The sequence below is a fragment of the Maniola jurtina genome, chromosome 15 (genome assembly GCF_905333055.1).
Source record: "Maniola jurtina chromosome 15, ilManJurt1.1, whole genome shotgun sequence".
NCBI classification, from domain to species: domain Eukaryota; kingdom Metazoa; phylum Arthropoda; class Insecta; order Lepidoptera; family Nymphalidae; genus Maniola; species Maniola jurtina.
The window spans coordinates 3,157,092-4,122,538 of NC_060043.1; the positions used below are offsets into that span (position 1 = coordinate 3,157,092).

Genomic DNA, 965,447 nt, shown 5'->3' on the forward strand with positions numbered 1-965,447 from the left:
TGGTAGCTATTTTTATCTGTGAGTAGTAATACCATGAATAATATTTTTGCACAAATCTGGGAAGTTTTTTTTGTAAAATATTAATAATGAGACGCACAAGTGGAACGTATTACAAATTGTATTCTTTTCATTTTATCATGAATAGCAGGGAGGCGCAAAACCATGCCTGCAGTGCAGTTAGCATTTAGGTGGCATTTTGTCCACTAACTTGCAAAAGTCAACTCTGACAGGTTACTTGCACAGTCACTTGAAGTTGCACTCATTATACACGTTTTGATACGTACACGCGACGAGCCAATTTCTGCAATAAGTACTTAGCCTTAGCTGTTATAATTGCTTAAACTTTAAAAAATTAAGACCGGCATACAACGACCGCTAACTTTTGCAAGCTTCATTGCTAGTGGATAGTGGACACTTCGCTTTTGCATTTAAGGCTAGGAAGAAATTCATATCGTGATTCGGGGGAAATTCTTCATCAATTTCTTGCAACATTTTTTTTGATAGCTTGATTGATTTTTGTCAGAGATTTGGTCCAGGGGCCAGCTGTTCGTTGCACCGACTGCATTGCGCCTGCTTGAACTGTATGCACTTAAAACCCTTCCCTAGACTTAGCCCGGATTTAATTTCACTTAGTCCGCCCTTCGCTGTCACCATGTCAGCCTCTGTGGATGCGAGGTGCGTTATAACCTGTTTTACTCCTTTGCTCATACATATTTGATGTTTTTCGATTTCACGTATGTTTTGTTGAATAATTTTCAGAGTGTATGACGAGCTGGAGGCTCTAGAAGCTATATTGATAGACGGGGTCGTTGTTACCAATGAAAATGGTGTACCCAGAGTGCTAGAAACTGTTATTCATCCCTCTACTGGCGATCAGATCGACCAGCAGTATGTGTGTGTGACTTTGGAAGTGAAGCTGACTCCAGATTATCCTGAAAGCAGTCCCGAAGTGACTCTGAGAAACCCTCGGGGGCTGGACGAAAAGGTGGTGTCCAAAATTCATACAAAAATAAAGGAAAAACTGGATAGACATGTTGGGAATCCAATTGTTTTTGAATTGATTGAGGTAATTTTATTTTTCTATTTCGGTACCACTGGTTATGAAAGGGCATTCCGAACCAGTGGTAAATATTTTGACAGTTCAAAAGCACTTGTTTAATAAAAATATAATCTACTTATTCTATTCTATAACTTATTTGACTGTGTAGTAGTATGAGTAATTATTATAGTCAATATAATAATTACTCATACTCTGCCAAAATAACTTTGCTAACTTGGAACCGGCATAAAGTAGGATTCCAGTCGATCAAATCAAAAAGTCAGTATAAGTGAAGGTGAAGTGAAACCTCTTTGAATCCGTAATTTTAAGTTATTATGAGGTTTCTAAAACTACAAATTATGAAATAAAGTTGTTGCAAAGTTGTAGAAATTCAAAAATTTAAGTGGGATTCTTGTGATTAAATTAATTTTAAATTTATTTCAAATAACAAACTACTATCTGTCAAATGAAGTTGTGCTTTTGCAGAGTGCTAGCTTATTGAGTGAAGAGTAAAGAGCATGACATTTGCAATGAAGTTTAAGTAAATTAATTATTATTGAAAACATTAATTACAGTTCTTACAGTTCTGTCAAGAACAGTACAAAATCTTCTGACTGTTAAAGTCCTACATACATAAGTTACATACACAAATACATAGATTTAAAATCATAACCCTTCCTTTCGGCTTTGCCGTAGTCGGGTAAAAAGAAGTAGAAGTAGAGAAAGAAAAAGAAGAAAAAAAGAGTATAGTATACACATAGAGTTAAAAGAAAAAGTTATTTTTTACAGATTGTCCGCGAGTTCCTCACTCAATGCAACCTACCCAGCGGGCAATGTGTGATCTGCCTTCACAACTTTGTGAACGGCGATGTGTTCATCAAAACGCCGTGTTACCATCACTTCCATAGCCACTGCCTGTCCAAACACCTGATCAATAGCAACAAATACTACAATGAGGAGATGGAGAAACTCCCCAACTGGCAGCGTGCACAGGCCAAACCATACCAGGTCAGCAAGTATACAGGATGCATTATAACTAGCTTGACCTGTTTACATCTAACATCCCTTCCACATTGCCTGTCAAATCCATTTTCCTACATGAATTCATTAAAACTTTTACAGACCTAAACTATGAAGCAACAAAATATTTATTTTTTATTTATTTAGAATTCTTTATTGCATACACATACAGAACACACAGAAGAAACTATAAGTACATGAGGGTGCAAAGGCGGCTTTATTGTTAAAGCAATCTCTTACAAGCAACCTGATACAAATATGTTCCTGATTTTGTTCATCTGCCTGAAGCAATAAAATTGTATGCTTGCTTTGTGCCTTAATTTCATTTCAGTAAAATCCTTACTAATATTAAAATTCGAAAGTGTGTCTGTCTGCCAGTCTTATCTTTTCATCATGGACCATCCGTTTTACCAATTTTGACAAAATTCAATACAGAGTTGCATCCCAGGAGACAGACACGGGGTATTTTTTATCACAGAAAAACTAAAGAGTTCCCACAGGATTGTTAAAAATCTGAATTGACAGGGTCATCTTATCTGTTTTTGTTATTAATCCCCGACCCAAAAAGAGGGGTGTTATAAGTTTGACGTGTGTATCTGTGTGTCTGTGTATCTGTGTATCTGTCTGTGGCATCGTAGCGCCTAAACGAATGAACCGATTTTAATTTACTTTTTTTTGTTTGAAAGGTGGCTTGATCGAGAGTGTTCTTAGCTATAATCCAAAAAAATTGGTTCAGCCGTTTAAGAGTTATCAGCTCTTTTCTAGTTTTCTTGTAGAAAAGAAGGTTAGATAACCGTTAGGTTTTTAATATTATGTCAATTGACAAATGTCGAGCTGTCAAGATGGATGTTGCCTAAATACATAATTATTTATTTGAAAATGATGTTTTGGAAAACTCAGATACTTTAGATAGTAGGGAGTAGTCCAAGAAAATCAATTCAGCCGTTTGAAAGTTATCAGGTCTTTTCGGTCTTTTCTAGTTACTGTAACCTTCACTTGTCGGGGGTGTTATAAATTTTTAATTTACACTTGTTTTATCTTATTCATCCAACTAAACTTTCCCAATGGACCATCCATCTATCTAACTTCTCACTGCCCCTGCATGAAATTCCTGACTAATCACTAAGTACCAATAAATACTAGTCTGCTTGTTTGTTAGTTTGTCCTTCAATTACGTCGCCATGGATGCCATTTCGCATGGTATAGTTCATACTTTTTCTGCTGGAAAATCAAAGAGTTCCTACGAAATTTTTAAAAACCTAAATCAATAAGTTCTAGGGCATCAGTTAGTGCTTTACAAATCCATGTTACTGTAATGAAAGACTGCATCCTGTTATTTCAGCAAACCTGCCCGGTGTGCCGCTGTGTAATCTCGTTCGATGTGAAGAAGCTAGAGCAGGCACCGCCACCGGTTGATTCTGTTAACGCTCCACCTTTCCGGCTAACTGAAGATCTGAAGGCATGTATAAAAATTCATCTTTGAGAGGGGGGTTTAAGACCCAAAAAGAGAAGTGTTATAAGTTTGACGTGTGTATCTGTGTATCTGTCTGTGGCATCGTAGCTCCTAAACTAATGAACCGATTTTAATTTAGTGTTTTTTGTTTGAAAGGTGGCTTGATCGAGAGTTCTTAGCTATAATCCAAGAAAATCGGTTCAGCCGTTTGGAAGTTCTTCTTCTTCTTCTCTCTGGGCTGGTTTCCGCACTTAAACGTTTCCGTCTGTTGTGCGTGTGTTGCCCCTCCCCGCCGAAGTCTTCACTCCAGCCATCCAAGCTCGCTCCAGAAGCCAAGTAGACCGCCCAGGTTGCCGAGGACTTCATGGAGTGAGGTTGGGGAACCCAAATGGCGTTCTCGTTGTTCTGCCACGACCATGCACTCCAGGAGCACGTGCGTCGGCGTTTCATCGACCTCCATGCAGGCCCTGCACAGAGGACTGTCGGTAACACCTATAACGAAAAGGTGTTTGTTTAGTGGGCTGTGCCCTGTTATGAGTCCCACCACCTTCCTAAGTTTACCTTTGTCCAGGCGGAGTAGTTTGTTAGTTTGTCGTTGATCTATATTAGGGAAAGCCTCTTTGGCTTGCCTGCAGTCAGTTGCGCTTGCCCATAATCGGGAATGCTCTTTAAGTGTTAGTTCATGCAACCAAGTTTTATACTCACTGAAGGGTATGGGTACAATGGGCTGTGGCCCTGTCACCTTCAGCGTCGTAGCCTTGCGTGCTAATGCGTCCGCTGCCTCGTTTCCCTGGTCCCCATCATGTCCTTTGACCCACCGTAGGGTGATGTCATTCGACATGGCGAGTGTTTCCAGAGCCTTATGGCAGTCTTGTATGAGTTCGGAGGTTGTCGAGAATTTAGCCAAAGCTTTGAGAACAGCTTGGCTATCTGAGTTAATGTTAATCTTAAAGTTTTTTACCTGTCGATTTGCCATTGCTATGGCTGCGGTTGTAATGCCTACACACTCTGCTTGGAAGACAGAGTTGTCCTTACCGAGTGCGTGACTTATTTTCATGTTTAGTTCTTGGCAGTAGGCTCCTGCTCCTGTGCCGGTTTTTGTTTTGGATCCATCGGTGTACACTTCTATTGCATCTCGTGTTGCCTTCGGATCTATGTTTATCTCTGGATATATTTTGTATTGTTTGTCCAGTATGTGTTGTTTCCTGGTTCTGTCGCATTTCCACTCCAGGCGTGGTTCTTTGGTTATGCTTTGCACTAGAATTTTAGTGTGCCTTGTGTTCTGTTCTTTCCATAGACCTGAGGTTTTCAGTCTCAAGGCTGCGAGCGTTGCTTCTTCTTTGATTTGTAAGTGTAGGGGCGGGATCCCCAGTATGATTTCAAGTGCTGTTGTTGGTGTGGTACTCATGCAGCCTGTAATGGCGAGGCATGCTTGTCGTTGAAATTTCTGTAGTTCTTGCTGGGCGGTCGTAAGAAGAGTTCTCGGCCACCATATCAAAGCGGCGTATGTTAATGAGCTTCTTACTACCGCTAGGTATAACCACTTTATTATCTTTGGTTTAAGCCCCCATTTTTCCCCAGCATGGAAGTTTCCCCGTTTGGAAGTTATCAGCTCTTAGTTATTACTGTAACCTTCACTTATAGGGGTGTTATAAATTTTTAATTTACACTTGTAAAGTTTCAATTTTTTCCTATTACGGTTAATGAGATATAGCCCGCAGACTGACCCGATGGGATATGAGACTTTGAAAACATCGAACCAATGTACCCCATCCAGTTTTATTGGAAAAGCAATAATGCGAAGATGTTTTTTAATTAATATAATAACTTATATAATGCTTGTTTGCTTATTCTGGGGTTGTTGTAGGCTCTTCAGGCGCGCATGGCGGCGCAGCTGGCGCGGCAAATCGCGCGAGGTGGCGTAGTGGGCACAGGGGACGACGGCCCTCCGCTATTGACCATCAGCACTGCAGCCGACAAAGAGGTATGTAACTTACGAAACGCTGACATGATCAAGTTTACCGTCAAGTTTGCACTTGAAGTGGTGTCCAGTCAACTGACAGCCATACATAGTCAAGTTTACTGGACGCCGTTTCAAGTCCGCTGTAAACTTGATCGTGTATGCCGTATGGTCAGCGTAAAGTCGATTCATACGACATGAATTTCCACAGAGATTCATAGTCATTCAACGGATTCAAACAGCTGACAGGGGCAAAATGCTGAAGGTATAGAAGTCGGTAGAACAAACTTTTTTTATATGTGTGTAAATTATATGCATTCATTGGGGTGCCGACTGAAAAAATGACGTCCATTTTCAAATTAGAGTTGCCAACTTATTTTTTTTCCTAGGGTTGTCATTTTTGTGATTTATGGGGTGCTAATTACGAAAATGACGGCCATTTTCAAGTCGATAATGCAATTTTACTTCTCTAGGAGGCTAAAGGATCCAGTAGCGGCGCTCAAGCCGCGAAGGTCGAAGCCCGGCCCAGTACCTCTACGGACGCCGCGCCCGAAGCTGACAAGCAGGCATATCGTGGCCCATACCGGTAAGCAAGCTTTATTTGATCACATCGGTTTTGAATGCTGTGTTTTAGGATCGATTCACACTAACACAGTTGAAGCTAATCATCCGGAAAACAAAATGATCTGGCGCACGAAAGCTTCCGTCCGTATAAGAAATAATTTTCAAATTTTCATTATTTGTTGTTAAAGCATAGCGGCCATAGAAATATACATTCTGTGAAAATTTCAACTCTCTTCCTAATACGGTTCACGAGATACAGTCCGCTGACTGACAGACGGATAGACGGATGGATGGACAGCGGATAGTTTAAACGCTAGAAACTTATGGTTCGTAAAACAAGTGTTTGTTGTCGCAGCGGCTTCAACCGCCGCGGCAAGCCGGGCCGCCGGGGCCGCGGCGGCGCGCGGTGACCCGGCTGCCGCGCCCGCTCGCCGCCCGCCGCCTAGCGCCCGCGCACACTCCACACGCACACTCCCCCGGGCCCCAACACGCCACTGTCACCGTCTGAGCCGTCCCTCTCGCACCCAGCCCGCGAGAGAGAGACGACACATACCCCACTTGACCTTAACGAAGCCTATTTCCCTCTACAACTACATACAGCCCTGAAAGAGACGCAATATACTCCACTTGACGAACTTAACCATACCCGTTTTCCACTACCGGTAGAACTTTTTTATAAAGCTGTATACGTGACTGAGCTTTCTTTCTCAGACATAGGCCGCGTGAGAGAGACGCAACATACCCCACATGTCGAACTTAACGATACCCGTTTTCCACTACCGTTAGAACTTTTGTATATAGCTATATGCGTGACTGAACCTTCTCTCTCAGACATAGGCCGCGTGAGAGAGACGCAACATACCCCACTTGTCGAACTTAACGATACCGGTTTTCCATTACCGTTAGAAGTTTTCTATAAAACTATATGCGTGACTGTCCTTTCTCTCTCAGACATAGACCACGTGAGAGAAACGCAATATACCCCAATTGACGAATTTAAGGAGGTAATAAGCTTACCTCTGTTACCATTACCGTTTGAACTTCTATATAAAGCAGCAAAGAAGACGAAATCGCAATATACCCGTTTTCCACTACCGTTAGAACTTTTCTATAAGGCTGTATACGTGACTGAGCTTTCTTTCTCAGACATAGACCGCTTGAGGGAGACGCAACATACCCCACATGTCGAACTTAACGATACCTGTTTTCCATTACCGTTAGAACTTTTGTATAAAGCTAAATGCGTGACTGAACCTTCTCTCTTAGACATAGGCCGTGTAAGAGAGACGCAACATACCCCGCTTAACGAACTTAACGATACTCCTCTGCCATTACCGCTAGACCTCTTATATAAAACTGTATGCATGAAAGACTCACAATATAGTCTAGGTGACGATATTAACGATACCTTTTACCCAATACCGTTAGAACTTTTATATAAAGATCTACGCATGAAAGAGATGCAACGTACCCTAGTCGACGAATTAATTGGAATCTCTCTCTTCCTCTCGTTCCGAAATTTCTTGTTGCCAATGGGTATTTATTACAAAGTCACAGATTATAAGAAAGAAACGGAACATAGGATTAATGATATCTCTTTATCTCTGCAACGCTTACCATCCCAATTTGAAAGAACGCATATGCAATTGAAACGGATTGACGAAATTCACGACATTTTGTCCGCCTTTTTAACTTTTTATTCTGTCCAAGACTTCAAGTTTGCAGTCTGTCCAAATCAATATAATAGTATACAAAATAAAAATGTAAGTTCTATTATAGACCATTACGGGGCCTTTGCAGGTCACTCATATTTAAATTCAACTAGAGGTCACAATTTTTCTTCCACCTTCGAAAAAACCTGTTCCAGATCACTACAGACTAAAAATATAACATCTAAGTCCGGCATTTTCGAAAATATTACAGAGAAAAGCTTTAATAAATCTAAACAACATAAGACTTTCGAAAACAAACGCACACACACAATCCAAAGTTCTACACCAATACTATCCCCACTTTTGATAAAGTATATTATATTTGAATTTGTGGGATCGAAGTTCATGTTATATACGTATTTATATTATATTGTGTCATATTATATTATAAAAACAGGGTCCTTTTTTATGTTAACCGACCAATGTCGGGTTATATCGAGACTGACGATTTACCCAAGCTCACTATAGGTACGTACGTAGTTATTTTATTGCCAAATATACTATACCGTAGGTACCATAATATACTGTATACCTCCTATTCAAGCAACGAATTGATTTGCTCTCACTATAATATACCGCCTTCTTTCATTAGGTTTGATTAAAATATTATATAACCCATCGTATAAATAATTAAAAATAAGTGTTACTTATAATATTAATATAGATTATTTATTTATTTATTCAAAGGTACACACACAGTTTTCATTTAAAAGGTAATATCTATGGCTTAGTTTACAAATGCTTTAGTGCAACTGTGAACTAAGCCAGCAATATATAAAATGCACAAACATAACAGCTTATTTGATAAAAATAATTACTTTTACAGTAAGTCTAGTAATTTGAGTAGTACTTTACTCCATTCACCCAATTACAAAATATTATGTTCGAAATCCATATTTTTTACACTATAATTTTCCATATCTTTTTTAGTTCCTAATAATGTAATACTGAAATTCGATACCACAAAGCAAAATATAATTTTATACAAACTAATAACCCTTTAAGCGTCTATCAGTCTTGTAAGAAGCATTCTAAAAAAATAATTAAAAATAATTAAAAAAAAGATGCTAATTACGAGATAAACACACGCTTCGCTCAGTCAGCTCAACGGTGACAGTTGTCAATTTGGACTTGCCATGGAAGACGGTGGGGCGGCACAAAAAATCCTCTTTTTAATTATAGCTTAGGACCTGATGGTAAATTTTTAGATGGTGCTTGTTAAAGAAAAGTTTGTTATATGGTTCTTCCAGATGACTCCTTTACTGAGTGTGAAAACCTAGAAACTTGTCCATCGTGAGTCCACGTTTAATGAATTTTAAGTTGCCCATATAAGATAGGGTGCTTGCATAAAGAAGTATGGTTTCGGTACCGACCGGTGCGGGGAAAATAGCCTTATGTCAACTTATACTTATCACCTGTCTCTTTATGTAAGAGCTCAAGATATGATTTACTAGAGGATGCCCGCGACTTCGTCCGCGTGGATTTAGATTTTTAAAGATCCCGTGGGAACTGTTTGATTTTCCGGGATAAAAAGTTGCCTATGTCAATTACAGGGACGTAAGCTACTTCGGTACCAAATTTCATATAAATCGATTAATAGGATGGGTTTTTGGGAATCCCGTGAGAAATCTTTGATTTTCTGGGATAAAAATAGCCTATGTCCGTCCCCGGGATATAAGCTAACCCTGTACCAAATTTCGTCAGAATCGGTTAAACTGTTGGGCCGTGAAAAGGTAGCACACAGACAGACACACTTTCGCATTTATAATATTAGTATCGATGGTGCTTGCATAAAGAAGCAGGGTTTCGGTACCGACAGGTCGGTGCGGGGACAATAGCCTTATGTCAACTTATACTTAACACCTGTCTCTTTATGTAAGAGCTCAAAATATTATGATTTATGAGGCTATTTTACCCGCTTCGATCGATACGAACCCGTGCTGGCACGTTGACACTGGAAATCCTGCTTCTTTATTCAAGCACCCTAACATTTTAGATCTTAATATCGGCTTTTTCACCATCTACAATAACATGGATGTAAAGAAACAAATGCTGTAAGACTTTTTTTTTTTTTCAATAAAACCTATTATTTTCGGCAAATTTCTTTTTGGCCAAACCTATTATATATGAATCCAACACGAAACGGCGAGATCTAGTTTATCATATTCAGTAAAGTAGAAGAAAATAGAAACTCTGATTTTATCAAGCATCTCCTGAAACTATCCCACCATCTCTAGGTCATTTATTAGTCTCTCAATAATTATACTCTTAGTGTTAAAAAAATACGATTCTGTGACAACCCTAGTCAACCCCCTAGATTCCGCATACTGTATGTTGTATTAAATGGTTACTCTAAAAATGTTTTAGTATTAAAGCTAAGGGCTGATTTATTTATTTGGTACTTGAAACTGCCATTAAACAGAAAAATTGTATGCTGATTAAAATATTATTTTTTTTTCAAAATTTTAAGTTACTAATTTATAAGACGATAATTTTTAACAAAAAAAATAACTATTTAGCACTTATAATACCACCAGTCATAGCAATGAACTTCACTGTACGATTATTGTATCAAAATCAATGAAAAAATCGGCCCTTAATTTTTTCGCACACTTAATAGAATCGTTCTATGAGCCGAAAGTAGGCCACTAGTGTACTGACTAAAGAAAATTTTCTGACGAGATCTGTGGCGTTGCGTACTTAACTATTTATCCGAATATACTGATATTTTCTGTTTTCCCCGTTTGCCCCAGCATTTCTTCCACCATTGCCGGGGTCAAGAATTTTTCTGGGGTCCGACTATATTTTCATTCCCGTTGGCCCACACACACTTATTATTGCAAGATGGTCCCTGAATCAACAAAAATTAACGATCTGGACACCAAGGCATAAAGTAAAAAAAGAATGTTGTGGGTAAATTAATATAAAACATATTTTCTTGTAAGCCTACTTGCGGTCATAGCGCATTTCTATGATATTTTCGGACCTTATGCTACTTACGCTATCAATTTTGGGATTAACGATCTTTTTACATCATATTATTAGTAAATTATTTATTCGAACTTCTAAAGAAAGGCTGCATCTATATGGTTTGATGAAAGCATATGACGGTCTTTGTTTTTTAGCTTATCGTACATTTCTCCGCGCCGTACGCCACTAATTTAAGAATTCTCAGTGTAAAATCCATTCACCGAATTCACTGTGTTCGGCGCGGTGATATGCAATGAGCTTTGTATGATATTAACTTTTAGTCTTAGTATAGTTTCGAATAATCTATTTTTAAAACTACTTTCGCTTCAAATATAATTATTTTTAGATATTGATTTTATTGGTATTATTTATATAAGAAATGTACCTACAATATTTTTAAATGATATTATTTAATTTGATATTTTGTGTGAAAAGATAGCAGGGCTATGAAGTAGCAATTTTTTGCATATTTTTATTGCATAGTTTAATGTAGGTAAGTATTGTTTAGATTTTGTTATAAATCTTAGTACTTATTACCATAGCTAGGTATACTAATATACATAGTCTAAGGAAGATTGTTTTCCATTTCAAAATTTATTAACAATTGAAATACGAAACGTTTTTACGGTATAAAGCACCTTTAACAAATTCTTCACTAGGTCTTGGTCTACAATGGCTTAATTTGCTAGCAAATTTTCCCCCCCTTTTCAATATGCAGCACATTCTTAATTTAAGCAAGTATTATAATATTTTAGTATGTAACATTCCATTTTATGGCATTAATACCAATTCGGTTCTACACAAAACATTTAAATTAACTAACCGAACTAAAATTACTGCCATCCTGTTCCATAGAAAGCAAAGCGAAGAGGATAGCATTACTTTTAGTTCCGACATTTAACGGCTGGATACTGAAACGCTGCTTATTATTTTAGCTACCTCGAATAGTAAGGCCTCATTTACACAAGTTTTTTGTTTTTTTAACGTCCGTTAAAAAAGCGTCCAAATGGAACTAATGTATTCCCATGTATATGTTCACACGTCAACGCTTTTTTACGTTGCATTTGTTCTATCTGTACGCTTTTAAAGAGACGGACATCAAAAAAGCTCTTGTTTAAATAAGGCCTAAGGGATGATTGTTTTAACGTTTTTTGGCGTTTTATAACCTTTACAAGTGGCATAACATACTATTTGAAGTTTTAAGGCAGGATTACATTAAGACAGTGGTGGTATCCACAAGCAGAAACTTAGATACTGCCACAGACTCTTCGACTTTTAAAAGATGACATGATACTTTTATCGCGTCACCTATTAAAACTGATTGTTCTACCGAACACATCACGTTTCCGATCCGCTTAAGTGGAAACCGAGCCTTAAGTTGAAATCTATAGAGCGCACTTTGACTTTGACGAGACAGATTTATGCCAGTGGTATAACGCTGTCTCGTTTTAACAGTGTCTTAAGTCTGAGCAAAGTCAAAGTGCTAGAAAAATAATACAAGAGCGATTGTCGACAGCGATGTCTGACAGTGCTGGATTGGCACGAAAAAGGCATAACACATAATATCCAGTCACCCGCAAATACTGGCATGCCTGCGACGTTTCACCAGTCATTATCTCAATATAAACCTGCCTTTAATTTATCACAAGTTTTGTGTATAACGGAATAACTCATTTACCGTGGCACGATAGTTTTTATACACTTTTTTTTTAATATCTGTCACGACGCGGGTAATGGATGGAAAACTGGTAAAAGTACTTGTAATCTTCATTTTTTAGGAGCAATATTTAAAAAAAACCAATGCCGCATGCGTCTAGTGCAACGCATATTTCGGTACAGAAAGTTAAAATCGGATGTAATATCATAAGCTGGGTTCCTTTTGGCAGCATGGCGGTGCGTTTATTTGACGACATGAAAGAAGAACATTCACATTAAACCTGCGCAGTGGGTGGTACGAAGTAATTGAGGGTTCAGAGTGTCCGTCCCGACACGCGATTGGTTCATCAGTCAGCCATGTCACTCAGCGGGAAAGTACAGTAGGTAATTCAGTTGTATACAATCTCTAAAGTAAACTAATTAGTGATATCCCTTTCACAGTGTTGCCAGCGGAAAGGGATAGCATGATCTGTCAATTTAGTTTTGTTTAGAGATAGGGCCAATGGCATTATTCGGCGCATCTATTGAAGAAATCATTCTCATTTTCAGTACTGAAAAACGCGTTGCGTGGGGTAGGTGTGGTCTGTCCTATAATGTGCCATCAGCATTAGTTTAATATACCTTCACTGGAATCTCTTTCTCCCATGGAGAGTTAAAATGAGACACAGCTATGGCTCGGATATAAATCTGCCTCGTTTTAACTGAAAAGTCAGAATATGTAAATTTTAGCCTAAAGATCGGCTTGCAGAATTACCTAGTTACTTAATTTCTTTTGAGATCCTTAGATTAAAAGGCAAGCTGTTCAAGCAAAATAAGAAGGTAATAAATAGGTTTAGTTTAGTGTCTACTTCTAAATAACTAAATATGTATTTCATAAACATTGTAAGCTTATAAACCACCGTACGTCAAACGTGTATTCGGTATATTGTCAGTTTTGTCATTTTGTCTAGATATATTTAGATGTATTTGATGGATCAATAAACTTACCAAAGACATTCGATTTTTATTTACATAACCCTATGGTCTATGGGTGTCATAACATAACCCGCAATCCCAAATTGGTCTGACTACACTGATGCGCTTTCAACTTGCGTACAGGCATGCGTCATATTATTGTAAGGTGTCGAATGCATCCAATAGCGCACGCGTACTTACGCATAATTGCATTAATTATTATTCTACACCTGCGAGGAAAAACGTTTCAGCTTTCGTAACTTTACAGGAGAGCGTGACAAAAATTAAAAAAAAATTACTAATTTCTGTTAAGCCTTTACGCTATCCAACCTTAAAAATGTTTGTCAGCAAGGTAAAAGGTTGAAGAACTCTCAGGCATGCAGGTTTCCTCACCATATTTTCCTTCACCGTGATACCTAGTGATACCTACTTTTTTTTTTTTAAACGCACATAGTTAACTCCGAAAAGTTAGAGGTGCGTGCCCGGGATCGAACCCCCGACCTCCGACTTAACCACTAGGCCATCACCGCTTAGATTCAGATTTTCAAAAACCCGTGGGAACTCTGATTTTCTGAGATAAAAAAATAGCCTATTATGTTATTCTCCAGGTCTTCAACTACCTATATCTATGCAAAAAATCAGGTCCCTTGCTCCGTTGACGACAAACCAACAAACAAACACTTTCGCATAGTATAATATGGGTAGGTATAGGTACCTACTTACCTACCTAATATTGGAAGAACCTCGGCCATTTTAAATTGAAAGCATTCGGCCGCCATTTTACAAATATGGCGCGGGAACCTTCAGCGACTTCCGATAGAAGCGGTCATTTGCATGTCTGACCTGTACAAATATGGACGTGCCTCGAGATGGTTCCTGAACCGGTGTTTAGCAAATTGGCTTCGTAAAAGGTGCAATGATTCAAACCGCGTTCCTTTGAACTACCTATGTGGTACTTATCAATATTATGATCTGATGATTCATGTATCTCAACACCAAATTAATTTAGTGTTTTAAGATGAATTCAACTGTAAATAATAGGTAAGATACAGGTAATTAAGATAAGAAAGTTCAAAAACTTGGGATAATTTTATTAGAATACTAGATGACTCAAGAATCCGTTTATAGCTCGATTGAGGAATGACAGCAACCAATGGCACGATCGCAATCACCTCTGATTGGTTGACGCTCGTTCTCTATTGGCTAAAATGCATTGTTGCAACAAGAATAGCATAAAAGCCAATAACAACAATTGCGATTGTAATAATGACTGATGCAGATTATACGGAATCTAGCTACAGGATTAACAGTTTAAATGTAATGGCTGTCTTTGCCTATCTTGCCTTGCCTTCCCTGTTTTACCAAGTACCCCTAAAACATACTAAACTGTGTGTTCGGGACTCTCCTGTACCAAACACTAACCCGTCCGGTGTCAGCATGTATTATTAATAATGGGAACACAAGGAACTCAATAAAGTTTTCTTTATTTTTTCATTCTTTGCTTTCTTTTAAAACAATAACCTAAACTTCTTTTGTAGCCAACGGGACATTTTCCCTTTCCGCCCGAAGAAATGGTGAACGCGTTTCTGTTGAACAATCCAGGAACGTCTTCTGGTGCAGATCCACTATCGTCTAATTTACAAACATTTGTGTTTCTCAAACGTTCCAAATCATCACTGAACACAATAGCATCCTTGCTAGGAAACAATTCACTACACTTTGTAACTTCAATTTTCAAAGATGTTACAGCTTGAGAAATATTAACATAAATGATTATTATTATTATTAGAAAACTTGGATTTGGTGCACTCAATAACATTGTTAGCTACTTAAATTAGATGCAAGTTAGTTAAACTGTGGACTTGTTTTCTTTAATTACTTGAGTTACAAAACAAATGAATCGGTACGAGAACCAAAATATAATGAGGTTGATAAAGCGATGAGCGAGCGAGTATATGGACTGGTCAATGACGCATTATGGATAATAAGCCCGCTAGGAATAATAGGTACATTGTCATATTATTGTGATAGCTAGGTACGTACATTAATGTTCGCAAAAATATGAACTGTAGGTATGTAAGAGGATAAACTGGCCGACTGACGTACCTTGCTTAAACATCTGGGTCTATAAACTTGAGATTTTGCACGTAGACAGGTTCTCTATAACGTAGATCCCCACTAAGAAAGGATTTTCAGAAATCCTACTGACACAAAGCCGAGGCGATGTCGGACCTTCTATTCTAGAGGTCCAGTGTTCTATTTTGGGTATGCGTCCTTTTACTTTTTAACCCCCGACCCAAAAAGAGGGGTGTTATAAGTTTGACGTGTGTATCGGTGTATCTGTGTATCTGTCTGTGGCATCGTAGCGCCTAAACGAATGAACCGATTTTAATTTAGTTTTTTTTGTTTGAAAGGTGGCTTGATCCAGAGTGTTCTTAGCTATAATCCAAAAAAATCGGTTCAGCCGCTTAAAAGTTATCAGCTCTTTTCTAGTTACTGTAACCTTCACTTGTCGGGGGTGTTATAAATTTTTAATTTACACTTGTCGTAGTTATGATTGGTTTATGCTATTATAGGTAAATCAGTTGCTTTAACGGTGAAGGAAAATATCGTTAGGAATTAACCTCCATACATGAGACTACTCCATAATGTTCACAAAAGTAGGTAGGTATGTGAAGTCTGCAAATCCACACTTGACCAGCGTGTTGGACTTAAGCCTTTCTAATGGGTATTATTGGGTCTTAATATTATCAGATGCTCATTATTCTATATCACTAGATTTGTTTAGTGAAATAGTCTTATTGAGTTGTCGTTTTAACATCTCCCGGGCGTTAGCCATATCCCTAAGGGAGTTGACTGACTCCCGGCTTATGCCATTTTGCTACGACATATACTTATAGTAGGTACACTTAAAGCTAGGTCAGGTACAACCTGGGTGTGCCGTCTGACCTAATAACTTATTTAGGTACTAGCTGTGCCCGCGACTTCGTTCGCGTGGAATAGTGACTTTTCGGGCAGCGTGATTCTTTAAATTGACATAACTTTTTTATTTATGAACCGATTGACATGAAATAAACACTAAATGCTAAGTGAAGCTTACTACAATATATTAGTGAAAACCGTATCTAAATCGAATAAGCCGTTTCTGAGATTAGCGTGCACAAACACACAGACAAACAGACAAACAGACAAAAAAAAAATTAATTACAATTTCGGGTTCGGCATCGATATAATAACAACCCCTGCTACTTTTTTTTATATATTTCCATTGTACAGACACCACTTTTCTACAATTTTATTATATGTATAGATAGGTACGTCCTGTCCTATAGGTAGGTATTTATACAAAGTTATTCTGTTATGATATTATGTAAAAGGTCACTAGTCGTTCCAGCGGGTAAAATGGCTCGTGTCCAACAACCTTCGTTATGATATTACTCATCAAACTGTTGAGAGTAGGGCTCCCACCTATTTTGGAGTTCCTAGGATAACCTGATCCTGAAGAACGCTCTAAAGGCTGCGTCACCTCCTGTTTGATATAACTAATTGCAGTCAAGCACAAATCTATTTAAAAAAATGCATATCCATATTAGGTACATACTTAATATTGCAAAAGTATGTCTGTCTGTCTGTTCACGGCCCAACAGTTTAACCGATTTTGATGTTAAGTACAGAGTTAGTTTACATCCTGGGGAAGGATACTTTTTGTCCCGGAAAATCAAAGAGTTCCCACGGGATTTTTAAAAAAACCTAGGTAAATCCACGCGGACGAAGTCGCGGGCATCGTCTGGTAAGGAATAATGTCGTAAAGCGTTTCGTGCGTGTTCAAGAAACATTTCTGAATGGATTTTTCTCACAAAAACTTCTTATTTCACAATCATTGAAAGGATGAGCGAGAGAGGGAAACATAGGTAACCACACCACCTTTTTTAAGATGTTCTTAAATTTTAAGGATCTAATACGACAAGATACTGTGCGGGTCTGGCCATGAGTCATGAGTCATGACTGCTTCGAGCTGTTTTATGTGTATGTCAGCTTAAAGAAAATATAAAGGTAATTTCCTGCTTTAGTTTATTATCGGATGGTAACCCTAGCTGCTAGTATTGCGTCCTCGGATGTTTTCTCCTTATACATCGATTGAGTCACGAGAGCCAAGTATTGACTGTCTTTTACAATCCTTTAACTTTGTTTTTAGAGTTCCATACCTCAAAAGGAAAAAAGGAACCCCTAAAGGATCACTTCGTTGCCTGTTTGTCTGTCTGTCGTATCTGTCAAGACAAGGGCAATCAAAACCTATACTTAGGCTACTTTCCGTTAACCTAGAATCATAAGATTTGGTAGGTAGGGAGTAATAATGTCTTGTAGCAAAACAATCCGAAAACTGTACAAAAGCGAAGAAAATTAATTTATGTTCACGACCAAAATGTGAAAATTCAGACTCTCTACCTATTACCTCGGTACAGTTTATGAGATACAACCCGCTGACAGACAGACGGATGGACAGCAGAGGCTTAGTAATAGGGTCTCATATGGCACCCATCGGGACCCTAAAACGTAGGAAGTAGGTGCCTAACAGGTGTGTTTTGTCGATTTTCAGAACCGATTTCTACTTAGCAAACAAGTTTTGTCTAAGAAAAACAAATCTAAGTTAATTAAATGCAATCAAATGATTTATAATTTTTTTAAATAAATTATTGAATTTCGTGTGTTAATTAATGAATTTTAATTCGGGACTTCTATGATAGGCGTCGGCTGTTACTCAATCATTATTATCACAATGATAACAGACAATGACTAAAAAGATCATTGACACGTACGAAAAAAAACATCACAAAACAAAAAGACGTACACACACTGTACACGCCTTTATCTCGCGTTCGGCTGCACAAGTTCACCCACTTCCTTTGATATCAGCCAGTCAGCTAGTTTGAAAATCGAACGCGCGAGTGACTGACGTGTGTTGTGGCCTTAAAAATACACTTTTTTTTTAATATGAACTGAAAATAGTGGCAAAGGCTTTTAAAATGACAGCCTTATTGAAAAATGTGACGAACTGTATTTGGCACGCCTTTGATTCCTTGCAAAATAATCAGGTGGTGCACAAGTCCAAACTTAAGGTTTGTTATAAACTTTTAAGTAAATAATATAAGGTAGGTACTTTCTATATTACTTCATGGTCGCAAATATATGACATAGCCTCGCGAAAATATTGTAGGTTGACATTTACGTTGATGACTAACGGATTACTTTACCAAGTTACCACAATATTCTTTAGTAGGAGAGCTTATGGTAGAGTCAAATTAGTCAAAGAGAATTATTTCCTCTCAAACTTAATGTACTTATCTACCATTTTTTCTTATTATTTATATTTATTAAAATAAAATTGCTTGATTGTAGTTTTGTATATTTATTCGCATTCACAAACAAGATATTTAATCACCATTAGTTCATTTACATAATATGCTCGCAGAATCATTTGTAAATAGTTCATATTTCTCACTCATCTCAACTCAGCCCGTCGCCGGTCCACTACTGAAAACGGATCTTCTCTAAGAATGCGGATTGCCAGACTTGAGACTTCGCATACCTTTGAGAGTAGGTGAAAAAATCAGGCATGCAGGTTTCCTCAGTGATGTTTGATTGCTTATGACACAAAACTCCAAAAAGTTAGAGATTTGTTAGTGTGCCTAAGATTGAACTCCAGACCCCCTGAGCAGTTAAGGCGAAAGTCTTGACCACTAGTGACTAGGCTATCACCGTATCCTTGGAGCTTGAAAGGGTAGGTACATGTAAGTAATTATTTTGTTGCTTATTATTATTTTCATTTGCAAATGAAAAAGTTTGTAATCGCAATTTTTTTTATGTGATAGGTACCTATAACTTATGAGTAACTACAAATTATTATCAATTTTCGGATTTTTCACTTTACTTGTGCTGTGAGACCTTGTTTCATGTTCATGACAAGTTTCATGATTCTAGGTCAACGCTAATTAAAGGTACCTAACCTATAGAATTTGATAATGACATAATAACTAATGTACATAAATACTAGCCATAATATTATGTATTTTATGGTTGTGGTGACTTAGAAGCTTGATTTTTTCTTGATTTGATATTTATTTCAACTTGAAACCTCCACGCGTTACTGAGAAAAAGCGTCTTGACAGACCGACAGATACGAACAACGAAGTGGTTTTTTTTTCCTTTGAGATATGGAACCCTAAAACTGTTGTTATTCTGGGGATTAACCATAAGCTGAGAACAAAATAATATTAACTCATAAGTCATAATACTTGTATTATGTTATTCTTGAGGTAACCGGAAAATATTTGGTATGTAAACATGCAAAGTCAAGCGTCATTCCAGAAAGCGCAATCTAGTACATACACCAGCGTTACCCATTGTTTGATGTTTCAGCCATTGTTCAAACAGTGACTCAGGGCTTTTTCTAGCCATTTGTAAATCTACACGAGCATTTGGGTTATTCAGCAATCAGGACAATATTAAAGTGTATTAGATGATGCCCGCGACATCCTCTGCGTGGATTTAGGTTTTTAAAAAATTCCATGGCAACTCTTTGCTTTTCCGGGATGAAAAGTGGCCTATGACAATTTTTTGGGACGCAAGCTGCTTCTGTAGTGTGTATCTTTCATATAAATTGATTAAACGGATGGGCCTTTAAGAATCCCGTAGGAACTCTTTGATTTTTCGGGATAAAAAGTGGCCTATATCCGTCTCCGGGATTTAAACTAACTCTGTACCATCAAAATCGGTCAAACTGTTAGGCTGCGAAAAGATAGCAGACAGACGGACACACTTTCGTATTTATAATAATTAGTATGGATAGATGTATTAGGATTCATTGAAAGAACATGGAAATGCTTACAAGAAAACTATGTCCAACTGTGGGATAGAGATCAGACAGTTGCAGTGGGTGTTAGGGATCACTTCTCCCGGTATACACTTTACAATAAAAGTATGCCCTAAAGCAGTTTTTTTTCATACAAAAATTTTTACAACTGCAGAGAGAAAAAATTAGACATTTTCAGACGACAGATTTTCATAATATCGGCCATTCTGAAAATTTAAAATCCAAATTTGTATAGTTAAGTTCTAATCGATGGATCCGAGGGAAGGCTGCGGTGCCCGTAACACAGGTTTTCCTAGTACGGGTGCTAAAGCACTCACAAAAAATCTTTATTTTACTTTATTTTACTTTATATTATTCACACTTTTTTTTTTTTTTTTTTTTTTTTTTTTTTTTTTTTTTTTTTTTTTTTTTTCGAGGCCTACAGTTTCACATTATTCATTTAATTACCTATTATCATTTCAAGGACCTAAATAATCTTGCGATTGCCATAGGATTACTAGGTAATTGTATTATTATTATCAGTACCTAACTAAATATTTTTTACATTTATCAAAGTTTTTGTCCATACGTCGAAAATAGTAATCTTTAAAATCAGGTGGTTATGTAATAAGCATTTTGTTGTTATCATTTAATAGTATTATTTTTAAAATGGATTTAAAATAAAAATTTATTATTATTATTATTATTGTATTTGTTTTTATAGCGACAATAGAAAAAAATTGACATTCTGTGAAAATTTCAACTCTCTACCTATACGGTTCACGAGATACAGCCCGCTGACAGACAGACCGACGAACAGCGGAGGCTTTAGTCACAGGCAGTGGCGTAACAATAGGGTGGCAGGGCTGGCAAATTGCCACGGGCCCCCGACCCAAGAGGGCCCCGGCCCAAGAGGCCCCGAAATCCCAGACAAAGAGAAATTGTTTTCAAAATGCATGATAACTAGTTCTCGAATTTACAATCTATCAAAAATTTTGCGCTCGCTTCGCTCGCGCTTTTTTATTGTATTAGATTACCGGACCTTCGTTCAAACCCCGTGGAAATTCTGATTTTTTGGGATAAAATACCTATACCAATTACAATGCAAGCTACCACTGAATAGTACCAAATTTTGCCCAAGAAGATAAGCCCTGAAAAGGTCGCTAATCACACTAATATTATAAAGGCGAAAGTTTGTATGTGTGTGTGTGTGTATGTGTGTGTGTGTGTGTGTGTGTGTGTGTGTGTGTGTGTGTATGTTTGTTACTCCTTCACGCAAAAACTACTGGACGGATTTGGCTGAAATTCGGAATGGAGATAGATAATATCCTGGATTAGCACATAGGCTACTTTTTATCCCGGAAAACCAAAGAGTTCCCACGGGATTTCGAAAAACCTTAATCCACGCGGACGAAGTCGCGGGCGTCAGCTAGTATTAATATAGATTTTTGTAAATACAATTAATAAAAATTTCGCTCTCGCTTCGCTCGCGCTTTTGTTGTATTAGTTGTTATTGTAGTACTTACCCGGAACTTCATCCGCATGGGTTAACATTAATAAATATCCCTAGAAACTCTTTATTTTTCATTAGAAAAGTTGAGTGAGGTGCTTTAAAACATAACATTTTTTATGGCTGAGCTCGTTCATCTCTCGCTTTTTTAACCCCCGACCCAAAAAGAGGGGTGTTATAAGTTTGACGTGTGTATCTGTGTATCTGTGTATCTGTGTGTCTGTGTATCTGTGTATCTGTGTATCTGTGTATCTGTCTGTGGCATCGTAGCGCCTAAACGAATGAACCGATTTTAATTTAATTTTTTTTGTTTGAAAGGTGGCTTGATCGAGAGTGTTCTTAGCTATAATCTAAAAAAATTGGTTTAGCCGTTTAAGAGTTATCAGCTCTTTTCTAGTTTTCTTGTGATAAAGAAGGTTAGATAACCGTTAGGTTCATAATATTATGTCAATAGACAAATGTCAAGCTGTCAAGATGGACGTTGCCTAAATACATAATTATTTATTTGAAAATGATGTTTTGGAAAATTCAAATACTTTGGATCGTCGGGGGTGTTATAAATTTTTAATTTACACTTGTTATCTGTATTAAACAAAATAAATTGCGCTCGCGCTCCTATATCTTGTTGTTTTCTATCTTGCTGTCAAATTGAATCCCACCAAAAACATTTCATGTAAAATATTGCCAAGACTCACAAGTTCATAATGCTTTCACTGTTAAAAAGTTATGAGATCTCTAGTAGAGCCAAGCCCCTAGCTGAGCTTAGAATTTCGCTGCCCATGGGACCTATCCCAAGTCCAAAGTATATAGCTCTTAAATGCTCTTAAGTATATCACATTTATAACAATAAAGAACAAATAACTCTACTTACAAGCTCTGATTCTACAAACCCTAAATCTTGGTTAAAAAAGGACGGCTTGGCCGTTTAATGTTCGTGGTACTTTTATCTGATATGATATTTAAGCCCGTAATAGCTTGTGCGACAATCATGAAGTATAATACAAATTAGTAATTGTCGAACAAACTATTCCTTATGACCTTAATATAATATGTTATGTCATGTAATAGTTTTACGAACATTAAACGGCCAAGCCGTACTTTTTTAACCAAGATTTAGGGTTTGTAGAATCAGAGCTTGTAAGTAGAGTTATTTGTTCTTTATTGTTATAAATGTGATATACTTAAGAGCATTTAAGAGCTATATACTTTGGACTTGGGATAGGTCCCATGGGCAGCGAAATTCTAAGCTCAGCTAGGGGCTTGGCTCTACTAGAGATCTCATAACTTTTTAACAGTGAAAGCATTATGAACTTGTGAGTCTTGGCAATATTTTACATGAAATGTTTTTGGTGGGATTTCATTTCTTTTTGGCAGGTGCCCTAGATTTTTTTTTTTGGATCTATTTTTTGTAGGTACCTACATCATTTTCATGGCCCGCTCTCTATCGTTACCTCTTTTTTTAAAAGCTTTTATTCCACTTGCAATGTATGTAACTATGTTTGTTTGAGTGGAATCTTGCAACTCAATTTTAAAGCAGATATATCAAATTTTAGTCTTTTAGGACTTCAGGAAACACATTTTTTAAATGTACAGACTGGGAAAAGTTTATTTTCCTGTTGTTTGAATGAAATCCCTAGCCTACATAACAAATTTCAGTCTTCTAGGACTTAGGGAAGTACTTTAGAACTTTTGACTAAAGGGGTTTTGAATGGCAATAAATCTGAAACCATAACAGGTAGACAATTGATACTTGGTAAGTTTGATAAGTCTGTCAAGGACATATTATCCTGAAAATATCAGCATTCTTAGCGATAGACTTTATAAATAATTTGCTTCCCCCATACGTGGGAGTGGAGGGGGAAAATTTTGAATTTCTTAATTTTCCTGTAGTTTGTATGCAATTTATAGTGTACACACCAAATTTCAGTCTTCTAGGACTTCGGGAAGTACCCTAGAATTACAGACTAGAAGTTTTGACTGTCAATAAATCTGAAACTATAAAAGCTAGACAATTGATACTCAATGCGTTTAATAAATCTGCCAAGGACATCTTATCCTGAAAATATCAGCATTCTAGCGACAGAATTTACAGATTTGCTTCACCCTTAAGAGGCGTAGAGGGGGGGCATTTCCAATTTCTTAATTTTCCTGTAGTTTGTAGTCAATTTCTAGTCTACATACCAAAATTCAGTCTTCTAGGACTTCGGGAAGTGCCTTAGAGGTTTTGAGTAGAGGTTTTGATGATCATCAGTGAGGGACGAAATCGGCGTATTTTAGGTATCAATAAATCTGTAACCATAAAAGCTAGATATTTGATACTTGGTATATTTGGTAAATTTGGTGAGGACACCTTATACTGAAAATTTCAGCTTTCTAGCGTCATCCAGACCGAAGTTATGACGGGTCGAAAATACGGCGAAACACTTCGAGAAAAAGGTACGTAGCGCCCCGGCCGCCGTTTGGCTCGTCTTGGCGGGGGCACTGCCGTGCCCCCTGAACGGCTGTCCTGGCTACGGCCTTGCCTATGGCCATTAGTGGGATATGTAGGTACAATGTGTAATTGAGTGGGTATGCTGAAACTCTCGAAGTTTATTAAAATTAAACTGAGTACAACGTGTCGATTTTTACTGATAGGGCCCCATTAAAAGAATTTGCCACGGGCCCTAGATGATATAGTTACGCCACTGGTCACAGGGTCCCGTTGGCACCCTTCGCGTACGGAACTCAATAAAAAACCAAAATCCACGCGAAGTCGCGGGCATCATCTAGTTTTAAATACTTTGTAAAAATCGCCGAAAAGTCACGACCTTTACTCTAAAGTCACTGAACAAAAACTTCCTAAAATCTCCAGTAGGTGAGGGGTGTTTCCGCCTTGCTGTGACCTTCTTAGGCGCCCGACTGGCGGACGACACGACGCAGATAATGTGCAGTTTTATGCCGTGCATTGATACTTTTATATTGAACCTCTTTGCCACTAAAATTGGGTTTATTTCGTTGTTAGAGGGTGTTCCGCCCTATAGATATAAATCCCCGGTCATTACCGTCTAATGATGCTCGCTTATATAATATTGTTCGTAGATAGATCGTATTTGAATCCCTACCAAAGGGATGGAAGGAAGGGAAGGGAGGGTTCGAATACCAACTCTTAAACCTTTTCAGACTTACCTACCTACGCAGCAGAAAAGTTGTCATCAATAATATCAACAAGATTAAATTACTATTACAACATGATTAAAAACCCATTATCGAAATGTTTAATCTACGCACATAATATGGATAGCTAATTTGTCAACCAATCATTTCTTATCTTTTCTATTCTAGTTAAGTAGGCTTATGTAGTCATATTATGAGGCAATTCACATTTCAGCCTACCTAATAAAACAATCATGATTCGATAGGTGCTGGGTAGCACACGCCATGGTCTTGGCACCTTGGGACCCCAACACCAATAGGTTTTCAAGCTATGCGCCCTGCCCATTGCTACTTTAACTTCACAACCCGCTATAGAGCTGATTCTCCTACGGCTCTCCTCATTTCTGATTTGATCACGTTAAGGAACTCCAAGCACAGCTCTCTCCATCACCCGCTGAGTGAGTCTAAGCTGTCTCATAAGACCCTTGATAGTAAGTATGTGACCATGTCTCGGATCCATAAATGTTATCATTTATCATTGACAACACGCACTGTTCGAAGACTTTAGGCTTTTAGCATAAAAGAGATACTCTCAGTACTTATTGACCGACCTGTGACAATATTTCATAGGTCAGTAGGTCAAGGAAGACGGCTGATGACGTCACTGTCCAGTTACTAACTTTGGCCCAAACCTCCCAAACGATCGAGTCTGTGGTGTTGACGTTTACTACTAGGTAGCTTTTACACGCGGCTCCGCTCTCTTTGTTTTAACGATCTCTATTACATTACTTCGCATTCAAAATCCGCTAGGTATAGTTATGTGATTTTTCAGGATTTTCGTTTTGATGCCATTTTGTTCAGTTTTAACAGGCGCGTGTGCTGCAAAAATCCGTTCTTTAGCATCTGTGCTAGTTCAAGAGATCTCTAGCTATGTGATTTTGACATAAAAGTAAAGCAAATCCTTTCAAAAATTTAATAGTCTCCTGTTGTGATTTTTCACATAGCGGAATTTGCATGCGCAGCAACGTCGTTGGTAGCTTAGATGTAATTAATATAGACCTGCCTAATAGAGTAATCACAACTTTCATGCTATCAATTATTACTCTGCATCGCCAACCCTAAACAGTCTCTCAAAAAATTATTAAAAAAACTCAATTTCACTTACAATAGCTTTAATAATACATATACATGTAATATGCATTTAAAAGACATAAAACCAAAAGTGATAATGGTTCTGACTCAATGACTTCACGCCATAATACTCACGCCCAGTACGCTAATTGAATTTTTTCGACATCCGGTTTTTTGTACATAATGACTAGACCTACTGGCAACTGGCCCAAATACTCGTAACTCGTTAATTGAGCCGAATAATTATACTCAGGCATCAAGGAGGCATTGTAAGAACTTCAAAAGCTTCTCAAATAGCCTCTTTAGCACCGGAATTATCACATTTCAACGCAATCGGTTTTTCTGAGTTTATTGTACGTAAATTTTAGATTTGTTTTTATTTTATTCATTAAAATATTTACAAAATATTATGTTAACCCAAATTTGAAATCCGCATTTTCCTTATAAAGCACGAAGTGTAACTAGATACAGCAAACTGTTATGTAGTAGGTATTATGTCCATAGAAGGCAGCACCTGGAAAAGACTATCTTACTAAGCACTAGGGGATGCCCGCGGCTTCGCCCGCGTGGATTTCGATTTTTTTTAATCCCGTAGGAACTTTTTGATTTTCCGGGATAAAAAGTAGCCTATATCCTTCCCCGGGATGTATCCCAAGTCTGTACCAAATTTCATTAAAATCGGTTCAGCTGTTGGGCCGTGAAAACGTAGCAGACAGACAGACAGACCGACAGACAGTCAGACACACTTTCACATTTATAATATTAGTATGGATAGGCCGCGTATTGGTAGGTATAGGATAGGCACCTACTACCTAGACACGTTTTCCGCATAATCTTGACGCCTGTATGTAAATTATTTTCAACCGTTTACATTTAAACAGCCATTAAATAAGTTGGCATCCGGTGCTGTACTTGAAAAACAATCAGAATGTTTTAAGTTCACACTTTGCCTTGAATTTTCCGAGAATACTTTTTTCTAGATTTTTCTTTCTGACACCAAAAATGCTGAAACTTAAAAGCCTTTTTAAGAAACATATATAACTGTTTATACTAGCGGTAAGACTAGCGGCAACTTCGTCGACATGTTTTAAGGAAGGAAGGAAGGAAGGAAATAGCTCCGAATACCTAGATAGAAGCCCGTGTCCGGAATCTAAGTTATTATCTTCCGAATTTCCCGACCTATAAAATGTTACCTAAATGCGCTGTGCTAATTTCTAGAAAAGGCAAGGCAAGAAAATTACCCATAAGTCTAATGAACTCGGAGGTTTTAGAGGCAACAGTAAACAAGCCTCCTTTTAGCCGCACCTAGCCCCACCTAGGTTCCTAATATACAAACAATAATACCTACATTTTCATCTACCACACATCGGAAAACTTCCTATTACGTTACTAGAGCGAAATAGCATGAGCACCATCATCATCATAGCATTCACTAGACGTCCACAGCTGGACATAGGATAAAGCAACAAAAAATACTATTTCGCATTTATTATAATACTAGAGGATGCCCGCGACTTCGCCCGCGTGGATTTCGGTTTTTTAAAATCCCGTGGGAACTCTTTGATTTTCCGGGATAAAAAGTAGCCTATGTCCTTCCCCGGGATGTATCCCATCTCTGTACCAAATTTCATTCAAATCGGTTCAGCGGTTGGGCCGTGAAAACGTAGCAGACAGACAGACGGACAGACAGACACACTTTCGCATTTATAATATTAGTATAATTTATATTAGTAGATTACATAGGATTTTGAATTTTGTGGTTTAATCAAACATAATAATATAATAAGTCCACATCATCCTGTGCTAATAAGAACTTAGAAACTTATTAGGATAAAATATTCTGTCTTCATACTCGAACGGTAGACCGTAGAACCGCTTTGACGTAAGAACACGATCGCATGACGTGTGTCACATACCTAATCATCTGCAGAGCTGTGGCTGTATTATGTTAGGCGGTGATAGCCTTTATAGCCTACTAGAGGATGCCCGCGGCTTCGCCCGCGTGGCGTTCGGTTTTTGGAAACCCGTAGGAACTCTTTGATTATCCGGGATAAAAAGTAGCCTATGTCCTTCCCTGGGGTGTATCCCAAGTCTGTACCAAATTTCATGAAAATCGGTTCAGCGGTTGGGCCGTGAAAACGTTGAAAATGAAAGCAGTCAAACAGACAGACAGACAAACACACTTTCGCATTTATGATATTAATACTTAGTATGGATTCACAAGGTCCGGGATTCGATCCCGGGCACCTCTTAACTTTTTGGAGTTATTACGTTTTAACAGGGCTCTCTCCGTCACTCGTTTCCACTCGTTTCATACAATCGTAGTTCCAATTTCATTTGAATATTAAGCAACCAAAGTCCATGAAATTTTGCAGACATATTCTAGAAACTAATATCTGTGTCTGTGGTGTTTTAGATTTTTCTAAAAATATGTAGTTTTAAAATTACAGGGGCTCCAAGATTTGTATGAAAATTTTAAGACCGCGTAACTTTGAAACCGAATATTTTAACAGAAATCTGGAAAACCACAGACATGGATATTAGTTTCTAGAATATATCTGCAAAATTTCATGGACTGTGGTTGCTTAATATTCGAATGAAATTGGAACTACGATTGTATGAAACGAGTGGAAACGAGTGACGGAGAGAGCCCTCTTAAACAATTAAACAGGTTATCACTTGATTTAACAGGGCTCTCTCCGTCACTCGTTTCCACTCGTTTCATACAATCGTAGTTCCGATTTCATTTGAATATTAAGCAACCAAAGTCCATGAAATTTTGCAGACATATTCTAGAAACTAATATCTGTGTCTGTGGTGTTTTAGATTTTTCTAAAAATATGTAGTTTTAAAATTACAGGGGCTCAAAGATTTGTATGAAATTTTTTAAGACCGCGTAATTTTGAAACCGAATATTTTAACAGAAATCTGGAAAATCACAGACATGGATATTAGTTTCTAGAATATGTCTGCAAAATTTCATGGACTTTGGTTGCTTAATATTCAAATGAAATTGGAACTACGATATTGTATGAAACGAGTGACGGAGAGAGCCCTCTTAACGGTGAAGGAAAACGTCGCGCGAAAATCTCCTTATAGAGTTCTCTATTACTTCTCAAAGGAGTGTGAAGTCTGCCAATCCGCACTTGGCCAGCGTTAGGCCATGACATATACCTATCGTTGGGTCACTACTGAGCACGGGTCTCCTCTCAGAATGAGAAGTGCTTGGTCACAGTCCACACGCTGGCCAAGTGCGGCTTGACAGACTTCACACACATTTGAAAATATTATGGGGAACTCTCAGGCATGCAGGTTTCCTCACCAGGTTTCCTTCACCGTTAAGGCAAGTGATCATTGCTTGAAATGAGCATAACTCTTTAATGAGAGAAGTGCGCGTGCGCCGATATTTCGACTCAGTTCCATGAGTCGTGGTCACGTCAGTACTGCAGTGGGTTCGCCGTTCATCTCTCGCAGCACTACAGTCCCGTTTGACCTTGACTCGTGCAACTGAGTCGAAATATCGGCAGTTAAAAAAAATTTCAAAAGAAAAATAAAACCGACTTCAAAAACTTGGAGTTGATTTTTTTTTTTTCACAATTTTTAGTGGCCCCACTGTACTATAATATAGTATGCCCAGGTAAAACCCTACTGTTTACTAAGCTATTACACTGATCGCGAACAATTTTCTCTTATCCATTGAGGAGTTCTGTTCTCCATCACCGAAGATATTCATCAGATCTTCACCAAATTTATATGGGACCACCTGCACAGTATACCCTTTCAAGCAAAAAAATATTTTCCAAATCGGTCCAGGGGTCTTTGAGTAATCGGGGAACATACATTAAAAAAAAAAAGATTCCGACGAATTGAGAACCTCCTCCTTTTTTGAAGTCGGTTAAAAACATAAAATTAATCGTGGTAGGTACCTATGTACTCGTTTTCTACGATATCGAACAGTGCTTTATTATCTAAATGCAAGTGCATCGCAGTTTACTGTACCTACTAAGTTATCATCGAGTGAGTCATGAATCATGGCGAAACAAAACTACTCACAATCCACATTATTCTCTTAGCGCCCTATAAATATCCGTTAGCCTGCGTCATATTGAGAGGTCGAATCATGAATGCCTTGAAAGTTAAGATATTAATATTTATTTTTACCATTTGTGATTTTTTTCTCGTGGGAGGCTAGAAACACATTAGTGTCGTGATTCTTGACTAGAAATCTTTCACTGTTTTATTTTAAAAAAAGTACTTTAAGTAAGTGCATGATAGGTTTATTTCCTTTAATAAACTGTGCATCTGTAAGGCCGATCCACACCAATTGCGTACACGTTACACGTGCGTAGTAACGCGCGTAAACCCCTAACACACCGGGTTACGCAAGCGGTGTGCCATGTTTCATACAGTTCCACACATTACAATTTACAACGCAATGGTACGCGCTACGTCTACACTTACGCAGCCTGTGTAACGAGCTATTAATGGGCAACCATACTGCAGTCAATTTCTATATTTTATAGTCATAATTGTATGGAAGTTGTTGGGGCAAAAAAAAAATAGATCATCAACGCCCAGCCCAAACACTTGGACCTAGAAAGCTTTTCGACCTCTCTGGTGCAGTGGTGATCGCTGGGTCCTATCCCGGGTTCGATTTCAGGAAGGGGAAATTTAGAATTTGGCACTCTTTGATTTTCCGGCATAAAAGTATCCTATGTCTGTCCCCGGGGAGCACGCTATTTTTCCTGTACCCATCAAATTCAGATAAACGGATGGGCCGTGAAAAGTTAGCGCACAAACAGACAGAACATACATTTGCATTTATAATATTAATAGGATAATTATTTTTCTAATACTGTACTTAAAGGTGAGCTGACGAGTCTGTACAACATGATAGGTAGGTTCTTATAGGTACAAGACTTTTATGATGCGCTTGTTTTTATTAAGGAATATAATCGAGAGCAAGGTGTGATAAGAGGTAGTATAGCGCTCTCTCTCTGTACGATAGTATTAAGCTGTCAACTGGCATTGTTAGCTTACGACTCATTAGCTTAAGAGGGGTCTCTCCGTCACTCGCTTCATACAAACGTAGTTCCAATTTCATTTGAATATTAAGCAACCAAAGTCCATGAAATTTTGCAGACATATTTTAGAAACTAATATCTATATCTGTGGTTTTCTAGATTTCTGTTAAAATATTCGGTTTCAAAGTTACGCGGTCTTAAAAATTTACATACAAATCTTTGAGCCCCTGTAATTTTAAAACTACATATTTTTAGAAAAATCTAAAAGACCACAGACACAGATATTAGTTTCTAGAATATGTCTGCAAATTTCATGAACTTTGGTTGCTTAATATTCAAATGAAATTGGAACTATGATTGTATGAAGCGAGTGACGGAGAGAGCCCTGTTAAATGGCTTGTATTGTAGTCCTTTTGTTTGCTGTCATGTACTGTGGCGCTTTGATACGTCACCCGTATCTACATGTAATGTAACAAGATACGTAAATAAATTATATCTTGAGTATAGTTTTCAGTGGACGGTAGTATTTAAGCTGTCAACCGGCGTTGTTAGCTTACGACTCATTAGCTTAAATGGCTTGTAGTCCTTTTGTTTGCTGTCATGTATTGTGGCGCTTTGATACATATCATCGCCCGTATCCTGTTAAGAAAACTAACTGACTCATACTCTCGAACAACGTCTCATTAGGGGTACAGTTATACGGTACTATAATATAATCATTATGGTATGCAAATAATCTCTAGTTTTTTTAGCTAGTCTTTTCATATACTTAGGTAGAGCTTGTCTATTTTGAAATGACGCGCCCCACTACATAATTTTGTTGACTAGATGTGTAAATTGCGCTCTAAGTAGGTACCTATAGTAATAGTACTAACGACCCGTCCCGGCTTCGCACGGGTAGGTACTTGGAAATAAAATATAGCCTAGGTAGGCACACGAGTGGATATCCAAGGTAGGTAACCTATTAATTATTATTATTCAATACCTATTAAGATAATAATTATGCGACTTCGTTCGCGTTAGTTTGGATTTTTTTTTAAATACCGTGGGAATTATTTGATTTTCATCACCTACATATTAAGAAGGCTCTCTCCGTCAGTCGTTTCATGCAATCGTAGTTCCAATTTATTTTGAATATTAAGCAACCAAAGTCCATGAAATTTTGCAGGACTTTCATGGACTTTGGTTGCTTAATATTCAAATGAAATTGGAACTACGATTGTATGAAACGAGTGACGGAGAGAGCCCTGTTAATTCAGTGCTGCTGTCACGTCATCCAAAAATATTATGGCACATGTATTTGTATGCCTACTTAGGTATTATTAGGTAAGTAGTACGAAGTAATTAATGTTTCATTTCCAGGTGTTGACTGCCAATATAGGCACTCTGCTGGACTTGTACGGCGTGGAGAAGGGCCTGGACCACTACCGCTCGTCCCAGGAGCTGACCTTCGACGAGTTCCGCTACTACCTGCAGCACGAGGTGTTCAGCGCGCTCCCCAAGACCCTCAACCTCCCGGTCGCGAGGGAGTACGAGAAGAAGATCAGTGAGGTACCTACCTAATCTACCTATCGTCACTGCGCATGCAAAATCCGCTATGTAATTTTTTGGAATTTCTGTTTTTGATGCCATTTTTTTCTTACTCAATTTTTTTTTAAAGAATTATCATGACTAACATTCCCCTTTCCCCTCCAACTAAGCGGAAAGCTTGTGCTAGGAGTGGGTACGACAACAGTGCAACGGCTGAGGTTTGAACCGCCGACCTTTCGGAATTCAGTCCACTCTTATAACCGTTGAGCTATTGAGGCTTTAGGCAATTTTGACATATTATGTCATAAGTTCGTGATTCTTCTGATGCTTTGGGGCTATGTAGGTCCTTGTATACCCTGTATCACTTCGCCCGTCTCCGATCCATAGTGATCGCCTTCACTTCATATTTCCTCGTCAAAACCTGCTTCTTCTGTAAAAAGTGCTTCTGTCTGGTCACATGTGGCCGCCAGATACAGTAGCACTTTTCTGACTTCAATTGAAGTAGCATCCTCTATTCGTGATAGTGGTGACGCAATTAAATATCACTTGCTTTAATGGTGAAGGGAAACATCGTGAAGAAACCTGCATATCTGCGAGTTCCCCATAATGTTCTCAAAGGTGTGTCATGATTAACATCATCATCCTTCGGACGTCCACTGTTGGACATAGGCCTCCCCTAAAGAAAATGTGTGTGAAGTCTGCCTATCTGCACTTGGCCAACGTGGCGGACTATAGACTTACCCCTTCACATTCTGAGAGCAGATCTGTGCTCAGTAGTGTGCCGGTGATAGGTTGATCATGATGATGATGTCATAAAATGTTCCAGGTCTGCTGGTTTGTGTGTAAAAAGAATCTGCTACTGAGAGACAAGCCGGTCTTCAGCGATGACTCTGTGTTCAAGTTGTTTCGGATATTCTGTCTTCTTGCTGACCTGGTGCAAGATGCAGACGACACTAACCATTACATGGTAAGAAAATCTCCATCATAAATACATTGAGGACATCTCAGACTGCATCATCACTTACCACCAGGTGAGATTGCAGCCAAGGGCTGACTTGTATCTGAATAAAATAAAATACATGCGGTAAGTTGGTCTGGTAGGAGGCTTTGGCCGTGGTACTGCACAATACCATTAAATCTATCTGTTATGAGCCATCGAATTTAAAAAAATTACCTACTAACTTAATGGATAGTCAACCGTTGGCTATCAATATCATTCACATTATATTATATATATTTATAGCAAATACATTTAACAAAACAAAGAAGTTTTTGACGCAATATTTTTTCCATACCCCACATGTTAACCAGATGCGAATACACAAGAACAAGACGTATCAGTCTAAACGGTCAATGTCCTGTTATAATTTATTTCAGAACTATTTAAGTACCTAAAGATATTCTAAATTGAACATTTTATGCCCTACTTCCATTGCCTCAAAATAAGGCCTCTGGGTCTACAAACCTAGATATTGCAAATAAACTATCTGTATAACATACGTAGAGCCTTAAAGGATTTACAGAAATTATAGCCGAGCGAAGTTAGTGCAGGGTAGTGGTTCCGGCATGTGTGTTTGAGGGCACGTAGTGTCCTAGTGGTCTGCTGCGGCGGACATCCGCAGGCGGGGTAACAAGGCGTTATCGATCCTTTGTGCTTCGTCGTCAGCGGTGGAACTAAAAACCTCACAAAGTTCCATCTTTGTGAGGTTTTTAGTCGGTAGGAGTTCGACATAACTATTGTGCTCTCCTGTGGCTGATGGTATCCATGACCGATATCCTCACGAAAAAGAAAGAAAAAAAGGGCAGTTGGTTGGTTTAAACTGGCTTACGAACTTATTCCAGGTCGTGCTCCAGCCATCAGAGGCAGGTTTAGTCGCAGAGCAACTGGTCCTCTGCCTGGGTCTCCGTTGGGACGCCGCTGACTGGGAAGCGTTGGGCTCCTCCATCGGACACTTCAAGTGGGCAGCATTTCTTGCAGTCCTCGAGGCTAAGTACTGCGGTGACCAGCAGTTACACACTGAAGCCTTAATAGAAGCCGTGGATGAGTTATACGATGTTTTCATTGAGGATATTATCAAAAAGGTATGCCAGTTTATTCCCTCAATAGGAAACTCCAATTCTCTCTTTTGATCCACTAAAAAGCATTGTCAAATAGCAATCAATCAAATGAAGGCAAGACCAGGAATACTCTGAAGCATGCCAAAATTTGTCAGAGGAATCAAAAGGTCTCACCACATCCACTGATATTGCTTATTATTGACAGCCAAAACTACCAATGATCTAGCTGTGATAGCTTGATAGATGTGATGTGATAGACTCAGTCAAATTAGATGGTGATGTCTCAAAGAGTTTTGTAGAGTTCTGCCATATTACAAGTATTTACAAGTGACACAAGTTGTCCAAGTTGAAATATAGATTTGTAGATATGTATTTCATTTGATTTTGTCTTCTTTCAGGGATATCTCTTCAAGCGCGGCTATCTTCTGCCAACCATGCGAGAGTATTGGTGTGTTCTCCAACCATGCGCCCTAACTTATTACAAGAGCTCCTCACAAAAGGAGCAGTGTGGAAGAATTACCATAGACGAATACTGTTCTGTCGAAGCAGCACCAGGCGAGGGAAAAATACAGCGGTTTCAAGTTATCACCCCTGAAAGAACTTTCGAGTTTGGGACTCAAGACCACAAGTAAGTACAAAACTGATATTTTTATACTTTGATTGGGACTTTTGCTTTTGATTTTATACCTAAGTACTTATTTATGAATGAATAAAATAGAAATAGTATTGAGAACTGATGGAGTGATTCAGTCTCGTTGACATTCAAGCAAAATATGGTGTGAATAATGGACGATCACAAATAAATTACGGAACCCTAGAAACAGAAATATACCAAGACAGATCAAGTTAGGTAAAAAGTGTGATTTTACTGACCGATAAATACAATCAAGACATGCAAATAAAAAGAAAACTGAAATTGTATCTATAGAAAAGTCAGTGTGTTGAGATCTTGGATGATGTGGTTAATTCATCCAAAGTTGAGACTGATTCGTGTGACAGTAAAATGGGCCATTGGCATCTCACAAAATTATTCAGTCTCTCCGTACAGACTAACGCTTTCAGAATGTCTCCATGGTTACTATCGTCACGGAGCTTAAGCTAGAACTTAGTCTATACTAAAAGTACTGTATTGAAGGATGACTTCTTTCCATCAGGAGTCGCCTCCAATGGCTATCAGCACTACGTCAAGCAGCAGCCGTATCGGGGGGTGCAGAAGGTTACCAAAGGAGAGCGCGAGCCGGCAGACGAGGCGCGGGAGCGAGGCGGGAGCAAGAAGTTAGGGACGCGCGAGCGAGGCTGCAACATGAAGTACGGGCCAGGCTCGCGGCTGAAGCGCAAGCTCAGGTAGGTACATCCCTTTTGAAGAAATTTTCTTCCTCATCTCTAATTCGAACTGCTAGGATCATCATCATCATCATCATCAGCCTGTGTGTCCTTCCCTAAAGAGCACCACCACACCTGGTCCTCAGCTTTCCTCATCCAGCCACTTCCCGCCAGCCGCTTTTTATCGTCGGTCCATCGTGCTGGAGAGCGTCCCACACTACGCTTGCTTAACTGCTAGGATATATATCTAGAATCTCCTTTCAGTCAGTTTTCCCCTCCACTTTTACTATACCTAGACACCTATTAGTCAAGCGCATTTTAACCTAGGTCCTAGCTTCGCCATTGCTTATGACTCTAGTTAAGCAAAAGCATATCTTGAAAATTTTTTTTTCGAGAAGATGCTTTTGAGTTCTTTTGTACCTAGGGTCATGATCACGGTCGAGAATCTTGAATGCTCAAGATTTTTTTTGAATGTTAAAGACAACATCTTTATACCTAATAATTTTTATGTACATTTTTAGGAATTAGCGGAACTAGCACAACAGGACAACAAGAAATTAGAAGAGCTAAAAACAGCGCAAACTGAATTAGAACGATTGCTCCAAGAAGAGACACAAGCGAAACGAGACGAAGAAATTGTCAGAGCACTACAAGCTAGGTAACTAAGTTGAATAAGGTTAATGCAGTAAAATTTTATTATTCACATCTATGAAGTCTAAAATTGTACAACCAGGCACTTACATAGTAATAAATACTTATTGCGTAGAAAATAAATAGGTTATGAAAAAGTTTTTTTTTAAATAATAATCACCCATCCAAAGAATTACTTTCTGATCGTCCCTTTTTAGAAAATATCAGTGAGAAATCGGAACAGTAGAGCAGCGAACCAGCAGTTATTTTCATATCCATAGTCTTGATTCTTGATGACTCAAAAGAACTTTCAGAAGTCTATATAATGGTGCCTACAAATAGTTCGGGAAATAAAGAAAATTTTAAATTAATTTTATTTATTTGTATTTCCAGAGTATTGGCAGAAGAATGGGAAAGGCGGGAAGAGTTAGAAAGACTGCAAGAAGAACAGAACAAGATGTTAGAAGAAGAAAGACTGAAACGGAAACAATTCGAGATGCTCCAAGCTGAAAAAGAAGCGCAGTTTAGAGGTTAATAAAAATTTGATTCTTCCTTATTATAGTTATTTGGTTTTAAAATCAAAATAAAATAATGTGGATTACAGGACTCTTACAAAAATCTTCGTTTCCAACCGATAGATGGCTGCACATAAATTTGTTGATTCTTGGAGGACTTGTACTACTTGCATATACATGCTCCCTGTGATTCGTTTGATTTTAACAGTGCACCTGCTATACAATCATTAATTATTATTATTTGTCTTTACAGAAGCTGAAAGAAGACTGAAGGAGCTAGAAGAAGAGAAGCAGAGACTAGACGCAGAGTTACGTGCAGCGCAGGAGAAGATCTCAAAGACAGAGCACAATGCGCATGCTCTTCACGTACAGCTTAGAGTAAGTCTAAGTGCTTTTGCCTCCTGCTAACTTCAGTTCAACTTAAAAAAGTTGGTAACATAACGAAGTAGGTAAGGAGGTGCAAAACTTCGCTTCTAAAAATTTGAATAAATAATATTCAAAGCTACCTAACATAAATAAATAGTTGTTTAATTAAGAAAGGACATTGCTTTATCAGCTAATTGGTTAATCTATCAATGAAGAACTTGTTTGGGAGTTATCAGAGTGAGAGAGTGAGAGAGTCGTAATTCAAGTAAGAACTCATTCTCACATGGGAGACAAACAACAAATTACAAACAGGTTATTTACCTGTTTGTAAGTTTAAACGTCATTAGTGTAGATTTAGTTACTGATGGGGTTGATTAGGGTTACTTGAGTAATATCTTGCAGGTCAACAAATCGAAGCAAGTGAAGACAAGTAAGCAAATTCAATAAGAATCTTATCTATTGCAGGATATGAATCCAAACCTCCGCAACGGCGAAAGGGCACGCCGTGCCATTTCCTTCGTGCCCACAACCAAGAGTTCTTCCGACACACTGATCGATCTCAGAGCACTAAGACACTTGAAAACCCTTAACGATGAAGAGAAGCTGTAAAGTACATACCACTGACAAATTATCTAGGGTACTTTTTAGGGTTCCGTACCTCAAAGGAAAAAGAAACCCTTATAGTCTGTCTGTCTGTCCGTCTGTCAGTGTGTCGTGTCTGTCAATAAAACCCATAGGGTACTTCCGTACCCGTTATTTATAAATTTGGCATGTAGGTAGGCACAAGGAAAAATTCCGAAAACTGTATATCTTCATAGGCACTGAGGCTATGAAATATAGAAATATGAAATATAAAAATATTAAATTTTAAACTAATGATTTTATATTCCTATCCACTCAGTAAAACAATAGATGTGCGTAGCTTCATCGTATCTAGAAACTGCCAAAAAACTATAGCCCTTTTATCAGTGCAGCAAACCGACGAAATTACTGCTTTTGATTCAGATAGTATTAGAGAAATTGTATTAATAAATAAACTTTGTAACAAATGAAAGCAGCTTTTATAAATTGATAAAATTTATTATATTAAATTAAGTAAATAAATTACACAAATATTTATACACAATTTCATTTTCCCTTCCTTGACTAGAGTGCTCCTGTATGAAGTGTAAGTTCTGCAAACTGCTAGAACGAGAGTAGATACCTAACATAAAAGATAGAGATTCCTATTGGTACGTATGAACGCAGATACCTACGTATGAACGCAACACACCAACGCAGAAGTCAAATATTGTTGAAATACTTTATGCTGCGCACTGCGTAACGTGGTACATTAACGTCAGCTGGTATTCGTTTGTCTTTACGCACCAAAACCCCTATCTTTGTAATTCTAATCTTTGGGAAACAATGCCAGTAGAATCAAGTATACCTGACGCATCCATGACGATTTTTCTACTCCTCAAAGAATAAAAAAAATGTAAAATACATCTGGTGAATAAGGACATCCTTGTGTTGCACCCATCGTACAAGCATAGCAATCACTTCTTCCCTTTGGCTTCCTTCTTGGCTGCCTTTTTCTCGGCGGCGGCCTGCGCGGCTGCCCTTCTCTCGGCAAGCTCTTGAGCAAGTTGCATTTGCTTCTGTTTCTTCTTGAGCTAGAAATGATAAGATTTTTGGAAAGGACAGGTAAAAGAAGGGAAGGAATACCAAAGGAATGAATAGGTCTAAGGAATTTACGCTTTCTTCTTTCCCTTTTTGCCTTTGCTTTTGAGCTGCACAAAAAATAAAAGATGCATCTTGAGATACAAAAAAAAACGTGGGAAATTCTCAAGAGTGTCAACAAAGTGGTTAGTATTATTTCGCAAGAATGATAGAAAATAGAATAGAATAGCAATGAGAAATTTGACAGATGAATAGCTAAAGTAGGTTGGCTAGAAAGTTAAAATTTGCAGAAAAATATTTGTTCTATAAAACCTACAGCAAGGCTTTAGATTTTTTTCAGTTATTTTTACATAAATATTTTGTGTTAGATTAATTATTATTATGAGAACAATTTTCGTTCCAAAAAATTTTTTTACACGACGTTATTAAATATTTTTGTTGTTTTTTTTAAATCCAAAGCAGTCAAATCAAGCGATAATTGCTGTTGACACCTATAGGTTTGTTAGGTATGTCTGATCTTCTCTATTGTTTATCAACTTACTTTTTTCTTCTCGGCCCTGTTGGCCAGCACTTCTCGCCAAGCACTCTGGATGACCCTCGCGGCGTGCTCTACGATGAACTTGTTCATCTTCGCCGTCATCTCTTGGTGGTATTCCTCCTCTCTCTCCGCCATCAATGGAATGTATTCTTTGTCCTGCTCGGCCAATTTGATCTGCAGAACGCCATTTGAGATTTTTTAATAGACTATATATATCTTTTCTATTTCTATTTTAACAGACAGAGAAAAAAGGAGGGACTTCGTCTGTGATGGCGTTTGCTGGCGCGCGTACTGTGCTTGTTTGGAGTGTTTTTTTTTTGTTAAGAGTGGCTGGTTTTTGTGTTAGTCGGTGTTTTTGGTGGTGGAACTGACTGGGAAGCGCTCTAAAGGGGCGCCGCGCGTATGTCGGCGGGCGCCGGCGCAGACGGAGTCCATACTTGTATAAATTCAATAACTTGAAAATATCACAAACTTGACATTGGCTAATCAGAGTAACGCCAGATTTGAAGAAAAAAAAAGGAGGAGGCTTTCATTGATTCGACGCGTATTTTTATTGAATTAGGAGGTAAGAGCTATATTGCTTTAAAAAGGCAAGGACACAAATGAAACTACCTATGTTTTCGAATTGAATTCGGATGTTTTTTGAAAACATTTCCGACTGGGATTTCGAAAGGTTTTTGAAAACATGTTTGTAATTGGTTTTTGACTCTTGTCATTTACTATAGGGTTACGTTTCGATATGTATGTGTTAGGGTATATAGGGTTCGATATGTTAGGGTATAGAGAGCCCTATAGGTACTAACTTCTTTCCATAGATAGAGTAGGTATAGATAGATACTTCAAACCTCTAAATTGTCGCATTTCTCCAGCTCATCGTCATATTTCTCAGTGAACTCGTCCAACTCCACTTGCTTATCTCCCATCTCAAGATCGTACTTCTGCAGCCACGACAGCAATTGCGTCTCCACTTTGAACCTTGAAGGATTTATTATTATTACGGGAAAATTATTCATCTATAGGTACCTAACTATTAAGGTGCTTGTAAATGTCTACTCAGTTCCACTCCACTTAAGTGGAAACGCACTTGAAAGATAGCTATTAGATCATTTTTAGGGTTCCGTACCTCAAAAGGAAAAACGGAACCCTTATAGGATCACTTTGTTGTCTACCTGTCTGTCTGTCTGTCCGTCCGTCCGTCCGTCCGTCGTGTCTGTTAAGAAACCTATAGGGTACTTCCTGTTGACCTAGAATCATGAAATTTGGCAGGTAGGTAGGTCTTATATACCACAAGTAAAGGAATAAATCCGAAAACCGTGAATTTGTGGTTACATCAATAAAAAAATTAAATGTGTTCAAATTTTCAAAGTAAGATAAGTACTGTTACTTTTAATAAAATTAATTTCTTTATTACCTCCGCGCCCGTTGATTCTTTTCTTCAATGAGGTGCGCTCTGAGCAAGTTTTCATACATTTCCTTGGATTCTACCTCCTCCTCTTTTAGCAGCTCATTCTTGACTATGTGAGCGCGAGTCGCTAATACCATTTGGCGATCTGAATCTAAGCTGTAAGGAGTGCAGCATCAGTCGGTTAATATCCCACTGTTATTACAGTTATGACAGTGGGATATTCATATTAGAGGCCAAGGCCAATTCAATTCCGAATTTTTACTTTTTTTGCAAAATAGGAACCTAATGAATTGAATTAAAAACTGGAAGTTAAAAATTTTGCGAGAGAAAATATTAAAACTTTTTCTAGACATAGTAGGTAGGTAGGTACTAGGACTAGGTACATAATTACAAATGTTCAAGGTTAGAAATGATTTCATATGACAAAGTTATAACATGTTTTTCTACATTTGTCATGAAATAGGAGGTCGTCCTAAATTAATAGAGCAAAACCCCAGAACCACCAGACCTTATACTTTGAGAAACAAAATGTGTGGGATAGAGTAGTGTTAATGTGTAAATACTATTATCGTACCCACATCGGCGTTTGGAGGGCTTATTTATACTTTTTTTTCTCAGAAAATCAGTAACGTCTGGCGGCACTGGGTTCTTGGACCATAAGTATGTGTACATGGCTGTAGATCTAGCGATAGGCAAGTCCCTCGTGTTCACTCACATTTTCTTCTTGAGCTTGACATCCGCCTCGAAGTTCAGTACAGCCAGCTCTTTTTCCAACTTCGATATGATGTCAGCTTTCATTGCCATTGTCTCTTCGAATTTTTGGCTCTCTGCTTTTAAATTATCCGTGTACTCTAAAGAAATAAATAGATAACTGATAATAGCTGAATTATCGGGCATCTCTAACTTTTTGGATTTATGTGCGTTATAAAGAAATAAATCACTTGATTTAGCGGCGAAGAAAAACATCGTGAGGAGACCTGCATACCTGAGAGTTGTTCATAATACATATTCCCAAAGATGTGTGAAGTATGCCAATTCGCACTTGGCCAGCGTGGTGGACTATGGCCAACGAGGAAACCCGTGCTCAGTAATGCACTGGGAATGGCTTCAAAACGATGATGATGAGGATAATTTCGGATATATAATAATAATAGCTACCTAACGTTTTCGTAGTTCTGTGATCTGGCTACAGGCAGTTTCGCGTTACATAATAATCTCACTTATTATAAGGCAGTTGTCCAATGGATCATTGAAAAAAATTATAAAATAAAACTAAGTAATATACCTTTACATAAAAGTATAGTTGGCCCATGAGGGGATCGAACCCGCGACCTTCGCGTTATTAGCACGACGCTCTAACCAACTGAGCTAATGGGCCGTTGACAAATCAGAGATTTTTAAGATCCATTTCGAGAACATCTTTTATTCCCTAGGACTGCCATGCCGTAAGAAATTATAGTAAGAAAGTTTGATACTTTTCATTGCATTGCTCCTGCAATATCATTACATTGTAGTAGGTAGGTACTTACCTAAAACGTAAAATCTTTGAAGATGACAAAATTTGTAAAACACAAAACCTGAAAAGTGCTTCCGTTTACAAGTTATCTTATCTATCTTTAAGTAGTACTTATAATATACTGGGTACTATATTATCGTAACTACCTGTTTGTAGAAACCGAAACCGAAAAATATTTATAGAGATTTTATAATGGTACATATATAGGGAAATGGCTTATTCGTACTTTCTACAAACCTGTGACGATATATTTCTATCTGCGCCGATAGGTATCTCTCCCGATCGTTGCTTTGGACTTCAAACTATGAGAGTCAAGGTATAGAAAGTAATTATTAGCCATCAGGTCGCCGAAGTGCCCCAAAACATAGTTCTAAGCTAATAACTAATAAGCTCTAAAAACTGCTAAATCAATACTGCATATCCCCATTGCTAATCCGAAACGTATAGCCATACGCAGACATATCCCCGCGTCTGTCTGTACGCCAAGCCATAAATACAAATAGCTTTAGATATAGTAGGTACCTTAGATGATATAGGTACCTTAGATGATATAGGTACATCAAATTATTATACTCGTATACCGACTTACCTCGTATTTTCGCAATCAGCTTTTCATTAGAGGCCTCCAGTTTCCTCGTGTTTAGCTTCTCAGTGAGCTCCTCCGCTGCACTGGTGTTCATCTGTCGCACCATCAGGTCACGGAAGTGTTCCAGAACCTGCAGGTACTCTAGCCCTGGAGACAGCTGTTTTGCCTGCAAAGGATTAACTATCTTGAAAAGACTCCACACTCCACTCAGGGTGGCTGCGAGCAGGAAGTCCGCCGTCGCATCGGCATGGTTAGCCAGCGCCATGGCTCAGCTTTCTAGAATATGGAAGGACAAGAACATATCCCAATGGACAAAAATGCACTTAGTGAGAACTCTTGTATTCTCCATATTTCTTTACGGAGCTGAGACGTGGACTCTCAAAGCTGCTGACAAAAAAAGGATCGATGCTTTTGAGATGTGGTGTTGGGACGCATGCTCAACATATCATGGACTGAACATCGAACCAACGTCTCAATACTTAACAAACTTAAGATAAAGATGAGGCTAGCTAACATCTGTCTGCGGAGGACTCTTGAGTACTTCGGTCACATCGCAAGGAAGAACGCCAGCAATATTGAAAATCTCATGGTCACTGGTAAGATCGAAGGAAAGAGACCCCGCGGACGTAGCCCGAGACGTTGGTCAGACCAAATAAAAGAAGCGGTCAACACACCCATCTGTGATGCAATCCATGCGGCAAAAAACAGAGTGCAATGGAAAAACATCGTAGCAAGGATTGCGTCAAAGGGGAGCCACGATCCTCAAAACTGAGGAAGCGACGCAGGAAGAAGTACAGGGTATTTATTATTTTAAGGATAACTGAACTTGAGTAGAGAAATTTAATCTAAGAAATCGATTTTGATGAATTTGAAAACTGCGTTCAAATATATTAATAAATCTGTATATATACCAACATGACAGAAGGTAGGAAGAACTACATCGCAATTTTATTTCCAAATAAAAGTTTTGTTTCTTTATGTCAGTAGATTTTTTCTCACTATCTATAAAATATATCGTAATATCTTAGTTTTAATCTTAAATGGTCATTTACCTCACCAGCCTCCGTGAATTCATCCTTCATCTGTAAAAAGACAAGTTCACTAAGAAACCCAACTTAATATTACCTACTCTCAGTAAAAATATGAATCTAAGTTTTATCACCTCCTGAATCATTTCTTCTACTTTGGGTCGAAGTGCAGGATAACTATTCATGATGTACATCAGATGACCCAATTCAGGGTTGAGGCGGTTCTTTAACGATACGTCACCCTGAAAATATAAGAAAACTCTTAAAACTTCTAAACTGTCATGGTAATAGCGACTTAATCTAGATCTCATAGAGCTCAGAGTCACTCGGCGGCCGACAGAGGAGTTAAGCTCCGAATTTTTCAGGTGTTCGGACCAAAAACGAAGCGCTCCGTACGTAGTGAACCACAGTAGTGACTTAGCTAAAGAATTGCCACTCTGACGTCACTAAGACGGAGAGTTGGGTTCTCAAGTGCTGGAAAGGCAATCCCAGAAAGGTTAACAGACGAAATCAAACGATTCACAAAGAGCCGCTGCTGGGTATACCTAATCCAAAAGCTAACCTAACCTAGCCCACAAGCGATTATGTCCAGCAACGAACACCGAACATCTCCTGGTTGACGATGGTGACCTAAACTCTTAAGATAAATAGAGTTACAACGGATTTCCTCGTCGTCATGACCTCGTCTACAATTTTTTCCAATTATCATGGTTTTTCGTCTGCTTTCTCCAATTTGTGCATTTTTTCACTCTTTTCAAGACTCTGTTCACTCACTCTCTATACATTTTATTCAACATTTTCTTGGTCTGGCTTAATGGTCTTTTCAGCGTCCACCAGTTCATATTTTTTTGGGCCCTTGTATCTACTATCTAGCTTTCGTTAGACCTACCATTGGTTCCGGTTATCACTACCATCTGATAATACTCGAAATCGTACCCATAGTCGAGTCGTCTGTGGAAGGATCTGGGAGCTGCATTGACCCAAGAAAAGTCCAACCCGTAAGTGACTAATAAAAAACGGGCCACAAACCTCAACGATGAGAAATGAGGATGCAGATAGAAAACTTTTAAACTTACCCCTTTAATGTCCTCCATAGCTGCCATATTCAACAAACTGGTCGAGAAGAGAGGATTATCATACTGTTCGAATATGAATATAAGGTCGTCCATATGCTGAGGGGTTAATATGGAGCTGAGGGTTCTGTACTCTTGCACGAGGTTCGGAAGGCAAAGGGCCAGCTTGGTCTTGTAGACTGCTTCGTCCAGGATCTTGGTGATACGCTCTGCTTGAATGTGGCACTCCAGGTCGATGGGAGATGCAGCTATATTAAATTAGGAAATATTATGGAAAACGGTACAGCAGTGTATGCTGTGACATAAAAACAAACCGACCAAGTGCAAGTCAGCAGGCTCGTGCACCAAGGTTCCGTACCATTGAAGGATATTTGTACCTACGTAGTTACGTACTATATAGATTAATTGTTCCTTAAGGTAGGGGTATGAGATTTTGCTTTTTAAGTCTGAGAGGAAGGAGGTACCTATCGTTCACGACAGGTCGAGATGGCAATCCGTACACCCGTAGAGCCCCCGCGCTAACCCGGTGCGGGATAGCGCGGGTGACATGTGGGTGTGGGTCTTACCCCGATTGCCATCTCGACCTGTCGCGTACTATAGGTACCCCAAAGGTTTTGATTTCCAGATTGCCAGAATATGCGCCTGAATTACTGAATATTACTTGTTAGAAAAACCTAATTTTTCCGACCCGAGCCGGGACTCGAACACGGAACCTCACGAGATCAATGAGGCAAAGTATTTGCATGTACCTACAACCTACATACCATTGTCCTTAGTAAGGTCCACTTCTGCCTTGTCAGTCTCCCCGGATCTAGTGCTGCCGGTCTTTGAAGAGCCAGAGTAAGTCGATGGTGACTGCAAAGTTCCTGACGATTGAGCGTCCATTTCACACTTTACCTGGAACAACGTGAGTTCAGAAATACCTATTTACTTGTGCGATTGACGTAGATTTAAATAGATATCACTACCTATAATATTGCCACTACCCATATTATTATCACAAGTGCCCATATTATAGGTAGGTACCTAAATGCGATAGAATATCGCTGGATTCGCTGGTGTAACTTGAGGTTTATCCTATAATCACGCCCGCCCGCGCCGCAACGAAACAGCTCAGCGTGATATTTTATATAGATACAGCTATTACTTGGAGAGTAATATAGGCTACTTTTATCCCGAAAAATCAAAGAGTTTCCATGGGATTTTAAAAACCTAAATCCACGCGGACGAAGTCGTGTCGTGGGCATCATAATATATCGATGATAAAGTTTCAATGCTGAAAACTTACCTAGATCTACCTAACGGTTTCAATCGGTTATTCCTTAAATTTCTCTCTAATTTTTCTAGATTTTAATTAATTTATGCTCTACGTTTACGTGTTACGTTGATATGACATAACCTCGGAGCAACAAGTTGTCATGGAAACATTTTTTTTACTAACAGATAATATTTAGATTTAGAATTTAGATGTAGGTAGGTAGGTAACATTACTAAACTCAGAGCTCTCTACGATTTAAACCTGCGACCTCAATCAAAACATAATGTTCAAAATAATCGTCCTAGGTACTTACCTAGCTGGAATTCGAACCTGAAACCTCATGTTTATAAGGCCAGGGCGAAGACCACTGCTCACAGACACCGTTCACGTCACTGGCAGGCGTCAAACGTTACCTGCATTTGACGCTAGGTAGGCTATGAAACGACTATTTTTCTTTGATTTCATTTCACCATAGCCTTAATACTTGACATTTCGTCGATTCAAGATCAAAATCAAAATAGAGCCTCAATAGCTCAACGGTTGAGGAGCGGGGTGAATTCCGAAAGGTCGGCGGTTCAAACCTCACCCGTTGCACTATTGTCGTACCTACTCCTAGCACAAGCTATATTAGTCATGTTTAATAATATTCTTATTAAAAAAAAAGAAATCGAGAGTTCCCTCACTTTAGTTCACTCTGTCACAGGGTCAAGTGAAGTAAAGTAAAGGATCATACAAACCTGCGCGATCAAAGTGATTCTCAGGATAAGTATTTGATATTACAATGTAAGTAGGTACAATGCGAATCGACCGCGTCTGCAGAGTACGATGCGTCTAATGATTTGAGTGATCAGCAACGCGAACAATGCACTAACATAACAAATGAGTTTCACGCGCAGGTGTGGCCGTAGCTTTAATTGGGGTGTATAGGGTGTATCTTCCCCGTAATTTACGCCACTACCAAATACCACACCACATTATCAAAGTCTGTTGCTATGACAGCTTTTAGTTTGCTCAATAGCTGCTTTAATAGCTGTAGTCTGGTGTTAGTTACCTACTCAGTTTAGATTAACATTTACGAGCTTGTAGGTGTCGTGCTGTTACTTAATAAAAAAAAAAGATTCCGACGAATTGAGAACCTCCTCCTTTTTTCGAAGTCGGTTAAAAAACAGGTCATCTAAACCTATAGCTGTATGGAATTAAAAAAATCATAACCCTTCCTTTCGGCTTTGCCGTAGTCGGGTAATAAAAAGGATTGAAAAATAGTAAGTTCCTATTTACTTACGCAAGTTGTTAAGTGTGAGTCATGCGAGTCATTTGTCGTCGTAGTTCTAACTTCATGTACTTACCTAAGTAAATTTTTTTGGTGGTTTTAACATTTCTAAGCCATTCGCTAGAGAATCGAGAGCGGAGAGACGCGTCGTTTCGATAAGTCAGAAGCAAGAAAACGTTCAACAAAAACTTTTATAGAAATAAAAAGCAACTGCACGGTTTCCATAACACCCAAGCCTCTGGAAACACGACTAGATAGGTATAAGTTGAAAGTATTGCGTCGGAAGTTTGCGCCTGAAGAACGCTGCGCACTCCGTCTCAGGTGAATATCAACGAATGCACAGTTTCTATGTTTCTACTTTCGTGACGAGAATAGCGAGAGAGGTAGCAATGGCTGTTGATATCAGTCCGTCTATCCAAGGTCACTAAGGATGATGGTTGATCGTCTTATGCCTTTTTAATTAATAAAATCAAAGAAAAGTCTCTTTTTCAAGAAACTGTTGTTAGGACCATCTCCTCTCGAATTCGATGTCACCGCATTTTTTTAATTTTAGACCATTTCCTGTACTAACGCAGACAGCCTGAAATATCACAATGCCGAAAAAAGGCAAAGTGAACAAGTTGGCGCGCATGTCAGATGAAGAACGGGCTCGGTATCTTCAACATCGAGCCGATGTTGAGGAAGAAGCTCGCAGAAGGAAGCGAGAACTTATTGCACGATTCATTAAGGTAGGTTCATCTCGGTAGATCTTTTTTTAGAGGTAGAAAATTTAGTGTTCATCTAGAAGGTAGGTGATACTATATCTGAAAACTGAAGAAAATTCTTAGTTCCATAAAAATTGGTTACAAAAATCAAAGTATCAAACTGTACTATTACATGTATTCTGAGACCCAATGAAAGTTTTCCGTCAACCATGACCTTGGATGAAGTGTATAATTCATCCAAAACCAAGACTGATCCCTTTGATGTTTCGAGTACGTAGATAAACTTAAAGCTGTGCGATTTCATCCGCGTGGTTTTTTTTATATAATAGTAAATTCAGGTTTTATTTTAAAACCTGCAGCATTAATGCTGAGCCGGGGCCTTTTCATCTTGTGCCATGTGGGTGCAGGAAGTTTTTTGATTATTATTAAGTAATTATTAAAAACTACTAACCTACTAACAAGATGAATAAATGAATTTTCTTTCTTCTTTCTTTCTTCTTAAATAATTCTTGACATTTTTTTAGCACACACAAACGCATTTTCTGGATAATGTTCTGAAAAATGTGGCGAAGTCTACCTATCCGCAGATGACCAACGGGACTATGGTCTAAGTCCTTCTCATTTTATGAGAACCCGTGCTTAGTAATAGGCTGGCGGTGGGGTGAGATGATGACGATGTTGAAAATTAAGCATTTTTTCCGTTACAGAATAAATTGGATAAAGAAGAATCCTTTGCGAAAATAAACACAGCGAAGATAAATCAAGAATGGCGATACATTCTACGCAGGATCAAATGCAAGCAAATGGCTTTGGACATACAGGTAAGAAGTGCGATCAAGTTTACGAGATTCTACCTCTTCAGAAGGAGTGCTTTTTCATTTTACACCAGCATTTATTTAAATGAATTTCTAGATATTCAAACATATTTTGATCGAGATGAAGTCTACTTACGACATCTCATATCAGTCAATTTACTATCAGTACCTAGTTACTACCTAGTTACTAGTTAGTAGCTGGATGGGTTGATTTTTCCTTCATTTCTGAGAGAACCCGTCATTTCGGGTTTTCATCTAGATGATAATCGTAGTGCTTTACTTGCCCCACCTACTGACGAGCATTGAGGCCACCAAATTGTTTTCTCAAGAAACGCCCACCATTGTGTGATTCCAAATCTCGACTAAATAAAAAGAGTCACGATTCAAGACCCAAACAATGACGATTTCGACGCAGAGAAGGGAAATATTTTCATATTCCTAAAAGTTTACCCGTTAGAGATCGCTAATAAGCGGTAAGGCCGCCTTCTGTAGCCTATTTCTGTCTGTGTTTTTTGTTCTTCTACTGTTATTTTCCTTCTTGTGGTGGGTGGTACAAGTGAAGTATACTTACCTAATATTCAAATAGTGCTAAATGCTTGCAGGGGATGATGAGCAGTTTCAACTTCTTGTTGGAGAGGAAGAATCGCCTTCTGGCCTTCTTGATGAGTTCCATAGAAGATTCCGATGACCAGCACCGAAGAGCGTTCCAAGCACACACAGAAACTTTGAGCTACTTTCTTAGTAAATATCAGCTTTTTATATTTTTATAAGCCTTCTCCACACAGGCACTTAAGTACTACATTGTATGAAAATCCAAAATCCACCATCAAAAATTTCGAGATATCATAAAAAAAATAAAAAAAACCTTAGCCCAAAGTAAGGGTTTCCACTGAAGCAGAGCGGAGCAGAGATGTGTGCAATAAATCAATCAGGTTTTTGTTAGATCGCGCGATTATTTTATCACATCGTATCTAAATGGTCAAAACAACGTCTTTGCTCCACTATATTTCAGTGGAAACACGCCCTAAAGCTTTTTCATATCCGCAGTTCCTATATTTTATTGTGGTCAAATAATGATTTCAGAAATAGGCTCTCAGCGTCTCGACAAATTACAATCGGCATATGAATTTCAAAAGAACAACTTCCTTGAGACTTGGGACAAGGAAGAGATGGATATCACGGACAACCAGGACAGGGCAGAGTTCAAGTTGACGCTGGTGACATACATCCAGGATCGGGACTTTCAGATCTTCAAGAAGGAGAAGGAAATACAAAGAGCGACCGAGAAAAATGATACACGTCTTGAGGTATGCAAGAAGATATACCAGTCATGTGGTTGACTAAGGTTTTAGGTAGCTCAAAGTTTGCCTATTGAACTGTTAATTGTATTAGAACATAATCAAAAAATTGTACTAAGCCAAGATATACTTACAATTATTACAAAGATAGTTGTATAAAATCTAAATCGGAAACGCACGTTATCAGCTAAAGCTATTAAGGCATAATATGAATTCTATTCTACTGTCAATGGTCAGAGCAAAAATGAAAAAGAAAAATGAATACTACAAAAATGTATAATCGTAGTTAAGTAATCCTAATCAATGAATGCACTGTTTCGTAAGCTTAACTAAGTATTAAGTAATAAGTTAAAATAGAAAACTTGGTTTCCCATTCCAGTCGTCACAATTTGCTCGTCCCTTTTCCGATAAACAAGTCAATAAGTTCTTGGAGAATTCGCATTTGTCTTCGGTGTTCTCTGAAATCAAAAAATATAACTAAGCAAGCTGGTACACTCCTGCCATTTTTTCATAATAGTTATGATATCAAAATATTTACCATTATCAAGTATTTGAAAACACTCTTCAATAGATTCTTGCAGGAAATCTCTCAAATCTTCGTTTTTCTCGTCCTTAGTCAAAGCATGCGTAACTAGATATCTGTCCGGCATTCCACGGTCATCTGTCTGTAATACAAATACCAGGTCTAATTGGGTTTAAATCATCAAATTTAACTCTAAATCTTTCACTTACCATATGTAAATTTTCCATGAAGCAATGCAGTACGCAAGCCTTGTCGATTTCATTGCTAGAATTATTTTCACTGGAATTTCTTCCATCACCATTATCATTTTCACGGTTCCCGTTATTTCTTTGCGAGTGAGGGTTGTATTGGCTCCTTTGTCCAGAATTCATTTCTACGCGTTTCTCACGTTTGTATCTCGTTGGTGGCTTTATTGATGCGTAGTAGTTATTCTGTGAGGCATCCTAATTAGAAAAACAAATTAATGTACTTAGTTAGTTTAAACATAATTATCTATAGGTGCCTACCTATAAAGTTTTACACATATGCTTGAAGCATTTACAATTTTGTTGATAAGTAATTAGGCATATGTGTACTTCGAAACCTATTCGACGTTTTACAAAAGCAATCCTTTCAATACAAATATTCAAATCTATTAAGTTAGTATAACTTACACCATATTCTTCGCTCTGCAAAAATTCATCTTGACCTCTTAAACGTTCAGTAGTGCCATAACCGTTTGTCATGTCATTTCTCCCTCCGCTATTACCTTTTCCCATGCCGTTCGTATTACCCATTCTATTATCCCGCCCATTGTTCCCATTATATCTTCCATCTCTTCTATTTTCATCCATGTTACTGTTTGTCCCATCATTTCTACCACTGTTACCTCTGTAGTCTTTATTTCTTTCTCTGTCTCTCTTGTTATCCCTATTACCCATTCTTTCGTCTCTGTTCTCATTTCTATTGTCTCTTTCCCATTGATTTCTTTGATTTTCACCTCGATTTCCCCATTCGTTCTCTGAAGATTGACGTCTGTTTTCACTACTCTTTCCTTGCTGCTGTCTTACGCAATTATTAAAAACTTTTTTTAATTCTTCATTTTTTGGACCATGTTCGGATCGGCATGTGAGAGTCTGATTCAGAAAACACAATAAGTTTCAAAAACAATTCAGAAACAATGATTTTGTTAGATCACAACAACGTACGTTTAGGTAAATACTCGTATCATACTTACATAACACTCCATTATGAACAAAAATAAAAAAGCACAATGCACTAAAAGTACCATTTTCACGGTTACTCGCTGGTTTGAATATAACATCGAAGTCCACGAATCACCATATTTATATGAAGGTGTGTACGCTCCACTACCTCGATATCCGAACAAACTCGTAATACAATGCCTTAATTAGCCTTTGTATGGTCAGGAAAAACGGCGTAACTCTTTTTTGTCATTTTTCGATAAAGAAGACTTCAGTCCACTCCTTTTTTATTTCCCACAGTTCCAAAGTGTCTACCTATACAATACAACAATAGTATATGGGCGCCTGAAACTTTTATGACGGAAACCGAACTGAACTGATGTAGGTTGGATTGATGTTGAGGTAGGATGTAGGGAACTACGTACTCGTAGTTGCATAAACCGAAGTTTTTTACTTTTTAATAGGTAGAAGTGAACCTACTTTTTAATAGGTAGAAGTGGTAAGGTACTGAAATGGTCGCAAAACAAGTACAATCTGAAGTTGCAACATGACGGCATGCACAGGTCATAGACAGAATTTAAAGTCAAAGTCAAAGTCAACATTATATATTTAAATTAGGTACATTGAAAGGGTCAAGTTTAAGAAATTAGCTCTATTACCTATCGACTAATTTGACTTAGTCGATACTAGAGCTAATTTCTTAAACTGGACCCTTTCAAGTAAAGATTTTTATATAAACCTGTGAGGATGATACTACCATTGGCGCAATTAAAATTAAGCCTACGTCGTCGAATTAGTTTACAAATTGCGAAAAACCAAATTAAATATGAATTTCGAGCCTTTTATAGTTATGTAGGTATGCAGGTTCCTGAATAATTAACTACATGAAAGAATATCCAAATGCATTCCATCAATTCCAAAGTTTCATGTACCTAACCAACCTACACCGTCAAATAAGCGATATTAGGTACCCAAAATTATCAAAATTATCATCGAACCTCCGTCCTCCTATTTTGTACACAATTTGTCACGCCCGTAGGGACGCCTGACGGGCGGAAGCTCGTGTGACAGTAATTGCAGGAAGACTAGCCGTGACCGATCGCAAATCACCTTGTTTAGGTTTACATGACGGCTTTATCGCAGGACACCTTGTTACAGGTACCAGAATAATAGCCATATCGATGCCATATGCGATAACCTATTTGATAAAGGTATCTATTCAAAATATGCAGATATAGTGTGCGACAGGGTGAGATGGCAACTGGGGTGTGGACGCCCCCGTGCTAACCCGCTGCGGGTGACGTGCGGTGCGGGGCGTCCCCCGCCTCATACCCCGATTGCCATCTCAACCTGTCGAATACTATATGTACTTACTTATAAAATAATTAGTATCGTGAAACTTGAAACTGTATACATCAGTCTGTGGAAGTCCACTGTTGGACATAGGCCTTCCCTAAAGAGCGCCACCACACCCGGTCCTCAACCTTCCTCATCCAGCCACTTCCCATCAGCCGCTTTATATCGTCGGTACATCGTGCTGGAGGGTGTCCCACACTGCGTTTGCTTAAACGCGGTCTCCATTCAAGGACTTTCCGCCTCCAACGGCCATCGTCTCTGCGACAGGCATGGCCTGCACACTGCCACTTCAGCTTGCTAATAGTTTGGGCTATGTCAGTGGCCTTGATTCTCCTGCGGATCTCCTCATACATACGTTAGTTCGTATTAGTTCAATGGTATACGGTACTTACTTATACTTAGGTACCTGAAATCATCCCCCACAGTGATGACCTGGAACCTATATTTAGATCCTATACGGATGGATTCAACTAACTGCATTGGCATTCATTCATTGATTCATTCATACGTAACGATAAGTCCTTCTAGGTTCCTTAACGAATTTGGAGACTTTATTACTATCGTTAGTATATTCCGAGTTCCGATAGAATCAAGAGACAAGAGGTTTGATACAAACTATAGCCTACAGCTGCTTGTAATACGTTTCGTATAATCTTTCATAACAGTATGAAGAAGAATAATCTTTCATAACAGTATGAAGAAGAAATGCACAATCTCTGCAAGCCGAAACAGTTGGAAATAGACATGTACTGGACGAAGCTCCGAGACATCTACAACATGTATTTGGAGAAGCATAATCCCATCATGGCCCACTACAACACTTTGCGGGAAAAGGACGAATTCTATCAAAGTGACATCGCCAAAAACGAGATCCAGATTCAACACGCTACGGTAAGTGGGAGTCACTATGTGTGGCGTGGAGTTTACCATTTTTTTTACGTTTATGTTAAGTTACAGGAACAGCCCTGCTTGCATTATATTGTCAACTAGAGGATGCCCGCGGCTTCGCCCGCGTGGAGTTCGGTTTTTTTTAAATCTCGTAGGAACTCCGGGATAAAAAGTAAGTAGCCTATGTCCTTCCCCAGGATCTATCCCAAGTCTGTACCTTTCATTAAAATCGGATCAGTGGTTGGGCCGTGAAAGTGTAGCAGACAGAGTAGGTACAGACAGACACAGACACACTTTCGCATCTATATACTAATAAATAAAATTGGAGTGTCTGTCTGTAATTTCGAAATAACTACCGCATATTAAGGTCATATGGTTATTTGAACGATACTATAACTGAATCACACGTTTTTAAATTTTTTGTCTGTCTGTCTGTCTGTCTGTTTGAAAAGGCTAATCTTGGGAACGGCTGAACCGATTTTGACGGGATTTTCACAGACAAGTAGAGAATTGACCAGGAAGTAACATAGGCTACTTTTTTAACCGACTTTCAAAAAGGGAGTTGTGTTTTTCTACCTATGTACACCGAAATCTCCGAGATTTCTGAACCGATTTGCGTCATTTCTTTTTTAATCGATAGAGGAACTGTGCGACATTGTTTCATAAAAAATTTGGAGTCCAACTCCTCAGTCCTGATGCTGCAGGGGATCTGACCAATCCACGCGGGCGAAGCTGCGGGCATCAGCTAGTTATACAATATAATCAATTTGCAACATAATATTGTTATTTGTTAGGTTTTTTAACTTTGAAAGAGATTCTATTCCAGAGTAAAAATGACCTTTTTCTTATCTATACTAATAAAATACTAATAAATAAAATTGGAGTGTCTGTCTGTAATTTCGAAATAACTACCGCATATTAAGGTCATATGGTTATTTGAACGATACTATAACCGAATCACACGTTTTTAAAAATTTTTTCTGTCTGTCTGTCTGTCTGTTTGAAAAGGCTAATCTTGGGAACGGCTGAACCGATTTTGACGGGATTTTCACAGACAAGTAGAGAATTGACCAGGGAGTAACATAGGCTACTTTTTTAACCGACTTTCAAAAAGGGAGTTGTGTTTTTCTACCTATGTACACCGAAATCTCCGAGATTTCTGAACCGATTTGCGTCATTTCTTTTTTAATCGATAGAGGAACTTTGCGACATTGTTTCATAAAAAATTTGGAGTCCAACTCCTCAATCCTGATGCTGCAGGGGATCTGACCAATCCACGCGGGCGAAGCTGCGGGCATCAGCTAGTTTATAATATTAGTATGGATAAGTATGGATTCCTATGCGATCGTTTCCCATCTCAACATCCAAGTAAATAGGCGATTAATTTTATCGCTTTCCAGGAGGTTCTGATAACACTCCAAAGTGAATGGATAAAGTCGACGAACGTTATGAACAACAAACTCAGGCGTATGAACAATCATAAGGAAGAATTGGCTAAGAAACATTGGCAGATGAAGAGAGAGACGAAAGTAGCGCGAGGAAAGGAGGAAGAAATGTTAGCTGTGTTGGTCGATGCTAGTCAGGATGCCATAAAGGTAACCTAAGTATAACAATACTTTCGAAAATCATCCGTAGACAATATTTCCGTAGATAATATTGTAAGACCAATAATAATTAATTTATCGTTACCTGTATCCGTAGACAATATTGTAAGACCAATAATAATTAATTTATCGTAACCTGCACAAGTAGGCATGAGCTTTAGGGATAACACGTTAAACATAAGTAGATTATAAGGTAAAGTAAGGTATAGTAGGTACGCGACAGGTCGAGACTCGGATGGCAATCGGGATATGAGGCGGGGAGATGCCCCGCACACCCGCACACCACCCGCGCTATCCCGCTCCGGATTAGCTCAGGGGCTGTGCGGGTGTGCGGGGCCGATTGCCATCTCGACCTGTCGCGAACTATACCTACCTATACAAATTATGTTAGGACCAATTCACAGTTTTCGGATTTTTTCCTTTACTTGTGCTATAAGACCTACCTACCTACCCAATGTCATGATTCTATAGGTCAACGGCAAGTACCCTGTAGGTTTTCTTGACAGACACGACAGACGGACGGACAGACAGACAGACAGACAACAAAGTGATCCTACAGTAAGGGTTCCGTTTTTCCTTTTGAGGTAGGTACGGAACTTTAAAAATATACGGGGTTAGCCAAAGCTCTCTTTTTAGATAATTATCTATTATTTAAAGTACCTATTTTAAGTTCGGTTAAACAGGACAAGGTGAACCCAGACACACTCATAATATCTTATAATATTTTAGCGACTTCAAAGCGTAAGTGATAAATTGGAAAAAATCAAACAAATGGGTGAGATCTGCAGTAAATACGAAAAAGACAATGACAAGCTATTTCTTGAGGAACCTGAGGACAATGGAGCTGCTGATGATTTTGAAACCTTGGACAGCGCGATGATTGTAAGATTACCTTAAATTCGTAGACAGAGATGTTCGTTGAGATGTTTTAAGATTGAAATTGAGCGCTACGATGTCATAGACAGACACACAGATATGACAATTGACAAAGTGGTCAAGCTTGCAGCCTCCATAATCCATATCTAACAACTACCCTACCTACTCAAATAGTTCTGTAGGTCAAACTTAAATTATCCCTCTTTCTCTTTCTGTGTGGTAACATTACCTACATTACAAGATATCTTAATTTTACACAGGACGAATGCAAAGAGTATAAAAAGATGGACAAATTCCTGTTAAAAGTCAACAGAGTGAAAGTCCAGACAATGTGCCTTAAAACGGAGAGGATCAAGCTTGCTAAGGAGAACATCCAACTGAAGCAGTACATCAAGAGATACTTGACTGAATTGGCTCTGAAAGGAGGGAAGGAGAGGCCTTTGAGTATGAAGATACAGTCCGAAATGCAGAAGATCGATTTGAATGGGAAATTATTGTACGTATTTCATTCATTGTCTGCTTTTGACAACCTCCCTGACTCAATGGTAAGAGTGGCCTTAATAGCGGGAAGTCCCGGGTGCGATTCCCGGCAGGGTTTAGACTGTATCATCACTTACCACCAGGTGAGATTGCAGTCAAGGGCAAACTTGTATCTGAATAAAAAAAACAACTTATAGACCGCGGCTTCGACGTCTCACGTCAGTGGTGGGCGGGACGATGATGATGACAGTGCACCACAGACCATATTTTTTTATCTCAATACAAGTTAGTCCTTGACTGCAATCTCACCTGGTGGTAAGGGATGCTGCAGTTTATGATGGAAGGGGAATGGCAATTTCATTAAACCCATACCCCTGATTGGTTTCTACGTGCGCCTGGCTGCAAGGCTTCGCCAGTAGGATGGTGACTAGCCACGGCCTAAGCCTCCCACCAGACCAGACTAGAGACAATTTAGAAATTATAAAATTTCCAAATTGATTGAACTGTTTAAACAGGCTCATGGAAGGATATAGTTTATTTTTGGGATTAGGATTTTTAAAAACCTAAATATATGTGGATGAAGTCACAGGCATTTTAAACATCAGATTTAATTAACTTATTTCGTTATTACTTCAGAAACCGTCCTGTGACCTGCATAGAGGGAGCCCTGTCAAATGCTGTGCTGCATGAGAAAAGAATGAAGCTAGAAGAGAAGAAAATCAAGGAATTAGGATCCATCAGAGCCTACCCTCGAGTTTTTTGTTCATAACACGAAGGTTTATTGGATCAGTAATCAATAATAATATTATAATCTTTATCATAATTTTGTGTGCAGTACTTAAAGAAAAAAAATGGGACCACCATGGTTTAGGCCCGGTCTCCACCTAACCGGAGAGAAGAGGAGATGTGTTTAGTCGACCAATCAGGTTCATAATAATATATGATGCAAAAATGTTATCACACCATCTCTTAAAAATCTGATTGGTTGATTGTACACATCTCTCTGCTCCGCTTAGGTGGAGACCGGGCCTTATATCATTCTGTCACAGATCACTCACAGGTGGTTTCAACATTTCTAGTCATAATGGATATTTAATATTTAATGAATCCTTTAAATTTTGTGCCAGAAATATATGAAATAATGTAAGTGTAAATGTTTCAATGAATGAAAATAATAAAGTTTTGCAGAAAAGACACTAGTGTATTTTTGGTAATTATGTGCTCACTTAACCAAATTAGTACAAAATTCATTAGACTAATCAAAATTGCCTTATAAGCTCTTTATTGTTTCAGTTTATATTCCTAGGAAAACTGTTTACAACTAATTTGATTCAAGTTTTGATGAAGTCTGCATGCACAGACTACCTACATTATCCATACTATTATAAATGCGAAAGTGTGTCTGTCTGCTACCTTTTCACAGCCCAACAGTTTAACCGATTCTGACAAAATTTGGTACAGAGTTAGCTTATATCCCAGGATGGACATAGGCTACTTTTTATCCCGGTAAATCAAAGAGTGGGATGGGATCTTTGAGAACCAAAATCCACGCGGACAAAGTCGCGAGCATCCTCTAGTTTATAATAAATAATAATTGATAGGATTGCATTCGATAAGCAATAAAAAGAAACAATCAAATTACAAAAAATAGTACTTATATTATAACTTATCAAAGCATATTATACAAACTTAAATAGGACTATGTAACAAAGCAAAGGTAGAACAGATTCAAAAGTTCTCATCCATAGCGGTGACACCTTGCATAGCACTTGAGTCTTCCCCTAAATTCCAAGGGTCATCTAATGCTCCCAGCAGCTTCGCCAAACTTTTATGACCTTCTACATCAATATTCTTGGCCATATCACCCGAAAATGGAACATATTCATCACAAATTACACTCTTTCCTTGAGAAACTCCGTGAATCTCGTACCAACCTTCCAAAGGCTCACTCAGTGGCTTTTTGAGCCTTATAAGAATCTCTTGGTCATCAACCGTTCTCACGTAGAACCCCTCGCTAGCGGAAACTTTGGTAACTTTTCCCCAGAGACTTACTTTGGCGCCATTCCTTTGTGCTAGGTTACCGGCTGTCACGTACGGGACGTATTCGTCGTTGTCGGGATACTGGCTATCTTCGAAGTCGTCTTTATCTGCCATTTTGTTTCACTAATATCTATTCTTCTGATACCTAGTTAATTCGCTTTTAAAATCTTGGTGAATTGAATCACTGCTTAAATTATTAAAATTCAAGAAACCATCAAGAAACAAAACTTTGAAAACAAAACGCTATTGTCAAATGTCAATATTGATTGACATTGACAATCTATAAAATTGACGTTGACAGTGGTATATAGAGATGGACCTGCATTGGTGGGTATTTTTTTTTCCTTTAAATCTGGCTTTACTCTGATAAGCTAATGTCAAGTTTGTGATATTTTCAAGTTATTGAATTTATACAAGTATGGACTCCGTCTGCGCCGGCGCCCGCCGACATACGCGCGGCGCCCCTTTAGAGCGCTTCCCAGTCAGCTCCACCACCAAAAAACACCAACTAACACAAAAACCAGCCACTCTTAACAAAAAAAAAACACTCCAAACAAGCATAGCAAACGCCATCACAGACGAAGTCCCGCATTGGTGGGTATGGCATTGTTGGTATGGCACACAGGTATGGCATGCCTGGTAATAATCATAGATCATAGATTATAATTAGGTCGATGGTAATAATAACAATTATGTACAATATAGGTAGCTTAATTTTACGAAGCAATTTTTAGCCTAAAATAAAATATGCAAATTATCGATTATTTATGATGATTCATTGTTCTATGATGATTACAAACGGCGTCACATAAAAATAATCTGAAGTCCGGAACTAGACCTCGACGAGAGATGATGGAGTAGCGAAGATGTCTCTTCGCATGTCTTCGAAAAAGTATCTATCGTAAAGTGGGCTCTACACTCGCGGTGCGAACGGCCGCGAAAGCCCGCGACAACTGCGAATCACGAGTGTTCACGCCTTTCCCCGATCAGTGTCGGTTTTTGGTCCGCGGCAAAGGGTTTGCGGCGCGAACGTGAACGCATCGTCAACGTCACGAACAAGACTTGCGAGTGTGGAGGGACACAGGTTCACGCGTGGATCGCGACATACATCCATAACGGCGCAACTTTGCGTGCGAGTGTAGAGCCGGCATAAGATGTAATCTATAGTGCGCGACAGATGACAACCGAGGTACTCGAGGTAGGGACGTCCCGCATACCCGCTCAGCCCCCACGCTAACTCGCTGCGGGTAAGCGGGGCGTCCCGATTGCCATGTCAACTTGTCGCGTACTGTAAGTAGTTTCAACCTTTGTTGGCATGTGAATTGTCTGTATTTAATTGCGTCCGTCATCCCAAGTCTTGAACTCTTGATTTGTCCATGCTCTTGGAGCAACTATAAAGGTGACGGCTACGTCTTCCTATTCAAACGAAGGAGTAGGTATATAAAAATTAAAACAACAAATAAATATTTTATTCTTATTTATTTACAGTTTTCATACTTGTTTCGTACACAGAATTCAACAACCAACACAAAACTGATATCATTTCTCAAAAAATACAAAAACTGATTGAAGTTTGCTTAAAAGTTATTTTTAGTCTATGGTTTATTCTAAGCGAAGTGGTCCTCCCTATCGGCGGCTAGAGTGGGGGCCGTTGCATCCTCCATAGCCGCGAAGTTCATGAAGTGAGCCGGTCTATGCACCTCGTGGTAGAATTCGCGGGGGTTGCCTAGTTGCACGCCGTACTTCATGTTTGGATCGTGGCGAACACCTGATAACAAAAACATGATGCATGTTACTATGTTCCTTCTTTAAAAACCAGGAAGCGCACAATTCAGTGCATATTTTTGATGTTTGTACAGAAAAATGGGCTTTGATATGATCTACAAGTGTAAATTAAAAATTTATAAGACCCCCGACAAGTGAAAGTTTAACTAGAAAAGAACTGGTAACTGAAAACTAAACCAGATACACAAACACACAGATACACACGTCAAACTCCCCTCTTTTTGGGTCGGGGGTTAAAAAAGTGAAACATCGCACTTACCCATAAAGTTATAATTCCAGCTGCCCTGCGAAGGCACCATAAAGTACCCCAAGAATCGGTCCGACAGCAACATTTGCACCCTCTCATAGTGACTGGGGAGGTAGCCCTTAGGGTTGTTCCCTCTGTCGGTGTTCTTCGCACCCCACTCGTACCCGCTGGGCGTCAGTTTGTAGGCGGTGAGCGAGCAGGAGCCGGGCGTGAAGGAACAGGTTATGATGATTGTCTTCTCGCCATCCCATGTTGGATTCTCGGACATAATTTTCGCGTGTGATGTTATGTCCTGTGAACAAGATCTTTGATGGTTAGGTGTTCGTTTATTGACACAAATATAATGAACTAGGGGATGCCCGCGACTTCGTCTGGTTTTTAATTTTAGGTTTTTAATGGTCCCATGGGAACTGTTTGATTTTCCTGGATAAAAAGTTGCCTATGTCAATTGCCTAACAATTAATACTGGCTTTACTCAAGTATGAAATAGAAATAGAATGTACACTTTTTGCGATATCTACATTTTTTTCGTTGCGAGAGAGAGCCTGCCTGAATTTTCCCTGCAAATACTTTTCACCGAAATCAATTTATGTTGTGGTGTTTTGGACAGTTTAACAAGGTGTCCCAAACTCATAGGATGCGAAATCTTAGGTTGAAATCTATAGACCGCACTTTCCTTTTGCTTAGATTTAAGTTTCAGTTAAAACGAGACAGATTTATGTCAGTGGTATAACGTTTTCTCGTTTTAACAGTGTCTTAAGTCTGAGCAAAGTCAAGGTGCGCTCTATTGATCTCAAATCTAGTTAGGGGTGAACAATCAGTAAGTCTGTTTCCGGCTTTACCTGAGGCGAGAGTTGCGGCAACTCGTTGGGTTGAGTGTGCATCCAGCCGAGGGGTTGCAAGTGTGCCAGCGCGGGGTGTTTGGGCAACTGACGGGGCAAGTGGACCGTTTGATGCGTGCCCCACTGAGGCGGTAAGACCGCGCAATGGACCTCACGCACTTGCGGGTTGTCTGGCGGCGATGTACCGTATAGGTAGCATGCGATCTGTAATATGAACTTATTGAACTTAGCACCTATAGAAGGGTTTTTTCAAAAAAATCTAGGAAAATTTGTATGCCACTGGACATGTAAGCAAAAACAAGTTGCAGCCCACAATTTTTTTTTTGGAATAATAATATACTAAGGCAACAAACGTATTGCTTTAAAGGATTTAAAAAAAAATCTTTTGATATTGCTAAAACATCCTGTTTTACAAATATTGAAAGATGCAAATACTCTAAATTTAGTTTAGAGAAAGTCGTAATCGATACCACTGTCGGCCCAGGAATAGGATTTTAGTCTGCAACTTATTGGAAATAATTCACATATTCAAGTCATCACAATATTAGCTAAAAAAAGGTCAATTCTATCGAAATAAAGCTTACCTGTGCCCTCAAATCGGATATGGTCACAAACTTCTTGAGCAAATTCTTAGGTAGAATGTATGTGTAACCACTCTCCTTGATGTCGTCGGAACTGACGTATATGTGGTTTGTTCGCAAGTGGAGATTCGTCGCTGATATGGCTCGGACGCGCCATTCTGTCTTCGAGCTGCAAGGAAAACAGAAACATGGGATTCAAGTAGAAGCGGCAGGGAAAGCCCTGTCCATGTCGCAGCCACCCTGTAGTCTCTCGCTCAGATTTTTATAAATGTACTAGCTGATGCCCGCGACTTCGTTCGCGTGGATAGAGGTTTTTTATGAATCCCGTAGGAACTCTTTAACTTTCCGGGATAAAAAGTAGCCTATATGCTAATCCAGGGTATAACCTATCTCCATTCCATTTTTCAGCCAAATCCGTCCAGTAGTTTTTGCGTGAAGGAGTAACAATCATACACACACACATACACACAAACTTTCGCCTTTATAATATTAGTGTGATTGTGATAAATATTTTGTAAGTAAAAATAAAAAAGAATATTAGCCATGCTAAATCATGACTAATACGGGGAGTATTAGTCATGATTTGGCATGGCATTTCCCCTCCAATTAAGCGTAAAGCTTGTGCTAGGAGTAGCTACGACAATAGTGCAACGGGCGGGTTTTGAACCGCCGTCCTTACAGATTTCAGTCCGCTCCTCAACCATTGAGCTATCGAGGCTCTAAATTTTATGATGTGCAAACGACGTTAACGCGGACGAAGTCGCGAGCATCGTCTAGGCTTTTATAATCACACTTCACACTATCACACTAATATTATAAAGGCGAAAGTTTGTATGTGTGTGTGTATGTTTGTTACTCCTTCACGCAAAAACTACCGGACGGATTTGGCTGAAATTTGGAATGGAGATAGATATCCTGGATTAGCACATAGGCTACTTTTTATCCCGGAAAATCAAAGAGTTCCCACGGGATTTAAAAAACCTAAATCCACGCGGGCGAAGTCGCGGGCTTCATCTAGTCTTTTACAATGTTACCTAAAGGTCTGCGACTCGTAGTTGCTGGTGGTGGAGGTGATGATCTCGTCGCCGTGCTTGTTGACGGTGCGCGTCGTGGTGGCCGTCAGCTGACTCTGCTCCTTGCTCTGCTTCTCGATCTCTGCGATCTGTTGCCTTTGAGCGGACGGCGCCGATATCTCCATCCCCAGGATTATGTCGCGGATCTCGGATTGCGTGAGGGACGCCACGTTCACACTTTGGAATAAAATTAAAGTTAGTCGACATCACAATAAAAGTTGATGAAAAGGTAACTAACTAATAACTAAATGCGCTGTTAGTAACTTTTTAAGAGAAACTGGAGTTCCTCAAAAACTTAAAATCCCTCTCAGCACAGAATTTTAATAGTAGTAGTACCTTCCACGTATGAGACTCACTCGCAAGAACAAGACTCTCGCTCATAATTCGGGCGTACAAAACATGGCGCGTAGGCAACAACCAATAGCGGACGGTCGTGCGCTATGATTGGCTGAGATATTTTAGCGCCATTCACAAATAAAACTTCTGCGCAAGTACATCGCCTAACATATAGAGGTATATACTTATAACTGTATATATTTATCTCGGGTCACGTGACCAAGTAAGCCCAGCTATAACTATAGCACCATTAACAATGCAACATATCCGCTTACTTGTTCTTCTTGCCATAGTCAGCGAGTATGAGGTCCTTAAGCTGGACCTCTACCTTGATCCAATCATCGTCAGTCAGCGTGGGCCAGATGTGATGCGGTTCTGTGAGCGTCGTCTTGTCTGGCTTCAGCAGAACCTTGGTTCTCTCTGTGTTCACGTGGAGCGCTCGCAGGATCAGGATCAGTCTGCTAAATGCCTGCGATGGGACAAATAAGGGTAAATAGACGCACAACAGACGGAAACGTTTAAGTGCGGAAACCAGCCCAGAGAGAAGAAAAAGAAGGCTAAATAGATCGTTTTGCCCACAATTATTTTGTTTATTGATAAGAGGATGCTCGAATCTTATTTTAATATCCTAAAAGTCAATTAATTTTAAATACAATCATGCTTTGCTCTCTACACCAGGTTATCTGAACAGACCCTAAAAATTGAGAAATCGGGACTTGGAGTTCAATGAGAGAGTCAGTGCTTTGTAACTACAATATCAATTAACCACCAGCAGTAGAGACTGAAACGTTTAAATGCGGAAACCAGCGCAGAGAGAACAGAACCACCAGCAGTTTTGAATTTCCAGTTTTGTAGGATAGTTCCTGCAGCATCAGGATTGAGGAGCTGGGAAATTGGAATTCAATGATATAGTACAGGGACAAAAAAATCCCAACAAGTGGGATAAAAAACTAACACTACAGAGCAGAAGGTTTTTACTTACAGTATATGAAGAGATTGTCTTCAGCCAGTCATCATATAAGTTGAACAGCACCATCTGTGGTTCAGTCGCCTTCAGGATGAGGTCGCCGAACTTCTCCACTTTCAGACACGCCTGGAACGGCAGTTGCAGCTCCGAGCCCTTGATCACGATGTTAGGGAAGTCTAGCAAGTGGACCTGGGGAACGACAGCATGTTTTGAAAAGTATAACACAACTAAGGCTGAGATCTATAGATTTGATTTTGCTCAGACTTAAGACACTGTTAGAACGAGAGAGCGATATACCGTTGGCGTAAATCTGTCTCGTTTTAAATGAAACGTAAGTCTAAGCAAAGTCAAAGTGTGCTTTATAGATTTCAACCTTAGTATAGCAGCTCTGTGTCGCCTACTTATAACTACTGGCGACAACACGATTTTAAAATAATTAAAGGAAAGGATATTATATGCAGCGATGGATAAAATATAGAAGCATTGTATATGCTCTATTATGACATAACCACGAAGCAGTAAAAAATGAAGTTTTTACATCCAAAACCTACTTATCGCTATCTCACTTTAACTTACAAATTAGATCGAGAAAATGGACTCCAGTGATCATGGGCATAAATGTCTCATACAGTTCCATACATTACAACGCAATGGTACGCGCTACGTCTACGCTTACGCGACGCATACGTCTGGCCTTTGTGGCCGGCGCTTTAGTTAATTGGTTGAAGTTGGGTTTTAACTTTTAATAGATGTGAGTTTGTGACCTCTATTTTCGAATGTCAATTTATTAGGTATTCTATGTTTATTCTTCTGATGGTAAAATATGGCATACCTCGAGAGGATCCAACATTCCCTTTCTCGTGACAATGATCTGTTTGGGCTGTTCTTCAACAGGCAGAGAACGAATCAAGGCCGCCACTTCTTCAGCCGTCTTCCATTTCGCGAGCTGTTATGACATAAATGAAAATTATTGGTTATTTAAGGCACTTCTTTTTACTTTTGGTTGAATACAATGGCATTAAATGTTATATAAAATTTATTTATTTATTTATTTTCCTCCTAGAGGATGCTCGTGGCTTCGCTCGCGTGGATTTAGGTTTTTTAAAATCCCGTAGGAACTCTTTGATTTACCGGGATAAAAAGTAGCCTATGTCCTTCCCCGGGATGTATCCCATGTTTGTACCAAATTTCATTAAAATCGGTTCAGCGGTTGGGCCGTGAAAACGTAGCAGACAGACAGACACACTTTCGCATTTATAATATTAATATGGATTGAGCCCATAGCATACTGCTCCTATACATATTCATACTTGTCCGAGACGTTTCTGGCCAGCCCAGACACTGGTGTGGATGATCTTAAGGAACAGTTGTCCAGTTCGCGGGTTGAAGATGAAGATGGCTCCGTTTATGGGCTTCGTCGTCAAGTTGCCTTCAAACGTTTTGTGGATCGTCACTCGGTATACGTTTGTGTCGTCGACGAACCTGTTACAAACGATAAGCCAGTCAGTCTAATTGCTAGTACATGAATGAAAGAATGCTAGTAAATGAATGGGTAAATGAATGATCATCATTATCACCAACTCATCGCTGATCTATTTACTGAGCACAGGTCTCCTTTCAGAAGGAGAAGGTTTTAGGCCATAGTTCACCTTACAATGCAGATTGGCAGACATCAGACACCTTGGAGAACATTATGGAGAATTCTTATCCGTTAAACCGATTTATATATAATTTTCCTTATACTTTCCAATCTTTAAGGTTGCCTGGTAGCGATCGCTAATTAGCGATAAGGCCGCCTTTTGTATCTTCCCTCTGTCTGTGTTTTTTATTCTTTAATGTAATCATTCTTGTGGTTGTGCAAATAAAGTGTATTTATTTATTATATGAAAGGTACAGAGGTAGCTTGCGTCCCGGAAATTAACACAGACAACTTTTCATCCCTGAAAAGCAAAGAGTTCCCACGGGATTTTTAAAAACCTGAATCCACGCGGATGAAGTTGCGGGAATCGTCTAGTTACTAAATAATTTGAATTCTTTCTTACCAAATGATCTGGTTGGAGAACAGTTCACCATAGTTCTGGCTGGATAGGTACGGCTCAGTCGGCTCTGACGAGTAGAGCTGGAGTGCTTTGCGTATGCGTTCTCGTAACACATATAGCGCCGGGTTCGCTTTCATTATCTTCGCCATCGCTTGCTGTATGAGGGGCTTGCATCCCGGGAACCAGTTGCCGTACGCACTAAAAATGAATAAATAATATAAGAAGCACCTACAATTACATATTCCTTCACGCAAAAACTACTAGACGGAATTGGCTGAGGAATGAAGATAGATAATGTCCTGAATTAGCACATAGGCTACCCGGAAAATCAAAGAGTTCCCACGGATTTCGAAAAATCCTAAATCCATACGGACGAAGTCGCGGGCATCAGCTAGTAAGTACACAAAAGACCTGTACCTGTGCAAGTTATAAGCCAGATCAATGGCTATAAGCAGTCCAGTGGGTGACGGGTATATGGACATGTTATCCGTGGTGTAGTCCAGGAACTTGGCTCGCGCGTATCTCTCTACGTCGTGCGAGTCGTAGTCGCCCCATCGGAGTTGTATGTCGAGCCAGTACTTTTGTGTCGTTGTGTTGTCCATTGTATCCCTGAGGATAGAATAATTTTACTTAAAAATAAGCTGTTTGACCACAAAAGGTCTATTAAAGACCTATAATCCCCTTAAGAGTCCAGTAATGGGAAAGAGTGTTTCGTATGGATCCAATGGCTAAAGTTTGCGATAAGTGTGAATAGGTAAATAATTCTGGCCTTTAGTAAACGAAAATAAGACCTAAAATAATCTGCAAGCGCATGAGGAAATCATCTTGTAGGATTCACGTGGATGAATAGTTTCCTTTTGGACTATTTCAAACTCAAGGGTGAACTAACATCTATCAGTCCTACAAGCTATGAGCCATGGCAAGCCAAGAACTTAAGACAGGGGTGACGAAATACAACTTGGTTAAATTATTTATACTTTACACTAACTTGGTATCAGCGAGCAACGATGGGCGGGAAACGTTCCACTTGTACGCGGAGAACAGAAGAATGTCGGCGCACGAGGAATTCATCTTGTAGGATTTACGTGGGTGAATCGTTTCCTTTTGGACTGTCTCAATCTCGAGGGCGTCGAGTTCTTGATCGAACACCTGTAGGATTTCCGGAAAAAGGTACTTTTAAAGAATTTTTTTTTAATAATACTAATTTTAGTAATTGACTATTAATATTTTAATCAATATTCAGATTAAAGAGCAGAGATTTTGAAAAATACCAAACTTTTACTAATATTTTTTACAATGAGATACGCAGCTTTTTTGCACAAATAAGAAATTTTACTGCAACATTTTACTAGCATCTACCAAGGTGGTATGTCAAGAGTGCTTAAAATACAAAATGCAGTTAAAATTATGTGAAAAAGAATTAGCCACATTATCATGTCAATATCTATAGATTTTCGATAGAAAAAATTCCTTACGCATATGTTTATTTGTGCAAGTGACGTGCAATTTACTTGCCAGAGTCAACTTCAGCAAGTTTTATTCTTAGTGAACACTTGGCCTTTGGAATAATACCAGTAATTGGTCTTACCTGACACAAGTCCATAACAATGGACTCATGGACTTTCTGCCACAAGTGAGCCCTGAAGATCTGGATGAGCGAGATCTTGAGCGTGGGGATTTTGCCGTGCATGAATATGCCCGTCAAGTCCAGTTGCACCTAATGGACAAAAAATTACAAAAATTACGTATTTCAAGAATTTAAAGATTTAAAAGCTAATAGCTCAAATTTAAAAGCTAATAGCTCATGCCCGCGATATCTTCCATATTGACTTAGAACTTGAGAAGTCTCTCAATTTGCGAAATGAAAGTATCCTAGATATACAAGCTATCTCTATGCCTTTCGTCAGAATTGGTTCAGCAACTCACCCGTAAAAGATCAGACAGACAGAACAGGCAATAGTGACAAATGATATGGACAATAATGAAATTGGTAATACTAGAAAGAAACAAAATTATTTCAGCCATTCAGTTACAATCTTTACTTAATTATTAATAGCCACCCAACTAAAAGACAAATTTCTTAGAGGGTCTTCTGTGTCATAAGAATATGATATTATTATGTACTTTTCTTTATCAAACATTCCAAGTTTATTTTTCTCTTAAGGGTCTTATACGCTAAACATGCTCACGAATTACCTTTGTTTAACGTATTAAACAGAAATATTTTGAGAAACAAAAAATAGTGTAGCAAGTTTAAAAGGTTGATCTTCTTTGAGAGCCTTTCGGATTTGACGAAAATACCTTATTTATCCAAAGAAAAAATAAAACACATTGCTAAAATCTCGAAAAATCAACCAAAACGCCTTGTAAAGTTCCCGTAAATATGATTTGTCTACTGCAGTAAACACGAAACAAAAATCCTTTTTACAAATGAAAGAAATTGAAGTAGAATTGGCCTATCTTATTTTAGACTTTTGTGCTTTCATTATTTAATGAAAAACATTCAAGCACTCCAAGTATTTCCACAAAAATTCTCCATACAAAATCGTATGGGGATTTGCGATACAAAATCTCACTGATATAACAGGAAGCGCACGGACCGAAATTTCACTCTGCCGACGGCCTTCGAAGGGGGACTACGCTTCTCGCCGCCAGCTCTACTTTTACGCGGGAATCGTGAACTTCAAATCGTACACGCAAAAACAACAAGTAAAATATAGCAAGTTTAAAAAAGTAGATTTAAGTCGATTAAATCAATTATTTGCTGAGACAAATTTTGGCATTTAGTTATCGGTTGGTTTTTAGGATTCCGTCAAAAAACGGTTTCGTTATCTGTAAAATTTGCTATAATTTTAAAAACCCAAAATGGCCGCCGCTCCAAGTTGTCATTTTCACACTATGGGTGTCGTTTTCAGCTTTTTAGGAGTGACAAAGAACGAATATCATATTATTTTTGAAATCCAAAATGGCTGCCGCAAAATTTTTACATTATGGGCCTCATATTCGGGGTTTTGGGTGTCTAAAAACAGATATGATATTATTTTTTAAATCCAAGATGGCTATTGCACTAATTTGTTACTTTCAAAGTCAAAGTCAAAATCATTTATTTAAAGTAGGTACAATTGTACTCCTTTTGATGGTCGAAATTGTTAAATTTGTACGATATAGTGGTGATAATTAATTACGTAACTTAAAACTAAAGCTACGAGGGTTCCAAACGCGCCCAAGTCTGAGAAGAGCCCACAACAAACTCAGCCTTTCGCATTATAAGTGTCATTTCAAGGTTATCGGGGTGGTTGAGAACGAATATGGTATTATTCTTGAAATCCAAGATGGCCGCTGGGTCAATGTGACATTGTCATAGTATGGGTGTAGTTACAAATACAAATGATTAAGAGGAAAACCAATGCGAATGACATAGACGATTTCACCTTCAAACTAGCAATTTTGACATGCCATGACCCTCTATTGACAATTGATCAAGCAGACATTTCAATCTGCGAAATTTACGCGGACTTTTAGTATTTTGACGTAGGAGGGTAAAAGATCCAGTACATGAACGAATAAGGACTACCCTGATATTGACCTAAAATTAAGGTATATGAGAATCGTTCTATATCTAATTTTTATATTTTGTGTGTCTGTACACAGTAGGTAAACACTCTTAAATTATTTAAATATCAAAAAATCAAATAAAATGCGTGGTATTAATTATTATAAATTATTTTATTTAAGAAAAGGATAAATTGCCAGTAAATGAACTGGGAATTTCAGTGAATGAACGAACTCTATCTAGTGCATAAACTCTCGATTCCTATTAATAAATAAATTCTTAAATATATTTTCGGCTTGGAATTCAAAAAAAATTGTCAGATTTTCACAGTTTTTGACTTATTGTATATTTTTTTCTACATTTTGCGCGATAAATCAAAAACTATTTTACATAATAATAATAAATAAAACCTGTTTTAGAATGTATAATAGAGCCCTTTCATATGATATTATCCCCTTTGGTATAGTTATCTTAGGTTGAAAGTCACCTAAATTTTCTGGAAAACAGTCTAAATGATTACAGAGAAAATGAAACTTAATGCCCATGTTGCACCCAAGTCGCTGGAAGTGCAACATCAGCTGCTGAATGTTTTGAGAGTAGTGAGAACAATATACCGTAACACATGTTATCAGATTTGTTCCTTTGAGCCGAGAAGCCACATGTTCTGATGCTTTTTAGACAATCTAAGATCTCTCATTAAGTGGTCCAAATCATTTTGATTAAATAGTCTAAGTTGAGATGTAAAAGTCACTACATCGTCACTACCTTCTGAAAGTTCTTGAAGTAGATTGGAGGTACTGGGTTGGGGCTGAGGTACAGATTTATCACCAGAAGTCAGAATCGTTCTAATTGTAGACTGCAAGTTACAATAGAGTCGCTTGGAACAATTTTTTTGCTGTTTCTTCTGGTTATATTCACAATGCAGAAATAATAATCATCATGGTGTTTAGATGGTTCGCGCCAAATTATAAGACTTTTTTTTAGTAAAAGTAGGGTCTATTCTTATTTGCTCATAAACGCAATGAGGAAATACAGCTTCCACATATAAAAATTTGGAGTCCAGGCCTTGCTGTTAGCTGCTAATGGGTTCTCAAAGTAGCCCGAGTATGCTTGTTTTACAAAGTTAGACCCACTTGCACGACATTCTTTAATACGTACTCGCCACCAAATGGTACAAAAATGATTGGAATAACTTGCAGATGTTCTTCTTGATGTTAACACTTCGATAAATTTTGGAAATTACTTGTGAGATCTTAATAAAGTGTGAACATACAAAGTGTGAGTATAGTGCAAAATATGGGGGTACCTGTATCTCAAAAACTAGAGCTGCTGTGTAAAAAATTAAAGTAGATCTGAAATCAGCGACGTCAAATTAGTAAGAAACAGTTTCAAAACCTAATAAAACAAAAAAGTTGAATTTTGTATGCCAGTGAAATGATTCGGAATCGGAAGCCACTTTATATATCGCGAAATTTGGAAATGTGGTCAAATTTTCGAAATCCATATTTATCAATGAAAAGCGACATAATTTTGTAAGTAGTACCTACTTACTTCAGTTTACTATTTTTGAACAGTTTCGCAGAGGTACAACAATCGGCCTCATTCAATCAGCCGCCATATTTATAGTAACAGGCAAATAAATACAATTAAGTATTGGAACTACAATACCTATGCTCCTAAATGTATCTTAAATAACAAGTCTCATTCAGCGTTACAAGTGCAGAAGAGGAAGTAGACAGACGGATTAACATCAGTTCGAACAAGTACTGGGCACAAAAGGAAAGAATGAAAGGAGCTTACCCAGTACATCTTAAAAGATCCGTTACAGATACATGCATCCTGCCATGCCTTACCTATGCCAGCCAAACATGGGTCCAGACAAAGAATATAAAAAGAAAAAGTGACTTGCTAAAGGGCGATGGCAAGGAGCATAACTTAAGGAAAAAATATTCAAAGTGAGAATTGAAGACATAAGAAAAAAGACAAAGCCTACAGACACCTTGAGACATGCCCTAAAACTGAAATGCAAATGGTCATATTGTATCGATTTTTACAGATGAAAGAAGGACAGGAAAAATCTCCCCTTGGCCAGGTCCAGCAGGTAAAAGAAAAATAGGTAGACCGAAGACGCGTTAGTCTAATGCTATTGTGCAAATCGCGAGAGAAAATTAGCTTGATAGTACCAAAGACAGAGAGAAATGGGGATACCCAAGAGGGATCCTTATCCAAGAAAGAAGAATACCAGAATAAATATTTAAAAAAAATCTAAAGAAAAATTAAACCGACTTCAAAAACCACAAACACTAAAAAGTAAAAAAAATTTTAGTGATTGTGGTTTTTGAAGTCGGTTTTATTTTTCTTTTGAAAATTTTTTATTTCACAATTTTTAGTGGCCCCACTGTACTATAATATGCCATACTCAGTTTACCTAAACAACCCGAACCAAACCCTAACCCTAACTCTTGCCAAACCCTACTGTTTACTAAGATATTACACTGATCGCGAGCAATTTGCTCTTATCCATTGAGGAGTTCCGTTCTCCATCTCGGAAGATATTCATCAGATCTTCATCTTTATATGGGACCACCTGCGAAGTATACCCTATCAAACAAAAAAAATCCAAATCGGTCCAGGCGTCTTTGAGTAATCGGGGAACATACATTAAAAAAAAAAGATACCGACGAATTCAGAACCTCTTCCTTTTTTTGAAGTCGGTTAAAAATATACTAAGATTTACTAACATGGTGTTATACCACAGAGTAGCGAACAGAGGCAAAGCTTCTAAGAAGCGAGCAAAATTTATAACTATTTTGGTAGGGTTGGCACAGAAGAATACAATTTAATAAACAATAGGTATTTGTTCAACAAGATGGCAAAGTTTGTTTTTGTTGTGATTGCTTAGTTTAAATATCGATCGATAGATCTAAATATCGATTTTGAACGAAATCAGTCACTTTACAAAGAATTATAAATGGTGCCAACTTTTTTAAATTTTGGTAACAGTTTCCTATTTTGTGACCCCAGGGAGCTCTAAATATCGACTTTGAACGAAATCGGTCAATTAACAAAGAATTTCAAAATGGCGTCAACTTTATTAAATTTTGGTAACAGTTTCTTATTTCGTAATCCCAGGGAGCTCTAAATATCGATTTTGAACGAAATCGGTCAATTAACAAAGAATTTCAAAATGGCGTCGACGTTTTTAAATTTTGGTAACAGTTTCTTATTTTGTGATCCCAGGGAGCTCTAAATATCGATTTTGAACGAAATCGGTCAATTATCAAAGAATTTCAAAATGGCGTCGACGTTTTTAAATTTTGGTAACAGTTTCTTATTTTGTGATGCCAGGGAGCTCTAAATATCGATTTTGAACGAAATCGGTCAATTAACAAAGACTTTCAAAATGGCGTCGACTTTTTTAAATTTTGGTAACAGTTTCTTATTTTGTGATCCCAGGGAGCTCTAAATATCGATTTTGAACGAAATCGGTCAATTAACAAAGAATTACAAAATGGTGCCAACTGTTTTAAGTTTTGGTAACAATTTCCTGTTTTGTGATCCTAGGGATCGTCAGATATTGATTTTGAACAAAATCTATGACAGTTCAAGAAAATAGATTTTAAACACGATTTAAATTATTATCATTAACATTAAATTAAATGAAAACACGACGCGCGACGTGTACTGCAGCCCCTGAGCTTGAGCACAGGCCGAGCCGGTATAAGCCGATTTCTCTCCGTACGCGACGTAGGGCCTGTGCTCACGCACACACGCGCCTCAAGCTTGTAGTAGTGTACCTATCGTAGCGCGCATGTATGAAGCTTTGACTCTGTTCGCTACTAATGTGGTTATACAACGCAATACCACACTCACAAACACTCGTACAAACATACAGACAAGTATATACTCACACACACTCACACACGCACACATGGACGCACGCACACGCACTTTTGAACGGTTTGAACGGAACACGGTTTTGAAATTGAAATTGAAAAAAGTGTAAGAATTTGTAAGAAAATATTTAAAAAAGGTATATCAGCCGGTTTTTTATTCCAGTTCTTTATACATGTAAAAACGTCCAATCTGTTCATTTACTCGAGCCTTTACCCTAGTACCTAATTATATCGACCGCCCCATATCAAAACAAAGTAAATGTCATTTTTCCGAAAATCGTTTTATGTCATAAGCCTAACTTTCATAGTATGTCCCGTTGTATTGTAAGGACACCCACATTAAAGTAAAATTAAAAGCTAGTAAGTCGCTTTGACCATTTTAAAACATAGTAAGTCTATGAACTGGCTAGGTTTTTTATAGATTAATGCGCCTTACTAAGTTTTTCAAAGGAATTAGATTAAATAAAATAAATATCACCCATTATCTAAATACCATGTCAAAACAGTAAATACTTAATAATGCATTAAAACTTAAAAGTAAGATAGGAAAAGTCAATGACCTCTACATGTCAACTGTTAAATATGGTTTGCAAGGGAAATACTTTGCATACTTACATAATGTTTTTAGGGTTCCATATCTCAAAAGGAAACACGGGACCCTTATAGGATCACTTTGTTGTCTGTCTTTCTGTCCGTCTGTCCGTCTGTCGTGTCTGTCAAGAAAACCGATAGGGTATTTCCCGTTAACCTAGAATTATGGGCAGGTAGATAGGTCTCAACTCTCATAGCCCAAGTAAAGGAATAAATCCGAGAACAAATTTCGTGATTCTAGATCAACGGGAAGTACTGTATAGGTTTTCTTGACGGACGGACGGACAAATGGACAGACAACAAAGTGATCCTTTAAGAGCTCCGTTTTTCATTTTGAGGTACGGAACCCTAAAAAAGAAAATGATGCACATGTAATGAATAAATGTGTAGGCCAGTCTTCACACTAAAATATTTAAACCCCTTTAATTTAAAAACTGTCATAGCCTAGTGGTTAGAACGTCCGCCTCCTAATCGAGGGTCGGGGGTTCGATCCTGGAATCACGCACTACTAACTTTTCAGTTATGTGCGTTTTAAGCAATTTAATATCACTTGCTTTAACGGCGAAGGAAAACATCGTGAGGAAACCTGCATACCTGCAAGTTTTCCATGTTCTCAAAGGTGTGTTCCTAAATTTCTCTTGAATTTAAACCACTTACTAGGTTTTGATATGAGAAAGAAATTTGACATTAATTGACAAAATTGAGAGACCTAAGCTTGTATAAGAACACAGAAGTGTCATAATTCGTGTTCACTTTGCCTAACGTCTCTCGGAGAGCAGAGAGAGATTTAAACTGTTTCTTATAATCATTGGCCATATTTCAAATGCGAAAGTGTGTTTGTTGGTTTAATATTCAATCACGCTGCAACGGAGCAACCAGTCGACGTGGTTTTTTGCATGGATACATTTAAAGACTGATCTTGAGAGATGTCACTCTCAAGAGTGACATCTCTCTCCGCATCGTATTCTTTATTGCTGAGGGTTGTGACCTCTTTCCATTATTCCTACATCTAATGGTAGGTTTTCTTGGGATAATAATGCGGTGGGTTCAAAGAGCCTACGGAACTCGACTAGAAAAACGAGATTTTGACTCTTAGGTTTAACGGTTATGAATTAGTTATTATTATCAGTGATAAAATTGATTAGGGCTGCCAAGTAAAATGACATTTATCTCGGAAAATCAAAGAGTTTCCACGAGATTTTTTCCAAGTTTGCGCTACTAAGTACATATATTATGAAGAGGAAAGGTTTGTTTGTTATCGATAAACTCTGAAACTACTGAACTACTTGCACTAAAGACATAATCATCAACATCAACCGACAGACGTCCACAGTGAACATAGGTCTTTAATAGGGTCTTCCACATGCTACGGGTTTGCGCCGCCTGAATCTTTGCGCTTGCGCTTGACGACAATCATGCTTTAAAGAAAGCAATGATGAGGTCCAAGTTGGAGCACGCTTACCTAGAAGATGCCTATTCACTCTTGGCTTGCAGGTATCTAAGGTATATATGGCAGGAAACACGGCCGCCGAAATGGCGTTCCAACCTTTAGGCTCTCCCCATTGCCCGCAGCATGAATCTGAGCTTTCTTATGATGGTTATATTATTATGTACATATAATATCTCATAAGAAATCTCTAACACACAATCCAGCTAAGTAGGTCCAATTTCAAAAAAAGCTAGCTAGCCGACAAATCTAACTCAGTTAGGCAGCCTTCGGGAACCTTCGAGATATCTCTCGTCCAAAATTCCTCAATGCTTGAAGACCCGTCTTTGAATAGTGCATATTGTCAGTGATGAAAAATGGATCCGAAATATAGGTCTTTTTTTGTACACAGGAAATGCCTGACGCATACCCCTCCGTCATGTGGGGCTTGCACCAAACTTGCACTACTACGAAATCCATTTCGGAACACGGCGCCCGAAACGAGGCGCGCTATCTCCTAAAAAACATAGGTATAATACCTATTTAGAACACTTACTATCTGTCATCATAATCTATGACAACCTCCGAGTATTTACCTGGTAAAACCGTAACTTTAGAATAAATTTTAGTATATAAGCAGGCTTCATTTAGAAATGAAAAAATCCCTATTTTATTTTTCAACGATTATAAACACAACTTTCATTCAAAAATAATAAGCTTAAATTCATTTTAAATAATATTTTGCGACGAAATGACGCGCACAGTCCTTCCGCCATGACAGTCCAGTGGACACTGAATTCCATAGAGCGCCTGCAAGAAAATAAATAGCACAGGAAGTTTTTTGGTTAGTTTTAGATTATTTAAGAAATGAAAAACATTTAGTATAAAACTAACAGTTCGAATTGATTGCTAAACCTAAACATATCATTTTCTGGAGGTTGGCTTCAAAGTATCAAGATGTTAAAGAAAATTTTTACAGAACAAGTTGCGAACAGCAATGTTTTCAACTTGTTTTTTTTTTTTATTGGGATAATGTATACAAAATTAAAAGAGGCACTTATAATCTTCACAAACTGAAGTTTTTAATTGCATGTATTTAATAGCTGTTAATGCTTTAGAAAAATAAACAATTTACTTCAAAGTACAGCATTTTTGCGATTAGTCAAATAGCCATAGTCTTAATTGCAGGATTGCAGGTACAATGATAGTGTTACAGAGTTATTAAGCACAACAATCCGCCAACTAAATTATTAAGTACACCAACATCTACAATCCGCCATACTCTGCTCGCTCACTCCTGATTTTTTTACCAAAAAAAAAACTATTATTATACTTATTACTTGCAAAACCTCAAAATTTCGTCCACGTGGGTTGTATCCATTTGTGTCGGAGTCTCACTGCGCATGACGTAAGCTCGCTAGTGGCTGGATACTTGCCTACTTGGACATAGATACCTACGACCGAAATCGGCCGGCAGCGAACAGCCCCGTTAAGCACATAATCGAGTATCTTAAAATGGCTAAAACTTACATTTTGTTAATCTTCAGAAATCGATATAAAAGTTAATTATTTACCTGGAAGCCCACGTAGACGTTGGCACGGTTGATGGTGGGTGACCACCACAGCGTAAAGCGACGGTTGGGGATCTGGTTCAGACCGGATCGCTGCGCGTTCGTAAGTTTCTTGTACTTCATCGACTCTTCGAAACCGGATGCTTTTTCCCTGTGAACAATCATTTATTAATTAAAATGATGTGCAAGAGAAGAAAGAGCGTCACACAAGACCAAAAAGCTATCTCTTAAAACTTTTTCCTTCTTTGCTGAATTCTTAAAACCTTACATACGTTTTAGCGATTGCAACCAGTAAACAGGTTTTCAAAATGGTTTTATTCATCAATTATCACTATTCGTTTCCATACAAACACTCACGTACGCACGTACCTACACACGTACGCACGCACTTACACACCATGTTCGCACATACGCACGCACCTAAATACGCACGTTCGCACGCTCCTACACACGCACCTACATACGCACGTTCGCGCATACTCACGCATATTCACACGCATACATTTACCTAGCCATTGCTTAGTATAAGAAACTGCCTAAATAGCATTTAAGACACAATTCCTTACCAGAACAACCCCTCCCAAGTAGGGAAGTAGGTCCCCTTGAACAGCGTGTGTTCCAAGATGCCTTCAACGCCTCCGAGCGCCTGAATCATGTCTGTGCGGTAGTTGTTCAGGTTCCACAGCTTGCCGTCGTGCCTTTGGTGGGTCCACCAGAAGGGATTCTGCTTTAACACCTGTACATAAAATCATATTAAAAATCAATAAATGTGCTTAAAAAAAACAAAACAAACTCCTTTGATACATCTTATTCTATTTGCTTGCAGTGACTCTATACAAGGAACCAAAAGCTTAATTTGCTATAATCCGCCAAACCAACGAAATCTGTATGGTACGCAGCACCACACAAATTCCAACACCACTCGACGCGCGTTTCGCCCCGACACCGGAGCATCCTCAGGAGATGTAGACATTGTAAGGTTAGGTTCCTTGTATATCATGGACTTCCGCAAAATAACGCCTGCTTCTATAATGCAGTGACTCTACCAACAGTATCAGATTCTAATAAGATGCCGGCAAGAAACGGCAGTTATTCCTTTTAATAACAAACTAGTCATAACTAATATAAATAGTTAATTACAGGCATAACGCATAACTGAGTAGGTTCCTGGGGTAATGTAGCAGTGCGAGAAGGGTGTGAAGACGAGACGCGAGAGCTCAGTGGTTCATTTTGTGACAACTGACACCCTCCTGCACCTCTCCACTACCGCAGGAGCCTCCTCAGTTATTCTGCTAAGCCTATAGTGAAAATATCCAGAACGATCTAGTCAGATCTAAAAAAGTATTGAAGGTGTAGATAATCAAATTGAACTTTTACCTGATACTGTTTGAACTCCGTACGTATACGCCATCCCTTGTCGTAGGCGAGGGTGTGTCGGTCTTTCTGGAAAAGCGTGTTGATTCTGGGTATGCCCCGGTCCCAAGAGTCTTCCAGATCTTCAAGAGTCAAGCGTCTAGAAACCACGAGAAAATACTTTATTACAATTTTTTTTTTTTAGTTGGTTAGGGATTTTTTTGGTTTTTATTTGATCAGATAGCGTTGTCTCAGACGAAAGACGTTGCAGTACGATGCGATCGGCAAGGTCTGCAGACATCAGTCGCCTCCAGAGCACAGGGATTCTCTGGTTTCAGGACCCCTACGCGGTTCATCACATCAAACATCAGAAATATTGATAACAATATTTAATCAATAATCGTATAGGAAATTGATCGTCATAAAACCCATAATAATATTATAAATGCGAAAGTGTACCTGTCTGTCTGCCAGCTTTTCACGGCCCAACAGTTAAATCGATTTTTAATGAAATTCTGTATACAGTTAGCCTACATTCCGGGGATGCACATTGGCTACTTTTTATCTCGGAAAATTAAAGAGTTCCCACGTGATTCTTATCGGCCCAGCCATTTAACCGATTTAGTATATAAAATTTGGTACAGAGGTAGCTTGCGTCCCGAAAGTTGACATAGGTACGCAACTTTTCATCCCGGAAAAGCAAAGAGTTCCCACAGAATTTTTCAAAAACCTAAATCCACGCGGACGAAGTCGCGGGCATCATCTAGTGTAATCATAAAAGAATTTGTGAGTACCTGTTCTGAGCATTGGCTTCTTGTCTCTTGAGGGCATACTCAGCCCACACTCGTTGCGAGTCAACGAATTCCGCTTCCCAGGGCTGGATGTAGCGGTACAAGTTGGGAATGAGCTGATCTTCGTCGTGGGACATGCCTGAGCGGAAATGCGTGATTCCAACGTCGGTTTGCTTTGACCAACGGAGATCGGACTGTGGGAAAGAATTTGGTTTCAATTTACAAAACAAAGCATTTATTTAGGCCACGTTCTAGTTCTATCTAGTTGAATATACATGCACGGAATTCCATTATAATTGGACTAATCTAGATATTGCATACCTACACTCTCTCCACGGAGAGAAATTAGTATAAGGCTCTCTCTGTCACGTAATTCCGTACAAGTGACAAAGACAAAAATGAGCCTTAAACTTTTGAGAGACCAACCAATCACAAACAAACCTCTCCTAGATAGAGTATAGGCATACAGGAAGCTGACCGTGGAATTTCGGAAATCTTTAAAGTGATGCCGAAACCTAAAGCTTTTGAGAATCATACACAACTGTTAAAGAACACTATACCCTCCAATAATTGGGTAAACAATGGCATATTTTTTTCTTACCTGTGGAATCAAAACATGTCCCATAGACAGCATGCCGAGCCCGCCCAACTCTTTGGGCGTGTAAAAAACGACGGGCGGGAATCTCGAGGGCATTTTCGAGTTGAGGCCGATCTTGATACGCGTCTGTATCTTGTTCTCGCACTTCACCAGCAGGTCCAAAAGCTCTTGCGTGTTGACCACTGCTTCGCGGAAGTATGTCATTAGACCTGAGAATGAAAACAGATTATATTAAAAGAAGCTACATAATGGCGTTATTTTTGTAAAGATCTTCGTCTGTTTTGGCGTTTGTTGGCGCGCGTGCTCTGCCTTTTTGGGAGTGTTTTTTTTTTGTTGGGAAGCGCTCTAAAGTGGTGCCGTGCGTGTGTCGGCGAGCGCCGGCATAGACGACGTCCATACTTATATAGTTTCCCTAACTTGTAAATAACTACAAACTTGACATTGGCTAATCTTTGTAAAGCCAGACGAGAGAGAAAAAAAAATTTTTGTAAATCTCGTTCAATGAATTTTTAAAGCATCAAGTAGCTTGTCACACCATTAGTATGCCATTTTCCATGCAAACAAGGATGCATAATATTTAAAAAAAAAAATCTTTTCTCTTTTAATGTCTTCTTAGTCTTCAACTTATGATAAAAATGTGAGATTTTCTGTAAAAAAAAAAACTCCCTGCCTCAACCTTTCGTTCTTAAGGTCCTATCCTTCTAAGTTCTGGTATAAAAAGAATTCTTACCAATGAGTGCAGTGTTCCACTTGTTAACAATCTTGGTGAAGGTGGTGGACCCTGAAGCCATCAAAATCTGCCGCACTCTGTTGTGGAACCTTGCAAGAGATTCATCGTCAACTCGAAGGTAGCACTGCGCTGTCCTTTCTTTGGTCACTTCGTTCTGGAGGTTCCAGACACCGTCGCGGTGGGAGAGCTCTTCGTGTTGACTTCGGCACTATTTCAGAAAAATAATGGCTGTGATATTGCTGAACACACACAAACACACATACGCACGGACGCACGAAGGCACGCACGCACACACATTCACTCGTACGCACAAACGCTCGCACGCAAGTACGCACGTGCACAGGCACGAACACATACAGCTTAAAAGATAATCTGAAGGACCCTTAAGGATTTTCCAAAAATGACCCAAGGGTAAAATGAGGGTGTAAAAAGAGTGTATGTATTATAGAATAATAACCTAGAAAATCTTTGTATGGACTAAGAAATTCTTCATAGATTCCAGAACTAATTGATAGGGTACACAACTTTAGGTGGGAGATAACATCCAAAAGGTTTTTAAGAGATTAAATTAGTACTTGTAAACAAAGGTTTTACTTTTATAGTTATTTTTGCTGATACCATACTATGTTCTTTTTATTGTTACATTGATGAATTAATTCTAGTTAACTTTTTGATAGAAAGTTTTGGTATCTGCTAACAACTTACCTTAGGCAATATTCTGCACTCGAAGCCCGCCATATTGAACAGAAGGTTAGGATTGTCCTTGGAGTAGACAGAGACGAAGCTGTTCTCCCACTGTATCGTGGTAACAGAGCGCGGTAGACGGTTTTTGATGTCCCAGAACACTGCGCGACCTCTGTTAATGAAAAATAAATACCCCAGTAAGACATAAACATTTTTGGAATTTTACAGGAAAAACTGGCCACTTCTTAGATGTTTTAAAGTTTTAAGAGATAAAAACCTACTTTGAATACATTTAGAAAATGTCCTTTCTCTAAATTAGCGAACATCGAGGTCTGCTATTTTTTTCAGGTACAACTAAGCCCTTGACCGCAATCTCACCAGGTGGTAAGTGATGATGCAGTCCAAGATGGAAGCGAGCTAACCTGGTAGGGGTATGGCAGTTTTTATTTATCTCATACCCCCTTTGGTTTCACACGGCATCGAACCAGAATGATAAATAAAAAGTTTTAGAACAAACAACTAGAAGAACACTCACAAATTGACATCGTGTTTCATTAGTCGCATCCTCGCGTCTCTCGGCCAGCATTTCTTATTGTTGTAGCCGACTATGTTCTCGTTGTTTGGATCTGGATGCTCTGTCAGGTACCGTTGGATCAGGTCTCTCGCTTCTTCTGCGGTGAACCTGTAGGAAATTATTGTGAACTATCAAAATTGTTCTGAAACAGCAACACAAAAATATTTTTGGTCTGAAGTATAGTCACAATGCCTATTTACCGTCAGGACACACTTGCAAAAGGGAGTTGAAGTGGCTTCCTAGATAATAACTGAGACTCACAGTATCTTCGACTAGTAAACCTCTTCTTATTATCTATTTATTTTTGGACAGTGGTTTATCTTAATTTAGGATCATCCTTTTTGCTTGTTTTACTTTCTTTATAGGCCCAATATTTATGATTTAGATATAGCTAATTTTAAGAAAAATGTGTATCCTGTCGATTTATCGGCAGTACTGTCGTATAGGATGCGCCTGCTCCGCCACTCTGTCTTGGTACGACAGGAAATCGTACAGCAACTGTAGAGGTCCTACTATCTTGCTCACTCTTTGTAAGCCTAATACTTTCTAATATACCAGACCATTATATTAGAATTATTGATCTAACCTGAAGAAAATGTGTATCCTGTCGATATATCGGCAGTACAGTCGTATAGGATGCGCCTGCTCCGCCGCTCTGTCTTGGTACGAGAGGAAATCGTACAGCAACTGTAGAGGTCCTACTATCTCGCTCACTCTTTGTAAGCCTAATACTTTCTAATATACCCGACTATTATATTAGAATTTATGATCTAACCTGAAAAAAATGTGTATCCTGTCAATATATCGGCAGTACAGTCGTATAGGATGCGCCTGCTCCGCCGCTCTGTCTTGGTACGAGAGGAAATCGTTCGGCAATTGTGGAGGTCCTGCCATCTCGCTCGCTCTTTGCAGACCCAAAACAAGGAGATCCAACACGAGTCCGTAGTACTGAACTATAAACGACGCGAATTGGAGACCACGTATGATTCCGTAGGAGTTCGTGTGGTTCATGTCCTAGAACAAAGTTTTTGAATTCAGTTCACTTTCAAGTTTATCAACTGTAGGTAACTTTTTTCTTGGAAAATCAGATAGCGTTGCCTCAGGCGAGAGACTCAGCAGTACGATGCGATCGGCAAGGTCTGCAGACTTCAGTCGCCTCCAGAGCACAGGGACTCTCTGGTTTCAGGACCCCTACGCGGTTCATTATTCTTACTAACTTTGGATCTTGTGATATAACTATACTATTTTTGAGGGCAACAAATAAAGCTGAAATAAATTATTATTAGGTAACTCCTTTCAAGTTAAACATAGGTACATTTTTATAAGCGGCCAGCGATCTACAAATTTTTTTTCTTACAAAATAACGTTAGGTATTTCAAATTGTCAATTTCATTCGCTGACCCCTAATTTTCTGCTAGATTTAAAACAGCTGTTTTGTTTGGCGGCCTTTTTAAATACGTGTTACGTGTAAAATTCGTGTTACTTGCGCCCGAAAAACTCTACGATACTCTCGAATCGCGTCTAGAAAGACTTTACTTCAAGAACCTTACCTTGTAGTTAATAACCACGTTGTTCTTCGCGGTCATGTAGTCGGCGATGTTGTGATCGACGATCAATCGCAGGAGTCGATTGAGCAGCGTCAGATCGATCTTCTCGTACAGCTTCTCGAAACGCGACTCGAGCAGCACGTTGCATTCGCCCTCGCCGACCTCCCACACGTCTTGCAAGTTGTTGATACCTACACAAATGCGTCGCCATTTTTAACCCCCGACCCAAAAAGAGGGGTGTTATAAGTTTGACGTGTGTATTTGTGTGTCTGTGTATCTGTGTATCTGTCTGTGGCATCGTAGCGCCTAAACGAATGAACCGATTTTAATTTAGTTTTTTTTTGTTTGAAAGGTGGCTTGATCGAGAGTGTTCTTAGCTATAATCCAAAAAAATTGGTTCAGCCGTTTAAAAGTTATCAGCTCTTTTCTAGTTTTCTTGTAGAAAAGAAGGTTAGATAACCCTTAGGTTCATAATATTCAAGTGTCAATTGACAAATGTCAAGCTGTCAAGATGGACGTTGCCTAGATATACATAATTATTTATTTGAAAATGATGTTTTGGAAAACTCAAATACTATGGATTGTAGGCGAAGGTATAGGTAGGATTGTAGGGTGAATTGTATTAATTTACACTTGTAATTTATAAAGTACGAAAAAGTTAAAAAAAAAATACTAGCCATTTTTAATCATGACTAACATCCCCCTTTCCCCTCCAACTAAGCGTTAAGCTTGTGCTAGGAGGGGGTACGACAATAGTGCAAAGGGTGGGGTTTGAACCGTCGACCTTTCGGATTTCAGTCCGCTCCTATAACCGTTGAGCTATTGAGGCTTTTACAAACTGAAACCCGACTACGACTTGTATCTGCCGATACATATCCTTTTGGGTATGATAGTAGAAAAACATTTTGCTTCGTAAAAATAGGTGTATTGCAATAGCTGTACAATAAGCGAGTGAAGCGAGCATCACACTTATATTTCTAGTTTCTTTTATTAAGCTCCTTCGACTTCATACATTACACGTGTGGAAACAAAAATTATTTTTTACTTTTTAGTATTTGTGGTTATTGAAGTCGGTTTTATTTTATTTTTTTAATTTTCAGGAGTCAAGTTCGTATGTTCTACAGTAAAAGTAGCTGAATAATTTGTAGCATGTAATCAAACATACGATAGTGCCCGGCAAATAACTTGGACCTGAAGCAGCATAGTGGGAGAAAGTTGGCGAATCTGGGAAACGTAAGTCGACGTATCAACCAATCGCGTGCACCCGCGCCGACTGATCGACCAATCGCGTGCACCCGCGCCGACTGATTGACCAATCGCGTGCACCCGCCATTCGCGTCAATGCTCAAGTTGTTTGCCGGGCACTATAATTGAAAATACCCTTACCACTACGTGATTAATGGAAGTTCACGACTCTCAAAGAAACACAGAGCAGATTTAAAACACTATTTGCTGACAGTTTGTTTTGGATCAATGTCTTCATATCTGAGTCTTCTGCCGCTGAATGCGCAATCAACCAAAGTGAGGTTAGTAACAAGGGGATGGTACAACCATTGATCTCCTTTGCCATAACGCACACTTTGGGCAATCGCATTTATACATTCTTCAGTCTTCATAATCTTGATACATCCAATGGGTGAAATCATAACTGGTTTAAACTTTTAACAAAGTAATATTGCGTGCACGATAAAAGACCAGCTTTGCTTTGTAACGTCACAGAACTCAGGCCTGAACAGGAAGGGAGTAGGTTGGTATTATTTTTAATTTGATTTAATAAAAATAAAAAACAGTTGTTCCAACCAGTCACTTAATACCCATAATAGTAAAGCCTATAAGGACGAACCGCGTTTCTGAATGTTTCATTATGTGGTATATTTAATAGAAAGAAAAAATATATATAAATACGCCAACCATAGACCACAATTGCTTCCTCTTTCCTAATTCGAACCGCTAGGATATGGAACGCCCTTCCGGCGTCAGTTTTCCCTTCCACCTATAATATGGGTACCTTCAAGTCAAGAGTGAATAGGCAACTTCTAGGCAAGCGTGCTCCATCTCAGGCTGCATCATCACTTGCTAGCAGGTCTGATTGCAGAAAAGCGCTAGTCTATATAATTTAAAAAAAAAAAAAAAAACAAAAAAACAATTCGTCACGTTCGTATTTCAACTCGTACTTTGCACGCTAGCGAGCAAAATTACCACTTTCCACGCAGATTTCAAAAGGCAAAGTAATCCTTTCGGTGCAGAACAACCCATGGGGTTAAGACTGAAAACGGTCCGAGAATGCGTAAAAAGCTTCGCTTCAAAAACCATAAAAAAAACACAGCCAGAAAAAAAAACACATTACATACCCTGACACCACTTATACACCAGTAATGGAGATGGCTCGGTGTCGGCAGGCTTCACCCAGGGTGGCAACAAGCGCCGCTTGTCTGCTTCGTACCACAGATACTGGTCTAGGTAGGCGTCTGTTATCTTCTCCAGCGGTTCCACGTCGTACACTGGCACCAGATGAGAGTATAGGTCCATGAATTCGATGCCCACCTAAGGTCAAAGTATTTACATTCAATTTTATTGGTTTTTAACATTTATTATTATTAATATTTATAATAGACACATTAATTTTCTATGCCATGCTGATATAAAAGTTGTAAGTAAAAAGTCTATCTTTAACAAATGGTTACACTTCTTACAAGCGGACACACCAGGTGAGGTATATGCTCCATAGAACTGTATATATCTTATAGGTAGCACATGCTGGTTGCGCCACCACTGGTGTCCTAATGAGATAGTGCCCTTAAGCAAAATCTTCAAAAATTTGAAAAGCACTTAATATCTAACCTGTTCACAATAAATACATTTCGCTATTAAAACTTACAATTTACACAAACGTTTTCAAGAATTACCACACCAACTTTTTAAATCTGATTATCCTTGAGTTGACATTTCTTTCAGAATATTTTGGTGTTGTGCTTGTATAAAAGAGGCGGGAAAGGGTATGGGACATTACATACTAGCCTACATTCTTGAATAAAAAGTTTTCATATAATACATACCTCTCGGAAAGTCCTCTGAGTGAGTAAATGACGCTTGATCCTCGACAAGGCCTCGTGGGGATTATCGTAGGCCTGTTCAATGAGGCCCAACTCCTCTCTCTGACTCTGGTTAAGCCTGGACTTGACACTGTAGGCCTCTTTCAATCGCTCCAAGGCCAGGATAAGGAGTTTGGTGTCATGCTTGTACGAGAGAGGCGGGAACGGAATGGGTGCGAAACGACGCGATTCCAGCCAGTGGACGGTTGTCGTGTAGATTGCTACGGCTTCCTCGGGCGAGATGTATGGACCGTCCTATGGAAATATTAAAAAAATAACCATCTAAAACTACAAGTGTAGAACAAGCAGAAAATCTTTTTCATTGTAATCCTAGCTTCTTGATTCAATGTATAAATCATATAGAAATATTTAACACGTCATATTATGGATCAGAAACAAAAAGTCAGGAGGGCTGAAAAAAGTTTTTTTTTTTTAAAACAAAATATTTATTATTAAAACATTTAAAACTAGCTCATGCCCTCGACTTCGCCCACATGGACTACAAATCTCAAACCCCTATTTTACCAGGGGTTGAATTTTCAAAAACCCTTCGAAGCGGATGTCTACATTATCATAGCTATCTGCAGCATATAACAAACACTGATCCAGTAGTTTGAGCTGTGCGTTGATAGATCCGTCAGTCAGTCAGTGTCACTTTTTCCTTTTACTATATATTTAGATTTTAGTTGGGCGGATAAACATATTCTTACCTTGAGATAGTTATGCTGTCTCTCTTGCTCAGCCTTCAAGTAGAGCCTAGTGAGTCGACCCAGGTTCTTCTTGCACACGGTCTTGTCGACTGTGGCGCCGCGGCGGATCCTCTCGCGGTTGTAATGCGCAGTATTAGTCCACCAATCCGCTTTCATTTTCACGTATCGGAGAATCATGTTCTCGATTGGCGTTGGGAGGCCAGGCACCTAAAATGAAAATTCAATTAGTACTTGTATTTTAATCTATAGACTAACGCTTGGTTGCAATCAGATTTGCTGGCAAGTGATGATGCAGCCTAAGATGGGGCGCACTTGCCAATTCATATAGAAGAGGCCTATTCACTCTTGATTTTAAGGTTCCCATATTAAAAATACGACAAAATCTAAATTATTTTCGAATAAATTGGACTAATACAATGTGTTCAAGTTACAATTGAATCGCTAATGTGACATTCTTCAGTCGCGTGCTTTTCGATGAAGGAAATCTATCTTTCGCTTTCATTAATCCAACAACATGTCTAACTAATAAAAGTTAGTCCTTCTTTCACTAATTCTATGACTACCTTTAATTACCCATCTTATCAATTGGTACAATAAAGAACCCTGCTATAAATTCTTAACCACCATTTTTGAAGTCAGTTGAAAAACACCGATGCTCGCAACTCAAGGTTGAAGGGAGATTCGACGCACTGCTTTGTCGCAGTTTTTGCGACACCTACCTACACCTATGACCAATAGGAATAATTACTCACTTTCCAAGGTATGTTGGCTTTCCAGCAGCGCCAGGCCTCGGACAGATGCTGCAGGATGGTCCGCGCCTTGTTCTGCTTGATGCCCTCCGGCATCATGTCCACTATGTCGTGCATCACTGACGCTCGCAACTCGAGGTCGAAGTGAGATTCCACGCGCTGCTTTGTCACAGTTTTTGCGACTCCTGTTTATCAAACACGCAATAAGTTTATTTTCATAAGAGTTAAGATTTAAAAGTGTCTCCAAATGCATTTTTTAGATAAATTTTGCTCTCCAATAATAATAAAAAACCCCTAAAGAAACAAAGCAAGATAGATTGCATTGCAATTTGATTGGATTTGCAATGAAGACTTACGAAGTTCAATACTGTTTAAGATTAATTCTTATTTATCTTCAATGAATTTTATATTCCATTCCTTCAGAATCTAAATTAAGCAAAGACTTGCCAAAATTTGCCAAATCAAATCATAGCACTTCTGCATGCATTCTGCAATCCAAAAGGCTGGAGTGAGAGAGTCAAAAACTTAAAGTTACCTTTGGAATGTCTGCCTTCAAACTGCCTGGAAAGCAGGTTTCCAAGCCATCTCTCGAGCAGTGGCGTGATTCCGCGCATGAAGAAAAGCCACACACGCCATCCTGGAGCCCAGAAGCCACAGCCTGGGCCTTTTGATACGGGACCCTGAGCAAAGTATGGAGTTAAGACAAAGTTGAAGAAGCTGATACAACAGTTCTATAGCTGTGGATAGTGTAGTTGATTATATATTTACCAATATTGTATGAGAGATTTAAGTTTTAGTTCTAATATGTAGTTGTATATGTAATTGTTTATTGTCACAAATAAAAAAATAAAAAACTGTTTTCGAGAAAATTCAAGCCTCAATTACTTCGGAGGCCATCCCTTACCTCACGAACATTTCGTGGACGACTTAAATCGACTTGAAACAAGTAATTTAAGATGTTTTCAAAAAAAAAATGCAGTGATTCAGGAATCAACTGCATTTTTTTTTTCAGCCTGAACCATAAACTGCATAAGTTTTGTTTTTTTAACCCCCGACCCAAAAAGAGGGGTGTTATAAGTTTGACGTGTGTATCTGTGTATCTGTGTGTCTGTGTATCTGTGTATCTATGTATCTGTGTATCTGTCTGTGGCATCGTAGCGCCTAAACGAATAAACCGATTTTAATTTAGTTTTTTTTGTTTGAAAGGTGGCTTGATCGAGAGTGTTCTTAGCTATAATTCAAGAAAATCGGTTCAGCTGTTTGAAAGTTCTTCTTCTTCTCTCTGGGCTGGTTTCCGCACTTAAACGTTTCCGTCTGTTGTGCGTCTGTTTGAAAGTTATCAGCTCTTTTCTAGTCACTGTTACCTTCACTATTTGTGGGGGGTGTTATAAATTTTTAATTTACACTTGTTTGGTTACGTGCTAAATATGAAAGAGGAAGACGAATTCTCGCTTACCGTATTAAACCGGTAGTAAATCAGATGTTTCAAGTCCTTGCACATTCTGATCTGCCGCATGAGCTTGTACTTGTATCTGTACATTCCAGTCAGCTGGCCGACGTGTGCGAAGATGTACTGAAGACCATCGGCCAGTTGGAAGGAGTCCACGTTGTTCAGGCGGTACTGGACGTGCGAGTCCACTATCAGCTTCGTCAACCGGAGGATCTCACGGCACAAGTGGAACGCTGTAATAAAATAAAATCGGTCAAGTGCGAGTCGGACTCGCACAGGAAGGGTTCCGTACCATCGTACGGTTGCAGTAACACTTTTAATAGTCCTGATAACACTTTTTTTCATGGCGGCCATTTCAAAATTTATTATTATTACCTATTTATTGCTATAGCGGCAATAGAAATAAACATTCTGTGCAAACAGCTTTCTACCTATTATGCTTCATGAGATATAGCCAGCTGACAGACGGACGGACGAAAAAAATCGTTTACTTTGTCTCGCTCACTCATAATATGGGGAACAATACGCACTGCCCATCTAATGAGATTAATTTGCGCGTTCATTGCCACGTTCGTTTGTTGCACCTTTGGGAGTTTCTTTCAGAGCATTTATTCTAAATTATTTTCTACGTTTTACTTACCGTTACCGAAGCGGGACTTCTTTCTCTCCTTAGTGGTGAGAGTCTTCACAGGTTTCAAGTTGAAGTTATAGTCCAAATGCAAGTAGTTCAGATTCTTCCTGTGGATGAGCAGGTTGAGCATGTTGTACCCTTGCCTGCACACCTGCAGACCAGCTTCCACCCAATCCAGGGTTGTGGTTTGGAAGAACTTCGTCGATTTGAACGAACGGAAGAGGTACCTAAGGGATGAAGATACATTAATGTTAGCAAGTTGCAAGGTGGACACCTATTTAGTGTGTTTATGGTAAGTTGATTGAATCGTAAACAATAAATCATTCAGAAGATGCTTCAACGTCAATAGCCTTATTTTGTGTTTTAACTGTACATTAAACTTGAACTGTTCACATATAACGCCACTTGAATTGGGGTTAAATTCGTCTAACGCCAAACGCCATTGTGAATGCCGTTGTTGATCTTGGCTACGTTGTTGGCCGTTAACTTCTAATGTCTCGGCCGGACATAAGAAGTTCCCTTACTGTTGTGAACTGTAGTCAATATTTACTCACCTCTTCTTCTGTGGTTTGGGCGGTCGATGCTTGAGCGCGTTGAGCACGTAATACTTGAGTAGCTTCTGGTACGACACGCGCACTTTGACGGGCTGGCCGGGCGGGCAGTGCTCTTTGTACCACGTCTTTACTAGAGGGACATCGATGGCTCGGCGTGTGCGACCTATTCGAGGTGAAAATAAGATGAATTTGAGTGAAGCCTAAATTGTGACCTCAAATCTATAGGCCAAGAACTGATTGCAGATTGAAAAGATAGAAAATAAAACTCGACTGACAAACTTGCACCTTATCCAGGGTCAAAATGTTTTACATAAGTGTTTTAAAACATGTTCATATGTTTGTGTGTATAATTTACTCGAAGTCTAAACTTTTAGACATTTTTACATGATTTTTATGTTGCTGTACAACATATTGCTAATATTTGTTTCAAGGATCTATGAGTCATTTAATATAATTGTTAGACTACAATTGGACCTGTAAGGTTTACTCACGTAAGTAGCTTAAATTAACTTACAACAAATTCACTAATTACTAACTAAGTTATTTACCTTAGTGAATTTGTTGTCAATCAAATATGTAAGCTACATACATGAGTAAAATTTGTAAGTGCAATTGCGGCCTTAGTATTCACAATAACACAACCATATTCATAGGTATTAAGATATTTTATTAATGCTAATGTTGATAGTATAACACTTCCCGTACCTAAGTTTTCCAGAATTTACCTCCTAAAGAGTAAAAGAAGATAAAACTTAGCATTATGGGACATTTTTGCAATGTAACAAAACTATAGGCCAATAGAGTAAAACAGGAACATACCTGATCTCATATTGAATGGTCTTGGAGCCCACAACAGTGCAATCCCATTGGCAGTGTTGTCCGTATACAAAGCTGTCTCTTGTAGGAATGGAGACACTTCTTCTGGGAGTAAGAAATCTTCCTCTTCTGGTACCGGGTCTAGAGATTTCACAGTATGTCTATGGGATATTGGATTGATGAGAGGATCAAAGTAGAACGCTGGTAAGTCAGGGTCTTCTGTTTTGATGTATACCACGTTTGGAGTGTGATACCTGTTGAAAAATGTAACCATGAGGTTTAATATAGAAGAATTTACCAAGTAATGATGTATTGCTGGGTACTTCAAGGTAAAGAGAGGGGATATAGATGGATAAATGAAGTTTTGTTTTTCAGATGTTATACAATCTCTTTACAATGCTTGTTTTTTTAATCCTTACTAATATTATAAATGCGAAAGTGTGTCTGTCTGTCTGTCTGTCGGCTACGTTTTCACGGCCCAACCACTGAACCGATTTTAAAGAAATTTGGTACAGATTTGGGATACATCCCAGGGAAGGACATAGGCTACTTTTTATCCCGGAAATTTGAGTTCCTACTGGATTTAAAAAACCGAAATCCACGCGGGCGAAGCCGCGGGCATCCTCTAGTATAGAATAATGAACATAATATTATGACAAATTGGCTATGATTCTGATCAGTAGAATTATCATTTACATAGCTTTAGCATATGAACGCAGTTGCTAAAAGATTAACGCCCTAAGCGCCGCTATTGTGCTTAATAGCGTAACTGTTTTTAATGTTGAAGCATAAAAAACAGCATTAAAACAACTTACCAAGACAGTTGAACGAAATGTGGCAAGTTGTTGTACAGGTATGGAAAAGCGATCCTGTACTCTGTCCTGATTGGCTGACGAATGATAATCTTATTGATGTCATTAAACTCATTCCAATCTTCGTCACCAGCTGAATTATCCTTCACCAGGGGCTCAAACTTTGGACCACCAGGTATTGCCATATTTAAAGCTTTGGCAGTGAAGAAACTCTTTGAATCAAATAGGTAGAAATAGTTATCATCGACCAGGTCTGTGAGCAATTGATTCGCAAGTCGGTACAGAGTTGCCATTTGGGGTAAAGTCAAGTTCCATTTTCTGTAAGTTGACCCGTTTACATGTCTCGTGTTTAATAGTGGTTTGTGGTCGTAGAACCATGAGGCAACTGCGGCATCTTCATCTGGGTCCATTTCTATTTGAATTGGCTCTAAGGGTTCTACATCTAAGATGTTATCAGCGTAATCTAACGGTGGTTCCTCATCATCGAATGGAGGGAAGCGCATACGTTTGAAATGACGTCGATCGCGCTTTTCTCTTCTCATCATAATCCACATAGTACCCCACTGTGCTATGTATACTGGCTCAATGACCCATGGGATTTCATTCACGAAAGTTATTGCACCCGTAATATGGTAAAGGACTCGTACATCCCTAATCTGTTCCCAAGGCATAGGCATATTTTCTAACAGCTTCATAACAGCATGGGGCATGTATTTTAGGGCTCCGAGGTATACTCTTTTGTCATGCCTGTATTTACGACTGGTCATGTCACCATGGTCGCGAATGATTTTGCGAATATGCTCAGGTGGCATGTCTTCTTTTTGAGCGTCCACGAAACCAAATTTTCTCTTTTCGGCAAAACGCTTTGACTGCAGTTGGAGCCATTTTTGAGCTGTTGTGAAAAATTAGACATTTGTGGGTTACTATAAGTAATTACTAGTGTTTGCTTGCATTTTTTTTTACAAAGAAAAATAACTTTGTACATTTATCTAAGTTAGATAATATTATGGAAAGAGCAGTATTTCATAATGTTACATAACAAATTAATATTTCATGACTGTGATCTTTTGTGTGGGATACACATCATGAAGTTAATGTCTAACAACAGACAATTTATTCAAGAACATTTAAAGAATGCAGGACAAATCAATAAACAAACACAGTGTCGGATTTATAATATTATTATAGGTATTATGACTATTATGATCTATTATAATTTAAAAGCACACCTTGACTTATTGGCATTTTTAGTTAAGTTTTGTAACTTAGTTGTAAAGGGAACTGTTTGCAGCGAGCAGCATTTTTCAATTGTACTAAAATTGAAAAATTATATCTTTTACTGCATTTGTTTGATTTTTAATTTAACCCTGTGAAATATTTCAGTCACATACATTAAAATGCTGAAAATTGGGCCTCAGGGTAGTTACAAATATAAAATTTGTAAATAGTATTATACACTAAAATAAGGTTAGGTCAGTTCGGAGAATAATCTATCAGGGAGCACTGCCCTGGAGTGCAGCCACTAAGACTTTTTAAAAGGAGAAACTGACTGATGTAGCAACATACAGCTCAAACTACTGGGTCTAGAAACTTCTTCATTCTTAGTGGAGAATTCTATAATAAAGAGATCTCTATAACATAGACATAAGAAAACATAGATATATCCATTAAAGGAATATAATTAAAGAATTCCTGCAGGTTTACAAAGCAGAGATAGAGAAAGGATTACACTCAAAACTACTGAATACAACTGGCAGAAATGAAAAGATCAAACCTCAATTTGCTTTTAATACTTATTTGGGTAAGTACCTAGGTGTTAGGAACATCAATGGCTAGGCTGGTGTATTCACACTGTAGTAATGCAATGGACCTCACCTTTATCCTTGATCTTCTCCTCTGATATATGATGTGGTTTGGGAGGCTGAGTTGGCGGCACAGGGGGCGCCGCGGCCGTGGCGGCAGCGTGCGCCTGCAGAGCCGCTTGTTGCGCCGCCGCCAGCTGCTGCTGGGCCATCATGGTGGCCCAGGGGTTGGGCCCCAAGAGGTACGGCGGCAGCGACATGGCTGCGGCTTCTTATAACATAAAAAAAGTGTAAGTACTTAAGAAGCTTACATTTTGGTTATAAAAATACTTAATGCAAGTTCGAGGAAGTTGTTAGATGAGAGCCGGAGGGGCCGTTTACATGTTCCTACGCCTATGTCTCGCACAAGACTCAAATTTCATGATTGATTAATGATTGATATAAACAAACGGTAGGCTAAAATACAACCTACACCGATTGTTTCAGATCTATTTAAATACACTCACACGTGGATTTTTTACACTAAAAAACTGTAACAATAGCCTAAAACAAACAACAGACACCGGTAACCAAATTATACACTCTCATACTTCTACAAAAATAACTCACTTTTCTCTCTTTCGGCCTACTTAACTATATAACTAACACAATTATTGAAATACATTGGATTATTTAGAAATTTACTCGTTGCAAATAGAAAACGCAATATTTTACGCGGCAGCCATTTGCAATTTGGATTTTAGTCCATCGCGCCTAGAATCTAGAGATGTAAGTGTTTTTGACGATGAAATTGAAAAGGTCGATAATTTCCCGACCAATAGTGTGACTAGTTATGCGAAATAATATTATGTTGTTTGGCTTTTTCATTTTTTCCATGGCGTGAACAACACATTAAGCCATCGGTTCCGGTTATTATTGCTAGTATGAATCGTAACAATCGTTAACAGCTGATAACACGAGGAAAACGTCACAGGCTCTTGCGTTGTTTTTCGATAGGTGCATATAAACATCAACATTTCTAGGCACAGGAGATTTACCTGTACCTAGTCTCATGTACCTACTCAGTTCTTCTTTTAAAATATGTACACATTTATTTCCTGTATCATCATCATCATCATCATCATCATCAGCCTGTGGACGTCCACTGCTGGACATAGGCCTTCCCTATAGAGCGCCACCACACCCGGTCCTCAGCCTTCCTCATCCAGCCACTTCCCGCCAGCCGCTTTATATCGTCGGTCCATCGTGCTGGAGGGCGTCCCACACTACGTTTGCTCAAACGCGGTCTCCACTCAAGGACTTTCCGGCTCCAACGGCCATCGCCTCTACGACAGGCATGGCCTGCCCACTGCCACTTCAGCTTGCTAATAGTCTGGGCTATGTCAGTGACCTTGGTTGGACCAGGACCTTGGACCAGGAGAACCAAGGAGTTTCCCTGAGGGATAAGATCCGAAATGAGGAGTCATTTCGGATCTTATCCCTCAGGTAAACTCCTAACATAGCCCTCTCCATAGCTCGCTGAGCAACTTTGAATTTGTGAACAAGGCCATTTGTCAGTGTCCACGTTTCAGCACCATAGGTGAGGACGGGAAGGACACACTGGTTGAAGACTTTTGTTTTCAGGCATTGAGGAATTGACGATGAGAAGACTTGACTTAGTTTTCCAAAAGCTGCCCAGCCTAGCCGAATTCTTCTGTTGGCTTCCTCATCGAAATTGCTTCTGCCTAGTTGAATTATTTGGCCAAGGTAGTTGTATTGTGAAACAATTTCGATGCCAACATTTTCGACGCGAACCGGTGTCGGGACAACGTGCTGATTGAGCATTATCTTTGTTTTATCCATGTTTATCCCGAGACCGACACGTCTGGAAGAGCGGCTTAGGCTACACAGCATCTCCTCGAGATCTTGCGGAGATTCTGCTAAGATAACCACGTCGTCAGCGAACCGTAGGTGTGAGATGTACTCGCCATTTATGTTAAGTCCTCGTCCTTTCCAGTCCAGCGTTTTGAAGAGGTCTTCCAGTGCACTGTTAAACAGTTTTGGAGATATTACGTCCCCCTGTCTAACACCCCTTCGCAATCTGATAGTTTTGTCTGCTGAGACTGTATTTGGACGGTCATTGACGCAGAATCGTAAATACATCGCAGCACCTCGATATACCGCCAATCGACCTGGCATCTTTGCAATGATTCCAAAACAGCCCAAGTTTCGATAGAGTCGAAGGCTTTCTCATAGTCCACAAAGGCAAGACAGCTCCTTGTCTCCTTTTTTAAAGAAGAGGATTACTACACTCTTGCTCCATGCTTTCGGCGTTGTTCCATTCATGATGACGTCATTAAATAACTCCTTAAGCTCTGTGAGTACAGGGGTACTACCTCCTGCACGTAGGAGTTCTGATGTGATGCCGTCATATTATTCTATGAGGCTAGGTAGGGAGGGCTATTCGCATTTCCTGTATCGTTTAGTAATAATACCTAGTTCGATTGAGATTCTGATAATAATTTGAAATCGATTATCACCATTGTTGAAACTAGCACATCCCTAATTTTTTTTTAAATCTATTGACTTCACATCCCTGGACTCGAATCTTTTTGATTTGCTTGAGTGTTTGCCTATTTCAAATCAAAATCGTAAATAATAGGAGTTTTATGTGGTTTTATCACGGTTTTATGGGTTTTATCTTTGTAGTTTGTCGCAAATCCTACTCTATAGTTTGTCGTCATAGTATAGTATGGTATTGTATAGAACCGTCCTAGTGCTAATACCTAATCTGTGAGTACTGTTTTACATTACAGTTAGTTTTGTTTTAGTAAGCATTGGTAAATTTTTTACTAAAACAAAACACGAAGGATGTAATATAGCCCAGAAAGACCAAAACTCTGGTTAGAGCAGTTAGAGAGACTCTTTGTTAGAGAGCAGGTAGCAGTAGATTATTTCTTGGACCAAGGACACTACATATTTTGTGCTCTGACGGTGCCTTAGTTCTTTGATATATTTTTTCTCTAGAAAACTTTTAGGGTAAGTACGTACAAAGATTAATAATAACCACTTTTAATTAAAACGGATTTATTATTACGTATCCAGATATCTAACAAAATATGCTAAACTAAACTAAGTAACTAACTAGGTAGTTATAATAGCTGTTTCTATGAATTTCAGATGGTGTACAGATTTACATGATGAAACTTCCACGGAACTCTATTCTATACAGTACAGAATTAGATTTATTATCATCTTAGGTTTAGGTATCAAACGGCTGCATTGAATGCACAAAATCGAAATGCATTTTCATCTAAATTCTAATGGTGGTGTAAGAATTAGGGTCTCAATAGTTTCGTCAAATGTCATATTGCTGTTTAACTCTTCAGTAATTTCATTCACAGTCTCTTTTATCAACTCTTGATCGGATAACGTCGGACTATGATCTGTCTCCATAAAATATTGTGATTGTTCTTCTACAAGTTGTGTTGGTGCCGATGCTATATCAGAATCGATAGATGTGTTGCTTTCGCTATTCATTTCTACATCGCTGGTTTGTATCACATCTTCCATATTATTGATATCTATATCTTCTATATCCAATGCTAGAGCGTTTCCAATTGAATCAGTTCCATTCAATTTAGTCATTGAGTTACCATCATTGTTGCGAAGGTTTTCTGGTGTTGTTACTTTAGGGCTTCCAATTATTCGATTGTTTAATTCAGATCTATTATCTTGTATTGTCATATTTTCTTTTAAACTTGTATGTGTAGGATCGAATTCCAAGTTATTGTCTTTATTAGATTCAATTATAGTGCTCAGCATATCAGTCGATGATTTTACTGTAGCATACAGGTTTCGATTATTTGATTCTAAATCTGAATTTGTGTATCCGGTTGTTGAAGTGGAACTGATTTTCAGAGGAGGTTTAAATACTTTCTTATTATTTGTAACTTGAGTTTTCCTCAAATTATTGGTTTCTTCGGATTTATTCATATTTTCTGATATACTGTTATTAGGATTAGTATCAGATCTGTAACTTACTGTGCTCCTTTCTGCTCGCATTTTTTCGACAAGTTGATGATTATCATTCTTAAATTGTTGCAAAATCATTTTCACTGAATCGTTATTGTTTTTTCGGATTTCGTTTCTAATTCTTGCATTTAATTCATATAATAGCTGTCCTTCAGTTTTATTTGGTAATTTTAAAACTTGTGGCTGAAAAATACGTTTATTATTTTTAAAGGGATTTATTACAAGGTTATATTTAAACCTGCCATTGTACTAGTTTTAAATTATATCTACCTGTCTATTTCTATTAATTACTTCAGCAAGTTCTTTTGCCAAGTTAACAGTATCGTCCGGTAAATTGGTTTTAGCAGCCAAAGCTAAACCATAATGTTCAATTTTTGTTATTCCCATCTCAATTTTATGCTGGTAAACTAATCTTCTCTCTGAACCTGAATTCACTGTTTCTTCAGTTACTGCTGTATGCCGGCTAAAATAGTTTGAAACCAACTTTAGAAACTGTGCTACAAGCAAATCTTTACTTGATTCGTATAAAAATATTGTATTTACTTGATAACGTTATAATACAAATCTTGAAGTCTGGTAAGGTATAAAAAGTGTGTTGTAAAAAATGTAAAGGCTTCACTCAATATAAGTTGCTCACAAATCGCCCAAGCCATACTAGTTCCTTCTTCCACACTAGTTCCTCTGTAAAGTAAATAAAATATTAATGAAAGGAAGGAGATTTTACGCATATCTATATGATTGTATCACTAACCTGCACAATTCGTCGATAATAACCAAGCTAGTTGAAGTCAGTCCCTTTAATATGTGTTGGGTTTCCTTCATCTTTAAATAAACAAACGCAATTAAACTCAGATTTTCATTTACAATAATTTATAAGGGAGGTAAGTTGAAAAATATCACTAACCTCAATAACGTAAGTAGAAGCATTGAACTCCACACTGTCGTTGAATCCAATTCTTGAAAACAAGCGATCACATAACCTCAGTACAGCGTTTGTTGCAGGCAAGAAGCAACCTAGCTGAATTAAGACATTATAATTTGGATAACTAAAAATTGTAAATGTCTCGTCTATTTAAGTTAAATAATATACAAGTAGTCTTACTTGTGCCATTATTTGCATAATAGCAATTTGTTTTATATAAATGCTCTTGCCTCCCATATTTGGTCCAGTTATTATTGTGAAATTATGCTCAGGGGTAGCTAACTGGAAGAAAACATTGTAGTCTTATCCATGTCTTATCTGTGTATCTTATGTGTTTCTGTGGAACTATATTATGAATACTTACGATATCATTTGGGACAGGCGTAACCTGAGTGTTATAGTCCAAAAGTGGATGCACGCTGTTTCTAACTTCTAAATAATTGTCGAATTCAGGTCTTACGTATGAGCCTACTGTACTGGCCTGTACAAACAAACGCATAGGATTTAGTGTTAGTTTACCGAAATCGTTGAAAATTATAGTAGAAAGTCGTACTTTTGCCATTGCTAGCAAAATATCCAATTCCGCAACATCTTCACAAAGTTTATAGAGACTAGCCATAAAAGGACGAAGTTCTTTTAGTAAGGTTGAAATGACGCTGAAAGAAAATAGTAATAAATTTGACGAACAACAGAAAATAACAAAAATGCCAAAAATATTGCGATACATATTGCTCATCTTCTGTATTTCATTTAACGACTCCTTGGCTTGGTGGTCTAGCACAACTAGCTCTTCAATAGTCATCGTTACACTTGCACCATTGAAAACCACCTGCAAAATGTAGGAATTAGCAGATATTTAATAAAATCAAGTGATGTAAGTGATGTCAATAATATCTAATGAGACATCCCAATAGGTACGTGTTTAATTCATCTAACTTCAAAAAAACCTTAAATCGATAGAGACTGTGTCAAATATAATAGGTACCTGGATGAAAATTGGAGGTAAATCTTCAACGTTGAAATGCCTTCGATTCTTCGGAGCGACTGGTAGAACAATATGGAATCCTTTCATAACATTCTGGTTCAGGCGAATAGGTAGATCATATGTCTCACTTAGTTGCTCTACGATCTTTTGTATGTCATCTACAAGTTCGGAGTAAGTTCTTCTAGCTACGTCTAGAAGGCCGTTTATTTCTGGTTTCACTGCAAAGCAACGCTGGAGACTTCCCATTGCTCCTTTCTCTAAATGAGCTTCATCTTGTATTACGTTACGAATTCTGTCAGCTATTTGCTCATAATGTTGATTTTCGAAATCCTATTTTGAAAATACAATATGAAAAATCTGTTAGATTTAAGTTAGAATTGGCAACGATAGTATAGGTTGAGTATTTTATAACTATTAATACCATCTTTATTTTCCTTAACTTTCCACTTTCGACCGATTTCATTGCTTCCAGTAATTTTGGAACCATTTCCATAGTAGTTTTTAAAAGAAGTGTTTGATTCAACTGAGCTTCACCGTATTTGTCCATATTCTGATTGGGTGTTTCGATGCACAGAAATAGAATTTTATCTATTTCCGATAACTTTTTAATAACATCCTGAACTCCAAAAATTTGAATGTTATAAAAAATAAAATAAGGAGGAATCAATTTAACGAAATTTTGTTTTTTAGAAGTACCTGTAAGTCTGCCATTAGTCCTGTTTCACTTTCAATCAACTCTTGAACTGAGTCAAGTCTAGCTTCAATGAATTCCTTATTGCATGATGGTTGGAGTATAGCAGCTCTAAGAGCCCTGATACCACCAACAGTGTATGTTGGACCTAAAACTCCTAAGAGACAACAAGTAGGTCCAGCAGATGGTACTAATGGATGAACAAGCTCTAGTTGAGTTGCTGTACCTACATCTGCAAACAGTAACACGAGTTAAACTTGCAGCTAAAATAACTACGCTACATAAATTTTACGAAGACAATATAATTCTTTACCAATAATCATAGTGTTTTCAGATGAGTGATACTCTATTTTCAATGATTCTCTAGCAAAAACTATGCACTGAATATATTCTACGTATTTTAGAACTGCTGCTGCAGCTGTGAGTGCGTAAAATCTGAAAATATCATTGTTTTTTTATAATTATCGTATGTCATAAAGCTAGAGATAACCTAAAATTAGACGTATTTTCTGAAATTGTTCCAACCCACAATCCAGACAGAATTGAGAAAATTCAGATTGTTCATCAATCTCAAGTTTGACTTGATTGTAGATTACAACATTATTTTAAGAAATTTATGACTCCATACTTATGTAGAACTTGAAGATACACAGCGCTGTATTGAGGAGCACAGAGTGTTTGTATGTTCTGACGACCAGCTGCATCATTGAAATGCCGTCTTTGCACGGCTGTTACATTTACAAAGGGATATTGATCCTTGATCAGTTTGTAAAGCTGACTCGGTTGAACACCTTCGCAAAAAGTGTGTGGGACTATTATCTGGAAGAATCAAACCAAACACCACTCAATAACTGATCATAAAATCTCTAAATCAAGAAGATGAAGCCATAATTGCAATCTGTAGCATAAAGAAGCACTAATCAAGTTTGGTATGTCTTTACCAAAACTACCTAACTACTACAAAATCAACATATCCCAGATAAATCAATCACTCCAAAGTAGGGCACACGACTTTTGGATGATGACGATTTTGTGATCAAATATCCAATGGTATTTGGCTTTAAAATAAATTCGCTTATCTGAGAATTAAGAAATGAGATTGGAAAACTGGCTGATATAATTTAATGATAGGTTCACCTCCACAGGATTAAAGTAGTTGATCTTGGTGAGCGTATGCGTGTACAGCAATGTATCGCTGAACTGGCACAAGACGAGGTGAGGATGGCGAAGATCTATTGCTGCCATGCCTATTTCACCTCGAGCCATCCCGCGACCTTCGCATATCGCTGCAAACAAAGAATTTTCTTTTACTCATCATGTTACCCGGTACCTTCGATTCTTAGACCAAATTAAAGACAGACAGACGGACAACAAAGTGATCCTATAAGGGTAGGGTAGGGTTTTTCCTTTCGAGGTACGCAACCCTAAAAATTCCGGCACTGCTACATTTCACACCACCCGAATGATCGTAAAGTAGGTACCCAAGATAAGATAATGCACAGCATATGACGTATTATTACTAAAGATAAATAGATATTAGGTTAGTACTAAGTCAATTTCCTTTGGGTGCAAAAAATTACGCGGAAATATTATTTCAGTCATGATTTGTTATCTTACCTAATATTACACTGGCTTGTGCGACGGATGTGCTCGTAGACCTAGCCGATCTTGTATCACTATGACCACCTGAAGTTAATTCCATAAAAGTAGAATCAGAAACTGGACAATATTTTTTTTAAACAGAACATAATATTGCTATTACATCGTGTATGTATGGTCATGTTGCCTAGGGCACCTATTAATATAAAAATCTTTACTTGATAAGGTCCAATTTAAGAAATTAGCTCTAGTAGTCTAGTATCGACTAATTTGTGAGTTACAGTCGATACTAGAGCTAATTTCTTAAACTGGACCCTTTCAAGCAATGATTTTTATATAAATAGGTGGGTATGTTATTGCCGCAAATAGAATGCCATGAGCCTACTTTGTCGTATTAGTTTACAAATTGCGAAAAATCAAATAAAATTTGAATTTTGCGGGCAGACCCGTCGCATCCACTTTAAAACGCTGGAGCTATTGCTTCACGAGATTGCTAGGCTGCGATTTTTTAATCAGCTAGGCTGCGTTAGGAAAATAAAATATGCTAGCTCGTGGACAGCTGACGCATAAACCAATTTCTGGGACATACCTCTCTATCAAGTAGATAGGTATGAGCGGGGAGTTGAGATATGGCATTTTGTATCCAACAACTGACCGTGTACGGTGTAGGTATGATTTCATTTTATAGATCCAAAAAGTCCCCTAACAGTGGAAAAGAAATAAAACATTGCTGATACAATATAATTACATACATGTACATAATTATTATAGAAATGATAATTTATTATAGATAGAGATACTGTACCTACCTATTTGACTTAGGTACTTCAATCAAGGTCGAGGTATCAGATGAGGAAAAAGGACGGGAATTTACAGCAGAAATGACAAATCGGGTACCGACAGATAAATTACCTAAGACTGCACAACATCTGGATTTTAAATAAACTGGCATTGGGTATCAAGTACCAATACAATGCAGTTATTGACGTGATAACCTGCAAACTTATTGGCTCAGACAGTCATGGAGCAAAGTACCTACTGAAGATTTTGCCAAGAAAAATGTGTTCTTCGCTTTCTTCACTTCTTGGAGGCATTTTAGCTTTTATAGTTTTATGGGTCACCCCATTAGCTAGGTACCATACACTTCGGGTTTCATTTATTAGATGACTAGCTGATGCCCGTGACTTCGTTCGCGTGGATGTAGTTTTTTAAAAATCCCGTGGGAACTCTTTGATTTTCCGGGAGAAAAAGTAGCCTATGTGCTAATCCAGAGTATAATCTATCTCCATTCTAAATTTCAGCCCAATCCGTCCAGTAGTTTTTGCATGAAGGAGTAACAAACATACACACACACACACACACACACACATATACAAACTTTCGGCTTTATAATATTAGTGTGAAGTGTGATGTGATGTGATAGGGTTAATGATACTGATGGTATTCCAGCCCCAGGAACTGACGATTTTAAAAAGGTGGAAAGAAGCGAAGCGGGAAGTGGGTGGGTAGCAATGACTTTAGAAGGTCATTGGTGGGTAGGAAGACAGAGGACCTTGTGTGGTGGCGCGTTCACTAAAATACCTATCGGTGTTCAGGAGAGGGCGCATGGATGGATACTGATGTTAGTGGTGGTGATACTGATGATGATTAATTAATTTCTTTTCGCGTACCTCTGCTGCTACTGCTTATATATCTAAGGGCAGTAGGTCTGTTTTTTGGCGTTTTGAAATCCGAACTGTCGACAGGTGCTGAATCACTGACTAATACACGAGCATGCGCTGGTCCACTCGATGAGGATTCCGGTTTTGAAGATGTTGAATTATGAAATAATCTGTAGGCAAAAAATAGTCTAAAAAATTGGTTGTCTGTAAAGTCGGTTTACTGACGATAGTTGAACGTGACAACAAAGGCCGATCGCGGCGTTACCTCGCCTGCGGCGAGGTAACGCATGAGTCATGTCGAGGTAACGCCGCATGAGTCATGTTTTTTCGTGCGTGCAGCCGGCTGTATCGAATTATAAGACGTTGTCACGTCAAAAAGTAGATGAATGCTAAGTTAATTTGGGGTCTGGTATATGGGACTTGGGAGGTATAATCAGGGACTTGCGTGGCCTAGTAGCGACAGCGCTATATCTGTCGATTGCCCTTGGTTTAACCATTGTTGATCCAAGTGTGTTGGATACTTAACTATATAAGGGACCGATTTCGAAGGTCTGAATTTTCGTTTTCCTACGTGATTCAGAGAGCACGCTAACCTCTTCTAAGGTCTTGGTGATTATCACTAACATAGCCCTAGAATCGAAACCTCATACCTAGGTACTCTTAGTAGAGTAGGTCGGACTTATATGAAAGGACCTGGGAGTTCATAGGTACATTATAAATTCATGGGCCCACCGCATTATTGTGCCAAAAAAACTATCATACCGAGGTAAATGGAAAGCGCTGACGAGTGACGACCCCTAGCAATGGGAAACACGACGTAGATAAAGGTATATTGTAACAGCTGCTTTTTTTCAATTCATATGCACACGCTTGACCACAATCACACTTGATGGAAAGTGACGGTTTGGTACCTACGCCTGCCAAGTTATCGCGTTACCATCAGCTGACTGCTTCGTCATTTATGTATCTTTCAGTGTCATCAAAAGGTCATCAATAACACTACCTGACATCAAATTAGCATCAAATAATCATGGTAGGTACATTTAGATAAGACAAAATATGACATCCAATTATTTGATAGCGCATTTAAATATTTCCAATAAAACTTCGCAGTATTTTGTTGCATTTTATGTAAGCATTATTATGCTATTTTTTTCGCTATCTGAAAATATACAGAGGTGTCGTGTAGACTTTTCTCATATTAATAGCTCAACAGCTGAAATAAACGGACTACACACTAATACACGGACTTAAACCCAATAAGACGAACGAGGGCTGACCAATAGTTCTTGATCAGTTATTATAATATTATATTGAAACTTGGTAAGTTAAAACCTTGTTAAAACTTAAATTAAATTCCTGCGTGGGAACCAGGCTTATCTATACTAATAAATAAAATTGGAGTGTCTGTCTGTAATTTCGAAATAACTACCTCATATTAAGCTCATATGGTTATTTGAACGATACCATAACTGAATCACACGTTTTTAAAATTTTTGTCTGTCTGTCTGTCTGTCTGTCTGTCTGTCTGTTTGAAAAGGCTAATCTTTGGAACGGCTGAACCGATTTTGACGGGACTTTCACAGGCAAGTAGAGGATTGACCAGGGCGTAAAATAGGCTACTTTCTTAACCGACTTTTAAAAAGGGAGTTGTGTTTTTCTACCTATGTACACCGAAATCTCCGAGATTTCTGAACCGATTTGCGTCATTTCTTTTTTAATCGATAGAGGAACTTTGCGACATTGTTTCATAAAAAATTTGGAGTCCAACTCCTCAATCCTGATGCTGCAGGGGATCTGACCAATCCACGCGGGCGAAGCTGCGGGCAACAGCTAGTAGGTAATATAATTATATGTGTACGCGGGAAAATTAAAACTGCTTTGCTAGGTTATAACTACCTATTTGGCTAAATAAAGCCTAATAGAGATAGATGTACCTACTTAAATAATTTTAGACAAGATAAGTAAAGAATATTTAATCTTACCTTCGTTGGAAGCTCGGGGGAGGCCCGGACGGTGGACCCATCGTCGACTTTTTAGGTGTAGCAAGGTTTTGCTCATTGAACTGATATCGGGGTTCGGGGTCTTTACTCATTTTACGCGCCGAGTTTACCGACTTGTAAGAAGTACTAGGGATAGCCATCGTGCTTCGTATACCTTCAAATGGAGGTCTAGGTTTTTTCTCGATTTTTTTTACAAAGTATATTTAAATAGTAGGTACTTAGCGTGTTATATTAAGATTTTTCTTACCTAACGCATTATCCTTTCGAACTAAATCATTTTTAGGTTTCGCTAATGCTTTAGTACACCGTCTTTCTCTTTTTACGACATTCATTTTATTTTTGCGACTGTAATAAATAATGATACCAACAGTGGATGGCAAGGCAACTACAATAGTGTTTTATAAACAAAGTTTTAAAAATTTTCCCGCCATTACATTATTGGGTTTTAGATCTGTGGTTTCCACTAATTCTATTAGTTCGGAAATGAATCTTGTACTTTCCACGACACGACACGACACGAAAATTAATTAAACGCATCCATGAGTTGTTTTATATTATTTATATTAGTTAGTAACTATGAAACAAAAGTAGTTAAATAGTACATAAAACGTCGTGTTTATTATGGTATTAAGTATCGTAGTTAATTACAGTTGCCGAGTCACGGCTTCTGTGGTCTAGCCACTGATGTTGAACTTTTTTCATTTTTTTTTTAATTTGCTGCTAATTTGTCAATGTCATGTCGATGTCAAATTATCAGTTCAATAATAATGTGTGTCAAATGAAAATTCACAGTCAACTGTCAAATTCAAATTGTATAAAAACATAAAAACGAAACTATCGGTGATAGAGTTTATTTTTATTTTTATTTATAAATTAAATGCAGTGCTAAACCAGAATATTTTGATAGTTTATTGTGTACTGATTTGAATATAGTAAAGAAATTGCAATTACAAATCATTTGGCTAGGAAAATAAATTTGAAAGTTACATGACTGTACGTATTTATAAATTACGTAAGTAAAGTCTTTCTTTATAAATATTTATGCATTATAATTAAACAATGTAGAGAATATTCTTACGTAATGTTTAATTAGATAAGCACCTGTATTTATAATTATTCGCTAGTTGGTCGACCTTGCTGTCTGATTAAAGTAACCTCTAGCTTGAGTCATTCTATGCAACTTTTCCCGTTATTTAATAAAATAATATAAAAACAAATTCACATAGAAAAGGTTTTCCTTTTGACCTCATAGTTGTGCTCTAACAATTAATTATACAGCAAGTAGGTAGGTATTTTCTATCAAATCTGATGATATGCAAGTCATTGTATTGTTTTGTAACTGGTAACAGCAAAATTTGAACTGAATACTTGCCTGAAGCCCTGTTTCTATATACTTATCTGTATATTTGACCGGCTGTTTCATAAGGCTGTCAAAATAGTAGAAAATGGCTGAACAATTCGTATAAAGCTTTATGTTTAGACAGATCTGGGGAAAAACTGAGCTCAGAATTTTTAATGGATGTTTTGACACACCCAAACCAGTGTAATATAAATGGGCTAGCACCCAAATACATCTTACTCTCTGGTATTTGTATCTAGTACTCTCATCTCTTAACTTTAATGATGATTTTTTGAATATTTCATGAATCCATTCATGATTGACTAGGTATTGAATATTTTATGAATTTTCACACAACAAAGTAAATACTTAATTAAAAGAAAGTAAGCATCACCATAAAGCAAGCAATTAAAGGTTCATTTTCTTTAATGGTAAAGAAAAACATTGTGAGGAAAACTGCATGCATATGAGTTCTCCATAATGTTCTCGGCAATGTGTGAAGTCTTCCAATTTGCATTTGACCAGTGTGGTAGCCTATGGCCAAACCCTTCTCATTTTGAGAGGAGACCTGTAGTGAGCTGGCGTTGGCTTGATCGTGATGAAGCATCATCATCACAGCTAATCATGTTTAAGCACAGAACAAAAGGTCATTGTACTTATACATTGATATTGGAACCCACTTGGAACCTTATTAATTTTGAGTTATGATTTGTAAGCCACTCAGACAAAGCATTTTCTGAATATACTTAGCCAGTATGAACTAGTATCTATCTTTTATGGATACCCATATTAAATGAAATCTGATTTAAACTGGTTATGAATATTACCCACTCATTGCTCTAGTAAATAAGTACTTGTGAAATGAACCCACTTGGAACCTTATTAATTTTGAGTTATGATTTGTAAGCCACTCAGACAAAGCATTTTCTGAATATACTTAGCCAGTATGAACTAGTATCTATCTTTTATGGATACCCATATTAAATGAAATCTGATTTAAACTGGTTATGAATATTACCCACTCATTGCTCTAGTAAATAAGTACTTGTGAAATGAAACAGGATGTTTTATTTTTGTGGGGAACTATTTATTATTAATCTTTCTGTATCTATTCTTAATATATTTTAGATACTCATTTGATTTAGATAAAAACCGGCCAAGTGCGAGTCAAACTCGTGCACTGAGGGTTCCGTACTCGGGTACTTTTTCCAACATTTCCACAAATTCGCGGTTTTCAGATTTCTTCCTATACTTGTGCTATAAGACCTACCTACCTGCCAAATTTCATGATTCTAGGTCAACGGGAAGTACCCTATAGGTTTTCTGGACAGACACAACAGACGGACGGACAGACAGACATAACAAAGTGATCCTATAAGGGTTCCGTTTTTCCTTTTGAGGTACGGAATCCTAAAAACGAGGCAACGAGGTGTTGTACACCATTATATTTATGATGTTGGTTGTCTGACAAATCCAACATGGTGGATATGATAATAAAATTCAGTTTAATAAAACACCCTGTAAACATCTCGATATGAATTATCTTTGTACTGGAACTAAATTAGTAGGTCACTTTATACTAAAATTAAATATATCGCTTACAAGTTATAAGGTCATAGTATTACATACTTGTTTGACATAATAAAACAGTATTTTCAAAAACTGCAAAATATTTTACTGAACTTTTTTCACTATTTTAAAACATATTTTTTTCCATATATACTCATACATTTGTTATTAAAATGTATATTTATGTGCGCAATTATTCCAATTTGTCCAAGCATTGTTCATCACATTGAATTGAAACTTTGTAATAGTTTTTGTTGAAAATTGCGTAAAAATTTCTGACTTTACCATCGTAGTATTTTGTCATTTACTTACCTATTTATTTTATGCAATAATTTATTCAATAATTACAAATGACAATTATTATAATTATATTATGTGACGCGCGAGTTATATTGCATTGCAACGCATGCAGGCCTTAGCTATAGCTAAAGGTACTGCCAATTCAGCATTACATATATTCATTACTAGGAAGACCAAGCATCTCGGACTTTCAAGGATATTCCAACTCTGCAAAAAAAACTCTGCAAAGGATATTCCTCTCAAATTAATTATTAACTGTCTCTTAAAAATACGAAACTATTGTTTCATCATTTTTTTTTCAAGATTTTTTTAATAAATTTATTAAATATATGAACAAATATATTTATAGAAATAAACGCAGGTAATAAATGTTAGGTATTATTTTATGCACACAAAATATAATGTAAGCAGGTTTTGGGCAGAAGCTGATAAATAAATAATATTCGTATTTTTTATTTCAGTCGATAATTTTATATTAAAGTGAAATGTGTGCCAAGAGGGTGTGACTTTTCTGTAAGGCAAAAGTCATGCGGCGCACGCGTGGCGTGGTTTTATAAATTGATAACCTTGCCATAAAAAGATAATGTACTTCGCAACATGTGCTCTCAAAGGCATGTTTAAATTCTATAATAATAAGAACTTATCAATACTTACTGATAACCTGATTTTCATAATCTCGCAAAACAACATAATTTTCAAAATAATTTCTTTATAAGTGCTTAAGTTTTATCTATGACCTATGTGATCAAACGGTATTTTTCGTAAACATGTTTTGAATGTGGTTTTTTACTTATGGAAAATCCGAAATGAACTAGCCATCATCCTTATCCGTGGAATAAGGCTTTTGAATTTAAGGCATAGTAGCGTACGGTAGAAACATAATTATATGGTTAATTAATTGTTATTACAGCATTAGTAATAATTAAAAGGCGCTATCTTGCAATAATATCTAAAGTGTTATCCTACAAATCTAATAAGGCAATTAAATCTATTGCCAAGTCTCAATTATTACTTAACGGGCTATTATATCATGTGAATATCAGAAAATAACCTTGTTATTTATTAAAAGTATGAATTGAATAACATAATCTAACGTTCAAAACGTTTGCTTAATTTCTTTTTGCATAAGTAGGCACAGGATATGTACACAATAGATGCGCAAGTTTTGAAGCCCTTTTTAAAATAGACCACAGGACAAAATTGGTTTAAAAAAAACTGACAAAAATAAAATTGGTTAAAAAAAATATTATTTATGAATCACAAATAACTACATATTATATTAATGTTAATTATAAAAAAGACAGAAATACAAACATATTATGAACAAAGTGCAAATGCATCCAAGTCGGAGACCTCGCTTCGCTCAGTCAATAAACACATAATAATATAATGTATACTATAATGTACATATAATTTAATTATAGCTATGTGCATGATATTATTATTGTGATATTATATCGCACGCTTTAACGCCGTATAGAAACAGCTTTTACATTTTTAACCAAAACAAGTTTACTAATATCACTACCATATTACGTATGTAGTACAAGATAACATGATTTTGCACCCGACGCAATTTGCAAAACAAGTGTCTCCACAAACATTCCATTCGCTTCTATCGCGAGTGAAAGAGATAGGTGCCGTTTCATCGCCCTTTCTTTAAAGACTTCTCTTGTCTGGCACAACGTCTTTAAATGAAGATGTCGCTGTGACGTCAGTCATAGTACGTAGCTTTCAGAGGGAAGTGTTGTAGCTCGCATCATAGCGATATCTCGGGGAGGCTGGTAGATATAAAGCGATAAAATGGGCCGCGTACACTGTTCTTTATGATATCACTCTCAGTGAAGGCGTGTGCGCAATATTTCCGGTCAAGTTACTAGTCTTCAAGAGATAAATACACATTTAGAGCGTAGCAGTTATCGAGGTATATCGTTTATCGAGTTATATTATCGTTTATTACTTTGAAGACTCCGTGAAAATGGCTCTGTACAGGTATTAATAAACATAATATTTGCACGCTATGCATGCTCTGATTTATTGATATTATAATTTATATGAAAGATAATAATTTATTACAAGTTAATTTCCTTGTCCTTTGCAAGAGCTGCAATTTAGTTCATGGTTATATTGATCACGTTTTAATTCTACGGTCATGCCAATCTTGAATAGTAATAATATACCTAATTATCTTTTAGCGGTTCTTAAGGAAAATAATAGGGAAATTTTGCATAATATAAATAAGGCGGTTGGTGTCTTACAGTGAACAAATAGTGTTGTAGTGTCTAATGAAGTATTGTTGTGAATTATTATCACCTAAATTAATATATGTAGGTACTCGAGTAATGACTCCAACAGAAATATAATATCATTGTTTTACTATTTCAACCGTAATTAAAAATCTAAATTTTCTAGTCACCAGTCATTCACGCGAATTATTATACGCAAAACAATCAAACAAGTTTTTTTAATCGTGTTAACCTTCAGGTTTATTTTGATTAGATTATTAGCAGTGTTTAAGAATTTCGTATTTTATTTAAAACGTAGTAAATATTAGTTACTTACCGACTTTTGTTTTGAAAGGGTTTCCACTATTACTACTTAAAAGTCCTTTTGTGAGTTTCAAAAATCTTGGTCACCCTTATCATAACCGTTGTCCTTTTATCAAAAACCGGCCAAGTGCGAGTCAAACTCGCGCACCGAGGGTTCCGTACTCGGGTATTTTTTCCGACATTTGGCATAATAATAAAATAAACTTTTTCATGCAGCCTAAAAAGCAATCTCCACCTGGCAACGCTCAAGACTCTCTCCCTGGTGTCAATAAGTGTAATGTCACCACAGCAAAGCGTGCAGGAGTTGTTCCGAACAGCCGACTGCGTGTGCTTCGATGTGGACTCCACGGTCATACAAGATGAAGGTATCGACGAGCTTGCCAGATTCTGCGGGAAAGGAGACGAGGTGAAACGACTGTGAGTGTACGATTAACCTTGTATTCTATATATGGGCAATGAGGAGATTAGTAGGAGAACCAGAGTAACCCATGGTTATTCCCCTTTTCCTTCAAATTAAGGGTAATGCTTGTGGCTACGAATATGTACGACAATAGTGCAACTGGTTGGGTTTGAACCGCTGGCCTTATGGAATTCAGTCTGCGCCTTACCCGTTGAGCTATTGAGGCTCTATTGAGGTTGCGTAGCTGAAGTGGCAATGGGTAGGGCACATAGTACGGAAAACCGATAGATGTTGGGGTCCCTAGGGCCTAGGTCTAAGAACTGTACCTCACACAGGTAAGCGCAGTGTTGGAAGACCCCCCTTAAGAGCTGCTGGATTAAGGCGGCGCAAGACAATCGTGGCGTGTGATAGTTCGTACAAGAAACATGCCCAGCAGTGGATGTCTATCGGTTCATGATGATGATGATGGCTATATAGGGGCATACATCACTTTGAACATTTTGTAAAATACTTACCTTGTCCAATTTTACATCAGCTGATCTCTTTTTGGTGGCCCAAATCCTATGTGGAATACTGGCAGTGATTGTTAAGTGAGTAATTCAAGTGGCTCTATTCAAATATTTAATGCGTCAAATGTTAGCCGGTTTTACTGTAACTTTCTATTATCGATTTGAAATTAAACTTGGTTGAACAAAATCTAAAAGGAACTCGTCTGTAAATTACGCTGTTGTTTTTACTAAACTTTTATGGTTCTATAATGTTATCTTTTGTTATCAGAACAGCGGAGGCAATGGGAGGTAACATGACATTCCAAGAGGCTCTAAAGAAGAGGCTAGATATCATCAGACCCAGCGTTAGTCAAATTAGAGAATTTATAGAAACCTTCCCTAATCACCTCACTCCAGGAATAACGTAAGTACATTTGTATGTTAATCTTATCTATTAACCCCCGACTCAAAAAGAGAGGTGTTATAAATTTGACGTGTGTATCTGTCTGTGGCACCGTAGCTCCTAAACTAATGAACCGATTTTAATTTAGTTTTTTTTGTTTGAAAGGTGGCTTGATCGAGAGTGTTCTTAGCTATAATCCAAGAAAATCGGTTCAGCCGTTTGAAAGTTATCAGCTCTTTTCTAGTTACTGTAGCCTTCATTTGTGGGGGGGGGGGGGGGGTGTTATAAATTTTTAATTTATACTTGTCTTCTTACTAAGTTTTTACTTTGTAACTAGAAATTACCTAATAATAATAATTTAATCAATAGATATGCGTTGTCTTAGTTGATAGACATGGTTTTCTAGGTCAATTATTTTACTTACAAATGCCCAGTGCCCATAGATATCTTTTTTGCTTAAAAACTAAAAAAGAAGATTTACATAAGCTCAATCAAACCATGGCCACACTAGGAAATGGTTTGGCTTACATGCCTTTGATGATGATGAATCATCATCAGGTGAGATTGCACTCAAGGGCTGAATTGTATCTGAATACAAAAAAATCTACCTTTGAATATGAGAAGTTTGATAGTGATATGTAAATTTAAAGTTAATTGAAATTTAAGTGTTATACTTAACTCCTTAACAAAGGATTTTTTTTGCTATTTAACTTTCTTAAGAAATGTTGTTACAACACAATTTATTAATTGGTATATGATTCAGTGATAGCTGTGATGAATTCTAAATACATATTGGTGTTACTTGATTGATTAAATAACTAATTAGTACGGGAAACCGGTTTTAACCTATTCACTGACTCAGCTGACCCGACTGGCTTACTGACTGATTGAGGGGCAAATTGTCCCAAATGTTGTTTTGACATCAAACTGTGTCGTGTTATTTATATGATAAAGCAATTTTTTTAAGAAAAAGAAATTGTAGCCAATTGTGACAGGTCATAATAATTAATGGATTGCTATCCTTTTCATAATGCTCCCTGCCAGAAAGGATAGCACTAGATTTAGACGTATCACTTGAGTTCAGAGATTGTGTTCAATAGCCACAATATCGCTGTAGAAACTAAAGTTTATAGACTTTTTTTATTAATAACATTTTTCATATTTACTTTCAAATCAGTGATAATTGCTAAATAATCTACTTAGATCAAATTTATATGTGCTAGCGTTGGTAGTTCCCACAATGATTCCTAGAATGTTTATCAACAAAAGTTCAAACCCCACTTATTTGTTGGTTTGAATCCAAGTTAAGTTTCAATTAAAATGAGACAGATTTATACTAGCGATATAACGCTGTCTCGTTTTAATAGTGTCTTAAATCTGAGCAAAGTCAAAGTACACTCTATAAATCTCAGTCTAAGGCTATATATCTATAAGGCGTGCTTTGAATTATCTCAGATTTAAGTCTTAGTTAAAACGAGACGGATTTATGCCAGCGACATAACGCTGACTCGTTTTAACAGTGTCTTAAGTCTGAGCAAAGTCAAAGTATGCTCGCAAATCTCAACTTGAGACTTAAGGAAAAGGGGAGCCATTGTTTAACATGAATAAATCCCTTTTATTTATTTATTTTCCTTTTGAAGAAAGAGTTTTTCAAAAATTTAATGAAATTCTTATTCTATTACAGAGAATTAGTCAAGACTCTACATGAGAGAGGAGTCATAGTGTACCTCGTATCAGGAGGCTTCAGAAGTTTAATCGAACCGGTCGCAGAGAAGCTACACATCCCAATCAGCAATGTATATGCGAATAGACTCAAATTTTATTTTAATGGTGAGTAAAATATCATAGTTACTATTGCAACCACATGTTATAATCAAGTTTAAAAAAAAAGAATATTAGCCATGCTAATCATGATTAATACTCCCATTCCCCTCCAATTAAGCGTAAAGCTTGTGCTGGGAGTGGGTACGACAGTAGTGCAACAGGTGGGGCTTGAACCGCCGACCTTTAGAATTTAGTCCACTCCTCAACCGTTGAGCTATCGAGGTTTCCTTATAATTGCAATTGACTGGGCTTATTTTTATGCCCAAATAGCTCAAGGCATTGGCGGGTGGCACAGATATCAGATTATATCGAATAGGGTTGTTGCCAGCTAATGAAATTAGCAACTTTTAGGGCGTTTTGCACAAGCCCTGCTCGACATAATTTGCAGTTACAACACACGACATACGACAGACTGCACACGACGCGACGTTCGTACGTTTTTTCTCGAGTGACGATTCCGCAACCACAGCAATTGCGGTTTGTTGTCTTCACGTTCGAAAGCTCATGTGTCCCGAATTTAAACGTCTGCAACTTCTTGCAGTCCTGCTGTAGAAGACCCAAAAATGTCGCATTCACTAAAACCTAATCTACACCAATGAAATATAGACCTTATTGCTTGACGTTAAGATTTTAAACACAAGAACAACAGAGATTTGTGCTATTTAGCTTACAATTTGCGTGTACAAAACATGGCGCGAAGGCAACAACCAATCGCGGATGGACGCGCGCTATGATTGGCTGAGATATCTTCGCGCCAGTCAAATAGAAGATTTCTGCGCAAGTACATCGACGTAACTTATAAAAGTGGTAGCACTTAAATAATAAACGAATGCCCTACACTGGTTGCAAACACTGGCCACTCCTATGAATTCATTATTATTCGCTGATTTTATCATATTATTCTCTTCTTCTTTTTCTTTCTTAGCCCTTATTAATCCATTGTTGGACATAGGCCTCCTGACGTGCACGCCATTCTTCTCAATGTTGGGCGAGAATCATATCTATTCTAACTAATAAATAAAATTGAAGTGTCTGTCTGTTTGAACGGGCTAATCTTCGGAATGGCTAAACTTATTTTGACGGGACTTTCACAGTCAAGTAGAGGATTAACCAAGGAGTAACATAGGCTACTTTTTTAACCAACTTTGAAAAATGGACGAGTTGTGTTTTTCTACCTATATAAGTACACGGATATCTCCGAGATTTCTGAACCGATTTGCGTAATCTTTTTTTAATCGATAAAGGAACTTTGCGACGTTGTTCCATAAAAAAATTGGATTCCAACTCCTCAATCCTGATGCTGCAGGAGATCTGACCAATCCACGCGGGTGAAGCTGCGGGCATCATCTAGTTATTAGTATGATGGAAAAACCTAAGAAATACCCTAAAAAAAGATGATGAAATAGAGAGAACGGACACTTATCGTCAAAGCAAAAGCATATTATTGTCATGTTGATAAACATGCGGGCACGCCTCCAGGGAACGAGGTCGATGTGTTATCAGTTACAGTAGGTATACGATTTCAATGGAACGCGGTCTAGCAAACATTGTGTTTTTACCCGACAGCGGCAAAGTCAAAAGGAGGAGTTATGATTTTAGCAGTCTGTATGTAAATAGATTTGTATTTATGTGTGTTCCACCGTAGCGCCTAAACTGCTGAGCCGATTTTGATTAATGTGTCAATCGATTTGTTATTATGATCCGGGTGACATAGGCTACATTTTTTATGAAAAAAATCGACCTGACGGATGCTACATCCAAAAAGTAGGGGTATCCAATATTTTTTTTTTACTATTGTATCGAGTGGGATGTCAAATGAAAGAGGAAAAATCTGAGGTTATGAATATAAATATAGTACTTACAATGTAAAAATACATCGAACGACAGAAAAACAATTTTACTATATCTATGCCTATCTATCGGCAGTTCGCGGGTGGTACCGGCAGAGAGATAGTCGGGTTTTAGTGCTGATTAACTTTATCTTGTTATTTCTTTTGAAAATATTTTATTTTATTAGGTACTAGATGACGCCCGCGACTTCGTCCGCGTGGATTTAGGTTTTTCAAAATCCCGTGGGAACTCTTTGATTTTCCAAGATAAAAAGCAGCCTATGTGCTAATCCTAAATATTATCTATCTCCATTCCAAATTTCAGCCAAATCCGTCCAGTAGTTTTTACGTGAAACATACACACACACACACACACATACACACAAACTTTCGCCTTTATAATATTAGTGTGATAGTGTGATAAAGGTCATTTGTATGAATAAAATATTTTTTGACCAACATCTGCTGTCACGATTTTTTTTCAGGCTAGTGAAATGTAATGAAAATTCTAAAAAATTATCCTTACATAAAACAATGGATCAGCATTAAAAATATTTTGTAAATGTCCCACAGAGTATTTAAAGTCATCACAATTTGCTACTATTTATTTTAATAATAGTTCATTGGGTTTGATCCCCGAGTGCCCTAGCGTCGGTATTCCTCTATTTTCACACAAAATTACTTGTAAAATAATTCTATGAACTCAAAGGACCGTTTGCAAATTTTAAAAGTAACACAGACAGCAAAATAACGAGTAATTATTTGGTACTACATAGTATATTCCCCATTTGTCATGTATAACATCAAACACGCTGTATAATAATAGAAAGACACAGATACATAGACAAAGAGGTAAATAAACATACAAATCTAGATTTAAATTGAAATGAGATGACCTCTGTTCCATGTGTTCAATTCAATTGACAACTCTTTCATCATTAAGAGGGGTCTCTCCGTCACTTACTTCATACAAACGTAGTTCCAACTTCATTTGAATATTAAGCAACCAAAGTCCATGAAATTTTGCAGACATATTCTAGAAACTAATATCTATGTCTTTGGTTTTCCAGATTTCTGTTAAAATATTCGGTTTCAAAGTTACACGGTCTTAAAAATTTACATACAAATCTTTGAGCCCCTGTAATTTTAAAACTACATATGTAAAGAAAATACATTCCCATTTTCTTAGTAATCTTTGAATTTGAATTTTACCGCGCTCCATAATAAGACTGTCATTTGTCAGCGAGTTGTATCTTGTCTGTGTTTTGGAAGTTACAAAGCATTTGACAAGATTGGAGGTTATAACGAATAGAAGTATTCTGTGGTGACAACATGAGAGGACTGACGTGAAAAGATTAAATTGAAACAGTAAAAATTCTTTAATAAGCAATTAACTTAGTGAAAATATAAACTTTAATGTCGTTTCTCTTAATTCAGAGCAACACATGATTGTTTTAATTGGCTGATCCTTAAAAATACCTTATAAAACGACATTTTTGTTTGTAAAAGTCAATTGAAAATGGAGAAACTACGTTTTGAATTTACACTATTGCCTGGAAGTGATGGAAAATCAAACATTACTTCTATAACCTCAATAGCTACGAGTGATAGTAAAGTGTATGCAATACCGGAAGATTTACAGTCAGCCAGTCTTCATAAGGAAATTGTGAAAACACCTGCTTATACTAAAGTAAAAAACAGTTTAAAAAAAAGGTACCAGGTAAGAAGAATATGGATAACATTGACAAAAGACCTTGAAAAGACCTACATGGATGAGGATGGTAATTTACAATTTGGGGATCAATTTCTTGAAGAAATCAACCAAGAAAAACTTGCTACTCAGAAAACAGAAACAGGTACGTTAGAAAGATTGTTTGAAAAACTAGTAGAAAGTTCACAGGCGAGTAAAAGCCTAAAACATATAGCAGAAAAGTTTGTGATCGATAAATTCACAAGCAAACATTCCAATGCGAACCAATGGATGGAATTATTTGAAAAAGAATGCATGCGGTTTGATATAACAACAGATGAAAAAAAAATAGAAATACTCCGATTGTTTTTGGATAAAAGTTGCGTAGATTGGTATAGTTCAATGATCATAAAATTAACCATGAACTCTGAATGGTTGACGTGGAAAAACAAATTCTGTGAGACATTCGCAAACAAGGGATGGAACCCAGTCACATACGCATTATTATTTAAATACAAAGAAGGTTCATTATTGGATTACGCTATGAGGAAAGAGAAACTTTTACTAGAAATGAGAAGAACAATCGATACAGGTACTTTGGTGGATCTTATTGCAGCTGGTTTACCAGAATTTATTCTTAATAAGATCGATAGGGAAGTATTGCAAGACACAGTTGATCTGTTCAATGAAGTAAGCAAGTATGAACATATGGTAAATAAAAGGGTTTTTTTGAATAAGAAAAGATATGGAAATTCCAAAATTAATGCTAAAAATGAAGATAAATACCCATGCAAGATTTGTGAACAATTAAATAAAGGCACTCGGTACCACGCTGAAACTTCTTGTTGGTTTAGAACAAAAGAAGATGATAAGTTAAAGAAAAATGTAATCAAACATGTAAACAATTCAGTGATCGAAGCTGAATTAAATGAAACTGATCAAAAAAACGATTAGTAACACCATTAATAAATGTCAAACTACTAATAAATGATAAATTACAAATTTATGGAGTTTACGATTCGGGTTCAAATGTTTCTTTGATTAATTCAAGATTGCTGAAACTTAAAGGAAAAGGAAACAATTTGAATAAAGCTAATTTAGTAACAATTAATGGTGTTAAAAAGACAACTGGTTTGACAAATTTGAAAATAAAAATTTTTGAATTAGAAAAAAATGTGGATGTATACATAATTGATGAACAAAACTTTAAGTATGATTTTTTGATTGGATTAGACATGATAAAAATGTTTAAACTTATTCAAAATGAAGACTTGACAATAACACAGAAACAATGTTTGAGTGAAACAAAAAAAATGGAAGAAGTTTTAAAAAATACGCAAACAGACATTGGATTGGTAAATATACAATACAATAATAACATTTCAAGAGAATACAAAATAAATTTCAATGAACATGTTAAAGAAGAAGATTTTGAAATAAAGATAGATCACTTAAATCAGTATCAACAAAACAAAATAGATATACTGATTTGCAAATATAAATCAGTTTTTGCAAAAGATAAGTATGATGTTGGTACTGTTAAGGGATATGAAGCGAGAATAGATTTATTGGTAGACAAATATTGCAGTAAGAGGCCCTATAGATGCACTATAGAAGATAAAAAAGAAATAGAGAACCAAATAGCAAAATTACTGGATCATAAACTTATAGAAGAATCATACAGTCCATTTGCGGCACCTGTTACATTGGCATTTAAAAAAGAGGATAACAGAAAATCCAGGCTATGCATAGACTTCAGAGACTTGAACAAGATAGTAGTGCCTCAAGCTCAACCATTTCCGTTAATTGAAGACCTGGTAATAAAAACTAGAAATTGCAAATTTTTTTCTACATTAGATATAAACTCAGCATTTTGGTCCATTCCTGTACGAATCGAAGATAGAAAAAAGACGGGATTCGTAACACAAGATGGCCACTTTCAGTGGACATGCCTACCATTCGGACTGAAAACATCGCCAGCAATTTTTCAGAGAATATTAAGTAACATATTGAGAAAATATAAACTTACGGATTTTACAGTTAATTTCATTGATGATATACTCATTTATTCTGAAACATTCGATGAGCACATTAATCATTTAACAATGTTGTTAGAGGCAATCAAAACAGAAGGTTTCAGGTTAAAATTTACCAAATGCACATTCGCATCGAACTCTGTCAAATACCTGGGCCACATCATACAGAATAATTCTGTAAAACCATTAAAAGATAACCTGATTTCTATAAAGGATTTTCCAGTTCCACGAACACAAAAAAATGTAAGACAATTTCTGGGCAAAATAAACTTTTACCATGAGTATATACAAAATAGGGCAATAATACTCGAACCATTGCATAATTTACTCAGGAAAAATCAAAAATTTTTTTGGTCAGACAAATGCCAGAAAGCATTTGACAAGATAAAAAGCTTGCTTTGCTCACAACCAGTTCTAGAAATATTTGACCAACATTTGCCAATCAACATTTACACTGATGCTTCTATAGAAGGTATTGGAGCAATTTTAAAGCAAACCCAGCCTAATGGAAAAGAGAAACCAGTTGCATACTTTTCAAAAAAACTAAATGAAGCCCAGAAGAAAAAGAAGGCAATATACTTAGAATGTTTAGCTATCAAGGAAGCACTGAGATACTGGCAGTACTGGCTAATAGGTAAATCATTTACAGTTTATTCAGATCACAAACCACTAGAAAACATGAATTTGAAATCTAGAACGGATGAAGAGCTGGGCGATTTAATGTATTATGTTTCCCAGTACGATTTTAAAATAAAATACGCTCCAGGAAAACAAAATTTGGAAGCAGACTGCTTAAGTAGGAACCCAGTGTTAGAGTCTGAAGAAAATACAGATGAACAATTGAAAGTTGTTAACTTGGTTAAACTTGAAGATATTTTAACAGATCAGAAAAACAATGAAGAAATACAAAACCAAAAAAGCAAGTTGATTGAAAAAAACATGGTCTACTTAAAAAAGAGGGGGAAAAAAGAAAAAATAATTCTATCAGAACAATTCAGCATTAAATTATTGGAAAATATACATAAAAACCTGTGCCATATTGGAATTGGACAAATGCAGAAAACAATTAGTCCACACTATGCTGCCAAAAATTTGATGAAAAACATTAAAAAAGTTTGTAGTAATTGTGAAATTTGTATTAAAAATAAATCAAGAGGACATGACAAATTTGGACTTATGTCTCATCTGGGCCCGGCCAAAAAGCCTTTCGAAATAATCTCTATAGACACAATTGGTGGCTTTGGGGGCTCAAGATCAACAAAGAAATATCTTCATCTCTTAGTAGATCACTTTACAAGATATGCATTTATTGTAACATCGAAAACGCAGACAGCAGACGATTTTGTAAAACTAGTCATGAACATATCAGAGGTGGAGGATATTGGCATGCTTCTCACCGACCAGTACCCAGGAATTAATTCGAAAGAATTCAAGAAATTCTTAAATGACAAGAGAATCCCAATGGTCTTCACTGCAGTAAATGCCCCATTCTCAAATGGCTTAAATGAAAGGCTCAATCAAACACTAGTGAATAAAATCAGATGTAAAATAAATGAAAAAGGGGAAAAGAGAGCATGGACAACAATAGCCCAAGAATGTGTAAATATATACAACAATACTATACATTCAGTCACTGGCTTTTCACCAAGATATCTTTTATATGGAACAGATGTCAATATTTTACCAAACGAATTAAAGCAAGAGATATCCAATAGTGATTGGATAGAGGACAGAAAAACAGCACTAGAAAACACAATAAAGTCACACAACTACAACAAAACACTATTTGATAGGAATCGGATACACCATGAATTTAATGTGGGAGACATGGTTTATGTGGAAAATGGAAACAAGCTAAACAGGAAGAAATTAGATGAACTAAAAATTGGACCTTATGAAATAATACAAAAATTATCAAACTCAATTTACAAAATTGATACAGGGCACAGAAAAACAGAATCGAACCTTTTCCATATTACAAAATTAATACCAGTCCCTACGTTAGATGTTTAAGGAATTGCTGTATTTGAGAGAAAATTTTAAATTTTCTCCACCGGGAGGGGAGATGTAAAGAAAATACATTCCCATTTTCTTAGTAATCTTTGAATTTGAATTTTACCGCGCTCCATAATAAGACTGTCATTTGTCAGCGAGTTGTATCTTGTCTGTGTTTTGGAAGTTACAAAGCATTTGACAAGATTGGAGGTTATAACGAATAGAAGTATTCTGTGGTGACAACATGAGAGGACTGACGTGAAAAGATTAAATTGAAACAGTAAAAATTCTTTAATAAGCAATTAACTTAGTGAAAATATAAACTTTAATGTCGTTTCTCTTAATTCAGAGCAACACATGATTGTTTTAATTGGCTGATCCTTAAAAATACCTTATACATATTTTTAGAAAAATCTAAAACACCACAGACACAGATATTAGTTTCTAGAATATGTCTGCAAAATTTCATGGACTTTGGTTGCTTAATATTCAAATGAAATTGGAACTATGATTGTATGAAGCGAGTGACGGAGAGAGTCCTGTTAACCATGAAACGTCCTTCAATGTTTTTATATCAGTCAATGACTTCAAAACGATTGTTGGTAATTTTCCGAAGAAATATACTTATCGATAATATAATAGTAAAACTGTTGGTACACTTTTATCTTGTATCCATGTATTGTATAGGTGGTCTGATTAGTATTATTTAAAATAAGATAATAAATCATATCAGTTAGTAGGATATTGAATTATTTGATATTTACGTAGTATGTTTATTATAACGCAGCATAAATCAGTCATATAAAGTATTAGTAAGGAAAATTTTCAAAGTTAAGTAAACAAGGAAATCTAAACTTGTTGTTTGTTGTTTAGAAAAACCAAAACTTTGTACATAATAATGTTATATGATCGGTCAGAGCTATTATAAGCTAATAGCCCACATAAATAACATTTAAATGTGATAGCTAATAACCCTAGCAAGTTTTAAAATAATGCAGGGCTTCACAGGGCTCACTTTAGGGTCCATTTTTATTCGTAGGATATATCAATGACTACTACATCGATTCTAACGGTGTTTTGCGTTAAGATTTTCTTCAAATCTACTGTTGTCATCTTTACTTTCATGTTATAAAAGAGTGAAGACCACACTTTTAAACATTGTCCAACAAATAACATCGTTTCGTAGTGTTTCTATGTAAATATTTCTATATGAATGAGATTTTATCAAATATTTAGATAGTAATTTCTGAGTAATAGATCATATTTTTGCTTTTATAAATAAGACAGCCAATATATGAAGGTTGTACATAATATTTTACTTTTGGTTGCCCATGTAGCTCAAATAAAAATTGTACCAAACATTTCTAGATAACACTTCATAGTCCAAACGATAGTGTTATCATAACCATTCAGTAATGTAATAGATCTCATAACTTTATTACATAACATTCGACCTACTTCCACTTATGAAATGTAACAAAAATGGCTTTATGGCCTTAAAATAGTGATCAATTTTTTCTCTCGACTGAATGTATGATATTTAAGTCAAATTCAAACTATTTATTTCGATTTTTTTTAAAGGAATATTAGCCATGCTAATCATGACTAATACTCCCCTTTCCCCTCCAATTAATTGTAAAACTTGTGCCAGGAGTGGGTACGACAATAGTGCAACGGGTGGGGTTTGAACCGCCGACCTTTCGGAATTGAGTCCGCTCCTCAACCGTTGAGCTATCGAGGCTCTGAGGCTTATATGGTAGGTACATCGTATGTAGTTAATTCGTTAGAGCTGTAATTCCGAGATTCTAATTACAAGAATTGCTCTTTCAAAGTATTACTAGTTGATGAAACTTTCGGGTATAAAGTTTTACTCATGGAGATTGGAGATATTTAATAATTTTCTTGTTAGTTATGTTACAAGTCAGTTATGAAATCAATGATATCAGACCCCACTGGGGTAACATTTGACCTACCTAGTGCAATATGCTTCAATCATTTCTCCACCGCGTGTTTACTGTCACCACGGTCAAAATAATGAAAACAATTTGTACAATAAACTCAAAATTACACCTTATATCGCCTACAATAAGGCACATTTTTCATCAATTAGGAATTATACAAAATTGTTATACAAAAATGAACTTTAACATTAAGTGATACAAAGTTGGGTTTTTATCGGCAATAATAACACAGATATAGACTAACAAACGATAGTTGGTTATCGCGCACGCATTCTTTGCGTGCTCATTGAGAGAAAACGCAAATGCGAAGCAAAGTGGGCCGTTTCGATGACATCTTGTTTTTATCTAGTCTATTTTTAAATGGTTAGTGACATGCAAATGATATGAACATAGTTAAGTAATATCGTTAAGTTAGTTCCAACTTGATCCTTCTAGGGATACGCATCTACCTATTACTTTGCTAAACATAAGTTTCTTTATATAGATGTATAATACACAACTTTTGTAGAAACATTGCATGATTTTTTTCGTCGTTATTTCAACAGTTTAGTTCTTGTATTCCTGTCATTTCGTCTGAATTTTGATCTATGATAGTTTTAGATAGATATTTTTTTTTGCCTTCCTTCCTTGGCTTTAATGGGCCATGTCAGGAGACTTGCTTCGTCATCTCTACATTCAGCTTCACCTATTCGACCTTCGTTCCACTCGGCCTCGTAAGGGTTAAAGACCAAGATCTTTTAGAGCTTTACAAAAACACTAGAAGTACGATAGACTGCACGAAGGTGGGGTGATCAGATTTCTTTGTTCGACCTAATCCAATGCATTATTATTTATATGAAGTCCATCTCTCTAGAGTGGAATGACTCTGTGGCGCAGTGTCTTTTTGATAACAACTCAAATTCAACTTTATTTAGTTTGGTATTGCGGCGGCGACTCTAAAGGGTTTCAACTCCGTGATTTCATTTCCATTCCATCAGCCTGTAAGCGTCCACTGCTGGACATAGGCCTATCCAAGAGCACGCCACCAACCACGGTCCTTAGCCTTCCTCATCCACCCGCTCCCCGTCACCTTCTTCAGGTCATCAGTCCAGCGGTCTGGAGGTCGTGATTTCAATTGTTTGTTACCAATTTAAATCGAATGGTTTAAGTCAATAAAGCTGAGATTGAGTTGTTTTTAAAATATCACTGCGTGTGTGTTGCGATGTACAGTACAAGTAGTATTTGCGTTTTTTATCGGTCGCTATCCTTGAACGAGGTATATTTATTTTGTTCTTACTTCTTAAGTATTACAAAAACTTTAGACGCGGTTCAAAGTGACGCTAAACTCGTGCATTGTATAGAATTTACCTACACGGGTGCAAATGGTGGCTAGCTTTTCCTGCATGTTTATCAGTGGGAGGGCGGGCGGTGCATGTCGTATGCTGCATGTTGCACCATACAGATAGATTTCTTTGGTTTGGCGGATTATAGCAAAATAAGCTTTTGGTTCCTTGTATATCATGGACCTCCGCAAAATAACGCCTGCTTCTATGCTAAATTTTCATAGATTGTTTTGCACATACTTCGAAGTCCTTATCCTTATCACTGCTCTTATATTGTTTTTATAAAGTTCATTGAAGTAAAACATCAGTCGCAGTTTTTCGTACTGCGCCATTTCTGTAAACCCGTTCGAAGATAGGATATCGGTTAGGATTTGTTTTTGTTATTACGAATAATGTATCTTTTCACACATTTTTGTTAGGGCTTTTTCGTTTTGTGCTGAAAAACTACACAAACACTATAGAACAAAAATATTGGGAATATTATTATTAATATTTTATGAACGAAGATTTTTCATTTTGCGGACTTTTTTCGTTTAGAAAGAAAGTTCTTTTTTATAAATTTCATACGCATGTTTGTATAAAAGTGTCTAAAAAAGATGTTTTTTAGAATCTGCCATCATTCTTTGAATTTGAATAGAGAACACGCGAAACGTTTTGTCCAATCGACCAGCGATGTCGGGATTAAAACTACCCGATGTTTTGCGGTACTGTAGTCTGTACCCTCAGTATAAGATTTTAATTCTCACCAACGTTGATAGTATTTGAAAGTCGTTAGCGTTAAAGTAAAATGGCCCTTAGCTGCCTTGTTTTAATGCTCAAGTTTATACATATATTTACAACCAGCAGCGCTCCAAGCGGAAACGTTGCGAAATTAAAATCAATGGTACTGAATACCTTAAATCAAGGATCATTAGGTCCATTTTACTTTGACTTGCACGTTACTTTGTTTCAACTCTCGGATCTCGTACTGAGGGTACTGGTAAAATGGTTGTAGTGAAATGGTAAAACAGTGATGGTCATCATCTGTTCAATTGTTACAGGCGAATACGCAGGTTTCGACGAGAACGAGCCAACCTCGAGGACGGGAGGGAAGGGTCTGGTCATCAGAAGGCTTAAAGAACTGCACGGGTATCAGAGACTTGTGATGATTGGAGATGGAGCGACGGACGCGGAAGCCTGTCCACCCGCTGATGCATTTATAGGTAATCCCATCATCATAATTAACGTATAGACGTCCACTCCTGTACATAGGTCTCTTGTAGGGATTTCCACATGCCTTGTTCTTGCGCCGCATGAATCCAGCGGCTCCCTGCGATTTCCTTGATGTCGTCCGTCCACCTAGTGGATGGTGCGGTAATCCAATACATATTATAAATGTCTGTCTGTCTGTCCTGCTAGCTTTTCATGACCTATCTGTTCAACTGACTTATATGTATGTGTAGATGCTGAAAATATATCATATATTTAAGAGTAGTCAAAACCGATTTGGATGTGTAGATACTGAAAATATATGAATCGCGCATTTTTAAGAGTAGTCAAATTTTTTACCCGATTGCGACGAAGCTCAAATAGAGGGTTATGTGTTTTATCTGTATATATGTATACAGATAAAATACATAATACATATAACATATACATATAACATACAATATATACAATAATACATATAACATATACATATAACATATACATATAACATATAATATATAGATAATGTATACAGATATGTATGTCCGTTCCTATGTCCCCTCGTTTAACGGCTTAACCGATTTTGATAAATGATATGTCATTAGATTCGTCTTGATGGCGCGAGTGGCACTGGGTAAAATTCTTAAAAATTAAAATACGAATTTTGTGCACTTTAATGGACGGGCTGAGAAAGATGCAATGCAAACCGCAGTCGGGGTTTTTTGAAAACTTAAATTACTTACGTGTATCTTGTTTATTACAGGTTTCGGTGGAAATGTAGTAAGAGAAGAAGTCAAGAAAAGATCAGCGTGGTACGTCACAGACTTCCAAGAACTTATCTCCCACCTGAGCATCCAGACCAAATGAACTGCAATGCTGCCAAAATAGTTGCAAAGTCGACCATAGTTCAATTGACATAAAGATCAGTATCGCATAACGTTCAAACTGAACCGTTTCTATATACTTCTTATAATGCGTATAACGTAGGCACAATTGCCTAGCATTTAAAATATACTCTAACACTGAAATCTATAGAATGTACTTTGACTTTGCTTAGACTTTATCTAGAGTTAAAACGGTTTATGTCCAAAATATCTATCCCGTTTTAACTCTAAGTTAAGTCTGAGCAAAGTGAAAATATGCTCACAGACTTTACTTAGAGTTACAACGAGACATATGTTTGACATAAATCTGTCTCGTTTTAACTCTAAGTAAAATCTGACATTTAGCGCTAATTCTAAAGAGCGATTAATTTACGTAAAAATTACGCTCTCAACTCTCTGTACAGAATTGGTGCTAATTCTATTGTACACTGCGTTAATTTAAACTAAATTGCTAGGTTTAAATATAGTGCTATCCTTTTTAAAAAAGGATATTATAATGAAAAGGATAGCATTATTTAGGCCTGTCAATTATGTTTTATTTAGAGATGGTGTAAAATAGAATTATTGGTACCATTGACGTATTTATATTGTTTTTTTTTAGCGCGCTAATAATAATAAAAATAATTCATAGAGAAAATTAACAACATACAGCATAGATTTATCAGGACATTATTGTAATTTTTTTATTACTAATTGACATATTTTTGATTAATTAATTTCAGTCTAATAAGAAAATTTAAGAGTGAAACTTTTGTTACCAAAATTTTGTCTCATAATTTTGATGAAATCTAAGATTCATTTTCATTGTTATTTTTATTGATATTGTTATGTAGTAAAATTGTAAATAATAATATAGTAGGTATTTTAAAAATTACAGACACATTGCCATAGAAAAATTTATTCAACTTTACTTAAATATTAAGTAAAAAAAATTGTTTATGCATTTATAGTGACTGTTGTTTCGTTTTATTGGTACTTTGAGTACAAAATATTTAGTATTTTCTGGACTAAGTCTTGATTAAAGGTGTTGGCATAATATGTGATGGATCAAAATTTAGTTTTAAATAGATTTAGTTAATCATGTAAAGCGGTGTAGCCTACTGGTTAACGGCCAAAATTAATGCTCAATCTATCTTTAACTTGTCGGTAAGTTACTTAGCAACGCTGTTGTTTGTTAAAAAGACTTTTGACGAATAACAACATTGCTAAGTAACTTATCGACAGATTACAGATGATTGATTTTAATTTTAGCCGGTAACCAGCCACCGTAAGACATCGGCTTCCTATTTAGGAATCCTTCCTAGGGTTCATGAATCAGTCAAGCAATTATATACTACTTGCTTTAAGGTGCCCATGCACTTGAACTGAACTCGCACGATATTCTCTCCAGCCGCGACGCGCGGCAGTGACGCGCTACGCGGTACGCGCGTCGCGGCTGGAGAGAATATCGTGCGGGGCGCTGCCGCGACGCGCAGTTCAGCTGCAGTTCAGTTCGAGTGCGTGGGCACCTTTAACGATGAAGAAAAACATTTTTAGGAAACCTTCAAGTCTACCAAATTGCAACTGACCAGCGTGGTGGATATTAGAGTTATGGCTTTTAAAGGTAGAGGACTGAAGATAATGATGATGATGATTTGTGAAATATATGTAAATAATATGTTGCTTTAGCTTTTGAGGCTGAAAACTATAAAGCGAACTTTGACTTGGCTCAGACTTAAGACACTGTTAAAACGAGAGAGCGTTATATCGCTAGCATATCTGTCTCGTTTCAACTGAAACTTATGTCTGAGGAAAGTCAAAGTACCCTCTACAGATCTCAGCCTAAGATTCCTAACTAAACTAAACCTTAAAAGGATTTAGTTTAGTTTTTAAACCAATTATTATACCCTAAATACACCATTTCTTCTGTATCTTATTTAAATACTCCTAGTATTACCGCAAAATAAATACTAGTGCATTACTACCTAGAATAAAACTAAATTGAGTCTAAGGTCCATTTGTATAAGGACACTTAAATGCTGTCACTTTGGTAATTGCATTATGCTCTTACCAAAAAGAGATAGAATCACAAACTTTAACTAAATCAGTTTATCTGTCCTTATGTAAGTGGGCCTTAAACTATTACATAATTTTATTATTATAATTTATTTTATACACCAACTGAATAAGCAACAATATTTAGTTTTCTCGACTAACTCGTTTATAAAATAATAGTGAATGTTGATTCTATTTAATACGTTACTCCTATAGTATTAATTTTTTTATGAATAGTTTGACAAAATGTTTATGTAATTATGTTTTGTATGACGATAAGTACTGAACATGAAATAGCTTTTTGTAATATCAAAAATGGCTGTGTACTTTTTATGAATAAGAAAACAAGTTATATTAATCCTTTTAATAATAATATTTTATATTATATAGGTAGTAAGTAAAAATAAAATTATTATATTAATTATTGAAAATTATTTTGTTTGTCTGTTATACAAATAAAAATATATTTTTTGAAATAAGTATTTGTTTTCTTTTATTTCTCACCGGATGCTTGCATGCGTTCAATCACGATGGCACTTTCGGTGTAGTAGGAATACATACATACTTTCCTATCATTGATATTATATTATACAATGATGCCGTATGTAAATGAGGTCTGTTAAAATCAAGTAGATTACGTATCCAAGTGTACTCGTATATATATATTTTTTAATAAAAATGAGCAGGCGGATCACCTGATGTTAAGTGATCGCCGCCCATGAACATTTGCAGCACCAGAGGAACCGCCAATGCGTTGCCGGCCTTTCAGGAATTTGTTGGACCACCCCTTGGATAACCCCAAGTTGTAATCTAGTAGGAACACCGCCGATGGGAGTGCAAGTGAAAAATGAAAATATACAACACTTACTCTTATTATTATTATGGATGGAGTTACTAGCTAGGTAGCTGTGTGTTTGTGATGTGTGCCAAGTTTTTACTATGACTTAACAGGGCTCTCTCCGTCACTCCATACAATCGTAGTCCCAATTTCATTTGAATATTAGGTAAGCAACCAAAATCCATGAAATTTTGCAGACATATTCTAGAAACTAATATCTGTACCTGTGGTGTTTTAGATTTTTCTAAAAATATGTAGTTTTAAAATTACAGGGGCCCAAAGATTTGTATGTGAATTGCTAAGACCGCGTAACTTAGAAACCGAATATTTTAACGGCAATCTAGAAAACCACAGGCATAGATTTAGTTCCTGGAACGTTTCTACAAAATTCCATTGAGTATGATTGGTTAGTATTCCAATGAGAGACGAACTACGTTTGTATGGAGCGAGTGACGGAGAGACCCCTCTTAATTCATCGGATTGCGCACTTTTTGTATGGCAGTACTAGCTTTAAGCAAAATAGTTGCAATGTTCTAGTAGAGAATAGTTGCTTTAAATCTTTGCCAGGCGCATTTAACTTTGCCACAAAGACGGTTGAAAACTGAAGTAAGTAGATAGTTCATTCTGTTTGAAGAGTGGTTGAAGTTGAAGTAAAAACAGACTTAAATCCATACTAATATTATAATTGCGAAAGTATGTCTGTCTGTCTATCTGTCTGCTACCTTTTCACGGCCCAACAGTTTAACCGATTCTGACGAAATTTGGTACATACAGGGTTAGCTTATATCCCGGGGAAGGACATAGGCTACTTTTTATCCCGGAAAATCAAAGAGTTCCCACGGGATTCCAAAAAACCCACCCACAGCAGGATGGGTTTCGGAAAGGCTATAGCACCGTAGGCCACATCCACACGCTACGGCAGATTATGCTTAAGACCTCCTATTCGGAGTCCCGGGTTCTAATTTGCTCCAATCAATCCCTCATAGCTTGCATCCTGGAGACGGACATGGCAACTTTAGGTATATCCCGAAAAATCTAGGAGTTTCCACAGGATTTTTGAAAACCCTACATCCACTCGGACGAAGTCGCGTGTACCATCTACATATTTGGTGGAGAGTTCCCGCGAGATTTTGGAAAAACCTAGGTAGGTAGATATGTTACACGTGGAAGAAGTCGCTGTCATCAATAAGTTTATAAAAGCTGCGTGTAAAACCAATAGCTCGTTTTAAAGTTCAAGCCTAACAATTTAATGGCAGCTGTGGTTGATAGAATGCCATAGAGTCAAAAGCGATTAACATCTGACCTTTACAACTAGAGGTCGAGTCGGCACGAGCCAAGCGAGTAGGAACTAGGAACAACTTAAACGCACTTGTGGGTGCAACAATGTTACTACTTTGTTATTTGTACGTAATACTAAAGTGTTAAAAACTTAGCTGTGCGTTACGCGTAGACAAAATATTGAACTTAACCTTATGTCCCGGCCACATTAACGGCCAACAACGCAATGTTCAACGGCGTTTTTGGTTAAGCGTTGATGTAGCCACGATCAACGTACAACGGCATTCACAGTGCCGTTTGGCGTTAGACGACTTTAACCTCAATTCAATTGGCGTTAGACGTTAACACGTTGAATATCGCGATGATTATGGCGTTGTTGGGCATTGACGTCGACCTTAATGTAACCAGAGATTACAAAGAGTCAATATACCTACCTAATGCAGATTTCCATGTACGTAGAAATAGGCTAAGATCTAAAACGTAGGTAGAAAAGCCTACGACCTACTTTGACTTTGCTCAGGAATTTCAGTTCAAAAGGTAACCCCATTATTTGGATTTCTGTGGGTAACCCCTTGCTTCTACTTCGTGGGTAACCAGTGAGCTTCGGCCATATTGAATTTACAGCGACGTCATAACGATAACTTCCTGAAGCTGATTCCTCGAGCTAGAGTCGCAAAGGTCTAAAATTTTCCAAAATACTCTTTTTTAAATTTAAAATTGGAATAAGATTTAAAACAAAAATTTTAGTTTCAGAAAAATTACGCTAATTTAGCTGTACGTTTGTACTTACCTTAGGTAGTTAGAAAATTCTCGTATCGCGATGTTTGTTTCCAAACTTCTCCGCAACGGCTGGACCGATTTGTATGAAATTTTGTGTACATACCCGGTAGGTGTACCGGCCAATATCTATTTTTCATACCCCTAAATGATAAGGGTGACCCACCCATAAATTTTTAATTTTTATTTTTTTTGTCAATTTTGTTTATTTTTAAGTATTTTATTATGATTTAGCACTGAAAAATAATGTACTTATACGGCAAAACAACGTTTGCCAGGTCAGCTACTATTTTATGTATACCTAAGCGTTATGTGACTCCAGCTCTACATTGTAACTTCTGCATTAACTTTAGTTTGTCATAACTTAAAACTAAAATTTCCAAGACATTAATTGGCGGAAGCATCGCCGGGTAATTTAAAGATGGCTGAACGTATTTCGAACTTTCAACTCTAAAAATAACGCGTTGGTGACCCCGTGCGACTCTTGCGCAGTCTTGCCGACTCCTGAAAGGTCAGGCCACGCCGCGTGTGGATTGACTATTGTCCCTATATTATATCGATTAATACAATACATACGGTTGAAAGGTCATACTAAGGCCTGCCTTTTGAATTGCTGGTTTATTAATTGATATGTTAATTAGTGATTTCAGTGATTATTATGTTATAAAGAAAAATAACTATGACTATATGCATATATTGAATTGCCGGTTTGTTAATTAATATAAGTTAATTAGTGATATCAGTGGTATTGTTATGTTTTATAGATGAAAATGGTATGATCGTAATAGGTATAAATTTTGTGGTTAGTGAAAATTGAAGCGGTTTTCAGTGGAACTCAGGTTCATGAAGTTGAAGTTAAGTAGTACCCAGTGCTTAGATATTTCTTTTAAACTTAACAGGGCTCTCTCCGTCACTCGTTTCATACAATCGTAGTTCCAATTTCATTTGCAACTAAAGTCCATGAAATTTTGCAGACATATTCTAAAAACTAATATCTGTGTCTGTGGTGTTTTAGATTTTTCTAAAAATATGTAGTTTTAAAATTACAGGGGCTCAATGATTTGTATGAAAATTTTTAAGACCGCGTAACTTTGAAACCGAATATTTTAACAGAAATCTGGAAAACCACAGACATAGATATTAGTTTCTAAAATATGTCTGCAAAATTTCATGGACTTTGGTTGCTTAATATTCAAATGAAATTGGAACTACGATTGTATGAAACGAGTGACGGAGAGAGCCCTCTTAACGAATTGATTTGACTATTCTTTACATATTACTTATCTTGTACTTTATTCTCTATCTGCGTATACTTAGCTAAGATTGTCACATAATTTCCATTGTAAAATCGAAATTGATTGATTCGTGGAAAACCTGTATCGGCATGGTATACATTAAATTTAAAATTTCAAGTAGGTACTTAGGGGGCTACCACCCATGTTTTCATAATGTCCAAAAACAATTATTTTAAATAACATTCATTTATTTAATAAGTACCTCTTGCCAAAAAGCATTTTGAAACTGTGAATAGCATTAAAAAAATCAGTCAAGTGCGAGCCGGAGACGCACATGAAAGGTTCCGTACCATTGTACAAGAAATAACACTTTTCATTTTTTTTAATTTTTTTTTCATTGTTTGTTATAGCGGCAATAGACACAATGTGTGAAAATTTCACCTCTACCTACCTATAATTACGGTTCACAAAAGGCCGCTCACTCCGCTGACAGATAGATGGACGGACGGACAGACAGCGAATTTTTCGTAAAACTATGTAATTAATAGGGCCCTGATGGCACCCCTCGGGTAAACCCCAACACAGAAAATTAAAACGAAAACTGAAAACGAAAAATGAAAACGCATGAAAAGGCCCATGAGCCAAAGTAGAATTAAGAGGGGTCTCTCCGTCACTCGCTCCATACAAACGTAGTTCGTCTCTCATTATAATACTAACTAATCATACTCAATGGAATTTTGTAGAAACATTCCGGGAACTAATATCTATGCCTGTGGTTTTCCAGATTTCCCTTAAAATCTTCCTGTAATTTTAAAACTGAGCCCTATTAAAGCTTTTATTGTAATTAGTATTCGGCGAGGAAATAAATAGGTAGGTACAACAGATGTTAAAAAATACGCATCGAATGGTTCACCTGCTGTCGTCGTTTAACAAGTGTAAATTAAAAATTTATAACACCCCCGACGATCCAAAGTATTTGAGTTTTCCAAAACATCATTTTCAAATAAATAATTATGTATTTAGGTATCTTGACAGCTTGACATTTGTCTATTGACATAATATTATGAACCTAACGGTTATCTAACCTTCTTTTCTACAAGAAAACTAGAAAAGAGCTGATAGCTCTTAAACGGCTGAACCAATTTTTTTAGATTATAGCTAAGAACACTCTCGATCAAGCCACCTTTCAAACAAAAAAAACTAAATTAAAATCGGTTCATTCGTTTAGGCGCTACGATGCCACAGACAGATACACAGATACACAGATACACAGATACACAGATACACAGACACACAGATACACAGATACACACGTCAAACTTATAACACCCTTCTTTTTGGGTCGGGGGTTAAAAAATCATTAGTTGTAACCTGCTAGAGGAAAAAGAAGTATTGTTTTGGACGAATCCTGCATGTTCGCTCAAAGTTTAGAACATTAAAATCACCTTTTTAACCCCCAACCCAAAAAGAGGGGTGTTATAAGTTTGACATGTATATCTGTGTATCTGTCTGTGGCATCGTAGCTCCTAAACTAATGAACCGATTTTAATTTAGTTTTTTTTTTGTTTGAAAGATCGAGAGTGTTCAAAGCTATAATCCAAGAAAATCTGTTCAGCCGTTTGAAAGTTATCAGCTCTTTTCTAGTTACTATAACCTTCACTTGTCGGGGGTGTTATAAATTATTATTTACACTTGTAGCAGTTTAGTAAGGATAATTGCACAAAATATTGACATAATATAGGGTCATATTGCAAACAGAAGTCGGAAAAAACTAAACACATTACTGAGTGTACCCATTGCCTGTAAAGCCTTGATAGGGCGGCCTTGACCGTGACTCGGTCATAAAAACACTATTCATGACACAATGTAATCGATTTTATATTAATAGTGTTTTATGTAGGTACCTGTCTACTTACCGCATTAAAATATCTCTATCTGATCTTTATTAGGAGTTTATTTAAACAACTCTAAATTCATCGGATAATAATTATTAAGTAGAGATAATTTAATTGTTTATAAAACGTATAGAAGAAATGCTGTACAATATTGTAAAAAATTAATACCTTCACACAGTATAAAATACAAGTTAAGTTATAGATAGTATTTATAGGTCTATGGATCTAAATACAATAGAAAAAAATGACAAAATTGGTATGTATGCCGTTTAAATTTGTGAAGGCTAGAATCAATATTGGTCCTTACAAAACTAAGCCTAGTAAAAAGCTGTAAAGTTTCTAAATATACGAGTTCTTTAATACATTTTCATAGTAAGTTTATCAGGAATTGGTATAATGCCGTAGTAGGGCATTATACCTATCTTCATTAAGTTTTCTCGGAAAATTATTTCTACGCCCGTTTGCATTCAAATAACTCGCGATAGTTGGTCTTTCAACCAAATCACCTTCGTAGTATCTGCCTATTTTTCTGTTTGTATCCTTTCGTACCCAATTATTGTCTCGTAAGCATTGCTTCTTTTTTGGCAAGTAATGTAAAAGCTGTTTTGAATTTTCACTTACCATGTAAGGATAAGTAGAAATTGTAGGCTCAGTTGTAGTGCTTGTAGTGCTTTCTTCAGTTCTAGGAGAACTTTTTTCCGGAGGTTTTTCTTTTGTACTGGTTTTGTCTTTTTCATCTTTGCCAGGTTTGTCTCTATCGTCTATTGTGGTAGTTACTTCTTCACTAGTTCTGACCCTATCGTCTCTTGAAGTAGTTTTGTCCTTATCATCGCTTTTGCTAGACTTGTCTATTTTGTCCCTGTCGTCTCTTGTAGTAGCTTTCTGCTTATCTTCGCTTGTACTAGATTTATCTTTTATGTCCCTGTCGTCTCCTGTAGTCGGTTTGTCCTTATCATCGCTTTTACTAGACTTGTCTTTATCATATTTTGTACTCGCTTTGTCTTTATCTGTCTGGCCATTACTATCTGCTTTTGTTGTTAACCAAGGAAACACTTTTCCTAATTCAGTCAGATCGAATGTATGGTATATAATTGGTGGATATGTAGCTGGGGTATAGATTCCGCTATCGACAGGATATGGGAATTGAGTTGGTATGCCGATTCCATTAGTTTCCGCATCAGGATATTGAGGCGGTAAATATTCATTACCAGCATCAGGTTTACTATCACAAGGACAACACGGATAATTTTGGTCATACTCTGGTACAGGTTTAGTATCATACTTTCTTTTACATTTGCATTTGCATTGTAATCTTCTAGGATCGTAATCTAGTTCAGCACTAATGTAGTAATCATTGTGTTTCTTTCTTTTTCTACGCGTTTTTCGGGTTTTGATATGATTTCCTTCCGTCCAACTGTACTCCTCGTTTTGCGATGGTAGGTAGTAGGCTGCTTGAGTGTATTGTTGGGACAGATGATAGATCTGGTCTGGGGCGTACTGATTTAATACTTTTTGAAATAAAATTAGAATTTCAAGTATGATAATCTGGAAGTTAGTCAGGTTTGTTAAATTATATACTATGTTATCGTATAAGAAATTGACGTAATAGTCGCCAAGCCATCTGTACCTGAACATATATTATGTTCCCATACTTACCAAGTTCATAGCTTATTATTCCGCTACATTTTCACACTTAACTTTAAATTAAAATTATACTAAATTTGAATTAAAAACAAATCCTTGATTTTAGACCGTGATTCAAAGTACACATCAACAATTTTCATGTAAGCCTTTATTATAACATTTTATGGCAAAGTGCTCAATAATAAAAAAAATTGTAGTACTTTTATGTAAATAACAAAAATATTGCAGTTGTTTCATAAAGTAGGTAAGCTGATTTTACCTATCGGTATGGCGGTTATAAGAACAATCGCAGTGGTTAGGTATAGTTGTAAACACTTTTCAATACTTATAACAATTTTACATTTGTAACTTTTCTTTTCAATATTTTTTGTAGCATAAATTAACAACCTAGCTTTCTGGATCTCCAACTTAAATATCGACGTTTAAGTATATTGGGTATAACAAGTTTATCAAAAAATAGAAAACGCAAACATTTAACAGGGCTCTCTCCGTCACTCGTTTCCACTCGTTTCATACAATCGTAGTTCCAATTTCATTTGAATACTAAGCAACCAAAGTCCATGAAATTTTGCAGACATATTCTAGAAACTAATATCTGTGTCTGTGGTGTTTTAGATTTTTCTAAAAATATGTAGTTTTAAAATTACAGGGGCTCAAAGATTTGTATGAAATTTTTAAGACCGCGTAACTTTGAAACCGAATATTTTAACAGAAATCTGGAAAACCACAGACATAGATATTAGTTTCTAGAATATGTCTGCAAAATTTCATGGACTTTGGTTGCTTAATATTCAAATGAAATCGGAACTACGATTGTATGAAACGAGTGGAAACGAGTGACGGAGAGAGCCCTCTTAAAAGCGTTAAAAATCTAATATGACGGAGTTATTTCATCAGTGTTTCTCATATTATCTTTCTGTGGGTGTAACACTCTCATACTTCTAAGCTGTAACATCAATTTCTCTGCAAATGTATCTGAAATTGGTACCATACCATATTTCGGTAACCAATTAGGTTTAGTTCGTCTTAGTGATGTAAGTGTGTATTGACCTTTATCTTTTATGTTGAAAAGAGATTTGTCTTTTAATACATCATTGTTATCTTCTGGTAAAGCATTAGGAGGTGTGGAAGTTTCTATTGTAATTGTTTTAACTGTTCCTGTCTTTATTTCTATAGTCTTCATTTCTGTAGTACTTGCTTCTGTTGTTGTTATTGTATTTTCAACAGTTGAAGCTGTAGTAGTATCAATAGTTTGTGGAACTGGGGCAGCAGTTGTATTAGGAGTCATTGGATATGGATATAGGAAAGGAAGAAATACGTAACTTGGTATAGGAGGCGGTGTGTTAAAACAATTTGGACACACATTTCTACAGGCTGGTTTAGTGATGGTTTCATCACATTTATCACAGACACAAATCTCTTCTACATAATCGTTGTAGTCTTCGTAGTTTCCTTGTATCCATTTATTGTTGTCATAGTTATTATAAGTTCTTTGATTGGAGTATTGTGAATAAGCAATGTTTTGGTAGGGATGTTGGTATCCTTGTTGAATTCCACTGTAGACTTCGGGATATTGAGAATTTGCATATTGTAAAAGAAGACAGTAAATTTTGATATTTATTACCTGAAAAAATTGCATTGTTTATTAATTTCCTCTTTCATAGTCTAACTAGAAAATTGAGCTTTAATAATCTAATATGACTTCATTATTTGAATCATAATTTTAGGATTTATTGTACCTAACAGATTATGTTAATTGTGTAGGATTTTTATTTAATCTAAAAAAAAAGTTAGACCTTACCGCTCTACTCTTCATTGTGTTTACTAGAAGATTTTACTTTAAGAACTTGATTATGATCCACTATACCGTACCACATTAACTTCTAAACAGGTGTGATTACGATTGTTCCATTAAGCAGTAGTTCATTGTTTGACGTTGTGTAAGTTAGCGAAATTGTGGTTGGGCAAAACAATGACCCTTCCAAAGTAAAGAAGTAACAAAAAAGTTACCACATTTCATTACGTTGTAAGTTAAGTAATAATGCCTTTTTTTTTAATAAAGAATATTAGCCATGCTAATCATGACTAATACTCACTCACCTTTCCCCTCCAATTAAGCGTAAAGCTTGTGCCAGGAGTGGGTACGACAATAGTGCAACGGCCACCCGTGGCACAATTCTCGTACCCACTCCTGTTTGAACCGCTGGCCTTTCCGAATTCAGTCCGCTCCTCAACCGTTGAACTATCGAGGCTTATGTTTTTATTATTAGGGCAGTTTTCTGAGGAGTTGTTTGACCTTATTCCACCTTTCTTTTTTTTACAACCGCACTGCTCGCCACCGTAAGCAACTTCAACCTCACCACCTGGGTGCCAACCAACTTCTTTCGGCAGTGTTTCCACTAGATTTCAACATGAGATTATTAAAGGGGCGAACCAACAAATTCTTGAAAAGTCGACAATGCATTGGCGGTTCCTCTCGTGCTGCAAAATGTTCATGGACGGCTTTAATAACTCCGTCATTAACATCAGGATCCTTCAGCTTGTTTGCTCGTTATTTTTATAGAAAATAAAAAACCGGCCAAGTGCGAGTAAGACTCTCGCACTGAGGGTTCCGTACTTGGGTATTTTCCCAACATTTTGCACGATAAATCAAAAATTACTATACATAAAAATGAATAAAAATCTATTTTAGAATGCACAGGTAAAGTTATTTCATATAATCCAGTACCCCACTTGGTATAGTTATCTAACTTTGAAAATTGAAACACGTTTTAATTTTTTTTTAAATGATGTGACCACAAATTCGCGGTTTTCAGATTTATTCCTGTACTTGTGCTATAAGACCTACCTACCTGCCTTTCATGATTCTAGGTCAACGGGAAGTACCCTATAGGTTTCTTGACAGACACGACGGACGGACGGACAGACAGACAGACAGACAACGAAGTGATCCCATAAGGGTTCCGTTTTTCCTTTTGAGGTACGGAACCCTAAAAAGTCCGATACCTCTAGTTATTTTTTTTGCTAGGAATTAGCGTAAGTGGGAGGCGCTGGTTCACGACCTCGGCCTCTCCTGAAATACATACAGTCGTGGAACGACGCCAGAACCGGAGCCGCATAAACAACGTTAATATAATCGGTCAATTTAAGCGAAAATTAATAACGTCATGTAAGGCCTACGCAAGCTCTATTGATATACAAGTATAAATTAAAAATTTATAACACTCCCGACAAGTGAAGGTTTCAGTAACTAGAAAACAGCTGATAACTTTCAAACGGCTGAACCGATTTTCTTGGATTATAGCTAAGAACACTCTCAATCAAGCCACCTTTCAAACAAAAAAAACTAAATTAAAATTGAATCATTAGTTTAAGAGCTACGATGCCACAGACAGATACACACGTCAAACATATAACACCCATCTTTTTGGGTCGGGGGTTAAAAAATCAAGCCTATTTAATCGTATACCTGTTGTACCACACCAGCAGAGATGGCAATTAGTACCTACTCCATGGTAGACCGAACCTGAGTCTGCTAAAGTGAACCGTTGTTACTTACCTTACGTACCTATTCACATTTTTTTTTTAATTTATTGACTAGCGCTTGGCTGCAATCAGACAATGCTGGCAAGTGATGTTTCAGCCTTAGATGGAGCGCGCTTGCCTAGGAAATTCCTATTCACTCTTAACTTGAATTTTGAAGGTACCCATATTAAAATTGGAGGGGAAAACTGATATCAAGTATTAAATAGAATGAGAGCTCTTGATATTTTTGGGAATGTCATAACAGCAGGTCGTCTGGTTGGTTGGCATCGACTCGCGAGCTAATTCGAGCGTCGAGGTCGTGACCCGACGCCCTGGCGCGATGACCATGCTTGTACATAGCCATTTTCATGCTTTGCGTATCTGTTTTCCCCTCACCATCATCATCTCAACCCATCACCAGTCACTACTTCACATCTCTCTGCATTGTTGATTGTACTGCTAAAGCAATATTGACCCAAACAATGAGTAATTTATTTAATCGTATGGCGTTTAATGCTGTAAGCGTTTTTATAATTTACTCGGAGTTATCGAGTTATTGAAAAAGAACGCTTATTTCGCCGGCAAGTTCGTCGCTCGGTTAGCACCACCCAGGGAATATGTGCAGGGAGGTAGAAGGTTGTTCATGAGGATATTGGTGATGGCTAAGATTCGGAATACTTTTCCCCGATCTGTGTTTCCTACCAATTACAATCCGGGTATCTTCAAAACAGGCAGTGGAGTGAATAGGCATCTTCTGGGTAAACACGTCCCATCTTAGGCCACGTCATCACTTTCCATCAAGTGTGATACATAATATATAATATTTGTATACTATTGTATATACAAACTTTCGTCCGCTATTTTTAACCTCCACAAGTACGGAATTTTCAAAAACCCCTTTCTTACTGAGCGCTTACGCCATAAAAGGAATCTACTGTTCAAGTTTATATCCCCAGCGGTTTAGGCTGTGCGCGCTGATTATACCAACCAGTCAGTGAGAGCAATTTTTTTTATGTGCAATTAGATGAGTTGATATCACACTGATATTATAAAAGCGAAACTTGTGTATATGTGTGTGTATATGTTTGTTACTCCTTCACGCAAAAACTACTTGACAGATTTGGTTGAAATTTGGAATGGAGATGGATAAATATCCTGGATTAGCTCATCGGCTACTTTTTATCCCGGAAAATCAAAAAGATCCCATGGGATTTCGAAAAACCTAAAACGAAGTCGCGGACATCAGCTAGTTGTTGGATATGACAATCTTGCGGTGTTTCATAAACAAGTATGTTAAAATAGAACGCGTATAGTGTATAGTCCACGTGTGGAGGGCGTCGGGTCATGACCTCGCTCCGCCGAAATTAGCCCGTGACGACACCGTCCTCATGCCAACTACTGAACCCCAGAATATAGAGCACATCAGAACCACAGCGTAAACAAAATAGCACGACGCCAAACATACCTAAGTAGGTACTTACTATAATTTAAACTATTTTTTTTTTTAAAGAATATAAGCCATGTTAAATAACTAATATTCCCCTTTCCTCTCCAACTAAGCGTCAGGCTTGTGCTAGGAGTAGGTACGACAATAGTGCAACGGGCGGGGTTTGAACCGACGACCTTTCGATTTTCAGTCCACTCCTTTACCGGTTGAGCTATTGAGGCTCTGTTTACTGTAATTTATACTACCTAATACCTATACTTTAGATTAACTCAACTAAACCCCTTTAAAAAAGGCTTTTAAAAGCGAATCCTAACCATTGTTTCAGTGTTTTCATTACAATTTTGAACACCTACTAATAAATTGCAGCCTAAATCAAGAAAACTAGTTAGGAGTTAGACCTGTTTCACGAAATTTTCTAAATTATGACTCTACGAGTATCTTTTCTGATATTTTCATGGTAGGTGGTTTCATTTTTACAATACTGAAATGTAACAAACAAATGACGATTCAACGTTTTGATTTTAGTTTTTCACCAGGCGTTCAGTGCTCTACATTATAATTTATTCTTACCAATCTACTTACCTACAAAAAGATACCTACTTAATTTTAAGAATCTGACTACAAATCCATCCTCATCGATGCATCATTCAGTACTTTTGTTGCTGTAAAAGTTCTTGCTAAAAATAAAGAAAGCGATGTATATACTAGGTACTTACCCCTTAAATATGGGGCAACTTCTGAATATTTAAAATTTAGTTTTTTTCATAACTTTTTTGGTAACCTCATGTAATATACTGCTGGAATAATTTTTTGGCCACAAATGAAGCAAATAAATCGATCTCTCACTTTTTCTGAATAATAGGTTTTACCGACATGTTGGAAATCGGAAAAGATTTTTTTAAAGCCGTAAAAATGAAGTATCGATAAATAAAGCAACAGTGTTAGTACAATGAAAGGGCGCACAGAGTCAGGACAGACGACCGGTCACAGCGTCGTGACTACTGATAAGCTGATAAGCGTAAGGTGATAGCAGTACACCGCTGGACTAAGCGGAACGGCACAGCGCAATCGCGGGGCCACTGCTTAGTTCCATAAGCAACCATAGAACAAGAGTAAATTAAAAATTTATAACACCCCCGACAAGTGAAGGTTACAGTAATAACTAGAAAAGCGCTGATAACTTTCAAACGGCTGAACAGATTTTCTTAGATTATAGCTAAGAACACTCTCGATTAAGCCACCTTTCAAACAAAAAAAAACTAAATTAAAATTGCTTCATTAGTTTAGGAGCTACGATGCCACAGATAGATACACAGATACACACGTCAAACTTATAACACCCCTTTTTTTGGGTCGGAGGTTAAGATAAAGTTGAAAACTAAAACCCGACAACGATCGAACGCCGAAATATTGTCGCTTGGTATATTTTAATGTTGTAGTACATTTATATTTATGAACTCAAAGTTTTTTCCACTTTCATTGACAAAAAAAATTTTGGAGGACTTTTTTTGATGTAACGTTCGTTTAGTTTTTTTTTTTTCGTTTAAAATGTATCCTATGTCAACCGGACCTTTACAACACATCAATTGACACCTCATTCATCAAAATCGGCCCATTAGTTTAGGTGCTACGGTGGAACACACAGAAACTTGTAACAAACATACCTACATTACATACATACAAACATACATAGACTGTTAAAATTATACCTTCCTTTTGGCTTTGCCGTAGTCGGGTAAAAATAGAGCTCTAATCTTTTTCTTTTCCGAGTCGGGCGAGTTTATATCATTACAATTATTTCGTTGACTTTCAATTTAACCGCACGAAACGTTTTGCGTCATCATTCCTCATACGCATGGTTAAAGTAAAAAATAAAAATAAAAAAATAAAAAATAAAATAAAACATTCTTCCGCGATCTGCGTTTTCTACCAATTATAATCCGGGTATCTTTAAAACAAGAGTGAATAGTAAGTAAATCCGTCCCATCTTATTCCACATCATCACTTTCCATCAGCTGTGATTGTGGTAAGATGGTAACTTGAACTGGATTGCCCTGAATATGATACACGGATTGCCATCCCTGCTTTTTTGAAGATAAAGACATTAAAAAAAGGCCTAGGCCCAAGTAGGGAAGGATGCCTCACTCCACTTAGGTCTAACTCTTGTGTGATTATCAGCGGTTGCATTGGTCTTATATACGCTATCGCTTATGCTACAAGGCTGTGACCCTGCATTCACTATTATTTTTTCTCTTGCTCAAGGAAACCCGTTGATAATGCTCTCTTTAATCTTTTCACCCGCTAGATCATTTTACTTTAATCACTTTAATCATACCTAAACAGCCAGCATATGTAGGAAATAAATCCAGAATTTATTATTTCTGAATTAGTCCGCTGTGAGGAGTAGGTACAGTATAGGAATTACATAATACATAACTATATTGACGTCAAACGATGTTTTTAAAAACAATATTACTTGGACTACATACTTATTCACGTACTACACATTCCTTTTTCCCTCCAGCTATGCGAGAAACTTGTAGGTAGGTACTATAAAAACCAACCCAAGCGAGTCCAATTTAATACCAGGTGAGATTGATTGAATTAATTGACTGAAGTTATGCTCAAAACGATCTCAAGAAAATCGAAATGAATAGCTAAAATACCCTTATTCTTGGGCCTCATTCGCACGAGAGCTTTTTAACGTCCATTAAAAAAGGGTTCAAATAGTACAAATGAATTCCCAAGTATCTGTTCACACGTCAACGCTTTTTTATCGCGCACTTTGTATTGTCAGCGCAACGCCAGGTTTTAACGCTACGCTTTTTTAACGCTCGTGCGAATAAGGGCTTACTTTTCAAAACCTAAAGGTTCCTCGGTCCTCTATGATGTTGCCCTGTCTTGTCTTTCCTCAAACAGAGAAGCTGTGTAACTGACATTCCTAAATTACAACCAAGAAAATCGTTGTGACTAGAACAAACCAATACTCGTGCTTACTCAAACAAAGTCAATCAGGAACCGATGGCTGCCTCAGCAGCCATGTTTTGGACTGGAGATTGCGTGCGCAAGCGCAGCGGGGGACCTCCAGCCCTCTGAACTGACGATTTTGAAAAGTTGGCGTGATAAGGTGATAAGAAAACCGGTGGACCGTGTGCGCTCTCCAAAAAGCCTATGTCAAATAGGCCGCTTAATTGATTGATTGAACCACGTTGATCCAGAGCCAATACACCGGCACTTATCGTCATAACCGAACCACTACTGAGTTTTTCCTCAGAATTTAAGGTTCAAGCCATAGTCACGCTGAACAAGTGCAAAAAAAAAAACATTATGAAGAACTTTCAGGCATGCGGGTTTCTTCAACGGGGTGATTCGCTAACTCAACGTCTAACACCGAATGACAGCCACCAAGATCATTTTTTAATCCATTGAAGATTTTACTACCACCCAGTGAAGCAGCAATGTAGAACCAACCATCCTCGGTGGCTATCATTCGATGTTAGACCCTGAGTTAGCGAATCACCCCCGCTGGATGACATTTTTCCTGCACGCTAGGGATTAATTGTTTAAAATATATCATCATCATCATCATCAACCCATCGCCGGCTCACTACTGAGTACGAGTCTCTCCTCACAATGAGAAGGGTTTGGCCATAGTTCACCACACTGGTCAAATGCATATTAGCAACGTATATATAATAGCTTAGAAAAGTTAGGGGTGCATGCCCGAGATCGAAATCCAGAGCTCCTGAAGGAGGCCGATACCAGCAATATATAAGGTCACTTCCAATAGCTCACTAGGATTTAGGATGTAAGTGTTCAGGCTTCCAGGCAAGTGGCATCGGAAGGTTAAGAGCCCGTTATCGGCTGTTATCAGCTCCGTGCCGTGCCCCATTTGCTCGTTTGACCTGACACCGCAGTTATCAGTTGAGCGCGCGATAAAACGTACCTGTTATTACCTTTGCCCGGTGTTTTTAGTGAAAATATTTGTCGTTTTAATACAGTTTGTTTGTGTTTCCAAACCTGGATGTAGCTACCTGAGTCTGATGTAAGAAGGTTCATTCAAGTAGTTTGTAAAGACACGAACAATTTTCAAAGTAAAGAGTTTTATTTTCTAGTTTTCAAAGTGACATGTGGCTTGATACAGTACCTACCTATTGGTAATCTATTCCATAACTTTTCGTCTCCGCTTTCATTTAAACAATTGCACAACTTTGTGTTAGTATCTTTAACACGCGTGATGTGCATTATATTGTTTTATTTGTTTGTTTGTTCTTAGGGACTTTTTCATATTATCATAGGACATTTAAACATCTACTTACTCTTAGGTTTAATCGACTCAAACAAAAAAAAATTAAACAATAATAAGTTTCAAATTATTCACTTCCTATCTTCAGTGTCTTGATTTGACTTTCTTGGTACAGTGGTCAGAACTGTGGTCTTATAAGCGGGAACTCTCCGTTTCGATTCCCGGCAGAAATAATTTGGAATTTAGATTGTCCATGGTCTGGTCTGGTGGGAGGCTACGGCCGTAGCTGGTTACCACCTTACCGACAATGCTGTACTGCTAAGCGATTTAGCGTTCCAGTATACAATTCCGTGTATAGAAACCAATAAGGTTTAATAAAACTAACATACCCCTTCCAAGTTAGCCCGCTTTCATTTAAGACTGTATCATCGCTTACCACCAGATAAGGCTCCAGTCAAGAGATAACTTGAAAAACGTCGTGTTGACGGCATTACCTACTCTGAAACGGAAAACAATTATTATGTCTGAGACTAAACCCTAGTCTTCCATATGCAGATTGCACATGGCCACGAATCCGTAAAAGGCACATATTTCAATTACTGAAAATGTATGAGTGGAAGTTCAGGTGAAGGTCATATTAAGATCCATCTTAGCTGACAGCGTCAGCATTACTTTGACGCCATCAATGTAACCGATTTCACGCGTATTTTGTACAATTAAACAAGTAGGTATTTAAAGTTTTAGAAAAACCTGACTGCGATTAGCACTGCAGATTTGTTGGTGTTTCATAATTATTTTTTTAAATTTATAGCCATTAGCCAGTGTCATCCTATAAATACTCAACCAATTTTATTATATTTATGGTATAGTTCCAATATTATCCTTGGCTTCTAAGTTAAGCTTTACCTCATAGGCAGCACAGTAACCTTTACTCTACAAGCCGCCTGTTCCCCAAAACAATGGTAGGCGTGATCGGTTGCTGCAGCCTTTGAATGATACATTACATTAAAAGCATACTCTTGTTTGTGTTGCTCGCGAATGATTGATTACACAACGCCAAGAATCGTATAATAATATGTAGTTGTTCGATTGTATCGGTTAGTTATTATTTTGATATAACTTCATTTGCTATATCAAAGAGTTTGATGTCTTGACGGGTTCCTTACCATCAAACAAGTTACAGTTAACACTTCTATGTAGAACACTGTAATTTAATAACGGACTGCGCCATCTATATTCGATTTAGTAAATTAAATTTTTCGTGAATACGTTTAATTTTCACGTTTCGGGCCACGCCTCGAGGCCCGTACCCCCGTCTTGACATAGGTCAGATGGAGAAGACCCCGCTGCTGTTTAATTTTTTTGGGTGATATAATTACAAATTCACGGTTTTCGGATTTTTTCCTTTACTTGTGGTATTTAGATCTACCACAGGTCTATGATTCATGGTTCTAGGTCAACGCAAAGTACCCTAAAGGCTTCTTGACAGATGCACAGACAGACAACAAAGTGATTCTGTAATGGTTTTTTTTCTTTTGAGATACGGAACCCTAAAAACGAGTAGGATGGTAAAGTGGTGATAGAGTGTCAGCCTTCTTTTCGGAAAATCGGGGGTTCGATCCCGGGCACGCACCTCTAGCTTTTCTTAAGTGCGTTTTCGCAGGCCAATTCGCACTGGGTCTGCGTGGTAAACTATGATCCTTCTCATTCTGACAGAAGACCCGTGCTCATTGAATGATGATGATGATGATTATGATGACCCTCCATGGTTTCAAAAAATAGGCCCACGTAGATTGATTTTCATAATTGTTTATCCATCAATCTAGAAAGTGTTATACAGAAAACCTTGTATATGTATCACCTTAGTCACTCATAGTTTATCACGTAGTTAGGTAGGTAGGTACTAGGTACCTACTCTGTTTTTATGGTCAGACAACAATGTTTCTGGTGCACCATAACGTTTCAGTTATTATTACTTACATGGACATCTATATAGCTAAATTGATAACGGATAGATTTAAATGCTAACCATTTTATTGTACATCTTTTGAGAAGAATGATGAATTTTTATTCACCTCCCTGGAGTAGTGATGAGCACTAATTATCTTAAGGTGGAAGGTTGCAGATGCAATTCCTGGTAAGGTCAATTGGGAAAGTTTCTGGTTAGGTTTGGCTGGTCTTGTAGGAGGTTTCAGTTGTGGCTAGTTACCACTGTACCGGCGAAACCTTACAACAACCAATTTAGTGTTCCTATAAATGATGCCGCGTGGAAACTGATAGGTGTACCTACTCGTAGCATTATACTAGATACATAATATTGGATTGTATTTGAATAAGAAAAGATCCAAATCTCAGATGGATAATGCATCTAAGGAGTTAGCTAAAAGAAACATCAAACCACAAGTGTAAATTAAAAATTTATAACACCCCTGAAAAATGAAGGTTACAGTAATTAGAAAAGAGCTGATAACTTCCAAACGGCTGAACCGATTTTGTTGGATTATAGCTAAGAACACTATCGATCAAGCCACCTTTCAAACAAAAATAAAAAATTAAAATTGGTTCATTAGTTTAAGAGCTACGATACCACAGACAGATACACAGATACACACGTCAAACTTATAACACCCCTCTTTTTGGGACGGGGGTTAAAAACATATTCTTCTGTTTTTAAATAAAAAAAGTGCAGGACAAAACTATTAGAAGTTTAATCCACGGATAGAAATCTAAAGTTCATAGTCATGGACGCTGAGTGTCTTTTATCATTTTGATTATATCTTATGAGTAATCTACCTATTCAGTACAAATAGGCACTTGTATGATAAATTATAATCAATAAACTTGTAGATATCGTAATTCCATGAATTTGAGGGCCAACAAATTAGTTATTATTAGAGGTATACTTACACACACATACTTATTATATTCAAACACTAGCCGATGCCCGCGACTTAGCCCGCGTGGATTTAGTTTTTCGAAATCCCGTGGGAACTCTTTGATTTTCCGGGATAAAAAGTAGCCTATGTGCTAATCCAGGATATTGTCTATCTCCATTCCAAATTTCAGCCAAATCTGTCCAGTGGTTTTTGCGTGAAGGAGTAACAAACACACACACACACACATACAAACTTTCGCCTTTATAATATTAGTGTGATAGTGTGATGCTTACAGGTCACTTCGAAAACAATTTTATAAAAAAAACTGTTCATATGTCTGAATCGACTTTAAAAATCCAAGGATCACATAGGAAAATGGCGTTAGACCGCGAATCTGATAAGTGTTGTGATGAAGTGATGAAAGGTGATGATTTCGTGAAAAGTGAAGTGGTGGTGAAAGAGGAAGGTGATGAGAGGATCACCAACCATCGGGAGAACAGGCTAACGAGTATCATCGATCAGCTGCGATGCCAGAGCCAGTTGAAAGGTAAAATTAGCATACATATTTTTTTCGTATTTTATGAATCTCTTCAATGAACCTTGATGGCGGCGGCTTCGCCCGCGTAGATTTTTTTTTAAATCCCGTAGGAACTCTTTGATTTTCTGTGATAAAAAGTAGCCTCTGTCCTTCCCCGGGATGTATTCAAAGTCTGTACCAAATTTCATTAAAATCGGTTCAGCGGTTGGGCCGTGAAAACGTAGCAGACAGACAGACAGACACACTTTCGCATTTACAATATTAAGTATGGACTAGATGATGCTCGCAGCTTCGAATAAGGTTTTAAAAATCCCGTGGGAACTGGGACAATTTCTAAATCCCATCAGCTTTGATGGTCAGGTCCCCTGCAGTATCAGGATTGAGGAGTTGGAATCGAAATTTTTTATGGAACAATGTCGCGAAGTTTCTCTATCGATTAAAAAAAACGCAAATAAACTTCCACACGCCAGGGTTTTGCGCCACCTGAATCCAGCGGCTCCCTGCGATTCGTTTGATGTAGTTTGTTCACCCAGTGATGGTTCTCCAACTGCGAATCACTAACCACCAACCGAACCAAGGCGCAGGCATTCCCCGCTCGCATGTGAACTGGAGGCTTCACAACGGCACGCGTCAGTCTCGTGCGCAATTAGCGTTGGTCACAGCGCGGCTCAACAACAATAGCCTGATGCCTGATAGCGATATCAGATCGCGACGCTCCTCTCTGAATTACTTTGCTTAACCTTTGTCTATGCTTAATCTATGTAACAAAGTAGAGCGATAGTGTTCACCTACCAAGTTTGAAAATACATTCTCTGAAAAAAAAAAGAAAAGGCATTCTTCTGGGTGCTGCGTCGCGAGCTGACACCCACTGAAAAAGGATCCCGGATGGGTTCGATACTAGTCCGACAAAGTGTGAGTTTAGCCGTCATACCGGATACGTAGTAAGTATAGCTGTTTCCAGATGGTGCGTCTTACAATCAGTTGGTTTGTCCTTCAATCACGCCGCAACAGATCGACATAATTTGTTACATGGATATAGTTACAGACCTGGGGAGTGAGATAGCCTACTTTTAACCCTAGCAAATCAAACAGTTCCCACGGGATTCTGAAATGAAATCTATGCGGTTAAAGTTTTAGGCATCGTCTATTAAATAGCAAAAGAAAGATTGATCGTCTGTACACAGCTTTATAGTCACTCAAACAATATCCAGAATGTAGTGTGCAAAGTGCAAATCTCCCATTTATAAACGTAACCGATTTACATGTTAACCGCGATACTATCATAAAGGTTGCGCCCGTTGTTCGCGTTCCGGTTCAAACTGTTTTTCTATAGCCCGCTCTACACTCGTCCGCGAAACGCAACCGTTAATGACTCGTCTACGCATTTTGTATGCGGTATCGAAACAACGCTTTTATCTGAATAAGCGGTTTCAAATAAGTGTTTTTTTTTAGTGTATATAAGCTCGTTTTCGTACAGGCGCTATTATGCTCACCTTTTGTCACAAGCCCATCTCAAGCTTTTATATACGCGCGAGCCACAAAAGACGCCAATCTATACTATGGCTACAGAACCCACTGGGACTGGGAACACGCTGCAATGTGCACGTGCACGTGCTCAATTTATTGAAGAGTGAAATATAGCACGCATTTAAATACGTGAAAGAACTTAGAAAAAACGATAGTTTGAAACAATTTAAAAGCGGTGTGCTGACAACGCTACATTCATGAATCATGAGTTTTCGTAGGCGTACTACTTTCTTCACTATAATACTTTCGTAGTCTGTGAAAGTAGTAGTAATATTTTTGTCGTGAACGACAAAACTGACATTAGACGAGGACGGACACAAAATACAAACGCCTAGCCACAAACTCTTTCACACTATTGCATCACAGCTTTAGCGGAGTATCGCGCTGCGAGTCTAGCTCGGGCTTATAAGGAAAAGATTTATGGTGTTTTAGTTGCTCCGTAATTATAAATGATGTTGCTCTAATTATTGGCTGTAGTGTACAGTGTACGTTTCTGAACTTCATTGTTTTCCCGATATACCGATTAAAGGTACATTTGTTAGCTTATAATTAATGATGAATATTCATGTTCTATTTGTGCTCTTTGATCTTTTGTTTACAATTTCGCTCGTTCGTATTTAGATCTTTTTACCTTTTAGAGATTTCTATGGGTTACTAAACTAAAAATCACATATTTTTCATATTACTTTACGTACGTATCTACCATTTTTGTTTAAAGGGTAAAGAGTTAAAACCGACCTGCAAGAATTAACTTGTTTTGTTATATCATTTGTCAAAATTTTAGTTTGCTTTTTGTTTTTACTACTAAATAACCGTGGCTTTGTCTACGTGGATCTATGTTTTCTTAATTTCTGGCCTGATCTGGTGGGAGGCTTTGGCAGTGACGGTACGATGCCGTGTAGAAACCAAAGGAGTATGGGTTTAATGAAAACTGCCATACTCCTTCCAGGTTAGCCCACTTCCATCTTAGACTGCATCATCACTTACTACCAGGTGAGATTGCAGTCAAGGCCTAACTTATACCTGAATTCAAAAAAAATAGGCACCTAAGTTAAAATGTTCACAAAAGTAACCTTATCACAAAATAGCTCGCTACTCTCGTTACAAGAATTTAAAACATCGATGATCTGAACCCATTGCGCGGTTGTGCATGCATCTGCAATCTTAATTAACGGAGCGGGTCAGTAAAATACGCTGAAGCCTCGACAGGGTTCCAGAGTTACATGTTAATTCTTTCAACATGAATGGTTAAGCTACATTTGCTTCACCTTTTGATGAGTTCCGTAGACTTCCATACTTAACATTATAAATGCGAAAGTGTGTCTGTCTCTCTGCTACGTTTTCACGACCCAACCGCTGAACCGATTTGAATGAAAGGTACAGACATAGGATACATCCCCGGGAAGGACAAATGCTCCTTTTTATCTCGGGAAATCAAACAGTTCCCACGGGATCTTTAAAAACCTAAATCCACGCGGACGAAGTCGCAGGCATCCTCTAGTTATCTAAATTTTTTTTTATCAATCATAGTCGTCATCATCATCATTATCAACCCATCTCCAGCCCTCTACTCTCCAGATTAAGAAGGGCTTAGGCCATAGTACACGACGCTGGCCAAGCACGGAATTACAGACTTCACTCACCTTTGAAAACATGATGGAGAACTCTCAGACATGCAGGTTTCCTTACGAAGTAACAGCAAGTGATATTTAAATACTTAGAACACACATTTAGAACACCCCGAAGTCATAGGTGCGTGTCTGGGATGGAACTGTCGACCTCACGAATGGCGGACTGTATCTCTTAATCCCTAGGATAGTAGGTGCGTCTGAAATCTAAATAATTCCCACGATTTCTTCCGTGTGGATTTAGTTTTTCAAAAATTCCGTGAGAACTCTTTGATTTTCAGTAATAAAAAGTATCCTATGTCCGTCCAGACAGACAGACATACATACATCGACCTTGGAATTTTTAAAGTTAATGTGGATTTATGCCGCATCCAGAAAGACTGATCACCCATGAGTTAAATTAATACTGTTATTTCCACTGTTCCTTTGAAGTTACTAGCATGCTTCCATCTTAGATAGCAAAGTTAGAAAGGCATCAGTGCTAGAACTGGTAGATTCACTTGACGATTCAAAAGCACTTGTAAAAGTTTATTTGATTAAAAAGTCTATTCCTATCAAGAGCTGCATTCAAGTAGGTAAACATCCACTTAGCAGACTTGCAGGGCACCTCAGTTTCCCTAAACCACTTAATTATTATTTACGTACGGATCCCTAATATCTTTATCAATACCCCAATTAGCGGATAAAGCGGTCATTTAGCTAATGAATGAATAAATCCCCGGCGGAATGCTTCCGATGCGATAGTGTTTAATCAACGCGATTTATTCAGCAATCGACTGAAATACGGCCCTCATCTGTAGCCTAAGAGCTGGTGTTATAAATAAGGCTTCGAAAATGCTACGTAATAAATTACTTCATTTTTTAAACGAATATTTAAACCCCTAGAAAGAGACTTTAGGCTAATTTTTGTAACGAACAAGTGTAAATTAAAAATTTATAACACCCCCGACAAGTGAAGGTTACAGTAACTAGAAAAGAGCTGATAACTTTCAAACGGCTGAACCGATTTTCTTGGATTATAACTCTCTCGATCAAGCACAAAAAAAAACTAAATTAAAATCGATTCATTAGTTTAGGAGCTACGATGCCTCAAACAGATACATAGATAGGTACACAGATACACATTTCAAACTTATAACACCCCTCTTTTTGGGTCGGGGGTTAATAAAACGGGATTTTTGTTTATTTAGAATAGGCGTTACAAGTTTGCGCAACAATAAAATTAATACCCAATTCCTTAACTATTTATTTTTTTGTATTATTTAACCACCTAAAAAAAATTAAACTCAAACTTTACAAAATAAATTGTAGGTATCCGGTTTATCTTCATACAGAATTAAATGATTGAAGAATTGAAATCGAATTGTTTTGATTGAAATAATTTAATTTGCGAAAAGGATTTGCGTCTTATTGTAATAGGTATACGAGTATACCTACCTAACAGCCCTATTACCTACCTATAATAATAACAAGAAAAAAAGCTGTATTTCTTAAAATAGTTTTGAAATATTATAGTTTATAGACGTTATAATAGAGTAAAGGGTAAAATAAGTCAGTGTCTGAACCCGACTTCCGACAAGATAGTGCTTAATCAGCGCTTAGGATTTATACGACCACGGCTGAAATACGGCTACGTTAGTTAACCTTGATTTGTCCATTCGTTACTTTTGTACTATAGTACTACTATATACTATATACTATATACTACTATATACTATATATATATATATATATATATATATATATATATATATTGTATTATACTATATACAGATAGCTTTTCTACGCTTTTATGGCTTTTGTTGAACAAAATAAACACATTTTTACTTTTTAATTTGGAAGTTCAAGTTATCAAGAGTAGTTAAGTTGTTATTTGCTACGCGATTAGCTTTAGGTTTATATGAATAAAAAAATTCAAGAGATACTTATAGATCTCCACACAGTATTTTACCCTATTAATATAGGTCCTTTTTTAGGGTTCCGTACCTCATAAGGAAAAACGGAACCCTTATAGGATCACTTTGTTGTCTGTCTGTCTGTCCGTCGCGGTCGTGTCTGTCAAGAAACTTATAGGGTACTTCCCGTTGACCTAGTATCATGATATTTGGCAGGTAGGTAGGTCTTATAGCACAAGTACAGGAATAAATCTGAGAGCCATGAATTTGTGGTTACGTCATTTAAAAATAAATAAAATGTGTTTCAATTTTCAAAGTAACATACCAAGTGGAGTATCATATGAAAGGGCTTTACGTATACATTCCAAAACTTTATTTATTTTTATGTATAATAGTTTTTGATTAATCGTGCAAAATGTTGGAAAAAATACCCGAGTACGGAACCCTCAGTGCGCGAGTCTGACTCGCACTTGGCCGGTTTTTTTCGCAAAGCAAACGTACAGCAAAGAATACAGACGAAGGAAAGTAAAAGAAGAAGTACCTAAGTAGAATATAGGAGGCGGCCGAACTCTCCCAGCAGTCTTAGTTTTTTAGAGTTGTTAACATCACACTTATCACACTAATATTATAAAGGCGATAGTTTGTATGTGTGTGTGTGTGTGTGTGTGTGTGCGTGTGTGTATGTTTGTTACTCCTTCACGCAAAAACTACTGGACGGATTTGGCTGAAATTTGGAATGGAGATAGATAATATCCTGGATTAGCACATAGGCTACTTTTTATCCCGGAAAATCAAAGAGTTCCCACGGGATTTCAAAAAACCTAAATCCACGCGGGTGAAGTCGCGGGCATTGGCTAGTCTTGCGTGATTTTCATATAATATGGTTCACGAAAGCAGTAGTTAGGCACACAATGTAAACTCGCGCCATTCACTCATAAGTGTGTTTTATTTGCACTAGCACAGAAAATTCAATCATGTACCAACTCAGTAAAAGGTTTTTGTGTTCTCAATACAAATGTTGTTAATGTCTATCGGCGCGCAGTGAGGGATATAGAGAGCAAGCGCAGTGATCTATAGATCTCGGAACATGGAGCGATCTACGAGGTGTAATGGCTGCAAAGAATAGCCTAACAGATAGATAGGCAGATAGGTATTATAAGTAGGAGGAGTAGATTATTGTTATAGCTAAGTTAACTTATGACATAGAATTTATGCGCTAGAGAGAGAGGTGTTTTGTGTGCTAGAAAGGGAGGCTATTCTTTTCAGTATTTTGTGTTTCTATCGTCTAATAAACGATCTCAAACTTGGTATGGTAGCGTACGAGGAGGGGGAGTGAAGAAAGGACAGGTATGCATAACATTCTGCGCATTGAATCATTAGTAACAATAAAAACTAATCTTTTGCTTAAGGAACCTATCATCGTCGCCCATCGCGGCCACTACTAGCTACGCTGGCCAAGTTCAGGTTGACAATCTTCACACACCTTTGTGAATATTATGGAGAACTTTCAGGCATGTAGGTTTCCTCACAATGTTTTCCTTCAACATTAAAGCAAGTGATATCTAATTGCTTATGGTATTGTTATGCCTATATTTGTTCTGTTCTTGGTCAGTTATCATAAGTCATGACAAGTTAATAGGGACTTCACATGACATACTACAATGTTCAAACGATAATGTTCTTCAAATGAATGAGTGTTATAATTCTCTTAAAAGGTGAGTTCATGAGCGTTAAAGGACGAGTGACGCTAACCTTATCTGTTGTAAGTCATTTATTGTTATAGTTGTTGATAACTTATCGTAACTTCAACGACCTCTAATATTACATATACTATAGGTATTAACCACACAAACCACCTGCACGGGGTTTTGTCTAATAGTGAAAATCGGTCATAATAGGAATAAGTACTCCCTGAGATCTATCTGGTCCAGACTATTAATGCTATGCGATTCAAGTTTACGTCATATTTATTTACTAGTTTATGCTCGTGACTTTGTCCGCATGGGCTACACAAATTTTAAACCCCTATTTTACCCCCTTAAGGGTTGAATGAGAGTTAGAGGGTTGATGCCGATCCGTCCAGTAGTTTGAGATGTGCGTTGAAATATCAGTTAGTTCGGTCAACTTTTTTTTTTAATAAATTTAGAAGATACTACATAGACTAACTGACTTCACTCCCCTATTTAACCCTTGTAGGGGTAGAATTTCTGAAAATCCTTTCTTAGTTGACGGCGTAGATTTGACTCTTTACTTGATCCAGTATGTAATGCGTGGTCTGCAATAGTAGGTACTTATGAGTTTCAGCAATGAAATGGATGACCGATAAAAGAAGATAAGCCAGATTCCGAACCAAAGTTTTTCTAGCGTATCAGATAATATATGTACATAAGGTAAATACTGAGAAACTTGAAAACAAAATACAAGTACCTGATATAAAAATATTAAGTATCTATAAGTTATGCAAGACGCCACAGCTTCAAACTGATTTGATAAACAGAAGATTTGCCATTCAATATGTCAATATCGATAGAGGAGGTCAATACGGTAGATAATCACAAATAGAGACTGGTGGACCAGTCCCATTTTTTATATAGTGCTTTGGTCTACAAAGTTTGGTGTATAATAAATTTAAAAAAAAAAACTGCACATTCTAATTTTGTAAGAGGTAGGCCGTCTACACGAGATTCTTACTCTATGGCAGAGGTCGCGTGCGCAAACGCCGTTAGCGCGCGCTGGATATTTATAATGATCGATATTCCCCTCATTTCTACCGGGCGCGCTCCGGTTACTGGGGTCATTTTACTTTAAAGGCTATTACGCTGGTAAATTAATTTAGATTAAGTAAAAAGTTAAGCTACTTGTATTTAAGTTTCTTAAGTATCCTGCTGCAGGTCGATTGCGAAAGTGTGATTATCACATTTGATTGCTTGAATTTCAACTGTTATGATTGGCTGAATTGGCGGTTTCCTTGCTGTGACAATGAGTTTTAGCCAATAGCGCAAAATATCGGCCAATCATCACACTGTAGCTGTGAAATTATAGCTGTCAACCCGCTGTTTGATTGCGAAAAATCTACATCAATCATCGTTAAAATCTAAATTGTTGTAATTGGCTGTATATCTGGTATTCTTGTTGCGACATTTCATTGTAGCCAAAAATGAGGGAGTGTCAGTAAATCGGAGTTGATTGGGATCGTCACACTTTCAAACTCCGGCGTGGGCGGCAGATCTTACTGCTCTGGGATACATTTGAGAACTATACAGGAGATATTCTACTCCTTGAATAAATCCTACGGCTTAGCATAATATACCACTACTACTAGAAAATACTGCTTTAGTTTTAATTAGATAAAGAGTGAATAGGCACCTTCTAGGTAAACGCGTCCTATCTTAGACCACATCATCACTTTCCATCAGGTGTGATTGTGGTCAAGCGCTTACCTATAGCGAATAAAAAAAAAAAATTGAAAATATTACAGTAAAACTATTGCTACATAAATAATAATTAGATAAGACTAGTTTTAGCCTTATCTAATTACTGTACAAATTGTTCCCGTGTTCAATGGTGCCAAGAATACTGGTTGCATTTCCATGGTTTCTATTTCCAGGTTGATCCTTTGCGTAGAAAATGAGCCAGCTCTTCTGTCACCAGATGAAGCTATTGATTGCGGTGAAATGTCTCGTAAAATTGTTTTAGCAGTAAGACTCCATGGCCCCAGGGTCTCCACTACAAAAAATGAACAGAAATGTAACTCTCAATAAGAGAGGCATACCTACCTTTTTTTTCTACACAGGAAATAGCTAACGCATACCCTTCCGTCAGGGGGAAAGGAAGGGTTATGTGGGGCTTGCACCCACTAAAACCTGTATTTGTTCCTCAACAGACTAGTGGTTGAGCGGGTATCACTAAGAGGTATTAGTATTATTGATGGATGATCTTTGAAAAGAGCAACCGCCGAGTTTCTTGCTGATTCTTCTCGGTAGGAAAGGCATTCCGAACCAGTGGTAGATGCTTTTGACGATTCAAAAGAATTTGTAAAAGTCTAATTGAATAAATAATTTGAATTTGAATATTCAACGCGTACTTAGTGACCGCGTAAGAGAGGCATACCTACTTGCGCCGCTTACCGGTTTCAGCCATTTCTACTCTAAATTAATATAATAAATTCTATCTGTATTTATTGTACACAAAGTTTGCATGTATCTGGTAGGTAGGCGAGGTAAAAGCATGACCGCGCCACAATTAGCCATATCGCCTGAATCTGATAAGCGGGTGAAATGGTATCACCGCGGACAATAGAGGCCTTCTGAGTTATCTGCACTTTGTTTATTGTTGAGTTTGTCGGGGCGAAATACTGCGCCGGCGGCGTTGCTTTTCGTGTAAATAATTACTAAGTCCTTAGCTGTATTACAAAGGCTAAGCAAAGATCTTGAAATCCTGAAGACCACGGAAGTTGGAGTACTTTGACCATATTATGAGAATCAGCAAATACTGTAATGTATTTTTATTCACATACAAGTTAGCTCTTAACTGCCATCTCACCTGGTGGTAAGTGGTAATTAGTCACGGCCGAAGCCTCCTACCAGAACAGACCAGAAATTCAGAAACTATTGAATTCCAAATCCTGCCGGGAATCGAACCCAGGATCTCCCACTAATAAGACCACGACGCTTACCACTGCGCCAGTGTGGTCGTCAACTGAAATGCCTATGCTCGTGCTCAACTGTTATCACACTAATATTATAAAAGCGAAAGTTTGTGTGTATGTGTGTGTGTGTGTGTGTGTGTGTGTGTGTATGTTTGTTACTCCTTCACGCAAAAACCACTGGACGGATTTGGCTGGAATTCGGAATGGAGATAGATAATATCCTGGATTAGCACATAGGCTACTTTTATCCTGGAGAATCAGAGTTCCCACGGGATTTCGAAAAACCTAAATCCACGCGGACACGCGGACCAAGTCGTGGGCGTCAGCTAGTCACACTAATATTATACAGGCGAAAGTTTGTATGTGTGTGTGTGTGTGTGTGTGTGTGTGTGTGTGTGTGTGTGTGTATGTTTGTTACTCCTTCACGCAAAAACTACTGAACGGATTTGGCTGAAATTTAGAATGGAGATAGATAATATCCTGAATTAGCACATAGGCTACTTTTTACCCCGGAAAATCAAAGAGTTCCCACGGGATTTTGAAAAACCTAAATCCACGCGGACGAAGTCGCGGGCATCGGCTAGTAATACATAATTGTTGCAATTATTTCTGCAACATCAATAATTACATCCAATGCAAGACTTATTAACTTTACGCGATTTATTATCGCTCGGTTATTAAAGTTTACGCACATTTTTTCTTAATAAAACAGATCTATAATTAAGATGAAGTGGTTGCTTCGTTAGCGGTTGTTGTGCGTATTGCTCTTGCGCACGCTTGGATGGTGTACCGCATGACCGTTCGTGTGCATCTCGAGTTTTTGCCAATAGTTCGTCCCATTGCGCACTACGGATCTTACATTATACCTGCTGTAAAATATGAAAATACGGTGCTAACCTCGTTTTTGGTCTCCTATTAGGTATATGATTTGATTTGAATTAGGGCATGCACCTTCAACTTTCCGGAGCTATGTGCTGTATGCGTTCTAAGCAATTAAATATTACTTGCTTTAACTGCGAAGAAAAACATCGTGAAGGAACCACCATGCCTGAGTATTCTCCATAACATTCTAGGCAGTGTGTGAAGTTTGCCATTTGCACTTGGTCAGCGTCGGGACGATGGTGAAGATAGGAGTTTTAAAGAGAAAACAATGCGGTTAGTTCCAGATCCTTCCGCGTACAATTCGACTTTTTGCGAGTGAGAATTTTACCTTAGGTTTTTACAGAACTTGTTATCAGATAGGTAGTATCCGGGACGGAGAAAACGGTCCCAAATTTAGTCAACCATCCAGTTACAGACTTGGATCAACGTTGCTTATGAACCTCGTTCTTCTCCAAAATAATTCAAGATTAATATTAATTTACTGCAGTGCGTGAAGGGGTCTATTAGCAATTTTATTAATTACCGCGGGATGTGAGTACAGAGCGCGGGTCACATTTGCCGGGGAATGAGACCGTGGCGTGACCGCACTGTTGCAAAGCGCAAGGCATCCTTGCTACATTGTACCTACCTTAAAAATAAATAAAAAAGATCCCGATGAATTGAGAACCTCCCCCTTTTTTTAAAGTCGGTTAAAAAGACGACTAAGAGCGGTTACGTACTCATCCGATCCGAATCCGTGAAAATATATAAAAAAAACTCGGACCGAATTCGTATATTGCTTACGTTACGTACTAATCCGATCTCTGATCCAAGTCCTATTCAGTGAAAATCTTTAGCATCTACGTCATATGGCCGATTGAAAACGAGGCACGTCCAAGATATTCTCACGGATGACAGACGGAATTCGGATGACGGAAGTCGGATCTAGTGCGATCTGATCTGATCAGGTGTGATTGTGGTCAAGCGCTTACCTATAGTGAATAAAAAAAATAAAAATTTAGAAGCTACTATACAAATAGTTCTATGACTATTTCGGTACGTATTGATAGATGATAAAAAATAATTAGCCTGGTTAACTCGTTTATCTATGAAGTTATTATCTATATACTACGAAATAGAAAGTATTAATACGAAAAATAAACTTTTACAAGTACTTTTGAAGTAAATATGCATTTACAATTAACAGTGCTTTTCCTACCGAGAAAAACCAGCAATCGGTGGTTGATCTTTTTAAGGATTCGACACTTTGGTATTTCCACTTTTTATCCCAGAAAACCAAAGACATTCCACGGGATTTAAAAAAAAACACGTGAATGAAGTCGCGTCCATCGTTTAGTACAACTTAATTTTTTTCTTTACAACTCTCCCAATATTATCTTTCATCTTTTAATATCCATCATGTAAAAGTAAACTAGTGAAGAAAACATACGAGAAAATCTCATCCATTATAATAAAATAGGGTCAAGTTATGACCAGCAATGCGCAAGCAAGATGCAAGCAAGCGAGTTAACGGCAGGTAAGTATAAAACAAAAATTGCCTCGCATTCCGGAGACAATGCGGGTGTCATCGCGGACACTTCGGCTACCGGTCGGCACGCGGCTCATATTCTACCCGACAGTCTTCATTGCCTTCGCAATCCACTTACTAGTGTTGTGCGTGTCGACACTCGATATCGATGAATTAGTTCACATTGAAATAATCGTTGGTTAATTACAAAAATTGCCTCGCATTCCGGAGACAATGCGGGTGTCATCGCGGACACTTCGGCTACCGGTCGGCACGCGGCTCATATTCTACCCGACAGTCTTCATTGCCTCCGCAATCCACTTACTAGTGTTGTGCGTGTCGACACTCGATATCGATGAATTAGTTCACATTGAAATAATCGTTGGTTAATTACAAAAATTGCCTCGCATTCCGGAGACAATGCGGGTGTCATCGCGGACACTTCGGCTACCGGTCGGCACGCGGCTCATATTCTACCCGACAGTCTTCATTGCCTCCGCAATCCACTTACTAGTGTTGTGCGTGTCAACACTCGATATCGATGAATTAGTTCACATTGAAATAATCGTTGGTTAATTACAAAAATTGCCTCGCATTCCGGAGACAATTGCGGGTGTCATCGCGGACGCGGACACTTCGGCTACCGGTCGGCACGCGGCTCATATTCTACCCGACAGTCTTCATTGCCTCCGCAATCCACTTACTAGTGCTGTGCGTTTGTCGATACTCGATATCGATGAATTAGTTCTTACAGAAATAGGTGATCGTTGTATAAGAGTGTGGTGTATGAAGTTATATTACAATGCGGGTGTCATCGTGGACATACTTTGTCTTCCTGTCGACACGTGGTTCACGTGGAAACTTGCCGAGTTTCGTGCTGTTTCTTCTTGGTAGGAACGGCATTTCGAACCAGTGGTAAATTATTTTGACGATTCAAAAGCACTTGTAAAAGTTATTTTGAATAAAAATCTATTCTTTTTTCTAACTCAACATCAGACTTATCGGCAAAATCTAAGTACATCCCTAGACCGCGAGTGAAAGAGGCGTGCGCGGGTTGCTCTCATTAATCTTTCATTTCTACGTTATATTATTAGAGGAACGGGTTTGCACGGATGCTGCGGGCCGGGAGAGGGGGGAGAGGGCGGAGGGGGGGACGTGAACCCGATTGAACCCTCAGTAGCACCTGCCGCGTCCGGCCTCAACCGTGTAACGATTTACTTCTATCCTATGTAACGACCGAGCCTGCCTTAATAAGCCTATGTTACTTTACTTTATACCTGACTTTGTTAATGCGACTTTCTTGTAGGTGCGTGTTCATTGTAACCTACTTTATTGTTTAGATAGGTACGGCTTCTATTTTGATTCTGATTTCAGTTGCACATAAATCAACCTTCTACTTGTCTTACTAGGTTAACTATTGTTTATCGATTCGGTTTTGATACAAAGTAGATTTCCTACCAAACGCCCAAAAAATAACGTTGGTTATAAATATTAAGACCGAAATTCATAGCCAAGATAAGGGCTTCTTTAGAGGACGGTTCGAAAACGACATTTTATGTATCATATTCATAATTTAACCTTTATGTAATACATTAGGCATTATTGTACTAGGTTTTGGGCTTGGTTACATTTACGACGAGACCGTCGTAAATGTAACCTAGTGCAAAAATATTTATTCTACTTAATTGAGTTATAAGTTGTATTAAAAACTAGTGCCCAACTTAGCGGATACGGAATAATAAACTAGCTTAAATCAGCTAAGTTATTTTTATATGACTGCCCAAAAAAATTAGTGTACCTAACTTATTTCAAATTCAAATTCAAAATATTTTTATTCAATTAGACTTTTAGTTCTTTTGAATCGTCAAAAGCATCTACCACTGGTTCGGAATGCCTTTCCTACCGAGAAGAACCAGCAAGAAACTCGGCGGTTGCTCTTTTCAAAGATTTGATACACAATATTATACCATGTATGAAAGCAATTGAAGTCCCGCGCATTGCTGGAGCGAATTGCAGGTCAAATCCACGCTCTTTAATCATTTACGTATACATACATACCTAATATTCGATTGTATAATTCAGGTTTCATATAATTATTTATTTATTTATATTAGATGTTTCAAAAGCAGACTTGCTAAACATTTCCAATTTTGATAATGAAAGAAAAACGCCTGGGGTTTGAATAGGTATAAAATATTTCGGGTTTCAGTTCTCTTCTTATTCATTGAGCTATATTTTTTATAGCTTATATCCACTACGTTAAAGTTACTTAGGCTTTAAACTGAAAGTAACCATAGATTAGCTAATTTTAATTACAGGCCAACAATACAGAAACAGTCTTACTAGTTACTACGTTGTATAGGAGCGGAATTGTAAAGCAAATATATAACAATTGTAAATCATCGGCACTAATGCTATCGCCATGATTTACGCTGTTGCACTGTTTTAGCTGCGGGCTGCCCGGTGTTGACCGCTGGTCATTATAATCAACTGTTTTATGTGTAGGCTCACTATGCTTCACGCAAATCGAGGATTTTCTGAGCCATAAGGGGTAAGCCATAGACAAGAGATGTCAGTTGCGGTGAGCTTACGGCTCAGCGCGAGCGCTACACAGTTAATTATCAAAGTCAAGCCTCATAGGATATTGTAAATGAAATAATTACCTGATTTGCAAAATAAATCAATTCAAATAATTTCATTTCAATGCTGAGTTAGTCACGAATCACTGCTAACTTAAGGCTTTTTAACCAACTTTAAAAAAGGAGGAGTTTCTTTTTTTTGTCGGTCATACTTCCGAGGTGGTCCCATTTTAGTTTAGTGAAGATTTGATGAATATCTTCGTAGATAGAGAACAACAGGTACTCCTCAATGGATAAGAGTAAATTGCTTGCGATCGGTGTAATACCTTAGTAAATAGTAGGTTTTTAACCAGGTATAGGTATATTTTAATACAGTGGGGCCACTAAAATCTGAAAAAAAAAAAAACACTAAAAAATCGGTTTTTTTTTTATTTTTTCTCCTAAGGAATTTCCCAGAATCCTAGTTGCATGGTGTCTCTACACGCAAGTGTTGAATCGTCCACCAATTACCGGTGTGAGGTGCTCGATAATTGAATGCATGGTTTACGGCGGCTGCTCGCTGGATCGACGGCAACCATGAGGATACTGCAATTATGATGTATAACAGTATAACTATTAAAGGAATTTCCCAAAAATCCTAGTTGCATAGTGTCTCTACACGCAAGTGTTGAATCGTCCACCAATTACCGGTGTGAGGTGCTCGATAATTGAATGCATGGTTTACGGCGGCTGCCCGCTGGATCGACGGCAACCATGAGGATACTGCAATTATGATGTATAACAGTATAACTATTAAAGGAATTTCCCAGAATCCTAGTTGCATGGTGTCTCTACACGCAAGTGTTGAATCGTCCACCAATTACCGGTGTGAGGTGCTCGATAATTGAATGCATGGTTTACGGCGGCTGCCCGCTGGATCGACGGCAACCATGAGGATACTGCACTTATGATGTAGTATTATACGCTCGCTGTTTCATCCATTGTTTTCATAGCCGTACTATTATGTTTTATGTATGGAATGCCTTGCAAAATCTGTTCATTCTATTTCAAACTCTGGTTTATTTCCAACTATATTCTACGTATTCTTCAAGTAATTATAGGAATTTAATCTTGACCTTGTATGTTAGCATCTAAGGTATGACCTGTTTTTGGCTCATTACTTACCACGGGTATCAGAATTGAATAAGAAGTCCACCATACTGGCCAAGATTGACAGACTTGACTTGATACACCTTCGAAAACATACAATATATAAAAATGCAAAAGTGTCTGTCTGTAAGTAGGTAGGTACTTAAACAGGGTGTTTGGTAATTAGTATGTAAAGACGACACGTACCCATGCTACTTTGATCTGATAAATACAATGCTGAAATATAATGACGAAATAAAATTATAAAAATTTCCATACAAAATTTAAAAAAAAATTATGTCAAAGTTTTCACGAGGGCACGTTAGGGCCCTGAAAACTATGACAAAAAAAAATTGTATGGAAATTTTTATTATTTTATTTCGTCATTTTACTTCAGCATTGTATTTATCAGATCAAAGTAGCATGGGTACGTGTCGTCATTATATACTAATTACCAAACACCCTGTATATCTGTTATTATTTTACGACCCATCTGTTTAACCAATTTTGATGAAATTCGAAACCGCGATTGTTTGGATCCCAGAATCTACTTTTTATCCTGAAAAATTGAAGAGATTTTATAAACCTTATAATACACGCGGACGAAGTCGAGGTAATCATTAAGTAAGAATATAAAAGAGAATACTTGATAATTTAATCAACCTTTTAAAAAAGCGTAAATTTAAATTGAAAGAAATAAGTAGGTGATAAAAATAATATTTTATTAGACGTACTTTGAAGACCAAGCTCACGTCCCGTTACCAGTGATTATGTGGTCACGCAATAAACTTATACAATTAAATACAAAATAAGCTTTCATCTCAATATCTATACAAGTATACATATATTACTATTGTAGAAAAGTGGTGTCTGTACAATGGAAATATATAAAAAAAAGTAGCAGGGGTTGTTATTATATCGATGCCGAACCCGAAATTGTAATAATTTTTTTTTGTCTGTTTGTCTGTGTGTTTGTGCACGCTAATATCAGAAACGGCTTATTCGATTTAGATATTGTAGTAAGCTTCACTTAACATTTAGTGTTTATTTCATGTCAATCGGTTCATAAATAAAAAAGTTATGTCAATTTAAAGAATCACGCTGTCCGAAAAGTCACTATTCCACGCGAACGAAGTCGCGGGCACAGCTAGTAAAGAATAAAAAGCATCATGAAGCCATTCGTAAAACCAAGCAAGCATTACTAGCACGCGCCAACCATGCAGTAAAAAACTAGGTAGGTAATATGGTTAATTAAACGTTTCGCAAACATACAAAAAAAAATCTCTAGAGTTCCTATACAAGTTGGGGTTAAAAATACTCTCTCGATGTTTCGAGATCCCTGGGGTGGCCTTTTGAGTCGGGTGTATGTGAACATGGTGAAAAAACTTGTGCATTGAGTTCCTACTTTGGGTTAGAAAGACTTTCTGCATTGTAATCCTTGAGGAGTTCTAAATTTTCACTACGTTTCATTCGAATTTACTATAGGTATGATGTTGTACCAAAAAAAAAACGTGGCTATGTTGATACCTATGTTTTTATTCGCGTTGTAAGATATTTTACTTCAATTTCCTACTTTTTCAGATAAAATGCCAAAATTAGTAGATAGTTGTTTATCTTTTAACAAACAGAAAAAGTAAAAAAAAAATATTCAACTACAAAAAAAAAACTTATGCCTATCAGACCGTACTTATTTCCGGAGGGTTGATGGATTCTTGACCTCTGCACTGTTCCGCAAAATGCTAATGTTGTACTTATGTAAAAAATTATAGAGGAAATATTTCTACTAGTAATATTTCCACTATAATTTTTTTAATTTAATTAATACTAGGAGTTTTCTAATATAGATATAATACTGGTAAATTTTTAAATGAAAAGGGGAAAATTTTAGGTTCCGTCTTATATGACTTAGATAAAGTACGCCACGTACCTACCAAGTCATCTTCTTCTTCTAGTGCCATCTTCTATCGGTGGTTGTTAATCATTAAGGCTAACTGGATTTTGTTCACCGCTGCTCTAAACAGTGACCTTGTACTCATATTGAACCACTGGCGAAGGTTCTTAAGCCAGGATGTTCGACTACGGCCAGGTCTAGGTTTGCCTTTTATCTTGCCCTGTATTATATGCTGTAGCAAGTCATATTTTGAGTTTGCGCATTATATGTCGCAGATATTCGAGCTTTGCACACATACCTACCTAGTCATAGAGTAGTAAAAACTATCACACTAATGTTATAAAGGTGAAAGTTTGTATATGTGTGTGTGTGTGCGTGTGTGTGTGTGTGTGTGTGTGTGTGTTTGTATGTTTGTTACTCTTTCACGCAATAACTACTGAATGGATTTGGCTGAAATTTGGAATGGAGATAGATAATATCCTGGATTAGAACATAGGCTACTTTTTATCCCGGAAAATCAAAGAGTTCCTACGGGATTTTAAAAAACCGAAATCCACGCGGGCGAAGCCGCGGGCATCTTCTAGTAGTCACTAAATATTTCGCATTCTACAGTACTTAATCTAGTTTAATGTAGCTACTTGACCGTAACACAAAGCTTTAAGCTCGACCCCTCACATTTCCGCATATTTTTATATGATTTTTTGCTTAGTGTTGTCAGTCAAGTGTGATAGGTAAGTACAGCTAAGACACAGTCGCGTGGCGCGCGCGTGCCACGCCAATTACGCTCCTGCAGCTTATTGCCCGTCTTCTCATTACTGCGATTGAGAATGCGCAGCCGACTGTATCGCCTGCCAGGTCAGCGTAGGCCGCGTACTGAATACACTCACTTTTGTACGATTTTCTTTTCTTTTTCACATTTTTCCTAACATGAACCTAGAAGTCATCGAAGGTAAGCGTGATCGGAGAAAGGCAATCTTCCTTTTATTATGTATAAATTAGTATTTACTTCAACGAATTAGGTTAATATTATAAGTAGCATGATATAAGTAACAAAATTTAAATATGAGTACAGTTACAGTCGCGCGTTGTTTTGTTTTGGCAATTTAACCCTTGACTGTGATCTCACTAGGTGATAAGTGATGATGCAGTCTAAGTTGGTAGCGGCTAAAATAGTGAAAATTGCCAAACTGGAAAATATGTATTGCGATGTTCAAGTTTAAAGAGTTTATCTTACTACAGGATAAACAAGCCTTTACCCAAACGTTTTTGTAGAAGCAGCGTTTACTGAGTTGCGCTACGTTTTTGCGAGGCACCGTGTGTGAACAAGGTAATTTATTCTAATTACAAAGTTCACGAGCATAGAATAACGTAATAACGTTGTAATTATGAATGCGATTAATTATTTATTCATTCACTATTTTATATGCCTGTATAACAGAATAAAATCCGATTTGTTTTAGTAGTATGTATCTATTTTATAAAGAAAAATTAATTTAAAATAAATACTATACTAATTTATGGGTCTAAAACATTTTTTAATTATGACAACTAGACGAAGTTCCCGACTTTGAATCCGCATGGATTTTTTTATGAAATTAAAAAGTGAAAAATTTATTTTCTTCCCAAAAATAACGTAACATCAAACGTTGATTTAGTAAAATGGACATCTCGCTTTTTTTAGTTGAGTTTTTGTTGTTGTATGAAGTATGTATGTAATATACCTACTTTATTGCACTACAAAACACAAATAGCTGATAATGAACGACACAAATGAATGATGTTTTTTTAATAAAAATAGCGAGCAAACGAGCAGGCGGGTCACCTGACCATTTGCGACCATGGGGAGCACTCTTAAAAGCTTCAAGTAACAATATGGTGGTTTACCTGTATGGTGAATTGTTGAACATCTTGTTTGCTGGCATGATTACCGGTTGACAAACGCACCGACCCGTGGCAGTAAGTGGCGCGGGCCACGACGACTTCCGTTACGACGACGCGTGCTTGACATCCTAACATGTACAAGTAAATACGACGTTTGACAATCCCTCTGGCTCAGTGGTGAAGCAGGTTTTTAAGTGGTTTGGTAGTTTAACTCGCGGAAGGAGTATTTTGTAATTTTATAATTACTGAATGGACTCAACAAGGTATGATAATACCTTTTTTTATCGTGAGGAAAATTCGCCATGGATACCACCGGGCACAGTGGTTGTATCGGACTCCTACCGACTAAAAATTTCACGAAGTTCCATCTCACCGCTCCTCCGTTACTCCGATAGCGGATGTCCGTTGCAGCAGACCCAACATTTTGACACTAAGTGCCCTCGAGCACCGTTAGAGGCATGCCGGAACCACAGCACGCCAACCGATACGAGCCCCGAGAACCACTCTGTGAACGACGGGCTACCCCGCGTCATCATCCACAGGTCCTCCCGAGGGCTAGGGTTTGCCGGGAGGGCAATTTCCTTTCCACGTTCCCCATCCTCAACATCTCTCTCACCCGTCACCAAACTGGACAGGCGGTAAACCGATGGGACAGCCAATGATTGGATGGGTGATCAAAATACTCATCAACAACCGTTCAACTCAACCACACCCTCCTGGTGTGGTCCTGTGGTGGAATGCAGCTTCGCTCCTGGGGCTATGCCCCCCCGAAAAATAATTTGATAGAATGTTTAATTCAATATTTGGTTTTGGGTCACCAAATACCAAAATTTCTGGTTTGTAACTCATTTACAAGCTAGAGACCTGTGACACGCCGACAGATAGACAGACAGACAGACAGATAGCAGAGTGATATTAATAGGGCTCCGTTTTTATGCTTTGACTACGGAACCCTAAAGAGACGAAGTTTGAATTATTTACTGAACTAACTTCTGAAAGTATTGAGTTTATTTGAGGAATGAACAAATTAATGTAATGGAGAGACTTAGAGTGCCTTTCAAAAGTTATAAAAATAACCAGGTGCAATTTTAATACCGGCAATTATTATCATAATGCCGGAATGAAAGAAGCAAGTAAATTATCTGCGGTGAAACTATAACCACTATTATAGTTTACGTGTTTATTTTATTATGATTTAATGAATTCAATTTATTGAATTGAAACTGAGTTCCCATTGCATATTAATTAGATATATTTTATCAGATAGCTTTTGCACTATCCAATCTGAGATTTATCTTATTAGGTAGGTAGTTACGTGATAACTTGCAAACAAGTGTAAATTAAAAATTTATAATACCCCCGACAAGTGAAGGTTACAGTAACTAGAAAAGAGCTGATAACTTTCAAACGGCTGAACCGATTTTTTTGGATTATAGCTAAGAGAACACTCTCGATCAAGCCACCTTTCAAACAAAAAAAAAAAAAACTAAATTAAAATCGGTTTAGTAGTTTAGGAGCTACGATGCCACAGAAAGATACACAGATACACACGTCAAACTCATTCACACACTCCTCTTTTTGGGTTGGGGGTTAAAAATCGTCGTAGGTATCAATATGAAACGATTTTACTTTCGTTGTCTACAAAAAATAAGTCTGTCATCCATACTTTCATGCAAATATTATAAATGCGAAATATGTGTAATTGTTTTTTTGTCTGTCTATCAGTTTGTCTGTTAGCTTTTCTCGCCAATACACTTAGTCAATATTGATGAAATTTTGTAAAAAGTTAACTCGTTTCCCGAAGACGAACGCCTAGGCTATTTTTTATCTCGGGAAATTAACACACACACAAGCGCAAGATTTGTCTTCTTGGAATTATCCATTTGGAACGAAAATTTGACTTTTCTGGTATTTCACAATCTTTGGTTAGAACAAAAAAGTGCAATGCCCGGCAAACAACTTGAGAATTGCGAGAGCACGCGATTGGTTGATCAGACGGCGCGGATGCACGCGATTGGTTGAAACTTGAAATCCGTCTACTTTCGCTTCCTGGATTCGCCAACTTTTTCCCACTACACTGCTTTACGTCCAAGTTGTTTGCCGGGCACTATATTAAGTAGTTTAACAATCCAAGTTTTTAAGCTGGCAACCCTACTATTGAGCAATATGTCACAATTTCATCGGGTACGACAGTTCCGTAGGCAATTTTCTTTCACCGTTTATTTCCAATGATGCTGTTACACGGCACTATGAGACATAATAACTTATATACAGCAACAGGCTTGGGTAACCAATGGTAGAGTTTAGAGTTACGCGGATGACATTTTAATTTTGAGCTGGAAAATTAAAAATAAATGAAATGGTCAAGTGCAAGTCGCACTCGCACATAAATGGTTCCGTACAAGAAAATAATCCTTTAATTTTTTTAAATTTTGTGGTAACCATTTTTAAAATTTTATTATTTCTATAGCGGCAATAAAAAAACCTACACATGCTGTGAAAATTTTAACTCTCTACCTATTGTGGTTCATGTGATATAGCTCGCTGATAGACAGACGGATAGACGGACAGACAATGGAGGCTAAGTAATAGGATCCAGTTTGTACCCTTCGGGTACAGAGCCCTAGAAAGTAAAAAATAATATAATTTATTGCAGAATACAATTATTATTTAGGTATATGCAAGAATTAGTGTAGTTCTATTAGTAGTAGGTATAATATTTTTTGAAGCCGAAACCTGAACCCTGGGATATCTCCACGTTTTCAGAGGTGTGTGAAGTCAGCCTATCCGCACGTGGCCAGTGTGCTAGACTACGGCCAAACCCTTCTTCTTCTGGGAGGAGACCCGTTCTCAGTAGTGAGCCGGCGATGGGTTGATCATGATGATGATGGACGAAAGTTCTGTCAACGAACGTAATCTATACTAATAAATAAAATTGGAGTGTCTGTCTGTAATCTATACTAATAAATAAAATTGGAGTGTCTGTCTGTAATTTCGAAATAACTACCTCATATAAAGCTCATATGGTTATTTGAACGATACCATAACCGAATCACACGTTTTTAAAATTTTTGTCTGTCTGTCTGTCTGTCTGTCTGTTTGAAAAGGCTAATCTTCGGAACGGCTGAACCGATTTTAACGGGACTTTCACAGACAAGTAGAGGATTCATCAGGGTGTAACATAGGCTACTTTTTTAACCGACTTTCAAAAAAGGAGTTGTGTTTTTCTACCTATGTATACCAAAATCTCCGAGATTTCTGAACCGATTTGCGTAATTTTTTTTTTAATCGATAGAGGAACTTTGCGACATTGCCCTATAAAAAATTTGGATTCCAACTCCTCAATCCTGATGCTGCAGGGGATCTGATCACCAAAGTGGATGGGATTTAGAAACTGTCGTCGGTTATAAATTGATATTGAAGGTATATTTTTACCAAGTAAAGACTTTGTCGCGCGGTACGGATAAACTACTTTTGTCCTGGGAACTCAAAAGTTCCCACGGGATTTCTAAAAACCTAAATCCACGCGGGCGAAGCTGCGGGCATCAGCTAGTATTAAGTAAACCACTACAAAGTGATTCAATAAACGGCAGTTCCGATCTACTGACCGGCACATTAGTCTTTAGCTCGCTCCTTTGTTACAAATCACAATTACCTGTGTAATTTGCATGCTCATATATCACGGGGAGGACGCAGGGGATTTCCATTTGGCCTCCTTCAATCATAATTTGAAGTCATCATCAAAACATGAACATTATGTTTAAATTTTAAAAGCGATTCTATCTTTCCTAAATAGTATCTACCTTATCTTGAAAAAAAAAGAGATTGTAAGTATGTATTTCATTCATAAAATGTTGTCATTGTTTTCATTTTCTACATTTATCGGAAATTATCATCAGCGTGGCTTATCCGATATATTTAAGTACATACTGTAAGAATATAGTTTTAGTCTGGCTTATACCTAGTACTAGCGTAAATCTATAATATGGATGTTTCCACCTCACTATAATTTATTTAGAGACACTTTTCCAGAAAATGTTATGACTTTTCTTTAGGTTGACAAACGTTAGTACGTAAAAAATAATTTCAAATAGGTAAATATAGAGTATCTGCCCATAAGTCAGAAATCATAATATTATAATCAAATAGAAATATTTATATTCAAAATGCCATATACCATAAATGTCGGCAACATTGGAAAACTCACCAGTGCGTGAGAATACAGGCCTGTCCGGTTTTCTCAGCCAACAAGAGCATTCCCTGTGATTACAGTTTGCAAATGCGTGTGTCGTAAACATTGTGGAGACAGCTGTAGTGTTTATGAAAACGATCTGGGTCGGGGGCTATGGAAACAAGATTGCTTTATGTGAATAATTTTCTTTTAAAGACGGTCATTCAAAAACGGAATGAAAATATTTTTCATAAATCCTTATCGGGTTTTCAGGGGTTTCCTACGTCAAAGATGATCTTATCTTGTAGATGGTTTTGTTCGTTTTTAGGGTTCCGTACCCCAAAAGGAAAAACGCCATGCATCCGTTACATTGCAAAACAAAAACAGTAGGTATTTACAGTGAGTCCCGGATTTTCCCATTTTATGACAACTGGTGAAATTGCATAGAGTTCTAGTTTAATTAACGTTGCTAGATAATAGGCTGTTTTCGAATTATTTTCTGTATGAGTTAAAATCGGTGACACACTGCCCCGACATTATAGACCAACAGAACCATTTCTATTTGCCATTTAGAATTCTATGAATCTAATAATAATTTAATAATAATAATAATTTATTGATACTTATACATACATGGGTTACATAGCAAGATTGAGATTCCTACCTTCTGCACTAGGAAATACCTGTATTGCAGAAGGTAGGAGTACAAAGTTTAAAGTTTTCTTAATTAATTTCTAATATTCAAACTTAACTAGGCTAAAATTATAGATGACTGTGTCTGTGTGTGTGTGTGTGCACTTGTGTTTAGTAGTTTAATAGACATAGATATACATATTGTCGTCGTGAAACGTCTCTACCACGACAACAGGCCTGTTATTTTGATTGCCAGTCGTGGTTTATGCTCCCGTGGTTAGCGCGCGCTCTCCCATGACGCCATCTTGCTTTTGGGCGGGAAATTGTAACTACGTAATGGGGTACAGTACCTACATATGAATACTTAATAAAGTCTGATAAATTGGCTGTTGTTGCTTTCGCTGTGATTTTTTTACAATATAGGTACTTACTTCCTCACTAGGTGAGCAGACGACATCAAACGAGTTGCAGACAGAGATGCTGCTGGTACTTAATTCCTAAGCCGTGTGGATTTGGAAAGTTTTGCTGGTGAATTGATTTTTTAGGAACCAAGCAACAACTACTTACACTAATTTAAGGCTTAAAATCACACTATCACACTTCACACTAATATTATAAAGGCGAAAGTTTGTATGTGTGTGTGTGTGTGTATATATGTTTGTTACTCCTTCACGCAAAATCTACTGGACGGATTTGGCTGAAATTCGGAATGGAGATAGATAATATCCTGGATTAGCACATAGGCTACTTTTTATCCCGGAAAACCAAAGAGTTCCCACGGGATTTTGGAAAACCTAAATCCACGCGGACGTAGTCGCGGGCGTCAGCTAGTAAAAGATATATTTAAAAAAGCGACTTCCAAAACCACTACTTATTATTTTAATACCAAATAAATTTTTAACTTTGTAGTGTAGTTGTAGTAGTAAAATTTTGGAAGTCGGGGTTTTTTTTTTTATATTGTAACAAAGTTAACCTTTGGTCACCCGACCGTGTGCCAACGTCCGTAGCCTTTCGTAGCCCTATAATCTGGGAAATGTAACCAGTCATTTGACGTCATGACCACTGCGCAAGAAATGTCAGGGGACAGCGTGCTGTAATTACGGTCTTGTGCCCCTCGTGCTATATGGAGGTCATAGAATGTCATGTGGTTATGGTATGTTGATCTTTGATATTGAATTTTGTAAAATGCAAGTCTCGTAAGTACATTATTATTTTTGCCCGACGAAAAAAATTGGTTGTCTGTAAAGTCGGTTTACTGGCGATAGTTGAACGTGACAACAAAGGCCGATTGTGCTTCTTTGTCGCTCGTTCCACGCTCTCGCTTGCACTTCAAGCCTTACATGGAACGCCTCAGAGCGAGGTAACGCCGCATGAGTCATGTTTTTTCGTGCGTGCAGCCGGCTCTATCGAATTATAAGACGTTGTCACGTCAAAAGGAGGGCTACAATTTTAGTAGGTAGTCTAGGTATGTTTGTATGTTCCACCGTAGCACCTAAACTACTGAGCTGATTATGATTAATGACGTGTTCATCGTTTCATGGTATGGTCCGGGTTACATAGGCTACATATTTTGTACAAACTAACTCAATATGACGGATGTTACATCCAAAAAAGGGGGACTCTGAATTATTTATCGTTATCAATTATCGGTATCTTATCGAGTGGGATGTCAAACGAAAGAGGAGAAAATTCTGAGTTCAGAAAAAAACACAATAAGTAGTACAAAATACAGAAAAATAATTTTAATAAAAAGTATATTTCAGCGTAGCTATTATTATCTAAGAGCAGTCGGGTTTTAGTTTTGAACTGATCTACAATCCACGGAATCACGGACAAGATTACCACCTACAAATACAAATCTGTGAAACTGACACATTGACTTCTGTGGTAGCGGGAAAATAGTCCATAAAAAAGAGAGCGGATACACCCAACAGAACGCCGAGCCTCGAGCCGTACAAGACTGTAATTATTAACTTCACCGGATACCTAGCAAAAACTTGAACAGACTATAGATCATGTAGGGAAACCACAAGTTCACTCCACGCATCAAAAAACTCTTCAAGCAACTTTAACTCTCAAATAGTAAACTATTGAGTTGATAATCGTTTGATTTAAAAATGAAAATGATAGGTTGTTCAAGAAAAACGTTGCTCACTTCTGTACGCCACCAGCTAATAACTGGCACGAGCCAAACATTAATGTGATGGGAAGAGAAAAACATGATTGCTGCTCTATACTGTATCATTATGATGGTAAGGTATTTTCTTTTGATTTAATTTTTGTATCAATATTTTAGATGTATAAATTTTCCTCAAATCTATCCAACAAACCAACAACCCTAAAAAAAGGATCAGATTAGAAAATCTGTTTATTAAAATAAACTTTTACACAGTGCTTTTGAATCATCAACTGAATTCTACTCTGTACCTGGTTCAGAATTTAGACTTTAATTTTCAACCGACTTCTTTGATATTTAGGTATACCTATTGTAGATGACGCGATATCCTGATCTCATAGTTAGAGTGCTCATAGACTGCGATTCTGAAAAGTGTAAAAAATAATCAAATTAATCCAGGTCTACTAAACTTAATCGTATTCTTGCTAGACTCTAAATACCACAGTCAGATGAAAGGTAGTAGAGTAGATTTCCTGGTGCCAAAGAAACCTAACCCTATTCTGACCAATCCGTCTGTCCAGGTTTTTATTGTATCTATAATGTGTTAGTTATACCTAAGTTGTTGATAGGTAGCTGCATGAATAAAATGACTCATGATTAGCATGCCTAATATTCTTATTAAAAAAAACTTACTTGTCGGCCTGCTATACCCAAGTCTTGTAAAAGTTGTGGTCACGACACAACAGGTGGCGGTTCAATGCGTGGGATGACCTTTAGTCCGCTGGGCCGAATAGGTACCTTAAGAAGATGGTGGGAAGTGGGTGGATGAGGAAGGTGGAGCTGCAGAGGACCGTTCTGATCACTCCTTCCGGGAAGGCATCACACTATCACACTAATATTATAAAGGCGAAAGTTTGTATGTGTGTGTGTGTGTGTGTATGTTCGTTACTCCTTCACGCAAAAACTACTGAACGGATTTGGCTGAAATTTGGAATGGAGATAGATAATATCCTGGATTAGCACATAGGCTACTTTTTATCCCGGAAAATCAAAGAATTCCCACGGGATTTTGAAAACCTACATCCACGCGGGCGAAGTCGCGGGCATCGGCCAGTACATTATATCAGTGGACGCAGACTGATGATGTGATAATGATCTCTCTTTGCTATGAAACAATTGCTTTACAAATATAATAACAATTTTATCGAAAGCTAATACATAATTGTAAAAGAATCAATTTCACCAATCTTTCTGTCAGTCGCATCGCCTCACCTGCTCCGAGTCTCGTCATAACAGCCACAAATCATCGGCTATTAGACAAGGTGAATCAATTTTAAAGTCATCAACACTACGATTCCGCTTTTCAGTTTATTACACGTTCAACTGACAGTGGTGCCTACCTACCTGCTCCAAAGGAACTTGGTATAAACCAATCTAACGGAACCAGACTACCGGAACCAGACTACCGGAAAGCTTCTTTTTTACCTTCTATTCTTTTGTAAGAAAAACGTAAAGTTCTGCTATTTAAGATTTTAAGCGTTTGCTTATTATTATTAGTATTTTGAATTTCTTGGTAAGCATCAAAGTTCTAATATCTTAACGTTTTTTAAGCCCCAACAATTTCTGATAAGAGAAAATTATTCCACGCATTTCAAAGACCGTTTTGCGTCCTGTTTTTAGTCAATAAGACGAGGACTAAAATAATAACTCATATTTTCTTGTAATCACAAAAACTCGTGAGATGTCGTGGGCCACGGCAGAAGTGAAACTTTGTATACCTCGTCTTGCTTAGTCATATATTATCGTGGACGCGCTGTCCAACAGTAAAGTGCGTTTCATCGTAACATTCTTGATGTTATATTGAAATAATATACGAGTAGGTACATCCAACTCTAGTTGTTCAACTTTTTGTAAGTTAGGTCCCTATATTAATCATGCGTAAAGAAGTATCGCTTCAAAAATTGATTCACTTACGAGTATCATACTTTTATAACTAAACTCTGTAATAGCATATTTAAAAAAGTCGAGTGAGGAATACACCTTGTGTCCACTAATGGCAAGAGCGAGCGATAAATATTCATCGCTGCAAAAACACGGAGTGCGCACGCGCCGACGCCAGACATCGCGCTTTCTTCTCCTAGATGTACGAATACTTGGAGGAGGTAACACTGAGGCCACACGATGCGTTTCCGGTGCATTGGTTGCAATTGATTCTTCTCGGTAGAAACGGCATTCCGAACCAGCGATAGATTATTGACGTGACAACGTCTTATAATTCGATAGAGCCGGCTGCACGCACGAAAAAACATGACTCATGCGGCGTTACCTCGCTCTGAGGCGTTCCATGTAAGGCTTGAAGTGCAAGCGAGAGCGCGGAACGAGTGACAAAGAAGCACAATCGGCTTTTGTTGTCACGTTCAACTATCGTCAGTAAACCGACTTTACAGACAACCAATTTTTTGACGATCCAAAAGTACTTGTAAAAGTTAAACTGAATAAAAACATTTTGAATTTCGAATTTTTTTGCATTGCAGCGCCCCGTACTGCTGTGGAGTGTGGATTTAAGTATTGGGTGCCACACGGGCACTGCATTACCGCTCCGGCAAAAAGTACCTACTTGGAACCCGCAATCCACCATCCCTCCCCGCGTCGTTTCTCTGGTCCCAAGTACGTTGCGCGTCCGGTGCAGCGCCGTCCAACGTCGTAAGGCATTGTGTGGTATGGTACAGTGTTCTATGTAGGATGACGCAGCGGCACCGCACCACCAACGCAACGCATCGTGTGGCTTCATTCTAAGGTAACAAAACGCTGTACCTCGAGAAAAGAAATACCTACAGAATATAAAAAATTGGGATCTTTTTATTTATTGTATTGCCTCTTTATTGCACTTTTTATACAAAAAATGGTTTGGGAATCTGTTTATGTATTCGGTAGTTTTGGCCTTTTGTGTCTGGTGTTTTCCATTTTCCATCGGCCCAACAGTTTAATCGATTTTGATGAATTTTGGTACAGAGTAACATAACATCCCGGGGGAGGACATAGGCTACTTTTTATCCCGGAAATCAAAGAGTTCCCACGGGGTTCTTGAAGGCTCATCCGTTTATCCGATTTATTGGTACAGAGGTAGCTTGCATCCCGGAAACTGACATAGACAACTATTTAAGAAAGAGTTCTTAAGAACCTAAGTAGCGGGCATCATCTATTTGTAATACAAAGAGTCTTAGATTTATATTCGTAGCTCCGTGCTACAGTTCTCCGCTCTCGATCGCCGCAGGTCAGAGCGTAGAAAAAGTTACCAGGCCGATACGCCCGCTATGCGCTGCGTGTTTTACTTACCTTACCTGTCTTACTTAACCGACTGTCTATAGAAGAGCAAGGGTTATGTTTTTTGCTTAAAATAACATTATAATAGTATGCTGTCTTTAAAAATTTTTGAGACATAATTTTGTTTAAGATTCATTACTGAAAGGCTGACAACGCATGGGCGGTTCCTTTGGTGCTGCAAATTTTCATGGGCGGCGGTAATCACTTAACATCAGGTGACCCACCTGCTCGTTTGCTTGCTATTTTTTAATTAAAAAAAAACCAGTCCAAACCTTTCGGCCTACCTATAGTGCGCGACAGGTCGAGATGGCAATCGGGTGGGTTAAGTTACAGTTACAGTTAAGTACTGTAAATACTGTTTACGGATTAAATTACCAAAACAGATCCCGCGGTAATCAATCTTTAATTAAAGAAGTGAAGTGAAGTGAAACATGATCTTATGTTTTATTCAACACCTTTAATTGAATGTCCTGCTCTGCTTATATGCGCTTTAATTTGAATAAGCTCTGGTGACCAAGATAGTCTTTACAGGGTTCCGTAGATCGTACCCGAAGGGACCCTATTATAACTAAACCTTCGCTACCGTCCGTCTGTCTGTCAGCGGGCTGTATCTCCTGAAATAAGTAGAGAGCTGAAAGCACAGAATATGTATTAGGTACTGCTATAACAACAAGTAGTAAAGTAATTCAATCTACCAGTGATGGCAATATTGCTTAAAGGAAGCCTTTGTGGTACGCGACCACAATGCACGACGGCGACATGCGACAATAAGGCTAGATGTGCACAGGAAGTAAAATCACCGGCTGGTCATAATAAAGCCGCCTATATACATCATTCGGAAATATTATATTCGCTGGGCTTTCATCGTGTCAAGTATAGTGTGTGTCAGCCTTAAGACTAAAATTTTCACCACAAGCCCATATTGTATTTCTTGAATTTTAAATGCCAACGAACCGACTATCAATGAATATTGAACCCGTGTTCGTACGAAAACACCTAATCTATTCAAGTGGCTAGTCGTAGGGGTCGTGACATGGGCGACGAGGATGCAAATATATTTAAAACATGTGATAAAAGAGGACAGAAACACAGCGTGTGTTCGGGTCATAAGGCAACCGATATGTCATAACCTGTTGAAATGAAACGGTACGATACGTTGTGCGTAACGAAAGAAAGGGATGGTAGGAACAATGACGTGAAGGGTTAGATGTCAAGCAATGTGTCGCGGCCTGTGCGAAGGGGATAGATTTATAATATCACTGAATGTAAGTGAAGGACAGCTGTATGGAGGTCAAAAGACGTGCGTCGGCAACCCTGACCTCAGAAGTCGAGTCGTGGGCCGTACTCAGGTTTGTACGTAAATAAAATGTTTAAAATGTTTGCTGGGAACACAGAACGGATTGTTCGCGGTTTTCAATAGCTCGGCGTTTGGCGTAGAATAGTTATAGTTTCCTGCTGTCGTTAAAATAACTACGGGCATTGTATTGTTTAACTTGTCTGCAGTAAAGTAAGGTTATTGACAATATGTTTATCTATCTATACATAGATACATATTTGGTTTGACGTCTCAATTATTAAGTTTGGAGTTACTCTCAGTAGTTAGTAGATCAGTAGTTTGTAGAATATTTCAAGAGGGGACCGAAATTTTTTATGACAGCCCAGCCTTTAATGCACTTATGGAATTAGGTTTTTTAAATATCTCGAGGGAACTCTTTGTCTTTCTGGAATAAAAAGTAGCCTATGCCCATTTTCGTGATCCAAGCTATCTCTGAATCTTTCGTCAAATGGGTTTAACAGATAGGCTGTGAAAATGTAATAGACAGACACACTTTTGCATTTATAATGTCAGGGCTTGGGTAGATTATTTGGCAAATATTGATTAATTGGCTATCGCCACAATATTCGACTGAAGATATTTAATAATCCTAACAAATCCAAGATTGCCCAAAAGTTTATGACCACTTCCAAATAATGCCTGCATTGTGCTTTCGCGAATTCGTATTATTCGTTTTTCAATTCAAAACTGCATGCCAACTGAATGGTTTCGGCCAAATCTTCGGCCCATTTTTGCCGAATGTTTGACCGACGGTGGTTTTTTAGCCGAAAATTGCTAAAGCCAAAGCCGAAACTAAAGATTCCGTCGAACACTATTATTCAACCAACTAAGCTTAACCATAAACGCTACCTGTATCAGGACATAATATAGGTACCTACATATTTACTTTACCTACTTACATATTTCCCGGGACCATAAAGGATTCTTACATGATTAATAATAAATCTAACCCTACGCAGACGAATTCGCGATCAAAAACTAGTATTTATTACCTAATAATCGTTTTCACGGCCGTCCCTGATCCAATACACTAATGAATCGGGACTGGCGGTATAATTAAACAGTTCGCGATCCGAACCATGTTCAGAAAGTAATATGTTACAGTGACGCTGTGGGGCACCGTTCCGAAAAACTAAAATAACACAGTAAATTTCGCGATATTTATACAGTGATACTGGGATACAGTTAAAAAAGTTAAAAAAAAACCAGTTAATACTTACGAAAAATCTTTTCAACAGTTCGCGGTCCGAAAGATGTTCAGAAAGTTATAATATGTTACAGTGCCACTGTGGAATATAGTTCCGAAATATAAAAAAAATTAAACAATAAGTCAATAAAACAATTCTCTCAAAAAAATATTAACAAACTAAACCATGCGCAAGCGCATTTTCAGCGGCGAAAATGTTTGAACGATGTACAGAAATTAATACCTATAGTATATTACAGTGACAATGCGGGATAGATATATTTTAAAAAAAAACAATAATAAAAAATAGAAAAAAAACCTTGATTAAACATGTTGACAAACTTACTCAAAATTGTTTACTGTTCGCGCGTTTTCAGCGGTGAGTGTTTCGATGAACGAACGTACACAAAGTAATGTTTTACAGTGCCCCTGTAGGATACAGTTCCGAAATATTTAAAAAATCTTAAGTTTATAAAATGTTAACAAACGATGGATTTTATAAGTTGGTATTTTTTTTTGGGAACAAATAAGCTCTTTGAAGCTTCCTTGAGCATTTTCAGTGGCGAAGTTTTTCAATAATGACGTAATGAGTACTAACGGATTTTATTTCACAAACCTATTACATTATTACATATTTGTAAATATTTTTTTTCAAGAGTTTTTAGTTTTACGAGAGCTTGTCCATTGAAAGAGTTTGTCAATCTGCCTAATTTTTTGAAGACTTGAAGTGACAACGTGACGAATATTTCGGAAAATGAGAAATTTTGGTTTTAGTGAATATTTTAGATTTTTCGTTTGATAAAACCCTTATAAAACCTTTATAAAAGACTGTGATTTGTCTAATTCAAAAAGTAATTTACATACATTGTGAAAAGTATATTTTTCATGCAAGTGAATAGTGTTTATATTCTGTGTGTTGTACAATAATGGGTGCTATTTGGGTGTTATCCATTTATGTAAGACTTAAACGCAAGTGATATAAGAATGTTCACACCGGAGTTTCATTTCTCGAGTAAGCTCTTGGAGTTGCTGACTAGAGGCAAGTAACAGTGGGCGAAAAGTCTATAAAATAACTTACAAAAAAAATTGATTTTTTAAAATAAACTTTAACAAGTATTTTCAATCATCCAATGCATATACCACTGGTTTGGAATACCTTTCCTATTGAGAAGAACCAGCAAGTAACTCAGCGGTTGCTCTTCTCAAAGATTCAATTTATAATCCTGTGCCATGAAATGCTAAGAAGTAGGTATACCTATATTTCTTACTAGCTGATACCCGCGATTTCGTTCGCGTGGATGTAGGTTTTTTCAAATTCCCGTGGGAACTCTTTGATTTTCCGGGATAAAAAGTAGGCTATGTGCTAATCCAGGGTATAATCTATCTCCATTCTAAATTTCAGCCCAATCAAAGTAACAAACATACACACACACACACACACACACACATACAAACTTTCTCCTTTATAATATTAATGTGATAGGGAAGAAGGTTGAAGGCTGTGACGTTAATATACCTAGTAATTTAACATTGCTGTGATGAAAAAGCTGTGATGGCCTTGTGGTTAAGACGTCTGGCTCCTAATCGGAGGTCAGGGGTTCGATCCCGGGCACGCACCTTAACTTTTCGTTACGAACTACGTGTTAACGTCGAGTTCCGTGCGTCTTAAGCAATTAAATACCACTTGCTTTAACGGTGAAGGAAAACATCGTGAGGAAACCTGCGTGCCTAAGAGTTCTCCATAATGTTCTAAAAGGTGTGTGAAATCTGTCAACCCGCACTGGGTCAGAGTGGCGAACTATGGCCTAAGTCCTTCTCATTCTGAGAGAAGACCTGTGCTCAGGTAGTGGGCCGGTGATTAATTAAACATTGGATTAATAAAGTTTTCGTTTGTTTCAGGAAACACTCAGCGGGAAAACTTCAGTTTCACTGCCAGTAATGGTAAGCTTAGAGTTATAAAAATATAACAATATCGACCTTCGATGGATATAATGTCGAAAACAGCTAACAAACGTAATAAAATTGTTTTAAAACGTTGTTTGTTTAATGTTGATTGAAGATAACAGATAAGTATCACTGAAACAATTTAATTTCCTATATCTGTAGTTATTTGTCATACTTACTTACCTACTGTTTTCCTAAAAACACATTTATTTCTAGCGAATATTTGCCCGTGGTTGCACTTGTTTATTTGAAGTGTTGTAAATATGTAAATCATAATATTCTATTCATTCTATTGACTTTGTTTTTCTACATAGTGACTAAGTATAGAATTTTCAGGCTCGGAGAAAATAAAGTGGCAATTCAGAGCGTGGAATTCCCAACTTCTATGCGACAAATCTCAGTAAGAAATTAAGCTGGCACAAATATAATATTATATTAGTGATATGTACTTACATAAGAAGTTGCATAGTTCTAGTAGCACAAGAAAATGACGTTTTCGTTCGTTTCACGACGATTTTCCGCGCGGAAACGCGCGCATTTTTCCGTTAATTTTGTCTGGTTTCAGCCTGAATTCACAGTTTTTCCTAAAAAATTGCAAACCCGGCCCATAGCTCCGAAAAGTTAGTGGGCACCATATGCATCTTAAGCAATAAGTATCACTTGCTTTAAGAGCGGAAAATCTGAATGTCTGAGGGTTTTCCATAATGTTATCAAAGTCTTCTTAAGTCTACTATTACGCACTTGGTGTGGTTGGACTATGGCCAAACATTTCTCATTCTGAGAGGAACGGTTGATGATGATATTCTTAAATACTTGTAAGTACTATACTTGATAAAACGTTTACAAGAAAATATAAATACATTATTTTAATATTCCAAGAACTTTATAGATATCAGACTTAACCTCAAAATACGTCTGTTAAATATAACCGGGTATACAATTGGCATTATCACGCCTTATCACGCTCGGATCAAACTGTAACGGTATCGGTCAGAGAGATGTCATGCTACTAGAGTGTGCATTATCCCGTAAAATGGACTTAAGCTCAACAAAGACTTAAATATTTTTAACCGACTTCCAAAAAGAAAATGGTTCTCAATTTAGCAACAAAAATATTTTTACTTTGTGGTGGTTTGTATATTGATGGTATTTTTTTTTTCTCATACAGTAAAATGGCTTTGGTCCAATTTTTTATGTGTTTGTCAATAATATTGCTATCTTTATCATATTATTATGAAGCTTAGACTAACAGGATTGTTTTGTAGAATGGGATCGGCATCATCGCAACAACTGCAGAGAAAATTGATGAAGTTATCATTTCGAATATTATGCGAAAATATATCGATTGGGTAGAATTTTTAAAGCAAAGCTTTCTTCATGGGCATAGACTTTCGCTACGCTTCTGCCGAACGACAGTTCATGGGGTTGAATCAGTCAAACTAGCGTGGGATTCGTATGAAAGTCCAACATTTTTCAAGTTATATCCATAAAAATTGGTAGAGCTTTAGTTCAAGAATAAAAAAGCAGGTGTTTCATGATTTTTTGAAATTTTCACCCCCACTCCGGTTTCCAAAAATGCCATTTGAATGAAGCTGAGGTTTTTGTAACCATGAGGTAGATACACCTTTTTATGGCCTTATGGAAGAGGTTTGGTCTTCTAGTGATGTGACCTCTCTGGTATCAGTATATTATTTTGCGTTTATTCGCGGCTGGTCGTGACACCACAATGAAACCTTTCACCCACTTACTACCGCTACCTGTTGCTGCTGCCCCGTGCCCGCCCAAATAATCTAGATCTTGGATATATACCTATAGGTATTAAACTGTAGGTATTATATTAGGAATTAGGATCTATTTGGAGCACTAAGGCACGGTTAATTTATTAGGTTACTTGCTAATGCCGACGAAAAAGGACACAACCGCACTTATGACCCGATAGAAACGATTCGGTTCTGTGGAATAAAGTCCTAAGGAACAATTTTAATGCTTGCAATTAAAGAACAGCCTGATAAACCCCTTTATTATCACCCTAAAGCCAACATTGTAAACTGTAAGATTGCATACGTGTTCATCCTGCTGACAAGTGTAAATTAAAAATTTATAACACCCCCGACAAGTGAAGGTTACAGTAACTAGAAAAGAGCCGATAACTTTCAAACGGCTGAACCGATTTTCTTCCATTATATCTAAGAACACTCTCGATCAAGCCACCTTTCAAACAATAAAAACTAAATTAAAATCGGTTCATTAGCTTAGGAACTACGATGCCACAGACAGATACACAGATACACACGTCAAACTTATAACACCCCTCTTTTTGGGTCGGGGGTTAAAAAGTAGGCTTTTTGTAACAGTATCGCTATTCGTAGGATACTAGAATGTGCAAGCAGTGTCGTATAGCAGTAGACGTCTGTCTATCAGTAATTGATGATGACGATGACGGCTGTAAGTACTTTACCTACTTTTAATGCTAGTTCCGGAATCGGGTAAGGCCGCGGGGCTGACCAGCCCGCCTTGACATGGCGACATAAACACTATGTTATCTCATAAGGGAAACTTGAACCGTTACGGTTAGATCTTTTGGTCGGCCGGCTGTGGAGGTCGTTCGTCATTTTATCTGATAAGCGAGACGGAACACATCTGACTTAAATGTTTTATAGAAGCAGGCGTCACTTATTTTGCAATTCTGATCAACTCATTTCCGCCCCACTACTGAGTACGGGTCTCCTTTCAGAATGAGAAGGTTTTAGGCCATAGTCTGCCGCGCTTGCCCAATGCGAATTGGCAGACTTCACACACCTTTGAGAACATGGAGAACTCTCAGGCATGCAGGTTTCCTCACGATGTTTTCCTTCACCGTTAAAGCAAGTGATATTTAATTGCTTAAAACGCACATAACTGAAAAGTTAGTGGTGCGTGCCCGGGATCGAACCCCCAACCTCAGATTAGGAGGCGGACGTTCTAACCACTAGGCTATCACGAGCTTCATTTCGCAATTAGGCATTGTATTGTCTCCTGAGGATGCTCCGGTGTCGGGGCGAAACGTGCATCAAGTGGTTTTAGGATTAGTGTGGTGCTGCGTGGTGGTGGTGGGTGTGGCTATGCTTAGTGGCTGGCTTTTCCTGCATGTTTTTCAATGGGAGGGCGGTTGGTGCATGTCGCATGCTGCATGTTGCACCATACAGATTTGTTTGGTTTTAGCGTGCTTCATTTCGGTGGTCTTTATTTCTAGTCTACTTTATTTATGTTATTCAGGTACAAGTTAGTCCTTGACTGCAATCTCACCTGGTAGTAAGTGATGATACAGTCTAAGATGGAAAAGAGCTAACCAGGAAGTACTTCTATTACTAGTACTCACAGAATTCCATTCAAAAGTGTCACATGCAATAAAATAGAATCTAATGATTGTATATGAGGTGTTTCTACATGTACAATACAGTATATTTCACACGAAAACACCAATATTTCCTACCTAAAGGGAACAAAGTTCAATACAACATAAATCGCTTCCAAGTTCTCACCATTGATACGATGAGTCCGGCCTATTAGCGATCACCAGGTGAGGTTAACTATGCCCAAAACTGGTAAGAGATACACCATACAATTTGTATGAAACAACCTGCAGGCTGTATTTACCAGGTTGAAGATCAAGATAACGCCACGGCAGCCGCGCTGTGACTGCTGTTGATTTTATCGCGCTTTGCTATATACCTATGTTTATATCTGCGCTAAGTAACACATAGCCTATTATACATCATTGATGGGCCAATAGGATAACAAGCGTAAATTAAAAATTTATGACACCCCCCACAAGTGAAGGTTACAGTAACTAGAAAAGAGCTGACAACTTTTAAACGGCTGAATTTTCTTGGATTATAGCTAAGAACACTCTCGATCAAGCAACCTTTTAAACAAAAAAAAAAAAAATATTAAAATCGGTTCATTAGTTTAGAAGCTACGATGCCACAGCCAGATACACAGGTCAAACTTATAACACCCCTCTTTTTGGGTCGAGGGTTAAAAAAATGGTTCGAAAGAAAAGAACGCATAAGATAGAGTTCTGTAGCTATGCTGTTTGCTTGAAAATTTGGGGGTCATTATAATAATAATAATAATATAGCCTTTATTTACTGAAACATTTTTGCAATCATTACATTTAATGTTAATAAGTACTAGATTTTCCATCTTAAGTATATAAAATGTAGTACATAAACAAGACTTATCCTATTAATAATACTAATTTACATTTATATATTTTTTTTATACATCACTAGTTTTTTTTTTTTTTAAATTACTAATTTTCTTATTATATATTTACATTTTTAAATGAGTACACATTATTACTATTTCATATTACTACTTGTTTTCATATTTTAATAGGTAAGTTTCATTTTCTCCTTTCACATTTCGTTTCAGTACGCCCATTTTGGACGAAGGCCTCCTCCAGTCATATCCATATTTCTCTGTCTTTGGTTGCGTAATTTTACTAACTTTTCTTACATTCATACTCAATTTATACAAATAATAATACTAATGTTATGAAATAATAGGAATAGGAAATTTTTAGTATATACTCTTTGTTGTGTTCCTTTTTACGTTCGACTTATTTTTTATTTATTTTTGTTATGTAGGTATTTTATTATAATTCATACTTGTATTATCCAATCTAAAAACTCTTATGACTGGAGGGTATTGGTCTAGCTCTCCCACGGTGACCAGCCGGGTTGGGAGACTGTTTTTCTTAAAAGTTTTTCTTCTTATTGCTTGTTATGTAAATTGTGCTGAGTGGGCAGCAGGGTTTATACTGGATGGAGGGGCTGTGGTAATTACTATTCATCGCATTCCTCATCGAGTGTGACTGCAGTAAATATTTTTGGTGCTGGTGGTTTTTGTAGAAAACTATTCATGGAGCTTTGCCCCTTATTCTGGGTATTCCTCTTATGTTTATTTTTCTTTGCTATGTGATAATTTGATGAAGGTTGATTTACTTGAGCATAAGGATTGCTCATTTGACTCGGAGGGGTAGACTCTAATTCTCTCTTCCTAGAACTTTGACTATTTGTACTTTCAGCATTCTTTCGAGTTTTATTTGGTTCATGTATTATTAGCCTATCCTGGCGTAGATATGCGAACTTTCCTTCATTTCGTGCTTGTTGCAATTGGTCTTGAAGCTGTTTTCTTTTTTCCAATATTTGTTTTGGGTAGTCTTCCTTCAAATAAATTGTTTTGTTTTTAAGGTGCTGTTTATTTTTGAGAATAGAAATCTTTTTGCCATAAGTTGTAAAAGTGGCTACTATAGGTCTTATTTTATTTTCTGCTTTTTTCCCCATCCTTCTTGTTATTTCAATTTCGTTACTGTTGCAATCCACCTTTATTTCTGTTTTTACTATATTTATTATTTTGTTTTCTAATTCTTTATAAGATTTTTCCCCTTCTTCAACTCCAAAAAATATTATATTCCTGCATTTCATCTGTTTTTCTATTGCAAGAATCCTCTCATTTTGCTCGTTATTGTTCTTCTTTATTATTTCAATCTGCGCTTGAATGTCTTCGAATTTTGTATCTATATTTTCGTTAATACTTTTTGTGATTCGCTCTTCCACTATTCTGAGTGACTCCTCCGAATCTTTTCTGATGTCGCATCTAAGCTCGCGTAACAGTTGCTCGAAGTTCGACATTTTGTGAAGTAAAAATAAAAAAATAAAAAATAAATAAAAAAAACTTCAGAAATTCCGGACCTGGTTTCGAACCAGCGTAGATGTCGATTTCAGGTGGCGATGATCCGATCGTTCGACCGCTGAGCCAAAGTCGTTGGTAACTGATAAGACGAAATTTTTGTCCGCTTTGTTTAACTGCGTTTGACCGTTGAATTGTCACTGTTTTTATTTTTTTGCACACCCTCAAAAAGTTGTGTTTGTACAGATTTAGAATAATTGTTATTTTCGTGATATTTAACACTTTTGCAATCCACTTTTATGAACTTTTCCTTTATTTTATCAGTTTATAATACATGTAGGCCACTAATCGCGTATTGTTTTTCGCTTTGTGATCACTTCCACTCAGTCTTTTTTGTGTAGGTATATTGAAGTCCGAACGGGTGGCACTAAAACACGGAAATTTTCACAGTTCCTGGAAATATGTATTTTTGCAAACGTTTCCACTTATGAGTTGCACAAAGATTTACGTATTTAACACAATAAGAACAACTAAATTGCATTAATTGTATATTTAAAATATTTTTACGCGGAGCTAATGTTACACTGTACGCTGCAGCGCCCTCTCTCCATTGGGTCCAGGGGGTCATTACGTATGTCTTAAACGAGACTTTTTCTTAAATCTTCTCTAAAACAATTGAAATTTAACAAATATCACTCGAGGAGGTAAGCAAAATTTTTTTTCAAATTACGCTTTTCATATTCAGGAGTAACCTGAAAATTATATAAGTAGGTATATCTACTTTTTTCAATATAAATATGCCTCTGCGTAGCGCAAATAGATTTCTGTAACTGTACTAAATTTTTAACCGACTGCTTGTATACATTTTAAATAAGGCTTGACACACAGACAGATGGATAAATAGACAAACGGACTGGGCGAAACTATAAGAGACCCTTAAAAATTAACTACATATTTGCATATTTATTTTACATTAAGTACTACAAAGCTCTGATGTCGACAGAGCAAAACCATTACACTACGCATATTACCTATTACGCAACTTTTAGGCGCAACGCACACGTGCAGAAAGAAGTGTAGCTGAGGCGATGACTTTTTGAAAAATAAAGATTTTTACTTTGATATAAACAAGTGGCATGAAGCCTGTTGATACGGGTTCGCGGGCCCAATGACCTTCTAAAACAGTGGGCCTGTAAATGAATTGAAATGCAAAACTACTTATTTCATGAAAACTACCACCGGTTTTGGAAATTACAGATTCCGTTGAGAAAAGCCAGCATAAACTTAACACTTGCCAGTTCTGATAAGTAATTATTTATTGAAAACTATTCTCGATATTGTTGTTACTTGAAGTTTATTTGCGTATTGAATGCAGGTCACATCGTGGTCAAGCCGTAATAGGGGGCAAATAGCACCTGACGCGGCCGCAAGGTCACCCGTGTTCGTACACTAAATTATACTATGACCTACTAACTCGATACGCCAGTTATAATCTCATTAATGTAGACACAATAAATATCTCGCTCCTATAAAACACTAGCTTTTGCCCTCGAGTTTATCCGCCGCGTGAAATTAGGTCCTTGATAAAATCCCGTGTGAGTCACTTTTTGTGCCTCGACCTGCCTGTGAAAATCCCTTTATTTTCCAAAAATAGAATTTCCTAAAACTTTGAAATACCTACCTATTTCTTTATTTTTAACCCAACTACTAATTTTCATTTGCATACAGATAGCAATTATAACGTAGATATCCGGTAAGAAATGATTTTGGAAAATTTATCCCCTAATGGTGTAAAATAGGGGTTCTAAAGTCCACGCAGATGAAGTCACGGATAACCTACTTAGTCTATTTACAAACAACATAAGACTCAGTACTTTTTTATTTATATTTATACAAGTTAGCCCTTGATTGCAATTTCACCTGCTGGTAAGTGATGATGCAGTCTAAGATGGAAGCGGGCTAACGTGGAAGGGGTAGGGCAGTCTTTATTAAACCCATACTCCGTTGGTTTCTACACGACACTTTAACGATAGTTGTGACCAAAAAGTGTGGGAGGTTGTAGGCGGCGGTGGTAAACAAATGGCCCCTGTCGGACGTTTGGTGAGCCCTTTTATACAGAAGCCTCTAACGATGCCCCTCATTGTGAGGGGTTTATTTATTGTTTGAACAAAGTGTTCTGTAAAGGTACGGATACATTTTATGAATGTTCAAAGTCAAAAGTCAAAGTTTTTAGGGTTCCGTACCTCAAAAGGAAAAACGGAACCCTTATAGGATCACTTTGTTGTCTGTCTGTCTGTCTGTCTGTCCGTCGTGTCTGTCAAGAAACCTATAGGGTACTTCCCGTTGACCTAGAATCATCTTTGGCAGGTAGGTGGGTCTTATAGCACAAGTACAGGAATAAATCTGAAAATCGCGAATTTGTGGTCACATCATTTAAAAAAAAATATGTTTCAATTTTCAAAGTAAGATAACTATACCAAGTGGGGTATCATATGAAAGGGCTTTACCTGTACATTCTAAAACAGATTTTTATTTATTTTCATGCATAATATTTTTGATTAATCGTGCAAAATGTTGGAAAAAATACACGAGTACGGAACCATCAGTGCGCGAGTCTGACTCGCATTTGGCCGGTTTTTTTTAATTTGCAGACTAGCGCTTGGCTGCAATCGACCTGCTAGCAAAGTCATCAGGCCTGCTATAATGCAGGCCTTTACTTTTAGCTCCTTGTCTCTAGTGCTAATTCAGTCTGTTTGTGTGTATGTGTATGTTTGTTACTCCTTCACGCAAAAACTACTTGACGGATTTGGCTGAAATTTAAAATAAAGATAGATTACATACCCTGGATTAGCACATAGACTACTTGTTACCGGAAAATTCAAGAGTTCCCGCGGGATTTTTAAAAACCTACATCCACGCGAACGAAGTCACGGGCATGAGCTAGTATAACTAAAATAAAACTAAAATAAAGTAACTTCATAAAAAAAATGATTCCGACAAATTAAGATTCTCGTTTTTGAAGTCGGTTAAAAATAATACAATAATAAAATAAATAAATAAATAATACAATAGTTTTAATAAAAGAAGTGAACACAACAAAGTTTTGCTCGGCGAAAGTATAAATCCTCTATTCCCTTAGATCCCGTGGGAATTTCGGAAAAACCAGCGTTATTCCTTATCCACATTAGGCATTTAAAGAGAACCACTATGTAAAAATTCTGGCTTTAAGGGTTTGGGCTGGGCAAAAATGCTTTTCTTTTTTACCTACTAGCTGATGCCCGCGACTTCATCCACGTGGATTTAGGTTTTTAAAAATCCCAGAACTCTTTGAATTTCAGGGATAAAAAATGGCCTATGCCACTCTCCATGTTTTTAACTATAAGTTACCTATAATGATTATAATTTATGATAAGTTATAAGTTATGATAAGTTATGATACCTATAATTTTCATGGGTCTACTCATGAATAAAACCAATCACAAAAATATTTAATATTTTACTAACCGACTTCAAAAAAGGAGGAGGTTCTCAATTAGTCGGAATCTTTTTTTCTGATACAAACGGTTAGATCTGTTAGCTGCGCTTTATCAAACTAGATGGCAGCACTGGTATATTATACTGCAATACTTACTTCAATTCCGACGCTAAATAGAGTAGAGAGTAAACACGATTCAAGGTACAGCATTTTTGCAATTTGTGCATTCATGACCATCTATTGACAATTAATCAAACTAGAAAAAAATGAATTTTTAGAAATAGGAATCTCAGAGATTCCTATCAGTTTAATTATTCTCTCTCCTATAAATATTAATTATTATTACTTTATTAGTAATGTGTTTATAAGGAAGACTCCGTTCCGTTTTCACTTTTCGTACTTAGGACTGGAATTTGGAAACAATGTCAGTAGGTACCTACTCAGTTTTTTTAAATAATTAATCTGTGCAATTTTTCTTCCGTCGCGTTTTATCGTATTTGGTTTAGTAATTATTCCGTGTATGAAATTTTAAAAAATGTGTACCTAACTATACTTACCTAACTTTTTTTTTGTTTACCAAATACCAAAATTTCATATTCAATATTCGATTTTGGGTCAGCGTTCTAGACAAAGTGCCAAAATTTCAGATTTGTAACTCATTCAATCTAGGTACGAGCTAATCCGTAACACGCGGACAGACACAAATAGCAGATTAATAGGGCTTTCACCCTTTAGGTAAGGAACCCTAAAAACTAATTCCGAATTCGCAAAATGTAAGTAATATCTATGGCGAAATACAAATGTGGGCCCTTTCATAATAATTTATGATAGGCAGAATTTCTTTAGAAGTCCCATTTCGGCATCATTTGCGAAATAATAGACATTTTAAGGGTTCCGTAAATCCGCAAATCCCGCAAAATCAAAGAACTCCCTCGGGTTTAAAAAAAATCTATAATCCACGGAGATGAATTTCATGGTCAGTTAACAGCTTTTTAGTTAAATGATGGCAGCATTGCTTTACCCACAGATATTATTCTGTTTAATTATTCTGTTTAGCTCACACGAGTGTTAAGAAATCGTTGCGTTAAAACCTGGCGTTGGCGCTTTTTTAACATTCTCTCAGTGATTGTTCATACGAACGCTTTTTAAAATCACTCTTGTTTCGTCTCTGGCGCCCAGCGCTGTAAATACGACACTGCGCGATAAAAAAGCGCTGACTTAGCGCTTAAGGCCTCATTTGCACGAGAGCTTTTTTGACGTCCGTTAAAAAAGCGTTCAAATCAAACAATTAATGCATTCCCAAGTATCTGTTCACACGTCAACGCTTTTTTATCGCGCACTGTTGTATTGTCAGTACAACGCCGCGTTTTAACGCAAAGCTTTTTTAACGCTCGTATGAATCAGGGATAACTAAACAGAATGATATCTGTGGGTAAAGCAATGCTGTCATCATTTAACTAAAAATCTGTTATGAATTCATCTCCGTGGATTATAAATTTTTAATTTTTTTTTAAACCCAGGCCTAAGATACTGTTAAAACGAGACAGATTTATGCAAGCTATATGACGCTGTCTCGTTTTAACAGTGTCTTAAGTCTGAGCAAAGTCAAAGTGCGGTCTATAGATTTCTCAGACCTGCGTAGGGCCGGGCGTCGCGTTTCGTGCCCTTATCCAGATCTTGAAACGTTATCTCCAGAACTCGTCAAGTGAACAATAAACTCGCGATGGATTGTCAATAGCTCGCAAAATGGTTTTCACTCTAATTACCAAACGAAGCTTGCATCACCGCTCGTTATTCAGAACCATTAAACTGTCGATTCGCAGTCCAAATCTTAAGATTATCTTCAAGTCGCTAGATTATCTATGGACCGTTGCACAACAACGCTCAGTTCCTATTGAAAGGACAGTAAACAAAAGTTTCGAAAGTCTATTTTATATTAATATCGTTTAGTCGTAAAAGATTTAAGTGAGATTATTATACCTACAATGTGCATTAAGTTAACTAGCTTACTGTTTAACCGTTGCTGTTGGCAAATTGGCGTTGTTTTAAGCATAGGTATGGGTATTAAGTTATTTAGTTCCTAGAGCACAGAGAATAAGATTATACTTAATTACATATTTAAGATGCGACATGTCTTCGTCTATGTTGGTGTTAGCTGGCGGGCGTGCTCTGCTTTTTTGGAGTGTTTTTTTTTGTTAAAACTGACTGGAAAGCTTTAAAGGGGTAACCGTGCGTATGTCGCTGAGCGCCGACACAGACGGGGTCCTACTTGTATAGTTTAACTAACTTGTGTTACAAATATCTACAAACTTGACATTGGCTAATCCTTGTAAAGCCAGACGAGAAAGAAAAAAAAAAGATGCGACAAGATAGTGATTTGAATAAGGTCCTGGACTGTAGTAATAAATTGATGTGATGTGTTGTAAAGCAGTAGTATAAGGGTCTAGAAGAGAATAATTTAATAAACGTGACGTTAATGTTATCATACATCACGCTGTACGGAATGTGATTAATGACGCAACAATGCAGAAACAGCAAATATTTTTCAATTTTTTAACATAAAAAATAGAGTAATTTCTGCGCGAAAATATTTTTTATGCTAAAAAATTGAAACATATTTGTATCGATACGATCGCTTTCCGTATAGCGTGACGTTAATAATAATAATTAATTATGTTAATAATAACGATTTTTTTTTTAATTATTCTCTTTTATATTGAATTCTAGTCCCATAAACTACCGCTATATAAAACATCACATCATTTTATTGCTACAGTCCAAGACCCTAGGCCTATTGTAACTTTGATAATATTGTAAAGATTTGAAAAGAGCAGCTGCTGAGTTTCTATCCTACTGCGAGCCGACTGTTCTCTGTAGGATATGCTTTCCGAATCGGTGGCAGATACACAAATGTAGCATAAGAAACACTAGTCCTACATGAAATAAATGAATTTTTGTTGTGATATTCCTATTGAATAATTAAATGTTTTATTGGAAGAACTACGAAATCTTTGGTGCGGATACAAAAATACCACGGTTCGTATTCATATTATGGTTTACACTTATTTAATTGATTGTCGGGAAGTGTAGTATCCGTTGCCAATTTTTTTATTAATTACTTCTTGAAGTCGCTTAATTCGTATCGAAATTAAGTAGGTACTTACTTAGGTTCTCACGAACTTCCAACATGCCCCAAATTAATATAAGTATTTCCCATTCGATTGTAGGTATGTAATAAAAGTTTTTGCGCTAAAATGTACGGCCACGCCATATAGGGTCGAAAATTAAGCAAGTATTTATGTTTTTACGTTAAGTTTTAAAGGACAAATAAATGCGAAATGCGAAGGTCCATAAGGAATTTACGGGATTTTAAAACAATTAGAAAGTTAAGGAATTTCATCATAAGTCAGCATACACACTTAGACATAGTAATATTATGTCTCTTGTAGGGGCTTCCGTGTAGTCCCGTTGTCCCCGTTACAGTGTCCCTGTTAACGGGGACAACGGGACTTGAATAAAATTATTAAAAACTTATCCCGTTGTCCCCGTTCTCTGTCCCGCTTAACGGGGACAACGGTATTTGAATAAAATTATTGAAAATCAATTCCGTTGTTTCCATCCTCTATTCCCGTTCAATGCCACACGCCACGATCTAGTACAGGCTGAATCCAGCGACTCTCTGTGACTTGTTTGATATAGTTTGTCTATCTAGTAGGGGTCTGTCAACGCTGCACTTAGCGCTGCGAGGTCACCAATCCAGCACCTTGGGACCTCAACTTCTATCGGCTCTTTCAATTGTGTGCCTATTGCTACTCTACCCTCGCATCCCGCTAAGTAAATAAGATAAGGAATTCTCGGGATTAGAAAACGATTAGGACCTTGTGTATATCAGTGGTTTACAAAATATCTACATAATTATGTAATGACAGCCACTATTTTTTAGTGGAATAAAGGGTTGCCAAAGTTTTCCATTGTCCAAAAACAGGGTTTTTGGCAAGAATTTGGATTTGAATTGGATTTCACGAGAATCTCACTCGATTAAGTTCGGCCTGAAAATAAAGCTTCTCCAGCTAGTGATTGGTCGGGATTATCTTTAACTATAGGTAGTCTGGTACAGGTTGCTACTGAAAAGTGAAACACTGCATGTGCAAAATCATATTATGAGCGAGTTTTACATAGTTCTTTAAATCTTAGTGGAGTTCAATTCGTTTTTGCTTACAATATGATGTCCAGTGCCATATTAATTTCGAAAGTTCACAGAATACGATTTTTGTTTGAGTGTAGTGCCAGAGTGAACTAGAGTGAGGGAACTCGGTTTGATCCTGAATCGACGATGTGTGAAATATTATAGTGAAGTGAAATCTTAGAAAATATCGCTCTAATAGGGCTACCTGCGTCAAATGTGACCACCATTTGACGCCTGCCAGTGACGTCGACGCGACTACGTTTTATTAGGAGTTCTCTAACTGTGGTGAACTATGGTAGGTAGTACCTACTAATTTAGTTCAGTCGTATTTTGTATTATTTCACACAGCATTAGCAGTGTACATAACGCAAGTTTATTTTATTCAAAGAATTATTTAAGTGTGTTGGAACTGGGTATCGGCAAAAACACATAATGTTATAAATATGACGACCTGCGCAATGCGTGTATCGGCGGCGGGAGATAAAAGAGGGCCTGCACTTACGCGCCCTCGCGTATTCATAGTGCGATCCTGCAAATGTAACAAAAATGCAATATTATTGAATGTTCTTAAGTATAGGTTGCCTGGAAGAGATCACTATAGTGATAAGGTCACCCTTTGTTTTTAAGTCTATCCTGTATTAAATTCTTTGTCATAGTCTTAAGCAAAAAAGATGTTTAAATAAATATATAAAATGCAATTTGACTATTTCTTTTACTAACCAACTTTCAAAAAGGTTTCTTATACACGATATTATGTGCACAAATGTACGTTGAGTGTAAATAGAATCTTGGACTGTAGTAATAAAATGATGTGATGCTTTGTATAGTGGTAATTTATAGGACTATAATCACTATTAAAAAATAGTTAAAAAATCGATTTTAACATAATATTAACGTCACGATACACGGCAATCAATGAAATCACAAAGCGATAAACGACAAATATTTCCGAAGATATTCATTAGATGTTCAACAAATTGAAATGAGGCCACTTCTTAAGACCTGCTAAACAAAAAAAGAATCATCAAAATCGATTGATAATGGGCGAAGTAATTGCTTAACAAACATACGAAAAAAACATACAGTTGAATTAAGAACCTCCTATTTTTGAAGTCGATTAAAAAGAAAATGCAATGCTACTTGTGAATCGGTTACAAATGAACTGAAATAAAACGAACAACAAAAAGCGGTTGAAATTTCACAACAACGAAAGGCCTTTTGTACGCTTTAATTTAGCGATTTAATAATACTAATTATTATTGACAATTATTGTAAAAGTGCCGGACTATAAATAACAAGTGACCGCGGCGCAGGAATGTGCTACAGTTTAAATGAGGCTGTGCGGGTCGAACCGGTCGCGCAGGCAGCGGCCGCGGGCGGCTAGCCTCCGACTTGAGGGGACAAGGCTTTTAGGATTTCCGAAACTGTCCCTGTGTTTCTTAAATTTATGCACAAAAAAGGTTTTTTTAACTGGCTTTACAGTTCTGGGTTGTAACCCTTTTGAGTCTTCCAAATGAACAGTAATCACAGACAATATATTTTTCTGTAATATTGACTCAAAGTTGATACCTTACCTATTGATTATTATTTATTTGTTGTTCTGATAGGTTTAAAGTAGTATGCCTAGCAGTAATTTCTCGTTATAAAACACGGTCATTAATAAGAAGGAACTGCAGCAGCAACTCAACGGATTTTTGGAAACGTTTATTAAAAAAAGTGCGGCCGTTACGCTTGCTTTATACAAGCGGTTGTCATTTCTTTAGCGCACTCGCTGCACTTGCAGTTTTTTATATGTACTTTGGTAATTTGATTTTTTAATACTTTGATCTCATTTTGAAATGTGCCTATTTATTAATTGCAAATAACAAAACTAGTAGGGCTAGTCTAACAAAGGTTGAAAGATTCGCATAATTACAATGACTTCGTGTAAAAATATCCCGGAAACAGTTGCCTTAAAAATAGTGACCCTATCAGAGTTCGGGGAAAGGGCGAGAATCGAGATTTATAACTAAAATTAAAACCCGCGTGGAAACCAGATCACTCAGCCACCATTATCGATCGTTTTGTGTCATGTGTTTTTCTTTAATGAATGTTATTAACATCGCATGATGCGTTGAAAAATCAACAGCGATTTCGTAGGGTGAAAAAAAAAACACGTTTTTTTTTTCTCGGAACCAGTCACTTTTTACCATATTATAGGTAAGTAAAGGAAGAACGGAAAAACTCAATGCAATAAGTACTCATTTGTTCTTTTTGAAACTTCTGTGAATAACTGTATGTAAAAATATGATCCATTTTTCTGAAGCGCTATCACACTAATATTATAAAGGGGAAAGTTTGTATGTGTGTGTGTGTGTGTGTGTGTGTGTGTGTGTGTATGTTTGTTACTCCTTCACGCAAAAACTACTGGACGGATTTGGCTGAAATTTAGAATGGAGATAGATAATATCCTGGATTAGCACATAGGCTACTTTTTATCCCGGAAAATCAAAGAGTTCCCACGGGATTTCAAAAAACCTAAATCCACGCGGGCGAAGTCGCGGGCATCGGCTAGTCACACATAATTATGACACAATCGCAGTCTGATTACTGTGTAGACTACGTTTTAGAGTTAAACTATCGTGAGTGATTTCCTAAGGATAATCCCGACTATACTTAGTGGTAAGTAGTATTAATCACGTGGTTAGTCGATGTAAGCCTAACTTGTTAGAGACTGTCTCAACCGCGAAAATAGCTCATATCTTATCAAAAAATGCATTATTACATCTATTACATTACATAAGTTTCTACTTTAGATCAGATGATAATGCAATCCAGTTTCAATCTGTCCAGATGACCTTTCGGGCCATCAAATTGTAAGTTTGTAATTGTTTACCACAAAGTATTGGTAAATAAAATATAAGATACTATATTATATTATTTACTGAAAAACAGTGTACGTGAAATAATAAACAATGAAGCAATTATTTTATTCGCAGAAAAAACGTGAAATCTTTAATAAGCTCGAATTTAAAGCGAAAGAAGTGACCTCAAAGTCGTGCGGGTTAAGAATTGTAAATGTGATTTTAGGGTTCGCACGTGCAATAATATTATCATCGTGGTGATGAAGACTACGAGTCGTACACGCTCTATACAACCGTAATTTGATTTTCATTTAAATATTAACCAATCATAACTAATAAAATTTTGTAGACCCGTATCCAGGTTTGCAGGTTTTTAAAAAATTACTGCGATTTGACCTTACACAAACGCGTAACGTGATAGCGTGGGATAGGTTAGCTATTTGGGGGGCCGGGTTTTATTCCTGAGGTGCGATCATACCACTAACCAAAATTTCTGACTTCACCATATCTATGAGAACGTTATGGAGAATTCTAGGCATGCACGATGTCCTGATGATCCTCACGATGTTTTCTTTTGCCGTTAAACCAAGTGATATATTATTTTAATCGTTTAAAAAGTTAAAATGCACATTTAAGTATTATACTGTATGTTTTCATAACACAAATAAATTAAATTAAACTCTGAAAAGTTGGAGGTGTGTGCCCGGGATGGAACCCTGAACCGAATAGGAAGCTGAAGTTTTAATTTTAGTATCACCGTTTATAATTTAAATCATTCATGACGCCTGCGACTTCGTCCGTGCAGATTTAGGTTTTAAAAATCCTGTGGAAACTCTTTAATTTTTAGGGATAAGTAATAGCGTATGTCACGCTTCAGGTCTTTAACTATCTACACCCATCAGATGCAAAAAACATCGGTCCGTTGCTCCATTGCGAGATGATTGAAGAACAAAACCAACAAACAAACACACTTTCCCATTTATAATATAGGTAGGGATGGGTGGTGATAGTATAGTTGCGTTCTATTAATTTGAAGTATTTACTAACAAGTGGTTCAGCAGTATTAGCTATTCCTACAACGTCGGATATAAATTATACGCGTCTGTATCACAGTAATCTATTCTGTTATAACAAGAGCCGCTTATCTTCGGCGAGCGATAGCGCTCAGCCGATGTTTCCTGGTAATCAAATTTCATACAACTAGGTATTTAGATTTAAGAGGAGTTTATTCGCAGCGCATCCTAAACAAACGTAGTTAGGTTTTCATTTGAATATTGATCACTGAAGTAGAGTGAACTACAGTGACGGAAGTCTCGGTGTGATCCTGTAGCCTGATTCCTGTATCCAATCATTATTACAATTGCAATTGTTTTTTACGTTTTAAAAATTAATAATTATCAGTCTGTAATTTTTAATGTGTAATTAGTTTAAAAGTTAAAGTTTAACACGTCTACAAAATTTTACTCAGTTTGCTTGGTTAAAATTAAAATGAGAACCAAACTACGTTTGTATGGAATGGAAAGCACCATACTATGGAAACTTCTCTTAAGAACTAGTAGTTATTTGGTGGCTTTAGAGTTCAGGTCGAGAAATTTTGTAGATTATAGTAATTTATGGTATTTTCTCAGCCTCCTCCAGGTCTTCCCGAGTGTGACTTACGTTTTTTTTTTTTTTAATTTCTCAGTTCTTGTTTCTCAATGGAGCACTCACCTTAGTTATTTATTTATACGTCACTACATAATAATTTACACTGCTGTTGCAACCTAAGCGATTATATAAGTTAAGTTAATACAGGTAGTTCTGGCAACATTTGTTAAGCCAGGTATACAAACTGGGTTCACCTGTGAAAACATACTAGGTACCATGTCGGCCAAGATCCTACTAATACTATAAACGCGAAAGTTTCTAAGTATGTATGGATGGATGTATGAATGTTTGTTACTTTTTCACGCAAAAGCTACTGAAGAGATTTGGCTGGGAACGGAGATAGATTATATCCTGAATTAACATACAGGCTACTTTTTATTCCGGAAAATCAATCCCACTGGATTTTTAAAAACCTATATCCACGGGAACTAGCTTATAATATGACTGTACTAAGATCTAAATGTATTGTTGTAGTGTATAGCCCACACTGATTTTTAATCAAAATGATAGAAGGAAAGGACAGGAAAATTGGTCGTACCTATACTTTGGTAAAAAATAGGTTTTCAACCGATTCGTCACAGAGAGTTTGTGACTGCGCAGGAAGGTGACAAGACAAAAAGTCTTAAAACAAAAAAGCCTCCAGTCTGATCTTACGCTAACAGCCTCAGGCTAAAGCTACTTTATTTCCTAGGGGTTTGCTTCGATCATAATTTTCTCGAAACGGCGATTTGCTGACGTTGCAACCGCTTCGCCCACTCGTCCGTCAGGCCTGTGATAAGCCTAGATAATTGCGAGATAACAGCCCGCCTAACTGATGAGGTCTGGCGATGGCTATTTTAAATTGGACGTGTAATATCTAGGACTGGGATCATAAAGGAAAATTTCATAGATTCTAATTATAGGCGTTTTATAACTATAGACTAGGTAGCTAGCCTTTAACTCTGCGCCTACGTTTCCTTGTCTGTACATGCTGCTACAATTAACTAGCTTACTTTGCTATAGATGCTATAGAACGCACCTCTAACTTTTCGAAGTTAAAATACTTATGTGCTTTTAAGCAATAGGGTCTTATATTGTAGTAATAAAATAACATGATATTTTGTACAGCGGTAGTTTATGGTACTAGAATTAATTATTAGAGAAAATAATTAAATAAAATTCATGATTTTCATTTATTTTTAGCATAATTAATTAGTAACGTCACGTCGTACGAAAGGCGATCAATGACGTCACTAGTAAACGACAAATATTTCTCTTCTCTACAGTGCAAGACCCCATTGAATAACACTTGCTTCAACGGTGAAGGAAAACATCGCTAGGAAACCTACGAAGTCTGTGAACCCACTCTTGGCCAGCACGACAGGCTGTGGCATACTCATTCTGACGCTACCCATACTCAGTAGTGGTTTACGATGGGTTCATGTTGATGATGATGAATTTTTAACCCCCGACCCAAAAAGAGGGGTGTTAAATGTTTGACGTGTGTATCTGTGTATCTGTCTGTGGCATCCTAGCTTCTAAACTAATGATTTTAATTTAGTTTTTTTTGTTCGAAAGGTGGCTTGATCGAGAGTGTTCTTAGTACAATCCAAGAAAATCGGTTCAGCCGTTTGAAAGTTATCAGCTCTTTTCTAGTTACTGTAACCTTCACTTGTCGGGGGTGTTATTAATTTTTAATATATTTTTGTATATGACTACCCGATCCGGGAGTCAAACCTAGAACCTCTTTGTTTACGAGCTGATTTACACAAGGGTGGTCTTCAATGTTCTTTTAAGTATCTAACGGTATGTTGGAGCTAACGTCTCAAGCTTATCTCGCCCAACATTTTTCATGCTATAGAGGTTGAATCAAGTCCCGCCCACGACTCTAAAAGCTTCAGGCTAAAGCTACTTTATTTACCCGGGGTCCGAGCCGCTCGTAATTTTGACAAAATGGCGAGCCGCTGACATTGCAATCGGTTCACCCACTCGTCCGTCAAGTTGTATGATAAGGCTAGATAACGGCGAATAACCGCTGATGGTAAATTTATAAATTACTAGCTGACGCCCGCGACTTCGTCCGCGTGGATTTAGGTTTTTCGAAATCCCGTGGGAACTCTTTGGTTTTCCGGGATAAAAAGTAGCCTATGTGCTAATCCAGGATATTATCTATCTCCATTCCGAATTTCAGCCAAATCCGTCCAGTAGTTTTTGCGTGAAGGAATAACAAACATACACACACACACACACACACACACACACACACACATACAAACTTTCGCCTTTATAATATTAGTGTGATAGTGTGACTAGAGGATGCCCGCGACTTCGTCCGCGTGGATTTACATTTTTATAGATCCCGTGGGAACTGTTTGATTTTCCGGGATAAAAAGTAGCCTATTTCGATTACAGGGACGCAAGATACTTCGGTACCAAATTTCATACAAATCGGTTAAGTGGATGAGTCTTTAGGAATCCCGCGGGAACTCTTTGATTTTCCGGGATAAAAAGTAGTAGATAGTAGTAGTATGTCCGTCCCCGGGATGTAAGCTAACTCTATATCAAATTTCATTAAAATCGGTTAAGCGGTTGAGCCGTGAAAACGTAGCAGACAGACAGACAGACAGACAGACAGACACACTTTCGAATTTATAATATTAGTATGGATAAGTTGTTTTAAGTGGTGTTCATGTGTTGTTTTATGGAACGCTTTCTTACCAAAAACATGGTTACATTTGTTTTCAAACAAAATAGTGCCTTTGCAATGATCTTTATAATTATGTAGATAGGTAGGTACTATAGATGATGTCCGGAATTTCATCTCCGTAGATTTAGGTCTCCTGGACAATTATTAAGTAGTCTGTGTCCGTCTCCGTATAGCAAGCTAAATGCTGTACCTTTCGTCAAAATTCATTGAATAGTTGGCCTGTGAAAGGTGACAGACAGACACTTTCGGATTTCTGATATTAGCATGGAATTTCCAAGTTTAGGTCGCGTTCTAATCGTAATGTTATACTTATGTTATCGACTTTTCTTCATCTGTTTGAAAGATAATTCCTCTGTCTCGAACTCTGCTTTCCGTCTGTCTTTGTGTCCTATCACGGCCAATTCGCTTATATGAAAGAAATTAAACCATGTAGAATGTTAGTCAGTTAGCAGTGAGTAAACTGGTCAATTTTAATGCAGTTATTACTTATAGGTATAGGTGCATAGAAAAATTGTGCCCACCCGTGCGAAACCGGGGCAAGTCAGCCTCTTAAAAGCCGATTCACACCAAGCACGTACACGTGACACTTGCGTAGTGACGCGCGTAAACCCCTAACACACCGGGTTACGCATACGTCCACGTTTTACGCAAGCGGTGTGCCATGTTTCATACAGTTCCATATATCACAACGCAATAATACGCGCAACATCTACGCTTACGCAGCCTGTGTGAACGAGCTATTAAATGAACATTTTTATCAAAACAAAAATTAATTTTAGCTGCGATACTTTATGCTTTGATCTTGTTTTCATGCAAGTCCACGACCTACCATATGTCTTGACTCATGTAAGAACATTTGAATTAAATTATAAAGTATCCTAGCGGTCGATTCGAACTGGATATACTTAATGGATAATGTAAGTACATTTACTAGCAATATCGAAGTGGCAATTCTCTTGGTACTGTTTGTTGTTAAGAATCGATAGAGAACAGACTACTTGCTGCTCAGACTGTATTCTTATTGAAATGAAAACTTCTTTAGGCGCGTTGTTGAGTGATTTTGAGATGGGGTTAGAACTTTAAAAAACGCTTTCTCGGATCCTAAAAAACATATTGAAAGCCGGGGTAGAAAACCGGAATAAAAGTAATTTTCTAATTCGTCCCCGACACCTTGTCTCAGGGATAGATGAACTCGCGTTTCCGAGTATCCACCCTAGGGGATAAAACTTATTGTTTATTGTGAATTTCCTTGGTCTCTTACATTATTATTCCCCTAAGACCCGAAGTAAACAGAAGGAATCGAGTCGATTCAAGTCATTGTTACAACTACTTGATCTCAGCTTTATGTTAGCTTTGGCATACTGTTAAAATTGGTACCTATACCTATTGAACACAAAAAACAGCAGACATACGCCGCGCGTTGGCGCGCCTATTTTCAACCACTATGCCAAAATTAAAAAAGATTTGTGTGAGCTTTCCTATCAAGAAAAACGCACGCTTCGGCTCTGAAGGTGAAAGTTACGCTTTAAGAAACCAAGTCCCTTCTTGCCACGAGTTTATAGCTGTCAGTGGTTTCAGTACTCTGTGGCGGTGCTCCAACCTCCTCCTGTTATTTCATATGAAAAGATGTACCTACTTACAATATTTAAAAAAAAATAAGTTCTGTGGTTTCAGTGCTCTGTGGCGGTGCTCCAATACAGGGGACAGGGCAGGCTATCTTATAATAAGAGTAATGCGGCAGTGGGCGATGGTCACTCGCAAGTCGCAACCGAGTGCCACTTTCCTATCGTTATTGTTCGCTCGCCCGGGTCACGTGAAAGTTAGATTGTTAACAATGAAACTGCACTGTCTCATTTTTCTATCATATAATATTTTATTAATTTTCTATATCATGACAGACATGTTAAAAACAGTATACTGCGCTCCAAGACGCAGATAACGGTATGGGAGACAAAGCTGCCAAACTAAAATGGAACTGGGCACTCTAGGCAGGACATGTTATGCGCATGTCCGATGGATGGGCAAAGACCACAACACAGTGGATGCCACAAAATTTTAAAAGACCTCGAGGCAGGCCGAGGCGTCGCTGGCGAGACGAACTCGATGCCTACATGTCGGCCTGGCCTCAAATTTCTCTAGACAGAGACAGGTGGAAGGAAGAAGGGGAGGCCTTTGCCCAACATTGGGACAGTTCGGGTTAACAATAATAATAATAATGGCACACCTCCAATATTGGCTATGAGTGAACACATTTAGGACTTGTGCATACAACGACGCACGACATAAATTGATCTATCGCACAACGAACTTGCACAGACTGAAAAACTGTAGTAAAAGAAAAGACGACGGACTTTTGACCTCCGCGTACTACAGTCCCTCGTCTGCGCAGGCCCTTAACCCATTCTTGACCACCGTACCAATTTGGGAACACTTACTTATTGAAGTGAAATAAAAAAAGTGTTGACATTAGTTAATATATTATTATATTTATGAGTAGTTGAAAGTGCAGTGATTGAATATAAAATAAAATAAAAAAATTATCATCAGTATTATTTTAGTAACGATCCATCAAATTTCGTTATCGAGAAACATGTGGAGGTATGTATAGTTTTATAATTATAATTTTATATTCATAAAATATTTCATCAATAGTAATTATATTTTGTCAAATTCAATAAATTTCTAAATATTTGCAAGCTTTTTTAGTTACTTATACTAAGTATATAAAATTTTATAGGACTTCAAATATTACTGTACCAATTTGGGTACAATGGCCACAAGTATAGTACTGGAACACTAAATATAACAATTTTTACAGATTATCAAGATGAACTGAAAAGGCATTATAGTGCCAAATACAACCTTTGAAGGTTAGAGGAAGCTATTAATTCGATTTTAGAAGATAGAGATAACAGTTTGAAGTATGATTTCGCTATAAATCTACGAAAGGTTGACACCGTTACTGATGAAGAAGTAGGGTTTGATGACAACAAGACTCCATCAAGCTTGCCAAATGACGTTCTTGGAAATATAGAAATACTAGCGACCACTTGCGGCTTAGCTCCCGTGGGAATTTTGCAAAATACGACCTTATTCTTCATCAACGTTATAAAAGAAACATTTATGCAAAATTTCAGCTTTCTCGATCCAAGAGTTTGGGCTGGACGCTGATGTGTTAGTTGCTGAGTGAGTCCGAAGTTTTCTTTTTTTTTTATTTAGATTTGTTCACAATGTTGGTAGGTACTCTTTCTGGTGCTGAAAGCAGCAGTAATGATGAGTCGTTGGCTGTCAAAAGAGTTCGAATTAGAATCAGTTCGCCACAAACTGAAAGCTTAGTATTGGACCAAATCAATCCATTTTGAATGTTTCAGTTTTGCGAAAGTGTACTGCAAGTTATTTGAAAACTAACACAGAATCTTACGATTGAATTCTGAACGAAAATCGTATGAAAGACTCCACATTTGTTCCAAATCTACAACAAGGGCATGAATGGAGTGGACGAAATGGACCAATCAATATTGCTGTATCGAATCGGCCTTCACGGCAAAAATAGTAGTGGATCTCATTCAATTACATGATTGACATGACAATATGAAATGCCTATAGCGATTGCCTATAAAGACTACCCCATGGATCGAATTATTATCTCGACGAAGTTTAGCCAGAATTGATCTCAAGGAATTAATCCAAAGCCAATCTGCTCGCCCATCGTCACAACTAGACGGCGCTGATCACGTTCCTGAAAAGCTTCCTCAGAATATTCCTTGTATCATTTGCCAAAATTACTCCGTTGGGGTCGTAAAAACGCAAGAAAACAGTTCATCAATGACAAATCTTGTATTACGAATTTTTACTCTTAAGTGGCCATTGTGCCAATTTGGGTACACCCCTGTAAAATCCTGAAAAATATTTATGAAGACTTTTTTCTTATTTTTTTGTATCTTTGTGTTGCTAATAATTAATAAACTAAAAAAAAATCTAAGGTTACCCTTCTAGTTTTTGTTTGGCCTCAAATGGGTTAATCATCTGCTATTCACAAGGACAACATTTAACAAACTTTACACATAGTACTCCAAGACGTACCCTTACGTTGCTTATTCATCTACGAAAGATTTGCGGTCAGTTCTTCATATTTTACTATTTTCTTATGTCCCGTGGGAACTCTTTGATTTTCTAATTAAAGTCCTAAGTTACTGTACTCTTTCACATTTAACAGCTTGAGTACCTAAGTAAAAGTTCTAATCTTGGAGTTTTTTCTTTGATTTTAAACTAGTTATGTACAACAAAGTAAGATGATTCTGTTTGAACCGTCCGCCACCGGAAAGGCTGGAGATTCTTATATAGAGAAAATAGTTTTCTAATGTTTACTTGAACGGTTATTTTTTGTGATACAACCTTAATAGATTGAGATTTAGCGTAAACAAAAGCCATTTTCTGTAGAAAGAGGTTTTTTTTTAATTTCTCTTCTTTTTGAGAAATTCTCTAGAATTTTGAATGGAAAAGTAATTGTTCAATGTACGGGGAAATCCACTCAAAAGCTTGGAAAAGCTTTTTGAAAGTGCAAATAAGCCCTAAGATAACCATAGGTACGTAGAACCGATAGGCTATTATTATTAATTTAAGATCTTTAATAAAAACTAATCGAGAATTACGATTCGGTTTGAAAAAGAAAACGCAACAATCCATCAGGTGTCATAATGTGTTGCACATAGTTCATAAGTAGTCCCAGTCTGTTACCTTAAGAGGGGTTTATTCGTAGTGCGCTCTTAACAAACGTAGTTTGGCTCTCATCTCAATACCAATTACCAACCAATCAAACTCTTTGATCAACCATTCAAATGAGAACCAAACTACGTTTCTATGGAGCGAGTGACTGAGAGTTCCCTGTTAATACGCATGCCTGTATGTGAGCAGTTAGACTACCTTAGTAGTCGAGTGTGATAGGCCACTTACCGTTTAGACTTTAGAGCACCTTTAGAGGCTCTAGAGGCAGTATCGATAATTGCAATCTGAACACCGCGATGAGCGATAGCTACTTTACCAGGAAGAGTTGTGTGAACATGTGATCATAGGCTCTATGATTAGTTTAATAACTTAACAGAAGTGAGAAGAATATTAAATACTCACAAGTAGATGGCTGCAGTTTTCCTATTTCGCATCAATATCCTGTAAAAAAACTTTGAAAAGATCAACAGCAAGTTGTTAGAGCGTTGTTAAGATAGATTGGTTACGAATTTTGTTTTGAAAACTGGACTTTTTGTGGACACAGTTCTTTGTTTCGCCAAAATATATCAATGCCAATACTCGGAAGTCAAAAGAACTCTTTATATTTTAAACATATCGATAAGTATATAAAAGTTTTATAGGTAATATTACTTTATTTAGCATCAAATCTTTTTGTTGGATTGAAAAGGACTAGGGAATGATATTGATTTTCAGGATCAATATTGGAATTCTATAAAAAATCTGAGAAAATTGAATACTATTACTACCTATATTGGTAAGTATTGGGTAGAGATCTGCAATAAAATTGCGCGCCTTATCTACTCCTAAAGTCAGAGGTATCTAAATATTTTGATAATGGTAGATTTGCTTAATTTTATTTGGGAAATACTAAATAAAAATACTTTGGGGTTTTCCTTAAATTCTAGACAGCAAGAAGGTATAATGTATCACAAAACTGGGGCTTGGCCGTTGAGCGATCAACTTTACAAATATTATCCAATCTCGCAGCCCAATCCCGTTTAATGCCATATATTTATTAAAACGCTGTACCATTATCATATAATTTCAATTTGCATACACAATATGAATGCGAACTTCATCCATACATTAGCGGGAATAGTATCCACTAAAGTACTATCATTAAAGACCTTATCGACCCACTTGTAGATTTGCCGGTGAACGGGTATTTAAACATTCATTTGGATTTATGAATAGTACTTATACAATGTTGTGGTAAAAGTCAAAAAGCTCCATTTAAGAACTGCCAGGGGGTGTAAGCTAACCTGCACCAAATTTCGTCAAAATAGGTGAAATGTAGACAAACAGACAGGCACACTTTCGCATTTTATATTAAGTATGGATGGCGGGAAATAATGAAAGTAGCTAACTAGTGGATATCAGTGAAATAATTTATAGAATCAGATCATTCCAGAGATCCCTACAAAGTACTTAACAAATTTTGGGAGCGCGAATATTTTTGTTTAAGTAAAAAAATATGGTTTTAATTTAAATGCGAAACGGAAACGAACACTGGTACTTAGACATTGCAATATTTTAACAGGGTCCCTGGTCAATGCTCATCCACCCTTTCCCAAAAGCTAAACTTCCTTCTTTTTGGACGCGAACTAGTAGTTTTAAGCCAATTTTCGAAACCTAGGGATGCAGCTAGTAGTAGGGTAGTAATTTGAGTAATAAGTAGGTTTATTTTTCTTTATTTCATTTGTTTATATTATAAGACATTGAAGTTGGTAAAGGAACTAAAAACGTGCTTTTTGGAAATAAAAAATTACTTTGTTAGCGAAAATCTTGGAAGTTCGCTAGAGTTTTACCTAATTTCTTTATAAAATACTTCTTTATACCTCAATAAAAAAAATTCTTTGAAAGCTTATTTGAATAGCCAAACTGTTCAAATAAGTTTTCAAAGAAATTTTTGATTTATAAGCATGCATGAATTAGAATAAAATTTAACTTTTATGGATGTATTTTATGAACATTGCGACAGTTTGACATTAATATACTTATCAAGAGACTGATCTATTGTGATCCAACTTTCATTGAGTCATAATCAATTGTAAACTGACCAGTAACTTTATAATAACGGCTTACGTAAAACAATCTGATTTATTTTTATTGTAAGACAAGCTAACAGTACTAAATAAGATGTAAGCGTAATTAAATGAAGCCAAGTAGTCGAAGAGACTGTTGAAAGTTTTAATCAATATTTATCATTAATTTATTTTTCTTCCAATAATATTGATAATTTTTGAGTCATTGACTTATTACTCTCATTGGTCAAGGAAGGAAAGAAGAAATGTTTTCTGGTGTGAGGCTTCGGCCGTGGTTAGTTACCGCTCTACCGCAGCCGTGCCGCCAAGCGATTTAGCGCTCCGGTACGATGCCGTGTAGAAGCCAAAGGGATATGGGTTTAATAAAAACTGCCATACCCCTTCCAGGTTAGCCCGATTCCGTCTTAGACTGCATCATCACTTACCAGGTGAGATTGCAGTCAGGTGCTAAATTGTATCTGAGTAAAAAAAAATATGTCATTAGAGCATTTCCCTCCAATACCATATTTTAAAAGCATAGCTTCTATGCTTTTCCTGTCTGCAGCTCAAATCGTCCATCCTTGAAGCTATAGAGGAAAAAAGCGAGGGCTAAAATTATAACAAATCTCATTTTTTGTAGTGTTAGATATGCACAAGAATGCGACGAAAAGGCAGCGGGAAAGAGGTGGAAGCAGCTCACCAAAAGCAGAAGTAGAAATAGACTGGTAAATAGGCCTTAAACCTGCAATGGACTGAAATAGACTTAGTTGACTCGAGATTTTCCTGCTTTGGAAAATTTTCTCATTGTTTATGTGCACCAATGGAAAGAGATATGAGAGTTTCTCTACGTGATCAAATCAGAAATGAGAAGATTAGTAGGAGAACCAGAGTAACCAACAGTGCTCAGCTGGTTGAAGTGGCAATGGGCAGACCACATAGTTTGACGTTATGGTCTCATGGTGCTGGAATGGCGAATCCGCAAAGGAAAACCAGCGTTGGAAGACTTCTCCTAAATGAAACGGCAACATCAAACAATTCGAAGGGAGGCGCTGGACAGGAGGGGGGGGGGGGGGGGTAAGAAGTACATATTATTACATATTATTGCTTGACGATGATGGTGATAATCATATGTATAGGTTCAAGAATATTTCATCAGAAGAGTTATCGAGTAGGTAGCTTTTAGATAGGCACGCTCTACCTAACGCTGCATCATCTTCTACCGTTTGGTGCAAATTGAAGTCAAGCGCAAGCTTAATTAGTAAAAAAAAAATCATGCATTAACTTCATGAACAATCTCACAACCGTCTCTTATTTTATAGCGTACAATCAAATACGGAAGCTAAGTGGGATCGGATAATTTTACGAAATTGCATCAAAGCGTACTTTCATTGTATGTACTGTGATGTAACGTAACCGGCCGCGGACGGTGGTCGTTTTTTATGACATTATTGTCCATACATTACGTAACTGTTGTTCTTGCGGTGACAACATTGCTTTGGATAAGTGATATACATTGCGCCGGCGCAGATGAAAAATAAAACAATGTGGCTAATTCAGTTGTACACAATCTCTAAACTAAAATGACAGGTAGGTACAGATTTATTATAATATATAGGCATGCTTTTTTGATGCTCTTTCGTGGGAGCTCTTTGATTTTCCGGGACGAAAAGTAGCCTTTATCTAGGTAAAAAGTAGTAAGTATGCCTAGATACAAGCTATGTATTTACCTATCAAAATTGGTTAACTGATGCGTCGTGAAAAGCTAGCAAATAAATGGACATACTGTTGCAATTAAGACTTATATGGATTAAAACATCTTCTAGTCAGAGATTTAGAGTCTATCAGATGATATTTTGATTATAGGTATAGCTTGTGCAAGGAGTACCTACCTAATCTATTTAGTTAGGGAGAAGATAGCACTAGATTTAAACCTATCAATAATTTATTTTAGAAATTGTGTGAGTAAGAAAGAATTAGCCACAATGATGCCATCATATGGCTCATTCTATTCTTCACGATCTCTAAACTACAATGAAGTTCTAAATGTATTGCCTAGGTATAATAAGGTACTATCTCTTTCCTAATGGTCCACGAACATAAAAAGATAGCAACTATTATTTAGACCTTTCAATTGTGTTTCAAGATTTTATTAATATGATTATTTTCTAGTATGGAGAGTGAATGAGCGCAGACAGATTGACGGACAGACGGACAAGGCAAAGACAAAAACAAAATCAAGATACTTAAAAATAATGGTAAAAGCTATTATTACCTGTTGTAATTTATGCTTGATTTCATTACAGTGCTGGACATAGAAACTGCTAATACGGACAAAGCCCCAGGCAAAGACTTGCTATTAATGTTTAATAGACAGAATATTATATTTCACGACCACTTTGAGCCCTGTTTTACAAGAGATTGTGTTTATTAATGGTATTATTCATTTGCGTACAACTTATCAACGAAACCATGTAAGTGCATTTATAATAATTTCAACAAGTGTAAATGTTGGTTAGAGAAAGTCCCTTACAATTTGTTAATACTTTTCTTTGTTTTATATTCTACGAAAAATCAAAGAGTTCCCACGGGATTTCGAAAAACCTAAATTTACGCGGGCGAAGTCGCGGGCATCGGCTAGTTTATAATATTAGTGACTTAACCACATTATAACACAAAGCGCGTAAACAACTAAAAAAATTATTGTTTAATTGATTGCTTTGATTTGATTTATCTCAAGTTTATATTGTAACTTTTATGTCGATAATGTATGTCAATTAAGACACAAATACTTTAGTCGGTCGAAACAGTTGGAAATGAAATAGTTAGGTATAGAAAATTGATAATAGTATCAGAGTAAGCTCGTGCCGTAGTATCGTAGCATTTAAAGCACATTTATTATCAGGACTTAGAATTAAATTTGTGCCTGTAAAATGCCGCTGGGGTAATTAAATTGCCTATTTTTTTAATTGTTTTTGTAACTAAAATTAACGTACCAAGCAAAATCTCTAGCAGAATATAGAGTGGATTGTTAAAAAACAAAGAGGAATTTAATTTATTAGTTGGCTAGTTTTATATGACTGCGGATTCCACAGGAAATTTTAATTAATTTAAATCATCAAAACGAAAATTTTACGATACTTATTAAATTAACAGATAAGTAATAAAAGATACAACAGTTAACATTGTGCATTCAGTGTAAGCTTATAATTAAAGTTTTTACACATTTCATCTATCAATGAAAAAAAAAAACACTAAAAAACGTGCTGTCGCGATTTCATTCATGTGAAAACCCCGATTAAATAATAGGTAGGGTTCCGTAGTTGTATGTCACAATATACTAGCTGTTTTACATAACTCAAACTTCATCTAAGATATTTTCAATGAAAATACGACTTCATTGCATATCTGCACGGCGACAATCTCTTGCTCCTTTATCAGATCTATTATATATAATACATAGGTGTACATACATATTTTAAATTCTGCAGATTTTATTTTATTTATAGACTAGCGCTTGGCTGCAATTGGATCTGCCGGCAAGTGATGATGCAGCCTAGGATGGAGCGCACTTGCCTAGAAGATGCCTATTCACCCTTGACTTGAAGGCACGCATACCTATTAAAATCGATAAAAAGTTTCGTGAGACATTTTAGTGGCCCAACAACGTAGCAGCGGGCTGCGCACGCGCCGCTCCCGCCATCTTGTATAATCTAGTGCCGTTGATCGCGGAAAAGCGCGCCAACTACAACCTTCAACGACCTTCGTTCTCCGACCGAGCGACCGAACAAAAAACGACATAAGCGCCCATCAACATTGAATCAAAACTCATATTAAACTTGAAATTAATAAGGAACACTTTTGATTGAAGTTTGAGATGCATTTCGCTGTGCTGTTTTGGTCACGCCCTAGCTCCACTAACACGAGCCGCTTTAAATTAATGCGCAGGACCCATAAATCGATCAGGCCGATATAATACTTTGTCAGTTTTAAGCGACTTATAAAATTTAAATAATTTTATTGTGACTTTGTTTTATGACACAAATAACTAGTATTATAATGTAAATATATACTAGCAAAAGTTCTTGACTTTAGTTAAAGTTCTACAATGTTGCAAGCATTGCTCTAATATTATTAACTAGCTGATACCCGCGACTTCGTTCGCGTGGATGTAGGTTTTTTAAAATTCCCGTGGGAACTCTTTGATTTTCCGGGATAAAAAGTAGCCTATGTGCTAATCCAGGGTATAATCTATCTCCATTCTAAATTTCAGCCCAATCCGTCCAGTAGTTTTTGCGTGAAGGAGTAACAAACACACACACACACACACACACACACACACACACACACACACACACACACACACACACACACATACAAACTTTCTCCTTTATAATGTTAGTGTGATTAATACCTACAGCTGTTAATTGGTCAAGATAGACACCTACTTAGAAAGTATGTCATTCTGTTCCCTTTGTCGCCCTGAGTTATACTGGCTATAAATTAAAAAAAAAGCAATATGGCAACTGCTGTGTGATGCCATTTCCAAATCTGAAAAAGTTTTTTTAGTTAATTTTTTGGCAGGGCAGTCGTATATTTTAATTTTTTTAACTACGACTTGTGTAACTTATTATAATGTTGGACGGCTTTTTAAGAGCAAAGTATTTTGGTTAAAAAAATCTTGTGTAGAAACGGGCATAGTCGCAAGGCTATTGGCAATAGTAACAGATAGCCGGTAGTTGATAATTAGATGTTTGGAGCGGAATGTGGTCCGCTTAAACTCGAAATTGTGCTCTAAAGTTCAACAGTAGCCAAGTAATGCCATATTTGGATGTTGATTTATATCGTGGCTTAATAGTTGTTTCACATCGACTTACAGCAATACGTAATGGCGAAAATAAATTTGTAAATGAAAACAGCACTTTGATCTATTTAGGTACTTACCTCTACCAATAATTATAACCTTAGTCAAGGTTACCTAGTAAGTTTATACTCGTATGTCTTTTATTTTTGAAGTCACAATCACAGCTTTTCCAAAGACTTCATACGGATTTTTCGTCGAAGTTGAAGTCTGTTTGGTTCAGAACTAGCTTGTATCTCGTACGCAATGCAAGGTAAATACATTTACTAATCCTGGAAAATCAAAGGGTTTTCAATGGATATTTAAAAAACCTAAATTCAGATGCCCACTTAGATTCAGATTTTTAAAAATTTTAAAAGGTATAAAAAGTAGCTTCTGTCTCTCTCCAGTTCTTCGTTGCGACGTAATTGAAGGGCAAATTAACAAACAAACACACTTTTGCATTTATGATGTGGGTAGTGATAGTATGTTACTATGTAAAGGTGGAGACTGACTGTGAATAACATACAACGCGAACTTAGTTGTGGCATACAGCATACTGCTAGTCTTACAAGGGTAAATTAAAAATTTATAACACCCCCGACAAGTAAAGGTTACAGTAACTAGAAAAGAGCTGATAACTTTTAAACGGCTGAACCGATTTTTTTGGATTATAGCTAAAAACACTCTCGATCAAGCCACCTTTCAAACAAAAAAGACTAAATTAAAATTGGTTCATTAGTTTAGGAGCTACGATGCCACAGACAGATACACAGATACACAGATACACAGATACACAGATACACAGATACACAGATACACAGATACACAGATACACAGATACACAGATACACACGTCAAACTTATAACACCCCTCTTTTTGGGTCGGGGGTTAATAAATAAGTTAGACTAAAACATTATAATGACGGAAGCAGAGAAATGTGTTTAACTGTTGCTCAGGTATATTAATTTACGTCAGTAAGATCTGCTTTCCGCCATCTTACAAAATAAAGGAGATGAATTGCAAAATAGTTTCACGCAGAAAGTTATACAATCCGAGTAAAGCGAGTGAGTAATGCGCTTACAGGTGAACTAAAAACAATACAATACGCACTAATAAATAATGACCCCTCCGCTGGTTTGCGTAAAGTATATAATAATAATAATAATATATTATTTATAAGATATATAAGATATAAGAATTATATATTATTTATAAGATATGTAAGATTTATAATAATAATAATTTGAATAAGTTTCCTTTTAATTTTCCTAAGACATTGATAAAACTATGATTTCGCGATTAGGTAGTTAGTAAAATTAATTAAACAATTTCATTATAATTATGTACATTTTCACTGAGAATTTATATTCAAAAATTCTACGGTGCGGTTCAGCTGGTAAGTAGTATTTAAAATTGTATATGGATTCCTATGGATTCCTGAATATTTTTGTAAAGGTTGACAAAACTGAAATCAACAAAAGGGATGAAATAAAATGTTCATAACTGGAATTTCGTAAAGTTCACGAAGATTTGTTTTAAACTTTACCATTAAAAATGAAGTAAAACAATTTTTACTAAAAAAATAGCGAGCAAACGAGCAGGCAGATCGAAATCACATCTGATTGGTTGTCAATCGCTCACTATTGGCTATAATGCGGTGTTGCAACAAGAACACCATAAATTCAGCCAATGAAAGTGAAACTATTGAGATTGTAATTTTTCCGCAATCGATCAGCTGACCGAGTAAAGCCAGTAAAATTAATAAACCTAAGCAAAGCACAGCAAGTGAATAATAAATGCGTTTGCAAGTAAACTAAAAACAGCACAAACAGCACAATGCGCACAAATAAAATAATGATCCCGCAGCTGGTTCGCGTATAGCTAATAAATTATAATTTTTGATTAGGCAACCGCTACGCGATAGCGAGCGGACAGGTCGCGGTGTTCCGATTCAGATAGCCGAGTTTGCGTGCACAATGTCCCATCCGCGCCCGCGCACCATTGTGCCAGTGGGAACACGGCCTTAATTGCGAGCCTGAATAAATTAAAAGCGGAATGCTATCGTATACGACGTGTACTACAAGGATCTACGAAGCTGCCTTTGCCCCTATATCTTTGTGGAGATCGCGTGTTGTATCTGGTGATTTGCACATTTATATTATTTCTCTAGCCCTGAGGTTGTTTGGCAGAAATCGTTGCTTATCGACAAGACAGAGATATACAAACGGTAGATTCCTCTTATATCAATGGACAAGACCGCCTTCTTGTACTCTTAGCTGAAGATTTAGGAAAAGTTTCCCATTTTGAATTGAAACACGTTATTATAATGATAACAAGAAAGTAAAAATCTGTAATGAGGAAATCCGTAACAGACATAGCTCAATCGACAAGACAGAGATTTACAAACGGTAGATTCCTCTTATATCAATGGACAAGACCGCCTTCTTGTACTCTTAGCTGAAGATTTAGGAAAAGTTTCCCATTTTGAATTGAAACACGTTATTATAATGACAACAAGAAAGTAAAAATCTGTAATGAGGAAATCCGTAACAGACATAGCTCTACAAATTAGCAAGCTGAAGTGACAGTGAGCAGGCCATGTCTGTCGCAGAACCGATGGCCGATGGGGCAGATGTGTTGTAGAGTGGAGACCATGCACCAGCAAGCGCAGTATGGGACGACCTCCAACCCACTGGACTGACGGCCAAGAAGGCAGCAGGAAGTGGGTAGATGAGGAAGGTGGAAGACCATGTGTGAAGCAGTGGTTGCAACAAGCTGGTTGATTGAGTTGAACGATAATAAGATAAGCAATACGTGAAGAATCCCTCTAGCAATAAAATGCAGTGTATTCTTAACTCGATGGTAAATTTTGCGCATGGCTTATAGTTATCGCATGTTCAAGTTGTTTGTTAATTGAAATGCGTGTAAATACTTGTGGCGTTCACAAGGGGTTATGAAACAGGCATCGCGGACTAGTTGTCGCACGTGACTCTCTCTGACAGATTTAGGATCTACGTTTTATGCATGTTATGTTCGATCAATAAGGATTTAATATTCCTATATAGCAATGATGACGTTTAATCGAAGTTTCTCTCGTGGAGAGTTCGAATGGTTTCGCAATTGACGTCTTGAATAACGATCAGGGGTTTTAGTGTAACATATTAAGACGGCCTGTATTATATTTACAAAATTTTGCGACTTTTGAAAACTTTATTTACTTATAATTCTTTATTTAAAAACTATAAGTAATTATAAATAAATATGAATAACTTTAACATTTAAATACTAGCTGATAGCCGTGACTTTATTCGCATGACTAGAGAGTTACATAGGCTACTTGCTTTTGCCGAAAAATCAGAGTTCCCGCGAGATTCGCAAATGATGTCGCGGGCATCAGCTAGTTTTCTTTAAACACCACCATTTAAGTCAATAGAATTTTCAAAGATATTATTATACTATGCATCATCAGTCATCACAGTAACACAACCAAAACTAAACATCGATAAAAAAATAATTTACATAATTCTACACTCGCTCATTAATCATTAATTTTATCTGAATATTAAATTATGTTGAATAAGTATAAGAATGGAAAAATAACAAGAGGTTATTAAATAACTCTATTATTACCCATATTATAAATGGGAAAATGTGTTTGTCTGTTGGTTTGTCCTTCAATCACGTCGCAACGTATCAATGGATCGACGTGTTTTTTGCATCGGTATACCGATTGACATTGAGTGACATTGGCTGCTTTTCATCACGGAACTCAAAGATTTTCCACGGGATTTTTAAAAACCTAAACCCACGCGGACGAAGACGCGGGCCTCAGCTTGTTATCTATACATACCCACCATTTAAATACCGAAGTTAATAGGGTTTTCAAAAGTATTAAATAATAAATGCTTACCGGAATAACACAATCAAACTATATAGTATGTACGTGCCTACCTATATACAAAAAGTTAATTTACATAATTCAACACCAACACTCACTCATTAATCATTAATTTTATCTGAATATTAAATTATGTTATATGACTCTAAAAATAACAAGAGGTGATTAAATAAATCTACACAATATATTATAAGAGTAGAATTAGATCATGTCATGAAACCGGTTACTTTTTGTCACAATCGTTTCTTTTGAGTATTACATAATGGCGTCGGCCTGTCAACAATGCCACAAATGGTGTCTAAACTAAAAACGTCAAAGTCGAACAAAAGAGACCCAATCAGCTACGGATTGCTTCGTATGGCCGATAATCAATCTAGTTTTACATCTGATTAGGTGCAAATTACAATACAAATAGATCGGTCACGACTACTTTCAAACACCATATAAATCAGCCTTATCATCTAATAAGGATTTTCGAATGCTAATTGTAATTTCATAGCTGTTAAAGTTCATTTTTATTTTAAGTCGTGTTGGAGTTAGGACGTTTTTGTATAAAGCGGCAGTTTTCCATAAAAGGCTCTACTGACTTGTTATCAGTTAGATGAATAAGGCCTTTAAAATCGCGACAGGTTAGTTTCAATATTGGAAGTTTAATGTTGGCAGTTACAGCGTTTTGGTTTTGGGTGCTAAATGACAAAGTCTTTGCACTTACGTCAAGGTGACATGGGATGTTAATACCTATTGTGTTAGTGCTAAAAATCCGTGACCTTACACCGTATAAAGTTCACTAATGTGCAGATGGCACGATCTCACCCACACAAGTGGAATAATAAACTTGTGTAGGTACATGATGACTGTAGGTTGAAGTCGGAAAATTTGAATTGATTACGTAACAGAGTTTTCAGTTTTTTTTATATTTACAACGTAGATAGTGATGTACTTACCTACCTACTATGTTTATAACTTTATTAATAGTGTTTTTGATGTGTGATTGATATTATTTCTTTAAAAAAAAATAGCTAGCATACGATCAGGCGGGCCACGTGATCTTAAGTGACTTTTACCGCCAACCATGTACATTTGCAGAACCAGAGGAACGGCCAATGCGTTGCCGGTCTTTCAGGAATTTGTTGGTCCGCCCTTTGGATAACCCCGTATTATATTTACTCTACTATGCTTAAAAAATTGTATATTTTCAGATATAACATACCTACCTTATGTATTGCTAATTATAAATGTTATATTATAACTAAATCTAATAATTACTATTAAGGACACCTATATTTTTCAGAAGGCAGCAGCCAAAGATACGAAGACATAAAAAACAATTGCTGTAGCCCTAAATTCCACGAAGGAATAAAAGGACTCCATCATCATCATCATCATATTGTTCAGATGGCATCCTACATCCACACTAATTCATACTTAATATTATAAACCGAAAGTGTGTCTATCTGTCTGTCTGTCTGCTAGCTTTTCATGGCGCGTCGGGTTAACCGATTTTGATGCAATTTAGTACAGAAATAGCTTGCATCCCGGGGACGGGCATAGGATACTTTTAACTCCGGAAAATCAAAGATTTCCCACGGGATTTTAACAACCTATATCCACGCGGGCGAAGCCGAGGACATCTTAAAATGAACACATGAATTGCATGAAAATATTTTCATGCAATTCATGTATGTAAAAATGTTCATAAACACAGTAAAAGAGTTTTTAATCCATTGTAAGTGTTAAAAAGGGCTAATTATTTCTATTTGATATCATTGCCTTGCACCATTGTATTACCTATTACAATGAAAGTATTGTTATGAGCAATGTAACATTTCGGAGCTTGTTTACAGCGACTACCGAACGTGGACAAAACAATAACAAGCGAAACGTATGTCTTTCAGACTCATAAGATAATGCCTTTCTTGTACAACCCTAAAAGAACAAAAACCATAATAAGTTGCGGGGGCACAACAGGTAGGCACACACGCGCGCCTGACTTGTGACCGTACCTTATACAAAAGAGATCACCTGTAAATATCACTAACACATGCAACCACCTAATAAATCTACAGTGTAGAACGAAATGGTTCACGCAAACATGCCCGAGTCACCTCCACACGGGGTCGCACTACGAGTGACACCACACTGTTGCATTCTCACCTGTTGAATGCTAGATGTGAGTGTGGATTGTGGATGTGAGTCAGCACTCAGCCCCGGTTCAGTCGCGTTGACTATTTGGCGCGTTGAGGTCGTACGTTCCAACTCCTGCCGTGTAAGCACGTGTGATAGCAACTGGTACATATCGATAACACTCGTGTGTGACGTTTTGTGTGTTTTGGTTTTTGAACAGTGCTCCCGGTGACTTTGGCACGCTGTATCTAAGGGAGAAACTGAATATTCCGGCGCCGGAGTGTATTTGGAAACACCTGAAAGGTAGGCTTGTCAGTTTTTCCGCGGAATTCGGTCCAAGTTTCCACTCGAATGATACGTGCGTTGATAATTGTAATTAGATCGGTTAGCTGTAATACTAAGTAGGTACCTAACTACGTTTAAGTTCTATAATTCACTAGCTAAACCCGTCCACAGTTCGCTGTGGCTCAGTCAGATATTAATTATTAGGGGAAGTAAATAATTCCCGTCCCCGTGGGAATTTCGGGATATAAAGTATTATACTTATATGTAAATGCAAGTCAATCTTTGTGCAAATCGATTACTTTTCGAGTTTTAGGGACACAAACATACAGAAGCTGAAGTTCTGTTCAAGTACATTATATACCTATTAAATAAAGATAGATGAACGTACTTACCTTCTGAATATTATCTGTAACTAAAGACATATTTATATATTCAGTTATTCACCTTTGGTTTATGTTATATAATCTTTTGTTCATGTTAATATTTGCAAATCAATGAGTCAAAAATCAAAATATGGAAAATTAGGTATCATGACGTAGAACTGATTAAAAATGACACTTATTCAGTTTCTAATTATTGTTATAGCCACCCTTTTTTCAGAAAGTTTTCTTATATAAAATTCCTATCGGATAACTTTTACTAAAGCATTACTGAAAACTGAAAACTCTGAAAATGTTACGATCATCGTTAGATATATTCAATAGGTAATATATCGTCATAACTTAGACACATAGCTACCTAGTGTCTCATTTTTCATAAAATGAAATTCATCATAAATTTCTGAACAACTTCTTTAACTACGAGAAGATACTATTTTGTGCGGTCTTACCTACCATTTACTGAAAAAAAAAAACGAATGCTTAGTTACTTTGAAATTAAATAATCAAACCTATCTACTTAGCAAGCAATACCGACATAGTGGGTTGCGCAGTAGGTAAGTATATTCGGAATAAATTTCACGCTAAAATCAACAAAAGTCTTTAAAGACAAAAATGTTCATATGTGCTAAACTGTAACGACCTCACCGATACCGATTACAGCTGTAATCGGCTGTAATTTGGGATATTAGTGACATATTACGAGAACGTGTGTAGTTTGAACGTTCCGTAATTAGCTCGCTACTTACTACTTACTACATATATACTACTTTACTACTTCCTATTAAGTTCCTATTGTGATAAGTTACTTTTAGAGTAGCGTTGGTCACGTCCTGTCGAAATAAATGTTATTACATTGACTTAAGGCCACAGTTCACTCTGTTATGGCTTCAATTGAGTCCTTATTACCTATAAAAATTTAAAAAGTTCTTCTACTAACGCGCTTTTTCATACAAATATAAATTAAAACCTGTTCTTCATATTCAAGAATAAGCAACATAATAATAGCACAACTTTTTGAAAAGTTATAATTAAAACACTAAGTTTTCAAGTTAAAAATGCGACACTTGAGTTACGTCAATTTGCCTTTTTGTAAACTTTAAGCACGACTTCCAGTCATAATAAATGATAGATTTACCCTAATGTTTATGTCACGTTAGTTAACTTGAAAACATACAGAGGCGTAACCTCTGTGTACTTAGAAAATGAGAAAAAAATGCGTCGCTTTTCATCTGCGCTAATGATAATATTATATACCTACTACCTTGAGCCCGCAACTAAAACAATAAATTTTCTGATAAAACAAGTCGTACTGAGAGAGATTGCCGCCTAATTTTCTAATTCCAAAAAAGTTTCCTTTCAAAAGGAAGAACTTTTCCGTTAGCGATTCGGAAAACAACAGAATTTCTAATAAAATCGGGAAAGAAAAAGTTCTCCCTTTTCAAAAGAAGCCCTTTTGGAAGAAGAAAATCAGAAGGAACTTTCACTGTACAGACTCAAAATAAATATACTGATGGACGGTTATCATTTCAAATACTTTATTACGCTGGTTTAACTTTGTTATAATTACAAATAATGATATCATTTAGCTTTCATATATTTTACTTGCGGGCTAAAGCATCTGTCAAAAGTGACTTCAACCACAGATTAACGCTACCAATGGAATTAACGTAAGATTGTGTCTCATCATGATCGCCGGCTCACTACTGAGTACGGGTCTTCTCTCAGAATAAGAAAGGTTCGGCCATAGTCTACCATGCTGACCAAGTGCGCATTGGCAGACTTCACACCTGTAACAACTCTCAGGCATGCAAATTTCCTCACGAAAATTTTTTTTAAAAACTAACGTCTATATGACTTATGTGGGTACGGTCGGCCTCAGAATTCGAGTAGCAATTCCGCGAAACTATTGCCTCAAAACCTCTCGTACTTATGACCCTTTTCTATAAACATGCCACACACACCTAACGCATAACCGTGCCGCGCGAATATGATCATTAAGGTGCTAAACGACTTACGGCCTTTGACTGACGTCTATATGTTTTATATACATAGGTATATACATATAGGATGCACGACTGTCGGTATGTAAAGCAAAGTAAAGGTAGATACATTCCTCGGCGCGGTGCGGAGGACGCAGGCGCGACCTCGGGGACCCACTCGTCAGTCAACGCACGTGCAGACGCGGGCATCCGCATAACCTTAGGCGACATGGCTTGCACTCTGCCACACTGTGTGTTTGTATCAATCAATACCCATATTATACTCGGTTTCCACCTAAGCTGAGGAGAAATTTTGTGTTCCAACCAGATTCTTAATAGATGACGGTTTTAATTTTTTTTAATTTTAATTAGATACAAGTTAGCCGTTGACTGCAATCTCAGGTGGTGGTAAGTGATGATGCAGTCTAAGATGGAAGCGGACTAACTTTGAAAGGCTATGACAGTTTTTATGTTACCCCACACCCCTTTGGTTTCTATACGATATTGCACCGGAACTCTAAATCGCTTGGCGGCACAGCTTTGCCGGTATAGTGGTAACTAGCCCCGGCCGAAGCCTCCCACCAGACCAGACTAGAAATTTAGAAATTATAAAATTCTAAGCCCTGCCGGGAATTGAACCCGGGACCTCCCACTATAAGCCCACAGCGCTTAGCATTGCGCCAGAGAGGTTGTCACGCGAAAAAATTATCACGTGAAATAATTAATATCATAAGACTAATTTTGTGTAAATATTATTGTGTAGCACTTGTATTAACCATTTTATAAATTTAGTACCATGGGACCTATTCCACGTATTTATGCACCTTACTCACAACCTGCACGGGGAAGCTGGAAGAAATCTCTTTTTAGAGATAAGCATTTCCTTTGTACATAGCTTAATTTATCATAACTTTGTAACTACAATTTTGGTACATGAAAAATAAATAAAATAAATAAATAATTCATCGCCGCGCGCCGGCCCACTACTGACCACAGGTCTTCTCTCAAAATTGAAAGGCTTTGGCCATAGTCCGCTATGCTGGCCAAGTGTGAACTTCACATACGTTTGAGTATTATTGAGAACTTTCAGGCATGCAGGTTTCCTCCCGGTGTTTTCATTTACCGTTAAAGCAAGTGATATTGAAATATCAACACACACATACTTAGCTCCAAAAAGTTGGAAGTACGTGCCCGGGATCGAACACCCGACCTCCCAAATACGAATCGGACGTTTTAACCACAAGGCTATCATGGTTCTACAGTATAAAGCAATATTATAATAATCTACAGCGATGTTTAAAGGTAACTGTTATTTTCCTAACCTCAAGTGACACCTCTTGCACTCTGCCACATTGTTACTTTGTACACTTTGTATTTAAATTAATAATAATCAAGATTTTAGTGCCCTTTGACTGGAAAGTTTATATGTCAAAGGTCGTTATGGTACTAAATAGTAAACGGCGGTCTATGCATTGATAACTATGTAGTTAGCATTATCTATTTCTTGATTTAATATCAACTCCTATTTTTGAAAAATCTAAATTTTCTTTTAAAATTTTATTGCACAATCAATGTTTTGACTCGGAAACTTTATCTACCAATCAACCTTGGGAAGGTGTGAGAGTGTGATAGTGAGGGGAAAGTTTTACTGTCGTGGTTTTCTTTCACGGCATTTTGCCATAATTGCAAAAGTAATAATATGTTTAAGAGTTAATCGTAGTTAGGTCTTATAAAATACATTAGCAGAGGCCTAAAGAATCAATATGGTTTCGAATAGTGAAAAAAATGTAATTCTTATGAAGAGTACAGAATAAATATTCTTAAGTCTTATTACCAGGTGAGATGGCACTCAAGGGCTATCTTCTTGGATGATTTAACCAGAATTTTTTATATAAGAATATAAAAAAAAAATTATAGTTTTAAGTTTTCACTTAATTCAGCAGTCGCCTCTGAGTGCCAATTTTTCTTATTTTACATGGTGTTAGTCATAGGAACCTGAGATATATTATGTCGCCATCACACGCCACGGCATGGGAATATAGCATCAGAAATGCACAGCTGTCAGCTTTGCGCTTAACGGACACATCTCAATGCTAGTGCGAGATCAAGATCACTGTCAATTTTGCATCAACTTGATAAATATGTAGATAAATAATATATACTTATATAATATTATGTCTAAACGCCAGAAAATGGTTAGACATGTATACAAGTTACATTTTAGTGCGGCCTCAACAATAAATGATTTCTTGAACACTGAAAAGAACGTATTTTTTATAAAACAGTACAGAATAAAGTTTCCTAAAAAGTGTAGTTTTACATGGTATTAGTCATAAGACCGTGAGATATATTATGTCGCCATCACACGCCACGGCATGGGAATATAGCATCAGAAATGCACAGCTGTCAGCTTTGCGCTTAACGGACACATCTCAATGCTAATGCGAGATCGAGATCACTGTCAATTTTATGCGCGACGTGACTCCGACGCCATGTTTTGCATCGACTTGATAAATACATAAATAATGTGGTGCAGCTGTCAAAAATTTCAAAATATTATAACATGTAGAGCGCGGGAGTTAAAAATTAGCATTAACAGACATGCCAACTTCCAACTCCAACGTATATTCGTGGTATCTATCGATGTTCCAACACTGTCTGCTATTATTATTCATCATCATCATCATCATCATTATCAATTGATAGATCCATTGCTTGATATAGATTTCTTGTAGAGACTTCTACATGCCACACCCACCACACAGTGCGGAGTCTTCCATTGCTGCGCTTTCCGGTACGAGATCGTTATTCTAGCTTCACCTTTACATATTATTACACGTACCATACACGCTGTGCTGGTGCATAATTTCTACCGCTTTTGGCCAGCGGTAAATTAAAAAAAAATCCTGAAATGTGAATTTCGTGAACTATTTAAGTAATCTGGTAGCCGACTGGTCGGCTTCATTTAAATAATATTTTCCCGCTTGAAACATATCTGCAACCGAATTGTTGGCACATGTGTAGATGGCTTATCATGTAAAACGCGAGATACTGCTCAGATACTGCCACGTTCCTGACGTGTCGGTATTCCTTTTTTTTTTTGTAAACATTAAAAATGTTTTATCTGAACACCTTTGACTGATAAAATTTACTTAATATTATAAATGCGAAAGTATGTCTGTCTATCTGTCTGTCTGTCTGTCTGCTACCTTTTCACGGCCCAACAGTGTAACTTATTCTGACGAAAGGTACAGGGTTAGCTTATATCCCGGGGACGGACATAGGCTACTTTTTATCCCGGAAAATCAGAGTTCCCGCGGGATCTATAAAAATCTAAATTCACGCGGACGAAGTCGCGAGCATCCTCTAGTTTATTATAACTGCATGCTTTTAAAATGTAAAATCGCAGCATATTTTCAACTTGGAAGTCAACCTCATACTCAAGTTCAATCTTATTGGAGACGATGAATGAAAATAGAACCTATAGAATTTTTGTTTGTTGTCATCGAAAAGATCGATGCCGCCTTGTATCATAAACTGATCGCTCATTACGATACGAGCCGCACGCGTCGCAAGAGCCGTACGCCCTGCAAGGAATACATACATATTTTACAAATTTTACAACTGAAAAAGTTAGACATTATAAGAGCACGTCGTTTGCATTAGACGTGTCAAGAAATGCGGATGACATTAGAAACAGCAGTCGTATTTATTCACCAGCAGGGCTATTCAGTATCTTTGAAAGTTTTCGTTAGACACTGAGTCCAGTTAGAAATCCATGAAATTTAGGTCACGAGTTTTTCTATTCCGTATCGAATGCGTGGCTAACTAATTACGAGTATCTAACACTTGGCAGTTGGCCAACATTAACATAGTAGCGTATTTTATCGACTTTATATGGCCAAATTAAATATCTCTGCCTGACAGGTAGCGTAGTAGAAATGTAAGACTTTTTAAATTGTACGACTTCGACTAGTTTTTAATTATTATCTATGGACATTTGACATTGACATTACATCAGTTTGAACTTTGACTTGAATTTAAACGGTTTTGTGTTTTGCATAGATTAGTGTTTTGTAGTACCTAACTTTGAATTATGACTATAGAATGACTATAGAATTACAGTATTCTTGAGTGCTTTTATTGTGTACCTACCTAATTATTCCTTCAGCACACAATTTGAACGAAATCATGAAGCATATTTTGTCTATTTAGATGCCTCCAAGAAGAAAAGTCTCTGTGCGCCAATTCGAACTCTTGGTCGAGTTTGCAGAGACCCATCGCGATATTGCGATGGGTCGATACGCTGGAGGGCCTCTAGGAAACCAGGCTGCACGATGTGATGTCCCCATTGGGCGCTGATATGTACCCGTGGCATAAAAATGCAGAGCTGCTAGGATCTGCAATAAATATAAAATCCAATTTTTGTGTTAAATTAATCTCAATATTTTCTTCCTCAATATAAATATCAGAATTTTATTTTTATTTGTTATTTTATTTTGTACCAGAAAGTTGTAACAATTAAGAGACAAAGAAAGTAAAAGTGGACAGGGAAGCACTTATCTCTCTATAAGAGATCTCTACCAGTGGCCCTTGGCAGTGCGAGAGGTTGTAAAGGGAGTAGAAAAAGTACAAAGATAGGAAATAGGTACTTTAGTTCGCATTGAACTTAAGGTAAGTCTCATGTAGGTAACATGAGACTTACATTAAGTTCAATGCGAACAGCTGTCCTTCGTCGAGCGGCTTGGAGGTGAGGCCCGAGTTCCTCTAACACCTGCTGGTAGCCAGCCTTGCTCAAACGAAAGTTCGCAATGAACTCTGTTTCTGGCAGCTCCATTGGGTTATACATATCGCGCAGCCTGCGCCTGTGGACCCGTAGCGCCTTTTGTTGGCGCTGCTCTTCAGCATGCCCCATCAATACGGCACGAGCCATATTTTTTTTAAATTATTATCTTGCTTACAAAATAACAATAATTTAACTCCGACGAACCAACCTTACTTTATATTACTTACCTTTTTACAACTAATAGGTAAGTACCTAGGTACTAGGTATCAATTTTTTATTATAATATATTTTTCTGAAAAACCGAGCGGAATTCAGCCGATTTGTAATTAATAAAAATCCTTCGAAATTAAAACATCTCTACATTCGTTGAGATTGCTATAAAATTATTACCTCTATAAAACGGACGGATTATAGTGGCGAGTCGCAAAACACTGGTCCCGACTAGTTGTTAAAACGATCGTAGCCACCTAATAAAGTTTCTAACTACAAACTGTCATTTTTGCTTAGTGAATAGAGTTTTAAAAACTATCGATACGAAAACATACGTGAAAAAGCATTTCCGGTTTCTATTCCATCCCATTAATGGCTATGATCGAGAGTCATTGTCTATGACGTCATCTTGGTTAAAAACTGACGTTAGCGAATAGAAAATTTGAGTTTGACATTTAATTATTAGAAATTTTCACGAAATTAGTGTGCCACTGAGATACAGCATAACCCTGCTGGTCCTGCAGTAGAGACTAATGATGTTATTCACATTTCAACATTCATTTTTTTATCATTGAATAAGCATTTCTACGGCTTGTACGACGTTAATTTGCCTTGCAAAGTTTCTGAAAAAAAAAACTAGGTATGCCACAATGCAGTAATGATAAGCTTAGACGATTTTTCAGTTGTATTATACATAATAAGCTTTTTTTGGGCACTTCTATTATTAAGTTAAAATGCAAGTAGTGTAAACGTTGGGGTGACTCATGCTTAATGTGTACCATAATATTTCGTAGCGGATGGCACAAATGATTATTATCTAAATATTAAATGATACCTGGATCATACGACATTTTGTTTGCCTTAGTTTAAGTAGTTATTTTTTAACCTATTAACTAGATGATGCCAGCGATTCTGTTTATGTGGATCTAGATTTTTAAAATCACGTGGAAATTCTTTGATTTATGTAACAATCATGTATGTCTTCGGGATGCTAGGTCTCCTGTACTCATTAAAATCCGTTAAATCGAAGTTTGTGGAAAGTTAACAGACAGAGAGACAGATAAAAATACTTTCGTATTTGTAGTGTGGATGGATAATAATTATGTTTTCCCTTTCTTTGAAACAAAGCCTTGCTTGCGGCGCATGCGTAGGTAAGTACTACGTAATGTGCGTTCGGCATACGATCGGTAAAAAGCGATGAACCTGACGATCTGTGGGTACAAAAATAAAAGCTCTCCTCTCGGTAATTTGAGATCACGAATGGGTTTTTTACTGGTCGTTCCACGCGACGAGGCAGGGTCGCGACCGCGCGGCGACCACGGCGACCGCACTACGTGACAAACTGCTGGGAACGAGCTCTGACGGCTTCCCGGTTCAAGCTGCTGCCTAATGAGCTAGAAGGTCTTGTAATGGCGCGATAGATGCTAACAAGCTGTGAGTCTCGAATTGTTAGCTGTTCGAATTGCTTCGTAAATACTTGGGGAGATCGTTTTTTATTGGTGTTTAAGAGCATGAAACACACAAAACGCGAGATAGTTAAACGTCTAATTGAATACGCGCATTCGCATGTTTGATTTGTAATAGTGGGATTGGCACTTGATTTAGCAATCACACTTGGCGTAGGTACGGTCGGGAGTCAGAACGCATTAAAGACAAAATGTATGGCGCTCTATGGGACTAAAGACAAGCGCACACCGCGCCCTCTTTTCGTCTTGAGCGCCATAGAATATTATGTCTTCACAGCGTTTGTTCTGCGTGCCCGGATCACTTGTTATATCAAGTCCTTATAAAGCACGCCAATCTGCAGCGTGTGATACCGACGTAGATCGCGGCTGCAAGCATACTGTTTCTGAATGTACATATAACAACTTCTAAGACCAGCGCACGTAGCCATCGCCCCGCTTTTCCTTCACGCGTTCTGTTTGTTTCAACCTTTAGTACCTGAGGTATACCTATTTAGAAGAAGACTTGTTTCTAGAAGATATCTACAAAATTTTATTGAATTTGGTAGGTTAATATTCAAACGAAAACTAAACTTCGTTTGTTTAGAGAGCGGACTTTTTTTCTTAAGAGAAGTTTCCCTAGTGGACTAGGGAAACTTCTCTTAAGAAAACGTGCCAGTCAAAATTCACGGCTTGTGACAGATTCACGCCAGGCGCAACGGATCGACACGTCCAGATTAAGATTTATACGATCAATTGGTTGATTTTTACCTCGTTTTTACCCACATGTTTCCATCTCGACAGGTGTGGGTCACGATCGCCTGTCACGTACTGTGGCATCATGATTATTGAACAAGTGCATCGCTAGGTTGTCCTTTTAAGGAGTTCTCTGTGAAATCGATCTGTTAATGGAATATTCAAATGAAGCTGCTGTTTGAACCTTATCTTAGCAACAAGTCACATTACGTTTTACTCGAAAATAGGAGATAGTTAAAATAATTAGTTTAGCTAAAAGTTAAAATTACCGCTATTACTGAAAGATTGTAGGTAGGATCAACTAGTTTTACCAAGAAGATGAAAAGAAGTAAAATAAAATAAATGTACTTAAATATTTTTTTACACCACAGACAAGGAATCAGAATTCAGAAGAAATGCGAAATTAGGTAAAATAAAAATAAACTAAAATAGTCAATTTTAAATTATGACACAAAGTGTTTTTCAAATAAAATTAATATTTCTGTTCTTTTTTTAAATATACAAATAATTCGTAACCTTCTCAGTGCGTGTACCGTACCACGCAAAGCTTAATAGAAGCTTATTAATAAAAAAAACTAAATTAAAATCGGTTCATTCGTTTAGGCGCTACGAGGTCACAGACAGATACACAGATTTACACGTCAAACTTATAACACCCCTCTTTTTGGGGCGGGGGTTAAAAATTAGGTTTGCTGAAAGATAGTAAAACACTTCAAATTTTTAAGTAACAGAAATCGGGAAAGAAAATCAACATTACTATGACATCGAATAAAGTATTGCTTAAGAGGGGTCTCTCCGTCACTCGCTTCATACAAACGTAGTTCCAATTTCATTTGAATATTAAGCAACCAAAGTCCATGAAATTTTGCAGACATATTCTAGAAACTAATATCTATGTCTGTGGTTTTCCAGATTTCTGTTAAAATATTCGGTTTCAAAGTTACGCGGTCTTAAAAATTTACATACAAATCTTTGAGCCCCTGTAATTTTAACACTACATATTTTTAGAACAATCTAAAACACCACATACACAGATATTAGTTTCTAGAATATGTCTGCAAAATTTCATGGACTTTGGTTGTTTAATATTCAAATGAAATTGGAACTACGATTGTATGAAGCGAGTGCCGGAGAGAGCCCTGTTAAAGCTCTTGCAATAACTAGATTCCGAAAGCTGGTAAATACATGCCACAGCGTATTTAAATACAGGGTATACTGGATTAATTATATCCTAAACTGTCTCATTGTAAGTGTTGCTTTGTTTCAAGTGTCTAGCTTAAGGGCATTATTAAAATTCACTTTCCGTTTAGGTTGGTATAAAGCTACGTTACAGGATCTAGTTTTCTGTAACTTCGGAACGTTATCTGGTATCGATAAAATCATAATATTGTGATTGGATTGTTCCTTTATTGGGCCACCTTAATGTCTAGTATCCTTATATAGATCTTCTAGAAGTTATTTGAAACTGCCCGTTGAAGTCTAGGCTGTAAGAGTCCAAGATACGAGGCACACAATAATAAGCATGTAGTATAAAAGTTTTTTTTTAATTCATATACAAATTAGCCCTTGACTGCAATCTCACCTGGTGGTAAGTGATGATACAGTCTAAGAGGGAAGCGGGCGAACCTGGAAGGTGTATGGCAGTTTTTCATTAAACCCATACTTCTTTTGTTTTCTACACTGCATCGTCCCGGAACGCAAAATCGCTTGGCGGCACGGCTTTGCCGGTAGGATGGTAACTAGCTACGGCCGAAGCCTGCCACAAGACGAAAAGAGATTTCGTCTCAATGCAGATTAGGAATTGCAAAGTTTGTTATTTCTTCTGAAACTTTACTACAATTAATATGTGTGTGAGTTTGCTACTAAGATTTGTATAAAAAGTATTTGAAGTATTTGATGCTTTGAAACTACTTACCATATTTTTATGGAAATCTGACAAATATACCCCCAAAGTTACACTAAGTTTGATTGGTTAACATTCAATCCATTTAGATGAGAGAGCTCCGTCCAGTATCTGTCAAAATTTTACACCTATTATTTCTTCTCCTAGCATTGCCTTGGTAGGTACAATGACAAAGGGCTGCCTCTAATTCGACAGCTTTTTTTACCTTTTCCATTTCATCCTAGGTTAATTTCTCGGCGTGAACAGGTGCATACCACGTAGCGTCGTCACGATCATCTCCTGCTGGTTTAGTTCCGAACGCTTATTGTATTGTCCTGTGGAACGTTGATTAGTTTCGGTTACAGGTGAAGTACAAGTGGCAGTCGTAAGTCACGAGCGTGAACTTGAATGACAAACCAAAAACGGACCCTTTTTAGGGTTCCAAACCTCAAAAGGAAAACGGAATTCTTAAAGGATCACTTTGTTGTCTGTATGTCTGTCTGTCCGCCTGTCGTGTCTGTCAAGAAAATCTATAGGGTACTTCCCGTTGACGTAGAATAATGATATTTGGCAGGTAGGTATTTTATAGCAAAAGTAAAGGGAAAAACTAAGTAAATGAAAGGAAATTTCCAACTTTTTTTATTCAACACTTACAAATTAGCCCATGACTGCGATCTCACCTGGTGGTAACTGATAATGCAATCGCAGTTTAAGATGGAAGCGGCCCAACTGGGAAGGGGTATGGTAGTTTTATTAAGCCCATACTCAGCATTGTTCCGGAACGCTAAATCGCTTGGCGGCACGACTTTATCGGTTAAAAATTTCCAAATTATCCTTGACAGGAATCGGACCCGGGACCCTCACTTATAAGGCCACAGCGCTCAGATATTAACTCCAAAGTTGCTATCCTTTGGACTGTAAACCGTCCATAATTTGAGAAAAAGGTTGAGTTATAAAAATATTATTTTTATTATTGCAATCGACATTTAAGTATTATACCAAAGAAAACTTACCCCATTTGAGTCAATTATTATAAAAATGTCATTAATTTTTAATGACCCAGTAAAGAGGCATTCCTTACTATAATGTTAATACACTTGAAATTAAAATATCTGCGACAAAGTAAGTGTAACGTTAATTTGGATCAATAACGCCAGTAGCGGGTTTATAAAAGCATGATAATTATTAAGTTTCAAAGGTTTCAAACTGATCGCCGATGCTGCGGCGTTAAGGTGATCGTATACTTAATACAAAACGATCCTAAAGAGGCGCAAGACCCACAAGGGCCGGCAGAGCCACAAAAGGCCTGAAGTCTGAGTTTGTTGTAGGCTCTTCTCAGACCTGGGCGCGTTTGCAAGCGTGCCTTAATCGCGGGCTTAGTACTTACTGAAGAAGAAGATGCGGTAGACGCCAACAGCAAAATCTCCCATACATCGCATGTTATAAATGCTGAGGATTTATTTCATATTGCAGAATAGGCTTGCGCTTGATGTCAATGATTAGGTCTTAATTGGAGCGCGCTTGCCTAGATGATGCCTATTTCGTTTAGTTACCACTCTACCAGCAAAGCCGTACCGCCAAGCGATTTAGCGTTCGGTACGATGCCGTGTAGAAACCAAAGGGGTATAGGTTTAATAAAAAACTGCCATACCCCTTTCAGGTTCTCGGTCCACTGAACCATCACTTACCACCAGGTGAGATGGCAGTCAAGGGCTAACTTGTATCTGAAAAAAAAAAACTGCCTTGAAGGTACTTAAGTTATACGTGGCAAAATCCACGGACACCAGAAGGGAGTTCCACACAAAACATTAGCTCAAACGTTGAGCAAAAACGTTTTGTACGAGTAGATTTGATGTCGACCACATAAGGATGTCAATACTGACAATATAACGTTGTTCTGTGGTAGGTTGGGCGCTGATGTGAATATTGTTACACATATTTTCAGTACTAACCATAATATGTATTCTGAGTCACCACTAATAAATGCTTCAATTACACTATTGCGGATCTTTCGGCTATAGCGGCTTTCGATACGATTTTCACTAATCTGCGCTCACCTTAGAAGTATATTGGCAGTGTAAAGAAAAAATGATTTCCTGCAAATACAGGTTTTGTCACTCGATACGTATACTGAGTTGTGATGGGTGAAGCCTTCGGTACAATCACTCTTGACCGCCATGTTTTATACTTTTTACACAACACTGCTCGAATTTCGTGTGCTCTTTGAACTGGTTTAATTGAAACTGCGTAAGGCTTGGTCTACACGTATTCCGGTTGCACCCCGATTCTACATCTTCTTCCTGTCCTTATTCCACGCTATGTGGGGTCTGCACAATATGGTTCTATTTCAACGAGCAAATATTTTGGATGTCAATGTGTCAATACGAAATGAAATAAAATCAAAAATCTTTATTCCATGTAAGCAAACTTATCGCACTTATGACAAGTTAAGATTCTACCACCGCGGATTTGGAAACAATTCTATTAAGAAGAGACTGCAAAAACCTCAGCAGTTGCTCGTAAAGGCTGCTGTAGCTGAACAGTAAAATTGAACAGTCAAAACAACATAAAGTGAGTAGTCTGTAAAATGTTTGATATCGTTACCCCTGACCGACTTACGAGTTCAACCATTTTACAGACGCACATTTTTGATAGTTCCGCTAAATACCTACGTAAGGTTAACATCTTTCAGAATGCTCCATTTTTACGTTCGATCCATGAACCGAGTTCGTACTACTGAATTCGTGGTTTATTCGACTTTTTTTCATTGAAAAAATTACAATAAAACTTAAAGCTTATGTAATTAGTATACAAATCATGCCCACGTAGAATGGTGCCAAGAATACAGGTATTGTTTCCACGCGGGACAGCCAGGCTGATCCGTTGCGTAAAAAATGAGCCAGCCCTTCTGTCACCCGATGAGGCTTTTAACTAATTGCGGTAACATGTCTCGTAATTTTTTTTTAGCACTAAGATAATATATTAGCTTTTTTTGAACCGGATTGCAGCCGGATTCTTTATTCGGTGTGGCCTAAGCCTAAATTGAAACGGTGTAAAAAACCGTCAGACATACCTACAGATCGCGTGTTCCGGATCAGTGCTTTATGCTCTATTTTATTTTATTACTTGTCGAATTCTCTGAGTTATTTTCGAAGGCGTTAAACTTGGCGATGAAGTTTTTTTAGAAAAAAATGTTTTAATTAATATCCTTCCAAGGTAGAGGCATGAGATAAATTGATTGAAAAATACTATGGTAGGACGGTTTGACTATAAATTAAAAACTTTCGCTGATAACGACTTGTTTTTCTTTCTTTTTAAGAGGGCTCTCTCCGTCACTTACGCCATACAATCGTAGTTCCAATTTCATTTGAATATTAAGCAACCAAAGTCCATGAAATTTTGCAGACATATTCTAGAAACTAATATCTGTGCCTGTGGTATTTTAGATTTTTCTAAAAATATGTAGTTTTAAAATTACAGGGGTTCAAAGATTTGTATGTGAATTTTTAAGACCGCGTAACTTTGAAATCGAATATTTTAACAGAAATCTGGAAAACCACAGGCATAGATATTAGTTTCTAGAATATGTCTGCAAAATTTCATGGACTTTTGTTGCTTAATATTCAAATGAAATTGGAACTACGTTTGTATGGAGCGAGTGACGGAGAGACCCCTCTTAACAGAGTTTTTTCTGTCTGTCATAAATAAACTTTAGGGCCGACGCATACGTACAGTGATAAAGTCCTCAGCCGAGTCTTTGGAAATTGCTATCCTGAAAACAAAACACGTATGAAAATAATAGCGCGTCTCCGCTACTACGCCAAAGTAAATAAAAAAAGCTTGGTTTGAGTTTTTATCAAAAAAGACGTTGCCGCTCGGCTTTACTCCACTCTACCGTTGTGTGTTTCAACTTAGCGCGTTTTTAATTGCAACAGAAAAGCGTTATCTGTGTGTAAATATTATAAATAGAAAAGATTTCTTTTTTCGTAATCGATAACTCTGAAAATACTGAACCAATATTATTACGCATGTTATGTAAGGCTATTATTATATTATGTAGGTATAACAAATATCACCCGAGCGAAGCCGTGCGGATCAGCTAGTACGTAGGTACCTACCTAAGTAATAAATTTTTCTGTAGATTAAAATCTGGATCGCCGAATATATTAATGCTAACATTAATTTTATGGGCCTTTCTTGTTCTCAACATAATTTATAAGCACATTTCACGTCCTGTTATGTTTAATCATTGATTTGTATAAATGATAATGTATGCGAATGCTGCTTTTGCACGGCTACTCTAATTTTGGCACTGATATGTGGAGCAAAACCGCTCCCACAGTGACCATATATGAGTAGGGTCACCATAAAAACAGAAGATTGCTTGGTTAAATTTTTACTTGGCCTCTCTTGCTCTCTGGATCTTGCGATATTCTGCGAGCGGAACAATGCGCGTAGCTTCCATGGAAGGCACATGGAATCGTAAGGACAGCCACAGTAGGTTGGCGTATCTGGGCGGAAGAGAACCCCGTCCGCCTATCACCCGCTCTGTTTTTTGCGTGTCTGCGTGCGTCTGTGTTTGACGTGACATTTTGGCAATTCCTATGTAGTGCAACGATTATTTATCTACTTCTTTATCAAAATTGCAGAATCAAAGCGGATAATTTCCGCTTAATTTTGTGAAGTTGGAGTGAAATCATAAGCACAGAATTTCCGCTAGGTAATATAGAGTGAATGGCAGTACAAATACTATACACATAATAAGTTACTCATACATAATGTCTTCCCAAAATAATAGGTATGACAAAGATGCATGGAAGTAAACCTCTGGCTTTGTAGTTAGCTGGTTACGAAACTAACTAAACTACTCTCCCCGAAAAACAGACAAACTGTAAAATAGACCTTGAAATAATTATATTTACTTGAGTATCATTTCATTTTGTAATGAACTGCCAATAAAAATTAGTTTTTATAATCGATACAACTATAATAAAGTTTGCGGAAGTTATGGTAGATAAGCCGCACACCTTTAGTTTGACGGTCAGTCTTGTTTTATCACAATACCTGGAATATTAAATTATATGTTTACGCTACATAAATCCCCTATAAAGGCAAGACTAGTTTGAAGTTATTAAAACAATATCCATTAAAACATGGTCTTCCTAGTCGACATAAACGTGAATTACTTATAAGCCGGCGATGACCTAGGGTCATGAAAAACGGGAGCGAAAGTAAAAATCTCGAGTGACTGGCGGAACTGAGATACAAATCGAAGGTTGTAAAGATCCAAAAATGGATGGAAACTCGCATTACGACTTCTTGGGCGGAGTTGCGTCAGTTCGGACAACCGTTCCAACGGCCAAGGCCCCATAACAAAATAATTATGCTTAACAGGGCTCTCTCCGTCACTCGGTTCATACAATCGTAGTTCCGATTTCATTTGAATATTAAGCAACCAAAGTCCATGAAATTTTGCAGACATATTCTAGAAACTAATATCTGTGTCTGTTGGGTTTTAGATTTTTCTAAAAATATGTAGTTTTAAAATTACAGGGGCTCAAAGATTTGTATGAAAATTTTTAAGACCGCGTAACTTTGAAACGGAATATTTTAACAGAAATCTGGAAAACCACAGACATAGATATTAGTTTCTAGAATATGTCTGCAAAATTGCATGGACTTTGGTTGCTTAATATTCAAATGAAATTGGAACTACGATTGTATGAAACGAGTGACGGAGAGAGCCCTCTTAAATGTATAATTTAATGCATGATCCAATTAATTTAAACTGGAGCAGTACGTTCGGCTCATATTTTTTACAAAATTATCGCCGCCATTTTCGGTTTCGAAGTTTCCGATTTGTAATGAGGTGAGCGGATATCTTTTCATTACCCGATACGATAACTGGTTCGGACACCAATCCGACTTATTAAACCTAAAATGTTCATTGTTTCGTATAAACAAGGGACTTACCAGTTGTATATCGCTTTTCTACTCGTATATTACGTCCAGATACTCGATTACGCAATCTTCTATTTCCTGGCTCATTTCTGGTACTAATCTCTGAGGTTTTCGCTCTGCAGTGTGTTGGATCGGATAATGTAAAATGACTCTACAATCGATGTTATATTTATTTCGATACAGTTTTTAAAGGCTTTATAATAGGTCTCATTATTTGGGATCATGGATTTTTTTATCGAAAATGTCAACCCATGAATTTGTTAATAATACGATCTTGGTTGAAAGAGTAATTAAAGATACTGTGGTGGTCCCATGTCGAAATCTTTATGAATATATTAAATCTTTCATTAGGTACTTATACTTATCGTATGTGAATTGGAATAAAATGTCTTTATTAGAGTTGTACAACAATATTATATATTTGGAATCTATCATACGAATCTATGTACTTAATTTTAATTTTTATATATATTTTTTTAATAATATTAGTCTTGATTAGCATGGCTAATATTATTCTACCCTTTCCCCTCCAATTAAGCGTTAAGCTTGTGCCAGAAATACGACAATAGTGCAACGGGTGGGATTTGAACCGCCGACCTTTCGGAATTCAGACCGCTCCTCAACCGTTGAGCTATCGAGGCTCTGTTAATAAGTCCTTACTGTTCATCATGCGGTTTTGCACTGCCTGAGGAAACTTGCATAGTATTTCCAATAAACTTTTGGATTGATCGATCAAATCAATTGTAGTTTCCTTCTACTTTTTTTTCATATAACGACGACACAAATTTAAAACTCCTATATTTTTACCCCCTTAGGAGTTGAATTTTCAAAAATCTTTTCTTAGCGAATGTATATATCTACGTCATAATAATAGCTATCTGCATGCCTAATTTATTGGGCAAATAAAAACCGCTTCAATCCATCCAGTAACCTCCAGTAGTGTGAGCCGTGCGTCAGCTTTTCCATTTATATATTTTTATTAATTCTCGTTTGCTTTAACTTTAACAAACTTAGAATCTATAAACTACGAGAATATTGAATACATAGTTACTTTTAATTCCTCAGTAACAGTGGAATGGTGTTGTATTTTAAAGAAACGTGGATTTTGTTATGCTTAGCTGTGTGATTTTGGGTCAACCTAACTTAAAAGTTAAATGTTGTTTTCTTGCTTACTCAATCAGTCTTAATTAAGCCATCGTGATCAATTCTGAAAAGCATTAAAATATGTAATTCGCAAAAGACCTATCCTTCTTAGCTATATATATGTAGTTGACGAATTGTTGAATCATCGTAACAAGGAACGATTTCCGATGCGACCATCGTTACCCTAATGCCGATTGACGAATGACAATTATCCCGCAGCCCCTGTTTCAGAAATGTCATCTTATAATCCGATCCCGATTGATGAATGAAAGTTGAGCTTCTGTTCATATATTTGCATACCGATGCCGATTGCTTCACATGATGACCGCTCGGTTCAGAGCAGTGGGCTTATTCTTGAAAACAATTTCGATTTCGATTCGATGTCAATTTTCCAATGCAATGTGAAATAATTATAAAAAATTTAAGATCAGCGCACACAGAGTAGAACGAGCATTTTCTTCACGGTTAATTTAAATATCATAATCCTTATCCTATAAAAACCTATAGAATTATAAAATGTAAATACTAAAATAAAATTTGGTAATCCGGTGGACTTCTCAAACAATTATTTCGAGCTTTCAAAGTAGGCATTAAACACTATTTAAACTGGATTTCAAAAACATTAAAAAAAAATTAAATCATCCATGAAAAATGTACTTAACTACCTACTCGAGTGTCACGCTGCCTGCTGTTTTATTAGGGTTGTTCTCATTTGAAAACTACTATATTATTATCATTGCACTAATGAATCAAAATCAATTTTTTTTTTCAAATTTTATATTCAAAAGGTATCAATAATCGATAAAATCGATCAAAACGATATCAGTAAAATCTAAGTATGACATACCCACTTACTACATTTTATTACTAGACAATCCTATGGCAAAGAAATGGCAACTTAACTCAGTCAGAAAAGCAATTTTGAGAAAATGGCACTTGTGTTTTATATTTTGTGTTTGTGAAAAAACTATATCTCGATTTTCATGATGCCTATATGTATAATACAGATTTTAAGAGAGATCGTTGAATTTTCCATAAAACTAATTTGAAAATAATGGAAATAAATAAATAATGGAATTATTTATCTACTTATTGCCCCTTCGATTACCACGGCAGTATTGTAACTTTCGCATACGAAAAATCACAAAAGGATTATCACGGAAACGCAATCCGCGTTCAAGAGTAAGCATGCAGGATCGGACTGTTCGTTAGCCCGATCGCGATTAAACGTCAATTAGACGCATTGTCGCACGGCCTCAACAAATAACAGGACCGGGCCGAATCGGACCGGCCGTCGGGTCCGGTTTGGTTGCTCGACATAATGGTCTCAACTCGGACCTCAGCTGACGTTTGACGTAAGTAAATGAGGTGTCAGTGTCTTATTTGCTGTGATTTATGTGGTGTATAAATGCCACCCATAATAATATTTTTAACACCTCAATTTTTAACACTTGTAATCATACTATAAGCACACAATAAGTACGCTTCTTTATTCCCAAAAAAAGGGGTGTACCTAATATTTAAAGGTATATGAGGTTCTTTATTCCACCATAATTTTTAAAGGCTTGAATAGATTTGGATGTACGGGATATCAAACATTTGAATGAAGTGCAATTTTTTAAAATTTTAATTTTTGTCTAAAATAGTTACAGTTAGATTGTTGTTTTATCTGTGTTTTTATGTTGAAAAAAGTGAAAGTAAAGTTGCCTTAATATTTAGGGTCTGTTCAGTAGACAGCCCTAACACAAAACAATAAACGTATTATAATATAAGTGATCAAATTCAAATTCAAATTCAAATTCAAAATGTTTTTATTCAATTAGACTTTTACAAGTTCTTTCGAATCGTCAAAAGCATCTACCACTGGTTCGGAATGCGATCGTTTAAAATGCACGTCCTTTGAGCGCAAGACGCAGGTTGATCGACCCTAAGGTCATGTCATGTTTAATGCATAGGCTCTATGGGAAATTGCGTGTAGGTACAGTTCACCGACCTGAAAACACGAATTTTTGTGCAATGCAAGCGAATGATTAGTTAAGCATTCTGGTCAGTTGAGGCACTGAGGCGGTGACACGCGCGACCTCGATGTGACCCGTGAGTGAACGACCGATACTATGTAGACTATCTGCCAAATAGGTGTAACTTAATTTTCTGGTGGGAGGCTACGGCCGTGGCTAGTTACAACCGTACCGGTAAAGCCGTGCTGCCAAGCGACTTAGCATTCCGGTCCGATGCTGTCTAAAAGCCGATATGGATTTGACAAAACTGCCGTACCCCTGCCAAGTTATCTCACTTTCATCATAGACATCACTTACCACCAGGTGAGATCACAGTCAAGGACTAACTTGGAATGGAATAAAAAAATCTAGGGTTTTAATTGGCTTTGCAATAGTTGAGTCAAGAATTAACTAAATTCCTTACTTAATGGCATGGTGATATATTTGTCACTGTCTCCATACTAACGTAGTTTGGTTCTCGTTTGAATATCTAGTAGCCAATCAAACTCGATATAATTTTGAAGGCACGTTCTAGAAACTAACACATTTAACTGGCCTGAAACCGTGAATTTTTGTGCAAAGCGATAAGTGAAGCATTCTGATCAGTTGAGGTACTGAGGCGGTGACACGCGCGACCTCGATGTGACCCGTGAGTGAATGACCGATACTATGTAGACTATCTGCCAGATATAATATTGGGTGCAGTTTATCTTATCTAGGCGTTTTTATTGACTTTGCAGTTGTTGAGTCAACTTTGTAACTTTGTACTTTGTCTGAGCGTGAATTTTGTCTACCATCTTACAGTATTAGGTAATGTTAACTCAATCTCATAATTTATTGAACTTCTTAAAAATTAGTTATGTGTAAAATGACATGTATCATGTTAGTAACTTATTTCAGGATCATTATAGTAGGTATGGTTGGCTTATAGGTATAATTTCAACTTGTGATGAACTTGTGTTCAACTTGTGTGAACTTATAATCTCAACAACAATAGTGGAACCCTAAATTATGAACAAGGCACAGTATGTTTTTCTCTGTCCCAAATTTCGTTAAAATTGGTTCAGCAAAAAGTTAACAGATCGACAGATATACACTTTCGCATTTATAATATTAGGTACAGTTTAAATTATGGACCTAGCGTTGTAATTTAGCTCAAAAATAATTTCTAACAATATTTTGACTTTTTCAAGTTAAGCCACTTTATCACTGACTGCCTCAAATATCTTAGTACAAACCTTGCCTTAACTAACAGCGCAGACAGACGCAATAATTGCCCAGCTATTACGGGCTACAATAGAATTGGGCGGCAGCGAGCGCGGGCCGCCGGAAAATTGCTCTTTTTATACTTACTATACTTTCTATTGCCTACTGTTGCTCCGACCACTTGAGTTCACGAACTACATTAATTTTTAAGTAGCTCTGAACATCTGTTGTGGAGTATTATAAGTTACTAGCTGACGCCCGCGACTTCGTCGTCGTGGATTTAGGTTTTTACGAATCCCGTGGGAACTCTTTGATTTCCGGAAGTACCTAATTAAGATGTAACTACTTACCTACAACACAATAAATAAGTATCTAGATAGACAGACAGATAAGACAGAAAGGCAGGCAAGACAGACAGACACACACACGAGTGTTTCTATAAAAGTTCTGTTTGTTCGTTCAGAAAAACATTTGAAAATATTTGTTTCACAATCAATTGAGTTTTATATAAACTTTAATTATTTCAACCGTAAAATAATCCTATTTATGAATATAAAACACTAGATTTCAACATAAGGTTATTCAAGGGGCGGATAAAAGAATTCCTGAAACCGGAAACGCATTGGCGGTTCCTCTGGTGCTTCCTATTATGTTCATGGGTGGTAATCACTTAACAACAGGTAACACGACTGTTCATTTGCTCGCTATTTTTATTTAAAAAATATTACGTTTAACAAGTGTAAATTAAAAATTTATAACACCCCCCACCTTGGACTATTCCGCGCCTACGATCCAAAGTATCCAAGTATCCGAGTTTTCCAAAACATCATTTTCAAATAAATAATTATGTATCTAGGCAACGTCCATCTTGACAGCTTCACATTTGTCAATTGACATAATATTATGAACCTAACGGTTATCTAACCTTCTTTTCTACAAGAAAACTAGAAAAGAGCTGATAACTTTTAAACGGCTGAACCAATTTTTTTGGATTATAGCTAAGAACACTCTCGATCAAGCCACCTTTCAAACAAAAAGAAAACTAAATTAAAATCGGTTCATTCGTTTAGGCGCTACGATGCCACAGACAGATACACAGATACACACGTCAAACTTATAACACCCCTCTTTTTGGGTCGGGGGTTAAAAATCGTAACCAAAACTGCGGGCTAACAGATAGTTGAATCTCACTCAAGTGGCTATGAGAGCCGCGAATGTTTGAATATAATCTGTTTGCTCAATACAATTGAGTGTATACTTCACCTTGCTCCGGTCAGCAGATAATCTGAATGATTATACTAACGATCATAGCAACGATGACGTATTATATCTACCTTTTTAACATTCGTGAAAGGAAGGTTGACAGCTAGATTTTTTGGTCACTGTACGTTGCATAATATGTAATAATGATGCACGCGACTGAAAATTGAAACTTTACAAGTGTAAATTAAAAATTTATAACACCCCTGACAAGTGAAGGTTACAGTTTGAAAGTTATTAGCTCTTTTCTAGTTACTGTAACCTTCACTTGTTGGGGGTGTTATAAATTTTTAATTTACACTTGTCTAATAAAGTCTATGCTCGACACATAAAAATATTATTTCACAAAATTGAAAACACAACGGCCCTTTTCAGTCATTTAAAAGTTACTGTGGAACAAAGAAACTCAATACGTGAACCCCGAAAACATTACACTCTTTTTTGGGCAGACGTTTAAAAAGAAGTAGGTACCTAGTTATCTAATTAATTTTTTTACTTATTTATAATATTAGATGACTACTCGAGAATAAACGAATACTTCATTAGTAAGGACACATAAACAAAATGATATAGTTCAAGTACGTATATTATGTACAATGAAATATTGTACCTACTTGTGCTGTCATAATAAAATTTTCAACATGTATTTTTGTAAAGTTATTTAGCAATAAAGATGTTTAAATAAATAAATTGCCTCACTAGGTGGTAAAGATTTACTGATATCTTCCGACGTTGCAGATTGTTTTAATGTTGATTTTAGCGTAATTTCATACATTTATACATTAAGGTCTCACCTTCGCTGTAGGTAGCGTTTAAATTAATAATAAATACTACTAGTAAATATCCGCAAATAGATCTATGTAGGTATAATGGCTTTTTTTTTTTTTTTTTTTTTTTTTTTTTTTTTTTTGTTGACGCTGGGGAATGCATTTACGCATCCCCCCCGGAGGGAGGGTATGTGGGACTCGCCGGCCGAGAGGCGACCGGAATACCCACTAAACCCCAGCGGCGCTACTGCGCGTCGCCTGGCGACTGGGTCACGGGAACGGCCGAAGCAAACAACCGCGACCCAGCCAGCGACGTCTGCTAAGGCAGACCCTCCACCGGGGACCTGCTCGGTCCCCATCGACGCACCTCCGGGACGCACCAACGAAGTGCGTCCCCCGACCTTGGGACGCGCACGTCGCCCGCGTCCCATCCTCCGCTTCATCCACTGTGCCCTCTGCTAGTCAGAGGGACACGCGGAGAAACCTCCCCCCCTGCCAGGTCATTAGCCATAGCCAACAATATCTCCGAAGAGAAATTATTAGCCATGTTACCGGGGCGCACCGGCCCGAACACTGCTCTTCCCCTCGGACGCATCCAAAAGGGACCAGCAGCATCCAGGCACACTGGGAGGTTACCTGGCTGGCGCCCCATGTAGGTATAATGGCTGAGGTGTTCCTCTTCTCAAGATTTTCTTTCCTGCTTCATAATCATTAATCACTGAATAGTAAATATATATTATTATACTAATTTATACATATTAGAGTGTAATCTTAACAAGTGTTTAGTATAGTATCGAGTTGTCTTTGAGTTCATTAAGGCTTTTTTTGACACCAAAACTTTTTTAACTTACGCTTTTCGCGTTCGAGAGGCATCCATTTTTAATCTAAGCTGTTACACAGAGACAGACGGACTGGATGTTCACATTTATTTTTATTTTTTTCAAAATGTAAGCTATGACACACTGACAGACAGGCTGGATAAAATAATAAGGGGTCCTTGTTTTATTATACAATCCTAAAACTGAGGGAAATATATTTTATTTTCTCAGACTGATCTCAATTCTTTGTGAAGATGGGATGTGAGAGAACCTGCTAAGTACAAAACTCATACTAACTGTGTCTCAAACATAATAGAGCGTAATTTCAACAGAAGTGTTCAGTGTAGCGATAAGCGGCCAGTTCCCGCTAAGGTCACAAAGGCTGGCGAGTGTTTGGTAAACACACCACGCGCCGAGATGCCTGCGACCCGAGGAATGTGACGTTTTCACTCCACAATGCGGTATGCGATGCGTGGAACATAATGGTCGCAAATGTGCGTTTGCAAACATCCTCTCCAAACGTACCACAATACCAGCCTAGCCTATGTTCACACAAACGGGAGACAAAAGTACACAATAAAACAATTACTTATATTGCAGATACTGAACTAAAAAACAATAGGTGTACAATTCAAAGCTGAAATCATAATATTCTAATGTAAGTAGGTAATTTTAATTAATTTTGAATCGTCAAAAGCATCTACCACTGGTTCGGAATGCCTTTCCTACTGAGAAGATATTAACGTATAATAATAATACAGGACTGCTTATTCTTGTGCTGTTAAGAAGACAGCGTAGAGCTATCGTCATAAAGCTTATAATAACACCTTTCCAACATTTCACTCAAATTAAAATTCCAATAGAAAGCGCTCCAATCACGGGCAGGATATTAGCTATTACACTGTCAATTCCAATACGCCATATCTCCGTTTAATTACCACCGCGGCGCATACTTATTTATGTCATCAGGGAGGTAGATAGGATAACCAGACTAAAAACATTTCCCGGACAGCTATAACTGTCAACTATCAAGTCAGATATCTTACAATTTGTGTTACGTTTGCATAAAAGTAGGCGAATGAATAACCAACTATAACTGTCAACTGTCAAGTCAGTCATCATCATACTATTTGTTTTTTTTTCTCTCGTCTGGCTTTACAAAGATTAGCCAATGTCAAGTTTGTAGTTATTTGTAACAAGTTAGTTAAACTATACAAGTATGGACCCCGTCCGCGCCGGCGCTCGCCGACATACGCACGGCACCCCCTTAGAGCGCTTTCCAGTCAGTTTCACCAAAAAAAAACACTCCAAAAAGGCAGAACACGCCCGCCAGCCAACACCAACACAGACGAAGTCCTACTATTTGTATTACATTTGGTCGGGGGTTAAAAATTAAGCGAATAAATAACCAAACTGAAAGCTGAAACTGCTGAAACCAAACTAGTTTTAATTTTTCGTACTTATTGGCGCGTAGCGATGGCAAGAAAACTGATGGTATGACGTTCGTTCCTTGGAAGATGGGCAGGTCGCATGTTTGGGGTGCAGCAGACACTTTAGCTGCATCCCACATTCAGGCGACTTCCTCTGTGGCGACTAACGGGCTAAAAGACGCAAATATGAAAACCTCGATGGTAGGAGAGTCTCGAGAATAACACAACGGCTGGTTACCGTCCCGTCAGGTGCACACCGACAGGTAATTATCGGTAGTTATGGCTATAGTTATAATACCTACGTCGCCATGACAAATGACGCTGGCACCTTTGTGTTTTGACCTTGTCGGACCGACCCCGCTCCGTGCGACTGCTAAGTCGGGTCAAACCTGTATATTTATTATTGCTCGTAAAACAAACGAGTGTTATCTGTACCTCATGAGAAAAAATATACTATGTAGATGTAGTAAACAGCATACAAAATTCTGACAGGCCTGCCGCCTGACTGATCACTAAATCTTTTCCGCTCGATTTTAGTCATATTTTTTCGATCCTTTATCGCTTTTATCATTGATTACATAATTCTTCCGATTAGGATTTATTAGGACTAACATTTAAAAAAAATTACTACTTATTCTGCAAGAATTGTTTTAATTTTGTAGATAAATAGGTGCTCAGTAAGTTTTGTAGAGCGAAATAATAGATTACAGAAAAGACGGCATTTTTGAATCCGTACCTTAATCTCCGCTGCACTGTCCTCCAATCCAATATTTAATCTAAGCTACCTCTGACATAAGAATATTCATTACATACCTAGTTAATAAAACACATACATACATATTATAAAAGAGTATAAACAGCTGTACAGAATAAATTACAACGCATTGCTACAGTAAACCAAATGAATTAAAGTTACTATAGGCTGCTGTTTGTTTTTTAATTTTTAGTTCCTCCATCATTGAAATAAATGCCTCCATTTGTTTAAACAGAATATTATGCTGATAAGAATTTTCTGTTACATCAATCATTCATCCCTCACAATCACACAATTGACGCGATCGAAATGAAATTATTTTGCTTTAGTCGTTCATGAATTTTCAGAATCCATCCATCAGCCTGTATGCGTCCACTGCTGGACATAGGCCTTTTCAAGAGTGCGCCACCAAATACGGTCCTCCGCCTTCCTCATCCACCCGCTCCCCGCCACCTTCTTCAGGTCATCGGTCCAGCGATTTTCAGAATACTAAACTAAAATGACAGTTCTAAACATATTGCTATCACTTTCATATTTCAACTATCAGAAAATGGAAATATCACTAGATCCAATTAGAACACTTTGGTTCATTTTGGAGTGTTGGACAGTTGGACGGATAATGTGGAACCGGCATTAGTTGCATTACATTTTCTAGTTGTGATTCAAGTGCTATTTCCAAGAATGAAGAGATATGATGCTTGGTCAAAGAAGAAATGTAACCTCTATTTCAACACGGCTATCTCGAGTTACGAAGTGTCAAATGTTTTAGTGACCTCCGCCGGACGCTACTGACCTTAATCTGACTCGAAACGATCTCGGCGGCTGTGTTGTGCCGAAATTTATCTTTATTCTTGACTTATTTACTTCAAACATGTAACATGATGACTTATTTAGATACTTGGCATAGTTAGGTATATAAGCGATAGTAGTGACCAAAAAGTTTGAATTTTTAGGGCAGTTTTTTGGAGCTTAGGTAAGTCTTTAATAAAAACTAAGTTCACAGATACTTCAGTGGAGAAAATGGGGAAAAAGTCTATTAAACTACTTTATGGCATTTGGTTGCTTAAACTGATTGAGTACCATATTATCTGAAATATTAACACTGCCAATAGGGAACTGTGGTCTAATGGTCAACAGGCGCTCCACCACGATACCAAACAGACAAAGAGGCAGTAGATAAAAATTATATCCCCCGATTATATCGACTGATGTCATACAAATCGGTGGATATAAAATCGGAGATATAATTTTTATCTACTGCACATGCTAGCCGGGCAGGTTCTGTTATTTTCGAAGTTCTTCTCTAACATCAGTCTTCTTTATAACTCTTATACAACATAACGATACCCTCGTACAAGAGGGTTATGAATAGTGATGCCTAATTTAATATACAAATTATTTTATTTAATTACCTATGCTTTCGTCTATCGTAACATTGTATATTTTATTTTATTGTTGACACTGAAGATTTCTGACATAGTACCAACAATAGGTAGGTAAGTGGCGCGTGATTCACATTGCATGCCAAGTATTAGGTAGTAGGTAAATAATAAAATTATGAGTCCATTGTAAAATAAAAATAAGTACTTGTTTTGACCCTACTTTTATACCAATATTTTATAGATCTGTTGACACAATAACTCATTCAATAACTATGTAATTTAATGACGAGTTAGCTCTATATTCCGACCTTGAGCCCACGCCGAAGGCTGAGCGTGCCACAGCATTGTAAAGAAGTATACACATTGTTAATCTTCATAAGCATTGCCGTCTGATCGGTGTTTTAAGGATACTAGCTAATGCCCACGACTTCGTCCGCGTGGACTTAGGTTCTCAAAAATCCCGTGGGAACTCTTTAATTTTTAGGGAGGCAAAGTAAAAGCCTATGTCACTCCAGGTCTTTGACTATACCCATGCAAAAAATAACGTCGATCCGTTGCTATGATTGTCATGAATTGAAGGATAAACCAACAAACACATTTTCGCATTTATAATATGGGTAGTGATATTTCGGAGAGTGTGCTCAGCAGCTTTCCGATGTCCTCCCTCCTCATTTTACCACCGTATAGCAAAATGCCGGGTAATTTTCCACCCCTAAGCCGTCGACATTCTCATCTACAAGTACGAAACGTTTTGCGTCATCATTCCTCGTACGCATGGGTTGAAGTATTCTTCCGAAATCAGAGTTTTTACGGTTCCGTATCCAAATGGTGTCAACGGGACGTCCGTACGTCCGTCAGTCCGTCTGTTAGCGGGATGTATCTCGTGAACCGTCCAGGGTATCTTGTAAACATTTCTTGTAATGTACATTGTACAGGCGCCTTAACATTACCAAACCTTATAAAAGTATTGTATTCTTTTGTCAAATCCTATGAGTGCTAATTGACATTGCAGTGAGGTGAGGCCAATGTCTGGGTGACCTTCCTCTAATGACCGCATCGAACCGGCTCGGATCTCTGAAAAATGGCTATCATAAATTTCCGCGAGTTTTCCATATGAATACACTTGGACGCGGCCGGGTAAAGGTCGCAAGATGTTTTGTATGACTTTTATTGTTTGCTCGCCCTATGGCATAAACGCGTTATTTATTTTCGTTGTTTTTACCCGACTGCGGCAAAGCCAAAAGGAAGGGTTATGATTTTCGCAGTCTATGTATGTATGTACGAGTATGTATGTTTGTATCCAGATTCTGTGTGTTCCACCGTAGCGCCTGAACTACTGGGCCGATTTTGATGAATGAGGTGTCAATTAATTCGTTGTAAAGGCCCGGGTGGCACAGGCTATATTTCATACGAAATAAAATAACCTAACGGATGTTACATCAAAAAAACCGGTCAAGTGCGAGTCAGACTTGCGTACTGAGGGTTCCGTACTCTCTTAGAAAAAAAATTATCTCTTATAACACGTTTTACTCAATTAAAATTAAAACAGTAGTATTTAAAAATCATCATAACTCTAAGTAAACGAAATAAGAACACGTTTTACAAAAATAACAACAAAAATTGTAAACGTTAAAATAACACGATTTCCACGTGACCTCCGCTCGAAAACGATCCTCTTATCAAATGACCTCTTTCCTAACCTTCGATTGTTGTAAAAATGTCATATTTATGAATTTTAGTTGACGGAATTTAGACTGTATTAGTTTTAAAGCAAAGTTTATATTCCTTTGGATACACTTTGAACAATATTTTTCGCTCTTATCATACGGTTACGTTTTAAAACACCTCAATACATCGATATATGGCATGTACGGTGTAACATTTTAAGGGTTTTTCTTTTATTCTCATTTTTTACTTCATAGTAAAAAATTATCTACATAAAATCTTTACAGTAGAAATTATATTCCATCTTTAAGACGGAGTTGAGATAACTAAGAGAGTAACTAATACTATTTCAGAGCAAATACAACATTTCAGGATTTAGACATGATTCAAACTTCGTAGAAGTCTTAGAAGGAATTTTCAAATCCATCGTCTTTGGTTATTCAATGAGTTTGAGTTGAAGTGTAAAACCTATCCATTAATTTACCGATTTAGAGTCTGAGTATGATGAATCACACTAATATTATAAAGGTGAAAGTTTGTATGTGTATGTGTGTGTGTGTGTGTGTGTGTGTGTGTGCGTGTGTGTGTGTATGTTTGTTACTCCTTCACGCAAAAACTACTCGACGGATTTGGCTGAAATTCGGAATGGAGATAGATAATATCCTGGATTAGCACATAGGCTACTTTTTATCCCGGAAAACCAAAGAGTTCCCACGGGATTTCGGAAACCTAAATCCACGCGGACGAAGTCGCGGGCGTCAGCTAGTAATATATATTTTTAATAATTTTAAAATAGTTATAAACTTTTTAGATCATAATTGACGGTGAAAATCTCTCAATGTTGCGCGTATAAACTTAAACTTAAATACATATTTAATTTTATCATACGGAACCCTCTCTACGCTAGTTCAACTCGCACTTGCCAGGTTTTTTACACATAAAGTAAATAAGTAGGTACCTATTGTAGTCGACTATCACAGTCGTTACATTAAACACCTCTAAAAGTCAATAAACAACACCTAAGTAAGTCCATTTAGATAGAAGAGTCTAGTTTATTATTCAAATAGCTTAATTTTCGTCTAGCCGGACAATACGAATGGATAGGAATTTATTGTTCCTTATATTTTATCTTTTTCGAATAAAATAAAGATAAAGTAGTATGTTTTTGATTGTGTTAAATTTATTTGTCGTTTATATTGCTATCAACTTAAAAATTAAAATATTACTTAACTACTTTCGATGAGGCGTTTATTTTAAAACCACAACGTTTTTGCTGGTTTTTCTAATATGATATCACACTAATATTATAAAGGCGAAAGTTTGTATGTGTGTGTGTGTGTGTGTTTGTTACTCCTTCACGCAAAAACTACTGAACGGATTTGGCTGAAATTCGTAATGGAGATAGATAATATCCTGGATTAGCACATAGGCTACTTTTTATCCCGGAAAACCAAAGAGTTCCCACGGGATTTCGAAAAACCCAAATCCACGCGGACGAAGTCGCGGGTGTCAGCTAGTCCTAAATATAAACCTAGCCCATCACCTAGGCTTAACCAGTAAGCCATCACCGCTAGGCTACAAGTTACAAATTATAGAAGATATTTTAGTTCACAATATGTGCACAAATATAGGTGCACTCTCTATTCCCTCACTCTCATAGCTCAACGGGACGGAAATCCGACACGAGCGGAGAGGGATCAGGCGTAACAGAACCGACGGTGCTACGTGCTCTTCGAGGCATGGTGGTGACACACCTCCAATTTCCTAACTTCGGGCTATTTTAACAGAAAAATCCAATACTTAACTATTTTTGGCCCGACCCGAGAATCGAACGCAGGACCTCGTCGCCCGCAGTCGAACATGCGAACTACTAGACCAACGACGCAGTATTTCTATTAATATAGTATTTACCCTTTAATATGAGGTCATTTCGTGGCACGAGCCTTGCGTTTGCCTTGCGTGGGGCAAAGTGGGCGTCCGAATAAACATGTTGGGTTAACGAGTAGAGCCCGTAAACTGCGGCCGACTTCAACGTGGTCATTGGTTGCTTTAATAGATGTTGCAAGGTAGGCACTTTACTTGTATTGCTAATTCTGCAGCATACGACTATAGTAAGAACTACGCTCAAGAAAAGTCATTCCATACAAAAAAAACTCTTTCTCTGTGTGAATCAGGAATGAAGGGATCCGTGGGAGAATCTATTTCGAAAAAGATGTCAGCTAGTGAATCGGACTCGGATGGGCAACGTTTGGGAAGCTTTGAGATGTCTTCTCGTACAAAATTCCTCAGTGCTTGAAGACCAAAGTCTTGGAACAGTGCGTGTTGCTAGTAATGACGCGAAACATAGTCGCATTATTGAAAATATTATTGATTTAGTATAAGTCTATAGACATAGTGTTAAAATTATGACATCATCTATTAAAAGCCTGATTGGTCTGTTAAACACGTCTCCACTCCACTCCGCTTCAGTGGACACGCACCTTTACAGTGTAATTTGCCCTCCATTGACGCCACGTTGCAGTCAAGCAGATCAGCAGAACGAGATAAGGAGGCAGTCCTGCCTGACAGAGCCAGTGACATTAATAGGTCACTCTAATCTGTTCCACAGCGTTTCCTTATTGCGATACGATTTTCCTCACTTTCTCGGGCCCTGATCGTTTTATATGGGCAATAACTAAGAAAGATAAGCTATCTCCTTCAATAGACGAGGAGCATGTGAGAAAATATGTGGAAGCACTTGACAAAGACTTCGAGTGTTTAAAATAGCTACTTAACCATATAATTATGCGAAAATGTGTTTTTCTGTCTTACCTTTCACGGCACATAAATTTTATAACTGATTTTGATGAAGTTGGGTAAAGCTTTTATAAGTACTAGAAAAGATAGTACTTATTATCCCGAAAAATCAAAGAAATCTCAGAAGATTTTTAAAAACTTAAATTCACGTGGACGAAGATATCGCGGACATTATTTATTTCTATCAATAACTGTACCGACATTACAGCAACTTGGGATCCCAAAGTGTATCGGTTTTTCGAACTATGTGACCTGCCCACAGTCAAGTCTAAAGTCAAAATTAGCTCTATGATCTCAGTCTAAGGCTGAAATCGATAAAGCGCACATTCTGACGTTGATCAGACTTAAAACACTGTTTAAACGAGACAGCGTTATAATGCTGTCATAAATCTGTCTCGTTTTAACTGAATCTTAAGTCTAAGCAAAGTCAAAGTGCGCTCTATAGATTTCAACTTATGTTTCTAAGCACCAGCTCTCGGTCTACATAACAGGTACTCGGTCGGAGCTAGATTTATTGAATGCGTCAGACATTAGTCCTCGCTATCGGATGGTGATTATCGGTCAATCCGGCAGGTCAACTATTGTTCTGCTCTCAAGTGACCAAGAGAAGTATTGTCTTAGGCATTTGATCGGGGGAGGTATGTGTTATGATTCATATTGCAATCTCCACGAGTGCATCTTTCTAAAGCGCTTATTGTAACGAGGCCTCGTCTTCTTCAATCATCTTCATTCTTCAATCATCTTGAATGATGTCTACGTCAAAATTGTTTCTTGGTAGTTATTAAATAAAGAAAGATGTGTTTTTAAGGTATTGGACTTGAATGGTCGGGGGATAAACATCAATGGCGAATACATCTCACACTTGCGATTTGCAGACAACATAGTAATATTGGCGGAATCGCTGCAGGACCTAGAAGAAATGCTGAGCGACTTTAGCTGTTTTTCCAGACGAGTAGGTCTCGGGATGAACGTGGACAAAACGAAAGTCATGTTTAATGGGTACGTCATCCCGAGATCCGTCTCCGTCGAAAATGTCAGCATCGAACTAGTTCAAGTTCACAACTACCTAGGACAGGTCATACAAATTGATAGAAACAACTTCGACAAAAAAGCTTACAGACACAAAAAAAACCTGGTTTGTAACCGCAATAGGCATAATAGAGTTAGTTATATATCAAAAAAAAAATATCTAAAAAATCAAATAGTGTTAATTACCTTACTTTAATAGGACCAAGGTATAAATACATTTGGCGTAAACAAGAGTAGATAAGTAACTACCTCTACAGTACACCGCGTGACCCGCCGCGACCTGCGATGAAGGTCGCTCGTCAGCTCGCCGCGCGGGTCAAGTTATAAGCTTATGTGAAAATTAAAAATTTATAACACCCCCGACAATTGAAGGTTTTTTTTAGTGTTTGTTTTGCTGGCAACCCTCCGACATGGTTATCGGAGACTTTGTATAGCCTTAACACGGCATTGTTTTTTAACCTTATTTTGTTCAGGTAGACAAGTTAAGGTTACAGTAATAACTAGAAAAGAGCTGATAATTTTCAAATGGTTGAACCGATTTTCTTGGATTATAGCTAAGAACACTCTTGATCAAGCCACCTTTCAAACAAAAAAAAAACTAAATTAAAATCTGTTCATTTGTTTTGGAGCTACGATGCCACAGACAGATACACAGATACACACGTCAAACTTATAACACCCCTCTTTTTGGGTCGGGGGTTAAAAAAGAATATTTTCATGAGTACGGCTCCACTATTCGGGATTCAGCAAATGATTCGCAATATCGCGAAACGTGTTGCTGACGGCAAACGTAATGTCACAGTACACGATAGTTATGGACTAAGAGCCAGAGCGTGCCAGACCTACGTTATTTTATAAAAGAATCAGAAGAAAAAATCTTTGAAAGATAAAAGGTAAAAAATGTGTAAAAAATGTTACGTCATGGTATAAAGTCTAATTTTTTTTTCTTCGGACTAGTAATACAAAATCACGCCATGTAGCAACTCCCTGCCAAATCCTCTTATACTTTAAAACTTTTGTCTGGCGAGGGGTTGCCACAGTCTGCACAGACAGATAACGAAGTGATCTTATAAAGGTTCCTTTTTCCTTTTGAGTTACGGAACCCTAATAACCCTTTTTACGATTTCATTATATTTGAACATGATTGGAACACCATCGCCCATAAATTGACACCCGATAATGATTGGCTTGATGCACCGACTGCACGCCGGTGTCACCTTTATGTAATAAAGTAATTGTGTCAAAGACTTCAAATCCATCGTAACCTTAACCTGTTGTGACTCCTAACGCCTTATTTATTGGTCGTTTAATACAACACTTTACTGCCTTGAATGCCCTTCGCCCAGCGATAAAAATGTTCCACTAGATACACTTGTACGATTTTTTTTTTATTAATTTTTAGCAAGCGCTTGACAACAATCACATCTAATAGAAAGTGATGATGTGGCCTTAGGACACGTTTACTTAGAAGATAACTATTAACTCTTGTTTTAAGACACCCGGATTGTAATTGGTAGGAAAAACAGATCGTGGAAAAGTATTCCAAACCTTAGCCATACGTAATATGAGGAATGATGACGCAAAACATTCTGTGCGTGTAGATTGATAGACGACATAAGGATGGAAACTATCCCGACGTCTAGCGTTTCGGTGGTAAAATGATGAAGGGTAAAAAGTTTTTGCTCAAAGTTTCTGATTCGAACCCCTAAGGCCTGGAATGCCTATCTACCGTCCGTCTTTACTGCCAAGTACAACATGAATACCTTCAAGTTATACCTGGCAAGAGTTTATAGGTATCTTTTAGGTAAGCGCGCTCCAAGAACCTAGGCCTTATCGTTGCCCTGTTTCTCAAGCATGATTGTCGTCAAGCGCAAGCCAATTCCACAATTTAAAACGATACGGCACTTCATAGTAACCACATAGTCAACAAACACCGGTTTCCGCACTCCTGCCAGTTGTGGTCCGCTTTAGACGCAATCCGTTTGTAAAAATTAAACTTGCACGATAACTCTAAGTTATTATTTACGTTATCATATTTGAGTAGGTATAGATAGCTTTAACAACTACAGTCTGTTCTAACTTATTTAAGTTTGTCGAAACGCATTGCGTCTAAAGCGATTACGATTGACAGGAGTGCGGACACCAATGTTCGTTGGAACATGTTCTTATTATGGAGAGCCGTATCTAGTGGAACATTTATATCGCTGCCTTCAACTGTGCATTGATCGTTTTATGCTCTTAGGTTCTTAGATGCCAGCTAATTTATGTACCGTAATCTTTGAGCGAAATGTATAGAAAGCGGCAATAGGTAATTATTGGAATGGGTATTATAGAAACTAAACTTAATTGAAATTCATATCCTTTAGTTAATTCAATTAGGTAAGTAGTAATTTCAAAATTATCGTTTTGCATACAATTGTGCTACATACATTTTGTACTATTATTCTTTCAGAACACCATCAATCAGTATATTCGTCCAGTAAAAAAGAACAAAGTAACACTAAATTATAAAACAAAATGCTTATTGTAAGTAGGTATTTTTCTTTACGTAGCGACTTCGTTCGCGTGGATTTAGGTTTTTCAAAATCCCGTAGGAACTCCCGAGTCCAAAATCCCGAGTTGGCAGTTGGTTGTAGAGCATCTACACACGTTCCAACTACCTACCTCCGGCCGCCCTATAAGCGACCTCTGCTTATTAGCATACGAACAATATTACTAACTACGTTGGAAATGTTAGTTGTAGTTGACAGTTGGTACGTGTGTAGATGCTGTATCGCTGGGTTCGCAACAGAACCGCTCGCGGCCGTCCTACAAGCGACCTTCGCTCCCGGCAGGTCGCCGCGGTGACCGCCCACCGCTCATTAGCATACGAACAATTGCTAACTAGGTTGGAATGTTAGTTGTAGTTGGCAGTCGGTATGTGTGTAGATGCTGTATCGCTGGGTTCGCAACAGAACCGCTCGCGGAGGTCCTACAAGCGACCTTCGCTCCCGGCAGGTCGCCGCGGTGACCGCCCACCGCTCATTAGCATACGAACAATTGCTAACTAGGTAGGAATGTTAGTTGTAGTTGGCAGTCGGTACGTGTGTAGATGCTGTATCGCTGGGTTCGCAACAGAACCGCTCGCGGCCGTCCTACAAGCGACCTTCGCTTCCGGCAGGTCGCCGCGGTGACCGCCCACCGCTCATTAGCATACGAACAATTACTAACTAGGTTGGAATGTTAGTTGTAGTTGGCAGTCGGTACGTGTGTAGATGCTGTATCGCTGGGTTCGCAACAAAACCGCTCGCGGCCGTCCTACAAGCGACCTTCGCTCCCGGCAGGTCGCCGCAGTGACCGCCCACCGCTCATTAGCATACGAACAATTGCTAACTAGGTTGGAATGTTAGTTGTAGTTGGCAGTCGGTACGTGTGTAGATGCTGTATCGCTGGGTTCGCAACAGAACCGCTCGCGGCCGTCCTACAAGCGACCTTCGCTCCCGGCAGGTCGCCGCAGTGACCGCCCACCGCTCATTAGCATACGAACAATTGCTAACTAGGTTGGAATGTTAGTTGTAGTTGGCAGTCGGTACGTGTGTAGATGCTGTATCGCTGGGTTCGCAACAGAAGCGCTCGCGGCCGTCCTACAAGCGACCTTCGCTCCCGGTAGGTCGCCGCAGTGACCGCCCACCGCTCATTAGCATACGAACAATTGCTAACTAGGTTGGAATGTTAGTTGTAGTTGGCAGTCGGTACGTGTGTAGATGCTGTATCGCTGGGTTCGCAACAGAACCGCTCGCGGCCGTCCTACAAGCGACCTTCGCTCCCGGCAGGTCGCCGCAGTGACCGCCCACCGCTCATTAGCATACGAACAATTGCTAACTAGGTTGGAATGTTAGTTGTAGTTGGCAGTCGGTACGTGTGTAGATGCTGTATCGCTGGGTTCGCAACAGAACCGCTCGCGGCCGTCCTACAAGCGACCTTCGCTCCCGGTAGGTCGCCGCAGTGACCGCCCACCGCTCATTAGCATACGAACAATTGCTAACTAGGTTGGAATGTTAGTTGTAGTTGGCAGTCGGTACGTGTGTAGATGCTGTATCGCTGGGTTCGCAACAGAACCGCTCGCGGCCGTCCTACAAGCGACCTTCGCTCCCGGCAGGTCGCCGCGGTAACCGCCCACCGCTCATTAGCATACGAACAATTACTAACTAGGTTGGAATGTTAGTTGTAGTTGGCAGTCGGTACGTGTGTAGATGCTGTATCGCTGGGTTCGCAACAGAACCGCTCGCGGCCGTCCTACAAGCGACCTTCGCTCCCGGTAGGTCGCCGCAGTGACCGCCCACCGCTCATTAGCATACGAACAATTGCTAACTAGGTTGGAATGTTAGTTGTAGTTGGCAGTCGGTACGTGTGTAGATGCTGTATCGCTGGGTTCGCAACAGAACCGCTCGCGGCCGTCCTACAAGCGACCTTCGCTCCCGGTAGGTCGCCGCAGTGACCGCCCACCGCTCATTAGCATACGAACAATTGCTAACTAGGTTGGAATGTTAGTTGTAGTTGGCAGTCGGTACGTGTGTAGATGCTGTATCGCTGGGTTCGTAACAGAACCGCTCGCGGCCGTCCTACAAGCGACCTTCGCTCCCGGCAGGTCGCCGCGGTGACCGCCCACCGCTCATTAGCATACGAACAATTGCTAACTAGGTTGGAATGTTAGTTGTAGTTGGCAGTCGGTACGTGTGTAGATGCTGTATCGCTGGGTTCGCAACAGAACCGCTCGCGGCCGTCCTACAAGCGACCTTCGCTCCCGGCAGGTCGCCGCGGTGACCGCCCACCGCTCATTAGCATACGAACAATTGCTAACTAGGTAGGAATGTTAGTTGTAGTTGGCAGTCGGTACGTGTGTAGATGCTGTATCGCTGGGTTCGCAACAGAACCGCTCGCGGCCGTCCTACAAGCGACCTTCGCTCCCGGCAGGTCGCCGCGGTGACCGCCCACCGCTCATTAGCATACGAACAAAGCGGCGAGTAAACACTACTTGACGTGCGACATTCGAGGGCTACTAAAATGCTGCACTCACTTTACCTATGTTATACATTATTTTATTGAGCAAATTAAACTTCTTTAAAAATATTATTTTTTTCTTTAGATGCGTTGGGCGATTTTGGCATGGCCACGTCACAGCCATGCTTATGTTATTTATAGTGTTTGAAGTGCCAATAGAATGTAAAAACTAAACTAATAAATGGTTTCAATTTACAAATTATGATTTTTTTAAACATTTTTTCTATTTGCTTATTAACAAGTGTAAATTAAAAATAACACCCCCGACAAGTGAAGGTTACAGTAACTAGAAAAGAGCTGATAATTTTCAAACGGCTGAACCGATTTTCTTAGATTATAGCTAAGAACCCTCTCGATCAAGCCACCTTTCAAAAAAACTAAATCAAAATCGGTACATTAGTTTAGGAGCTACGATGCCACAGAGAGATACATAGATACACACGTCAAACTTATAACACCCCTCTTTTTGGGTCGGGTGTTAATAATATTTATTTCAATTTCAAATCGAACCCTTTAAAGACATACAACATCCGATAAAATTAAAATCATCCGCCATTTAACTTTATCGATATCAACATGACATTTCTACAAGTGTAAATTAAAAATTTTCAACACCCCCGACAAATCATTTTCAAATAAATAATTATGTATATCTAGGCAACGTCCATCTTGACAGCTTGACATTTGTCAATTGACACTTGAATATTATGAACCTAACGGTTATCTAACCTTCTTTTATACAAGAAAACTAGAAAAGAGCTGATAACTCTTAAACGGCTGAACCAATTTTTTTGGATTATAGCTAAGAACACTCTCGATCAAGCCACCTTTCAAACAAAAAAAACTAAATTAAAATCGGTTCATTCGTTTAGGCGCTACGGTGCCACAGACAGATACACAGATACACAGATACACAGATACACAGATACACAGACACACAGATACACAGATACACAGATACACACGTCAAACTTATAACACCCCTCTTTTTAGGTCGGGGGTTAAAAATACGTCCAAAACACTTAGTAATAAATACTTAGCGTCATTTTAGCGGCCCATTCTAAATCGGCCGTCTTTATCATGCAAAACATTACGAGTTTTCGTCCATCCAAGATTTCTTGAAGAAAGATAATAGGATACCAAGACTTGGAAATTTTTTGTTATTTCTTTTCATACCTACTTTTGTAATAGATTAAATTGTAAAAGATTTTTTTTATCAGACTGTACCTACTTAGGTACGTGTGAGGTAATTTGTTACGAAATAATAATAATACTTGCATATCCTTTCTAGCTAGGTACGAAAATAGAATAAGATAATATACTTGCCATGCAAGGTCATGCTTGTTGGAGAAATGATGGCCGGTGGAACCAAATATCAGACGGTGGAGACATCATTTGGCATGGTAGACTGATGATTAATATTTATTAATTTAATAATGGAAGCGGTTGGATGAGGAAGGCTAAGAAACGGGTGTGGAGGCGCTCATTAGGAAAGGCCTCTATGTTCAAAAGTGGATATCCACACATGATGATAACATGGTGATGATAATGATGAACTGAGTGTCAACGTGATATGTTTTGAATGATAAAAATAAGTCATAACTATAAAATTGCTGTACTTACGAGTACAATATATCCAACAAAGGCATAAATCAATCGTACTAAATCCACCTTTACACCTGACCTCTGCGCCCAAGGGTCGGCTGCGATATAGGGTTGTCACAACATTTTTTTTGCATTATATCTATATTAATAAGTAGGTATACCTATTAATAATAAGGAATATCTTAGTAAACTTAAATGTCCTTAAGTTTACTCAAATATTCACATTTTTATGTTTAATTTAAGATGAGCTAATAACTAAGCAGAAGACATTACGAGTACTTCAGAATTTTATTCAAAAACTGCATTTACATTGCACTACTTAAATGACGCTCGCGACTTCTTCTGTATGGATTTAGGTTTTGTATAAAATCAAGTGGGAGCTCTTTGATATTCCGTAAAGTAACCTATCTCCGAGATGAAAGATATCTCTACACCAAATTTCGTCAAAACTGTCAGTATCAGATAGTACAACAATAAGAAAGTGCAAAAATAATCAGCAGTGACACATTTTTCAAAATAAATATACATATGGATGATTCCGGCCGTACTCACGTAGATAGTTGACATAAGGTAAATTATTTTGACGATTCAAAAGCACTTGTAGAGGTTTACTTGAATAAAAATATATTCTACTGTATTCTATTTCTTAACAAAAAGGTGACAGCCCTGGTTACATGTGTTACGACTTACGAGTGAGGTGCTAATGACGTTAATGTGTTTGGTTACGTGTATGTGTGTGCATTGGTTGTTCACACTGCATATTAGGCATACGTCGGCGGCTAAAAATTATTTAATACGTGCCTCGACAATGGGCATCGGTGCACTTAGCGTGATCTGTGTTTTGAGCTTTGTTATGTAAGTACATCCCTAACACTGCAGGTGTGAAGCTAAAAGCATAGATTACCTTGGACCTTGTACAGTGGCCCTTAGTTCAAGGGCTGATTTATCATTTAGCCTCTATTTTATAACCAACGCGATTGATTACTCCGGCAAATATGAACCGATTTTGTTTTTTTTGTTTATTATTATTCCTGAATTACTTATTACTATCGATTAGTCTTGACTCTGTTTTACTTAGTAGGTATAGGTATATAAGTTCGAAAGGCTGTCTGTTAGTCACTTTTCACATTTCACCTACTCAATTGATTTCAACATTTGGACAAAGATCGTATTATAGATACAGGAACACACACGCGGACGAAACTTTGAACAAAAGTTCAAACTGACTTCTGACTTCTTCTGCGTGGATGTATATTTTTAAAAATCTTGTGTTGTTCTGATTTTCGGGGATAAAAAGTAGAATTTTATGGGTTTTATTTTTGTTGCACGGACCCTAATTTATTTTCCAAATAAAAGTAGCCTCAGTTACTCCTTAAAATATCAGCTATCTGCCTGTGAAAGTCCCGTCAAAATCAGTCCAGCCGTTTCGGAGATTAGACGGAACAAGCAGACTAGACGGAAGACAAAAAAATAATTAAAAATGATTTTTTTTTATAAGTACCTACTTTCATTATATTTATTAAGCTGCTGTTAGTTAGCTTTATATGAAAATCTGTTAGATTGCAAAAGATTAATTTTATTTATTTATAGTCATACCCAGATAGAGATTTAACAAAAATCATCAAACTCTATATTTTCAAGGATTCTAGAGCTATCGTGCGGCCAGTACTACAATCACACTACAATACTAGGAATTGAATAGTTCATAGCTAATTGCACGAGATGAAGACCTGTCATAACCTAGTTAGAGAACAAAAGGCATCACCCGACGTCGAACCTTGGCCCGACCTCAGCGTATCCTCGCTCCACATAAACCATTGTTCCGGCGAAGATGAGCTAAACTAAACCACGAGTTATTTAAATAAGTAGGTAATTTTGCTGTGGCTAACTATAGGTTAAAAGTATGAATTATTGTATAGGTTATAATAAACTTAGAGAAATAGATATTTTTTGACTTGAGACTATAATAATATAGTTATAGAATACTAACTTATGCCCGCGACTTCGTCCGCGTGGACTTCACGGAGCGCTGAGGAGCGCGCTAGGAAAACTTCTCTTAATAAAAAAAATCGGTCAAGTGCGAGTCGGACTCACATACGAAGCGTTCCGTAGCATCGTACAAGAAACAACACTTTTATTTATTTTTTATTTTCATGGCAGCCATTTTGAAGTTTTTATTATTTGCTGTTATAACGGCAACAGAAATACACATTCTGTGAAAATTTCAACTCTCCACGTATAATTGCGGTTATTTATTATTAATTAATTTAATCGACGTAAGCTTACTTAAAGTAGGTACATTCTATCCTCAAAATGGAAATAACTCACGATGTTTGTACATCAAAATAGATAGGTCTTCAAAGAAAGTTACCTCCCACACAATGATGCTTATCAGTTATCAGTCTTATCTATTTTCGGTGAGCTACCAGTTTTTCCAGCCGCCGATAACCATCTAACCTCTGTGATCTCTCAAGTGCAAAACAATAACACATCAGGTAACATAAATCAAGTAGCTGAGATCCAAATGATTAGAACAACATGCTGCTCGCAACCGGTGACCCCGCCGTACAAACGAAGGAAGCACAACTATCGACCAAATCCCTGTAATTACACGTCACGCACACAAACTCAACATAAATTCTACGAAACTGGCCACTTAACACCTTCCGATACGCATTTGACACAACGTAGTGATTATATTTTTTTGTTTGACACTTCAATGAAATAATTTAATTTTAAATCGTATCGTAATCGTGCTGTGCAAATTACACAACTTCAAATTGAAGTTTAGGGTTGTCAGAAAATAAATGGGGTAATTTTGCCTAAAAATGAGCAATTTTTTTTTTCATTATATTTAGACAAATTTATATTTTATTTTTGATGACAATCATAATAAAAGTAAATAGACAAGTGTTCTGGGAGCGAAGAGGACTGTTTTGTTAATTAAAAGATAAATTTAAATTGATTGAACAAAACTTATTACGGACGCTATACGGATAGCTAGAATATTTATCTTTATTTAGATATTTTTTTTAAGGTCATAAATGTCAGAAAACACAAGACAAATAAAATATGAACCCATTTTGAATAAATAACTTTGAATTTGGCTTAGAGAAAAAAAAACCGCTACCCAAGAGCCGCTTTGTGTAATTTGGTAAGAGATCTACGATATAAGGATGTAAACTTGCCCAGTGTATAACACCAAAAGTAGTGAATAGTCTACTAACCCTGCGAGCTACGCTAAACAAAATCGCCAACTGGTACATACTTGGATTATTATTAAATATTTTTAGTGAATATATTGTGTTTTTATATTTGACTTTTTAACTTTTTAATTTTTAACTGTCAGGATACGATTATATAGTATATATGGTGATGGGCACCCTGTTAAGCAGAGATTTTCAATAGGGCCAGAGGCCCTATACTGTAAAATTCAAAGTTATGTAAAAACAGAGTAGGTAAATTTTAATACGTTGCAATCTATTATTATTATTTTTATCATCGAAAATCCATTGATTTGTAACTGTCATAATAAAGACTAATCTAATGAGATCTCATTTATTAATAATAATCATCGTGAAAGGGAAAAATAGGGAAAAATAGGAAAATAGGCAAATTTTCATATGTGAATGGTATCATTCCATAACGCACACATACTCATCAACTGACAGTTAGCCCTGCTTCATTTGACTTTTCGGAGCATACCATCCTGAGTATTTATTCATCCAAGGCTGCTCGTAGGTGTCTATCTGATGGTTATCACATGGAATTACCTAAGTCCGGCGGCTTAAACACATTGATTTTAAATATACTCATATTGATTTGTATCTAAAATATTACTTATTAGATGATTCCCGTGACTTCGTCCGCGTTAGGTTTTTTAAAAATCCCGTGGGAACTCTTTGATTTTCTTTTGATAAAAAGAAAACTTTGATAAAAAGTTGCCTATGTAAATTTCCGAGATACAAGCTACCTTTGTATCAAGTGTCATATAAATCAGTTAAATGGGATAGGCATTGAAGGATCCCGTGGGAATAATTTGATTTTCCGGAATAAAAAGTAGCCTATGTCAAGGCCCCGGGATGTAATCTAACTCTGTACCAAACATCAAAATTAGTTGAACTGTTGGCCCGAGAAAAGCTAGCAGACAGACAGACAGATGGACAGACAGACACACTTTTGCATTAATATTAGTATAGATAAAAAAATGTAAAAGATTTTTTTTAAATTCTGATACAAATTAGGCCTTGACTATACAACCTCACCTTATGGTACCTATGTGATGATCCAATCTAAGATGGAAGCGGGTTAACTGCGAAGCGTATGGCAGGTAGACATGAATGAAGTGGTATCGCCTAGTGGTTAAAACGTCCACGTCCTTTTCTGGAGGTTGGGGGTTCGATCTCAGGCACGCACCTCTACCTACTTGAAGAGTGACATAGGCTACTATTGATCCCGGGTAATCAAACAGTTCCCACGGGATAAAAAAAATAGAATTTAGTTTTAAAGAAAAAAGTGGATCAAGGAATTACGTTCAATTATATACGAACTTGTGAACCAGGACGTCGCGAGTAAAACCCACTCAACAAACGAATAGTAGCAAGCATAAACTAGAAAATTGATTTACAAATTATGAGTTAGGTATCCAATACCTATCAGCCATCTAGTGTGGTAGAAAGTTGGCATTATAATGCTCAACGCAACTCATTATTTCTACGCAAGGAGGGGACTTGACTCGAGCCGTAAATTGCAATGTTTACTGCAACGACTCAATTTCCAATCATTCCCAATAATTAATGATCTCGGATACAATCTTACATCGGATCGTACAAATGAAATAAACACGTGATTCCTGATTACATTCATGATGAAGACGCTTGCGTTCCCTTAATTAAACTTTAGCTAGGTATAATATGAGAGAAATTATTATTAGGTTATCCAATTTAATGCCCTACTCAAATAAAGTAGACAGGAATTTTGGCCAAGCAGCCCTATCCGTCCAGTAATTTAGGCTGTGCGGTGATACTCGTAGATCAGGCAGTCACCTTTTCCTTTTATTCATTTAGATGTAAATATATGAACGTAACATATCTATATTGGCTTGAAGCAATTCACGACACAAGAAGTGTAAATTAAATATTTATAACACCCCCGAAGTGAAGGTTACAGTAACTAGAAAAGAGCTGATAACGTTTAAACGGCAGAACCGATTTTCTTGGATTATAGCTAAGAACACTCTCGATCAAGCCACCTTTCAAACAAAAAAAAAAAAAAACTAAATTAAAATCGGTTCATTAGTTTAGGTGCTACCTATGGTGCTGAAACGTGGACACTGACAAATGGCCTTGTTCACAAATTCAAAGTTGCTCAGCGAGCTATGGAGAGGGCTATGTTAGGAGTTTCCCTGAGGGATAAGATCCGAAATGAGGAGATCCGCAGGAGAACCAAGGTCACTGACATAGCCCAAACTATTAGCAAGCTGAAGTGGCAGTGGGCAGGCCATGCCTGTCGTAGAGGCGATGGCCGTTGGAGCCGGAAAGTCCTTGAGTGGAGACCGCGTTTAAGCAAGCGTAGTGTGGGACGCCCTCCAGCACGATGGACCGACGATATAAAGCGGCTGGCGGGAAGTGGCTGGATGAGGAAGGCTGAGGACCGGGTGTGGTGGCGCTCTATAGGGAAGGCCTATGTCCAGCAGTGGATGTCCACAGGCTGATGATGATGATTAGTTTAGGAGCTACGATGCCACAGACAGATACACGTCAAACTTATAACACCCCTCTTTTTGGGTCGGGGGTTAAAATCATCATACTACCTTATATAATTAGTAATTACAAAATTGTACATAGTGCAGTTATAATAAGTATCTACTAAGCCAAGCTGTCTCCATATTGTCTGGTACTAATATTGTCAATAAAATTTTAAAAGGCTGTGCGTTTACATAATATCATTACAGAACCCTAAACTCCAATTTCATTAGTCGACAAAAAAAGTGTAACAAGCAATAATATAAAGGCCATTACACATTTCGCGCCTCTCAATCATTCCTAGGCGATTAAAGCGTGAGCGATGATGACATTCACTAAATTAATGATAGCTTATTTGATATCATTATTAATTACTTGAATCGTGGCGTCAAACTTTCGTTATTTGTATAGAATTGGACAAGAGAGAGTCAGGTGCGTATGTAATGGATTTTATGGACCTTTTTTTAACCCCCGACCCAAAAAGAGGGGTGTTATAAGTTTGACGTGTGTATCTGGGTATCTGTGTGTCTGTGTATCTGTGTATCTGTCTGTGGCATCGTAGCGCCTAAACGAATGAACCGATTTTAATTTAGTTTTTTTTGTTTGAAAGGTGGCTTGATCGAGAGTGTTCTTAGTTATAATCCAAAAAAATTGGTTCAGCCGTTTAAGAGTTATCAGCTCTTTTCTAGTTTTCTTATAGAAAAGAAGGTTAGATAACCGTTAGGTTCATAATATTATGTCAATAGACAAATGTAAAGCTGTCAAGATGGACGTTGCCTAAATACATAATTATTTATTTGAAAATGATGTTTTGGAAAACTCAGATACTTTGGATCGTCGGGGGTGTTATAAATTTTTAATTTACACTTGTTATAACAATAGTAATGAGTTAAATATTAATAGTAAGATTTTTGGTGTCAAATTAGCATCAAAATAGCTTGCTTTTAATCTACGGCCAAGTTTTGTGTAAAAAAAGACATCAAATACGATTTTTATGTCAATTAAAAGTCCTGTAAGGACTAATATTATGACGAAATCAAACCGCCAAATTATTCTTGAAGTGGGAAATCATTTATCTCATTATTTCCTTTTGCAGGTTACCTGGAAGAGATCACTTCTTAGCGATAAGATAGTAACTTAATAAAAAATTGTATTAAACTTATGTAAACTTTCACGTATACATTCGTGGCTATTCGACCGCGCTTGTATTTTTTTTAAAAACTTTTGACAAGAAATGAGCATTAGGTCTTTAAAAATTATGTGCACCTAACAAAACTTAAAAACCTCTTCAGCCAAGCAATTTCTATTACAAGCTGACGCCCGGGACTTCGTCCGCGTGGATCTAGGGTTTCCAAAATCCTGTAGGAAACCTTTGATTTCCCGGGATAAAAGTAGCTTATGTGTTAATCCAAGGTGTAATCTATCTCCATGCCTTTCAGCCAAATCCTTTCAGTAGTTTTTGCGTGAAAGAGTAACAAACATACACACATACATACACCCTTTTCGCCTTTATAATATTAGTGTGATTATTGTCGTGTTGGAAACTGCTGGCGTGTTATTTCCTTGGTATTTTGTTGCGGACCGAAAAGAGTTGAGCGAAGGTTTTTTTTTTATAATAAAGGAACCGATTTCTGAGTAAGCGGGAGAAAAGTACTTACTTATAATTTAATTTCATTTCATTTTTAACCCCCGACCCAAAAAAAGTTACAAGTTTGACGTGTGTATATTATGTGTTTGTGTATCTGTGTATCTGTCTGTGGCATTGTAGCTCCTAAACTAATGAACCGATTTTAATTTAGTTTTTTTTTGTTTGAAAGGTGGCTTGATCGAGAGTGTTGTTAACTATAATCCAAGAAAATCGGTAACCTTCACTTGTCGGGGGTGTTATAAATTTTTAATTTACACTTGTCCAACATGATTTTCGCTCGGGGGTGAAGTACCTAGTGTTATAGCAGTCAACAAATCATTCTAATAGATACCATTCTAATCATGATAATGGACATCAAGAGTTTCTAGAGCAAGGGAACGGAACATTTTATACATTTGAAGACATTAAATCGATAGTATTACAAGTTACAACTCGTGAGGTCGCCGCAAAGTAAATAGACGAGTATGAATCATTGGCCTCCCGTTCCCGTCATATTGAAGCTAATAAATCATATCATTAACGGACCTGGGACCACCTCTTTGATATACCGCTTACCTTCGACCCTATCATTAATACTGAACATGCAATGAACGACTCTAATGAATTGCTTGTAAGCGATTTTGTATAACACATGTGTCTGCTAATGTTTTTGTATGTAGTTAGTTGGCTTTTGTTGGGTGTTCGCTTTTGTTGTTCTTTTGTTGGTAATAGCTTAGGTGTGCGGGATTCTGGTTTTAACCCCCGACCCAAAAAGAGGGGTGTTATAAGTTTGACGTGTGTATTTGTGTATCTGTCTGTGGCATTGTAGCGCCTAAACGAATGAACCGATTTTAATTTAGTTTTTTTTTTGTTTGAAAGGTGGCTTGATCGAGAGTGTTCTTAGCTATCATCCAAGAAAATCGGTTCAGCCGTTTGAAAGTTATCAGCTTTTTTCTAGTTACTGTAACCTTCACTTGTCGGGGGTGTTATAAATTTTTAATTTACACTTGTTATACTATGCAGTAAGCATGTATATATTTTACTTCGTCGGGAGACCAGTTAAGTAGATGCATAGTAGGTATAGGGGGGAATACCGGCCAAGTGCGAGTCAGACTCGTGCACCGAGGGTTCTGTACTCGGGTATCCGACATTTTGCACTATAAATCAAAAACTATTATGCATTAAACATTATTATTGTACAGCCAAGCTTTTCTTAACAATAATCTGAGAGCTCCATTCCTTAGCAGCCTAAACTTAGTATCATTCAAGCGCTCAAAGAGACGGTACTTGAAAGCTGGGAGGTATGTAAACAATCTGTACGCAAGAAGTAGCCAAAGAATACAAATTAGTTGATGTAATGGGCACTTAAAATAAACGCTCACCTTTGACACCGGTCAAAGCGCTTTATAACCATAATTACTGACTTTACAGCGTCGTATATTCGACGGCATCAATTCACGCAAACAAATATACATGTGAATATTAATAATTTATTGGGAGGCATTTGCATAAATCATCGATATCACTTTACTAACGACTAACCAACCTCCCGTGTGGATAATGACTTGTAGACTTAATCAGTTGTATTGGTTTACATAGTAGCTTTTACCGCATTTAAATTAGATTTCATTTAATCAAAATGGAGGCGTGTGGGATCGAACCCTGGACGCTAAAAGTCAAAGATCAAAATCATTTATTCGAAGTAGGTACTGTTGTACTCCTTTTGAGGGTCAGAATTGTTATATTTGTACGATATACTTAGTTGTGATAATTAATTATGTAAAACTACGAGGGTTCCAAACGCGTCCAACTCAGAGAAGAGCCCACAACAAACTCAGCCCAAATAGGAGACCGTATTAACCACTGGGATACCACAGCTATACCTACCACAAACTTTACAGATATCATTTGCTTTATTGGTGAAAGAAAACATCGCGAGGGAACTTGCATGCCTGAGCGTTCTTTATAATTTTTCAAAGGTTTGTGAAGTCTGCAATCCGAATTTGGACAGCTTGCCAGTTTAATTTTCCACATAGCGGAATTTTCCTGCGCAGCGACGATACGTTCATGTTTTATTACATTAGGTTTGGTTACATTACGTTTCCTATGATAACTATTAATTTTCGTTTTGTCTTTTGTTATTTTTTATACTGCTCAACATTTTGTAGAATCTGTGTTTTATTAGCTCTCAAAAAATTGAGAATTCTTGCTTTGTAATATTAAAATCGACTTACGATAAATCTACTCTTTCAATAGGTATATTTAGACTCCAAAGCAATTTTGTTTTATAACTCAATACAGCTCCGTGAAAATATCTGTACGGTCCGAAGTAACTGTAGGGACATGGCTTTATCTCCAATAGCGGCTATTTCCGTGATATATAATAGCATAAACTTCTATCGACTATCGATAGTCGATACCCTATTGTTTCGCTTCACTAATCATTTAAAATGTTAGGGGCACCTACCGCGGTCTCTGCACCATTCATAAATTTCAAGCCGGAGTCTGACCGTTACGTCACAGTTTAGTTATCATACAGTAGGTAAATAAAAATTTTAATTCCCAGAAGAAGCAGGTTCAAATCTTTCCGGTTCCGCAATTTTTGATTTGTATTTAAAAAATATTTAGATATTCCCTTGAAGTGTAGGTAAAAACACCATCATAAAATACAGTAGGTAAATAATTTGTAAGGTCATAGAAGACTGTCGTTATCATTGCACCGCTATATGTAGGCGTAAAATATTGTGAAATATTTTAACACTAATATTATTAGCCCTGCATAATGGTAAATTCACGTTTTTTTTTTTTTTTTTTGCTTAAATAATGCCATACTTACCTGATTGTTGAACAAGCCATGCTACCATGAACAAGATATAATCGCCAGTACTATACAAAACGTGCTTTAAGTTCTCGATGATTGAGGAGCAGACAGAAATCCTAAAAGTAGACGCTTTAAACTTTTGACCTATTATTATAAACGATATTATTACTAGCACAAGTTTTAGGCTCACTTAAAGTGCAGAGGGAAATTGCCGCTGGTGCTCTACGTATTCGTTGCCCCACTGTATGTTTGCTAAACAGCGGTGACGTCCACAACCGTTATCGATGATCTTATGTCTATATCGAATTAATAAAGATAATATCGAATTGCATTTGGTGCATCGAGGGTGGTGCTTATAGTTATTACAGCGATTACTTTAAGTCACTTTGACCCAAGCCAGTGATTGGATGGGTAAAAGTGGCTAGCAGCTCGTATCGCCGTTATAGGCAAAAAGTAAAAAATCCGGCCAAGTGCGAGTCAGACTTGCGTACTCAAAAGGCCAATACCGTATTGCTTAAAACGCGCTCCAAAAAGTTAGAGGTACCACTAGGCCAACACCGCTTATTTTAGGATCATATCCATATTCTTACAGGGGATCCTGAATTCCTAATGGCTTACTCTGTGCTAATGCGATATTATAGAATCGAAAAGCCATCTAAAATAATCTTTAACTTAGTTATCTACAATGGATCTAGAAACTAACTTTCTAGAGCTTCAATCTAGAATGCATTGAAGTTGTTTTGATTGGTACAACAACCTTATAAGTAAAAGTTCACCGCGAACTACTTGACACTCGCAAATTGAATACTTAATTTAGCACAGAGCAAGGCTACAGAAACGTGATAGTACTAGTACTGTACGTAGGTATACGAAATATGAAGACGGATCTATCTCCTGTAGGGAGGTTATATACGCTTTGTTCATCTCTGTCAAAATGCTGGACCATTTGGTCAAAATGTGTGGGTTTAAATTATGCTTTAATTCCAGATTTTGGGTTTTTGATGTAAAGTACAAACCATCTTAGCAATGAATGATACTTTACAAAGTAAAAATACGTTATTTATGTCAGATAGTAGCGCACTATATTGTAAGGTTCACAAAGCAAACTCCAGCTTTTTACTACTAGACATATTCGGATATGCTACAGTCAAGTTACCGATCAATCTAGTATGTCTACTTTAGTGTTTTATCAACGTGGCTCATGATGCATTGCAGATATAAGTTTTATTTCGGTTAAACATAATACTCAGAAGTGTTTGACCAGGATTAAAACTAACAATTTTTCCTCCAATTCTGTTTAAATTACCCAATTTGCAGTTGGTCCTAATCACGAGTGGTTAAATTCCTATATGGTCCAATATTCATTAAGGTAAAAGTTTCTATGTGCTCTTTTCGGTGTGTTGCTCGTTGGGCGTTACAGACAGCATTCTAAATGTCTATATAAATCGATCGAGAAAGTTTTATTTATTTTCATTAGTATTTTCTAAGGAATCTCATTACGGGCTTTTTTCTTTGAAATCAGACCTCTTAAGTGGCTATTAATTATCTCTACAAATTGTTGACATTTTCTCAATAACTTGTTTGAAGTTATAAATAGCAGGTTGAATTACGACTTATTCAATTAAAATAGGATTAGAAAAGTGTTATTTATTAACGGCCAAAATTAATAATTCAATCTATCTGTATAATTTACTGGATTATGCCCGCAACTTCGTCCTCGTGAATTTAGGTTCTTAAAATTTTTCGGGATAAAAAGTAGCCTATGTCCGTCCCCGGGATGTAAGCTAATTCTGTGCCTCACCAAAATCAGTTAAACTGTCGGGCCGTGAAAAGCTTGCAGACAGACAGACACACACTTTCGCATTTATAATATTAGTATGAATCTGTCGATAAATTACTTAGCGACGTTGTTATGTTAAAGACGCTTTAATAATTGCTGTCGACTGATTACGGATAGACCGTAAAACTTTTTGTGAATATCTTTTACAAATATCGTTGTAGTGAAAGACCAACGCAACGTTATGTTTTTCAGTGCGGTATCGTTGTTCACGCGCACCTGATGACTATCCATGGATGGAAATCATGCTCTCGAAATAATTAGACAACTGGAACTCTAAGTACAAAGTTTTTTGGAGTGATTGCAGCCAAGCAAAAGGCTATCACGGCTCTTACTTTCTTAGATGGCAACAATACATGTGGATCAACAAGAATGATCTAGGCCTCGTCAAGCATTAAACACTGTAAGCGTCAAACATAACATCAACTATGACCCATTTCTATCCCACAAACCAACCGCCCAGTATGAAATCATCAACAAGAACAAGTGTAAATTAAAAATTTATAACACCTCCGACAAGTGAAGGTTACAGTAACTAGAAAAGAGGTGATAACTTTCAAACGGCTGAACCGATTTTCTTGGATTATAGCTAAGAACACTCTCGATCAAGTCACCTTTCAAACAAAAAAAACTAAATTAAAATCGGTTCATTAGTTTAGGCGCTACGGTGCCACAGACAGATACACAGATACACAGATACACAGATACACACGTCAAACTTATAACACCCCTCTTTTTGGGTCGGGGGTTAAAAAAAGCAAGATCACGCTATAGTCAGTACCGCGATGTGTAGAAAGCGGTGCCAATTACGCGCTACCGAGTACCGGCGGACCACCAGTCGCCGCAGATCGCCGAGCGCGGGTGGAAATCGTGCTCCACAACTAATTAGATGACTTCAACTCTACCGAGCGGTTAGATACAATTGGGTTTAAGCTTAAACTATGCTATCAATAAGCTGCTCGTACGATAAACTATTAGACAGAGAAAATTTCAGGAAGAGCTATGCATAGCTGATGGTCAACCGTGAATGGAATCAATGTCCAACTAATTAAATGACTTCTACTCTACCGAGCGATTAGATACAATTGGGTTTAAGCTTAAACTACGCTATCAATAAGCTGCTCGTACGATAAACTATTAGACAGAGAAAATTGGGAGGTACTATGCACAGCTGATGGTCACCCGTGGATGGAATCATTGTCCAACTAATTAAATGACTTCAACTCTACCGAGCGATTAGATACAATTGGGTTTAAGCTTAAACTATGCTATCAATAAGCTGCTCGTACGATAAACTATTAGACAGAGAAAATTGGGAGGATCTATGTTCAGCTGATGGTCACCCGTGAATGGAATCATTGTCCAACTAATTAAATGACTTCTACTCTACTGAGTGTTTGAGCTTAAACTATGCTATCAATAAGCTATTCGTACGATAAACTATTAGACAGCGAAAATTGGGAGGATCTATGCACAGCTGATGGTCAACCGTGAATGGAAATCATGCTGTCCAACTAATTAAATGACTTCAACTCTACCGAGCGATTACATACAATTGGGTTTAAGCTTAAACTATGCTATCAATAAGCTGCTCGTACAATAAACTATTAGACAGAGAAAATTGGGAGGAACTATGCATAGCTGATGGTCAACCGTGAATGGAATCATTGTCCAACTAATTAAATGACTTCTACTCTACTGAGTGATTAGATACAATTGGGTTTAAGCTTAAACTATGCTATCAATAAGCTGCTCGTACGATAAACTATTAGACAGAGAAAATTGGGAGGACCTATGCACAGCTGATGGTCACCCGTGAATGGAAATCATGCTGTCCAACTAATTCAACTCTACCGCGATTAGATACAATTGGGATGGTTAAGGTTTAAACTTTGCTATCAAATTAGTCTTATTAATCTTAAACTACCTACTCGTACGAAAAACGCGGTGGTAGAGGCTTTGAACGTCTATTTGGGCGATCCACGTTTCCATCCCTGGCACTAGATATGTATTGTGTCCTTGTGAGTTTTTCAAATTATGGCCCAAACCTGAGAGGAGACCCGTACTTAGTAGTGGGCCGGTGATGGCTTGATCATGATGAAGTAGGTATGTAGGTATAAATAATGGGTTGCAAAGCTGAAGTGCCAATGAGCAGGGGCGCTCATAGTTCGAGAAACCGATAGAGGTTGGGATCCTAAGGCAAACTTCCCACTAGTGGACAGAAGACCTCGAGTCGCAGGGAGGCGAGGACAAGAGACCTATGTCCAGCTGTGGAGGTCAAACAGTTGGTGATGATGATGATGATGATGATGATGTACATATCGGTATTATAGGTAGGTATTGGTCGTTAATTTGCTGATGTGTCATTTTCTAACAGAAGGTGACCCACCGACCCTTCAATGGTACTGTCACGTATTGTGTTAAAATTGACAGTTTATCCAATTTATTTTTCAAAGAAATTGTCCCCAGTTAAGTTCTGGTAATTTAACTGAGTGGCCTCATCAGAGACCGTTCGTATTATAATCGTAGAAACTAAAAAGGTAATTCGGTAGTCGTGACTCTCGCGACAACATAACTGTCGGTCAAATTAAAAACACACTGTTAAGAGTGTGCAGCACAACGCCTCGCGTGTTCGCTGTTCACTAATGGAGGTTCAGAAAAACGTTGAATTGCCCGCAATTGATAGTTGAAGAGTTGGCGGTGATTTATGTAGGAGGTGGTTTAGGGGTGGTCACCGAATCCTACATAACCTGATCCCCGTATTATAATCGTAGAAACTAAAAAGGTAATTTGGTAGTCGTGACTCTCGCGACAACATAACTGTCGGTCAAATTAAAAACACACTATTGGAGTGTGCAGCACAACGCCTCGCGTGTTCGCTATTCACTAATGGAGGTTCAGAAAAACGTTGAATTGCCCGCAATTGATAGTTGAAGAGTTGGCGGTGATTTATGTAGGAGGTGGTTTAGGGGTGGCCACCGAACCCTACATAACCTGATCCCCGTATTATAATCGTAGAAACTAAAAAGGTAATTTGGTGATCGTGCCTCTCGTAGCGACGTAACTGTCAGTCAAATTAAAAACACACTGTTAAGAGTGTGCAGCACAACGCCTCGCGTGTTCGCTGTTCACTAATGGAGGTTCAGAACGTTGAATTGCCCGCAATTGATAGTTGAAGAGTTGGTGGTGATTTATGTGGGAGGTGGTTTAGGGGTGGTCACCGAATCCTACATAACCTGATCCCCGTATTATAATCGTAGAAACTAAAAAGGTAATTTGGTGATCGTGCCTCTCGTAGCGACGTAACTGTCGGTCAAATTAAAAACACTATTCGAGTGTTCAGAACAACGCCTCGCGTATTCGCTGTTCACTAATGGAGGTTCAGAAAAATGTTGAATTGCCCGCAATTGATAGTTGAAGAGTTGGTGGTCATTTATGTAGGAGATGGTGTTGGTTTGATTCAATTAGGGTCATCCATCCATCAACTGTAAGGTGTTCACTAAGGATGTCTGTTCCGAGAGCACGCTAATCCCAAAGTACTCTGTGGCCAATCCATACGAATATAATAAATGTAAGAGTGTGTCTTTCTGTCTGTTTGTTTAGTTTTTAACCTTTTTAACCAGTTTTTGATAGCTTGCATACCAGGGAAGTAGATCAATTTCCAGGATAAAAGTAGCCTATGTCACTCTACAAGTCTTTAACTGTATCTATGCCCAAAAAATAATGTTAATCCGTTGCTCCATCACGACGTGGTTGAAGGACAAACTAACAAACCATTTGTTGGTTTCACACTTTCACTTCAAACACACTTTCACATTTAGAATATTAGTAGTGATTGTATAGACTATTGCACTCAGCTCCTTGACTATAATGAGTGCAGCCGAGTTGAGCGGATGTCGGGCGCACGACCGCAACACCTGGCGTACGCGGGCAGAACGCCCGTCGCCCGCGGGCGTAGACCGCGCGTGGTCTAGCGGCCAAATTAGAACAAACTAGGCTAAGAGCTAGTAAGGATTTAGAACAAGCCTTTTTGCCTAAAATATTTTATTACAAAACATTTATGATACGAGATAAGTAATTGATTTATAAGTAATCATAGCGTTGATTTTACTTTAAGCATAAAATGGTTCTTTAGTAACATAAAACCATTGTTTTTATGAGAAATGAGAAAGCACATTGCTCAGGTATTAGACGTAGGGGATACCTGTTATTCTTATTGATATATTTAGATAGGTTGGTTTATGAAAAAATTGGATCGTCAAAAAAAGTTAAAATTAATTATGGAAATGGATGGATTAACTGCAAAATCACACACAGGTTAACGATTTGCTCTCAAATTGAACAATTTGTTTCGATTACGATTACGTTGAATACGTTTTTTTACACAATCTGTTCTCAGTACCTAGTGGGCCGGCGATAGAATAAATAAGATGATTTAACTGAGAGCAAATCGTCCGCCTGTCTCTCAGTGTAGGCTGAATGACCAAAGTCACGGAATGCGGAAATGAATTATTCCTAATTCGTAATGATGGAAAACGATAATTCTGCGTCTATTTTATTGATATTGATGATTGATAGCTTGTCCACACATTTCATTTCGATTGTTGTTATTTGTTGTAATATTAATTTAATCTGTATTTGTGACTAGTCACTAGCTAATTGATTAAATAACGTTTTTTAAACATCGTTGAGGGAATAATTTTTTACCACGCGGAAACTCTTCGTTTATGGTTACATAGTTTAACTGTTAGACTGTTTTGTTTTTTAAACAAGTACCTATGACTATTTTTATTAATCGAGTAAAAAGAAGATATGTTCCTGTTTGACTCCTAAAGTTTACTTTCTTATTTTTTTTAATGTTATCATTATTATCTCAACCCATATCATTGCCAGTCTTCTCACGGGCCGAGCACGGGGCATCTTTATGAATGAGAAGGGCTGAGATCATAGACCACCACACTTGACAAGTACGGATCTCACTTTAGGCATGCAGGTTTCATCACGATGTTTTCCTTCACCGATATAGCAATCGATAGACCTACTATTTAATCGACTAAAAAGCACATAATTCCGAAAGCTAAGTGGTTATCATGCCAGGGATCAAATCCTGGTGTTCCCGAAAAGGAAAGTGCAGTCTATCACTGCTGTGTGTAGTGAAAAAATTGACTGTTAATATTTGTACAATACCACATACTTTCAAGATTTTCAGTAGTAGGTAGGCTTCTAATAATAACACAAAAGAGTAATAACCTCAGAAAACTCCGCATCTGATCTCAACCGTAGTACATCGATTTTAACGCCTCGACCGCAGCTCCGATTATCCGCACCCACAACCTGTCCTCTCGACGAGAAATCGAGATATTTCCCGTATTTTGAGTTGCTGAAAAAAACATTCGAATCGATAGTTTTTCTCGTTCGATCATCAAGCGAGTCAAGAAGGAGTAGACATAAAGCTTTCGTATGCGGAAATTTTTGATTCAAGGAAAATGTGGTTCAACACAACATAAAATATACAATAGGGTTAGCATACGCTTTCACATCTCACCAAAATTAATAGAATTTCAGCTTTGAAATATTTTGTTAAAGTAAAATAAGGCATAGGCATTGTTTTAAAGCTCAAACTCTACGACCGACTGCATCGCTCCAAGCGAAACCTTGCGAAATATAACCAGTGGTACTGAATTTTCAATTTTATACTAATGATTTTTAAGGTTCATTTACTTTCACGTCATTGTGTTATAATGTTCAAATTCTATCAACGTTGTTTAGATGTAAAATCTTATAATAATCATACAGTAGCAAATTGTTTCGTCAAAAAGCCGCAAATCATAAATAATACGCACCGAACTGAGAATCTTCTTTTTTGAGGTAAAAAATTGAAATATCCACAATACTTCAACCCTTTGATGACATTTATTATTTCTCACTATATTTTTTGGATATATATAATATGGTCTCGTACATGTTACAAAGACGTTGCGTGTAGCGTCTCCCTTCGATAAGAAAAGTTGCGTTACTTTTTGCATTTGACAATTCGAGACACAGTTTTTGTGAAGGTTTTTAAGCTTTTTGATTTTTTGACTTATTTAATTTTATTGTCTTGTCGCGGTTCAGTGATTGTGCGCGTTGGAATTTGATTGAACTTGGACCGAATTCAGCGTAAGTAGATTTTGAAAATTTATATTTGTATTATTTTGTTCTTCTGTCCCTTTTTGTAGCTTGTGTTATAACTAAACCACTTCTATTCGATAAGCGTTTTAGAGTTGGATATTATCACAGTGGTCGCTGTTAAAAATTAAACCGATTATTTAGGTAAATAGGGTAAATAAAAGTCGTAAACTCTACATATCCTAGCATCAGTATTCAAAGAAAATGCCCTCTATTTTCTTAATTTTATTTATTTTGTCGCATTGATCCCAACAGATATTAAGAATTTAAATGGACATAATGTTTTAAATTAAAAATTTGTTAATTAATAGCATGTAAGTAGCATTGCTTTTTTGGGAGACGGCAAATAAAATTACGGAACTAATCAAATATTACTTATTTGTTATGTTATGGAATTAAGTAGTTGTTATCTTATGGCGTTCAAGAAATCTACCACTTTGATGTTTCTTTTTAGTCTTTGATTCTGTTCTCTGATGTAGTATAACTTGGTTTGTAGGGAGAGGCGATGTGAGTGCCCATGCGAGGGTCTGATGCTGGCTTCCTTGACGCGACGCGACCTGGACGCCGAGACGCCGGTCGTTTGGCCCGCATGGTGTTATTCAGGTAGCACTTCTCTGACGTAGCACTTGGTTTGTAGGGAGAGGCGATGTGAGTGCCCATGTAAGGGTCTGATGCTGGCTTCCTTGACGCGACGCGATCTGGACGCCGAGACGCCGGTCGTTTGGCCCGCATGGTGTTATTCAGGTAGCACTTCTCTGACGTAGCACTTGGTTTGTAGGGAGAGGCGATGTGAGTGCCCATGCGAGGGTCTGATGCTGGCTTCCCTGACGCGACGCGACCTGGACGCCGAGACGCCGGTCGTTTGGCCCGCATGGTGTTATTCAGGTACCACTTCTCTGACGTAACACTTGGTTTGTAGGGAGAAGCGATGTGAGTGCCCATGTAAGGGTCTGATGCTGGCTTCCTTGACGCGACGCGATCTGGACGCCGAGACGCCGGTCGTTTGGCCCGCATGGTGTTATTCAGGTAGCACTTCTCTGACGTAGCACTTGGTTTGTAGGGAGAGGCGATGTGAGTGCCCATGCGAGGGTCTGATGCTGGCTTCCCTGACGCGACGCGACCTGGACGCCGAGACGCCGGTCGTTTGGCCCGCATGGTGTTATTCAGGTACCACTTCTCTGACGTAACACTTGGTTTGTAGGGAGAAGCGATGTGAGTGCCCATGTAAGGGTCTGATGCTGGCTTCCTTGACGCGACGCGATCTGGACGCCGAGACGCCGGTCGTTTGGCCCGCATGGTGTTATTCAGGTAGCACTTCTCTGACGTAGCACTTGGTTTGTAGGGAGAGGTGATGTGAGTGCCCATGGGAGGGTCTGATGCTGGCTTCCCTGACGCGATGCGACCTGGACGCCGAAACGCCGGTCGTTTGGCCCGCATGGTGTTATTCAGGTACCACTTGTCTGACGCAGCACTTTTTTTGTAGGGAAAGGTGATGTGAGTGCCCATGCGAGGGTCTGATGCTGGCTTCTCTGACGCGACGCGACCTGGACGCCGAGACGCCGGTCGTTTGGCCCGCATGGTGTTATTCAGGTACCACTTGTCTGACGCAGCACTTGGTTTGTAGGGAGAGGTGATGTGAGTGCCCATGCGAGGGTCTGATGCTGGCTTCCCTGACGCGACGCGACCTGGACGCCGAGACGCCGGTCGTTTGGCCCGCATGGTGTTATTCAGGTACCACTTGTCTGACGCAGCACTTGGTTTGTAGGGAGAGGTGATGTGAGTGCCCATGCGAGGGTCTGATGCTGGCTTCCCTGACGCAACGCGACCTGGACGCCGAGACGCCGGTCGTTTGGCCCGCATGGTGTTATTCAGGTACCACTTCTCTGACGTAGCATTTGGTTTGTAGGGAAAGGTGATATGAGTGCCCATGCGAGGGTCTGATGCTGGCTTCCGTGACGCAACGCGACCTGGACGCCGAGACGCCAAGCCGGTTGTTTGGCCCGCATGGTACTATTCAGGTACCACATTCTCTGACGCAGTACTTGGTTTGAAGGGAAAGGCGATGTGAGTGCCCATACGAGGGTCTAGTGCTGGTTTCCCTGATGCGACGCGGCTGGATGCCGAGAGTCAGTCGTTTGACCCGCATGGTTTTATTCAGGTATACCACGTTCTAATTTATAATTTTTTAATCGGACGATTTTTTTGAAAAAACTGGTCAAGTGCATATCAGAAGTAGAACACGCACTAGGCAAGGTTCCATAGCCATGCTAGGTAGTTGGCAAAATTTTTTTTAATACAGTTGCTCAAAAAGTGGCGTATTGCAGGGACGTATAGCGTTCGGGATGTGGGCTATTACATACTCGTGCTTTTTCTTTACCTTTCCCGCACTCGTGCTTTTTCTTTCCCAACTGTCAAAATATTAAAAAGAAAAACCAACCATGAAGTTTTTACTAAAAAAATTCATAGAAGTTTTTATGATTCATGCAAATACGTATTTCTAATAAGAAGCTACTAATTTGTTTCAATATCAGATTTAATGATTTGATTGAATGAGTTTGGTTAGGTTTCATTTCATTTCATCTCATTAAATTTCATTTTCATTTCATATCAATAACAAACTTCTACTGAAGACTTGGCTGTATGGGCATAGTTCCCTTTGCCTACCAGAATGGGTGAAGAAAAAAAAACTCTGCTTATATTCTACGGTTGGCGCCATTTTTCAGAAATTTTCTTTGCGAGTTTAGTTGTTGGTTGCCTAAAATGAGTAATTTCGACCCTAGTTTTTTATATCTATTAACAATAAAGTTGTTTTAAATTAAATTAAATTAAGTTAGTTGAGTTTATTGTGTTTTTATTATTTTATTAAATTGCTTCATTTTTTCGCAACTGTATTAAAAATAGTCGTTCAGTACACGTGCGGAACCGTCATTGCAACTCGTTCCGACTGTCAACCCTCGCCTTCAGCTACGCCTCGGCTCGGGTAGACATTTGTCGGAACTCTTTGCAATGACAGCCTTTCCGCACTTGTAATGAAATATACTATTTTGAGACACACTTTTCCCGTTCAATGCAAAAAAAAGTTTTTGGAGAGAGAGTGTCGGCCAGTCATTTTACCGTAATTGACCACGTGTTTACTGATAGATATTATTTTGTTTCACTCATAATATATACTCATAATATTCTTTCAAATTCTTTTTTAGGACCATTGACAGCATAGTTGCTGGCTTTGTAAGATTAATTCAGTAGACAGCTAATAATTGAGTTATTCTCAATGCAATAATCACAATTTTAGTACTAGGGAGACATGAGAAGTTGTCGGTACCAACTCAAAAAAACAAACAGTCATCGCAAAGTCGTGCTGTGAGCGCGGAAGTATGGAAATGCACCTGCCAGTTGCCACTCACGCCACCCACCGCGCTGAATGCTGATAAACGGGGCACTTAGCTCACGTGCTCCCGTGCAACCGCGCACCCGGCCCCGTGCACTCCTCGCCTGCTACCGTTTGATTGAACGTTTGTGACTGCACGGACGTGCGCACGTTGAACACATTTTAGCTAGATAAAGCGAATGCGGATGAAAAGGTATGCTAAACGCATCTACATGATGCGATTAACGTTCTTAAGCTTCCTATACAATGAAGCCGGACCCGCACCTTGCGCTGGACCGTAAGGAAGTGTAAACATAACTTAAAATTTGAAAAACCCCCGATACAAAAACCCCTAAAAGAAAACTAGAAAAGAGCTGATAACTTTCCAACGGCTGAACCAATTTTCTTCGATTATAGCTAAGAACACTCTCGATCAAGCCATCTTTCAAACAAAAACAAACTAAATTGAAATCGGTTCATTCGTTTAGGAGCTACGATGCCACAGACAGATACGCAGCTACACAGATACACACGTCAAGCTTATAACACCCCTCTTTTTAGGCCGTCATTTTGAGTATATTGCTTTATAATATGATCCTCAGCTCGATTGCGGTAGAAAGACAGCTACAATGTCACGATCGCAATCACTTCTGATTGGTTGACGCTCGCTCACTTTTGACTACAATGTATTGTTGCAACAAGAATCGCATTTTAGCCAATAACAACAATTGCGATTGTAATAATGATTGATGCTGGTTTTATGGAATCGAACTTTATTTACCTCTATTACCAATAATACCTATACGGCACAGTATGCTACAGATTCATATACAGGAAGCCTTATACAGTTTAACTTGTACGGTAGGACACTTAAAGGCTTTTCTGTGATATAATTAACTTGATAAAGTCCACAGTATGTTAATTTACAATTTAAAGTCATTTTTCATCTGATACCTTATCTGATACCCTTTGATTGAGCGTTTATAACTAACTAACTGGACGTGCGCACATCCAACAAGTTTAACTAGATAAAGCAGGTTAAAAAGTATGCTTATTGGTAGAGTAAAGTTATGATTATATTCTTTGACGACTTTAAAACTTAAGTACCTAAACAACAAATTTTACAACATTAAAATTTAAGTACCTACTTACCCACTGAAAATATTAGCACCTTAATAATAAATGCACTACGATTCTGCAATTTTTCTATAGTTAATTTTCCTAAACTAAAATTGCACTAAGTACTTAGTGCAATTTTAGTAGCAAGTATTGTTCATGTGCTTGTAAGTTAAACTTTGCTACGATCAAACGTATCTGTAGGCATCTACGCAATCTAGTTCACCCCATAATCCGTGCAAATAGCAAAATCATTGTGCAATAATAATAGCTATACAAAAGTGACTCCATCCTAATCCTATTTGCATTGTGCATGCTCGCCTGTCAGACTGACTCCAGAACAAATCCCGCCATGTCATCCCACCCTTGATTTATGGGGCTCGCAAATCTGTTTAATATTAATGCTATGTAACGGCTAACGCGAGTAATTTAATTTACGTCTTCGCAGAAATGTAAACTTGTCATTGTTCGCGATAGTCTGATAGTTATAACCGGTCAAAGTTGTTAGGGCAAACAAATTACAACACCAACATTGTATGGGTGTTGTTCACTCAAATCTATATTTATCTAGAATCTAAATCCTAGAGAGTCTTGGAAAATTTGGGAAAAATGCGTTGAATGATTTTGGAACGTGGCGGTGGCGTTATTGCTTTCTTCTTTTATTTAATATATTATTATAGGTACTAGATGATGCCCGCAGCTTCGCCCGCGTGGTTTGGTCAGATCCCCTGCAGCATCAGGATTGAGGAGTTGGAATCCAATTTTTTTATGAAACAATGTCGCAAAGTTCCCTTGACGATAAAAAAAAATTACGCAAATCGGTTCAGAAATCTCGGAGATATCAGTGTACATAGGTAGAAAAACACAACTCCATTTTTTTAAAGTCGGTTAAAAAAGTAGCCTATGTTACCTCCTTGGTTAATCCTCTACTTGTCTGTGAAAGTCCCGTCAAAATAGGTTTAGCCATTTCGAACATTAGCGCGTTCAAACAGACACGACACTTCAATTTTTTTTATTGGTATAGATACGTACGAATATATTATAATCCTTAATTACTATTATATACATTCTTAAGGTAGACTTTGAGCTACGCGATCGTGACGCGGAACCGCGACACGCGACTTGCATACTGCTTTTACTTAGATTTTTTTTGGATTATCTGCGCAGATCCTAGCCTCGCCGAAATGGTGGTGAGCACGAAGCTCTATCTGGAAGGGAGCCCTAGTGTTCGAAGAAACGAATGAAGCGATGGAGGGTCAACGTCTTCATAAGGTCCGGATGGATTGGTTGGATCTGATTAGTCCGTACACCCCCGAGACCAAGGCCGGGTCCGGGTGACGTTAGAAATCGTAATCTTACCTTCGCCGGCGAAGACGCTGTAAAGACGTTGTAGTTGTGAGTTGCCTTACTGTTTACAAGATAGGCTACATCGCCAGGATTTGTATCGAAATCTATTGAGAGAATTTGAGTTGAGCGACCGTGATGCGCGACATTTTGGATAGTCGCGCGACACTTAGTATCGTGATCGTGTACCGCAAAGTCTACCTTTAGCTTCATTATAAAATCATGATAAGATCATTTAATTATTATTACCTGCTAATAAATATTTTTACGTAACATACAGGAAGCGTTACTTTATAGTACGGGTATGTGCCATTAATGTTTTAATTATTATGGCGCCAAGTGACATTTATACAGCACTAACTCGTTTCCAGATTGTATTGCAGTCGTATTACAGTTAAAAGATTTATTGAATTTAGAGTTCCTTGCTCGTTTTAATTGGACGTCGCGTCGTTGTAGCTATATTTTACTGTACAAAAAGTTGTCATTCATCATTTTTTCTTATCGGTAAATTAGATGGTCTTTTTTTATACATACCTAAAGTTAATAATATCAATTGATACGGGACTTTTTACGCTTATTTTTTTCTATATATACCTACTATTAAAGTAGGTAATTTCTCAGGCCGCAATGTTATGTTGAAAATTGCTTAAAATTTGGGTACTTTAAAATCCTGTGGGATCCTGTTTTATTTTCCGGGATAGAATCCGCCTCCGGGATGCAAGCATTCAAATTTTTTTCAAGATCGGTTCAGCGGTTGAATCGTGAAAAGACAAACTGGCAGACAGACTGGCAATTTTAATATTGCTAGTAGATATTGGTACGACATTTTGTCTTATTTTGATATTGCAAGCGTAACCACATGCATAATTTAAAGTACCTACGTCATGTTAGTTAGGTTTCTCGTCCATTTGTAAGTATATTACATAAATATAAAGTGATTTCGTGACTGAAGCATTGCAGATCGTAGGCTGTCAGGCGGTAACGGAAAATGGACCAATATTGTCACGACTTGATATTTACATATTGGACACTCGTTACGCTAAAGAGTAAGGTTGTGGTGGCCGAACCAGTGGTAGATGCTTTTGACGATTCGAAAGAACTTGTAAAAGTCTAATTGAATAAAAACATTTTGAATTTTGAATTTTTTGAATTTTTGTGAATTAATTCAGTACCTAGAGAATAATTGACAGCAACCATTTGAGATGATTGATTTTTTTCGAAGATCAGCATTTAGGGAGATTGCTAATTAAGTATTTTGTGTGATTTTGTCCTCCATCATTAATGTTAGATGTATTTCTACACGTCTCGTTTTCAATAGAAATGTCCCTCCCCGGGATATAAGCTGAACCTGTACCAAATTTTGTCAGCATTGGTTAAACTGTTGGGCCGTGAAAAGGTAGCAGACAGATAGACAGACAGACAGACAGATAGGTAGACAGACACACTTTCGTATTTATAATATTAGAATGGATTGAGTTTAAAATGTAAGATTAATTTAGCTGTAACGCTGTTGATTACAAATAAATTAATAAAAATAAAAAATGATTCATATTCCCCTTTCCACACCAACTAGGCGTAAATGACAATAGTACAACGGGTAGGGTTTGAACCGCCGACCTTTACCTATTGAGGAATGCAATGGAAACTTAAACGCACCCTTACATTTTGGGACGGTCATCGGCACTGGATATATTATTTGCTCTGCATGCTATATTACATTTTCTCCGTTATCTAAGTATCACTTTGTGGCGATTTAATTAATTTAAATCGAAATGTTACTAGTAAAATCTGGCACAAGAATTCAAAGAATATGTACCAGTCGCTACAACTAGTAGTGCAAAGTACAAAATATCTCCGCATTGAATTCATTTACAATAATTTCAACCGGCTCGTTATCTGTACTACAATACCGTTTTATTATGTAAATGTTTTCAGTACATTATTTCCGACAGGCTGTATTAATAAGTCGCTAAGGTCGTATGTAAATGCGGCGCGGCCCCGTCCTAGCCCAGAGTTCATTAGACTAGGCTCATGGTATTTAAACTAACTACGGCTACAAGGCATTAACATGGAAACATTGTTTTACTATATTAAGTCAGATAACTGCGCCTGCGCTTGTTTAGCACGTAAATCCTTATGGTTCTGCGCCTGATCTCTCTCCTGTCGTGTTGGATTGTCGTCCCATATAAATATATGTAAGTTGATTTGCCAACTTATAAGGGACTAGGGTTCCAAATACGCCTTTGTAAAGAGCGCACAGACACTATATTAAATTCTTTGATTTTCCGGGATAAAAAGTTGCCTATGTAAGTTTCCGGGATGTAAGTACCTACCTCTGTAAAAATTTCATATAAATTGGTTAAACGGATGGGCCTTTAACAATTCCGTGGGAACTCTTTGATTTTCTAGGATAAAAGCCTATGTCGTCAACTTGCTGATGGTTTGAGCTATGTCAGTGACCTTAGTTTTCCTGCGGATTTCTTCATTTCGAATCTTATCCTTCACAGAATCTTAACATAACCCTCTCCATTGCTCGCTACATAAAAAAATTCAAGCCAATGATTATGTTTTTCATATTAAATATGATTTTATTCAACCTCATAAATGTCATTGGATTTTTTTTAGCTCTATTAGAACCACCATAAATCACACGCAGATTACCATAATAGTGATAATAGGAAGGCGTAAGCTAGTGTATCGGTATCAAGTTTGCCCGTGTAAATCCGTGTGCATTATACTTGCTAATGTGTGCGTGGGTTGCGCACGCGCCGCTCCTCTCCTCTATTATCATAATATTATTATTATGTCATTTATATATATTCCATACTATAATATTATAAATGTGAAAGTATGTCTGTCTGTCTGCTAGCTTTTCACGGCCATCCATGTAACTGATTTTGACGGAGTTTCTACGAGAAAATCCACGCAGACGAAGTCGCGGGCATCAACTAGTATATTTATAAATCTATTTAATATCTAGTATATTTATAAATTACTAAAGAATGCATGACTTCGTCTACTTAGACTTTTAAATTCCCGTGAGAAATGTATGATTTTCCAAGAATCTATGACCGTCTCTGGGATGCAAGCTATCTCTGTACCAAACATCAAAATCCATTGACAAGGTGTTGACAGACAGACATAAAGACACACTGTCGAATTTAGGTATAATACTAATAAGTTATAAGGATAATGTGGATGTGTCATTCATACTGTGGTACAGTCGTAGCAACAAAAAAAATTTAAACAAAAAAGCTGTAAGTACTGTAATCATACGCTTTTATATGGCTTTTATGTCATCTGCGAGGTGTAATAACTATTTATTATGCTTTCATAGGGGAAACCAATAATCTGTTTTGATTAATGATACAGAGATACAAAATGTTTGATATTTATCTGTGAATGAATTTGAAAATGGTTGAATTAACGGGACACGACTATTGTTTGGCAATTTTATTTGTTTTGGTGACACTATCTATACTTACCTATGTCTTCTAAAAGCTTCTAGTTTCTTAAAAAATATCATCCCTTTTTAGAGATCCGTACCTCAAAAGGAGAAAAGGAACCCTTATAGGACTTCGTTGTCTCTATGTCTGTCTGTCATGTCTGTCAAGAAACCTGGTACTTCCCGTTGACCTAGAGTCATGAAAGTTGGCATATAGGTAGGTTTTATAGCACAAGTGAAGGGAAAAATCCCAAAACTATGAATTGCAGATATTTTGGTAGTTTTTTCTCAAAAATATTTTTCCCAAACGACTGTTTAACACTTTTCGCTCTATTGATTTCGGTGAAAATCATCGTGCCTCTCAGCCAAAACATTCGTCTCCATGATGGTGGAGAGAAGGGCCAGCCGGGGCATCTTTATACCGGAGATCTCTTCCTCACACAATGTTAGGTGAAATAGCAAACAGATTACCCACGTGCGCCGGCAATTTTTTTTTTTTGGTCGAGCGTGCAGAATTTCGCGTTAAGGTGCCCACGCACTTAAACTGAACTGCAACTGAACTGCGCGTCGCGGTAGCGCCCCGCACGATATTCTAGAATATCGTGCTGCCGCGACGCGCAGTTCAGCTGTAGTTCAGTTCGAGTGCGTGGGTATCTTTATTTTAATTTTCATCATCCCCTCTACTACTTATAAGTATAATAGAGAAAATAAAATCTTAGTATTTAAATAGATAAATTTTACTATTACATAATTGTATGATAGTTCCTTTTGATTATTTTATTAGCTTATTCTTTATGTGTACCTAGATATAACGTATATATTGTATTGTAAGTACTTATCCTCTCTTCTAGACAGACCGATAGATATTTAATCTATTAGAGATAATACTCTTTAATTACTAGGTCGAATGACTGGACATGCAGCAGACCTAGTGTAAAGGTCAATTTAGAAATCTTTTATCACATGCAATATACATAGCTTAAATTGAGTTTTATCTTTTAGGTATACTGTAAATAATAAATCATTCATTTATCGCTGAATCGATTTTCTTGGATTATAAGCTTGGAGCTAAGAACACTCTCGATCAAGCCACCTTTCAAACAAATAAAAAACTAAATTAAAATCGGTTCATTAGTTTAGGAGCTACGATACCACAGACAGATACACATATACATAGATACACACGTCAAACTTATACACCCCTCTTTTTGGGTCGGAGGTTAATAAATGAGATCATATGAAACACCTGTCGCCACCAGTCTTTTTCAAAATTCTCATGATTCTACGGGACAGTCAAATGCGCTTTTATTAGACCATACTTTTTCTACTTAATTTAGATCATACAAAAACGCGACAGAGAGAATTTTTTATATTAAGTTCAGTGCCGCAATATAACCGCTAAAGAATAAAAATTAAAAAAAGACTTTGTAATAATAATAAATGTCAAAACCATTTAAGAATTTAACCGATGATAAGAAAACGCATTACTCGTGCGAGTATCCATAACGTCTTTACAATCTGTAGGATTAGTATGAGTTTTTACATCTCACCAACATTGATGCCATTCTAATATCCACATAAAAATAACGTCAGAGCAAAATGGATCTTATTTTTCTTTATTTAAAGTCAAAACTTCAAAGACAAACTTTCCGAATGAAACGCTGGCTGTACCTAGTTGTATGAGCTTAAGCTAATGTCCATTATTTTACTAGAGTGAACTAGAGTAAGGGATCTGTCAAATATTAGACAATAAGTGACTTGAAATCAAAGAATCGTTTCATCATCTAGCGTATTTAGGTAACATTTTGATGCCTGCCAGTGACGTCGAAGCCTCGACGTTTTGTTTATAGTTCGTTAACATTCGTTAACGTTTTAACGTTCGAATTCTATCAGTGCTGGCGAGATGTGAGAACTCATGCTAAGCATACAGGTAGGATACCTTTACCACGAATCTGTATTAAAAATTACGACATTGATACTAAAACAAGTCGCCTTTAAAATGTTAATGTTTTGATACAGTTTGTTTCGATATGCAAGTGTCCATTTTTTTAATGTTTATTGCTACTGTATGAAGAGTAGGTATAGCGGAATGTTATGGTTATTGAGTTTTAAGCACAAATAACTGAATTTTCATTTGTTTTTAAAAAATACTTCAAAGTCATTACCCAAATAATGTCGATGACGCTATAAAAATTGTCCTTTTTGCGTGTGTCGAAATATTTTGCCGTTTCACTTTAAATTCTCTTCTTTTGCTGTCTCTTTTAGTTTGCTAGCTGACTTTGCTTGAGTGGAATCATTCAAAATCAGTAAGGCTGTGGAGTTTTTAAAAATACGTATTTTCAATTTTTAACCAGAAGCCCAAATAGCCAAATTCAATTCATGGAATTTGAAAAATGGCGGACTTTCTTACAAACTTAAACATCGTTAGGGGTACAACCCCTATTATTTTAATCCCTTTAACTTTATTGCCACAAGTTTTCAACCCAAGCTGTGGAAGCTGTACGTTTAAAGATCAGTCTAGGTCTATTAAGTTAAAAAAATATATGAATGTCAAATCCGTACGATATTCTTTTTTCTCTATCTTCTGTGTTTGTGTAGTTTACTTAGGTAGTTTTTAGCCCCCGACCCAAAAAGAGGGGCGTTATAAGTTTGACGTGTGTATCTGTGTATCTGTCTGTGGCATCGTAGCTCCTAAAATAATGAACCGATTTTAATTTAGTTTTTTTTTGTTTGAAAGGTAGCTCGATCGAGAGTGATCTTAGCTATAAGAAAATCGGTTCAGCCGTTTGAAAGTTATCAGCTCTTTTCTAGTTATTGTAACCTTCACTTGTCGGGGGTGTTATAAATTTTTATTTTACACTGGTATTTAATGCATATCTTTTATATAATGAACTAGCCGATGCCCGCGACTTCGCCCGCGTGGATTTAGGTTTTTCGAAATCCCGTGGGAACTCTTTGATTTTCCGGGATAAAAAGTAGCCTATGTGCTAATCCAGGATATTATCTATCTTCATTCCAAATTTCTGCCAAATCCGTCCAGTAGTTTTTGCGTGAAGGAGTAACAAACATACACACACACACACGCACACACACACACACACACACACACACACACACACACACACATACAAACTTTCGCCTTTATAATATTAGTGTGATTAGTGTGAAGTGTGATATACGGGACCAACAGCTAGATTATCTAGCTCGTCTTGCCCAATTTGTTTTATGTATTTTGTTACGCGGTGAAACAAGTCGAAAGTAACCCTAATGACCTCGGTCGAACCCGTTCGCGGAACACGGACGTCTCGGTCTTTTTGCAAAAAAGTCGGTCTCTACAAAGTGATGTCTCTGTTTGCTCTTTTTACGAGCGACGCGTAAATTCAATATGTTTACGATATAAATTTTTATATAAGTTGCTTTTTTTTATCCGACTACGGCAAAGCCAAATGGGTTATGATTTTAGCATTCTATCTAAGTATGTATGTTTGTATCCAGACTCTGTGTATTCAACCGTAGCGCCTTAACTACTGGGCCAATTTCGGTGAATGAGGTGTCAATTGATTCGCTGTACCTAAAGGTCCGGGTCACATAGGCTATATTTTATACGAAAAAAATTGTCCTAATGGATGTTACATCAAAAAAAGTGGGGGTCTCCAAATTTTTTTTTGGTATTGTATCGAATGTGATGTCAAATGAAAGAGGAGAAAATTCTGAATTCATGAATATAAATGTACAACATCATTAAAAATACAAAATTTTAGGCCGATCCATCCAATAATTCGAGTTGTGCGTTGATAAATCAGTCAGTCCGTTTTTCCTTTTAAATATTCAGATAAATTAGTGAAAAAAATGTCTAATACTAACGTATAAACTATGGAATTTACTGCTTGTACCAGAAGCGACAGGTCTAAAAGGGTAATGGAAAAAATCTGGTCACCCTTAACATTTAAAGGTTAGTTACAGTTAAATGCAATGTTAAATAATACCATTTGTAATTCGTTACGTGATAATAATTTAATGAAACCTTCCTTTAAATAGTTGTATATACTAATTGCATATGTTGCATTATGTTTTGGTCAAATATCTCAACTAGATTATAAGACACTTAAAACAATACTTATTGTTAAATCTACTTATATCAATACCTGTACTCAATTTAAGAAAAATCATATTCAACACGGATATTATGAATGCGAATCCGAAAGTATGTAAGTATGTCTAACTATGTGTTTAGTAGCTTTCAGTCATCCGTATAAACAATTTTGATCAAAAGTATCGATATAGTTTGCATCCCGGTGACGGACTTGCGCTACTTTTATCCCTGAAGATCATAGTTTCCATGGAGTTTTAAAGGTCCGCTTCCACTTAAGTGATTTTGATGGGTATTGGGTATAGATAATATTGTAGCTTATCTTAAAGCAAAGCTTTCCGGAAACGGATTTAGGCTACTTTTTGTCCTGAAAAATCAAAGCAATTGCCACTGGATTTAATGATGATATAATGATGAACGGGATGAAAATCCTAAATACTTGCAGACATAGTTGCGGGCATCATCTGGTACATTGTACAATTATTATTTCTGAAACATATTAATATGATTTGGCAATCTCATTATAGTATATCTACTTTCTCTCCGCCTCAAGGTATCACCGCCTTATCAATATGTAATTAGATTGATTAATTACTACATGAGATAACTTAATTACATTCTGAAAGAACACTAAACATTCGCCTTATGAGCGAGTATTATTTCTCACTATGAGCATTAACCTGGTTTTGAAACGAAAATTAATTTCATATGATTTTCTTAAAGGCTAAAAAATGCATTTATTCTGATCGCAATCGAGATTTATTTTATAACTTTAACTACTTAAATTAGTTCAATAAACTTTGCCTATCTCTGTTATGGCTCCAATATACATTGGCCTCTTACGTGCGACGAGAGTCGGTCAAAATGTAAACATTGCTAGCAAATGGCATTAAGATCGTTTGACGACATAAAAACGTAAAGTCGCCTGACGCGTACGCGAAAGATATAATGCCGAGTAGAGCTGCACAAGTTCTCCGAGTACATTATTAGACACTAAGCAAGATTGGTCAGTATATTCTCTTTATGGAAATTTAAGAATGTTATTCATTTTCGTATTATTAACATCATTTTAGCTCATACCTAATATGAAACATGATCTTTATATTTTTTCAGCTAATTTGCATTTAAATATGATTCATGAATCATTTTTATTTTTTATTTTGGCTGAGATATCGATCAAAAAAATCTAAAATACGAGTTTTAAAAAGAGCAAAAACAATTTAAAGATTAAAAAATCCTTTGTCGATCAAGTATTATGTAGCTCAATTAATAGGTGCAATGATTTATTGTATATGTAAAAGCATTTTATATAAGGTGAACTTTAAAAAAAAAAAACAAAAACATATAGATTGTCAAAACAAGACTGTTACATATATACAGAGAAGACATGTAAATCAACTACACTGTAATTAAAATCTAATATCCAACGATATCGATACCATTAAACGGACAGTAAAAGACAAAATTGTAATTTATCATCGGCGAACGACGAACCAGATTTCGGTAATTACCAAAACACGACCCGGCTACTTTTAAGCAAGAATTTAATAAAACGGGTCAAGTGTGAGTCGAGCTCGAGTGGTCTGGTTCCCGCTGAAGTCTTTCAAGCTCTCTTACTAATCTTAGGAGGCTCTGGCTGTCCTTATAGACAAAGCCGTGCTGCCAAGCAATTGCATTTGAGATCTTACAAGTTGCGCCTAAAGAAGTTTTTCAAAAGCAAGTCCCATGCTGTTGAAGAAACTCGTTGGATTAATGTGTGCACAAGGCTACCCGGCGTATATTTGTCGCGTGCGACCAGAGTTGTCCAGCTTGCCTCGTTGGCCGCTTGCACTACTCGATAAGTCGCCGAATGTATTGAGCTAACGTGTACGTGACCATTTAAAACTCTGAAAATGTTTACTTCACACTCACAGAACTCCTACTAAATCTGTGTTCACACTAATATTATAAAGCGAAAGTTTGTGTGTATGTAGGTATGTTTGTATGTGTGTGTGTGTGTGTGTGTGTATGTTTGTTACTCCTTCACGCAAAATTACTGGACGGATTTGCCTGAAATTTAGAATAGAGATAAATTATACCCTGGATTAGTACATAGGCTACTTTATATCAAAAAAATCATAGAGTTCCCACGGGATTTTTAAAAAACTTACATCCTCGCGAACGAAGTCGCTGGCATCAGCTAGTTTAATAATAATATTCGTTTGATGTCGTCTGTTCAGCTAGTGGAAGGTCTTCCAACGCTGCGCTTTCCGATGTACGATCGTCATTATAGCACCTTGGACTACTACATCTATCGTTTTTCGAACGCCTATTAATTGCCATTGCAGCTTCGCAACCCGCTGAGCGGTGTGCGTTGCTCTGGTTCTCCTATAGATCTCTTCATTTCTTATTTGATCACGTAAACATAGTTGTCTCCATCGTCTACTGAGTGACTCTGAGTTTTCTTATTGGGGAGTTACGGTACCCTAAAACATATTAAAACTGGTCCACAGTTCGCGAGGCCTCGATGAAAATAAAGAAATTATCGCGCCGGTAACGAGCTGCGGAGTGTATCGATAAAAACATATCGACTGTTATATCGATCTAACGGTCGACGTAAATTCTACGTATTATGGCCTCCACTTCGCGTATGGCTTTATTAATGGACCGAGAGCTCGAGGACTTCTGCCTAATTTCACCATGGATTCGCTTTACATTCTTAATATCTGTCCTTTTTGAAAATCGCGTACCCATATCATTAACCAAAAAGGGACAGCATTACAATGTTTTACTAAACGAGGGTTAACAGGGCTCTCTCCGTCACTCGTTTCATACAATCGTAGTTCCAATTTCATTTGAATATTAAGCAACCAAAGTCCATGAAATTTTGCAGACATATTCTAGAAACTAATATCTGTGTCTGTGGTGTTTTAGATTTTTCTAAAAATATGTAGTTTTAAAATTACAGGGACTCAAAGATTTGTATGAAATTTTTTAAGACCGCGTAACTTTGAAACCGAATATTTTAACAGAAATCTGGAAAACCACAGACATAGATGTTTCTAAAATATGTCTGCAAAATTTCATGGACTTTGGTTGCTTAATATTCAAATGAAATTGGAACTACGATTGTATGAAACGAGTGACGGAGGAGCCCTCTTAAATAGCTAGTTGAAGTGGCAGCGGGCAGGTCATGTTTGTGGTAGAATCAATGATATTTTGAACGAATACATTCTGGATCCTCGAGTGGAGACCGTGTACCTACTGGTAAAAGTAGCGTTAGAGGTCCTCGATCCTGGGGGAGGCGGAAAGCGAGTGAATTCGGATATATCTAAAGACTAGAGGATGCCCGCGACTTCGTCCGCGTGGATTTAGATTTTCATAGATCTCTGGGAACTTTTGATTTTCTGGGATAAAAAGCCCATTTGCCTATTTCGATTACAGGGACGCAAGCTACTTCGGTACCAAATTTCATACAAATTGGTTAAATGGATGGATCTTTAGGAATCCCGCGGGATTTTCCGGGATAAAAAGTAGTCTATGTCCCTTCCCGGGATATAAGCTAACCCTGTACTAAATTTCGTCAGAATCGGTTACACTGTTGGGCCGTGAAAAGGTAGCAAACAGACAGACAGACAGACACACTTTCGCATTTATAATATTGGTATGGATATTAGTATGGATTAAAGATCAATCACCAATGGATGTGTGGAAGTTGATGACTATAGGTGTAATGCAATATTGATGGTTTGGTGATTGTCGTACTTTACAAGCACATATTTGTATACATATTTGTATAGTTTAGCTAACTTGTTACAAATAACTACAAACTTGACATTGGCTAATCAATGTAAAAGCCAGACGAGAGAGAAAAAAAAAACCTATCTGAGGATTAGCGATAGCGGGCTCTTACTCTATAATGCTTAGCCTCGGTATTGAGCGCCTCGGCTAGCTGTGATCGTATAGTAATAATTGTACTACGAACGATGCTATCATCGTAAATTAAGTATAACGGACGTGTATCTCAACTTGTGACATGCGAGAGCACGCCGTTAAGTTTCACTCTTGTTGTGACATGTTCACTCTAAACGTTAACAGTTTTAGAACTTAATTTATTTAGTTTTAGAACTTAATTTACAATACATTAAATGGATACTAATCACACTAATATTATAAAGGAGAAAGTTTGTGTGTTTGTGTGTGTGTGTATGTTTGTTACTCCTTCACGCAAAAACTACTGGACGGATTGGGCTGAAATTTAGAATGGAGATAGATTATACCCTGGATTAGCACATAGGCTACTTTTTATCCCGGAAAATCAAAGAGTTCCCACGGGAATTTTAAAAAACCTACATCCACGCGAACGAAGTCGCGGGTATCAGCTCGTCAGCTAGTAATGTTATAAATGCGAAAGTGTGTCTGTCTGTTTATGGCTAGCTTTTCACGTCCCATTTGTTTAACCGATTTTGATAAACAGGAAAGGCTACATTTCATCCTGGAAAATCAAAGAGTTCCCGCGGGATTTATAAAATCTAAATCCACACCAAAGATGTCGCGGTCATATTATATCTGTTTAGTACAGATATACTGCTCGAATCTCGAAAATGGATAAGTATAGGCTACTTTTTACCCTGAAAAATCAAAGAGTTCACGGGATTTTTGAAAAACCGAAACTTACGTGGAAGATATCGATGCATCCGTCAAGTTACAAATGCTGAGAAAATAAATAGGTACTTAAAGTGTTTCTAATTTCTAACACAATTCTGTTCCTTATGTCACTTTACAGTTTTAAGTGTTACACATTTTAAGTGTTCACAGTTACATCTCTTTTTTCTTCTTCGTCTTATTTTGATTTATAGAATTTAGTAGTATCGTACCAGTGTTGTGCTGCGAAGCAAAGTCTACATCGATATTATATTTTCTATTAATGATGGCACAACACTATGGTTACAATATTTTGCTACAGAATTTTTTTCGCCAGCATAAATTAATATCCTTAAAAATAACTACATAATATTATTTATTTATCTTCTTACATTTCGGTTTGCATAGGTGTGTTCTAGCTGTTAAAAATAATTAACAGTATTTTTAACGTTCAAAGTAAATAGTATGTTAATTTGCTCTACATACGACTACATATTATGTGACATTTCAAATCATATTAATTTGCTGTCATGCCTTAGGGGTACTTATAACTATTTTTCGTAGATTATTTCCGGATTTTTGCGACATCATAGTTCATACAACTTTTAGATTTTATCTCTATTTTTAGAACACGTATGTTATATTCCGCTTGATATGGTCATTTTATGAGCTAAAGAGTCGTTTCTATTGTAATTTTTTATTCTCTGACAGATTTATATAGGTGCATTTCTATAGATTCTTACTTGAGAGTAATTGACCTGGAATAGATATGGCACTAAAAAAGCCACAAAATGATCAAAAATTTAAAGTACCTAAGTACTGTTATGTGGAGTTTTTGGTAATTATTATTTGTTACTAATATATAATATTTTGGTAAAGCAAATAATAAGTAAAAGCACAAAAGCCCTCAATCAAAACGTATTGTGTACAATCGTGCGTTTAGGATAATAGCAATTTATGAAAGATAATGTCTTAACTCGCGACAGTAACTTGCGACACATTATGGATGCACAAAATGGTCACATCGTGTTTTGAAGACACGCGTGTCCAAATTTTGATTGTCTGATATTATAAACATCATATTTAAAGTACAGAATTTAGCAAGGGAATATGCTTCTTGATAACATAGATTTAAGTTACATATTCGAGTGCATAAAAGTGTGGTTTGAATAAAGTTGTTATCGTCCCATAATAATAAACTAATGTGAATTGTAATTCAGTTAATTTTAAGGTCAATATTAATATGTTTAGTAGGAAAATAGATCGATACTTCGAAATCGCGCGTTCATAGAAAACAATCACAGCAAAAAAAGAATTTAAATATTTTTCCTTCATTGGTATAACGACATTTTGCTATTTTGTTTAACCTACCTAGTACCTACCTAGTTACCTAGGTATAACGTAAATGATTTAGTGCAGACATTTTACTATTTTGTTTAATAATTGACACAAACAACTCTGAGCATGCGTCTACGCATACCTACACATCACATTATGCAAAAGGCGATAAATCAAAGTGAAGTTATGCGAGTATTTACAGGAGAATCCAGGTCAGCGCGGTGGTGTAGCAGCTGCGAACCATTGTACGAGGTAATGTGGAAAATTGTAGCGCGTAATGGATGGTTATTAGAGGTGAAAGCTCTATGTAATTGTCAAAAATAACCAACACCGAATTACGGGTAACTTTCGTTGAGATTAGATGGCTTGCTTTGAGCAATTGAGCAATTCCGCGACGCATGCGTTGGAAATACTTCAGTTGATTACAAAATATAGCATTGAGAGTCTCCCACTGTAAAAGAGTTTTAACAGCTAATTAACAATTAACAGCTAATCTTATTAATAACTAGATGATGCCCGCGACTTCGTTTGCGTGGATGTAGGTTTATTAAAAATCCAGTGGGAACTCTTTGATTTTTCCGTGATAAAAAGTCGCATTTGTCAATTTTCAGGACGCAAGCTGCCTCTATACGCATATGAATCGGTTAAGCGGATGGACCTTTAAGAACTAATTCGCACGAGCGTTAAAAAAGCGTTGCGTTAAAACCCCTGTGTTGCGCTGAACATACAAAGTGCGCGTTAAAAAGCGTTGACGTGTGAACAGATACTTGGGAATTCTTTTGTTCTATTTGAACGCTTTTTTAATGGAGGTTAAAAAAGCTCTCGTGCGAATGAGGCCTATGAATCCCGTGGGATCTCTTTGATTTTCAGGAATAAAAAGCAGCCTATGTCCATCCCCGGAATGTAAGCTAACGAAGTAAGTACCAAATTACATCAGAATCGGTTAAACTATTGGGCCGTGAAAAGTTAGCAGACAGACAGACAGACAGGCACACTTTCGCATTTATAATATTGTTTGTATGGATAACGCGACACATGCGTCAGAAATGCTTCAGATGATTTTAAATAGCATTGAGAGTCTCCCATTGTAAAAAGTAAATTCAATTAAAAGCTAATTTTCTTAATAAAAAAATATATCAATGACTTAAGAGTTTCAGGTCAAAATACAGGTTTTAAACGTACATCTGCCTGTAGCAATCGTTTAGTGTCACCTCATTACGTGTTGCATACATTGGAGCAATAAAGGCGCGTCTACACTAATGTACTGGAGGTTACGCCTCCGCTGTACCTCGTTATGTGAATTAGCCACGCCTAATGCCGCGACGCATGCGTTGGAAATACTTCAGATGATTATAAATAGCATCGAGACTGGATAGTTTTGCTGAGCTTGGTGTTGGCTTCAATACTGCTTCTCAGGCTGAGATCTATTCCAATTTAAATTCAAAATATTTTTATTCAATTAGACTATTACAAGTTCATTGAATCGTCAACATTTCTTTAGTCCCATTTTACAAGTCTTAGGCTGAGATCTATATAGCGTACTTTGACTATGTTCTGACTTAGTCAGAGTTAAAACGAGATAGATCGATGTCAGCTTTATAACGTTGTCTCGTTTTAACAGTGTCTTAAGTTTGAGCAAAGTCAAAGTGCAGTCTATAGATCTCAGCCTAAGACTTGTATAAGGGGAACAATTCGTCGTCGTCGTCATTGTCGTCAAGCAATAGACGTCCATCGCTGGACATAGGTCTCTTGTTGGTCAAACGCCACGAATGACAGTGGTGCAACGCAGCGCCCTGCGGTTCGATTAATGTCGTCTGACCATCTAGTTACGCTTTCCACCGCGCGGTTGCCATTCACCTCGGGACCCCAACTTAACTATGAAATTATCACCTCCCAAAACTTATTATACCTACCAATACATTCGTAAAATTAATTTTATTGATACTGGATTTATAAAAGGTTAAAAACAGGCTATTTCCATATACATGACTTGAGTTTTGAAGACTCCGTCCTTGTTCCTTGTCTACATTAGTAAAGGGTACCCCTGTGCAAAAAAAAATCAGCTTCCGAGGTCTGATGTTTGAGCTGGACGGTGATCAGTCGGGACTTTTCGTTTTATATGATATTTAGAAGATTGTTTATTTTTTGCAGGTTATTATTTTTTATCGCCTGTTTTAGACGAGAATACATCGAGGCAATAAAGGCGCGTGCACATTAACGCGCCGGGGGCGTCGCCTCCGCTATACCTCGTTATGTGAATTAGCCACGCCTAATCGCACAGCGCATGCGCTGCTAATGCTTTAGATAATAATAAATAGCATTAGGTTATAACGAAACATAACTGGTATAAAATAAGTAGAATAAACTTATTTCAATAACGTACTTAGGCAAAAAATTGCTTAAAAAATTAAAAATTGAGCTACTGGGGTTCGAGCTTAAATTTTTCAGAGCTATGGAGAAGAAAAACACCGTTAGGAAACCTAAATGTCTGAAAGTTTTCCTTAATGTTCTCAAAAAGTGTGTGACGTCTGCCAATCTGCACTTGATCAGCGCTAGTACTATGGATAACCTTTTGAACTTTTTCATTCTGATAAGAGATATTGTGCTCAATTTAGTAGACCGGTAATAAGTTGAGACGATGATGATCACTTAAATCTCATTATCTCGTGATCTTATCACTGTACAAACTTCTTTAAAAAAGGTCATTAAATAAAGCTACCTACAATGTTTTTTATAAGCCGCCATCATGTGGTCGCGTGCGCGTCGCCTAATCGCGCGTGTCGGACCGCTAAACAAATCACCACGTTATTTGTTATTTGCGTGCGCCGAGTTTTTGTGCTCTTTGTGCAGTTAGTGATGGCAAATAAGGGTTACCAACTTTGTAGTAGGTAAGGGGAATGTTATGTTGAAAGCCTAGTGGTTAAGCCGTCGGTCTATTCGAGGTGTCCAGAGTTCGATCCCGGGCATGCATTGCCAACTTTTCGGAGTTATGTGCGTTTTAAACAATAACTTCTTTTAACAGAGAAGAAAAACATCGAGGCATCGAGGAAATTTGCATGACTGAGAGTAAGTTATTCATAATGTTAAAAAGGGTTATTAAAAAAAACGTTATAGCTGTATACAACGTTTTTTAACCGCCATCATGTAGACGCGTGCGCGTCGCCAAGTCGCGCGTGTCGGACCGCTAAACAAATCACCACGTTATTTGTTATTTGCGTGCGTCGAGTTTTTGTGCTCTTTGTGCAGTTAGTGATGGCAAATAAGGGTTACCAACTTTGTAGTAAGGGGAATATTATGTTGAAAGCCTAGTGGTTAAGACGTCGGTCTATTCGAGGTGTCCAGAGTTCGATCCCGGGCATGCATTCCCAACTTTTCGGAGTTATGTGCGTTTTAAACAGTAAAGTATTATTTCTTTTAACGGAGAAGAAAAACATCAAAACGTCGAGGAAATATGCATTACTGAGAGTTAGTTATTCATAATGTTAAAAAGGGTTATTAAAAAAACTTTATAGCTGTATACAACGTTTTTTAACCGCCATCATGTAGTCGCGTGCGCGTCATAATATAATCGCGCGTGTCGGACCGCTAAACAAATCACCACGTTATTTGTTATTTGCGTGCGTCGAGTTTTTGTGCTCTTTGTGCAGTTAGTGATGGTAAATAAGGGTTATCAACTTTATAGTGAGGAGAATAATATGATGATGAGTGGTATGATTTACATTGAAATACTCTGTGTACTTGGTAAGGCGCTATTCCATACTAATATTATGAATGGGAAAGTGTGTCTGTCTGTGTGCAAGCTTTTCTCGACCCATCCGTTTAACCGATTTTGATGAAAACTAAGTACAACGAGAACTTACATAGGCTTCTTTTTCCCGGAAAACAAAGAGAACATTAAAGCACGCCGACGAAATCGCGGGCAGCATCGATTTGGTTCAAAAATAGCTTGATTTTAGACACGGATATAGGCTACTTTTTATCCAGATTCCAGGAAAAACAAAGAGTTCCCACATGATTTTTAAACACCCAGATCTACGCGAGAAAGCCGCGGGTGTCATCTAGTACTTGACAAAAAATATAACCTAGAGTTTATCTTTTTTCATGAAATAAAAACTCGTCACTAAAGAGTCAACTGAAAATTTCATACATCTACCAAAACTGCTTGGAAAAATGAGCGCCGTATTATGAAACGGTTTATAAAAATTTGACGATCTCTTTGGCGTAGTGGAAGGTGCTGTGGTCCTGTAAATTAGAGGTCCCGAGTTCGGTATCTCACAGTGGCAATTTCAGAATTTATAATTTCTTTTCTGGTCTGGACTAATGGGAGATTTCGGTCGTGGCTAGTTACCACTCTACCGACAAAGCCATGCTACCAAGCGATTTAGCTGTTCGGTACGATGGCGTGTAGGAATTGATAAGGGGGTATTGTGTCATATGAGTTTAATTAATCTGCCATACCTCTTCCAAGTTAACTCGCTTTCATCTTAGACTGCATCATCACTTATCACCAAGTGATGACGCAGTCAAGAGCTAACTTGTCGAGTAAAAATGTTTCCTCTTTCTCAAAAAAATATAGGTACGCTACGATGGCATAGGGTCCAAGATTTCTTAATAGAAAAGATTTCAACGCGCGCGAGGCCTCAAGTAATAAAATATCATGAGTAACGCCTTTTGATATAATAATTTTTGCTGTGTTTCTAACACTGCGTTAATGACTATTGCATACAAAAGCTAGAAAGTCTTTTTTAATTAAAGTTGCGAAAGCGGCCGTATATATACGAGATATTAATCAATCTGTATGTTCAATTTCCATCGTAAAGTGTACTCGTAATTTTATCCAAGCATCTATTTCAATATTTAATTGCTCTTATGATTTATGCCTGCAATGCTTCAGAAGAGACGTTTATGCCCATACTTAGTAACGCTATTTAACAAGTATAAATTAAAAATTTATAACACCCCCGACAAGTGAAGGTTACAGTAACTAGAAAAGAGCTGATAACTTTCAAACGGCTGAACCGATTTTTCTTGGATTAAAGCTAAGAACACTCTCGATCAAGCCACCTTTCAAAAAAAAAACTAAATTAAAATTGGTTCATTGGTTTAAGAGCTACGATGCCACCGAGAGATACACAAGTCAAACTTATAACACCCCTCTTTTTGGGTCGGGGGTAAACAAGAGAAAAGAGACACTTCTATCTAGATATTTCAGAATTGAAACTTAGTTTAAAAAAATTTAAGGCACTCTATGAAAGCTAGCGTGTAATGTTGCTTTAAAACAATAGTAATGAATATAAATAGGTAAAAAAGTACAGTATAATAATACAGTAAATATCCAGGTAGTTTCTTGTCCTGTTCTTGAACCTCAGTCTCTATTTTTAAAACAAAACACAGTATTTTTTAGATTTTTTTTAACTCATCTATCAAATTCCTTAGAATCCTTAGGGTTATTATTATTCAAGATTGCGTACTTACTTGTGATAATTTTTAATGAAAGAAATTAATATGTATTTTTCTTGTTTTCCAGGTAATACAACGCTACTTTCAGATAATTCTAGAGCAGAATGTAAGTCTGAAGTACATACTTACAGAGCCCCGAGGCCGAGAGTAAGTTTTTAAGTTAACTTGACACTGAAGGCATCTAATAATATTTTTAAGTATAGGTAACATTCATATGAGTCTAAAACAGATACCGTCTGAAAGTAAATTAGATCATACAGAGTAGTTTTTCAAGTTAACTTGATACTGATGTAATGTCAGAAGGTATTCAAGTAACGATACCAGGTTATCCAGATAAATCAAATGATTATTATTTATATTAGGGGCATATCGGAGCCTCTCTTTCACTGATGATTTTATAGAGATATCAATAAATTTAAAAACTCAGTAGGTATTATTCACATTAAATAAGCCCGAGGCAAGCGCGTTCCATCTTAAGCTACATCATCACTTGCAGCAGGTCTGATTGTAGCCAAGAACTAGGCCAAAATCAAAAAAAAAATGAAAGTAGTCGAACTTCAATGTACTTAATTATCTCCTACTGAGTTTTACTTATAATAAAGATTTTCTCCCTATCTTTCTTAAAGACAAAGAAGCAAGCATCTGCTAGTTAAGTAAATAATGTTAATTAATTGGTGACAAAGTGTAGTGTGGAGTGTAGAATGATTTGCATTTTATCTACCGGCCAATTAATTTTACACCATATTGCTATTAATTGCATCCGTTTTATGCATGACTTGAATTTCCACTTTAATTAGAGGCTGTTTTATTATTTTTTATTAGAATTGTCTTCATTAACGAAAGTACTGTTTTTCGTCGCGGGATTAAATTTTTAAAAGTCTCTGTGAACTCTTTTATTTTCCGGGATAAAAAGTAGCCTATGTCCGTCTTCGGGATACCAGCTATCAAAATCGAATAAGCGGATGTGCCGTAAGAAGGTAACAGACAGATGGAAAGACAGACATGCCGACACACTTTCGCATTTATAATACTAGTGACCGAATCTGATTATCCCCGACTTTACCTGTCTAGAGTTTCTTTGGTCTACACCAACAAAAGTTTTATTCAGCCGAAAAAGACGCCCAAAATAAATAATTAATCTTTCGGATGCGATTTTACAGGAAATACTATGTTTTTCTATTTCTAACACTTCTAACTTCTTCGATATACGAAAATGAAAAAAACAACATTCAAGTTTAGTCAATTCATTAAACAAAACCGTTTAAAATGTCTTCATTACAACATTCTTTATAATTTTTTTAGAAGGTTACATATGCCTCTAAAAAAGACATTAAAATTCTTGTCTTAATCAAAAACACATTGTTTCATATAACTTTTATTAGCTATCCTAATAATTAATTTTTAACTAACCGACAATTAACATAATATGTTTATAGCAACACTTGACAATTAATTTTGTCATCTCAAAGTTTTATTTCGAGATTACCTTCCGAGATAAGCCTCGAGAGTCAAGGGGTTGCCCAGTGAGGTACTGTTGTAATAACCACCCGTTGTATTACCACCTGCTATGATTCAGTAATAAACGTATGCTTTTATGTGGTATGGAAGTAACCTTGTGTTTTGTAAGAGCTAGTGATTTTTAGGCTTGTGCAGTTGTTGCGACAAAATTTTAACCGAAGCAGTATTATGGTGGCCCGATTTTACTGATGAATAACTGCTGATATCAAACCTTGTGTTGTTGCGACAAAATTTTTACGGCAGCAGTGTGATGTGAGCTCTACCGTACTGACGAAGAACTGGTGATATCTAAGCTTGTGTTTTTGCGACAAAATTTTTACGGGAGCAGAGTGATGTGGGCTCGATCGTATGATGAAGAGATGATGATTTCTAAGTCTGTGTTATTGCAACAATTTTTTTACGGGAACGATGGGATGTGGGGACCGTACTTACTGATGAAGAGCTGGCGATATACAAAATTTTCATCTACGGAAGCAGTGAGATGTGGCCATAGACATACGAATTTTTCGCTAGATGTGGCAATACAGAGTAATCCTTGAAGTAATACATCAAAAAATTTCTTTCCCTTTCTCTAACAAACTCTATTGTTTTTCGGGATAAAAACAACTCTTTATTATTAACCTTATTAGCTATTAAGTATCCCAAGTTGTGTTCAAATCTAGTAACATTAGCCTGAAGCGCGAACAGGCGGACAAAATTTTAAAAAAAATACTGTTTTGGGTTCTATATCGATAATATCCTCCTGCGAGTAAATTTTTTTGCACCAACAGAAAAGTCACCAATGCGTTGCCAGCCTTTCAGGAATTTGTTGATCCGCCCCTTGAATAACCTCATGTTCAAGTGCCAATAGCGCCGAAGGGAGTTCGTTGGACAGTTTGCATGTGCGTGGAAAATACGATCTGGGACAACAGGTGGCCGAAGTCACCAGGCACCTAGGTGGTGACGGTGAGGGTGGAATTGCTTACGGTGGCGTGCGGTGCGGGGTAAATATGTAGTTTTTGGTAGGTAGAAATTGTAACCACTGGCTTTCATACTTAGCTGCTTCGCGTATTGGACGTTTTGTCACATTGTAAAATTAATTTCTCCTTAATGTTCCTGTATGTATGAACGATCTCCGCTAACGGCGCCATAACAGTTTGCACATAGTAACGTATTCAATTAAAAGGGTTATTTTATTGGAGTGCCAGCACAAATGCGTTTTATTATAGGTAAGTAACTTTGAACTGGCGAATGATAGGGAATGTTGTGTTTCTTTATTTTTATTTTATTATTTAATTACATATTTTATAAATGATTTAACTTATATTGATGTTCCCAATGGCGCAGTGTCCTGTGTGCTGTGGCCTTAAGTCCCGGATTCGATTTCTCATCATCTCAACCTATCGCCAGCCCATTACTGAGGATGGGTGGTTTAGGCCATAGTTTACCACGCTGCAGCCCAGATTCAACACCACTTTTGAGAACATTTTCACTATGGAAAACTTTTTAGCATGCAGGTTTTCTCACGATGTTTTTCTTCAACACGCAAGGCCACATTGTTCCAAAAAGTTAGAGGTGCGTGTCCTGGATTGAACCAAGGACCATCCGATCAGGAGGCCCACGTCTTAACCGCTGGGCTATCACCACTTATGGTTTAGGATTTAGCCGTCACTTTTGCAATTTTGTCGCTAGTGAACACTTTGCTTTATATTCTCCTATTCTTTCACTTGAATGTATACAGTTCAACGGAAGGAAAGGTAGTAGTTTCTTAGCGCATAAAACTAAACACTTGGCTCTGATTGCCGGTAATTTCCTCGTTTCTTGACACAGACTGGCTCAGTTCGGAATGGCAGGAAATCATTGAATTGATTGCCTCCTGGCTTTAGTTTTTGTCCGTGGCATAGATTTCAAGAAGCGCCGTTAATACTTTAGATTGTTAAATAAGAAAATTAAGATATTATCTACAAAATAGGTAGGTATATTGAAGAAAAATGATTTGGTATGAAAATGGCCGGTTTTTTAGCAACTCAATAATTTTAAAATTTCATTAATTCATTACGGATAGGTAAAGGAATAAACTAAGTTTAGAATAATAGTTTTATTACGGTTCTTACGTTAATATTAATTTATCAACTTTTCAACAATTTTTAACAACAAAAATTAACATTTTATTTGGATAAAAAACAAACATTTAGTTTTATTAACACATCAAATATTGATCAATGAAAAAACAAATTAAATTAAAGCCAAAACCCCATCGAAACCACCACAGCGAGATGCAGCATTGCCCCTTTGAATGGCCAAATTTTATTTCATTTCATTTCTCTATCCTCAATTTCTCGCCTTCTTTTCTCTACACTTTTCCATCATTTCCTTTCGGATAAAATCTCTCCACCTTGTACCTACGGAAACAGCGTACAATGTCAATTCAAAGAACTTTTGACTCTAACTTACGACATCCAATCCTAATTAAGTCAACGTTACCCGCTATATTATTTCAATCAAGCAATACAGGAGGCATGTATCAGTACGATAGCGATCGTTCGCCGAACGCCTTCCGCTGCGCTTGCGCATCTTGTTAGCGACGCGTGATCTATGTTGCACGGGTGATCGGTTGGCGAGATGGCTTTATAAACTGTGTAGTTGTGTGCAGTGATTCATCATATTGCCTTCCATTAAGGCTTTGAAGATTGGATCGAGCCGAATTAAAAAATTTCGAGTTTTTTTTTTGGTTGTCTACAAAAAAAAGCCAAATCGGTTTCATACATGCGACATTTGATTTTTCGTCGACTATTTTTATACTTAAACTAGCTGCTGCTCGCGACTTCGTTCGCCTGGATAAAGGTTTTTCGAAATCCTGTGGAAACTTATCGATTTTCTGGGATAAAAAGTAGTCTTTCTGTTAATTCAGAGTATAATCTATCTTCATTCCCAAATTCAACCAAATCCGTCCAGCAGTTTTTGCGTGAAAGAGTAAAAAAAACATCCTTACATACATACAAACTTTCGCGTTTATAATATTAGTAGGATTATAATTAGAATTAGCAAAGCATGTAATAAATAAGTGTTTAGATATTGAATAAACGTTTTTTTAGAATCTCTTAATGGCTTTATATCTTTTCTAAATTCACCGTGTTCCAACTCCCAGTGTCAGGCATCTGCTGCCTATAGACTGCTACCTATAGGTATTATACACGTAATTATAGTTAACCTGTACAGCAGGGCATCGCACCTGCGGTAGCGGCTGCCAAACGCGGCGTAAGATACAATATTAACGCGGCTTCTTTTATTTTTAAAACCGATCGCCGCGAGCTAAAGGTTACGTCAGGGGCGGACTTGAATACCGGGGTCAATGAATTTAAATATAAAAAGTATGCTCTTAGAAAAAGCCTATTATACAATCGATTATGTAAATATAGAAAAAATAGTGGATTTGACTCGCTCCAGCAATGCGCGGAATTGCGATTATACTTACAACTAGGTAGGTACGTACAATAATAGCTTGCGACTTCCGTCGTATGTATTTAGGTTTTTTTAAACCCCGTGGGAACTATTTGATTTTCCGGGATAAAAAGTTACGTTTCCGTCCCGGGATACAAACTATATGTGTACCAAATCGCGGAAAAATTCGTTAAACGAATAGCTCGTGAAAAGGTAGCAGACAGACGCGCAGGCGCACTAAAATCATAACCCTTCCTTTTGGATTTGCCGCAGTCAAGTAAAAAATATATGGTCAAGTCTCCGACAGAATCCGTGCCTGTCTGACATCTTTCGGCATCTGGCCGGTCGGAGGCTGCGATCTCCGAGATAGAGGGGTCACTGGCCGGTGTACCCACTCACACTACCCTGCGTATGGGGCGGTTCCACTTGTAAACTATCTATCATAATGTTAGCTTTTTATTTAATTTATTTAGTTTTTAATTATCAATTTATCGTTTAATGCTTTGATTAACTGATTGAGGATGCATTATGTTAAGGATGCCTCTTAAAAGAATTAAACTTTTGTAAACTACGCACTAATGTTCAACAGTTAATGTTGGAATAACGTTTACGACGAACGACAATGTGTTCTGGTGCCCTTATTCCTTTGAAAAATACTTTAAAGCCTAAGCCAGAGTGAACTAGAGTGAGGGAACTCTCGGTTTGATTCTGAATCGACGATTTATGTCAAATATTAGGCGATATATTGGTGATATGAGATCAAAGAAAAATACGCGGTTCATAGGCTATCTGGCGTCAAATGTGGGAACAATTGACGCCTGCCAGTGACGCCGAAGCCACGACGTTTTGTGAGAAGTTAACTAGTTTGAGCTGTGCGTTAATAGATCAGTCAGTCAGTCAGTCAGGAAAGGTGCCCTGTGGCCTATTGCAACATGCATGTTACAACATAGTCCGATATCGCATGCCTCTACAGAGGCGTATAATATATTGTGAAGCTTTAGTTAGAAACTCATTATCCTCTAACGTCCTAATGTTTAATTTTGACCTTTAAAATGAGTTATTAATTCCATTTTGGAAGGATAAAATCTACACCAAAATAATTTCAACAAAACAAAACAAGTTACTTAAATAAAATTAATTAATTTAATTTTGACCCCAACGACTTGGCGTTTTTTCCATTATGATCTTTTTGACCTTAACGTAAGTAGGTAAGCAATGTTTTTTGCGTTTGAATCAAAGCAAATACATCAAGTAAAAACTAGGGTTTTCAAGTACCTAAGTATTATGCTAAATTATCTATGAAAACTTGTAGGTACCTACTTTAAGTAAAGTCAGGAGTAGATACAGCTCAAATTGCTGGGTCTAAAAATAAGATTTTTCGCGTAGGTTTTCTCTAAATGTATAAATGGAAAGATTTTTTCTCAAATAAATTTCTACAAGTAGGTACTTTTGAATCGACAAACACATCTATAATAATTGGTTCGGAATGCCTTTCCTAATGAAAATAGCCAGCAAGAAACTCGGCGGTTGCTTTTTGCTCTACCGGCAAGCCATGCCGCCAAGCATCCGCCAAGCGATTCAGCATTCCGGTACGATGCCGTGTAGGAACCGAAGGGGTATGGGTTTAAAAAAAACTGCCATATCCTCTACAAGTTAGCCTGCTTCCATCTTAGACTGCATCATCACTTACCACCAGGTGTGATTGTAGTTAAGGGTTAACTTGTATATCTCAATAAAAGAAAATTAAAAAAATCAAAATGTTATGCCATAAAGGAAATTGACCCGCGCATAGCCAGAGCGTCGGAAAATCAGAGTTCGCGCTGGATTTTTAAAAACCTTAGGGCTAATTCGCACGAGAGCTTTTTAACGTCCGTTAAAAAGCGTTCAAATAGAACAAATGCATTCCCAAGTATCTGTTCATACGTCAACGCTTTTTTATCGCGCACTTTGTATTGTCAGCAAGGTTTTTAACGCAACGCTTTTTTAACGCTCGTGCGAATTTTAGGGCTTATCCACGCGGATGACGCGCGACATCGTCCAGTCAATCAAAGATCCCGACAAAGACTACGGCATTGAATTAAAATTAAAGTCACCGCAACTCAGCCCTTCTATCACCCAACGAGGAAGGCTTTTTCTAATTAAATCACGACACGCGATATGACATTCACGTCGTGTTGTTAATCACTGGGACAGGTTTCGATATCCATCAAGAGTCAGCCCAGTTCAGGTATGCAATGACAGCCCACACCTTCTCTAATAAATAATTAGACTTAATACTTGCAGAATGTCAAATGTCGATGTGGCATAAATGTCAGCGGTCGGTATGATCGACAGCGAATATTCTTTTACTTCCTTAAAATATTATTTCTTAAAAGTTAAATATAGTAAAATAGCATTTGAAGTATATGAAGTATAGCCTCAAGAAAATGACCCGCTTGTTTATGTCAAGCCCATAAAAAAGTAGCGTGCTTTCTTTAAATTGTATTTGATACTGTTTAGAAACCGATAAGTGGTATGAGGCAACATCACTTACCACCATGTGAGATCGCAGTCATGGGCAGCTTGTAATGGAAAAAAAATTGAGATTCTAGATAAAAGTGTCCCTATACAAACATATTTAGTTAATTAATTCACGAGATACATTATGTTATTGGCAATGAGTAGTTAATCATTAGGACAGGTTTCGATATCCATCAAGATTCCGCCCAGTTCAGGTATGCACTGACAGCCCACACTTACAATAGTAAATAATAATCAGATGTATGACCACTGAATGTCAAGTGTCACGCAAATGTCAACAGTTGTTAAGTCGCCTACTTCCGCGCTTTTTGTTGCCCAACTTGGTACTCAGGCTAAAGCAAAAAGGTAGACGGTAAAAGGGAAGTAAGCTTTAAGAAGTCGGTCTCCGTAAACAAACCATCGGCTTGAAAACCTACATTAGTAACTAGACGATACCTGCGACTTCGTCTGCGAGGATATAGGTTTTTTAATCCCGCGGGAACTCTTTAATTTTTCGGGATAAAAAGTAGCCTATGTGTTAATTCAGGGTATAAGCTATCCTCATTCCAAGCAGCCAAATCTGTCCAATAGTTTCTGCGTGAAAAAGTAACAAACATACACCCGCATACACATACACACACCCAGACATACAAAATTTCGCCTTAGTAATATTAATGTGATTGTGTGCGTCCTTCCATTGGTTCCTGTTTCCGGATCTTGTTCTCCGGATAGGAGATCTTCCTCGTGGTCACTTTCCTACGTTACCAACACAATCAGTTTCTCAATACTTTCGCGGTGGGTGATAATTTTTCAGAAGTAACCGCGCTCAAGTTAACTTACATGAACAGCTTTGTTTTGTTTTTGAGGGCTCCGTCTATATTTTCTATAAGTCTAAGGTCCACATATAATATATTGGATTTGATAAAAAATTGATTATGTCCTTATCTATACATGAATAATAGCATATGAAATATAACTTTTTAGGGTCACGTACCCGAAGGGTGTCAGTGGGACCCTATTACTACGCCTCCGCTGTCCAACCGTCTGTCAGTCTATCTGTCAGCGGGCTGTATCTCGTAAACCGTGATAGGTAGAGAGCTGAAATTTTCACAGAGTGTGTATTTATATTGCCGCTATAACAAAAAGAGTAAAATAAAATGGCTGCCATGTTGATTTTAAAAAAAAAGGACCTTTAATGATTGTACGGAACCCTTCGTGTAAGTACGCGTCCGAGTTTTTGTCAGTTAGTCGAATCACCGTTTGACGAAAATATGATAGGTATAAAGACAGAATCTTACCAAATAAAAACCGTGAAATGATGAATACCACGATGATAAAGCCACGTGGTATTGCTAGTCCCAAATAAGAATAAATATCATAGGCGATAAATTCTATCTATAATACAATACAAAATAACCTTGAACAAAGCCTACAGTAATATCAGTCACATAGGCAATACTGATATAGTTCAATTGCACCGAATAAAGGTTCATTACAAGGTTATTATTAGGGTTGACACACGATATAAGAGGTACTAGTGCCGAAATAGGAAAAATGTATAGTTAAAATATTTATTATTATAAATATTAAGTATTTATAAAATATTAAGTATATATAGCATAAATTAAGCGGCTCAAAACAAACAAAAACATGTGAAATTGTTATGTAGCGCCTAACTCTACTTTTATGATATTTTTTGTTATTAGGGATTTAACAAACAATTCGTGTTTTTTAAAATAAAAATATGCATTATTTTGTATTGTCGCTATTATGTGGTGTGTTGTAAGTATCGTGTAAATGCAATAAAATATTATTTGATGAGTTTGTGTGAAATTACGACTTTGTCCACGTGGAAGTAGGTCTTCAACTATATCTACGTAAAAAATCAGGGCAATATGTAGTTTCGTTGCAGGGTGATGGAAGGACAAACTTACAAATCAATAAATTAACAAACTAATACACTTTCGCATTTATAATATGGGTACTGGGTAGTGATATATATAAATAAAACGAAGAGTTTAGAGGTTCTTTTTTATTCAGATACAAGATGGCCCTTGACTGCAACAATCTCACCTGGTAGTAAATGACGATGCAATCTAAGATGGAATCGGGCTAACCTGGAAGGGGTACGGCAGTTTTTATTAAACCCGTACCTCTTTGGTTTCTACACGGCATCGTACCGGAACGCTTAAATTGCTTGGCGGCATGACTTTGCCGGTAGGGTGGTAACTAGCCACGGCCGAAGGCTTCCAACAGACAAAACTTTCAACACCACAATTATAGGTTATAATTTATTCCCTTTCGTGACAACCCTACAAGATTCAGATCTGCTCTCGGCGGCGTCCGAGCAGGAAGTGACGCTGGTCGATTTCTCCGCAAGCGGGCGATAAATAACTGCGGGTAGGTCTAATTCCGCCATATTTACGTGCCGGGTCGCGCGGACGCGTGGGCGGCTTCGACGCCGTAGTCCAGGGGTGCGCAAACGCAGGGTATATAATGTTCTAATGATTCCTAACATGACAATTTAGCCCGTGACTGCAATCTTATAGAAGGGAGATATGTCATTTTTAATTAAACCCATATTCAGGGTTACCCTTGCCAAGGGTTTTAGACATGTTCAAAATGAGCTCAAATGAGCGGATTAATAGATAAAAACGTGCTAGTTTATGGAAAGCTTAGTTTACTAAAGTTTAGTTTACTACGCTGAAACTAATTATGCGAACTTGAGTATAGTGAAATTAACTCTTACGGGAGATTGAATTGTTTTCAGAGAAAAACGCTCGCGTACTCGACCGTTTGCATAGGTATTCCTGGTGTACGTCTCTACAGTATCTACTACTTACTTATTTAAACAGATTTTTATTTATTTTTATGCATAATAGTTTTTGATTTATCGAGCAAAATGTTGGAAAAAATAACCGAGTACGGAACCCTCAGTGCGCGAGTCTGACTCGCACTTGGCCGGGTTTTTTTGTAGTAAATCGCCGCAGTTACGAGTAACAGTTTGCCTACCCCTGGCGGCAATCAAATAGTAGTCCTAACCCGATATCGCCTATTGAACCCTTTTACTGCCAATCTATATCTCTCCCTTCCGACTTGGACCCGTTGGCGTGACGTTATCTCTAGACCGGTCTAAATGACCGCAATCACGCAACTCTAAATTTTTAATTGCGGCATTAATTAGCTTGTTTGTTTAACTTGAAATATCATGAAGTGATTTAATTTAATGTAAGTGTTACTTTTGTTGGTCAATCAACATTTTCAACATTTAAAAAAAAACCGGCCAAGTGGGAGTCAGGCTCGCGCACCGATGGCTCCGTACTCGGGTATTTTTGCCGACATTTTGCACGATAAATCAAAAACTATTATGCATAAAAATAAACAAAAATCTGTTTTAGAATGTATATGTAAAGCCTTTCATATGCCCCCTTGGTATCTAGTTATCTTACTTTAAAAATTGAAAATACTAAGTACTAAGTTTATGAAAACATTATATTTTTTGTTTTGTTATGTAACCACAAATTGACGGTTTTTGGATTTTTCCTTTACTTGTTCTTTAAGACCTAACTACCTGCCAAATTTCATGATTCTAGGTCAACTAGAAGTACCCTATAGGTTTTCTTGACAGACACGACAGACGAACAGACAGACAGACATACAGACAGATAGACAGACAGACAACAACGTGATCCTATAAGGGTTCCGTTTATCCTTTTGAGGTACGGAACCCTAAAAATGTTTTCTTTCAAATAGAAAATTTAGATTTAGATTCTCTCCTTTACATTGAAGATTTTCGAGTATTTTACGAACGATAAGCGGTTGATGACAGTTTGTAAGTAGGCGCTTATAAATTCATAATCGCCCGTTCCTTGTAATATAATACGAGTATGTCCAATGTCCCATTCCAGGGATACCTTTATCTATCAGACAGGACCGGCTATTGTGGAGTCGAGTGCTAAATTACAATTGAAACGCGTTAAGTCGATACGTCAATAGTAATTTGCGTTTTGCATTTGTAAAGCTGGGTTCACAAGTATAAATGTTCCCGTTTTAGATAGATAGATAGATAGTTTTGTATCCTATGGCGCAAAAAACTATTTTTACTTTGACCTAATTTTATCATATTCACGATTCTATTTTTACTTAAGCAAAGGGGCCTTCTTTAGAGTCACAACTCCACTGAAATAAATATATAAAAGGAAAAGGTGACTGACTGACTGACTGATTCAAAGCACAGCTTAAACTACAAGACGAATTGGGCTGAAAGGCATGCAGATAGCTATTAAATGACGCTGACATTCGCTGAGAAATATAATAATTTTTGAAAATCCAACCCCTAAGGGGATAAAATGGGGACTCGAAATTAATTGTGTAGTCCACGCGGACGAAGTCACGAGCATAAGTTAGTGTAACATTAAATTTAAAAACACTTGACCTCGGGTAACTGAATCTGTGTAAAAATATGGCGTCCTATCGCTAAATAGCGATCCATGGAAGGGATACAACCGATAAAACGAACATGTTATTATTTATCTGATTGTTTGATGTAAACATGCCCTAAGAATCAGATACGCGGGTCATTTTAAGCTAACTTTCGAGTTCCATTTGTGCGTAGGGTTCAGATAATAATCTTCCAGGATACCTATTAATAGCTCTAATACTTGTATCAGAAATCCGAAATGTCGACGCTATTGGCTGCGTGCAAATTATGTTTTCTTGTTATTACCGGCTGATACCCGCGGGACTCTTTCGAAATTCTATCGATGCGAACTTTCTAAATTGCTATAAAGGTACCGCTCCACTAACGAGATTCGGCAAGTGAATCGAGGTTTTGCATTCGGCAAATCAACTGGCCACAGTATTCGCTTACGGCGAATGTTTCGTTTGGTGAATCCATCCGTCCATCAATCCATAATATTAAAAATCCGAAAGTGTTATTGTTTGTTGGTTTATTGGTTTGACTGTTTATTCTTCAATCACGCTGCAACCAGGCATCAGATCGACTTGATTTTTTCATGAATATAGTTAAAAACTTGGAGATTGGCATAGGCTACTTTTTTCCAGAAAGTTAGCCGGCTAGCAGACGCGGTAACCTGTGACAGTTAAAATTTCTCCGGCATCAATGGTGACAGCGAACAGTTCTCTCCCTCTTTGGTGAAATCAAATACGAATATACCCCAGGAAAATAAAGTGTTCCTGTGGGATTTATAAAATCTATATTCGCTTCAACCATTCGGGTTAGCGTGAATGTGCAGAACGATACGATTATTCACAATATCACGAATCATTTGCGCCGAATTCTGCTAATGTAGCCAAACCATAACAAGTAGCTATACGATTGGAATAACTGAAGTAATTCTATACGAATAAACTGTGCTTGTAAATGATACTATTATGAAAGAAGTTCTACTTATTATGATGGAAGTACATAGGTCGTTATAATGCAGATTTGGAAGTTGTATTAACTCTTACATGTCTACAAGGTTGTTACAAAAATTGTATGTCGAAAAATAAATTATTATTAAAATTAGTGTTTAAACATTTGTACACCACACTGTGATAGATCATAGAATAGATATTGATGCTAGATGATGTCTGCAAGTTCATCCACATGGATTTAAATTTAAAAAATCCCGTAACAACTTTTTGATAGTCTGCAGCAATAAACACCCTCCACGTCTTTAAATATACTTATTTGATTTTCTATTTGAAGCATTGTTCATACTACGAGTATTCTTTGAATTCATTGCCGAAATTATACATTCCATTGAAGTTTTTAAATCCTACTGTAGTCGTTTAAAATCGTGAATGAAATAGGTACAGTCAAAGGCCGTAAGTCGTTTAGCCCCTTAATGATCCTATTTGTGGCACGCTTATGCACATGCGTTAGGTGTGTATGTGACGGCGTGCTTATAGAAAAAGGTTATAAGTGCGACAGGTAATTGCTACTCGAATTCTGAGGCCGACCGTACATACAGTAAAGTCTCTTTCCGAAAACTGTAATTTCAATCCAATCCTAGCGCTCTTTTAGTGCTTCCTGGGTTCGCCGCACGTGGACGTCTTTATGTTACAGTAAATAAAGCTTAGTTTACGATGTTATCAAAAAGACGCCGCATCTCGGCTCTTCTGGTGTGCATTGCACCCATTTGCACCATAGTAGTGTATTATGCTAATAAATCAAACAACATAATGTTAGCATACGTTTATGTATATTATACCTACACACTACAGGGTCTGGAACACTACTTGCTAAGTAGGTAGTAGGTACCTACCTAGGTCCGAAATCGCTCGGTAGAACGTGTGTAGGCGTGCGCGGACAGACTGATTTATTAGCCCTACACTTCTCAATGAAACACACTTTAACCACATAACTCATTTTATAATATGGAGATCGGTACATTGACAGATCGGCTGAAGGAGTGAGTCAATAACTAGTGACCTATTCTGGCTTCGTAGATGTAGATATACTTAATGTGTCAGTTAGTTTTTTATTTTGTATTTTTCCAAAAAAAAAAAAAAGACAGCGTTTTCGATGAAAGCCCTCGGTTTGATTTCTTCCGACATATTGAACGAGGCAGCTCCTTACAGATGTGATCACGTGGTGGAACGCCATTTGAATACATCGCGCCCACGTCTGCGCAGACGCAGGGGGCGCCTGCGGTCATCGTAATTAAGTAATGTGCTTGATCTTGGGCTGTTAATTACATTAGAATATTCATAATTTAATTACATCTTAGTATTATGACTCTACTACTGAGTATAAGATTTTAATGAGATGTTAATGTTGTATACTTTGTGCCGTTAAATGATTGATGGTCAACGTGTTTACAGTTCCAAAGATCATCATAATCCTATTGCCGGCCCACTTCTGAAAATAGGTTACCTCTCAGAATGAGAAGATTTTAAGCCATAGTCCACCACGTTAAACAAGTGTGAATTGGCAATTCCGTGAAACAGTAACACAAATATGGACACACTTTCTACCAATCAAGTGAAGATGGACACACTTTCGATTTATAATATTAGTATGGATTAGTATTGGTACCAATGGAAATTAATGAATATCATGTAGATAATCGTTAGCTTAAGTATTACTTGAAAAAATTATATAGGATTTATCAATGCTGTATCGAAGAAAATCTATTATATCGTCTACTATTCCTTTATTCGGTAAATTCCAGTACGGACTTTAGATACTTACTTACGCTCAAGGTTCTTTCCTTTTTCACTACTTAACGGCGATTTATCTTTCACTCGCTACATTCAAACGTAGTTCGGTTCTCATTTGGATATTAGAAACTAATATAGAAACTAATAACCCCTCTTAATTGTTTTTTATTTTTTTATATCAACTTGCATTCCCAGGTGCAAGACTGTCAAAACGATCTTTAGAAACGATTAGACAAAGATCCGATATCTTAGTGACCCTTGCAAAACGATATCTTGGTCTAATTTCAGTAACAGTTACCAGTTACACTCCAATTTGCAACAATGCCCTGTTGTCTTTAATTGTACGAAATTAATAATAATAATCAATTTATCCGTAATCGGTAGATGGCAATGTTGATATACCTATTCAATATGTTGATATACCTATACCAGTGTTAATTGTATGATTTTTTTCACGGTTCCGTACGGGACCTATTAGTAAGTCTCCTCTGTCCGTCAGTCTGTCCGTCTGTCTGCCTGTTTGTCTCCAGATAAAAACCTAAATATGAAATCGTGGGTATTGTCAGGCAGGTATGTTGTCTTAGAGTAAGTAAGGACTAAACTGCCTTGATTCTTAAACCTTAGGTTCTGAGGGTCGCGGTCGTATGTATTTAAAATCACACTAATATTATAAAGGCAAAAGTTTGTATGTGTGTGTGTATGTTTGTTACTCCTTCACGCAAAAACCACTGGACGGATTTGGCTGAAATTCAGAATGGAGATAGATAATATCCTGGATTAGCACATAGGCTACTTTTTATCCCAGAAAATTAAAGAGTTCCCACGGGATTTTGAAAAACCTAAATCCACGCGGACGAAGTCGCGGGCGTCAGCTAGTACAAAATAATATGCACTAAGTACATTGTTACATGAGACATCAGCAGTTTTAATACAAAAATAATGTACCGGCAAAAATCAAAATATCGATAATCGATATCCATTAGCCGGGTCCACACCGGACGATCCATCGCGCTCCGATCGCGCGCGGCAGCAGCGCGATCCAAAGATGCAGGCGGTGTGGACGTGCCGCGCGCGATCCATGCGCACGTATTGGAGCGCGCGCTCCCTACCTCGCGCGATCCGTGTGCGGTCGGTTTTTGTGCCAGCCTCAAAGGTGCCTCAGTTGCGTGATGCGCGCGGTGTGGACGGTTGTGTTGGTTCGCGCGATCCACCTCGCCATGGACATCTCAGAAAGTCGCCGTTTGATATCGCTTTATAAAGAATTTAAATGTTTATGGGATCCCAAAGATTCTAATTACACCAATAGAGGTGTTAGAGATGATGCTTGGTGTCAGATTTCTCGTGAAATGGGGAATAAGTCGATCGAGAACCTAAAGAAAAAAATGCGATCTCTGGCGGGAGGCTACAGAAGGGAGAAACACAGAGAGAAGCAAAGCCGTATAACTGGATCCGGTAAGAAAACAAAGCTACTTTTTATCTGTAGGTATTAAAATTATATATTTTATTATAAGTAATTACATCATAATATTTACTGTGGATTTCACGTGATTTCGCTTTTTACATTTAAGCTGTTAGAAATACACGTGGTTATTTTAATGAGTAACTTGTTTATTTCAGGTGCTCAAGATACATATAAATCAAAGTGGTTTGCGTATGATGACTTCGACTTTATGGCGGATAAAAATGAACCCGGAACCACACGCGATACATTGGAACATATTGTGAGCTATTAGTTTACTGATATTCATTTTGCCAAACTATTGTATGGTTTGTAACAAAGTGTCTTGCTAAGTGGGACCGTATTGTAGTGGCATTTTCTGTTGCTCTTCTTGGTACGACGGCCATCGGTTGTAGCGATTGTGATGGCGGTTCATTTCGCCAGCTTCCAGGTATTACATCTCCATTCTCCTGTACTGTATCAAACGTTCCTGGCGATATAAAGTTAGGATTACTGCGTAAGTAGTTATATAAATGAACCGTTGCCAGCACGACTTTAGTCGCAGTTTCTGGTTCCAAAAGCATAGGTTTACGCAGGACTCTGTAGACAGAACTAAGTACTCCAAACGCGTTTTCAACTACTCTACGTGCTCTTGACAGTCGGTAGTTGAAAATTCTTTCACAAGAACCCCTTTCCCGTGTACCATCGTATGGTTTCATAGTATAATCATTAAGCTGAAAAGCTTTATCACCTAGTATATAATAGGGTACCTCAATTTTATAGGGAACTTGCAATATCTCCGGTGGAGGAATATTTAGCTCTTTTTTTTCAAGTTTTTTATATAAATTTGTGCTTTTGAACACGCCTCCATCTGATATTCTGCCTTTAGTCCCAACATTCACATACAGGAACCTATAATTTGCATCTACTAATGCAAAAAGAACAATACTAGGAAATAATTTGTAATTATCAAAGTCGTTGCCACTATTAAAAGGCGATTGTATAGCGACGTGTTTGCCGTCCATCGCTCCTATCACGTGTGGGAAATTCCACTTATTCTCGAATTGCTGAGAAACTGTACGCCATTCTTCTTTAGTTGACGGCACCTGAAAATAAAGGAGATCTTAATTATAATATAAAGCTGAAAATAAGAATAAGCAGTAAATAGTAATAATAATTGTTGTTACAGGTAGAATCTGATACGACTGATGGGGAACTTGAAGTTAATACTACAGTGAGCGAAAACGAGAACAGTAACATTACTAGTGACACACAACCGGAGAGAGCCAACCACCACACAGATCAGAGTAGAGAGCAGAATGATCAGAATGCACAATCCAGTGTCCAAACAACAAACAAAAGAACAAAAAAAAGAAAGAAAACTACTTCTAATAATGCAGATGACATATCAGATGAAACTCTTTCAGAGGCTTTCCAACTTCTGCAACAATGTGCTCAGCCACCACAACCGGAAACTGATTCTTACATTGCTTTCGGGCAGTATATATCTACTGAATTGCGGAAATATGATGCAGTAACATTAGTTAATGTCAAAAATGCTATATGCCAAGTTATTTTTCAAGCTGACACAGGAAGATATGGGGATAGCAATTATGGATATTACACTAATTCATACCCTGGCACACCAATAGCATCCACTTCATCACAGTCCCAGTCTCTACAACCTCAAAATTATCCAGCTCCAATTCCACAGACATCACCGTCTGCTCATCTAGCCTCCAATTCATCGCAGTCCCAGTTTCTGAAACCTCAGGATTATTCACTTCCACAGTCACCACCGAATTAAATAAGTACCTACCTATATCATGTTTTCAAAAAATAATTAATAATTGTAAACATGTTACTTCTTTAAATTATGATTGTAATACACTACTTTTTTATTGAGTAATAAAGTATGGTTTTACTTACCTTTACATAATCATTTAACAGGTCAATGATGGCTTCACAAACTTCAGGAATAATTATCGATATAGACTGTTTGGAAATGCGGAACAGATACTGCAAACTGACGTACGAATCTCCAGTTGCTAAAAATCTCAATGTTAGTAATAATCTTTCCTTCACAGTAATGGCATCTCTATAATTTGTATCATTCTTTCTTAGCTTGTTATTTAATAATGAACACAATATCTCAAATTGATTAGCATTCATTCTTGCAAAATTGTGTTCAACTTTATCTGACACTAACTCTGCGTACAGCTGAGTCCCAGATTCCAAGCGATTTTTGTAAATTTGTTTCACCCAAAACCGTCGTTTTCTTTTTTGTGATTTTTTGCGCAAGCATTTAAGCAAAATAAAAGTTACTGCTGCAACGGCAAGACGCCGCCGTTGTACGTGTGACTCCATATCGTACAAGAGTTAGACTGGCTGAATCACGGATCGCCTTAGGATCGCTTGGAGCGCATATTTGGGATCGCAAGTTTCCAAGAGTGGATCGGCATAACACGATCCACGATCCACGATCCGCGATCCTGGATCGCGGATCGCGGGATCGATGGATCGTCCGGTGTGGACCCACCTATTGAACTTTATCCTATCGGTAATATTTATGTCACGTCCGCTACCAGAATATAAAATCTCTAATTGGTCCGATGCTATCTATGGTTTCATAACCGTCGAAATGTCGTCCCGAAATAAAAATGTCACAGCCACTGACATTTCGATCTTAATCCGAAATGCGACGGGAAAGTGATCGGATTTGGTCGAGTCAAGACCTTCCCATTGTAGTGTGCCGACTTATGTGACACGAGGGGACTGGTTACACTTTTCCGGGTCGATTTGGCAATATAATAATGAAGTATACGTAAACTTAATCCACTAATTTTTAAAAACCTTAAAAACATCTGCTTAGTCAAATATCGATAATTTAAATCGAGTTTCCTTTTTTTAATAAAAAATAGCGAACAAACGAGCAGGCGGGTCACCTGTTGTTAAGTGATTACCGCCGCCCATGAATATTTGCAGCACCAGAGGTACCGTCGATCCTTTGCCAGCCTTTCAGGAAATTGTTGGTCCACCCCTTGAATAATTCCTGAAAGTAAAAATAAAATAGTATTATTTTTCTGTATGTGTAAAACGTCACATTCTCAAAAAAAAAAATCTTATGTAAGACAACTATAGTTTCAACTATACTAGTATCTCTTATGCTGCGACTATGACACTACCGCCGCGCCGTTTCAGAGATTATTATCTACTAGCTGACGCCCGCGACTTCGTCCGCGTGGATTTAGGTTTTTCAAAATCCCGTGGGAACTCTTTAATTTTCCGGGATAAAAAGTAGCCTATGTGCTAATCCAGGATATTATCTATCTACATTCTGAATTTCAGCCAAATCCGTCCAGTGGTTTTTGGGTGAAGGAGTAACAAACATACACACACACACACACACACACACACACACACACACACACACACACACACACACACACACACACACACACACACACACACACACACACACCCACACACATACAAACTTTCGCCTTTATAATATTAGTGTGATGCAGATTCTATTGGCAAAATCCCACAAGAAACTCAGCAGTGGCTCTTTTCAAATCATAAAAAGTTACTACAACTAAGTACACTATCTCGTGTGCACCTAAAAGCTCAGCTGGCAGCTCAGCACAGAAAAAGTTCAGTTTAGTTACAAACATGTGTGTAGAGACCCTGAAGTGACGCTTTCAGGTTAATCAGACCACTGCCGTGTTTACAAGTACGGCTATGCTCTCTAAAAGGTCTTAGGAGTGATAAAAGTAATATATAAGTCTATGGATAAAAGTCATCATTCGTTTCAATTATCATGTTTTAGTTTAATTTTATATCCAGATAGAATAAATAAATATTTTTAACTCAGAGAAGTTAGCTCTTGACTGCAATCTCACCTGGTGGTACCTCCCACCAGACCTGATTAGGAAATTATAAAATTAAATTGCAGTCTTACTTAGTAACTGACTTTTCCTGCATGATTAGCAGTAGGGGGGCGGGCGGTGCATGTTTGCTGCATGTGTGCCATACAGATTTGCATTTTCAGTGGATTATAGCAAATTAAGGTTTTAATTCCCTGGATATTATGGATTCTCGCAAAGTAACGCCCGCTTCTATACAATACAGAAAAGGGAGCTGATCCACCGACACTCGATCATTTTACACAGATCAATCAATATATATTCCGGCAGTACTATTTCGGACGTTGTTAGTAACGCCCGTAGGTGTTGCTGACCTATTACACCATAATTCGCTAACATCGTTAGCGCATTTCCTCATAAAGACCAGGGTCACTCACACCCACGCTTGCTAAGGTCACTAGTCCATTCCCATGATGATTGAAGCCGATACAAATGATGCATGGGCTGCCGATATCGCGATTACTATGACGGTAATTTATACCGGATGGTTTGCTCAACCGGTTTTAGATGACGGCCGTGTTGTAGACCTTTGCAAGCTGTTACCTATTATACCTCCTTTGTGCTTGACGATAGTTATCGACTGGCTTACATACGAGTATCATCCAATATCGATACCGTTTTGAAAAATCGATATACATTGGGGTCCCAAGGTCCTAAAATGGCGACCTCGCACCCGAAAGTTCACCATTTGAAGTCTCCCCACTAGGTGGGCAAATGACATTAAATGAGTCACAGGGAACCGCTGAATGCAGGTCCGTTTCGTGTGGAATTCCCTAAGTATGTCCAGATGTGGACGTGTGTCGGTTAATAATGATGTCATCACACTTCCGCATAAACACCAGGGCAACTTACACCCACGCTTACTAAGGTCCATTCCCACGATGATTGAAGCCGATACAAAATATGCATGTCGTTAACTGGATCGGTAACCGAAATTGACCTCTTCGTTTCCATCGCTCCCAGTTGTTACCACTCACAGCTGCAAAAATCAGAGCTGACGTGCTCTTAGTTAAAGCTTGTATGGGAAAGGATCTGAGAACAATTCCCCAGAAGAAGCCCTACCATTATAATGATGGGATGGGAAGGGGTAGTGAAGAATACGACGCACAGAGAGGCCAAGAACTCACATTATCAAGTAACATCAAGTATGTCTGAACTTCAACACACACCATTGCGTAAAGTATATCAAACGAATTGAATCGGACCGTATAAAATACGTCAATCCCGCTGATAAGACGAGTGCTCTATCCAGTTCTACATCTCGAACCTCACTCGACTGGTCTAAAAGAGACACCGGGGATTAGTGGCGTGGGAAGAATAATGAAGACATTTTGTCGTATCCTCCTAAGTTAAGAGCTAGTCAACAAACATGACTCCTTAAAACAACTGAGTTTTATTATTACTAAGTGCAACTTATTTATGTTTTTTTTTCTTTTTTAAGTTTCTATTTTTTATGAACTACTTTATAAATTAATTTTTTTAAGGAACCATGCCCTATATGCGTTATTTTTAAAATATGTTAGAGACCAAACATAATTTTTTTCTAAATAGGAAATGTAGTCATTTTATATCAGTATATTACCAAAATCCAAACTAACATAATAAATGCATAACTGTATCTGTCTGTTACCTTTTTCACGGTCTGTCTGTTACCTTTTTCCGTTGACAGGTACAGAGAAAGCATGCATCCCAGAGAAGGACATTAAGCTACTTTTTATCCTGGAAAATTAAAAGTAGCAAAGGATTTTCTACAACATTTCTAATGTGTAAAATGCGTTTAGTGAATAAAAATCTCTTTTATTTTATTTTTCTTTTCTGTTTTTTTTTGATATTTTTGTAATCATTATTTTATTACATGCAAAGCTAAAAGATATAAGTCGAAATTAACGTTGACTAATAAAATAATAATATTGTTATGTATGATAAGTAATTGAGTAAAAGTATAATCTTCATAATTTCGATGTCGCAAGCTCTCAGACTAGGCTAAATTATCAGAATACAATACACCATACCTTGTCCTATCCCACATTTAAATCTGTGACGTTAATGGCATTTTTAGACGCGTCAGAGGCGTTAATCTAATGTTTATAGATCTTTAGTAAGGCATTAAAGCAATAAAATATTGTAACTTATGCTTTTACTCTGTTTTAGAATCGTTTTATGGGTTCATATTGCATATTATGTAACCGGTCCCATTCATAAATAAAGGTTGATTTAGATTGCCTATCTCAAAACTTAATGCGTATTATCACTACCTAGTTGATACCTAATAAGAAACTGTATAAGTACTACGACTGTTTGTTTGTTTGTGCCTATTACGCATTTTAGATAGATGTTTCGTAATAATAATCACAATCACAATAATTCTAATTAATTTTTTTATAATAACATGTCATAATAATAAAAAGCATACCTGAAAAATAAGAAAAATTTGTCCTCTTAAAATTCGACGACCTCTCTAAACCTAGGTAGGCACTTTGTGTAGTTTTAGATACAATTGGGAGGTTCTAAATTTGAGTCCTGGAATTTATATTTATTTCTAAATTGTCTCTGGTCTGGTCTGGCGGGAGGCTTCGGCAGAAGCTTACAACCCTACTGGCAAAGACGTGCTGCCAAGCGATTTAGCGTGCTAGTAGGATGCTGCTTAGCAGGTCAACGCCAAACGTACCAATTTGAAAATAAAAATGAAAATTATAAATTACCAATACTTAGCCGAAATCCTCCCATTTTTAAAACCACAGTGAACACCACCTCGCCAAAGAGTTTGTTGAAAAAGAAGAAAGAAGGCTTAGTTACCCAAAAATTTAAATAAACCGCTTTTAATATAGGATGGTTTTCTTATAATAACCGCTAATTTCTCTTTGGGCAAACGATGATGATGGTACCTACTGTGAAGACCTTTTTTTACGAAAAAATTGGTTACATATTATGGTGACATTTTAATACCTACTTACATATTCTTCTTCACATGAATGCCTACTAGAGTAGTTACTAACTTACCTCGTTAATGATCTCTAGGTAGGTACATTTTGTAACGGAGAATTGGTAGGTACCGTTTACCAAATCAAGAAACAGGAGATAATCAAAACTGTTTATCCAATAGCTGTAGTCATCGATTGTTACATCACATCATTTTGTTTGTTATGCTACATTTGGTCGCGTGTTTTGGCATCTCCCGAACACAGCAGTTATGTCAATATCATCATCAGACCCAAACAACTGAGTGTTTACTCACAAGATGTTTCGGTTACTAAATTTCGAGGATTGCAGAGTATGAAAACATAGATAGAGTCAAATCATAGAGTCTCTGTGAGATTCCACGATTAGATCGTGTGTAGGTAACATTTATTTATGGCCAGGTGCCCGCGACATTTACCCTTTTATTTATTTTTCATTTTGCGGGATAAAAAGGAGCCTTAACAGAAAAAACCGGTCAAGTGCGAGTCAGACTCGCGCACCGAGGGTACTCGGGTAATTTTTCCGACATTTTGCACGATAAATCAAAAACTTATTATGCATAAAAATAAATAAAAATCTGTTTTAGAATATACAGGTAAAGCCTTTTCATATGATACCCCATTTGGTAGACAGACGGACAACAAAGTGACCCTATAAGGGTTCCGTTTTTCCTTTTGAAGTACGAAACTCTAAAAACGAGTGTAATATTGTGTTCAGGGTGTATATAATATTATGTCTGTTTCTTTACTCCACCATACTTTTTAAATGCCTGAACGGATTTGCATGTATGGATGCCGGTAGAATCCCACATCATAACGAGTGACACTGGCTGTAATTTTTTTTTTAAAGAATCAGTATGGCAGCTGTATGGTGTCATTTTCAAATGTGACAAAGTCTTTTTGGTTCCATTTTTGGCGGGATGGTCGTGTTTTTTATTTAACTAGATGATACCCGTAATTGCGTCAGCATGGATACAAGCATGGATATAAGTTTAGGAAATCCCTTTGGAACTCTTTAATTTTCAGGGATAAAAACTAAACTTGAACTAAATACATGCAAAAAAAATTACGCCTAGGTAACCGGTGCTTCGTTGCGGTGTGATTTAGGACAAACCAACAAACACACTTTCGCATGTATAATATGAGGAAGTGATTATGATTTGTTTTCGTAGCCCTATCTTTATTTTTAACTTGTGGTACCCCTACAGGAGCTTAGCGCTGAATCCTGCAGGCTATAGTGCATCGTCTCTTATGTATAAACACTGATTTATTACAAGGTTATTGAATACACGTGTTCATAATAGATAATGCATCATTGGAAATGTTACAGATTTCTATAGCGCTTTATGAGGTGAGCTGTAACTTAGGTGATATTATATCAAGATTAATATAAGAATTGTATAGTATATTGCACTTTACTACGTCTCATATACTACACATTTCACTTTGCATAAAAACTAGTAGCATATTATATTGGACACAATATGCAAAGGATAAAAAGATTATTTAAATCTATAATACTGATATCTAAAAAATACATAATGTTTCATAGTAGCATATTTTATCCATACTAATATTATAAATGCGAAAGTGTGTTTGTCTGTCTGTCTGTCTGCTACCTTTTCACGGCCCAACAGTGTAACCAATTCTAACAAAATTTCGTACAGGGTTAGCTTATATCCCGGGGACGGACATAGGCTACTTTTTCTCCCGGAAAATCAAAAAGTTCTCACGGGATACCTAAATAACCCATCCGCTTAACCGATTTGCATGAAAGGAACCGAGGTAGCTTGCGTCCTTGCAATTGGCATAGGCAACTTTTTATCCCTTTTACACTACAACTTTTTATATAGGAAGTATGGATGGATTAGGATTATGAAGAGGTAAAGTTTGTAAGTTATGAAACTACTCAGTACTCATCCTATTGCAAAAATTCTTTCACCATTTGAAAGGTAAAATTTAAAATTTACCGGAGCGTATTAAGGCGGATCAGCTAGTCATTTATATACTCTTGTTTATATAGTTAAATCGCAAACAGCCAACAGCCGCCCCGTTATCGCGCCCGCCTTCGCAATGTCGGTTAATATTCAAATTGTAATGGCGGAGATAAACTAAAAACTGGTTCACCTTTATAACCAAAGTTCATTGCGTTATATCCTAAATTTATTTACCTAATGGCAATTCAGTATCAATTACCTTCTCAATATCTTGTGTCAGTACGTCATAAAATTGCTCTATTTGCAATGTTTCCTTGGGCTATTACATTTTGGTGGATTTTTTTTTAATTTATCTGTTATATTTATCAAACAAATTAGAAGATTATATGTATATGTGTTAAAAATTCAAATAGGTACACTTAATTCAATTGATGGGTTCCTTAATAACAATGTTGCGTGAAAGCAATTAGATCTCCATATTATAATATGCTCGTACTTTTTATCCCGGAAAATCAGAGTTCTCTCGGGATTTTCAAAAACCGGGATTCCACAGGGATGAAGTCGCCGGCATCATTCGATATAAAATTTAACTCACAATAAATCCTCTTAATTTTTATAGCAAATATTAGTAGATTTATAGGTATTGTTATGGTCAAAGTACAGGTAAGTATAAAATAGAATGTCATAAAAAATAGTTTTTACATGAATTTATCCTACCTTCATTCTTTCCTTCTCATTCTGAGAGGAGACCTGTGCTCAGTAGTGGACCGACGATTAGTTGATATGATGATATACAAGGAACCATGAAATTAATTTTAATCCGCTAAAACTGTAAAAGCTATAGTTTTAGCGGATTATAGCAAATTAAGGTCATGGTTCCTTGAACAAGCATAGACTTCAAGTAACGCCTGACTTCAAGCAACGCCTGCTTCTATACGATGTGATGATGACCTTTGCAAAGTATTTTCCCAGTAACTACTTTATACACATACATACCTACCTAGATAAGGATCAAAAGAACAAACAAGTAACCATATCCATTATCTATGTGCTGCTATCAATATTTATACCGGTCTTTCCATTTCGAAAGTTGTTTCGAACCCTGAATGAGTGACCAAAACAAAACCCGGCCACTATCACTGTGGGGTCGGTGACCAGGTGACATTTGACATGCGAATGTCAAGGCGCATGTCTGTCCGTGCACGTCACCTCACGAACATATTGAAAATTCCACGCATCTTCGGTTAGACCGAGCGTGCACTGCATGCTAGTAGGTACGTACAATCAGCAACAGAGCTTGGTTGCAGACAGCTATCTGTCTGCTAGTTTTTAACCGATGGATTAAACTCAAGTTCATTATATACTTACTACTCTATTATATAGGGGTCTATGTAATAGAAAAAGGTAACGTTTTTGGGGGCAGACCCAAAAACGTTACCTTCGTGATGACCACGACCGCTCTGCCAAGAGTGTTACGGCAAAGAAGAGATGTAATAGAAAACTTACATACAAAATCTCTAGACCTAGTAGGTAAGTAGGTATAGTAGCTTTAGCAAAGCAAATTTTGTAGCGCATAACCTTTACACAAGTGAGTCAAAACGTACCTTTGCATTAACATTAATTTATCATCGACATAAAATATACCGTACCACATATTTTGCGTACATAAAAGTATACTACTTAGGCTGACCGCAAATTAGACATAGTCTGTCAGATAAAATTTTGACGCGTGCTGGAAAGCACTTTGCTTCAGAGTACAGACCTATACACAGACCCCGCAGATACGCCGTATAGACTGCTCGGATCGGACTTTTGATATTCGAGGTGGGGGTGGGACAGAAAGTTTTCCTGGCTGTCCAGCCATCCAAACTAATGGAATCACTTTTCACGGCCCATCTTTTTAAACCATTTTGACAAAATTTGGCACTAAGATAGCTTGCACCCAGGAAAAGGAAAATCAAAAATGTCAGAAACCAGAATTCCTTCAATAACCTAATGTCATGATCTATACTTTATCCACGGAGAAAAATTAGTATAGGGCTCTCTCTGTTACGTAGTCCCATGCAAATGATAAGGACAAAAACTTAGTGGTTGCTAGCTATTTTGAGTCGCCACCAATCGGAAACGAAACTATGTTTACAAATTGAATTTCGAATGTTTTTTGAAAACATGGTTGTGATTGGTTGGTCAGTGGCCACAGAGAATAGTATCTGATAATGATATGCGGCCCGCCTATATCTACTAGTGAGTGATACTTGTAAATCGCCTGTAGCTGTCGAACTGAAATGTCAAAGCTACTTCCGTGTTTACGCCCGCAGGCCGAAGATATGCAAGGGCAGAAATAAGAGCAAAACATCGAAAAAGGTCATAACATTAAAGACATCGTTCTCGTCACAATTTTACTGACTATAATAATATCGCAGCCTTATTACTGCTGCCCTTTTTAACCGAGTACGGCAAAGTAAAAAGAAAGGGTTATGATTTCAGCAGTCTATGTGTATATACATACATACATAGACTGCTCAAATCATAACTATGTAGTACAGTATTTATGTATGTATGTATTTATGCATGTATGTTTGTGTCAAATTCTGTGTGTTCCACCATAGCGCCTAAATTACTGAGCTGATTTTGATGAATGAGGTGTCAATCAATTAGTTATTATGTTCCGGGTGACATAGGCTACATTTTATATGAAAAAAAATCGATCTGACGGATGTTAAATCCCAGTAAATGGGATTTTTTGCTATTGTACTATCGAGTAGAATATCAAATGAAAGAGGAAAAAATTCTGAGTTCATAAACATAAATATAGTACAATGTTAAAATACACTGAGCGACAGAAAAACAATTTCGTTAAGTCTATCGCTATCTATCGGCAGTTCGCGGGTAGTAGTGGGGGTTTAGTGTTCTTTAACTTTATCTTGTAGTATGTAGAGGAAGAACTTCTGAACTGTTCTTTTAGGGTTCCACAGTAAACAACGAACCTTCACAGTTTGGTCCGGGCAGTCTGTCCGTCTATCTGTGTATCACAGCCATTTTTAAAACAATGTTCTCGTAGGTATAAGAGCTGTAAAGGTGAGCTACTTCTGCGTTTACACTACAAGTGCCTAAAGTAGCTAACTGCATACCTACATGTATATTTTTCGTGCTGTTTGCTTTAACCGAACTAACTAATTATTATTAATTATTCATATTTATTTATTATTTCTATCCTAAATTATTATTTATTACAATTATTTCTACGTAAAACTCGTTCACCTTGGTTATTCTCGGCCTTTGACATTAATTTCTTTTTATTGGATGGAATATGATAAATGATAATTTTCCTTAAGTAGCTTATAGAATCGAAGGCAAGGTTGTAATATTTGAATTGAATTTAAAAGAGTAAATAGAAGAAAAAGATTATGGTTTTTTTCGATAAAACATCTTGAATAGCTTGTGTGAGTTAGTCCGTTTTACCTACCCGAAGCTCCTGGTTCATACAGTACCAGTACTCCTGTAAATACAGTATAACATGGCGTCAGGCTTACTTGAAAAGAGTAATCAATTATCATCCATTGTCAACTAATAGACGTCCACTGCTGGGCATAGATCTCTTGTACTTATGATGCGTGTGAGCATTCATACCTCTAGGCAGTACAACAAGCCAACCCTCTCGCCGCGAGAACTGCGTTACATTTTTAGCAGACGCCAGCCGCCGCGGCCGTAACGTAAGAAATCCGTTACCTACGAATGTTACGTTACGATAAAATTTTATATACACATACTCAGAACCCTAGTATATAAAGTATATAAAGTTGAAAAGTAAAACCCGACTGCGATCGTCTTAATAAACGCTGAAATATTATAGTAAAATTGTTTTTCTGTCGCTTGGTATATTTTAATGTTGTAGTACATTTACATTTATGAACTCAGAATTTTTTCTTCTTTCAATTGACATCCCACTCGATACAATAGCAAAAAAAATTTTTGGAGACCCCCCACTTTTTTTTCATGTAACATCCGTTAGGTCAATTTTTTTCGTATGAAGTGTAGCGTCACCCGGACTTTTACGACGAATCGATTGACACCTCATTCATCAAAATCGGCCTAGTAGTTTAGGCACTACGGTGGAACACACTGAATCTGGATACAAACATACATACATACATAGACTGCTAAAATCATAGCCCTTCCTTTTGGCTTTGCCGCAGTCGGGTAAAAACTGAAATCTCCATGTTGAAATCCTACACGTATTTCGTATTTGGAATGTTAGTTGGCGCGTGTCATGCGCACGTGGGACGCGACATTTGCCCTGCGACGTGACGTCACACAGTGAATCAGCAAGCTCATTTTCTGTGGGTTTCAAGTTAAGTCTATGTCTAGGGCTAAGAACAGAGTAAAGATATGATATTAGATACAGAGTTTCGACAACGTCTAGAAAGAGCAATCGAGCGGTAAATACGAAGGAGCGACCCGAAGTCGGTCTACTGTGGCTCACATCTATAGAGCGAACTTTGAATTTGCTCAGACTTAAGACACTGTTAAAATGAGACAACGTTTAACGCTCACATCGATTTGTTTCGTTTTAACTCTGACTTAAGCCTGAGCAAAGCCTGAGTTCAGTAGTTTTTGCGTGAAAGAGACACATACATACACATACTCATACACACATACATATACACATACTTTCGCTTTTATAATATCAGTGTGATTGATATCAAACCAAATGCAAAGCATGTCGAATGCTTTCAGAGGGCGACGTAGCCATATGACAGCGAAACAGCGAGACCTAACCGATGCGTGGGCGCCGTAAGCTCATTATGACAGACCTGGAGTCTAACTAGACATGACATTAACCCTAGGATGCGAATATGTACGGACATTTCTTTTAACCACTAGGTATACCTATTATTCTACATTGCATACATAATAGACCATCTATATTTTAAACTAGATACATGGGTACTTATTCCCTGCCGTGGTGTTCCAGATGTTAGTAGGTAGGTATGTACGTAAGTTAGAAAAAATCTACTTTTCTTTCTAGATTGAGATCATCAGGTCTAAAGCCATAACTCACATATTATCACTAAAAGGTTATTTTGCTTTGGTTTATTCAGAGCACTATTGGCCGAGTTAAACACACCACGGCCATCGTAAACAGTATGTTAATAGTAAGTAATAATCCATACGATATACGGCAGCAGCGTTCGGCTCTTTGCGCACTGCATCTGATCCGAATTCCAGAATATCTGCAATTCGCGTCGCGTAGCAAACGTTCTTCAAGACAAAGTTTGGTATTTCCAACATTTACATGACGTAATTGGATGCTGTTAGATTCAAGAATTCTGACCAATTAGCAGCCGTAAATGTAATAATTGTTACACGTCGACCGCCCAAAAAAGGAGTCTAATGTTTATAGAGTTCATGTATGTATGTATGTGACTTTCTTTATTTGCCACAACTTCTAAATTTTCTAAAATATAAATGAATATAATACTCTTTGAGAGTAATTCCAAAATAATATTTTACTAACCAACAACTATTTACATACGCTGTAAATTAATTAATCGCTGTTTAATCCGTGGATAGTACTATTTGTATGAAGGATTGCGCACCAGACCTGAATTTGATTGTCCGAAACCGAAAACCGAAATTCGGATCTAGGGCGCAATCCACGGATCGAGAATTCTCGGATTTCGGATACGATGCATCATGCAGTGCGTAAAGATGCCATAGTTAGGCCCCGAGAGCGTAATTTTACGGTTAATAAAATGTGTAATGGATGGTGCTGTCTCAGCTAAATGCTAAATGGCTAATGAGGATGAGTTAAAGCCAGAAGTAGATCGCTATTCTCTTGCTCCATTATTCACATTGATTATTATCTATCTCTATTATTAATAACTGCAGTTAAAATCCTAATCTGTAGGTACCCACTAAGAACGGATTTTTGAAAATTCAACCCTTGAAGGGGTTAAATAGGGGATGATTTGTATGAAAATCATCCCCTATTTTTATTATCATGTCATTTTTCAAGTTATATTTATGGAAAAAAATGGTATTTGAGCTAGTTTGCTTAGTTAAAACTAAGTGGGTTCTTGGGCAACAATGAATAAGTATGTGTTTCAGGATTTTTAGGAATTCCACCCCTTAACCGATTTTCGAAAATTCCACCCGAGCTAAGCTAGGGCGGGGTCAGCTAGTCCAAGCGGGATTTTAAATATGAAACTTTGGACAATAGAAGTCCAACGTCTTAACCACTAGGCTATCACTGCTTGTTTTGTGTACCGTGTGCTGTGTTTTGAGGGTATGCAGCGCTTATGTATATGTATGAATTGCACGATATTGCCTGCTAGTACCGCTACGCTACGCCAAAAGATCGCCGCCGATAAAAATATAAACACCAAAAAAAGCACGAACAATATTCGTGTCGTTCTTTATGTAGAGACTTTTGATATCTTTATATCTGGCCGTATAAGTCGGAGCCAACAACAGAAGCACTTAACCGCGAGCTAAAGGTCACATACCACTGACCGGCGGTCTCCAAACCTGACCTTTGATTATCTCGCCGCTAATGGAACCCGCTGCGGAGCGCGGAGTATCCCACTGGCTGAAGCACAGATACACTTCAAGTAATTTGTATGCTTGTAATGATTCAGCAATAATTGCATACTACGGGTGAAGTTCACAGATTGTGCAGCTAGCATTGCCCGGGCAAATGAGCTGTCTAGCACTTACAAAAAGTTCAAATATAAATATAATCGAAGCACAAATGTAAATTAAAAATTTATAACACCCCTTACAGTTGAAGACTAGAAAAACCGATTTTCTTGGATTATAGCTAAGAACACTCTCGATCAAGCCACCTTTCAAACAAAAAAAAAACTAAATTAAAATCGATTCATTAGTTTAGGAGCTACGATGCCACAGACAGATACACACGTCAAACTTATTACACCCCTCTTTTTGGGTCGGGGGTTAAAAACAAACGTTTGAAAAATGGCTCAACATTACAATTTAAGGGCAAAAGCTTACAACAATACTCTGAGTGCGTCAGCTTAGCACTGATCTTCTGAATAAAATTCAGGAGGATCGATTTACCCAAATCTCTTCATTATTCAAAAATTTACAATAACTAGATATATTGCAAACTCTACTCAAAGAGGCTGTGTAGGCCAACGTCATGGTTTATGTCCCTAATGTAATATTTATAACTATTTTTCTCCGTGAGATTATGCCTTTTAGATTTTCTCAAAATCTTTTCTTAGTGGAGAGAACCTATGTCATTTAAAGTTTCTAAATCCAGCGGTGTAATAAGTCAGTTTCTCCTCTTTACATTAATTAAAGATTATATGAAATTCAGTGGATTAAGTCTTTACACTACCAACGATTATACCTAGTATTCTTTCCAGTGCTCTATTATCGGGATTTGTTAGGCAATTTTATATGAATTCTGTCTAAGGACTCATTCGCACGAGAGCTTTTTTAACGTCCGTTAAAAAAGTGTTCAAATAGAACCAATGCATTATTTGTTCACACATCAACGCTTTTTTAACGCGCACTTTATCAGCGCAACGCCGGGTTTTAAGGCAACGCTTTTTTAAACGCTCGTGCGAATTAGGGCAAATTCCATTTCACGTCAGTTCCTATCGATAGGTATTAAAACTTTATGTTACAAGTTTAGGATATCCTTATTATTGGGTATCCGATTTCAAACGTGAGACATATTCTTTAGATTTCCTGACTTACAAAATTTTGTGTACTTATTTATCTCACTTGTGATAATAGCCTTCATACTTAAGCATCCCTTTGCAACATATTTTGATATTAGCCGGTAAACTGGAGGTCAACCAAGCCATATTTTACTAGTGTTTAATTTTAAATGTTGTTAAAAGTCCTATAGTAAGTAGAGGCCAAACGGCATTTCATCCAACATTCATCTATGTAAATTATATGATTCTACCGCCCTATTATCTCGAACTGATAGTCAATATCAATGATGTTATAACTCAAAATATAAAAAACCCCCGACACAAAAACCTCTATAAGAAAACTTGAAAAGAGCTGATAACTTTCAAACGGCTGAACCGATTTTCTTCGTTTACAGCTAAGAACACTCTTGATCAAGCCACCTTTCAAACAAAAAACTAAATTAAAATCGGTTCATTCGCTTAGGAGCTACGATGCCACAGACAGATACACAGATACACACGTCAAACTTATAACATCTCTCTTTTGGGGTCAGCCATTAACAAGCGACGTTTTCCAATGGATAAAGCACAGGTTTAGACGGGTTGAATATTGACTATATTACATCGTGTTAGCTTCTAGCCTTGCGGGCAGTTATATTACAGCGTTTAAAGAAGTACATATAGTTAAGCGTCTTCTACGCCATCGAAGTTTTTGTGAAAGCTTTTTTTTGTATCAGTTTTACTGTAGTATTTTTATAACTATTGCGTATTTTTTCATATAAAAAGTAAATGTACATACATTCTAAATTATTCTCGTGAGTACCCTAAATTAGCATGTTTTAATTGCATATAAACATAATATTAGTACACCGTTTATAGTCCAGGAAATGGTCGATGGGGACCGGATTCTTAACCTTTATAATAATTTAATTACCAAAATTGATTCTATCAAAGGAAACGAATTATTACACGCGTTTCTAATAAACCGTTGTAACGAATCGATAAATGACGATTTATATATGGTGTGGCATTTGTTTTTAAGTACTTAAGTATAGGTATACAGGAAAATGTGTAGACAGTTTGGCGTCTCCATATAGTTTTATTGCTATTGCCTTTAGAATAAACAATTATAAAAAAATCGACATATTAATTCAAAAAATTAAAAGTATATGGTACAGGTCCCGTCGTGTGAGAATCCGACTCTTACTTGACCGGTTTTTATTATTATTTTACACTTGCTTATGCCTGGCACGCAATGCATTAACTTGTTTTGATATGATAATATATAAAAGTGAAAAATCTTTATTTATTCTTTTCTGTTAATTAATAATTGATTAATTATTTTTTATTATTAAAAATCTTTATTGTGTAATGCTTAAATCTTACAATATGTGTGATACAAGCTATTATTTACGTTAATTCGAAATTAACAAACCCGTTTTTTGTTCCAGGTAAATCTAAATCACGGAATCTTAAGTCATCTACGTTGATTATGGTAACACGTTAGTACATAATAGTTCAATGTGGTAACAATTAATATTTAATGTACTGCTTGAAATACTAGATCTATAAACTTGAAATTTTTGAAGCCTCAATAGCTCAACCGGTAAAGGAGTGGACTGAAAACCGAAAGGTCGACGGTTCAAACCCCGCCCGTTGCACTATTGTCGTACCTACTCCTAGCACAAGCCTGACGCTTAGTTGGAGAGGAAAGTGGAATATTAGTCATTTAACATGGCTAATATTCTTTTTTTTTTTTTAATTTGCATGTGCTCATCAAAAAAATTCGTAGTTTCTCGACTCCACTACACTATGTAGGAAGCTATGCGTTGCGTATCTAGAACCTAAATGGAAGAGAACCTAAATCCACATCGAGAATTAGCACAAAAGAATGTCACTGTTACAAACAAGTGTAAATTAAACATTTATAACACCCCCGACAAGTGAAGGTTACAGTAACTAGAAAAGAGCTGTTAACTTACAAACGGCTGAACCGATTTTCTTGGATTATAGCTAAGAACACTCTCGATTAAGCCACCTTTCAAACAAACAAAAACTAAATTAAAATCGGTTCATTAGTTTAGGAGCTACAATACCACAGACAGATACACAGATAACGTCAAACTTATAACACCCCTCTTTTTGGGTCCGGGGTTTATTAAAGGAATTCAAGGCCCTATATAGAGCTAAGTCATACTCTATATAAGTGAAGGCATAGTAAACCCGTCAAACTGGACCCCGGCTTCCTCCTGATTGCATGGCGGAAGAAAAGTGGACCCGGCCTCGTAACTCATGTAGGTATGTGAAGCGAGTGGCTCATCAACACCCGTTTCAGGCTGTGCACTCATTTATTAGCTACCCTATTAAGTTATAGTTTATATATCTTGTTTTTGCCGCGTCAATACACAGAGATACTCCAGAACATATAAATCAGTTAGGTTAAATTTCTATTTTTTTTTTTTATTGATTCGCGTAAAGTCAGGAACAAACCTAGGTTTGCACAAGCGACTATGGGCGGGTGCAAACCTAGCTTTGTTGCTAATTGTACCAATAACTAAAAATTCATCCCCCTTGCGTCGTTCCCTCATTACTGACGAAATTCATAGTAGTAATGTACAGACTCGGAAAGACTTTTGTCCTGGAAAAAGTGCTTCTAAGGATTACAAGTGTAAATTAAAATAACACCCCCGACAAGTGAAAGTTACAGTAACTAGAAAAGAGCTGATAACTTTTAAACGGCTGAACCGATTTTCTTGGATTATAGATAAAAACACTCTCGATTAAGCCACCTTTCAAACAGAAAAAACTAAATTAAAATCGGATCATTCGTTTAGGAGCTACGACGCCACACACAGATACACAGATACATACGTCAAACTTATAACAACCCTCTTTTTGGGTCGGGGGTTAAAAAAAAAGCTGATTGATTACCTGACTGACTGCTCTGCACAGCTCAAACTACTGGATAGATCTTGCTGAAATGGTATTATAACGTAGGCATCCGCTTGGAAAGAATTTTTGAAAATTCAACCCCTAAGGGGGAAAAATAGGGATTTGTAATTTGTGTAGTCCACGCTGACAAAGTCGTGGGCATAAGCTAGTAACAAAATGTAAGGTGTGGAACCTCTAAAATTGTAAATTATTAAGCTCACGTTCTTTTCTGAGTCGTCTACGCCCACGACGATTTAGTTTAATCGCAACCGGCCATATTGGAACGTTACAAAATCGGTAACACGGTAGCGATCATTTTGTTTTGTTATTCAAAATAATTCAAACGCCTTGGCAATTGTGTCGGAAGTTCAGATGGATAAATAATTTGCATTGATAGAGAGATATTTAGTGTTTTTAACCCCCGACCCAAAAAGAGGGGTGTTATAAATTTGACGTGTGTATCTGTGTATCTTTGTATCTGTCTGTGGCATCGTAGCGCCTAAACGAATGAACCGATTTTATTGTTGTTGATGATAATAAAAATTGGGGATACTAGAAAGGTAGTATAAGTAAGTATATATAAATTTTACTACAGCATAACTATTTCCAACATTGTTAGTAAAATTAATGATAATATTATAAATTCAAAAGTGTGTATGTAGGTTAAAGCAAAGAGTTCCCACGGGATTTTTAAAAACCTTAATCCACGTGAACTAAGTCGTGGGCATCTAGTTCTTAATAATTACTACACAAAACCTTTCAGGAAATCTTGAACCATTACTAGAATATTGTCTTAAAAACAAAATAACCCCTAAACTCTCTACAACAAAAATTGGGTGCCAGCAGTGAAATGGGATAAAGTTAAAACTATTACGTATTAAATATTAATAGAAAAGTTGACCTCTGTCCTACAGTGGGCACAAATAGACATCGTATGCTAACTAAATTAACACTGATCAGACTAAAATATTACACCCAACGATTTTCAAACTCCCCACAACATATTTTGAAGATCATTAAACGCCAGCACGTTATTTATTAAATTACTCTTTAAAAACAACAAGCATTAAAATACTGTCGGTCATAGTATAGAGATTTTTATTAATAAGGTTCTGTAGGATTTATTTCAACGGATATGTACTTCGTCCGTAAACAATTCGTCAGTTGCAAATTTATTTTTTCCGGGGGACTAATAATAATATTTTTAAGGTATAAAGTAATATTAAAATCGTCAATTCCTGCTAGGTTGTAAAAATAGTAAAGGCAGCTCTGAGGCGATGGCGATGGGTCGGGCACACATATTTTGCGAAGAGAGGAATGAGTCGGGCATACATATTTTGCGTAGAGAGGAATGAGTCGGGCATACATATTTTGCGAAGAGAGGAAGGAAACGCTGCTCAAGTGACGTTTCAATGGCAGCCTGCTGGTCGAAGGAGACCTGGTCAACGAGCCAACACCTGGATTAGGTCCATTGAAGCAGACCTTAAAGAGTGGGACTCTCGTGGAACCATGTCAAGGCAGCAGCCAGAGATTGGGAGAAATTGAAAACAACTGCTGCAACTCTAAGTTCACATAGCTGTTGCTCTTTTCACACTAATATTATAAAGGCGAAAGTTTGTGTGTGTGTGTATGTTTGTTACTCCTTCATGCAAAAACAACTGGACGGATTGGGCTGAAATTTAGAATGGAGATAGATTATACCCTGGATTAGCACATAGGCTACTTTTTATCCCGGAAAATCAAAGAGTTCCCACGGGATTTTTAAAAAACCGAAATCCACGCGGGCGAATCGGCGGGCATCCTCTAGACAGATCATAAAAGTTACAATATTTACAGCATTTGTAGTACGCGACCGGTTGAGATGGCAATCGGGGTGAGGACGCCCCGCACACCTGCACAACCCGCACGCTAACCCGGTGCGGGATAGCGTGGGTGACGTGCAGGTGTGCGTCCCCCCGCCTCATACCCCGATGGCCATCTCGACCCATCTCGTACTATATCTTGAAAGCAACTGAAAGCTCAGTCGGTTGCTGCCACGCAACTGTTCATTAAAAGCTGCCATAACTTTTTATTATCTTAACACTACAAAAAGTCACACTACTTTATTATGATGCTTTGACCGCGGCATATTATCGACTTAAACGTTAAACCGGAAAGCTTAACCGGAAGCTTAGAAGCTTAGCTTAGGAGCCAATCAATCATTTAATATGCTGACAGTGACATATTAGGATAGTATTTAATCATTTGATAAATAATATTGTGTTCTGATGATATCTCCTACCATATAAATTTCCTTAATCAATATAGCCTTTAGTAAAACCTTACGAGTAAAATATTTACACATGTGCCTATAGTAAATCTTTAATATCTTTTTTTATAACAATAATTGGGTAACAATTTCAGCAACTAATCCATTTAATTAAGTATGCACTGTAATTTGTTTTATAACCTTTATAAGTAAATGACTATTATGACAGAGTCAGAGCCAATTTCATAGATCTGCTCTGATTATATTAAAGCAAGAAGCATTTTTCAAACAGATCAGACATGCAAAAAGTAGGAGGTAGATAGGTTTATTAGAAATTAATCTCCAAAAAAACGAGTTCATAATCATATATTTGTCTAAATATATAAAAGGACAAGTGTAAATTAAAAATTTATAACACCACCAACAAGTGAAGGTTACAGTAACTAGAAAAGAGCTGATAACTTTCAAACGGCTGAATCGATTTTCTTGGATTATAGCTAATAACACTCTCGATCAAGCCACCTTTCAAACAAAAAAAAAACTAAATTAAAATCGGTTCATTAGTTTAGGAGCTACGATGCCACAGACAGATACACAGATACACACGTCAAACTTATAGCACCCCTCTTTTTGGGTCGGGGGTTAAAAATTAAAGGCATTGAAAAATTTAGATTTTCTTTGATTTGTCTAAAGCATTTGACACCGTGTCTGTCCCTATTCTTATGGATCGGTTGGAAGCCATCGGAATCAGGGGCAACGTTTTTAACTTATTTAAAGATTACTTAACCAATCGCAGTCAATATGTTAAAATAGGCCCCCACTTAAGCAAGGAAGATAATATTGAACATGGTGTGCCTCAGGGCAGCGTGCTCGGCCCAACTCTGTTCCTGATATATATCAACAACCTATGCCAGATGAATATTCCGTATACTAAAATCATATCTTATGCTGATGACACCGTACTACTGGTACAGGGTCAGAGTTGGGATCAGGTACGTAACCGTGCTGAATCGGCATTAAAGCATGTCATGAACTGGCTAAATACAAACCTACTGACATTAAATGTCCCTAAAACTAAACTTATTACTTTTGATACCACCATATACACTCAACCTGATTCCTTCTCCATTAAAGCTCATTCTTGTAAATTGCCTAATGAGAATTGCTCTTGTTTCTCAATACAAAGAACTACCGACATCAAATATTTAGGGTTAACAATAGAGAGTACTCTTAGCTGGAAAAAACATATAAACGTTTTGGTTAATCGTATCCGAAAGCTTATGTTTATTCTGAGGAAGCTGAGAACGATCTGCGACCAAAAATTATTGAAAACTGTGTACTTTGCACTAGTGCAGTCCTTACTATCGTACTGCATCACAGTTTGGGGTGGCTCCAATAAAACTGATATGTTACGACTGGAGCGCGCCCAAAGAGGTATTCTTAAGGTTCTGGGTAGCAGACCGCGCAGGTATCCCACGTCGGCACTTTACCAAGAGTGGGACGTTTTGAATGTCCGGCAGCTCTTTATCTCCCAGGTTATTTTACGCAAACACTCAGAAACAAAAGCTCAATCCGAAGCAAATGTTAATATTTTAATAAGACGCAAACCAAAGATATTCTTAATGTTGCCGAGGAGAACCGCACTTGCCGGAAGACATTACCACTTCCTTAGCCCTAAACTTTATAATAGAATAAATGACACACTTAATATATCTAAATACAACAAACCCAACTTAAAAAAAACGGTTAATGCTTGGTTAAAGAAACTTAGTTACTATGAAGTTGAGGACTTGATCGCCGAAGTGAAATCATAGCAAGTTGTCTTTTACACACCCGTCGTACCTACTATAATTTACATCATACATACAAATAATATCACACACATACACACACACACACACACACACACACACACACACACACACACACACACACACACACACATACACACACACACACACACACACACACACACACACACTTGCACATTTCTGTTTTACATTACTATTCTACATAATTATTATTTTTAAAATACAAATTTGTATAGTTAAGTTCTAATCGATGGATCCGAGGGAAGGCTGCGGTGCCCATAACACAGGTTTTCCTAGTACGGGTGCCAAAGCACTCACAAAAAATCTTTATTTTACTTTGTGCTTTACTTTGTTTTGTATTCTCCGTTTTGGAAGCCCTGTTTTCCGAGACACAGTTTATACTAGTTCAGGAAACAGGTGCATATGCAGTAATGTTTATTATTATAACTAATTGTGTTTTGTTACGTTTATGTTACATTTGTTTTTGAGCCTAATAAATTTATCTTATCTTATCTTTGATTCCACCGCGGAATTCTAAAACATCATGACGTCTTTAACATTATATCGCAGTTTTGTCCGTGAACACTCTCCAGCCACCAGGTGGTCGCGTGAAAAATAAAATGTTTTATTCAAAATGTTGGATACCACCTCAAATGATGTAAATAAATATAAAGCTGAGGTTACAGGACAATTTTCACAGTGTAGACTAAATTCCACTTAAAAAGAGCAACCACTGGGTTTTTGCTTTTCGGTAGAAACGGCATTCTGAATTAGTGATAAATAAAATCAGTTATTATCACGATTCAAAATCAATTGTAAAAGTTGGTATGAAAATCGAATCTATGCTCGATCCAGACGTTAACCATTAGGCTATCAGTGCTGATGAGATTACATCTACGCAGACAAAATTTAACAATTAGGTAATCTCCTTTTACTCCTGAAGAAGGTGGCGGGGAACGTTTGGATGAGGAAGGCGGAGGACCTTGTTTGATGGCGCGCTCTTAGAAAGGACTATGGACGCATACAGGCTGATGGAATAGAATGAATGGAAAAAGTGCTCTTTTGAAAAACATAGTTAAACCTCAGCGCTGTAAACTCAGCTTTATCCTGCGTGACCTCAGTTACCCCGTCGCGTGATAATTGATTGGAAACGACAACATCCAGCCAATGATAATTATTGACATGCAATAATCATTGAATATTTTAATTTAATTCCAACGAGCGCTCAATTGGGCCGTTATAACTGTTTGGAACGTCGCATGAATATTGATCGACAGTTCATGTTAATTACATTTTCTTTAATAAGCCATTAGGAAAGGGAAATGCGTAGTCATAATTATTTTTTAGTTTTACGATCATGCGATGCCCCGTCCAAATGCTAAGAAGATACCTTGACAGCTCCTACTATACAACTCACAAAATAATGCTAGTTGTGAGTGAATTAAGAGGGGTCTCTCCGTCACTCGCTCCATAGAAACGTAGTTCCAATTTCATTTGAATATTAAGCAACCAAAGTCCATGTCCATATTCTAGAAACTAATATCTATATGCCTGTGGTTTTCCAGATTTCTGTTAAAATATTCGGTTTCAAAGTTACGCGGTCTTAAAAATTTACATACAAATCTTTGAGCCCCTGTAATTTTAAAACTACATATTTTTAGAAAGAACACCACAGACACAGATATTAGTTTCTAGAACATGTCTGCAAAATTTTTAGGACTTTGGTTGCTTAATATTCAAATGAAATTGGAACTACGATTGTATGAAGCGAGTGACGGAGAGAGCCCAGTATAAGAATTTAAGAACCGTGATAGATAGTAAAGCGACCGACATAGCTCAAAGGATTAGCAAGCTGAAGTGGCAATGGGCAGGTCATGTCTGTCGTAGAACCGACGGCCGATGGGGCAGACGTGTTCTGGAGTTGAGACCGCGTACCGATAAGTGCAGTGTGGGATGACCTCCAGCCGCTGAACTGATGACCTGAAGATTTCAAATGAATTTTCCACATTGCATGCAATATTCTCAAAGGTGTGTGAAGTCTGCTAATCCACACTTGGCTAGTGTGGCAGACTATGGCCTAAACCTTTCTCATTCCGAGAGCAGACCTGTGCAAAAAACCTGAATAGAATGCCGACTTCTTACAGTGCCCAGAAGTAAATATTGTACATCGAACTTTAGAAAGAGATTACGGTTTGTAGAGCGTTATCTCTGTCATTGAGACCGATGAAAGTCACAATAGGTATAAGTAACAGAGACAACGCTCTACGAAGCCGAAATCTCTTTCTAAAGTTCGTTTTACAATATTTACCGGGCACTGTAATCAGCTTAAACAGCTATATAAAGCTATCACCTTACCTACTGGACTACCACCGCTTTGCTTTATATCTAACGATAGTGTCATCATTAAAATCTCTGAATCAATGGCGCTCCATCTTAGGCTGCATCATCACTTGCTAAGAGGTCTGATTGCAGCCAAGCGCTAGTCTATATAATTTAAAAAAAAAAGTACCGTGCCCTATATTAAAAAATCAAACTCTAAACTCCTAACTGTGAACACGAAATCTGATAATGATCAATCATTTACCATACAATCTCAAAGCTTATAAAATACCACGTGTCGATTGAATAATAATAAAAAAACCTTCCAGAATGACACCTCAAAGGACCCAAACAGTCCTAAAGAAAATGAAAATCAATTCGCCGGCAGGCAACGCGCAGTCGTTCACTACCTGAAGTTTTTGTACTCTGTGATAACTTAGGTCGGCAGTGCGCCGGCGCAGCTTGCCACGGCCGCGCGTCCATACCTCGTTGATATTACACTGTGTATTATATGTGTATTGTTTTACACTTTGAACCCTCGCGTTCGTCACTTTGTCGCGTCCTTTGACACTCATGTTTTCCTTGTACTGTCACGTGTTTGTGTTTTGGTTATTGGAACAAATATAGAACAACTTTTAACTTAGTTTGCCTAGTACTCAAACAAAAAGTGTGTGTGACTTTAAAAACTATTATTTGAAAACTGAAAAGTGTGTTCGGAACTGGATTTAATTCTAATGTTTGTACGCTTTGAAATTAAAAAAGGATTTTAATGTGGACTGCCTTATGTAGGTATTAATATTTTTACAGTTAGCGAAAGTGTGCGATTTTTAAACGCTGTAATAAACATACTTTTAGTTTAATAAATTGAACATTTAGTTATTAGATGTTCAATCTATTTAAGTAACTTTTAAGTGATTCTAGGTTGAAAACTTAAAAAGTGACATTATTGATAGTAAACTTATGTTGAACAGTTAGTCGGAAGGTTTTTTGAATTAACCGTGATGTACTTGAAGATGTATATAAAATCAGAGCGATTCTACCAGCAGCCTGACAACCAACCACTAAAAGAGGAAGACAAGTTTTATTCGGATTTCGACGAAGAGTCAGACGAACGTAAGTTTTTTTTTTTAAGACAGATTCAAGCCGCTTAGCTTTGCTCGGGTAAGATAATTCGAAATAAAGTAGCTTTCTTATGGTAAAACAATTAATAAAATCAATTCAGTTTAGTTTCAGAGATTATCGATTACAAACAAACAAATCTTTTTCTTTATATTTCTTTATGATTGGATATAAGATTTTTTTTTCAATAAATCTTTAAAGTAATATTATGTTTATACCAATTTGTTTGTATTTAGAATAGATCAATCGGTACCTATAAATTAATTTCATAACATGTAGGCAACTGTTACAAAAAAATCGGTAAAGTTGGTACCTACCGGCTGCGAAATTTTTAAATTTTACAAAAATTTTTGGATGTGTTTTTTTTTAAATCTTATTTAGCAATAACACTCATCGTTACGGTAAAAGATTGAAATAATTATACCTACCTGAATCTTTTTCTGCTTGTGTCAGAGCTAACTTTTAATACATTTCTGTGTTTCTGATATTTTAGAAGTAAGTATAAAAATATACGTTGCCAATTATATAAAAAGTATATTATACTAAAAAGTTGGTTTTAATTGTTTTAACTCAAGAAAGAAACCCCCAACAGGCTTTACTCTTCATAAATAACTATTTATTAGCTTAAATCACGAAATCCTTAAAATTATGCCTTGAAATAAAGATCAAAGATTTCTCGCGGGATTTTTAAAATACCTATATCCACATATCCACGAAGTTACGTGCGTCATAGAGTAAGTATACAAATCAGTGAACTTCTCTTAGAAAAACTATTTTCATTGCAAAGTTCACCATATGAAGCGCGTTGATGTCTTTAGTATTGAGTGAGCTATCGGAGTATCTCAAATACCAAGTTTAGTATTAACCTTGCCTTATTAAGTAAAATGCACCTACCTACTAGTTAATTTTTAATCAAGGGAAGGAGCGGAGGTCAAATGGCAATCACTTCGTGTGTTGAAATGGAAGCAGAATGTCAAAATATAGGACGAGATTACGCGCAACGCACACCGGCAGAGTAGAGTGAAACCTAGGCGCTGCATCGTTCTTGATATAACAGCTGCTAACTTTTGCTCTAAGCAATAAGGCTGCCTTTGCGTACAATTGTTTTAAGTTTCTTTGTTTTGTCTTGATTATTTCATGTTTTGTGTGCAATAAAGTTATCTATCTATCTGACCTTTATTACCATGATAGCGTAGTGGTGAATACGTCCGCCTCCAATTCGGGAGGTCGGGTGTTCAACTAGGGCACCCTTCATGCGTTATAAGTCAATTAAAATATCACTTACTTTGAGGGCAAAAGAAAACATCTTGAGGAAACATGCATACCTGAGACTTCCACATAATATTCTCAAAGGTATTTGAAGTTTGCCAGTCCGCACTTGGCCAGCGTGGTGAACAATGGCTGAAGCCCTTCAATTCTGAGAGGAGACGAAGCCTGTAATGAAGCGGCGAGTAGGGCGATCTTATAGTAGATTTTTTGTATGTTGGCGGACCGAACCACCATCTAAATATATACAAGTGTCAAATTAAAATTTATTACACCCCCGACAAGTGAAGGGTACAGTAACTAGAAAAGAGCTGATAACGTTCAAACGGCTGAACCGATTTTCTTGGATTATAGCTAAGAACACTCTCGATCAAGCCACTTTTCAAACAAAAAAAAAACTAAATTAAAATCGGTTCATTAGCTTAGGAGCTACGATGCCACAGACAGATACACAGATACACACGTCAAACTTATAACAGCCCTCTTTTTGGGTCGGGGGTTAAAAAGGAAAAACTGACTGACCGACTGACTGATCTATCAACGCACAGCTCAAACTACTGGACGGATCGGGCTGTAGCACGTAGATAGGCTATTATGACGTAGACATTTACTAAGAAAGGATTTTTGAAAATTCAACCCCTAAGGGGGTAAAATAGGTGTTTTAAATTTGTATAGACCACGTGGACGAAGTAGCAGGCATAAGCTAGTTATAATACGTACAATAGCTCAACCGGTAAAGGAGTGGACTGAAAACTGAAAGGTCGACGGTTCAAACCCCGCCCGTTGCACTATTGTCGTACCTACTCCTAGCACAAGCCTGACGCTTAGTTCGAGAGAAAAGGGGAATATTAGTCATTTAACATGGCTAATATTCTTTTTTTAATTGGCTACAAGGAACGTGCAAAGTTGAAGGAGAAATAAATAAGTGAAATCTGTTTCGATCTAGTGATCTGTTCGGTGAATAAAATGCAGGAAAACTATTTTTTACTGCATGCACGGTTAGCACGCGACGCGTTGAAGTCTTCGGTTCGCCGGTGCGACGGCCGACATGCGCTACGCTTTCTTTAATACATTTACATTTTGATATATTGAAAATTATCGCTTAGACACCCAGTCTTAATTTATAATAGAGGTATTTTTTGCATCACTACACATATTGTGAAAGCGAATGTGTGTTTGTGTGTTTGTCCTTCAATCACGCCGCAACGGGACAACGGATTGACATGATTTTGTACATGGACATAGCTCAAGACCTGTATAGTTAAATAGAATACTTTTTATCCCGAAAAATCTAGAGTTTCCTAGGGATTTTGTTGTGCGGGGCGTCCCCACCCCGATTACCATGTCGAACTGTCGCGTACTTATACAAGTTTGGTTCTCATTTGAAAAGTAATCTAATTCTTGATACATTTTAAAGCTAGTTTCTGCGGGGTTTTTTTATAATTTACTTATTTCTGTAACACTCGTTGCATGATAATGGCAACATTTTGGCTTTTCCGCACTTTTACTGTTACTGGCAGTTTTCTTATTTAACATAACATACTTAAACAACATGCATTATTACAAGACCGGGTACTAAACCTGATGCATAAAAAATATTACGAAAGCGTTTTACTTTGGGCAGAGAAGAACATAAAAAAATTAAATTAAAAAACCGGTCAAGTTCGAATAGTACTCACACACGAATGATTCCGTACCTTCGTACCTAACGTTGTGTAGGTACTTTTTAATTTGCGTAACAGTCATTTTTAAATTCGCCATGTCGGTTTTTATTATTTTTTTTATGACGGCAACAGTACAAAATTGAAATTTTCAATTTTCTACCTATTACGGTTCATGTTATCACAGCCCGCTGAAAAACAGGCGGACGGGCCGTTGATTACGGAACCCTAAAAAAGTTAAGACTAAGCTTCATAAAAATAAACATTGTCTCTGTCCCTACTTTCACATTCTACCCAAAACCAGGTAACCTTAAGACCTTCAACAATGGGTAACCCTCGACAACTGCAAAAAGGTAAATACCTACTTAGCATTATTAATTAATTGTCAACAAAAAGCTTTCGGTTAAATCAATCGTTTTGGGGAATAGTCCACGAGATTAAGGCGAGGTCTATTGAACGTTTAGGTATATCCCGTTTTAAATGATTCAAAGTTTATGAGATTTAAAATACTTATACTTACTCATATTATAAAGGCGAAAGTTTGTGTGTATGTGTGTGTGTGTATGTTTGTTACTCCTTCACGCAAAAACTACTGGACGAATTGGGCTGGAATTGCCCTTGATTAACACATAGGCTACTTTTTATCCCGCAAAATCAAAGAGTTCCCACGGGATTTTTAAACAACCTACATCCACGCGAATGAAGTCGCGGGCATCAGCTAGTTTAAAATAAGTTCATTGATTTTGGCAGAAGCATGTGTTTTAATCGTTTCAGGGTTCCTTACCCGAGAGTGCCAACTACTACGCCCCGCCCTTTCCTAACTAACTAACTGACTAAGCCCGCACTTTCCGTCCGTCTGTCCGTCTTCTGTCTGGCAGCGGGTTATATCTCGTGAACCTTAGTATATAAAGAGTTGAAATTTTCATAGAATGTGTATTTCTTTTGCCGCTATAACAACATCTATACTTATACATATAATAAAATTGTAGAAAAGAGGTGTCTGTACAATGGAAATATATAAGAAAAAGTAGCAGGGGTTGTTATTATATCGATGCCGAACCCGAAATTGTAATTATTTTTTTTTGTCTGTTTGTCTGTTCATCTGTTTGTCTGTTTGTCTGTGTGTTTGTGCACGCTAATATCAGAAACGGCTTATTCGATTTAGATACGGGTTTCAGTAATATATTGTAGTAAGCTTCACTTAACATTTAGTGTTTATTTCATGTCAATCGGTTCATAAAAAAAAGTTATGTCAATTTAAAGAATCACGGCGAACATTTTTAATGTACAGAGTACGTACTACACGCCTCGCGCCTGAGCGTCCGTGGCTATATAATAATTCAAAATATGCTGCCCGAAAAGTCACTATTCCACGCGAACGAAATCGCGGGCACAGCTAGTATTATAATAATAATCATTTCAAAATGGCTATGGACGTTATATTACCCTACAAATAGAAATTAACATATCATTTAATTAAATAAGTAGAACAAAACTACACATCTTTTGTTAGTCGTATAAGGCAATTAGACTTTCACCTAATTTTCTTTCCTATCAAATCATCTTAACACTATGAGTATAAAAGATGTTCTTATATAAAACTCGTATGTGATGTAACGCAATTGTGTGTTTAATTTAACAATTATATTACTGTGTTACATTTCTATACGTGAAGCAATTACATCAAATTTTAATGCAATAAGTAACAACCATCTGGTGAAGTTAGATTAGTACCTACTTAGTAGATAGTTGTATGCCTGTAGTTTGATTCCCTTTCCTTTTTATTTACTTATTGTTAAAGAAAATAAAAAAAAAGATCCCGACGAATTGAGAACCTCCTCCTTTTTTGGAAGTCGGTTAAAAAGTATAGGGAATATTGGTAATAGGAATAAGAGTACACTCAAAGCTAATAAATGATGACCCCTTAACCGAATTTCGGCCTCTGTTGTTCTCTCTCATAGACCGTTGGCACGGCAATACGACACGACCGGAGAGCGCGTAGATATAGTTCCTAAGGTCACGTGACCAAGTGATCCCGGCCTGATACCATCGCACAACAGTTCCCAAGAAACTGAATGAAACAAGATCCATTTTCCAAATGCTAACTTACATCTGGATTATTCAATATGAGACTGTGTTTTCTAGATTTTAAGTAGGAACCTGTACCTACTTCTAGATAGTTTTGACACAGTTCGCGACAGTTAGGAAACTTGTAACAAAACGTTGAGACTTCACCTATACTAGCAGACTTCAAATGTCACCAACATTTGACGCTAGGTAGGCTATGAAATGACTAGGTATCTTACATTTCACGTCACCCATAACCTAATATTTGACAGATGTCGATCCAGGATCAAACCGAGAGTTCCCTTACACTATAAGTTCTCTGTAAGTTATAGTTCACTCTGGTTATGATTCGATAGATAGCTAGTTATATTTTATTTCGCACTATTTTTCCCCTCCTAAACCTTATCTGATTTATTATGATATCGTTGACCACGATCACGGCATTTAAAAGTCAAATCCAGTACAAATGATCCAATCCAAAATTAAGTCATAGACTTCGTCATGCCCTTTCTGACGTCGAGTCTTTAGATAACGCAAAATCGTTATACAAAACCTAGTGTTTGTAAATGAAGCTGTTAGAGGTCTCGCAATGTTGAATTTGTTAGTAAGTTTATTAAGCTGTCTATATAAATCAGAAAATTATTTGCAACTTCAGGTTAAACAAACACATTTTCGCATTTCTAATATGGGATAGTGAATAGAAGGTAGTGATGTAAAATTTTGTAAGAAAAACTGCAAAAAAAATTAACCTTAATTCCGTGAAATGCTTTTAGAACAAAATGCGTGAAATAGAAACGAGTCTTCTGAGACTTACAACAATTTTTAAATAAGTATTTACAACTCATTGAACATTATTAAAAAACCCCCGAAACCAAATACCCTTCCCACAGAATTGCAACAAAAAGGTTTTTTCATAAACCTTCACCCTTATTTCACTAATTTCGCCCGTTTCACCCCCGTACATGTACCGACGTGACAGTACTGAATTTCGAACACAAAAACCAAATACAACTGGCTAAAAGTTTAACTAAAATACATGCGATTCTCAACCTAATGTGGTATCAAATAGGGGAGTTTCGGGATTTTTTTGTAATGTAGTATAACTTTGCCAAACATTACAAGCATCCCTTATTTCTCAGAAAGGACAATCGCCCCTATTATATCTACCTGACCGTTAGAAACGAAAAAAGCGCGCAGGTAAAATTGACCTGTAGTTTTTCTTAATTTTTTCAAAGGGCAGGAAATCGCGACAAAGGCCCTTCGGTCACGGTGCAGGGTGTTGTCAGGTACAGAGCAAATAGGCTCTGCGTGCACACAATGTAAGTACGACGCACATTGTTATTTTGTACTGAGGATTAAAATGCCCAAAACTCTTAAGTCATTCTTCATTACATGTAGGTATCTGTATTTGTTAAAAATCTACTGGACTTCATTGCTTTTAGCCGAAAGCTCTGCTTAGATTTAGCCCTGGTCGCATTGGTATCACGATCATCATTCATCATTTAAACCCATCGCCGGCCCTTCAACTGAGCTGATTTTTTTTTTATTCACTACAGGTAAGCGATTGACCACAATCACACCTGATGGAAAGTGATGATGTGGTCTAAGATGGGACGCGTTTACCTAGAAGATGCCTATTCACTCTTGTTTTAAAGATACCCGGATTGTAATTGGTAGGAAACACAGATCGCGGAAGAGTATTCCAAACCTTAGCCATGATGGATCTCCTCTCATAATAATGAAAATGATTTTGGTATTTACGTCAAGTATTTTGGTGTGTGGTAAATCTGGAATTTTTTTTTTGTTTGTTATATTATAAGCTATTGTGTTTCGAAAAACTTAAAGTACAATTTCAACTTTATTATTCTCGATTTGATAATTCATAATATCCAAGATGTCTGGCATAATCGAAATAAATTCAATTAAGTACATGTTTTTTTTAAATTAAAACTGTACAATATTTCTTTTATTATACGGTATTAACCAATACTAACACTTAACAAATATTTAGTAAGTAATTGCACACCGGAGCGCAACGGAGACTGACTTTAGTACACTTATACCTACCTAGTACACTGATACACCTATTGTATACCCTTAAAAAGATCGCTGGTATCTTAAAGCTAGAAAAAAGCGATAGTTGCGTGGGATCCACGATACAAATTGAAAGAACAACCGGTATTGTACAATTTGCATGAAACGCCGATAATTTTCCCCGGCCATTATAACTAATTTGTAATTCTGTTGATATGCGAGTGCATTATCGAATAAATTTCGTGGGGCAAGGTTGAGGTCGGGGCCTAGGTCGGGGTCGCCGGGTGAGGGAGGTCACGGGAGATCGTGGGAGGGCGGTGCTAGTGTTGACTCATCGGAGGTTCGATACCTCTGACATTTGAGCCTTGAGCTCGACCGGATTGCAGGCTTGTTGCTTTTTACAACACACCTACCTTCTATGTATATAGAAGGCTTCTCTTTTTTGTGTAGAATAAATTACACTGAGAGAAGTATGACTTCCCTTCTGATTTTCTCCTTCCAAAATCGTTTCTTTACAAAGGGACAACTTTTACTTTCCCGATTTTGGTGAGGATTTTACAGTTTTCTGATTCTATAGGTAATAGGTAAAGGCAAAGTACCTAACTTCTCCTTTTTGAAAGAAAAAGAGAAAGTCAGAAGGATATGTTTCTTAGTGTAACTTAAATAATGATATAAGGAACAAATGTAAAACTCAAATACGAATACGTAATTCAATGGGCGGATAAAAGCAGGCCTCAAAATTTCAAAACCGGCAAACGGCAGCGCATTGGCAGTCCCTCTGGTTCTGCTAATGTTCATGGGTGGCGGTATATTCACTTTACTTTAGGTGACACGCCTGTTTATTTGCTCGCTATATGAAAATGTAGATAGAATCTGGCACCAAGTAGATGGAATAAGTAGACCCAGTAAGAACCCAGTAATGAGTAACTTGACCATTTGGAAATGATACTAGATTAATAGATTAAATTAACTAGTTATGTATCGAATCTCCTATCTCACAAAAGGTAACTTGCTTTCCAAATTTCACAATCGGAATTAGCGTCTGGAATTTTAACTGCCGATGACGAGTCAGTGAGTCAGGACCTAAGGTCAGGAGTCGTTTCCATAAACAAAATAGGTAACTGTCTTAATTACAATTTTTACAGTTCTCGCTGTTTTTTTTAGGTTTCCTTACCTCAAAAGGAAAAACGTGACCCTTATAGGATCACATTGTTGTCTGTCTGTCTGCCAAAAATACCTATAATAGATAGTCTATTGTCTAGTTTAGAGATTTTTGTGCAATTCTAATAACACTGGAATCCTTGATGAAACTAGAATTTCGTGATAGTAAAAAAAATATAGGTATTTATTCTAACACATTAGACCTTTGGCCTCACACAAGATTTTAATGGCCATATTACATTATTATTATACCTCATAACTTAAGCTTTTATTATGAGCTTGTTGCTAGAAAGTTCTATAAAATGTCACCAGCGCGGTTCCCGTGTTACCTAGTAAGTATTTATGGCTATATTATTCCTTCTTATCTCGAACTTACATGTTTATTAAGATGATCGCACACTGCCGCAAGAGCCGCAATAGACACAAGAGTCCAAACTGCTGCATTATTGCTGAGCCGGGGCATTTTCATCTTGTTCCATATAGGTACAAAAACTCATTTTAAGTAATTATTAAGTACTTCATTAAAAACTAACTATTTAGTACTTCATTAAGTACTACTAACCACTCTATTTAAGATTGTTTATACTTGATATGGCTTGCACAAGATGAATAATATTAGTTTCCTTTCTTCTTCTTAACTCATTATATTTTGTACTCAATAATTTGATTAACCTGATAAAAAGGGTTGCACATCAAATTTTAAAAAGAGATTATCGGCAGCTTCAGTTTCGTAGAGCATTGACTCTTGTCATAGAAGTTGGCAAGTCAACGATATACGAGTAAGCTGCCGATAATCTCGCTCCATTTTTAATTAATCTATCCTGTCGAGCACTCTATGTCAACAACAGCCACAATTTATTATTTGCTCTACCCATGTAGCTGTCAACCTTTATTTGTAAAATCATTCGCGCTTTCAGATATGAAGATGAGAGTTGCACGAATAACGGTTCTTGCGCCATTTCCGGCAGTATGTGTTCATTTTTACTTGAGTTCCCATAATTTTAAGCATATAATGAACGCATCTTAGTACTTGAGCACATAAAGTTGTCCACAAAAGTGTTTATGGCCTTTAAATCTGTCGATATCTTAATCAGGTGTTATCTGGGCTGTAAACATATAAAGTTATCTTTAAGGTTTTAAGTTTTATGCCTAAACATGCTACTGGAAGAACTTTACAAGGCGACCATGCGATTATATAGGGGAAAATAGTTTCCTTGTTTTTTTATAACATTTTTTAGTTTATGCATTTTAATTATGTAACTTTGCCATGCTACAAGTAAAACAAGAACCAGAATTTTTCGTATCTTCTTAAATTATTATGCTCCCACATAGGTTTCTCAGAAAATAATAATAAAAATGCAATAACTATTATCTTTCTTGGCTTGTCCCTAACGCATTTCTATACTAATCATTGAATCGCGATGAAACTTTGTACAGCTATTGTTGGGACTTGAAGGAAATTTTCTGATATACCTATGCGTTTCTGTACTACGTTACAAATTACAATCAGTCAGACAGATGGGCCATGAAAAAGTGAAAACCTGGTGAAAACAGACAGATAAATTCACGTTCGCATTTATAATATTAGTACCTACCAATGGATAATGACTTATATTATCAATTCGTACTTAATATACTTAAATTTTATGCTTTTGTTTATTTTTATTGAAGCATACTGGGTTAATTCCTTGAAGCGGGCATAAATTTTTTTTCGGTCGGCATCATTAAGAAACAATTAAACAGCACTTAAAATTAAAATTTAAAAAAAAACATGGATAAAACTGTTTACGGAGTGTCTTTTTTACGAGTTTATTTAATTAGCATTTTCAATAAAACCTATAAATTGTAATGCTTAACGTATATCGTTTTGATTTGACCTTTGAACTTGTATTTAAGATGTACATAATATATTATGATAATGACAAGTGTAAATAAAAAAATTATAACACCTCCGACATGTGAGGGTTAACAGTTACTAGAAAAGAGCAGATAACTTTCAAACGGCTAAACCGATTTTGTTGAATTATAGCTAAGAACACTCTCGATCAAGCCACCTTTCAAACAAAAAAAACTGAATTAAAATCGGTTCATTAGTTTAGGAGCTACGATGCCACAGACAGATACACAGATACACACGTGAAAATTATAACACCCCTCTTTTTGGGTCGGGGGTTCATAAATATCAATGAGATCTATGTGTCAACTGTTATGTCAAAAGTACGGTTCACCTAAAGCTTTTGACATGATAGTTGAAATAAAACCTAAAATGGCAAGTGGGATCTCAAAATGTACGCACTATACTAGAAATTTAGAGATCAGGATGAAGTCAGCATGTTAACGTATAGGCACACATATATTATTGTGATATAAGTACTGCAATTCAAACTTTACTAGGTAATCAGTAAGTTATAGGGTCGTAAAAAGACCATAACTCGTGAGCGGGGGTCAAATGGCCATACAGGTCATAGCTTAATGTTGATGCCTCTAGTAACTGACTCAGACGTACAATTACTACGTACATATATAACTGATGGTAAAAAAAAACTTTTTTACGCACCGACGACGGTTAAAAAAGTGGGTGGTTGTAACTTTAACTCTGATTCGTTGTAGACAGGTGTGGCCCAAGACTATGTCCATACTAATATTATAAATAAGAAAGTTTGTCTATCTGTTTTCTTTTCACGGCCCATTCGTTTGATTGATTTTGACGTTTGTAATAGAGAAAAATATCCCGGAAACGGTAACAGTAAAGGTACGCAAAATCAAATAGCTCCAATGGGATTAAAAAAATCTAAATTCAAGCAGGTGAAGTAGCAGGCTAATCTAGTAGGTACTACCAGCAACAAAGTTAGGTTTGCACCCGTCTATACTCGCTTGTACTGTCGGGTACAAACCTAACTTTGTTGCTGACTGCACGTAGAATATAGGGACACGAAATCTATCGGTACCAGATTTTTGAGTTTAAAAAAATTGTAAGTGCTGATTTATTTTGACAGTGTTTTTTGTAGAACCGGTCAAAATGTAAAATTTGTTCGTCAGTTAGGAAGTAAGTATTGGCGATTGAGAAATCAGTCCCAAGTAATTTAATAATTTCATAAAAGATTCCTTCTTAGATCGCAATTTTATAGGTATTCGCTAATTTAAGAAGCTTCGTGTACATAATAGGTATGTTAATTGGAAAAAAGGTCACGGAGATCTTTTAATTTACGATTCAAAAGTCAATTAAGGAGCATCGAACTCAAATAAACGTTGACATTAAGGCACTTGTCCCACCACCGACGATAGCGAGAAACGAGTTGAGCTAAAAACTAGAAACGAGTTGACGAGTGTGTTGTTCTTATAGTTTTATATCTGGGATATGAGAGAATGTACGAGTGCGATGGGCGATTACTCGCGCCGGTCACTCGGATAGACGTCCGAGACATACAATTTTTTTTAAATCTTTAATTTAAAGAGTTTTTCCTTTTGGAACATGTCACTCTACCATGTAAGCAATCTATATGTTAGCAATCTACATTTATTAAATTACTTACTTTCGTACGGTCTTCTTGTACAACCGAAACAGATCCCTAGCCTCATCCGACAGAGGTTGGGATAGGGCGCCATTACAGTCGCCAATCTGGCGAAGCATGGAAAACCGTGTAAATACCTCCCAGCTCTCCGCCTCGTTATGATTACATTCCATCAATAGATAGGTATACATTTAATCCCTGCGCGAACTGTGCGAGTGTTTTGACCGCCAAGAGACATTTTGAAATCAAACTATGATGAATAGATCTTGTGGAGAGCTTTCACCGATGGTGTACACCGTCAGCGATCAACTATGAATTTAAAAATCTTTTTTATTGATACGAAATCATACATGATTATACGTTTCTTGAGCGAAAAATTAGTCGATAACTAGTCGCAGCGGTGGGACAAGTGCCTAAGCGATATTTCCAAAATACCCCAACAGGTTTCCGATCTCGCCTCACCTGTCCGTGTTGACTCTGTCGAGCGGTCCACCGTCCAGTGCACAAACACAGCGTGTTTATGTTTGCTTACCAACCACCTGCGATGGGATAAAGCTCCGTGCCCACGGGATGAATCCCGATCATCCTCTTTTTTTCCTTCTTCGGGGGAGAAAAAAATCCCACGTGGAAGTGTGTTCGTACGGACTAAAATAACCTCCCCATGTCTTCCAAGGTGAGTACGGAACTGCGTGGTATTACTTCGTGCTGACATCCTAAATCTTTATCATCTTCTTTTCTTCTTTGTCTTTCTCTTCTCTTCTTATGATTATAGCCCTCAGCATTTGGTTATATCGTTGCCAGGCGTCTTCGGTCACATTTTTAGATAACTACCTCTTTCACTATTGTGTATTTTGTATTTTCTGTCTTACTCAACAACAAACACAGATTTTAAACGCCATCCATGTGATATTAACGTAACAATATATCTACTTTAGGTATGATATCAATGCTCTGTTATGCAAAAAATCTAAGTTCTTAGTTTTAATGAAAAATTTAACTATTAGAGAAGTGGCTTTATTCTAAAAATCACTCTGCATTAAATGAATAATAGGCATGTTTTTTTTTATAAAGAATATTAGCCATTTTAATTATGACTAACATTCCCCTTCCCCCTCCAACTAAGCGTAAAACTTGTACTAGGAGTAGGTACGACAATAGTGCAACGGGTGGGGATTGAACCGCCAACCTTTCGGTTTTCAGACCGCTCCTATAACCGTTGAGCTATTGAGGCTTGTGAGGTTTATATGCATACCAACAAAAAATTCTATTGTCAGTCAAATTCAAAATAAGGCTTCCACGCGTCCAACGTCCACTCAAATCAATTTGTATGTATGTCCTCAAGTCAAACCGGAAAGCTGATAGTCATCGTTGTCGTCCGGTCGAGAGGTCGTCAACGGGTCACCTCGACCAAAACCAAAACCAATATTTGCCCCAAGAGTACCGACTTTAGTTAAATCCACGTGAACTAGTCGGGACTAGCGATGAGTGCTGATTTCAAATCATTTTCATTGGGTGAAATGATTATTTTTCACAGTGATTTCACAGGTGATTTTTCTCGAAAAATGAATTTTAATTTTTAGCACTTACCTACAATCGTTTACCATATTAATTAACTTGGAGTTATGATCAAGATCAATAGCGCTGATATTTTAAAAGTTGCTTTTACCGGAAGGTGAATTTTTGCTCTTATGGTTGGAAGTGAGAAAATTTATTTTTCATGCAACGTAGCAAACGCCTATTTACTACGTTAATTGAAATAGATGTTTTCATTTTCTAACACAAAGTGATGGGAGTGTTATTTTTCTGAAGAGATCGGAGTCTCATTTACGCGCTCTTTAGCTCCAGTCGATAACCGTGCGCGCGCGAAATTCAAACAATAATGTGGGATTAAATGTAATAGCAAATGTAGAGCAACCGCCGAGTTTCTTGCTGGTTCTTCTCGGTAGGAACGGCATTCCAAACCAGTGGTAAATTATTTGACGATTCAAAAGCACTTGTAAAAGTCTATTTGAATAAAAATCTATTCTATTCTATTCTAAAACAATTTTCAAACTTTGTAAGATTTTGCTTCGTAATTTTTACAGGCTACTTCAAGTAAGGTAGCAAGTGTTACATACGGAAAAGCTTTTTCTGTGATTTTTCACATGCTCTCTGTGAAATGGTCCATCTCTAGTCGGGACCCCTCATTTACGAGTTGTTAACGGTTAACTTTCAAGCAGGTGTAATGTTTGATGTAGGTATCAATATTTATGAGGAAGGTAGGTACCATGTTCGAAATGTTGAGGTTATGTAACATTAAAGGTAGATGTGACATGTTGTAAAAAGCTTTAAATCTTTAATTTAACATTTTTGTGTTTTTAATGAACACATTACGTACGGTGTTCCCATCTTGTGGGCAAGAGATTTTGTTTTTAACGGCTTAAATTTTTTATTTATACAAAAAGACCGTGCAATTGTTGATAAATAACAACGTTGCAAAGTTACTTATATAGATAAGTATACTGTATATAGATACAGATTAATTTTATTATGAAGGCTTTGAAGAAAAGACGGGAATTTATTTTCTCCATAACTATCGACGTCGAAAACTGAACCAATTTGAATTCTTGTAGATTTTGTTTCTCATAAATCAATCATTGGTTTGTGACTCAAAAGAAACCCCGACTTAAAAAAAGAAAGGGTGTTATAAGTTTGCCGTGTGTATCTGCATATCAGGGTATCTGTGTATCTGTGTGTTTATGTATCTGTCTGTGGCATCATAGTTCCTAAACGAATGGACCGATTTTGATGTAGTGTTTTTGTTTGAAAGGTGGAATAATCCAAGAAAATCTGTTCAGCCATTTATCAGCTCTTTTCTAGTTTTCTTATTAGACCGGTTATTACTATCCGACCAATACATATTGGTATCCAGCCAAATTCTAATAAGGCAACGCACTGGCATGGTCCGTGGGAACTCTTCGATTTTCCGGGATAAAAAGTTGCTTTTGTTGTTTAACTACTTGTATATCTAGTGGGTTGCATGAAATGATGATAGTAGAATGAATGTTCTGACCAGTCCAAAGGAAGACTATGAAAATTACGCATTCTCCTCGACGATGCTGCAGGTAAAATGTAGTTTTTAAACATGTTTGTGTCGATCCGTGCCCCCGTCGTCCTTGATCTCGAGGGAGGTCAAATGCTGACCGCTTACGCAACTTGTGTACCGATCAACCGAGAATCCAATTTCGTGTTGTTTTTTTTTTCTTTGCATTATTGGGCATTAATATTTATGGGCATAGCTACCATCCATTTTAACGTGGGGGATTCCAAACTTGAATCGATTAGAACATACCTAGATATTTATAGTATACAAACTAGATAGGTAAAGCCCGCGATTCAATTCACGTGGGTTCAGGTTTTTCTAAAAACCTCTTTGATTTTTCGGAATAAAAAGTAGTCTATGCCTGTCTCTAGGATACATGGTAACTCTGTACCTTTCTTCAAAATTGGTCGTCTGTTATCTTTTCACGCGTGGATCCTAAAAAGGTAATAGGTACCTACCTAGATACGTAGAAATACAAACTTACGTTCGCATTTACCTATCACTATTAATAGCAGTATGGATTTTGGAATGGAAAGCGCATTTACCTATCACTATCAGTATGGATTTTGGAATAAAAAGGAACTATTTTCATTAATTTAAATCCCATATTTTTAATTAAAGGAACTAAATACATGTTTTTATTTGTTTATCCCATATTTTTGGTAAAATATCTGTTATTATAATTAAAAGCAATCCTAAGTTTTTTAAGAACAAAACTACCTTTATTATATTATTAGTAAAATCTGAGTTGATTTATAGTAATCAGTCGTTCAGAAAAGTTTTTTAAACCCTAACTGCATTGCAAGCAGTAGTTCAAATAGACAATATCATCTCATTCTTTACAGTCATAAGCTTTTCAAAACTTCAATGACTCAACTCTTATCCTATTGAAATAGTGTGGTGCAATGAAGAACTAAACGGTCGATCTTCTCTTTGCTTTCTTTTCTTTGAATACACCTGGTATTGTTATGAATAGCCCATGGGATATGTCAATGACTTTGACTTTAGTTCATAACCGATAGCCTCACATCTGTTAGCCCTTGAACACGCGGGAGGTTGAACGGTGCCGCCCACGCACGGTCGCGTGGCGGTGGGCAAACATTTCGGATTTCGATGATGTTGATTTTTCTATTAAGTCCCTTGCGTCATCCCTTCCTTAACAAGATATACACGGTAGCACCTGGTGCAGAAGGTCATTTATAGTTTTAAGTCATACAGCTCTACACACGTTAACCCTTCGATGTATATTTTTAATATAAAACTAGCGAGCAAACGAGCAGTCGGGTCACTTGATGTTAAGTGATAACAGCCGCTCATGAACATTTGCAGCACCAGAGGAACCGCCAAAACGCCAAGAATTTGTTGACCCATCCCTTGAATAACCCCATGTTAAAATCTAATGGGATCATCGCCAAAGGGAGTTGGTGCCACAGTTTGCATGAGCATGGAAAAAAGGCAGGTACAACGGGTGGTCGAAGTGCACCAGGCACCGATGTGGTACGGGGTGGAATTGTTGTTATTGTTGTGGTTGTAGAAAAAGGAGGATGTAATAAAATCAAACAACTCTTCAAATCTCAGGGAGCTTATGTCTCTGCGGTGCGCCAGGCTTTCCAACGAGCCAGTAAGTTAGGTATAGTTTGGTTAACTTGCCTTTTGCTGGGTAAGCAATCTACGAGATATATTTTGTTTTGTCAACTTTAAACATTTTGAAATAATATCCTAAGCACCTGATTGTTTACTCTCGATACATGCCTACTTGATTTCCGCCAGCGCCCACTCGAGATCGCGCAATCACTTCGACCACCGCAAAGTGTCCCCATCCAATGTCACTTGAGGTTTAATAGAAAAATCAACACATTATTGATGTTTGCCCACTGCCACGCGACGCGTGGGTCGCGTAACCTCCCGCGCACACAGACCGACAAAAATCCATATTAATACTAATATTATAAATGCTGTCTGTCTGTTTGTCTACAAGCTTTTCACGGCCCAACAGTTTAACCGATTTATATGAAACTAGAGGATGCCCGCGACTTCATCCGCATGGATTTAGGTTTTTAAAGATCCCGTGGGAACTCTTTGATTTTCCGGGATAAAAAGTAGCCTATGTCCGTCCCCGGGATATAAGCTAACCCTGTGCCAAATTTCGTCAGAATCGGTTAAACTCAACGGTGAATTGTGAATGCCCCTATGAAGGTGTGGGGTATAGTAAGCGTGTAAGTATTCGTGGCCTCGGAACTTAGATTTTTTAAAATCTTTCAAAATCCTTGAAAATGTAAAACTTAGGACCAAAAATCTCAAGTTTAATAAAACTCAGCGGTATCTCACTTTGATATGTCAGCATTTTAATTAGAATATATTATGCAAAACAAAAGAAACAATTATACCAAAATAATAATAATTAATAATGCTTTTTGCTTATTGTATGTTTTAAGAATAAAATTATTTATTGTATTAACATAAATAAATATTATCTTTTCAAATAAGTAATTCAACAGTTCTTGAATGTCAAATTTCACAGACTCTATGTCTAACAGCGGTTGGCCCAATAACAGCAAAAATTCGCTAAATAACACAACCCACAAAGTTGTATCGGATTTATAACCTGATACATTTCAGTCGTTGAATAGCCTTACTTACATAATTTAGTAGCAACTTAAGTACATTAATAAATTACACCGACTTAAACATGATCACCAGAAATTTCAACCATGTCTGAATTCTATATCACAGAATTTAAAATAAGTATAGAAATGCTAAACTAGCGTGAGGTTGTCATGCACCGTGCAGATGAGTGAAGCATTAGTTTGCGCTATTGTAAAAAATTAACTAGGTATTGGTATAGACTTTAAATTTCATTTATCCTGCTTTAGATGTTAAAGTTATGCTGTCACAGTTTCTTTGCATGATAGAGATTAGTGTAGATTTATGATTAGAAGCTTAAAATCGGCATCACTCTATCTCGGTATTTAAGAACAGTAGGTCTAGAAAGTAGTGGAAAAAGTTACTGGTAGAAAATAGCTGAGGGCTGGGTTTTGGGTATGATGGCACTCATTGGGAAATACGTCCTGTTATATCAAAAGAAGCAACTTTTATAAAAGCGTTTTTTTTTTGTATTTGAATAAATTATAAAATTTTATGATTGTACTTTAAAAGTGAGTCTAAATATGTGTGTAATGTAAACTTAGCTAGCAGAGTGCACTTATCACTTGTGTAACGTGTTTAATATTGTTTGAATTGAAAGTTTTATATACAAGTGTAAATTAAAAATTTATAACACCCCCGACGATCCAAAGTATCTGAGTTTTCCAAAACATCATTTTCAAATAAATAATTATGTATTTAGGCAACGTCCATCTTGACAGCTTGACATTTGTCTATTGACATAATATTATGAACCTAACGGTTATCTAACCTTCTTTTCTACAAGAAAACTAGAAAAGAGCTGATAACTCTTAAACGGCTGAACCAATTTTTTTAGATTATAGCTAAGAACACTCTCGATCAAGCCACCTTTTAAACAAAAAAAACTAAATTAAAATCGGTTCATTCGTTTAGGCGCTACGATGCCACAGATAGATACACAGATACACAGATACACAGATACACAGATACACAGACACACAGATACACAGATACACACGTCAAACTTATGACACCCCTCTTTTTTGGTCGGGGGTTAAAAATATTCAGCTATAGACGTCCAGAAAATGAAACGATGATATCAGTGTTGAAATACCATTTCTATTAGGTAATTTTTTTAGAATTCTGTGTTTAATGCTAAGCGAGTAATCTATATTTCAGGGGGCGCCTAATACTTGGCATTTAATTGTTCAAAATATCAACACGCACGTTAAGCACTTAGATCGTGTTAGTTTGAAATTGATGTGAGATTTGGAATATTTGGCGTGACTACAGCATTAATACCTACTTCAATTCTTGATAATAAATATGAACAGGTAATTTGGGTTTAATTACTACAAGTTTCTACGACTTTGATTTTTCTGTTTAAAACGTAAATACCTGATAAATATCCTGATTCTTGCCTCGGAAAGCAAGTGAATCTTGTGCCTGATTTGTCTCCGGTAATGTCGGATTGCTGCCCCTTAGAACTATGAGAGGTAGTTCAATGGTTATGTTTCCTCCACTGAAATGGGTATATACAAGTACGTAGAAGAGGTGTGCTATACAAACAAAATTGAACATACTAATTATTTTTTTGTAATGTAACCACAAACTCATGGTTTCCGTATTGTTTCCTTTACTTGTGCTATAAAGACCTACCTACCTGCCAAATGTCATGATTCTTGATAAACGAGAAATACCCCATAGGTTTTCTTGACAGACACGACAGACAGACAAACAGACAGACAGAAAATAAAGTGATCTTATAAGGGTTCCGTTTTTCCTTTTGAGGTACAGAATCACACTTCACACTATAATATTATAAAGGCGAAAGTTTGTATGTGTGTGTGTGTGTGTGTGTGTGTGTGTGTGTATGTTTGTTACTCTTTCACGCAATAACTAGGTACTGAATGGATTTGGCTGAAATTTAGAATGGAGATAGATAATATTCTGGATTAGCACATAGGCTACTTTTTATCCCGGAAAATCAAAGAGTTCCTACGGGATTTTAAAAAATCGAAATCCACGCGGGCGAAGCCGCGGGCATCTTCTAGTAATGGATACTTTTTTGCCGCTTCGAAGCGCCCCACCCAGCGTACTTATCGGGAATTAAAATTGGCACTTCGTGTCAAATGTTCTCTGTGTTGACACTATGTTGACAGATATTTCATCTCTGACATTTAGTTCTGAGTACGCTCACAAACCCTCACTGCTGCTATCAGCGCCAAAATGGAGAAAATCACATTGCTTCAGAAACAGGTTTACGCTAGACCTGCGATTGCAGGTCAGTACATACCTGTATTGATAGACGCACAGTTTAAAGAGATACAGTAGTCCAACGCCTTTGATCTCGTGGTAACGACAAACTTGTAACATAGGTCGCTAACTATGTAGGCAATTACGGGTCACTCCTTCGCGCCAGACTTACCGCACGATTGCTCTGTCAGTTTTAGAGTCTAGACGGTTTCCTCGAACCTCTGTAATATCACTAATACTATCCTTACTCTGTGATAGAGGTCAAGTGTTTCCTCACATTATTTTATTATAGCTGTCAATCATTTAATGACAAGGAGACATAGATGTTTGGACGTATGACGGGTTTGAGTTGCTGACCTTAGTGCCAGCTATAAAGAGTTTCACGCCTAGCAGGAACTCAATTAACCTGCGGTTCAACAAACACCATTGCGTGTACATTGTTTAGCTTCAAGTACCTTGCTTGACACCGATGGACCTTATGCTTTGGCACAAACTAATTTTTCCCCGCAACTTCGTTTCTAGATCCAGCGACGAACGATTAAGCTGTACGTTGATAATAAGCTAAGCTGATTTCTAGTTCCATATTGATAGGTAGATAGATAGAAAACTTTATTGCACACAAAACGTGAAACAACCAAGACAAAACAAAGAAACTAAGAACAATTATATGCAAAGGTGGCCTTATTGCTGAGGTAGATATATCGGTCATTAATAATATTATGTAAGTACTGCAGGCTGCTACGTAAAGCTCTACGTTATGGCAGTTCAAACCCCAAACTGTCGTCAGTGTAAAGGACATAGCCCACGGCGACTTTTTGTAGCAATGCCGCGACTTTTTCACGATTCTGAATCGCTTTCAAGGTAGAATGCGATTCTGAATCGTCAAAAAGTCGTGGTGAGCAAGCTTTATAAAACATACACCCCCCCACATAATACGTATTTTTCTATCGCTATCCTAGAACTATAACATAAACTTTTTTAATATAAGTAAACATAAACAAATTAGCTTTGATGTAAATTCAAAGTTTATTTAGCGTATATGGAGGTAGGTACCTACGTCCTCTACAAGCTAGGTATAAGAACAACAAAGAGCTATTTGATTTGCTCTTCCACAGGCACTATGGGATTCCATCTTGCGTGTAACGTTGACATTGACCGCACGTGGTAGGGTCAGCAGCGTCGTCAAACAAGGTACCGTTGCCAACACCTGACCCCAATGGCGGCGCACGCCAAACAGACTGCCTAAGTGATCAGTACCGTTTACAAACAACGTACGAGAGATGTTACGTGACTGTTGTGAGCAAACGATAGTGGATATGGCAAAGCCTATCATAGTCATTTTTTTACCCGACTGCGGCAAAGCCAAAAGGAAGGGTTATGATTTTATCAGTCTATGTATGTATGTTTGTATCCAGATTTTGTGTGTTCCACCGTAGTGCCTAAACTACTGGGCCGATTTGGATGAATGAGGATTGAGGTGTCAATTGATTCGTTGCATAGGCTACATTTTACACGAAAAAAATCGGCCTAACAGATGTTACATCAAAAGAAGTAGAGGTCTTCAAAAATTCTGTTGCTATTGTATCGAGTGGGATTTCAAATGAAAGAGGAGAAAATTCAGAACTCATGAATATTACTGTACAACAACATTGAAATATACCAAGCGACAGAAAAACAGTTTTAGTCCAATATTTCGCGTTTATTAAGACGATCGCAGTCGATTTTTAGTTTTCAACTTTTTATAACTATTTTCTTCCATTCACAAAGTATAAATGTGTATTAGTGGTCTTGCAATGAACCAATTCATAAAATCTAGTTCCACAATTTGACCAAACCGGAAATCGAACAGACGACCTTCTTGCATGACATTCGAACTGCTCTGCCGAGATGTGAAATGCGCTGATCTGATCAACATACGCTTATAATCAACTTGTAATATCTAACAAGAGTGTAAGAGTACAAGAGCCGGTGGAAATAAGTAGGTATCTAATTTTTATTTATTTAAAGCTTAGATAAACTTTTTCATGAATGGTGTCAATCATTTATCATTGGGCAGCCCATCTGCTTGTTTGCTATCTATTTGATTATAGGTTAATTGAAAAACAATAATCGACATAACAAAATGTTTTTTCGTTCCACGAAATAGGCTCGTATCTGAGGAACGCACGACAAAGTTTATCGTGTGAACTAGTAGGCTTTTGAATTTCATACTGTCATTATTTTTATTAGCCATGCTAATCATGACTAATACTCCCCTTTCCCCTCCAATTAAGCGTAAAGCTTGTGCCAGGAGTGGGTACGACAATAGTGTAACGGATAGGGTTTGAACTGCCGATATTTCGGAATTCAGTCCGCTACTCAACCGTTGAGCAATCGAGGTTCTGATCGAGGAATTGACCTGTGATGTTGAATTTGAACTAGTACAAATGCTTTGAGCATATCGTGCTCTAGCTCTTAGACTACTGTCATTGCAACATAACGGTGACCGCTTCCGTCATTACAATGCGAGTTGACAGGTGACCCGACAAGTTTGGCGGCGGAAAACATCGCTCATCGAATGCCATGACACTTTTCAATCACTTCCCGTCGAAAGATATTTCTCACAAAATCTCAGAGGAAACTGCAGATTAGAATCACCTTAGGAAACCGACATAATACATATAAACCTTTATTAGTAACCAAATTCGCATAATTTTTAAATACTTTTTCTTCTTTTGGCCAATGTAGAGTGTGACCATGGCTCAATCATTTAACACTCAATAATACGGTCTGTTTTGCAATAATAATTGCAGAGACTAGAGTCTATACAATTACTACTCCGATTTTGTAGTGTGTGAAGATTTGTGTAGTGGTAGTGCGCATTGCTTGGTTGGTTGCTTGCTTTCCTGCATGTTTTATGGAAGAAGAAGAGTGGGTGGTGGATATAGCATTCTGCAATGTACCAGTACCAGATACATGTGCATCTAATTTTAGCGAATTAATCTTGTTGTTCCTTGAGCATCATAGACTTCGTCGAAGTAACGTCTGCTTTTGTTAAACATAATATTTTATATGTATATGATAGAAACATCATAATAATTCATAACATTTGTATAAGGGCACAAAACTTTGACACTTATAGAAACTATATCTAAATTTCAGCGTCTTTGTTTCCAATTTTTTACATCATTCCTCGTAAAATACGCAAAATGAATCTACTCAGAAAATATTTTATTTTTATATAACCCAAACATACATCTAAAAAATGTGCGATAAAATGTCTAGAACAATGTTAAATAAATTATAAGAAGTACGTGAATAATTTTATTCTTTATTTTCAGTAACGTATAATATCTTTGTATACCTACATAGTACATACGTTATACGTTTAACTTATCTATACCATGATTTATATTACAGCTGACTAAGGTTAGGTGGCTAGGAGAGGCTATTATATTTACGAAAATTGTCCAAGGCTTCTAATTGTCCTTTTGTGGCACCAAATAAACAGTTTCTCTTTCTTTCTTTCTATAAGGTGCGGGGGAGTCATTTGATTTGAATTTGGAGCAACTCTACATCTGTGGTCCATATTTTTACATCTACGCAACGCATTGTTACAATTACATACCTAATATAGGCGTTATTATGCTTTTACAAGAATAGATAAAAATAGATAAAATCGTTCTAACGCCAACACGAAATATGGCTACAATATACGCACGAGATATTCTCCATTGTAATAAGATATGTAACGTCTCCACAATGCGCGTCAATTTGAAATAATTTTCCCATAACATGAGGTAGATTATGGTATTGGCTTCTCGGATCCCATTGTGGGCCATATCGGTCGATATGAATAGAAATTATTAATAGATGGAGTCGTCCGAGGAATAAATGATACCGCCTGTTATTTCTAGATAGTGTAGTATCTTTGCCACTGTTTGTTTCTGTTTTTAGAACAAAGTAGTACTTACCTACTTATCCGAGTATTAGTCATCGCACTAATATTATAAAGGCAAAAGTTTGTGTGTCTGTTACTCTTTCACGCAAAAACTACTAAGTAGATCGATTTGGCTGAAATTTAGAATGGAGATAGATTATACCCTGGATTAACACATAAGCTACTTTTTATCCCGGAAAATTAAAGAGTTCCCACGGGATTTTTAGAAAACCTATATCCACGCGAACGAAGTTGTCAGCATCAGCTCGATTATTTTTATGACGCACATATTTTATCTTTCAAAAAAAGTCAAAGTGTTTTTCTCCCTCCTGAATTTTAAATGAAAGGCCTTATCCTTGGTTATCCCCAGATGAAATAACCCTTCGCAACCTTGCTTAAACTGGTACTTACCACAGAGTAAGACTTTCATTCTTTTCCATTTCATTCTAGTTTCCTAATTAAGTTTTAAGTAGCCACGATTCGCCGCTAATGTTCACACTTTAACGATTTAATCGCACAGATAAATCACCCGATTTAGGCTTGACGAGTGCCAGCAATGTTTCGCACTATATATCACATATGATTTATATGAGAACCGGCTGGTGTATGGTGACAGGCGACATTGCGTAAGATGACGCGCGTTTTGTACGAAAAAGTAGGCCTCGTGAAGAAATTTCGGGCAATTTTAAAACATTTTGTGTTAGCGGTCAGATCATATCCAAGTGTGTAAACAATGTGTAACCAGAACACTAGCAAAAACTTAGGGTTATTATTGTACTACCTAAATACAACCCAATGCCAATAACCATTTGCCATATTTAGTAATTTTAGTGATTTAGTATTTTTCAAATCCGCAATGTATAGCGTGCAAAACTTGGGTCAATGCCCAACCTACGATGCGGCATTGACCCCGAGTGGCCTATTTACGTAACGTTCGCTGACGTTCAGTCAGTTGTGTTATATTTTGCAATGTATTGTGAACTTTTCAAAAATACAGAATTTTAAATTTAAAAAAATCGCGTTTTTTTTGTGGTAAGTACCTTATCAGTAAACATCAGTACTATCACCTGTCTTCGTTTTTGCTAGCGTTATGGTTAGGTTAATAGTAAAAGTTAGCTGAAACCTCAAACCATGAGGACGAAGTCGTGGGCATCAGATAGTAAATAATTGAAATTGAATAGCTAAGACTCAAAATTACTTTCAGTAATACAAGTATAGAGGTGTGAGATTCTATAAGACTCATCACTCATACCAGTTTCATGTTACATTGCATCAACATCATCACTTGCGATGCAACATGACATCGACATATTTATTTAAAAAAATAAAAACCGGTCAAGTTCGTGTCGAGCGACGTGCAGTGTAGGGTTCCGTAGTTGCCCGTCACAATATGCGGACTTAGGATAACTGTTTTACCCAATAACAACTTAATCTAAGTAATTTATAATGTGTATACGACTCCAAGAAGTATTTTATAAGTCGGCGACAGTTTTCCTTTGATTTTCGCTTTATAACAACATTTAGCACTTTCAAGCTTAATATTTCGCTAATGGATCCCTGAAAAAAAAAACTAAAAATGGTTGCACACACCCGCAATATTTTTGAAAAACCTATGCGACGATATCCCACATCATAGTATGGAATGTCGTTGGATAAGTCTCTATATTTACGAGTATATTGATAGATGAAAGGAAAAAATTCGACGCCACTTTACTTGTAGGGGAGGTCTGAAAAGACTTTTTTCCAAGATGGCAGGGTTCCTTGTTTTCTACGGAACTCTCAAAGAAAACATGAACACAGCCTAATCATAGCTTACGAGGCATTCTGCTCAATCATGTCACCATCATTCCACCTGACATTGGTACTTGTACGCTCATTAATTTCCCGACATCGCACGTACAGATACGTAGAAAGTGTATCGCGTCCACTCGACCCGAGATGCGACTTCAAACGCGCCGAGATGTGTATCAGGGGCTGCCAAGATTCCGCGGAGGTCACCAGGGTTTGCTGCGGTGTTTTTTTTTTTTACTTCATCCCGTTTGCGTAACGCGGCATGTTTGTGGTAGGCACCTACTTTTGGGTATTAAGATATTGTTGGATTATTTAAGGCAAGATTTTGCGAATGCAATATGCCTGGGATAATCTGGAAACTGATATTTTTGTAAGAAACATCTATGGTTATTCACGTATGCACAAAATTATCATTACTACACTACCATAGTATTCTGGCAATTTTATTTCGTTCACTTGACCCGAGTTTCGACTTCAAACGCGCCGAGATGTGTATTAGGGACATCCAAGATTCCGCGGAGGTCACCAGGGTTTGCTGCGGTATTTTTTTTACTTCATCCCGTTTGCGTAACGAGGCGACCTGTGGTACCTTTAGTACCATGGGCTTATTCTAGACAAGATTATTTGGGAAGGCTATATTTAATGCATTTTTTAAATTACGGGTGGTATTTAAGCCTGGCAATGTGGAAAACTGATATTTGGGCATACAAAAATAAATCATTAACGATCTCTGTGTACGAATCACCATATATTATGATAGTATTCTGGCAATTTTGTATAAAGTGTGCTTATCGCGTTCACTTGACCCGAGATGCGACTTCAAACGCGCCGAGATGTTTATCAAAGGCTGCCATGATTCCGCGGAGGTCACCTGAGTTTGCTGCGGTATTTTTTTTTCATCCCGTTTGCGTAACGCTGCGACCAGTTTGTGGTACCTACTTTTGGGTACTAAGATATTTTTGGGAAATGTTCAAGATAAGATTATTCTGGACAAAGTTTTCCGATATTCATAGATTCTTGTTTTAATCTTCGTATGGAATTTAAGCCTGGCATAGTGTGGTAACTGATATTTAGAAATATAAGAAGACATCACCGTCACTCAATTATGATATTCTTCTATTATTTTCTATTCCTATGGCATCCTTTTTTACTTAATTCTGTTTTGCATAACGTGGCAACCAGTGGATAAACCTATCTATTTTTGGATATAATCACATTTCGTTATGGGTTATAAGCCCAGTCAAACTCGGATAAGCAGGCCTCATAATAAGTATGAAAAGTTACTTTCTGAAAAATATAAAAATATAATAATGACCGACCATCTACCGTAACTTATGCAAATACAAGTAAGTAGACCCTGTTTTGGCAACTTTTGTTTCAATTTTCATGCGTTACGAATTCGACACATAAAAAATAAAATGTGGCTCTCTTATTAAAAAAAAATACATTTTGAATACAGCTGTAGATAAAATGGTATAAGAAAGTGTAATAAAAATCCGAGAAGCTTTGAGAAATTTTTAATCCGTAACTAAATACGGTATAATTGTCATGATTTAAAAAAAGTAAACTCCAAATTAGTTTCGCTTTGATAAAGTTGTAGGCTACGCTATAATGAACTATAAAAATTGTTCATGAAATAAGTAAATAAGTAGGCTGAACAATAGAAGAGTTAACAGCCGTTGAACATTCGGTCGAAAACTTTTTGTTTACATTATGTAGGTAGGTAGGTACTTACGCTGTTACATAAAAAACGCAGCCAAAATAGGTAGGTTAGCCTAGTTTTAAGATGTGGGTGCCTGGGTCTTGTGGAACCAGGGAGCATAATCACTGGACGTCTCCTTGGTTCCCCGAGGACTATGGCACCCTATCTGTTTGTAATTATCACATTATTTTACTTATTTGTAAACTTTTGGCTGAATAACGGATATTTATTTATTTATTTACTCACTAGAATTCCAAATTACTTAGTGGCTTTATAACAAGGACGATGTTCTGTGCTTGTTCCAGGTGAAGGCGGCGGGGGAGCGGCGCGACGGTGCGCGCGCGATGCGGCGTCGCCCGCGCAAGCGCACGCGCCGGCGTCCGCGCCGCCCGCCGTCCACGCGCCCGTCAAGAGCGAGCGCCTCAGCCCGCACGACTCCACTGCTTCCAGGTAACCTGGTATTCCATTCCATCAGCCTGTATGCGTCCACTGCTGGACATAGGTCGTTCCAAGAGCGCGCCACCAAACACGGTACTCGCCTTCCTCGTCCACCCGCTCTCCGCCACCTTTTTCAGGTCATCGGTCCAGCGGGCTGGAACCTGCTATGTATTCTCTCAAATCTAAAATATGGGACTACTGAAGGGGCTTACCTATAAAAAAATTCTTAAGGACTGGCAAAGTAAATCTCCTTATTTGGCTATACATATTAGTAGATTCAGAGATTTCCCAAGAATTCTCAACAGAAACTTGTGCAACTTCCGTTGGGTTCTGTGAAATAGCTTGTAACACAGCAAAATGCCGTGTTTTCTCAGCTTGTTGAAAATACCTCACTGAAGAGGCTAACGTCTTCTGTTTAGATCTCGCAGCGTGACGCCGTCGACTTCGTCGTACCCGGGCACGCCGCCGGAGCGCGGCAGCCCGCACGCTCCGCCCGCGCCGGTGCACCCGCCCCGCAACTACTCGGACATCATGCGCTCGCTCGCCGCGCGCTACAACACACACCCCACTAACGAGTAAGTTCTCTACGTCATACCCAGGCACGCCGCCGGAGCACAGCAATGGCGCTAAAGTCTATTTTATATGCTGGAGCATATGCCTTCCAACATACCATTCGGCGGTTTTCCCACTAGATTAAAACATGGGGTTATTCAAGGGGCGGTACAACAAATTCCTGAAGGCTGGCAATGCATGAGCGGTTCCTCTGGTGCTGCAAATGTTCATGGGCGGCGGTAATCACTTAACATCAGGTGACCCACCCGTTTGCTCGCTATTTTTATTTGAAAAAAAAAAACATGTGACAGTGCAGCGTGCTACTAGTACAAATGGTAACATTAAAGGTGCCCACGCACTTGAACTGAACTGCAGCTGAGCTGCGCGTCGCTTCAGCGCCCCGCACGATATTCTCTCCAGCCGCGCCGCGCGGCAGTGACGTACGCGCGTCGCGGCTGGAGAGAATATTCGTATAATAAAACACCACAGACACAGATATTAGTTTCTAGAATATGTCTGCAAAATTTCATGATTTTTGGTTGCTTAGTATTCAAATGAAATTGGAACTACTATTGTATGAAACGAGTGATGGAGAGAGCCCTCTTAAGATATGGAATAAATTGGAAATTAACGAATTCCTTAATCTAGCAGTAACATATCGACCAAGTAGTTCGCAATACGACAACGACCGTCCTTGCACAACTTGATATAATTACAGCACGATAATGGGCTTGATTAGTGCTCTGGGCTATGTAATTTTTATTTTTCCAAATGTCAATAGGTTAGAAACCAATTTGCCAATGTAACTACTGCAAACTGTGCCATGCACGTTTTTCTGCTTGTTGACTTTGTAATTTTTGTAATTGATGAGCGATTTCTGTTTAATCGTTTTTCTTCTGATACCAAAACATAGTACAGTTTGCCACACTTGAAACGTCAAGAATTTCATTCTGATACTGTATTAGAATAAAATGTTTGACGGTTAGTTATACACGACCATTACACGACATATATTATTCAAGGGGTTTAGCCTAGTGAGACGCGAGGGTCCGAAATTCGATTCCGGGCTTCTAACTTTTCGGAAACACATGCTTTACATAACGGTAAAAGAATATTTAGATTTATATCTTTTATTAGAATATTTAACATAGGTCACCTGCGTATCTGAGAATTCTCTATACCTAATGTTCTCAAAGATGTGAGAAGACTGACAATCCGGTGAGAATTATTATAGAACGCACTCTGACTTTGCTTAAATTTAACATAGAGTTCAAACGAGATAGAGGTATATCGCTCACATAAATCCGTCTCGTTTTAACTCAACCTTAAGTCTGGGCAAAAGCATAGTGTGACCTCAGCCTTAGCCACTGTGGGTTATCATACCTACTGAGAAGAATTCAGGCCCAGTGCCCGTGCTTAGTAGTGGATCAACGATGGGTTGAGTTGATGATAATGTTCTGGCCAAGACTTAAATGCAGATTTATTTGATCGACTCGCTAGCACCAAGAAGTCTAGCACGACAGCAATTGAAGAATCGATAATTATTGACAGAGGTCGCTGACCGGTCTCCGTGAGATGAGCAATTCATTAATATAACATAAGTTCACGCGGACAGCCACGGTTCTCACGAATCATGTAAATTCGTCGACTTAACGTAAGTTATCGAATCGATTAATATGCAAATCGATTTGGGCATCACTAGGCGGTCGGTGAACTCCGACTCGCATGATATTGTGAACGCTGTGACACCGGCCGTGTGAGAAATGCTTGTTGTGATTCGATATTTGAATATCGATTATTATTAATTAACCTCTAAATGGAATGAGGAGATACAACTAACCGACATAGCCAAACCGATTGCGAAGCGGCTATGGGCAGGGCACATAGTTCGAAAAAACAACAGATGTTAGAGTCAAGGTGCTAGATTGGCGACCTTGCACCGGAAAACACAGCGTTAATAGACCCCTCACTACGTGGACAAACGACATCAAACGAGTCGCAGGAAGCCTCAGGATTCAGGCACGAGCATTGCTCTTAGAATGAAAATGATTTGGCCCACCACGCCGGCCAAGTGTGAGTTAGCAGACTTTATACACTGTTTAAGAACATTATGGAGAAGCAGATAAGTAGGTTTTAGAATCAACCCCTCGATCCCCCGAATAAGAGATCGATATTTTAATTACCAGGCTATTCAGCTGGGTACTTATCTAGTCTATATTGTATGAGACATCATAATTTTTCTCTAATTACACATACAGATTACAACATGGGGATATTCAAGGGGCAAACGAATAAATACCTGAAAGGCCGGCAACGTATCGGAGGTAACTCTGGTGCTGCAAATGTTCATGGGCGGCGGTAATCACTTAACACCAGGTGACCCACCTTCTCATTTGCTCGCTATTTTTCATTAAAAAATAAAAAATAAAAGTGTTCTCAAAGCACATTACGGCTTCTAAAAGTAATTCTAAACGACTAAATTATTAAATAACTGCAATCGCTGCTGAATGGGATTATATATCAATGGTTAAAACGTTTGAAATACAAGGGAAAAGGCGCACGGAAACGAATCTAGGTCCATTTAAACTCGTTGTCAGCTGTTAAAGTGCTAATGGCAAGGTGCATAATGCTCGCCCGCTGAGCAGATGCAGATTTAAATGCGAATCTTTAAGGAAATGTCCCGTATATATTATTCCGTTTATGTCCCTTAAGCACATAGCTTGCTTTTTGATATCCTGTAACATACGTACAAACGTTGAATGCGTACTAATTACTTATTTACTCGTCTGAGTTGTGAGAGTTGTCGGAGTTATTTTTATCAGAATTTGTCAAGGTTTAGAGACTATTTTCTATTGCTTACTTAATGCATAAAATGCATGACGTCCTGCTCAATGCAACTGACTAATATGAACCTACTTAGTTCCAATTCCATAATAACCCTAAGTTTATGTTATTTTTTTAAGATAGAGAAAAAAAGGAACTCTTATAGGAAGGATCACTTCGTTGTCTGTCTGTCGTATCTGTCAATGCCACTAAGGGAATTCAAACCTAAGGGGTAGTACCTACTTCCCCTTGACCTAGAATCATGAAATTTAGCATGATCCAATGTCTTGTACCTAACATAAGGGGAAGAGTTCGAAAATCGTTTTGTGGTTACTGGTGGTACATGGTATATCACAAAAAAAAAAAACCGGCCAAGTGCGAGTCAGACTCGCGCACTAAGGGTTCCGTACTCGGGTATTTTTTCCAACATTTTGGACGATAAATCAAAAACTATACATAAAAATAAATAAAAATCTGTTTTAGGATGTACAGATAAAGCCCTTTCATATGATACCCCACTTGGTATAGTTATCTTACTTTGAAAATTGAAACTCATTTTAATTTTTTTTATATGATATAACCACAAATTCGCTCTTTTCAGATTTATTCCTGTATTTGTACTATAAGACCTACCTGCCAAATTTCATTATTCTAGGTCAACGGGAAGTACCCTATTGGTTTCTTGACAGACACGACGGACAGACAGACAGACAACAAAGTAACCCTATAAAGTGTTATTTCTTGTACGATGGTACGGAACTTGACCGGTTTTTCGTGATTTATTTTCAACATGTTCGTTGTTTCCAGCTATTTCCACCGAGTCAACGGCTTCGCGGTAGAGCAGCGGCCGCCAACGCAAACACAAGTGGACGCCAACGACGTCCCAGTCGGTGGACTGTTCGCTAAGCTGGCCAAGCAGCAAGGCGGCCCGCCACGGCTGCCGGCCTTCCCTGTCATGCTTGACATGAGCTCGACTAAGGTAAGACACCTTTAACTTCGTTTTATATTCCTATTATATGAGCAGTTCTTGAGGTATACTTAAATAAATAAATAAAATAGCATATTTAAGCATTTTATTTCTGCAATTTTACAATACCTCAAGCTCAATGGTCGAAGAGCGGACTGAATACCGAAAGGTCGGCGGTTCAAACCCCACCCGTTGCACTAAATTGTCGTACCTTCTCCTAGCACAAGCTTTACGCTTAATTGGAGGGGAGAGAGGAATATTGGACATGAATAGCATGACAATATTCTTTAAAAAAAAGTTTTTGACACGGATGCTGAAGACGCGTGGCGACGATATGACCACATACTTAGAGCTATAATTATGACAAGAGAAAAGAGAGGAAAAGAAGAAGTCAGGGAAAGAGAACTATTCAGCACGAAACAGAGCTATGCAGTTCCGTACTGACACCTAACAGGTACGCGGAGGTTATTCCAGTCTGTTTTTACATTAAGATCCATAATGCATGGCACGTGCCAGCGCGTTTTGTATCTGTCCAAGTCTAAACATACGCACATAAAAACACTGTTACGTACGACTGACTCCAAGCAATGCCACTGCCCCTATGAAATAATTCACGCTTAGCTGCCTCCTTATTTCATAAGCTCGCCTTTTAAAATTCATTAATATTATTTTTAAATGCATTATTTATTCAGTGCTCACTGACCTTCCCGCTTTAATTACCCACCGGTGGCCCGTTTCATAGTTCACGGCTATGATTAAAATGTCTTGGGCATCGTAAAAATCTAGCGCGCTATCGCGGTTCGATCTTCAAGCTGTGCGTTTGTTGGGGTACCGCGTGAAAACTTGTAAAGTCAAACTTTTTATGGAGCGATTTAAATAAGTGGGACTATATTATATGATAATACTATCTTACACGATCGTATAAGCTAATAAAACACTATGTACTTTTTTAAATTTGTATGGTGGTCATTTTAAAATTCGCTATTTTAGTTTTTTATCAGTATTTATTGTGATAGGGAATATAGAATACAAATACACACTGTGAAAATTTCTACTCTCTATCTTTTACGGTTCATGAGATACAGCCCGCTGACAGACCGCCGCCGGACAGATAGACGGACGGACAGACAGACGTAGAAGGACGGATAGTGGAGGCTTAGTAATAGTGACCCTTTGGCATCCTCCGGTTCGAAATTCTAAAAAGTATCAAGAGTCAAATAGCTCACTTGTTTCAAAAGTTTCCAATTAACAATGCTCTGGCATAAAAGTTTCCTCTCGCTCTTGGCCAGTTTCGAAACATTTATTGCCCCTTAAAATCATAACGCGCGATGAGCACGCTTCCTCCACAACAATATATAATTGCCGCAATTAAATCTGATAACCGCACGCGACCTTTACACTTCCTTCACTATAACAGAGATAAGACGGAGAGAGTGTTAATTGGTGTGCGGTCGTTACCGTCGGTGCACGCGCACAATCGGCAGGGTAATAGTGGCGTACGCCCCCGCCAACGAACCGTCTCACTAGTGTGACCAGGTCTAACGCTTTTCTTAGGGACTTCCCGAACTCATTGAGGTCTCATGTCAAGGAGAATATAGATAATAGTCCTCCGCTATAGCACAGAGAGCCGAAGAGAGTAGTGTGCTGTTATAACTGTCAGCGCGTGCGCACAGTTGGATTAGCGAACCATCTCACTAGTGTGACCAGGTCTGACGCTTTTTTAGGGACTTCCCGAACTCATACCAAGAAGACTATTAATGAACTTCTTCACACCTAGAACCGAAGAGAGTTGGCGCGCGGCGCATCGGCGAGGTAATATAGTGGTGTATGCCTCCACCCGCCGCGTGAACCGGCGACGGGCGAACCTTCTCACTAGTGTGACCAGGTTTAACGCTTTTCTTAGGGACTTCCCGAACTCATATCAAGAAGACTTTCATTAAATTTCTACACTATAGCATACAGAACAGAAGAGAGTGTATATGGTCGTTGCCGTTGGCGCGCGCACACCATCTGCATCGGCGAGGTAATAGTGGTGTACGTCTCCGCCCTCCGCGTAAACCTGTGAACTGTCTCTCCAGGGTGACCAGGTCTAACGCTTTTCTTAGGGACTTCCCGAATTCATATGAAAATTTCTCCACTATAGCACATTAGAAACTAAAAGAGTGCATGCGCCCGCGAGTCATCATTCGACAGCGACGCATGTGATATCGAACCGGTAGTATTTATAATACGCGCGTGCGCCCGCGACACATCACTCCACAGCGATGGCATCGAAACATAGAGTTTATAATCTATGCAATTCTAAACAGCTGTCAAAACTTGTGTTCGAAATTCAAATATCCCATAGAACACGATGAGCCTGGCAGCACTAGTCCGGATTCTCCACTAAACGAACTGGAGCTGCATTAATTGGCGCAGGCACGCGCCGCGCGTGCGCCCGTGACACGTGACTCCACAGCGATGGCTTGCGAAATCGAAACCTAGAGTTTATAATCTATTCAATTCTAAACAGCTGTCAAAACTTGTGTTCGAAATTCAAATATCCCATAGAACACGATGAGCCTGGCAGCACTATGGATTCTCCACTAAACGAACTGGAGCTGCACTAATTGGCGCAGGCACGCGCCGCGCGTGCGCCCGCGACACGCCACTCCACAGCGATGGCATGTGAAATCGAACCGCTGTTTTTAATCCGTACGATTTTAAATTGAATTGATGTACGTTCACGCGAATTTTGCAGAGATATTATAAACTTTTACCTTGATTGAAAAAACTTTCTAAGTAAACTTGTTCTAGTAATGTTTTCTTATTGGTATTGGGGCAATGAGATTATAGGAAACCTCAAATAAAATAAATCCAAGCTAAAAAGGACTTAACTAATCTATATCCATATTATACTTAGTCGTTTATGAGCTCACTTTTTAATTTCGCTAAGCCAACATAATACCTATCACTAGAAGAACACTATGAAACTCTTTCCGACTATCGTGTTTCATGATTAAGTCTATTATACACCAATCACAATATAAAGATCTCTCATAAAAAATCTTAATCACTCTTATCTCAAAGCTCATAGCGGGTTGATGTCTAAACACCATACTAAATACCTACGATCCGTTTAATTTAGAGCGTGATCTATCAGTAGTACAATGGTGTTTACTTTCTAAAGTCCCTATCGGAGCAACATCTTGACACTTGCTCGCGATATTAACATGATTTGTTACATTTCTCTTTGTGCCTTTACGCTATAAATAGTCGCTTTAAATTTATTTTCACCTGTTGGAAGTTGAACGGGAGCACGCCGCACGGCACGGAGCTATGGACTTTAAGATTAATAGATGTTGCACGCTCGCATGAAAGGTACGAGGACCTTCCTATACTACCTAGGGTCCCATGTATAGTGCAGTATGTATAGTCTGTAGTTTACAGAAAATCTGAGTAGTTTGGCAAAGATTCGCTCTTTTGCAAAATGAAGTGATAAATGAGAATTAGTGGCAGAATACAATCAATTAAGATACTTCTGCGCAAAAATTTACAGCAATAATAATTTATTGGCATGTTAAAGTAAACAACACGACTTTACAGATAAGTTTAAATTATGTTGTTGGCAGTGGCATGCACAGGTTTGGACCCAGGGTAAGCACAGTTAGGTAAGTTACCGGCCAAGTGCGAGTCCGACTCCCGCACTGAGGATTCCGTACTCGGGTATTTTTTCCAACATTTTGCACATAGTTATATTACTTAGAAAATTGAAACACATTTTAATTTTTTTTAATGATGTCACCACAAATTCACGGTTTTCAGATTTATTCCTGTACTTTTGCTATAAGACCTACCTACCTGGCAAATTTCATGATTCTAGGTCAACGGGAAGTACCCTATGGTTTTTCTTGACAGACACGACTGACGGACCGACAGACACACAACAAAATGATCTTATAAGGGTTCCGTACGAGAGTTTTGAGGTACGGAAACCTAAAAATGAGCAATAACCTATTTTTTGGATAAGCAGTGCTATTATTGTAGCTTTATGACCTGCACACCACTGATTGTTAGTTAGAAGGTAATTATCTATCAGGCAGCAAAAACAGTAGAAGCAGAAAATAATCCCAATCTGTCCTTGGGGATTCAGCGATTTTATTACCAAATTACCAAGTTCACTTTAATGGCTGGAACAAGGAATATCAAAAAACACCGATATGAATCCCGTTAAAAACACATTCAGCAATAAATCGCATAGTAAGTTAACCAACGTGCCTTCGCCACCCATTCAAAAGTTGCAATTGCGAATATCAGTCCAACATTGTAAGTTAGCGTATGCCTCACGTACAGAATCGGTATAAATTGCTCGGCTTACTTTATTGCGAGCAATTAAAAAGATAGATTGCAATTTGACCCGTGCGCAACCGTGTCGGCTTGAAACGTTGTTGTGATGAACTTCAAGCAGCACGCCTAAGAGATGACATTTGCCTCTCATTGTACAAACAAAATAAAACAGCATTTTGCTTAAAACAAGTACCTAATTTTTACCGTAGCTGGGATAAAACGGTTTTTGAAATTGTTAACTCATGACTTTCAGTCACTATCTAAATAATAATACACACATATCTAGTAAAACATACGAATAAGCATACAAACTTGATTTAATTTTATTGTTCTCCTTTCGTCGATGATTTCAAGACCGTCGTCTATTCTCAAGACCATGCAAATTTGTTCGGGGTAATATTACAACACACACTCTGGAAATATCTGTCGCTACAACGCATGGTCCTTCAATGTGTATTCGAAAAACTGACACCAGTCGGTAAGCCGGAAAGAACGTTGTTGACCCCACACAATGCAGACGTCTACTAAGTGCCCGAGCCTGTTGCGCATAGGTGTTCAAGAAGCTTTATTGTTTTAGACCCGTTGGCCTTTTACTCTGACAGAGGAAAACGATGCGAATATCCCCTCCCCTCGTGAGCAGCGTTGCGTAGCCTCGGAACGTTATTATGATGAATGTCCGCCACTTGCGAGCGCTCTCGATCAGATAATAAGCTCTGTTTGCTCAACGCTGCCGCTTTTTGATGGCACAAGAAGCAATAGCTTCAATCAGTAGTTACGGTACACTGTTCTAGGCCTATTGAGAACACTTCATAATATTACCCATGGGCTTCATAATACTTCATAATATTACCCCTCATTGTTTCCGAATCGCTTGGCCTCATCCATAAATTACTACATAACAGACTGTTTATTTTTATAGTACACCTTTTGATGTGTCAAAGTCAACCAATAGCTAGGTATAAGTCTGGCTGACATCTACTGTTGATATTTTGAGACTGAGGACTGAGGCTCTTAACGTGGCCCAAAATGAATATGTTTGAATAAACTCGTTGAACTATTGCCAGTCGAATGAAATAATTGAGTTTTAATTCAAAGAACTCTATTATTATAACGAAGCCGAAGCCAGAGCGAGAACAGGAAGATATTTTTTTTAAACCATGCCATAGACATGACTGGTAGGTACTTGTCCCATTCATCGACATAGCTTTGAAAGTGAGGGAGTGCACTATCTTCCTCGCATTTGACTAATTTCTATAACTCTCTATGGAGATTGGAGAAATTCTGTCGGGGGTATTAGGTATCTCGCCGATGATATAATTAGCTAATAGCTCCAATTATTTTGTCCACAGACATTGCTAGCGATATCAAGAGTCGGTCGCGGAGGCCGATCAAGACGCAAGCGCGTCGGCACGGGAGCGGCTACAGAACATTCTCCGTTAGATCTCTCCGCGGCGGGAGAGAGTGCGGCTAAACGCGCAAGACTCTCCGCTAGTCCCAGCACGAGGAGTGATGGTGACGAGAGGGTTTCGAATGAAGGTAAGATATCTTTGCTAGGTATAATTTTTAGGCTCTTAGAACTGATCCTAGTTATTACTGAAACAGTCGCAAAGGTGAATTCATGGAAGTATGGAACACTTTCAATTATAACTCTCTGCGACGGAGAGAGTGCGGCAAAACGCGCAAGACTCTCCGTTTATCCAAGTAAGGGGAATGACGGCGACGAGACGGTTTCGAATGAAAGTTATACATTTTTTGTACACTTTATTATAAATCGCAAATGATACGGTAAAGCGTTAGCACGCCACAGAACACTCTCCGTGAAATCTCCTTGCAGCGAAAGAGAATGCGACAAAACATGTAAAACTCTCCGGTAGTCCAAGCATAGGAGTAAGTGAGTACCTGATGGGGATAAAACATAGTTGTTGTTTCGGTAGACCTTGTTATGATTTGATGGCCCAGTTGATTTTCATGAAAGCGTGGTAAAGAACTTGCCAGGAAGTATTCTTCGTTTGAACTCTCCACCGTGGCACGGAAGGCGCTCAAGCGCGTAAGATTCTCTGCTAGTCAGTACGAGAAGTTACGATGAATTGACATAAAATGACTTATTTAGATTTCTACATGTGGCGAAACATAGAGAGAGTAACACCGCTAAGGATCATAACGCGCTAGACTCTCCGTTATCCTAACAAAAGACGTGCAGACTGCAAATAGAGTATTAGAATAACTATAAAATATAAAAACAATAAAGCACTGCGTTATGTTGTTAATTAACTTTTTCGCAAACTAAGTAAATAAGTATTTATTAATTAATTGCACCTAACAATTATAATTTAATCAAAATTAATTATAATAAACATTTTCAGCTCGTAGAAGAAAACGCAATACGGAGTAACCTAACTAGCAATAAAAAATTAATTGTTAACAGTATCATAATTGAAATCAGTACACCGGTGTGCCGTTAATTCGTACCGTTGAAGCCTGCGTTCATTAAATTTTGTAAAATACCTGCCTGTTGCACGAGATGAGTGGATATGGTAGGTAGGTAACTGTATTCTACGTTAGCTGTTATAACCTTTTACAAGCCTCTATGGTTTAAAGGTCTAGGCAAGCTGGGCAAGGTACCCCAGTCTTATTTACAGGCCACTTTTCTGCCGCTATACTTACGCCCCCAAATTTCCATGACCACAAACGTAGCGTGCCATGGCATTCTTTCGAGGTGCCTAGATATTCTTTCGAGATGCCTAGATATTTCCGACTGGAGAAGTGTTTTAATAGATTTTATATGTACCTACCTATTACGCTTCGGTGTCCACGCCTCCGCATTAGTTTAATCACACCCCCCATGGAGGGCACGCCCCAAACTTTTAAAATCTAGGACATCCGAAATTAACACGGTCGTAGGTTTCCATGATTATAGATAGCCCTTTTTGCTCCTTGTCTAAGATTTACGGTTAGATATAGGCATATTTATAGTCTTTTTTAATTATCGGACTTAAGGCTCGAAAACCTTATCTGCCATTCAACCTCAGGAAGGTGTGAGAGTTGTGTAGTTTATGCTTAGTATAATAAAATAGGTAAAATTGAAATTTATTCATTCCGATTTAAAAAATGCAAATCAAGCGTTCGTCGCGGAATAATGGTCATTTAATATTTGCAAAGAACTTGCTGTACGAAATCTCTTGAAATTTATCATTACCGTAAACGATAAAATAATGATAGTGCGTATAATTTGAGAAGAGACTTGCCATTTTGGCTCTATCATACCGCTGTTATGGCAAAAGTACGGTTTACCATTAGGTTTACCTTAGATTGAGGAACAGGGTTTACCGCACTTTTGACATGACAGTTGACACATAAAACAAATGTGGCGAGTCCTTCTTCAAATTTTACTCGTTATAATTTTTTTTTTTTAGGATTGATCTCTTTTCCAGACCGAAGTGAAAATCGCGAGTGTCTATGCGCAGAGGCGCGCGCGCGGCTTTCTGCGTGGTCTGTGGACGAGGTTTGCGACTTCGTCAGCTCCATAGACATCTGTGCCGAGTACGCGTCGGTAAGTCGAACGTTCTTTTTTCAAAAACTCTTGGTTTCTTGAACGATGCTCGCGATCTTGCACAAAATATTATGATAGTTCATCATTGCAAATTTGAGTTCCAAAAAAGATGATGATGAATGATGATGTATTATTATCAATTTTGATAATTTTAAAAATAAACGATTACTTAATCATAAATATTTTTCTCCTATATAAAAATTGCTCACAATGGGAGACGAGAGTCTATATAACCTATACTATAGACTCAGTTTACATATATGTTTTTATAATACGTGCATACGTTTGCAATAATAGCTAATTTAAACGTACGTAAATATATATATTTTTGTAAATAAATCATCCAAAATTAATTGGTTCTAGTACGCCTAAAATCAAGCATTAAATATGGCTCATACCTACCTACGTAGATTTAATGAGTGGCAATTAATAAATAATGTCGGCGATTTAGCAGTCGATATATTTCTCAATAAATCAAATCGACTTAATAGCTTATGATCGTCATATTTTAAACTACTGACTGTAGGCTTAGTATAAGTTTTATATCTTACTAACGTTGACAGAATTCGAGCATCGAAACACAATAACTACGGCTGAAATTGGACCAAGTTTCCTTGAGTTAAAGTCGAAAATTCAGTACCATTTCCACAATTTTCCACTTGAAGTGCTGACTTAGATGTAAAGATGAATTTGAGCTTTGAATAAAGGTCGTTACGACGCATTTTTGTTTAAAGTGTTTTGATGCTCGAATTCCATCAAGGTAGGTGAGATGTAAAATCTAGTACTAAGCCTCCTGTACATTTGGCACCTTGTAATACAACCTCGCACCTACTTCTTAGACACTCAAAGTTTTCAATTACGATTAATTGCTAGATATTAAATATTGAACGTTTTACCTACGACGCTTTCGGATGCAACATCTTTCAGTGCAAATAAGTTAACTACATATTAAAATAAATAGGCAAAGAGTGAGTGAGTTTCGTAATAATATATTTGTACTTATAACAACTTGTATTCTCCGTCGTAAATGCTAAAAGTGCTAAACAAAAAGAGAAACACCAAAGTAACCTTAACAAAACTTTATAGTATATCCAACTCCAATAAATTATTGGAATTCTTTCTAATTTATCATCATCATATTATACTTACCTTTTGCCAGCCCAATACTAAACTAGAGAGTTTAGTTTGCTCTTGGCCAGTTCCACAACTGACTGACAACAAATTGGCAGATTAGTTCACACACCTTTGAGAAAACTCCATTCCATTATGGAAAACTCTTTTCCTCCACCGCTAAGCAAATAATATTTAATTTCTTAAATCCTCTAGCTTTCTGGAGGTATGTACTGTACACATACCTCCGAAAAGTTTAAGTTGCGTGCATGAGATCAAACCACGCGAACCTTCTTATACCAACTAGGCTATCCGACAGACAGACAGACAACAAAGTAATCGACGTAACGAAGTAAGTTATCAAAGTAACGAAGAACTCCTTTTTTCTCTAGAGATAGGTGATTTCTTAAAAACGTGAAACTTTTATGTTTCGTACTTTTTCACAGCCTTCAAAAGAACTCAAAACAAACTTCATTTTTCAGAAAAAATATGCAGAATATTCCTGTGATACTCGTTCTCAAAATAATCGAATACCTTATCTTACGAGGTATACATTTAAATTATACTTTATTGCAAATTCTATAAGACTAGTGGAAAAGGATACAGCTGAGGCAATAATAAAAGGTATTAGGATCGTTTCCAACAAAACGTCTTCGAACTATTTTATTCGACGGCTGACCCCACTTACATTAGCTTAACGTCGTGTCCTTAGGCTGGGACTGCACGAAAGCCGGTTGCATTCCGGTCTCTATTCTGTTCCATATATTACGAATTTAATAGGATTGTTTTCAACAGCGGCAGTTTTGTTTCTCGTGGGTTTTTCTTAGTAGAAAACACTTTATAAATCACTGACAAGTTACAGAGATACTTGAAAATAAATGTAAAATGTTAAAACTTTTTTAGTTTAAATTTTTTTTAGTTTTTCTTCTGCTTATTGGAACGGAAATGCCTAAATTTTATAGGTAGGTTTTTCTCATAACGTAGACTAAGGAAATACCTAAGTACTTTGAGAAATTTCTATGGCATAAATTAAGGGTCGATTATACAATTGCCAAATATCTAATATTTATCTGAAGAATAAATTTGACGTGTTAATATTACCTACCTATTTACTCTTACTCTCACACTCTTACTCTCAGTTGATGAACACAAATCCTTGCTTCAATGTAACTAAAGTTCAAGCAGGAAAACCGAACCGGAACGGTACCGGAGTAGTGCAGTCCAACCCTTATAAGTATAAGTAATCCTTTTAATATCGATTTCAAGCGGTAGTAAAGAGATAGCAGACTAATATATTGATTATTTACAGTTATATTTATAGTCAATTCAGTTATGTCGATGAATATGTAAGAGCGCTATCTATTACTACTGGAGCGAAGTATCCGCTTACTAATTAGTAAAAATCATTAACATAATAGTTATTAGGTATTTGATTTGATACTAATGGATTTATAATAGCTGGGTGTTTGTGTAAAAATCAAATAGCGTTTGAAAGCTTATTCTGAAAAATTTATAGTGTAAAAATTTCTTCGGACGCCTTTAAAAGTTTTTTAATAAACACGTACAGTTGTATTATTATCCGTACTAATATTATAAATGATTAAATGATAAATGAAATCTGTTTGTTACCTTTTCGTGGTTTAACCGTTGGACCGATCTTGAAAAAATTCGCCACTGAAACACTTTGATTTCTGATGGACAACGGTTGGTGTTTTTATCTCGGAAAACCAAAGAGTTGCCTCGAGATTTTCAAAAATCTAAATTCAGGTATACAATCATAAAACCACGGACATCAGCTAGTAAAGTATATTTCCTTTCATTTCTACTACACTACAACAGTTTGACTAGTACATGTTGCAATATAGGCTTTACAACAATTTGATATGCATATAATAATTGGCAGGTGCCCTAAATAAACACAAGTAAGCTTCGAATAGGTACGGGGTTACAACACCGTTTTCAGCACAATAACAAGGCGCAACGTGATGCGAACCACCATAATGGTACGTTAATACTACATTACACAACGCCATAGCGTCGCATACATTGCGAGCAGAAGTGAGGCGTGGGAATCGGATCGGGGATTTAAAATTTCCACAATATTTGTGTATCAATATTGCACAATGAAAGTTAAGCAGCAAAGGCACGTAAAGCTCCTGAAAGTAGAACCTGTGATACATACTGTTCTAGAAATCAGCCAACCTACGGCTGCGGTGCAGTTGGGAGTACATGTGTGCTGCAGCGAGCCTACAACGACGTCTATGTTATGCTACGTATAAGATGGGTCATTCTGAATAATTTTTCTATAGGGGTACAGCTATTTTTGCTTATAACTTTTTAATATAATACTAATAAATTAATAATATAATACTACTACACCCGCACTTGAAAAAGACGCGACTTCTGGGTAATTCCTGAGGGTATTTGTACGTGACGACATTATTACGCTCATATTACGATCGCACGTCAACTGCGTTGATTTAGATCATAGAAAGATCTCTATAATTCAATAATTAATGTAATACCAAAAAAAAATATTACAAATTAAAAAAAAAACGAATCAGAATCAACCACTTGATGGTAATCCACTTTCTAACTAACATGCGATTAATTAAACCCACTCAGCTTGATTTTATTTGTGCATCAAATTTCGCGTTATGTAAAAACCATATTAACCATTTTGTAATAGTCCGATCAAATGTAATTTTTTACTGCCCACGTCGTCGTAATTTTTGCTTTACTCGTATTATTATCGTCTACGTTATTTGTTTTCTAAATTTTTAGATTAAGTATAGTATTTCAACTAACCATTTTGTCCCACCATTGTAATTCAACGTTACTTATTCCACCAAATGATTTTAACCGCGTTATACTAGTTTATAACTTTGAAATAAAATGGTTGATAAAATGAAATTGCTTATGCTTTTACAAAGTTATTTACCTGGGTACAACTTATGATTACAACTTATGATTTGATTGATGTTATCTCGCGGGATAGATATGACATCTATCTAGATAAACTTGGAAAGTAAAACATTATCTAAATACGGAATTTCATCCAAATCGTTAGAGCCGTTTCCGAAAAACCAATCTATAAAAATACTTGTTTTGACTGATCTACCAACACCGTACAGACTAAGCTGAAACGGTTCCTTTTATGACATAGGCAATCACTAAGGATTTTGGGAAATTCTACCCCTAAAACGATTAAATAGGGAATGAAAGTCAATTTTCCAAGTTAGGTATATTCCTGAAAATTGGCATTTGAACTTTCGGATAAAATAAGAAAATACATGTTTAGCGGTTTTTGGAAATTGAAGATTATTGTAATTCCACGAGCGTTTTTACTAAAACCGCGCGTGAAGTTTACACATACTTAATGTTTTACTAACACCGAGCCTTTTATTCATTTAACACTCTTGCTGTCTGTCCCAACTTGCCAAGTTTGGTTTACAGTAGCTATGGTATCACGTTACCACGGTTATGGTGTCATACCGGTCTGTACTCGGTAATTAATTGTGGTTAATAATAATTTTACACAACTACCGCTGAAGATTAATTTACCGCCATTCCGCTTGTAAATCAGATTACCGTAAACGTTAGGTTATAATTAATGGCAATTTACGCGGTAATTAATAATCCTATACCCATATATTACGTAAAAATATCGGTTTATTAAAACATGCGAGTGTACCTACTTACCTTATAAGTCGAAGAAGGAGTCTATTAATTTATAGGAATCTTCAATTTAAACCAATTATCAATTAGAATCAGGAAAGCGAATTAAGTAAATAGCATAAGGGTGGATGTACACTAGACATATTTAAGAAAGAATAGCTATTAACTGGGAATAAAATCAACCTATTGGTTAACTGAGTATACCTACTATCGCTGTATGATTGTGCTAGGCTAAAAAAATTAACCTTATTGGATAATTTTCTAAACTCACATTCATGGTTCGCCGTCCATGGCTTTGGTATCCACAGATTAGCCAAGAATCCATACTAATATTATAAATGCCAAAGTGTATCTGTCTAACATCTATCTGTCTGTTTGTATTGAACCAAATTTCGAGAAATCCGATTTTGAGGAAATTTGGTACAAAGATGGCTTGCATCCCGGAGAATATATACTTACTATAACTATAATATAGACTACTTTTTATCCCAGGAAATCAAAGAATTCTCGCGGGATTTTAAAAAAAGTCTTGCATCCCGGGGAATGTACGCTCCCAGAAAATCAAAGAATTCTCATGGGATTTTGAAAAAAACCAAAATTCACGCGGATGTCGCGGGTAACATAGACTACCGAGTATAATAGACTTTTATTGAATCTCAGCTTTTTACGTTCCACAAAGCATATAGGTAGAATATAGGTTAATCGAAATTCCTAAAACTCCTAAAACGTGAATGCGAAACGACTCCCACGTAAACTGGCATAACTTAAATTTGCGTGCTCATTTTTCACCGAAACTCGTGATTTCGTCTGACCCCGCCATAAATCGATACCTAGCACCATCCATCCAAGTCAGGACTGCGTCAAATCCTACGCCAGTTGCGCAAAAGATCGTGCGAGTCGCGCAACTGCAAACTATTGTCGGCCAACATTTAGTTCACATCCGACGTCGGTATACTCATAAATCTTGATTAATTGCCCTATCGATTTAAACTGTATAACTGTTCTGAATTTATGCTTTGATTTACTTAATAAGTATCAAAAATCATATTATAACATGAGCTGACTAGGACATAAATTTAGGATTTTTAAAAATCTCCTTGATTTTTCGGGATAAAAATAGCCTACATTCGTCTGCTGGATACATGATATCCGTACCAAATAGGTAGACGATGACCGCGAATCCCATCCACGTGGATTTAGGTTTTTGACGTGACAACGTTTTATAATTCGATAGAGCCGGCTGCACGCACGAAAAAACATGACTCATGCGGCGTTACCTCGCTCTGAGGCGTTCCATGTAAGGCTTAAAGTGCAAGCGAGAGCGCGGAACGAGCGACAAAGAAGCACAATCGGCCTTTGTTGTCACGTTCAACTATCGTCAGTAAACTGACTTTACAGACAACCAATTTTTTAAGAATCCTGCAGGAACTCAAATTTTCCGGGATAAGAAACCTATATTCGGGATCGGGGGGGTCTTATTTTTGTACTCGCCAAAACCAGATAAACACATGGGCGGTAAAAAGTAAGCAGACAAATAGGCAGAAACCCTTTCGCATTTATAATGTTGTTATTAAGGATTATATTAGTTGTATGGATACATAAAGTAAGTGTGGATAAGTGAACTCGTAGCAGTAAATGTAGAGCAATTAGGTTATACAGGAAAAGACAATAACAACGCACATAAATTATTGTAAAGACATACAATAGAGTAACAGACACATGGCCAATGAATTTGCGCAAACGTTGGCCGAACAAGAGACAGGTGCGTTGATTACATCATATTGCATTAAGGCATAATAAAATGGGTAAGACATAATAAAATGGGTAAGTGCCATTAAGCATACAATTATTAGAATGTGCATTATTCAATCAATTCAGTTAATTATTTTTATGGGACTGAGATTTGCTAACGTAATGCACTCAGTTACAACACAATACACTTATTTTACAAAATGGACTAAACCAAATGGTGTAAAAGTCGAGGTGCGTTAAAAATGTGTTTATTTTTAAAGTAGAATCTTAGTTTTTCGGAACTTTTGTGTTTTTTTAACAGGGCTCTCTCCGTCACTCGCTTCATACAATCGTAGTTCCAATTTCATTTGAATATTAAGCAACCAAAGTCCATGAAATTTTGCAGACATATTCTAGAAACTTATAAAATTAAAAATAATTAAAATTAATAGTTAAATATTTTTTTATGAAGCATAGTTTGTTATTAGAAATAAAGTTTTATTTTAATTTGTAATTGTGATTTGGACTAGCCACTTGCTTGTTTGCTAAAATCTGTTTATTTTTCAAAAACATAGTCCGCTGCAATCAAATTATTTTTTCGGAGCCATTATTAATTCTCCTATTTAATACAGCTACCTATTTTATAGCTAGATATACGCGTATATCATGATGTGTCGGTTATTTGCCAACTGTGTACGCTAGGCGTGTAGCCACCGAGAGGTCGTGAGTCGTGCGCGGCGCGGGCCTTACCTTTACTCTGCTAATTGTAACGCATTTGACGATGACACCGCACTGCACTAGCTTCTATACCTGTTATTTTGTATGGGGTATTAGCGAGAACAAAAGTGTTACGATTAATTCAAAAGGTAACATTTCATCAGCGCCGTAGTTTGGTTTCCATCATGCTTTTTCTACGCCTTCTTTCTGAACCTGCCTATATCTAAATGCGTGTATAATAATATCCTTGCCTTCTATACCTTTTATTTTGTATGGGGTATAAGCGAGAACACAAGTGTTACGGTCAGTTTAATATAAAGCTAGAGTTTATAAAATAGTAAAGTGAAGTAGTGTTAAAAGCAATCAATATTTTTCTTAAACATTGTTTATCGACCTTGCACGTTCCTGATGTTTTAACCAGGTCCTAACTATTATTCTACAGCTGATATCCGCAAAATCGTCCGCCTGGATTAATGTTTCAAAAATCCCGATGGAACTCTTTTATTTTCCGGTATAAACAGTAACTTCACTGTCTAAACTCACTCTCCACGTGCTTTAACTATATCAATGCGGAAAACTCTCGTCGATACTTTGTTCCGTTTCAAGTTGTGACGTGATTAAATCTACATAGCACCAAGCAAGACAAGACATGCTACCAACACATTTATTAGAAGAAGTTGCAACCAGTTCAATCAGCAATTTTCAAATTACGATATTTTTCATCTCTCTCCTCATAAATATAAATCCGCAATTAGGGACATTATATGCAAAACTGACTAGCTTCACTAGTCAGTTTTATTTCGTTTTTGTTTTTGTTTTTGCTTTATTATTTATGTAATTTGCCTATTTTCTGTTTTTTTTCCTATGTACCTTCTTATACCCGGCTATTGTGTGTTTTAATTTTGTGATAACTTTTCGTTGGAGGCTGTTGTGGTGTGTGTGCTTTGTATTTGTGCTACCTTTTGTTTATCTTTAATACTGTTTGTCTCCATAAAAAAAATAAAAAAAATAAAAAAAATTAAAGGACAAAAACGAACAAGCATATTTTTGCATTTATAGTAAGTACGTGTAATGTTTGACAAACACTTTTCCTCTTGATCATACCAATATGTCACCACGTAATATCGCGGGGCAATTTATACGCTTTATATCGGGCACACATCGGGGATAATGCATAAATCGCGGGTTGCGCAAACGTAAGCGCAGATCACGAGCGCACGAGCATCGGAAGACATAACACCACCGCCGAGTGACACCGAGCTTAAGTTCAACTGTCCTTCATAAAATGCGAGACTATAACTAGATCCAAATCATATAAATTACTAGCCGATGCCCGCGACTTCGCCCGCGTGGATTTAGGTTTTCTGAAATCCCGTGGGAACTCTTTGATTTTCCGGGATAAAAAGTAGCCTATGTGCTAATCCAGGATATTATCTATCTCCATTCTAAATTTCAGCCAAATCCGTTTAGTAGTTTTTGCGTGAAGGAGTAACAAACATACATACACACACACACACACACACACACACACACACACACACACACACACACACACACACATACAAACTTTCGCCTTTATAATATTAGTGTGATAGTGTGATAAGCACCAGTCAGACAAGCAAGTATTATTTGAATAATTTTAATTAATTATTGGAATTTCCTCCCAAAACCTACGCGAAGTACACAGTTCCAACGCGTAAAGGTTATCCGATGCAAATCATGATACGAGTTTATTTTAGGTTTCTGTTGATCACCATCATCATCATTGTTAAGCGATAGACGTCTACTGCTAGACCTACTAAGTCTCTTTGTAGGAACTAGACGTCTACTGCTAGACCTACTAAGTCTCTTGTAGGAACTTCCACTCGTCAAGGCCTTGCGCTGTGGACCTACTAAGTCTCTTGTAGGAACTTCCACTCGTCAAGGCCTTGCGCTGTGGACCTACTAAGTCTCTTGTAGAGACTTCTACTCGTCAGGGTATTGCGCCGCCTGAATTCAGCGACTCCCTGCGTCTCATTGGTCTCATATTATGTCGATCAAGTTTCAAGCTGTAGTATTGGTTTAACGTATTCAGCCGTAAAACTACATATAGTAATTTTTTTTACGTAATCTACAGACGTCATAAAAACACACAATCCATCAATCGCATAATCAGATCCAAGTCACGCTTGGCACCAATTGAAATGCCACACACGCCAAGGAAGCAGCAACTATAATTTGATAAACCATCCTACTCGAAATATCACCTGGAATGCTTTTGGTAGACGCACCAACTTGATTAGAACTGACTGATACAGCTTGTATAGTTAAATTTTGGTTGACATTTTAGTACCATGCAAGTTGTGGAACCGAATTTCTTTGGCGGTGTTGTCACTAGATTTCAACATGATGTAATTCAACGGGCGGACGGGTAGATCAAAAAATTCCTGAAAAGCCGAGAACCATCTGGCAATGCAATCTGGATGGCTTCTGGCAGGTCGTTGACCTCTGGTGTCAGTCAAATGTTTTATTTGCAATATACTGTAAACTAATAAAAATTCTGGATTTTTTAAAATTTCATCAGTACTAATCACCTGCCTTCGTTTTTGCTGCGTTCTGGTCACACCCAGTATTTACCATCAGTTAGTCTAATAATGTACATAGTGTTAGTTGGATGGTTGACTCCAATCAAGTTGGGTCGTCTATCAATATCAGTTAACAAAACAAACAATACACACGTCATCACCCCGAGCCATACACGACGAAGGAAAGCTCAACTATTGTTAGACTTTACAAAAACAATGATATGTGCTCGTATCAAAAAATAATGACCTTATTGCTTTTCAACATAGGGGTTACGATAGAGTTATTCGAATGCAAAATGATTTGTTTGATAACTCAGTAATTACTATGATGACCATACTTTATTACAGTTCTTATTTATATGGGCGTAGAAGGTATTATATTATGATTTCAAACTAAAGAGATTAACAAGAATACTGGAGCCATTATTGCGATGAATCACATGTTATTTATTACTTAGATACCTAATTTACTTGACCATGAAAGTTCACATTTAGGTATTAAGTATAGGGGGAAGTAAATTTCATCTATAAGCTCCAGACATTGGGCCAATGTGTTTATACCATCGATGGTTTATACTAATCCCGGCTAACGTTTAAATAATGTTGCTTGCAAATAACGTCAAAATCCTTTAAACAAGTATGAAAACCCACAAATGTCGTAAATCTTAACATCGCTGGCTGCAGCCGAAAAACACATCTTTGTTCCTGTCTTTGATTTTATAACGATTCATCTTTAGATCCTAGATCGTTTTGGTTATGAAATCTAAAATACTGGTGGATTCTTTCGTATCAAAATCAGTGTGGAAACTATAGCTCTCACTTTCTACGCTTTTTGGTTTATTTTGCGTCTCGCTCTCTCGATTTTTGTTGTTACCGAAGCAATTTGCAAAAATTTTACTTTCTTTGCAATTATTTTATTTATTTATTACTAAATGTAATTAACAAAGTTAGACTGCGTAACCTATAACTGGAACTAATAAAAAAATTAAATCTAAAAGGTGTCAACAGGATTCCATTTATAAATCTAAATATAAGAATTACGCAAATACAAAGCACTTTTTCTTCTATCGTATAAGGAGAAATCGTTTGATCAATTGTTTAACATATAACTACATAACGATTTATCATTAGACATACTTATCATTATACTTAGTCGTAGTTGTACCTATATTTGCGATGTCTAATGAGCTTAGAACGCATCGAGCAGGTATATTGTAACACGCTTAATAACGCTTACGTTTAGCACGCCTGTTTATCATTACGCTACTCAAAGAGCTTTCCACCACACTTAACGCTGGAGTCGTGAGGACTAAATAGATGCAATTTATTACATTTTATTAAACGTATATACTATATACCGGACGTAACACGATTTAGGCTCGACTTAGTTTACACCGAGCACAGACCGGCGCCCAGCAATAGGGATGACAACTATTAGTCAAATCAGCGACTTTATTTATACATCTTTGTTATACACACATGTACCTTACAGAACATAATACCTACAACATACAGAGCGAACTATGCAAAAGGGTGCAAAGGCTGCCTTATTGCTAAAGCATCCTTGACACATGTAAAATAGTTAGGAATCAGATCCACCACCCACGCAAAAGGTCAAATTATAACTTTAACAATTTTTTGGTTTCGTTATTAAATACTTATATTTAAAATATTTGTGTGTGTGGTTTCAACAAACTTGTGTGCATGATAAATATTACTAATTTATTTTACTTAATTTAATGCCCAGAGCTTAAGATGGCAAAAAGTAAAATTAATAAGCATAATAAACTAGTACCTATATTATATTAGACATTGACATTTCCGTGGGTGGTGGATCTGACTCTTAACTAGTTTACCTGTGTCTAGGATGCTTTAGCAATAAGGCAGCCTTTGCACCCTTTTGCATAGTTCGCTCTGTATGTTGTAGGTATTGTGTTCTGTATGTAGGTACATGTGTGTACAACAAAGATGTATAAATAAATAAATATAAGTTATAAACTCCTTTAAGTAGGAGTAGATAAGTTTATAAGTAAGCATATAATGTAATCGTAGCTATAAAACCAAGATCATTTTATTAAAATGCAATGTGCTGTCAGCGTATAAACTCGCAGTGATTTGTGTTATAGTAAGGGAGACGGGCGTAAGAATACCCTTGTCACCAATACATGCAAATAAATATAGTATCGTTAATTAATAGTAGATCCTATTGTTACAGAGAAAACTAAGATAAAAATAAATTCATACACTTGTAATAATGCGAGGTGAACATTAGAGATTTTAAAATATTTTTTGTTATTAAGTGTACTATAGTGATGCCCGCGATTTAATCGTGTACATGGCATCAGATTTTTTGTAATTATAAAAAATAGCGAGCAAACGAGTAGGCGGGTCGCCTAATGATAAGTGATTACCGCCGTCCATGAACATTTGCAGCACCAGAGAAATGGCCGATGTGTTGCCGGCCTTTCAAGACTTTGTTGGCCCGCCCCTTGTCTCTTAAAAATTGCGTAAAAACTGTTTGATTTTACGGGATGAAAATAGTCTATTCTCGGAAGGCAAGCTATTCTTGTACTAAATTTCGTCAAAATTGGTTAAATGGACGAGTTTTAAAATACTAGCAGACAGTCTGATAGACAGACATACTTTCGCATTTATAATATTAGTATGGATAATTTCAAATTACTCTTAACAAAACAACACCAGTGTGCAGTGGTGGAATTTTTTACCGCTTTACTAATGATGATTCCGACGTATTAGTATAGAGTATTAGACGTATTAGTTCCGAAGAAAATATTACGGTCTTCGCTTGGACTATTAGTTACGGCTAATTTGGTCTGACGTCGCCACTCGTGTGCTCCTAATGATGTTATAGATTTATTACCACTAGTATATAAACTCATTTGATGTCGAATGAAAACGGATCGTAACTTACTAAGTCAATAAGAAATTGAGCTTAAGAATTCCGCAATACAAAAAAAATATTGTGGCATTTTTTTTTAAATATTAGCCATGCTAATCATGACTACTCCTCTTTCCCCTCCAACTAAGCGTAAAGCCTGTGCCAGGAGTCGGTACGACAATAGTGCAAGGGGTGGGGTTTGAACCACCGACATGGAATTCAGTCCGCTCCTCAACCGTTGAGCTATCTAGGCTATAATATTCTTAAAGGTGTGTGAACTCTGCTAATCTACAATTGGTCAGCATGGACAACTTTTGCCTAAGCCCTTTCTATTTCTGAAAGACCTAATAAACTCATGTTAGATTGGAAGTTGGAACTGTAATTAGTAATTACTGCAATATTTTTTGATTATACCCACAGTTCAATCATAATAATAGCTAGATTTTTGAGCACTAAGATGCAATTGGTATCCTTAAAAAATATTTTCAAAGGTTGTTGTTTTATAAGGTAGGTGCCTAGCTTTATTTTATCGTAATAAAAACAGGCTATCTTCCCGATTATTATTATTGTAACTGCCCTTTTTATGGTCAGACATGATATAGGTTAAAATAAATGTCCTTTTTACGGAACCATTTGCTCTCAAAGGATTTCTAACTATGACATTACGAGATTTAAATCCAAACGGCTTTCTCCGACCGGACGACATTAGTCGCCCATCGCAATTGTGAAACTGGACCGATCGCAGATTTGAGCAGATTATTTACTACCACCTGAACTGATTGCCAATCGACAAGTATGCTAATTATGACGTTAATAAATAACGTTGATCACTAATTATTACCGCGTTTAGTTGTTTATTTTTTAGTTGTCTATATAAAAATAATATAAATGTTTTACAGCGTCCGATACGATGTAGAGACAGATGTTTGAAGCTCACTCAGCAGATTTTAGTTAAAGAATGTTAGACAAGTTCAATTATGATTTTTGACTAATATTCCCCTTTTTTGACACGATGAAGACTAATGGGAATTTAAGCAATAAGCTCTCGAATTTCAGTCCACCCTCTAAACCTAAAGAAGCTTAATATTAGCTAAGTATATAAATATGATATACAAAAACAAATGTCTTGACTCACTGACTCTTCGACACCCGGCCCAGACATTTGGACCTAGAAAGGAAAAGTACAGAGGTGTAAGCAAGGTTTTTTTTTTAATTTCCTACGGGATAGGGAATAAAGAGGATTTATACTTTTGCCAACAAACTAAATGTGGGTAAGAAGAAAATACGTAAATACAAAGAGAGAGAAACCTTTTTCCTAATACAGGATTATTATGTTTATTAAAAATAACTATATTTTATGTGAATCACACTAATCACACTTCGCACTAATATTAAGGTAAAAGTTTGTGTGTATGTGCGTGTGTGTGTGTATGTTTGTTACTTCTTCGCGCAAAAATCACTGGATGGATTTAGCTGAAACTCAGAATGGAGATAGATAATATCCTGGATTAAGACATAGGCTACTTTTTATCCCGGAAAATCAAAGAGTTCCCACGGGATTTTCAAAAACCTAAATCCAGGTGGACGAAGTCGTGGGCGTCAGCTAGTATAATATTAATAATAGGTACTGCTGAAGGTTCTTCCTTTTATTAGTTAGTTATTGATAGCCCGTATGAAGCAAGGTGAATTACTAGTATGTATTGACAAATGAATGCTGTGTAAATGGTAAAATATATCACAACCTTTTTGCATATGACACCTGTCAGCCACAGATAAGAGATTAATTTATTTTAATGCCATAAACCACCTGTGACTTGTGAGCTTGCATACAGCTTTTAGACCATGCGCGGTAGGTTACGACAACTTTTTAGAACAATAGACTATTTCAAGTACTTCTGAAGTACTTACAACCTGTTGAACTAGTATTTTTTATCAATGACTGGTTTGAGCTAGACCACGTTCTCACCTGATGGTATGTGATGAAATACTAACTTGTTGCAATGCACTAGTTCACACCCCGTTTTCGTTTGGTTGCTGAAAATCCTTTCCTAGTGGTTCCTACGCTTTAAAGAAAACCAACTAGCAACATTTGACATTTCTAAACCTTGCTTTTTGACCTTTATGTTTAATCACCTGGGAACTCTTTTTCTCTGGTATTAAAAGTAGCCTATGTCAATTTCCAGATCTTTAACTATATCCATGCAAAAAATCACAAGGATCCGTTGTTCTGTTGCGGCGTGATTGTAGGACAAACCAAGATATTTCGTATTTTCTTGCTGATAAGCAAGATTGTGTAGATTTCAGTAAATTTTAACATTACAAGTAGGTATGTATCCTACTCCTTTTCTATTCACTTTTCACGTATCATCGAATCGGCGCGGAGGTCAGAAGGTACACTGCAAAACTTTCTGTAATAAAGTCCCAAGAATTAAAGCGATAAAAAATTATTTAGTTTTCCGAAACAATATCGTGAGCACACTTTCTTAGCAAAACATACCTACCCCATCAATTTTAGAGTGCTTCAAATTAAACGCGCACGCGCCCGCTACCTCGGGTTAACGTGAACGAGCCCTTAGACTGCATAATCAAGCATGAACTATAAAATGATAAAAAAAGTATAGCTAATGTCATACCATAATAATTAACTTATAAATTACCAATACTTTGTAGCACGTCCACAAAAACACGCCACTCTATCTTTGCTACTCATAAAACATGTAAACGCAAGCAATTTTAATTGGGTAAACTAACAACTGGAGTAAAGAGTAGGGTTGTCAACTTTTTTGAATAAAATTTATATAAATAAATAAATTATTTATTTGATCACTAGCCGATGCCCGGGACTTCACCCGCGTGGATTTAGGTTTTTCGAAATCCCGTGGGAACTCTTTAATTTTCCGAGATAAAAAGTAGCCTATGTGCTAATCCAGGATTATTATCTATCTTTATTCCAAATTTCAGCCAAATCCGTCTAGTAGTTTTTGCGTGAAGGAGTAACAAACATACACACACACACACACACACACACACACACACACACACACACACACACACACACACACACACATACACACACATACACACAAACTTTCGCCTTTATAATATTAGTGTGGTGTCAACTGTTCCATATTCTACTTGTTCTATCATAACCAGACATGGTATAAGACAGCTAAATCGCATGTATCGTTTAATTGTTGTGCCTAGTATGTACCTACACGTACAATATATTACAAGGATTTAAGTTTAAAAAGCGTGTGGAAACTGTTTGATTTTCCGGGATAAAAATAGCTTATGTCCATCTCCAGGATGTAAAGTATCTCTGTATCCCTGAAAATTGCGTAAATCGTGAAAAGATTAGTTTGACAGATATACCTACACGTTTTAACTTTCATAATATTACTATGGATTTTATAAAGCTTGTAACCTATAGGTACTTTTGGTACATGACGTAATATAATTTTGTATTTTTATATGAGTGACCTACAATGGGTAAGCGTTAAATATAATGCGAGTGCCAACCCTAACAGTCAACCCTATACTGAGATGTCTTAAATCAATAGCGGTTTATTGCCAGCATTATTCCTAACAAGGCCGGTATCTTGTAACTAAGTCTGTCCGTCTGTCCGTGAGTCGTTAACCGAGCGGTTATTTTCGTAGACGAATCATAGACAGTTCGACCGCAGCGAGCGACCTCTACCCTTAAAGCTCTAACACACCGAGAGCAGAAATAATTGGTCTGACTGACAAAAAGTCTGCCTAATTCACTTTTGGAGCCACACACTAGTGCGACGCGACAAATCGTTCTTCCCCTCCTACAGTTTTGTCCTTTCCGCTCCTAGTCTAACGCCCGGAAAGCACTGTTAATTACGGCCTGCTCTCCAAATTTCTGAGATAGTATAAAGAAAAAGCATCGTATTTCGTAGAGTCTATATTTTTCCGCGAAGTTTGGGTGAAGAAATGTGTACCTAGGTAGCTCGAAACAGCTCTGAATAGAGCAAACAATACTATACTCGTAGCTATTGGGAAGTCCTCTTGGGAGACAAAGACTAGGTATAAGACTAGGTATAGAACATACTTTGTCTTCTCAAACTTTTTCAATTAAAAGGAGACAGACATGTCTGTCTTGTTTTTAAGTAAAGTCTGATCATAGTCGTAGTATTTACACCAGTGTAGATCTCAGCCCTAGACGGTCATTTTACTAAAAAACATAGCTTATAAAGCTTAGGTGCGTTATAAATATAGGTATAAACACTGAAGGTACAATTAATAAAACAGAATTACTTTATTAAGAGCCTTTTATCTACTGTTTGCAAACTGTGTATGACTTAATATGAGTAACGTGACAATTAATACAAATATTAGAAACATTTGACAAATTAACATTATATTACAAATATTCGTCAAAACAAGCGATCTTTGTATTCAATCGATGTTATAAATAAAAATTAAAAAGATATTTCGAAATAGTACATCAGTTCATTTATTTTCCACGATGCAATGTCGCGTGAATACCCAAGCATGGCATCATCAAGTTTACATGGTGAATTTGAAAAGCGAATGCAATCGAACGTTCAGTAACATGCAATTGCACGGACGGATCGCGGAGCGTTCAGGAACGTGTGTGTCCGAGACGATGCGAGGCAGATAAGCGAGCTAATAGGTCCGCTGTGGACCACCAGGTATGGCTGCTTCAATGCAAACACATTCTACACAACAATTCACACAAGTTTAACAAGTGTAAATTAAACATTTATTACACCCCCGACAAGTGAAGGTTACAGTAACTAGAAAAGAGCTGATAACTTTCAAACGGCTGAACCGATTTTCTTGGATTATAACTAAGAACACTTCAAGCCACCTTTCAAACAAAATAAACTAAATTAAAATCGGTTCATTAGTTTAGGAGCTAGAATGCCACAGACAGATACACACGTCAAACGTTGTAACACCCCTTTTTTTGGGGGGGTTGGGGGTTAAAAATAAATACGAGTATAACACCGAAAAGTTAGAGGTGTGTGCCCGGGATTGCACGCACATTACCGGTCTTTATTAAAAGAAAGAGTGCTTAATTAATATAGGTTGGTATTAGTTACGTCCCTCATCGTTCACAGCCGGACATTGGTGTTTTGAAGAGATTTCCACCATAATTAATGGTTATTCAGTCAGTTATTTCAACACGTTGGGAGTTGAGTCCACAACCTCCTTACCTACCCACTTTAAAGTACCAGCATTTGCTTAATAACACCATTACGAGTATGTATGTAGGTATAACCTGTTACGCAAATGCTCAATAGAAACCACAACCTAGATTAGCATAGGAACAATTCCTACACATCGGCATAATTGAGTGGCCAACGCATCGACCATATACAGCTACCTACCGACGTCGCCTGCCAATTTATATCCCAAATAGGTGAGGTTTAATGTTGATCGCATACTAGAGATGAACTGGGGCCCCCAGAGCCGCTATGGCGCAAACTTAGCGCAAGAATCGAACCGCATGTGCAATCAAAACTCGTTTTTCAGTACTGAAATGCGAATGACGTCATTCTTCAGTAAATCCTAGTTAATCAACTCAGTAACAATAAACCTCCATAAAGTAACGCTTACTTGAATCCAATGCCTAGTTACTGATGCATCAAATAAATGCAGTTGGTGCTGCTAACGTCACTTGCATATTTTTTAGCGCTTCCAATCCTGTTGACTCTTAGACTGAGATCTTTAGAGCATACTGTAACTTTTTCAGACTTAAGTTTCAGTTAAAACGAGACAGATTTATGCCAGCAATAACGCTGTCTCGTTTTAACACGGCCTTGAGCCTGAGCAAAGTCAAAGTGCGCTATACTTATTATAGATCTCAGCCTTATTTATGAATTTGATCGCATTTTTAGTACTGAAAAATGCGTCCGTAAAACATCTTACGGATCTTACGGCTCTGATTTTTTGCGCTTCTTCCGGCTTTGCGGCTTTTGCTGTAATCTGCGATCACGGATCAGCTTATTTCTGTATCGGAACATTTAATTTAGTTCAATAGGGACTGGAGGCGTGTATTTAAATAGAGATGTCTAGATGACCAGATAGTCGGGAGCAGGTTCCGTAGATCGTATCGCGGATCGAACGCTCGTTTGTTTGGCTGTATGGCCGATAGCTTAAGGGCTGGCAATATTTTTTTAATTTAAAGGGAAAACTGAGACCATTAGTTAAACTTTTCAAGTTAGTTAATGGTACACTAAATCTGTCATTATTTAATTTGGGCGAACGAACGTCGTGAGTTATCATCGCGATAGAATTGGCAAGCCAACTGAAACTCGCTCGGAGTTTAACAAGTTTCCCAAAAAAAACGTCACTCATGCGAACGTTTAGCATTTACGTTAAAGTATTCTATCGGACTACTACTCCTGGTGATACTCGATGTCTACTATTTTGGACGATTCAAAAACATTTGCAAAAGTTTATTTTAATAAAAAAACTATCTATTTCTATTACAGGAATGTTGTGAACATCATTCAGCCCAGCGCTGGAATGAATTTTTATTTAATTCTGAACTAGAATAAAATGTAAACTAGTTATAAAATTATTAACTCAAAAGCATAAACTACTTCGAACTCGACAGGAAATAGGGATTATAGGTTGACAACCCTAGATTGTCTATGCATTCGTGCGCTCTATGCTCGTTAGTCGTTTTATCTTCTACTTTGACAGTCTAATTTTTTAACAAAATGGTTTTAGAACGTACCTACATAGATTTTTACATGTCGATGTCATTGGGGAAAATGATTCAGTCTAAAATGGTAGCGGGTTAACTTGGAAGGGGATTGGCAGTTTTTTATTAAACCCTCTTTGGTTTCTACACAGCATCGTACTGGAGCCCTAAATCGCTTGGTGGCACGTTTTTACTGGTAGTGTGGTATCTAGCCACGGCCGTAGACCAGACCAGACCAGAGGAAATTTAGAAACTATAACATTTCTGCCGGGAATCGAACCCGGGGCCTCCCACTGATAAGACCACAGCGCTAATCAGTGCGCCAGAGAAATCGTCAACTCAGCGGTTGCCGAGTGCGATCAGTCAATAAACCCACTAAAACATTTTTTTTTCTCTCTCGTCTGGCAGTTATTTACAAGTTAGGGAAACTACGTAAGGTAAGTATGGATCTCGTACGTGCCGGCGCCCCTTTAGAGCGTTTCCCAGTCAGTTCCACCACCAAAAAACACAGTGAAACACAAAAACCGGCCCTAATAAAAAAAAACACTCCAAAAAGGCATAGCACGCGCGCCAGCAAATACCAACACAGACGAAGTCCCCACTAAAACATAGTGATCGTTGGCAAGGCTCAAAAGGACTAGAACTGTGCTATTACGGATATGCCATTCCAACTAAGAATTTTTTATACGAACTGTTGTAGCTTTTACATAAAACTTGATCGCCGGTGCATTTGGTTTGACAGCTTGTTGAACACGATATTTATTCGGAATTACCGTTTCTACACATTTCATTCAATGCTGACTTCAAACAAAAACCTCGCCAAGTTTCCACATATCCTGGAGTGCTATTGAAGAAACAGAGCGGATGTCTCTTTTATAAGTTAGTCATAAAATCGATTGGAACACGTAGGAGACGTATTATATTGGTGTAATTTTACGAACTCTGCGGCGAATGCTGAAATCGGTAAAGTACTTATTCTCCATGATCGTTTTCTTATCGTATCGATCACGTACGCAGTCCTTTGAGTTCAATTTTGATACCTAGGGTGTAACGAATGTGTCTATCCTGTACATTTCTCTTTTTAACCCCCGACCCAAAAAGAGGGGTGTTATAAGTTTGACGTGTGTATCTGTGTATCTGTCTGTGGCATCGTAGCTCCTAAACTAATGAACCGATTTTAATTTAGTTTTTTTTTTTTGTTTGAAAGGTGGCTTAATCGAGAGTGTTCTTAGCTATAATTCAAGAAAATCGGTTGAGCCGTTTGAAAGTTATCAGCTCTTTTCTAGTTACTGTAACCTTCACTTGTCGGGGGTGTTATAAATTTTTAATTTACACTTGTTACTACAATACGTTTTATATACTTGTTACAAAATACAATTGTTTTCATAATAAAGCACTTAAATGGCACTTTTCTAAGAGAGTCTTAAAATAAATCTTGCCCACCAAGATTTACTTATTTAAGTATTGAAAATTTTCTTTTTGAGCTTAGATAGGTAGTAGGTACATCAATAATTGTCTTTTTCTACATTGTCTAAATTAGGTACCTACGTAAAAGAAATCGGTACAGTGAACATTAAAATTACGAGTAGGTATATACCTAATGTATTCCTATACTCACAAATGACGAGTTCAAAGGAAAGTGGCCAAATTACACTTTCCTTTTCATTGGAGTGAAACCTCACACATTCTCATATCGCTATCAAATTGCTAACGAACGCAAATCTATTAGAGCATTAGATAAACCACCGATTGTACTCGTAGATTGCGTTTATTACACCGTACACGCTACGAATTGCTCGCATCTTTACATATCTGCGTAAGCTTAGGCTGGGAACTCACTGAAAATATTTTTTACTTATTTAAACATCTTTATAGCTTAATACGATGGCAAAGAATGAAATAAGTACAGGATAGCCTTAAAAACAAAGGGCGACACACACCGCCACAGTTCCATCGGCCACAATTCGCGACATTTAGGGAACTTGTAACAAAACGTTGAGGCTTTGACGTCACTGGCAGGCGTCAAAATGTTGCTACATTTGTCGCTAGGTAGCCTATGAATCGCCTATCTTTCTTTGAGTTCAGTCACCCATATTTGATATATCGTCGATTTAGAATCAACCTGAGAGTTCCCTCACTCTGTTTCGGTTGCTACAATGTCACCGGGCAGGAGTGAGCCATAATAGAGCTTGAAGAAATAATTGGAGATATCGGGTGGGCAACGACCTCCTAAGGGCGCCTCTATGAGGCTCCGAACACGGTCACATAAAATATATATAATAGTGTAGGGCTTTATATAGATATATTTGTGATTTTTTGCATGGGTATAATTAAAAACCTGGAGAGTGACATAGGCTACTTTTTATCCTTGAAAATCAAAGAACCCGCGCGGGATTTTTAAAAATCCAAATCCACGCGGGCATAAGCCAGCCTTAGATAAAACTATGGCGCAAGGAATCCACTCTACATTTAAAGACAGCTATAATAAAAACCTGAGCGCGTTGCATCTCTATTACACGAGTAGGTAGGTAAATTACACAAGTCAGATTTACTTGCATCCACGGAAACGGTCGCGTGCCAGATAATGGACGCCAATCACCAGCAGATGGCAGCAATCCACCGCCGTCCACCGTAATGATCGTAATGTCGGACCAGTTTGCGACCTTTCCCTCTGTCATACAAGAGATGGTGGGATAGAATCTGTTACCTTGAGGCCGAGAAACCTGCCTGATTCAAAGTCAGAGTCAAATCATTTATTCAAATGGGGTATATAATTGTACTCTTTCTGATGCTCAATTGCTGAATTCAAAGTCAAAGTCACATCATTTATTCAAATTGGGTACTATAATTGTACTCTTTCTGATTCTCAATTGCTGAATTCAAAGTCAAAGTCAAATCATTTATTCTTTGGTACTATAATTGTACTCTTTGTGATTGTCAATTGCTGAATTTTCAATACAATGATAATAATTACTCAAGCAATTTTTTATTGGGTTACTGTCTTGCCATTGCCAATGGACCAGAGATCTGCTAAGTTTGTAGTATGCCATGGTAACGTAATTTTAGATACTAACTGATCCATCCCGGCTTCACTGGTGTTGAATATCTGAAAACCCTTTCTTAGTGGGTCTCCGTTATAGAATACCAGCATCTTCATGCAAAATCTTAAGTTTCTAGACCCAGTGGCTATACGTTGATTTGCCAGTTTGTAAATTTTTTCTTTGATTATATGTAAAGATGAACAAAAGTACAGCGTAATTGTAACTTTCAAGTAATAAGGGCAAAGTATAATATTTTGTGGTAGTACGCTTTAATAAAGTTCACTTAAACCTACCTTCTCAAAATTTTACACCAGCTCTTGTATCACCAGGAATGTCAACGAAAGCACCGCAAACTTTTCTGCAGTCGTACCAACCTTTAAAACTGAAGACATAAGTTTTATTTTCGTTCAACTCCATAAATAGATCAGACACAATAATAATCGCGGGCTTTGTGCAACGTTTCCTGATTCGGTTTTTTATTATACAGTTTATCGAGTATATAAGCTGTTGTTGTGTTCGCAATGATTGTGGTTTTAATGCAAGTTAATGTCAAGTCTGGTTGTTTTGTCTGAATTGTATACAAGTGCTCTACATTACCAGCACAAGACTCTATGGTTATTGAGACCCGTTCCAACTTCCACTGCAAAATGTTTCATTATTTCCATTATAACCTATCTATAAATTATTTAATGTGATAGTTGTGTATCACCTATTGTACCTTTGACAAATATTAGCCAAGCCAACTTAAAAACAATAGGTAAGTTGTTTGGAAATAAGTTTCCATTGAATATTTCCAACTTCCCTTTAAGAATAGGTATTTGACACTGAAAGAACTGTTTATTTTGATCGACAAACTTATTGAGGGATGATGAGAGAATATAAAATTCATCACCCATTTTTACTCTTTGGGTGAATCACATTTTGAAAGGAATATAATCTTGAGTTAAAACAAAACGTCATTTAACATCTAATATAAGAGTACCTATTTCATGCATTGCAAACAGGACAGAATCCCAAAATTCCTCTAAACCCCAAAAATTACATTACACATGATAAAATCAGCAATAAACAGGTCATGTTTTATATCCTGATTTTAAAGCAACGAGTTAGGGTTTGGACACACAAAACGCGACTGTGAGATGCCCGGTAAACCTAAAAGTTGTACTCTCTGAGGTCTATAATAACTCTTTATCCATGCAAAAAATCACGCATGATCTATTGCCCCGTTGCTGTATGATTGAGGGATAAACGAACCACTTTAGCATTTAATCATATTAGTAGGGATAATAACGTGTACGCGCGCGGTCAAAGATGTACCTATTGCCATGCAGTTGCCGTCACCAGAGTGAACTAGAGTGAGGGAACTCTCGGTTTTGATCCTAAATCGACATCTATCAAACATTGGGCTAGGTGTTATGTGAAATCAAAGAAAAATAATCGTTTTACAGCCTACTTAGCGTCAAATCTAAGCAACATTTGACGTCGAAGCCTCGGCCATTTTGTTACAATTTCCTAACTGTCGTCAATTGTACCGTCATGCTTTGTGTTTGTCTAAGCCTTTAGCCATAAAACATTTCTAGTAAAATAAGCTTCTTTTTTACCTGCATCCTGAAAATACTGACCCTGAAGAGAAATGTTGATAATTTCTCTGAACATATAACACTTAACCGCGGAGAAACCCGTTAAAAGTTGTGTTTGTTTAACAGGGCTCTCTCCGTCACTCGCTTCATACAATCGTCGTACCAATTTCATTTGAATATTAAGCAACCAAAGTCCATGAAATTTTGCAGACGTATTCTAGAAACTAATATCTGTGTCTGTGGTGTTTTAGATTTTTCTAAAAATATGTAGTTTTAAAATTACAGGGCTCAAAGATTTGTATGTAAATTTTTAAGACCGCGTAACTTTGAAATTGAATATTTTAAAAGAAATCTGGAACACCACGAACATAGATATTAGTTTTTCTAGAATATGTCTGCAAAATTTCATGGACTTTGGTTGCTTAATATTCAAATGAAATTGGAACCACATTTGTATGAAGCGAATGACGGAGAGACCCCTCTTAACTTGAACCCGTTCTTCCTCGAATATACTTGTGACCGTTAATTTTATGCAGTTGTGTCATCCTGCAACATCCTTTACGTAGTAGTATAGTTGTAAACGTAGTTGTAAAATTTGGCGAATTTACACGTTATTGTTTGTCATTAGCCTTTGCGTAAACACTCGTTTTTTTATGTTTGCACATAGTTGAGGCGTACCTACTTACAATTTACATATTTTAGTGCCATGTGAGGAAACAACATATTATATTTTAATTTTTAACACTTGTCATAATAAAATTTAAATAGTAAATAATCTATTGCAAAATGATCTATCTAAAAGCAAATATGCTACCAAAATCAATTGAGAGAATCCTAAAGGATATCTCATCGACACTCACTCTTCACAATTTTTAGTTTGAACTACACAATTCCGATAATTAGATATGTACATAGGTAAATAAATAAATGCAAAATGTAAATAATTTACAAATGTTAAATTATATATTAATACAACGCAAAATGGTTCTAATATCAAACGGCGCATTCGATCAGACCATATTGGGTACAACGATTTCAAATATCGTATTAACTTAACAGATAAGTATAGCGTAAACTAGCTCGATGGGGCGTATTAATCCTAAAGCACTAGTCACACAGAGCCGCCTGGCCTAGTATTACGAGAAGTATTATTCCATATTCTTTCTTCTCGCTGGGCTGGTTTCCGCACTTAAACGTTTCTGTCTGTTGTGCTTGCGTTGCCTCTCCCCGACAAGTCTTCACTCCAACCATCCAAGCTCGCCCCAGAAGCCGAGTAAACCGCCCAGGTTGCCGAGGGCTTCATGAAGTAAGGTTGGGGAACCCAATACTAATAAATAAAATGGCGCTCTCGTTGTTCTGTCACGCCCGTGCATTCTAGGAGCACTTGCGTCGGTATTTCATCGACCTCCATGCAGGCCATACACAGAGGATTGTCTGTGACACCTATAACGAAAAGGTGTTTGTTTAGTGGGCTTTGCCCTGTTATGAGTCCCACCGTCTTACTGTCCAGGCGGTGTAGTTTGTTAGTATGTCGTTAGTCTCACGTTCTCAAGTTGTTCCATATTATGTTACAGTCAAAGCTCATCCACTACTGGAAAAAGCGTTGCTTTCCACGCGTGCGTCTCTTGCGGCTCTGAGTGTAATCTGCGATCAGCTTTACGATATGTGCACGTAAACAGGCCCGACCGAGCGTATGATAATCCTAATACGAGAACAGGAATTCTCGACACCGCTATCATTTGTCCGTCTCGACTCACTGTGACGTGTGTCGCCCGCAACGAGTTTATCTCGAACGCACTCATTATTCAAAGCTTGTATCGGTCGCTATCGGCTCCATTCTACGACTAGTTTGACTGGACATAATACTTTTATGCATTTTTATTGTATTGGATTGCATGTTGATCGATTCTGCTACAGCCCAAGCACAATCAGTGCGAAACAGGTCTCTCGCGGCTTTAGCAACGCTTGTCGATGAAAAATCTGCGAGAAAGCGTTGCTGTACTGATTGTGGTTTGCTACAATTTACATTGTGTTTAAATATATTGATATCCCTTTCATAATGCTCTTTGTGAAAAGGGATGCATAAATTTAAAGCTGTCTGTTTAGTTAAGTTCAGAGATTTAGTCGCAATGCTGATAAAATTAACCGACTCTAAAGACGATCTGCATTGGGACTCCAAGGCTGCTTGGTAAACAAATGCTACTCAATAAATATCAAAAGTGAAACATTAAAACACAACAACAATAAATTAATAATCGCAATATAATAATTACTGTATAGAACTTCATTTTAACACAATGTCAAGTTTAAATATTTGCCATAGAACACCAATAAAATATTGTCAATACAATAATGTACTTATACTTAGGACCAATTTTTCAACCGTCAGATAACTTTTATCTGAGAAATAAATTTGACGTATTGATAGATTTGCAATGCAAAAACTGTCAGCACCTCTTTACTCCTCAGATAAAAGTTATTTGATGATTGAAAACTTGGCCCTTAGAATTATAAATGCAATTATTTTTATTTATTTATTTATTACTTCGCGGCCCTTAGCATAACTATCCATTTTAGCATTAAGTTGGTCACGATAACCTTTCCTGACAATGACCTAATAGCCTATCGCGCTGCAAGTCTGAGCAGATTACTTAATTAAAGCTTACAGCTTCTGATGTTTAATTAAGTTCCCTCGATAACAGATTCCCGTATGTAAATTAACAACTGGAACGTTTATCTTGGAGGTTGCTTGCGTTTATTAAAATAAAACTGCAGTGACGTGAAAGCTCACAGCCATATATTATATAAATAAAGAAATTAATTAATTAACTTTTATTTCAGGCCATTAGACCCATAATTGTGTTAGTATGACAAATCACTTAAAACTATGTTAGTAGGTACTTAACAACTAATTCTATAACTAAAACTATAACTAAAAAGCCCGAGGGAGCCTCTTGGCGCCTATGTGCGCACCCCCCCCAGCACCTCCAGAGAGGACTATCTAGTTTCCTGATATGATTATATACCTACAACTATCATACTTCGTAATTATAACAGAAACTATTGTATTGCTTTAAAACTTCACTGGTTTTTTAAATACCCACCTATATTATTTAACTATTTTCATACTTAATTATTCAAATTATCATCAATCAGAAATTCAAGTTGTTTCGTAACATAAGTCATATTCATCATAGCGAAAGTGAAAAAAATCTAAGTAAGTAACAATGGTAGCAATGCAAATTACATTTCCATAAAAATGTATTCTCTGAAACACTATCCAGCGTTGAGCTCGCTGTTGAATCATTATTCAATGTGATATCATTTCAAGGTTGTGTCAACGCTGAGACTCCGATGTTTATAGAATTGCACCTTAGTAGGCTTAGTATGAGTTTATATATGTCGAAAAGGTTGGTAGTTTTCGAAAATCGAAACTTTCAGTTGACGCAGCTTTCCGCAATCGACCAACTGTTTAGTGTTTTGATACTTAAAATCTATCAACGTGATCAAGAAGGAATAGGCATCTTCTAGGTAAGCGCGTCCTATCTTAGGCCACATCACCACTTACCATCAGGTGTGATTACGGTCAAGCGCTTGCCTATAAAGAATAAAAGAACGTTCTCGAGACTTGCTAAACTCATACTAAGGCATGTACTGGTCGTCATTTGGATTCAGTTCATGTTCGCAAGTGAACCGCGCGTACTCACAGCGTTCAATTATTTCGGATTGCTGCCTGTCACATAGCGAATGCAAAGCACTGCAATTGATATAATAATCTAGATTTTATACGCGCACATAAATTTCGTACATATAATGATTAGAGATAGGTACATGGTCCACGTTTATGTAGATTTTGTTGTGGTCTTTCGAAATTGGGTTATTTAAGAGGGCTCTCTCCGTCACTCGTTTCATACAATCGTAGTTCCAATTTCATTTAAATATTAAGCAACCAAAGTCCATGAAATTTTGCAGACATATTCTAGAAACTAATATCTATGTCTGTGGTTTTCCAGATTTCTGTTAAAATATTCGGTTTCAAAGTTACGCGGTCTCAAAAATTTTCATACAAATCTTTGAGCCCCTGTAATTTTAAAACTACATATTTTTAGAAAAATCTAAAACACCACAGACACAGATATTAGTTTCTAGAATATGTCTGCAAAATTTCATGGACTTTGGTTGCTTAATATTCAAATGAAATTGGAACTACGATTGTATGAAACGAGTGACGGAGAGAGCCCTGTTAACGATGATGTTTTTGGCTTTCAGTTGAATATTCATCCAAATACTAGCTGACTTGCCCCGATTCTAGATAAACTCTTATAGGATCACTTGGTTGTCTGTCTGTCTGTCCGTCCGTCCATCCGTCCGTCCGTCGGCTAGCGATGGGTTAAAATGATGATCATAATAAACATAACTATTGTAATTGCTAAATTTAAATCACTAACCACTTGTCCAAGTCAACCTAACCAGTTCCCGATATTTCATCAGGATGCCATTATTCTAAACCCCGGTGTTTACGTAATACGTTACATCGACTGCATCTGCTTTAAAAGACATCTGTGGGACATACAAGTGTAATACATGAGTTGGTGAATAACATTAGAATAAGTTGAAATCCAATTTTCCATACCGACGCGCGGCTCGCCGTGGGTGGCTGGTCTTCGTACCTGACTTATTATATACCCGAGCAATCGATATTCGCTTTCAATGAAGCCTTGTGAGGGCATTTCACTTTAGATCTGACTTGTTCGATTAGGTATTTTGAAATAATACCTATTATTTTTTAAGTTTATTCTGTTTTTAGATGATGTCCGTGACTTCGTCTGCGCCCTTTGGCCCTTATCTCTCACTTGGCGGCACGGCTTTGCCGGTATGGTAGTAACTAACCACGGTCGAAGCCTCCCCACCAGAAAAAAATACCCCCTTTTGAATTGATCAGTAGAGAAAGAATATTCTTACTATCAGTAATTGTAAATTAGTATCCTCAATGAAATATCTAGATCGAAATGCAAGACCTTTCACTTTAAGTTTGCAATAAACGGCCATAGCTGGTCGGACGTCGCAAATCCTAGAATGCGTAACTTGTAACTTGTGCAAATGACAGTCATTGCCGACTGACACTCTGCAATCTGAGACAAGACCGAGATATTCCACTGAAAGTTATTACACACACCATTATATTATTATACTGCCATACTACTGATAGTCGCAACTTCATTTGTGTTAAATATAAATCGAAGTAAAGTAGGTATCTTTTGGCGCGTGGCGAAAACCAAGACACTGAAGTTTATTCCCATAAAAGGCATTACACCTTAAAGTCTTTATTGTGAATTTTTTAATCTATATATTTTAATTAAAGAATTGACAGGAATCCCAATATCTCCATTCAACGGCCTCCCTGAAGCAGTGGTAAGCGCTGTGGTTTTATTATTAGGTCTCGGGTTCGATTCCCGTCAGGGTTTGGAATTTCATAATTTCTAAATTTCTAGTCTGGTCTTTTGGGAGGCTTCGGCCGTGGCTAGTTACCACCCTACCGGCAAGGCTGTGCCGCCAAGCGATTAAGCGTTCTGGTACGATGCCGTGTAGAAACCAAAGGAGTATGCTTTATTCTAAGGCCTATAATAGGCTTAATGAAAACCGCCATATTCCTTCCAGGTTAGCCCGCTTTCATCTTAGCCTGCATCATCACTTACCACCAGGTGAGATTGCAGTCAAGGGCTAACTTGTATATGAATAAAAAAATCTTGATGACTACATTCCCTTACAAAACACTTTGTATAGTAAAATGTAGTAATAAAGTTTAGTATGTAATAGTAAATACTATGAAGTATACTCTGTACTTGTCTCTATTGCTATCATTAGGCTTAGTGGGTGGCTCGTGGAGACCGACTTAATGATGACTAGGGACTTCGTGCTGCAATTTCATTAGAAGCAGATCATAGGATAGATAAAACGAAACCATTATATTAAAATAAGTTAAAATTAATCTAAATAAACGGTCCTGCCAAAGCCATATCGCAATGGTCAATCGAAAATCTAAATTAAATTTCGTTAGTCAGTTGCCCAGGAGTTTCGTAGATTTTTTTTTAGTGTAGGGTGCCAACGGGACCCTACACTAGCCTCTGCTGTCTGTCCGTCCGTCTGTCTGTCGGCGGGCTGTATCTCGTGAACCGTAATAAGTAGATAATTGATTTTCACAAAATGTGTATTTTTATTGCCGCTTAAATAACAACAAATAATAAAATGGCCGCTTTAAAAATTGTTAATTTTAGTGCGATGGTGCGGAACCCTTCATCTGCGAGTCAGACTCGTACTTGACCTATTTTTTTTTTGGTGACCTAAGACAACTTGTCGTTGATTATTTTTACGAGAATGATACAACACGGTATCATTCGCGTATCATTCGGTCACATATTATTAATATTGCACAGAACCAAAAACTACCATACTGTTCTGTATTCTCAAGAACGCTGTTTAATAATAACTACAAAAGTTATTTACTACTAAATACATATTATTATAAATTAATTATAACCAAAAATTTTGTTAGTAGGTATTGTTTTTTAATTAAATTACACTATTCCATTATAACAAGATACACAGATACACACGTCAAACTTATAACACCCCTCTTTTTAGGTCGGGGGTTAAAAAGAAAACTAATTTTGTAATTATTATTATAGAGCATGATTTGTCCTTGTGTATACCTACATATTATATTTGAATAAAATTATGTACAAGTTTTTTTCAGAATTTCGCTCAGTATGACCGTAAATTAGTGAAGTTCATAAAATCCTTATCAATCTAGGTACTACCAAGTATTATCCAGTATCCACAGTTACTCTAGAATCTAGATACTTGATAGTACTTGGCAGTGGGACGTAGGTGTGCAGATTATATAATATATATACATAGCTTTAGTGTAAGCGTCTGCTACAAAGCAATCCAGTGAAGGTACAGTGAAACGTATAGTGTATAAGATGAGCGACGACCTAGCAGGCAATAAAGCGTGCCGTTATAGGTTGCAGCCGGGCACGTTTATTGGCTCTAATCTGACATCGGCGCGTGCGCCCGCCGGCGGCGCGCGCCCGGACCTAACAGATGCAATTGTTAAAACAAACTTGTGTTCTGATACTTACGACCTTTTAAACTTGTGTTCTGATACCTACGACTTTTTAAACTTTCAACTGCCAATAATATGCCTTGTGTTTTTAAACCATACATTTAACACCAATCTACTTACCTAACCTAACAGATTCAATTGTTAAAACAAACTTATGTTCTAATACTTACGACCTTTTAAACTTGTGTTCTGATACCTACGACTTTTTGAACTTTCAACTGCCAATAATATGCCTTGAGTTTTTAAACCATACATTTAAAACCAATCTACTTACCTTACCTAACAGATGCAATTGTTAAGACAAACTTATGTTCTGATACTTACGACCTTTTAAACTTGTGTTCTGATACCTACGACTTTTTAAACTTTCAACTGCCAATAATGTGCCTTGTGTTTTTAAACCATACATTTAAAACCAATCTACTTGCCTAACGTAACAGATGCAATTGTTAAAACAAACTTGTGTTCTGATATTTACGACATTTTAAACTTTCAACTGCCAATAATATGCCTTGAGTTTTTAAACCATACATTTACAACCAATCTTCTGAATCCATTAATCTATCACTTGCTTAAATATCAATGAAATCATCGCGAAGGAACCTGCATACCTGAGAGTTCTCCATAATGTCCTCAAAGGCATGTGAAGGCTAGCAATTTGCACTTGGCATGTGTGACTATGGCCAACCTCTTTTCATTCTGAGCAGGCAATAAAGCGAACCGATACAATGGTATTAGATCTTTTTTCTTCTAATATCATTGAACTGATAAAGGTTTATTAGCTCTAACGCGGTGGCGCGCGCCCCAGACGTAACAGAATATGCAGTTGTTAAAACAAAATTGTGTTCTGATACTTGCAACCTTTTAAACTTGTGTTCTGATACTTGCGACTTTTTAAACTTTTAACTGCATAATATGCCTTGAGTTTCTTTTAAGAGTTTCTTTTTTATGGTTTACCATACAGTTAAAACCTCGTCATCTTGAAATCACTTCAACACTTGCTATGCAAATCTGCATACCTGAGAGTTCTCCGTAATGTTTTCATAGATATTTCAAGCCTTCTAGGTCTGTAACTTGTTAAAAATTTCTTACTTTATCATTTTGACCACTAAAGATACTAAAAGCGGCTAAAAATATAGCCAACAAAACGACACTAGCCGGCTCTAGCTAATGGATAGCTTTCTACCCCCTGGCAATGGCCTAACCGGATAATTTATAGCTTCAGACTTCCGTTGATAATAAATCTAGTGTCACCTACGTTAGCATTTTTAATTTTCTAACTTAATTTGCGCGAAGGAAATTAGCTGCACACACACGCCATTATATGCAAAAACTTTCCAATAGCTTCCTTAGTTTTTGCAAGGCTTGCTGTAGGTAATAATAGGTTTAGTGTCTAGCTTATTAGTAGTAATTTGCTAGTCAACTAGCGACCGCTCTCGGCTTCGATCGTTAACAAGATAAAGTTGAAAACTAAAACCCGACTGCGATCGTCTTAATAAACGCTGAAATATTATAGTAAAATTGTTTTTCTATGAACTTAGAATTTTCTCTTCTTTCATTTGACACCCCACTCGATACAATAGCAAAAAAAAAATTGGAAACCCCCACTTTTTTCATGTAACATCCGTTAGGTCAATTTTTTTCATATAAAGTGTAACCTATGACACCCAGACCTTTACGACAAATCGATTGACGCCTCATGCATCAAAATCAGCCTATTAGTTTAGGCGCTACGGTGGAACACACAGAATCTGTATACAAACATACACACATACATACATACATAGACTGCTAAAATCATAACCCTTCCTTTTGGCTTTGCCGCAGTCGGGTAAAAATTTAATTAATAAAAATCACCTTGCCTATCGCATATGATTTTTAAAAAATTCGGACCTATTCCTTGTTCATAATATATAAATAAACTTTTAAAGGTCGAAAGGATTGGAATTTGTTCAGGGTGTCGATAAGTCATGACTTTTCTTTATATACATTACCGTAAAATTCTAAACACCGTTAGATTAAAATCTCGCAAGATTAATAATCCAGAATCACCATCCCTGTAACAAACTACCAAAATAACTAAGAGAAAGTAAATTACGCACACTCCATTCACGTTAGACGTAATGTAATTTACCTGGCACGTTTGTGGCTCAAATAAAGCCATTATCAAACATCGTGAAACCTTGTGGTGCCATTAAACGATCATTTTCCTTAACTACGAAGTGTGTACTTTTATGACATCATCGGCTTTGTCCGCGTTGATATAGATTATAAAAATCCCGTGGGAACTTTTTGAGATTAAATGTAGCCTATGTCCTTCCCCGGGATGTAAGCTAACTCTGTACCAAAACCAAAACTGTTGATCCGTAAAAAGCTAGCAGACAGACAGACAGACAGACTCAATTTCGCATTTATAATATTAGTATGGATTAGTATTCTGTGATAGTATCCACTTTATGGCCTACATCAGTGACCATATTTTTTCTCTATAGATCTTCCTACCAAAACACTTCACGCACACTTTGACACTTGACCAAAAGTTTTCGAAACGTGCCTTTACTTATATCTAAGTTTGGTAGATCAAATACAACTAAATTCGAAAATAAACGAACAACAGTGAATTAACAAAGAAACATGAGCGCGAGCGAGGCGAGCGAGGCGAGCGCGAAAACTTTGCTTTAACTCTATAAAAACTATCCTACTCTTACTTACCAGTTTTTATTTTTAACCGGCGCGCGCGGCACCTCCATTTCCAAACTGGCTCTTATTTACTGAACATATTTGAGATTTAACTGAAAGACTTCTTCAAGGTATTTTGATTTAATTTTACTTTCTGCATTTCGTGCGCCTAGTGTACCTTACCGTAACGAAATGACAATATACTTTAGGTGAAAGACTTAAAAGCCTCTCGCGATCGACCGTTTCGACACCATTGGTCTTCATAATACATATATGTTGCCCATAGATACAATATAAATTGATTGCTCTTAAAACTCGAGCGTCAACAAAAAACGTTGCAACAGTAATGTAAGGAATAAATACCAGATCTAGTTTAGCCGGTACAGTGCGTGGGCGCAACGTGGGCCAGACTCGAACCCGAAGTAATGCGGTGAATAATAATTCATCGTAGGAGTTAGACCCGAAATAGACGAAAGGTCGATCGGGCTAAATGTCAAATGGAGATATGCGAGGTCACTCCGTCTCTGCCCTCCGGCGGCCATTTGTAGATCAATGCGTACCATAGATAAACAATCCGCAAATTATAGCCTGTTACGGTTTTCGCGCCTGTAGGCTGTTTGAAATGCAGTGACCGCATATAGCTGGGTTTTAGTATGAGATCTTACCACAAACGAAAATGTTGATAGAATTCGAGCGTTAAAACACAATTACGTCAGACGTTCGAGCGTTAAAAGACAATAACGAGTAAAATGGGTGTCAAAATAATGAGTTTGACGTGAGTTAGTCACAAATTAGTCGATTCGCTGACTAATTTCCATGCCATTCAATGCCATAAGCCTACTTTGTCGTATTAGTTTACAAATTGTGAAAAACCAAATTAAATTTGAATTAGAGCTGAAGTATTCCGACGCTCGAATTCTACCAACGTTAGTGAGATATCTCATACTAAGCACACTACATTTGTTCGATACTAACATTACATGTAAAATGTAAGACTGTATTAAAGTTGTCTGAATAGCGGCGCCGATGCATCATTAATTTATATTGGGGAAAGTTTCCAGACCTAGGTAGTAAAATCTAACGCTTTTCACCCACATGGCTAGATTTGTAGAGTTTACGTCTGGATTTCACCGTCATCATGATCAAGCGATCGCTAGATACAGGTGTTTTCTCAGAGTGAGAAGGATTTAGGTCATAGTCCGCTACGCCTTGCCCAGTGCGTATTGGCAGACTTCACACACTCATTAGGTACCTATGGATAACTCTTAGGCATTCAGTTTTCCTCACGATGTTTTACTTCACCGTTAAAGCAGATGATATTTTTAATTTTAAGTATAGAATGTAACGGCTATACTCACGTATTTAATTGATGATGCCCGACTAGTTTCTAATCCATTCAAGGTCCTTTTTCAAAAGCACTTGTAAAAGTTTATTTGAATAAAAATCTATTCTATTCTATTCTATTCTATAGGGACTCGGCTCACTGCTCGTCGCGGTTAAGACTGCGAGCTACTTTGCATTTTGTCTGTTCTTATTGTTAAGAGTGTTGAACCGGCATGAGCTATTCTTAAGCCATTTTGCCCCCCTATATTTTATTAAACACTGCATTTATGTAAAACATGTATATACTACTTTGTAGAATATTTCCTGTTTTATTAAATTGACAGACAACATTTTGCAATTTATTCATAGTTTATCTTTTATTGCCTAAAATACCAAAAGACTATTACTGAATTTTGGATTTCGTGTCATCTTTGACGTTCACTACATCAAAAGTTACTTGGTCGATTCTCACAAAGAGATATATTTACCAAAGAAAAGATCCTGAACTAATAAGATGACAGAACCAAATCTTTCGTTTGGCATTTTTTACATTATAAAAATTCAAACAAAAAAGTCATAATTTCATAAAACTACAGACACATAAAACTGTCATTTAGGTGGGTTATTTTTCTTCATTTATAAATAAAACTAAGTACTCATTAAAGAAGAACATATTTGCAATATAAACAGAAAAAAAAAATTTAAATTTAATTAATATTTGTTTCCAAAAAATAATCTTGAAACACACTACAAAACCGTGCAACAAGCAATAGTAAATTGAACTAGGAAATTAGTATCGGCCGAGGCCTCTCCGAGAACGGACGTAACGCTTGTTTGCTTAGCAATTGTTATCGGATTATTTACGATTTACCTGAAATTGTAGTGCGACTATCACTTCTCAATACTAGGTATTTTTAATACTCGCTATTTTTTCTTAAAGATAGATTAAAACTTTTTGTATATTTTTAAATTGTGTTTATATGATGCTGTAAGGAATTGCATTCCTAAATCCTGGTGATCCCTCGGGATTTTTAAAGGATCATCCGTTTAGATGTTTTTTACGTGGTACAGAAATGCGTTGCATCCTGGGGACGGGCTATTACGGATAGGCTACTTTTGTCCTGGAAAATCAAAAGTTCCCACGGGATTTTTAGAAATCCACGCGGGTGAAGCTGCGGTAATCAGCTAGTTAATAAATAAGTATTGCCTCGAGCAAATAGCTGCATTGGTATCTATTGTTCCCTGTCATTGAAAGGGAACAATTTAATTTTCAAAATTTGAAAAAAATTGTAAAACGCGATTTCGGTAGAGAATAGATCAATGCCTATCAGAGCAGTGGCATTGATCTATATTTTTAATAATTTCTAAAAAATAAATTTTTAACTGTTTAAATTTTACATGGGTTTCACATTTATTTCAAGAGCTTTTATAAATATGTAAAACTCAATACTCAAGGTTTCATTATACCGTTTGTGATAAGGAAAACCATGTTTTTAAATAAACGGAAAGTTGAATTTTGTATAATTAGTTATTGACTAGAATTATAATTTTTCAGAATCAAATATTCTTAAAGGCTTATAGTTTTACAGTTATTACCGGCTGACAATGCTATATCCCAATAGCCTTGCTATTTGTCCTAGCCGCTAAATAAAATTTTGATGATTCATCGTCCTTTTATGGCATTAGCGCGGTTTCTTGTATTCCATTATGATTTTTTTTTCATTTGCATAATAGCATTAGTTTATTGTCTTTTACAGCATTAGTACGGTATTTTGTATTTAGATTTTGGTTGTATACATTGTACACTCTACCATAATACCTGAAACAATAGGATAATTACTATCATTTGCACGTGGTCATCCCTCGTGGATCTTTATGATGGTTTTATTTTTGAACTAGCTATTACCCGCGGCATCGCTCGCGTGATTAAAGGTTTTAATAATAATTGAGGTTTGTTACAATATTTTATGCAATGCTTAAGTTATTTTATCATGTGTTTTAGCATGCTATCCTGCGGGAACTGTTAGTTTTTTTTTGAAAGGAAAAGTAGTCTATAATGCTTTTTCCTCGACTATGTCTATGCAAAACAACCGGCCAAGTGCGAGTCACACTCGCGCACTAAGAGTTCCGTACTCGGCTATTTTTTCCAACATTTTGCACGATAAGTCAAAAACTATTATGCATAAAAATAAATAAAAACCTGTTTTAGAATGTACAGGTAAAGTCCTTTCATATGATACCCCACTTGGTATAGTTACCTTAGTTTGAAAATTGAAACATTTTTTTTTTTAATTCGCAGTTTTCAGATTTATTCCTGTACTTGTGCTGTAAGACCTACCTACCTGCCAAATTTCATGATTCTAGGTCAACGGGAAGTACCCTATAGGTTTCTTGACAGACACGACGGAAAGACAGACAGACAGACAGACAACAAAGTGATCCTATAAGGGTTCCGTTTTTGCTTGAACCCTAAAAAAATGACGTCAATTCATAGCTCTGTTGCGGCGTTATTGAACGACAAATGCGTGAAACACAGCGTGCTATCCCGGGGGAACTGTTTGTTTTTCCGGGATAAAAAGTAGCCTATGTCCTTTCCCGGAAAATATCCTAAGTTGGTACCAAATTTCATCAAAATCGGTTCAGCGGTTGAGCCGTGAAAGCGTAGCAGACAGACAGACAGACAGACAGACAGACAGACACGCTTTCGCAGACAGTTTTCGGGAGCTATGTATAGTACGTGACAGGTCGAGATGGCAATCGAGGTATGAGGTGGGGGACGTTCTGCACACCCGCACGTCACCCGCGCTATCCCGCACCGGATTAGCCCAGGGGTTGTGTGGGTGTGCGGGGCGTCCTCACCCTGATTGCCATCACAACCTGTCACGTGTTGTGTTGCGTATTTGTTTGTTTATTGGCTCATCGATTCACTTATTACTGCCAAACTGCACATTAAATTTTGATAAATGAGATCTCTCTTTCGCTTCGCTTTACCATTCCGTGTGTTAGAGGCTATATTGTCATATGTCATAAAATTTTCCGATATGTCATAAAAGAACTTATCATAATCAAAACGAATGTAAGAGATATAACCTACAAAACCCAAAAAGTATGTTGAAATTGGTTTACCTACACATGACATGAAAAAGAAATGTATATCGAGAAAAAATAAACTTGAAATAGATGGATCGAGTTTGATATCAAATCATAGCAGTTACTATGAAAATTTCGAATACATGTATATAATAATTTATACATATTCAAATATAAATCAATCATCTGCGGTGAAGTCTTTAAAAGTAGTAGGTGGGTTTTTGTACTTTTAGTTTTGAAATTTATCTTATTTTGTTTTTGTATCCCTAGCTTACTTGTGTAGCAATGCACTTATTTTTGATGAATAAATACCTACTCAAGTGTAACATCTGCATTTTTGTACCTGTTAATCCCTTTCATTGTACTGTCCATTGTCTTGCGCTTACGGTAAGTACGATTTAGTACTAACAATAAAATTTGAAAAGATTGTAAAGGACCATAAATAAATAAAAAATGCTCAATGTCTTTACGGGTATTAGGATTGCATTATATTTTTGATAATTTTGCAAATTAAATATTTAAGACTGTTTAAATTTTAGACGGATTTCACATTTATTTTAGCCTTTATAAATATATGTGTGAAGATTATTATAGTAGGTGTAACTATTTATACTGTGCATGATAAGGGAACCATATTTTCGTAAATATGTATAAGGAAAGTTGAATTTTGTATAATTTCTTGACTCTCTTATACTTACACAAGTATATAAAAGATTAGTATTAAGTACTGACTACAATTATAAGTTTTATTCACTCGTACTTAATCTATAAAGACAATACACTGTTTTAAAAAACATCATTGTTTTGAAAAAAAACGACAAACTAACACCGCATACTTAAAAATATTGAAAAAATAATGTTTGAAAATCGTCTAGGATCAAAACGGTTTGTTATAAACTAAACTGCGCTGGGTACGTCCGTTCACGGAAACAAACAAAGAACCTCGGGTAAATACCTAAACTTGTGTTCCAGGCTCATGCTTCAACGCTCTTAAAGCAATATTTTTAACTTTCATACAAACGAGCCCTAACTTGAGAAAAATTGTGACCGCCACAAGATATGAATACAAATTGCAATAATAACCAGATGTAGCTAAGTGCGGCGGGCGGACGCGTGCGGTCACTTCACGCTTCCGTTAGAATTATTGTTATTACCTCGAAAAAAGCTTACTTAAAATTGGTTGTCTGTAAAGTCGGTTTACTGACGATAGTTGAACGTGACAACAAAGGCCGGTTGTGCTTCTTTGTCGCTCGTTCCGCGCTCTCGCTTGCACTTCAAGCCTTACATGGAACGCCTCAGAGCGAGGTAACGCCGCATGAGTCATGATTTTTCGTGCGTGCAGCCGGCTCTATCGAATTATAAGACGTTGTCACGTCAAAAAAACTGGCTTGCAGGCAGTGTTTCCAATGGATTGATATAACTGCGGTCTGTGAGACTTACCGAAGAACTTAGGGGACTAGCATTACTTTTATGCCTACAATTTGTATTAGGGTAAGGACCAGTGGCCACAGATATCCATATAGTTCTTTGAGTTGATACCACGACTCGATAAATGGAATGCGTCTCTAGCTTATGGGTATTTTAAGGTAATAAGGTACCTTTTCGTTCAAAAATTATTGAATCGGGTCATCAGATTAAGAGAATAGAGAACTATTTACCCTCCGTGCGATGGCGATTAGCCACCCTGCGATCCGTGTGACATTCTGCCGTGACACTTTGCGTGTGTTTCAAGCTTTAAATTCGTAATCCAAATATTTACTCGACCTCAACGATGGACGAACCACGCGACCTTAATAGAGGCGTAAAAATGACGACCTCAAATGAATAGTGACTACACAAAATGTCCAAAAAGTTGGAGGAAAAAAAGCAATCAGCCGCGTTCCAGCTATAATGACCGCGGGCGGTTCGAAAATCGAAAAAAGAATTCGATATAGCAGATATGAAAGGGGCTATTCATAAAGCGGCAGCTCTGTATCGTATAAAGATAATCTATTTTATGTAACCTCACGACCTCGGCCGATCGACATAACAATATAATTAAAGAGAGATCTCGGCTGCGATGGATAGTTGGCCTACTCGATTCCGTTTACTGGCCGGATGTCGAACGGTCGCTTTAAAAGGAAACGGTCATGATTGGTGCCCCCACGTGTATTAGGGTTGTTACATGGAGAAAGAAAGAAGAAAGTCGGAAAAATACGCAAAAATTTACAGTAGGGTTACTACGATTTTAGAAGTAATTCACTCGACTTTTTGTCGTATGTCAAAACATGTTCGTTTTGACATGTGCTAGGCTCTGTGCATATAAAGATGCCTAAACGATTGTTTATCAAATCAAATGAAATCGTAATACCTACCTTGGATTTAGGTAGGGGACTTTAAATTCTGAAACATTTCCTGCCATTTTTCGTAACTCATAGTTTCGAAAAAGCGGCATCTATAGCTCTGCGAACTCTAATACTGGGTTAAGATATGTTTATCAGACTATAATAGGGCTTATTGTGATTGTGCTGTTGTACAGAAAAATACGAATGATGTCAGCAGCATCTAACGTGCCGTAGTAATGCCGTAATACTGCAAAGTTATGTCAACGCCGATCTCTGCTAACTACATCAGCAGTAGATACCTGATGCACAATGAAACTCTGAAGAGCCAGATTCTGTCAGAGCCCTGATGAAATTATTGCAGGACCTTTACAGGTCATCTTTTATTATAAGATCATCTTTAAAAGTTACATAGCTAATTTTCTTGGTAATAACGTTATAGTGATTGGTTACAGCCCTAATCATAATAGTGGGTTTCGTTATTTGCCCGCGATTGTGTGTTTTGTCTTTGATGTGAAATTGTTTGCCGCGTTGGTGTCGTCCAGTGTGGCTGCGCTCGTTCTGATGACTATAATCATCTCCGCTGTTTGATTGAGACCGCAATTGTTTGGTTTTCATTACCCGACTACGAACAAATAATCTGTTATTGTATATGTAAGTATGTATATATATATTTACTTATGTACTTTATTGCACCACAAAACACAACTTGTACTATAGATATAGCTAATCCTTTGACACACATAAAGATGTGTGTGGTTCTTTAGTTTAACTTTAATGAGTTAATAACAGGGCTCTCTCCGTCACTTGCTCCATACAATCGTAGTCCTAATTTCATTTGAATATTAAGCAACCAAAGTCCATGAAATTTTGCAGACATATTCTAGAAACTAATATCTGTGCCTGTGGCGTTTTAGATTTTTTTTTAATATGAAGTTTTAAAATTACATGGGTCAAAGATTTGTATGTCAATTTTTAAGACCGCCTAACTTTGAAAGTTGAAACCGAATATTTTAACGGAAATCTGGAAAACCACAGGCATAGATATTAGTTCTCGGAACGTTTATACAAAATTCCATTGAGGCTGGAGTTCGCCGAAAGCTACATAAACAACGGTTGCTAAATCAGCTGGTTATTTCGGAACCGTCGTTTAAACAACCGTTTTAATATTTACTGTTCATCACGAAAAAGTGTAGCATGGTTACTAAATCCGCGGAACACCATCTGTTCTCAGCTACGCTGCTGCTACGAACGAACGCTAAAACGCAACGCGTTAGCGAAGACACATTGTCTTTACTATTCTACACAACAAACTGTGACGCCTAAATTTAGGAGCATAAAATAAAATACTTTCAACTGGAAAAGTACAACGACACTATGGGGAAGATAAACTACACTATTGTTCTAAATTTTGCCAGGTAGTAACCGTCCCAAATTTACAACTTCGGGGCCCCGAACGTCACAGTCGTGATCATGTGTCCTGCACGTGTTGGACTGTTGACTTTTTGCTGTCATGTTGCCGTAATTATTTGTGCGTGCATTTAAAGATGATTTTAAGAGATTCTAGTGTTTAAAATAATTTCAATATTAAAATGGAGGACCAAAAATGTGTACAAGTGATTTTTCAAGTGACGACAAGCGCATCAGTTCGAAGTTGGTTTTAAAATATCAAAATATAGTGGAAAGTAAGATAAGTAATTATTTCCAACCATTACATTAAACACTTGTTGCACGCTACTGAAATGAACAACGCAAAGACAAATCAAAGTAATCTAAATTGATCTGTACACAAAGGCACAACAGATGTAAAAATGTGGAAACCCCGGTTAAACGACCCTTCCGAGCTCGGTTAGGTAAAACGGCCGTTTTAGGGCTGCAAACCTCGGTTAAGTTCTGGTGAACAGTAAAAATCACTTAATCAGCCGGTTTTCTAATAATCAGCCGTTTTAAAAGTCGGTGAACTCCACCCTGAGTATGATTGGTTAGTGTTCCAATGAGAGACGAACTACGTTTGTATGGAGCGAGTGACGGAGAGACCCCTCTTAAGGCAACTATAAAACGATGTCCGACAGTTAGCTAAATCAATATTATGTGCAGCTTTGCTACGGATCCGGTCGTAGAGACCGTACTTTACGGGGGGAAAGTTAAACAGTGAATAACTATTTACTTTCTCGTGTTTGCTTTAAAAGTTCGTTTTAACTGGAGCCTTTGACCCGCCATCTAAACGATCTACCTTCACCGTAATTTGAAATTGTAAAACGATACAATTATCAGCGCCCCACAATCAAACCGGCCGGCTACACCTCATTTACTGACGGCGACACCACAATGAGACCAATGTCGCGATAGCATCACTGCACCTACCGAGACCAAGTTTCTTATATCCTTAACAATAGGGTTCATTATGGCGTAAATAATTATTCAGGTCCAAAAGCAGTTGTAGGCTAGCGTTTTAGGAGCGTATGGGACTCCAAAGAAAGCAGTTCAGAGGACTGAAGAACATTTATCCACAAAATGACATGTTGCATATAGTGTTGCGTAACATCACTGTAAATCACACCGAAATAAAGTTCCCTACATCCTCGCGAATGAAACGAGGACTCATCTAGTAATATCCACAGTAGAGTTTTCTTAGGAGACTTAGATAGTATTTAGTTCGCTGGGCTCCCAGATTCTTTCCAGGCAATAGTTTGGAGTAAGAAAGAGTACCTACGGACTACGGGTCTATCATAAACGAGGCATAGGGCCATTTGTCAGCGTAGTCTTATCGAAAAGAGCACGAAAGCTATCAGATGAAAGCTGGAACAATAGCGCCGCAAAGCGGACGGTGAGCAGCGACACTATCGCGGAATTTATACGCGAATTTAGATAAAGGCTCTTATCTTTATTAAGAGCAAGGTAAGTATGGCGGTGAATTAGCCCCCGGTCACTGATATACGCAGAACAGGCCAACATACATTGTGTGCATAGATACGCAGGTAAATAAAAACCGGCCAAGTGCGAGTCAGACTCGCGCACTGAGGGTTCCGTACTCGGATATTTTTTCCAACATTTTGCACGATAAATTAAAAACTATTATGCATAAAAATAAATAAAAACCTGTTTTAGAATGTACAGGTAAATCCCTTTCATATGATACCCCACTTGGTATAGTTATCTTACTTTGAAAATTGAAACACATTTTCATTTTTTTTTAATGATGTAACCACAAATTCACGGTTTTCAGATTTATTCCTGTACTTTTACTATAAGACCTACCTACGTGCTGAATTTCATGATTCTAGGTCAACGGGAAGTATCCTACAGGTTTCTTGACAGACACGAGACGGACAGACAGACAGATAGACAACAAAGTGATCCTATAAGGGTTCCGTTTTTCCTTTTGAGGTACGGAACCCTATAAACTAGTTAAGTGCGCGTCCAGAACAAGTTACATAATTTAAGGTTCCGTAGTCAGTTGTTGCTAAAAACGTAGGCGGTCATTATTTCTTAAGCCCCGGCTACATTCTCCGTCATACCTGAGAGCTTACCTGCACAAGCCAGTTTGTGCAGTTAAGTGCGTGCGTGTGGACGGCAAGACGGTATCCCGCGCAGTTCCAAAAGCTGCTAAGGATTGGACTGCGCAGTTCTCTGTGCAGTTTTAACTGCGCAGGCAAGACAGAGCGTGTAGCCGGAGCATTAAGCAATAGTTTTTTTTTAATCTGTCTGATGATATTAACATACCAATTTAACGAGATCTTACTCGTGGGGGTAAACCAATATTTTTTTTCGACTCTTTTTCATGTTCAGGAAAATTCCCTGAAAATTCATTTTGTACAAATCTTAAATATGGCTCTGTGTAGCGATAAGAGGCTACTATACAACTGTACTTTTCAACATTGCAGCTCTACACAGTTTTATGTGTAGCTAATGCAGTTTTTTTCACATTTTTTCCATATTTTTTAACCGTGAAGCGCATTTATCAACAGCCTGAATGCGGCCAACCCTGAAAACAGGTATTTTTTCTCAATAAGACCTAAGACTTCTCAAAAGATCGTATCTAGTAATGTAACCTGTGTGTTCGGGTCGCATTCTAACAGCAATTAAAATTCTAAAAAAAATGACCATAAAGTCTAATGCTCAATGTCAGCATAGATAGATAGATAGATTGCACACATAAATTAACCAAGACAAAACAAAGAAACTAAAAACTAAAAACAATTGTATGTAAAGGCGGCCTTATTGCTCAGAGCAATGTCCACCAGATATTTTATGTCAAAGACTTTATATAAACAAAATTATGGTAATAGCTCTATGCTTTTGTATATCAATGATAAACTCTTTATCTTTATTAAGAGCACGGTAAGTAAGACGATAAATTAGCCGTAGGTAGTAAGTACAGATTGCATTATAAGCTAGGTTATTAGCGACCGCTTTCCAGCGATAAGTGGCTCGGTGGCAGAATAGAGACCCTTATACGGAACCCGGATACGACTGCGGGGACCATAATGATAAGGGCGATATTTTGTTATCGACAGGAATACGTACCTAGATACTTACCTACATTAAACTACAGAGTAGACTGTGTATAGTCCGTACAAAATTATATCTTAATAACTTAAAATTTAAAAAAACCCCGACACAAAAACCTTTAGGTATAAGAAAACTAGAAAAGAGCTGATAACTTTCAATCGGTTGAACCGATTTTCTTCGATTATAGCTAAGAACACTCTCGATCAAGCCACCTTTCAAACAAAAAAACTAAATTAAAATCGGTCCATTCGTTTAGGAGCTGACACAGACAGATACACAGATACACACGTCGAACTTATAACAACCCTCATTTTGGGTCGGGGGTTAAAAAGACTTTCAACACTATTTCTTTTCTCCTAAAGCTTTTGTTAGCGAAGCCTAAAACCAGTTATGTTTGAATTAACTATGTATATCTTCATGATTTATCCATCTAACTATACATTGGATCGATCCGAATCTAATGCAATATACCTGCCTAGAACAAAGACAATCTCAAGCAATCTCAAACGAGATCAGCTAGGGACACAGTGAGCAAGTACCTAATTTACCTTTTACGCACATACGCAACTTTCTGGTACTAGGTAGTCTATATCTAATGCAGCTCAAGACCTGGGCAGACACAACGCGTCACGGTAGCGATTCGTGAGTGCAACGTGTTAAAACGCGGTTCCTAAATTATAATAATAACGGACCGAAAGTAATATGAAGGTGTTCAGCACACGGCCAAGCGTGCTTAGTAGGCATAGCATGTTATTTTCGCATAAGTATAACATTTTCATATAATTGTATAGAATTGATGATGTGATTATTGTCTGTAATTTTTATTATGTATACCTATATACATTGCAACACCTACCCTGTATCTGTAGCTGTCTTATTTTAAGCCGTGGGTTGCGAAGAAGGCATCACTATGCAATAGCGTTATTTTAACGTTATATAGATAAGGCCGCCAAATTGTACAATCCACCTAAATCACTCTCATTCAATTTACACTCAATATTACTCTTAATTTTTATAGTAAAGTAAGTTTCATTCGTCGATTCGTTATTTTCACTAGCTGATGTCAGTAACTTCGTCCGCGTTGATTTAGGTTCTTAAAAAATCTCGTGGAAGCACCTTAATTTCGGGATTAAAAGTAGCTTATGCCACTCTCCAGGTCTTTAACCATACCCACTCAAATGATGCAAAAAATCGCGTTGATGCGTTGTTCCATTGCGACGTGTATGAAGGAAAATCCAACAAACGAACACACTTTTGCATTTATGATATTATGGCTGGTTGGTATAATATTATAGTGATTGTACACGCGCTAAGTGTCATCTGCATTTGCGCGCTTGGTTTGCCCAAGCCCTTACGCTAAGGCTTAGTTTATAGGCCCGGCTGGTTACTTGTAAGGTAGTGTTCTACCACAGAGACCCGATATTCCCATTAGCGAGCGAATGTTATACATTAACGGGGTAGGTAACACTGATAGCGATTTAGTAAACAGTTTCCTCTTGGATCTTATGCTTAGTCTTAGTACTAGGATAGTAGAACTTGTAGGCGATAATACGCATGTGTTTTTTAGGGTTCCGTACCTCAAAAAGAAAAACGGAACCCTTATAGGATCACTTCGTTGTCTGTCTGTCTGTCTGTCACTAACATTAATTAAGTTGTTACGTCTATCTCAGCACTCGAACACTAATAACATTAGCTTGTCGATGATGCGACCTTGAAGTTTTTACGCCTAAAATTTTAATTTCAAAAGTATAAAACATGTAAATACATTGCGTGTTTAGAAATATTGATAAACTTTTAGTTCCCAACAGTATGTCGTTTATAAAAGCTATTCATTTAGTATAGACACCAAGCGATTCGAAAAATCGTTTCTACTGAAAAATTGTTTGGGTAGGTATACCTACTACAGACATAGTGATCGACTCTAATAATGTTACCCCACGCGTTAAGTATTATCATCCAAGAATGAATGAATGAAAATTAAATTCAATGTTAATGTATTCCTCAATCTTACAATGCGATTATAACAGCATACATATTCGTGTTTAGAAGTTAAACCGAATGCAAAGACAAATAAACCCGATGTCATAACACAATGTAACCGCACTGATACCGCGTAAGACAAGGGCCGCGATAACTCCGCGACTCATGCATATTCAGTGAGTACGAGGGAACAAACGGACAAACGAACGCACGAGATACCTTGTCGCGACACGGGGCCCTGTACTTATAGGGCGAGTAGTGTAATTGCTAAGCTATGTTTCGAGTTGGTTGAGTTAGCACAAAGAATACGCAAATAATTAACAATCTTAGGTTGCTCTACCTAGCCATAATATTTTTGTGCATAGTTTTGCATGAAAGCAATTTTTTCTAATAGAAAATGTATGAATATATGAAAATGTATGAAAATGTATGAATATCTTGATCTGTAGTAATAAAATGATGTGATGTTTTGTAAAGCGGTAATTTATGAGGCTTACGCGGGCTCACAAGCTTGCACACAAATCTTAGACGAAATTCCTGTAAACAAAATTTCATTGAATATGGTGAATATGGTTGCTTAATATTCAAATGAGAACTAAACATCGCTTGTATGAAATGCTTTCAAAAGTAAATTTCACGCAATTATTTAATAATTCAATTAGTAAAATTAGGCACTTCATAATATTATATTAGTCAATCAAAATCTTTGCTCTTTTATTGTAGCTACTAAAGGCCGATTTTTCAATCGTCAAATAACTTTTAGCTGAGGAACAAATTTGAGGTTTTGACAGGTTTCCTATAATCAATAAATGTCAAAAAATGAAAAAATGTCAAAACCTCAAATTTATTCCTCAGATAAAAGTTATTTGACGATTGGAAAAAAACTCTATACTATATTGGAACAAAGACGTTTTGACAGGTTTTCTATATATAATCAATAAATGTCAAAAAATGAAAAAAATGTCAAAACCTCAAATTTATTCCTCAGATAAAAGTTATTTGACGATTGGAAAAAAAACTCTACGTCACTCTGCAAAAGAAAAGATGCAGGTAGGTTTGGTTTATTAAAATTAATGAATGCCGTTTTTAAACCTGACTACATCTTAACTACTTGGATTAGATTACATAGGTAGGTTATGTATAGATAGATCAGAACACTGAAATGAAATAAACTGTATATTACAAAGTCACGGCTATCTGCAAGATAATTTATAAACCTGTTCCTTTGACCTTTAGAGATTCAAAGAGAAATATCGATTATCTACAAAACGGAAAGCTTAATATCGATGAAATGATTGTAGCGCCTACATTTGTAGCAGCACAGTTTAGAAACGACTATAAACGGGAATTTATGTACGTATCATCAACTGCACAGATATTATCGAGGCTCGTGCCACTTGTAACTTAGCTCTTAGTGATGAGCGAAGCGTCGCGTTGCCTACACTTATCTTGAAATAAGTTTTTTACATTAAGGAGTTTAAGTGTGAATTAACATTTAGTATAATAATATTAGGGTGTTCCAGTTCCTAATTATAGATATACCTAATCATATCGAAGTTTGGAAAATGTACCTAGATTTTATGGTGAATTCCAGTCGCATTTCAAAATTTTAACGTTTCGTTGGAATTGAACAATATTGTGAGTGATATTTTCAAAATAAATTTAGTATTTACCAAAAAAATTGGTTTGTAACTTCAGTAGCTATAAGATTGATGGCTGGAATTTAAAAAAAATGTCATACTGACCGAATTTCGGCAACGGCGGCCAACTTCCACAGAGGTTTTAGTCCTCAGTAGTCATCTGTGCGGGAGATATTATTTATAGTGTATACGCAATATGCAAATACCTTCACTGTTCAGTAACTCTCACTGCCCGATGAGACGGCAATCCATTACAACTGGACAGAGATCAGATGCTTTACAGCCTACAAAGGCTTTACGTGCTCATCGAGGCAAGGAGGTGAAACCTCGCCAACATCCTAACTTCATTAGGAAAACTAGTATAAGTACTTGACCAAAAAACCTATTACTAAACTATTTTCATATACAAAAAATAATCATCATCATCAGCCTGTGGACGTCCACTGCTGGACATAGGCCTTCCCTAAAGAACGCCGCCACACCCGGTTCTCAGCCTTCCTCATCCAGTCACTTCCCGCCAGCCGCTTTATATGGTCAATCCGTCGTGCTGGAAAGCGTCCAACACTACGCTTGTCTCCACTCAAGGACCTTCCGGCTCCAACGGCCATCGCCATTAAACATAATGTATCTATCGATATATTTTTATTTTTATATGGTCACATCACTAGTGAAGTAGCAGCGGTCGCGTGCGCGTATACACTGGCTATCGCGCCGCACGAGCGATCATTATCGTGCCTCAACTTTGCCATATTTCTTCCCTCCGCCGGCTTTGCGCTACCAATCACACTTTGTTACATTTACTCGTTCAAGGTGTAGCACGAATAGATCGTTCTTTGCTCTGTGATTTTATTTCACTTAGTAAAATCTGGTTTTTTAAAATAAACTTTTAAGCTTCTTAGAGTTCCGCACTAAAGTAAAAATGGAATAAGTAGGTAGGTATCTACTTATGGATTCATCTTTGTATCTGTCTATCTTTAATCACATTTGTCTTTTCGGGAAACTATCTATCATTCGGTAGTCATAAGTATAAGTATTATTTTTAATGAGGTTCATATTCCACCAAGCTGGCCAACTGCGAATTAGTAAACATCACACACCTTTGAGAAAATTATACTCACATATAAAATTCGCAGGCATAACTACAGATTTTCTCACGTTGTTTTCCTCCGTTAAGGCAAGGAGTGCATGCTATCTTAGTTTAGAATACTTATACCTACTAGTAGTTATCTTCCTAACCACACAACAAGAAGTTATTAAGTAAGTCGCGTTGCACCGTTAACGTACGATTATAATAAGCGGTTAATTCTAAAACACATTTTATAGATTGCCTTACGACCTTGCGCCATGAACAAACTAAGCTATCTCTATCGTACCTACCTACCTAACCGAAGCAATTAACTATAGACATTAAACCGCGCCCGCTGACCCGGCGGTTAATTCCTAGACGGATAAATCAATTACGGGCAAACCAATCTGAATAAATAAGCGACGCTATAAACCTATAGGTAATAGAAAATTTACAGGAAGGTTGGTACCTTGTTGAAGTTGTCTATAGATATAACTACATTTATTTCTGAAGATACTTTTTCATAAACTACCGTACTTATTAGTACCTACCTACCTACAATTAAACTTAAGAATCGGTACCAATTCACTTAAACGTCATAATATAGGTAATATACCTACCTATCATACGAGAATATGAGTAACAAAACTTATCACAAAGTAAGAAAAGTCTAATTTTTAGTAAGTGATTTTCGCCAGTTTTCGTGAATTGACATTTTATAAGATCAAAGTCTTCTTATATTAAAATATTTCTTTTTGTCGCTTTACCTTTTAGGTAAATCTTTTACACGTACCTACTTAGATGTTTCAAACTTTTCTAAATGAACTTTGTAGAGTCAGAAGAACAGTTAGTGAATATGAAAAATGACCCCTCAAAATATTGTTTCAAAAGATACTACGAAAAGCTGAGATCAAATCAAACAACATCAACGCGCGCACAGCTGGGCGTACTCGAGTCGTGTAGTCGGGTGCTTTCGGGCTCGCTCGGACGTGTAGGCCACGCCCACCTGCGCGCGCGCATGTCTACATCTCTTTTATTCGCGCCAATTTTCCCACAGTCCGTCTCCGAACGCCGCGGGGAGCGGACGCCACACCCATTGACCGGCGTTAGAGCATTTTCCAATTACGTACAAGCTTTTTGCGGCTACTCAATTCCTGTGATAAGCTTTCTATTTTAAATAGAATAAGGTTAAGCTATTATTCGTCTGGACACAGTAACTGAGCTTGGAAGCTAATGGTAGAAGTCTGTTATATTTTTAAACAAAAAAATTCGAACGTAATCGAGTAGTTCATCGAGAATGCAGACGTAAAATAAATTGAATGTTTATTCGATAATGATCGATCTTGTAATCGAATTTATCTCAGTCCAGTGTTTGTTATTAGATACCTACTGCTTTACAAATAAGATTACAGTCTTATTACTTACTGTCAATCGAGCAATGTAGTTATTCATTGTATTGCAAATTTATTATTCGCTTATGTCAATATTATTTATGGACAAAAGAAAACATGAGATAGATAAATGCTCAATGCTACTAGTCACTAAAGTTCCTTGTCAATAGGTAAATTGTATACTTTTTTATAATATTATCGTCTTTCTTAACCTAATTCTTAATTTCTTTAACCTTTGTATCTTTGACTAACTGATTTAACCGGCATCGGTCGGATAAAATTTTGATAATAGATACAGCTGAGTGTATAGGATTATACTTAAACCAATGTAACTTCTGGAAAAGTAGCTTTCTTAGTGGTGAAAGAATTATTAAAATCGGCTTAGTAGTTTTCGAGTTTATCGATTACAACCAAACAACGGCGGTTCGTGCCTGGAAAAAACCCTGATAACCACAAATAATAGGCTGACAACTACTAGGCTTGCCTTATTTTATTAAGCCCTAAAGTGACGGGTTTGCGAAAGTTGCATGTTTCTCTCGTCTAACATTAACTTACAACCTACTCGTAGCTACAATTTTTTTCATCATACAAGTATGACTCGGCACTTTTGGGAAACAAGTGCTTCGTGGGTAATGGGTAATTCACGTTAATAGCTTATCACCTTTAATCAGTAGCACGCCGATCGACGCCCGATATAATGGACCCCGCGAGTAAGAGTTAGAAAGTGGCGGCAAAATCACAAAACAACGGTGGTTCAAAAAAGACATGCTCCCAAGCTCCCATGCTAGGGCTACCATGTTCCTCTAATATCGATTTTCTGAAGGATAGATCCATCAGACATCAATGCAGTCAGTTTTCCCTCCAATTCCAATACCTTCAAGTCAAGAGTGAATAGACATCTACGCAAGCGCGCTCCATCTAAGGCTAGACCATCACTTGTTATATACTTATTATTGCTTGCTAGCTAGTCTATATAGGCTACGTATACATTTTTTAAACCTATTATTAAGTAGGTAGATAGGTATACTACACTATATACCACTAAAAACTGAGGCAAGTAGGTTGATTACAAAAACTTGTTCGTATTTTTCACTCTTGCATTAACAAACAACTATTTATTTTCTTCTCCTTGAAAGTTGAAAGGATTTCATCCTTCATACTGGTACCATAACTTTGCTTCAGGTGTGATAAGCCAAATGCTAAGTACTAGGCTATATACCTACTTTATGATTCTTCGTCCGCACAATTCTAAATGTTAAGTTAAAAGCAAAAAACCGAATCCGTGTTTGAGATTTCCCATATAAAACACCTGTTTGGTAACCCTAATGCCGTCCCGTGACCTCATGGCTTTAAAAATAAAAAAGTATATGAGGTATGGCGACCATCTTGGATATAATTATATCGAAAGAGTGCAGCCGCCAACCGTCAGCTCTAAATATAAGACCGAGCTGTGCTTTAAAGTTAATAGCAATCTTTATAATAATGCTGGGTAATAGTGACGCGTATTTGTAATCATCGATGTCGATTGTCGCTGACCATTATTTTAATTGTTACCTTTCTCGCCGTAAACTGTAATTAGTTTTTGTCTACACAGACTTGTGGAGGCATACGGACTGATGTTAGGTACAATTATTTTCTCTAACATACTATGTCTATAGGTACCTAATAATTAAGTTGTAATTGTTTTCTCAGAAAGTAAGATGACATGCTTTTAAAGGCGAGTTCTTCTTGAGCACGCATGTTACTCTTCTAGTTTAGTGCAGTGACATTACATAGTAGATACGGTTTTATTGAAAATCCTTATTGCAATCAAACTTATAACACCCCTCTTTTTGGGTCGGGGGTTAAAAATATGGTGTGGTTTCCTAAAAACGTTTTTCGATCGAATACAAAACATCTTTTTTTTCTTATGAATTATATATTATGTTATTTATATAATTATAATATTAAATTATAGCGTATTTATGTGAGTTTGTTTCTATAAATATTCACTTAAACATTTTAAACACGTACGGCCATGTTGAAAATTCCACACGCTAGGTCAACAGATTACTTATTCAGATTTATCAGCCATCGTACTTAAGCAGCACACCTGCGCACAAACGAGCCTGTGCTGTAGTACGCCTGAAGCTTAGTAACCAGAAATAGCAAACATACTGAATTATCTGAATATATATAGTGAAAAGATGACTGACTGAGTCATATCAACGCAAAGTTCAAACAGATAGCTATTATAACGTAGACATTTGCTATGAAAGAATTTTTGAAAATTAAACCCATAAAGGGGCAAAATAGGGGTTTGTTTGTGTAGTCCACGTAGACGTAGTGATGGGCATCCTCTAGTTTTAAATAATTTGCATTTGGTGAAATTATTAGTTATCTCCATATTGATTTCATAGACGATTTTTCATGGAAAGTGATTTTGCTACGTTAATTTAACTAGGAATATGATCAAGATCAATAGCGATGATATTTCTCTGATTAAGTAGTTATCACAGAAAGTAAATTTTCGTAGTGAGAAAATATGCTTTTTAAGTTTTGTCTAAGAAAAATAACTTTAGCGCATAGATAAAGAGTCAATCAATCCAGTAGCTTACAATGTTTAACAATTATTTTGTTGTTTCATTTACTTAGAGTAGGAAACCACGAACCATATGGGCAAGTATTTAGTTATTTTAATATCGATAAAAAATAACATAATATAATATCGCTTCATCAAGTTATTCTTACTTTGTACTGTTACGTTAAACTGTCGTGTCATGATACTGGTCTACGATTGCATCTAAAAACGAAACGTCACTATATTTGTTTAACATGTGGTTAGGTTAATAAAACTTTAAATAGCATTGACCCGAACTTTATTGACATAACTAAGAGGGAACTAAGAAGTGACGTTAACCGCTGCGAATTTATACTTAAGAAAAAGTATTGAGCTGATTTTTACTCATTCGTAGCACGTTTAAACAATCGTAGTTTAAATATTTAATCAATCAAACTCAATGAAGACACCTAGAATTTCCTAGAAATAAATATCTGTATCTGTGGTTTCAGTAGTTTTAGTTAGTAGTTTTTACGTTACACGGGCTCAAATATTTACATATAAAACTTTAAAGGTACATTTTTACGGAAATCTGGCAAACTACAGACAGATATTTATTTCTAAAATCACACTAATATTATAAAGGCGAAAGTTTGTATGTGTGTGTGTGTGTGTGTGTGTGTGTGTATGTTTGTTACTCTTTCACGCAATAACTACTGAATGGATTTGGCTGAAATTTGGATTGGAGATAGATAATATCCTGGATTAGCACATAGGCTACTTTTTATCCCGGAAAATCGAAGAGTTCCTACGGGATTTTAAAAAACCTAAATCCACGCGGGCGAAGCCGCGGGCATCTTCTAGTGTATTTATAAATTTTCACTAAGAATGATTGGTTAATTAATCAAACGAGAATCAAACTACGTTTATGTGGCAAGCGCTGGGCAGCGTGCTAGGGAGACTTCTCTTAAAACAGCTACTGTGAGTTGTGACGTTCTCCTTAAAAGGTTCGCCATTCCTGTCCTAGAACATCGTAAATTATCTCACGGCGCATCACTAGCCGGGAGCAAAGGTTCTAGCGAGGGCGCAGGCATCAATTTGCGCGGTAGCTGCCGCGGGCGCCGCCGCCCCTGTCATTACCCCCCGCGCGCGCGCCGCCCGCCCCGCGCGCTCCCTCGCCCCTGCCGACCTCCACGGGAACATACTTTAACCTTTTTTGCTCCCTCGCAACCTGTTCACGGGATACGGCTGCTGTGGCAATTTAAACATCGGTTCATGGCCACGGGCGATACGTATCTGCTAACTATACGGCCTTCGTAAGTGCAGCCTGCCTGCATTTTAACTTATGGCTCGCCGTTAGGGTTGCGAATTGCTGAGGCGGTAATTATTTATATCATACTGGGAGATGGCGGGAGTTGGCGGGTGACATTTATGGATTAGATGCTTATTTACTCGTATCTTCGTACTTAAGATCAAGTTAATGTAGCATTTTTTTAAATGTCTACATGTTCCTACTTTAACGAAGGTGGGTCCGCCTTCAATCCAAATGAAAATATGTGAAAATATGTATTCAAAGGCCGATTTTTCAATCGTCAAATGACTTTTATCTGAGGTATAAAGAGAGTTTGATAGTTTTTGTATAGTCTGCCTAAATTTGTAAATATGTCTTTTTTATTCCTCAGATAAAAGTTATTCGACGATTGTAAAATCGGTCCTAAAAAGAAAAGTAACCTGACTTATTGACTGACTTGACCCATCAATGCTCATGCATTCAAAGATCATTTGGAACGAATTTATAATAAGTATTACATAACCAAGATACCTAACTCTCGTATCATCATAATAAACACTAAAAGCAAGACTAAAAGGCATCAACAAAACGATCATTCTCTCGTTCCACAGAAACAAAGAAAAAAAATTTAGAGCAAAGATCATTCCTGGAACAGGCAATTTGATATCCAATTAAACAATTTCCTCCGATATCATTCCGGTGCGCTCAGCCGAACTTGGGTCACTTGACCCCGGGGCACGGGCATTAGAGACCCGAAACGATTTTACGGCTCCGTAACCCCTATTAAACTTAAATATGCCCCTAAACCTCGTCCGTACCGATCGTACCTTTCAAGGTTATCCTAAAATCTCGAAAGTTTTGGTAATAAATGATACAATTTTGCAAAAAGTTCTAATGAGTACAACACTATTATTTTATATTCTGTGAGATGGTGGTGTGAGTATATAGGAGCATAAAGCCGGTTAAGAAAAAAATCTATCCTTACAATTTAGCCTAAAGCCTTCATCTCAAAGTACCATTTGTTTAAGCTTTCACCCACCCTGTATTTAGGCACAGTATTTTTTGAAAAATGTAGATAGGTAGAGTGTTCTTCGTGCGAAGTTGGGGCGAGTTAGCAAGATGAATTAGTATACCTAAATTCTAGTTGGCCTACCTAAATTCTACATTGACGTTTCGTTTATCGATAAAATTGTAAACGAAAATTCTTAGCGACTCTCGTAAAAGGAATAGATGACGGCTGTTTTAAAAATAAATTCCCGAGATCGCAAGGCTTCACCAGCGGATGCGAGAGGAGCAAAATGACTCTAGCAAATTGACCTGTCCTTCAACGCGACCGGGCGGCGGGCGCCGGAGAGCTGTCGCGACCGCTAAATAATTCCGTTCCCATGCTAGCTACTAGCTATCTCACTTTAATTATTCATAGGCCTTTTTTATACGCCATCACTTTTTACCGCTCGACCGCTGCCCGTAGCTATAATATAAAATTAAAAAAAAGAAAAGAAAAATAATCGAGCACCGGCGCAATTTAAAAAAGGAATAAGTCGGATGACACGGATCGAACTCCGGGCAAATGTCGCGCGGTAAAAAGTGGTCGAGCGTGAAGATGTCCGAGGGGGTGGCGCGGGGGGAGGCGTGCAGGACGTCACGTAGGCGGCGTGCTTTTTGTCAACGTTCCCGCAGAGATGACAGGTCGGTGGACGCTGCGCCCGCGACCCGGGGCCGCGGTGTCGAATCGTTTTGATACTTGTGATCTTGCGATTCGCTGCGGCTGCTTTGTCACAAAAATACTATCCGATTCCGTGAAATCGTTTAATAGCGCTATCGAAATGTAAACAAATCAAAAGTTTCGGCTGGTGATTTTTTATTATAAAGTTCTGTTATTCGAAATTACTTTATGAGTCTATCGTTATGGCTGATCTTGCTTTCCTTAGGAAATTAATTAATTCTATTAAATTATGTTACAATCTCAGCCATGAAATCCTTTTCTGCTGGCTTTGTCTTTAAGTGTCTTTAGGTATGACTATGATTACACTTGATAATGATCATCGTCCCATCGTCGGCTCACTAGTGATCACGGATCTTTTCTCAGAATGAGAAAGTTTAGACCAATAGTCCACCACACTGGCCAAGTGAGGATTGGCAACTTCACGCACCATTGAGAACATTAAGAAGCAAGCATCTCAGGCAATCAGCTGGTTTCCTCACGATGTTTTCCTTCACCGTTAAAGCAAGTTATACCTACTTACTTAATTGCTTAAAGCGCACATTAAGTACGCCGAAAAGCTAGAAGTACGTGCCCCGGATCGAATCCCAGATCCTCCAAATAGGCCAACGTCTTAGCCACTAGCTAGGTTATAACCGCTAGTCTTATTAGACAAGAACTTAGGCGCAGCTTAAACAGACGCTGAACCTGTCAATTCCAAGCAAAGCACGTCGACTCTAACGTCAATTCAAATCACGTTTAAAGTTGTTGTAATGAGACCCTTAATTGAAGGTTTTAATTGAAACTCTCAACCCTCAAGCGTTATCAATCGCGGTACAGAAGCTGCGTGACACGGCGACAGGTGCGCTCGCCTCAACCGGTCACTAATAAACTCTTAAACTCCGGCTTCCCACAACCTGCAGAACGAACTCGCCGTTTTTATCGGCCGCCATTTGCAAAGCAAATTATCGTACGAAAACATTCGCCGAAGACAACGCCGATAAAATAATACTTACCTTAATACTTACCTTTTTTGTGTTCGATTGACGCTCCGTTTAGGCGGCTTCTGCATTCGCGGTTTCAGGATTTGCGGATGAAAATTTTTTGACTGCTTTCAAAGGCTTTCTTGTCATACTTTTCAGTCAATACTTAATACTAGTTAGCTATGCGTAAATTCGTAGACCACGTTCAGCAAGAAAAACTTTCTGTTCTTAAAATATGTATATCTACTCAATGCTTAAATCAATAATTTTGTGTGGAACTTACTGGGAAACGTTGTGACACCTTCATGCAATTTTGAAAATATGCAATTAGGTATGACAATTTAAAAAAGATTGGCATTCATAGATACACCATATTTGAGACTGATAATGCTCAAAATTATAGATATTGTGTTTTAACTTGAAAATTAGGTACAGTTATAGAATGAATGACTAAATAATTTCTTCGTGATTAATATGCCTATAAAAAGGAAGCTTAAAAATTCACAATCTCCTTTATTAATAGGACTTGACTTTAAAAACAAAACAGGGACAAGAATAATAACCATAACATGAATGAAAAATATACTAATCCACTTTTTTGTTTTATTTTGCGAATTAGACATCCAAACATGGATCCCCTAAAAATGATAATTCCGTATTCGCGGCATTTTAACAGAATGCAACCCTCTCTCGTAAATAAGGACCATTGACTGTATTTATATCACCGTAGTTACAAAAACTTGAATTCAAGTCCAAAATGGCCGCCTGATTAAGAATTTAACACAATGGGTTGTTTGTCGTCTGTTTACTTGAATGTGAATGTTTAACATTCGCGAAATTGGTTACCAACTGAGATCGTGTTTTGTTATCATCTTATATCTTTGTAAGTTTTAAGTAAATTGACTGTCATGGCATGTTACGTTAAGTTTAAAGATTTTAAAGTCTCCTTAAGAATTAAACATATTCGTATCTCTTACCTAGGACCTAGGTTAACCTATACCTATATTAAATCAGTGCGCTTACCTAATGATTATCACCGATATTACTGTAGATCAAGGAAAGGTCTAGTTGCATAACAGGCAGTTACAGTTACGTTTCGGTTACCGTTAAACTTCAATAAAACATCGATAAAAGCGTCAATAAAAGCTAAATGGGTTGCAACTTGCACAAGTCAGAGTTTATTAACTTTGAACTAATGAATACATTTGTGCAATTTACTTGTTTAATGATCAATGTTTAATGATTACTAAACGTGTTTGACTTATTGCAAATACAATCTCAAATTTGAACCATTTTTTATCGAAGACCCTTGAAAATATTGAAGAATTTGGTAATTAAGAGAAACGTTATCTTTCTTTCCAGAATTTCCGCGAACAGAGAATCGACGGTGCAGGGCTGCCTCTCCTAACTGAAGAGCACCTCACAGTCATGCTGCAAATGAAGTTAGGGCCTTCGCTAAAACTGCGCGCGGTGCTCGCCCGGAGACTCGAACCCTGCGCTCAGTGCCTGGCCGCCGCCGCCACGAACACAACCCCCACAAACACGCCCAAAATAAACGGCACATCACTAAAATCTGAGCCCAGGAGCAACACTACCAGCCCAAGTTAGAGGTGTCTTCTTAAATTCATCTATCATCTATATCAGACTGAAAGTTTGGACAATAATAACGCCTGATTATATTAGATCAGTTACTGGCCCCAAACTTGAGACAAGTCAATACTGACTCACTGATATTGTGTGTAATTTCAAGGCAACATGGCTAAAACTCGAGCATTCCTGGTCAGTAAAATTTTACCTTTTAATTTGACAGGTAGATAGAACTCAATGGAAAACTGGAGCGCGATTCAGCGTTGATTTGTCTTTAGTTTCGAGTTACTAGCTGGCTAAGTGTAAATCAAGCTTTAGATGTATTCTAGCGAAAGGTTGTATTTTTCTAACTTTAGCTTTTATTGTACTCGAGGCATTGAACTTGTAGTTCTTTTGAAGAAATTTGTTTTGGACTGTAGTAGTTTTTTGTTGTATAAAATACGGCGTGAGCTTTTTCAGCAACTCTTTTTTGTACCAATCCGAAATTGGCTTTGGGAATTCTCGTATTTTATGTAAAATTAAACTACTGTCAAGATTCTGTCTTTTTCCTTATTTTACATCTATACAAACAAATGTAGTTGTGTTAGAACTGTAATTGCTTTTTACCGATCTTACCGTTTGGATAATAGGCGTTCGGGCTAAAGTACTATTTAGTTGCAAAGTTATTTTTGTACTTAGTGGCCAAATTGTCCTAACAAATATATAATTTTTATAACAAAAATAACTGTATAAAGTAATAAGTAGGTATTAGGCCAGTAATTTAAATTATCAGGTTGGTCCATCGCTGTGTTATCCATAATTAAAATATTGTGTCAACTTCGTCTGCTAGATATAATGCATACAAAATGAGTTCTCACTTTTTAACTTTATGTGTCAACTATCATCTCAAAAATAGGATTTTTATCCTTCTTTTAAAGGTGAACCGTACTTTTGACATGACAGTTTACACACAATTAAACTATATTTATATTTATGCCAGTTTATTTTACTTTGAGAAATAGTGTCCTAATTTCTTACTTTAGTTTGTATGCCGTAACTAAACTTTAGTCATTCAGTTCACTTTTAGTCTTCCTGCTAATAGATTTTGCATTTAGTTACGATTTAAGGTGGTTTTAGAGTAGCTTAGCAGCTAAGGATGTAAATAATGTGTTGCCGTCCAAATGAGTTGTGTTTTGTTTTATTTTTTATGTTTTTCGACAATAGTTTTTGTATGCTAGATACAAAAAATAACAATGTTACAATAAATAAATAAATAAGTTTTTTGTTGATACGTAAATAAAAATTAATGTATGTCTAATGAAGCATGCAAAAACTTTCTTCGAAATTATAAGTAAACTTTCGGTGCTAAACGACCCTGATAGAAATATTTTTGAAAAATGTTAATGTAAAGTTTTTTTTTTGTGTATATAATGGCCTTTTTGTAAAAATATCTAAATTCGAGGCTAAGTATGACTTAAAGATAAATACAGGGTCAACGTTACAAACACTTTGTAATTTGTATATATTATTATATATCTATTTTTATAGATAAATATTGTATTGTAATATTGCGTCGAGAATAGCATTTATTTACACCACACCTGAAGAAAGCTCATTTATAATGTTTACAGAGAATGTAATTTCAATTTGAAATTACAAATATGTTTGTAGTTACACTTAGTTATGTAAAAAAACTGGATTAAATATTTCATATATTGCATAATACAATTCCTATTTTTAAAGGCGTAAGTAAATCTGTATATAGGGCCGTACGATTTTACTGTATTTTTATCTGTATAAGATATAGATTATTACAACAATAAATAATTATATCGTAGTGAAATATATTTTTCATAAACTGTGGTAATCTCCTTAATTGCCAAAATAGCATATTGATGAGAATAATACATTAAACACATTACAAAATGTAACTTTAAATTACGCTCATGGAAAAACTGCGATATTATGTGTAATAATTATTATTATACAACTTATTAATATAACAAATTGGGACTAAAGAATCGTAATACCTAATAATCGATTTTATAAACATGTTTAAAAAATGTGTAATTTTCACAACAGTTTTTTTTTTCAAATTAATTTGCGTTTCAAACTATGAATTAAAATTCTATATACAGTAAATTATAAAGTACTTTTTGAGCAAAAAATATTTCTTGAAACGGTTTTCGGTCCGATACACTTAGATCTAGAAGTTTTTCATAAATATAATGAATTGGCACTTTTTAAAAAATCATTACAAAATATCCAGTCTTTCCATGGCCTCCTACTACTATAATTACTAGAAATGATAACATATCAATTATAAAGGTGCTAACTGTAACGGATACATCACAGGAAACTATAAAATTCTGTGCCTTGTTCCATGTCTTCCTAGCATTTGGTGTAATTGTCAAATATACGTATAATATTTTATCAATAACTCTCATAGGCGTAGCCAGGGAGGTGTATGAGTGGGCATGACGCAGCCAGAAAGATTGAGTGTCCATCCTAGAAAGCATAACACAGTATTCATTAAGCCTAAAAGACAAATTCCTGAAAAGCTTGGTGGTAAACTCTGGTGCTGCAAATGTTATGGATGGCGGTAGTCACTTAATACCAAGTGGCCTGCCTGTTTGTATTGTAAGTGTAAAAAAGATTGTTTTTTTTGAAAAATTCGTCTTATAAAATATGAAAACAACAACAATAAATTGTTTTTAAAAAATTGCTCACAGTTCGGACAATCTTAAGATGAATTTTAGTTCTGGAAATCTTAGGCACACCCAAAAGTTCATAAAATTCACCCAAATATTGCTATAGTTATTTCTGGCTACGCCCATGATAACTGTTTCGAAAGTATTACGGTTGTACGCTTTAAATCGGACGATAATAATACAATAATAAATAGAATATAAGAATATTACGAATTTGTTAATAGCTGATTTATTAATAATTAATTATTATTTTATAATTTAGAATTCGATGTCGCAGCTTTTTGTTTATTAATGAACCTACTTTTAATATGGACCAGTGACTTATTTGTTTGTAAATTGTTTTATGTACCATAAAATATTTTAGTTAAATTGTTTGTTTGGATGTATGATTTTGGAAAATGTACCACATAATTTTGTTGAAATCAAAAAGCAAATGCACAAACACTAATCAATAATTGTTCATTCAGAAACTACAAAGTGTGCTAGGATCAATATAAATTTTGTGTACTAAAACAAAATGAATATTCAAAAATGCATACTCGCATTTGGCTCCTAATTTTATCAAATTGAACAAATATTTCTGTATGATAAAAGGAATGAAGTACGTGATTTTAATTAAAAAAAACATCTTTACAACTTGGAACATTATGGAGCAGCATGTAATATGACCTATACTTACCTTCTTAAAACAATGTACACAGTAATAAAAGTGGGTATACGATAAGGCAACGTACTAAATCAAATAAAAGTAATATCTAAAAGGCAGGCTCCGTCCCTTGCCATGTGGTGTATCTATTTTTATTACTTCGTCAATTAACTATGTATTTCTACGTGTGGCTTATATTTTGGTTAACTTATGTTCCTAAAATCCAAAACAAAATTATTTTCATTCAGTTAAAGATGTAGAAGTAAAATTTCTGAAAAAGCAGTTTATTCCGTTTACCCACCCTAAAATAGCCGCCCTAGGGTGTATATTCGGAAACGTATGTCCATCTATATACACCCTAAACGAAGAAATGTAGATTATTCTAAGTGCGGGTTTGATAAATGGACACATGTTTCTGAAATTACAGACCCTAGGGTGACTGTTTTAGGGTGAATAAACGCAATAAGTCAATTTCTCTATCCTAAAATAAGAGATAATTATATAATTAATTAGAATCCAATGTGATTCGGCTAATTTATTGTGTGTACATTTTCATTTGATGAAAGTGCGTTTGTTTGCTTTGTGAATTATTTTGTCTATAACAAGGCTTAGTCACTTGTTAATTTCCTTAAAAACACAATAAGTACTTAGTTTATGTTAAGCTTGATTAGATATAATTTCGGATTTCGAAAGAAATTCGATTTTAAGTATTTATGTGGAAGAGAATAAAACAATGATTTATTCCAAACATTTGGTTTTCTTTTCTATGACCTTACGAACTAAAATATTGGGTGAAACATTAATACCTATGTTAAAAATAATATTAACTAACATATACTTATACCTAGGCTTATATTATATCTATGTACAAAATTTATATAAAAAGGATTACATCATCGATTAATTAGTAGATGTAATATTACCTATAGTTACATAATAAATAGACATTGATTGATCTTTTCGATTTCCAGATTAATAATAAAATTGTAGTATTATTTCACAATGAAAAATTATGAATAAGTACTACTCGTCTGAAATTATTAAAGTCTGTTCGTAAAAAAATCATGCAGTACCTACTACCTATTTTTTTAGCAGTTCCTGACATAAGTTCACCGTTGCGAATTACTCAATAGATAATGACTAGGAGTCATAAGTTAGTACTTAGATATATTTCGTAGTTTAAGACCGATTCACACCAAGCACGTACACGTGACACGTGCGTAGTAACGCGCGCAAACCCCTAACACACTGGGTTACGCATACGTCCTTACGCAAGCGGTGTTTCATACAATTCCATACATTACAACGCAATGGTACGCGCTACGTCTACGCTTACGCAGCCTGTGTGAACGAGCTATTATTCCTGTTCATTTTTTGCAGCGACCAGTTCGAAGTTCCTTTCTTGATGGTGTCGACGCTTGGCGCGGTACTCCATCACCTCTATTGTGGTGTACCCTGAGAAACCCAAGAGCAGCAGACCTACCAGGATGTATAATCTGAAATTAGAAATTACTTTTTTATCGAGTAGTAGATACTGTATAATATCTAGATATATAGGCGCGGACCCAGCCTTCAAAAAAAGTTGTGGGCACAGCCTCCTTAAAATCGGCCAAGCGCTAGTCGGAGTATGAACTCGCTCATGATCGATATTGTGCATTCCTACAAAGATGTTTACAAAATATTTGATGCCCTGACACAGACCATAGGGGGTTTTCTATGCGCCCTGACCAAGATTTTGTAGTGTACTCGTACCTATCTACAATAGTTCCACGTGGGCTAAGCCATTTAGGCTCATGACTACTAAATCGATTTTGATAAATCTTTTTTTTCTCTCGTCTGGCTTTACACAGATTAGCCAATGTCAAGTTTGTAGGTAGTTATTTACAAGGAAACTATATAACTAAGTATGGACTTCCTCTGTGCCGGCGCTCGCCGACACGCTCAGCGCCCCTTTAGAGCGCTTCCCAGAGTCTTCCCGACGATTCAATTTGAGATTTTATAATTTCTAAATTGGCTCAGGTCTTGGCTGTTGGGAAGCTTCGGCCAACTGACAAAGCCTTGCGGCCTTGCTAAGAGATTTAGCATTCCTATACGATAACGTGTAAAAACTGGCATACGTTTTCTAGATTAAGCCGCTTCTATTTTAGACTACATAGTCACCGAGCTGGTGAGAGCACTAAGGCTAACTTGATCATCGGAGGCGCTACCCCAAAATTCGAGTATTTGTCTTGACTCGTCAAAACAATATGATAAATGGAGACCTACTCGTATAATGTCGTATGGAAAATCGTAAATGTAGGTTATAGTGAGAGAATGGTAGGTACTTTACCTGGTTCTGACACACAAGTAAGGTGCAGAGGCGTAAGACAAGACGCTGCCCGTGGATTCCCAAAGTCTAAAATTGGAGTAAGCTGCTTCTTCGTTTCCTGGAAACAGGATGCCGGAAAGAGCTGGAAATTAAAGTAAAACTTATTATTGCATTTTCAACATACAAATTTTATGAAAAATAGGAAAAGTAAGTACTAAGTTAGGTACGTCGACTACAGTTTTCTTGGTTGACATACTCAATTAGGTATCCATCAGTCATTTGGAGGATGAGTTTCATAAATAGCCACTTGGCACTCATCACAGTTTGACTGGCAATTCTAGTTATATAGATAGGTCACTTCCAGATGGATAGCAAATTCTCAAAATATTACGCGGGCTTTCAGAACTCAGACCATTGTTAAAATTATAGTAAAATTTTTATACAGTCACTATATAAAAAACAAACTTCTCAATTTATTTATTAGATTAGAATTAAGGGCAATCATACCATTAACTTGTACAAGCCACACGGCATCGGCGGTTCCCCATATCGCTGCTAGGACGAAGAATATCAGCCACTGGTCAGGGTCCGGCCTCCAGAGGATCAGCGACGTTAATAGACATAGATTCAGGATCTGAAAATATCATAATATTTCAATATGCTCAAATAATATCATAATATTTCAATATGAAATATCTTTACTACGATTACTGTACTATTGCTTTTACTAACTTTAGTACTATTGCTGTACTTACTAGTGCTGTAAGCATAACAGGGAAGCGCCCAGTCAGTTTGACGACAGCGCCAGCCACAGGAGCCGCGAGCGCGTTGAATACGCCGAAGCAGATCAGTACGAAACCGATGTTGCTGATGCCGTACGCGCAACCGACAAACGCCTGTAAACACATTGATATGTTGTTTGATATTTTAACTTAAATAGTAAAACACCTACTCAAATATATTATTTTCATTCTCTATGTCCCCGTTATTGAACCATAAACATTCTTATGGCATGCGATAATTATATCATTCTGATTCGACGCCTTGTGGAGCGTCGACAAATCAAGCCAACAGCTATTATGTATTTTGTGCCAACAGGCTACATGTTTGTGTAATGGTAGGTACTTAACTGAATTTGGTCACTATACTACACGTTTAAGAAGTGTCGGGCGCAAAGCTCTCCCTTGTCTACCCCCTACATTATCTACGTCGTATAATAAATTGGTCATTTTTAACCCCCGACCCAAAAAGAGGGGTGTTATAAGTTTGACGTGTGTGTCTGTGTATCTGTGTGTCTGTGTATCTGTGTATCTGTGTATCTGTGTATCTGTGTATCTGTCTGTGGCATCGTAGCGCCTAAACGAATGAACCGATTTTAATTTACTTTTTTTTGTTTGAAAGGTGGCTTGATCGAGAGTGTTCTTAGCTATAATCCAAAAAAATTGGTTCAGCCGTTTAAGAGTTATCAGCTCTTTTCTAGTTTTCTTGTAGAAAAGAAGGTTAGATAACCGTTAAGTTCATAATATTATGTCAATTGACAAATGTCAAGCTGTCAAGATGGACGTTGCCTAAATACATAATTATTTATTTGAAAATGATGTTTTGGAAAACTCAGATACTTTAGATCGTAGGCGCGGAATAGTCCAAGAAAATCAGTTCAGCCGTTTGAAAGTTATCAGGTCTTTTTGGTTTTTTCTAGTTACTGTAACCTTCACTTGTCGGGGGTGTTATAAATTTTTAATTTACACTTGTTTTACTCAGTTTGATTTAGCGTAGGTATTAACTGGCCATTTGCATTTACGTCAGAAAAGTAGATTAATCCTAATTTGTCTTCATTTTGTTCTTTTGCTGTAGGGTTTTTCGTTTCTGAATATCTAGGTATACTCAGTAAATTTCCGCGGTTGGATTCTAATTCCATGAATTGGCAATTGTCGTCAACCACAACTTGTTATTATTGTACAATTATTATTATTACAGTAGGTACCTACGTTTTTGTATGGCACCACTTACACGCTACAATAACTAGTGAAAGGTTGTCAAACAAATACGGGCACCAGGATGACCTTCAACTCGCAATCAGGTTAACCACGACTGTCAAGCAGGAAGCCCAAGTAGTTCCAACATAAACAGGTTTCGTGCAAAAAGATTGTAATGGTAGTTTGGATTTACCACTGTTAACTAAAAGCTAGGGTATTTACCCATGTACATTGACTAATCGCATTTCGTCTAGAACCTAAGCAGACTGCTATAATTTTTCCGAGACCAACTTTTATCCGTCAATAGAGTTGTCACCGTCTAAAGTCGTCTATAGCGTCCGTAATCGTGTTCAATAGACCAATCAGATTATTGTTAGACGACGTGATGATTTTGTCACGTCATCTCTCAATAATCTGATTGGTCGAAAACACACGTTTCTGCTTCAAAGGAAATACACCCTTAATATCTCCTACTTTACGTCCACTCTTCATCCGCCCTTTCTGTGGAACATCCTTTTATATTGGTGTTTTACGACATGATAAGCGTTAGATTGCACCACATAATACAATCGGAATATCGAGAAAGTTAATTCGTATCTTGAATATTCATTAGTTTTACCCTCGAGGGAAGTAGTGCGGATTTCACTGTGAAGAAATTTCCATGCCACAGAAATATTGCCTATGGAGTGCAGTAAATAAATAACTATGTCTAAATAATTTTTCGCCTTTATTAGGATCAGTACCTACAGAAATTCTTTCAGCGCACAAAATATGTATTAAAGTACTGCCAAATAGACTGATCATTTAGCGTGCTAGTCAAATCGAAAGAAAGTTGTAGATATTGGCCTAGATATAGTTTCTTTTGTTACATATACCTGTGTAAAGTCAGCTGCCATGAAAGCTTGTTCAGCGCCAATATAGCCAATAACAGGTAACAATAGTAGCTGGTACTTATGTCGCAGTTGTCGCAAAGTCACCGCCAGCAAGCGAAATCCTGATTTTCCTTGGGCTATTGGCTGTCTACCGGAATTGTATCTGAAAAAGTCATTGAAAAATTACTTATAATGGTCAATCCATTTTTGAATTAGCTAGGAAACTCTATTATTCAACCAGCATCAAATAATAGCAAAAATAATTCGCTTCAATTTGTTTAACCGATTCAACCGTAATAAAACCGCAGATCGTACTTGAAAGTACTTTAAAGAACTTCTTATATCACACGTCTAGATGACGCCAAAACTCCCGTGGGAACTCTTTGACTTTCCCGCATAAAAAGTGACCTTATATCCATTTCCCGGATCTACCCACTGATAGATGATGATAGCGAATTTATCCACGTGACTTTACTCATGTTTATTTAATCCCGTGGGAGATTTTCGAGACAAAAACTAGTCTATATCCGTCCTCGGGATGCAAGCTATCTCTGTACCAAATTTCACCAAAATAGGTTAAACTACGTAGCTAGCGACAGACATTCAGACATTTTCGCCATTGGCTGGGCAACACATTTTGTTACCTATAATAAGTGAATGAGACAGTCAAAATTTTAGATGTAATGTGTAAAAAGTTTCGCTGCTGTGTATTCTATGATAGCTTTTGTAGCATGATGGTTTTTTAGACCTACAGTTATTGGTTTTTGTAATTTGAAGGCATCAAACCTGCTCAAGGAGTCGACGCCAACAGCAACAAGGATGATAGCGAAGGCCATACAAGCCAGATAAACTCCTGCGATCACCTGTATTTTCAGCGGAGCAGGAGGCTCCAAGTTTGTATTTTCCTACGAACAAAAAATTTACTGTTAAATCCATAGACCTACGATTTTTCGATATACAAATTACACCTTTGACAGTCTTGACCATAGCTGCCACTCCTTTGCATTTGCCCCGCTGTATTCTTTTATTCCTGACTGACCCTAAATCGTATTATTTGCAGATTTAGAATCGATGAGTGAGACCCTGAATATTAAACAGCCAAGAAGCAGCCAAGTTAGTAAATCTAACTTCGTAGTAATAAGAATATGGCCAAATAAGTAAGGCCGCCAATTTGTACCTACCTGCCTAAATTTTGTTTTGCTTTTTATGTGTTTTTTTGTATTAATTTTGTGGTGTACAAATAAAAGTATAGTCATTCAATCATCCATTCAATATGTGTATAGCGCGTACTACCTAATACACCTGTTTCTCCTATGACCAAAGGTCGCCTGGTGGCGTTCGCTCTAATCAAAAAGCCCGGCTTTATGTACGTACTTACTATCATATAATAGTATATTATGTTCGTTGTGTTATTATGTACTAGCTGATGCCCGCAGCTTCGCCCGCGTGGATTGGTCAGATCCCCTGCAGCATCAGGATTGAGGAGTTGGACTCCAAATTTTTTATGAAACAATGTCGCAAAGTATTCCATTTAAAATAGTATTTAAGTAGTAGTAGTTAAGTATAAAGTATTTAAGTTCCATTTAAAACCAAGTTAATGCTATATAACTCATTTGCTCTAACTTACGTACAATATGGTCTCAGTAGCTACGGTCGAACTTATAAAACTTACCTCAATAATATATATAAGTTACAGTTAAGAATTTTAAAAACTATTGTCTCCAGTTCCATCAAATCGAAATACGACGGCAATGAACTAGGGCTATTTAAACACTGTAAAACATTACCCGTTCAGGAACAGTTTAAATGCTCATTGCTAAAGGAGGAGTTCTTCAACGAGAAGATACTCCGAAAAATAGAACATCCTGTACAGACGCGAGCGATGACGGCTAACCGCCTGCACACTACGCGCGCTAACAATACTTACGGCGAGCGAACCACCGCGTACTTGGTTCCGCGATTCATAAATGAACTACCTCCAACGCTGATTAAAAAAATAGATATTAAAAACATTAAGTATAAATTAAAAGAATATTTTTTAGCAAAGTTAGATGGCTGAGTCTTTTATGTCTATGTAGATTATATTATAATTATTTATATTAGTGCTAATCCTATTGACCCTTATGTACCTTCGTTGCAGCTAGACACCGAGGACAAACCTCTGTGGTTTTTTTGGTGTTTTTAGTTAAGCTTTTATTTGTATATATTTTGTAAATAATAAAAATAAAAAAAAATAAAAAAAAAAAAAAAGTTCCTCTATCGATTAAAAAAGAAATGACGCAAATCGGTTCAGAAATCTCGGAGATTTCGGTGTACATAGGTAGAAAAACACAACTCCCTTTTTGAAAGTCGGTTAAAAAAGTAGCCTATGTTACTCCCTGGTCAATTCTCTACTTGTCTGTGAAAATCCCGTCAAAATCGGTTCAGCCGTTCCCAAGATTAGCCTTTTTAAACAGACAGACAGACAGACAGACAAAAATTTTAAAAACGTGTGATTCGGGTATAGTATCGTTCAAATAACCATATGACCTTAATATGCGGTAGTTATTTCGAAATTACAGACAGACACTCCAATTTAATTTATTAGTATAGATTAGTTTTTAGTTTGTTTATGTATTTTTTCTTGTTTTGTATATACAATAAAAACCTTCTATCTATGTTAGTCTTGTACTTACATGAGCATCGCTGCTGCTGCAAAAGTTGACGCCGCACGTTCCGCCATAGTCGGGTGTCGGAGCCGTGAAATTGCTAACCAGAGCTGCGGCTTTGGGCGTGAAGCTATCGTTCAAGTAACTCGTCGTCTCTCCCAGCGATGACGAAAGTACTGAAAATAAGAACATTTCATTAGTTTTTCTCTTCAATCATTTGTTTTTTAATGACTGATATCAAAACTTTTCTTCTAAAATATCACCGGCGCACTACAGATCACAGGTCTCCTCCTAGAATGAAAGGGATTTAGGCTTACGCCACGCAAGCCCAATGCTCTTTCCAAGCAAGATATTGCGAAGATTTATTCCATGAAATCTGGTATCTTCAATCTGTTTCAGCGATTTAGAGTTTAAGTAATTATACTTCACTTCGCGGTTAACAATGTATGTCGCATTTTACTTCTTTTTATTGGTTATACATTTTATTTTGTTATTTAATCCCTCCAAGCTATATTTAAACCTGAAGATGTTGACTGCTTAGTGAACACTTACTTGACGAAGAAATAAGATTGCCCCAAATCTGTGCCATCTGATAGAACATGAAGAAGAGGCCAAAGAATCGCACCACCAACACCTCCGCAGATACTCCGGACAATTTGGCATAGGGTTCCGCAACCTGTAGACATAGTAACTATCAAAAAATCCATCTTAGAGTAACGTGACTGACTGACTGACAACACACAGCCTAAACCAGCGAACCCAAAAATTTGAAAGGAGGAAATAGATAATATTCCACGACGACCCTTGGGTAACTGGTATTCAAAAACCTTCCTTAGTGCAGGAAGGTTTTTGAATAATTCCAACGCGATCTTTAAAAAATGTAAATCCACTCAGACCAAATTGCGAAAATAAGCTAGTAGGTATTCAAATAAGTAAGTAGGTTCTATAATCATCCTTTACCTAAAATCTATAAACTGACGAACGTATCCATGATTCGTCATTGGTAGTTAGCATATTTGGTTAAGATGTTCTAAGTTAAAATTAGGCCCCTAATTTATTCCTTATAAAATACTTATCTAAAGAATCATTGATATCAATCATCTACTTGATAAGTATAAGAATGAGACACGTGTACGGGATTGTGTACTTATACCCACTACTATTAGTTACTATACATATGTACCCACTGTTAATCTTATACACGTCATTTGTCTTTGAATTTTAATTGAGAATTCAATTCTGGTAGGTAAAATTGACTTGAAATTTCAATTCATTCATTAAAAACAAGTCAAAAGCGAGTCGGACTTGCACACGAAGGGTTTCGTTTCATTACAAGATATATACCTATATCTTAATTTTTTTAATTTGCATGACGACCATTTTGAAAATCGCCATCTTGGTTTTTTATTACTTTTTGTTATAGCAGCAATAGAAATACACTCTGTAAAAATTACAACTCTATACATGTTACGGTTCATGAGGTACAGCCCGCTGTCACACGAACGGACAGACTGCAAACAGCGGAGTTTTAGCTACCGATCAACACCCTTCGCATACGGAACGCTAAGAAACATAATAGTTATTATGTACATCGACAGTAGATCTGTTTAATAATGAATTCATTCCTTATTTTTAGTATCGAGACCTAACGACACATATTAATAGCCGGATTTGCCATCGATTTACATAACAAGTACCTACGTGCTATACCGTTTACTTATGGCTGATATTTTTATGATGATAAATACACTTGTAGATAATGTAAACTGGCTTATGGCGTATTCCGATCTTGTATTATCGACGCTTAGGAATTCACGGACTATACTTGTCCTTCATCTTAATATGCTTCTTAAAATTTGAAAATGATGTCTTAATCTTCATTGTCAATATCGAGGCCAATAAAAGGATCCTGTGTCCTATAGTCCATGACAGGTTGACTCCTAATTCTGTTTTTTTTTTTTTTTCTTCTCGTCTGGCTTTACACAGATTAGCCAATGTCAGGTTTGTAGTTATAATTACAAGTTAGGGAAAGTCTGTTAAGTACGCAGTTTCCCTAATTCTGTTTGACATTAATTTAAATTTATTTTGTTATCTTAAATATTAGTACACTAATAATTTAGTAAAAAGTTAAGGACTCTAATCATAAATTTCCATCTTATTGTACCAACTTTCTCGCAAATAAATTATCTTATCTTATCTTATCTTATCAGGTTGAAATGGCAATCGGGGTACTTATGAGGCGAAGGGATGCCCCGGACCCCCGCACCTAACCCGCGCTCGCCTGCATCGAGTTAACGCGGCGGCTGTGCGGGTGTGCGGGGCGTTCCCTCCCCGATTGCCATCTCAACCTGTCTCGTAGTAAGTATAGGTATTCATAAATGTATCCTAGAGACTTCAGAGTGTGAACTGTGAAGGTACGGATGAAACTATAAAGCTACAGATGGCATGCATGACAAGACACAGTCAACTCACAGACAAGCGCATCACACCGGCCGCCAAAAACCGACATTGTATAGCTTGATCATACCACTTTGTGAAGGTAGAAACTATGGACGCAAAATTTTTAACTCGCTTTACAGTTCCGGATTTAGAGCCTATATTATCTACATGCACGCTATGTTACGAGTTACTACTTACCACAGACAAATAAGTGCATTTAGCGCACCACATCGGGCCTCCACCGAACCCGACCATCATACCAGCTGGCACCAGCGTATGAAGGTACGGATAGAACTGCGCGGCTATGAACGGCATGTATGTTACGAATGACATGGCGATAGTCCACTTGCAGCCCAGCCATCTGTTGAAAATAATAAAAGCGAATTTTAGAATTCAACACCACGTAAGTAATGAAAAGTTGGTGGACTCACACAAATCCATACTGTGCATTCAAAGGCCCTGGGAGATTTCACAATAATGATTGTGAATATGGGTGTAAGCCTAAAGTGCAATGCACACCACCATCTTTCTTGATATCAACTCGAACCAAGCGTTAACTAAAGTGGTGCCAAGTAGCAAGCCCAGGCGACGCACCGGCGCATATTGAGGTATAAATAGTAAATAACAGTTCTTAATGTCATAAAATTATCATAAAGACCCTCCACCCTATATACGTCAATGGCCATGAGTCTACGCTTTGATCCTGTCTGTTATACAATCTGTCTGTAATCGGTCGATAAATTACTTGGTCAAAAGTTGTAATCTGTCGATGAAATACTCGGTCAAAAGTTGCAATCTGTCGATAAATTGGTGGTCAAAAGTTGTAATCTGTCAATAAATATTTGTAAAACTTGTCAAAAATTGTATGGTCTTTTTAACGAATAACAATGTTGCTTGATAATTTATCGACAGATTACGAATAGACTGACTATTAATTTTGGCCGTTAGTCAACATCGATAAAATCTAACCGTGAGTGCTACATATCTATATACTTACTATAAAACTACTAAAAAAATCTCCACGAGGTCCCTTGATCACGACAACGGAAATTAAAACTAACACTAGCATTATAAACAATGGTATATTGTACGGTCGGCAAAAGTTGGTAGGTACCTAATACTTATTTCATGATTGATTAATCTAACGCAGTTGTATCATTGACCCACTGAGTCAATAAATGACCACTTGACCTCTTGGACAAACGGCACGCACCATGCAAATTGTTGACTTTATAAAAAAGCATACGTCCAATAAAGGTTTTTGGCTCAATAACAACTTCGATACCCATAGATCAGTAGGTTTAGTACAAGTTTGCACATATGTTGTACATAATTTCGAGCATCAAAACACAAACGCAAAGTAAGGTACATCCATCTAAATACATCCAAAGCCAGCAGCACAAGTGAAAACTTTGAAAAATAATATGGAGGCAAAGCATCAAGGCCTGTGCCTACTCCAGCTCGGACGGACGGAAAGGACCACTCGTTGACGACGTATAAATAACCAGTTTTATTAAAATCTATCAAAGTTGACGAGATGTGCAAAATCATAATACAATTATACATAAGTAATAAATGATTTGACTTTGACTATAACAGGTCTATAAGGCATAGGTCTAGGCAGTCACATTTATAGATATTAATGGAGCTATTGTAGGATTGATGCGCCGAGCTATATCATTTATATCATATCATTTATTCATTTTAAGTTCAACAACTAGTTTAACTATTTCAATGCACAAATAGTTATTCTAAATATTATTTTATAATATTTTGCTATGTACTATTTGTTAGTAGATGTGCCTTATAAACAGTAGGTATACAATGTTAAAAAGTTGGTAAGAACATACGAATAGGTTTGACAACCCCTGTGCTAGTAAACACTGTATTACAGTGGGTTGACTTCTCCCATTCCTAAGAACTTAATTTAAATGTGTTAATATGGTGCGCTGATGGTCGGACATGCAAAACCGTACCAACACAACACCGTTAGGACCTTCTTTACTTTAGACTTACTTTATGACCATCGCAGGCAGGAAGACGTTAGATAGAATGAGCGAGAAGTATATTGCAGCCAGAGTAATGGTACCAGCAGCCTCGTCAGTATTGACGGAGCTTTGAAGGTTCGCCGCTCCATGAAAAGCGGTGAACTGCACCATGAACGCGAAGCCTAGGACGAATATATTGCGGTTGATCCGCCATTTTTCATTGGAGCCAAATGCTATGGTGGTCGGCATTGTTGATGATCTGGAACCAATAATACAATGAGTAGGTATCTAAATCCATATATCCATATTAATATTATAAGCGCGAAAGTGTGTCTGTCCGTCTGTGTGCTATGTTTTCAAAGCCTGTTTAACCGATTTTGATGAATTTTGAAAAAGAAAAAGCTTGTAACCCGAGATGACCATAAATTAATTTTTATCCCTGAAGGCTAAGGCCTCATTCGCACGAGAGCTTTTTTAACATCCGTTAAAAAAGCGTTCAAATAGAACAAATGCATTCCCAAGTATCTGTTCACACGTCAACGCTTTTTAACGCGCACTTTGTATTATCAGCGCAACGCCGGGTTTTAACGCAACGCTTTTTAACGCTCGTGCGAATTAGGGCTAACCGTCCATCAGACAGATGTCCATCACCGGGATGCAAGTTATCTCTCTACCAAAATTCCTCAAAATTGATAGGTAATTACGGATGAGCTTTTAAAAATCACGTGGGAGCTCTTTGATTTTTGATTTTCCAAGATACAAAGTAGCCTATCGTCTTCGGGATAGAAACTATCTCCGTACCGAATGTCATCAAAATCGCAGACAAAAAACAGACAGAAACAGACTTTCGCATTTAGGTATATGTTATATGTTTAAGTCTGAGTATTTCATATTTATATATGGCATAATATTGTATATCACATCTTTGAAAAGAGCAACCGCCGAGATTCTTGCTGGTTCTTCTCGGTAGGAAAGGCATTCCGAACCAGTGGTAGATGCATTTGACGATTCAAAAGTACTTGTAAAAGTTTAATTGAAGAATGGATTAAGTATGGATAAATAAGCTGTTGAATAACAAAACTTCCTTGAAATTCTAGATAAGACAATTTATTTCGACACGAATTAACTATTTTATTACCTGCTAAATATAACAACAATTTAATTGAAAGGATTTAAAATGCAATAAAGAATTACAATGGGCATAAATAAATATGTAGGTCATATGGATTTCCTGTGTAACTCGGCCTCGGTAATTTCTTATTGTGTCTAAAACAACTAGACTAGATCCACGATAGATACGTGTATAATTTATTATAGTTGTAAGACGATTATTTCTGTACATTGAATGTATTTTTTAAACTAGTTGACCCGCCCGGCTTTGCTCGCGTGGAATTTTAGCTAAAGTTTGCGTTATCGAAAACACCGCATCTCAAGTTTCTAGACCCAAGCGGCGCTGTATACCTATTGGTGGTAAAGTCAATCAATTTCATATATGTACTTATATTGATTTGCAATAAATTACAGCAAAAATATTACTTATTAAATTAATTGATTAATTGATGTATAACAATATTCACAACGTCATCCATGTGGATTGGTTTGTCATAAAATCCCGTGGGAATGCTTTCATTTTCAGTTATAAAAGTAGTCTATAATGAGGATGAAAGCTATCTTTGTATAAAATAGATGATGCCCGTGACTTTGTCTATGTTAATTTTAGGGTTTTAAATTCCCGTGGAATCTCTTTAATTTTCCGGGATAAAAATAGCCAAGTCCTTCCCCAAGATGAAGATATCTCTTTCGTAAGAAAAGCTTAAACGATAGGCAGTAAAAAGCTAGTACTTGCGCATTTATAACACATAGTATATCACTAGTATAAGTAGCTATGGTAGTATGGAAGTATGGAGTATAGTAGGTAATTGAATTCACTTGTTTTAACAGTGAATATAAACGTCATGGGAAAACCTCCACTACCTCAGAGTTGTCCATAGTGATCTCAAAGACGTGTCACCTACCAATCCGCACTTAATCAGCGTGGTGGATTATAGCTTAAAACCTTCTTATCTTGAGAGGAGACCCCTCCGGTAGTGGTTTGATGATGATGATTATAACAGCAAGAAATCGCGTAGTAATACAATTGGAGTCGCAGACAAATACAAGGTAAAGTGCATATCGATATTCACTCGTCTAGCCTTATATGGAGCTAAAATTAATTTTATCTCCTAACAAGTCTAAATAATAAATGTTAACTTTAAGGTTGCTGTGACAATATCCAACACTATAATTTAACGATAACAGATAATTATGTCTGTTTGATTGTTTTCGCCTTCAAGCTATATAAACGTACAATCTATTAAGTTTTTTCTTATTAAAGTTGTAAATTTACAATAACAGTAGTAATAAAACAACTACGTTTATGACTAAATTGATACATTTAAGGCGATCGCATATTAGGTATAGTATGCACAGAGCGCAACGAACGCATGCCATTGTCCTATAGGATAAAAATACTCTTATGAAATGCCATATAAATATATATGAGTTATTTGCGGCGCGCTATAATATAATGTCCAATGTGCAATCAGCCTTAGGAATAATTAATTTTATAGATATAATAATATATTAAAATTGTAATATCCGTAATATCATTTTAACTGACATTGATATTTTTTTATTGTTTTGCGAATGAGGGTATGCCTACCAAGTATAGCACGCGACAGGTCGAGATGACAATCGGGGTATAAGGCGGGGGGACGCACCGCACACCCGCACGACACCCGCGCTATTCCGCACCGGGTTTAGCGATCGGGGCTGTGCGGGTGTGCAGCGCGTCCCCATCTCGACCTATCGCGTTCTATAGGTAAGGCGAAAGAAACTCGCAAATAAAATGAACCGATATTCCAATGTGGAAACAGTATGCTCCACAAAATGATAGTTATTTTTTTAGGGGATTAAAATTGACACTTGTTGTAGAATGTAGACCTATGCTGATAGACTGCTGCTATCAGCGCCAAAATGGTGAAAATTAAACTTTCTTCAAAACCAGTAGGTACTAACTTGTATATGAAGAGGTCAATGGTATGAATGGATTTATTCAAATCCATTCATAATAAAGATACGTATCAGCTAGACAAAGTGTCACGAAAATTGCTTACATCGTGACAATTTAGATGTCACGAGGACTGAGATGTAAAAGGTCAGTGTTTACCGCCACTCAAATAAATAAGAGTCCTTGTCGCAAATTCTTAAATGAGTGCTTAATACCAAAGGTAGGTAGGTACTACTAAGTACCTACTATTAAAATGTTTAATTTAACAAAATGACTTCTTTAGTGCAGTGGTGTGCGTTTTGGTTTTACGAGCAGGAGGCATGGAGTTCCATTCCTGATGTAATCAAATTGAGGATTGTGAATTTTGAAATTGTCTCAAGTTTTGTCTTCTGGAATCTGGAAGGCTTTGTTACGGTTAATATTACGGCTAACGAACTTAGATTGCATTATCACTTACCATCGAGTGAGATCGCAGCTAAGCACTAACTGGTAGGAAGGTACATAATTTATTTAAAAAAAATATATAAGTCTTTGCACACGTACTACCTGTTAAAGTTTCAACAACAGATAAATCTCGGTGTAACTTTCCATGTCCGTTTTTTTAAAGCTTCAAAGACTATTTTTTTAATTAATGATATGGTACACCATAATAAAAATAATACTTGAATAAAGCTTTTAACTTTGACTTATGGAAAAAATTTATGTTTTGAATATCCATAATTTTCAAAGTTTCTTCCATCACACATTTACCTACGGTTAAAAAAAGGTCTGTTGTACTGAACAAATTAACACTAATTAGGCACCGACAACAGTTTAACCTTAACCCGATAACAATCATAGTTATCAAAGCGTTGCAAAATGTTCATAACAAAATGGGTCTATTCAATTTTTAGAATGGGTGAAAGATTCCGACGAATTGAGAACCTCCTCCTTTCTTTGAAGTCGGTTAAAAAGAGACGCAGACGAAATATGTGCGAATTTGTAAAACCTTAACAAAAAAAATTGTATTAGGTAAGTGTGATTATATTTACTTAATATGGCATGTGGCGATTAAAACGACGGGTTCATCTACAAATTCAAAGCTATAAAGAGGGCTATTAGGATATTCCCTGAAGGATAAAATCCGAAATGAAGAGATCCGCTGGGGAACCAACGTCATTGGCATAGTCTTTTTATTCGGTGATCTGAGGCTCAAACAATTTAAAGTGAAAAAATTACACAAGTGTAAATTAAAAATTTATGACACCCCCGACAAGTGAAGGTTACAGTAACTAGAAAAGAGCTGATAACTTTCAAACGGCTGAACCGATTTTTATGGATTATAGCTAAGAACACTCTCGATCAAGCCACCTTTCAAACAAAAAAAAACTAAATTAAAATAGGTTCATTAGTTTAGGAGCTACGATGCCACAGACAGATACTCTGGCGCTATTGCCTCGCTGAATGCCCGACAACGGACGGAGTTGCGGGAAAATGTGAGTATCAACCAGGTATCAACTAAGATTGAGTCATTTTAGCAGTAATTATCAACTACTTGTTTGTAAAAAAAAATGCTAGATTTTAAACCAGTTTTGTATGGTTTTCCCTTTACTAAGATCAACTTATCTGAATGTACCTACCTATTCTATTAGGTACCTATATATCAAACAATTTGTAAAGTAATTATTCTAAAACGGCGATAATATTTATTGCTTAGATACATCATATTATTAACTGCCTGTACAATAAATACGGGGAAAACTAAAACAAAACTATAATTTTTCCGAGTTTTCACATAGCAACGAGGAAAATTGACTGACTGATTGATCTATCAACGCACAACTCGAACTACGGATCGGACTGCAATTTGGCATGCAGATAGCTATAATTATGATGTAGGTTTGATTTTTGAAAATTTAACCCCAAGTATGTACCTATGGGTTTGAAACTTGTGCAGCTCTCAAACGACGACGTCGCGGGCAGAAGCTAGTTTAAAATATAGTCATATAAGTACTATAACTAATACAGTATACGACAATCCAAACAACTTCGAGTGGTCTAGTCCTAAACTTTTCGTAATTAAGCATTTGAGGAATTATTGATGAATTAAGTACTTCTAAAGTTGTGCGTCCTATTTTAAATTTACTATTTTGGTAATTGCTATCAAAAAAAATTGGTTGTCTGTAAAGTCGGTTTACTGAAGATAGTTGAACGTGACAACAAAGGCCGATTGTGCTTCTTTGTCGCTCGTTCCGCGCTCTCGCTTGCACTTCAAGCCTTACATGGAACGCCTCAGAGCGAGGTAACGCCGCATGAGTCATGTTTTTTCGTGCGTGCAGCCGGCTCTATCGAATTATAAGACGTTGTCACGTCAAAAAGTATTTTTTTTACATTTTTTTAAGCAAGACGTTTTCATGTTTACCGCGCTTTATTAAACTTGCAGAGAAAAGTGCGCGCAAAAGCTCGTAAAGAGCGCGTAATTTAAAGTAAGTTTTAATATAGTACGGCTTAATATAAGTAAGTCAGGGTAAGACAAAAATATGAAAACAGCAATAAAAAAAAGGCTAAATCCGGGGTTTTTTGAAAAAAATTAAATAAAAACTGGCCAAGTGCGAATCAGACTCGCGCACCTAGGGTCCCGTACTCGGGTATTTTTTCCGACGTTTTGAACGATAAATTAAAAACTTATTATGCATAAAAATAAATAAAAATCTGTTTTAGAATGTACCTACAGGTAAAGCCCTTTCATATTATGATACCCTACTTGGTATAGTTATCTTACTTTGAAAATTGAAAATACTAATTTTATTATTTGTTCATGAACACATTTTAATTTTATTTTTTGGGATAACCACAAATTCACGATTTTCGAATTTTTCCGTTTACTTGTGTTGACTTACCTACCTGCCTTTCATGATTCTAGGTCAACGGGAAGTACCCTGTAGGTTTTCTTGATAGACACGACAGACGGACAAACAGACAGGTAACAAGTTCCGTTTTTTCCTTTTGAGATACAGAACTCGAAAAATTGAACGTAATAAAACAACTTAAGATCAAGGACATCGGTAATATTTAATTAAACGAACGTAGGTGCATGTACCTGCTATTCATATTATCCTTTTTATTTATCGATTGTCAACGGTTTATTATTAATTAATTATTATACAATATCTTACGCGGAAATGTTTTGAATTTGCATTCTATGATTATTATTAGCCCATATTAATTAAATGTAGCAAAAGTAACAATCTGAATTCTATCAAATCGGATGAGAAATAAAAAAACCCTGGTAAGGTTTTCAGTCATAATTTTTGCGGCTAAGACGATTTATTTAAAAAAAACCAGTTAAGTGCGAGACTGTAGACTTGCACACGAAGGGTTCCGTATCATCCTACAAGATATTTTATACTTTTGGCAGCCATTTTGAAATTTTAATTATTTGTTGTTACAGCGGCAATAGTACTACCTACTACTGTGAACATTTTATTTCTCTACCTATTACGGTTTGTGGGATACAGCACGCTGACAGACAGACGGGCAGACGGGCGGATAGCGGAGACTTGGTAAAGGGTTCCGTTGGCACCTTTGGGTAAGGAATGCTACAAAAGACCAACGCTTTAAATTACTAAGAAACCATAGGCACAAAACTTCTTTCCAAAACATCCTTTTTATTTTAGAGAAAGAAAAATTTTATAGAGATTTTATTCGTATAGGCAATCTAGGTACCTACTCGTAAGTACAAATTCTAGATTTTCAAAATTCACTAATAACATAATAATATATGCTCGGATTTGAATCTGTAGTCCAATCTATAAAGTACAGATTGCTTTATAAATACCTGAAAAACCCAACATGCAGAAAAGTACCACTATAATTAAATCCTGTAGATTAAACTATGTCAAGTTTAATGTGCCTAAGCTTTATTTCCACTATAATGCATTTTCCACTTAACTTCCGATCCCGAAGCTTTCAGAATGTAAACTTTATAGGAGTAGAGTAGATACGCCAAGCAAAATAGATGAAACAATTAACTAAAAACTACAAAGGCGACTTACCTTAACTTAACTTTAAGTCATTTACTAAAGGAACACAAACTCCAAGAACACAATTATTCGTTAAAATAACACAACTGCCTAATATATTATTACCGACATATTAAATTTATTTATTAATTAATTTTATTTGTTTGCAATTTTTTTAATTGTTTTACCGTACAAGTACCGAACTATGAGCTAATAGGACCCTAACTAAATCACTGCAAACCTGTGCCCGACACCCGTAAGGTTCCGAGCGTTTCCATTGCACGCCTTTCAAATATGTAATTATTATATTATATTGAATGGTTGTCGCAATCATCCATTAATTTTACTCTCGGTACAGGGACGTACGTACCTACTTCAAAATCGACAGCAAAAAATAGATTGTGATCTTTTATATTCGTGTTTTCACCTGAGTTCATGTTATATTAAATAGGTTGTACTATTAAGTTTCTTACCCGCTTTTGTGGTTTTTATTCAGATACAAATATATCTATGTATAATAATACTGCGAATTTCGATCTCAATTGATGATAAGTGATAGTGTACTCCAAGATGGAAATGGGCTGTGAGGGGTAGGAATATTAGTTTGAAGTTCTTATTAATGCCATACTCCATGTTACTTGAACGCCATGGCAATGGTACCTGAACCTACCGCTTGGCGGTAAAGCTTTGCCGGTAAAGTAGGGACTACCCCAAAGGAGGTTCTGGGCTAGCCGCTACTATCTGGTAGCCTCCCAACAGACTGAACTAAAGCCAATTTAGAAATTGTTAGCTAAATAACTCCTGCCGGGAATCAACACACCCGAATATTGTTTTATTTGGGAAACAAGTTATATACTATTTAAAAAATAAATAAAAAATAATAATAAAATTACTATTTTATTATTATTTTAAAGATAACATTACTATTTTATTATTATTTTACTATTTTATTACTATTATTATATTACTATTTTATTATTTCTAATTGACAAACCTGACTAATAAATGATGAAAGTAAACAGTTACGTTCGCAATGCAAAATTAGTGAGGGAACTGAAATAGTTACGATAAAAAGCTTTACATATTTGAATAAAGCATTGCCGTGTCGTATGTGGTAACGTACACGCGCAATTATTGTAATATTAGCCGAGAATGCCGCTCGATTGTGCGCAAGAGCATTGTTAGTACGCTATTAAGTTATTCAAATTTAACTTAACACTGACCTTATCGTTTTAAAGATAAAACTAACTTTACCCTTGAAAAATATTTTGAATGTTTGGAGATCAAAAATTCTACTAGCCAAAATCACCCTTACATAATCATCATCACACCACCGTCCACAACTGGACATAAGCAATTCCAAGTTACCACCATTACAGAACGTCCCCCGCCCACCACCGTGGCTAAAGATGCAGTTCCGGTATACAGGGATCCCGTACGAATTTCACAGGACTAATCCTGCAAGTGTCTATCACACTAATTGCAGGATTAGTCCTGTGACACCTAGTAGTTATAAAGTCCGGCTCCTAATCGGAACTCGGGGGTTCGATCCCGGGTACGCACCCCTAACTTTTCAGTTATGTGCGTTGTTAGCAATCCATACTTATATTACAAATGCGAAAGTGTGTCTGTCTGCTACCTTTTCACGGCCCAACAGTTTAACCGATTCTGACGTTTGGTACAGGGTTAGCTTATATCCCGGGGACGGACATAGGCTACTTTTATCCCGGAAAATCAAAGAGTTCCCACGGGATTCCTAAAAACCTATGCGTTTAACTGATTTGTATGTAATTTGGTACCGAGGTAGCTTGCGTCCCTGTAATTGACATAGGCATTTTATCCCGGAAAATCAAACAGTTCCCACGAGATCTTTAAAAACCTAATTCCACGCGGACGAAGTCGCGAGCATCCTCTAGTAAGCAATAATTAAATATGACTTGCTTTAACGGTGAAGGAATACATCGTGAGGAAACCTGCATGCCTCCAGAGCTCTCCATGTACTCAGAGGAGTGTGAAGTCTGCCAATCCGCATTGGACCAGCGTGGCAGACTATGCCCTTCTCACTCTGAGAAGAGACCCGTGCTCAGTAGTGGGCCGGCAAGGGGTTGATCATGATGAATCCTGCAAGTAAATAAAGCAGGATTCCACCGGATTACCGGAACTGTGAATCAACAAATACTTATTCGTCAACAATTCCTCAATAACTTATTACTTCTACTTACTTAACTTACAACTTAGTACCTACTTCCTCAATAGGTTGGAGTCTCTTCTCGGTAGGAAAGGCATTCCGAACAAGTGGTAGATGCTTTTCACGATTCAAAAGTATTTGTGAAAGTCTAATTGAATAAAAATATTTTGAATTTTTAACTGTTAAACTCGTATCCGATTATTATCATATCGTACCGTGGAAGCAAAACGAGTAGGTATTTTCCGCCCCTGAGTAGGTACCTACCTACCTGACATGTAAAATTAGAAGTCACTTAGCAGATGGCACTATAAAAAATATGTGATGTTTTTGACGTGACAACGTCTTATAATTCGATAGAGCCGGCTGCACGCACGAAAAAACATGACTCATGCGGCGTTACCTCGCTCTGAGGTAACGCCGCATGAGTCGTTCCATGTAAGGCTTGAAGTGCAAGCGAGAGCGCGGAACGAGCGACAAAGAAGCACAATCGGCCTTTGTTGTCACGTTCAACTATCGTCAGTAAACCGACTTTACAGACAACCAATTTTTTTGTCCAGTTTTTAATTTCAATTTGATCTCAATAACAAGTTTGATTATCTACTTATTATTTTTTTGCTTCATCTAAGCCCTTTGTAAACTAATTGTAAATTTTATTATATTATTATAATACAACTGGCGACTGCAGACCTGGGTGGGAATTTCAAAAAATCCTACCTTATTCCTAAAATGAAATATAAAGAAAGCATCTGCGCAACTTACTAGATCCAAGGGTTTTGGGCTGGGTGTTCAAAATCAAAAACAAAATATTATTTATTCAATTAAACTTTCAGAAGTAGTTAGGTACTTTTGAATCGTCAAATGCATCTAAAATGCAAATCATATGGTTCGGATTATTTTTCCTACCGAGAAGAACCAGCAAGAAACTCGGCGGTTGCTCTTTTCAAAGATTTGATTGACAATATTGCCATGTAGGTATAAAAGTAATTCCAGCCCCGCGCATTGCAGCTGGATGGCCGCGATAGGTCAGTGAGTGAGTCTTTTAAGGCTTTACAAGGCTCCAAGCAATGTATTTTTTTACGTAGGTCTTCGTAAATCTACTCGCAATTGCTTTTAACTATTAAACAGGCGTTCAATTGGTTTTACGCTTTCCAGCGAAAAAACTGACGATCTCCCTGGCGTAGTGGTAAGTACCTAACTGTGGTCTTATTAGTGGGACGCACGGCAGATGTATGGAGTTTTATAAATTCTAAATCTCTAGTCTGGTCTGGTGGGAGGCTTCGGTCGTGACTAGTTACTCTCTATCGGCAAAACATTTTAGCGCCACCAAGTGACTTAGCGATCCGCTACGATACCATGTAGAAACCAAAGGGGTAGTTATAGGTTTAATAAAAACTGCCATACCCTTTGCAGGTTAGGCCGCTTCCATCATAGACTGCATCATCAATTACCACCAGGTGAGATTGCAGACGAGGGCTAACTTGTATCTGAATAAAATTTGAAAAAAAATACTGGAAAATCTTACAACGAAACTCTTTACGCTTTTTAACTAAGAAATTACTAGCTGATGCCCGCGACTTCGTTCGCGTGGATGTAGGTTTTTTAAAAATCCCGTGGGAACTTTTTGATTTTCCGGGATAAAAAGTGCTAATCCAGGGTATAATCTATCGCCATTCTAAATTTCAGCCCAATCCGTCCAGTAGTTTTTGCGTGAAGGAGTAACAAACATACACACACACACACATACAAACTTTCGCCTTTATAATATTAAGTGTGATACCTACGGTGTCATCTAACGTTCCGAACGCGTGTTTTTGCCGTAACACGAATTTCGCGATGTGCGACGTTTTTAGTGTTCCGTACCTCCTAAAACAGATTTTTATTTATTTTTCTGTGTTATAGTTTGATTTATCGTGCAAAATGTTGACAAAAAATACCCGAGTACGGAACCCTCAGTGCGCGAGTCTGACACGCACTTGGCCGGTTTTTTCACTCAATGAGTGTAGTATCTATTTCTTCTTTGAGCCTAACATAATATAATATCTAAAAGAATAAGCGAACTGACTGATTTAATTAACGTACTTGCAAGCAGAAACTCGGCATGTACCTACCAACCTACGTTTAGGTATAACGTTAACCCTCACTTAGGAGTCTTGCTAGCAATAACCAGTCGGGTAAAAAAACCTGGGCTGGTCAGTCACTATGTAATAAGTAGGTAGGTATAAATAAAACACACCCTGGAAACACTTCAATATTGATTATTATTTGTTACTACTAAACAATTTAAATTATAATAATAACAATTATTCTTATTGATAAGTTTTCTGAATAAGTCACACGTAACACTTTATATCGTAAATTAGATATATTAGATCAACAATTTTTATGCTTATAAAATTATAATATATCACATTTCTTTATAAATATAAATAAATATAGACATTATAATATTACATACAAAATTTACCTTCATAAAATTTAATAAAATTTAGTTTACATTGCAAAAGGATTTGATAGAAGTCATAGAAGTCGGTTAAAAAGTAGGTATCGGTTAGGAAGTACATAATATTTATAATTATTTATATCACGGTTTTACATTAAAATTAGAACTTATTTATACTTAATTAATTAAAATACTGCTTAACAATTATAAATATCAAACTTAAATTATAATATAGGTAGGTATCTAGTCAACTTAAGTAGTTAAGTAATTCTAACTTAAAATATCGTGATTGTGAGAAAGTATCTCATTGATAAAATTGCTAAATTGTAAGTAATTTTATCCTTGTCAAAACTCAAAAGTCGAACGAAGTCAATAACTTATTTTATAACACAGATTTTGTCCTACACTACAGTCCTCACTCATACATAAATTATTTATTTTATAACGATTGCCTATTCAGTTATATTTGATAATAACAATTTAGTTACAATTACAGTTCTAGTATTTATATTATTATATTAATAATTCAGTTTCTAGTTACAGTTAAATAGCAGACTGAGACGGCTTTTGGAGTAAAGTGCAGATTTCGGGAAAGTGAGACAGGCATCGATCATAGATTATAGAGGATTATAATGTTTTTCAAAATAAAATTATGACAATTTTTTGTCGAGCATTTTAGTATCGATAAGGCCAGCCCTAAAACTTATTTAGGCTCCGCCCATACGCCATTTTTATGATCCCGGAAGCTTCAAACTAAAGAGTCCACTTTTTTATACGTAAATGGAGACACTGGTTGACAAACCCTACCTCACGAGCCGTCTCAATCAAACTGTGTAACTAAAATTACATAATGTCATCACTCATTTTTCACCATGATTATACGCGGAATTGTCAAGCCCGCCAACATACTTGTCCACAGGCGTTACCTCTAACATTTTTTTGGACTTCCTATCCCTATATTCCACGATGAAATAGAAGAAAACTCCAACAATCATACTGCCCAGTAGGATGTAAGTTTTGGCGCTTGTTCGAAAGTAGGGAGATATGATGTAGGCAATGATGTAACCGACTGACTCCCACAGTCTGAAGTTAGAGAACGCCGCTTCTTCTCTGCCGGGGAACAGGATTCCATAGTAAGCTGTTAAATAAAATTAAATAAATCAATAGAAATAGTAAAATTTTATAGCCTAGTGATTAACATGTCCGCCTCCTGTACGGCAGGTTGGTGGTTCGATCCAGGGCATGCCCTTCAAACTTTTCGTAGTTATTAGTATTTTAAGCTATTCAATATTACTTGCTTTAATAGTGAACAAAACCTTCGTGAAGAAACCTGCATGCCTGAGAGTGTCCATAATCAAGACACGGTCGTGTGTCGAAGCCAAGTTCAAATAACGTTAAAATTTCATCTATAAATATCAGACATTCTTCACCAATGTCTGTGAATGACCTCATTCAAGTTGCAACAATTGGAGCTATTTTGAGGCAAAATCATTATTTCCACATCAACAACATCGTTTCTGATACGAACCGCTAAGGCATGGAATATCCTTCTGGTATCCGTGTTTTCTGCAACGTATATAACCTAAATATCTACCTTAAAGGTAAGAATGTAGGACAAGACAAGACGCTCCAACCTCTAACGTTATTGCTTTTTCGTCGTCCAGCCTAGGAATATTGCAATTTAAAAAACCATCCTTAATCTAAAATGTCTGAAATAGTTACCATTGATCTGCACAAGCCAAATGGAGTCGCAAAGACCCCAAAAGATAGCTATAATGAACATGATATGGCTCTGGTCAGATTGCGGTTTCCATACTAATATTGACACGAAGAGCACAAAGTGGGCGATTGTAGCTACGATGATGAGGGGTAGACGACCGGTGACCTGAAAAGGAATTGAGGAATTGTTATAGGTAGCTGCTATCACGTTAATTTATACTTATTCTCAATTCTATGCAACAAAGGTCTAGTCTGTCTGTCTATCAGATTTTCGCAACCCATCTATTTAACCGTTTTTGATGAAAACAACAGGTAGGTGGTACAGAGATAGCTTGCCTCTACTACTACTACTATTACTACTAGTACTACTACTACTACTACTACTAATACTACTTTAGTACTAATAGGCTACTTTTTGTCTCTCAAAACCTTAATCCCCATAGATATACGAAGTCGCAGGCATCATTTGTTTCATTCACCCTTGCACCCTCCATCCATTTACCACCGATTCAGAACGCACATTCCAGTAAGAACAACCGGTAAGACACTCATCAGTTACGCTTTTTAAAAAGCAAAATATTACAAAGAAGTAATAATATACCTAACTATTACACTACCTTGTGGGCTACCGAATGCAAAACCAATTGCTTTCATAAAATTTGTAACTAAATAGTATAATTACCTCGACTTAATAATTAATGTTACTCGTACCTACTGTTTAAATTTATGTAAAAATCTGAAACTAACCTTAGCCAAATATCCAAAAACGACACATCCTATGGCATCTGCCATTCCATAGGTCATCATCACGAACCCGACTGTGCCCGTGCCGATGGCACATGATACGAACGACTGAAATAAAATATTTATAAGTGTAAATTAAAAATTTAGGTATACCTAACACCCCCGACAAGTGAAGGTTACAGTAACTAGAAAAGAGCTGATAACTTTCAAACGGCTGAACCGATTTTCTTCTATTATAGCTAAGAACACTCTCGATCAAGCCACCTTTCAAATAAAAAAAAACTTAATTAAAATCGGTTCATTAGTTTAGGAGCTACGATGCCACAGACAGATACACAGATACACACGTCAAACTTATAACACCCCTCTTTTTGGGTCGGGGGTTAAAAAAAGGATTAAGAACGAGTCTGTCGAAGAAAATCAGTTCAGCCGTTTGAAAGTTATCAGCTCTTTTCTAGTTACTGTAACCTTCACTTGTCGGGGTTGTTATAAATTTTTAATTTACACTTGTTTATAACAGCGCCTATCGTTGTATGAACTGCAAAGTATGAAGTAGTCAACTAGGTACGGTAAACAAAAATTTTTTTTCGTTTTTCTAAAATTGATCATTATCGGCTTTATCATTATTAGATAGATACTTATTCATCCATAGCGGATTTTACTTTCTATTTGGTGAAACTTTGCATAGTAATATACCTTGAAATATAATAGCTTGATATATAAGTTTTAATATTCAAATGAGAACCAAATTACGTTCTTTGTAAAGGAAAGTACTCGACAGATAAAGAAGGAAGGATTGCTTAGTTATTTTTCTGGTTCTGCTATAGCTGCCATAACATGCTAGATTTTATTACTCATAATAATTAACCTATGAAATCTTATATCGAATTTACCGCAGTAAAATCTGCACCAAAGAAGGCCTGCTGCATTCCGACGAAGATGTTGATAATGACCAGCATGAGTTGGTTAGGTTCTATCAACAACTTGAGCGTAACCACCAACAGAGCCACTCCTGATAATCCTGAACCAGTTTCGCCACGGTTAGTCTTGTACCTGATTGATAAAATAAAATGCATCCATATTAAAGTAAGACACTCAAGTATTTCTATAATGCGAGACTTAGTAGTAGGGACTAGGGGATCTAAAAATTAAAGAGTCTTAGAAGAATCAATGAATTAATTGTTTACTGTTATCCTGAGCCCTGTCGATTTAAGAACTTAAATTAATACCTTTTCATTGAATCCACACCAATGGCTACGATGAGAGCAGCACCAGCCATGCACGCTAAATAAATGCCTGCAAACATAAATTACGGAAGTTCAGATAGGAGGAATGCGCAGGTAAAAGAACCAAAATAACCGTCTAATACTCTCTCACCCTTTTGTGGACTGCCATCAAAAATATGCATGGAGCTGCGGGAGAAGAAGAAGAAAAAGAAGAGGATGCATGGAGCTCCTAGATACAAGTGACACAAGACCGAGGAGTATGAAAGAATCTAAAGACACCGATGCCCAGCAGTTCGACATCCATCGGATAAGATTACGATGATGATAATAATATGAATAATAAGTAAATTGACGCGTCGTCGCTCAAATTTAGGAGCAAAATTGTTGGGATATTTTGAATTTATAGGAAAAATATCAGTAAAAAGAAAAGCTTGGACGTCCTGTTTGAGATATATATTTGAAGTGAGATAAAAAGTCATCGAAGGTAAAACAAAAGGATTTTAGAAAAAGAATAAGAATAAGTTTAAATATAAACAATTTAGTTTACAGCCAGTTCCAACAAAAATGGCAAATTATCTCACATCAACATTTACATATGTAAGGAAACAGAAATTCTTGTGAGGATTGATGGAGGATTGTCGTTAACTGCAATGCGTGTGAAGTGTGTCAATACGAATAGCCAGCGTGCGAAATGCAAGCTAATAATGGACCTTTTGTTTACTGGGGATGAATTTACTTGCATTACAGAAAATGTTGTTGCATCTACTTAGGATACACTTATCGGCTGAATTAAGAACAGTAAGCATCAGATTTATACAAACTCAAGCTAAAAACAAATTTAATTTGACTTGTCTAGACCTAGCTGATGACGAAGTTAATAATGTTAATGATGATAATAGTGATAATAATGAAGGTGACAATTCTGTAGTGATGATACATTAATAATGGTAAATGATAAATGCCTCGTTGGTCAAGGGCTAGCATATTTGATACATCGATGTATTTGACTACTGATTCCGAGTTCAAGTCCGGGCCGAGCCAAAAAAATTGCCTTTTCGGTCAAGAAGTTCTCAGCTCGTAAATTAGCGGAGTTTAGCCCCATGCCTCGGAGAGCATGTAAAGCGTTAGTTTTGCACTCGATTCCATCGGCCTATCAGAGTGCAAGAATAAAGAGTGACTTCGTTGTATGTGTGTGCAGTTGTTTTGGATGTCATGGCTAAAATTTGGCCAGTAGAACGTTATAAGGTATATTATAACGATATAAAACCAATTTACACTAATAAAACGGTTATCTACAAAAATTACAAATAGGCTCGATCTCCTGAATTAAGAAATATAAGGAAAAATGGCTCTGACGGGACTTCGTCTGTGGTGGCGTTTGCTGGCGAGCGGGTGCCGCGTGTATGTTGGCGGGCGCCAGCACAGACTTATACATATAGTTTCCCTAACTTGTAAAGCCAGACAAGAGGAAAAAAAAAGAGATATAAGAGGAGAGCCATATACCTAAAATGATCTAAATCCCAAAACCTACCTGCAATCATTTGTATCTTCTCTGGAGGTTGTGGCTTCAGAGCCTCTCCTGCGTCAGCACTGGGCAGAAAATTGGCACCGCAAAGTTTTGGTATCATGGATGCGTTTACCGCAGTCACTGCTGCTAAGTTGTCACCTGATGAGATGACTGGAAAAACCAAGAACAAAACATTTTAATGCAGTAAAAGAACTACGTGCAATAAAATCTTTTTTTTTACTTCGCGTCGTTACGCTCTTGGCAGGGCAGTCGTGTTTAGCTAATTTTATTTTATTTAAAAGCAACGGGCAAAACTGAATAATGGGGGAGATCAATGTTTCAATTATTTTCATCTTTTCTTTTATGTATACAGACAAAAGCTATTGATAATGCTGATGCTAAAATGAACAACTGAAGTAGTTATTCCTATTCAATATAAGCTTGCGACACTATTTAGTATACCTACCTAGTTCATCCTATTGAAAGAAGATCACTTCTTCTTCTTCGTCTCAATTAACAAGAAGAAGATCTTGTAATCATCACGAACAATTGGCGTAAGTTTTAAGCCACAATACTCTTCCACGCATAACTTGGAAGGAAGATGGTATATTAAAAAATAATAACATAATGATCTGCATAGCGGAAGAATCTGTTACCTAATGAAGAAATGAGATTGCCCCAAACTTGATTGAGTTGAAAAATCATGAAGAAAACCCCGAAGAAGCGCACCAGTAAGGCTTCCGCTGAAATATTGGTTATTTTGCTTTGGACTTCTGAAACCTGAAATCAGGAAAATTACATTTAAAACGAAACAGCTTCTACATTATTCCAAAAAATATCATAAGTACATCGGTGATAGGATAAAAGTCAAATCTTCGTCAATTTTCTTAACAGATCGTATTACAACTTTGCTCCAAATGGCTCAACAACCCGTTTAAAATATTGAGAAGGTCTTAATCTAACTTTTAGTCAGATATCGCAGAAGAGCCCTCCCAACCTTTAGCTTTTATCGTACATCCTCATTTTCTACATTTTCATTTATTTATATTTCTGATCTTCCATGGGCCAGTGTCAATACAAAAACGATCTCAGTCCATATAATGGGTGCATATGTGTTTGATACCACACAGCATATTCTCGATGGTATCCCTATTTCGTGATGGGATTATATTATCGCGTCCACCACTCTAGACACACTTTAATCATCCATTGCAAAGCATCCAATGCGTTCCGACTCCAATCTGGACCAAGTCCAACTTTTCCATCAATAATCTAAGTATCAAAAAAACTCACTACAGACAGATAGGTACATTTTGAGCACCATAGTGGCCCTCCTCCCAAGCCTACGAACAGACCAGCCGGTATCATGGTCCAGAAGCGCGGGTACAGCTGCGCCGCGATGTACGGCATGTACGTGATGAAGGACAGAGACATGGCCCACTTCGTGCCCAGCCATCTGAAAATTATGAATTTCTTTATTTAAACAACCTTGTTCCTAGAAATCGTGGCTTGAACGTTGTCATCCAGAACTGGTTGACATCTAACCTACTCGCACGAAGCGTTACTGCTCAACATTTCTGATATTACAGCATCTATTTTAACTACCACATAAGTCGATACCACTTTCAAGACAATAATAAAAAAAGCCCCTTCTAGGCAAGCGCCCTACAATCTGGGGTTTATCATTTGCTTATTGCCAAGCATGATTGTCGTAAGTGCAAGCGCAGCAGCCATATCTTGAAAAAAGAAAACGACCCAACCCACATTGAGTTCAAAGTCGAAACACCAACGCACCTAGATTTGTCTAGGCAATCTTGGACTTACTGGACCAGTTAAAGGTCATTTTACTAGTCTGTGGCGTCCCCTCACATTCGAGCTTACAATATACGGCATACAAAACTGCTTTTAGATATTGTTGCATATATGACACAAGTTATTACACATTATTGGCGTCACTCAGAAAAGCAGGTATTATTTAAATATTTTTATCGAATTATTGGAATGTCCTCTCCAAAACCAACACAAAAATCACAAGTTTAATGTGTAAGGTTATCCGAGAGTTTTAATCTAAACAAACTAATGCCAAAATAAATAATTTAATTAGAGCGTGATTGCTATCACAACATCTAATTATTCAGTTCACAATCCAAATACCGAAAATATGCGATATCGCTCCGAATCTCGGAAGGAGACTGGACTAAAACCTTCAAAACACCCGTATTTATGCAAGTTCAATCTTGTTGGCCGCCTAGCAACAAATTGTATGACATCGAATGAGCGAAATATCGATTTTATCAAACTACCTGCATCAGATAAATAAATAATTTTATATTATTTTTGACAACTCAAATCAATTTTTAAAAATAACCTTACAGTTCGGCCGTCCTGAATTTAACACGTCCTCGTGTTTCTAGTCAATCTTGTCATGTCAGTCGCGGGCTTCCTTGCCCTAAGTCAAATCCAAATCATGGGCTATCCTGCCCTCCGTCAAATCATTAAAACCTACACTTGAACTGCCGAACTCTCAGTTTTAATATCAAATCAACAATAAATCCAAACGACTAACTTCTCATTCGATGTACACGAAATCTGAACCACTTATTGCAAATTACTTTCCAATTCACAAAAGACTAAATTATTAAAAAAAATCTAAAAATTTTAATCACCAAATCAAACTCAATAAAATTTTTAATCAAATGTGGGTTGTTTACAAAAAGATACCAAAGCGAAATTAAGACAACGTGAGACACGTCCCACTTCTGAATTATTGGCGTCACTCAGAAAAGCAGGTATTATTTAAATATTTTTATCGAATTATTGGAATGTCCTCTCCAAAACCAACACAAAAATCACAAGTTTAATGTGTAAGGTTATCCGAGAGTTTTAATCTAAACAAACTAATGCCAAAATAAATAATTTAATTAGAGCGTGATTGCTATCACAACATCTAATTATTCAGTTCACAATCCAAATACCGAAAATATGCGATATCGCTCCGAATCTCGGAAGGAGACTGGACTAAAACCTTCAAAACACCCGTATTTATGCAAGTTCAATCTTGTTGGCCGCCTAGCAACAAATTGTATGACATCGAATGAGCGAAATATCGATTTTATCAAACTACCTGCATCAGATAAATAAATAATTTTATATTATTTTTGACAACTCAAATCAATTTTTAAAAATAACCTTACAACAATCTCTCATATTCAATCATTAGCAAAACTGTCGTAAGGTATACCACATAGCCTTGGTGAATAAGTAAGGCGGGGAGGTCAACAGGTTAAAGCTAGCTAATAATATAAGTCTGAATATTTAATGTATTTTAATAACCTCAGAAAGAACAACGGGCAGAATGGCCCAGTATTGTAATACTTTCCTACCTACCAAAACTAAACTAAACTACATGCTTAGATAGTAGATACCAGTAAGAAAACGATAGTATCCACCGGGGATGATGGAACACTTGATTACTGATTAGTTTTTATTCGTTGACCGAAAGACGTCCACTAAACAAAGGTAGGTCTCCACGATCGTCCGTCGCCTGAAGCATGCGACTCGTTTTATTTTTTCCAGTGCGAGCTCATTGAGGGTACATTCAGTGAAGAGTAAAATGTAGCGTTTTCTTTAAAATCAACTACATTACCACTCGACTGAACAAGTGTAAATTAAAAATTTATAACACCCCCGACAAGTGAAGGTTACAAGTACCTAACTAGAAATGAGCTGATAACTTTCAAACGGCTCAACCGATTTTCTTGAATTATAGCTAAGAACACTCCCGATCAAACCACCTTTCAAACAAAAAAAAACTAAATTAAAATCGGTTCAATAAATTAGCAGCTACGATGCCACAGACAGATACACAGATACACACGTCAAACTTATAACACCCCACTTTTTGGGTCGGGGGTTAAAAAAGGAAAGTTATATGTAAACAACTTACTTTATGACTACGACAGGAAGGAAGATATTGGAGAAGATGAGGCCCGCATACACAGCCGCCAGAGAAGCTGTTCCCAGGCCTGCTTCAGCATTGATCGAACTCTGTAGGTTTGCGGCACCCTAGAACACGAAGGCGTCATATTAATTTATGAAAATCGAGCAAATGTGACTACCAACAGCCAAACTCATAATTTATTTGGGTACCTAAATTCGATGACCAATGAGACGACGCTATCATCACACTAATATTATAAAGGAGAAAGTTTGTATGTGTGTGTGTATGTTTGTTACTCCTTCACGCAAAAACTACTGGACGGATTGGGCTGAAATTTAGAATGGTTAATACTTTTACTACTGGAATACTTTTTATCCCGGAAAATAAAAGAGTTCCCACGGGAATTTTAAAAAACCTACATTCACGCGAACGAAGTCGCGGGCATCAGCTAGTAACTTCATAAGCACTCAATGGTGTCGTGGAAGAATTCAGCCTGATTGCTGCTAGCAACGAGTAATGACCTTACCGGCAGCAGTATGACTATAGAGCCTATAATAATATACATTGATATAATGCTGCCTCATAGCTTTAGTGACTAGCTTATTTGGCTGCGGATTTGAGTCCGAATCCTTGGTTGAGTCAAAAATGTTGGGCTTTTTGTCACTTTTCCATAATTTTTGACAATTTTGTCAGTAAGTAGGTACCCAACAGCCCGGAATTTTCAAGCTGGCAGTGCGATATTGCCGTCTCATTGGATTATTATCTGAGTGAGGGAATAAAGAGTACACACGTCTACACTATAAAATTCCCTGCGTGCATTGTTTGAGATTGGTTGGTGATATTCTGAAATTGAACATTAATTAGCAGAACAGATCTGGACGAACTCTACTCTATGAGAGAACATGATCACACTAATAAATTCTACAACTAAATTAAAATGAATAAATACTTAGTCAAAACTGCAATCTGTCGATAAGTTACTAGCAATATTTGTCAAAAAAAATACTACTTTTGCCAAATAACTACGTTACACGTCTTATATACAGATTAAAGATAGATTGATTACCAACTCTGGTCGACAAATAAAAACCAACTTACACTGTACGCAGTAAACTGCACCATAAAAGCTATGCTGATGATCACAACATTCTTCATAATCCGCCATGTCTCCTTTGGTTTGAAATCTATATCCTCAATCTCCTTTTGTTTCAAGTCAATATCCTTTACATCCTTTTGTTTAAAGTCAAACTCCTTCATCTCCTTTGTCTTCAAGTCAAGCTCTTTTATATCCTTTGATTTAAAATCAATGTCTTTCGTATCTTTCGTCATTTTGACTTTATTCCTTTAGTTTTCAGGTTTATCCAAACAGTCGTTAAAATTCACTTTTAATCAATTACTTACTGAATAAAATAATCATTAAAGTTCACTTATTATGTCATATCATATTTCACACTTATGCGCATTTAAATTAACTGTTCTTTAATTCAGGTCAGTAATTAAGTCACTTTATTTTATTACAACCTGACGTGTAAACTGTAATAAATTAAAAATTATTCTGCCTACTTCTTTAATCTAGTTATGTTAGTTTTAACTATTATAATAAAACTAATATACTTAGGATGTATCTTTAGATAAATAAAACGGGTCTAACAAAAAACTATGTGAAAAATGTGTTTTATATTTAAATAATATATTAGGTATATTTAATGCTGTAGAATTATTATTTAATAATTTGCAATTCACGAAGCTATTAGATTAGTTATCTAAATACAGATTGAAAACTGATAACGGTTTTATTTGTTAAACTAACGATGAAATTTAATATAATCATTGTGGTTCCGTTTGCTCCAACACCGTCTCTACAGAGAGAGGTGTTTTTATCACAGTTATAGGTACCTACTAGCTACTGCCCAGCATGTTACATTCATTATTTACACTTTATGTACCTTTATTGTACCTACGTAGATGGTAGGTAGGTACTATGTCTGAAATATTCACGCAAGTTCCAATATCAACCGTACAAAGTTTCAACTAACAACAGATTGATAGACGAACAAATTCTATTTTTAGTCTAGCTATTGACCATGACAAGTGGAGTAAAATGGAGGACTTTGCTCTTCGTTAGGATACATCATTAGTATAGTTAAATAAAATAATTCCCATTTTGCCTATTTATCATAGTCAACAAACCTATCAATCCTTTCGTTTAATAAGGAGTACGCGACTCTCAAGATATGCCACTATCTTACCGAATACTGTCACGTCTCTTAATAATATATAAGAGGCTTTTAAATATTATGTAATTTCTAAGCCTGTGAACACTGGTCGTAAAAACCTAAGTAAGATAAAAAATCTAAAAACCTTGGCGGCTTTCCCGTTGGCTGGTAAAAGTCTTACCCTAATAGGTTGAGTCTACATAGGTGTATATCTTCGAAAAAATCAAGTGTAGATTAAGTAAATGAGTAAGATGACTTTGGAACCCTAAATTATATGGGATTAACCCAATTAGACTGGACTCGCAAGAGGATCAAAAGTAAAATATTAAACAATGATCAAGTTTAAATAACAAAGTTCAATTTCAATATAGATTAGCATCGCTACTTGATATAAAAACACTTTTTGTTTTGATTTGATTTTATAAGTCTGAATTCACACGATTTTCTTTGAAGTCAACTGCTACTTACAGGCATTACTTTTAACTACCAGGATGTTATGAACATTATACTGCACATCTTGAAATTTTAAGATGGAGACGTTGAAAAAAAAATATCTTAGATCCATCAGTAAAAACCCGCAAAACCAAGGTCTGTTGAATACGTCCCCGCTCCACTGAACAAGATCACATCGGAGCAGAGCGGAGTAGAGGCATGTTAATTAATCAGCTCCCCAATTGTGTAAGAAAATCGTATTCATGGTTATCGTAATAGGAAGCAAATTCTGCTCCTTGATTGGCTGTGAAAAAATGTAAACAATGAATTAACCAATCAAAGGGATGTAATCTGTAAAGCTCACGGAAAGCTCCAGAGTTGTCCGTTAGGACTTAGGACTGATACCTATTACTTTCAGCACAATCATCAATGATAAATGATAATACAGTTATATTGTAAATATCCTGTAAATACAAATGTAATAATGTGAGCGGTGTTTCATTGGAGTAACCACGCTGCCACAACATGATGAAAATATTATCTGATTGGTCGAAACACATTGGCCGGAGCTCAATCCGTTTGACTCTATTTTATTAATCGAAACCTACCTGCCAGTGCCTTAAGTATTCAAGTATAAAACATAAAAAACATGACACGGGAGTTACGTTTTTCCACTTTGTATAATACCCGGCAGGGAATATAATATCATCGACCTGAAAGAGATAGCGGTTTCGTAGAGCGTTGTCTCTGTCGTTGAGACCGACAAAACGTCACATAGGTATGAGTGACAGAGACAATACTCTACGAAGCCGAAATCTCTTTCTAAAGCTTGATGTACAAGTATATTTTCTGCCGGCTACTGTAAGGAGATTGGGGAATTGGTCAAATGAAAGAGAAGAAAATTCTGAGTTCATGAATATAAATGTACTACAACATTAAAATATATACCAAGTGACAGAAAAACAATTTCACCATATTCAGCGTTTATTAAGACGACGATCGTAGTCGGGTTTTAGTTTTCAACTTTATCTTTCTAGACACGTCAATCAAACTGAGCTACACATTGTAACAGCTGTAGTTAACAAAACCATAATCAGTAAAAAAACCGGCCAAGTGCGAGTCAGACTCGCGCACTCAGGGTTCCGTACTCGGATATTTGTTCCGACATTTTGCACGATAAATCAAAAACTATTTACTATGCCTAAAAATAAATAAAAATATGTTTTAGAATGTACAGATAAAGCCCTTTCATATGATACCCCATTTGGTATAGTTATCTTACTTTGAAAATTTAAACACATTTTAATTCTTTTTAAAAGATGTAACCACAAATTCACGGTTTTCGGATTTATTCCTTTACTTGTGCTATAAGACCTACCTACCTGCTTTTCATGATTCTAGGTCAACGGGAAGTACCCTATTGATTTTTTGACGGACACCACGGACGGACGGACGGACAGGCAGACAGACAGACAAAAAAGTGATCCTATAAGGGTTCCGTTTTTCCTTTTTAGGTACGGAACCCTAAAACGTGACACAAGAGAATGAAATTGATTTTTAATGCTTGTTCATATTATGTTCTTGTTAATATGTTTAAGAATTTTCACACAATGTAGTAAACCAATACTAAACATAAGTGGATTGAAACAAAGAATCTCATCTGTTTTAAAGATGCCTAAAATTTAGTTTTTGTCATAAACATACGATATTATGACCTTGTATACCTACTATGTTTATGGATTTTTTGTGTTTTTTTAGACGTATAATGTTTCGCAAATCAGAATTTAATGTTGCGGCCACATAAAGGTTAACGTCAATGCCCAACATCGCCATAATTACTGCGATAATCAACACGTTAAAACTGAGTGGCCACACTTGAACGGTTAACGTCTAATGCCAATCGAAATCGTCTAACGCCAAATGGCATTGTGAATGCTGTTGTACGTTGATCGTGGCTACATCTACGTTTAACGGGTAACGCCGTTGAACATCGCGTTGTTGGCCGTTAATGTGGCCGGGTAACTAAAAGTGTATTTTGCATATTAAATCAAGACTAAATCTTACAACAATTAGGTAGTAATAGTACGGTACTAATCCGACTTATTTTTAACCCCCGACCCAAAAAGAGGGCGTTATAAGTTTGACGTGTGTATCTGTGGCATCGTAGCTCCTAAACCAATGAACTGATTTTAATTTAGTTTTTTTGTTTGAAAGGTGGCTTGATCGAAAGTGTTCTTAGCTATAATCCAAGAAAATCGGTTCAGCCGTTTAAAAGTTATCAGCTCTTTCCTAGTTACTGTAACCTTCACTTGTCGGGGGTGCTATAAATTTTAAATTTACACTTGTTGTTATTCTATCATGACGAAAAGCCGTCATCTGATATTATTAGTGTTAATTTTTCATTTTCATGTAGATGGCTCGTGGCTCCCGCTTTATTATTTAAAACCTTGAATTTTTATTTCATTTACATCATATACCTACATCTTCCGCTTTTTACCAATGCCCTTTACCTACTTTAAGTTTGCCTGAAAAAAATTAGCTCTTTTATCAGCTATTGTATAATTTATGCCCTTAAAAAGTATACGTACCGAAGTTACCTTATTAAATTACCAGAGGGTGCCCGCGACTTCGTCCGCGTGGATTTAGGTTTTTAAAGATCCCGTGGGCACTATTTGATTTTCCGGAATAAAAAGTCGCCTATATCAATAACAGGGACGCAAGCTACCTCGGTACCAAATGTTATACAAATCTGTTAAGCGGATGGGTTTTTAGGAATCCCGTGGGAACTCTTTGATTTTCCGGGATAAAAAGTAGCCTATGTGCGTCCCCGGGATATAAGCTAACCCTGTACCAAATTTTGTCAGAATCGGTTAAACTGTTAGGCCGTGCAAAGGTAGCAGACAGACAGACAGACACACTTTCGCATTTATAATATTAGTATGGATTACTTACTAGCTGATGCCCGCGACTCGGCTAGTAAGTATAATTTAAATAACATGTAGGTACTTAACTGAAAAATATACATATATGGAATGCTCATACCGTTATAATCATAATCATTGAAAAAACATACCGTGCATTATACCTACAAGATGATAGTACCTACCTATCTATTAGTCTATCGCATCCAATGTATAAGTACCTACTTCTTATTATAAAAACAGGTAGATAATCCGTAACAACTATAATTTGGTCGGAAATGTTCTGTTTTCCTTTAATGAACCTTGATCATCGTTCTTACATATTTTTTATTTTTTTTCCTATTGATAAGGAAAGCGCAGTGAGCCACTGAATACTAGCGGCATAAGAGCAAATAATAAGTATTTAAAATTTATGAAAATCTCTACAACCAAACTACGTTTGTATGGAAAGCGCTGGAGAGCGCACCAGAGTTTCCTACTTAATTAATACTAGATGATGCCCACGACTTACTTGGATTTGGTTTTTTTAAATCCCCCGTGGGAATTCTTTGATTTTCCGGGATAAAAAGTTACCTATGTCTATTTCCGGGATTCAAGCTACCTCTGTACCAAATTTCAGATAAATCGGTTAAGCGGATGGACCTTGAAGAATCCTGTGGGAACTCTTTGATTTTCGGGGATAAAAAGTAGTCTATGTCCTTCCCCAGGATGAAAGCTAACTCTGTACCAACAACATTTTTCATCAAAATCGGTTAAACTGTCGGGCCGTGAAAAGCTAGCAGATAGACAGAAAACAGACAGACAGACACACTTTCGCATTTATTAGATGTATTTAGTATGGATTGACGTGCATTGCATTTGCATTGGTCCAAATGCCAACGACAACGAAGAAAAATCAGACACTTATTGGAGTACGAATTTCATTCACGAACTACCTTCTGTCCGCGACTCTGTCCACGTGGACTACGCAAAAAATATCAGATCCTTATTTTAGCCCCTTAGGGCTTGAATTTTCAAAAATCCTTTTTAGCGCATGTCTACGTCATAATAGCTATCTGCATGTCAAACACCCGGATCCGTCCAGTAGTTTGATCTATGCATTGATAAAACAGTCAGTCAGCCAGTCAGTCAGTCAGTCAACTTTTCCTTTTATATATTATATGCCTATATTATATGGATAAAGATGTTCACGATATTATACTAATGTTAGAGAAAAATCGTTCGAATTTTTTTATCTATAAACTGTCCGTCTTAAATCGTTTGAAATTCTAAGATAGAATTTTTTGTCAATTGTTTTTTTTACCAATATTATATAACATAATATTATTAGGTATTCGATATTAAAAAACACGAATAAAATAAATAATAAGTAACTCATACTGATGATATTAATTTTAAACATGACAAGATTTGAAGATGCGTAAAAAACAAAACCTACTGCCGATAAAGAACCACACCTTTTTGTTTAAAATAGGTACCTATTCACTTTAGTAGGTGTAGCGTGATTATTTTTTGCTTATTCTAATAGATCTGCAGATGGGTGATAAAAGCTTTTAGAAGTGAATTGATCAAGTCAAGGACGATATGACAAATTATCCTGTATTCATAGGATCTTCTGGCATTTAGGAAAATTAATTGCGTTACCTACACAATTTATCAATAGGTCTACAATCCAGAACATGTTTTGGCTTCTACCGGATCCTATTGCCATTTAAAACATGTATAGCTGCCTTATATTTTGTATAATTTGTTAAGCTGCTTATCCATTAGATATTATGTGTTAAATTAAAAAGGACAACGGAGGCTATATACATAAAATACATAATTTATAAGTAACTGAACAATTTCCTGTCCTTCTGTATAGAAGCTGATCCATGATGTACAAGGAACTGAAAGTTGAATTTTCTAATCTGCTGAAACATTTTCTGTCTGTCTATCACTCTGTCTGTTCCCGTGCTGAAACCACTATACGGATTTAACTGCAATTTGGCATATTTACAGCTAATATAATAGCATATTTTTTATATCGAAGGTCAAAAGGATTCGTTCAAAATTCAGAGACTGAATTCAGAACCTAAAAATCGGATAAGTATCCGATTCCGGTTTGTGGAGGCAAGTGCATCCACAAATTCAGATCACTCCATCGAAGTTCGTTCGGTAAGTCTCGTGGTTCGTAAGTACCTACTAGTACTATTAATGGTTGCCTAGTACTTTAATAATAATGAAAGAGGGAATCATACATACTTATTCATGATACCTACTTCTGTTATTAATACATAAAAACACAAAACTCAATTGGAAGATGGCACATTCAATGCAAATTGAATTAATTCAGAGTCTGATTTTCTGAATGCCTTGAGACTTGAAAATGCAAGACAAACGTTCTTAATTTAGATTTTTAAATATTTTTTCAGAGCACTTATTTTTATTATACGTCCATCATTCAAAGTACCTAATGTGAATTTACTACAAAATTAAATATAAGTACCTCCATCATACACCCACTCACACATTTTATCATGCTTGTAACAACTAATTAAGGTAATATTGTATGTGTTTTTAATTACTTTTGAATACTCGTAAATTTTGGTGAATAATTCAGTAATAAATACTTTTAATTACCATTTAATGCATGAAATATTAATGGAACTTAAAATAGACTGATGTTGATAAAGATAAGTACTAGTAGGTAGGTTCAACCAGTTGTGGAGGTGTAACGTCGAGAGACGAGTGGCCTATTTTTTTTGTTCTAATATTTTTAAGGGGTTTTATAGGTGATCTATGTCAGCCTCATCGATACAAAAATTTATAATACCCCCGACAAGTGAAGATAATAATTTAACTAGAAAAGAGCTGATAATTTTTAAACGGCTGAACCGATTTTCTTGGATTATAGCTACACTCTCGATCAAGCCACCTTTCAAACAACAACGGCTCATTAGTTTAGGAGCTACGATGCCACAGACAGATACACAGATACACACGTCAAACTTATAACACCCCTCTTTTTGGGTCGGGGGTTAAAAATTGAACTAGTTAAACCTAATATGTACTACAATAATTTGAGAGAATCACTAACAAATTCATACACTTTCATTGCCGAAATACTCAAAACTTTGTTAAAAATATATCGGCAATGAAGGTGTGTGGCCTAGTTGTGACAACACATCAATCGATTGCGATCGAGCAACATTGACTCAAGTCGGTAACTCGATGGGTGACTGGGTGATGGATGGGCGGAAGGATTTGAAACCCACCGCATTATTATCCCAAGAGAACTCCTGCCATTATGTGATTAATAGAAAGAAGTCACGACCCTTAGCAATGAGCTATACGACTATTTTTTATATAGGTATGTATATATAAAAGGTTTACAAATAAGAGCTTAAGAGGGGTCTCTCCGTGACTCGCTTCATACAAACGTAGTTCCAATTTCATTTGAATATTAAGCAACCAAAGTCCATGAAATTTTGCAGACATATTCTAGAAACTAATATCGATGTCTGTGGTTTTCCAGATTTCTGTTAAAATATTCGGTTTCAAAGTTACGCGGTCTTACAAATTTACATACAAATCTTTGAGCCCCTGTAATTTTAAAACTACATATTTTTAGAAAAATCTAAAACACCACAGACACAGATATTAGTTTCTAGAATATGTTTGCAAAATTTCATGGACTTGTATGTATGAAGCGAGTGACGGAGAGAGCCCTGTTAAATGACATACTCTATCGATGATTTCAAAATAACGGAGTAAGTTGCAATATGGTTATTTGAACGTAATCAAAATCCAATTACAGTCGGTTTTTGGTTTAGTATCATTAGGCTCTTTTTAATCTCCATAATGAGGTTACTGAAAGTAAATATTAGGAACCAGCACTTTATTGCACAGCTTGTAAGATATTTCTAAAGCAAATGTATTCAAGATCATCTTAATCCCCGTGTTATCCTCGTACTCAAAGGAAACAATGCAAGTCTCAGCAAATAGTTACCTACTACTATGTCGTTCGACCTTCTTCAAGGCTTTGTCTTGTTAAAGAGAGATGAACTTTTATTACATTTCCGTTATCACTAGGTCATACCGCATAAGTACGTGATGCACACGCTGTTCATTAGTTATTCAAAAGATATCGGTGGAGATATTTAAAAAGAAGCCAAGGCAAAAAAAAATCCTACAAGTTCAAATATTTTTAGGGGATAATTCCACGATACGACTAAGTAGGCAATGTGATTATGGTGATATTTTTACATCATCATGATCAACACTTTTCCGCCCCACTACTGAGTACGGGTCTCTCTCAGAATGAGTAGGGTTTAGGCCATAGTCTGCCACGCTGGCCCAATGCGGATTGGCAGACTTCACACACCTTTGAGAACATGGAGAACTCTCAGGCATGCAGGTTTCCTCACGATGTTTTCCTTCACCGTTAAAGTATTTAATTGCTTAAAACGCACATAACTGAAAAGTTAGTGGTGCGTGCCCGGGATCCAACCCCCGACCTCCGATTCGTTCGACGAGACGTTCTAACCACTAGGCTATCACAGCCTACATTTTTACAGCAAAAATAAAGCCATCATGGCCTTGGCGACTGGCGTTGAAGAATCAATCCAAAAAACTAATTGATCAAAATATGCAAAGGTAACAAAAAATCCACTATCACAAAATACTTAAGTACTTATCAATTGGAAACTCGGCTAATAAAAATATGTACCTAAGTAATGTTTGAATTTGAACATCTTAAAAGGTCATGGTTTTGAATAAAATATAAGGCAAAAGATTTTACAATAATTACCTTGTTAGCACGTTATTATTAGATAAGTAGCTACTACAAACTTTAATGTAGTAACTAATTTTATTCCACTTTCATCATTAATTGACGGGCCACGGCCATACGCTTAAAGGTATTATTATCAGCAATTTATAGCTAAGTAGGTATGTACTTATCACCAACTGTTTCATACGTATGAAAAAGAACACTTTCAGAATGTTATTAAACATAATATTATCTACCGGGTACTAAAATTAAAAATATAATTGGACAGATAAGTCAAACTCAATAATTTACCCAGGTATTCATTTTTTTAACGCTGGAAAATGCGTTTCCGCATCCCTCCCGGAAACGGGGAGGGTATGTGGGAATCGTTGGCCGAGAGGCGGCTGGAATACCCACCAAAATCCAGCGGTGCTCCTACGCATCGCCTGGCGACTGGGTCACGGGAACACCGAAGCAATAAACTGCGACCCAGCCAGCGATGTCCGCCGAGCTAGACACTCCATCAAGGACCCTCGTGAGGTCCCCAAATGGCGCACGGCAGCTGCGTCCCGTCCTTCTCCTTCTCGCTTTCATCCACTCCCCCCCCCCCCCCTGCTAGGTCATTAGATATGGTTTACTGTATCGCGGACGTATTCAAAAGGGACCAGCAGCACCCGGGCACACTGAGAGGGTACCTATCTCAGGGTTAAGGACATTAAATCGTATTCGTTAGCATACGTATAAAACACCTGTTATTAAAAAATTAATTAATTATGTATAATTAATCAATATTTATGCGCCAACTGCGTCATACTTAATCAATTAATCACGCTTCAAACCAGTAAGGGTCATCAAAATGAAGACGTTTTTCGTAGCTTTTAAAAATGATTTGAATTTTTTGCCTGATTCGGATCAACCTAAGTCTTGAGCGCTAGTGGGAGACTCTTGATCTGATGATCAATGTTAGAGCAGTCGCTCTACACTTTCGAACAAAACACATACCTACAGACTACGTCTAGGCTACGTCAAGGCTAGATTTTTGTGTGATGCTCACACATCCAAGAACTATTCAATTCCATTCCATTAGACTGTATGCGTCCACTGCCAGACATAGGCCTTTCCAAGAGGGCGCTACCAAACACGGTCCTCCGCCATCCTCACCACCCGCTCCCCGCCACCTTCTTCAGGTAAACGGTCCATCCAAGACTCAAGAAGACAGAAAAAGGAATATGCAATGTACGTACCTATGCGGTTTCCTCAATAACTTGAATGCATGGGCAGACTCTACCTACCTACATTATATCTTAGTCAAGCCAGGTGATTATAACAGTCGTCCATGCGGTGAAAACACGAAACCGCTATTTTCGTTTATTTACGTAACCTTGTTGAATTTGTTGATGTTACGTATGAAATAACTAAATGAATATTATGCAAATTGATAATAATCTAATAAGTACCTAGGTAATTTCTACTTTCACCATTTAAACTAACTCTTTGATGCAACATTGTATTAATTACGTATAAGTACTAATGTTGTATAAGTACTGATCCTACTTACCTACCTACCTAGGTGTTAGGTTCTATCACTTCTATACATATAGTCCGTACAAAATGATATCTCACTCGCCAGTTTATCTCTATGTGTCAACTGTCAAAAGTACGGTTCAGGACTAACATCCTACTTTTGACATGACACTGTCATGATGACAGTTGCGACAAAAATGGCGAGTGAGTTCTCATTCTATACGCATTATACGGTATACCTGCACTTTATTCAGGGAGTGGAGCTACTTCAGTTCCAAGTGTTTATTAGGTAGGTAGGTAGCTGATTTTTGGAGTTCAATCACCTTAGCTTAAAACTGCCCAGGACCGGCTTTACCAAGATGCGACCTCAAGTTTTTGCTTTTTTGCAGGATAACTGGTTAACCGGTATATTATATTACACTTAGATAATATGTGTCTTCGGAATAACGATTTTTTGCGGTATTAGAAACTAGAATAAGATGATTTATAACATAATGTGAAATGATTACAAAATCTTTAGATCGATTAGTACGATCATTAATTACTTAGTGCCAGCCATTGTTGTGTGATATGATCAGTAAGTTTAATAATAACATCACCTAGTTCATAATTTCATAGCTGTATATTAACAATTTTATTCATTTTTCATTTATTTTGTATTAGATGATGCCCGCGACTTTGTACACGTAGATATACTAAGTAGGTTTTTTAATTCCGTGGTTCGTGGTAATTGATTTTCCGAGACAAAAAGTAACCCATGTCCGTCCCCGGATCTCAAACTATCTCTATACCAAATATCATCAAAATACTAGCCTGTGTTGATTCTTGGTTAATCCTCTACTTGTCTGTGAAAACCCCGTCAAAATAGGTTCAGCCGTTCCGAAAATAAGCGCATTCAAACAGACAATTTAAAAAACGTGTGATTCAGTTATGGTATAAGTTCAAATAACCATATGCGAAATTACAGACACGTTTCAATTTTATTTATAAGACGTATAGATAATCGTTTAAATTAGCATTTAACAAGTGAAATTGTATACTCAAGTAGGTAGATACTACCCAACTACTTACCTCAATCACTCTACCTTGTGATAAAGTTTAAAATATCCTCATTTTAAAGAAGGTACCTATATTATATTTTGTCAATACTGCAGTAGGCACTATTTCTAAAAAGCGGATATAACTCAAAAACTACTTTTCAAAATATACCTAATCAGATAAATATTAATTTTTCATGCATCTAATAAGTAGGTTTTATTTTATAAGTTAAGTATGTATGTAGTTACTTTAAGTATAATATTTTGAAAATATTCACTCAATAATTTTACGGATCGAGGTGCAGAAGGAGTAAAATAGATCCCGCGGTTAAATTTGTTTCACAGACAAGATCCTGCTTATCGGAAAAACGGTAAAAGCGGGGAAGCGCGGTGTTGCGTGCGCGCGCGCTTCTTTGCGTGTACCGGCAGACTGGGTGTATTCTGTTATCTGTAATAAGTGCTAGTTTCTACGCGCACTACGGATTATGTCGAGTGGTCAAAAAATCGAGCAAGTGAGAATTGGACACGCACACGAAGAGTTCCGTACCAACAAGAAATAACACTTCTTTTTTAGGGTTCCGTACCTCACAAGGAAAAACGGAACCCTTGTAGAATCACTTTGTTGTCAGTCTGTCTGCCCGTCCGTCCTTTGTATCTGTCAAGAAAACCTATAAGGTTCTTCCCGTCTAGAATCATGAAATTTGGCAGGTAGGTAAGTCTTTAGCACAAGTAAAGCAATAAATCCGGAAACCGTGAATTTGTGGTAACATCATTAAAAAAAAAAAAAATGTGTTTTAATTTTCAAAATAAGATAAATATATACCAAGCGAGGTATCATTTATGAAAGGGCTTTACTTGTACATTCTAAAACAGAATTTTAATAGATTTGTGTCGGAAAAATACCCGAGTACGGAACCCTCGGTGCGCGAGTCTGACTCGCACTTGGCCGGCTTTTTTCTAATTACTCTCGCGATTATCCTACTTTAGATCTGACCCTGTTGAAATTAAATTATTGTGCCCATTTCCGTGACACAAAAGTCCTAAAATATCGCCCACCTGTGGTCTTGGATTGACCCCGTTGTCGCTGTCTCAAAGTCATGACTGTAAAATTTTGTGTGTTTACCTACTGCCAAATGTCTAAAGCCATTTATTAGCCAAAGAATATAATTATGGTTCTGTAGTATATTATAATGCTATGCGGGTATTCTAGGAAATAATATTGTAGCTGTCAATAGATGTAAGCAGTCCCTAATAAACCGTTGTTGCAACTCGGCGTTTTACTTCGATATATTACAGTGGCGCAGTCGAAATAATAAGTTTTTCTTAGTTTTAAATGTCGGGCAAGATGTCGGTCGGCAAATTAGGCGAGTTTAACCTCAGTTCGGGTACGTGGAGTACCTATATCGATCGAATGGAGCAATATTTTCTTGCCAACGACGTGAAACCTAACCTACAAGTACCTACGTTGCTCGCGTGTGTAGGTGACGCAACATACGAACTGATGGTGGATTTGTGTTCTCCAAAGAAGCCTGGTGAGATGACATTTAGTGAATTGGTCCACCTAGTGAAAAAACACATTCAGCCAACGCCATCGATTCTCGCGGAGAGATATAAATTTCGGAAACGAGTACAGGCTCAGAGCGAATCGGTGGCTCAGTTCGCAGCAGCTTTGAAACACTTAGCCAGAGATTGCGATTTTAAGGATAACCTAGAGGAGAACTTGAGAGACCAGTTTGTATGTGGCCTATACAGTGAAACTTCACGACAAAGGTTATTCTGCGAGGATAGCGTGACCTTCGCGTCGGCCTTCAAAAAGGCCGTTGCGTTGGAAGCAGCCGCGAATGACGCTGCGGCAGTTGAACAACGGACGACGACGGACGGCGCGGTGCATGCGGTGCACGCGCAGGGGGCGCGCCCACCGCGTCTCGACGGCGCCGCGCGCGCGGAGTTGCGGCGGCGTTACGAAGGTTCTGGAAGTAGGGGCCGTCATGCAAGTGGGCTAAATAATCGACAGAAGATCGGAGCGTGTCTGTGTTGTGGAAGCAGAGACCACACTAGGCCGGACTGCCGCTATCAGAACTTTACTTGCAGGGTCTGCCTGAGGCCTGGACATCTGCAGCGCGTATGCCCTAGTGCGGGACGGAAAGCGGAGGGTCAAGTCCTCCGGCTAGATACAGCACATCGAGTGGAAGGGATAGAACGAAGCGGGGAGGACGGCGAACGGCCCGTCTCATACGCGTCTCGCACGCTTAGCTCGGCGGAGGCTAACTATAGTCAGATCCAACGGGAAGCACTGGCGATAGTATTTGCGGTTAAAAAATTCCATACGTATCTTTACGGTCGTAGGTTTATTTTGCGTACTGACCATCAACCGTTGATAGCCATTTTCGGTTCAAAAAAAGACATCCCGCAAATGGCGTCGGGGCGGTTAATTCGATGGGCTATTTTACTGTCGGGTTACCAGTACGACATCGAGTATGTTCAATCTAAAGAGAATAACGCCGATGCCTTATCTAGATTACCAATACAAGCACCGGGAGGTAATAACGACGCGAACACGTTTATTCAATTTATTGAAAATAGATTCCCAATTGATTCGAGTCAGATTAGGATAGAATCAGCAAAAGATAAATATATATCTAGAGTGTTGGAGTTTGTGAGGACGGGCTGGCCCAAATCGGGTTTTAAAGAAGCGGACCGAGAAATGAGCGCATATTGGCGGCGTCGCGAAGAGCTATATGTCGAGAATGGATGTTTGATGTGGGGCTGTCGCGTGGTCGTGCCCCTGGCGCTGCGGCCCGCGGTGTTGGCCGAGCTGCATGGCTCACATTTAGGTATGGTTAAATGCAAAGGGCTCGCGCGAAGCTTTGTGTTTTGGCCCGGTCTAGATAACGACCTGGAACGGATGTGTTCAGCGTGTCGGACGTGTGGAGACGTTGCGGATTTGCCACCGAAAAGCCCATTGGTGCCGTGGTCGTGGCCGTCCAGTCCATTTGAGCGGGTTCATATAGATTTTTTTGAATTTAAAAAGGTTTCCTACTTAATTTTAGTTGACGCACACTCTAAATGGCTCGAAGTCGTACCTATGTCTACTACGACTGCGGCAAATACGATCTTAAAATTGAAGGAGATATTTTCCCGTTTTGGACTTTGCAAGATCCTGGTAAGTGACAACGGCCCGCAACTGTCCAGCGAAGAATTTTCTTCATTTTTGAAAAACAATGGTATTAAACATATTACGTCCGCGCCATATCACCCTTCTTCTAACGGAGAAGCGGAAAACGCTGTTCGAACGGTTAAAAGGGCTCTAAAAAAAGCGGAAGCTGAAAAAATTAACAAAAATAGTTTTTTGCAAAGATTTCTTCTTGATTACCGTAATAGTATCCATGGTACTACCGGGGAAACACCTGCGAGATTGATGTTTGGACGTCACCTTAGATCGCGGTTAGACCTATTAAAATCGGGAGCTGTGGAATCGGTATCGGATCGGTTGCAAAAAAGAGCACTGGCAAAAGGCGGAACTGAAAGGGTTTGGGTTGAAGGAGATAAAGTATGGGCTCAAGACTTTCGCAAGAATAAAAGGTGGTGTACAGCGATAATTAAGAGTAGGAGGGGACGAAATATGTACGAGGTTGAGACTGAGGATGGTTTGCGATGGACGCGACATGCAGATCAATTGCGTTCTAGTTCGGCGGAGACCAGTCGAGATTCGACGTCGAGTAACAGTCGTGGTCACCCTACGGTATCTGCTCAAGCAGCGTTAGCTGACTATGATAGCTGTTCGTGTTCGGGTAATGAGGTTGACGACGACGGGGGCGAATCTCGTACTGGAACATCCCCGGTGCTAAATAAACGGAACCGACGCCGACCAGTTCGGTTCGGTTATGATAATATTATTTGAACATTGTAGTTGAATTGCATTTATGTATTAAACCTTGTATTTAAATATTTAGGTATGTTAATTAAGTTATAGTTTTGAGTACTTTTTTTATAGTGGCCTACGGAATGTTTAATTTTAAGTATACAAGTAAATAATAGAACAGTAAAAATGTACCCATAATAAAGGGGGGGATAGTGTAGTATATTATAATGTTATGCGGGTATTCTAGGAAATAATATTGTAGCTGTCAATAGATGTAAGCAGTCCCTAATAAACCGTTGTTGCAACTCGGCGTTTTACTTCGATATATTACAGGTTCCATATCTCCAGAGAAAATAGGAACCTTTATACGATGGCTCCGTCGTCTGTCTGTCTGGCCTGTCTGTCAAACCCGTGCAGGGAATCAAAACGTATAGGGTACCTACTTCCCGTTGACCTATACTTAGTTAATAACATAGGTAATTATTCAATTTGGCAGGTAGCATTGTCTTATAGCACAAGTAAAGGAAAAATCTGAAAACCGTGTATTTGTCATTAGGTAGGTACATCATTTTTTAGGGTTCCGAACCCTTATAGGATCACTTTGTAGTCTTTCTGTCTCTCTGTATGTCTGTCCGTCTACCGTGTCTGTCAAGAAAACCTACCTATAGGGTACTTCCCGTTAACCTAGAATCATCAATCAATTATTTTATTTTGTTCTTATTAAAGGAAAATATCCGAAAACCATGTATTTGTGGTTACATCAAAAAATTTAAATGTGTTCATGTACAAATAATATTTTTTTTCAATTTTCAAAGTAAGATAACTATACCAAGTGGGGCATCATATTGTATGCATAATAATTTTTGATTTATCGTGTAAAAGGTCGGTAAAAAATCCCGAGTACGGAACCCTCGGTGCGCGAGTCGTCTCGCACTTGGCCGGTTTTTTATCTATAGTCCTTATAGCTTACCTAATGTAGGTATAACGGAAGAAACGTGTGATTTATCATGCTTGTTTTACGTAAGCACATAAACTGCAGTGCGATAAACCTGCACTAATCCTGTAAAAGCCTTCCAATATTTATTGCGTAGTACCTAAATTAAAATAAATGAATTGAAATGAATTAATGAATTTATTTATTTCATGTAGGACAGCTTATGCCATTTATGATATTTGTGCCAATCATTTGCTCAGACATAACAGGGCTCTCTCAGTCACTTACTCCATACAATCGTAGTCCCAATTTCATTTGAATATTAAGCAACCAAAGTCCATGAAATTTTGCAGACATATTCTAGAAACTAATATCTGTGCCTGTGGTGTTTTAGATTTTTCTAAAAATATGTAGTTTTAAAATTACAGGAGCTCAAAGAGTTATATGTGAATTTTTAAGACCGTGTAACTTTGAAACCGAATATTTTACCAGAAATCTGGTTCCCGGAACGTTTCTACAAAATTTCATTGAGTATGATTGGTTAGTATTCCAATGAGAGACGAACTAGGTACGTTTGTTTATAGCGAGTGACGGAGAGACCCCTCTTAAGCTACACTGTTAAAACGAGACAGCATTATACCGCGGGCATAAATCTGTCTCGTTTTAACTGAAGTCTAATCAAAGTCAAAGTGCGCTCTATAGATTTCAACATAACACCGAGTTCGGAAAGAAGCTGCTACTGAGAAGAGCTGGCAAGAAACTCCGTAGGTAGTTGCTTTTTTTAACCAACTTCCTTTTAACAAAATGTTATAATATGTATGTAAATATGAGACAGTGGGTGGCATTGGTACTACTACCTTATAGGACTATGCCTACTAACTAGGTACCTAATTATTACTATTACACCGGTCTTCAGTAGGTAAATAGAGAAACGTTGTAGAAAACTAATTTGAATTTCTAAACAGACCGAGTCCTCTTGCTTGGAACCACTTTAGCACTTGGATTCAATTTGCAATAATTGAGTCGTTTCCAAGCCTCTATTATTCACTTTATTTTGACCGAACTAGACATCAATTTTATGATCACTACAAAATAAGTATTTTTTTGTAATATCAATACGAAAGGTTGGTTTATTTTAAACGTATTCAACTCTGTAAAAGTCTTTCCTATAATGGAAATTAGGAGCTTAAAATCTGGAAATTATATTAACGGCGAAAGAAAAAATCGTCAGGAAACTGAGGATTCTCTTGACCAGCGTGTTGGATTACGGCCTTTAAGCCAAATGTCATTCTGCGAAGAGTTCCGTGCTCACTGGATGGGCGCGGGCCGGCGGCGATAGGTTGAAACGATGATGATGATGGCTTCCTTTTACCAAATGAAGCTATAGACAAGTGTATATTAAAAATTTATAACACCCCCGACAAGTGAAGGTTTACAGTAACTAGAAAAGAGCTGATAACTTTCAAACGGCTGAACCGATTTTCTTGGATTATACCTAAGAACACTCGATCAAGCCACCTTTCAAACAAAAAAAAACTAAATTAAAAACGGTTCATTAGTTTAGAAGCTCCGATGCCACAGACAGGTACACAGATACACACATCAAACTTATAACACCCCTCTTTTTGGGTCGGGTGTTAAAAACAATAGGTATAACACCTAAAGAAATAGGTATAGTACGTACCTACTTAATAAAGATATTAAGCCGAGTATTATGATTCAAATCATCGATATTTATTTAGTGGTCTTTATCAGCAGGAAAAGTGTGCAGTAAACTGCGGTAATATTGTGGGATAATACTTTTCAGGGTTCCCTACCCGAAGGATGCCAACGACAGCCTATCTACAATAAGTCAATCAGGCCTCCGCTCTCTGACTGTCCGTCTGTCTGAGGCTGAAATCTATAGAGCGTACTTTGCTCAGACTTAAGACACTGTTAAAACGAGACAGCACTATAACGCTCACATCGATTTGTCTCGTTTTAAGTCTGAGCAAAGTAAGCTCAAAGTACGCTCTATAAATCTCAGCCTAAGATATACGAATATCAGCGAGCGAGCTGTATCACATGAATCGTAATAGGTAGAGAGTTGATATTTTCACAGTTTGTATTTCTATTGCGGTTAATTAGCGAATAAGTTATAAAAAATTCGATTTTGGCCACCACGAAAAGAAAATAAAAATACGTAGTGGCACTGAAGTTCTAACAGTGCGTACAAAGTCTACTTTATTTTTATTTTTATTATTATACTAGCTGTGCCCGCGACTTCGTTCGCGTGGAATAGTGACTTTTCGGGCAGCGTGATTCTTTAAATTGACATAACTTTTTTATTTATGAACCGATTGACATGAAATAAACACTAAATGTTAAGTGAAGCTTACTACAATATATTAGTGAAAACCGTATCTAAATCGAATAAGCCGTTTCTGATATTAGCGTGCACAAACACACAGACAAACAGACAGACAGACAAAAAAAAATTAATTACAATATCGGGTTCGGCATCAATATAATAACAACCCCTGCTACTTTTTTTTTATATATTTCCATTGTACAGACACCACTTTTCTACAATTTTATTATATGTAGGTATAGATACAGATAAACAACAATATTGCACTAATTTCCGGGGATGTATTCTTTCATTCTACTGATAACAAAGACCTTCAAGAATGCACTGTGAACAGTGCGATCTATAAAGAATTGACTACCTACTTACATTTAGATTATACCTATAATTACGATAAAATTATGCTTAAAACATAACTTATCCAAATTGCATTTATAAAGACCTTGATAAAGCGCCCCGGGCGCACGGCGCAGTGAAAACAAGACAAAATGCACTTCATCATTATCATGATCAACCCATCACCAGTCCACTTCTGAGCACGGATCTCATTTCAAAATAAGGTTTTATGCCATTGTCCGCCACTCTGGCCTAGTGCGGACTTCTCACGCCATTGAGAATATAATGGAGAACTCTCAGATGTACATAGGTACTGGTTTCCTCAAGTTTTCCTTCGCCATTAGGTAAAGCAAGTGATATTTTCGCGCGCCAGTTTCGTTCCATACAATACTTACACTTGGCTTCGCAGCATATACTCGTATTCGCCGTCGTCCGCGCACCATGGGCGCTTGAATATAATCATAACTCGAGCATACTCAGACCGAATAACTTCAGTTAACTTTTTACCTGATGCGAAAACAATGCCAAGGTTTTCAAGTACTGGCCTTAAATAAATCACAATTTCTCCTTTGATACTGATAAATTACTTATTATTATCAATGCACCTACAGCCAGTGACGGATTAAGACTACTTGATGCCCTAAGCAATCCATGCCTGTGGGCCCCCCTATCCGTATGTTTACTAGAATCGTTCTTTTTAAACCTTTACTGCCTAAAAACATTAGTTTTTAGGGTTCCGTGGCTGAATGGCAAAAAACGGAACCCTTATAGATTCGTCATGTCTGTCTGTCCGTTCGTATGTCACAGCTACTTTTCTCCGAAACTATAAGAACTATACTGTTGAAACTTGGTAAGTAGATGTATTCTGTAAACCGCATTAAGAGTTTTACACAAAAATAGAAAAAAAAAACAATAAATTTTGGGGGTCCCCATACTCAGAACTGAAACTCAAAATATTTTTTTTCGTCAAACCCATACGTGTGGGGTATCTATGGATAGGTCTTCAAAAATGATATTGAGGTTTCTAATATCATTTTTTTCTAAACTGAATAGTTTGCGCGAGAGACACTTCCAAAGTGGTAAAATGTGTCCCCCCCCCCCCCCCCCCCCTCCTCTTGTAACTTCTGAAATAAGAGAATGATAAAACTAAAAAAAATATATGATGTACATAACCATGTAAACTTCTAACGAAAATTAGTTTGAACGAGATCTATGTAGTTAGAAGTTTTTTTTTAATACGTCATAAGAAATTAAATTGTGTTTAAATTTTCAGAATAAGATAACTATACCAAGTGGGGTATCATATGAAAGGGCTTTACCTATATATTCTAAAACAGATTTTTATTAATTTTTATGCATGATAGTTTTTGATTTATCGTGCAAAATGTCGGAAAAATACCCGAGTACGGAACCCTCGGTGCGCGAGTCTGACTCGCACTTGGCCGGTTTTTTGTAAAATAAGATGATGAGATGGTAACGTACTTTACAAGTGGAGTAGGTGCGACAACAATAAAAAACCGGCCAAGTGCGAGTCAGATTCGCGCACTGAGGGTTCCGTACTCGAGTATTTTTTCTAACATTTTGCACGATAAATCAAAAGTTATTAGATATACATAAAAATAAATAAAAATCTGTTTTAGGATGTACAGGTAAAGCCCTTTCAAATGATACCCCACTCGGTATAGTTATCTTATTTTGAAAATTGAAACATATTTTAATTTTTTTTTTAAATGATGTAACCACAAATTCGCGGTTTTCAGATTTATTCCTGTACTTGTGCTATAAGACCTACCTACCTACCAAATTTCATGATTCTAGGTCAATGGGAAGTACCCTATAGGTTTCTTGACAGACAGACAGACAACAAAGTGATCCGTTCGTTAAGGGTTCCGTTTATCCTTTTGAGGTACGGCACCCTAACAAAGCATAATTTATTTATTTATTGAAATGCATCTTGCGGCTTTCGGGGGCATTCGAAGTGTGGTGGCGAGTGGGCAAGCGGGAGTGGGGTTATGACTCTAGGTCGGACTCTATGTCAACTTAAAACGCGCGAATTTTCAAATTAGTCCTAGAAACTTTTTTTGGTGACGTGAGAGTGAGATGTGATGCCCAAAGGACGGATTTTTTTTGTGCTTCTTCTGGTGCCCCCTCAGACGTGATGCCCTAGGCAATTGCTTAATTTGTTTAAGGGTTAATCCGTCACCAGCATGAACAGCTGTCTAGAAACTTGAAATTTTGGCATGTAGGATTACTAAACGTACAATTACCTAGGTACTTACCTCTTGGGGTTTTCTCAGAAATTCTACGCAAGTGATTTTTTTTGCATTCCATTACAAGTTAGCCTTTGACTGCAATCTCACATGGTGGTAAGTGATGATGCTGTCTAGATAGAAGCGAGCTAACTTGGAAGGGGTATTGCAGTTTTTAATATCGCTTTTCATCAGCATCATACAGGAACAGCATCGTACCGGAACGCCGCGCTGCTTGGCGGCACCGCTTTGCCAGTAAAATTTAGTCATTTATTTCATGCATTCCAATATTTATTAAAATATTTATTAATATTTATTAAATGGTAACTAGTCACGGCCAAAGTCTTCCACAAGACCGGGCCAGAGACAATTTGAGAAACTAACGGGTCAGCTAGTCGAAATAAAAATACAAATTCTGTCATAATATTGGTTTATTATAGATAGTGACCCGCTCCAACGGGCAGAGTACATCGTGTATTTGGTACGTCACTAACCATCTGTAAGGCATTGCTATTGTTTTTCTGCGAAATCATGTGCCAGATTCGTAAAAATATTATATCTCATAATTATAAAAATCTTTTGATAAACCTAGTTCTTGCAATTCACGAGCGAGCCTTAACTTTATTTGTAGTTACGTTGTAGTACGTATACACGCACATTGCGTAAGTGTGCGTGTCTGGCCGACCAATCAGTCGCGAGCAAGCGCTCGCAAACGCACACATTTACTTTAATGCCACGCACACTCGTGAAATGAAAGTACTATACCTGCAGAATAGGTAACGAATTTTTTTTTTAAACGAATATTCGCGAATAGTACCTAATATAGAAAACACAAAGTCGTTACATGTATTCGTTTTTGTGAATATTAAACATTGATATCTTTCACTAAACAATCTGTAGTGAAGAAAAGTACAATTTTTACGCGCTACCAACTACTTGGTATATTAAAAAAATATAGACAGTATAGTATCATTGTACAATAAATTCACAAATTGAAATAAATAATAGGTTAATTATAAACTGATCGTTTAGAAATTTCCTAGAATCTTAACGGTTTTTCATTTAAATAGAATCTGAAAACAGCGAAATGCAAAATGAAAATACTTTCGTTAAATATTTCTAAACAATCAATCTTAATAGTTAGTTACATAATGGACAAAACTGGCGCGACTAATAACATATTCAAAGTTCAAACGCCTTAATTAACGCGCAAATCGCCGCTTAGCAAATGCGTCTACGAATATCAATAAGAGGATACAATGAGGCTGAAGGCATATTGCGGGAGTGATGACCTGTCGCGTCTTTTCCAAGTTGTTGCTAAATAAACTGATTCTCCCCCTATACCTAATTTCCTTTATGAAGTGCGTAATTTGTTATTCACAAATAACTGTGCATCTATGAGGATGCAACTTCAACAAAACAGAACAAAAATAGGCGCATTCACTATACATTACATTACATAGTTTATAAAGTTTACATCAAATCATTGTTCTCAAAGTTTGATGAATGAAGTGCAGATCACGCGAAATTTCTAGCTTTCTTCTCTTTTGCTCTAAATATGAGAAGAGTGTGAGAAAGAGATGCATGCAACTTAAAGTGGGTATATTTTGGACTTTGGTTCGCCTGATTTTAGTAACCCAGAAGTTTGGCATAACTTAAGCCCGAATAAAACACCGATCTATAATATTGTCTTATAATAAACCTTCACTATCTATTTATTTATACTGAGGCCTCTGTCATAATAATTTGATTTAGCTAGTTTTGGGTTTGCCAAGGGTCGATTGCTACTTACTATTGGATATTCCATACTAATTTTTAAACCTCGAAATTAATAGAAAAAAAAACTAAATAATAGAAAATATAGAAGTAGGTCAACAAGAAAGAAGAGAAGCAGTCATTTCATTGAAATTTTACAATGGTACAAACAATTTGGTGTAACCATAAAAGTGGAGGCAAAATTAGTATGGAATGGTTTTATTTTTTATTTCAAAAATTCAGTATTTTTTTTTCAAAGTAAGAGAAAATACACACGATTAAAGTAAATTAGCTTATTATGTATACTGTAAGATAGCAGATATGTCTAATATAAAATGATTATTATTTAATCCCGAATAATTTACAAATACACTAAGCTCCTATACTACAAATGTTGAGTAGCAAGCAATGTATTGCGCAAGCCGGCCGCTCCGACTTTGATCTAATGAGCGTACTTTGATTTGCTCAGATTTAAGACTGAGATCTTTAAAACGTACTTTGACTGTACTCAAGACTTCAATTTCAGTTGAAACGAGACAGATTTATGCCAGCGAGAAAACGCTGTATTGTTTTAAGTGTCTTAAGTATGAGCAAAGTCAAACTGCGCTCTAAAGATTTCAGCCTAAAGTCATATTTAAGTCAGATTTACGTGTCTGACATAAATGCCTCGTTTTAACTCTAAAGGCTGTTTTTGCTCAAAAAGACCGTCAAAATGAGACAGGGATAATCGCTGACATAAATGTAGAGACATTTCGAACTGTTTAAGTCTGAGCAAATTCAAAGTACGCTCTATGGATCCCAGCTTGTCTGAGCAAAGACAAAGTGCGCTCTATAGACTTGTCTTGTAAAACCGTGACAACTGCCATGCCGTTCGTTCTCACGAAATTAATTTCGTCTCCGTGGATTTGGGTTTTTTTTTAGAAATCCTGAAAGAATCCCTATTTTCCGGAATACCTGTCAAAGTTACTGTTAAAATCGGTTCAGTCGTTCTGTAGATTAACACGGATATTTGGAATCTGATAACATGTAAGTAGTCTTTTGGGTTTGATAAAAGACACGTATTTTGAAATCATCAACAGACATTTGAATTTTGTTTGTAGTTATGTAATTATAGATTACAACATAAATGATACTAAAATGACTTCAACTCAAGGCTTAGCGGCGTATAAGAACGACAAATCACGTAAATGGTTACAATTACGAAACACTATAATACTATAGCAATCTTCTATCGAGTGTAGTAAATGATAAAGTTATTATATACGCAAGGCATTATGACATAGCGGCCTTCTCGTGACTAATTAAAAGCATGGTTTTACGTTCACATAATTTAATCCAAATGTACATACATTTTTGTTATATTATAGACTTTTTATCGTGGCACGGCCCTACGTAGCTCAGAGCTTCATATCGTACAAAAATAAAAACATTCCCTCGATGATTTCCGCTTAGTTTTCGTCGTAAAGCGGCGTGGCATCGCCCAGAGACATTGAACGGGGAGACGTGTTCGTGTGGGGAGTCGAACGGGCTGAGTGGGCGCGAGATGATCGCCCAGAACTGTGGCCGTGGGGGGTGCTTCGCCCGTCGTGTCGGGGGGTTCTCATGTCGTGTCGGGGGGTTGACCGCATATCGTGTCGGGGGGTCGACCGAGAGTCCATTCGCGGAGTTCTCGATGAATCTCTTGGCGTTGACATTCCGTCGCTTCGTGGGGTAACGGGCGTGTCGCGTACCGTTCGGTTGTGCCGCACCCAATCTTCGGCAGCTTTTTGCCAATCGGAAGGCTCCGTGTACACCGGCATTTGGACTATTGGCTTGTGACGTGGTACAGCAGGAGTTAGGAAATCGGGCTGTCTGGGTGTTGTGGCGAACGGAGTCATGTACGGGGTTTGAGCAGACGGAGTGTACGGAGTATTAATATACGCTGGACCAGGCGTGTGCGCGGGAGTGTGGAACGCAGGAGTGTGAGCCGCGGGAGTGTGGTACATCGTTGACGTCATCCCACCGTGGGGAGTACGTAACGTGGGCGTCCTCTGAACCGGGGTACCAGAAGGAGGTGGATCTCGGAAGTGCTCTTTGAACCATTTGAGAAAACTACCTAAGGAGTCAAACATTCTCTGCCTGAACTTATAACCATCTGGCGTCACCGATACGTACTCGTGCGTACATCTCGACCTAGGAAGATACGATAGGAGGAATCTACCGGGATGATTCTTAGCTGCGGAAATGACGTAGTGGATTTTGTTAGGATTCTTCGCCTTTTCTTCCTTGAGTATTTCTTCGGCTTTGTCTCGCATGCCGCCGAGCGGTTTGTAGTATTTGTACGAAATGAGATCGCGCGCATGGCCAGCCATGGGTGTGACGTGCCGCGCGATAATTTCGTCCAAGTCCTCGAACTCGGAGCCCTGTATCCAGAGACTTCGACCTGATGAAAAAGGATATTTGAAATTATACTTTGTTCAGAAAATTTTAATAAATAAAATTGGAATAGGCTTCAAGCCTCGTCATGCCATACGGGTTGAAGACTAAGGATCCCAGACGGGTCCAAAACAAGTTGAACACAGGCCAAAAGTATAACCGTATTTACTAATTTTTATAATTTCTCCGGCAGATAATTTAATAGATGTTACAAACCTAGTGAGAAAGCGTTTTCTTTTCCTTCTTCCCGCACGTCAATGTGCTGACAGATGCCATCTGCCACCTTCCACGTCACCGTCAGGTGGTCTGCTCCCTGTAATATAGAGGGGGTTTGGTCACATTGTCAAAAACATGCCAAAAAATCACACAGAGACTAGATTTAGAAGCATATTTTCGCAAGCTGGCCTAAGGGCGGTTCCGCACTCATCCAATCCGAATCCGTAAAATACGTGCCGAAGTAGTCATTTGTATGATAATTTACGAACTAGATCTGACTTCCATCATCCGATTTGTCTCCGTTGTCCGTGAGAATATCTCGGATGTGCCTCAGATTCAAATCGGACATAAGACGTAGATATATCAAAGATGTCCACTGAATAGCTTGGATTCGGATTAGAGACCGAATCAGTGCGTAAGTAATATGCAGCCGAGCAATATAAAGCCCAGCAGTTCAACCGAACTGCCGGGCTGTGAAAAGCTAGCAGACAGACAGACATACACACTTTCGTATTTATAATATTATTATTATAGTATGGATAAAATAACGATTCTCAACTGACCTTACTACTAGGCCTTATAATAACTTCTCCCTGAGCCATGTTCTCCATGAACTTCTCAGCCTCCGCAAAGCTGATATTGTGGAAAGCGGGGTGCACTATGACTCGCTTGACATACTGCAAGCGCTCCTTGGTTTGCTTCGCTTCGGTGTCTTTGCGCACGTCTTTGTCTTCTGCTTCCTGGTCGTAGTATGGGTCTTTTGGAGGTCTAAAAATACAAGTTTAAACCTACCTTCAATATACCTTTGCAACATAATGACGTTGATAGATTTCGGGGATCTTATTATAATTATAGACTAAGCAGCTATCGCTGATGCGTCTATATTTGAAATGCTTCGAGTTTTCTAAATGTATGTAAAATCTATTCTTGAAGTTTGACATAACCACATCCTTGGGCTATTTATTCCATATATGAACATACTAGGTAACATAATAGGTATATATTCGATAGCCTCAAAGTAAAATGGTCCTAAACCGTATTGGTTTAAGGTTCAAGTTCATTCATAATTTAAGTTTGCGAACTAAAAATCGATTGTGTTGAAAAAGTGACCAAAACTAGATATTAGGTCGACTAAGAGTCAAACTAATCAATCTAAATGGGGTGCTAATAAAATCTATCTATTACGGTTGATGAGATACTGCCCACTGACAGATGGACGGACGGACGAACGGACGGTAATAGGATCCCATTGGCACCCTTCCGGTAGGGAATCTTAGAAAGTAATATAAAAAGGCCAATACCTCCACTCATTGTTTTTGTCCAACAAGTCGGAAGATTTGGAGGAACAATCCACGGAGAATCTCTCGACGTCTATCTTCAATATCCTACAGTGTATCGTTTGGCCTATCCGGACTCTCTCCGTAGGGTCCGTCACATGTCTGTCTGACAGGTTCTTTATATGTATGTAGCCGGACAGGCCGTTGTCTAATCGTATCCGTACCCCAGTCGCTTGACCCGGACATGAACCAGCATCGAAATGGTTCCATACCTGAAAATCCACCATACCATTAGCATACCACATTACCATAGTCTAAGTCAAAGTCAAAATCATTTTACACCGGTCACAAGCCTCTTAAAAGAAGGGGCTGGCAAATTAAATTTTACAGAAGAAGCAAAAAACTGTATGAAAGCTTTTGAAACTTTACTTGTGACATATTTTTATTAGTTACAAAATAATATATTTTGACTATATTTTCAATGGATTTTGTAGGAAAAAATTTTCAATGGATTTGCAGGACCAAATTATAAAATAATTAAATTGCAGTTTCGATGCGCAATTTATTAATTGTATCAACAAAAATTAAAAATAATTACCTCTGACAACTCAGGAAAATCATTTTTCCGACAAAAAGGACACTCCCACAGTCCAGTCTCGTCGTTCCTGACAGGATTTGCCTGATCCAACTTTTCCCTTTCCGGCCTTCTATGCGTGATACCGATTACTGTGGCCAAAACCATTTTTCCTACAAAGAAAGTTTCCGGAGACTCTTTGGTTAGGATATCGAACAGTTCTTCAGCGGTTGGGGATCGATAAGCAACCCTAAGATCTTTATACCTAGAGTTCAATTCTGCTCGGATATCGTATAATGTTATGCTCTTATTGCCGAAGCCTTGTCTCTCTAATTCTTCAGCAAAAGCGTCGAGATCCAAGTCTTTTAATCTTTCTGGTGCTTCTAGGATTTCTTCTAAGGCTCCCGCAGGGTTTGCATCTTCATCCTCGTATTCCAAAGCGTCAACCGCCATTTTTCGTGCCCACTCGTACGTTTCCGGATGCACTCGAGATCCGTCAAGTACTTCAATATACGCCTCAGTACTGTCCCCTAGACTGCTTGTATCTATTCGTATAAACCCAGAACAGTTAATAAAGACTTTCGGACCCATATGACACACTGTCACAAGTTGTGTTCTATTTTCTAGTTTCTGATTGGTTTGTTTGAAGAGTTTCATTAATGCTTGGGCCTTCCTTGGCCCTAAACCGCATACAAATTGTAGTAATTCCGTCCCTCGTCCGGTTAAAACTGCTTCGTTAACGTCAACCCCTACTTCGTTGACTCGATTTACAAATTCGAGTTCTATGCCTTCGAGTAAGTCTTCTTTAGCTACATGGTCTTGGAGAGGATGGTATCTGAGGCAGAGGATTTCTTCGTCGGGTCCGCAAAGTTGTGATATCTCCATGAGTGGGTCTTGCAGTAAGCGTCCTTGGCATATTGCCTGTCGTAATGTATCTGGATACTCTCTGAAGTCATTCTGAAATTAATCGTCAAAATGTAAACACAGTAGATTTAGCCAGTTAATTACGCCAGGATTTTACCGAGTTTCTAATCGAAAAATCAGCTTATGTGACATGGTATAACACTTTAATCGATAGTAAAGTTTTGGTTTTAAGGTTTTTCTGGAAATCTTGGTGCTCAAGGTCTCTCGCAACTCCACAACCCTTATTACGTTTTCTGGAGGAGAATTCCCCCCATTTTGTGGAGCTGACTGTGCTAGTTTATTATACAAAACATACCCGTCCCCTAATGCTGTTGCTGTAAATCTTGCTGATAGTGTTATCGGCTATCTCCACAGGGATGCGCGGGAACTGCTCGTCTTCGATCAATTGCTGCACGCACTCTGCGACGTCCGCTTTAAGGTTCAACGCCTCTCGTGACTCACCGCTTATAACAATCACGTGCGGTTTCTTGCGGAGAATAAATCTGGAAGAAAGAACTCTTTTTTATTTTCAAAAAAATTAGACAGGACCGCTATCTAAATTTTTTTCGTACATCTTTTCATGAAAAAAGAATAATATTTAAGATCGGTTCTAAGAACCTATTTGTTTTTATGAACTTGGTTGAAAAGTAGAATATAGACATCTGCAAGAATTCCAAATAAAGTTGGCTTCCAGATGAATTAATTCAATCATTTAGTTATGGTTATAACGTGTGCGCACGCAAAGTGCACGCAATTTAGTACGTACGTAATCGCGAGTAAGTTATATCACAATATATAATTTTATTGCTCATGGATAATATTCCTCTTTCGCCTCCAAATAGAAGTAAAAATAGGGCACAACAATATATCAATTGGTCCAATCCAAATACCGCCTTTCGGGTTTGTGTTATCGTTGTCCTATGAAATTTAGACTAACTTAAAACACATACCGTCGCAGGGCGGTCATGTCGCCTTCCTTGTTGCGTCTCTCGAGCGCGTCCCACGCGTTGCGTCGGTACAGAATGTGCGGCAACCGCAAGTGGTCCACGACCTCACCCGCGGCGGCCACCACGCACGCGAACGCACAGTGCACGCGGTCCGGCACGTACGCGATCGACATCACGCGAAGACCTGACAAATGAAAAATCTAAATATATAAAAGGGAAAGCTGACAGACTGACTGATCTATCAACGCACAGCTCAAACTACTAGATGGATCGAGCTGAAATTAGACATGCAGATATCATGTAGATTGAGATTATGACGTAGACATCCTCTAAAAAAGAATTTCTAAAAATTCAATCCCTAAAAAGGTAAAATAGGGGTTTGAAATTTCTGTGATCCACGCGAACGATGTCATGGGTATCTATCCATCCATCCATCCATCAATCCATCCATCCATCCATCCATCAATCCATCCATCCATCCATCCATCCATCCATCCATCCATCCATCCATCCATCCATCCATCCATCCATCCATCCATCCATCTATCTATCAGCAAAGTGAGTTTACTTAAATTATGAATGGTGATTCGGGACTTACCATTAGTAGTGTCCCATTCATCGTCATCATCATCCGATACTCTGGACTCGTAAGGGGCTATCTTCAACCAGTCGTAAAGACGTCGACGGCAGCATCTAAATACATAATTTTGTTTACAGATTGTGACCAATATGTGCCATGGGTTGATTAATACGTATATTGTGCCATCATAGTATTTTAATCCTAAGAACATTATTATAGGATCTTTTTTTATTCGGATACAAGTTAGCCCTTGACTACAATCTCGTAAAAAAAAGTAAGTGATGATGTACTCTAAGATACTTAATCGCTTGGCGGCACGGCTTTATCGGTAGGGTGGTAACTAGCCACGGCGGAAGCCTCCCAAGAAATATGGAGGAAATGTGTTATTCATCAATCTTCAAGACAACAAGTTGACAAGTTACTCTCCCTTACTTGAGGACGTATTCCTTGGACTCCTGCAACAGTACAGCGTGCAGCTCCCGCCTCAGCTCGGGCATCACAATCTTCGTGAGCGCCAGCGTCACCGCTTCGGCTCTCAGTTCGTTCCACGCTTGCACCGTCGCCGCGAACTCGTCCTACGACAAACAGGAGCGTTGCCAAATCACAGAATCATGGCATGTTTGTGACTACGTGTTATTTCGGAAGTGTCATTTTTAGGCTCCCGTACCTCAAAAGGAAAAACGGAACCCTTATAGGATCAGTTTGTGGTCTGTCTGTCCGTCCGTCCGTCCGCCCGTCCGCCCGTCCGCCCGTCCGCCCGTCCGTCCGTCGTGTCTGTCAAGAATTCCCGTTGACCTAGAATCATGAAATTTGGTAGGTAGGTAGGTCTTATTTACAGTAGTAAGTTTGATTTATCGTGCAAAATGTTGGAAAAAAAAACCCGAGTACGGAACCCTCAGTGCGCGAGTCTGACTCGAACTTGGCCAGTTTTTTTATTATAGTCCAGTTTTTAATCCCGGAGAAAAGACATTTCATGTGTTGTGTTTTTTACGACTCTTTAATAGTGAAAACAAAAAAAACTGATTACGAAATTAAAATAGTTAGTTACCTTTTGATACAGCTGCTTCAACTCTTCTAAATAATTGGAGCTGGTGTTCCCCTCGATCTGCTCGCTGATCTGGATCTCCAGCAGCCGGTCCTCGGCCGCTATCGTCAGCTTGAGGAACTGGTCGCCCGACAAATCGCGGACGGGCTTTTTCTTTAGATATTTCATACTGTTAACAAAGTTTATTACTATTATTTACACACAGTCATTTATGAGAAAACTGACGTAAAGAAAACAAGGTTTTAGTGATCGCAAAACGTTTATAATGTAGTCTGAACAAGAGGCTTTCTATCTATCTGTCTATAATTTTTATGGGACTTCAAAAGCGTGATTTCGTAAAGCGTAAACCGAGAAAGTATTATAGAAGTTTCCTAAAAAAGAATTGTACCTATAACACGTATGGGTCTCGTCAGTGTACTTCATGCCGCGGGCAGTGGGCCGCACAGAGATAGTGGCCCGCTCCCTGAGCGCATCTCGTAAAGTGGCCCGCAATAGTTTCATAAAAAGCACGCTTACCTATAACACGCATGGCTCTCGTCAATCTCCTTCATGCCGCGGGCAGTAGGCCGCACGGAGATAGTGGCCCGCTCCCTGAGCGCGTCCCGTAAAGTGGCCCGCAGTAGCGGCTCGCGAGCTATTTGCACTCCGCACATGTACACCGCGCGACGCAGGACTTCTGTCGCTGAGCCGTTGGCTTGCGTCTACATACCAAAAAATATACATTAGGGTCAACATTAAATGCAATATTTTTAATTCAATGACAAAAGCCTGCGCTTGACTCCGATGTTTTCTGTAGGCTTAATATGAGTCTGCACATTTCGACGTTAGTATATTGGACGTTATGTAAAAAGTATCCAACCCACACAGTTTTAAGATATACCGTTTAAAGCTCAGTCTTTCCGTGTGTGCATTGGATCTTTTTCAGGTAACAACGTCCGATTTAGAGTTACGAAACATTATACCTAATGTTAGAGTTAAACAAAGCTCCCTTACTTTAAGATTCGAGTTGGTCTATTAATGTACCCAAGCCAGCACCCCAAGTGAAAACTTAGTGAGATGAAAATTGGTATTAGTGTTTCGATATTGGAAGTAAAAACTCATACTTAGGCTGGCATCTGTAGAGTCGACATTGGCCACTATTCTTTGTTGAAATTCCCGGGATTATTAGTAGTGATGTTCTTAGCTCATATAATAATTAGACTCACATAAGCCTGCGCGGCGTCTATGGGCGGATCCGGCGGTTGTTCTACCTCGTGCCTCTGGTAGTTGTCTCGGACGTTCTCCGCGAACTGCTCCGGACTCAAGCCAAACTGCTTCACGAGGGGACCTGACGACAATCGTGCAAAGTCAGGCCACGACAGACAGTGGAAAGGTGGGCAGATATTGAGCAGAATCGTTTTTTGGAATCGGTAAGTCAAAGTTACAACGGGACTTTTAAGCAGGGCATAGACCTTGGTATATAATGTCAGTGAAGTCGCTGGCCCCTACGCCTGAGCTTCATCTGGTTGTATCAGGCTACGAGAATGAAAGAGAGTATTTCCGCACACAATTGTGCACTATTCTGTTATTATTATATGCTATGGCCATAATATTATTACGTTTTATATGTAGTAGTGTGATTTGAAAAAGGAACATTTAAATAAACTATAGTTGTTTTGATTTTATCAAAAATCTTCTACGCTCTTCTTTGAAGTAATCTTTCCTCGTCCACGGCCGCTACAGCCTCCTTAGGATCTACTCCGATGTTCTCTGTGTTATCGAGTCAGTCACTCACCAATGCCCGCTTTCCTGCACAGTTCGTAGGGGCCAGATCGTACAGCATACTTCACTTCAGTGGGCTCTTCCTCGTCGGGCTGAGCGGCGTCCACGGCCGCCACAGCCTCCTCGGGATCTTCCCCGTTCTTCTCTGCTTCTTCACGAGCTAATCTCCTGAGATTCGAAATATAAAATGCTACACAAAACATCTGGAGGCTGGACCTAGCTTTCTTTCTATCTTTCTTTAATATGGGACTAAGCTGGTAAGACAAATGCTTAAACAAAATTTAATAAAATGTCAAAGCTACAGAATGTAGTATGAGAAAGTTATGGGAGTACAAAATCCGTATCCATACTAATATTATAAATGCGAAAGTGTCTGTCTGTCTGTCTGCTAGCTTTTCCCGGCCCAAGAGTTTAACCGATTTTGATGAAATTTGGTAGAGAGTTTGCTAACATCCCGGGGACAAACATAGGCTACTTTTTATCCCAGAAAACCAAAGAGTTCCCGAGGGATTTTTAAAACCCAAATTCACGCCGACGAAGTCGCGGGCGTCATCTAGTAACTAGTTCTTTATAAATACAGATGATCCCACTATTTTCGATTAACCACGTGAGAACAGCCGATATCGATATTTATAATAGAAATCACTCACAATAGTTTGAACGATTCAAAATTCTTACTTTTTCTCTTCCAACTCCTTTTTCCTCTCCTTAGCCCGCTGCACTTTTTGCATCTCGGGCAAATCGTTTGAGTAATAAAGGAGGAAATGTGTATGTACGTCGCGCAACTCTTCATTTGTTTGGACGTTCTTCATTCTGTACGAAAATACATTAAAAACCTGTTATAAAAACTTAAAAAATAACATTTTTCTTCAATCATTAATTTTTCGTTTTAGGTTATTGTGAAATAAAATGTTTATTCAACAGAAAACTTTTACTGAGACTATAATAATGGCAGAAAAATTGGCAAAATGTGAGTGTGCTTCACAAATGTATCAAAATTAGTATTTAAGTGTTTTGAGAAAAATTCATACAACAAACAAAAAGTCCTATGACACATAATTAAAAAGCTTAAAACCATTTTATTTACCGTGCGTACAGCCCTGACTTAAAATAAATGTCACCTCTCAATGTCTTCGTCCCGGATAAGTCTCATGGTTTCTGGTATGGGCGCGTCGGGGTCGGCCATCACTTTGTCAAGTTGGTACTCCCGCATGTTCTCCACCAATCGCAGCAGGTTTTCCTTGCGCTGCTTCAGTTGGCACCACTGAACAATACAATTTTAACCTTGTTACTTAATGAAATAAAAAGCAGAAAAACATGGTATTTCCAAACTTTGTACAAAGTCATTGTACATGTCTCATTATTGTCAAAATATTACATGAATTGTTTTTCAGATTTTTATCTAGAGTTGAGTAATAGTCAAATCGTGATTACAGAATTTGGCTGGACTATTTTTCTTTCTCAAAAATGATTGAGTTTTACCATTGCATCCAATCATCTAGGAATTAGTTTTAAATTTAAGATTTAGCGTTTAATTGATCTCACAACAAAATCTTATACTACATGAAATAAGGCGATTGTATCGCGATTTGTAATAAATAAACGAGTAAAAGATGGCTACTAACTGAAATACCTTGGCATCATACTTGTAGACTTTCCACAGGTCATTGATACTGAGCTCCGGCTGGACGTATTCCTTGCGGTAGAAGGCTATGAAAGGGACCTCTAGTGTTTGATTCCGCATGAAGTCTAGAGCTTGACGGATCTTCACTACAGTGCTGGAACCCCTGTAACAAAAAAAAAACAATCAATCAATCAATCAGCCTGTTTGCGTCCACTGCTGGACACAGGTCTTCCCGAGAACGCGCCCTCACACACGATCCTCCGCCTTCCTCATCCACCCACTTCCCACTATAGAGCTTAAAAAATTAAACCTGATTTGATATTTGACAGATTCATACTCATCACTCACTTCAAACTATTTCAAAGATTTTGCAATGAGATTTACAGTAAATGAAATTTTCTTTAACTTTCTTTTAATTCATTTACTTGTAAGTGCAAAACTGTCTTCTGTCTATCTGTCTGTCGGTTACTTTTTCATGGCTCAGCAGCTAAACTGATCTTGATGCAATTTTGTAGAGATAAGTTACATCCCATGGACAGACATAGGCTACTTTTTGTTACAGAAAATCAAATTCGCACGGGATTTTCAAAGGCTCATCCGTTTTAAGATTTATAAGATTTTTTTTTACAGAAATACCTTGCATGGAGATTATTTGTTATCCCAAAAATCGAAGAGTTCCCACAGGATTTATAAGCACACTAAATCTAAATCCACGCGGATGAAGTCGATGGCATAATCTAGTCACTAATGACTTCTTTAACATCTAATTCCACTAGACTCAGTTTTTATCTAGTGCTTTGGTGGCTTTGGTGGCTTTGCAAAGGTTGGTGTAAAACGTTCACTATTCATTAAGTTTGTAATTAATTAAATAAATAAATATTGTTTTTTTACTAAAAACATGAAATTTGTTAAACAATGTCTAGAATGATACCTTATACTGATAAGCACAATGGACTGCCTTCAAGACAGTAGAGTATCTCTCCTTCCTTACACAGGAAGGAAACTGAAGTATGAGACTGAAGCATCACACTCAATTTACTTACCGTCTAGACCTGTCCCTCGCGTCCTGAGCATCGGCCTTAGACACGGGCGGCTTGAGGAAGGCCTGCTTGTAAATCCATTCTGCCTCATCTTCCAATTCCGTACTACCTTCTTCCACCGGCGTGATGGGTACTTCGCGTATTTGCATACGCTCTGGCACGTCCGTTTTACGGATCTGGACGTTAAGTAATAATTTATTAAGTTTTTTGAGTATTACTTTATTAATTTTTGTAACATTAAAATAATCTAAGATAGTAGCAGCACCTCCTTAGATATAATCATCCATTTTTCAAGAAACTATGAAAGGAAGATAACTAGGAACATATTAGGAAAACTTTTTTTGAGGTAATTGTCAACACAAACTGCAGCAAAGTGCTCATAAATTATTTATTATCTATCAATGAAAACTGCTTGAACATTTTGCTACTCAATGTGCGCTGACCCTTATGCACCACCTAAGCAGCTTAGAACACAGCTCATTATCGAATTAAATTTTAAACATGGCCTCAATTCAAAGGTTGTATTTTGTATATTCACAGACTATTAATTATATTAGTCACACTGACTATCTTTACAGAAGGAACTATATTAGAACAATTAATATGGAATTTCATTTTAATGATGATGATAAGTTTACCTCATTATCCAAATCAGTGAAGTGGCTCCTCTTCAATTCACTTGGCTCGTATATCTCAAATATGGATTTTTTACTGGGCCGCTTTGGTTTGCCCTTTTTAGTCCTTCTTCTTTCACCTTAGACAAATAGAGAAACGACGTAGTAACTCAGAATATTTAGTACATAGTACCTTACAGGTACAGGTACAGAAGGCACAAAGACGTTTAAATAAATTGCAACTCTTGTCACAACACAATAAAGTGCAATTCAGCTCGCACATCACTGCAGTATAAAGTTTAAACACACCTCTCTTTTATCGCGTAAACTCTTATCTCTCTTCTGTTCCCCTATTTAATAGCTCAGAGATAAAATTTCACAAAAAAAAACTAATACAGTTTGAAAAGTGACAAACTTTTATCCCCTTCAAAAATATATGCCTATATAATAGTGCCTAGGCACAAAATAAATCTACTGTCAAAATTTCCGGTTTCCAACCCCAGTTGTAAATGCTGTGTGTTGGTAAACCAGTCATTTAAGAATCAGGATGTCTTTTTATACATATAGATTTCAACTTACCATCTTCTTCCTCATCCTCAATATATTCATCCAAATCTTCGTCTTCCTCATCCTCATAATCCTCCTCTCCGTACTTATCGAACTCATCGTAGTCAAAGTCCACGCCGAAAATATCTTGACCCTCTTGCAATGTGCTGTAAATGAATACAATAAAATAATTATTACCTTTCATTATGGTCTAACATTCCAGTCTCCTGGAAGGTTAGACCATACTGCACCAGAATAACAGATTTAACACTCCCTTATTGAGAACTCTCAGACTTATAGATTTCGTTACGATGTTGTCCTTCACCTTTAAATTCAAGTGATATTTATTTATTTAAAATGCACATAACTCCAAAACGTTATAAGGTTCATGCCCAGGATTAAACATCGGAATCCCCGAAGGCAATAGCGAGCAGTATATAAACTCACGCATCAGTGAATATATGCTTCCGCTTCTTCTTCCTCTCGGCTATGGGTCTGCCGTCATCATCAACTATGAAATCATCAGCATCTGACTCCAGATCCTCATTCTCATCATCATATTCCACTTCTCTCGGTGCAGCTGACTCTGAGCGATTTTCATCTTCCTAAAACCAATATAAATACAATAATTTTAATATGAAAGAAAACTACTCTTTTACAAATCTTGTGCACCTAGTTGCTAAATAAAATAATATAAAATTTGATGTGTTTGTTTGTTATTTTACCTCATCAGAGCCTCCTACAAACAGCTTCTCAGCAATGACCTCCCTCTCCAACTCAGGATCATCTTGTCCCTCATTATCACTGTCATCATCCTCTAGACGTCGCAATCTCTTGAACTTATTCTGAAAAAAGTACACCAATTAGTAGACCAACCCTTGTATTATGGATTATTACATTGTTATAAAATATGTAAATAAAACTTAAATATGTAGTTACATACCCTTCCTGTGAGATTAAAATTTGTTAGTCAGTATTTTTTATAATTACTGTAATCTTAATTGTAGTTTAAAATATTGCATAGGTGTGGCTGTACCTATATAAGTTTAGAATAAAACCCCTATGTAATCATTTGTAATAACTGATTGATTGATTGAATTAAAATAGTAATAGGAACACAGGATGGATCAGACAACTAGTCTTATATTCTCTGACAAGAAAATGTGAGTTTAACCATTCTATTATATTTTTTTTATTTTATATTCAATGTCAATAACCACAACTAAAACTCTGGAATGAAATGAAAATGAAAATGAAAGTTTCATGGAGTTCTGGCCCCTAAACTAGAACAGATAGGAAAATATTACATTATTATTGTCTGAATTTTATACAACTTCTGCTTATTTACACGCCTCAGTCATGAGGTGTGAGACTGGAGAAAGAGAAATTAGCTGTGGTACTCTTATTAGCTGAATCAAAAAAAAATGCACCAAATTGAAAACGCCTCCTTTTTTGGAAGTTGGTCAAAAAAGATACAGAACAGCAATGGACTTCTGTTATTGTTGTTGACACAAATGCATAAATATATATGTATCACAATTCACACTAATATTATAAAGGCGAAAGTTTGTATGTGTATGTGTGTGTGTGTGTGTGTGTGTGTATGTTTGTTACTCCTTCACGCTTAAACTACTAGACGGATTGGACTGAAATTTAGATTGGAGATAGATTATAGTCTGGATTAGCACATAGGCTACTTTTTATCCCGGAAAATCAAAGAGTTCACACGGGATTTTTAAAAAACCTACATCCACGCGAACGAAGTCGCGGGCATCAGCTAGTAATCTATATAATCAAGACTATTAACTGCTAAGCTCTTCCAAAAGCTCAGACACTTTTTGAGTATGATTTTTGATCTTGGTGTTACAATCTAAAATATACTAGCAAAGATGCTACTGGTTCTCACCAGTATAACATTGGTACTGTAGAAAATGGAAATCACAATAGCAGGCAAATTTAATACAGAAAGCACAAGCCCTGCATAGTAACTATTTCCATGAAGAGGAGACAAAAAAAAAATTACTTACCCTAGCAACTTTTACACCCAAATTCTCCTCAATCAAATCATAATCCTCATCTTCAAGTCTGTCATCTAGTTCATCATCACTTTTCTTTCTTTTCTTTGGCCCCACACTCGCATCTGAATCTTCCCCATCGCTACCTGATTCTTCTATTGGAGCATCATCTATCAAATCCTTCAGCTCTTCACGTAAACGCTCCTCATCATCTAAAATGTATAATTAGCCTAATGACTGATTACAGAAAAGACCTAAGTTCTTGGAACAATTCAATACAAATATTGATTTTTATGCCTCCAAAATACCCTGAAAATATTCTGATCACAAAAAGTTCATAATCCATACAAATTCCATCCAAGGGGTCATGACCCTCAGCAATGAGCAATATGACTATAATAAAGAAGCAAGGGAAGACAGGACAGTTATCTTTGGATAGAGATAGAAAAATAAAGCAGTTTCATAATAATTAGAAATCCATACTTTTTAATATTATAAATGCAAAACTATATCTGTTTGTCTGACTGCTAGCTTTTGCAGCCCATTCATTTAACTAAAGATGAAATTTGGTACAGAGATAGCTTGGACCTTAAAGCCTATTTCTACTCAGACCTTGCAGGCATCATCTAGCATACCAATATGTCACTTCACAAGTTTTATAGAAGTCATTTAATTTTATTAACATAAAATAACCAATTTGATTTACAATGTAAAGTTAAGTTCATAACCAAATGAATTATTTATCTATTACTTAGATGATGCCAGCAACTTTGTGCATGTGGAGTTTTGTTTATAATTTTTATAAACACAGAAACTCTTTGATTTGCTAAGATAGCAAAACTACAATAATAAGATATGCAAGTGGCCTGTCTGTCTCCGAGATACAAACAAAGATACAAAATTGGCTAAGCAGATGGGCTGTGAAAAGGTAACAGATTGACACTCTTTCACATTTTATAATATTTGTTGACAGAAGACCATGGACTTATTATATGAACAGAAAGTAATATGAATATAGTTAAAACATAGTGCTTTTCATAAAGTGACTATATTTGTGGCCTACTTATGATGACATAGTTACTAAAGCTGTAACCATTGCATCTAATTCCGTTACTATATAAGTGCGAAAGAAAACTGATCGTTCCAAGGCTTTGAATGCGAATTAATTACTATTGGTCTTGCAATTAAATATCGAGCATACCTTCCTCTTCCTCGTCTTCGTCTTCACTCTGCACGGCAGCTTTTCGTTTTGGTTTCTTGCGTTCAGCTGGCTGTTCGTCCTCAGAATCTACCTATAGGTGTAAATCAGGCCACCGTGTTAAAATAAACTCCGCATAACCACTGTAATGTGCATTCGTAATCAAATGCGAAGCCCAAGCATTGTTTCCGATCATACTAACCTCGCTTTCCTCAGCTTCGGATTCCAAGAAATCAGCCATGCTCACTTAAATGCTAAGGGAGATTTGTTTCTTATTAAAAATACTTAACTAAAAAGGCATTTATTACTACGAAATCTAAATGAAAAAAGAAAGCCTGCGAAAAGAAATTCACTAAAAGTCAATCGCGACCATAGACTAGAGTGGTGCTAGACCATTGTCATATTACTGGTCTGTGGTCATAAAATGTGCCATTTCCATGGATGAAGGGATGAAATGCTTGTTTGAGTCATCACAGAGTTGTATGACAAAAACCGACAAGGCGCTTGGCACTTGAGTGGAGTGCAGTTGTAGCACAAAGGCTGCCAGTAAATAATTTCTTCTCAAGTTTAAGGAATATCTTGAAAATGTGAATGTTGAAAATTGAGTAAGTTTAATCTAATTTTAACTGAGAGAGAAATAAAGAAAGCCGTCCTATTTGTACATCAAAAAGAATCATAAAAACCATTGATAGGCCAAGGACTTGCAACATATCATGTTACTTACCTAGTGTTAAATACCGTTATAAGAAGACAAATTTATGCTGTATTAATTATTATCAGAATATATCGCGAAGTTAACTATGTGGCTATATCGCGAAGGTCGGGATTGACTCTAATTTTTAAAAAATAGTGAAATTTAGATTATTTTACTTAGCAACACCATATACAAGGAGGCAGATGGAACTTTGGCCACGCGCCAAGAGAGCCTTGTCAGTTGTCAAACTATTTTGCTCCTACTTTTGCAAATACCTACCTATCAAAGACTACAATCAATATTACTTTCAATCAAAGAGTGTCGGTGTCGGTGTTAGCTGGCGGAGGTGCTCTGCCTTTTAGGAGTGTTTTTTTTGTTAAAACTGACTGGAAGGTGCTCTAAGGGGGTGCCGTGCGTATGTCGGCGAGCGCCGGCACAGACGAGGTCCATACTTGTATAGTTTAACTAACTTGTTACAAATAACTACAAACTTGACATTTTTTTTTTCCTTTAAATCTGGCTTTACTCTGATTAGCCAATGTCAAGTTTGTGATATTTTCAAGTTATTGAATTTATACAAGTATGGACTCCGTCTGCGCTGGCGCCCGCCGACATACGCGCGGCGCCCTTTTAGAGCGCTTCCCAGTCAGTTCCACCACCAAAAAACACCAACTAACACAAAAACCAGCCACTCTTAACAAAAAAAAACACTCCAAACAAGCACAGCACGCGCGCCAGCAAACGCCATCGCAGACGAAGTCAAACTTGACATTAGCTAATCTTTGTACAGCCAGACGAGAGAGAAAAAAAATAAATCTAAATGGTACTTACAGAATACAGACCACACAGACCTCTATCCAAAGAATATACTACTCTGCCTCTAATCATGGTACCTACGTTTCCACAGAATACAGACCATGCATAAAATTTTGTTATTGTGTCACAAAATATAATTCTCAAAATAAAAATAAAACATTTGTAATTTACCTAAAAAATAATTTAAAGATGAGTAAAGCCCCAATCGTAAAGAATATTATTCATGCGGGACAAAAATATGTGCCTATTGCTAATGGGAGCAAGGTAAGATCATTCAAGATGGAAAATCATATATCTGATAACAATGTATTGAATGCTGTAGTAAACTTTTAAGTATGTATGTGCGTTATTTTAGGTACATTTTCATTTCCAAACATGGAAATTAGGCAAAGAACGAATTTTATTAGATGATAGTAAAAAAATTGGCAAAAAAGAGCCAATGGTTCTTATTATAGGACACAAGTTCAAATTAGAAGTTTGGGAGAATATTGTCAAAATGATGGCTGTAGGGGAGGTAGCAAGCTTCCAGGTGAAGAAAGAGGTATGTATATGAAGAGATTCATATAAAATCGAAGGAAATGGTCTGTATAAATAATTAAATCATTGATATGTCTGTTAGTGATTGTGTAACTTCTGAACTACCTACCTGACCAATTGAGGTACTATTCTCACAATAATCAATACCTATACTATTTGTTTAGTTGAGACGATAGTCGATAGCTATGCTAAGATCCAATAAGTGGTGCTGTATTCAAGCTATTAATTAGTAATTCTATATATTAGTAATACTATATTCATTAACCAATTTTACCAGAGCAAAACTAGCTAGAATTGGCAGCTAAGCCTCATCCTCATCGTTTATAGGCTAACTGGAACTCCCTGTCTTTCTAAGTTTTTTGTGGTCCATGTAAATAGGTACTCATCCGATTCCTTAACATCCTCAGTGAAAACCAGTTGTCCTGTGGCTCAGAGAAACATTTTCCCCCAGATTACACATCCTTAATATTGATAACAGGTAATAAATATTCATAACGTTTTTTATTGCAGCTAGTGTACAGCTACCCATTTGTTTCAAAGACACTCCGTGAGTTAGGACAGGAGCAAAAGATCAAACATTCATGTACAATGACTTTACACACTGAAGGCATTGGATATTCTGACTTGGATGACTTGATCAACAATCCTTGTGATCTGGAATTTATTATAGGTATATTTTTTACAAACATATTTTCGCTTTTGCTCTTCATAATACTAGGTTTTCTCTTATTTCCACATCAAGCATTTATCGAAACAATACTGTAAAAATAAGAAATACATAGATGTAGCCATTATTTAAGAAACATGTCCAATCAAACTAAGGTCTTATTATTTTACTAAAACTTTAATTTATGAAAATAAAAAAAATTCATCATTCAAGTCTGGATCTATTTTGCATAACTACAACCAAGTATGTCATAGCTCTATTTTTTAATCTCCATCCATTCAAAGGTTATAATCTCTCCCCATTCAAAGATAACTTCTTTGTCTGCGGTGCCCGTAACACAGGTTTCCCTAGTACGGGTGTCAAAGCACTCCATCTGGTATCACAGTTATTGTGTTTACTTTTACGGCCTGCTATTTTTAAAGAGTTCATTTATTGTCAAAACTGTTTTTTTGGCTTAATAAATATATTTAATTTGTCTTCCTGTACTTGCCATTATAACATTAATTCAATATTGGTGTTCCATCTCAATAAAAACACAAAATGCTTCAGTAATCCAAAGATCTAACAACAATTCAACAATTAATTTTCATTGTAGAAGTATTAAAAGTAGAAAGATCTAACGAGTATGAGAAAGAGTTGTGGCAATATTCCAGTGAAGAGAGGCTGAACCTGGTCCCGGAGTTAAAGGAAAAGGGGAACAAGTTGTATGCACAAAAGCAATATGACGAAGCTGAGGAGGCATATAGACAGGCTATTGCGATTTGCGAGCAGCTTATGATCAGGTGTTGTATTTACTTTATTGTCTTATATATGGTATGGTAAATAAGGAAGGCTAGTTTTTTCGAAATTTTCACGGGATAGGGAATAAAGAGCATTGTATTTTGCCAATCAAAGGTACAGAGATAGTATGCATCCTGGAGGTACTTTTTCAGAAAAGAGTAAGCTTGTAAGAACTTTGTTTTCCCAAGATTAAAGTACCCTAGATCTCTCCTTAAGATAGCATAGCTTATTTCAAGAATTTTTTTAAAATCACAAAGACATTTCAATTTATTAAATATAGATTTCCTGAAAAATCTCTAATGTCTAAATGTTGTGAGATATCAGGGACCAAATTACTAGTATTTTTTCCTATGAACTATCATAGATATCTTTGCTTTTTTCAGAGAACGAAAGAGCGATGAGGAATGGATAGCTCTCAATAAGCTGAAACTTCCGGTTCTACTCAACTACGCTCAGTGTAAACTAGTCAAAGGAGATTATTACCATGTTATAGAGCATTGCAATACTGTGTTGGAGTATGATAAAGGTATGTCATATATTCTGTACTAGCCGATGCCCGCGACTTCGTTCGCGTGGATATGGGTTTTTTAAAAATCCCGTGGGAACTCTTTGATTTTCCGGGATAAAAAGTAGCCTATGTGCTTATCCAGAGTATAATCTATCTCCATTCTAAACAGCTTAATCCGTCCAGTAGTTTTTCCGTGAAGGGGTAACAAACAAACATACATACATACACACAAACTTTCGCCTTTATAATATTAGTGTGAAGTGTGATTTTTTATTGCACATAACAAACATAGAACAAATCACAAAACAAAAACCTTTGCTCATAAAAAATTAAATCTGTTATTTACTAAGTAGACTGGTTTTTTTTATTTTACATTCCAGATAACGAAAAAGCCTTATACAGGAGAGCAAAAGCACACGTAGGTGCATGGAACCCAGACGCAGCAGAACACGACTTCAGAAGATTAAAAACAATCAATCCAACCTTAAGTGCCATTGTGGATAAGGAGTTAGATAATATTAGACATCTGAGGAAGCAGAAAGAAGAGCAGGACAAGAATGCATTAAAAAAACTGTTTGACAAAGAAAATGAAACCTCATAGCGATGATCACTATTACGTTTGCTGTTTGACTGTGTTATGGCTCAAGCGACGCGGACGGCCGCAAAAACCGTGGGGTGTCATGGGAGTTGGACCACCCGACAAAAGCGAAGCGAAAACGACTGATCCGCTAAGCAACTTATAAATATTAAAAAAATCAACTGTCTGTCTCGGTCAGTGTAATTGTGATGATGTCTATATAAAAAATAAATTATTATTTAGTAATTATTAAATAGAGGGTATTCAAAAATTCTTAAAATCCACGTTTACTGGTATTTTAAGTTAACTAACATGTTTAAATTATCAATTGAACTAAAAAAGTATGACGAGAAGACAAAGTTATGTCACATCTATGCTATTTCGTACAAGCTCCCATACTGAGAGAGCGTGTTTTGACGTTTGATAAAAAGTTGCTAATTTGACTAGTAGGCATCATCCCTATTCGTCCTTCCTCTTGCTCTTGTGAACCTGCAGTGTTGCTCTGTTAGACCTCTTTGTTGAATGAATGTATTTCTTTAAGCTGTACTTATGAGCTCTGATCATCACATCGGGGGAACTATGAATTTAAAAAAAAAGCTGTGCTTGTCTTTATAATATTATGTATGACTTCAATCGCCTTCAAGTCCGCTAAAATATTTATGCTTAATATTTAATAAACACTTGCAGCTTACCTGCATTCTACATTATTGATCTCTCTCTAACCCAAATATTATATTAAAATCTTTATATTTGTTATGTGATGATACTCTGATTGTATAGTATAGTATTGTGGATTGTATAGTACAGCTAATTATATTATTTGAAATGAAATATCTAAATAATAAAATAATTATAACAGTAAACTGTGATCCAACTTTATAGTTATTTTCTTCTATTCAGGCAAATTCTGTTATATGTACATAATAACATAAGCTAAGCTTATACATAACTCCATGGTAATCTCTAAATTAAAATGATAGGACATGTACCTATTGCTATTTGCTATCCCTTTCATAATGTTCCTTGCAGAAAATGATAGCACTACATTTAGATCTGTCAATTTAATTTAAAGTTAGTACTCATATAGTGACTTGTCTTGCATGCACTTTTGTAATTTAGGAAAATGCCCAATCTATCTAATCAGAATAATTTCTACTGTCGGGGTCAAAAAGGCAATGATATTTATAGCTGTTACACTCCTTATCTGTTAGTCATAGATTTATTTATATTTATTTATTCTTCATTGAAACAATAATAATCATAAAAATCTTATCTGGAAATGTTTTTTATTGATACCCATTGTCTTCAGAAATATAAACCTAGAAGAATTAATTTCTAGTCACTACAATACTTGCAAATGCCGACTTCATGACAGATTCTACACTCAGGGTTGATTCATAAAGCAGCAAATTGAAGTCTTTTAAACTTAACATAGGTATGTAGCTGTTGGTTTGAATATCCACCACGGAAAGCACGCCTTTTTCCTGATAGGTATTAGTCCTACTATATGTGCTGGAAATAGAGGTCAATTATATTATGCTATATGTATTAGAAATTAGCTTCGATTCGCTGATTATATTAATCGACCCTTCTAAATTTTTTGAATATACGCGCTGTTGGTCTGACGTCTAATCCAGAGCACAGAGTACTTTTACATACCCAGAGTGACCGTAAATGGACCAAAATAACTTTGGAAAGCGCTCTAAGGGGGTGCCAACTCCATACTTGTATAGTATAACTACAAACTTGACATTGGCTAATCTTTGTAAAGCCAGACGAGAGAGAAAAAAAAAAAACAACCAAACTAAAAACGTGGGAAAAATAATTGAATAAAATTCTGAATTCTAATTATTCATTAAAATTTTAATTTAAACTAAACAAATATTATTTAAGTAGTACATTTATGATGTCAGAACAAACAGAACCAGTGTCTGAGATTGGAACAGAAATGTTGAAAAACCAGGAAAATACTAATGTTAGCGAAGAGTATGCTTATTTGGACCGCGGTGGATTCTCTTCAGAGAAGTTCAAAATTGAACTTCGAGGATTACCCAAGTTTTATGGGATAGCAGTAAGTACATAATTACATCATGTCATCATTTTCTTTAAACTTAAAGCAGACTGCCCACTAGCAACAAAACAGCACATAGATCTACACAAGACAACTTGAACAATAAATTATACCTTTTTCTTCATGAAATTAAATAATTTCCTAATTTTTAAATAGGTTATAACAATAATATTTTTTCAGGAACTGAAAAAACTCATGAATAATAAACTTGGGTTGAACACAAGTAAAATAAAAAGACCTAAGAATGGAAGTCACTGGTTGTATGCATGTTTTCAAAACGATGAAGAGCGAACTAAAGCCATTGCAGCACTGAATGGATACTCTTGGAAAGGTAATTTATCAATATCTTTCATCATTTCATCACAATGAAGAATTAAGAGAACTAATAAATAATTTAAATATTGTATGTATATCAAAAATTTGGGAACTGGCAGGATTTGAAACACATCTCTGTGGATATGGCGCCCAAAACACCTGGGATCACTAGGAAACAAATCTATTATAGGAAAACTTCATATCAGCACTATAATTTCAACAATTTACTATCAAAGGATTCTGGGGTACCTATTTTGATCACATTGTCTGACACTTGCCTAGTTATCTGGATAAACTTGTAGTTGTATTATTTATATATTATATTTCAAAGTTCTCTAACCTGTTATATCTAAGTAATCTATGTTTCTGTTTCTATAGGGAAAACATTAATAGCTGAAGAAGCAAAACCAGCACCTGACCCAATCGTCAGAAAGAGAAAGCAGGATGAAGAAGGGCCACTGCACAAGAAGAAGAAGGAAGATGAGAACAAGAGCCAAGAAGAGAGGTTGAAAGAGGCAGTTACACCATACTGGAATATGCCATATGACCAACAGGTTACTCTAACTCTACACAATACTCAATAACTCTTATAACAAAACTAACTGGGCGATTTTTGTATGTTATAATACTAGAAGCATTATTATCCACATATGTAGAGGCCAAAACAGTATTACTTTTTAATTCTTGTGTGTCTGTGTTTCAGCATGATTAGGAATAACACTGAAACAACAAAAATTAACAGATTTGAAAGCCACTTAGCTTCGCTTTAAAATCCACTAAGTCTAAGTACATTTTTCAGTTATAGATACATTGTTGCAGATTAAGCTAAAGGAAAAAGAAGTAAAGAATCTGCTCATGAAATTTGACAATGAAGTGTGGAAAATCCATAAAGAGAAAAGAAATGAAATTGAATCCAACCGCAAAATACATAATGGCTTAAGTTTTGAGTTAAAACCCATTCAGAAGTCCCCAGTAACTGAGAGTTACAGGAATAAGTGTGAGTTCACTGTTGGTATTGACGAGGAGTCACAGAAGCCCACAGTTGGGTTCAGGTTGGGAAGCTATGTTACTGGGACTACGGGCGTTGCGCCAGTTGGTAGCTTGAAACATATCTCTGAGAAAATGAAAAAGGCTGTTTTGGTAAGTTAATGACTTTAAAATAAATAATTTTAAATGGCTTTTGAATAGATTAGAATAATAATTTAGAATTTGATTGAAATATTTTAACTGACTAACTCGATAATTTCCACAACTTCGTCAATTTGGATCTAGGTTTTTAAAAATCCTGTGAGACTCTTTGTTGTTTTGGGGTAAAAAATTCCTGCTGGTTTCACAATTTTTCATGTACATTAATTTGTTTTGAGACTTCGTCTGCGATGGCGTTTGCTGGCGCGCGTGCTGTGCTTGTTTGGAGTGTTTTGTTTTGTTAAGAGTGGCTGGTTTTGTGTTAGTTGGTGTTTTTTGGTGGTGGAACTGACTGGGAAGCGCTCTAAAGGGGCACCGCGCGTATGTCGGCGGGCGCCGGCGCAGACGGAGTCCATACTTGTATAAATTCAATAACTTGAAAATATCACAAACTTGACATTGGCTAATCAGAGTAAAGCCAGATTTAAAGAAAAACAAAATTAATTTGTTTGTAGCTATTCCAAGAGTTTGTCCGTCAATCGAACATGTCGCCGTTCTCGCCGGCGGACTATTCGGGCTATTGGCGATATCTCACTGTGCGAGAGTCCAAGCACTCTGGTGACCTCATGCTGATCATTGCTATGCATCCACAGGTACGGTCACTTTCTTTGAATGAGGGCTCGTAAAAATTTACGTGAAAACCCATACGCCTAATCAATGTCTATGCGGCATCATACTGAAACTGTAAATCGCTCGGTTGTATGTATGGCTTTGCCAGTATGATGGTAAATTACCACGCCTGAGATTGAAATAGAAATAGAAATTCTTTATTTGCATAATGTGTGTTACAAAAGATGATAATAATAATTAATTATTACAAAAGTTCAACACATTAGCCGTAGCGGCGTACAAAATATATTGTGGTAGTTCGTTATACAATTTTGAAAAAGATTTTTTTTTTGTAGATTTACATGTGGTTCGTAAAATAACACGCATTAAGTTTTTGACAGATAAATAAATTATTATTATTTTTTAAATTATTTATTATACTTATCAAATCCTTATATACGATTTTTTACATAATAACATAGTAAAATACAATGAAAATGCAATCATATTTAATCTATTTTAAGAATCTAACAGCAGAGGAATTGGAAGAACTCAAGAAAAAGCTGATAGACTATTTTAGTAGTGAAGAGTCAGTAGCCTGCAACATCAAATCCTTGTACTTTGAGCTTCTCACTAAAAGGTGACACATTTTCTGTCTTTCTTGGGTGGGCATTTCGTAAATATTTACTATAATATTTATACTATTTATTATATACCATATTTATACTAGAAATAAAAAAAAAACGGGTTAAGTACGAGTCGAACTTGTAATAAAGGGTTCCATACCATCGTACTAGAAATAACATTTTTAGGGTTCCGTACTTCAAAAGGAAAAAGAAATCCTTATAGGATCACCTTATCTGTCTGTCTGTCCGTCTGTCGTGTCTGTCAAAAAAACCTATAGGGTACTTCTCATTGACTTGAATCAGGCAAATCAAATTTGGCAGGTTAGGTCTTATAACACAAGTAAAGGGGAAAAATTAAAAAACGCATCATGCGCATGGCTAAGGTTTGGAATACTCTTCCGCGATCTGTGTTTCCTACCAATTACACTCCGGGTATCTTTAAAACAAGAGTGAATAGGCACCTTCTAGGTAAACGCGTCCCATCTTAGACCACATCATCACTTTCCATCAGGTGTGATTGTGGTCAAGCGCTTACCTATAGTGAATAAAAAAAAAAAAAAAAAACCGTGAATTTATGGTTACATCACAAAAAAAAGTTAAAATGAGAAAAAAACCTATTAAGTTTCAATTTTGGAATTGAATGGAAGTGTCAAGTATGCTTTTGGTAGTCAGAGTACCTCCTAACAGCTTCTAATTTTTTCCATAGTTTTAAGTTCTCACTTCTGTTGGCATTTCCATTGCTTGCCATTTTCTTAGTAAGAGCAAATTCAACAATAATTTCATATATTTTAGGCGAGTTGGTGAGGACGGGTCAAAGCCTTCCCATTTGATGGGATCAACTCATATCATAGACACGATATTGGGACGACAGTTCAGGATATCACCTGAGGCTTTCTTTCAGGTAATATATGGTTTTCTATAATAATAATCAGCTGTACGTTTACGTTATGTTCATAATGCCCATCGAACACATTTAAACCTTAAATAAATATAATAAATAAAATAAAAATATTATTTTATTAGAAACTTTTACAAATACTTTTGAATCATCAAATGAATCTATTACTGGTTCAGAATGCCTTGGGGCCCATTTACAATCGCGCAGATTCAAAGCAATGCAATGCCAGTTCATACTTTCCGCCAATAAAATCCGCCATTTTGATTTTTTAAAGATTTTTTGTGCCCAGTGACACCGCGCCATCAAGATGAATCTAATGATATATCATGTATCGAAATCGGTTGAGCCGTTGAGTAGTTACACACACACCCCCCTCTTTTTTGGCTCACACACAACCCTCCTTTTTGGCTCCGCCGCAGTTGCGTAAAAAGTATACTGAATTGCAGATAAACACAGCCGGCGCCGACATTCTGTACCAGAGCGCGATAGACATGAGCCAGGTTCGAAGCAGTACCACAGTCGTGGACATTTGCTGCGGCACCGGCACTATTGGACTGTGTTTCGCTAAGGTAAGCGTCTGCAGCTACAGAAAATCTAATTGTCAATTCTAATTGTATTTCCATCCGTTACCAGAGTGAATTAAGTAGATATTACTGTCCAGGCCGGAAATAAACGGGCGAGTAATATTAGAAAGACGAGGTGAAGCCGTGGACTTGCCCAAGTGGTTTTAAAAGCTAAACTTAAACAACTTAAAAATTATACTAAATTATAGTACCTATGTATTAATTTTCATTCGCGTTAATTCGACTAGGAGCAGTCTTGCTCTATTTTTAAACCTTTGAAAGTTAACGCATTTAGACTTAATAAGCTCTTTGCTTTCCCCACAACAGCATTGCGACAAAGTGCTCGGCTTGGAGCTGGTCGCGGAGGCCGTCAAGGACGCGAAGGCGAATGCGGAACTAAACAACATAGATAACTGCGAATTCTTCACGGGGAAGGCGGAGGACGTGCTGCCGTCAGTGTTGGCGCGCGTCACGAGCGATGACGTCATCGCTATCGTGGACCCGCCCAGAGCTGGACTGCGTAAGTCATTCTATTCTCCACAGTAAAATTGCGACACAATTCTTGGATATGGAGTTGATCGCGGAGGCCCTTATAGACGTGAAGGCGAATGCGGAACTAAACAACATCGATAGCTGCGAATTCTTCACGGGGAAGGCGGAGGACATGCTGCCGTCAGTGTTGGCGCGCGTCACGAGCGATGACGTCGTCGCTATCGTAGACCACCCGCCCAAAGCTGGACTAAGTTTTTAGGGTTCTGTGCCTCAAAAAGAAAAACTGAATCTGTATAGGATCACTTGTTGTCTGTCTGTCTGTCTATCAGTCGGTATGTCTGTCTGTCCGTTTATCTGTCTGTCGTGTCTGACAAGAAAACCTATAGAGCACTTCCCGTTGACCTAGAATCATGAAATTTTGCAGGTAGGTAGGTCTTATAGCACAAGTAAAGGAATAATCCGAAAACCGTGAATTTGTGGTTATATCATACAAAAAAAAAATTAAAATGTGCTCACGAAAAATTTAATTCACCAAATTACATATAGATGGCGCAGATCGTTGTTAACTTGCAGAGTTCTAGATAAAGATGCTAAGTATCTTGTACGATGGTTCGGAACCCTTTGTCTGCGAGTCTAACTCGCACTTGACCGGTTTTTTAAAATTCTAACAGGAAGATTTCCTTTACAAACAAAGAAAGCCAGCCCATCATTGACATCTCTTTATCGGTACACTACACAGTGTTTTTATCGTTCTTACATTTTTTGCTTTGATCTGGCCTTTGAATGGGCAGTTCCTAATTCAAAAACTTTGATATACAAACAGACATGCGTGCAATCACTCAACTCCGCAACACAAGGAAAGTGAAACGCCTGGTATACATATCGTGCAGCCCGGCGTCTGCCATCAAGAATTTCGTGGACCTTTCGCGGCCTTCCTCCAAGACGCTAAGAGGCGCGCCGTTCGTTCCCGTCACAGCGGTCCCTGTTGATATGTTCCCATACACTAAGCACGTTGAACTGGCCATACTGTTCGAAAGAGAGGTGAGAACATTTTTTTTTCATTACAAATTAGTATTTAACTGCAATCTCAGCTGACGCTAAGCGACGATCACACTCTAATATTATAAAGGCGAAAGTTTGTATGTGTGTGTGTGTGTGTGTGTGTGTGTGTGTGTGTGTGTGTGTGTGTGTGTGTGTGTGTGTGTGTATGTTTGTTACTCCTTCACGCAAAAACTACTGGACGGATTTGGCTGAAATTTGGAATGGAGATAGATAATATCCTGGATTAGCACATAGGCTACTTTTTATCCCGGAAAATCAAAGAGTTCCCACGGGATTTCAAAAAACCTAAATCCACGCGGGCGAAGTCGCGGGCATCGGCTAGTCCTATATAAGGTTAAAGAGTGTCGAGATGCTTGGTAGTACGTCTTTGTCAGAAGGGTGGTGACTAGCCTCTGCTGAAGCCTTTCGTCTGGCTTCAAATACCATGAAGCCCAGCGTCTGTCACCAAAAACTTCGTGGCTTCCAAGACGCTAAGAGGGGCGCCGTTTGTTGCCAGAACAACGGTCCCTGTTGATATATTGCCGTACACTAAGCACGTTGAACGTTGGTGGAGCAAAAGAGAGGTGGGAAAACACACAAATATTTTTAATTTATTCCAAATTAGTATTTAACTCCGATTTCACCTAATGCTAAGATTATTTTCAAGATTTTTTCACTTTTACTATAATGTTTAATTTTACCTAACTAAATACCTAAAATTTAAATACATTTATCAAAAATTGGGCGCTTTTGTGAAACTACTAACGGCATTGGTGGTGAACCATAGCCTAGCGGTCAAAGGAGGCGAGAGAATTGTTAAGTAACTTGTCAACAGATTTCAGAGAGATTGACTATTGAAACCGATCATTAGTGTAGTCACATGCAGAAGGATCTAGAAGCCCACGACATTACTGTCCCAAGAAAATCCCCTACCATTATTAGGTATAGTCAATTGAAATGGGATCTAACTATACTATCGATTTTTATAGCAATCCAATGAAAAAGTCAGTGAGGCCCAAGAAGAACAAATAACAGAAGACACCAATGGCGCCGATGAAGAACAAGCAGCAGAAGAAATTGCTTCAAGTAAAGAGGAATCAATAGAAAATAATGATTTAAGTACAAATGATGATGTACAGACTTAATATAATTATTTTAACATTAAATAAATGTTTTTATATTTGCTAATTTGTTTCATTTTTTCAAACAACTTTCATATTATTATTTTTTCAAATTGTTGTCATCCTTATCACCATTGAACTAAATAGTAGTTTTAGAATAGCCATTTCAAACAAAAATCATGTTCTCTATGACACTCAAAATTAGTATGACATTGGACATCAAGTTGTAAGTATGCAATTTTTTTTGACGGGAATGAGATCAATGATCACTGATCCTTCAGTCCTTTGTGTAGTACTTACTATACCCTATCCGCGAAAAGATCTTTATATAGCGCTCTCTCTCTCTGTTCCGTAGGTAATCTCATACAAATGATAGAGCCAAAAATCTCAGTGGGCGCTAACCATTTGAGTCACCTCAACCAATCACAAACGAAAGTATGTTTTCTAATTGAATTTCGAATGTTTTCTATACCATTTTCGACTTGAATTTCGAATGTTTTGTGAAAACATGTTTGTAATTGGTTGGTGCCTCAAAATGGTTAACACCCAACTGAGATTTTTGGCTCTATCTATATGGGATTACGTAATAGAACGCTATACTAACTTTTTTCCGCGATTAATAGGTGGTTGCCGTCAGTCATTAGTATAATGCGATCAAACTAAGGTTCAGATCTATAGAGCACACTTTGATTTGCTAAGACTTAGGTAAGACTCTGTTAAAACGAGACAGCGTTATAGGTACTGCTGGCATTTAAAATCTGTCTCGTTTTAACTGAAACTTAAGTCTAAGTAAAATTAAAGTGCTCTCTATAGATTTCAACCTAAGAACGGAAGGACGGAATTCTCACCATGTTGCAACGTCTTAGCTAAAAATATTGATGTGTGTAGACCATAGACTGTAGTCTATTTTGACATTTTCATAGATGAGAGATACGATTTTTGTTTGAAATAGCTCTTCTATAGGTACTAAAATTTAGTTCGGTGACGGTGTGAATTTCAAAGTCGTTATCGGAGCTAAGCGGTTGCCGGTATGCGCCGGGGGCCACGAAGTAATTCAGCTGGAATTTAATAAAGGACACGCCGCATTCTGGGGTGCACCAATGATACCTAGCCGTAGATACTTTCACGTATTGGGGCATGGAAAATATTCGAGTACAGTCATGAACAGAACGTTGAATTCGGGGTTCGGGGGGGAAAAAAAGAAATCAAGGTAGGTAACTAGGTACTTCCAAGTGGATAAAAAAAAATTCAAAAGAAGAATAAAACCGACTTCAAAAACCACAAACACTAAAAAGTAAAAAATAATTTTTGTTTAATGTATGTATGACGTCGAGCGAGCATAATAAAAGAAACTAGAAATCCAAGTGTGGAAGCTATGCCCAGTTAAAACCCTACTGTTTACTAAGCTATTACACTGATCGCGAGCAATTTACTGCTATCCATTGAGGAGTTCTGTTCTCCATCTCTGAAGATATTCATCAGATCTTCGCCAAATTTAAATGGGACCAACTGCAAAGTATACCCTTTCAAACAAAAAAAAAATCCAAATCGGTCCAGGAGTAATCCGGTAAAAAAAAAAGATTCCGACGAATTGAGAACCTCTTCCTTTTTTCGAAGTCGGTTAAAAATCATAAGCTCATTAAAAAGAGCTTATAATACCATTATTTTAGTAGGTTGATAAACTAATGAATAAATGTTTGTTGATGATAGAAGTAAAATATCAAAATTTTAGTTCTAAAACGGGGTCAGTTTATAACTAAGAAACATAATTAATACTAGCTGATGCCCGCAGCTTCGCCCGCGTGGATTGGTCAGATCCCCTGCAGCATCAGGATTGAGAAGTTGGACTCCAAATTTTTTATGAAACAATGTCGCAAAGTTCCTCTATCGATTAAAAAAGAAATGACGCAAATCGGTTCAGAAATCTCGGAGATTTCGGTGTACATAGGTAGAAAAACACAACTCCCTTTTTGAAAGTCGGTTAAAAAAGTAGCCTATGTTACTCCCTGGTCAATTCTCTACTTGTCTGTAAAAATCCCGTCACAATCGGTTCAGCCGTTCCCAAGATTAGCCTTTTCAAACAGACAGACAGACAGACAAAAATTTTAAAAACGTGTGATTCAGTTATAGTATCGTTCAAATAACCATATGACCTTAATATGCGGTAGTTATTTCGAAATTACAGACAGACACTCCAATTTTATTTATTAGTATAGATACCTAGGTAAATAATTGAAAAAATCGCACATCTACTTTCTTGCTGACTGTACCTATAGTCCATTATATTCTAACTCTACATATTTCGTAGCGCCTACGAGCTACGAGAGGCGGTGTCACGCCTGTTGCCTCAGATCTTCATTAAAACTCTGACTTTCAAAGGATAAAGATATCTTCATAATACTCTTCCCTAAGCAGAGCCTTAGGTACGGTCTATACTTTTAATATAAGTGTAACTAAAAAGAAACTATGAAGCTAAAGTGCATTGTAACTATATTTTTTACGTTAATTTATTACCACTATTCCTTTAAAATAGACACCAAATCGGGTAAGTTATTTATACTATAAAATAATTTTGTTTAGATTTTCTTATTAAGTATGTAAACTAATATTTTATTTTTGTACATATAGGTATAATCGGTATTAAATAGATTGATTTATACTCTCGAAAAATGGAAATATCGTAATGGAAAGCGATGAGGAAGTCTAAATTGAAACGCACTTGTTTAGAAGATGCTTATTCAAGTTGTTTCCGTTTTAGGGTTCCGTACCCGGGTCCTATTACCAAGCCTCCACTGTCCGTCTGTCTGTCAGCGAGCTATATCTCATGAACCGTAATAGGTAGAGAGCTGAAATTTTCGATTTGAGTGTGTACTATTACCGCTATAACAAAAAATAATATTTTTTTCCAAAATCGTGCAATAAAGAATTAAGACTGAAATACAACATCAAAGTTATCATACTTAATATGTATGGTAACTAGGTATATTTTATTAATTCATAGATCAGTTAGCGGGAAGTGAATCGGTGCTAGATCCTAAAGGAGAAATCACATTAAAATGGAGGGTGGACTACAGTGCTCGTAAGATCCGATTTTGTCTGGAATTCTCCAAGGAGGCGCCTTCTATAAATTGGTTCGCGCTTGGGTTCTCTGATCGAGGCGACTTAGAGAACTCTGATGTATGTTTGGTTTGGAGTGACTATACAGGGCAAGATCATTTTGAGGTAAGCAAAAAAAAAATAGCGGTGGTAACTGATAGCCTTAAACCTAGTGGTTAAGATGTAGGTTCTTCTATTCGGGAGGTTGGGGTTCAATCCCAGGTACGCAACTCTAATTTTTCGGAGGTATATTATGTGTTTTTGAGGCAGATGTTCTGGAGTGGAGACCGCGTATCAGCAAGCGCAGTGTGGGACGACCTCCAACCCGCTGGGCTGACGACCTCAAGAACATAGCGGGAAGTGGGTGAATGAGGAAGGCGGAGGATCGTGTGTTGGGAAGGCCTATGTCCAGCTGTGGACGCAAACCGGCTGATTGATTGATTAATGTGTGTTTTAAGCAATTATGTATATATCATTTGATTTAAAGGTGATGGAAAACATCATCAGGAAACCTGTAAGCCTGAGAGCTGTCCATAATATTCTCAAAGGTGTGTGAAGTCTTGCCAATCTGATCACTGACAACTGGGCCAGCGTAGCAGGCTATAGCCTAGAAACCCTTCTTATTCTGTGAGGAGACCCGTGCGTGGGCTGATTGTGGGTTGATTATGATAATTCCCGCGATTTCGTCTGCGTAGATTTAGGTTTTTAAAAATCCCATGGGAACTTTAATTTTTAGAGATAAAAAGTAAAGTCTGTCTCCGGGATACAAGCTATCTCTGTACCTCGTCTAAATCGCTTAAACGGATAGCCCGTGAAAAGGTAACAGACAGACAGAATGATAAAAGTTAATTTTTTAATTTGTAGGATATGCATGCAGACGACAATGGAAGACTTATAAGAGACATTCACCAAAACTGCGAAGGCTTTTACGTGGATTTAAAGAGTAGGAGTGTTGTCTTCGAGCGAGATTTTGATACTTGCGACGATGACGACTATTTGATTGAGGTACCTATTCACTTCCAGATATGGATGAGTCTTTCACTTCCAGATATGTATGAGTCTAACAGGGCCCCTTTGGCATTCGTCGGTTTGGTTTTAGGTTTTAAAAATCCCATTTAAGTACATATATCCGTGCAAAAAATCACATTTATAATATGGGTAATGATTACAAATCGAAATTAAAACGCTGAGCGTAACTTTTCAAGGTAACCTTGAAATGAAATACTGTTGGAACTGGCTGTAAACTAAATTGTTTATATTTAAATATATTCTTATTTTTATTCTTTTTCTAAAATCCTTTTGTTTTACGTTCGATGACTTTTTATCTCACTTCAAATATATATCTCAAACAGGACGTCCAAGCTTTTCTTTTTACTGATATTTTTCCTATAAATTCAAAATATCCCAACACGTTATCAGCACGAAGGGTTCTTGGGAAAAATCATAAGTGGAAAAGTAGTGTTAATTGTCCAGTGTTGCTATATTTGTTGCGAACAAGGAAAATCATATTTAGATATTTTTCTTTCCAAATGTCGCAAGCAAGCGGAGATATAAGTGGCCAAAGGAATGAAATCCAAACCAAATGAAGTCACGGATTCGATCACAGCACTTACTGCTAATTTTTCAAATAAGGATATTTGGTGATTCTGTCCTTCATGCTTCGCCCTGTGGTGGACTGTACATAGTTGATGGTACTGTTAATATTCCACCTAAGATGAATAGTGAAAATATTGCGTACGAGGTGCACCCTGACTGTCTGAGCAAGTATCAGCTCTGGCATTAACGGTTAGGACACTTATGTCGCATAGGCATGAATCAATTGAAGAATCATCATCATATTGCGTACGAGGTGCACCCTGACTGTCTGAGCAAGTATCAGCTCTGGCATTAACGGTTAGGACACTTATGTCGCATAGGCATGAATCAATTGAAGAATCATCATCATATTGCGTACGAGGTGCACCCTGACTGTCTGAGCAAGTATCAGCTCTGGCATTAACGGTTAGGACACTTATGTCGCATAGGCATGAATCAATTGAAGAATCATCAGGTAGGAGTAGATTTTAGTTAGTTTTTATTTTTTTGTTGCTGTGTGTTGATATGTTATGTTAAGTTTTTTTTGTAAGACAATTTAGTTTAAAGGGGGATGTTGGAACTGGCTGTAAACTAAATTGTTTATATTTAAATATATTCTTATTTTTATTCTTTTTCTAAAATCCTTTTGTTTTACGTTCGATGACTTTTTATCTCACTTCAAATATATATCTCAAACAGGACGTCCAAGCTTTTCTTTTTACTGATATTTTTCCTATAAATTCAAAATATCCCAACAAATACCTACCTACGTATCTGCCAAAATTTTATGGAGTTACGACCGACGTTTTCCCGTAAGTTTCCTTTCCATACTCAATATCAGCACGCATAGTCAACTTGAAAATTTACGCTGATTATACGCGATTTTTACCGTCAAGTTAGCAGCGGACTTGAAGAAGTGTCCAGTCAACTGCTAGCTATAAACTGTCAAGTTTACTGGACGTCACTTCAAGAGCCATACTCCGTCAAGTTTTTTTTTCCGTTACTTTAATTTTTTGTTGTTTATGTTATTTTATTTCTCTTTTGTTTCTGTTATTTATTGATTTTGTTGTTGATGTTATTTTATTTTTTGTTGTTTCTGTTATTTTTTCTGTGTTTCTGTTATTTTTTCTATGTTTCTGTTATTTTTTCTGTGTTTCTGTTATTTTTTCTGTTGTTTCTGTTATTTTTTCTGGACGCCGCTTAAAGTTCAACACAAACTTAACTGGTAATCCTGTATTTCCAGCGTTATACTAGAGCCTATGGTACGCTAATGTGTTCAAAATTTCCAGGACGGCACAGTCCACGTCATCTGGGCTCGCGGTATCGACAAGCTGTTCTCTTCCAAAGGTCTATGCATATCATGCACCGCTCCCCACGATCACGGCTTCATCCGAGTTCGTTTGCTCACTCCGCCGTCTTCGCCGCAGCAACCGGGCCGAAAGTTGCGCATTACCAACAATAAGCTGAAAGTGCCTGGAGGTGATACCACGTACTGGTGCAAGGTTGTAAAACTACCGGATTATGTCACTGAGAAAGAGCATCATATTATAAAGGTAAAAGTACAACCGAAATGCCGCATCTGATTTGTTAATTTGCCAAAAAAACACGCGCTCACTGCGCTCGTCGCACTGATAACTTATAGTGGTCAAGACGTCGGCTACCTATTCGAAGGTCTGATTTTGTCTAAATATTTCTGTATACCATTGACAATTTTCACACTTTTTATTTAGGTGTAGTACCGTTTTATTTTAGTGGATCGATAGTAAAGTTTTATCGATTTTAAGGACCTCGATTGTAGTCAAATATTTTTTGTTTTAGTTCGAGTCGACCATAACCAAAGGTAACGAGGGTTTGGTGCATCATATGGAGGTGTTCTACTGCGATGCAGACCCTAACAAGGAGATCCCGTTGTACGAAGGAAGCTGCTTCTCTGATGCACGACCGGAATCTACGAAATTGTGCTCAAAAGTAAGACTTGGATCAAATACAAACCCTTGTTTTGAAAATTACGGGGAAACAGTTTTCACATAGGTAGGTACATAGTACATACGCATACTAAAAAACCTCGAAAGTACCACTTACTTTGGAGGAGTAAAGATGTAATAAATAATTTGCTGGAATAACAAGTGTAAATTAAAAATTTATAACACCCCCGACAAGTGAAGGTTGCAGTAATAACTAGAGCTGATAACTTTCCTTCGGCTGAACCGATTTTCTTGAATTATGGCTAAGAACACCTTCAAGCCACCTTTCAAACAAAAAGAACTAAATTAAAATCGGTTCATTAGTTTAGGAGCTACGATGCCACAGACAGATACACAGATACGCAGATACACAGACACACAGATACACACATACACACGTCAAACTTATAACACCCCTCTTTTTTGGTCGGGGGTTAAAACTTAAAAAGATAACACGCTGCTTCTTAATGTTGTTCTAACTTCACACTACAAATGTATAAGATAATAATCATATCCAATTTATTTATTGCAACACATAACACGTAATAAAATTAGGTGATAGTTCCCAAGAATTAATTGGAATTTTTGGAATTCCCACGTAAGCGAAGCCCCAGTGTTTTCAGTGCCTTAGTTTCAAATACTACAGAATAAGCTATAGGTACCTACATAAAACTAACACTAACTACATAATGTGCAGGTTTCATAAATAATTTTGTTTGAAGGTAAAGGCGGCATGGGCTATGGGCGCACCACCATTTTCATATCCGCCTGAAGCCGGTTTGCCGCTGGGCGGGCCCGGGGCGAACAAATACGTCATGCTTGAAGTGCATTACAACAACCCCGAGTTGCGCAATGGTGAGTAAAAACCGGCCAAGTGCGAGTCAGACTCGCGCACTGAGGGTTCCGTACTCGGGTATTTTTTCCAACATTTTGCACGATAAATCAAAAACTATTATACATAAAAATAAATAAAAATCTGTTTTAAGATGTACAGATAAAGCCCTTTCATATGATACCCCACTTGGTAAAGTTATCTTATTTTGAAAATTGAAACACATTTTAATTTTTTTTTAAATGATGTAACTTAAATTTTACCTGGTGGACTGATATATAAGATAGCGTTTATAATTTTTATGATTGAAGGAAATTTCTAAATAATTTTTAAATACATATCAACAACACGCTAGTATACCTAAAATCATACATGGTGTATGGGCGAAAACGACCCTCGAAGTTTTTAAAACTCATAACCGTACGAAAACCCCTATTATAAACCCGTGTCATATACCTACTACTATTAAAAGAAAGTGTTGTTCTATTCAATGATTGATTAATTTTGTAGTTACTTTAATGAATTCTGGGACTTGAATGCTCTAATGTGTGTGAAAGGCGATAATCACTTCATTGCACTTGCAGGATTATATTATTTCACATGTGCTATTGTACTATCGTCCCCTAAGTTTATTTATGTTTGCCAGATTGGGTAGACAGTTCTGGCATAATGGTGCACATAACAGCCAACAAGCGTAAATACGACGCGGCCATCATGGAGCTGGGGCTGGAGTACACGGACAAGATGGCCATCCCTGGCGGCCAGGCAGCCTTCCCGCTCACCGGCTACTGCATCCCACAGTGCACCGGAGTGGTAAATATGTATTACTTAATACATAGTAAGTCTTTAAAATTATAACACAACACTCGTTTGTGCCAGATTGGGTACACTGTTCTGGCATAGTGGTGCTTGTGGAGGGTTACTAAGGGCGTGGAGGGTTAATACTCGGGTATTTTTTTAGATATTTTGCACGATAGATCAGAAACTATTATGCATAGTAAAAATAAATAAAGATCTGTTTAAGAATGTTCAAGTAAATCCCTTTCATATGATACCCCGCTTATATAGTTATCATGCTTTGAAAATTGAAAATACTATACATGAACACATTTTAATGTCTTTTGTGATGTGTAGAGGCGTGCGGCCTCTTTTATGACTGGCATCTGCGAAGAAAACATTGCACTTTGCAGCTGCCACTTAGAACACAATTTGAATTCGGAACGAATCAAAATATATCCTGCTGGCCTTGGCGAACCCCGGGCAACATTCACCAATTCACTTCAGAAACATCAAAACCGCAACACCTCGGTCTAGCATCAAGCTCCGGCCCTCATTTTCTACCACAGTTTTAACTATAACTACGGCGCACATATTGTAAATAATTGCTCATGTAATACAACGTGATTATATGTAGCGGCCTTTTATTTATCAGTCAACATACGCTGCATGGCTGCTACATATGTAACCACAAATTCACGGTTTTAGGATTTATTTTTCTTTATTTGTGCTATAAGACGTACGTATCTGCCAAATTTAATGATTCTAGGTCAACCGGAAATATCCTGTAGGTTTTCTTGACAGACACGACAGACGGACACACAGACAGACAGACAATAAAATTTTCTTTCGAGGTACGGAACCATGTACACTAATTTCCAGGGTCTTCCGGAAGAAGGTATCATAGTGTTCGGTAGCCAGCTGCACACGCACTTGACGGGCGCGGCGGTGTGGACGCGCCACGTGCGGCGCGGCGTGGAGCTGCCCATGCTTAACAGGGATGTGCACTACTCCACGCACTTCCAAGAGATCAGGATCTTGCATCGCCCTGTCAAAGTCTTGCCGGTATCATATTAATAATTTAAAGTAACAAACACTTTCTAAGTATAGCTCATATCACTCTTACATACACTTGAATACAGCTCATACACACAGACATTCACATTCACAGTCAGATTTGGATTGGATGCAGTGAAAAGCTAAAGTGCATAATTTGTGAAAACAATGTGTTGTGGAGTTGTAAAAAAAGTTTGCAAAGCTACCTAAGTATATAGTATGTTTTAATAAGTATTTTCCAAAAATACATATTACAAGCATGACGCATAACTGAGTAGGTTCCTGTGAAGGTGGATCGGTGCGGGAGGGGTATGATGACGACACGAGAGCTCAGTGACTGGCCAATTTATGATAACTGTCACCCCTCCCACACCGCTTCGCTACTGCAGGAATCTGAGGAAGGAAAGTGAATAGGCAACTTCTAGGCAAGCGCGCTCCTCTTAGGCTACATCATCACTTGCTAGCAGGTCTGATTGCAGCCAAGCGCTAGTCTATATAATTAAAAAAAAAAACTATACTCAGTTATCCGCTATACCATGCTTAATTTTGTTTTCTTTAACTTAAACTTTTTAATCACCATTTTCAGGGTGATTATTTAGAGACAACCTGCATTTACAATACCAAAGACAAAACAAACGCAACGATTGGCGGACACGCGATCACGGACGAGATGTGCGTCAACTACATGCACTACTACCCCGCTACTGAGCTAGAAGTGTGTAAGAGCGCCATATCTAACGCCGCTCTCGAGGATTACTTCAAGTTTGAGAAACGGTAAGTGCAAAATAAAGTCTACACACGCTTGCCTGAAAGAGACAGTTAATTATTGTTAAATGCATAAAGAAGACAAAACTAAATGCAGTTCTACCCCGCTAATGAGCTAGAAGACTTCAAAAGTGCCGTATCTAACGCCACTCTCAAGAATTACTTCAAGTTTGAGAAACGGTAAGTACAAAATAAAGTCTACACACGCCCTGACCATGCTTGCCAGAAAGAGATAGGAAATTATGAAATACATAAGGAAGACAGAGATATACGAGATGTGTATGAATTATGTGCACTACTACCCCGCCACTGACCTAGAAGTGTGTAAGAGTGGCGTATCTAACGCCGCTCTCGAGAATTACTTCAAGTTTGAAACACGGACTCTGTTCACACGGCATTTGCACCGCACGTTTTTGTGCAGTATAAACTTTTCGAGGATTTCCGAATACAGTGGTCTAAGCGACTTTAAAATAATATCAAAAGGCTCTCAATTAACGTGTTTTTTTTTTTTAATTTTTATATTCTAGTTGGGACAACATATCGATAGACTTCGCTGCGCCGCCGCGAGCTAACTACCTGGCGATCGCGCCGTGGACTCCGCTGCGAGCCAAAGCCTTGCACATGCTCTACACTGAGTCGCCCATCTCCATGCAGTGCAACAAGTCTGATGGAAACCGATTTCAGGTATAATGACTAAATTTTGAGAACACCCTCCATAGTCGTGTTCGTTTGCTTTTTTTTTACACGATTCGCACATGCGCAATTAGTGAAATTAGTTTTGCGCGTGCGTCCTTATGAAAAAAAATCGTTCAAAAGTTGAAGTTGGCGCGTGGAACCACGGAACTGCGCATGCACAAATCGCGCATATGCGTAAAAAAAAAAGCAAACGAACACGACAAAAATTTGCTCTAAGTGTCAACTGTCATGTCAAAAGTATAATAAGCGTCTCAAGTTTTGGACTCAAATTAAGTAAGTTATTTGTTGTTTCAGGGCGATTGGGAAGGGATCAGTGTGCCGAAGATAAAGCTTCCACTGCTTGAAAAACCACGAATGTGTCCAGATACTTATACTCCTATTAGAAATTAATATTGCATTCAATAATCTGCAGCCATTCTGCAGCCAATTCTGCGTCATGAAGACAGTAGTTATAAAACTCACTATAATGATGTTAAATATTTAAGGTGTATGGGAGGCTTGCAACTTGCAAGATGATAGATAAATAGAAGATAGAGGAGCAATAATGCTACAGACCGTTCACTATACCTTGTCCCTAGCCATCATGTTGGCACCATTGCAGTTCACACAATAATAAACCCTAAGACTTATATTATGTGAAAAACGTTTAATTTTACTAGTGTGTTATGATTATTGTGATAAAATATAATCTTTCCTATTAGGAGATTAAACTAATAAATACACTAGGTAATTTAACTGTAAATAAACGTATTGAATCTGTATTATGTGGTGTTTTATTATTCAGCCAAGAAGTAAACACTAACAATAATTTACTCCAAGCCTGTGATTATCACGTTGCTATCGTTGCAATAGATTGCCGTATTTGTAATTTTGTTGCTGCAATTGTAAATTTTTCATTTTAGCCAATTGTGTGAGTGTCAACCTGTGGTGGCTGACTCTGCCACCAATCAGGGGCGATTGCGATCGTCATGATCCGATTCATGGACATGGAATACGTCGCGACCATCGCGACGTCCATTTACACATGGTTTACACTCTAGGGCAGGCCAACATTCAAAATTCAAAAATGGATCATGGGCATAATTTTACTGAAGTTTAAAAATCTTGGTAAAAAATAAATAAAAGATTATTTTAAAGCCTGACCTGAAAAATGAAATACCTCACCCTAATGCGGAAAACCCATGGAACTAATTTATCAAGACCTAGACTTAGTGACCATCCATCCATATAATCCATACTTAACTACTAATATTATAAATGCGAAAGTGTGTCTGTCTGTCTGCTCCCACTGGATTATAAAAAACTAAATCTACCCGGAAGAAGCCGCAGGCATCATCTAGTAGCCTATACATAATATATTAGTGGTGCCCCCAGATATATTTCTGGTCAGGCTTTAGGATGTTTAAGCTAGGAAGGTTAGGAAGTACTTAACTAATATTATGTGCAGTGCGACAAGGATCTTTTGGCGCGTGGCTATAAAGCCGTCATCTTGAGAAGTGCACGTGTTGATAGTTCGCTGTGTCGGCATAAACAAGCATACCGCCACAGCGAACTATCTACAACTGTGCCCTCACTCAAGTGCCAAGAGAGCCTTGTCGGACTGTACGCGCCTTGACGCAAAACGATATACACACGCAGTTGTAGCTGAGATCTACGCAGTCATAGCCTCGTGTTCAGATTGGACTTCGTTTTGCGCACACTACTTCTAATTTTGGAATCATGAATAATTACCTGCATCGTGTATGTGAAACGTAAAGGCTATCGATTCAAATAGCTGGAATCTAGAGCTAAACTTCAAAATGCAAACGTTATGTCAACTGTCACTCGTGTCACTGTCACTTTCCCTTGTTGGAATCTTGGAATCTTGATAATTTTCTCTAAATTTTTTATTAATTTTAGTTTAATCGTGAATTATTGAGAGTTTCCTAACTTATCGCTCGTATTCTATTCCCATCCTATTAGCGCTCATAATTACTTACCATATTTAAAAATGTCAAGCGACAATGGTTTTAACAACGATGACTCTCCAAACAAAACACTCGCTCATCTTCAATTGCCTAGCCCAATCATCACACGGAGGAACCGGACCGCGTCTACGTGAGTAACTAAAACTAAGAAGATCGTGTTATACAAGTCTATAGACAACATACCAGGATTTGGCATGCTGACAAGATACTGGCAGCAACCATGAAAGTTTGGTTGAAACTCGGTTGAAATCAAACTTGTTAAATTCTCTTGGCATGCTTACTAATTACTCCAGAAGCTAATCGTCTAACCTTTTTAGTTGTTATTCATGCCATTAGTTCAAACTTGCTGATAATTGCCACACTTCTGTGTAAGTTAAAAATATTTTTGTGACTTTAGTCAGAACATGCATAACAATTAATACACTTTTCAAGTTGAATAAATAATAATCAAATGTGCCTGCTTTGTAATCCACAGGTCTGAGAGAGCTCTCCAAAATCCAGTGGAGCACGGCAAAATAAAGTCATTCTGTCGTGAGAAGGGCCATGGATTTGTAACACCCAGAAACGGTGGTGAAGATATATTTCTACACATTTCTGAGTAAGACTCTGTTTTCTCCACTATCGAGTTATTAATACTCTAAACTTATAAATCCGAACATGTCTATTTGTTCTATATTTACAGATTTCAATAAAATTTGGCATAAACATAAACATTACCTTGAAAAAGCTTAGTCTATCCTGATAAAATGTAGAATTAAATAGTAAATCCCTCCAGACCGAGTTGCAGGCAAAAGTAAGATATAAACAAACAACAAATATACAATTGAAATTCTATTTATGCCTAAGCATAAGCAACTTAATAACCAGTATCCTATTTTTGTAACAATAAGTAGTTTAGTAATAATTATGAAGTATTTTGTTATGTTAATGTAGCTATTCATCTTCAAATTAGTATACTTTATCAACTAACAATGTACCTCTGAGAACCTAGTCAAATACCTAGAGAATAGTCTAATTTTTTTAGCTGACTTAAAACATAAGTTATGTAAACTTTGGAAAAGGAATGCTAAGTGTGGAACAAAGTGTGTGTTTCTGGATTTCTAAAACTATTCTGTGATTTAACTTTAAAGTCTTCTAGAGAAAATTACAACACCTTTTGAAGCATGTGACTACGGTTGAAAATTATAAAATTATACTTTGCTTAGACTTAAGTTTCAGTTAAAACAAGACAGATTTATGCCAGCAGTATAACTTTTTTTTTTCTAAAAAGTCCATCTGCGATCGGCCCTCCGGCCATAATCAGATTTGGGGAGTTGTGAAGGAGCAGTATAACTCTGTCGCATTTTAACAGTGACTTAAGTCTAAGCAAATTCGAAGTGCGCCCTATAGATCTCAGCCTTAAACTTCTAGGAATCCTGTTAGACACTTTGCCTCTGCCCGTACAATTTGCTTATAAGAATAATTTCCTTAAGTAATAACTAATATAAATAATTTATTTAATTTATTACAGCATTGAAGGCGAATTTGTACCATTGCCAGGCGACGAGGTTACCTATAGGCTATGTCCAATACCACCCAAGTTTGAGAAGTACCAAGCAGTACACGTCAAAATCATCCAACTGATTCAAGAAAAACACTTAAAATGGAATGAACCTCCACTGTAATACTTTGATGGATGATGAATGTTATATAAGCCAACTTCTTATATATTTTATCTTGAATATCTTTTGCTGTCCCTCCTCTTCATATTTTTTAACAGAGGCCTAAATATTATTTGATTTAAGTTAGGGCCTTAGCACACTACTTGTATTATTGGAGAAATTTCATCACACTCAGTCAACCTGCCAATGAAAAATTTAACAAATAGTAGTGTTGAACTCTCATTTTTTGTGATTGTGTCAATACTGCATTTAATTTTGGTAGGCAACTATGTATTCTGATTTTAGCAAATGCATAAATGTGCTCAAAATGTCAGTGAAAATTTTTTCATCTGACTTTTGAAACTGAGTCATAATTATTATTTCAGTCCATGAACTAACCCAACCTGGGACAGTATTGAAGTAATATTTAATAATGAATTCATTTATTTTACATTCATTTAATTAGTAGTTAGTACTTACGTATGTAAGTACGTAGTACATAGTATAGTGTGCTAAGGCCTTAAACATACTTTGCACAAATACCTCTGTCGGTTGCAATGTTATGGTTGAATGGATATTGTAATAAGTGATATTCAGTATTTTTAGAAGTGAGAAAGTTTATGTGGTGCTAAATTTTTGAAGGATTTTAACCATCTCGTAAGAATTTTGATAACAATTTTAGTTATTGTAACAATGACTGGCAAACATGTTGAAAATTAAGTCTCTTGATAAGGTAATAAGTAATCTTGAGTATTCTCTTTGTCTCTTGTGATCAGTAGGCTCTTCTCGCGTTGCCCCAAATATCCCCCACTTTTTTTTTCTGAGGCATTTTAAGGTTCCTGAAGGTTTCCAACGGGACCCTTTATTGAACCGTGAAAGGAGGAGAGGTGAAAATTGTGTATTCCAATTGCCACTAGATATAACAACAAAAAAAAAACAAAATGGCCACTATGAAAATTAAAGTGTTATTTCTTGTATGATAGTAGATACGTATGTGAGACCGACTCGGACTTGACCGATTTTTCTGTTCAAGATGTTTGCCGGTCACTGGAAATGGCTTCTTGCACAATACTGAGATGTATGACATGGAATGCCACAAGTGTATTATAAAATATTTCTGTAGAAGGCCTAATTTCTATTGTGAAAGTCGTTTTTGTGTAGGTACTTATTTATCATAAGACATTAAGTATAAGTTTTTACATTTAAGGTGAATTTGCTTTTAAAGCTAGTTTTTCTTATGCCAGTTGTAATTTCTTGCTTTGCAACTGCTTATTAGTAACGAAAATACATAATGATTTGTTTCATTCTTTTTTTACATATTGGAAAATTATAAGAATGATTATGATTTATAACCATAGCTTTTAATTGAATTATTATTATTTATTGAGTAATGTTTGAGGGCCAGTGCAGATAGAATCATAAAACTGCAAGAGGGCTCTCTACGGACGTTTGAATATCGACCCTATCCGATTTCATTAAAGTTGTAATTAGTATACAGATATAATTAGCGGCGACATTCTTCTTTAGGTGCTGATAAAGCTGAGCATTCACTTGTAAGTTGTAACACAACATTGAGCATTCATCGTTTTTAGGATTCAGTATCTCCAGAGAACAGAAAAATTCAGGATCACTTAATTTTGTCAAGGAAGTCAAAACCTATAGGGTACTGTTGACCTGGAATCTTGAAATTTGGCCGGTAGCAATGTTTTATAGCACAAGTAACAGAAAAAATCCAAAACTGTTAAGTGGATCACAAAAAACGACGTACGACCCTTTCGTAGTATGTGCGACCAACTCGCACTTCACCTGGTTGCTATTAAATTTACAATCTTAGGTACCTTGTTTTCAGGTGCTTTATTTCTGTTGGCACGGCGAGTGCTCATATATTTTGTTACAAGTGTACTTGCTCAGGTTTATCAGCATCTTTTAGCTTTCGCGCAAACTAGCAGCTGTTATTACGACTCAATTCGAATTGGTTAAGGTCGATATTTAAATATTCACTGAAAGGCCCTAGCAGCATTTGCAATTCAGCGAACATTCCGTTTTCCAGTGGTGTAATTTAATTGTAAACCACGGAAAGTATCCAATAACTGCGTCAGTGCTTTGACGAAATTTTTTTTTTCTTTAAAACTGGCTTTACTCTGATTAGCCAATGTCAAGTTTGGGATATTTTCAAGTTATTGAATTCATACAAGTATGGACTCCGTCTGCGCCGGCGCCCGCCGACATACGCGCGGCGCCCCTTTGGAGCGCTTCCCAGTCAGTTCCACCACCAAAAAACACCAACTAAGACAAAAACCAGCCACTCTTAACAAAAAAAAAAACTCCAAACAAGCACAGCACGCGCGCCAGCAAACGCCATCACAGACGAAGTCCCTTGACGAAATTTCAAAGTTACCCCAAAATAAATAAGATATACAGTGCCCGACAGAAAACATTGTACATCGGACTTTAGAAAGAGATTTTGGCTTCGTAGAGCGTTGTCTCTGTCACTCATACCTATGTGATGTTTCGTCGGTCTCAATGACAGAGATAACTCTACGAAACCGTTATCTCTTTCTAAGTTTCCAGGCAGGTTTTAATTTTAAACTATTGTGAGTGATGTCCATAGAAATATCTAATGGCTAGACATAGACTAATTTCGAAACCGTCTGGGGTCCTTTTTCAAAGGCAAAGGCCTTTAAAAAAAAACTCGGCGCGGAGACTGCGAACCACACGGGCTGCGACCCGCAAGGTATGCTGTAAGGGGGTTTATATTAAATTATTAATCACGCGAGTCTAGCCGTTGGACACTAAGGCTGAAATCTATAGACCGCACTTGGCTTTGCTTTGACTTAAGATACCATAAAAAGGAGTCAGCGTTATAGAGCGTGCATAAATCTGTCTCGTTTTTACTGAAACGAAGTTAAAGTACAATCTATTAGATTTCAGCGGTCAGCCTTATATTCTTTTACATTTATTTCATACTAGCTAATGCCCGCAACTTCTGCGTGGATTTATGGCTTCAAAAACCCGTGGGAACTCTTTGATTTTCCGGCATAAAAAAGAGCCTAGTATGTCACTCTCCAGATTCTTAACTAATATGTATATCCATTATCCATGCATAAAAATAAATTACGACTAAACACACTTTCGCATTAAGTAATATTAGTATGATTTGTTGGATAAATTCCATAGTGTACAAGTTAATTACTTAACCACTGGTTTTATGTTAAATAATCAAATAAACCTAATGTCTGCGTTGGCCCCGACGCACCACTTTGATGGAGTAGTGTAGTATGACATTATGCCAAGCTTGTCGTGTTTATTATATGATTGTAGTTGTACAATAAATATATTATGTATGATATACAATATGCAGGAGTGTTTTCTGTCTAATTTCCACCTAATTTCACTACGTTTTAAAATAATAATTACACGCGAATTTCAACCACAGACTGCAGAATTCGTCTTACTGATATATTAAGATCGCCTGCTTCAAAAATATTATAAAATGAAATTAACTATATCTACAAATACTTACCAATTTTAATTTTCGATTGAATTGGATAATTTATACCTACTTATACTTACCAAGTAAATTGATCTAAAGTCGGGTCCCCAGAGATGGATGTTGGATGAACAAACTTCCTATTATAGGGGTACTTTAAGAGTCACTGTGATTGTGATAAATCTACGCTCTGGCAAGAGCATCAATTATAATTTAATGCTTGCCATTACTCTAAACACGAAGAGACCTAACAAAAGATTATTTAAGAGACCGCATTCACCTCTGTCGCAATTTACCTTATTACCAACTAGTTTAACTGATAACTCTGACTCCACGTAGTCTTACCCCTGTATCTTTGAAAAGCGCGAAGCGAACCCAGAAGGTCCAGATTCCTGAATGGTAGTGGCGAGATTTAAGGCCGATTCACACCAATTGCGTATGTAGCACGTACACGTGACACATGCGTAGTGACGTGCGTGAATACGTAGTCATAACTGCACGCATTACGTCTGTGTGAACGTTTACGCCACGCAAGCGGTATGCCATGTTTCATACAGTTCCATAAATTACAACGCAAAGGTACGCGCTACGTCTACGCTTACGCAGCCCGTGTGAACGAGCTGTTAGAAGCAGACGTATTCGGAATCAGATCAATCAGTACCTATCTACCTACTTGTAGTTTACACTTATCTGAATAAGACTTGAGAAATGACGTGGTAAAAATTATGATTGTCATTATATATTTTAATCTTGCACGTCTCAAGCATCCCCGCCTCAGAAAATGGCGACCAAATCTGTATCAGCGATAAACTTAATCTACGAATTAAAAGACGACATTTGTTTAGATATTTTATTAGTAAACTCAATAATATATCATATTTTATACAAATATTATAAATCACTTAGAGAAATATAAAATAATTCATTTAAAGTCAATCGTCACTCAATAAAGAAGTTCGCACACTACACCGCCACAAGCAATGCATTTTAAAAACTGATAATGCGTGCCGATGAAATCCGAACGAAATTTCAGTACTAAAAAATATGTACCGTATGGCTCGTCTTGCAATGTGCGATCCGTACTATTGCAGGTATAAATATAGAATACATTGATATTAGTGATGTTTATTAATTATTATTTGGATAACATTAACTTTTCAGTATTATAAATTACTACAGGACCCTAAAAATCCGAGTCTGTTTTGATGCCATCACACGTGAAACCATAATATTAGGTAAATATGTATCTTTTATACTAATCCTATCTCTATAACTAATTTAGGGGCTCTAAACACGTTCAATGCTACTAATATTAGAGTTTAGACTAAATAAGTTAAATGGGTGTGTATACTACATATTATGCCTTCAAAGTTTAAATATAATACTTGAGCATATCCACCGATCTCTAATTTGAATATCATACATATTAATGGAGGTCTGAAACGTGTGTAGGGCCCTTAAAGTTAAATAAGTATAAATAATATAAAATATAAACGAAGGTACGTTAAAGTTTATTTGCAGAACTTAGTCTTATTCTTAAAGCTTATATCTGTCAATTACCACTGCTCAAACTTAATATTCACATCGACTGAATTATTATACCGTACGCTACTTGTGTTTTACAAGCAATCTAAATTAAACCGACAGCTCTGAAAGTAGTGCTATCCTTTTCGTATTGTGAGCTGTGGAAGAGGACAGCTGATGTAACTTATGCATTTACTATATAATACCGCATTTTTCAGCTCCCAAAAGTTGTGGTCTTAGCGATAACGTCATATGTGCGAGCAGATTTATTGCTAGTAGCCAACTTTCCAAAAATTGATTTACGCTAAATATTTAGTCTATTATTATTAAGTTTAGTATTTTATTGGTACATTTCAGTCAGAATACCAAAAATATGTATTCATTAGTCGCTTGGAATGGAATATAAATTGACTTATCTAGTCATCTTCGGAAACGCGAGTGTTTTGACACTCGTTTAATTATTTCGTAACGAACAGATTGTCTCATTTTGTATCAGGAGTATAAAAGAAAATGGCAATGTTATACCAAATGCAAGTAATTAGTAATGCTGTAATAAATCGGAAACATATTTAAAACGACTGTTCTCATGTTTTATCATTCACGACCAATTTTATCCTCTATGATCTAACACTTCATTACTTTTCTTTTTCGAATCTACTCGTAGCTTCCTGAATGGAAGACGTTTATCTATCTTAGATAATAAAAAATGAGCAATTTTGATATTCATTTTTTTAAAATGTTCGTTGTATATAATTTAAATGCAGTTTAAGAATGATCGTTGAGACAAAATTAACTGTTACACTTCAACTTAGCTGCAGAATTATACATCTTCAACTAAAATGTTAACTATGACATTTACATACATTTTGTTGCTGATAATGTGGCTACATAATGAGAAAACCGTTCCAGACCATATTCCGGAAAATTTTCATACAAAATATTTTAACATTTTTATGTGCAATACTGCAAGTTAAAAATACCAGCGCCATCTACATGTGATTTAGTAAATTAATTTTTTCATGAACTCAATTTAATTTTTTTTTTGTGATGTAACCACAAATTCACGGTTTTCGGACTTTTCCTTTACTTGTGCTGTAAGACCTACCTACCTGCCTTTCATGATTCTAGGTCAACGGGAAGTACCCTATAAGTTTTCTTGACAGACAGACAGACAACAAAGTGATCCTATAAGGATTCGTTTTTCCTTTTGAGGTACGGAACTCTGAAAAATGATAAATCTCGTGCAATGACAACTACAGCCGAGTATGTGTATTCTATGGTTTGTCATGTATAAAACGTGTGTATAAAATTTTGTTTAGTGGCTTCCCAGTGCCTGCTTCACTCTTCGCCGTTAGTCACATTGCCATTCTGAAACAGAAATCAAAATTATTTGCTGTTAAATACACAATCATCACACGCACAAAACGGAATCATGCACAAATTGGATTGAAGTTATACAAGGGGTAAATACAAATGTCTTAACTAAATTGGCACATTTGATAGTAATGTCACCTTTTTCCTTCCTTTTGAGGATAAGGATAACACTTTTTTAAGATCTCTCAATTTAGTTGTCCAATCACACCTGAAGGAAAGTGATGGTGTGGCCTAAGATGGGACGCGGTTACCTAGAAGATGCCTATTCACTCGTTTTAAAGATACCCAGATTGTAATTGGTAGGAAACACAGATCGCGGAAGAGTATTTCAAACCTTAGCCATGCTTATGAGAAATGATGACGCAAAACGTTTAGTGCGTGTAGATGGAATGTCGACGACATATGGACGGACGATAGATTATAGGATAAGACTTGGAAATTGTATGAGGCTTAGATTTAAGGTTGCATTACCTCCTGCAGCTGCGCGAGGTGGTAGTGCCGCTTCCTCAGCGCCGCCAGCTTGGACCGTTCTGCCTCCAGCGCGCTCTCCAGTTCCAGCGCACGCACTTTACTGTCCATCTCCAGGCGCCGCGTGGCCGTGAGCGACAGCGCGGATGTGTCCAGCGTTTCTGTTCATACATCGCTAGCTTAGCACACGATAATACCTTACCGATACTACGGGAATCGTTACGGGGGCATAAATAGCAGGCTCAAAATATAGCCTTCAATGTTTTTCTTTGAATTCTATTTCAACAGTCATATTATTTTAAGTCTTCATTTTTTTATACAATCGATATGGGTTTATGGATAGAACAACAGTACGTGTCTACTAGGTACAATATCTGCACTGTAGATATGAATCGAGCTAAGCGTGCGAGATGTGTCACTCACCCTGGTCCCTGACGAGCGCGGAGGCGCCGCGCACGGCTGCCACCACGGCGCCGGTGGCGGCGGCCACGGCGCGTGACGCGGCGGTGAGGCGCGCCAACGCGGGTGCGGCGGGCGGCGCGCGCGCCCGCGACGCCGCCACCAGCTGCGCCGTGCTGCCCGCCACCTCGTGCGCGGCCGCCGACACGCCCTCCACGCGCCCCGCCGCTCCCACCGCCTCGTCCGCAGACGATCTGCACAACATTCGCTATTTTAACTGCCGTCCAAATAGTCAATATCGTACGCTTGTGCGTGTGATAGATACGCGTAGCACAGCGCAGCGAATGCCACAGTTTCTTCGGTATATTTTCTGGCGAGTTTTAGGGTTTCCGAGCTTTTTTTACCAGCAGCTTGACTGCGCCAATCAGCGTCTAGACTACCTATTACTGAATATTGTAAAGTATGGATACTTACACTAATAGCTTCGCAGCAAACACAACAGCTTTGGACGCAGATATCAGTCCCTCGGACCACTGCGGGTTTCTGCGGTACATCTTCTGGCGAGTTTTGGGGTCCCCGAGCTCGTTCTGCAGCTTGCGGGACTCCTGCACCAGCAGCTTGACTGCGCCCATCAGCGTCGTGCAAGCGTCCAAAATCTTCTCGTTCACTTCTAGCTTCACACCGGAGTCACCCGCCCGGCTGGCCGCTAACAAACTCTGTTGACCAAATATGTACTCAGGTATAAGGCAAGGAATCAGTAAGTAGTGGAGATTTTTTTTCTAATTTGATCCTTCTGGTCGACGTCGATGTAACGAAGATCGATATCGACTGTAGAGGTAACGAAAGGCAAGACAACAAAGATCGATGTCGAGGTGACGAAGGTCGACGTTGACTGTCGAGGTAACAAAGGTAAAAGTAGACTGCCGAGTTAACGAAAGTCAATGTCAACTGTTGAGGCAACGGGGTTCGACGTCGACTGTTAAGGCAACGATGGTCGACGTCGGCTCTCCAGGCAACGGAGGTCGACGTCGACTGTCGAGGCAACGAAGTTGACGCCAAATGTCGAGGCAACGGAAGTCGACGTCGAATATCGAGGCAACGGAGGTCCACGTCGACTTACAAGGTAACTTAGGTCGATGTCGAGGTGACAAAAGCCGATGTCGAGTAGACAAAAGTCGATGTACGTAGACAGTAATAAAAAATAATGTATTGGATAGAATCAGGCGTTACTTTGCGGAAGTTCATGTTTAGCAAGAAACAGTTAAAAATTATTTTGCTATAATCCGCCAACAGGATAAATCTGTATGGTCAAACATGCAGTTACAAGCTAAGCACCGCTTACCTTCCCAACCAAGCAATAAAGCCAAGTTCCCAAGCAAGCACTGCCACCACCATTCACATGCAACACCACACAAGACTTTTCCACGGACTTGACAATACAGCATTGTAAAGTCAAAATCTCCTGAGGATGCTCCGGTGTCGGGGCGAAACGTGCGTCGAGAGTAGTGGAAAAGTCTTGTGTGGTGTTGCATGTGAATGGTGGTGGCAGTGCTTGCTTGGGAACTTGGCTTTATTGCTTGGTTGGGAAGGTAAGCGGTGCTTAGCTTGTAACTGCATGTTTGACCATACAGATTTATCCTGTTGGCGGATTATAGCAAAATAATTTTTAACTGTTTCTTGCTAAAAAATAATGTATAAAGCCACACCTCGATCTGGTTGGCCGCGTCTTCGATCGCGCTGTCCATGTCAGCGAGCTCGTCGTCCACGCTGCGCGCGCCGCTCGCGAGGCGGTCCGCGGCCGCCGCCGTGAGCGCGACACTCTGTACGCTTACGCGCGCCTCCATACACGACGCGCGGTCCAAACTGCCGCCCGTTATAGTCTCGAGGCATTGCTTCGTTGATGTGAGCATACTTCGGCATTCGTTGTTCAACTCTGAAAAGCAAAAATATGTATTGGTGAGCCAAGTAAAACGTAAAACGACAGCTAACTGCAAAAAGAATGGAGTTATAATTAATTATATGTTGACCTAGCACTAAGACTTAAATTATGTAAAAATGTTGGTGGTTCTAATTTGAAAAAAATCGCCAAAAACGTGGAAATTTTCAACAACTGATGTTTCAAATTTTTTTTTTTTTTTTCAATTTATAATTGTTTTAAAAGATACTCTTACTAAATCTCTTTTTTTAATTCCACAAATAACGCGAATTTGTGGAACGCAAAAACAACTTCCAGACATTTGCTCTATTTTTTTTTTTAATGTGTATTAGTATATCTTATACTTTTTACTTACTATCAGAAAGTTCCAAGTCGGTGGAAATATTGGAGAGGTCGGCGACATACGCAGACAGTTGTGCTGCATTGTGAGCCGCGAATATTGACGATTTGGCCACTAGCTCCTCGTTACCCTCGATCTGAAATGACAAACCTATCATAAAGTGATGATTTCGCATATTTTACACGGTTTGTGCCCATGCGCAAGTGTGGATCCACCTTAATATCGCAATCTGAATAGTGCATCCTTTTCACTATTTTCCTTTAGAGAAATGGATGGCTCTAATTTAAGAACAATCAAATCACCAACATCAAAACCCACTCCATGAAATAATATGCTATGATTTGTGTTATTTTTGTTCTTGAAACTTCTATATATAAAGTCAAAATTCGCAACTAATTAACAAATATGACAAAAAAATTAAGGATTTTCTTTTTGAAAAGGTGTTTTTTTTACAATTAATGCAGAAAAACTTGGTGTACCTGATCTTTTCTAGCGAGGTCCTCAAACGCTTTGGAAGCCAGCTGAGCTGCGAGCTTGTTGGCATCTTGCGCATTGGAATGCTCGAAAGCGGACAGAGCTCCATTCACCACTTCCAAGGCACTTTCGCCGGCACATGCCACCAATCTCCAAGATTCTGGGTATGGAACATGGCAAATGGATGACTTTTAAATTATAATCACGATTTTAAGATATGAACGTAACTCAATGAATTAGGAATGAATACTTACGTTTTTTAATAAGTGCGTTCGCTTCGTCCAACTGTATTTTGAGTGACGCCATGTCAGCCTCAAGGACTGTGTTGTGTTGTAACAAGTCCTGTAATTCACACTCTGCTGTCAATCTCTCGCTCTCCGTATGTTTTAATCTAGCTTCAGTTAACTATTATTTGGCCAAGAAGTAACGTATACTTAACGTAATGCCATTGAAGTTGACAGTCCAAAGCAGAAATTAACGCCCAGACGGAGATCAGCATGCGATATATCGTAGAATTATAGAGGCAGAGCGCAGTTGAAAAGTAAAACATGCCGTTAGAGTTACATGCAAATAAGATAAGAAACAGAAAATTAGAAATTAATTATTGACAATGATACACAATTAATGGAACAATACAATAAGGCTTTGTTAATTAAACAGGCCAAGAATTTAATAACAATTTACAAAAAAGGAACATATCAAAAAGTATAGGATAAAAAATTAGGAACATTTATCGATGTAATGAATTTATATCTAATACAAGTGCGGAATTAGATGGTCCACTGTAGTGAAAAGATGGGTTTAGACTTTAGACTAAACGAGCAAATTGCACATCTATACCTACTTTTCTTTGTATATTTTTTTTATTATTGTAAAGAGATTTTGATAGAGTGGCTAGAATGAGTATTTGCTCGTTTGGGATCAAAGGGCTAGAACCCAGAGTCGTCAAGCCAGTTGAACAAAAAGTTGCTCGTTGAGTCTGAACCCACCAAATTACAATAAACGAAGGATAGCACTACAAAATCGGCAATGAAACCTTAATGAAAAAAATAATTTAGATGCTTAACTATGGTACTGCATCGATCCCGCATCGAAAATGAAATTAATAACGAAAACCATCAAATTCCGCCCTAAAATACTAAGAACTAAGACAATAACTAAAGCATTTTACAAAAATGACAATATTTTGCAAACAATACTGTTTCTCAAATGGTTACAGTTAATCTTCAAAAAAGAACCCCACACATAACAATCATATTAATTCTTAGCCTATTGCCCAACACCTCTTATTTTACTTTGGGACAATTTGACAACGGCCAACCACCTTTGTTAGTCTAACCTGAATTTCTTTATCTTTTGCGGAGATAGCTACAAGTAAATTGTCGTTCTGTATTTGTGTTTTTAAATTGTTTTCTTTAATTAGTTCTAGTTCAGTTATTTTAGGCATTAGATCATCAATAGTCTTCTGTGCTTCACTAATAGCCTCATCTTTTTCTAATATTTCACGTTCTAGTTCATCTTTTAGTATTTTTGTTTCAGTATCTTTATCTATTTCTAATCGCGCATATTTAGTTTTTAAATCTTCTATTTCACACTTCAAAGCGTTTTCAAATTGTACATCTTGGTAAACTTTGTCTAACTCAACAGTCAAATCAATGTGTTTGCTTTGCCATTCCATTAAAGATTTTTCAAGTTCCTGATAAGATAAAATAAAAATATTGTAACCGAAAATATATCATCAATAGATATTTATAGTCATTTACTTTTAAAACAAACCTGTTTGTCTACAATCAAGGTCTGACATTCCAGTGCTTTTTGAGACAATGAAACCTCTAATTGTATTTTGTTTTCCTGTTCTTGTAGTACCTTTGAATCTAGTTTCTTAATTTGTTCTACATAGCCCTCTATAAGTACTTCTAACTGTTTCTTTTCTTGGAGAAATTCGTTAATGTTTTGCTTAAACTCATTTATTTCGTTGGACTGCTCTTGTATAAGTTTTTCTTTATTATTTTTGACATTTTCCATTTCATTTTGTAATAAAATAAGTTTTGCAAGAGCTTCCTTAATTTCATTATTTTTCTCATTTAGAATATTTTCAAATTTTTCATTTTTCAAAGACAATTCCTCTTTTAATTCCCGACATTGTGATTCAAAATTATTTTGTGCATCAGTCAATTTAGTTTGCAAAATATTCAAATCACCCTCTAATATATTAGCGTTACTTATATATTCCTGATAGAAATAATTGTTCATTACTATGAAACTTAGGCTGAGATTTATAGACTTTGCTCAGACTTTAGATTCAGTTAAAATGAGACAGATTTATGCCTCTCACATCTATCTGTCACATTTTAACTCTAAGTAAAGTGTGAGCAAGGCAAGGTACGCTCTATATATCTCAGCCTGCAACCATATTACCATAGATAAGGATTGCTTTATTGTTATGGTTATTGTTACATTTTAATAAGCCAAATTTTAAAATACCAAAAAGCATCTTTTCACCCGGTCTACATTAGTTACTAAAAGATATGAAGCAATATTGACATGCTATTGTTAAGTTTTACATTACAAGCATATTATATGATTTTTTTTCCAAACATTACTCACCTCCTTCTCCTGTTCATAGCGCTGTTTCAGTTCAGATAACTGTTTGAGGGCATCTTCTTTCTCCTCTATTGCTTTTTTGTACTCATCACTACTCTTTGCTCGAAGTCCTACTAACTCCTCCTTTACTTTGCTTAACTCACTCTCTTTATCTGTTACCTCTGTTTTTAATTTTTCAATACTTTCTTTCGCCTCTTTTAGATCGCTAACTAAAACTGTAAGCTTCTCTTGTTGTTCAGTGGTAGCCGTCTTATGCTCAATTTCTAAGGTTTCGATTGATGCTTTAAGAGATTCTAACTCTGCTTCTTTGAGCCTAGATTGTTCTAGATCGCTTCGAAGGTGTGCTATTTCATTTTTGTACGCCTCTATTTCCTCACTTGAGGATGCACTTTGTTGGAGAAGTTCGACATGCCTAGATGTAACAAAAGTATGCATATAACATTGCCAAATTAGTAAATAATAAATCCAAAAATCATACTCATCAAGCTATAATTTAAAGGTAAGACTACTAAATAATATTTCACGAAAAAATTGACTTACTTCGTTCGATCGTTCAGTTGTTGTTGCAATGCTGTTTTCGCACTTTCATGTTGGGCCGCGGCGGCTCGTAAACTTGCAGACAATTTATCAACCTCCGCTTTCTAAAACAAAATCCTTGTTATTTTGGTTTCCCTTCTAGCATCCGTGTTTCCTGCCACGTATAACCTGAATACCTTCGAAACAAGAGTAAATAAACATCTTCTAGGCAAGCGCGCTCCAATCTAAATTTCATCATTGCTTTTTTTTCTCTCGTCTGGCTTTACACTGATTAGCCAATGTCAAGTTTGCAGTTATTTACAAGTTAGGGAAACTATATGTTTAAGTATGGACCCCGTCTGTGCCGGCGCCCGCCGACTTACACGCGGCGCCACTTTAGAGCGCTTCCCAGTCAGTTCCACCAGCAATAAACACCAGTAGAACACAAAAACCGGCCACTTCTAACAATAAAACACTCCAAAAAGACACAACACGCGCGCCAGCAAACGCCACCACAGACGAAGTCCATCATTGCTTTTTTTAAGCTGCAAGAGTCTGTCATTTCCAGAGCAAACTGTCATTCCCATACAAAACTGTCAAATATCAAATACATCAAAATAATTTTATTGGATTTAAAAAAGTTATTGAACAATCCTGACCTGTCTTATCAATGCTATATGTTCTTCTCTCAACTGTGTGTAAGCTCCTTTTAGTTTTTGGAATTTCTCATCTAGCACTTTAGATTTTTCTTCCGTATCTGTGAGTTTTTCTGTAATAACACAGAATTCATAAATAAAACTATTATTTGTTTAGGATTTAAATATTTCAGTTTATTGTTTTGTATGCTTACTTTTGATTTGTGGTGTCTCAACTAATAAAACTTCAGCCTTTTGTTTTTCTTCCTCAAGCTCATTCTGCAAATGAAAAAGAATTTAGTATATAAACCTATTGAAATAAAACAATTATTGCAAAAAAGGCTACGCAACAATGCAAAAGCGTTACGTATAATACACATGAGTGTATTATTTAAAAAATGTTATTTTTTATTCTGTTGCAAGTTAGCCTTTGACTACAATTTTATCTGGTAGTAAGTGATGATGCAGTCTAAGGTAGAAGCGAAATAACTTGGAAGAGGTATGGTAGTTTTATTAAACCCCCTTACCTGCAGTCTCTACACGGCATCGTACCGTTCTTTTATTTCTATTTATTTACTTGAATATGAATATAGGAATTATTTTCGTAATAAGCACCTTGAAAAAGCTCGGTAATGGTATCTATTTTTAAAAAAGCACTTAAAGAAATACATTGCCACCATCTTAAAAAATAAAAAAATATAAGGTCACCTTTGTGGCACGAAGCTGTGACTCCATTCTTGTGCAATGTTCCCTCATTGATCCGAGCATTGTGTTCCTTTCTTGTATTATCTGCGAAACTTCTGACCTGCGTAGAAGAGAACAAACGTCTCCATTACCTTTTTCATACAAGGTATAATGACTTACTGTGATTTTAGAATAGTTGGGATATTGAGAGAAAAAACATTTGTGTTGTTTAAACAGCCAGAAGATGAACTCTATAATTAACAAAAAGCTAGTTTCTCAGTAGGTCAGTAACTGACACAAGTTCGTTATGTTACCAACATTATTAAAAGTAAGTAAGTAAAAAGTAAAATATTCTTTATTGTACACCAACAAGACAGTAATATATAAATAACATTATAGATTTATGTGTATACTTATTATTATTATTATACTTATTACAACATTATTAAAGTGAATCAAAATAGCTAGATGTATACAAGCTTGCCCGTTTCACCCAGTTTCACAACATTTTCACCCAGTCCAAGATCACCCTTGAATTGGTCTACGTGCGTGTTTAAGCCTTACAGCTTGTTCGTTTGAAAACTGGATATTAATACTATCTAAACGCCCACTAAAAAACGCAAACTACAGTTGCTATAAAATATCAAGTGAACAAGAATTTATAACACCCTCGACAAGTGAAGGTTACAGTAACTAGAAAAGAGCTAATAACTTTCAAACGGCAGAACCGATTTTCTTAGATTATAGCTAAGATAACACTCTCGATCGAGCCACCTCTCAAACAAAAAAAAAAAACTAAATTAAAATCGGTTCATTAGTATAGGAGCTACGATGCCACAGACAGATACACAGATACACACGTCAAACTTATAACAAGCCATTTTTTGGTGGAAAATCCAAACTAAAGCCAAATTGAACCTTATTTCTAGGCATAGAAGCGATGTTTACACTTAAAAGGCAAAACTTACCGCATTCGCCTGAGCTCGTTTTGAAGGTGTTCGATAAGTCGATCTCGCTCCACTATAGGGTCTGGGATCGGAGAAGGCGTGGCGCGGGTGTCCACCATATCCATGTTATCTGGAGTTGTCACCTAAGACATACTGACGTTGATCGCAACTAATATTTTAAAGTATTCGCACCTTTTTTACACCAATGTAATAAGAAAAGGACAGACAAACTCTACTGCCAAACCTCATGACTGTAAGTACCAGTCTTGAGCATAGTGTTTAGTAGTAGTGATATTAAAGGAGACTATTGAAAAAACAATAGTTCCATTTCATATCCTTTACTAATTCATAGCAACGATAAATCTATGGGTATAACTGGTCAAAAAAAGGAGAAAAAAAATATATTAGTAGTCTTTGTTTTTAACTTTATCTTTCAAAGAATTCCGAAAATCCACTAGAGAATCGAGAACGTACTTACAGCCTATCCTACAGGTCATAAAACAAAACAAAATAGATTCAATACCTGGCTAATAGTATCAGACGTGTCAATCAGAGAGCCAACGGTGTCCGTGTCGTCTGGCGGCTGCTCCGGGATAGAAACCACTGGCGCCACGTACGTGCCGAAATCACTCTGAAAAACAGTTACAAGTTTAATTTTTCACAAAAATAATATGTATAACAGAAAATATGCGCGGCACTACGCGCTTTTTAGACCTTCCTAGGGATGACTGGCAGATAAGGTTCCCGAACCTTAAGTCCGCCTTTTTGTAACACTTTGGATGAGCAATAAAGTTGAAAAAAACAATGTTTGAAATTGCAGAAAAGACATGAGGGGAAACTGGCACAAGACACAACGATTCTTTTCTAACTCGCTAAACTAAATCATCATAAGGATTACCTAAATTCAGAGTGAAGTAACAGGCGGAACTATAAACTAAGCAGAAACTAAGACATCCTAAAATTGTGACAATAAAGAAAGAAACGCTATGGTCGTCCAAACAAAATCCACAGCGACAGGAGTGGAGTACCGCAAAACGGGGGGGGGGGGGGGGGGGGGGGGGGGGGGGAAATAGTCGCCAATTTTAGCCATTAGCTGAAAGGATGAAATCCAAACTCTACAATACATAGCTTACCTGGAGTAGGAAATTAGGTGGGTTGGAAGGCAGAACCGGAAGCGTTAACAAGTTCCTGTAGTATTGTAGGCTGCTCGCGTGTTTGTAGAAGGAGCTTAGTTTCTTGAACTGCTGCCGAAACCTACAAAAAACAATTCAAAGGTACAAGATTCTAAAATAAATTTTAAAAAAGCTATAAAATCGACAAGTTGGACATAGTATGTACAAAAGATCCAGAAGGATTATAAATAATAACGCATTCGAATATGCATGCCCCGCCGATGTCAGTCAGTTGGCTTAGTACGAGTTTGCACACATCAAAAATATTGATACATTTCGAGCATCGAATACTATAACGGCACATTAAAATGAACCTAAACATCCATGTTTTAAGATTCGCGCGCCCCAAGCGGAAACTTGATATAATTAAAATCGATAGTACGGAATGGGCCACTTAAAAACAACTACGTTTAGGTCCATTTTACCGTTATAGTGTTTTGATATTGGACTAACTTGTGGTAAGGTTACATATTCATTGGAATTAGTGCTACCAACCTAAGCATACCGCTCGCTGTCATTGAGTTTGCTCAAGTATTGCCCAGACTGTCCAATTCCAAATTTAAAAAGCCACACAAAAGTACTATACACAAACCTCTCTCGATGCCCAGCTAGAACATCAGGCGGCAGAGAAGCATGTAGTCGGAACAGAAGACGCACATTGCAGTCATAGATGTGCGAAGAGTCCTGAGCGCAAGGGATCAATGCTGCCAACCGACACTGTCCGCTCGCTGTCATCGAGTTCGCTCGAGCGTTGCCCAGACTGTCGAAAACTAAAAGTGAAGTGACATCTTGAATATACATAACTCTATCTATGAAAAAAAACATGATCTCAGAGAATCATGAATAATACATACCTGCAGCTTGCAAAGTGAGTATATCATCCATATAGTCAAATAGTTCCACGCAAATCTGAAAACTGCAAGAAATTTTAACTAAACCAAATAATTTATTCAAAATAACCATTGTATACTTTTTGGTTGTCAATAGTTGAATTTGTAAGACAATGATGTGATGGTTATAATTAATTACTTGAACTTCAAACTAAAGCTGCAAATGTTCCAAACATGCTCAAGTCTGAGAATAGCCCAGAATAAACTCAGTCAAGGATTCGTTTTACTATCATCACTTCATAAAATTACTTAAACTTATTAGAACTATCAAAGCTATTAAGCAACTCATTCTGATGCTTTTTTATCATTTAACCAATCCTTTACGTTGTATTTTACGTGTTATGAAAACTTTCTACACAAATACCTCAATAAATATCTAATTAACTATACAGATACAAAATATATAAATCGACATCATTAAAGATAGATGCGCACGGGCAGTTAAATGGTCATTTAAATGTTTGAATACCTGCCTTAAAATCAAAATCATTTATTCAAAGTAGGTACTATTGTACGTCTTTTGATTGTCATATTTCTTAGATGATATAGTGGTGATAATTAATTACGTAAACTTAAAACTAAAGCTGCGTGGGTTCCAAATGCGCCCAGGTCTGAGAAGAGCACACAACAAACTCAGCCGAGTATTCTTTTTATTATCACCACTTCGCAACGATTTACGAGTTGATTTACAAGTATCATACAAATTGCCGCTTGTGTGGAAATGAGCTTGGTGGCTATCATTCATTGTTAGTCACTGAGTTGACTTACTAGTTGTTGACGTCATTTTCGGCGATAGCATCCAGCTCATCGACAGTCAATAACATATTGCCGGGGAACCGAGGATTTCGGGCGTGGAACTTTAACTTCGTCACCAGCAGATTGCAATATAAATTTATTAGTCTACCGTAACCTTCCCGAAGATGCACCTGTAATAGAAAAATGCGTATCAATATCACTATCAGGGTTATAAGTTGAATTGAATAATAAGCAACGAGATTATGAACAGTTATCTAACATTACAAGTATCTAAGCACAAGCCGGACACATCAACAAGACAGAAAATGTCAAAAAAAACCGACCAAGTGCGAGTCGGACTCGCGCACCGAGAGTTCCGTACTCGGGTAATTTTTCTGACATTTTGCATGATAAATCAAAAACTATTATGCATAAAAATAAATAAAAATCTGTTTTAGAATATACAGATAAAACCCTTTAATATGATACCCCACTTGGCTTAGTTAACTTACTTTGAAAATGGAAAATACTAATTATATTTTTCATGAACCCATATCAATTTTTTTTTGTGTGATGTAACCATAAATAAAATTACAGTTTTCGAATTTTTTCCCTTACTTGTGCTTTAAGACCTACCTACAGGTAAACGGGAAGTACCCTATAGGTTTTCATGACAGACACGACACGGACAGACAGACAGATAGACAGACAGCAGAATAGACCTCCTTTTTTACCTTTTGGGTACTAAACCCTAAAAAAGATAGTCTAAGCTCTTGGGAAAATGTTATTGAGTGTCGACTGGTTTGTGACAGCGCGTAAAGACCTCACCCATAGCTTGCCGAGGTTCTCGATCATGTGTATATGGCGCTGCGAGTCGTCGAGGCAGGCGGGGTGGCCCTCGCGCAGCAGCTTGTGCGTCACGTGGCAGAACTTCCACGCCACGATGCGGTTGTCCTGCAACGGCTGCCGGATCGCCACCATCTACGAAACCATACTCTCCCATACATCTCTATTCTCTACCAAGGAATTCAGAATAGCTATAGAAGTGATAAAGATGAGCCTCAATAGCTCAACCCCCAATCATTGCACTATTATCGTACCTACTACTAACACAAGCTTTACGCTTCGTTGGAGGGGAAAGGGGATTATTAGCCATTTTAACCATGACTAGTCTAATAATATATTTAAATCAAGTGCGAGTCGGGCCTCGCTCTTTTAGAGTTCTGTAGGTAGGTACATATGTAATTATGAACATCATATTTTTGGGTGTATGACATGTTTCTTTTCCGAGCTAGAACATCGCAATGAATCGTGAAAGAAACCCCAAAAAATGCTCCATTGTTTATGTCACGACTTACAAACTCTTTTATAAATCGTTGTTTTCAGTATTTGTATAAAATTTAAATACTATTTTTGGTACATAATATACTGAGGTTTCATATTCCTAACTAGTTTAGTTTTTGAGATAGCCCCCGTCACTAAAATGGTATAAAACTGACAACTTTGATGGCCCCCATTTCCTAATTTTTTAAGATAAACAAAAATAAAAATAAAATTTGTACGCTACTCAATAAGCTCTAAACAATGATGCCCCACATGCTAGGATAACAAAAAAACCGGCTCCTTTTTCATGTATGGGAGTCCCCTGAAAAATAATTTAATTAAATTTATAATTTAATATTTGGGTTTGAGTAACACCAAATCCCAAAATTTCATTGTTACTCATTTCGTCTACGAGCTAGAGACCTGTGACATATTCCGAGCAGACGGACGGACGGACAGACAGACAGACATACGGACAGCAGAGTGACATAAATAGGGTTCCGTTTTTACCCTTTGGGTACAGGACCCTAAAAAAAGGTGCATGAGCGTGTCGCCGCGCAGATGTCTAATGAAACATCAGAACATTGCTTACGTCTGAAACTTATAACTTCAGTACGCATTTTGTCAGCGATTTCTTACCCAATAAGTAGTAGCGCTCTGCTCCTGGAAAGTGCCAATGATCGTACTTCGGACATGTTTCTCTTTTACGGGTGTCTCTATTGTGTTGATAGCTTTCTGTATAGCCAATGTCTGCAAAAGAAAAACAAACTTAATAAATCTGGAACAAAGAACCGTAAACAAAATGTTATTGCTGCATTTCATATTTTGCGATAACTTTTAAGGTTGAATTTATGATAACTTAGTCAAAAAGTTAGTAGTACAAGTTAGTAGTTAGTAGTATTTTATTTTTCCTATTGGGAAGGGTGCATTACAACCCCCATACCCGCCCACCCCCTTCATTTTTGCCATAGTCTTAGCAAGTTCTTATTTTCCTAAGCCCCTTTTTTATTATTTTGGTAAGAAGACATGTTTGCTTAATATGTTTGCCATTTTTGGCTCAGATACCACCTATAGGAGGATTTCGATAGGCTGCTGACTAATATCCCTTATTTATATATCTGTTTCATCTCACTCATCGTTTTACAGCCAGGCTGTTGACTCGCCCCGTGTTTACAAACTTGATGCTAACAATAGTGTACAAGATCAACGCCGAGGTAAACCGTGGCGTGGTTTATTTATATTCCCCCTAAGACTACATATAAACGTCCACAGATTGCAGTTTATTTTGGTTTTACGATATAAACCCATGTACAAAATAGAATAAACTAGCTAAGTAAGCTAAGCTGAGCCAAAGCACAGTTATAATCATAGAACTATGGCCAAAGCCTATTCGCTCAAGTGGCCTTTTTGAAAATCGGTACGGGGAGAATTTGTGTTACAGAATTTCTTGATTTTAAACGAAAGCCCAAATACCAATTTTCATGGATATAACTATGAAATTACGGACTTTCATATTACATTTTTAACCTCTTTAAAGGTAAAATTTCTAAAAATCTTGAAACACATGCTTTTTTTTTAATCGGAAGCTCTAATACCAATTTTCATGGGTGTAACTTGAAAAATGACGGACTTTTATGCAAACTTTCTTCCCTTGATTTAACCCTCTTCGAGTTGGAATTTTCAAAACCACTTTTTAGTGAGTTACTACGTTATAAAAGGAACCTGCTGACAAAATTCAAAATTCAACTCCAGTAGTTTTGGGTATTTTTTAACCGACTTTCAAAAAAGTTCTTACCGAACTTATACAGTCATTATTATAAGAACATAATATTATCTAAGTTATAAAGCACTATAAACGGTCATAAAACCCAGAAGGAAATACCAACCTACAAAGGTTACAGGGTACCTATTTGCACTTATTACACTGACCTAGTAAGGAGTTTTACTATACGCGTGCATGTGGGTGTATGTGCATTAAGTATGTATATGACGTCAGATTCACGTGTTCAAGGATGACGAATGAATACTGAGCATGCAAACTTACGGGGACCTACATAATAAAGTAGGTATCCTACATAAGCGTTCCAAAGTTAAACACTATACTAGCTAGATATTATGATAGCGTGCTACATGCGAAGTACTTAACACGTTTTTAATACAAGGAAACTAATTAATCAAGTAAATGTGGGAAACTCAATGGTAAAATTAGAACTTAGCCACTTAAAAAAGGTAGATATAATATGATTTAGTCTACTTCATAGCTGCTACTTGTTATCTAAACTAAATATTATAAAGAGGATAGATTTTTTGATTGTAATCAATAAACTCTGAAACTACTGAACAGATTTTAATGATTCTTTCACTTTCAGAAAGGTACTTTATGAAGTACGTCTATCAAATTCCACCCGGCAGCCAGGCAGGACAGCCACTTACGGCTTATATTACTAAAGTAGCTAGGAACTTTAGATAAAATATATAAACGGGACAAATCAGAATTGAAAATATGTACTTACAAAAGGTGTTTGATTGAAATGTATCTTCTTCTATTAATTTAAGCATGCAAAAAATAAAAATAATTTATTATACTATATATAGCTCGATTTTAATACCTATAAAGCTGAGCACACACCGCAAGACGCGAAGAATATAATCCGCGTAGAAGTACGACAAGATAGTGTGCGGCAATAAATCAAAGATTTAAAAGGTAAGCCGAGGGGCCACAGCCCACAACTTTCTCGCATAACAAGCGACAGTTTAGAGTTTGTGCTTTAGCTAAATTCATAGTTGGAGAATGCATACCTACCATAAAATTCAGCAAATCACAACAATTGCGATAGTAACAATTGATAATCACAACTTTCGTAGTAAGGGGCGGCCGCCTACTTGTTCGTAGTCTGAGATCTATAGAGAGCACTTTGACTTAATACACTGTTAAAACGAGACAGCGTTATACCTCTAGCGTAAATCTTTCTCGTTTTGACTCAAACTTAAGTCGAAGCAAACTCGAAGTGCACTCTATAGATTTCAACCTTAACCTGTGGAGTGTGTAATACAGTGTAAGTGCACTTACCAGCTGGTGGAAACGTTTGTCTGCAGGGGTTGCCATAGTAACGGATTAGTGCAGAGCCGTGTCAGCATGCATTAGTAAGAGTTACGCTGAAATGAAACGTGCCAGGAGACTTAGTAAGTTTAGTTTATTAGAGATGGGGATATAGGGGAAGGGTTTTGATATTTGCATGAAATCTAATAGAAATACTAAGGCAGTGATCCAAAGAGCGCACTTTGACAGCTCGCTGGCATAAATCTGTCTCGTTTTGACTGAAACTTCAGTCTAAGCAAAGTCAAAGTGCGGACTATAGATGTCAACCTAAGTGTTTGATCAGTTTAGGTATAGAGGTTCATTCAAATCAAATCAAATTTATTTTGCAAAATTGTGAGTAAACAACAGATAAGTAGTACTAATATTGAGACCCGAACACAATCTACTGCCGCAGACAGTGTGCAAAAATACTATAATGCAACTACATCCAATCAGTGGTCACATAAAACTTCCTCCATCCCAATCAAGAATCATTCAAACCTGCGCGACCAAAGCGACTACGAAGCGGGAACGTCAGCCGCGCGGCGGTCTCCTCTCACTATATTATTAAATGACACCATGCACATTGCACACCTACACGACTACAACAGTCGCGTAGTTGTGCACTATAGATTCGCCTTGTGGACGCTCCCGCATCGCGTCCCGCAACCCACGTTCGTGAGGCGCAGTGTGGCCGTAGCTTTATAAACCATCTCTTTGATTTGTGAGAACTCTTTTGGTACTGATGGGCCTTAGTATTGTTTATTACTTAAATGTTGATTAAGAAATGAGTTTTGATAATGATCTGTGATGAACACTGAACATGCATAATCAGTGGTCAGTTGTAAATATTGATAAAGGTTAATTTATGTAAAGGTTAAGTAACATAAAATATAACTACGATTATTTTAAGGCTATCCACTTGTTTACCTGGTAAGAAACTGTTGATGTTTACCTCTACTTAGTTAAAATTATTACCTGTAAAAGAAAAAAAATATTAGTTAGGAAAGTTTATAAAAATATTAGTTTAGCACTACATAATCACACTAATATTATAAAGGAGAAAGTTTGTATGTGTGTGTGTGTGTGTGTGTGTGTGTGTGTGTGTGTGTGTGTGTGTGTGTGTGTGTGTGTGTGTGTGTGTGTGTGTGTGTGTGTGTGTGTGTGTGTGTGTGTGTGTGTGTGTGTGAGTAAGTGTGTGTGTGTGTGTGTGTGTGTGTGTGTGTGTGTGTGTGTGTGTGTGTGTGTGTGTGTGTGTGTGTGTGTGTGTGTGTGTGTGTATGTTTGTTACTCCTTCACGCAAAAACTACTGTGGACGGATTGGGCTGAAATTTAAAATGGAGATAGATTATACCCTGGATTAGCACATAGGCTACTTTTTATCCCGGAAATTCAAAGAGTTCCCACGGGAATTTTAAAAAACCTACATCCACGCGAACGAAGTCGCGGGCATCAGCTAGTAATTAATAAGCGAATAAATAGTAAAATTGATTTTATATCGACTAGTATAATTTATATTCTACGCCTATCTATTGCTGTATCGATGTACAATAATGTATAATAATAAATAATAATTATCATGCAAGCGGTTATAGTAGACTATTGCTGAAGACATCGGCCTCCTATAAAAAAATTGCTTAATATGTTGATTTATGATTTCCTTTGACAAGATATTGCATATAAGTTTGCCATAAATGAATTTAACTTGGTGATGGTACGAGGTCAAATAACCGAGGATTCGAATAAAAATAATACGCAGACGATAAAAACACCGACAGTCGCGAGTTAATCCGGAAGCAACACTTTAGGGAGCTCTCATCTGCACGAGCCTGTATGTGTATCCCATTGAAGTTAAACGACGGGCCTAGTGTGTGTTTGGAACACGCATTGAGTGAGGTTCTATGATCCTCACGAAATGTTTGATTTATAATAACTCAAAATTTAAAAAACCCCCGACACAGAAACCTCTATAAGAAAACTAGAAAAAAGCTGATAACTTTCAAACGGCAAGCCACCTTTCAAACAAAAACCACTAAATTAAAATCGGTTCATTCGTTTAGGAGCTACGATGCCACAGACAGATACACAGATACACACGTCAAACTTATAACACCCTTCTTTTTGGGTCGGGAGTTAAAAAATACTGAGACATCTTTCTCGGTGATAGCCTAGTGGTCAAAACGTCTGCCTTTTATTCGGGAGGTCGGGCGTTCGATCTCGCGCACGCACTTATAACTTCTCGGAGTTATGTGTGTTTCAAAACGATGAATAGGCCGAAGATGTGTGGTAGCCAAAGAGGTGGCAACGCATTTTAGAAGAAACGCACTCTACGTCTAAAGCGGAATTTACATTACGAAATTAGTTGCACGGCATTGGTTTCACGACATTAATTTCATTATCAATTGCACGTACATTACGAAATTCGATGTTTACACGTGCAATTGGATGGTGAAATTAATGTCGTGAAACTAATTTCGTGATGTATATTTCGCTTAACAGTAGAGATGTGCTCACGAAATATAAAAATCTCTGTGTAGTAAGAAACATATTAAGATGATTATGAAGTTTACAGTAAGAAAAAGCAATATCCTATGTTTACATGCGACAATACCGAGTAGGTATTTCGCAACTGCATTGGCACGCACCATTGTGTCTGATCTTTATGCAATGCAATGCCTATTGTATTTTTTTGTATTTTTAATGAAATCCCAGTAACACGGCAGCTATTGTTTTACCGACAAGTCAACAAACAGATAGACAAGCTCTTATTAAAATTATATTACTATACTAGCTTATGCCCGCGACTTCCCTGTTTTACCCTCTTAGGGGTTGAATTTCCAAAAACCCTTTCTTGCCGGATGTCTGCTACGTCACTCATAATTAAATATATCTGCATGCGCGAACCGTCTCGTCGTATGAGTGTTGCGTTGATAGATCAATCAGTCAGTCAGTCATATTTTCTTTCTATATACATTTAGATGAATTCACAAATCACGAAGAACTCTTATATAAAGTTTGATTAATAAATTAACAGTCATTCAATTTAGTCAGTATTGTCGTAATCACAGATAGTGATTATAATTGTCGGTTTTCTTCTCGGATTCCGGAAATGGTGTTTTTGTTTCGACGGCATTGTTTACTCAATTGTATTGAGTGTGTTCCGCGTTTGTAAGCGATTGTTTCGTGCGTTCACATCTAGGTCGTTGGATAATCCAGATAAATGAAACATTAATTAATGCCTAGTAAGTATAGTTAAATAAGCCTGAATGTATGAAGTTTTTGAAGGTCTAAGTTCGCATTTGAAAATGACTGCCAATACTTTTCAATAAAACCACGAAATGATAATTTTTAGAGATTTATTTACTATTTTTTCTGTTTATTCCACAATTCAGTTCGTACTGAGAATAATCATTTGGCTTTTTGATCATGTCATACTCGTGACTCATGAGGTTCGCATCATATCGGGTTCACATTAAAATTCAACTCTATAGCTTTCGGAATTCATGTCTAATTTTCAAATTACATAACTACATAATCAAAAATAAAGCTGGCCTACATGCTTTACGGGGCATAAAGAAATGGAATTATCAATGTCTCTGAAAAATACTTTCGGGGTCTAAAAATCCACTTATGGTTTAACTGTATCCATCATCCATATTACCAACCCAACGGTATTCAAAATCTTTGCATAAAATGTAAAAGAATATCATGTTGTCAAGTTCACTCATGCCACACGTTACAATGACCGCTTTCGTCGAGCAGTACATGTGTGACCGTTATCAGAGTTGCGCTACGCATAATTTGTGGCATTCTCGCACACAGCACGATGCGCACGAGTTGCTTGCAGGTACTAACAGTTTAGCTATCACACAGTTCAGTATATTAAAGTAAGCGATAGAAAACTCAATAAGTCGACGCGACGGTTACTTTGCAGTGCACTGGATGGAATGCAACAAGGTCGATAGTATTTTTGAATTTGTTGTGGGCTCTTCTCAGACTTGGGCGCGTTTGGAACCCTCATAGCTTTAGTTTTAAGTAACGTAATTAATTAATTATCACCACTATATCGTACAAGTTTAACAATTTCGACCATCAAAAGGAGTACAATTGTACCAACTTTGAATAAATGATTTTGACTTTGACTTTCCAGTTTTGGCAAACTGATCGTGGTCGGCATTTGGATTGTAGCTATCTCGACCATAATTATTATAATTTATAACCTAACTAGCTGATGCTCGCGTCTTCATCTGGGTGGATTTAGATTTTTGAAAATCCTGTAAGAATTCTTTGATTTTCCGGGAAAAAGAGCCTATGTTACTCTCCTGGTCATTAACTATATCCATAAAAAACCATCACGTCGATCCGTTTCTCTGTTGAAGCTTGATTGAAGGACAAACAAAAACATTTTCGAATTTATAATATGGGTAGCGATGGCATCCTATTTGAGGCCTAAAATCAAGGAGGCTTGAGCTTGAATGTCTTGTTGCAAAGCGAGACAGGCGCTGAAGATCTCTAACTAGCTTCAGTTATTGTTGTGTCAACCTCAACAGTCAACCGTGAAGGCAGAGTCGCGTACAGCTGGTACATTATAGGGGAGAAGATTATAAATAGGCACCGCTTTCGTTAGGCGTGCATATAGAATTAATTTATGACGTAGTTAGCGCATGTATGACGTAGATAGCGTTCTTATCTATTTAAGCTAATGATCTAGTAGTTTCAGTGTCTGGCGGAGCGCGATGTAGTCTCCGAACTGTATAATCGCTAAGCTGTGAGTAGAACGTAACACCTGTAATACCTGGCAAGGAATCAGCGCGTGACACGTTAATTTTTAGTTATTACACATTGTGAATGCAGTTGCAACTTACAACAGTTTGCGTGCAGTGCATTTTAGTCAAGGTAGAAAGAAGCGGAAAGCAAAAACGAGACAAAAACACTACCTCCTTATTTCAATTTTAAGATAGGAAAATACCTACTCTATGGTTATTATAAGAAATCTGCGCGGAGACAACAGAAATAGCGTGGTAAATTAAATACCTGCGTCGGCACTCGGTACCTACTCAGTACGAGTGTTGGGTGTCAAACAACGGGATGCGAGCTGTCAGCTGATGCTCTGAAAAGAACGGGAGCGGGCGGCAATTGCCCTCCTTACTTACTTCCTAGTTCCTACATCCCGATATCAAGTTGATATTAACTGTAAAGGTATGAGTTCCTTGGTGCCATGATCAACCCATTTCCGCCCCACTACTGAGTACGGGTCTCCTCTCAGAATGAGAAGGGTTTAGGCCATAGTCTGCCACGCTGGCCCAATGCGGATTGGCAGACTTCACACACCTTTGAGAACATGGAGAACTCTCAGGCATGCAGGTTTCCTCACGATGTTTTCCTTCACCGCTAAAGCAAGTGATATTTAATTGTTTAAAACGCACATAACTGAAAAGTTAGTGCTGCGTGCCCGGAATCGAACCCCCGACCTCCGATTAGGAGGCGGACGTTCTAACCATTAGGCTGTCACAGCTTCCTTGGTGCGTTTGTACGGAATTCATACACAATGCGTACGCTAAACGCAGTTAGTATGTGCCATGGAGTGCGTTTTATGAGCACAAAAAGATTCAGCACTCTGCACATTCGATTGTTCGACTTCTGTGGTTTTAGGCAGCGTGTTGAGGGAACATAGAGTAATAATTCCAAACTGAAGTTTAGCTAATAACTAGTGTGTCATTCAACTAAGTATGCCCATGCCCATATTGAAGAAGAGGATTGCTATTAAGTATTATCACAATGATGTTCGTATCAAACTAAGACAATTAGGTAAGAAGGTACCTACGTAAATAACTTTGAATAACTGAAAGTCTAGTGCTAGGAATTACAAAGTTCATACCTCAATAGACCAGAAAAAAAAATATTTTCGTCGCCAAACTTTGTTTACTTTTAGTTAATATTTGTTTACTAATAGTTCATCTAATTCATCGTGGTATAAAATAATTAAAAACTTGTTCAATTAGAAACAATTTAGATTAATTTCGAGACAAGTTTGACCATAATGGCAAACACGCAACCGCGAAATTGAAGAATAAGAAAACAAGAAAATCAACTCTGTGAAAAATTAAATACCAATGAGAAATTAAGTAAGTATTCATAAAAGTGGACGAGAAAAGATGGAAAGTTGGTACGAATAAACGAGATAACTATTAATAAGACAGTTAAGTTGTAATGGAGAAAATGTGAACTAATAGATACCTACCCTACTTGCTTTCTTTTCAACGTGGGAATAGATACAACGACCGACGCCGACGTACGGAAACCTTATAGGTACGAGAGATGGTAAACCACTTAACGTATTCATTATGTTAATGTGTACACTATAGGTAACAGAGTTGATTTACCTACTCTCTACGTATCCTCTCTAAATATCTGTTAACTCATTAAATGTGGTATAATATAAACAAGTGTAAATTAAAAATTTTCAACACCCCCGACAAATCATTTTCAAATAAATAATTATGTATATCTAGGCAACGTCCATCTTGACAGCTTGACATTTGTCAATTGACACCAAGATTGACACTTGAATATTATGAACCTAAGGGTTATCTAACCTTATTTTCTACAAGATAACTAGAAAATAGCTGATAACTTTTAAACGGCTGAACCAATTTTTTTGGATTATAGCTAAGAACACTCTCGATCAAGCCACCTTTCAAACAAAAAAAAGTAAATTAAAATCGGTTCATTCGTTTAGGCGCTACGATGCCACAGACAGATACACAGATACACAGATACACAGACACACAGATACACAGATACACACGTCAAACTTATAACACCCCTCTTTTTGGGTCGGGGGTTAAAAATATGCAAGAAACAACAAGACAATAAGGTTATGAAAATTTTTATGCGGTCTTCTCACACCAGGGCAAGTTTGGAACCCTTGTAGCTTTAGGTAAGTAGTTATCACCATTACATCATTATCTTACAAATTCCACAACTGACAATCAAAACGTGTACAATGATATCCAATTTGAATTGAATGGATTTAGAGCTAGATCACTTTGGCAAAATGTACTTATATGTATTGGAAAAGGGAAAACGAATTTACCTAATTCGTTTGGTTTGGCTTCGATCCTGGGCGAAAACGAAGAGGATACAATCGATCGTCAAAAAATAATGATCAAACTAAAAAGATATGTAGCAAAATAGCTGACAAAATTCTTCGCAAATATTACCCTATTATTAGTAATGACCCCGCTGTCCATGCGTCCGTCTGTCTGTCAGCGGACTGTTTCTCGTGAACCGTAATAGGTAGAGAGTAACCATAGAATGTTTATTTCTATTGCCGCTATAATAACAAATACCAAAAATAATAAAAATTTCAAAATCGCTGCCATAAATTAAAAAAAAAAATGTTATTTTTTGCACTATGGTACGGGAACCCTGTGTGCGAGTCCGACTCGCAGTTGATTGATTTTTTAAGGAATGCCAATTACGAAACAATTACATCATTAAAATACAGTATGAAACATGTTATGCAAATAACTGCGACTGGAGACAAGGTCAAGGATATAACTGCATTGCAATAGCTAGAATAGCAATTACTTATACACATCAAACAGTAGAATTCTTTGAACAATGCGCTTGTGTTGTAATGACTCACTCTCTAGGTGAAGCAAGATCATACTACAAACAAACAATTTTTTCGTCCTGTGAAAGAATTTTATGCTAGGTAGGAAGGCTACGGAGGAGTAGGATTGGCTGGTGTGGGGCTCTGGCCAACGATCCAGGAATGACGACAGCTTGCTGTGACACAAGCTATCGTGCCTACATGCACGGTGCATGAGGCCAGGAAACCTCCAAGATGAGACCAATGGGCATGGCGCAAGAGAAACTCCGGAGCACGTTCGTCAGAGTTCTCGGAGCTTCTTAATATTATGCGCTGAGGATAGGCAACGAGGGGGTTTTAATAAGTAGAAACTTCACATAATCTCTCTCTCCCCAAAGAGATCGGGTATCTTAAGATTTCCCCTCCGTCATATAAAAAGATGATTAGAGGGCTATGAGAAAGGTTTTGAATCAGCAAGTCCTTAACTATTTTCTAGGCTCCAAATTAGCTGAAGCTGGTACGGGCAGTTATATGTGTGGACAAGAGCCCTTGATTAGGATACACCAGCACGTTTATTTTGCAAATTCTTAGAAGTCTTCAAATATTTCCACGGATTTGGGCGAGCTATGTACCATTATTGTTTTTCTTTTTTCATAATCCAATCATTTAGAATTTTAAATCCATATTTATTAAGTAAGAGGATCTCACGTGCGGAGGAAACAAATCCAGCAATCAAATTAAACAAAAGTGGCATTTTCAGAAACAAAGTCGAAAACATTGATCGCGATTAAACAAACAGTTATTACATATACAATACTAGCCGATGCCCGCGACTTCGCCCGCGTGAATTTAGGTTTTTTGAAATCCCGTGGGAACTCTTTGATTTTCCGGGATAAAAAGTAGCCTATGTGCTAATCCAGGATATTATCTATCTCCATTCTGAATTTCACCCAAATCCGTCCAGTGGTTTTTGCGTGAAGGAGTAACAAACATACACACACACACACACATACAAACTTTCGCCTTTATAATATTAGTGTGATGTGATACCTACATAATAATACATACATGCATAGTTAAAGTACGTACAAAGGCAGATATCATCAGCACATAAACTCATTGAACATATAAACGTAACGGGAAAAGATATAAGCGATCGAGCAGCGTGGAGCGTGGGCAGATGCCATGGACCTCCTGTTGTCTGACGATATGTGGATCACATAATATTTTAGAGATACGAGTATCTGCCACAATTTAATTTTATGCAAACCTCTTTTGCTCTACTATTGCGGTTTTTGCCCTCGTCTTATATCACACGATTTTTTATAAAATTAATGGTGGTTGGTAAATGTGGACAAGCCTTCTTGTGGGTGCATGATGTATTTACTTAATTTTTATCGTTTTTGTACCTACATAATACGAATGAAAGTGAATGGACAAAGGTGAAGCTTCTTCTATCTTCTTATTTAATTCAATTTAAATTTAGAAATCGTCTACCGCGCTACTTATACGATGCGCTGTAATTACGAAACGTTTCGCTTTTACCTATCGGCGATGAAAATAATTCATAAGAAAGTACTATTCATTAATCTAGTAAAAATAGTAAAAACAAGTAAAACCTAAAATGTTTCAACACAATATACCTACCTATTGTAATATTTGCTTTCTGCAAGGTTTTTTGCAGAATGCACTCTTTCCAAACCTGTGGTAGTTTTACACAAGTTGTACAATTAAGTGTATGGCACATAAAATTAAATTATTTGAATTTACTAGCATTATTAATTACAAAATAGAATTTATTAGTCAGTAAATTCCAAGTGAAATACATCTAGGATGACAAAATGGTGATTTTCGGTATTCATAAAGAGGAATTATTAGGTTCTTTACAATCGTTTATTTATGTAGGTAATGGAGCCATTGTCTTTCTGTTTGGCTTTAGTTATGCACTATAGGCAAAACAGGGTTTCTGCAACCGCGTAGGAAGTTTCTGAAGTTATGAAATCTGAGTTGAATGCAAATGGGGTCATTGTTTACAATATACAATAACAAGGTAGGTACCCAAACATCAATTTAAAGTTTTGCATACCAAGTCTATGCTCGGTGTATTTTGAAGTGATCAAATCCGAAATGAGAAAATTCTTTATAGAACCAGAAAAAGCGACAGCTCAAAACCTGACCTTAAGGATCACAAATTTTTTATTTTTTATTTTCACTTGTGTTTTATTTTAATTTGAATTAACAGTTAATAGAATTAACTACAAAGACTTACCAGAACTTCCCTCGTTTGGGCCCGAACAGAATACCAGCGTTGTGGGTACATTGTGTATCCACAACATCAAGCTGAGTTCGGGCCCTTTCGTTGGCACGACACATAATACATACATAATATACTGTTTAAGTTAAGTTAGTTTTTAAGTTTTATATTTTAAATTTTATATTTTAGGGTTTATATTTTTTATTTTTATTTTTTATTTTTAGTTTTGTATAAGCGTCTTTATTTGTAATACTATGTTTATGTGTCGGTTTCAACGAATAAATTTTATTCTATTCTATTCTATTCTATTCTATTCTAAAATGTTCCGAAGCTGAAATGGCAATGGGCGGGGCAAGAGCGTGTTTTGCAGAAATCCTTGTAAGAAACTTATGTGGCGTCTCTATGAAGATGGTTTAGCACTTTCATGCCGACATTGCCGACCCTACATATTGCACGTTGCGATAAGGACAAGAAGAGCTTCGGTTTGTGAAGGTAAAAAATATAACCCTTGGTACCTACCCACTCGTCGGAAAATTTTAAGTACTAGCTGATGCCCGCGACTTCGTCCGCATGGATTTAGATTTTTCGAAATCCCGTGGGAACTCTTTGATTTGGCGGGATAAAAAGTATTCTATGTGCTAATCAACAACAAACAAATAACACAAACTTTCGCCTTTATAATATTAAGTGTGATAAGTGTGATTTATGTACAAAGCATTCTCATAGTTTAACGTTGTTTGAGAACTTCACAACGAAACAATCTAACTCCACGTAAATAAATAAGCATTATGTAGGTACCCCCTCAAGGCAAATGTTGCGAATGCCAGAGTAGGTAAAGGCCACGCGGGCATTTCAAATTCACAGTGCATTGTAAATTTAAAATATTATAACTGAGATATTACAGCCACGTGTTCCTCTTTATAGTACTTATCTATACTAATATTATAAAGAGGAAACCTTTGTATTTTTGTATGTTTGTATTGAATAGGCTCAAAAACTACTGGACCGATTTCAAAATTTCTTTTACCATTACTTAGAGGGATTCTTCCGAATCCGTATAGGCTATATTTTATCACGGAACACCCGTGCGAAGCCGGGGCGGGTCGCTAGTACTTAGTAAGTTAGTTACTAATTACCTATTTGTTTGAGTTGCTCAAGATTCTAGAGGGTTACTTCGTTTTCATAAAGATTTTTCAATTGCTTTTCAATGTTTGCAAGGTACAGATTTTTCAGTTTTGGTTTAAATCAACTGGCGAGGGAAAGGAAATCGTATTGGGCTTTAAAACAAGGCACTAAGCTAAATTCATTCAAGACAAACTTTAACTAAAAACATGAGGTTCATAGGATAAAACGTAGGTATGCTACAAAGAAAACCAATTGACAGGAATATTAAGATTTCTTTACTAAATTAACATTATTATCACTCCTAATCCTAGGTACAAACATGCTAACGATAAGGCATGAGCACAGAGTGATCAATTATTCAACAGGTTTATTTCTGCCTTCTTTGGTAGTCTCTGCTTTTCAGGGCAAAGGGCAGACAAAGCGACTCTACATCGCGACCTGTTCTTGTAGTTATATTGCAAAGTATAATATCTCTAACTATAGGTAATATTTACCAGCAGACCCATTCCGGCTTCGCTCGGTATGAATTTCTGAAGAAAAATCTTTACTTTTTAAAGAATTTTTACAAAATAACTGCAAGCGAAATCGGAAGGTTCTAGGCGGTTTGAGCAGTACCACAGCCCAGTTCAGTTAGTTCACTCTGGCCGTACCTACTTTGAATATCAGTTAGTACCTACTACATTTAGATAGGTACCTACTATAGCTAGATAGATTACGTAAATATCCTTTCGAGAGAACCAGATGTAAACGACCACAGTCAAGCTTACGTTAACAGAAACAGTTGAATGAACTGCATTCAACTGTTTCTTCTGCATGATAAAAGTGCACTGAGGATCAAATCTAAATACAGTGTAAGTATTAGAATGTGTCAAAAGTTCTGATTCACTGACTAACTCATTAACGCCCAGCCCAAACCCTTGGATCACGGCAGCTGAAATTTTGAGCAAAGGCGTTTTAGGGCGTTTGTGCACTCATTCGTATTCGTTTTTTGTAAAAATACGATTCGTCTTTGACGTATTTTTGACGTAGGTAAAAATGCGGATCGTATTTTAACGAAAACGAATACGAATTAGTGCACATACTCCCTTACAATGTAGACAAGGAATAAGGCCAGATTTCTCTTAAATCCCAGGGGAGCGTAGCCGCAGGCGGGCGCTAGTAATAAATATATAGGCTCACCTTATTTTGTATCCAGGGGAAATCTTTACAAAGAACAGAAAATAAATATGTATCGCCTTTGTTGTCACAAGAGCTCAGTGTAGAATAGAGGCGAAATAACTATAGTGTCGAAGTGACACTGATAAGATAATGGGAGGCGTCGAGTTTCCACAACAATCGCCACTATCTAACAAACGATAGCAGGGCGATATTTTGTCGAAACGAAGATAGGTAGGTACATATACGATTTATTTTAACGAGTTCGGGGACTTACCAAACTTAGTACCTACTGAGGACTGGGACTATCTCGGCGCATCATTGCTAAGAATCGTGATCCGTGCCATACATCAATGATTAGGATGTTTGTCTTGGGTTAATAATACGGTATACTCCCAGATCCTTCCACACAAAGGTCAACTAAGAGTACGTTATCAACTCAGGTTTGACAATTAAGTATTATTGGATGTTAGTGATAATATGGCTATTCCCTTGTACATAATCTCTAAATTAAAACAACAGGTTTAAATGTATTACTATCCCTTTCATGTCTCCCTGAGGCAAAGGATAGCACTAGATGTACCTGTCAAAGAAAAAAAAAAGGATAGACCTGTCAAATTTAGTTTATTTTAAGATGTGTAGGACAGAATTTAGCCAATATAACAAGACTGATGGCTTAACACAGCGGCTCTCTGAGGCATGGAGCAAACGAAAACCCAAAGTTGGTCCAATCCAGTCTTACTTTTGCCAGATTTTGCACAAAAGTAACACCTAAGCACTTCAAGTGGTAATACTGAATAACCAGGACAACTCAACTTCCTAAGTTTGCACGTAATAACAATTAAGTTTATTATAACACCAGCTAACTGACAAAAAGTCTGTTATATCTTTCGTGAAGGTAACTGTTACCTAATGCAGTCTATGGAACTAACTGACAGGAGGTCATACGGTTAATTGGCTTGGCGACTTTGTACAAAGCAGATACAATTACATAGTCAGTTATGTACCTTTTTTTATTTTGTGCCAGAATGTTAAATCACTTGGCGGAACAGCCTTGCAAGCTTTCATCAAATTACAATTTAAATAGAGATTGTTGAAGCCAGACAAGTGTGAAAATGAAATGAGATACAATATGGGAATTATACCTCAAAGATAAAGTTTGACTATTTAAAGGGCCTAACACCAAAGTTTGAAGCGCAGCCTGACATTCCAGAACAAGGCAATATGATAATTATTATGATTTTCAGTTAGTTATATCTAATACTAGGTGCAACTTCATTGGATTTAGGCTTTTAAAATCCCATGGAAACTCTTTGATATCTCCATTGCCAGCAAATTGGTTCAATCATTGATCCAAACTTTCATATTTATAATATTATTAGGATTAAAATGTATATAGCACAGGAAGTCTCAGGCGAAAGCTAGTAGGTAAATGATAATCTGTTTATGTAAGCTTACAAATAATATGTTTGTCTAATCAGTAATCAAGCAGGAAATAGGTTGATGTAATTCAGACTTGCAACATAGTAGCCGTCATGTTGTTGTAATACTAATTTGCATCCTTTTTTAGAATAACAATGAATTTACATAAGATAAGTTTACATATTTATTATAATATAACATACTAGATGATGCCCGCGACTTCGTGCGTGTGCATTTATGTATTAGAAAAACTAAGTTTGATTTAAAAAAAAATATTAACTTTGATTTTCCTAAATAAAAAGCCTATGCAAGCAATCTCTATACCAAATTTTGTCAAAATTGGTCAAAAGCGGATGGGCTATGAAAAGGTAACAGACAGACAGACACACTTTTGCATAATATTAGTATGGATTTGTTTTGACTTTTGCCTCGCAAATAATAGAAGAGAAAAACATGATAAATTAAATAACTGTTGCCTTGAATGGCTATAAGCAAATGATTCCAATTGGATGCAAGAATAATGTTGAGTTTTCGTCACAACAAGGCAGCCTTCGCAAAGGTTTTTGGAGAATCTTTAATATTTTTACTTAACTTATACAGGGTGGTCAAAAAGTCGTGGATCAAACGAAATAGGGAGATATAGGAGGTCATTTCTAGCAAAAAAAAATTCTACAGCATGGCCATATTTAAATTGCCCTAAGAGTTATGAATATTTTTGGGTTTTTTAACAAAATACCAGATTGTCTTACAATTAGACTAATTTAAAAAAAATGAGATAAAAAACAATAAAACAAACGATGCTGTGTCATTACTAGATAATGTATCAGCACTACAAACCTTCTATTGAGGCTCTGGCTACCAAATTACAAGAGCAATTAATTTTTTTCCAAAACTTTTAAAGCGTTACCAAAAATTAAATGTCACTTTAAAAGCGCACTGTGAAAAAAAAATGTACTACGGAAAAGTGACCCTGTATCAGAAAAACTTGCTGATTTAATGCCAATTTAAATGAAGTATAACACATTACTCTTTGTTTCGTGATTCTGGTATTATTATCGTTTTTTCATATCAAGGTGCAAATTTCAGTAAATTAGTTTAATTCAAAATAATTTTGAAGATTATCATGCTGCTAGTTAAACTGCTAGTTTTTTGTACGTTGGAATGCTAGAAACATCACTGTGCTTGTCACACTTAAAATTTGTGAAAAGAACAGAAACTCTTCACTACCACCACGTGCCAGAACTACCCAGAACGCCCTCTTTTCTAGGAAACAAAAGGATAAAAAAACTATGCCTCTCTTTCACATCCTTCCTTATTCCAACAATGCAAATAGAAAGGATGATTAGTGTGAACGAGAGGCATATTTTCTTTATCCTTTTGTTTCCTAGAAAAGATGAACTACTTGCAAGACGGGCGTTCTGGGTAGTTCTGGGTGGTTCTGGCACGAGGTGGTAGTGAAGAGTTTCTGTTCTTTTCACAAATTTTAAGTGTTACAAGCACAGTGATGTTTCTAGCATTCCAACGTACAAAAAACTAGTAGTTTAACTAGCAGCATGATAATCTTCAAAATTATTTTGAATTAAACTAATCTACTGAAATTTGCACCTTGATATGAAAAAACGATTATAATACCAGAATTACGAAACAAAGAGTAATGTGTTATACCTCATTTAAATTGGCATTAAATCAGCAAGTTTTTCTGATACAGGGTCACTTTAGCGTAGTACATTTTTTTTTCACAGTGCGCTTTTAAAGTGACATTTAATTTTTGGTAACGCTTTAAAAGTTTTGGAAAAAAATTAATTGCTCTTGTAATTTGGTAGCCAGAGCCTTAATAGAAGGTTTGTAGTGCTGATACATTATCTAGTAATGACACAGCATCGTTCGTTTTATTGTTTTTTATCTCATTTTTTTTTAAATTAGTCTAATTGTAAGAGAATCTGGTATTTTGTTAAAAAACCCAAAAATATTCATAACTCTTAGGGCAATTTAAATATGGCCATGCTGTAGAATTTTTTTTTGCTAGAAATGACCTACTCTATCTCCCTATTTCGTTTGATCCACGACTTTTTGACCACCCTGTATTGACTGAAATTACAGTAAACGCGAATAATTTACTTGTACATCATGTTACCTGGTTTAGTTGAACTTGTAACTACTAACTGCTAAAAGGGATTTTAAGATTGTGCCACAGTTATAAAACTATTTGGCTTTTTAGCCATCTGAGGCTGATTCATCAATCACTTGAGACACAACACTCCCAACCTTGTAGAATATTATGAATTATTATTAATAATAGCGGCCTAGCGGTCAAGTCGTAGGGTGCGCAACTTTTGATATGCATTTAAAAAAATATTTATGAATAAAAGTTTGAATGCACCTGTGCACATAAGTTATGGACTATGTTTTTATGATAACAACAGACAGCTGTAGGCTAACTACAAGTAATTTCGTCATACATACCTGAAACTTTTCAAACTGCTCTCGTTCAGCCTCCAAACTGTTCTTCTTCAGTTGGAGGACACGGGGTAAGGATAATGACGCCATAGAATTTGCACATACGAAGATATATTTAAGTTATACAAATGACAAAATCCTAGATGATCAAGGACCACAGGTTTATGCCGGATTATATTAATAATTCTCCTTTATCCACTATATAAATCAAACTGCAAGCTATAGCTTGATGAACACTACACTGGAAATTGAAATAATACAAATATATAAAAAAGCTTTCGCTATAATTTGACCAAAATATAACTTTAAAACACAGTAGACATCCTTCTCACGAAAATGAAAAAAATTACTGAACCACAGACAATTGACAAACTATGACTATGAAGCAGTGTTTTCAGTTACGATATTAGTTGTACCCTAGTTTCTGTAAGAATTTGCCCTACCCTAGTTTAGAACCAATTTATGTTACGCACGGTCGACTAAGTAGTCACCCGTAGAATCTGTAATTTATATGGAAGTCACCGTGTATTACTAACACACGCAGTTGCCGCAACTTCATACACAAGGCGACTTCCATTTAAATTACAAAATTAGACCTTGTGACTAATAAAGTGTTTCTTTAACTATATATTTTTTCAAAATCATTTCATTTTTAATGAGCATCTGAATTTTTAACATTACAATAATGATGACGCTGTAAACATTATTATGAAGCATTATTGTTTAATTCAACCATCTCAGATAACTCTTTTTTTATCCCTTTAGCCTTTTTAAAGTATAATGTTAACAGTTAACTATTGCAATATAGTTATAGTCAAACTATCTTATATTATGGGGATTGTAGGATACCACGAGGTCTCAGTTTTGGGTGAACCACTAGTAATAGTAGTTTTACCTTAGAATAGAGCGAAATCTCTAAAGTGGAAACACTGGAATAAAGACCACTTGGTCTATGAAAGAATCATTTGACAGTGACATTTGATAATTCTTAGGTTATATTTTATCTGTAATCAAGTTCTTTTTTTCTGGTCGGTGCCTGGTGCCCACTGTATAGTGTGTTATCTATGCCACAGACCACGAATCCGGTCTTTGCTGGTGCCGGTGGTCAAGTTGTCAAGTTATAAAGCGTGTGAGATTCAAAAGTATTCTAAATAATAAAAAATAATTAAGTTTTTATTTATACTTTCCAAAGTGGCAATTAATAATGGAATTCTTAGAATATAATGATGTGTCGGCTGAAATTAAAGGTGCCATGGTAAGTACATATATTAAGGGATTTGTAAAACGCAAAATTTGATGTTGTTTTTACCCTTTTAGTCACACTTTTAGTGGTCTTTTACTTCAATTTCATAATATTTCATAGCATATAAAATGATAAAATGCATTCAAATAGTTTGTAGGTTCTTATGTCTGTAGCTACAGATAAGTGTAATTTACATATTAAACTGTATGACAGCGAGTTAGGCCCAAATACAAATGTAAGGCTTGAACTGGACCAATCTGTACTCTTTAATAGCCTCCAATTAACCCATGAATGTATTGTAGATAAATAAATACGAAAGTATGGCTTGAACTAGACCAACCTGTACTAAAAAAGGATCTCAGTTGTATTTTTGAAATAAGTACCTACATCTTTGATAAAGCCACTTTTCAATTTTCTCTCTTCAATCCTTGTCAAATACTGAGTATATAGTATCATTCAACTGCAACAATGCTTAACTAAGTTTGCATCCCAAGACCAGTTTGTACAACAGAATGCTTGAAACTTCCAAGATAATACAAAGCTGATATGCATGTCCGCTGTCCCATATCTAAAAATTAGTTAGCTGCATAAAGAAGTTTTTAAGTTACTGGGAATTATCAAAACTTGTTGCTTAAAAAAGAATGCTAGACCAAGGTTTTTAGTTAGTTTTTAGTCATAATCTACATAGCAAATTTATTAGAAAAATCTGTTTTTCTAAACTCCCATGTTTGTGGCTTAACTTATACCACTTTAACTATTTTTCACAGTTAACTACTTTTTAGATATATAGAATAGCAAAGGGCCAAACAGCAAAATGGGTAAAAGATAGGGCCTGCTCATCCTATTCCCTGCCCCACAGCTTGTACAAACTCTCAGCTGGGCCATAGACTAGCTTGGATATTTAAATAAAAGAAAGCATGTAAAGTACAGTGAGATATTGACCTCCTATTTGTGGGTTTGGAGTTCGATCTCAGGCAAATACTTTTCACTTTTTGAGGTTTGTGCATTTTAAGTAATTAAATATTACATGCTTTAACAGTGAAGGAAAACCTCGATAGAAAACCTGTATGCCATGAGAGTTCTGCATAATGTTCTCAAAAGTGGGTGATATCTGCCAACACCCAACTTGACCAGAGTGGTGGATCTGGACTATGGCCAAACACTTCTCATTCTTACATTCGACCCATCCTCAGAAGTGAGTCAGTCGGTGAAGGATTGATCATAATGATGATGATAATATAAAGTACTGATATAAAACAATCTTATAAATTACAGGTGCCAGGCAAAATAAAAATGACTGACCAGAACATAATCTTCAAAAACAGCAAAACTGGCAAAGTGGAACAGATATCAGCCAATGATATTGAACTTGTGAACTTTCAAAAGTTTATAGGATCCTGGGGCTTAAGGGTGTTCATGAAAAACGGGACTCTTCACAGATATGGTGGCTTCAAAGAGGGTGTAAGTATTTAATATGCTCATGTAGATTTAAGGATCTAAAAAATTCTGTGGAAACCCTTGTATTTTCTATGACTAAAGTAATCTATATCCATCCCTGAAATACAAGTTATCTCTATACCAAATATATCATCGAAATTGGTTAAATGGATGGGCCATAAAAAGGCAGCTGCTGACAGACAGACACTTTCACATTGATAATATTAGTATGGATATTGCAACTTGCACCATAACCTTAAGTACATACTCGTTGCTAAGTGTCCTATGTACTCACAGTTGAGGTCAGACTTACATTGTCAAGGAAATGGCAAATAGATAATAATAGTACAGTGAGTGAGTACAGTATAGTGATCAGACAGTGGTGAGTCTACTTGGCTTGCAAGCTGCCTTGCAATTTGATCCAAATAGAATCGTTTTAATTTTTTTGTGGCAAGTGTACCCCTTGACTGCCCACTCAGTCGCTTGAGACTTAATGGTATATTTTTTTAATTTGTTGTTGTTTCTTCATGATTAATTCTGTTGTTCATAATTAATTATGTTTAAGGCTCATTTCAGAATCTACAACAATAAAAAATTTATAAAATTGGGTTTTATATTTGTTTACATTTTCACTTTCCTGTGCAAGCTCTGCTACTGTAATTTTATTTTTTCAGGAACAAGAAAAGGTAGCTAAGTTCTTCAAAAGCAACTACAAGAAGGATATGTTAGAAAAGGAGCTGTCCTTAAAAGGCTGGAACTGGGGAACGGCTAAGTTTAATGGAGCAGTGCTCAGTTACAATGTTGGCACTAACACAGCTTTTGAAATACCCTTACATTATGTGTCACAGTGCAATACTGGCAAGAACGAGGTCACACTAGAGTTTCATCAGGTAATTTTTAGCCAGACTACATGTCATATGATGTCAGATAAAGAGGTCTATGACTGTCAATCTTTGCAGTACTGTGATTTATCAGCCTATCAAAGGGCCTCTGGGAAAATTATGATTTTAGAAAGAAGTACCCTATGATCCTCACCAGGATGTTCCTATCTCTGTACATGTTAAAATCAGTTGAGAGAATATTCTGTAAAAAGGTAACAGACAGGTAGACAGTATACACACTTTTGAATCACACTAATATTTTAAAGGTGAATTTGGTGTGTGTGTGTATGTTTGTTACTCTTTCACGCAAAACCTACTGGACGGATTTGGCTGAAAGGAATGAAGATAGGTTTCCGGAGAATCAAATAGTTCCCACACTATAACGTAAATCCACGCGGATGAAGTCCTGGGCATCAGCTAGTAATTTATAATATTCTTATGATTATTTTATAAGAATACTAACATCAAGAAATATTAATGCAAGATAACTTTTTTTGTAGAATGACGACACTCCCGTATCGCTAATGGAGATGCGTTTCCACATACCAACAAACGAGTTGGCGGGTGACCTCGACGCGGTAGACGCTTTCCACCAGCAAGTCATGAACAAGGCGAGCGTCATCTCTGTGTCCGGCGACGCTATCGCTATCTTCAGGGAGCTGCAATGCCTCACTCCTCGGTATTTATGCAATCCTTGTAATAAAGACAAATAGATTGCCAGTCAATGCCCACCAGCAAGGCATAAAGAAGGTGAACGTCATCTCTATGTCCGGCAACCCAATCGCTATATTCAGGGAGCTGCAATGCCCCACTCCTCGGTATTTATGCAATCCTAGTAATAAAGACCAATAGGTTGGCAGCCAATGCCCACCAGCAGGACATAAAGAAGGTGAGCGCTGTAGAGAGCTGCAATAACTCACTCCTCGGTATTTATGCAATCCTTGTAATAAAGACAAATAGATTGCCAGTCAATGCCCACCAGCAAGGCATAAAGAAGGTGAACGTCATCTCTATGTCCGGCAACCCAATCGCTATATTCAGGGAGCTGCAATGCCCCACTCCTCGGTATTTATGCAATCCTAGTAATAAAGACCAATAGGTTGGCAGCCAATGCCCACCAGCAGGACATAAAGAAGGTGAGCGCTGTAGAGAGCTGCAATAACTCACTCCTCGGTATTTATGCAATCCTTGTAATAAAGACAAATTGGTTGGCAGCCAATGCCCACCAGCAGGACATAAAGAAGGTGAGCGTCATTTCTGTAGAGAGCTGCAATGCCTCACTCCGCGGTATTTATGCAGTCCTTGTAATAAAGACAAATTGGTTGCCAGCCAATGCCCACCAGCAAGACATAAAGAAGGTGAGCGCTGTAGTGAGCTGCAATGCCTCACTCTTCGATATTTATGCAATCCTTGTAATAAAGACAAATTGGTTGGCAGCCAATGCCTACCAGCAAGACATAAAGAAGGTGAGCATCATCTCTGTAAGGAGCTGCAATGCCTCACTCCGCGGTATTTATGCAGTCCTTGTAATAAAGACAAATTGGTTGCCAGCCAATGCCCACCAGCAAGACATAAAGAAGGTGAGCGCTGTAGTGAGCTGCAATGCCTCACTCTTCGATATTTATGCAATCCTTGTAATAAAGACAAATTGGTTGGCAGCCAATGCCCACCAGCAAGACATAAAGAAGGTGAGAGTCATCTCTGTAAGGAGCTGCAATGCCTCACTCCTCGGTATTTATGCAATCCTTGTAATAAAGACAAATTGGTTGGCAGCCAATGCCCACCAGCAGGACATAAAGAAGGTGAGGGTCATCTCTGTAGGGAGCTGCAATGCCTCACTCCTCGGTATTTATGCAATCCTTGTATTAAACACAAATTGGTTGCCAGCCAATGCCCACCAGCAAGACATAAAGAAGGTGAGCGTCATTTCTGTAGGGAGCTGCAATGCCTCACACCGCGGTATTTATGCAGTCCTTGTAATAAAGACAAATTGGTTGCCAGCCAATGCCCACCAGCAAGACATAAAGAAGGTGAGCGCTGTAGTGAGCTGCAATGCCTCACTCTTCGGTATTTATGCAATCCTTGTAATAAAAGTGAGCTGCAATGCCTCACTCTTCAGTATTTATGCAATCCTTGTAATAAAGACAAATTGGTTGGCAGCCAATGCCCACCAGCAAGACATAAAGAAGGCGAGCGTCATCTCTGTAAGGAGCTGCAATGCCTCACTCCTCGGTATTTATGCAATCCTTGTAATAAAGACAAATTGGTTGGCAGCCAATGCCCACCAGCAAGGCATAAAGAAGGTGAGCGCTGTAGAGAGCTGCAATGCCTCACTCTTCGGTATTTATGCAATCCTTGTAATAAAGACAAATTGGTTGGCAGCCAATGCCCACCAGCAAGACATGAAGAAGGTGAGCGTCATCTCTGTAAGGAGCTGCAATGCCTCACTCCTCGGTATTTATGCAATCCTTGTAATAAAGACAAATTGGTTGCCAGCCAATGCCCACCAGCAAGACATAAAGAAGGTGAGCGTCATTTCTGTAAGGAGCTGCAATGCCTCACTCCTCGGTATTTATGCAATCCTTGTAATAAAGACAAATTGGTTGCCAGCCAATGCCCACCAGCAGGACATAAAAAAGGTGAGCGTCATTTCTGTAGGGAGCTGCAATGCCTCACTCCGCGGTATTTATGCAGTCCTTGTAATAAAGACAAATTTGTTGCCAGCCAATGCCCACCAGCAAGACATAAAGAAGGTGAGCGTCATCTCTGTAGGGAACTGCAATGCCTCACTCCTCGGTATTTATGCAATCCTTGTAATAAAGACAAATTGGTTGCCAGCCAATGCCCACCAGCAAGACATAAAGAAGGTGAGCGTCATTTCTGTAAGCAGCTGCAATGCCTCACTCCTCGGTATTTATGCAATCCTTGTAATAAAGACAAATTGGTTGCCAGCCAATGCCCACCAGCGAGACATAAAGAAAGTGAGCGTCATTTCTGTAAGGAGCTGCAATGCCTCACTCCTCGGTATTTATGCAATCCTTGTAATAAAGACAAATTGGTTGCCAGCCAATGCCCACCAGCAAGACATAAAGAAGGTGAGCGCTGTAGTGAGCTGCAATGCCTCACTCTTCGGTATTTATGCAATCCTTGTAATAAATACAAATTGGTTGGCAGCCAATGCCCACCAGCAAGACATAAAGAAGGTGAGCGTCATCTCTGTAAGGAGCTGCAATGCCTCACTCCTCGGTATTTATGCAATCCTTGTAATAAAGACAAATTGGTTGGCAGCCAATGCCCACCAGCAAGACATAAAGAAGGTGAGCGTCATCTCTGTAAGGAGCTGCAATGCCTCACTCCTCGGTATTTATGCAATCCTTGTAATAAAGACAAATTGGTTGGCAGCCAATGCCCACCAGCAGGACATAAAGAAGGTGAGGGTCATCTCTGTAGGGAGCTGCAATGCCTCACTCCTCGGTATTTATGCAATCCTTGTATTAAACACAAATTGGTTGCCAGCCAATGCCCACCAGCAAGACATAAAGAGAAGGTGAGCGTCATCTCTGTAGGTAGCTGCAATGCCTCACTCCTCGGTATTCATGCAATCCTTGTAATAAAGACAAATTGGTTGGCAGCCAATGCCCACCAGCAGGACATAAAGAGAAGGTGAGCGTCATCTCTGTAGGGAGCTGCAATGCCTCACTCCTCTGTATTTATGCAATCCTTGTAATAAAGACAAATTGGTTGGCAGCCAATGCCCACCAGCAGGACATAAAGAGAAGGTGAGCGTCATCTCTGTAGGGAGCTGCAATGCCTCACTCTTTGGTATTTATGCAATCTTAGTAATAAAGACAAATTGGTTGGCAGCCAATGCCCACCAGCAGGACATAAAGAGCAGGTGAGCGTCATCCCTGTAGGGAGCTGCAATGCCTCACTCCTCGGTATTTATGCAATCCTTGTAATAAAGACAAATTGGTTGGCAGCCAATGCCCACCAGCAGCACATAAAGATAAGGTGAGCGTCATCTCTGTAGGGAGCTGCAATGCCTCACTCCTCTGTATTTATGCAATCCTTGTAATAAAGACAAATTGGTTGGCAGCCAATGCCCACCAGCAGGACATAAAGAGAAGGTGAGCGTCATCTCTGTAGGGAGCTGCAATGCCTCACTCCTCTGTATTTATGCAATCCTTGTAATAAAGACAAATTGGTTGGCAGCCAATGCCCACCAGCAGGACATAAAGAGAAGGTGAGCGTCATCTCTGTAGAGAGCTGCAATGCCTCACTCCTCTGTATTTATGCAATCCTTGTAATAAAGACAAATTGGTTGGCAGCCAATGCCCACCAGCAGGACATAAAGAGAAGGTGAGCGTCATCTCTGTAGGGAGCTGCAATGCCTCACTCCTCTGTATTTATGCAATCCTTGTAATAAAGACAAATTGGTTGGCAGCCAATGCCCACCAGCAGGACATAAAGAGAAGGTGAGCGTCATCTCTGTAGGGAGCTGCAATGCCTCACTCCTCTGTATTTATGCAACCCTTGTAATAAAGACTAATTGGTTGGCAGCCAATGCCCACCAGCAGGACATAAAGAGAAGGTGAGCGTCATCTCTGTAGGGAGCTGCAATGCCTCACTCCTCGGTATTTATGCAATCCTTGTAATAAAGACAAATTGGTTGGCAGCCAATGCCCACCAGCAGGACATAAAGAGAAGGTGAGCGTCATCTCTGTAGGGAGCTGCAATGCCTCACTCCTCTGTATTTATGCAATCCTTGTAATAAAGACAAATTGGTTGGCAGCCAATGCCCACCAGCAGGACATAAAGAGAAGGTGAGCGTCATCTCTGTAGGGAGCTGCAATGCCTCACTCCTCTGTATTTATGCAATCCTTGTTATAAAGACAAATTGGTTGGCAGCCAATGCCCACCAGCAGGACATAAAGAGAAGGTGAGCGTCATCTCTATAGGGAGCTGCAATGCCTCACTCCTCTGTATTTATGCAATCCTTGTAATAAAGACAAATTGGTTGGCAGCCAATGCCCACCAGCAAGGCATAAAGAAGGTGAACATCATCTCTATGTCCGGCGACCCAATCGCTATATTCAGGAAGCTGCAATGCCCCACTCCTCGGTAACTTTGCAATCCTAGTAATAAAGACCAATAGGTTGGCAGCCAATACCCACCAGCAGGACATAAAGAAGGTGAGCGCTGTAGAGAGCTGCAATGCCTCACTCTTCGGTATTTATGCAATCCTTGTAATAAAGACAAATTGGTTGGCAGCCAATGCCCACCAGCAAGACATGAAGAAGGTGAGCATCATCTCTGTAAGGAGCTGCAATGCCTCACTCCTCGGTATTTATGCAATCCTTGTAATAAAGACAAATTGGTTGCCAGCCAATGCCCACCAGCAAGACATAAAGAAGGTGAGCGTCATTTCTGTAAGGAGCTGCAATGCCTCACTCCTCGGTATTTATGCAATCCTTGTAATAAAGACAAATTGGTTGCCAGCCAATGCCCACCAGCAGGACATAAAGAAGGTGAGCGTCATTTCTGTAGGGAGCTGCAATGCCTCACTCCGCGGTATTTATGCAGTCCTTGTAATAAAGACAAATTTGTTGCCAGCCAATGCCCACCAGCAAGACATAAAGAAGGTGAGCGTCATCTCTGTAGGGAACTGCAATGCCTCACTCCTCGGTATTTATGCAATCCTTGTAATAAAGACAAATTGGTTGCCAGCCAATGCCCACCAGCAAGACATAAAGAAGGTGAGCGTCATTTTTGTAAGCAGCTGCAATGCCTCACTCCTCGGTATTTATGCAATCCTTGTAATAAAGACAAATTGGTTGCCAGCCAATGCCCACCAGCGAGACATAAAGAAAGTGAGCGTCATTTCTGTAAGGAGCTGCAATGCCTCACTCCTCGGTATTTATGCAATCCTTGTAATAAAGACAAATTGGTTGCCAGCCAATGCCCACCAGCAAGACATAAAGAAGGTGAGCGCTGTAGTGAGCTGCAATGCCTCACTCTTCGGTATTTATGCAATCCTTGTAATAAAGACAAATTGGTTGGCAGCCAATGCCCACCAGCAAGACATAAAGAAGGTGAGCGTCATCTCTGTAAGGAGCTGCAATGCCTCACTCCTCGGTATTTATGCAATCCTTGTAATAAAGACAAATTGGTTGGCAACCAATGCCCACCAGCAGGACATAAAGAAGTTGAGGGTCATCTCTGTAGGGAGCTGCAATGCCTCACTCCTCGGTATTTATGCAATCCTTGTATTAAACACAAATTGGTTGCCAGCCAATGCCCACCAGCAAGACATAAAGAGAAGGTGAGCGTCATCTCTGTAGGTAGCTGCAATGCCTCACTCCTCGGTATTTATGCAATCCTTGTAATAAAGACAAATTGGTTGGCAGCCAATGCCCACCAGCAGGACATAAAGAGAAGGTGAGCGTTATCTCTGTAGGGAGCTGCAATGCCTCACTCCTCTGTATTTATGCAATCCTTGTAATAAAGACAAATTGGTTGGCAGCCAATGCCCACCAGCAGGACATAAAGAGAAGGTGAGCGTCATCTCTGTAGGGAGCTGCAATGCCTCACTCCTCTGTATTTATGCAATCCTTGTTATAAAGACAAATTGGTTGGCAGCCAATGCCCACCAGCAGGACATAAAGAGAAGGTGAGCGTCATCTCTGTAGGGAGCTGCAATGCCTCACTCCTCTGTATTTATGCAATCCTTGTAATAAAGACAAATTGGTTGGCAGCCAATGCCCACCAGCAAGGCATAAAGAAGGTGAACATCATCTCTATGTCCGGCGACCCAATCGCTATATTCAGGAAGCTGCAATGCCCCACTCCTCGGTAACTTTGCAATCCTAGTAATAAAGACCAATAGGTTGGCAGCCAATACCCACCAGCAGGACATAAAGAAGGTGAGCGCTGTAGAGAGCTGCAATGCCTCACTCTTCGGTATTTATGCAATCCTTGTAATAAAGACAAATTGGTTGGCAGCCAATGCCCACCAGCAAGACATGAAGAAGGTGAGCATCATCTCTGTAAGGAGCTGCAATGCCTCACTCCTCGGTATTTATGCAATCCTTGTAATAAAGACAAATTGGTTGCCAGCCAATGCCCACCAGCAAGACATAAAGAAGGTGAGCGTCATTTCTGTAAGGAGCTGCAATGCCTCACTCCTCGGTATTTATGCAATCCTTGTAATAAAGACAAATTGGTTGCCAGCCAATGCCCACCAGCAGGACATAAAGAAGGTGAGCGTCATTTCTGTAGGGAGCTGCAATGCCTCACTCCGCGGTATTTATGCAGTCCTTGTAATAAAGACAAATTTGTTGCCAGCCAATGCCCACCAGCAAGACATAAAGAAGGTGAGCGTCATCTCTGTAGGGAACTGCAATGCCTCACTCCTCGGTATTTATGCAATCCTTGTAATAAAGACAAATTGGTTGCCAGCCAATGCCCACCAGCAAGACATAAAGAAGGTGAGCGTCATTTTTGTAAGCAGCTGCAATGCCTCACTCCTCGGTATTTATGCAATCCTTGTAATAAAGACAAATTGGTTGCCAGCCAATGCCCACCAGCGAGACATAAAGAAAGTGAGCGTCATTTCTGTAAGGAGCTGCAATGCCTCACTCCTCGGTATTTATGCAATCCTTGTAATAAAGACAAATTGGTTGCCAGCCAATGCCCACCAGCAAGACATAAAGAAGGTGAGCGCTGTAGTGAGCTGCAATGCCTCACTCTTCGGTATTTATGCAATCCTTGTAATAAAGACAAATTGGTTGGCAGCCAATGCCCACCAGCAAGACATAAAGAAGGTGAGCGTCATCTCTGTAAGGAGCTGCAATGCCTCACTCCTCGGTATTTATGCAATCCTTGTAATAAAGACAAATTGGTTGGCAACCAATGCCCACCAGCAGGACATAAAGAAGTTGAGGGTCATCTCTGTAGGGAGCTGCAATGCCTCACTCCTCGGTATTTATGCAATCCTTGTATTAAACACAAATTGGTTGCCAGCCAATGCCCACCAGCAAGACATAAAGAGAAGGTGAGCGTCATCTCTGTAGGTAGCTGCAATGCCTCACTCCTCGGTATTTATGCAATCCTTGTAATAAAGACAAATTGGTTGGCAGCCAATGCCCACCAGCAGGACATAAAGAGAAGGTGAGCGTCATCTCTGTAGGGAGCTGCAATGCCTCACTCCTCTGTATTTATGCAATCCTTGTAATAAAGACAAATTGGTTGGCAGCCAATGCCCACCAGCAAGACATAAAGAAGGTGAGCGTCATCTCTGTAAGGAGCTGCAATGCCTCACTCCTCGGTATTTATGCAATCCTTGTAATAAAGACAAATTGGTTGGCAGCCAATGCCCACCAGCAGGACATAAAGAAGGTGAGGGTCATCTCTGTAGGGAGCTGCAATGCCTCACTCCTCGGTATTTATGCAATCCTTGTATTAAACACAAATTGGTTGCCAGCCAATGCCCACCAGCAAGACATAAAGAGAAGGTGAGCGTCATCTCTGTAGGTAGCTGCAATGCCTCACTCCTCGGTATTCATGCAATCCTTGTAATAAAGACAAATTGGTTGGCAGCCAATGCCCACCAGCAGGACATAAAGAGAAGGTGAGCGTCATCTCTGTAGGGAGCTGCAATGCCTCACTCCTCTGTATTTATGCAATCCTTGTAATAAAGACAAATTGGTTGGCAGCCAATGCCCACCAGCAGGACATAAAGAGAAGGTGAGCGTCATCTCTGTAGGGAGCTGCAATGCCTCACTCTTTGGTATTTATGCAATCTTAGTAATAAAGACAAATTGGTTGGCAGCCAATGCCCACCAGCAGGACATAAAGAGCAGGTGAGCGTCATCCCTGTAGGGAGCTGCAATGCCTCACTCCTCGGTATTTATGCAATCCTTGTAATAAAGACAAATTGGTTGGCAGCCAATGCCCACCAGCAGCACATAAAGAGAAGGTGAGCGTCATCTCTGTAGGGAGCTGCAATGCCTCACTCCTCTGTATTTATGCAATCCTTGTAATAAAGACAAATTGGTTGGCAGCCAATGCCCACCAGCAGGACATAAAGAGAAGGTGAGCGTCATCTCTGTAGGGAGCTGCAATGCCTCACTCCTCTGTATTTATGCAATCCTTGTAATAAAGACAAATTGGTTGGCAGCCAATGCCCACCAGCAGGACATAAAGAGAAGGTGAGCGTCATCTCTGTAGAGAGCTGCAATGCCTCACTCCTCTGTATTTATGCAATCCTTGTAATAAAGACAAATTGGTTGGCAGCCAATGCCCACCAGCAGGACATAAAGAGAAGGTGAGCGTCATCTCTGTAGGGAGCTGCAATGCCTCACTCCTCTGTATTTATGCAATCCTTGTAATAAAGACAAATTGGTTGGCAGCCAATGCCCACCAGCAGGACATAAAGAGAAGGTGAGCGTCATCTCTGTAGGGAGCTGCAATGCCTCACTCCTCTGTATTTATGCAACCCTTGTAATAAAGACTAATTGGTTGGCAGCCAATGCCCACCAGCAGGACATAAAGAGAAGGTGAGCGTCATCTCTGTAGGGAGCTGCAATGCCTCACTCCTCGGTATTTATGCAATCCTTGTAATAAAGACAAATTGGTTGGCAGCCAATGCCCACCAGCAGGACATAAAGAGAAGGTGAGCGTTATCTCTGTAGGGAGCTGCAATGCCTCACTCCTCTGTATTTATGCAATCCTTGTAATAAAGACAAATTGGTTGGCAGCCAATGCCCACCAGCAGGACATAAAGAGAAGGTGAGCGTCATCTCTGTAGGGAGCTGCAATGCCTCACTCCTCTGTATTTATGCAATCCTTGTTATAAAGACAAATTGGTTGGCAGCCAATGCCCACCAGCAGGACATAAAGAGAAGGTGAGCGTCATCTCTGTAGGGAGCTGCAATGCCTCACTCCTCTGTATTTATGCAATCCTTGTAATAAAGACAAATTGGTTGGCAGCCAATGCCCACCAGCAAGGCATAAAGAAGGTGAACATCATCTCTATGTCCGGCGACCCAATCGCTATATTCAGGAAGCTGCAATGCCCCACTCCTCGGTAACTTTGCAATCCTAGTAATAAAGACCAATAGGTTGGCAGCCAATACCCACCAGCAGGACATAAAGAAGGTGAGCGCTGTAGAGAGCTGCAATGCCTCACTCTTCGGTATTTATGCAATCCTTGTAATAAAGACAAATTGGTTGGCAGCCAATGCCCACCAGCAAGACATGAAGAAGGTGAGCATCATCTCTGTAAGGAGCTGCAATGCCTCACTCCTCGGTATTTATGCAATCCTTGTAATAAAGACAAATTGGTTGCCAGCCAATGCCCACCAGCAAGACATAAAGAAGGTGAGCGTCATTTCTGTAAGGAGCTGCAATGCCTCACTCCTCGGTATTTATGCAATCCTTGTAATAAAGACAAATTGGTTGCCAGCCAATGCCCACCAGCAGGACATAAAGAAGGTGAGCGTCATTTCTGTAGGGAGCTGCAATGCCTCACTCCGCGGTATTTATGCAGTCCTTGTAATAAAGACAAATTTGTTGCCAGCCAATGCCCACCAGCAAGACATAAAGAAGGTGAGCGTCATCTCTGTAGGGAACTGCAATGCCTCACTCCTCGGTATTTATGCAATCCTTGTAATAAAGACAAATTGGTTGCCAGCCAATGCCCACCAGCAAGACATAAAGAAGGTGAGCGTCATTTTTGTAAGCAGCTGCAATGCCTCACTCCTCGGTATTTATGCAATCCTTGTAATAAAGACAAATTGGTTGCCAGCCAATGCCCACCAGCGAGACATAAAGAAAGTGAGCGTCATTTCTGTAAGGAGCTGCAATGCCTCACTCCTCGGTATTTATGCAATCCTTGTAATAAAGACAAATTGGTTGCCAGCCAATGCCCACCAGCAAGACATAAAGAAGGTGAGCGCTGTAGTGAGCTGCAATGCCTCACTCTTCGGTATTTATGCAATCCTTGTAATAAAGACAAATTGGTTGGCAGCCAATGCCCACCAGCAAGACATAAAGAAGGTGAGCGTCATCTCTGTAAGGAGCTGCAATGCCTCACTCCTCGGTATTTATGCAATCCTTGTAATAAAGACAAATTGGTTGGCAACCAATGCCCACCAGCAGGACATAAAGAAGTTGAGGGTCATCTCTGTAGGGAGCTGCAATGCCTCACTCCTCGGTATTTATGCAATCCTTGTATTAAACACAAATTGGTTGCCAGCCAATGCCCACCAGCAAGACATAAAGAGAAGGTGAGCGTCATCTCTGTAGGGAGCTGCAATGCCTCACTCCTCGGTATTTATGCAATCCTTGTAATAAAGACAAATTGGTTGGCAGCCAATGCCCACCAGCAGGACATAAAGAGAAGGTGAGCGTCATCTCTGTAGGGAGCTGCAATGCCTCACTCCTCTGTATTTATGCAATCCTTGTAATAAAGACAAATTGGTTGGCAGCCAATGCCCACCAGCAGGACATAAAGAGAAGGTGAGCGTCATCTCTGTAGGGAGCTGCAATGCCTCACTCTTTGGTATTTATGCAATCTTAGTAATAAAGACAAATTGGTTGGCAGCCAATGCCCACCAGCAGGACATAAAGAGCAGGTGAGCGTCATCCCTGTAGGGAGCTGCAATGCCTCACTCCTCGGTATTTATGCAATCCTTGTAATAAAGACAAATTGGTTGGCAGCCAATGCCCACCAGCAGCACATAAAGATAAGGTGAGCGTCATCTCTGTAGGGAGCTGCAATGCCTCACTCCTCTGTATTTATGCAATCCTTGTAATAAAGACAAATTGGTTGGCAGCCAATGCCCACCAGCAGGACATAAAGAGAAGGTGAGCGTCATCTCTGTAGGGAGCTGCAATGCCTCACTCCTCTGTATTTATGCAATCCTTGTAATAAAGACAAATTGGTTGGCAGCCAATGCCCACCAGCAGGACATAAAGAGAAGGTGAGCGTCATCTCTGTAGAGAGCTGCAATGCCTCACTCCTCTGTATTTATGCAATCCTTGTAATAAAGACAAATTGGTTGGCAGCCAATGCCCACCAGCAGGACATAAAGAGAAGGTGAGCGTCATCTCTGTAGGGAGCTGCAATGCCTCACTCCTCTGTATTTATGCAATCCTTGTAATAAAGACAAATTGGTTGGCAGCCAATGCCCACCAGCAGGACATAAAGAGAAGGTGAGCGTCATCTGTGTAGGCAGCTGCAATGCCTCACTCCTCTGTATTTATGCAATCCTTGTAATAAAGACAAATTGGTTGGCAGCCAATGCCCACCAGCAGGACATAAAGAGAAGGTGAGCGTCATCTCTGTAGGGAGCTGCAATGCCTCACTCCTCTGTATTTATGCAATCCTTGTAATAAAGACAAATTGGTTGGCAGCCAATGCCCACCAGCAGGACATAAAGAGAAGGTGAGCGTCATCTCTGTAGGGAGCTGCAATGCCTCACTCCTCGGTATTTATGCAATCCTTGTAATAAAGACAAATTGGTTGGCAGCCAATGCCCACCAGCAGGCCATAAAGAGAAGGTGAGCGTTATCTCTGTAGGGAGCTGCAATGCCTCACTCCTCTGTATTTATGCAATCCTTGTAATAAAGACAAATTGGTTGGCAGCCAATGCCCACCAGCAGGACATAAAGAGAAGGTGAGCGTCATCTCTGTAGGGAGCTGCAATGCCTCACTCCTCTGTATTTATGCAATCCTTGTTATAAAGACAAATTGGTTGGCAGCCAATGCCCACCAGCAGGACATAAAGAGAAGGTGAGCGTCATCTCTGTAGGGAGCTGCAATGCCTCACTCCTCTGTATTTATGCAATCCTTGTAATAAAGACAAATTGGTTGGCAGCCAATGCCCACCAGCAGGACATAAAGAGAAGGTGAGCGTCATCTCTGTAGGGAGCTGCAATGCCTCACTCCTCGGTATTTATGCAACCCTTGTAATAAAGACAAATTGATTGGCAGCCAATGCCCACCACCAGGACATACAGAGAAGGTGAGCGTCATCTCTGTAGGGAGCTGCAATGCCTCACTCTTTGGTATTTATGCAATCTTAGTAATAAAGACAAATTGGTTGGCAGCCAATGCCCACCAGCAGGACATAAAGAGAAGGTGAGCGTCATCTCTGTAGGGAGCTGCAATGCCTCACTCCTCTGTATTTATGCAATCCTTGTAATAAAGACAAATTGGTTGGCAGCCAATGCCCACCAGCAGGACATAAAGAGAAGGTGAGCGTCATCTCTGTAGGGAGCTGCAATGCCTCACTCTTTGGTATTTATGCAATCTTAGTAATAAAGACAAATTTGTTGGCAGCCAATGCCCACCAGCAGGACATAAAGAGAAGGTGAGCGTCATCTCTGTAGGGAGCTGCAATGCCTCACTCCTCTGTATTTATGCAACCCTTGTAATAAAGACTAATTGGTTGGCAGCAATGCCCACCAGCAGGACATAAAGAGAAGGTGAGCGTCATCTCTGTAGGGAGCTGCAATGCATCACTCTTTGGTATTTATGCAATCTTAGTAATAAAGACAAATTGGTTGGCAGCCAATGCCCACCAGCAGGACATAAAGAGAAGGTGAGCGTCATCTCTGTAGGGAGCCGCAATGCCTCACTCCTCTGTATTTATGCAATCCTTGTAATAAAGACAAATTGGTTGGCAGCCAATACCCACCAGCAGGACATAAAGAGAAGGTGAGCGTCATCTCTGTAGGGAGCTGCAATGCCTCACTCTTTGGTATTTATGCAATCTTAGTAATAAAGACAAATTTGTTGGCAGCCAATGCCCACCAGCAGGACATAAAGAGAAGGTGAGCGTCATCTCTGTAGGGAGCTGCAATGCCTCACTCCTCTGTATTTATGCAATCCTTGTAATAAAGACAAATTGGTTGGCAGCCAATGCCCACCAGCAGGACATAAAGAGAAGGTGAGCGTCATCTCTGTAGGGAGCTGCAATGCCTCACTCCTCTGTATTTATGCAATCCTTGTAATAAAGACAAATTGGTTGGCAGCCAATACCCACCAGCAGGACATAAAGAGAAGGTGAGCGTCATCTCTGTAGGGAGCTGCAATGCCTCACTCTTTGGTATTTATGCAATCTTAGTAATAAAGACAAAATTGTTGGCAGCCAATGCCCACCAGCAGGACATAAAGAGAAGGTGAGCGTCATCTCTGTAGGGAGCTGCAATGCCTCACTCCTCTGTATTTATGCAATCCTTGTAATAAAGACAAATTGGTTGGCAGCCAATGCCCACCAGCAGGACATAAAGAGAAGGTGAGCGTCATCTCTGTAGGGAGCTGCAATGCCTCACTCCTCTGTATTTATGCAATCCTTGTAATAAAGACAAATTGGTTGGCAGCCAATGCCCACCAGCAGGACATAAAGAGAAGGTGAGCGTCATCTCTGTAGGGAGCTGCAATGCCTCACTCCTCTGTATTTATGCAATCCTTGTAATAAAGACAAATTGGTTGGCAGCCAATACCCACCAGCAGGACATAAAGAGAAGGTGAGCGTCATCTCTGTAGGGAGCTGCAATGCCTCACTCCTTGGTATTTATGCAATCTTAGTAATAAAGACAAATTGGTTGGCAGCCAATGCCCACCAGCAGGACATAAAGATAAGGTGAGCGTCATCTCTGTAGGGAGCTGCAATGCCTCACTCCTCTGTATTTATGCAATCCTTGTAATAAAGACAAATTGGTTGGCAGCCAATGCCCACCAGCAGGACATAAAGAGAAGGTGAGCGTCATCTCTGTAGGGAGCTGCAATGCCTCACTCCTCTGTATTTATGCAATCCTTGTAATAAAGACAAATTGGTTGGCAGCCAATACCCACCAGCAGGACATAAAGAGAAGGTGAGCGTCATCTCTGTAGGGAGCTGCAATGCCTCACTCTTTGGTATTTATGCAATCTTAGTAATAAAGACAAATTTGTTGGCAGCCAATGCCCACCAGCAGGACATAAAGAGAAGGTGAGCGTCATCTCTGTAGGGAGCTGCAATGCCTCACTCCTCTGTATTTATGCAATCCTTGTAATAAAGACAAATTGGTTCGCAGCCAATGCCCACCAGCAGGACATAAAGAGAAGGTGAGCGTCATCTCTGTAGGGAGCTGCAATGCCTCACTCCTCGGTATTTATGCAATCCTTGTATTAAACACAAATTGGTTGCCAGCCAATGCCCACCAGCAAGACATAAAGAGAAGGTGAGCGTCATCTCTGTAGGTAGCTGCAATGCCTCACTCCTCGGTATTTATGCAATCCTTGTAATAAAGACAAATTGGTTGGCAGCCAATGCCCACCAGCAGGACATAAAGAGAAGGTGAGCGTCATCTCTGTAGGGAGCTGCAATGCCTCACTCCTCTGTATTTATGCAATCCTTGTAATAAAGACAAATTGGTTGGCAGCCAATGCCCACCAGCAGGACATAAAGAGAAGGTGAGCGTCATCTCTGTAGGGAGCTGCAATGCCTCACTCTTTGGTATTTATGCAATCTTAGTAATAAAGACAAATTGGTTGGCAGCCAATGCCCACCAGCAGGACATAAAGAGCAGGTGAGCGTCATCCCTGTAGGGAGCTGCAATGCCTCACTCCTCGGTATTTATGCAATCCTTGTAATAAAGACAAATTGGTTGCCAGCCAATGCCCACCAGCAGCACATAAAGATAAGGTGAGCGTCATCTCTGTAGGGAGCTGCAATGCCTCACTCCTCTGTATTTATGCAATCCTTGTAATAAAGACAAATTGGTTGGCAGCCAATGCCCACCAGCAGGACATAAAGAGAAGGTGAGCGTCATCTCTGTAGGGAGCTGCAATGCCTCACTCCTCTGTATTTATGCAATCCTTGTAATAAAGACAAATTGGTTGGCAGCCAATGCCCACCAGCAGGACATAAAGAGAAGGTGAGCGTCATCTCTGTAGAGAGCTGCAATGCCTCACTCCTCTGTATTTATGCAATCCTTGTAATAAAGACAAATTGGTTGGCAGCCAATGCCCACCAGCAGGACATAAAGAGAAGGTGAGCGTCATCTCTGTAGGGAGCTGCAATGCCTCACTCCTCTGTATTTATGCAATCCTTGTAATAAAGACAAATTGGTTGGCAGCCAATGCCCACCAGCAGGACATAAAGAGAAGGTGAGCGTCATCTGTGTAGGCAGCTGCAATGCCTCACTCCTCTGTATTTATGCAATCCTTGTAATAAAGACAAATTGGTTGGCAGCCAATGCCCACCAGCAGGACATAAAGAGAAGGTGAGCGTCATCTCTGTAGGGAGCTGCAATGCCTCACTCCTCTGTATTTATGCAATCCTTGTAATAAAGACAAATTGGTTGGCAGCCAATGCCCACCAGCAGGACATAAAGAGAAGGTGAGCGTCATCTCTGTAGGGAGCTGCAATGCCTCACTCCTCGGTATTTATGCAATCCTTGTAATAAAGACAAATTGGTTGGCAGCCAATGCCCACCAGCAGGCCATAAAGAGAAGGTGAGCGTTATCTCTGTAGGGAGCTGCAATGCCTCACTCCTCTGTATTTATGCAATCCTTGTAATAAAGACAAATTGGTTGGCAGCCAATGCCCACCAGCAGGACATAAAGAGAAGGTGAGCGTCATCTCTGTAGGGAGCTGCAATGCCTCACTCCTCTGTATTTATGCAATCCTTGTTATAAAGACAAATTGGTTGGCAGCCAATGCCCACCAGCAGGACATAAAGAGAAGGTGAGCGTCATCTCTGTAGGGAGCTGCAATGCCTCACTCCTCTGTATTTATGCAATCCTTGTAATAAAGACAAATTGGTTGGCAGCCAATGCCCACCAGCAGGACATAAAGAGAAGGTGAGCGTCATCTCTGTAGGGAGCTGCAATGCCTCACTCCTCGGTATTTATGCAACCCTTGTAATAAAGACAAATTGATTGGCAGCCAATGCCCACCAGCAGGACATACAGAGAAGGTGAGCGTCATCTCTGTAGGGAGCTGCAATGCCTCACTCTTTGGTATTTATGCAATCTTAGTAATAAAGACAAATTGGTTGGCAGCCAATGCCCACCAGCAGGACATAAAGAGAAGGTGAGCGTCATCTCTGTAGGGAGCTGCAATGCCTCACTCCTCTGTATTTATGCAATCCTTGTAATAAAGACAAATTGGTTGGCAGCCAATGCCCACCAGCAGGACATAAAGAGAAGGTGAGCGTCATCTCTGTAGGGAGCTGCAATGCCTCACTCTTTGGTATTTATGCAATCTTAGTAATAAAGACAAATTTGTTGGCAGCCAATGCCCACCAGCAGGACATAAAGAGAAGGTGAGCGTCATCTCTGTAGGGAGCTGCAATGCCTCACTCCTCTGTATTTATGCAACCCTTGTAATAAAGACTAATTGGTTGGCAGCCAATGCCCACCAGCAGGACATAAAGAGAAGGTGAGCGTCATCTCTGTAGGGAGCTGCAATGCATCACTCTTTGGTATTTATGCAATCTTAGTAATAAAGACAAATTGGTTGGCAGCCAATGCCCACCAGCAGGACATAAAGAGAAGGTGAGCGTCATCTCTGTAGGGAGCCGCAATGCCTCACTCCTCTGTATTTATGCAATCCTTGTAATAAAGACAAATTGGTTGGCAGCCAATACCCACCAGCAGGACATAAAGAGAAGGTGAGCGTCATCTCTGTAGGGAGCTGCAATGCCTCACTCTTTGGTATTTATGCAATCTTAGTAATAAAGACAAATTTGTTGGCAGCCAATGCCCACCAGCAGGACATAAAGAGAAGGTGAGCGTCATCTCTGTAGGGAGCTGCAATGCCTCACTCCTCTGTATTTATGCAATCCTTGTAATAAAGACAAATTGGTTGGCAGCCAATGCCCACCAGCAGGACATAAAGAGAAGGTGAGCGTCATCTCTGTAGGGAGCTGCAATGCCTCACTCCTCTGTATTTATGCAATCCTTGTAATAAAGACAAATTGGTTGGCAGCCAATACCCACCAGCAGGACATAAAGAGAAGGTGAGCGTCATCTCTGTAGGGAGCTGCAATGCCTCACTCTTTGGTATTTATGCAATCTTAGTAATAAAGACAAAATTGTTGGCAGCCAATGCCCACCAGCAGGACATAAAGAGAAGGTGAGCGTCATCTCTGTAGGGAGCTGCAATGCCTCACTCCTCTGTATTTATGCAATCCTTGTAATAAAGACAAATTGGTTGGCAGCCAATGCCCACCAGCAGGACATAAAGAGAAGGTGAGCGTCATCTCTGTAGGGAGCTGCAATGCCTCACTCCTCTGTATTTATGCAATCCTTGTAATAAAGACAAATTGGTTGGCAGCCAATGCCCACCAGCAGGACATAAAGAGAAGGTGAGCGTCATCTCTGTAGGGAGCTGCAATGCCTCACTCCTCTGTATTTATGCAATCCTTGTAATAAAGACAAATTGGTTGGCAGCCAATACCCACCAGCAGGACATAAAGAGAAGGTGAGCGTCATCTCTGTAGGGAGCTGCAATGCCTCACTCTTTGGTATTTATGCAATCTTAGTAATAAAGACAAATTTGTTGGCAGCCAATGCCCACCAGCAGGACATAAAGATAAGGTGAGCGTCATCTCTGTAGGGAGCTGCAATGCCTCACTCCTCTGTATTTATGCAATCCTTGTAATAAAGACAAATTGGTTGGCAGCCAATGCCCACCAGCAGGACATAAAGAGAAGGTGAGCGTCATCTCTGTAGGGAGCTGCAATGCCTCACTCCTCTGTATTTATGCAATCCTTGTAATAAAGACAAATTGGTTGGCAGCCAATACCCACCAGCAGGACATAAAGAGAAGGTGAGCGTCATCTCTGTAGGGAGCTGCAATGCCTCACTCTTTGGTATTTATGCAATCTTAGTAATAAAGACAAATTTGTTGGCAGCCAATGCCCACCAGCAGGACATAAAGAGAAGGTGAGCGTCATCTCTGTAGGGAGCTGCAATGCCTCACTCCTCTGTATTTATGCAATCCTTGTAATAAAGACAAATTGGTTCGCAGCCAATGCCCACCAGCAGGACATAAAGAGAAGGTGAGCGTCATCTCTGTAGGGAGCTGCAATGCCTCACTCTTTGGTATTTATGCAATCTTAGTAATAAAGACAAATTTGTTGGCAGCCAATGCCCACCAGCAGGACATAAAGAGAAGGTGAGCGTCATCTCTGTAGGGAGCTGCAATTCCTCACTCCTCTGTATTTATGCAATCCTTGTAATAAAGACAAATTGGTTGGCAGCCAATGCCCACCAGCAGGACATAAAGATAAGGTGAGCGTCATCTCTGTAGGGAGCTGCAATGCCTCACTCCTCTGTATTTATGCAATCCTTGTAATAAAGACAAATTGGTTGGCAGCCAATGCCCACCAGCAGGACATAAAGAGAAGGTGAGCGTCATCTCTGTAGGGAGCTGCAATGCCTCACTCCTCTGTATTTATGCAATCCTTGTAATAAAGACAAATTGGTTGGCAGCCAATACCCACCAGCAGGACATAAAGAGAAGGTGAGCGTCATCTCTGTAGGGAGCTGCAATGCCTCACTCTTTGGTATTTATGCAATCTTAGTAATAAAGACAAATTTGTTGGCAGCCAATGCCCACCAGCAGGACATAAAGATAAGGTGAGCGTCATCTCTGTAGGGAGCTGCAATGCCTCACTCCTCTGTATTTATGCAATCCTTGTAATAAAGACAAATTGGTTGGCAGCCAATGCCCACCAGCAGGACATAAAGAGAAGGTGAGCGTCATCTCTGTAGGGAGCTGCAATGCCTCACTCCTCTGTATTTATGCAATCCTTGTAATAAAGACAAATTGGTTGGCAGCCAATACCCACCAGCAGGACATAAAGAGAAGGTGAGCGTCATCTCTGTAGGGAGCTGCAATGCCTCACTCTTTGGTATTTATGCAATCTTAGTAATAAAGACAAATTTGTTGGCAGCCAATGCCCACCAGCAGGACATAAAGAGAAGGTGAGCGTCATCTCTGTAGGGAGCTGCAATGCCTCACTCCTCTGTATTTATGCAATCCTTGTAATAAAGACAAATTGGTTCGCAGCCAATGCCCACCAGCAGGACATAAAGAGAAGGTGAGCGTCATCTCTGTAGGGAGCTGCAATGCCTCACTCCTCGGTATTTATGCAATCCTTGTATTAAACACAAATTGGTTGCCAGCCAATGCCCACCAGCAAGACATAAAGAGAAGGTGAGCGTCATCTCTGTAGGTAGCTGCAATGCCTCACTCCTCGGTATTTATGCAATCCTTGTAATAAAGACAAATTGGTTGGCAGCCAATGCCCACCAGCAGGACATAAAGAGAAGGTGAGCGTCATCTCTGTAGGGAGCTGCAATGCCTCACTCCTCTGTATTTATGCAATCCTTGTAATAAAGACAAATTGGTTGGCAGCCAATGCCCACCAGCAGGACATAAAGAGAAGGTGAGCGTCATCTCTGTAGGGAGCTGCAATGCCTCACTCTTTGGTATTTATGCAATCTTAGTAATAAAGACAAATTGGTTGGCAGCCAATGCCCACCAGCAGGACATAAAGAGCAGGTGAGCGTCATCCCTGTAGGGAGCTGCAATGCCTCACTCCTCGGTATTTATGCAATCCTTGTAATAAAGACAAATTGGTTGGCAGCCAATGCCCACCAGCAGCACATAAAGATAAGGTGAGCGTCATCTCTGTAGGGAGCTGCAATGCCTCACTCCTCTGTATTTATGCAATCCTTGTAATAAAGACAAATTGGTTGGCAGCCAATGCCCACCAGCAGGACATAAAGAGAAGGTGAGCGTCATCTCTGTAGGGAGCTGCAATGCCTCACTCCTCTGTATTTATGCAATCCTTGTAATAAAGACAAATTGGTTGGCAGCCAATGCCCACCAGCAGGACATAAAGAGAAGGTGAGCGTCATCTCTGTAGAGAGCTGCAATGCCTCACTCCTCTGTATTTATGCAATCCTTGTAATAAAGACAAATTGGTTGGCAGCCAATGCCCACCAGCAGGACATAAAGAGAAGGTGAGCGTCATCTCTGTAGGGAGCTGCAATGCCTCACTCCTCTGTATTTATGCAATCCTTGTAATAAAGACAAATTGGTTGGCAGCCAATGCCCACCAGCAGGACATAAAGAGAAGGTGAGCGTCATCTGTGTAGGCAGCTGCAATGCCTCACTCCTCTGTATTTATGCAATCCTTGTAATAAAGACAAATTGGTTGGCAGCCAATGCCCACCAGCAGGACATAAAGAGAAGGTGAGCGTCATCTCTGTAGGGAGCTGCAATGCCTCACTCCTCTGTATTTATGCAATCCTTGTAATAAAGACAAATTGGTTGGCAGCCAATGCCCACCAGCAGGACATAAAGAGAAGGTGAGCGTCATCTCTGTAGGGAGCTGCAATGCCTCACTCCTCGGTATTTATGCAATCCTTGTAATAAAGACAAATTGGTTGGCAGCCAATGCCCACCAGCAGGCCATAAAGAGAAGGTGAGCGTTATCTCTGTAGGGAGCTGCAATGCCTCACTCCTCTGTATTTATGCAATCCTTGTAATAAAGACAAATTGGTTGGCAGCCAATGCCCACCAGCAGGACATAAAGAGAAGGTGAGCGTCATCTCTGTAGGGAGCTGCAATGCCTCACTCCTCTGTATTTATGCAATCCTTGTTATAAAGACAAATTGGTTGGCAGCCAATGCCCACCAGCAGGACATAAAGAGAAGGTGAGCGTCATCTCTGTAGGGAGCTGCAATGCCTCACTCCTCTGTATTTATGCAATCCTTGTAATAAAGACAAATTGGTTGGCAGCCAATGCCCACCAGCAGGACATAAAGAGAAGGTGAGCGTCATCTCTGTAGGGAGCTGCAATGCCTCACTCCTCGGTATTTATGCAACCCTTGTAATAAAGACAAATTGATTGGCAGCCAATGCCCACCAGCAGGACATACAGAGAAGGTGAGCGTCATCTCTGTAGGGAGCTGCAATGCCTCACTCTTTGGTATTTATGCAATCTTAGTAATAAAGACAAATTGGTTGGCAGCCAATGCCCACCAGCAGGACATAAAGAGAAGGTGAGCGTCATCTCTGTAGGGAGCTGCAATGCCTCACTCCTCTGTATTTATGCAATCCTTGTAATAAAGACAAATTGGTTGGCAGCCAATGCCCACCAGCAGGACATAAAGAGAAGGTGAGCGTCATCTCTGTAGGGAGCTGCAATGCCTCACTCTTTGGTATTTATGCAATCTTAGTAATAAAGACAAATTTGTTGGCAGCCAATGCCCACCAGCAGGACATAAAGAGAAGGTGAGCGTCATCTCTGTAGGGAGCTGCAATGCCTCACTCCTCTGTATTTATGCAACCCTTGTAATAAAGACTAATTGGTTGGCAGCCAATGCCCACCAGCAGGACTTAAAGAGAAGGTGAGCGTCATCTCTGTAGGGAGCTGCAATGCATCACTCTTTGGTATTTATGCAATCTTAGTAATAAAGACAAATTGGTTGGCAGCCAATGCCCACCAGCAGGACATAAAGAGAAGGTGAGCGTCATCTCTGTAGGGAGCCGCAATGCCTCACTCCTCTGTATTTATGCAATCCTTGTAATAAAGACAAATTGGTTGGCAGCCAATACCCACCAGCAGGACATAAAGAGAAGGTGAGCGTCATCTCTGTAGGGAGCTGCAATGCCTCACTCTTTGGTATTTATGCAATCTTAGTAATAAAGACAAATTTGTTGGCAGCCAATGCCCACCAGCAGGACATAAAGAGAAGGTGAGCGTCATCTCTGTAGGGAGCTGCAATGCCTCACTCCTCTGTATTTATGCAATCCTTGTAATAAAGACAAATTGGTTGGCAGCCAATGCCCACCAGCAGGACATAAAGAGAAGGTGAGCGTCATCTCTGTAGGGAGCTGCAATGCCTCACTCCTCTGTATTTATGCAATCCTTGTAATAAAGACAAATTGGTTGGCAGCCAATACCCACCAGCAGGACATAAAGAGAAGGTGAGCGTCATCTCTGTAGGGAGCTGCAATGCCTCACTCTTTGGTATTTATGCAATCTTAGTAATAAAGACAAAATTGTTGGCAGCCAATGCCCACCAGCAGGACATAAAGAGAAGGTGAGCGTCATCTCTGTAGGGAGCTGCAATGCCTCACTCCTCTGTATTTATGCAATCCTTGTAATAAAGACAAATTGGTTGGCAGCCAATGCCCACCAGCAGGACATAAAGAGAAGGTGAGCGTCATCTCTGTAGGGAGCTGCAATGCCTCACTCCTCTGTATTTATGCAATCCTTGTAATAAAGACAAATTGGTTGGCAGCCAATGCCCACCAGCAGGACATAAAGAGAAGGTGAGCGTCATCTCTGTAGGGAGCTGCAATGCCTCACTCCTCTGTATTTATGCAATCCTTGTAATAAAGACAAATTGGTTGGCAGCCAATACCCACCAGCAGGACATAAAGAGAAGGTGAGCGTCATCTCTGTAGGGAGCTGCAATGCCTCACTCTTTGGTATTTATGCAATCTTAGTAATAAAGACAAATTTGTTGGCAGCCAATGCCCACCAGCAGGACATAAAGATAAGGTGAGCGTCATCTCTGTAGGGAGCTGCAATGCCTCACTCCTCTGTATTTATGCAATCCTTGTAATAAAGACAAATTGGTTGGCAGCCAATGCCCACCAGCAGGACATAAAGAGAAGGTGAGCGTCATCTCTGTAGGGAGCTGCAATGCCTCACTCCTCTGTATTTATGCAATCCTTGTAATAAAGACAAATTGGTTGGCAGCCAATACCCACCAGCAGGACATAAAGAGAAGGTGAGCGTCATCTCTGTAGGGAGCTGCAATGCCTCACTCTTTGGTATTTATGCAATCTTAGTAATAAAGACAAATTTGTTGGCAGCCAATGCCCACCAGCAGGACATAAAGAGAAGGTGAGCGTCATCTCTGTAGGGAGCTGCAATGCCTCACTCCTCTGTATTTATGCAATCCTTGTAATAAAGACAAATTGGTTCGCAGCCAATGCCCACCAGCAGGACATAAAGAGAAGGTGAGCGTCATCTCTGTAGGGAGCTGCAATGCCTCACTCTTTGGTATTTATGCAATCTTAGTAATAAAGACAAATTTGTTGGCAGCCAATGCCCACCAGCAGGACATAAAGAGAAGGTGAGCGTCATCTCTGTAGGGAGCTGCAATGCCTCACTCCTCTGTATTTATGCAATCCTTGTAATAAAGACAAATTGGTTGGCAGCCAATGCCCACCAGCAGGACATAAAGAGAAGGTGAGCGTCATCTCTGTAGGGAGCTGCAATGCCTCACTCCTCTGTATTTATGCAATCCTTGTAATAAAGACAAATTGGTTGGCAGCCAATGCCCACCAGCAGGACATAAAGAGAAGGTGAGCGTCATCTCTGTAGGGAGCTGCAATGCCTCACTCCTCGGTATTTATGCAATCCTTGTAATAAAGACAAATTGGTTGGCAGCCAAATTGGTTGGCAGCCAATGCCCACCAGCAGGACATAAAGAGAAGGTGAGCGTCATCTCTGTAGGGAGCTGCAATGCCTCACTCCTCGGTATTTATGCAATCCTTGTAATAAAGACAAATTGGTTGGCAGCCAATGCCCACCAGCAGGACATAAAGATAAGGTGAGCGTCATCTCTGTAGGGAGCTGCAATGCCTCACTCCTCTGTATTTATGCAATCCTTGTAATAAAGACAAATTGGTTGGCAGCCAATGCCCACCAGCAGGACATAAAGAGAAGGTGAGCGTCATCTCTGTAGGGAGCTGCAATGCCTCACTCCTCTGTATTTATGCAATCCTTGTAATAAAGACAAATTGGTTGGCAGCCAATGCCCACCAGCAGGACATAAAGAGAAGGTGAGCGTCATCTCTGTAGGGAGCTGCAATGCCTCACTCCTCTGTATTTATGCAACCCTTGTAATAAAGACTAATTGGTTGGCAGCCAATGCCCACCAGCAGGACATAAAGAGAAGGTGAGCGTCATCTCTGTAGGGAGCTGCAATGCCTCACTCTTTGGTATTTATGCAATCTTAGTAATAAAGACAAATTGGTTGGCAGCCAATGCCCACCAGCAGGACATAAAGAGAAGGTGAGCGTCATCTCTGTAGGGAGCTGTAATGCCTCACTCCTCTGTATTTATGCAATCCTTGTAATAAAGACAAATTGGTTGGCAGCCAATGCCCACCAGCAGGACATAAAGAGAAGGTGAGCGTCATCTCTGTAGGGAGCTGCAATGCCTCACTCCTCTGTATTTATGCAATCCTTGTAATAAAGACAAATTGGTTGGCAGCCAATACCCACCAGCAGGACATAAAGAGAAGGTGAGCGTCATCTCTGTAGGGAGCTGCAATGCCTCACTCTTTGGTATTTATGCAATCTTAGTAATAAAGACAAATTGGTTGGCAGCCAATGCCCACCAGCAGGACATAAAGAGAAGGTGAGCGTCATCTCTGTAGGGAGCTGCAATGCCTCACTCCTCTGTATTTATGCAATCCTTGTAATAAAGACAAATTGGTTGCCAGCCAATGCCCACCAGCAGGACATAAAGAGAAGGTGAGCGTCATCTCTGTAGGGAGCTGCAATGCCTCACTCCTCTGTATTTATGCAATCCTTGTAATAAAGACAAATTGGTTGGCAGCCAATACCCACCAGCAGGACATAAAGAGAAGGTGAGCGTCATCTCTGTAGGGAGCTGCAATGCCTCACTCTTTGGTATTTATGCAATCTTAGTAATAAAGACAAAATTGTTGGCAGCCAATGCCCACCAGCAGGACATAAAGAGAAGGTGAGCGTCATCTCTGTAGGGAGCTGCAATGCCTCACTCCTCTGTATTTATGCAATCCTTGTAATAAAGACAAATTGGTTGGCAGCCAATGCCCACCAGCAGGACATAAAGAGAAGGTGAGCGTCATCTCTGTAGGGAGCTGCAATGCCTCACTCCTCTGTATTTATGCAATCCTTGTAATAAAGACAAATTGGTTGGCAGCCAATGCCCACCAGCAGGACATAAAGAGAAGGTGAGCGTCATCTCTGTAGGGAGCTGCAATGCCTCACTCCTCTGTATTTATGCAATCCTTGTAATAAAGACAAATTGGTTGGCAGCCAATACCCACCAGCAGGACATAAAGAGAAGGTGAGCGTCATCTCTGTAGGGAGCTGCAATGCCTCACTCTTTGGTATTTATGCAATCTTAGTAATAAAGACAAATTTGTTGGCAGCCAATGCCCACCAGCAGGACATAAAGATAAGGTGAGCGTCATCTCTGTAGGGAGCTGCAATGCCTCACTCCTCTGTATTTATGCAATCCTTGTAATAAAGACAAATTGGTTGGCAGCCAATGCCCACCAGCAGGACATAAAGAGAAGGTGAGCGTCATCTCTGTAGGGAGCTGCAATGCCTCACTCCTCTGTATTTATGCAATCCTTGTAATAAAGACAAATTGGTTGGCAGCCAATACCCACCAGCAGGACATAAAGAGAAGGTGAGCGTCATCTCTGTAGGGAGCTGCAATGCCTCACTCTTTGGTATTTATGCAATCTTAGTAATAAAGACAAATTTGTTGGCAGCCAATGCCCACCAGCAGGACATAAAGAGAAGGTGAGCGTCATCTCTGTAGGGAGCTGCAATGCCTCACTCCTCTGTATTTATGCAATCCTTGTAATAAAGACAAATTGGTTCGCAGCCAATGCCCACCAGCAGGACATAAAGAGAAGGTGAGCGTCATCTCTGTAGGGAGCTGCAATGCCTCACTCTTTGGTATTTATGCAATCTTAGTAATAAAGACAAATTTGTTGGCAGCCAATGCCCACCAGCAGGACATAAAGAGAAGGTGAGCGTCATCTCTGTAGGGAGCTGCAATGCCTCACTCCTCGGTATTTATGCAATCCTAGTAATAAAGACAAATTGGTTGGCAGCCAATGCCCACCAGCAGGACATAAAGAGAAGGTGAGCGTCATCTCTGTAGGGAGCTGCAATGCCTCACTCCTCTGTATTTATGCAATCCTTGTAATAAAGACAAATTGGTTCGCAGCCAATGCCCACCAGCAGGACATAAAGAGAAGGTGAGCGTCATCTCTGTAGGGAGCTGCAATGCCTCACTCCTCGGTATTTATGCAATCCTTGTAATAAAGACAAATTGGTTGGCAGCCAAATTGGTTGGCAGCCAATGCCCACCAGCAGGACATAAAGAGAAGGTGAGCGTCATCTCTGTAGGGAGCTGCAATGCCTCACTCCTCGGTATTTATGCAATCCTTGTAATAAAGACAAATTGGTTGGCAGCCAATGCCCACCAGCAGGACATAAAGATAAGGTGAGCGTCATCTCTGTAGGGAGCTGCAATGCCTCACTCCTCTGTATTTATGCAATCCTTGTAATAAAGACAAATTGGTTGGCAGCCAATGCCCACCAGCAGGACATAAAGAGAAGGTGAGCGTCATCTCTGTAGGGAGCTGCAATGCCTCACTCCTCTGTATTTATGCAATCCTTGTAATAAAGACAAATTGGTTGGCAGCCAATGCCCACCAGCAGGACATAAAGAGAAGGTGAGCGTCATCTCTGTAGGGAGCTGCAATGCCTCACTCCTCTGTATTTATGCAACCCTTGTAATAAAGACTAATTGGTTGGCAGCCAATGCCCACCAGCAGGACATAAAGAGAAGGTGAGCGTCATCTCTGTAGGGAGCTGCAATGCCTCACTCTTTGGTATTTATGCAATCTTAGTAATAAAGACAAATTGGTTGGCAGCCAATGCCCACCAGCAGGACATAAAGAGAAGGTGAGCGTCATCTCTGTAGGGAGCTGTAATGCCTCACTCCTCTGTATTTATGCAATCCTTGTAATAAAGACAAATTGGTTGGCAGCCAATGCCCACCAGCAGGACATAAAGAGAAGGTGAGCGTCATCTCTGTAGGGAGCTGCAATGCCTCACTCCTCTGTATTTATGCAATCCTTGTAATAAAGACAAATTGGTTGGCAGCCAATACCCACCAGCAGGACATAAAGAGAAGGTGAGCGTCATCTCTGTAGGGAGCTGCAATGCCTCACTCTTTGGTATTTATGCAATCTTAGTAATAAAGACAAATTTGTTGGCAGCCAATGCCCACCAGCAGGACATAAAGAGAAGGTGAGCGTCATCTCTGTAGGGAGCTGCAATGCCTCACTCCTCTGTATTTATGCAATCCTTGTAATAAAGACAAATTGGTTGCCAGCCAATGCCCACCAGCAGGACATAAAGAGAAGGTGAGCGTCATCTCTGTAGGGAGCTGCAATGCCTCACTCCTCTGTATTTATGCAATCCTTGTAATAAAGACAAATTGGTTGGCAGCCAATGCCCACCAGCAGGACATAAAGAGAAGGTGAGCGTCATCTCTGTAGGGAGCTGCAATGCCTCACTCTTTGGTATTTATGCAATCTTAGTAATAAAGACAAATTTGTTGGCAGCCAATGCCCACCAGCAGGACATAAAGAAAAGGTGAGCGTCATCTCTGTAGGGAGCTGCAATGCCTCACTCCTCTGTATTTATGCAATCCTTGTAATAAAGACAAATTGGTTGGCAGCCAATGCCCACCAGCAGGACATAAAGAGAAGGTGAGCGTCATCTCTGTAGGGAGCTGCAATGCCTCACTCCTCTGTATTTATGCAATCCTTGTAATAAAGACAAATTGGTTGGCAGCCAATGCCCACCAGCAGGACATAAAGAGAAGGTGAGCGTCATCTCTGTAGGGAGCTGCAATGCCTCACTCCTCTGTATTTATGCAATCCTTGTAATAAAGACAAATTGGTTGGCAGCTAATACCCACCAGCAGGACATAAAGAGAAGGTGAGCGTCATCTCTGTAGGGAGCTGCAATGCCTCACTCTTTGGTATTTATGCAATCTTAGTAATAAAGACAAATTTGTTGGCAGCCAATGCCCACCAGCAGGACATAAAGAGAAGGTGAGCGTCATCTCTGTAGGGAGCTGCAATGCCTCACTCCTCTGTATTTATGCAATCCTTGTAATAAAGACAAATTGGTTGGCAGCCAATGCCCACCAGCAGGACATAAAGAGAAGGTGAGCGTCATCTCTGTAGGGAGCTGCAATGCCTCACTCCTCTGTATTTATGCAATCCTTGTAATAAAGACAAATTGGTTGGCAGCCAATGCCCACCAGCAGGACATAAAGAGAAGGTGAGCGTCATCTCTGTAGGGAGCTGCAATGCCTCACTCCTCGGTATTTATGCAATCCTTGTAATAAAGACAAATTGGTTGGCAGCCAATGCCCACCAGCAGGACATAAAGAGAAGGTGAGCGTCATCTCTGTAGGGAGCTGCAATGCCTCACTCCTCTGTATTTATGCAATCCTTGTAATAAAGACAAATTGGTTGGCAGCCAATACCCACCAGCAGGACATAAAGAGAAGGTGAGCGTCATCTCTGTAGGGAGCTGCAATGCCTCACTCTTTGGTATTTATGCAATCTTAGTAATAAAGACAAATTTGTTGGCAGCCAATGCCCACCAGCAGGACATAAAGATAAGGTGAGCGTCATCTCTGTAAGGAGCTGCAATGCCTCACTCCTCTGTATTTATGCAATCCTTGTAATAAAGACAAATTGGTTGGCAGCCAATGCCCACCAGCAGGACATAAAGAGAAGGTGAGCGTCATCTCTGTAGGGAGCTGCAATGCCTCACTCCTCTGTATTTATGCAATCCTTGTAATAAAGACAAATTGGTTGGCAGCCAATACCCACCAGCAGGACATAAAGAGAAGGTGAGCGTCATCTCTGTAGGGAGCTGCAATGCCTCACTCTTTGGTATTTATGCAATCTTAGTAATAAAGACAAATTTGTTGGCAGCCAATGCCCACCAGCAGGACATAAAGAGAAGGTGAGCGTCATCTCTGTAGGGAGCTGCAATGCCTCACTCCTCTGTATTTATGCAATCCTTGTAATAAAGACAAATTGGTTCGCAGCCAATGCCCACCAGCAGGACATAAAGAGAAGGTGAGCGTCATCTCTGTAGGGAGCTGCAATGCCTCACTCTTTGGTATTTATGCAATCTTAGTAATAAAGACAAATTTGTTGGCAGCCAATGCCCACCAGCAGGACATAAAGAGAAGGTGAGCGTCATCTCTGTAGGGAGCTGCAATGCCTCACTCCTCTGTATTTATGCAATCCTTGTAATAAAGACAAATTGGTTGGCAGCCAATGCCCACCAGCAGGACATAAAGAGAAGGTGAGCGTCATCTCTGTAGGGAGCTGCAATGCCTCACTCCTCTGTATTTATGCAATCCTTGTAATAAAGACAAATTGGTTGGCAGCCAATGCCCACCAGCAGGACATAAAGAGAAGGTGAGCGTCATCTCTGTAGGGAGCTGCAATGCCTCACTCCTCGGTATTTATGCAATCCTTGTAATAAAGACAAATTGGTTGGCAGCCAAATTGGTTGGCAGCCAATGCCCACCAGCAGGACATAAAGAGAAGGTGAGCGTCATCTCTGTAGGGAGCTGCAATGCCTCACTCCTCGGTATTTATGCAATCCTTGTAATAAAGACAAATTGGTTGGCAGCCAATGCCCACCAGCAGGACATAAAGATAAGGTGAGCGTCATCTCTGTAGGGAGCTGCAATGCCTCACTCCTCTGTATTTATGCAATCCTTGTAATAAAGACAAATTGGTTGGCAGCCAATGCCCACCAGCAGGACATAAAGAGAAGGTGAGCGTCATCTCTGTAGGGAGCTGCAATGCCTCACTCCTCTGTATTTATGCAATCCTTGTAATAAAGACAAATTGGTTGGCAGCCAATGCCCACCAGCAGGACATAAAGAGAAGGTGAGCGTCATCTCTGTAGGGAGCTGCAATGCCTCACTCCTCTGTATTTATGCAACCCTTGTAATAAAGACTAATTGGTTGGCAGCCAATGCCCACCAGCAGGACATAAAGAGAAGGTGAGCGTCATCTCTGTAGGGAGCTGCAATGCCTCACTCTTTGGTATTTATGCAATCTTAGTAATAAAGACAAATTGGTTGGCAGCCAATGCCCACCAGCAGGACATAAAGAGAAGGTGAGCGTCATCTCTGTAGGGAGCTGTAATGCCTCACTCCTCTGTATTTATGCAATCCTTGTAATAAAGACAAATTGGTTGGCAGCCAATGCCCACCAGCAGGACATAAAGAGAAGGTGAGCGTCATCTCTGTAGGGAGCTGCAATGCCTCACTCCTCTGTATTTATGCAATCCTTGTAATAAAGACAAATTGGTTGGCAGCCAATACCCACCAGCAGGACATAAAGAGAAGGTGAGCGTCATCTCTGTAGGGAGCTGCAATGCCTCACTCTTTGGTATTTATGCAATCTTAGTAATAAAGACAAATTTGTTGGCAGCCAATGCCCACCAGCAGGACATAAAGAGAAGGTGAGCGTCATCTCTGTAGGGAGCTGCAATGCCTCACTCCTCTGTATTTATGCAATCCTTGTAATAAAGACAAATTGGTTGCCAGCCAATGCCCACCAGCAGGACATAAAGAGAAGGTGAGCGTCATCTCTGTAGGGAGCTGCAATGCCTCACTCCTCTGTATTTATGCAATCCTTGTAATAAAGACAAATTGGTTGGCAGCCAATACCCACCAGCAGGACATAAAGAGAAGGTGAGCGTCATCTCTGTAGGGAGCTGCAATGCCTCACTCTTTGGTATTTATGCAATCTTAGTAATAAAGACAAATTTGTTGGCAGCCAATGCCCACCAGCAGGACATAAAGAAAAGGTGAGCGTCATCTCTGTAGGGAGCTGCAATGCCTCACTCCTCTGTATTTATGCAATCCTTGTAATAAAGACAAATTGGTTGGCAGCCAATGCCCACCAGCAGGACATAAAGAGAAGGTGAGCGTCATCTCTGTAGGGAGCTGCAATGCCTCACTCTTCTGTATTTATGCAATCCTTGTAATAAAGACAAATTGGTTGGCAGCCAATGCCCACCAGCAGGACATAAAGAGAAGGTGAGCGTCATCTCTGTAGGGAGCTGCAATGCCTCACTCCTCTGTATTTATGCAATCCTTGTAATAAAGACAAATTGGTTGGCAGCTAATACCCACCAGCAGGACATAAAGAGAAGGTGAGCGTCATCTCTGTAGGGAGCTGCAATGCCTCACTCTTTGGTATTTATGCAATCTTAGTAATAAAGACAAATTTGTTGGCAGCCAATGCCCACCAGCAGGACATAAAGAGAAGGTGAGCGTCATCTCTGTAGGGAGCTGCAATGCCTCACTCCTCTGTATTTATGCAATCCTTGTAATAAAGACAAATTGGTTGGCAGCCAATGCCCACCAGCAGGACATAAAGAGAAGGTGAGCGTCATCTCTGTAGGGAGCTGCAATGCCTCACTCCTCTGTATTTATGCAATCCTTGTAATAAAGACAAATTGGTTGGCAGCTAATACCCACCAGCAGGACATAAAGAGAAGGTGAGCGTCATCTCTGTAGGGAGCTGCAATGCCTCACTCTTTGGTATTTATGCAATCTTAGTAATAAAGACAAATTTGTTGGCAGCCAATGCCCACCAGCAGGACATAAAGAGAAGGTGAGCGTCATCTCTGTAGGGAGCTGCAATGCCTCACTCTTTGGTATTTATGCAATCTTAGTAATAAAGACAAATTTGTTGGCAGCCAATGCCCACCAGCAGGACATAAAGAGAAGGTGAGCGTCATCTCTGTAGGGAGCTGCAATGCCTCACTCCTCTGTATTTATGCAATCCTTGTAATAAAGACAAATTGGTTCGCAGCCAATGCCCACCAGCAGGACATAAAGAGAAGGTGAGCGTCATCTTTGTAGGGAGCTGCAATGCCTCACTCTTTGGTATTTATGCAATCTTAGTAATAAAGACAAATTTGTTGGCAGCCAATGCCCACCAGCAGGACATAAAGAGAAGGTGAGCGTCATCTCTGTAGGGAGCTGCAATGCCTCACTCCTCTGTATTTATGCAATCCTTGTAATAAAGACTAATTGGTTGGCAGCCAATGCCCACCAGCAGGACATAAAGAGAAGGTGAGCGTCATCTCTGTAGGGAGCTGCAATGCCTCACTCCTCTGTATTTATGCAATCCTTGTAATAAAGACAAATTGGTTGGCAGCCAATACCCACCAGCAGGACATAAAGAGAAGGTGAGCGTCATCTCTGTAGGGAGCTGCAATGCCTCACTCTTTGGTATTTATGCAATCTTAGTAATAAAGACAAATTGGTTGGCAGCCAATGCCCACCAGCAGGACATAAAGAGAAGGTGAGCGTCATCTCTGTAGGGAGCTGCAATGCCTCACTCCTCTGTATTTATGCAATCCTTGTAATAAAGACTAATTGGTTGGCAGCCAATGCCCACCAGCAGGACATAAAGAGAAGGTGAGCGTCATCTCTGTAGGGAGCTGCAATGCCTCACTCTTTGGTATTTATGCAATCTTAGTAATAAAGACAAATTGGTTGGCAGCCAATGCCCACCAGCAGGACATAAAGAGAAGGTGAGCGTCATCTCTGTAGGGAGCTGCAATGCCTCACTCCTCTGTATTTATGCAATCCTTGTAATAAAGACTAATTGGTTGGCAGCCAATGCCCACCAGCAGGACATAAAGAGAAGGTGAGCGTCATCTCTGTAGGGAGCTGCAATGCCTCACTCCTCTGTATTTATGCAATCCTTGTAATAAAGACAAATTGGTTGGCAGCCAATGCCCACCAGCAGGACATAAAGAGAAGGTGAGCGTCATCTCTGTAGGGAGCTGCAATGCCTCACTCCTCTGTATTTATGCAATCCTTGTAATAAAGACAAATTGGTTGGCAGCCAATGCCCACCAGCAGGACATAAAGAGAAGGTGAGCGTCATCTCTGTAGGGAGCTGCAATGCCTCACTCTTTGGTATTTATGCAATCTTAGTAATAAAGACAAATTGGTTGGCAGCCAATACCCACCAGCAGGACATAAAGAGAAGGTGAGCGTCATCTCTGTAGGGAGCTGCAATGCCTCACTCTTTGGTATTTATGCAATCTTAGTAATAAAGACAAATTTGTTGGCAGCCAATGCCCACCAGCAGGACATAAAGAGAAGGTGAGCGTCATCTCTGTAGGGAGCTGCAATGCCTCACTCCTCTGTATTTATGCAATCCTTGTAATAAAGACAAATTGGTTGGCAGCCAATACCCACCAGCAGGACATAAAGAGAAGGTGAGCGTCATCTCTGTAGGGAGCTGCAATGCCTCACTCCTCTGTATTTATGCAATCCTTGTAATAAAGACAAATTGGTTGGCAGCCAATGCCCACCAGCAGGACATAAAGAGAAGGTGAGCGTCATCTCTGTAGGGAGCTGCAATGCCTCACTCCTCTGTATTTATGCAATCCTTGTAATAAAGACAAATTGGTTGGCAGCCAATACCCACCAGCAGGACATAAAGAGAAGGTGAGCGTCATCTCTGTAGGGAGCTGCAATGCCTCACTCTTTGGTATTTATGCAATCTTAGTAATAAAGACAAATTTGTTGGCAGCCAATGCCCACCAGCAAGGGGGGGTAAGGGGGTGCACTAACATCTTAGCACCCCAACTGTCAACCTCACCTGCACGTGGTGCCCCCTGCGAATTAGCAAACGAGGCAATGACGACCGAAGAATGGCGGGATAACCATTCCAAATTGCTGGGCTCTAAATAGCACAGACCAGTGACGGGCAGCAGCGTCACTGGTGCGAAGTAGCCTACAGCCCTGCGCTGACCAACCCGCCTGCCCAGCGTGGTCAGTATGGGCATCACTTTCAATGAGCAGCGCCAACAGACAAAGGCCCCCAGTTCCCGGCAGCCCTGCTATTCCCGACTACGGTAGCGGTCGCGGTCACGGTAGGGCAGGGGGTGCTAAGAATCACCGGGCTACGGATGGCTACCATACAAAACGACTCTATTTGGCAACGTACAACACCAGGACCCTGAGATCGGATGAAAGCCTAGCCGAACTTGAGGTAGAGTTGGACAAAATCAAGTGGCATGTTCTAGGATTGTCAGAAGTCCGTAGAGAGGGCGAGGATACTCTGACACTAGAATCGGGTCACGTACTCTACTATCGAGAAGGTGAGCAGACATCCCAAGGCGGAGTGGGGTTTCTGATCAACAAAGTCCTCGCAAACAACATCGTGGAGATCAGTAGTGTGTCGACGAGGGTAGCATATGTTATACTCAAATTAAACCACAGGTATTCCCTCAAAATAGTGCAGGTCTATGCGCCCACGTCGACATACTCTGATGAAGAAGTAGAGGCCGTATACGAAGACATCGTTGAGGCTATGGATAAGACTACCAGATCCTACTTCACGGTTGTTATGGGGGACTTCAACGCAAAGGTGGGAGTACAAGAATGCAACGAATCGAGGATCGGACCTTATGGAGTTGGTGACAGGAACCACAGGGGGCAAATGCTGGTCAACTTTCTAGAAAGGAAGGGTATGTTCTTAATGAACTCATTTTTCAAGAAAAGTGCCCATAGGAAGTGGACTTGGCAGAGTCCCGATAACATGACCAAAAACGAGATTGACTTCATCATGACGGATCGTAGGGATATATTCAGGGATGTCTCCGTGATCAATAGATTTAATACTGGAAGTGATCACCGACTCGTAAGAGGCTCTCTGAATATAGACCTTCAGCTCCAGAGACGACGTTTGATGGGGTCAACTCTTCGCCCGAGACCACGCCAACCCATAGTTGCAACAGAAAAGTTCCAATTAGAACTTAGGAACCGATTCGAATTGCTGGAAACCACCGACGAGGTTGATCAGAAATATGGCGATCTTGTGGACGTCGTTCGGGAAGTGGGTAGTAAATTTTGCCAAAAAGAAGGCAAAATCTTTTCATCCAAGATCTCTAGCGAGACCCTGGATTTGATGCAGCAAAGACGGGAAATGTCCTCAACTTCGTCAGAGAGGCAGTCTCTAAACAAGCTCATTAAAAAGCGAATACGCTTCGATATGCGTGCTGCCAACACTCGCAATATAAAAGATGCGATTGAACGCAATAAGGGGGCTAAAGTATTCGCTAAGAGTCTTGGGAGGAGCCATTTGACGAAGTTGAGAACATCGGATGGCCGAACTGTTGCTTCGAAACCAGAGGTGTTAGCGGAGATCGAGCAGTTTTACGGGCAGCTCTACTCTGCCCATGCTTCGAAACCTGCACCCACCCAAACCACGAACGACCAACGTGCGAGACTTGTGCGCCACTATACCGATGACCTCCCGGATATCGACGTAGGTGAGATTAGTATAGCCCTCGGACAGCTGAAAAATAATAAAGCCCCAGGTGATGACGGTATTACAGCGGAGCTCCTGCGCGCAGGAGGAAAGCCAATTCTTAACAAGCTTAAAGACCTCTTTAATACCGTCATCAAAACTGGCACAACACCGGAAAAATGGAGTAGAAGTGTCACCGTACTCTTTTTCAAAAAAGGAGATAAGAGTCTACTTAAGAACTACAGACCAATCTCACTTCTAAGCCATATTTACAAGCTGTTCTCGCGGGTTATTACGAATCGTCTCGCCCGAAGACTTGACGAATTTCAGCCTCCGGAGCAGGCTGGGTTTCGGAAAGGCTACAGTACCGTAGACCACATCCACACGCTACGGCAGATTATGCAGAAGACTCAGGAGTATAATCTGCCTCTCTGTCTAGCGTTTGTGGACTACGAGAAAGCCTTCGATTCCATCGAGACCTGGGCTGTTCTGGATTCATTACAGCGATGCCAAGTCGACTGGCATTATATCCAAGTGTTGAGATGTTTGTATGACTCCGCCACCATGGCCGTCCAAGTTCAAGACCAACAAACGAATCCGATCCCTATACGGAGAGGTGTGAGGCAAGGAGATGTAATATCTCCCAAACTTTTCACCTGTGCCCTAGAAGACGTGTTTAAGGTATTGGACTGGAATGGTCGAGGCATAAACGTGAATGGCGAAAATATCTCTCACTTGCGATTTGCGGATGACATAGTCATACTGGCTGAATCGCTGCAACACCTTGAGGAAATGCTGATCGAGCTTAGCTGTTCTTCCAGACGAGTAGGTCTTGAGATGAATATAGACAAAACGAAAGTCATGTTTAACGAACACGTTACCTCAAGACCCGTCACCGTCGGCAATGTCAGCATCGAAGTTGTTCAGGAATATAACTACCTCGGCCAGATTATAAAATTCGGTAGAAACAACTTCGACAAGGAGGCTGACAGAAGAATCCAGCTGGGCTGGGCAGCATTTTCAAAGCTACGTCAGGTCTTCGAATCGTCGATACCGCAAAGCCTTAAGACTAAGGTCTTCAATGAGTGTGTCCTACCTGTGATGACGTATGGAGCAGAAACGTGGACACTGACAGTTGGCCTCATCCACAAACTAAAAGTCGCTCAGCGCGCTATGGAGCGAGCTATGTTGGGTATTACTCTCAGGGATAAAATCCGGAACGAGGAAATTCGCAGGAGAACAAAAGCGACCGACATAGCTCAGAGGATTAGCAAGCTGAAGTGGCAATGGGCAGGCCATGTCTGTCGCAGAACCGACGGCCGTTGGGGCAGACGTGTTCTGGAGTGGAGACCGCGTACCGGTAAGCGCAGTGTGGGACGACCTCCAGCCCGCTGGACCGATGACCTGAAGAAGGTGGCGGGGAGCGGGTGGATGAGGAAGGCGGAGGACCGTGTTTGGTGGCGCGCTCTTGGAAAGGCCTATGTCCAGCAGTGGACGCTTACAGGCTGATGGATGGATGGATGGATGGCCCACCAGCAGGACATAAAGAGAAGGTGAGCGTCATCTCTGTAGGGAGCTGCAATGCCTCACTCCTCTGTATTTATGCAATCCTTGTAATAAAGACAAATTGGTTCGCAGCCAATGCCCACCAGCAGGACATAAAGAGAAGGTGAGCGTCATCTCTGTAGGGAGCTGCAATGCCTCACTCTTTGGTATTTATGCAATCTTAGTAATAAAGACAAATTTGTTGGCAGCCAATGCCCACCAGCAGGACATAAAGAGAAGGTGAGCGTCATCTCTGTAGGGAGCTGCAATGCCTCACTCCTCTGTATTTATGCAATCCTTGTAATAAAGACTAATTGGTTGGCAGCCAATGCCCACCAGCAGGACATAAAGAGAAAGTGAGCGTCATCTCTGTAGGGAGCTGCAATGCCTCACTCCTTTGTATTTATGCAATCCTTGTAATAAAGACAAATTGGTTGGCAGCCAATACCCACCAGCAGGACATAAAGAGAAGGTGAGCGTCATCTCTGTAGGGAGCTGCAATGCCTCACTCTTTGGTATTTATGCAATCTTAGTAATAAAGACAAATTTGTTGGCAGCCAATGCCCACCAGCAGGACATAAAGAGAAGGTGAGCGTCATCTCTGTAGGGAGCTGCAATGCCTCACTCCTCTGTATTTATGCAATCCTTGTAATAAAGACAAATTGGTTGGCAGCCAATGCCCACCAGCAGGACATAAAGAGAAGGTGAGCGTCATCTCTGTAGGGAGCTGCAATGCCTCACTCCTCTGTATTTATGCAATCCTTGTAATAAAGACTAATTGGTTGGCAGCCAATGCCCACCAGCAGGACATAAAGAGAAGGTGAGCGTCATCTCTGTAGGGAGCTGCAATGCCTCACTCTTTGGTATTTATGCAATCTTAGTAATAAAGACAAATTGGTTGGCAGCCAATGCCCACCAGCAGGACATAAAGAGAAGGTGAGCGTCATCTCTGTAGGGAGCTGCAATGCCTCACTCCTCTGTATTTATGCAATCCTTGTAATAAAGACAAATTGGTTGGCAGCCAATGCCCACCAGCAGGACATAAAGAGAAGGTGAGCGTCATCTCTGTAGGGAGCTGCAATGCCTCACTCCTCTGTATTTATGCAATCCTTGTAATAAAGACAAATTGGTTGGCAGCCAATGCCCACCAGCAGGACATAAAGAGAAGGTGAGCGTCATCTCTGTAGGGAGCTGCAATGCCTCACTCCTCTGTATTTATGCAATCCTTGTAATAAAGACAAATTGGTTGGCAGCCAATGCCCACCAGCAGGACATAAAGAGAAGGTGAGCGTCATCTCTGTAGGGAGCTGCAATGCCTCACTCTTTGGTATTTATGCAATCTTAGTAATAAAGACAAATTGGTTGGCAGCTAATGCCCACCAGCAGGACATAAAGAGAAGGTGAGCGTCATCTCTGTAGGGAGCTGCAATGCCTCACTCCTCGGTATTTATGCAATCCTTGTAATAAAGACAAATTGGTTGGCAGCCAATGCCCACCAGCAGGACATAAAGAGAAGGTGAGCGTCATCTCTGTAGCAGTACCTCGCCAACGCGCGTATGAATTCACCCTTAACAATTCGCCGCGAATTCGTCTCTTCTGGACAAGGTCTAAGAATTTTTATTTCATTGCTTACTTCATTCACGATGTTACGCGTCGTGCTGCACATTGTTCTTACCTACCCACTAGATTAAGTATTATGTACCGACCTTACCATTTTGTTATTATGCTGGTTTCTAGTTTTATTTTTATTGAATAGCTATAATAAGTTATAAGCCCGGTAAAACCAACTGTGGCTTTTGTGGCGCTGATTGTAACAAAAACTCTCCGTATATTTTTAAGTTAATAAATATAATTTATAAATAAAAAAAAATCTTGTGTTTCAGTGGTCGTTACGACATCAAGGTGTTCCAGACATTCTTCCAACTCCACGGTAAAACGTTCGACTACAAGATTCCCATGTCGACCGTACTACGGTTGTTCCTCCTACCGCACAAAGATACCAGACAGATGTTCTTTGTAGTATCATTGGATCCACCGATCAAACAGGGTCAAACCAGATACCACTATCTAGTGTTATTATTTGGTATTGAAGAGGAAACTAGTTTGGAACTGCCATTTACAGAGTGAGTTATTTAAATTGGTATTTTTTTTTTTGTAATTATCAATTCATTTCAATGATTTTCTTTCAAAAATGGACCTTCTCTCCGAAATTTTTAATCTTCTTTATTATCATAGAGTTGCAGTATATGGTAAATCAAAAAGATTTCATAAACTTGGGTTTACATCCAAGTGGATGAAATCGCAGGGATCATTACTTAACCAGATTGTACCCATTTGATTATTATCACAACTTTTACAATTGGTGATAGGGGTAATAGGTAATTGTTAAACGATGGAAAAGCTAACGCTTCAGTGCCCTTGGGCACTGATCATACCTATAGCTATAGTTCGAGCAAAACAAGTAGTCCATTATGATCATGAGGCGTTTGACTAGGTTGTGACATAGATACCAAAACAGATCTCACTTTGGCATTTGTATTTATTTAATCCTTAATCTATGATCTGCATAAACCGCTAAGTTGTAACTTTAGATCGGACTACTTTTGCGGTTACTGTACATGATAGATATAATTTAATCTGTGTCAACTAAATATATTTTTTTTTTCAGGGAAGAGTTAAAGGAAAAATACGAGGGCAAAATAACAAAGGAATTATCTGGACCGACCTATGAAGTATTAGCGAAAATTATGAAAGTAATCATTAACAGGAGAGTCACCGGACCTGGAGACTTTTTGGGGTAATTATAAAATTTTTCGATATTTAAAACTGACGCAGCTTTGCCGAGGTTCATGCAGCGCGTCAGGCATGTTCAACGAAACGAGAGTCGGTGATTTCTTCGCGATTATTCGCAATCGTGTAGCCTCTTTCTGGGATAAAATATATCAATCCAGTAACGCCAAACTTGAGGTTATCGATGATCGTATGACTGGTTAGATATTTGACCACTTTGACTATTTATTTTATTTTGTGGCGACCGACTACTGTATGTTGGTTGGACCGTGTTTGGTCGTCGCGCAACTGTTTGTTGTTAGACGACGGTGATTCGCGGTCCAACCAACATACAGTAGTCGGTCGCCACAATTTTAAACATTATTTTATTGTAGTATGAATACTTGCTGTATTTTTATCTGAAAATAAAAATTGTTATTATTTAAATGCAGCATGCAACTGGGTCTAAATGTTGATCGTCATCGTCAAGGTCTGCATCCGTACGTAGTCGAAATTCCTCGAACACGTACGAAACGATTTGCTTCCTCTTTCCTAATTCGAACCGCTAGGATATGGAACGCCCTTCCGGCGTCAGTTTTCCCTTCCACCTATAATATGGGTATCTTCAAGTCAAGAGTGAATAGGCAACTTCTAGGCAAGCGCGCTCCATCTTAGGCTGCATCATCACTTGCTAGCAGGTCTGATTGCAGCCAAGCGCTAGTCTATATAATTTAAAAAAAAAAAAAAAGTTGATACTTCGAAATCATCGTTTTAACCGTGGTATCTCGTTAACCACGAAATAAGCTTAAAATCATTAGAGGTATAGAGTATAATATAACCTGTGCTCTCGCGTGACGTCATCAGATCCCCAGTTATGTCTGCAGTTTAAGGTCTTTCTTTTATATTTCAGGCATCACAAGACACCAGCTATCGCGTGTTCGTACAAAGCGGCCGCCGGGTACTTGTACCCCTTGGAGAAAGGTTTCATCTACGTGCATAAGCCGCCTGTTCATATTCGCTTCGAGGAGATCGCTTCCGTCAATTTCGCGAGAGGCGGTGCTTCCTCTACCAAGTAAGATGTGCCTTTGTTAAGAGTCACTATAGTAAATATCTCTCTGACCTTAAGAAGATAGCGGGAAGTGGGTGGATGAGGAAGATGAGGAAGGCGGAGGATCGTGTGTGGTGGCGCGCTCTTGGGAAGGCCTATGGATGCAAACAGGCTGATCGATTGATTGATCGTAAATCCCTTAGCAAGTTGAAGTGGCAGCGGGCAGGCAATGCCTGTCGTAGAGGTGATGTCCGTTGGAGCTGGAAAGTCCTTGACCGCGAGACCACGTATAAGCAAGCATAGTGTGGAATGCCTGACACAATTTACCGATGATATAAAGGGGCTGCCGTTGGTGGGAAGTGGCTGGATGTGGGAGGCTGAGGACCGGGTATGGTGGCGCTCTTTAGAGGAAGGCCTATGTCCAACAGTGGACGTCCACAGGCTGATAATAATGATGAAAGTAAATCTGCGGTGATAACCTAGTGGTTAAGACATCGGCCTCCTATTCAGAGGGTTTGGAGCTTGTAAAGGGACCCTATTATTATCCTCTCTTGTCTATCGGTCCGTCCGTCTGTCTGTCTGTCAGCGGGTTTCGTGAACCGGAATAGGTAAAGAGGTGACATTTTTTCTCTTTTCGCTATAAAAACCAATAAGGAAAATTTCAAAATCGTGGCCATGAAAATAAAAAAAAATGTTATTTCTTGTAAGATGTTACGGAACTCTTCGTGTGCAAGAGGGACTCACATATTATGGCCGATTTTTAACCCCCGACCCAAAAAAAGGAGTGTTATAAGTTTGACGTGTGTCAAACTAATGAACCGATTTACCTATAATCCAAGAAAATCGGTTCAGCCGTTTGAAAGTTATCAGCTCTTTTCTAGTTACTGTAACCTTCACTTGTCGGGGGTGTTATAAATTTTTAATTTACACTTGTTTTACTGTTGCTTTCATTTTGCAGATCTTTCGACTTCGAGATAGAGTTGAAGCAGGGCAGCGTCCACACGTTCAGCAGCATTGAGAAGGGAGAATACGACAAGCTCTTCGACTACATCACGTCCAAGAAGCTGCATGTCAAGAACACTGGCAAAAACGTACGCTACAATGACAAAGTATTTATTCAAAATTGCATTGTACACTTTTGATTGTCGATTATTGAATTTGTAAGATAATGGTGATAATCCATACTTCCATACGTACTAATATTATAAATGTGAAAGTGTGTCTGTCTGTCTGCTACGTTTTCACGGCCCAACCGCTGATTTGAATTTATGATGAACCGAATGAACCGATTTTAATGAAATTTGGTACAGACTCGGGGTACATCCCGGGGAAGGACATAGGCTACTTTTTATCCCGGAAAATCAAAGAGTTCCTACAGGATTAAAAAAAAACTGAAATCCACGCGGGTGAAGCCGCGGGCATCCTCTAGTAATTAATAACGTAATTTTGACGGCCTCCCTGGCGCAGTGGTAAGCGCTGTGGTTTTATTCGATTTCCGGTGGGGTTTAGAATTTTATACTTTTAAAATTTCTGGTTTAGTCTGGTGGGAGGCTTCGGCCTTTGCTAGTTACCACCCTACCGGCAGAGCCGTGCCGCCAAGCGATTTAGCGTTTCGGTACGATGCCGTGTAGAAACCAAAAGGGTATGCGTTTCATGAAAACAGCCATACACCTTCCAGGTTAGCCCGCTTCCATCTTAGACTGCATCATCACTTACCACCAGGTGAGATTGTAGTTAAGGGCTAACTTGTATCTGAAAAAAAAAACTTAAACTTAAAACTAAAGCTACGAGGGTTCTGAGAAGAGCTCACAAAAAATCAGCCGGGTACATCCTGCCCATTTTGTAAAATTTGAGCATTTATCAATTCTAGTTGGCTGCAGAGTAGTATAAAAGAAGTAGTAAGTATAAATAAGTAGAATAAAAGATCCTGATTTTCATGTTAGTCACACTTAATAACCGCGACTTCGTCTGCGTGTCTTTAGGTTTTTAGAAATCCCGTGGGAACTCTTTGATTTTCCAGAATAAAAGTGCCCTTCAGGATGCAAGCTGTATCTGGACTTTTGTTAAAATAGGTTAAGAAAATGGGCCATGAAACAGTAACAGACAGACACAATTTATAACATTGATTTATTGAACGATGAATGCAGTCAAAGGCTAACTTGTATCTGATTTTTTTTTAAAGTATTAAGTCGAAGCGAATTTTGCTTTTGCTTTTAGATTTTGTGTTGGATTGGCTACATGTTACACTTAAATAATATCAAAGCCTCAACGTTCAGTGAGCAATCACATCACATCACACTAATATTATAAAGGCGAAAGTTGTGTGTGTGTGTGTGTGTGTGTGTGTGTGTGTGTGTGTGTGTGTGTGTGCGTGTGTGTGTGCGTGCGTGCGTGCGTGCGTGCGTGCGTGCGTGCGTGCGTGCGTGCGTGCGTGCGTGCGTGCGTGCGTGCGTGCGTGCGTGCGTGCGTGCGTGCGTGCGTGCGTGCGTGCGTGCGTGCGTGCGTGCGTGCGTGCGTGCGTGCGTGCGTGCGTGCGTGCGTGCGTGCGTGCGTGCGTGCGTGCGTGCGTGCGTGCGTGCGTGCGTGCGTGCGTGCGTGCGTGCGTGCGTGCGTGCGTGTGTGTGTGTGTGTGTTTGTTACTCCTTCACGCAAAAACTACTGGACGTATTTGGCTGAAATTTGGAATGGAGATAGATAATATCCTGAATTAGCACATAGGCTACTTTTTATCCCGGAAAATCAAAGAGTTCCCACGGGATTTCGAAAAACCTAAATCCACGCGGGCGAAGTGGCGGGCATCGGCTAGTTGAGAATAATGTTTTCTTTTAAAATCAACAGGACAAAGCGCTATACGACGACGACTTCGGAGACTCGGACACCGAGAAGGAACCGGACGCATACTTGGAGCGCGTCAAAGCAGAAGCCAAAGAACGAGATTCCGACGACAGCGATGGATCTGATGAGAGCACCGACGAAGACTTCAACCCTGACAAGGCTAGAGAGAGCGACGTGGCTGAAGAGTAAGTGAGATAGATGTATCTTTCTGTTAGCAGATCGAGGCTGAGGCGAGAGGCTTGCGGTTGGCCTTAGGTTCCACTTGTCAGTCACTTGTTACTAATAAAAGTGGTAGTACTGTACGCTCCGATTTGTCTATCTTCACGACAGACTGTATTTGTATTTTTGGTTTGAGAGGATTTGTGTTAGTAGTTCTGAGATCTTACCCGACTATAACTAAAAGGAAAGGTTATAATTTTAACAATCTCTGTATGTATGCGCGTGTATACAATATGTATGTATGTAGGTTTATGTTTAAGTGTGTTCTACCGTAGCACCTAAATTACTGAGCCGATTTTGATACTAAATATGAAAAAAATCGACCTGACGTATGTTACAACTCCAAAAAAATCATTTTTTTTTCTATTATATCGAGTAAGATATCAAATGAAAGAGGAAAATTCTTACTTATAAATATAAGTGTAGTACAATGTTAAAATACACCGAGCAACAGAAAAACAAGTTTGCTATATCTGTCGGAAGTTTGCGGGTAGTAGTCGGATTTTAGTGCTGCTTAACTTCATCTTGTATTTATTTGAATTTTTGTCTGTAAAACAGGTACGACACAAACCCATCGTCGTCCGAAGACTCCGATGCGTCAGGCGCTTCCGGCGACAGCAAGAAAGAGAAGAAGAAAGAAAAGAAACCGAAAAAAACTATTACTATTGTAAGTTATATCCCGAATGTTATCTTTAAGGGGCATGAGACGGGTCTGCCGCGTTTTTCGCAATTTGTAAACTAATACGACAACGTAGGCTTATGGTATTTTAACTGCGCCAATGGCAGTATCATCCTCTCAGGTTTATATAAAAATCTTTACTTGAATGGGTCCAGTTTAAGAAATTAGCTATAGTATCGACTAATTTGTGAGTAACTCATGTCAAACTCATTATTTTAACTAATTTCTTAAACTGAACACTTTTAAGTAAAGATTTTTGTGTAATCCTGTGACGATGATACTGCCATTGTCGGAATTAGAATGCCATAAGCCTACTTTGTCGTATTAGTTTATAAATTGCGAAAAACCAAATTAATTTTGAAGAAGAGCGTTTTGGTCTTGTCATATCTCCGGATACTTAACACTGTTAGTTGAAACATTTGTTTTTAAATTTTGTAGTATTTATAACGACATGCTCGTGGTCTTGTCATGACTATACTATTCAAACAGAAAAATTATAGTCAAACTTTATTTATTTTATGTGGGACTACTAGTGTCTAGTGGAAAATAAATTCTACTGAAAACTCCTAATCAAGTTCCGACTCCGACAAGAAACGTTCAAATCTTAAAAAGTTACATTACCATCATTGTAAATATTTACTACTCTTGTAGGCAAATGAAAGTTCAAAATTTAGAATTTATGCAATGGCCAATCTGAAAATTGTTTCAGAACCATATTTTAAAAGCAGATACTCAGGCCCACAAAGTATTTCTGTGCTTTATGCAGACGAAATAGCGGTGTTACCAGTTGATGATGGTTTCCTACTGTCCTAATGTTCCCAAATGAATTAAAACTAACTCAATTGATTACAGTCTGAAGCGCCACGCAAACGCAAAGACAAGTCCAAGAAACGCGATAAAGACGTCAACGCACCCAAGCGGCCTTCCACCGCCTTCATGCTGTGGCTCAACGAGAACCGGAAGAAGATCATCGACGAAAACCCCGGGGTCAAGGTCACCGAGGTCGCCAAGAAGGGCGGCGAGCTGTGGCGTGACATGAAGGACAAGTCTGTACGTATTGCATTAGGGCGAGGCCACAACTGTGATAGCCTAGTGAAGCTGTGAAGCTGTGATAGCCTAGTGGTTAGAACGTCCGCCTTCTAATCGGAGGTCGGGGGTTCGATCCCGGGCACGCACCACTAACTTTTCAGTTATGTGCGTTTTAAGCAATTAAATATCATTTGCTTTAACGGTGAAGGAAAACATCGTGAGGAAACCTGCATGCCTGAGAGTTCTCCATGTTCTCAAAGGTGTGTGAAGTCTGCCAATCCGCATTGGGCCAGCGTGGCAGACTATGGCCTAAACCCTTCTCATTCTGAGAGGAGACCCGTACTCAGTAGTGGGGCGGAAATGGGTTGATCATGATGAGGCCACAACACTGCGGTGCCACATCACATCGCAAAAACGATGCCGCAGCGCACTGAGAACTATACCAAGTGGGGTATCATATGAAAGAGCTTTACCTGTATATTATAAAAAAAGATTTTTATTTCTTTTTATTCATAATAGTTTTTGATTTATCGTGTAATGTTGGAAAAAATACCCGAGTACGAAACCCTCAGTGCGCGAGTCTAACTCGGGCTTGGCCGGTTTTTTATTTAACTCATACTTATTAAATTTAATTAATAATGTTTCCCACAGGAATGGGAAGAGAAAGCCGCCAAAGCGAAGGAGGACTACAACCAAGCAATGAAGAAGTACAAAGACAGTGGCGCCGCGGACGAGTTCAAGCAAAAGAAGAAACAAGCAGAGAAAGGTACGGCAGTTTGAATCTTAGCTTGATCCATCCATACAATTTTTTAAATGCGAAAGTGTGTCTGTCTGTCTGCTTGCCTGATGGTTTGTGTATCCCAGGGATAGACATTACGTTTTATCCAGGAAAATCAGAGTTCCCACGGGATTAAAAAAAACATAAATCCACGCAAATGAAGCCGCGGGCATCATCTAGCTTTATTATATTGTAGAGTTTTTACTAAGGCAATACACATTCCAAGTATTGTACAGAAGCAGGCGTTACTTTGCGGAAGTCCAATACAAAGAATCATAAGCTTAATTTGCTATAATCCGCTGAAAAAGGATAATCTGTATGGTACAACATGCAACAAGCGACATGCACCGCCCGCCCTCCCACTGCTAAGCATGCTGGAATAAGCCAGCCACCAAGCAAGCCTCAAGTACCACCACGCAACACCACACAAATCCATCAGAACATACTCAACGCACGTTTCGCTCCGACAATTGAGCATCCTCAAATATAGACCTTACAATGCACAATTGCAAAGTGTGGTGTTGCGTGATCGTACTTGGGGCCTTTTAAATAAAGTACTCCATTGTATCCAAAGATCGCAAAGCCGCGGAGAAGAAGACGAAAGCCCCGGCGAGTAAAAAGGCGAAGAACACCAGCGCAGGCTCTGGATCTGGCAAGTTCACCAGCAAGGAATACATTGAAGACGATGACAGTTCCTCTGACTCCGATAATGAGAAGAAAGACAAGAAAGATAAGAAGGAGAAGAAGGACACCAAAGATGTAAGTAACAGAAGCCTCAATCCAAGAACTTAGGCTGAAATCTATAGAGCGCACTTTGACTTTGCTCAGACTTAAGACACTGTTAAAACGAGACAGCTTTATAATGTTGGCATAAATCTGTCTCGTTTTAACAGTGCCTTAAGTCTGAGCAAAGTCAAAGTGCGCTCTATAGATTTCAGCCTTAGAGCTAAGCAGGCGAATATGTAAAGGCAAGACGGTAGCGAGTATAATATCGAAGACGTTACAACAGCTTCTCTGACTCCGACAAAGAGAAGGTGACTATAATGATTAAATCACATGACTAATCCCGGCCACAATGCAATTTTTTTTATTGAAAAAATGCCTATATTGGTTTTTTAGGGTTCCGTACCTCAAAAGAAAAAACGGAACCCTTAAAAATACCCGAGTACGGAATCCTCGGTGCACGTTCTGACTCGCACTTGGCCAGTTTTTTTAAAATACTCATGTTGCATTTTTGTTTAAAAAATGTTTTGTTTCAGAGCAAAGAATCGAAGAAAGAAAAAGCAAAGTCATCATCAGAGGCGGAAGCGTCATCAGGTTCGGGTGAAGAAAGCGGTAGTGGAAGCGATTAACGTATCAAACAGTTTCACCTTCATAGTACACTTGGTGTCGCGGAAAAAGAGCTCTGATCATACTTGCGCAGTGGGTGATGTATCGATCCATTTGAAAGGGTGACGGTGGTGGCTATGCAGCCATATGATTGGTCCGTCGGTCAACCTTACGTTTCACGCGCAGCGTACAAGCAAAGAACCCATGCAAAGGCACATTCTCACAAAAGTCGCCAGAGCTCTTTTTACTTGAATCCAACTAGTTTTCAGTTAAACGATTAGGAATACAATCTCGTGATATTTTGTTAGCATTAAGTTTGTGTTAAGTGTATAAATAAGAATTTAATAAAAAAAATATCAATAAATGTTGTTTTTATTAATTCACAAAACAATCGTTTTTCGGGCTATCAGGCTCGACTTGACGGGGTAAGTGCGAACTAAAAGAAGGACGAACGTATTTTGTTTGTTTTAAAACAGACCGGCGAAACAGGAACGAGATCTGCAAAATTTAAAGTAGAGTGACTTAAATCCCTGCCCACAATAAGTATAGTGCGCGACAGGCTGAGATGGCAATCGGGGTATGAGGCGGGGGACGCCCCGCACACCCGCAGCGGCTTAGAAATAAAAAAGAAAGATAAAGCGGGCTCTGGTGGTCTTCCTGTGGCAGAACGATTTTCCCTTGGTAGTACCACAGTACTATCGAAACAGAAGACTTAAAGAAGAGACTCATCACTCAAGAAATAAAAAAATGAACTCGAAATCGAGAGAAACAATACTGTTCACTTCATAACGTGAATCTTTCAAGTTTCATTTTTCCCAAGCCATTTTTAATTCTAATATTTTTTTATATATTTTATAAATCGATTGTAATACATAAAACCTACCACGTCAAAATCATTTCGCTTTGGGAAAACAACCATCAAAATTTCAGTGTAGTTATAAAAACCGGCTTTCTCGTAAAATATCTGTACCTACCTAGGTACTCCTACTTATTATGTACTAGATGATGCCCGCAGCTTCGCCCGCATGGATTGGTCAGATCCCCATCAGGATTGAGGAGCTGGAATCCAAATTTTTTTATGGAACAATGTCACAAAGTACCTACCTCTTTCGATTTAAAAAAAAATACGCAAATCGGTTCAGAAATCTCGGGGATATCAGTGTATATAGGTAGAAAAACACAACTCCTGCATTTTTTAAAGTCGGCTAAAAAGTAACCTATCTTACTCCTTGGTTAACCCTCTACTTGTCTGTGAAAGTCCCGTCAAAATAGGTTCAGCCATTCTCAAGATTAGCACGTTCAAACAGACAGACACTTCAATTTTATTTATTAAAATAGTATAGATATAGATTCTGAGATAAAAGGTGGTGCGAAAATGTACCTGCTATTGAACTTTACCTTGGGCCTTGGTGAATGCGCGATCACTTTTTCACTCGAAGGGTTCGCACTAAATTACAATAGCACCTCAATTATTTTAATACGAACCATGACAAAAAGAGTATTAATAAAAAGACGCGCCGAGACCCGGGTAGACGTACGTCTACACTTTTTTCTACAGCTTTGGGACTAACTTTAACGACTTCCTCTATTTTAGTGTTCCGTACTCAAAGGGTAAAAATGATCTGTCTGTCTGTCCGTCTGTCGTGTCTGTCAACAAAACCTATAGGGTACTTCCCGTTGACCTAGAATTATAAAATTTGGCAGATTGGTAGCACATGTAAAGGAATAAAACCGAAAACCGTGAATTTGTCACAAATCACAGAAAAAAAAATGTGTTTCAATTTTCAAAGTAAGATATTAGATAACTAGATCAAGTGGGGTATCATATGAAAGGGCTTGCACATTCTAAAACAGATTTTCATTTATTTTTAAGAAGTTTTTGATTTATCGTGCAAAATGTCGGAAAAATATTATCCGAGTACGGAACCCTCGGTGCGCGAGTCTGACTCGCACTTGGCCGGTTTTTAAATGTTGTACCGTACCTATTGCAGGCGTTATTTTGTGGAAGTCAATGATATACAAGGAACCGATTAAGCTTTCGGTTCCTTGTAGACCATTTTTTTTGATGGGGGCTATCTCAAAAACTAATCTAGTTAAGAATGTGAAATTTCGTAAAATTTTAAAGTATCTATTAAGTAGATACTATTAGTACTAAGTAGAAAATACCACCCGCCGCCGCCCCCTTAGTAGGTACTTATTAATGGTGTCCTTTTATACTTATTGCATCTGTTGCTACCTACGACGAGTAGCTACGTACGTCTTTGTTATATTCTGTAGGTAGGTTATAGTTATATAGCTATCTACTACCTACTTAACAAAATCTGAGTTACTCATTGCTCTTATCTCTTGGTGATAATATTCAGTTGCAGTACAATGAAGATCTAGAATGTATTTTATTGCTAACATCTTAAGCACTACACCCTTATACGTCAAGAAATAAAAACTATTTCTCAAGTTCCTCAAAATATCAAATCGTAAACAAACGCGCTCACAAACGTTGTTTTATTGGCGTCCCTTTCCCACTTCGTTTGCCGCGCTTTTTATATTTTCGAAGTAAACGTTGGCGGCATTCGAAATCTGGCGCGATTTCTTTTGTGAGTCTCTCATAAGGGAAACCTAAAAGAGGCTTAAACCACATTTTGAGATACTTCTTTACATTAATATATGAAAAGTTGTCATGAAAAATGTTTATTTGTACTTAAACCATCATAATATGATGTAATTTAATAGAAATTAGTGTTATTTTCTTAGTATTTCATCAAATAAATTTATTAAGCACAATGTACGGGGACAACACGCTCAATAAAATTTAAGCTTTATCATGGTGTACTAAGGTGCTAATTTTAATGGAGATATTAATCTGTACTTTACGGATATACGTAGCACAAGATGCTTCCGTAAACTTGCGTAGTTGGTAGAACTGTTGGCGTCAGCCAATCAGGCACGACATAGATGTCGCTGTAGTAGCGACGCGAGACGACCCAAGCTAGCTTGCTCTGGGAACATTTTTCCACACTACTTCGAGCTCCATACAATTTCTTCTGTTTCTCAGTTCTCTGCAGTTTGGTTGTGTACCAGTTCAAAAATAATTCAAAATTTTCGCCATAAGGTAAGTCTGATTAATTTTCTAATTAAACCTACGCGTTTTAATAAGCTTAATTGTGATTATTAGTGCGTGATTCGTGATAATATGTTTCAATCCACGTTGGAATTTTGAGTCAAACATGGCTATAGGCTTCGTCTTACTTTCCGTAGTACGCGTGGGTATGGGAAAGGACGCCCTATTTTTAATAATTAATTTCTCGATTCTTTTACATTGAACGTCTGAAACAGTTCTTCTACGATCTTTTGTTAAATACTTCAAGATCTATTTGGTAATTATGTCATCTAAACTTATTGCGTATTTTCAACACAATATGAGAAAACAAAATGGCTCGTTCGACCGAAGCATAGGCCAGTGAACTCGTTGTATGGGGCGATTACTTATTTCATCGATTTTTACGTGAAAACTTAAACGAATTAGTGAATTTTAGCGTATTTAAGGTTAATTGATTGCCTGAATTCATTATTTTGCTAAAATAAGGCTACAAAAACGTTTCCCGCCAAAACACTTCTCGTGCAAAGCTAATGGGCGCGTGGTTGCACGTTAGCTCGAAACAAAAGTCGAAAGATAATAGTGTTCGAGCTTCCTAACCTGTTGCCACGCTTTCAATAACTGATATCTTTATTTTATTTCAGGAAAAAAGTCAAAATGACGGACAAGCCGAAGCGTCCTATGTCAGCATACATGATTTGGCTCAACAGCGCAAGAGAACAAATCAAGTCCGAGAATCCTGGTCTAAAAGTCACCGAAATAGCTAAAAAGGGAGGTGAAATATGGAGGGGCATGAAAGACAAGAGTGTAAGCTTTCTATTATTTTATCAAGTATTTATCTATTTAGTTCTTTGTCCTAACTCATTCTATTGTATTGTTTGTATATTTTCCTTATCCAGGAATGGGAAGAAAAGGCGGCTGAAGCCAAGGAGCAATACACTAAAGATCTAGAATCATATAATGCCAATGGTGGAGGTGGTGAAGGTGGTGGCAAGAAGCCACAAAAGCGAGGAAAGAAGGGCAAGAAAGCACCAGCACCCGTGAGTACTCTTCAAAACAATTCCATTTTCATAATTTTTTTATTTAATAATTTTGTTGCAAACTTGTTATCTTGTCAAGTGATATTTATTGTATCTTTATCATTAAGAGATAGTAGTGTAAAGTTGTAGACGGGTGATTTGATTGTACAACTTGTTTCAGAAGGCTAAGAAGAAGAAGGAGGAGTCTGAGGACGAGGACGGTGGCGAGGAGGAGGATGAGGAAAGCGAATGATCTCCTAACCATAGGCATTTCTGTTCATATTGAATAAATTTACTGGATTTAATTTATTAACAAAGTAAAATCGGACTGACTTTCCAAAGTCTGTATTTCCATATGTTCTTAATTTTTATATGAGTATTACAGATTATTAATTCAAAGAAAAAGATTAATTAACAATTTAATGTATTTATGAAGATTTGGATATGATAAAATTGTTGATTATTTGACAGGTGTTATTTACTACTTATGTCTTGATTGTAGTATTGAATAGTGTTTAGGTTTAAGTGTGCAGAGTTTGGAAAGTTTCACCGCAGGCTTGGTGTCTTTAGGGTTTCCAAGCCTAAAAAAAAATAATTTAAGTGTTAGCATGTATACACTGGGGAATTGTACAGTTAGCCCTCCCTCGTTAAGTTCGCTGTGACTCTGGATGCTCACCTTTTAATGTACTTTGAATGGTTTCATCAAAACTGTGTCTACTACAATCCTTCTGCCGTAAAGCTGTGCTTTAAATCAGTTTGATATGCCATAAGTATAATTTACGTCCTAGATTTATTTTGCCCACATAGACAAGTTTTGGTCAAACTATATCAACATGTAAAATAAGAGACAATTCCATGTATGAAGAGACAGCTTATTGTTAATTAAACCTACCTCTCTCATTGTAAATTTCAATGCTTATAATGGTACCAAACTTTTAAGCTAAGATCAGTCGGGACACGAGCCCGATCTGTTAGGAAATTGATGTGTATGTTGTATTTTTAGTTATAGGTAGGTTTTCAATGTGATTAGTCTCTCAAATTTTACATTTGTGTTATTTTTAAAATGAGAATTAGCATTCCTCATGTCAATACGGATTTTACATGTTCAATAAAGTAATTTCATATAAGATTCTATTTTTCCATTTGTCTTTTCATTCTTCATTTCCTGGCTGAAGATGTTTATTCAACTGTGATGTTAAATATATCAGGTAGGTACCTACTAAAGCTATTAGGTATGGTTTGCTGATATCTAAGTGCACAGGATCTAGGTTCGTAGGTTATATACTAGATAAAATATATCAGTACAAATTTATTCAATCTACATTCGGTCTTAAGTTAATAATTGGACGCATCAATAATTTGATGTTTTCATGGCATTAGGTACATCGTGTATCACGTAGAATAATTGTGAGGTGTTTAGAACGACGCAGTGACGCCATTTTGATTTAGGCGACACTCGACAGGCGTTGTTCACCATAGATTCACTAGTTTGTTCACTGTGGCGTAAGATAGGCATGGGATACGCGATCTGAGATCGATTAATCGGGGAAGCGGTTTCTTGTTCCCAAAAAATCGATGCCTATATAGTAGTGAATCGATATTTTACCCGAGAAAACCGAGATTCGACTATTATGATCATTGATTATGATAATAAAAATATACCCAAAACGTAAAGTAGATTTTCGTTTCATTATTTAGTAGTTATAGTATGATAGTTATAGTTATAACTATCATAATAATATCACTGATAGTTTGTATGGTTAATAATCGTTAATGTGTTAAAAGCATCGATATAATAGATAGTAGTTAGGTCTGCGGTTAAACGTACCTAATTAAAGAACTTTTTTTTTCTTTTTTTTTTTAAATTAGTTAATTTTTTTTAAAATTAGTTAGTTTTGGCTCAGACCTGCTAGCAAATGATGTTGCAGCCTAAGATGCTAACGCTTGTCTAGAAGTTGCCTATTCACTCGTGACCTGAAAGTACCCATATTATAGGTGGAAGGGAAAACTGATGCCAGAAGAGCGTTCCATATCCTAGCGATTTGGATTAGAAAAGAGGAAGCAAATCGCTTCGTATTATGTTCGAGGAATTTCGACTACGTATAGATGCAGACCTTGACGATGCCTGGCACTACGATGGTAGAAAGGTGAAGGAGGAACCAGGTCAAAGAGTTCTTGTGCACTCTCCGAAATATATCCTGTAGAATAATGATAGACTCGCAACTTTGCGGTGTTTTCCAAACTTTGGAGTTTATAGTATTCATCAGTGCTTCATCACCAATGAGTTCTAGCTCGGCGATCCTCCGAATCCAATGCTTCGAGCTGGTACTTGGCAGAGACATCCCATAAATGGCTGCAGTACCAACCTACTCCATGTACGATCGAACTTGAGCTTGGTACAGGGTAAGAAGCTGTTCCGGCATAAAGTAGGTACCGCTTGACTTTGTTGAGAATGCCAAGTTTCTTGCCAGCTGTTTTTGCCTTGGATTCGACGCATTGTCCAAAGTTGTGATTGAATGAACTGTTGATTCCTAGAAGTTCAACACTATCGGTAATCGGAACGGGTATACTTTGGAAAGTCGGAGTACCTAAGTGCGAATGAACTCCGTTTCGAGCAGAACATTGAGAATGGCGTCGTTTTTGCTTTCCAAAAGCATAAATTATATCAATATAAAGTGAAAAAGCAATCTGAGATCTAAAATGTCGGTCTTTTGATCTCGATTTTTTAAATCGATTTTTCAGATTTCGATTCAAATGACGAATCGTTTCGAAAAGAATCGTCATGAGATCGCCATCCACTGTGACAAAATCTCATGGGGCGTATGATGTGTATGATACTCTTTGCATGGAGGTGAGTGAGATGGTAGGATGTTGGTGGCATGGTGGCTTATAATATATACTTAGTCTGAGCATGGTGGTATGGGTATATTATGGTGACAACATGATGACAGCCATGGTCAACGATTACTGGTCTGTGGTGACAACCGTCACAAGTGTCAATCACAATCTGACAGTGAAGTTTGTGGTGAAGTTTTATCATATTGTTATTTTTTTATATCGGTACACTATCGGTGTGTGAAAATCAGTGTTTTAACTTGTTTTAAATTGAAATTATGTCGAAGACGCACAGTTAAATTTTTCAAGGAAATTGTTAATATTATTCTACAATAGCCAATCAATCGACTGGGCATAGGCATTTCTCCACAGCTCCCCTATTCTGTGACTCTGCGAACCTCTAACTCTAAACGTATCTACCTATTTAAAGTAATTCAACAATATTATTGTGATTTTTAATTGACTAACTTTATTCGATATTGCGATGTCTTGTGTGCTACCTTGATCTTTTATTACGTTCACTCCAGGACTGGTAATGAGCTAAAGGAACGGTTCAATGAGATTATAAACAACGAAGGATACGTGACTTTGGATCAAAAAATGGCTGGGGAAGGAACCGTAGGAAGTGGTTCCCAAGTAGCGCTGGTTACAGGAGGATATGACCATACTATTAAGTTATGGCAGGCACACAGCGGCGTTTGCTTACGGACTATGCAGCACCCAGATTCGGTAACCTAAAAACATGTGAACACTTGCAATATTACAATAATTAATTATTATTTAATACTATATATTTATGTATGATCTGTATTACCCAAAACCAAGTTAAAAGTGGACTGAAAGTCACAGGTCCAAACCTAACTGGACTGCAGAATCTTTATGCTTACTATTATCAATGCTAATATTGTAATGCCAAACTCTGTCTAGCTTTTCAGAGCCCAACAGTTTAACAGATTTTGATGAAATTTGGAACATAGCATACATCCTGGGGATGGACATAGGCTACTTTTTATCCCAGAAGATTTCCACTGGATTTTTAAAAACCAAAATCCACGCAAACGAAGTTGCGGCCATCATCTAGTAAGGAATAAAAGGAATATTAATCATGTGCCTAGTTTAAGAAAAAATAGAAATAGATATGTATAGTAGTCCTACTGAAGTTGCAACATGACAACTTGTGTGTAACATAGTCTAAAGATTAAATACACAAGCCCAACTGAAATTAATCCTACCAGCAATTTTTGATACATTTAAAATTATTTGAATTTTTCATCAACGCAAAAAACGAGAGGAAAGAAGTAGAATATAAAAGGCAGAGAGAGAAGATAGTGAGTTAACACTGCATGTTAAATAAACCGTATTTTTTCTTTACAGCAAGTAAATGATTTGGAAATCAACCCCAACAGTCAGATGGTGGCAGCATGTGGCTACCAGCACATCAGAATGTATGACCTGGCCAGCGCTAACCCGGACCCTGTCATGAATTTTGAGGGTGTTGTCAAAAATGTGTCCAGAGTTGGTTTCCAGGTAGATTAAAATTTTATGTTCTTAGAAGACATCTTATACTATACTTCTTATATCTTAGACATCTTATATTATATCACAGTTATTACTGTGCTGGTGTGGCACTATTAAAAGCTGTTAAACTATATAAGAAGAAGAAGAAAAAGACATCTAATAACAATGCTGCACATGCAAATTCTGCTATGTGGAAAATTGTGAGTTTTCAGGAGAAACTAATAAAAAGAAAAAATTGCATTACTAAATATGCATTACAAATAAACACTCACACTTTTTAAAAATAAGCAAAATGGCAAATAACTAAAAACTCAATAGCAAAATCAAAATCATTTACTCAAAGTACCTAGGTACTATTGTACACATTTCAATAGTCAGAATTGTTAGATTCATAAGATAAATAGTGATAATTAATTTCGTAAAAAAATTAAAGCTACGAGGGCTCCAAACGCGCCCAGGTCTGAGATGAGCCCACAACAAACTCAGCCGGGTATTCTTTTTATTATCACCACTTCACAAAATCACTTATCACACATATGTGCACAAAAACAATATATTGCATAAGAGCCCCCGCAGACTTACAATTGCAAGTTGGGAAACTAAATCGCAGAGTATACAAATAAGCACAGTGACTTATGACATCCCGCACATCTTATCCAACTAAATTGTTCAACTAAATAATTGGGCATCGATTGTATCAGAATCGAAATTCCCTTCCGATTACGCACAATTAAAAAGTTGTCCAACTATTGGCCGACAGCTTATTAGCACGGGGACCCTATACAAGCTCGCAGACTATCCAACTTAGTTGGTCAGTCGCACGGCAAGATCCAAGAGGCCGTTGCGCGCGCGCGTGATTTCCCCGCGCCCGGACCATCGACGACGGGCACGACAACGGTCACCCGATGACTCATTGCAAACGATAAAGTAGAACAGCTTAAAGATGAGGTGCAAAAAAGACCAGCGCTATACAAAAAAGACTTAAAACAAGCTTATCAAAATAAGGAATACTCATTCTGTAATACGAAAATTTATCTGGATAACATAGCAGTTTAGAATGCAAGATAATCATGTTGCCCATGTTCTAATCTATCACTTAATACAGGATGAACCCAAAAAGTTCTCTTTTGTTTTCGTCTTCTTTTTATTAATATGGGAATGAGAGTTTTTTTTCCGCATTTTCACGCACACGTCACCGCGCTAGCAACACTGTCACCGACTAAATCAATTTAGTCTGCGTTAGTCTGCGTCTAACAACCGATACAATAATTAGTTGGCCGATTAAATTGTGAATGTTTGCGATTTCGTTGTTCGATAGTCGCTCAACTTGAAATTGTAGGTCTGCGGTGGCTCTAAATATTTAAAAGCTAAGCTAATATTTTAATACAACATCATATTCTTACAATAGTATTATAATATATATGACTGACTTAACTCAGTTGTTTACATCCAGGGTCCTTATTCTAAGGGCCTCTGCATGCAATGCGGTGCCCAGAAGGACTCACCATAGTTTAAACCCTAATATTTTTATTCTTATATAAACTTTGAAACTGCCTTTCCAGTGCAAAGTGAATCAATATTTCATTTTTTTTTAGGAAAATGGGCAATGGATGTACACAGGTGGTGAAGACTGCACTGCAAGAATATGGGACTTGAGGTATAGTATTTTGTAGTTTAATCTATTAAAAAAAATATCAAAGTAGGCTAAAATTGAAAAATTGTAGGGAAAAATTGAAGGATGTTAAAAGAGGTGACAGTATAGCCTAGTGCTGGGTTGGCACTACAAAGAGCCACCAATCAAGTGAAGAAGAAGAAGAGGCGACAGTATAGAAAAATGCAAGGGAAGCCATGTTGGAAGTCTTTGGAGGAGGCCTATGTTGTATGAAAAACATATGTTTAAAAGTATGAATAAATACCCAACATTGCAAGTTTATTTTTCAGTAATAAACGCTATGATTAAATTTAAAAACAAATACATAGTTTGTTGTAGATTGTTGAAATTATGAAATACTTTTACGACTGCAGCTGGTTGCTTCACATTGCACAGCTGTTGCAGTCTTATGTCAGAATTGGTCTCATTCAAATTAATACTGTAATACTGTGTCTGCTGTATGTCGTGATATAGTCCGCCGTCTGTCGCGTGCCATGGAATCTCGCCTTTACACTTCTAACCAGCACTTGTCACTTAACAAAATGTGAATCAGGCGTGCATGAGCGAGCTTGGCTAAACAATGCCCATTCAGTACAAAAAAAGTGGTATTTTAAGGGTTCCATACCTTAAAAGGAAAAACGGAACCCTTATAGAATCACTTTGATGTCTGTTTGTCTGTCTGTCGTGTCTGTCAAGGAAACCTATAGGGTAATCACCAATTTGGCAGGTATAGGTGTGTCTCATAGCACAAGTAAAGGAATAAATGCGAAAGTAGAATTTATGGTTACATCACAAAAAAAATATTAAAATGTGTTCAGGAAAATATTTATTTACTAAATCACATATAGATGGCGCTGTTGTCATTAACTTGGTGTGTTGCTAATAAAAATATTAAACTATCTTGTACGATGGTACGGAACCCTTCGTATGCGAGTCCGACTCGCACTTGACCGGTTTTTTAACCCCCGACCCAAAAAAAAGGGTTGTTATAAGTTTGACGTGTGTATCTGTCTATCTGTCTGTGGCATCGTAGCTCCTAAACTGATGAACCGATTTTAATTTAGTTTTTTTTTTGTTTGAAAGGTGGCGTGATTGAGAGTGTTCTTAGCTATAATCCAAGAAAATCGGTTCAGCCGTTTGAAAGTTATCAGCTCTTTTCTAGTTATTACTGTGACCTTCACTTTTCGGGGGTGTTATAAATTTTTCATTTACACTTGTTGTTATTTGTAGAGCAGGTCGGCCGTTCCAATGCCAGCAGATATTCCAAGTGCCGGCGCCGGTCAACGCCGTGGTGCTGCACCCCGACCAGTCGCAGATCATGGTCGGCGGCCAGAGCGGCATCATACACATCTGGGACTTGAAGACTGATCACAATGAACAACTGGTAACATTGTCACTGTTGCTTATGGCTTAAAAAACTTAAACCGATTTTGATGTGGTGCTAAGCACTAGTCTCCTTTTAGAATGGGAATGGTTTGATAGTCTACCGAAAAGTTAGAGCTATGTACGTACCCAGGATTAAGACCCTGACCCCTGGAATAGGAGGTTGACCTTTTTTTGACAACTAGTCGAATCGGTATCATTTTATCAAACGTCAAAACGCGCTTAGCATGCCAGCTTCTATGAACTACTGGTATGTGACGTCACAATGATTTGACGTGCTTTTTTAGTTTAATCGATAATTTAAAATGGTTATTACACTTAAAACTAACAAAAGACGTGGATTTTATGTATTTTGGAAGACTATTTAATAATCACTGAGAAATATATATTTTTTGACATAGGCAAATACTATATTGCGTTTCAATTCCACATGTCTTGGTTTTGTATCGCCTCAAATTCAGGCCGCTGAATCCAGCGGCTCCTTGTAGAATATAAATGGAAATTCTTTATTTGCATAAAATGTGTATTACAAAATATGATAGTAATTATTAGAAAGTTCAACACATTTTCTTTAGCATAATGTGTGTTACAAAAGATGATAGTAATTATTATTATTACAAATTTCAACACATTAGTCGTAGCGGCGTACAAATGTTGTGGTAGTTAGTTTAATGTCATCTGTCCACCTAGTCTTCCAAAAAAAAAAAGTCTAGAAAAATTCCATTTTTCTATGCTTTCTGGTGTGAGGTTGACATTCCAGCACCTTGGGACCCCAACGTCTATCGCTTCAGCTACAGTGGTTTACACGAGGTGGGTGAATTCAGATTCCAGAGGCGGAGAGCAGCATCCAGGACATCGCGATCGACCCGTCGGGCAAGCTGATGGCGGCCGTCAACAACAAGGGCAACTGCTACGTGTGGTCGCTGGGCGGCGCGCCGCCGCGCCCCGTGCCGCGCAAGCACCTGCGCGCGCACGACAAGTACGCGCTGCGCTGCAAGTTCAGCTACGACTCCACGTGAGACCAACCTTACACTACTACCATCCGCGGTGTTCCCACTATTACTCGTGCGCATTAACATGGCACCTGGCTCGAAAACAACCCCTCCTCCCACTTCCCCGCGCGATGCCCCGCTCTCGCCGTGCCGCTACTGGTCTCGCACGGCGCGGCGGCACGGCGAGAGCGGGACATCGCGCGGGGAAGTGGGAGGAGGGGTTGTTTTCGAGCCAGGTGCCATGTTAATGCGCACGAGTTATAGATTACAACATGGGGGTTTTCAAGGGGCAACCAACAAATTCCTGAAAGGCCGGCAACGCATCGGCGGTAACTCTGGTGCTGCAAATGTTCATGGGCTGCTGTAATCACTTAGCACCAGGTGATCCGCCTGCTCGTTTGCTCTGTTTTATATAAAAAAAAACAACAATTTATAAGTTATGCCGTGCCTGCGCATAAATCTTATTTTTGAATGGTGAGAAAATCTTATTTTTGAATGGCGCGAAAATATGTCGGACAATAGCGCACGTCCATCCGCTATTTGTTGTTGCCTACGCGCCGTGTTTTGTACGCGCGAATTATGAGCCAGATAGCACGAGTCTCTTTTCGGTTTTAGTCGAAAGTTAAATCACGATTACCGTCGCTAAGTGAGGTTACTATGCTTTTGACTTGTATCAAGTTTTGAATTGGTAACTGAAGCAATGTAAATCCGCGTCGACAGAATGTTGGTGACGACGTCTGGCGATTGCTCGGCGCGCGTGTGGCGCACGAGCGACTGGACTCTGCTGCGCGAGCTGCGCCACGAGAATCAGCGCTGGGTGTGGGACGCGGCCTTCACCCTTGACTCACGATATCTTTTTACAGGTACAGTAAAAATAAAATAAAAATAACCTTTATTCTCTGATACTACTTATATACAATATACACTACTTACTAAATAACTGTATTACTAATTTCCTAATGCTAATATTTAATCCTACCCTATATTTTATTCTAAAAAATAGTAAACTAGCACTAATTAGTGTAAGGCTGTCCTCTTTGGACATAGGCCTCCTCTAAAATCCGCCGTTTCTCTCTGTCAAGCGTCAATCTGCGCCATTTTTTTGTCCGACAATGGCCGCTCTGATGTCCTTTTTTATTGTGAGGAAAATCCTTCATGGCTACTACTAGTCACAGGGGAGCACGGTGGTTATGTCGGACTACAAACCTTACGAAGTTCCATCCCACTGCTGATGACGGAGCACAAGGGATCGGCAACTCCTCGTTAATCAGTTAGTGTGTGGTCGCTGAAGCAGACCCACCACCGCGTTAGAGGCATGCTAGAACCACAGCACGTTAACTCGAGGACCATACTGTGACTGACAGACCACCCCGTGTCCATCACCCACAGGTCTTCGTAGAGGCCAGGACTCGGGGAGTGCGATTTTCACTCGACGTTCCTCATCCTCCACATACACAATCCTCGTTCACACAATCTCTTCTTCGTTTTTTTAAAAAAGAATTTTAGCCATGCTAATCCCCTCCCCCCCCCCCCCCCCAATTAAGAGTAAAGCTTGTGCCAGGAGTGGGTATGACAATAGTGCAACGGGTGGTGTTTGAACCGCCGACCTTTCGGAATTCAGTCCGCTCCTCAACCGTTGAGCTATCGAGGCTCTAAATCGAGGCTTTGTTCACAATATTTTTATTTATATTTGTTTCCCAGGTTCATCAGACAGCTACGCTCGGCTGTGGGATTTGGAGAAAGGTACGCTGGAGCGCGAGTACTGCGGACACCAGAAACCTATCACCGCCCTCGCGTTCAGAGACCAGGCAGTGTAAAGCTGTTCAACTTAACTGTATGTGTACGGACACTGAATTTGGCTAAGCTGTACAATAATTTGTGGTGGTGTCATAGATGAAAATGTACATTTGTATGCTTTGTTTTTATCTGTGACACTGACAACAAATAAATGCATTTCAGGCTCAAAATGGCTAGAACCCAGAGCCGTAAAACGCTGGAAGAAGTGTGCTACACAAAATGTGTAATGTTTTACCCTTAGATTTAGGACTAAAATCGCAAAATCAAAATTTATGCATTATACCGGAAATTCATTCCAGTCCACGTGTTGGCAGAATCAGCATCACTAACATAAGCCCAGTTTCTACTTGAACAGAGTGGAATGAAGATGTGTTTAGTGGGCCTATCAGATTTTTGATAGATGAGGTTAAAAATTACGATATCTTTTAAAATCTAATTGGTTGGCTGAACACGTCTCCTCCATTCAAATTAGGCGGGAACCGGGCCTTAGTTCCGACTCTAGACTGGTATAATAGTTATCTGTGGTTCCGATAAGCTCTCATAACGGTCGCTACGTCTACTGCTATCAGCGTCAAATTGGCGAATATCAAGTTACTTCAAAAACAGACCGGCAATTGCAAGTCCAGCGTACTTGTATATATAGAGGTCAATGTGTACAGTTGATCATCATGTTAGCATTTCAACTGTGGATGATGAGGAGGTTCTTGGTTAGATTACCGAATCGCACCAAAAATAGGTATTGGATTTTGAGTCAGTAAATTATTTTTAGGGAACCCTCGGTGCACCAGTTTGACTCGCACTTGGCCGGTTTTATTCAGTACTAGCTTAGTTAGGTAGTCGCCTTGTTGTGTGCCTTGGAGAGCACGTAAAGCCGTTGGTCCTGCGCCTAACCCCTATCCGGTATCCGGTCGGTTTTCACTGATTTTGCATTTCGTTGTTAAGTTTAACTACTGCCATGTAGTGCTAAGTGCAACTTGCAACTATTAATTTTTAAGTCATAGTTGTAAGTTCATGTACATACGTTCTTCCTATCACTTTATGTGCATTTACTGTGTAAATACATAGACATAAGTACATGTAAATAATTGTTTGTTACAAAATAAATGATTTAGTATAATACTTGTTTTATTGGCTTTATTTCTTTCTTTAAATCATTAGTTCCCAAAGTGGTCCACCTGCACGTCCCAGAGGTCGTTTTCGTGATCGGAGTCCACGAAAATTTATTTGCTTCCGATAGTGAAGAACTAAAAATGTTGCCTTGACACCTATCGATGTTTTCTAAATAAGTGAGAGTTGATTGGTTCCTTGTGCTGTCAAAAAAGTAAAGCTGGATACATGCTGGATGGAATCACTTTTTGATTAGCCAACTTTACTTTTTTGACATCCACTCGCAGGATAATCAATTTTTTCGAAAACTATGTAATTAAATCGTGGTTGGAACTCAGCCGCAACGGAAATTACCATAGTTATACCATTTTTTTTGTCGAATTTTGGGAATACAGGGGTCCACCGGAACCAGATGATAAAAGTCTGGGAACCTCTGCTCTAAATTATTGCACCACCATTAATTTTACTAGTCCACGCGACTAATTTGTAAGCTAGTGTGAAATAAAACAAGGAAGTAAGCGAATACAATTTATTCTTGAGATAATATAAATAATTACATTTTTACGTCATATTATATATCTATGTATAATAATAATTTCCATTAAGTATATTTTATTGCACAGCAACGTAAAATAAAACAAACCTATACCTATCTATAATAATAGTACTTATACACAATAAATATACATTTTTGTGGTTTCCACTACAAACACAAACATACATTTTGAACTTTACGTATAATACTGCAATTTTTCACAAATTCAGATCTAATAGAAAGTAACTTCAGAATACCAAAAAGCCCTTGCAAATGTAAGCGCTACTTACAACTAGGTTGTATTTTTAACAGCAGAAAAAAATCAATGTCAAAAATCAGCACTTTACATTTGAGGCGCGCTTAACAGGGCTTTCTCCGCCACTTACTCCATACAATCGTAGTCCCAATTTCATTTGAATACTAAGCAACCAAAGTCCATGAAATTTTGCAGACATATTCTAGAAACTAATATCCGTGTCTGTGGTGTTTTAGATTTTCTAAAAATATGTAGTTTTAAAATTAGAGGGCCTCAAAGATTTGTATGGGAATTTTTAAGACCGCGTAACTTTGAAACCGAATATTTTAACGGAAATCTGGAAAACCACAGGCATAGTTTCTACAAAATTCCATTGAGTATGATCGGTTAGTATTCCAATGAGAGACGAACTACGTTTGTATGGAGCGAGTGACGGAGAGACCTCTTTTACAAAGAATTAATGGATATTTTAGTATTATGTGATATTGCAAGTAAAAAATAAAAACACCTTTTACTTAAGTAAGTACAGGAATGTCGAGACCTAAATAGTGATTTGAGACTAGAACCAAGATCAATAAATGCAATAGTTAACATTCACACAGATTGGTGTTGATTTGAGCGTAACAAAAAACGCAAATTATTTTTAGGTTAATAATTTTTTAGGGTTAAGTACCCGAGGGTGCCAATGGGACCTTATTATCTCATCGACATGTAAATTAAAAGTACATAATGTTGTATTTACGATGATACGGAACCCTTCGCCTTCGGGTTTTTTGTTTTTGTTGCGCCCAAATCAACACTAGCGTCATTTTAACTTACTATAAGTACATTAATATATTAAAAAAAGCATTTTGCGCTATTACGTGAGGTTAGCCCGTTCTGCTGTGAGCGGTAGTTTATCGCGAGGCGGCAACAATGTATAATGCGTCTGAACTAAGAAAAGGAAAAAGTTTCTGCCATGTTGAAACATTTTTGCTAGAAATATATTTTGACTCAATATTTTTTCGCCGGAACTAAGAATAGAAAAGCTATAATATTGTCCTCCTGAAATTACGGTTTGCACGGAAAATATGTTGTATAATTACTATGTTTATACGTTATATAACTAAGTTTTATACAACGCCTACAAAATCCATTGAAATTACATGAAAAAATATATAAAACTTATTTTTATTTCGTATCAACATACAGAATCAGGTATAATAATAACTGACAATTCTATAAAATAAACATATAATTTCTACTATCTAGCAAAGATTACAAATAGCATGATATGGAAGTAACTTTTTCGCTTTGTTAGTTCAGACGCATTATGTGCCTAATGCCACGTACAGATACGTAGTCATATAAAAAAAGACAGAAAAGAGTTCGCTTTAAGTTTATTTCGTTTAATCCAGAACTAAAAAAAAAATAAGTCGTAAGTGCTTAAACATTGCATTGTAAAACTTACCTTATTCAGATCATGTTAAAGTATAAATCGCCAAATGATAAGTACTGCTTCCTTCTTGCTAAACAGCGGCTAACTCCACAAAGTAGTTTGTGAGTTATCATCAGAAACCATAGAAATTTAGTAGATCGGATTTTTCTAAATAAAAAATTCACTAAATTTTTTTGAAAATCCCCATGTTTTTTGGCGATGACTAACAAACTACTTTTTGGAGTAAGTCGTTTTTTAGATAAAGAACGGCAAAATAATTCTCCCTTTGAATCCCATTTAAACAAAGATATTTCACTGACACTATTTTAAAGCCCGTAAGCTCATCTTTTAATTTATCGAAGTTACTAAAGCAGCGTCTACGCTTGGCGAGCCGAGCATGAGCGGGGTATGGGGCATGTGATAAACAGAGTCATACTTAAAATTATATATGCGAAAAATGTGTCTGTCTGTCTGTTAGCTTTTCACAGTTTGACCGATTTTGATGAAATTCGGTACAGAGTTAGTTTACATAGCCTACTTTTTATCTCGGAAAATCAAAGAGATCCCACGGGATTAAAAAAAACTAAATCCACGCGGACGAAGTCGCGGGCATCATCTAGTAATAAATAAAGAGACCGTCCACGTTTAGAGCACGCCCCGAACGTTCAGCGTGCGCTTCGCCAATTGTCGTTTTTCGAACACAAAGGAATACTAATACGTAGGACAGAGGTTCACCAACATGTTTGTTGTGGTCATTCGCTCGCTATCCCACTTCGATTGCCGAGCGAAAGCGAGAGGTCGGATACCACGCGCCGGACCTCTCGCTTCATCAGTCCATACTTGACACCGCGTTTGGAAAGTTTTCGCTCAAGCTTCGCTCGGCAAGCATAGATGCAGCCTTAGTAATCCCGCTAGTCTATATGCGTGAGGGGCAAGTTGGCGACTTCCCCCACTTCGGTGCAGGCGTCGTCGTCGCAGGTGTAGCTGAGCACGAACTTGAGGCCGGGCGGCGGCGCGGGCGGCGCGGCGCGCGGCGCGCCCAGCAACAGCAGCTGCGTGACGGCGGGCGGCGGCAGGAACGGGTTGTAGGCCGGGAGCGTGCTGCCCGAAGGCGTCAGCAGGCGGACCTTGTAACCCTGACAATTTAAACACATTTAAGGTGCATGGCACGGGTCTGCCCGCGAAATTCAAATTTAATTTGGTTTTTCGCAATTTTAAACTAATACGACAAAGTAGGCTTAGGCATAAAGTGCCTAAGCCTACTTTGTCGTATTAGTCGTATTACATTGCGGCAATGGCAGTATCATCCTCACAGGTTTATATAAAAATCTTTACTTGAAAGGGTCCAGTTTAAGAAATTAGCTCTAGTATTCTATACTAGAGCTAATTTCTGTATTACATAGTTTACAAATTGCGAAAAACCAAATTAAATTTGAATTTCGCGGGCAGACCCGTCTCATGCCCCTTAAAAAAACATAAATACTTTTAGATAATGATTACCTTAGGAACAACCGCCTGAAACTTGTAGTCCTCAATGGCGGATCTGTTTTTGCTAGTCGTGGACACCACTATGACATACACGTCGGGCCGCGGCTTGTCCTTGCAGAAGTGCAGCACCACCGTCAATCCGTCCTCCTCTTCGTACACTGTTAAGGGAGGCACCTTGAAAAAAGAAAAAAATATATAATTTTCACCAAATCTTTTGTATTTTTTTATCCATACTAATATTATAAATGCGAAAGTGTGTCTGTCTGTCTGTCTGTCTGCTACCTTTTCACGGCCCAACAGTTTAACCGATTCTGACGTTTGGTACAGAGATAGCTTATATCCCAGGGACGGACATAGAAGACTTTTTATCCCGAAAAATCAAAGAGTTCACACGGGATCCCTAAAGACCCATCCGCTCAACTGACTTGTATGAAATTTGGCACCGAGGTAGCTTGCGTCCATGTTATTGACATAGGCAACATTTTATACCGGAAAACCAAACAGTTCCCACGGGATCTTCAAAAAGCTACATCCACGCGGACGAAGTCGCGGGCATCCTCTAGTTCATAATAAGCAAGCGCCTTATTATTAATACTTATCTATTAATTATTTTTATTAAGTCAATACCTTGCTTGGATGAACACTTTGCAACGTCACATTAATATCTGTCAACGGCTTTACATTGCATTTACTCTTCGTTTTATTCCTTTCTTCGTTCCCATTACTCTTGCTATCTACTAGTGTTTCCGTTTTGGCATTGTCTTCTAAAGGTTGTCCTATATCTAATATACTATCTAACGGACTGTCCGTGCTTAGGTTAAAATTATCATTTAGATTAGTAGGTGCGTCATCCGAGCTTATGTCAACCATGACGTCATCGTTAGGGGTAATTGACTTGGAGGAATGTGCAGGGGTAGACAGTTTTTGTTCTTCGGGCTTTTTGGTGAAGAAATCCAGATCTAGTAACGCTGTGTTCGCGACTTGTGTTTCGTGTTTCGGTGACTGCTTTTCTAAGGCGTTCATTGGGATTTTCTTTGTATGCTTACTGTAAAAAAATACAATACTAACTAACTAAGGGACTAAGATATTTTTCGGAGATAAAAAGTAACACACTTCAGTTCGCTAAAGGGCGCCTTTTGAAGGCACCCTAAGACTACTATAATTTCCGGTAGTCGGTTCAGGGGTTTAGCCGCGAAAAGACGACAACAGATTTGACATTTATTTCAGACAGTTTTTCGCGACTTCGCTTTGGAATAGGTCCCATGGTACTAGATTTATAAAATGGTTAATACAAGTGTTACACAATAATAGTTACACAAATATCTTCCAATAAATACCAAAATAAAATATTTACATACGATGATAATATAATAATAAATAGTTATACTTTATGTAAATAAATAAATTTAAAATATAGCACATAACTTACCTATTAAAATTATCTAGGCGTCGCGCACTATCAGGTAGCGATTCTTTTAACAATTTCTCCCCGAGTGAATCCAGTTCATTCCAACCTTCCACTTTCTTTTCCTTTTCTCCTAATAATTCTGCATCATCTGACAATATTATTACAGTATATTAAAAATTAATGTGATCTCTTTTAATTAAATGTTTCCATACAGGAGGTCTTTCAAGGCAGTAGCGAGGAATCAATTTTGAAAGACGTTCAAAAAATTAAGGCCCACATGAACCAAACTGCTCAATCTGGTTTATTCAAATTTTGTAATGCAGTCTTATTGACACTTTTTAGGGTTCCATAACTGAAGAGGCCAATCCTATTAGTAAGCCACTGCTGTCCGTCCATCTGTCTGTCTTTCTGTCTATCAGCAGGTTGTGTCTATTGAACCTTAGCTGAACCTTTGAAAATTTGCTGCTATAACAACAAATAATAAAATTTTGTTGTATACAATCTCTACGAAAATGACAAGTCTTAAATGTATTGCTATCCCTTTCATAAAACTCCCTGCCAAAATGATCGCATTAGATTTAAACCTGTCAATTTAGTTTAGAGATTGTGGACCACAGACTAAAGTTCGTAGCTCACTTACACCATAACGCTCGCGCCATACAGCTGTAGACCGCACGGTCTAAAGCGTGCGGGCCACTAGAACAAGCTTTCTGCTAGCTGTCGGTCGGCGTGTGGCCAACTAGCGGTCACTTCGATTTGAGGCGGAGCCGTACGTGTGTTGTGTGGGAACGGTGTCGTGTACATGAGCTACGACCTTTAGCCACATTGTAGGCTTTCTATTTAATAAAAGAAAACTTCTTACCAGAAGACATTAAATTAACAGGCTTAAGTAACTCTGCAGTATTATTTGCACTGCTATCATTAGAAAATATGTCTCCCAATTCGTCAATTGCATTATTCGATTTATTCTTTGGCTCTTCGCTCCTGTGGGCATTGGCCCCCGCGAAGTCTAACAAACTATGACTATTTGACCCGTGCGCCTCTCTCTCAGATTCCTTTGGCTTGTACCTCTTTTCAGTAACGAACTTGTTATACTTGTCGAACACTTCGTCTAGTACGTCGTTTGCGTGTAATATGTCACCTGGAAAATAAAAAATAAAAACAAATAAATTAGTGAATAAATAAATTATTTGCTTGTGAAATGGCTTATCCCATTGCTATCAAAACTATAAAGTAGCCTATTACCACACTTGAGAGACAAAAATATTACTGCAAAGTTAAATGCCATTGAAGCAAAAATATTTGCATATCTTTTTTCTTCTCTCTGGGCTAGTTTCCGCACTTAAATGTTTCCGTCTGTCTCTGACTGACTGATCTATCAACGCACAGACAAACTACTGGACAGATCGGGCTGAAATTCGGCATGCAGCTATATAGCTATTATGACGTATACATCTGCTAAGAAATGATTTTTGAAAATTCAATCCCTAAAGGGGAAATCAGGGGTTTGAAATTTGTGTAGTCCTTTATTCTACATGTCGTAATAAGAAACACATATGTCTATGTGTGCAAACACGTGGCTACTTGAGTGATGAGTTTTTGTTGGAGACCTGTAATCTTGTATTACATTCTGTATCAAAGATGAAACTATCTGTGTTAAGATGCACACTCACTCAAGTTGTCAGTGTGCGTGTCGGTGGCAGCGAGGCGCTGCAGCGCGGGGCGCAGGCGCGCGCAGCGGGAGTGCAGCTCGTGGATGAGCTGCTCCTCGTCCGCCGACGCGTCCTGCGCGTGACGCAGCATGTCGCGCAGCAGCCCCGCGCTGTCCAGCGCCGCGCTCACCTCAGCCGCGCGCCGGCTGCTGGCCTCGCTGCGCCTCTCCTCCTGGGTACATGCAGCTGTTTAAAATCAGTGACCATACTAATATTATAAATGTGAAAGTGTGTCTGTCTGTCTGTCTGATACTTTTCACGGCCCAACAGTTTAACAGATTCTGACGAAATTTGGTACAGGGTTAGTTTATATCCCGGGACTCAGGCTACTTTTTATCCCAGAAAATCAAACAGTTCCCACGGGATCTTTAAAAACCTAGATCCACGTGGACGGAGTCGCTGGCATCCTCTAGTACTTAATAATTGTGAAACTGAACCAGGAAAACGGAGTCAGACTCTGACCTTTGTTGCCATTCATAACACACATATGCAGTAGTCTAAAACTAGATCAGCTAAGCCACAAAATGTAAATGTTTCGTAGATAAAGAACCTGTGGCTTGGAATAATTGAAAATCTCCCAGCACCAAATGAAGGCCCTTTTAGTAATGACAGTTGTTACTTTAAAAGGAATAAATATAAAATTAAGTTATAGTTCAAAAACTTACTTCTCGCACCATTGTTTTAATCAACCTATTTGCATGTTGGAGATCTTCAGGCTTTTTACTTTGCAGTAGTTTTTGTAACAGTTTGGATTTCTCTTCATCTTCAAATATGGCATTTTTAGCTCTTGGATGAGCATTAACGCTGTTGTCCTCGGGAGGTAAAGGTGGTGGGGTTTCCTTTATGACACCTTGATTTTTCAACATATCAAATGCAACCTTGAACTTTGTTTCTTTTGGGTATTCTATAGACCAAGCATGTAGCAATTGTAGGACCTAAATAATAATATCTAATTGTAATACTCAAATTATTTAAAGAATATCAACTATTGGACTAACAATATTCATATTAATATTACAAATTTGAAAGTGTGTCTGTTACCTTTTTACAGCCCACACTTCTAATTTTAGCAAAATTTAGTACAGAGATAGCTTGCATCCTGGTGGTCATAGGCTACTTTTATCCTTGGATATCAAAGACTTCTTAAAAGATTCTTAATAAACAAAAAACTACACAGATGAAGTCGCAGGCACCATCTAGTTACCTATAAAGATCTAAGGGCCCCTTCAAATTTGTCGCAAAGTGCAGCACATCTGCACTTTGCGGCTTTTTGTTCTCACAGTATTTAAAAAAAAAATCTAAATTTACATGGATGAAGTTGCAATTGTCATCTACTTGGTACAGAAATAGCTTGCATCCTAGATAACTTTTAAATACCCCATAAAATCAGAGTTAACACGGAATTTTAAAAACCTTAATCAATGCGGACGAGATGTGGGCATGATCCAGTCACAATATAAGAAGTATATTACAACTTACCCTTGTCCTTACTTCAGGCGCGGTTCTATCTGCAAAGTATTTAGGGGATACCAGTTTTATCATCTCATTCAGGAATCGAAATTTGCCCACTTCAGCGTGAAAATTAGCATCACAGCGGCGCATACAACGGTCTAACATCATCAAAGCCAAGAGTGCCTCTCGTGCGTTTAGGGAATGAATGCGAGCCGCTAGAGCCTGAGCCGCGAGCTGAGGCCCGTCAGTAGAGTCACGCATAACAGCGCAGAACGCCTCCAACGCTGGCACATCGGGCTGGGCCAGCGATTCGTGTGTTGCTTTTACTAAAGAAAAACAATATGTTATGCCGAAAATTAGTGATATCAAACATTAAATACGCTAGATATACTCACAGATTAAAGCCTCCAAACTCGTGAGTGTGACGTTCATTTTATAAACGATACCAATTACTGTTACTTATCACTTTTATCCTCTTTCTATATTCTAATTAATAAATCAACGCAAGTCCCTTCCATATTCCATAACAATTCATGATGTTCGCAAAATTCATGGCAAAAAACGTCAAAACTCAAAACGTCAATAATTTGACAATGATTGGAAGTGGGAACTCTATGGCACATTGCCAGAAGCGTATGAAATGTACGAAATTCGAACTTTTAGGGCACTTTCATAAGTGGGTGAAATGCAAAACAGATGTACCGTAACGAAATCGTAACTAATCTGAGAATGTAACTAAACTGATAGATTGTTACGAAACTTATAGTGATATGGTGAGATTACACAAACAAAGAAATAAATAAAATAATTTGCACAAAATTAATAATAATATTTTTTATATATGTCAAAATAGCCTGCATCAAAGCAATAAAAAATGTAAATTTTGAGAAATAAATACACTACTGATTAATGTAGAAATCATTTTTATAACGTAAAGATTAAAGACGATATTTTGTATAAAACTTATGGGACAATTTAAATTATGACTGTGTACACTTATTCTGCATTTCACCCAAGTATCATTGCTCTCATATTTTTGTACCTTTCCATTTCTAGACTGCATAATTGTGACTTTTGTACACTTCAAAAAACTAACGAAAACTAATTTTTTACTGTTTTTCTACATGAGGTAGCAGTGGAGTATCGTCCTAATATATTTTCAAAGGTTTTCGTATCTTTTTGGTAGAATTTGCCACATATCATCTGGCAACGCTGCTCTATGGATCTACTATACTATCTGTCACTTGTCAATTCCACCGATCATTTGACATTTCTGGAAAGTTTAATTTGGTGGAATTTCAGAAAATTTTGTGCTGCTAAAAATAATTTTGTTTTATAACTAAAAAATGGCTATTTCTAGACTGACGAGACTTGTAGTTCAATCTAAACATATTGTCAAACATGAGCCAGTATTGTCACGAAGAACAGCAACCACTACTCCTACTGGCGCTATACTTCCTGAACCAGAGAAAACACCCTTTGGCCTCCTTGGTATCGTTTGTGCTGTCGTCCCTGGACTATTGATTGGAGCTGCGATCAGTAAAAATATTGCCAACTTCTTAGAAGAAAATGAACTCTTTGTGCCATCTGATGACGACGATGACGATGATTAAAACACTCATCAATTATTTGTTTTAAGCAAAATGTTAAATTATTCCTAGGTTTAATAATACTTAATTTATAAATAGTGGAGTTTATGCAGGTACGCCAATGAATCAACTTGGATTTGTTATTAAAGAGTTTATTTTGTGTACAAAAACCACATTGCAATATAGTGACTTTGTGCTTGCACTTAAAAACATAATATTAACATAATTGTTAATCAAACATTTTAAATTGGTAAAGAGCTATTAGTTGTATTTACACCATAGATATAAGTAGTTATTTATCTACATTCAGTAATGTACACTCATTTGGAAATTAATCACATTATCTTTTATCATAAAATTCATATTTTTATCATAGAGTAACTCATTTCACAATTCTGCTAAGCTAGTCAATGTTACTCTCAAAACTTTAGTTATTACACCCAGTTAGTTTCCAACTATGCTGAGCCAAGTGTTTCAGAAAAATCTGCTTAAGATATTTTGATATTAAAACTTTTATTCAAACCTCTCTAACTGTTCTTTTTGTGGAGACCCAACTTACGGCCGATCTATCTCTAATCTGTCTATAATTTTACTTATTTTAACAACGTTGTTTGTCAAAAATTATATGAGTTTTCCTGACAAATAACAATGTTATTAACTTATCAATGGATTCCAGATGGATTAATATCATATTATTATCAGCCATTTTGATCAGTTTTACCATAGAGATGATCCAGCAAAGCACCTGGCCAAGCATAGTGGGAAACCAACCTTATGTTGAGAAATCTCAATAAACTTGTGCTTGTTAGAAAGTGTGGTGAATAAATATATTCAGAAAATGGCATTTTCAGTCTTTTATTTTTTCATTACTTATTAATCCACATTGGTTAATTCCACTTATGGAAGACTATGTTTATAGGAAGATTTTTGTAATCATAATGCAAAAAAAATGTTCTTTATCAATACTGAATCTTATGGTAGATCCACATACTTGTGACAAACAGCAAACAACACTGGCAAGAGTGTGGATGGGTGTTTGCGTATGCTTGCTAATGCTTGTCGTTTGATCCCATTGGCTGCAAGCCAAACACTGTGTATAAATAATACTCTGTGGGGTTTGCGGATGCTTGCTGTTTGTTATTTGCCACAAGCATCTGGCGCCGGCTTTACTTATAAACCACAGTTATAGTGTTTCATTGGATAGTACCTATGGCGTTATGTTGGCTCCCCTGTCTGTTGGGTGGTCCTTGGCACCATATTGGCATGAGAGACGCAGATTTTGTTTATTTTCATTTGATTTTCATTTCATTCATTCAGGAAAATCAAATGAAAATAAACAAAATCTGCATCTTCTTATGCAAATATCGTGCCAATGACTTGGACAGACAGGGGAGCCAACATAACGCCATAGGTACTATTCGATGAAACACACTATACCTAGTCAGTTTGAGACTCCATTGTAAATCATTTTAACATTATGTTTGGGAATTTTACTGAAAATGCAACTACAACCTATTTTTACGAATAGAATTATGTTTTTAGAGCCTCACAAATATTTTACTACAACATTTGAGTAAAAAAAGAAAATGTCCTGTCTGTAAAATCACATGTAAATGTAACATTATAGTTTAAAAATTGAATCCCAATAATTCATTATTGTAAATTAAAATTAAATTAATTATATTAGAATACATCATAATCCTATTAAAATCAAATAATGGTAATTCTGTATGGTTCATTAAAATAATATACAAATACTAAGAAAGACAAGTAAATATGGCCTCTATAAAACAAATTATTTATTAATAGTCTAAGTTCCGACAGTCAATAGATATTGAGGATGTTATAATAATACTTAAAAGTCATATAAAATAAAATAATAAATTCATTTTGACATATTTACATGTTATTAAAATGTGTTATGAATACCAATCAATGGTTTCAATTTTGGATACCATGTAAACAATAATAATTTTCTGATAGAAAACAATTTTATGTGGATGATTGTACAGATTAATGAGAAAAGATAGATGGCTTTCTTAATTCATAACTGTATGTTACAATTTATAACCAGCCACAATAATTTTTGCATTGTAATTGCCAATTCAATTAATTTTCGGAAGCCAGAATGAACTTTTAACCCCACACATTTTGATCTTACTTACTAGCTATAAAGCAAATGAATGTTTCATTCCTCAGAAATCCAAACGGCAGTCATATATTCAGATACCCTTTGTAGTCTATCCATCTTTTGACTTTTAGTCTGTGATTGTAAATAATACTATTGTAATTCACACATCGGAAAACATTTTGAGCAAAAGCGGCGGCGTAGTGGGCGAAATATGGCGAATAAGGAAAGCAACTTATCAAACAATCGTGTGCAGCCACCAATCGCGTCAATTCTCAAGATATTTGCCGGACATTATATGATAATCAAGAGACCAATTAGGTCTACTAACGAGAGTAATTGTGAGGGATAAGATAGCCCCGAACGCATTGACAATTCCCTTACCGCAACCATCAAAGATGTTGGATCATTGTATCTGACGTCATTTTGAAAATGGCTGACCCCAAAAAGTAGTTTTTTAGTTATCACCAAAAAAGTGGGAATTTTTAAAACTAATATTTTCAAAAAGTATGCTGCTTGTGTTTAGGACCAAACTAAAACTAACTTGACCCACAAAGCAAACTTTATAAAAAAAATTCTGAATTCCCACAATTTTGGTTGAGTAACCCAAAAACTTATGTATATATTATTTATATTATAGTAAACGTTATTTCTTGTTTCCTTGTTAACTTGCTTACACCCTTTCTCAATAGTCATTATATCCTCTGCCTGGCAGAAATCGCATCAATACGCTAAAGCCGTGACTTGTACTTCTATTGTGTATTGTTTTACTTTGGTCTTTCTTTTTATGATTGTGTACAAAGCATATTTCATTCATTTTTGGAGTCAGCCAGGGTTTTCAGGTTTGGTTTTCTCACACTGCTAATACAGTCTGTATATTATGTGATATACTGGTTTACTCTGGAGGTCTCTTGTGCTCGCCCCAGCCGTGGAAGCACTTGGTGAACCGGCGAGACTCCTTGTCCTTCAGCGTGAGGAACAGTTTCCGCGGCCGCTCCGGCTGCATCGTCTTCATGTGCTGAATGTATACCTGCCGTACATCATGATCTCTTTATATGCATTGTACATAATTGGACTGCGTTATGGAATATCGAATTAAACGACGCAAAAAAAAGTTTTGAATGTTATCTGTACATTCCAAAGCAGATTTTTATTTATTTTATGCATAAATAGTTTTTGATTTATGGTGAAAAATATCGACAAAATATCTGAGTTGGGAACCCTTAGTGCGCGAGTCTGACTCGCACTTGACCGGTTCATTTTTGTAACAATATCAAATTGTGTCTATGACAGATGTAACGATAAAATGAGGCAGTGAATTTATCAAAACATAGTCAGATATAAGATAATTTAGCTCAATAAATATTCACCTGAGCAGATTTGAAGGCGAGTTTAATTTCAACTTCCGAGCACCTGGCGCCGAGCCACAGGAACACTTGCTCGCCATTGTCTAGTATCATGATGTCATCATCCGCGAGGTCGTCCTACTCCGTCAAACAATATATTCGCATTAACATTCATTTTCAGATTACCTTTTAATAAAGATACTATTTCGAATTCAAATAGCAAATTGAAAACTTTAAAAAATAAATAAGCTCAACTTTTAAATCAAACCTTTTGTAGAGGTAAGCATGAATCAAAAGTAGTTCAGTAGTAGGTATAACTGGCACAAATTGTAAATGTCTAAAAAAGGTACCTACCCAAAGGTAGCCCTTTTCGTTGGAGCAACAGAAGAGTCACGTGTTGTTGTGGTAGTCCGCATCAGAGTCGTAGGGCTTGCGACTGCTCAGCGCTACCCTGAAGTTGTCCGGCTCACTACTCTCGGTTAACAGTCCGAACATACCTGACAGAACCCCGTATGCACCAGACATAATCCCGTACGTACATGACAGAATCCCGTACGTACCTGACAGAAGTCCGTACACTTCTCGGACACAGTGAAGTAGCCTTTTTCGTTGGAGCAGCGGAAGAGTCTCGTGTAGTTGAGGTAATCCGCATCAGAGTCATAGGGCTTGCGACCGCCCAGCGCTACCCAGAAGAAGTTATCCGGCTCACTGCCTTCAGCCAACACCTATGCGATAAATGTATATACATATAAACATAATGTTTGTGTGTTCGTAAAGAGTTCCCATGGGGTTTTCAAAGGCCCATCAATTTTGACGGATGCAGAGATAGCTTGCATCCCGGAGATGGGCATAGGTCACTTTTTATTCCGCAAAACCAAATAGTTCCCGCGGGATATTTAAAAACCTAAATCCACCACTCACCACCCATTTAACATCTTGTTTAAAGTCAGGATAATTTATTAATTCCAAGTTAATTCCAAAGCACATTTGAACTCTAAGTTTTAAACTTAGAGTTCAAATGCGCTCAGCCGGGCGATTCAGAACACTCGATTCGGTAAGTTATCGTTCGATAAGACGTATTTTTCAATGAAGAGTACGTCTTATCGAACGGTAACTTACCGAATCGAGTGTTCTGAATCGCCCGGCTGGTCTGAGAAGAATCCCAACAACAAACTCATCTGGATATTGAAATGGCGTCCTTGCATCACAAGGGGTGTGAGTCCAGCAGAGCACAGTGTGAAATGGCTACTGACCTGCATGCTAACCCAAGGGCTGTTGAACTTCTCATTGGCGATCTGCTCGATGAGCCGCGCGCATTCCGCGTCGCTGTTGCTGCCGATCCACACGTACACGATCGCGGACGAGGACTCCTTTGACCCTTCCAGGGGCACGTTGAGGATATAGCTGCGTACACAAGTAATCGTCAAAACCAACGAGTTGACACAAAGCATCACAGATGTAGCTTGCTGAATGACGATCGAGTTTACTTTTTAGCTTGGAATTTTCAATTTTATAAATTTTTAAATATAAGCAAGTAAATATTATAATAAGTATTCAACAAGGATCAAGATCCTAGTCAAGGGGGTAAGTAATTTTTTTCGACTTTTGACCGGCAACGCATCGTCGGCGGTACCTCTGGTGCTGCAAATGTGCATGGGCGGCGGTAAACACTTAACATCAGGTGACCCGCCTGCTCATGTGCTCGCTATTTTTTTTTAATAAAAAAACTTTTAACATTTTACGGCGCGCCCTTTTGACATCTCTCGCGTAAGTATTAGAGAGAGAGGGAAAGAGAGGGGGGGGGGGGGGGGGGGGAGAGAGAGATAAGAGGGAGAGAGTGACCGATAGTTAATAAATGAGAGAGAGAGAGAGTTAATTGATATAATGAATAATCATACCAGAAAGCGCTGTTCAAGTTGGAAGCGTCGGCCTTCACTTGCACGAGGCGCGTGCAAAGCGCCGACCCGTTGCTGCGTAGTTCGAACAGCTCCACCGCTGGCTTGCCACTCTCCTGAACCAGAACGTCAATGACTTGTAAATATTTTCAAGCATACTCATAGGCATTGTTATTTTAAGTATATGATCATAACAATGATAAGTGTTGATACAGCCCATTTGGAGCGCGCTTGCCTAGAAGATATCTATTCTCTCTACTTTTGAAGGTGTTGATATTGTAGCTGACGGGGAAAACGGACGCCGGAAGGCATTTCATAGTCTAGCAGTGCGTATTAGAAACGCAGAAGCGAAGAACTCGCGTAATTTCAACTACAGTTTCAAGAGTAAAGTTATCTTGACAGTAATAACTCACCGGCTGCTGATTTCTCTTCCCATCTCTTATAATGAACCGTCTCCTGAAATGAGCCATGAACTTGAGGCTCTCTTGCTGCTGGTGAGTCCTCACTACGTCCAGGCGCCTGCACAGCTGTTTGAACTTGCGCTCGAGGCCGAAGGTGAAGGTGAGCCAGCCCATGTTGGGCGCGCGTCGTCCTTGCCAGAAGTATACCACCCAGGATGCGCTTTCGGCTTCTGCTTCCGCGTCTGGCTCAGTTTCATCTGCGCCTTCTCCTTCTTCCTCCGCCTGGAAAAAGTACAAAGATATAGTAACAAAATATCAAAGTATTAAAATATAAGAATCTTTCATCTCCTATTCAGCATATTTCTTTATTTTTAACCAAAATGGACAGCTGAAACGAAATAAAAATTTCATCGATATAAGTTGAAAAATGACAAACTTTACAAACTTACTCTAAGCCACTAGGGTTTCTGCACTCAAACGTTTCCGTCTGTTGTGAGTAACGTATTCAATACTTAGTAATACTTAGTAATACGTAATAATAGAGATGGAATTTCCAAAAATTTTTGCTTTATTTTTTTAATTTATTTATGTACTCCAACAACTTCCATACAATTATGACTATAAAATGTAAAATTTCATTCCAGTATGGTGGTATTATAAAGGTCCTCCTGTAAAAACATTTAAATTTCCAACCCCAGCGGCGGTGTAAATATAAATACAAACCTCAGCAGGCAAAATGTATCGGCACAGGAACACATAGCAGTCGCAGCTGTGGAAGATGCCCAACTCCTGATCAGGCAGGCGAACAAAATGACGGCCTTCTAGAACGAAGGCTTCCATCGCTTCAAGGTCTTCGTTCCACTCATCCGATAACGTCTTAGCCTCCGCTGCTGACATCGCTGGCTGACGGGGAGTGAACAGAGCAGATAGGTCCGTTCTGCAGAAATAACAATCGGCGGTCATAGAAGGATAAATAGGCGACCACACGAGTCATCTTAAAAATACTGCATTTTTTAGGGTTCCGTATCCAAACGGTAAAAACGGGGCCCTATTAATGTCACTCTACTGTCTGTCTGTCCGTCTGTCTATACGCGTGTCACAGGTCTCTAGCTCGTAGACGAAATGAGTTACAAACCTGAAATTTTGGTATTTGGTTTAAAACGTTGACCCAAAATCAAATTCAAATACATATTTATCAGGGCTCCTATACATGAAGAAGGAGTTGTTTGGAAATGTTTTTTTTCTTACGGCTTTGTCGGTAGGGTGGTAACTAGCCACGGCCGAAGCCTCCCACCAGATCCGACTAGAAATTGAGAAATTATAAAGTTCCAAATCCCTGCCGAAAATCGAACTCGGGATGTCCCACTAATAAGACCACAGCATTTACCACTGTGTCAAGGAGGTCGTCAAAGATGTATATACAGTTCGCTATGCAGTCGCAGCTTGAAGCGTCTATATATAGCTACTTTATTTAAACCCTTGCATGACAAGGGTTAATCTAAGCAGGGGTACGGCTATACAAGGGTTGATTATAACCATTATTTTGCCCTAAAACAGTCATATACGGGCACTGTAAAATGATAGCCTTACTTGGTCTCCTGCTGTTTGGCCCACGAAGCAAGGTCGGCGCCGGTCCGCGCGACCGACTCGGCCGTGCGCGTGAAGTCTACCGCAATCACTTCTTCCCAGCCGACGAAATATGTTTTGAATACCTGTGTTAATTTAAATCTATTCAACTTTGTACTTTAATAGAATTAATAGTTCAGTCAAGTTTTTGTTTTTACGCCATAAAAAAAATCTGCCTAACGCGCCCAACAATTGGCATCTATAAGGGCGATTACGCACTGCTTCCAATGCAAATTCGTGAAAATATGTTTCTAAGTAGTCATAGAACTATTTGTTTGGTAGCTTACGCACTATCTCCAACTTCCGTCATCCGAGTTCTCTCCGTCATCCGTGAGAATATCTCGGATATACCTGGGATTCAAATCTGATATGTGACATAGATATGTCAAAGATGTCCACTGAATAGCTTGGATTTGAATCAGAGATCGGATTAGTGCGTAAGCAATATCCGAATTCGGTCCGAGTTTTATACATCCGTATTTTCAAGGACTCGGATCGGATGAGTTCTCAATCGCTCTTAGAATTAGTCGGATGAGTGCGTAACCGCTCTTAGAATTAGACGATCAATTAATTATATGTATATAAGTTTAAGTTCAATTTTTGATTCTTGTGTCAATTGACGGCAGTTATATCTGTGAAGTGCGAATGAGTGTGGCAATAGACGTGATCAACGCGGAAAATTAATAGCATCTACCTATTGCTCAGTCAATTCTTACTTGTGTTTCCGTGCCCTCTTGCAGGCGAGTGACTAGAGCGTGGGGCTCGCGCGGCGCCATGTTGAACAGCTCTTGAGCCAACTTCACGGCTGCCGCCCGCACTAATCGAGATGATTTCTTTCCGAACCTGCGCGAATAAAACGACATAAGTAAATACCTACTTATTAAGACTCAATAAACCACGCGAAACGTCATTAAAGGATAAACATCCTTTTATGTACCGGTCACATTAACAGCCACAAACGTGATGTTCAACGGCGTTTCCCGTTAAACGTAGATATAGCCATGATCAACTCACAACGGCATTCACAATGCCGTTTGGCGTTAGACGATTTTAACCCCAATTCAATTGGCATTTGACATTAAGCTTATAAATGTGGCGTTGATTATCGCGATAATTATGGCGTTGTTGGGCATTGACGTTAACCGTAATGTAGCCGCAACATTGCATAGCTTGTATTTGGTAAAAGCAAAAAGGATAAATTTTTCTTCTTGAAAGTTCTTCCTTCGTTCTAGTACTTGACCGGTTTTTAAATTTTCTATTAAATATAATTACCACACGAAGAGATCCTGATGCGCGTCCAGTATGTACACGTTCCGCGTGGCGAGTATGTTGCGCGACAGAGGCCCGCCCGCCTGCGGCAGCTCCAAGTACCCCATGCCGAGCTCCACGCGGTACAGTCGCGGCGACGCCCACGTGAAGTCTTCTGGCACGTGTTCCTGACGTATAATAACAAGACATTCAGAGACATATTCTGAGGTTCCTTCTGACTTTCTCGTTTCAAAAGGGAGAAGTTTTCCTTTGCCAATTACCTATAGAATCAATATATTTAACTTTTAAAAAAAAGAGCAACATCTTGCCAGCGCTTCTCAGTAGAATTTGCTTTCCGATGACTCATAAGTGGTAACATGCTACAAAAAAAAAATCATTTACAAAATTCATTACCTCAGTGACTAACGGTGTATCTCCCTCGTATTGGAGTATCTGTAGGAATGCTTTGGACTCCTTGCCGGGAGGTTCTGCCATTAACTCCGCTTTGTTCTTTCTCTCTTCTTTGTTGATCTTCTCCGCGAACAGTCGAGCCTTTGACTTCAAGGTGTTTTTAGCTGTTTTGCCATTCCTACAAAAAATTGTAATAATTTAAATTGTAGGTGCCGCAATTTTTAGGGTTCTATATCTGCAGAAAAAAGGAACCCTTATTGGACCTCTTCGTTGTCTGTCTGTCTGTTGAGAGTTCAAGACTCGTCAAGAGGACCAAAACAGGTATTTCCCGTTGGCCTAAAATGATGAAATTGAAATTGAAAGCAATGTCTTTTATCCCGGAAAAACAAAGAGTTCCCACGGGATTTTTAAATTAACCTAAATCCACGTGGACGGAGTCGCGGGCATCACCTAGTATATGATAAAATGTCTCACCATACGTAAATAACGAGTCCGGTGTCCAGCACAAAGACGTATCTCGGGTCAAGGGACGCTGCGCTGACCGCCACCGGCTCCAGGTGAATGCTGCTGCCCGCGCCGTGCACCCGGTATAGACGGATAACGTAGTGCTGTATGGTTACACATCAAGAATTCATATTAGCTTTGAAGCAAAACCCCTGTAGACACGACTTGAGAGTAAGTCAGGTCTTTTTCGAACGGAAGTAACGCGAACGTTTCTTAATCCGTATTTAAAATGGCCGCCAAACAGAACAGCTGTTTTGAGGCAGCCATCACTTATCGAGCTGTTTTAAAGTACACACAAGTGCAAGTAGTTAAGTGTCATTGATTAAAAGCTCTATATAATGCACAAATTTTGAGAACTCACTCGCCATCATAGATAACACACTATACTTTCACGGAAAAGCTATTGAACGGATTTGGCTGAAATTCGAAATGGAGATAGATTATATCCTGGATTAGCACATAGGCTGCTTATCATCCCGGAAAATCAAAGAGTTCCTACGGGATTTTGAAAAACCTAAATCCACGCGAACGAAGTCACGGGCGTCAGTTAGTGTAACCACATGAAGTGCGTTCTTGTTAGCACTAGAATGAGGTTACATGTAACTTACCGGGTCGTCAACAGTGAAGAAGCCGGAGGGCGTCCTGCTGCCGTTGATGTAGACGGGCGGAGTGGGGAACAGAGCTAGGAATTCGGGCGACTCGTCCCCCTGTTCGTGTCTTTGCGTACGTTTGGCTCCTAGCAAGTTTCGCAGGTTCACCGCGTGCATCGCTGCGCACGCGCCTTTGTCTAGCTAAAATCAATATAAATTGTGCTATTTTTATGATTTTGATGATATTCAGAAGCGATAGCTTGCATCTTGGGGACGGAGATAAGCTACTTTTTGTCCTAAAAATCTTGGGACGTTAAAAGGCTCACCCGTTGTGTCGATTTTGTCATTTGGTATGTACAGAGAAGGCTTGCATCCCGAAGACGGACACAGCTTATTTTTGTACCGAAAAATCAAAGAGTTCCCACGGAGATAGGAAGAAGTTAAAGAAAAGGAAAATGTGGAATGGAGATAGATTATTCTCTGGATTAACAAATAAGCTACTTTTTACCCCAGAAAATCAAAGAGTTCCCAGGGATTTTAAAAAAACTTTTTCCACACGAAGTTGCAGGCATCAGCTAGTAAAATAAAAATAAAAGTCAGTTTAGTTTAGAGATTTGTACAAGAGAATTAGCCACATCATAATATAAACTTACCGTTGCCTTAGAGCCAATCCAAAAGTGTATGTCCCAGGATAGTTGTCCCTGTTCCTCTATTGATGTCTTCAAAATGATGTAACAGTCACCTTCGAAGAATTTTCCATGTGCCACCTGTGAAACAAACAAAATTATAGTAACGTAAAGTCAGCGAATTTTATAATTTCTACGCAATAACGCGACTTAGCGTTCCGATACGGTGCCGTGTAGTAAACAAAACTGCCATACCCCTTCCAGGTTATCCCGCTTTCATCTTAGACTGCATCATCACTTACCATCAGGTGAGATTGTAGTCAAGTGCTAAGTTCTATATGAATAAAAAAATATTTTTTAAAATCAAAAACTCTACTGTAATTTTAGACAAATACGAAGTTACTTATCGAGAGGTAACAGATTTATTGATGACTAGAGAATGCCCGCGGCTTCGCCCGCTTGGCTTTCGTTTTTTTTAAATCCCGTAGGAACATTCTCTTCAATTTTCCGGGATAAAAAGTTGCCTATGTCCTTCCCCGGGATGTATCCCAAGTCTGTATCAAATTTCATTAAAATCGGTTCAGTGGTTGGGCCGTGAAATCGTAGCAGACAGACAGACAGACACACTTTCGCATTTATAATATTAGTAAGTATGGATTAATCTAGGCCATAATCATAGGGGATGCCAGCCAGGTAGCCTCCATTTCCCAGCGATAAAAATAAAAAAGGCCATAACCATAACCTTACCTCATCCACAGGAGCTGGTATGAAGTTTTCGATCTCCCAAATTTGCAAGCCCGGGGTTTGTCCAGTGTCTTCGTCAAAGAATTCTGAATAGTCCAATGGTGGTTTCTCCAAGCTTTCGTCCCAACGTTTTGGTCTATTTAAAAAAAAAATCTTTAGATGGTGAACAGGCACAGCGGTAGATCCGCTTTTTAGGCTACTGTACACACTGGCCTAATCCGTTTGACAAGTACCACCCAATATATACGCTTTTTCCGGATTGCGACAAATATCCTTAGATATTAGTATGAAAACACATAAACGTCGGCAAGACGGCCAGCGCTGGCCGTACGTGGCTTGACTCTTTACAGGTTCGCCGAGTGTATTGGCAAGTGTATTTGGCCAATATGAATGAACAGCTTTGTAATAATTAACCTTTTCTTTCACTTGCTCGGAAATTGCAAAAAAAATAATATAAGTATAAAAGGAAAAGGTGACTGACTGACATCATTCACATCGCAAACTACTGGACGGATCGGGATAGGCATGCAAATAGGCATTATGATGTAGACATCTACTAACAAGGATTTTTGAAAATTTAACCCTGAAGGAGGTAAAATAGGAGATTGAAATCTGTGTAGTCCACGCGGACAAAGCGCAGTTATAAGCTACTGTATGATAAAATGTCTCACTTGCGCCTGCAAGCTGCGTAGAAAAAGAGGCGTTTTTTTGTTCAGGCTCGGGTCGACCGACGAGCTTCCTCGCTAGCGGATCCGATTTCGGACCTGCCACTGAATTAAAAAACTCAACCCTGTTCCATAAAAAACTTACTTGAGCTCGCTATTGGGTTGATCGCGTAACTGATTGTGTTGAGTGTTCGCTTGCTCCTGCATGCCGCGTAGAATAAGCGCAGAGTCTTTTTGTTCAGGCTCGGGTCGGCCTCGTCTCAGACGGAGCTTCCTCGCTATCGGATCCGATTTCGCGCCTGTCACTGAATTAGAAAATACTGGTCATTTGCGAGTCGACTCTCACACGAAGGGTTAAAACGATTTCGAACTGTATACAATCTTTAGGTAATCTGTGGACATATACTTTTTTTATTCAGATACAAGTTAGCCCTAATATTGCATTGCGACTGAAAGTTATCTGGTGGTAAGAGATGACTGATGATGCATTCTAAGATGGAAGCGGGCTAACCTGGAAAAAGTATAGCATAACCCTTTTGTTTCTACACGGTATCGTACCGGAACGCTAAATGGCTTGGCGGCACGACTTTGCCGGAAGGGTGGTAACTAGCCACGGCCGAAGCCACCCATCAGACCATACCAGAGATTTAGAAACTACAAAATTTCAAATGCCGGGAATCGAACGGAGACCTCCCACTAATAAGGCCACAGCGCCTATGCCTGCGCCAGGGTACTTACGATTAGGTGCATCAAGTTCTGGTGTAGCAGCGCCGGCCAATTGCAGCTGGGTTTGTAAAGAGAAGTCTATATTGTAGTACTGAAGCCCCGAGCCTCTTGGCCTTTCTACGGGCTTCGGAGGCATCACAAGCTCTGTGTTGCCATGCAATTGTAAGCTTTCAAGGTCACTTAGTAGATGGATCGCGTCCGGTAGAGTTATCAGCTTGTTGCAGCTTAGGTTGAGTTTTTTTAGTGAACCGCATCTGTGTGGAATGAGTAAATTTTTTGATTATGGGTAAAACAAATAGATATTCAAGTACTAACAGACACAGCTTGACATCGCACGCTAACTTCCATGAAAAAATATTTACCTGCACAGTCCTTCAGGTATCATCTCCAGAAGATTATTGGCAGCCGAGAAAACTTCCAAATTACCCAACTTCCCAATCCCCGAGGGTATGCCCTCGAAGTCCAACTTATTGTCATCTACATGAAGTCTTCGTAAGTTCTGCAGCTTGCATAGCGAAGCTGGCATTGCGGTTAGCTTGTTGCGAGAAAGATTCAGACTTTCAAGTTTCTGCCAGATGTCCATTGCTATAAAAGATTTTAAAAGAGAAGGTTTCGAGTCATTCCTTTAGGCTCCCTCGAGTGAGTTGGACATTATGATTAAGGTGGATGCGACGGGTCTGCCCGCGAAATTCAAATTTAATTTTTTTAAGTTTTTCGCAATTTGTAAACTAATACGACAACGTAGGTTTATGGCATTTTAATTGCGCCAATGGCAGTATCATCCTCACAGGTTTATATAAAAATCATTACTTGAAAGGGTCCAGTTTAAGAAATTAGCTGTAGTATCGACTAATTTTGTGAGACTTAAGTCGTGAAGTGTCCTTCTCGACTTCTAGAAGTATTAATACAAGAAAATGTAGGAAGACATTCACAATACAGTTTCTAAACATTGATTAGTTTTGTAAAACCCTAAAAACGTAATACCAATAACTGATTTGCGCGGTCACCACCAAAACACCATGCATCTCGCTCTTGAGTATATTCCTCGCGTAAATGTGGATTGAAATAGCATACTCTCGCACATGACGCACGACTTCGAGCTACAGTGGAGAGATTCCAATCTGCCATAACTGTATAGTGTAAGAGCGGCGTATTTGCATAAGTGAAAACTGATTGATGTAAAAACTTGTTTAACAGCTTCATCTGGATAATTACTGCGTGTAACGACATGCGTCAACGCATAATGAGAGTAATTAAGGCTTTGACTACAAAGATGTAAGAGTATCAAGAAGCGAAATTTTTAATATTTATCTACTCACCTGGTGGTAAGTGATGATGCAGTCTAAGATGGAAGCGACTTACTTGGAAGGGATATGGCAGCCAAACCCCTCTTCATCGGTTTCTATATGGCATTACACCGGAACTCTAAATCGTTTGGCGGCACGGCTTTGCCAGTAGGGTGGTAACTAGCCACAGCAGAAGTCTTACATCAGATCAGATCAGAGATTTAGATAAAATTCCAAAGCCCTGTCGGGAATCGAACCCGGGACCTCCCACTTACAAGACAGCGCTCACCACTGCATCAGGGAGATCGTCAAAAACAAGATAACGCCCGCAACTTCGATCGCGTGGATTTAGGTTTTGGGAACTCTTTGATTTTCCGGATAAAAAGTTGCCTATGTGTGTTCAGGATGCAACCTATGCCAAATAGATGAGATAGTTCTGAATGTATTGCTATCCCTTTCACATAGCTTCTTGCAGAAAAGCACAGTACTATATTTAGACCTGTCAATTTAGTTTACTATAGAGATAGTGTACAACAGAATTAGGCCCATTATTTCAGTAATACTGTGTGGCCTAGCCTTAATTGAAGTAATGTGAAATGGTTTTATCTAAATCATGATGTGCGTAAGTCGTACTATGCAATTTTATCACAACGTAAATTGCGAAAATTGGCTCATTAGCATTAATTACAATAAGCAGGTGTTTCGTAGTTTAAGCTATTAATGGTAAGACTTGGCTTCACTCAAAACATTAAATTGGCCAGTATTTTAATTACTAGATGTTTTACTTCACATTTATGCTGATCAAGATTTATAATTGATGATATTATGTGAAAAAAAAAAAAAAATTACCTAAAGTGAAGACTTAAAACTTTGAATTCTCTGTCTCTCAACAATCATCAGTGAATGAGGGAATAGTTCGATGGATAAATAGTATTACAATCATCAGCGAGTATAAGGGAACAGTGTGATAGATAAATTGTATTAAGTGTCCAAAACTGTGTAGTTGAAGTTTTAAAACCTCTGTCACACTTATAAAATGTTGAAAAATTGTGTGTGAAGGCTCTAATAAGGCATAAGTCATATTGCGTTCAAATGTGTCAGTGTGCTAAAAACAATGTATAGGCTAAGGCCTAAGCTGTCCTTGCCATACCTGATGATATTTCCGTAATCTCATTATCACTTAAATTAAGCCTTTTCAAGTTCAGCAGAGAGTAGAGGGCATCTGGTACTTTAGTTAGGGCATTCTTGGAGAGGTCAACATCCGACAGGTTGCAAAGAGTATCCAGTGATGTTGGTAGATTTGCAAGAGTTCTCTGAGTATTGCGCATGTGAAGCGTTTCCAGACTTTGTAGTGATGGTAACTGCCTGTGGAAAAATAGGCCTATTTTTAAGCTCCTTCTAAGCCTATATTTAGGTTTACTACAGCTTACGTACAATTTGAATACTTGATTAATTGACAGATAGGTTAAAATTGGCATAGTGTGGCATAGTAGCACCTATATAGATAGACTGCAAGTCAACTGGAAAATTGCAGTTTGGATTTTTTTTAATTTCTAGGCTAGCCCTTGGCTGCAATTAGACCTGCTGGCAAGTGATAATGCAGCCTAGAAGATGCCTATTCATGCATGCATGATGGATGTAGTTTTATTGAAGTTTGTATAACTAAATGCAAATATAGGTATTCTAGTCATATTAGGTAAAAGACAAATTAAGAAATTCAGTTTACACATAATTGCAAATAAAATCATAGATATAGTTCTTTGAAATAGTTCTTAAATCACTACCCATATTATAAATACGAAAGTGTTTTATCGGTTTGTCTTTCAATGACGTTGCAATTAAGTGCAACATGATCTTTTGGATGGACGAAAATCTGGAGAGTTATGCTAGTTTTTAACCCATGATATCAAAGAGTTCTCACAGGACTTTTTAAAATCTAAATGCGCATGGATGACGTTGAGGCGTCATCCAGTAAGTGCATTATATTTACCTCAACTGAAATAGTCCGAGTGGGTTATCATTGAGTACCAGAGTCTGCAGGTTCGCCAGTCGTCTAGTCTGAGGGGGCAGAGTCTCCAGAGAGTTATTGGACAGGTCCAGAAACAACAGGTCTGTCAACTGTACAAACAGTGTCGGTGGTATGCTTTCTATCCTAAAACATGTAATGATGTGTCAGTATTAAAACAAAATATTTATGATAATACTAGCTGATACCCGCGACTTCGTTCGCGTGGATGTAGGTTTTTAAAATTCCCGTGGGAACTCTTTGATTTTCCGGGATAAAAAGTAGCCCATGTGCTAATCCAGGGTATAATCTATCGCCATTCTAAATTTCAGCCCAATCCGTCCAGTAGTTTTTGCGTGAAGGAGTAACAAACATACACACACACACACACACACATACAAACTTTCTCCTTTATAATATTAGTGTGATAGTTGCTATATTTCATTATGAAGCCTCAGCCTTGGTTGTAGTAGTGTACAAATAAGCATTGACGCATTTGTGTGCGTAAAATGAACCGCATCACAGTCGAGACTGAGTGCCACACATAGTAACAAGTGTAAATTAAAAATTTATAACACCCCCGACAAGTGAAGGTTACAGTAATAACTAGAAAAGAGCTGATAACTTTCAAACGGCTGAACCGATTTTCTTGGATTATAGCTAAGAACACTCTCGATCAAGCCACCTTTCAAACAAAAAACTAAATTAAAATCAGTTCATTAGTTTAGGAGCTACGACACCACAGACAGATATACACGTAAAACTTGTAACACCCCTCTTTTTGGGTCGGGGGTTAATAATAATAATAATAATTTTTCTTTATTTAGGGTAAAAACCCAAAAAAGTATACAAAAAAGAAATAATAATTTATAATAATATTGAAAGTTAAAATCAGCTCTTTTCTAGTTACTGTAACCTTCACTTGTCAGGGGTGTTATAAATTTTTAATTTACACTTGTTTTAAGTCTGAGGATAGACCTATGCTCAGTAGTGCGGCAGTGATAACTTGATGATAATGACTATAATTGATTTACTTACTTATTATGACTGAGATTTAATACAAGCAAAGATTTAGCCTTATCCAACCCTTCAGGTACTTGTTTTAGTCTATTATGTGAGAGATCCAAAGTTGTCAACTCCTCTAATCTAAACAGTTCAGCAGGTATGCCAGAACTCTTTACATTGTTATGCCTTACATTTAGTGAGCGTAGGCATTTTAGCTCAGTCAATTCCCCAAACAACTTCTCTAAGTTATTGTTTTTTATGGACAAATTTTCCTACAAAATAATGAAAAACATTAGTGGAAATTAAATTTATTTATGTATTAGTTTTTCCACGCGATTTTAGTTTCGACGTGGGTGTAGATTGTATAAAGGATTATTTGATGATTTAAAGAAAACTTGTTCAATGTGGGTTAAGATAAAGTTATTTAAATATTACTTAATATTGTCAGATATAACATTTTTTTCCAAGTATTGTTTGCTCATAGCCCTGTCAATCAACTTGTTTTAAGTACAAAAGAATTGGCTTTAATAATGTAAACAAAGATGCAAAGTACTCAGTACTCACCAATTTCATTAGCTTTCCTAATTCTTCTGGGATTTCATCCAAGTTAGTTTTATCAAGCCTGAGCCATTGAAGCCCAGTCATGTACCGAATAGCATCTGGGAATTTGTCACCCTGTAATCAGAATAACATTGAGGCCACATAAAAGCAGAGGTTAGCTTGTGATATCAAAACATGTCCCCGAAAAGTAAATTTACGTTAACTTACACTGAAATCATTGCAGGTAAAATCGACACCACGAACGAAAGGCAACAGCCCTGTGTTTGCCATGTTTCTAGTGTTATGGAGAATTTAAAACATTGGTTTCGATTTCATCTATCCTCCATCAACTTTTTTTCCAAATTCAATTTTCAAATTGTCATTTGTCAATGTCAAACAAATGTGTGAACTGTCACTGTCAAGTTGATACATTTTTTTAAAAGCTTGTGGCTCTGGATTGGGATCTTTTTGAGTTTAAAGCACTATAAGTCGGCCTCGGCTAATAGAAATGTATTTTCAGACTGAACTAGATTAAGGAAGGTAACCTTTTTCAGGCGTGTTTTAAGATGTACTAAATACTAATCATAGAAATAAACAGCAAGCCAAAAACGTATTCTTCTATTTTACTAGTGGTACTAACAGCTGTATTTTAAATTTTTTAAATGTTCTTAGACAAGATCAAGCTTGCAACATATAAGGAAATTATGTTTGTCACTAAAATGTAATCCTGTCTCCTGCAGGAAAAAAGATTATATTCCTGCAGCAATGGTTTACCTAATATCATCCTCTTGATAAAGGATTAACTATTAGCTCATGAAAGCCAATTGAATTTTATCAATGGCTAGCCACTGGACTCTTTGCTAGGCTCTCAACAATTCCTATTTTGCGCCTTTTCTCAAGAGTGAAGTAAGAAAATAGATTTCAAGAATGGATAGCAGAGTAGAATCAAATTAAAGTAATAACACTGAACAGTTTTAATGATTTTTATTTTCTATGAGACAATAAACAAAACAATATCTACACTTTCAAAATAATATACTACATAATATTGTGTTATACGGACTAATCCAATTGCCATCTAAACTAAAAAAAATACTCGCTTTTTTTCAAAAGTCAGGTCAGAAAAAAATACAATTAAGTAACTAACTTATAAAGTTATTTCATTTTTGAATACAACTAAAATAATAAAAATATGAGTTATAAACATAACTTTAAGAATATACTTATATTGGAAATGCAGGTAAGATCTTTCAGTTAAGATGTCAAAAGCCATTAGTACCTATTATTACCTAAACTAACATTAAAGCATTCAGGCTGACATTTGAAGTATACATAATATGCTCACACTCTGATCATTATTAATGGGTAGTTTCTATAAAATTAAGTTATTTGGTTTATTATAGTTATCGTGGCATCGGGGGCAAGCCTGGTGTTGGGCCTGACATTGCAGTGTTTGTTCCAAGCAGGACCTAGAAATAAGAAAAATCTGTTTAGTACTTACACAATATTATTTATAAAAGTTAAACAAGTTCATTATTTCCTTCTAAATAAGTATTTAGGTATCTATATTACTATACTCTTCATTAAATAAAAATTTAGCATTACTCTTCTTTTTGCAAGAAGGCCAAGTGCAGATTGGCAGATTTCACATCACAAAACTTTGAGAATTTTGTGGAATTTTCAGGCATGCAGATTTCCACACATTGTTTTTCTTCACCTTTGAACATTGATATAGAATAGTAGATATGAGTAGGTGTAGATGACAGATGACAAACAAAATGGCATTCAAATTCAAATTCAAAATATTTTTATTCAATTAGACTTTTAAAAGTTCTTTTGAATCGTCAAAAGCATCTACTACTGGTTCGGAATGCCTTTCCTACCAAGAAGAACCAGCAAGAAACTCGGCCAGGAAACATTGCCCAGGTGACCAGTTTTTTTAATGAGAGCAAAAATATTTATCTATACTGATCTATACTAATAAATAAAATTGGAGTGTCTGTCTGTAATTTCGAAATAACTACCTCATATTAAGCTCATATGGTTATTTGAACGATACCAACACCGAAGCACACATTTTTAAAATTTTTGTCTGTCTGTCTGTCTGTCTGTCTGTTTGAAAAGGCTAATCTTGGGACCGTTCCTGAACCGATTTTGACGGGATTTTCACAGACAAGGAGAGAATTTATCAGGGAGTAACATAGGCTACTTTTTTAACCGACTTTCAAAAAGGGAGTTGTGTTTTTCTACCTATGTACACCAAAATCTCCGAGATTTCTGAACCGATTTGCGTCATTTCTTTTTTAATCGATAGAGGAACTTTGCGACATTGTTTCATAAAAAATTTGGAGTCCAACTCCTCAATCCTGATGCTGCAGGGGATCTGACTAATCCACGCGGGCGAAGCTGCGGGCATCAGCTAGTTCTAAAATAAAACTTATTACTTAAGCAATAAGTCTTACTAACTTCATATAAGGTTAAACATTTATTTTTCCTTTTATTTTTCGTGTGGCTTTTGAAGCACTTATCTTAATCCTGTAGATACTCAAATTGCTGTCTTTAAAGCAAATGATACATTTAAAACATACATAACACCAAAAAGTTAAACGGTGCCTGCCCAGTATCAAAACTCCAACCCTCCGAATAGGAGGCAGACCTCTTAACTACTAGGATATATTATAGCCTATAAAAAAAAATCAAATGTGCACATACCTGCTTCTGTTGAGACTTTTGCATTTCTTCAACCTGCGCTCTTTCCACCTCAAATATGACAGGTGCGAATAGAATAACCGATGAGCTTGCTACTATCCACATGACGGTGCGAGACAGCTGATAAAGACCTTTGACTCCTCCCCTGAAAATATCACAAGTATTAAGGAGATTGCACAGCCACATTACTTAGTACCAAAACTTAATTCTAAAACATGATTCGAGTCAGCAGTGTCAGGCAAGTAACTCTCAGTTTTGAGCAAGTATTGTATGCATCTATTGCTCTGTTCTGCTACCTCATACATCATGATCATCTCAATTTATCACTGGTCTTCTACTCAGCAAGGTCTACTCTTAGAATGTAAAGGGTTTATGCAGTAGTAAAGGGTGTCCACATCACAATGTAAACCCCAGCTGAGATCTGTTTTGGTATAATATGCATATGTCTCATTTTCTCATTTAAAATTTACCAAGTTTTTGTTGTCACAGTGTAAGTGCCATTACGGACAGATTCTGGAAACATCTCCATCAATCCCCATAGTCTTTCAGATAGTGTCTCATCAGGCTCCTAAAACATCAAAGTTATATAATTTTCTCTATTTATTTCTATGCATTTTGTAAAATATATAGAAAATAAATTCACACACACTTTAATGAAATGATATCTTAGATATGTCTGGTTCTTTTGCAGACTGTTGCATATCAACTGTGAACTGGCAACATTTGTCTTTTTGATAAACTTCCAGATATTGGTTTTTAGGCCAACTGGGCACAGGGAAAAAATTGTGTAAAAATAACTCAATATTATTTATTAAAAATCTTGCACCAAAGTTTTTGCATACTTATTTTAATTGAAGAGACTTTAGTTGCAATATACTTAAAAGAAGTCCTTGCATGTTAGATTTTGAAATAACCTATAATATACTAATTTTTTACTTTATTGAATTGTGAAACATATATTGTAAATAACATTTTAATACATACATCATCAAATTCTTTGAGAGCTAAGTATGGTGGAGTGCCTGCACTTGGTGATGTCCCAACCTATAAGAAAATACACATTTTTAATAAGATCTTTAGAAAAAGATATTCCCATTGATAGTGGATTGAGCGGCCTCCATAAACAGCCTGCTTTTAAAGTCAGTAAAATATGGAATAATCCAGCAAATTACTGAATTGCAAATTAAAAAGCTACTATCACATCAATCTTCTACAGTGAATATTTCAAATCATTTTGAGGAGGTTAGAAAGATATAAAATCCAGAGGGCTGTGCTAATGCAGACAGCAGGATCTACAAGTCAGATAAATAAGTAAGCTGTACATACCACTGGTGTGATGAACATATCCTCGGGCCTACGTTCTGGCGTATCGTCTTTGCTCGCCGTCAGAGACTCCATGCCGCTGTCGCTCTGTTCGTTTTCATCGGGTAACTCCATAAACATGTTATGGATTATTAAAACAATCTATGTGTAGTAAATTTATGCAATTTTATCTCACGATATACACACCACTTCGTGATTGAAAAACAAAGGATAATATTAAATTTAAATTTTTTTTTGTTCCAGTTTTCACCTGTGATCTATCTCTTTTCCTGTGCTCTTTTCTTTGGGATCACAGATTAGGTATTAGTTACTACGTAATTTGGGATTGTCAATTCAGTGTTTCCACTTACAATTTTGATTTTACCCTAGTTCCGTAGGGACTCTCATTCAATCCAAGGGATTCGCCTTAAATTAAAGCGTTTCCACACTATCCGGTCCGTTATCGGTATCGGTGGTATGAATATGTACCTGCCTATTTGATAATTATCCGGTCCGCTTCGATTCGGATATCGCAGCCAACACCGATATGTTGGCGGCCCCATCAAGAGCTGTCTGACGACAAAGTTGGTATTTGTGCTAATACGTGTTCCGTAAATACGACGTAATTACTTTTTTATTAAACTGTGTAGTTAAATCTAGACCATGCTTGCGGGATTAAACTCAGGAATATAAAATGAAATATGTACTCTAAAACAATAATTAATTGGCGAGAAGTATGCGAATAAGAATGTGAAGTATGTCTTGCTTCTTGATACTGTTTGTTAGATAAATAGCAAACAATTGGATGTGGATTCACTCATATGAAAGTAATTAAGAAACTTTCCAGGAACGTCTGGTAGCTTGCTAAAAAGAATACAAAATGTTTCCTCTGAGCATATCTAGCTTGCACAGTGGGATGTATCCAATACTGTCTGTGGACAGATCTTTTTTATACTAAAAGTTTCCTATTATAGTCTGCCTTGACCCTGCCCGCGCTCCACTCAAAGAGAAAATGGTGAAATCGGAACGATTTCATCGAAAATATGTGAAGATACTATACGATATCGGAAGTCGGATATTGTGGAAACGCTCTTATATTTTCCATCATGTTGTCATCATTGCCATCGCAAGATTCGCTCTTTGGTTTTTACTTTTTATCAGTGTCGAATTTGTGGCGAATTTTCAATTTTCTGTTTTTCTGTGTTGGGATTTGCTTTTGCCTGTAAATTGTAATTTTCAATTTTGAATCTTTTAAAATTCTTGGAGTGCCGTAAGAATTGGGATGTATTTATGGATCTATTCTAATAAATTCATGAAGTTCATAAGGATTAATTAAATATATGATCTATAAAATATTCTTGCCATCTAGGCGTGTTACTTTTCCAATCAATTTAGATGCTTTTTAGATGGTGTCTAATCTATAAAATTACACCCATCCACAATTCTTTTAACTCAACCACTGTCTTAACTTTGTACTAGCAGTGATTTCGTTAAAAAATTAATTTGTGTTCAAGCTGAACATCTGATTTGAAAAACAGCTGAAGCCCTAGTCAACGGTAAGTTTAATACAACTTAATATCTAGCATGCTATCTATATCTTTTAAGAATATAATTATGGCCTTCATTTCTCTACCAGGAGAGTTTATTAAAGTATATTTTTAGGCCAGCATATTTCTCCCTAAGCTGCATCATCACATCACTTAATTAATAACTATGTCAGACATAGAAATACCAAAGAAGAGGCATGCTTGCGGGGAAATGATAGCATATTATCTATAATTTAAAAAAAAAACTAACTGAAAATGTCTCTCAGTTACCTGTTAACAACCTTTACACAGGTTAAATGGATAATTTTGATGAAAGACACAGAGGATGCCCGCATCTTGGAGACCTCATAGGCTAAGTTTTAACCCAGAAAATGAAAGAGTTTGCTAAGGTTTTTAAAAAACCTTAGGGACAAAATCGCAGCCATCATCTTGTATTTAAATATCCAAAACAAAAAAATTCTACAGAAATGAAATGTTTTGAATAGTAATATTGGAAAGGGTTAGTCTTAAATGGTTTTTGTCAGCCACCTCTATTTAGTAACATTAGCTGGAACACATATAAATTATTAAAACCTGCATAGCTTTAAAGCTGAAGATGAAGAAAAAGAATGTACATTATGAACACCAGGCATTGGTAAAAGTGTAGGCAGAGAGAGCTAGAGTGAAGGAATTTCTGGTTTGGTCCTTCATTGCCATGTCAAATATTAGACTATGGGTGACATGACATGAAATTAAAGAAAAGGTTAATAGGCCTACCGGTGGTTGAAGACTTGTCCTTTTGTTACAAGTTATTGTGGTGAACCGTGGTGAACCTGGTAATTGATATAACCTCCAGGCCATCTAAACTTATTATGTATTTAATCTTGTAAATGAATAAATAGCTTTTAGTACTTACTGGTGTTTATAAATGGAAAAGGCTTTGTTTTAAATCCATTTTATGCTGGAGATATACTATCTATTAAAATGGAACTATCTTCTTCGAAAAATTTCATACAGAGACTTTTGATAGTTAATTTTTTTAATTAAGTTAAGCTCTTATTATATTATTTCACTAATATTGTAATGTGAAAGTTTGACAGTTTGTTACACATTCACATAATAATGACCAAAGCAATTTGGCTGGGAGTGGAGATAGCTTACACACTGAATTTGCATGTTACTTTTATCCTAGAAAATTGAAGAGCTCCATGTGAACAAAATCACAAGCATCATCTAGTCTTTCATAATCTGTAAAATAATATACTTTTATTGTATACCACAAAATTAATACAGAAAAAACACATACCAAGCAAAACAAATATACTATATTTTAGTGTTTAAACTATTGTGAAAAATTTTCACTATATAAATATATAAGGATCCAGCATTACTCACATGTTTAGTCAATGTGAGCCGGACTAGTTTCAAACTAGTAACATAAATGCAAAAGTGTGTGCTATTTGTCCGTTTCTTTTGCATGGCTAAACTGCTGACAAGATGCTTTTTATTTCTATGAAATTGTGTCCAATGGAGTTAAAACAAATTAATCTGCGTGAAGACTTTATAAAAATGCACATTATTATCACAGGATCTCATTGGAGCATTGTGGTTGAAGTATTTAAGCTCTTATCAACCAATTACTTGCAAAAATTATAATAGTTCACAGCATGAGACAGAGTTTCTTGCTGGTTCTTCTTGGTAGGAAAGGCATTCATTTTGAACCAGTGCAGTGGTAGTTTTACTTGGCAATCCAAAAGGTTTCATCATAATCATCATAATCAACCCATTACTGGCCCACTACTGAGCACGGGTCTCCTCTCAGAATGAGAAGGGTGGAAAGGTTTATTTGAATTTAAAGAAAAATCTATTTCAATTTCTATTTTATGTATTGAAATGTATCAATTCATAAAACACATTCTTGTTGCAAAACAATTTACCTTTGAATAGAGTTCCAAATGATTATATTTCCATTTAGAAAAACATTATTAACTTTGTGACCTTGTATTTACAATGACTTAACAATAACATTACAATATAAAGCATTGTTTGATGATTGTTGGTCATTTATTCTTTGATTCATTGATGTGGAACTTTATTGTGCACAGCAAGTGATTGGGCTTGTTTATGGCTTGTTTAATTTCCTATATATAACAACTAGCGACCCGCCCCGGCTACGCGCGGATAGTTTATTACAATTTTTGCAGGGATCTCTATTTTTTAAATTAATAAAATATAGCCTATATCACTCAGGAATAACATAGCTTTCTACTGGTGAAAGAATTTTCAAATTCGGTTCAGTAGTTTCAGAGATTACTTTATAATACCTCTTTATAATATTAAACTGTAAGTATAGGTAGGTAAATATTTGATTATCTTTTTCTATTAGAGAGTTGTCGCTTTCTACTCATTTGCTTGCTAATGTGGCTGGCTTACAACAAGAGCTCTGTAAATCAATTAAAGATGGATATGATAAATGGAAAAATGTGTCTGTCTGCTATCTTTTTCACAGCCCATCTGCTTAATAGATTTTAACGGAATTTTGTATAGAGATAGCTTTTATTCCAATAGACTACTTTTTATAATGGAAAATCAAAGATTTACGGTTAAAAAGAAGTGATATTTAATAGCTTTGAAATCTACTTAAGGGGCATGAGACGGGCCTGCCCGCGAAATTCAAAAATTTGGTTTCTCGCAATTTGTAAACTAATACGACAACGACGACAAATAGACTATTCTCACAAATTAGTCGATACTAGAATTAATTTCTTAAACTGGACCCTTTCAAGTAAAGATTTTTATATAAATCTGTGAGGATGATACTGCCATTGTCGCAATTAAAATACCATAAGCCTACGTTATCTTATTAGTTTACAAATTGCGAAAAACCAAATTAAATTTGAATTTCGCGGGCAGGCCCGTCGCTTCCACCTTAAGTAACATGCCCGAGATCGAACCCTGGATCTCCCGATTAGAAGGCCGACGCGAGGTCTTAAGTACTAAGCTACCAGTGCTTTTTAACGCATGTTAACGCCCATCAATATCTGCAGCACCAGAGGCACTGCCGATGCGTTGCTGGGTTTTTAGGATTTTTTTTGATTATGGACCATGGACCACTTGAATAGCCATCAACACAGCAGGTGGAAGCTCCTTCACAATTTCCAACTATGTGTGTTTGCCTACATTGGAATTATTTCACTGTACTTATTGCAATACTAGAGGATGCCCGCGACTTCGTCCGCGTGGAATTAGGTTTTCAAAGATCCCGTGGGAACTGTTTGATTTTTCGGGATAAAAAGTAGCCTATGTCCGTCCCCGAGATATAAGCTAACTCTGTACTTTTCGTCAGAATCGATTAAACTGTTGGGCCGTGAAAAGGTAGCAGACAGACAGACACACTTTCGCATTTATAATATTAGTATGGATTGGAATTACATCTAGTGTCTACGCGATATGTATTCATGCAAATAAAGTAGCAGGTTGCAGTTTGTTTACTATAAATATATGGGCAGAAATTACTTTTTGCCGTCATCAAATACGTGACAAACGTATCATGATATTGTCACGTGTGATGCGTTACACAATCGCATCTCGTATACCTACTATTGAGTAAGTCATCCATTATAGATAGTTAGCCTTATCAGCTGACATAATATTATGTCGATATCATAGTGAACTGATTGATTCAATCATTAACTAGCCCGCACTGGTTCCTCAAATCGATTATGTGGTCTGGTCATATTAATACTGGGTGTATCCATTTCACAGCTCATATTAATTTTATCATGAAGTCTACTCTCTGCGTATTGACCTTTGTCTCGACGCTTTTCCGATTCATCTTCTTTTTTAACCCCCGACCCAAAAAGAGGGGTGTTATAAGTTTGACGTGTGTATCTGTGTATCTGTGTATCTGTGTATCTGTGTATCTGTCTGTGGCATCGTAGCGCCTAAACGAATGAACCGATTTTAATTTAGTTTTTTTTGTTTGAAAGGTGGCTTGATCGAGAGTGTTCTTAGCTATAATCTAAAAAAATTGGTTCAGCCGTTTAAGAGTTATCAGCTCTTTTCTAGTTTTCTTGTAGAAAAGAAGGTTAGATAACCGTTAGGTTCATAATATTATGTCAATAGACAAATGTCAAGCTGTCAAGATGGACGTTGCCTAAATACATAATTATTTATTTGAAAATGATGTTTTGGAAAACTCAAATACTTTGGATCGTCGGGGGTGTTATAAATTTTTAATTTACACTTGTTTATATCTCTTACAGGCAACCTTTATTCTTTCTTTATTACGAACAGAATACAGTAAGGTGTTAAAATAAAAGTGCTGCTAAATATAAGCTAGGCTAACTTCCGGGATGGGCAGATTGAATTTATCCAGTGATTTGTTACTTAGAAGGCGTGGATCAATACTAATGCTTGAAACTTACAAGTGTAAATTAAAAATTTATAACTCCCCCGACAAGTGAAGGTTACAGTAACTAGAAAAAAGCTGATAACTTTCAAACGGCTGAACCGATTTTCTTGGATGATAGCTAAGAACACTCTCGATCAAGCCACCTTTCAAACAAAAAAAAAAACTAAATTAAAATCGGTTCATTCGTTTAGGCGCTACGATGCCACAGACAGATACACAGATACACAGATACACATATACACAGATACACACGTCAAACTTATAACACCCCTCTTTTTGGGTCGGGGGTTAAAAAGTAACTTGACAAATTAGTTATTTTCGTGCTATAAATGTAGACACAGTAAATAGACTAATGAACGTAGACCACTTCCTCAAAGGAAAGCTCTTTTACTAATTATACGTTCTATCTCTTTGCTGTGAATGGATCACGGACATCGAGATCTTGATGAGATTGAATCAAACAAGCATGTGATAAGGTAACTTGTTAACGTATAAGAACCCTTGTAATGTGTAACTAGTAACTACATACTAAGTATGTAGTAATAATAAATGTAATGTAAACCATTCAAGTTTATAGTCCGAATGGGTGGGCCGGCGCCCATTGAAAGATTTGACAAAGTGCAAACAAAGTGATGTTTCCTGAGATTTTGTGCACACTCGTGGCGAAGTGCCAACGTCCACGCATTCTTGGATCACTGTTCTTATTTTGACCGTAGCAAGTGAATCTTTACTCGCTAAATTATCCGCAAAACACGCATTAGCAACTCGCAATTAACTTTCTAGGTTAAGGTTAGGTTCAGGGTCCATGTAAACGATGACAAATCGGTTCATAACTGATGTAATGTTGTGGTTTATGTATGTGTACAATATCCATTATTATGTTGTGGATATATACGGGATATCCTGTGGTAAAAATGCCTTATTTTTTAGTTAATCGTGTATTTTATCGACTACCGACTATGTACCCACCTAATTTCTTGCAAAAGAGGTCAAGTTTTTTGCGTACTTCGGCAGGGTTTCCCACGATTTTTATCGTTCACTAACTTTTTCCTAAGACTTCGTCCGCGTGATATAAAGCTACTCGAGTCCAGGGTAAGTAGGCGTTAATTTGTTTAGAAATCTTTATAGCACATACACATAGGTATATACAGAAAAAAATACAAGATACGAAAGAAACAAAGGGTGTAAAGGTGGCCTTATTGCTTTAGCAATATCTCACAGGCAACCTTTGGTAAGAGGATTTAATGACCGTATCTTTCAGTGAAAGAATTCTCAAAATCGGATCATTAGTTCCGGAGATATACCCCCTACATCCAAACTTACAATCTTTACCTCTTTATAATATTAGTGTAGTCTCTTTTCACCCCAATCTAAGTAGTTTAGTTAGCGATTGCGTAGATTCTTGTAAGTGTTTTGAAAGCGATTTCTTATTGTATTGCTTAACGTTAGATCTTTACGTGACAAATCTGTGTAATTTTTATCAACGCCTACAAACTAGACAGGTGTTTCTGTAAGGTTGTTTCCATTATTATTATGATACACGAACTTGATATTGGGTTCAAGGTTGTAATCGTAGTGACTAGTGACAGACTGGAATTCTGGTGTAATGTTTTGTTTTGGTTTGTTTCCGTGTTGTTTTTTGCCTGTCAGACAGCAGGCCGGCGTTTCCTTGTGACCTCATCAACGAAGAGGAAAAGCGGTTCGCGGAATCAATGAAGACCCGTGTCATGCTCTGATGCATCTTGTCATTTATCTTCATCGTTGAGCTGTCTGGAAAGCACTCGCTGTAATTGATAATATTGTTTGAACTAATTCGCGGAAGAACAAGTTCATCCGTGTATTTGTTGGCTAACCAGTAACAACTAGGACTGTGGCGCACATTGGCTACTATCATCTGACCGTCTACTTTATCTAGCAGCATGCTCTGATGCATCTTGTCATTTATTTTCATCGTTGAGCTTAAGTTACGGGCTATAATTGGTTCAAATTTTGGACTAATTCGCGGAAGAACAAATTCATCCGTGCGTTTGCTGGCTAACCAGTAACCACTAAGACTGGGTGTACATTGGCTTCTACTTATCGCCTAACCGTCTAGTCTCTCTAGCAACATGCTCTAATGCATCTTGTCATTTATCTTCATCGTTGAGCTACCTGGAAAATACTCGAACTAATTCGCGGAAGAACAATTTCATCGGTGCCTTTGCTGGCTAACCAGTAACCACTAAGACTGGGTGTACATTTTCTTCTACTTATCGCCTAATCATCTAGCTTCTCTAGCAGCATGCCCTGATGCATCTTGTCATTTATCTTCATCGTTGAGCTATCTGGAAAATACTCGAACTAATTCGCGGAAGAACAATTTCATCTGTGCCTTTGCTGGCTAACCAGTAACCACTAAGACTGGGTGTACATTTTCTTCTACTTATCGCCTAATCATCTAGCTTCTCTAGCAGCATGCCCTGATGCATCTTGTCATTTATCTTCATCGTTGAGCTATCTGGAAAATACTCGAACTAATTCGCGAAAGAACAATTTCATTCGTGCGTTGGCTGACTACCAGTAACCACTATAAAGACTTGGCGCACATTGGCTAGTGTCTTGCCTCTCTAGCAGCCGTAGCTTCTTAAGAACAGGAGTGAATAGGCACCTTCTAGGTAAACGTGTCCCATCTTAGACCACATCATCACTTTCCATCAGGTGTAATTGTGGTCAAGCGCTTACCTATAGTGAATAAAAAAAAAGAAGCTACAATTTTAATATGGCTCTTCTCATGCTTTAATATAGCAACAATAAAATGCTCAACGCTTCCGTTCGGACGGCCACTACGAATACTTTGAAGGAGCCTGTGTCATCATCATCAGGCTGCATGCTGTGAAGAAGCGGTCGTTCAGGCCATAACTGCCTTATATTGTAGTTTGTTTTTATATTTTTTCCAAGATTTTTACTTCTTGACTATTTTTATGATCTTTGGCTATAAAAGAAACAGTTTTTTATATGCATGTCGTATACAACATAAAATTGTATGAGCTTATTTACATTGTTCTAATACTTCAATGTTATCGTACAATCCTAATTTTCGTCATAGACCATAGTATCTTATCTGATAATGATAAGCGTATTATTCCTAATGTCCTTTAACAGATCTACATTATTGCTATATGAACCAGCTTTATTCGTCCGCCGCTTGTATCTATCTAGCCGTTCACTGCGACTCGCTTGATGCTATCTGTTTACCTAGTGGGGGAATCTAACAACATTGCGCTTTTCAACGCATGGTTGCCACTCGCCATGTAGCATCAAGGTCCTTTAGATCCGAGATTTAAGGGTTCCTGTCCACACAGGTAGCTAATGACCTAAAACTTTGTTTGGAGTAGCTCTATGTGACCAAATCAGAAATGAGATCCGTAGAACTAGAAGGATCATAAAATTTTAGCTCAACAAATCGAGTCAAAGTTACAGTGATGAGCGGGGCACATAACTCGGACCGTAAGGTGCATCAGACGGGTGAGCCCGCGAAATTCAAATTTAATTTGGTTTTTCGCAATTTGTAAATTAATACCACAAGTAGGCTTTATGGCATTCTAATTCTGACAATGGCAGTATCAGCTTCACAGAATTACCTACATAAACATCTTTACTTGAAAGTGATCAGTTTAAGAAATTATGCCTACCTACTGAGATTTCTGCCTCTATCATTTGTATGGGATTACGTAACAGGGGAGAGCGCTAACTTCTTTCAATTCAATTCAATTCAATTTTCTTTATTGCGAATTTGGGTTAGTTTACAAATCTTAATATATATTGTTAGTGTTCTGCCAAATTCTACCTTACGGCATGCAATAATACAATAATACAGTCATGTCTTGGTATTAAAATATTACTTCTACATATTTTAAGAAGTACTTAGTAATACTAGTCTAAATATTTTAATATTTTACATTTCTTATACCTTGGCAGTTATATATTAATTAATGGAGTAGTAACCTTTTTAACCCCCGACCCAAAAGAGGGGTGTTATAAGTTTGACGTGTGTATCTGTGTATCTGTCTGTGGCATCGTAGCTCCTAAGCTAATTAACCGATTTTAATTTAGTTTTTTTTTTGTATGAAAGGTGGCTTGATCGAGAGTGTTCTTAGCTATAATCCAAGAAAATCGGTTCAGCCGTTTGAAAGTTATCAGCTCTTTTCTAGTTCTTACTGTAACCTTCACTTGTCGGGGGGGTGTTATAAATTTTTAATTTACACTTGTTCTGTTAAATTTTTTATTAATTTTGCTTTAAAGGAAGAAACCTCATTCTTTGCGCGGATAGAGTCTATTCTGAAGTATGTTTCTGATGCTATCATGTAGCGTTTTGTTATCGCGCCATTTTAGTTACCTTCATGTTCACGGTATGTTATCCGATACTTTGTGGAGTCAGTAGAAAAATTATCGCCTCTCTCTTAAGCATGCCTCGTGGGACCGATATAAAAATGTTGTTATCAAGTTGTATTCATTGTTTGACCTTGTGATATGTTATTTATAATTTGCTTTCTTATCAAAATGTTTTCAAGTTAGCTTTTTGTTTTATTGATATATGATAAATGATTAAAATTAGCCAAATGACCTTTCAATAATACAGTTCTCATTACTTTGTTTCAAATTATTTTTAGTAGTTGTGCCGGTCACGCCAAGAAATCAATCAAGCATTCTTTCATTTTTAACCCCCGACCCAAAAAGAGGGGTGTTATAAGTTTGACGTGTGTATCTGTGTGTCTGTGTATCTGTGTGTCTGTGTATCTGTGTGTCTGTGTATCTGTGTATCTGTGTATCTGTGTATCTGTGTATCTGTCTGTGGCATCGTAGCGCCTAAACGAATGAACCGATTTTAATTTAGTTTTTTTTGTTTGAAAGGTGGCTTGATCGAGAGTGTTCTTAGCTATAATCTAAAAAAATTGGTTCAGCCGTTTAAGAGTTATCAGCTCTTTTCTAGTTTTCTTGTAGAAAAGAAGGTTAGATAACCGTTAGGTTCATAATATTATGTCAATAGACAAATGTCAAGCTGTCAAGATGGACGTTGCCTAAATACATAATTATTTATTTGAAAATGATGTTTTGGAAAACTCAGATACTTTGGATCGTCGGGGGTGTTATAAATTTTTAATTTACACTTGTGTTTGGTTTGATTTACCATACCTGCTTCACGATCACAATCCCATCGTTTTTTCTTTCAGTGCCACTTTAGTGTAGATTATTGGCGTCACTCAGAAAAGCAGGTATTATTTTAATATTTTTATCGAATTATTGGAATGTCCTCTCCAAAACCAACACAAAATAAACACAAGTTTAATGTGCAAGGTTATCCGAGAGTTTTAATCTAAACAAACTAATGCCAAAATAAATAATTTAATTAGAGCGTGATTGCTATCACAACATCTAATTATCCAGTTCACAACCCAAATACGGAAAATATGCGATATCGCCCCGAATCTCGGAAGGAGACTGAACTAAAACATTCAAAACACCCGTATTTATGCAAGTTCAATCTTGTTGGCCTCCTAGTAACAGATTGTATGACATCGAATGAGCCAAATATCGATTTTACCAAACTACCTTCATCAGCTAAATTAATAATTTTATATTATTTTTGACAACTCAAATCAACTTTTTAAAAATAACCTTACAGTTCGGCCGTCCTGAATTTAACACGCCCTCGTGTTTCTAAATAATCTTGTCATGTCAGTCGCGGGCTTCCTTGCCCTAAGTCAAATCCAAATCATGGGCTATCCTGCCCTCCGTCAAATCATTAAAACCTACCCTTGAACTGCCGAACTCTCAGTTTTAATATCAAGTCAACAATAAATCCAAACGACTAACTTCTCATTCGATGTATACAAAATCTGAACCACTTATTGCAAATTACTTTCCACTTCACAAAAAACTAAATTATTAAAAAAAAACTAAAAATTTTAATCACCAAATCAAACTCAATAAAAATTTTAATCAAATGTGGGTTGTTTACAAAAAGATACCAAAGCGAAATTAAGACAACGTGAGACACGTCCCGCTTCTGAATTATTGGCGTCACTCAGAAAAGCAGGTATTATTTTAATATTTTTATCGAATTATTGGAATGTCCTCTCCAAAACCAACACAAAATAAACACAAGTTTAATGTGCAAGGTTATCCGAGAGTTTTAATCTAAACAAACTAATGCCAAAATAAATAATTTAATTAGAGCGTGATTGCTATCACAACATCTAATTATCCAGTTCACAACCCAAATACGGAAAATATGCGATATCGCCCCGAATCTCGGAAGGAGACTGAACTAAAACATTCAAAACACCCGTATTTATGCAAGTTCAATCTTGTTGGCCTCCTAGTAACAGATTGTATGACATCGAATGAGCCAAATATCGATTTTACCAAACTACCTTCATCAGCTAAATTAATAATTTTATATTATTTTTGACAACTCAAATCAACTTTTTAAAAATAACCTTACAAGATGTACACTGTTGATACTTGCACCACCTACCTCTAATATCTATAGCTAAGTCCTTAGCTATATATATTAAAGTATGTCTTTTGCACCATTTTGCTGACCTGGAAGAGATCGCTAGGTATCGATAAGGCTGCCAAATTGTACCCACCTGCCTATATTTTGTTTTACTTTGTATTTATGTGTTTTTCTGTATTAATTTTGTGGTGTACCTACAATTAAATTATATTCATCCATTCATACTTTTAAGATGTAAGAGTAGTTGAAAGTACACTACCACTACAGTAGCCAGCAGTAAATATTGTACATAGACCTTTAGAAAGGGATTTCTGCTTCGTAGAGCGTTGCGTCTGTCACTCATACCTACAATATGTGACGTTTCGTCGGTCTCAATGAAAGAGACAACGCTCTACGAAACCGCTATTTCTTTCTAAAGGTCGATGTACAATATTTCCAGTCGGGTACTGTGCATAGTTTATTACCTAATATGCCTTTTCGAGATTTGTATTTTCACTTTTACTTTCTTAAATTTGTCCAAATTTCGCATTGGTCTTGGAATATTCTAAAGGTCCCGATAGTAATAATTATCATCGTCATCAACCTCTCGCTGGCTAACTACTGAGCACGAGTCTCCTATCAGAATGAGAAGGGGTTGACCATAGTCCACCTCGCTGGCCAAGTGCAGATTGGCAGACTTCACAGACCTTTGAGTACATTATAGAGAACTCTCACGCATGGTTCAGGTTGGCAGGTTTCCTCACGATGTTTCCCTTCACCGTTGAAGTAGATAAGCGATATTTAATGGCTTAAAACACACATACCTAACTCCGAAAAGTTACAGGTGCGTGCCCAGGATCGAACCCCGGACCCTTCAAAAAGGAGGGCTACGTAACCACTAGGCTAGGCTATCACCACTCTTATAATAAACATGATGCGTAATTTCTCTTAACTGTTCAAAAACTATTTTTAAAAATCCCATGTTCAAGGTCAAGTACGGGTTGCCATGCCAGCGGAATAGCAGCAAAAGATTTTATAACTAGTTGTTTTTATTTTTTCGAAAATAATATGTTTGTCGCACCATACCGTTAAAATATGGGTTCTGTCGGAATGTGTCACTCATAAAAAGTCGCATAAATTTTGCGTCGGGCAATTTCTTTGGGTTTATTTTTATTTAGATAGCTACCTACTCCCCGCATTTTTGTCCGCAGGATTTTATCATGTTTAGGGTCTTCTGCCATGACAACCTGCCGGTCGATTACGAAAGTTGTAAATTGCAATTATCATAAATTGCTACATCTCAGATATTGTTGTTTGGTGGAACTTATCGTATTTTTGTTGTGACTGTGAATTTTACCCAATTGCTAAAGGGTGCTGGCTTATCAGATTCATTGCGATTGTCACACTGTAGGTGTAGAATTGCATAGAATACTATTTGCCCTAACTATTTGATCTTACCTACTAAGTAAAGTTCACGCTCACTTCTCTTCCGGCAATTTATTGTCGCCCGCAACGAAATGGCACTCACTGCCAGCCTGTCCGCACGCAAATCGTGTGCGGACAGGCCGGTGTTCCAGTAGTAGTAATACGTAATTAAATAATTTCAATTGTATGGACTGTCAGGGGTGGCTGGTAGATGTCAAATTACGACAATCGATCCCTAGTTTTGGTATTCTCATTTGACTGGATATACCTACTTTTTTACAAAAAGTACCTGCTCATTAACACTATGAGACCCTCTGCAACTGTTGAAGGGTATAAACGAGTGGCTCCTAGTCCCGTTTTGAAAATCAATTAATTACTCTTTTTCGTTTTAATATTATATCTCGTCTTTATCTTTTTATTGCAAGATAGGCTTGCGCTTGACGAAATACTAGACCTCATCATTGCTCAATAAAAACCAACGATGAGGTTTGGAGTGCACTTGCCTAGAAGATGCTTATTCACTTTTGCCTTGAATGTATACGTGGCAGGAAACACGGATGCCGGAACGGCATTCCACACCTTAGCGGGTCTCAGAAACGTTGAGTCAAAACGTTTCGTGCGAGTGGTCTGGATGTCGACCACATAAGGCTCCCAATTCTCGCTGTTCTCGCTGTTCTGTGGTAGAATGGTGAAGGAACCTTGAGCAAATATTAATATTTTGTTATATTAATTTTATTATTTACGATATGCGTAATCAATTTTACATAAAGTGCACTATTTCCGTCATTATCGCTTACTGGCGGGATCAGGCTGGCGCCCGTGGCTCGCTATTTATTGCTTTTCTTTGGAGATCTGCCAGATGTTGGTGGACAGCGATACGAAAGTGCTTCACGCAAAGAAAGCCAAAGTTCGATGGCATGGATTGCATTGTATTATGAGAAAAAAATTGTGCTAATTTCTTTTTAAACTCAGGATTTGTGTGCGTTTACTTCTGTAAATTTTCCAGATATACTTACAATTTTAGGTTAAGATCACAAAATATTTCGTATGATAATAATATTATACTGCAAGAAGATTTATTATATGATTTATATACCGATTAATAATATCATACTGAATATAATATAAAGCCATTAGTTATAAATTATTAAAATATTATACAAAGTACCTATTAATAAAGTGAGAAAACAACTGCCAAATCTGCAGTTTTAACATTCTTCTAGTTGAGGCGTTGGACAATTTAAATTTTATATTAATAAATATAATATGGAAAATTATAATATAGAAAATTATAAGGATATAAATTTTAGAGAAGTCAATATCAGATATCATGGTCTACTTAGGTATTTGTTAAATCCACTGTAAAGTACAATGTGCTTAGGTACCTTTAAAAAAATAACTCTTCCTTTTGGCTTTGCCGTAGTCTAATAAAAAGTATACACTGATTGACGGACATATTATTATTATCAACGTAAGTGCAACTAGCTCAAACTATTTCGTCTAAAACTTGAGATTTTGTATGTAGCTATCCTATGTAACGTAGACCCACACTAGAAATGATTTTCCGAAATTCCATCGGAGCGAAGCAAGGGTTCCTACTTTACTAATACATAAATGGAAAAAATTTGTCAGGCCCATGTTTTTAAGAAAGAAGAGTATCAAATAACAAGCGAATCGATGTTTCAATAATATTATTATTCGATCCGCAGTTTGCTTTCAAACTTACTATCATGGGAAGAAAAATATTACTAACCGTGTTTTTTTGCAAAGAGCTTGTACTTATATTCTTTTTTTTTATTTTTTTATTCATATATTTTTAAGGGGCTTTTATAGACCGTGTCCTATTGTATATTCTTGTGAGGTCAGATAAGAATATTTACGTAATTTTGAAGTACATTTTGTGAGTGATAGAGAGTTCATGGAAAATATTATGTTGCATTGATATTTAGCATGATTTAAAATGATCTTTGATTTTCATTTTTAACTTTTCTTGTATACATTGACGCTAAAGTGCGTAAAGCAGCTAAAGTAAAGATTAACAAGGTGATTCGCAGATTATCTGGTTCCGCGGTCTGGCTGGCTGGATGAGTCCGCTAAACTGAGAAAAAATTGTTTGGTTTCTATATTTAACTAGTTAATGTTGAGATTGTCTAGATAATCTATAGGTACTATAATGATCAGGCATTCATTAGAGTCAAGAAAATCTTATGTTCTTCGCTGGAATAAATCACCATTGATTTCATAAATAATGCGTAAAATTAGGTCGAATGTGGCTCAAAACGGGAGTAGTTTTTTCCATCCTATTCCTAGACCGTGTAAAAGCGCGAAACGAAGGTCAAGTAGGTGTAGCTGAATGAAGGAGCAATGATGCAATGGCGCGTTCATATTCGGTATAGCCCATTAAAAACTTGGCATTTGGACACTAGCTAACGAATAAGGCATTCCGAACCAGTGGTAGATGCTCTTGACGATTCAAAAGTACTTGTAAAAGTGTAATTGAATAAAATAATTTAGTTAAAGTTGGGTTTCTTCATTACTACCACTGAATACTTAATAGTTTCCTTTACCTGGTACTACTTTCTTTCACATAGCTATAAATGTTAAGTATATTCAAAACGGGCTACGTTATTGTCCACATTCACTAGGTAAATGCCGACATTAACGATCTCCGTAATCTAGCTATAACATACATTATTGTAATCAAATACTTATAATTTTATATGTTAAAACATACGAGCAGGTATTTACCTATGACGTGACGTAGATCTTAAAAATATACAGTGTGTTTTTTTTAACTTGGACAGTATGGGGAAATCTGAAACCATAGAAGATACAGGGAAAGCGTCTTAGGAACCATTTGCTCTTTTTTTATGAAAACAATTTTGGTGGAGTCAAATTATTGGTCAAGCGTGAGTTGTCCATAAAAATCAATGAAATTGACAAAAAAACTTTTTTCGTGCCGATCAGCTCAGTTTTATGTAAGGATCATTTCATTGTATCGAAAGAAAAAAATCGGGACAGCAGAAGTTGGTCTTTGAGTTAATGTTTTTTCATACTAAATTATCATACTAAATTCATCTTAAGAATATACAAACAACGTTAGCTAAGTCAGTGTTGTGAAGCGTTAGATTTAGAATATAGAGATAAGATTATTATTATTAAGCCTTTATTTACTCCTTACCTTTAAGTACAATAGGTTTTCTTATAACTATATAGCTATTTATTCTACAATTTTTACCTTTATTTTATGTTAGTTTTGTTAGTAAGTACAATTGTGTTTTATATGCGTGTGTGTTCATATGTTATGTTTTGTACAGTGTTAGTTAATAAAATCGTTAGTTTACAAATGTTTAAAACTACTTCGTATATACCTACATTTATATCTATTGCTATATACATATATTATTTTTGAGTAATTATTTGTTTGCGTAGGTAATCACTATTAAATCTAGATAAGGATCCCATATTTGGGTATAAGGCCTCCCCCCGGTTTTGTCTTTATTTTGTTGTATTTTTCATTAATGCAAGCTCTTGAAAAATCCATAATAATTATATCAATTCTTTTCATATTCCTACTTCTTCTTTAGATTCCTCATGTTAGTAATTAGTATCCCAGAATTTTCCTTTTATGTTTAGGTAATTATCATAGCCTCACAGGCAAGTACATTCCATTTTGTTCAATTATGTAAATAAATTCTGTTTTTATCCTATTATGCGTTTATTATAAAAAATATTATAATAAATATTGTATTTTGAGTAGTTAAATATGTATATTCAAACCGGGGGGGTTGTGGTCATACTCCTCCACGGTGACCAGCCGTCTTGGAGGAGGAGGAGGGAGGCACCTTATGTTGTAAGTATTATAATAACTAAGTAAATATCTCCGTTTATTAAGGTGTTGCTGTAGACTCTGGATTCAAGTGTTTTTCGTTTTGGTTATATTTTTGGGTGGCTTTGTCGGTCCAGTAAGATGTTAGGGTGTTACTTTTTTGGGTTTGGGTCGTCTTTTTGGGTTTCCTTGTAAATTTATCATTCTTGTCAGGAGGAGTTTCAGAAAGATTGCGTTTACTTCCTCGTTTTGTGTTTTCACTTGTCTCTTTTTGTGGAATGACAATTAACTTATCATATTTGATTATCACTTTTTTGCCTTTTTCCCGCTCTTCCTTCGCAATTTCTTGAAGTTCTTTTCTTTTTTGTAAAATTTTTGGTGGGTAATCCTCTTTTATATAGTAATTTAACTGTTCAAGTGATTTTTTGTTGCGTAAAATTTCGAATTTTCTCCTAAATGTAGAAAATGTAACAATAACGGGTCTAGGTTTATCGCATTTTTTACCAATTCTTTTTATACCTTGTATTTCAAAACTAGTACAATCTATTTTCATAATATCACTGAATATCTTCAGGAAATTATTCTGTAAATCCTCGTAATTCTGTTCTTTTTCCTCCACACCAAAAATAACGATATTTCTCTCCCTGGCTTGCTTTTCGAAAAGGTCTAGTCGTTGTTCTTGTGACCTAACTGTGACCTCTAGATTTTGCAGTTTACTTTGGATATCGTCAAATTTTTCGTTGATTTTGTTAAGTAAATTTATTTCACTGTTTTTGACACTATCTTTTGTTTCTTTAATGTCTTCTTGTATCTTTTTCAATAGTTGTACAATATCTTCCATCTTTGTTTTAAAAATATTTTTTAAATATCAAAAAAAGTGAAAAGTTAACTCTTAGGTGCCGAGGATCGATCTCGATAACGTTGCAACAGACCAACGATGTTCGCACTGAGCCAGCCTATCGTTCGATTGGAGCGTTGAAATACGTGAGCGTTATCTGCGGACCCGCGATGTATGCTTGTCTATTTTTCAAACAACCCTCAATAGTTCACAATTTGGTTTATATTATTTTCGTTAAAAAATGATTTATGTAATTCACTTTGTACACTTACTACACTATTTATTTGCAATAATATCGATAGCAAAATAGTTTTTTAATTACTTTAGCCAGATTTAATTGTTTTTGCCTTTGTTTTTAGCACGTTTGTTTACAACACTTGAACGCTTGGTAGAAAGTATATTCATAAGCCTTTTCCACAGTTTTCTTATGTTAATACGTCTTGATAACGTTTTCACTTGCGATTTGTATATAGTTTTACACTTTTTTCACAAAAACAACTGTAAATTTGCGGTTTTCATTTTAATAACTAATTTTAAATACGGACCCTATACGTTCGCACGCTCTGCAGCGCCCTCTCGTACTCGATCCGCAGTTTGCTTTCAAACTTACTATCATGGGAAGAAAAATATTACTAACCGTGTTTTTTTGCAAAGAGCTTGTACTTATATTCTTTTTTTTTATTTTTTTATTCATATATTTTTAAGGGGCTTTTATAGACCGTGTCCTATTGTATATTCTTGTGAGGTCAGATAAGAATATTTACGTAATTTTGAAGTACATTTTGTGAGTGATAGAGAGTTCATGGAAAATATTATGTTGCATTGATATTTAGCATGATTTAAAATGATCTTTGATTTTCATTTTTAACTTTTCTTGTATACATTGACGCTAAAGTGCGTAAAGCAGCTAAAGTAAAGATTAACAAGGTGATTCGCAGATTATCTGGTTCCGCGGTCTGGCTGGCTGGATGAGTCCGCTAAACTGAGAAAAAATTGTTTGGTTTCTATATTTAACTAGTTAATGTTGAGATTGTCTAGATAATCTATAGGTACTATAATGATCAGGCATTCATTAGAGTCAAGAAAATCTTATGTTCTTCGCTGGAATAAATCACCATTGATTTCATAAATAATGCGTAAAATTAGGTCGAATGTGGCTCAAAACGGGAGTAGTTTTTTCCATCCTATTCCTAGACCGTGTAAAAGCGCGAAACGAAGGTCAAGTAGGTGTAGCTGAATGAAGGAGCAATGATGCAATGGCGCGTTCATATTCGGTATAGCCCATTAAAAACTTGGCATTTGGACACTAGCTAACGAATAAGGCATTCCGAACCAGTGGTAGATGCTCTTGACGATTCAAAAGTACTTGTAAAAGTGTAATTGAATAAAATAATTTAGTTAAAGTTGGGTTTCTTCATTACTACCACTGAATACTTAATAGTTTCCTTTACCTGGTACTACTTTCTTTCACATAGCTATAAATGTTAAGTATATTCAAAACGGGCTACGTTATTGTCCACATTCACTAGGTAAATGCCGACATTAACGATCTCCGTAATCTAGCTATAACATACATTATTGTAATCAAATACTTATAATTTTATATGTTAAAACATACGAGCAGGTATTTACCTATGACGTGACGTAGATCTTAAAAATATACAGTGTGTTTTTTTTAACTTGGACAGTATGGGGAAATCTGAAACCATAGAAGATACAGGGAAAGCGTCTTAGGAACCATTTGCTCTTTTTTTATGAAAACAATTTTGGTGGAGTCAAATTATTGGTCAAGCGTGAGTTGTCCATAAAAATCAATGAAATTGACAAAAAAACTTTTTTCGTGCCGATCAGCTCAGTTTTATGTAAGGATCATTTCATTGTATCGAAAGAAAAAAATCGGGACAGCAGAAGTTGGTCTTTGAGTTAATGTTTTTTCATACTAAATTATCATACTAAATTCATCTTAAGAATATACAAACAACGTTAGCTAAGTCAGTGTTGTGAAGCGTTAGATTTAGAATATAGAGATAAGATAATCTTTACGATTTATTTATATGTATGTTCGGAATATTTTTTTCTGGAATTATACCCATTGTTATGAAACACTATGACGTGGATGTTTATAAACGGAATTCTTATCAATCAAATAATGGGATTAGTGAAGCAATTGTGCTGTAGTTAGTTTATTTATTGAAGGATAAAGTGGTTATAAAACTCTAAAGGTAACCGATAAAATAAAAGGCAATAGAATGACGGAGATGATCTTTATTAGAGAATAACATTTTATTAATAGAATTGGGTAGTCATTCTGTTTTAGGACTCTTATTTCTCTGATAATAAATTTTTAATTTCCTTCTTACCCCGGCATCAAAACAATTTTAAGCATTTTTCGAAAATTATATATCGAGCCAATACACATAAACCAGAAAATCGACCATACCTTTGAGTCCCATATTCATTCAATTCAAGTTTCTGACTTGTTTTTAGGGTTCCGTAGGTACCTCAAAAAGAAAAACGGAACTCTTGTAGGATCACTTTGTTGTTTGTCTGTCTGCCCGTCTGACGTGTCTGTCAAGAAAACTATAGGGTACTTCCCATTGACCTAGAATTATGTTTGGCAGGTAGGTAGGTTTTATAGCACAAGTAAAGGAAAAATTTCGAAAACCGTGAAATTGTGGTTACATCCAAAAAAAAAAATCATATGATACCCCACTTGGTATAGTTATCTTACTTTGAAAATTAAAATGTGTTTCAATTTTCAAAGTAAGAAAACTGTACCAAGTGTTATGGTATGGATTTCATAATATGAAAGGGCTTTACTTGTACACAAAAAACAGTTTTTTTAATGCATAATAGTTTTTGATTTATCGTGCAAAATTCGGAAAAATACCCGAGTACGGAACCCTCGGTGCGCGAGTTTGACTCTCACTTGGCCGGTTTTTTGGTGATAGAAACTGATCAATTTTTGAGTTAAAAAAGAGCAACTAGGTAGCTACCGAGTTCATTGCCGGCTTTTCTCAGTAGAATCAGTTTTCCGAACTGGTGGTAGAGTCTTGTCATGCCATAATAATAATTAATTGGTACAGGCTGTCCATCAAGAAATAATTATATCAGTAAATTCATTTCATTTCATTTCAATATTAATTATTATATTGCGTCTTCGTTTCCAGCTAACCTTCGGTTGCCTTCCGTAACTCAGCAAAGTTTAGTTAACTAATAGGTTTTATGTTAGTTATTTATTGAATAGTCGCTGATTGGCGCCGTATTGTCTGATATGCGGAAAATGCTGCCCTAGAGACTACAAAGTAGGAGACAATCGACCGACTCTTGACGTCATAACTGCGTGAGGACCTACGCACTATCCAAGGTCGAAGCCTCACACCCTTCAATATGCTTGACATTGGACTGGCTGTTTTAACCTTCATGATAAAAAACACTCATATATACCAAAATTAATTTAGATGCCAACTGCCAAGTAGTCTCGATTCAATTTAATTTCCGAAAATTGAATGTCAATTGTTGACTCTTGCTGTATAAAACTCCATGCAGAGTTTCTCTAGCTGTTATGAATTGATTATTTTACAATTCCAATAAGTAGTAAATCACACTTCACACTTCACACTAATATTATAAAGGCGAAAGTTTGTGTGTGTGTGTGTGTGTGTATGTTTGTTACTCCTTCACGCAAAAACTATTGGACGGATTTGGCTGAAATTCGGAATGGAGATAGATAATATCCTGGATTAGCACATAGGCTACTTTTTATCCCTGAAAACCAAAGAGTTCCCACGGGATTTTGAAAAACCTAAATCCACGCGGGCGAAGTCGCGTGCATCGGCTAGTAGTAACATAAAGATTTTTCATTCAAAAACAATGACGTAAATTTTAAAACCCATTTTTCACGCATCATGCTAATCTGCTAATGGTTTTACTCTTTAATACGTTAGGGGTGTCGACATTTTCTGAGTAGACAGTTCACCTGCAAAATGTATTTCATTTTGTGTCCAAGCTTTCGGTAGTGGTACTGGATGAATGATTCCTTTATGTTTCGACGTCACTGGGCTCACTGGCAGGCGTCAAATGTTAATATATTTGACGCAGGTAGCCCTAAAGTAGCCCTATTTTTCTTTGATTGTACGTCACTATAGTCTAATATTTGATATACGAGTATATATAATCGATGCAGGGTCAAACCGAGAGTTCCCTCATTCTAGTTCACTCTGGTTGTGTCGTCTTTGGTTACGCAATGCGGCATTCGTGAAATACGTCCCTGAAACTTATTTAGATATCCTACGTGTTCTTTGAGAAATAATTTTATCAGCCTTTCCGAAGACACTGGAAACGGGTAGGCGTTAGAAAAGGTTTACGTTTTCCAGTCAATACCCACTGAGCCCCGTATACGCGTACCCGATAAGCGTCCCACTCGTAGAGTGGGATGCTTTAATGTTGTAGTGATACTTTATTTTTTTCGAATGGATGTGCTCCATGTCACAATTGAAGGGAATGGTATTCATGCTATTGTAGGTTATTAATTTGGCCTCGAAGTCGTCGGGAGAGTAGCGGGTTACGCAATGCGGCACTTGAGAAACGCCCATGAAACTTGTTCGTAGTTTTTTTACGTGTTGTTGGAAAGGAAACTGCCAATAGTTTATGCCTAGTTCTATTTCACGTTTAACCAACATGTTTGGTGTCAGCCAACGTGTAAATTCTGTTAGCGCTAATAGCTTTTGATTTGTGTATGATAACCCACACCCACTGGCTTACTCCTCTGTACCCACACCAGAGGCAAGCCAGCCTCAGCCATAAAACCTTCAAATGGACCTGAAGACGTAGGTATCCAAGGGCTTTTTAAAGAGAGCTGGAAGTTTCAAAGGTTAAACAATGAACCATGTCGGACTCGATGTAGTATAGAATGCTCCGAGGGTAAAACTAAAGGCGGAGGCGTAGGCCGCATTTGAATTTGAACTTTGTCGTCCAACGTGGGCGTTGCTGCATGCAAAATTTCTAATTCCGGTATTTTTCCGACAGCCTGCAATGTTTGCTCAGATTAAACGGATCTCTTTGTAGCCTTGCAAACATTGTAAAATACAATGTGCAGTTTATAAATAAACGATATGTTTAATATTATCTTATACAGTCATCGGCGACGTGAGAAATCCATCGGGAAAAAAATCGCTCATTCGCTTGGCAAAGTGCAGAGTTCCTTATATACAAGAGGCTGTTAGAATTTTTATGTAGTCCTTGTGACTTTTCAACCCTCACAACAGAACCGCAACGAGAAAAGCCCCAGCTTTAAATATTTCAGAGGTTACCCTCCTCTCTTTTTTCCGACCGCCGCCAGTTTGCGCCGCCGTAAAAGGAATACTTGGTCTACTTTTCTTTATTCACAATGTTTCGTACATTTTCCTCATGTATTATGAAAAATCTATCTTTTCTTTTTTGCACAAATTTTTTTAAAGTGTTCATTGGCAGCAAATTAATTGACGAATAATTCAAAGAGTCCATTAATGATTTCATTTCCGTGATTTATATTTATCGTATTTGGCTGAGTATCTTGGGGCTATCGTCAATATTTATTATTTGGTAACTGTATATCTATCATTATTGTTATCTCTTAAAACTAACCTTCAGTTATTTTGGATACACGTGGAACTAGTATCCCCTATTACCTATTTATTACCTTGATTACCCAATGCTATTACCCATTTTAGAATAACTTTTTGTTGATTGCTTGTCAGTCAAATTCATCATGGTCTGTCTTTGATAATATATATGTTACGGGCAATTTGATAAGTCCTGTATTAATAATGCCCGACTCAATTGGGCAATGTGATTAAAACAGCATGATTAATCACTTTTCCCGGCCATTATGAATAATTCCCACCCTATCTTGGGCAAAGTAATAAAATAGGTGAACTGTAGTGTTTTTGTTTATTATTGTTTATTAAATGAAAGAACCTAACCTAACCTAAGCTTTTTTTTTATACGTGGGAAAATCCTCATGGATACCACCGTGCTCGGGGAGGCGAGGTGGTTATGTCGGACTCTTACCGACTAAAACCCCACGGCTTACCGTCTCAATCGTTGTTGCTGGGCACAGGGACACGAACGTATTCCACTGCGACCCAGCTAACGGCGCCCGCCACGGCAGGCCCAGCTCTGGGACTAAAAGGGGCCCCAACACCTTTAAGGCTCGCCGGAAACAAGAGCTTGCCTTCCAACTCGAGGACCTACTCTCCCGCGGGTAACAGACTCCCTGTGTCTATTACCCGGAGACCCTACTCAAGGGGGCAAGCGACGGTTGTGTGCAGCTCGCCTGCGCCCGATTCTCTTGCGGCGCATGGGATGAGAGCTTTCGGCTTCCTCTCTCAGCCGCTCCGCTGCCTCCTTCTGAGTCATTACTTCCTCGCTGAAGGACACCATCGCTTGCCAGGCCCTCTCACTGTCCACCATGGATTTAGTCACGGCGGGCAAGGAAAGGTCCTGCCCCATAATATCCACCAGTGACTGGCGAGGCTCCACCCACGCCGGGCACTCAGCCAGCGTATGTTGTGCTGTGTCTGAGACACTACCGCACTGGTGGCATTCATCTGTGGGCTCTCTTCGCGCCACCCTGCACAGGTATCTTCCAAAGCACCCATGCCCCGTAAGAACCTGTACAAGGTGGAACGTGAGTACTCCATGCTTCCTCTTCGTCCAATTCTCGAAGATGGGATGGATAGCTTCGATAATCTTATGACCAGCAGTGGGTGACTCGAGCCTCCTCTGCCAATGGAAGAGGAGCTAATCTAACCTAACCCTACCTAACCTAACCTAACCTAAGGCCCTCCCCCCGCACGTACGCACCCCTGCCAATGGCCTCGGTCCAATTTATCACATTGCCCGGCTACAAGTAGGGAATTATTCATACTGCCCGGTCCAAGTGATAAATTCAAGCTATCTCAAACACTGACTTATTACATGGACCACGGGCCGTCAGGAATTATTAATAATGACCGGTCAAAGTGATAAATTAATCACTTTGCCCATCGCTCTTGGGCATTATTAATAATGGCCGGTCCTTATTAATAATGCCCAGTTAATCACGTTGCCCGTAACATATACATAGGTAAGAAGTACCTATATAATGCTATTATAATAAGAACAAGATTTTGATTGGCCTGTGTATGTAAGCTAGTAGAATATAAATTACCTTCTGTAGACGTATAAGTAATACATTTGCATTATTTAATTCGTAATTTTTATCGTGCAGCAAAAAACAAAACACTTCAACATTTATCGCATTTCATACCTAATGGATTTTTTAACATCTTATCCTCATAATACATACCTACAGTACGCGTAGTAGCAGAGTGCTAGAGTCGGATTAAAAATAAATCATTAGGCTTGCTTCAAAATATTCTTTAGTATTAGTTGGTCGATTCTGGATCGAAATTTCTGGTCGAAAACTACGTCATTCATCATTATTACTAATTTTATTATTATTAATTTTAATTGTTATTGGCTGAATTTATGCTAGTGTTGATGCAACAATGCATTGTAGCCAATAGTGAAAGAGTGTCGGCCAATCAGATAAGGTTGCGATTGTCTTATTGTAGCTGTCAAAGTAAGGCAGCAGGACTACTGAAAACTGGATGAATAAGAAGATAATTGAAACCTTGAAAGTATCGGCTTTGTCATTTGATTGCAATTTCATGCTTTTCAGTTTTAATTGAGCAATGCCGTCTGTAACAGAACGAAAATAATTATGTCAAGTTGGAATGAAAGCGTTTATCGGATATTGAGAATATTTTCTGGGTCGATGCTCTCTTGAAATTCTAAAGATATCAGCCGAAACCCGAAGGTGATGGAATATTTTGTGGAGAATTTCTGTATTTTTAGTGTTGCCTGCGCATTTCACCACGTGTAACCCTATAAATACCTAACCTAGATCACATTGAATGTTAGTGGGCAAATAGTGGTGAAATTTTCAGATACAGAAATATATCTTCGTTGGCGCCACTTTCATGACGAATGCTTACACCAAATAAATTCCAGTGTCCATTCCATTCATACGGTCGCATTTAAAAATAAGGTACATATAAATAAAAATCTGAAACACCAAGTTGGAATTTGTGCTTTAAATCTTAAACAACTTACTATGGACGTAATGAAATAGTTAATACAGGGAAGAATGTAGAGAGGCTGGATATCTATGGTAGAAAGTATAGAGACTTTTTGCGGCGGATAATAACAAGCTAAATTAATTTTGTTCCTTATTCTGGCTCTGCCAACATTAATGGTTACTTTGTGTTACACATAATATGGTATTGTTTGGAAGACATTTCAAGACAAATTGTTTTGACTAAAACAAATTTTCTATTAGTTATATTTAGGTACGGTGCGGCCCAATTTTCACCGAATATAAGAGAGATAACTGGGAGTCCAGAGTGTACATACTTTAATTAGCACCCGAGCAAATTTTATGGCCGTCGGCCAATATTATACGAAGGAATTCAGTAACAACTAAAGATTGTCATCTCTAGTTTCTCGTTATTAAACTGCTGGCCTATAAACAACTGTGGACGTTATAGAAATGTGACTAATATTCTTTTCAAAAGTATTATGTGAAATCTATAGAATCCCTGTAATAAAACTAACAGCATATAATATCTCAGAAGTTATTACACATAATTTTAGTAATTCTACTTATAACGGGATTTCTTGATTATTTTATAAATTAATTCTTGATATGCGGTATTATTTTGGGAAGATTGGTAAAATAAGTTCAGCCCTTAGCCGCGCACTCGCGAGGAGAGCATGTTATGTATCTGATACTGCAACCTACGAGTGAATACACATTTAACCGATCATAACAGCAGAAAATGGTTGAAATAAATAGTGCAGGTAGCCCAAGATACCTGTGAGAACACGCATGGACAAAGAGTATCGGTCTTAAGGCCCTTACTCCGGTAGACTTCAGTTTGTCGAGAAGACACCACAACAACAACTTCAACATATACAACAACATATGGTCGCACTTACGTACGATATGGTAATATTATTAGCTACGAATAATAATCTTTATATATATTAGGATGCTATAAACATTATGATATATTAAAGTCTTAATATAAATAGATAAACAGTAAGCTGTGCTTTGCGTGGCACGCGATTCCATATTATCTAGATTTCCACTGATAACGTGAAGGTTAATTTATGATTTTTATTTTGTATGCTTAGTTTTGTTTTATCGGTATATTCATGTTGTCATGGTAAAGTGTGTTCTAGAATATACTAATTATGTAACACATATTATATCATGATAAAATATGTTAAGAATCTTTTAGTTTTCTTTTACTTTTTTAGTTCCAGTCTTTTTTTTAACTGCTAGTATGTACTGCTTAATAGGTATACGTTTTCAAATACGCCTTGTAGATTTTGTATTAGCTTCTTTTGTATTTAATGGTTTGTGTTAATAGCTAACTCACGTTACCCATTTCCAATAGAATTATCTTGATGTCTGGGTTTGTAGTATGTCACAACTCAAAATCCTTTGCTACTAATGGCGGAATATGATCCGCTATTAATGGTAATGATTCTCAACAATTTGCTGGGTAATTCGAGCTTTCGAGAGTTATGTTCGAGAAGTTTGCAATGTTTACCTATGGTAATTGTTAAGGCCCTTATTGAAGAGCGTGACATAAGCTTATGGTAAAGATTACGACAGTTTGACTCGTAGTTCGTTGATTCACAAAGGCGTAGTCTTGTAATGATCTTCCGGCGAGCTACCAAAACAGATGTAAAGCTTGCTCGTGATCGATCCTTTGGTTAATTCCATATCTATTTCCTTAATGACTAGTGGAGCTGTTCATGTTTATGATCTTAAATTTTTGATTTGCCTTAGTCTACTATTTTCATCCTTCAGTCCCAAAGTTAGCGGTTCTCACTACTTTCACCCTTGATGTCTGATTTTCACTTCAAATGAATTCTTTTACGGAAGTAGAGTGACCTAAGAAGGATTCGTCAAAATTTTCGTAAATCTTTTGACCATTAGTCAATATTACTTGTAGCGAACGTAGATTGCCATATTATCGTTGTTATTTGTAGTTTGTCATAAAGAACCCTAGAAGTTTTATCTTATCGATGTATCTGTGCGGTGCACAGTGTTTAGTGCGAATTGCGATGGTGTAGTAGAGTGTAGACTAGATTTAAATGATGTTGCTCTCCAGTACGCGACGCACGTCTCTACAGACTTTACACAATGCGGAGAACGATTTCGCGATCCAACCAACAGAAAATGACTTAGATCAGGTACGATAATTCCAAATTTTTATGAAACCCTTACGTTGCAAATGTCGTTTTTCTTTTGTTTTGTTAAAATAATTCAATAGCATTCAGTCTAGTTGAATTCATGTGCATGGAAAGTTTTGTATCCTGTTATCAGTATAAATTGGTTGTTAATATTATTTCGATAAGCTCGATAGCTAATTTTTTTTAATTACGTGAATTCTAAATATAGTTATCAAATCATATTTGTTTATAGATAAAATTAATACGCTCAGGTACATGATATTATTATATTTGGATTATTAGGTACCTAATAGATTAAGTTATTGTATCAAAATTGAAAATCTATCTGATTATATACAAACTTAAAAATCTACTAATGATTTTCATAATAATCATCAGCGGAATCTATTTTACTATCGTAATGAATTTTGAATGTTAGGTAGGTATGTGATTACAAGATTCTGATTTAATATATTTTTAAAGATCCGGATAAAATATCTTTATTGCTGATTATTATTTATTGAAACCATAGTCTCTTTAGTTTAGTAGATAAAAATCCTTGTTTTTAACTTTCGATTCAGCTTCAATATTATACATTGTGATTTGTCGAACTACATTTTATAGGCTCATAATAATTATCTTTGTTATTATTGTAAAGAAATGACTAATTAGTATTATGTTGTACATTATTCTTAATGGTTTTTCTATTGTATGCGAAAAAAGTATATTGAGTTCTAAACATTCACCTTATGATGGAATATTATAATAAAACTTTCATTCTTTAGGCATCTATATTAGTTGTTCGTTGAGTTTACAAAACTGATAGATATTACTATTCCATTTGCATATTAATATCAAGTGTAAGCAGTACGTATTAAAAAATGGCTCCTTTGATCAAAAATAGATAATTTGGAATAAAAAATCCATTTGTTTCAGTTTCGATGGAAATTGGAATATCTAAATTATATAGGAGACTGAAAAGCAAAGTGGGGTTTTAAGTTTATGGAGTTTATGCAATGCAACTACTTACTAGAGATAAAGAGCAGCTCTTTGATGATGTTTAAAGTATGAATAAAACTGGAATGTGCAATATACTTGCTAGCGAATGTAGTATAGAGTATTAGGTCATTAGTTTAAGGCAATTGAGAAGATGTGTGCCTTGTGTGTTTTACAAGTTTCAGTAATAACTGTATCTATATGGTACTACATATTACTTGTTTTAGTTTTAAAACAATAAAGCAGCATATTGTGTATTTGGAACATACAATAGTCATTGTTACAACGTAAAGCGATGAATAACACTTACTGCCTTTGTTTCTACACAAAATCAGTTGTTAAATTACAGTGGCCAGTTTTAGACCAATTATCCACGGTTATCGTTGGATTTTTTGCCCTTGATTTTTGTTCTTGTTCAAGAACTGGTTGATCAGCCGTTGACCGTGAGATTATTTGGGGTCATGGGGTTCATTCACGTCATTCACGGGATTGAACAGGTACCTCGGTCCAGGGAGTGCTATGAGGGCGAGACAATGATGGCTGTCGCTTTGCCCCGGCAAGCGTACTCGGTATCAATGTGTGCGGCGCCTCACGGACAAGCCGTATGCCACACAGCTGCAATGAACATTGATTCGTGGTTCGCGACTCGTTTCAGTTCAGTCACTAGTGCGCAACGCTACGAGAAACAAGTGTTCAACGCTACGTATAACTTTTATTTTGAATCCTTTTTTATGCAAATCTTGGGTTTAAAAGAGAAACCAGTCACCAATTGCTTATGTATTTAGTTTTTAATGCGACTTGGCAGCCATTGTTAAGTGATTTTTAAGTTTTGGAGCTAAGTCTAATCGCTCGGTTGATTCCTGTGTTGAGTAACTGTCTGTTAGGTGCTGTGCTTGTGCTTTTGATAGAAACTGACAATTTCCTCGCGAACGTGTTCCACTTTGGGATTTCACCACGAGCGGACTCAAGGAAGTTTATAGTCAAGTAAGTTATGACGTCATGATTTGTCTTAGTATACCTACCATCGATGTTATGCTTGTAGATATTTGTTTGTCTATTGTTATAGATTAATGTTGATTGTCTCAATTGGGTTCTGTCAAGCAATTATATAAACTATTCGCTTTTTAACTATGCATTATAAAATTGTTTTACGATATGTATTTTTAACTCTTTATTTTCTTGCGTTGGCTCTTTGGTTTTCTAATATACAAGTAATAACTTGTATATTATGTATTCACAATTTGTTAGCGATAGATGCTTGAAGTTTCTCTAAATTTCTATAGCTCTCTACGGCTCACCAGTCACCACGTCACTAGCTCGGCTGGTTCGGCTCTTATCTCCTATCCATTTTTTATTTCAATGTAAATTACGAACACCTACATTAAATTTGTACACGACACACGTGCATGTGTTTTGATCGATATTTTCATTTATTATATCGTTTATGTTTTCCTTAATAGTAGTATATTGACTTTATTTATTATTATTTATTATTGAATATGCTTTTTTAAATTCATTATTATACTCTTCTCATTTGACGACATATTGACGACTAAACTTGAACAAAAATATTAAGAGGTATTTATTTGAAAATAAAGTTATTCTTGTCCAACTTAAATAACCGTTACACATCTATAAATCACGTAATTTATTTAAACAGAAGGGACTTTAGTAAAAAATAATATAAGATAAAAATATAGCATTTTATAAGTTATGAAAATTTTAAACTTAAATAAAAATTAAACGTGATTACAAAAACTTGTATGTACTTATATTATAATTGTAATATGAATGGTTCATCTTGTTATAATTTATAATGGATTGTGGTTTGAGTTTAACTGCATAATAAACAATACAAAACTCGAACGTAATATGGTAATACCACGGGCGCGGAATATACGTACCAGTAAAAAATAATTCGTGTCATGGTAAACTAACGAAGTAGGCACCTACGTCATCGCTGCTAATTAAAAATTTATTAGTTTTATTCAATAATTTAAAAATACCGGTTATCTATACATCTAGTTATCACAAAAGTTGTATTTTGTGGTTTCATAGACATCATTTGTTATGATTATGTAAGATTGTAGTGACCCAAGGCCACAGTTTGCGTAAAAACTGTTTACTCATATTATTGTGTCACACTGTTGTTACTAGCTAGCTGTATCTCTTCAAGACTAGCCTTTACACCCATCGACCTTGTCGCCTTTGACATTGTAACCAATACCGATTCCAGCATCTTTAAGTTCTGAAATACAATTATTATTATCCCGAGCATTATAAGCTCATCTTGAATTATCATTATCAACACCTCGATCAGGAAACTCTACATTGTTCCGTTCTTAAAATTTATTTTTAAATATTGTTTGTGTCATATGAATTTATACATTTCCGGGCTAAGAATTTTGTATTTATTAAAATACTCGCTTGCATTATCTGTTGTTGTGCAGAATTCGAAGTCAGTTTCCCTGTGATACTAGCAAGCTGTATCTCTTCAAGACAACTAGTCTGTACAGTGTACAGTGTACACCCATCGACCTTGTCGCCCTTAACATTGTAACAAATACCGTTTTCAGCATCGTCAAGTTCTGAAATACGTTTATTACTATCCAGATCATTATGAACTTGTCTTGAATTAGCAATATCAATACCTCGATCAGAAAATTCTACGTTATTCCGTACTTTACATTTATTTCCAAATTATATTGTTAGTATCAACTGACATTATAGATTTCCGGGGTAAGGGTACTGTAAAAAAAACTCGCTTGTATGATCAGTTATTATGTAGAATTTGAAGTCAGTTTCCCTGTGTTAACCCTGGTATTATAGCGGAAACTGCTAAGGTTATTGAATTTGATACCCATTTCATATCCTTTACCTGTTGTGACTTATGCTTACATGGAGACAATTTTATTATTGTACATAATTTACTGCCAACAAAATCTGGGAAACTTCTTTTCGAGGTTGTTTGTTCCGTATTTTTATTATTATTCAGTACTTCGGATAAGATTTTTCAGCTACATATTTAATAGTTATAATTTAATTTGTCTGCACTCTGCAGCGTAATTTCTTGTATCAGCTTGGTGACTGTTCCAAGATCTTTTCACAAATAGGCGATAAGATTTGATGTTTGTTAAACTTAGTGACCCACTGTACCTAGGGTCATTTCGCCAGTTTGCGACCGATTAGCGGAACGGCAGACTTTGTAAAATAAAATAGATAGCATATGTTTATTAAACGTCATATTTTACTTTATGTGGACGTAACAGATATGTTCAAGAATTAATTAAAAATATTAGATTATTCAAAATTAGTTTGATTTAGTTTTAAATTATAGAACATGCTAAACTAGGCGGAAAAGCTAGTTTGCGACCACTTTTTTTAGTTTGCGACCATCGTGAAGTCAGTTTACGGCCATAAAGTTAAATAAATGCGTGCTTTGTTTGAATAATATAATTAATCATATTAATCACTTATTACAAAACAGAGATATTCAGTCTTAATATAAAGTTCAAATTACCCGTATTTTAAGCTTAATAAAGGGTTTGTTGTGATGTTTAACATACATATATTGACATTAAAAAATTAAGTATAAGCGTATCTATCAATGCTAAATAGATTCAAAATCAACACATAATAGCCTGACTAAATTACTTTTCGCATGAACATCAGCTTAGGCGGCACATCTGAACTTCTTAACAAATCTTATCTTAAACTGAGCTACTATTTTAAACTCTAGTTGTATTCATTTTATAAAAAAAAAATATTTCAAAAAACACAAACACAAACAATATTAAAAGTCTTGCTCAATTTTAACTTACACTAAGCTCCTAACAAAGTCTTCATTTGTCTTTTTAGTAGATAGTATAATTTTTAACAATAGATACCTAATAACGTCATATATAATAATCAACCAACAAAAATAGTATAAATAATAATATATAAATCAACAATAAATATAATCTTTCAGGCAAAATTTTTACTTAAACTTAGCTATACATATAGTCTTGTTTTTTTTTATGAGTTAAAAATAATTTATATAATATAATAATATGTATATTACAAAAATATAATCAATAATATTAATTTTATAACATATAAGTACACATTGGTATTAAAAAATTAAGTATAAGAGTATCTATAAATGCTAAATAGATTCAAAATCAACACATAATAGCCTGACTAAATTACTTTTCACATGAACATCAGCTTAGGCGGCACATCTGAACTTCTTAATAAATCTTAACTTAAACTGAGCTACTATTTTAAACTCTAGTTGCATTCACTTTATATAAAAAAATATTTCAAAAAACACAAACACAAACAATATTAAAAGTCTTGCTCAATGTTAACTTACACTAAGCTCCTTACCCAGTCTTCATTTGTCTTTTTAGTAGATAGTTTTGTAACAATAGATACCTAATAACGTCATATATAATAATAATCAACCAACAAAAATAATATAAATAATAATATATAAATCAACAATAAATATAATCTTTCAGGCAAAATTTTTACTTAAACTTAGCTATACATTTAGCCTTGTTTTCTGTTTTTTTATGACTTAAAAATAATTTATATAATATAATATGTATATTACAAAAATATGATCAATAATATTAAGTAGGTAATCACTTCACATTTGCCTGCTTTGCATAGAAGAATAAAATAATAGTTATTGCGAAGAAAAAAAACTAACTGTAAAAATAATGCTACATTATTTTTCTTCTAAAATACAAGGAGTACACTTAAAGGGCATATCTTTGGCCTGATTGTACGTTAATCCTTTAAAATGGGTACACTTAAAATGAAACCATTTGGTGCAAAAATCGCAACCAATATTTTTATTTTCATCATCCTCGGTGTCACTGTTTAATATATCTGTGCACTGAGCACAATTTTCTTTCATAACTTGCACATTTGTCTTTAGTGATTTGCGAGATTTCAACTTCTTTTTCTTAGCTTGTTGCATTTCCAGTTTCTTTCTTTTTGATACTTCCTGTTTACGCTTTACAGCTTCATTTTTTTTAATCTTTATATTTTCCTTTTCTTCGTAAAACTCACGCCACTTTCTGCTTGAAATGGCAGCAGGAAGTCTAGGTTTGGTAACAGTTTGCTTTGATTTTTCCAAAGGTTGAGGAACAAATAAATGTTTTTTGAATATTTCATGTGGGTTGGTAGATTTAGGATTAAATTGTGACTCACTACTGTCTGATTGTATGTTTTCAGTAACAAAAGTTAATTCCTGTAATAAGGGCGTTGATTGTGTTGAATTATTTGGCTGAGAAGAGAAGGTTTTTGGATTGAAAGATGGCGGTTCTGAACTATCAGGCATGATTATTACGTCATTTAGTGACAGTAAAGGTAAATTTGGAGTAGTATCACATATTTTTTCAGTGCACTCAGGAAGTAAACCAACCTTGGCCATTGGTACCTTGAATTGTATAGCATCTGGTTGACTGGAGTTATTTTGAGATGCTTCAGCTACAGAAGTTTGATGTTCTGGGTGTGACGGTGTACTTGTTTGAAGTGGAATTATAAGAACATCATCCAAAGATACTAAAGACCCGTGCTCTAGGTAACTGCCGGAAATGTGGAACGTTGAAAGAGTTTCGTCAATTTCCTCATGAGCTGCTTGGTTTTCTAGTTGTGAATTTGGGGACAATGATCCATGCACGTTATGTACATCCACTTCGACCGATATGTCATGGCAAGGGTTTGCGTTCGTAACATTATTATCCTGTAATAATATCAATTGGTCACCGCTATGGCCAAGGCTAGAGAAATGCGTCTCGATTGAATTATTCGAATTGTTTGTATTTACTTCTCCTGCTGTTATAGAAGCTGATAGGTGAACTGTTGAATTGGTCCTATCTTCGGATCCGGTTTCATACAAGATTTGGGTATCTTGTGGTTCCGTGTTTCTCAATTTTTTAATTTCTCTTAAAATAAGGTTTACGTCCACTTTTTTTGTTTTTAGTATTGGCCTTAAATGACGCAAGACTTTTCGTGTACAATTCAGATCTTGATTAGTTATTTCAGGCCTTGGTCGATTTAATTGTTCGATTGTGTTTTGGACACATTTAGTATAATCAATGGCATTTGGATCGAAAGGGAAAAGCCCACATTTTCTAAATCCGTTGATTATGTTTGAAGTCATTTGAGGATCATTGATTGTGTCTTTAAACAGCTGGCAAAAATTTGTTTTTGTAACAGATTTATTAACATTTTCAGGCTTTGCCAGGAATTTTCGGACGACATTCCTCCAATTACTTTTCAACGGAGCAAAAACACTGACGTCAGCAGGTTGCAGCATGTGCGTAGTATTTGGTGGAAGAGCGTACAGTATGATGCCGAGTTGCTCACACATAGAGCTCAACACTAACGACATATGTGATTTATGCCCGTCAATCAGCAGTAAAATCGGTTTTGGAATATTATTTTTCTCCAGCCACGTATTGAAGTCGTTGGTGATGTATTCGAAGAATACGTCACTCTTCATCCAACCAGATTCACTTCTACCAAGGCACCAATCTGGTGGCATACTGTCGCTGATTTGTTTTGGCGGTCTAATGTAAGGAAAGATGACGAGAGGAGGACACATTTGCCCACTGGCGTTAAACATGATTAAGACCGTCAAATTGTCTTTTTCGTTTCCAGCTTTAATCTGGTAAAGATTTCTATAGCCCTTTGGACCAATAACTTTACCAGTTTTCGGGCAAAGTGAAAATCCGCTTTCATCAGCGTTGAATATTCTATTAGGCTGTCGAAGCAATTCTAGTTGCCCTTCTTGCATCAGAAAGTTTTCTAGCTCTCGGAACCATAATCTGATGGACTCTTCGGTGACCCTTGCTCGAGCTTTGTTAATACTTTCTGCTGATCGCAGGGATATTTCCGGATTCCTTTTTAAAAAACTACTATACCATGTCTGGCCAGGGCGATCATCTTTAAACGGGTTTTTTTTTTGATTATCTTTCAATATTTTTTGAACAGTGTCCAAGAGTTCCTGTTTTTTTAGGGGAAACCCACATTTTGCTAAGTTTATGATCCACTGTACAACTTCTTTTTCACCAGTTGAGCCTAGGATAGGTTCTGGTCCTCGGTTTTTTAACTCATCGGCCCTTTTCCCGATAAGCCTGTCTTGGATGGTAGTCCTAGGAATCCCATATTTTCTAGAGGTTTCCCTGATTCCTTTCTTATCCTCTCTAATTTCTTTAAGGGCCAGTTCCAGATTTTTTGGTGGATAGTTAGCAGTTTTTTTCTTTTTTGATGCATTCGACATCTGTAAAGTAATAAAATTGCTTTACTTTATTTATATCTCTTCAAAATAACACGTGGTTTATTTTATTATTGAAAAAATTCTTTACATTCCAAGTATTCCAACGGTGGCCGCATATTGACCTTATCGAACTAGATTACGGCATCCAAACGCGCCTATAATGATTAGGTGGTCGTAAAACAAAATCTTAATTTGCGATAGTCAGATTACGACCACATCAACACAAAAATTTAAAGATTTAAGTATGTTTTGGCGGCCGCAAACTAACAGTAGTGCTCTCGTCACGCTACAAAATCAATTGTATATTCGTAATCAATACTTTAATTGTATTAAGTGTAAGAAAAAGACAAATTATTTATGACTCAAGATGTCAGTAAACCGACCACCCGGCCGCAAAATAAAATATCTACAAAATCCATGTATGAGTATGCGACCACCGTGTTTTTTAGATATTTAATTATATTCTTCATTAAATAATTGCAAAAACGTATGATCCAAGCACTATAGACATTGTAAAAACTATCATGACCCGCAAAAGTAGAAAAGTAAGGAAAATACTCACTTCGAATCAGCATGTGTTTACTAATTTTTTTCTTATTTTGCGAGCGTGCACACACGGCTGGCATTGGCAACGAAATGAAGGAAAGCCTGTCGTCACACGTTTAATGTTATCCTGCCAATTTTAAGAAACCCGAGGAATAGTATTATCTTACTTTGCGCTAGCTGAAGTTCGTGTGAAAGAGAACGATATAATGCTTATTATTTAAGTATTGCTGCAGTATTAGCTTAAAACGGTCGCAAAGTAACGAATGGTCGCCAACCCCCAAATTGACCCTACCTAGAATCTAGACGTTGAAGCTTAAAGGTATATTAAGTTGATAAATATTCATAAGTCACACAATATTCCGTCGCGCGCGTTCTCTGATATTCTCTGAGTACTGGTTTTTATACGTTCAAGGGCATTACTACCGGTATTTGTTAGTCTTTTCAATTCGACGAATTTCTATCGTACGATAACGAGTGGTGTCCAGTCTGGTATTTTTTGTTGTGCATTTTATGTTGTTATTAACTTCAAATCGTTATTATTAAAAGTTGAACTACTTTTTTTACTACCAGACTAGATTATTACATCAAAAAAATACATCCAAACCATCACTAATTAATCTTTGGAATTTTATTTATCATCTTGTCATTTCGTCATTTAATAATCTAAAACAAAGGAAGTGTGATAGCTAAACTGTTAGCGACAATCAGAAAGCGCGGATTCGTGTCGTTGCTTGCTGCGTTCTCAATATTTGAATTGTATTAGCCTTAATATTCCTCAAGCATAACTTAATTCTGTAAAAGCAAATCAATTAAGGCTGGGTTATTCTTTAACTAGTGGAAATTCAATGCGATTATATTAATAATCCGGAATCTGGATCAGTTCAGCTAACCGGACACGCATTTCTGAAAATCGTTTCTTCTTTAAGTTGATAAGTGATCATGATGAAGTCTAAGATTGGAGCGGGCTACCTTGGCAGCTTTATTAAACTCATACCCATTATACTTAGGTTTCTATACGGCATCGTACCGGAACGCTTCATTGCTTGGCGGCACGGCTTTGCCAGTACGGCGGTAACTAGCCACGGCCGTAGCCTTCCACCAGACGAATGATTTAATGGGGATATACGTTATAAAGAAAACTTTAATGTAAAATCACCGTTTCTAGAGCCAGCGGTTTTATCTGTACGTCGATATGTCAATCAGTTTATTTTTTTATACTTATCGATTGTTTGTGGCAGTTATAATGAGAATAGTTCGGTTCGCAAATAGTGAAAGTGGCGATGCGGGCGCGACCTGCAGCGCCACAAAACATTACAGCCTTATGTCGCAAGACATCGTCCGAGGAGTTCTAGAAAGCTTGTGGAAAATTCCGTTATGAATGCAGCGTTGCGTTTGTCCACTGTGATTCCATGGAATAATATGCAAACGTATTTCCTGATAAATGTGCATTGGTATAATTTTATCTCTCTACGTGTTGAACACATCCGCAATGTAATGTACCTATATCCCATCTATTTCAATAAATCCAAACGAATCTAATTTAAGGACTTTCGTTACACAAGAAAGAGCTGATGAATGGCATTCTTTTTTAACCCCCGACCCAAAAAGAGGGGTGTTATAAGTTTGACGTGTGTATCTGTGTATCTGTGTATCTGTCTGTGGCATCGTAGCGCCTAAACGAATGAACCGATTTTAATTTAGTTTTTTTTTGTTTGAAAGGTGGCTTGATCGAGAGTATTCTTAGCTATCATCCAAGAAAATCGGTTCAGCCGTTTGAAAGTTATCAGCTTTTTTCTAGTTACTGTAACCTTCACTTGTCGGGGGTGTTATAAATTTTTAATTTACACTTGTTGTCAACTTTACAGGCAGTGTTGTGATTGGTGTCTACTGCCTACTATAAAAGTCTGTCTGTTGGATGCAAAGATATAAATTGGATATATGTACATTTTAGTTATTAATAGACCTACAGCTGTCGTACTCGCAGTGGGCATTTTGAAGGAATTGCGATATTGTACTATTTGCTGATGATACGTCTTTGATTTTTAAAGTCGATAGAAATTATAATAATTTTGACGATGTAAATAGAACCATATCGCAGGTTACTCATTGGTTTACTGTTAATAATTTGCTTTTAAATGCAAAGAAAACTAAGTGTGTCGAATTCGCATTGCCCAATACTAAGACGGCAAATGATTTTAATTTAATGGTAAATAATGATATGTTGAAAGTAGAAGAAACTACCGTGTTCCTAGGGATAACTTTAGATGCAAAGCTTCAATGGAACGCCCATATATCAACACTTGCTGGTAAACTCAGCTCTGCTGCTTACGCTGTTAGAAAGATTCGACAGATAACTGATGTGGAAACTGCAAAAATTGTATATTTTGCCTATTTTCACAGTATTATGTCTTACGGAATCTTACTATGGGGTAAAGCGGCAGATATTGGAAAAATTTTCGTATTACAAAAAAGGGCAATACGCGCAATCTATAATTTAAAACCGCGCGATTCCCTACGAGAGAAATTTAAGGAAATAGGTATTCTTACAGTAGCTTCTCAATATATTTACGCTAATATAATTTTTGTACGACAAAACATTCATAGTTACAAAAAAATCGGTGATTTCCACGACCGGCAAACTAGAAACCGTGATAGGCTCGCATATCCTACGCTCCGCCTCAGGAAAGTTGGAAAATCGTTTGTGGGAATGAGTGTAATATTTTATAATAAAATTCCACAATCAATTTTAGACTTGCCTTTACACAAGTTTAAAAAATCTATTAAAAGTATGCTCCTGAAAAAAGCTTATTATACAATCGAAGATTATGTAAATGACAAAAAAGCTTGGATTTGATGCGCTCCAGCAATACACGGCGCTGCAATTGCTTGTATACAGTATGGCATATTATTGTAAATTGTACATTTGAAAAGAGCAACCGCCGAGTTTCTTGCTGGTTCTTCTCGGTAGGAACAGCATTCCGAACCAGTGGTAGATTATTTTGACGATTCAAAAGCACTTGTAAAAGTTTAATTGAATAAAAATAATTTGAATTTTGAATTTTGAATAAAAAAGTTGTGGCCGTGATGGGACTTATCTAAACTTTTTTGGCTATGACTTGGCCAGGGTTCTCCAATAACTTCACGGCTGAGAAACTACGTTAAAGTTTCTAACAAATATCTTGATTTAACCAATCTATATACAGTTTGCAAGTTGGCAATGCTACTCTTCTTTTCTTTAACAGTATTTAAGTGGGAATGACACGTGCTGTGAAGACTAAAGAGTGAGGAAGTATAAATTAGTTCGACGTTAATATTTTTTATGGGGATAATTAGCGTTGGCACACATTTGGCATAAAGTTGTACCACGTGTTTTAGAACGTGATATTACTGTACCGCTTTCGAATTTGCGATAGTGTGTAAGCAAACTTAAAAAGTTTAAATTACAGACAGAACCTAGTCCGTGTAATTCAGTAGCTCGTACCTACTTTGATTTATGGGATATATCCGTATTACGTTTGGCTGCATTCTTCAATTATTTCTATCAAGAAACAATGTAATAAGTGATCTACTTTTCTTTCCTTTGTCTCAAGTGTCTTATAACACCACATACAGCTACCTGCCTAGATAACGCCTCAATATCATCTACGATTGTAGTTGTAACTATTTTATTAACCTATTAACCTATTTTATTCTTATCCGTCTTTATAATATTAGAATTGATTTATTCCAATAATTGCCCATTATTACAATTTATTCTTTCATTATAAAATGGTTCAACCATTGCTTTTTTGGTTTCACCGATTTAATCATTATTTGATGGTAGTCATTATTATCTGCAGCCAATAATAATTTACTATACTGCACTATATTGGACATATAAACTTCTTTAGCGCTAGCTTTCGGACTTTTGTCTATTCTAAGCTCATTTTGGGCTATAATAAAATTTCCAATATGTCATTATGAGTAACATATTCTTACAATATGACGTGAGCTACATTGTTTACAAACAGTAGTACTATTCAGACAATAAAGTTGTCTCGTTTCGTTTACAAGTCATCCAGCAGAGCTTACCGAAGGTTGATTTATTCATTGCTTCAAATCGAGGCCGCCAGTTCCAATCGAAAGGCTTCATAGTTGCTATGCACTAAATTAGAACATGTGGGCGTTAGGTTCAGAACATCGATCGTATATTAATGAACGAGAACAACCCACCTGCGTATTATGTAAACGTTTTTTTTTAAATAGCTTCATTAGTTTTTCATTAACTACTACAGCCAGTTCAAGCTCAAGGTAAAGTGCGTTCTTTCATTAAGCGTTCGTTAAGGTTGACCTGAATTTTCTTAGAGCGTGTCAGATCCAAATGAGTTACGTAAACTAATCTTGTCAGTTGCCATATTACTTCTTATGTGTTTCTTTAGATTTACGAAGAAAAGCTGCAGTAAATGTGTTGTCGTTTATCAAATTTCTTTTGCTTCTAGCTCAAGCTTTGGAAAAAATTAAATGAAATACCGCTCAGTCTACTACTATACAAAATAAAGCAAATCTTTTTGGTCATGCGAACGAAAACAGCACAATTTTTTCTTCTTTTAAAAAGTCTTTATACTATTGCAATTGAGTCTCGGTTGACATGAATGAAATTGATGAGTAAAATCTTGGCAAAAGTCCCTTCCATTGTATCAGTAAATGTAAAGTTTGGCTCCTACAAATAATAATGGAATATAATTTTTTTTAGTCTGTTTTTGACAAGTCTTATTTTACAATATTGTGTCAATCTACGTTTGTTGAGACATATTGAGTAATTCGAGCTTTATATAAAACTAAATAAAGGTATTACGTACCTACTCTACTATATTTAAATGTTAACTTTCCTGCGAACATTAGTAATGCTAGATAAACGGGAATCCCCTAATCTTATCTGGTCATCGTATTTAGCAGCCATCGTTATGCTTCGTAGTTCTGCTTTACATGTCATGCGCAATGAGATTTATTTTTGATCATATATATATTTTAAAGGCAACGCTTGAACAATTATTTCATTAACGGTCCAGTTAAACGCATTAATTACTATATCAAAAAATAGCGAATGCGGATTTATTTTGTAGAGCGTAATAAATTATACCCAAGTGGAATGATTTATTTTTGATGAGACATCTTTATTTAAAAGTAACGCTTGAACAATTATAATTAATGATCTAGGTAAACGCATTATTATATTATCAAAAATATACCGAATGCGGTTTGATTTTGAAGAGCATAATACACCTGCGTGAAATGATTTATTTTTGACCAAACATCTTTATTTTAAAAGCGTGAACGCTTGAACAATTAACGATCCAGGTAAATGCATTATTATGTCAAAATATAGCGAATGTGGGTTTATTTTGCAGAGCATGCTAGCGTTTCGTGTCGCCTATACTGAGCACACATGCCAACATTGCTCCCGACCTAGTAACCCAAAAGTTTACCTACTTCCATCGTTTGCACACCATGACTCAACATTATTATTAACTTAGATGATAACCGCAACTTCGCAATCGTTGATATAGGTTTTATAAATCCTGTGGGAACTTCGATTTGCTGGGATAAAAAGTAGCCTATGCTACTAAACAGGTTTTTGCTATAGGTATCCATGTGAAATATTTTGTCGATCCGTTGTCGTTGTGATTGAAATACAAACCGACAAACAAACACTTTCACCTTTATAATATTAACTATTAATGATAATTTTGAATCGGAGTAGAAGAATTTTTTTAGTTTATTACTTTTTTAGCATCAAACAAAATTATTACTTACTTTAATATTTTAAAAAGAGCAGAGCTGTTGTTTCAGGTAGGTACGGTCTAGCCTGAAATAGTTTTCTAATTTGCGACAACAACGCGTTGGTATGGACGAGAATAATCTCGACGATAAATTATTCGGTCAAGGTGTGCACATCAAGAGAAGTTTACCTAGAGCATTCCATACAAACGTAGTTTGATTTTTATTCGAATATTAACTAGTCAAACTCAATACATTATGTGGTCACGTTGTAGAAACAAATATTTGTGTATATGGTTTGCCAGATTTGTGTTAACAAGTTTGTAGTTTCAAAATTGCACGGGCTCAAAGAACCAAAACTACACATTCCTACTGAAAAAAAGATAACAGATAACAAAGAGACAGATTTTAATGTCTAGAACGTTTCTACCTCATCGAGTTTAAATGGTTAATATTTAAATGAGAACAAAACTACGTTTGTTTGAAGTGCACCACGAATAACTATTGATAAAGGATTACACATTAAGTTAAAAGCTTTGCAAGTATTTTATGTAATTACGTCTATCTGTCGATAGTTAAGATTGTCTAGAAAGTTTTTGCGTCAATACTTTACTGACGATAATCACATCAATAAACAAGAAGACTAGCTAGCTACACATTTGTATACCAATCTGAAAACAAAGCATCGTAAATAACACAATCACCAGTCACATCACTCGTCGATTAAGTTTACTGAAATACCGTTTTATATGCTTCAAGGGTTCTTCAATGAAGGTTGCGTATTAATCATGAAGCACTTCTAAATCCTTAGTTAATTGTCTTTGTAAGGTAATAAATCATCAATTAAGAAGGCGAATGAGTTTCCTTCATTAAAATAACTCATTATTGAGGACACTTGTAAAATGTTTTCCACGTAGTATTATTAAAATATACTAGTAGAAGGTTATCAGTTATTACATTTTTAGTAGAAAGTCAAAACTTGCGTCACAGGAACGTTTGAAATAGGCCTTGAAATGCCAGTTACATTAATATTAATGTTTGCTTTATCTACATTATTTAAGGAGGAATTATATTGTTAATCTGTTAAATTGCTAATACATCGGATTACCTAACTCCTAAAACAACATTCACTAGTCGCGTCCGACCTTTTGCACCATACCGTTGTCCATGAATCACATTACCTTTCAAAAAGCATTTATCTTTTCTGATTATAAAAGACAAAAAGTGATTTTTGAATTATCATCAACATCATCAGTCATTACTCATTATGCATCGACTGTTGGTCATACGAGTAGGTCTCGTTATAAGGTCGTTCCACCTCATAATTTTACGTTATTAGGAATTTTAGATTATTGGAATTTAAACTTTTATACTAAAAAAACTAGCTTATGCCCGCGACTTCGTCCGCGTGGACTGCACATATTTCAAACCCCTATTTTAACCCCTTATAGGGGCTGAATTTTCAAATAACGGATGTCTAGTCATAATAGCTATCCAGCCCGATCAATCCAATAGATTGAGCTGTGCGTTGATAGATCGGTCAGTCAGTTAGTCAGTCAGCTTTTCCATTTATATATTTAGATTTCAAACTGACATGTCTATTAATTATTTGTGGTAAAAAATGCGTTCCCTGGGTTTTTACTGTGGTTATATTAATCATGTTATAGAGATCTATAATTTGATATGATGCCAAAACTTTTTTCACATTATGCAATGTTTATAGTATTCACAGTCAGATTTCTGCTTAGAGCTATTTAATAGTATTCTTTGTATATTCTTTGACTTGAAGAAATTGCGACTGGGTTTTCCGCGTGGCTAATATTTTTTTGGATTAATGTCAAAATAATATTCAGTACAGTGTAGAAATACGTGCCATCATTTTGATTCTTTGTTTGGTTATCAACGGCTGGGTTTATTTTACGTATTGTGCCTCTGTCTGTTCGCATCAGCGTGAAATGCTTTTGTTATTAAGACGTGTATGAAGTCAGTTTATAAATAGCGAACGTCTGGACGATTTCCTATCTTTGTATCATCTTCAAAATTGTTGAATGTTTCTTAAATTACACTTCGGTCTCTATTACAATAGAATTCACAATTTAGGTACGATGACCACGTACTACTCAAATACATAATGTAACTTATATTCTGCTAATTTTAACAATCATGCGTTTTGTGAAACTACGACTTACAATAGTTATATTAATATATGCCCTTTGATTTTTTCATCAAAGTGCTCTGTAGTTACTAAACTCTGCTAGTTAGTTATATCGTCAGTGCCCCCAAAATGTGCTACCAGTTGCGCTGCATATTACACTCTGTAATTACAATTAATTATTATAATTGCCTTGTACATTTGAAGTGGACGTTAGAAAATAAGTCTGGGGTCATCGAAACGTGTTCGAGACGGTCCAAACTGGTCCGGCTCTCATCGGTTAGATATCACATTATTGTGGCTACATGCCCCCCCATCTATACAATACTAAACAGGTCCACACATTACTGATATCTTGTACCACGCTAACGTATTTAGTTACTGTTTACGAATGTGTTTTTTAATCTTTAACTTATTTACTAATCTTTTTAAGTAGCATATCAACATAACATAGTAGTATCAGAGTGGTATATCAATCAAATTTATTGGTTTTATTCAGTTTATAATGCATGTAATTTTTTTAGTGTAACACTTCCTGAGTTTCTGTTTGTCTCGATTTCAATACAGACATATTCGTAGAACAATAAACACAAAGATAACGCCTTAAAATCTAACTTAGCTTATACAGTGTCTATATTATATTGTGTAGTGCCAACGAAAAGGCCCGAACTCAGCTAAATGTAGTTTCATCTTATTTCCTATTGGCAGTATTGAGAAGTTATTATTGGCAGTGCAGTTTAAATTCGTAATCTATTTTTGCCCCTATACTTGTTTACTCTGCTGTGTGGACGTCGCGCGAAGTCGTCGTGGTGATTTTTGGTTTGCTGGGAAAGTCGCAACCGGTCGGCAAGGGCGGGGCCTCACGTCACACAAATAAATCTTTTGGGAGAGCACATTCGCTCGGTTTCGCTTCTAATTTGGTGACGACGCGGCTTGGCGTTGGCACCTAACATTTTGCTACGTAACATCAGTGCATACGAACGACTGCATACGTCACGGGCACACATTGAAATATTGTGAAACGTCAATCAATTCTCGTGGGTGTAACTCCGCCTAATCACAATAACCTTATTATTGTAATTTGTTTTGTTTATAGGTGGCTTCAAATAGCACGTGTCCTATTTTCGGCTCTAAATTATTATGACCGTAGCGGAAATTGCAAAGAATTTGCGTGGGCCTGAAATCTTGTTATTGTATGTCTTTTTAACCCCCAACCCAAAAGAGGGCTGTTATAAGTTTGACGTGTGTATCTGTGTATCTGTCTGGGGCATCGTAGCTCCTAAACTAATCAACCGATTTTAAATTAGTTTTTTTTTTTTTGATTGAAAGGTGACTTGATCGAGAGTGTTCTTAGCTATAATCCAAGAAAATCGGTTCAGCCGTTTGAAAGCTATCAGCTCTTTTCTAGTTACTGTAACCTTCACTTGTCGGGGGTGTTATAAATTTTTAATTTAGGTACACTTGTATTATGAAGACATCTTTATCGTTTAAGTATAATATATTTAATCAAGCAATCACCTACACAAACTTATCACTTTAATTTATTATAAGGACATTATAAGGACACAACATAAACGCATGTACATAGTACATACCTAAAATGTCTTTATAATATTGCGTGAATGCCCTACAATGCCCTTGCATGTTGAGGTGATTGCCGCGAGCATAAAGTACTTTTCCTTCTTTTTAATAATCGCTTAATTGGTTGTTCTCTTTCTGAGTCTGGCGTCCGTTATGGTTGAGCGTCTGTACTCTGTAAGCGGCTTTGTGTCGCATCGTTCGGTTGCTGACCGGCTGATGACCGTATAGAACTAGTTCTTAGCTGTATTATAAACATTTGCTGAGTCGAACGTTTCCTCTAGTTCTTTATCCAATTATTGCGTTGGATCGAAATATATTGCATTGTAATTGAATTGACAGTAGCGGTAATAGTAAGCACATATCATACTAATATTATAAAGGCGAAAGTTTGTATGTGTGTGTGTGTGTGTGTGTGTGTGTGCGCGTGTGTGTGTGTGTATGTGTGTGTGTGTGTGTGTGTGTGTGTGTGTGTGTGTGTGTGTGTGTGTGTGTGTGTGTGTGTGTGTGTGTGTGTGTGTGTGTCTATCTGTTCGTCTGTTTGTTAGCTATGCGAGCGCGCATTGAAACTTTGCAACCCATAGTTTTTCTTGGCATTAATCATAAGTAGATGTTTAAACTAGAATAATATTATTTATTAGCCCATGGTAGTAGTAAGAAAGCTGCCATTGTATAATGGTGCTTTATTAAAAAAAATACTTGATGGTTTCGGACATACTACATAGGCACCATCAATGTGGTGCATCGCATTGCATGACGGACATTAATCAGTATTTAATCTAAATATACGAGTAACTACTCTAAACCTGAGTTTCATGTTCACCTAACCGGTTTTAGAAGGTCAGACGGCAAGCGACCCGTGTAAAAACTTGAAGCCTGTCAAATCGGTTTAGAATATGTAATAAGCAGATCCCAAAAGCTGGAACGAAGAAGATTATGTACCTACATTTTAAATTGAAATAACCAATATTTGCCCTTTGTAACACATGTGGACGTACGATAAAGGGGTGCATTAATTCTGTTGTTTGACGCCATGTCATGTGTTTATTTACAACTTATACACAATGTTGAGTATTGATAAGACTCCAGTTATCATTATTATAAGAGCAAACAATACGTATGATTGTATGTTGTATTAATGCCTATACTGCAAAAGCATTTGTTGGTATAGTCTTCTCCTAAATTGGTGTCATTTAAGTCTGATCTGTTGGTCGTTTCCGAAAAACCTGCATCAATATTATTATTATTACAATCGCAGTCGTGTGATTGGCTGAATTTTGCAACAATGCATTGTAGCCAATAGTGAGCGAGCATCAACCAATCAGAGGTGATTGCGATCGTGACATTGTAGCTGTCATTCTAGCACAATCGAGCTGCTGATCTATCCACATTATTATTTAGTTATTTATTCTTAGTAAGTATATACTTTGAATAAACATATGTAAGTACCTACCTTTAAATCTAATACAGTCGCTGAAAAGATTGTAAGTATTAGATGAATTTGTAGCTTAGAGATGCTTGGATTCAAATTCAATGGAAATCCCCAGATAGATTTATAAGGCTTCAATTGAATCTAAAAATACTAAGGTTACGTAAACGCTAAAGGTCGAAATGCCTTTTACGTATGCGTTTTTTCGTAGATCAGACTTTTAGTTTTATTTGTGTAACTTCGGTACAATATTAATTTAAATGTGTAGGTTTATGTTACTTAATATGTAGGTGTCAAATATAGGTAATGTCAGTGTTCGACTTGTCCTGAGAATTTCAGCTTCGATTTCCGTAACTTTAAAGTTCAAGTTCACAATATTATAGGTAGGTACAACAACGGCTCGAGTTGATAATTTTTATGCCAAGACTGCCAAAATTGATATGGATCGTATGATTCTTGAATTTAGTATAATCAACTTCCGTCATACTACTGTTAGATAAGTCCTTATCTCAATAAAAACACACACAAAATGGCAAAAGTATTGCACTGCTTAGCTTAGTGTTTGTTTAATATCGTTTTTGTTGTTAGAATGAACACATTTATTTTTCTTTTTATTAGATAACTACTCCAGCCTTTGCATTTTTCACTACTTTTTTCTACAGATACAGACACAATATTTGTCAGTGTCTCAGTTTTATTTTATAAGCAACATTATGTTATTAATTATTATCGAATAAACTCTCAAAGTGACTAAAAGCAGCAGTAGATATAATCAATCATAATATAACGTTTCTGTACTGCTTTTAGGTCATAGACCTCGAAATTTCCATATAAAGTGTATTACAATTCATTAAGAAGTTCCTTTTTAACCCCCGACCCAAAAAGAGGGGTGTTATAAGTTTGACGTGTGTATCTGTGTATCTGTGTGTCTGTGTATCTGTGTATCTGTGTATCTGTGTATCTGTCTGTGGCATCGTAGCGCCTAAACGAATGAACCGATTTTAATTTAGTTTTTTTTGTTTGAAAGGTGGCTTGATCGAGAGTGTTCTTAGCTATAATCTAAAAAAATTGGTTCAGCCGTTTAAGAGTTATCAGCTCTGTTCTAGTTTTCTTGTAGAAAAGAAGGTTAGATAACCGTTAGGTTCATAATATTATGTCAATAGACAAATGTCAAGCTGTCAAGATGGACGTTGTCTAAATACATAATTATTTATTTGAAAATGATGTTTTGGAAAACTCAAATACTTTGGATCGTCGGGGGTGTTATAAATTTTTAATTTACACTTGTTCAGTCGTGTGAACACTTTCACATTTGAATACGATAAGATCTATAGAAATAAAACAGGTTTATATCAATACATTTGCAGATCTGCTCTAATTTCTCATTCTGACGATAGGTTTTTGGTTTTGCTACATTTCGTCTTCACTAAAGGCTAGATTGTATAAGACGAAAGATTTACTTCTGTTATTGCTTACGTTACGTAACGTAGTAGATCAGTTGTGGTATTTCAAGATACTAAGATAGGATATACTGGTATTAATCAATGTTTGTAATCTAATTTGGAGTCACTGTTACGGTAGGGCGCGGTTGGGCGGGCGCCCAGAATAAGACTATTACTAAGAGGTATTTGTATAATATCATGATTTATCTAATAATACTATTGTTGATATAATAATAGTCCAATAAATAAATGTCAAATGTGCTGCTTCCTTTTCTGGTATCTTATTATGATGTATTTGGTAATTGGTATTGAAAATTCAAGGGACTGTGTAGTGCCACTGTCCATTAATCGTATCTACTATGTGGTTGTAATCAGTGCGATATTATGTAGATCATCAATACCACATTTTACATGAAACCACCACCTAAATATTAGGTAGGTAACATACAAAATGGTCCTTCACCTTCAAACCGGACTCTATTATGATGTTCTGTCTTAACCTCTCATACCGTAACATGGAACTTCTCGTCTTGGTTTGAGATAAAATTGGGTATGTTCATGACGCAATGATCACATGGTACTTGCAAAGCCTGCTTTTTGCCTGGGTTTCTTTTCTTACGAAATCCTCATTCTTCCAAGAAATTGCGAATGTTAATGACCCATATCACTTCGTTAGTTTTTCGCAAACTGCTGGCTTCTCAAGCAATTCTTCTTCTGCCAATTTTTAAGTTATGCCGGTATTACCCTATGTGTCGGTTCCTCGGATACTGAACTCATTGTGCGTCTGTAACTAACTGTATGTTTCCGTGTTGCTCCAGGTGGACAGCGGCGGGGGTGGCTCTGCCGAAGTAATGGTGTACTCTCTCGGCTGGGGCATGGGGGAGCCGGAGCGGCGCGCGCTGGACCGGAAGCGCGCGCAGCCGCCCGTCGCGCACACGCTCTCGCCAGATGATGGCCACGAGGTGGACGTGCTGCCACTCCACAATCAGGTAAACTTGCGTTGCGTCGCCGGTAGGATTGCCAGATGCACCGTATTTTATGGGTTACCCCGTATTTCGGGTGTGATAATACAGAATCCCGTAATTGCGAACATAAAATACGGGTTTAAATAAAGCTCCCGTATTTTTTACAGATTCAGCCGGCAAAACCAAACCCTGACGTTTTATTCAGTAGAAAGAATATTTTCCGTGTACGGCAATGCGCGGACCAATGCCCGCGGGTATTGGTCCACCTTAGACAGGGATTTTAAGAACTATAACTGAAAAATATTGAAGACAGCGCGATGAGCGCCGGCAGAAATCTAATGTAATTTTTTTATTCAAAAACAAGTCAGCCCTTGGCTACAATCTCACCTGGTGGTATGTGATGATGCAATCTAAGATGGAAGCGGGCTAACTTGAGGAAAGGGGTATGGCAGTTTTCGTTAAACCCATACCCTTTGGTTTCTATACGGCATCGTACCGGAACGCTAAGTCGCTTGACGTGGCACGGCTTTGCCGGTAGGGTAGTAACCAGTCACGGCCGAAGCCTCCCACCAGACCAGATCAGAAATTTAGAAATTATAAAATTCCAAACCCGTCGGGAATCGAATCCGGGACCTCCCACTAATAAGAGCACAGCGCATATTACTGCGCCAGAGAGGCTGTCGAGTAGGAATAAGATTCTTTAAAATTGCAGACAGATCAGAGAATGAACGTGCAAATACGTTTTCTTCCTAGTCAGTTCTTTGTCCCTCGTAGTCCGTCATCCGAGAACTAATTAGCTATGATAATGGCATGACATTCACAGCATGCCACCTCAGATTGCTATTATGCATTACCACAGGATACATAATAGTACAGGTAGGCATTACAGACGCAATATGCCTTTTGTTGTTGTTTAACAAAGAAAATGTTGAAATTATCCATATTCGAATAAATAATTGAACTCGATATCTTTATTCTTTGCGGTAACACTATCTATCCACCAGTTAGTGCTCTGTTGACATTTGGATGATATTTTGTTTTACTTTAGATTATCTAGGTGTAGGTGTCATTGCTGAGTTCCCGTGGGAATTCAGAAATACATACGGTATAAGGTGCCCACGCACTCGAACTGAACTGCGCGTCGCGTCAGCGCCCCGCACGATATTCTCTCCAGCCGCGACGCGCGTACGTCACTGCCGCGCGGCGCGGCTGGAGAGAATATCGTGCGGGGCGCTGACGCGACGCGCAGTTCAGCTGCAGTTCAGTTCAAGTGCGTGGGCACCTATAGAATTCGGTTTGTCGGAAACGGCTCAACGATTTGGATGACATTTTGTATTTAGATGATGTTTTACTTTCCACGTTTATCTAGATAGGTGTCATCTCTTATAGTCTGTTCAGTAACGTTGTGGTGGTACACCCGCAGGCGCTCCTTGTTACTTTGCTTTCATTTACTTTTACCATGTTTGTTAGATAAATGTTTTCATAGTTTAAAAAAAATGATACTATTTTATGTTATCGTAATAAAATACGAATACCCTCCTTGAAGATCTTCCTGGCGTAGTGGTTTTTCCAACTATCCATTCATTCAGTCCATTGCCAATTCAGCTTCGCAACCCGTTGAGCTATGTCGGTTACTCTGGTTCTCCTACAGATCTCCTCATTTCTGATTTAAAAGAATAGTGAATACTAAATAAATTACTTTACATAATAATTATTGTCATCAACTCATCACAATAGCCTATTTTCATAGTTGACCAGTTGCCAATCAATTAGCTGAGTTAATTAAATTTTAATGGGTAAAAGTTTTATCGTCACCTTCGCTATATTTTATCGTAAACAATTTCTTTGGTTGTTGTTATTGTTCTTATTGTTACAAATAATCCAGAAGAAGCGTGGCATTCAGTTATCCGTGACAATGTCGCCATAGCTTAGCCAATAATTTGTTTACAAAAAAAAAAAAAAGATTCCGACGAATTGAGAACCTCCTCCTTTTTTCGAAGGCGGTTAAAAACAAAGTATACTCCGTGCCAAATGACTATGAACTCATTCTTTACGCATTATAGTATACCAAACTGTACTTATATATTTTTTTCCTCCACAGCTTCAAATATAAGTTGTGCTACAATTGTATGCCCGTATGAAAAATTATGAAGGCAACCATGGCTTTTTAATTTAGTAGGCTTCTGAGATCAATGTTTCCTACTAATTCGAGTATCTTTGAAACAAGAATAAATAGGCATCTTCTATGCAAACATCACTTCTCATCAGATGTGATCGTGGTCAAGCGTGTCCCTCTAATGAATAAAAAATACATAGTTTTTAGGTCTTTTGTAGGCACCCTGGTTTTATCCAGCGGCTCCCTGTAACTTTTTTGATCTACAAATAAAAAATATTGTTAGGTATTCGTAGTATTTGATGTTTCCAAAATTGTTTGCTTGAATGGACTGTTAAAATCTCTTGTCAACAATTTACCGAAGACGCTACAAAGTCTACTAAAAAGAGAGTGCAAAACATAACATCGACAGGTTCACAATGATATGTGAAGAAAAAGTCATCATAACTTTTACTTTGTCAATTTACATAGCACCATTATCGCCAATGGAACTAGTTTCGTGGGAACATGGGCTTTTACTCTAAACTAGATTGTATCAGCTGTAACATTAGGATGTATTTATTATACTGCGCACTTTCAAAGCCAGGTAAGCGTTATAGGTGTTTTGTAGTCAGGCGAGGGGTCAATGGCACTAGCTTAACTTTTTTCATGGTCGTTGGTTATTTGATAGCTACTACACTCGGCTAGAGAGGTGGTATTGCACCGACTTCCGTGTGTGCGTTACCTGGGGTTCCGACCGCAATCGCATTGAACATTATCTTTGTTAGGGTTCCGTACCTCAAAAGGAAAAAGGAAACCCTTCTAAAAAGTGATCCTACTATGCTGTCTGTTTGTCGTGTCTGCCAAGAAAACGTTTAGGGTACTTTCCGTTGACCTAGAAGAGTGTTAGGCAAGTAGGTAGGTAGCACGAGTAAAGGAAAAAATCCGAAAAACGTGAATTTGTGGTTAGGTTACAAAAAAAATCACGAAAAATTTAGACATACGTATAATAGATGGCGCAGTCCGTCATTAACTTGCAGTGTTCTGCATTAAAGTGTTAGGTATACTCGTACCTTATACGATGGTATGGAACCCATCAGACTCGCACTTGACCAGTTTTTTTACTGTTAGATATCTTCTCTCTCACTCGTATGTTCTTGGCAGAAGAGCATGCCTCTCATAAAAATGTCAAGTGTCTCGAATCTTAATAGAGGTTCGTGTTTCTACACAACAATGGCTTTACATTGTTGTGCAGAAGTAGCTACCTACCTTAAACCGTCGACTTTTTCTTATTTGCTAAACAGACGCCCAAGGTCTTTGAAGATTTTGTTATTTTTGGAGAATTCCCAATTATTCATCGTACAAAGTTACCAGTATATATCTCAACAGAATTTAGTTATAATATTATTCTAAACTCTAAATGATTCCTACAATCTAAACCGTGTTGATGGGATCTTAACACTAATAATTTTATTATAAACCTAGTCATAGCCTCAACCTTTCTTATCGGGTAATCCAGTAAAACAAAAAATAATGACTATTATAAAATGAAGAAGATAAGAATCGTAGATTCATATACTTGGAAAAATGACGTGTTTTGCTTAATGAATGACTTGACTATGTATATTTTTGTTTGTGTTGGTCCTAAAACAAGTAGGTACTTAAGAATAAAGTTTTCGTAAAATGAAAAATTAATTCTTTTGCATCACAAACTTACAAGAGTTAATGACTTATAAGGCGTAGATAGAAAAGACGAAAGAAGTACAGTAGAACGTCATCGCCCTGAACGCGTGTGCAATTTGTAATACATATACAAAGAACTCTTTGAATCACATTCATCATAATATTGCGATTGGAGCTAGCAGCATGAACTTCTTCATACAGTTCATTGTCATACAATTTCTAGGAATCGCTTTGGCACATTGCGTTGTCCTCGCGCATTATATCTGCCCAAATATATATGACTCTAAAATAGGTATATTTGGACAGAGATGATCTACAGTTTAGACTAAGTAAGCTAATAGATTTTATTGTTGTCTTCAGGTGGGCGGGCACACTAGACTGCTAGTGCTAAACGACAGCACGGTCATCAAGCCCCTCAACATCCGCGAGCTGCATTTCTACCAGAACATTCCCGAGGACATCCAGGACTTCGTCCCCCGCTACAAGGGTAAGCATCACGTCTTTACCGCAGTTTGAGTTGAAGCGTTTGCTCGGTACGCTTTTATATTTTCGCTGAATGCATTTCATTATCGTTCATTGCATCAAACATTTTAATTTTAATTTTTCAATTATGTCACTATTATGTACTTATTTATTCGATTTTATTTACCTAGTCTTCAAATAATTGTTTGTTATTGCATTTTCGAGCACTAAGGAAGTTATCGCTTTTTCATTTTCTTCATTGCGCTCTATTTTTGCTGTTTATTATTTCAATGTTATCGAAATAGATTGTACTGTGTACTTTTTACCAAGTCGTACGATTTGATAAATTGTGCGTCATTGAGAAACATGTGCCACGACGAACGTATCGACGCAATAACTGTTACATATTTATCTGCGCATCGACAAGTAAAATATCGATGCGTAAAGTGTGGACAAGGGGATAATATGATTAAAGTGTTGACGGAATTAACTGTCCTTATTGCTCACTTGATCATTTCTATGCGATGTGAAAGAGATGCATGAATGAGGAACACACAAACCCGCCGACCGCGATCGAATAGATGTTTTTATACTACTATTTTCAAATAAAATAATTGTGAAAGTGAAGTAGAGTGTTGCGCGTGAAATCGCACGGAATGCTTACAATGATGTGTCGACGTTCCATGCGTTTTGACGATAAGAAAACTCGATTAATAAGTAGGTAGGACTTATCTAGACTACAGTGACTAATGAAGCGAAATAGTTACTACTATTATGCATATACCTAAGAGTAGAATGATTTATTTAAATTAGTATTTTCTTGGAGTTTGCTCCTGGACACAGCGTTGATAAATGATAATGCAGTATGTACTATGTATACGAACAGCAAAGGAATAGCAAAAAAAATTAGATCGGGTATTATTTTGGGGTTATCACAAAAATGACGTCATTGACATTGATAGAATAAAAATAACTATGTCGTTTTTCATACCAATGAATATTGGAGGTTGAATGGCATGCTTGTGTTAGGGTCGAGCCTCGAGCTCCGAGGGGCGGCTGGCGGGTTTGGTCGAGAGCGCGAGCGCGAGCGGGTCAGGGGTCAGGAACACAATATTAGTTTCCTTGTTGTCGCAAGGGTTGCGGCGCTGCGGCGGCGGAGCGACGCCGGCGGCGCACCACACTACCGCCCCTAATAGCGCCCTAGCGGTAATTTTACATTATGGGTTTGTAAACCTTTACTTAAACCTACATACACCACACTCACAACCAGTCACGTATGACACTAGTTAGACCGCGTCCACGCCAAAAACTTGACGTCCCGTGTTCAAATATTCTCGTCGCATCTTTTACACGGAAATACGTCCACGCTGTCGAAAAGTGCGACGCAATAATTTTCCTAAAACACGACGCACAACGCAAGTTTTTATTCGTGTGGACGCGGCTTTACATGCCACCCCACACGTATGTCATGCTACGCGTGGTGCGTTTAATTAAATCGTAATTAGTATTTTCCTTAATCAGAAACATCTGGCAATAACACGTGTTGTGTTGGATCATTCTGGTCATAGAAAATATTTACTACAGTTTGATTAGACAATACGCGCGGTGTGACGTAGGCTGAGGCGGCGTGTAACAGTGTTACTGGCATATACCTACAGCTCACCACGAAACAAACACGCGCACTGTAACACTAACTCGACATCCACACCTATACAGTGACACATAACAAAAGATATACAAACCCTTTTTTGAAATTACGTAAACGATAATTTTTCACTTTTCATTAATATTTAATTTAAAGCTGGAACTTGTAAAATAGTAAGTAAAAAAACCAAAATATTACATTCGTAGCTTGTATTTAGTAAACCATTGTACCCAGTAACGACCTCACTTGTAAACGTAACTCACTGCCAATAAAAATGTATAGTTATTTAATGCCCCCGCCTTAACCATGTGAAAATGTTACCACCTATGTTTTGTTTTGGAATCTATTATTATTAGAGGCAGTATTAGTCTGTAACTGTGTGGTGTCGTGGAGCGCAGCACTGACGAGGCGGCCGTTTGTTGCAGGCGTGATGCAAGCGTCGACGACGGGAGGCACGAAGCTGGACAAGCGCTACTCGCCCTGTTTCCGCGACGAGAACGGCCGCAAGGCGTCGCTGGGCGGCAAGCGCAAGCGCGACGACGTGTTCAAGTGCGTATCCGGCGCGCGTCAGCCCCCGCCCTCTGGCGTACACTCCTCGACACTTGTCATGTGTCCTTTATCATATTTCAGAGACTATGACGACGCCGGACCGGCAACCCGACGTCGCCATAATTCATACCATCGCAATACTTACATGCCTATTCCACTAACGCGCGACTCGCGAGCGATGCACGACATTCGCACGGCGAGCCGAGAATGTGACTTGCGTCGTGGAGTCGTGGTAATGATACAGTTTGTTGCAACCTAACAATATAACCGATTACGACAGCTCTGTGTTTCAATTTGCTCCTCGTTGCTCATCGCGTACTGCTCCTCACGCACCGTAGATGCTTTACTGCAATCATAGTTCAAAACGCGGACGATGTCAAACGCCACAAACTTTCTTGGGCTCTAGCGAATCACGTGACAGACTTGTACAGTACAGTTGGCTTCACAAAAAAATAACTGATCTTTAATTAACGTAGTGGGTTTATCGACAGGGATGTGTCTGCAACTTTTCGTTCCCACAGGATGAAATAACAGTGAAACATTACCCGGCAGGAAAGATTACACAACGTACTTTAGAAAGAGATATCAGCAGCTTCGGCTTCGTAGAGCGTCGTCTCTATCACTCACACTTATGTGACGTTTTGTTAGTCTCAACGATAGACAACCGCCGATTATCTCCCTCTAAAGTTGGATGTGTTTCCTACCGAGTATTGTACCTATGTACCTATGCGCGAAGTCCCCTCGGATGGTATTTGTAACCAACTGCACACCACAGCACAAATAAGTCCTACAATAAAGCTACTGCATAGGTTTATCATGTGACCATTTGTGACGATTGATTATATTAAATCCGTTAAAGTAATGCGCAGCATTTATCAGGTGCGTGCGGATTAGTATGCGATCTGCTTATATGTTAATCGTAGCTTTTAGCACGTATGCGGCCTTTTACAGTACCGTTTCCTCTTGCAGATTTAAAGTGCACCGAAACGGCAATGCTAACGAGGTGCTTAAGAGCATTGCGCACATGGACAACTCGAATAAGCAATGTAAGTCAATATTTTGCTAGACCGTATCTATATTTTCCCGCTATTGCATTATCAGTGTTGGTTCACAAAACAAGGTGCATACGTATATTTGCCCTTATACGTTATTTATGATGGCAATAATTTCCTTATCATATTCTAGTTATTATTTATGTGTTATAAATTAGATAATTGAAGGACCTAAATGTCCTTATGAGGCTCCAAGATCCAAATATTAGGCTTCGCCCGTGGCTTGAAATATGAATATGAGTGGAAATCTGGCCACTTGAGCTATGTCATTTTGTTCGCAATTGGCATCTGTACCTACTATTCTAAATCAATTATTTAAGCTGTTACGAACCGTTACAGTAGCACTAGGCTACAGAACTACTTACGAACATAGTGCATACTAAGCTTTAGAGTAGGCTGAGCTGGGAACCTTAATTATTTATTGTTTCTGCAAATTTTCTGCTTATTTCCTCATGATGAGTGCAAACCCAATTTTAGTATATAGGCTTTTGCCTCAATATGTTCTAGCTACTTCGAATAACAGTAAGATTATGCTTGGTCCAGACTTCCTGATGATGGAGAACATAACGTCGTCGTACCGGCGGCCGTGCGTGCTCGACCTCAAGATGGGCACGCGCCAGCACGGCGACGACGCCAGCGCGGAGAAGCGCACCAAGCAGATCGCCAAGTGCGCCGCCAGCACTTCCGCCACGCTGGGCGTCAGGCTCTGCGGCATGCAGGTGTGTAGTGTTTCTTCTTCTAGTAGCATCTCCAATCGGAGTTTGGCAATCATTAAGGCTTACTGGATTTTGTTTACCACTACCCTAAACAGGGAACTTGTACTCTTATTGAACCACTGGCGAAGGTTCTTAAGCCAAGATGTTCGCCTACGGCCAGGTCTACGTTTGCCTATGTAGTGTTTAGAAATATCTAATCTCTTAACGTGATGTAACGTAACGTATAAAGTAAAGTAACGTATAAAGCTGCAACGTGGACACTGATAGTTGGCCTTGCCCAAAGTCGCTCAGCGTGCGATAGAGCGGGCTGCGTTGGGTGTCTCTCTAATACTAACTCTCTAGAACCAAAGTGACCGACATAGTCAACTAATTAGCAAACTGAAGTGGCAATGGGCCATGACCATGTCCAGCTGTGGCCGCAAGTAGGCTAATTGATTGATTTCAATTTAAGGCAGTTGTTCTTCCACCGACAAGGATGATTAGCTGTCAACTATTTTCTCGCTCAAGAAACTTACAATTGATGTGTGATACCGTGTCATTAAAAGAGATAAATACTTATATATTAATAGTTAATCGCTGACTGTACGCACTGTCGCGCGCGAGAACTCTCTCTCCACTCACTCAGCGAATATCTTGGCGGTCAAAACACTCGCGAAGTTTGCTCATAGATTAATACTCGCACACTCGCTCATAGCCCAGCAACAAAACTATCCCAACTACACACTCGCTTCTCGTTGCTCGTCAACTCGTTTCGTTCGCGACATAGTTGTATATTGAGTTTGACACCACACCACTATGATACATACTTCATATGATATTACTTGCTCATTTACAAGTAGCACGCGCATATTAAAGCATTTCTTCAGAAACTAATCTGGGTCAATCAGTAGCAGTTGCAGAGCCTCCGTTCGAACGAGATTGGCTTGTCATTCGTGACGTCATGTTACGTGTGAGCAAAAATGAGTTCGTACGAGTCGGGCAGTATCTAACGACTAAGGTAACGCTCATTGTGTTCATAAACTGTTGTGACTGCGATGTGCAGAACTTGGGGCTTTAACGTGGTAGTTTCCGATCGCGAGCTCCTCTGATTGGCTGATAGTTGATACTCTGTCTGCATGCTATATGCTAAAAATGCATCGTTTCAGCAAAAAATACCATAAATGCAGCCAATCACAGCCGTTGAATTTGTAAGTGATGTAGCTTTTTTGGAATCGACCGGGCTTAAGGCAAAGAATGCTATTACTATGTGAAGACGTGGTACTCACTCCCCCCGCATTGAACGAATTGAGGCGAATTTCTAAAAATTACATAAAGTTCAATACTGATATGTAGGTAATATTTCAAAATTTGCTTTGATTCGCTACCAATATGAATCGACCCTAAGGGTACGACTAGTAGTAGTATATAAAGCCTTGTCCTTGTCAAAAGCAGATGATTAAATCCGGTGCTCGATTGTAGTAAAACGACACAATGTCACGATCTGAATCACCTTCGATTGGTTGACGTTCGCTCACTATTGGCTACAATGCATTGTTGCAACAAGAATACCATAAATTCAGCCAATCATAACGATTGAGATTGTAATAATGATTGATGCTGGTTTTCGGGAATCGACCAGCTGGTCTCTTGTCAGTGTCAGGGGTGTGCTCAAGGTGTCATTGTTTGTAGGTGTATATGCCAGAGAAGGGGTCCTGCGTGCGACGCGACAAGTACTGGGGCCGCGCGCTGTCGGAGGGCGGGCTGCGCGAGGCGCTGCGGGACTTCTTCGCGGCCGGCGGCGGATTGCGCGCGCGCGTCGTGCGCCGCGTGCTGCGCGACCTGGACGCGCTGGGCCGCGCCATCGCCAAGCAGACCAGCTATAGGTTCTATTCCACGTGAGTCACATCGCCATGCGTAGGGATACTGTGAGATATGTGAACGAGATATGTTGAGATTGTGCATCAAGTGCTGAAAACGCCTTGCCACCGCCAATTCAAAAAGTGGAATTTTTGCCCCGGTAGGAGAGAAAATGAAAGATTAATACTTAGAAGTAACTTCGAGAAAAGCTCCTCCTCGTAAAGGAACTGTTTAGAGAGACATTATTTTATCAACGAATTTTTATATGGTGGTAGAATGATGATTTACTTTTGTCTCTTTATTTTTGTTCTGTTGTGGTCTGGTAGTCAGTTCTTCTTCAAAATAGAATGTTTTGTTGCAGGTCGTTGCTCATAGTGTACGAGGGCGACGTGCCGTGCGCGCAGCCGGCGGACGAGGCGGGCGAGGCGAGCGCGTCCGGCTCGCACTTCGACATGTCCACGCTGCACCACGAGATCGCCGCGCCGCTCACGCACTCGGAGGAGACCATGGGCGGCTACGAGGAGGGCGAGGCGCCCGCCGCCGACGTGGCGCACCCGCCCAGCCCCGACAGCGCCGACAGCTGGATGGCGTACTCGTCCGCCAGCAGCGAGTCGTGGCGCCCCGAGGCCGAGGCGGCGGGCGAGGCCGCGGCCGAGGCGGAGGCGAACGGCAAGCGCGCGCGCGCCTCTCCGCCCGCGCCGCCGCCCGACGAGCGCGTCGACATCCGCATGATCGACTTCGCGCACACGGCGTACGCGGCCGCCGAGGCCGAGTCGCCGCTGGCCACCAGCACGCCGCACCACGGGCCCGACTGCGGCTTCCTCACCGGCGTGGACTCGCTCAAGCGCCTGCTCACGGAGATCCTGCACCCGCAGCCCTACAGTTAATGAGCCCCGGCGCGCCCGAGACCCGCCCCCGTCGCGCTTCCGGATCGTTACGGAAGAAACTCATTTCTTTGAAAAATTTAAACATACGACTGATATCTCCTATTGGTAGTAGTGAAATTTATTACACAGTAACGCCAGGCGATCGCCTCGAGAGGACGAAAGCGGCGTATTTCGCTTCGCCCGACGCTCGCTAGGCGTCAAGTGACTTCCTCCTCGCGTGGCCGCGTAGCGGTTCACGCACTTAGTGAATGTTGGCGGTACAAAATACGTTAATTTAATGTAAAATTATAATTTCGAAGGGACCCAGTAGCTAGTCTAAAGTGTATTTTAAGTATTACTATTAAGTTATTCCAGATTGACGTGCTTTTGTATTATATCCCCTCGTTATTTCTACGGGTCTTGTTGACCTTTTGAAAACACGTTTTCCTTCAGAATCGAGTAGACATTCCCTGTCATTGTTAGTTAGTTTGGCTTGGATGATAAGTGCAAAAATTGGTTAAGTGTGATATTCTGTTTTGCATTTAAATATCCCGACTCGTATTAAATAATTTGACTTTATTCTTAAATTCAATTATAAAACCAAAGTAAAATAAATAGTCTGTTCAAAAATTAAACAATTGACATGAATTTTTGGGTTGACTATGTTTCAAATAAAATAAAAAAATATAATTTGCCAGTATATTTCCGATTGTATCTAGACATTTTGTAATATTGTGTAATATAAAGAATAAAAAAATATATTATATTGAAATGTAAGCAGTATTATTAGTTTGTGTGACGGGATTAAGTTTGGTTTGGAAATTGATTTGAAATTGGCATGGGTGCTAGTATGTAATACACTGCCAAGATAAGTGAAATGGACACTTTGTATGTACTTTGGAGTTTGCTACGTGGGATAATTGAATAACTATTTGGAATGAGGCTGACATTGCCAGCCAGTTTAATGCCAGACACATTTGCAACAGCCCATTTCATTCCACAACATGCAGCAATACAAGTGTAATGTTTTATTATGATCAAAAACTGCCAAACACACAAATGTGTTATCAAGTGAATGGCGTGAGGTGGGGTGGATTTAAAGTGCAAACAAACTAAAGGTTGTGATGCTGTGTGATGCCAGATTAGGCGGTAGGAGTCGTACATTTAAGACATAGTGCTCTGGCATATCGCTCACAACACACTCAGATTGTTTGATAGTCTATAGTCGCCAGAAGGAGTGCCACACAGAAGTTTGTTTGCACTTTAGGGCGGGTGTGTCTGCACCATAATGGTTCCAACACACTTGAGCTGCGCTGCGCCGCAGCTTAACATAGTTGTTTGTATGAAGCAAGGCGCTGCCGCATCGCGCAGCTCAGCGCAAATGCGTTTGGATCTTAAGTGTTGTGTAAACAATCAGTGTAAATCATCTAGCTTGCACACAAATCAATGAATGTTTTGCCATTACTGCAAGGCCACAACTTTAGATAACTGGTGAAGTGATAACAAAAGACAGAAACATGAAGCTGATAAGTTGTTAAGGTTATGGGGTTTCTGGTCTTTTGTTTTTAATCACCTATCACATTTAGTGCTTGCTCACAAAGTTAATCATAAAATAACATACATATTGTTAGTTTACCACAAGAACTCATTAATAATTGCTAAAAATCATCAAGTAATTTAGCTTACAACAACTAAGAATTCATCAAGATGAGTTTCATACTTACCTTGTCTTGAGGAGCTCTGTTGTTCGAAACTATATATTGCAATTAATAAGTTCTTGCAGTAAATAAATGATATTATTTTCAGTGTTTCCATATCAATCGCAAATATTATTTTTGCAAGCCAGTTCAGTAAGAACACAGTAAACTGTCAGTTTTGTGACAATGCTGTGGCCCTGCCTAAGAGTTAGCTAACATTCATTTGTGCTGCATTCGTCACATCATGTTTGTTACTATTTTTTAATTGTGGGATAAATTTATAAAAAGTACCTGGTTTAGTTAGGATGCTAGGATGTATTATAAATTATCGTTTACGTCTGTTATTTTAAATAACTGTATGACACACTATTTTGTTATTAAATTTTAAGTGTAAAATAATTTTTCGTTTTTAATTAGCACTATTCTAAATGTAATAAAAGTATTTTGACCGAAACAAGAGTTTAATTTCATATCGACTGGTATTTTAAGTCAAAGGACATTGTTTTAACAAAGAGCATATTATAATCTTCTGATTTTGTTTTTATTCTGCTTCTCTGCAGTATAGGTCAACACTTCTAATTTTATCCAACTCATTGAAAAAATTAGTTTCTTTCATGCCTGGAAGTCATAGATTTTGTTTCAATAAGGGCCTGCATAGAGTAGGAGTATAAATAAAATAAAACTTTTACTAGTTTTTCACCATACTATCCGATGATGCATATCTCTTAAGTGATGCAGTTCAGAAGGTAACAAAGTTATTCACAGACTGTCATCTGTGCAGGCCCAAGTTAAATGAAACCAATAGTTTTTATGTTCTGTATATCTTTATTACAGAAAAGTTAGATAAAAACATGATTAAATCTTTATTGATGTAACTGACAAGCTCTTACAGCTATGAGCTGCAATAAAATAAACAGTGGAGCAAACACTTCACTATATTCTATTGCTGAGTCACCTTGAAGCTTTCTACATAGTAAGAACTTAAACACAAATGTTAGACCTAAAAATATACAACTCCAGGATACCCTATACAGTGAGGCTTTGTAGGAGACTTCTAAAGTCATTCTTATACACACTATGCAACAAAAGTATGCGTTCATAGCATCACTCACAAATAATGGGGCAAATATTGTCCACCATGCACTGTTCACCACACCATCGATCTTAAGAGCAAGCAGCGCAGTGAATATAGCAATTGTAATCAAATTTATCCATATTTCAAAAACAGTGAGTCCCAACCACTGCACAATCTCGTTAAGTGTGAAAAACATGTTTACTTGTTGGACCCAAGCATTGCATTCCTGAATATCCGGATGTGAATTGATGAGGAATGTCTGACCTGAGCATCGAAGTCTACATCATCTGTCAGTGGTTCCAGATCATCTGCCAAAGAATCATTACACATTTTAATCTTAGTAACAACTTTAATTCGATATTTTACTGTATCAACAAAGTACAACTCACCAATAATATCGACTGTTCCAGTATTTACTTCAATTTGACACGTTCCAGCGAAAAGAAGTTCCAGCTGGAGTGCCAGGTTGCAACACCTTTGTATGGCTGCTCCCAAACCATGCAGTATTATTTCTTTCTCACCCTTGGACAAGAGACCACAGCATTTTTCAAGCTGGGCCTAAAAATAATGACAGTTGTCAATATTATAATAAGTTTTAGTGTCTCCAAAAGTAATATTTGTAAAACAAATAAAATTTAAGGTTACCTTGAAATTAGTCTTTTTGGTTACAAATATAACATTTTCGCCTTCAACAGGTCGCACTGGTAATCTCTTTTTAATAGCATATTTCTTATTTGGGAGGCGTTTAGGATTTCTTTGATCTTGTTTCTTTTTCACAATATTTTCATCTCCCATATTTAGTGTCAAATCTGATTGACATTCACATTCACATGTCAATCCTGAACTGTCAAAGTTCACACTCCACAGACTGTAAGTGCAACAGAGCACTTATTTACAGAGGGTACTCGCCAGAAGCTATGGATAACTTCAAACAATGCAACCATACAAGTTACATCCATCAACAATGTTTTACAGTACAACCAAATTAATAATGCGCATAGAAATCTTCGTCACTGTTCGGCAACGGTCGTATGATACACATGATATTGACTCCTATTTGTTTATAACAAGGTGCAAAATGCAAGTGCATTGTTTAGGGCTCTTACGATTCAATGATTCGGAATACGACAATTAGCGAAGATCTGCATGCGCATTATTAATTTGGTTGTACTGTACGCTTTGCCAAATAATTGTTCCATCACAAAATTAGGTTTTCGAGTTAAATTTTGTGGGTAGGTAGGTGACTAACTATTTAATGTATGAGTAACCAGAAATTAAATGCATTTTTACGCGGATAAATTTCTTTTATTTTTCAAGATCCACCTAAACTTCAAAAATTGTTCACAATAATATTAGTTCGATACCTTGTAAGGACCTGTATCTAAATGTTAGGTGAGCACCATATCTCTGATAGGATTAGTAATTCTCGCGCGATTTTTTCCGCTCACGTAATTTAGCTATATTTATCCATAATCCTAACACGTTGGTCGATTACGCTGCGTCTTGAATAGCTACCTACTTCAGAAGTGGGTATCTTTAAAAAAACTACTAAAGTACGATCGATCGCCGTAATCCAATCAAGGTAAAACAATCGATTGTTTATTTTCTAGATAATCTACAACTCTACTGCACACATGGAGTACAATAATTACAACTTTCTGGTAATTAGTTAAGTAAATGTTTCAAATGAAGGAATTTCTATGCAGCTGCTGGTATAGGCGGTTCTGTGCTATTAAGAGGACGTAGAAACGGCATTGTCGTGGAGGTGGTGTTTCTTGATCGACGGAATCTTACAATCAGGTTACGCGTCAGCTCTCTTTCATGTGGTGACAATTCCGGCTCAGCAGGTGGCCTAAATAATAAAGTAAAACATTTACCTATCCAATCCTGTAAAACCTGCAAAGAGAACCTACTAGGTAAAATACTATGTTTTAATGTAATAGATCAACTAGAGTGGTTTGATCTTCTGGTTATAGTTTATCCCGAAATGGAAGACCCGACATGAACGTCAAAATACCTCTCTACCGTCTAATCTCTCTCACTATTTCTCTTTTTCTCTAATTTTCACTGAAGCCAAGATGTTTGTTTTCTACCAATCTGGTTACTGAGATGACGTGATCATTATCACGGATGTACCTACCTCTTAACAATGGATCTAAAGCGCCGATGAATGATCCACTACATGGTCGATGGATAGATTTGGAATAGGTACTACGGTGTACAAGTATCACGGCTAGGAGTAGACATGGCGCTTTCGTCCGATTCAAAATGTAAATCTAGTAAGATGTGACACACAAAAAGTAGGACACTAAATTCATCGATGCATCTGCATATTTATCGAACTCAGGATTCAAGTTCCTTAATGCATTTAAATTAGCAAAATATCTTACCTTTGTGTTTCAAGAAGGACAACTGGGGTTGCAGATGTCTCCAAGTAAACGCGTTCGCCTGGCCTTTTGGTTTGGTCGATCTCTTTATATAAATAAATAGGTAGGTAAGTATTAAGTAGGTACGGCAAGAATACTAGATCTAAGTAGATAATATTATATTTGCAATGTTAAGGGACAGAATCCATAACGAGGAAATTCGTAGAACTAAAGGGAACGACACAGCAAGCTCATTAGCATTAGCAAGCTGAAGTGACAATGGCCACGTATGCCACAGAACTGGTTCTGGAGTAGAGACCGTGAGCCAGCAAGCGCAGCGAGGAACGATCTTCAGCTTGCTAGACCGGGAAGTGTTCGTATGAGGAAGTTGGCGAAACGTTTCTGATAATGCGCTCGAGGAAAATTCTAGTACGCAGCAGTAGATGCAATCAGGTCATATATTTTTCTTTGTGAGGAACTTATGAGTAATGAGTATGAGCTCACCAAGAAGAGGTGCCGGCGCAGACTCGACTTCTGACAGGTTGACGGCAACCAGTCGCACGATTGGTCGACTGTCGGCGCTGCCGCCACCAGATCGTCTTGACGTCGTCGGTTCAGTCGTCGTTCGAGAGGTCACTGTCAATAAAAACATTAATAAATAAATAAGCTGTAAATAAAAGCATAGTTTTTGAAGCTATACCTAAAAATGTAGTTATTCAAAATACCTTAAGGATCTTTAGTACACTGCATTTGACCACAGTTTTTTAATAATCTCATGGAAACTTCGATTTTCCAGGATAATAAGAAGCGTATGTTCGTCCACGGGATGTAAGCTAACTTTTTGCCATCAAAATCGGTTAAACAGATAATCCGTAATAAGGTAACAGACAGACATTTTCTCATTTGTTATATTAGATAGGTAGATAGTATATTTGCCAAGAAACTGCGTCCATTAACTTACTTGAAATGAATGTAAGTAGGTAGGTATGTAAAGTAACGTAGGTAACTAAGTACATAAGTAAAAATAATAATATGAGAGGCGGGAACTGCGATCGATTCGGCGTCTTAATGGGCTTTACACTTACTTGCAAAGAAAGCAAGTTCTTTTTGAGCATAATGATATCCAACTGATATGCCGTACACTATCAGTATGATGATTGTAAACATCATTAACATGAGCAGGAAAGCACAGCAAGTCCATGTTAGCACTCTGAAGTAGAATAAAAAACTAACTAATATAATATAAACCATTTTTAGAATTTCATTACATGAATCAATGCTAAAACGTATCAGTTAACTTCTAGAGTACCTACCTATACCTAAAGATAAAACGTAATATTATTTACCTCTCAACGCAGAATACTATAGAACAAAATACTGATTGTATTAAGCCCATGTTTCACTACTTTTTGAATCTGGAAAAATAAATTAAGCTTTTCACTTCTAAAGTTTAGGCGCATTTTGAAGCAATCTTAATTTTTTGACCCAGTGGTCTCGTTCGTTGGCTTAACGCAACATCGCGTACCTACTTCACCTCTCCGTAGAGGCAAAGAGTAGGTATCACTACATTATGCGTAGAGGTACCGTTACTTTTTGATTATAACAGTACGTATTTAGGCATTAGGCAATCCGTTTCTAAGCTCTTGCTTCAAATTTTGGTGACTAACTGTGTACGCTATGCTATATTTATATTATAGCTCTCATGTAGGTAGGTACTTACGAGCGAAAGTAGGTAAACTCAATTCACTGTTAGTTAAAATAATTTTGATGAACAAGATTACCTAAAAATTATAATAGGTAATTAAAATAGATACAAAAGATCACAAGGTAAATAAATAGTTATCATTGCAAAGTAGATGGTAGGCACATAATTGACACAATTAAAAATGTCATGTCACAACACATAAAAATATTCAAATGTTATTTGGCCAGTGTGAGATCCAAGTGAAAATTGAAATCAGAGTGAACTAGTGAAATCTATCAAATTCAGTTATGACATAGCACCACAGTCGGATAATCCATACTAATATTATAAATGCGAAAGTGTGTCTGTCTGTCTGTCTGTCTGCTACGTTTTTACGGCCCAACCGCTGAACCGATTTTAATAAAATTTGGTACAGACTTGGGATACATCCCGGGGAAGGACATAGGCTACTTTTTATCCCGGAAAATCAAAAAGTTCCTACGGGATTTTAAAAATCGAAATCCACGCGGGTGAAGCCGCGGGCATCCCCTAGTTCTATATATTGGCGTATTTAGAGTATAAAATTATCCGACTATTTGTCTATCCATGTGCAGACAGCATGCAGACAGACTTCTCTTCCACTGTGTTGCTCGGATCTTTTTAGGACCCTGTAATGGAACCCTTATAGAATCACTTCGTTGTCTGTCTGTCTCTGTCCGCCCGTCCGTCCGTCTTGTCCACAGATATGTGTCTTGTCTGTCAAGAAAACCTATAGGGGACTTCCCGTTGACCTAGATTTGGTAGGTAGGTAGGTAGGTTTTAAAGCACAAGTAAAGAAATAAATCCGAAAACCGTGAATTTGTGGTTACACCACAGAAAAAAATGTGTTTCAATTTTCAAAGTAAGATAACTATACCAAGTGGGGTATCATATGAAAGGGCTTTACTTGTACATTCTAAAACAGATTTTATTTTTATTTTTAAGCATAATAGTTTTTGATTTATCGTGCAAAATATCGGAAAAATACTCAAGTACGGAACCCTCGGTTCGCGAATCTGACTCGCACTTGGCCGGTTTTTCTATCTGTATATCTACCTATTAGCTGTACCGCTAAACAGAGGCGGCTTGCGAGGTAGGATGCAGGTTGCGGGAGGGTGACACCGATGTACCTATATTATTCTGTGCCGATGTTCTGAATCCATTACTAACAAGTAAGTTTTTGTAAAGCCTCAATAGCTCAACGGTTATAGAAGTGGACTGAATTCCGAGAAGTCGGCGGTTCAAACCCCACCCGTTGCACTATTGTCGTACCCACTCCTAGCACAAACTTTACGCTTAGTTGGAGGGGAAAAGGGGAATGTTAGTCATGTTAGTTTAGTTTAGTAACCAGTAGTTTAGTTAAAATGGCTAATATTCTTTAAAAAAAATACTGATTCACATCTGACTAGCCGACGCTAGCTTACTAATGGCTACAATGAATTTGTGCAACAAAATTCATTATTCAGCCAATCACGACAATTGCGATTGTAATAATGATTGTGTTGATCGTATTAATGATTGAACCCACCTCTTACACTTGATCGACTTTACCCACGGAACTGGGAATCAGCTTATTCTGTACATTTATCGATTCTTGACTAGCACAGCCTTATGCCTTAATACTATAACACAAAAAACCCCCCGACACAAAAACCTCTATAAGAAAACTAGAAAAGAGCTGATAACTTTCAAACGGCTGAACTGATTTTCTTCGATTATAGCTAAGAACACTCTCGATCAAGCCACTTTTGAAACAAAAAAAAAAACTAAATTAAAATAGGTTCATTCATTTAGGATCTACGATGCCACGACAGATTCACAGATACACACGTCAACCGTATAACACCCCTTTTTTTGGGTCTGGGGTTAAAAATTGGTGGTAGATAGATATATTATTTAAATAAATACAAAATTTAACAGCGATTATGAACTTTATTAAACAACTTGTATAATAAAATACAAATACATACAACAGTCTCAAAATAAGGCACAACCAATATAATGCTTATCGAAGTTTCGCTTACGGATGGAAGCAATCATTTTTTTTAATAAAAATAAATAATACTTAATAATAATGGATTGGTAAATGGATTCTTTGAGCAATTTTGCAATAATCCGTGAAATCTTAATAAATTCAGCCAATCACAACAATTGCGATTGTAATAATGATTGATGCAGGTTTTTCGGAATCGACCTACAGGTGTTTGACAACTGTTCAAATCAGTATTTTTTTTTCAAACCGCAAACGTCAAAACATGCGTTTCGCATGCGAGCTTTTATGAAATACTGGCATATGACGTCACAATGATCTGACGTGCTTTTTTAGTTTAATCGATAATTTAAAATGGCTATTACACTTAAAACTAACAAAGAACGTGGATTTTACGTATTTTGGAAGACCCTCTATTCAAATTCAAAATATTTTTATTCAATTAGACTTTTACAAGTAGGTACTCGTTCTTTTGAGTCGTCAAGAGCATCTACCTTTATTTAATAAACACTGAGAAATAATTTATTTTTGACATAGCAAATACCGTATTATAATATCGACTGTTTAGATTGTTACTAAAGTCTTATAATCAGAAGATAAATCAAAATTAAAAGTTTTGAATGAAAGTTAATGTAGTAGTAAAATAAAGTTTTCGACTGTGTCAATAATAATATTTTTTTTATCATCAAACTACAAACGTTCTTAGCCTAGTAAATACCCCAAAAGTTTTCATATTGCATGTAGAAAAATAGAAGTCATTTAAAATAGAAACTTAACTTTTCGATTTACGTATCCATATACTATTATTATACTGGTAAATGCGAAATTTGGACAGCTTACACCCTGCAGACATAAGACACATTTGTCCCAGAAAATCTAAGTTCTCACGGGTTTTTTTAGAAACTAATCCATGGACAAAATTATGGACATCATCTAGTTGAAATAAATGTGAAAGCTTTTGGAACAACTGCAATATTAGTTAATTTAAACAAACTTAATTACAAATCAGTTTAACTAGGGTAACACTTACTAACAAAATTTAAATGTACTTTTATTGCTTCGATCGAAATAAGTATATAAAAACACATTATAGAACAAATACATTCACAAATAATACAACATATACATTTATACAATCATACAAATTGCTTTTTTATACAAAAATATAATTTAAACTTGGTACATTGTTATCTTAAAGTAGTTTGAGAATTTAAAAATAAACATATAAAAATATCACCACAAAAAACGACAAAAAGAATATACCTAACAATAAAAATATATTGATTCTCGATAAGTTATTTTTTGTGATCCTATATTTTCAATATACACTATAAATAGAGGTCTCATAAGCCATGAACACACTCAACAAAATTTCGTAGAGCAAATGTATGATTGCCAGTTCTAGGTAAACAAAAATAAAAGCAGCTTGTCCGGGCTCGGCATTCACAGGGGCAACACTTTTAAACTTCGAATTTAATGGATTTTGAACTCTATCTTCTAGTCAATAAGTGCAGCAGCTATGCCAGCGTCGTGAATAGCTGCGGAACAAGTACGGTATAGTAGCAAAACACCCTAACTAAAAGAAGCAACGCGGTCGAAGGGGCTTGATTTTGAATCATATCTTATAGACAATAAAATACTGTTTCCTGTGTAGAAGCGCAACAAGAAAGATTGCGGTCGAAGGGTTGGGCTTGATATTGAACTCTATTCTCTAGTCAATAAGCTACTGCTTCCCGTGAAGCTTACAGCTGCAACTCGGCCAGCACCATGTGCAGTTCGTACTGAAGCTGTGCGGTGAGTACGGTATATAACAACCTTGACTAAATGAAGGGATGTAGTTGAAGGGCTAGGCTGGATTTTAAATCCTATCTTCGAGACAATAAGCTACTGTTTCCCGTGCAGTAGCACACCAAGAAAGAACGCGGTCGAAGGGCTTAGCTTGATATTGAACTCTATCCTCTAGTCGATAAGCTACTGTTTCCCGTAATGCAGGTCCACCAGCGCAGTTTGCAGATCGTGCTGCAGCTGCGCGGTGAGTACGGTATATAGCACCTTGACTAGATGAAGGAACGCGGTCGAAGGTCTGGGCTTGATATAGAGCTCTATCCCCTAATCAATAAGATAGTTTCCCGTGCAGCAGCTTCCACAGCTGCAGCTCGGCCAGCGCGGCGTGCAACTCGTGCTTCAGCTGCGCGGCGATTACAGTATAATAACACGAGTATGGTATAGTAATAAATCACCCTGACTAAAATAAGGAACGCGGTCGAAGGGCTGGGCTCAATATTGAACTCTATCCTCTAGTCAGTAAGCTACTGTTTCCCGTGCAGCAGCTCCCACAGCTGCAGCTCGGCCAGCGCCGTGTGCAACTCGTGCTGCAGCTGCGCAGCGAGAGCGGGCGCGGCGTGCGCGACGGCCGCGCCGCGCGTCCAGGCGCGCACGCCGCCCGCCAGCCCGCTCAGCGGACCCAGCCCGCTCACGTGGAGGTCCATGCCACTGAGAGGAAATATTTGGGAAAATAAATTGAGGAACTGGTGAACAAAACGGTGTGATTACACATCTGGTCATAATCCTTTTTTGAAATCACTAAAATACAATTCAGCGGCTTGAATATGGTAGAATTATATCTACAATGTCACGATCGCAATCACCTCTGATTGGTTGACGCTCGCTCACTATTGGCTACAATCATTGTTGCAACAAGAATATCATTAATTCAGCCAATCACGATAGGTTTTCGGTAATCGATCAGCTGAACTCATTTCCAAGTAAAACAGCTTAAAATAGTCTAAAATTGGGCCCAAAGTACATAATTTCGTTATGGACTTGAATTGGAATAAGCAAAATGGCCCAAAACTGTCCTATTTGGTCGAAAAGTAGAAAAGCAGTAGTTTTAACAGATTTCTTTCAGCATTTTGCTTCTCCTGTAAAACATTGTTTTATGCAATTATACCATTCAGCTCCTCAATTTGATTTAGAGCACAACCCTTAAAACTGACATTTGACTAGTCACTTACTCCATATACTGCACCCTCAAGTCGTCCAGCTGCGCGTAAGGCTCCCAGCGCGTGAGGCCCACACTGATGGCCATGTGTATCGCGTTGTTGGTGAAGGCGGCTTCCACTCGCCCCGTGCATGATACGCCCATCGCTTTTATACGGTACTCGTCATAGCCGATCTAAGGATTTAATAGAAAAATCTTAGAAATAATCTTCAAAACTAAAGAGAAATTCCGCGCTCATTTCGGTTGCGATTATAACCGTATTTATTCAATTAGTCAATTTATTCAACAATTGACTATCAGACAGGTACACTCTTGGCACAGTTCACAACAGTTAGGGAACTTCTAAAAAACATCAAGAGGCTTCTCCTCACTTCAGGTGTCCATTTGACGCTAGGTAGCTTATGAAACGACTTTTTCTTTGATTTCTTTGACGGTTTCTTTGATTTCACGTCATCCAAATACTTGACAGGTCATTGATTCAGGATCAAACCGAGAGATTCCTAACTCTAGTTCACACTGCTCTTGGTACCTATTTTGAGTAAATTTGACTTTGCTCCATTCTCACAATATTGTAATTAAACAATTTAATTAAGAATGTGAAACATATGAAGGACTTTGTTGTACCAACCTGCAAGTCCTTAATCCTCAGCGTGACATGGAAGCTGGTCTTCATGGGGTCGGGGCGCGTGACGCTGACGTCGTTGATGCGGTTCACGGTCGCCAAGTTCTTGAGCCAGCCCGTGTCGGTCTCCAGTTTGCCTATGAACGATATCGATCCTATCTGAAATCCGTTTGGGGAAAAGGGGGATTATGGATTGCTTCCATTATGTACCAGTAGGTATTACTGACTGTGTTTATTTTTTGAATAAGCTGTAGATACCAAACCATCTCTATATACGACACTACTGGATTGGCCATTCCAAACGATTAATGGCTTAATCATAGGTAAAAAAATACGATTATGAAAATATAAGGATGTCTCATGTTTATTTATGCCACTTAACACATTTCATGGAAATCTTAAGATTTACCCCATTAGCGTCAACAATCTGTCTAACAATTTTATAAAGCTTCATTTAATTTTTCAGCTTTAATTTTTCAGAAGCTCGATTCAAAACACAGAGCGAATCAAATCTTTTTTAAGCGTCAAATTTCTTTAAGATCCTTTAAAATCTGTTTAACGTTGGTTGAAAAAATAACAGACACACTTTCGCATTTATTATAATACTAGATGCCCGTGAATCCGTCCGCGTGGATTTAGGTTTTTAAAAAATCCTGTGGGAACTCTTTGCTTTTCCGGGATAAAAAGTTGCCAATGTAAATTTCCGGGATGCAAGCTGCCTCTGTATCAAATTTCATATAAATCAGTTAAACGGATGGGCTGTGAAAAACTAGCAGGCAGACCGACAGAGACTTTCGCATTTATAATATCAGTATGGATTAATATGGATACATAGATAGTTTATAAGTTACCTTGTGCATAAAAGTGGCATGTAACGGGGGCAGTTCGAGCACCTCCCGACAGGTCTGCAGTAAGGTTCGCCGCATGTTGATGAGCACCATGTCCACCACTCTGTTGCCGTTCTGCGCCAGTTGCTCTACCATTGAGCTGTGAGGAAAAATCCTGATAAGACCCGTTTGAAATGGGGATCCACAGGAAAACTGATCTCAGAGAGATTTTTAAAAGATGACGTCATTTATTAATTAAGAATTTGATTGGTCAATTGAAAACATCTCTCCGCACCGCTTAAATGGAAAATTATTCGTGTCGGCAATTTTCAGTGTGACTGGAATTGGGTCTTAAGTCAGTGAGTAGTCCTTGCAACTTCCAAGGACTACTAGTACTCACTGACAACTTCCAAATAAGACTTTCGTAATTGGAAGTTGTAAGGGCATGAACAGCACCGTCTATGATGCTTTAAAGGAATGGACTATGAGAAGTTCCTCATTGTTAGAGATGCAGTTTCTATGTTTTTTCAATCACTGCTGATACATAAGAGTGTATCCAAAAAAGAAATTTTTAAATGTACAATCTAGTATAGGAATTTAGTTACCTGTAAGCTTCCAGCATGCTAGGGTTGCAGCACATGACGTCAGAGACGCTGGTGGCCTGGCGCAGCACTTGGCTCAAATGTCTTTGCAACTTCTGTCGGAGTAACGCGAACAGGGAGAGAGAAATCGCTGCGGTAAGAGGTAGGTCATCTGAAATGAATTGAACCCTGCAGTACTTGTAACGCTCCCGTCTCGTAAAAAAAAACGTTGAGAGAGAGACAGACGTACGAGTGCGATGTACGGAACCCCTTGTGTACGAGTCCAACTTACACTTGACCGGTTTTTTCTTCTAAATGACATTACTGGTCATACAACAACTACTATGTGACAGGAGTGATATACCAAGAAAACAGATATTGATAACTCGTTCACACAGGCTGCGTAAGCGTAGATATAGCGTGTACCGTTGCGTTGTAATGTATGGAACTGTATGAAACATGGCACACCGCTTGCGTAAAGCACGGACGTATGCGTAACCCGATGTGTTAGGGGTTTACGCGCGTCACTACGCACGTGTCACGTGTACTCAAGTGGTATGGATTGGCCATTAGAACCAGAATTTTAGACTATGTATTGGCGTCACTCAGAAAAGCAGGTATTATTTAAATATTTTTATCGAATTATTGGAATGTCCTCTCAAACCAACACAAAAAACATCAGGTTCAATGTGTAGAGGTTATCCGAGAGTTTTAATCTAAACAAACTAATGACAAAATAAATAATTTAATTAGAGCGTGATTGCTATCACAACATCTAATTATTCAGTTCACAATCCAAATACCGAAAATATGCGATATCGCTCCGAATCTCAGAAGGAGACTGAATTAAAACCTTCGAAACACCCGTATTTATGCAAGTTCAATCTTGTCGGCCTCCTAGTAACAGATTGTATGACATCGAATGAGCCAAATATCGATTTTATCAAACTACCTGCATTAGATAAATTAATAATTTTATATCATTTTTGACAACTCAAATCAATTTTTAAAAATAACCTTACAGTTCGGCCGTCCTGAATTTAACACGTCCTCGTGTTTCTAATCAATCTTGTCATGTCAGTCGCGGGCTTCCTTGCCCTAAGTCAAATCCAAATCATGGGCTATCCTGCCCTCCGTCAAATCATTAAAACCTACCCTTGAACTGCCGAACTCTCAGTTTTAATATCAAGTCAACAATAAATCCAAACGACTAACTTCTCATTCGATGTATACAAAATCTGAACCACTTATTGCAAATTACTTTCCACTTCACAAAAGACTAAATTCTTAAAAAAAAACTAAAAATTTTAATCACCAAATCAAACTCAATAAAAATTTTAATCAAATGTGGGTTGTTTACAAAAAGATACCAAAGCGAAATTAAGACAACGTGAGACACGTCCCGCTTCTGAATTATTGGCGTCACTCAGAAAAGCAGGTATTATTTAAATATTTTTATCGAATTATTGGAATGTCCTCTCAAACCAACACAAAAAACATCAGGTTCAATGTGTAGAGGTTATCCGAGAGTTTTAATCTAAACAAACTAATGACAAAATAAATAATTTAATTAGAGCGTGATTGCTATCACAACATCTAATTATTCAGTTCACAATCCAAATACCGAAAATATGCGATATCGCTCCGAATCTCAGAAGGAGACTGAATTAAAACCTTCGAAACACCCGTATTTATGCAAGTTCAATCTTGTCGGCCTCCTAGTAACAGATTGTATGACATCGAATGAGCCAAATATCGATTTTATCAAACTACCTGCATTAGATAAATTAATAATTTTATATCATTTTTGACAACTCAAATCAATTTTTAAAAATAACCTTACATATGTTACATGATAATCCAACAGTTGTTAATGCTGTGGCATGGTTGGCTGTTATTTATATAAAATGTTATCTTTACTGCCTGTTTGAGGTGAAATTACTGTTGTAACTGATAAGCCATGTTTTACATTTACATTCAATTTTAATTAGTCACCGTGGTATATGACCGAAATTGAAATTAGACAACATAGCATTTCACATATTGCGCTCTGTTAAATCATAACCTTCTCAATCTTTTTTTCAAAAAAAATCCATTTTAAGTTAGCCCTTGACTGCGATCTCACCTAGTGATAAGTGATGATGCAGTCTAAGATGAAAGCAGGCTAACTTGGGAGGGGAATGGCAGTTTTTATTAAGCCCCTTTGGTTTAGACACAGCAAAAATTGAATTTGAGAGTTAACACACCTGTACATATTAATTTAATAATATGAAAAAACATACCAATATGTCTTGCCAACTGCTCTGTAGTCGTAAATTCATATCCTCCGCCTCTTTGTGGTGAGGGCCATGACAACTAAAAAGGTTTGTTTTAACGATTTTTTATTTTTTCTTTATATATAATTTTGTACTTTTAGCTTATAATTACTATGTAATTTTTAGGGTTCCGTACCCCAAAAGGAAAAACGGAACCCTTATAAGATCACTTTGTTGTCTGTCTGTCTGTCAAGAAACCTATAGGGTATTTCCCGTTGTCCTAGAATCATGAAATTTGGCAGGTAGGTAGGTCTTATAGCACAAACACAGGAATAAATCTGAAAACCGCGAATTGGTGGTTACATCATTAAAAAAAAATTAAAATGTGTTTCGATTTTCATAGTAAGATAACTATACCAAGTGGGGTATCATATGAAAGGGCTTTACTTGTACATTCTAAAACAGATTTTTATTTATTTTTATGCATAATAGTTTCTGATTTATCGTGCAAAATGTTGGAAAAAAAACCTGAGTACGGAACCCTCAGTGCGCGAGTCTGCCTCGAACTTGGCCGGTTTTTTTACATGATCTGAATTTTGGGTTTTCTATAATAGTCTATACTAATGTTATAAAAAGGAAAGGTATGTTTGATTGTTTGTTTGCAAATAGAGCGCCATATATTCTGTCTTCACAGCATACCATTCACATGCCTAGTGCGTGCACTGTACCAAGTCCTTGGTACACTTGTATAATGTTAGGTTAACATTAAAAAACGTTAAAAAAAACAGAAAAAATGGTGTAACTAAGCAAAATGTAGCATAGGTTTAATTACTTTTTAAATTAATTGAATAATTAATTAAGATTTTAATTAATCCTAACGACTTTTAAATTATTTCGTTACCTTCACAACCACTTCATCATGATTAAATTCTATTCCAGGATTAACAAATGAGAAGGCATCATCTTCTAGCACCAAACCAACGCTGACATCTGCAGTCAAGTTTGATAATGTCATACTGGAATTAAAAAAAATTAATTAGTACTCATATATCTAAGTCAAAAAACTCTCATACAAAGCTGGATGTGTTTCCATTTTATCTACATTATGTTGTGGGCTTCAAACCATAGAAGCGTATCCCCAGTACCCTGTCGGCCGAAATTAATATAATCAGTCATATCTTTATCTAGTGTACAACTTAGCAACGTTATTATTTGCTAAAAATTATATGGTCCTTTTTGACAAATAACAACATCATACCTTATCGACAGGTTGCACATAGATTAATTATTTATTAATTTTGGCTGTTAGTCTCTTACTTTTGAGGAGATTTTCATACAAAAAATTTTACTAATACTGTAAGCGAATAAAGAAATATCAAAACCAATAATTTACATTTTTTTTCATATGCCCCTATGGTTTCAAGCCCATGATATATTCATTAGATAAGTGTATTCATAACTGTATGCCCTACTTCAGTTTAATTACCTGAACAAATAAATAATGTGTACACGACAAACCTTTTATTTCCAAAACATGAAAGACCTATTAGATAAAATTAAGAAGTCAGTTAAACAGAAGATAGAAAATTAGTTTTCCATAATATGACTAGCTAAACCTGGCCAAGCTTTGCTGTGGCTCAGTCCAATATTAATTATTATTATTAGGGATGAAAGCAATTTCCATTCCCAGGGGAATATTGGGATAAAAGTATAATATAAAACACTCTTATATAGAAATACAACATTAAGTTAAAATTTCAAGTCAATCTATCAACTATTTTTTGAGTTTTGCAGACAGAAACACATGGAAGCTGAATTTTTATATACATAATATTATGATGTTGCCTTTTAATTAACAAAGAAATACTAACTGAAACTAACTGATGCTTGTCTTTTATGTTTTAAAAATTACATAAAAAAAAGTACAAGAAAAAAAGTAGCCTGTCTCGCCAAGTCTTTTTATCGATGAATTGATTAATTTAACAGATTAATTTGTTGCTCTAATGTGACATGATTGAAACACAAACCAACAAACAAGGACAAACTTTCACCTTATAATCTATGAACTTACATTGATACTGAAAATAACAAACATGTCATACTCACAGAAGATGTCCTTCAGCCATGACAGGTATGAGATTGAATAGATTCTCGTTAAATGCACTATAAAGTCCTTTTACGTTTACTTCACCGAGAGAACAACGTAACATAAGAGCCATTGATTTCAAGTCTAACGATAAGGCCTGCATGTGGAAGGTTGGTGGTCTGACTAGCTCTAGCCGTGAGAGGTTCCTGTAAAGAAATCTGTGGTATATTATGACATAAAGCTAGGTTAAACTGACAAACTGCTTGTATCAATTTTAATTTTATTTGGATAAATTGTTTGCTTTCTAACTTAATTTTATAACTGTTGTCGCTATAAATTAGAATACATCATTTTGAACTTTTGAAGCAAATATTGTTCTACTTACACCTGTGTATTTTTGGCAAAGTATGAGGTATCTTCCAGGGTATCAGCCTTAATTTGTTCTCCATTTTTAGTCTGTTGTAGCGCAACATTGGTAAAACTCTAGAACACAAATTGGATGAATAATAAACGTCACTGTGTTGGGAATTAAAGTGGTACACAAAAAATGATATGAAATTATGAATTACTCTTTTGATAACGTCTTGAAGGTTCGGCTGCACTTTGGTCAACAGGTTTTGGAGCTCCTGCTCGATGTCAACTGTCTCTTCCTCTGTCATCTTGGTGTGAACATTACTTGTGCTCTAGATTCTTGGTTTATCACAAGAATATTCGTTAAAATGTTTAATTATTATCAAAAGTTTCGAAACATATTGAACGCCACACAGCATAACATCGACAGAATATGTCAACATATGTCAATATGATAACAAAGTGACAATGACATTCAGATAGTGTTGCCAGGTTGATGCGAGGTTTCAATTTACCTTAGATTTTGGGTTAATTGGGAATTTTACTAATTTTTATCAGTTTTACTTTTGAGTTTTGAACTTTTGTATTGCATTAGAGTCTATCTGCTAGTAACCTTACTTTTAACATTTGCTTAATGAATTTCAATGAAACTCGGTACAGAGCACGTACAGAGCTAGGTTGGTTGAAGGGTCACTTTTTATCCCAGAAAAAAGAGTTTCAAGCAAGTTAGTTAGAGCAAGATTTTTAAAAATCTAACCACATAGATGAAGTTACGCGCTAGTTGTTTCATAAGTTTGTAGGGAAGATTTAATAATTAAGCAGTTTTTCGTTTCTTATTCTTCTTTGCCTTCGCCTTAGCCCGTTACGCGGGGTTGGCTTTCCTTATCATTTGTAATTAAAAAGTTTAGTAAAGTGTTTCATTCGATTTTACATCAAAAATACTACAAGTGAATTATTTGCCCCAAAAAGCACCTACCCTAATTCAAATCCTAAATTTTCCACTGCTAATTTTCTCACTTACACCCCAAATCTAGGTAAAATGTTTTATAGTGGCAGCACTACATTTGAATTCGATTTGACATTGAGTGACATTGACAATTTAACTCCTAGGGATTTACTCAAACATGCGATGAACCGACCAAAGTGCACTCCAACATAGACCTTAACATTGCATTATTAAGCCTGATTGTCGTCAAACGCAAGCATAGAGTAGGAATATAACTATAGCCAATCGCAAGTAATTTTCTATTTTCTAATAGGCACGACGTTCTGCCAAGAGCGTTACGAAGAAGAAATTTCAAAAAATACTTAGGTGTTTTAAAGTTCTTTAATCGCGTCTTATAATAATATTATTTCGGTGAATAAAAAGTTTGCGCTTTTTCTGTCTTGACTTTAATTTAGAGCGTAACCTTCCTTTCTCTGTAAGTTTCTTTTTTTCTTCTTCAGTCCAATTTCCCACAAACCCGGGTAATATAATATTTGGTGTGTAATTTCCTTTCCCCGTATTATCGTCATCATTATCGTTTAGTTCTTGCGAAGGTGCTCTACTACTGAGATCTTCATTTTGATTAAATTCTTTTTCATCTTTCTCTACTTCTTCAGAAGGATTTTGAGGAAATTCATTTTTATCATTTATAGAATTATCTGATTCTTCGGAAGGCTCTTGAGGACTATCATTTTTATTAGTATCTTCTTTGAGATTTTCATACGAAGGAAGTACATCAGTGTCGGTATTAGTAGTGTCTGTTTCAGTATTATCTTTTATAGATTGTAGTGAATTTTGATTATCTTCATTCAAATCCATATCTTTAGCTTTAGCTTCTGCTTCTTTGTAAGGCGCGAGTAATGGAACTGGAAGAATACCACATAAACTGTACAACTTTTATAGTATGGGTACGTCCCTACGTTAGGCACGTAGGGACGTACCCATACTATAAAAGTAAAAAAAGTAAAAGCAAGCTATCTCTGTACCTACCAAATTGATGATGCCCGTGACTTTATCCACATTTTACTCAGTTATGCGTTATACCTGTATCTACTCGTACGTACCACATCGGTCCAAAGTTCCGAGCATTTGTATACTATGCAACAAAGTGTTGGTCATCAAGGCGATTATATGACGTTCCAGCATATATTTAAAGTTCGATATCATTCGGTTAGCTGGACCTTCTATTGTCAGAGACTCCGGTCTGAAAAATTATGTTTTTTTTATTTGCCTGTCTGTAATGTTCTTGCAGCAAACCAAGCCTAGGACCGTCTTTAGAGTGCCAGCTAGTAGTTACAGTGTAGGCCTCAGTGATTTAGCTAAATGAATGTTTGACCTAAATATCTACTGAAAATATCACCAGCTCGATGCTAGCTGTGAAAACTTTTTGTATCTACTTATATTAGGAATTTTAGTGTGTATTTGAGTAACTAGTAAGTACTCGTTTATATGATTATGGTTTATCATTTTAAGTAGGCAAAATATCAATATAAATCCATCACCGGCTCACTATTGAGGACAGGGGTCCTCTCGGAATGAGAAAGGGTTTAGTCTACCAGGCTGGCCAAGTGCGGATTGGCCGGTAAAATCATAATTAGCATTAATTTATCAAACTCATACTCTAAGACATACTTTGCTTGTTCCAAAAAGGTAAAGCTCAGATCGACAGTCTCTGGATTCCTGGTCAGGGAGAGTGCCATGTGAGCGGTCAGGTCATCCGCTGTCAGAGTCAACACCCCGGTCACTGGGGGCAGCCCTGACTTCAGCACCGCATCGTATCTGTAACTAAGCTAAAAAACCGGCAAAGTGCGCGCCAAACTCGCATGCGAATTGTTGCGCATCATCTTACAAGTTTTTTTTTAATTTTCACAGCCGGCTATTTTGAAATTTTTATCATTTGTTGTTATAGTGGCAATAGAAACACATATTTTGTTTAAATTTCAACTTTCTACCTATTACGGTTCACGAGATACAGCTTGCTGACAGACAAGCGGACGGACAGATGGAGGGACGGACAGCGGATGCCTAGTAGGTATAATAGGGTCCCGTTGGCACCCTTCGGGTTCGGAACCCTCAAAAGTATATCATGTAAAATAATAAAAAATAAAGTTAGTGTCTGTTAGCATTTCCTATGTAGGGATTGATCAGAAATAGGAAAGTCTCACTTTCAAATTGCTGAATGCAACTACGGTGTTGAGAGTATAGACTTCGTCGCGCCTCGTGCCGGTGGCGATGGACCGTCTGTAAATGCTGTCCAATCCCCGTAACACCCCGTCACTTAGGGATATTTCCTAAAAGTTAAAACAAAATTCAAAGATATTTATTTCATTTAAGCCACCATATTATGTCCTTACTCGAAAAGAGATCAAGCAATCAACGGTTTTAGTGTGCTCCCCAAGGCATGGAGATGAAATATAAAGTTAACTATAACGTGTTTGGATCTCATGATCTGCATTATTCAGCCTGTAAAATGTATAAAGAGCATTTAAGGCGAGCGACAGTGAACGCAACGCTTTCGGTTTTGGATATTAAAATCCCGCGACGTGTCGCCGTCGCGTACTGCATAGTAACCTTAGGGCTGAATACACAAAAATGCGTTGCGATACGATGTGAATTCGCAACCCAAAACGCTGCCACGCGACGTTATTTTGCTCCGCAAGGCGTCTTGCTGCTATGGTTCGGATAACCAAACCATACGTTTAATGAATGTGATCAGTAGGTAGGTAAAGAAATGTCCATTGAAGGGTGAAGCCCAACGAGTTATAACCAATCGTGTAATAGTGTGATTCGTTGGGAGTCCATTGAATTTTTTTTTGACGATGCGCGTGGCGTCGCATCTTAGCAGTGGCGGTCTTAGGGGGTGGCGAACGGGGCAATCGCCCGGGGCCTCGCTCTTGCAGGGGCCTCGCGCAACAACCCAAGCAAATTATAAAAAATATACATTTTTTAAACATATTTTTTAATTAAAACTTTTGATTCTGATCTTTAATTACTTATTAAGGTTATTAAATAACGGTAAATTAAAATAAAGTTAGTTAACTAATTCATCGCTCGGGCAATCCCCGTATTTTATTTCGTTCGTCAGTTCTTGTCACCTTAGAATTATTTTGCTTGTAGTATGAGTTACAAAATTGTTACTGGTAAGGTTTTGGGGGTTCAAACTCCCAGACAAAGAAAGCTTAAAATCTCGAATTCCTTCAGGCTTAAAATGTTGAATTCGTAAAATGTTGAATTTGCAAAATGTTGAATTTCGGAGTTGCTAAATGTTAAATCCCAAAATGTTGAATTTGAATTCCCAAAATTAAATGTTGAATCTTAAAAGTAAGCTTTTAATTCGCATATGCTTATACGTAATTCACAAAAAAAACAACCGGCCCATTGTGAGTCGGACTCGCGCACCGAGGCGAAGGTTCCATACTCGGGTATTTTTTTCTGACATTTTGCACGATAAATCAAATATTTCAACATTCACACAACAAATTCAACATTATAAGAATTCAACATTTTGGGAATTCAACATTTTGGACCTGAAGGCTCGAATTTACCATTCTCTTATTTAAATATATCGAAAATTTTGCGCTCGCTTCGCTCGCGCTTTTATATTGTATTAGTTGATCCCCGAAACTTCGTTCCCATCGATTCGGGTTTTAAAAAACGTCGTGGAAACTCGGGATAAAGTATCTGTGCGCAAGCTATCTCTGAATTATACCAAATTTTAGCTAAGAAGATGGGCCCTGAAAAGGACTTTGGCTAATATTAATATGTTTTTTTTTGTAAATAATATATCAAAAATTTCGCGCTCGCTTCGCTCGCGCTTTTATTGTATATTATTTGCCACATGGTAAGTTTTTGAAAATCCCCCTAGGAACTGTTTGTCTTTCCGGGATAAAAAACATGAGAAAAGTAGAGTGAGGTGCTTTGAAACATAAAATTTTGTTATGGCTGAGCTCGTTTATATTTCTCTTTTTTATCTGTATTAAACAAAAAAGTTGCGCTTACTACATCTTTCAATTTTATTGAATACTAGTTGACCGGCCCCAGCTTCGCACAGGGAGCCTATCTATTCCATAGACAAAATATGGGTGGTATTATGGAACAGGTAGACTCCCCGTGCGAAGCCGGGGCGGGTCAACTAGTTATGACTAAGAGTCTACTTTCTACTAAGCTATTATACTGATTGTTACCCGTTGAGGAGTTCCAGCCTCTATTTCCGAAACTGTTCATCAGATCTTCACCAACCTTACATGGTACCGACCTATCAGTACTATACCTTAGTAAAAAAAAGGATTGTGAAAATCGGTTTAAATTTGACGGAGTTATTGAGTAAAATCGATAAAAAGTTTGATCCTGTATCTCGAAGAATCCTTAATTTTTTTGGAATGAAAACTACCCTATATATTAACCCGGAGCACTTTCAGTGCACCTTTCATTTAAATCCGTTCAGTAGTTTTCGCATGATGCGCGTACAGACAGATAGACTGACAGATAGACAGACAGACAAAAATTTAAAAAAAAATTGTTTTGGGATCTATATCGATAATAATACTTTCTGCGATTAAAATTTTCAAAATATATCAAACTAGCGACCCGCCCCGGCTTCGCACGGGTGGACATTTATTTTTTCTATTTTCCGGGATAAAATATACTAGCCTATACGGATTCGGAAGAATCCCTCTAAGTAATGGTAAAAGAAATTTTGAAATCGGTCCAGTAGTTTTTGAGCCTATTCAATACAAACATACAAAAGTACAAAGGTTTCCTCTTTATAATATTAGAATAGATGTACAGAAATCGTCCAGTTACAGTTTTATTCTAAGTATCCAAGATTACGTTCTAGTATTGAGTGAGCTGGAAATGTGTAAATTAAAGTATTTGAAGTATTGAGTAAGGTAAAAGTAAAAAAAACTGTGTGATACTTAAAAATTATTTCTGACTGTTTGTGCGAAACAAAACAAGATTCACGAAATGAGTTCGCGTGATCGTGATGCCGGCAGAAAAATTGAGTCAGGTAGTTCAAAAAGGAAACGAGGTATCAAAAGAAAGCAGGTAAATCTACGTGGATCTTTCGTCTTATCATTCGTTAGATTATTGCGCTTTAATTAAAGATTTTAGTCTTAGGAAAAGCCACTTATATCAATTTTAAAATTTATCATCTCTGTATTTCTTAATTTTGTAAATCTTTTAATGTAAAATATTTTAAAACTCTATTTATTTGTATAACTTTAGCATTTCTCCTCAAACATGAAAAATACCTAAACAAACAAACAGACCTACTTTCGCATCACATACTTTTCACGAAGAACAAACTAGGGCCTCGCAAGACCTGCCGCCCGGAGCCTCGCAATGGCTAAGACCGCCTCTGCATCTTAGTTTTGTGTTTTGGCCCTTCATCTTTTTCTTCCTGTTTATGCTAAACGCTTGATTGATTTACCGCAACACTCATGGTATGTAATTCGAAGGGAGGTACGTTGATGGCATTGGCTTTCATTTCGTTCAGTCGTTCGAGCACCTTGTCTACCGCTTTGTCTGCATACTGATTAAGCGCTATCGTCTTTTTTTGATTATACTTCCTGAAAGGTAATAAAAAGTGATTTTGGGGAAACGGGGGCAGACGGTACAGTAACTAATAGTACCTAAGTAGTGTTAAGTTCAAAAATATTCTTAAAAACTCAAGTCTTTTGACGTGGGTATCGCCACCCAGGTTAAAACTTTTTGTTAAATTTTCATCGAGGTCATATTGGCATAGTGTGTAAGTGCTTACATTAATATTAATGGTAGGGGAGCCCAGATCTGAACCACTGACGTCATAATCATAAATCAGAAAAAGTGGACATTTACATAGCTATGTAAATGGGAGTTGATTGCGAGATTTCAGATTCCCAAAACGGAAATAAATGGATATGATATTTTACTTACTCGAACTCAGCGTCTTCAGCAACAACATAGTACATTAGGTAGTCGTTGAAATAATCTTTCAACCACTTGTCTAGGTCAACTTTCAATCTATCAATGAATAGATCTGTATAACAAATCAAATTTTTTTGTATCATATTACCTAAGTCCAGCTTAGCAGTCAGTTTGAGAGATATTTCCTATGTAGTTAGTTTTATCCGTAAATCGCGAATAATATATTAAGTTTCTGTAGATATAGTAACTTTATAGTCGGTAATATTAGTATCATTTTTGTTTTATTTAGAGAGATCACAGTCTAAATCTTTCAGGTTGTTAAAGAATAATCAAGTTGCTAAAGAGCGATTTGAAGATGTGAATATTAAGGCATTATGATGAAAAAACCTATAAATTACCAATGTTTTTTCTTTGTAGTGAAACTGATTGTGAAGAGTCTTTGTTTCGATACTAAAACAAAAAGCATGAAAATTAAACATAATATTATTTAATTGTAGTATGAAAAATCGAAGCAGTTTGGTCAAACGTTTTGATGACCAAAGAATTTAATTATCATCATCATCATCAACACATCTCAGGCTTAGTACTGAACACGAGTCTCCTCTTAGAATGAGAATGGCTTGGCTATTATTAGTCTACCACGCTGGCCGAGTGCGGATTGACCAACTACATACACCAGCTTTTTAGAAACATTAAGGAAAACTCTCTGACATGCAGGTTTCCTCACAGAAAGTGATATTTAATAGCTTAAAACACTTAGAACTTCAAAAAGTTAGAGTTGCGTGTCCAGGATTGAATCCTCGACCTTCCGAATCATCGGTCGACATCTTAACCACTAGGCCATCACCGCTCTATCATAATACATCATAATATTTTTAACTAAAGCCAAAGTCAAAGTCAAAGTCAAAATCATTTATTCAAAGTAAGTACAATTGTACTCCTTTTGATGGTCGAAATTGTTAAACTTGTACGATATAACCCACATACACAACTAAATAACCCATCGTTTGTATGAAATAAAAATCATTTTAATTAGTTCAAGGACCCTGAAAAACTCTATAAGGGGGCAAAAATAAACAAAAATATTTACCATCATTATGACGTCGTCTAAATCTATTGCGGAAATAATTAGTTCTATATTCAATCTGTTTTTCAAAAGACGATATCTTCCTTCCATCGTGTAGCTCACGTTTTTCAATAAAAGTCTGGAAACGATATAATTACTGTGAAAATTATACAAAAACGGAATAATTAAGTAAGTGACTAATTAAAACGTTCGAGTCATCTTCAGTCCTATTTAATTAAAATTCTTTCTGCTACAAGATATTGCTTGTAAAACTAAGATGAGGGTAAATTATACGTAAAGAATACAGGGTGTAATTAGAACGCTAGCAAAAACTTAGCTCTGCTATTATACTGTTTAAACACCATGTAATACCACCTTGTAGTAATTTATTTTATTAGGAGGAAAAACGAATCTTTATGAGTCATTAAATTATCTAAAACTTGCCACGTAGACAGGAGTCTCTTTTAGACAAGAGAGAGAGATATATATGTATATTATACATATATAACAGATAAGAGTTCGAAGAGAGACCGAGAGAGTCGAAGGGGAGACTGGTACTACTTACTCGATTTGTCCGAATGTGGGGTCATAAGAAAGAATATTAGGTTTTTCTAAGACGTTGGTGAAGTCGTAGGAGCCGAAGAGATGCAGGTCATTCAGCATGATATGAGCATTCATCTTAAGGTCACCCAGGTCGTTTTTCAGACTTGTTATACGAAAATTGGTGTTGTTTCGTAGTTTCATGCGGTGGAAGAAACTAAAAAAAAATCATTAAAATCTTAATATCAGAAGAATATAAGCCATGATAGCCTAGTATTATAGTACTTCGTTCGGGCTCTTATTAAGGGGCCGGGATCCGATCCCGGGGATCACTAATTTTTGAAAGAAAGAAATAAAGAAAACTAATTTATCATGTGCTGAGAAAACAACATTTTCAAAGTAATCGCTTAGCGGCACGGCCTTGCCGATAGGGTGGTAACTAGCCACGGCAAAAGCCTCCCACCAGACCAGACCAGATACAATTTACAAATTATAAACTCCCCAATTGCCCCTATCAGGAATTGAAGCCGAGACCTCTCTTATGAGACCACAGCGCTCACCCGTGCGCCAAGGGAGTCGTCTACAATATCGGAACAACGGTTGAATTATGAAAAGATAACGCAAATAAAAATACACCAACTTTGACATTTATGGTAATAAGCCTATATGGATTATGAAAACAAAATAAACCATTATATTATATTCATTTCGTTAGCAGCAAGCCGACTAACGGCTTAATTAACCTGGCTTAACGTACAAAATACAAAAATTACAGTATGAATTTACAATGAAGTTTCGACGGGAGTTTTTTCATTAAAATGCAAAGGTTTGCCAAAAGATTAAATTAAAGGCAGTACACAAAATCACAACACGTCTGCAAAGGATTAGAATTACAGATTCGTGAAATGATTTGTAAATTACAAAAAACTAGACTGCCAAAGTCTTTCAGATTAGCATGCACGCGATTTTAAGCTCAATATAAAAAAAATCGCTATCTAGGAAGACAGGCTCCATCTTTAGTTCTTTCTCCATTCTAAGAAACCTTGGGCAGGCACTGCTTCTAGGAAGCTTCCAAGTTAGCCCGCTTCCTAGATTGCATGTAGATAGATAGATGATAAGTCTTCCTAGATAGATGGTAAGTAATTACTTACCATCAGGTGAGATTGCCGTCAAGGGCTAACTTGCATCAGAATAAAAAATAAAAAAGCCGCTTTAGACACGTTACGCGTCTTATGTTCAGGCTTACCTAAGCCTCGACCCAAGGTTTGCAGAAAGTTTGATATTCCCTGCTATTTACTAAATAACAACTTTGTACCAAGTCAGCCAGTCAGCCTGAAAGTTACGCCGGAATATCAAAAGACTTTAGTTCAAGCGTTTTAAAATATTACGTTTTGAAGTAACTTTGAAACTTATTTGATTTAAAACTTTCAGGTTTCATATAACAGGGAGGTTAGCGCTTGGCTGCGAAGCTCGATCACACCTGAAGTTTTGTTGATGATGTACCTAAGTACTTAAGTGAAACATTTAAAGATAGAAACAGATAGGTAATTATTGTATCTATTGTATAATTTATGTAAGAGTATGATTGAGTCTTGTTACTGTAAGAGGTAGGTAAGTAATAAGTATGACAATGAACTACATAATAACACAAAAAACTACCAAACTATAGGACGCTATAGGATGGATGGCAATCTGGGTGGGGAGGACCCACACACCCGCACAACCCCCGCAAATCTGTTTACGGACGGACGGACAGACAGACAGACTAACAGATAGACAACGAAGTGATCCTATAAGTAAGAGTTTCTATTTTCCTTTTGAGGTACGGAACCTTAAAAACCAATATAGGTACTTTGAAGTCTCAAGGTGTTAGAATGGCGACCTTGAACCGGAAATTGCAGCGTTGGACAACCCTCCACTAGGTGGACAGACGAAATCAAACAAGTCGCAGAAAGCAGCTGTATTCAAGGGGCGCAAGATCGTGACATGTGTACAAGAGGCCTATGTCCAGTTGTGGGCATCTATTGGTTGATAATGATGATGATGATGGTGATACGCGGACTGCGGCAGGCTTTAACAAGGCTCTCTCCGTCACTTACTCCATACAATCGTAGTTCCAATTTCAATTGAATATTAAGCAACCAAAGTCCATGAATGCAGACATATTCTAGCAACTAATATCTGTGCCTGTGGTGTTTTAGATTTTTCAAAAAATATGTAGTTTTAAAATTACAGGGGCTCAAAGATTTGTATGTGAATTTTTAAGACCGCGTCACTTTGAAACCGAATATTTTAACGGAAATCTGGAAAACCACAGGCATAGATATTAGTCCCGGAACGTTTCTACAAAATTACATTGAGTATGATTGGTTAGTATTTAAATGAGAGACGAACTACGTTTGTATGGAGTGAGTGACGGAGAGACCCCTCTTAATTTGGAATACTAACAGGATGGATTTGGGCAGCCTCATCATGCAATATCCACCAAGGTTGATACCAGCCGGTATGAGGTTGGTCGCCCTTCGCTGCGTGGATGGCTCGCGCAGCTATTCCCTTATTTTTTAGCAATACCTGTAAACATGTAGATGTTAACCAAGGTAGGTTTTGCCTTAAAAGGTTAAACTACCTCGTTGGTTTTGTTACAATGTTATATTTGGTATGCGAGGCTATTAATCTATTTATATTATCAATGAGAAAGTGTCTGTCTGTTTGTCTGCTAGGTTTCCGGCTGGATTTTTTAAAAAACCTTAATCCACACGGATGATGTCGCAGGAATTATTTGGTTTAGAATAAATAATACTGTACTTTTTTAAATTGTAATCAAATGCAACAGACGGACCATATTTTCATTTCTGCTGCAAAAATATAATAAGTTTCAACTTATTTCAATAAAACTGCTAAACTTCAGTCATAAAGTTGTGAAAATCATATTCCTGAAATCGTAACCTTAAGGCTCTTTACGCACTGCATCCGATTGAATTCAAGAATTATTCTTGATCCAAAGTAGCCGTAGTAGTTATTTAATAGGCGTATTTTGTATGAGAGGTTGAGCATTAGATCCGCATTTCATTTTCCAAAGCCGTAAATTGAAATTCGGATCTAGTGAGTAAACTCTTATAATTGTGCCTCAAACAAATAGTAGGTACCTACTACGTCTACTTCACATCGAGAAATCATGGATTCGATAATCCATGATTGATGGATGGATTGGATTGATCATGCAGTGCGTAAATGGCTTTAATATTGTCCAATTTCACGAACGATAAGATATCCCCTGAGTTTGAGCACTTGGTAAATTTTGTCTAGTCGTAAAAAACAGCATGTAAAATTTCTAACTTACATCTAGCATATCTTTGTCAAAATTATTCTCTTTCACTATTTCGTTGTAATTCTTTCTAACTTCGGCATATTGTTCTGAAAGGAAAAAGAATCGGACGAATTGAGAACCTTCCTCCTTTTTTGAAGTCGGTTAAGAAGATTTACAGCTTTATTTGAATTGAAAGGGAAATAATAGTCATGTGGTACTGACGAGTTCAAAAGACTCAAGTTTGTTCGTTTTTAGGGGGTTTGTGCACTCATTCGTATTCAATTCGTTTCCGTGAAAATACGATCCGTAGTAAGCGAAGAAAAATAGTTTTTGTAACGAAATCATCATCATCATGATCAACCCATTGCTGGCTCACTACAGAGCACGGTCTCCTGTCAGTATGAAAAGGTTTAAGCTATAGTCCACCAGGCTGACCTAGTGCGGATTAGCAGACTTCACAGACCTTTGGGAGCATTTTTGAGAACTCTCAGGCATAGGTTTCCTGAACTTCCTCCTTCACCGTTAAAGCGAGTGATATTTTTTTTAAACGTACATAATTTAAAAAAGGTAGGAATCGAACTCCAACCTCCCGAATAAGAGGCGGACATCCTAACCACTATCCTATCAGGGCTCTATTCTATGCACAATGTTAATTATTTACCATCTAATTTATCCATTTCATCAAAGAGTTGTTCAGCATCGTAACTTCCCCAGCAGTTTTTATTACAAGAAACATTTTCAGTCGATAAAAAAATGAAAAACAACGCTTTTATAAGTAAAAGTATATGGCTCAAAAACATTTTAAATAAACTATCGGAAAATATCGTTTCATTGAAGCCTTTTTGCGTGTTGCTTCACACAATGAAGATTTAATCGAAATTTTTCAGTTCAGATTTTTAATTACTATCGCTAAATAAAGTTGAAATGTTTTTTAAATTCTGAAGCCTTTGCAAATATGCATACAAGTAGAATTCAAAAAGTTATTGCATTAAGCAATTTCATGGTTAAGTGAATAAGCAATATTCATTCTTTTTTTAAATCGCTTTCAAGTTTTTTTTTTTAATTTTTACGCATAATAGCTAGTAAGATGCAAGTTAAATTATTTATTGTTATTTTTGTCCTGGTTGCTGGTGTCGATTCATCAGGGATAGAGGACAAAGTAAAACAGTACTTTAGGAGTGGTAAGAATTTTAGAAAAACACTCAAAAAACACAAAAATATTAGAAAAACACAACTTTTACGGCATGACTTCAAAGTTTTTCTCGAAAGCAAGATTAATACTACAAAGTCATTTTGGAAAACACAGTTTTTTAATTCATTACCATCTTTTTACCTACTACATATTCGTTATATTTCGGCCTTTATATACTTCAATTTGATTAAGAAATATCGATTTAAATATTAATATTTAATAGGTAATTTTAATCGACTTTTATGTTGTGATTAATTTCTTTTTAGACGTATTCAAGGCATTTCAAAAACACTGGCGGGCACACCGAAAATCTTTCGAAAATGCTATACTTTTGGTAAGTGTATCGTGAAGTGACTATGTGTTGGAAAATGAAAAAAAAAAACTTGCGTATGTAGGTAAGTTGATGGCGAAGCCTAAAAATGATGCAATACTTTATGGTAAATTTTTTTAGACATTAAAAGAGAGTTATGGGAACCGAGGAATTAATATATACGTAAGACAATCAGCTGATGCCCTGAAAATATGCACCGGTTTATATGGATCGGATAATGTTATAGATTGGTGAGTAGGTTATTTTATCACTACATACCTCGCAAATCCAAGCTATCCTGCTACGTTTTTTAAGCGCTTATCTTATAGTATAGTAATAAATAGATTTTATTAAATTTTTCACCAATAGAAAGACAAGGGCATTAGCGAATTAGCAAAACAGAGGCTATGAGTAGGTTTGTATAGCCTGAGTGAATTTATTAGAGGCCATTTTGATGCTTTTAATAGTCCGCGAAAAGGATAACTTGATTAATAAAGTTTCGGTAAGATCCAATAATATTGGATGGTACTAATCGTAGCGCACACCAAATAAATGTAGATTGATTTTGATTTGAATGTGTCAATTAAATAAAATAGTGTCTACGTTTATACAGAGAACGCTGGGAATCGGGCTAAGGAAACTTCTCACAAATTATTATCAAAAACGTGTTACGGCAAATGCGGGTTCAAGAATTTGTATTACCTTTTAACCTTATGGTATAAGATGCAACAATTATCACCATCGCCAAATTCACCATATAGTGAATCATTGTTGCAAAGTTTAACTCGTTTTTAGGCTTTTGCTAGACATAACGCTGACTAGTTTGCCAAACCTCATCATGCCAGAGATGATGTTCGCTTTGGCGTCCAACTTCCTCCATCTGGAAGCCGGTCTCAGTAAGATGATATTGGAAGCCAAGTACACGCTGATTAGGAACCAGTCGGACATCGTATACTCGGCAGAGGAGCAAACCCTGCACAAATCCCCTTTCAGTTACGTGCAGGTGACGCCTTATGGGCAGTTGGCGTAAGATGTTTAATTTATCACCCGTGTCTTCATTCCCGTGATGAACTCTTTGATTTTCCGGGATAAAAAGTAGCCTATGTGTTAATCCAGGGTATAATCTATCTCCATTCCAAATTTCAGCCAAATCCGTCCAGTAGGTTTTGCGTGAAAGAGTAACAAACATACACACAAACTTTCACCTTTATAATATTACTAGCTGACGCCCGCGACTTCGTCCGCGTGGATTTAGGTTTTTCAAAATCCCGTGGGAACTCTTTGATTTTCCGGGATAAAAAGTAGCCTATGTGCTAATCCAGGATATTATCTATCTCCATTCTGAATTTCAGCCAAATCCGTCCAGTAGTTTTTGCGTGAAGGAGTAACAAACATACACACACACACACACACACACACACACACACACACACACACACACACACACACACACACACACACACACACACACACACACACACACATACAAACTTTCGCCTTTATAATATTAATGTGATTTAAGTGTGATTTGTGTGACTAGATGATGCCTGGGACTTCGTCCTCGTAAATCAAGGTTTTTTATTTTCCGGGATGAAAAGTAGCCTATGTCATTCTCCAGGTCCTTGACTATACTCTTGCAACAATTACGATTCGTTGTTCCATTGGGACGTGATTGAAGGACAAATCAATAAACTAACAAACACACTATCGCATTTATAATATGGGTAGTGACAAGATGATGTCCACGACTTTTTCCGCGTGGGTTAAAATCTTTTAGTTAAAATCAGCTAAACAGATTTTCCGTAAAATGTCAGAGTTTAGTTCTGGCTGTGTAGGTACCTACCTATTATATTTTGAATGAAAATACAGCTGGAATATTATAAGTTCGTGAAAACCCAAATGCCTCCAAAGCTTTTGAAAGATGTTAACAGGGCTCTCTCCGTCACTTATTCCATACAATCGTAGTTCCAATTTCATTTGAATAATAAGCAACCGAAGTCCATGAAATTTTGCAGACATATTCTAGAAACTAATATTTGTGCCTGTGGTGTTTTAGATTTTTCTAAAAATATGTAGTTTTAAAATTACAGGGGCTCAAGGATTTGTATGCGAATTTTTAAGACCGCGTAACTTTGAAACCGAATATTTTTTCTAGAATATACTTATGTCTGAAATTGAAACTACAATTGTAATGAAATTGGAACTACGTTTTTATGGAGCGAGTGACAGAGAGACCCCACTTAATGTAAGTTTAGTGCTTTATAGAAAGATAACTTATGTTTTCTTGTTTAGTATCATTGCTGAAGACTGTACAATAGACGGTTATGTGGTAACAAAACTAAGCGGTATGTCGATTAACTTGGGGCACGACACATTTCAAGTAAGGAATTGTAAATTCAGCGTCGAGGTATGTATCCATACAATAACTTGTGTCACTAAAAATTAAGAAATTATTAGGTAATTTAAAAGTAAGATTTGTTTGATTGTTATAGATTTCTTCCAATCGTCAGGAGCCGCCGATAATAGCACCATATTTTACTTTAGAACAGAGTATGTAACCAATACCTATTAATTACTAGCTGATGCCCGTGACTTCATCCGCGTGGATTTAGGTATTTACAATCCCGTGGAAACTCTTTGATTTTCTGGAATTTTTACTAAAAAAATTAGCCTAGCTATGTCACTCTCCAGGTTTTTAACTATAGAGGTCCATGCAAAAAATCATGCCAATCTGTGGCTTCATTGCGGCGTGATTGAAGGACAAATAAAAAACAAACAATTTTGCATTTATAATATTAGTATGATTGTAAATATAAATGTCTGGCGGCTGAACTCATGTGTTAGTCGGAGTATCTGGACTAGTCTCCTTAGCGTCGCGCGTCGCGAGCAAAGGTCCATTGTAATACGGATCCCTAAAAATGTCCATTGAAAAAGGACCCTGGTCAGATTTGAAACTAGTCGGGCATACTTCGAAGTTATTAGTATTTATTTATAATGAATTCACGATAGTTTAAAAGCTAAAATATTTTATTATTTTATTTTCAAGGTAAACAGCTAGAACTTTTGCTGACAAGACCGATTCGCGCAGAGATGCTGCCGAAACTTCAAGCGGCTGTATTCACTTATATCAATACATCGCTCGTATTTGGGGATTATCTGCCAAAAATTCGGTAGGCCTCTAAATACTTATTATCATCATCATCATTCTACCAGCCCACTACAAACTGAGGATAGATCTCCTCTTAGAAAAAGAAGGGGTTAAGTCATCGCGCTGACGAAATTCAGATTGATAGACTTCAAATATCTTTGAGGACATTGTGGAGAACTACCAGGCAAATGGGTTTCCTCGCAATATTTTCCTTCACCGTTAAAGCAAGTGATGTTAGAATTGTGTGCCTGGAATCAAACCTAGAGGCTCTCCGAATTAGAGGCCGACGGTTTAACAACTAAGTTTAGTACCGCTTACATAGTGTCGTGCACCAAATCCTGGCCAACAATTTTTTTTTTCTCTTATCATAGATGCTCAACAAACATGGTTTTCTCGCTTCAACTATACGCAAAGCTTTGTATAACAATAGTCTAACGAATGGGATTTGAACCTGCGGCCTTTTGGTTTCAGTCCACACCTTAACCGCTAAGCTACGCGGTCACTCTCACTATGCAGATAACTTTCTTTCTACAATAGTTTCTTTCTGTACTACTAAACGATATTATAGTTCTAATTAATGAATAAGGTACTATTTACCTATATCAAGATTTTGTTTGTTTTAGAGATTATCAAAATAATATATTTAAGGAGACGTCAAAGTATGTAAGAGATATTGCCATAGCGATTGACAATAAAACCATTGAAGAAAACCAGGCGACAGTGGATGCTCCGTCAATCAGCCTAACTTGGGATGCTAAGGTTAATACTAACGCCATTCGTATTAGAATATTTGTCTTATTAGTACTTGGTGGCGACACAGACGTGTGTCTTGATAGGTACTGGATTGTAGGTATCAAGTTCAAATCTGATTACAATACAATATGGTTGTATTGAATGGTTATATGGTAATACAGTATCGTTCACGACGTGTGACTGAATGCTATTTAGGGACTCCTCAATCGTTAAAAGTAAGTCGATAGTATGGTTATATGTAGAAGTTGTCTCAGACTGACATTTATTGAGAGTACTTTGATTTAGCTCACTTAACGAACAGTTGAAACGAGACAGATTTATATCTCTCACAAAAGTCTGCCTTGTTTTAACTATAAGTAAAGTCTGAGCAGAGTCAAAACACAAAATAGACCTCTAAATCTCGTGTAGTCCATATATAAAGAGAATCCTTTTTTATTTATTTTCATAAAAGCATTTTTATTTCATTTTTTAATCTCTTATTTTTTAATGATAAAATACTAGCTAATGCCCGAGACTTTATCCGTGTGGAATTAGTTTTAAAGATCCAGTAGGAACCGTTTAATTGGTTAGAATAAAACAGTAATCTATACCGCTCTTCACATCTTTAACTACATCCATGCAAAAATCATGTTGATCCGTTGCTCCGTTGGATAACTTGGATCCGATTGAAAGATAAACCAACGAACCACCAAACTAATTAACCTACAAACAACCATATTTCGCATTTATAATATAGTGACTAGTGATAGTATGTATTAAAAAAATGAAGTTTATTTTTATATTTCTAGTGCCCAGACGAGTTCTGTTCCGGTGATGTCATTGTTGATAACGTGACTGTACATGGGTTGGATACACTATACTCTGCCCACACTGGTGGTCCTATTAAGATGCTATCCGCAAGAATAATGGAATCGTTAAGATTTAACTCATTAATGGTATGATATCGTATTTAGTCATAGTTTAAATCCTCGGCCAGTTCGCAATCATTTACGATTGGCTGACGCTTTTCTTCTTTTGCTAAAAATAAATAGTTCTAGTAAGAGTCATCATCATTATCACCATCATCCGTCAATATGTGTCCTCTGTTGGAAATAGGCTTCTTTTAAGTAGCACCAATCGATTCCAGCCACTTTCCGGATGTCATCGCTCCACCTAATCGGAGGGCGTTCCACTTAAATGAAAGGTTCTAGCTAGTACTACGCAATACTTGTTAGTCTCAATTTATGCATTCATAAATACATACAATTACAGTATCAAGGCGTACATGAAATAGTAATAGAACTTGGCTTAGACACATTGGTCGTGTGTATTAATAAGTTTCTACTGAGATTTTAATAACTGTCTTATATATAGGAGAAAAAATGAACTTTGTGCATTGAATTCTAATGTACTCACTAAATTATAGCATGGGACAGGTTGAGATGACAATCGGGATATGAGGCGGGAGGACGCCCTGCACACCCGCACGTCACCCGCGCTCACCCGCAGTGGGTTAGCGCGTGGGCTGTGCTGGTGTGCGGGGCGTCCCCACGCCGGTTGCCATCTCAACCTGTCGCGCACTATATACACTTTGTGATTGATTACAGGTTAGAGGAAGTACAGTATATTTCCATAATGATACGGCTGTAGAGAAACACAACTTTGTAGCTGAAATCCACGATGTCGCAGTTGACTTTGAAATTAACGTGGAAAAGCCAGAAGCAAGATTCGAAGTTGTCAGCTGGAGGTATAATAAAGATCATCTTAATAAAAAAGGAAAAGGCTGACCAACCAAAGGTGATTGCTCAACGCGCAGCTCAAACTACTAGATGGATCGGGCTGTTTTTTGAAAATTCAATACCTAAATTCAAATTCAAAATATTTTTATTCAATTAGACTTTTACAAGTTCTTTTGAATCGTCAAAAGCATCTACCACTGGTTCGGAATGCCTTTCCTACCGAGAAGAACCAGCAAGAAACTCGGCGGTTGCTGCTCTTTTCAAAGTTTGATATACAATACAAAAAGGGTTAAAATAGGGGTTAGAAATATGTGTAATCCACACGGTCATAAAAGCTATAATAATAACGTCCCTAAAATCTTACTTGATCTACTCAGTATCAGTAAGTGAACTAATTTAAGTTTTGTTTTCAGATCATTTGAGTTTTCAATAATTCGATTGGAACAACGAAGAGACCAAAAATCTCTGACCGCATTCATCCATGGGTACTTATTGAACATGCTGCCTATTTTACTCAACAATCATTTAAGAAATACATACAAACTACTGAGTAACTCTAAGCCATTAGTAGGAGCTGTATCAACTATTTGTGATTGTGGTAATCAAAATAAGAATAAAGGTGATTCATAAAATTGAATGCAACTTTCATTTACAAATTAATTGTAAAAGGTTCCCTAGTAGCCTTTAACTGATAAACTCGTCTGAGAATATGCTTAGGGTGAGATTTATACCTATGTATGAGTATGGGTATGAGGCGGGGAGGACGTCCCGCACACCCGCACGTCATCCGCGCTATCCCGTACGGGGTTAGCGCGGGGCGTCTCTACCCCGAATGCCATCTTGACCTGTCTGCGTACTATTCTTTGAATTTGCTCAGACCCTACGTAAAATCTGATAGATCTCAGCTTTAGAAAGATGCCTGTGTAATGATGAAAATCTCGTCAATATCGATTTTGAGGAAAATAATAACAGTAGGTATAGGTATCTTAAGCAAATCCTAGCTACTGAGGGGAGTCTCTAACCTTGTTGATATTTTTTACTAAATCCAATTATACAAAAGTAACACAATAAAACTACATTTTTATTTTACATTTTATTTTCTTACGTTGTCTTCATCCACGTCTGCCAAGTATTCCGACTTGACTGGTTTCGAAGATGTCTCCTAGTGTCTCATTTTTACGAGTTTTCTGTGAATTAAAAAGGTTAAGTATAAAGGTTTAGTATAAGAGTTATATTTCGGTTATATTATATCATAGTTTATACTTAACGGCCTTATAGGTGAATTTAACTTTCTGTGCCTTCGATCGTACGGAATGAATCTCTTACACATGATGTCCTCTCCATAGAAACATTGATATATTATATCATTGATTTAGGTACTATAAAGTATGGTGTTCTACATTTTTTTAAAATTCAAACCTTACCTAATTTTAGCATCATAATCTTCAACCGATTGTCCACTGCTGGGCATAGGTGTGTTATATAGGTACTCACCTCTATGGTCTTACAACGCTTGAATCCAGCGGCTCCTGACCTTAAATCTATCTTATTATCAATGGTGTCTTACCTTGTAGGACTATCTTCAAGCCGCATTCTGATACTTGGAGAAAATGCTTTTGTTCTACTTTCTATCTCTTCAGGAGGTTTTATTCTCGAATCAATTCCTTTATCGATAACCCAGCTAGATTTGTCATCATACTCATCAACTTCATTGCTAGGTTCTGGGACGATATTTGACACAGGCTCAAATATTCTCATCACTATTTCTGAAGAGCCACTTTGTATTACTGTTGTAGGGATAATCGGATTTGGTAGTATTGATACCCGACGCACTGGTGGTGTCCTGGGTTTGTAGTAAAAGTTACTCTATAACGACAATAAATAAATTATAGTTAGAAAATATTAAAATACATGACACAAAAACCAGGATGTTGAAAAGATTCAATAACCAAGCTAAAAAAAGTCTTACTAAAGTCTAATTCACATTTTTATGATGTAAGGATTTTTATATTCCTCCAAATGACAACAAACAAAATTTTAATATTGTATGGTAATGTTTTCTCCTGTTTGATATACGTACCTACTCATATAAGTCATGTAATGAGCCATTTGAGCATTCAATCATACTTTATGTGCAGTAAAACTTGCATATAAATGCATGTGATTCTAGCAAAAATTCAATATATCCGGCAGTTTTAGGACCTCGCTGTTGTCTAGACGGGAAACTATGATAGTATGTTTAGATTTAAGACAAGATTAAACCCTAGCAATCTTCGTAAAGTTAAGTTCGGGGGCTTAAAACTTATACCAACCTAGATGCTTAGATATTTTTGCGTCTCTAAGTCCATAGATAAACGTATTCTAATATTCTCCACAATTACAAAATGAGAATATCTATTAAAATAACTGTGTCATTTAGACTGGAAAGAATATGGAAAGTTTTTCAACTTTAAAGGGGTTATGAAAATATTTTAAACTAGCTGATACCCGCGACTTCGTTCGCGTGGATGTAGGTTTTTTAAAATTCCCGTGGGAACTCTTTGATTTTCCGGGATAAAAAGTAGCCTATGTGCTAATCCAGGATATAATCTATCTCCATTCTCAGCCCAATCTGTCCAGTAGTTTTTGCGTGAAGGAGTAACAAACATACACACACACACACACATACAAACTTTCTCCTTTATAATATTAGTGTGATACAGGCGTTAAAATTCTATGCGATTTTGTAGACTTCCAATTTGCAAATGAAATTTTACATTTACCTCAGGAACTTGATAGTCTGCACTAATGAAAGTCTTTTCACTGGAACGTCTTGGTGTATCCTGGCCCTTCTTCCATTGTAACGAATCTGAGTCATCTTCTTGTTGACGATATTTATCATTTTGTTCCTTTTTCCTGTTAGAGTATATCGTGAGCTTCTCCGCATATTTTTTTGTAAACTGGTCTTTTTCCCAATGTTTTGCAAGGGAACCATCTCCCGGTGAAAATTCTTGCTGATAATCTTCAGTGAGATTGAAAATAGATACCTGTATTAGTATTTTAGGAAAATAGATCGGTATATTTGGGAATACAATAAAATTGCTAATGTGCTTTATGGGTGATCTTTATGAGTGAACCGGGTAACCAGCCTCAGCTTTGCTCGAGAGAGTTACTCGTACGTTACGTTAGAGAAACCCTTTCTGAAAACCTAACCACACGGCACATTGCCGATTGCATTTGCATGTAAGTTCTTCTTTAGTTCTTGCGGAGATACCTTAGTTATAAATACTTATATAGACGAAATCAATGTGACACAGCTCACAATATGCTTAGATGATGAATTAGCGGTGGTTACAAATAATTTTCACCCCAATTTTAAGCGCGGTAAAGGAATAATGGAATATGTAGAAGTAATTTACCGTCATCGTCGTCACCAATCCTGTGATGGAATAACATATCTGGTTTGTCATAAAACTGACCTCGGCGCATGTACACTCTTACATCAGGCCCTGCAAAGTAATGAAAAGCAAAACAAAATATTGGTTTTCATCAATTTTTAGGGTTACGTAGCCGAAGGATGCCAACGTGACCCTATTGCTAAGACTCCGCTATCCGTTCGTCCGTCCGTCTGTCTGTCAGTGGGCTGTATCTCGTGCACCATAATGCTGAAATTTTCACAGAATGTGTATATATTTCTGTTACCGCTATAACCGCAAATACTAAACATTTAAAAAATATATTAAAAAACACATTATTTCTTGTACGATGGTACAGGCCTCTTCATATGCGAGTCCAACTTGCAGCACCATACTAAGCAATTGGGGCTGACGAAGTATTCGGAATTCAATCAGATTCTCCATTAAAAATTTCACGAACCCTGACTTGGTATCTATTGGTGATCAATTCGATGTAAGTAGGTGAAAACAAACGATAGAGACTGTAACATCAAAAACTTACTCATGTGGATAATAGACTCAGCCAAACAGTAATTGTAGCCGTACGCAACTCCAGCAATTATTGCGATGCCCAGTCCACAGCACACAGAGCATGCCAACCAGCATGAGAGGAAAAAAGTTAATATCCTGTCGAAAGAAAACGTATTGATATCTTCTGTTAAAAGAAAAACTAACTAACCAAAAGATACAGTTCAAAATTGCCGTTTTGACTTGAGGTCCCTCAGACAATTATATAGACCTCCACATAACAAAAATTTGGAATTTTTTTAACCGGAATTTAAAATCCTAAATCCAAGATAGCGCGGATACAGCTAGTTAGTTTTAAACGGAAAAAATCCGATGGCTGTATGACAACTATGAACTCTCGAGTATTCGAATAAAACAAAACCAGATAGGTATTATAATAACGATGTTCTATTTTGATGATGTTAGTTTGAGCTATGGATAGCTTTTAACGTTTTTATTTATCATGCAAATATGTATAACAGTCAGGTCTGTTGTACCTACTTAATTGAAGTTATTTTTAATATATAAAATCCATACAAATATTATAAATGCGAAAGTGTGTCTGTCTGCTACCTTTTCACGGCTCAACCGCTGAACCGATTTTAATGAAATTTGGTACAGAGTTAGCTTACATCCCGGGGACGGACATAGGCTACTTTTTATCCCGGAAAATCAAAGTTTTCCTACGGGACTCTTAAGAATCTATCCGTTAAACCGATTTATATGTTTGGTACAGAGGCAGCTTACGTCTCGGAAATTAACTTCGGCAACTTTTTATCCCGGAAAAGCAAAGAGTTCCCACTACAATCTTAGTAGTTTTATAAAATAGTTTTGTAATCTTATCTAGCCATATACTTTTAGGATTCATAGGTATGTAGCAAAATAGTTCTTAATGCACTGACTGGGTTTCCAATTTAACTGATGTAATCCGCATTTCACGGATATATGAAACCCATTTTAAAATAGTCAATCTTATAATGGATTAACAACAGACCAGCTAACCCAATTTCAGTAGATAATGGAAATCATTTATAGTGCTCTGCTCTACAATTTTAATTCCTATTCGGTATATTTAAGTGAAATAGCCTTGATGACTTATTAGCGAACATTCGTATTCTACAATTTTGAATGGGCATCTTTTAGCGCGCTCTATTTTTAACCCCCGACCCAAAAAGAGGGGTGTTATAAGTTTGACGTGTGTATCTGTGTATCTGTCTGTGGCATCGTAGCTTCTAAACTAATGAACCGATTTTAATTTAGTTTTTTTTGGAAGGTGGTTTGATCGAGAGTGTTCCTAGCTATAATCCAAGAAAATCGGTTCAGCCGTTAGAAAGTTATCAGCTCTTTTCTAGTTGCTGTAACCTTCACTTGTCGGGTGTGTTATACATTTTAAATTTACACTTGTATAATTTAGTTTTTCCATATTTCTGTACCTATGCTTTTTAAAGTGTGCAACCCTAATTAGCCGACGAGTGCAAAGCAATTCTCTTACTCAATTTTTATTTAGGTACATCGGCTATAGGAATTATTAGGATATGGTATTCCGACTTCCGTTTTCTCATTACCTACAATATTGATGCCTTTTGAAGAAGTGAAATAGGCATCTTTAGCGAGCTCTTCATAATATTACTAGGTACCATCACGTGTGATTGGAGGTTTGAACCATAAAGGCAAGCCCGCACTGTGAATTTTAATCGCGCGATTTTATCCTCAGAATTCTGTAACATATGGAAACTATATGGAGCCGCACGCACTCATGAAAAAAATACGCGCAAACAGTTTCTTACAATATGTAGACGTATGTTATAGATTCTGTGAAAGTATTTTTATTTAATCTAAGTAGGTTTAAAAATAAACGAACTAGGTGCGCTTCTAATTACCCCGCTTGGATTGCAAACTGTTATGTTTACAAACCCGTTGCGAACCATTGAATTTCAGCTTTTTTGTAGTATTTATGTCGATTTTGAATCAAACCTTTCACTGACCTTTGAAGCAAATCCAAAGTCCAAGTGAAACAACTGCATATATAGCACATAACTTTACAGAAAGATGTCAGATGTCAGGAACATCGCTGTGGACACTATAATATCGATTGTGAATTTCTTACACGGCAATCTGTAAATAGCGAGCATTTATTAAGGGGGTGGATATCCCAACAGCAAAATTTACACGGTCCGGATGAAGAAATCGGCAGTGTAGAACGTTAATATACAGTTCTAATATTTTTCTTCTAGGCAGAAGAAATATAGGTACCTACCTATGCGAGACAATATATATTATATTATATTTCTTGATTAGGACTGCAGTTTAGGAAACAACAATGGTCAAAAGCCCCAAATCTATCATTTCGGTAGTTGTCTTCGTACCGTTTTTCAGTCTATTTTCCCTCATAAAACAAAAACAGTGAAGATCGATTTTTAAATCACTCGACACCATTTTACAGAATACACGTTAGTGTGTAGGTACCTTGCGTTTGACATCAAAATCTCGATATTTTAGGTTTTGAGGGTTGCATTGTATTCCATATCAGCGTCCAATTATTATATTATTGGAATACATAATTTGCCGAGAATCAAGCACAGCAAAGCATCATGTAATCAGTGAAATGTATAATAATTGTAGCACACAAACAAAGTAATTGCATAACTCAGAAAATGTTTCAGTTTAAGCACCACACATTCCAGCATTAAGCTCCAAATGTTTGTTTACGAAATCAGTTAATATTAATTAAAGTTAAGAAACGTATTCACGAAGCACCTAGCTTCGTGAATGTAGAATGTAGATGTTTAATTTTACAAATGGCTGTAATTTGTAACTTTCAGCTGTAGACTAAAGCTCCGGCTATACGCTCCATCTTACATGAGAGCTTAACTGCACAAGCCAGTCTGTGCAGTTAAGTGCGTGCGTGTGGACGGCAAGACGGTATCCCGCGCAGTTCCGAAAGCTGCAAGATTGGACTGCGTAGTTCAGTCGGAGCGTGTAGCATGAGCATTAGACGCAGTCTCGATTAGTATAGGTTGTTATTTACAAGGCAGTTAGTTGAGAGCAAGGATCTTTATGTAGTATTACCAAAGTGAACTAGAGTGAGGGAAATCTCGCTTTGATCCTGAATCGAAGATTAATCAAATATTACGCTATGGGTGACGGGAAATCATAAGCTCCGGCTACACGCTCCGCCTTACCTGAGAGCTTACCTACACAAGCCAGTTTGCGCAGTTAAGTGCGTGCATGTGGACGGCAAGACGGTATCCCGCGCAGTTCCGAAAGCTGCTAAAGATTGGACTGCACCAGCAAGACGGAGCCGGAACGAAAGGAAAATAGGCTGTTTATAGGCTATGTAGCGTCAAATGTAGAACCATTTGACGCCTACTAGTGATGTTTACTACTAGTGAGTTGACGTTTTGTGATAAGGTACCTAACTTTCGTGAACTCTGGTACTACGCATTAGATGGCTCCTTGCGAACAAAGGACTCAGGATTCAAGTCAGAGGAAACGATTTATGTAACTTCTTTTTTGTAGTTACAATCTTGCAATAAATAAATAAATGAATATGCAAAAAAATTGAACTACTTACCTACTCCGTTTACTTAGGTGGCTATGTACAACCATCATGTAGTTGTAGATAAAACTACTTGACCTCGGGGGTACAAGCACCTTTACACATTCAAGTATCGATGGTACCTGAGATCTATCACGGGTATTGTTCTCGAAAGACGGAAAGCTTTGAATCTTTGCCCCGGCAACGGTAAAATATTATGGAAAATTTGAAAGTATCTGTAAACTGTACCTATAGTATATCTACCTGCTGCTGATGGGTCATAAAAATAGCTGAATATATCCATACTTAATATTATAAATGCGAAAGTGTGTCTGTCTGTCTGTCTGCTACCTTTTCACGGTCCAACAGTTTAACCGATTTTGATGAAATTTGGTACAGTGTTAGCTTACATCCCGGGGAAGGATATAAGCTACTTTTTATCCTGGAAAATCAATAAGTTCCCACAGGATTCTTAAAAGCCCATCTGTTTAACCGATTTATGTGAAATTTTGTACAGAGGTAGCTTGCATTCCGGAAATTGACAGTAGCAACTTTTTATCCTGGAAAATCAAAGAGTTTCCACAGAATTAAAAAAACTAAATCCACGCAGAAGTCGCGGGCATCATCCAGTATCTATATAAGGGAACTGGGATTGCAAAGGAATTGGAATAGATTAGAGTAGAAGTGAGGAATGCGCTGTTATGAATTCAATTACCTTTTACATTGTAAAGGATTATTTAAATGGTAAGAAAGCTTGGGAATGAGTTACTAGTTCTAATAAGTTTTGACTTTTGATATTGTGAATGGTGATAGTAAAAAGATTGCCCGGTTGAATTATTGAGGATTATGTTTTGTTTCCGGTAAGGTAATTTATTCATAGATGGTTTTCAAAAGGCAACCTAAGTACTGTCCAATCTATACCTAACTATTTTCAACTAAATTCTGGGAAATATTAACGCAATTGAGAGGTTTATTAACTATATTATGTTCATAAGTACAAGCCTATTTACTAATTAGGTGCGTGTAAGAAAATAGAAACTTTGTTTTTATCGATAAAGAGATATTATCTTTGTTCTATATCTGATTAAAGTCCGTAATAAAGGGAAAAACATTGAGACAATAAACAATTACAACGATAATATACCTAACAATTTATACACGGAACTAACATTTGTAACACATCTTTGATGGAGTTTGATGACAGGAAAATTGTAACTTGGATAGATCAAGCAAATACTACTTAGGGAATAGGGATCAAGCAAATAATACTTAGGTATAATTTGAATTTCAATTGCTACTAAATAATAACTAGATGATGCCCGCGATATCGTCCACGTGGATTTAAGTTATTCACAAATCCTGTGGGAACTCTTTGCTTTTCCGGGATAAAAAGTTACCTATGTCAATTTTTAAGCACGAGTCTTCTAAGTCCTAACAGTATGAGAAGGGGTTGGCCATAGTCTACCATGCTGGTCAAGTGCGGAAGGCAGGTTTCCTCGCGATGTTTTCTCTTCCGTTAAAGCAAATGACCATGCAAGGTTGCTCACGATGTTTTCATCTAAAGCCAACAGCTTAGAACACACATAACTCCAAAAAGTTACATATGCGTGCCCGGGATCGAACACCCGACCTCCCACGTAGTTAAAAGACGTCGTCGAAGTACGTCTTAACTAATAGGCTATTACCGCTTTTCCGCTAGGCTATCAACCGTGACACTAAATACCTACACACAATACAAGTGTAGGTAAATTAAAAATGTATAACACCCCCGACAAGTGAAGGTTACAGTAACTAGAAAAGAGCTGATAACTTCCAAACGGCTGAACCGATTTTCTTGGATTATAGCTAAAAACACTCTCGATCAAGCCACCTTTCAAACAAAAAAAAACCTAAATTAAAATCGGTTCATTAGTTTAGGAGCTACGATGCCACAGACAGATACACAGATACACACGTCAAACTTATAACACCCCTCTTTTTGGGTCGGGGGTTAAAAAAGTTGGGCCTTCTACCTCATGCGTGAGAATGATAGCACATGCCAGTACCTACATGTTAATTCTTTGTCGCTACCAGCATGGAATTAAACCCGTTTTGTGAGCGTTAAACAAATGTTAGTGGTCGTTTTGGAAATTCGTTTGAAGTCCCTTTCTATTCTACTATAACCACTCTGGTAGCGGTTCATCTATTTATTTTGAACGAGAAAGCGACTTTAATTTTCTCTTTGCAGGTATAAAGCGATTTTCATCACAAAAATGAAAATCTCAATTGAGATTAAATTGTAATCCAAAACAAAGGGTGCAAGCCAACGTTAATTTTTTTCGGAAATGTTATATTGTATAAAATAAATCTAAATTAAACTTTAAAAAATGTAATGTTTTGTATTATTTAATTCTTAGAATAGACTTTATTACCATGAGATTTAACGTTAAGGCAACCCAGCTACTCGACGTAACGAAGATAGTGAGGAGACTAAAAAGGACTAGGTAAACCTATTGAGTTAGTGCCTTGGTTAGTGCATAGTAATTAGTGTAAGTACCTACTAAAAGAACACGTGAACGTAGTGTCTCTGTGTCTAATTAAGAAAGTTTATACATGCGTCCATATGCGTCATTGACAATTTTTTTGAATATAAGTGTAGATATGTATGTACAAAAAGATAATTTATAGGTTTAGGTTAAAGTAAAGCTCCTAATTAGCCAAAAATTTGGCTAATGGCTTGCTTCAATTGAGTAACTCATTGGCACTCAATAAGAAAAACATGTTAAGAATGTTTAGCTTTAGATCAGTATTCTTCTTATATTATATCACACAATCACTTACCTCCAAATTGTTATTTATAAAAATCATTTGGATAAAATATTAATTCTTAAATCAGAAACTCGCTCTACAAACTGTTTTGAAAATAAGTGGCATTATGACATGGATAATGGCAGGAAAATATGTCAATGTCTGTAAATTACTCTGTAAATAAAGTGTCTTTATGTTGGGAACAAAAACACCTCTGAAATGGACATGATATACACGTACGCTGGAAGAGGTATACATATAAACATAGCATATAAATATGTAGTTACATGATAAATGATGATAAACGATGCATATTTTTTGTGCCGATTCGCCCTACCGGGATACATTTTGTGTCAGATGGTCTTCGTGTTGACGCTGTTTTGACAGATGTCTCATCAGTCATCACTACATTTAGTTCTGAGTACGCTCACGTGACGCTCATTGCTGCTATCTGCAGCGCAGCGCGAATAGCGAAGATCGAGATGCTTCAAAAGCAGGTCCGTAATCGCAAGTCCAGCGTATTAGTAAGGGTCAGTGGTGACAAATAAATTGTCCTTGTGATGGGAACAGATAAACACCCATTTATTATTTACTTTATTATGTACATGAAATAGTTTACATAGAAACTGACCTATTTCAAAATAGCTAAAAGTAAATTAAACTAGCGGCACGCTATGATGGCCGGTTTGACGTTTGTCCGCTCATGAAGTTCCGTATTAATTGATAACGACTTTGAAGGAAATAATTGTATTACTTTATTGACGATAGTGATGTGCAGAGATTCATAAATTTTATCGAATGTAGTTTTAGGTTTAGGACTCAAAATTTATTTATTAAATTGATTTCTTAAATGTATACAAGTGTAGAAAAATCAGTTTGCACCATTTAAGGGGTGAATGTACTTGTGAATATGAACAATTTTCACTATGTGGACAAACCTCTGAAATCGCAAAAAAAATCAATAAATTTTTAAAAATGGAATCTAATACGATCGTCACATAGGATCGCTGGCTAGCACAACTACTACCTCCGGCAAACTCGCGTCAATGCTCAATGCAAAACAAAGCAGTTTCGAATTGACGTTGCTTCGAAAAGTATAAACTGTCAGTGCAATGCGATTGTGATATAGTTTTGACCTGGCTTTGGATTTCAAATATTGATACTGCATTACTGTTGACCCTTGCTCGTTAATTTGGACTCTGTTCAAGCCCTTTGTTGTGGATTTCGTCGATATGACCGAACGTACGCAGAGAACTGTTCTAAATAGTCAGACACGTGAGTTCGTAATACGCCTTCGTAACTATTTCGATCGTGAAGCTCAAAATGGAGGGCCAATTTTACCTATAACGTCAGTGGTTGAACGCGTAGCTGATGCGCTTAACATTGGACAACGAACTGTTAGACGGATAACTAAAAAAAAATATGGCGAGACTGGCACAGAAGAAAATAAACTTCACACACCAAAAAAGAGAAAACGAGCAAAACCAGTCGTAGGCATCGATAGCTTTGATGCCGATGCTATCCGAAGACATGTTTACGGCTACTATTTACAGAAGGAGTATCCAACAAGAAAAAAGTTGGTGCATTCACTGAAGGAAGCTGGATTATTCTTCGGTGGGGAAAGTTCTTTAACGAAGATTTTGAAGACCATTGGATTTCGATACAAAAAATGTAACAAACGCAAAATATTGATGGAAAGATTTGATATAGCGATGGCAAGGTATACTTTTTTACGGCAAGTGAAAGAAATCAAAAATTGGCAAAATGTTGTGTTCTTGGATGAAACATGGCTTAATGCTAACCATACTGTAGGCCGTTCTTGGAACGATGACACAGCAGCATCTACTTCCAAAGTTCCTGTAGGAAAAGGATCGCGACTTATAATTTGTCACGCCGGAACCATCAACGGGTTTGTCGAAGGTTCTCTCATGGCTTTTGCGTCAAAAACCACTGGAGACTATCATGAAGACATGAATGGAGAAAAGTTTACTGAATGGTTTACCTCAATGTTGTGTAGCCTCCCTGAACCATCTATTATAATTATGGACAACGCCCCATACCACTCGATGCAAATTGACAAGCCACCTGCCCAATCCCAAAAGAAAGCTGATATCGTCGCATGGCTTCGTAAAAATGGCGTAGATGCAAACATGAATATGTTAAAAGCGGAATTAGTACGTCTTTTAAAAGAAAACAAACCAACCAAGATCCGATACGTCATTGACGAAATAGCATTAGAACATGGGCACAGAGTTATACGGTTACCGCCTTACCATTGTGAGTATAATGCGATTGAGTTGGTGTGGGCTCAAATTAAGGGATATGCTGCAAGACACAATACAGAACCCCCATTTACCACAAAAAAAAATGCTAAAATTATTAGAAGAAGCTTGTGAACATGTGACTAAAGGAGACTGGGAAAAGGTTGTGAATAGAACTGTTAAATTAATAAGGGAAGATTATGAAAGAGATGTGAAAATAGATAATATTATAGAAAACGAACATATAATTATTAATGTATGTGATGATAGCAGTGACGACAGTGAAAATAGTAGTATGGACGAATCTGATTAATTATGGCCTTTTGTGGCACCTTTTTTGGTATCTTTTGTATTCATATGTTTCTTGTGTGCATATAAAGTATGTATATTCATTTTCGTTCAAATATTCAGTTCGTTCAAATAAATTAAATAAACATATACATTTTTGTTTTATTAAACCTATTTAATCAGGTACAAAAACAAAACTTAATTGTTTTTTGTTCGAGAATAAATTGACATTCCACATCACTATTGTAATGTGTCAAACCGGCCATCATAGCGTGCCGCTAGAGTAGGGGCAATGACACAATGATTTTTATGTTGTGGCCGTTGGGGCCAGTTAGGGCCTTTGAGGGTGGCCTTGGTATTTAACAAAGGTATCTTCAAACTAACAAACTTTTACCCTGACATTAGTACTGCCAAGTATGAACCTTCGTACTGTATTAAGGAAATCCATACATCCATTCTTCCATGTATTTCCATACCAGGTTATATTAGAAATGCGAAAATGTGTCTGTCTGTCTCTATGTTTGCTAGCTTTTGACGCCAATCCGTTTAACTGGTTTTGATGAAAATTGGCACAGATATGGCTTGTATCCCTGGGACTGACCCTGTAGGCTACTTTTTGTTCCGGAAAATCAACAAGTTTCCATGGGATTTTTTAAAACCCTAAATCCACGCGATCGAAGCCGTGAGCATCATCCATTAATAGGTATTTCAGTTTGCCTGCAATGGCAGCATACTAAAGGTCTAGAGTACAAGATGAAGTCGTAGAAGGAAGAACAAGCTTAATAAATTGTACTCCTATGTAGCATACATTTTATAACAACCTCAAAAGATAAACAAATTGCAGAAAATCTTCTCGCGATTTGTCGGTGCTTTGCACCTAGCTCCTACCTACCTAAATCTAACCTAGCTCCAGAAGGTTTCTGAACCTAGGTTTTTCACTCGTATTATGATTTTGTCAGTTCGCGATAACTGCCGCGCCACCACGTACCTATATATTGCGCCTCTTACGCATTTCAACAAGAAGCTACTTATTTACTTTTAAAGTAAACTAAGGAAAATTAGCTAAAAGTATACCAATTTAATGTCTACAATTTTTGCTTTATACGTTTGTACTCTTTCGAAATCTTAAAGTACCTAATTAGTCACACTTTAGGACACGTGTATCCAAAACAATCGCGACAAAATACAAGTTTAGATTCAAAAATACGATGATGAAAGTATTCCTAACGTATAACGAACAATTTGTTTTAAAGCTGGGATATAGTTGCGCCTTTGCCAAGAATTCACACGTGATTGTCACCGATTGTTTATATTTTCTGCAAAAAATTGAAACAATGGGCGCAATAGATAGGGAGCTGATGACAGAAAATTGAATCCCACTGATTATTATTTATTGTCGTTGCATTCACAGCTGACGAGGAAGCGACTAGCTATTCTAATTAGCAAGAAAGAGCATTTAAAACCACAAAACTACTTATTAATTTATTTTTCGAATAATTAGCGATATCTGACACACTTATTCACACACCAGATTTCAGAAGCTTCAAAACTCTATGGCTCTAATGCCTATCAGTCTTAACGATTAGCTAATCACGTTCCGAAATTGCTACTAACTCCCTAGCTATAAGAAATAGCTATGAAGAGTTGGTATGTTCTGTTCGTCAGTTAGTTTCTGCATGTCTTGGACGGTGCACGAGCGCCCGCCCGCCCTGCGTGCGCCGCGAAACTCCAGTCCAGCTTCGAACTGAAAACACAAACTTTGAATTAAATGCTATTGAATACTACTATTTGAGTGAAGTGTAGTGAAAGTTGTTTACAAAGGATTGAGCAAAGATTTTATTTAAAGGTAAATTATATAAATTATCTAATAATATACTCAATTAGCTACATACCTACATATTTTTAAGAGTTATTGATAAATAAAACTTATCTGTAAAATAAATTTAAAACTCAATTAAAACTACGTAAATAGATAAAAACTTAAATAGAGGTAAATTATTATTAATCTCATTCCGTAATAACGTAAAATAAGAAATAGAAAAGGAAATATTTTTTATTCAAATAAACTTTTACAAGTTTATTAGTTATTCAGGAAGACAATGGATGTTCCACTGCCTTTCCTACCAAAAAAACCAGCAAGAAACTCGACGGTTGCTTTTTTCAATAACTTTGTAAGTACTGTATAAGGCCAGATTTCACGTAAATTGATGTAATAGTTAATTATTATTGATGACAGTACTTAGTATGATTTGTAAGCTAAAAATATAGTTAGTTTTGTTGCTATTTTAAAAAAGTTTTAGTAATAACCAAGTAGTATTTCCACTGTTTATAAAACTTTGGACGGCTCTATATTCCAAAAAATTCTCAGAGTTGTTCGGTAAGAACAAACAAAAACTTTTTAACTAAGGATCAGATTTGAACTTCAAATTACCGCTACGGAAATTTTGAATATTTTATATTTTTGTCCAATTTAAGGAAACTTAACGATATACCTACCTACCTTTTTTAAATAGCGAGTTAATAAATAGTAAAGTAAGTAAGTATTATAAGATTTTGTGTAAAAAGAAAAAAACATTCACATGAACGAAAAAAAACTTAGTTTCAAAGCTTTTTCAAACAAAACGTAAAAAAAAAACCGAGAGGTGCCTATTTTATTATCATAGTTCACCAACACCGTAATTTTTTAAATTTTAAATAGGTAAGTAATTTTGTCTTGTGTACTATTTATTCAAAAAATATTCTGCCCAACTTACAAAGTCTGGTGTAATATATTATGAATATTATATGTAAAGTATTATATATAAAATATTATATGTAAAGCCACTTTCCACGTGTAAAATTTTAAGCCCTTTTACAAAATTCATTTCATACACTATTTGTATTCAGTTCGCCCCAAAATGTAATAAAGGCTGCAGTTCTGAATTAAATGAAAAAGCTTGGCATTATAAATAACATTTCTTTATTAGGTGGTTGTAGTACCTACTTAAGAGAGTAAGTACTTTACATATAATTTATGTATCTACGTACCATCGATGCTACGTACATAAGAAAGTATATAAATGTGAAGTATCTGTCAACAAGTATAATAACTCTAAGTCAGTTTATAAATCTTATTTCCTACATTCTAAGCAATTAAAATTGAAGAAAAACTTCCTGACTCATAAGAAAACCTGCATTCCAGAGAGTTCCTTGTAATGTTTTCAAAGGTGTGTGACGTTTTCGATCTACACTAGGAAGCGTGGTGGGTTACGGGCCTACGCTCTTATTCTGAGAATATTCTCTAAGTGATGAGGGCTATTCTCAAAATGAGAAGGGCTATTCTCAAAATGGAAGGGCTTAGACGTACTCAGTAGTGGGCCAGCGATGCGTTTAGATGATGATTTCTACATCAGCTGTTAGCACATTAACCATTATACCAGTCCTGAATAAAATCTAAACACATAAGTAACAAGTGTAAATTAAAAATTTTCAACACCCCCGACAAATCATTTTCAAATAAATAATTATGTATATCTAGGCAACGTCCATCTTGACAGCTTGACATTTGTCAATTGACACTTGAATATTATGAACCTAACGGTTATCTAACCTTCTTTCCTACAAGAAAACTAGAAAATAGCTGATAACTTTTAAACGGCTGAACCAATTTTTTTGGATTATAGCTAAGAACACTCTCGATCAAGCCAAGCCACCTTTCAAACAAAAAAAAAGTAAATTAAAATCGGTTCATTCGTTTAGGCGCTACGATGCCACAGACAGATACACAGATACACACGTCAAACTTATAACACCCCTCTTTTTGGGTCGGGGGTTAAAAAGAAAAGTTCCGACTCACTGCCATACTCGAAAGCTGAAATTTTATAAAAGCAGAGGTTTCTTTTCTTTTCTCAAGTAGAGAGGTTCAAATAATAAGGCCAGATTTCCAAAAATTCTCACAGGATGAGAATAAAAAGCATATATTTTCGGAAGTAAACCGTATTTAAAATAAGCTAGGCATAGGTACATGATTAATATTAAGTTTAAATTTGGAAAAGAAAATATAGAATGTATAAGTAGTTTCCACTTGGAAAATTCTAAGCCATTTAACAAACTCATTTCATACATTGGTCAACACATTAATACAGTTTTGCTGTGGGTTTAGCGCGCCTTTATATTATGTAAAAGCCTACCGCCCTGAATAAAATATGGCAAAGCCGTGAACCGAGTCAAGGGTCACAAAACAATTTCTGTTTGTTGTACATACATAATGAAATAGCACTTCTGAAATGTTTGGTATTTGGTCTGTTAGCATTACATAAGATAGTTATTATGTTGGTGTAATATTGTAGTCTCAAGGGACCAGTTTTATAAGTCGACCTTGTAGGTGCCATTTTAGTTTATAATTAGATAGTTTTCACCTGTCGCTATTCATGAAGGAAATGGTTTTGTCAAAAAGTAGCTAGGAACCCACCTTAAAAGTTTAGTTGTCGACATTTTGACCAGTTACATTATTCGTTGACATAAAACAAGTGTAAATTAAAAATTTATAACACCCCCGACAAGTGAAAGTTACAGTAACTAGAAAAGAGCTAATTACTTTCAAACGACTGAACCGATTTTCTTGGATTATAGCTAAGAACACTCTCGATCAAGCCACCTTTCAAACAAAAAAAACTAAATTAAAATCGGTTCATTCGTTTAGGCGCTACGATGCCACAGACAGATACACAGATACACAGATACACAGATACACAGACACACAGATACACATGTCAAACTTATAACTCCCCTCTTTTTGGGTCGGGGGTTAATAACACTTAAATCATTAGAATAGAATAAATACCCTACACATAATACAATACTAATTGCCTATCAAATTAGGGGCAGAGTTTTGAGGAAGAACTGAAATAGGTTCGAAACGAATTCACAGGAAATTAGTTTTGGGAACATACCACATTCAACAATCTGCACTGGGCCAGCGTGGTGGAATATGGCCTAAACCCTTCTCATTCTGGAAGGAGACCCGTTCGCATAGTAGTGGATTGGTAAATGATGATGATCATGACGGAGTAGAGTTAAGCAAAAGTTACAAAAATATTTTAAGCTTCTTATAAGGATTAAAATAATTAACTATCTATCTACTACTACCTACTTGGAAAATAATAATCTTGTACGAAGCTCGAGGAAGTTGTATGAAACAAGTAATAGGGTCGGGAAGGTTTTGTCTCTTGAGACTGCATGCCGTCGCTCGTACTACCTATTACTCTAGCTTTTTCGCTAACTCGAGTATTTCATAGATTTTCGCAAATCACATAGCATCTTATCATATCAATCATACCTAAATTATTATTCAAGTATGATTATTTTGAAGCTTGTTTTGAAGATAACTTGCTTATACTTATAAGTTATAACTTACCTAATGTCAAGCTCAGACTTTTTCATTTACGTTTCTGATACGAACCCAAGTCCGGACTAGATATGCTTGAGATTACCCGTGGAACTAGGAATTAGCTTAACTTATTACTTCCTAAGCATTCATTCGATCTGTGAGATTACCGAATTCCATAGGTTACAATACAAGTGTAAATTAAAAATTTATAACACCTCCGATAAGTGACGGTTACAGTAATTAGAAAAGAGCTGATAACTTTCAAACGGCTGAACCTTACCGATTTTCTTAGATTATAGCTAAGAACACTTTCGATCAAGCCACCTTTCAAACGAAAAAAACTAAATTAAAATCGGTTCATTAGTTTAGGAGCTACGATGCCACAGATACACACGTCAAACTTATAACACCCCTCTTTTTGGGTCGGGGGTTAAAAAGCCGGAAAAGTAAAGTAGCTGCCCCTTGTGTAAGAAAAACGTATTCATGGTTATCGTAATCGACAGCAAATTCTGCAACTTGATTGGTTGACTCGCTATTTACATTTTTTCATAGCCGGCACTCCCGAAAAGTTAGAGGTGCGTGCCCAAAATCGAATCCTGGACCCCCAAATAGGAGGCCGATGTCTTAAAACCACTAATGGCCGATTCACACGAATTGCGTATGAAGCACGTACACGTGACACGTGCGTAGTGACGCGCGTGAACCCATAGACGTAACTGCACGCATTACGTCTCCGTGAACGTTCACGCCACGCAAGCGGTATGCCATGTTTTATACAGTTCCATACATTACAATGCAATGGTACGCGCTACGTCTACATCTACACAACGCTTACGCAACCTGTGTGAACGAGCTCTACCCCTTCGCTTCTATCTGATCTGATATATTTACTGTAATACCTTTCTATTTTCGTTAGAGTTGCGATAAAGCGGTACTAGAAGCAAAAGCTTGACATCATATAAATATTCGTCAAATGCTGATGGCCCATTTGAATATAGTTTGACTAGGTATTTCAGCAAGTGCACAATTGCTTCAATCGAGGCAACTTTACGAGTTCCGACCACGCGATATTCGGGTGTGGTCTGGTGTTTTACATTAAACTAAATTCGACATATTTTGTCAATTAGGATGTAAGTATTAAATGTTATTTATCTAATTACTGTACAAATTATGCCTGCGCGGAATGGTGCCAAGAATATTGGCTGCATTTTCGCGCGAAACTTTGTGCCAAAACGAGCCAGCCAGATGGCAATTAATCGCGGTGAAATGGCTTACCTTCGTTTGTTTGTTAGCCTTCGTACGTCCACGCCCTACGGGACAATGGTTTAGAATAGAATAATAAGATGGCCACTCTCTAGCACCAAGGATCTATATACGTAGCACAGAGTTATATCTTCTTTATACTTTAATAATAGCAATCACCTTCGATTGACTGGCACACACTATCATTTAAATGTAGGGATTGATTAGCCACAACACTAGTGGCTAATATGGAACAATAAAAATTGAAAAATGGGCCTTTGATATTCTTGGCAGGGCGGGTGAAATTTGTTTAAATTAAAAAGTTACATAGACGCCCCTGAATACTTACCGTACAGTAATAATAATAATTCGTAATTATAACGTCTATTATATATTTCTCATTGCTGAGGGTGCTAACCATACAATAAGTAACAGGGATTTTCTTGGGATAATAAATGTAGTAGGCTTCCAGAGCCCTCAGAATAATACAGCTTGGTATAAAAGATAGAGATTGCTAGAAGCACAAAAGAAACTTTGTACACTTACTAAAAGGTATAGTTCAGAGACAGATCTTGTGGAATTACGCGAACAGAAAAATGCGCACGGATTTCCGCTTGAATGTGTCGTATCACTGCGGAAATCGCCATTATCTGCGCGGACAAAACATCGAAGACGATTTCCGCGCGTGTATATGGATTGGAAATATGAATAAGAATACCTAACTTATATCACAAAACTTATCCATGTTACAAATGCCTAAGTGTTTCTTTGTTTGTCGGTTTGTCGGTTTGTACTTTTTAATTACGTCGCAATGGAGCAACGGAACGAGCGACGTGATTTTTTGCATGAGTAAAGTAGAGTAACATACTTAGGCTTCTTTATTTCGGAAATTATAAGAGATCCTACAGGATTTTTCAAAACCTAAATCTACATGGATGAAGTCGGGGGCATCAGCTAGTATACAATGAATGTAACTTGAAGCTAAACTAGGGTGATTCAGCTTTAATGTTGACTCTTGTAGATTTGCTGTAAAAATAAAAAAAAACGGCCAAGTGCGAGTCTGACTCGCGCACCGAGGGTTCTGTATTCAGGTATTTTCCCGAGATTTTGCACGATAAATTATATCATGCTTAAAAATAAATCAAAACCTGTTTTAGAATGTACTACAGGTAAAGCCCTTTCATGATACCCTACAGTTATCTTACTTTGAAAAATTGAAAATACTACTTAATTATTTATTATTTGTTCATGAACACATTTGATTTTTTTTGTGATGTGACCACAAATTCACGGTTTTCGGATTTTTTTTATTTAGTTGTGCTATAATATCTACCTACCTGCCTCATGATTCTACATATAGTTCAACGGGAAGTACCTACCTTATAGGTTTTCTTGACAGATACGACGGACGGACGGACAGACAGACATGACAGACAGGCAGACAACAAAGTGATCCTTACCTTATATGAAGAGGGTGATAAGGGTTCCGTTTTTCCTTTTCAGGTACGGAACCTAAAAACAAAAAAACCCAGATTGCACGTAAATACAGTAGCTACGGTTTCGTACGAAGGTTATATGATACTATAGTGGCCGCGCCCCAGTTGCCTCAGGTATTTACGAGAGCGGTGTACGGACAGAGGTCATTAAAGGTAAATTCCATTAGTCCGCACCCGTTGATGTCTAGTAAATCTGTGTCGTTACTTCATAGGTGGTCCATACTTAGGACTGAATAGGCTATTCAGTGATACTTAGCTTGTAAAGCGCAGTTCACGCCGCAATTTGCGGGTAAGACTTGAACTTTGACTCTACTTAGATACTTGTTACTGAGCTGGTGCATCAGAGGGTAGATACTGGCCTGGACTAGACCTTTACAACTTTCAGGGTTGCAAGAAAATGCAACTACGCTGATAAAAAATAATGTTAAGAGGGCTCTCTCCGTCACTCGTTTCATACAATCGTAGTTCCAATTTCATTTGAATATTAAGCAACCAAAGTCCATGAACTAATATCTATGTCTGTGGTTTTCCAGATTTCTGTTAAAATATTCGGTTTCAAAGTTACGCGGTCTTAAAAAATTTCATACAAATCTTTGAGCCCCTGTAATTTTAAAACTACATATATTTAGAAAAATCTAAAACACCACAGACACAGAATATATTAGTTTCTAGAATATGTCTGCAAAATTTCATGTACTTTGGTTGCTTAATATTCAAATGAAATTGGAACTACGATTGTATGAAACGAGTGACGGAGAGAGTCCTGTTAAAACTTCCAGTTTTGAGGAGGTCTGTAGGTTTTATCTAAATTCTAAATTATATAATACAAAGTAATTTTGGCATAACCGGTTTATTTGCAGAAATATTTTATTAGGGATCGGACGCTGTTGGGTAAAATTAACTCACAAATGTTTTAACCTTCTGGCTCCAGTTACTGTTTTATAATGCAAAGGGTAGCAAAGGATCCTTTCCTTTTTTGTGCAATTTGGAAACCAATTAATTCTGCTGATTATGCTACAGGGTATATTATTAGGTTTATGCATATATTTTATTTATTCAGTTTGGTTGCCATTTCAATGTTTTCCTATTTTATTAAGCGTTGATCTTTTTTCTATATGTTACACTTTAAGTACCAATATGAGGTCTTAATTACGTGCAAGGTATATTATTATACTCGGTGCTTATGACAAAAAATTATATACTAGTAGGTAGCTGGCTGACTGGCTGATTTAGTAACGCACAGCTCAAACTCGGCAAGGTCGGGTCGAAAGGCAAGCTTTTATGACGTGGACATCCGCTAAGAAAGGATTTTTGAAAATTCACCTCCTAAGGGGTTAAAATAAGGGTTTGAATGCTCATGTAGTATAATACTACTAGTATTAACATACTGACACTGTATGTTATGATGTTTCTGTAGACAAAAAGATCGCAATAAGTATGAGTATAGATATTATAAACGAATCAAAAAGCCAATTTTCTTTAAAAATGTAAGTTACATTTTAGTATCTTGAAGTTATTGCTATTTCTTGGAATATCTTGCGTAAAAAATTAATAGGCTTCTCGAAATTATTTACTGTTAACCTAATCTAACATTAATTAAACAGTCGTATTTTAAAAGAATTACTAAGTTTTGCTAGTATTTTGAATGATTAAAAACTGTAACTTAAAATTAAAAGTCTTCGTGCTTAAACCTCAACATTGCGAAAAACTAATCCACTTATAAGTATGTACTAGGTACATAAAACTGTCTAGCTAAGTTGTAATATTTAAAAATTAATTTGTAAGTAATTGTGAGTTAATAACTTTAATAGTTATACTTAGGTTATTACGGATCCCTAAATGTGTTATTATTTTGCAGCTGGGGAGCTAGCAAATAAAACTCTAATTTTAAGATCTTTCATACATATTTTATTCGCTAATCGGGACTACAGTAGACTTGAGATGAATAGGTGCATTGTTACACATAGACGGCGCGTCGCCCGAAGGCCTACAATTTAGTTCACCATGCTATGCTACACGGGTGCATACTTATGTGCCAGCCTTGAATCACTTAAAAATACAACTTTACTAAAGAAAATTCTAGTTTTTATTACCCGTAACCGTTATTTAAAAAAAAGCAAAATGAAAGAAAATCTTTAAGTTCGAATATATTTTTAAAATCAAGAAAGATTTGTCCACACCCCTCTTTGATTTTCCGGGATAAAAAGTAAACTTTCCAGGTCACTTTCCAGGTTTTAAACAATATCAAGTCAAAAAATCATGTCGGTCCATTGCTCCGTGGCGACGTGATTAAAGTACAAACCAATAAACCAACAAATACACTTTCATATTTATAATATGGGGAGTAATAAATAAAATCTGAAACTGTTTAAAATGTAAATAATATCTTACATGGTAAATGTAATTACAGACTAGTTACTACCTTCTACCATTATAAGCATAAAAATAAAACATCAATTCGTAGTTCGTAGCTTTTTCGTAGGCCGTAGCACACATAGCTCGTAGCTGATGGTCGATTTTCCTCCCTTATAGAGGAGGTATAAATAAATAAGTAGGTACCTCAGTATTCAAATAAGTGAGTAAAACACAAAGTCAGGTATACAGCCTGAACCTAATGATTCTGTAACCTAAGTTTTAGTAGCAAAAATGCAAGTAGGTAAGTACAGATTTTCCTGTACACCGAATTTCACGTAGACTATGCTACGGGAACGCTTGAATTGCCGCGAAAAGTTAGTTGTAGGAATTCCCAGAAGATCCAGATATTGGAGATGTCTCTCAACAAGTTCAAAGTTTTCATAAAACGTGAACTTATTGAAAAATCTTATTACATTGTCCATAAAGAATTATTTAAATGATGAGAAAGCTTGGGAATGAGTTGCTTTACAGTTTTGCAATACTTAGGTAGTCCTAACAAGTTTGTGATACTGTAAAATGGTGATAATAAAAAGAATATCGGAGTGAGTTTGTTGTGGGCTTCTTCTCAGACCAGGGTGCGTTTGGAACAATCTTAGTTTGGTTTTAAGTTTACCTAATTAATTTTAGCTATCACACCATCCTTATCTTACAAATTCAACAATTGACAGTCAAAAAGTGTACAATGGTACCTGTTTTGAATATATTCTTTGAGTTTCATTTTTTTCCCCTCTCCCCTGTTTCCCCTCCAATTAAGCGTAAAGCTTGTGCCAGGAGTGAGTACAACAATAGTGCAACGGGTTTGAACCGTCGACCTTTGGAATTCAGTCCGCTCCTCAACCGTGAAGCTACAAGGCGCTTAGTTTGGAATGTATTTGCAAATAAAGTTGTTGAAATTTCGCAACCGGATGATATCGAGGACGCGCGGAAAACGCACGGATGACGGCGCGGCGCGGTGTCATTTCCGTGATATATGTCGCTTTTCAAACTATTTTATTCGACACATTTGGAGCGAAATTCTGCACACATAGTTTGATAGATTTGTCTTCAACCAAAGCCTAGAGAATATACAGACATGACGCATATATCCATTGAATATAGCGTATAGATTGTTTCCTTTAACGAAATAGACCACTCATGATGGAAAAACTTGAACGATGAAGAAGTACCTGAAAGTTTGCGATCCAAGTATTTGTTCAATTTATTTGCAGTGCAAACAAGGTCCTGTTTATCTAACTTTGTGGTAAATAATGCTTTTCAGGTTTCTAATAAGTTTGTGTTGCCAGTATCACGTTATTTGTTGCGAGAACAAAACTTTAAATTCAATTTTAGATTATATTGTACGATATTTATAAAGTTTAAAATTTATAACAAAATTTAATTAATGTTCCTGTAGAGAGGACTGGGAGGATAATCTTTGTTTGTTTGGAAATTTTAATTTCAAGTTCTGTTTAGGTGATCGCATACACAAGACGACTCGTAAGGCCCGCAGAAGGTGCAAGCAAACAATGCATTTTTCATCAATGAAAATGCTTAGCAGAGGTTTGCGCTGATGTGACCTCTATATCCGCATATTCACGCCACGCCAGATACTGCAGATTTCACACGTATTTTTAATGCAGGTGACGTCAACTGTCAGATTAATCTGACTCATTATGAGTCGCATTATGAGACTCGAAGAAATGTTGATGACGTTGGCACCGGAAGTCACCGATGTTTTTTTACTTGCAAGATATACTTGCATTTGATGAAAATCATGCTTAATAAAAAGCAATGATGAAGTCTAGGTTGGCTCGAGCTTGTCTAGAAGATGCCTATTCTCTCTTGCCTAGATATTGAGATTTCTAGGCCTAGGCATTCAGATTGTATGAGTACTTAGCAGAAGACACCGACGTCGTGTCGGAAGGACCTACACACGTATGATGTGATTCGTACTCATGTATTTTTCCTGATGTTTGATGTAGCAGACGTTACTCCCATTTTCAGTACTAGATAATGATCCTCTCAGACCTTATAGTCTCAATAGCTCAACGGTTATAGGAGTGGTCTGAAATCCGAAAGGTCGGCGGGTCAAATCCCACCCGTTGCACTATTATCGTATCCACTCCTAGCACAAGCTTTAGGCTTAGTTGGAGGGGAAATGGGAATGTAAGTCATGATTAAAAAATGACAAATATTCTTTAAAAAAAAGACCTCTCGCGATTCTGCCGACTCTTGCTTTGCAGGTCTTAACCGCTTTGTGCGATCTCTTTTATACAGTGCAAATAAAGTGTTTTGGTAGATTAGAAACAAGAGCTGGATTGTTTATTTTTGTAGAAATAGTACGACCATATTTATACAGATAAAATAGAATGGACTATTTTGTACAAATAACATCCTCGTATATTTATTTCGACAAACAAGAGTTCTACGGTATAGGTTTTAAAATACGTGTATGTTTTACCTACGAACGTATTTCCAGTAAAATAGAATAAAAAGAGAGAGAAAGTTTGGTAAACATTTTTTTAGTTCACTGAATGAAATCATCACTGAAAATAATAAAGATTTTTTATAAAAGTGATGCCTGCGACTTTATTCGCATGGCCCACTCGCTCCATACAAACGTAATTCCAATTTCATTTGAATATTAAGCAACCAAACTCCATGAAATTTTGCAGACATATTCTAGAAACTAATACATATGTCTGTGGTTTTCCAGATTTCTGTTAAAATATTCGGTTTCTTAAAAACTCACATACAAATCTTTGAGCCCCTGTAATTTTGAAACTACATATTTTTAGAAAAATCTAAAACAATACAGGCACAGATATTAGTTTCTAGAATATGTCTGCAAAATTTCATGGACTTTGATTGCTTAATATTCAAATGAAATTGGAACTACGATTGTATGGAGTAAGTGACGGAGAGAGCCCTGTGTCTTCATTTCCAGCCAAATCGGTTTTGACATCGTGGCGTGAAGGAGTAACTAACGTCCAAACTTTTAAAATAAGATTAAATTAGGTTAGGTTAGGTTCCGGTATTTAAGAATAAGTCATTCTGCATTGAGAATAAGTAGTGAAAGAAATTTTAAAATAGCCAATAGTAATAGCTTGGGTGGTGAGTACGTACTAGTACTTAAATGGTGTTCCTTTTAGGTTTCAGTATAAATTATTCGACAAGCAGTTGGAAAATGGAAAAAGCGTTTTCTTACACCATTTGAATAATAAAATGAGGTTCAAACAGGGTTCAAAGGCGGTTAATTGAATAAGTTGGTCCTCCAAGCCAAGCTTGAGCAGTTGTTTGTGGGCTTTATGTAGTACGAGCATGTTAAACTTTAAAGTCACATAAATAATAGAAAGTTGATATGAGCAGCACGTTGTACATAATATGAAAAATATGCTACACAATGAACTGCTTTTGGACTTTTTAAAATAATTGAATTCTTCATTCACTTTATGTGCCAGATAAACAGGGAAACCTAATTTTCATACAATAACTAGTTTTGTGATTTCGTTCGCGTGAATTTACTTACTCGTAGATATTCAAATTCCTGTAGGAATCCTTGATAAAATGTCCAATATCCTATGCCCTTTTGTGGATTAAATGAAATACATTTTGATGGTGCTTAAAGGTACTTTTATAAATGTAGGCATTGTTTAATTACTTTTAGTGTAACACAAATTACAATATTAATGTAATTCACAAAAAACATATTATTTAAGTAAGTTTCTTTAGTGTGTAGAAAGTTATGAGTTTTTATTTACAAATACTATAAGTACCTACTTAAGTATAATAATAAAAATTTCAAAACAAAAATGTCACCATTTAAGTAAGTGAGATACTTAATAATAACCCGCCTCACTAACTTTTGTGACACTTGACTTGGGTGTTGAAAATACTTTCTTAGTAAATATTTATTATATTAAAATTAATAATTATTATTATTTATTATATTAAATATTTATTTATAGTTTTAGAAAAACCTACATACAAAATCTCAAGTTTCTAGACACAATCCGGTCTCAGTCGTACGTTGATGTATCAGTCAGTCAGTCTCCTTTTACATATAAATACAGGAACATCATACAACGTATTTCGGTGTAATCTACTCGTGATAAACTTTTATATGCCAGATATATCCGCGACATTTTTTTACACCCCGTAAAATTATAAGCTAAGTATATAAAATTCATGACCGGTTAATATTTTGGTCGTAGGTAGAGTCACAGTAAAGGTTATTTCTGTGCGAGTCGACCTTGAGACGTCATTAATGAGCGTAATGTATTTTTATTGATTCACTGGTTCCTTTGAGCACGTCCGTTGTGGTTTATGATTATGTGTTACGAAAAAACTATAAACAATGCCACCTGGTGCTAATGGCTTATAATACCCTTAACCAAACACATTAGGTGTATGAGCACCTCTCGCTGTCTTTGCAAAAAATACAATAAGGCGCCATCTCCACAGACGAGAGAACCGCAACGAGTCCGTCCTACTATCCAGCGTTGCAACGAAACGCCACCAGAGTCCAAACCGCAACCGATCGCCACGTGAGGTGACCGCAACGCCTCGTTCCGCCTCTCAACTATGGCATAACGAGACGGTATCGCCGCGAAACGACGGTATCTTCGGGAGATTCAATGGTATCGCTGCGAAACGCGACGCCGTTATACTCGCCCAGAGTCACTCGTCGTATCGCCAAGATAGTATTACCCAGTGGAGATTGGCTCATAGCGTTTGTATCGAATTTTATCACACGGCGAGACAATCCTGCGATTCTCTTGTGCGTAAAGATGGCGCCTAATGTTGATAACATAACGAAGTTATGACTTCTGACTAGGGCGGAAGCGCAAAGCCATATCTGTTAGTATTTAAATAGGTTAGTAAAATATCAAGATTGTGCATGGCTATAAAAGCAGGCGTTTCGTTGTCTTTGGAGTTTGATTGTTAAAATGGGAATTCTGATTTTCCGGGGAACTAGCCTGAGCCCGTTCTTATGTGCAAGCTATCTCTGTGTCACGTTAAAATTGGTTCAGCAGATGAGCCGTGAAAAATTAACAGATAGACACTCTTTGGTATTTATAATATTAAGTATGGAAGTACTTACTAGATGATACCCACAACTTCGTCCGCCGTGGATATAGGGGTTTTTTTAATCCTGCGGGAACTCTTTGAATTTTCGAAATGAAAAGTAAGCCTGTGTTAAGTCAGAGTATAGGCTATCTCCATACCGAATTTCAGCCAAATCCGTTTAGTAGTTTTTGTGTGAAAGAGTAACAAACACACACACATACACAAACTTTTGCCTTTATAATATTAGTTTGATGTGATGAATAATAAAGAGAACACTAAATCCTACCACAATAAGTCTAGGTACAATATTTCCAAAACTTCACTGAAACTATTTTTTCATACATTTCGTTCTACGAGAAACGTCGAGCTAAGTTTATACAGTAGTACACTCGCCAGTATAAATAGATGGTTTTTAGTGAAAATCGATGCAATTTTAGTGTAGCGATGCTCTCAGCATTGCATGGCCCGGTGACACGCTAACCTTGGCACGTCACATCGATCACATATTTAACATGTTTGCGTGACATTTTTTTCTTTCCATTGCAGCTAGGCTGTGGTACACATTATTTTCTTTGCATGTTTTCATATCGTATCTACGTTAAGCGGAGGAAAAAATTCAAGGAAATTTTTTCAATTTAAATGCAGAGAGATAAACCATCGTAAAGCTACTATTCATTTTAACAAGTTATTACATATTTCACAAATTATTTTATGTATATATACATGTGTATTAAGATACTATAAAAATACCTATGATTAAAAAGTATAAGTATATAAAAGTCAATGTCCAGGATATCGGTGTTATTGCCTCTTTGAATATTAAGAAGGATTTTGGGTTAAATAGGCGCCGTCACCAGATACCTACTTACAATACATGCATAATAATAATAATAATAATTAGTTTTTTGTTGTTTATGTTATTTTATTTCTCTTTTGTTTCTGTTATTTATTGATTTTGTTGTTTATGTTATTTTATTTTTCTGTGTTTCTGTTATTTTTTCTATGTTTCTGTTATTTTTTACTGTGTTTCTGTTATTTTTTCTGTTGTTTCTGTTATTTTTTCTGTTGTTTCTGTTATTTTTTCTGTGTTTCTGTTATTTTTTCTGTTGTTTCTGTTATTGTTTCTGTGTTTCTGTTATTTTTTCTGTTGTTTCTGTTATTTTTTCTGTGTTTCTGTTATTTTTTCTGTTGTTTTTGTTATTTTATTGTTTTTTGTTTAAAAATAGGATAAAATGGGAAAAATAAATAAATGAGAGTAAGTAAATAATAATAATAATAATAATAATCTTTTTATTTAAAGCTACTATGGCTCAATTTGTTAGTATACAGACACTTAAAAACCTACAAACACAGTGTTTATAAAATGAAGGTTAAACTTCGTGCCCAAAAAACATGGACCCGGAGTCTGTCTCTTTTAAACGTATGAGTACCTATTTTTGTGGAGAGACGTTCTTTACGTTTCGCCACAAAAATAAGTACTCATTTTTTGTTTTTCGTGCAAAAGCAGAAAGGTCGACTTGCGGTTTTCAGCAGTCAGTTTATTGTGCATTAAATAAGTTAAATAAAGGTTAAATATTTGTTTGTTACGTAATTTTATACCCCTTTATTTTATCCATTATTTATCATGAAAGTCAAGTCGAACTCGCACAGAAAGGGTTCCGTACCATCGTATGAGAAATTACTCTTTTAAATTTTTTAAATTTTCTTGTCATTAATCTTGAAATTTTTAGTATTTATTATTATAACGGCAACAGAAATGCCTACACTTTTTGTGAAAATTTCAGGCCTCTACCTATTATGGTTCATCCGTGTGGTTTTGTGTTTTTTAAATGTCCCAAGGAAACTTTTTGATTTTCCGAGACACAAATTATCCTATGTTCTTCCCAAAGATGCAAACTATCTCTGTTCCAAACATCTAAATCGATTAAACAGATAGGCCTTGAAAAACTAGCTGGCAGACAGACTCACTTTCACATTTATAGTATGGATAATAGAACTTTTATAGCAACGTTTTCAGTTGTATATTTTTTAAAGATGTTTCATAATAGGCTGAATATTCTGTAAAGTGAATATTCTGTAAACCCTCCACAGAAGTTATGTAAGTATTAAATCAGTCCAGTATAAAGGAGACCATCTAAATCTCTTTATACGAGTATGAGTATATACTCGTATGTATTAAAATAATCCTTTTTTGCGTTTAAACGGATGTATGGATATGAAGGAAAAATCTTTTTGTCCCTTGTTACGTGATTTTATCTGCTCAGTACAAATTGTATGTGGCTTCAAAATGATTATGACTCTTATTTCGTCGAATAAGAGTACTTTTAGGAGTAAACAAAACTTTTTTGAAAGTGAAACACACATTTGAAAGTAATATTTTAATGTGTAATATGTAAATAATTAATTAATTTCACTATAAACACTAACCATAATTTGCAAGTGGTTCAAATGTGAGTGAAGTCTATCTATCTGCATTGGGCCAGTACAGCGTGGCAGACTATAGAAATCTCATTCTGAAGATCCGTTCTCAGTAGTGGGCCGGCGATTGCTTGTTCATAACGATGAATCATATAAAATAATTAAAGTCTTTATTTTTTATATACATATAAGTTTATTTTAGGCTTTAGCTTAGGACTATTCTTTAGTATGGAATCCTCAGTAGTTACCGGACAAGTAAGTAGAGTAGTTATGTTCTAGAGTCTAGACAAAATATTTTTGTGATCACTAGCTAATGCCTGCGACTTTGTTTGCATGGATATACTTAGGTTTTTAAAAATCCCGTGGGAACTCTTTGGTTTTGCGGGATAAAACTTGCCTTTGTGTTAATACAGAGTAGGTATTATCTATCTCCATTCTCAGCCAAATCCGTCCAATAGTTTTTGCGTGAAGGAGTAACAAACATACACACATACACACACACATAATTACAACCTTTCGCCTTTATTTATATTAGTGTGATTCATTAAATAAAAATAAATTCTTAAATACTTTTAGTGTCGCACATGTTCATTTTACACGTGATTTATGTTGTTATACGATCTGATTGAGATAGGCACCTACCTACTTGTTTTCATTAGATCGTGAAATGTAAACCTATCTCGTAACCTAGACTGCGTGCCGCCCGCGTCCGTGTGGAACCAGACGCGATTACATAAACGAGAAATACACGTTATTTTGAAATAGCTACAAATTTGTTACGATATTTTCTTAAATTGTGGATATTTTAGTAATACAGAGTTAATTCCAGTAAGTGCTCGTTTGACTCACAACACGGTGGCAGCGGTGGGATAAGCAAAGCGAAGTGGGGTAAATGCAAGCAAAGCGTCCATTCGCACGTTATGCGCCTTAATTTCGGGGGTATATTTAAAAAAATATACTCTAACTCTCTTGTCATGCTTTAGCCCGCACTATTGTTACAAGTGTACAGATTTCTTACTCTGTGTTTTTTGACATATAGACTTTAAGACGCAATCACTGTCTAAGCACTCTCTACTTCCTCATTCTCAAAGTTCCCTTCGCCTCAACAGGTCATTGCGTATGCCCTAGCCGGCACTGGACTTCTAGGAGCAATTAGGGAAAGCACTCCTATAAATTCCCTTAGGTATATAATTATTGTATAAGGGAAACTAGTTAATCTCAACTTTAACTGGTTTATGTACTAATTGATGACGAGTATTATATAGATCTATGGCGGTGACATATTGATTATAAGTAGCCGTATGTCATATTTCCCGGAATATACTTGTTTCACACCCCACGAAACTACGAAAGTAACGGCAATAGAAAATTAATGACCAGTTAATATTTTGGTGTATCGGTGAAGGTTGTTACAATTTGACCTTCAGATGGTATTAATAGTGAACTAAAACTATCGATTTTTTCTTACAGGCTGTGACATTGATGATTTCTTATATATAGTAGTAATATTTCGCTCATTAATTTGTCTGATAATAGCAGATCAGGGACTGGTGGCTGATTTGTTCAAGGCGTTTTATAAATTTTTAATAATTTAATTAAAAATATGATTATACATATATATGTATAGAGTTAACTGACTTGTCATGCTCTTAGGTAACAATGAATGAATGAATAAAGCTGGCATGAAATGATTCTATATAATGATAGGATGAACAACTGTTTACTGTTTTATAGCATTACATCTATTGCCTAATCTAATACATGCGATTTAAATAAATCCATACCTGAATGGATCTTGATATTTGGCACAGAGATAGCTTATACCTGGAGACAGACGAATTTTACTTTTTTTCCAACAAGTGTAAATTAAAAATACAACACCCCCGACAAGTGAAGGTTACAGAAACTAGAAAAGAGCTGATAACTTTCAAATGGCTGAACCGATTTTCTTGGATTATAGCTAAGTACACTCTCGATCAAACAAAAAAAACTAACTTAAAATCGGTTCATTAGTTTTTAAGAGCTACGATGCCACAGATAGATACATAGATACACACGTCAAACTTATAACACCCGTCTTTTTAGGTCGGGGGTTAAAAATATCGTAGTCCAACAGAAAAACGGAATATTTTAAAAAACCAATTGGAAAAATATTCCTGTTGGACTTAGTTTGTCTACCCAGTTTTACCATTTGAGGGCACTCGAGGCCCTATCCCCAGTAAAATATAAGATTCTCTAACAGGAATTTTTCGTAACTAAAATTCCCTTCAAAACAATAATAACGGCTATGATGCATTGTATTGAAAAGTTTTTAAGCACTTTGGAATTGAATTTCTTTCGTGGAATCAAGCAAAGCTTTGATAACTTCTCAAATCGGATGTTTTTCGTTTCCGTAAATCTTTTCGTTGTAGTCGTTCGTTAATACCGATATATTGCTGGACATAGGATTTGTGCTTGGGTACCTAATCAATTCTATTTTTAACCCCCGACCCAAAAAGAGGGGTGTTATAAGTTTGACGTGTGTATATTCTGTGTATCTGTCTGTGGCATCGTAGCTCCTAAACTAATGAATCGATTTTAATTTAGTTTTTTTTTTTTGTTTGAAAGGTGGCTTGATCGAGAGTGTTCTTAGCTATAATCTAAGAAAATCGGTTCAGCCGTTTGACAGTTATCAGTGCTTTTCTAGTTACTGTAACCTTCACTTGTCGGGGGTGTTATAAATTTTTAATTTACACTTGTGTCAATCCAAACTCCCATACCAAAAGTTTTTGCCTAGGTATAGTGATCGTTTATCACGCTTGGCATGTGGGTAGATTGGCCATCGGAGAGCTAGACTGATTGCACCGGTGTCGACGTTACCTGACATCGACCGTTGATATGTACCTACTCATCAGTCTAGTCGATTTGAAATAGTAACATATACACCAGAGCTTAATACAGTATATTTTTTTAAAAAAGAATATTAGCCATGCTAATCATGACTAATACTCCCCTTTCCCCTTCAATTAAGCGTAAAGCTTGTGCAGGAGTGGGTAGTGTACCGACAATAGTGCAACGGGTAGGGTTTGAAACGCCGACCTTTCGGAATTCAGTCCGCTCCTCAACCGTTGAGCTATCGAGGCTCTAATTATAAATTAATTATACCGTATAACTTATACCGTAGACCCACCAGAGGCCACATGGTGATATACCGTAGTAGTCCCACCAGTCTCAGCTTAGTCTCAGCTTAGTAGTCACCAGAATCAACTTTAAAAACAAGCCTGTCTGTTAAATTACAGTCCTAAACTACCTATTATTAACCCCTGACCCAAAAAGAGGGGTGTTATAAGTTTGATGTGTGTATCTGTGTATCTGTGTATTTGTGTGTCTGTGTATCTGTGTATCTGTGTATCTGTCTGTGGCACCGTAGCGCCTAAACTAATGAACCGATTTTAATTAAGTTTTTTTTGTTTGAAAGGTGGCTTGATCGAGAGTGTTCTTAGCTATAATCCAAGAAAATCGGTTCAGCCGTTTGAAAGTTATCAGCTCTTTTTTAGTTAGTAGTTACTGTAACCTTCACTTGTCGGGGGTGTAAATTTTTAATTTACCCTTGTACCCTTTGGGGTTGACATTTTAAAAATCCTTTCTTAGCGGATGTCTACGTCATAATAGAGCTTGTAAGTATTTGCTTGCCAAACAGCCCGATCCGTGCTGCGCGTTGATAGATCAGACAATCAGTCAGTCAGTCGGCTTCTCCTTTTTAACCCCCGACCCAAAAAGAGGGGTGTTATAAGTTTGACGTGTGTATCTGTGTATCTGTCTGTGGCATCGTAGCGCCTAAAAGAATGAACCGATTTTAATTTACTTTTTTTTGTTTGAAAGGTGGCTTGATCGAGAGTGTTTTTAGCTATAATCCAAAAAAATTGGTTCAGCCGTTTAAAAGTTATCAGCTCTTTTCTAGTTTTCTTGTAGAAAAGGAGGTTAGATAACCCTTAGGTTCATAATATTCAAGTGTCAATTGACAAATGTCACGCTGTCAAGATGGAATATTTATTTGAAAATGATGTTTTGGAAAACTCAGATACTTTGGATCGTAGGCGCGGAATAGTCCAAAAAAATCGGTTCAGACGTTTGAAAGTTATCAGCTCTTAACCTTCACTTGTCGGGGGTGTTGAAAATTTTTAATTTACACTTGTTTTAATGTCATTAGTTACAAGTATAAATTAAAAATTTGTAACACCCCCGACAAGTGAAGGTTACAGTTACTAGAAAAGAGCTGATAACTTTCTAACGATTGAACCGATTTTCTTGGATTATCTCTAAGAACACTCTCAGTCTCGATCAAGCCACTTTTCAAACAAAAAAAACAAAATTAAAATCGGTTCATTAGTTTAAGAGCTACGATGCCACAGACAGATACACAGATACACACGTCAAACACCCCTAATCCAAACGATAACACCCCTCTTTTTGGGTCGGGGATTAAAAACCAAGTGTCTATTTAGGGTTATTTGCCGTTATTTAACAACAAATAATAAAAATTTCAAACTGGCCGACATGTAGATTAAAAAAATGCATAGTGCTATATCTTGTACGATGGTATGAAACCTTTCGTGCGAATCCGACTCACACTTGACCGGTTTCTCATAATTTTTTAACAGTACTTTATGACATAAATAACAAGTGTAAATTAAAAATTTATAACACCCCCGACAAGTGAAGGATGCAGTAACTAGAAAAGAGCTGATAACTTTCAAACGGCTGAACCAATTATCTTGGATTATAGCTAAGAACACTCTCGATCAATCCACCTTTCAAACAAAAATAAACTAAATTAAAATCGTTTCATTAGTTTAGGAGTTACGATGCCACAGACAGATACACAGATACACACGTCAAACTTATAACACCCCTCTTTTTGGGTCGGGGGTTAAAAACCGAGTGTCTATTTAGGGTTCATTGCCGTTATTTAACAACAAATAATAAAAATTTCAAACTGGCCGATATAGATTAAAAAATTTATAGTTCTATATCTTGTACGATGGTATGAAACCTTTCATGCGAATCCGACTCACACTTGACCGGTTTCTCATAATTTTTTAACAGTACTTTATGACATAAATAACAAGTGTAAATTAAAAATTTATAACACCCCCGACAAGTGAAGGATGCAGTAACTAGAAAAGAGCTGATAACTTTCAAACGGCTGAACCAATTATCTTGGATTATAGCTAAGAACACTCTCGATCAATCCACCTTTCAAACAAAAAAAAAACTAAATTAAAATCGTTTCATTAGTTTAGCAGTTACGATGCCACAGACAGATACACAGATACACACGTCAAACTTATAACACCCCTCTTTTTGGGTCGGGGGTTAAAAACCGAGTGTCTATTTAGGGTTCATTGCCGTTATTTAACAACAAATAATAAAAATTTCAAACTGGCCGATATAGATTAAAAAATGCATAGTTCTATATCTTGTACGCTGGTATGAAACCTTTCGTGCGAATCCGACTCGCACTTGACCGGTTTCTCGTAATTTTTAACAGTACTTTATGACATAAATAAAAATAAAAGGCGATGCTACGATGGGCTATCAGTTTTCCGATGCAAATGGAGCGCTCATATTACTCGTTATGAATGACCCAGAATAAAAATAGGATGGAATATTTTCCACATTTAACTTGTAGTCTTCTGCTTTTTTTTTTTTTTTAAAGAATATTAGCCATGTTAAATGACTAATATTCCCCTTTCTTCTCCAACTAAGCGTCAGGCTTGTGCTAGGAGTAGGTACGACAATAGTGCAACGGGCGGGGTTTGAACCGTCGACCTTTCGGGTTTTAGTCCACTCCTTTACCGGTTGAGCTATTGAGGCTCATTATATTTGCTCATATTATTCATATTTTTATCAAATTCCCGAAGAAATACATAGGTTAGGTTAAATACAATGTTCAGTGATAAGAATAAATAAGCATTATGGGGATTCGGAAGGCTTTATTTGCCTCCAAAAGATTTATTGCTAGCATCTGTGGAGCGCTTTCAGAATAGGTAGTTAGGTAGGCACTCTTTTTTATTCCATTACAAGTTAGCCTTTGACTGCAATATCATCTGGTGAAGAAAGAAAATATTATTTACATAATAATTGTAATAACTAAATTGTAATCCTTTAAAGTAATTGTAATACTTTAAAATATGAGCTACCGCGGAGCTTCCAAGACTCGAACATTTGCTCAAAACAATAGAAGCGCCAGGATAACACTCATTGTCGTATGAGGCACAACTTACTTAAGAGGGCTCTCTCCGTCACTCGTTTCATACAATCGTAGTTCTAATTTCATTTGAATATTAAGCAACCAAAGTCCATGAAATTTTGCAGACATATTCTAGAAACAAATATCTATGTCTGTGGTTTTCCAGATTTCTGTTAAAATATTCGGTTTCAAAGTTACGCGGTCTTAAAAATTTTCATACAAATCTTTGAGCCCCTGTAATTTTAAAACTACATATTTTTAGAAAAATCTAAAACACCACAGACAGATATTAGTTTCTAGAATATGTCTGCAAAATTTCATGGACTTTGGTTGCTTAATATTCAAATGAAATTGGAACTACGATTGTATGAAACGAGTGACGGAGAGAGCCCTGTTAAGCAATATGCTGAGCTGGAACCTTTTTCAGGTTGTGCTACGGATGACAATTAGTGTTATCCTGGCGTTTCTATTACTTTAAGGTTAGTTAAGTTAACACAACAATAGTTAAGTGTTATTCTGGCCCTTCTATTACTTTTAGCAAATGCGCGAGTGGTGGAAGTGATAATTCAGTCTAAGATAGAAGAGGGTAAAAGCAGAGGTATGGCAGTTTTATTAAACCCATACCCCTTATTGCACGCCATCATACCTAAAAACTAAATCGCTTGAAGGTAAAGCATTGCCGGTAGAGTGGTAACTTAATTAGAAGGGCTTCTTATGAAACATCATAAAATGATAGAATGTGTGATAAAATGTAGCATACTCAAAGGATGATGGTAAGGTTGTGGATTCTAATCTTAGCTTTGCTTTTAACTCTGACGCGCCGACAAATTGATATTGACACTTTTTTGTACAATCCATTTGCACATCTAAGTGTAGATGCATATATAAAAAAAATCGTAGAATTTTCCTACGTTATTCTCTAAAATGATGTGTTTATCGTCGTGTTTGCCATCGAAACATATTAACGACTCACTTTAAACTTAAGTATTAGGAAAAATATCTTTTGTAATTGTTTTAACAAGTTTTTTTTCTAGTTTATTAACAGATCCTAGATAAGTGAATACTTCTAAAAACTTGGGCTATAAAGCAGTTATTTGAGGTTTTTACCTGTTTGTTAGAGTGAGTATTTTACTTACAAGTTTTCATTTATTTTAGCGTAGCAAACACAGTTTTTGTTGTAAAAAAACAACGCCCAGATTGAATCCGCAGCATTGGAAACTTTAATTTAGAATTTTTCAATAGAGTTTTTAGTGCTGGTTCAGCTAAGCTTTATTAGTATGATTATGTCTGAGACTTCGTCCGCGTAGAATATTTATATTATTATAATATTTAATATAATAAATTTGACTCCTCCATTTTACCCCATTAGGCGATTTTTTCAAAAATTCTTTCTTGGTAGATGGCTACGTCATAATAGCTACCTGCATGCTTTTCAGCCTGATCAGTCCAGTAGATTGAGCTGCGTGTTGATAGATTAGTCATTTAATCAGCCAGACGGTCATCTTTTTATTTCCTTTTATAAATTTTTTATATCAACGATATATATTGGAGGATGGATTGCTGATAGATTTTTAGCGATATCAATACTCACACAAAGTAGAACTGTATAAAATCTAATCACACTTCACACTAATATTATAAAGGCGAAAGTTTGTATGTGTGTGTGTGTGTGTGTGTGTGTGTGTGTGTGTGTGTGTGTGTGTGTGTGTGTGTGTGTGTGTGTGTGTGTGTGTGTGTGTGTGTGTGTGTGTGTGTGTGTGTATGTTTGTTACTCCTACTGGACGGATTTGGCTGAAATTTGGAATGGAGATAGATAATATCCTGGATTAGCACATAGGCTACTTTTTATCCCGGAAAATCAAAGAGTTCCCACGGGATTTTGAAAAATCTAAATCCACGCGGGCGAAGTCGCGGGCATCGGCTAGTATTATATAAAAGGAAAAGATAACTGTCTGACTGATCTATCAAAGTACAACTCAAAGTACTTCATAGATCCGACGGAAGATTCATTCGCGGACGAACTCGCGGTCATAAGCTTGTTATACGGATAAAATTGCGTGAAGTAAAATTCACAATAGAGCTATTCCTTATCTTAGACCACATCATCACTTTCCATCAGGTGTGATTGTGGTCAAGCGCTTGCCTATAGTGAATAAAAAAAAAATAGTTTCGATTGATATTGCGCCATCATAATTTCCTTACGCTATAAAATAAATCATTTCTGACCTAATGAGGCAATATTTCAGCGAACGGTGCTTCGATAAATTAGAGCAGACGTCTTTATTAGTGAGTATCTAATAAGTCTTATTACGTGAGCGGTTTGTTAATGGTGTGCACTGATTTGTGGAGAATTTACACGGGCACTCCATTTGATTGTATAAGAGCTGATTTGCACTTACATGATCACACCTAAGGGAAGACCTAGGGCTGCCTAAAGCCACTTGCAGTTAAAATCAAAGCCATTTAAAAAAATGTACTAATACACTTTCTGATTGTCTATTGTTACATATGTAACGTTTGATGTAATGGAGATAATTAATTACGTAAACTTAAAACTAAAGCTATGAGTGTTCCAAACGCACCCTGTTCTGAGAAGAGCCCATAGTGAACTCAGCCAAGTATTTTTTTTATTACTTATTCTTTTTATTTAAACTATCAAAATAAGTAACAAACAAATCGGTAAGTATGAATATTAAATATGCTAGTTAATTATTGGGAATGAAAGCACTGAATAGAAGAAGACAGAAGAGAGTAGAATATTTTGGAACGATTTTAGTTTTAAGAGTAGTTTAGTCGGACATCTCTTCAAACGAACTATTCTATTTGAAAAGTAACCAATCGAACCCAATGAAATTTTGTAGACACGTTGTACAAATTAATAGATATTATTGTGTCTGTGCTTCATCCTACGACTTTATCAGATTTCTGTGGAAACAATATTATATGGTTACCTTTAAAATTATACAAGCTCAAAGATTTGTATAAAAATCTAGGTAAGTATAAAGAATTAGATCTTTATTTAAAAATCAGATTAAAAAAAAATCTTATAGGATAGAAATTATTTAATATGTCCGTTTCTGGGATTTAAGCTATTTTTCTACCAAACTTCGTCAAAATCGGTTAAACGGATGCCCTGTGAAAAGGTAACAGATAGACTGATAGACAGACACATTTGCCATTAATAATATAAGTAAGCATAAATAAAAAAAAATAAGTGACAGCCCTTAATAATTGACGTCGGAGTGTTATTAGCCCTGACAATTGGCTCTACATTTACGCTGCTACTGCTTAGCAAAGAAAAAAGACCCAATTTAATGATACAAAAGCTTTTGTAAAACGTCGTCTGCAAGTAGTTGTTAGCCTTTAATTAATGTTTGAACTAGAGACTAACGAAGGCGTACATAATTCGATGTCTTTGGTTTTGATATTTACTTAGCTATTTATAGCTTTTGCCAGGGGTTTTTATTCAAACAGGAATAACATCTTACAAACAAGTGTAAATTAAAAATTTATAACACCCCCGACGATCCAAAGTATTTGAGTTTTCCAAAACATCATTTTCAAATAAATAATTATGTATTTAGGCAACGTCCATCTTGACAGCTTGACATTTGTCTATTGACATAATATTATGAACCTAACGGTTATCTAACCTTCTTTTCTACAAGAAAAATAGAAAAGAGCTGATAACTCTTAAACGGCTGAACCAATTTTCTTAGATTATAGCTAAGAACACTCTCGATCAAGCCACCTTTCAAACAAAAAAAACTAAATTAAAATCGGTTCATTCGTTTAGGCGCTACGATGCCACAGACAGATACACAGATACACAGATACACACGTCAAACTTATAACACCCCTCTTTTTGGGTCGGGGGTTAAAAAACAAAAGTTTTAACACAAATAATATATCCTTTTCCCCTCCAAATACACGTAAAGATCGTAGCCTTACACGATTTCGCTCCAACCCAACCCCTTGAACCAACCCGATTCAAATAACAACTTTACAGTAACAACACAAAATAGGAGACAGCGCGCTGTAAGCGAGCTTGCTGCAACCTTGCCATTCAATAGTTGACGCCTTACGGTACGGTACACACATAGACTTTATACTTTGTCATAAGATTTTTTATACCTTTGTTACCTGTTATATCCTAAATCAATCATGATCCAAACTTCATAGTTTAACCCTCGCTGACTCTATTTCTATAAGGCAACTTAGAAAAGTTTTCCCAAAATTTTCCTTTCGCAGGCGGTCAATTATGTTTACCGCAACGCTGTTCCAAAGAGGTCGTGGTCCACGAATTTCGGACTGGAAATGACCTTTTTGTTGTTTGTAATTCCTGTGAAGACGTAGTAAAGGTACATTTGTGAGGGCTCCTTTTCTTTGGGGTAATAACAGAGCTCGGGGTTAATTATATACTCAAATTTTACGTCAACACTAAACTTACACAGGTAGCTATTATTAGGTTTAATGCTTCTTTTTGACACAGGACAAGGACAAGAAAACATCTGTTTGACAAGTGTAAATTAAAAATTTATAACACCCCCGACAAGCGAAGGTTACATTAACTAGAAAAGAGCTGATAACTTTCAAACGGCTGAACCGATTTTCTTGGATTATAGCTAAGAACACTCTCGATCTAGCCACCTTTCAATCAAAAAAAACTAAATTAAAATCGGTTCATTAGTTTAGGAGCTACGATGCCACAGACAGGGCGGGTATGCGGGGCGTTCCCTCCCTGATTGCCAATTCAACCTGTCGCGTACTATACCTACTCTTGCGTATTGTGAATTTCATACAATGGTACAAAAGTCAGCCAATCGAATGAATAGCTATTATAGCTGGATGCAGGTGCGATTGTAGTCAATATCGAAGCACGTTTCATACGGAAGTCATATTTTATTGTTAGCAATAACGACACCCATAGAATAAATTTATGTGGAAATATTCATAAAATTGTGTTATCATAAAGAATAAAATGTAAATGAAACGTATAAAAAAATCAAAAATATAAACCGACCTCAATAACCACAAACAGTAAAATTTAAAAAAAAAAAAACGTTTATTATACCCACATATTGCAAACAAGAGTAGTTCTATAATATTATTTTTGGAGCCGGTGCCAATTCGCCGCACGACTCCACATTGGCACCTCATAATAAGTAGTTTTTCTAAGAAAATCGAGAATCCAGCTCGGTGAACTCATATTCTTAAATATAAAATACATAGTACCTACCACAAGCGATTTTCAACTGTTTACATTCATACACACTTTTTACAATTCACATTTACATACATACTTTTTACAATTCTGTAAAATTTAAATCACATTTATAATACATATTAGCATGGACTAGCCTATACCTTCCCGAGTGGAATGCTGCCAAAATACTCTGAATACTGCAGCCTCGCTAATTCTTTGGGAAAAAATGGACCAGCACTTTTGTCATAGTAGAGTAGAAAGCTTGCAATAATACAATCACTTTTATGCAAATGTTACTTAAACAGCAAAAAATCGAAACTTGTTTTCTCAAGTAAATAAGTGCGTGATATGGCTAAAGGAGTTTATACCTACCTATTGGAATCACGACCTTTCGTCACGCTTCCCGCTTCAATGGCCGGCATGCAAATTGTAGCGACAATGTCACGCCAACCGCTAATCTGAGATTTACGACAATTAATGGATGCGACAAGTTGGTAGAATAACCAGGGTAATATAAGTTAGTAATAAGTAAGTTCGTAACTTATTGGTTCAGAATTCAGATTAAATGCCAAGGCAGAAAGAGACAGAATTAAAACATATTTAACACAGTTTATTTTATTAAATTAAAAACATACCGACTTAAAACACTTGTTTCAAATATTTGTTTAATACCAACTTTGGAACTACCGTCAATTTACTGAATGACAAAAGCATCGAGATACTTATTCGAGTACTAGCTGACGCCCGCGACTTCGTCCGCTTGGATTAAGGTTTTTCGAAATCCCGTGGGAACTCTTTGGTTTTCCGGGATAAAAAGTAGCCTATGTGCTAATCCAGGATATTATCTGTCTCCATTTTGAATTTCAGCCAAATCCTTCCAGTGGTTTTTGCGTGAAGAAGTAACAAACATACACACACACACACACACACATACACACGAACTTTCGCCTTTATAATATTAGTGTGATAGTGTGAAGTGTGTGCGGTGTGATTAGTGTGAAGTGATTGGGGTGATAGTGTGATGATAGTGTGAAGTGTGATTTGATGGGTAAAATATATGCAGTACGACTATAATTATTTTATATCAGTTCATTTACGGGACATTGGTGGATTACTTACTCTCTGGGTTAACAATGAACAGTATCTGATGAGTTTAAGTTTATTGGAATTGTGTAATTTTATTGCGGTCTCCAGAACCAATTTGTTCTAACTTGAAGAACGCGCCTTTGCTTATCGATTTAATACTCAGAGCAGGTAAGCATACCTAGATTATTTCTGAAAGGCGAACTACAAGGCTTAACAATGAATAAAGTATTGACCTCTAAAGAGCCCTTCGTGAACTTGAATAGCGGTAAAATGGTATTTTGCATTTTTTAACACGCGTCGACCTTAAAGTTTTTGAAGGTAAAATTAGGCTAAACTTTAGAAGTTTACTGCATTATTTATTCGACGTTCAAGTTTTCGACGTGAGAACGGGTCTCTTTGCCATTCGCTTTGGCTCTTATTCGAACTCAACGCAATTTTGTAGACACGTTTAAAAAAACTCATGTCGGTGTTTGTGGTTTGCCAGATTTTCGTAAAATATCTAGTTTTAGATAATTATAAGAGTTAAAAGATTTTTACGAGATATTTCCTCGCGTTTAATAGCCTCATCGGGTGACAGAAAGGCTGGCTCATTTTTTGCGCAACGGATCAGCCTGGCTGTCCAGCGTGGGAATGCAGCCAGTATTCTTGGCACCATTCCACGCGGGTGTGATTTGTATAACAATTAGATAAGGCTTTAAGTTTTATTATAATATTTTTAATAGAAAAAATTAAAAGGATTTTAATGTAAATTTTTGAACACGTGGTTACTTTTGAGCTAAGTATTGCTTTTACTTAAAACGCAAATAACTCCAAACAGTTATAAGTGCGCACCCGAGATCGAACCCCCAACTCCCGCGTTGGAGGCGGAACCATTGCCACCACTTGCTTTTTTTGAAACTAAATCTAAATACATAAAAGGAAATGTTGACTAACTGATTGATCAATCAACGCACAGCTCAAACTAGGACGAATCAGGCTGTTTGACATGCAGATAGATATTATGATGTATGTTAGTATCCGCTAAGAAAGGATTTTTGAAAATTCCACCCCTAAGGGGGGAAATTAAAGAGTTGGTGTAGTCCATGTGGAAGAAGTCGCGGGCATAGGTAAGCTAGTTATAAATAAGATTTGAATATGTACGATAATTGAATGACCACAAAGTAACAAATAATAGGAAGAAATCGGCAAATAACGTAAGAATGGCGTAGCTACAGCTACGGTTATCCGTAGGGGATTTAATATAATAAATATATCTCCGAGCTTTGAAATGTTGACGGAGCTGTCTGTTACCACAAAGGCGGGATTAGGACGAAATATGCACACAATAAACATACAGCAATGTAGATTGTAGAGTATGAGTAATGTTCATAGATCTTACGGAAATTATTATATATTGTATTCAGTATAGTGTACTTCGTTAGTGAAATTATTGCAATTAATCCATACTAATATTATAAATGCGAAAGTGTGTCTGTCTGTCTGTCTGTTACCTTTTCACGGCCCAACAGTTTACCCGATTCGGACGTTTGGTACAGGGTTAGCTTATATCCCGGGGACAGACATAGGCTACTCTTTATGCCGGAAAATCAAAAAGTTCCCACGGGATTTCTAAAAACCCATCCGCTTAACCGATTTGTATGAAAGGTACCGAGGTAGCTTGCGTCCCTGTAATTGACATAATATCGGAAAATCAAACAGTTCCCACGGGATCTTTAAAATCTAAATCCACGCGGACGAACTTACGGGCATCTTCTAGTGAAAAATAATTGGAATTTCGAGGTTAAATAATTGAGCAAAATCAACCAATAAGTATCATCCCTATATCTTATTAGATACCTATCTAAGTACATTTACTATTTATGTGCGGGTTCACTTGTATTTTTGACGTACGTTTAGATAGGTACAACATTATTAAGTCTAATGTGGCATGCAGCTGCTATCTTCAAAGAAATATACGTTCACATTCGTTATCATCTGTAGTCTCTATGTAACCTTAAGAAATCCTGGCATCCGCTTACAGAAATGCCATTGAACAAAATATGTTTTGCGCTCCTTTAAAATATCCACTGCAATTCTTTAAGAAACTGGAGCATACTAAGGAGCTTGAATAATACAAAAGATGCGAAATGAGATCGAAATCGTAGACAGATTTTTGTTTTATCGGATAGCTCACGAAATTATTGAAAAATATTGTGCAAGTAGGTAAGTATTTCAAAAAAATCTCTTTTACTACAAAATGAAGCGTATATTTTTAACCCCCGACCCAAAAAGAGGGGTGTTATAAGTTTGACGTGTGTATCTGTGTATCTGTGTGTCTGTGTATCTGTGTATCTGTCTGTGGCATCGTAGCGCCTAAACGAATGAACCGATTTTAATTTAGTTTTTTTTGTTTGAAAGGTGGCTTGATCGAGAGTGTTCTTAGCTATAATCCAAAAAAATTGGTTCAGCCGTTCGAAAGTTATCAGCTCTTTTCTAGTTTTCTTGTAGAAAAGAAGGTTAGATAACCCTTAGGTTCATAATATTCAAGTGTCAATTGACAAATGTCAAGCTGTCAAGATGGACGTTGCCTAGATATACATAATTATTTATTTGAAAATGATGTTTTGGAAAACTCAGATACTTTGGGTCGCAGGCGCGGAATAGTTATATTAACCGCTATTATATACAAATATAATAGCGGTTAATATAAAACGAAATTAAAATCGGTTCATTGCCACCGATGCCACAGACAGATACACAGATACACACGCCAAACTTATAACACCCCTCTTTTTGGGTCGGGGGTTAATTAGTTTATTTTTTACACCCATCGCTACTCCGAGCACAAATTAACATTAGCATGTCAGTGACGCAAGCTTGAACTTTTTACCTATTACCTACCTATCCGAAAATTAATCGTCCAAGTTTTAACTTCAGAAATAAAAGTAATCTGCCTTTGAAGTTTTTAAGGTGTTCAAATTAGGTAAGTACCATTTAATCCATTGCGAAAATTGTCCATGTGAAGAACCCCTTAGGGCCGCTTCGGCGTGACTGAAACTTTTAATTGCTCTTTGCACCGTCTCATTTACAGTTTGCGGTGGCATTTGGTAATTATTAACTTTATAATTGACTTTACATTTGTGCAAACTCAGCACTTAGCACTGAAGATAACAAAGTACGCAATTTATCGCTTGAATGGGTGCTAGTAGAAAAGGAGCTTGTAGGTTCGATATAAACTTATGAATCTCAATCAACAGCTACCTACTTTTTTTAAGGAATCATCTTCATCATCATCATCATTATAAAGACATCGCCGACTCACTGCTGAGTACGGGTCTGCTCTCAGAATGACAAGTATTCGGCCATAGCCCATCATGTGCAGATTGGCAGACTTCACACAGCTTTGAGAACATTATAGAGAACTCTCAGGCATGCTTTTCATTCTCAGGTTTTCTCAGGATGTGTTCCTTTACTGTTTTAAGGAATACTTTTTCTCTTTTCTTTTTTTAACCCCCGACCCAAAAAGGGGGGTGTTATAAGTTTGATGTGTGTATCTGTGTATCTGTATGTGGCATCGTAGCTCCTAAACTAATGAACCGATTTTAATTTAGTTTTCTTTGTTTGAAAGGTGGCTTGATCGAGAGTGTTCTTAGCTATAATCCAAGAAAATCGGTTCAGCCATTTGAAAGTTATCAGCTCTTTCCTAGTTACTGTTACCTTCACTTGTCGGGGGTGTTATAAATTTTTAATTTACACTTGTATCTAGTGTATCGTCTATTAACGTCTTCTTCAGTACATCCCAAATTTTTTTCCTAGCAAATTAAAAATAGCACATTTTGTCGTCTTCATGAAAATTGGATTCCGTTAGAACGGCAATCGAAACACTTGCGAGATCCGTTAGTATGCTGTCTCAGCAACATTTTCTATTTCAACGTGTGACATACTTTAAAACTAACAGAGCTTAGGAGTACGGGCTTTTCTATTGGTGTAGGGTAGAATAAATAAAAATAAACTTTACTTACGTGTGAACGTGCCACGTCTGTAATACCAACTTTGCACCTTCCGGAGCGGGTCGCCGTGGCTACTTCTGTTTGAACTTGTTAACAGGGCTCTCTCCGTCACTCGTTTCCACTCGTTTCATACAATCGTAGTTCCAATTTCATTTGAATATTAAGCAAGCAAAGTCCATGAAATTTTGCAGACATATTCTAGAAACTAATATCTGTGTCTGTGGTGTTTTAGATTTTTCTAAAAATATGTAGTTTTAAAATTACAGGGGCTCCAAGATTTGTATGAAAATTTTAAGACCGCGTAACTTTGAAACCGAATATTTTAACAGAAATCTGGAAAACCACAGACATAGATATTAGTTTTTAGAATATGTCTGCAAAATTTCATGGACTTAGGTTGCTTAATATTCAAATGAAATTGGAACTACGATTGTATGAAACGAGTGGAAACGAGTGACGGAGAGAGCCCTCTTAAGCTACGAGTAGGTTACCTACGTTTCAATCAAGAAAAAAACGTCTAAGTAACATCAAAGTAATACTTTAATTCAAAATTTACTTTTTTCCTGTTTTTTGTTTGTTATCTTTAAAAATACACTAGAACAATTAATCAGTATAGCTAGAGTAATTTTTTATTGTTTGAGGTAAGATTTAAGTATAATGTATAATTATGATAAAGTTATTAAAAAATACCTTGCGGTGGTCTTGAATATATAAAACGCATAAAATATCAGAGAATCTCTTCATTTCTGATACGATCATTTAGGCCAAGTAATCTACGCCAAGTATGACTCTCTGCATAGCCCGTTGACAGAGATTATGCTCATTGCTCATGGATGGGATTTTTCATTTTGTATTTTGATCGTTGTTCAGAGGTGACGATATAATTGCCAACTGGAACTATAATTAAATTGTGATAGAGATTTTACGTTTAGTATCCATCGCATCCTGTCACCACTAATTATTATTATTCATGGTCACATCTTCATCACGTATATTTTTACGTCGATTAAAAATATACGGGATCAAGATGCGATCATCTCTCAATAAAACATTTCGTATTTTAGTGGCAACCATCAATTTAGACTATGTCTATATTTATTTTTTTGTGAGGGAAGTGGAAACTGCACAATCATTGTCGTCAACTCATGTCGTCCACTGCTGGACATAAGTGTCTTGTGGTCCACTAGGTCTTGCGCTATCCGAATCCAGTGGCTCACAGCGACTTGTTCTCATCTGTCCACATGAGTAGTGGGGGGTCTGCTATTTGCGCTTTCTGGTGCCAGGTCGCCATTTCTTCCGCGACGGGACCTGACGACGGTCCCATCGTCTTTCCTATAGTGGCGATCTTGGACCCCAACATCTATTTGTTCTTGGAATCATGTGCCCCACCCATTGTCATATCAGCTTCGCAACCTGTTGAGCTGTGTCAGTTTCTCGGTTACTTTTACGGATCTAATTTGATCACGTAGAGAAATTCCGAGGATCACTTTTTCCAATGCGTCTATCTTACCTACTCTGAGCTTTTTTATGAGTCCATGTTTCGGATCCGCATGTCATCACTAGCAAGTAGCAACATACTCGTACATTGTTTGAAAACTTTTGAACTGCCCAGTACGTAATTTTTAACCGACTTCCAAAAAAGGAGGAGGTTCTCAATCGTCTGAATCTTTTTTTTTTGGTAGATATCTTAGAGACAATTTGCATAGCGTAACAAGCATATTATGTTCTCAGATCTTGCCTCCCCAACCGATAAACCCCTAATTGTGCATTTTTTACTTCCATTTAAAACATGATTTATAGTTATTGGATTGACAGGCCCACGTACAGAGTAACAGGAGTATTGTCTATATCTACAACCCGTTTCAGCAGGACAAATAAATCCATTATGAAAAAGTCCGCTCTCAAAGGAAAGGTAAAAGGGGATCAGAAACATATATTGTGACAGATATTTGGACGTCAGATCACGTAGATACTAGCTGGAAAATGATTTTCATCCGTTAGATAAGTATTCAGTGAAGGCAATTTTGTGAACAACTGTAGGGTCAAGTACTCGTACATTGATATGTTTGAACCATGTTTGAACTGAGTGAACGAATGAAGGAAGTGGACTAAAAACTGTTCATTTTAAGCGTAGCGCGCGCGCTTCTGCTCGTAACAAACGTGGTTTGGTACTTTTTTGATTTGATTATGTATTATTACTTTAATTTTATGAGATTTTGTACATCTTTGCGCCTGTAACTTGAAAACTACACGTACACGTCACAAGTCACAATTATATTAATTTCTAGAACGCGTCTACAAAATTTTAGCGTTTGATTGGTTTATATTAATATTCAATATCTATCAATGTCTATAATATTCAATTTAATGTCCAATTCAATTTTGCCATATAAATAAATAATATAAAGAAATAAATTATAGTATTCTATTTTAATATTGAAATAAGAAACTTCTGGGTAAAGTTTCTCTTTAAAGTTTATTTAATAAATAGTGAACACAACCGAAGTAAGTAGATATCTTGATTATGTCGAGGTGGCAAAAGAGTAGGTGGTTAAAGGTAAACCAGCAAGTGCAACGTTAATTAAAGAGAGCGCATAACGACAACTCCTTTCAAATAAGCTACAGCTACGTAGCTTATTTAAAATTTGTATTCGTTTCGTTCCGAAGATTTTCAGATTCATAGTAATTCTTATAGTACAGTTACTTGTTTTTAGGTTCCGTTCCGTACTGTAAAACGGAGCTCTACTAATGACACTATGCTGTCTGTCCGTGTGTCACGGGTGTCTAGCTCGTAGACGAAATGAGTTACAAACCTGACATTTTAGTGTTTGGTTGTAGAATGTTGACCTAAAACCGAGTGTTGAATCGGAAATTCAATAAAGTAAATTAATTATTATTTCAGCTCCCATACATGAAAAAGGAGCCAGATTTTTTTAATATCCTATCATGCGGGGCATCACTAACTAGCTCATTAAGTAAAATAAAGTTGTCAGTTTCAGCTTCACTTCGCCAACGATTTTTAAGTAAATTAAATGCTGCTTGTAGTAATAACTTTAATTATACCCTAACCGCGTAATGAAGTTACTATAGCGTATAGCGTTCTCTCTGTTACTTAATCCCATACAAATGATAGAGAGAGCGCTATACTAACTTAATTCCGCAGATAGGGTATAGTAGCAAAGATAGACTTTGTTCTTGTTCTAATATCACACTCACAAGTAACAGATGAGACTAGCATCGTGGGAAGTTGCTTTGTGATACAATTAACAAGACCGGTGCGGATAATTCGTTTATATGTTTCCCCACAATGCAGATAGATCACTTGGAAACAGCATAAACATGTATTTGCAATTTGACAGTCAACCTTTTGCACACTAGTTATGAATATATCGGTAATGAAACTAATAATAACTTTATATTTCGAGACAAAAGTTAGTCGCAAAGGTAGACCTTGTTCTAATGTCACAAGTAACAGATAAGACGGAGTGTGTGGAGCGAGTTGCTCCGTGATGCAATTAACGGGACCGCGCTGCGGTTAATTCGTTTACTTGTTTCCCCACAATGCAGAGCACTTAGGAACAGAGAGCAGGCAAAATGCCTTATTAAACTTGTACTTGCGACAGGATAATCAATCGTATCTACATGAATCATGAACATATCGGCAATTACACTAATAACAACTTTGATAAAAGTTAGTCGTAAAGGTAGACCTTGTTCTAATGTCACAAGTAACAGATAAGACGGAGTGTGTGGGGCGAGTTGCTCCGTGATGCAATTAACGAGACCGCGCTGCGGTTAATTCGTTTACTGGTTTCCCCACAATGCAGAGCACTTGGGACCAGAGAGGAGGCAAAGTGCCTTATTAAATTTGTACTTGCGACAGGACAATCAATCGTATCTACATGAATCATGAACATATCGGCAATTAAACTAATAACAACTTTGATAAAAGTTAGTCGCAAAGGTAGACCTTGTTCTAATGTCACAAGTAACAGATAAGACGGAGTGTGTGGGGCGAGTTGCTCCGTGATGCAATTAACGAGACCGCGCTGCGGTTAATTCGTTTACTGGTTTCCCCACAATGCAGAGCACTTGGGACCAGAGAGGAGGCAAAGTGCCTTATTAAATTTGTACTTGCGACAGGACAATCAATCGTATCTACATGAATCATGAACATATCGGCAATTAAACTAATAACAACTTTGATAAAAGTTAGTCGCAAAGGTAGACCTTGTTCTAATGTCACAAGTAACAGATAAGACGGAGTGTGTGGGGCGAGTTGCTCCGTGATGCAATTAACGAGACCGCGCTGCGGTTAATTCGTTTACTGGTTTCCCCACAATGCAGAGCACTTGGGACCAGAGAGGAGGCAAAGTGCCTTATTAAATTTGTACTTGCGACAGGACAATCAATCGTATCTACATGAATCATGAACATATCGGCAATTAAACTAATAACAACTTTGATAAAAGTTAGTCGCAAAGGTAGACCTTGTTCTAATGTCACAAGTAACAGATAAGACGGAGTGTGTGGGGCGAGTTGCTCCGTGATGCAATTAACGAGACCGCGCTGCGGTTAATTCGTTTACTGGTTTCCCCACAATGCAGAGCACTTGGGACCAGAGAGCAGGCAAAGTGCCTTATTAAACTTGTACTTGCGACAGGACAATCAACCGTATTTACATGAATCATGAATATATCGGTAATGAAACTAATAACAACTTTGACAAAAGTTAGTCGCAAAGGTAGACCATGTTTTAATGTCACAAGTAACAGATGAAACGGGGAGTCATGGGGAAAGTTTCTCGGTGATGCAATTAATGACACCGCGCTGCGGTTAATTCGTTTACTTGTTTCGACAGGGAGCCGGTAAAGTGCCTTAATTAACTGTCTAAAAGCAGGATAAGCTTAAATTTGGAATAGAGGTAGCTTAAACCCTGAATTAATACATAAGCTACTTTTTAACCCGGAAAATCAAAGAGTTCCTCACATTTATATTATGATTGGTAGGAATTTCTATTCGGAGAAACAAATTATAACCATATCCTAACTCTGTGCTAGAACTGTCATGTGATATAAGTGATAATATGACAGGTTCAGACGCATTTGCGCTTCAGGGCGAAAGATTTTATGATTTTGATCTTATTTAGGTTTTTTCTCTTTCATCTGACTTTACTCAAGGGTTGACGTTGACAAGTTAAAACGTCTTGTACATATTAATAAAACATGTGTGTGCAAAGTTTTAGTAATAAGCTTTTAACATTAGGTTTTATTACTTTTAATATTTAGTATTAGCATGAGCGGTGATCATCGACGTATAGACAGCCTAGCAGCTAGCTAGTGGCTAAGACCGCGTCGGCCTCCTATTCGGAAGGTCCAGGGTTCATTCCCGAGCACGCCCCTCTAACTATTTGGAGTTATATGCGTTTTAAGCATCTACGTATCACTTGAAACATCGTGAAGAAATCTGCGTGCCTGAGTGCTCTCCACAATGTTCTCAAAGGTGTGTGAAGTCTGCTAATCCAAACTAGACCAGCGTGGTGGACTCTAGTCAATTCCGTCTCATTCTGAGGTTCTGTGCTCAGCAGAGAGCCGGCGATGGTTGATGATGATGGTGATCGTGAGATATCGTGGAAGAAGCCGCCGGCAAAAGCTAGTTTGAATATATAAAAGGTAAAGTTGACCGACTGGTCGGTCAACGCACAGCTCAGTCCCTCGATTGAGTAAGAAAAACTTATCCCATCAAAAACATAAATGTGAAAAAGTGCCAAGTTCGATAGAGAAAATGAGAGATTGTAAGCTTCGCCGATAAAAGGTAAGCTTCGCCGACAAAAGCATTGATATCTAAATAGGTGCCAAGTTCTTATAGGTCTTTATATCATTCCTACAAGAATGTACAAGAAACTTTGATCGTTTTAAAATATTATTTTATGTTATTGAGTACATATAACTTGGCAAGTTTTAAAAGTCAGTAAATCACATTTTACGTTTAACATAAAATTTAGTTTAAGTTTAGGAATGTATTGGCAAATATCAAAACTTGCTAAGTGTACTATATTTTATATTAAACATTAAATGTAATTAACCGACTATTAAAACTTGCCAAGTTATATGTACTCAATAACATAAAATAATATTTTAAAACGATCAAAGTTTCTTGTACATTCTTGTAGGAATGATATAAAGACCTATAAGAACTTGGCACCTATTTAGATATCAATGCTTTTGTCGGCGAAGCTTACCTTTTATCGGCGAAGCTTACAATCTCTCATTTTCTCTATCGAACTTGGCACTTTTTCACATTTATGTTTTTGATGGGATATCATCAATTTTTGTTAAGTTAATTTCTCTTCATTTATTAGGATTATCCTATACCTGTAAATTTTTGCGTGATTGAAAAAGCTTGCAGCTATGCAACTTCGCTTAGTCAATTATCAAGAGTGTTCATAGCTATAATCTAAGAAAATGTGTTCAGCCGTTTGAAGATTAGCGACTCTTTTCTAGTTTTCTTATTAGAATAATAAAACCGGTTAATATCTACTATCCGAGTAATACATATTAGTATTCACTATTCAGCCAAATTCTAATAAGGCGATGTATTGGCATGGTAATGCGTAATGTGTATACTTAATATATCACTATACGAATCATTTAAAGCTATGTTCAACCCCCTGATAACACAGAAATACTTAAACCTAAACACGTACAACTTTGCATATCAGGTAAAACTTTTTGACCACTTAGAATGTAAAATTACATGAAAGTAGTTTACATAAACTGTTTTTCAACACATGTGTCCACTTACTAGTTATACATTAGAAGTTGATTCTCTTCACCGTTAAAGAGAGCGATATTTAATTGCTTAAAATACGCATAACTTCGGAAAGTTAGAGGTGCGTGTCCGGGAACAAACCCTGGACCCCAGACCTAAAGAGCAGGCCGACATCTCAACCACTACTACCACTTTGTAAAGTTAGTTAATATTTATTTATTAAAATTAAAACAATAATGTGTACAGTACCTACCTAAGTACTAATCAGTAAATGTTTTTGAAGTTCATGGGATACAATTTTTATTATTAAAACAACATAATATTGCAAATATTTTGGTGTCGAGTCAGCTGACATACCACCATGCTGCAAGAGGGTGGCCCATGCCCATGTGCACTATTGTTTCTAAGCTACCTGCTTTTTTTCATCGTTTTGCCCCATTGAAGATCTTTGTTTTCGATACAGAATAATGGTGCCTAATTTGTAATTTCTGAACGAGAAGTGGTGCGATATTGTTTCAAAACTAGGTATAGTCACGGTAATACTATCTATACAGTATTCTAACTCGGCCGTATCTTTGAAATAAATACTTACCTACAGCTGCGCGGTACGTAAACATGCGGTAGGGCTGCCCGCCTCCAGCAGTTTAATTACATTTGCCTACTTTGTGTTTCCATCTAGTTTTGTGATTGTAAATATACTTTTTTTATATAAACAAATAAAATACTTTGTGAATTGCATAGGAAATGTTCAGTAAAAATGCGTGTTGTTTTTTGGTTGGTAGATTTAATTAAAAAACCATGTTTATGATTGAATAACAAATCGGTCTTATAATTTTGAGACCGAAAAATATTTGCGCTTCGACTGAGACGTAGGAAATTAAACGAACGTTACGAATTATTAAATTTTAAAGTTTAAAAAATCCGCATCCCTATAAAGCTTTTAATCAAAAATTGTTTTGGGGAACATGGGCAAGATAGAGAAAAAGGAATAAATGTCTTTTACTTGGTTATAGACACCTGCAGCTACTTTACAATTTATATATTTGGTTTTAAATGAAGTTCGGAACATTTTCTCCATTTTTTGTATGTATTCCACAAAATCATCGCTGGGTACAATCAAAAAAGTTTGTGAATTAATCTTATTGTAGTCCCGGTACCTTAAATACCGACATTCTGAGCTGAAATTGTGGCTTCTTTGATCGGGTTTCACATACAACGAAAAAATCGCGCGGTTATTGTTAGAAAAACAAAACACCGCCCGTTCGTCACTGCGGCACAGTCGCGACTGTCTGCGTGTTGAGCGCCTGCCGACATCGAGGTGCATAGGTATAGCTCGCGTTTCGTCCGTTTGTATGAAGTTGGAATACTGTACATACCATTACCGTGGTATAGTAGTACCGGCCGGTTCGGAGTTAAAAGCCATAAAAGTTAACTAATTAGGTAAAATATTCCAAAAGATCATAAGTCGGTATATACCCATTCCAAACGCTGACTTAACTGTTTACGCTAAGGTTTAAAGTCAAATGCCGTCATGAATAATTACAACAGATTTACTTAATATTTTACAACAGGGTTGCAACAAGAGACGGAACTCCAAAGTCCGGAAATCCCGATCAGTCCTTCTTTAGAAGTGATAAAATAACCACCTTTTTACACCTACCTAAACTTCAATTAAAAATTATTATGTTTATCTTGTTATCTGTTTCATTATTATTATAAGTAATGTGCCTTTTGTGCAGTTATGATAGTGGCAATTTGAAAAATACATCTATTTGACAACCCTATGCAGTCGTAGAATTTCTTTGTTTGCGGGAAAGGTAATAAATTTTTAGCTTTAACAAGTAGTCGTTAGGTTGAGTTTTACTCGACCGCATTAGGTCTTATGACCGTTCATAATATAAAACACTATTGTTAAAAAGTTTTATTGCTATTAGCTCTTAACCGGCCGGTACGACTATACCTGTTTTTAATTTTTAACGTTTCGCTGTCCATCAACAAACCATGTGACTTATAAAAAGGTCACTAACAACAAGTGGAAAACTTGAAATATCACGTTATTTACGAGTACGAGTTGCTTCGTGGCACCAGTGCTGCTGAAACGGCTCGAAGGATTAATGATGTGTATGGCGGTGGTTTCGCAAAGAAAAACATAGTGCGTTTTTGATTCCAACGTTTTTGATCTGGAAATTTTGACCTGCAGAATAAGCCCCGGTGACGACCGGAGACCAAAGTTGATAATGAAGAATTGAAGGGTTTGGTGGACTAGTACCGGTGTCGTTTACTACAGCTTTCTTAAACTGGCCAGACGATTACGGTGGAGGACTATTGTCAGCAACTGCAAACCATGATGGAAAAGCTAGCTGCCACACAACTGAGGCTGGTCAATCGCTCTAGGCCATTGCTGCTTCAGGACAACGCTAGACCACACAACAGACGGCTACCCAATTAGAGGAGCTTCAATTGGAAATTGGAATGTCTAAGATATCCACCGTACCTACTCCCCGGACCTTGCTCCAATAGATTACCATTTTTTTTAGAAATTTTGATAACTTCTTATATATGGAAAAAATTCAACTCCGATGGGGCAGTCCAAAGCGCCTTCAAAGATTTTATTGATTCCCTTCCGAATGGTTTTATGACATGGCAAAAGTGCATAGACAGCAATGGTATATACTTTGATTAAATAAATATATTATATTTAAAAAAATCGACTTTTTGTTCTTCCCTTACAAAACGCCAATTTCATATGTAAGGACCTAATATCATACTACATGCCCGTGCAAAGCCGAGCAAAACCGAGGCAGGTCACTAGCATACATTAATATGTAGTTATAATGTTATGTTACTTGCTTTGGAAGTTAATGACCCATCACAATCCATATTAAAAAGCGAAATTTCTTTGTTGATTTGTCCTTCAATCGCATTGGAGCAACGGATCAACGTAATTTTTTACGTGAGTATACTTGTACCTAGAGAGTGACATAAGCTATTTTTAAAAAATCACAGTTTTTGAAACGAAGGACAAGGTCCACGTGGACGAAGTCGCGGGCATCAACTAGTATATTAGACAACACATACCTGTAATAGGGTTCATTATTGTTTGTTTTCAAGTATGTAGGTATAATATGAAATAACTTTGCCTTCATACCTATTCGTTCATAATTTCTGAATTCGAACCGGCGACCACTTATTTATGGCTTTGATCACAGGTCAAGGATCCCTAAAGATGAGTATATAAACAAATGCACTATTATTAATTGTGAAAGTAGGTAGGTAATTACACAGTGTTACAAACTTAAAATGTGTGCCTCGATCCATACTTGCTGTTCTCTACAAGGCGCCCCAATAACTTTGTCCTATAATGTATGACATATTAAAACATAATTTGCTATTTTCTGATTTTTTCCTTTGTATACACCTAATTACCTATCACTATACCAAATTTCAAGTCTCTAACTCACCTGGAAGTAGGTTAGGTTTTTGATGAGTGAGTGAGTGAGTGAGTGTTAAAAATGGCACTTTTCAGACGTTAATAACTTGAGAACTGCAAAAGATTTTTTCATGAAATTTGGGTTTCTAAGCGATCAAATAGACCTTAATAGATATGCAAAATTATAAATGTGTAGGTTTAATAGTTTTTGAGTTATGGGGGGGTCAAAAGTAGCTCGAAATGGTTCGTGTAATATACACTTGTCAGCGTGCCGCCGTTCTTATTAGAATCGAACTTGGCGAGACACGCTGTCGCGTGTCTTGATTCATGGTTATCGTTATCGTCAAGAAATTCTGCCCTTTGATTGGTTCATTCTCTGTTTACCTTTTTTCACAGCCAATCAAAGGGCAGATTTTTTTGACAACGACGATAACCATGAATACGTTTTTCTTACACAATCGGGGGCACATCAGGCTGATCATGCAGAAAGCTATTATGACGTAGGATGTCTATGTCATAGCTTTCTGCATGATCGCTAAGAAAGATTTTTGAAAATTCAACCCCTTACGTTTAAAATTTGATGAAATCGCAGGCATAAGCTAGTACTTTATAAAGCCCTTGAGATTCAAGTCAGATGGAAGTGACAAGCCCTAAATAAGATCTCCCAGTCTCTCCCTCAAGCGCGAGTGCGTCTGAACGTGTCATATTATCACTTGATGTTATAATTTGTTTCTCAGAAATACAATATCATGAGAACATGATACATGTGACACTAAGTTTTTACCTATATAGATAGCTGTAAACTAGCTTTTATAGCACCTTGAATGTTTATAGCTAAAACCATAAACTATAAGTATAGGTACAGTCAAGGTCAAATGTGTAGCTACCATGAAGGGCTGGGATTGTACAGTAGATATTACAATATTATATACCCAAATATCTTTGGTTGTGAGCTAAGATCGAGTAGGTGGATACCTACTTATATAGTCTATTCGATTTCACTACTAATAGGTACCTATACCTACTTATTTGTCCTAGAAAATCAAAGAGCACGAGCATCATCTATTTTTAAACCCCGACCCAAAAAGAGGGGCGTTATAAGTTTGACGTGTGTATCTGTATACCTGTCTGTAGCATCGTAGCTCTTAAACTAATGAACTGATTCTAATTTAGTTTTTTTTTGTTTGCAAGGTGGCTTGATCGAGAGTGTTCTTAGCTAAGTATAGGTCAACTCATTTCTAGTTACTGTAACCTTCACTTGTCGGGGATGTTATAAATTTTTAATTTACACTTGTGTATAGCGATAGTCAGTTTGTATCTACATTCCCTACGAATCTCGGATATTATATCCTACGCTATTTTTTACTCCATAAAACGGAAGAATTGTTTGGGATTAAGATTCAAATTCAAAATATTTTTATTCAATTAGACTTTTACAAGGACTTTTGAATCGTCAAAAGAATTTTTAAATTAAGAAAATAATTCTCGCGGACGAAGTTGCGGGCATCATTTAGTGAATAATAACGCAAAAATCCAAATAGGTAGGTAATTGAGTTTTATAGTATTCATAAACGATAATATCTGCTCTTCTTTCGTTATATTGCTCTATCCTTTCGTTCAAAAGTCATCAAATATTTTAGTGTTTCGCTCTAAAATATTTACTGTACAGTAAACGTTTTATGACTTAAGTACTTTCTGTATAAATCACTTAAAAGTAACAATTAAATTGTAAATTTAAGTGCCCAGGCCGCAAACTCAGGCTTTTAATAATTCTACGAGTAAGTTACCTAGGTGGAATTGATAATTATTATTGTGTGAATTTTAGTGTGAGAACATAGTAGGTAGGTATGTGTGCTAGGGGTGCTGTATACTTATACCACTTTGCTAAAGCTTCGGTATCCTACGATAGTGGCGATGATACTACTATACGGAGAGGAGTTAGACGATGGTATAGGGCTCTCTCTGTATCGTTATCCCATATAAATGACTACATTACAGTAATATTATGGAAGGATTCCACTAATAATAACAAGTGGTAGGCGTTATTTTGGTTAACAATGCAGTGGGTTCTCAGATCCTTTCGCGATTGAAATACGAATACGATTTGGCTAAGAGAAGTGAGAACGGGAACTAACTTTGTGGTAACGGTTACTATCCTAATCTAAAGTGCTCAGCGTGTTCCCTGAGGCGTACAAAAAAATAATTTACCTTACCTTACAAGAAAAAATATAAGTATCAGTAAAATATCACAATATATAATAACGTCTAATTTAATAATAAATTAACATTACTATTTATCGTCGTCAAAATGACCACCCCTGGTTGCCCCTGGACCAAAAGTGCCCATCAAGCTGGCAGCATTGTCCCGCTGAATGGTGATGGACAACCTTTGGACCAGGTAGGCCCCAGAGCGCGGATCGCAGCCTCTTTCTCGTACACAAATTTATACTTACTTATACCAGTAACTTACTTATATCAGTAAAATTGGCATCGATTGTAAAACGGCTGGGTATCGCACACTGAGTACAGTGCGCGATACCTAGAGATCTATACCGTCTTCCTCCAGACAACCGTTAAGTGATTCGACTCTGTATTGGCACAGCTGTCCCAGTAAACCAAAAGCCAAAAAAAAGTCATAGTAAATACTTCTTGTTCACAACAAATAGAGACCGTAATTCTATTGCCATAACTGTGTTGAAAAATTCCGACAATAGATCTCTCAATAACTCGTTGGGCGTAAAACGTGAACATTTGTCAACACGGTCACGTTTTGGCTTCGGCACGTGGCAAAAATAAATTAACAATCCTCAAACTTTCGCGCTAGCATTCACGAGTATATTTAGATCCTGTAATAAACTGTTATCTAACAGTAGCAGTAGGTAAAAAGCAGGTATAAAATGCACGTATTCATTACCTAGGTAGACTCGAGAGGGTTTAGCCAGAGTTGTTTAGCTATATCTCTTCATACAATATCACTTTCTCACGGTCTTATTACAGGTTGGTATTCCTTTTCCAATTTTTTTTCGTTTTTCAAAGTTTTGTACATGTTATTATGTTCTGTTTTAATCATGGTTTAGACTCAATCTAGCTTATATGATTTACCTATCATTATTTTTGTGGTTTCAATTCGGTTTTTACCGTCCGTCTGCTAATTGGAATATAAAAAAATCATATTTAACGCGGGAACTACTTTTTTTATATTAAAACTTACTTGTTACTTGAATGAATTCAGGTAGAAAAAAACTACTAATTTATCTACACTCTCCTAGAACTTTACTTAAAACTTACGAGAAATTCTCTTAAAACTTTGAAGGCAAATATAAGACGATGTTCTTACTAAGCTATATTAAAATTCCAACCCAACTTGCCACACGCAGAGCTTCCTTAACTAATTGCCATTGCAGATGACACCAATTTTACAAATTCTGGCTTGCTTCAAAGATGAGATTTTCAATTAAGCAGGTATGGTAAGAACGCAGGTACCAGCTATGAGAAGGAATTCTTAGTGCATGCTTATTGCATAGGTTATTATTTTCATTAAGTTTCTAGGAATTCCCTTCTGGCAAATTAATATTACACCTCTTAAACGTCTTGGTATTCTTTGAAATGTAGAGCCAGAGAATAAACCTTATTCCACTGTAGACAGCGGAATAATGGAAGAACAATTCCAGACAAGAAATATACCAAATATCTACGTTTGTGGTATGTTGGAGAGAGATTTATTTAAGTAATAATATGTTTTAGACATTTAGTCCATACTGCAAATGTCCAAAAATAAAATAGTTTATGAAAACTAAGAGATATTGGGCTTTTAGTAATTATTTGGCTAATAACAGCTATTGGCTTCCAGATAATATTATATTACGCGCGGCGCATATCATATCACTGTACCAGACAAACACAAATTTCATACCTTTAATAAAAGTCAATATTTTTTGACTTCTGTGTTTATAGGTACGTTGCGAACGCTCTGTTCATACACACAGAGAAACCCCTATCTTGCAGATAATTGCCATTTAGAGAGATTAATTTGCCATTGTCATATAAAAAATAATGAGGATTTTCTCAAAGCTTGTGGTTAAATCAGTACAATGATTAGCAATAATAAGTACCTACTCATAGAGATTTCGACTACAACTTCTAAAAATAAAATATTTCTGACAGAAACCAAGAGAGACTGGATAACCTTGCGTCGATGTTGCATTCTGCTGCCAATATCGTCATCCTTTGACTATTGCAGTTTTCGAGCATCTTTGTGTTTATTTCAGATGTTCGAGCATATCACCCTTGGGATAATTATAATGTTGATACTATTTTGTCATAATATATTTCCTTCAACGCGTCTCTCTGGAGCCACAGTAGGTATTGTTACTTTGCCAATTGGATTATTCAATGTGTGTTACTGTGTGAACCATGTGGAAATGGAACGATAACGTAAAGGTGCCCACACACTCGAACTGCACTGCAGCGGAACTGCGCGTCGCGTCAGCACCCCGCACGATGCAGTGCAGTTCAAGTGCGTGGGCACCTTTAGACTCTTTTCGCTCTGCATCCAAACCCAATTCTCGATCTGTAGTAGCCGTAGTACTATTTGTACTAAATATGCCCCGGTTTTTCCAAGAACTGCGCAGCCTAATCTTTAGTAGCTTTTGGAACTGCGTGGGATACCGTCTTGCCGTTCAATCGCACGCACTTAACTGCGCAAACAGGCTTGTGCAGGTAAGCTCTCAGGTAAGACGGAGCGTGTAACCGGAGCTTAAGGGGTTGCGCACTTTATATCAGAATTTAATTTTCCGGTTTAGAGGGTTCTTTATCCCAGTGAACCGGGACACCCAGTCTTTTATTGGGTTAAGCTAGAAACAAGATTTTTACAGCATCATGACGCTAAAGACCTTATAGTTCGTATACCAAACTATCGTATACGCGCCCTTTTGCTCGGATGATATTTGTGAAAATCCTTTCTTAGTGAGTGCCTAAGTCATAAAAAATAGGTATATTGCAAGTTTCTAGCCCCAGTGAATTAGGCTGTGCGTTGATAGATCAGTCGGTCGGTTAGTCAGTCCAGACAAATCTTTTTATATGTACAATGTATATATGTAAGTGTGTATAGTCAAACACTATGTTGTTAGTCTAGCTGTACAAACAATTTAAATAGAATGTTGCGTAGCTATTGCGTAGAATACAATTAAAGCTTTTTTATCACATTTCACATCAACTCAAAAGAAAATATGTTTCTTCGTACGTTCGTATTAAAAATGAAGCCATTCAATTCCATTGATTTATCGGGACAATAGGCTTCCTGTTCCACAAATAGCCTGGCTCAACATTTCCCGACTTTTTGAAAATTTTGAACGGTTTAATAAAATTATAACATTGGTACTGATTCTGAGCACAACTAAATTTTAGAGTATTCGCATCCTCTTTTTACGAATATAATATGAAAAAGACAGACACAGTTTGACACTTTTTTAAATTAAAGCAGTCAAACCTCGTGTTTTAAGCTACCAGTCGCGAACCTGTTATTTAAAATTGTCTTTAAATGTAAAATTCATGCTCCGCCCTTTTTTAGCAATATTGAAAAGAAAAAGATGCTAGATCCTTTAAATTTAGTTTAGAGTAAGACAAAAGAATCGGCGCCAATATATATTACTTAATATCTTATCATAACTTAAAAATACATGTGCCCATAGGCTATTTGTAACACACTTTCCTGTAATGAGCGTTCTATATGGTAAGGTAAACAATAACTATTCTAATTCTAACTAAATGTTAGAAGTTCAAACGGACTAAGCTCCTTTACCTGTACCTACTTAGATACTAATAAATATGTATTGGTTGATTCAGCGTTTCTGAAACAATAGATGATGAAAAACAAATACGTAGTAAGTTTTTATTCTTTTTTTTTGTTTCCCGTCCCCTGGATGCAAGCAATCTCTGTACCCATCAAAATGGGCTGTGAGCTGTAAAAAGATACGCTCTTAACAGGGCTCTCTCCGTCACTTACTCCATACAATCGTGGTCCCAATTTCATTTGAATATTAAGCAACCAAAGTCCATGAAATTTTGCAGATATATTCTAGAAACTAATATGGTGTGTTTGTGGTGTTTTAGATTTTTCTAAAAATATGTAGTTTTAAAATTACAGGGGCTCAAAGATTTTTATGTGAATTTTAAGACCGCGTAACTTTGAAACCAAATATTTTAGCGGAAATCTGGGAAACCACAGGCATAGATATTAGTTCTCGGAACGTTTCTACAAAATTCCATTGAGTATGATTGGTTAGTATTTCAATAAGAGACGAACTACGTTTGTATGGAGCGAGTGACGGAGAGACCCCTCTTAAATTAGTCAGTATCTTTGAATATGTCATGCTGAGATCAGCGTAAGACCGGAAAATTCGATGATTCAAAAATTGATTCTCGAGAAAGTGACCTACATTTTTTTTAATCTTGCAATATGTGTCTAAACCAGTAACATAAAACAAGTGTAAATTAAAAATTTATAACACCCCCGACGATCCAAAGTATTTGAGTTTTCCAAAACATCATTTTCAAATAAATAATTATGTATTTAGGCAACGTCCATCTTGACAGCTTGACATTTGTCTATTGACATAATATTAAGAACCTAACGGTTATCTAACCTTCTTTTCTACAAGAAAACTAGAAAAGAGCTGATAACTCTTAAACGGCTGAACCAATTTTTTTAGATTATAGCTAAGAACACTCTCGATCAAGCAACCTTTCAAACAAAAAAAATTAAATTAAAATCGGTTCATTCGTTTAGGCGCTACGATGCCACAGACAGATACACAGATACACAGACACACAGATACACAGATACACACGTCAAACTTATAACACCCCTCTTTTTGGGTCGGGGGTTAATGAACTTCAGAATGTATGTTATTGAATAGAACTGGCATACCGTATCTGTAAATGAAATAACAGAAGTCAATATTCGCTATTGAAGCCAGCTACTGCCCAATAAACGTTCGACCTTTATAGGCAGAAGCTAATAAATTCTCCGTCACTTCGATGTAAATTCTTTCGCTTTATACAAGTACTATTGGATTCATTTATAAGGACACTGATGAAAAATATTGCTACGACAGACGTAGCTACGAGGGAATTTTCTTATATTTTCTTATAAGTAACTTTGTTTTTGTTTTAAAAATACAAATAAGTACCTAATAATTTAGCTAACATGATCAAGTTTTTTACCATAAAAACTTTCATATTTTTTTCTTTAAGTATCTATTTCTTGGCTTTTATCTGTGTATACTGTACAGCACAGCGAGTTCTGATAGAGACGTGTAGTAGGTATTATAAAACTATATGAAACCAGCTTTCAAAAATTCTACCCTAGCTTCACTTTAGTGTTATAAGTTATAACACTCCCACTAAGAAAGGATTTTCAGAAACCCATACTAATATTATAAATGCGAAAGTGTGTCTGTCTGTCTGTCTGCTACCTTTTCACGGCCCAACAGTTTAACCGAGTCTGACGAAATTTGGTACAGGGTTAGCTTATATCCCGGGGACGGACATAGGCTACTTTTTATGCTGGAAAATTAAAGAGTTCCTACGGGATTCCTAAAACTCATCAGCTTAACCGATTTGTATGGGTACCGAGGTAGCTTGCGTCCCTGTAATTGACATAGGCATTTTATCCCGGAAAATCAAACAGTTCCCACGTGATCTTTGAAACCTAAATCCACGCGGACGAAGTCGCGGGCATCCTCTACTTCTCAGTAAAGCGGGGGTGGAATCTCTAAAAGTAGTGGATAATTCTACTGCTTTAAGTTTAGATATATAAAGTTTTAGTCAATCATGATAAACCAACTAAATGATGATCGTGACTGAAGAACTAGCGAGGCGATGAATTAGTAGCGACAAAATACGACAGATATTGAGCGTAAAAAAGCTATCAAAAATCTAATTATATCGTGCCGCTGGCAGCTGCTGATATGAACTATTTTTAACCCCCGACCCAAAAAGAGGGATGTTATAAGTTTGACGTGTGTATCTGTGTATTTGTGTATCTGTCTGTGGCATCGAAACTCCTAAACTAATGAACCGATTTTAATTTAGTTTTTTTTTTGTTTGAAAGGTGGCTTGATCGACAGTGTTCTTAGCTATAATCCAAGAAAATTGGTTCAGCCGTTTGAAAGTTATCAGCTCTTTTCTAGTTACTGTAACCTTTACTTGTCGGGGGTTATTAAATTTTTAATTTACACTTGTTACGTCACCGTAATCAGAGTGAAGCACCCTAACGAACTAGTGAAGGGGCAACAAACTTGGTTGTAAAACACGAAAATGGATGCGATTTTTAGGGTAGTGTTTTTGAAGCTAAGCTTTATTTCACAGTTTTAAGTTTTCACTTCTGTCGACACTACCCAAAGACAGACAGTTTTTTTAATAATACGGCTATTATGTTATTATGCAATGAACAAATTTTCTGTTTACAGTTAGTACCTTTTATTTAATTTTCACTACTTATCACTGAAGTGATACTGAAGTGAATGGTGAACCATTTCCCGTGTTATAAATGCAAAATTGTGTTTGTTTGTTGTTCGTCCTCACTATAACGCGGGAGCAAAAAATTTATTTTCTTACATTCTTTACATGGATACAGTAAAAGATCTAGAGAATGACATAGGCTACTTATTTCATCCCGCGACATTTTAAAAAACCTAAATCGTAGCAGGCTTATAGTTTTGAATAAAAATGCCGTAACAGATGGACGGATAGGCAGACCATCACCAGACTAGGATGATTCTATTCACTATATTCCATTCTTGTTACGGGATACTAAAAATTGGATCGGTAAGTACCTAGCACAAAAGAATTTTTAGAATGAAATATTGGCCAATTAAGACGAAAGATTAAAAGATAACAGATAGGAAGGTACGAATACGAGTATTATGAATTTATTTGAAATGAAAACTTTGCCCTAAGTAATAATTTTATCAAATAGGTAAACCTCGGGCAGATGAGTTTTCTTTTATGATAATAAAATGTAGGAATAAGATTATTTGCTAAACCTACACATTTAATTATACCTACTCTAACTTATGTCCGCGACTTCGTCCGCGTGGATAACATAATTTTTTTTTTACTTAGGGATTAAATTTTCAAAAATTCTTCCTTAGCGCATGTCTAAGTCATAAAAGCTATATCCATATTACAGCCGTATCCGTTCAGTAATTTGAGCTGTGCGTCGATAGATCAGTTAGACAGACTGTCAGTCAGTTTGTCACTTTTTTCTTTTATATACTTAGACTAGGTCTGTGTAACGAGGCAGAACAATGCCGCGGCCACAGAAATGCCGACATTTTCACGTCCAGTCTAGGTACGGACTACGAACGCGGCACGGTCTAGCATGAATTCATTCTTAGAAGTCCTTGGCGCTGTATAAGTCATGCTTATTGTCCATGGCATTATTGCACAGTGAATGTAAATGAATAAAACAATGCAACCTCATTTGTGGTTTAAAGACATAACAGTTCGATCTTCTCCTCTCGCATGATGCAACTGAGTCGAAATATCGAAAAATCGAAATCATCAAGTTAATCGTGGTACCCGTAATCAAAATTATAACTTGTAACTGTGTGATAGAGTTTTAATCTGGCTCTTGTTAACCTTTTGATGTAGAGAATTTTTTTAACCATTAACTTCTACCAGCAACTTGTAAATGAAATATTAGTGTACGCAAAACTTTACCGCCGCTCGTCGGCACGTACGAAAAGCATTAAACTTATGTACGATCATTGCCTTTTTTTATTCTTGTACTAGTCGACACGCTCCGGTCTTACACGGATGACCTCAAGTTTTAATCATTTTTAGATTTCCATATTCGTTATAGTTAAATCAATGGTTCTCAAAATGGTAAAAAGGAACTCTTGGTGCTACATTTGCTTATTTCAGTTACAGCTAATGGATAAAACGTTTATGCTACTAAAGCTATAACCATGAATATTATTAGAATTCGCACAATTTTAATAATTCACTCTGACGTTACTATATAAATTATACTTACTTAATTTTTTTTTATTTTCATTGTTGGAAATGGGGGAGTCGAACTTAGGTATGATAAAAACCTTAAGAGAGCTCTCTCCGCCACTCGCTTCATATAATCGTAGTTCCAATTTCATTTGAATATTAAGCAACCAAAGTCCATGAAATTTTGCAGACATATTCTAGAAACTAATATCTATGTCTGTGGTTTTCCAGATTTCTGTTAAAATATTTGGTTTCAAAGTTACGCGGTCTTAAAAATTTACATACAAATCTTTGAGCCCCTGTAATTTTAAAACTACATATTTTTAGAAAAATCTAAAACACCAAAGAGACAGATATTAGTTTCCAGAATATGTCTGCAAAATTTCATGGACTTTGGTTGCTTAATGTTCAAATGAAATTAGAACTACGATTGTATGAAGCGAGTGACGGAGAGAGCCCTGTTAAAGGTCAAATCGAATATCATCACGACATTCTAAAATGGATTTTTACTTATCAATACCACATCAATACTTTTGACTTATCAATCTTATTATGAAAAAAAAGATTCCGACGAATTGATAACCTCCTTTTTTGAAGTCGGTTAAAAAGTCTGCATGATGTGCGTACAATGTATCTAAGATTGCTGCTGCTAACAGAATGGGAACCTATAAAGCGCAGTAGGTAGAAGTCCAATAAACGATGCAATTGATCTGTAGCTTTCATTCCAATAGGGTTGCTGGAACCAGTTACGTAGTTATGTGCATATTGCATGTGTGAGGACTGGGGAACATAATTGCGCACGTATACTTATTATTTTCTTCCCATGTATTTAACGACTTGAGTTATGGTTATATGATATTTATTTGGGCATGATCTAGTGATAAAATACTTTATTAAGAAGTGATTTTTTTAAAGTGATTTTTCAAACAAAAAATTGGTATATTATAGGCTTTGGGTATGGAGTTAATTAAAGCGTCTTTGCATTATGACATTGTAAAGTGTCTTTGCAATTAGACATTGTAAGGTCTACATCTCCTGAAGAAGCTCCGGTGTCGGGGCGAAACGCGCGTCGAGTTGTGTTGGAATTTGTGTGGTGCTGCGTACCATACAGATTTCGTTGGTTTGGCGGATTATAGCAAATTAAGCTTTTGGTTCCTTGTATATCATGGACTTCCGCAAAATAACGCCTGCTTCTATAATAAATTTTATTCTAGGTTACCGTTTTATGAATTATGATCATCGATCTTTCCCAAAATACACATAGTCAACGTCTATAAATTTTTATGTAGTGTATTTATTGCAAGGTCAAAGAAAATACCAATATTGCCGTGACATCTATTGACGATAAGTGCTTTACATAATGGGCAACTTGGGGCTTGAGAATTATTATTCTAAAAGTGTACTTACCGTTTGACTTTGATTTTAAGTGCCGCTTTTACAGTTTGGTTTGTTGAAATAATTTTATAACCACTAATTGAAATGCGGATTTTTACTTTTTAAGCGGAATTTACACCACGAAATTAGTTTCACGATATTAATTTTATTATCAATTGCATATGTAAACATCTAATTTCGGAATGCATGCATTGCGAACTCAGCCGATTTTACGCGTGCAATTGATTCAAAGTTTACACCACCGCGCCGCTGCCTCTACGGTTCAAAAATGTAAATCTTGGAATCAGCACTGACAAGTAATCTACATTTGGTACAGATTTGGAAAACATCCCGCTAGGAGGGACATACGCTACTTTTTATGCCGGAAAATCAAAGAGATCCTACGGTATTTCAAAAAACCCAAAAACCACGCGGGTGAAGTCGCGCGGGCATCCTCTGGTTTTGAATAAATGATTTGTCTTTGATTAAAATTAACTTTACAAAATTGATAATATTATTTAGTGCAGCTTTTTATCTTAATCATGCCTCTTGACTTTTAAATTTATTGCTACAAAAATTAAATCTTAAAAGTAATGTGGGTTGAATAAAAATAAGAGCACTTTGTTTTTGAGTTGATAGTAAATTACAAGAGAATGACAAGAAAATGAGGTTTTGTAATGCTTTTTGTGTTGAAATGGTCTTTGTGATTGAAATGTTCTGCCCGAAGGCAGTCTTGACTCTTGAGACAATTCATGCCAATTGTTTTGGAAAATCTTACGTTTGTTATTTCAGGTTTGAGCAATGCACATTTTTTTTTATAACTTCATCATCATGACGATCAACTCATCGCTGGTCCACTACTGAGCACAAGTCTCCTCTCAGAATGAGAAGGGTTTAGACTATAATAGTTCACCACGCTAGCCAAGTGCAGATTAGCAAAGTTTGTGTCCTGTATACCTCCCTCCGATCTCCCGAACAGGAGCTCTAAATTCGATCCATCATAATTTCGGTCTTTTTTTTTTGAGATTTTTTTTTAAAAATTCTTTCCCGATATTTTCTCGCGTATGAACCTACCATTGTAAAGACAACAACACCCATTTTTCAAAAAATGACTAAGTATGCACGTACATGTTCCTGCAATGGTTCATAATTTATTACATCGGTAGCGATAAACAAAGAATTTCCTTCCTAAATAAAACGATTAAAATGGTTTTAACTGTTTTATTTATTACATTACAGCATACTATTCTTAGCCAATAAAATATTCTAAAATTAAAACCCAATTTGTATTCTGGTTCAAAACAAGTGGAGCGCCATATCAAAGACAGGCATACGAGCACTTAGGCGTAATCAAATTTAAAATCCCCCGATATAGGTAAACGAATTAAACATTTCTAAGGAAATTCCTGTCGAGGTGTGTAGGATTTCTCTTCTCGCAATGTTTTCCTTAACCGAAGGCAAGACAATTTATTTATAGGACGCGACGTAGGTAGTAAGTACGCACCCATGGCAATTGTAGGTACGTATATGTTTCAACACCCCTTTTTCGCGCATAAATTTTATTGAGGTTGACTACATTAGGAAAATTGAGAAGAGTATGCATCTATGCATCTATTTGGCCGCACTGGCGCAGTGGTAAGCGCTGAGGTCTTATAAGTGGCAGGTCCCGGGTTCGATTCATGGCAGGGTTTGGAATTTTATCACACTAATATTATAAAGGAGAAAGTTTGTATGTGTGTGTGTGTGTGTGTGTGTGTGTGTGTGTGTATGTTTGTTACTCCTTCACGCAAAAACTACTGGACGAATTGGGCTGAAATTTAGAATGGAGATAGATTATACCCTGGATTAGCACATAGGCTACTTTTTATCCCGGGAAATCAAAGAGTTCCCACGGGAATTTTAAAAAACCTACAGCCACGCGAACGAAGTCGCGGGCATCAGCTAGTAATTTCTAAATTTCTGGTCTGGTCTGGTGGGAGGCTTCGGCCGTGGCTAGTTACCACCCTACCGGCAAAGCCGAGCTGCTAAGCGGTTTAGCGTACCGGTACGATGCCCTGTAGAAACCAAAGGAATATGGGTTTAATAAAAACTGCCATATCCCGTTTAGGTTAGCCCGCTTCCATCTTAGACTGCATCATCCCTTACCACCAGGTGAGATAAAGAGCTAACTTGTATTTGAATAAAAAAATTATCTAGAGATCATTATGTTACTTTTAAATGATTTTCTATTGGTGAAATTATTAATTTTCTTCACAGTGATTACAAAAGGCGATTTTTACGCGGTAATTGATTTGTATTTTGCAAATTAGGACAGCTTGCATTGCAGGGTTGGGCATAGCGAAGGAATTCACAATATTTTTTTGACGATTTCAGGTTATGCTAATTTCGTACTCCGATGAAGCCAAGTTTCCTCATACTCTAAAAGGTCAATAACCAATAGATGCCTTATTTAATTAAGAACATTGTTTAATCTGTAGGAACATCATTTAGGAACATCGTGACGCCGAATAATAGCGTATCAAGTTTATATTTTGCCCCATTTCACGATCGCTTGTCTCGGAGAAATAATGAAGAAAGCCATAAATTTTATGGAACCGTAATCCATCATTACATTATAATAAACTCAACTCATTAAAATTACTCTTTTGTTATATTTTTGTTTCACTAATTAGGCAAACAGACAAGTCTTTAAATGGAGAATCCTTTATTAACCCCCGACCCAAATAAGGGGTGTTATAAGTTCGACGTGTGTATCTGTGTATCTGTCTGTAAACTAATGAAACGATTTTAATTTCGTTTTTTTTTTTGTTTGAAAGGTGGCTTGATCGAGAGTGTTCTTTGCTATAATCCAAGAAAATCGATTTCAACCGTTTGAAAGTTATCAGCTCTTTTCTAGTTACTGTAACCTTCAATTGTCAGGGGTGTTATAAATTTTTAATTTACACTTGTTATCGCAACGTTATTTTTCAAGGGCCCCATCCATCTGTTTCCTTTCGTCTGATTGGCTCCATAATCCATTGATTGATCTAAAAAAGAGCTTTGGATACAATAGGGAAATGTAAACTGTGTTAAAATAATTCGATTGTTATTAATTGTAATGATTGGTCATTAAAATAATTAATATGTAACTAGCTGATTGATGTCCGAATTTTCATCGTCGTGGATGGGTATTAAAAATCTCGTGGGAACTTTTTGATTTTCGGGGATAAAAAGTAGTCTATGCCACTCTCCAGGTCTTTAACTATAATTTATTATCCATGCGAAAACTTACGTGGATCGGTTGCTCCGTTGTGGCGTTATCGAAGGACAAACCAACACACAGACTTTTGTATTTATAATATGGTCTGACTAAATAATAATTAGTAATATTATACCACCTCCATAATATTATTATGGTGGAATAGGTAGAATGTAGAAAATAATAAAGTTATAATAAGAGTTGCTGTACGTCCTATACTTACAATTTGATGAATAAATGAGGTACTATTTATTTATTTAAAGTTACAGAATACGTTTGTAAAGGATAATTAATTTTCGCCTTGAGCTGCTGAGAATTTCAGATGCTTTTTCAGTATTTACTCACGGTTATTCAAGATAACCATACCTTATTTATACTTAGGTCCATGCCATACCTATAATAATGAAACGTTATGAATATTAGGTATGCCATTATCATGATAACTACTGTTATTTTGGGACTCGGGTACTTCAAGGCTGTACAAGTAGGGCCTGAAGTCTGAACGCTCTGTCTGTAATACAAGTAGAGATGGGCTATTTCACAGGTAGCAAGAGGAAAATCACGTGAAAAGCCTTTTTAACCCCAGACCCAAAAAAAGGGGTGTTATAAGTTTGACGTGTGTATCTGTGTATCTGTCTGTGGCATCGTAGCTCCTAAACTAATGAACCGATTTTAATTTAGTTTTTTTTTGTTTGAAAAGTGGTTTGATCGAGAGTGTTCTTAGTTATAATCCAAGAAAATCGGTTCAGCCGTTTGAAAGTTATCAGCTCTTTTCTAGTTACTGTAACCTTCACTTGTCGGGGATGTTATTTTTGTGATATCATGTAGGTGACATGTAGTCATCGATGTATATGTAGTATGTGAAAAACCACGATCATGAAAATTAAAATTTAAACATATTATAATTCCTCTTTATTGTTTAAACGCGCGCGCGTTCATCGAACTAAGCTAAGGAGCGCGCGAGCGAGAATCTCGTTATGATTGATTTGTACTGTGTATCATCTGACTAGCTGCCGTCGTGATGGATCGACTCGTAGTAGTTACGGAGCTACAATCGAATTCAAGACTCGTGTGACCTAGAGTATGCACCACCCACCACGAAAGAGATTTAGATAAGCTGTAATGGACCATCTATACATATAATAAAATTGTAGAAAAGTGGTGTCTGTACAATGGAAATATATAAAAAAAGTAGCAGGGGTTGTTATTATATCGATGCCGAACCCGAAATTGTAATTAATATTTTTTTTGTCTGTTTGTCTGTTTGTCTGTGTGTTTGTGCACGCTAATATCAGAAACGGCTTATTCGATTTAGATACCGTTTCCACTAATATATTGTAGTAAGCTTCACTTAACATTTAGTGTTTATTTCATGTCAATCGGTTCATAAATAAAAAAGTTATGTCAATTTAAAGAATCACGGCGAACATTTTTAACGTACAGAGTACACGCCTCGCGCCTGAGCGTCCGTGGCTATATAAAGCGTGCTGAAAGTCACTATTCCACACGAACGAAGTCGCGGGCACAGCTAGTACAGAATATATCTACGCTTTGTCGTTCGGCTTGTACACAAAAATCGAATATCGATAGAAGATGGACAAGTAAAATTGAAAGGATAATAAAAAAAGATACCTACTTCGACCCTTGTTTTATCGACTCTCGAGTAAAACGGGCTACCATCGAATCGATTGCGGATTCTTTGCGCAATTACCTGCTCTTTTTAGTCGTTGCGTAACGAGGCAAGTAGTCCACGTTTCTTCCAATTAGTAGCAAGCCTTCGTCCTACCAAGGTGTCAACTGCCGTTTTATGTTACAAGAAGTTACGTGTTTTTTCCCATTACAGTTTCTTGGATGTTGTGGCACATTATACCTAGGTAGGTTGATAGAGTCCTTTTATTCCTTCGTGGAATTTAGGTCAGCAGCACTTTGTTTTTCATTTTCCCTAACTTTGGCTGCTACCTTGACATGGAGGGCTCTCCCCGTCACTCGTTTCATACAATCGTAGTTCCAATTTCATTTGAATACTAAGCAACCAAAGTCCATGAAATTTTGCAGATATTCTAGAAACCAATATTTGTGTCTGTGGTGTTTTAGATTTTTCTAAAAATATGTAGTTTTAAAATTACAGGGGCTCAAAGATTTGTATGAAAATGTTTAAGACCGCGTAACTTTGAAACCGAATATTTTAACAGAAATCTGGAAAACCACAGACATAGATATTAGTTTCTAGAATATATCTGCAAAATTTCATGGACTTTGGTTGCTTAATATTCAAATGAAATTGGAACTACGATTGTATGAAACGAGTGACGGAGAGAGCCCTGTTAAGATGTGCTTCAATGGACCTCCTCCAGGTGGACCAGGGGTGATTCGCTAGCTCAGTGTCTAACAGTGAATGGTAGCCACCGTGCTTATTTGACATTTATTTGTGCTATAAGACCTACCTACCTGCCTTTCATGATTCTAGGACAACGGGAAGTACTCTATAGGTTTCTTGACAGACATGACAAACAGACAGACAACGAAGTGATTCTACAAGGGTTCCTTTCTTCATTTTGAGGTACGGAACCCTAAAAAATGATGACTGTATTGTCTGTAGCTTTACCAAGATTAAAGTCATGCTTTATTCGAAGCAATCCTAAGCTAGGCAAAATCTTGCTAGACTCAATTTCACACTTGAATTCCAGGAGATATAATATATCAGCGTTTATTTAATAGGCTCTACAATTCAATGGATATAAACGAACAGCCTATATATAAAGCGCAAGCTTAGAGTTATAGACGGTAACGTAATTTTTATGAGCTATAAAACATCTGAAGGATCTATTTCTCATAATGGACTCAATAAAGGCTTAAGAGAAGTTTCCTTAGCGCGCTCCCCAACGCTTTCCATACAAAAGTCGTTGGAATCTGGTTTGAATATTAACCAATCAAAATCAATGAAAATAGACACGTTCTAAAACAGATATATGCATTATATCTGTTTACAAAATGTATGCATTACCTACATTTTTAAAACTCACTCGCCACATTTGCTTGTGTCAACTGTCATGTCTAAAGTACGGTTCACCTTAAGAGGGCTCTCTCCGTCACTCGTTTCATACAATCGTAGTTCCAATTTCATTTGAATATTATGCAACCAAAGTGCATGAAATTTTGCAGACATATTCTAGAAACTAATATCTATGTCTGTGGTTTTCCAGATTTCTGTTAAAATATTTGGTGTCAAAGTTACGCGGTCTTTAAAATTTACATACAAATCTTTGAGCCCCTGTAATTTTAAAACTACATATTTTTAGAAAAATCTAAAACACCACAGACACAGATATTAGTTTCTAGAATATGTCTGCAAAATTTCATGGACTTTGGTTGCTTAATATTCAAATGAAATTGGAACTACGATTGTATGAAACGAGTGGAAACGAGTGACGGAGAGAGCCCTGTTAAATTAGGGACTTAACAGGGCTCTCTCCGTCACTCGCTTCATACAATCGTAGTTCCAATTTCATTTGAATATTAAGCAACCAAAGTCCATGAAATTTCCAGACATATTCTAGAAACTAATATCAGTGTCTCCCCCTGAGACCCCTCGTAAATTGTTTTGTCATAGAGCAAAATATATAGCGAGTAAATGCTTTAAGTGTATGCACTAAATATGTGTTTCTGGTTTGCCAGATTTCGCCGAAATACGCGTTCAAAGAATTGTGTGTAAATCTTTGAGGCCGTGTTGCTTTAACGAAATTTGGAAAATCATAGCAACATATTGTATTAATTTATAGAACGTGCCTTTTCATTGAGTTTGATTGGTTAGTATTCAAAAGAGAACCAAGCTACGAGTAGTACGTTTGTGTTTATCGCGCTACGAATAAACTCCTCTTAAGTCCCAAGGTACAAAAGTCTTATGTAAACTTTATTAACAGGAAAAATTGACGGAAAATCATCAAGAAAAACAAGATAAAATTCAACGGAAACATTGTAGCCACTGATAACGTGAAACGCTTGCAAAATCGATTTCCTTGAAAACGTCGTCGAACTGGAGTTGAGTTTGAAAAGAAAGCAAGATCTTAATTGAATTTACTCTCTTTATTGTTATTGCCGCCGCGCTGTTACCGGGAAGCCGTATCAAAAAGTTGCACAAACACTTTCAATTTTATCATAATAATATATGTATTGAAGAATATAATTTTTTTTTCTTTAAATCTGGCTTTACTCTGATTAGCCAATGTCAAGTTTGTGATATTTTCAAGTTATTGAATTTATACAAGTATGGACTCCGTCTGCGCCAGCGCCCGCCGACATACGCGCGGCGCCCTTTTAGAGCGCTTCCCAGTCAGTTCCACCACCAAAAAACACCAACTAACACAAAAACCAGCCACTCTTAACAAAAAAAAACACTGAAAACAAGCACAGCACGCGCGCCAGCAAACGTCATCGCAGACGAAGTCCAGAATATAATTTACCTAAATTATAAATATGGAAGAATCCGTCTGTATTCACGTGTTTAGTAGTTCAGCGTGCGTATGCAGCAGTTTGCGAGCTGATTCCTGTGAAAAAGGACCCCGGATGGCTTTAAAACACTTTCTCTCATCTGTGCTTCTCATCTGTGGACTTAAATGTTCACTTAACACGTCACGTCCGGGTGTGCACCCGGATCCTTCTATATTTACAACTAGAGGATGCCCGCGACTTCGTCCGCGTGGATTTAGGTTTTTAAAGATCCCGTGGGAACTGTTTGATTTTCCGGGATAAAAGTTGCCTATGTCAATAACAGGGACGCAAGCTACATCGGTACCAAATTTTATATAAATCGTTTAAGCGGATAGATTTTTAGGAATCCCGTGGGAACTCTTTTATTTTCCGGAATGAAAAGTAGCCTATGTCCGTCCCCGGGATATAAGCTAACCCTGTACCAAATTTCGTCAGAATCGGTTAAACTGTTGGGCCGTGAAAAGGTAGCAGACATACAGACAGACAGACACACTTTTTTAAGTACGGGTGGATGGAAATCTCCCACAATTTCACTTTTCGGCTTTTCACGGCCCATCCCTTTAGCCAATTTTGACGAAAAGAACAGAGATAGCTTGCATCTCAGGGTCGGGTATGAGCTACTTTATGTCTTGGAAAATCAAATAGTTCCCACGGGATTTTTAAAAGCTGAAATCCAGGCACAAAAAATCCAGAAAGTGTATTTGTTTCCTGGTTAGTCCTTCAACCACGCCGCAACAGAGCAGCGGATTATACATGAGTTTTTGCATGGATATAATTAAAGGCCTGGAGAGGCCTTAAGCTACATAGGCTACATTAATTTATCTCGGAAAATCAAAGATCAAATAGTGCTCACAGGATTCTTAAAATCCCAAATCTTCGTGAATGAAGTCGAAGGCATCAACTAATTTTAGTATAAGTTCAGTAATGTATGTAGGTCTGCATTTCAACTCAATTGGATTGGATAAGATGGATATTATGAGCTAATAAAAAGCATTTATTAAAAATACTTACCTGGTCTCAGAATTTTTTATAATGAAAGCTGAACCTTTAAGGCATAAACAGTATTCCCGACCTCGTGAATAATGTTATGAGTGTATTTTTATGTAATCATAATACCTTTTTCATTTCAACTCTGTTTCTGCATTACTTAATGCGTTCGAGCTTCCGGGTAAAGTGAAGCGAGCTTTACAGGGCTTTTAACTTCTGATTGAACGAACTTTTATTTAAATGTTTCAAAGCAGTTGACACCGGATGGTTTGAAACACTGTATTTAAAAAAAAAAGAATATTAGTCATTTTAATCATGACTAACATTCACCTTTCCCCTCTAACTAAGTGTAAAGCTTGTGCTAGGAATGGATACGACAATAGCGCAACGGGTGGGGTTTGAACCGTATGTTACGGGCGTGTAGCTTCGTCCGCGTGGATTTAGGTAATTAAAAATCCCGTGGGAATTCTTCTCTGGGCTGTGACACTCTCCTGCAGCTGGTCTTTAACTATATACCAATATCCGTGGGCTGTGCCAATGAGTGTGTGTAAAACCCGTGTAAAAATAACGTCGATCCGTTGTTTAGTTGCAACGTAATTGAAGGACATACCAACAAACCAATAAACCAACAAACAGACACTTTGCATTTATGATATAGGTAGTAAAGTGATTTAGATTTAGCCGTTTATAACACCTGCTACCATATTGTTCCTTCATAACGGGGTAGATTGCTCCGACATCAATGGTCATAACTCATAACACCAGTGTTCTATCTATCTATCTTACTAATATTATAAATGTGAAAGTGTGGATGTTTGGATATTTGTTACTCAATCACGCATAACGGCTGAACGTATTTGGATGAAATATGGCATGGAGATAGATTATACTCTGGATTAAGATATAGGCTACTTTTTATCCCGAAAAATCAATGAGTTCCCCTGGTATTAAAAAAAACATATATCCACGCGGACGAAGTCGCGGGCATCAGCTAGTATTTTATTTATTTACATATTTTATCTCTTTTCTAGTGTAGAAGTAATAGTAACGACCTAGTACATATTATTACATATCTCTCTGAAAAACATAGTCGTGATCCACGTATTTTAATAATAGTAAGCAACTATTCACTATTCGGCCTTAAGTAATTTATAAACTTCAGTGGATTTCAATACAATTTTCCCTATTAGGTATTTCGTACCTACATTTTACGAGGAAGCTATTTATCTTTAAGTACAGTAAGTAGCAATTTCCATCTTAAAAACTCTTTTCATTGAAATATAATATGTATTAATATGGAATGAATTTGGGGAGCTGGGGATTTCTAAAAAGACTGGAAAATAAGACTCACGATGGACTTCAAAATCCATACCTACTAAGCGAAAGTGTGTCTGTTTGTCTGCTAGCTTTTCACGGCCCATCCGTTAAACCGATTTTAACGAAGTTTCGTACAGAGGTAGATGGCATTCTCAAAATATGCACTACTTTCTGACTACTTTTTGTTCCGAAAAATCGAAGAGCCCACTTGGGATTTTTAAAAAACTATGCTCATCTAAAAAAAATGAGTAAAAGAAACAAGGAAAATATAGTTAATGCTCAATTTCGATCTAAATAAATAGACACGTACCTAGGCATACTTACGTGAATGCGGTAAGTAATCGATATCCATAAATTACTAAGTATCCATAGGAAAGTAACAAAAGTTTCGTGTTTGAAGGCCGTTGTGTTTGTCATAGTATATTAGGTATTTATTGCTATTTGGTTTAGGTATTTATCGAAATGCTTATACCTAGAGACTCGCGTTTTGCAGGTATCGTTACAGTGATATAAATGTACTACTAGATGCGGCGCTTCATAGTGACATGTTCCAACGAACATCGGTGTTCGCCACCCGCACTCATGTCAATCGCTTTAGACGCAGTCCGTTCACTTTATAGTTTCTGCGGACATATAAGGCAGAACAGCATATAGGTACTAAAGTTATCAGTAGGTACTAAATCAGCGTCCTGCATTTTATGCGTGTTAACACATGTGACGCAAGACAAATGCTGGGCTGTACACCCATTTGGGGTGGTCACAGATGAAAATGTACATTTGTATGCTTTATTTTTAATTCTGTGATATTAACGACAAATAAATGTATTTTCTTTCTTTCTTTCTTTCTTTCTATCTAGACCTACTCAAACATGTTATCGTGAATAATAATTAATTATTTAGACTTATCGCGCAAGTTTAATTTTTACAAACGGACTGCGTCTAAAGCGGATTACGATTAATAGGAGTGCAGATCCCTTAGGAAGATGGCAGCTTGCAGTGGCATTTAAGCTGCCATTCTTCATAGAGAGGTGTGAGATGCGCGTTGCTCAAGTGGGGTACCGATGTGTTCATGAGAGATCTCGGAACCATCGAGGGAGTTTTAGTAAGTAAAAATTTTACATAAACCGGTATCTGTCCTAGACGTCGGGTATCTAAAGAAGATTTCCCTCCCGTTGACTAAAAAAAAAAATTGAGTTTGGACACAGACGTTCATTGGAACATGTTGTTAACAGCGCCGCATCTAGTGGTACATTTATATCGCTGCATGACAATAATCGTGACATCATGGTATATAGAGCGGAGAGCTTTCTGCATGACAACTTGTTCATAAAATTCAAGGACATGTCTCTTTATGCCAATAAGTGCTATTGGAGGTACAGACTACAGAGGCATACAACGACTATTGATAAGTATACCTGCAGTGCTCAACTCAATAATGTTGAACAATTGCTGTGCAAATAGGTAATAGCTTTGTAATACGTACCTACTATACTATCCTACTGTATGTATTTCAACATTTACCGAAATCAAACCTGGTTTTATTTGTTTCAATCGGATTAAGAGTAAAACCAATTAACGTCGAGTTTCAATATTAAATCTACTTATCTGTAATCTGCCGATAAGTAGGTTTTCCCTCGATATAAAATATCCTATTCTTTTTTCCTTCTATAGGTATGTATAGGTAGGTACTCGTAGTGTTTCAGCTTTGTGCAAAATTTCGTTTGAAATTGTTTGAATTGGTATTTGGTAGCTAGGGTAAAGTAACTAAAAAAACATATTTCACCCGAAAGGCGAGCCGACAGGTTGACAAAGCTTGTTCCGAACATGAATTTGGTACCATGAGACATGAGATATTAATTAACTTCCAGTTTCGGGGCATTGTATTATAGGGAAAATTGTGCCACTCCGTGGCCCAGTTTAGCGTATATTTAAGCAAGCTACACAAGTCTCTTGCCAAATAGACCACTGGATTGCAGTGACGGACTAAAATTGGGCCACAAGGAGCGGCTCGCCCTGGGCCTCTAGTCTAGGGGCCTCCAAAACAGAAACCTTGAAATCCCCAACCAGCAATCCAGCTCGATCCAGCAAAGTTTTTGCTACTTGCTGGATCCAGTATCTGACGCTGGATCCAGCAGTGCGGATCCATAATCAGCTAAAAAAAAAGGACTTAACTAGCTTTTTTTTTCAAGTGTAACCAATCCCAACATAATCCATAGGTAAAAAAACAGACCCAGTTAGAAGTTGAATGCTCCTAAAAAGGTTTAAAGAGTGTAAACCTTATGAATTCTTATCTTTATGTGGAATTAAAGATAAAAATTCGCACTCACTTCGCTCGCGTTTAAGATCCATGATTTAATAATAATCACTATCCCAGGTGGAAAAAAATTAACAGGGGTCGGGACCTCATGTAATGACGCCGCCTTGGATCTCCGAGGGCTTAGACCGTTGCATGTTTTCGTTAGTATGATTCTTAATAGCTCCAACATTTTTTCCCTTTACATCTACGTTCTTTCATTTAAAATGTTAGGCATAGATTCGCAGGTAACTTTCTTTTAGAAACTTTTTATACCAACGAATGAATCAGACCATTTTCGATCCAAAATAGATGAAACCTTAAATTCGATTAATTAATGTCTAAATAACTTACTGTACTGGTTTTATAAATTGTTTTACGATAACTGTTTTTTACTTAAGTTATTTGGACACAGATGAATAATTCAAAAAAAGAGGGTTTTCAATCAGCGTCTAGACATCTTTACATCCAGACCTGCTTAACGAGAGCATTTGTGCATGTAACATGTCTAGACGTGGATTAAACTATGCAGAATTCATATTACTGCTATTATACCTATCTTTACTAGCTGTGTCTTTATTTAATGCAGCAGCTTCGCACTTGCAAGGCTTTGTTTTGACCTGACGTGATGTCACCCCCAGCCTTGCCTCGACTGAGGAAGCGCTGCAGTTGCCTCGGTCGGTATACGTCAACACCGGTCACACAGCCACACAGATCAATGCCTCGTTTACACTTCCTCGCTTTGTGTGGACCCAGCTATAGTATAATGTATATAAAGCATTATATTCACAAAAACATGTATGTTGGTATAAAGCATTATATTTACAAGAAATTGTCTTCTTTCCAGATTCCAAGCCTTCGAAATGCGCTGGAACGCGGCAGCAGCAGTAAGATGAAGGGATTGCACCAATCACCATGGTGTAGCTAGAAGGCGTTAGACAAGGACAGATAGCCAGTGCCATGGAGATGAACGGGACGGAAGCTCGAGGCGAGGAGGCGGTGACGCTCGCTTTGAGTGTGGCCGTCACCGTCATCTCCGCCATAGGGTTGCTGCTCAACGCTTACATACTGTTCATCATTGTCATTACTAAACAGGTACTGTACCATCTTAATTTCGGTGATTTCAGTACTTTCGGTCAAGAACTGAAAAACCTGAAAGGCCGACGACGTGACGCAACGCGAATGGTTAAATTCAAACCCCAGTGAGCTTTAGCACTAAATAATAACCGTAGCTCCTATAAACATAACATAGGTACACTTACCTTTTTAGGGTTCCGTACCCAAAGGTGCCAAGTGGAGTCTTAGTAATAGGGTCCTCCGCTGTCCGTCCGTCCGTCTGTCTGTCAGCAGGCTGTATCTCGTGAACCGTAATAGGTAGAGACTTGAAGTTTTCACAGAATGTCTATTTCTATTGTCGCTATAACAACAAGTAATAAAGTTTCAAAGTAGCCAGCATAAAAATGATTTATTATTGAAGAGAAGAGATAATTATTAAAATAGATTATATATTCTTTTAAAAACGAAACAAACTGTAAGCATAGCACGGGGATAAAGTTCAGCAATATTGGCGCAAATAAGACATATTCACGACGTAGCGACCCAATGTAACACACGCTCTTATTCTACCGTAAACTCTGCCTTGTTCAATTAAAAGTTAATAAGGATCTGCGAACTACGATGGCGGTTGTCCCTAAGTAATGGTAAAAAGCTTAATAAAATAAGGGATAAGTGCTTCCCTGTCCACTTTTTCTTTCTTTTTCTCTTTACTGTTACAACTTTCTGGTACAAATAAAAAAATGACAAACAGAAATGAGTACATATAGTTAATATTATGGGTAAGACCCAGAGAGTGACATAGGCTACTTTTATTCCGGAAAATCAAAGAGGTTCCATGGGATTTTAAAAAACCTAAATCCACGCGGACGAAGTATAGCTAGACTTAATATACCTACATAATTAGGTATTTAAAATTGTTATTAAATAAAAAGAGACATACATAGGTAGTAAAATACCTAGACAATATTATATGGTAAACACTCTAGTTCTTGGAGTCCCAGAATATAAGTTTCAAAATTATTCAAATCTATATTTTGTTTCGAAATTGGTCGATTGAGGGCCTTATTATTAAGTCTGCTAATAAATTAAACCGTGTTACCTATACTTAATATAGGTACCTACTTAATAAATTAATCAAGCGGTCTTTGCTTAAAATACTCTAATGGTAAACATCTTAAATCTTTGATTCAGCCAGCCCCTACTTTGATATTCTGGTTGTACTTAATTGTAATTCGTCTTTGTAGCCTCTAAATCCATCGCCCACTCAGTTTTCATGCACTATTCACACAATTTACACGGCTTTTGAAATTCAGTGAACACTGTTATTTGGAAATTCTTGCTTTTGCTATTATTGTGAGAGTTTATGTTGTCTGATCTTTAGACTACCTTGTTATCCTCCCTAAAACAGCTACCCTAGGGTGTATGATATAATTAGATGGGTAGCCGATTTTGAAGGTCCGTATTTGGTTATTTTCCAAAAGTTGCCGTTAAAACTATAATTTGAAATCTTGTTCTCGAGTCGCATGCGCAAGGATTTGTATGGTCCACATTTTTTTTATCCCAAGAAATCTCCTACCATTAGGTATGTGATTAATGGAAGGAGGTCACGCATTAGCAATGAGAAAGTAACTACGATACAGAGAAACTAATGGTTTATGTAAATAGTATGATCGTTTGACTGCCTCGTTGGACTATTAGCTATTCGTCTGGGGATCATGCGGTTCCGGGTTCGATTCCCAGGTTGAGGCTAGTAGATTCTTTGGAGAGCACGTTAAGCTGTTGGTGCTGCGCCTGCTCTTTCTCCGGTCATGTAGGATTGCTGTCTCATCGAATTATGAGAGTATGGCAGTATGGGAGGGGACTGTGTTTGCAGCTTACGTACATACTAATTGTGCACTATAATTCCGTGCGATGCCGTTTATGTTTTTACAAAACGTACACATTTATGCGCGCGTGAACTTCTGTCGTGCACTCTTTACTGTTTTCGCGCTTTGTATCTGTCTAAGCCAACATTCACAATTTACCTTAAAATATCCGTAGTATGAGAGTGGGCGAAGGGTTCACAGAGTACAAAGGAGAGTTGTAATCAGAATATTATAGTAGGGATAGGGAAAATAAAAGATCTCAGGTATTTACTTACCTACTGTTCTTGCTCTTTATGCAAACACAAGTTGATTATATTGAAGTAACATCTAAAACATCATGAAAATTAAATTAACTAAGTACAGTTTTTTTGGGTTGCGCACCAAAATGCGTACGACCTTATGCTGTGACTAATTTCAGTACTATTGACTTGATTAGAACAGTTTTAATTATAACTGCTTACCAAAGACTTCAAAAATATTACTAGAACAAAATCAGGGAATCGTACTTGTAAAGTGGAATCATAAGATTAATGGAGTATTATATAAAGGGCTCAATTTGCACATATTATTGATATGGATGGATATTCAATTCAACGAAATAATGGTAGGTATTAGGTATTCAAAATTGTTTATTTTCGGTAACTTTGTTAACAATCATCTGTAGGAGATTAGAGCCTTCTTTTAGAGGTAGGAGAACTACCTCTGTGTCAGAAGACACCGCTCTTCCATAGCAATACATACTATCTTATCTAGTGTGTGTGTGTGTATGTGAGTGTGTGTTTGTGTGTATGTGTGTGTATGAGTGCGTGTGTGTGTACTGTGTATGTGTTGGCGCGTTTGTGTGTGTCCGTGTGTGGTGGTATGACCGTTGACTAATAATTTCAGCTTAAAAAAATATAGATACATGATACCCTCTTCATACATTTTAGCCCACTTCTCTCACTTTCACTTTTTCACAAAAATATTGGTGTATTTTCGGGAAAAATTGAAAGTGAAAAAAACTTTCTGTTGTATCTCGGCCATCTAAGCCTGCCATCTCCACCTGCAATCTTTAGCCACTTAACTGTTCGACGTTTCATAACCACTTTCATTTTACAATAGAATCCTCGCTCAAGATCTTTAGACATGTATTTAGGCTAACAAAGTGACTTTTTGCTCGTGGAAAATATGAGAAAGAAATTTTAGAAACCCCAGATACTCCTATTAAACACTCTTTTACCTACTTGTTTTAATAATTATCACTTTCAGCATTTAGAAGCATTCAGGCGACTAAACATTTTCTAAATACCTACTTATATTACATTAGGTCGACATAGGTATTACAAAAAACTTTACAATTTGAAAAATCCAATTGCATCGCTTTCCATATCCAGAAACTCACCGTCAGGTGAGTTTCCTCTGTACCAAAAAATTGTAAAAAACATAAAAAAATGAACAGAAGAGCTCTTTCTCTTTATAAGAACTCTTCCCTTGATTGAGAGGGTGGACTTTTGGCAATATGAGTGGTAAAGGAAGAAGAATAGGTACATTAAAGATAGAAGGTAGCACTAATGAAAATGTGTAAGTAAGTACATACATATAAATATTACTTTACCTATTAGATACGCACAAAAACTCTCAGATTTTATCAAGGACCTCCCCATAATTTCCTTTTGCAACTTCCCCATAATTTCTTTTTGTGTCTAAAATGTTCAATGCGTGTTACTACAAAATCGAAAATAAGTACTAAAGAACTGAAAAACAATTTAAACTTCTTGAATAAACAATGAGTCGTACGTGACATAAGTCCAATATACACCAACCATTCTGTTCCAATGCTGAACAACAATACTAATCTAATGGAATTATTAATGACGTAGACATGTACAAGTTCTGTATGTGGTCACAGGTCAACCAAGTAGTTGTAATATCGAGTTAACATGCCCCCGGTAGATAGGTATAGGTACAGTAGCTAAATATACATTGCTTATGTATTCTCATACATATTTGATTGTTTACCTGTTCTAACATCGGACGATTACCGTAACCTTTGCTATCTAGTACACTTTTAGGCTTCCGTATCTCCAGAGAAAAATACCGGCCTAACTAGAGAAGAAATAAAACTGACTCGTAAATTTTATATTATGATACTCAGAAAATATACATAAAAATCAGCACACAAAGTGAAATAATGTTTTTTACGTGTCTTTAGCGATTGATATCTTTAAATTGGCCCGAAGCTCAAGCTAGCAATAATATAGCTAGCTAGCGTACATTACAAGTACATATACTAGCACTACTCTATCCCACACATTTTGTTTCTCAGAAAATAAGGAAGGTCTGGCGGCAGTGGGATCTTGCTCCAAATTACTCTCCAGACTCTGAGAGTAATATAAAGATTTCATCTAGAATATTTTCTAAAGTAGATATCATTTGAGCTGAAATACAAATTCTTTTCGTCGGAGCTTAGACGGTGTTAAGCTGCGATCCGTAGCTCTCGATAGCGCTTAGGGGCACCTCAGTCCCTAAATGTAAACAGTCAGAGCAAGAATTCTGACCTTTAAGTTCAAATAATATGTATGCTGTAACCTTATTATAAGGTTGGGAGTTCTATTCCCAGTTGAAATAATGTAGTAAATATTACTTACTTGTACTATTAATTTAGCTTATTTACTGGATAAGGCCCACGCCTTCGTCCGTGTGGGTTTAGATTTTTTATTCCCGTGGGCTCTCTTTGATTTTCTTGGCAAAAAATTTGCCTATGCCCGTTTCAAGGATGTTAGCTGCCTCTGTACCAAATAATAAAATTAAAGTTGCCTGCGACTTCATCCACATAGATTTTTTTTTAAACTCTTTATTTTCCGGAACAAACATTAGTCTATTTCCTTCCCTGGGATGCATCCCAATCCCGAACGATCCATATTGTTTTTCAGGATAAAAATACTCTATAATATGTTGACTCGTAGTATTTATTACCTTTGCCAAGTTGCGATCAAATCCATTTAGTACCTATGTATAGTTTTAGCAGAAAGAGAGACAAAAAAATATGTATGTAGGAAACAATCTGTTTTAAGTTCCATGACGATAAAAATGTTATCTGATTAAAATTTTTGTTTAAAAATCGTTATTATATTATAGCATCGATGTATTATAGTTAAAGTTTTATTATAAGCAGTAATAAAGTTTTATTATTATTATTGTATAAAGATTGTGATCGTTGCGCTGTGTTCACGTGTCATCGAAGTCAAGCGCTGAGACTTCAATTATTCTTACACTGACAGATGTTGGTCGCATACATCCGAATTTCACAGGAGGCGCCCTTAGGAAGACGTTGCCCCCCGACCTCTCCAATTATTTCTTCGAGCTCTAGGGCTCACCCCCAGGAAAAGCTCTGCGCTTGCCTGAAGTCTAATTGAATAAAAATATTTTGAATTTGAATTTGCCACCCCACATGGTGGTGCTGTAGCGCCCAGTAAAGGCCAACGCACTACGCAGCATACTCAATCCGAAACTATACAGATATACAGTCCGACAATGCTTTTTTTGGCACTTGAGTGAGGGCGCTGTTGAAGCTTTTTATGCCACAAGTGCACTTCTCTATAATTATGACGGCTTTAGTTGCGATAGGTTTATAGAATATAGGTGTACTTATATTCTATAGATAACGCGGATGACGTGCGAGTGTGTGGGGGGCTTCCTCCGCCTCATACCCCGATTGCCATCTCGACCTGTCGCGTGCTATAGATGCATTAGGAATAGTAAGGTGTGACGAAATCTGACGACTTCAAAGAATACTTAATAAAAAATATCGTCCATTATGGTGAAACTCAGAATGCGCTAAAGTGCAGTTACCTTTATTCACAAGTACTTAATGGTATAATTAAATTTAACTTTGTATTTTACGGCCAGACTCTCCACAGCTGTTCCAAGTTGTACAAATTGTAAGTTAAGTATCGCAAATATAGCTTTGTTCATTTTAGTTTAGAAGTTTTTTATGTTTTTTGTTAGGATTAGGATTTACGGTACTTAGGTAAGTACGTACCTACTAATGCGAATAATGTTTGCATATTATGGCTAATTCTGTACACTCAGAACCTTAGAACCAAGGTAGGTATATTCCGTGGTCCTAGCTGAAGAGTCACAATCTCTAAACTTAACTACCTATGGGATTAGTTAAGAGAATTAAGTAAGTGGTAGATACCTTTTATAAGGTTTGTATTTACACTTTCGGTTTAAAAAGTTAAAAAATACTATACCGAATTCTTTTACGATTTTTGAAAACTCTATCCCAATAGGAGGTTAAATAGAGGATGAAAGTTTGTATGAAAGTCCATTATTATCCAAATTATATCAATGAAAACTGGGGTTTCGATCATAAACGAAAAAAATTGTAGGTACCAACTCGTTTCGGATTTTCAAAAATTCTACTCGAGCGAAGCCGGAGGGGTTCAACTAGTTTAAAATGAGAATGTTATGATTCTGTCTAAACAAATACATAGAACCAAATTGATTCCATTGTTCCGAATAAACTACTTATTTAACTATTTTATTTGTTGTTTGCGTTAACCGATGCATCCGACGCAGAGCGCTGGAACTAACAAACAAAACGTACTAAATATCAAAGGCCGCAATTGCATTGTGTGTTATTTTATGGTTGTAAACATGGCTTGCACGCAGTTTCAATCGAATTCATGAATGTAGAGTGACATTAATTCCATTCTTTCATCAACGATCTAGAATAACTTTCAAGAACTGGACTCACGCCGAGAATATCCAACAAGAGAATCACACTAATATTATAAAGGCGAAAGTTTGTATGTGTATGTGTGTGTGTGTATGTTTGTTACTCCTTCACGCAAAAACTACGGGACGGATTTGGCTGAAATTTGGAATGAAGATAGATAATATCCTGGATTAGCACATAGGCTACTTTTTATCCCGGAAAATCAAAGAGTTCCCACGGGATTTCGAAAAACCTAAATCCACGCGGGCGAAGTCGCGGGCATCGGCTAGTACTATATCCAACAAGCTGTGATGTGATTACAGACAGACGGTCAGGTCGACTTACAGACTGGACGAAACAGTCCTTATATTACTGTGGAACTCTAAAAATACAGTGACAATAATGAACAGTAAATGCTTGGTGAGGAGTAAGACAGAAAATACAAAATGCACAAGGGCAGAAGAGATGTGACCCAAACCTTTCAAGTCGATGTACTCGGCTAACGAGTACCTAGTTGTAAGCCGAGGGCAACACCGGACATGGAGGCAGCGAGCAAGGAACAACAGACTATTGAACTAATGCAGCACGACATTATGAATGTCCATAACTACTGTACTAGCAATTTTATTATAGGTTTATTACTATATAATAATAGGTATATACAAATACCGAACAGTGACGAAGATTTCTATGCGCATTATTAATTTGGTTGTACTGTACCTACATAGAATTTTCTATCATGCACAACTATGTTAAATCATTTAAAAGTAAACATTGCATGCAATTCTGTACGAATACCAAAGTTAAAAAGGGTATAATTAAAATAAGGAAAATAAGTATTCCATAAAATATTATATCTGTTTGGGTAAATACACAGGAAACATTAGTGCTTACTGACAATTATTCTAGTTTGTAAATTATACATTATTTTCGTGTAACTTTAAGAGGGGTCTCTCCGTCACTCGCTCCATGCAAACGTAGTTCCAATTTCATTTGAATATTAAGCAACCAAAGTCCAAGAAATTTTGCAGAAATATTCTAGAAACTAATATCTGTGCCTGTGATGTTTTAGATTTTTCTAAAAATATGTAGTTTTAAAATTACAGGGGCTCAAAATTTGTATGTGAATTTTTAAGATCGCGTAACTTTGAAACCAAATATTTTAACAGAAATCTGGAAAACCACAGGCATAGATATTAGTTTCTAGAATATGACTGCAAAATTTCATGGACTTTGGTTGCGTAATATTCAAATGAAATGGAAACTGCGATTGTATGGAGTAAATGACGGAGAGAGCCCTGTTAACTGCTTACGCAGCGCACGCCACGGAAGCTCTTAGATAAGACGATTTGTTCCGACTTAATTCACCATTATCATAACCGGTAGCTTACTTTCGCAAAAATTATAGCATACCTTCATGAATAATCCTTTTTTGTATTAGCGAAAATCGTATGAAAATCCATAAATATGAATGAAAATCGTATGAAGAGCTTTAATTTATAAATATACTAGCTGATGCCCGCGACTTAGTTTGCGTGGTTATAGGTTTTAGAAAAGCCCGTGGGAAATCATAGATTTTCCGGGGTAAAAAGTAGCCTGTGTCAATCCAGGGTATAATCTATCTCCATTCCAAATTTCAGCCAAATCCGTTCATTAGTTTTTGCGTGAAAGAGTAACAAACATACGCACACACATACATACACATAAACTTTCGCGTGATAAATAACGAGCAGGAGAGCCACCTGAAGTTAACTAACGCCCATGAACATTTCCAGCACTAGAGGAACCGCCAATGCGTTGACAGCTTTTCAGGACTTTATTAATCCGCCCCTTGTACCTATTACAATTCTTATCCCTTGTGTAACTTTTCCAGTAAATTAACATGGCTTGTCCATTGACGTAAATCTAGCGTCTACAGAATACAGCATCGCCATCACTTATCGTTACGTCAGATCAAGTCAAGCGAACAAATCCAATAATTTAAAAACCTTTATGCTACAGTGAATTTCTTTACAGATATCCAACAAAGATTGTGCTATTGTATACGCTCTGCACAAAATGGAAGAATTCAGATCTGTTCATAAATTTTAAACAACGTAAAGTTAAAAGCTTCTTATAGTTCAAAAGTATTTTTATAAAGATCTCTCAAAGGTATTGGTTTTCCACTCGCGCTCTCGCTTTGCATAGGTATTCTGAAGACTGAGAAATAAATATTCTGTGTATGCGTCCAGGAAATAATCCATATCTAATATTGCTAATATTATAAAATATGCAAAAGTGTGTGATAGCTAGGGGTTAAGTTGGAGGTTCGATCCCGGGAACGCATCTCAAATTTTTCAGAGTTATGTCCGTTAAAAAACTTGCAGCCCGGGAAAGGACATAGGCCATTTTTGTCCCGGAAAATAAAAGAGTATTTATTTAGCGTGGGATGAAACACTCCACTAGTTATTAACGGAAATTTACGGCTAATGTTTTAAGCTACGGATTAGCACAGTAGCGCGAAAGAGGGCTTAACTATAATTAATAAAAAGCCGCTTAACTCTGAACGAGATCGATCACCCATCCACAACACGTGAATATGCAACACATGACGATTCACTTCCCGATTTCATCAATCATCATCGAACTAAAATTATACAAAGGCTTATTAATGACATATTTGATACAAGTACAATATATCTACACATTCCAGTACCTGTGTTGTTAGGTTGATGACTTGGTGAATATTTAATGATTAATTAAATTATTTCTAGTTATGTAGTTTATCTGCCTGTATAGAATTTAACGGTCAACTATAAACTATTGATATAATAATTTTGCGATTGCATAATATCATTAATTCATTCGTTCGTATCATCTATAGGTTTTCAATTATTTTTATATAAAATACGCAGTATCTTTTCAAATCTCGTAATTAAATTACATAATTTACTTATAATTTCATGCATTTGTCAAATAGCTATCTTGACTCTACCACCTGCGTTAATTTTATATGTGTTGGCAGATTTATTGCAATTTGCCAGCACTTTGCACTGAAAATTGCAAAATAATAGCTGAAAATGGAAATGTTAGCCATACAAGTGTAAATAAAAAATTTATAACACCCCCGACAAGTGAAGGTTACAGTAACTAGAAAAGAACTGATAACTTTCAAACGGCTGAACCGATTTTCTTTGATTATAGCTAAGAACTCTCTCGATTAAGCCCCCTTTCAAACAAAAAAAAAAACTAAATTTAAATCGGTTCATTAGTTTAGGAGCTACGATGCACAGACAGATACACAGATACACACGTCAAACTTATAACTCCCCTCTTTTTGGGTCGGGGGTTAATAAAATCCATGTCTTTGGGAAAAGTTAATTTACATTGCGTTTACGAATACAAAGACCGTCAAGACTTTGTTTGAAATCGTGAAATCGTCTTCATGTTGATACTACTCGTATGTTGACAAAGTCTTATGCCTGTCTCTCTTTTTGTATGGCAATTGGCACACCTTTTGCAGCATACCTACTCGTATTCTGTCTATTTCTTAGAGCCATTCTATCACTCTATGCAGTCTATACACAGATTCAATACAGATAAGTTCCTATATAGTTCCTCTCGGCTTCTCTTGGAGGAATAAAAGACGCATAAAAGACATACTCCGAGTGGCTTCCCGATGTTACCTCAGACATAGGAATACTGATGCATTTTATTGATCCGCCATATATAGCCTCTTTATCACCGCAGGTATTCTGGGAAATATACTCGGCGTCCTACTTACGAAACAAAATGAACTTCTAACTTCCACGTTCATAGAAATGCTAACTCGAGTTTAATATAATATAACTTATATTATTCTAGCCAGAATTCTATAACAATATCGAATCAAATAAAATCATATTTTATTTTTCAAAGTACATAATATTATGTGGTAACAATGCAATATACACTTTTTGAAAGTCAAATAGGTGAATTAATATAGATGAGGGGTAGACAAGGGAATTATTATAGATGAGGTAAACATAACATCCTTTTCTTTGAATTCGGTTAAAAAAGACTGGACCCCGAATAGGAGACCGACGCGACGGCGCGGACGCTTAAACTTGACGATTTTTTTGCTTTTCTGGAACAACAAGTGTAAATTAAAAATTTATAACACCCCCGACAAGTGAAGGTTACAGTAACTAGAAAAAAGCTAATAACTTTCAAACGGCTGAACCGATTTTCTTGGATTATAGCTAAGAACACTCTCGATCAAGCCACCTTTCAAACAAAAAAAAATAAATTAAAATTGGTTCATTAGTTTAGGAGCTACGGTGCCACAGACAGATACACAGATACACAGAAACTCAGATACACAGATACACACGTCAAACTTATAACACCCCTCTTTTTCGGTCGGGGGTTAAAAAGTAGCCTTTAACATGCCTATAACTATATGTCATCGGGATGTAGGTAAGCTAACTTTGTACCTTTCATTAAAATCGGCTAAACGGTTAATGGTTAAACAGACAGACAAACTTTCGCATTAATATTAGTAAGGATTCTGTAGCTTGCACTGAACGCTAAAAATCTAAAAAAACCTCAACATCTTACCACAAGATTGATATTTACGAGTACGTAAAGAAACATCCACGTCTTCAATAAATGAAAAAATAGTATAAAAGGTACCATTCCACCGGATATAATAGCCGGTCGTAGTTTCCGTAAGTGGCTGTATACTTCCCCACACACTTCCGCCAGCGCTGAGCGTAGCAACTAGTGGCTGTTAACGATCTGTTTACTGACATTTCTTTTTCGTTTCTTATTAACACTGCACACTTTACCCCACATAGAACCTATATGGCCCAAGATCCCAGTGTCACTACTTATTTTTACCCGACTACGGCAACGATTTATGATTTAGCAGTCTATTTATGTAATTATGTATGTAGGTTTGTATTTATGTGTGTTCCAACGTAGCGCCTAAACTACTGAGCCGATTTTGATGAATGTGGTGTCAATCAAATCGTTATTGTGGTCCGGGTGACATAGGCTACATTTTATAATATGGAAAAAAACGACCTGACGGATTTTACGTCCAAAAAGTGAGGGTCTCCAAAAAATTATTTTTGCTATTTTATCGAGTTCATAAATATAAATAAAACCTATACCGAAATCTATCGGCAGTTCGCGGGTTTTGGTGCTGTTTAGTTTTATCTGAGAAAAACAAAACGTGTGGGATAGAGTAGCGAGTGTGTACCTTTAAGGTATGCATATTTAATAGCTTGTGTTGAAGGACAATTTAAAGATAACAAAATTATTGTTTCAACGTAAGTGAAAGATCCAGAGTTCGATTACCGTAGGGAGATAAAATATAGCACTTGCTTTAATGGATAAAGAAAACATCATACTGAAACCGCATGTACCTACCTACTCTAAAATATTCTCAAATATGCGTGAAGTCTGCCAATCCGCACTTGGCCAGAGCGTGGTGGTATAAATCCTACTCATTCTGAGAGGAGAATAGCGGGGTGATTCACTTACTCAGTGTCTAACACTGAATGATAGCCACCGAACTTATTTTTTAATCCATTGAAGGTTTTCTACGAAGAAATATTTTAGTATCATCCAGTGGAGCAGCAATGTAGAACCAACAACCTCAGTGTCGACGAATCAACTAGCTGTGCTCAGTATGGCGCTGGTAATAGGTTGATGATGATGAAGTTGGTACTTCTCTTCTTGGTCGTTGAACCAATCTAACTTTGTGTCCTTAATTCTTTGAAGCAATCTACCTTTGTGTCCTAACCTTTGAGTGTAGCTAGAAGCTTGTGATTTTGCATGTAGGTTCTTTCTATAACATAAAATCATAACCCTTCCTTTCGGCTTTGCCGTAGTCGGGTAAAAAGCCCTATTAAAGAAAGGATTTCAAGAAATTCCAACCTAAAGCCACGCAAATAAAGCAGGAAAATGATAATGTCTACTTTTGTAGCCTCTGGCTTAAACGCTGGAGCTAATGAGAGAGTTTAGGTAATGAGAAAGGAGCACTTTGACCAGTAATGAGTCATTAATAGGCATAACGAGTAGGTAGTTTTACTAGCAATGTGTGCTTGCCAACGAAATTTGGACACACAAATATTCGTTACCGATGAGTATTCACGAAATTACCATAATAATCGTTGTGCGAAGCAATTTTCATTTACGAGTAGGTATGCCTGTAGTCAGGGAAATATTGCGCTGGAAACTGGTTATGTACCTGTATAATAACAAATTAAGGATTAAGTATACTCGTATATTGTGTACTAGCTGATGCCCGCAGCTTCGCCCGCGTGGATTTAGGTTTCTGAAAATCCCGTGGGAACTTGATTTCCCAGGACAAAAGTAGCCTATCCTTAATAGCCCGTCGAAATAATGTCGCCAAGTTCCTCTATCGATTAAAAAAAGGAATGACGCAAATCGGTTCAGAAATCTCGGAGATTTCGGTGTACATAGGCAGAAAAACACAACTCTCTTTTTGAAAGTCGGTTAAAAAAATAGCCTATGTTACTCCCTGGTCAATCCTCTACTTGTCTGTGAAAACCCCGTCAAAATCCGTTCAGCCGTTCCGAAGATTAGCCTTTTCAAACAGACAGACAGACAGACAGACAAAAAATTTAAAAACGTGTGATTCAGTTATAGTATCGTTCAAATAACCATATGACCTTAATATGCGGTAGTTATTTCGAAATTACAGACAGACACTCCAATTTTATTTATTAGTATTGATCTATTCACAAGGGCTATGAAATTCTTGAGGCTTGAAACTTTGGTAGGTGCCTATTACTATTTTTTTTACAAAATATAGAAAGCCAATCAATTAATTTTGCGATGAAACATGTCTCTGTGGGTGAAACCTTTCGTAAGATGTTATTAAAACTCATCATTGACCTATTGTACTATAATATATCTTTATGAAACTCATACACCTATATGACAAATTTTTGACAGTCTGTTTGTTGAGCTAACTTTGATTTAGACGGGATTTTACTAAAACTTTCGCAGGCGAATTATATAGGGCCACATTATTATCATCTAAAATAATTTTTATCCGAAAAACAAATGGTTTACTACACTTACACAAGCTGTTTTAAATAATTCATTTGTTTATTATTTTTATTCTTTAATCATAAAAGTCATTCAAAACAGATAATTATTCTAACTAGATAAATCATGATCAACAAAAGAAACCGAATTACACTTATATATTGTAAGAAATAAGAAATTTTCATAAGCGAAACTTCGTTGCTGAAAAACTTACAAGTTAATTTATTTTTGGGTAAGAAAAAGGCCGAAGCCCGTCACAGAAAAGTTGATCACAAATGGGTAGGTAATTGCGCTTATTTAACTTTTCACGGAGAACAATTATGTCGAGGAAAATGCCAGAAAATGCTATCAAATACACCTCAAGGATTTCGTTTTGGTTCAATGTAAGTACTCTTACGAAATGTTTATGTAACTTTTTATTTTTATTTTAGTACTAGATGATATCCGCGACTTTGTTCGCGTGAGTATAGGTTTTTTAGTCCCGCGGGAACTTTTTGATTTTCCGGGGTAAAAAGTTGCCTTTTAGTAAACGAAACACACACACACACACACACACACACACACATACACTATTTTTTAATTAACACTATTGATTAACTCTTATAGAATTAAGAATCTTCTTTTTTGTCATGTTGTCGGTTGCAGTAGAGGCGATTCATGTTAAATACCTACTTATTCCACTTAGGCCCACTTGCATAAGAACACTTTTTTAAACTGCTTTAGTTATTTTTTTAATGCTGCCAATTTTTAACCCCCGACAAAAGAGGGTGTCATAAGTTTGATGTGTGTATCTGTGTATCTGTGTATCTGTCTGTGGCATCGTAGCTCCTAAACGAATGAACCGATTTTAATTTAGTTTTTTTTTTGTTTGAAAGGTGGTTTGGTCGAGAGTGTTCTTAGCTATAATCGAAGAAAATCGGTTCAGCCGTTTGAAAGTTATCAGCTCTTTTCTAGTTTTCTTGTAGAGGTTTTTGTGCCGGGGGTTTTATTAAATTTTGAGTTATATAATTATTCGTAACTGCAAGTCTCTAGCCAAAAAGTGGCAACATTACAAAATTCTACCAAAGAAATTGTAAGTACTAGTTACATAGTACAACTAAGAAATTATCACTTGCTTAATCCATGAATCTAACTTAGTCGGTTAAACGGTTCTCGAGTCTTGACCTCTCGTTAGAGAGTAGTATAGGTATTCCTTGATATTGACTGTGTATGTGGGCCTTAATTCAATCTAACATTCATTTGGGCAGAATTTGAGCATTCGAATAGTTGGTTAGTTCACTGCGCGCGTAGGACGACCCTGTAATGAAAAGCAGCCGTAGAGACTTGACCGAATTTGGAAAACAGGTCCACCAATTTTTTTGCTTTCGAAGTTTATTCCCGTCTATCTAAGCGTATAACTTGTCTTTGGAATCCATACTGTAAATACCTACCTAGCCTAAAAGGCACTGACAGTTTTGATAAATTAATCGATCAGCATAACATAATTGATAGTCTGAACGTATATTATTCAGCTATACTCATAGACTTATAAATTACTAATGACTATACTACGCTAGTTTTGGTTACGTAACCTGAAAATGCTTCGGAGATCATGTACCTAAAGCTTTGTCTGCATCAATCTCCGGTTGTGTTGGATCGCCATCCCATCGGAATATGAGGTTGAAATTTATAGAGAACACTTTGACTTTGCTTAGACTTAAGTTTCAATTAGAACGAGACAAGTTTATGCCAGCGGTATAACGCTGTCTCATTTTAACAGTGCCTTAAGTCTGAGCAAAGTCAAAGTGCGCTCTATGGATCTCAACATGAGAATGAACCTATTTGTGCACACACTTGTAATGTCTACTGCTGTCACCTTTGACATTCGCAGCTGTGGCTGAAATTGGGTTAGGAGATCATTAATTCTTCATTAAAATGGTCTAATAATAGTAATTCTTGTCCACAGCCTGCATCAGCGTCATCAGTACTTCTAGTACACCTCGGAGCAGTGGGTGCACTGGCCAGCGGTGCTGCTTTGTGTGCGGGCGGCGGAACTTGCGTGTGCGGCGCGTTGCTGCACGCGCTGCACCCTTTGCAGCTATGGACTGTGTGCGGCCTGCACGCTGACCGCGCGGCCGCCATTGCCGCACCCTTGCACTACGCAGCTATTGTCTCGGCCAAAAAGGTACCTAATTTTTATTTTATTTGCCCGAACCAAATGTTAGAAGTGTGAATGAGTTTTCAAAAACTGGTCAAAGTCAGAAGTCAGGACACGCATAAGGCATGATTCCGTAGCCACGCTAGTTTTGGTAGTCATTATTTCTTAAACTGTAGAATTTTCTAAAAACTGTCTAAGAAACCTCATAACGATTTTAAAACTGTAACAAAGTATCATTTGCAGGACGTATCCTGAAAAAAATATATTTTCTTTTTAAAATACTCTGATACAGACAGACATACAGGCTGTCTGGACGAAACCATAAGGTTTCCTTGTTTTACTACTGAACCATACAAAGCGACATTGATTGTTATGTATATGACATAAATTAGAATTATCTACTTTACATAATACTCGTAATTGTCACTGATCATTTAAGAAATGGTTTCTACTTTCAGGTGTTAATCTGCTGTGGCTGTGGCTGGGTAGCGCTTGGAGCTCTCCTAGCCCCCTTAGCAGCCGCCCAACCCCCACTAATCTACAGCATCGGTCTTGGAGGTTGCGCACCTGATTGCGGCGCTGGGCCTACCGCTTTGGGATTCTGTCTCGTCTATGCACTATTAACTCTTCTAGTGCCCACAGTATTAGTCCTTCTCTGCAGCTTAAAAATCCTCCGTATAGCCCGCTACCACCGGCACAGAATAGCAGCTGCGATATACGAAGTAACACTGTCAGCACAAGTTACTGTCACTCATCAACGTAACCCATTTTCCACTCCACCACCACCTAGGCGAAGAGCCTTGTCAGCTATACTACAACCCCTAGGAACTTTAGCGATATTATACTTTCCTTATTATTGCGTGTTAATATGGCCTGCTATTGCGGTACCTCCACAACCCATCGCCGCTTTATCTGCCGCTCTCCTAGCAGCAGCTCCACCTGTCAACGGTATTCTCTACGGAGTTCGAAGTAGAGCACTAAGAGATTCCTTACGTAACTATCGACGGAAACGAATGACGAAGAGCGAAGTGACGCAAGAGATTCAAGCACGGACACCGAGCGCTTGCGGTTCAAGAAGACCATCTCTATCAGCTGGATCGGGCTGCATAAGGCCACCGACGACGCGCCGGTTATCTGACGCTGCAGCGATGGGTTGTCGTGGATCTGAACGACCAGCACAGCGTGCGGCATCGTGCAATATGTTGCAAGAACCTCTGGAAATCGAAGCGCCTAAAGCTAGACAATCTGCGATCCCTTTAATAAGAGCGCCACCGCACGTCGTTCTCGGTCGCGCTCTTGGGCTAGAAGAAGGTGTTACGAGGGAACGCAGACGTCGTCAGTCCCCACGTATTACAGTTACAAGAGCAATGTCAGATGAATGCGAGTCTCCATCTCGACGTCCACTCTGTAGACAGCATTCTAGATCGAGTGGAGCTCTTCTAGGAACGATGTCCTGTTCCCCCGCGCTATCCGAGCACATATCTATGGATATCAGTGCTGACGAACAACTTCTTCTCTCTTGGCCTCAACGCTCTCCAGTCAAGCAAGAGATTTTATAAAACGGGTCATTTTTATATGTATCTAATATGATCTTGCTATGTTTTAATGTGTGAAAGACAATAACTGTGCGCGCGGTTCAGTCGAGTGTTGCCGTTTTATTGTTTTGTAAAAGCTTTCTATCGATACTCGACCTTCCCGACCAAAACTGTGACCAAATGTTGTTTCCTATATCTATTTACAACTCTATCGTAGACATAACGATTTCCGACAGGGTTCTCCATATCGTTAGCTTTACAATACCAAAGTATTACTTTAGTGCGTATTTCTTATAATCTTTCTGTATAATTCCATAGGTTTATAGACAAATTTAAGATTGTTGGATATATTTTTTTGTTATTTATTTACTTGTAACTTGAGATGTCTATAAAAATTGTTGTAACAGAAGCTTATCTGCCGTCCAATATCTAAAATAGTTTTTGAGTTATCGCCAAAAAACGTGGGAATTTTCAATAACTAACGTTCCTAAAAAAGCATGCTATACAGGAGGGTTTTTGTTAGTTTTTAGTGTGGTCCTACGTAGCAAACTTTTTCAGAAGCATCAGCTGTTTATCTAAATTACGATATTTTTTGACGATAACTCTTAAATTATTTTTTTGTAGTTAACGGCTTATTAAACATAGGACGGCAGTTATATAAATAGGTAAATGTTAGGTAGTATGAGATTTGCACTGATCTAGTCGACTGCGATAAGTCTATTATAATAATATAATTCTCTGTTAGGTAAATTATTAAAATATGCAACGCTTTTAATTATTGCCGCCGTCCAACTCATGGATTCTATACCTATAGTGTGGTGCATATAATGAAGTACCCTGAATGCAAGTAATCATATTTTGTTCTTATGTGTAATATAAAACGGATAGGTAGGTAGTACGACGAAATAGTGATTTATTTAATAGGACGAATTTATTTTAAAATATATTGAGAATAATTATGACGATGTAAATAGAGCCATATCGCAGGTCACTCACTGGTTTACTGTTAACAATTTGCTTTTAAATGCAAAGAAAACCAAGTGTGTCGAATTCGCACTGCCCAATACCAAGACGACAAATAACATAAAATTAATGATAAATAATGATATGTTGAAAGTAGAGGAGACCACCGTGTTCCTGGGGATAACTTTAGATGCAAAGCTTCAATGGAACGCCCATATATCAACACTTGCTGGCAAACTCAGCTCTGCTGCTTACGCTGTTAGAAAGATTCGACAGATAACTGACGTGGAAACTGCAAAAATTGTATATTTTGCCTATTTTCACAGTATTATGTCTTACGGAATCTTGCTATGGGGTAAAGCGGCAGATATTGGAAAAATTTTCGTTTTACAAAAAAGGGCAATACGCGCAATTTATAATTTAAAACCGCGCGATTCCCTACGAGAGAAATTTAAGGAAATAGGTATTCTTACAGTAGCTTCTCAATATATTTACGCTAATATAATTTTTGTACGACAAAACATTCATAGTTACAAAAAAATCGGTGATTTCCACGACCGGCAAACTAGAAACCGTAATAGGCTCGCATATCCTACGCTCCGCCTCAGGAAAGTGGGAAAATCGTTTGTGGGAATGAGTGTAATATTTTATAATAAAATTCCACAGTCAATATTAGACTTGCCTTTACCAAAGTTTAAAAAATCCATTAAAAGTATGCTCCTGGCAAAAGCATATTACACAATCGAAGATTATGTAAATGATAAAAAAGCATGGATTTGACTCGCTCCAGCAATGCGCGGGTCTGCAATTGCTTGTATAGTATAGAATATTATTGTAAATTGCACAATTGAAAAGAGCAACCGCCGAGTTTCTTGCTGGTTCTTCTCGGTAGGAACGGCATTCCGAACCAGTGGTAAATTATTTGACGATTCAAAAGCACTTGTAAAAGTTTATTTGAATAAAAATCTATTCTATTCTATTCTATTCTATTCTATTCTAAAAATCGCCGGGATAGGTCGATTTTACGGGATAAAAAGTATTCTATATCTATCTGTACCTATGTGTCGCAATACTAACTAGACAAAAAAGGTGATGCTTGCGACATTATAAACATGAATTTAGAGTTTTTGAAAATCCCATGGGAACTAACCTAATACCTAGTAATTTCGTCAAAATTGACCGCAAAAACTAGACAGACGGACAGTCTGTTACAATCTCAGAGTATATTATGTTACAATATTGGTATAGATTTTGTGGATATTTCGTGTGTGGCCACACACGAGAAATACGGGAAATTTCAAACAAAAAAACTTTTCACTGTTTTTTCGTACTAACTATGTTTATTAAAAGCTTTGTAACTATACACTGTTAACATAGTACTGGAATAAAATTGAATTGGAAGAGTTTACTGTGTAATGTGTATCAACAACAATTAGAGCATTGCAGTGAATGCACAAATTTCTTGTCTGCATAAAGTAAATACCGTGCATTTATCCAATCGACTATCGTTAATCGGCAGTAATTGTTCCAACAAAACAACAGATAAACAAGGCTCTGCAGGGCGATTCAGACCCCTCGATTCGGTAAGTTATCGTACGATAAGATATATAAACAAGTATAAATTAAAAATTTAAGGTTACAGTAACTAGAAAAGAGCTGATAACTTTCAAACGGCTAAACCGATCTTCTTGTATTATAACTAAGAACACTCGCGATCGAGCCACCTTTCAAACAAAAAAAAACTAAATTAAAATCGGTTCATTAGTTTAGGAGCTACGATGCTACAGACAGATACACAGATACACATGTCAAACTTATAACACCCCTCTTTTTGGGTCGGGGGTTAAAAATACAAGGCTCTGCAGGGCGATTCAGACCCCTCGATTCGGTAAGTTATCGTACGATAAGATATATAAACAAGTATAAATTAAAAATTTAAGGTTACAGTAACTAGAAAAGAGCTGATAACTTTCAAACGGCTAAACCGATCTTCTTGTATTATAACTAAGAACACTCGCGATCGAGCCACCTTTCAAACAAAAAAAAACTAAATTAAAATCGGTTCATTAGTTTAGGAGCTACGATGCTACAGACAGATACACAGATACACATGTCAAACTTATAACACCCCTCTTTTTGGGTCGGGGGTTAAAAATACATGATAGAGTATGAAAAATACATCTTATCGTACGATAACTTACCGAATCGAGTGTTCTGAATAGCCCTGCTGGATCGGAAGGGGATGGGTTGAAAAGCTAATTCTTAAAATCCTTGCTCTAAAGTCTAAACCATAAAACTACATCAGAGTTAGGACAGGTGATTTCTTATGACGTGTTTGTGATTATCTACCTTTTTACAAGCTGTTTAAATCTTATAAGTTATAGGTAACTTAATTTTAGACCAGTTCTATGTTACCGATTGAGCTGTTTGGAAAACAAAATATGTTTTTCATCATGTTCTAGTTAGTATTTATTATTTAACATTGTTTCACCGCACCTTTCGGTTTTTCAACGACTCCTCTCACTAAAGGTCCAGTTGTCTCAGAAAGATCGCTTTGCACCATTGCACGCTAATCTACACTAATTGTTTTTATATTTTTGTAAATCTCCTTTTCTTTTTGTATGTGTGGGTGCATTAAAGTACCTATCTATAGGTACTATCAATCAATGACATTTTAAAAAGATCCACGGTATGGGTTATGGGATCCATTGAATCCTACAGAATGATTAGTCCTTCCAACCCCTGTTTTGTAGTTAGATTTAACTGAATAGAACTTGTTCCAAGACGAGCGTTCCTAAACTCGACATCGTTTATTTATTTATACTTGATCATATTCTGGTCAAGCGTGAATTCCATAGGAATCTGAAAGCGGGTTAGCGTCATTCTGCCATAAGATTTGTAAATAGCCAACATAGCGACATAGGCACGAAAACGAAATTAATGTAGGACCTAGAACTTAGGCTCAAAAATAACAGATACATAGATTTCTGTGGCTTAAGCATAACTATAGTAAGCATTTTCGTTATGACATTCCAGAAGAAATCAAAGATAAATTATTATGATCATCTTAAATAATTAAAGCTTGAAGCATACACAATGCGCGACGAAAGCAAGTCCAATGCGGTTTCTGAAAGTGTGTGTGAAGTGCGGGAACTTTACGAAGCTCGCGTTGGTATCTACCACGCTGTAATGTAAACAGCACACGCATACACGCGCGTTTTGTGTGATGCTGTAAAATCGCTCACCGCTCAAGTCGCGCATAGTGTTTGTTTCAGAGTATTTCATTTATATATAGTGAGATATATTGTAACAATATTTTTATGTAAGTAAGAATAATTTTGTAAAGTAACAAAGATTATTTTAAACCTATACAGTATTTATTAACTACTTACCAAAGAAAAGAAAAGTTTATTTTTATTTATAGTTATTTACACAAATGTTAGTACATTATAATATTATGTAATATTGTTGTAAAAACATAAGAAGCCGTTTTGAACGAGCTATTCATTTGCAACTGACGAATGTGCCAGAGGAATTTATTTCAAAGGGAATTAGATATCTTTAGCAATGAGATATTTTCAGTGCTTTACGGCGTTTGTGCACTCATTTGAATTCGATTCGTATTTTGATGTATCTAGGGTCATAACTTTCAAAATAAATATGATTTGACTAAATTTATTATTTTAGGCCATAGATAATGGAGAGATAAATCGATATCTGGCTTATCTTTAGGGTTGAATTTGCACCAAAATTCTAAGATTTCAAGCTCTAAATTTACCATCATAGGAAAGACTATCACAGAGTTTCCAACGGCAGGCTACCATTCCAACCAAAAGCAACAACCTCTATGTAGAACTAAACACTTCATAGGCCATTTCTAACAAAATGTTGACAGGCTGCAAACTCGTTTTTGTTTCCAACTTGATGTTCAGTTTCATACTAATGTTGACAGCATTATTAGAACACTATTTTTGTTTGAAATAACCTTTTTATAGTACTAATTTAATTTAATGTATAAAAAGTGTTTATACATGTGGATCTGCGACAGTTTCTAGCGACAAATCATACACGCGTACGCGCGCGTTCAGTGTGAAGTACTGCATTTTCACTTTTTCATTGCATTTGCGTCTAGTTTCATTTTAATTTTGGCAGCTTCATAGAACATGATTTCGTTTTGAAATAGTCATTTGTACCAACTACATACATAATTTAGTTCAATGTTAATTCCTGACTTAAAAGCCGTAGTGCGCAAAACCTGTCTCGCATTCGTAAGTTGCAAAGTTTCATACAAATTATAAACACTGCTAAAAGCATTTCCTTGTAAATAAATAAAAACAAAGATAGAAATGTATAAAGTATTATGAGCGTAGAATTAAAACTCTATCCATTAAAATAAAGTTAATCAGGTATTTCTGTGCGCTGAACTTTATTTTGAACAATATTAATTTACGAAATGAAACCCGATCCCCGACCTCGTCTGTGTGCATTTTTGTTTTTTTTTTTTTTAAATCCAGTGGGAACTCTTTGGTTTTCTAGGATAAAAAATAGCCTAGGTATATCTGTCCCCGGGAAGTAAGAACGGCCAAATGGATGGCGAAAAGCTAGTAGACAGACTTTCACATTTATAATTAAAGGTCCTGGTGTAAGTGTACAACTTATTAACTTAAAAACAAAATTGTGTTTTAGAATAAAATCATGCTGGCGCCAATTTTTGTTACTTACATTTTAAGGCTCTTAGTGGCTTATGGCGCATACCACATGCTTCAATGGCGCATTGTGTTGCTCTGGCGTACAACAGCTTTTAAATGGGTTCCCAACGAGTCACACTCAATCGTGCCACAGTGTTACTCGTTGGGAATCCACCGAAATTTTTTTCACCATCGAGTCACACTGTAACTAGTTGCAACTTTTTTATCCATTGTAATTCCCAACAAGTCACACTGTTACTCTGGGTGTGCCTCTTTGGGAACATTTATTTCAAACATGTGATACATTCGGGCGCATCGGGCGGATTGAATAAATGATCATGACGTCAGCATTTTGCTGACGGCACTTTCATATTCAGGAAGCGCACTGAAAAGTGCGCTTCTCTTTTATCCTTTCATATTTAAGTATGTTCTTGTTGTAGTGTAAAAGAAATGTGTAGGTATGAGTAAAACTGACGAAGTCGTGGAATTCCGTTATGTACATAATATAATATATAGATATATAATATAGTATACCTAAATGGCGTTGTTCTATCTCAAATGTTTTTAAAGAGGATATTTATTATGAACTTGTTATTCTAGTCATGGAGGTGTTGTTTTATGGTATCTGCGTTAATTTAATATAAGATCTATGAGATTAAATTAAAAGACAATGAAGAGTATGCATTTGTTTTATTTTATTAATAATAATAAATGATAAAAGGGACTACCCAAGATTTCGTTAATACTACAATGACGTTCGAAATCTGTTCCCGGTTATAGAGCATAGAAACAATTAGTTAAGAGCACGGGCTTTTGGGCTTGTACAGCAAGTGTGCCACCGGACTAGATCACGACCACTTAAGACCATTTAACTAATTACCATTTGACTAAGTCAATACGACGACAAGACCAAGTCAAGACTAAGTTACAACAAAGTCATTATCAAGTCTAGATTAAGACAAGATCAAGTTTCGACCAATTCAACACCAAGCCATAAATAATAAACATTTTTAGCAAGCACATTGTATTGTTTTGCCATTAACAATATACTTACCTATTGCAATTACCAATGTCCAAAGCGATTAGTCCAAAGCCAAAACATCGGCTTCTACCTGACGAATTTTCAGGCAATTCAGCCCATTTACGGTTTCCTCAAAATAATATTTTGAACCCCATGCTTGTATGATCCGTTACACCTGTCTACTTCGTCTCCATAATGCCGTAAACAGTTCCATAAATCTGATTCTTTGGAAGTCCAACGTACGAAAAAAGGGGATCCGTGCGAAAATCAAGAACCTTAGCAATGAGGAATGCAGGGAAAATGATGGTTACTATTCAATCCACCACCTCCCATGCCGCTGCCCGCTACCAACCTTGCCTGATATGGGCCTTATTGGCACTTACTCAGATGGAACAAGTCGTACTTAATAAAAAAATTTAAAACCCCATTTGAAAATGACGCCATATTGAATTTTCATTCTTTATAGCCAGTTTATAAGATTAAGATATTATAAAAATTCTAACGGTAATCCATAGATCCAAATCTGTTCAGGCATTTAGAATTTATGGTGGAATAAAGAAACTCACATAATATTACGTGTACATACATGAACCCTGAAAACATGTAACCCTGGCAACAAAAATCTTTTTTCTTGGGCAGTGTAAATTGAAAATTTATAACACCCCCGACAAGTGAAGGTTACAGTAACTAGAAAAGAGCTGCTGACTTTCAAACGGCTGAACCGATTTTCTTGGATTATAGCTAAGAACACTCTCGATCAAGCCACCTTTCAAACAAAAACAAACTAAATTAAAATCGGTTCATTAGTTTAGGAGCTACGATGCCACAGACAGATACACAGATACACACGTCAAACTTATAACACTCCTCTTTCGGGTCGGGGGTTAAAAAATGAAAACTAAGTATGATCGTCTACTATAGCAAATGTAGGCAAGTATTATTCAGCATCTCAAATTCTAATAATTCTATAAAACCTCCAGCAGTAAATAATTTCTTACGAGTGATGTGGGAGTTAAATTAACTAGCTGCGCGATCTAAACACCGGCGTTTATGTACCTAGCAGATCAAAGGTGCAAGCGTAACTACTCGTATATTGCGGTGCAGCGTTGATTTACGTGCATGGAGCGGTGAAATCAACTGGAACATAACTCCCGATAGCCGTTTATAGTCACTACTCTTGATAGCGGTCTATTAAAAAAATAGAAATATAGAAATTTTATACAGGTTTAGAATATGCCTTAATAGGTTGATACTATAAGGACATACCACGTCACATGGATGAGGAAGAAATATTATCAAGATACTAGCTGACGCCCGCGACGTCGTCCGCGTGGATTTAGGTTTTTCGAACTCCCGTGGGAACACTTTGATTTTCCGGGATAAAAAGTAGCCTATGTGTTAATCCAGGATATTATCTATCTCTATTCTGAATTTCAGCCGAATCCGTCCAGTGGTTTTCGCGTGAAGGAGTAACAAACACACACACACACACATACAAACTTTCGCCTTTATAATATTAGTGTGATGTATATGTAATGTATGTATATTGTATATGTAATGTATGTATATGTAATAAAAACGAATCAAGACATGTATAGCTCTTTATAGAAATAAGCGGTTTCCATACTTGAAGTGTAGTTTGATTCTCAATTGAACTTACTAACCATTAAACTCATATCTGTATCTATGTCTATCTGCATTCCCGGGATGCAAGCTACCTCTGTACCTAATGTCGTTAAAATCGGTTAATCTGATGGGCTGTGCAAAGCTAGACAGGCAGACAGACAGACACACCTTTGCTCGCCCAAAACAGGAACATGTTAGCTAGTAGAATAGTTATTGTATAATGTATAGCCGTAATTTACCATCATATTATGCCTAAATTCCATAATATACCTAAGGTAGTAGATATCTAACGTAATTTGAATCAAGCCGAATAATCCTGCTTGCTATAACATGATCAACATTATGGTTATCAGTAGTATAAATACGGGCTACGAAAGGCAGCCAACTCAAATAATAGATAGGTACCTACTACTCATTAGATAAACCTCAAAACGTTTTCAATATTTCCGAAAGAGAGGTTGGTTCTATCTATTACCTCAGAATACATAATAGCCATTACTAACTGCGCCCAACTGCTGCTCTAACAGATCGGAAGTGGAATATTTACCTAACTGTTAGTGCGATTGTCGAACAATCCGGAAAAATACTTAGTAAATTCAAATTCAAATCGGGTACTGTGCCATTTCAAGAAGGATTTCAAACGCGTCGTCTGAAAAAAAAGAGCCCACAACAAACTCAGCCGGGTATAACATATTGGGTTTCGGATATAACAGTGCGGTCCAATTAATATGTTTGTCAACTCCGATATAGCCAGGGATATCAGATTTTTTAACTGCGCCTACCATCGAAATACAAATAGTTCGTTAGCGCCCACGCATACCTATTGTCACCCCAGAACGTTCATGAAAGTAATGAAATTTAGTTTTGCTATGACTTCTCTCTACATAGTAAACAAGTGTAAATTGAAAATTTATAACACCCCCGACAAGTGAAGGTTACAGTAACTAGAAAAGAGCTGGTAACTTTCAAACGGCTGAACCGATTTTTTTAGATTATAGCGAAGAACACCCTCGATCAAGCCACCTTTCGAACAAAAAACTAAATTAAAATCGGTTCATTAGTTTAGGAGCTATGATACCACAGACAGATACACAGATACCTACCCACGTCAAACTTATAACAACCCTCTTTTTGGGTCGGGGGTTAAAAACAAAGTCGCTTCCCACTGTCTACCCCTATGCATGCTTAGATCTTTTAAACTACGCAACAGATTTTAGTGGAGTTTTGATCAATAGATAGAGTAATTCAAGAAGAAGTTATTACTAAAGTTTAAAATTGTTTTGTGTTATTTTGTTGGATGATAATTGATCAAGATATCGGGAGAAATCAAGCCGACTGAGAGCTTTCATCGAAAATGCTGCCTTATTCTTTTGAAATACAACAAAATAACCACATTAGTGTTTACATTGCAACCGTGCAAAGCCAGGGTGTGTCGCTAGTACTACATAATATTATTATAAGGATACTAGAGGATGCCCGCGACTTCGTCCGCGTTGACGTAGGTTTTTGATATTCCGGGATAAAAAGTAGCCTATGTCCGTCCCCGGGATATAAACTAACTCTGTACCAAATTTCGTCAGCATCGCTTAAACTTATGGGCCGTGAAAAGGTAGCAGACAGACAGACAGACACACTTTCGCATTTATAATACATATTAGTAAGTATATGGAAGTATGCAGTGGCGGTCTTAGGGGGTGGCGAACGGGGCAATCGCCCGGGGCCTCGCTCTTGCAGGGGCCTCGCGCAACAACCCAAGCAAATTATAAAAAATATACATTTTTTAAACATATTTTTTAATTAAAACTTTTGATTCTGATCTTTAATTACTTATTAAGGTTATTAAATAACGGTCAATTAAAATAAAGTTAGATAACTAATTCATCGCTCGGGCAATCCCCGTATTTTATTTCGTTCGTCAGTTCTTGTCACCTTAGAATTATTTTGCTTGTAGTATGAGTTACAAAATTGTTACTGGTAAGGTTTTGGGGGTTCAAACTCCCAGTCAAAGAAAGCTTAAAATAGACTAATTCTCGAATTCCTTCAGGCTTAAAATGTTGAATTCGTAAAATGTTGGATTCGCAAAATGTTGAATTTGAATTCCCAAAATTAAATGTTGAATCTTAAAAGTAAGCTTTTAATTCGCATATGCTTATACGTAATTCACAAAAAAAAACCGGCCAATTGTGAGTCGGACTCACGCACCGAGGCGAGGGTTCCATACTCGGGTATTTTTTCTGACATTTTGCGCGATAAATCAAATATTTCAACATTCACACAACAAATTCAACATTATAAGATTTCAACATTTTAGGAATTCAACATTTTGGACCTGAAGGCTCGAATTTACCATTCTCTTATTTAAATATACCTATCGAAAATTTTGCGCTCGCTTCGCTCGCGCTTTTATATTGTATTAGTTGATGCCCGAAACTTCGTTCCCATCGATTCGGGTTTTAAAAAACGTCGTGGAAACTCGGGATAAAGTATCTGTGCGCAAGCTATCTCTGAATTATACCAAATTTTAGCTAAGAAGATGGGCCCTGAAAAGGACTTTGGCTAATATTAATATGGTTTTTTTTGTAAATAATATATCAAAAATTTCGCGCTCGCTTCGCTCGCGCTTTAATTGTATATTATTTGATACCCGGAACTTAATCCACATGGTAAGTTTTTGAAAATCCCCCTAGGAACTCTTTGTCTTCCCGGGATAAAAAACATGAGAAAAGTAGAGTGAGGTGCTTTGAAACATAAAATTTTGTTATGGCTGAGCTCGTTTATATTTCTCTTTTTTATCTGTATTAAACAAAAAAGTTGCGCTCGCTACATATCTTTCAATTTTATTGAATATACTAGTTGACCGGCCCCAGCTTCGCACAGGGAGCCTATCTATTCCATAGACAAAATATGGGTGGTATTATGGAACAGGTAGACTCCCCGTGCGAAGCCGGGGCGGGTCAACTAGTTATGACTAAGAGTCTACTTTCTACTAAGCTATTATACTGATCGCGATCGTTATGCTGTTACCCGTTGAGGAGTTCTAGCCTCTATTTCCGAAACTGTTCATCAGATCTTCACCAACCTTACATGGTACCAACCTGACAGTACTATACCTTTGTAAAAAAAAATTTGTGAAAATCGGTTTAAATTTGACGGAGTTATTGAGTAAAATCGATAAAAAGCTTGATCCTGTATCTCGAAGAATCCTTAATTTTTTTGGAATGAAAACTACCCTATATATTAACCCGGAGCACTTTCAGTGCACCTTTCATTTAAATCCGTTCAGTAGTTTTCGCATGATGCGCGTACAGACAGATAGACTGACAGATAGACAGACAGACAAAAATTCTAAAAAAAATTGTTTGGGATCTATATCGATAATAATACTTTCTGCGATTAAAATTTTCAAAATATATCAAATGTACAGAAATCGTCCAGTTACAGTTCTATTCTAAGTATCCAAGATTACGTTCTAGGATTGAGTGAGCTGGACATGTGTAAATTAAAGTATTTGAAGTATTGAGTAAGGTAAAAGTAAAAAAAACTGTGTGATACTTAAAAATTATTTCTGCCTGTTTGTGCGAAACAAAACAAGATTCACGAAATGAGTTCGCGTGATCGTGATGCCGGCAGAAAAATTGAGTCAGGTAGTTCAAAAAGGAAACGAGGTATCAAAAAAAAGCAGGTAAATCTACGTGGATCTTTCGTCTTATCATTCGTTAGATTATTGCGCTTTAATTAAAGATTTTAGTTCTAGGAAAAGCCACTTATATCAATTTTAAAATTTATCATCTCTGTATTTGCTAATTTTGTAAATCTTTTAATGTAAAATATTTTAAAACTCTATTTATTTGTATAACTTTAGCATTTCTCCTCAAACATGAAAAATACCTAAACAAACAAACAGACCTACTTTCGCATCACATACTTTTCACGAAGAACAAACTAGGGCCTCGCAAGACCTGCCGCCCGGAGCCTCGCAATGGCTAAGACCGCCTCTGGAAGTATGGATTATCGCTCTTTACAGTTTCACCTGTTTAAACAGAGGCGCTCCGTTTACACGATAGTTACACAATAAAATGATGCCAGGAATATCCACGATATGACTTTATGCCATATAACTCATGTATGATTACACAGACCGACTAAGATAAAATCTTGTAAATATACAGCGCTCTGGCGAACTTTGCCCATAACTCATACTGTATCGTACCTGAGCGAAAAAGTTTGTGTACGTTTTTGATCAAATCAAATTCAATAGCTATTTTCAGCATAGAAACTCCAGCGTTTATATTTCGGTGAATTATTCAGAGCAGATATAAAGGCTTTTTTACGCCGGAGCAACAACATGCGACAATGTGGCATGCTACAAATAAATGAATAAATTATCGCATTAAGCCTTAAATTATAATTATCTTTAGTATGATGTACTGCATTTTATGCCGAGACATCATGCTGTAGTATAAATATTATTATATTATTATAATATACGAGTATATCCACTTTCACTTTTCATATTTTTTGAGACTAAAATATCTACTTAGGACTTATTTTATTGAAACGATTCGACTAGAACGGTCCCCTATACTTTCGTATAGAAGGAAGTAACTTCCCTAACTATCTTTAATATTGATACCTGATAAGTGATAACGCAATCATACTCTTTTGGACAGTAGGTAGTTATTGTTAAAAGTTATACTCGAAAACAATGCATCTATAGTGGAATAGTTCCTCTCCCGTTCAAAGCCGGGTTGGATCGCTAGTTATTTAATATGACGGCTCAAATTATACGATCCTACCTGAAATTCAGTTAGTGCGTTCCATCACCGGCCCGGCCGTATTTCTCATTTCCGGTGATAGATATTTGCTCGCAAAATAAACACTCATAGACCTAGGTAGGGAGTTGATGGAAGAAAAATATTGAATCACTAAATGATGCCCGCGATTTCGGTTTTCTAAAAATCCCGAGGGATCACTTTATTTTTCTGGAATAATAGTAACATCTACTCATGTGACAGTAGCCCTATATTTGTCTCCGAGATGCAAACTATCTCTGTACAAATAGATGGTACCTTCTACTTCTTTGGTGTAGATTTAGGGTTTTTGAATTCCGAGGAAACTCTTTGATTTTCAGGATTAAAAACGTTCCCTATGCCTGTTATAATAATATTTTTATAACTACAGTCCTACTACTTGTTACTTTTACTTACTTACTTGCTAGCTTACTTACTTATTTATTTACTTTACTAACTTGCTACCTACTATGACCTTGGCCACACCTCAGTGTTCAAATCACTCTGGTGTTCAAATTTTCAAAACCAACCAGAGCAATATGCCTACTTTTACTTATTTACATGACAACTGAAGATATATCTAAGTAATTGGAAAATGATACCAGGACTTATAATTGCAATTTCAATTTCAATTCAGACTTGAGAAGCCATCAGGTCGTCTACAATCATGTCCGTTTTAAATCTTTCCTATTGAAAAATTGCAAAACGAATACATCCTGAAACGCGTCTCAGGTTTAAACTCTATTACTTTGCAGTAAGGTCCTTAATACTTTAAAGTATGCGTCCTAGTAACCATTTTCTCGAGTATCGATGTGTTCATCCAATATTGACGGCAACGCAATCGGAACTGTTTTCTGTGAGACCATGACGTGTGCCTGAGAGTAAACCGAGGACTTGCCTCATGAGAATAAAGCCATTATTCCTCCTCGAATTGTGAAAATCTCTCTACTTAAGCTGCCTCTATTTTGTTTAGGTGTCTTTTTACTTGCTGATACCCGCGACTTCGTTCGTTCGTTAGTTTTTTAAAAATTCGGTGGGAACTCTTTGATTTTCGGGGATAAAAGAGCCCATGTCACTCTCCAGGTTTATAACTATAACCGTGCAAAAAATAACGTCGATACGTTGCTCCGTTAGGTACGATGTGATTGAAAGAGAAACAAACGAACCAACAAACAAACACGCTCATTAATGCCTAATATGGGTAGTGAATTATGTTGAAGAATATTTTCATGGATACCCACTCACCAACTAAGTAATATTTCCAAATTCATTTCGGTATGGAAATAATCTGTGTATCTGTGTATCAGCTGTCTGTGGCATCGTAGCTCCTAAACTAATGAACCGATTTTAATTTAGTTTTTTTTTTTTGTTTGAAAGGTGACTTGATCGAGAGTGTTCTTAGCTATAATCCAAGAAAATCAGTTCAGCCGTTTGAAAGTTATCAGCTCTTTTCTAGTTACTGTAACTTTTGGTGTTATAAATTTTTAATTTACACTTGTTTTTAAGCATCAACGGCTATAAATAGAATTTATTATTCGCGATCGTTGAATTTAAGTTCGGATTTCGTTCCATCCAGGTAACAAATATAGAGTTAATTAAGTTTATTATTTTCCCACAGGGTGAACTCTCTGTACGTGACTGCTTGACTTGAAATCCGAACTGAAATAGGTCTCTAGCAAGCTGGCGAGTCCCTAGAGGCGTAACATGCATAATGTAACATATCAGTTTAAACTCTTGTTGGCGTCGAGCAATACGCTCAACGCTCATAGGTCATTAATAATGAACTAGGTACTTAATTAATTGTTTAACAATGCCACGAAAATATCCAATACTCTCAAAAAACTCTACAAAATCTCCTTTATAGACTAGTGCTTCGCTACAATCAGATTTACTGGAAGGTGACGATGCACCCTAAGATGGAGTGCGCTTGCCTAGAAGATGCCTATACAGTCTTGATTTGAAGGTACATAATATACAAAAAACATACAAGATACAGAAGGAACAAAATAAAACAGTGCAACGGGCCTATATTAATAGAAATATCCTGTATTAGAGGCCTTTCTACTATAGCGCAAAATATGGGATAACAATTTTATGATGATTGAGATGATGATGATAAGAAAGTATAGAATAATATTGTCAGCCCAATCTAATTTCCATCATGCTGGTTTCGCCCGTAATATAAACAAAACAGAAGTAAATACTCGTAGCCATTGTTTATGCAGCAGACGGTGGCAAAGTGAGATAACAAAGTATTGAATGTTAAACCTCGATAACTAAATTTTCAATCTGATAAACTGACTTGTTCTCCCGCTTCACAAATTGACGGCGACGGTAAATTGTCCGGGAATACTAAATAATTTTAGCATTTCTGTGCTTTATTAAATGGAGCGAGCTTAACAAAGCATTTTGTAAAAACAATTTTTACCAATTGCAAGATAGATAAAATATCATAATTCTTGATCAACCCATTTCCGCCCAATACTGAGTACGGGTCTCCTCTCAGAATGAGAAGGGTTTAGGCCATAGTCCGCCACGCTGGCCCAGTGCGGATTGGCAGACTTCACACACCTTTGAGAACATGGAGAACTCTCAGGCATGTAGGTTTCCTCATGATGTTTTCCTTCACCGTTAAAGCAAGTGATATTTAATTGCTTAAAACGCACATAACTGAAAATTTAGTGGTGCGTGCCCGGGATCGAACCCCCGACCTCCGATTAGGAGGCGGACGTTATAACCACACAGCTTCCATATCATAATTATCATGATCATTTTATTATCTACCCGTCGACGTCACCTCCAATCCTTCCTGAGATGATCCAGAGCTTAAGGAACCATCCTCATCCAAAAAAGAGGCAAAAGGTTTAAAAAAGTTGAACCTTTGTTTTCACAGCTGACCATGTCCTTAACTAAGGTCCACTTACTAAGGAGCTTACTTAGTCCTTGGTCTAAGGTTTACTTGCGGACTATAGAGTGCTATGAGATGTCAATGATATCAGCACTGTCAAAGATTGATTAAAAGAGAGTCATCAAGAGCAATGTAGCCTCAGGTAAAATATTTCCTTATTGAGTTACATAGAAACATTCAACAATCAAGCAAAAATTAGTAGACCAGAGGCAAACACTTGGTACGAGCATACGAGTAATTCCTTTCGGCCGTAGAGACCGCAGCAAATCACACTAATATTATAAAGACGAAAGTTTGTGTGTATGTGTCCGTCCGTCCGTCCGTCCGTCCGTCCGCCTGCCCGCCCGTCCGTCTGTCCGTCCGTCCGTCCGTCCATCCGTCTGTCTGTCTGTCTGTCCGTTATTTTGCAAAGGAGTTTATTATTTACCTAAATTATTTTTATGACTGGCTGACTTTGTGCTTGTTCAGTATTTAAAGCAAAATGCGAGCAAAGGAGTTTTTTCCTTTGCATAAAATTTCTGAAACCGACCCTATTCAAACACATTCCACGCATTGTAAATTCATAAGCTTGCAAGTTAGGACGAAATTCGAGATTCAATGTAGACCGTGTGTCGTGAAACATGGAGACGGCAATTTGCATTTAAAAAGATACGAGTATTTTGTATTCATGTTCTACCGATTTACCCATGCAAATTAATCTTATATATTATAATCTGAAATATTTTCCTGTAGGTATTCAGTTTATCCTCTGTACTTAGTCTGTTCCCGTACTTTTGAATTTTCTTGAATCCGTTAACGTTAATCATCATCATCATCATGATTGATCAATTTCTCGTCCACTACTGACCATGGGTCTCCTCTCAGAATGAGTAGATCATATCTCGGATCCACACTCTAGTGTGGATCTACTATCTAAAGACTACCTGCGGGGTCTACCCCGCAGGTAGTCTTTAGATAGTAGAAACCCGTGCTACTTGCTGGTTCTTCAGTTATGACCATAAAGTAATAGTTATGACTCTTCGATTTATGACCATTGGTTATATCATAGATTAAAGAACTATTTATTTATATTCTATAATATATACCTACCCATTACCTACCTTTATAACATATGGTTATGAAAGGTTTATGATCGTCATAAATGGCATGACATTGAGTTTCACAAGAGATTTTTATTAAATAAAGCAACAAAGCTATGAGTTATAATGGTGGAAGGAATGCAATATAATCTCTAACAAAAGTGCACGTAGCACCCGCTCCGCGTGCAATTTTAATATGATGTGGTAAAACATCAAATCACTTTATAATACCTAATTTTTCTTCTTCGTCCTACTATAAGTTTCTCATATAAATGTAATACCTCAATTTATCATTCATACCCTTATTTACTCGTTGTATGTAATTTACGCCAAATCCTTTGAGGAGTGTATGAAAATTTTTACCTGTCACAACTACAGCTACGCCACGCATCCTCAACTATTCGTCCTACCACAAATTCGAGTAGAATTTCGTGCGTGTAGAATTATCTTCTAAAAGAGAGAGATATAAGATATTATAAGAGTTACACGTTCGAAAGAGAGGCCTTTATTGAATTTTTGGACGCAGCGCTGTGCGATCTGAACTGCTCTTTATTGCGTAATGGCTGGCCATTTTTGTCATAATATTTCTCCCCCTTTATCGAGATACCTACTAATTAATTATTATTTGATGTCAGGTCTAAAATAGTAGCAAATAGGTTTAGTACCTATTTGCTACTATTTTAGACCTTGATTTAAATTATTGGAATAGCTTAAACTTTTAAATTCTCTCATGTTCCAGCCATCCTGATCCTCTTGTACCAGGAAGGTACTGTTAAGTATTCGCCTGTTGCGCCGCCAGTATCCTGTGCGATCTCACAAACTTTTCCTTTCTTTCAGCATGTGCCCAGTCTGCTTATGTAAATCATGTTGCTTCATAGTATTACCTTTATTGATAGCGGCTGCCGTTGGAATGTATATCTTCCAAGACGATGTCATCCCTGCTCTCAACGAAGCGATCAGATTTATAAGAAATATTTTTTCTTAGTCGTTATTTGTGATTCAGTTGAGAGTAATAAAGTTCAAACAAAGTTCAAATATATTCAAGAATCTTACAATTTTATGAAAGTTTCTTAAAAATATTGAAAATGCTATCTAATACTATCTTCTTTTCTTATTTCTACTTTTACCAATATTATAAATGCTAAAATGTGTCTGTCCGACTGCTAGCCCATCCGCTTAACAGACTTTGATGAAAGACAATAATATCAGAGATAGCCTGTATCTCGGTGGAGGACATTGGCTATTTTTGCCTCGGAAAATAAAAGTTCTCACGGAATTTTTAAAAATTTAAATCCACCCGAATGAAGTCCCGGAGAAGTCATTGCCCGGGCATCATCTTATATTATATAGATTACTAGCTGATGCCCGCGACTTCGTCCGCGTGGATTTAGGTGTTTCCAAATCCCGTGGGAACTTTTTGATTTTCCGGGATAAAAAGTAGCCTATGTGCTAATCCAGGATATTATCTATCTCCATTTGAAATTTCAGCCAAATCCGTTCAGTAGTTTTTGCGTGAAAGAGTAACAAACATACACACACACACATACACACAAATATTAGTGTGATAGTGTGACTAAATGATGCTTGTGACTTCGTCCGTCTGGATTTAGGTTTTTTTTAATCCGTAGGTAACTAAGTAGTGTTAGTGTATAGCTGTGTAGTCTGCTAGCTTGTGCCGATGGCCAATTTATAGGTATTAGCTGCTATTATAGGTACGCAAAACTAAAACATTACTTACTTTTGCGAGTGCTATATTTATTTTTACTTAGTATTCAAAACTGCCAGACACTTTCCGTCGGCAAAAAATAAAAAAAGTCTGACGGACCAGGGAACTTGCTCTGCTATGAGACCCGTACCCTACTCGTACCTAAAATATTTATGTAGATCATATTCCTCTGTAGAGTGATACCTATAGCACACTTTAAAAAGCAGAGGTGAACTTTGCATATAGATGGCATATGGGAAGTTAATAGAGAACAGAGAACTAGAGGGTAAAAAATCTGACAGTCGACAGATATTCAATGTACTCTGTGGTTAAGAGGCAATTTAAAGTCTGTGAACAGAACAAGGAACAAGCACAATGGCACATTACAATTAGATTTATAGAATGTGGTAGAGTATGACTTCAGTTATTAAAATAAGCTTGTCAATCCATGCTTATCTATTGATTTAGTAATGTTTATTGTCCCGTCTAGTTTCCACTAGTTTATTACATTTTGCTATTCTTTTTAGTTGCTGCGTGTTTGATGTATTATGCAAATTACTGTGTTTTATTATACCTCTCAGTTTAGCTGTTGTTATAGGAATAATAATATATAATTCTATGAAACAGCTGTGGCCGGATTTGCCATGATTATTATTATATAAACTTTTGTGAATAAGGTAAGAATAAAAACTTAAATGGCGCGTGTTAGAACTTAGCATAGGCCATGCTGAGGGATGCCAAGGCACGCGACGCCAACTTTTCAACTGAGTTGCGTAGTCGTCCTTTTAATAGTTAAATCCTCTGGTCTGCCGTCCCTGGTGTCCACTGGTCCTCGGCATGCCACGGGATGTCTTGGTAGCTGTCGTCATGCCTTGATATCTAATTGACCACTGACATCATCGGTTTGCGCTGGCCGGCGGCTAAATCTCCTGCCCTGACATCGCTGGTGTGCGTTGGCCTTTGTTTGTTGTACGCCAACCTTAATCATCATCATCATTATCAACGTCCACTGCTGGGTAAAGGCACGTATAGGTTACGGTTACGGTTTTGCACCGCCTGAAGCAGCTCCCTACGATACGTTTGATGTCGCCTGCGCTTTCAAGTGCGAGGTATTCTAGCCTTATTCTAGCACCTTGAGACTCCACCGTCTATTGGTTTTTCGAACTAAGTGTTAGCCCATTGCTACTTCAGCTTCGCAACCCGCTGAGTTATGTTGGTTTCTCTAGTTCTACTACGAATCTCCTAATGAACTGAAGTAGCTATCTATCCTAAAATAATTTTTGTTTTTGCAAATTTAAAAATACGTCAATATAGTGGTACAGTTTCTATAATTTCTTTCAGATCTTCTTTGATGAAAAAAGGTTACCTAACAAAAAGATGTAATTTTAATACACAAGCTTCATGTTATGTGCGCGCAGATTTCAAACAGTGTAATTTTTTGATAGTGAAAATTTACAATTATTTAATTTAAGGTCTGCTGTATTTTGGTTAGCTAAGAATATAAATAGAAGTAAACACTAGAATGAATAAATACATTTATTTAAATTTAAGTATTTAAATATTTTGATTCACGCAATAATTGGACCGATTGAGATGAATAAAACCTTCAACTTAGTAAAATTAATATAATATGAAGTCAGATTTAAATATCCACTGTACCAACTTTGCTTGAATGGAGCCGCTTTAAGTAAATTTATGTTTATAACTGACTTGAAAACAATGAAAATATATAAGCTTCATACAGAAGCGACGAGATCTCTTCAAGGTGATTAGGTCACATCATGAGTCTAGAACAGTTACATCCATGCATATCCGTTTTCTTTCTATTATCTTTTGTACTACAAGTTACAACAGCTCCCTCGGTCCTAATGAACAACGGTGCAAATTGCAACCTTGATAGTTTAGAAGTTATGGACTTCAAAAGTAAAAAATGAGAACTTTTCATAACAAACTTCGACGATCGACCATCGCACGGCTACTTAGCATGCTTTACATTAAACTATCAAGTGCAGTACCTAGTGCTAGCATGCGGTTACATTAAACCATCAAGTGCATAGTGTAATTCTGTTTTTTTTGTTTTATCTTCTGTATTAGTACAGAGAAGTCGATCCCGCCGAACAATGGCACGACCATCGTAGGAGCGATCTTGACTGGCAACGGTGTTATAGATTCCCGCGTCGGATGTGTCTCAACAGAATCCGATTTACCCGTCGTTGTAGAGTCCACTGGTGTCAATGTTGCAAAAAGATCCCTATTATCTGTAAAACAATTATCTATATTGTACAAGATAAGCAAAATATAGCTATAAATATATCTATCGTTAAAAGTAACGTTTCCAAGATTCTAAATAGTCTTTCATCATTGTCCTATCACTCCTATAATATTATGTGTTAGATTTTTTTTTATTAATAGACCAGTGCTTGGCATCAGACCTGCTGGTAAATGATGATGCAGCCTAAGATGGAGCGCGTTTGATAAATCCTTCTAGAAAATTTTGATATTCATATCTGTGATTTTTGAATATTTTGAATATTTTAGCAATTAGTTTAAATAACTTCTTGCATAAGCTCCCCAAAGTTAAAAGAAACTGCTTAAGATATTTAGATAGAAAGAAGCTTTTCGTATGCTGACCGCCAAACTTAATTTTGAATAGGGCACGTGATGATGATGATGATAATAAAGGGGCAAAATTATTTTAGCAACACTAATAGGAATAAAAAAGTTTACTTATTAGCAGTGATTGTTCAATGCTTGCGTGGATCTTGTATCAGATAACTTAATTCCCTTCTTCGTGGTAGTAAGCAAAGCAATGTACAGCAAGGCTTTTGGATCTTGCTTAATATTCAAAGCCGATTTGATAGACTCCAGGTTTACACAAGAAGCAATTATTATTGCTATGTGACCGTAAGTAATGCTTTAGTTTCCTAGCATATAATATGTACAATGTGAAACGTTATCTATTGAAACTAACATGACATTGATTCCTAGGCTGTAGTGTCTATACTTAGGCGGACTCCCGATGCACTTAGAACTTTCGAGAAGAGACGAGAATGCTTTCTACGCCAAGAGGCGTTGAATTCTCGCCGATATTTTTCGACTTAATGTTCTTAGGTGGAAATATTCTATTAATATTATCAGGCTATACGCGATATCGCGAAAATATTCCTTATCCTGTATCTAGGAAATATTGATGGTGTTGACAGGATCAAACAATCTAATCGCAATATATTTGGATGTTCTTGAAATTATGCAATCTCAGAGTTGCGATACGGTATTGGTAGTATAATTATACCCCCCAAAGATGCTATAGGTATTAGGTACCTATATTGTCATTCGTAGCGCCGAATATCGCCGCGCGAAAAATGATGGCCGAGAGGAGTAGGTAGTAGGACCTTTTAGATTTATAGACCTTTAGGAATCTTTAGGATTTTATAAGGATGAAAAAATGCAACGATTGCGTGCCCTGCGGTCTTATAACTATTGCCGAGAAATAGGTAGGTACCATCTTTATATCTGCCAGTTTTCAAGTCAACGAAGCAGTAGTTGTAGCCGAGTCCTATGCCGAGGGCCAGCATTACTAGCAGTGTGGCGACTATGCACGTGACCACCGACGTCGCGGCGAAACATGATGCTAACCTGTACAAAGTACAAACATCACTATGGTTAAGGTTATCCTACCTCCTACGGTACGGTACGGTAGGGGCTTGCACAGCTTAAAGACAGGGTAAGCATAAAGGTATGAACTTATTTTCTGGCAGGTTATAATCCATACTTCCATACTGATATTATAAATGCGAAAGTGTGCCCGTCTGTCTGTGTCTGCTACGTTTTCACAGCCCAACCGCTGAACCGATTTTAATGAAATTTGGTACAGACGTGGGATACATCCCGGGGGAGGACAAAGGCTACTTTTTATCCCGGAAAATCAAAGAGTTCCTACGGGATTTAAAAAAAACAGAATCCACGCGGGCGAAGCCGCGGGCATCCTCTAATGGAAAATAAGTGTTGATTTATTACAACTAGGGTAGGCAGTACGTTTATACCTCTATGAGCTGCACGCCACTTGTCGTACCTATTTGATATAGTCAGTTTTTCCTTAGTTTGCTTAAAAGATAAACAAATCACAGAAACCTCGGATAAATGCGTAACCGACGCGATTTGCCCGGCGCTTTAGACCACTTTAGACGCTTTAGAGCTGGAGTTAGCTCTATCTTTACTATTGTGGCTTATAGTACGCCTCTTAGGCATTTCAACGAAAAACTTGTTTACCTTTTAAGTAAACCAAGTAAAACTTAAAGTAAGTATAGACAGAGATTTTGGACCTCCAAAGGTCCAAAATCTTTACAGTTTTGTTTTATGAGCGAACAACTCTATCTCCATAAAAAGTTATGGCTTGAGTCTATATTTAAAGTAGGTAGGTAATTATATCTAACACAACGACTTACCTCTCGCATATGTAAATTATATTGCCCATGCAATATGTACATTTGCTGCAACTACACATACTATTTCAACAAAATAAAAATAAAAACAAGTAAGTATAAAAATTGTAAAAAAATTGTGTAAAAATATAAATCATAGAGATATATAAATAAACAGAAATAAACCTATCAAAACAATTGTCAAAACTGTGACAAAATCATAGATAATAATAAATTTATACACCAGGCATAGCACACTAGGACAAACTATTGCAATCGAGACTACGAATAACATATATTGTCAGGTGTTCCTAGAATCGAGAGGTATCGAGAGTGCATTGTTTGATAACACAATAAACAATTGTCAAATTAATTTCGTGTTTTTTCTTTTCAATTTTAAATAAAAGTTATATAATAATAATATAACTATCTATTATTACTATATTTCAGAATATGACTGGGTATATAATTCTAAAACCAGAGAATCTTCAAAATTCTTTGAAGGGGTAAGTTTGCAAGCATACCAATACCATGACCTACCAGAATGTCTTTTCCATTAGTCCAAACAGTAGGGCTATTCTGTAAAGCCATTTTCGTAATTCGACAAGTGAATTCGCGATGAGTTTGATAATTTGCATTCTGTAAAACTCGATAGTACAGGTGGCGCCGCTTCCTGAATGGCTGGACAAATGGAGAATGGCTGTCAACGTGGGGAAAACAGCAGCCATTCTGTTCGGAGTTCGGAAGCCGCTACGTCAGCTCCAACTTCGAGGCCAGGGCATAGAGTGGCAGACTTCGGTGTGCTACTTGGGGTGCCGCATCGACTGTAACCTAAACATGGTTCCCACGGTGGACCACGCCGTGAACCACGCAAAGGCGGCCACGTCGATGCTGTACCAAGTCCTCACCTCAAGACTATCACCGAAGACCAAACTTCGAATTTACGGAGCCTATGTCCGTTCGCGCCTGACGTACGCGGCCCCTGCGTGGTACGCTCTTTGTTCGGCTTACCAGAAGCGCCGGCTACAGGTTCAACAGAACAAGTGCCTGCGCCTGATTGTAGGAGCTCCGAGATACGTCAGAAATGACGTCATCCATCGTGATACCAAGACGCCCACCGTGGAGGAGTACGTCCACGCACTTGCGCGGCGCATGTTTGCCCGCGCGGACCATGGACCGTACATACACCTCCGTGGGATAGCACCGCTACAACACAGACCACCCAATGGGCGTCCTCTACCTCGTGAGCTTCTGCAGTCACCCGCACCAGCGCAACTTGCTGGTGAAGATGATGACGACGAGGACGACGCAAGCATAACTGGACCTGACAATAGCCCCGTGCGCGATGGCGAGTCCATCGCCCACAGTACGGGGGCCCTGGATCCAACACACATCCGAGACCTCGAGGCCCAAAGCCAAGAAGGCAGGCCTTAGCCGATAACGGCTTAAAGGACGTTACCGGGGAAGTGTTCTTCCCCGCGCCACACCCGGGCAAGGAGGCCACGCCTCGAGGCCCGTACCCCCGTCTTGACATAGGTCAGATGGAGAAGACCCCGCTGCGGAGGAGTAATTTGACATAAGTGGTATTCTGTAACGCCATTCCTTGCTTCAATCGAGCTTCGATTGTCGAATTACGTCATCTCGAAGCTCGTATCCACTTGTCAAACATAAAGTTATGCGAGAGCTATCGAATTAGGAGTGAGTTGTTGCTTTTGGTGATTTTATATTAAACTAGAGAATGCCCGCGACTTCGTCCGCATGGATTTAGGTTTTTAAGGATCCCGTGGCAACTGTTTAATTTTCCGGGACAAAAAGTTGCCTATGTCAATTAAGTAGATAGACGCAAGCTACCTCGATACTAATATTAAACTAGAGAATGCCCGCGACTTCGTCCGCATGGATTTAGGTTTTTAAGGATCCCGTGGGAACTGTTTAATTTCCCGGGACAAAAAGTTGCCTAGTCAATTAAGTAGATAGACGCAAGCTACCTCGATACTAAATTTCATACAAATCGGTTAAGTGGATGGGTTGTTAGGAATCCCGTGGGAACTCTTTGATTTTCCGGGATAAAAAGTAGCCTATGTCCGTCCCAGGGATATAAGTTAACTCTTTACCGGAATTTCGTTAGAATCGGTTAAACTGTTGGGCCGGGAAAAGGTGGCAGACAGACAGACGGACAGACAGACACACTTTCGCATTTATAATATTAATATGGATATTTATTAAATATCATTTTTGGTTTAAAAATATTTATTTTCTCAATAATTTATTTTACTTTATACTATAAAAAATATACTTATAGAATTACTTAACTGAGATTGTATATAAATTAAATTTTTAGTACCTACTTAGAAGTATGCATGCAATAAATAATTCTAATTTTTCCTGTATTCTTATACCTACACTATAATATTATCTAAATAATTACATATTTACAATTTTACCTAATTTAATTTAAGATAATAGAGCCACGGCTGTAGGCTGTAGCCTAAGAGATACTAGTTGTCTTACATGAAATAAATAACATTTGTATGATTTAAAAGTGAAAAGGGATGATAGATTTAAAACAATATTTTTTATGTATATGAAAAAGAACAATGATCCAAAAAACGATCCAATAAAGCTACTACTATTAATTATTTTTTCAAAGCTTCCGCCAGTAGCTTTAACCCATCCCCGATCGCATGCGATGCCAACGAATTGCGGCGGTCCACCTTAATCCGCTGTTCTTCTACTGCCAAATCGCTCTGTCCTAACCGTATCCCTTTCGTACATATGGTTGACAATCCTTTCAAACAGCAACGAATTGGGGCGGCCCACCTCAACCCGCTGTTCTCTCAATCTCTCTGTCATTGTAGAGAATTGAGACAGCTGTTGAGATGGAGGTGCCACTGTTAGTCGTCTTTGGCGACCTCGACGGTTGGATGGTGCTATAACAAAAAATTTACTTAGATAACATTTAGTAGAATTTAATTCAATATTTTGATTCAAAAGTACTTGTAAAAGGTATATTTACAGACACTGCATATACACTATATTTACAGGCTGGGGGGTGGGGGGGGGGGGGGGGGGGGGGGGGGTGCAGAAAGAGTTTTTTTAGATATAATATATGTATTATATAAGTTTCTAGCTGATGCTCGCTACTTTGTACGGGCAGATTTATATGATAATAATGTTTCCTCAAATTAAAATTTTCAAAATATATTTAATGTACAGAAATTATCCAGTTACAGTTTTATTATAAGTATGGATAAGCATCTTGTATTGAAACAATCTCATACAAGTGTAAATTAAAAACTTATAACACCCCCGACAAGTGAAGGTTACAGTAATAATTAGAAAAAAGCTGATAACTTTCTTTTTCTTGGATTATAGCTAAGAACACTCTCGATCAAGCCACCTTTCAAACAAAAAAAACTAAATTAAAATCGGTTCATTAGTTTAGGAGCTACGATGCCACAGACAGATACACAGATACACAGATACACACGTTAAACTTATAACACCCCTCTTTTTTGGTCGGGGGTTAAAAATTAGATATTAACACAAATCAATAGCAAATTAGCCTTACCCTAGTAGAAATGACTGAATCTGACAGTGTGCTCGGAGTGCTTCTGTAAATGTGATGGTCCTAAAACAAATTCAAATAATGTGAATAACAAATAAAATGTAAATAAATGCATATTATAGTATTTGCCTTTTTTATTTGTCACTGACAGATGTTAAATACAACACTGTGGCTATTCTGTTGTACGTAGACGTTTTATATTAACAAATTGAAATTTAATGCTATCCTTTACCACAGAGAGCATTATGAGAGAGATAGCAATATAGGTAGTATATAGGTAGGTAGATAGGTCTAAACCTGTAATTTTAGAGATTGTGTACTTACAACAGAATTAGTCACACTATATACTTTTTGTTTAGTATCACCCAATTGAGGTAAAGCTTTAGATCAAATGCTAAAGCTAATAACCTGGACCAACAGCTTAATGTAACTGAATCAGAGCACATTAAGCACAACCAAGTTTTTTAAACAAATTCCGATACTTTTTAGGTACATGTTAACAGGTACAAGTACATTGACTTACTTCTGTTTGAGGCAGAGCATCAATTTCCAGCAATTGGGATCCCAACAATGAGATGCTTTGATCTCCAGGAGCTTGCTCCACTGCTTGGCTTGTGCTTGCAGTTGTCTGAAGTTGTTATAGTTGTCCAATAATTAAAGTATATTATACAGTTTAAAGCTCACCACATTAGAATCACCTACATAATAAAATGGAACATACTTCAAATGGGTTAATTTGTAAATGTCTATCACCAGTAGCGAAGCTTTCTCCGCCCATGAGAGTTAAGATTTTTTCTTCCAACTCATTTAGCTCCACCACCTTTGCCCCACCACCACTTATTTCTAGCACGATAACGAAGAGCGCTCTTCTTATCTGCCCAATACTAAAACAATTTTAATAAGCATATTATTAGGTAGGTATGCACTTAAAACTAATTAATTATGAGTTGCTACGTAAATAAATAAAATGAACAACCTTGATCCACTGTTTTGATGTTTTCACACATCCTCCCAGGCTGTTAAGTTGGAGTGCCAGTGCCTCCCAAGATCTTCTGGTTGCGTTCCTTGCACTAGGCACTTTAGAGAAACCCTTTGCAAGGCTTGGGTTTCTCTGAAGGTACTCCAAAAGAGACTCAATTTGAGCCCGAGAAGGATGTGATGCTCTTTCACTGGTGCTGTATGTATTACGAAAGGTATTCTTGTTAGACACTCATGTTAAATTTCTATTTAATTTGTAACTAAACAGCATTACAATACTTACTTCATTTTTTATAAATTATATACTCAAAAAATTGCTCAAAAATCACTCAAAACTTAGAGTAAACAAATCACAATTTGAATTCGATCACTAATGTCACTTGGATTGTAAACAAACTTTTAATTTTTTAATTCGCAGCCGTTTTGCGGCAAAGGTCTATCGTCGTATATGTAATTTCGGTATTTTATACATTAAAAAATGAAATTTATTTTTTTATGTGTACATTTCTTAGTAACAAAACAATAAATCGTAGGTTTTATCAGAAATGTGTACGTATTTTTCAAACAGAAGGATTTAACTATTTTACCGATTTCTCTAATCATAGAGAACACATCCCTAGTCGTTCGAGTTCGCATTCCAAACTCACTTCACTTCGCATGTGTGTAGCAGATGTTTACAGAATACCAATCTGAGGTGAAGTGAGATTGCTTTCGAAGTGAGCTATCTCACTTGAGTGAGCTTCGATATCGAGATGGTATTTTAGTGAATAGCCTTGCTGAACGCATTTATTGCGCGAGCGATTTTTTAAAACGCCTGCCATTTAAAGCCAGCATATTGTGGTGACTATTTTAATATGTTGTGATAAGCGCTAAAAAGATGCTCTTTCCGAATGTTTTCGAATTTTTAAATTCATAAATAAATCTTTCTTACTGAGGATCCTTAAAATGTTACTTGGTCGTAGTCGTGGGTTTTTAGTTCGTAGAAAAACGTAGGTTGTAGATTAAAGAAAAGAACAAATTAAGTTTTTATAACTTTCTGGTATTAATAAAATTTAAAATACCTTTTTCCTTCAAGAAAATTTTACAAAAACGCCAACGCAAAAATGTAATGAAATGCTTAACTAATAAAATGCAATTAATTCTACAGTTTCGCGGATCATTGTTTTATGTAACAAAAATTTTTCAGGCGTAGGTAGCGTCTAATCAAATCAAATCAAATTGTTTCTCATATTCTCATTATATTTTACATTTTCATCGGCTGTAAGCCCAAAACAGTATTTTTCCTTATTTTTCCAAAAAAATATCCAGCGGAAATCTTCTTCGGCACTGCTCAAGTGCAGGTCAATTACTGCACTTAAGTATACAAAAAATCCAGAATTGGTGCAGATGTGGCTTAGACGTTTATACACTTAGGATCTGTCTCTGGTCGTGTCGGATTACCGTCCCATCGGACCATGAGACCGAAATAAAGGAGAATGCACGTTTCGCCTAGTCTTCGGTTGTAGTAGAAATTCAGTCAGGAAAACGTAATTAAGTTTGGTTCCAGCAAACCAAGATGGATGATATGCGTAGTGTTCACTGCAGGCCTGCTCATCATGACGCTGTCGGCAGTCGCCTCTGGCATCTTCATAGGCTACACTTATTGCTACGTCGAACATCGGACAGACTTTAGAGCTGCGGGTAAATCCACGTTAAATAACTTCCTCTAATTTTACTCCTAAGTATACTCATGCGCTTTCAAATTGTGTTAGACGCATGCACTATCTAGAGCTAGATGCTGCCTCACAATCGCTGGCAATAGCACAAGAATCTGGCCCTTTGGGCCTTTAGTACACGCAATATCGCACGCACTCTCTTTCATCATCTTTTTCATTTGTGACGCACATACAACACGCATAACTTTAATGTAGTCCATACAAAATGAGAACTCGTTCGCCATTTTTACTCTGTGTCAACTGTCATGTCATTTAATCACAGGTAACATCTCGCAAATACAAGATCTTCGGATTTTTAACGTTCCTCTCGGAGATGCCCAGAAGATGAGGGAGCAGAACACGATAAATGGAGCGCTTGTATCCAGCCAATTAGTGCAGAAGTTTCTCAAAATTGGACACACACTATGGGATGATGATCACGCGTACTTGCTGGGCCATTTGATGACAAACGCGTCGAGAAACTGAAACGGGAATAATGAGTGTCAGAAAATGCAGAATAGTTCGTTCGTTTTTGCTTTCGTTGTCGGGATTAGTTTGGTTTTATTCTCCAAGTATTCTACTTCGACTACCGAATTGAATCGCAAAAGATGCGCCTATTATGGCGATATATTAACTATGAGAGGCGAATAAAACGATTCGATTCACCGACCTAGTGGACGTTAGGCTTAAGACTTCATAAAACTAGAAATTAGTCGTGTGCCCTTTTTGCTCTAGTTTTATGTACCCATTGTTAAATCTTATTATTTTCTATACATAGAACTGCATTTCTTTTAAGTTTACCTTTTAAATTGTTTTCTTGTGTTCCTATTGTTCTATTTAATGATTGAATAAATTTTTCATGCTCCTGATTTCATGTTTTTTTTTTAAATTTAATGATAATAATTAAGGTGATGATAACTGAAGCTCCCTAAAATGATTGCTTTGCAAGTTTTGCTGTATAAATTGGATTTCACATTTACAGCCGTGAATTACAGCCTCCTTTTAATCAAGTTTCTCTGTACTTTGCGCTAAGATGTTGTGAATTTGAGGCACCTCTCAAGTCTCAATCCAATTTCACTCCTGTATACTTATTTAAAGTAGGTAATTTGGATTCCGAGTGCCATTTACGTATCGATATGCTCCTCAAATATCAAGATTAAATCCAAATGTCTCATCGACAACCTGTAGGGCTATTCTGTAAAGCCATTTTCGTAATTCGACAAGTGAATTCGCGATGAGTTTGATAATTTGCATTCTGTAAAACTCGATAGTACAGGTGGCGCCGCATTGACGAATGCGGCGGTGAGATAAACTACTTCGTTAGAATAAATGAGGAGTAATTTGACATAAGTGGTATTCTGTAACGCCATTCCTTGCTTCAATCGAGCTTCGATTGTCGAATTACGTCATCTCGAAGCTCGTATCCACTTGTCAAACATAAAGTTATGCGAGAGCTATCGAATTAGGAGTGAGTTGTTGCTTTTGGTGATTTTATATTAAACTAGAGAATGCCCGCGACTTCGTCCGCATGGATTTAGGTTTTTAAGGATCCCGTGGCAACTGTTTAATTTTCCGGGACAAAAAGTTGCCTATGTCAATTAAGTAGATAGACGCAAGCTACCTCGATACTAATATTAAACTAGAGAATGCCCGCGACTTCGTCCGCATGGATTTAGGTTTTTAAGGATCCCGTGGGAACTGTTTAATTTCCCGGGACAAAAAGTTGCCTAGTCAATTAAGTAGATAGACGCAAGCTACCTCGATACTAAATTTCATACAAATCGGTTAAGTGGATGGGTTGTTAGGAATCCCGTGGGAACTCTTTGATTTTCCGGGATAAAAAGTAGCCTATGTCCGTCCCAGGGATATAAGTTAACTCTTTACCGGAATTTCGTTAGAATCGGTTAAACTGTTGGGCCGGGAAAAGGTGGCAGACAGACAGACGGACAGACAGACACACTTTCGCATTTATAATATTAATATGGATATTTATTAAATATCATTTTTGGTTTAAAAATATTTATTTTCTCAATAATTTATTTTACTTTATACTATAAAAAATATACTTATAGAATTACTTAACTGAGATTGTATATAAATTAAATTTTTAGTACCTACTTAGAAGTATGCATGCAATAAATAATTCTAATTTTTCCTGTATTCTTATACCTACACTATAATATTATCTAAATAATTACATATTTACAATTTTACCTAATTTAATTTAAGATAATAGAGCCACGGCTGTAGGCTGTAGCCTAAGAGATACTAGTTGTCTTACATGAAATAAATAACATTTGTATGATTTAAAAGTGAAAAGGGATGATAGATTTAAAACAATATTTTTTATGTATATGAAAAAGAACAATGATCCAAAAAACGATCCAATAAAGCTACTACTATTAATTATTTTTTCAAAGCTTCCGCCAGTAGCTTTAACCCATCCCCGATCGCATGCGATGCCAACGAATTGCGGCGGTCCACCTTAATCCGCTGTTCTTCTACTGCCAAATCGCTCTGTCCTAACCGTATCCCTTTCGTACATATGGTTGACAATCCTTTCAAACAGCAACGAATTGGGGCGGCCCACCTCAACCCGCTGTTCTCTCAATCTCTCTGTCATTGTAGAGAATTGAGACAGCTGTTGAGATGGAGGTGCCACTGTTAGTCGTCTTTGGCGACCTCGACGGTTGGATGGTGCTATAACAAAAAATTTACTTAGATAACATTTAGTAGAATTTAATTCAATATTTTGATTCAAAAGTACTTGTAAAAGGTATATTTACAGACACTAACAATAATTTTATTATGGGATAGGTAATCTAAATTTATTGCATTGACTAAATTAAAATTACTTGTAATCGGGGAAGGTGGCTGGGGGGTGGGGGGGGGGGGGGGGGGGGGTGCAGAAAGAGTTTTTTTAGATATAATATATGTATTATATAAGTTTCTAGCTGATGCTCGCTACTTTGTACGGGCAGATTTATATGATAATAATGTTTCCTCAAATTAAAATTTTCAAAATATATTTAATGTACAGAAATTATCCAGTTACAGTTTTATTATAAGTATGGATAAGCATCTTGTATTGAAACAATCTCATACAAGTGTAAATTAAAAACTTATAACACCCCCGACAAGTGAAGGTTACAGTAATAATTAGAAAAAAGCTGATAACTTTCTTTTTCTTGGATTATAGCTAAGAACACTCTCGATCAAGCCACCTTTCAAACAAAAAAAACTAAATTAAAATCGGTTCATTAGTTTAGGAGCTACGATGCCACAGACAGATACACAGATACACAGATACACACGTTAAACTTATAACACCCCTCTTTTTTGGTCGGGGGTTAAAAATTAGATATTAACACAAATCAATAGCAAATTAGCCTTACCCTAGTAGAAATGACTGAATCTGACAGTGTGCTCGGAGTGCTTCTGTAAATGTGATGGTCCTAAAACAAATTCAAATAATGTGAATAACAAATAAAATGTAAATAAATGCATATTATAGTATTTGCCTTTTTTATTTGTCACTGACAGATGTTAAATACAACACTGTGGCTATTCTGTTGTACGTAGACGTTTTATATTAACAAATTGAAATTTAATGCTATCCTTTACCACAGAGAGCATTATGAGAGAGATAGCAATATAGGTAGTATATAGGTAGGTAGATAGGTCTAAACCTGTAATTTTAGAGATTGTGTACTTACAACAGAATTAGTCACACTATATACTTTTTGTTTAGTATCACCCAATTGAGGTAAAGCTTTAGATCAAATGCTAAAGCTAATAACCTGGACCAACAGCTTAATGTAACTGAATCAGAGCACATTAAGCACAACCAAGTTTTTTAAACAAATTCCGATACTTTTTAGGTACATGTTAACAGGTACAAGTACATTGACTTACTTCTGTTTGAGGCAGAGCATCAATTTCCAGCAATTGGGATCCCAACAATGAGATGCTTTGATCTCCAGGAGCTTGCTCCACTGCTTGGCTTGTGCTTGCAGTTGTCTGAAGTTGTTATAGTTGTCCAATAATTAAAGTATATTATACAGTTTAAAGCTCACCACATTAGAATCACCTACATAATAAAATGGAACATACTTCAAATGGGTTAATTTGTAAATGTCTATCACCAGTAGCGAAGCTTTCTCCGCCCATGAGAGTTAAGATTTTTTCTTCCAACTCATTTAGCTCCACCACCTTTGCCCCACCACCACTTATTTCTAGCACGATAACGAAGAGCGCTCTTCTTATCTGCCCAATACTAAAACAATTTTAATAAGCATATTATTAGGTAGGTATGCACTTAAAACTAATTAATTATGAGTTGCTACGTAAATAAATAAAATGAACAACCTTGATCCACTGTTTTGATGTTTTCACACATCCTCCCAGGCTGTTAAGTTGGAGTGCCAGTGCCTCCCAAGATCTTCTGGTTGCGTTCCTTGCACTAGGCACTTTAGAGAAACCCTTTGCAAGGCTTGGGTTTCTCTGAAGGTACTCCAAAAGAGACTCAATTTGAGCCCGAGAAGGATGTGATGCTCTTTCACTGGTGCTGTATGTATTACGAAAGGTATTCTTGTTAGACACTCATGTTAAATTTCTATTTAATTTGTAACTAAACAGCATTACAATACTTACTTCATTTTTTATAAATTATATACTCAAAAAATTGCTCAAAAATCACTCAAAACTTAGAGTAAACAAATCACAATTTGAATTCGATCACTAATGTCACTTGGATTGTAAACAAACTTTTAATTTTTTAATTCGCAGCCGTTTTGCGGCAAAGGTCTATCGTCGTATATGTAATTTCGGTATTTTATACATTAAAAAATGAAATTTATTTTTTTATGTGTACATTTCTTAGTAACAAAACAATAAATCGTAGGTTTTATCAGAAATGTGTACGTATTTTTCAAACAGAAGGATTTAACTATTTTACCGATTTCTCTAATCATAGAGAACACATCCCTAGTCGTTCGAGTTCGCATTCCAAACTCACTTCACTTCGCATGTGTGTAGCAGATGTTTACAGAATACCAATCTGAGGTGAAGTGAGATTGCTTTCGAAGTGAGCTATCTCACTTGAGTGAGCTTCGATATCGAGATGGTATTTTAGTGAATAGCCTTGCTGAGCTATGGTGTTCGTATACATCGATGGTTCGAAATATACCTAACTAAAACCTACCTAACCACGCGCGGAATGCAAGTGCTCAAAACTATGAGATGAAACACGTTTTAATTTTTTTTAAATGATGTAACCACAAATTCGCGGTTTTTAGATTTATTCCTGTATTTGTGCTATAAGACCTACCTGCCTGCCAAATTTCATGATTGTAGGTCAACGTGAAGTATCCGATAGGTTTCTTGACAGACACGACGGACAGACAGACATACAGACAACGAAGTGATCCTATAAGGGTTCAGTTTTTCCTTTTGAAGTACGGAACCCTAAAAACTGACCGACTAACTGACTGATCATACATCGCACAGCTCAAACTACTATACGGATCTGGCTGAAAGGCATGCTGATATATCCGCTAAGGATTTTTGAAAAATCAACCCCTAAGAGGGTAATATAGGGGTTTGAAATCTGTGTAGCCCACGCGGATGAAGTCGTAGGCATATAAGGTAGTCTGTCAATAATCTAATTAATCTACTGAATGTTTTTTCATTCCGCTGAATACTGAAAAATATTTTCGATAATATATAAAATATATTTTACTATTGTGCACTATTAACATAGAGTAGATAGGTTCGTTTTCTGTTACCTAATAACAATGAACAAAAAATATGTCTGGCTATTCTGGCATTCTCTTGAAATTACCGTCACTAATTCAATGAATTGATTGTTAGACCTTCGGTATTCCTTTGTCGTTTAGGGTCAATTATTTCTTAATCGGAACAATTTTGGGCTGATTAGGTAGGTAATAAAATTCTTATTGTACCTAGTCCCGTGAATATGAATTGTAAGTGAAGACTTTCTTAAAAACATTAACTTATACTTACAGAATTTGATGTGATGGCGCTGGTATAAAAGTTGATATTGTACAAAGTATATAAGTACCTCTATAACTACCATAGTAACTAACCTACCTTTTACTTTAATAAGTGGAGCAGAAAAGTCTAGATATGTAGTAATTTTACATTTTATTCAAAACCTAAAAACATTTTTACGAAATAAAAAGGACCTCTAAGGATGAAATTACAAATGCCATTTCGGCGTAAAATTGCGAACGAACCCAATTTTGGGCGTTATTTTCTGTAATTACTGAAAGCCCTTCTATGTCATTACGGCCAGGAAAGGACAGAAAATAACGTAATATCAAAAAGGACAAGGGATTTGTAAGAAATAGGTTAGCTTCTGAGGAGTATAGTGAAGGAAGAAAGGGTTAAATAAGAGGCCACTTTCTTCGACAGCCAGAATAAACGAAAAAAATAGAAAGTAAATTGTAATATAACAATTCAATTCCTTATATAACAAACAACGCGCAAAGTTAGCGACGATAATATATTATTGTAAGGCAGCAACACGTTACATTGGATGCGCGCGTACGTGTGCAAGATTAATGATAGGAGCTATGATGAAGTTAAACTGCACACAACGCGACGACGATGGTGGCGCGACTTTAGAAGCTTCGATGAATAATAATTTATGTGTGCTTGCCATGGGTGACTGCATAAATACTAGCTGATATTCTCCCAACTTCGTCAGTGTAGGTTTTAGATTTTTTATGGAACCCATTGCATTTGTTAAGGCCCCTACTCAGTTAAATACTTACCAACTACATTAATAATATTTAGTACTAGCTGATACCCGCGACTTCGTTCGCGTGGATGTAGGTTTTTAGAATTCCCGTGGGAACTCTTTGATTTTCCGGGATAAAAAGTAGCGTATGTGCTAATCCAGGGTATAATCTATCTCCATTCTAAATTTCAGCCCAGTAGTTTTTGCGTGAAAGAGTAACAAACATACACACACACACCCACACACACATACAAACTTTCTCCTTTATAATGTTAGTGTGAAGTATGCAGTGTGATGTGATTGTAGTGTTTGTCTGTGCCTGTTGAATATTATTATCTAGTTACGGACCTACCTAAAAACTTTTATAAATAATGTAAAATGAACTATCTGTAAACATCCATTCAATAAAGCAGTTTACCTACTTGGTTCTCATAATACATAATACATATATCACCACAGCTATTGGGTAGGTATTCCGTGTATTATTATGAACAATGGTACCCTGTCGTCAATCAGAAAGCGTCAAGCATGAACACTATTTAAATATTGGACTTAAAACGTGTTAAAATCGCGTAAGTTATGACGTGCAATCGTAACCAACGCAATAGGTAGGTAATTGAATTTGGGGGTCTATAAGATGTACCCACCTAGTAAGATGAGGGGGCCTTGCATCGCAAAGCTCAATGTTGGCACTTGGCAGGCCCCCAATAAGTCTGGGGACAGACGACATCAAAGGACTCGCAGGGAGCCACAAGAATGTGGAGTGTGGCATGGTATCCCGTATCTATTTCCAACAGAAGACATATGTTTCCAACAGAAGACATCTATCAGTTGACACTTAATACCACGACGGGTTTCTAAATTGATAGGCCATATTTTATTTACCTGCCTTTGCTATTTTATCATGTGCAAAATAGGTATTTAACTGGAATTTATACAGAATCTATAAAGTATAAACAAAATCAAGCTCGCCCTTACTCATACTGCTAGCTTATTACACAATTATATACAATCGATGTTTTGCAATCACCTACCTCTTCTGCATAAATCGTACCTAGGTACTTAAATAAACAAAAAATATCATTAACCAAGCAATCAGAGTTGTGCAATTTTTTTGCTTACTCGTGAATAAGTACACCCACATGTAAAAAATACGTTGTAACAAAAAGTGTTTATTGTTAACAGGGCTCTCTCCGTCACTTACTCCTTACAATCGTAGTTCCAATTTCATTTGAAAATTAAGCAACCAAAGTCCATGTTTGGCAGACATATTCTGGAAACTGTGGTGTTTTAGATTTTTCTAAAAATATGTAGTTTTAAAATTACAGTGGCTCAAAGATTTGTATGTGAATTTTTAAGACCGCGTAACTTTGAAACCGAATATTTTAACAGAAATCTGGAAAACCACAGGCATAGATATTAGTTTCTAGAATATGTCTGCAAAATTTCATGGACTTTGGTTGCTTGATATTCAAATGAAATTGGAACTACGTTTGTATGGAGCGAGTGACGGAGAGACCCCTCTTAAATGATTAAATTGATAGATCGACAGACTTCAATCATCCAGGCTAATTCGTGCTAGTATTAGAGACGAAAATATAACTCTTTGAAATTGAAAACGAAATTGAAAACCTGGCTCGTACCTACATGGCTCGTATACCTAATATCATAATATCTCAAGCTGGTCACTATTTGACTCAAGGTGGTCACACTACCAGCCAAAAATTATTATCAATCCTATCTGTAATCCGTCGAACAGTTAGATACAGTATTCTTATTTGTTAAAAATTTATTTTTTTACAAATAATAACATTTCCATAACTTATCACAGATTACAGATAGATTAATAGCGGCCCTACGGTTAAAAATCCGAAAATCTCTTCGACCTAACGTAAATTTATTGCTTCGATCAATCTTTAGATCAGATGGATTGATAGAGTTACGGTCCAATAGTTAAAAATCCGAAAATCTTTATATATAATCTTTATATAATTCTTCATTTAAATTATTGCTTCGATCAATCTTCAATTTGTTCTAAATTGTGTCAAAGAGTTGGTAAGGTTAGCATACAAAACAGAAATCAATAACTAAACTTGTAGTATAAATACACGTAGGACTAGAAGAAAATGAGGTAACATTTACATAAAGATAACAAGAATAAATCAAAACGTGCATTGTTTGTAATGTTTTGTAATCATGCCACGGCTGTCAAGAAGGCATAAAACTTGACTCAAGTCCATTACTTAACTATATCCTCGTAAACCCTGTGTTTCCCATTGCTTTCGAATGCATCACTGATCCCTAAAAGGAGTAGCACAAAAAGTTAACGACAGACCAGTCACAGCTTCATCTTCACTTGCCGACGCTGCGTTGCGCGGGCGCATGTTACATTACCTATTTGCGTAAATATCAATAAAAGGACGTGTTTCTTAACGAATAACCGTTGTAATTTTAACAGATTTTTCATTTTATAGGTTTTTTCCTTGTTATATTTCGCGTATTTTGTGTCTATGTTGTTGTGAAGAGGAAATAAGTAATGTTTTAACTTTTAGTTCTGAACAGGCTAGTAGTTTTGTGTTGTGTTGTGAGCTGTTGTGACGTTTTCCCACCTTGATAAGAAAGTAAGTAAGAGTGAGAGCCTTGACTTACGATTATTATGTAGACCTGTGTTCAATTCATTTACTAATTTAATGTTATGGCTAGCGATTTGATTGAATGCACAAATGATTTATAGATTTCGGTATATTTTCTCAAATTAACATTAATTAAATACCTACCTACACATTGTAAGTAGGTATTTTTCATCTATTTTTAAGGTAATGTTTTATTTATTTTACAACTAATTTATTTCTTAGTTATAGTGCATAAAATTAAAATTAGGTAAAGCGCACACTACTAGTTTCATTTTCATTTATTAATATGTATACGGCTATTAGGATTTAGGAACATTTATATTGTACTCAGGTGTAACTTAGGTAGTAGGTTAGGTTAGGGTAGGTTTTTATACAGGTAGGCCTAGATATTATCTTCCGTTACTTACAGACGGTAAATACCAGTTTCATATGAATCTACAAGTGAACTAGTGACTATTACATCTAAAATGACTCAGTAGGTATTCCACGTACCTAACTTGTAAATAAAACAATTAGCAGAAGGAAAATCATTATTAGATCAACAGGTAGGTACAATGTAAGCAGGGCCGGCCCAGGGGTGGTGCGAGCGGTGCGACCGCACGTCCAGGTGCTGTCATAACGAGGGCGCCAAAAAATCCCCTTGGGCTAGATTAAAAAAGCGTATTTTCAATATTATAATTGTAAGTTGTAAGTGACTTGTAACTCATTTTAGTCATAACATTATTTTGTTCTAAAACTTTGTCTAGTTTGATATTTTGATTTCCATATTCCAGAGTTTCATAAATGACTATAAGAAAAAAATCACTCGCTGCGCTCGTATATGTAGTGCGTTTATGATATTCTAGTTACTTTGTTGATTTCAATTTTATGTCTATTATCCTAGTTTACAAAACAATATTATTAAATTTCTTTGTTTCTAAAATATCCCTAACATTCGTCACCAAGAATCTTTTCTGTGTGAATAAAAAAAATTGCGCTTGCGCTTATTCGTACTTAGCAGGTATACGCTGATCAATATTTTATAATTTAAATATTTTGATACTCTATTGTATAAGGTAAAGAACTACAGTTGCAAGATTTAAAAAAAAAAAAACAGAAAAAATGGCAAATTGGAGTTCTAGGGGCACCAAAATGGAATCTCGCACCGCAGGCAAAACTGACTCGGACCGGCCGGACCTGGGTTCTAGGTATAGGAGCTCGGAGAATTTGCAAAACAGTTTTACAACAAAATCTGTTTACCTCAGAGATTTAGGTAGGTAGGTATGCTTTAATTTAGTTTGACAGAAATAGATGAAATTTCAAAATACGTGCCTTGCATAATTATTTGAGGAGCGCTGAATTAACTTATTTACTGTAGGCAAGTTGTAAGTAGGTACGTGTCTACTTGTTGGGGAAATTATTTTTTCCAACTAATACTCACTCAATAAATAAAACAATTATTTATTTTGTAAAAACCAAATCACCGAGGCCACCTAACTATGTCACCCTGACCTTTACAACGAATCAATTGACACATCATTAATCAAAATCAGCCCAGTAGTTTAGGCACTACGGTGGAACACACAGAATTTGGATACAAACATACATACATACATAGACTGCTAAAATCATAACCCTTCCTTTTGGCTTTGACACTTTTGCCTTCCTAGTGGTGTAATGTAGTCTATCGTATAGTAGAGTATACTAGACTATGTGGATTAGTATGGATAAAACAAGAGCAACCAAAGTAAGTTGAAAAAAAATATTTAAATATTAAATACTAGAGGATGCCCGCGGCTTCGCCCACCTGGATTTTGGTTTTTTAAATCCCGCAGGAACTCTTTGATTTTCCGGGATAAAAGTAGCTTATGTCCTTCCCCGGGATGTAGCCCATGTCTGTACCAAATTTCATCAAAATCGGTTCAGCGGTTGGGCCGTGAAAACGTAGCAGACAGACAGACAGACACACTTTCGCATTTATAATATTAGTATGGATTTTTCAATTAATTGAAATACCTATTACATTTTTTTTTTCAATTTACTTTGGTTGCTCTTGTTTTACTAACAAATCGGTTATTATGATTTCTATTTTATACTGCTGCTGATATTATATGCTGACAGAACTGTAGTTAAAACATAAATAAGGTAGGTACGTTGGTAAACTGATGAACAGTTAAAAGATTTATCAACAATGATTTAGCAAATGGACATAAATTGAATATATCCTGCGTATGCGCTGGTCCTGGGTCATTCTCTTAACTCTAAGTGTACTTAGCTATAAAATGAAGTGTCAGAGTTTTGTACGGTGTATGTATAGAATACTAATAAAAAATTGTAGCTCAATACATCATAATAATTCAATGGGTCAACAGATGCGACTTCGTCGTCGAAATCGCTAATGTTCACCCAATAATCGAGATAAATAAATTGAGGAGTATCTGATCAAAACCCAATAATTCCGTTTTCTAAAAAAAAGTACTTTTAGAACTGATCGTGACGTAAATATTGAAATTTATTATATACTTACTTCATAGAGTTAGAATCAAAAATCAATATTTCTATAGTAAAAAGGCAACTCGGATCAAAAACCAATAATCCCCTTTGAGATACTGTGCAGTAATATACCATTTTTGCTTTTCCTGTAAAACTACTTAGGTACAATGGAAATATTGGTTTTTGATCAAATGCTCCTCATCGTTTTCCAGAGCTCCATATTATCAAAGTTGTATTCGGTTCAGAAGTTTACGTGGATTTACCTATTTGTCATTTAAGTAAGGGGAATTATTAGCTATAATGCTAATTTAATATCTAATTTTGGTGCATTTATTTATAAACATAGTAGTAGGTACGTAAACTACCTTTACTACTTAAGTACTCTTTTTAACTAATATAAAAAGTATTTTGATTAAAATAATAAAAATACAGTAACAAAACGAAAATAATTTTGTATCAAAACATATTTTTTGTAGGTGGATCCTTTAGCATTTTAATTTACTACGCTTAAATTGTTGCAGATTTCAATGTGAAGATGACTATTCAGAGCATGACAGTGACTGACGCCCACGACGCTACTACAAAAAAATGCTGCAAAGGGTAAGGTTTTTTCCCCAAAACCAGTCTTTACCTGCGAGTTTTTCACCCCACGGTAAGTCTTATCTTACCCGGGATAAAAATATTCTACGTCCTTCTCCAGTTAATTTTTAAGATTTATGCTAAAGGAGTAAGAACAATGTTCCATATGAAATCAGAGATGGTCAAAGAAATTATATGCATAGAAGATTGAGCCAAACATGCCATGTAGCGCATGGATGAGCATCGACTTCTAAAAACTACTTAAAAGTACCTAATAATATCATCGCACCCGGATAAATGTAGATTAGTCGGCCAAAAGTTCGGTGGTTGGAGACGTTCCTCTTATTTAGGAGGTCAGGGATTCAATCCCGGACATGCACTTCTAACTTTTCGGAGTTACCTATGTGCGTTTTAAGAAATTAAATATCACTTGCTTTAACGGTGAAGTAAAACATCGTGATATAACCGGCATGCCTAAAATTTCTCCACAATGCTCTCAAAGGTGTCTGTGGTGCACTATCTGTGGCACTATGTCCTATAAACACTTCTCATCCTGAAAGGAGACCCGTGTTCAGTAGTAGGCCGTCGATGGATTGGTGATGATGATGATGATGATATTAGGTACTCTTTAACAGTTTGTTTGTCGCTTAGGTATTCTGAATTTAGTTATGTAATTCTTGCTGCAATAATTGTGCATTTTAGCCAATACCCATTTATAGTGAGAGCTGTCTACCAATCAGAGTTCAGTGCGATAGTTATACAGTAGCTATCAAACTACGCTGCTAGCCCTGCTGAGTGGATCGAATCAGTGATTTAATTTAGATACAATTTCCTTGATGTTATCAAACATACAGTTAATTATGGAGGCACAAAGCTGGCTTTAATAAAAGCGCTTTAGATTCATCCATCGGGGTTTATCTCTCATAACGAGTGCAAAAATATCCTACGTACCTACACAATTATTACATGGGTATTAAGGGCAGCCATTGCTTTTTATTCTGTTGTAAAAGAGATTATGTTTCGCAATATACCTGCCGACTTTTCTGTGGCTATGATGAGAGTTTTAGGGTAGGTAAGTAGTTATTAAAGCCATTCATGAAGGGAACTGTTATAACCCTTCCACGCTTTACTACCTTAATAAATATTCACATGGCTCGTCACAGAAAATTGTGCATAATAGGAAAGCTAAATCGTCGACATCGTTGTCCGTAGTAGGTAGGTAAATAATCACGGCCGAAGCCTCCCACAAGAAATTATTGCTAACTCCTGCCGCGAATCGAACCCGGAACCTTCCGAACGAGCATAAGACTGTGCCAAGAAGATCGTCAATGAAAATGTAGTGGTCTAATGAAAATTAGATTAGCAAGATGACCCTATACCTAGAAGTAGTTAAGACGTCGGCCAGCAGGTTGCAGGGTTCGAGTTTCGATCCTGTACACGCATCTCTGACTTTTCGCAGCTAGGTACCTAGGTAGGTATGTGCGTTTTAAGCAATCAACAAATTATCATAAAAATAGGTAATTTCCTCACGGACTCATTCATTGTGATCACTTCCAGACAGACCTACATGGACTTCAACAGGACTTCATCTAACTACTCGATTATAGTATTTAGATCAATTTATTAGGTACGTACCTGCTTAGGTAGGTACTGTAGTACATGAATGTGTTAAACTGTCTATTAAGTATTAGTTTGGTATTAGTGAATAATTGATTGACTAGCAATTGGGATTATTGGACGCCCGTGTCCTCACAAGGATCCTTCTTAGACATGATTGTACGGAGGTAGTAGGTATGTAAACCTGTAAAATTCTTGAGTAGGCAACTAATGCTTTAAACGTTTTTGCTCTACGTTTGTGATACGTTACGAATCATCAATATTTGATATTACCATGAACCCATAACTACTAATACATATTATTATATCCATACATCCTTTGTTATAGCATGCGAGGGACGGACATAGGCTATTTTGTCCCGCAAAATCAAAGAGGTAGGTACCTACTTACCACGGGGTTTCAAAAAGCCTAAATCCACGCGGCCGAAGTCGCTGGCGTCATATAGTATCATTCATTAATGATAATCTATGTTTAATAATTACCTACAATAATGATTGCTGCTATAATATTATTAAGGAGTAATAATGCGTGATGTACTTAATAACTATTGTACTAATTACGTACCTAGAACAATTATTACGTCTTTTACTGTATTATTAGGTAGGTATCTGTAATTATTCAGTGATTAAAGAAATAATATTTAATTTTTTATTGCTTATAATATGTTATTGCTAATTGAACTATAGCCTGGAATACTTCCCATGGAAATGACTCCGCCAATGTTCCTTGAGTATTATTGAAATATTTCTAATGAATAAATTAGAATGCTCTCCCAAAACATACGCGAGGAACACTGGTAAAAACCCGTAGAGGTTTTGTAAGAGTTTTAATTTACAAAAACGAATGACAAAACAAATTATTTAGTTAGAGCGCGATTGATATCGTAATATTTTTAGCTGTCCAGTTGAAGTCATTTCGAGTCTCCGAGAGAGAGTGAGTTAATATAAACCGTCAAAGATCCGTATTTACTTACAAATTCTATTAAAATAGACTCCTCAAAACAGATCATATGACATCTTATCAGTAAAATATCGATTTTATTAAACTTATATAATTTCTTACAATTCAAATCAATTTTAAAAATACTCTAGCGGAACGCAAAGGCTTGCGACTTGCGCCGCTTGCGGTTCTTGGGGCAATGCGCTATCACCTTAACTACCGCGTAAAATTACTATACCTAATATATTATTAAAAACAGTCCATTGTTCTGCGAACAATTTTTAATTTATGAAATAATAAAATTCATAATAATTCCGGTCGAAATATAATAAACTGCCCATAAAAATTGACAATGCACTATGATAATGGGATGTGGTACCTATTGTTGACTGCTTTGTTATACATTATCACACATCAGAGTCAGAGATAGTAAATATAATTAAATATAGATGGGTATATTATAACTTGACTCTATTATTTCATATTTACATAAATATGAATTTTTAAACAATAAGTGCGGTTAGTGAACGGTGGTTTGACGTGTTGGACGTGATTAGTGCATAATTCATATGTCAATAAATTGGGAGCAAAGATTTTTTGTAAAATATTAAACTACAATATTTTATCCAATATTGGAACTAATAAATAATATTGGGGCCTTCAAAAGAAGAGTGAATAGGGGCACTCCTACCTACCTAGATACCTACGTTTTCCCCATTATTCCAATCATTTTCACATTTTTGCAATCTCATTTCTCCCGGTCTCTTTTCATTAAAGTGTTTTAAGTTCCTAGCTATAGTAGGTACTTAGTAGTTAAGATTCCATACTCTTGGACATATTTTCACGGTCATTCTTACCTACTTAGCAACACCATAAGAAAAATCACAAATCACGACACGACTCGATGTCGTATATGTACTAGAAACGATATATATTATTCACGTCACGTTCAAAATCATAAAAGCATAATCAAAAACCATCACCCATACTTTTTTATAAAAATTCTATCAGGACCTTCTTACAATATATGTATGGATGACATCGATTAATGAGTCTTAATATCGATTTATTAAACTACCTTCATTAAATAAATAATCATCTTATAGCATTTCCAAAAAATAAAATAAATTTTTAAAAATATTTTTTTGCGTTCCTAGTCCATGAGTCATTCGTGCAAATAATAAGATAGTTCACGGCCTCAAGAACAGCCAGACCCGCAAGTGCCAGAGCTATAGGCACAAAAAGCACTTTTTACAGTGTAAATGTAACTAGTAGCATCGAGGGCCCCGTAAAAATGCGCAAGTAGCGCTCACGTCAGCGCGCTGACCTCTGCTGACAGCCTTTACGTGCATTTTACAGTGGTGAAAAATACATACACCTTCAACGCCTCTTGCGGGCCGCGAATCTCTTTGTATGTACCTACAATACCTTCTACACTATCCATATCTATGCCGTCACATTTTCGTCCGATATTCCGATATATCGCGTCTTTTCCTTTAAAAAGTCGTCGATTATAAAACACTTTTCTCACATTATACTATAAGGAGCCGTTAAAAGTTGTTTCCTTTCGCAGGCTTATTTTAGAAGCGATGCGATAATTGGCTTATTAAATTAAGATAACTTCGAGGAATTTTTTTCCTGTTTACCTTAAAGCGATTCATCGTAAATTTTTATCACAATATTTTAGACTAGGATTTATTAGGCTTTGTCAATTTCAACTATGATTTAACCTTTAAATATTATCAACCAAATGGAAAACTTTAAAACTTGGTAGGTAGGTAGGTACATACCTTTTTAGCCTTTATCAAGCAATGGGTAACCTAACCAATTAATTAACCATACTGAAAAGGGTCTCATTTTGTGTTGCTTACTAATTTTGAAATGATTCATAAGTGGTCACTTCAAATGAATTGTTTATGATAGATAATACCTATAATTATCTGATAACGAAACTTAATAGCAATTTTGATAAAGCAAACTCCGGATTTTAATAAAAACCAGATTTTGTTTACACCTACAACTTAACACTAAACAACATCATGATGGTAATAAACGTTAATAGTTAAATCGCCATGACTTGCTAATATCCTGATGACTTGATGAAAAATTTAAATACATTATAAAATATTCGGAAAAATCATTCAGTCGATAAAGTATGATAATATTATAGCATCTATTATGTATTTATTAATAAGTTATTCTTTTTTATGAGTAAAAAATATATTTATCGAACGTTTATTCACCAATCGGTATAAGTATAAGGGTTTGGTTATAAGGCACCTAAAAATTGTACTTATTTTATTTTCTTCTCTCGCAAGGTTCTTAATTAATATTTTGTCTAAATTAATTATTAAAGAATGAACCTTGTGTCGTGTATTTCAAAAATAAACAAAACAAGGAAAGTGAGAAGATAAAAGAAGAAAACATCTTCAAACAACGAAATAAGACTGGATTTCGAAATCAAGTGGAAATAAGTGTATAGTAGTTATTTAATAGGTCCCAGAACTAGTTATATCTAGTAGGTAAAGCAAGAATACGCTGACGAGTGATGACGTAGTTTAAACCATGACTACCTTAACAACCGTCATTTGATTCATTAGTCTCGTTCAATTGCGTATAGGTACCACATGTATTAGAGTACCTAATAGGTAAATGTGGAAAAAATCGCAATTAAACTGACGAATGGACATTCGGAACGTGCCTTTAGCGATGACGTGGAAGGTCGTTTAAACAGATTTGTTGACTACTTTTATATGCTACACTATAAATCCAACTTCCTTTAGGAAAGGTTAGTTATATGTCGCGTAGTGATTTAGTTGAATAAGTGTAATAGTGATGTGTGATCGTGAACTGTTACCGGGAAGTTCTTTGAAGAAACCAGGTCAAAGGGATAGCGTTAAGCGACGGAACCGGCATGTTTTGATCAGACTGCCGGACAAAGACCGCGATAGGTGAGTTAGTGTGTCTAAAATCTGTGAAGATTTTCTCGAAACCCTCTGGAAATATTTATAAGTTGTAAGTAAGTATAATTTAAGTTAAAAGTTGGTGAGATTCGGCATGATATCCGGCGTGACAGATATTCTTAGAATAATTGATGCTTATGTAACTTAAACTATTCCACATAATATGCTTGATATTCAAAATTCAAAACCGGTGATACAGACAAGGTTAAAAACGCGATAATAGCCACCTGTTATGACTTCGCCCTCCTTGACGAGAATTCGGAACTCGAACTCGGGCACGCATCTGTAACTTTTCGAAGTTATAAAATAAAGTTGAAAAACCGGCTAAAACCCGACTGCGATCGTCTTAATAAACGCTGAAATATTATAGTAAAAATGATTTTCTGTCGCTTGGTATATTTTAATGTTGTAGTACAGTAATTATATTCACGAACTCAGAATTTTCTTCTCTTTCATTTGACATCATAATAGCAAAAAAAAATTTTTGGAGACCTCCACTTTTTTACCCGACTACGGCAAAGCCGAAAGGAAGGGTTATGATTTTAGCAGTCTATTTTTATGTAACATCGTTTAGGTCAACTTTTTTCGTATAAAATATAGCCTATGTCACCCGCACCTTCACAACGAATCATTTGACTCTCATTCATCAAAATCGGCCCAGTAGTTTAGATGCTATGGTGGAACTTACAGAATCTGGATACATCTACATATATACACACATACATACATACGTACATACATACATACCTACATAGACTGCTCAAATCATAACCTTTCCTTCTGGCTTTGCCGCAGTCGGGTAGAAATATCAATTGTTTTAACTATGAAGGAAAAAATCGTGAGGAAACTTGCCTGCTTGAGAGTTCTTCATATTGTTCTCAAACGTGTTTGACTATGGTCCGAACCCATCTCATTCTGAGAGAAAACCCGAGCTCAGTGCACCAACGATGGGTTGATATTGACGATGATTTATTTAACACTAGGTAGGTACTTTCTCTATCTTCTAAATGCCTGAATAATAGCTCTAATAATTCCCCAGAATAGCTCCAAAAATGTTCTGTGATAAATGGACACACATTTTCAATTTAATGATGGGCTTTTGTGTAAGTTTAAAAACTCAGAACACGAGCTTATAGAGAAAACTTATAAGCTTGGAACATTGTTGTAAGGTTGCCAGTTTATTTTACAAGATATTATTCATTTTCAGGGTTCCGTACCCAATGGGTAAAAACGGAGCCCCATTAATGTCACTCTGCCGTCTATCTGTTCGTCTGTCCGCGTGTCACAGGTCTCTGGCTGGTAGGCTAAATGAGTTGCAAACCTAAAATATCGGTATTTGGTGTAGGATGTTGACCTAAAACCAAATATTGGATCAGAAATTCAATTAAATTATATTTTATTCGTTTTAATTTAACAAGGGTCTGTACTCTGTACCGTTACTTACTTACTTTATATTCATACGAATGCATGCAGACCATTAATTTATTTCCTCGTTTATAATAGGCATGCACAGCAGTAGGTACCTATGCACCGCTAGACGCTAAGGTTTAAATTATTGCCCTTCCGGCTTCCGTTTTCAAACCATTTGTAATGTTGTTTATATTATATTTGTATGGAATAGGCATCTGATAGGCAAGCGCATTATCATCAGGTGTCATTGCAGTCTTCAAGTCATATTCCATATTATTTGAGTTTTTTGAATGGTTTCGGACCTTCGTACCGTTATGGCAACTTCCCAATATGACCACTTTCCAATATGACCAATTCTGTACACTAACATTTCCCGATACGAACTTGTCCTGTTATGACCATTTCTCGGTATGTCCACTTCACGATACGACCACTTTCCGATACGACCATTTATCGGTAGGTATAATCAATAACTGCCTCGTTGGTCTAGTGGTAAGTATGTTCGACTGCGGATGGCGAGTTCTTGGGTTCAATACCCGTGTCGGACCAAAAACAGATATTGGGTTTTCTGTTAAGAAATTCTCAGTTCTAACCCGTAAATAGGACGATGGCGATGTGTCACTCCCGTGTCTCAAAGAGCACGACTACTAAGCCTTCGCTGTCCATCCGTCCGTCCGTCCGTCCGTCTGTCCGTCTTTCTGTCTGTTTGTCAGCGGGCTGTATCTCACGAACCGTAATAGCTAGAGACTTCAAATTTTCACCGAATGTGTCGGGCTATAACAACAAAAAATAAAAATTTTAAAATCCCCTCCATGCAAGTTAAAAAAAAGGTGTCATCTCTTGTACGATGGTACGGAACTCCTCGTGTGTTGGACGACTGGCATTTGGTACCGATTTTTAGTTCTGAATAAATTCTGAGCTAAGTAAATGCAGTAGTCTGTCATACAGGTAGACCATACGCTCTATAGACTTTATAGACTTAGGTCTTAAACTGAGGAGTTTAAGACCTAAGCGCTAGTGACCAAATACGTCTAATAAATCGTGTCTCCCTACAAGATCATGCACATCAAGTTTATGCCTGATACCTATAACTTACATGCTACTATTTTTCATTGTAAAATGACCTTAGAATTTTCTTAAATAGCCATGAGATTTACAAACTTGTTCGCCTTTTGTTATAAACGTAAGCTTTACCTGTTAATCAGAATGAAGAAAGGTCATCGACACTAATAATATAACTGACAATAGGTAAAAATCTAACTACTTATATTAAAACTATCTAAGTTACTTAATATTAAATTTAAAAAAATTAAAAAATTAAAAATAATAATAATGGTAGAATACATAATAATATGAGAGGAGAGATTTCTAATTAAATTGCAGTTCTTATCAAAAAACCTACGTAGGTACCTAAAAAAACGCACTATACAAGGTGTTCAAGTTAATTTTTAATTTTTAAAATACTTGCTTAATTTTTTTGTGTTTTGCTTGTTAAGTTAACAACTGTTTGATTAAACTTTAACTCCTTGTTAACTCCTTACAACTTTTTCACAGCAAAAATAGTTTTAAAAAAACTAGCTATTATGATAATTAGTCATAGATTAAAAAATATAAGATTGTTGAATAAAATATTTAACAGTTTACAATATCACGCCATCTATCGCAATAGCGAGTAAAAGTGGTTGTTCTAAATAGACAGGCATAAACAGCTGTTCTTCCTATCGATTTCCCCCAAAGCCCGCAACTGAATTCACTGCATACAATCAGAACTAAGTATTTGTCGTTCTAGCGTGTTATTATTACAGTTTTTTAGTGTTAGGCACTTAAATTAAGTAACAAATACCCCTCAATATTCTTAACTTGTTAAATATACTAACGGTGTTTTGAAGACGTAGATGTAATATAGGTTAAGTTGTTATTGCCAAGTTGAACTGTCAGAAACTGGTGTGATAAGGTCACGATAAGGTTATAAACATGGAAAATTCTATGGGAAGTGGACTGCATCGACGGCATTTTATAAGCAACCATGTAGATGACATCCCCATGGACACAATTCGTCTAGTCTCCCCTATAAACAGGTTTGCGATATTGCAAGGGAATTTCAGCAATGACGAGAATGATTATCCCGAAAAGTGAGTAAATGTACTAGCTAGCTGAATAAGCTTTCGTTTAAGCATAAATGGCTGTAATATTTTGTAATACCAAAAATGTACTTGCCATTTAGCAAATAAATAATTTTGTATTACCTAGGTAGCTTCCGCAGTTTATACGTGCCAAAAGCTTAGGTATATTTGAAATGCGCCTTGCAAAATTAAATAGCAATAGACGACAACGTTTACGGTACTACGTGGGTTAGGAATTAGGGTACACGCTACGAAAATACTACGAACATGCTACGAATTAGAAACAGGATAGATAATTTTAAAAATTCGAACTTGGTGAGTAGGTAATTAACTTATTACTATTAGTTATTCGTAAAATAATTAGGTACCAAAATGATAAAGAACCCGGAAGGGCCAGACTTTGGTTATTTTATAAAAATTGAAAGTTTATCTGCGCATTATCCCCAATACAGGGAGGAACGATCAGCGTCTATGAAGTTACGATCATGGTGGCTTTGCCAGATAACAGATAACAAAGGCGTAGGTATTTAAAATCTTTCGTCAAAGAAAAAATTCTATTTTTATATTTTACTCGGTAGGTATAGGTAGTATTAGAAATCATGTCACGTATTGCAAGACACTTAGTATCGTGGCAACCCCATGCCAGACACCCTTACACTTTAACAATTAATGAAACTTTAAGGATGTCTAGCAGAGATCTACACACTAAGGAAAATAATAAAAGATACAAGTAGGTGAAGGTAAGTGATTATCGTAGAAATTACGAGAACAGTGCACCGTATACCTACGGTACATAAACTAATAGTATTACATACATAGGTACCGACCTAGCAAGTTGAAGCCGTGAGCAGAATAACGTAACTTTTGTTGCTTGCTACTCGATAAAAGAGGGCGCTTTTTTCGTTAAATGAAATAGTAAAAACATGAGGAAGACAGAAAATCTTTTCGTTTTATTTTACTAACGTATTCAGTAATAAGAACAACAGATATAACATGAAGAAAAACTGGTCAAACAATAATGCGTCAGAACACAAAAGGTAGGTTCCGTAATCATGCTAGTAGGTAGTTGCTAAAAATTTTAACGGTCACTATTTCGTTAACAATTTTTCTTCAATAACTTGTAAAGCCATGATAGCCTAGTAGTTAAGACTCTTCCTACTATTCAGGAGGTCGGGGATTCAATCCCAGGCACGCACTTCTAATTTTTGGAATTATGAACATTTGATGCAATTATCAGTTATCACTAATAATCGTTTTGACGGTTAAGGTGGATGCCACGGGTCTGCCCGCGAAATTTAAATTTAATTTGGTTTTTCGCAATTTGTAAGCTAATACGACAACGCAGATTTATGGCACTTTAATTGAGCCAATGGCAGTATCATTCCTTACAGGTTTATTTACTTGAAAGGGTCCAGTTTTAGAATTTAGCCCTAGACTATAACTCACAAATTAGCTCGGAATGCCGTTTTTTGTAAATAAAGATAGTGAAAACAATCATCAAAATCGGTTCATAATTGCTCTTTAAAATAATCCCGAACATACGTACACGCGATCGAATACAAACCCTCCTTTTTTGAAGTCTGCTAAAAATGATTTTTATTGGTTTCAGACCCTACAAATTAAGGACAAAGCTACTAATATCAGGATTAGTGATTCTGATATTGGTGTCGGCTTTGAGCGGGTATCTGATCGGCAAAGCAGACTACAATGCGTGGAAGTTAGCCGAGCCGCCAGATCCAGTGTATCCTTTGCCACCGTCGCCATCTTGGCTCCACACCTTCAAGAGGGCGGCGGTCTGCACAGACGCTCCTCAATGCTCAGAAATAGGAAGGTAAGATTTCTTGTTTCGATACAAGTTTTTTTTATATTAAAAAAAATTGTGAGCAGGCGAGTCACCTGATGTTAAGTGATTACCGCCGCCCATGAACATTTGCAGCACCAGAGGAACGACCGATGCGTTGCCGGCCTTTCAGGAATTTGTTGGTCCACCCATTGAATAACCCCATGTTGTAATCTTGTGGGAACACCGCCGATGGGAGTTGATTCCACAGTTTGCAAGTTAAGCCTAGAGCGATGATACTGATGATAGCCTAGTGGTTATGACCATCGGTCTCTTATTTGAAAGGTTGGGGGTTCGATCCCGGGCACGCACCTCTATTTTTTCAGAGTTATGTGCACTTTAAGCAATAAAATATCACTTGCTTTACCGGTGAAAGAAAATATCGTGAGGAAACCTGCATGCCTGAGAGTTCTCCATAATATTCTCATTGGGTGTGTGAAGTTAGCCAAACCGCACTTGGCCAGCATAGTGGACAGTGGTTAAACCCTTTCTCATTTTTAGAGGAGACCCGTGTTCAGTAGTGAGCCGGCAATGGGTTAATCATGATGATAATAATAAATTATATCTATCTACCTGTGGTCATTTGCTGACTGTTTCTTGAAGACTTTATAATTAGCTAGGTGCCTAGGTACAGGCACAGTTGTTTTACTGTGGTACAGTCCTGAAATAATTTCTAAACAGGGACTATTAATTTATTACCTCTGATATATTATCATAAGTGATAATGTTAACGTAGATAAAGTAATGTGTGTGTGCCGGTAAAGCAATAAAAACGCTGAAATTACGAACGAGGTTAACGTTTATACTTTATACAGGGTGGTCAAAAAGTCGTGGATCAAACGAAATAGGAAGATAGAGGAGGTCATTTCCAGCAAAAAATATTTCTACAGCATGGCCTTATTTAAATTGCCCTAAGAGTTATGAATATTTTTGAGATTTTTAACAAAATACCAGATTCTCTTACAATTAGACTAATTTAAAAAAAATGAGATAAAAGATAATAAAACAAACGATGCTGTGTCATTACTAGATAATGTATCAGCACTACAAACCTTCTATTGAGGCTCTGGGTGCCAAATTACAAGAGCAATTAATTTTTTTCCAAAACTTTTAAAGCGTTACCAAAAATTTAATGTCACTTTAAAAGCGCACTGTGAAAAAAAAATGTACTACGGAAAAGTGACCCTGTATCAGAAAAACTTGCTGATTTAATGCCAATTTAAATGAGGTATAACACATTACTCTTTGTTTCGTAATTCTGGTATTATAATTGTTTTTTCATATCAAGGTGCAAATTTCAGTAGATTAGTTTAATTCAAAATAATTTTGAAGATTATCATGCTGCTAGTTAAACTGCTAGTTTTTTGTATGTTGGAATGCTAGAAACATCACTGTGCTTGTCACACTTAAAATTTGTGAAAAGAATAGAAACTCTTCACTACCACCTCGTGCCAGAACCACCCAGAACTACCCAGAACGCCCGTCTTGCAAGTAGTTCATCTTTTCTAGGAAACAAAAGGATAAAGAAACTATGCCTCTCGTTCACACTAATCATCATTTCTATTTGCATTGTTGGAATAAGGAAGGATGTGAAAGAGAGGCATAGTTTTTTTATCCTTTTGTTTCCTAGAAAAGAGGGCATTCTGGGTAGTTCTGGCACGTGGTGGTAGTGAACAGTTTCTGTTCTTTTCACAAATTTTAAGTGTGACAAGCACAGTGATGTTTCTAGCATTCCAACGTACAAAAAACTAGCAGTTTAACTAGCAGCATGATAATCTTCAAAATTATTTTGAATTAAACTAATCTACTGAAATTTGCACCTTGATATGAAAAAACAATTATAATACCAGAATTACGAAACAAAGAGTGATGTGTTATACCTCATTTAAATTGGCATTAAATCAGCAAGTTTTTCTGATACAGGGTCACTTTTCCGTAGTACATTTTTTTTTCACAGTGCGCTTTTAAAGTGACATTAAATTTTTGGTAACGCTTTAAAAGTTTTGGAAAAAAATTAATTGCTCTTGTAATTTGGCACCCAGAGCCTCAATAGAAGGTTTGTAGTGCTGATACATTATCTAGTAATGACACAGCATCGTTTGTTTTATTATTTTTTATCTCATTTTTTTTAAATTAGTCTAATTGTAAGAGAATCTGGTATTTTGTTAAAAATCTCAAAAATATTCATAACTCTTAGGGCAATTTAAATAAGGCCATGCTGTAGAAATATTTTTTGCTGGAAATGTCCTCCTCTATCTCCCTATTGCGTTTGATCCACGACTTTTTGACCACCCTGTATATAACTATTTAGAACAGACCTAAATATTTGTGTATTAGTAGGTATGTAAAGTGTAATATTGTTGCCAAGATTTTTGTCGAGTAGCGAATTGACTAGGTAACCGATGAATGAGGTTGCCTAATTGGTTGCGCAACCAAAGCGTGAACCGATTTTGATGGAAATTTCAGTCAGACACAGCAAAAAATTGGTCGCGCAACCATGCGGACGCCAGGTGAGGTAGGTTCCCCCATAGAGCTGTACAAACACTTTGTTGGTTGCGCTGCCATTGTTGTCCTAGTGAGAAAGTGTTCTAAGCCATCCACTACACCAAGTAAGTGGCTATGGCTACCTATTCAAAACCTATAATATTATAAGAAAATAACGAAGGATCCGACGTTTAAAATCAAACCAGAAAGACGTTTAATTAAATTCGAACTGTACTTACTTGTCTGGAGTACATCGCACTTAGTTTTTGCTCCGAGGTAGATCGTATCACCAAAAATTCGTTGCGAACAGGTTTATCGAATTACCTTATAAGTTCGCGTGATCAAAGATCAAAGAAACCGGAGCGATAAGTTGACTCATTTTATTTCAAACTAGCTTATGCCTGCGACTTCGTCCGCGTGAACTACACCAATTTCAAACCTCTATTTTACCCCCTTAGGGGTTGAATTTTCCAAAATCCTTTCAAAACGGTTTCTACGTCATAATAGCTAACTATCTGGATGCCTTTCAGCCCGATCCGTCCAGCAGTTTGAGCTGTGCATTGATAGATTAGATCAGGCAGTCAGTCAGTCAGTCAACTTTTCCTTTAATTTATATAGACTTAGGCTAGCTGTTATCTACCTACTCGATAATTTTCCGCGTAGGACCTATTTTTTGCTACCTGTCTGACTGAAATTCCCATCAAAATCAGCTCAAATTTTTTAAAGATTAGCCTGCAAACTGAAAAAATTACAAAAATAAAAAAAGGCTCTAATGAGTTTCGATAACGAGCAATCATAATAGGTAGGTACCTACTACAAGCTTGATTAAAGCAGTTGTTTTGAGTATTTATACATCCATGGTTGTTTCAAACAAAACACACAATCCTATTTTATTAATTTGTGGAAAATCTGTTTCCCCGTTTAAACTATTTTCCCGAGGTACAAATTAGTCTGATTTCCTCGATTTCCTCTATAGAAAGGAATAAAAGCCTATACGTATTTAACTCCTATTTAGGTATTACCCACAAGATGGCGTTAATTCAAATAAACCGTGCCTACATAGGTGCATGGATGCAGATAAATGATTCATTACTGAAAAGCAACATTAAGTACTACCTACCAATTACGTTTATCATATTCAGTCGTGCTTACTTTATCCGATTTTTTTTAACAATTTGAATAATTTAATTTTAAATCTTTAAATAATTATGCAGGTTGATGCAGAATGAATAATCACGTTATTGTTGTGTTAACTTTTTACCTTTGTTAGGCTTCGACACACACATCTCTAAAACATCCGACACACATCTACACGTTCTCATCAATGTTGCTATATTATAAAATTGTTACAATTTTAGTGATAGACCTGCCTGTAGAGACCTTATCTTTAAATTAATGCAAATACATTTTTAATATCAGTAGTACTTTATACTTAGGTACGTACTTATAAAATAATCCAAAAACTTTGGTCACGCATTACATATTACCTACATAAGTACTTAATTTATTATTGAAATAAAAACAAATTACTGTCTCTTACGACAAAAAGCGATAACCGCGTGTTTTAAACCTCATAGTTTTCTATGCAAAAACTGACAAAACCTCAATTTAATCCTGTAAATCATAAAATCATAAATAGGTAAAAATAAAATGTAGGGCAACATTGCTGCAGGAATTTCTCGGAACAATCTTATTCAAGCTTTTTCTGCGAGTGCCCCTTAGGCCTCCTCCAGAGACTTTCAACTCGTCCTCTCGTGTACCACCATGTTGACAAACATTTTTTGAACTTATTTTGATTACAATAATCAGTTTCTTCACCATTACATAATTAAACAGCAGCCACATGTAAATAGTAGTTCCTCAATTTTACAACGGCATCCCATACCGGCTTACTCACACAAATAAAATTCTTGTATACAAACAACATCCTTCATAACCGGGTCGAAGCTGTAGCTCCAACCAATCATGATTCGAGAATTTTATCGACGCGCATGCGGTCACTGACGTGTCTCGCGACGCCTATATATACGCCGTCCCGAGCGTGGAGCGAAACATTAAGTAAAACTAAACGATAAACTTCAGTGGCAGCAGTCACCGCGATAAATCTAGACTTTTTCTTTGTGAATTTAATCAGATCTAGTCATAAATATGTCTGAGGCTTTCTTCGACGAATACGACTACTACAACTTCGACCACGACAAGCACATTTTCTCCGGCCACGGCGGCAAGCAGCGCACGAAGAAGGAGGTGAGCGAGCACACTAACCACTTCGACCCGTCCGGCCATTCGAGAAAGATCGTGAAGAAGTTGGCCAACACGGAAAACAACAAAAAAGCCGTAAACAAAAGTTAGATGGATTTTTGAACAAAATACGACTATGGCTTGTGAATGGAATGTTGATTTAATGCCAAGCGAACGGAGGACATTATGGCGAATACCCGAAGAACGCACGGGTCGCTCGTCGCTGAGATCAGTGGAACGGCCGAGGCGGTTTTTGCTGACGCAAAGCTTCTACTATGGACACTACAACGGGAGAGCAAGGTGGCGGAGCGCGCTTCGTGACCGCACCGGGGCAAACCGGTGAAAATCTATTTCAAACATCTCGTTCCAAAGACTGATCTCAATAACTCCCCGGGCTTGTTCTAAAGCCCTTTATCTCTGTGTTACTAATTTCTAGGTAGATTATTACGTTATTGTATCTTTTCGGGTACTCAAGTGACTGTAATATTTAATTTAAGGTAAATAAATGATATTTAATTTAACTGATGAAATGTTTTATTGTTTTTGTATGATGCCCATTTTACGAGGTTATCGGCTGGCGCGTAGTCACCTACGCGCAACGATTGTTCGATCATTGTTTATACACAAAAACAACCTTGAGCCGAGGCAGACTGCGACTTATTTGCTATGTGACCTTGTCCGTTATTTTAGTTCCATTTTCCACTTTTGTTGCCTTTTTTCAATATAAAAATTCACAAAGGGACGGAGTTAAACCACAAAATACATAGCCTCTTCCTGCTGAAATCAATCAGAATGCAGTATAGTTTAAGTTTATCTACCTACATAGCAAATTAAGCATTAAAATAGTATTGGTATAATTAAGTTGTTATTATATAATCATCAGTTTTAAAATGGTTATAACGATTTTGAACAAAAGTTAATTTAGATTTTCGTTCAGGTTTTTTTTTTGTATTTCAATTTGTAATATGCTTTTCAAATTAAGTTATTCTTTCAAGCATTTCCTACCGTAAAACTAAACTAAAACACTTTTAGTAAGTATTCTATTGTTTTCTACTAGTAACTAATATTTACCATTCATTATTTTACTAATATATTTTTGTGTAAAAGGTTAAACTTATATAAAATCCATTTTCTTGAAATAAAGGTAAATATTTTCATACGGAACAACTTATTGTTTCCGCGTGTATTTTTTTAAATAAACATAAGTAAGTATTTATTGCTAAAAGATAAGTAATTATTTATTAATACACTATTTACAGAAATACGCCTGTTACTTGCAGAAGTATAACTACACCGTTATATTTAAAAAAAATCTATATTAGATCTTAGACCAATATTACATAATATTATTATTAGTAGGTAGGTAGGTAGGTACTTAACCTACAGTACACACCTTCGGCTTACTTTTTAACCGACTTCATCAAAGAATCCTCTTCGCTAAGGCTTCGACTTTTGTCAAAGACATATAAGTGTATTATACCTACTATATTTTTGTACATGATTAATGTAAATCGTACTTATTCAAGAAAGAATCCGGTTTTATTTGAAGGTATATAAAATTCACTACTGTGTAGTTATCTGCTTAGATTTGTTTTTATTCAATAACAAAACCATATCATAATATCTATTAACATACTATGTATTTATCAATAAAATTATCATACGTTTACATAACTGACCTTTAAGACTTGTTTGAAAGAATTGCGTGGAGAGCGAACCCTATTTTGTAAACAACATAATTTGGTTTCTTAAATGTTTTTGTTTTTAAAGAGTTTCAAGTTAACGATGTAACATTGAGGTGACTCTCTTTTAGTACCTAAAGAATTTTACATACTGTTTATTGGTAGGTATGTATATAACTAAATTTAAAATCCCGTTCATAATAAAAATTAAGTCTTAATATAAATAAAACGGTTGGTTACCCTACATGCATCCGGTACCTATACCTATAACAATGCCTATCTTTGGTATACTTAGATGTAAGGGATTAGGGACAGCTCAAGAAACCACGGATTCGGGGATCAGCAAGAATCGGTTTATCATAATATTTTGGTATCCCTCTGTTACCCGACTACGGCAAAGCCGAAGGAAGGGTTGTGATTTTTTACTAGCAAAGTTTAGGTTTTATATTTTTTCCATTTAGGTCAAAGGTATTTAAAAATACATTTTTCGCAATTAAGTATGCTTTTACAACATTAGCATTTTCAATAATCATAATATTATTGGAAAAAATTCAAGGCGAAGCATGATATTCGTGCTGAATATGATTTAGAATAAAAATGGCGTCAATTTACCTACTTAAGTACTTAGATATTCATTTTTTAACCGACTTCCAAAAAAGGAGGAGGTTCTCAATTCGTCGGGATCTTTTTTTTTTTTTATTTTTTTTTTTTTTTATGTATGTTCCCCGATTACTCAAAGACCCCTGGACCGATTTGGATTTTTTTTTTTGTTTGAAAGGGTATACTGTGCAGGTGGTCCCATATAAATTTGGTGAAGATCTGATGAATATCTTCGGAGATGGAGAACAGAACTCCTCAATGGAACTCCTGAATGGATGCAAATTGCTCGCGATCACTGTAATAGCTTAGTAAACAGTAGGGTTTTAACTGGGCATAGCATATTATAGTACAATGGGGTCACTAAAAATTGTGAAATAAAAAATTTTCAAAAGAAAAATAAAACCGACTTCAAAAACCAAAAACACTAAAAAGTAGAAAATAATTTTGTTTAGCTACACATGTAATGTACCTAGGTATGCAGTCGGGCGAGCTTCACTGTTGGATTTCTAATTTTGTTTTAATATGCTAGCTCGACTTCATACCTAGGTACATTACATGTGTAGCTAAACAAAAATTATTTTTTACTTTTTAATGTTTTTGGTTTTTGAAGTCGGTTTTATTTTTCTTTTGAAAATTTTTTATATTATTATAAAAGTGATGAGCTAGTAGTTAAATAAATAGGTACAAAATAAACAAAATTGTTTTATAATAATAGCTATATTGCAGATGAATTTTATACAAAAACCAAAGTACCTATTTGGAATATCGAATATCGAGACGTTGCCGTTGGTAGGTAGTTTCTTTGGATAATGTTTTTTAACCCCCGACCCAAAAACAGGGGTGTTATAAGTTTGACTTGTGTATCTGTGTATCTGTCTGTGGCATCGTAGCTCCTAAACTAATGAACCGATTTGAATTTAGTTTTTTTTTGTTTGAAAGGTGGCTTGATCGAGAGTGTTGTTAGCTATAATTCAAAAAAATCGTTTCAGCCGTTTGAAAGTTATCAGCTCTTTTCTAGTTACTGTAACCTTCACTTGTCGGGGGTGTTATAAATTTTTAATTTACACTTAATATTTACTTTTAATTTACAATAAAATTGTAGGATTGTAGGACTATTCAAAGTTTAACGATACTTGTACACTTTGGTACACTTAGGTACCTACCTATAACCATGTTACCACTGTAGGTATATAGATACATCACAATACTAAATTGGCTCACAAGTTTCGCAACGTGAGTTGGGAATTGAGATAAATCCGTCACACGTGATGCCTCTCCTTGACGTTGAGATTTAAAAATACACCGTTTGTGTATGTCAGTTGTTATGAAGATTATTTCCACAGCCAGAATTCTGAGTTAAGAGCTGTTCTGCGTCCAAAACTGACCAAATATATTTGGAGTTGGATATTTTTTTGGCCTCCTAAAGATGCCCCTATTTTGACTATGAATTCTAGTTATTGCGCTCTGGGCATGGCATGGCTCCGGGGCTCCAGCGGGTTAAATCGACCGCTGAGTACCCACTTCTTCTTGGCTTATCGAATTATCATACGAGCCACAAGTTGGCCTACATGCAAATGATAAAGATAATTATCTAGGTAGGTCGGTATCAGTTTTATACATGCGACATTACCTTTGCCTAGAGTTGAATTTAAAAAAAAAAAAGGACAATTGGAGGGAGATGGGAAATGGCAGGAAGAAAAGTAGTCGTTATTGATACGAAGCAGAAAAGATTGGAATTATGTTTTCAAGAAGTTAGTAGTTTAGAATTTAAGTTGAAGTTTATCATGCATTGTATAGTTATGGAATAAAGTCAGTTCTTATGAGTTAAGGCTATTTCTATTACACATTTTTTTTTCCAGACACATTCTCTCAATAAATGGGTCGGCGGTGGACGCGACGATCGCCGCCATGTTCTGCAACGGCCTCCACAACCAGCAGAGCATGGGGCTCGGCGGAGGGTTCTTCATGACGGTCTACATCAAGGAGGAGGAGAAAGCCTACACTGTGATAGCTAGGGAGAAGGCACCAGCTGCTGCTTCGAAGGACATGTTCAATGGGAACTTCGATAAAGCATCTAAAGGTAGGCAGCTACTGTTCTTATTCGACTACTAGCTGATGCCCGCGACTTCGTTCGCGTGGATACGATTTTTTAAAAATCCCGTGGGAATTCTTTGATTTTTCGGGATAAAAAGGAGCCTATGTATAGGCCTATCTCCGTTCTAAATTTCAGCCAAATCCGTTCAGTAGTTTTTGCGTGAAGGAGTAACAAACATACACATTTACACATACATACACACGAACTTTCGCCTTTATAATATTAGTGTGATGTGATGTAAAGTGTGATGGGATGGTTTATGATTATGAGTTTCGCAGTGTACACTACCTATCCACTACCTATTCATCTATACTTTGTGTGTACGTTTGTAACTTCATAATACTTAGTTTGTGGGTGCATCAGATTCGTCGTCATCGATCGTGACGCACCTATTTTATGACGTCATGGCAAATCCAATATGGCTGATTTGACCAAGACATTGATATGACAATATGAAGGTCCCAAAACACAGATCATCAACCGATTAATTGAATAAAATTATTATGGACAACAATGTTTCGTGAGTTGGTTATTTAACTTTTATTTAATACGTGACATTATGATTACCTATTCATAATTATATTTTTTAGAACGTGCCTGACGTACATGGTGGCTCATATAGGTATAACTTATAAGTATATTTATTATATTATATTATAGATAATATCCACCAACCTATTTAAATTAAAACAATAAAGTAGGTACCTACCTAGTATTACTAATTAATTATCTAGCATATTTCTAGGAGTCTTACCTAGGCATGTTTGATAGGTTTTAAAACAAAACAATTGTGAAACCTTAGCAGTCAGCACTAACACAATAGGTACGAGTAGGTATCTGTGTTTTTCAGACCATTGACCGCAATTTAGGTTGATTTAATAATAATTATTATAATTGAATGAATAGCTATTGTTTCTTTTATAAATCTATCATAGAACAGTCAATATCTAAGGTACCAGATAATCCCAAGATAGTCTTGGGATATCGATTATCGATGCATGTCTATACCTTCCTAAGTTAACGTGCTTTTAAAAGTTCGCGAATTTGTTGTTACGAATTCGCATTACTTTCATGCGTTTCTCTAAAGCTTTCTCCCGATCTGGTTCGGCATCAGAGGCATTCCGCTTGTTGCCATGTAGTTTCTAATATGCGAAGTGATTGATCGTTCTCACATTGGTACGCTATAGATAGCTTATGTAATATTATGTGACATCATAAATGAAACCGAACAAAAACAAAAATAAAGCGTTATGAAATTAATTAATCTAACCAAGCCATATTATAAGTATTAAGTATTATTAGGATACAAAGATACCTATTCGTAGGTGAGAGGTACGGATCATTAGATCATCGATTAGAAGTTAGTGTTATAGGTTAAGATTATTTAGGTCTAACTTATGTCATTACAATTTGGCAACTTCGATTTCCTATATTATGTATTAATCGTTATGTCTCTCATACACGAATGTATTGTGCACTAGTTTCATTGTGTCAGACTAAAAATATGACGTCACTCATAATCCAAAATGGCGAATGATAAGTATGTGTTGAATTTACGAGTGGGTGTGTTCGCTGACGTATGGATTAATATCATCGTTTCGAGTAGGTATCATATGCCTAAACTTACCTATTTTTAACCCCCGACCCAAAAAGAGGGGTGTTATAAGTTTGACGTGTGTATCTGTCTGTGGTATCGTAGCGCCTAAACGAATGAACCGATTTTAATTTAGTTTTGTTTTTGTTTGAAAGGTGGCTTGATCGAGAGTGTTCTTAGCTATCATCCAAGATAATCGGTTCAGCCGTTTGAAAGTTATCAGCTCTTTTCTAGTTACTGTAACCTTCACTTGTCGGGGGTATTATAAATTTTTAATTTACACTCGTAGCTCTATTATTTTACTAAAGTGCGAGATTCAATAATTATCCAGTGGGAGAACAGCAAAAAAATCCAGGATGAAGTCGCGAGCAACAACTAGGTATGCCGTATACCTAGTGATAAAAATTTTTGGTCTAAGGTAAGATAGTGATATGAAAATGAATATCATTCTTGATTTGTTTACCAGGTCCTCTCTCCGTGGGTGTGCCTGGTGAACTGCGGGGTATGTGGGCTGCCCACAAACGCTGGGGCAAGCTGCCCTGGGAAAGCCTCGTGAAACCCACGCTAGATTTCTGCAAATACGGTTTCACTATGTCCAAAGCCTTGCACGATGGCTTGGAACTCAATCCGTATGTCAAAAACGATCCTCATTTAAGGTAATTTTCAGTCGATCTTAACTATTTTTCAAGGTAACTTCATTATTATACCTAAGAGTATGAAGTACAGGAACTATTAATTTTAGCCTAGACTATCGATCGCCGTGGGTTAGTTTCCGTGGGATATTCGAAAAATCCAGCCACTAAAGTGATCATAATATTCTGTGCAAAATTTCTACTTTCTAGGTTGGGTGCTAATGAGTCAAGTTAGTGAGTGAGTCACGATTTTTCTTTTTATGTATTGATTTGATTTAATAGGTCTTATTAATCATTTAAACTGGATATTAAAAAATTGTATGGAGGTGATAGTAGAATAAATAACGTAAACTGTTAAAGTTGTAAAACACATTACAGAACTTTATGACTTTGTTTACATAACACTGGCTTCAGGGTGACCGGCAATATTTTCCATCAGAAATATATTTGGACTCAAACTTAATTCGTCTCATCGTCCTCTAAATTCTAGGCGTATAATAATCTCTATGAATTGCCGATTCTCATTATAAAATACGAAAACGCTTTGTTTTCAAAACTAGCACATTTTTAAACTTAAAGCCGGTTTTATCAGGAAATGATAAAGGAAAACCTTGTAGTAGGTACCTAACTTGCTTTGTCGCGTGCGGCGTGACCAAACGTAAGCGTTCCATAAAAAATCGTCGCATGATTTGAGTTGTAGGTATGTTCTATGCATATAAATTGATAAGATATACTTCTATGATTATATATTTCTCCGTAACAAATTCGGCGCTTCCGTGATTGGCCGATTTAAAGTGACCGTTACGGAATTACAATCAAATTGAGACGCGTGTGGTAGAGTAGGTATAATGCATCGTCCAACACGGTATTTTCATTACGCCATTATAGAGCGTACAGAATGCTGTTATGTTTCTTCTACTTCTCGACGTTGGCAGCTGTACAGGGCTTTCCAGACTCTATGTCACATTGAACGAAACCCATCTATTGTGATCGACCATATCTACAGTTCCCGACCATTACTGATTACCGTCATAAAAGCAGCAGCTTCTAAGACGCGATGTTTCTCGCCTCCTCCGTCAGAAGTCGGAGAACCTACATAGGTACTGATTAAATAGCTTAAGTACTTTATATTGTGTAGCCCATACTAAATGGTATTAGGTACACCTACCGCAATCTTAGCTCGTAAAATTCTTTTCGCGAATAAATCTTTCGCTGTTTAATCAATTTATAACTTACAGGAAGATGTACTACAACTCTTCAAAGGACAAGTTCCATAGGCCGGGCACGCTGGTCAAACCCTCGGAGGCTTTATGCAACACGCTCAGAATCATCGCCGAGAAGGGAGGAGACGAGCTTTACAACGGAACTCTTGCCATTGACTTCTTGGAGGACCTCGACCGAGTCGGCAGCATCATCACGGCTGAAGACCTTAGGAACTACCAGTAAGTTGTAGAAATTCTAGGTGCAATTATTATGATGGTATGGTAGATTTCATGATGATGTTAAAGGGTTAATTGCAACCCATATGATTCCATTCCATTCCATCAGCCTGTAAACGTCCACTGCTGGACATAAGCCTTTCCAAGAGCGCGTCACCAAACACGGTCCTCCGCCTTCCTCATCCACCCGCTCCCCGCTACCTTCTTCAGGTCATCGGTCAAGCGGGCTAGAGGTCGCAATTACCACTTGATTGCAATACGTTAAATATTGGAGACGCTAGTACCCTACTTAAATATAGTTAGTGCTTCAAATGTTATAATTGCTACGAATTTGTAAAATAAATACATACATACATAGACTGCTAAAATCATAACCCTTCCTTTCGGCTTTGCCGTAGTCGGGTAAAAAATGTTGATTGCGTTTTCTGAATAGAAAATTGAAAAAATATCCGGGAATTTTGCTTGGGAAGGGTGATTTCGGACCGCAAAGATTTATATACCTACTTACCTATACCTACTTACCTATCTAAGTACGAACTACTAACCTACTTACCAGTAAATAGGAAATGAAGGTATAGGTATGTAATTAATGACTTGCATTAAACTTATTGGCAACAAAGTATTAATGTCCGACTGAACTAATAATATTATTACTTTTATGCGTTTGATAATTTTGTTTTGTAAACAAATTTCGATGTCTTATCTAATTTAACTTCAAAACATTGCTATCAGAATTTATTTATAAATACATAAGAAGTAGGTATTTGCGAAGTTTATCACTAGTTTTTAACGTATTCGAACAGACTACAATAATAATAATTCCTCTCTTTTCTCTTTCGATTTGATTGTCTTTATAATAAGTAGGTAGATACTTATACCCTACTACCCTAGCGTGCAATAAATTGATTGAAATTGAAAATCATATTTACAATATTTTTGCTCATGGGACGTTAAGGTCAACTCAATATGATAAATAGTTTTGTTTACGAACTTTCCCCTTTGTCATAAATAATTTGGAATTGCCTATAATCTTGGTAATAAAAATGAAATATTTCGTATTTAGGTTCACGTCCTTGTTTAATTCTAACGAAAGTACATAAGTGCCTAGGTATTTTTTTTTATCCTGGGATTAAGTGAATACCTAACTCCATTTAATTCATTACCTAGTGTTTTCCTACCTCCAATATACTTACATAACAAATATTGTTAGAGGATATTTAAATAGGCAACATGTCTATTTAAATATTTTCAATATTTAAATTCAATTAAACATGAATATCTGAATACTCCTTTTCTCATCCAACTAATTTTCCTTAAAATTAACGCTTGAAGGCATTTTTGAATAGGTATCAGCAATAACTTCTCAAGACTTATAAACTAGGTAAGTAGGTACTCTTTAAATGTATCTAGGAAAGTAGAGAATAGGCAAGTTTCAGTAATTATGCTAATTATGATCACCATAGCTCCCATTGAAGTCAAATCCTATGGGTGATGGGTCCTCCTACTGGGAGGCGAGTATGAAGCAGGAGGGAAACAAACTTGTCACAATATAGAAACTTAACTAGGTAGATAGCTATAGGTACAATGACGTTTAAGGCATAAGCACTGCTTACCCTGGTAGAAAAATAAAATCCTAGACGTGCCTTAAACCATGTTCATGTTTGATAACAAAAGTTAATTATATTTGTTGAAAACGATTGGATATAGATCGTAATCCGCAACAGTTATAATTACTTAGACAATTTTTATCTTTGCTTATTGAAAACACGTTCATAATAATTTAAATAGCTGTAGTTCAAAGATAGACAAATACCGTATAGTAAATTAAATCATAACCCTTCCTTTCGGCTTTGCCGTAGTCGGGTAAAAAATATGCAGACCAATCCAATGCTTTGAAATTGAATACAGGTAGATAGGGAAATTCATTATTTTTCGATGACTCACTTATAAATATTGTTCCACATTCTCAGATAATGTTTTCAATGAAAAATTTATGAATAATGAAGGCTAAATTAATGACAGCTGAGCAATTAGTAGAAAAAGAAAACAATAGCTAAGTATGAGTAATTTACATTTAGAGGTGTTTATTCTCGAAGCAGAAATATCGATATTATGATGAAATATTTGTTTAACATTGTACCACAATACTTATACTACCTAAACTATTATCTACGCCTTAAAAATATGCCGTGTCGTTTGGGGAATATTATCGGTACCTATTAATTAATTATTGATGATACATCAAGCTAGAAGCTTGCTAAATGTACTCAAATGTCAACTATAAAAACATTCCGCGATTTTCTGACTCGATAAGAATATATCCGGGACGATAATATACGGAACCAGAGGTAGGTAACTTATAGTCATCTGAGTACAGACAGTATTAAACTTAGTAATACTGCAACTAATGGATAAGTATATTTAGATCGTCTGCATTGACCTTTGGAGAAACAATTTATACACCTGTCTGCTACGCTATACCTACAGGCTATAGACACAGTATAAGGAGAGACAGTAGTCCGACGCCTTTGTTCTCGAGGTAGATAACGATTACGAGGACCGATCCTTCAATATTATAGAGGTCCCAGAATTACTGGGGTCGTCTCGGGTCGCTCCCTCGTCCCACCCTTACTGCACAATCGCTATGTTTAGACGGCTTCGTCGAACCTCTGTAGGAACCTGTATACAGGTATAAATATGGGTTCATACTAACGGTCGCAGAGGTCAAATGGCAGCTGCAAGAACGCGAACGGCAAAATTATAAACTGAGTCTAGATAAAGTAACGAGTAATATAGAAGAATCCGACTGTATTCACGTACCTACTTTATAATGGAAATCTCTCACGATAGTTTAAACGCTAAAAAAGTTACGAACAGGTTAAAGTTACGATTAATTTAAAATAAATTCATGGCACAAGAATCAACCTATATACAAGTCATAACTTTATACATATCTACTAAGAGTTGAGAATGTAAAAATAGAGTTGATTATAAATACGGGTCAGAGACCCTACGTAGGGTACTTATTAATTATATTGTGTAGATACTAAATGGGATTATGTACATCTACCGCAACCTTAGCTCCTTTCTTGATGAGCTAAGTTATATTATGTCTAGTCTGATGAATCTTCGTAAAACATATCTTTGAGAGTAACAGCCTGACATTGCTACCTTTTTGATAAAATAAAAAATAGCGAACAAACGAGCAGGCAAGTCACCTGGTGCTAAGTGATTACCGCCTCCCATGAACATCTGCAGCACCAGAAGTACTGCCGATGCGTGGCCAGCCCTTCAAGAATTTGTTGGTCCGCCCCTTGAATAACCCCATGAATCCTATAGAATCTATCTTAGTATTATTCAATCAAATGCACATATTTCCTTCCAGACCGAAAATCACAGATCCAATAGCAGTTCCTCTCAGCAACGGCGATATCCTCTACACACCTCCGCCTCCAAGCAGCGGCGCTATCCTCGTCAACATCCTGAACACCCTCAGCGGGTACAACTTCACAGCGGACAGCATCAACGGCACGGATAACACCATACTGACCTATCACAGGACGTTAGAAGCCTTCAAGTATGCCTACGCAGCAAGGACCAAGTTGGGAGATGTCGATTTCTTGGATTTGAATGAGGTAAGTAGAAGAATTTCCACAAAGGATGAGAAACAGAAAGATCGTCTCGTCCACAAACCCCCGCCTCCAAGCAAGCTACCGTAGTTTTGATCTGCCACGTCAACTATGGTTATTCTAGATTACCAACAAAATAGAAGATTTAGAACACATAAATAAATAAAGGTTTCTTTACTTCTGGTGCAGTATACTTATATTATTACATAAGTCGCAATGTAAAAGACATAAATTAGATACCTACTACCCAATTCAATTTAAGTAGCTAGCTGCAAAACCCACTTCAGCGATTCGCGTTTGTTGAAAATACAATCAATGTGAATGAAATGCTTTGAAATAATTCCTGAAAATTAGTGTTTCATATTTCAGTTCCTCAAAAACATAACAGCGCCAGAACACGGCGTAGAGATCAGACTGAGGATCAACGACACCACAACCAGCAACGACACCAGTTACTACGGCGCTAAGGAGTACAACAAGGCGGATTCAGGAACCGCTCACATCTCGGTCATCGCTGATAACGGCGACGCGGTGTCCATGACCAGCTCTATTAACTTTTAGTAAGTAGTTTCATGCTCTCAAAGGTGTGTGAAGTCTGCCAATCCGCACTGGGCCAGCGTGGCAGACTATGGCCTAACCCCTTCTCATTCTGAGAGATCAGGATGATGATGATGTAGTTTTCCATATTTTAAAGTCAAACTCAGACGAGATCATGAAATCATCAAAGGCTTACTTTAATTAGGTAGGTACAATGTAATGGATGCCTTTTCGGTATTCTTAGTTAATTAAATAACTAATAATAATAAGTTAAATTTTATACCCGACTTTTTCTTCGACGTTGTCTCTACGTAGTTGGGGTCTTTCCTACGTTTTGCTTGCCCACTTTGCCCGGTCTTGAGCATCCGATTTATTGAGTCTATTGGCTCTCAGGTCAGTTCAGCCAGTTCTTTCTTGGGCGATCTTGGGATTTAGACTTTATTCAATTTTAATTAAATCTTACTAAAAGATTTGGGTTTCCGCCTCTCTACACAAGATGGCGCTAAAGTATTAACTATACCTAGTACCTACCCATGTTAGTAAAGATCCATTCAGAACCATCATTCGAGCACCATAACAGATGGTCAAATTAAGTTGCTGAAATTAAGTATAATATATTCGATTGGTTATTGAATCGAAGAAGTAGGTACGTGATTTAAAAAGTTTTCAAAAAAACGACTGCGGTTTGCACTGCATCTTTTTCGACCCGCACAAGCGCGTAAAATTTTGATTTATTAAGAATTTTACGTAACTACCCAGTGACACTCGCGCCATCAAGTCAAGACGGATTTAATGACGTATCTTTTATCAAAATTGGTTGAGCCGTTGTGTGGTTACGAACGGACATAATATATACAGGTCAGACACATAATCCTTTTTGGGCTTCGCCGTAGTTGGGTACTAAAAGACGTCCTCTAGCAACATTCTAGGGTTATTCAAGGGACGGACCAACAATTTTCTGCAAGGCCGGCAACGCATCGGCGGTACCTCTGGTGCTGCAAATGTTCATGGGCGTCGGTAATCACTTAACACCAGGTGACCCGCCTGCTCGTTTGCTCGCTATTTTTTATTTAAAAAAAAATAACTTTAAAATCCACAGCTTTGGAGCAGGCTTCACCACCCTCAACACGGGTATAGTCATGAACAACGTAATGGACGACTTCTCATCGCCCGGCTTCGCGAACTACTTCGGCGTGAAGCCCTCTGAAGCGAACTTCATCGCGCCAGGCAAGAGGCCGCTGTCCTCAATGAGCCCCAGCATCATCGTGGATAGGCACACCAACGCGAAGCTTGTCATTGGCGCTTCTGGTGGGACTAAGATTGTGACGGCTATTGCTCTGGTGAGTTTAATCTCTCTCTTCTTTCTTCTTCACTCTCTCTTTCTCCTTCACTCTCGCTCCCTGTGTCTCAATAAGGCCTTTAGTGATCTTCGTTCCGCCAGGCAAGAGACCGCTGTCCTCAATGAGCCCCAGCATCATCGTGGATAGGCACGTTCTGCTAGGACTAAGGTTTGACCCCTGAATTTGGCTTTTCCTTTCCTCCGTTCCTCGGGACGCACGTTAAACTGACTGTGCTAGGTTTTTTTTACTAACCAGTAACCTACTCCACTGACTTACCAAATCCTTGGATCTAGAAAGCTAAATTTTTCACAGAAATTCCCTTTATAATGACATGACTCGAGACATGAAATAATGCCGGATGTTTCAAGATTTCCACGGTAGAGGGGAAAAAGGAGGATTTATATTTTCCCCGAGGAAAATTGAAAACAAAAGGAAAGAACAATTGAAAACAAAGTTTAATTTAGAAAACATCTCTCTCACCAGGTAACAATGCGCAAATTATGGTTCGGTCAGACGATCAAGCAGGCTGTGGATGAAGCCCGCATACACCACCAGATATTCCCTATGAACGCACAATATGAATTTGGAATAACTGAGGTGAGTTTCTGATTTGCAGTTTACACCGCTATGAGAAGCAATGCTCTTATAGTATAAGATAAATTACGTAGGTCAAAAGTGGTCCTGAAAAAAAAGGCCTGGCCATGAGGAGATTGGCAGATTTCACACATTTCTGAAAACATTATGAAAAACTCTCAAGCATGCAAAATCTTATGAGGCTTCACGATATTTTCCTTTACCGTTAAAGCAAGTGATCATCACCATTAACCTATCGCCGCGCCGGCTCACTACTGAGCACTGGTCTCCTCTCAGAATTAGAATGGTTTAGTCATAGTCTACCACGCTGAAGACTTCACACACACCTTTGAGAACTTTATGCAGAACTCTCAGGCATGGAGTTTTCCTCAAGATGTTTTTCTTCACCGTTAAAGCAAATATAATACTTAACTTCTAGCGTACATTACTACGAATAGTTCTAAGCGCGTGTCCGGGATCGAACGCCGAACACAACGGAGGCCAACGTCTTAAACACATAAGGCCGTAATAATAAACATTGTTTAGCGAGTGAATAGTTACAGGCCGATTTCTCTCTTTCTGTCATCAGTAATTATTGAACGTTCAAAAGAAGAAGACATACCATTATTTAACTAAACAATCGCTAAACAAGGTTTATTTATTATTGCTTTGGACTACCTATCTGATATCTAGAACTTACCTAATAATGATAGCTTTATTATTACATCATGATGTTTTAGGACGTAGTGCAAGGTCTACGTGCAAAAGGACACGGCATGGAGCGGTACCGTGGCAGGGGATCCATCATTTGCGCCCTCTATCGGAACAAAACTGCGATCTACGCAAACGCTGACTTCAGGAAAGGTGGCGATGTAGCTGGCATGGATTAAAACTACCCTACTACTGGATGTAGCCACTGCACTGCGTTTTGAAATACAGTATGACAAGGATCTTTTGGCACTTGAATGTCATTGACAGGGGGGCATAGTTGTAGAACAAAGACTGCCAGCAATTAGAATCTCTTCAGTTTTAGAGATTTTTTTTGTTAAAAAAGAATATTAGCCATGTTAAATGACTAATAATATTCACCTTTCCTCTCCAATTAAGCTTCAGGCTTGTGCTAGGAGTAGGTACGACAATAGTGCAACGGGCGGGGTTTGAACCGTCGACCTTTCGGTTTTTCAGTCCACTCCTTTACCGGTTGAGCTATTGAGGCTATTATATGTTGAAAATGACAATGTTGAAAATCGAATATGTTTTATCTAATTCAACTGAATGAGAAATTGGGAAAGTCGTCCCTGTTTCCTCGTAAAGAAAAATAATGAAAACCATTGATAGGCCATGGACTTGCAATCTATCATGTTTATCTGTTCAAATACTATACTTAGGTACCTAGTAATTTATGCAACTATAAACTTCAGACTTATACAGACAGACAGCTTATTGTCAGGATATATTATCGTGAAGTTATGTTAAGGGAATGGCCCTAATATTTAAAAAAAATAGTGAAATTCAGATTTTACAAGGGGAAAGCGTGATACTTCACAAGATGGCGGCGTTAGTTCCGATTTTGGCCACGTGCCAAAAGATCCTTGTCGCACTGTAATAAATAAAATTTATTGGTCTGGGCCGGACTCGACTGTATTTTTTGAAGTGGGGTAGGTTGTAGCAGCTTGCATTGGTGATTCTTTTGTACATATATTTCTTCGTTTTATTGTTGAAAAGGGTTCAAACTTCGAACCCCCCCTCATTTTGTATTTTCCTACAACTATTTGGTACCACAAAGTAGACCATTTGCAAATAATTATAAGATTGAAAGTATTGTCTTGTAAATATTTCTATGTTTTCCTACACTTCCTTTTTTGTGTAAATAAAATACTCAGATAGGTTCAGATATAGCTTATTTGTAAATAATACCTACTGTTTGTAGTACTTATGCACTTGTCACAAAAAAATCTTATACACACCTTTAATTATTGCATTCAAAGTATTCTCTATTGTATTCAAAGAATATTATTATCTTTTGCCTGTTATTTTTAAGTTTATATCATTTGCATGAGCAAGTATTTAACTTGTTCATGCAAATGAGATAGATATGTTATCTAGGCACTCCATTATTTTATTACTAGGTAAAAATAATGGGTATTTCAATAATAATATAATTAAAAATCGGTGAAGTGTGAGTCGGACTTGCACACGAAGGGTTCCGTACAAACAATAACACTTTAATCCCACACCTAGCCCACCGTGCACTCCTAACCTCGTGCAAATTAATTACCGGACAGCACCATCTATGATGTGGTTTAGTAAATTATTTGTTTAAGAATACGTCATCTTAAATTTTTTTGGATGTAACCACAAATTCACGGTTTTCGGTTTTTTCCTTTACTTTACCTGTCATATTTCATGATTCTAGGTCTACTTTAAATACCCTAAGTATAGGTTTCTCGACAGACACGACAAACAAGCAACAAAGTGATCCTGTAAGGGTTCGTTTTTTCCTTTTGATATACGGAACTCTAAAAATGAAAAACAATAGTTAATAATTAATAGCTCTCGCTATAAGACGATGCAGTGAAACTGAAAAATCATTAAAGTTCATAATTTTGCAAGTTGATTTTTTGTTGTATTATTTATTGTAGTTACATGTACTTATTACGATTGATGTTATAAAACTACTGATGTAAATATAGCAATTCAATTCTGCAGGAATACGAAAATGGAGTTTTTATTGAATATGAAATCTACACTTACATAATTGTACCTATACGTACCTACTACCTAC

At 37.4% G+C, this 965,447-nt stretch overlaps 42 protein-coding genes, 4 long non-coding RNA genes, 1 other non-coding gene and 1 pseudogene across 87 annotated transcripts; 21 read left to right on the top strand and 27 right to left on the bottom strand.

Moving 5' to 3' along the window:
* The first annotated feature begins 473 nt into the window (after window positions 1-473).
* Window positions 474-6,851, top strand: LOC123872290 (E3 ubiquitin-protein ligase RNF25). Its single transcript, XM_045916494.1, has 7 exons — window positions 474-675; window positions 760-1,066; window positions 1,829-2,047; window positions 3,402-3,518; window positions 5,380-5,496; window positions 5,946-6,058; window positions 6,392-6,851. Exons 1-7 carry the CDS (start codon window positions 584-586, stop codon window positions 6,444-6,446), a joined length of 1,020 nt encoding a protein of 339 aa, XP_045772450.1. The 5' UTR covers window positions 474-583; the 3' UTR covers window positions 6,447-6,851.
* An 11,369-nt stretch (window positions 6,852-18,220) lies between these two features.
* LOC123872278 (differentially expressed in FDCP 6-like) lies at window positions 18,221-38,514 on the top strand. The gene is made up of 10 exons (XM_045916473.1): window positions 18,221-18,445; window positions 32,338-32,526; window positions 33,332-33,472; window positions 34,348-34,587; window positions 34,962-35,191; window positions 35,718-35,907; window positions 36,408-36,544; window positions 36,910-37,046; window positions 37,285-37,409; window positions 37,863-38,514. Exons 1-10 carry the CDS (start codon window positions 18,353-18,355, stop codon window positions 38,004-38,006), a joined length of 1,626 nt encoding a protein of 541 aa, XP_045772429.1. The 5' UTR covers window positions 18,221-18,352; the 3' UTR covers window positions 38,007-38,514.
* A 56-nt stretch (window positions 38,515-38,570) lies between these two features.
* Window positions 38,571-49,834, bottom strand: LOC123872285 (dynein regulatory complex protein 10-like). 2 transcript variants are annotated; one of them, XM_045916484.1, is made up of 12 exons: window positions 49,824-49,834; window positions 46,494-46,503; window positions 45,970-46,102; window positions 45,209-45,453; window positions 44,267-44,374; window positions 44,157-44,186; window positions 43,108-43,270; window positions 41,718-41,853; window positions 41,009-41,158; window positions 40,443-40,572; window positions 39,601-39,771; window positions 38,571-39,052 (listed from the first exon to the last, which is right to left on the bottom strand). In XM_045916484.1, the coding sequence occupies exons 3-12, from the start codon at window positions 46,088-46,090 to the stop codon at window positions 38,936-38,938; spliced, it is 1,371 nt and encodes a 456-aa protein (XP_045772440.1). In that variant the 5' UTR covers window positions 46,091-46,102; window positions 46,494-46,503; window positions 49,824-49,834; the 3' UTR covers window positions 38,571-38,935. The 2 variants fall into 2 exon arrangements, with proteins under 2 accessions (XP_045772440.1, XP_045772441.1); XM_045916485.1 differs by lacking the exons at window positions 46,494-46,503; window positions 49,824-49,834 and adding an exon at window positions 46,192-46,201.
* On the bottom strand, window positions 42,307-42,380 carry Trnai-aau. The gene has a single exon. It is a non-coding gene; the product is annotated as a tRNA-Ile (tRNA).
* On the top strand, window positions 48,272-58,285 carry LOC123872281 (dynein regulatory complex subunit 2). Its single transcript, XM_045916480.1, has 9 exons — window positions 48,272-48,461; window positions 49,145-49,258; window positions 49,855-49,993; window positions 50,336-50,559; window positions 54,307-54,504; window positions 55,902-56,096; window positions 56,835-56,987; window positions 57,242-57,477; window positions 58,098-58,285. The coding sequence occupies exons 1-9, from the start codon at window positions 48,327-48,329 to the stop codon at window positions 58,228-58,230; spliced, it is 1,527 nt and encodes a 508-aa protein (XP_045772436.1). The 5' UTR covers window positions 48,272-48,326; the 3' UTR covers window positions 58,231-58,285.
* On the bottom strand, window positions 50,809-52,556 carry LOC123872291 (odorant-binding protein 59a). The gene is made up of 5 exons (XM_045916495.1): window positions 52,290-52,556; window positions 51,727-52,188; window positions 51,283-51,516; window positions 51,089-51,215; window positions 50,809-51,008 (listed from the first exon to the last, which is right to left on the bottom strand). Exons 1-5 carry the CDS (start codon window positions 52,374-52,376, stop codon window positions 50,899-50,901), a joined length of 1,020 nt encoding a protein of 339 aa, XP_045772451.1. The 5' UTR covers window positions 52,377-52,556; the 3' UTR covers window positions 50,809-50,898.
* An 814-nt stretch (window positions 58,286-59,099) lies between the features above and the next one.
* Window positions 59,100-59,739, bottom strand: LOC123872296. Its single transcript, XM_045916507.1, has one exon. The coding sequence runs from the start codon at window positions 59,613-59,615 to the stop codon at window positions 59,190-59,192; it is 426 nt and encodes a 141-aa protein (XP_045772463.1). The 5' UTR covers window positions 59,616-59,739; the 3' UTR covers window positions 59,100-59,189.
* Window positions 59,740-60,965: 1,226 nt separating this feature from the next.
* Window positions 60,966-96,117, bottom strand: LOC123872267 (pre-mRNA-processing-splicing factor 8). Of its 2 annotated transcripts, XM_045916439.1 has the most exons (36): window positions 95,911-96,117; window positions 95,375-95,572; window positions 93,503-94,391; window positions 92,691-92,941; window positions 91,872-92,034; window positions 91,327-91,544; window positions 90,693-90,919; window positions 89,772-89,916; window positions 89,240-89,421; window positions 88,488-88,694; window positions 87,742-88,032; window positions 87,037-87,229; window positions 84,689-84,876; window positions 83,970-84,152; window positions 83,725-83,780; window positions 83,100-83,246; window positions 82,586-82,736; window positions 81,881-82,088; window positions 81,154-81,359; window positions 80,556-80,746; window positions 79,786-79,921; window positions 78,975-79,144; window positions 78,412-78,559; window positions 68,960-69,088; window positions 68,360-68,520; window positions 67,789-67,980; window positions 67,375-67,569; window positions 66,643-66,814; window positions 66,165-66,278; window positions 65,348-65,521; window positions 64,641-64,834; window positions 63,991-64,206; window positions 62,960-63,125; window positions 62,376-62,579; window positions 61,546-61,825; window positions 60,966-61,269 (listed from the first exon to the last, which is right to left on the bottom strand). In XM_045916439.1, the coding sequence occupies exons 2-36, from the start codon at window positions 95,559-95,561 to the stop codon at window positions 61,109-61,111; spliced, it is 7,095 nt and encodes a 2,364-aa protein (XP_045772395.1). In that variant the 5' UTR covers window positions 95,562-95,572; window positions 95,911-96,117; the 3' UTR covers window positions 60,966-61,108. The 2 variants fall into 2 exon arrangements, with proteins under 2 accessions (XP_045772395.1, XP_045772396.1); XM_045916440.1 differs by lacking the exon at window positions 83,725-83,780 and having other exon boundaries at window positions 83,914-84,152.
* Window positions 96,118-98,329: 2,212 nt separating this feature from the next.
* LOC123872270 (mutS protein homolog 4-like) lies at window positions 98,330-107,611 on the bottom strand. Its single transcript, XM_045916451.1, has 19 exons — window positions 107,424-107,611; window positions 107,159-107,330; window positions 105,183-105,343; window positions 103,531-103,599; window positions 103,051-103,199; window positions 102,542-102,732; window positions 102,227-102,348; window positions 101,919-102,145; window positions 101,644-101,838; window positions 101,223-101,552; window positions 100,963-101,066; window positions 100,791-100,893; window positions 100,602-100,718; window positions 100,418-100,519; window positions 100,220-100,333; window positions 100,067-100,137; window positions 99,859-99,996; window positions 99,586-99,778; window positions 98,330-99,498 (listed from the first exon to the last, which is right to left on the bottom strand). Exons 1-19 carry the CDS (start codon window positions 107,506-107,508, stop codon window positions 98,590-98,592), a joined length of 3,552 nt encoding a protein of 1,183 aa, XP_045772407.1. The 5' UTR covers window positions 107,509-107,611; the 3' UTR covers window positions 98,330-98,589.
* A 382-nt stretch (window positions 107,612-107,993) lies between these two features.
* LOC123872295 (phosphoserine phosphatase) lies at window positions 107,994-130,035 on the top strand. Of its 7 annotated transcripts, none has more exons than XM_045916502.1 (6): window positions 107,994-108,188; window positions 113,150-113,350; window positions 114,111-114,245; window positions 115,909-116,054; window positions 127,922-128,083; window positions 128,833-130,035. In XM_045916502.1, the coding sequence occupies exons 2-6, from the start codon at window positions 113,211-113,213 to the stop codon at window positions 128,934-128,936; spliced, it is 687 nt and encodes a 228-aa protein (XP_045772458.1). In that variant the 5' UTR covers window positions 107,994-108,188; window positions 113,150-113,210; the 3' UTR covers window positions 128,937-130,035. The 7 variants fall into 7 exon arrangements, with proteins under 7 accessions (XP_045772458.1, XP_045772462.1, XP_045772457.1 ...); XM_045916506.1 differs by lacking the exon at window positions 107,994-108,188 and adding an exon at window positions 111,919-111,924; XM_045916501.1 differs by lacking the exon at window positions 107,994-108,188 and adding an exon at window positions 112,029-112,308.
* LOC123872300 lies at window positions 129,560-131,430 on the bottom strand. The gene is made up of 2 exons (XR_006797451.1): window positions 130,462-131,430; window positions 129,560-130,293 (listed from the first exon to the last, which is right to left on the bottom strand). It is a non-coding gene; the product is annotated as an uncharacterized LOC123872300 (long non-coding RNA).
* A 5,732-nt stretch (window positions 131,431-137,162) lies between these two features.
* On the bottom strand, window positions 137,163-140,586 carry LOC123872289. Of its 2 annotated transcripts, XR_006797449.1 has the most exons (4): window positions 140,456-140,586; window positions 139,513-140,278; window positions 138,667-139,131; window positions 137,619-138,555 (listed from the first exon to the last, which is right to left on the bottom strand). XR_006797449.1 is itself a non-coding variant. In XM_045916493.1 (2 exons), the coding sequence occupies exons 1-2, from the start codon at window positions 138,673-138,675 to the stop codon at window positions 137,392-137,394; spliced, it is 1,173 nt and encodes a 390-aa protein (XP_045772449.1). In that variant the 5' UTR covers window positions 138,676-139,125; the 3' UTR covers window positions 137,163-137,391. The 2 variants fall into 2 exon arrangements, 1 of the variants encoding a protein (XP_045772449.1); XM_045916493.1 differs by lacking the exons at window positions 139,513-140,278; window positions 140,456-140,586 and having other exon boundaries at window positions 137,163-138,555; window positions 138,667-139,125.
* Window positions 140,587-147,561: 6,975 nt separating this feature from the next.
* LOC123872287 (ataxin-2-like) lies at window positions 147,562-449,651 on the top strand. Of its 4 annotated transcripts, XM_045916488.1 has the most exons (9): window positions 147,562-147,679; window positions 151,044-151,295; window positions 185,518-185,559; window positions 377,609-377,753; window positions 378,161-378,316; window positions 381,924-382,095; window positions 387,759-387,945; window positions 389,841-389,959; window positions 448,988-449,651. In XM_045916488.1, exons 2-9 carry the CDS (start codon window positions 151,082-151,084, stop codon window positions 449,231-449,233), a joined length of 1,281 nt encoding a protein of 426 aa, XP_045772444.1. In that variant the 5' UTR covers window positions 147,562-147,679; window positions 151,044-151,081; the 3' UTR covers window positions 449,234-449,651. The 4 variants fall into 4 exon arrangements, with proteins under 4 accessions (XP_045772444.1, XP_045772446.1, XP_045772447.1 ...); XM_045916490.1 differs by lacking the exons at window positions 147,562-147,679; window positions 151,044-151,295 and adding an exon at window positions 184,141-184,657; XM_045916491.1 differs by lacking the exons at window positions 147,562-147,679; window positions 151,044-151,295; window positions 185,518-185,559 and adding an exon at window positions 284,242-284,350.
* On the bottom strand, window positions 209,659-226,807 carry LOC123872304. The gene is made up of 4 exons (XR_006797455.1): window positions 226,795-226,807; window positions 219,328-219,333; window positions 217,458-217,459; window positions 209,659-210,101 (listed from the first exon to the last, which is right to left on the bottom strand). It is a non-coding gene; the product is annotated as an uncharacterized LOC123872304 (long non-coding RNA).
* On the top strand, window positions 322,851-325,194 carry LOC123872293. The gene is made up of 3 exons (XM_045916496.1): window positions 322,851-323,320; window positions 323,486-323,589; window positions 324,496-325,194. Exons 1-3 carry the CDS (start codon window positions 323,038-323,040, stop codon window positions 325,111-325,113), a joined length of 1,005 nt encoding a protein of 334 aa, XP_045772452.1. The 5' UTR covers window positions 322,851-323,037; the 3' UTR covers window positions 325,114-325,194.
* On the bottom strand, window positions 323,588-325,846 carry LOC123872288 (protein ALP1-like). 2 transcript variants are annotated; one of them, XR_006797448.1, is made up of 3 exons: window positions 325,236-325,846; window positions 324,943-325,068; window positions 324,275-324,412 (listed from the first exon to the last, which is right to left on the bottom strand). XR_006797448.1 is itself a non-coding variant. In XM_045916492.1 (2 exons), the coding sequence occupies exons 1-2, from the start codon at window positions 325,671-325,673 to the stop codon at window positions 323,603-323,605; spliced, it is 1,248 nt and encodes a 415-aa protein (XP_045772448.1). In that variant the 5' UTR covers window positions 325,674-325,838; the 3' UTR covers window positions 323,588-323,602. The 2 variants fall into 2 exon arrangements, 1 of the variants encoding a protein (XP_045772448.1); XM_045916492.1 differs by lacking the exon at window positions 324,943-325,068 and having other exon boundaries at window positions 323,588-324,412; window positions 325,236-325,838.
* Window positions 449,652-450,338: 687 nt separating the features above from the next.
* On the bottom strand, window positions 450,339-472,080 carry LOC123872283 (UNC93-like protein). Its single transcript, XM_045916483.1, has 11 exons — window positions 471,863-472,080; window positions 464,808-465,038; window positions 462,990-463,152; window positions 460,905-461,028; window positions 460,380-460,528; window positions 458,491-458,609; window positions 457,708-457,867; window positions 455,612-455,752; window positions 455,364-455,490; window positions 454,878-454,998; window positions 450,339-454,044 (listed from the first exon to the last, which is right to left on the bottom strand). Exons 2-11 carry the CDS (start codon window positions 465,026-465,028, stop codon window positions 453,906-453,908), a joined length of 1,464 nt encoding a protein of 487 aa, XP_045772439.1. The 5' UTR covers window positions 465,029-465,038; window positions 471,863-472,080; the 3' UTR covers window positions 450,339-453,905.
* A 3,823-nt stretch (window positions 472,081-475,903) lies between these two features.
* On the top strand, window positions 475,904-488,577 carry LOC123872302. The gene is made up of 3 exons (XR_006797453.1): window positions 475,904-475,915; window positions 480,663-480,667; window positions 488,476-488,577. It is a non-coding gene; the product is annotated as an uncharacterized LOC123872302 (long non-coding RNA).
* LOC123872280 (UNC93-like protein) lies at window positions 476,495-498,897 on the bottom strand. 4 transcript variants are annotated; one of them, XM_045916477.1, is made up of 11 exons: window positions 498,726-498,897; window positions 486,692-487,126; window positions 485,600-485,718; window positions 482,947-483,109; window positions 482,310-482,433; window positions 481,678-481,824; window positions 480,150-480,216; window positions 479,814-479,973; window positions 478,924-479,028; window positions 478,180-478,342; window positions 476,495-477,595 (listed from the first exon to the last, which is right to left on the bottom strand). In XM_045916477.1, the coding sequence occupies exons 2-11, from the start codon at window positions 486,920-486,922 to the stop codon at window positions 477,318-477,320; spliced, it is 1,557 nt and encodes a 518-aa protein (XP_045772433.1). In that variant the 5' UTR covers window positions 486,923-487,126; window positions 498,726-498,897; the 3' UTR covers window positions 476,495-477,317. The 4 variants fall into 4 exon arrangements, with proteins under 4 accessions (XP_045772433.1, XP_045772434.1, XP_045772432.1 ...); XM_045916478.1 differs by having other exon boundaries at window positions 498,768-498,894; XM_045916476.1 differs by having other exon boundaries at window positions 498,755-498,894.
* Window positions 498,898-508,617: 9,720 nt separating this feature from the next.
* Window positions 508,618-527,098, bottom strand: LOC123872268 (transcription elongation factor SPT6). The gene is made up of 24 exons (XM_045916441.1): window positions 526,917-527,098; window positions 526,718-526,808; window positions 525,529-525,728; window positions 524,227-524,346; window positions 523,949-524,106; window positions 523,535-523,668; window positions 522,980-523,095; window positions 522,345-522,517; window positions 521,311-521,464; window positions 520,799-520,941; window positions 520,356-520,490; window positions 519,691-519,845; window positions 519,122-519,243; window positions 518,433-518,617; window positions 517,920-518,085; window positions 517,304-517,446; window positions 516,890-516,984; window positions 516,295-516,475; window positions 515,661-515,847; window positions 514,466-515,398; window positions 513,892-514,139; window positions 513,154-513,358; window positions 512,591-512,687; window positions 508,618-512,381 (listed from the first exon to the last, which is right to left on the bottom strand). Exons 1-24 carry the CDS (start codon window positions 526,953-526,955, stop codon window positions 511,408-511,410), a joined length of 5,154 nt encoding a protein of 1,717 aa, XP_045772397.1. The 5' UTR covers window positions 526,956-527,098; the 3' UTR covers window positions 508,618-511,407.
* A 1,207-nt stretch (window positions 527,099-528,305) lies between these two features.
* On the top strand, window positions 528,306-532,567 carry LOC123872294 (AH receptor-interacting protein). Of its 2 annotated transcripts, none has more exons than XM_045916498.1 (6): window positions 528,306-528,488; window positions 528,580-528,765; window positions 529,272-529,431; window positions 530,024-530,210; window positions 530,592-530,680; window positions 531,097-532,567. In XM_045916498.1, exons 1-6 carry the CDS (start codon window positions 528,414-528,416, stop codon window positions 531,315-531,317), a joined length of 918 nt encoding a protein of 305 aa, XP_045772454.1. In that variant the 5' UTR covers window positions 528,306-528,413; the 3' UTR covers window positions 531,318-532,567. The 2 variants fall into 2 exon arrangements, with proteins under 2 accessions (XP_045772454.1, XP_045772453.1); XM_045916497.1 differs by having other exon boundaries at window positions 528,309-528,488; window positions 530,592-530,734.
* On the bottom strand, window positions 529,841-557,971 carry LOC123872299. Its single transcript, XR_006797450.1, has 4 exons — window positions 556,959-557,971; window positions 554,006-554,013; window positions 537,073-537,077; window positions 529,841-529,869 (listed from the first exon to the last, which is right to left on the bottom strand). It is a non-coding gene; the product is annotated as an uncharacterized LOC123872299 (long non-coding RNA).
* On the top strand, window positions 533,097-540,217 carry LOC123872274 (tRNA (uracil-5-)-methyltransferase homolog A). Its single transcript, XM_045916456.1, has 11 exons — window positions 533,097-533,364; window positions 533,545-533,695; window positions 534,058-534,233; window positions 534,499-534,819; window positions 535,320-535,457; window positions 535,938-536,053; window positions 536,832-536,940; window positions 537,384-537,506; window positions 537,828-538,020; window positions 538,816-539,033; window positions 540,023-540,217. Exons 1-11 carry the CDS (start codon window positions 533,197-533,199, stop codon window positions 540,176-540,178), a joined length of 1,869 nt encoding a protein of 622 aa, XP_045772412.1. The 5' UTR covers window positions 533,097-533,196; the 3' UTR covers window positions 540,179-540,217.
* On the top strand, window positions 542,401-551,676 carry LOC123872275 (tyramine beta-hydroxylase). The gene is made up of 11 exons (XM_045916457.1): window positions 542,401-542,699; window positions 543,156-543,376; window positions 544,115-544,255; window positions 546,115-546,378; window positions 546,644-546,793; window positions 547,512-547,644; window positions 548,268-548,434; window positions 549,281-549,463; window positions 550,041-550,228; window positions 550,747-550,903; window positions 551,210-551,676. Exons 1-11 carry the CDS (start codon window positions 542,621-542,623, stop codon window positions 551,303-551,305), a joined length of 1,779 nt encoding a protein of 592 aa, XP_045772413.1. The 5' UTR covers window positions 542,401-542,620; the 3' UTR covers window positions 551,306-551,676.
* LOC123872297 (cold shock domain-containing protein CG9705) lies at window positions 552,736-555,233 on the top strand. The gene is made up of 3 exons (XM_045916508.1): window positions 552,736-553,012; window positions 553,358-553,480; window positions 554,393-555,233. The coding sequence occupies exons 1-3, from the start codon at window positions 552,906-552,908 to the stop codon at window positions 554,544-554,546; spliced, it is 384 nt and encodes a 127-aa protein (XP_045772464.1). The 5' UTR covers window positions 552,736-552,905; the 3' UTR covers window positions 554,547-555,233.
* A 2,299-nt stretch (window positions 557,972-560,270) lies between the features above and the next one.
* Window positions 560,271-593,523, bottom strand: LOC123872269 (huntingtin-interacting protein 1). 9 transcript variants are annotated; one of them, XM_045916443.1, is made up of 26 exons: window positions 593,129-593,523; window positions 577,104-577,189; window positions 576,547-576,576; window positions 574,673-574,783; window positions 573,539-573,691; window positions 572,744-572,901; window positions 571,940-572,001; window positions 571,678-571,855; window positions 571,047-571,167; window positions 570,437-570,544; window positions 569,935-570,056; window positions 568,991-569,087; window positions 568,498-568,561; window positions 568,307-568,416; window positions 567,672-567,772; window positions 567,135-567,543; window positions 566,304-566,759; window positions 565,867-566,223; window positions 564,782-564,932; window positions 564,533-564,687; window positions 564,069-564,189; window positions 563,484-563,710; window positions 562,252-562,493; window positions 561,802-562,031; window positions 561,382-561,539; window positions 560,271-560,904 (listed from the first exon to the last, which is right to left on the bottom strand). In XM_045916443.1, exons 2-26 carry the CDS (start codon window positions 577,137-577,139, stop codon window positions 560,875-560,877), a joined length of 3,987 nt encoding a protein of 1,328 aa, XP_045772399.1. In that variant the 5' UTR covers window positions 577,140-577,189; window positions 593,129-593,523; the 3' UTR covers window positions 560,271-560,874. The 9 variants fall into 9 exon arrangements, with proteins under 9 accessions (XP_045772399.1, XP_045772400.1, XP_045772401.1 ...); XM_045916444.1 differs by lacking the exon at window positions 593,129-593,523 and adding an exon at window positions 589,268-589,377; XM_045916445.1 differs by lacking the exon at window positions 576,547-576,576 and having other exon boundaries at window positions 593,129-593,522.
* Window positions 593,524-594,217: 694 nt separating this feature from the next.
* LOC123872559 (FACT complex subunit Ssrp1) lies at window positions 594,218-645,500 on the top strand. The gene is made up of 14 exons (XM_045916888.1): window positions 594,218-594,377; window positions 595,641-595,826; window positions 596,477-596,692; window positions 597,184-597,362; window positions 636,338-636,577; window positions 637,123-637,251; window positions 638,134-638,295; window positions 639,230-639,362; window positions 641,110-641,291; window positions 641,884-641,992; window positions 642,857-643,054; window positions 643,685-643,799; window positions 644,386-644,570; window positions 645,071-645,500. Exons 1-14 carry the CDS (start codon window positions 594,327-594,329, stop codon window positions 645,161-645,163), a joined length of 2,178 nt encoding a protein of 725 aa, XP_045772844.1. The 5' UTR covers window positions 594,218-594,326; the 3' UTR covers window positions 645,164-645,500.
* Window positions 645,501-648,081: 2,581 nt separating this feature from the next.
* Window positions 648,082-650,393, top strand: LOC123872569 (high mobility group protein D-like). 2 transcript variants are annotated; one of them, XM_045916906.1, is made up of 4 exons: window positions 648,082-648,249; window positions 648,879-649,041; window positions 649,134-649,274; window positions 649,435-650,393. In XM_045916906.1, exons 2-4 carry the CDS (start codon window positions 648,892-648,894, stop codon window positions 649,504-649,506), a joined length of 363 nt encoding a protein of 120 aa, XP_045772862.1. In that variant the 5' UTR covers window positions 648,082-648,249; window positions 648,879-648,891; the 3' UTR covers window positions 649,507-650,393. The 2 variants fall into 2 exon arrangements, with proteins under 2 accessions (XP_045772862.1, XP_045772863.1); XM_045916907.1 differs by having other exon boundaries at window positions 649,438-650,393.
* A 1,885-nt stretch (window positions 650,394-652,278) lies between these two features.
* On the top strand, window positions 652,279-659,618 carry LOC123872565 (target of rapamycin complex subunit lst8). Of its 2 annotated transcripts, XM_045916899.1 has the most exons (8): window positions 652,279-652,517; window positions 652,616-652,817; window positions 653,463-653,615; window positions 655,202-655,263; window positions 656,488-656,641; window positions 657,465-657,655; window positions 658,353-658,495; window positions 659,334-659,618. In XM_045916899.1, the coding sequence occupies exons 2-8, from the start codon at window positions 652,689-652,691 to the stop codon at window positions 659,447-659,449; spliced, it is 948 nt and encodes a 315-aa protein (XP_045772855.1). In that variant the 5' UTR covers window positions 652,279-652,517; window positions 652,616-652,688; the 3' UTR covers window positions 659,450-659,618. The 2 variants fall into 2 exon arrangements, with proteins under 2 accessions (XP_045772855.1, XP_045772854.1); XM_045916898.1 differs by having other exon boundaries at window positions 652,279-652,817.
* Window positions 659,619-662,543: 2,925 nt separating this feature from the next.
* On the bottom strand, window positions 662,544-669,369 carry LOC123872560 (ADP-ribosylation factor-binding protein GGA2). The gene is made up of 9 exons (XM_045916889.1): window positions 669,200-669,369; window positions 668,832-669,130; window positions 668,018-668,287; window positions 667,314-667,524; window positions 666,503-666,781; window positions 665,662-665,788; window positions 664,860-665,277; window positions 664,245-664,406; window positions 662,544-663,880 (listed from the first exon to the last, which is right to left on the bottom strand). Exons 1-9 carry the CDS (start codon window positions 669,234-669,236, stop codon window positions 663,656-663,658), a joined length of 2,028 nt encoding a protein of 675 aa, XP_045772845.1. The 5' UTR covers window positions 669,237-669,369; the 3' UTR covers window positions 662,544-663,655.
* A 678-nt stretch (window positions 669,370-670,047) lies between these two features.
* LOC123872570 (essential MCU regulator, mitochondrial) lies at window positions 670,048-671,237 on the top strand. Its single transcript, XM_045916908.1, has one exon. It carries the CDS (start codon window positions 670,151-670,153, stop codon window positions 670,415-670,417), a length of 267 nt encoding a protein of 88 aa, XP_045772864.1. The 5' UTR covers window positions 670,048-670,150; the 3' UTR covers window positions 670,418-671,237.
* LOC123872558 (protein flightless-1) lies at window positions 671,000-688,498 on the bottom strand. Its single transcript, XM_045916887.1, has 23 exons — window positions 688,368-688,498; window positions 688,164-688,274; window positions 687,633-687,871; window positions 686,580-686,741; window positions 685,740-685,954; window positions 683,666-683,888; window positions 683,316-683,557; window positions 682,723-682,882; window positions 681,916-682,048; window positions 681,196-681,309; window positions 680,561-680,743; window positions 679,923-680,056; window positions 679,452-679,626; window positions 679,062-679,225; window positions 678,506-678,632; window positions 677,754-677,875; window positions 676,887-677,100; window positions 676,176-676,445; window positions 675,766-675,878; window positions 675,121-675,271; window positions 674,428-674,592; window positions 673,892-674,005; window positions 671,000-673,551 (listed from the first exon to the last, which is right to left on the bottom strand). The coding sequence occupies exons 1-23, from the start codon at window positions 688,428-688,430 to the stop codon at window positions 673,417-673,419; spliced, it is 3,729 nt and encodes a 1,242-aa protein (XP_045772843.1). The 5' UTR covers window positions 688,431-688,498; the 3' UTR covers window positions 671,000-673,416.
* Window positions 688,499-689,108: 610 nt separating this feature from the next.
* Window positions 689,109-692,454, bottom strand: LOC123872567 (mitochondrial import receptor subunit TOM22 homolog). The gene is made up of 5 exons (XM_045916901.1): window positions 692,175-692,454; window positions 691,833-691,892; window positions 691,319-691,416; window positions 690,852-690,993; window positions 689,109-689,608 (listed from the first exon to the last, which is right to left on the bottom strand). The coding sequence occupies exons 1-5, from the start codon at window positions 692,289-692,291 to the stop codon at window positions 689,543-689,545; spliced, it is 483 nt and encodes a 160-aa protein (XP_045772857.1). The 5' UTR covers window positions 692,292-692,454; the 3' UTR covers window positions 689,109-689,542.
* Window positions 692,455-693,311: 857 nt separating this feature from the next.
* LOC123872562 (inositol hexakisphosphate kinase 1) lies at window positions 693,312-756,128 on the top strand. Of its 3 annotated transcripts, none has more exons than XM_045916893.1 (8): window positions 693,312-693,706; window positions 742,930-743,100; window positions 747,212-747,338; window positions 749,384-749,507; window positions 750,477-750,553; window positions 751,103-751,278; window positions 752,944-753,149; window positions 753,473-756,128. In XM_045916893.1, exons 2-8 carry the CDS (start codon window positions 742,963-742,965, stop codon window positions 753,996-753,998), a joined length of 1,374 nt encoding a protein of 457 aa, XP_045772849.1. In that variant the 5' UTR covers window positions 693,312-693,706; window positions 742,930-742,962; the 3' UTR covers window positions 753,999-756,128. The 3 variants fall into 3 exon arrangements, with proteins under 3 accessions (XP_045772849.1, XP_045772847.1, XP_045772848.1); XM_045916891.1 differs by lacking the exon at window positions 693,312-693,706 and adding an exon at window positions 720,802-720,953; XM_045916892.1 differs by lacking the exon at window positions 693,312-693,706 and adding an exon at window positions 722,572-722,912.
* Window positions 726,646-730,040, bottom strand: LOC123872561. Its single transcript, XM_045916890.1, has 2 exons — window positions 729,010-730,040; window positions 726,646-727,992 (listed from the first exon to the last, which is right to left on the bottom strand). Exons 1-2 carry the CDS (start codon window positions 729,208-729,210, stop codon window positions 726,646-726,648), a joined length of 1,548 nt encoding a protein of 515 aa, XP_045772846.1. The 5' UTR covers window positions 729,211-730,040.
* A 351-nt stretch (window positions 756,129-756,479) lies between the features above and the next one.
* On the bottom strand, window positions 756,480-757,580 carry LOC123872568 (transmembrane protein 203-like). 3 transcript variants are annotated; one of them, XM_045916903.1, is made up of 3 exons: window positions 757,395-757,580; window positions 757,139-757,307; window positions 756,811-757,057 (listed from the first exon to the last, which is right to left on the bottom strand). In XM_045916903.1, exons 1-3 carry the CDS (start codon window positions 757,542-757,544, stop codon window positions 756,948-756,950), a joined length of 429 nt encoding a protein of 142 aa, XP_045772859.1. In that variant the 5' UTR covers window positions 757,545-757,580; the 3' UTR covers window positions 756,811-756,947. The 3 variants fall into 3 exon arrangements, with proteins under 3 accessions (XP_045772861.1, XP_045772860.1, XP_045772859.1); XM_045916905.1 differs by lacking the exon at window positions 757,139-757,307 and having other exon boundaries at window positions 756,480-757,057; window positions 757,395-757,536; XM_045916904.1 differs by lacking the exon at window positions 757,395-757,580 and having other exon boundaries at window positions 756,480-757,057; window positions 757,139-757,279.
* A 521-nt stretch (window positions 757,581-758,101) lies between these two features.
* Window positions 758,102-760,942, bottom strand: LOC123872566. 2 transcript variants are annotated; one of them, XR_006797499.1, is made up of 7 exons: window positions 760,836-760,942; window positions 760,462-760,530; window positions 760,201-760,325; window positions 759,620-759,751; window positions 759,140-759,221; window positions 758,339-758,601; window positions 758,102-758,113 (listed from the first exon to the last, which is right to left on the bottom strand). XR_006797499.1 is itself a non-coding variant. In XM_045916900.1 (6 exons), exons 2-6 carry the CDS (start codon window positions 760,509-760,511, stop codon window positions 758,448-758,450), a joined length of 543 nt encoding a protein of 180 aa, XP_045772856.1. In that variant the 5' UTR covers window positions 760,512-760,530; window positions 760,836-760,942; the 3' UTR covers window positions 758,336-758,447. The 2 variants fall into 2 exon arrangements, 1 of the variants encoding a protein (XP_045772856.1); XM_045916900.1 differs by lacking the exon at window positions 758,102-758,113 and having other exon boundaries at window positions 758,336-758,601.
* A 3,716-nt stretch (window positions 760,943-764,658) lies between these two features.
* On the bottom strand, window positions 764,659-772,989 carry LOC123872564. Of its 2 annotated transcripts, XM_045916897.1 has the most exons (11): window positions 772,770-772,989; window positions 772,586-772,683; window positions 772,221-772,406; window positions 771,016-771,130; window positions 770,142-770,214; window positions 767,884-768,031; window positions 767,303-767,438; window positions 766,458-766,610; window positions 765,843-766,003; window positions 765,099-765,321; window positions 764,659-764,763 (listed from the first exon to the last, which is right to left on the bottom strand). In XM_045916897.1, exons 1-10 carry the CDS (start codon window positions 772,857-772,859, stop codon window positions 765,138-765,140), a joined length of 1,344 nt encoding a protein of 447 aa, XP_045772853.1. In that variant the 5' UTR covers window positions 772,860-772,989; the 3' UTR covers window positions 764,659-764,763; window positions 765,099-765,137. The 2 variants fall into 2 exon arrangements, with proteins under 2 accessions (XP_045772853.1, XP_045772852.1); XM_045916896.1 differs by lacking the exon at window positions 764,659-764,763 and having other exon boundaries at window positions 764,998-765,321.
* An 883-nt stretch (window positions 772,990-773,872) lies between these two features.
* On the bottom strand, window positions 773,873-785,309 carry LOC123872571 (annotated as a pseudogene).
* Window positions 785,310-785,326: 17 nt separating this feature from the next.
* On the top strand, window positions 785,327-792,107 carry LOC123872563. The gene is made up of 11 exons (XM_045916895.1): window positions 785,327-785,537; window positions 785,815-785,882; window positions 786,000-786,109; window positions 786,654-786,884; window positions 788,151-788,265; window positions 788,351-788,408; window positions 788,905-789,028; window positions 789,630-789,765; window positions 790,548-790,694; window positions 791,346-791,485; window positions 791,891-792,107. Exons 1-11 carry the CDS (start codon window positions 785,444-785,446, stop codon window positions 792,105-792,107), a joined length of 1,440 nt encoding a protein of 479 aa, XP_045772851.1. The 5' UTR covers window positions 785,327-785,443.
* A 460-nt stretch (window positions 792,108-792,567) lies between these two features.
* LOC123872307 lies at window positions 792,568-801,883 on the bottom strand. 2 transcript variants are annotated; one of them, XM_045916517.1, is made up of 7 exons: window positions 801,777-801,883; window positions 797,404-797,533; window positions 795,414-795,538; window positions 794,876-794,965; window positions 794,240-794,478; window positions 793,045-793,343; window positions 792,568-792,664 (listed from the first exon to the last, which is right to left on the bottom strand). In XM_045916517.1, the coding sequence occupies exons 2-7, from the start codon at window positions 797,451-797,453 to the stop codon at window positions 792,640-792,642; spliced, it is 828 nt and encodes a 275-aa protein (XP_045772473.1). In that variant the 5' UTR covers window positions 797,454-797,533; window positions 801,777-801,883; the 3' UTR covers window positions 792,568-792,639. The 2 variants fall into 2 exon arrangements, with proteins under 2 accessions (XP_045772473.1, XP_045772474.1); XM_045916518.1 differs by lacking the exon at window positions 801,777-801,883 and adding an exon at window positions 798,613-798,697.
* A 4,040-nt stretch (window positions 801,884-805,923) lies between these two features.
* On the top strand, window positions 805,924-891,940 carry LOC123872393. 2 transcript variants are annotated; one of them, XM_045916629.1, is made up of 4 exons: window positions 805,924-806,138; window positions 873,544-873,791; window positions 889,309-889,527; window positions 889,959-891,940. In XM_045916629.1, the coding sequence occupies exons 2-4, from the start codon at window positions 873,657-873,659 to the stop codon at window positions 891,057-891,059; spliced, it is 1,455 nt and encodes a 484-aa protein (XP_045772585.1). In that variant the 5' UTR covers window positions 805,924-806,138; window positions 873,544-873,656; the 3' UTR covers window positions 891,060-891,940. The 2 variants fall into 2 exon arrangements, with proteins under 2 accessions (XP_045772585.1, XP_045772586.1); XM_045916630.1 differs by lacking the exon at window positions 805,924-806,138 and adding an exon at window positions 869,317-869,328.
* Window positions 891,941-911,337: 19,397 nt separating this feature from the next.
* Window positions 911,338-914,416, bottom strand: LOC123872305. The gene is made up of 3 exons (XM_045916510.1): window positions 914,261-914,416; window positions 913,318-913,451; window positions 911,338-912,073 (listed from the first exon to the last, which is right to left on the bottom strand). The coding sequence occupies exons 1-3, from the start codon at window positions 914,317-914,319 to the stop codon at window positions 911,853-911,855; spliced, it is 414 nt and encodes a 137-aa protein (XP_045772466.1). The 5' UTR covers window positions 914,320-914,416; the 3' UTR covers window positions 911,338-911,852.
* A 137-nt stretch (window positions 914,417-914,553) lies between these two features.
* LOC123872475 lies at window positions 914,554-921,329 on the top strand. 2 transcript variants are annotated; one of them, XM_045916757.1, is made up of 3 exons: window positions 914,554-914,742; window positions 920,329-920,462; window positions 920,760-921,329. In XM_045916757.1, the coding sequence occupies exons 1-3, from the start codon at window positions 914,690-914,692 to the stop codon at window positions 920,960-920,962; spliced, it is 390 nt and encodes a 129-aa protein (XP_045772713.1). In that variant the 5' UTR covers window positions 914,554-914,689; the 3' UTR covers window positions 920,963-921,329. The 2 variants fall into 2 exon arrangements, with proteins under 2 accessions (XP_045772713.1, XP_045772714.1); XM_045916758.1 differs by lacking the exon at window positions 914,554-914,742 and adding an exon at window positions 919,642-919,771.
* Window positions 917,745-919,562, bottom strand: LOC123872476. 2 transcript variants are annotated; one of them, XM_045916759.1, is made up of 4 exons: window positions 919,066-919,562; window positions 918,781-918,979; window positions 918,328-918,432; window positions 917,745-917,867 (listed from the first exon to the last, which is right to left on the bottom strand). In XM_045916759.1, exons 1-4 carry the CDS (start codon window positions 919,068-919,070, stop codon window positions 917,787-917,789), a joined length of 390 nt encoding a protein of 129 aa, XP_045772715.1. In that variant the 5' UTR covers window positions 919,071-919,562; the 3' UTR covers window positions 917,745-917,786. The 2 variants fall into 2 exon arrangements, with proteins under 2 accessions (XP_045772715.1, XP_045772716.1); XM_045916760.1 differs by having other exon boundaries at window positions 918,324-918,432.
* Window positions 921,330-923,808: 2,479 nt separating the features above from the next.
* LOC123872383 lies at window positions 923,809-925,632 on the bottom strand. Of its 2 annotated transcripts, none has more exons than XM_045916618.1 (4): window positions 925,130-925,632; window positions 924,845-925,043; window positions 924,392-924,496; window positions 923,809-923,931 (listed from the first exon to the last, which is right to left on the bottom strand). In XM_045916618.1, exons 1-4 carry the CDS (start codon window positions 925,132-925,134, stop codon window positions 923,851-923,853), a joined length of 390 nt encoding a protein of 129 aa, XP_045772574.1. In that variant the 5' UTR covers window positions 925,135-925,632; the 3' UTR covers window positions 923,809-923,850. The 2 variants fall into 2 exon arrangements, with proteins under 2 accessions (XP_045772574.1, XP_045772575.1); XM_045916619.1 differs by having other exon boundaries at window positions 924,388-924,496.
* Window positions 925,633-929,563: 3,931 nt separating this feature from the next.
* Window positions 929,564-963,674, top strand: LOC123872371 (glutathione hydrolase 1 proenzyme-like). Of its 3 annotated transcripts, XM_045916599.1 has the most exons (11): window positions 929,564-929,860; window positions 932,866-932,944; window positions 943,586-943,807; window positions 952,683-952,903; window positions 954,979-955,168; window positions 956,383-956,586; window positions 959,969-960,218; window positions 960,582-960,772; window positions 961,849-962,089; window positions 962,573-962,686; window positions 963,403-963,674. In XM_045916599.1, exons 2-11 carry the CDS (start codon window positions 932,880-932,882, stop codon window positions 963,550-963,552), a joined length of 1,848 nt encoding a protein of 615 aa, XP_045772555.1. In that variant the 5' UTR covers window positions 929,564-929,860; window positions 932,866-932,879; the 3' UTR covers window positions 963,553-963,674. The 3 variants fall into 3 exon arrangements, with proteins under 3 accessions (XP_045772555.1, XP_045772554.1, XP_045772553.1); XM_045916598.1 differs by lacking the exons at window positions 929,564-929,860; window positions 932,866-932,944 and adding an exon at window positions 938,082-938,431; XM_045916597.1 differs by lacking the exons at window positions 929,564-929,860; window positions 932,866-932,944 and adding an exon at window positions 941,567-941,985.
* On the top strand, window positions 948,335-948,721 carry LOC123872385 (nuclear protein 1). The gene has a single exon (XM_045916622.1). The coding sequence runs from the start codon at window positions 948,449-948,451 to the stop codon at window positions 948,650-948,652; it is 204 nt and encodes a 67-aa protein (XP_045772578.1). The 5' UTR covers window positions 948,335-948,448; the 3' UTR covers window positions 948,653-948,721.
* Window positions 963,675-965,447: the final 1,773 nt, after the last annotated feature.

Coding starts and splice junctions, on each gene's coding strand:
- LOC123872393 (XM_045916629.1), top strand. CDS start 873,657: ATGGAGATGAACGGGACGGAAGCTCGAGGCGAGGAGGCGGTGACGCTC. Junction 873,792..889,308: donor TCATTGTCATTACTAAACAG/GTACTGTACCAT, acceptor TCTTGTCCACAG/CCTGCATCAGCGTCATCAGT. Junction 889,528..889,958: donor CTATTGTCTCGGCCAAAAAG/GTACCTAATTTT, acceptor TTCTACTTTCAG/GTGTTAATCTGCTGTGGCTG.
- LOC123872280 (XM_045916477.1), bottom strand. CDS start 486,922: ATGACGAAAGATACGAAAGACATTGATTTTAAATCAAAGGATATAAAA. Junction 483,110..485,599: donor CTTCCTGTCGTAGTCATAAA/GTAAGTTGTTTA, acceptor CATAATTTTCAG/ATGGCTGGGCACGAAGTGGG. Junction 481,825..482,309: donor CAATCTCATTTCTTCATTAG/GTAACAGATTCT, acceptor TGGTTTTTCCAG/TCATCTCATCAGGTGACAAC.
- LOC123872558 (XM_045916887.1), bottom strand. CDS start 688,430: ATGGCAAACACAGGGCTGTTGCCTTTCGTTCGTGGTGTCGATTTTACC. Junction 680,057..680,560: donor TCTTCACTGTTGACGACCCG/GTAAGTTACATG, acceptor GTAACCATACAG/CACTACGTTATCCGTCTATA. Junction 678,633..679,061: donor CATCAGGATCTCTTCGTGTG/GTAATTATATTT, acceptor TTATTCGCGCAG/GTTCGGAAAGAAATCATCTC.
- LOC123872307 (XM_045916517.1), bottom strand. CDS start 797,453: ATGTGCTATATATGCAGTTGTTTCACTTGGACTTTGGATTTGCTTCAA. Junction 794,966..795,413: donor TGAGTCTATTATCCACATGA/GTAAGTTTTTGA, acceptor ATTACTTTGCAG/GGCCTGATGTAAGAGTGTAC. Junction 794,479..794,875: donor GATTGGTGACGACGATGACG/GTAAATTACTTC, acceptor ATCTCACTGAAG/ATTATCAGCAAGAATTTTCA.
- LOC123872278 (XM_045916473.1), top strand. CDS start 18,353: ATGACAGCCTTATTGAAAAATGTGACGAACTGTATTTGGCACGCCTTT. Junction 33,473..34,347: donor ACGACACTAACCATTACATG/GTAAGAAAATCT, acceptor AACTTATTCCAG/GTCGTGCTCCAGCCATCAGA. Junction 37,410..37,862: donor CTCTTCACGTACAGCTTAGA/GTAAGTCTAAGT, acceptor TATCTATTGCAG/GATATGAATCCAAACCTCCG.
- LOC123872268 (XM_045916441.1), bottom strand. CDS start 526,955: ATGGCTGATTTCTTGGAATCCGAAGCTGAGGAAAGCGAG. Junction 519,846..520,355: donor AAGGAGTTGGAAGAGAAAAA/GTAAGAATTTTG, acceptor TTCGAATCTCAG/GAGATTAGCTCGTGAAGAAG. Junction 518,086..518,432: donor GAGAGCCATGCGTGTTATAG/GTAAGCGTGCTT, acceptor CTTTGTTAACAG/TATGAAATATCTAAAGAAAA.
- LOC123872568 (XM_045916903.1), bottom strand. CDS start 757,544: ATGGGAGATGAAAATATTGTGAAAAAGAAACAAGATCAAAGAAATCCT. Junction 757,308..757,394: donor CCAAAAAGACTAATTTCAAG/GTAACCTTAAAT, acceptor CATTATTTTTAG/GCCCAGCTTGAAAAATGCTG. Junction 757,058..757,138: donor TGGAACAGTCGATATTATTG/GTGAGTTGTACT, acceptor ATTCTTTGGCAG/ATGATCTGGAACCACTGACA.
- LOC123872285 (XM_045916484.1), bottom strand. CDS start 46,090: ATGGACGCTCAATCGTCAGGAACTTTGCAGTCACCATCGACTTACTCT. Junction 41,854..43,107: donor GCTGATTGCGAAAATACGAG/GTAAGTCGGTAT, acceptor TTATTTCTTTAG/AGTACACGGATAATTTAAAA. Junction 39,772..40,442: donor AGAAATGCGACAATTTAGAG/GTTTGAAGTATC, acceptor GGCGTTCTGCAG/ATCAAATTGGCCGAGCAGGA.
- LOC123872371 (XM_045916597.1), top strand. CDS start 941,828: ATGGAAAATTCTATGGGAAGTGGACTGCATCGACGGCATTTTATAAGC. Junction 955,169..956,382: donor AAAAACGATCCTCATTTAAG/GTAATTTTCAGT, acceptor TATAACTTACAG/GAAGATGTACTACAACTCTT. Junction 960,219..960,581: donor ATTTCTTGGATTTGAATGAG/GTAAGTAGAAGA, acceptor TTCATATTTCAG/TTCCTCAAAAACATAACAGC.
- LOC123872288 (XM_045916492.1), bottom strand. CDS start 325,673: ATGGAGTCACACGTACAACGGCGGCGTCTTGCCGTTGCAGCAGTAACT. Junction 324,413..325,235: donor TGTTAAATGATTATGTAAAG/GTAAGTAAAACC, acceptor CTTTATTTTCAG/GTGCCGTCAACTAAAGAAGA.
- LOC123872561 (XM_045916890.1), bottom strand. CDS start 729,210: ATGTCGAATGCATCAAAAAAGAAAAAAACTGCTAACTATCCACCAAAA. Junction 727,993..729,009: donor GAGGACCAGAACCTATCCTA/GGCTCAACTGGT, acceptor CAAAACACAATC/GAACAATTAAATCGACCAAG.
- LOC123872562 (XM_045916891.1), top strand. CDS start 720,855: ATGATGTTGCTCTCCAGTACGCGACGCACGTCTCTACAGACTTTACAC. Junction 720,954..742,929: donor CAGAAAATGACTTAGATCAG/GTACGATAATTC, acceptor GTGTTGCTCCAG/GTGGACAGCGGCGGGGGTGG. Junction 743,101..747,211: donor TGCTGCCACTCCACAATCAG/GTAAACTTGCGT, acceptor TGTTGTCTTCAG/GTGGGCGGGCACACTAGACT.
- LOC123872570 (XM_045916908.1), top strand. CDS start 670,151: ATGGCTATTTCTAGACTGACGAGACTTGTAGTTCAATCTAAACATATT.
- LOC123872569 (XM_045916906.1), top strand. CDS start 648,892: ATGACGGACAAGCCGAAGCGTCCTATGTCAGCATACATGATTTGGCTC. Junction 649,042..649,133: donor GGGGCATGAAAGACAAGAGT/GTAAGCTTTCTA, acceptor TTCCTTATCCAG/GAATGGGAAGAAAAGGCGGC. Junction 649,275..649,434: donor GCAAGAAAGCACCAGCACCC/GTGAGTACTCTT, acceptor AACTTGTTTCAG/AAGGCTAAGAAGAAGAAGGA.
- LOC123872563 (XM_045916895.1), top strand. CDS start 785,444: ATGCAAGTTAAATTATTTATTGTTATTTTTGTCCTGGTTGCTGGTGTC. Junction 786,885..788,150: donor ACGCCTTATGGGCAGTTGGC/GTAAGATGTTTA, acceptor TTTCTTGTTTAG/TATCATTGCTGAAGACTGTA. Junction 789,029..789,629: donor GATTATCTGCCAAAAATTCG/GTAGGCCTCTAA, acceptor TGTTTGTTTTAG/AGATTATCAAAATAATATAT.
- LOC123872269 (XM_045916442.1), bottom strand. CDS start 593,212: ATGGCGTCATTATCCTTACCCCGTGTCCTCCAACTGAAGAAGAACAGT. Junction 572,902..573,538: donor AGAACCTCGGCAAGCTATGG/GTGAGGTCTTTA, acceptor TTTCTATTACAG/GTGCATCTTCGGGAAGGTTA. Junction 571,168..571,677: donor CTAGCTGGGCATCGAGAGAG/GTTTGTGTATAG, acceptor TGTTTTTTGTAG/GTTTCGGCAGCAGTTCAAGA.
- LOC123872275 (XM_045916457.1), top strand. CDS start 542,621: ATGAAGCTAAAGTGCATTGTAACTATATTTTTTACGTTAATTTATTAC. Junction 549,464..550,040: donor GCCCTGTCAAAGTCTTGCCG/GTATCATATTAA, acceptor CACCATTTTCAG/GGTGATTATTTAGAGACAAC. Junction 550,229..550,746: donor TACTTCAAGTTTGAGAAACG/GTAAGTGCAAAA, acceptor TTTATATTCTAG/TTGGGACAACATATCGATAG.
- LOC123872267 (XM_045916439.1), bottom strand. CDS start 95,561: ATGTCGCTGCCGCCGTACCTCTTGGGGCCCAACCCCTGGGCCACCATG. Junction 88,695..89,239: donor AAGCCAACATACCTTGGAAA/GTGAGTAATTAT, acceptor TTTTCATTTTAG/GTGCCTGGCCTCCCAACGCC. Junction 84,153..84,688: donor ACGTGGTTATTAACTACAAG/GTAAGGTTCTTG, acceptor ACTTTGTTCTAG/GACATGAACCACACGAACTC.
- LOC123872560 (XM_045916889.1), bottom strand. CDS start 669,236: ATGAACGTCACACTCACGAGTTTGGAGGCTTTAATCT. Junction 668,288..668,831: donor CGCCTGAAGTAAGGACAAGG/GTAAGTTGTAAT, acceptor ATTATTATTTAG/GTCCTACAATTGCTACATGC. Junction 666,782..667,313: donor CACGCACACTGACAACTTGA/GTGAGTGTGCAT, acceptor TTTATTTTCCAG/GTGACATATTACACGCAAAC.
- LOC123872566 (XM_045916900.1), bottom strand. CDS start 760,511: ATGGGCTTAATACAATCAGTATTTTGTTCTATAGTATTCTGCGTTGAG. Junction 760,326..760,461: donor ATAGTATTCTGCGTTGAGAG/GTAAATAATATT, acceptor ATTCTACTTCAG/AGTGCTAACATGGACTTGCT. Junction 758,602..759,139: donor GTCCTTCTTGAAACACAAAG/GTAAGATATTTT, acceptor TTTATTATTTAG/GCCACCTGCTGAGCCGGAAT.
- LOC123872564 (XM_045916897.1), bottom strand. CDS start 772,859: ATGACAGAGGAAGAGACAGTTGACATCGAGCAGGAGCTCCAAAACCTG. Junction 772,684..772,769: donor TTCAAGACGTTATCAAAAGA/GTAATTCATAAT, acceptor TTTGTGTTCTAG/AGTTTTACCAATGTTGCGCT. Junction 772,407..772,585: donor TTTGCCAAAAATACACAGGT/GTAAGTAGAACA, acceptor ATTTCTTTACAG/GAACCTCTCACGGCTAGAGC.
- LOC123872270 (XM_045916451.1), bottom strand. CDS start 107,508: ATGAATGTCGTAAAAAGAGAAAGACGGTGTACTAAAGCATTAGCGAAA. Junction 105,344..107,158: donor CCCCCGAGCTTCCAACGAAG/GTAAGATTAAAT, acceptor TTTTGCCTACAG/ATTATTTCATAATTCAACAT. Junction 103,200..103,530: donor ACAAGCCAGTGTAATATTAG/GTAAGATAACAA, acceptor CTTTGTTTGCAG/CGATATGCGAAGGTCGCGGG.
- LOC123872287 (XM_045916488.1), top strand. CDS start 151,082: ATGTCTGAATCGACTTTAAAAATCCAAGGATCACATAGGAAAATGGCG. Junction 151,296..185,517: donor ATGCCAGAGCCAGTTGAAAG/GTAAAATTAGCA, acceptor CGTTTGTTTCAG/GAAACACTCAGCGGGAAAAC. Junction 378,317..381,923: donor AACACACACCCCACTAACGA/GTAAGTTCTCTA, acceptor CGTTGTTTCCAG/CTATTTCCACCGAGTCAACG.
- LOC123872475 (XM_045916757.1), top strand. CDS start 914,690: ATGACTGGGTATATAATTCTAAAACCAGAGAATCTTCAAAATTCTTTG. Junction 914,743..920,328: donor CTTCAAAATTCTTTGAAGGG/GTAAGTTTGCAA, acceptor GTTTGGTTCCAG/CAAACCAAGATGGATGATAT. Junction 920,463..920,759: donor GACAGACTTTAGAGCTGCGG/GTAAATCCACGT, acceptor ATTTAATCACAG/GTAACATCTCGCAAATACAA.
- LOC123872293 (XM_045916496.1), top strand. CDS start 323,038: ATGCGCGCGGTGTGGACGGTTGTGTTGGTTCGCGCGATCCACCTCGCC. Junction 323,321..323,485: donor AAGCCGTATAACTGGATCCG/GTAAGAAAACAA, acceptor TGTTTATTTCAG/GTGCTCAAGATACATATAAA. Junction 323,590..324,495: donor GCGATACATTGGAACATATT/GTGAGCTATTAG, acceptor TTGTTGTTACAG/GTAGAATCTGATACGACTGA.
- LOC123872565 (XM_045916898.1), top strand. CDS start 652,689: ATGGCTGGGGAAGGAACCGTAGGAAGTGGTTCCCAAGTAGCGCTGGTT. Junction 655,264..656,487: donor GCAAGAATATGGGACTTGAG/GTATAGTATTTT, acceptor TGTTATTTGTAG/AGCAGGTCGGCCGTTCCAAT. Junction 657,656..658,352: donor AAGTTCAGCTACGACTCCAC/GTGAGACCAACC, acceptor CCGCGTCGACAG/AATGTTGGTGACGACGTCTG.
- LOC123872567 (XM_045916901.1), bottom strand. CDS start 692,291: ATGTTTATGGAGTTACCCGATGAAAACGAACAGAGCGACAGCGGCATG. Junction 690,994..691,318: donor ACTGTGACAACAAAAACTTG/GTAAATTTTAAA, acceptor TGATATTTTCAG/GGGAGGAGTCAAAGGTCTTT. Junction 689,609..690,851: donor AAAAGTCTCAACAGAAGCAG/GTATGTGCACAT, acceptor TCTTATTTCTAG/GTCCTGCTTGGAACAAACAC.
- LOC123872383 (XM_045916618.1), bottom strand. Junction 924,497..924,844: donor CATCAAAACAGTGGATCAAG/GTTGTTCATTTT, acceptor TAACAACTTCAG/ACAACTGCAAGCACAAGCCA. Junction 923,932..924,391: donor ATGCTCTGCCTCAAACAGAA/GTAAGTCAATGT, acceptor AATTTGTTTTAG/GACCATCACATTTACAGAAG.
- LOC123872297 (XM_045916508.1), top strand. CDS start 552,906: ATGTCAAGCGACAATGGTTTTAACAACGATGACTCTCCAAACAAAACA. Junction 553,013..553,357: donor AGGAACCGGACCGCGTCTAC/GTGAGTAACTAA, acceptor TGTAATCCACAG/GTCTGAGAGAGCTCTCCAAA. Junction 553,481..554,392: donor ATATTTCTACACATTTCTGA/GTAAGACTCTGT, acceptor AATTTATTACAG/CATTGAAGGCGAATTTGTAC.
- LOC123872559 (XM_045916888.1), top strand. CDS start 594,327: ATGGAATTCTTAGAATATAATGATGTGTCGGCTGAAATTAAAGGTGCC. Junction 597,363..636,337: donor CTGCAATGCCTCACTCCTCG/GTATTTATGCAA, acceptor CTTGTGTTTCAG/TGGTCGTTACGACATCAAGG. Junction 638,296..639,229: donor GGCGGTGCTTCCTCTACCAA/GTAAGATGTGCC, acceptor TTCATTTTGCAG/ATCTTTCGACTTCGAGATAG.
- LOC123872305 (XM_045916510.1), bottom strand. CDS start 914,319: ATGTGTAGTTGCAGCAAATGTACATATTGCATGGGCAATATAATTTAC. Junction 913,452..914,260: donor ATAATTTACATATGCGAGAG/GTAAGTCGTTGT, acceptor TACTTTGTACAG/GTTAGCATCATGTTTCGCCG. Junction 912,074..913,317: donor AACTGGCAGATATAAAGATG/GTACCTACCTAT, acceptor ATTGTTTTACAG/ATAATAGGGATCTTTTTGCA.
- LOC123872296 (XM_045916507.1), bottom strand. CDS start 59,615: ATGGCAGATAAAGACGACTTCGAAGATAGCCAGTATCCCGACAACGAC.
- LOC123872476 (XM_045916759.1), bottom strand. Junction 918,433..918,780: donor CATCAAAACAGTGGATCAAG/GTTGTTCATTTT, acceptor TAACAACTTCAG/ACAACTGCAAGCACAAGCCA. Junction 917,868..918,327: donor ATGCTCTGCCTCAAACAGAA/GTAAGTCAATGT, acceptor AATTTGTTTTAG/GACCATCACATTTACAGAAG.
- LOC123872281 (XM_045916480.1), top strand. CDS start 48,327: ATGCCGAAAAAAGGCAAAGTGAACAAGTTGGCGCGCATGTCAGATGAA. Junction 49,259..49,854: donor AAATGGCTTTGGACATACAG/GTAAGAAGTGCG, acceptor AAATGCTTGCAG/GGGATGATGAGCAGTTTCAA. Junction 50,560..54,306: donor AAAATGATACACGTCTTGAG/GTATGCAAGAAG, acceptor CTTTCATAACAG/TATGAAGAAGAAATGCACAA.
- LOC123872291 (XM_045916495.1), bottom strand. CDS start 52,376: ATGTTATATTCAAACCAGCGAGTAACCGTGAAAATGGTACTTTTAGTG. Junction 52,189..52,289: donor TGTTCATAATGGAGTGTTAT/GTAAGTATGATA, acceptor TTTCTGAATCAG/ACTCTCACATGCCGATCCGA. Junction 51,517..51,726: donor TGCAGAGCGAAGAATATGGT/GTAAGTTATACT, acceptor TTTTCTAATTAG/GATGCCTCACAGAATAACTA.
- LOC123872294 (XM_045916497.1), top strand. CDS start 528,414: ATGAGTAAAGCCCCAATCGTAAAGAATATTATTCATGCGGGACAAAAA. Junction 528,489..528,579: donor CTATTGCTAATGGGAGCAAG/GTAAGATCATTC, acceptor GCGTTATTTTAG/GTACATTTTCATTTCCAAAC. Junction 529,432..530,023: donor TGATCTGGAATTTATTATAG/GTATATTTTTTA, acceptor TTTTCATTGTAG/AAGTATTAAAAGTAGAAAGA.
- LOC123872283 (XM_045916483.1), bottom strand. CDS start 465,028: ATGCCGACCACCATAGCATTTGGCTCCAATGAAAAATGGCGGATCAAC. Junction 455,753..457,707: donor TGGCAGCTGACTTTACACAG/GTATATGTAACA, acceptor ATGTGTTTACAG/GCGTTTGTCGGTTGCGCGTA. Junction 454,045..454,877: donor TACTTGTGTGTCAGAACCAG/GTAAAGTACCTA, acceptor TTCTAATTTCAG/ATTATACATCCTGGTAGGTC.
- LOC123872274 (XM_045916456.1), top strand. CDS start 533,197: ATGATGTCAGAACAAACAGAACCAGTGTCTGAGATTGGAACAGAAATG. Junction 535,458..535,937: donor TCATTGCTATGCATCCACAG/GTACGGTCACTT, acceptor ATCTATTTTAAG/AATCTAACAGCAGAGGAATT. Junction 536,941..537,383: donor CACCTGAGGCTTTCTTTCAG/GTAATATATGGT, acceptor ACTGAATTGCAG/ATAAACACAGCCGGCGCCGA.
- LOC123872290 (XM_045916494.1), top strand. CDS start 584: ATGCACTTAAAACCCTTCCCTAGACTTAGCCCGGATTTAATTTCACTT. Junction 2,048..3,401: donor CACAGGCCAAACCATACCAG/GTCAGCAAGTAT, acceptor CTGTTATTTCAG/CAAACCTGCCCGGTGTGCCG. Junction 6,059..6,391: donor GCATATCGTGGCCCATACCG/GTAAGCAAGCTT, acceptor TTGTTGTCGCAG/CGGCTTCAACCGCCGCGGCA.
- LOC123872385 (XM_045916622.1), top strand. CDS start 948,449: ATGTCTGAGGCTTTCTTCGACGAATACGACTACTACAACTTCGACCAC.
- LOC123872295 (XM_045916500.1), top strand. Junction 116,055..127,921: donor ACTCAAATTTTATTTTAATG/GTGAGTAAAATA, acceptor CAATTGTTACAG/GCGAATACGCAGGTTTCGAC. Junction 128,084..128,832: donor ACCCGCTGATGCATTTATAG/GTAATCCCATCA, acceptor TGTTTATTACAG/GTTTCGGTGGAAATGTAGTA.